Source organism: Pleurodeles waltl, chromosome 3_1 (assembly GCF_031143425.1).
Source record: "Pleurodeles waltl isolate 20211129_DDA chromosome 3_1, aPleWal1.hap1.20221129, whole genome shotgun sequence".
Classification (NCBI taxonomy): Eukaryota; Metazoa; Chordata; class Amphibia; order Caudata; family Salamandridae; genus Pleurodeles; species Pleurodeles waltl.
Window position 1 is genome coordinate 1573308495 of NC_090440.1, and position 1153433 is coordinate 1574461927.

Here is a 1153433-nt window from a genome sequence, read left to right on the forward strand (position 1 = left end):
TGTCCTCTGCTGCCACAGGTGCATTGTCTTCCCCCTCCTCCTGCAGGAATGGCACATGGGGCCTGATTACAACTTTGGAGGAGGTGTTAATCCGTCCCAAAAGTGACGGTAAAGTGACGGATATACCACCAGCCGTATTACGAGTCCATTACATCCTATGGAACTCGTAATAGGGCTGGTGGTATATCCGTCACATTTGGGACGGATTAACACCTCCTCCAAAGTTGTAATCAGGCCCATGGCGTCTTAGGGCCAAATTGTGCAGCATGCAGCAAGCCACCACTATCTGGCAGACCTTCCCAGGGCCATAGAGGAGGGATCCACCAGTTACATGAAGGCACTGGAACCTGGCTTTCAGTAGCCCAAAAGTCAGTTCAATTATCCTTCTGGTACGACCATGTGATTCATTGTACTGATTTTCTGCCTCTGTCATAAGGATTCCTCACTGGTGTCAACAGCCAGGATAGGTTTGGGTAGCCGGAGTCACCTGGAACTTGTGAGAGACAAAGATTACTCATGTACAATGGCACAGAGGAGAACATCAGGTGGCATACAGTGACACACATTGGGTAAAAACTCAAACTCACCTATGAGCCACACTCTCTCCCTATTTAGTGGTGCCATCACCTGTGGGACGCTGCTATTCCACAATACATAGGCATCATACAGAGATCCTTGAAACTTGGCAGTAACGTGAGATGTATTGATCTGCAAGGCACACCATCTGGACATTTATTGAGTGGTAACTCTTCCTATTGCTGTAGATCTGCTCATTTGTCCTGGGAGGGACCAAGGCAATATGGGTCCCGTCAATGGCCCCAATCACATGTGGTATGTGTTCCATGGTGTAGAATGCAGCCTTCACATTTGGCAAATCTTCACACTGGGGGAATGCGATGTAGATGCTCATGTGTTTCATCAAGGCAGCCAAAACTCTTTTAAGCACATTCGAAAACATTGGCTGTGACATTCCTGCAGCCAAGCCCAGAGTGACTTGGAAAGAACCGCTTGCCACGAACTGGAGCACTGTCAGAACCTGTACTGCTGTGGGTATTGCTGTGGTGCTACGAATAGCAGGAATCACATTTGTCTCCAATTGTTGACACAGTTGAGTAATTGTGGCCCTGTCCAGATGATGGGCCATTATAATGTGGCGTTCCTCCAATGTAGCCAAGTCGACTAGGGGTCTGTACACAGGTGCTTGCCTCCTCTTCCTCCACAGATGTAGTCGGAGTTGTGTGTTGTGATTAGTAGCATCTCATTTTAAATGTGCTGTCAACTACTCATCTTCAAGCAGTACACTGGTAAGAGACCTAATTTGAGTGCCAGAGTCTACAAACAAAACCAAAGTATGTAATGGACTGGAATTGCCTTGGTGTCTACCATTGGTTTCTATGATGCACATTAAATTGACCGTCATGAGTATCAACATTAGGAATTGGCATCTGCCTGTCCTGTGTACAGGGACAGGTGAAAGTGATCACACTCCGCGAGTGTTTGGCGTCATGGCGGAAGGTGGTCTGAACCGCCGTGCAACTTCTCATTGGTTAACGTGGTAGTCTATGGAGCACAGGAACCAATGATGATCACCACCGGCGGTGATGGTGTTCACCAGCGCAGACGAGACTGCCATTTTCTCAATCCTACTTCACTCAATTCCTGACTCTCAACACATCAACACCTCCACTGCGTATGCTGCTGTGTCCTGCGTCTGGAACCCATGATGGCCCATGCTACAGGGGATAGGGCCACAGTCTTGTCATCGAAGGAACTGGAGAAGCTTGTGGATGGGGTCCTACCCTTGTATGGACATTTGTATGGGACTCCAGATCAACAGGTGAGCCTCTTTTGGTAACTTTGGCTGCGTCATGGGTGTATGTAGATGTATGTGTGTGTTGGCAGTGTGTCATTTGGGGAGTGTTTCATTGCTGCATGCAATGTGTATGCAGAGGTACAAGTGATGTGTGAGGTCAATATGGGATGTATGCAGTATGTAAGCCATTGCTGTTACAGAATGTAGTGTGGAGTTCATGGTGTCCTTTCATCTGTGACTCCCATGCAGCTCAGCACCCATCAGAAAAAATGATTATGGCGTGCCATCCCCAAGGAAGTGCAGACCCTGGGGGTCCATATCTGGTGGAGCACCCACTGCAGAAAGAGGTGGAAGGACCTGCGATGCTGGGCCCAGAAGACCGCAGAGGCCAAGCTGGGGATGTCCTCCCAACGAGGGAGTGGTGCCCGTCTGACCCTGAACCCCCTAATGGCCCTCATACTGGCAGTGGCCAATCCGGAGTTGGAGGGGTGCTTGAGGGTAGCTCAGCAGCCACAAGGGGATGAGTACAAACTGTGTGGAATTCTTTCTTGATGCCTGTCATGTTGTACGGGTGCAAGGTTCAAGTCAGTGGATGGTACAATATGCCCGTGTAGCTCATCTTGTGGAGTCCTGCTTAGCAAAGAAGAGTGGTATGTACATTTGGTATTGACAAGTAGCTGGCATACCATGGCAAACATGGCTTAGTGAGTCCCAGAAGGTGTGCAGGAGTTCATTTCTGCTGTAGTTCCCAGGCAATGGTTGTGGACTGTGGTTCATACTTCACAGTGTTAGTCCTAGTGAGTCCTTGTGATGTGTATGCCGTATGTGCTGCTGTTGCTGAAATTGACCCTATGCTCCCTTTCTCCCTCTTTCCTTTTATCATCCTGTCCTTGTGTGCATTAGCATTATCTGGTGAAGGAGCAGGGGCACCAGCGAGTGGGGGAGCTGCAGCCCACTGGACTCAGGAGGCAGAGTCCACCATTGCTGAGGGCACCAGTGGGTTGGAGGGCGAGGGGAGCACCACAGAGGAGACAGGAGCTACAACAACAGACTCTGATTCCTCCTCCGATGGTAGCTCCCTGGTGGTGGCAAACCCCTCTGGGACCACCCCAGCTACATCATCTTCCACCACCCTCCCGTACAAACACCGTACTCCCAGTAGCCCCCCACTCAGTTGTCCATGCCCACTCACCCAGGAGGGTGGGCATCTCCTTTGCCCCAGGCACCTCAGGCCCTACCACAGTCAGCCCTGCTGCCCTCACTGAGGAGGCTATTGACCACCTGAGATCCATCTCTGTAGGGCAGTCAACCATAGCAAATGCCATCCAGGGGCTGGCATCCCAGATGCAGCAATGCAACGGCTACTTGGAGGGCATTCACGGTGGCTTGCCAGCCCACAGTGATCATTTCAGGTTCTGGCTTCCTCTTTGATGGGAGCCAGTGTCCCTGGTTCTTCCGTCCCTCATCCAACTACCTGTTCCCAGTCCCAAAGCCCTCTTCCCCACCCATCCCAAGCACACAATCAGACTAGCACCCCAGACAACAGACAGGACTCACACAGACAAGAACAGGTACACAGATCACACCGCAAGCATACACACAGCCAACACACAGAAGCACACACAACAGCCACTGCTGCCACTGTCTCCCCCTCCTTCTCCTCCCTCACAGTCACATCAGCACTCACACCTGCAAGCATTGCATCTTCAGTTCCAGATCCTGCCACCTGTACAGCCTTGTCCATAGTCACAACAACACCAGACATGCAGACTAGCACCCCATTCACCACATGCACAGTCACCACCACCACGATCACAACCACATGCAGCACAGCCACCTCACTGCAGACACCACCACAAAATACATGCACACTACCTGTTTGTGCTCTCCCACCCTGTCTGCCCACACCCTCCCAAAACACATAATCGCTCCCACTCAGACACTCAACAGCCATCCACCTCACACATGCACACTGAACATGCACCTGCAACCCAGCCCAGCACACCTACTCCTCCTACAACCACTTCCCCTACCTCCACTCTCAAAGCTGCTCCCACAGCCCACCCCATTGGTTCCATGGCGGCCGCGGACTCCTCCGTGTCCCTTGAGGTGAGTGTCTCCTTGTATATGATTTGTTTCTGCTGAGCTTTTCATGGTGGTGGTCCAGCACTGGAAATCCACGTGGTCTGCTATGTCATAATATGGTGGGCAGCGAATGGTGTTCTGCCACCCTGAAGATGTCAACCACCGTGGTCTGTGGCCGGACCGCACTGGTGATTCATGTTGTACTTTGGCTGTCTATGGGTGGGATCACCGCCAAGGTCATTATTTGGCAGTCCTCATCGCCATGTTGGCGACGGACCTACCGCCATTGCCGGTATGTCATAATGAGGGTCAAAGACTGTGAGGCAAAGTGAATGTAACTTCACAGTTCCTGGTATGTAGCATGCCAAAGCCATGGCACCATTTCCTGGGTGGATGAGTCATGTTTTTATCCTATGCATAATTTTTTGATGCTCACAAAGGAAACACAGCCAATGCATGAATTTCACACAAGGCCTGACAAGGCACGATGCAATAATTCTGACGCATCAGCTGGAAAGCGTCTAATCTGCCTGACACGATGGCTGCAAAAATTCATGCATTATGTGAATGTGCCTTATTTTTGATGCAATGGCACAAATGTGTGTTTTACCGTGTGGTGTGTGTTGAAATTCATGTAAACAAGTGCATAAATCAGTGTATTACATAGGACTATTAGAGGGGACATGCTTGGTGTACAAGAATGTGTTACAAGTGCATGTTGAGAAGGCACATATGTGTGACTAATTGCATCACTGGGGACCCACTACCTATGGTGGAAAATTCTTCTGCTTGTGTAACAACACAGCTTACAAGAGGGGCATCCTGCACTAACTCTGAAAATGCACACAATTAAAATTTTACACTAAGCGCAGGTTTGGGGCAGAGTTTCATTTCCCTGGTGGCTGTACATTAAAGTGTTACACAGAGCATGTTTTTTCAGAACAGCTCTATGTTGCGCTGTGCATGCCACACGAGCTGACATTTTACGGGCAATCACATGATCCCTTGCAGTCTAATCATTGATGCTATGCAGTGAAGCAAGGCAGGTTGATGCACTGTGTTTCGTGGTACAGAGATCAGAAATCCACCATGAGCATGAAGACATAGCAGTTTTCCTGGGTCTCCTTGCACTGATGCAGTGCAGGCAGACTAGCACCAACGCAGGCACCCTTGCAGCATGGTACAAGGGTGTATGTGTTGTTTGCAAGATTGTGTGTGTAGAGGAAGTGACCCCTTCCTCCACTAAAGACAACAACTGAAGTTGTTTCCTTATGTGTGCTGCATAATACCGCACACATGGAAATTGTCAATGACAATGTAACAGACATATTTCTCTTATGGTCACACCATCCTTCTCGATGCATTGGTAAAGTTTCAATCCTTGGGTTACATGCCTCGTCTAACCAGTTATTGCCTGAAATAAGTGGGTGGATGCATGGTAACAGCCCTGTTTCCCATATGGAACGCCTTCCTGAATGAGGTGTAATGCACTGCATCATTTAAAGTAGATTTGTATAAATTTATTCTAGGCAACCACAAGGGGTGACAAATTGCCCCTTCCCTGGGTTTTGAATTGAGTTTGCACTTTTTGTCTAATCAATTTGTAACAACAGTGGTGCAATGTTGACACAAAATGGTAAGTGATTGAGGTATGAATGTTCTACATTTCTTGACATGATGCTGTTCATATAGAAGAAATTCCCTTTCTTGAATGGTTTGGTACACAGGACTCCCACTCATACTGTTTATGCAATGCAAAGCAGGCATGCAGAGCTGTGCATGACCTCATGATCATTGGGTAAGGCAAGGAAGCGTAAAGCACAGCATAGCTTGAGTCAGTATCAAGGAGGTGTGGCAAGTGTGTTGCACTGGGTGCTCACAATAAAGAACCATGGAGATTGACACTAACCCAGTTTCTTAGGCTCATATGAACCTAGTGCAGGACCAAAACGAGGCATAGCAAAGTGAATCTTTATAAAACATACTTGCTTTTCAATTTCCCATGTGTGCCAAAACATGCAGCACACATGATACATGGCAAACAAAACCATGCATGATTTGTGTACATGAAGTTGCATAGGTGACTTCTATGGAACTTGACAACAAATTGGATGAAGACATAAGCCTTTTCTGCTACACCATGTTTTAATACTAAAATTTACTTTACTCATCCTGGATATCCATGTGTGTTGGCTGTCAAAATACCCTATAAGTCACATAGAACACACACATGATTCAGAGTAGACCAAGGCAGCCTAATCACATGCCTTGATTTACCTAATAGCTATGAGGTCCGGATGATCTGCACAGAATGATTTGGCATTCCCTCATGGGTATGTTTGAGATGCGTGTACCACCTGAGGTCCACATTGATATGAGCATACCAACAGGTGCAGAAGAGTCATTTTGAACAACCATCATATCATGTCATGGTGCACACATATCTGCTGTAGGAACTTGGATCTGTGTTGCATGGGCACAGTGCCATTATACAACAGTTTTTGCTCATATCTTACTCATCATTTTTATGTTCATAAGACCAGGTTGGCTATCCAAAAAGTGGTCTGGTTTATTCCAAGGAGGGATCCCTTTGCTATTGGCATGCATCACCATATGTGGGAATATTGAGGGGTAACTTGTACTCCGTATATGGGTATGCATTCACTCACATTGTTAAGCTCTGAATTTATTGTCACATTCTGAAACTCTAACCTGGACTGCATCAGTGCATGGTATCTTGGCAGGATTCAGATTGGATTTAGTCCCTGCTTCTATTCAAAGGTTACATTATCAGAGTCTTTGTGTTGAGTTTTAACATTCGCAAATGAAATGTTGTTAGAGGAGTTCACCCATTGTTTGTATCTGAGTGCAACACAGGAACATGGTCTGAGACATCCCTGCTTAGTCCATTTCCATAATCACTTAGTGGGGCTAATGTGGCAGCATTGATAGTAGATGGGCAATATTGTACTGCCATGTTTGTGTAGTTTAAAGTGATATGTGTGTTGTGATACGTCACATTAATTAAACATATGTAATTTGTATGGGTTGGACTGGGAACCCATGCACATGCTATGTTCCTCAGTTGACAGGTATTCAGACTATAAGTACACTCTACTATCCTTCACAAGCTGAACAACACACACAGCAACATTTGGACAATATTTGCTTTTACACTAATATTTGTAAGTGTTTTATTCTCTTACATTTACAATGCAACATAACACATTATCATGAGCTGTACAGACTTTGCTACATTACAGTAGTTTTTTGTGGCCTGTATTCCCAACAGATCTGTGTTTGCCAGAGGTCATTCGCTTAACACTATTTTTGGATTACAAGATGTTGTTCAGCCCTGTTTGTAACACATTGCTTCATACCTCTGCTGTATGCCAGTGACTGGCAGTTGTGATTACTTGTTGTAGTGGTTTACAGTAACTTAGAATAAAGAATGCTTACAGATTGTAAGTGGTACAAAATACTTTTTGTATTATCTTTTTGTCAGGTACACAATGCGTGTGTTATTTGCTTCATTTGTCTCATGCATGGAACAAATATTCATAATTTGGTCTCTCAGCCTTATCCTGGGAATTGATGCAACATTTTGATGTTGTTCCTCATCTTCCTCTTCATCCTCAGCAAGGTCTTTCTGCTCCACATTTTCCGTGTCCCATGGGACATTGGTATGCATGCAGATATTGTGCAGAATGCTGCAAACCAGAAGGATTTTACAGGCCATTGGGGGTGAGGGTCAGTAAAGCAATCTCCTCCCGGACAAATCAAGACACCCAAAGTGTGATTTGAGAATCTGGGAAGTCTGATTAAGAATGGACAAAGTCCAGCTGAAGGAACGATTGTAGTTGCATTGTGCCTCCATCTGGGAATGTGCATATGGGGTGGGGTCATGACCCATGGTTGCAGAACATATCCTTGCTCAGCAGTAAAGAAACGAGGGGAACAATCAGACAATGTTCATAATGGTTTCTGTGCCTGCATTTAATTACATACTGTTTTATGTCCTGATCTACTCAATCACTTTTCACATAGTATGCGAGGTGCACTGACATTGACATACACACACCGTAACTTTTATTGTGACTGACACTGTTGTACACATACAAGTGTACTGGTTTTGATGTTACATGTGCTATTTGCCTAACTTGTGATTGTCAATGCAATGACCGTGGTAAATCTTATTGATAGTCAGTTAGCAATTGAGCTGGCGCTTCTATCACACTGTTGGCATTTCTGAGCTCATACATGTTGGAATGTTCACAATATATCAAGTGCTGATGATGTTGTCCCATTCATTCACACATATTTGGATGTGACAGTAGTAGTCACTGTTATTCATTAGCTACAGTCATAGAGAGTTTATAAGTGCATGTCATTGTGCTAAATGATACTCCATACACATGGCACTATGTTCACAATACAAAATATGAGAGATTTTTTTGAGTTTTAGGCTGTACAGTGCAACTGTCAAACTCTCAAAACTACCCTGTCTCACTTATTGAGGACAGTGTTGACAATACTTTTCTACATGGTGCTTTGTAGTGGGTTTGCCACCTGCACTTGCAGACAATGGGCAGCATTGCACCAAGACAGACAAAATATGGAAATGGTGAATGAGATTGGTGTATGAGCTAAACTTTGTACCTAATGGCCTACCTTGCTGCACACCATGAAGCTTTGGGTGACTGTTTGATCAGGTTTTTGTATTACGAAACAGAGCAGAAACAGGATGGCAGGTGTGTTAATATGACGAGTGGGGTAATTTCCCATGGTGCTTATGAGTTGGATATGGTAAAATGTTTGGCCCTTGTTAAGTTCCATAGGTATTTGATACATGACATGACTCATGGCCATGGAAGTTACCTGTGAACACACAGACATAAAAAATCAATCAATCAATCAATCAATCAAGGCATTTATAGAGCGTGATACTCACCCGTGAGGGTCTCAAGGCGCTAGGGCGGGGGTTACTGCTGCTCGAAGAGCCAGGTCTTGAGGCGCTTCCTGAAGGCGAGGTGGTCCTGGGTAGTCCTGAGGTGGACTGGAAGGGAATTCCATGTCTTGGCTCCCAGGTAGGAGAAGGATTTACCTCCAGCGGTGGTTCTGCGGATGCGAGGGACGGCGGCGAGAGCGAGGCTGGTTGAGTGAAGTTGGCGGGTGGGAGTGTAGAAGGCGAGGCGACTGTTGAGGTATTCGGGGCCCTTTTTGTGGAGTGCTTTGTGTGCGTGGGTGAGGAGCCTGAAGGTGATCCTTTTGTTGATGGGGAGCCAGTGCAGGTGTTTCAGGTGGGCGGATATGTGGCTGTGGCGTGGTACGTCGAGGATGAGGCATGCAAAGGCGTTTTGTATGCGCTGGAGACGTTACTGAAGTTTTGCGGTGGTTCCTGCATATAGGGAGTTTCCGTAGTCCAGGCGGCTTGTGACGAGGGCATGGGTAACAGTTTTTCTGGTATTGGTGAGGATCCAGCGGAAGATCTTTCAGAGCATGCAAAGGATGTGGAAGCAAGAAGACGAGACAGCGTTGACTTGCTTGGTCATGGTGAGAAGGGGGTCCAGGATGAATCCGAGATTGCGTGCGTGGTCTGAAGGGGTTAGTGCGGTGACCAGGGCCGAGGGCCACCAAGAGTCGTCCCAGGCGGACGGGGAGTTTCTGAGGATGAGGACCTCCGTCTTGTCTGAGTTCAGCTTCAGGCGGCTGAGCTTCATCCATTGTGCGACGTCTTTCATTCCATCCTGCAGGTTGGCTTTGGCGGTGGCAGGGTCCTTGGTGAGGGAGAGTTTTAGCTGGGTGTCGTCGGCGTAGGAGATGATGTTGATGTTGTGTTTGCGGGCGATGTTGGCGAGGGGGCTCATGTAGATATTGAAGAGGGTAGGGCTGAGCGAGGAGCCATGTGGGACGCCGCAGATGATCTCGGTGGGTTCTGAGCGGAAGGGCGGGAGGTAGACTCTTTGGGTTCGGTCCGAGAGGAACGAGATGATCCAGTCCAGGGCCTGTTCTTGGATACCAGTGGAGCGGAGGCGGGTTATTAGGGTGCGGTGGCAGACAGTGTCGAAGGCAGCCGAGAGGTCAAGGAGGATGAGGGCGGTTGTTTCTCCGTTGTCCATCAGGGTTCTGATGTCGTCGGTGACTGCGATGAGGGCGGTTTCTGTGCTGTGGTTGGCCCGAAAGCCAGATTGGGAGGGGTCGAGCAGGTTGTTATCTTCGAGGAAGTTGGTCAGTTGCTTGTTGACGGCCTTCTCGATGACCTTGGCCGGGAAGGGGAGGAGCGAGATGGGGCGGAAGTTCTTCAGGTCGTTGGGGTCCGCCATAGGTTTTTTCAGGAGAACGTTGAATTCCGCGTGTTTCCAGCTCTCGGGGAAGGTGGCAGATGTAAACATGCTGTTGATGATGCTCTGTATGTAGGGGGCGATGAGGGCTTTGGCTTTGTTGAAGATGTGATGGGGGCACGGGTCCGAGGGGGCGCCGGAGTGGATGGTGTTCATGGTGGTTCTAGTCTCTTCAGAGCTGATGGGGGTCCAGGCGTTGAGGGTGATGGTTGGGGCTGTGGGTTCAGTGGTGGTCGGCGGGATCTGGGGTCCGAAGCTGTCGTGTAGGTCGGTGATCTTTCGATGGAAGAAAGTAGCGAGGGAGTTGCAGAGTTCTTGTGAGGGCGTGATGGTGTTGGAGCTGGCGTTGGGATTGGAAAGCTCTTTGACGATGTTGAAGAGTTCTTTGCTGTTGTGGGTGTTCTTGTCCAGTGTCTCTTTAGTGGAGTGGAGTGGATCAGCTGGTAGTGTTCACGGGTGGCGATCTTGAGGGCTGACATGTTTTCGGCAGTGTGTTTTTTGCACCAGGTTTTTTCGAGGGTATGGCAGGTTTTCTTGGATTCTTTGAGGGCGTCCGTGAACCAAGGAGGTTTCCTGATGTTGGTCTGTCTTGGGTGGCTTCTGTGGGGGGCGAGTTTGTCGGCGCAGTTGGTGATCCACTGTGTGAGGCTGAGGGCTGCGTTGTTGGCGTCGGAGGTGATGGCAGGTTGGTTATGGTTAAGAGTGGAGAGTAGCTGTTCTGTGGAGATTTTGTTCCAGGGTCTGCGGGTGATTAGTTGTGTGCGAAGGTGGTGGGTCTTGCGTTTGAAGGTGAAGTGGACACATCTGTGGTCGGTCCAGTGTATCTCGGAGGAGTGGCTGAAGGATACGTGGTTGCTGGCGGAGAAGATGGGGTCGAGCATGTGGCCAGCGGTGTGAGTGGGGGTGTTCACTAGTTGCTTGAGTCCGAGGTTGGCGAGGTTGTCGAGCAAGGTGGCGGTGTTGGTGTCGTTGTTCTTCTCCAGGTGGAAGTTCAGGTCCCCGAGGAGGATGTAGTCAGGCGAGGCTAGGGCGTGCGGGTGATGAAGACTGTGATGGATTCCCTGAATAGGGCGCGTAGGCCAGGGGGCCTGTAGACGAGAGTGCCTCTGAGGGTGGTCCTGGGGTCGGTGTGGATCTGGAAGTGCATGTGTTCGGCGGCGAGGGGGGTGTCTTCGGTGGAGGTAGTGACGTTGATGGAGCTCTTGTAGATGATGGCTATTCCTCCTCCGATTTGGTTGGTGCGGTCTTTCCTGGCGATCTTGTAGCCATCTGGGATGGCTAAGGCGATGTTGGGAGCCGAGGAGGCGTTCATCCAGGTTTCTGTGATGAAGGCGATGTCAGGTGCAGTTGTGTCCAGGAGGTCCCAAAGTTCAATGGCGTGCTTGTGGACGGAGCGTGCGTTGAGGAGGATGCACTTGAGGTAGTAGTTGGAGCGTGGGCCGGTGGACGGATTGCAGGCGCGGTGGAAGGTATACTTGCAGGCTTGACAGGCGAAGGGTCCATGAGTGCGTTTGGGGCTGGCTTGATAGCAGGTGGTTGTTCATCCGGGGTTGAGTGCATGGAGGGAGGCGGCGTCGTATCTAAGCTGGGTGTTTTGGGAGCGCTGCGGGCCAGGGGTACTGGCGCTGGGCGCGGTCCAGGCGTGGACGGGCGCAGACGGGCTTGCCTTTGGCGCGCCAGCTGGTGCCATAAGAGGGAAGGGGGGAGGAGGGGTCAGCTGGGAGGCGGGAGGGAGGGTAGCGAATGGAAGCAGGGGGGGCGGGGCCGCACGGGAGGCAGCGGCGGGAAAGCGGGAAGGCGGGAGGCGGGAGATCGGGGGGTGGGAAAGCATCTGGAGAGCGGAACGGGAGGGAAAAAAGAGAAAGCGCGACAGGCGAGAAAGTGGAGAAAGGAGAAAGACAGAAGCCCAACAGGAGCGACAGAGGGCAAATAGAGGAGCACAACAGGAGCGAAAAAGGAGGAAGGCAGGAGCACAGCAGGAGAGACCACAGATCAATAGAAAAACACAGCAGGAGAGACCGAGGATAACTGGAGAGGCACGACAGGAGAGAGAAAAAGGATCACTAGAAAAGCACAACAGGTGAGATCGAGGATAACTGGAGAAGCACAACAGGTGAGATCGAGGATAACTGGAGAAGCACAACAGAAGAGAGAAGAAGGATCACTAGAAAAGCACAACAGGTGAGACAGAGGATAATAGGAGAAGCACACTAGGAGAGGAAAAGGAGAAAAACAGAAGCACAACAGGAGAGGCAGAGGAGGAAGACAGTAGCACAAACAGGAGCGAAAATGGAGAAGGACGGGAGCGGAGCAGAACGAAAGAACCTAGGACTTACCAGACCAGTGGCAGGGGCCTGGGCAGGTGGAGGTGCAGCGGCGGGGAAGCGACCTACCCTAAAAATGGAGGCTCTTACTTCAAACCGGGATTGTAACACAGCAGTTTACATGCTGTTGCATTGCTACGGATCTTTCCACCATTTTGAGACACACACAGAGACTCATTTCAAGGTGTTGTCACTGGGCAGCACAGGCACTCACTTAGCTTCATTGCCCTGCATTAAATGAAAAGGACAAAAATATGTCATATTTATGAAATTTAGCACATTTGTGTTTATTCTCCAAGCACAATATCACAGATTGGTGAATAGTGGCAACACTTGCCCCTTGCACCATGGTGGGGGGGTGTCTGCATTGTGGACTCACTTTTTATGCTGTAAGTGAAACCTTCATGCATATGGGCAAAAACAGTAGACTTATGTAGCAGACATATGAAGAATAACTAAAAATAAAAATGAAGTTATCTTGTTCTTGTTCCACCTCCTTTGGGGAGGCATATATATGTAAAAATATGCAGTTCAACATGTCCTTGTACATCTGGGAATGTATCAAATGCATTAGGTGTTGCATGGATAAACTCAACATGAGGCACATGTGACACATCCTTGATGCAGAGTAAGTTAATGCAGCACTTTGTACTGCCTTGCATTTGTTCATATCTATGAGGCCAAGCCAAGGCACACAGGGTGACTTTGCATAGTCTCATATGTATGATTGAGGTACCTGCCTCACCATAGCATCATGGAAATGGACATCCCAGCAGTACAGCATTCTTGTATATGAGGCCCAAAGTGGGTTTGCAGGTCTTGTCAAGTGTGAGTTGTAGGGTTATATTGCATGTGCACCGTGTTAGTTTGCAAGTATGAGGCCCACACCTGCTACATATAAACTGTCGCACTCGCCCAACCCAAATATGGCTAAATTGAGCTACATGACAGAATGTAATGAGGTGATTCAAGTGCTTGAAATTACTTACCAACCAGTATGCCATTCCCATATCTCCCATTCTAGAAGTGCTCATTGATGATGAAAAGTCGGAAGATGTATGAATCATGAGCACTTCTATGATACTGCCAGTACATTGATAAACATCCCCGGATGATCCACTGTGACCTGCATATTCATAGAATATGTATGCTTCTGGTTTTGATAAAGGTGGGAGGTAGCAGCGGGAGGCACCAGTTGCACATGAGTTTACTCCATTGCCCCCAGTGCACGTGGAATCCCAGCAAAGGCACATAAGCCCTGCTTATTTTCCAATTGTTTCTGCTGTGTGTTGGAGAACATAAGGTACTAGGGTGTTACTCTGATGATGGCATCAGGGATGGAGGGGAGGAATATGTAAAATAATGTCTGCAATATTCCTGACACTCTGGCTGTGGTGGTTTGGAATGAGCCAGATGCTGTGTGTAATACTGCCAACAGCTTGTCCTGCAGATGGATGTTGATGGACCTCTGTGAGATTCTATGCAGCCTTGCTGCCATCTGGTGTAGGAGCTTAAAAATGGGCTTGCTTCTGATCCTAAAGTAGGTGATGACTTCTTTCTACCTGAGGCCAGTGAGGGTAGTCCTCTACCGGTATGTCCGCTCCCTTCTCCTGCGCTGTCTCTGTGAGGGTGGGGGTGGTGGTCATCTTCTTTATGGTGCTCCAAGCTGGAGTAGGAGTAAGTCCATGGTGCAATTGAGCTTGCCAGAGTATTTTAGGCATGTTATGCTTATGTACCACTGCCAATGCATCATTTTTTAGCATGGGTTGCTGATGTGCAGGAATTTTGACACATTTCAGATCAGTGTGTTATTTGGCAGCAATACGTCACTTTTAAAAAATCTTGTAAATATGGATGCATCACTTCTGCATGAGTTTTTAAATGAGAACACCTAGCTTTCATATGAACAATATTACTTGAAGTGTCCGGTAGCTGCACAAGAAAAAACTGGTGCAGGACAAGGAAAAGTGACAAATTTCACCAAATGCCTCACTTTGTAAATATGGAGCAGTAAATGTGCCAATGTTATATCGAAAGAAACTGACACAGCGGTGGCACAAACTCCTTGTAATTATGGGCCTAGCTACAGGGTGTATGCATTCAATGGCAGCATGGCACACCCTATTCAAGTAAAAGTAGGAATGTGTCCAGCGCTACCCTCTCATCCTGCAAGTGATAGCCCATACAGGCACACCTAAGCTCTCGCTTGTATGTGCTCTCTAGGAGGAATCCACAAAGTTCAACTGTCAGCTTTGCCCAGTCATTTAACCTAGAAACAAGCTGCAGACACTAAGGGGCATATTTACACTAGTTTTGAGACAAATTTGCATCATTTTTTTACGCATATTCAGAGCAAAACTAACTCCATATTTATACTTTGGTGCTAGACCCGTCTAGTGGCAAAGTTATGGGATTAATGTCATTTTTTTGGACTTGGAAACCTACCTTGTGTCAATGAGATGCAAAGTAGGCATTCCCATGCAAAAAATGACTCTATGGCCTTAGTGTCATATTTATCCCCTGTGCTAAAATCACTCAAGGCGGGAGGAGGGGTCAAATAATGGTGCAAAGCTTGCTTTGCACTATTATTTAATGCCTGGATCAGGGCAGGCGTTAGGGGGCCTATGGGCCTATTTCCATGGTGGAACACCATGAATAAGCCCACTGGTGCCCTCCCCAGGCCCCAGGGAGACCTCCACACACACCAGAGGGACAGCAGACAATGTGGGGCCCCATCCCAGGTAAGTATAGGTAATTATAGGTAAGTATTTTTTTAAGTGCCATTGGGGGCCCTGAAATGGGCCCCCCTGCATGGCACTGGGTGCAATGGACATGCCCAAGGGACCCTGGTCCCCTGTGCTGGCCATTAGCGTGGTGGGTATGACTCCTGTCTTTTCTAAGACAGGAGTAATGTGGTATGGATGGTTTTGCTTAAAAAAAAAACTCTAACCTGCCCAATGTAATTTTGTGGTGCATACCGCCACCCCCACCCCCACCCCCACCCGGCTAATTAACATTTTTTTTTACTCTCGCCTACCCTTCACACCGGCTTGCACCATTCCATAAATATAGTGCTCAGCTAGCGCTCAAGAATTGTGCATGCCGTTGCAAATCTTTTTGAAGCTAACCTGTGTTAGTGCAGTTTTGCACCAAAAAGTATAAATATGACCCCAAATGGTTAAGGAAGGAAAATGCGAACTTTCTAAAATGGCTTCTTCAAAATTGTAATTTGAAATTCAACTTCACTGTTAGAGAGAATTTTTCATTGCAATTCTAAAGACACCAAAAATGAACTGGTTACCTTTTCCCATTATTGCTTATTAAATGTAATAAGGTACTTCAAATGTTATCCTATGGGAGAGGCAGGCCTTGCAGTAGTAGCAAACAAAGGACTTTTTCACTTCCAAGACATGTAAACCGACAAAGTACCTGTCCACCTTTTTAAATACACTGCATCCTGCCCTCTAGGCTGTCCAGGGCCTACACTAGGGGTGAAGTATCTGTATTAAAAAAAACATTTTTAGGTCTGTCAAAAAGGTCTATTTTGCCAGGTTGACATTGCAGTTTAAATAAGCACATACATACATACATACATACATGCTGCAATGGTAGAGCTGAAACATGTTTAAAGTGCTACTCAGCTGAGTGGCACAATCAATGCTACATTTTGTAGGGATATTCTGTCGGAATCTTAACATAGTGTACGGGATTGCCTCACATTTGTGATGGAGTATTTCCTCCACCAAGATCTAAATCAGGCCCTTAATCTCCTGCCCTAAAAAGTTTTTTTAAAAACCTATCCCATAGCTCTTGTATAAGGTTATATGACATTACAACTCTGACAAATACCACGCATGCCTTCATCATGCATTTCTTACAATGCATGCCTTCACCCCGCATATGCCTTTACCACTTTGACCCTTAAGCAGCCCTACCGTCATTTTTTTTAATGCTATGGTGGCGTGTGCCACTTTATAACCTCTTACGCCAAGGTGGGGCGTTCACCCACAGGGAGGCCCGAACAAATGGCGCAGTGAAATTTACAAGACTTCACTGGACCATTTTAGCTTCATTTTCTAAAATCTGCTCAAGGCAGATGTTAAAATGATGCTACTGCTTTATCTTACTGGCCTCCCTAGGCTTTCCTGGACTAGTGTTACATTTTTTGGCACTAGTCTAGCAAATCACACCAATGGCGCTAACGATTTGACGCTATTGCACTGACAAGTGCTATGTATTATATGTATTGTATATACAGGGCTACCATGGTGCCGTTAGGAGGGGGCAGGGCGACGCAAGGAAACTGGTGTATCAGAACTGATGCGCCAGTTCCTTGTAACTATGCCCAATAGTTTCTTCAGATAAATATAACTATAACTGTTGAATTGCTATGGTTGTGTGTGGATAAAACGTGAACCTAACTATAAAGTCCCTGTAACCTTTGTTTTTTTTCAGTGAATTTCTATGCTTTTTTAATATAAAGTATTACCATACATTAATGCAGCCATGGTCATGCAGGGCAGGGGTTGACCATAGGGACTGGCCAGTGTCCAGGCCCTGTGGCCAACCACCCCACATGCACCCAACCACAACCTGCGCACAGCATTTGGCCATGCGGGGCACAGCTATGGTATTCCAGATTTGTGAAGGATCCATGTCCCTAGATATATATATTTTTTCCTTTAATGACTCTGAAACAGATTTTCACCAACTAACATAAAGTCATCTTTTTAGAATAAGATCTACCTTTCTGTCAAATTTGGTGTAAATCCATTCAGCCGTTACGGGTCTAGTTGTGTTAAAAAATTGCAAAATCCCCATGGATCTTGCACAGGGATAACAATTTTTGGGACCCCCCTTTATTTTAGCCCTTGCTTGATGAATCACCCCCAACCTTTATGGGCAGCAGCTGAAATAACTAGTGTACAAGTTTTGAAAATTTCACAAAGAGTTAGCAAACCGTGCCAAGGTGATTGGCTCCATGCATTGATTAAGACCTTACATATTACATCACTCATGACTTGTTCTATGACATAATTGTGACATCTGTAATGACATAATTGATGGCAACACAGTGCACGCTAAGTGTGCTAGCTATAGTTACTTTAGAGCCTAAGATTTACTTAAGATAAGTATAATTGGTGAAATTCATTGGTTAAAATGGTATGTTCGAACTGGCGCTTTCACCTAATTATGAGTCTTTTCAGTGATATACATATGTGTGTATCTGTGTGTGTATAGGACTAGGACTATAGTGCCCTAGCCACCTTTATGTTTTTCTGTGCCGCCGCGGATATCTGTTCGCCAAATTATGAAACACACACACCAATTTGTCACTATACAGCCACAGACACAGTTCCGCCACAGCAAAGGTCAGTGATAAACTGGCGGAACCAAAACCCACACCGTTAAGCCAACAGAACAACACCCAGAACATTATGACCCACGAGTCAGCACGGCGGACATTCAATGGCGGTAAACCATTGGCGGTACATTCTGCTGTGTTCAAAATACACACACACATACAAAACAACACCACATTAGACAATTCAAAGAACACACAACTGACACCCAGACACACACCACACCCACACACCCACACCACTATAAAACACACCCCCACAGTACGCACAACCCTTTATGAATACAAACCATTGGCACGAGACAGACACCACAACCACAGACAAGACCAGAGCCACACACCACCATCACCTATACACCATCCACGCACCTTACATCAGACACCCCAACACATTGCCCTATACACCCTCACCTACACCGCTCACACTACACCCATGGCACCACAACGACACCCCAGATTCTCTGAGGAGGATATAAGGGTCATGGTGGAGGAAATCATCCGGGTAGACCCACAGCTATTTAGATCACAGGTGCAGCAGATATCCATTGCTAGGAAGATGGAGCTATGGCGGAGGATCGTGGACAAGGTCAATCCTGTAGGACAGCACCCAAGAACAAGGGATGACATCAGGAAGAGTTGGAATGACCTACGGGAGAAGGTGCATTCCATTGCAGCAAGACACCAGCTCGCAGTACAGAGGACTGGCAGTGGACCCCCACCTCCTCCCCCACAACTAACATGGGAAGAACAAGTCTTGCAAATCATGCATCCTGAGGGCCTGGCAGCAGCAGCCGGAGGGCTGGACTCTGGTAAGTCACCTCTCTGTTACTATCACCCCCCTACCTGCATGCCAACACATACCCCGACCCCACCCTCACTCCCATCACTCCACCACCTCCCACACACCCCACCATCATAACCCACTCATCCCAATGCCAAGCCCTGCATGCACCACGAATGCATGGACACCACTCACAGCCCTGCATGGACACCTATCACTAAAGCATGCACACTAGAATCACCTAACACACCCAATAACCACTCACAATAGGAAAAGCGGCCAGGGCCATAACAACCATAGAGGGCAACCAACCAATGCACAATATGTCACACGCAGAAATATTAACACTGCATATACATCCCCACAGGTATTCCAGCCAATGTCACCGGAGAAGAGGTGGCAGCAACATCCAGTCCCCCAACAGAAGAGGCCCACAGTGATGACAGCGACTCTGCTCGCCTGGATCTGGATGACCAATCTGGCCCATCTGGGACCTCCGGACAGTCGGTTACCCAGTCACACACCACCAAGGAGCCTCCCCTCTCAGGAAACACCACCACAACACCCACCCATGGTGCCCATACCTCTGTCCCCAGGACATGTCAATCAGCAGTGTGTCCACCACTACAGGGACAGTGGCAGTGGGCACACGGTTCAGGGGACAGAGGCACAGGACAACAGGGAAGCTGGGAGGACTGCTGTGCGCCAGGAGGAGGACAGGTCCAGGGAACCGACTCTCCAGGAGACACTCACCGTGATCCTGGGAGCATGCCAACATTCCCAGGACACGCTGGGCCAGATCCTGGACAACGTGCAGGAGAACAGGAGGCTGCAGGAGGGACAGTACCAGGGGATCAGGGAGGACTTGAAGTCCATTCACACCACCCTGTTCTCCATTGCAGGGGTGCTGGCAGACATGGCCAACATTATGAGGGAGGCAGTGTCACACCAGTGGGCCCCGGCCAATAGCCAGACTACTGAACAGACCTCCACCTCCGCTGCCGCTAGTGAACAGGAGGCCATGCGACAGGACTAACAGGCCACCAGCACCCCTCCCCCTGCAGAAGGACAACCACCTGCAAACATTGCCTGCGATCCAGGCAGAAGCCCAAGACTATTGCCAATACCCCGCCAGGAAATAAGACTCTCCTGATTGTCCCCCGTGTGTCCAACTCTGTCACCCTGCCCACCTTGAACTGCCATTGCTGTCCTTCCTATCCCCCTTGGACAATGCACCTGCGATACCAATAGAATGGACTCTACCCTGGATATTCCTCCATCATCAACCCAGCCCATTGCAGTTACCACTTTTCTTCAGAGCACTGCAATAAACACACTTTGAAATGGTATGGAGTATGTCAAATGATTTAAGTAGGTATTCGTTTAACAAGGTTTAAACATTGCAATTCAACAGTACAGTCATGTATACATAGGAAAGACCTGTAGTTGGCTGCAGTGAACACACCAGGAGCAATAGTGGGGCACCAACATCTGCAAAAAGATTTGCCGAAGGGTGCAGTGAGTGGGTTTAGAAGTGGGAATTCACAGCCTACCAGTGACAAAGTCAAACACAAAACTGTCAATGAAATGTGAAGTTACACTGTCTTACATGTGTGTCATTGGAAGTATTGTCTAATCACTGCAGTTCTGTTGTCCTCATCCTCATCCTCTGCCTCCTCACCGCCACTGTCCACAGCTGTCACACGGCCATCTTCAGCCTCCTCCTCCTGCAGAAAAGGCACATGGCATCTCAAAGCAAGGTTGTGCAACATGCAGCATGCCACGATTATCTGGCAGACCTTGTTGGGTGAGTAGCACAGGGATCCAACTGTTAGAGGAAGGCACTGAAACCTGGCCTTTAGGAGGCCAAAGGTATGTTCTATTATCCATGTTCACCTATGTGCCTCATTGTAACGTTTCTCTGCCCTTGTCCAGGCATTCCTCACACGGGTCAGTAGCCATTAGAGGTTAGGGTAACCAGAGCCACCTGGAAATATCGAGGGACAACTGTTAGCCACACACTGTGCCATATGGCCCACACCATACCCATACACCAAAATCCACTGGGTGGGAACCAAGGCTCACCTATTAGCCACACACGGTGCCTGTGTAGTTGGGCCATCACATTTGGGATGCTGCTATTCCTCAGGATAAAGTCATCATGCACCGACCCTGGATACTTAGCATTGACGTGGGAGTTCTACTGGTCCACCAAACACACCGTCTGCACATTCATCGAGTGAAAACGTTTACGATTTCTGAAGACTTCTTCATTTTGCCAGGGGGGGGACAAATGCGAAATGCGATATGTGTTCCATCAGTCACCCCAATTATGTTGGAGATATGTCCCATTGCATAGAAGTCAGCCTTCACTGTGGCCAAATCCTCCACTTGGGGGAAAACAATGTAGCTGCACATGTGTTTAATCAGGGCAGACAACACTCTGGTCAGCATTATTGAGAACATTGGCTGTCACATTTCTGCTGCCAGGCCCACTGTCACTTGGAAAGAACCAGTTGCCCAGAAGTTGAGCACTGATAGCACTTGCACAAGAGGGGGGTGACAGATAGCAGATATCAGGTCAGGCTCCAGTTGGGCACACAGCTACATGAATGTGGCCCTGTCAAGCCTGTAGGTGAGCATAATGTGCCTGTCCTCCATTGTTGACAAGTCCACCATGGTCTGTACACAGGGGGATGTCTCCATCTCCTATTCATTCATATCGGTTGCAATCTATGGGGCAAAAGAGTGAGGAGCCCGTCATAATCTGTACATTGTAGCAACTACAGTTCAATGCATGATGTGAATTTTTAATGTATTAGTGGCATATGTCTTGAATGTACAATTGTGATCAGTGATGCAGTTATGATCCATGGTGTACCCCCCCTGAAATGGCGTCCACCTGTCCCATATGGAGCGACAGGTGGAAGTGAGGTAATTCTGCTGACGCCGTTGTGGGAGGCGGTCGGGAACCACAATGAACCACAATGAAACTCCTCATTTGTTAACATTGGGCCCTATGGGGTACTGCGGCCAATGGTGATCTACACGGATGGTGACGGTATGCACCGCCGCAGACGTCACCGCCATTTTCTATCTGTTCACTCACTTGCTACTTGACCTTCAACAGGAGAGGTCCTATACTGCATGTGCTGCTGTGACCTGTGTCTGGAACCTACAATGGCCTGTGTGACTGGGGAAAGTGCCCCTGCCTTCACCTCAGCAGAGTTGGAGAGACTAGTGGTTGGGGTCCTACACTAGTACAGACTGATGTATGGGCCTCCTGGCCAACAGGTGAGTACACTGTGAGCACGATGAATGGAGCATGTATGCATGGAGTAGTGTGTCTAAAGGCCTCGTGTAGGGGGTGGGTGGATGGGCACTGGGCAGCATGCAGCATGTATGCTGGACCATATATGTACGAAAGGAGACGGGAGGGCTATGGTGGGCCATGAGTGTAACAGGCAGGACGGTCTAAATTATACCTTTCCCTGGGTATATTTCCTCTGCAGGTCAAGGACATGCCGACCCTGGGGGTCTACGGGAGGCAGAGCACCCACTGTCGGAAACGGTGGGAGGACCTGAGATGCTGGGCACAAAAGATGGCAGAGGCCCAGCTGGGGATCACCTTCCAAATGAGGAAGGGTTCCTGTCGAAACCTGACCCCCCCCCGATGGCCCGCAACCTGGTGGTGGCCTATCCGGAGCTGGATGGGCATTTGGGGGCATCACAGCAGCAACAAGGGGGTGAGTACAGTGCCCATTATTAATACTTACACCTGGTGGGGTGGTATCCGGGTGTGGAAAGTGTGCCTGTGGGTGCCCCTAGGCCAGGGCTGACATGGCAGTGTAAGTCCCATGTCGGACAGGGTTCTGATGTGATATTCTGCCAAACTAGCTTGGACGCATCCACTACTGGGCAGGGGTTCGTGGGTGGTATGTGTCCCTCCCCATGCCCTGGTGACTAGCATTGTTACTGGTAGTGCATTGCATAGTGCGTAGTGCTGTTCCCTGTGTGTAAGAGTGCTGTATATGGCAACTGTGGTGCAGCCATTGACACAGTGTATCCTTTGTCTCTTGCCCCCCTTTTTGTTTTGTCATCCTGTCCTTATGTGCATTAGCATCATCCTGCGGAGGAGCAGAGGCACCGGCGACAGAGGAGCAGAGGAACTGGCGACGGAGGGAGTTGCATCCCACAGGACCCAGGAGGCAGATTCCGCCGATGCTGAGGGCACCAGTGGGACTGAGGGCAATGGGAGCACCATGGCATAGACTGGAGGGGACAGTTCGGACACGGATCCTCCTCCGATGGAAGCTCCCTGGTGGTGGCGGACACCTCAGTGCCCACCCCAGCTTCAGGTACAGCCGCCACCCACGTACCAGCACTGCCCTCCCAGCTGCCCCTCAGCAAGTTGATTGTGCCCGCTCACCCAGGAGGGTGGGAATCTCCTTTGCCCTGGCACCTAAGGCCTGGCCCATTTAGCCCTCCTTCCCTGAGTGAGGAGGCTATTGACCTCCGACGATCCATCTCTGTTGGGAAGTCAACCATTGTGAATGCCATATGGGGGCTGGCAGCCCAAATGCAACAGTCCAATGCCTTTCTGGAGGGCATTCACACTGGCTTGGAAGGCCAGACTCGGGCCTCCTCTCTGATGGCAGCCATTGTCCCTGTTTGTACCCTCCCCACTCCAACCTCCTCTAACCAATCCCATTCCCCTCAACCCTAACCTATCCCAAGCACACAGGCAGACGAGCATGCACACAAGACAACACACAAGAGTGACACAGGCAAACACACATCATCCCTCAGGCACTCACACAAACACAATCCAGATGCAGACATACCAACATCCACTGCCTCCACTGTGGCCCACTCCTCCTCATCCTCCACCTCCCTCCCAGTTGCGTCGACACTCACACCTGCATGCATAACATCCTCATCTACTACCTCTATCACCAGCACACCTATCAGAACCCACACCTCACTGGCAGTCACCACCCCAACAGCCATGTACGTCCCTGTGTCCTCTCCCACTGAGTCTGTGCCCCTCCTCCCAAAGTACACAAACGGAAGCACTCAGTCCCAACAGCCATCCACCTCACAACAACATCCAGATCATGCACCTGCACCCAAACACACCAGACAGATACCTCATACAACCACTCCCTCTTCCTCCACTCCCAGACCTTCTCCCACTTCCCGCCCCAATGTCCCTAAGCAGATTTTCCTCTCCATCATTGACCACTTCCCTACCCCTCCCCCCGTCCTTCACGTCTGGCCAGGGTGAGTAAAACCCAGGCAGGCACCTCAGCCACCCAGTCCATGGGCCCAGTACTGTCCCCAGAAACTCGTGGTGGGAAGGGATCCCGGGTTCAAGGCAGCCACACAGAAAGAGTGCCTGCTCCAAGTGCTGCCAGGAAGGTCAAGGTGCCACCCCCAGCTGCTACCGTAACGGTAAAGGTGCCACCCCAAGCTGCTGCCAAGAGGAGCAAAGAGCCATCCCCAGCTTCTGCCAAGAGGAGCAAGGAGCCATGCCCAGCTGCTGCCGAGAGGAGCAAGGAGCCATCACCAGCTGCTGCCAGGAAGGGCAAGGGGCCTGCACCAGCAGGCAGAAAGGACAAGGGGCCTAGTGCTGGAACTCAGTTCAAGCCCCACCACCAACCATTGTGGTGCAGCTGTCTGAGGCTGCAAGGGATGAGCAGGAGCTTCTCCCCACAAACACCAGCAGCAGCACCAGCACCACCACCAGCAGTGGGCAGCTGTCCGAGGCTGCAGGGGATGGGCAGGAGCTTCCCCCCACAACCACCAGCAGCAGCAATAACAGCACCATCACCAGCAGTGGGCAGCTGTCCGAGGCTGCAGGGGATGGGCAGGAGCTTCCCCCACCACCAGCGGCAACATAACCCTCACCACCACTGAGCAGCCATCACCGCCGGTGGACAGTGTGTACTCCTGCATCCATGGGCTGTTGTGCGGGCTGCCCCTGCAAATCCTGTTGGATTGGCACCCAGCCGAGAGACTGTGACCTTGCACTCCACTCCCCAAGACCTTCATCACAGGGCACGATGTCCCCTCCAGAACCAGTGGAGAAGACATCCACTTACCCCATCCTCTCCAGGATGAAGATCACAGGGCACACGGCCCCCTCCAGAACCAGGGGAGAAGCCACCCACTCACCCCATCCTGCCCAGGATGAAGATCACTGGGCACGATGCCCCATCCAAAGCCAGTGGGCAAATTGCCCACTCGAGAAACTGTGGCCTTGCACCCCCCAGGATCAAGCACATGGCATGTTGCCCCCTCCAGAGCCAGTGGGCAAATCACCCACTCGAGAGACTGTGGCCTTGCACTCCCCAGGACGAAGCACAGGGCATGTTGCCCCCCCCCCCAGGACCTGTGGTGTTGTTCCATCTGCCGGATGAGGTTTCCCCCGTTTCTTATCCCCCTGAGGTGCCTTCCTATTTTCCAACTGATGCCCCTGCAGTGTCTCTCTGTGTTGCAGGAGTCAAGTGGGGCCTTGGACTTTGTCATGTGGTCTTGTGGCCCACGAACATTGAGGACTGGGCAGTGTCCCTTGATTTGTAAATATGTATATACTTTTAGATTGGATATACGTATTACTACTTTATTTATCTTATTACACTCACTTTTATCTATTCGTGTTGTCCTTGCATTTTTCCAGAGAGGAAATATATGGATATTGACAGGACAGGAATATGCATATGTTTTATTACTGCATCTGCTTGTGCGTATGGTGAGTGTGTGTTGGGGGTGTGTGTTGTGCATGTGTGTGTGTCACTCTCTTTTTCCTCCCCCTCCCCTGTGTGCTAGGCAGCTGTACTCACCGTGGTCATCTTCACCGTCATTGGTGTTCGTGGTGGAGCAGGACGTAGAACAGCACTGGGAATATGTGCAGTTCAGGCTTCATGGCGGTGTGGTTCTTCCCTGAGTCTCCACAGGTGAGTTGTTTCCCGTCTGTGCAGTGTTTCCGCCAAGCTTTTGATGTCATTGGTACCGCCCCAAGAAAGGTGGCGGTTTGCAGGGTATGTGGTTGGGTTAACATTGACTTCCGCATGGCTGTAGATGGCTACCGCCGTGGTGCCTGTTGTTTCCGCCCTGTCGGTCGGTGTGGTAAAGAGGGTGTCTGCCTGAGCTCTTTCCGCCATGGTCATAATTTGGCGGTATTTCCTACAGCCTGTTGGTGGTATTACCACCACTTTATCACCGACCGCTAGGGTTGTAATGAGGGCCTTAGTCTGTACTTTAGTCATAGAGTGGTGGTATAGACTATAGAATTTCTTTCACATGCTAATTTTAGCATTGAATGGTATAAGGCACTTAGCAAATATTAGGAAGAAATTAACGTAAAGAACTGTATTCTTTCTTTAAATAATCTGGTGGGATATACCTTTCCTTTCTTCTAGTTAAAATTGTAGAAAATGATCGATGAACATTGTCTTCAGAAGACATGTTTATAGCTTAATAACAATTAATTAACTATGCCAGTTTGTTAGCCTATGCAATAATTTAAAATCTGGGGACAACAGGTCCATCTGAAAAAATATCATATGTTATATGTTTTGCTCTTCTTTTCTTTTTTTCTTGTTTTTCTTGTTTCTTCTTTATTGTTTATGTTTGGATAACCTACTGTACCCAGAATGCATTCTAATTGGGAGGAAAGAATTGTACCTTTTAAGGGTAATAGTAATAGGACTCACTAACCGTGAGCAAGACTCGAGAGGAGATGAAACACGTTGATGGTTGCTGGTGTGTTTGCTGCCGATACTTTTGTTCTGACCTTTTGCTTGGTATATATATATATATATATATATATATATATATATACATATATGTATATACATATATATAATATTCACTTTTTTTATTTTATTTAAATACATTCGGTCCAGAAAGTTTGGACCATTTAGAATTAAAAAGAAAAGAACAGTCTTACATAGTTGTATAAAATCCATTGGGATCGCAATAACTCATCATAATTCATTATAACAATCATTCAAGATACTTTAAAAATCTAATAATCAGCTAACATATAAAATATTTCAGTAAAATCCTTACAACTAAGGTTAAAATCGGACTTAAAATACGACAATTAGCAAGTTTTGGCATAAAAAAAACATCTCTGTAAGCTTGTGCGATCTCAATTTGTTCCTACAAAGGGCCACGAATTCTTGCTAAAATACAAAAAAGGATGTCGCATATAAATTAATAGATTCAAAATAATGACAGGGTACGTGGCACGTTTAGAAAATAAAAGGAGGAACGAAGGAATATGAATCTTGTTAAAATCTCCCTCTATAAACAAACAAAGGCACAGCCTAGAGCTCTAGGGGCCCTTCACAGAAATGAGCCCACAGCGGATACACCAAGCCTCCGATAAGAATTTGGTAACTGAGGAGGCTACCAGTGTGGATGTTTCATATTTGCATATTCTGGTGGCATTGGCTCTGTCCAACAGTGATAGATTTTTACAGAGGGGGATAATCCACTTTCCTCTAGGGCTCTTATATAAAGGACAGAAGAACAGAATATGCTCGATTGTTTCCTTATAATGAGGGCAAGATATACATCTATCAGTTGAGGGGACGCTGGATGACCAGTGGGCTGTATAATTATTAATAGGCAGGGAACCATATCTAAGCTGTAGATAGAGGGCACGAGCATATGGTGGCGTGGGGAGGTTCATGAAAGTCTCGGGCCAGGGTTCATGTTTGAATTGTAGGAATTCTGTTGTTAGCCTGCCCAGCCCGTTTTGGCGCAGTATATCTTCGCTGACTTTTTCCCAGTATCTTCTTTTAACAAGTTGTCTCGCGTTATTGGGAATCAGTTCCGGATGTTCCCAGTAATGAGAGAGACCTATTTTAACCCAAGCAGATTTCATCTCCTGTAGCCATTGGATTTTGATCGGGCCCTGAGGAGGAGCTATAAGTTCCCTCACCGCCGCCCTGTATGGTTCGAGTTCAGGAGTTTTCCAAAGGCAGATCCAATAGGAAAGCGATCTCAGGGCCGCTATGGTTTTGATGCTGTTTAATCCTAAATCGAGCCTGAGAGGAATCATTGGGGTACCTACCCCTAACCGGGAAACCTGTCTGAGGAAGTTGTTTTCTTTTGTTTGTAAAATATCCAATCTTCTATGTAATCCCCAGAGTTCTGCTCCATTCAGGGCCGCCGCACGGATTTGGGCATTATAGATCTCGGCAATTATGATCAAAGGGGAACTCGGAGCCTTTCTGGACCTACGTACTAGGGCCCCACCTCTTTGACTTAAGATAAGTGCCCCTTTATCATGGCTGCCTCCCATTTTCCTGTGGTCGATAATCTAATTCCCAGATAGTCAAACTCTTCCACTTTCTCCAGCGGGACTGAATTAATTTCAATTCTGGCACGTGGTTGTTTTCTTAGAGTGCTGTATATCATAAGTTTCGTTTTTTTAGCATTAACATCAAGCCCAAAATCCCTACAGAAAGCACAAAATTGGTTAACCAAACTTTGGATCCCCATGGGTGATTTAGCTAGCAAGATTGTATCGTCCGCGTACAATAAACAAGGGATTTTTTCCCCAGCCAATTAGGGCGAGTCGTTTATGCAATTCTCCAAATAACGGATACAGTTATTAATATAAAGCAAAAAAAGGGTAGGAGCCAGAACGCACCCCTGCCGGACTCCTCTGTTGATAGCCACAGGATCTGTCAGCTCACCCTCCTTGCCGCATCTAATTAGAGCATAGGTGTTGTCATGAAGTCGGGTGATAAGACTCAAAAGACCTGAAGGAACCCCTATATTAGAGAGTGTTGACCAGAGCATGTTCCTGGGGATCAGATCAAATGCAGCTCTCAGGTCTATGAAGACCACATACAGATTCCCCCCCCTAAGTCCACATTCTTCCATTTAATTGCCAGGAATCTCAAGACTTGGTCAATAGTGCTCACAGCAGGTCTAAACCCTGCTTGTAGATTAGATAGGGCATTAGTGTCCGAGATCCATTCATCGAGGTGGCACAAAAGGGGTTTAGCATACATTTTTCGAAAATTGTCCAGGAGACTGATCGGACGATAATTAGCTGGAATATTGGGGCTACCTTTTTTAAAGATGGGGACTATCTCAGCCCCTTTCCATGAATGAGGGATAGGGGCTCCGGCTGCAATTGCATTGCAGATTCGATTGAGATAAGGAGCCCATATGTCAGGTCTTGTCTTATATAAATCGCCCGGAATCTTCTCAGGACCTGGAGCCTTTCCCCAATTTAGTGAATCTATAGCAGCACTTGTTTCAGCTAAGGTAAATATGATCGGGGTAGCGTCTTGGGTTATTGGAACATCAAGGGACCTAAAGGATGCCTCGTAGGACCTGCATATAATTGGGCAAAATGCTCAACCCAGGCTGCGGGGAGAATTGATTTGCCAGGTACAGAGGCGGAGTCTCCACAGTTTTCTGCTATTAATTTCCAAAACCTGGAGGTATCTTTTGATTTAGCGGTTTCCAGGATAGCAGCCCATCTAGCCTCTTCCCAACTTCTGCGTGCCTTGGTACATTCGTTCTTGTAATCTTTTCTGGCTGTTCTTATAGATTCAACTTGGCCTGTTTTTAGAGCTTTCAATAAAGTGAGCTGTGCTTCCCTACATAAATTGTTAAACCACCGTGCCCGGCACTTTTTCTTGGGGTTACTGGTGATCTCTTTTGTGAAAAGGTGTTTTAGGGAATCAACAGTAGTTTACTGTGGGCTGCTAAAAGCCTATCACCCTCATCATCTTCTTTGTAATGAAGCATGCACTCCATTTGATTGGCTAGCAGATTGTATATTGATGAGAGATGCTCGGGGGATGTGGTAACAGACTCCCATTTTATATTACGTCAATTATTTGATAAAGCTAGCTGTTGGCCATAAGCCTTAGAGTGGGGTATCTCAAGTAAAGGGAATAGGCCTCTAGTCGATAGAATCAATGGGTCGTGGTCACTCTCTTCATGCTCTTGTACTCTCATATCAGCCATATGGCCCCACAGTCAGATGTCGAGGAGTATATAATCAATCTGGCTTCTAGACGCTCCTCGTTTGAAAGTGGGATGCAGATTTGTGTCAGAGCAGAAGCGACCATTGCAGGCTCGAAGGCCATATGTTATTGTAATATCAGCCACTAAACGAGCTGTTTTATTCAATCTCGGCCTTTTATTAGAGACTAGCTGTGGAATGCCCCAGTAGGCATCCTCTTCTTGATATATCTCTTGAACCAGGGGGTTGGGCTCAAAGGTAACGTTGAAGTCCCCTCCAATCAGAATAAAGTGAGATATATTATTTTTAAGTAAGCTATCCAATAAAAATAGAGCATCGTGATCTACAAGGCTGCCCTCACTCCTGTTGTAAACGTTAACTATTAGTAAAGATCTCTCCTCGGGGATCGTTAACAATAGGGCCTGTAGATCAGGGCAGCCCGTGTCTATTGCTACAGCTTTACATCTGAGAGAACTACTTAGCCATATAAGTAGCCCTCCCGAAGGTCTCCCAGAGGGCGACTTTCGAGCTGGAACCCAATAGCTTCTAAAACCTAATCTTTGTTTGGGACCCATCTCCCAAGTTTCTTGGAATAGACATAGTAGATGTTCGTCGATAAATTGACCCCATTCCGGATTTTGCATTTTACTTTCCAGCCCTGCTATATTCCAACTAAGAACCTTGGCAAGATCATTAGATTTGATGTGTCTAGCTTCCTTTGGGGGATGTTTCATGCTAGGGACAGTACAGCAGGGAATCGTGCTATTCCCCACTGACATATAGTTGCCTGTATCTGTATTGTCCTGTGTGATGTACACTTCACAAAGTGCTGAACCTGATGAATTCATATCTAGTGAGGTATCTAAACAGTAGAGCCCTGGATCCCTAGAAGTGGTTGTAGGAAGAGAAGCCCCCTCCTTATTAGCTAAATGAAAAGTATTTTCAGAAGTTCCCCGATTATCAGGGTCCGTCAAAGACAATGGAATTGCTAAAGTAGGAACATTAGGGACAGTATGGTTAGTGTACTCAGAAACAAGAGTGTTGGAATCCTCTCCCCACGGACCATCACACAGTCAATCTATCTCCGAGAGTGACAGCGATGGATATCTGGGACCAAGGTCAGGGCTAGACCATGTCTCAATGTCAAGGGAAACTTTACAAAACAATAATGGTTGCCTATTCATGGATGGCCGTGCGGACGGATAAAACGCATCTAGTCTATATAGAGAGACCATGCCTGCTGAAGGATATGGTCTATCTGCATTTAACACAAGCTGCCGTACAAGAACAGGGTAGCTGAAATTGATGACAATACAGTCCCCTGTACCGATCCTTTCTAGAAAAACCCACCCACCCAACCCTTCTCACCATCAAAATCGAGGATGTCATGGAAAATGCAAACCCCACGTTGAGATGCAACCAATGGATAACCTTGTTTTTGAGCTCAGTAAAAGATTCCGGGGATTTGGTTTTAAGTACAGGCACACTAGAAATAACCAAGACATATGGGCATGACTCCCGGGGGAGTTGCAATGGTCTTATTCCAGTTGGACCAATGGTCTGGGTCCTCTGCAAGGAGCCAGAGAGAACATGATCACAAGTGGAATTAGAGGTACCAATACTAAGCACTGAATTTAGCGGAAGGGATATCCTTTCTGGATGATGGAATGGAGCTCTGACAAAACTGGTTGAATCTTGATTTAAAGAGGGAAAGTGGCTCTTGCTCATTAGGGCAGGTTGTCTATTAACACTAACCTGCTTGTGAGTAGGGTAAGAATGGTACGAATGGGGTTGGGTATCTATAGTGGGGGAGGGTACTGGCTTCTGGGTCTTAATAAAAACTTCTAGTTTCTCCTCCATTATTTGAAGGCGGGTTGCAATTGGAAGAAGCAACTTAAAGATCTCTTCTCTTATAAGAACCATAATAGACTCATTTAACTGTTGGTCGATGGTGAGAAGCGAGGAGGAAGGATCCATAACCTTATTAGGGAGCTGGGTCGGATGAAGGGGGCTCAGAGTCCTGGTACGTTTATTTAAAATTACAGGCTCCCTACGTTACCTTTTGCCCTTGGGATTGGGAACGACGGTGGTTGTGGGCTCTCTCTTGGAAGAGCTCCTAGTCGGCGGAATCAGCAATGCAGGTGGAATGGAGTCATTTGGCGTTTCACCCTGAGACTTCTGGAGGATACCTACAGGGGAAAGGGAAAAGGTGGTCGATATAGGTAGAGATCCTGTATGCGAGGGGGGCTGTATGGGAAGGTCGTCGTGGGCTGCAATAATAGCTGGAGAAGATGGAACTGCTAAACGGCGCTGCACCAGCTCTATTTCTTTCTCTAGAGCCCAGACGGCCTTATGTAAAAAAACGTCTAGGGTTTTATTTGATCCAAGCTTCTCTTAAACCCCCCCCCATGCCGTCGACCCATCTTTCTTGCTGGGATCTTGGGGCCTTGGGGTGAAACCCAAACTATAGGGATGCAAACAAGCCCCTCTTGCTACTGTTAGAAACCCCGCACCGTGAGATAATTTGTACACTCCACAACCCCTGCTGCAGATGGCAAGCAAACAGAGGAACCCCCAAGAGCAAAAAGAAAGGGGGATGGCCCGGCCCGGCCTCATACGGTCTCGGACGGGCACAGGCACTTAAAAAACAAAGGTTACAGGGCCGTTAAAGTTAGGTTCTGAATTCACTTGCACAAAACCATAGAAATACAGCAGTTACAGTTAATGTTATTTAAACTAACTATAACCCGCATCCTAAGGTAAATATAACTCGTGACCCTGCCATGCAATTTTTTCTTCAATAATTTAACATCTAATGTTTCATTATTTTTTTTTGATGTCATAAAAGTTGTTATGAGTGCTGTAATATCTGGGGTAATTTTCTATTTGAAAAATGAATGAGGAAAAAGCATTTTGTCTCCCCCCCCTTTTTCCTGTCCTTCCTTTAATGGATCACCCCAAAACTTTCCGGACTGCAGCTGAATACTTTTTGAAAATTTTGCCTTCTCCATGTTAATTTCCATTGGTATTTTGAGCAGGAACAGCGACCGAACCACTGGATGGATTAGCACCAAATTGGCAGACAGCTAGCTCTTGTCCCAGAAGCGACATTTTTGTTATTTGGTGTAAATCCATTCAGTAGTTTCTGAAATATTAAAGAAAAGACAAATTTGTATATATGGATGCAAAGGCTCAGTGTATCCTCCCGATATTATGATGAGAACTGATTGCTGCCAACACTTCAACAAGGAGGTGTTGGCAGCAAACTTACGACTCAGTGTCAGCCAAGTCCCAGAAAAAAAGGCAAAAATAAAGAAAAGGGGCCAATGTAGGAAACTCTGACCCTTTAGCTCTGGTCCTGGTCCAAAGGGACATCCCCCAGGGCAAAAAAGTACATTTTTAAAAACATTTTTGCAGTGAATACACAACGGGGTCCCAAATCTTCAGTAAAACATTTTTAATAAAAACAAGCTTGGTCTCCTGCGCTTGTTTTAAGAAAGCCCCCAGGTGTACCAGGTTCCAGGGGCATGTCAAATATAAGGAGGGGGTGAATGGTGCCCCCATCCTAGGGCTTATTAATGACCTTGGGACCACTACCTCCCCGGGCAAAATTGGGTAGTTATACTAGTGGGGTTCACAGGCCCCCACCTCACGAGCCTCAGGGACCACCATCTCCCGGGTTCCGAATTGAATAGTTTGACAGGGCTCTGACAGCTCCTGCTGGAGAGCAAACTGTCCGATCTCAGCAGACAGGAGCAGAGAAACTGCTCCTGGTCACTGGGAGCAGGATTTTCATCTGTTTTCCTGCACGCAGTGAAACGGGTGGTAAAACAAATGAAACAATTGCTCCTGTGTGCAAGGAGCATCATTTCTTGCTGCTCCCTGCATGCTGGAGCAATAAGACTGTGGGTGAATTGAGGCTTCCCCCAGGGTCTATAAAAATATACAGTTTTAAAAAAAAAATTGGACTAATTTTCAATGAACCAGCAGGTGAAGAACCAGTCTGGCAACAATGCTTATGCATCATTGCACGACTGGAGCACAATCTGTTCTGTGGTGACTGTGATGAGCAGGATCTCTCCAGTGATCTCCTAGTGAGATCAGAGTCCACCCTTCATCTATCAAATTATTACAAGTATGCAAATGCCAAAATGACCTTGATACTCCGTCCATTTGGCGCCAGCCCATATACATTAGTGGTGTGCATCAGTCCTTCCGTGTTTTTCCAGATTAACTGACAGCTTACCAAAAGGCCCCATGTGCATTCGTGATGCAGAGGAATAAGAACACATCTTCACCAAACAAAGAAGCAATTACTTAATGTGATTAGCTCTCCTGGTGAGAGTAGAGCCAGTCTTTCATTCGTTTAATTACTATTAATATGCGAATGCGAAAATGACTTTGAAGCTCCGTCCATTTGGTCCCACCCCATTTAGGTTAGTGGCACTCGTTGGTTCTCAAGTGTTTTTCCAGCTTGATGGACAGCTTACCAAAAGGCTCCACAAGCGTTCTTTCTGCAGAGGACTATAAGCAGATCTCCACCAAACAAAGATGCACTTAATGTAATTAGCTCACCTCGTGAGAGCAGAGTTCATTCTTCATCCTTTTAATTATTACAAGTCTGCAAATACGCAAAATGACCTTGAAGCTCCGTACGATTGACCCAACCCGCATACGTTAGTGGTATGCATAGGACCTCCTGCTTATTCCAGCTTGATGGGCAGGTTACCAAAAGGCCCCTCAAGGCGCCAGAGGCAAGCCTGTCTGCGCCCATCCGCGCCTGGACCGTGCCCAGTGCCAGAACCCCTGGCCCCAGCAACAGCCACCCCGTCAGAATCCGCTACAACGCCAACACCCTCCGCGCACTCAACATCAGCCGAAACACCACCTGCTTCCAGGCCTCCCCAAAGAGCACGCACGGACCCTTCTCCTGCCACAACTGCAGCTTCACCTGCAACAGAGCCCACAAACCACCTAGAACCAAGACCAACCACCGCCGCTGCATACTCCTCAACACCCGCTCAGCACGCAAGCACGCCATTGAACTCTGGGACCTGCTCGACTCCACCGCCCCGGACGTGGCCTTTCTAACCAAAACCTGGTGGAATGACTCCTCAGCACCCGACATCGCCATAGCCATCCCGTCGAGACCGCACCAACAGAACCAAAGGTGGCATAGCCATCGTCCACAAAGCCACCCTCGAAGTCAAGACCACTTTGGACGACTCCTTCTGCGCCACCGAACTCCTGCACTTTCAAGCCGTCACCGACCCCAACACCATGCTCAGAGGAACACTCAACTATAGACCTCAAGGACCCAGGGCACCGTTCAGCAACGCCATCGTGGACCTGGCCAGCACCCACGCACTCGCCTCCACAGACTACATCCTCCTCGGGGACCTGAACTTTCACCTCGAAAACAACAATGACACCAACTCCACCACCCTGACCGAAAACCTCGCCAACCTCAGCTTGACACAGCTCGTCAACACACCCACCCACACAGCTGGTCACACTCTTGACCCCATCTTCTCCACAAGCAACCACGTCATCTTCAACCACACCACCGAACTACACTGGACCGACCACCACTGCATCCATTTCACCTTCAAGAAACAAACAGAACACCACCTCACCGAACAAACACCCCGCCGACGATGGGGCAAAATCACCGAAGATCAACTAACCAACGCCCTAGCCCAGAAACCGCCCGCCAATCCCACCAGCCCTGACACCGCTGCACACAACCTCAAGCTATGGATCTACGACTGCACCGACCGCCTTGCTCCACTCAGAAAACCCTCCAACAAAGGCTCCAACAAAAAAAGCCACCTGGTTCACCGACGACCTCCAAGCCTCCAAATGCCACTGCCGGAAACTCAAGCAACTATGGCTACTTGAACGCACTCCAAACAACCACACGGCACTCAAGGATGCTATCCGCAAACACCACCAAGTCATCAGGCTAGCAAAAAGATCCTCCTTCAAAACCCACCTAGAAAACAACGCCCATGACTGCAAAGAACTTTTCAACATCGTAAAAGAACTCTCCAGCCCTAGCGCAACCGTCAATGACATCACCCCTCCCAAGAACTATGCGACGCCCTAGCAACCGCCTTCCACCAGAAAATCACTGATATCCACGACAGCTTCAACTCCCTTCATACCTCGAACACCCCTATGCCGCCCTCTACGAACTCCACCCGCCCCAGCCGACTGACCTCCTGGACCAGCATCAGTGACTACGAAACCTGCAAGACCATGAACTCCATCCACTCTGGCTCACCATCAGACCCCTGCCCTCACCACATCTTTAATAAAGCAGACACAGCCACAGCTCCACACCTACGGAGAGTCATCAACATCTCCTTCGAAACTGCAAGATTCCCGGAAAGCTGGAAACATGCCGAAATCAACGCCCTTCTCAAGAAACCAAAAGCGGATCCCACGGACCTAAAAAACTTCCGGCCCATCTCCCTGCTCTACAAATGGATCCCAACAGAAACAAGAAAAACAGTAATCAAGGCCTTCATCAGCAGTAGACCCGACTACGGCAACGTCCTCTATGCCGGCATCCCATCAAAACACCTACAACGCCTACAACGCATCAAGAACGCCTCCGCCCAACTCACCCTCAACATCCCTCACCACAGCCACATCACCCCCCACCTCGGAGACCTTCACTGGCTCCCCGTCGAAAAGAGGATCACCTTCAGGCTCCTCACCCACGCACACAAGGCACTCCACAACACCAGACCAACATAACTGAACAGCAGACTCAGCTTCTACACCCCTACCCGGCAACTTCGCTCCGCCAACCTCGCCTCCATCCCCCACATCTGATGCAAATCTTCTGGCGGCAGGTCTTTCTCGTACCTCGCCGCCAAGACCTGGAACACCCTCCCGGCTGACCTAAGACAGACCCAGGACCTGCTCTCCTTCAGAAGACTCCTCAAGACCTGGCTCTTCGTGCAGTAGCAGCACCCCCCCCCACAGCGCCTTGAAACCCTCAAGGTACGTAGTACGCTTTACAAATAATTGATTGATTGAAGTGTTTGTGATGCAGAGGAATTTAAGAACATTAGAAACTTACTTAACGTAATAAGCTCTCTTGGTGACAGCAGAGTCCATCCTTCATCCTTTTTATTACTGCAAGTATGCAAATGTGCAAAATGACCTCAAAGCTACATTAGTTTGGCCCCGCCCCGTATAGGTTAGTGGCATGGATCAGTCCTGTGTTTTTTCAGCTTGATGAACAGCTAACCAAAAAGGCCCTGTGAGTGTTCATGATGCAGAGGAATATGAACACATCTCCACCAAACAAAGAAGCACTTACTTAATGTAATTATCTCTCCTGGTGGGAGCAGAGTCCATTCTTCATCCTTTTAATTACTATGAGTATGCAAATGTGGAAAATGACCTCGAAGCTCAGTCTGTTTGGCCCCGCTCCATATAGGTTAGTGGTATAGATCAGACCTCTCACATTTTTCCTGTTTGATGGACAGGTTACAAAAAGGCCCTATGAGCCTTCGTGATTCAGAGGAATATAATCACATTGCCACTAAACAAAAAATTACTTGCTTAATGAAATACACTCTCCTGGGGACAGCAGAGTCCATCCTTCATCCTTTTAAAAGCTACGAGCATGAAAGTACACAAAATTACCTCAAACTCTGTCCGTGTGGCCTTGCCCCATATAGATTAATATTATGCATCGGACCTCCCAAGCTTACAGCTTGATGGACAGGTTACCAAAATTAATAAATCTCCACCAAGCAAAGAAGCACTTACTTCATGTAATAAACAGAGACTAGAAGCACTTACTTCATGTTTGGTGGCGATTCAACTCATTGTAGACTTGCATTTCTTCTCTGTACAAGGATTTATGTTAGCACAGATTTCAGTAGGTAGACAATTGAGTTACAGTGTTATTCTCAAAATTATACCAGATGTGGTCACTGAAGGTATTTCCTTGTGGTCCTTTACGTAGTGGTAGAGTGAAAAGTGTGCTATACATTTACTCAAGCACCCTTGGACAAATGGGCAGGTGAGGATCCATTGTGGCACCAATGTTCATTTCACAGAAACTAATCCTCAATGGGAAGCAGTTCTAAATATAAACATAGCAGGCGTCCCAGTTGAAGCTTCGCTTCTGTAAGGGACCAATCCTCCAAACTTATAAATCATATTCAATGCCTACGGGAGGCCGGCCGCAGGGCCTTGAGGCAGTGCAGGCACTGTGACCTACTGCAGCTGTGTATGGCCAAAGGCAGTGCGCAGTGAGGTTTAGATTAATGTAAGGTAATTTAATATTTAAAAAAAAACCTTAGAAAGTAACTGAAAAAAAAAAAGGTTATTGGATGATAAAATTAGAAATAGAATCAAAAAAGTCTTAAAAATACACGAAAAAACAAAGGTTAGAGGGACGTTATAGTTAGGTTTACATGTTACATGCGCAAACCCATAGAAATTCAACAGTTATAGTTATACTTATCTCAAGACACTATAACTCATGCTCTAAGGTAACTGTAACATGCGCCCTCGCCATGTATTACTACTTACCCCACATATCATATCAGTAATGACATCATTGATAATATAACCACAACATTGTCTTTTCCTTGAAGGGTGGGGTTTTGAGGCTAGGGCCAATCTTTAGCTGAGGTTCCTTTGATGAATATATTTGCTGATTTTATTACTGATACAAAGCAGGCCTGTTTCATGTGTTGCTTTGTGAGTAATAAAAAGCTGCTTGAAGGTGGATCTTATGGCAACTGGTAAACAATGAAGGGCCTTCAAGGCAGAGGAGTTGTGGGCATGATGCTTTACATGTAGGATAAATTTGCCAGCAGATTTCTAAATCCTTTGTAGTTTTTTCATAGTTGATAGAGATGATCCCTGGTAGAGGCCATTGGTGTATTCCAGTTTAGACAGTACAAGACAGATAGTAGCCTGGACCTTGTGTGGAAATCCAAAGTGGGGGATGATCTGTCACAGAGTTTTCACTGTCATGAAGCTTGATCTTACTAATTTGTCAACTTGGGCGTTCATTGTTAACTTGGAGTCCATAGTAATTCCAAGGTTTCTTACTCCCTTAGAAACTTTAAAAGTTGGTCTCAGATCATCGGGCCAGCTGCAGAGTTGGTCATATTTGTTTCCAATTGCCACGTGTGAGTATTTCTATTTGGAAGCATTCAGTTTGAAATTGCTCCATGTCATCCACTGATCAATGGCTCTGAGGCAACTGAAGATTTTTGAGTTTCCAATGTCTTTGGGGCTTTCCAGTTTAAGGAGTATTTGTGTGTAATCTGCTTAGTTGTAGCATGTGATCTGACCATTGCTGGTCATGACTTCAGGTAGATGTTGGAAGGCATGGGTAAGATGATTGAGCCTTGAGGGACCCCCTCCTTTTGTGAAGTACAGTTTGAATGAGAAAGGGAGAGTGTAGATGACATTTGTTCCATTTTGAAGGCAAAATTAAATCCAGTTTTGAGCAGTCTCTTCTGTGCCGGCTTCGTAAAGACTTTGTATTAGGGTGTCATGGTCAACTGTGTCAAAGGCAGCTGAAAGATCTAAGAGAAGCATTGTAGCAACTCCATTGTAGTCTACTGTGTTTTTAAGGTCATCTCAGATGGTGATGAGGGCAGATTCTGTTCCTCTTCCTGGGAGGAATCCAGTTTGGTAGTCTGAAAGTATGGAGCTATCTTCAATGAATTGCAACATCTGGGCGAACGCTGTTCCTTCTATCAGTTTTCCCAGGAAAGGTCCATTTGTAATTGGTCTGTAATTGCTGTGGTCATTCGGGTCCAGGTTTTATTTTCTTTGAAAATAGGCATATGTATGACTTTTTTAGGTCTTCTGGAAAGATTCTCGCAGTTAAAAAATTATGATGATTATTTTACCACTGTGGCAGCAGAGGTAGAAAAAAGAATATTCTTAAAAATAAGTGTTGGCCAAGGGCAACTGAAAGGCCTGCATGTTTTGACCGGATCTTTAAATTCACTTTGTGATATTTCTTTGAAGGTATGCAGAGGCTGGGTAGGCTTACTATTGGAGGGGATTTTTGGAAACAGGTTGGTGATGCTGGTGATTTTCCTTTGTTTTAAATAGGAGTCCAATGATTTTCTAGTTTGTTTGTGAATTCTTGAGTAATGGAATGAGTTCCTTTGGTCCATTAAAGTTTTCTTTATTTGCACATTTAGCATTATGAATTCTGTCTGAATAGTATCTATTTTTAGCTGCTTTGATTGTTGATTTATATATTCTGTTAAGTTTCCATAGGTGAAGTTTGTCTTGATTTCTGTTTGTTTTGAGCCAGCATCGTTCTGATTTGTTTTTTTATCTTTGTTAGTTCTATATATTTTTCCAAAGTGCTTGTTTTATTTTGTCCTATTTTGTTGTTCTTAGTGTATTTAGGATATTGAAAGATTCCTGTAGCCACTCATAAAGTTTTTGAACTGAATTTATTGTGTCTAGATCTGTTTTGGTTGTTAGTTATGTTTCTAAGGGGCATATTTATACTCTGTTTGCGCCGGAATTGCGTCGTTTTTTTGGACGCAATTCTGACGCAAAACAAACTCCATATTTATACTTTGGCGTTAGACGCGTCTAGCGCCAAAGTCCATGGAGTTTGTGTCATTTTTTAGCGTGGACACCTACTTTGCGTTAATGAGATGCAAGGTAGGCGTTCCCGTCTAAAAAATTGACTCCGAGGCATGTGCGCCGTATTTATACTCCCGGGCAAAATTCACGCCCGGGAGTGGGCGGGTCAAAAAAATGACGTACGCCCGCTTTTGCGCCGTTTTTTAGCGCCTGGAAAAGGCAGGCGTTAAGGGACCTGTGGGCTCTGAAGGAGCCCAGAGGTGCCCTCCCATGCCCCCAGGGACACCCCCTGTCACCCTTGCCCAGCCCAGGAGGACACCCAAGGCTGGAGGGACCCATCCCAGGGACATTAAGGTAAGTTCATGTAAGTATTTAAAAAAAAAAATTTGGGTGGCATAGGGGGGCCTGATTTGTGCCCCCCTACATGCCACTATGCCCAATGACCATGCCCAGGGGACAGAAGTCCCCTGGGCATGGCCATTGGGGAAGGGGGCATGACTCCTGTCTTTGTTAAGATAGGAGTCATTTTTATGGGGGTTGGGAGTCGAAAAAAATGGTGCAAATCGGGTTAAGGCGAAAAATTTGCCTCAGCCTGACTTGCCCCATTTTTTTTGACGCCCAAGCACCATATCCCCCTACGCTGGCGCTGCCTGGTGTACGTCGTTTTTTTCCACGCACACCAGGCTGCGCCGCCGGCTAACGCCGGCTAACGTCATTGATTAAATACGGCGCCCGCATGGCGCTTCAGAATGGCGTTAGCCGGCGCTAATTTTTTTGACGCAAAACTGCGTTAGCGCAGTTTTGCGTCAAAAAGTATAAATATGGCCCTAAGTGTTCAAACGTGAGTTGGTTCCATGGTTTATAGGGGGATGCATGAAAGTTGGTCTTGGGTGTGCTGATTTGTGGTGTTTTATGTTTGAAAGCTAGAAATTGGGGTCTGACAATGTGAATGGAGTATTACAACAATTAATTTGATACCAAATTCTTGGTATGTAACATTTAAGAAGACTTTAAAATTTAAAATAAAGTCTGCCCATTTTAGCCTATGAAGGCCATTTACTTCAATGAGGGAAAAACGAATTTGGCTGTTTTTACCTCATCAGGGCTTATAAATCTATTTTTATAAAGTCCCTGCTTATAGTTACATGGCACCCAGCCCTAGGGGCACATAGAGCACACCTTAGGGGTGACTTATATGTAAAAATAAGGTAGTTTAAGACTTTGTAAGTACCTTTAATTCCAAAGTCGAATTTGCATATAACTTTAATTTAAAAGCAGCCAGCAAGTCAGGCTTGCTTTTAAAATGACACTGGGCACCTCAGCAGTGCACCTAGGTGTGCACCACCTATGCTGTGGTCCCTAAACCTACATGCCCTACCATATACTAGGGACTTATAGGTAGGTTAACTTAGCCAAATATAATTAGCCTAATTTGCATATCCATTTTACACAAAGCACAGGCCCTGGGACTGGTTAGCAGTACCCAGGGCACCATCAAAGTCAGGAAAACACCAGCAAAAAGAGGAAAATGGGTGCAAAAAGTTATGGGGCCTCTGTAATCAGCCCTGTTTTCTCACATTGCTATGCACCTGCTTTTATCTAAGCTGCAGATATTTTAATAAATGCTTATTTAAATATATTCTGCCTCTGTTGTCTTTGCCTGAGGGAGATCTTGGTAACTGAGAGAACGGGATACGATCTGATGTACCACGATTCCCTGGGGAGTCTATCTTACCATGAGCTCAGTTGCCACAATCATCATGGTCAGAGGTGAGGCGCTGCTAGTTAGCCGAAAACCCTGGTGGCACCTGGTGTGGAATTGTACTCAGTACCCACAACCTATGTGATCCTACTGCTCAAATCCAGTAGTCTCATAATCCTAGTGAGAACCTATACGACAATATTCTAATTGCGTGAAGTAGTGAGAGGAGATTTTGATATAATGGTTTTCGAGAGGAATTTGTCTGTAGAGTACTGCTGGTGAGTGAAATTTGAATAGTAGAGGGAGTGGGGATGTGTTTTGGAGAACAGTGTAAGAGGGAATGGACAAGAGTTATGAGTGTTTCTGTTAGATTTGATCACTGTAACAGGTTTGCGTCAAAAAGTATAAATATGGGACTTAGTCCAGTAGAAGCCCTAGCAACCAATCAGAGTACTGACGCAACAACCATTAAGAACTCATAAGAGTAAAGTGACCCCAAGCACAGGCTGCTGGGGCATCAACGTGCTCCTGAATTCAGAATCTCCTTAGATACAGACAGGCTCAATCCATAACTTGTAGCTTCCTGATTCAGTTCCTCAGGTAAGGCCCAATTCTGAAGCCACTAAAATACCGCTTTTTGCACATTTAAACAAATCACTTTTTCAAGCCAAAAAGGTTACATACACTTTTCAAACAGTTTAAACCATAAAGCAGATTAAGCCATCTCTTAAACACACTCTGGTTTGACAAATCAACATGACATTTGGCAGTTATTATTTAGAGTTTAATCTTCTGTGGCATTGGCAATTCAGGTGTGGGGCAAACTTGAAAAGGAGGGCAAAAACATTGTTTCTGCTAATACTTTTGGCACTCCGTAACAATTCTACATGAAACATGGCGGGGTCCTAGCACGTTAAGACCAGTGCAAGAAGCTCAGGTTGTGTAGGTAGAAGAGAGAAGGGGTAAACATTAATTGATCTGCTAGCAACGTTGGCACTGTTTTACAGATTTGCATAACACTTAACAGACATTTACCCACAGTGATCACAGAGAAATGGGAAGTGGAAGTTCTACTGTACTCTTGCTCCATTAATAGCCAAAAGACGCCATAATATTTTTTACGTGTAGGTGAAATGGAGCAATTCCATTGACATCTAAAACACCACATAAAAAGATTTTGGTCAGCACACATTGAAAAATGCAATCTTATGCTGCATTTTTTTACATTAAGAATGTCATCAGTGCTGCCATTCTCTGTTTCTCATAAAATTATGTGGGGGACATCAGTTTGATGTCAGTTGAACGTCTACCGTTTGACTATATATAACATCTGTGGGGGCAGGTGTTGGCTGCCAGTGGAGTAACAGTAGTTTTCTCATAAGAACATCTGCTGGGGGTGAAGTCTGGCTGTGACCAAGATGGTCAGTTCCTGTTGAGGCCCTTGCTCGACCCTGGCACTGGACTTCATAATCTTGATTCCCTGGGTAGTATGCTGTCCTAGGTCCTGGAAGCCTGGACAGCAGACCTCAAGGGGCCCCTATTGAGTCCTTTGGTGACACACACACCATGCCAGAGTTGTGAAACATTGCAAAATCATTGTGGCATAATACGTCCAGGTGTGCATATAGCAGGCCCAAACTACGGTCTAACCACTAATAGATGGCTAAGCCATAGCACATGTACCTCCTATCTATTATAGCTTTGCTCTGTGTATTGCGGTCTGTCTCAAGTACTTAGTCATCTCACCCCTGATTACACACATTCACTTTGAAACATGGCAGACCAGGGTCTTCCCAGGGCTCTCCACATAATGTTATTCAATATGAACAGTTTCAATCAATACATTAAGGAATAATACCTGCATAAATAGCCACCAAATTCCCTGACATTTATTTTCTAAGAAATTAGGGCCCATATTTATACTTTTTGACGCAAAACTGCGCTAACGCAGTTTTGCGTAAAAAAAAATTAGCGCCGGCTGACGCCATTCTGAAGCGCCATGCGGGCGCCGTATTTATTGAATGACGGTAGCCGGCGTTAGCCGGCGGCGCCGTCTGGTGTGCGTTAAAAAAAACGACGTACACCAGGCAGCGCCGGAGTAGGGGGATATGGGGCTTGGGCGTCAAAAAATGGGGCAAGTCAGGTTGAGGCAATTTTTTCACCTCAATCCAATTTGCGCCATTTTTTTTCACTCCCAACCCCCATAGAAATGACTCCTGTCTTAGCAAAGACAGGAGTCATGCCCCCTTGCCCAATGGCCATGCCCAGGGGACTTCTGTCCCCTGGGCATGGTCATTGGGCATAGTGGCATGTAGGGGGGCACAAATCAGGCCCCCCTATGCCACAAAAAAAATATTTAAAAAACACTTACCTGAACTTACCTTAATGTCCCTGGGATGGGTCCCTCCAGCCTTGGGTGTCCTCCTGGGGTGGGCATGGGTGACACGGGGTGTCCCTGGGGCATGGGGGGGCACCTCTGGGCTCCTTCAGAGCCCACAGCTCCCTTAACGCCTGCCTTTTGCAGGCGCTAAAAAACGGCGCAAAAGCGGCCGTACGTCATTTTTTTTGACCCGCCCACTCCCGGGCGTGAATTTTGCCCGGGAGTATAAATCCGACGCACATGCCTCGGAGTCGATTTTTTAGACGGGAACGCCTACCTTGCATATAATTAACGCAAAGTAGGTGTCCACGCTAAAAAAATACGCTAACTCCATGGACTTTGGCGCTAGACGCGTCTAACGCCAAAGTATAAATATGGAGTTAGTTTTGCGTCGAAATTGCATAAAAAAAAACGACGCAATTCCGGCGCAAACGGAGTATAAATATGCCCCCAGGTTATTAGTTGGGGGGTGAAAGCCCAGCTCAAGCAACAACCATAGTCCTTGTCAGGGTGAATCACAAAAGGCATTGAATTAACCACAGGAGACACACAAGATGCACAGAATGCTTGCATGCCGGAAGAGAGTGAGCAGGGAGAGCAAGCGAGGCAGAGTCATGCTTGCTGCTGGGGTCTATGTAACTCAGCCCAGCTCGGCACTGCCCCACAGGAAAACCCAACCTGAACAAGTTCTCATTCAGCACCTGCAGAATCACAACTGAAGCGCTGCTAGCATACTTGACTCCCGCAGGGGGGAGCGGTCCACAGAGAACGTGTCTCTGCTGAGTCTCCACCCCCTGTGAATGAAGGCAAGACTTCAGCACCTCTGATACCACTACTGAAAGTGGCAGCAGTCTTGGCTCTTGGGGCAGTCAGTAGGCAGCAGTAAGCAGTAGCAGTGAGTGCAGTGGGGAAGCAGGCCTTGGTGTATGTTTGCAAGAGTTTATCCATCACTCCCCACCCTCACGCCACAATGAGGTAAACAAGGTGGGAAAGGTGGGAAAGGACTCGCCTGCTATGCACAGGGCCACTGGGAGCCCCTGGCCCACGGAAGCAGCCTGACAGGACTGGATAAGGTTGCGGTGCAGCTTGTGGGCTGTGTGGGTTTCTCTCATTGATAGGCAACACTACCGGCTATCAAAACTTCAAAAGTTTTCATCACATTCTCACTGCCTTGCAGCCCCTACCAATAGTCACACCAAAGCTAAAAACAAAGCCAAACCTAAGCCATATCAAAGCATCAACTAGCCTCAACTAGCCTTATAAAGCCTTATTTAGCCGTACACTGATGCATACTGCCCAGCACTGAAAGCTGCATTTTTACAGCAAACTCTCACTCAACAGTGTACAGCATAGTGCTAAGTTGCAACCTTACAGCGATTCCCTCATCCTTCGTCCTTCACCCGCAACCCACCCATAATTCTAAACCATTAAGCTGAGCTGCTCAGTACTCAGAAACCCATAGCAGTCACCAGGGAAGAACAGTGTCATCGCTTTAAAAGCATGCTCATGCCCCCCTTTCTCAATTCCATCAAAGGAGAAAAGATAGGAGTGTGGTGGCACAAAGCAACAACCTGGACCTGGTCCTAGGAAATAGTCCCAATTGACCATTCTTGTGGGCTAAAGTCTCTGTGAGGACAACAAAAAACAGAAGCAGAATCCACCACTAGGCCCAAACACCAAGTCTCAAGAACAAGAGGAGATTATAGACTTAAATACTAGCCCTTGCCCCAACTTGGCCAACTCACAAGCTTTTGCCTAGGACACAGCTGGCTTACTCTCTTGCCAGTCTGTAGCTTTGGGCACGTGAGCCCCAAAAGCAACCTCAAATAAAGGGGCCCAGCAAGTGGCACAAATCTCGGGAAACAAGAAAACAACACAGCAGATCAGGATACACCAGGCATTCCTTCAGTCTTGCTGACTGCTGGGACCACAGCACGGAGGCATAGTGGTGCATCAGCTCACTGGATACCAACGCAACAAATTAGCAACTCTCAGGCTGCACTTGATGTTGCTGCCAATAAAGAGTTCCCTATCTTCCACCACTTCCATCAACTGGATTGGGCCCAGCCATACACCGGCAAAAGCATGCAAATCAGATTTAGGCCTGGATTGCCTACAACAAGCTAGCTCATGTGAGCATACAGAGAACAGAGATAACATTGACACTTTCTACCTCACACAGGAAGAGTGGGATGAGATGTTAGCCTCCTACGCCATGGACAATGAAATAGAGGTAATACAGGGGGAGGAGACTTTAGAAGCGGAGCCCTGTGAAAGGGAAGCCACAGGAGCAATTCTACCCCCTCCCAGAATTAGGAGTTTGGCCTTCAATATTAAAAACAAAACAGTCAATGTCCAAAGCAACGGAATATCACTCAGTCAAATTGAACATCCAAATAGAGATATGAAATACATTTGCCACTTATGTGGCTGAGATTGATGGCAATATTTCTGATTTGAATATTCTGATCAGAAAAAGCCCAAAATGAGGTAAGAGAGCTAAACCTCACTTGCACCTCGTCTCCCATATTGAATAAATTATGTATGTTACCAACTACGCTCTCAAATCTACTAGACGATCTAAAGTCTCTCCAGAAGCCCCAAATGGGAAACATGGTCAAATTACACCTAGAGGAAACAACTGACAGCTGTTAAAACTTTTATTAACTCAAATTAAGACCAAAACCCCAACAGCAGTTAAATCCCCTCCAGGTATCATCTCACCCCCCCCAGAAACGAACAAGATCCTGCAAAAACAGAAACAGAAGGGACCATTAATTAGGAAGCAGAAATTGGTACTTTTAACAGTTGGACTAATGGCAGGAAAGAGCAAAGCAACTCTAGTGCCAGTGCTTGCCCATCAAATCTATGACTAGAAAGCTACTCTACTTAGTAACATCAGCCCAGGACGAGTTGTCAAGAAGCATGTGACCCTCTGCAACAACGATCTCTGTCATGCTCCTAGGTAATCTGAAAATTAACAAGAAGGCCCCAAAAAGGATCATTCAGGCTAAGGTGGAGGATAGCTTGTGATCACATACATACAGGGCCTCTAACCACTTGCCAGCACTCAGCCACCTTACAAGAGCACAACTCATGATATTGCAGGAAAGAACAGCATAACTATAACTCTGTTCCACTCACTTTATAGCTCACAAGGCCACATGGGCATTTTCAGTCGTAGCAATATTTTACCATTACTGAATTAGTTCCCAGACCTGGGGAGGGGCAACCACTGCAGATATAGAATGTGTCAACTTCATAGGCACATTCTGTGGAGCATTGGGAGATTTCACCAAAGTCACCTGTAGCAAACCAGATATGGCAGACAAGGGGTAACGCAAAAGTAAATAATTTCTAGCTTGCGGTATAAATGTAGGAAAATATAATATACCAGGGCATCCATATCCATTGAGATGAAGTGGGGCAGCAAACCAGGCAATTTTCACCCCCAACCAAAACCAATCTCAGGCTTTAGGCACAAGCCCACAGAGTTGGGAAAAGCCACTGGACAGACCCACTACATCAAACAATAAGCAATTTTGGGCTTGGGTCAGCCCCGCAGAGATAGGACTGAATTGCTAGATCCCTAACAGCTGGGTGACAGGGTGTTGTGCAAAGAAATACTTCAGACCATGTATTGCAAATGCACACCTTAAGGTTCTTTGCCTGAAACATTCATGGTTTAGCAAACAAACTAAAATATCCTGATCTGGTCCACTACCTTCAAAGTTTCCTGGTGGTTGTACTTCAGGAGACCTGGGCTAAACAACTAGTTCCCATCCCAGGTTTTGCGCACAATGCAATCTCAGTGACCAAAGTTTCAAAATTCAGGTGCAGCAAAGGGGAGCTTGCAATTTATCTTCCCACAACTCTCAAAATCAGTGTGAAGGAGCAACAAATAGATTCTCACAAATTTTGCACTTAGAGCTGTGCACTGAGCAAACAGCAACCACAGACCGCCAAGTAGCTCCAGTAAATCTGTACACTCCACCAAATAGCAAAGAATAAACTATGACAGTGGAGAAGCTGTGTTATAACCTCCTCAGAGTAGGATGTGCCTAGCGGCAGTCTCAGACCATAGTAACTGGGTACTTCAATAATGACCTATTAGGATCCACACCCACAAACAAGATTATTGAGGCTCAAGAGAACCAGTGGAAAATTCCATCCCAGGCAGATGCAGATATGGGAAGAAGGGACCAAAGGGCCTGCACCCTGCTAGGTAAACTGGGTCATCTGGGCCAATGGGCCCTTAACAGCTCTTTCAAAGGGGATATTTGACTGTCAATGTATTTTCACTTAACTAGCGGCAACTCTGTGATTGACTTTACCTTTGCATCCCTTCTACTGTTACAGTACGTGTGAAGCTTTGTAGTGGGGGAAAGAGCAGAGGTGACCATCTGCCGTAGGAACTGGATCTTGCTTTTGCAGTGGCTATAAGCTAAACAACTATAGAAATGCAGAGAACAACCTCCTGTACAATTTAAGAAGAATAAAATGGTCAGCTATTAACATAGACTACCTGGACAAGGAAAATGAACAACATTTCAAACAGGCCCAAAATGACAGGAACCACCCAACACAAAATTGGGAAGCATTCACAACATCCTTCAACATGTCAGGAAAGTCAAGAACCATACAACCCAAACAAAAGCTGGATCCATGGCACAAAATTGGAGCAAGAGTCCACATAGAGCAATTAAGACTCTCAAAAGGGTGGTGAATGGGGCCCTGAGGGCTATACAGTGGTTCCCAAAAAAGTGAAGCACTTAAAATCAAGCTGATGATAAATAAGAAGATGGTAAGAAGGGCTGTTTGTACCAAAAAGAAAGAAACGATGGAAAAATTCTGGGTGAAGCTCATATAGGATATGAAAAAAACACGATGGGACGGATTTACGAGGTCCTGCGCCTTCTTGCGCCACATTAGTGTCATTTTGTTCACGCTAATGTGGCTAAACAAGGCAAAAATCGTAGAGCCATATTTATAAAGTGGCACAATGCATGCATTGCGCCACTTTGCTACCCCTTGCACTACATTATGCCTGCATCAGGCATAATGTATGTAAGGGGGGTGTACTGGCATTAGAAGGTCTGCAAAAATGGTGCAATGAAATCTACAAGAATTTATTGCACAATTTTTAGTGTCATTTTTAATGCCTGCTCAAAGCAGATGCTAAAAGGACTAACCCATTGAAATCAATGGGCCTTCATGCACTTTGCTGCACTGGCGGCAACATTTTACACACTAGTGCAGCAAAGAGCCACAATAGCTTCAAAAATGTTGAGGCTATCGGCCTAACGTTTGCCATGGTACACCGTATTGTAAATACTGCACATTCATTGTTTCATTAGAATGTTGTGGGGGAGTGCAAGAAATCTAGTGCATCAATACTGATGACGCATATTCTTGTAAATCTGGGCCTAAACCTTTTTGGCATATCATCAATTACCTAAATAATAAAGCAATGATATGGCCGGGATCTCACCTATCTGAGAAAGACTGGGCCTCCTTTCTCACCATCCATTTTATCACCTCCAATAATGCAGCAGATACACTGGATAGTCAAGAGGCGGCCCGATCGTTGGTCCAAGTCAAAACCCGAAAATTACAGACTCATAGCTCTCATTGATATTGAGTCAAAGTATTACACCTGGGTCAGCTCATGGAATGGGACCAAAGCCCCTCCATAATCCTGATCAACCAGATGGGGTTCACAAAAAATCTTGGACCTTGACAAACATCAAAGCTCTAACACTACAGCAGGAAGTCTCAAAGAAAAAACAACCAGCTACTGTACTTCTGCTTCATACACTATAAATCTGCCTTTAATAGCGTCCTGCATAACATGCTCTGGAGCAAGTTAAAGAGCTGGGGTGCTCCACCTCTGCTCCAAAGAGCAATAGAGAATCTATACACATAGACACTTGGGTCAAAATCAAATTGGGGGACACTACTAGCCTCTCCAGGGCTGTAGCAACATCCTGGGGGATTAAGTAGGGATGCGTCCTAGCTCCAATGCTTTTTAATTTGTTCCTGGCAGACCTCACCTCACTCTTGGTTGTGGTGAAATCCCATGCCCCAAAACTCAGGTCAATCCAGCTATCACACATGTTGTACGCTGGCGACCTGGTTTTGATTAGCTGTATCAAGGTGGGAATGCAGCACCTCCTGAATACCACTTATGATTTCTCTGCAAGAAATGGTATCATGATTAACAGCAAGAAAACCAAAATCATGAACTGCTGTAGAAGAACAAGAGGCAAAATCAGTTAGACCATTGACACAGTTAAGGTTGATGAAGTTACAGCTCACAAGTACCTCGCCCTTACATGTGACAACCAGGGCAACTTCAAACCGCACAAGGAGACAGGGTCTTGCTGAGGCCGCGGGGCTTAGCACTCTCTTCAAGAAGATGAAGGATCCTTCCTACTACCCCATTCTGGAAGCAGAAAGGGAAAATGCTGTTCTAACCCAGGACTACAGATGCAAAACCCTCCCTTGGGAAGGTTACAACCACCTTGAACATCATCGTCAACATCTACAAGGAAATCTCCACCTTGCCATCTACACCTCAGCAGCCCAGATCAGGTTGGAATTTGGGCTTGTAAACAATCGTCAGAAGTGCAACCTTTGTCATTATGTGTTACAGTCTCAAGTCCGCCAAAAGGAACTCCTTAAGTCATTATGTCTAGCTGGAGATTAATAAAACCCATTCAGCAGCTGAGAAATTTGTAAGAGATTCCATCTATCTGCTCGGACACGCACAGCTTTGCTCCATTTCACCTACAGTGGAGTCTCTTAAAAAGACAACTCTCCGAATATCGAGGCTAGCTTTATTAATAGAGGAAAAGGCTACTTTCATGAATAGCGCTCACTCATTGGTGGTATTAAACACCTACAGACAGTCGAAACCACAGCCATACTTGAATGAGGTGTTTAACAGCAGAATCAAGTGGCTACTCCTAAAATATTGCCTCAGTGTTCTCTCCAATTACATGCATGCAGCTCCCTGGCTAAGAGAAGCAGGTGAAACGCCCTGCAGGCTTTGTGGCCAAGCAAAAGAAGATGTGATACACAACTTTTGCCTCTGCAGCACAACTTTAAACCTGCAACATCATTGGCTACAGGTATTCTGGAACCAGTAGGGCATTCACTCCTGCAGACAAGGAATTATAACCTGCCTAAATGCAAAGGGCCTATGTGTTATTGCTCGAACAGCAAAATACATAGAGGGAGTGGACCAGGCCTTAAAGAAATCAGCCTGGCTCTGACCGTACAACAGAGGTCATCTGGTCAAATTTGCCGCTACTGTATTTGCTTTTAGTGCTGAAATAGGCAACAAACTCCAAAGTGGGTCTCTGAGCCAGTGAAAGGGCCTCTTTCATGTTTTAGTATTTGTAGTGTTCTTTGTGTTTTTTATGTTTTTTATTAATCTATTAATGAATGCTCTTAACTGTAATTTTAATTAATCAAACAATAAAATTGCACTAAATTAAATTAACCTGTGCTCAACACTTTCGTAGCTTGGCACAAAGCAGTCGGGCTTAACTTAAAGACAAAGAGTAAAGTATTTATGAAGCACACAAGCAGTAATAAAGTGAAAACACAATACACAAGAAATCACAAACCAATTCAGAAAAATAGAACAATTTTTTATAAATACAATAATAGCAGAATGACAAAAATCCAATTAATAGTACCAGGGATATTCAATTTTAAAGTATAAGGTAAAAATAACGCCTAAAATCACAGAGCAGCTCTCATGGTTATCTGGCCATGCTAGAATGGGTGAATGTCACAAGTTCAGGACAACTGTAATAGATAACAGACCAGATATAGTGACCTAGTTAGTCCAGTTATTCCTTCTCAAAGTCTGGCGTAAAAAATGTTGTTCTTCATGGAGAAGGCCATGAGGAGTAGGGACAGCATTGCGAATGGTGATCCTTTTAGAAAGAGGAGCAGGTCAAGTAATGTAAAGATCCAGTGAGGCATTGCAGATGGTCATCATGCAGATTCATGTTAAAGTTTACTGTGGGCTTTTGAAGCACAAACTGAATATTTTGTGTTGATGGTTGTCACTGTATAGTGAAGAGTTTGGTTCGCCAAAGCTTTGTTGGCAGTCATCATAGATGTCAGAGTCTCAGTGTGAACAGGCATAGTTGTGGGGATGAAGAGCCCAAACCTTCAAGATTTCACCTTTTTTCTGTGGTACCGCTGCAGCACTAAGAAATCCTAGCTATTACTTCAAACTAAATAGTGGATTTGGCACCTTTGGCCAATGGATTGACGCAACATCGGTTTGAGGGGATTTCAATGATGAATGTTCAAGTAATCAACAATAATCAAGATATTTAATAATCTAATCACTACACAATAACCACACCAGTTTATTCAGAAGGATTATGAATTTATTTCCCTATATTAACAATGCTAATATCACGAAAATCACTCTCAAACATAAATGATAAGCATATAGAATCAAAAATGGCTGATTAGAATGTCTTATGCATCTGAGTTTAATCAAAGCAAGCACGCAAATTATCTTCATAACACTGATTGACAACACCAATATTTGCAAAAATGATATATTATACATTAGGGCAAAAGATCAAAAACTGTCAATATAAATCACGAGCATGTAATGATAAATTCCCTCACTAACCACTAATTAGCATTAACATGTTGGGCTTCATGCAAAAAGAAACACAAATTTAGAAAACCATACCAACTCGGGTTATAATAAAAAATTAATCTATACGTTGCAGCTGGTACCTGTGAAGCAAAAGACACATATAACAATACAATTTCATACATTACCCATAGAACAACAACATGCAGTCTACTTCAGAAAGGGGACACCATCAGGTAAGTTTTCATAGGGTCTGGTCTACATCGACAGCTAGCCCCACATTGCTAATATGCCTTGAACCTCCACCAAGAACTCCCTCAATCTGAAACTCCAACTTCAACAACCCCCAACCTCAACTTCAACAACAACAACAACTACCCAGAAGAATAGGTGACAGATCATTTTATCAGTACATGGGATGTTATATAATTCAGCCAATAAAACTACTATTAGATAACTGAAAGTTTGCTGACTACATTATCAGCTAAACACAATTATAATAGTTTCTTCTCCTCTTCCATCTCGTCTGTGGCTCCATTGTTCCATCGCATCAAAACTTCGCTTCTCAGGAAAAAACTTCTTCGTTTGTATCATCTACTTCCATCCTCGAGGAAGAAACCACATGTTAGTGACAATTTTAAACAATAGAACAGTCAAACTTGTGTAATGACCTGATAAATCTGACCTTAAATCTAACGCAGCAACCCAACAAGGGTAGTTGTTTACACATCTATAAGTTATTGATCACATTCTTTTAGGTAAGCATTGAGCCACGGAAAATAACTGCAAGTTTAGCTGAAGTTTTGCTTAAACAGAGAACAAAATGAATTATGGTGACCATTTACAAAAGTCACCCTTTTTCCACATCTTAGTTCATCAATGATCAGTACATTATTGATTAAAAAGAAATCATTAACAATTTCCTGCAGTACTGTTCCTATTTTGGGAATAAGACTGAATAGTTTTGGACAGAAGTACCACCCATTGTGGTGACTGTGTCATTCTCACACTGTCTAGAAGCTGTCGACCTGACTTCTGGCTAGCTCACAGTGCCTCACCCAGACCTAGGAAGTGAAAGTGATTTGTAGCAACCTATGCATGACACTCTGACTCCTCAGGGAAGTTGTGGTGAACAGATCATACCCCTTTCTCTCAGTCACACAACTCACACATGCCAAGGTAAACAAGGATATGAGAAATATGTTTCAATATAGTTATTGAAACAATTGCATCCGATTATAAAATGCATGAGCTGGATGATTAGGCAGATGAAACATAACACAGTTGTCATTGTTATCCTCAGAGTGAAGAGGCTAAACACCCCCACCATCTTGGTATGATCCTAAACCCTAGCAATTCCTACCTACACCCTAATGTCTAAAACCTGAGAGAATAGAAGTAGTAACCCTTCTGCCTATCCTGGTCTATGGGAAGGCCCCCGACCCCAGACCTGAAAGGTGGATAAGAGTCTACCTCCTGTCTCCTCACAATCCTCCTGGTTAGCTGAATAATCAGTGCCAGGATCAGTGAAGCTATCAATGGAATGGTGTACACAAGTTGGTCACTACTGGAATGCCGTCTGCCCATTTTGGGTCTATTCAGTGTTTATATAGCAAATCTTGCAGTGTTCTAAGAACTGACATGAAGTGATAGTATGTCTGAAAAATATCCTAAATTCCTGGAGTGGCAATTTGAGTTAGAATCTCATGTACCGAACATGACAGCCTTGAACGGGACATAAAGTCAAATGTGTGCAAAGGGCTGATAAAATGTGAAGCACTAACAACTATGCCATCTCTGAAAAAAGCAGTTGATTAAAATATAAAAACAACAAGCTAAAAGCAGGCTAGTAAAAATATGAAATGAATAAAGGCATGCCCATGCATTAAAGACACAGACTACGAGCCTAAGGCTAAAATAAGGGGGGCCAACCAAGGCACTGGAACTCACAACACTCTTAAGTAGGAGCTCAAACCGAAGCCCACCAAGGGTCCAGGACCTGGGAAGGCACCTCTTGGGGATCAGAAACTCACTTCAGCAGAGGCCAGCAGGGCTCAGGGAGGTCGACTTGCAGATCCAGATATATTTAGTGCATCAGGTGAGCTGAGCAGGTATAGGGATGTCTGTGGTGCTTGTTTTGTCCCTGTAGCTCACAGAGTAGGTCAGCCAAATGACCGTTAGAGACACTCAGGTTAGCCTTGGCTAAAGGGAGTAGGTCCATTTTTCCTTTTCACGGAGCAAGACAGCCCTCAAGTACCTGAACAATCCACTGTTGGCAGTGTTCTTGGGGCAGGAGAATCCTTCTTCTATAATGTCCACAGTTTCAGGAGTATATCGAAGATTGGCTCAGGACGTCCATTATTTATACCTGGTGCCTGTTTTTGCGTGTGGGGTTACACCTTGTCCTACTTCCGCATCTAGTACTGGAAAGTTGCTCCCTTTCTCTGTCAAGACTCCTAGAAGTTGAGGTGTGGCCAAGCTTGTAATGAGACAGACATGTACTCTGGGGCTCTTGATCCGGCTTGAGGCTTCTTGGCCAGTAATTTTGATTGCAGCCTTCACTCCAGTGGTGCCATCGGGACCTTTACTGAAGTCATTGTTGCTGCTGGGGACCCCTTGGTGGATCTGATATTGAGGGTTTACTATGGGTTAATCGGCCCACAAAGGAGATGGAGGTGAATGGGTTAGTTGGAGATCCTACCTCTGCTGTGATCCCTGGAGATGCAAGGCAGTGGGAGAGGAGTATTTGCAAATGTAGCAACATTGGTGCTGAGATTGATGTCTGATACACCACACAAACAACTGGGTACATAGAGGTGTTGAGACCCCTGATTTGCCTACCTCAGGGTTAGCGGCGGGTACATCAGCCATTGCGGAGAACAAAGGAACGTGGGCAAAGGGCAGCTGCTTGAACCTCCATAGTGGCCTCCATGCCTGAAGCAGAGTCAGAAGGCTGTGCAGTCGTTCCCTCCTGCCACAGTAGTTAATTTGGGCCACATTGGACTGCATATCAGTAGGCAGCAGGAGGGGAGGGCACCTGTGGAGAATGTTGGACCCAAATGTGGGTCCTGTAAATACACAGCAATGGAGACAGGGCATCCATGAATAAAGAGATCCAGAGTCTGTGCAGGGGTGCTCAGACTTAATGCTCGGGTCACAATAAGCTTGTGTGGGGCTGGAGTTGCACTACGCATCTTTAGCCTGGAACTCTCAGAAAAAATTTAGGTTTGTGATTGGACTGTGATGCAGCCTTTTAATAATCATGCTTGCCTGGAGATTGCATGAGTGCACAGGTTTCTGTTAAGGAAGAAGTGGCCTGTGTGAGAAACAGCCGTAGTGCTAACAGTGGCATTTTAGACCTAGTTTCGTGATATCGAGACCGGCTGGCTGCTGAGGACTGTGGGTCCATGACATGTGGGGGCAGCAGCTCTGGGGTGGCCCTACCAGAGGCGGAGATACACTGGAGGCTCACTGAGAAGTTTGGGCCTCCCTCATGCCTTACCTTCATCCTGGGAATACTGTGACTAATTGGAACTAAGTGCAGGACTGAATCTGAAAAGTACTTTAGGAAGCTTCCCCCATCGTTTTTTTTTTTTTTTACTATTTAACCTGTGCTCTAACTACATGGGCCCTGTTGTTTCATCTCCTACCTACCACTTTTCCTCCTTCCTCCACCTCTGTCCAAAACCTATATATCTGGCACAGGAGACTGGAGTGGCTACGTGCCATAGGTTGATGGGGATCAATAGTGGAGGCCCCGTAAGATGGTACCAACCATCCCAGAGTTTGTGGCATTGGGTCACAGGAGGGAAAGAATACTCGCTATTTTGTGATCAGGGGCTGGCAACTTCTGTCACATGACATCTCTCCTCTTCTTTGGACCTCTCAAGAGATGACTGGGGAAATAGTGGGTGACCATGCAATCATACTACGTTCTACTCTGTGTAGCAACCTCAGGAACAGCCATGTTCAGGCCACAAGCAGTCAAGGGGGGTCCCTAGAATGTGGTGACAGGTGAAAGCTCCAGGGGCAAGGATGAGGAACCAGTGACCCTGTCAGTACAAACGGCTACTGTACTGGAGGCGATAAAGAATACTAAAAAATCCCCAAAAATGCAGATCAGGGTGGTTGCGGTAAGGTGAGGTTCTTGCAAGGGAAGCAAAGGAAGCTTGCCAAACGAGTCAAGGAAACTGAAGATATGTTGGAGACAATGTTACTGCAAGTAAAATACCTTAACTGATTTGTTTTGCTTATGGAAAAAGAGATGAGGCAGTTGGCTACTACACTTGAAGATGCTAAGGGAAGATGCTGTAGTTATAATGCACACTTGGTGGGGGTACCGGAAAGAGTGGGGGGGGGGTCCATTACTGGAGCTCTATGTTGAGGAGTGGATGGCAGGCACAGTTCTATGAGGCATGTCCTCAAAATATTTCTCCTGGGAGCATGCACATAGAGTCCCCATAAACCCTGCAACTGGAAGGGCCAAACATCCTGTTATTGTATGCTAGATGAACTTAGGGGACAGAGACCTGATTCTTCTGGTAGGGAGAAGCATGGACCTTGGACAATTGATGGACATGAGGTTAATCTATATCCAGACCATACCACTCTGGTTCAAAAGCAAAGAGGGGCATATGTTCCAGTCAGAATGGTAATGTGCCAACTGAATTTAAAATGTGCGCTCCTCTATCTAGTGAAACCAAGGGTAAAATATCAAGGGTAGAGGCCTGGGATTGTTTTGAGACACAAGGACTTGACCATTTGATAGATAGGAGATGGCTGGGAAAAACTGGTGAATAAATGAGGGAACAATAAGAATAATAACAAGGCTTATTTGACCAGATGAAAGCTGCACAAGTCAAAACAGTGCTAGAAATCAAATGCAACAATAAGTGGAGATCACTGGCACCGGAGGGGGACAGTAACAGATTGGATCACACAATAGTTCTGACATAAGTAGTGATACCTATGGCAGAGGATTTAATGGGCTGGAGGGAGCAATACATATTAATAAGCCCAACTTTAGTGACTTTGGAGCAAAGATGGGGGCTCCGGCTATTTAGGGGTCCATTGAGTATTCCAGATTTAGGAACCCTAGTCCCTTGGTGAACAGTCTGATGCCAGTGGATGTTGGCTGGATCCCGGAGACTGCCTTAACACACTGTTAGTTTGTTTATTAGGTTTAGTGACAATGCAAACTGTGTGTTTGCGGGGTGGTTAGTTTTACAATCACAACGCGGTAAAGTGGGGTGGGGGTATTTACGGGTTATTATTATTATCCATTAATTTTGCATGTTTTACACCACAGTATAAGGAAGCACCCTGATCAGTGACTTACTGGGGCCAGCAGGGAAGGGAGAATGGGAGACAGGCATCTGCAATGGCAAGCACCAAACAGTTGTCATTAGTGACATGGAATGTTAATGGGTTGGGCAACAAGGTTAAAAGAGGGCTGGTTCATAAAGCAATCTCTAGGTACAACCAGACATTAAGACATTATGTGAGTCATTATGAGGGTAAATGTGGTGGTCCAACCTCCAACAGGCTGGCGGTACAGACCACCACATTATGAGTATGGCGGTTGGCTTCTGCCAACCCACTGCATCTCCACTCATACTGCCATGGAGGTCAGAACCACCGGACAGGAGATGATCATTTTTGACCCGGCGGTGCACAGAAGACCTCCGGCGGTATTAGGAGCTGGCTTTCCTCCATGGTTTCTGTGGTGGTAGCACAGCCATGAAAACTATGGTGGAAAGGCTATCGGTGACAGGGAATTTCTTTCCTGTCACGGTAGACGACTCCCCCACCCCCCAGCAATCACAATCACCCACTCTCCAAGGAAGCACTAAACCCTCCCACCACCCACCCCCCCTTCAGCCACAGCACCCCCACCTCATTCTGACATAGCGCCCCAACCACCTCACCGCATACATGCAGACAGACACCCACATGCTTCACGCATATACGCATCCACCTACATTTACATACACATATCCACTCACACGCATCCATGCACGCACTCACAACTACATCCATGCATTCACAACTACATCCAGACATGCATTCCTGCATGCATACTCACACCCTTCGAAAACATGCATTCTCACACGCATACACACTCATATTCAGACATGCATTCTCACAGGCATACACTCACATTCAGACACATTCTCACACGCATACACACCTACATTCAGACACGCATTCTCACTCGCATACACACACATTCAGACACGCATTCTCAAATGCAGACACCGCACACGCACACACAACACACCCCGCCCTCCCACCCCTTCCCTGTCAGACGATCACCTTACGTGTTCCAGGGAAAGGCCATGAGGCAGCGAACGGGAAAGGGCGCTTCCACCGCCGGCAGCGCCCCACAAGCAGGACTCCACCAGGCCATATTATGACCCGTAATATGGTGGGTGGTGTTCTACTGGTGGGGCGGTGCAGGTGGTGGAACCACCAGAGCTCCTCCACTGGTCAGCACGACCACTGCCAGATTTCCACCCAAAGTGTGGCAGAAATCCAGCAGTACCCATAATATGGTGGTTTCCTGGCTCCCGCAACTTTGGCGGTCTTCATGGAAGACTACCAAAGTCGTAATGAGGGCCTATATATCTACAGGACACCAATCTTGTGGGTGCAGATCATCAATATATGGGAAGAGGCAAATACAAACTGATTGGTCATGCACAGTACACATCCAGGTCCAAATCACTCCTTTCCATTTTCTCTGTACATGGGCCAACACACATGCTAGCTTTTTAGTGATTTTGGGTGACTATAAAGGTTTACAAATGCTACTGATAAATGTTTATGCACCTCCAGGGCTACAGAGAGTTATACTTCAACAAGTGGGGGTCGTACTAGCTAAGACATGATATGTATACACAATATGGCAGAGGATTTCAATTTGGACACACACCTGGATAGGACCAGTACGAAAGAGGAGGAGAGATAATGAGAGGCTGACTGGAGGGTTTTGCATAAGTGCTGGGATTGTGCAACATATGGAGGGCTCGGACAGAAAAAAGAGGTTACTTCTCTTATTATGGGTTGCATGGGTCCACTCTCATCTGGATTATTTTTTTACTGTGGCCGACCTATTACCCAGCTTTGAGGAGGCAGAGCATTTGGCTCGAGGCAGTATTGATCACTCACCTCCGAGAGTAAGGTTGGACATGGAGTTATACACATCCCGGGCCGGATGAAGGATGGTGGCATGGCCCTTGCCAAATGAGGAGGTTGTTAGGAGCCTGAACAGGCTTCCAAACATTGCTTTGTGGAAGCCAGGGAGTCAGTACAAAGCTGTATGGTCCTATGGGAGGCATATAAGGACACTACTATAAGTGTCATTATCACTGGGGAGGTCAGCGGAGGTTGACCACATTAGAATCCAAACTGTCAAGCCTAGAGAAAGCCTATGAGGTTTTGCTGATGCATGAAGGGTACAAAGTAGTACACCAAAAAAAGGATGAGTGCTGGTTAGTGGTCAATGATGAGGTCAAGGCAATGTATTTGGGGAAACAAAGGAGATTGCATGAGGCCAGAAATAAGGCTGGTAAGGTACTTGTATAGATAGGCAGTAAGGAAAAAGAAAGTTTGCTCATTATAGAACTATAACTATAGAACATATCACAACTACTGAGGAGGTGATATGAGACAGTCTGGGCACAGCGGAAGAGCTGGAAAAGCAACTTGCTTCCTTTTATGGCTGGCTGTTTCTGAACTGAACATCTTAAGCTTTATGGGGGACTGCCTTATGAAAAGACTTACTCCACAACAAATGACTGACTTAGGCAGACACACCGGAGGAAGAGGTGTCTTTGGTCATGAGTCAACTGAAAGCAGGGAAAGCCACAGGCCCTAACAGATTGTCAGTGGAGTTCTTCCATAAACTAACTCATGGACACCCCCCCATGTGCTGCCTTTGATGAGGTGTTTAGAACAGGAGCATTATTAGTTGATATGCCTTCAGTAATGATAATTCTTGTCCAGAGACGAGGATGATTCCTACTGCCCTGTATCCTGGTCAAACTGTTGGCTAAAAGACTAAGGGGCTCATTTTGACCTCGGCGGTCTTTTCTGAAGACCGCTGAGGGACCGCCGTGCGGAAGACCGCCAGTGGTGGTGGTTTTCCGCTCGGCCTATTATGACCGTTGGCAGCTCTCCGTCCTTTTACGGATGGAGAGCCGCCAACAGCCATACTGGCGGGAGGCGGGGAAGTGGAGGTTGCTCCACCTCCACCGCCACGCCATCAGAACACCGCCCAGCGAATCACGTCCTGTGATTCGCCGCGGCGGTGTTCTGTTGGCGGTGTGGTGTCGGCGGAGCTGCCCCTATGGCTCCCGTCCCCTCCCGGAGGATCGTCGGACGAGGTAAGTCGATCGTCCGTGAGGGGAGGGGGGTGGGGGGGTGTTGTGTGTTGTGTGGGTGCATGGGGGTGTGCGTGTATGTATGTAGAGGGTGTGTGTGAGTGCGTGTATGCTTGTGGGGGTGTTGTGTGTATGGGAATGAGTGCGTGTATTTCTGTGGGTATGTCTGTATGGATGTGTGCGTGTATGTTTGAATGTGGGTGTGCATGTCTGACTGTGTGTGGATGTAGGCATGTATGTCGGCGTGTGTGCGTGTAAGTGTGTAGGTGGTGCCTGCGTGCGTGTCGTGTGGGTATGGGTGATGTGATCTTGGAGGTCGGGGTGGGGAGGGGGGCCATGCCACCTTTGGGGGGTGGCAGGGGTGGTGGGGGTGTAGGGGAGGGAGTCGGGTGGGGGTGGGGGGTGGGGGAGACCCCTATCAGTTCCAGGGAAGGAATTCCCTGGCACTGATAATGCTTACCGCCATGGATTTCATGGCGGTTCAAACCGCTGGAAATCTACGGCGGTAAGCCGGGTCCAAATCTAGCCGGCGGTCTAGTGACGGCCGCCGGGCTGGAGACCCAGGTCTCCAGCCCAGCGGTCGTCTCCGCCCTGGCGGGCGGAACGGAGAACCGGCGGATGACCATGGCGGTAACCGCCATGGTCACAATTCCACAAAGTAAGACCGCCAGCCTGTTGGCGGTCTTACCACCGGTTTAACACCGACCGCCAGGGTTGTAATGACCCCCTAAGAGAGGTGGTGATGGAATTGGTCGACCCAGATCAGAGTGGGTTTATGCTGTGTTGATTGACCACACTGAATGTGCGCAGGCTTCATAATAATCTAGCGGTGGCAGAGTCTTCACCCTTATGGAGAGCAAAAGTCTCATTGGATGCTAACAAAGCCTTTGATTCCATGGAGTGGCCATATCTTTTTGGAGTCTTGGAAAGAATGGGCTTTGGCCCTAAATTCCGGAGGTGGGTCCAGTTGCTTTATGATAGACCCTGCACACAAGTGAAGGTCAATGGCTGTTCTTTCAAAGAGGTCTGTCTACATAGAGGCACTAAACTGGGCTTCCCTCTGCCACCAATGCTGTTTGCACTGGCAAAAGAGGGTTTGGTGGAGTGGGTTGGAGTGGATGCGCAGGTCTGAGGCTGGCCAGGTTGGTCCGGCTAGAAAGAACAATTATCCCTTTATACAGATAATATTTTGTTATACTTGACACAGATGCCTCTGTTGATTCGTAGGCTGAACAACATCGTTTGTGTGTTTAAGGAAGTCTCTGGGTTTGTCATACACAGGGATCAATCCTTGTTGTTTCCAACTGAGAACTTTGACCGGTAACAGGAAACAAATAAATTTAAGTATCTGGTGATATGGATCACCACAAGTTTGGATTCGTATTTTGAAGCAAACATGACTCCTTTGCTAGCATGTCTTGACCAAGACATTAAACACTGACAGTTCTTGCCAGTTTAATTACTTGGGAAAGCAGCAATGTTCGAAATGCTAGCCCTCCCCGTTTCCTTAATGTCCTTCAAAACTCGCTGTATAAACTCCCCAACGCTTTCTTTGCACATATCGAACAGTAGGTGCGCACCTGCTTGCGGGCCGGCAGGCAGCCTAGATTGGCCTTGCATACCCTTAAGTGGCCTAAATATGGAGGAGGAATATGTCTCCCAAGAAATACTATGAGGCTGAGCAGGTCTGTTTGGTTAACCACTGGGCGTATGCCCCCTAGGTAGACCCAGCATTCTGATTGGGCCAACAGGCTATGTGGAACAAAAGTTACCTACAATGGTTGTACAGTGGCAGACTGAATCCGGCAATGTGTCCAGCTATGAAATGATAGTTAGAACTTAGAAGAAACGAACCAAGGAGATGGGATGGGGAACTAGACTTACAACAAGAACACTGTTGTGGAAAAGCTCCAGGCTTCCATTTGTTCCAGCCTTGAGGGCTTTTCAAAGTTGGAACAAAATTGCCATTTTGACCCTTGCAGAATTCTGGGGTGCTAATGGGGTGGTCCCATTTGCTCATTTACAAACAGAATACCAGATGCCTAATGTGCAGTGGTTCAAATATGCTAAGCTGAGGGCTGCTCTCATTCACAATGTTCCCCCAATGAGGAAACACAGGAACACTCAGTGTTGGAAATGAGGCTGCAGGACTAGCAAGTAGAGTAAAAGTTGATTTCCCTAACATATAGGACTTTGATGAGAAATACACAATCCCCCTTGACCGGCCTGTGAGATAGATGGTTGTGGTATTGCGGGGACTTGGAAGAGGGCGATTGGTGAGAAGCACTAATTTTTCCGGTGGAGGGGGCCATCCTTGTGACTATCCATTTGATGCAATTTAAAATCTTATAGAGTCTACTACAGGCATACACTGCTCCAAAGGCTGGGTGGAGTAGCAGATGCAGATTGTCTCAGGGGGTGTGGTCAGGGAGGGCACATTTTCTCATATGTTCTGGAGCTGCCCTAAACTTGAGAGCTTCTGGGAGGCCATGAGGGACACTTTGGAAGATGCAACAGGAACACCACTGAAGCTCCAGCCTAGGCTTGTGCTGTTGGGAATATGGGGGCAGTTGGATCATACCCTCTAACACAAACATTTAGTAAAATTAGGACAGAGGGAGGCAAAATGAGATATAGCTAGGAAATGGGACAAGGGGACAATTCCTCAACACCAAGACTGGATGGTTGGTATGTATCACTGTAGCCTGATGGCAAAGTAAATCTATCATGGCAGGGGCTGTTACAAGAGAAATGAGGGAATGTGGGGTAGCTGGATCTCTGGACTTGATTGAACAGAGTTATTACCTGGGAGGGAGCTTTTTGTTTTTTCTTTCCTGTGTGAACTACAGAGGATGGACATTAGTGGGTGCCCTGGGCCGGGCCTGGTGATGTGCAGAATGTTTGAGGAAAATACTGTGCTGCGACCAACTGGATCTGATTTGTCTCCTGAATAAAGGTTGCATTGTACCATGGTGGGAGGGATTGTACTATGTTATGGGTGTTTGTTAACCTTACATATAATTATTAAAAAATGTCCCCCCCAAATAAAAAGACTCCAAGAAGGCTAGTGTCAGTTTCCTTTGTGTGCTGAAGGGGAGCCCTTTAAAGTCAAAGTGGGGCAGGAAGCAGCTCCTCCCTCAGCCACTCTGAGAGGTTGCTCCATCCTGCCCACTTCTAGTCTCCTCTGTGTCACTGTCTGGGAGGAATACAAAACCTCAACAGTAGAACATTTCAGTCATGCGACCCACGGCACTGGCAAAACGCCCAAATGGTTAGAACAAGAAAATGCAAACTTCCTAAAAGTTACATTTTCACAATTGTGACATAAAATACAAATGTTCAAATAAAGAGAGGACTTTAACTTAAAGTTAATTTGTGTGTAAACATTATACTTCTACCTACTCCCAATCTAAAGTTATCACTTAGTAAACATAATCAGTTAACCCATTGTTGGTCAGTGGGAGAGATAGGCCTTAAAACAGTGAATTACAGGTTTTTCACTACCTGGACATGTAATACCTAAGTACAAAAGCCCTACATTTTAAATAAAATGCACCCTCCCTTGTGGGCCTATAGGGACTACTTTGGGTGTGATTTATATGTATTAAACCTAAAGGCTTAGGTCTGGCACAAGGTCGAGATGGCAGTTTTAAAACTGCACTACAGGCTGCAGTGGCAGGCTTGAAACATTTTTGAAAGGGCTACTGGAGTGTTAGGCACAGGGGACCTCATTTACAAGTACTCTGTGCCACTGCTGTATAATTTTTTTTATGCAGCTGTAGCCCTAGCAGAGCTCTGCTCCAGATTTACAAACTGACACATTGGGCCGAATGTGTCAGTTTGTAAACCCCTGTGTGAGATTATAGCTGCATCAGGTATAATGTATGCACGGTAAGCACTTCCAGGAAAAGAGCCATGCAGAACTGACGCAGTGAAATTTACATTTTATTGCATCATTCTGCGACTTGCCTATGTCAGAATTTTACATCCTGCTCAGAGCAGGAATAAAATTGATGCACGGCTTTGTCCAATGGGAGCTTCCACACATTGCTGGAGTAGTGCCATTTTAACAATGCTACTGCAGCATTGTATGAGTTTAGCACCAACAGATAGGTCATAATTTCTGTCACATCGGTGAAAATGTGCACTATGGAGCTATGTACTGTAAATACAGTGCATCCATGGCGTCATTGGGGGTTCTTAGGGAAGCACAAGAAATCTGACGCATCAATGCTGATGCGTCAGACTCTTTTAAATAAGGCCCAATGAGGGCTGCAGACCTGCCAGTAGCATTTAAGTTACAGGTCGTATGCACATATAGTACCATTTATTAGGTACTTACATGTAAATATAATGTGCCAATTAGGTGTATACCAGTGTTACCATGTTTTAAGAAGAGAGCCAAAGCACTTTAATACTGGTGAGCAATAGTAAAGCACAGATTCTTTAAGCCAACGAAAAGGAATTCTGCAAACAGGAGGGGTGAAGGCAAAATGTTTAAGGAAATACCATGCCACAGATGTTAGGTGTAATAGCTTTGGTAGGAGACTCACATATTGTGTGCAGAATCAGATAAATTAAAAAAGAAAATACGTATATAGGTAGATGCCCTCTTTGGGCCACAGGGGCTGTAACAATCACCTAAGAAGCGAGGCGTTGTTACACTCCTCAAGAAAACACTATAGTGCAATATACATAAAATGTGGATGGATGACAGGGACAATATGTCTTTGCTGAGAATAGGCACAACAGATGTATTGGACTCCATATATGACCCAATATAGACAGGGACAACTTTCCTATCCTGCACGACTCATCACGTAACTCGGGTACACAAGGGTGGTGGTGGGCATGGATTAGAGCCTCTTCCTGAATTCCAACATTCTAACATAGACAGGATAGGTTTGTGTGATAAACCAAATGCTAGAGACAATGCAATTCTTTCGGACATAATTACAGACTTTGGTCTAACTGACCCATGACGCCTGAGTCACCCCAAGATAGGGAAAATACTTTTGTGTAAAGAGTACACAGCTCCTATTCCTGAATCTTTCTTCTTCAAGTCACTTCTTAGGACATTGCAAGCCTGTTGTGGAAAATGGATTGCCTGACTGGCTAAAGTCTCTTATGTCCTATGATATTATGGCCCACATTTATACTTTTTTAGCACCGCATTTGCGTCATTATTTGACGCAAAAGCGACGCAAACTTACAAAATACAATTAAGTTTGCACCGCTTTTGCATCAAAAAGTTACGCAAATGTGGCACTAAAAAAGTAAAAATATGGGCCTATATCCTTTCAGGAGACCTGGGATCTATGAGGGAGGTTTCATTTGGATGGTTATGCTTCTTTCTCAATTAACACTTTACCCTACCCCAGTTGGGTATTGGTTACCTTGGTTTAGCATATAACATGGAAAAAATTGTGGGCACATCTTCCCACGTGAGAGGATGTGATGGTATCTCTCAGCACTTTCCTCCATTCCTTTTATTCCAGTCATTCCAGTTTTTATATAATCACACTGGTCCTCAGTGAATTTAATCTGCATCCCTGCAAAGATTGATATATCTATAAGGGAGACAGGTTAGAGAGGGCAAATTTTCAGGATCAAGTCCACCTCAAGTACTCCATACAAGGGGATGAAATGAACGATCTGTCAGCTGAATTAAACTTGGTTAATTTACAAAGCCTGAAGAATATTCTGCCAGCATACAATGTCCGCTTTATGGATCATGGAAGCGGATCTAACATTGATTATATCTATGTCTCTGCAGCTTTGTTATCCTCACTTATTTCTTTCTCAGTGAACTGGAATTCTCTCAGTGATCATAATCCTCTTGTTGACAGTTTCTACTGGGAATTTCAGTCGATAGAACCCTGTCATCGTCTTAAACCTAAAGTTAGGCTATCTGATCAGGGAAATAGACTAAATTGGTATAATGTTATTCCAGAGCAATTTACTACTAAATTAGTGACATATTGTACCTTGGAATACCAGACCTGTTTGACCCCAAAGGCTTCTTTTCAAAACATCCTGGAGGCATATGATATGTTTTAATAATAATAAAGCCCTCTCTAAGCTGGCCAGGCCTGATACCTGACTCCCTGTCTTTTGTTTGATAATAGTTGTAGGTCCGCACGTAAGGCACTCTTACCTGCATAAAAAGACTACCACAGGATGAGGGTAGGTTAGTGAGTGCAGAACCATATACAGAGCTGTGATTAAATACAGGAAGATGGAGTTAAAAAAAGAGTTGTGAGAGGACCTGCATCAGGCTGGTCCCCAGAAAGCAAGCAATCACCCTTTTTTTATGAGGATGAGACAGAGGCTGATGCTGCACTAGTCCCTGTCCAGGCCTCTGAGTCTCTCTTGTCATTCCTGTATCAGGGGGATGAGTTTATTTTCCCTCCTTTCAGTCCGGTCTAGGGTGCTAAAATTATATTATCTTGAGAATAGGTAAGAGATACTTTAATATCACTCGTTCTGGGGAACGCCCCAGGAGCAAATGGTGTCCCTGGGGACCTGCTTAAATCCCTTATTGATATTTGGGTCCCTCTTCTAACTCTCTACCTAAATACTGCTATTGGCCCTTCCATCCCTGCCTCTTGGTGTAACTCGATTATTGTGTCTGTGTATAAGAAAGGGAAAAGGAAAGACCCGTCTGTTACAGGCCAATTTCACTAATTAAGGTGGAGGTTAAGATCATAGGTAGGATCATATTGAACAGACTAATCCTTTAGGCGGAGGAACATAACATTTTATCTGACATTTAATCTGGGTTCTGTTCTGGGTGGGGTCCAGTGTAGCACAATCTTACTCTCCATCTCATCCTCAATAAATGTACCCAAGCAAAGCATGGTTCGCTGCATCTCACCTTCTTGGACCTTAGCTCACCCTTTGACAAGGTTAATACAGAAAGGTTTTGGGCTGAGCTGGGTTCCATGGGGGTGGGGGAGACTGGGTGAGACTTTGGTTAATTTTCTTAAAGACCTTCACTGCGGGCTGCTAGCCTCAGTACACTATGGACACAATGGAGAATGCAATAGGAACTTTCCCCTTGGAAGTGAGGTCCATCAGGAATGTATCATGGTCCTCTTCTTTTTTATTAAGTACATTAACTGCCCAGAGCGTGCACTCCTGGAACCATGCTGTTTTATATGCAGATGATTCTGTCCTTATTGCCCTTACTACCAGATGTTTACAACAGCTTTTAGATCTTTTCATTGACTTTATGTCCAGTTTAAAGTTGCTTACTAATTTTAAAAAATCACACATGATTGTTGTGGGGCCGAACAATAGGAAAAGTACCTCTGTTTCGGTTCAAAGGCAGGCCCTAACCAAGACTTAGGATTCCTTATAGATTCTGGACTTAGGGCCAGATGTAGCAACCGGTATGCATGTCGCAAACTGCGAAAAACACAGTTTGCGACATGCAAAACGGCCATTGCGATGCTGATTCACATTTTGCGAGTCGGTACCGAATGGTATCATTATTTTTTTGAATTGCAACTCATTTTCCTCTAAGGAAAAAGTCTGCAATTCAAAAAAAAAACTGCTTTATTAAAAAAGCAGTCACAGACATGGAGGTCTGCTGTCTCCGGCAGGACACCATCCCTGTGAATGCATGGACTCGCTATGGGGTCGCAAAATGCGACCCACCTCATTAATATTCATGAGGTGGGTCTTTGCGACCCCATAGCGAGTCGCAGAAGGTGTCTGAGACACCTTTCTGCATACAATTTTGCGAGTTGCAAATTGTGAGTCGGTATGACTCGCAATTTGCAACTCGCAAAATTGTCTTTTGCTACATCTGGCCCTTAGTTGGCAACCCCTGATAAAGAAGAACATCTGTAATCTCAAAAGGGCCTGTGCTGGAGTTTTGTGACTTTTCATCTCAATTGGGTAACAAGCCTCTGAAAACTATGTTGGGGATTTATAAAGCCAAACGTATACCAATTTCAACTTTTGGTAGTGAGATCTGAGGCTATGTGAAGATAGACTCTATTGAAGTGGCTGAGAATACATATTTTAGGAGTTTCCTGGGAGTTGGACAAAGTATCCCGACTGAGATAATTCATAAAGAGTTAGGAATGAGCTACATTATGGACCTCATTCAGCCTTTCTTACTGTGATATGCCATTTGGCTCAAGGAAGAACTGAGCCCTAACAGGCTTAATATTATAGATTGCATGCGGTTGGAGAAAATGGCCCAAAGGAGAACTTCAGAGCTATTGGAAGACCGGAGTTATTTTCAAATCCTCAGTATATCATCAAACAGGATGTTTCTTGGCTAAAGGAGACTTTCTCGCATAGACTGGCAGTCAAGAGGGAAACCTCAGCCTTGGCAAAGATTTCATACTGCAGATTTGCCATGGTAAAAAACGTCCTTGGGATAGAACCATACTGTTAGACCTGACAGCCTTAGGGTGGTCATCCCCTAACGTTTTGCCTACCTCCCTCCACTTTTTCTGACAACGTTTTGCTGGTTTTAGGATTCTGCACACTTTTCCACTGCTAAACAGTACTAAAGTGCATATGCTCTCTCCCTTAAACATGGTAACATTGGTTCATACTCAATTGGCATATTTGATTTCCTTGTGAGTCCCTAGTAAAGTGCACTACATGTGCCCAGGCCTGTAAGTTGAATGCTACTAGTGGGGCTGCAGCACTGATTGTGCCACCCACATACATAGAACCTTAACCATGTCTCAGGCCTGCCATTGCAAGGCCTGTGTGTGCAGTTTCACTGCCACATCGACTTGGCATTTAAAAGTACTTGCCAAGTCTTAAATGCTCCTTTTCTGCATATAAGCCACTCCTAAGGAAGGCCCTAGGTAACCCATCGGGCAGGGTGCTATGTATGTAAAAGGCAGGACATGTACATGTTTGTTTTATATGTCCTGGTAGTGAAAAACTCCTAAATTAATGTTCCACTACTGTGAGGCCTGTTCCCTTCATAGGCTAGCCTTAGGACTACCCTCATATACTGTTTGAGTGGTAGATTCTGAACAGAAAGGAGTAACCAGGTCATATTAGGCCCATATTTATACTTTTTGATGCAAACCTGTGCCAGCGCAGGCTAGCGTCAACAAGTTTAACGCCGGCTACCCGCATTCCAACGCACCAGCCGGGCATCATATTTAAGGAATGACAGAAGAAAGCGCTGCAGCCTGGTTAGCATAAAAATAAATGACTCTAACTGGGCAGCGGAGGCGTAGGGAAGACTGGGGTTTGTGCGTCAAAGAATGGTGAAGTCAGGTTAGAGTAAAAAAAAAATGACTCTAACCTGACTAGCGTCATTTTTTGACACACAACCCCCATGGAAATGACTCCTGTCTTAGCAAAGACAGGAGTCATGCCCCCCTGCCCAATGGCCATGCCAAGGGGACTAATGTCCCCTGGCTGGCCATTGGGCACAGTGGCATGTAGGGGGACCTAAGTTAGGCCCCCCCATGCCACCTAAAAAATAAAATATTACTTACCGTAGATGGGTCCCCCCATCCATGGGTGTCCTCCAGATGTGAGCTAGGGTGGCAGGGGATGTTCCTGGCAGCAGGGAAGGGCACCTGTGGACTGCTTTCATGGTCGGGACCATGGAAATGAGCCCACAGGTCCCTTAACCCTTAACGCCTGCTCTGACCCAGGTGTTAAAAAATGGCACATGTCAGGCTGGGCGCAGTTTTTTAAGGCCCGCCTCCTGTGCGTCAAAATGACACAGGAGGATAAATATGGCGCACATGCCTTAGACTAATTTTTTTAACAGGAACACCTACCTTGCATATCATTAGCATAAGGTAGGTGTCCATGCTAAAAAATGACTCAAACTCCATGGATTTTGGCGCTAGATGGGTCTAGTGCCAAAGTATAAATATGGAGTTGAGTTTGCGCCGGATATGCGAAGAAAAACAAATTATGCAAATCCGGCACAAACAGAGTATAAATATGCCCCTTCATCTCTTCAGGAAACTCCTTGTGTGCTGAAAATCGACGCACAGCTTGCCAGAAACGACCCACAGCCTGCTTTGCGGCCAAGAAATTGCGGTATAATCAGAAAGATGCAGCCGGACATCCCAAGTGGAAATTCAACACAGCGCCTGCCTTGCAACAGAAAATTTGACGCACAGCCCTACTGGATTGGCGCAGCCCCAAACCGGAAAGACGCAACTGATTCCCAGAGTTGAAAATCAATGCAGCTCCTGATGTGCGTCAGAAAATTCGAGGCACCGTTCTACCGGATTGACGCAATGCCTGTGACTTCTTCCAGTGTGCCCGGGATTTCCACACATCATTCCCGGTCATCAAAAAGAGCCTTGCATCGCAGTGAGGAACCAAGACTGTGCACTGAAAAATGATGCAAACCCCTTGCAACATGGAAAGAAATGATGCATTGTCTGTGCCGCATCTGAAAATCCGACGTACACCATATTTTTCCACATCTCCTCCTCTGCCATTTCCGTGCATGTTATATTAGATGCAAAGCAAGTACTTTGTGTAATGAAGAGACAACTGTTGATTTCTAATATTTAAGACTCTTTAAACTTGGAAAAGTGATATTTCAACTTGTGCAAATTGGATCTTTATCATTTTGACCTCATTTTATTCAGATAAATATAATCTATTTTTCAAAATCTGTGTGGTGCATTTTTGTGATGTTATCACTGTGTTACTGTATGATTTATTGCACACATACTTTACACATTGCCTTTTTAACTTAGGCCTGACTGGTCAGTGCCAAGCTCCCAGAGGGTGGGCACAGGATAATTTAGATTGTATGTGACTTCCAATGACTAGGATTGTGGTCCCTACTTGGACAAAGGTGTATACCTCTGCCAAGTAGAGACCCCATTTCTAACACATACGTACTCCTTGAAATGCCTATTCATCAGCATCATTTACTTTCCTATTTTAGGTTAGGCATGTTCCATCAGCTGGTTTCTCCCGAGGACACCTGGCATACGTTTTCTGATCCACCTACATGTACCTGCGATTCAGTTTCCACTTGTGATGCTCATTGTGTTGATTTTCCCTTTTTACACCTCCCTTTGGCACATGTTTTTAAATCACCTTTTTTTAACTCAGGATTTTCATCAGGTTTGGCCTGCTTTTTTATACTTACAGACTTTAGCATCACCCCAGCCCTACAGTGAATGAATTTACCATCAACTACTGCTTGAGGATGATTGATCTTCTGCAGATGGGTATAGATCTGGCCGAATGAACAGCCTTATATTGGTCGACCACTGAGTGGGGAGACATGAAGGAGAATACAGTTTAGACACTTTTACAGTGATGGAAAACACTACTGATAGTTGTTTAAGGTGTTGGAAATACAGGTGGGAAACATTTGACCCCATCTTAACATGTCATAGGGCAACATGAATTTGATAGACAGGGTGTGAATAAACCTTTATTCAGGACGCTAATGAAAGGCGGGAGGTGGGGGGAGATATGGTTTAAACAGAGAGACCAAGAAGACAGATGCGATGTGTTGATTGGTTTCTAACCTTTAGCATTTTTATAATGTGGTTTATTGTTGTCATTGACTTTATTGTAATCATTTTTTTATTATTGTAGAAGTCCATCTTGCAAGTATAAGCTCCTGAATAATTATAGATACTGTGCTGTCATTCCCTTCTGAAGGTGAAAATGGGAGAACATTGGAAATGCTACGATAAAGGTTACAATCCTTGGAGTTTGACACTGTTATACAAGTTATAGAACACTTACTCTGTGTTATGATTTTTGTTTGTTGTGCCTGAAAATAATAAAGAAATGCTTTAAAAAAAATGAGAACATCTGCCTCCAATGAATGTAACTGTAGATTTCACCTTCATATAAATTCACATGTAGTACAACATCAATGATGTTACTGATTATGTAATTTGTGATTTGATCTGTGATAGCACATATTAGCGGTGTATTAGAGGACCCATAGTTGCACAGCTTAAACACTTACAGGTGAATTTAAGTGTTTTGTAAACTATGCATTTCAACTATAACATCCCTTCAACTGCAGTATTTCTGCAAGTAATGTTTTTATCTGAACAAAGTAATTTTCCATCCAGTGTTAGTAGAGACTCATTATATTTGTTTAACTTTTTTGTTAGAATGTGTCTAAATAACTTGTGCTCATTTTTATTTAAATGCTTGAGTGTAGCTGAATGCCAAGAAATAATAGCATACACACATATTGAACATCTTAATGAAAAACAAATCAAATGAAGTTGAGATAACGGTAAAGGGATATAGTTTGATGCCATGTATTAAATACATTCCCAGCAGAGTGGAATTTGTAATACCATAGCACCTTAAAATCAAGTGACACAATAAAAAATGAAAATAACACCAAGTTTAAACCCAACAACCTTTGAAAGTTTAATATATCCATAGATAAAACTGAACTTGCAGTATTAGTAAGTACAATAGTTGTAATGTTTTGTATAATTCAAATAAATTGTACATTTATACAATAATTGTTTGCATGCCAGAAAATGCAATTCATTTCTATTTTTATTATTTACAATTTACAATATTATTCAAGCAATAGTTCAGTAATGTAGAACACAGACCTGCTGTGTAGTCAAATTGTAATCATTTATGTAGAGGTACATTTGCTGAGCAGAACAAGACATGTGGAAACAGTTACAATTTAGAAAATCCACACTGATTGGTTGTTCATTTAAAATGGACTTATTTTGTTCAGTACTTATCTGAAAGGCAGTTTTTCTGAAAATTATTGCAACATTCACAGAAAACAAAAGTGAAAATTAACACAAACAGCATTGAAAAAAATGGACTTGAAATGTATACTACTAATCATATAGTTATTATTATACATGTCACTAGAGTAGCCAGGAAAATATGTATATTTAGACTTTTGTTGCCTTACTATACAGAATGTCTTCTAGCAAAGTCTAATTTTGCAAGTATACTAAATCTGCATATTTATGTTTGTACAAACTATTTACAGCAATACTAAATGTATGTAACACTTTCATTTTCCATTTTAATGCACCACATTCAGACTTCCTGGGATGTGTTGCAAGTCTGAAGGACTGTATTTAATGTTCATCAATACATCACTAATCAAGTATCTATTTACAGTAAGAGCTTAGCAAATATTACATGGCTCTCTTCCATAGTCCCTTTTAAAGGTTTAGTGAGGGTAGGTCCTGTTTCAAAAGAGGATTTGATAAGCACATGACACAGAGCTCTTTCTGTACATACTAAACACAAAAACAATAGGAAATAATGCAAATAGATCTGATGAAATACGTAACAAATGGTCAAGATCTCATAAATATTATTGAAGTTTTTATGGCAAAATAAACTGTCCTTAATGTTCTTGTTCTTTGATTGTTATGATTAAATGTCTCACTCTTGGAAAATGTCATGTATTTAGACATTTCTTCATTGAATGAGTATAGCCTGTTCATTATTTGTATCCCTTGTTATCACAAAGGACAGATAAATGAATAGTTGGCTATTGTGCTTAGTATTTGAGTTACCCTTAGATGCATTTGTACCTTATTTGCAAAAGGCAAACATCAATGATCCATCACCTGTTCCCAGCATTCATGCAGTTAGTGATCAATACAGTGCTTGCCTGACGCAGGTGCAAATTATGGCAAATTATGGCATTGTTTTCAGAGATTCAAGGATACATTGGCATTGCGGTGGACATTCACAAGGTCATAGTAATTCTTTGGCTTTTCAATAAGTATGGTTTTCAGTTCATGTAAGTGGTGCCAAAAGTGCCACATTCTTGAATCAAATATGCATAATAATTTACAGTGAGGCAGTGAAACATTTGCCCTTTTTTAAAACCAAATTCCTAAATAGAAAAGGACTGGTGGTCTAAATGTTAAGTTACATCTAATGTATGTGAATGACCCTACTTTTCTTCAGAGTTCAGCAATGTTTCTTATGAATAAGATTGAGTGTATATCTTTGAGCTTACCCTTTTTAATAGAAATTTCACTATATGTTATTGCATTTTCATACTTTCCCTGTTAGGCACAGCCACATTTTGTAGACTGATTGCTACACTACAGCTCTATTTTATGAAAATGTACCTTATAAGTAAACTTAACATATAGAAAACTGAATCAGCAATTCTGAAAGAGATGTGACATCATTTGGCATCTATGCAAAACTTAAAGAGCTGGTTGGGATCTTACTGATAATTCATGGAAACTGCAAGGCAGACAGCTCTTCCTAGCTACCTCCAAAATGCAAACAATAATAATGAAGAAAGTAAAGCCCTGTACTTTATCTACATTAGTACATTAATTTTTAATATAAATACACTGTAGTAATGTAATCACAGTGTTCACAATTACATCACCTGTCCTCTACTCATTTACATTTCTCCAACAGATATTACTTGGAAAAAGTGCTAAAGACAGTTCCCCCCATTTTAGAACCCTTTGACCTCCACTTGCAGTCCTAATCTTAGCTAACAATAGCCGAGATAGTCTAATATAGACTTAGAACCTATTTTAGAGGTTACGCCGTCCACAAACATGAAGGATATCCTGTCTCCTTTAGTACTAGTGAATTATGGCATTTGTAATAAGAAGAACAGAATATCAATTACGTTTGTGGTGAAATACCCTGCCATCAACTCTAAATTAGGTCTTTAGTTTAATAAGTGCATGTTACTTCATCAATGAACAGTGAAATCATCTGATCTCAAAATAACCAATATGGATTGGGCTATATCAGTGTGTTTGTTTGCTTTACCCCATAATTGTAGTTGTTTCAAATCTCCAATGTAACCTGATTGAGCCTGCAGTACATAAGGTATAATATTTTTAGACAACACTATGATTAAAATAAACTGTGTCATGGTTAGTTCTTCTTCTCCAAGCATAAATGCTTTGCTGGGAAACCTGTAAAAGTATGTTGTTAACCTTTGTTGATTGTACTAATATTAAAAGAAGCATCATGTACGTAATATACAGAGCTCCTTAACAAGTACTATACTTGAAATCAGATAGATAAGTATCTCCTTCTCATTTCTTTATCATCATATTGTGCTCTAAGTAGTACATATCTTGTTAATGAAATTGTAAAGATACATATACACCCTGCACATATTTTAACAGAAGAATTCAAAGAAATTCAAAATGCAAATAAGTCAAAGACGTTTGCTGAAGAAATTAGAATAATTCTTAAATATTTTAGGAAGAGAAGGCACAAAAAAACCAAAGACAAAACAAAGTTATTGTTTGTGCAAAGCATATCTTATTCACATTAAAATATAAGCCCATGGACTTCACAACTGTTTAATTTAAATTGGGTTGGAATAACTTAGTATGAATGAACAAACATAATTACCCAGTTATAAATGTGTGTGTGAATTTTGGAAACTATTGAAATATAAAACTTTTGTGAAGTGACTTTTTTTACTGATCATAAGTCAGAGATGGAGTAAACAATCATTTGCAAAAGACCCTTATGTTTTGTAGCTTTTATAAATGCAAGTGACCAGAGCATATAATAATGGGTCCTAAATTGTATTAGCATTATGTAATGTGTTTGAATAATGCCACAGCATAATGACTCTACAGCCCCTTATGACACTACTAGAGCCTTTCATTAGACTGAAAAGGATCAGGTATTAACCCAACATACTGAGTTGATCATATTGAAAGGGACAATGATTATAATAACCCAGTGTTTATATAGCATATGCTATCAGAGTTTTTCTGGTGTATAGCACTGTAAAAATGGATACATTTAAATACTTCATCTCGGGATGCTGCCTTGGGTTTGTTCAGCGACCTCAAGGCTACTGATATAGAAGAGAGCAGCACTCATATAATGACTGATCCCGAGACCATCTGATGTCCGATCTTAAATCAAGATATTAAGAGTATTGTTTATCTTTTCTAAAAACAAAATACTCAATTCCACTTTCAACTACAGAATATTGTAACACATTTAGCAATAGGATTAATGTAATTTTCAACGTGGATGTAATTCAAAGCACTTATCTGTGCAGGCATCAAAAGAATAGGTGCTGGTCTGTTCTAGGGATATAATGCTTCTCTTCATGGAGTTCAATGTTCAGCTGCCAAACATCAGCAGCTGGAAAAAATTCTTATAACCTATGCTTATGCAACAGTTTTAAACAAATTAGAACATACAATTAAGAAGGCTATGATGCTCCTCTACTCTTAGCAAGTTTCTTGAGACTATTAACTTCACTTCTGTCCGCATAGGCTATCATCCTCTATCAATGTGTTATTGGTTGAATTGCATCAATGGCTGAGCTGGCACACATCATGCTACCATTATCTAGAAATCGTTGATAGAAGAGCTATTTTTACCCAATGGAACACATTTAAACTACTTTTTAGCCCTGTTAAAAATAAATCACCTTTGCTGCCCTAGTCATATCATCAAACTATTGCCTGGATCCTATAACCAAATTAGTATTTATTCTTAGTTTATAGGTGACAATGCATATCTCTCTTGCAATGATTTTAACATCCTTGGCACTAAGGTCCCCGAGAAATTTGCCAAAATATATTTTGATGTGGGAAGGCCTTTGATATTTGTACTGGGATGTTTTATGGACCACCAATCACAAATTGAATTTCCATTGGCATGTATTGAATGGGTGCAGCTTTTACATATGATGCCTAAGGTAGTTAAAATTAACAACGGTCTCCTGTCTGGCCAGATAGATCAGCAATATGGAAAACATCAAGGGCTCCCTCTTTCACCAATCCTGGAAGCTTTCTATATGGAGCCCTAGATCCATTATTTGATTGTGTGTGGTGCATCCTTCAAATAAAAAGTGATCTTCATGGGTTATGCCTGCTGTGTTGGCTAACAACATACCTATATTTATTCCTTCTGATCCCAGACAGAGTACAGAGGTTGTCAAATTGAAGGTGGCCCAAATCAGACAAGTATTCAGCCTACAATCAAATCTGGAAATTGTGCAAGTTTCCTGATGCAAGATTGTACACCAAAGGACTATTTGATTGCAAAAGAAATGGGAACCTAGAGGTAAATCTGAGGTGAAAGCAGGCTGCAGTTTCTATTGCCAGCCAGAATGCACTTCTAAAGGAATTCATCCATAACATGAAAAAACAGAAACACCTTTCTTGCTCTTTACTTTGTTTGCTGGATATAACAAAATAATAATGCTGCCAAAAAAAAATTGGTGATGCTGTAGTCTTCCCCTATATGTACATATACATTTATTAATTTGATTGTTGCAGGACCTCACACACATAGTGTATGATTTGCTAAAATACTGGAGCAATGTAATTTTGAAACATTATATCCTTTAAGGAACAACTCACTTTACAAATTTGATTGTGCCTGGTCACCATTTTCTTCTGCTTTTGTGTGCTATGGTTTGGTGTGTTTCAGTGCAGGTTGTTCCTCTTGCTCTTCTGGTTTTTCTATTTTTCCTTTGTCTCATGTTTATGGATGCAAGATTTGGGTATACTTATTGTGTAACCAAATGAAAAAAAAGAAAATAGCAAAGAAAAAATTAAAGGAAAAGAAATACAAAGAAGTGAAAAAAACAGCTATTTAAACAAAAAAAGCAAGGGTTTGAGCCAGTTTACTTAGGAGCTTAACGTAAAAAAATCAAATTCTTAATGAAGCAAGCCACTGTAGGTCAGTAGACCTTAAGCAGCTTAAGAGGCCTTAGAAATCAGCCAACTCTTCTTTTTGAATCATCCAGTCCACTCAAGCAATTCCTGACCTAGTTTTCACACCAAATTCATGAATTCTACCACTAATCATGAAATTAAATGTAGTTTTAACCTGGTTACAGTGCAAATCAATTTCATACCAATTTGGTCCAAGTAACAATCAACTGTTACCAACAGTATATGCTTAAAATTGCCAAAATCCTTCAAGAAATTAAAGAAAATAATGAGTGACATTTCAAACTACAAAATTGAATTACCCAATGAGTGTCAAGTAAAGGTAATTTAAGTACTCTAAAATCCTGGATGTTCTGAATTACAGGTTCCAGAAAACAAAGGTTCCATACATTTTGGAGGCTTGATTCAATTTCAGTACTCTATGAAGAGAGTAAAAATTGTAAACTGCTAACTCTGGGCCTGATTCCGACCTTGGTGGATGAAATACTCTGTCACAAACATGATAGATATCCCACCTGCCGTTTGACAAGTTCCATAGGATATAATGTAACTTTTAAAATGGTGGGTGGGCTATTCGTCACCTTAGTGATGAAGTATCTCATCCACCAAGTTCGTAATCAGGCCCAATGTGTTTGTGCAGATTGAGTGCATTCCAACCAGTGGGTATTCATTTTTCTGGTTTTAACCCTAATAATAAATTCTGACAAATCTGACTCCCAAATGGTAAAACTGCCAGGGTGCTATCAGTGGGATCAGTGCATTGAGTAATGAGAAGCTAGTGGTGAACAAAGTGCATAACAGAAACAGCATGGCAACATCTGAGTATGGGCATGGCTCTCTGGGAGTCTTCCACAAATGTTGAGTAGTTTTAGTCAGACCCAAAAGTATCTCCAAGTTACACCATCCAGCATTACAAAGGGAGGAGGCTAGTATGATTTTGGTTGGCACAAGCCCTGCCTCCACTGTCTCTGGCCCCATGCAAATGCTGTCTTGTGATGGACAAACACCTCTGCAATGTGCTGAATTTCATCAACAGAGAGCAAGTTCAACCTATCCATACTTAAAGGGTTGTACTCTACAGCCAATGGTATGCCCCATTACATAATCACCAGCAGCCAACTACAACAAAATATGTTATTATGAAATACAAATGCCTCTTTTTGCAGACTATGTTTCATTTACCGAAGTCTATAACTATGGGTGTTCAAAATTTCAAAAATACATTTAAACAAGCGGAAAATATTAATTTAGATAAGATGAAGATAATTTCCATGAAAATCTCATTACATGACAAACTACAAGTTTTCACTTTTAGATAATTTGGGATAAATATATCAAACTTTTATGATGAACTAATTCATGAGGCCTGTGAACTCTTTCACAAGAGATCAATGAACAATTAAATGTAATATAAAATGGTTAAATACTAATCTGTGTAAGCCAAAATGTAAAGAGGATTGTTCTCTTCCAATATAAAAGATTATTAATGGTCAGCAAGTCTAGCCCTGAGACAATTACCACTATACATAAAACATCGAAATCACAACAAAGCTAAACCTTTCAACATGTGAACTAAGTGCCATTTGGTGCTATTATTTAAATACTATCATAGTCAGAAACCAATATCAACTTTTAAGAGGTTGTACATACTAATTAGAATGTTTTTAAATGTTTGCATTTTTTTTAAAACAATCTATGTGTTACACCTCCAATGTGCATTGATGTTAAAGCAGGTGAGATCAATGGGTAATCTACAGGTAGTACAGATAGAAAGGGATGTGTCGTTGTTCCCATTTTAGTGATAAGGAGTTGGGCATTTGGAACTGATTGACAAAGGCATTTATGAGTATGTGACACAGTACTCCAGTAGTACTACGTCATGTACTAATAAATGCCTTCATTAATTAGACATTCAGTTCACAGAAAAAGATAATATTCATTTACCTATTATTTATTAATAAAAAAGTATCAAAATGCTATTTAGTTTGTGGTGTACTCTGTACAACAGCACAATGCTTCCACTCTGAGTTCCCTGGTACTGACATTTGTTAAAGTAGCTCGGCGGGTTAACTAATTTTTACATTCCAATCCACTGAAACGGCTTGTGGGCTCATAGTCCAGTTGTAATTCTTTGGAGTGTATTGAAAATAGCACATTGCTTCTCAAGATGACAATCTCACTAACAAAGAAATTTTTGTTTTATCAAATTAGCTTAATGTTGACCAGGCCTTTAGATTGCAGTCAAGTGCTATATTTGAGATGAAATCCAAACGTTAACAATGTTAGAGCATTTTTCTCTACCTTTCCTGTCTGTAGACTATATAAGCAACAAATCATGGTCATGGCATGTTATTTTCTCAATTGTCTCATTGTTATCATAGAAGCTGAAGCAACAAAAGTGGAATTCAGTGACTAGTTTCCTTTTAAATTGAGCCCACATGCAGCTGTCAGCACTATATTTGTATTGGATTTAGGAGCTGGAAAGATCAGCCCAAATATGTACAACTGAACATCAAAAAATGCAAATGTGAAACATGCTCTACTTTCTAGTGGATGATTTGATTGAAAATACCAGTTTATCTATGCTTTTTCTGTGATTGGTGCTTGGAAACATTATTTACTACAACAAATAATTTCCATCCTAAAGTGCCAATGTTTTTACAACTAATTTATTTAAACAATAGCTATTAATTCTAGCAATGGGCACTCAAATACATCCAGTTTCTCTGGTTAGCTTTGGTCTCTCTTTTTAAGTTAACCTTTAAACTCAGGCTCAGCTCAAGCTGAAATCGTAGATTTGCAGCGCAAAATTATAATACCAACTGTTAAAAAAATACAATTACTGTTAAAGAATATAACTTGAACAAGAGGAAGGCATACGTGTCAATGCCATTGCTACAAAATTGAGTGGTGCTATATCTAGAGAGTACAACCAAGGTGATCCAAGAACATCATATGTAGTGTGTATTCTCTCAACCTACTGATTTACTGATGAATTTCTGCACAATAAAATTGACATTCATGTTAAATTACTCTATATAGCCTCGTATATACACTATTACTAGATCCTTATACGTTCTTGAACATATACCTTCCTTATATCATGTTAGATAAAGTCAGCCTTTCACAGATGAGTACGCCAAATGTATAAAGTTAGATAACAATTTCATCAGTTAGAATTGAAGTAACAAATACTTCTCCGACAGACAGCAACATTACAAGCAACTCCCAAAAAATACACTACCAATTTACTTCTGAATTAAAGCAATAAACACTCTCCAGTTTACTATTGTTAGCTTTCTCTACATTTCACAATCAATGTGCAAAATGCCTATAATATCCTTATATATGTGGTTCATTTAGCATCAAAACATAACTATTGCAGTTCAGGGGAAAACAACTGGCTGAGTATAGATTTTAGTGTGGTTGTACCCTGCAGATTCAGCATGTATTTAAGTGACACATTAACTCCGGGTACTGCAGAGTATTGCAGAATCCAAATAAAAGTGCAGAAAGTGTAATGTATGTGAGGCACACTTGACCCATGCAGCCCCAACCTCATGATTGATTGTGCCAAGAATTATTATTAGTCAATTTAGCTATCAACTGCATTCAAAGTAACATGTGTTTCATGTTCATCTACATCTTCCAATGGTGAAAGTAATATATGAGTGAAGAGTTTCATGAAAACTGATTCTCATTGTAATAATCCTCTTGGCCTGGAAGCAAATGTGAGTCACACCATAATGTATTTGGGCCTGATTAGGACTGTGGAAGTCTATAGATCGCCTCACTGCCGGTTGAGTCTGGGTCGACGCCAATGCGGTGGTCCGATGGCCACATTACAACCTGCCAGGGAACCGCCAGCTTGGATCCTGGCAGTCTGAAGGATGGTGGCAGTCCAAATCTACCGGGGAAGTGCTTCTCCACCAGTGCCAGAACGGATGCAGGAGGCCCCAGCGGGCCTTGTACTGCCCATGCACTTGGCATGGGCAGTGCAGAGCCCCACTGGCCAGCACTGTTGCAGTGCTCTGAATATTGTGAGGGTGCTAGTGCACCCTTCAGGCTACAGCATTGTCATCGGCTCGATTACGAGCCAGAGACAATGCTGTAGCCTTCTTCCTGCTAGGCCAGCAGGCAGAAACTTAGGTTTCTGCCCACCGACCTAGCAGGAAATCCATAATAGCTCGGGCGGGGAGGTTGATGTCCGCCAAACTAATAATGGGCCCCCGTAGTCCGTAAATTAGGTTCAATATACATTTATGGTAATGGTTTGATTGTGACATCATGTGGATATTAGGCATACAGTACTTTTCCTTTTTTGGTTTATATAAGAAGTGCGTAATGAGATACTTTTTCTCTGAATCATTCTGACACGGGTGCCATGGGTTCTGATTCTCTTTTCACTCTGGTTAATCTATTTGGGTAGTGACTGTAATTAAAAGTACCGTTAGAATTAGGAAGACATTTTAACAGACCAGTGGCCCATCAATTTTCTTGAGATTGAAATGGCCCTTTTCTTGAATTTTCCATTGAAATTCATTAAAATGGATGATACTTGGACAATTGATACTTTTAAATACTAGAATACAATTAATATTGCATATACGAGGTGTTTTATTATTGAATTTATTAGTAGCTAATTGTATTTGTTTTATCAACATGTTTGGCTCCACCACCATTCAATTAATAATCTACTTGTGGTAAACAGATCTCAACAGTGAGTGCCATACTAGGTGCCCATCCGCTGCTAGAAGGTTGTGTTCTCCTAAATTGCTTACAGACTTTGCTGAAAAGAGTGACGTTGTGGTAGATGTGTTTTACTTAGAATACCTCTGCATAATTTCCTTCTTTATTTTTATATACTTTATACATCCCTCTCAATTGCAATGAGGTGTGATTGTAACGCAGTGCTATGTCTCGACAATCCTGGACAAAAATGTGCTACAAACATGGGCTATAAAAAATAAACTATATACAAGTGGTTACTTTAACTTTATTCTAGATAGGTTTCAATTCCATTTTCCAAATCCAAATGCTGAAAGGCATTACCAGAATGGAGAAATCATATCCTTGTAAGCATTTGAGTTATCTAAACAAGAGTATTGCTGGAACACGGATACGTTCTATTGGAATACATACAACAAAAGTACACTCATGATTCCATTTGGGTTTGGGTCCCACTATATGTATGTCTATCGCCTGACAAAAGGCATCAGTAAGCTAAATGGTCAGAGAAAGAGAAAAAGAGAGAGAGTATCTCTCTCTCACTCTCTCAATACAGAGAAGAATCGTTCTATCCTTTTTATGCTCTCACCTTTTCAAAAGTCTCCATAGGTTTTCAGCAGTAAATATAACTTACTCCTGTCAATTAATCAAAACCAAACATGCGATCATCAAACCTGTGGGGATACAAAATGGCCAGGGATAGCATAATGGTAATTAGTCAAATGATGGCAGAGTTCTAAGGGATTTTTAGAAAACTCTTTTAATAAAAAGTGGCCTTGTGCAATATCTACAGAAGTACTATCACTGATGCTGAAATGATTACGAGTAACAATCTGCATGTGTGTGTATTCACCTATGTGAGTTTATACAGATATTTGTTTATTTGCATCTGCAATACTAAACATAATCATATGCATCTGAACGTTTTATATTTGTTTACGTGCATCTGCACCTTTAAATTTGTAATTTGTAATTTGTAATTGTATTAACATGGAGTCAGTTGAATTTATGTAATTTGCATATATCTCATTTTAGTTCCATAGTTTGGTAATACATGAACCAGACAATAGGGGACTTGACAAAACCACATACTTTGTGATACTAACGAAAGTAAACATATAAAATGAGAACAGACAAACAATTACATTAGCAACTGAAATGGCACATCAGCTAAACAATATTACATTTAGAAATGCAATTATCTGTTGCACAGGCATCATTTGTTTGCCATACTCCATATGCATTAGCCTCTAATAATGAGAGTATATGGTAGGTGTGTTAGTCTTGGAAGTTGCACTTGACTAGTTGCTATTTCATTTATGGATAGTACAACAGTTAACAGTAAGAAAACTGCCATCTAAATTCATAAAACGTATTTGGATTCAATGCATGGAGAAGTGTCTTCATTACACGATTCAAGTGGGAAGTATTATTTTAAACAAGGCAGTGCATTTATGCTAAGATATTGTAACAATGTTGCACTATAATTTAGAGCAGGTAGTTCAGAAGTGACGCTATGCGGGTTAATGTTCCGGGGTTGCTTGTGTGCCCGTTCAATGGGGACATGGGCCCTCAGCTTAAGCTGGATCATGTATTTTGTTGGAATGACAAAAACCAATGTACATGTGGGTAGATATTAACTGTAAGGGCAGTGGTGAGCTAATAAACAATGCACTGGAATGTAACCTGATGCATTTTTCAGTTGTTGAATGTAAGAGAAGCCTTTCGTTAATTTGTATGTTGTCTAAGGAACATGTTATCATTGTTTAAGATGTGATGAAAGAGAACAATATATAACAAAGGGAATTGTTCAGTTGTTGATTCAATATTTGAAGGAATGGTGAACATAAAGTTGAATAGTTAAATAACTTACTGACAAATTGGGGTTTTGATGGATGGGGAAGGTGCGGTGTAATGTGTTTTATGCCTCATTGATAGAAAAGGTTTATTTAATAGGTCACAGCCAGACAAATACTGTGGAAATCCATTGTCTTTGCAGAACAAGTAGGATTGGTTTAAGGGGGTAAACATCGGGTACATTTTTAGCGAGGTGTAATGTGGTTCCTTTCTACATGATAGATAGCCTTTTGCATGTATGTAGGCGTCATCCATTTGGATTGTCATCTCTGCAGGGTACACAACTTGCTTCTAACATAATTCCCATTGCACACATCAAAGAATCTTTAAAGAACATTATAAACACACATTTCGGTTAAGTCTTACAAAAGAACATTTTAGCCTTGTAGTAAAAATTGTTTGCATAGAAACGAGTGCCTTCATACTTATGAAAAGAAAGACAGAAATGTCACTACATAGACAGATACACCAGCAGGTTAACATTGGGGAGTATACGGGGGAACAGAGGAGCCGGCCTTTCCTGTTTTTTAAAAACACCATGGAACGTCTTTAACAATTGGTGATATAATTTGTTTATTTCCTATTGATAACTTTTGTTTTGAAATAAAACATGCACCAAAACTACTTATTTAAACAAAACATCACAATCTTTCTACATCAGAAAAATATAATGTAGGTTAATATAAGACTTGTATAATTACCCATCATTCTGTGTACATAGTAATCACTTAGGAAAGGTGGGTTAAGAGTGACACCCTTTATGTTGGTTAATAATATACATTATAAATATCTTAAGAATCATGCCAAAAAACTATATGCAAAATCTGCACACTAATATTGCATGCTTGATTTTTTTCTACATGCCAATTTATATTAATGTACCTATAATCAAACCATAAAAATATTCGAGATCTTTTTTCAGAGCCTTTTCTCAAGTCATCAGTATTTTCATGAAACAATGTCTGTTCATTATTCATGTAGAGATAGAAAACTTTGTGCCAATAACCTTCAATGCAAATATGTGGTAACCATGTTTTTTTCATTTGCTATTAGGTTACTAGTAATTTCAATATCAAATAAGAACCTATATGTTTATCATCGTTATGTAAATCTGTCTGAGTTCATTTTCCTTAATTTTGCAGGGAGATTACCATCCATTCTAGGACCTCCCCCTGCCATTCTCTGGAGTTTTGGTGGTAGGTCAGCTACTGATTGGCTCATTGGATCAGAATGCATCTTTGCTGTTTTCATAACTAGTTTTTCCTCTGAGTTGCCAGGAACTGAACTTATCCTTTGCAGCTTCATGGGCAAATCACCCATACTGTATGCTTTTTCAGAAGTTGTGGAGCTCATCCGTAGAAGTTTTTTTGGGAAGTCTTCCCTTCCAGTAATTTTTTGCATTTTTGGAGGCATTTTTGTGCTAATATCATCTAAACTGTTGAGACAGTCCACTGAATTGTTTCTTTCTTTACTGTTGTTAACGGCTGGTGCAATTAATGGAGAGGACATTAGAAGCATTTCCTCCTGCTCCTTTACACTGTATGGTGTTGTAGGAACTTCAAAGGTTGCATGGAATTGAGAGTAGTCCACTTTGAAGAATCCTTCCTCCAAGGATATCACAGGAAAGAATCGATGACCCCACAGGACTTCGTCTTCAGTGTAGGACGTTCTAGCTTGGCAGGTCATCCCTTAAACAAAAGAGAAGGCATCTTAGTGAAATACAGGATAATGGATTCATTTCACTATTAAAATCTAAAAAAATCACATTTCATAGATTTGAGAAACTAAAAAGCAGGTAATGCTTTCCTTGTTTGTTTTGCGAAATCACAAAGAGCGTGATTAGTGAATAAACCAGTCACTATTTATATGAGATCCCCAATTTCTTACTACCAAAATAATCTTTACAATATCTGTCTATTAGGAAATGCTCACTTTAAGAGGAACATGAGAAGCATATTAGCAATTAAAAACAACCACTCTTCTTCAGTGCAATCATGTAAAAAATGAAGCACTTGTATTCTTATTTTAAATCACTTTTTAAGTGTACATTCTAGTTAAAAAATATTCTAGTCAGGGCTAGACAAAACATGTTGTACATAGGTATTCTGTATGCCTGAACAGGATATACTGATGAATCAAAGAATACATTCTCCAACTACTGCTTCATGACATATTGAAATATTTTGCATGTATATCTTCAGAACTGCCTGTGAATCCCATATCGAACTAGAACACCTTCTGTGTGAAACACATGTGCAATAAAATGAATGGTTCAGCTGCATTTTAAAAGATAAATCTAAGAGTGAGAAGCCCAAATAACTCTTAGAGATTGTGGACACAGTTGTATATGCTTTCATAGAACTTTCAAAGAAAAAAATAATATAATGGAATAACATTAATGAGAAACAATTTCATCTAAATGGGCTAATGGAAATTTGCAGGATGGATGGCATTTACCATTTCGTAGAAACCAATTTATAGAAAGTTGTTTGTCTTTTTCATACTTATTTCATTAGGTGCAAATTAAATGGTTGCAGTTTTTACTCTCACAAAACTTTTTGTCAACGTTATTTATTTCACGTTATGTCAGAGGACATTATTTTGGATTCATTTCAGTTGCACTTTCAAGAATTTTCTTTGGCTGCTTTACATTTGCCGAACTCTTACCACCACTAAACATCATCCCTCTCTGCCCTTAAAAATGCCTTCCAAAGAAAAACTACACCCATCTCTAACCCCCAAGTTCCACCCCGTCCTAAACCATTAAAGTGCATTCTGCTCCTAAACTCTACCCATTTCTTAACCTAAAACCCTGTCACTGCTGTTAGACCTGGCATTCTTGGCGTGGTTTCCCCTCTCTTTTTTGCCTCTGCTTCCTATGTTTTGACTGTATGCTGGACTTTGTTTTTGCTGGTTTTGGTACGCTGGGCACTTTAACACTGCTGACCAGGGCTAAAGTGCAAACTGTATGTGTAATTGGCTTTTCCATGATTGGCATATTTGATTTACTAGTAAGTCCCTAGTAAAGTGCACTAGAGGTACCAGGGCCTGTAAATCAAGTGCTACTAGTGGGTTTGCAGCACTGGGTGTGCCGCCCACATGAGTAGCCCTGTAAACATGGCTCAGACCTGCCACTGCAGTGTGTGTGTGCTGTTTTAAACTGCCAATTCAACCTGGCAAGTGTACCCACTTGCCAGTCCCAAGCCTTCCCTTTTTGTACATGTAAGGCACCCTTACGATAGGCCCTAGGGAGCCTCCAGGGCAGGGTGAAATGTATGTTAAAGGAAGGACATGTACTGATGTGTTTTAATTGTGAAATACTGCCAAATTCAGTTTTCACTGTTGCAAGGCCTATCTCTCATAGGTTAACATGGGTCTGCCCTTAAAAATCTTTTAAGTGCATTTTCCCATTAGGAGCAGATAGAGATTTGGAGTTTGGGGTCTCTGAACTCACAATTTAAAAATACATCTTTTGGTGAAGTTGTTTTTTAGATTGTCAGTTTGAAAATGCCACTTTTGGAAGGTGGGCATTTTCTTGCATAACCATTCTGTGCCTTTGCCTGCTTGTATATTCCACGGCATGGTGACAGTTGGGCTGTTGTGAATTCCCTGTAGAAAATGACACAAAGGGAGCTGGGGTGTAGACTGCTTATCCTGATGAGTCTTGTGTGCTAGAGTGGGGAGGGAGGAGCTGACACACATGAAAGGGCTGTGCCTGCCCTCACACAATGCACTTTCCAACGCCCTGGTGTGTTTCTGAGTCAAGGCCTGGGCAAGCCATGATCTTGTGAACCACACAGACTTTCCTTTGAACTTTGCCTACTTCAAAGGCAGAAAGGGGTATAAGTAGTAGACCCACAGCCCAGCATTTATAGATTACTTCTGGACTCAAGAGGATTCTCTGCCAAGGAGAAGAGCTGAAGAGCTGGAGGAGGAGTACTGCCCCTTTATCTGTGACTGTACTTTGCTGGGTTGACCTGCAGTTGCTGCGTCTACCTGAAGGAAGACAAAGACTAGACTTTGTGGTATATTCCTACTTGTTAAGTGTCTCAAAGGCTTGGACTGAGCTTGCCTCTGTTTTGAAGTCTCAGAGCCATCAAATATTTCCTCTGCCAGCACCTGGACTCTCTTGCAGAGACTTCTACCCTGCCAAGTGTTGCCCATTCTAGTCCCTGGGCCCTTGAATAGTGAAGCTAGTGTAACAAAGGCAGAGATCCATGCAGGAAAAAATGTGACGTACTACCTGCAACATGGCTGTAAAAATGATGCACCACCTGCATCATGGCTCAGAAATTTACGCACCAACTGCATTGCGTCTGGGAAATCAACGCATCACCTGCATCGTGGTTGGAGAAACAACACAACACCAGCTTGCAGCTGCTTAAATCAGCGCAACCCCAATGCAGTGCAGCCCTTCATCACCTTGGCGCTGGATCTCACATGCATCATCGCTAGGCATCAAAATCAACGCGAACCTTCCGGGTCAGAGGTGCCCATCTGGAAATCAAAAAATTGCTCTCTTGCAGGAGGGATAAATGACGTATTGCCTACCTGACTGGAGAAGAAACAACTCATGGCCTTACTTGCAAGTAAGGAATTGACGCATCATCTGTGCAACTTTATTTTTTACGCAAACCAGGTACTTTGTGTAACATCAATGCATCCATTGTTTTCTATGAAGAAAGACTCTTTTTCATTTAAAAATTCATAACTATATACATTTTTTGTTGTTTTGGTCGTGTTTGATTTAGATAAATATATTTTTTTTAAACCTGTGTTGTGTCCATTTTGTGGTGTTTTCACTGTATTACTGTGTGTGTTGGTTCCAAATACTTTACACATTGCCTCTGAGATAAGCCTGACTGCTTGTGCCAAGCTACCAAGGGGGTGAGCAGGGGTTATCTGAGCTGTGTATCTCCGTAACCCAGACTAGAGCGAAGCTCCCTGCTTAGACAGAGAACAAACTGACAGCCAACCAAAGATCCCATTTCTAACAACTATCACTAATCTCCACCCATGTCTGAACCCTGAAAATGCTTTCCTAGGCCTAAACCCCACCCATCCCTGTTCCCTTGAAATCCTGCACTACCCTTAAAGTCCATTGACCACCCATGAAAAACACCCATTCGTGGACCATAAAATATCTCACCACCCTGAAATTCTGCATCCCTGAATCCTAAAAACCCTTTCTATTTGCACACCTTCTTAAACTCCACCCATTCCCAAACACTAAAAACCCTTCAACACTTACTGTACTGTAAAAACACTCACCAGCCCTAAACTGCACACATCCGTAAAACCTAAAAAATCCCAACACCCCTACATGGCACCCATCCCCGAATCTTAAAGACCCACCACCCTTAAACTTCATTCATCTGTGAACCCTAAAAGCCCTCACCACCCCTAAACTCTCCCCATTCCTGAACCCTAAAACCCCTAAAAACCCTCATCCCCCATAACCTTCACCCTTCCCTGAACCCCAAAAACCCTCACTGGCACTAACCATCATTCAAGGGTGGGATTTTGAATGTTTACGTGAAATTATCTTTCATTTAAAATATTTTTTCTTAACTTTGATTTATTTGTTAAACATCATCCCTCTCTGCCCTTAAAAATGCCTTCCAAAGAAAAACTACACCCATCTCTAACCCCCAAGCTCCACCCATTCCTAAACCATTAAAGTGCATTCTGCTCCTAAACTCTACCCATCTCTCAACCTAAAACCCTGTCACTGCTGTTAGACCTGGCATTCTTGGCGTGGTTTCCCCTCTCGTTTTTGCCTCTGCTTCCTATTTTGACTGTATGCTGGACTTTGTTTTTGCTGGTTTTGGTACGCTGGGCACTTTAACACTGCTGACCAGGGCTAAAGTGCAAACTGTGGGGGTCATTCTGACCCCTGGCGGCCCAACAACCGCAGAAGCACTGCCAACAGGCTGGCGGTGCTTCCTGGCCAATTCTGACCGCGGCGGTAAAGCCGCGGTCAGAAAAGGGAAACCAGCGGTTTCCCGCCGGTTTTCCCCTGGCCATAGGAATCCTCCATGGATTCCGACCCCCTTCCCGTCATCCTGTTCCTGGCGGTTCTTACCGCCAGGAACAGGATGGCGGGAACGGGTGTCGTGGGGCCCCTGCACTGCCCATGCCACTGGCATGGGCAGTGCAGGGGCCCCCTAACAGGGCCCCCTAATGATTTTCAGTGTCTGCTTAGCAGACACTGAAAATCGCGACGGGTGCCACTGCACCCGTCGCACCCCAGCAACTCCGCCGGCTCCATTCGGAGCCGGCTTCATCGTTGCTGGGTCTTTCCCGCTGGGCGGGCGGGCGGCCTTTTGGCGGTCGCCCGCCCGCCCAGTGGGAAAGTCAGAATGACCGCCGCGGTCATTTGACCGCAGTGCGGTCTTCTGGCGGGGGAACTTTGGCGGGCGGCCTCTGCCGCCTGCCGAAGTTGGAATGACCCCCTGTATGTGTAATTGGCTTTTCCATGATTGGCATATTTGATTTACTAGTAAGTCCCTAGTAAAGTGCACTAGATGTACCAGACCCTGTAAATCAAGTGCTACTAGTGGGTTTGCAGCACTGGGTGTGCCACCCACATGAGTAGCCCTGTAAACATGGCTCAGACCTGCCACTGCAGTGTGTGTGTGCTGTTTTAAACTGCCAATTCAACCTGGCAAGTGTACCCACTTGCCAGGCCCAAGCCTTCCCTTTTTGTACATGTAAGGCACCCTTACGATAGGCCCTAGGGAGCCTCCAGGGCAGGGTGCAATGTATGTTAAAGGAAGGACATGTACTGATGTGTTTTAAATGTGAAATACTGCCAAATTCAGTTTTCACTGTTGCAAGGCCTATCTCTCATAGGTTAACATGGGTCTGCCCTTAAATATCTTTTAAGTGCATTTTCCCATTAGGAGCAGATAGAGATTTGGAGTTTGGGGTCTCTGAACTCACAATTTAAAAATACATCTTTTGGTGAAGTTGTTTTTTAGATTGTCAGTTTGAAAATGCCACTTTTGGAAGGTGGGCATTTTCTTGCATAACCATTCTGTGCCTTTGCCTGCTTGTATATTCCACGGCATGGTGAGACTGACAGTTGGGCTGTTGTGAATTCCCTGTAGAAAATGACACAAAGGGAGCTGGGGTGTAGACTGCTTATCCTGATGAGTCTCGTGTGCTAGAGTGGGGAGGGAGGAGCTGACACACATGAAAGGGCTGTGCCTGCCCTCACACAATGCACTTTCCAACCCCCTGGTGTGTTTCTGAGTCAAGGCCTGGGCAAGCCATGATCTTGTGAACCACAGAGACTTTCCTTTGAACTTTGCCTACTTCAAAGGCAGAAAGGGCTATAAGTAGTGGACCCACAGCCCAGCATTTATAGATTACTTCTGGACTCAAGAGGATTCTCTGCCAAGGAGAAGAGCTAAAGAGCTGGAGGAGGAGTACTGCCCCTTTATCTGTGACTGTACTTTGCTGGGTTGACCTGCAGTTGCTGCGTCTACCTGAAGGAAGACAAAGACTAGACTTTGTGGTATATTCCTACTTGTGAAGTGCCTCAAAGGCTTGGACTGAGCTTGCCTCTGTTTTGAAGTCTCAGAGCCATCAAATATTTCCTCTGCCAGCACCTGGACTCTCTTGCAGAGACTTCTACCCTGCCAAGTGTTGCCCATTCTAGTCCCTGGGCCCTTGAATAGTGAAGCTAGTGTAACAAAGGCAGAGATCCATGCAGGAAAAAATGTGACGTACTACCTGCAACATGGCTGTAAAAATGATGCACCACCTGCATCATGGCTCAGAAATGTACGCACCAACTGCATTGCGTCTGGGAAATCAACGCATCACCTGCATCGTGGTTGGAGAAACAACACAACACCAGCTTGCAGCTGCTTAAATCAGCGCAACCCCAATGCAGTGCAGCCCTTCATCACCTTGGAGCTGGATTTCACATGCATCATCGCTAGGCATCAAAATCAACGAGAACCTTCCGGGTCAGAGGTGCCCATCTGGAAATCAAAAAATTGCTCTCTTGCAGGAGGGATAAATGACGTATTGCCTACCTGACTGGAGAAGAAACAACTCATGGCCTTACTTGCAAGTAAGGAATTGACGCATAATCTGTGCAACTTTATTTTTGACGCAAACCAGGTACTTTGTGTAACATCAATGCATCCATTGTTTTCTATGAAGAAAGACTCTTTTTCATTTAAAAATTCATAACTATATACATTTTTTGTTGTTTTGGTCGTGTTTGATTTAGATAAATATATTTTTTTTAAACCTGTGTTGTGTCCATTTTGTGGTGTTTTCACTGTTTTACTGTGTGTGTTGGTACAAATACTTTACACATTGCCTCTGAGATAAGCCTGACTGCTTGTGCCAAGCTACCAAGGGGGTGAGCAGGGGTTATCTGAGCTGTGTATCTCCGTAACCCAGACTAGAGCGAAGCTCTCTTCTTAGACAGAGAACAAACTGACTGCCAACCAAAGATCCCATTTCTAACAACTATCACTAATCTCCACCCATGTCTGAACCCTGAAAATGCTTTCCTAGGCCTAAACCCCACCCATCCCTGTTCCCTTGAAATCCTGCACTACCCTTAAACTCCATTGACCACCCATGAAAAACACCTATTCGTGGCCCATAAAATGTCTCACCACCCTGAAATTCTGCATCCCTGAACCCTAAAAACCCTTTCTATTTGCACACCTTCTTAAACTCCACCCATTCCCAAACACTAAAAACCCTTCACCACTTCAACACTTACTGTACTGTAAAAACACTCACCAGCCCTAAACTGCACACATCTGTAAAACCTAAAAAATCCCAACACCCCTACATGGCACCCATCCCCGAATCTTAAAGACCCACCACCCTTAAACTTCATTCATCTGTGAACCCTAAAAGCCCTCACCACCCCTAAACTCTCCCCATTCCTGAACCCTAAAACCCCTAAAAACCCTCATCCCCCATAACCTTCACCCTTCCCTGAACCCCAAAAACCCTCACTGGCACTAACCTTCATTCAAGGGTGGGATTTTGAATGTTTACGTGAAATTATCTTTCATTTAAAATATTTTTTCTTAGCTTTGATTTATTTGTATTTCTTTAAAATTAACTTTTCTTACTAATGGTTTTCTGTGATTTGGTTTCCTCCATTGTGATTTCTCAGGTTTCATTTTTCCATTAATTCACGTGTATCAGGTTGATACATCTTCTGAAATGGTTGGGAACACCACATACATTAACAAGACTGTTTAAATTTGTTTGTTAGTAATTAAGGACTTGTTTTTAGAAACACTGTAGTTATATTTGAAACCAATAGTCAATTTGAAATTTGCTTATTGGATGAATCTTTGTGAAAATCTCCAATACATCTTTAGAGTGTTTTCATTTCTGTCTAGGATGGTAAAACATCTGCAATTTTCCACTAGAACCAATGAGATTTCATACACTGGTTGTACAGCTTGGTACGACTTTTTAAACGTATATGACATTGAAGTAATGGAAAAAGGAGCACAGTTTGCGAGAAAGTGCTACACAAAGGGAAATAAAGACAGAGATGGGGAGAGAAAAGGGAGAAAGAGAGAGACATTCCTGGTATGTTATAGTCATTGCTCAGATCTTTATCATAGTCCTATGTCCCTCAGTAGAGATCTATACTTGTTGTTAAAGGCTCTGATCCTAAAGTATAGCCCTGAAACACATTCAAGTACTGCAAAGAACGGTGGTTCTTTCACAACAGAGTCACACCCACTACAATTATGTGTCAGGGAAGGACCACGTTATGCACAAGGTTGATAAATTATGAAGCAGGAAAAATATTACTTCACTTTTATAGCTTTGTTACCCATGTTAACCACAAAAACTGGTTCTGCTGGACCTCAGGGCAGATGTCAAGTCTAGTGGATCCTTGCCCATCTAGGGCTTCCAGCCTGCTCTTCTGAAGGGTTACAACTTCAAAAAAGTGTCTAAGTTTAAAGGTAAACATTGAATCAGGGCAAGATGGCAAATATATTCAACCCACATTAATACCCAAAAAGGTAAAATTTCATAACTTCCCTTTAACCTATTTTAACGATCTTTTACTAATGATAGTTTTCTGTATTTTTCTACATTGGTTTGAAAATGTTATTGTGTTGAGTTCTTTACCTTATAGCTTTTCATACTGCTTAAACTGAACAAGCACTGGTGATTGCCTGCTTCCCTGATCTCTGATGGGACTGAATGTTTGACATTGTTCAACATTCTATCCATCATCTGTTCTTTTTGCATTTGTCACCCTAAGTACACAGGGTATGCCCAGATGTGGGTCCTGGACTTTCTGTGCCACTGGATTGAAGATAGCTTGGCTGATGAGGGGTAATACCTCAAACGGGTCCAAAGTAGGGTGGCATGGTGGGAAAAAAGCAATGGATTTAGGCCCAGATCTCTGACTAGGGGGTAAATGTTTAACACTGTTCATCATTCATCCATTCTTTTAGCACTCAGAAATTTACTGGCTTGAGACCTAGATCTGCCCTGTCACTTATTTGAGGAGATCACCACACACTGGTGTATATGTTTTTGTATTAAGTGTGGGGGTGAAAGGTGGTGAGAAAATTATCAATATCTGCTTCTAAATGTGTGGAGTTAAAGGAAATTTATGAAGGGGTTTAAGAAGGAATATCAATTGCTATTTGTAAACATTATACCTACATTTGCTGCAATAGTAATACTGACAAATTTGACTGAATCTACTTCAGCCAAGACTTAGTAAGACAAGCACCACATAGAAAATGACTGGTGTTGCAATAAACTTGAACAGAAATCAATGGATATAGAAATAACACTAATACCACTTAGAGGAAAATAAATGAAAAATATTTTTTACAATGTTTGTTTTCTATGTATATGAAATAAAAATATTAATTTTAGCTTCAAGTTATATAACACATACTACAACAAGGCTTCAAATACATGCAGCATATTTGAATGTTAGGTAATGGGTAGTAGGCCTAGATGGAAGTCGCAGAGTTTCATTTTGTGGAATTACACAAAGCTGTATAAAAACTCTGCAAGTGGGTAGAATCGAGCAAGTCCTGCTAGTCACGCTGGTTTTTAGCATCAGAAGCTTCTTTCACACTGTAAAATTAGAGAAAATGGCATCACATGGTGTGCCATAGGGCGCTGCTTCTTTCTGCCACTCAAGTAGACTTTCTACTCGAGGGGCAACTTTCTCAGCACAATTGGTTGTGTTCTGCAGAGACCGTCTGCATTGAAAAATGTTGCCAGGAAGCATTCAAGTGCTTTAAATCATGCTAGAGAATGTAAATTCTTTCTCGCCAACTTAAGGTTGGCCAAGCACACACAAGAAAAAAACTCCTCCATGCAGCAGTTGGTGGAATTTTGCCAGAACTTCACGCTCCAAGAGAAGTGCAAAGCAGGAAAAGCTCTGTGATATCTACTGGCAAAGCTGCATTTTTTGCCCACCCCAAGTAGATAGTCAGGACTTCTCTACACCTGCCAACAGGTGAAATTCATAATAGCAAATCACTAAGAGCCATGTCATTGTGTAGGCACAGGATACGTATTCTTAGAATATCCAGGGAAGCAGTATTTGAAAGGTATCTCTTCTCACCTAATGAGACATTTGAAAGGGCTGTAGACTAGGAGAAGGAGCTAATTTCACATACATGACCTTTGGACCTTTCTTGAGGGTCAGTGCAGGGACAGGTGCCATTTCAAAGAAAAGCAACTCACAATGGTTAATGCAGGTACTGAGACACATTGCCAGTCGAATGCACCAATTTATCACCCTGCCACAATAGAAGTACTCCTCTTCAAACTATTGTTAACAAAACACTAGATTTAAAACTGTATGTCATAAAGGTATAGTGTGCTGAGAAAAACAATTTACTTCTATAAATGGGGGCATTAGAGACTGTGCATGTCTGCCTATCTGTGAAGGACAGTGGTATAAAGAAACTTGAGTGGGCCTGTCTGCAAGATACATGGAGGGGGGGCCCACACTCTGGACCCAGGAGATAGGATCTAGGTAAAATTCCAGGAAGTGCATTTGCCACTTGTCCCCTGGAGAACTTCATCTTCACCCACCTCTTCTCGTCCTGACACTTTATCGTGTGGTCTCCCATGGTGCATGCCTTCACCAAAATGTACTGACATATCCTGTCAACGTCTGCTATTTGGGTACCTTCTCCACTCCTCTGAGGGTTCAGGAAGGCAGACCATTTACATCATTCTAACGATCAACTACTTTGATAAGGACAAGATCTGTCTCTTCCTCACTGAAATTCAAGTTCATCTTAAGTGTGGTTAGCTGCATCTTAAGGTCTATAGATGTTGTGTGGCATCCAGTTATTGAAGCATTTTAAGGGAAAGAGGAGAGAGACAGCAGTGTGCCATGTTTGGATTTGGCTCAAGTACATAGTGTTTTTATTCCCTTACATTTAGAGGTCTCTGACCCGAGACAAAGACCTCTACCCTGATGATGGAAATCTCCACAATCGGAGTGGAACACTCCCCAGTAGTGTCTTGTGAGTTAGCAATGGCTATAACCGAACTGTGATAAAAGTGGTGAGGTGCGGTGAATAGATTATAAGTTTAGAATGTTGAGTTTACGCTTGCATGCAGAGGAATAAAAAGTGTAAGACCAAGCTCTGTGTGTGGCATTTTCATTTTCAGGTAAACAGGATGGGGGAGGACACTACAACTGGTGAAGAGATAGGGGATAGGTAACCCGAAGAACTGATAATGCTCTCCCGGAGGGTTTGCGTGGTCCAGCAAACTGCTTGTACCTGCCATAAGTTCATCAGTTGAAGAGAAGACTGAATTTTGGCATGTGTGGATTCAAAGCACCACTCCAGCCAGTGACAAGCTTTCAAACATGATGAAGGTCCTACAGAGAAATCTGTGTATCATTGGCCAGGAACCAGCTCTTGAGGCCATGAAAGAGGTACTGCACCACAACACAACATAGAGCTATAAGATATAAGGAATGACAACTCTAAAAGCAGTGGGTACAGAGAAGTGCTAGACGCAGTGATAGTTGGGTGCAAAGAAACACTAAAGGCAGCAACAATCAGATATGGAAAACACAATGAACAGTGACAGACATGTTCAAGAGAACGATGTGAATGGAAGCAAAGAAATGCAGAGCAACATTAGAGGTGGTGATAATCAGATATATAGAGAATACCATCATGCTTACCAGAACTGGATTAAAGAGAGCTATCCAACCTCAGCACCAGGTGCTGCAGCACAAGTGAAAGCATGGAGGTTGTGCTTAGACAGGCATCAATCCTTCAAGGGGCACTACTCAAGTTTCTGGGTAGGGTTCAGTACAATTCAAAAAATCTTCAAAAAGTTCAAAGGTTCTAATGGCCAGAGAAAAAACTGTACACAAGTCTTAAATCATCTACGACGGCCCTGATGCCAGCACTTTGCAGGTCCTGAGAGATGGTGTGAATGAAGCAGGTCCATGGGACAGTAGATGTTGCTAGAGAGGACCCTGTTTTTACCGTTCAACAAAGGGTTTTAATGATGTCTTCTCTTAAAACCACCATTTCCATTCAATAGCACCATAAGCAAAATATTGGTGACAGATAGACTGCCTGAATAAAAACTTTTGATGACTTTATCGATCCACTAGAAGAAATAGAAAATAAAAGACTGTCAAATACCTCAAGAATCTTGCCAGTGAAAGAGCGAAAGAAAGAAGTAATAAAGAAATACCAAATGCTGATGAAGTATCATATCGTCAAATCACAGAAGTGATAAATCTCAAATTCAATCCAACGCCGAATATTGATTATGAAATATATATTTTCAGTCAGGAAAGGCAAAGATCTGGTGAAACAATCGAAATATTTGTTGAGAAGCTTGATACTCTCATCAGACATTGTAAGTTCAATGACTTCAATAAGGAAGAGGCCATATGTCTTGGAGTTGTAGATGGTTGTTTGTCAGATTTATTCAGACAAATGCTGAGAGAAACAGTTAATCTGAAGTGAGTACTCATGGCTGCCAGAGTTGAGGAACATGCAGATCAACCAGCTTCTGACATAGAGGCTGAAGGTTCCCACAGTGAGTAAGTCATGAACATGAAAAGTAAACAAAAACACAAGGCTAAAGAATATAAGGTGATGTATCCATAGAAAAAGAAACTGTGCTTCAGATGTGGATTTTCATTTCACATGACGATAAATGTCCCTCCATTGGACAAATATGCAAGGGCTGTGGGAAAGAGCAAGTAAGTGTGTCATGCCGAGAACACAAAATGGATGCCCGAACATTCCAGAAGCAACATTGTACTCATGCCCACAGGGCAAGTGGCAACATCAGCTGTGGAAAATCAACATTAAAATAAGTCAATCATCATCTATATCTTTGTCCTAGAGCTCTTCAGTGTCCAGTGAAAGTGAGGAAGATGGACGTGTGATGTTGATGTTTACTTCAGAAAAACATGCATGTGTGGAACTGGCTGAATGAGTAGAAATATATAAGTTGAAAACAATTACAAAAGTCATTCATTCTGAAAATTACACTAAAGACTAACGTCTGCTCCATACCTTTTATTATGGCCAGTGGTGCGTCGATAAAGATTATGCCTGAGCAGAAATGCAATGAGCTATCTCCATTGCCTTGTCTCGCACTGTCAAAACTAAAGTGTATACATGGACTACATCAAAGCCATTAAAGAGTCAAGGTTCATTCGTAGCCGCCAAGAAACACAAAATGACAAAGGTAGAAGCACACACTCATGTACTTCAAGGTAATGCATCAAGTGCCCGATTACTCAGTTTCAATACTGCTACTGAAATGGGACTGATATCTGTGGACTACAACATGAATCTCAATCACAAAATAGTAAGTTAATTCCCTTCACTGCTTCATGGATTAGGAAAGCTTAAGACCATGAAAGTGAAACTGCATATCGATGAAGACTTCCATCCTGTTGCTCATTGACATAGACAAATTGCATTTAATTTACAAGAGGCTGGTGAGAACAAGCTTGAAATATTACTAAAGCATGATACCATTGGGTGAACTACTTGTCCAACCCCGTGGGAATCACAGGACATGAAGAATATGTACGCATCAGTATTAATATGCGTCAAGCTAACAAGGCAATTAAAAAAGAACAAAATCCCAGTCTGCACATTGCTGACATAACCACACAGTTAAATGGTGCCAAAGTCTTCTTTCACCTTGATCTGGACAAATGGTATTATCAACTGGATCTTGAAGACAATTGCAGGTACATTACTACCTTTTCCATTGACATTGGTTTATTCAGATGTAAGAGGTTAAGTTTTGTGAGCTGCAGACCTTTTTCAAGATGTGTTTCGATGCATAATACAGACTGACGTGAATGCTTTCAACTACAGCGATGACATTAGTATATTGGGAGCCAAAGAAAAAGAACTTGATTAAGCCCTTACACAGGTTTGGTGACTACTCACTGATGCAGGTCTAGCCTTGAATGCAGAGAAGTATGAATTTCACAAAACAAAACTCAAATTCTTTGCCCATAATTTCTGATGGGGATATGAGGCCAACTCCAGCTAAAGTACAAACCTTGTCAGACCCCAGTCTCTCACAAGATGTTACCATGTTAGATTCATTTCTTGGCATGGCCAGTTACTGTTCTAGATATGTACGTGACTTTGCCATAGTAAGTTTCCTTAACAAAAAGAAATCTTACATTTTACTGGTCACACAAATGTGAACTAGGATTTTTAAGAAAATCAAACAAGCAATTGAGAACACCACTGAAATGGCCTACTTTGATCCAAAGCTACATACAGAGGTTGTTGTTGACACAAGCCAGTCAGGTCAGCAGCAATCCTTTCCCAACACAAGTGACACCCAAAGAGCATATTATGGCATATACAAGTATGAGTTTGTCACAAAATGAACATGCATATTCATAATCTGAAAAATAAAGTTTAGCAGTTGTGTGGGCTTGTGAACATTTCCACGTATTCTTAATTCTCAGTTCGAATGAGTGTGCAGAGCACCCTCTGACTTCATTACAAAAATCTTCTTTGGCAGTATCTAGTCTCTTGAAAACCGTATCAGCCCACTTCTCACTATCTCATTAAGGTACACTCTTTACCATAAGAGGTAGCATGAAGTAAGACAATGAGCTCATAGACATTCTTCTCTGAATAATAAACCACTGGGTTGCAATTCCTAACACCTGGCTATAGATTTATCAGTGAATCTCCTGAGTTGTTGGTAAGTACAATTATGCCAGCACAATCTAACAGGTATCCAAACATATTTTATATAGTGCTTCTTATCACCAGGGCTTTAAGTGGGCTGCGTCCTGCTGGTGTCAGCACTTGCAATTCTTAAAAGGCAGGTGCTGAGGTGGGTCTCTATCAGGCTCTCCATTTGTTCCCTCAACCTTGGGGTGAAAATAACTTAACTTGGCAACAGTACCACCCGCCACTGCTTTAGATGTAATTCCATGGAGACTAGTTATAGTTATTTCACATTCTCATCATTTCAGAACTGAAGCTTTTTCAATATTAAATACAACAAAGCCATTGTTGTTACTTTTTTATCATATGCAACCATTGATAAAGCCAATATTTCTAGCTTGTTTTAGGAGTAATGTCAGTTGTATTGTTTATCTTGATGACATAAGAGAAGCCACAAAATGTCAATAGCGTGGCACACAATGCTAAGCAGGGATTTTTAGCTTACATGTTTTAAGACACGCCCTTATTTACATGGCCACGTCCCTTACAGAGAACCCCTTATTTTTTTTCACCCGATATAAAATCCTGCTTATCGCACTTGTGTTGTTTCTTAGTTCTGCGGTTAACCGCAACTATTCCTACCTAAGTCTATGGAGCTCAATTTGCTCATCATTGAAAGAATGAAAACTGGGTCAGACATTTATAAGCAGCACACAAAACAATTATTTAAAAAGATTTTGAATAGGTTGCCTCTTAATATTGTAAAAGGAAGATGGGAGAGCTGGCAGAGACACTTTATACATAACTGTTTTATGCGTGTACAGCTTGAAAATTAGGTTTCTGACTATGACTAAAAACCGTGCTAACCCGTTTAAGGTGTACCTCAATTTACAAAATAGAAAGGAAGGTACTCAGTGATTTGCCCAGGGTCACACACAAAGTTTAAATGTGAAAGGAGAAATTAGGGACATTTCCTGTGTGACACTGGTAAGGAGTAGTCCCAGTTTTACAATATAATGCAGAGAAATAAGGCCAGATGTATGTCCATTTCATTTTGCAAGTCTTTAATTGTGACTTTTTTCAAGGCGCAATTAGAGACTCACAAAATGAAATGTACAAATGTGTCTCAGACACATTTAGCGATTCCCAACGGGGTCGCATAGACCTACCTCATCAATATTCATGAGGTAGGTCTCAATTTGGGACACCATTGGGAATGGCCACATTCATAGGGATGGCAGCATGCTAGGGACAGCAGGCCACCATGCCTGTGACTGCTTTTAAATTAAGCACTTTTCTGTTTAATTGTGGCCCGTTTTCCATAATGGAAAACCTGATTCATTACCAACAAAAATAACAAAAAGATTTGTTTTCATTTTTTCAGAATAGGCAGTGGTCCAAGCAAAATGTGATTTGGTAAAAAAAAATTTGTGTTTGCAACTGGAACAATGCCTTGTACATCTGGCCTATAGTTATTTGTCCAGGATCACACAGGTTAACTGCAAAAGTTGTGGCTACAGTGCAAGGACCAGATTACATATACTGATTGATCAGTGCACAAGCAACAGGTGACATGGTAGCATTATAACAACATCAGAAAAGATTATTTTTTTTGTAAAAACAATGCAGGACTGGCCTTTTCTGACACAGAACCACTAAAATGGGCTTTATTCATGGAGCGCCACTGGAGAATGGTGAGGACATCATCTAAAGTCACTTACTGCAGTGAGAGACTTAGCCTTTCCTTGCCATGATGGGAAATAACAATATTCAGGTTTTAGTTTTACGTTACACATATTCACAACTTACAACACAATAAAGAGAAGTGAATTGCTCAGAATCACTGGTTTCAGTTAAGGACCAAGTTCGGTGATTCAAAATTAGAATTCTGGATTAGAATTCAAGTTGCAAATTTGGCAAATGAACTGCGTGTTCACATACCCTGCTGTTTTGATATGACTGAATTTGCCACCAGACAAAAGCTTAAAGAAAACAAACACAGAACAGAAATGGACAATCCTCATTAATGAACACCACTGCCCTTGGTAACAGTACCACAACCATGCAGTGATAATTAACAAGAAGCTAGATCATTAACCAGGCAGTCAGCTCGATCTAAACCCTAAATCGGAAGTTGGACCTAGGTTAATTTCCAGGGCAGTCTCAGAAAGAAACCCGATGGTGAAAGCCCCTGTTCAGCACTCCCTGGGGATTAGGATCCTGGTTATATCACAACAGGGACATTTTAAACGGAGAATATTTATATATTTATAGAGTAAAGTCCCTGTGTTGGAGTGGTTGCAATCAGTGTCAGAGGATGCCTAATGTCAACTCATCCTTAACCACAGTTCATGCATATTTCAAGGATGTCAAGCCCAACAGTAGTTATCTCCAACCCCAGCTCATGCATAGTCTCTGCCACTTTCCATCTCAGGCTTTGACCAGTCACAGAGTGTGTGCAAAGCTGACTTTCATATCCGTGGCAGACGGTAGGCCGTGCACACTTCCAGAGCATGCCGACCAACAGTGCATGATTGCCCTATGTCAAACAGGTACTAACATTTACAATCAATAGAATTTATTTTCTATTTACTTTTGCATGTATACGTGCTTAGTGCACATTTTTTCCTAAGAATTGCAAAGAGGAGAGAGGTAGGTATGTGAGGATGAGAAAACAAGGAGGGCTTGGGAAGGAATATGAGGGAACAAATGTAGAAAGAAGAGAATGCAATGCGGAGGCTAGGGGAGAAGCATGTGGCCGGAAACACAGTGTGGGATAAGCACACAAAAGTAGTTGGAAAGCAGAAGGGGTAGTGAGCGTCACAAAGGGTGAGATATCTAGAAAACAGAGCCTTGGAGGGACACAAGTAATGGATCTATGCTCCAGTGGAGCGACAAACCCAAGCAGAGGAAGTGAAGTCCACAAGTGCTAATGAATTAAAAGCCAGCAAATGAAGCCAACCAATGGTAGTTAGTTGTGGCCTCTAAGCCCACTATAAGGTAACAAAACTAACTGATGGGCCATTGAGAAGGATTTTCTGGTACACCTTCCACCCCAATGGGCACTAGTGTTAAGCAAAAGTGATATCAAGTACACGTGGATTAGTAAGAAAATTATGGCCATACCCTCACCCCAAATAAATGAGCCCAAAGATGTTCTGCCTACTGGTGGACAGATGGGGCAATTACCCCAGATCCACTCCCCAAGGGGCAGAAAGCATACTAGATGCCAGGGAGTTAAAAAAAATAGTGGGGTGGTGGCTACCAACCAGTATGGGCCTGGTTCTGCCCCCACCCCAACTGAAGGGAGTAACAGTCTTTCAGCTCTCCCCCCGCAGACTAAGACATCTTCTCCCACGGCAAGCAAGAGGACATTTGATTATTTGGGGTTTTGGTTTTACATTTGGGCCATGAGAGCTTGGCTAACTCTCAAAATTGTCCCACTTTGAATGGTGAGGGCTGCACTTTTTGGACTTTGAGGTTTGCAAAGGATTCTGGGTGACAGAACCTGGTGAGAGCCACACAAGTCACCTCATTTTGGATTTCCCTAGGTGTCTAGTTTTTAGAAATGCGCAGGTTTGGTAGGTTCCCTATCTGCCGGCTGAGCTAGAGGCCAAAATCCACAGCTAGGCACTTTGCAAAAAACAGGTCTGTTTTCTTGGTAAAATGTGATGTGTCCACGTTGTGTTTTGAGGCATTTCCTGTCGTGGCACTAGGCCTACCCACACAAGTGATGTACTATTTTTATCGGGAGACTTTGGGGAATGCTGAGTGAAAGAAAATCTGTGGCTCCTCTCAGATTCCAGAACTTTCTGTCACCGAAATTTGAGGAAAAAGTGTTTTTGGGCCAAATTTTGAGGTTTGCAAAGGATTCGGGTCACACAAGTCACCCCATCTTTGATTCCCCTAGCTGTCTAGTTTTTAAAAATGCGTAGGTTTGCTAGGTTTCCCTAGGTGCCGGCTGAGCTAGAGCCCAAAATCTACAGCTAGGCACTTTGCAAAAAACACATCGGATTTCAATGTAAGAATGTGATGTGTCCATGTTGTGTATCCTGTCGCGAGCATTAGGCCTACCCACGCAAGTGAGGTATCATTTTTAACAAGTGTTATTGCCTCTTGTCTTTTTCTATATTTCCTTCCAAATGTAAGACAGTGTGTAAAAAAGACATCTATTTGAGAAATGCCCTGTAGTTCTCATGCTAGTATGGGCACCCCGGAATTCAGAGAAGTGAAAATAACCACAGCTTCTGAACACCTTATCTTGTATCCATTTTGGAAATACAAAGGTTTCCTTGATACCTATTTTTCACTCTTTATATTTCAGTTAATTATTTGCTGTATATCCGGTATAGAATGAAAACCCATTGCAAGGTGCAGCTCATTTATTGACTCTGGGTACCTAGGGTTCTTGATGAACCTACAAGCCCTATTTATCCCTGCAACCAGTAGGGTAAAGCAGACATAACAGTATATTGCTTTAAATAATCTGACATAGCAGGACAAAGTTACAGGGTAAAACGTTGAGAAAAATGGCTGTTTTTTACCTCAATTTCAATATTTCTTTTATTTCAGATGTTACTTTCTGTAGAAAACCCTTGTAGGATCTACACAAATTACCCCTTGCTGAATTCAGACTTTTGTATACTTTTCAGAAATGTTTAGCTTTCTGAGATCCAGCATTGGTTTCACACCCATTTCTGTCACTAACTGGAAGGAGGTTGAAAACACAAAAAAATGTAAAAATGGGGTAAGTCCCAGTAAAATGCGAAAATTGTGTTGAAAAATTGGGTTTTCTGATTCAAGTCTGCCTGTTCCTGAAAGCTGGGAAGATGGTAAAACCCTTTGTTGATGCCATTTTCAGGGAAAATGCCATAAGCCTTCTTCTGCAGCCCTTTTCCCCATTTGTTTGAAAAAAAATAAAATGTTGCTTTATTTTGGCTAATTTCTTGGTCTCCTTCAGGGGAACCCACGAAGTCTGGGACCCTCTGGAATGCCCAGGATGTTGGAAAAAAAGGACACAAATTTGGCATGGGTAGCTCATGTGGACAAAATGTTATGAGGGCCTAGGCACGCCCTGCCCCAAATAGCCAAAAAAAGGCCTGGCACCTGAGGGGAAAAGGCCTGGCAGTGGAGGGGTTAATAACATTTACAAATTTACCTTTAGGCGAAATTAATGGAGTTTCTCAATATATTACATTATGACATGTTCTGCTAGCTCCGGTGTAATGCTTGTATTTACATGTACTTTTACACAAAATATGTCCAAACATGAGAATGTCACACCCATTCAAAAGCTGAAAACAAAATGCAAAAACATTTTTGTGAAAAATTCTAAAAAGTCACATGCCCAAGAAAATTTGTGAAATATGAAGAATTGAGGAATAGGAATGCAAAGTAGGTACGATAAAGCTCATGTTAGTAGTAATGGGTACAAAATATTCACAGTATATAAAACTACAATATTTGAGTAGTGAGTGTGGTGGAGGTGTCTCTGAGCTGGTAAGAGAGAGGGTTTCAGAGTAGAGTAAATACAAATAATACACTGGGACAGTGGTAATCTCTGCCTAATGCTTGAATGGAAAAGCAAATAGCTTTTTTCAGCAAACAGTTTCTGATGGTGGCAGACCAATTTGCAATTCGTAATGAAGTCTGAGAAAAAGTTCCTGAGTGGAAGGGAATCAATACCACTGCACAGTACAAAGTTAAGTACCTTCAAGTGAACACCTTTACATCATTCTGAGTTCAGGTAATTATCCTAAAGTTGATTAGTTTTGAAAACACTTGAAAAGAAGTTTCAAATAGTGAGCAGGCAGGAAGTACACTGGGAAGCATCTGCTACAGGGCTTCATATTTATATTCTTTATTTTGAGAGCACATGAAGCAGCAATCATTAAAGTGTGAACAAAGCAAATGAATCACCTGTAGTTTGTTTATCATAGTCTCAATGCAATAAAACTGCCTCAAAGTATTATTTAGTTAGGTAGTTTCAACAGGTTTTCTCTGCTGATTATGTTATGATGATTATGAATACGATATTGACAATCATATATTAGACTGTTCCTTCTATGTGTGCGGTGTTATTATCTAAACTTGAATGAAGTCTTTCCTAACTAAGCAGGTTTTAATGCTTTAATGCTGTCATTCAGTCTCTAGTTCCTATCTCCATAGACCAATGCTTAGTGACTGGCTTCCATATAATTCATCTAAATCCAATGAAGAGCATCCTCTTTGTAACAGTTTGCTTTTTCAAGGTCACTCACAGTATCATAGAAATCCACAAATTACCAGTGCGCACAAAGTAATCACATTCAATAACTGCTGTAATTTCAACAAGGCTGTAAATTTGTGCTAGGTATGAAACATAAGAAAATCTACTGTTGTATAGCAAATGTGGAAACCAGCATCATAAGATTGGAACGCATGACATGGAGGAAGAGGAGGTTGCCATTCCAGGCATTTTTCTATTCTCCTAGGGTACTAATTGCCACACCAGTGCAGTTCTGACATGTGTCTCCTGCTCTCCTCTGACAAGCACCTGATATCTCTTTCCTTTGAGTAACACCCTTTTAAATATTAACTAAGCAGAAACAAGACCACAACAAAGAGCATCTGCTCCCATCCTTTACCAGACTGCCCCCTCTTTCAGGCAGCTAACACTCCTCTTATGTGTAAGCCTTTATTCATCACTTTTAGACTCTTTACTCTAAACCATTGACCTTGACACATTTTCCTCACTTTCCTCCCCCCCTCTCCTTTTTTCTGAGGTATCCACTTTGAAACCCCCATCATATTCATGGTTTAACTGCTCTGTACCTAGGATCGCCCTTTGTAAGTCACATATATATATATATATATATATATATATATATATATATAAAAGCCAGTTGAAACACAGCTGAAATCTTTTGGGCTATTATTTTCAAAGTGAATATGCAAAAATGTCTTCACTAGTAAATCTCAAATCCTAATTAAATAGCAGAATAGTGAACTGTAGATATTTATTTCACAAGGTTAAACATATTAGCATTTACAAATCTGCAGTATTATATATCAGTCTAGGTGAGATAACTTGATCCTATTGGTATGGGTACATGGAGACTATGATGATGAGAAGGAAACCAAAAAAGATGAAGTCCCATTGGACTTTATATACCTTGCTAACATTTTGTAACCCCAACTAAACATGAAAAATGTATCCAAAAAGAGGTCAAAGTAATTGTGCAAATGTGGCAAAATAGTGTCTGAACAGCGCAATTTTTTCAGCAGTCTAGGGACGTTTTTTCTACTCCAAAATATATGTGTCTGATGGAAAAAAAACATGTTTAATGTGATAATATTATTGTTTTGTATTGTTACAATGTGACTAAATAGTAATGGAGTGCTGGACACTAATGTGAGCCCTGAAAAAGATTCATGATAACTACTGGAAACAGCTTATACATGGGTTTCGATTGTGTGTATGGGCAGTGCTCTCTGAAGAGATGGCTCTTTAGTTGCCTTCTACCTTGTAGATTCCCATAGTATCCTCTCTCTTTCTGAGGAATGTCTACAGTGAACTAAGAGTACATGCTGCAGAAATGTGCAAGGTGAGCAGTGTCAAACCACATTACTGGACTGCAAATGAAGAAAGTCAGGAAGGACACAATGACAAAGAAGGCTACATAGCACCCTGTACCTACACAGCTACAATCTGAAATATTATACCTATGAGCATTATCAAAAGGACTCCAGCCCATTTGCTATTTACACATATTTGTAAGTGCACTTCTTGGGTGTGAGAAGCCAGAAATTCAGAGATCTATGAAAAATGTAGGACACCTATTTCTCTGAGATTTCTAGCTTACGAGAATCAGTCTCATATTGGACATCGCTAAGGTTGAACTACACCTCACAACCCACAGGTCCAGTTTTCACATGTCTGCAATGTTGTAATGGGAGTGCAGGGCAAGCAGTGCAAAGAAGTAACACCCAAAGACTTCACACATAAAAAGAGGAGTGTATCAATGGAGAAGAGGTGAGGGAGGGACCCTGGAGACTTTAGCAAACCTCAAATCTCAACCTATGTGGGTTTCGGAATGATTCCAATGGATGAGATCTAAAGACCATCTTGTCTTACACTTCACTAGTTTTATTTCAACTTCTTTAGAAAACACTAATGTACATGAACCTGCAGTGCATTAGTATTTCTATGTATGGGTGTGGGAATGCACAAAGCAACATAAAGGATCTCATTACGAGGCTCTGGGGTCTTCATACCACCAGCCCCGCAGTGGCGGTAATGACCGCTGCTGCTGTGGTGGTCCGACCACCACATAAAGACCATGATGGCCTGGTGGAGCTCGTAATCTGCCAGGGCAGCACCGCATGCAGCGCTGTCCTGTGGACAGAGACCTTGTTTCACCACCATGAAAAGGCTGGTGGAGAACATGTGCACCTGTCATGGTCAGTGCAGGGGTCCCCCTGCCCAGTACCATTGCAGTGTTCACTGTCTTCTGTGCAGAGGTTTTAGTCTGCCTGCCTACCGGGAAACTCCTAATAGGTCGTGCGGGGTGGTTACCACTACAGTGGCAGCCACCCTTTCGGGAGTTTGGCAGATGGGCTTTCCTGTCCATCAAACTCATAATGAGGGCCAAAGTCAGTAAAAAATGCGTTGGCCCTTTTATTTGGTCTGGGATGTCTTATTGCAGCTATGGAGAGGGTAAGACAATACACCTACGCATTACTTTGTGATTTATGACGGTACATCACAGAAAATTATTTCTGGGCCTGTCAATTGCCATAGATTAAGCATGTAATTGTGTCTCCACATAACAAGGGCTGTTTATGATCATTAGTAATTGCTTTCTGAGTTGAGATGTGTACAAAGATTGCTCGCAAATTATTTGAATACATTTAATTTATAAAACATCCAAGGCAAGAAAGCACGCTTTTACTTGTAGGATTATGTTTAATGGAGCCAGTGGCATAAGGAAAACTTAGGGGTCATCGCTGCCAGGAGTAGTAAGGGGTTCCTAGCAATACCCATATCATTGAGCTGACAATCGGAGGGTGGCCCCTTTTATGTATTGAAAGCTGGGGCTCTCCCAAACTACGAGGCCTGCAAGGGTGTCTGTTACGCTCCTGAATGGAGCTGGATGGATCTTATTGCATCTGACCAAAAATCATTTCCTGGCAATATGAATGGACCAGAGCCTTGACGGCAGCATCAAAGACTTCACTTTCCTTATAATTTCCGCTTAAATATGGATGGAACTGCATATTTTGACAGCCTATCTTAGTCACCATCATAACGTAATTATCAGAGAAAACCTGTTAGAACTGCCTAAAAACATAAACAACCCTTTGAGACAGTTTTGTTGATTCGAGCCTATAATTAACACACAAGTAGTGATTCATTCGCTCTATTCTGACTTTGCAGAATGCTACTTTAAGTGCTCACAATACAAAGCCAGATTATCTAAAGATCTCCTGCAGATCCTCCCTGGTTTATTGCTTACTTGCTCTTTTTTTTATTTTAACTACGTTCAAAACTAATCATGTTTGGGATAATTATCTGAACTCAAAATGTTGTAAAGATATTCATCTGGAGGTACTTAACTTTGTTTATACTGTGCAGTGGCATTGATTCGCCTTCCCCCACAGAAACTGTTTTCTCAGAATTCATTGCAAATTACAGATTGGTCGGTCACCATCAGAAATTGTTGCTGACAAATAATTAATCGTGCATTTTCCATAAATTATATCAGTGAACTCATTGAGCAACATCGTTTTACAGAAAACTCACTACCAGTTTTACCTTTACCTCATCAAAACTTATAGTATAATAAAATAACTCATCTTAAAACTCAAATGCCCAAATGTAAAAATCTAGCCTGCTATGCATATTAAGGAAACACGAAAACTGTAATACTTCAAGTAGTAGTAAGCATGATAGGATGTGTTTAAACGAGTTCATCATTGTAAGAGTTTCAATTTTTGAGTATGCTAAGCTTCTGTATATTCTATTTAGCTGTTGCATATTCTATTTAGCATGCCATATATGTAGCACCAAGTTTTCAGGTCTACTTATAGACTTCTCATTTTTATTAAGGTATACAATGGACAGAAAGAAGTTTCAGAGCTTGTGTTAATATACATGCATGTGCCCACAATCTCCTTGTCATTAGAATAGAGTATTCCTCCAGGACCAGGCCCTTTAATAAAGCCTCAGCCTAGGTTTAGCATTCAGTTATAACTGTAAAGTAGACGGAGGTTTTTTTTTCGAATGGTGGTCTGTTTGTTGTTACTTCATGACGATTTGCTCACAGAACATGATCTTAACTTCAATAAGACCTTGTTCAGAGATTGCCTCAGAATACTTCCAGTCCAGATCCAGAGCAAAAGCCCTAACATATATCTGGTTCTAACGTGCCCATAGGTGACTTAGAGCTTATGAATAGGCACTGCTTACTTGCACCAGTGGTTTCAAATGGAGGGCATCAGCATTCACTAATGGAGAACAGCACTTATTTCCATTAGTAGATAGAGCAAGGGAGAGAGATGTACAAAAGGGATAAAGATGGATGACGTGACATTTGGTGAAAAAGAGAGAAAAAAGCGGATCAACAGCACCTCAATGTTGTTTGATAAAGGGTCAGGAAGTGTGAGTTTGCAGAAAAAAATGTTTGAGGTAGAATCTAAAAATGTCAGTCTAGGTATTTTGCAATCCAAGTACTCACCTCCAAGTAAAATCCTTAGGATCATGCACTAAAACTTATATGAATAGGTTAGGCACTGTGTATATGGAAAGGATGAAAAAGCGCAATCATCTTAACCAATATGTTACTGGTTACAATCAGGTTGGCCATAATTGGGGGGTATTAAAATCGAGATAATAAGGAAAATGTCACTTACCCAGTGTACATCTGTTCGTGGCATTAGTCGCTGCAGATTCACATGCTGTGCATAGCCCGCAGTCTGGTGTTGGGTCGGAGTGTTACAAGTTGTTTTTATTCGAAGAAGTCTTTTCGAGTCACGAGACCGAGGGACTCCTCCCACTTCGGTTCCATTGCGCATGGGCGTCGACTCCATCTTAGATTGTTTTCCCCGCAGAGGGTGAGGTAGGAGTTGTGTATGCTAATAATAGTGCCCATGCAATGGAATAAATACGTATGTACAAAATGAAGGTTTAATGTAATATATTTACAAATGTACAAATGTTCAAGATCTACTTCTAACCGGCTACAGGCTCCCGGGGAGGAGGGTGGGCGCATGTGAATCTGCAGCGACTAATGCCACGAACAGATGTACACTGGGTAAGTGACATTTTCCGTTCGGTGGCATGTGTAGCTGCAGATACACATGCTGTGCGTAGACTAGTAAGCAGTTATCTCCCCAAAAGCGGTGGTTCTGCCTGTAGGAGTGGAAGTAGTTTGAAATAAAGTTCTTAGTACGGCTTGACCTACTGTGGCCTGTTGTGCAGATAACACATCTACACAGTAGTGTTTAGTAAATGTATGAGGCGTAGACCATGTTGCTGCCTTACATATTTCGTTCATTGGAATATTTCCTAGAAAGGCCATAGTAGCACCTTTCTTTCTGGATGAGTGTGCCTTTGGTTTAATAGGCAGTTCTCTCTTTGCTTTAAGATAGCAGGTTTGGATGCACTTTACTATCCATCTGGCAATACCTTGTTTTGAAATTGGATTTCCTGTATGAGGTTTTTGGAAGGCAATAAATAGTTGTTTTGTCTTCCTAATTTGTTTTGTCCTGTCAATGTAGTACATTAGCGCTCTCTTGATGTCTAATGTATGTAGTGCTCTTTCAGCTATTGAATCTGGCTGTGGGAAGAACACTGGTAATTCCACTTTTTGGTTTAAGTGGAACGGTGAGATAACCTTTGGTAAGAATTTTGGATTTGTTCTTAGAACAACCTTATTTTTGTGTATTTGAATAAATGGTTCTTGTATGGTAAACGCCTGTATCTCACTTACTCTTCTTAGAGATGTGATGGCAATGAGAAATGCAACTTTCCACGTTAAGTATTGCATTTCACAAGAATGCATGGGTTCGAAAGGTGGACCCATGAGCCTTGTTAAGACAATGTTGAGGTTCCATGAAGGAACAGGTGGTGTCCTTGGTGGTATTATTCTCTTTAGGCCCTCCATAAACGCTTTAATGACAGGTATTCTAAATAGGGAAGTTGAATGAGTAATCTGCAGGTAAGCAGATATTGCTGCGAGATGTATTTTTATGGAAGAGAAAGCTAGATTTGATTTTTGTAAATGTAGTAAATATCCTACTACATCTTTTGGAGATGCATGCAATGGTTGAACTTGATTATTATGGCAGTAACAAACTGTTGGAAAATGGGTTATTGGTAGGGCAGGTAGGTACCTACACCTAGCAACAAGCCACTAACCTCCACCTAGGTACAGTTAGGTCTCAGTAAATTAATCCCAGCTCAACCCTTGGTAGCTTGGTAACGAGCGTCAAGGCTTAACTTAGGAGACAAAGTGTAAAGCATTCAAATATCCAAAAAAAAGAAATTAAATAAAACACAGGAAACAGTTTAAAAATCCAAAACCAATTTATAAAAATAGTTTATATTTTTATCTTTAAAATGACACAAAAACGATTAAAATCGGTTCAGGGGAACCAGAGATATGAATTTTTAAAGAATTATTACTTTTCTAGCGCTTAGAAACAAAAAGCGCCAATCGGGTCATCTGGTTGCACCTCGACCGGGGCAAAGTCAAACTTTCAGGCCGACCGCGATGGAGCCCTGCTCGGCTAAAGGTCGCGGGAGGCCTCGGTTAAAAAGTTACCTTCTGACTTAGTCTTTATTTTGAAGTTTTTCTTCACCGGGACGAACCTGCCAGTTGAATCCGACCTCCTGGAGCCCTTGTCCGGATACGCGATGTGGGTTTCCTCGGTGGAGACTTTTACCTTCGGACTTAGTCGTTTTTTCGAGATGAAAATCCTTCAACCGGGGTAAACCTGGATCTTGATCCGACATCCATGGAGCCCTTCTCGGATACGATGGCTGGGAGGTCCCGGTCAACTTTTTACCTTCGGACTTAGTCTCTTTTTTGGATGTTTTTCTTTACCGGGACGAACCACGAAGTCAGGCCGGGTCGCGGTTGAGGCAAGCCGGCTAGAATTTCCGCGGCGGGTCGGTCCCTCTCTGGAGCTTTTTTCCAAAAATTCTCAAATCTTTTCCAAACTTCTGGGGCTTCACCCAGATGTTCTTTTAAGGTTCTTCTGGGGTCCACAGCTCACCCCAAGGGTCCAGAAGTTCTGTGATGGTCCTTGGGGGGTGCGGACTTCAACTTTCAGAATGCACCTGGCGCAAACTCCTTTTTGGCCACTGGACAGTGGTCAGCTGGTCGCTTTCTTCAGGAGTTGATGCAGGGGACTCTGGTTAGCAATTTTTCACCTGTAGCAAACAGGGAGTCCCTCCTTGAACCAGTTGAAGCCAGGCAAAGTCCTTCTTGTGGTGAAGCCCAAGTGTGCAGCTGGTGCAGTCCTTCTGAGTGCAGGTTCCAGGTGCAGGCCAGGGGTCCAGCAGGGCAGTCCTTCTTCTCCTTAAGTTCTTTCCTCTTGAAATTTGGTGGGGATCTCAGGTGTGGGTGCAGGTCTGCCAGTTTTATCCTTGCTCCTGGGTGAAAAGCAGGGGGGCCCTGGTTCTCCAATCAGGGACAGGGTCGTCCCCCTGTGATGACCACTTCCTGGGAAGTGTGGCAAAAATCCATCCCAGAAGGCAACAGTCTCTAAAAATCCAACATGGATGAATCTGATTTTTGGAGGTTATATCTGGCTGAGCCCACCCACTGGTGTGGCTAAAAATCATAAACACACCCCTCTCCTGCCCTCTCCTAATCTAATCAAGGGGGCACCTAATTGTCTGGGGTTGCAGGATGTGGGGGTGTTGCTGGGTGCTGCAAATGTCCTTCTCTGCCTTTGAAGACCAGTTTGGCAGCCCTCCCCCTTCCTGCCTCACCATCTGCTGAGGGGAGATTCTCTCCCCCAAGCACATTCCTTTGTGTGAAGCCAGGCCACTTCACACCTCATCAAGGCAGCCTGGCAGAAGCTGCTGCAGGCTGGCCAATCAGAGCACAGCAGCAAAAACAATGCAGAGCTGAAATTGGCAACTTTTTAGGTAAAGTCTAAACTTTTTACCTGAACAAGTTTTATTAAATCCAACAACTGGAAGTTGTGGGATTTATTACAACAATTAATTTGATACCAAATTCTTGGTATGTAACATTTAAGGAGACTTTAAAATTTAAAATAAAGTCTGCCCATTCTAGCCTATGAAGGCCATTTACTTCAATGAGGGAAAAACGAATTTGGCTGTTTTTACCTCACCAGGGCTTATAAAGCTATTTTTATAAAGTCCCTGCTTATAGTTACATGGCACCCAGCCCTAGGGGCACATAGGGCACACCTTAGGGGTGACTTATATGTAAAAATAAGGTAGTTTAAGACTTTGGAAGTACCTTTAATTCCAAAGTCGAATTTGCATATAACTTTAATTTTAAAGCAGCCAGCAAGGCAGGCTTGCTTTTAAAATGACACTGGGCACCTCAGCAGTGCACCTAGGTGTGCACCACCTATGCTGTGGTCCCTAAACCTACATGCCCTACCATATACTAGGGACTTATAGGTAGGTTAACTTAGCCAATTATAATTAGCCTAATTTGCATATCCATTTTACACAGAGCATAGGCCCTGGGACTGGTTAGCAGTACCCAGGGCACCATCAAAGTCAGGAAAACACCAGCAAAAAGAGGAAAATGGGGGCAAAAAGTTATGGGGCCTCTGCAATCAGCCCTGTTTTCTCACACAACCCCCCCCCCAGCCCACACGCCCAGGAGACTCAGCCCAACCCTGGGAGAGTCTTCCTGTCTTGTTAGGCGAGGAAGACAGTGAAGAAAACTGGCTGTCCCTTTGCAGGGCCTACTCTGCCTTATATCCTCCTGTCAGGGTCACTCCCTATGGGTAGTGAAGCCATCCCAACAGTAAAAGGACCCAACTCAAACTGAAACTTTCCTCTAGGGGGGTCTTCCTCCTTTCTCTCTGCCAACTTGGGTAGTGAGGTGCCCACCTCCCCTACTCCAAACTTTGCTAGGGCAACACCCAGCTTACCCAAAGAGGTCACCCAACACTTGAGCAACCCCACCATGACCAATAGGGTCAGGGGGCCTACCTTGCCATTGGCCCTGGGGTCTGCCTCCCAGGCCAAGTACATTGCTGCCAGGAAGGCTAGCACCCAGCAGAGGCTACTGACAGCTGTCAGTACCCAGAACCACACCCTAAGCTCTCCACTGACAGGTGGCTGAGCTGCTTTACGGGCAACTTTGGGGTCCTGGCACCCCTCTTGCTGTCTAGAGTGGGGGGCTACCACCTCCTGTGGCAGACACCCTCCTTCCACTCTCCCTTCTGTCAGTGCAGGGGCAACACCTTGCATCTGGACAGCTGCCTGACTACTCAGGACTTCCTTGGGGTCAGGTGAGGCCTCACCAGTGCCAACTCTGGGCTCCCCCCTTACTGGGGAAGAAGGCCCTTGGCTCCCTGGAACTCTCTTTAAGAGTGGCCTACCCTTCCTTTTCTTCTTTCCTTTTCTTGGGGACCCCTGTCTCCTAACTGTAGGGACTGACTCCCGAGGACTTTGGGTTGGGGGGGTGCCCTGGGCGACCACCCCACCTGTGACCAGACTCACCTCTGGGAGGTCATTGCCCAGGATACAATCTAGGGGAAGGTCAGCACTGACTACCACCCTAATCCAGTCAAGGATACCCTCCCTCTCTAGGGGCACTATGGCTACAGGTTTGGAGGTGACCTCCCCTGTGGCTATCCTGACTTTCTTTGTCTTTACTGGGACATACATGTCTGGGGTCACTAACCGGTCACTCACTATAGTGTGACTGGCACAGGTGTCTCTCAGGCCAGTGGTAGGGATCCCATTCACTTGAATGTGGTGGAAGTGCCTACTCCCACCCTCAGGGATCACCAGCTTACCATCTGGTCCTGTCTCCCAGCTCAATGCTAGGAGGACTTCATCATCTGAGGAATCCTCCTCTATGGCTACACTGGACAGCCCAGTGCTAACCACCTTCTTTGGACAGGCTGCATCTCCTCTGAAGTGACCTGTCTGCTGACAGTCAAAGCAAGCCCTACTGTCCAAGAGCTTTTTTAACCCTGGGTCTCCCTGTCTCTGCTTGTCAGAGTGGGAGTGGGATTTTCTCTCCTCCTCCTTAGGGTTCTGGGGTACAGAGGGAGTCTCTGTGGTGGGCTTACCACCTCCCTCCTTAGGTTTTTGGGGACCTGTCCCCCCCTTCTTGGAGTCTCCCCCCTGGGACTTGACAACCACCCTGGTTCTCAACCACTCATCAGCTGCCTCCCCTAGCTCTCTAGGGTTGGTCTGCTTAGAGTCCACTAGATGCTGGAGTAACCTTTCTTGGGTACAATTGGTCAAGATGTGCTCTCTCATGATCAGATTGTATAACCCCTCATAAGTATCTACTTTGTTACCAATAATCCAGCCCTCTAGTGCCTTTAGTGAAATGTCCACAAAGTCAACCCAAGACTGGGTACTGACCTTCTGGGTGTCCCTGAACTTCATTCTATATTGCTCTGGGGTCAGACCAAACTTCTTGGCTAAGCACCTCTTCATACTAGGGTATGAATCTGCCTCCTCCCCCCTTAAGGTCAGAAGCCTATCCCTCCCTGAGTTGGGGACCAACTCCCACAAAAGGGAACCCCAGTATTGAGGCCTAACCCTTCTCATTTGGAGTGCCCTCTCAAAGGCCCCCAGCCACTTATCTATGTCATCCCCCTCTACATAAGCAGGAACCACCCCCTTGGGTAATCTGGGGCAAACTCCCCCACCCATGGACACCTCAGCTTCTTTATTGCTGCTTCCATATCTTTTCTCTTTGTAGGCCCACTTTTTCTTTTCTAGGGCCAGCTTCTCTGCTTCCAAAGCTATGTATGCTATCTGGGCCTCCAGCTCTCTTTCTCTGATGGATGGGTTCTCTCCTCCTGAAAGGACCCCCTTCCCACCACTAGCTTTGGGTCTGCCCCTAGTGACTGTATTTACTGAGGACCGTTCTTCCTCATCCTCACTTAGGCTCAGATGCCTTCCCTCCCCTGAGAGGTTAGAGTTAGCATCCTCCCCTTTTTCTTCCTCCTCTGGAGCTTCCTCTGTGCCTAGCTCTTGGGCCTCAGCCCATGCTGTCAGGGATTTAATCAGGATTTGCTTCCTGAGATCAGTGGTTGCAGGCAACCCTCTTTCAATACACAACAGCCTAAGCTGGACTACTGTCAGTGTGGGTAGGCTAGCCAGATCAAGCTCCATGGTTCCCTAGTTTTGTGTCAACAAAAACTTTTTGCAAAAATTGGAAACAAGAATTTAGAAAAATTACAAAAATTCAATAATTGAAATTAATCCAAATTAAAAATTAAAAACAATTTTTGCACTAGGACAATTTAAAGGATTTTTTATTTGTTTTACCTAAAACTGTAACGTGATATTGAACACAAGTACAGGATCCCGTCGCTGCTTCCAATTATGTTGGAAAATGGGTTATTGGTAGGGCAGGTAGGTACCTACACCTAGCAACAAGCCACTAACCTCCACCTAGGTACAGTTAGGTCTCAGTAAATTAATCCCAGCTCAACCCTTGGTAGCTTGGCAACGAGCGTCAAGGCTTAACTTAGGAGACAAAGTGTAAAGCATTCAAATATCACAAAACAGTAATTAAATAAAACACAGGAAACAGTTTAAAAATCCAAAACCAATTAATAAAAATAGTTTATATTTTTATCTTTAAAATGACACAAAAACAATTAAAATCGGTTCAGGGGAACCGGAGATATGAATTTTTAAAGAATTATTACTTTTCTAGCGCTTAGAAACAAAAAGCGCCAATCGGGTCATCTGGTTGCACCTCGACCGGGGCAAAGTCAAACTTTCAGGCCGACCGCGATGGAGCCCTGCTCGGCTACAGGTCGCGGGAGGCCTCGGTTAAAAAGTTACCTTCTGACTTAGTCTTTATTTTGAAGTTTTTCTTCACCGGGACGAACCTCCCAGTTGAATCCGACCTCCTGGAGCCCTTCTCCGGATACGCGATGTGGGTTTCCTCGGTGGAGACTTTTACCTTCGGACTTAGTCGTTTTTTCGAGATGAAAATCCTTCGACCGGGGTAAACCTGGATCTTGATCCGACGTCCATGGAGCCCTTCTCGGATACGATGGCTGGGAGGTCCCGGTCAACTTTTTACCTTCGGACTTAGTCTCTTTTTTGGATGTTTTTCTTTACTGGGATGAACCACGAAGTCAGGCCGGGTCGCGGTTGAGGCAAGCCGGCTAGAATTTCCGCGGCGGGTCGGTCCCTCTCTGGAGCTTTTTTCCAAAAATTCTCAAATCTTTTCCAAACTTCTGGGGCTTCACCCAGATGTTCTTTTAAGGTTCTTTTGGGGTCCACAGCTCACCCCAAGGGTCCAGAAGTTCTGTGATGGTCCTTGAGGGGTGCTGACTTCAACTCCCAGAATGCACCTGGCGCAAACTCCTTTTTGGACAGTGGTCAGCTGGTCGCTTTCTTCAGGAGTTGGTGCAGGGGACTCTGGTTAGCAATTTTTCACCTGTAGCAAACAGGGAGTCCCTCCTTGAACCAGTTGAAGCCAGGCAAAGTCCTTCTTGTGGTGAAGCCCAAGTGTGCAGCTGGTGCAGTCCTTCTGAGTGCAGGTTCCAGGTGCAGGCCAGGGGTCCAGCAGGGCAGTCCTTCTTCTCCTTAAGTTCTTTCCTCTTGAAATTTGGTGGGGATCTCAGGTGTGGGTGCAGGTCTGCCAGTTTTATCCTTGCTCTTGGGTGAAAAGCAGGGGGGCCCTGGTTCTCCAATCAGGGACAGGGTCGTCCCCCTGTGATGACCACTTCCTGGGAAGTGTGGCAAAAATCCATCCCAGAAGGCAACAGTCTCTAAAAATCCAACATGGATGAATCTGATTTTTGGAGGTTACATCTGGCTGAGCCCACCCACTGGTGTGGCTAAAAATCATAAACACACCCCTCTCCTGCCCTCTCCTAATCTAATCAAGGGGGCACCTAATTGTCTGGGGTTGCAGGATGTGGGGGTGTTGCTGGGTGCTGCAAATGTCCTTCTCTGCCTTTGAAGACCAGTTTGGCAGCCCTCCCCCTTCCTGCCTCACCATCTGCTGAGGGGAGATTCTCTCCCCCAAGCACATTCCTTTGTGTGAAGCCAGGCCACTTCACACCTCATCAAGGCAGCCTGGCAGAAGCTGCTGCAGGCTGGCCAATCAGAGCACAGCAGCAAAAACAATGCAGAGCTGAAATTGGCAACTTTTTAGGTAAAGTCTAAACTTTTTACCTGAACAAGTTATATTAAATCCAACAACTGGAAGTTGTGGGATTTATTTCAACAATTAATTTGATACCAAATTCTTGGTATGTAACATTTAAGGAGACTTTAAAATTTAAAATAAAGTCTGCCCATTCTAGCCTATGAAGGCCATTTACTTCAATGAGGGAAAAACGAATTTGGCTGTTTTTACCTCACCAGGGCTTATAAATCTATTTTTATAAAGTCCCTGCTTATAGTTACATGGCACCCAGCCCTAGGGGCACATAGGGCACACCTTAGGGGTGACTTATATGTACAAATAAGGTAGTTTAAGACTTTGGAAGTACCTTTAATTCCAAAGTCGAATTTGCATATAACTTTAATTTAAAAGCAGCCAGCAAGGCAGGCTTGCTTTTAAAATGACACTGGGCACCTCAGCAGTGCACCTAGGTGTGCACCACCTATGCTGTGGTCCCTAAACCTACATGCCCTACCATATACTAGGGACTTATAGGTAGGTTAACTTAGCCAATTATAATTAGCCTAATTTGCATATCCATTTTACACAGAGCATAGGCCCTGAGACTGGTTAGCAGTACCCAGGGCACCATCAAAGTCAGGAAAACACCAGCAAAAAGAGGAAAATGGGGGCAAAAAGTTATGGGGCCTCTGCAATCAGCCCTGTTTTCTCACACAAACAAATCTTTTCCATTTACTTGCATAGCAATGTCTAGTGGATGGTCTTCTAGCTTGTTTTATGACCTCCATACACTCTTGTGTGAGGTTTAAGTGTCCAAATTCTTGGTTTTCAGGAGCCAAATTGCTAGATTCAGCGATGCTGGGTTTGGATGCCTGATCTGTTGTTTGTGTTGTGTTAACAGATCTGGCCTGTTGGGTAGTTTGACATGAGGTACTACTGACAGGTCTAGTAGTGTCGTATACCAAGGTTGTCTTGCCCATGTTGGTGCTATTAGTATGAGTTTGAGTTTGTTTTGACTCAATCTGTTTACTAGATATGGAAGGAAAGGGAGAGGGGGAAAAGCGTACGCAAATATCCCTGACCAATTCATCCATAGAGCATTGCCTTGAGATTGCCGGTGTGGGTACCTGGATGCGAAGTTTTGGCATTTTGCATTTTCTTTTGTTGCAAATAGATTTGAGGTGTTCCCCAAATTTGGAAGTAAGTGTTCAGGATTTGGGGGTGAATTTCCCATTCGTGGACCTGTTGGTGATCCCGAGAGAGATTGTCTGCTAGCTGGTTCTGGATCCCTGGAATAAACTGTGCTATTAGGCGAATGTGGTTGTGAATTGCACAATGCCATATTTTTTGAGTTAGGAGACACAACTGTGTCGAGTGTGTTCCCCCCTGTTTTTTTAAATAATACATTGTCGTCATGTTGTCTGTTTTGACAAGAATGTATTTGTGGGTTATCATTGGTTGGAATGCTTTCAACGCTAGAAATACTGCTAACAATTCTAGGTGATTTATATGAAACTTTCTTTGATGTACGTCCCATTGTCCTTGGATGCTGTGTTGATTGAGGTGTGCTCCCCACCCTGTCATGGAAGCATCTGTTGTTATCACGTATTGTGGCACTGGGTCTTGGAAAGGCCGCCCTTTGTTTAAATTTGTACTGTTCCACCATAGAAGCGAGATGTATGTTTGGCGGTCTATCAACACCAGATCTAGAAGTTGACCCTGTGCATGTGACCATTGTGATGCTAGGCACTGTTGTAAGGGCCGCATGTGCAATCTTGCGTTTGGGACAATGGCTATGCATGAGGACATCATGCCTAGGAGTTTTAGTACCATCTTTGCGTGTATCTTTTGTGTTGGATACGTAGCTTGTATCACTGTGTGAACATTTTTAACCCTTTGTGGACTTGAAGTGGCTATCCCTTTTATTGTGTTGATTGTCGCTCCTAAGTATTGCTGTGTTTGACACGGCAAAAGGTGTGACTTTGCATAGTTGATGGAGAAACCCAGTTTGTAAAGGGTTTGTATAACATAATCTGTGTGGTGTGAACACTTTGTTAGCGAGTTGGTCTTGATTAACCAATCGTCTAGGTACGGGAACACGTGTATTTGCTGCCTCCTGATATGTGCAGCTACTACTGCTAGACATTTTGTAAAGACTCTTGGCGCTGTTGTTATTCCGAATGACAACACTTTGAATTGGTAATGTATTCCTTTGAATACGAACCTTAGGTATTTCCTGTGCGAGGGATGTATCGGTATATGGAAATACGCGTCTTTTAGATCTAACGCTGTCATGTAGTCTTGCAGTTTCAGTAGTCGTATTACGTCTTGTAACGTGACCATGTGAAAGTGGTCTGATTTGATGTAGGTGTTTAGTGTTCTGAGATCTAATATTGGTCTCAGACTTTTGTCCTTTTTCGGTATTAGAAAGTACAGTGAGTAAACTCCTGTGTTCTTTTGTGTACTTGGTACTAATTCTATTGCGTCTTTTTGCAGTAATGCTTGAACTTCTAGTCCTAGAAGATCTATATGCTGTTTTGACATATTGTGTGTTTTTGGTGGGACGTTTGGAGGGAGTTGGAGAAATTCTATGCAGTAACCATGTTGGATAATTGCTAAGACCCAAGTGTCTGTTGTTATTTCCTCCCATGATTTGTGGAACTGGCTTAGTCTTCCCCCCACTGGTGTTGTGTGAAGGGGTTGTGTGACCTGTGAGTCACTGTTTATTTTGAAGGGTTTTGGGACCTTGAAATTTTCCCCTGTTTCTTGGGAATTGGCCCCCTCTGTATTGGCCCCGAAAGCCTCCTCTTTGATATTGTCCCTGGTAGGTAGGTGGTCTTGTTTGTGAGGTGCTGGCCTCTGTGGCTTGGCCTCGAAACCCTCCTCTGAAAGTTGTTTTGCGAAATGTGCCAAATGTGCCTCTGCCCTGTGGGGAATAGAGTGCGCCCATGGCTTTGGCTGTGTCAGTGTCCTTCTTTAATTTTTCAATTGCAGTGTCCACTTCTGGGCCAAACAACTGCTGTTCATTGAATGGCATATTGAGCATTGGCTGCTGTATCTCAGGTTTGAAGCCAGATGTGCGCAGCCATGCATGCCTCCTTATTGTCACAGCAGTATTTATTGTTCTTGCAGCTGTATCTGCTGCATCCATAGAAGAACGTATTTGGTTGTTGGAGATATTTTGCCCCTCTTCAACCACTTGTTTCGCTCGTTTCTGGAATTCTTTGGGGAGGTGCTCGATGAGATGCTGCATCTCGTCCCAATGGGCCCTGTCGTATCGCGCTAGGAGTGCTTGCGAGTTGGCGATGCGCCACTGATTTGCAGCTTGTGCTGCAACCCTTTTCCCAGCTGCATCAAACTTGCGGCTCTCCTTGTCCGGAGGTGGTGCGTCGCCTTATGTGTGCGAGTTGGCTCTTTTACGAGCTGCTCCTACGACTACTGAATCTGGTGTCAGTTGTGATGTAATAAAAGCAGGGTCTGTGGGCGGTGCCCTGTATTTTTTTCTCCACCCTTGGAGTTATTGCTCTGCTTTTAACAGGTTCCTTAAAAATCTGTTTAGCGTGCCTTAGCATTCCCGGGAGCATGGGAAGGCTTTGATAATGGCTGTGGGTGGAGCACAGGGTGTTAAAGAGGAAGTCATCCTCAATAGGCTCCGAATGTAGAGATACATTATGAAATTCGGCTGCCCTAGCTACCACCTGTGCATATGCTGTACTGTCCTCAGGTGGTGAGGGTTTAGTTGGGTACGACTCTGGACTATTGTCCGATACTGGAGCGTCATAGAGGTCCCATGCTTCCTGATCATTCTGGCTCATGGTGGTATGAGCTGGTGATTGTGGTGGAGTCTGTGACGGTGATCCATGAGTTGACTGTGGTGGAGAGGGTGGTGGAGTTACCCTTTTTACCACCTTTGCTTGTGGTGGCTTGTCTTGTTGCTGGAAGTCAGGTTTCCTTTTCCTTCTGATTGGGGGAAGAGTGCTGATTTTCCCTGTACCCCTTTGGATAAAGATCCGCTTTTGCGTGTGATCTACATCTGTTGTTTGTAATTCCTCCTCAAATCTGTGTCTTTTTAGTTGGGAGGACAGTGATTGTTCCTCTGAGCAGGAACTGGTTTTTGGTTCGGTTGCCGGGTGTTTTGGCACCGAAACCGTGTCTTTAGTTGTTTTCGGCTCCGACGAGATCTTTCTCTTTTTCGGTGTCTTGGTCTCTCGGTGCCGACCATCTTCGGTGCCGCTATCTCTGTGCCGAGCAGCTTCGGTGCCGCTGTCTCTGTGCCGAGCAGCTTCGGTGCCGCTGTCTCTGTGCCGAGCAGCTTCGGTGCCGCTGTCTCTGTGCCGAGCAGCTTCGGTGCCACTATCTCGGTGTCGACCCTTTTCTGCACCACTGTCTCGGTCCCGAGAGTGTTGCGTGCCTGTGTCTCGACCTGAGTCGGACGACTTCGGCACTAGCTCGCCCTTTTTCGGTGCCGATGGACGGTCACCTACTTTATGGGTTATGCCATGGCCTGTTGGCAGTGGCGTCCCCTGGGCTTTGTCTGATTTTTGTGATCTTTCTTTCGACGTCTTACTCACGGTTGGTTGCTCGTCGGCGTCGAATTCTTCGGAATCTGATTCGCGGATGGAGAAAGTTTCTTCTTCTTCCTCCTCCTCGAACCGTTGTTGTCCTGTCGGCGTGGACGCCATCTGCAACCTCCTGGCTCTTCGGTCCCTGAGCGTTTTTCTCGACCGAAACGTGCGACAGGTCTCACACGTCTCTTCCTTGTGCTCGGGGGACAGGCACAAGTTACAGACCAAATGTTGGTCTGTATAAGGATATTTACTGTGGCATTTAGGACAGAATCGGAACGGGGTCCGTTCCATCAGTCTCGATATTGCACGCGGTCGGGCCGACCAGGCCCCGAAGGGGGTTCGAAAATACCCCGAAGGGCTACCGGAGCTCTTTAAGGCTCGGTGTCGATTTGCCCTAACTATCCCGATACCGAACGAAACAATACCGACTAATTTTCCGGAGATTCTGACTAACTTTCCGACCCGAAACACGGAGCGAAAAGGAACACGTCCGAACCCGATGGCGGAAAAAAACCAATCTAAGATGGAGTCGACGCCCATGCGCAATGGAACCGAAGTGGGAGGAGTCCCTCGGTCTCGTGACTCGAAAAGACTTCTTCGAAGAAAAACAACTTGTAACACTCCGACCCAACACCAGACGGCGGGCTATGCACAGCATGTGTATCTGCAGCTACACATGCCACCGAACATATATTTTTGTAGGCGATAGGAGATGAAACTCTTCCAAAACTCGAAATCACTATCCTACGTTGCAGTGGTGACAGCTTTTCCACTGTATACAAGTATTGCTGGTGTCATTTAGTATGTAAAAATCAAAGGCAGTCCCCTGGAGGAGGGGGGGGGGGAATGAGCCTGAACCTCCCAAACAAACTATTTTGATCCAAGCAAATTGGATAGTTGCATCAAGTGTGTATAATTCAACACATAAAATAATGAAATGGAATAAAAAATTATTTGATAACAATTTCTCCAAAAACGCTGCAGTCAAAGTGAGTAGTGACAGTTGTGGATGTTGTGCAACAAACCATATTGACTTCCATACAACATACTGTATATACATATGTAACTAGTGACCTATGGGATGCTAATTCTAAGCAAGATTCAAAATAAGTGTACATATCCTCACAAATCCTAAATGTCCACTAATTTCTTGTGCCAAAGCTTTGATCCTAAAGTATAATTGTCAGGGCCATCGTCAGGATATTTAAAAATGGTAGCAACTGTCCTGGTTGGAAGACTGCTGGTTTAGGGATGACAGCACTTTTGTTTGTAGGAAACTAGGCAATCACACAACAAGTCGCAACTGTCAGCTCAAGCCTCACGTCTCACAAGCAGTACCTCACCTAAACCCAAACAGTAAAAGGTGATTTGTGGCAGCCTTTATGCATGGACTCAAGAGTGTGACATTTCAGGGGAGTCGTGGTTAAACGAAGATTACCCTTTTCTCACATGAGCAACAAGTCTAAGGGCCTTATTACAACTTTGGAGGACGGTGTTAATCCATCCCAAATGTGACGGATATACCACCTACCATATTACGAGTTCCATAGGATATAACGGACTCATAATACGGTAGTTGGTATATCCGTCACATTTGGGACGGTTTAACACCGTCCTCCAAAGTTGTAATAAGGCCCATAGTCATGCACAAGCAATGAAGGAGATGCTGTAAAGTTTTCAATAGGTTTCATTTACAAGACTGCAATGTACTGTAAAATGCATGGGCTGCAATAATTAGGATGATGAACAATGCAAGAAACAGTATTGTAAAAATGAGAGTCATGAATACAAAGACCCCCACCTTCTTGCAATAACATAAGATGGGAAATAGACCCTAACACCTTAGCATAATGAACCTCATCTCTAACCTAAAGAGAGCTAGGTATGTTAAACCTAATCTGCCAGTACCATGTCCATGAGAAGAGCCCCTCCAATCCGTATTACCTTGGAATGAAGTCTCTAGATCAGACTCCATAGTGACACAAAGGCTGGGTCTGCATCAAGGCAACGTGTAGCATAGATAGCATCAATGGCATCTGCTAAGAATCCTTCTGATAATCTTGTTTGTATAAGATGTATTTATACAGATCTTGTAGGACCCCTGACGCAGGTATGTTCCCAAACAATAGATAAGAAGGCATGCTTAGGGCGGAAATTATATAAACAATTCCCTGAAGAGGTACATTATGTTACTGTCACACAAATGTGGAAAGTACATGATGTGAATACCTACGTATCTCATTTATCTTTGATGCTGATAGTGATGCCTTTACAGAGGGGCACTGATAACGTGAAACTAAAATATTTTCCTAACTATAAACATAGCAGCCATTTTGAAAGAAATAATTAAGTTAATGTGCTAAAACAGAGCAAGCTAAGTAGGTTAAAAGTCACTAGGTGACGGAGGCACAGGCCTGCAAGCCAGAAGTCCAAGCTAACTCCTGATTCCCATTAAAACTAAAGAGGATCCACTACACAACCTCCAAAGGAAAGTAAACCCTACTGTTGCACAAACTGGAGTGGGAATAGTACATTTTACTCCTCTAGAACTGAACGTTTTCCCTACTGTTACACAGACTGGAGTGGGAATAGTACATTTTACCCCTCCTGAGTCCAAAGTTTCCCTACTTCTGTTTACGCTGGAATGGGAATAATAGATCTTAGCCTTCCAGTGTCCAACACTTTCACTATTGTTGCACAGACTGCAATGCGAATAGTACATTTAACTTCTCCTGAATCCAATGCCTTCCCTATTGTTGCATACACTTGAGTGAAAATAGTACATTTTACCCCTCCTGTGTCCAAGTTTTTACCCCTACGAACCCCCAAACCTGCACCTAAAACATACCTTCAAAAATAAATTACTTACACAATTTACAAAATTAAATATCAACTAAATTCTTAATAATAAATACAATTCATTATTAATTAATCATAATTAATGTACTACCTACCCTGTACCCCTGCTAAACCCACAATCTGCTACAACACTAAAAATTACAATAATAATTAAAATAAATTTAAAAACAACAAACCAATTACAAACTGTATTAACAACATTAACAATAATTATACAAACAATTTATAATATACACAAATAAAATATATAATAAATTACATAAAGATAGTTACAAACTATATTCTTTACAATATTTTTATGAATGATATTAACAACACAGATATTTTAACATCAATAGTAGTTACCTTAGAAAATCAATATTTTTATCAATGATATTTCTGCATCACGAAATAATACTTTGTCTGAATACCGTTTTAAGGGGAAGAAAAAACTAGAATGGAGAAGGGAGAGCCACTACCCAATGAATAAAGTTAAAGGAAGAAATAAATCAAGCCAGCATTATAGATGATTAATGACAGTTGAATACCGGCAAGCCTGGAGAGGTTAGAGGTTCGAAAGATATATAATATATCAAATTAGATAAAATATGAAAAAGACAATTCAAATAAGTGCAAAAGCAATCGCATAAAGCATCCTTGGTAAGTGTATCAGAAGAATGCCACCTGTCTCAAGTCTTCAGAAGAGTTGAGTCCTTGTATTGTTGAATCAACCTTGTCAATCCATTGTAGCTGCTTTTGTGATATTGTCTGTGACTTGTCACCACCCCAGGGTCTGTTTTGATTTGTTCAATGATCTGACAGGGCATCTCCCCCGCAGTGTGATGTTTAAGTTGCCAATGTTCCACCAATTGTGCCCCATGTACACAACATTTAATCCTATTTCAGTGTTATAGAATAAAGCTTTTGACATTCTGTTTGGTTTGGCCTACATAGATCAGATTTCATGACACCAGATGGCGTACCATACATCCTGGGAGTTGCAGTTTGTCAAAGAGTTGAGACTGAATTTGGCATTTGCATGCACAAATACGTTTGTACCCAAACATTATTTACAGGCTGCACGTGAGCCACATTTGAAGTGCCAGATAAAAGGTGATAGACCCCATTGAGATAGTACAGTAGGTTTGAGTGTGGGGTGGAGGGTGGCCTCCACTAGGGATTCCCTAGGGTTATTGCCACTTTTAAAAGAAAAAAAGTGGTTTGGTTTTGTTGGGCATTTTATCTTTGACTAGGTCCTAGTGTTTGAACAATTTTCTTAATCTTGTTGCTGGCTGTATTGAAAGTGCTTACACAAATGATGCAGTCAAACTCTTTCCCATATTTGCAGGGGTTGAAGTAATGATTCCCTATGGTTCTGCCATGCCTTTTTTCATGCTTGCTTGACTAGTCTCTTTGGATAACATCTGTCTTTTAGTCTGTCAATAAAAGTATCTGATTTTCTAAAGTGGTCATCTCCCTCAGGCTCCAAGGGTGGTGTCTTCCATACTGTAATAGGGCATTATGCTCAGTGGCTTTTCTGTAAAGTGAAGTATAGATCCTTTGGTGTCTGATCTTATTCAAAGATCTGAAAAGGAATGGCTGAATGGTCAGAGTTCAACGTGAATTGAATATCTGCTGACAGTTCAATAAACCATCTATGAAAATCCACTAAATGGATGTCAGGCAAATTGCAAATCATAAAAAACATTGCCTATGTACCTATCCCAGTGTTTGATGTTAACAAAAAAATGGGTTACGAGTGGAAACATACGTGACTCTTCCAAAAAATAATTGCAACACAAGGATTTCAATAAGTTAGATAAACACTAGTCTTAGCATATTAAAATGTGCACACTTTCTTGTAAACAAATATAAATATATTACTAATATTTTGGCGTGAATTCGGACTAGATTATCCAGGCCTGAAGCAAAACCACCTTCCATAGGTACATCTTTTGTTTGGAAATAGAATTGATTGATTGTCAAATTGAAAGTAATGTTTGCTTAGTGCTATGTCAGTGAGTCCCAGAATGAACCACATAGGTTCTTATATTGGCAATGTTCTCTGGTCCAAGGTGTGTCCAGTGACTTTGATGGCTTCCCTTTGGAGGATATTCGTATAAAGGGTTTGCACATCTATAGTTGCCACAAGTTCAGTGGTACCATAAAAGCCTATGGGCCTTATTATGAGTATGGTGGTCCAAGGAACACCTGACTTGTGGTGGCGGTCAGTCCACCACATTATGACCCTGGTTGTCAGACCCGATAGGCTGACAGTGGTTGGACTCATCGGCAGCCACTGAATTCAGTGCCACTGTGTTGATCACAACTCCTTCTTCCACCAACCTTTTCATGGTGGTGATCCTGCCATTGAAAAGTTGGTGGAAAAATAGTACTGGGGACCCCACTACCCAGCACCCTCGAAATGCACACTGTCTGCTTTGCGGGTTGATGGACGCCTATCCCCTCAAGTTTGACGGTTAGCTCATCTGACCACCAGACTCATAATAAGCCCCTTTGTCTTCTAGCAGTTTAATAAAGTATGTGCTGTCTCTTACATATGATCTGGTCTCTGGTACCCAAGGTTTGAGATGCACAGAGCAGCCACCAACATATGGATTAAACTAAGAAGCAGATGTATAAATCAAAAAAAATCTATTTTTTATCAGTTTGGTGTTTTCAATTCTCTTCATCAGCAAATTATATTTCTAAATATCCAAAGTGAATTGTTTGGTCAAACATCTAGCCAAAAAACTGTATGATTCAATTTCATAGGATAGGTTTTCTCATGAATATAAGTTGCACTTTATTGACTAGAAGATACCCAACCCTTAGTTGCCCATTGATTCTTGTGTTTACCTTTGTTGAAGGATAAGTGTCTTTTGACATACATAGGCCCTTGGAACTCCACCAAAATTGGTGATGAAAAACGAGGAAGAGACTGGGCCTTAAAGGATCACATCCATAAAATGTCACTGGTTTCATCTCAACTTCTAACACAGAGGTAGTAATAAGACAATGTATACCAAATTCATTTAAAAATTATTTCTTCATTTTGACAATTCACTAAAATGTTGATTCACTAACCTAGAGCTATTAGATTGACAAATTTACTCCAGCATTCTACAAAGAAACTTTTGCATTGTGGGGCCTGGACAAGAGGGAACTTACATTTCATTAACAGTCCTTAAAATATTTTTTACAAGATTAAATAGTTTTGTCTTCTCTCAGATTGAATGGTGAAGAGCTCTATTGTTAGGGCTTATTAGGGTGATCCTGTTTACAATGAAATGTTGTATTGTTGTAGGGTTAGTTACAACTCCTGCATATACCATGAATGTTTGTGCTCCAGATAGGAAAACATTTGGAATTGAATTGTTCAAAACTGGCAGCATCTTGAGATAATGCAGTCAGACAATTAGTAGGGTTGTACAAATGTAAGAAATTGGGTTACTGGTTGTGCGGGGTTCAACAGGAATCAGCAGGACAGCAGGAATCACATTCCTTGCCAGGTGAAGTCACAAGAAAACCCTAAATTAACCTGTGCTCAACCCTAGGGTAGCAGGGCACATAGCAGTCAGTCTTAACCCAGAGGCAATGTGTAAAGTATTTGGGCAATACTTCAAAGATTAATATACACCACAAAGAGGGTCCAACACAAAGTTTAGAACAATAGGGTCATTTTAGTAATTTAAACAAGACCAAAAGAACAAAAATCCAATCAGAAAAAACCTGAAATATGCAATTTTAAAGATTTCAGTAAAAATGTTGCCAAAAAGCACAACATGTCAGGTGTGAATATCTGGTCCTGTCGGCCTGGGTCAAAGTCACAATTACAGGCTTGAGTGTGGCCCAGCTACAGGGAACCTTTTAGAACCTTTTAGGCCCGCTGAACAAGAGTACCTTAAATCCTGGTTGCTGAGCACTGTGAGATTCCATGGCGAGGCTGCATTTAGTTGCTGGGACAATGCATTGGTTCCAAGGAGCTGTGAAACTGTGATGCAGGATCCTGCATCATTGTCGAGGATTCCATCAAGTCTGTTGGCGTGGAAGTGTTCCCCAGTCAAGGCAATGTCTTGGTTCTGAAAAGCTGTGATGCTGTGATGTGAGAACCTGTGTCATCATCAAGGCTGCCACTGATCTGGATTTGTGATGCGCAGGCCTACATCAAGAATTCTTCGCACTGGCAGCGGGTGGTTCTGAGGCAAGCTACGAGGCTGAGTCTTTGCACTGAGGGAATATCTGGTCCTGTCAGACTGGGACAAAGTCACAATTGCAGGCTTGAGTGTAGCCCAGCTACAGGGATCCTTTTAGGCCCGCCGAACAAGAGTACCTTAAATCCTGGTTGCTGAGCACTGTGAGATCCCATGCCGAGGATGCATTTCGTAGCTGGGACAATGCATTGGTTCCGAGGAGCTGTGAAAACTGCAATGCTGTGATGTGAGAACCTGTGTCGTCATCAAGGCAGCCACTGATCTCGATTTGTGATGCACAGGCCTACATCAAGAATTCTCTGCATTGGCAGCGGGTGGTTCTGATGCAAGCTATGAGGATGAGGCAGAGTCTTTGCACTGAGGGAACCTCCATGCAGAAGAGATTTGCCAGTTGTGCTGGGCCTTCATTTGGGCTGGCAGAGCACCTTCAGGCCCACTTCCAAAGGTACAGGACTGGGGTGTCACCACTTGGCAGACTATGACTCCCAGAGGGAACAGTCCAGGTGCTGGTTTCAAGGTTGTCAGAGCTTTCAGTCCCTGAAGCTCAGGTCAGGAGTCTGTTAACCCAGCCCTTGGAGGTACTTTGAGATTCAACAGATGCAAGTCCAGTCTTTCTCACCCAGGCAGGATGGCAGCAGGTCAGCACAGCAAGGAAGTAGTCCAGCAGAGCAGCAGTCCAGCAGAGTGGCAGTCCTTTCAGAAGCACAGCATTTTTTCTTCTTGGCAGAGTATGCACATGTCCAGAAGTCTATTTATACTCCGACCTTCCTTTGAAGTGGGAGATGTTTCTAGACCTGCCTTTCATGGTTTCAGACTAAATATACGGGGTGTGCAGCCCATTGTATGAAAGCAGTACACAGCCCATTGAAATGCCAGTATGGTTGTGCCCAGCTCTGTCCTCCCATCCTGCCGGTGAGGGCCCATCCAGGCACACCTAATCTCTCTGTTGTGTTTGGCTATCTTGGAGGACTACACAAAGCCCAACTGTCAGCTCAGCCAGTAATGTGACTCAAATACATGCTACAGGCAATAAATGGCTAAAGCAGGAAAATGCCAACTTTCTAAATGTGGTATTTTCAAAATTGGAATTTTAAATCTGACTTTACCATAAGAGAGGATTTTTTATTACAGTTCAAAAGACACCAAACATGAACTGGTTACCTGTTCCAATTTGTAAGTTACAGCTTATTAAATGTAACAAGGTCATTCTAATGTTATTCTATGGGAAAGGTAATCCTTGCAGTACTGAATTAATTTAAGAGATTTTCACAACTAGGGCATTTAAAACTTAAAATCACATATCCTTTTTTTACATACACTGCATGCTGCCTTCTGAGATGTCAAGGGCCCCTCTTAGGGGCAACCTATATGTATTAAAAAGGAATGTTTGGGTCTGGCAAAATGTCTATTTTGCCAGTTTGAAATATCAGCTTAAAACTGCACGTAAAGGCTGCAATGGAAGGACTACGACGTGTTTAAAGGGCTACATTAAGTGTGTGGCACATTAAGCGGTGCAGGCCCACTAGTAGCATTTAATTTACCTACCCATGGGTACATGAAGTATCACTTTATTAGGGACTTATAAATAAATTCAATATGGAAATTGAGGATAAGCCAATGTTACCATGTCTTAAGGCGTGACCAGATGCACTTTAACATTGGCTAGCAAAAGTGAGATCAGCAAAAATGGAGGCGGAAGGCAAAATCTTTGGGGGAAGAACACTTTAAGGCTGAGAGGTCTAACAACATTTGCATCTTGTTTTTACAGTTGCACACCTAATGTTTTAATGTTCTGGGAGCAATGGATACTTTCCTAGGGTGCACTAAGAGATCACATGCAAGTAGACACTAAAATATGGTGTGACTATGGATTTGATTAAGGTGCACTTTTTAAAATATGGTGCACAGTTTATTTCTCCACCTAATAAATGTTTAGAAAGATAAAAGTGTTTATCATGTAATTTTCCCCATTAGTAAGGCATTGCAATTGTCCATTTTGGCTCCCACAGTTAGGCCAGAATTAACTGCGATGTGCTTATCCAAAAAGCAGTGTTAGATTTTCTAAAAATGTTGTGAAAGAATTTTATAGTCAAGTTAGACCTTAAATTGAACATGGTATCTCAGGTCTCTGCTGTTGCTTCAGAATGTAGCTTATATCTTTGGAAAGTATGTAAAATTATGCATATGTAATTCCTGGAAGGAAGACATATGGAGTCTTAGTGCTGACTGAAGCCAAATTGACTCCAGCATTTCCATCTATGTGCATCTCCAACATCTGCAGTACATTTCGAATCAGGCTGCAAAATTAGCCTTTTCTGGCCTGCACTCTACCAGAGACTCGCTTGAGTATCCAATTTAAGGTATTTTGCTCGGTTCATCATATAATATATTCATCTTCTTCAAAATATTTATCCTCCCATATCCAGCCCTATATACCTTCTAGATCTCTGCAGGTCTCCATCATAGCCCTCCTGCAAATCCATCATATAAAGAAAACCACTCAAGACCTTTTGTTCTCTGGCACCAAAGAATTTGAATTACCTCCTTCTTAATTTGGAAATAACCATTTCATAGCTCGAATATAGGAGGACGCTTCAAAACTCTTTGTTTACTGACCAACCTGATTTTGCTACTATCCGTTCGTTAATTCTATGAGCACTCAATAAACTAAATTAACATAATGTAATCATTTTATCAAGCTTATCTTCAATGGACGTGGATGTTTTCCATTTCTCTCCATTGGGGCCAATTATCAGTGTTATCCTGTGTGTGATAACGCTCAGTCTGTTCACACGAGTTCAAGGGTTCCTGCACTTAGATTTACTGTTCTTACCAGCCTGAAAATTAAGTTGGTAAAACAGTCCTGGTTTAACAGGGTCTACAGGCACAAATACATCCTGGCCCCTATTCAATACCTCTTGTAACACATAGGGAAGAAGGGAAGACTCCTTCGAGCCTGACATCAACCTCCCTCCACCTGATACCCTCCCTGCTCCCACTCATCACCCCCTGCCAGCAACAATGTCCCCACACCCATTTAGTCCCTTCTCAAAGCGGAAAAAGGCCCTTTGCGCCACCATGGAATGGGGATACACATGCAGATTTTATTTTTAGAAATGAGCACTGCACCTTAGTATTAACTGAATGGCTACTTTCTGCCCAGAGGTAATTATGGTCACCCCCATCGGCACAACTCACAATCAGTACCTTCATGATGAATACTGTGTCGATAGTGAACATAACAGTGCTCTGGAGAATTTATATTTACGGTCATAAATCATATACTTAGTTTTGATGGTGTTTTGTGTGAAGGTCTTGGCTTCTTTCAAGCTTTATGCTTGCTTGGTGTTATTGTAATTGGGATGGTGCTCTGGTGTTTTATATTTAAAAGTACCACAAATACCTTGGATTTACATGCTTCTTTCATTTTGTCTACAGCATGTTGTCAAAAGTGTTTAATTTCTATCTTTCTGTATTCAGAACGTCAATTCCAAATTGTTTTTTTTCTGGTAATTGTTATAAGTTTTTCATTGCAGCCTCAGTGCTGACACTTTTGCCCTCATTACGACCATGGCAGTTGGCGTTTATATGGTGGAAAGTACTGCCAACAGGTTGGCGGTACTTTCTACCTTATTATGACATTGGCTGTTTGGCTGAAGTCAAACCACCACACCAACTGCCACGGTGGTAACGGCCCCCAGGCTCCAATCTCCAGCTCGGTTGTCTCTGTAGCACCTGCGGGATTATGACCCCGCCTACAGCCATGGTTTTAGTGGCTCCCTTACCAGCATGAAAACCATGGTGGTAGGCATTATCAGTGACAAGGAATCCCTTCCCTGTCACTGATAGAGGTCTTTCCCACCACCTCTCCACCCCCTCCCCAGAATCTCTCCATCCTCCTTTCCAGAAACCCCCCACCTTCGCGCCCCCACTTTACACACGCACACATGCATACACACACACAAACCTATATTCATCCATGCATACATATATCCATTCACACACATCTGCGCACACTTTCATACATACATGCAGACACGCATTCATACAACACAACATACACGCACTCACACATCCATACAGGCACAAACATTCACCACGCAATACACACCCACATACACGCATGCAGAGACATAAATACACACGCCCCACACACACACAACACCCCCCTCCACTGTTGGAGTACCCACTTACCTGTGTTTAGGGGGTCCTCCGGCAGGAGACAGGACGAGCCGCTGCTGCCAGGAGCAGCGTCCACCAGCAAAACACCGCCAGGGCGTAATATTGGTCATAATACAGCCAGCAGCGGTCTACTGGCGTGGTGCTGCTGCCACCGCCATCCACCGGCAAGGCCACAACTGGATTTCTACCATCCTTCTGGCGGAAATCTGGCTGGGGTCGTAATACAGCAGACGGCTGGTAGCCCTGGCGATGGTCTTTTGGCAGTCGTCACTACAGAGGTAGGCGTTTCTTACCGCCACTGTCAAAACAAGGGCCTTTATTTTTTTCACTGATATGATGTGAATAAATACATTGATGTTGAAGTGTAAGAATCTGTAAATGCTTGCTCAGGTATTATCAAGCAACATTACCATGTATATGTTTTTGAAAAATGGATTTGCAACACATGCAACTCAGCACCTTCTTAAACAAAATCAAATACGGTAGAACAAAGGTAAAACCTGGTGTGGTAAATGCAGTGTGCATATGAATTTAAGGAAAGTCTTAATTGGCAGGAGTGGGGGTTCATATTATAGGCATTGCCCTCACTTAATTTATCTTGCTTGGCAGCAAAGAACGTAAGAACCTTACATCAGAATTTAAATTCATAGGGGCATTTTCACAAACTGCAAATGCACACCCACAAAATTGTAAAAGCAGTCGAGGAAGTTTTGGCCGATAAGACCTTGAGGTGGGCCAGAAATACTCAGATTGTTTATAATGGAATGACAGGGAGGCTGAGGGTCCACTAGGAGAGTGCTTGGAAAGGCTCTGGAGCAGGGCCAGACTGGGAACCCAAAACTGCCCTGGCAATTTTCTTGGACTAGCCCCCATGTGGTGGGGGATTCAGACTGGGATGGGTAAGTGGGGGGAGCATTGCCTGGCCCTGGAAGACGGGAAATGCTTTATTGCTGCTTTTGTTACTAGGGGAGGCAATAATGTACCACCACAGCAAAACCACCCCAGTAAACAAAACGGCCCCTACTGCTGTAAAATCTGCCTCCACCCTTACAGCTTCCTGATAAAGCTACTGATACCAGTTATTGCCAGGCTGGCCCTTCTCTGGAGGTCTGCCAGGAATGCTGTGACACCACATAGGTGAGCTATATAAAAATTAGAGTGCCACCTTAAGTGTCTCAGCTACACAAAAAGCAACCTGGGGAGTCATTCAGATATGTTAAGCACTTCTGCACTTCTGGGCAAAGGATTTGCAAGAAAAAGATCCATATTTGCTGAATTTTATTACACATTTTTAGACTCTGGGGCACTAGTGTCAAGTGTATAACGTGGAGTAATTGATTGGCTTATTGGTATTTCTTATAAGGTCATAGTGCCTGGGGCAGAAAATAAATGTCACCTGTGGACTGCAACACCTATTGTGTTATCCACTAGTGTGAAAAAGGAAAACATGAATTCAGGGCTATCATTGTAGCCTGTTTGCTGCAGTGTAAAACCTGAAGGTGTGATCTGTTAAAATAATAATTTCTGTTATATTAAAATTCACCAACAGGCTGGCGAACCCTACAAATTTGGACTCTCACTCAGCCATCCTCAGAACACTACTGAACATGAAAAAGAATACCAGGCACACTGAAATTGCTAAACTTAACAAATGTGACCTAGGTGCAGGGTCTGAGGAGGTTGGACTCCCTTCGAGTGGAAATCCAAGGACATAAAGATCTCCAAATATCGTCTGGCTAAGAAATGTAACAAAGCTGAAGAGGGGGTTCCAGTGAAGAATCCCAGCTGATCAGTGAAAACTGGACCTGAAGTTGACTTTGCTGTTGCCTTCTGCCTGACAGTTGAGAGTCTGTAAATTCTCCCTCTGAGATACTATGGACATTGGAAGTGTTCTCTTGTGGTTGTTTGGACACCAGGAGCAGTTTGGTAACTTTTACAAAACCTTTACTCCAGAGCTTCTTGGGGACTGACTGCAACAAGTATTTGACTGGCAGTTCTACAGCACCAGACTAATTTTCAGGTTTATTCCCTTTCCTTGGGAAAGATATAAAGTTCCTTTTAAGGCTGGCACTCAAAAGTTTACAAAATTCCTTATTTCCAGGATCTAGCAGAACCAAACTACTTTGTGTGTTTATCCTGCGCTTCATCGCAGACAGGATCAAATCGCACCTAGGTCCTGGTCTACTGCAACCATTGACCACCATTGGTGCTTTGCATTTTATGGTGCTTTTTCCATTTAAATCTTTAAAAAGACATAGGGCCTCATTACAAGTGTGACAGTCTAAGGACCACCACACTCACAGTAACGGTCGGACCACCACACTTCAGGCAGTCCGACCACCACATTAGAACCCTGGTGGGTGCACCAGCCAGGAGACCGCCATCGCCGCCAGGAACATCGTTCCTGACGGGGTGATTGCGTTCTGAGTTGTACTCAGCAATATCGGTGCTGAACTCAGCGCCATGGTGGTCACCCCGAAATGGAAAGGCTAGAGGAAAGCCAGTGCCGAGAGTCACGGGGGCCCTGCACTGCCCATGCCATGCCTTCCTGCCCAGCACCATCGGAACGCGCACTGTCTGCTTTGCATTCCGAGGGTGCACGGGTGCTACGGTATTGGCCTCGGCTCCCTTAAGATAATCAGGGCCAATATGGTAGCACTGTTCCTGCAAAATTTTCCAAATTGAGGGATGGACACATCTGTGTCCTAGACGAGGGTCTGAGTAACATAAGTTGCTGTGAAGTTTAGCTTACTAACTTAGTGGGAATTTGAGCAAGATTCATGGTCCCTGGTCCTGTTCGGGCACAAATGGGTGCAGATGGGTTTGCCTTTGGCGCATCTTTGGTACACCAGTGCCGCCCCCATTGCGCACTAACGTCCTAGCTGCCATCATATGCAGGGTGTGGGTAACCACTAGGACTCCATGGTTAGTCATGCAAAAAGTTCAAACTCTATGGTTCTCTCCCCTTCCTTGTTAATGAAACAATTTCCCAAAAAGCTCTGAAAATGCCAACAGACAGATTTATTATATGCTAAACAATGGTAAAACCGTGTGAGCTCCCCGCAGTGCAGTGCTTTCTCACCTGTGTACTCTCATCCCAGCCACCATTATATGCATTGTGTAGCTAACCACAAGAGCACCAACCATCCCACCAACTCTATGGATAGTGAGGCAAAATGATCAAACTACATGGATTCTCCCTCCCTCCTTCATATAACAATTCCCTAGGGTTAAGATTTTCAAAACGTTCTTTAAAAGCCAACAGACACATTTATTAGACACTAAAACAATGGTAAAACCACTTTCTTGCAGGATTTTCATTCTAATGGTTTTGCAGTATAGGGATCTTTGTTTTCAGGCCCAGTAGAGGGATCTTTGCTTTCCAGCAAATATAAACCTAATCAAACAACTAATTCACTGCACAGTTTTGAACTTTGAAATCCTTACTAACAGTGAATTATTACACACACTGTTGTACATCAGTGAAAGGTGGTACCATGTTTTAGCATTGATTGCACTGTGTTGTGACTTGATAATTACTCCTTTAACTATATTTATGATAACCTTACAAAGCCAGAAAACTTGATTTTGATCAACTACATCCACTGTATTGAGACAGATATAATAATTGTGGTTTTAAGGTTCAGTATGTGCTGATCTCTAATGATGCCTCCATTGCAAGGGTTACAGGGTACATGTTAGGAGTTACCTGATCTGTGGGACCTTCCTTTAATGTGTGATAGCTCTTGTTTTGGCAAGAATCTTCCCCCAAATCATGGCATGAAATAAGATTAGAGCATTAAAATATTATGAAGATCAGTGGTTTCCAACCTGTGGTCTGGGGACCCCTGGGGGTCCGTGGTTGCTTAGAAAATGTCATAATATTAACAAATTAGGTCCCCCGCTTTCACTAATGACTCATTGGGGGGGGGCCTGGATTCCAATAATGATCCAGTGGGGGTCCCCCGGTTCCAGTACTGATAAAGTGGGGGTACACAGTAGTCATAAGGTTGGGAACCGTTGATGTAGATGATGCAATCATGTTAGACCAAGCTTCCTTTAGGGCTACAAATGATACTGGACGCACTTTCATGGCATTGCTCTACAAATTAACATCTCTGTATCCAAGATCAGAATTTTCATTGTAGAATAAGCAAAATGGGATGTTGGCAATTCTGGACAAGGTAAAATTGGAGCGTTTAGACTGTGCTGAGGTGCACTTGAAAGCAATGAAAAGCTTGGCGCAATCATTAAACCAAGCACTACAACCACTCTATTCAAGGTTATTGGCTGCTAATTAATTTCAACATTGGCATGTGGAATTGTTATGTTCAGAAATAGACTTAGGAATTGGCTGAACAGAGCACAGAGTAATTGCTATAGCTCTTTCTTTCCTTTACTGGATTCCATCACTTTATTGTATATTTTGCTTGGAATTTCTTTTGAAAAAGAAATGCTTGATAATAAAATCAAGACCTTTATCCTGCAATGTGAAACTAAAATGTGCTGCATCAAATATATTGAAATACTACCTGTGGCTTTCCATAACGAAGGAGATCATGGCCTGGAAACTTTGGGCCTGATTTAGAGTTTCTCGGGGAGGATAGCTCTATCAAAAACGTGACGGATATCCTATCTGCCATATTATGATCCCATAAAAGCCTATGGAGATCGTAATACAGTGCACAGGATTGCACAGGATATCCGTCACATTTGGATTGGAGTAACCTGCCCACCAAACTCTAAATCAGGCCCATTTTGAATCATTACCCTGCTAAAAGAAAGCAAATGCAGTGTGGGAAGCGGACCTGCCAAACAAGTCAATTGCTTACATTTTAACAAAACAAGCAAAGATTTAGTCAATTGGCTTAGATTTGAAAGAGCTCAGTAAGAATGCACATGCTAATTTGGGTCAAGGTTATACCACTGTTGTAAGCTCCTCCCAAAGATCACGGTTGAGACCTTGGTATAATGTATTTTCCAGATTTATTGTAGTACACAACCTAGCATCGATCCATACCATGGAACCAGAAGCAACTGCCTCTCCCTGGAATGCATCACTGCCTCACATTCTCTTTAGAACCTACTCATGCCAAGCTTACATCATAAAACATCCCATCTCTTCCCATATCAGTATAACAATAAACACAATAAAAACAGGATGAATCAAAATCAACAATTAAATATATAAATAAAAACACAACTATCAAATGATTAAAAATACAAATATATGTAACCATTCTCTTGAAGATAAAATGATAAAAATAAGTGAATAGTACACTAAGTCATAGTACTCATTATTTCTTGATCTTACATAGTCGGCCAGATAGGATGGCGGTTTACACATTCTCAAACCTCTAATAAGGTATTCATTGGAAATCTCTTGAAACACCTCCTTGCAATTAGGTACATGAGAGACATCCATATCTTTCTCATCCTCATCCAACCTTGTACCAGAATGTTTATTTCTCTCAACCACACACAACATTATACCTGAATATCCTTCATCTTCCTTCCATATACATTCTCCACCCCTCTGATGCAAAGCCACATTCCTAAAATTCCATCTTTCACCTCCTACCACTACATTATACCTACACACTTTCAAAACACAAACTGGCCCCTTAAATTTTGAGAGACCTCCCCCCACTCTTCCAGATTTTATTTTGAACCAGTCCCCTATTCTTATTCTGGAAATATTTAATGGTCTTGCTACATTTTCACCACCAGATTGAACCCACTCTTTAAGCCATGATGGAACTAATGTGTTGCCCGCTAAACATCCCCTCATCAACTGCATTGGAATGCATTGGAATGGGCAGTTGTTGGATGTAGGATGGGTAGTCGTGCGATACCTCATGTCATCTGAGATAAAAAAAAGATTACACTGTAATGATTAGTTATGGCCATCTGAATGGTACCTTTGATTAGTCTGTTGGCCCTTACAACTATGGCATTTCCTTTAGGGTTGTAGAAGGAAGAACGAGAATGTCTCACCCCAGGTAACTTTAAAAATCTTTCATTAGAAGTTAACTGAGTCCCATTATCCGTAATAAGTACTGAAGGTACTCCTTTTCCTCAAAAATCCCCTCCAAAACTTCTATGGTTTTTTTTCTGTAGTAATATCCTTCATCAACCTCACTATAAGTCACTTTGAATGCACATCCACAACAGCTGCATACCTTAACTCAACCTGCAATTCTGACATTGGTCCAATAAAATCAAGGTAAATGGTATTCCATGGTTTTTCTTCAATATGAACCCCTCTCTTTTATCACCTACTCTCAACCTTTTCTCCCTTTCCTTACACATGCTATATCTTTCCACCCAATTCGTTATCTGCCCCACCAAGCCTGGCCACCAAAACTCTTGTTTGATCCTCCTGCTATTCAGTCGCTTGCCTAGATGCCCCTCACGTGCCAGGTTGAACAAACTGAACCTTTAAGCCACTATGTTTTCTCCACAAACTGACAACTCATCCAAAACGTTTAGGTAGGGCCTCATAGCCACCAGTAAAGTGCTTTCTCACCTGGATACTTTACAAATCATTTTAATAACTTTGTTAAGCACAAGATCTGACCTAATTTCTTCTTCCCACTCACACTTCATGAAAGCACCCAACCCATCTTCTACAACATCCTGAATTGAGGCTACAGCCCATTCTTCATCAAAGTCCTTCACTGACTGACCATCCACCATTTCCCAATTAAGAGATAATCTGGACAAACAATCTGCTTGTACATTCTTCCATCTGTGCACAGATTCCATTTTGTATTGATACTCCTTCCTGCTAATCTAGCCAGTCTAGCTAATCCCCTACCCGCTCCACCTGATGACAAAATTGTGGACAAAGGTTTGTGATCACTATGTAGGATAAATAGCAAACCCCACAAATACACCCTGACCTTTTCAGCACCCCAAACGGCAGCTAAAGCATTCCTCTCTATTACAGAATAGTTTCTCTCTGCTTGTGTAAGTATGTGGGAAGTAAATGTAGTTGTTTTCTCATTGCTTCCATGTACTTGGGAAAACACTGCTCCTAAACCAGTTTCACTGGCATCCACAGTCAATATTGATTTTAGCTTTATATCAAAAGCAGTGAGAATCCCTGTGTCACAAATCTTATTTTTCATATTGACAAAGCATTTTTGTTGTTCACCCTGCATATGAATTTGTTTCCTTTATGTAACAATTTCCTTAACATCTCTGTCTTATCAGCCAATTTGTCAACACATTTTGAATAGTACTCAATCAAGCCTAGAAATTATCTTAAATGATCTCTATCACCAGGAGGAGGTACCAGTCCAATTGCCTCCAACAAGCATTTTCAGATTTGACACTTCCATTAGATATCGTGTATTCTAGGTATTCAATATGTTCAGTTAAACTGTGTGTTTTTCTCTGTTCAAACACAACCCAGCTTCTCTCAGAATTGTCAATACTTTTTCAAAATTACATGATGCTCTTTAATTGTCCCCCTCACAACCAAAATGTAATCCTGGGAACAAATAACATTGTCTACTTCCCCATTCACACTTGTCATCATTCATTGAAATACACTTGTTGCAGACGCAAGTCCAAATGGCATTCAAGTAAATTGAAAAGTTCCCTCTGAAGTCACAGAAGCTGTTAAAGGTTTGGAACTTTCATGCAACTTCATTTGATGGTAAGCACTCCTCAAATCAAGTTTTGAAAAGTTCTTGCCACCCTTCATAGCAGACAACAATTCATTAATATTGGAAAGGGGATACGTGTCAACAACAATGTTCTGGTTCAGTGATCTTAAGTCAACACAGAATCTTATTCGACCATCAGATTTCCTTGTGATAACTACAGGAGATATCCACAGAGATGCCTCAACAGTTTCAATGATGTCTTGCCGTAAAATATCCTTCCTTAAAAAGTACTTCCTTAACTTCATCCATCACTATCAGGGGTACCCTATGAAGTTTGTGTAGACTAGGTATTGCACCTTCTTTGAGCATTATTTTATGCACATAACTCTTTAAGCATCCCAAAGCTTTCCCAACACCTTTTCAACAGCATTCAGTATATCAACCAACTGAGCATCCTCCACAGTTAATATTTGATTTACAGCCCTAGGATTAATAGTGATATTTAAATCAAACTGATGCATCCATCCTAAAATAGAAGGCCTATCCACAGACACATATACTTTCTCCTTCAGTAGACACTGTATCATATTTTATGTTCACCGCCATATACCCCAAAATATCATTTCTTTCTCCCTGGTATCCAACAGGATTAATATCCTTTGGCAATAATGTTATATACTTCCAATGAATACCTTCTCTGGGACTATGGTTAAAAGTAAGCTAAAATGAACCATAAGTTTTAATTAATAAGCATTCACCCTAAAATCAGCCGTGGGTCTACATATCCTTCCCTTGTCTCCCACTCCTGTCACATTTGTATCTTTGCCCAGACTTCCATGTTAATCAATCACTAAAATCCTGTCTGCCAATACATTTACCCTTCTCTTCTACTATACTAACCCATCCTTACACATCATCACATACTGGCCTTTATGACCACACTTTCTACTTTCTTCATTTGCTGTGAAGCACTTCTTTAAATCCGACATATGCTACATACTACCACAGCGAGTACATTTTCATACTTTTTTTCTTTAAAATGGTAGAAGTGCTCCTCATCTGCTTAGATACTACATTGACTTCCTGTTCTACATTAAGATTTTCCATTGCCGACACATCATATGACTTCTCTCTTCTATTCAATTATTTTATACAACACTGTGACACCTCAATAACCTTTGCCATTTCAATAGCTTCTTCAAATGTGGGATATTTCGGTGCCATAACCTTTCCTGAATTTTCTTTTATCAGTATTGCACAATAAGTTGGTCATGTATAAGCTCTTCCGTCATAACTCCAAATCAACACTTAACAGACAATTCTGTTAATCTGGCTACAAATTCATCAATTTATTCATGATCCTCTTTAGGTTGTGTGAAAAATGTATATCTAACTATTACTGAGTTTACTTCCTTTGCAAACCTGTTATCTAACCTCTTAATAGCTTCTTCATAGCCATCATCCATCGGTTGACTATTTGGTCCTAAGGCAACGGGTATTTAAAAATTTGTTATCCCTCACTGCCCAGTGTACTCAACAATACAGCCTTTTTGTGCGTTGAAGAAAAATTTTCTCCATCTAATGCCAAGATGTAATTCTCTAACATTTCCACCCAATCTTCACAACATATAGCCGGTGGCCCTGGTTGGGACAAAAATAGTGGGGGAGGTAAAATGTTGCTTTGAGATGCGATAGTATAAATAGGAAGTTAGACATGTGTGAACAAGAAATAGAAAAGAATTAGACACACCCCAAAGCTTCCTTTTAAAATAAAAGTGACATCACACAAAAATGGTGTGCAGACCACTGAGCAAAACCTGCCTAATACCCTCCAGAAAGAAAGAAAATCTTTGTGTCATGTGTCAGTAGCCTCCCATACAATAGCAGTACCACACGTCATATATACTGCGCTTCAATACAAAAATATCATATACTCTGACGTGCAATCCTCTTGAGGACATTGAGCACATAAACATAGGCCACATTAAAGTGACATATAACGTGACCTTAAGTGCACCCTCTGTTTCTCAGGAGAATACTACCTCACTCAAAATGGTGATAAAGCTTCAACACATGTTGTGTTCCAGGACATGCGCAATTCACTGGCAGTTATGTGTGAGGCACTGGTAGTTACTCCGTCATCCTTATCTTCTCCTATCTGCTGGTCCAACAGAAGACCCCCAAAAAAAGGTCCCCAACTCACAGCGCAATACAACAAAGGTTCCTCCGTAATTGTGCAGTGCACAGCGGTGCTAAAGTCAACCTCCTTGTCTGCTACACCATGTCTCCTGAGATACTACCGCTACCTCCTGGCCCTTAAGTCTTCAAGTGTTCTGCCTTACATCCTCCTGCCATGGTCACTCGCTCTGGGTAGTGAATCCATCCGAACAGTGAAAGGACCTATCTCAAATTGAAACTTCCCTCTAGGGGGGTCTTCCTCCACTCTCTCTGACAACTTGGGTAGGGAGGTGCTCACCTCCCTTACCCCTAACTTTGCTAGGGCAACACCTAGCTTACCCAAAGAGGTCACCCAACACTTTGACCAACAGGGTCAGGTGGCCTACTTTGCTTTCCCTAGGGTCTGCCTCCCAGGCCAAGTGCAGTGCTGCCAAGAAGGCTAGCACCCAGCAGAGGCTACTGACAGCTGTCAGTACCCAACACCACACCCTAAGCTCTCCACTGACAGGTGTCTGAGCTGCTTTAGGGGCAACTGTGGGGACCTGACCCCCACTCCTTGGAGTCTCCCCCCCGGGACTTGACAACCTCCCTGGTTCTCAACCACTCATCAGCTGCCTCCCCCAGCTCTCTACGGTTGGTCAACTTAGAGTCCTCTAGATGCTGGCGTAACCTTTATTGGATACAATTGGTCAAGATGTGCTCTCTCATGATCAGATTGTATAACCCCTCATAAGTAGTTTCTTTGTTACCATGAATCCAGCCCTCCAGTGCCTTAAGTGAGGTGTCTACAAAGTCAACCCAAGACTGGGTAGTGACCTTCTGGGTGTCCCTGAACTTCATCCTATACTGCTCTGGGGTCAGACCAAACATTTTAGTTAAGCATCTCTTCCTACTGGGGTATGAATCTGCCTCCTCCCCCCTCAAGGTTAGGAGCCTATCCCTCCCAGAGTTGGGGACCAACTCCCAAAGAAGTGAACCCCAGTACTGAGGCTTAACTCTCCTCATCTGGAGGGCCCTCTCAAAGGCCCCTAGCCACTTATCTATGTCATCCCTCTCTACATAGGCAGGAACCACCCCCTTGGGTAATCTGGGGGCCAAACCCCACACTCCTGGACACCTCAGCTTCTCTGTCGCTGCCACCATCTCTTTTCTCTTCCCTTGCCCACTTTATCTTTTCTAGGGCTAGCTTCTCTCCCTCCAAAGCTATAAATGCTAGCTGGGCCTCCAGCTCTCTTTCCCTGAGGGACAGGTTCTCTCTTCCTGAAGGGACCCCCTTCCCCCAACTAGCTTTGGGTATGACCCTAGTGACTGTGTTTAGTGAGGACCGGTCTTCCTCCTCCTCACTTAGGCTCAGATGCCCTCCCTCCCATGGGTGGTTGGATCTAGCATCCTCCCCTGCTTCTTCCTCCTCTGGAGCTTCCTCTGGGCCTACTTCTTGGGCCTCAGCCCATGCTGTCAGGTATTTATTCAGGTCATGCTTCCTGAGGTCAGTGGTTGCAGGCAACCCCCTTGCAGTGCACAACCCCCTAAGCTGGACTACTGTAAGTGTGGGTAGGCTAGCCAGATCAAGCTCCATGGTTCCCTAGTTTTGTGTCAACAAAAACTTTTTGCAAAAATTGGAAACGAGAATTTAGAAAAATTTAAAAAATTCAATAATTGAAATTAATCCAAATAAAAAATGTAAACTATTTTTTGCACTAGGACAATTTAAAAGATTTTTAATTTGCTTTACCTCAAAGCGTAACGTGATACTGAACACAAGTACAGGATCCCATTGGTGCCACCAATAATGTTGGAAAATGGGTTATTGGGAAGGGCAGGTAAGTCCTTACACTTAGCAATAGGCCACTAACCTCCACTTAGGTCCAGTTAGGTCTCAGTAAATGAAACCTAGCTCAACCCTTGGTAGCTTGGCAACGAGTGACAAGGCTTAACTTCGGAGACAAAGCGTAAAGCATTCAAATATCACAAAACAGTAATTAAATAAAGCACAGGAAACAGCTGAAAAATCCAAAATCAATTTATAAAAATAGTAAATAGTTTCAGCTTTACAATGACACAAAAACAAATAAAGTCAGATAAGGGGGTTGCCTATCTTTTCTAGGGCTAGCTTCTCTCCCTCCAAAGCTATAAATGCTAGCTGGGCCTCCAGCTCTCTTTCCCTGAGGGACAGGTTCTCTCTTCCTGAAGGGACCCCCTTCCCCCAACTAGCTTTGGGTATGACCCTAGTGACTGTGTTTAGTGAGGACCGGTCTTCCTCCTCCTCACTTAGGCTCAGATGCCCTCCCTCCCATGGGTGGTTGGAGCTAGCATCCTCCCCTGCTTCTTCCTCCTCTGGAGCTTCCTCTGGGCCTACTTCTTGGGCCTCAGCCCATGCTGTCATGGATTTAATCAGGTCATGCTTCCTGAGGTCAGTGGTTGCAGGCAACCCCCTTGCAGTGCACAACCCCCTAAGCTGGACTACTGTAAGTGTGGGTAGGCTAGCCAGATCAAGCTCCATGGTTCCCTAGTTTTGTGTCAACAAAAACTTTTTGCAAAAATTGGAAACGAGAATTTAGAAAAATTAAAAAAATTCAATAATTGAAATTAATCCAAATAAAAAATGTAAACTATTTTTTACACTAGGACAATTTAAAAGATTTTTAATTTGCTTTACCTCAAAGCGTAACGTGATACTGAACACAAGTACAGGATCCCACTGGTGCCACCAAAAATGTTGGAAAATGGGTTATTGGTAAGGGCAGGTAAGTCCTTACACTTAGCAATAGGCCACTAACCTCCACTTAGGTCCAGTTAGGTCTCAGTAAATGAAACCTAGCTCAACCCTTGGTAGCTTGGCAACGAGTGACAAGGCTTAACTTCGGAGACAAAGGGTAAAGCATTCAAATATCACAAAACAGTAATTAAATAAAGCACAGGAAACAGCTGAAAAATCCAAAATTAGTTTATAAAAATAGTAAATAGTTTCAGCTTTACAATGACACAAAAACAAATAAAGTCAGATAAGGGGAATGGGAGATATGAATTTTTAAAGAATTAATGCTTTCTAGGGCATAGAAGCAACTAGCCCTCAAAGGGTTAAAAAAAAAAGCACACTGGAAAGGAACAAAGTCCAGAGTTCAGGCCACCCACGAGGTAGCACTGTCACACTTACTTTCAGAAATGTTTCTTGATTCAGGGAAGCGGTCCACAGCACCAGCCAAGGGTTCAGAGGCTCTGGTTGCTCCAAACGTCTCCAAACTTCTAGATCTTCTTACAGAGGTCCTTTTTGGGTCCTTAAAGTATCCACAACCTGATCCAAGGTTCCAGAAAATCTGAGCTGCTCCTTGGGATTTGGGACTACAATTCCCAGAATGCACCTGGTGAGAATCATCAAATGGCCACTGTACACTGGTCAGCTGGGCTCTGCTTGCAGGACTTGATGCAGGGGACTCTGGTCAGCTCCTTTGTACCTGTAGTGAACAGTGAGTCCCTTCTTGAAGCAGTAGAAGACAGGTAAAGTCCTTTTAGTGGTGAAGTCGAAGTGTGCAGCTGGTGCAGTCCTCCAGAGTGCAGTGTCCAGGTGTAGGTCGGGGGTCCAGCAGGGCAGTCCCTCTTCTACTGTAGTTCTTCCTTGTTGGAATCTGATAGGGATCTGAGGTGTGAGTTCAGGTCTGCCAGTTTTATCCTTGCTCCTGGGTGAAAAACAGGGTGGGTCCTGGTTCTCCAATCAGGGGCAGGGTCCTTCCCCCTGTGATGACCACTTCCTGGGAAGTGTGGCAAAAATCAATCCCAGGGAGCAACATTCCTAAAAAATCCATCATGGCTGAAAGTGATTTTTGGAGCTCACATCTATCTGAGCCCACCCACTGGTGTGGCTAAAAATCCTAAACACACCCCTCTCCTGCCCTCTCCTAATCTAATAAAGGGGGCAGCTAATTGTCTGCGTCTGCAATATGTGAGGGTGTTGCTGGGTTGCTCCAAATGTCCTTCTCTGCCTTTGAAGACCAGTTTGCCAGCCCTCCCTCTTCCTGCTTCCCCATCTGCTGAGGAGAGGTCTCCTCCCCCAGGCACATCATTTGTTTTGAGCCAGGCCACTTCACACCTCATCAAGGCAGCCTAGCCACTGCCAGAGGCTGGCCAAGTAGAGCAAAGCAGCAAAAACACTGCATTTTTTTGGCAACTTTTCAGGTAAAGTTTAAAACTCTTTACCTAAACAAGTTATATTAAATCCCGCATCTGGAAATTGTGGGATTTATTATAACAATTAATTTGATACCAAACTTCTGGTATCTGGTACTTTAGGGGATTTTTTAAATTAAAATAAAGTCTCCCCATTCTAGCCTATGGAGGCCATTCACTAGAATGAGGGAAAAACACATTTGGCTGTTTTACCTCACCAGGGCCTATACAACTATTTTATAAGGTCCCTGCTTATGGTTACATGGCACCCAGCCCCAGGGGCACATAGGGCACACCTTAGAGGTGACTTATATGTTACAATAAGGTAGTTTAAGACTTTGGAACTACTTTAATTCCAAAGTCGAATTTGCATGTAACTTTAATTTAAAAGCAGCCAGCAAGGCAGGCCTGCCTTTAAAATGACACTGGGCACCTTAGCATTGCACCTATGGGTTCACTACCTATGCTGGGGTCCCTAAACCTACATGCCCAACCATATACTAGGGACATATAGGTAGGTTGACATAGCCAATTATTATTTGCCTACTTTGCATACTGATTGTACACAGAGCACAGGCCCTGGGACTGGTTAGCAGTACCCTTATCACCATCAGAGTCAGGAAAACACCAGCAAAAAGTGAAAAATGGGGGCAAAAAGATAAGGGGGCATCTACAATCAGCCCTGTTCTCTCACATAGGGCTGGGCAAGGTCACAGGTCACCAGGGTACTCTCGCAAAAAGTAATATAACCACTGATCCAACATGACCACCCACGTCGTGTACAGGTTTCAATCATTGCCAATATGCTGTAAGCTCCTATGCAATGATGACGGATGAGACCTTGGTATAATGTATATTCCAGCTTTATTGTACTACACGACCTGGCATTAATCCACACCAGGAAACCAGCAGCAACTGCTTCTCCCTAGAATGCATTACTGCCTCACATTCTCTTCAGAACCTACTTGTACCAAGCTTACATCATAACAAAACCCCTCTCAACATTCCAACATATCTAAAGTGACCACTTGCATTAGAATTTAAAAGACAATTATTTCTGGTGAGGTTTGATATAATTTCAGGCACTGCAAAATAGTGCCCAAGTACTGAAACTACATTGTATCTGTGCAAAATTACTAATACTCAGAAAATACTAGCTCTGCCTGATCTTTAGGCTTTTAAACATTCGATTTTGCAGGAAAGCAGTTGAATGTAATCTAAAGGGGCATTCTACACAACTGAGCGCCGACCCCCTTGTGGCAGAGTTCCTTGAGTGTGGCTCATTAACAGTAAGTTGGCGAGTGAAAAATGGCATCCTCTATAGCGATTTCCAGGTACCATTAGGGCAGCCAGTGAGATTTTCCCAATGTCTGTCTGTCTATCTATCTATCTATCTATCTTTTAGTCTGCAATCCTGCTAGTTGTGAGGTCCTTCGAGGTGTGTCACCATGGGCATTTTAATCTGCATTTCTATATATATATTCCTACATTTGTGCATAGTGTTTTTAGCAGGTGTAATAAATCACTAACTGGTACTGATTTATTGAGTGTTGTTTTTTGTGTGTCAGTGTGGAGGCCTAAAAAGCGAGCCTAACTATAACATCCCTGTAACCTTTGTTTTTTTTTAGTCTCATGCCTTCCCTCCTGCTTATACCACTCGCAGCCCTGGGGGACCCCATCCCCTTGGGCCCGGCCTTAACATATTTTTTTGGGGGGTGACTGTGAAGCTCCCCACCAGACCAATCTCAGCCCCAGGGACCCCTTCCCCTGGGTTCCAGCCATGGAAATTGGGGACCACGGCGGATCCTCAAGGGCACCCAGTCAAAATTGGCTGGGGACCACGGCGGATCCTCAAGGCTGCTGTGGTAGAAGCTGCCTCCCCACCTCCTGCAGGAGCTGGCATTGCTGTCACAGAGAGGGTGCTGCTAAAGATGCAGCACCCTCTCTGTGAGAGCAATTGTTTCCTCTCTTTTCCTTCCTGCATCTCTGCAGGAAAACAGAGGAAACCCCTGCTTCCAGCAAATGAGAGCTGTTTGACATCTCTCACTTGCTAGAACCAAAGTATTTGCTCTGACTTGGCAGGAGCTGTCAAAACTCCCACCAAGTCAGAGCAAACAGCTATGTCCCAGGGGTGTGATGGTCCTCATGGCCATTATTGTCGCCACAAGGGGAGCTGCATGGCCCCCCTCCAACATTAGGATTTGCCCCTGGGAGGTGGTGGTTCCCGGGCTGCAGAGGAGCCAGCTGCTCCCCCCATTTCATTCTATCTTTGGCCCGGGGTGGTGGTGGTCCCTGGGGCTGTGAGGGGACCGGGTGGTCCCCCACATTTAATTCTGTTTGCCCTGGGGAGGTGGCAGTCCCCTGGGCTGCAGGGGGGGTGGTTGCCCCCCATATTTCTTTGTATGTTTGCCCCACGGAGGTGGCAGCCCCCTGGTCTGAGGGGCGGCCATGCACCCCCCCACATTTACTCCTATGTTTGCCCCAGGGAGGCCCAGGTGCCCGCCCCTGTATTTCTTTGTATGTTTGCCCTGGAGTGGTGGTGGTCTCTGGACCGCGTGGGCTGTACACCCCCGCATTTAATGTAATATTTGCCCCAGGTAGTAGCGGTCCCTGGGACTTCAGCAAGCCCAGGAGGGGGCCCGTCCGCCCCCTCCTCATTTTAACATGCCACAGAACCCGGCCCACCCATGGGCTTCATTTAAACAAGCATGAGAGTCCGATCTTGTATTTTTTTTAATTGACACCACATCTGATTCTACTCCCAGTGAAAGTTAAAAAATAAATGCTTTTTTTCTCTAGGACTCCAGCATCAGAGCAAGGGGTCAGGGTGTCCCTACCCTGGCACCTTTTCTTTTTTTTTCATCTTGTTTTCTGGGACTCAGCTGAAGCTGAATCCCAAGATGACAACACTTGTTTAAGTATTGGCAGCCTTTCAGATCTCGGCACAAGATCGGGAAGGTTAGTGGAGCCTTTGCATCCCTGGATATACAATTTCTTTTTATTTCTCAAAATTTACTGAACAAATTTCCACCAAATAGGAAAAACCTCACTTTCTGGACCAAGAGCTACCTTTTTGCCCAATTTTGGTGTAATTCCATCTAGTGGTTCTACCACTATTCCTGTTCAAAGTACCTATGGAAAAAAAAGCATAGGGAAAAAAAATTTGGGACCTCCCTTTTTGACCCTGCTTGACTGATCACCACAAAACTTTCCAGACGGACTCTGAAGTGAGCGTCATATTTTTTAGGAACATTTTGTGCTAATTCATCAAGCGGTGCCATTGATTTTAGCAAAACAAAAAACATATTATCTATAAAAAACAAGGGGCCTTATTATGAGGCTGGTGGTCTGAAAACCACCAACCTCGCGGTCAGACCGCCTCGGCTGTGGTGGTCCGACAACTACATTATGAAGTTGGCAGGCAGTCCTACCAACCTACTGCTGCCCCCACCAGGTTCAGTGACCCCGACGGGCTGATGGCGGTCCTGGTTGTTTTCACCCATGGCAACTCTGAACTCAGTGTCGCCCTGCTGATTACAACCTTGTTCTCCATCAACCTTTTCATGGCGGTCTGACCCCCATGAAAATGCTGGCTTAGAACAAGTGCAGGGGGCCACAGGGGGCCCATGGCATGGACAATGCAAGTGTTCCTCTGTAGCACCCTCGAAATGTGCAGACTGTGCGCATTTCGAGGGTGCTGGTGTCCCCTGCTTGCTGCAGCATTGCCCCTGGCTCTATTATGAGCTGGTGACAATGCTGCCACACCTTTCAAACTGAGCTGACTGTCAGAAACCTTGGTTTCCACCAGTCAGCCCAGTGGGAAAGTCATAATGGGGCTGGTGGGGAGGTCGCAAGCACAGTGGAATATGATGAACGTATGTTTCAGTCCACCAAACTCATAATCAGCCCCTAGGTTTTAACTATATCTACCTAATGGTGAGTAATATATATATATATATATATATACATATATATAAACACACACACAAATATAAATATATCTGTAAATGGTCACGTAGTTATAGTTAGAACCATGTTTCCATAGAAAAAGCATTTTTTGACTTACCTATATCTTTGGCACTCTTTGACGAATCTTCTTGATTTTTTGTTTTGTTTTTGTAAGTGTGCCTGTGATTCTTGTTAAGCATGGAAAGCTGCAGGGTGGTTTGTCAGGAAGGGGCTCAGAAAATGGGGGGGGGGCAAAAAGTATGTTTCCCATGTTAATTCCCACAGGGGTTTTGAACATGACTACAGCTCGAACCACAGGACAAAACCACACCAAATTTGACCGAAAGCTAGATTATATTCCGCAGATTGTGCTGTTATTAATTTGGAGTAAGTCTGTTCAGTACTTTAGGAGAAAATAAAGGAAATCCAAATGTGTATATCTGTGCAGAGCCTAAGCACATATATCATGGTGAGAGCTGATTGGCTGTCAGCACTTTAACCAGGAATTGCTGGGTGCCACATTGGGACTAATATACATGATAGTACCCCACTGAAATGCATTGTAGTTAATGGCAGGGTTTGAAGGTCACAAAAAAGGAAAACGTTAAAGTGTGATAACAAATTTAAGTTACAATATAAATCATTTGTTGATGATACTATGCTAAGTTTAGGAATTGTGGTGTGTTCTAAGGTTATTCTACCCTGCTGAGATATCATGAATTATGTTTGAGAGAAAACTGTTTTCTTATGATTTTCCCATATAGGGGTGGAAGGTGCTCCACAAGCTAAAATGAGAGCATATTTTCTGTTAACTCACACTGTCTTTCTCAGCCATACGAGAATGAGAAATGAAGTCTAACATTCTTAGTAAAACATGTACTTCCTACAGGAGCAGTCTGTCAGTTGATTCCCTTGTGTTCTACTGCAGCCTCCCGGAGTGTTTTAAAGAACAACTAAAGTGCTAACAGTCTTAATTATGGGGCAATCTTAGGGTTTAGGTTAGGTATGGATTTTTGAGTGGTAAGGGATTTTTTAGGGTTTAGGGTGGGTATTGGTTTTGGGTAGCAAGGGAATATTTAGGGTTTAGGGTGGGTATGTGTTTCAGGGAGGGAAGGGTATTTTAAGAGTTTAGGGTGGGTATGGGCTTTATGTGGCAAGGGTAAATTTAAGTTGCTTATGGGTTTTTGGGTGGAAAGAGTAATTTTTGGGTTTAGTGTGGGTGTGGGTTTTTGAGTGGCAAGGGTAATTTCAGGGTTTAGGGTGGTTATACATTTTTGGGTGGAAATGGGGGTTTCAAGGTAATTATAGGGTGAATATGGGCTTTTAGGTGGCAACTGTAATACAAGGTTTCAGGGAGGGTATGGGTTTTTGGGTTGTAAGGGAAATTGTAGGGTATAATGTGGGTATGGGTTTCTGGGTGCTAAGGATAAATTTAGGGTTTAGGCTGGGTAAGTGTTTTTGGCTAGCAAGAGAGTTTTTAGGGTATAGGGTGGGTATGGGTTTTTGGGGAGCAAGGGTAATTTTAGGGTCTAGGGTGGGTATTGTTTTTGGGGTGGCAAGGACATGTATAGGGTTTAGGGCGGGCTCTCATTTTAAACATAGCAAATCAAGGAAATTCAGCTATTATAGTCAGAGTTATTGCTAGTAACTAACTCATGCCCTAAGGGAACTATAACTTGTGCCCCACCATTCACTGGTAATTACCCCAGATATTACAGCACTCATGGCATCTTTTAGAACACCATGGATAATGTTACTGTAACATTTGCAGTAAAATCATTGATGAGATAACTGTGCATGGCGGTGGCACGAGATATAGTTGGCTTAGGGTATGAGTTACAGGTACCTGAAATGACTAACTATAATAGCTGAATGTATATCATTTTGTATGTTTAAAATGTGAGCCAAACTAAAATGTCCCTGTAACCTTTGGTTTTCTAAATGAATGTCAATGTTTTTTTTAAATTATTTTTCCTAACCATAACTTCCCTGTAACCTGTTGTTTTTAAGTGAATATATATATATTTATATATTCACTTAAAAACCTGTGCCTTAAGGTAAGTATAACTTGTGACCCTGTCATGCACAGTTTTTTTCGTATTTTGTATTACTGCAAATATTATATTGATTTTATCAGTGATGTTATCAAAGATGTTATGAGTCCTGTAATTTGTGGGTTAATTATGCATGGCAGGGAGGTGAGTTATAGTTACCTTAGAGCACGAGATGTAGGTATTTGAGGTAACTTTAACTACAGGTGGTGAATTTCTATCATTTTGTATGGTTAAAATGTGAGCCTAACTATAACATCCATGTGAACTTTGGCTTTTCGAGTGAATTTCTATGTTTTTTTCTTAATTCTATTTCCAATTATGACGTCCCTGTAACCTTTGTTTTTGTCAGTAAATGTCTATGTTTTTTTAACGTACAAAGTAGGCCAACCCCCTACAAGCACCCAACCTTGTACCATGCACAGCTTTCACCCATGCGCAGTAGGGGTTGCACGCGAGTGCTGGCCTGCAGCTAGTCCCTGCAGCTAATCCCCCTAAACAACCAACCCCATGCAGTGCACTGCCATTTGGCCGTGCATGGTCGGAAGTTGCCTGTGGCCTCCCTGGGAGTCAGAATAGGTGTGAGAGTGCATATCTGGGGATGAGAGTGGCTCAGAGAGTTTCTGTCAGGGTGTGATAGTGCATACATCAGTGATTTAGTGGGTGCACCAGTGGGTGCGCCAGGTTGTGCGCGGGTCTGTGAGTGGGTGCATGAGGTTGTCAATGGGTCTGTGAGTGGGTGTGCGAGAGTCTGAGTGGGTCTCTGAGTGGGTGCATGACTGTCTGAGTGGGTTTGTGAGTGGGTGTGTGAAGGTCTGATCGAGGCTGTGAGTGGGTGCACAAGGGTCTCAGTGGGTCTGTGAGTGGGTTCATAAGTTTCTCATTGAGTGTGTGAGTGGGAGAAAGAGACTGAAAAAGGGAGAGCAAGAGAAGAGAGTGAGAGGGGAGAGATAGAGACTTTTTAAGGCTTTAATGTATGGTATACTTAGAATGAGGTATTGCTATTTAATTTAAAAAGGAAAATGTATTTGTTATTTAAAAAAACAAAATTCACCCTTTATTTTACCTTTAAACATTTGTAGCTTAAAAAAAAGAAAGAAAAAGAGGGAAATTAGTCCAGCTGGACTCGAACTGTCAGTTCTCAGTGTGAAGGTGACTGACTTTCATGCTGAGCAATTTATGTTTTTTTTCTTGTTTTTCCAAGATCTCCTCCGCTGTCCCTACATGTTTTAAAAAAAATATATATATATTTTTAATATACAAAATGCCCTTTACAGGCTATCTGGCACCACCACCTCATGAAAATTGCCACGGGGAGGTGGTGGTCCCCTGGTCTGTGTGAGGGAGGCCAAAAGACCTCCCCCACACAGTTAATACAATTTGCCCCAGGAAGGTTTTGGTCCCTGGGGGAACGGGGCCAAGAATCTTAATGCCCCCAGGACCTGGCCAACATGAGGGCCCATTAAAAAACAAGGGCAGGAGTCTGCACTTGTATTTTTGCCAGAAATTAATGAAAATCATGAATCTGCAGCAAAAAAAAATGCTTTTTTGCTTTGTGGGGTCCCTTTGGGAACACACCGTCAGAGCTGAGAGGTCAGGCTGTCTGTACCCTGGCCCCTTGTCTTTCTTTTTTACTTTTTTACTGGGACTTGACTCAAGTCAAGTCCCATGATGGCTGCCAACACTTCCTGGTTTCAAGTTTTGGCAGCCAATCGGAGCTGTGCATTTCCCTGCACAAGCTTGTCTTTGTTTTCAAATACTTCGCAGCCAGAGATATACAAATTTGGATTCCCCTAAATTTGTCCAAAACTACTGAAAGGATTTACACCAAATAAGTGTAAGAGTAATCTGCGTACCAACAGCTAGCTTTCTGCCAAATGTGGTGTAATTCCGTCCAATGGTTCAGGCTGTAGACGTGTCTGAACGTCCTATGGGAATTAACATGTGAAAAGCAATGTTTTTTTAACCCCCCCACCTTTTCTCAACCCCTGCATGATGAATCACCCCAAATCTTTACATGCACAACAAGAATCACTGCAACACTTTTTTTTTGAAAATTTCATGAAGATTCTTCAAGCGGCATGAAAGATATAGGCAAGTCAACTGCCACTAAGTAATATTTATACTCCCCTGTCAGAGTTTTGCACTGGGGATGTAGCTGGATTGCCTGCATTAGAAGTCCTACAGAAGGAGGGAAGTGGAGAATATCCAAATTTAGATCTACCAACCATCTTAGACACGTTGTGGGTGGATGTTAATGCACTAAGTGGTAGTGGGATTAGACCAAAGTCTCAATTGATACCTCCTCTCCAACTTGATAATATTGATGTTTTCCATTATATTCTGATTAAAGAGCTGGTGTCGTTAAGGAGTAGATCTCACTATGACCAGGGCAATCTGTCCCATGGACAAAGGGAAGCCCTCAGTACATTACAACAAGAACTACTACAGTCATTAAGCCCTCAGATAAAGGGGGCAATGTGGTGGTGATGGATGTTGCAATGTATGAGCAAGAGGTAATGAGACAGCTGTCTCAGGTGGAATGTTATGTAGTCATTACCCCTGAGATATACAAAACTGCAGTACATACCTTTCAGAATTGTCTAGTGAATTGGAGGGACTGTGATGTCCTTGATGATGATGAGTGTAGCTTTCTTAGGACAGATAATCTAGGGTACCAGCATTCTCTGTGCTACAAATCCACTGGGGCAAAATAATGTTTCCTCTAATGAAGGTTTTTTGGAGAATATTGCAATATACATTGATTTTTTTCCTTACCGGCATTTTGCACAGATAGCGTGAATTCCTAACCAAGGTACAAAACAGAGTGATTGGAAATGTTCTGGATGATAACAATGGACATGACCTCACTTTATACCTGTATTATTCACAGGTTTGGGTTACATGCATGTGAGCATTGTTTGCAAACAAAATATTTAAGTTTCTTGTAACACAATTGTGTACTTTTAGGTATGATATAGATCTGTCTGAGGGAAAATATTTGTGTATATGATGGGGTGTTCTACCACAGGAGGGTCCGGACCGTAATGGGCACCTGCTTCACTCCCAGCTTCACAAATTTCTTGATGGGTTGGTGGAAGTAGCAGGTGACCTGGGTGTGGGATAATCAGGAGTATATGCAACATATGGACCCAGTACATCATTTATACTTTGTAATGATGTTTTGGAGAAAGCTGACACCTTTGGACAGAAACTGAACAATAACCCTTTAAACTTAGATGTGTAACTACCGTAAGCAATAAAGAGATTAACTTCTGTGATGTTAGATTGTGGGTGGCAGGTAGGAAGGTACAGACTACAAAACATGCAAGGCAGCAGCAGGTAATAGTGTTTTGTACTATAATAGTCATCATCCCATACCTTATTAAATAGCATCATCTAATGGGAGTTGTTATGCCTCAAATGCATGTGTAGCACTGAGGAAGAGTTCAGGATACAATCTACTCAAATGAGATCTAGGTTTCAGGAAAGGGGATATAAGCCTAAGGTATTAAGTTTAGCGGAAAAGAAAGCCAGCCCCTTGACAAGGGAACAATTGCTCAACCGCAATCAAAATATAAAACAGAAAGATCTACATATAGGTTTAATTACCACGTGCAGTGCGTCCTCAGCTAGAGTTACAAACCTAACGTGTAAACATTGGGATATCCAGAAAAAATGTGATGATAAGCCCTGAATTGACAACAAAACTGACAATCACATATAGAAAGGAGATGCCATTGAGAGATGCTCTTTCACACAGTTACCATGCTGGGATACATTCTACTAACGTGGTTATCGAGACATAACGGTCCATTGTAAAGCAAGTAAGCACATTGCTAATACCAGTGAATTCCAAACATTTAAGGGGCGTAAGAGAAAAACCAGAGAGTTTAACCTGAGCATCTGATTTTTGTATTTATATTTTGCAATGTCCATGTCATCTCCTGTATGTGAGAAATACTGCTAATCAGTAGACTATGGATTTGGTTCTGATCAGGTGACTGGGATTAGACAATTACTTGGAACATATAAAAAAGTTTTTGGTCTGCAAGCCAAAAGTGCAGTGATACTATGAAGCAGGGAAGACACTGGGCCTGATTCTAACTTTGGAGGACGGTGTTAAACCGTCCCAAAAGTGGCGGATATACCACCTACCGTATTACGAGTTCCATAGGATATAATGGACTCGTAATATGGTACGTGGTATATCCGCCACTTTTGGGACGGTTTAACACCGTCCTCCAAAGTTAGAATCAGGCCCACTATCTGTGAGCTATGCAGTTAATGAGGGGGACATTGTATTGCTGGCTAATTACGATTTTAGAGGCACTGGTGGGTTTTGAAAGAAAGATGTGAGGGATGTCTAACTAGAGTATAAAGCTAATCAGAATGCAATAGTAATTTGACGTGGGCAATGTGTTTTGAATTGGGCAAAAATATAGGAGATGGATTGTGGGTGAGTGAAGTGGGTGTGCTGTTTGGAGTAAGCTGGTGGCTGTGAGAAGTGGGTAAAGGAGCATCACACAGCATATGCAATATGTAGTGATGGGTATTGAGGGAACTATTCAAATAGAATTTCATGGCTGAGGCGAAATGAGGAATTTAGCATGTAAAGTCTCTATAAAGAAACTGTGAGATTATAGCAATTGGAAACAATGACAGACAGATTGTAGGGAAGATATCTTTAGAAGATGGTTATTTGTGGGCGGGAGTGTTAGTCACAGAGGAGGGTGGTAAAGTGTTCGTAACAAATTGTAGGGGAAATGGGATGTAAAGATCTAAATATGAAAACCTACTAACACATTGATGTAGAGGGCATGAACAGTTGGGATACACTTTAATTTAATTTTCTAAATGAATCACTATTTCAGAGTTAATGAACAAGATTTCAGGATATATTATCTTTGTAGGAGCCCGTACCATGGGGAGATCAGCATTGAGAAAGAATAAATAACTGGAAAGCAAGCTATAAAATAAACATTTAAGTTTAGTAGGTGTGTCAAGGTGAGATAAGTACTCATAATTATATAATGGATTAATTTTTCTGGGAAGGTATACTGGAGTTTTGAAAATTATTTTGTTGTACAACTTTTTTAGATATGATCTGGAGTGTATTAAAATCTCAGGTGTCCTATGAATTGATAGAATTGATTTTTTTCACATATTGAAGTAAGTTCATTTTAAATTGCACTGTTTAGATTGTTCGAGAAAGCTCATGAAGAGAAGAGTAAAGTGTTGAAAATGTATTGCTTACATAACATAACTGTACAGAAGATTGTTGTATTAAGATCCATAGTTATCTGTTGTTAGAAATGGGGTATTTGGTTGGCAGTCAGGTTACCCCCTGTCCAATCAAGGATCTCAAATCTAGTCAGGATAAGTCACACACAATCCAAATTATCCTGTTCCCACCCTCTGGTAGCTTGGCACTGAACAGTCAGGTTTAACTTAGAAGGCAATGTGTAAAGTATTTGTGCAATACATCATACAATACCACCATATAGCATCACAAAAATACACCACACTGTGTTTAGAAAAATATATAATATGTATCTGGATAAATGCAGTCAAAACGATCAAAGATGCAATAAATAAATGTAGAGATATCAGTGAAAAGCGATTTTAAGTGTCTTAAGTCTTTTAAAAGAAAACAAAGTCTCTTTCAAGAACAAAGTACATGGTTAGCATGAAAAATCTCTGCAAAGGGTCGCAGAGGAGGAGATGTGTGGAAACAAAAGGGTGCGCAATGATTTTTGTGGCCGCACATGGCAATGCGTCGTTTAGTTTTCACGCAGGGATGGCTGTGCGTTGATTTCCGGCGCTCCGTTGTGGATCCTCTTCGGGTTGCGGGGTTTTCAGACGCCCCGGGGATGATGTGTGGATTTCCGGCGCTGCTAGGACGAACTCATAGGAGCTGCGTCGTTCCAGTAGGCGTTGCATCTAATTTTCTATCTCACTGCAGGTGCTGCATTGATTCCTCTCTGGAAGTCGGGCTGCGTCATTCCTCCTCGGCTGTGCGTCGATCGGGTGAGTCCGTGCGTCGCTATGGTGTCGCTGCGTCGATCTTCTCATTGCAAAGTCGGGCTGCGATGTTCCAGTTTGGCGTGCAGTGAAATTTTTACTGTGGTGCAGGCTGTGCGTCGTTTCTGGAAGGCTGTGCGTCGATTTTCACCTCACAAGGAGACCTTCTTGCAGAGATGAAGTCTTTTTGGTCCTGAGACTTCAGGGAACAGGAGGCAAGCTCTATCCAAGCCCGTGAAGAACACTTCTTCACCACAGCCAGGGAACAGCAAGGCAGCAGGGCAACAGCAAGGCAGCAGTCCTTCACAGAAAGCAGATAGGTGAGTCCTTTGAGCAGCCAGGCAGGTCTTCTTGGCAGGATGCAGGTTCAGGTTCTCTTCTCCAGGAAGTGTCTGAGTTGGAAGGGGCAGGGGGCCTGTTTTTATACCCAAATGTGTCTTTGAAGTGGGGGAGACTTCAAAGTGTGGTTTAGAAGTGCACCGGGTCCCCTTTCCGTTCAATCCTGTCTGCCAGGGTCTCAGAAGGGGGTGTGGCAGCCGTTTGTGTGAGAGCAGGCCCTCCACCCTCCCATCCCAGGAAGACCCATTCAAAATGCAGAAGTATGCAAGTGAGGCTGAGTATCCTGTGTTTGGGTGTGTCTGAATAAATGCACAAGGAACTGTCAACTAAACCCAGCCAGACATGGATTGTAAGGCACAGAAACATTTAGTGAAGAGAAATGCTCACTTTCTAAAAGTGGCATTTCTAAAATAGTAATATTAAATCCAACTTCACCAGTCAGCAGGATTTTGTATTACCATTCTGGCCATACTAAATATGACCTTCCTACTCCTTTCAGATCAGCAGCTACCACTCAAACAATGTATGAGGCCGGCCCCACAGTTAGGCTATGAGGGGAGCAGGTCTCACAGCAGTGTAAAAACAAATGTAGGAGTTTTACACTACCAGGACATGTAAACTACACAGGTACATGTCCTGCCTTTTTCCTACACAGTACCCTGCCCTAGGGGTTACCCAGGGCACACCTCAGGGGTGACTTATATGTAGAAAAAGAAGAGTTTTAGGCTTGGCAAGTACTTTTAAATGCCAAGTCGAATTGGCAATGAAACTGCACACCCAGACCTTGCAATGGAAGGCCTGAGACAGGGTTAAGGGGCTACTGAAGTGGGTGGCACAATCAGTGCTGCAGGGCCACCAATAGCATTTAATCTACAGGCCCTGGGCACATATAGTGCACTCAACTAGGGACTTATAAGTAAATCAAGGAGCCCAAGTGGGTATGATCCAATGTTACCATGCTTAAAGGGAGAGAGCATATGCACTTTAGCACTGGTTAGCAGTGGTAAAGTGTGCAGAGTCTAAAAACCAGCAAAAACAGTATCTCAAAAGTAGAGGGAGGCAGGCAGAAAGTTAGGGGTGACCACCCTAAGGCTGTCAGGTCTAACATCTGTCGTAAGAGAAATTAAATGTACAGAGACAAATTGAGACTGCGTTTAAGGTAATGATTTGGAGATTTGCCTATTTGTAGGACAGGTTTTATGAGGGTAAGGAAAAACAATTGAATGTAAATGGGAGAAATATGAATCACCACTGTATGTATTGATTTTTAGTGATATTCCCAGGGATTGTCAGTGGGGCAGCCATAAAGTGGTTGATAGTGTAGCACATAACATGGTATGTGTTTAAACAGATTCTTATATACATACTCAAGGTAAAGCAGTTGAATTATGATTATGAATGATGTCTATACTGAGTTCTTTTCTAGCAGTTTTTGATTATGTTATATGTTTTTTATAAAAAAGAACTGATGTATAATTTCTCTATTTGAAACAGCCCTGAAGAAGCGTGATGTGCGCAAAACATGTGTTGGCTCTATGTGCTGAATAAAGAGATAAAAACAGTGACTCTGTGAACAAAGAATAACAGAAGACCTACAAAAGATTCAGCATGAAGTCATTTTGTGTAGTTTTGGGCGATATTCCCATTTTCCAAGTATTGTTGATTTTGCTATTTATATATATATATATATATATATATATATATATATATATATATACACACATATATATTCACTGAAAAAATACAAAGGGTACAGGGACTTTATAGTTAGGAGATAGAATTTAAAAAAAACATAGAAATTCATGTAAAAAACTAAAATTTTACAGTGGTGTTATAGTTAAGCTCATATTTCAAATGTACAAAACCATAGAAATTCACTTGTTATAGCTATAGTTATCTCAAGTAACTATAACTTGTCCCCTACGGTAACTTTAACTCGCACCCCCTCCATGCACAATTTTTTCATCAAAAATGTTACTGCAAATATTACATTGATATTGTCAATGATGTTATCAAAGATGTCATGAGTGCCGTAATTTGTTGGCTAATTAGCAGCGCATGGTGAGGGCATGAGTTATGGTTGCCATACGGCATGAGTTATAGTAACTTTTAATAACTCTATAACAGGTGAATTTCTATGGTTTTGTATCTTTACAATGTGAGCCTAAGTATTACACCACACTAGCCTTCGGTGAATTTCAATGTTATTTTTAACTCTATTTCATAACTATAATGTCCCTGTAACCTTTGTTTTTTTTAGTGAATTCTATGTTTTTTTATCATAAAGTAATTTTCACTATATGTTAATCCAACCACCACTGTGGATGGCCTTTGGCCGTACACAGCTGCAGTTGGCTGCAGTTGGCTGCAGGGCCTGACCTGTCGCCAACCCCTATAACAACCCAATCCCATGCTGCTATATGGTCTGTCTTGTGGCTAGACACTGCAGCAAAATCCCCTAACCACCCAACTGCACAGTTTACATGGCCTCTGGCCACAATCAGTGGGTTTTGGCCGCAGCCTGTATCTCTAGGTGTGACAGGGTGTATCTGGTATGAGGGTGGCTGTGAGAGGGTCTGTCTGTGTGTGAGTGGATGCGTCAGTGTTTTAGTGTGTCTATAACCGGGTGCATCAGTGTCTGTGTGAGTCTGTGGTTGGGTGCACGAGGTGTGAAATTAGTGGGTGTGTGAGTGGGAGAAATAGATTGCAAGATAGAGAGAGAGAGAAAGAAAGAGATTGAGAGGGAGAGAGATAGAGAATTTTTTATTTAGGCTTTGATGGATGATATACTTAGAATTAGATATTTCTGGAAAAATTGGGAAAAAAAATGTATTTGTCAATTAAAAAGAGTAAGATCACCTTTCAAAATTAACCTTAAACTTTTGAAGATTAAAATAAATAAATGAATGAAAATGACCACAGGCACACCTAGAGCAGAACCCTCAACTTTCAATGTGAGGGTCTGTGACTGTAACGTTTATGGCATAGGTGATGCTTCCAGACATACCTATGACAGTCAAACCCACACATGTGAATGGGAAGAAATGTAAGTGTTCCATCACTAGGAAGGTTTAACAGTCAGAACACTAGTAAATAAACAAACACACTGCCAAGCGATACTAGGATTTGAACCTTTAGCCTCCTGAGTAACAGCACAAGACCATGAATGTTAGTCCAGAAGAGACTCTGTTACGCTCTGCATCCAAAAGTAACTATATCTTTCATACCAAACATCTTTCAAGTCTTACTTTTCAAAGTCATTGTATGGAGAGACCATTGCAATGACAAACTCACTCTCTCCTTCTCTTCCACCCCACTATGGGATTGAAGAGAGAGAGTGAAAGGACCACGGGTGAAGCCTCAAGGCCCCCGCAGTCCTAGCAGGCTCGCAACATCCTGTGGGAGCCGACATTGCTCCCACAAACTGCTTGAAGTGTTGGTAGCCAATCAGACATGTGCATTTCCCTGCATCAGCTTGTGTTTTTTTGTGAAGTTGTTGAGGCCACAAATACACATTTATTTTCCCTCTAATTTCCCAAACACCCCCAACCCATACAGTGCATAGCAACAGCTAGCTTTCTGCCGAACATGGTGTAATTCTGTCCAGTGGTTCAGGCTGTAGTCATGTTTAAAGGTCCAATGGGAATTAACATGGGAAACACAACTTTTCTGACCCCCCCCTCTTTTTCTCGGCCCCCTCTTTACAGATCACCCTCGAAACTTTCTATGTACAAAAAAAATCATGGGAACACTTTTTGAGGGAAAAGTATGTGAAGATTTGTCAAATGGTTCCAAAGATAAAGGCAAGTCAAAAAATGATTTTCCTATGGAAACATGGTCCTAACTATAACTACCTACTGGTGAACACCAGTAGGATATATATATATATATATGAAACACAGATTCCTTTATCAAATTGAAGGAATAAACCGCACTCCAAAGTTGCCGTATATGCTGCTTCTTTATTTTCTGGGCTTCAATTCGATTACATGCAATTGATGCTGCCTTATGCGTTTCGGTCTGCCAAGACCTTGTTCACAGGCATATATATACTACTCGTTTTATATATATATATATATATATATATATATATAAAACCGAGTAGTGGTTGCCCCTGGTAGTTATATTTGGGATCCAGTTTCCATAGAAAAAGTGTTTTTTGTATAGCTAATAAATGTTGTAACGTTTGACAAATCTTCACAAAATATTTAAAACTAGGTTTTCACTCAATTCAGCTGCTGTTTGGAACATTTTTTGGGCTGATTTGTCATGGGGGGCGAGAAGAAGGGGTGCCAAAAATAAGTTTTTCCCTTAAACCAGGAGGCAGTGGGGACTTGTGACTCAGTCCCCAAAACATGTAAAGAAAAACAGAAGAGGCAGGGTAGGAATACCTTGACCCTCTAGGCCTGGTGGTGGTGTCCCACAGGGACCCTGCCAGGGTGAGAAACTTTTTTCCAATTTTGCCGCAAATTTGTGAAGGAACAGTGGATTTGCTGCAAAATTCTGGCCCCTGGGAACCCAACACCTGGGCCCAGCCAATTTTTATAAGGGGAGGGGGTGGCATGGCCCCCCTCCCCAGGATGATTTCAGTCTCAGGGACCCCAACCCCCAGGGTCTGGTCTCATTAATAATTTGGAATGGGGGCATGCAGCCCCTTCCAGGCAGATTTCAGCCTTGGAGACCCTAACCCCCATGGCCAAGCCATGCAATACAGGTGTGTTTTCATGGTCCCCTTACCAGGCTCATTTGCCCTCCCTCCTGGAGCCATTTATGGCCCCGGGGACCCCGTCCCAAGGGCCGGTTCCTGCTATATCCCAGGCTTCTCCCACTCTTGGTACATAGCAGTTTCCCTGCCTGCACTGGTGTGGGCTAGGAAGTCTGTGTTTGCTTTCGCTTGGCAGGATCAATTTCAAAGCTTTTGCCATTCAAGAGCAAACATAAAGTCCACTCCCAGCCTGCGGGAGCATACTTCAGACCTGTTTCCCTGCTGCGATGATGTGGGCAGGAAACAGATCTGAATATTGCTCCTTTTCACAGGGAGCAGCATTGTTAGCTGTTCCCTGCAGGCAGGAGCAATGCTGGAACCTGCTGCATGTGAGGAGCAGGCCTGGCCATTGGGGCCGTAGGGCTCTCCCGACAGCCCCCATCAAGGAGCAATGCTGATCTGCTGCATGCAAGGAGCTGCTGTGGCCATGGGAGCCTTGGGGCTCTCTCCAAAGCCCCGTCAAGGAGGCAGTGGGTTCCCTGGGAGAGCTCCAGGGTACCCATCCTTTGTTTGCCGATCCCCAGGGTATGACATCTCCAGAGCCAAACTCAGCCAGGGGTGGGGAGCCATGCAGCCCTCCCACCCTTGAGTAATTGCCTGGTATCTGGGGGATGGGTTGCTCAAGGCTGAAATTGGCCCGTGAGGAGGGCACCACGGCCCCCTCTCCCTTGAGCCATTGGATGAGGTCCCCAGGGCCTATACTGCCCTGAGGATGGGGACAGCATGCCTCCCTCCTCCTTTACAATATGGCACGGCACCAGGAGATGGGGTTCCAGGGGGTTAAATCAGCCTGGGTAGGGGGGTTTGTGACCCCCCTCTCTGTTTACAATATGGTCGGACTCTGGGAGATGTTTTCCCTGGGACCATAAATCCATTGGTTGGCCAAGGGTGATGGGGTCCATGGGGCCAAAAACGGCCCAAGGAGGGGGGCACATACCCCACCTCCCATAAAAAAATGAACTGGGCCCCTATGGATGGGTTTACTGGAGCCAAAATCAGCTCATGGAGGGGGACATGTGTCCCCTCTCCTAGACAATGTGCCAGGCGCCCGGGGCAAAATTGGACCGGGGAGGGGGGCTGCCTGCCCCCCTCCTGGATAGGCTACCTTTTGTGGGTTGGTCACAGGTCCAGGTTGCAGACCAGGCCTCGTGGCCAACTCACAGCTGCACAAGACCAAAGGCTGTGCTCAGCAATGGGTTGGCTGCATGTGGGAGTCTGGCAACAGGGCCTGGCATGTGGCTAGGCACTGCGGCCAACCCTCCTCTGCACATGGCCGAAGGATGTCCATTGGGTAGTATTGGCTGCATGTGGGGGGTTGGGAACTGGGTATGGCCTGCAGCCAGGCCATGTGGCCAACTCCTCACCATGCAAAAGGCCATGCACAGCGGCAGTTGGACTAATGTAAGTTACAAGGACGCTACAGTTGGGTTAAGATTATAGTTAGAGTTATCTCAATAAACTATAACATGTGCTGTAAGGTAACTATAACTCACGCCCTCAATATGCACTGCTAATTGCCACACACATTACAGCAATCATGACATTTTCTACGACATCATTGACATTATAACTGCAACATCTGCACTAAAATTATTGATGAAAATACAGTGCAGGGCAGGTTTCCGTAGTAGCGTGCCACTCACAGCAAAGTAATTTCACACCTCGTCAGGGGTAGCTAGCGCTATATAAATACCATTTACAATTGCAACTACAATTACAAAAAGGACATTTGGTTAACAGTTAAGGGCTGTGCATCTAGGGCACCGGTGCTGAAAGACCATGGTTGCTTATATTAGGATGCAGTATCCCTTGTCTGCCCTGGGACACTCTGATGATAATTCCTGAAATACAGAAATAGGTGATCTTGTCTTGCAGGATTTTGACCCCTTTTGTCCTCTGGGTTAGTAGAAGATATGAACTGTGTGTCCCTGTAACAGGTTTTAGAACAAGAATATCCTGACCAGAAAGATTAAGGAAATGCCTATTTGATTTTACTGAACAAAAGTGTGTTCTAGCTTTACCTAAAGATTATAGTTGCTCACAGTAATTAGCAGATATCCCCTGATTCAGTCTCAAGCTACTTTTTACTTTTTCCCCAGTGATTAACTCTGATGCTAACAACACCTTATGAAATGTAGATTGAGATTATCCAAGCCTCAGAAGGCAATATTTGGCAATATTTGGAAAACTAACCCCTTGTTCACAAGACTGGTAGAAAGACGAATCTCACTAACTCGAGGCCATCACCCTTTTTGGTGTCTGGGGATTGAAATTTAGGAAAATCTCTGAAGCAGTCTGCCAGAGGTGATGGCCGATAGTTGCTACTACATGCCTTTTCTAGGAAGCTCAAAAAGATTTTTTATCATCATGGACGTTAATTCACCAAGATGCCAGGGGTAGCGGAAGATACTTTGCATGCCATTTGACCTTCACTTTCACACGCACACACAAGCTTACACATACACACACACATACATGCCACCCTCTCACTCACATAAACACACTAACTCACAAGCATGCACATAACATACATTTGAAAAGCCTTTTTCTTACTCACCTGAGCTCGGGGAGGGTCATATTCCAACTAATTGTACTTGCTGCCAATGAGACCTGGCACTGTTTTTGCCACCTTCAGGGTGGGATGGCAAAAGCAATGCCAGAGGTCTCATGTGGCAAGCCACGGGTTGGGGCTGCAACCCCTAGCGACCTCTAAATGTTGTCCATGCTTATCATATTCTGGCCTTTGTGAAATTACCCTTTAAACTTCGCAGTTCAGCATATGACCATCTTTAGCCAATATATGTGCTATATTTAGACCCAGTCGAGAATGGAAAATTACTGAAAACATTTTCCCTCTTGGTGAATTTAACATCACATAACTTTAAAAATAAATACTTTGGACAGATTTAAAATATGCAGAGTTCAACTAAGTTATGCAGCAAAACTTCTATCTGCTACCAGAAATTATACGCCTCATTAAGAGTCCGATAGTCACTAGACTGTGGCGGTGGTCCGACTGTTACACTACAAACCTGGAAGTAAGGTTGCCAGGGAACTGCCAGCTCCAACAGGATCGGAGATCCTGGTGTTATGGATGTGGCGGAGGTCCTAATCCACCTAATCCACCCGGGCAGCGCTGCCCTGGGGATTACAAGCCTTTTCTCTGACAGAGGTTTTATGGCAGTGCACTTGACATGAGCAGTGCAGGGATCCCCTTTGCCCCCTTGCTATTGCACCCTGCATGGAGCCAGAGCCGGAAACAATGTTGTAGGCTGTTTCACACTAGGCCACTGAGCAGAAACTCAGGTTTCCACCCTGGCCTAGCGAAAAACTCTTAATGGGGCCGGTGGGGAGGTAGCCAGTATGGAGGCAACCTCTCCATTGGAAGTTAGGCAGATGGTGTATAATGTCCGCCGATCTCATAATAAGCCCCTATATCCTAAATTGGGGTATATAAAAATTATATATGTTTATAGAGATCGGTGGTACACAACAGATGCTTATCTATCTGAGACTTTAGTCACAGGAAGCATCTTAATAAGTGGTGAGGACATCGGTCCAGCTGGGAGCTGTGCACTACTGTGTACATTGCTTGAGTGAAGAGTCACCTGAATAATGTCACATGAGTCATAACTATGCCTTAGGAAAATGTTCATATTCTGATTAAATTTCTAACATTCATAAATTGCACATCACGTGAAAAATTATTGAAATTTTACATAACGTAATTTTGCGCACTTTTCCACTTTTGGTGACTGTTTGAAGTATAAAAGGCTTCACTATAAAAAAAAAAAAATCGCACACTTCCCATCTCAGGATCTTGTAAGATTAGGTGCACAAAAAGTCACACGATATATCCACAAACTCCATTTTAGGCTAAAAGAGTACGCTTGCATAATATGTTTAATTTTTTTAGGAAATGTCAAGGAAAGAAACACACAGGTTGGCACACCGCCACACTACATGCCAAAAGCTATCACACGGCTGTAAAGCTGCAACACCTTGTTCAGCTATTGTGCAGATCTTGTACCATCACCACACCATTAGCCTGATATGTCACCTCACAAAGTATGCAGTAAGATACATTTGGCCCTACCTACAGGTTTGTTGTTTTTTGCCCTTAAATCCGTTGTAATAAATGTTTGCTTTAGAGAGGAGATTTCAAATGTGATGAGCATCTAATTAACCTATTGCTGATGCAAACTCTGCGCGAGCTTTATTGAGTTAGCAACCTAATCCCAATAAGGCTACGCTCAAGTAGCCGCATTTAGCCAGACAGATATTCACCTCCTATGTAGCGTGGGACATTAGCCGCACAAATCAACATGATGCAGCACTTCTCTGCTGGCAGGGATTTAAATTCAATCATGTGATAAAGAATGCTATGGTAATCCCAAAATGTATCAAAGCACTAAAGCAGCAAAACAGAAAGCAAGGCTGAGATATATAAAGTGGCTCACACAAAGAAAGATTAAACACACGGTTGTTGCTGACAAGGAGTCATTGAGAAATCATTATTACGCGTGTGCACCAGTTTTTTGTATTCTAATTTGCTGAAGTACAATGTATATGGCCAAGGCTTCTTACTCGATTATAATCGATACAAGTGTTACCCACAGGGACAAAAGTAAACAGATTTTCTTTGCTTTTTGTGCCTTCATGTGTGTTTGGTTAAGAGAGAAACACTAGTAAAATTCATTAAATCTGGTGCAAGTTTTTAGAAACTACAATGGAGCCTCTTTCTTTAAAAAATAATCGAGGTTTGTGTACATTCCATAATCTACATATTGTGTAAATTAGCGTTTTACTAAAGCTAATTTGTCAATGAGTGTTTAGTTTCCCTCAGGAATTAAACTGTTTTACTATTTCCATTTAAATGAACAGGCTCACAAAAGCCCTAGTGACAATGGGCTTCTAGTGATAACATTGTAGGCAATAAACCCTCCGAAGCTATACACTTTATTTTCTGTGGCGGCAGCCACTGAAATCAATGGCCCCCTAATCCACCGCTAACATCGTTGGAGATATTACAATTTAAATTGGAAATACTTCCTTCTCTCTGTGGAGGATAAAGTGCTTTACTACGAATCTGTTTTATACAGCATATCAGATATTATGAAAGTAAGAAACATTCCCTTGTCGAATTAAAAAACTGAGTATATATGGAGCTTAAGGATCGATTATAGGCTTATACCTAAAATTAATTATATTAAGGGTATGATTGGTTGATCCTTCTTCCTGGTTAATCATGTTCTCAGGGTTGTGGCTTAGCAATGTTGTGGAACCAACCTGACAGGTGGAAAAGTCTGCTCCGTTTTAAAGGGCGGCATCTATGATATAGCACTTGATTACAAATGAATGTATTCATAGTGACTACCTATTATTTAATTCCACTAGAAGTCTTATAACACATCTGCACTACGGTGAGTGTGAAGGGATGGCAGCGAGGCCCAGCGTTCAAAATGGTGAGTACGCCGGATTATCGCACGTTTTCCTATTTAGTCTTACAAACTTTTCGGATGAGCAGCTTTAGAACTTCCAACACTGATGGAAGCCTTGCCTAAAATTGGCACAGCAGTTCCGAGCACGTTAGGCTAAGCAGTTTACTATATTCATTAACAGTTTAATAAAAACTGTTGCATTTTTTCTAATCCTCACTTTATAGACCATGAACCATGTTACATATATTGCACTAGATACTGACCCAAATTTACACCACATGACTACGACAACATGAATTTTGTGTTGGCAGTGATAACTCAATCTTTTACACTGGCCATTTGGTCAGTATAAATTTGCACAAAGGCAATTATTTCAACCTAGAAAAGTCGGTGCAAAATTGCAATGATGCATTCCTTGCAATAATGCTCGCAGGGGAAGATGCAGCAACAGCACTTGTTTTTTGCTTGTTTATGTATGTATGTATTAGTAATAGGCGTGGATTTTTTTCAGATTTCTCTTACCCCGTTTGAAAGACATTCTGGAAATATAGCGGCAACATTCCTAATGATTTTAATGACCTTTTTTATTTTTGTTATTTTAGGACTTGCTACTTTTGGCATGCGCACGGTCATTTCTTGGTTAATACAAAAACTATGGAAATAATATCTCTAAAATTGTTTATTGCACTTTGGCCCTTGTTCAAAAAGTTATTTGAATGCATCCATTGACAGGTAAACAGTGAAGTTTGTTAAACACAAAATAGTAATTTACCATCACCCACAGACACAAACATGTAGAAATTGTGGTGTAATTTTGCATGAAAACAAATTAGCTCCATTAGGCTGGTTGTGGGTATTTTACGGTGATGATTGTCTATGTACATATGTGAAGACACTTCTGATAGTGGAAATATATTTAATTCTGCATTGTATTTAGGCCTGAGAAAAAGATTTGCATTGAATTAAATATGCTAAATCCAGATCAGATGGACACTCCAGTTTGTACCCAAACAGATTCCAAATGGGTGCAAATTGAGCCTAAATGTGGGTATGACCTCCCAATTTGCAGCATGTGAAATAAACTGTTCATTGAGAGTGTAAACAGTTTACATTTTCAATTTGTCTACCATGTTGGTGCACTACTAGAACACTGAGCTTTATAAGTCGCCCTACAAAAATACTGTATCCAGAATATTGACTTCTACAACTTGATGTGATCTATAATTTTCAAAAAGAGTTTAAAGTCCAAGCCTTTTGAAACAGTAACCCCTCAGAAAAGGGATAATTTGCTGTTTGGAATTCAATATAAACAGAAAAGATCAATGGAAACTCACTGCATTCTCTACAGGATTTCATAAAATACATCCACTTTTGATCCGCTTATTGGTAAAGACCTGCCTAATCAACCATTTGCAACTTTTAGGAAAGTGAGATCATTGAAAGACAGAGTAGAAAAAAGATGACACCAGGCTGAAAGGGAAACAAGGTTTCAACTTCTGCAAGCAAAGTTTAGTTTGAGATTCTGACATGAAATAGGATTTCACTTTTAGAAAACATATAACATTTGAGGGTGCTCACGCAGTTCATGCTGTATAATGGCTTTGCTCTAAATCCGGTGGAGGGAGTACCCCCTTCCCAGTCCCTAAGTCCTTAGGTGGGTTTTTACCTCTGAAAGTGATTGAGAACAATGGTGAGACTTCTTGCTCTATCTCAAGGCAATTCCACCTATTAATGAAGGCAAAAGTGAAGACCTTAAATATTTTATAATTGACAGGCTACCCTCCAATATACATGAGGTGCTAGGAATGCAAGTCTAATTATCAAGAGATATATTTTTAATAATACAATGAAGCCATTTTGTTTTAATCCATGACAAAGAATTATGTATGTAACTAGGATATATTAATATTTGATTCTGACTGTTCTTACTGCTTTTTCTTTTTCAGATTTTGGTTGGGTTGCTTTTCAATGTCTTAAAAACAAGTCAAGGTTTCAATATATTTTACTATTAACTTTGGTGCCACTTGATGAATCTTCATGAAACTACCCAAAAAAGAAGTTCATACACATCAACTCCTTCCTGGAAAGTTTTGCACCAATCCCTCTAGTGGAGGCCAAGAATAAGGGAAATTCCCAAAATGTTGATTTCACATTAATTCCCATATAACATTTCTGTCCCAGCTACAGAACAATCTAGAAGTTAAAACTTTACTCAAAAAGCTTGTTTCTTGTGATTTTTTGCAAATTCATTCACCTCTTTTTGGGAAATTAGTGTTTAAAGGGGGGGCTAAGGTTGGGTGGGAAGGAATTAAAAATAATGGTATATCTGGACTGTTGATGTCCATATATGCCCAGATTGGCAACTTTAAAGGGGACAAGTCAATCATAACTGATTGTCCGGCCACAACTTAAAAAATATGTTGTGACATTATTACTGGACTCAAGGACATGCTCCCTGCTTCCTTAAAATTAATTAATAAAAAATATAGGGAGGAATGAACCTTGACAACTAGGGACAGGAAGGGGACTTACAGTGCTTCCTTCCACCTTGATTGGCTTCCCACAATACAACATGTTGTGGCAACTGTTGTAAGATTCAGAGCAATGTTTATGAAAGCATGTTTTTAAAAGTGACAAAAAAAGCAGATATAGAGGGAAGTAAGACATTGTACTTGCTATTGAAATCATTTATTGGTGGTACAAACTTATCCTAGAAGAAAGCTATTTTCTCTCATAGAGTTTATGGAAGGTGCTCCAAAAGCTAAAATGAGAGCACATTTTCCATAGGTTAACACTATGTCCTCTGGCAGGGTGAGAACAATCTTTGATATTTTGAGTAAAATGTACTTCCAACATCAGCTTGTCAGTAGATTCCTGAGTGGCCTTCTGCAACGACTCACAGTTTTCTAATGGACAACCAGAGGACTAACATTCTGTGTTTATGAAAGGACTGTGGTACGTCTGAAGTCACCTTGATGGGATCAAAGCTGTAAAATGTAGAGCAATTCCTCTACAAATGAACAGTAGGAGTGTGGTATTTTGTCATAGAAATTATTGGCAGTGATCTAGAAAGGTAAAATGAGGAGGCACATTTTTTATGAGTTCTCAACTATCTTACTCATTCATGTCACTGAATCATTCTGACATTCAGACTGAAACATCAGCAGTAGTCCAACAGATAAGTAGCTTCCTACTTTTTTCTAATAAACAGCTACAGTGCTAACGTTTTGTGTTTGTGACAAAAGTGTGGCATATCTTAAGTTATCTTGATAGAATTAAAGCTAGAAAACCTAAAGCATTTCCTTTAGTAATTAACAAAATGAGGGGTTTATTGTTGTCATAGAAATCATAGTTAGTGCTCTACAAACCTAAAACGAGGACACGATTTCTGTGAGTTCTCCAATATATTTATCATCAATTTCAGTAAACGATTCTGACATGCAGAGAGAAAAACGTGCTTCCAACACCAGCAAGAGTCTGTCAGTTAACTCTTTAGTAATGAACTCCAGGGTCTCATAGTGTGCTAGTGAACATCTAGAGCACTAATATTCTGTATTGATGAAAAAGTGTGGCACTCAAAACTGTAAAATCTAAAGCATTTTTTGCTGAATTTTACTACTAGCTTTTAGACATTGCACACTGGGGTGCACTGTGTAAGAGCTCTGACTCCAAAAATGTGTAGAAATTGGCTATTCCCGGATAGCAGTACCTAACTTTCTTACAAGGCCATAGTAAACAGTGTAGAAATTACCCCCAATAGATGGAAATATAAATGCCATCCGTGGAATATAACACTTACTGTGCCATCCAATAGTGTGCCACAGAAAACAAAGCTTCAGGCCTGTCATTGTAGCCCGACTGCTGTAGTTTAACCCCCCCAGTACGACCAGTTACAAAATCATCCCTTTTTCATACCTAAAATCATACTTCAAAATATTTGTTAGTCACCCATATGTCGGCCCAATCACCTGCAACGTATGGTACATGCTGTTTTTAAGTGGGAAATGTAAAAAAACTAATGCTGACATGCTCCTACAGTGATGGGACCCAAAAAACTATTTTCCCTGAGGCTTATCTGTCCTAAGGAGAAAATTATGGAGCAAAATAAAAAAGTAATACTGCTATCCTGGGAAGGGACCAGCTGGAAAAATAATGAAAGCACTATGTTTTAAAAGTTATTAAAAATCTAATGAAAGGTCAAGTTGGATTTTTCACAAATATTAAGGAAAAGGTCTTTTTTTTTATAAAGAACTCTTTACCTACCTGAGCTATCAAGGGGCCATTTTGCATTAGCTCTTTAGCTCCTCCCAGACAGAGCTCAGCATTGAATGAAATATAAAATGTAAATTCCCCTCAGGAGCACACAATAGGCAATGGGCAGTGATGACTCCACAGAGATCAACATAATATGAAGTGTGGGATTTGTGCTCCTCGTGTTGACACCCTAGTATCCTACATGACAGGTTTGACTGAAGCACATGTAAACAGGGGGCTGGGACAATTCTTGTGTATCACCTGTCTGATTACTGCAGGACTCTGTTTTTGTCCTACCAGACATCTGTTGCTGGTTTTATTGCGAGTACAGTGCCTGCTTCAAAATGTATTTTAATGGTAGATGTGAAAGGACAGTAAGATTACCATAGTAGACTCCCCACATACACCGTCAGCCCTCAGAGCCCAGGTTTAGTGTGGTCAAAGGCTTTTTCACAATCTTGAAAATGCCTTTGACATGGCATTTTGGGGCTATATGCAGTGGATCAACAGGATTTAATGCAAAAGTAGGTAGGTCAGGCCTTGGAACGTTAACTTCATTAATCAGACAGGGACTAGGAGTGTCTTAGGGTGTCCCCCACCAACAAGCTGGTGAGCCCTACAAAGATCAGTCCTTAGCCATTGTTCCTCGGGACACTGCTGGACCAGCAAAAGGATCTCCGATTGACTGAACCTGCTGGACCTTGCATCTGTGTCCTGTGAGAAGGATCTAAAAAGATTGGTTCTCCTTTCCACTTGAAATGCAAGGACAGAACGATCTTCAAAGATCTTAGTGCTGATCCCCTGGGTGGCCCCCATGGGTTGGGGATTGCCCAGTAGTCACCCCGAGCCACTAGCTGGTGCCAATTATATATGTGTCTTCCAAAGGCATCTTCATCAGAACACTGCTGGACTTGCAAACAGATACCAGGCTGAATGAACCTGTTGCATTTGTCAATTGTGGCATGTGAGAAGTACTGGAGGCGGTTGAATCCTCTCACACTTGATATCCAAGAAAATAAAGATCTCCATGGATCATGATGCTGATTCTATAGGTGACTGCAGGTGAAGCATCTCATCTGATGAGTGTTAGGTTGACCTAGACTGGACTTTGCTGTTGCCCTCAGCCTGGTACCCTGGGAACCTCTATGTGCTCTTGCTGAGGTCCTGGGGGCTTTGCAAATGTACTCCTGTGGTACTTTGGCCACCAAAAGAAGTTAGGGATTTTTTTAACACTTTTGATGCAGAGCACTAGACTTTCAATAGGAGCAACCATTAAAACTATCTGACTGGCAGTTCCATTGCATCAGAATGAATTCCAGGTTTGTCCTATGTGAAGAGTTTTTCCTCAGAAAAATAATGTATTCCCTTTTCAGATTGGAATTTAGAAACGTTTTTGAAATTCTCTACACCCAGGCCCTAGTGGGGCAGCCTAGTTGGTATATTCAACTCACACGCCATTGCAGATGAGTTGAAATTGCACCTTGGTTCTGGTCTACCATGACCATTGACTACCATTTGTGTTTTGCAGTTTTTAGGACTATTTTCAAATAAATCTTTAAAAAAATCACATTCTTCAGTTCCCCTTTTTCATTTTGAGGATGTTTCGTTTATTATATTTTACACTATGTATTTAAATTGGCGTGGGATTTTTTTTATTCAGTTGTTTATTTGATGATTTAACGTTAATTTTGTTGGTACTTCTGAATGCTTTACACATTCTCCATATATTAGTGCTGTATGTTCTGTGCCACAGCTACCGTGAGGCTACTCCAATGGTTCCCAGTCAACCTTGTTCCCCTTTGTTCCTGGATGCTGGGAGTCCATACTCTTTCTTCTCTTTCCTTTTGACTACACATACTTCATTTTCAACGTAGTACTGGTGACCTGGATTGACCAAGGATACATCAGTAACCCTGTCTCTCTTGTTCAGTTCCTTCATGCACCTCTGTGACTCCTCAATTACTTTTGCCATTTCAATAGCTTCCATGAGTGAGGGATCCTTTGCTGCCCATCATCTTTCTTGTATTTTCTTTTCTTTGCATTGCACAATCAACTGGTCTTGGATTAACTCCTCCGTCATATTACCAAAACGGCACTTAATGGAGAGTTCTCTTAGTCTGGCCACAAACTCATCAATAGACTCATGTTCCGCCTGAGGTTGAGTGTAAAATTTGTACCTGGCCATGACTAAATTCACTTCTTTCGCAAATCTGTTCTCCAATCTCTTTATAGCCTCCTTGTAGACATCATCCATAGGTTGACCATTGGGACCCAGTGCTCCCAGCAAATATTTAAAAACTCTTTGTCCCTCATTGCCAAGAGCACTCAGTAAAATGGCTTTTTTCCAGGCCGGGGAAAAGTTTTGGCCATCAAGAGCTACAATATAGTTTTCCAAAATGTTGATCCAATCTTCCCAACAAATGTCAGGTTGACCCGCTTCTTGTAGAAAAAACAGTGGTGTAAATATATTTCCATCTGAAGCCATAACGGGTATTTCACCCAATGAATACCACAAATCTCATCAACACAAAACAGCCAATAAGTGTTGCTTTTTTTCCACAATAGACAATCTCTGACAGTCCCCAAAACAATAACCTAAGATGGTCACCAATTGCCTCTGGTGAATGGTCTAGTCGCTTTCTCCTTGCAAAGTTTTGGTAATGAAGTAAAGATGGCCGTATCGATGTGACAGAGCCAAAGAGTAAGATGGCCGCCACTCTCCCAAGGTGAGCAGTCTAGTTTACCCTCCTTTCGATGTGCAATCAGACTTAGTCAAATGAAAAAGGGATCAAAATACGGTAGACGCCCTACACATATGTGCGCTAAAGCCTGTTGAGTCCGTCGTGGACCTGAATACACTGCTCCTTTCCTCTCGGAGCTCGTTCAGGCGAGTAGATTGACGTTCGCTGGCCGTTCACCAACACATGATCTCCGATATGAATCGTCGTGTACACAGTACCCTAGCGTCCAAGGATACATCAAGGAGAGACCCACAGGTGAGTTGACGTTCACCAGCCGTCTGCCACTGCCCAGACTCTTCCGACGCAAAGGTACGTTACGGCCCGTTCATCGGCCGTCAGTCACTTGTGTTTGATATCCACAAACACACAGGTTGTGTCCGCTCCTGTGCCTAATGAAGCTCATCGCCAAATGGTTGCAAGTAGCAAACCGGACAAAATGGTAATTTTGATTGCAAAGGTTATTCTTCGAGCGACACAACCTGGCGTGAGGCTACTCCTGGGGTTGCCGGTCAACTGGCAACCTCGGAACCCCACCCGCCTTACACTCTAGACGGTAGAACACATCATAACAGAGGACAACAAAGTCACAAGTTCAGGCCAATTGTGATGGGTCATGGGCTTGCTACAGGGACCCAGTTAGGTTATCTGAATAAAGTACCTTAAATCCTGGTTTGCAGAGTGTTTTGAGGATCCATGTTGAAGACATGTTCATTCTGAGGTGCAGCGAGACTGTAGTGTATGGTCCTGCTTCATCATTGAGGATGCTGCCGGTGAGGGCTTGGGATGCGAAGTCCGGCATTGAGGGTGCACAGTCGGCTGATGTGTCAGTTCAGAGGAGCTGTAAGGCTGCAATTCAGAGTCCGGCGTCATTGTTGATGCTGCCATCAATGTGGGATTTGAGGGCCTGCACCGAGGATGGATCAGGCAGCCACTGTTGCAATAGGTTTTGATGTGAGATGGGTCTTTGCAGCAATACTGATCTATGAAGCAACAGTGATTTGTCGGTTATGCTTGGGGTTGCGTTATGCAGCAGAGGAGATGTATCAGTTCTGCTGAGTCTACAGAGGCTGCCAGAGCACCTTAGGCCTACTTCCAAGGGTCCTGGAATGGGGTGACACCACTTAGTATGGCAGATTCATAGAAGGCAGAGTCCTCATGCTGTGGTCGAGGTTGTTGGAGCCTTCTGTCCCAGAGGTTCAAGTCAGGAGGTCAGCTACCTAGCATTTGGAGTCCTTCTGGCGGTCCTGGAATCAACAGATGCAGGCCTAGTCCTTATCATGCAGGTAAGAGCGTATCAGCCAGCAGGTCAGCACAGCAGGGCAGCAGTCCTTCAGAGCAGCAGTTCAGTAGAGTGAGAGTGGCTGTCCTTTTAACAGCACAGCAGTCCTTCTTCCTGGCAGAAAATACGCAGGTCTAATATTTATAATTCGTTGTGCACTGGAAGTGGGGAGAGGCTTCTAAAGAAAGGCCTTTGAATTGCACAGGAGCTCTGCATTCCTGGACCTGGCTCCAGATGAACTACAGTGGTGATGCAGTACTTTATTGGTAGGCAGGATATAGCACATTGAATTGTAAGTCGGGCCGTGCCCAACTCTAACCTTCCATCCTGCCAGTAATAGCCCATCCAAGCTCCCCTAAGCACCCCATGCAGGCACCAATTCGCCAAGGCAGGAAAATGCCAACTTTCTAAAAGTGGGATTTTCAAAAATGTAATTTAAAATCTTACTTGACTATAAGTTAGGATTTTTCATTACAATTCCAAAGACACCAAACATTAACTGTTTTCCTGCTCCTACTTGGAAATTACAACTTATTAAATATAATAATGTAATTTCAATGTTATCCTAAGGTAGAGATAGGTCTTGTAGTAGTGAAAAACAGACATGTAAAACTTAAAAGTACATCTCCAACATTTTAAATACACCACACCCTGCCTTTGGGCTGTTTGCGGACAGCCATCGGCTGACATATGAATTAAAAAGGTAGGTTGGGGCTTGGAAAAAGGTTTCTTTTCCTAGTCAAAAATGGCAGTTGAAAGCTGCAAACACAGGCTGCACTGTGAGTGGCACAATCAGTACTGCAGGCCCACTAGTTGCATCTTCTTAGAAACAGAGTTACTGGTTGGCTATTGTAGGCACTTCAGCCAGGCAGTAACTACCACTCTAGTCAGGGCAAGGGAGATTCACACCTAAGATAACCCCTGCTCACCCCTTTGGTGGCTAGGCTCAAGAAGTCAGCCTTATCTCAGAGGCAATGTGCAAAGCATTTGCACAACACACACAACCCAGGGACACAATAAATACAACAAAAAAAGAGACTTCACAATAAATTATGTAAAAATAAACTGTCTTGTACAAACACAAAACATCATACACCAAAACAACATAAATCAGCAATAATCTGCTAGCAAGCAGTTGACAGAACATTATCATTATGAATACACAATCAGGAGAAACATTTCATATTGCATACGTCATAACGCAATACTCCCCCCAGTGCATGTAATGCAGGTCCTGAAATACATTTGTCATCATTAGCCAGGATAAACTATATAATCCAGCAGGGCATAATGTCCATCATCAAGGAAGCATTACCGTGCATATCATTTGGCACCTAAAGCAGTATTCTGTGCCCCTGTCTGCAGAGAGCATGACCTACATCCACCTTATAACAAAGATATTCAGCTTGTAATAATAGAGCGGCAGGGGAATCACTCTAGGCCACCCACATCAGGCATAAATACACTAATCCTGTACACCTGCACTTATTGGACATTCCAGGCCGCTGACTGTCTCCAAACGTGGGGTATCAGGCCTTCTGCCCAATTCCAACAATGATTTCAGTCTGCAGGGGAGGAAGGACTTAGCAGGCACGGGACCTCCATCGAGGTGTCCTCCCCATCCTGCAAGCTCCAGGTGAATGCTTCAGTGTAAAGGGAAAGCGGGGGGCCTATGCACCTCCTTTGTGGGCAGGGAGACCCTCCTGATCTCACTGCATGCATGCAATGACAGGGCGGCTACCCTCAAGCATGTGGTGCTGCAAATAGGGATCTATGTGCCTTCAGTGCGGTAGGGATAAAGGGGAAAGGTACCCACAACTCCCTCATCGGAAGGGAGATCCTCACCGGTCTCCCAATGTAGGAGGAAGTTTTTGTGCAGATGCCCTTGTAGATGCATCCAGGGTGCAGCTAAGCTCCCTCTAATGCACAGGTGTCCGGAGGTAGTCTCCTGGGCCCTACTGGAGGGCCACAATGCTCTTGTGCCCCTTGTGTGCAATGCTAGCCTCCTCAGGCCCAATCCACTTCCCTGGCACTACAGTGGCGAACCAGCTCAACACTAAGGAGTGAGCACAGCCTCACTCAAGAAAACAGTGACCGTAGTGAAGGCCTGCTTGTGCCCCGGAGGCACTAAGGAATGTGCTCTTCATCTTCTTTTTCCCATCACGGTCTGGGCGGGAACCCGTCACTACCCTGTTCCTGGACTATAGAGGCCAGAGTGCTCTCCATATGCTCTCTAGGGACAAAGAGGGCAGAGCTCATTAAGCACTGGGAGCCCTCAAGGAGAACCCAGAAGCACGCTCTCAGCCCTCACAAAACGCTTCACTCCAAGTTTGCAATGATGAAGCGGGGGGAAAAGAGGGCACACCACCCAGCCCCTGGAGACAACTGGGAAAATACAGGGCAAGCTACAGGCCGCACACCAGGGTCCTTGTAGAGTAAGTGGTAGTCCTTCTTGTCTTCAGGAAACAGGTCAGCACAACGGCAGTCAGTCCTATGGTGGTACCTTATAGCATCACAGCCTCCTCCAGCAGCATCTCGTTCCAGGTCCATACACTGTCTAAGAACATGGGTAACAATCCCCACACTTATATTTATTTTCTCTTTGATATCAGGAGGCACTTCATAGGACATTCAGAAGTGCACAACACCCCCGTCACCTCCAACCTGGCTCCAGACATTAGTAGGGGGTAAATGAGCCCTTTATGAGAGGGTAGGACACAACCTATGTGATGGTAAGGGTGTCCCATCCTCTCCCTCTCCCAGCCCAGGAAGACCATTCAGTATGCAGATGTAATCTTATCACAACTCCACCCTCCCTGTGTGATGGCTGTCTGAAAAGTAAGCACAAAGCCCAGCTGTCACTCTACAGCAGATATGGATTGGAATCAGGCTGCAAAGCACAAAAATACTATGCACAGAGAAGTTCCCACTTTCTAAAAGTGGGACTTCTACAATGGTAATAGAAAATCCAATAGGCAGCATTTCTCACTTCCATTCCAAGCATACCAAACATGCCCACGCTGCTCCTCATAGATCAGAAGATACCACTTTGACATATGCAAGGGCATTTCCTAATGCAACCCTATGAGAGAGGCAGCACTCATAGCAGTGAGAAACCAAATAGACTGTTGCCACTACCAGGACCTGCCACACAAAAAGGCACATGTCCTACCTTTTACTGACACAGCACCCTTTACTCGGGCCTACCTTAGGGGTGACCTATAAGTAGTGAAAGGGGAGTTCCAAGCCTGGCAAGTAAATTTAGATGCCAAGCCACTGTGGCAGTAAACTGCACATGTGGGCCCTGTGGTGGCAGGCCTGAGACAGGTTTGAAAGGCTACTTTTATGGGTGGCCCAAGATGCACTGCAGGCCCACTAGTAGCATTTAATTTACAGGCCCTGGGTATAATGAATACCACTGTATAAGGGACTTACAAGCAAAATAAATGTGCCAGTCAGGTGGAAGCCAATCATACCAAGTTTAGACTGGAGAACACATGAACTTTAGCGCTGACCTGCAATGATAAAGTGCCGAGAGTCCTAGATCTAACAAAAATAGGTCCGAAAAACAGGAGGAGGAAGGCAAAAAGTTTAGAAATGACAGGACCAACACACCTAATTTGCAAACCCTGGGTACAGGTCTTGGCACCTTACAAGGGACTTAAAAGTACATTAAATATGTAAATCGGGGATAGCCGGTCTTACCATGTTTTAGCAGTGGTAAAATGCACAGAGTCCTAAGGTCTACAAAACTGAATTCAGCTACAATGGGGGGGAGGGGGGTAAAGGCAAAAAGGTTGAGGATGAGCCTGCAGGAAGGGCCAGGACCTACAACTTCCCAGTGGCTCTTGATACTGTGTAGTTATAGTGAGGGGTATGTTTCCTTAGGAAAAGCATTATTGTTTCCCTTCTAACTTTGGTGCAGTTTGATAAATCTTCATAAAACTTTCTCATCCATTGCAGCTCCTTCCTGATCCAGTTTTGGGGTGATCCATCAAGCATGAGGCAAGAAAAAGGGTGGGTCCGAATACACATTTGCACTGTTCATTTTTTCATAGGAAACTTCAACAGCAATACCACATAAACTGCTGAATGGAATGACACCAAAGTTGGCAGAAAGCTAGATCTTGGTCCAGGGACTGTGCCTTTTGTGGTTTGGTGTAAATCGGTTTAGTAATTTTTTAGAAATTGTGGCACCAAATTTGTAGATATTTCACACTGCGGTGGACTCAGTCCTGTGACCTAAAAAATAAAACAAAAGAAGATTAAGGGGCAAGGTAGGGGCAGGGACACACTGGCCCCATGGGCCCTGCAGGGGCCAAGAGGGCCCCTGGGTCAATTGTTTTAAATAATCTTTTTTGGGGGTTCCATGGATCCACAGATCCATTGCAAAGCCCAATCCAATAACCCTAAGGCTTTACTGTGGATCCAGATCAATCTCACAGAGGGTTGTGGTCTTTGGGCTGTGTGTGGTGTGGATTTAGACACCTCAGGGGGCTTGGGTGCAGGGCCTTGCTCTGTGCTCAACCCCATGCTGCACACAGTTAAAGTCACCATGCCGCGCATGGCGATGTACATTTTATTTTGCATAAAAAAATCCTAAAAAAAAAAATTATCGTTATCTCAAGTAATTATAACTATTAAAGTAAGCAAGCCTCATCAGTGCCTCGCCATGCACTGCTAATTACCTCACATATTACACCACTCACAACAATGTCCGAAATAAATGATAAAATCACTGTAAAAATTGAAATGTCAGCATTGATGACAAAGTGGTGCATGGTGAGGGCACTAGTTATGGTTACTTTAGTGCACGAATAATGTGTAATGTGGCAGACGGGTTTTCCATCTTTGTTTTTTCTGACGGAGTATACCGTCCATTAAACTCTAGACATGTGACCACATTCTTAATCTACCCTGTACATTACCAGAATGTCACCCTTGCTAGCTTCACAATTTTGGCAAAACTTGCTATCGGCTAAATCCTCCTTTTTCCACTTACTGAGCAAAATGTGACTTGGATCACAGCCAAAAATAGTCACTCAAAACTGGCCATGAACTCCCATCTCCTAGACGCTCCACTATCGAACCCACTGTTTTTAAACACTCTTCCCCAGTGACTCCCTACGAGACAGCAGAGCTACGTGTGGTGCATGTGGTGTCTCATTTCCAGTGCAATTTGCTGTGTTTTTTTCAGCTAGGTAGGTTTTAAAAGTCCAATTTGCATTAGGATTGCCATCCAGTTACTGTAGAATAAAAAAACTAAATGCACCCACACATGCTAAAGATGACTCAGTGTGAGAAAGCCTACTCGCCCGAAAGAAAAAATAATGCAGCAGCTCCTGAGGTAACGTGCCAAAATATGCTGATGTCTAGGCTTGTTGAGCTTTTGCAGCCTTCATCACCATAACTTTCTATCTACCTCCCTAGGTAGACCTACATTACAAATGTCAAGCTTAGATAAAGTGCGCCATGCTTGGGAATGGTACAGCATCCTTTTTTTCAAACAAGGTCGTTGCAGTTTTTAACTCAGTCAGTTAGATACAGTTCAGTGCCTGAAGGAAAATACCCTTGGGTGACGTTTTCAAAAGCCCTTTCAAAACAAATCATATGCTTTGATTCACCCAGTGTCTACTCCTAATGTGTGTGTTTCAGCAGTGCCTCGATTGGTCAGAAAGTATTAACCACATTAACCGAGTTTGGAGACCAATGAATCTTACAGAAATCTATGGCTGTGCTTGATTCTATTTGGGTGTGGAATACATGCATATCGTGAAATTTCATCGCTGACAACTCAGAGCCTGATTATTACAAGTGAAAACAATCAATCCACCCAGTTCTAGAATTATACTATTGTTAAAATATCCTCTGTTCTACGAATGTATAACATTTTAAAAATTGTCACTGTGATGTAGGCATCATAATACTTCAAGAAATTAACCACTTTCTGTATCGATGTTAGGATGGTGACATCCTCATTAAAGTGATTGGTTTATTATGGTTCCAGTAAAAACTTTAGCTTTTCCAATTGTTTTTCTTGGAGGACATTCATTGTGCCACCTCACGGGTATACAGAACGAGAAAGTGTACAACATGGAGCATGCTATAAAGCGCTATAGTTTCGGTGATAGCCTATAGAATAAAGCTTGTTCACATCATGAACAGAACGGTCATACAATCCATTCACTGGCCCATTTTGACCCCATGCTTTGTTCCTCTAAAGAGAACATTCTGGATTTCACGTCTTCCATCCTTCCTGAAATGGATGATCCTATTAGTCACAAGTGTGTGATTATTTCCACTTCCTTAACATTCTGAGACCTAATAGGACATTGTTTTTTATTCTGATGCTGTCCATATATACATACATGCTATTATCCAATGTGAGTATGTACATTGATAGTTGCTCTCCCAAATTCAGTCCATTAGTTATTCTGGTAGTTCTATTAATGGTGTGCTATGGAAGTGTATCCATTGACTCAGACACCAATCGCAACAATATAAAAACCCTCTTTCATTTGAATGAGGTCCTTTTTCATGCAGGAACCTGGGCTGGCAATAAAGTCCACCGTTCAGATGTTTGTTTTCCAATATTTATTTATAGATATTATAGATAATTCAGTAAAATAGCGCTTTAGTCACAGAGTTTTGATTGAAACATGCAGTACATTTATTATGGGTTTACAAGTAATATAAGGAAATATAACTCAGTTTCTGATGCATCTAAGTTTCAGAGTCATACAACGGAGTTGTTTATTCCAAATGCATGTGCTTGTGGGTTTTCATATCACAACCCCAATGCATTTTGGACATGCTTTAGTCCTTCATTAGGGACAGTAGTCAGACATTGGACTCTGCAATAACCAAATTGTAGCTGTTTTATGATTATCAAATTCATCAAAATTATTTAACAATAACAAAATATGTTGTAAACTAAATATGTTGTGTTCAAAGCAACAAAAGCGAACAAGAAAGCAAAACAGGAATCACCTTTACATAACAAATTGCATGGGGGCATGGTTAAGATGGCGGCCACAGCGGACATGTAGTTAGAGCTCCGCTCTTGGCCCAACACTAATCCGTGCAAATCTCCGTCCCTAAGGTCTTCCCGACGTCTACCTTGGCATCGCGGAGCCCCCAGGAGGCAGCCGTTGCTGCCGGTGTCACTCCTGACCCACGCGAGGGATCCGAGAGAGGGGTTTCGGATCCTTGCTGTGCCCGAGTGCTGGACAGGGACGGCGAGGCCTCCCCTTATCTGAGGCCGCAGGCTGCCATCGCGGAAGAGCTCGCGGAGCCCTTTGATGTCCTGCAGCCGGAGAGGAAAGAGGAAGATAGAGCTGAGGCCGGGACAGTACCGGACCCCTGGGAGACCCGCTGAAGACAGAAGCGGACTCCAGGCGCTGGCGCGGAGGGGCCTGCACAGGTACTCGGGGTCGGATCGCCCGACCTAGTGAAGGAGCAGGGGAGCGACTTCACCCACGGATTGACCTGTGGGTGCCCCCCCCGGACAGCTTCTTTACCACAACGACCACAAGAGAACAGAAGATCCTCGACTGGCCCCGAGGGGGACCAGCGGGCAGTCAGGATCTACTGAAGGGAAGCAAAGCAAAGCAGGACATCCCAAAGTAAGTGGGGCCCTCTCTCTGACGGCGTGGGGGGTTGAGATCGCCCCCCTCCCAGCCCTTCTTTTTCTCTCTGTGGCTTGATGATCGCGGCCCCGCGGGATGAGACCCTGATTCCACCCCTGCCCCCACTGGTACCTCAACCAAACACCGGTGGCCTGGGCTGGGGGGGTTCGGCGACACCAGCTCTTGAGTGGGCGGTCAACCCTGGACTGTGCAGCGGCACGAGAAGACACCGGGCACGTTGCAGACTGGCCCAAGCAATAACAGACCGGTATTGAGACAGGCGTGAGAACCCCCCTGGCCATTGCCGCCTAATAACTTTGGAACAATCGCCCCCACCTTTTCCCGGGGACTGCGGCGTAGGCGATAGGCACGCGTGGAGCCCTAGAGGGGTGAGAGAGGTGAGAAGGAAGACACTACCAGGACGGGTTGGGTAGAAAGTGCCTGGGGAGGACCTCGTGCCCTGCCGTGAACTCTGAGTGGATTGCAATATATGACAGGAACTGGTCAGTCGGCGCATCACTTAGTGAACGAGGCAGCTACGTCTTGCGCAATCATGGTTAAACCAAAGCCACTGAGAGCACACTCCAGCTGGGACCCCACCTTCAGAGGGGGAAACAGGAACTCAAGCTGGCGCCCTACATAAGATGTCCGAAACCTTGGCTACTCATTCAGCGCAATTTAACAAGGTGCTGCAGGCGGTACTAGACACTAAGACCTCATTAGAAGGGAAAATAGACTCAGTAGTGCTGGAAGTTAATCTCCTTAGAGCGGCTCCTCGCAAACTGGCGGACAGAGTCACCATTACTGAATCAACATTTGAAATGACCCACTTGAAATGACCCAACCTGATATCTCTGAAATGAAAGCTCAAATCAGATGCATGGAAGCTGAAATAACGCTACTACAACGCAGAGCTGAGGACGCAGAAGGACGCTCCCGCAGGAAAAATTTCAGGTTCCTGGGTATGCCTGAACAAGCAGAGCTCCCCAACGCGGTACTCTTCCTGTAGCGATGGTTGAGGGACACAGTATTATCTCAAAGCGTACCACCACTGCTGGTGGTAGAACGAGTCCACCGGATCCCGGGGGGGCTGCCTCGTCCTGGTGCTCCACCCAGACCACTGATTGCAAGATTCTTAAATTACCAAGACAGGGATCAAGTCCTGCAAGGCTTCCAGACTCAGTGTCCTGTCCACATGGAGAACACTGAGGTCACAGCATATCCAGACTACACAGTGGAAGTCCAGCGCAAACGCGCCATTTTTACCAAAGTGAAGCAAGTACTTCGAGACAAAAACATCACTTACTCTCTCTTGTTCCCGGCCTGATTAAGAGTGGTGAACGGCGACAGAACTCTCTTCTTCCCGTCAGCGGAGGATGTATGGACGTGGTTACATGCCAAGGGCCTTGTGGACCCAGTAGAAGAGGCTGATGGAAATGGGGACAGGCTGAAACAACGTCCTCGAGGGAAGAAAATAATTAACACTGGGACTAAAGCACACCCATCAAAATCACAGGCCACGGACAAACAGGCACAAGCCCTAGAAGAGGCAAATATGTTCACAACAGCACAAACACTGTCCAGAAATGAAATCAGAGACACAGATAAGAATTCCTCGCGAGGCCACTTAAGATCCCCCTCATCGCCACTTATATTTGGCCCTGCCCTAACACCACACACGGCTGATGACATTTGAAACACCGTATGTAGACTTGGATGAACTGAAGACTTGAACTCTCAGCAATATAAAGGAATACTATGAGACATAAGTGACTCGGAAAAGGCCAGCGCTGCAGTGGCTGCCTGAGAACCGTGACTTGAACATGCCGTGCCCCCCTGGACGGGACAGACACGGATCCAGAAATGGAAGTCGAGTCAGTTCTTGATCTAAGGGGACAGACACTGCCGGGAGGCTAGATGACTGAGACTGTAAGGGAAACATGTACATCCGTATTGGCTACGAACACTCGCAGACCCAGATTCTCCCAGACCACGCCCTTACACCCACATGGGTGACCGAATGGACCTTGATTAGATTATTGTTTTTGTTGGTACCGGTTGTGCCACACAGGTTAATGTTGCTCTGGTTAGTGTAAGCTTCTTTGCATCCTTATGCCTTTTCTTTGCACACCATTTCTTTCATGCTCGGGGGTGGGGGAGTGATGGGTGGGGAGGGGGTCCCCGAGACATGGGGGGGCCCTTGATTGACAGGAGGGTTTTACAGCGCACAGTAACTGTAATGCCATGGCTATGTATAATATTTTAACTTGGAATGTGAGAGGTATGGCTAATATCCCCAAAGGCTGTAGAATATATGCTTACCTTAAGCAACATAAAATGCACATAGCTTTACATCGGCATACACAAGAGGAGTGTTAATAGGGATTGCACCCGGGGTCCCCTATACAGTTAAATACGCACTAATAGATACGGATGGTAGATACGTCCACTTGATGGGAGATTTGGATGGGAAACAGCCGGCCATAACGGGTGTATATGCACCCAATACTAAACAGGGAGATTTCCTGCTATCCACCTACGCAGCTCTATCATGGGACACATCAATACCCAGCATCTGGGGAGGGGACTTCAATTGCGTGCCAGACGTAACCATAGATAGATCCCACCCTCCGCTTGAGGGCACCCATAGCAGGAGACTCTCCCAAGCGCTGTGGTCTTGGCAGACAGAGAGGAGACTCCACAACGCCTGGAGGAGCTTACACCCTACAGACAGGGAATACTCCTACTTCTCCCCGGTGCACCAACTTCACACTCGGATAGATTTGCTAGTATGCTCAAAGGAACTCACACATCTCCTGGACAGGGCATCATATCTGGCTAAGACTTTATCGGATCATTACCCACTGGTCATCGCAGTGCGATGGGGTAGGCTGATCACACGCACTCCTACCTGGCGCTTGTAGCCTTCACTACTGCGAGATCCCCCCTTCTGAGCTGAGTTGGCGGACGGAATAGACTCATATTTTCAAATGAACATGAAATCGGCATCTCTACGGGCGGTTGAGTGGGACAGACATAAAGTGGTAGTACAGGGCTTGTGTATGTCGGCGGCTGGAGGAGTCCGACGCGCGCTGACCGCGGAACTACAAAGCATTGAGGGGAGATTGTGGGGAGCAGAGAGGATGGTGGAGACAGGCGAGGGAGACATGAACGACATGACTGGAATTAAAACAATGGACCAAAACCGATGCGCGCTTACGGAAGTTTGAATACCGGCATTACGAGCGCTAATGCACGCCGAGGGGGACCGCTCTAGCAGATTATTTTCCTGGTTGGTGAAAGCTGAACAACAACACACCACCATAAACTGCATCCACTTAGACACGGGGAACATAGTCAATACACAGCTGGAGATAAATGAGGCCTTTAGACAATACTGTGCCACTCTGTATAGGGCAGGCCCCCCCACCCTCAGATCAGATGAGGGAATTTTTCTAGGCATCTCCATTATCTTGCTTGACGGAATCACAATTATTGGATTTGGAGAAACCCATAGAACTGGACGAGATCCAGCAAGCTTTGAGACAAATAGCCCATAATAAAGCCCCTGGGGGGGACGGTCACCCGGCTGAGTATTATCAAATTTTCTCAGTGCAGACATTAACGCCTTACCTGGAAATGCTACAGGAGGCGTAAGAACGGGGTCGTCTTCCAGAGTCACAACAGGAAGCAATAATAGTGGTCCTCCACAAAAAAAGTTGTGACCCCTTAGATGTTCGGTCCTACCAGCCCCTGTCTCTGTTAAATTCCGACTGCAAACTGTTGGGGAAGGTGCTAGCAAATCGCCTCCTTCCATTGATGCCAACTTTAGTCCATCCGGATCAATCCGGTTTTATACCCGGCCTCAGCACCTTCACTAATATCAGGTGCCTCTTAAGGCTCATAGCTGAGACCCCAGAATTAGACCAAATGCGAACGGCGGTCTCTTTAGATGTAGAAAAAGCATTTGACACGTTGGGCTGGCCATTCCTGATGGAGGCACTGAAACACATGGGATTTGGCAATGCATTTATGCGATGGGTAGCAACTCTATATGCAGACCCAAAAGCAAGAGTGAAGACAGGCAGGATTATATCAGAGGGGTTTGCGCTAGGCAGAGGCACTAGACAGGGCTGCCCCCTATAACCACTCCTGTTCGCACTGGCAATTGAACCACTTGCAGCGGGACTGTGATCCGCGGCTCCACACTGGGGTATTCTTGATAAAAGTGAATACAGAATCATCGCCCTGTATGCGGATGATGCACTAATATATTTACGCAATCACTCTGAATCTATATCGGACCTACTGCGAGTACTAGAGGCATTTGGGGACCTATCTGGTCTGCGTGTAGATTGGTCATAATCATGTCTGTTCCCAATGCGACCGTTCCCGGGTCCACAAAGAGAAGCACTCACCGCGTACAGCTTACAGTGGTGTCACACCACTTTCGAATATTTAGGGGTGCAAATATACCACGATGAACTGGATCTCAGGGTGGGGAACCTAGATCGGACGATTAGGTCCATAAGAGGCTCAATGCCCTACTGGTGTTCACTTCCACTCTCACCCTTGGGGAGAGTAGCAATAGCTTCCCAAGAATTTCTTTGCACCCCTATACAGCCTGCTGACAGTCCTGATATGGGGCGGGGGACATCGTCGAATGGCCCTAGCCAAGACTTATTTGCCGCTGGAAAGGGGGGGGATGGGTACGCAGCAGTTTGAGCTGTATTATGCAGTGGCACAAATACACTGGATAATTAACTGGATGTGTAACCCCCTCGGCTGGGAGGAACAAGGGGTGCATACCTCGTTGGGACACTCGGACGTATTAAGATGGCTCATCGGCCAAGAAGACCCATCGTCCCACAGTAACATTCTGACGGGAGTGGCGGAATGGGTGTGGTGCCGATACGTGATGGTGAAGGGGCAGTCCCCGCCGTACTCGCCCAGGATCCCATTGCTCGCCACCCCTGGAATAAACGGAATAAAAGGGCAGTTCAAATTAACCACCTGGGTCGCAAAGGGTATACAGACTATCGGAGATATTTTTGGGGAGGGACAACTTCTACCGTACGAGACACTGGCGAGAACATTCGATCTGGGCCGCGGCAAATTTCTTGCACACCGAGTGCTGCAATACATGGGGGAACGGCAATAATGAGCCGCACACGTCAACAGTTCTTCATGAACTATTGCTGGGCGCAGGCGCGCAATCCGATATATCCTGGATACATAAAATATTACAGGACTACCCGGAGGAGGCCCAGACACATGCAAAGTCCAGATGGGAGGCGGCCTTGCTCTAACCTCTACCTACGCAAACTTGGAATACAGCGCTCACAACCACTTAAGAGGTGTCGCGAAATGCCCGTTTTTGATGCACTCAATTTAATTACCTACACCAGGCATATCTCACCCCAGCCAGGATAAAGCGTATGTTCCCACATTCCACCCCAGATTGCCCGACATGCGGTATCCTGGAGGCTGACTTTCTTCATATGACATGGAGTTGCCCATCAGTACTCCGTGTATGGCAAGAGGTAACGGCACAGACGGCTGTCTGGTTGGGATTACCCTTACTCCCAACTCCAGAATCCTGCCTGTTGGGTGTGCGTTCACGACGTGGGAAGGATAAGCAGAGACATCGGTGCGCGGACCTTGCGTTTGTCCTACTCAAGCGCCTAATAGCAATCCAGTGGAAATCACCCAGCACCCCAGACATGCACCGCTGGTCATCGGAGTTACTGCATTGGGCTAGGGCAGAGGCACAGGTAGTACACACACTAAGTTGACAGTGGGGTGGTGATCAAGGGGGCGGACATATGGGACTCCTTCATAAAACAGCTGGAAGAAAAGGATGACACCCGGCCTCCTTGAACTGAAACTATCTCATTAGTATGTATGCTCTCATTTCACCTCCCCCTTCTCTCTATGGTCTTTTCATGATGTGCAGTCCCTTCCCTCCATCCTTTCCTCTCCTCCTTCTCCCCCACACCCCCACCTTCTCCCTCCTCCTCTCTCCCCCCTCATACACTCAAGACAAGAGTCTGAACCACCGGCGTGCAACTATTTTTTCTGACTAAATGGCGTTTCATTGTTATGCTTTTTCTTTTGAATGTTGAACGAGAGATCTGTTGTTGCATCATGATGACAGAAGAGGTGTTCTAGATGTAAGATGACTCGGAATAATAATTCGCTTCTATGTTTATATTACTGTAAAGCGTTTGACAAATTCAATAAACAGATTTAATAAAATAATAATAATTGCATAGGCAAACAATGATTTGACTTGTATTAGTGAAAGGGACACCTCTACATTGTGGTCCAATGGACAGCCCTGGTGTAACAAAATGGTACAGGCTACTGTGCTATTTAAATAAAATAGCTTTTGTAAAGTACTCTGTAGAGGCGGTAAGGTGAGGTGTGCAATGTAAAAAAATAAAAGTAAAATATAATCTGTAACGATATCCATAAGAAAGGCGAATGCTGCAAAAAAGGAAAATACATCTGTTCCAGCAGACTGACTCAAGTGATGAAAAGAGCGTAACTTAATCTTAAAAGAAAAAGGATAGTTGAATGCTTCCACGCTGGCATTATATGTGTGTGTCATGTTTAGTGTAATAGAAAAAAGTTAACTTTTTATTTCCATAAGGCCTCATGATGATAGACTGGGGAGATGGAAATTAAAACTGATCTATTACATTTGTGGAAAGTGCCATATTGAAAGATCAAAGAAGTACATAACATAGAATAATGAAAGTGGAATGGTATAAAAGAACACGTCATGACGTGTGAAAATCACAGAAAAGGTGTTGAGGAAACAGATATTAAAAGGCAAAAATAGAAGATGTGGGTGAAAGACACAAGGGTAGAGGGACTGAGTAGAAGACAAAACACTGCTTAGTTAAGGATTCTAAACTAAGGTAACTATTAGACCTGCCAGCCTTAGGGTGGTCCTCCTACAAAGTTTTTGTCTCTCCTCCTACACTTTTGTTAGTCTTAGTACTCTGTGCACTTTACCATTGCTAATCATTGATAAAGTGCTTCTGCTTCCTCTCTTGAAATATGGTTAAATTGATTTATACCTAATTCGAATATTTATTTACTCATACCTCCCTTGTAGAGTGGTACACCATATACCCAGGGCCTGTAAATGAAATGCTACCAGTGGGCCTGCAGCACCTATTGTGCCACCAACTTAGGTAGCACTGTGAAACAGGTCCTAGACCAACCATTGCAGTCTGAATGCAGTTTTGAACTGCCATGTCAACTCTGCATGTAAACCCCTGTGCTATGCCTTAAACTCCCTTTTTTAAATATGTCACCTCTAAGGTAGGCTTCATGTAGCCCATATGCAGGGTGCTGTGTAATTAACGTTTTACATGGCCTGGTAGTGAAATACTCCTAAAAAAATGTATGTTACTGTGCAGCCCACCTATCCCATAGAATAACATTGGGGATTCTTTATTACCTTTAATAAGCTGTATTTCTCAATTGTGAGCTGGTGGCTATGTTATGTTTGGTGTCTATGAACGGTAACCGTAGACCCTCTTTAATGCTAAAGACAGATTATTTATTACAATTGTAAAAATCCTGCTATTAGAAAGTTGACTTTTTCCTGGCCCTATCCCTTTTGTGCCTGAGCCTGTACTAGGTCACATGAATGGGTTTAGCTGACAAACTTAGTGAATTCCTTCCAGACAATCACATAAATGGGGGATTAAGTGTGCCTGACAGGCCCATCTCCTGGTAGGATGGGGCAGAGCTGAGCACAGCTCCACTTACACCTGAATAGCCTGTGCTCTGTCTTCACACAAAGGGCCTAACAACCCTGTATTGTCACTTTAACGAGCTTGGACCCAGGGTAGAGGGAGCCAGGAAATCCAATGCACTTCAAAGCCATTGTCTAGAGGCTTTGCTCACCTTTCAGAACCAGGGCACCATGATATAAAAGAAGGACCTTAGACAGCAACTCTTCAATACTCTTTTGGACCTGTGGATACTCTACCAGGAAGAACTGCTGTGCTCCTACAAGGACTTCTTCGCTGCTGGACTGCTGATCTAAAGGAACTGCTGCCCTTTTGTGCTGACCTGCTCCCTGCTGCTCTCTTGACTGGGGAAATAAAACTGGTCCTGCAACTTCATCTTGAGCCTGGGCCCAGAGTAACTCAAAAGGCTAGTCTAACAAGGGGATAGAGCACAGTTTAATTTGAGGTGTGCTTGTGCCTTACCCTGACTAGGATTTTGATTGCTTTTGGCCAGGGCTCACACCCCAGTCAACCAACAACCCATTCTCTAATACTACCAAATAAAGAGCATGTGCTAGCCATGATTTCTAGCATGGGTATATTACATTCCAAAATAGTGAAAGGTGTAGAGTGTCTAGCAGGCAACAAAGAAATGTTTGGAAAACAGATGCCTACATTATGAGTAGTTCAAAAGACAGGACTTTCCTAGTTAACATAGCAGTAGTATGGGGAAAAACTGCTGAAAGGGGTCCTTTGCTGTTAGACTTGCACATGAGCACAAATGTGAAGCATCTCGGTAAAGCAGGCTCACACTGTAAGCATAAATCTTTGAACTACATGGAGTAGCCCAATATGAAAAATCCTATTATGACCACTTAAGCTGTTTTTTGTATGGAATGATACTACAAGAATAAAAAACGTTCCTAGGTGAAATGCAGCAAAATGTTTGCAAAACGATTGGTCACCAAAGATATATTTGACAATCCAGTAAATACCTGGAAGTCCAACAAACTTCATGTCAACAAAATGTTTGTTTGCTTATAAAACGTCCTGCAGAGAAGAATGTGAACTAGTCTAAACTACGGTCAGATCACACGTGCGCATGATGTCCAGTCGTACTTTTCAATAGTATCTTACTCTTGTTCTAAATTTATTGAGAGCAATTTTTAGAAATTAAGTATGTATTATGTACCATCTTTTGTTTACTCCAAAAAACGATTTGCCTTCCGACGTTATCATTTTTTTCCAAATGTGATTGGCAATACCTACGTTCTATGTTCCCTGTTATGTTTTTCAGTGGCTTTTCAGTCGACCTTATTTGCTTGCTTTCTTGCTCTGACTTCTTATTTTTGTATAAAATAGCAAGCAGCGTATATTCAACTCCCTAGTCACTGTTGGTCTAAATTAATATTTAGACAGGCGTGCTGTGAACTATTACATTTAAATCAATATTTCAATTTGCAAGTAGCGCTTTTACATCACATTTGAACAGGTATGAGAAGTGCTACTCCACGTAGGCCAGAAGTTTGATCTTCTCCTTAATGAGAAAAATTCAAAAACACTTTGAAGGGGCGTGGTTAATCATCAACTTTTCACATCAAATTAATTATGATTAGAAAGTTTGTATTTTCATGGGCGTCTATTGACAAACGGAAACATAGAGCGACTGCAGACCATCTAATTTATTATTTTCCTAGAAACTACCTGGTATAAAAGACAGATGATGATTGTTATAATTTTTATTAACAACTGTTATTGTTAATATCACCATCATCACCATCATCATTATTATTATTACTGTTATCGCAGTTACTTAGTGAAAGCAAAAACAGACCTAACAAGTTATATTACTATCTCAAAATATTTTATTCAGATGCGTTTTAAAGACCAAATTCATTAAAACAGACGACTAGCAAACTGGGTACCTTTAATTGAATTGGGAAAGGAGATGTGTCTTTCAGTCCTGGCGCCTGATGAATGCAACAGGATGCTGACTCAAGCGCACACAAGAGGCTTCAAAGAGACAACCGTTTGCAGACCTTAAGCATCTAGTGACACAACAAGCTCATTTTACAATTTTTGTTGCTGCTGAAGCACAGTGGAAACATTCCAACATTTATAAAAAAAAAATCCCATAAATATTTCTGAACATTATTTGGGGTACAATCAAAAAACGCCCTTGTTGGTATTGCGGGGTTAACGCCTCTAATTAAATTACTTATTACAATCTCCCCAGGACTGATTATGTAAAGCTCTAACGAAAATGTAATAGTACAAAAAAGTCTAGAGGTTTTTTAGCACAAAGTTAAACGTGTACTGTTCATGTATCCGCCATTGCAATAAGGGGAAGGAAGGACTCCTCATAAGGGGAAGGAAGGACTCCTCTTCACCTGGGCCACAAACTGAGTTCCAAGTAAAATGACTCTAGGGGAGAGAAGCACAAAGACTTGGAGATTTGAATGCAGAACAAGCATACGGCTTCCCTTCAAACGTATGTGGTGTCTGGTGCACTCAAACAAAAAATTAAGGCGCCACTTTCTATAGACCTCCAAAGGATGTAAGACCGATTTCAACATTCCTTGAATTGAACTCAGGACCTGCACATCAAGCCAGAAGACAACAGCTAGCACTTAAAAGGCATGACCGCCGGTATAAAGGTATGTGTTGCCCTGTGCTTCATTTTAAACTAATGTTATATTTAAAACACATTAAACTGCAGAAATAAAATGTGTTGCTGTGTTTCCAGCTAAAAGAAAAAAATGCATATCTCCGTCAAAGGGATACTTCTCGTCTTGAGCACTAGGAACTGCAAAGCACCACCCTGGACCCAATCCAATCTCGGTAAAAAGAATCATCTGTATAAAATGAATAAAGCGGTGTTCTGCCATATGCACACATGCTTTAGTGATAACACTCTTATTAACAACACCATAGTAGTCAGGATCAGTTGGCACGTAAACAAAAGGCCAGATTTAAAGAAAAGTGGCACAGCGCGGTGTTGCGCCAAAATTGGCTGCACCGCGCTGTATCACTTTAGGGAATGCGGTGCACCTCTGCGTCTCCCCTTGCGCTGGTGCTAAATTTAGCTGCCAGCACCAACGCAGGCATTCTTGCACCATCGTGCAAGGATGTCTATGTTGAGGGGTGTGTTTGTTTATGTGCGGGAAGGTGTCCCTCCTGCACATAAACAATCACTAATGGCGCTTTTTCACTTCTGTGCAGCACACACAGAAGTGCCAAAGCGCCATTTTCAAATGATTGTTTATGTGCTGGAAGGGACACCTTCCTGCACATAAACAATCATTCCTGGCATTTTGCTTTTTCTATGCATGCGGTAGAATGCAGCATGCATAGAAAAAGCAAAAAACAAGGAGGAATAAAAGGATCACTCAGGGTTTTGCAAAGGCAACACAATCCCTAAGTCAGATTTACCAAGCAAAGCAAAGTCACCTTGCCTGACCCTGTGCTGCTTGGTAAGGCTTTTCTGCAGCACACTTAGATAAGCATTTGCAATGCAATGGGTCTTGCACTTTCTCGACTTGAGCTATTAGTGTTGTAAAGTCCGAACCAGACTTTTATTGACACAGAAATTGAAAATGAAAATTAATACAGTTTTACATAAGCAAGCCGATTTAAAGCACCACGCCATGAGTGTGAATGAATACACAAAAGGAAACAGAAGTTTGTTCCCAGTCAAACATATCAGCAGTTATGGAATTATCTATATAACAGGGTTGATGTCATGCCCAGCTCTCGACTACTGCCCAGCGAGATCGTGCTATGTAGGAAATAAAAAAAAAAGTAGTCCATAAACCATATGGAAAACATGGAGCCCCGTATGTTTTCAGTAGTTGGTCGGTTCTCTCGAGGAGGGCTAAACACCAGAAAAGGCATGATCTATGCATGCCTTTCACAAATGACAGCAAGCGATTTTTAAAAGGCAATCCCACAAACCACCAAAACTGATTGGCGTGTGGTTGGTGTGGTTAAAAGCCCACAGAGAGAATACAGCAGGCTAAAGCGCTTTCACGCTCGACCCTAAAAAAGGAAAAAGCTCAGAGGATTGTTTTGTGCAGGAAAGTCTTCCTTCCAGAACAACAATAATCATGCTTTCAATGCAGGAACCCTTGCACCATGATCCAAGGGTCCGCATTGGCACTAAACAGCGGATTTTGCGTCAGCGCAGGCAGAGAGCAGGCATGTACCATGTATTGCTAAATATGGTGCATACCTGCGCTTCCCTTTCACTCAGCGCAGCAATTTGTCTTACTATATTGAGTTGCTGAACTATTGATACATATGTCCCTCACGCTTTAAAAAAAAGATACAGACATGCAACTGCACAGAGGCATAGACTGAAACACACTAACGCTGACACAGACATGCAAGGATAGAACACCGCACACAATCAAATTTTAGTATAACACAAGTCTAGTTACAACATGTAATGTCTAGTTTCCATTGGATAGATGAGACAAACAATACATCGGTGTCCACATCAAAGTTCTTGACAGGTGATGTCTTTATTGTCAGGAGCGTTGTATTAAGGTAAACAAAGTACTTCACTGCAGACACAGCCAACACGTGTTTCGTCACGCTGGTGACTTTTTCAAGGCTGTAGAAAAGCATATATATACATACCATATAATACCGTTTACGTAACAACCGATAAACACATTTCCATGATCAAATAGTAGTGTTTAAATGATAAAAATTTGTTTAGTCAATAACCTCAGTGTAAACAACATAAGAGAGGGAAATATCCCAAGGAATGAGCAAACATGTGAGACTACTGGACATGGCCAAACCACCAATTGTCACAAAAAGCTGTCAAAGATACACCATGTGTAATGTGCCAAACAAAGATCCGGCGAAAGGATAATAATGATATAATGCCGGACATGAACGGAGATAAAGAAATAAGTGAGGTTTAAGAACATGCAATGAAACCCAGTGTAACTCCATAGGCAGAAGTTGAGAAAACAAATAGTCCAAATAGATTGAAGAGTCAAAAGGAAACCAGCCAAAGTTGAACGGTGGTACCAAAAATGGTCGTACCTATTTGGGCGTAATACTGGCACGACAAAGTCAATGAGTCAATCAAAAAAGTAATACGAGTCCATGCGTCTAGAAATGTAAGAAAAATAAATAATACAAAAACAAACGGTTAAATGTAATAGCTACAAAAAACGCAAGACCACATGTGCCACACCATACACAAACAATGCTAGAACCCCAAAAGCCCCTCAAAACCGAAAAATACCTGAAATTGGGCTAGTCCAAATCCGAAAGTCCTATCATGCGAAAAAGTCCAAGGTAAGGACAGGTATGTCAATATCATGGACCATGATAAGTCCAAGAACAAGCCGTGCCTATGAGTAAAATTATTTCTAAAAATAAAAACAACTGAAGTGTCATTCCCAAATGTACTGAAGACGTAGGAAAGTTATAAATGCCCCCAAAGATTCAACATAAACCAGGGATATCGTTTACAAAGATAAAATAACTTCCTAATCACAAAAAGGCCAAAAAATACGAGCGTAAATCGATTAAGTCAAAATAAGCATCCCTAAAGTAGAGAACACACATGGAGACCCTGTGTGATTGTTGTAAAACAAATAAAGGTCTGTAATTATTCTGATGTAATAAAGGATGCGGTTATGAAAAATGAAGGCAGTTTCTGCCCTCCTATTATTAAATAGGGAAAACCAAAGCAGAGGCAGAGGCCATGACAAACTAGTCAAAAATTAATGCTTAAGAAGTAAACACCATAATATGAATAAAAGAGGGAATAAGTGTAACAAAACACTCCACTCAGGGTGCCCCGTGTGTCTGAACTAGCCGTATTTGAAAGGGAACTCCATGCGGAGTATAGTATGCAAATCCATTTCCAAACTCACTGTTAGACTTTTCAACCTTGGCGTGGTCTCCCTTAACTTTTTGCCTCTGTTCCCCAGGTTGTTGATGTGTGCTGGACTCTGATTTTACTGTTTTTGTTACTCTGGGCACTTTACCGCTGCTAACCAGTGCTAAAGTGCAAGTGCTCCTGTTTAAAATGTGTGCGTAATTGGTTCTCCATGATTGGCATATTTGTTTTACTGTTAAGTCCCTAGTAAAGTGCACTAGAGGTGCCCAGGGCCTGTAAACCAAATGTTACTAGTGGGCCTGCAGCACTGGTTGTGCCACCCACACAAGTAACCCTGTAATCATGTCTCAGACCTGACACTGCAGTGTCTGTGTGTGTATTTTTACACTGTAAATTCGACTTGGCAAGTGTACCCACTTGCCAGGCCTAAACCTTCCCTTTTCTTACATGTAAGGCACCCCTAAGGTAGGCCCTAGGTAGCCCCAAGGGCAGGGTGCTGTGTATGGATAAGGTAGGACACATAGCAATGTGGTTTATATGTCCTGACAGTGAAATACTGCCAACTTCGTTTTTCACTGTTGCAAGGCCTGTCTCTCTCATAGGAAAACATGGGGGCTACCTTTAAATATGATTAAAGTGTCGATTCCCCTGGAGAGTAGATGGGCATGTGGAGTTTGGGGTCCCTGAACTCACAATTTAAAAATACATCTTTTAGTAAAGTTGATTTTAAGATTGTGCGTTTGAAAGTGCCACTTTTAGAAAGTGAGCATTTTCTTGCTTAAACCATTCTGTGACTCTGCCTTGTTTGTGGATTCCCTGTCTGGGTCAGTTTGACAGTTGGGTTGTTTTTCACCTCGCACTAGACAGTGACACAAAGGGGGCTGGGGTGTAACCTGCATTTCCTGATTAGCCATCTCTGCTAGGAGGGAGGGGTGGAATGGTCACTCTCATCTGAAAGGACTAGGCCTGCCTCTGACAATGCCGGCTCCAACCCCCTGGTGTGTGTCTGAGGCCTTGCCTGGGCAAGGCAGGATTTCACAAGTAGGTGTGAGTCCCCTTTGAAGAAAGGTGACTTCAATGACTAAAATGGGTATAAGAAGGGCACCCAAATCTACAGACTTTAGAAACACTTCTGGAACCAAGAGGAACCTCTGCCTGGAGAAGAGCTGATAGCTGAGGAAGAAGTGCTGCCCTGCCTGTGACTGTGCTTTGTGGAGCTTTCCTGCAGTGCTGCTTCTGCCAGAGTAAGAGGGCAAAGACTGGACTTTGTGTGCCTTCCATCTTGTGAAGAAATCTCCAACGGCTTGATTAGAGCTTGCCTCCTGTTGTTTGAAGTCTCAGGGACAGCAAAGACTTCTCTCTGCCAGCACCTGGAGTCTCTGGAGAGGCTCCTGCTCTGACAAGTGGTGCCCTATTCAGTCCCTGGGCCCTTGAAAGGAAAGCTGGTGGAAATCCAAGGAAATCGACTTCGGACGACTCCGGACCAACGCCGCTGCTGAATCCGGTAACGCCGCCTGCACCCGACGCCGTGACCTTCGCTGGAACGCGACGCTCTTCGCAGGCCTGACGACGCAGCAGCCCCGCTGAAGTCTGCAACTCCATGCAAGTCGACGCACCACGTCGGGACCGACGCCGCTCAAAGTGCACAGATTCAACGTTTAGCACAGACGCCGCGATCCCCGACTTTGCGCATCAGCTTGTTTTCACTCTTCATCAAAGGTACTGTACTTGGGGGTCTACACGACTCCGTGTCCGGCCCCGCTGGTGTTGGCTTGTTGGGAACGACTCCGTCACGATGCCGTGTTAACATCTCATCGAAGCATTTTTGTTTCTAAGCGCTATTTTTTAGTTTAATCTTAACTTGACTTGTGTATGTCGGATTTTTGTCGTTTTGGTCTTGTTTTGTTTAGATAAATATTTCCTATTTTTCTAAACCGGTGTTGTGTCATTTTGTAGTGTTTTCATTGAGTTACTGTGTGAGTTGGTACAAATACTTTACACCTAGCGCTCTGAAGTTAAGCCTACTGCTCTGCCAAGCTACCAAGGGGGTAAGCAGGGGTTAGCTGAGGGTGATTCTCTTTTACCCTGACTAGAGTGAGGGTCCTTGCTTGAACAGGGGATAACCTGACTGTCAACCAAAGACCCCATTTCTAACACTCACCGCAACGAAAGAGAAGCAGCGATTCCAAGTGCTACAGGACGTGCCGACAAACAATCTGTGCATCACGGATAGCGCAAATATAAATACGTGCGAGAGAAAGGAGCCATAGAGGTCCACATAGGACTGCAGAAGTATTAAGAGGGGACAGAGTCAACAAAAACACCAGGCTGCGTGGCAGCCATCTTGAAATGTCGAACTGGATGGAGTAGATAATATAGTACTACAGCTAAAGAGGTAATGACAGCAACGCCTAAGTCAGATGCAAGCTACAAAAGGAAAATGATGTGTATGTACGGGCAAATGTAAGAGCCATAACATAAAACACACGGAGATATCATAAAATTCAATACATAAAGCCACCATTGTACTATTAACAAATGCAAACCATAACAAAGGCAGTCGAACACATGCAAGTCCAAGGTAAAAACGAAGACCCAATACCAAAAATAAAATAAAACAGGGCAGACAAACTGGTGACATTAGGAGAGAAGAAATCCCAAAAGTTACATAAATCCATAGTAGGTAATATGCATATGATGGAGGAGATACAGGTATAATACAACAAACACAACTGAACCAAACAGTAAAAGCCGTTATAAGCAAACAGAGTAATATGGGTTAGAAATAAAACATCTCAAATCAGAAAAAGAACATAGACAATATAGACAAATAATAAGTGAGTGTGGAACCTATTGACATAAATAGACATATATCATAAACATGACGAAATAACATATTTCACGCAAGGCATGTTTTCAACTCAGAGTACAAACACTTATAAGTTCTAACAACAAAAATATATTGCTACTACATAAACCCGGTCGGGTAATATATCCTAAGTAGCCTGGGGATGTGAGAGACAGAAGTAAGGTACGAGGAAACAGGGTCCGGTACGGCTAACTGAGGAAAACATGTAACTCTCGGTCCATGTTGAGGCCCAGCTCTACAGCCCGACGTTTTATTATCCATTTGGCCTCACATCTGCGTAAGTCTTTAGTTCTGTTGCCAGATCTGGGAGAGACATCCACATGGGCAATTCCATGGAATCTGATGTTCAAAATGTCATTTTCCCCGTGTAGAAGGTTGAAATGAGTAGCAAAAGGGTAGGTTGAGGTATGGTTCCTAATCGCTCTAATGTGTTCTTGTATTCGTTCCTTTTGTGGACGAATGGTACTGCCCACATATAATAATCCACCCACACAAATAATACAGTAAACAGTATATTTAGTATTACAGTTCATAAAGTGTCTGATGTGGTAAGAGATATTGCTATTAAAGGAAAAGGATGTGGTCTTGTTAAGAGCCATAGAGCAAGACACACAACAACCACATTTATAAAAACCAATAGGTTTGTCAGGGAGCCAAGTAGGCTGTGGTGTCTTAGTCAATGGTGTTAGAAAACTAGGACATAAAAGGTTTCTCAGCATTTTGCCTCTGCTGTGTGTAATAGATGGCATTTTATTAATTACAGAAGTCAAGCCTGTATCTAGTAATAATATATGCCAGTGTTTTTTTAGTATCCGATACACTAGCATGCTAGCGGGACTGAACTTAGTAACGAAAGGAATTATTTCTTTCTTCTTGGCCGACTGTGTGTGTTTGATACGGCCTCTGATAAGTAAGGATTGATGAGGTTTCAATGTAATACGTCTGTTGGCCTTTGAAATTAGATCTTCCGAATATCCTCTAGCACGAAAACGTTGTGCCAGGTCTCCAAGTTCTTCTGAAGAAAATGTTGTTGTCACTACAGTTGCAGCGTATCCGTATCATTTCACCATAAGGTACAGCCTGGATCTGAGATTTAGGATGTGCGCTATTTGCGTGGAGAATAGAGTTGCAAGCTGTCGGTTTTCTATATAATCTAGATGAAATCTTATTACCGGTCACATATAGAAAGAGATCAAGAAATTCGATTTGGGTGCTGTCACTTTTGTAGGTGAAGGAAAGATTGAAGTCATTGGTGTTCAGATGGTCAATCAGAGTTTTCATGTCAGGGATGCCGCCTGTCCATATCATAAAGATATCATCAATATATCTGCCCCAAAATAAAATATATTGGGTAAGTTGGACCAAAGATGGCGTTTTTCAAAATTGACCCATATAAAGGTTGGTATAGGAAGGCGACACAGACATAAACAGTCGCGACTGGTAAAGGAAATGGCTGAATTTCACAAACTAATATATAGGCAAAATCAGATAAATAAATCACAAAATCAGATATGTCACAGATGATCTCATTCATTCCTTCACAATGATATCAACAGTGACATCACTGATGGCAGATCACATAAACTTGACACTGTATAATTCTAGTGAACTGATGCCGGAATGTGAATATATTTCAGCAAAACAAAAGGTATCCGACTTGCAGTATAAGGCGCGTTCATGTTAGGGATCTTCATACCCTCTGTTTAACCACTGCAATTGGTGACTTCAACTAACATGCTTTTTTGTCATGCCAGGAGCAATACGTTAGAGACAGGCATTCGAGACTGCATACCAATGTTTTTTTCATTATTTTAATTGGGGATGTTTTACAAGGACAAAAGCGTAAAGCAGGATGGCCTCTTGAGTATAGAAAAATATAATATTAAGCACAATATATCCTATGAGGTATCTTAGATGTCAGCTATAAAGTATGACTGCATTCAGAGTGACATATTAAGGAAAGGATCTAAAGCATACCAGAAGAAAAACACAGTCTATAGGAAAAACAATTGTGTAACAGAATAAAATGAACAAAAGAGGATTGAGAAGACTACAAGGAAGAGGTAAATAGGACTGGCAAGGGACGAGTTTGTGGTCAGGATGATAACTGTCAGAAGGTATTCATTGAGATCTCACCTTTTATAAACAGTACAATTCAATACAAGTGTTCCAGATTCTATCACGTAACCACATTGTTATCAATCTCTTAAGAAGCCTGTAAAAGACCTAAATGAGATCCTAGTTCATTCAACTTTACCTCAAACTAGAGTTTCTTGAAAGATTTACCTGTTGCCTTAATGTACTCGTTCACAGCTCTGAGTCCTCTAATAAACTCTTATCAATATCGAATGCTGGTTAGTTCATTTATTGCATTTATAAAAATGTTTGTATGTACACACTTGACAATTTTGTACTCTTTAGCAAGTATTAGTGTTCTAATGGTAGTGATTGTGTGCTTGAACTATGACATCTAGAACCCACACTGTTAGACCACCATCCCTCTCATTACTACAACCATAGGTCTGAGATAACTATCCCTGCTGTGGGACTTTAATTAGCCAAGCAAAAAATAAAGAGGTCAACAGGAGCACAGGGCTTACACTAACAATATTTGGTGCCTTTCCTTGTTTCCCACACAGAAAAGGGGTAGGTCATTTACGAGAGAAAGTGATTTCTTGCTACATCATTGTGGCCTAGGTTTATTAGTTTTTCAAGCACTACACCTCAATATCCAAATTTACTGTGCTGATTTATGTAAGAGCAAAACCACAGCAGAGAGCCATATCTCCTATGAGTTGCCAGTTTCTGCTGTCATCCCCTATGCGGACACTCAAACAAGGCTGCCTTGTGTGATGCACAGCCTCACTATGTTTAGAATACATATTCCTATGCATAGATAAAGCAAAGGTTTTCTATGCTGTGGATGTGTGTTGTGCACTGCAGCACGCATGCAGTGTGTTATGTGTCAGGTTTTTAAAAACATGATTGCATGGCCTTGGAATGTACCTGAATTAAGTAGGTAGTAGTTTTTGATGCAAAGCAGTCTGGCTATATTACTAGACTTGGGTTTGCATCAACACCTTTGGGTGATTGTGCTGATCTACCCCAGTAACATCCCTGTGACACCCCACTGGTGCAAAACAATGCAAAGCAGTGCAAGGCCATATTTGCACTGAGAAAAACACCTCACTTTGCATCTTTTTTCATACCCTCAGTAAATCTGACTTTGCGTGTTTTGCCCTGTCGTGCTGTAGGTTCTACACCACATCACGTGTTGTTATACATATTGACTGGTTCAGTAAATACTTACTGAGAATAAGAGCAATGTAATAAGGTAACCAAAGCAAAGAAGCTTACATTTCTTATGGATCACAAAAACAATACAGTATCAAATTCGAGCAATTGAAACGTGTGAGAGAGCGTAGCACCTATACTCAAAATTAACATGAAATGTTTATGAACTAATGCATAATAATGCCGTATAGAAAATGCATTAATGTGTTATTGCTAAAACGCGCTTGAAATGTGCCCACGGGGAGTGGCCACCAATGTATACAATGACTAATGAAACTGACTAGTAATGATATAATGATATGTTGAAATATGATTTTACACTAATATTAAGAGTTATACATTAAGTTTTTGCTAATAAATCACTAGGCTTAGTTTTTTCATATTAAATGTGTTTTTCTAACGTGCAGTGTGCTGACTTGCTGAAGGACATGTACTCGTATTTTTCCAAAGCTAAAGGATAAATGTAACCGTAGTAGATCCGTTCTCATGAAATTCGACTTGCTAGAAGAAACTTTTTTGCTGAATGCAACACTGTAGACTAGTAACAGGTACAAGGTTGCCTGAACCGGTACAGACAATAGACCTACTGACTGAAGATGCAAGAGGACCACAAGAGTATGAAATCATACCAGACATTCTGCCCGCTGGAGACGTCAATCATAAGAACCAATAAAATACGTGAGAACTGTTATAGGGTGACAATTTGGATGAAATAATTGAAACCTTATTGGATGCAGATAGTTGGGTGCTGACCCCATCCAATCAAAATTTGGGGGACTGTACAACTGAAAAGGGATAAAAACCTTTGACACAAGAGAGAAGAGAGGAGATGCCGTTGCGAACTTTGTTATGACCTAGACACTTTGTCACTCTGCATAGAGACTTTGCTGTTTGGTTCTTCAAACCATCCTTGCCCCTACCTTGCCCGACTTATACTTTTCCTCCTTATGAGGGAAGTGTCCCTTCTAACCCGTTCTTGCTGAATTCCCTGCTTATGGCGAATCAACTGATGTCCTGAGGACGAAGACTGAATCTGTATGCTGACCCAATACGGAGGGTAACTATATTACGATGAAACTGTAATTGTCTGATTGCCCTTTCTTTCTAGGTACCAACTGCTTCTTTTGACAGAGACCATAGTTAGATGTTTTCCAAATTTGTGTTACTAAATTGTTTTGCATGAAGCCCAACATGCCAATGCTAATTCGAGGTTAGTTAAGGGGCTCACTAAAACAGACGCAATTAGACAAATGACTGGTTCAATGCTTTGTTGAATGATGAGCTAATGATACTCTGCTAAGGTTAACCTATGTTGATGTCGTGTTATGTACTAATGTATGTGATCTTTGCTTTGATTAAATCTTATTCGAGTTGCCATATTATGACAATGCTAATGTGTTTCATGGTTTTGAGACGAATATACTTACTAGTAAAATTGTAATCAATAGGGAATAAAACTTCATATAATTGTACTAAACTGGTGTGGTTATTCATGACTGCAAGGACATGGTGGTTCCTGAGGCTTATTGATGATGTCATTGACATATTGATTGACATGTTGATCAGTTATCTTGTCCTAAGGTGTCTTCAATCACAGTCAAAAGATTCATTGGCCTAAAACGAGTCCCAGAGTGAATAAATTAATCAGATTGGGACGCGTTAGCACGTGTTAGAACAAGCAATAAAATATTCAGGCTGGAAGGCAGAAAATTCCAAACTCCTCTGGGGGTGGAAACCTCCAAAACCTTTTTCTACTTTAAAGCTACCACTAGGTATGAATATTGGACCCTCCGAGCCTATTGTTCAATACACATTTGAACCTCTTGAAGACTCGGAAGGACTGTTGTGCTGCTTTGCTGCAAGAAGGACTGCTACTCTGCTGCTTTGCTGCCTGAGTGAAAAGGACTGAACCAGCATCTTGAACCCAAGACTACTAGGGTGACTTCAAGGGCAAGTTGGCTGGCCTTCTGATCAGAGCTTCAGGGACAGAGATGGCTCCAACCAAGTTGAACCCTGCACCTGGACTCTGTCTGCTGTGAGTCTTGACTCTAAGTGGTGCTAACCCAAATCTGGTGCCTTGGAAGTGGGACTGAAGGTGCTCTGTCTGGCCAGCTGTGGTCATGTGAGCAGAACTGATGCAACACGATGCATCTCCTCACAGCAGAATTGAAACCGGTGCTGCACAACACATCCCCAACACAGAAACTTGCACCACATCCTGAAGCTTCCTTGGAAATGCTACTATGCAACACATCCTCGATGCAGGCCTGTACATCACAATTCCCTTGTCAATGGCATCCTTGATGATGAGGCAGGACTTTGCATCATAGCCCCATAGCTTGCGCAGAAACACTGCTGCAAAGCGCATGCTAAGTGCAGGATTTCACATCGCAAGCCCCTTGTTGACGGCATCCTCCATGATGCAGGCAATCTAGCAGCTTCCATAGAACTTCTGCTGTGCGACCCATCCTCTAAGTGGGATCTCGCAACTCATCGCAACCAGGATTTAAGGCACTTTGTTCAGCAGGCCTGACATGGTGTCTGTATCTGGCCTAGGCTCCAGTGTGGTTGTTCTGAACTTCGGACTTTTGCCTGGCCCGATGCAACCAGGTGAGTAAGGGCCTGATTTATGAAAAGTTAGTGCCGTCTTTGAAACATTTTTTTATGCAAAACCGGCGCAAACTTACAAAATATAATAATTACAAAATATAACTATATTTTGTACATTTGCGCCACTTTTGCATCAACAATGATGCAAAGGCGGCGCAAACTTTTCATAAATCAGGTCCTAAGTTTGTGCTTTGGGTTGTTAGGCACTATTTTCACTTACATCTTCAAAATTGCATCTCTCCTATTCTACTGTATAGATTTTTGTCATTTTGGGCTCAAATAATTTATTAAAATATACTCTATTCTTCAAAATTGGTGTGGAATTTGTCCTGTGCTCTGTTTTCACTTCATTATTATTTAAAGTGCTGCAAACAATACTTTACACATTACTGCGAGGTTCAGCCTGACTGCTTGTGCCAGGCTACCAGAGGGTTAAGTACAGGTTACTTTTGGGTTTGTTTGTGACTTCACCTTGACAGGATTTGTGGTTGATGCGTGAGTCGGGTTTCACCCCCATCAACCAGTTGTCTAATTTCTTACAGAGCCCAATGTACAAAGTGATTTTTGTAGTCACAATGTCTGTGATTCACAAAATCAGTTGTTACAAAAGGTAATTTTTGATTTAGACAAATCTTTCCTATTCACAAAATGGCGACTTCGACCAGAATGGCATGAATGTCAATTCACCAAAACGGCAGGGGTATCAGAAGTGACATCACATGACATTTGACCTTTACGTTCAATCACAAATACATGCTTAGTCATACTCACACAATCACACATACATGCAGTCTTTCTCACATAAACCCACTCTCACCTGCACGCATTAAAGTAACATACATTTGAAATCATTTTACCGTTGCTGCCAGGGAGGGTCATATTGCAGGTAGCTGTACTCCATTTTCATAACACTAAGAGTGAAAAAATATGTCATCATTCACTATTAGAGTAATAAAAAGCAATTGACAAAAAAAGGAGATTGGAGCCCCAACTGATGTCCATAAGGATTAGCTGCTTCCGAGTCCAGGGATCGCAAATGCAGTGCTAGGGGTCACAAGGGTCAAGCCAAGGGTCACAGTTGCCCTGGCAAACCCTAACTGTTGTCCCTGTGGAAGGGGACTGAAAGTTGCCTTCCCCGTCTGTCTTTTAGTTGTAATCCAGGTATTACTGGCTTGCAACCACTATTATGATTGCAAATCTTTGAATTGTTGTCTTCTGACTTTGGTTGGTAAGCAATTTCCAAAGAGGGAGTTGTACCTCTAGGAGAGCTTCTAATTTGTGAAGCAAGCGAATGGCCTAGAGGGGAGCAGTCGAACTCTGTTTACTTCCTCTGATGTCATTCTGTACATGGGAACATTTTTTAAATGAGCGCTCATCCCTTTAATGTGCACTAATTTTATGACTATTGTTACAACGTTTTTAATGAACCCTATGTATAAAAAATGTTACTGCTGATCAAGGTGGTAATTGTGAAAGTGTGGCACAGTATTATTTTTAAAACGTGCTCTGATTTTCCATTGAGCTCAGGTTCACATATGAACTAAAATACCTATGTAGCCCAACTCATTACTCAAATTTATAAAATGAGGGTTAAAGAAAAATGTGAGATGATAATGCAAATGAAGCCTACCTAAGGACAAATTGCCTTTTAATTTCTGTGCTATATGCAGAATATGATACAGATGTACAAATGTGCAGGATCTCTTATAAAAATGAAAAAAAGCTTGCATAAGTTACTGCAGAGCAGTTCAAGTGAGGCAGGGCTTACACAGCCAAGCAAATTATTGGTTTTATAGTCTAGTTGCTATGGTTATTCAAAAAAAGGATAACTACTTACTGTATCATAGCAACCATAGCATCTTATGGTCTAGTTTTATGTCGGAATCTCTCTGATGTGGTGGGTAATCTAATTTCAAAATGATAAGAGGAAGCTCAGAGCACTAGAGTGCCAATTTCTATAAGGTTGACTAAATATGAACAGCACACAATTGTACAAGGTAGTGGTAGATTCCATATTCGAGCTAATTATAAATTCTAGTGACAAAAGACACTCCTAGAAGTATAATCGTTTGTGTAAATAACACAATAATTAAAAAGGCTCGCCGAAGTCTTTTTGTTTCCTGTTAGTTTAGAACTAGATTTGGCTAGTAAATAAAAGCAATTCATCATGTATGAGTGAAAAAGATGCAATATTTTAAGATGAAATGTCTAATGACAAATTTTGTTCTTTTGCTGTGGTCCATGTTATTGTTCAAATTCATCATTTTCAATCGTGGAGCCTTCACTTTGCCTACGATAACATTTTAAGATTACTCATTTGCAAGGTTTGATTTCTGAAGTTTATATCAAGTAACCTTTACTTTCACTGTTCGATTGTGTGTTTGCTCTGTCAGAGATGTGTCTCTATGTTAATAAGGCCACATTCAAGTGGAAAATATGCTTAATGAGGTGCCTGTCTTGAGAATAAAATACATTTTTCTCGAGCCCGCTGCTACGGTAGAGCAATGGTTTTCCAGTGCACTTTTCAATATTTTACAATTCTAGAAACACTTGAAAGCTTGTAAATGGTCAGATGCATTTGAGCGCGTAGTGGAAACAAATAGCTGGAGAATCAGCCAATCAAACAGCTGCTGATCCAGGTCATGTTTTTTAGAAATAAGGAGAAATCAGAAAAATGACAAAGAAATTGAGAGGTTTTAGCATACTGCTATCTGGGATGGAACATGCATAGTCGATCAACAATAGCAGCCACTGAATGTAGATATTTGAGTGTGAAAATCATAATTGGTTTGATCCATATTTTTATGGAAATTACAAAAAGGCACATAATAATAAAAAATAGTTCTACTACTCAGACAGTGACATAAAAACAGGTGTATTTGTCACCCTGTCACTGCTGAGATTCTACTACAGTTCAGCGTGAGCTTACGTTTATGTTGTACTTTCTATGGAAGACAATGTTGTGGCACTGTAGGTAGCAGAGACTATGATTTGACAAGTGGTGATAGCACGTCAGAGCTTTGATAAGTAAACTTACAAGGAGACACGCCTAGGTCGATGACCCTTTGGACCATGTTCGGGGACTTCCCAGTAAGAGGTGTCTCTTTGTCATCACAAAGCAATAGCTCAGTAACCCAATCGACAAACACAATAACTAATCATTAAGCTTATCAATAACCTTTGATATGAATCAATAAATTGAACACACCATGTCCTTTCAGTCATGAATAACCACACCAATTTAGTTAAGTGTTAGGATATTTATTTCCTTATTGGTTACAATCTAAACTAATTTCTGTTAATCTCATTAGCAATTCATCTCATTAGTAACTCTTCAGATTTGCAATTAGAACGCAATTAATCAATGCATGGAGAATATTCATTCAGTATTAACACGTCACCAATAAAAGCAACTTAGCAAAGTCTCAGAAGTGCATGATTCAACAAAGCAAGAACTCAGTCATTTGTCTATTTGCTTAGAATATTTGCGGACACCTTAACTAACCTCTAATTAGCATCAGAATGTTGGGCTTCATGCAAAACATTTTAGCAAACACAAATTTGGAAAACATCTAACTATGGCCTCTATCAAAAGAGCAGTTGGTACCTAAAAAGAAAAGGGAAACAGAAAATTACAATTTTGCATCAGATAGTTACCAATCCAACGGATCAGCAAACAGCGTCAGTCTTCGTCCTCAGGACATCAGTCGTTTTCATCATCAGCAAAGATAGGACAGGGAAAAATCTCAGTATGGCATAGCGAAGGAATGAGAGCTTCCCTCATATGGATACTAAGCAGTCGGACAAAAGATATGCAGTAGGCTCATCCACAACGCACCATCCCTATTTGTACCTCCTAGTACATGAGTATAAGTGAAAAAGCATGGAAAGTGTTATAAAAAAAATTCAAAGAGCGTGCAACTACACCGTAGTTCCTACTGCAATAAAGAACTCGGCAGGGCTGAAGAACAGCTCTACTAAGAAATGCTCAAAAAGGCAGTGCACTGCAAACTGTACTGAGGACAATATACAAATGGACAGAGCCAGTGTAACAATGTAAAAGGAAAAAGTGTATCTGATTTAATATTTCGTTAACAGTCCAAAATATTGTCTATTATACCACCCAAGTGGGCAGAGTAGATTATGAGCACAAATAATATACAAACAAAACACAAAGAGCCTTATGTCCTTGTAACAAATTCATGGACAGGTGATGAGTTCACGATGAATGGCCAACACGTTTCGCCCAACATAGAGCTTCTTCAGGGCTGTAACATAACCAGAAAAGACAGGAATATTCTATACACTAGTGCAAAAAGAGTGGATAGATGTGTGAAAGTAAACATACAACAGCCAGAGAACGAGATAACGATAAAAATAAGTGTATAGGAAAAGGTCAATCAGAAAAGATCAGTCAAAAATGTGTGTACCAACATGTATTTAATATTAGCAAACCCATGCACGACATATTCTTAGTCATACATACGTATAATGTGCAGCATGTATCGATAACAAAGCAAAGGAGAGGTGACTTCAATAGAGTGTGATTAACAGATTAATAGTACGTGTAATAAAAGGTAAAGAAGCCAAAAGTGAAGGAGAGCTGTTTGTTCAGATTGTGCAAAAAAAGAAAAGATCTGGAAAAAAAAACCTACCCTAAAGGGTATCCAATCAATAGTAACGCAGTGTGTGTTGGTATATCGGTGACCTAAAGAAAAAAAAAATCAGAATGGAAATAATAATTACATTGAGTAACAGGACTAGTGGGCTGTTGAGTCAATAGACTATCTTAGTTCAAAAAAGAGAGAAAGGGAGTAAATGAGGAGAGAGAGGCTTACCACTGTGTGGTCCTTCAGAAAAAATATAACTCCGCAAAGTAAACAATCCGAAATTCACAGAAAGTAACCTGTAGCCAGCCCAATATGCGGCACAGGGAAGGAAAAATATACCTAGAAATCAGAAAACCACCTATGAATTATATGTGAATTAAGTAATCGGCAAAGAACGTCCGAGAGTCAATAGAAAGTAGGAACCATGTAAGATTCCACAAGGGCTAACCGTCTGTTTGAAAGTAAAGTATGGGTCGGCTCCCAAAAAGTTTCTGTGGAAACGCGGTCCAAACGGCCGCCGGAGCACGAGTGTGGCAGGCTAATCGCAAAATAGCTGCCCGCGATGCGAGGGAACCACATGTATATCAAGAACTGGTCCCGAAAGGCACAAAATATGTGCCCGGAAACCCAGAAGTAAAAGTGCCTGTCTCCATGACGTGAGAATAAAAGTAGAAATAGAAGATGGACCAAAAAAGCCACCATGTTAGGAATGGTTATATAAGAAAAAGAACATCCACCAAGTTGGAATGAGTTTTGTAGAGAGACCAAAGGTAAAAAGAGAAACCTTAAAATAAGAATAATGATAATAATAATAATAAAAATAATAAAAGAGGGGCAAACAATATATTTGCTTGAAAAATAGAGGATAGAAAAAGTGTGTATACTAAAAAATATATATATGTATGTATAGCCAATATTGTTAAGGCCGGGAGATTGAAGAAGTGGTTAATTAGTGTATCAAGAAAAAGCTATAATGAGCCAACACTATTAAAGAAAATAATGGAATGTGAATAGTGAACACGCAGAAACTAACCGTAGGAGAGAATAAACCATAAATAATTGTGTTGGTATTAGGGAAGAGAGTAACAAAGAAAAGAAATGAAAGCAAAGAAAAAGTGGAACCATAAAGAGACCCCACACAGGATGATATATCAATGTGACACCAATTAGAACAAATGTAATTCAATAGATGAATCATGTAAACATTTGCATAGAGCATACTAAAAATAGATGCCAAACATTGGAGACGACATATGGGTCCGAGCACCCACAATAATACAACATAATGCACAAATAAAACAAATAACAGTAAAATGTAACAAAATCAGTAGTGATTAGTTCATAACAAGTCCATAGAAGAAATACTTTGTATAGCCATAAAGAAGAAGGTTTTCAAGAGAAATTAACAGGTTATAAGAAGTAATGAAATTCGTGGTCCGTATTGTGGCCTCGGTCTACCACTTGTAGGCGACAGATCCAGGCCGCCTCTTTCTGGCGCAGAGTAATTTCTCTATAACCCCCTCTAGGATGGGCAGGAACGTGTTCAATACCATGGAACCAAATTGTTGGGTCATTAGGATGAACTAGTATCATATGTGTGGCAAGTGGATATGTGAAGTCAGGTTTTTTTATGGCTCGCAAATGTTCCTGTATTCTGAGTTTCAAGGGGCGTATAGTACTGCCCACGTAAACCTTATTACATGCACAGCCCAAAATGTAAACAACGAATTTAGTGTTACAATTAATAAATTGGTGAATGGTAAAACTCCTCACATTATGATAACAGAAGTCCTTGATTTTATCACGACCAAAGATACAAACATTGCAACCATGACAAGTGTAAATGCCCTTAGGTTTTACTGGAAGCCAAGTGGCGGGACAGGGGGAAGCGATGTAAATGGGACACAAATTATCTCTGAGAGTTAAACCTCTTCGGTAGGTGATCCTAGGTTTATTTGATATTATTCCTTTCAAGCCCGGAACATCAGTTAAGAGGGACCAGTGGCGCTTAAGAATTTTAAAAATGCCCTGGTTATGGGCCGTGTACCAAGTCACAAAGGATAGAGAGTTCTTACCAATCTGCCTGGTCCCCTGCATCTTAGTAGTCAATGTATCTTTCCTGGAAGTCCTCATAATGTGACGAACTGCCTGTGTTAGATTATGGGCATCATAGCCCCTATTTATAAACCGATGTTGTGTATGCGGAATTTGTGTCCGAAAGATATCGTTGGTACTACAGTTCCGTCTGACGCGTACCATTTCCCCATAAGGGATATTGTGAATAACAGAGGAGGGGTGGGCACTGGTAGCATGGAGGAGACTGTTACATGCAGTGGATTTTCTAAAAAGTGCACTCTGTATGCTGTTATCTTGTATGAAAAAAGTGATGTCCAAAAAATCAATGGTGTTCTTGTGATGCTGTAGGCTAAGTAGTACATTGTAAGGGTTGTTATTAAGGAAGGCGTGATATTCATTAAGCTGATCTATAGTCCCATTCCAGATAATAATGATATCATCAATATAACGCACCCAGAAAACGATGGAGTCAGTCCAGGGTGATCCCAGTTTCCCCCAGGCATGTATTTTTTCTTACCAGCCCATAAATAAACAGGCATACGATGGGGCAAATTTAGAACCCATCGCCGTCCCTTGTGTCTGTTGGTACCATTGATTGTCGTGCAAAAAATAATTCCTGGACAAAATGATGTCAATCATCTGGAGGAGCATCTGGTTATGTGCAAAACCGTCAGCAGACCTATTATTGAGAAATATGGTGACTGCTTGGATCCCAAAGGGTTTACGTATGCATGTGTACAGGCTATGTACATCCATGGTTACAAAGAAGAGGTCTTCAGACCAAGTAAAGTCGTCAAATTTATTGAGGATATCTTTGCTATCCTGTATATAGGATTGGCAGATTGGTAACAAATTTCTGTAAATAAAAATCGACATATTCAGCTATTTTTTCTGTGGGAGAGTCAATTCCAGAAATAATGGGTCTTCCGGGGGGAAAATTCCCACCCTTATGTACCTTGGGAAGTATATAGATGCACGGAAATTTAGGGTTTGAAACACTTAAGTATTTAAATTTGTCATCAGAGAGTAGCCCTTGTTCGTACCAACCCCACAGCTTGTTATTGATAAAGTCGATTAAACCACCAATGGGATTATGTGTGAGGTGTTTGTAGCAAGTGGTGTCGGCTAGTTGGCTGTTAATTTCCTCCATGTAGTCCCTATGGTTCATGACCACCACGTTACCTCCCTTATCGGCCTCACGTATAACAATGGATCGGTCGTTCTTGAGGTTCCGAAGATCTGCCCTTTCTGTAGTCAGCAGATTATTCACCTGATGCCAGTTATAAATATGGGTATTTAATGTGTGGTGTAAATCTGAGGAGACTCTTTTAGCAAATAGCTCAATGTTACTATGAGTATTGGTCGGTGTGAATTTGGATCGTGGTTTGAATCTCGTTGTTCTTTAAATTTTTTCGGAGATCCCCAAGTCTGCCCAAATATCTTCTATCGTCCTACTGTCATCATCCGAAGACATAAGTAACTGTACGTCATGAAGATCAGAGACCAAATGAATCGAAGAGTCAATATCAGAGGTAAGAGTCGCTACATCATCAGTCTCTGATCGAGCTGTGCCTCTGTCGATAGGAAGTAGGGATGAGAAGTAGTTTCTGAGTTTGAGAAGACGTGTGAATTTGAACAAATTGACAAAGACTTCAACAGGGTCATTGGTCTGGGTGGGGCAGACACCAAGACCTTTTCTCAAAAGCTTGCATTCAGTTGTGCTCAGAATTCGATCAGATAAGTTAATGATAGTCAAGTCACCCTCAGTAGTGTTTGTACCAGATATGGTGGGTGTTAATCTTTCTTGGATCTGGTTCTGACCCCTGAGCTGCCGGTGTCTTTGTTTCCATCATTTCCCACCCCTTCTGGTCTTATGTCTTTGCGAATCATTTTTGTGCCTTGGCGTAATCGTTCCATTTCTACTAAAAAATTACTCTTGGAAGTGTCTTGGGGGAGCTGTATTGCTTTGGAAGTATGACTGTCAATGGAAGAGGTAGAGCTCCCACTAGATATATCAGTATCATCAGTGTCGTGTCCCCTAGTTGTTAAGGGTTCAGAAAGTTTTACGTTGTCATATTTGCGGGCAAAGGTATATACTCTGCCCAATTTATAATCTAAATCATCACGTTTGACTTTCCGTAGTTTTTTATCTCTTAAATACATTTGGTAATCGTCAATCATTTTTTCAAGAATTTCATAGTTCTTTTCACCAGATTTTTTTGGGTGATGTCATCAATTTCTCTTTCAAGCGTTTCGATGTCATTCTGAAGTTTAGCGACTTTCTTATCAGTATGACGAATTAATATGCGCATCATGTTAAAGGATGCATTCTGCAAATTGGCCTCCCATTCCTTCAGTGAGCCCTCATCTAGATCCTCATATGTGGGAAAAATCAAAATTCTAAGACCTCTAGGTATTTTTTGATTATCCAAGTATTTTTGTAATGTGATCCCGTCCCACCATCTTGTTAGTTCTTGTTTCTTAAGCCTCTCCATCCTTTGGAATTTGGCTTTCAAACTGTGTGTCTTCAGTGTTGGTGCATCAGATAGACTAGTATTAGGTGATGAACTAAGCAAATCCTTGGCTAATTCCTCACGTTTATCCTTGAAGTGTGACATGATATTAGGAGTAGGGAGTGCGTAAGAGCCTTGAGATACTAAGCAGTCGGACAAAAGATATGCAGTAGGATCATCCGCAACGCACCATCCCTATTTGTACCTCCTAGTACATGAGTATAAGTGAAAAAGCATGGAAAGTGTTATACATTTTTTCCAAAGAGCGTGCAACTACACCATAGTTCCTACTGCAATAAAGAACTCGGCAGGGCTGAAGAACAGCTCTACTAAGAAATGCTCAAAAAGGCAGTGCACTGCAAACTGTACTGAGGACAATATACAAATGGACAGAGCCAGTGTAACAATGTAAAAGGAAAAGTGTATCTGATTTAATATTTCGTTAACATATGGCGGTGAAGTAAGTATCAGGTAAAGGAATAAGTAGAGGATGATTTAGAGTATTAGGACGAATAAACGGCAAAGTCTCAAAGAAATAGCCCCCCTTCTCCTTTGGTTGTGCGGTTAAATCAAAACTACTGAATCTGCGCTTAATTCCTCATTGGATAATAATTGTTTCATCGTTATCTCTGTCCAATAATTCTCCATGCACTTCACTAGAATTTTCCACAAAACACAGTTCTCATGTCGTTGTTTTGCCCATGTTATTGACATCTTCATCGGTTGGAATGTCAAGTAAGAAAAGTTACACTTTACGCTCCAGTCAGTGGCTCTATTGTTTTCTCCTACTCCAGGCAGCCTTGCACCTGTTAGGAATTACGCTGTTGCATTCAGCAAGAATGTCTCCTTGAACAAGTCGAGTCTCCTGAGAAAGAATTTACTACGGTTACACACATAACTTCTGGAAAAGTACAGCTTTGTGTCCTTCAGGAAAACAGCACATTGCACGTTAGAAAAATGCAGTTTAATAAGAGATCAGGCAGCTAGGCACAGACCCTCGCTAAGCTAAGGCCTAATGATTAATGAGCAAACTCCTAATACATGACTCTAATTATGATATGCGATATAATTCAAACATTAGTACATAATTAATTCAGCATTAATAACTTTCATTAGTCTTCGGATACATTGGTATCCACTCCCCGTGGGCAAATTCCAACACGGGCATTATTTTCTACGTTAAAACATTTTTAATGCAGCTTCATTACACAATATATTGTGAGATTTTCATATTAATATTGCTTTTAGAAGACACACTCCAACAGTGGTATGCGAACACTGATCGATAACTGACGTTATCACACTGTAAAATTACTGCCCACAATGCAGTGTTAGGGAGAATGATGTGATGACTTCTGCCAGCAGGAAAATGTGACAGTGGAGAAGAGTAATGTTTACTGTTTAACTGGGCGGATCCCAATTGTATGCTGAGATGTGTTGGAAAATGGGTTATTGGTAGGGCAGGTAGGTACCTACACCTAGCAACAAGCCACTAACCTCCACATAGGTACAGTTAGGTCTCAGTAAATTAATCCCAGCTCAACCCTTGGTAGCTTGGCAACGAGCGTCAAGGCTTAACTTAGGAGACAAAGTGTAAAGCATTCAAATATCACAAAACAGTAATTAAATAAAACACAGGAAACAGTTTAAAAATCCAAAACCAATTTATAAAAATAGTTTACATTTTTATCTTTAAAATGACACAAAAACGATTAAAATCGGTTCAGGGGAACCGGAGATATGAATTTTTAAAGAATTATTACTTTTCTAGCGCTTAGAAACAAAAAGCGCCAATCGGGTCATCTGGTTGCGAGTCGACCGGGGCAAAGTCAAACTTTCAGGCCGACCGCGATGGAGCCCTGCTCGGCTACAGGTCGCGGGAGGCCTCGGTTAAAAAGTTACCTTCTGACTTAGTCTTTATTTTGAAGTTTTTCTTCACCGGGACGAACCTGCCAGTTGAATCCGACCTCCTGGAGCCCTTGTTCGGATACGCGATGTGGGTTTCCTCGGTGGAGACTTTTACCTTCGGACTTAGTCGTTTTTTCGAGATGAAAATCCTTCGACCGGGGTAAACCTGGATCTTGATCCGACGTCCATGGAGCCCTTCTCGGATACGATGGCTGGGAGGTCCCGGTCAACTTTTTACGTTCGGACTTAGTCTCTTTTTTGGATGTTTTTCTTTACCGGGACGAACCACGAAGTCAGGCGGGGTCGCGGTTGAGGCAAGCCGGCTAGAATTTCCGCGGCGGGTCGGTCCCTCTCTGGAGCTTTTTTCCAAAAATTCGCAAATCTTTTCCAAACTTCTGGGGCTTCACCCAGATGTTCTTTTAAGGTTCTTTTGGGGTCCACAGCTCACCCCAAGGGTCCAGAAGTTCTGTGATGGTCCTTGGGGGGTGCGGACTTCAACTCCCAGAATGCACCTGGCGCAAACTCCTTTTTGGCCACTGGACAGTGGTCAGCTGGTCGCTTTCTTCAGGAGTTGGTGCAGGGGACTCTGGTTTAGCAATTTTTCACCTGTAGCAAACAGGGAGTCCCTCCTTGAACCAGTTGAAGCCAGGCAAAGTCCTTCTTGTGGTGAATCCCAAGTGTGCAGCTGGTGCAGTCCTTCTGAGTGCAGGGTCCAGGTGCAGGCCAGGGGTCCAGCAGGGCAGTCCTTCTTCTTCTTTAGTTCCTTTCTTGTTGAATTCTGGAGGGGATCTGAGGCGTGGGTGCAGGTCTGCCAGTTTTATCCTTGCTCCTGGGTGAAAAGCAGGGGGGCCCTGGTTCTCCAATCAGGGACAGGGTCGTCCCCCTGTGATGACCACTTCCTGGGAAGTGTGGCAAAAATCCATCCCAGAAGGCAACAGTCTCTAAAAATCCAACATGGATGAATCTGATTTTTGGAGGTTACATCTGGCTGAGCCCACCCACTGGTGTGGCTAAAAATCATAAACACACCCCTCTCCTGCCCTCTCCTAATCTAATCAAGGGGGCACCTAATTGTCTGGGGTTGCAGGATGTGGGGGTGTTGCTGGGTGCTCCAAATGTCCTTCTCTGCCTTTGAAGACCAGTTTGGCAGCCCTCCCCCTTCCTGCCTCGCCATCTGCTGAGGGGAGATTCTCTCCCCCAAGCACATTCCTTTGTGTGAAGCCTGGCCACTTCACACCTCATCAAGGCAGCCTGGCAGAAGCTGCTGCAGGCTGGCCAATCAGAGCACAGCAACAAAAACAATGCAGAGCTGAAATTGGCAACTTTTGAGGTAAAGTCTAAACTTTTTACCTGGACAAGTTATATTAAATCCAACAACTGGAAGTTGTGGGATTTATTATAACAATCAATTTGATACCAAATTCTTGGTATGTAACATTTAAGGAGACTTTAAAATTTAAAATAAAGTCTGCCCATTCTAGCCTATGAAGGCCATTTACTTCAATGAGGGAAAAACGAATTTGGCTGTTTTTACCTCACCAGGGCTTATAAATCTATTTTTATAAAGTCCCTGCTTATAGTTACATGGCACCCAGCCCTAGGGGCACATAGGGCACATCTTAGGGGTGACTTATATGTAAAAATAAGGTAGTTTAAGACTTTGGAAGTACCTTTAATTCCAAAGTCGAATTTGCATATAATTTTAATTTAAAAGCAGCCAGCAAGGCAGGCCTGCCTTTAAAATGACACTGGGCACCTCAGCAGTGCACCTAGGTGTGCACCACCTATGCTGTGGTCCCTAAACCTACATGCCCTACCATATACTAGGGACTTATAGGTAGGTTAACTTAGCCAATTATAATCAGCCTAATTTGCATATCCATTTTACACAGAGCACAGGCCCTGGGACTCGTTAGCAGTACCCAGGGCACCATCAGAGTCAGGAAAACACCAGCAAAAAGTGGAAAATGGGGGCAAAAAGTTATGGGGCCTCTGCAATCAGCCCTGTTTTCTCACAAGATGCCACAAGCAAATGAAGCCTGCCCTCAATCTTCACTCATGTTCTAGTTACTTTAAATAATTTACCTTCAGCAGGTGATAAATATCTTATAGTATTTACCCACTGATTAATGTAACCCAATGGGGGCTTCATTATTATCCATAGAAATTAGCTGGAAAACATTTACATGGTGCATTTTCTCGTCAAAGAGTGATAATATTAGCCAGGCAAACCTATAACCTTCATGTTACATACTAATCTCAACAGATGGAACCTTATCCTAAATGTCACTTTCAGAGCTAACTGCAGAACATTAAACAATTCCCAGCAATATTCTTAAATGAAGATGTTAGAGTACATAACATTGTCAGAACTTCTTAGACACAACGTGATTAAATAAGTCAAAATATCTTGGCTAATAGCAAAATGTAATATAAAGTCCAAAAATCGAAAACCTGCTGTTTTTTCCTCATCTTATATGTATAATTAAGATTTTTTGAAGCGGTGTTGGAGAACTCAGAAGAGAGTAAACAATGGGTTTGATACACAAACCTTAAGTAGAAAAAAGTATGGTGTACACCAGTTAAATTTGGTACCTTTCACATGCATACTTTCAGCATCTCATTCATGCATGAAACACACTTGAATGTCCTATAACTTACTGGTAATCTTCATTTTTCGTGGTCCTGTTGTCCTTGCCCCATTCATTACAAATGAGATAAAAACAGAACAGAGGAATACTGTCCTATATTGGCCCACCTTAGCAGCACTTACCCAGCATTTCTCCTGAACTGCCAAGCCCGAAGCCAGTCATTCAGTCAAGCCAGTCATCCAGATATGAATACAGATGAATGCCTTGCAAATTGATTGACGCTACTAAGGGGGCTACCACTTTCATGATGACCCTCGGTGCTACACCACTGGAAGTGAGGATGAATTGGAACATGGTAGTATGCATTCTGAAGATCCAGGGTCACATCCAGTGGCCCTTGACTAGCAGCAGGATCACTCTCTGCAAGGTCACCATCTTGAATGGCAGGGTTTGCACATATCTGTTAAGGCCTTCAAGTCAAACAATTCTGAAACCTCCCATGGATTTTGCCACAAGAAATATGAAGGAATAGAAGCTCTTGCCCCTCTACTCCTGAGGCACTTCCAGAATTGCTCCCTTCTGCAAGAAAGAACAGATGCTTTGAGCCAGAGCCTCCCTCTCCTCCTCCCTCGAAGTAATCCAGTGCCACATATTCAATAGTATCACAAATGTCTACACTGTGTTTAATTAGGGAATGCACATTAATCAGTCCACATTTCAGCTCGCTCGAGGTGCTAGTTCCTCAATCAGGATAAATAGTAGTAATATCTGTAGATACAGAGGAGACAATAATTATCGGGCAAACTTGCCCGTGCTCCCATGTAGAATTAGTACAGCTCCAACTCCCTAGCTGATTTGGCTTGCCTGTCTCCCTACCTTTACAGCTTACTCTTGAGGCCAGGTCAAGTAGATGTTGTCTGGAGTACTGAAGGCGAGGGCCATCCTAGTTCAGCCTGGCAGGCTCCCCAGGCCCTGGTCCCAGGCAGGTACAGAGGTGCGCAGATTGGCTTCCCTGAGGCGCCTCTTCGGGGTTCCTGCAGCATGATCAGCTTAAGTACCAGTGGCCGATTTATAAGGCGTCAGCGAACTGGGATGTCTCTAGGGTAACTCAACTGCCCAACTACAAAAAGTGTTCACAAAGGCACCTAAGATGGCCGCTGTAGAATGAGGGGCAGGCTCTAACAGGTTCTTTCTAGCCCCGATATACAAAGTGCAACAGTGCAACAGATCATACAAAACAGCGCACATTGCTGAACTAAAACAATATTTAATACAAACGAAGAAGGCGCTTAAAAATAGTAAAAATCCCCATCAGGCACACTAACCCCAAACTCCAAACTTTCCTCTCAACTAGATGTGAACAATGTAAGTCTGAGACTAAAGCAATAAAATCAAAATGGTGCATTTAACTCACTGCTTGCGTGCCCACGGCGTGATCGGCTTAAGTACCGATGGCTGATCCGGGGCGTCAGCGAGCTGGGATGTCCCTAGGGTGACTAGTCCACCCACCTACAATAAGAGTTCACAGGGCATCTAAAGTGGCCACTGTACAATGAGGGGTGGGCTCTAACAGGCCCTTTCTAGCCCCCGTATACAAAGTGCAACAGTGCAATCAATCATGAAAAACTGCGTGCGTCACTGAATGTATAAACTATTTAATACTAACTAAGAAGGCACTTAAAAATATTTAAAATCCCTGTCAGGCACACTAACCCCAAACTTCCCTCTCAACTAGATGTGGACAATATAAGGCTGAGACTAAAACAATAAAATCAAAGCAATGCATTCAACTCACAAAGAAAACTGGGCGGGCACATTACCCAAACCACCATCGCAAATAGTCTTGCTGCCTCCTTGGAACCCGTAATAATCTATCCTCTGTAGTGACGGCGACGGCCGGCACTACTGAGTCGATAAATAACCAGGCCGACACGGTAATTAGATTTTCACAGAAACTGGGCCGGTCACGTGTTCAAAAGTTACGTACGCGGAAACACAGCTCTTGCTCGTGTCTAGAGCGGCTCCCTCTGACTACGCCCCGGCCAGCCACACCTTTATTACCCAGGTCACATGACCTCGAGTTATTACAAATACAGCCCTGTGGAAGGGGAAAACACCACGAGGTGCGAAGTGGATAACGCACCCCTTCAGCACCAACCAACATGGTAGTGTCGGGCGACCAGTTTTGTCACTGGCGCAACACTACATCCTCCACCCTAATGGATGACCATGATGCTTGTTACTTTGTGCATCTTCATTCAAGCCCTGCAGACAGGGAGACATGATATCCTTCAACCTGACACAGCCACCCAGCTGATATGTTGGTAAGCATTTTCCACATGAGCAACTCCAGCCCTGCAGGACCCACTCCAATCCTCTTACCTTCATTCTGTTGGCAGACAAAAAAAAACAACATGCGTAATATTGGGTAAGTACTGCCAGGGGAGGGGTGGGGCAGTATAGACAAGTCTTCCTCTGTTCTATTTTGAGTCTGGAGAGAAGTGTATATCTCATTTTTCATGAATGGGAGAAGGACAAGAAGGTACTGGGGTAAAGCACATGTGTACACTGTGTGTGTATGCATTTGCACTTAAGTTATACAAATGCGCGTGCTGAACAAACTTACACAAAGATTTTACATGCATTTCACACACTTCTGCACAGTAACTTGCAAATGATTACCCAAGTGTAAGTGGGGAAAACAGTGTGGGGGAATGCACGATTATATCTAGTTTTCATATTCCATATGAAGGAAGAAGAGACAAAGTAGTGAAAATATATTTTTTTAAAAGGCAATAAAAAAAAACGTGTTAGATTCTAAAACGTCTATAATACAAACATACATATTGTATACAATGCTTAAAGTAGTCATATGTAGGGCCATGGAACAAGAAGTTAATTTTTAATGGACATTGAATACTACAATCATTGGTTTTAGAATATGGGCAATATATAAATACATAAATGCAAGGGTTTATGATTTAGCAACACCACAACTGCTTAATAAATTAAACATGCAATTTGCATGTCTTTTATGAATTAGCTACATTAGCGTTTCAGAAATTGTGTTCTTTTCCTCAAAAAAATATAGAGTTTGTATTTTGTTATTGTCTTGTTTTCGTTTACTGGACAATGGGAAGTTTAGTCAAAGTGGAAAGGTATTTTCAAAGGTATGCAGATTCAATACTATATTATTAGGCTTGTGCTACATAAGGTGACTTATCATCCACGTGGGCAATAACACTGAAGAATCTATGAGATGGTTGATCAAATGGAACACAGACTAAATGCTAGTTATTCTGCGAATTAGGAGCAACTCTTTTTTCAAAATGGATGTGGTTGTACTAGTTTATAAATTAGCGGCCACAAGTGAACATGCTTATTTTTCTGGTTTCGGCGTATACATTAAAGGGTGACAAAACTTCACATTAGACACAAAATTGCTGACATCAGCTCATCAAAGTAACACAGTGCTTCATCTTTGTCTGCTCTTGATGGGCCATCATTATGAGTGAATGGGATGTAATGGACAGTATGTGTTCAGTATCTGTGTTAGGATTTAGAGGAAGGTAGATAGATATGTTTACACAGAGAAGACGGTGACTTCCTAAATTACACGTTGGCTGTTTTTTTCGTTATTTTTTGCTCACTCATCAGGTAAATCACTTTCTCTGAGTATTTCTTTTCTTAATACCAAATATGAGTATGAAAATGATTAAACTGTTTTGCAGCAAAATGCAGACCAAATGAATTTTGAAAGAGACACATACAAGTTTAGTCAACAATAACTTCCAGAGAAACACATGTTCTGCAGAACATAAAGTCTTGGGCCCTCATTACTAGGGGAGTCATTAATATCTGACCCATCCGTAAACTCATGTTTGTGCAGGGGGTACAATTACGGGTTGAATTGTATTTACCATATCCAATAATTATCGGAAGCATTTAATACCTCAACTTTCGTTACTTTTCGGCAGATTAAACCTGCTCATCTTTAACCAGCGAAAGCATATGTTATTTACCTAATCATGCTGATTTTCGTGGGTTGAACACCGAAAACTGCATGTTTTTCCCCCGAAAAACATAATCTGTGCTATTTTTCGCACCCAATAAATAATATAACCCCTAGTATTGTTATCAGGTGTGATAAATAGCACACAAACGCATAAGAAGTCCCTAAATGTAGAATATGTAATCTGTGCCTAGGATGAGGTATTTTCATGTGAGTATCAATTTGCTATCCTTTATACCTCATGTTATTTACAAAAGGAATACATTCTAAACAGCAGTGGCTATGATGGAAGTTAAATAACTTCATGCTTATTTTCGAGACTGGTGATTCCTTGGATATGACTCAGGACAGTAAAGACGTATTAATTTGCTACGTTTATGATTGTGGACTTGAAATAAATGCAAACACCTAGGGCCATCTCGTGGAGAGTTGCGCTGGCCCAGTGCAGAGCTGAAAGCCATTTTTTTTTGCGTTTGAGGTGTCTAAAATTAGTACCTATACCTCACAGTTCATCTGAATGAATGCATGCATTGATAACAGCACAAGTCTGAAACGGAGAGCTGGGATTTTCTCTCTGTTTCCGGCTTTGTTTTCTAAAGTTCATACTTTAACTCAGAGAATTCCTGAGTTCAATGTATGAATCTTAAGCGCCTCAAACACCAAAACACAGGTCTTTGTAAATAGAGGTTTGCCTCAAAATACATGAGCGGATGCACTGGAACACCCATGCTCCACCCATAAAGCAAGATAATGTTAGGCAACACTAAGCTCTGCCTTGAGTTTTTTTTATGAAAGTAGGAAAAACTGTGTAAATTGCACTTTGCATTACTTTGTAAGCAGGTTTTGTGTGTTGGGGTTGCACCAAAAAAAGTGAGTCAACCCGACACAAACGCTTAGTAAATCCGGACCTAAATGTAGACAATTGTGCGTGGTAGCTATGAATGTTTAGCAATGAGAAATGTTGAGAGAATGCATATGCATGCTTTGTGGTTTCATCTTTGAAAAGGCATTTTTTTACCAAAAGCTGCTGCTACATGGGTTTTATATGAAATTCAATAGTACCCCCTCAAGTTTGCAGAGAAAGCGCATTTCGGAAGCACGTTATAATTTCCACATGCAGCAGCAGAAGCCTTTTCATGTCTTTGAGTATTCTCACTCAAAAACACACACAGCAATTTGCAACTTCTGAATTCCAGAAAAAACATACATAATGTCACTTGACTTCTGGTTTCTGACTTTGGATGCTCAAATATGAAGTATACTATTAGATCATTATAAGCAAAATATGTTCGACTGTCCCCAGTAACATTTACATAACTACCTATCAAGCAGAAACTTAGAACAATTGTTTTTTAAATTCCTTGCTTTCATGTCTTTCAGCAGATGTCACTTTGATGACTGACAGCATGATATAGTTTCTATCTTTAAAGACATGTATTTCCAATAAAACACAAATTCATCCACAGACAATGATGATATTTTCAGACAGTTTTCAACTGGGCTTATTTTCTACAGGATTTAAAGTACCACTTAGTTCTTCATTAGAAATGTGTTGTATTTCGTGGTAAGAAGATCTTGGAGTCGTCTCGGTTTAAAATAAAACTGTTTATTCTCTTATACGTGTGTACCACAAAACCGCTACTAAAGCATCTTCATGCCCTGCATCCGTGCCGCGCTCCAACCGCCATCACGCGAACGCTGAGGGATCAGGAAGCACACGACAGCAGGCAGCATGCAACAGCATAATGTAGTGTGCCAAAGATCAAATTTTCGCATTGTGGTCTTCCAAACCCCTAGTACGGATCAAGACATCATCTTGGAAAATTAGAATTCCCTGGACTTCCCCCAAAAGCATGTGCATGATGCGTTGAAAAGCTGACGCTGCGGAGGCCAATCCAAATGGCATCCTCCAAAACTGGAATGTCCCAAACAGGGAATTAAAGGCTGTATAATGGCGTGAATCCTCATCTAATACCACCTGGTGATACACAGATGCCAGATCAATCTTGGAAAACCACTCAGAGCCTCTAAGTTCTTCAAGTAGGTATGAGTCCACCCATATTTCCTTATTGAGATTCCTCAAGTCCACACATAAACGTATGTCTCTATTACATTTTTGCGCAACCACCAGTGGTGAAAGCCACAAACTGGACTCAATAGGCTCAATAACATCGTTCTGTTGAAGCTTGTTCAATTCAGCTTGGAGATCCTCTCTTAAACTAAACGGCACCGACCTGACCTTATGTCTCACAGGGATGGCCCTATCTTTAATTTTTCTCCTGTGTTTGAAACCTGAAATCTTTCCCAAACCCTGGGAAAAAATACTAGGATACTCATCTTCAAATGGTATCTTTGCTTCTGAGTTTTCGACAACAAGGACTTGTTCTTTAGCTCCGGGTTTCAGCACCATGCCAAACAAACCTTGGTGGTCCCAACCCAGAATGTCCAGACCTTTATATGGCACATACATTTTACCAAAGATCCTCCGACTCTTGAACTCAAGACTGTCTTCTATGTAACCTTCTAACTCTATTTTCCTGCCCTCATAAGAGACAGGTGATCTATCGGGAGGCAATAACTCTCTATCACCCCAAGTGTTGTGGAACAAATCAGATGTGATCATGGTAATACGTGCTCCAGAGTCCACCAACAAACGTATCCATTTTCCTTCAACCCGAATATCCACCAGGGGATCTATACATTGGTTTTGGTCATTAACCCCCATGACATTTTAAGTGACCACCACAATCATGTCCTGAAAAGCTTTAACAAAAGATTCCTCTCTGTTTTCCTCATCTTCCTCCACTACACAATTCACTTTAGCTTGCTTATTAGTCATGGACTGACAAACTTTCGCAAAATGACCAAATTTACCACATTTCCTACATACAACCGTTTTCGCTGGACAACTTTTACCATCCTTGAAGTGGGGTGTGTATCCACATCTAAAACATATATTAGAAGATCTAAAAAAAGTATTGTCATATTTCTTCAGGTCGCCTTTCTTTACCACTCACGTTTTTGTAATGACATTGACTTGAAGTTGATCAGAGTCTGGATGTGAGTTCCGTTTAGAGAAATCTGCGCCAGTTCAACACTCTTGGCTATTTTGATGACATCTTCCATCGTTGGATTTCCCACGCTCAATAGTTTCTGCTGAATGTGCTTGTTTGAGCAATGACCAATGAACTGGTCCCTTATCAACTGGTCTTGAAAATCTCTAAATTCACACTTGGAAGACAAATGCCTATGCGCACTGATGTATGCATCAACATCTTCACTTTGGAATTGACAACGCTTGAAAACTTTGTGCTGCAAAACTACCAGACTTGGCAGTACATCGAATCTTGTGGATAACTTCTTGGTAGTAGTTTGATGTTCATCAAGTTCTTCTTCAATTTGCGCCAGGTCTGGTAAGTGTTTGAAGATCTCTCTCCATTCATATCCCAAAGAATGTAACAGGAGACACTTTTTCCTTTCACGTCGAAATCGAGAGGCCCCTATAGCTCCCAGGTAAGCCTCAAAGCCGTCAAACCATTGTCTCCATGGGATGGGAGGCGCACCTGGTGTCTCCAAGAAAGGTGGTGGAGGATTAATTGACTGCTTGCGCAACTCAGGGAGGTGGCAGCTTAAACAAAGACCTCTTCAGATAATCTTCCTTTTCAGAAACAGCTTATAGCAGAATGTATACCCTGTGTAATAGAATTGTTCACCGTTGTCAATACTGATATGTCTCTATTGATCTTTAAGCTTGATATACATCCAAGATGGCACCTGCAAAAGCCTGTCCCATCTCGAGAGTGACACGTTCAAGTTGTTTACTTCTTTAGAACTCACACGGTCCTTACAAACAGAAGAGCTCCCAGCATTCACTCGTTTCCTGCCAGAAAGTCACGAAGAAGACGCACGTCGAGGAAGGAGTTGAAAATGTTCCCTTACCTTCGAGCAAACAAATCTGCATGGGTAATGTTGTGGCGGCCTCCTGACGTCCTCGTCGCCAAAAATAAATGTTGTATTTCACGGTAAGAAGATCCGTGAGTCGTCTCGGTTTAAAATAAAACTGTTTATTCTCTTATACTTGTGTCCCACAAAACCGCCGCTGAAGCGTCTTCATGCCCTGCGTCCGTGCCGCGCTCCAACCGCCCTCACGCGAATGCTGAGGGATCAGGAAGCACACAACAGCAGGCAGCACCCGACAGCATAATGCAGCGTGCCAAACATATAGAGCACAACAAAATGTTGATACAATTACAACATATTTCTCAATATTTGACACATATATATTGAATGATAAAGGATGGGTTTTGTTTTGATGAGCATGTGGGTGGTTGGCATCACTCTTTTTTATGCTATTGCACTTGAACACTTGTTCATAACAAGATGCATTTCCAAAAAGAAGTGTAGTGTTTACTTTTTGCTTTCAATACGCATCATCATTTTGGAAATGTGAGATGGTCAGCTAGCCGATGCAACTCAATGTTCATGAACTCATCTGCCTTCTGTATACTTTCCCTGATAGAACATATAATGAGTTGTCTGTCGTAATTTGTAGATTTAACACTTGCAAATTAGAAGGCTTTAGAGATCTTGACCCGAACTCAATCATAGGAGGGCATAAAAGAGAATGAAGTACTTCATTAACTGAATAACCGGTTCGTAAGCGAGGTTATGATTAATTGATCAGACTGAGGTGAGTAATGGCAGAATGGCGAGTCCTTCCCTGCAAATCAGAATGGTTAGAAGAAACCTCAAAGCCACAATTGGAGGTAATGTGTAGGCAGGCAATGAAGGCTATGAATAAATTACAGGCATCCAAGAAACTCCCTAGATGGAGTTGTTAGCTGATTATGATTGAGTGTATTGGATAGGAAAGGAGTGTTAATATCATGGACTGGTTCATGGGAGCATAATCATTTCCAAAAGAGCTAAGTTTAGACTGCTAATGAAAACAGTGCCCCATTGAGAGCGTGTGGCCATGTTTTTATTTTGGAAAACAGGCCCGCCACTGCAGTACAGCCAATCCAAAAGCACTGTATGATAAATTTGAAAAGTTCCACAGCAGTTCTTTTTTTAAGACACTAGTTGATGTAAGATCACTTCTACAATGAACAATGATGCACATAGGTCCTAGAAAATGATCCAGCTGACTTTGGTTTTTTTTGTGTGGTCGAAGCTAGTTGAAGTATTTAATTAAATTTATAGTTCTAAACAACAAAATTCACATCTTTAATACGCTTAGGCCCATATTTATAGTTTTTTAGCACCGGATTTGCACCGTTTTTTGAGGCAAAATCGGCACAAACTTACAAAATCCAATTGTATTTTGTAAGTTTGCGACAATTTTGCGTCAAAAAATGACACAAATGTGGCGCTAAAAAAGTATAAATATGGGCCTTAGATTTGTAACAGTGTCTTATGATTTTGGATATGGAAAGAGGCACAAATGCTGGCCTGGAATTCCGGTGCTCAAAGGCTTGCTTAGACTCCGAGAAAATGGGATTTCCATTTCAGACCAGATACAGCTTGATATAGTTAGTGTTTTCCTAATAGTGTATTGCTGGAACACATTGCAAGTGGACAGTAGTTCTTGAAAGAATTGAAGGCCATTTCTATGTTAATAGGTAGCTATGTAAAAAACGACTCAATGAGACAATTCCATAGAAACAGGGAGAGAGCAGAGAATAGGGCTGATTTCTGTGAAACCTATTAACGACAAAACTATGTTTGCTTCTTTCTTTCTGCTACAAAACGTGTCCAGCTTCAAGACAAGCCCAGAAATAAGTATATGTTAAATGATGTATAATAGTGTCCATAGCCCAAAACATATCAAGAGTACATAGTAGATAGGCTCAAATCATTGCTGTGGCCAATGTTTATTAACCCTTGACAATATATACACTTTTAAAATATTATCTGGAAATAGCTCCATCCCTGATTGTAGGCATTATATATATCACAATATTTCTTTCTAGCAACATGAAATGAGCAGGGACCACGTTTTTATCAGGTGCCTCCTCCTTCAAGAGTAGAGCAGAAATATGCATTACGTTCGTGCATGTCTAACTAGAGTAATCCCTGAGGCTCATTCATTGTAAAATAGAACGTGTTTTTACTATTCACTTATCTATCGACAGAGACAAACCGTGGTGACAATCGAACTCGTTCAGAAACCTACAATGTGATACAAAGTAAATTGCAGTAGAACTGAGTAAACTCTCTACTACATATATTCCTTAGCTAGGAAGTGTGTCTAATCATGCCTGCATAACATCAACCTGCCTCATGATTCTGCATTAGCTTATTAGTCATAAATATTTTTACTATGGTATTGGGAAGAATTAAAATGTCTCTTTACCAACCATGTGGCACGTCATATAATTGCCAGAGGTGACTAAAAACATTTGCCATCCACTCATATTTTTCTTCAGGGCCGGTTTAACTGGAGTATTGCTTAATTTGAGCCGGTTGTTTCCTGGCTGACACCAGCACTTTATTGTCGACACTGGCTCTTATGACAGCCTGTCACATGGTGGTGCTGTTTTTCTTATTTTTTTTAGGAGCACAACAGCTGTTGTTCGATAATTAAATATACATTAAAATCACCAATATCTGCCACCCAAAGCCATAAGAACAGCTTGGGTGGAATGAGAGTCACTTTAACGTATATTTACAGTCTAAATTATTACATGTGTAGGATTGTGATGGCTAATAGTGATGGTTATGTAATCAGAAGCGGTAGTGGGAGCAATGGGTGGTGCAAAGTGCAGTGGCCTCCTGAAAAGGGCCCTGGCACTTCATTTTTGCACAATGTAAGCACTGGACTGGACCAGTCACTCCGACTAAAAATCTGGCATTTAGAATCCATCATGGATAGCCATGCCAATGGAAACAGAGTTGAGTGTGAGTACACTTTCCGTTGATTTTTATATTTAATTTATCTTTACTAGATGATCATTTGTAGAGCTGTCACAGTCACGAGGCCACTTAAGGGCTCTAAGCGAAAGATTTAAACAAGTCAGTATTGCTGCTACACTGTAAGTCTAAAACCAGAGCAAAACAGCGTGGTTTGCAATCTTCTTCTGCCCTTCAGTCAGTGAGAGTGCCAGTCGTGCCTAGGGAAGATCATTGGTAATGGAAATATCTACTCAACAATATTTGTATCTAAACTAGCAGATATGCCAACATGTTTTGTCCAGCTACAACTATGAGCCTCATTCCGAGGCCGGCGGGCGACGGTCGCCGCCCGCCTGGCGGGAACCGCCATATGGCCGCTCTGCGGTCGAAAGACCGCGGAGGCCATTCTGGCTTTCCCGCTGGGCTGGCGGGCGACCGCCAGAAGGCCGCCCGCCAGCCCAGTGGGAAACCCCTTCCCACGAGGATGCCGGCTCCAAATGGAGCCGGCGGAGTGGGAAGGTGCGACGGGTGCAGTTGCACCCGTCGCGAATTTCAGTGTCTGCTAAGCAGACACTGAAATTCTTTGTGGGGCCCTCTTACGGGGGCCCCTGCAGTGCCCATGCCATTGGCATGGGCACTGCAGGGGCCCCCAGGGGCCCCACGACACCCCATACCGCCATCCTGTTCCTGGCGGGCGAACCGCCAGGAACAGGATGGCGGTATGGGGTGTCGCCATGGAGGATTCCTGAGGGCAGCGGAAAACCGGCAGGAGACCGCCGGTTTTCCTGTTCTGACCGCGGCCAAACCGCCGCGGTCAGAATGCCCTGCGGGGCACCGCCAGCCTGTTGGCGGTACTCCCGCCGACCCCGGACCGCCGGGGTCGGAATGACCCCCTATGTGTCTGGACAGCTCAGTCCTACCTCCAGGCTTTCTTTTACACTCAAACTAAAGGAATAGTTCACTCACTCCTTCTTGTCAATGGTAACTGTCCTACCTGACTTGATCACTAGTCAAGCCAGTTCTCCTTTCCTTCGTGTTTTCTAAAGAAAGTTCCTGCCTGCCATACAGTTATCTTAAGGTCAACTTATCATCTGCTTCTGGTTTAATGGCAGTGTTGCACCTTGTCGAAAGCATAAGATAAAGTGCCTGTGGTTCTTCTGGCTGAGCAGTAGGGAGTGAACCTAAACGAAATTCGGATCAGAATCAATTATGTCTTGGGGAATCCCTTTCAACAGTCACTCCGGGGCTCTTGCTCTGGCTCCCAGCAACTGCCAAGTGCCTCCTCTGTTATATGCCATGCATTGCATATTTAGTGTACAGATTTTAAACTTCGCAGATCTCTCTAAATTAATTATATATTTATGTATTTTATACACCTCTCATAAAACGCTATCTTATGGTGTCTTATTTTGCATCGCTCTCTACATGTATAATACAGTTTATATATATTTGACACTTCTCCGTTATCTAACATTCTATTTATAACATGACGAATCTGTAAAGCTTAGGAAACGTTCATTCATTGAAATTGCCCACTACCACAAAATTGTGTAAGCAGCGACCAAAGGTAATTTTATACACTTCATACCAGACTTATGCATTTTTTAAGTACTGGAAATAACAGATGATGCCACTAACTAATTAATGGAACTTAATTTGCCAAACCTCAGAAAGACTAGCGGCTGAGATGGCCTTGCCAGGATTTGAAATTGTGACCTTATCACAATATTTGGCAGCAGCAAATGTTCTGCTCACCGGGCTGTCTTCCTGTCTCTATGGAGAATTACATTACAAACAGGCTCTCAGATAAAGGGACAAGGCAATGCCCGTTCTAGCTCTTTCATGACTAGACACTAACAATCAAACTGTCTGGGGTACAACGTTTTATCCAGCAAAACTTAGGTGATTCAGGTTAGAACAAGTACTAAGAAACAGACAAAGTGAAGACTTTCGGAAAGAGTGATGTGGTTCCGTCTGTTGAATTGTTTTGAAAGCAAGCAAAATTTAACTTCACAGCTAATGGTTCTCTGAGGGTCTGTAGAGAGACATTACAATGAGTAGAGTTCCTTGTTGTTGGACCCGTCTTTTTGACAAGGTCATCCCCAAACTTGTTGCCTCCTTCCTCCTATTTTTTCTGACCTTCTTGTTGTTGGTTTTGAGCTCTGGGCACTTTACCACTGCTAACCAGTGCTAAAATGCATATGCTCTCTGTGTAAATTGTACTATTGATTGGTTTATCCATGATTGGCTATTTAATTTACTTATAAGTCCCTAGTAGAGTGCACTATATGTGCCTAGGGCCTGTAGATTAAATGCTACTAGTGGGCCTGCAGCACTGGTTGTACCACCCACTTCAGTAGCCCCTTAACCTTGTCTCAGGCCTGCCATTGCAAGGCCTGTGTGTGTAGTTTCACTGCCACTTCGACTTGGCATTTAAAAGTACTTGCCAAGCCTAGAACTCCCCTTTTTCTGCATATAAGTCACCCCTAATGTGTGCCCTAGGTAACCCCTAGAGCAGGGTGCTGTGTGGGTAAAAGGCAGGACATGTACCTGTGTAGTTATATGTCCTGGTAGTGTAAAACTCCTAAATTCATTTTTTACACTACTGTGAGGCCTGCTCCCTTCATAGGCTAACATTGGAGCTGCCCTCATACATTGTTGAAGTGGCAGCTGCTGATCTGAAAGGAGCAGGAAGGTCATATTTATTATGGCCAGAATGGTAATACAAAATCCTGCTGGCTGGTGAAGTCGGATTTAATATTACTATTCTAGAAATGCCACTTTCAGAAAGTGAGCATTTCTTTGCACTTAAATCTTTCTGTGCCTTTCAATCCACGTCTGGCTAGGTTTAGTTGACAGCTCCTTGTGCATTCACTCAGACACACCCCAAACACAGGGTACTCAGCCTCACTTGCATACATCTGCATTTTGAATGGGTCTTCCTGGGCTGAGAGGGTGGAGGGCCTGCCCTCACACAAAGGACTGCCACACCCCCTACTGGGACACTGGCAGACAGGAGTGAACTGAAAGGGGACCTGGTGCATTTCTTAGACACTCTTTGAAGTCACCCCCACTTCAAAGGCACAATATAGTATAAAACAGGGCCTCTGCCCTACCTCATCAGACACGTGCTGGAGAAGAAACCTGAACCAGAAACGACATCCTGCCAAGAAGAACTGCCTGGCTGCTCAAAGGACTCACCTGTCTGCTTTCTACAAAGGACTGCTGCCTTGCTGTTGGCCTGCTGCCTTGCTGAACTCTTGTCTGGCTGTAAAAGTGCTCTCCAAGGGCTTGGATAGAGCTTGCCTCCTGTTCCCTGAAGTCTCAGGACCAAAAAGACTTCTCTTTTTCATTTGGACTCTTTGTGCGGCAAACATTTCGATGCACAGCTTGCTCCGCGGCGAGAAAAACGCCGCACACAAACGCTGATCAACGCAACGCCTTCGTGGCGACCGGAACTTCGACGCACGGTCTCGCAAGGACAATGCCGCCCGACTTCCAGAGGGAAAATCGACGCAATGCCTGCCGTGAGAGCGAAACTTCGACGCACAGCCCTGCAGAACGACGCGCAGCCGGAAAACAAGCAGGAGTATCCACACACAGACCCCGGGACATCTGGTAATCCCGCGACCCACAGAAAGAGACTGTCCGCGCACCGGAAAACGATGCACGACTTCCCCGCGTGAAAAATAACGATGCAAGTCCGTGTGTGCTGGGGAGAAATCGACGCACACACCATTTTTCCACGTATCTCTTCTTCTGTGGCCCTTTGCGGAGATTTTCCACTCCAAACCAGGTACTTTGTGCTTGAAAGAGACTTTGGGGGTCATTCTGACCTCGGCGGTAAAAGGCGCCTACCGCCGGTCAGAAATCCTCCATAATCCCGCCGCAGTCGTGGAAACCCGCCACGGTCATTCTGACCCGCAGAAGGCAAACCTCCGAAAATCCGACCGCCACAACAGACCGCCAGACCAGCGGTCGGCGGAAAGGTGGAGGTGACAAAACCTCCACCGTCACGCCAACAGAAATACGCCCATGCCATTACGACCCACGAATCCACGCGCGGTCATTCAAACGCGGTATTCCATTGGCGGGACACACCGCCGCGGTCAGAATACACACAAACGAACAAAACTCAGCCACATTGGACGATTTGAATCCCACACACCTGATACACATACACACACCACTCCCACACACACAATACAATATAAAACACCCACCCACATCACCCACAAACCCCTACGCTAAAAAATTCGTAAAGAAGGCAAGAGCGAGACACCAGCATCCAAAAAATAACAGCCACAGCCACTCAACACCATCACCCACACACTATCCACACACAAAACAACACACACCACCACACTCAACTCACTTAAATACACATACTCCACCCCACACATCATACACACCACCCCATGGCACCCCAAAGACAACCCCGCTTCACAGACGAAGAACTCAGGGTCATGGTGGAGGAAATCGTTCGGGTAGAGCCCCAGCTGTTCGGCACACAGATACAATACACCAGCATTGCCCGGAGGACGGAGCTATGGCAGAGGATTGTCGACAGGGTGAACGCAGTGGGACAGCACCCCAGAAATCGGGAAGACATCAGGAAGCGATGGAACGACCTACGGGGGAAGGTGCGTTCCATGGTATCCAGGCACAACATCGCCGTGCAGAAGACTGGCGGAGGACCCCCACCTCAACCCCCACAATTCACATCATGGGAGGAGGAAGTCTTGAACATCCTGCATCCTGACGGCCTCGCAGGAGTCGGCGGAGGAATGGATACTGGTAAGTTGAAGCTTCAATACTGCTTCCCCCCCACCTGCATGCCAAATCAGACCCCAACCCTCACCCCCATCCTCGAACCCCACCCTCACCCCCACCCCCATCCTCACCCCCACCCTCACCCCCACCACCATCCTCACCCCCACCACCATCCTCACCCCCACCACCATCCTCACCCCCACCCCCAGCACACCTATTCCCCGCCAATGTCTCACCATCACAACCCACACATCCCAAAACCTAGGCCTGCATGCGTCCACTAAGCATGGACACCCATCACCAAAGCATGCCCAATGCATATACACATCCCCCCCACAAGCCACCCTCACCAAAGCCCCCACACACGAATGCCAGCACTTGGGGACACGAGAACCCACAGATACACCCATATGCCACACATTGAAACTATAACCATACCTCTATACCCCTGCAGGACCCGACCGTCAACACACTGCGGCGGAGGGGCCAGAATTCTCCACACCCCCCACCCAAGAGGCCGTCAGCGATGACAGCAGCTCTGTCGACCTGGACACCGATGACCAGCCCGGACCATCGGGGACCTCTGGACAGTCGGTTCCCCTCACACAGGCCCAGGCCACTACAGACCCAAACCCCTCTGGGAACACCAGCACAGCTCCCACCCAGCGGGCCCATGCCTCTGTCTCCAGGGCGCGTCAATCTGCGGTGTGTCTACCACTACAGGGCACCCAGGATAACCCACCACCCCAACAACAACAGGGACCTGGGGGCAGTGGTAGTGGGCACACCGGCCAGGGGGCAGAGGCCCAGGGAAACAGGGGATCTCGGAGGGCAGCTGTGCGACAGGGGGGGGAGGAGAGGCCCAGGGAACCCACTCTCCACGAGGTCCTCACCACCATCATGGGAGCATACAACCGCTCCCAGGAGACGATGGCGACGGTACTGGCCCGGTTCCAGGAGATCCAGGTACTGCAGGAGGAACACTATCGGGGGTACAGGGAGGACATCAGAGCCATCAACACCACCCTGGTTACCATGGTAGGGCTGCTGCAGGACCTCGTCAACAACAGGGCGGACACTGAACAACACCCAAGGGCCCCTGCCACTAGCCTGGACCAAGAACAGCCAACCACCTCCGCCGGCGCTAGTGGACAGGAGGCCCCCGCACAGCAGCAGCCCACCAGACCCCCACCTCCTGCAGGAGAAGAACCACCCCGCAAGAGGGCCCTGAGATCTCGCAAGAAGACAGAGTAGGATGTCAAGACCCCCACCAGCAATGGATACCACCTGATGTCATCCCACTGTCCCACATTGTCACCCTGTCCATCCTTGAACTGCCCATGCTCCATCTCTCCACAGGCCTCTGGACAATGCACCTGTGTGACTGTTACTCTGGACTCTGCCATGGACATTCCTTCACCATAGCCCCCACCCACTTGAAACCACCCATCCCATTTTGAGCACTTCAATAAACACCTATTTTGCACCAAAATATCTGGAGTCTGGCTGTGATTTCAATATATTGTAATTGACATGACAGTGCAAATATGTCCTTGTACATGGTGAAGTCAACAAACAGCTGCCACAAAGCTGTAGTCCATGGGGAAACGAAGCACAGGACTCGTAGTGGGGACCCCAGATCTGAAATAGGGAGGGAAAAGCCAAAACTCAGTCATCATACACTGGGGCAAATAGACAGGCAGCAGAGATGCTGGAGAGTAGTTAACATTTACTAAATTATCTTTGAAATGTTACCTGTGTCCTATTGGAAGTACTGTTCAATGATTCTGTCCCTGTTGTCTGTTTCAGCCCCGTCGTCTTCCTCCTCGTCACTCTCCTCAGGTTCCACCGCTGCCACAACACCACCGTCTCGACCATCCTCCTGCAGGAAAGGCACCTGGCGGCGCAAAGCCAGGTTGTGAAGCATGCAGCAGGCCACGATGATGTGACACACCTTCTTAGGTGAGTACATTAGGGATCCACCTGTCATATGCAGGCACCGAAACCTGGCCTTTAGGAGGCCAAAGGTGCGTTCGATCACCCTCCTAGTACGCCCATGGGCCTCATTGTACCGTTCCTCTGCCCTGGTCCGTGGATTCCTTACTGGGGTCAGTAGCCACGACAGGTTGGGGTACCCAGAGTCCCCCACTAGCCATACACGGTGTCTCTGTAGCTGTTCCATCACGTAAGGGATGCTGCTATTCCTGAGGATGTAGGCGTCATGCACTGACCCTGGGAATTTGGCATTTACATGCGAGATGTACTGGTCAGCCAAACACACCACCTGGATGTTCATTGAATGGTAATTTTTTCTGTTCCTGTACACCTGCTCCCTGTCTCTTGGGGGAACCAAAGCCACATGGGTCCCATCAATGGCACCAATTACGTTGGGAATATGTCCAAGGGCGTAGAAATCACCCTTCACTGTAGCCAATTCGCCCACCTCAGGGAAAATGATGTAGTTCCTCACGGATTTCATCAGGGCAGACAACACTCTGGATAACACCTTCGAAAACATGGGCTGAGACATCCCAGAAGCAATTCCCACGGTTGTCTGAAATGACCCACTTGCCAAGAAATGGAGTACTGACATGACCTGCACCAGAGGGGGAATCCCTGTGGGTTGGCGGATGGGGGACATCAGGTCGGGCTCCAGCTGGGCACACAGTTCATGGATAGTGGCACGGTTAAGACGGTAGGTCAGGATAATGTGGCGTTCTTCCATTGTCGACAGGTCCACCAGCGGTCGGTACACGGGAGGATTCATCCGTCTCCTCGCCCAACCCAGCGGACGGTGCCTAGGAAGGACAACATGGAGCACACAGTCAAGCAACCCACAGGTACGTACTCACAGCTAGCACAGTATACGATTCTCTATGCAGTGAATGGCGTGTCTGAGTGGCTATGCAAGGCCTAGGCCTGTGTGACGCAGTTGAAATTGAGCCATGTGGGCCCTGGAAATGGCGGCTGCCTGACCTGTGAAGTGTGACAATGGGATGTGAGGTCAATGCGCTGGCGTGGCACACCGCGGCGGGCGGCGGGCGAAGACCGCGGCGCAAAGCCGCATTGGTTAACATTGAAGCCTATGGGTTTCAGGAGCCAATGGCGAAGGGCGCCGGCGGTGGCGGAACGCACCGCCGCGGTACGCACCGCCGCGGACGTCACCGCCATTTTCTATCTACTTATCCACTTGCGACTTGAACTTTCACAGGAGAGGACCTATACTGCAAGTGTTGCTGTGACCTCGGTCTGGAAGGGACAATGGCTGCTGCGCCTGGGGAAAGGGCCCCTGCCTTCACTGGAGAGGAGTTGGAGAAACTTGTGGATGGGGTCCTCCCCCAGTATGCGCTACTCTACGGTCCTCCAGACCAACAAGTGAGTTTAATTCAATATGGATTTGGGGCCACTGGCTGGCTTGGGGGCCTGGCGGGGGGCCTGGCGGGGATGGGGGGGCATGTTGGGCCTGGCGGGGGGCATGGCGGGGGGCCTGGCGGGGATGGGGGGCATGTTGGGGCTGGCGGGGGGCATGGCGGGGGGCCTGGCGGGGATGGGGGGCATGTTGGGCCTGGCGGGGGGCCTGGCGGGGGGCCTGGCGGGGATGGGGGGCATGTTGGGGCTGGCGGGGGGCATGGCGGGGGGCCTGGCGGGGATGGGGGGCGTTAGGCCACTGGCAACGAAAATGCAGACAAACTTGAACGTGGTATTTCTCCCTCCCTGTACGTGTCACATAGGTCCGCGCCCATGAGAAGATCGGGATTTGGCGTGCCATCGCCAAGGAAGTCCGGACCCTGGGGGTCCACCATCGACGGGGCACCCACTGCCGCAAGAGGTGGGAGGACATCCGCCGCGGGACCAAGAAGACCGCCGAGTCTCTGCTGGGGATGGCCTCCCAACGTAGGCGGGGTGCCTGCCGTCAACTGAGCCCCCTGATGTTCCGGATCCTGGCGGTGGCCTACCCTGAATTGGATGGGCGCGTGAGGGCAGCACAGCAGACACAAGGGGGTGAGTACAAGCATTATCTACTCTGTTGTCGCGCAGTGGAGGTGTCTGGTTGGGGGAGGAGGGCTGGGGGTCCCCCTAGGCCAGGGCGATATCTGTAGGCTGGGCACCCCCGTAAGCCCCTGTGTCCCCAGCCACCACCCTCAGTAGTTTGTCAGTACAGCCATCCCTGGGCCGTGTCATCCATGGGTGCAGTTGTCAACTCTAGGCGTGTAGGGCATGTTCCACGGAATGCGTAGCGGACCCCAAGTGCGCAACTTAGTGCAGGGGGCATCTGTGTCTGTCATGTCCGCTAACTGTACCGGAGATCCATGTACTCAATATCCCTTTATTTCTCTCTCCCCCCCCCTTTTTGTTTGTCTTTCTGTGCTTGTGTGCATCAGCATCATCAGGCGGAGGAGAAGTGGCATCGGGGCAGGAGGGAGCTGCATCTCACATGGCCCAGGAGGGCCATGCCACAGAGTCAGACTGGACCAGTGAGACGGAGGGCGAGGGGAGCTCCACGACGGGGACGACTGGACCCTGCAGCGACACGGACACGTCCTCGGAAGGGGGCTCCCTTGCGGGGGTGGCACCATCCGTGCCCCCCGCCATTACAGGTACAGCCGCCACCCAGCGCACCATCTCCGCCCTCCCAGCAGCCCCTCAGCGTTCGCCCCGTGCCCGCTCTGCCAGGAAGCCGGGCATCTCCTTCGCCCCAGGCACCTCAGGCCCTGCCCCTGTTACCCCCGCTGCCCTCAGTGAGGAGGTCATTGACCTCCTCCGAACGCTCATTGTTGGGCAGACTACCCTTTTGAATGCCATCCAGGGGGTGGAGAGGGAGGTTCATCGCAGCAATGCGTACCTGGAGGGCATTCATTCGGGTCAGGCTGCCCATCAGCGATCGTTCCAGGCTCTGGCCTCAGCACTGACGGCAGCCATTGTCCCTGTCTCCTGCCTGCCTCTACTAACTCCCTCCTCCCAGTCTCCTGTTCCTCTGCCTGTCCCACCCACACCATCAGACCAGCCTGCACACACCTCAACACCCAAGAGAAGCTCATCCAAACATAAGCACCACAGATCACGCAGACATTCACACACGCAACATTCCGATGCAGACATGCCAACAGTCACTACCACCTCTGTGACCCCCACCTCCTCGTCTCCCTCCTCCCTCCCTGTGACGTCTACACTCACACCTCCATTCACCTCACCATCAGCCAGTGTTTCCATCACCAGCACACCCTCCACTCCAGTCCGCACACGTGCAGTCACCACCCCCACTGCCATTTACACGTCCCCTGTGTCCTCTCCCACTGTGTCTGTCACCCCCTCTTCCACACCACACAAACGCAGCCACCCACCCACCCAACAGCCATCCACCTCACGACAGAATATCCCTCCTGCACCTGCACCCAAAGACAGCAAACGTGACTCACCTACAACCACATCCTCTCCCTCCACTCCCATTCCCACTGTACCTACCACTCTCCATTGTCCCAAGAAGCTCTTCCTCGCCACTACTAACTTCTTTCCTGACCCTGAGCTCCCCCCTCCTTCTCGTCGGGGTAAGAAGAGCACCTCAGCCACCACCAGCCCTGCAGCCCCCTTGACAAGGGTGCAGGGGTATTGGAGCCCGCCAGCCCGCATGTCTGGATCTTCGCCCAGCAGCAAGGGGACAGCCAGCCCACCCCCTGGGAAGAGGAGCAGAAGGCGGAAGGGGCGCCGCAGGAGCCCGCCTTCTACATCCCCCCCGGACACCACCCAGAGACAGTCACCAGCCACAGCTCCAAAGGGAGGAAAGGGCCACAGGCCCACGACTAAGGAGGGCAAGGGCAGCAAGTCGGAGAGGTCAGGCAGCAGGCCTGCTGCCCAGGAGGAGCCCACAACCCCCATAGCCGCTGCCCCGGGAGGAACCGGCACAGCTGCCCCGGGAGAGCCCACCACCCCCATAGCCGCTGCCCAGGGAGGACCCAGCCCAGCTGGCCAGGAGGGCCCCACCACCCACAGCCCAGGTGGGCAGTGAAGGAGCACCATCCCCGCTGCCCAGGAGGGCACCACCAGGCAATTAGCAGTTGGCCATAGACCGGCCGCCGTCTCAAGAACCGCTGAACTGGGCCCTTCAAGGCAAGGAGCGCTGAACTGGGCCCGCCGTCTCAAGAACCGTTGAACTGGGCCCCGCCGTCTCACGCACCGCTCCGCTGGGCCCCGCCGTCTCAAGAACCGCTGAACTGGGCCCTTCAAGGCAAGGAGCGCTGAACTGGGCCCCGCCGTCTCAAGAACCGCTGAACTGGGCCCCGCCGTCTCAAGAACCGCTTAACTGGGCCCTTCAGGGCAAGGACCGCTGATCTGGGCCCCGCCGTCTCAAGCACCGCTCCGCTGGGCCCCGCCGTCTCAAGAACCGCTGAACTGGGCCCCGCCGTCTCAAGAACCGCTTAACTGGGCCCCGCCGTCTCAAGAACCGCTGAACTGGGCCCCGCCGTCTCAAGAACCGCTTAACTGGGCCCTTCAGGGCAAGGACCGCTGAACTGGGCCCCGCCGTCTCAAGCACCGCTCCGCTGGGCCCCGCCGTCTCAAGAACCGCTGAACTGGGCCCCGCCGTCTCAAGAACCGCTGAACTGGGCCCCGCCGTCTCAAGAACCGCTGAACTGGGCCCCGCCGTCTCACGCACCGCTGAACTGGGCCCTTCAAGGCAAGAACCGCTGGCCCTTTGGCAGACGTGGCAGGGCAGGATCTATCTCGGGCAGGGCTGCAGGATGTCCTCTGGCCAACTTGCCTCCTCCAGTGGCAGTGGGGTCTGTTACGGACTGTATGGACTGTGGCTTTGCTCTCCCCAGGATGGCCCAGTGGGCAGGCCACCCACTGTATGGACTGTTTGGACTGTGGCTTTGCTCTCCCCAGGATGGCCCAGTGGGCAGGCCACCCACTGTATGGACTGTTTGGACTGTGGCTTTGCTCTCCCCAGGATGGCCCAGTGGGCAGGCCACCCACTGTATGGACTGTTTGGACTGTGGCTTTGCTCTCCCCAGGATGGCCCAGTGGGCAGGCCACCCACTGTATGGACTGTATGGACTGTGGCTTTGCTCTCCCCAGGATGGCCCAGTGGGCAGGCCACCCACTGTATGGACTGTATGGACTGTGGCTTTGCTCTCCCCAGGATGGCCCAGTGGGCAGGCCACCCACTGTATGGACTGTTTGGACTGTGGCTTTGCTCTCCCCAGGATGGCCCAGTGGGCAGGCCACCCACTGTATGGACTGTTTGGACTGTGGCTTTGCTCTCCCCAGGATGGCCCAGTGGGCAGGCCACCCACTGTATGGACTGTATGGACTGTGGCTTTGCTCTCCCCAGGATGGCCCAGTGGGCAGGCCACCCACTGTATGGACTGTTTGGACTGTGGCTTTGCTCTCCCCAGGATGGCCCAGTGGTCATGGAGTCCCCACGTGGATCTGGCGTCGTGTACTCAAGTGGCTGAGGTGCCCCCCCTTCCCTTCCCCCTGAGGTGCCTGTCCTATTTTCTTTCTGATGCCCCTGCAGTGTTCTCTCCGTGGAGTTCTTGTCGTGGGACTGGGCCTTGCCCCTTTGCACAGGACCCCTGTGATCCACGGACAGTGGTTGGACTACATTTAGTAGCTGTATATATTTTGTACATAGTTTATTTATTTATTGGGATTACTGGTGTACATATTTCAATATATCTGCCCGTTTATGATCTCTTCTTTTGGTCTTTGCATTATTTCGGAGGGGGGTGGTTTGTGGGTTGTGACAGTGATCTGTGGGAATGCATTGATGTGTGTGTTGTAGTGGGTGTGGGTGGGTGGGTGTGTGCCGGTAATCTTTTCCCTCCCCTGTGTCGTAGGTGCAGTACTCACCGATGTCTTCCGCGCCGCCGGGCGTGCTCCTGGTATATGAGCAGGAATAGGAGTGCGGGGATGACCTGCAACTCTGGTTCCATACTGCCGGAATCTCGGGTGGAGTGCGTAGAGGTGAGCGTTTTCCCGTTCGTAGTCTGTTTCCGCCGTGTTCTTATCGGCGGTGCTCCCGCCCCGGAAAAGGTGGCAGATTGGTGGGTCGTAATAGGGTGGGCGGTACATTGTCTGCCGCCTGGCTGTTGGCGGGAACCGCCGCGCTGTTTGTTTGTACCGCTGTGGCGGGCGGAGTGTTAAGTTGGCGGGCTGTGTTGGCGGTTCCCGCCAGGGTCAGAATTGCATATTTTAGACCGCCGGCCTGTTGGCGGCTTGGCCGCCGCTTTATCACCGACCGCCAGGGTCAGAATGAGGGCCTTTGTTTGCTTTTTTTAAAGACTTGAGACACTTTATATCACTTTTTAGTGATATCTTTACAAATTCATATTGCATCTTTGATCGTTTTGACCTGCAAATACCCGGATAAATATTGTATATTTTTCTAAACACTGTGTGGTGTATTTTTGTGGTGCTATATTATGGTATTGCATGATTTATTGCACAAATGCTTTACACATTGCCTTCTAAGTTAAGCCTGACTGCTCGTGCCAAGCTACCAGAGGGTGGGCACAGGCTAATTTTGGATTGTGTGTGACTTACCCTGACTAGAGTGAGGGTTCTTGCTTGGACAGAGGGTAACCTGACTGCCAACCAAAAACTTGTGTTGTAGATGTATGCTTGATTATGACTTCGACACTTGCCCTGTCTAGAAGTTTGTTTGAATTTTGTGCCATAACTGTTTGATATGATACTAAGTACAAACCTGTCATGCTCTTGATCCTTGCAAACTAGAGGAGCTGCATAAACTATTGATTGAACACAATCTGCTTATGTTTATGAGGGTGATTTCACAACAGCACCTCACTTGAATGTGTTTATGACATTGTTCTAACATAAAACCTTCTTTGTTGTACGCTAGGTTTCACATTATAACTGAAAATAATGTGTGTGTGATAGAGAGAGAGAGAGAGAGAGAGAGAGAGAGAGAGAGAGAGAGAGAGAGAGAAAGAAAGAAAGAAAGAGAATGGATGGGGAAAGTGCCATGTCTTGGAATATTCTGGCAGGATTTGAATAACAGGTGCCTTGCGTATAGGTCTGAATTCATCCAGCACGCTGGGCTATGTTTATCATATTATATTTAATGACGATATGCAATAAATATGTGTAAGGAATTATTCTCTTGTTTTCAATATGATTTCAAATGAACCTTCTGGAGAAGAATGGAACATATTCACATTTACTGGCTCATTTCTATTAGTGGAGTGAGCTAATATCCTCAGCCATTTATTGTCCCAGAATGTGCACAATGTTTGGAAAACTGTTAACGATATCCATACCCATGAAAAAATAATTTTGTAAGTACAATTGTATTCAAGGTCAGGCCACACATGCAAAAAATGAGTATGTTCCAACACATATGTAAATTATTGATTTGGCATGCATATAATGAGGGTGAATGTGTTCCATTAGAAGATGCAAGGAGACAGTCCATTTAAATATCCGTAGGTGACTATGTAGCCAGCATATGCATCCAAATGCAAATTCCTACATGTTGATATGGCAAATATGAATGAGAAGCAAACAACTGCATGCATTCAAGCAGGGATCCCAACAATTTGATCAGTGGCAGGTCAATACTTGAATACAATTTTCAGCATGAGTAATTGAGTAATTCATGTGGACTAAGTTTGGTGTTCTGCCCCTTGCTCCTATCCTTGCATGGAGTTTACTTCACTATTAACTTGACAAATAAACGGAGACATATACCGTAGTTGAAAGTTACAACCTCCGTTCAGATGAATGCCATGTATAAACTTTTAAATTACTACAAAGGCGATGAGGGTATTTCTTTTGACTTTGTATATGTTCTCTTTATGGAACATGCACTAGGCAGAGTAACTGTCAAAGGAGGCCTCAATCTATGGCAGCTAAGGCTGGAGTAGATGTTTCTTCTACTGGCAAATGATTTTGTAACATACAGGGGAGGACTCATTGGCAATCTGTGTGTGCCCCCTGTGGGTGCAGTTATCAATTATTCTTCCACACGTTTCCCTGTAACACTCTCAAAGCCAAGCATTTGGTTCTTTGATGCACAGCAGATCTGAGACTGTCCATGCGAGTTTTGTGTAAGGGGACATGTTAGACCTGACATAATTGGCACATTTTTCCTCCTAGCTTTTTGTTTTCAGACCTCCTGTTTTTGCTGACTTCATTTTTGCTGGCCTTAGGACTCTACTCACGTCAGTGCTATAGTGCTCTCTCCTTACAAAATGTTAGTTTGGGATATACCCAATTGGCATAACTAATTTATATGTAAGTCCCTAGTAACGTGGCACTACCTGTTCCTAGGTACTGTAAATGAAATGTTACTAGTTGGCCTGCAACACTCATTGTGCCATCCACTTAGTAGTGCTTTAAGTATGTCTCAGATCTGCTGATGCAGCCAGTGTGTGCAGTTTTAAACTGCCATGTCGTCTTGGCAAAATAAACTGTTTACCAGGCCAAAACCTACAATTTTAAAACAAATAAGTCACCCCTTGGGCAGGCTGTCGAAAACCCAGAAGGTAGAGTGCATTGTATTTTAATGCATTGTATTTTAAAAGTTGGGTATCTACTTTTAAGCTGGTAGTATACAACTCTTAAATTCATTTTTCACGACTGCAAGGCCTATCTCTCCCACAGGATAACATTTAAGTCACTTTGTTACATTTTATATGTGTAATTTCCTAATGGTAATAGGCCACCAGTTCATGTTTGGTGTCTCTGGAATCTAAATGTAAAATCCTAACTTAGGGTGAATTTGGATTTTAAGTTACAATTCTGAAACTTCCACTTTTAGAAAGTTAGTATTTTCTTTCCTTAGCCATTTGGTGCCTGCAGTCTGCCTCTGTGTTAAATAACTGGGTGTGGGTGACAGTTGGGCTGTGTGTATTCTTCCTAGATAGCCACACACAATGGTGAGGTTAGGTGTAACTAGATGAACCATCACTGGCAGGAAGGGAGAAAGGAGATGGGCCCAGCCACACGTACACTTCAATAGGCTGCGTCCTCTCTCCAACAAAGGTCTGCCTACCCAATGTATTTAGTCAGGAGCCAGGGTCAGGAAGGCAAGACACCTGTGCACTTCTAAGGCCTGCCTCTACAAATGTCCCCCTACTTCAAAGGGAAAGCTGGGTATAAATACCCAACTTCAGCCACAAGTTCTTCATTACACTTCTGGACTTGCAGATACTCTGCCAGAAAGAAGGACAGCTGTGCTGCTAAAAGAACTGCCAGTCTGCTGGACTTCCCTTTTTGAAGGACTGCTGCCCTGCTGTGCTGACCTGCTGTCTGTTGCCCTCTTGCCTTTGTGAGAAGCACTGGACAGCCATCTTTTGAACCTAGAATCCAGAGTGACTCCAAGGACTAGTTGGCTGGTCTCCTGATTTGAAGCCTCAGGGACATAACAGGCTTCCAATAACAGTGCACTTGGACTGCGAATCTACCCTGGCAAGTGGTGCCACCCCAATCATGGAAACTTGTAATTGGGCTGAAAGTGCTCTGTTGATCCAGTGGACCCAACTCAACTCCTCTGCTTCACAATGCAAATCCAAGAAGAACCAATGCACCTCTGCTCCTGCATAGATTGGACCAATCACACAGACCTGCATTGTCTTCATATGCCCTATTGGAACCGCCACTACATGATGCATCCACAGTGCAGGCCTTCACATCCTTGACACCATCCACAATAACAAGGCCGGACTCTGCATCACAGCCTTGCAGCTCCTTGAAACCGATGCTTGGTCCCGCTGCACGTCACATCCTCAACATCAGGCTTTGCGTCACAAGCCTTGTTGTCTGGATCCTCAACGATGACGCAGACCCTCTCATTGTAGCTATGTCACATCTCTGCTCTGGCTGAATGAAGCATTTTTTACACAGATCCTCACAATGCTCTGCAAACCAGAATTTAAGGTACTTTGTTCAGTGGGACTAACTAGAGGCAGTCCGTGCTCCATCACTGTCGGCATGAACTAGTTACTTTACTCCGGTCTGGCATGACCATATATCCACAGTAGGCGTTTCATGTTTTTGTCATTATTTACACTGTTTTTAAAACTACATTTTTTTGGTTCTACTCATTGGACTTTAACTGTTTGGTCTTGGTTCAATTGTTAAAGAAAATTCAGTTTTTCTAGCCTTGGCGCAGGATCCTTTTTTGTGTGGTGTTTTCACTATATTACTGTTTGAAGTGATGCACCAATACTTTACACATTGCCGCTAAGTTAAGACTCACTGCTCTGTGCCAAGCCACCAGAAGGTTGAGCACAGGTTAATTTAAGGGTGACTTGTGTCTCACCCTGACAAGGACTGTGATTGTGATTGCTGCTTGACCAGGGCTAAAACCTAAGTCAAACAACAACTCAATTTCTCACAGAAGAGAAACCTCAACACCCCCATTGGTCAGAGGCCTTCAGAACACTCCTTACAGAGTGGCACAAATTATAGACTTGTTGTTAGTTTGTGCCTTGTGCTGTGTTGTGCATATTCACACTAACACAGTGCATGCCTGCTCAACATACCAACTGCAAGTTGTGCAGTATGGGCCACTACTCCACTTTGCAATGAGTACTTTGTTTTTCATACATCGTTCTCAAATCCATAGCAAGAGAGGCTGATTTGATTGTCCTGCATTTGCATTGGGCAAAAGCATGTGGGGAAGTGAAGACTATGAGATACGTGGTTGGATCCTCCCGGCTCTCAGTTCGAGGCCCTCCTCCACCCACAGGCTCATCCCTGCGCCTCATCCCTGGTGGTCTAGTGGCCACCACATGCAAGTGCCTCCCTCTCTCTGTCGCTCTTTCACTCTTGCTTTTTCTCCCTATTTTGCCTTTTTTCTCTAGTTTCTCCGTTATTCCTTTTCCTTTCTCCCCTCTTTCCTCTGTCCCCCTACCCCAGTGAAGCACCTTTCCCACACTCCCATCTCCCAGCTGACTGCTCCCTCTGCCCCTTCTTAATGGTGGCCGCAGCACGGCTGAGCCACTGGCGTGCCAAAGGAACACCAAAGGGAAGCTTGTGTGTGCCCGTTGGCGCCTGGTCCGCGCCCAACACCAGGAACCCTGGATCTCCATCAAACCACCCCCTGTACTGCCTCTATTATGACTCCGAGGCCCTCCTTCGCCTCATTACCAGATGTCTCAGCAACTGCTGCACCATCTCCCCCAAGGACACCCACGGACCTTTCACCTGCAGGAATTGCAACTTCAGCACCAGCCTCAACAAGTTGCGGTTACTCCCTGCACACAAAAATACCAACAACCTCCACAACCCCATCAACTGCCTGCTCCTCAACATCCGCTCCCAGCACAAACACGCCAGCGAACTCTGGGACCTGATCGACACCCCCCAACCGGACATCATCTGCCTTACCGACACCTGGATCAACCCCACCTCGGGTGCAGACATCACCATTCCCAATGGTTACAGCAGCCTGGGCAGAGGACTGACCATCATGCACAAGTCCTCACTACGTTTCAAGGCCATCTCAGAAGAACACTGCACTACCATGGAAAAGCTTCACTTCCTGGTCCAATTCAACCACAACTCCTCCATCCGTGGCATACTGGTGTACAGGCCACTCGGCCCCCACCCAACTTTCACAGACAACATTGTAGATATTGCTACCCCCAGGCCCTGGCGTCAGTTGACTACCTCCTCCTCAGCAACCTGAATTTCCACCTCGAGGACCACACCAACCTAAACACCAATGCTCTGCTCGACAACCTCACCAACCTCGGCCTCAGATAGCTGGTCTCCGCAACCACACACATCATAGGACACAAACTGGACCCCATCTTCACCTCAAGCAACAGGATCACCATTGAGACCATCTCCACCCCACACTGGACCGACCACTACTGCATACACTTCACAATCAACACACCCAGCAGTCGCACCCGTACCTCCAGGACCCCACCTCAGAATATGGAACAAAATCACCAATGAGCAACTCACCTCATCACTCGCCAAATCCCTCCCTCCTCCCTCTGACAACACCAACACAGCAGCGCGCAATCTCAACACATGGATCACCGAATGCACCAACACACTAACCCCTCTCCGTCTGACATCGGCCAAATGCGTACCCAAAGAAGCCAGCTGGTTCACCACTGAACTCTAGGAATCAAAGCATAGCCGCAGACGTTTAGAGAAAAAATAGACGAACAGCCAAACCAGCAAAGACCTTGCCGCATTCAGAGCTGCAACCGCCGCCCATTGACAAAAAATCAAGAACTCTAGGAAGGATGCGCTCCAGGAGCTTATCAACTTCTCTGCACACAACTCTAAGGACCTCGTCTCAGATCAATAAGTTCACAGATTCCTCCTCCGAAGACACAAGCAACTACCCGCCATAGGACCTCTGGTACAAACTCCTTTTTCCACTACAAGATCCAGGACATCTACAACAGCTTCCTCCCGGACAATTCTGGCACCGGAAACTGTGACCCACCCACCCCCAGAACCCACCCAGACCATCCACAGCTGGTCCACACTCACCACAGAGAAAACAGTCAACATCATGAACAGCATCCAGTACGGACCCCCCTCAGGCCCCTGCCTGCACCACATTTAAAAAAACAAATGCAAAAACAACGGATGATGGACGGAATGCAGAACAAATCAAACATTAAACCCCAGTCACAGATCTGGGTTTAATCCATCAGTTATTTTGCCACATACCACATGTACATCAGAGCCAGCGCACCCATCGCCCGACCCCCGAAACAAAATCAACTGCTCGATCAACACGGGCACTTTCTCCAAGATCTGGAAACACGTTGAAAAACACCCTCTCCTTAAGAACTAATGCCTTTTCCTTCCCATTTGGCTTCTACCATACCTTGCAAAAACACTAGGGAAAGCAGAGTGGGAGGCACGGGAGCAGAGGTAAGTTGTTTTAAAAATATTTTTTCTCATCTAATGTGTTTCCCGCCCCTTCCCCCGTCGGCATGCTGCCCCACCCCCTCTGCAAGCCATGACTGATTTTCACATCTGAACTGCTTGTAAATGTGGTTACCATACCTTAGAAGTCCACCTAAAGAGCTCAAGCGAGAACCTTTTGAAAAGGAAGTCCTTAGCAAACCTTTAAGATTAAAGAGTTTTAGCACTTCTCTTTTACAGGCCACAATCTATTTAAGTGGAGACATCACGGTGCCCAACTTCTACTTGGATTTATTCTTCTGCTGCTTCTGCTTCAACACCCTTCGAATGCTCTGCAAAACCTTCAGGTGGATTTTCGTGGAAACCAGAGGAGCGGTCACCCACACCCTCGTTAGCAGCAGACTGGACTACGGCAACGCCCTCTATGCGGGAACAATGGCCAAGCTCCAGAAAAAACTCCAGCGAATCCAGAACGCCTCTGCACGTCTCATCCTCAACCTCCCTCACCACAAACACATCTCTGTCCACCTCAGGGACCACCACTGGCTACCCATCAACTAAAGGATCATCTTCAAAATCCTAATCCACGCTCACAAAGCTCTCCACGACTCCGGACCAGCCTACCTCAATGATCAACTCAACTTCCACAACCCAACACGCCAGCTCCGCTCCGCCAACCTCGCCCTCGCAACAGTCCCTCGCATTCACCGTACCACAACTGATGGCAGATCCTTCTCCCACCTCACCACCAAAACCTGGAACTCCCTCCCCGCCAACCTACGTAAGACCCAGGACCTCCTGACCTTCAGGAAGCGCCTCAAGACCTGGCTCTTCGAGCAGTAGCACCCCCCTCCAGCGCCTTGAGACCCTTCCGAGTGAGTAGCGCGCTCAACAAATTGATTGATTGATTGATTGATTAACTACAATTGCTGTTGTTCTAGATTGGTAAAGACCCTGACCTAGTTTTGGAGAAAGATAATCCATGCAAAGAGAAAGGGGGATATAATGCAACAGGTGAAATGTTTTTCTGTGAAGAAATACGAAGAAGCCTCTGTCTGGATACCAGGAACGGTTGGTATTAAAATAAGGAACTCAGGTCAAAGAAAGTGCATACCATTGAGTATAAACCTTGACATGCAGTCTCTGATGTGAACAGCCAGTTGTTAAAAGGCATATATACATTTTTTGTACCATCTGTTTCTCTTTTGGTATGGCAGATCACTCTCCAACTGATTCCCTCTCTTCTTCCAAACAAAAGCTGGGTGAGTTGATGCTGACTCAATTTTCTGTACTCTTCTCTGCAAATTTTACTGTACAGTTGAGAATATATTAATTATATTTTGGTTGGTTTTGAATAATTTTGTGAGAGAATACCTAGTGAGGAATTGTACCATTCAGAATATATATTGCCCATCATCCAATTATTAACTTCCTTCCCAATCAACTTGTCTCAGTTCACTGTGGTATTCAGTAGCGACTGCTGGTTCAATTGGTAGGTGGTGTGTGATGGCATTCTGCTCCTGCATGCATATTAGGGCCTGACAAATAGTAATCAAGGAAACGTTTGGTGCAAACATCTTTTACCACTGCATTATGAAAGCAGATTTGTGGGGGTGGCAATGTGTCACAAGAATATTTGTGCATATTTGCTGTGTTATATTTTGCTGAGGCAGTAATGAGATGGTGGTTTGTGCTTTCGAGTTCTTAGCTGTTATAATGCATTGTGTTGCTGTGGTTGTTGTTCTGAACACTGTTTTGATTGTTGAGGTGCAGTTACATTTTTATTGTGTTTTTAATTTACTTTATACTATTTTTAGATTTGGCCTCCTTGGTGTGGTCTCCCCTAACTTTTTGCCTCTGTTTCCCAGGTTGTTGATGTGTGCTGGACTCAGTTTTCATTACTCTGGGCACTCTACCACTGCTATCCAGTGCTAAAGTGCAAGTGTTCCTATGTTAAATGTATGTGTAATTGGATTTCTATGATTGGCATATCTGATTTACTGGTACGTCCCTAGTACAGTGCAATAGAGGTGCCCAGTGCCTGTAAATCAAATGCTACTAGTAGGCCTAGAGCACTGGTTGTGCCACCCACATTAGTAGCCCTGCAAACATGGCTCAGACCTGCCACTGCAGTGTCTGTGTGTGCAGTTTTAAACTGCCAATTAGACTTGGCAAGTGTACCCACTTGCCAGGCCTAAACCTTCCCTTTTCTTACATGCAAGACACCCCTAGGCACTGGTAGCCACATGGGCAGGGTGCAGTGTATGTTTAAATTAAGGTAGGACATAGACTAATGTGTTTTATATTGCCAAATTCAGTTTTCACTGTTGTAAGACCTAACCCTCTCATAGGTTAACATGGGGGCTGCTTTTAAACATGATTAAAGCGTGAATTCTCTTTGGGAGCGGATAGACATGTGGAGTTTGGGGTCTCTGAATTCACAATTTAAAAATACATCTTTTAGTAAAGTTGGTTTTGAGATTGTGCATTTGAAAATGGCACTTTTAGAAAGTAGGCAATTTCTTGCTTAAACCATTCTATGACTCTGCCTGTTTGTGGATTCCCTGTCTGGGTCAGTTTGACAGGTGGGCTGTTTGCACCTCTCTCTAGACAGTGACACAAAGGGAGAAGGAGTATAGCCTGCATATCCTGATGAGCCATCTGTGCTAGGAGGGAGGGAGGAGTGGCCACTTACACCTGAAAGGGCTGTGCCTGCCCTCTCACAATGCAGTCTCCAACCTCTTGGTGTGTGTCTGGGGCTTGGCCTGGGCAAGGAAGTATTTCACAAACAAGAGAGACTTTCCTTTGAAGTAGGCCTATTACAAAGGCCAAAATGGGTATCAGAAGAGCACCCAAACCCCTGGAAAATTAGATCTCTTCTGGAAATCAAGAGGAACCTCTGCCTGGAGAAGAGCTGAAGAGCTGAGGAGAAGTTCTGCCCTGACTGTGACTGTGCTTGGTGGAGCTATCCTGCAGTTGCTGCTTCTGCCTGTGCAAGGGGGCAAAGACTGGACTTTGTTGTTCATTCCTGCTTGTGAAGAAATCTCCAAGGGCTTGTCCTGAGCTTGCTCCCTGTTGTTGAAGTCTCAGGGCCATCAAAGACTTCCCCTGTCAGCAATTGGACTCTCTGCTGAGACTCCTGCCAAGTGGTGCCCTATGCAGTTCCTGGGGCCTTGAAAGGTGAAGCTGGCAGACCAAGACTGAAAATCCACACACAGACCATGGGTGGGGAAAATTTAGAGGCACCTTCCGGGTCGCAGTTGATAAACTACGAGCCGCCGGCTTTGCTGCTGAAATCTACGCTCCACCTGCAACGCAGCTGGAAGATAAACGCATGCGGCTAGAGAAACGACGTGCAACACCTGCTGACGGGGGCTGATAACGTCGCAACCCACATAGCGCGGTTTTTCTAATAACGAGCGGTAGGATTTTTGACTCAAACCTCACTGGACACAGAAAAAAAAAACCAAAACCTGCCCGGTCCTGAGGTGCCTATGCGGATCGACACCTCGCTCTCCTGCGGAGAGAAAACCGATGCACGCTGACCCGACTGGGGGAGGAATGACGCACAGTCTCACTTGCGAATGAGAAATAGACGCATCGCTGGCCTTTTCTGATGCACACTCACCCTTGCGGTGTTATTTTGACGCAACCCAGGTACTTTTTCACACTAACAGTGTTAGCACTGTTTTCTAAGGATTTAAGACTCTTTTTGATTTTTAATTCATTACTTGTGTATGGTGGATTTTTGTTGTTTTGGCCTTGTTTTGTTTAGATAAATATTACCTATGTTTCTAAACCTGTGTTGGGTTATTTTGTAGTATTTTCACTGAGTTACTGTGTGTGTTGGTACAAATACTTTACACCTAGATTCTGAAGTTAAGCCTGTCTGCTTGTGCCAAGCTACCAAAGGGGTGAGCGGGAATTAACTGAGGGTAATTCTTCTTTATCCTGACTAGAATGAGGGTCCTTGCTTGGACAGGGGGAAACCTGACTGCCAACCAAAGACCCAATTTCTAACAACTATGTTTTTGGGCTGTGTTCTGTTGTGCTCTGTAATTCCATTAACAATGTCAGTAAATGCTGCTACATTTTTATCCAAACTTGGCACATTCCTCTAACATTCCAGGAAGAAACAATTACTTACCACTCCCTAAGGTGGTAAAATACTGCTGCTCTAGCTCTTCATATATTTAACACCCCACTTACCTCAAGTGTATGGTGGAGACCATGGGCTGAATCACATAAACTGACTACTAAAAGTTCTAATTTAAGACAGATTTGGTCTGACTCATTTTTTAAATAACTGAAGACCTGATGAACCACTATTTTACAACTTTAGACAGCAGTTAATGTTTGCTTGACATGGGAACCTGAAAGGCTTGTGCTACCTTTGGCTGGAAAGCTAGCAGTATTTCTTGACTTCACTACAGTAAACAAAACATAAAACTGTAACATTCAATACGCAACACATATTAAATATAACAAATACAACAAAACAAGTCAAAACATGAACACAATGCAACAGCTGCAGCAGAATAAAACATATCACATTGCAAATAGTGCTGCACAAAAGCACAACAGCAACCACAACAAAATACAACACAATTCATATGGACAAATATTCTTATTACACTTATTCTTGTTTACCTTCAGAAATATGATATTATAATGTGATGTTAAAAGGTGTGTGCACTACACACTGTCTTACTTATCACCAAGGCCATGAAATAGCACGAGTCAAATATATTGTGTGACCTGACCCAAGCACTTTCATTGCTTACTTCATAGAAGTGACTAATAGTATTTCAGGGACAATATAAAACACATGCAAATTCATTCTGATTGCGGATTACAATATTACAAATTGGATGGTAGTAATGGCATAGCTCTTAATTTTGTTCATGACCAAATACATGTTTTATTGCACATAAATAGGCTATCCTATGTACATTATACTAACAGTGGAAGAAATCTGAAATCCACTGAACTAATGTGAATGTATGCTTGTTGAACGAAAACGTAGGCAAACTGATGTTTTATTTTTTTTCCAGTAAAAGATGCAGGTGCAGTTTCATACACAAATATCACAGATCATTTATATACCTAAAGAAATAAAGTGTATTTGTTTGGCCAAGGGGCATATCAACAAGTCTTGATGAGATGAAATTTTTTTAAATGATGTTCCCAATGATTTATTAAGATCCAAGAACGATAATTGCCTAAAACACTTAAGCCATCCAAGTATTAAAACAGAGCTAAAATGTGTGATTTGCAGTCTGGTTAAGTGCCTAAATGGACAGAATGTATCATTAGTAGGAATCAGTAGGCAAGACTCCAAGACAGGGATGCAAATTCTTCTACTAATGACTTTTAGAAACGTAATCAACCCAATTAGACTTAAATTGTTCAGTGTTCATTTTAAATGCTACATCTTTTATATATATGAAGCTTGTCCTGTTATGCTATCAGCAAATTGTGTTAAGTCTAAAACTTTCCCCAGTGTTTATTACATATTGCGGGGAAAAAAGAATAAAAACAGCACATCTATCACAAATTATGTTAAAATGATATTGTTCTTCTCATCCCTCGTTTATCACATTTAAAATAAAAATAGGATTTGACATAACTAAAACTTTCATTACATGGTATTTGTTAAATGCACATACTCAGCATAAGTAATGGACTATGCTAAAACCATTATTGCTTTCTTATTATAATGCAGCACATTGTTAAATAGTGTTCCATTATATTCCTTGATCATATGTGCAAGTAAAAGATAAAGCTACCATCTTGTGCTCTATATCAATATTCAATTATCTGGACAGATTCAATAACACTCTTGGTAGGTAAGTACTGAAAATTGATCTCATATTTCTTTATGTTATTCTTCTGCTAAACAACTATTGGTGACCAATGTACAAGTATCATGATCTTTTTCATTTTTTAAATGTAGCATTAGTGGTTTATAGCAAGTATGCTAGCCTCTTGTGAAGCTATTTGACCTGTAAATGAGACGCTGACAAAAAAGATTTACACAACGTTTGTGCAATCCACTAGGGCCTATTGGCCTTGTTTTATCTTACAAGTGTAGCACAGACTATATCACTGGCGCAGCCATGTTCTTACAAGAAATTAGAACCTCTCTTGATGCTTTTAATCCAAACACATTTCATGCTAGATAAAACAGCCAGATGAAGAAACCTCATCTGAATCTTGCATCCGCCATAGCCCATTGCAAACCTTTGGAAACAATGCCACATTTGTTTTAACTGTATTTATTGAAACAATATTGGCTCACAATTCAACCAGTATTAAAAAAAGACGAGATACATACGAAGCTTAGAAACAATTTTAGTTACACCTGCATAATCGGAGTAAATTCTGTAATTCTACTTTACTTGTTGACGCTGACTTACAAATAATAATGCAATTATTTCCACTTATTTTATTAGGGGGAAAAAATCCTACCACAAAGATACGGATTTCCTAATAGCGATTACTACATAGTAGGAATCACTATTAGGAGATCAGTATTAAGAAATCCTATCGCATTTCAGTCAATGGGCCGGTATTGCATTTCCTAAATATGGATTTCTTATTAAGAAATCGCTATTTAGGAAAACCAGGGGTGGCAATGGGGAAAAGGCACCCCTTGGTGCACCCAAAAAATAGGGGTGCACCTGTGGAGCACACATATGCCAAAGGGGCATGTGTGTGCTCTATTGAAATTTAAAAAAGCACCGTGGATGCTTTTTTTTAAATTGCACCTGGTCACCACCGACTTCAAGTTGGTGATAATTGCATATCCAAAATGTCCAAATCGCATTTTGGAAATGCATGGTACATCAGAATAGAAAATGCAAATAGGAAATTTGTATTTCCTATTGTGGGAATCACAAATTACTATTTCTACATTTACATTGCTGAACTCCATGATTCTGAATCCAACCCTATGTCCTCCACACCAGAGCTGTAACATGTAACATCTTCCCTCTATGCCCTGTGGTATACAGCAACCCTGACCCTTGGGAGGACTGACCTGCCTGCATATTTAACACCATACAATTCCTGTCGCTGGATCGTGCCCATCACGCTTTTTTTAGAATTTATCATCACTACAGAAGAAATTATTCAGGTAATCATGGTCCTCTCTGGAAATAAGGCATAGGACTCGATGGGCTCACCACTGCCTTTTACAAGGAATATGCTTCCTTACCAGCACTACATCTTCTGGCAATGTACCAGGAATCCCTTGATACAGACTCCTTACCTCCCTCATTATGGGAAGTGGTCACCATTGCCCTCCTCAAACCGGTTATGCCCACCAATCATTGTTACTCGTACAGACCTCTTTTTATCACAAATGTTGACAACAAAATTTACACTAAGCCAATCGTCTGCTACCTCTTCTACCCAAGATAATGAGGCCCAACAAAACAAGCTTTATCCCAGGGCACTCCACATTGCATAACCTCCACACCATCTTTATGATTATACACTACGTTGCCTCCAGAGCGCCACGACTGCCACCCTGCTTGATGCAACTAAAGCATTTGACTTCCTGGAATGGGCATATCCTTTCCCCCTACTAGCACAACTTGGCCTAAGCCCACAACTCACTAAACAAATCTGGCTCCTCCATACACTCCCCACAGCCTGAGTGATCCTCAATGGGCTCATATGCGATCCCTTCTCAGTCACCTTGGGCAGGTGGAAAAGGTGCCCACTATCACCGCTACTCTTTGCCATCGAAATGGAGCTCCTGGCAGCATGACTACTGTAATGTCATACAAGCAAGGACCTCACCACCAGAGGTTTGGTGGTCTCGATGTATGCAGATGACATTGCCTTATACATATACAACCCTTGTGAGAACCTGCCCTTCTAATTTGCGAGGTAGTGAGGTTTGGTGGCTATTCCGGTATACAGGAGAACTCGGCCAGATCAATCATATTTCCCCTTATGGACAATACCCATCCTGTCCCCACAGATGATCCTTTAAAGGGGCAGAGGAACCAGTTCATTAGCTATGGCTTAGTCGTGATCCTGAGGAATTATGGCACGCAAATTATGGCAAGTCTTGACCTGACTGGAGGATAGAATACCTATCCAGTGAAAACTAGCCCTTTCTCTCTCCGGCTGCATTGCAATTGCAAAGATGGTGGTTTTCCCTAAATTCTTATCCCTCTTTCTTAATATTTACCTTCTACTGACAGCTCAATCCTTTAAGCAGCTGAAATCCAACTTGGTGGCCTTGGGTTGGGCAGGTAAACAGTCACAGATCTCATGGGAACTCCTTACCCTATCACTCAGGCAGGTTGGTCTGGGCGCTCCAGATATGCCTTTGTCTGCCTACTTTGCTCAGGCCCACTTTTTGGATATTGGTTCTATCCATTTCCAACCACATACAGATATTGGGACAGATTGTGACACATCATGTCACCTGTTTACAGCTCTATACTAACCCTACAAAGCTTCCAGGGCTAAAGTTAACACAGTGGAGTGTGTAAGCTGGGCATGGGAGGGTTTGAAGAAGAGATCAGGGTTGACATTGTTGCATGCTCCTTGCATCCCTTAGGCCAAAAATCTAATGATTCCACCACTCCTAGACAAGGGTGCAATAGGTCATGCATGCAAGTACAATGTCACACTGTTCCTGGACCTCTACACTAATGTTCAATTTCTTCCTACACTGGCAGATTGGGCGTCTTTGCCCCCTACTTTTTTCGACACAATACTGTATTAACAACTACGTGCCACATGCTGTGCTTTGCATAACATGTTTCCATCCCCACCACCGCCGCTCCTGGCACTTGAAGATCTTCTTACCTCCCTTCCCCACACAAACTGATCACCTTCCTCTACAATACCACTCAATCTTCCTCACCAGTTGTATCCCCCAGGGTTCAGGTGCAATGGGAGAAAGACATTACCCCTGTCCTCACAGACACACAGTGGTCCTCCTGTTGTGGCCAACTGGAGCTGCTTTCCCCCAACTACAGACTCTGCCTCATTCATTTCAAATTCCTACACCGTCTCTACTACAACCCCATGCAGCATTTCAAAATTGGGCTCTCCTCATACTCCAGTTGTGTATGCTGTAATCACATACCAGCTTCCTTTATCCATCTTGCATGGCACTGCCCACGGGTAGAGTCCTTTCAGGTGGAAGTCTTTGTGACCATCCATCTGATCAATGGACACTCCCCACCTCACCCTCATTAGTAGGAGTGTTGTGATCCATTCAAGATGTGCCTGTGTCTCACACCCTTGCTACTCAGACAAGCTAAATGTAGGGCGGCCATACACTTGTGCAGTAAACCCCCTCTCCATTAAGGCATGACTATGCAATGTGGAACAATTGACTACCTTTTGGAACTAATGCCTCCACACTCCCGCCCCAAAGACATAATGGGAACCAGTCATATCTTTCCTCCTCAACAAGCCTGCATACTGAAGACACTACCACTGGTGTCGAACATCAGGTACGGGAGAGGTGACAGTCACTGGCCTATGGGTGCTACATATCTTACTATATTGGGACTGGGCTCAAGTTCTGCAACGTTCACTCCGTTTGCTCTTGTGAAGCACCCTATACTCATTCAACACTTACTTCCTGCATTCTATAAATGTATCTAGCTCATCCATGTGCCTGCTGTTTTGTGTATGTGCTTAATCCTACATTATCTGCTTGATATTCATTTGTGACTCAACACTTCAGGGTTCTCGTGTGAAATGCTCCAACGTTCATTAAATCTGTTCCAATACTTAATGGGTGGGGGCAGTCAAAACGGGGGCAAGCTTTTAATAATGTAACCACTAGTAACCATTATTAAGAAACTTGAAGCCAGCCACAGGTACCGGACTTTGCACTATGACAATCCCTACTGTTAGACATACACAATTTATGCCTATCACATAAAGATAACTCCAACATGCAGAGAGTGTTATATCACTTAGGTAGTTTTCTGCAGCTTAACATTGGTACCGCACGTACCGCATGTTGTACTGTTATTTCGTACATGCCCGGGCATGAACATTCTAGTTTAAGTGAACAATGCATATATTTACCACATCATACTCCCTCATACAGGGTAGCTGCAGCACACGCACTCAGAGGTGCCATAGTTATGGGGCAACCCAGCTGGCGGGAGCAGTCACACTGGGGTCATCATACCGAGGGTTTATATAGCAAATCTTTGATTTGTTCTCCCATAAGACAATATTCATCTAATTTTTACATCGGTCTCTGCAACGCGGTGCACCCAGAAGAAATACACATAGAGTTCACCAGAAATATATACTATTGTGATATTGATACAAACTTTTACATTTACCATATCCTACAGTTGTCAACTAGAGATGGCTGTAGCTGAAGGGTGCTATATTTAAGAGACAAGCAGGCTGGTGAAACCTGTCAATTTGGGGCCATCATCAACCTGCAGAGGACAGTCATTGGCAAGTTTTCTCACTTAGGGTTCAGTGTGCCTGCTTGCCTTTCAGATTTCACTAATGAAGTGTATGCCTCCCCAGTTTCGGGGACATATGGTTGGTCAGCGGATGGGCCAGGGAGTTCCTCAGAGACCCTTTGCCTTACTCTATGTTGATTATTTCCATACTCAGCAAATTGCTTTACAGGAGAATCAGCTGCGTCCATGTGATCACCAAGGGGCCTATATACCTGAGTTTAGGAGGGTAAGAGTAACTCAGTGGGGCATGCATTGCAGCGTTCTATGTATGTTTACATGCATACATTACACCCCACGCAGAGCACCAGTATGGCTTGCAGTGTTTATGTGCACCTGAGACACTTGTTGTTAGAGTGAAAAGTATGCTTTTACTTTTCTACTGTGTTTTATTTTTTATTCAGGTCCCTGCATTTTGAAACCCTATTGTAAGATTCTGTATGTCAGAAACCTAGTTGACAGGGAGTATTCTAACAATCCTAGTGCAGATTAGGAATTATGCTAGGTCCTGATGAATCACCACTAGATCCCTGAGACTAAATAGGCGAGAAACATGTTGACCATTGGTTCTGTAGTGTAGAGGTACCCACACAGAGCTTTTCCACACATATACCAAGAGTTGAGGTTTTAGATATATACGTTGCCACTTTATAGGGGACTAGACTGTTTTCCCTTTCTCTGTTTTGAATCTTGACATTAGTGTCAGGTTGGAGTAAAGATTGTCTTATTTGACACCCATAGTCAATTTTAATATTTTTTGTTCCAGTCCCCCACACATCCACTCACCACAGGAAATCTCCTCAAAACATTCTCTGGTAAAGAGCCCTCTAGAATGGCCCATCAGGCATTGCAGTGCTGGCCCGACGAGGAGCATGGTCCAATGATGCATGTCACCTAATGGTGAGTGAGAGCAATTGTTGCTAATAAGCTAATGCCTGTGGGGACTAAAAACTACTCCATATTAGGTAGAGGGGGGGTCTTGAAATTCAGAACAGTGCATCTCGGTTTTCTAGATTAGGTTAACATCTGTTGTACTCATCATGATCACCGGCAATGTGGATTGTTTTTTGTGATTGTACTGTTTGTTTTAACAAAAGCCAATAAATGAAACTTAAAAAAAGAAATCTTCATCAGATTGACTTGGCCGTTTGTTCCCATCCTCAAGGGGTCTTTAAAGCCAAAAGGTTTTTAAGGGCCAGGTTGATCAGGATGTTAGGATGAGTACACTCTGAAACTGCCTAGGATCTCAGTGCCTCAGGAACAGCTCATGAGGGTCAGATGTACTCCAGCAGAAGCTCCCAGCAAGGTTCAGGGCAGGTCCAGTTGGGCAGGGTCACCTGGACTTTTCTGGAAAAGGGCTTTCTGCAGATTGTTGTGTCCCTGTAGGTTAACAGGAGGTCAGCTAACTGACCCCTCTAGTTCACTTTTTCATCCTGGCTACAAGTGGGCACAGGCCCAAATTTTCAGATCTCATCACATGTCTCAACAGCAGGTACAGTCCTTCGTCTGTCTTCTACCGATCCAGTAGTGTTCAGATGAGGGTGTCCAAGGGAGCCACAGTTATGCATGACACTAGCCTCTGGGTCAGGATTACTCCTGCCCCCCCTAACAAATAAGGAAGAAGTTCTCTTAGTAATCCTGCCCACTTTTTCAGCAGTTCATATGCACCCTACTGCATAGAATTCCACTTAACACCTCTTTACCTTAATCCAACATAGCAGACCTTTTCTTCTCTTCTTTGAAGATTCTGGCCCACCATAGAGAGATGGCAAGGGAAATTAGCAACCCCTCCTCTGTGGTCCTTCAAAACATGCTCTGGGGGAAGTTCCTAATCCACTGGGATTGATGTGTGGCTGACTAGAGAGACAAAGAAGAGGGCAGGCTCAGGTGTTAGCTACATCTGCCTATGACAAGTTAATTAAAGTTAAATAAGTTCCTGGGCACAGCCAGTTGGTCTTCCTGTCAGAGGAACAGAGCATACCACATACCCATGTCTTTTATCTTAGCTCTCGGAGCAAGTTCATAACTTATCAATGGGACTACTCAGCTCCTGGGTGAAAGTTGGTAGCTCATGCAAATAGGTTTCTGATGGGTTTATGGAGAGAAAATGTGTCTTTTTGAAAAGTTCATTTTCTACAATATGTATTGCAAATATGCCTTTACTTGTGAATTGGGCTTGTAATAAATATTTTTTTAAAGTCCACAAATGAACTTTATATGTGTTTACGAGGCAGTCAGCCTTAATAGATTTAATATGTTACCCCAGTGCTTACCCATGGAACAGCTAACTTCCCTAGAGTGAAAAATGCTTTTGAGACCTTTTCACTGTATAAACATGGTTAACATTACACTTTTATATGTGTCACAATGAATAACAACACATCCTGCCTTATGCTATTAATCCATACATAGAGGTGGCTTATTAGGTTTATTAGGTCTAGGCCTAATGGGATGTTTTGATAGGTCAGATGTGGGATTTTTCAAAGTACACAGGCAGATTACAATGCTAGGCTCAAAGTCATTTTGCAATGTTACTTTAGTGGGTGACAGGATGGCTGCAGTCTACTAGAAACATTTAACTTACAGGCCCTGAGTACACTTGGACCCATACACTAGGGACATATCAGTTGTATGTTAAATATGCCAACTGGGAGAATAGCCAGTTTTGACATGTTTTGGGGGTTCAGAGCACATGCACTGATGCTTGGGTAGCAGACTCAGCCAAAACAAACAGTATCATCAGTCCAATAAATGCAGGTGATTATGCAAAAACACCATTTTCCAAAAATATCTTCACAAAATACACCAGACACAATCAGGCATCAGTATCATGTGTAATGCAGTTTGAAAGATGTGTCATCCTTTTGTGCAACAAAATATAGATTTTGTGACTGAGATATGTTTTATTTTAGAAATAGGATAATAACTAAGCTACAGGAGCTGCCCCATTACCCCCTAGTGGAACTAGGGCCAACTGTTATAAATGAAAACAATGCTCAAATGATGTATCGTTCAAATGTTTTTGTTTGAGTTTCGATGTGTACTCAATAAACCGTACTAACAATAAATGAGCATAAATCAATAAAGAAAATTAGACATAAAACCATGAGCACAAAGTTCATTCGAGAGAAATTCACCAAGCGGACACCACTATATCCCTCAAAAGACAGAATAAAGTGCTCAGTGCAGAGGGTGACACACGGTGCAACAGAGGTAGCCCAGAAAGTGTTAAAAAAGATAAGGTAGTGTTAGCTTCTATATAAATTGCAGAATATTTGTTGAGTAAATGTTGATCTAATAATATACTCCACAAAGATTATTTTAATGTGCCTTTAGAATCACAATTGTCATCATATCATTCATCTGGAGAACAACCATGAATGAGTAAGCACATCGTGCTGTGGATTCCAGGGTTGGACTGGCCATACTGGGCACTGGGCATTTTCCTCGGAGCCTGGAAGGGTGGGGGCCTGTTTTGTTACTAGGAGCCAGTTCTTCTATGGTGCTGCAATATCGGTCCCCACTAACAAAAAAAACAGCAAGCTAGCATAATCCACTCACTTTTGTTTCCAGCCTCCCGGGGCCAGCCAGTGCTTCACAACTGCACTCAACTGTGTTTTTTGTGTGGGCTGGTTTGGCGAAATTGCTAGGGCTGCTTTGGATTCCCAGTCCGGTTCTGGTGGACTCTCAGCATAGGGAATACCCAGTGTGATCAAATGTCTAGCCAGGGGTTAGCTGTTACCGTGGTGAATCACCACAAGATCACGGGTTAAGTTTCAAAGACCACCCTTAAGAATCCATTTGAATCATCAAAAAGTTGAACATTTTCTTCAAAGGTAGGTAGACATTTACAGACAAGTACATTTCCTACAGTTTCAAGCTGGCCTCTGAGAATCAAACTCTTTGTTTGTGTTGGTATTTAATGCATTATATGTTGCATGTTGTTTCAAGGCGCCAGTAAATTATATGCCAGTTCACCGTATATAAAAAAATACATAGCTATTTTGTGCCTGAAAATATTTATGACTGCATCCACACAGAATAATTTTGTTTGATGTCTCTTATCATTACACATTTATCATGTTGAAATTGATGACATCTGAAAAGGAAAATATTGTTTCCCGAGGCATAGCTGGATTTCCAGTTGCCTGAAAATCTTTGAACTATGTAATTGCAAGGAGTGAATAATCAGCATCAGAGGTTAAAGAGTATGTTTAAAGCAGAGTGTGCTCATTAAATGATCCACAGACCATCATGTGATCTAAGGCTACCATCAATCAGAAAAACAGGAGCCTAAAAATAGCACGGGAGCCTAAAACATTTTCCGTCTCGATAAGTCGCATAAACTTTATCTATTTGTCGCACATTTATGTGTCATAGAAAGAAACGTGTGGATCAAAATAGGTGGAAAGGCATTTCATTTCAGAACACATTCTTCTTGCAAATATATTTCTCTTTGCATAATATTTCTAACATTAACTGAAATAATATTAAGGATATTTAAAAAAAATAGAAATATTCCTGAACTTTGGCTCTAGAAAAATGATTGTTTCAAAATAGGCAAGTGAGAAAAATGCAAAAGCTCAAGAGGAGAATTTAATGACATTTTAAAACGCGAAGAGTCTTTCCAGGACCTTGGTACACTGCTATAAAGAATGAAATGCTACACAGAGAAAGCAGGAGTTAGAGTACGGGGGCAACAATATGTCTAGAAGACTAAATACAGGGGAAGCTCAAAAAATGTGAAGGTGCATGTTGCAGATTTGTGACAGTCATTTTGCATCTATATTTTATCACCAGGTTTCACATATTCATTTCAGCACCGGAAAAGAAGTGAAGATATCAAATACTAATTATTTTCCTGCACGCACCTTACATATCTCCACATTGTCGCTACTAAAATATTGAAAAGTCAATGCTTAATTGGTAATGTTGCAATACACAACTACGCATGCAACTGTATTTATTTGAAAATAAAAAGTAAGTCTTGGCACAATCAGAAATATTTCAAAATCAGTGAATCTAGTTAGTAAGCTGGTTCAAGAGAGAATACAACATGTTGTGGCACTTGTAAATAAATAACCCCCTCAGCTTTCTTAGTCAAACTATGAAAAGGTTTTTTAGGAAATATGGCTGTAGGGCTGTGGGGGAAAGGATGCACAGGTTTAATTTTGACTGGGTCCCAACGCTACCTAGGCAAACATATAGACCACCACAAATTTGTTTTCCATTGTGGTAACACTCCTTTTTGGCAGTTTGGCCATCGCTATTGCAGATAAAGAATGTAGTGGTCCAATCCCAGCTTCCACCTTATAAGCATAAAGGACATAATTGACGAACAAGCGATAAAGAGTTCAAATATTTCCATCAAATAAGCACAACTTTGTGGAAGATTGCTAAATCTTAGGCGCTGAGTATGAGTGGGACAGACTTATCCGACCTCTGATACAACCCGTTTGACACATGGGTCAGAATTCAGAGTTGTAATGAATCTATTGCTCCCTATAATTACGTAGTGCGATAAACTCCGTTCTGGAGCACTCGTAATTAGATAACATCAGCACGTAATACATAGGTAGAATGACTCCTGTGTGCACAGCATCTTTATGTGAATTATCTATCTATTAGAATTCACTACTATAAGCCAAATGGTCATATGACATAAGTATGGATTTGGACATATTTTTTTCCCTCATTAGGAGCAGGACTTTTTTTCTGATCCTTACATATTTGCATGCATGGCAAAGGCATGCAAATATGCGATGTTGCATAGCAGCAAAACAATAGTATTTAAAAATCACCAAAAATACATAAGATTACACCTGTGTGCCAAAAATTTAGCTTAGGTCTAATTGTCACTCTATAAGGCATCCAACACATGGCATGTCTTCTACTGTGGCATGCTGGTTGTACATATGAGGATTTCTGTTAATGACTACACTGTTATAATTTTTTTTTATTAAGGACATGGATTATTGAGCAATAAACATTGCAATTGATGCAAATTAAAACATCATATCTTTTATGTCATATGACGAGGTGCTAACCATCCGAGGTGTGACTATTATCATCCCATAGTGTGTGCATCTGCAGCTATGGACATTTGGGATTCTGTGTGATGGAATGACAGTTAGTTGCAGAAGGCCTCCATTGTCAGCTTACATCCCTTCCAGTAGATTGGGTATAGACTGCCATTGGCCTTAGAGCAAGATTGCCATTGTTGTCCCCCTTTATGCATAGCAACCATTCTATGGAATTGACAGATTTTCCATTTATAGAAATTCATGTTGTTCTCCCTTATCTTGTTTGGCTCTCAAACTCCATTAAGAGTATCTCCAGGGCCTAAACTAATAAATAGTCTGTAAGAACACTCCCCATCTCAGTATATAAGGAGTGCTTTTTAAGGCAGCCTATAAGTCCACGCCCCTCTTCCATTGAAGAATATCTGGTGTCCTTGTGAGTTGCTGTTCTTCTTTTAGCTAACAGTAGACCATAATCTGCAAAGCTGCAAGTAGTCTTTTGTTTTGGGCATGTGTCAGGAGGCATTGACGGCACATTTCCACTTTCTTTCTCTTTCACATCTGTGAGTATTCTTGTGACGTCCTCCCAGTTCCATGCAATAATCGGGCAAGACTACAGAATTAGATCGAATTTAGCTTCTGAGTCCTGGCATTGATGGCACATCACTGCTGGAAGGGAGTATATTTTGGTCACCCAACCCTTTCCGGAGTAAGGTATGTTCAGCCTACAATGCCAATGTGAGAAAGTGCCTATTTTTGCCTGGTCACAACAATGGCTTCATCACTGCATGTATAGCCCGTCTACTGCATCTAGTAAACATGCAAGCAGACCTGTCAAGATATACCTTTAGCAGAACTGAAAAACTACTTTTAAATATTAGGTAAGTCACTCATAAGTGACTTTGTAGCCCACAACGTAGAGTGCTTGGTATTAAGAAGTGAAACATTAAAAAAAATAATGTTGACATATTCCTACAGGGACTAGGCCCAAAAGCTGTACACGAGTCTATGACGAAAAAGCTAAATATAGTAATTCTGTATATTAAATTTGAAATAAGCCACAGAGACAGTTCAATAACTGTTTTAAATATGTATTCAAAATCCAAGTCAGTGATAAAGTTGGATCTCAGCTGAACTGTCAGAAGTATAAAAAAAGAAAAAGCAAGACAGCAGACCTTTTCCATCTTTGCACACAGGATCTGCAACATCACCCCTGTGTCTATCAGGGTCACCACCATACTGCTTCAATTTAGGAACTAGTTGAACATTCACCTATTTAAAGAGCATCCAATTGCATCAACAATCCACAACTCAACATCCTCTCCTTTTACTCACCAGCTTTAAGCTTGCTTTTGAATATGTACAGTGTTCTGTGGCCTTTTGGCTATTTTCACACTATAGAACGATGATATACATACTAAATACATACATACATTCATACGTACACACTTACACTGTTGTTTTGATGAGGTGTGAAATACGTCTCTCTTAGCAGAAACAATGGCTTGGGTCAGGCAGGATGGCTTGACAAAGCGTAACCCAAGCAGGGCAGGTAAGACATATCCAGGAATTTTACTAACTTAAAAGAGACCACAGGGAGAGCTATACATTTACTGCTTATTTAAATGGGAAGCTTGGAGGAGATGGGTATTTTGATCCCAAAACAGAAGTTAACCTCAAGGCTTTAGTTTCTGCAGAGGAGAAAGCTGATCCCAAAACCATGGCTCATTACCTTAAGCACACCCGTAAGTGTGTCACACGCCTTTCACTGACACAAAAATTTGCCATGTTGAATCTTACTAAAAATTGTGCATTTGGGTTCATTTGCAGTGAGGCAAGCAGAATGTGTTGTAAACCTGGGAAGATTTGTCCTTGGGAACACTTGCTCAATGATCAACGAGTATTCAGGAGTCAGTCCCTCTCACTGGCTAGTGAACTGAACAAAAGTGGAACCTGAATCCCAGCTCCTCAGAACACTTTCTGGACAAAACAGAAAAGGACTGGACCTGCTGTCAGTAACCTGTGAGGAGACCTGACGGGATGGAATTGCTCCCACTTGTACATAGGAATAAGAAGTGTACTCCAAGGGTCAGCTGGCTAACTTCCTACATAGCTACCAACACCCAGCAAACTGCAACAGGCATTTTTCCTAAAGTGCTAAAATGGCTATTACGAACTGGAACTGGTATGGACCCAGCTGGTGGCCTCTGCTGGAATGTGTTCTGGCCTCTAAGTGTTATCCCTGAGGATCTGAGAGCCTTAAAAGTGGACCTGGCAGTCTTAAACGTGACTAAGGGGTACAACCACAGAAAGTCTGAAAAGTTGGGTCTTTCAAAGATTTGGGATTTACAAGATCTCCAGAGCAAGTTTGCAGCAAAGACATCCAATTTCAATATGACTTTATCTGATACAGCTTCAGGCTTGCCCCACTGGAGATCTTGAGCACCATACAAAAGAATATGTCCAAAGATATAAATCTTGGCAGGGCAAAGACATGAAAAGTATCTGCCCAACGACAGGATTTTGGCTGTGGTAAACTTTGAAATATTCCTGCTCAGAGCTTTTCCCTTTAAAACCAATAGTTTCAGTGGGAAAGTGTCCAGTGGCTATCTGGGTTCAAGAGCACTTTGGTAGATACAGCCTTCAAGCTTGCACTGCTAGTGTATTTTGAATTCCATAAAAAAGACTAAGGGCCTGATTTAAATCTTGGCAGATGGGTTACTCCGTCATCATTATGACAAATATCCCATCCGCCGTACTACAAGTTCTATAAGCTATAATTGAATTGTAACACTGCGAACAAGATAGCCGTCATGTTTGTAACTCCCTCCGCCAAGATCTAAATCAGGCCCTAAATCAGAAGATAAAAACTTTGACTGGGTTGACCTGCTTGGTGTATCCAACCCATTCTCCAACGAGTTAAGTTTGAAATTGTGGCTGGGTCTCGGTCAGTCACGAAAATAATCAAACTGGTGATTTTGCCTCAAAACCTTAGAAATTCATATTTCCAATTCACCTTATTGGATGTTTGTCATTTTGGTTTTATAATAATAATAATGATAATAATAATCAGAATTATAAACATAATCATAATAATAACAATGATCATCATAATAACAGCAATTATTGTTATTATTATTATTGTTATTGTTATTATTGTTAATATCTTTTTTAATATTTACAAAAGGCTATGTTATTTTTATGTTATTGAATTTTAGTGCTGCTTCCTACTTTGCACGTTTTCCTAATTTAAGTCCATCTGCTCAGTGCCATATCTACCAGGGGTTGAGCCAAGGTTTAAATTATCAGAACTTTGTTTTTGATCTCACGGGGTTTGGGGACTTTTTACTTGCATAAGACTCAAGCCCTACCCAACTAATAACCCAATTTTGTACATGGAGTAACATAAATTTGGCAACATAAATTTGGCAGTTCTAGAAACGTTTGGGGTGTTTTAGTGTCCAGTCAAATCTTTGACATATCCGGTTATATACTTTGGACCATCTTCTCTTTAGATATATCGGGTCGAATTTGGTCAAACCTGCTAATACCTTATGAAGCTATATCACCCCCTTTCCCAGGCCTCATAGTAAGAAGCAAATTTAAATATCCTATGAGTTCAGGGTTCCTAAATCTGTGTACCCCACACCCGAGTATTACCTTGGTAAGAGCAACTTACCTAAGAATGCCTCACCTTTCCTGTTGGAATCTCATCATTCTGTGCTGTTTCTGGGAATTACTTGACTACCATGGAACTATGATCACTCCTACCAAAGTCCAGACTGCTAATCTGCCACAACCACCAGACTCTCCCAAGCCAGGTAAGCTCAAGCATGCTATACCTTCAAGATGATAGCTACACAATGTCTGCATCCCTCTTTCTGTCTCGTTGCTCTAGAGAATCACAGGAAGCTCTTTATAAAATACATTCATATGGAATTTCGCAGCTACGTTGGCAGTGACATAGTGAACATACTTTATTTTTCACCTACATGTGGCCCAATTACTAAAAGATATTGTGCACTTCGGTCCAACATTGTGCACTTCGGTCCAATTGTAGTAGATGCATCATTTTCAGATGACTATTCATAGTCCCAATCCTTAAAATCAAAAAAATGCAAATAGGATTGCCCATTTTACATTTTTCCAAGAAATGTGTAAGGTACTAAAAATGGCTTGTGAGCATTTAACTATAAGTTAAAGTTTCAGAACCTTGAAATGTACATAACCTTTCTCCTGGCAATGGCAGAAGTAAATTCATTTCCACGATAGAAAAGTGAGGGAAAATACTGAGAATGAAGTTGTGTAAAAGGAGTGACTTCAAAGCAAATATGTTTCCTTGTGGACAACAATCGACAAACATTATAGAAATACAGGTTTGTGTCAATCTTCCTTGTGTAGGACTTGAAACATGTTGAAAAGCATTAGGATTGGCTGTTTATGGATTTCGCTGAATATGTACTGTTGGACTTTTGCTTATGCAGGGTCATCCCCAGTCTTTTTTCGCCTCCTGCCTCCTATTTTTTTCTGACATGTTGCTGTTGGCTTTTCAACTCTGAGCACTTTACCACTGCTAACCAGTGCTAAAGTGCGTATGCTCTCCTGTTTAAATTGTATGTAAGTGGTTTATCCATGATTGGCATATTTGATTTACTAGTAAGTCCCTAGTAAGGTGCACTAGAGGTGCCAGGGCCTGTAAATCAAACGCTACTAGTGGGCCTGCAGCACTGGTTGTGCCACCCACATAAGTAGCTCTGTAATCATGTCTCAGACCTGCCACTGCAGTGTCTGTGTGTGTATTTTTACACTGTAAAGTCGACTTGGCAAGTGTACCCACTTGCCAGGTCTAAACCTTCCCTTTCCCTACATGTAAGGCACCCCTAAGGTAGGCCCTAGGTAGCCCCAAGGGCAGGGTGCAGTGTATGGATAAGGTAGGACATATAGTAATGTGGTTTATATGTCCTGACAGTGAAATACTGCCAATTTCGTTTTCACTGTTGCAAGGTCTGTCTCTCTCTCATAGGATAATATGGGGGCTACCTTTAAATATGATTAAAGTGTAGATTCCCCTAGAGAGTAGATGGACATGTGGAGTTTGGGATCCCTGAACTCACAATTTAAAAATACATCTTTTAGTAAAGTTGATTTTAAGATTGTGAGTTTGGAAATGCCACTTTTAGAAAGTGAGCATTTTCTTGCTTAAACCATTCTGTGACTCTGCCTTGTTTGTGGATTCCCTGTCTGGGTCAGTTGACAGTTGGGTTGTTTTTCACCTCACACCAGACAGTGACACAAAGGGAGCTGGGGTGTGATCTGCATTCCTGATTAGCCATCTCTGCTAGGAGGGAGGGGTGGAGTGGTCACTCTCATCTGAAAGGACTGTGCCTGCCTCTGACAATGCTGTCTCCAGCCCCCTGGTGTGTGTCTGAGGCCTTGCCTGGGCAAGGCAGGATTTCGCAAGAAGGTGTGAGTCCCCTTTGAAGGAAGGTGACTTCAAAGACTAAAATGGGTATAAGAAGGGCACCCAAACTTACAAACTTTAGAAACACTTCTGGAATCAAGAGGAACCTCTGCCTGGAGAAGAGCTGATCGCTGAGGAACAAGTGCTGCCCTGCCTGTGACTGTGCTTTGTGGAGCTTTCCTGCAGTGCTGCTTCTGCCAGAGTAAGAGGGCAAAGACTGGACTTTGTGTGCCTTCCATCTTGAAGAAGAAATCTCCAAGGGCTTGATGTAGAGCTTGCCTCCTGTTATTGAAGTCTCAGGGATAGCAAAGACTTCTTCCTGCCAGCACCTGGAGTCTCTGGAGAGACCCCTACTCTGCTCTGTGGTGCCCTTCCAGTTCCTGGGACCCTGAAAGGAGAGGCTGGCAGCCTAAGGACAAAAATACACGCACCGAGCACCGTGCGGAGAAAAGATCGACGCGAATCCGATCGCGGCTGAGAAAACGACGCGACGCCGGTTCCGCAGCTGAGAAACGACGCCGCAGGAAACGCGACAGAAAAACCGACGCCCGGAGCAGGAGAAACGACGCGCAGCATCGCTGACGGAGGCTGAGAGATCGCACCCTGCGCCGCGGGACTTTCGGATCGTCGTGTGGCTGGCTTTTTCAACGCGCACCGCCGTGCCGAGTTGTTTTCGACGCACACAGCCGTGCAGGGTTACTTTCGACGCACACCGCCCGTGCGGGGTTATTTTTGACGCAAACCAGGTACATTTTCACGCTAGCAGCGCTAGTGTGGTGTTACAACTACCTAAAGACTCTTTTTATTTTAACCCTTTAAAAAATCATAACTTTACTTGTGTATGTTGGATTTTTGTCGTTTTGGTCTTGTTTTGTCTAGATAAATATTTCCTATTTTTCTAAACTGGTGTTGTGTCATTTTGTAGTGTTTTCATTAAGTTACTGTGTGTGTTGGTACAAATACTTTACACCTAGCACTCTGAGGTTAAGCCTACTGCTCTGCCAAGCTACCAAGGGGGTAAGCAGGGGTTAGCTGAGGGTGATTCTCTTTTATCCTAACTAGAGTGAGGGTCCTTGCTTGAACAGGGGGTAACCTGACTGTCAACCAAAGACCCCATTTCTAACATTGGTGACCAGCGGTCGGGATTGGACTTGTATTTGTACTTGACATACAGTAATTGAGTGTACACTACTGTTTTGAGTTCAGACCACTACGTGACCACATACTACTTGTCTTGTGATTCTGCTTTTTGTTCTCTGATGTCCTCCTGGAAGTATTGCTAATATTTTTGGACTTTGTTTTTTGGTTGTGAAGCCTTTGCAGAATGGAAGTCAATTTCTGGCACCTATTTATGTATAAAAAGTGGCAGCTTAAAGCATTCTGCATGGAAAGGGGACTGGCTGTGAACAAGAAATCCAGAAGGGAGGATCTTGAGTCAGCCCTGTTTCAGTATGAATTGAAACGTTGTCAGGCAACACCACCAAATGACTCTGAGGAGGAGGACTACTCCGAAGAGGAGGGCAGTGGCCCTGAGGAGGGAACAGAAAGAGATGATTGGCTCCTAGCTCGAATCCGGAGTCTGGAAGAGCTAGATGCAGAGCTTGAGAGGGCTGAGGAGAAGAGAGCCTTAGTCCTGGAAAAAGAAAGGATTGCAGCTCAAGAGCTGAGCTGTGAAGAGCTGAAGCTGGAGGCCATGAGGGCTGAGTCCAGTTCAGATGGTGGCAGCAAAAATCTTGTATCCAGTACTGCTGAAGAAGTGCACATGCCCAGAGAGGTGGTGCCCTACTTGAAGGAGGGAGTTAACACACGCCAGGAGGTTCAGGGGTATGAGGTAGCTCCAGTGATGCACAGGGTCTCTGAGGTGGATTGGGGAACTGGCATGGGGAGTCATATTCCTACTGGTGGGAGGGACACTCTACTGACTCTAGGTGAGAGTGACAGGGAGAGGGGTTCCCCCCAGGTAGAAGTCCTGGTTATGGAGTGTGAAAACATCCCAGAAGAGTGTGGGTTGAGTGTCAGGGACAGTCAGATACTGTCTCACCAGTCTCAGGAGGGTGATGTGGGGTGCTTTTTCAAAGCAGAGTCACTGGATGGTTGGGTGAAGGGTACTTTGGTTAATTCATGTGAGGGGCTGAGTGATGTAATTGCTGGAGAGCATATGTCTAGTCCTTATTTTCCAGAGCTATGCCAACACCAGGTGGAGTGTGAGTTCTCTGACCCCAGGGAGCTTACAATGGAAGCAGACTTCTGGGTGAGTACCAGAGAGTCTGAAGAGGCATTTGGGGGTGCTCCTGAGAGGAGTGGTCTAGGTAGTTCCCAACCAGGTGAGGTAGGGAAGGATTGTAGTGTCCCAGGTAGGTCCCAGTGTAGTGGGATGGGTGAGGGACCCCGTGTCCAGTCTCAGAGGAGAGGGAATGGGGATGGGTTGAGGCCCAAGGTGCCCGAGATCCGGTCCCAGGTCCTGGAGGGTTCCCTGCGGGAACACCAGGAGGGGAGCCTAGCCTGTACCATAGGGCCATCTGTTGAGGGAGACCCCACAGTGTCAGGAGAACTTGGGGGGGCCGCTGTAGCCAGCGTCCCACCAGTTCTGGTGTCTGGCAGTACCACTCCTAGTGAGGGGGTGCAGAAGTCCAGACAGAGGGTTGAGAGGGGGTTGCGGACCCCAGTGGAGAACCTGGAGGGTCAGGGGTCAGCTCTGAGAGCAGAGCCCCCCATGAATGACCTTCGTGAGACCATTTCTGGGTTGGGGGGAATCCAGACTCTGTCAGATGGGCAGAGGTCAGGAGACCTGCGCCAGCCAGACTCTTGTGTGGCCCTTCGGGACAGTGTGTCCCTTGAGGGGGGTAAGTGTGCCCCCCTGGAAGTCCTGGTGTGCCAGGCAATGGTTCAACCGCAGGGTGGTGACTCTGGGTTGAATGATCAGGTTCAGGGGGTAAACTCTGACCTGATGGGGGGTAAGTGTGCTCCCAAGGAAGTCCTGGTGTGCCAGGCAGTGGTTCAACCGCAGGGTGGTGACCCTGGGTTGGATGACCAGGTTCAGAGGGTAAACTCTGACCTGGTAGGGGGTAGGTATGCCCCCCAGGAAGTCCTGGTTTGCCAGGCAGTGATCCAGTCTGTGGGTACAGACCCTGGATTGGGAGGCCAGGTTAAGGGTGTCCCCCCTGACCTGGAGGAAGGGGCTACTGCTAACAGTGCCCCTACCATGTTGTCTTCTGGGGGGGCCACTCCTAGTTGGGTGGTTCAGGACCCCAGAGGAGAGGGCAGGGGGAGGGAAGCCTCACCCCTGGCCCTGGTCCAACCTGAAGGTACAGACCCCAGGTTGGAGGATCAGTTGCAGGTTAACATCCCTGCACTGGTGGAAGAATTGTGCAGGACTGCTTCTACAAGCACCCTGACAGTTTTTGACTCTGGGGGTGCCGCTTCTGCAGGGAGGTTACAGAGCCCCAGAGGGGAGGACCAGGGTCAGGTTGTCATCCCTGACCTGGTGGAAGAGAGAGTGGTCAAAGGGTGCCAGGCACCTGGGGCTACCACCCCCCACTCTCCACAGTCACAGTGGTTAGAGAGGCCTGAGGTCGGGCTCTCATCCCTGACAGTTGTCTGGGGTCACTGTGGCTTGCTGTCCTGGTGGACAGAGTTGCCCCTGGGGGGGGGAGGACGAGAGTCACACCCCGGGGGTGGAGTGGGCAACACCACTGTGTTGGCCCTGGTGGTACTATCTGCCCATTGCAATACATCTGTGAGCAAAGTAAAGTTAGGTGTTGCACAGATGGTGTCTGTAGATGTGGAGAAGGGTTCCCCATGGGTTAGCTTAGTGGGCCCTGAGAGTATGGACAGAGGGATCCAACTGGAGTCAGGAAGGCGTAGAACTGGAACATGCCCCTGCTGTTGTGGGCCTGGGTCCCTGTTCTATCGCCCCAATCAGGGAAGTACATCAAGGTATTGATTGTTCTCCCCTGCCTTTAGGCTGGTAGGGGGTCGTGTTGGACTTTTGCTTATGCAGGGTCATCCCCAGTCTTTTTTCGCCTCCTGCCTCCTATTTTTTTCTGACATGTTGCTGTTGGCTTTTCAACTCTGAGCACTTTACCACTGCTAACCAGTGCTAAAGTGCGTATGCTCTCCTGTTTAAATTGTATGTAAGTGGTTTATCCATGATTGGCATATTTGATTTACTAGTAAGTCCCTAGTAAGGTGCACTAGAGGTGCCAGGGCCTGTAAATCAAACGCTACTAGTGGGCCTGCAGCACTGGTTGTGCCACCCACATAAGTAGCTCTGTAATCATGTCTCAGACCTGCCACTGCAGTGTCTGTGTGTGTATTTTTACACTGTAAAGTCGACTTGGCAAGTGTACCCACTTGCCAGGTCTAAACCTTCCCTTTCCCTACATGTAAGGCACCCCTAAGGTAGGCCCTAGGTAGCCCCAAGGGCAGGGTGCAGTGTATGGATAAGGTAGGACATATAGTAATGTGGTTTATATGTCCTGACAGTGAAATACTGCCAATTTCGTTTTCACTGTTGCAAGGTCTGTCTCTCTCTCATAGGATAATATGGGGGCTACCTTTAAATATGATTAAAGTGTAGATTCCCCTAGAGAGTAGATGGACATGTGGAGTTTGGGATCCCTGAACTCACAATTTAAAAATACATCTTTTAGTAAAGTTGATTTTAAGATTGTGAGTTTGGAAATGCCACTTTTAGAAAGTGAGCATTTTCTTGCTTAAACCATTCTGTGACTCTGCCTTGTTTGTGGATTCCCTGTCTGGGTCAGTTGACAGTTGGGTTGTTTTTCACCTCACACCAGACAGTGACACAAAGGGAGCTGGGGTGTGATCTGCATTCCTGATTAGCCATCTCTGCTAGGAGGGAGGGGTGGAGTGGTCACTCTCATCTGAAAGGACTGTGCCTGCCTCTGACAATGCTGTCTCCAGCCCCCTGGTGTGTGTCTGAGGCCTTGCCTGGGCAAGGCAGGATTTCGCAAGAAGGTGTGAGTCCCCTTTGAAGGAAGGTGACTTCAAAGACTAAAATGGGTATAAGAAGGGCACCCAAACTTACAAACTTTAGAAACACTTCTGGAATCAAGAGGAACCTCTGCCTGGAGAAGAGCTGATCGCTGAGGAACAAGTGCTGCCCTGCCTGTGACTGTGCTTTGTGGAGCTTTCCTGCAGTGCTGCTTCTGCCAGAGTAAGAGGGCAAAGACTGGACTTTGTGTGCCTTCCATCTTGAAGAAGAAATCTCCAAGGGCTTGATGTAGAGCTTGCCTCCTGTTATTGAAGTCTCAGGGATAGCAAAGACTTCTTCCTGCCAGCACCTGGAGTCTCTGGAGAGACCCCTACTCTGCTCTGTGGTGCCCTTCCAGTTCCTGGGACCCTGAAAGGAGAGGCTGGCAGCCTAAGGACAAAAATACACGCACCGAGCACCGTGCGGAGAAAAGATCGACGCGAATCCGATCGCGGCTGAGAAAACGACGCGACGCCGGTTCCGCAGCTGAGAAACGACGCCGCAGGAAACGCGACAGAAAAACCGACGCCCGGAGCAGGAGAAACGACGCGCAGCATCGCTGACGGAGGCTGAGAGATCGCACCCTGCGCCGCGGGACTTTCGGATCGTCGTGTGGCTGGCTTTTTCAACGCGCACCGCCGTGCCGAGTTGTTTTCGACGCACACAGCCGTGCAGGGTTACTTTCGACGCACACCGCCCGTGCGGGGTTATTTTTGACGCAAACCAGGTACATTTTCACGCTAGCAGCGCTAGTGTGGTGTTACAACTACCTAAAGACTCTTTTTATTTTAACCCTTTAAAAAATCATAACTTTACTTGTGTATGTTGGATTTTTGTCGTTTTGGTCTTGTTTTGTCTAGATAAATATTTCCTATTTTTCTAAACTGGTGTTGTGTCATTTTGTAGTGTTTTCATTAAGTTACTGTGTGTGTTGGTACAAATACTTTACACCTAGCACTCTGAGGTTAAGCCTACTGCTCTGCCAAGCTACCAAGGGGGTAAGCAGGGGTTAGCTGAGGGTGATTCTCTTTTATCCTAACTAGAGTGAGGGTCCTTGCTTGAACAGGGGGTAACCTGACTGTCAACCAAAGACCCCATTTCTAACATGTACGTATCCACCTTTAAATCCTTTGTGAATTCCAAAACGTCAGAATTTTTCTCAAAACGTCAAGGGAATAGAAGTGTGACTTTTGGTCCGATGACCTGTGAATATAGCCCTGCATACTGCAATAGCCACTGTTACTAAATGTACAATAGCAGGATAAGACAGCAGCTAGTACACCATATAATGTGCAAAGTTTTCACAATTGGTTTTTTTGTTTGCTCATTTGAGACCCTGCAGCATCGAATGTCTGCAAATATATTTTTATGTAATATGAGATAACCTTCAATCCTACTTACCATCCTCTACATTTTTAAATCATTGGTATCTGACGAGAAAGACTGTCAATTTCATTAGCTTCGGCAGTGCACCATCGCAGCAGGAAAATGTTTTTAGACGATAAAGAGAGTCACAGGTAGGAAAAATATCGTTATGCTGGTGTAATCTCGAGGAATTTTGTGAATTTGTGTCATACCAGTTATGTAAAATGTGCTATACCTTTATGTCTTGAGGCGAAATTACACTGTTTGCTGCAACATTTTAGCAACGGAGCAATGCGCACGACCAGATGGGAGCAACTGTTGTTCACAACACTTGTGTTTTTTGCAGTTACTTTAGTACAAAGTGTGTCTTCTTGTCTCTTTGTGCTAAAACATAGCAATAAATGTTGGTTACGCATTTGACCTAATTTCATATAATTTAATGTAATTCGTGTAGAATTTCGCATAATTACTCTAAAGGAAATTGTGCAATTTTTTGCACACTCAGTCAAAACCTCAAATGTTTGCATTTTAGACTAGATTAACATGAATTCAGTCATTTTTCTGTATAACATCATATAACAGGAATTGAGCCAGGTTTTCTAATTTTAAATAAAATATAATGATAATTGCAAATGTATAACAGGATGCCTTCTGCAAACTAGGGAGAAAGGGGCTACATGCATGCTATACATAATTTTTTGTGACGGGTATAAAATTGAATTTGCTATAAGGTTTCACTGCTTTACAATAATATGCCAAATATATCAGCGCCCGGGCACATTTTGTGCATTTGAAACTTCTTTCTAGTTGGTATTTACACTTGATTTTAGATTGGGTTATTTTCAAATGCATAAAAACAGTTGTACTTAGTCAATCACATAATTTTCATTCAGAAAAGCATCGGGCTAAGGTCTTCCACATGAAGACCGAAGGGGACAACTGTTTTCTAATAAAACACTAAAAAATGCTGACACCACTTTTAAGCAGAAAGTGCATAGAAGTTAATAGTGCACAAAACATGCCTGCACTTCTAAGCATATGCAAATGTTGCACACGGTTTAAATGCAGTGCAAAAAAAAAAGCCTAACATTTGTCGTAATCTTGCCCAAGGCGTTATCAGAGTACTAAGGTTTTGTTTTTAGGTCAAGCACGCAAGCGCGCTGACGTTGTAATCTATGAGTGGGCTTTTAACCACGCCAACCCCACACCCATCACTATCTCTCGTTCATGGGCTTACCTTTCAAAAATCCTTTGTTATCATTGGTTAATGCTTTACGTTTGTCTCTCCTTGGGGCAGTTTTGCTACTACCTTGGCCATCGACCCTGTTACATGGATAATTGCACGTTTGCCAATAGGTTTGACTGCCAGTGAACTTCTTTTTCCTTTTGTGTCTCTCCTTCGCACTCGCGCTCATGGCGGCCCTGTCGCTTCGAATTGGCTTGCTTATATCAACTGTTTCACATTCCGTTTTCAATTTATGTGACAAGAAAAGTCCAGTTAGGAATTTACAACCCTAACAGCTCTAACTCGAGCAAACGCGAGAACATTGCATTGCAAATGCTTGTCATTTCATAGCTAATAGCTTGCATCTGTTTTTCTCGGAACACTAACCGACCTTTGCAACATCGTGAACTGAGGCAAATTGTGAATCCCCGCATTGGTTTCCGTTTTTATATAAATGTAACCAGCATTAACATAGAGCATCTTGCCCTGTAGCTCTGTATCTGCCTGCTTGTTTGCTGCCATATGTACAGCTGCTGCTGGTGCTCTAGGGAAACAAGAAGCCCCTAGATTCCCAGCTGCCTTGCTTCACTTTAAGACACCATGACAGCTCAGGGGTCACAATCTGGGGTTTGCGGTACAAATTGCCCTCACCGACGCATTCACTTTCCCTTTAAAATTCTCTGTGAAGGTCATTAAACATGTCAGCTACTATGAGTGCCCGCACTGCTGAAAGATAATTTTTACAGTGTAAAACAACACACAACATCAGTGCATCAACCATGTTTATAATAGAAAGCTACCATAAAGCCACCTCCCAGTGATTTATTATTCGCAAACACCAAGGTCACCCCACTTACGGCTTCTGTGTGACTGTGTAGTCGACTCCAGCTCATTAAACAGATGTCATCATCAGTGTACAAAATTGTACAGCAGGAGTGACGCTGGAAATAACAAAAGGAGCCGCGGGAACATTGCACATGAAGGGCTTTCTTTAAGATTGCAAACTAAATGTGCACGACTAGGACAAAAGGATTTTTTTACATTTCATGCATTCTTAAAGTTAAAGTATCTTATGTACACATCACATTTAGAACAGGATGCTCCAACCAGTATCTCCTAAGCTACTGGTAGCTTCCCTCCTACATATGAGTAGCTTGGCTGTGTGCAGCCCAGCCAACTAAATATCATGTTTTTGTTTGGTTGAACTAATAAATGTATATCAAAATTTAAAAAGGTGCATTCCAGATACAAATGTGTGTATTTTCAGATCTCATGAGCTGAAGTTTGGAGAAAAAATGTTCAGTATATCTAAAATGATATTTGATTCGGAAGACTCTTTACAAATACTGTTACTTTGATTTCAGGAACACTACAGCTGTGACCATTATGTATTACCCATGTGGAGGCATTCCAGAGTTACAAAGTCTTTTTTACATTATTGGTGGCAACTGCCTGATGAACTGACGCGATCACTGCTGGTTATCTTTCATTTGGTGGCCACAAAGGTAATCGTGTCGGATATGGTCATTGCAACCCTAATGACTGTTGCTCTGGATGATTTTCATTGATTACAAGTAGCTCTTATTACAGAAGTGATTGTGTTTCAAACGCATTTTTCCAGCATTGCAAACATTACACCATGGCCCTAGATCTTTCTTGCGCCCCTGAAGACTGTACAAACAGTGGTCTGGTGTATGTTAATGAAATGCACATCTTGTCCAAGGTCATAAAAGAACATGAAACCACATGAACAAAACCTGCGAGAAAATAATTTTTCTTAAAAGAGAAACATAAGTTCTTGAGCAACCCAAGAAAAAATTCTAATTTCATATGAAATGTAGAGTTTAAATTGGTAAAATATGAAACATCGTTTGATGGTCCTGCAGTTAGTTAAATTGTAAAACCAGTGAGAAAAAAAGCGACCAATATTTTTGCAGTGATTTCATATTTTTTTAAAGAGAATACACCGCAAATTAATATTTTCAACATTATATAAGCAATAGAAAAAGCAATATATATTTCCAAGGTTTGAGATTTTTACCAGCACAACTACTCAAGTCCATTGCATGCAGAGGCTGACACTGCTGAACACATTTTTAGGGTCATTAAAATAAAAATCTAAATTCAAATGAAAGATATACATCAATTTTCTGTGTTTATTTTGGAAATCCCGGGGACACCAAAGGAAAGTTAATCAAACTATTAAAAGACATCAATCCCAAGAAAAAGAAGGAAATCTTGTTTTCTGTGACTTAATATAGAAGCTTATCTTTAAGTGAAAGTGTTGGACCTGGTCCTTTTTGCAGGGTTACCCCAAACATTTTGCCTTCCTCCTTCTGCTTTTTTGACCTTCTTTTTTAGGGTCGAGCCTGCGTTGCATGCGCTCACGCATGTGTATCGCAGCGAGACGCTTTAGTTATTAGAAAAGGGCTCGGAGCCCTGTTGACGTCATGTCAGTGTGTTTGATTGGTTCGTGGGCTTGCCTAGTAAAATCTGCTTGCTTTCATTAGTGGAAGGCATGCACACGTCATGCCTTTTCCGGTGGTTAGCCCTCCTCGAGCGCAGCGACCAAGTACAGAAGACATGCGAGGCTCGCTGTTTTCTGTCGTATCGTGGACTACTCTTTCTCTATTTTCCTAGTGCGATTTCGCTTGGCAGAAGTCCAGCGCTTTACACAGTTAATTTCACTTTTTCGGGTTAGGTACATAAAAGCACCTTTGCCGATAGCCGAAAAGTCGAGTTAGGAGTTTACAACGCGATCAGCTCTAACATGAGTAAACGCGAGACCCGTTGCATTGCAAATGCGTGTTATTATTCTATTTCACTCTCACATTCTCTCCCTCCTGTATGTTCAGTTGCCCCTCAGACTCTTCTCCGACTTTCGGTGCCTGCTGAGTTGCTGCTCCGGGCCAGGAGAGGGCAGTATTTCTCTGTGAGCGTGTACTCGCCTTTACAAAAATCTAGTAATGGTTACTCTTTTCATCTAGCCATTCTTACACTAAACTGATTCCCTTCAGTTACATCCTCGAGTCACTGCCCTTTGCTATGATATTGGCTGGCAAATATATGACATATTAAAGGACTTTTGACACATACATTTTTTTCATTTTCATAAAAGGAGGTATAATAACACAATGAAGCTAGAAAACGTCTTCCTCGTTTACACTGCCAGCAACCCGTCCCATTTCTGAACACAATTTATGTTCTTAACATGTTTTTTTATGCAGAACCCTTCAACATTTTAACCGCTTTTCTTTCTGCAACCTAGTGAAGACTTGGCCAAAAATGGAAGGTGCTTCCATTGTATTGTATTTTATTGTAGTGTATGGTACTCCATTGCAGCATTTATATACCCTTGGGGGGAGGTGAGGGAAGCCTGGGAGTGGAAATGAGGTGTATGTGCGTGTGTGTGTGGGGGGCATGTGTGCGTGCGCGCATCTGTGTGTGTTGTGTGTGTGAATCTTGCAGTACTGAATGAATACATGTATGATTGGAATTTGTAGAGCACATACAGCTACGCAAAAGAGGATCTGGGTTCTACCCGTAAGCCTAGGTCCCATTGCAGATATTGCACTTAGGTGGCAGAAAAAATACAACGCTTGAGTTACTTCCTAAACAGGTACTCCTATTCAACGTAAGGAGAAAAGCAGGGAGGCTGTTCCAGGCTTTTGATGCCAAGTAAGCGAAAGACCTCCCTTCCGATCTAAACCTCTTGAACTTGGGAATTTGGAAGAGGTTTGATTCGGACGATCGCAAGCATCTGTTGGTGACATAATGTTGAAATCTAACAGAGATATTCCCGGCCTGATCCACAAAGAGATCTATGTGTTTCCATAAAGGCTTTTAAAAGAACCAGTTTGTGCACACAGAGCCAATGCAGTTCCTTTAGGTGGGTTGTCATGTGTGTGTGGCAGGGAAATGTGCTCATTTGCATGGTCTGGCTTGACAGCACAGCTGTCGCCAGATGATTATTTGAGCATCACTAGAAAGAGGTTTTGGCTCTATCCTGATATAGGGAGCAATGAGTACATTGTTTGATTGGGTAGAAGTAGTGTACTTCCACCAAAAAACGGCTTGCCTGTGATCATTTTGCTTATTTACCAAGCTGCCTAAACTCAAACTTTCAGTGGCACACACACCACTCTAATGCTATTAAGCAGTCTTAAATAACTATAATTTATGGTGTTTTTCTATGACAGCAGCACAGATGTGAAGAGGGTAGTTATTCACCCACATGAATCTCTAGGTCTTATTTGAAAGTGCAACTTCCACCTGACCTTTTAAGATACACCAATATTTTTCTTAATTTCTTTGCTTCCATATAAACAAATATTAATTCCAATGTTTTTAGGGGCGAGCGAAAAGCGCTCCGTCCCCTGTAGTAATCTCTCTTCGGGCTTCCAACCATGCCCATGTCACCTCAGTCACTTTCATTGGTTCGTGGGCTTGCCTTTTAAAATCTGCTTGCTTTCATTTGTGAAAGGCATGCATACTTCATGCCTTTTTCCGGCGTTTAGCCCACCTACACAGCACTGGTAAACTACTGAAAACATACAAGGCTCGATGTTTTCAGCATGGTTTCTCTGGTCTACTTTTTCTGTTTATTTTCCACGCAGCACGATCGCGCTGGGGTTTACTTAGCGCGATCATGCTCGGTTTTCCGTTTTCAATTTCAGTAGGATCGCGCTGCATTTTACATAGTGCAATCGCGCTGCATTTTTTTTTCTTTTGATTTGTGTGGTAAGAAATGTCCGGTTAGGAGTTTACAATGCTAATAGCTCTAACTCAAGCAAATGTGAGACCCGTTGCATTGAAAATACTTGTTTGACTTTGGGTTTCTGCTACCCAGTGCTAACATGCATGTGCTCTTGTCTCTAAACATGGTATAATAGGTTTACATCTGTTTTGCATATTTGATTTACGTTTTAAGTCCCTTGTAAAGTAGTACACAATTGGAAATGGCCTTTTCTGCAGGGACATCCTCAGACATTTTGCCTTCCTCCTTCTCATTTTCTGACCTCGTTTTTGTTGACTTTAGTACTCTCTGAATTTTGCCACTGTGCTAAAGCGCTTGTGCACTCTCCTTAAAATATGGTAACATTGGCTTATCCACAATGTAATTTACTTGTAAGTCCCTAGTAAAGTGCACTTTATGAGCCCAGGGCCTGTAAATTAAATGCTACTAGTGGTTCTGTAGCACCAATTGTGCCACCCATTACAGAAGCCCTTCAAACATGTTTCAGGCGTGCCACTTCAGAGCCTGTGGGTGCAGTCTTAATCTGCATTTCAACCTGCCAAGTGCAACCACTTGTCTGGCCCAAATCTTTCTTTTGTATTACATAACACACCCTTAAGGTAGGCCTAGTTTAGCCTCAGGGGCACGGTGCAATCTATTTAAAAAAGTTGGGCATATACTTTTAAGTTGAACATGTCCTGGGAGTGAAAAACTGCTAAATTCGTTTTTATCTACTGTAAGGCATATCTCTCCCATAGGTTAACTTTGGGGTTACCTTGAAACATCCTTTAAGTGTAAATTTCAAATGGGAAAAGATAGAAATGAAGAGTTTGGTGTCACTGGACTCACAATTTAACATCATAGCGTATGGTGCAGTTGGATTTTAAAAAGTAAGGTGGTCATTACAACCTCTGCGGTCTTTTTACAACACCGCTGAGGGACCGCCGTGCGGAAGACCGCCAGTAGTGGCGGTTTGCCGCTTGTCGTATTATGACTGTTGTCAGACGGAGAGCCGGCAACAGCCATACTGGCGTGCGGCGGGGAAGTGGAGGTTGCTCCACCTCCACAGCCACGCCAACAGAACACCGTCCACCGAATCACATCCCGTGATTCGGCGTGGCGGTGTTCTGTTGGCGGTGTGGTGCCGTTGGAGCAGCCCCCATGGCTCCCGTCCCCTCCCGGAGGATCGACGGACCAGGTAAGTCGATCGTCCGTTAGGGGAGGGGGGTGGGGGGCTGTTGTGTGTTGTGTGCGTGCATGGGGGTGTGCGTCTGTGTATGTAGAGGGGGTGTATGAGTGCGTGCATGCTTGCAGGGGTGTTGCGTGTTTGGGAATGAGTGCGTGTATGTCTGTGGGTATGTCTGTATGGATGCATCCGTGTATGTTTGAATGTGGGTGTGCGTGTCTGAATGTGTGTGTGGATGTTGGCATGTATGTCGGTGTGTGTGCGTGCGTGTGTTGGTGGTGCCTGCGTGGGTGTGTGAGTTATGTGATGTTGGGGGTCGGGGTGGGGAGGGGGGCCTTGCCACCTTTGGGGGGTGGCAGGGGTGGTGGGGGGTGTAGGGGAGGGAGTCGGGTTGGAGGGTGGCAGAGACCCCTATCAGTGCCAGGGAAGGAATTCCCTGGCACTGATAGTGCTTACCGCCATGGATTTCTTGGCGGTTTCAAACCGCATGAAATCCATGGCGGTCAGCCGGTTCAAAGTACCGCCGGCTGTATAGTGACGGCCGCCGGGCTGGAGACCCAGGCCTCCAGGCCAGCGGTCGTCTCCGCCCTGGGGGGCGGAACGGGGAACCGGCGGATGGCCATGGCGGTAACTACTATGGTCATAATACAAAAAAAAAGACCGCCAGCCTGTTGGCGGTCTTACCGCCGCTTCTACACCTTCCGCCAGGGTCATAATGACCCCCTAAATCTGAAAATGCCACTTTTAGAAACTTGGCTACTTTAACCATTCTGTGCCTTTGTCTGTCTCTGAATACATGCCTGGGGTTGGATACAGCTTGGGTTTTATGCATTCTCACTAGACAGCCACACACAATGGGAGCTTAGGTATGACTTTAATGGGTCTTAATGGGCCACTAACTGGCTTGATGGGCTGCAGAGCTTAGCACTGCCTCACTTACACCTGAATAGGGCTGTGCCTTTCCCCACAAAAAGGGCTCCATAACCCCCTGTAGAGCGTCTGGAGCCAGGGAAGGAAGGGCAGGGACCTTTTGAGCTTCAAAGGCATCTTTGAAGTCTCCCCCCCCCCCTTTAAAGGCACATTTGGGCATAAATACTTGATCCCAAACACAACCAAATCAGAACTCTACTGGAACCAAGGACATTCTGCCAAGACGACAGACTGCTGTGCTGACAGGAGGCACTGGCACTCTGCAACTGCTGTGTTGCTCTACTGCTTGCTGTATGCTGTAGGAGATACTGCCCTTTTGCTACTTGCTTTGCTTTGTTGGCCTGTTGCTTGCTGCTTCTTCCCTGGAGTAAGAAGGACTGGACCTGTTCTCTACATCCTTGAACCCAGGATTCTCCAAGGGCTTGTTGGACTGCCACCTTTTCTCCACATTCTCAGGGACCTCAAAGAAAGTCTGCAACTCTGCTGGTGCTGCATGACACTGCCATCTTTGAGTCCTACCCTTGCCTGAGGTGCCCCCTCCAGTCCTGGGCCTCAGAAATGGTTTCTGTAACTGATTCCTGCAAAACCGATGCATCAGGCCCTTAATGTCGACACTTTGCTCCATCAAAGGTATTGTTTCAGCAGACCATGCGTGGGTCCTGTAGCGGGCCTGTCCTCCATCGCGGTCAGCCTGAACTGGATTTGTACTGGTTTCTCACAAACTCAAGTAATCGTTTGACCACTAGTAACTTCTAAGCACTGTTTTCACATTAAGAGCCTGTTTGAGATCTTAGCGGACAAGTTACTACGTCACAATGGTGGTGGATATCCTGTTTGCTGAAATATAAATCCCATCATATCCTAAGGACCCTTAATTTTTAAAAATGGATATATCGACTTCTACTTATTGGATTTTGTTGTTTTGGTTTTCTTTTATTCAGATAAATATTTGCTATTTTTCTAAACTGGTGTGAAGTCTTTTGTGGTGTCTTTCCTTTGTGTTACTGTGTTTAAGTGTGGCACAAATACTTTACACACTGCTTCTTAAATTAATCCTGACTCCTCTGTGCCAAGCTACCAGAGGGCGAGCCAAGGTTAATTTAGGGTTTGTAACTGATTTATCCTCACTAGGATTGTGGTCCCTACTTGGACATGGTGCATACCTCTGCCAACTATCAGACCCAATTTCTAACATACACCATATACCTAGGTCCTGTAAATTAAAATGTTACTAGTGGGCTTACAGCACCTTTTGGGCCACCCACAGAGGTAGCCTTTCAAACCTGTCTCAGGCCTGCCACTGCAGTGCCTGTGTGTGCAGTTTACTGCCACTTCACTTTGACTTGGCATTTCAAACTACTTGCCAAACATCAAACACCCCTTTCATTTCACATAGGTCAGCCCAAAGGTAGACCCTGGGTAGTCCTATGGGCCGGGCGCCATAGAAGTAAAACATAGGACATGTACTTTTATGTTCGCATGTCCTGGTAGTGACAAACACACTATTTCATTTTTCCCTACTGTGAGGCCTGCTGTTCTCTTAGGGTAACATTGGGCATACCCTTACACTCTTTTAAGCTGTATTTCCTGATCAGAAAGGAGTAGCTCAGGCATGTTTGGTATGTTTAGAATTGTAGTGATAAATCCTTCTTACTAAAGAAGTTGGATTTCACATTACTCTTTTAAAAAGACCACTTTTAGAAAGTGGCCATTTCTCTGTACTTCTAACTCTGTGTGCTTTGCAACCTATCTCCAATACACATCTGGGTTTGGTTGATAGCTATACTTTGTGCATTCACTATAGATAGCCACAACACAGGAAGGAGTATGTTTGACAGGGGGTACATCTGCATTCATGTGCATACTGACAGTCTTACTGGGCAGGGAGAGGGAGAGATAGTTCACACTTACATTTTGCATGCATTGTGTCCTGCGCTCGCACAAAAGGCTGATTTACCCCTTCCTGATCATCTGGAGCCAGGACAGGGCTGAAAGGGATCCGTGTGCCCTTCAGACTCCTTTGAAGTCACCCCATAAAACAAGGGTACATTTGGGTATAAATGCTGGGTCTGTGACCCAATCTAATCAGACACTGCATAGGACATGTAACCAGATGCTGCTGGCTCTACATGTGCACATTGCCAGAGAACTGCTGTGCTGCCTGTGGGACTGCCATTTTATAGCTTGCTATGCTGTGAGGGACTGGCACTTTGCAACCCAACATAAATGCACTGGCTTGCTGCTTTCTTTGTGCCCCCAAGTGATCTCCAAGGACTTGTTGGCTTGCCCCCTGTTTTTGCAATCTTAGGGCAATCAAAGATTGCACTTACACATTGCTATCGTGGGACTCAGTTGTGAGTTCGGGAACAGTTTTTCTGAACAGGTGTTGTGATTGACTGCAATTTTTTGTGCCTTTCTCCAAAACTGGTGTATGTGAGGCATCTTGCCCTTCATGGGTGCATGTTCAGTGCTTCATTTTTCTCTAAAAGCAGTGTGGACCTCCAGCACTCTGTGTTCCCTCCAGTGCCGCCCTCTTTAACAGGAGAGAAGTGCCACCCCAATGAGGGAAGCCACAGCTTTGTGGGCCTTGAGAGCTGACTAGTAATGTGCAGAAACTTCACAACATCATGCTGAGGGTTGAGCCTGGCCATCATAGGAAGATCATTGAAGCAGAGGGACCACCTGATCCCACCCTAGGTTCCGGTGTAACTGTCTGCCTGTGCCCAAGAGGAGATCGCAGCACCAACAGCCGTCAGCTATGGTCTGCCTTCTCAACCCAAGTTATATAGACTGTCCAGAACCCCGTGGTCTCTGTAGCTCCACTGCACACTCGCAGGAGTCTGAACATGTCAGTCTGTAATCACTGAGGTCCAGAGGAGGATGCTCGCCCCGGCAACTCTGGCACCCTGAGCTTGGCCCTCCATTTTCCTCCCAGTATACCCACCCCCAGGACTGGTGGAGCACTGTGCTCCCACATTGATCCCAGTCTGGCCAGGAGTCGAGTCCTAATGGGGATCATGTAGGAGAATAATATAAAGCCCTAAGCAGTCACACAGACATTTTTGGCCTTCTACTGCTCAAGGGCTGGGTAAGTAGTATGTTTATTCGAAAGATTCACAACTGCACGACTTAAAAAGTACTTACCCACTTTTTATTGTTTTAACTGTGGTTAATTTCATGCATTTGGTGTGATAATATGAACTGGCGTAATTGAACCAATACTGATGTAATCTTCATCGTTTTTATCTTGGTTTGATCAAGATAACAAGTACTATCTAAAAAGATGCATCTATAATGTATTTATGCTGTTTTGGACTTAATGTGGTTATCATATAATAAGCTATTTTTATATGCTTCTATATGGAGTCTCTTTTGTGGTGTACTCATTGTGTTACTGTGTGAGTGTGTTGCACAAACACTTTACACATTGCCTCTGTAGATAAGCCTGCCTGCTGTGCACCAAGCTACCAAACGTTGAGCACAGGCTATCTTGGCATGTATCGGACTTACACTTACTAGAGTGGTGGATTCTCCCTGGCTGGGGTGCATACCTTAGCCACCCCGAAACCCCATTTCTAATAGAAAGTGCAGCAAGACAATGGTGCAGCAGCGAACCAAACAGATTCATTTCTCATTTCTTCATTTTGTTTTAGTTAACACAGCTTCTAGAAGTGAAAATGCATCTGCTCTCTGTTATTTCACTGATGAAAACATCAGAGTTTACCCTGAAAACCTTCCCTTTTTAGTGTAAGATTTTAGTGCTCCTGATAGGAGCATGGATGCAGGAACAGAAGTGCAGAATCATTCTTGACAGGTGCTTTGGGTTTTTCCATTTCCTGTTTACACTTTCAACAAATAAACTGTTAACACTGTATTTGAGCCTTTAATGTTATACCCTGATTGATTTAAGCTTCCTCATGTGATCACTCCTGCTGAAGTTCGACAACAGTCAGGTAGGAAAATTAGTTACTTGCCTGTAAGTACACTTCTCAAGTACTGGTATCTTTCATAGATTCACATGCTCGAATCATCCCTGTCGTCAAAGTGGGAGTCCCACGGTATATATACATAGCAGTATATATTATTACCATAGGCCCTAATTGCAATGAACAGTCTCTTTACTAACATGTCCATGTCCTTTTTAAAAAAAAGGTCCAAACTTGACTTATGACCAATCAGGTCACAGCACCCTCTAGAGCACTTCCAAGAGAGGCTTATTCCCCCAGATTTTCAAACACAAGTGGGAATTCTTATCCCTAGTTATAAGGGGAGCCTCCCAGGGGAGGAGGGTGGGTCACATGTGAATCTATGAAAGATAGCAATACTGGAGAACTGTAGTTACAGGTAAGTAACTCATTTCCTTTGCCAGATTAGAATCTTTCATAGAATCTCATGCTTGAATCAGAACAGCAAGCAGTTTTGTTACATTTACATATTGTGATCCCATTACTTTGTGGATGGTGGGTTGTAAATAATAATAATAATAACAGTACACATTTTGTGATGCATTAACATAGACATATTATGTGTCATGAAATATTAAACACTAAATAAAATGACATTGAAGATAATAGAGGCTCACCTTATTGAAACAGATGTTGCAATACAGCCTGCCCAACTGCTGCATCACTGCAGTGTGCTGAGTAAAAGTGTGTACGCTCTTCCACATTGCAGCACGATAAGTTTTTTCCAACGTAACACCTGCAAATAAGGCAACACATATGGAGACAGCTATTGAGTGTGCCTTTACCTTGGAAGAAAGCGGTTTGGCACTCTGAAATGGCGAAATTGTATAGCTGCAGAAATCCATCTTCCAATGGTTGCCTTAGTAACAGTTGCACCTTGCCAAGATTGTGCAAAAGCCACAAATAGTTGTTCTGTTTTTCAAAGGTGTTTGGTGTGATGTAAATAAAACTTAAGATATCTCCTTATGTTCCAAGTATGCAGAGATTGCTCCGCTGGAGCAGCTGTATTTAGGAAGAAGGTCCAGAACAACAGGTTTATTTTGATAAAACTGTGTAGGTACTTTTGGAAAATATTTTGGGTTAGTTCTTAATATACCTTCCTCATCTGTGAATCTGTGAAAGGTTGTTGAGTTGGGAACACTTGTGTCTTACTCTCCTTTTAGCAAATGTTAACGCCAACAGTGTGGCCATCTTCCAGGTGAGAAATTTAAATTCTGCTTTGTGTATTGGTTCAAATGGTGGTTTTATTAACTGTGCAAGGATGAGCTTTAGATGCCTTCTGGAGGAGGTGGTCGGACTGGAAGGAAATCATGAAAAGGCTCTTCATGAATTGCTTGACAATCCTTACAGGGCAAAAGGAAGGATCCTGTGAAGAGGTTCTCTATCTGGATATTGCTGCCAGGTGTACTTTGGCAGACACATGCACTAAACATGAGTGAGCCAGGGAAAGGAGATAGGGCAATATTTGCTCTAGTGATAACTTCAACAGGTGCAAGTTAGATTTTTCACACCATAAGCAGACTCTTTCTATTTTAATTTGTTTGATTTGTTGGTTAAGTCTACTCTTGCAAGAATATCTTTGCATTACTGAGGAATATTAATATTATGGAATTCATGGAATTCAGGAACCATGAATATAATTGATCTGAGCCTGGATATGGGTAAAGAACCTGGCACTGGTTCCTCATCAACAGAGTTTGTTTAGTGGAAAGATGAACTGGGATGGTCCTTTGAGAAGTGGACCAATTGCCTTGGATTTGCAGTTCTTAGAGATGACCACCCCAACCTTCCAGTGGGGCATCTGTTGTGATGGTGAAATCTGGTATTAATTGTGGGAACATAAGTCCCTTGGAGAGATGAGGGATGTGAGACCACCATTCCAAAGCTTCAATCATTCTTAGGGTTATCTTGATGAAGTCCACAAAAGACCCTTGTGACTGAATCCATTGCTCTTGGAGTTCCTCCTGCAAATTTCTCATTTTCAGGCCCGCTAGGGGAATAACGTTTATAGCCGAAGACGTCAATGACTTGTACTGATGCCCTGAAAATTATATAGTGTGGGCTAGCAGAGTTAATTTCTGTTGTCTTTCCATGGTAAGAAAAGCTTTATCCTGTTTTCTATCTAGGACGGAGCCTAGAAACATTATCTTTTGTAGGGGTACAGTAATTGATTTTCATAGGTTTAAAGTAAGTCCCAACCTGTGGAACAAGTTCATACAATCCCTTGTCGCTTTGGTTGATTTTATACATTTTTGCACCTTTAGCAGCCAATCATCCAGATATGGGAAAACTTGGCAACCTTGAGTTCAGAAGGCTGCTGCAACAGGGGTCATACATTTTGTAAAAATGTGGGGTGCTGATTTGAGACTGAATGGGAGGTCTTTGAACTGGTAATGGGTGCCAGCTATGGTGAATCAAAGGTATTTGTGATGCTTTGGATACATGAAAATGTAGAAATATTCATGTTGCAAGTCAAGAGTGGTCATAAAATCTCCATGGATTAGGAGACGCAGGATGTCTGATAGTGTGACAATGCAGAATGATTGTTTTTTGAGGTATTTGTTGAGCTTTGTGAAGCCTATAATGGGTCTCCATTCACTTGATTTCTTTCTCACCAGGAAAAAACAAGAAAAGAACCCTGTGCCTCTTTGGTTGAATGGTACTTTCTCAATCACTCTCTTGGTCAGCATTGTGAGAGCTTCTTTCCACAATAAATGAAGATGCAGGGGTGTACCTTTTGGTAGCATGTTTGGATCGGGCAGTAGGATTTTTGGAGTTCCTTTGTGCTGCTTGTGAGTCTACTGACCCTGCCTTAGGATGTCCTGTAAGGCAGGTGGAAGAATCCTCAGGTGCTTTACACTTCTTATCTATGCTTGGACCCACTGCCACCACAGCTGCTGGAGTTCGCATTATTTTGAGTCCTTCTTCCCAAATGTGATCTATTATAGGAACAGCTTGAATAGACTTCTGTGTTTGTCCCTTGAAGTCATAAAGGAAACAATCTGAATGTTTCACCACAATAGGTAGGTAAAATTTTCTGCAGCTCTTTCCATTAAATTGTGGATCCCCTGATGTCATCAAGAGGGGAATCTGAGGTATGTGACGCTGGGGGAGATGGCATGGGAATTAGATAATCATGCCATCTGTCTTGAGGTGGACAGGTGTCCTGTTTCTCACCTTCTCCCCTTTCATTGTTAGATGATGAAGGGTCATCTCTTGATGGAACTGCATTTGAAGAAGTCAGAGTTATCGTTGGCATTACACTGGTGGAAGAATAGGCCTTGGTATCTCAGGGACCACTAGTAGAGGACGCGAAGGTGGTTTCCCTGACAATTCTTGAAACCGTCTTCTGTAGTCCTGCAGCATGACCTGTAGATCGTGAACCAGTGAAAGTGGTACTTGTACCTCATCTCATGGATGTTCTTTGTAGGCATGGTAGGTTGGATATCTATTAGTGACTTGCAAGATATAATATTGTCCATAATAAGAGTCATCTACTTCATCATCATCCTACTCCTAATATTTTACTTCCAGTATGGAGGGGCTGCAAGTGGAGCCAAAAGGTCCTTCATCCTCAGAGTTTTCCAGATCAAGCAAGGTGCTCGGAGGATATGGTGACACCTTGCAGGACAGGTGTTAGAAATGGGGTCTTTGGTTGGCAGTCAGGTTACCCCATGTCCAAGCAAGGACCCTCACTCTAGTCAGGGTAAGTCACACACAATCCAAATTATCCTGTGCCCTCCCTCTGGTAGCTTGGCACTGAGCAGTCAGGCTTAACTTAGAAGGCAATGTGTAAAGTATTTGTGCAATAAATCATGCAATAACACCATATAGCACCACAACAATACACCACACAGTGTTTAGAAAAATATATGATATTTATCCGGATATTTGCAGGTCAAAAACGATCAAAGATGCAATAAGAAAATGTAAAGATATCACTGAAAAGTGATATAAAGTGTCTTAAGTCTTTTAAAAGCAAACAAAGTCTCTTTCAAGCACAAAGTACCTGGTTTGAGTGAAAAATCTCCGCAAAGGGCCACAGAGGAGGAGATGCGTGGAAAAATGGTGGGTGGGTCGGTTTCGCCCCTTCACACACGGACTTGCGTCATTATTTTCCACACGGGGAAGACATTGCGTCATTTTCCGGCATGTGGACGGCCTCCTCTTCGGGTTGCGGGGTTTTCAGACGCCCTGGGGTCTGTGCGTGGAATTCTAGGCTTGTTGGCAAACTCTGCATTGTTCAGGTGGGCGATGTGGGGAAATTTCTCCCTCACTGCAGGTGCAGCGTCGATTTCCCCTCTGGGAGTCGGGCGTCGTCATCCTAGGTCGGCTGTGCGTCGATTTGGTGGACCGCGCGTCGACGTTCCGGTCACACCGCAGGCGCCGCATTGATATTTTCCTTGCGCAGTCGAGCGCTGTCATCTCGGGTTGGCGTGCGCTGAATTTTTCACCGGGGAGCACGCTGTGCATTTAATTTTACGCTGCACAAGGAGTCCAGTTGCAAGAGAGAAGTCTTTTTGGTCCTGAGACTTCAGGGAACAGGAGGCAAGGTCTATCCTAGTCTTCACCACAGCCAGGGAACAGCCAGGCAGCAGGGCAACAGCAAGGCAGCAGTCCTTCAGAGAAAGCAGTCAGGTGAGTCCTTTGGGCAGCCAGGCAGTTCTTGGCAGGACGCAGGTTCTGGTTACAAGTTTCTTCTCCAGGAAGTGTCTGAGGTGGTAGGGCGGAGGCCCTGTTTTATACCCAATTGTGCCTTTGAAGTGGGGGAGACTTCAAAGAGTGGATTAGAAGTGCACCCGGTCCGCTTTCAGTTCAATCCTGTCTGCCAGGGTCCCAGTAGGGGGTGTGTCAGTCCTTTGTGTGAGAGCAGGCCCTCCACCCTCCCAGCCCAGGAAGACCCATTCAAAATGCAGATGTATGCAAGTGAGGCTGAGTACCCTGTGTTTGGGGAGTGTCTGAGTGAATGCACAAGGAGCTGTCAACTAAACCCAGCCAGACGTGGATTGTAAGGCACAGAAAGATTTAAGTGCAGAGAAATGCTCACTTTCTAAAAGTGGCATTTCTACAATAGTAATATTAAATCCAACTTCACCAGTCAGCAGGATTTTGTATCATCATTCTGGCCATCCTAAATATGACCTTCCTACTCCTTTCAGATCAGCAGCTACCACTTCAGTAATGTATGAGGGCAGCCCCAATGTTAGCCTATGAATGGAGCATGCCTCACAGTAGTGTAAAAACGAATTTAGGAGTTTTACACTACCAGGACATGTAAACTACACAGGTACATGTCCTGCCTTTTACCTACACAGCACCCTGCTCTAGGGGTTACCTAGGGCACACCTTAGGGGTGACTTATATGTAGGAAAAGGGGAGTTTTAGGCTTGGCAAGTACTTTTAAATGCCAAGTGAAGTGGCAGTGAAACTGCACACACAGGCCTTGCAATGGCAGGCCTGAGACAAGGTTAAGTGGCTACTTAAGTGGGTGGCACAACCAGTGCTGCAGGCCCACTAGTAGCATTTAATCTACAGGCCCTGGGCACATACAGTGCACATTACTAGGGACTTATAAGTAAATTAAATAGTCCAACTGGGTATGATCCAATGTTACCATGGTTAAGGGGAGAGAACATATGCACTTTAGCAATGGTTAGCAGTGGTAAAGTGCGCAGAGTCTAAAAAAACAGCAAAAACAGTGTTCAAAAAGTGGAGGGAGGCAGGCAAAAAGTTAGGGGTGACCACCCTAAGGCTTTCAGGTCTAACAATAGGTATCGTCAGGTCTGAGACATTGTTGACGAGGGAATAAATGGTAATCATGTGGCCGTCATCGAATGTTGTGGCATTGACATTGACGAACTTGTTGACGATTAATCAATCAATGGTGGTGTCGAGGACATTCTCATTGATGCTGGTGGCATTGATGTTGACATTCTCATTGACAATGGATCCATCAACAGTGGTGTTGATAACGGTCTAGTCAACGATGATGTCATTGACAATTGTCTTGCCGTAGATGGTCTTGTCAACGGTGGTGTCTTTGTTGACAAAGGGGTCTTTACTGACAGAATAGGAGTGTGGACAGTGGTTGTTGTCATCATCATCATAGTTGATGGTCTCATCAATGACACAGTAGTTACCATTGTTGTTGTTGGCGTTGGCGACATCGTCGCCGATAGAGCAATTCTTTTTGATAGTGTATGGATTTTTGAGGTCGACGATGGGTCAGAGGAAGCATGTTTTGAAGATTTTCCAGAAGGAGTTGGCTCAGAGAAGACAGTTTTTGTGGAGACTTTTAAAGTTTTCTCCTTTTTCCCACTGTCTGTGAGAGACCCATGATGAAATTTCTTTATTGCCCTCTTGGCTGCCCAGAAGTCCCTTGGTTGTGGGATCTTGATCTCTTATGGGAATGAGTTGACGTGTCTCCCTCTTCTTCTGAGGAAGTATCTCTTTATGGTTTGGTCTTTTGCAACCACAAAAGAAGTCTTGCTTCCCTGAAAGAGACTGTTCATTGCCACTAGAGCCTATGATAATGATATATACTGCTATGTTAATATACCACGGGACTTCCACTTCAATGATGGGGATGACTCAAGCATGTGAATCAATGAAAAATCCAATACTGTAGAAGTTCAGAGTTGAGCTAGAATGTCTGGAATGATGTTCTGAATACATTTAGGTACCCGCACTCCCCCACTTTAAGGAGACCTAAAATAAATTTAAAAAGCCAAATAAAGGAAGATTTTGCTCTGCAGCATTGTAAACCCAGAGCAGCAGCAATAAAAGGATTACCTGTGATTGATTCAAGCATATTAAAACTAGTGGTCTGTTGCAGCACTATTGGACTCCTATACCCTGATGGGGCTCTTTGATCAGCACTGGGGCATTGTCAACAGTACTCAGTGCTTGCTGGCTTAGTGATTACATTAGAGCATCAGTGAAGGTGGCGGTTGTTCCTCTGTGAAAATGAACTCCACTATCATCGTGTGCAGTTGTGAGAAGGGAAAGCATCAATTAAGTGTTTACCTTTATCACCTTTCATTGCATGATGGGCACACATACTTCCATCCCTTAATTCTCCCCTTCTCAACTTCAACTATGCCTAGTAGAAGCCATTTTGAAGAGTGTTTATGCAAATTGTGTCAGAGATGCTACGTGCCTTAATGAAGATTTTGCTTTTGAATATAAAGGGAATAAACATGGTGTTTCCAAAATGGGGTTAATCATCTTTGTAGCCAAATGAGGTAGATAGATTTGATTGAGGAGTACAGTTCACCACCTATTTTTAGCATTCACATGGACACGTCATCTTAATATCACCAACAGACCAAAGGAATCACTTATGCAACATCTGTGCTGCTATCCGCAATGATTTGCAGTTACCTTGGTTGAAAAACACATATGATAAAGAATGTTATTATAGGATTGCCATGGTACCCTAGTGTGCTTTACAGATACACAAATTCTGCAGCATTTTAGTACTTTTACGCTACATGTAGGTAGAATATAACCATTTTATTTAATATCTGTTTCCTTTACTTTGGTTCCAAAAGCCGCATAGTATCTGTAGCGTTCTTCTTTCGTGAGCTACACAGTACAAACCTATGTCTAATGTAGGTGGCTTTACTACTGAACACGGATTTGTCCTTACAAAACATGTGTGTACATTGACAACTATTTGTACCAGTCTTTATTTAAATTACACTTACTGCGGACACTTCGCATTGTTAAAGGTGGATTTCTCATCCGATTTTACTAATTTTATTCCGACAACTCCTTCTTTGGTATAAAGGGAGACTGCTGCTAAAAATAGGCACAGATGATTCATTTTTCATATATTTTAGAATGTAGTAGCCAAATAAGTCACACAGGAGGATTTTAGAAGGTTATCATATTTCTTTTAAAGGTAGGTACTTTATTGCTGTTGTTACCTGAACGTCTACGCAAACTACCCTAGATTGTTATTGTGCTAGGAGGAAAAATTAGTCTGATGTTTAAGGTTTTGTGAAACACATACCTCTTGGATTAGTAGGTTGAAAAGGCCCAGGCCCTAATATCTTCAATATAGGAGCTAGAAAACGTCTGCAGAAGGCAATATAGGGCAGTTTTCCTCCACAAAAATGTTTTTTGTTAGTATTCCTGTACGTTCATATAAATAAATACTCAGTTTGGATTTTCTTTGATTTCTTTTTGACTTTTCTTTTTAATTTTGTTGGTAGCTGTCCTGGACTTTAGTGATAAATACTCTAATGTAGTGACTGCTACACATAGAAGACGTAGAGACATTCCTATCCTAGAAACATACTATGGGGGTGATTCTGATTCTGGCGGGCGGCGGAGGCCGCCCGCCAGAATTCCGCCCCCAAAATACCGCGCCGCGGTCAAAAGACCGCGGCGGGTATTTCAAGTTTTCCCCTGGGCTGGCGGGCGGCCGCCAAAAGGCCGCCCGCCAGCCCAGGGGAAAACGACCTTCCCACGAGGATGCCGGCTCGTAATCGAGCCGGCGGAGTGGGAAGGTGCGACGGGTGCATTTGCACCCGTCGCGTATTTCACTGTCTGCCAAGCAGACAGTGAAATACTTGTAAGGGCCCTCTTACGGGGGCCCCTGCAGTGCCCATGCCAGTGGCATGGGCACTGCAGGGGCCCCCAGGGGCCCCGCGACCCCCCCTACCGCCATCCGGTTCCCGGCGGGCGGACCGCCGGGAACTGGATGGCGGTAGGGGGGGTCGGAATCCCCTCGGCGGCACAGCCAGCTGCGCCGCCTTGGAGGATTCAACAGGGCAGCGGTACACTGGCGGGAGCCCGCCAGTGTTGCCGGTCTGACCGCGGCTTTACCGCCGCGGTCAGAATGCCCTGCGGGGCACCGCCGGCCTGTCGGCGGTGCTCCCGCCGACCCGGGGTCAGAATCACCCCCTATATATTTAGATTTTCCCTTTTAATGCAAACACTTTTAAATACATTCTGGTAAATATCAAAGCAAATCGCTAAGTGCCTGAGACATTTCTCTGACTAAATGAATACATTTCTACCTTGAGATCTATAATATTAATATCAATGCCTGCATGGTGCAGCAAAGAGTGTTTTTGTATTGCACGTCTATTGACTGCTAGCTACTTCCTTCGTATAAGTAGCTGTTCATTCATCCAAAATGTTACCATGTGACAAATCAGCTTCCAAATTTAGAACTTCTGCTTAATTACTCGTCTGGAGCTCTTCTTGGAAATGTTGTTATTCTAAGTAGAAGCTTAAGGTCATTAAACCTACTTATCCCTTCAGTATTTTGTATTCCTTAGAATTCTTCTTTGGAGTGATATTGATTCCAGTCAATTAGTGGATTTATTATTTGCTTTTTGGTCACATACTTTGACCTATATGTCAGACTGGGGCGAGATCAATAATTTTTTTACACTAATTATTATCTCAGTGTCTCATTAGCTATATTGTTCTAGGCGCGATGTGTTTTTTATAAGTCACACAGCATTTGCTGCTTCTAAAAGACTGAAACTCAGTGTTTCCACTAGTTATTGATCTAAATGTAATCCGTCATTGCTGTCTCTGTGGTTCAACAGAGAAAGATTTAATGCTCACATCCAACTGGAATCACCCTATTTCAATCATTCATCTCGGGCAGGATCATGATCATTTTTTTATGCTAATGTGGTGGTGGAAGTCCAAAAATGCTGGGCCATATTTACAAAGTTGCACAGTGCTTGGATTGCACCACTTTGTAACCCTTTACGCCACAATATGCCTGCCCCAGGCATAATGTTTGCAAGGAAGGCATACCAGCGCTGGGGGGGGGGCTGAAAAAATGGCGTAAAGAAATCTAAGATTTCTTTCCGTCATTTTTATCTGCATCTTTAATGCCTGCTAAAAGCAGGCATTAAAAGGAAGTTCCCATTGTTTTCAATAGGCCTCTGGGTGCTTTGCAGGATTAGCATCAACAATTTTGATGCTAATCCTGCAAAGCGCCAGACTAGCCTAGATAATTATGACATTAGTATCCTTGACTACCACCAGGATGTGCCGTATTTTAAATAAGGCACACACATGGTGGCATTAGGGGGCGCTAAGGGGCACAAGAAAAGGATGCAAGAAAAGTGGTGCTGCTGAATAAATCTGCCCCTATGTTTTTACTTGTTTTCCGAAATTGTGCTGTTCACAGCGCATACATTAGTTTGCAAAATCTGCAAATTTCAGACAGAACAGCTGGGAAACACAGAGAGGAAATTATGCTCTGTGCTTTGAGTTTTGTTTTCTGCAGCCCATGCTCTTACTCATAGATTTTGGAAGCTAATAAATATACTGCAGACAGAGGAATTTGGAGAAAAGGCCACAATATACAAAGACTTTGCATCAGGTTTGTGTGTTTTATTACAGATGCGAAGAAAAGTCTACTGTTGGGATTTACAATCCAATGTAAATTGTGATTTGCATTGGATTTGATGCACTACCTTGAGTTCGTTTTCATCAAGGCCGCTTTCCATGAGTTGTGCATATGAACATCCATGCAACCACTCATGAATCTTGCCACACATCCCTATCTACATATAATTGTAAACTGGGATTTATGCCAAAACCTACCCCTTCCTGAGGAACAGTAACAAGGAGAAATGCTTTAATTTCTAATCTTTGTTTCCTCTTTCTATGTGTGCTGTATTCTACAGCACACATACCAAGAGCAAAATGCCTTACTGCATAGATTTTGTCCTAGAAGGGACCCCTTCCTGGACAAAAAATATTCAACCACAATTCAGACCATCTTGCACTAGGACATAGGCATGCATGCATTGGCGCATCGCTGCGTAAATTGTGCCAAACGGGAAGAGAGCAGAGCTGTGCCACTTATTAGTAAATATGGTGCAGTTCTGCTCTAGCCCATTCACACAACACAGCGCAGAAACTTCACTTGATGCGCTATGTTGCCTGAACTCTTTGTAAACCTGGCCCAAAAGTCATCAATCTATTCTGCTTCTGCACAGCACTAACAACAGTGTCAAGATACGGTCCGTGGATGGATTAATGAAGACCCCTTGCGATTTAGAACTGGAATGAAAACACTCCACCAATTCTCCAAAGGGCAAATGTTGTGGTATTTTGTTTCACACTTAAATTCTCATATTAATGAAACACAATTAAATAGATATCACATCTTACAGCTAGTTTTGCATGGACGTATAGGTAATTAATGCGTCTCTATTAAACTATTTAATTTATATACCTCATAGCATGCTGTCTTTGAAATCCGTGGGCATGTTCGATGAAAATATTTTTCAGTCTTCTACCTTCCACTTCATTCTTTGTAAAATAATCACATTTGCACCGGCCCTGACATGTGTAACATTGTTGCCTTTGCAAAAAAGGTGCATATTTTCAACTTGAGTCGCACATGCACAAACTGATCATGTGAAACAAATGCACTCCAGAAGTGTCGCCACGGATAAGTGAATTAAAGCAATCCCTAATGCACTTGGGCATCAATCTGATTCAGCACATTTTCTGGTCTCTCTTCGTTCTGCCAGCCAAGAAAATAATATACGTTTGATAGAGGAGAAGGTGTAAGACACAGAAGATAACAATTAGGTCACCTTCTTGCATTATACACTCATATACAGATATATACTGTTTCATAACATCTCTTTAGTATAAGTAGAAGTGATAACGGCAATATTCATGAATTGTTGTTTGCCTTCCCAAAAACATTAGGAGAAACTTCTGTTTTTCTGAGAAGCCAAAAAATAGTGGAAGTCACACCAATCTTAGTAGGACTTTTGGTGGATTTCAATTCAAAATTCCTGGTGAAAGTGCTCGCATTCAATGTATTGCCAGTGAGAGTGGCCTGGATGTCATAAAGAGATTTGTCAAGCTACAGGTTGTGATGGTGACTTTCGTGATCAATGCAGTACCCAAACATGTATCAGTTTAACTGAGCTGCCCTGGAATAGTCCAATCAACGGGGACAACAGAAGAATAGATGGGCTCCATTAGGAGTTGTTATGGACACTTAGCCTATATGGTATATATTATTTTAGGGAGAACATGGAATACATTTGGTATACAGTTACAGAAACTTTCATACATATTGAGTTTGATTTTCCAAGGCAATGAAGGTGTGTCTTATGTGATTAGCACTAAAGAAGAGCTCTGTATCTCTTTAAATTATTGCAAGGACCGTATCATGTCAGTTACAGAAACTTTCATACATATTGAGTTTGATTTTCCAAAGCAATGAAGGTGTGTCTTATGTGATTAGCACTAAAGAAGAGCTCTGTATCTCTTTAAATTATTGCAAGGACCGTATCATGTAAAGTGACACATGGCGTCTGATAGCACTAGAGGCACTCTCAATGGGTGCACCAGGAGCACCGCCCCAACCATAGGCAACCTCACAGGACACACTAAATGTGGGCACCTTTGTGAGTGGCAGAAACATGGCATGCCTCTAGCAATTCTGTCTGTCAGTAATATGGCACATGACCAAAGGTGTTCTATTTTTGCCTGTGTCCACCCCAATTTGCAGTAGTATGTGCCGTCCCTTCTTCAATAGATATAGGCACTGGGAGAGTTCAAAGAATGGGTACAAATGTCTATTGCACCCGCAGGAAACTTAGAAAAAATGATCTTCAGTGGGTATTATTATTATTTGACGTCATTACATTTATATTGTTATAGAAATATTTTTGCCTAATTTAGTAAGATACTTTGGGGATTATTACAACTTTGGAGGAGGTGTTAATCCGTCCCAAAAGTGATGGAAAGTGACGGATATACCACCAGCCGTATTACAAGTCCATTATATCCTATGGAACTCGTAATACGGCTGGTGGTATATCCGTCACATTTGGGACGGATTAACACCTCCTCCAAAGTTGTAATAACCCCCTTTATAAGCATATATTTTCTCTACATATTTAAAGCCACCTAGTATATTCAAGAGCATAACTTTGGCACTGTATCTGGTTAACTTTAACAAAATGTGCCTCAGTAGGAAGTTTGATTTTAATAATCTGCATATTTGGACTAGTAGTTTTTTCTGTCATGGGCCAAAGGTAGACCACCAATAATGATGGTCTAGAATAAATTGCAATTCACAGTGTTGCTGGTGGGTTCCAATGACATTGCTTTAAGAACCTTTCAGTATGATGATAATTTACTTTGTGAAGAATATGCTTTTCATGTTGAAAAACTATTTTGATGAATTAGCACTGACAAAAATAACGAATCAGTCCTGAAGAATAAACCACAAAGGTATCATAATAGATTGTGACATAATAAACCATTCAGTCTGGAGTACTGGAATAAATGTTCTTTGCATTTCAATGGGATCTGCAACTGAGTAATGCACGTTTACATGTTTAATCATCTGCAAAATTTGAATTGCCTTTAAGGGTCATGTTCTACTTGATATTTGAAGACAGTCTGCTGTGGTGCATCATATCTTTGCAAATCTATCATAACAAACCTTTAACAATGTTTACAAGTAGTCTCAAATACAACATTGTAACTATTTCTGATTTTTTTTATATCGTTTTGAACCTGACTTCTGTAATATATAACATACAAGTTTGTACTGCCCTCTTTTTAAATATTTTCTAATGAGGACTGCTCCCATCTCAAAAGACAACAAGCTCACCATAATCATGTCCCTTCATTCAGAGTCCCCTCTTGATCCTTTACCAAAAAGCCTTAAAACAGAGGTCTTCAAAGTGTGAGAAGGGAAGTGCATTAGAACAGCTTAAGAATGTGAACTTGTTTGCACATTTATACGTTCTCTTTGTTTAAAAGGAGATGAGAGAGGACTGGGGAAAGATGCTGGGGAACAGCCTCCAATCAGAGAGGCAATGGAGCTCATATACAGATTCAACCAGTGTGCCTTAACTCCAGGCGGGCTTCTGAGCAGGATGTGGCATTATTGATAGAGCTGCCAACTTTGGGATTGTACAACAAGAGGCATCAGCTCAAGATCCTGTGATTATGGGCAAATAATTTAGGGCCTGATTTAGAGTTTGGCAGACATGTTGATCTGTCACAAATGTGATAGATATTCCATCTGCCATATTACGATTTGCATAGGATATTATGAAATCGTAATATGGCAGAATGGATATCCATCATATTTGTGATGGAGTAAGTCCATTCGTCAAGCTCTAAATAAGGCCCAAAATCTCCCTGTGCCTAAAATTGAATTTGATCATTTGTAGTGTAACTGGTGCTCATGTAAAGAGCTACAATACCTTTGGGTCAAATGTGCGCTATATAAAACTGTAAAAAACAGTGAGGCGCACAGCTGATTTCTTTACTTAAAGCACCGGAGAGGACAGAGAGCTAGCTTGAGGTGTTTCTACTAGAGGCCTTCCTGCTGAGGCCCAGAGGAGGGAGGGGAGATTCAGGGCTCTTTTTTTTCACCGGAAGCCAAGAGGGCCAGACTGCTGAAGCAGCCCTAATTACCCCAGGTCCATACATGATTAACTCATGAAGTCCATGTTTCTTTCTGAATTGAGATTTGTTTAGTCCTGTTTAATACAATACTAACAAAAAAAGGTCCCTCTTTAAGATTGAACAGCGCTGGGTGTTCAAATTAGGGACTCACATCCATGGGCTAAATGATGAAATTCCATGGTCGCATCTTGCGCATTAACTTTTCCTGGGTGTGCTTTTGATATTGATGTGAGCACCCTTTAAGCATTATTGGTGCTGTTTCCTTTATGCCCTTCCCTCTTTTTTTCTTTTTTTCTGAGCAATTTCTCAAGCCATTTTCTGACTGTTTTTCTGTGTACTTTCATCCACTGAGCTTGTTGCTCAATTTATTTAGACATTCAGCATTGTTTAACGTTTATAAGTATACTATGGCTTTTACGAGGTAACAGATAACCAAGTTACTTTTTTGCAGCTAGCTGAGCTAAGTCCTTTCTTTATTATTATGGCACCTTGCAGGAGAGGCCTCTTTCTCTATTTTTACAGCTCCCTACCGCGTGACCCGGGGGAACCAATCAGCACTCTCGGAGGGGACCCTACTTCCAGGTCTCATTGCCTTTTTTAAAAACATTACTGATCGCGTTCCGGTTTACTTACAGGAACGCTGCCCCGGGGTAGGTCCCCTGCGGTTGACAGGCTGCACGCGAGTAAGTACTTCCTCGCGTGAGCGAGCCTTTTTGACTTTCCCAATCTTTCATTTTTCCCTGCTTAGCGGCTTCAGATTGCGCTTTTTTGTACACTGTAAACTATCGGCATTGCTGCACCTATGTGCCTTGCAATGAACGTAATAGGTTTTTGTCCCACTGAAGCTGTGTCTCCCCTGTATTTGGCGTTTATCCACCTCAGATCTTATAATTTTTGACAAGTTATGATACAGTTGGTGGGTTGTTGGCAATACATAGGTTACTAGGATATGTGTGCATGTGATTTTATTTACCCGTGAATGAAGGAATACGATTGAGCGCATTTATAAACCAAACGCCCTACAGACAATGTTCTAATTTTCAATGTTCATATTCCAAATGTTCGAATTCTTTACACTAGTTGCACCTGTCTCCGGGCATTTGTATTCCGAGGAAGCCGTTTTCATAATTTGGGGAGGTAAACCAATATATTGATGTTTTTCTACTCTACCATTGAGCACATTATCACTTTTGTCTCACTGAGTTCCACCCAACAGTTGCGTGTGCATGGCATTTTGTTGCATACACTGAATTCCAGATGTTCGTCACTGTTTATTATCTTTCCACAGGGCGTCCTTTTGACTAGACTAGCCTGATGCGCAGTTGGTTGAAGTAAGTGACCGGAGCCTAGTAGACTGACAATATTGAGACGTATTGAGGTCTGTGTGTTTATAAAAGGAGAAGTTTAGGTTTTGTTTTGGTCCTCATGAAGTGTCATTGGATCCTTTGGACCCTTGAGACGCGAAACATGTTGACCCATCGTTAGAGGGTGTAAGGTAGTGTCCTTCTCCATCCTTTTTTCCTTGCTTGAGAGAGTGTATGAGCATTATCTCTTCTTGCACTCTCCCCTTGTTGTTTTTTTAATCTTGGCCTTAACCCTTTTCTGATCTAATAAATTGATGTAGACTTGCTAGGTTTTGAGCCAATTTTACTCTTTTTTTGCTCTCCTATCCATCTTGTGCCTGCAGGTCGTCACTGTCCATGGCACAGAGACATTGGGAAAAAGATCTCCGGTTAATAGCCCCCTCCATGGGGAGCCCATCAGACATTGCAGCGTTGGTCTGACTAGGAGCATGCCCAATGATGAAGCATGACATCCTATTGGATGTGTGAGGGCTATTTCTTCTAACAGAAGGGTTACCCTGTGTTTTCTTTCTTCTTGCTGGAACAGTGTACCTTAATTTTAAAAACAATTATACCCAGGAGGTTGTACACCGGACCATTAATCTCATTAATTAACCTCATTTTTTAAAGTATATTACAATACTAAGTCAGGGCAACGAGTCTCAGAAAACAAAGACAAATACCTGTACTGAATGAGCTGCTCAAGTTGGTGACTGAGGCACTTGAGAGCTCTTTTGGGGATTCAGAGCCATAGTTCAGGAGAGGGAATCAATGTACAGGGCTACATTTAATATTTAAAATCCCTGAGGGGGCAGACTTCTGAGGGAGGGCTGCTGTGGTATGGTTCAGAGAAGGGGACTATTTATTTCTACTTAAAGCCCTGGAAACCATTTTTTTTTATTCTTGCATTCTGAAAATTCAAGAATTCAAGTTATGTTTATTACATTGTTAAATAAGTCCCAGAATGCAAAAATTGGACTTGGCTGTAGGCACCTGAGAAACTGGATGCATGTACCTTAGAAAGTTAGGGGGCGCGGAGCTGTCCTAACCCATGGGAAGAAATCGAGGTGCAGGCTCTGTCACAGCACTTTCACATTCCCTAGGACTTTGTGCAAGTCCAATCCTTTCCTTTGCAGTCTTGAACTGGTAGTTCTGCCAATTGGCACTGCCAAATCAGGATTACAAGTCCCAGTATGCAAAGAAAAAAAGCTAAGTGTAGATGAGGTGCTTATGCATGTACCTGTGAAAGTTCTTTCGGTAGCCTTTTAACCACGGCCCAAGGTACCATTTTAACAAAAAAAACTTGCTGATTTAATAAATCCTGCCCACTCTTGCTACTCATGCATTCCATCTTCTGGGCCCTAAGCATTTGGAGGGGGTACCGAATTAAAATCATTTTGCACCGGAGGTCTCAGCACAAAAAGTTTGAACACCTTTGCCTTAAACACTACTCAGATCCTTGGCTTACTCAGCTTTCCAATAAGTCTCTGCCTGAAGATACCATTCCCACCACTCAGCACAAAGCAGCAGTTAACCAGTATTTAAAAATGACCCAATCTTTGGACATTTTTCACCCATACCCCCTTTTTTATTTTTCCTGAAAGTGTATTTAAATGTGTGGCTGTGATTATAAAAGAGTATCAGTTAGGGTTTTGACCTGCCCCTTCTGTTTGCTTCTGAGTTATCTTAGGCACATTCTTTTTTTCATTCATGTTTGACAACTAACATAATATTTTCAAAGTGCCAAGGAATTTAGGGGGTCATTAAGACCGTGGCGACCGGGTGGTAAGTTGGCGGTAACACCATACTGCCGGCCCCTCCACTTTCCCGCCAGGATTTCGCCTGGCGGTCATAATCCCCAGGGCAGCGGTGCATGCACCGCTGCCCTGGGATTATGAGTCCCCGACCGCCAGCCTGTCCGTGGGGGTACACACCGCCATTGAAAGGCTGGCGGTAGGGGGACTTGGGGTGCCCCTGGGGGCCCCTGCACTGCCCATGCACTTGGCATGGGCAGTGCAGGGGCCCCCAGGCATAGCCCGTCGCACATTTCGCGATGGGTGCTACTGCACCCGCTGCACATCAGCATTGCAGCCGGCTCTATTATGAGCCGGCAGCAATGTTGATGTGACATTTCCGCTGGGCCAGCGGACGGTAACACTGTTACTGTTCGCTGGCCCAGCGGAAATGTCATAATAGGGAGCCAGGAATACCGCCGGCAATGGCTGTATTCTGTCTCCCGCGGCCTCGGCGGTCTTTTTCAAAGACCGCCGAGGTAGTAATGACCCCCTTAGACCTAAAACAAACTCATGTAATCCCAGCTAAACTTATCCATATGTTTTGTCTCCCTTTCTAGTGATCCCTTTTGTCAGTTAGTAGAATGTAAACCACAATCAGGTTGTGTTTAAGCACTGTTTATGTTTTGTTGTAATATGAATAAAATGCTGGCTTTCAATTGAATTTCGGCTTTACCCCAATAATGGTTTCTCTTGGACAGTCAACTATTTTGCAGCTGATATGGTCACTCACCCCTTCTATTCTAACCATCGGAAACATGAAGTCTTGGAGTAATTTCTGACATCTTGGGGAGTTTACAAAAACACGTACATGAGTGAACTTACTCACGTTTTTTTTGTAAAAATCTCTGAGGAAAAATCCTTCCTCTGCTTTCTACTCCAATCAGGAAAATGACAGTGCAATCCACCATATTATCCATAGTACACTTTTGCAGTACTCTGCTCTTGGGTAAGCCTTGCTTCCCCATTCAGCATATTTAAAACTCTGCTGTCAGTTTCATCAAGAGAACTTGTAACATCACGCACATGACAGCCCTGCATTGACTACTTGCAGCCTAGAGCTTTACTTTCTAAGGCCAGTGCTTCAGGTGCGATTCTTTACAACAATGTTGTTCCTTTTTAATTGTGGATGTTTCAAGCGTCTCACATTCTCAGATACTCCTCTGCTTTTATTTTTACCCTTCTCCTGCTACCTCATAGCCTGTCTCTCTTTCTCAGACTTGCCTAGTTTTCCTCCGACCCATCGAAAACCACTGTAGTTTACAAAGTAAATGAAAACTTTACTGTTTTATCCTACGTTGTTCTCACGTCTTTGCTTTAAAATCTGAATTTCCAATAACTTTGTAGTAGCTGCAAATAATACTACTACTACTACTACTACTACTACTAATACTATTAATAATAAAATAATAACAACAATATTATTATCATTATTTTTATTATTATTATTATTATTATTATTATTAGTGGTAGTAGTATTAGTAGTAGTACTGGTAGTGGTATTATTAATATTATTATTATTATTTAGTCTATAGGCCCAACAACGGTAATTGAACAACTTCCTAAAATAAATTGTCAAATCTTGAAAGCCCACACCTGAAATTTGGAATAACCACACTGCATAACTCACCTTATGCCTCTCCATAAACAATTGGCTAACTTAGTAGCCAGTAGATGCCTGCCCAAAAAGTATTAGGTCATAGGTTCACGTCCAACCAGAACTATCTACTACTTTTAACCTCGGGAAGTTGCTAAACATGAGCATCATTTTGTTGGTGAATAAATAACACAAGGGGCCTGATTATGAGTTTGGCGGACGGTTTGCACCGTCCGCCGAACTTCAGATGGGGAGGTTGCCACCATACTGGCTACCTCTCCGCTGGGCCCATTAAGAGTTTCCCTCTAGGGCAATGTTGTAGGATGCAGGGTGCACCAGCACCCTTGCAATGTTCACTATCTGCAAAGCAGACAGTGAACATTGCGAGGGTGCTGGCCAGGTGGGCCACTGCACTGCCCATGCAAAGTGCATGGGCAGTGCAAGGACCCCTGCACCCTTTCTCTGCCAGCCTTTTCATAGCTTTGCTATCAGCATGAAACAGCTGGCAGAGAATGAGGTTGTAATCCACAAGGCAGCGCTGCTTTCAGCACTGCCCTGGTGGATTAGGACCACCACATACCGCCAGGTCACCGAGATCCCTGATCCTTGTGGAGCTGGCGGTCCCACCGCGGCCCAACTGCCAGGGTTGAAATATGGAGATTGGACCGCCGCATTGGAGTCTTTAAGGAAAAACGTAGCCATGGTAAATATCAGATTCACCATTCTTCACTTCATAGGACTGATGCGATTAACCAGCACTGCTTTAGTGTATTCCTTAACCGGATTACTATTCTAACTCCCATTCAAGTCATTTTCAACTAGTTGTACAAACTCTGGGCACAAGAGTGTTGACTATAACTCATCCATCAATCAACTTTCAACATTTTCCTTGGTCAATCAAAGAGTTAGGTAGTTGTTCTGGAGTTTGAGTAATCAGCAACTGGGCTAGACAAAGTTCCTGGGTATTGTACAATAAACAGCCGGATCAAACCCATGAAAGTCAATTCGCCACAATGCCAGGGGTTGCAGAGATGACTTCATGACCTATTTAACCTCAACTTTCACTCACAAACATAAACTTACACATACACAAATGACTTCACACCCCATTTAGCCTTAACGTTCATTCACAAACATAAACTTACACATGCATACACATTTAAACATAAACACACTCATTCTAACAAACACACACTCATACGCAAGCATGCACATAACATACATTTAAAATTGTTTTTTACTTACCTCAGCTTCCAGGGAGGGTCATATTCCAGCAAACTGTAATTCGTTCTTTATTGCACTAATTGTGAATAGTAAAATATTATTCACTCTCAGTGTATTAAGGAATTGACCCAAAACAAGGAAAGTGGGGCAGCCCTTTTGTGCCTGGCACCAATTTTGCCATTTCCAAGGCCAGGGATTGCAAAGGCAGTGCCAGGGTTGAAAGGAGCAAGCCACGGGTCGCAAATGCAGCCGTTGACTACGCCTAAATGACGCCCATGATCAAACCCATTTAACTATGCACATTCTGAAACAAGCACCAGAGAGACACCGTTTTGAAAAAGGCAAATGGGCACATAATGTATATATTTCCTAAGGAGCTTCTATTTTGACAATATATGTACTTTAAAAGGCGCTTATGGCTAATAGATTTAATGAGTATGAATCAAATGTCTTCTTGTTTGAGGTAATGTTTTTATGGGAATAAATACGTGCAACAAACAACTTTTTTCCTTTAGCCAAGGTTTTATTGATCCATTTTATGTAGCTATGTTGATTATTTGTTTTGGTTGTAATGATTTGCAACCACTGATGTCAGGGTGACTGACCTAAAGGGGAGAGAAATCTCTTTCCTTCTTTCCTTCACCCCTCCTGGATTCAGGCTAAATCCCTGCAGTCCATTTAAACCTGTTAATGCTGAAGAGAGGATTGTTACACGGGGGCTTCAATTAAAGTTTCTCTTATGCACCCTGGAAAATACTCCATCGTTTCCCCCTAATTTATCCACATAGAAGTTTCCATGACCAATTGCTTAGTTTGATTTTTATGTTAGTTCTTATTCATTGTCTCTCTGTTCCTTCTTTGGCATCACATCTGTTGTCCATCATCATTGATTTCTGATGTCAATACTGACTACGATAATATTTCCAACTATTAAACCTAATTATTTTCTTTTTTACTTTTTGCACCACAATCCGGACACAGATTTTCATTCTTTCACTTAAACATCAAAAAAGATGCTGCCTCTGTCTCAGAAATTTTCAGCTTGTCACTGCTATTTGTATCTGTTGAGATTTGGTTTCATTAATACGCCCCTTCATTTTTTTCCTTTTCCAAACCCACAGCTATGGACATGGACTCTTGTGAGACCCTGCATCTTCAGAATTTTGTCATGCCTCTTGAATATCAAAAGGATATTTACATTGTCACTATCCTTTCAGTAATTTGAATATTTGCGAGATGGACTTTCATAAAGTATAGAACCTCTGTCTTCAAGTAACAGAGTGAATTATATACTCTTTCAAAGGGTTCTGTAGGGGCATTTTAAAAATATTGAGAAAAATAATGCAATAACGTGCGGAATTCATATGTAGGCTTCAATGAAAATAAATAAATGTAAAAGCAAAAGAATGTAGTAGGCAACCATATTTATTGTACTAGGCCCAAATAGTTAAAGCAATGCTATTTGAAAAAGCTGAAATGCATAAGAATGCTGCTTTCATAGAAAATTATCTTCCTGATCTTCCCATGGACATATTGTTCTTAATTAATAATAGTTGCATCAATGTTATTCATTTAACACTCCATAAAGAACACTGATAACTAATGAATAGAAATGTATCATTCAGTGAGGTAATGATGACATTCACATATGAAGATGCAGATTTTCTAAAGGCTATGAATTGTTTCAACCAGTAATAAAATCAAGACTGTATTTGATAAGGATTGTTTGACTGAAAGACGAGGAGTGATCCTGTTCCCAGGAAGGCATCAGAAGCTGGTAAGCAGACTGGAGAAAGAAGAAAAAACGTGTTGCAAAAGCTTTAGATTGTGATGTCTATAATAACGTGTTCCTAGAGTAGGTTAGCTACCTCATTACACAATCCTCATGGAGATTTAGGCCCTCATTCCAAACCCTGGCGGTCATAGACCGCCAGGGTGGCTGTCCACGGAAGCACCGCCAACAGGCTGGCGGTGCTTCATGTGGTATTCCGACCGCGGCTGTAAAGCCGCAGTCGCCCAGCCGGGTCCGGCGGTTTCCCGCCGGATTAGCCCCGGCTGGGAGAATCCTCCATGGCGGCGCTGCAAGCAGCGCCGCCATGGGGATTCCGACCCCCTTCCCGCCAGCCTGTTTCTGGCGGTTTTTACCGCCAGAAACAGGATGGCGGGAACGGGTGTCCTGGGGCCCCCTAACAGGGCCCCAGCATGATTTTCACTGTCTGCATAGCAGGCAGTGAAAATCGCGACGGGTGCAACTGCACCCGTCGCACCCCTGCAACACCGCCGGCTCCATTCGGAGCCGGCTTCTGTGTTGCAGGGCCTTTCCCGCTGGGCCAGCGTGCGCTCTCTTGGTGGGCGCCCGCCGGCCCAGCGGGAAAGTCTGAATGGCCCCCGCGGTCTTTTGGCGGCGTAAGTTTGGCGGCCGGCGACCGCCGCCCGCCAAACTTAGAATGACCCCCTTAATCTATATCCATGCTGCGCTGAGTCTCTACTGAGTTTCTTTACCCTCTCTTCAAGAAAAGTTCTGCTTTGATTGACTATTGAAATACTAAGCTGATAGTCTGATGTTGAAGCTTTATGCTTATGGATCTCTCACTCTAATTTGAACTCTTTATGGGTTCAACACACACCTTTTCATTCACATCCCTAAGAAAGGGATTCTTCCTTTAAGGAAAACACTTAGGCCCTCATTACGACATTGGCGGCAAATGCCGCCTGCTGCCTTGGTGATGGCAGCCAACATACTGTCTCCATGGCTACCGACCTTCCATGCCATTATGACCGTAGATGGAACACTGCCAGAAGGCTGGAGGAATTCCGTCGACAGTCATGGTGGCGGATGGGGGTAAGGTGGTGCTGCTGCCAGCAGCAGCTCCACGCCAGCAAAACACCGCCTACCGTATCATGTTCCATGATATGGCCTGGCGGTGTTTTGCTGGCAGACGCTGCTGCTGGCAGCAGCGCTGCGTCCCGTCTCCTTCTGGATGACCCCATGCAAGTAGGTAAGTCGGGTTCTCTGACAGGAGAGGAGGGATGGGGGCGTTGTATGTGTGTGTGGGGGTGTGTGTGACTGTGTGTGAATGAGTGCATGCCAGTGTAATGCATGTGTGCATGAGTGGGTGTGAGTTTACGTGCATGTTGTGTCGGGTGATTGCGTGTGTGCCTGGATGTATGTTAGTGAGTGTTATGAGTGTGTATGAATGTATGAATGCTTGGGTGAATGTGTGTATGCATGTGTGTATGGGTGTGTATGTATGTGTGTGTATGTGTGTAAATGTGTGGGGGGTCAGGATAGGGAAAGGGACAGTGGGGAAGGACTCTGGGGAATGGGAGGGAGGCAGGGGAGACACCCATCAGTGCCAGGGAAGGGATTCCCTGGCACTGATAGTTCCAACAGCCATGGTTTCAGTGGCGGTACAGAAACCACTGAAACCGTGGCTGTGGGCGGGGTCATAATGCCATGGGCGGCCTAGTGACGGCCACCGGGTTGGAGACTGTATTCTCCAGCCCGCTGGTCGTTACCGCCATGGAGGCCGGTGTGGTACATTGGCGGTTTGGCTTTGGCTTAACCGCCAATGTCATAATAGTGGAGGTAGGTACCGCCAGCCTGTTGGCAGTAATACCTCCACTATTCCACCAACCACCAGGGTTGTAATGAGGGCCTTAATGTATTCATTATGCCTTATTGATTACTTATATTGATCAGTGACAAAGCTAATAACTGATTATGCTGAATTTATATGATGACTCAATAAAGGTGAAATACTAAAAAGATTGATCAATAATACCCTTGAAAACTTGCACCAACTCTCATTATTGACTAGAAATAGGATTGAGTTGTGAAGTCAGTTTAATTTAATGTTCAACTTCTGGTTAATCTCAGCCCAATATAAACAGTGGGATTTCTCTCCGATGAGTTGCAACACTCTTCTCGTAAACCAGTAACTTAACTGAGATACCTGCTCCAGCAAAGCTTATGAAACAATACCGGTGGAAATCAATAACAGTAACTGCAGAGGTCCCAGAGCTTTTAATTAATTTTTGAGGTGACTATTTCCTTTGATTATGTTGAGCAATGTGGCTATATTTGAATTATTGAAGTGTCAATTTGTATATTCATATTGGTCGTACTGACTCAGGGTGGAAAGCTAACAGGAAATGAGTTTCTTTAAAAATCACAAAGATCATGAGATCAGAAATAAACTCAGAAATATTCCTCATCTCTTTGTATGTCAACACATTGTGAAAAAGGAAGTGAAAAATCAGTGACAAAGAGATTCTAAAACTGAAGTTCAGTCTCTTAAGCGTCTTGCCTTCTCCTTCCTACATGCTGCAACTCACTGCTTCAGTACTGAATTATGCAATTTCTTCCTCAGACCTCCTAGGTTCTACTTGACAGAGTTTTTATCTGAGAGACACCGCACATGTACTTGGTATTGCTTCATTGGGACAAAGCAGTCAATATAAAAGAGCATGACATTTGACAAAAATAATTGGGATCAATGGTTTCTCTGATTTGAGCTTGCTGAATATATATTTATGCAACAGTTCCTATTTCTGGGAAATTTGGGATCAGTCAAACTTCCAAATTCAAATACCCCTATTTTTCTTTGAATATTTAATTCTTAGAAGTCTGTGGTGCAACTTAGGCTCCCAGGGGCAATATCGCACAATTGCAAGAATGTATTTACATAATTCCTCTTTTTATGTACAGAGATACACTTTTGGGTTATGAAATAAAGGGTCAAAGTCTCGTTTTTCCTTCTTTCTTATATGCTAAGACTCTCAGAGTTTTTTCTTCAATTTCTTTGTAATTTAAAATAAATTGGTCTCCGTCAGTTATTTCTTTTCCACTGGGTGCCGTTTGGTATCATCACTAATGGTGTTTATTCTCCACCACAAATAAGTCCCTCTGAGAGAATACAGGTAGTTGTCAATAAGAACAAATACCTATACTAAGAAAAGAATAATGAAAGAAACAAAAATAATCTTGGTAGATCCATTCACTTTAAGCATTGCTTTAGTCTTCCTTTTAAATAATTTTCTTTTTCTTGTGTTTGTCAGGATAGGTTTCTCCCACCTTTCCTTTTTCTTGTGCTGTCTGACAGTCTCAAACTTCTCTTTTTACAAAACTCAATCAAGCAACCAATTTTAGATATCCTAAATCTAGTGCTAAGTTTGTTTCAGAGAGTTGTTTACATGGTGTGTATCCATTTACTCCTCTACCCCTTTCCACTCACTCCTGTATCCCATTATTAGGGCCTCAAAACACTGCCTGTGCCAAAGGTCATCCTTGACCCATTAAAGGGACATCTTGCTTAACCTGGTGGAGTAATGCAGGTGCCAACAGTCCTCCTCATTTTCTTAGTTTAGGTTCAAGTTACCTTTATCGTCTAGCTCATTTTATGCATCATTTGTCTTCAAGCCTGTTCCTCCTTGATGCATCTTACTCATGCCTTCTCTCTCCAGCTTGCCAGAGTCCCACATCAAGTTTCATGCTCCCTCCATAGCCCTTAATCCTCTGTAGCTGGACAGTTTCCTGATGTTCTCATTAATCTGGTTTCATTATTTCCTCAAAGAAATACTTGTGACAGGTAGCTGGGGAGTTCCCAGGACCCTCATCTGTGGGAGATGATGCAGTGCCACTGCATGGTTCGACAGAGTGCCTCTTATGCAAGGGCCAACAGATTACTGTAGAGCAAGACAGGGACACCTTCCATTTTTGTCGACTCAGGGGGAAGAGTTTAAGCACTGATGGAGGTTGCAGAGGTATACACACTAGACTGTGAATATCCTGTGAAATGATAGAGTGGTTCTCTTTCTGTGAGGAACAGGCACATGGGAAAATGGAACTTTACCAGATGTCTCTACCTCATTTTATTGGATCTAGGAACCTACAGTTAGTCGCACCATCTATATTGTTTTAGTTGAGAAATATTTGTGGAGGAGCCATCACCCACCTTAATCCAAGCCAACCCAGCACCACATTTCAGCATGCAGAGGCTGACATAGACGAGATACCTATAATATGATATTCCCCATGCAGGCACCAAACCAATCTACGGTTACTAACATATAATGTCTGGGGCCTCAACAACCCCACTGTACGTCTAAGTATTTTGGAGGAACTTAGCGATCTGGGTTGATATATTTCTCTTACAAGAGACCCATTTACTTGAAGGCAACCAACATAGGATGCGGTTTAGAGCATTCCTGGTTCAATACCATTCTTCTGCCCCTGCTAAGAAGCAGGATCTGTGATACTCAATAGGAGAAACATGAAGTTCCACAAGTGTCTGGTTCTAGTTGATTATCAAGGTTAATGGCCACTGGCAGTGGTGTAATATACACATATATTGCTTAGAAGACACATCAAACAAATTAAATACAAAAAAATAAAAATGCTCATGTCAGCAGCCATATCAAATGAGATAACAGAATGCTGCAGGCTGAAGGAGTGTCAGATCAGGCCTTGCAAAGAAGATCAACATTTTGTGGTGGTCAAGAGAAGAAGAAGCATCATCACAAAGCTGCACTGATTCTGTGGAGCTGTGGGGAGCAGTACAGGCTCCCATAAGAGACCTGTTCATGTTTCTATGGTTACTACCATCCTATGTAGAGGGGGGTGAAAAATTAAGCTCTGCCAGCGGAGTTTGCAGAGTTTTGACTACACAGCATTAAGCATGTCATGGCGAGTTCTGGCCAAATTCTGCATCAGCAAGAATTGAAGTCCCCTAGCATGATTTCCAGGCGCTAGGAGGGCACCCAGTGAGATTTTCCCAACGCAGGAGGTCGCAACTGTTTGCATTAGAAAATCTGCCACTCAAGTAGAAAATCTACTTGAGGCACAGCATAACCAGCTTGAGCAGTAGCGCCCTCTGGCGCACCGCGTGGTGCCATTTATACTGATTTTTCAGAGCGGTACAAGCTCCTGGCATTAAAAATCAGTGGGAGCAGTGTGAAATACCAATTCATGGCCACTTGCGGAACTTCATACAATCTCATGTAATTCTCCAGAATTCCGTGGAGTGAAACTCTATGAGTTCCGCCCATCCATAATCACATATCTCTGAGACCACAGCAGTAGTAACCCCAGAAAATCTTTAGTGTGTCCAAAGAATACATGGATCCATTGAGTTTCTGGGGTTTCTGTGATTGTTACCAAACTTGTAAAATAGTTGAAGTAAGCCTTTCAATGAATTGATTGTTACTTTGTATTGTTGCCAGTGAAAGTAGGCTAAAGTTCACACGTAGAACGTTTTAATAGTGAAAGTCAAAGAATCTGTTCAGTAATGGTGAAATGCATATATTCTCCATTTGGACATATGGCGAACACCCTAGGACAAATCTGGAAAGCCTTAACTTTTCTTATTGTATTTAGAATGTTTGTTATAGGCAACCATGATGATTCTGTGGTTTAAAGGGTTAGGGTAGGTGATGATATAAACCGTAAAGGGCCCCTCTCACCAATGGGGCCTTTTCCATATTTGGGAGACTATTAGAGTATACTGACCATTTATTAATGTGTATCTCTTTAGTTTGAGAGACTGTTCAGAGACTTTATGTGGGAGCAGTATGACCTGCCGAATGAAAACAATTTGCAGGTCACTATTTGTAACACCCTATGATTTGCTACAAACATAGGGGTGGTGGCCTACATGGAAGAGTGGGTCAATATCTCTGTTTTTTTCCATGCCCAAATTACATCTTTTTCAAGCAGCCCATGGCCTTTAAAGGAACTGATGCTGCTTTAAAAATGGTCCCATTTAGGAAGACATCAGGGGGAGAAAGCAATGGTTTCATGGATTACTTCAGTGGAGCAGGCAGTAAGCCCATAGCCCAGTGCCTGCTCCACCCAAGATCTCCCAATAAAATTCCCAAATTGGAAACAATACAATAGGAAATGCTTCCCCATTGCAAATCTGCTACAACCTCCTTTGCGCAGTCAGTAACAACTCAGGGTCTTAAAAACAGTCTGGCAGTCAACAGACTGCCAGACTCGCTGTGGCGGTCAGACCACCACGGCTGTGCTGGTCCGACCGCCACATTACAAGGTTGGTGGGCAGACCCACCAAACTAAAGCTGTCCCCAACAGGATCTCTGATCTTGATCGGCTGACAGAAGTGCAGGTTGTAATCAGCAAGAGCGGCGCTGAAATCAGCGGTGTCCTGCTGATTACAACCTTGTTCTCTGCCAGCTTCCATGGCGGTTCCACCAAGGTCACAGGGGGCCCCTGCACTGCCTGTGGCCCCTCTGCCCACCACCCCCGAAATGTGCACTGTCTGCTGTGCAGACAGTGTGCATTGTGAAGATGCTGGTGTCCTCTGCTGTGGCACCATTGATGTCGGCTCTATTACAAGCCGGTGGCAATACTGTTGCACTTTTCCCACTGGTCTGATGGTCGGGAACCTTAGTTCCAGTATTTCAGCCTAGTGGGCAAGTTGTAATAGGACTGGCAGAGAGGTCGCCAGTATGTTGGCCGTCACCCAGTATGGAGTTTGGCAGGCGAGTGTTCCCGTCCGTCAATCTCCTAATCGGCCACTTAGTGGTTTGTGATCACAATTATGGGAAATTGCGAATATTAGGATTTGTAACCCCAAAATACTTTAGTAAATTCACCTGTTTCAAAAGCATTGATTAATAATGCAGTAGCTTCAAAATGTGTCACATATTCTATCTCTCTCACTCCCTCTCTCTCTCTCTCTCTCTATATGTATATATATATATATATATATATATATATATATATATATATATATATATATATATATATATATATATATATATAAATATAGATACACAATTCTTTAAATAATCAATAAAAGAAAAAGGCTATCATACAATTGTGAAACAAATTAGAGATGAATATATTCTCTTATATATTACAAATATTCGATATATACCTCTTTTGTTGCCTTGAGAAATGAGGAACCCACTAATTTAAATATAGAAAAATGCCAATACCTTTTTGTCAGATATGAGGAAAATACACCAAAAGACATGGAAATACTCTGATTACCCATTGGTTTTTGCCTCTTAGAGATAGAAATGCTATAGAACGTTGAAATGGCGTTTTATGTGAAAAGAAAATATATGTGAACAGATTAAGCTGCAAAAAAATAAACACAAGTGATGGAAAGCCATAGAACTCTATTTACCACTATAACTTGACAGAGTTTGAATAGCCTTTTTCTCAAGTATGCAGACGAGCATGTTTAATGCTTGCTTCATTATACTAATTCGGCAAAGCTTTCTGTTCATATTTGTTATTTCCAATTCATTGGTCAACTCTCTCATATTTTAATTAATGTTGTTGATGTGGTACGTACAATTTTCCAAAAGCATATTTTGTAATCCGTAATGCCAGTCATTTTACCATTCGGTATAAATGAGGTTCTTGAGATGATGTACTCATGAGTAATCAGACACTCTATGCATTTCAATTAACAACCTCTTTTGAAATATATATTTGAATGCATACTTTTGCTGTACAGGCGACTTAATAATCAGTATTCAACTTGTTAATCTTCGAGTAACATGTGTTGTTATTTGATTCCCCAGAGTGATGTCTGATCATTGAGTGCATGAATGCATCCTTGCTAAATCTCAATTACGCGTTTATTTATGCTGAGATGTGTAATTATTGCTTTAATTACCATGTTGCTCAACTAAGATGTATTGGAGGCTGAAAAGCTAGTTTTCTTAAAAATGACTACATTTTTGTAAATCATAGTCTTCATAAAAATTGAGTTTCTATAAACGAGGCTGCTTACCGAGAAGTTAAGCAATTAGTTCAAACGTATTTAGTCACACTCACTGTGCAATGAAGCGTTTGAAATTGGGAGCATTTTATATAAAATGGAATGAATATGTATTCATGTTTAAATCACAGAAAGCATTAAATGCACTTTTTTGGTTCATAAACTGTGGTGGAAAGTTAACTTTCACACACCACACCGCTGCTCACAATTATTTAAAAAGTTTCCAATCGAATAAACTTATTTTTTCTAAGATTTAACTTTAAATTGCAAAGTTCGTTTTTCGTGCATTGTTTTATCCATTTTCTAATAGCTGTATTAGTACCACTTTCAGTGCAGAACAAATAGAAGGGTCTTTGTTGGAACAACAGATTAGATCTGTGATATTTACATTTTCAACTTTTGTAGAGAAAAGAGAACTCACTAGTTGGTGCTGGAGCCCCTGTTTATTAGTGATAATTGGAAGAGGGCCTGTGTCAGTTCTAATACTGTTGATTTTCCCAAGAGCACATTGTACTGCCCTTGGTATTAAACCACATCATAATTAGATGTACATCCACGGCGTGGTTAACCTTGACACAGTGGAGCTTATTGTACATTTTTGAAAAATGTATTCTTTTGATGTATGGTAAGTGGGTTGACAGTACAACCCCACCACACTCAGTAAACCACATTTAGACCCAACAGCTGTTTCCGTGTGATACTTGATTGTCACGTGCCTTACTCCTGTTTTCATGCCAACACTGATAATAATTTGGAATAAGATGACATATTTGCCTGGCATCAAAGCAATCAATTTCATACACATTTATTCTGCTTAGAGTTAAGTGATCAGTTCAAATGCAATTGGAAGGGTTTATTGCAGATATGAGAAGACTTTCTTCGCAGTCTTACCCTATAGTTATATGCATGGCTACCACAACGTATTTCTAAAGGATGTAGCCTGATGTGACATGACCTTTATGTTTGTTTTGTTTTGAAAATATTGAACTTGATAAGTGCACCAAGATGCTTGATTGCCAACATCATTCTCATTAATCTACTCTGTAGTAACTGATAATTAATCCTACGTAAACAGCTTTGTTCAAAAGAAGCTTCTCACATAAAATAGTCCAAAGTCACACTAAATTGGTTATTCTAATAGAGAATTCCTCTCAAAATGATCATCATTTGAGTGCTGTACTACAAATGTTTCCCTTAAGTGTTTTGGTGTCTCTAGAAAGCTGTGCAATTTATAACTGATTACCAGTCATACAGTGCCTGACTTCCCGTTTCACCATGATGAAATTGGTATACAACTGATTAGCATATTTATTGTACCTATAGGTCCCAAGTATATGTACAAAGTGAATCTAGGGGATGGAATTTAAATGCACCCAGAGGACTGCAGCACCTATTGTACCATTCACTACAATGGCAGTACAAACATAGCTTCAGGCCTACTGGTGTAGCTTGACAGTAGAAGTGTAAAAACTACAAATCAACTTGTCATAATAAACCTCCTTTTTAAATACTAATGTCACCCCTAGGTAAGCCTTGTCGCTCTCAAGGCAGTGTGAATGATAGTTACAAGTAAAACATGTAGAAAATTAATGTTAACCCAGCCTTACAGTGACTAGCAGCTAAAAGCTATTTTTCCCTGTGGCAGGCCCACCTGTTTCATATAGAAAACCAGAGTACAGATTAAAAGATAAAAATAATTAAATAAAAAAACTATTTTTAAGCCAAATTTTATTGTGAAGCTGGTTCATAATAAATATTAAGGATGAGTAATTTTTAGAACATGACCTTTTCCGTGCCTGAAGTTCATGGATGCTACATTTGCATTTGCTCTTCCACTTGTGTCAGCCAGTAATTAGCATTGGAAGAGGTGTGAAAACTGCTACCAGAGCATGTAACAAATGGCTGGATATGGGGAGATGTTGATGTTCCTTTGACAGAACAACCAGTGGGGTTGGGCCCAGGGAAAGGGTCACTTCAAAGAGGCTTCCACTACCACAGGCAAATGTTAGCGGACACCAGTGCAGGGTCCTTCATTTGTCCCCCTAGGGAAGCAGCCTGCAATCACAATGGTCCTCTTTTTGACACTACAGTGTAAACCCCTGCTGGAATGTCAACTCCTGCTTAACAGGTCTGCTGGGGTTTACGTGTAACATTAGGGTGCACTGGAAAAGAAGGGAAATAGGATACCAAAACACTCCTTGTTGGAAAACCATGCTTTGTTCTACTGACAGTGATGCCCCCAAACTAGATTCTAATGTTAGATGTGTTAGGGTTTGGCATGTATTTATTCTGTGAAGATTATAATGTAAGATGTAATAGTCGATGATATGATTGAAAATTAATATTTATTTTCTACTAGCTTTGTGAAGATTATAATGAAATAGTCTATGACATGATTATGAATGAATTTGCACATTGTATTTGCTTTGTGAAGATTATAACTTAAGAGGCAATAGTTTATGACATGATTGTGGAGGAACTTTCATTTTGTATTTGTGAACATGCAATTAAAAAAATGTGTGAGGACTCCAGGATTACCATAGTACACTCTCCACACACGCCCAACCCTCTGAGCCCATATTTGGTGTGGCTGAAGACTTTCACCATCTTGAACATATCAAAAGTGGGTAGGGTTACCCTGCCAACCTTAACCCCATTGGTTAGGGCATGCTCTGGAGTTGTTCTCCAGGAACCCACTTAAGAACATTCCTGAACATGGGGCTGATCAGAAGAGGGCAACTGAACCTTCTGTCTGTGACCTAAGAGCTCTGAAGGACTGGACCTGCTATCTCTTCTACCCAGGACAAAGAAATGGACTACAATGGTCATAAAACCGATTTCCTGTTCAAACTAAAGTAATACAACAAGCTTCAATAGACCTTTTTTGCAACTGCCCAGCTGGGTCAGTGGCAACTTCAACCGGACTGGGCCCTGTTCTCTGACCTCTTCCTGACACCCTGGAAGTCACAAAGAGCCTCCCCTGAGGTCCTTGGGGCTTTTGCAGTATACACCTGTGGTGGATTGGAAAGTAAAGGACTAAAGTAAGAAGGTAGAATCTTTGAACAGGACGAACCTGAATTGGTGTATTGACCTGTGCTTAATTGTGGCTAAAAAGTGTGCCTAGGTCCTGAGTTACCCAGACCACTACCTAACATTTGTACATTAACCCCTTCACTGCCAGGCCTTTTCCCCCTCAGGTGCCAGGCCTTTTTTTGGATATTTGGGGCAGTTCGCACTTAGGCTCTCATAACGTTTTGTCCACATAAGCTACCCATGCCAAATTTGCATCATTTTTTCCAACATCATAGGGATTCTAGAGATACCCAGAGTTTGTGGGTTCCCCTGAAGGAGACCGAGGTATCAGCAAAAGTACAGTGAAAAATATGTTTTTTTTTTTTTAAATGAAAAAAGGGCTGCAGAAGAAGGTTTGTGTTTTTTTCCCCCTGAAAAGGCATCAACAAAGGGTTTGTGGTTCTAAAATCACCATCTTCCCAGCTTTCATGAACAGTCAGACTTTAATCAGAAAACCCGACTTTTCAACACAATTTTGGCATTTTACTGGGACATATCCCATTTTTACAATTTTTTTGTGCTTTCAGCCTCTTTCCAGTTAGTGACAGAAATGGGTATGTTACCAATGCTGGATCCCGGATAGCTAAACATTTCCGAAAAGTAGATAACATTCTGAATTCAGCAAGGGGTAATTTGTGTAGATCCTACAAGGGTTTTCTGCAGAAAATAACAGATGAAATGAACAAATACTGAAATTGAGGTGAAAAAACAGCCATTTTTCTCCACGTTTTACTCCGTAACTTTTTCCTGTGATGTCAGATTTTTTAAAGCAATATACCGTTATGTCTGCTGGACTCCTCTGGTTGCAGTGGATATATAGGGCTTGCAGGTTCATCAAGAACCCTAGGCACCCAGAGCCAATAAATGAGCTGCACCTTGCAATGGGTTTTCATTCTATACGGGGTGTACAGCAATTCATTTGCTGAAATATAAAGAGTGAAAAATAGGTATCAAGAAAACCTTTCTATTTCCAAAATGGGAACAAGATAAGGTGTTGAGAAGCAGTGGTTATTTGCACATCTCTGAGTTCCAGGGTGTGCATACTAGCATGTGAATTACAGGGCATTTCTCAAATAGACGTCTTTTTTACACACTGTCTTACATTTGGAAGGAAAAAATGTAGCGAAAGACGAGGGGCAAGAACACTTGTTTTGCTATTCTGTGTTCCCCTAAGTCTCCCAATAAAAATGGTACCTCACTTGCGTGGGTAGGCTTAATGCTCGCGACAGGAAACGCAACATGGACACATCACATTTTTATATTGAAATCTGACACCCAGGGGAATCCAAGATGGGATGACTTGTGGGGCTGTCACCAGGTTCTGTTACCCAGAATCCTTTGCAAACCTCAAAATTTGTCCCAAAAAACACTTTTTCCTCTCATTTCGGTGACAGAAAGTTCAGGAATCTGAGAGGAGCCACAAACTTCCTTCCACCCAGCGTTCCCCCAAGTCTCCCGATAAAAATGGTACCTCACTTGTGTGGGTAGGCCTAGCACCCGCGAGAGGGAATGCCCCAAAACACAACGTGGACACATCACATTTTCCCAAAGAAAACAGACCTGTTTTTGCAAAGTGCCTAGCTGTGGATTTTGGCCTCTAGCTCAGCCGGCACCAAGAGAAACCTAGCAAACTTGCACATTTTTGAAAACTAGACACCTAGGGGAATCCAAGATGGTGTGACTTGTGGGACTCTCATCAGGTTCTGTTACCCAAAATCCTTTGCAAACCTCACAATTTGGCCAAAAAACACTTTTTCCTCACATTTCGGTGACAGAAAGTTCTGGAATCTGAGAGGAGCTACACATTTCCTTCCACCTAGTATTCCCCAAAATCTTCTGATAAACATAGTACCTCACTTGTGTGGGTAGGCCTAGCGCCAGCAACAGGAAATGCCCCAAACCACAATGTGGACACATCACATTCTCCCAAAGAAAACAGAGCTGTTTTTTGCAAAGTGCCTAGCTGTGGATTTTGGCCTCTAGCTCAGCCGACACCTAGGGAAACCTAACAAACCTGCACATTATTGAAAACTAGACACCTAGGGGAGTCCAAGATGGGGTAACTTGTGGGGTTCTCACCAGGCTCTGTATCCCAGAATCCCTTGCAAAATTTGCCCAAAAAAGCACTTTTTCCTCTCATTTTGGTGACAGAAAGTTCTGGAATCTGAGAGGAGCCACAAATTTCCTTCCACCCAGCGTTCCCTCAAGTGTCCCATTAAAATGGTACCTCACTTGCGTGGGTAGGCCTAGCGCCCGCAACAGGAAATACCCCAAAACACAACATGGACACATCACATTTTCCCAAACAAAAAGGAGCAGTTTTTTGCAAAGTGCCTAGCTGTGGATTTTGGCCTCTAGCTCAGCCGACACCAAGGGAAACCAAGCAAACCTGCACATCTTTGAAAACTAGACACCCAGAGGAATCCAAGATGGTGTGACTTGTGGGGCTCTCACCAGGTTCTGTTACCCAGAATCCTTTGCAAACCTCACAATTTGGCCAAAAAAGCACTTTTACCTCTCATTTCGGTGACAGAAAGTTCTGGAATCTGAGAGGAGCTACAAATTTCCTGCCACCCAGCGTTCCCCTAAGTCTCCCGATAAAAATGGTACTTCACTTGTGTGGGTAGGCCTAGTGGTTGCGACAGGAAATGCCCGAAAACACTATCTGGACACATCAAAATTATCAAATACAAAACTACCTGTTTTTGCGGGGGGAACCAGTGTTTTTGGTCCTGGGCTCAGCAGCAATCTAGGGAAACCTACCAAACCCAGACATTTCTGAAAACTAGACACCAGAGGGAGTCCAGGGAGGTGTGATCCCCCAATGTTTTATTACCCATAATCCTCAGCAAACCTCAAATTTATCTAAACAAATCACATTTTTCCCACATTTATGTGTGGGATCACTGCACCGGGACAAATTTCCTACCGACCAACGTTCCCCTCAGTCTCCCGGTAAAAATTATACCTCACTTGTGTAGGTGGGCCAAGTGCCTGTTACAGGGAAGGGCCAAAAACATGTTGAAATTAAGGGGGAACTAAAGCGGGTCCAAAAGGGCAGTTTGAACAAAAAAAAATGTAGGCTGACAAGTGCAGCAGAATTTTTATCGGTATAGATGAGACAATGTTGGGTGGTAGGAATTTAGTGGATTCCTGCAGATTCCAGAAGGATTCATCACAAAAATGTGGAAAATGTGCGATTTCCAGCAAAGTTGGAGGTTTGCAGGGCATTGTGGGTAAGAAAATGGTGTGGGGTGCATGTGAAGCACACCACCCTGGAATCAACCAGATTTTTAGTTTTCAGATGTGTCTAGGTTTTGTGGATTTTTCTACATGGCAGCCCCCCTACATCCAAAAAGTGCAGCCCTCACCATTCCAAGTGGCATGCTTTTGAGAGTTACCAAGCTCTCATGGCCCAAATGTAAAACCAAAACCCAAAATAATCAAGTCTCCTCTTGCTTGCCATGGGAAAAGATGTTTTAGTGTGTGGGGGAGAGCTGAAAGACTTACCCCCTACAGTTGGGGTGGGAGCATAATCAGGCCCATACTGGTTGGTAGCCACCGCCCCACTATTTTTTGTTTTTTTCAATTCCCTAGCATCTAGTAGACTTTCTACCCCTTATGGTGTGGATCAGGGGTAATTGCTCAATCTGCATCGCAATCGGGCAGCAGAAATGCTGTGAGAGACAAGAAGGGAAAGGAAAGGACTTTCCTTTCCTTTCTTGTCTCTCCCACCCCACCTTCGGGTCGGAAGAGAAATGCAATAGCATTTCTCTTCTGGGAGGGTGCTGGAAGCATGCTTCCAGAGCGATCCGAAGTGACCTCTGATGAGGTCAGCGCGCGATTTGCATGCTGACGTCATCAGATGTCACTGGCGGGGAGGGGGTGTGTCGGGGGTAGCGCTCCCCGTGGGCAGGGTGCAGGACGAGCTGGTCTCGACCCAGGCACATGGGAACGGGAACCGTGTGCTGGACGAGACCAGCTCGCCCGCGGCACCTTAGAGGTTAAGCTTCTTGGTTCTATTCCTAAATAAATAAATCTTTCCACTCCCTCTTAATTGATTTATTGCCATTTTAGTGTAATTTTCTTTATTAAAATGTATTTTATTTTTATATTTCAGTTTCATACTTTTACTGTTTTAGATTTCAGCATTATTGCTATTTTTACTGCTTTTTACAAGATTGTCCTATGTTAAGCCTGCCCGCTCTGTTTTATGACTATCAGTGAGTTGAGCTCAGGTTAATTTGGTGACTTTAAAGGTTCACCCTGACAAGGGTTGTGAATGTTCTTTGAGGTGTGTAGTCACCCACCTCAAATAATCCAGTTTCTGACAATTGTCTCACTTGTGCCAGTGCTTCACAGGAAGATCATATGATAACACCAATTCAGTTAATTGGTGTTAATGTTAAGCCACAATATTTAATATCTTGGAGGCATCGCTCCTTAAGATCATTGCTCAATTTGTAAGGAAATGAGTGCCGGGTGCAGAGTGACTTCTTAGGAGCCTCCTACTACCATTCCTGAATGTTGAGGTGGCCCAATACAAGGGATGCCTAGACTTGATTTCCCTTCAGGCCCCTTTCTTCTACTACCTTACATGTTCTGTCTCATTCCCTATACATTTGAAGATTATTTTTTGTCCGTGATTATCACCTTTGCCACTGTTTTCCTGCCTTTACCTCCCAACTTCTTTCCCCGTGTTTTGCCTGTCTTTCTCGCTCTGTTGTTCAAAGTCTGAAAAGTGAGTGCTGTTACTTATCTCCTGCAACCACTGGCATAAATAAACACTTCTTAATGTTTTCATCTGCTATTAGGATACACCCTCTTTCCAAAGTCTGAACTTAAGGAGTGCTTTGAAATCACTGATACCATAAAACAAAGAATCATGTCACCTTTGGCAGGTCGCTACCGCAATCACATTAGTACAAACTGTATCCTAGAGCTTAATATAGGTCAAATATTGTAGTATTGTGTAATTTAGCTAGAATGTTTCCTGAGCCTAAGTGTAATAATAGCAAAAGTTATATGTTTATGTCTTGCTCGTGCTAGACATGTTTTTCTATGCTGTAGATATGATCATGGTAAAATCAATAATTGGCAGTTGTTAGGCAAAAAGATATCAAAGGTATCTGGCTGGCACACTCCCTTGTGTTTCAGTGCTGAAAACAGTTGAAAACAGTTGCCCAAAACAGAAGCTATTGCCTTAAAATGTGCAAGTGTCAGAGAAAGCTCCCACTGTTTTATGTTTGTCTTGTTATACTGATCTTTCAACCACAGCAGCAGTTATTGCAATTATGAAACCCATCTGGTCTCCTGGGATTATGTTAAAGGGTATCACCTTGAGGTAAATGTCATGGAGGTGCTGGTGTGCAAAGATGGCCCTCCATTTAAGGCCACAGATGTCCCAAAGAGTTGCTTGCTCTAACTAGGTGGTGCTAGTGGTGTAGGCATTGATGTCATAAAGCCACAACATGTGGTGAATTTGAAAGAATGACTATGATTCAGTAATTAATAGAATGACCACTGTTTTATAAGAAGAATTGAACAGTTGAGAAAGTTGAGAATTGTAGCCTATTCAGATCCATGCTTGGCACAGTTGAGATTATAATGCATATTCTCAGGAGCTTAAAACTATTCCCAGTGTTGCCTCCAACTGGATCCTTCAATTAATACTGTCTAGCAATTTGACAGAATTCTAATTTCATACGTATCTTACCAGCAATACATTTTGTGATTCTGCCAGGTTGCAAAACTACAACAGCTCCCTCCAACCATTCATGTTCCCATAACTCAAACAAGATACAAACCTGATCTCACTAATTGATGACTTTCATTCTCTTTCTTCCTATCAGGAACTCAGACTTACAATAGGTAAAAAAAGCTTTTTTGAATTCATTAAAATCATTTCTTTTTCATTTTTCATGGGATCATATTTATTCGTCACAACATATAATATATGAATTAATGAATGAATGACATGTTACCTGTAAAGTACAAACAGCTGCTGCCAAGGAAGTGTCCCGGTGCTAACAACAGGAAAAACCACTCCCCATGCCTAAACATTTCCAAAAAGAAATGTCTTCAGATCTTTTTTTAATTAAACTTCTGATTTGGTATCCCTTACCTCTTTGGCAGACCATTACACAATGTCCGTGACAGAAGTGAAAAACAGGCCAGCCCTCTGGCTAGCCATACTCTGGTAATGGAAACAAGTCCCTGATTAGAAGTCCTTAGATCTCTATTAAGAATATATTCAATAAATCTTCTACACAGGTAGTGAGGCCCAATTTTGTGAATGACTCTGAAGGTGGGAAATGAGGTCCTAAAGATAACTGTATTATTCATGGGTAACCTGTGAAGCCTCTCTAACCCAGGCCATAGGGCCTGTCTTCCTGGACAATTTAAATTATGCAGGCTGCAGCACAGTGGGGACCTTGCCCACCAGGCCTTCCCTTGCCCTATTGGAGGATTTTGAGCTCCAGAAAAAAGGAATATTTGTGAAGGTACCAAAAAAGGGGGGAAAGTTATCCTGGCAGTGAATCAACCTCTATGGATACAGAATTCAAATTGGTTCTGCTTGGACATTTTGGCCCCAAAAATAAAAATTTAATCTGAGGTCATGAGCCCTTGCAGGTGACAGTGTCCTACCCACCAGAGAACTTTCAACTCACAACTGCTTATATATTTCCTCACAATATTCCTAGAGAAAATATGTTTACTTAAGCCATTGCTACCAGTGATAAGCCAATCACATTTCATTTAAACCTTCTATTTTCATCTTAGGAATTAGGTTAATTATCTTTGTGGGACCTAATACTTTAATCTCTCTACAGCTAATAATCCAGATTGTCACACCCAGGATCTCCTCACCAACAAAGGCATAATGAAGTTCACTAAATATTTAATAAGCTAAACGCTTAAGGATAAGCACACCTTGCACTGACTCTTCACCCAATAACGTAATAGTTTTCAAAGGAATGCATTCAAGTTCATTTTATAGGAAGTGCCCAAAGACAATTTATTCTGATAATAGCAAGCCTTTGCAAAGAAACTTAAACTATACTCTAGACATTAAAACAATTAATAAAATGTGAAAAAGGGTCAACAATAAACAGTATTGTGAAATGAGTCAATGAGTCAAAGCTAGGCCTGAGTAAAATTGTAATTACGCATGAGTAAGTGAAGTAATTTGGGTAATGTCACATTACTCTTTTGACTCAAAATTACAGAAACTTACACAGTGATGCCACTTTAAGTAACTATTGGTAATTTGGCACAATAGTCCTAAAACAAGAGCATAGGAACAATAAATTTAGCATGAGCAGGCAACTGCAACTGCTGGCTGCTGCTGTCTGTATGCTGTTGCATTCCGTGCTAATATGAGCCTGAAGGTACATTTTGCACCAGGAAAATAACGCTAATTGCCAGGGTAATCCTTCCGTATGATTCTGCTCAGCCTTGCATAATTTTCCTGTAATTTTCTGTTATCACGCTACAGCAAATAACACGAGTTACATCCAACACTAGTAAAAATAAGATGAAAAGAGACAATTACTAGCAAATTCCATCTTGCAATGTCATATGACTATGGTCATGAAAGGGAATGTATCAATATAAACGATAAATTATAATTTAAGTACCACAAAAGCTCAAAATATTGCACTAGGTGCTATCTTTTCTTAAATGATCCAGCTGATCCAAGCTAACATTGTGAACGTGCAAATAGGTGATCACATTCACAACACCAAAAACACCCCAATTTAATTCACTTTGAAAACCTTGCCAAAAACAAGGATTTAAAAAAAAAATCATAAAGGTTTCCTTGTCACACCTATTTCTTATGCAGAGATATCACTAATTTAACACTAATAGTCTTGACTCCGGAATCACCTATCCCAGCTATGCCATAGAATAGTTGTACCAAAAATCCAAGCGACTGCACCCATTAATTCATTTTTGCCAGCTCTCCCTATAAGAAAACAAAATATGGAATTAATAAAACATTTGCCTAAGTCGCATAGTAGAGTATAGTAAATTAAAGCTGTTTTATCAACCAATGTCACCCATAAAAGACAAAAATGTTAACTAAAGCCTCATGATTTATGTGGTCATTTATTATACACTTCGTGCAAGCATGGCACATTTAGCAGGTTTGTCCATGCTACAGAAAGCTGTGTTTATTTCATTAATATTGTCAATTCCAAACCAACTTAACATGTGTCACAGTGTCAGTGCCCTTTTGTGGGCTCAATGTCAATTGTAAGTAAAAACAAAATATGCAAAGAAATGCTCTATTACTTAACAGTCATCTTCATGACTCCCGGTCGATTGTCATCATCCCATTCATTATTAATGAGATATTCCTATCTCGCTGACGAAAAAAGAACAAGGAATTCTGGGAACCCTACCCTCCCCTGCCCTTCCACTGGGAGTACTTTAGGACGTAATGAATGGGACGAGGACAACGGGACCAGGAGTAATGAAGATTACCGTTAAGTAATAGAGCATTACCCCCACGTCCTTCCTGTCCTCATCACAATTGTAATGAGAATGCCCAATCTGGAAAAAAAAACTCAGCCTTCAGACGAAACAAAAAACAGCCCCTGGAAGGAGGCTACTACAGAAACAAGGCAAAGCAGCACTCCAAGGGGCAAGCATAGCCCCCCAGAAACCATAAGGAAGACCCTGACCAGGAAAACTCCTCAGCTAAAAGACCTGGCTGAACCCCCAAACACGGGGAAGAAAAGACAAAACACAAAGAGAGAGCCAAAACAGCAACCAAACAACCTGGCGGGAACCAGCCCCAATGCAACCACTCCAGATCCCCCCAGGAGGGGAAGCAACTAACCAAAAACAAAACTGAGCCACAGCTCACCAGAACCCTAGAACAAACCAAAAGAACTCTACACCGGAAGAAACCACAAGAGAGATTCTCACAACAGGGATACCCCAAGGAACCAAGAAAACTCCAGCAGGACTAAGAAGGGACAAAAGAGTCAGAAAGAAAGTAAAAACCTGGTCAGTAAGAGAGCCCCAACCAGACTTATCCCAAATACCCTTAGGCAGCTCAGCAGCCAACAGGAGGGGGAAAAAAACGAGGAGCAACTACAGGCCCAACAGAAAAAAAGGGAAAGCAGAGACACCTGGAGTAGAACCCACAACTCTTTGTGGGAAGGGTCTGAAACCTTGACCATGAGGCCACAGGATACTCCCAGACAGAAACCAATGCAGCAGAAGCACCAAGAAAACAACAGGCAACAAAACGTTCCCTATGGATACCAGCAAATCAAACAGGAGAGAAACACCAAACTAGGCACCAAACCGAAGCAACCCAACTTCGGGGGAACCCCCCTGACCAGAGACAAGGAGGAACCACAGAGAGGGGAAGCCATCAGTGAGAAATCTCAAGGACGCCACCATGGTGACCACAATGGAGGAAAGCAGGAAGCAAGACCCCAAAAAGGGCTAGCAAAAACACCAAAACCAGAAACTGGGAAACAGCAACTGAAAAGAAAAAGGAAAGCCCATGCTGTCAGTGAGACCAAGAGGCAAACACAAAAAAAGGCCCTATGGAAGACCCAGCCCAGACAAAGAGAGCAATCAGAGTGACCCCCCCCCCCCAAAACGTGAGAACCCCTGACAAATAAGAAAGAAGCCACAGCCAGCCAAAATTCAATAGGTGGCCCCCCAGTACCTAGCCGGAGACAGACAGCCCCCAAACAGGGGACCCAGGAACAGGGGACAAGCACCCATCCAGATGATTGCAACAGCCGAGCCCCCTCACCTAAAACCAGCAAAGGCAATATACCAGAGAAAAAAGGAAACACAACAGAAGGGTACCCCCAATGCACAGAGCCCAAGTGAGCATGGAAGAGAGCTGAAAAGAGGAGGCACTGCATCCACCGAACGTGGACCCAACCGGAACAGCACTCAGGCCTCAAGAACAGAGACCTACAACATCAGGGATGGACCAAAGCACAGTCCCCAACCAGCTCCCAGCTAGACACCTGCATTCAGGGCCGAAGGAATCCAGTCCAACAACCAGGACGAGCCCAGCACCACCCAGTGAACCAACGAAAGGGAGCAGCAAAACAGCACCCACAGACATAAGACAGCCACAACCCAGAGGGAGACCTCAGGTACAACCTGCAAACCACAAGAGAGAGAAGGGCAGCAGATCAAAACCAGAGGTACCCAGAGGCAAACGCCAGCCCCCATTAGGACAAAAAAAACACAAAGGAAAAACAGACAAACCCTGCTGCACACCCAGGAGACTAGGCATCCATCCACTCTGCAACCCGGGCAGCAGAGCCCAAAATCAGCAGTACCAGAGGAACAATAGAAGGGAGATTACAGAAAAGGTGAAGCCAGAAAGGGGAAGCAGGGGTCAGATTCCAGCTGGTCAAACTCCAGGCAAACAATCCCAAAAAATAAAGGACTGGGGTAGAACCACAACCCTACACCAAGCACCCCCTAGGCAGCCCGACTAACAATGTAGTCAGGGGAGTACAGAAGAAGCCAGGTAACGTGGAGCCCAAAGGAGCAAACAGGCCGGCAATCCCAAAAACAAGCAGGCCGGCAGCACAGAAAAATCACCAGTACCCAGACTGGAAATCAGTAGGGATATTCCCATACCTCAAAGAAGCAACTACACATGTCCAGAAGGGCAAGGCACACATGACCAGCCCCAGGACAGACCAAAAACATCAGCTCTAGCAGCCAAAAGGGATAAGCAGGGAAACCGTGAACCCCAGAAAAAAAAAACGGATCACCACAAGCAGGCGAGGCAGGCCCTGACCCCATCACAGGACCCAAAGGAACCCGACACAGGAACCCCGCAGGCAGAAATTGGGGCACATGATGCCAAAAAAGAGCCAGCCCTGACAGAGAAGAAACATAGCAAGCACCAGGCCGCCAACTACACAGGTTGCACAGTAGGCCCAAGAAGAGAGAAAGCAAAGAACTGAAATGGCCAAGGAAGTGAGAAAAGGGGGAACAGGAAACACCAGCCACAAGGCACTCCAACAAAAAGGCCCACAGCCATGCCAAGAACACAAACCTCCAGACAGGATGAAAGAAAACAACCCCTCTCAACTTGCCATACAAGCAAAGACGAGCAAGTACAGATACACCCCCACCCACAAAATAGGAAGTGTGCACAGGAACCCCACCAGGATGGGAAGAACACCGCACCCAGGACAACACACCCACAAACGAGGGACCCAGACCCGGGCAGATGCAGGGTCACCAACACAGGTGCCTATGGCCCACCCACAGGCCAAGAGAAGGGTAATCGAACAAGGAGCCCACAATATAAAACAGAACAGGCCACAAAAGAGACTACCACGCTACCCCAGAACCCTGTTGGCATGCCTGGTACCGGAGAGGGGGAGGGAAAGCACATCCAGAAGTGCCCTGAATCCCTGACCAGAGATCGTCATAGAAAGAAACCTTCAGTGCCAAAAAGAAATCAAACCAGGGCCCACAACAGAAAGTGGACACCAGAGGCATGCAATCAGAACAAGCCTGAAAGAAACACCCCTTCAAGGCATCCGAAGGCAGCAAAGAAGTGAGGACCAGAATGCCCCCTGCGCAGCCCCAGTGAACCAGGCTGGGCCGGGGAGGAGCAGGGAGACACATGGCCATGTGAAGGCTGGGCAGCTGGGTGAGAAAGCACCAGCAAGACGGGGCTGGAGCTGCATGCCCGGCACATACCTACCATCACACCCCTATGGAGGGAAGCCTGCACCGGGGAAAGCTTCGCCATCCTTGGGTTGACCTGGGGGTGGTATGGGCACTGGCGGGCTCCAGTTCTCTCTATTGGAAGGAGACCGCTGGGCCAATGCAGGTATGGCCAAACCAAACCAGTCCATATCAACCACATACTGGGTCAAAGGGCACCCTTGTGACTCCAGTCACAGCACAGGACTGCCAGGCAATGAAAGAGGAGAAGGTGCAGATACGAGAGGGTCCCAATCCCCTGGGGAGGAACACCACAACAACAATCCCTCACCCTCCATTGACATGTCTTAAGACATTTGAGGTGGTGTGGAAGAAAACCACACACCACCTGACTTCCGGTCACGCAGGCCTCGCTAAGAAGCATGCAAACAACAGTCCCGCCCGCAAGACAGGCAGACCAACCTCGGAAAGTGCAAAAAAAACTTGCCATCTGGGATCCGTACTCAAAGATGGTGTGGCCGTCACAACCTCTGGACCACTGAGTGCCTAGGTGGATCATGCACAAGGGACCACCAACTGCCCAAAAACCAACAGCAAGAGGATCCCACAAAATTGGCATGAAGCACAACACAGAGAGCTCAGGGCCTGTCAACCAATGCCCCACCAATTTCACATGCCCAAACAGCACACCAGGGTCCTGTGGCTCCCACACCCCAACAGCAGGGGGCAAGGACAAGTCCAATAAACCAGCAACACCCTCACCCCGCCAGGTAACCAGAAACCACAGAAAGAGGATGACGTGTTAACAAAAAGGCATCTAGCACCCCAATACCATGTCAGGCCCTGTGAAAACACACCACACCCCCATGTCCCAACACACTCCAACAGGCAGAAGGCAGAGACACAGAGAATGCCCAGCACTACTCACCACAGGGGAGCAGCAGCACCACAGCCACAGGAGGCCCAGACACAACCAGCAACTGCAAGGTTACCAGACACTACGGAGCACCACAAGACTCCCCCGAAGCCATTCAGGGAGAGAGGCGGGAATACAGTCAGCTGACCTCCCTGCCCAGTTGGGCTGTCAGCCAGTGACAAGAAACAGTACCCAGGAAGAGCCTCAGCCCTGCAGGAGTCACCATCCATCCCTGTCCAAAACATCCTGCTGGCAGACAAAAAAAAGAACAGGACAAATGCTGGGTAAGTATGCCTTAAGTACTCCCAATGGGAGGGACAGGGCGGTTAGGGTTCCCAGCATTCCTTTTTCTTTTTCTCTGTCAGTGAGATTGGAATATCTCATTAGTAATGAATGGGACAAGAGGGACCTGGGGGTAATGTTTTTTACCATATAGATCAATGGTCTTTGAAATTTTTGTTATGCCCTCCTTAATACAAAATAATTTCACCCAGACCTTCAAATTGACAAACACATTTTCTCGCAATTGTTCTATAAAACATTAATACTGCTAGCAAGGTAAACCATTTTAGTAGAGCTTAAGGACACATCCTCTAAACTATATTGAAAATGATTTGCTGTAGAGATTCTAAGTATTTTGCATTCAATGTGTGCAATGTCAAACAGGGTAAATTAGACAGACATTTCAAGTGATTTCAAGAGAGGCAGGAACATATTAAAATAATTATTCAAAAGCAAAGATTTTTCTTGCTTTTGTGTAATAATAAATCACATATTTGAAACTGTAAACACTTTGGAATCAGGAGAGTCAAAACTGTTCAGAGATTTTGGAGGACTTGAATTAAACTCTGCATAAATTCATGTTCATACCTGCTTTCTGTTTTGCTATAATTTTGCAAATAGCATGCAAATAGCCCTATGCCAAACAAATCCTATCTTTTTGACTAAAATTTATTGAGATACTGGAATTTTATAGCTCATCCTTGCAGTTTTATAAGTAAAACTACACTCTGAAAATATAATATACTCCTGGACATACATGATTGGCAGAGGATGCTCCACATGGCAGGCATTTGAGAACTCAAACATGATAGCAATGATCAGTTACACCTTTTTAAAAGCACAATTTAGCACCTGATTGCTAGCATGTCATTGGCAGATCTGTCACATAAAAAATATTCACAGTGTGATCTTTTATAGGCAACAAATCAGTCCAACATTGGGGGTTGTGTGGAGGCCTCAGTTTGACACCTACATGTAGCCAGGGCATGACTGGCAAAAGACGCAACTGATCACCTGTCAAGAAAGGGCTACCGTGCATCAAGCATAGGAGTTGAGCTTGTACTACTTATGTCCTGGAGCCATTCACACTATGGCTCTGCAAACTGTGCCAAATACAACCCCTTCTGCACTTGACTCAAGTAGCAAGAGAAAGAAGTCACACGCTTCTCAGGGAGACAGTGGGAGATGCTCCAGCTCATCACTAAACAATCAACCAAAAGAAATAATAATTTAATTGTCCATTCCAGTGATTGCCTTTTCAAGAAAGAAAGTACCTTGATCACACAGTTGTAATAAATATTACATAAGCCCAATAATCATAGATCAGTGTTGTGAGTATGAGCCTCTTGTATACCTTCCCTGCTCCCACTACTACTCCCTCCCAGCTGCCCACCCCCTGGAAGTTACGATATACTGTGAATCAATCTCAGGTCCAGCTTTCAGTACTAAAGAATATACATGCAGTCTATTTATTCTTACCCCTCTTGGTAAGGATGGTATGTTTTGAATTGTCATTTATCTCTAAATGGATTGGCAGCCCTCTCATGTGTGAAGGAACTGGGGCATGGTGAAAGTCACATTTGTAGCCCCTATCTGGGCTTCTGAGAATCACACAGTAGCAGCACCCATCTAGTTCCATGTCAATCATAAACCTGCAACCCCACTATGTCTTTGATGACCATGCAGTAGTGGTTCTTGCCAAGGTACAGGATCAGAGGCTGAGAGCCTGCAAGACACAAGGGTCCTTTCTAAATCTCTCTGGATGTTCTACAGACACGGGGACATGCTGAGCCTCCCTACTTCTGGACTGACTCTCCTTCTTCAGTGCCAGTCTGATTCTTTCCCTTTCTCAGCAGACAGGCAGGCTTTTAGGTCAGTGGAGTTGTAAAACCTGGCAGCTTTTTGGTATGTCTCCCCTGTCTTTTTGCCTTCTGATCTCCTGTTTTTATGGTATTCTGGACTCCGTTTCTGCTGATTTATTGTCTCTGCGCACTTTACCACTGCTAATCAGTGCTAAAGAGCAAGTGCTCCCTATGTAAATTACATTGGTGATGGCTTTATCCATGTTTGGCATCTTTGATTTACTAGTAAGTCCCTAGTAAAGTGCACTAAGGGTGCCAAGGGCCTGTAAATCAAATGGGCCTGCAGCACTGATTGTGCCACCCACATAGATGGCCCTGTAAATATGGCTCAGACCTGCCTCTGCAGTGTCTGTGTACAGTTGTAAACTGCCAATTCAACCTGGCAAGTGTAACCACTTGCCAGGCCCAAACCTTTCCTTTTTACTACGTGTAAGACAACCCTAGGGTATGCCCTACGTAGCCCCAAGAGCAGGGTGCACTGTATGTTGAAGGTGAGACATGTACTGGTGTGTTTTACCTGTCCTAACAGTGAAATACTGCCAAATTCGTGTTTCACAGTTGCAAGGCCTATCTATCTCATAGGTTAACATGGGGGCTGCCTTTCATTATCCTTAAAGTGCAGTTTACCTTTGAGGGCAGATGACGATGTGGAATTTTGGGTCTCTGAACTCACAATTTAAAAATACATCTTTATTGAAGTTAGTTTTTAAATTGTTAGTATGAAAATGCCACTTTTAGAAAGTGGGCATTTTCTTGCTTAATCCATTCTGTGCCTTTGCCTGCTTGTGTATTCCACATATGGGTCAGACTGGCATTTGGGCTGTTGTGAATTCCCTCTATATGGTGACACAAAGGGAGCTGGGGTTTAGGCTCCATATCCTGATGGGCCATCTGGGCTAGAGTGGAGTGAGGGGTGGTCAGTAACACCTGAAAGGGTTGTGCCTGCCCTCACACAATGCAGTCTCCAACCTCGTGGTGTGTGTCTGGGGCCAGGCCTGGGCAAGGCAGGATCTGGTCAATAACAGAGACTTTCCTTTGACGTTTGAGTACTTGAAAGGCAGAAAGGGGTAGAAGTAGTGGATCCAAAACTCCAGACTTTTAGAATCTTACTAGATCAAGAGAAACCTCTGCCAAGCAGGAGGAGGAGTTCTGCCCCTTTGCTGTGTACGCTTTGCTGGGTTGGCCTGCAGTTGCTGCTTCTGCCTTAAAAGAGAGCCAAGGGTAAACTTTGCTGTGTATCCTGCATGAGAAAGTTTTCCAAGGGCTTGGAGTAGAGCTTGCCTTCTGTTGGAAGTCTCAGGGATACCAAAGCCTTCAGTTTCATCTGCCTACAGCACTTGGAACCGTGTGTCCTGTGCTGTTCAAGAAGACAAAACACTGTGATTCCGCCAATGATGCCGCTAGCCTGCACCGTGACCTGCCAGCACCGCACAGAGCCACACCGCCTGCTTCACACCACAATCCTGGTCCCACCGACGCCACCATCTGAAGCTGTCACTGAGCCGCTGCTTGCAACGTGACCCGTATGCCCAGAACTCTGGCATCGCCTTGCTCACAATGTAGCCTGGGCATCCCCGATTAAAATGCTCCTGCTGATACCGGCACCACTGCCTGCAACGTGGCCTGTGGACATCGCTTGTGAGGTACGCAAAGCACCGTCCCGTCCTGCACCGCAGCCCTTGTCCACCGACTTCAGCACCATCAGCTCCAGTGTAATCAAGGACAGCGCTTCAGCAACAACGTCGCTGCTGCCTTCAGCATGACCTGGTGACACCACATGTCGCACTGCCCTGCTTCACACTGCAGCCATGGTCTCACCAACGCTGCTAGGCGCCGTCACCGAGCCGCTGCCTGCGCCTTTGCCATTGGGCACCGCACGTCCCTTCACCCCGCTCTTGCACCACTGCCCCAACGCCATCCATGCCAGTGCTCATCAGCCCGAGTTCAATCTGCAACGCATGTGAATTCAAGAGCCTGACGACCCCTGCACCGACCTCTGGAACCGACACTGAGATGCAAGCAATGCCACTCTCCGGATCTCATTTCAAAGGATCACGATGCACTGCAATTCCAAAGGTACTGTTTGAGGGCCTTTCCGTAGCTAGCCCAAGATGCCACGGCCAGCCTGAACTGTTGGTTTTGTTGATCACGATGCCATGATAGCCCCAGGTTGAACTATCGACTTCAAGCAACTGTCTTTTTAAGTAACTTTTGCAGAATTCATATATTTATTACAGTATGTTGGATTTTTATCGTATTTTGTCTTGTTTTATATAGATAAATATTGGCTATTTTCCTAAAACCGGTGTGGTGTCCTTTTGTAGTGTTTTCACTATTACTGTGTACTATGTGCAAATGCTTTACACATTGCTTCTGAGATAAGCCTGACTGCTTGTGCCAAGCTACCAAGGGGATGAGCAGGAGTTATCTGAGCAGGTATCTTTCTGATCCTGACTAGAATGAGGGTCCATATTGGGAAAGGCTGCAAACCAACTACCAAACTACAGACTCCATTTCTAACAGGCAAAATGAAACTTGAGGGGGGTCCCCCTGCAAACAAAATGGATTCCCCCTCGACTCACTGGGGAGTTCTCAGGCCAGGGTGCTGTGCTGAGGGGTCCCTCAGGAGCTCAGGGGCACCTCGCACCATGGGGGCTGCAGGGGCCTTTGTTACGCCACTGTTTTAGGAATTTCAGGGCACTTCCTCAGCTACTCCAGGAGAAAGTATAGAATTTAGGTGATGTCCTTTCACCTATGGCAGAAACTAGCCTGTGTCCACAGGAGTCCTTTGATTACTCTGCAGAACACTCCCTTGTTTGGTTAAAAAGGACTTAGAACTAATATAAAGTTGAGTGGTTTGTGTCAAATTTAAATATACATATATAGGGCAAAAGGCTAGCAAGAGGATTACTTAAGAGGATATTAAGAACTGAAATTGCAAAATTTAAAAACCGGAATTAATCTAAAGTTTAACATGCATGATTAATTAAATAAGGGAACAAAGAAAGAGAAAATCAAAGAGCAAAACAGGTGTACACAAGAACATGTGAACCAATCATGTATTTAGTTGGCAACAGAAGAAATACGGCTATAGGGTATACAATAAAACATGTAAAATCCAGCATATATTAATCTTGTGGCTCAAATGAAAGACTTTTATCTAAATATCATAGATGAATGCATGTAATGTCCACACTCTTGATACCTAAGTATAGTCCTTAGTCCATATCCATTGACTCATCCAGTCAGAAACAAATGAGAGATGGAAAAGCCTTGCTGTTTTGGTCTCCAAAGTCGTTAATATTTATCTTCATCCTCAGGACCATAGATACTAATAGGGTTTCACTGTGACCCAAAGCAAATGCAATAATGTAGTTCGATGTATGTCAGCCTAATCCAATAATTTACAGTGGGCCATGTGAATGCCGTACCTATGGCTTTAAATGCAAAATCACAGGAAAGTTTAATGCTAGGTGAATAAAGCTCTGCTGAAGAAACAGGTGTGATTGTAAGTGGAGTACAAACTGGCAAACCATCTGGACATTGATGTGGACACCTATCTCAAACTGGTTTGAGGTGATTCTTCATTTGGGTGTGCTCCTCTGGCTGCTTTCTCAGCAGGCACAGCCTTTTTGTAGAGTGATGTTCTCTCAGTAGGCAGCACTAGGGCTGTCTCAAATCTGGAACATCCACAACAGAGGCACAAAGAGTTGTGAGGTTTTTGCATGACTGTCATCAACCCAACTGAAAGAGAAATCAGGGACTGCAGACATCGCCTAGTAACCTCCTCACCTCTGACAACAGAGACTGCAGTCCCACCTCTCAACCTTACCATCCATCAATGGCAATATTGAATAAGACTAATCAGTAGCTCAATGCTAACAAATGATTTCATGGAATTTCTAAAGGTAGCCCTGTCTCCATCTGCCTCACTGCTGTGTCTGTTTTGCCTCTCTACAGCTATATGAATGCAGGTAATACAATTCCACTGTATGGAAGCACAGTCCTTATCCACCACCTTATGCTATGTTAGACCACTGCCATCCAAAATGGATTTCAACAGCCTCCATTTACCAGGCAGACTCATATACACAACTGCTCTCCACACAAGTTACACACCTAAATATACACACAGATGGGATGTTAGTGTAAAGTAATGGGCATACACAAAATAGTGGAACTTTATGCAAGTGGTAAGTCAGGCCTCACTACGAGTGACACTCATAAAAAGGCTTGGTCATATTACATATCTCTTCTAAAATTCATGTTGTACTTCCACCACCACTTTATTCGTTATATCCAGTGGGGGACATCATACCACTGAGTACAATGAAGGCACACTTTGTTGCACCTTTCAAGTTCACCTGATAGATCTAGGAACTCACATAGCTGAGAATAGGCCTAGGCCTCTGCACACACATTTAGATTAGCATGATGCATGGGCTACAATATTTCAGGATATCAGATAAACATTCAAAGAAATATGCCTATATATCATGCAGGGTAAAATTCTGTGCCACTTAGTAAGAACTTATCACTTAATATCTATCCACCAGCACCTGGGGAGAGGTCTGACAACACAGCTGGAAGACCAGTGATTTGGAGTAAAAAATAAATATATAAATTTCATCCTCGCATGAAGCATATTCATTGAAAGGGTGGTGGCAAATATGTTCAGAGAAATTAAGATTTGCTTTTTAAAATAAATTCCAGTTGACTATTATTATAAATTGTTATTTCCTTCAGTATTCAAATCATTGAGAACAATGTATCCACTAGCAGCAGAAATCAAAATTATCTTTGGAGCTATGGTATATTTTTCACAATGGCGTGCAAACTGCCCCAGTTAGCAAAGCTAAATTACAAAGTGAACTATTTCTGGAAGGTTTGTTGCTATATGGCCAGCGCATACTATACTTTTATAATAGATGCAAGCATCAAAAAATATTTTAGATAATTAGTCAAAAATAACACATCAGAACCAAAACAACCAAACATAAAAGGTTTACATTTTAAGAATGTCAAAAGCAAGCACATGTTATATAGATTGATTTAAGGTCACACCAGTTGTCTGAAATGGAATAGTTGACTTATCATAAACCTGCGTCTCTGGGTCAGGGTTTCAAAGGCTGGTGTTATTGTTCTCAAAATAAACACAATGAACCACAGTAATTCCACATTAGCCATTCGATTACATTTTTTATTTAAATTCTGCATTTTTTAGTGTATCACTCTTATTTGAAAAAAAACTGTAGTGGATCTGCTGTGCATCAACTTCTCTTTTTTCTGTTATTGTAACACACATGCAAAATATTATGGTTTTTATATTGTCATGTATATTGTGAATAAGGCATGTACTTATTAAATTAAGATCCCTGAATATTTAGACCGAACAATGATCCATTATGCTAACCCCTTCACTGCTATGCCTACCCAGTGCTAAGCCTACTTTTAGCTATTTGGAGTAGTTTGCGCTTAGGCCTTCATAACCTTTTGTCCACACAGGGTATCCAAGCCAAATTTGCATCGTTTTTTTCCAACGTCCTAGGGAGTCTAATTGTACCCAGAGTTTCTAGATTCCCCTGGAGGGGACTGAGAAATTAGCCAAAATACAGCTACATTCAGGGTTTATTTAGAAATATGGGTAAAAGTCCTGCAGATGAAAGCGTCTGATTAGTTCCCTGCAGATGGCATCAATGAAGGATTTGTGGTGCTAACATCACCATCTTTCCAGCTTTCAGGAACAGGCAGACTTGAGTCAGAAACCCACATTTTTCAACACAGTTTTGGCATTTAACTGGGACATAGCCCATTCTCCCTTTTTTCTGTGCTTTCCACCTCCTTCCAGTTAGTGGTAGAAATGTATGTGAAACCAATGGTGTATCCCGGTAAACTATACATTTCTGAAAGGTAGGCAAAATGTGCAATATAGCAAGGGGAATTTTGTGTAGATCCTTCAAGCTGTTCCTATGGAAAGTTACAGTTGAAATGAAAAAATATTGAAATTAAAACAATATATTATTACATCTGTTGGACACTTCTTGTTGCAGGGATGCATAGGGCTTGTAGGTTCACCAAGAAACCGAGGCACCCAGAGCCAATAATTGAACTGCACCTTGCAATGTTTTTTTATTGTGAACCAGGTATGCAGCAGATCATTTGGTAAAATATAAAGAGCAAAAAGTAGGTATCAAGGACACATTTATTTCATAAATGAGCACAAGATATGGAGTCTAGAAACAGTGGTTATTTGCACATCTCCGAAGTCGTGGGCACCCATACTAGCATGTGAATTAGAGGGCATTTCTCAAAATTACTACTTTTTTACACATTGTCTTACATTTTGGAAGGCGCAAATGCAAAGAAAGACAATTGGCAATAACACTTGCTCTGCTATTCTGAGTTCCTATAAGTCTCTCAATAAAAATGGTACCTCACTTGTGTGGGTAGGTCTAGTGCCTGTGACAGGAAATGGCCCAAAATGTATTGTGGAGACATCAAAATTATCTATCACAAAACACCCTGGTTTTGCAAGGGGGTAAACTGCGATTTGGTCCCAAGCTCGGTGACCATCTAGGGAAACCTACCAAACCCAGACATTTCTGAAAACTAAACACCCGGGGGAGTAGAGGGAGGTGTGGCTTGTGTAGCTCCTCCAATCTTTTCTTACCCAGAATCCCATGCAAACCTCAAATTTAGCTAAAAATCAAATTTTCTTCACGTTTCTGTGTGGGATCACCATGCCAGCACAGTTTCCTACCACCTAGTGTTTCCCTCAGTCTCCCAATAAAAATGATACCTTATTTGGGTGGGTGGGCCAAGGGCCTGCGACAGGGAAGGGCCAAAAATGTGTAGAGATTGAGGGGGCACCAAAGCCTGTTCATAAGCACAGTTTTTTAAATAAGTTTTTAGGGTGACTCTGCTTTGGGTACCCACACAAGTGATGCATCAAAAGGAGATTGCCGGGTGGCCCATTCGACTCAACCTCACTCTCACTTATCGCTCTTATGAGTAATTTAGGCCTGTCCTAATTGATGAGCTGCAACACCCATAAAGTTCATAAATAATTCTACGTAAGTAAGTTGCAGTGCCAATGTTTGGCAATCCATGTTTTTTTATTTACTACTAGGCTGGTATGTAGTATGTAGTTAATATCAGCCTATTTTGTTTGTAGAACTACTGTAGTAGATTTAAATGTGTATTGTTCTGCTAATTACAATTGTCACACTCTCCTGTGTGTGTTTTGCATTAGCATGCTCTTCGTAAATCCCTCCTTGCTTTTCCATTAACCTCACCCATTCTGTAATAGTTATTTCCAGTATTCTAAGCACTACCCTTATCTACATGTGTGGAGATCTCTTCCACTCTGGCTGAGAAAGTTATGCAGAAACAATAGGAGAAGCAGTAAGGGATCTCACTGGCTGGAAGACTTTAAACTGAATTTTGGAGTATGTAAAGCAGTGTTACTCGATCTCAAGGAAGGGAATATATCCTTATATAGATGAAAGAGAATGCATGCTTGACAAATTACAAAATTACAAACTCTCAGAGGAACAACTTCAAGTGTTTGAGCAGTCATAGAGTGCTTTCTTACAAAAAATCAGACAGTTAGCATTATTTTGTTTTAAATGCCCCATAAAGTCTAATCAGTTTTTAGGGCTTGCCACAGGAAGTTAGCATTTTTATTTCGAGCAAACCACAGCTCCTTCAGTCTCCAAGTGAGGTGTGATGTTTCAAATTACAAATCATAAAAAATCATGCAATCAATGGGCAACTATTGGTTTCATCTGATGGTTGCTGCTAGGGTTATTGTTATGTTTTTGAACTAAAAATACCTCTGAATAAATGCATATGAGTTTGAGGCACAGAAAGGATAATAAATAGTGGAGTAACATTATATCCAGAGACAACAAGGGGACACTATACAATGACCTCAGAAAATGTCAATTTAAGATATGCTTTGTGAAACCAATTTTGGAATAAATAAAGTAGTACTGAAATATGGACCTGAAAAATCAAACCTCTGGCAGGAGAGCTCCATGTCTGCATCTCCTAATTATCCTCGTTTCTGTGCTGAGATCTCCACCATGGTTGTTGTGATCTTGGTTTTATAAAACAAATGTGGGAGAAACAAATGACATTGGTGTGGACATGGTGATAATTACTAATGTGTGGAGTTTAAGTAAATTAAAGGAGGGTTTTGGGAGGTTCCTGCCAATACAAAAACACAGCCAAAGGTGAGTAAGACTATTTCATATACTACACACTTATGTTGACTGCAACAGTAGCACAGCAACATAAGCTTGAATGTACTCCAGCCATGCCTTGGAATAAGTTAAGAACCATACATGGCCAACCACTGGTACTGCAGCGCAATGCAATAGAAAAACGAAACAAACATAAAGGAATAAGTTTAAAATAAACCATATCTTATTTAATTCTTTTAAAAATATGATAGACTATGGTGGTCATTCTGACCCTGGCGGTCTTTGACCGCCAGGGCGGAGGACCGCGGGAGCACCGCCGACAGGCCGGCGGTGCTCCAATGGGGATTCCGACCGCGGCGGTAAAGCCGCGGTCGGACCGGCACCACTGGCGGGGTCCCGCCAGTGTACCGCGGCCCATCCGCGGCGGCGCAGCTTGCTGCACCGCCGCGGGGATTCCGACCCCCCCTACCGCCATCCAGATCCCGGCGGTCGGACCGCCGAGATCCGGATGGCGGTAGGGGGGGTCGCGGGGCCCCTGGGGGCCCCTGCAGTGCCCATGCCACTGGCATGGGCATTGCAGGGGCCCCCGTAAGAGGGCCCCTACATGTATTTTCACTGTCTGCTGCGCAGACAGTGAAATACGCGACGGGTGCAACTGCACCCGTCGCACAGCTTCCACTCCGCCGGCTCGATTCCGAGCCGGCTTCATCGTGGAAGCCTCTTTCCCGCTGGGCTGGCTGGCGGTCTGAAGGCGACCGCCCGCCAGCCCAGCGGGAAAGTCAGAATTACCGCCGCGGTCTTTCGACCGCGGAACGGTAACCTGACGGCGGGACTTTGGCGGGCGGCCTCCGCCGCCCGCCAAGGTCAGAATGAGGGCCTATGTCTGAATGTTTGCATAAAATAATTGGTTATGATCTTTTAAAATATTTATATTTTTAACGGGGAAATTACATTTAATTTTAATTTAGTTTAATTTGCAACCAAGTTTGTAATGCATTTATTACATCTGATATGGTGTAGGGGATTACATTTTTAATTATTGTGAATTATTAAAAACATGATATAAAAAATCTAAATATGAAACATGTATTTAAAATGTCAGTAAATAATATGTAAAGCTTTAGAGTATGTGTGTTGTTAGTTTGATAGCCTACGTAAAGAGGAGTAAGGATGAGTAAGAAGAATACTTTTATTTTGTTACTGTAATTTATTAATGTTCCCTAATACTTAAAGTTTATATCTATCTATCTATATATATATCACAAACTTCCTAATCCTGGGAAGAATGAGTCGCACTCCCAAAGTAGCGATAACCTGCTTTAATAATTTGACAGCATTTGGCAATCCTTTTGGAAATCCTGACGCTTTTTGGTCCTCGTGACCTTGTTTACAGGTGAAGCAATGAAAAGTTAATTCCAATTGAAAATGACCAATAGGTGTTTACCAAATATCTAGTTTTGGCCCCCAAGTGGGTCCCTTTGGTAGGTTGATGCATTCTGGGGCTAGTGGTCCAAAACCGTCGCATTAAAACCCCTCTGTGGGTAATGTCGATGTTTTAACATTTTAAAAAGCCATAGAACATGCAATTTTTTCATTCAAAACCTCCAGTGGATAATGTCAATCTTATGTCATTTCATGCATGTTAAAAACCCCTCCGTAGGTGATATTGATGTTTTGCTATGGCGCATTTTAGTCCTCACAACCTTGTTCACAGGTGAAACCAAGAAAAAATAATTTAATAATTACAATTGAAAGCAACACCTAGCTAATTACTATTTATGTAGTTTCAGCCCCCAAGTGGTCCCCCTTGGTGGGTTGATGCATTCTGGGGCTAGTGGGCCCAAACAATCATATTAAAACTCTTCCGTAGGTAATATCGATGTTTTAAAAAAAATTCAAGCCATAGAACATGCAATTCTTGCATTCAAAACCTCCAGTGGATGATGTTAATATTACGTCATTATATGTATGTTTGGAACCCTTCTGTGGGTGATGTCAATGTTTTGCCATTTTATAAAGCCAGCCATGAAATATGCACATGTTTTTTTTCATATATATATATATATATATATATATATATGTCATAAGACTTTCATTACATTTATTATTTCCCCCCCTTACTTTATAAATTGAGATTAACCCTAGTGATGGTGGTCTCCACAAACAGATTGAAAGTTACTGCTAGTAACGTTACCGTTCTAATTTCTGTAGAAGTAGTCTTTGAGCTCTCATTTGAGATATTAGAGACCCATAGTCATAACTCTAAATCAAGGTAACAATCTCCACCCAGAAATAGTTAATCTACTCATAGGAAACTCTCTACCAGGTGTAGGTGAAGATCTCCATGTACAGAGGTTTCTGAACATAAACATGTGAATAGAACCCTGAGCTTCATTTCTGTTCTATGCTGGGACATTTCAGAGAGGTTGGATGGCCAAAATAATGTTTGTTTTTCTTTTACTCATACTGTTAGTGATTACCTCAATTAGTATGACATTTGATTTTTAACTGTTATTCTTGATATAAAATATTTAACCACAATTGACATTTTGAATATATATTTTCTAAATGCATTCCCGACGGGTGCGTTGCATAGGACTGTCCTATCCTTTTCAGTGAGAAGACACTACAGTCATAAAGATAGTACTAATAAAAGTCCTTTGTGAATAGCAAACAATGGTAAATACACAAAAATTTAAGTTTACTTTCGTGAATCAAGCCGGTAGTATAAAAACATTATCAATATTCAGTTTCAATTAGCTTACAATATTAAAAACACAAAGGGCATGGTTTGGAACAATAGTAAGATTTCTTTGAATACAAATAAGCTCTAGTTTATTTTGAGTACCTATATGTTTCAATCCATATTTTCTTTTCAACTGTAGACTTTCATATAGTTTTCCCACAACAAATATGAAAGCCTATGTCTGAATGTTTAAAAAGCTGCAATTGCTTCTTTATAACATAAATATGCAACTGGTTGAGCAGATTTTTCACCAGAGTATTCAGCATACACAAAACAAAGGAAATGCACAAATATATGTTGCTTCTACTGGCCTTCTTGTGTTGAATTCTGTCCTTATATATATATATATATATATATATATGTGTCATGTTATGTTATTTTATGTTAAAACCTACTTATTGATGCACATACACTGCAATCGATGTTATGTCTCTATGCAGTTTCTTTTGTTATTTAACATATTTTTACTAGATACCTCCACTTGGATTAAGTCCAAAGCAAGCCCAAGCTGTTGTATAGTGCCACAGACTGATGTATACAGTACACACAGATGATACATATACTTTTTACAGCTACGTCAACTGAAAGGATTACAAATCTTAGCTGAGTATTGCATAAGTCACTAGGTTTGCAGATGACTGTAACCAAGCATATTTTTTATAAAGGGTGAACTGCCATGTCCTTACTAGTCTGCAGTCTTGGTGTGCCTCAGTGGTATGATGGAAATGTTAACTTGAACAAACCAGACTCGAAAATCAATTTGTTCATTTGCTGTATATTATTGACATGCTCATGTGATCACCATTAGCCAGATAATGGCAATGCATGACCGCAGGGCATTTATTTCAACAGCCCTAATGTAATTTTCTGTCTGTGATATAGCACCCTTTCACCCTGTTAGGAATGCATTGTTCACCAAATGGATATCTGTGTTAAACAGATGATCTTCGTTTCATGCTGCTTTATGTTTCACTCCTCCTTGTATTTAGTGGGTTTTCCATGTGTGAGAAATACACCTTTCACAACTGCTGTCAATGATCATTATTCTTGGTATTCCCAATATTTGTAACAGTGATAATTCTGTTTATATGTGTTCACACATGCAGAGGAAAACAACTAGAGTACAATAAATGTGTTATTTGGAACAGAGGGCTACTGCATGTAAACACAGACAATTATTGTAATTGTTTATGGATAATTTATAAATTATAAAATAGAGCACTATATCAAAATTGAACAATGGCACAACTGTCCGCAGCTTTATTTGCACATTACTAAACAACAGGTAATATATCAATTAACCAAAAAGGAAAACACATCAGTCCACTGATGGAAACTGTCAATACCATACAAATGCTTCTGAAGAACTGCCATCTTTTTCTCTCTTTTACAGCAGTTTGTAGAAAGCAGATGTTGGAAAACATACAACACAAAAGTGCATGAAGTAATAATTTCAAGAAGGACTGAAATGCCTTGGTTAATTAAAAAATATAATATAATTTTGTCAGCTGAACAATAGGTATTGATAAAGTTAGTAGACTTTATATTCATAGAAGTGATAAATGAAGTTCATACTGCAGAGAAAAACTATTTTTAAAAAGGGGTTGCTTTGTATACATAATTTGTAGATGAAATGAAATATTACATTTGTGATCTGATAGCATACTTCTCAAATGTAAAATTGTCCCTCATATTAACCAATGAAGCTGAAGGCTATACCTAAAGAGCCAAAAGAAAGAAGGGGAGACAAAAAGCACATATGGGCTGATCCAAGATGTGATTGACAATATCTCACACCAAAGACTGAAGGTTACAGAGTCAAAAATGAAATCTGAACCAAAGCCCTCTACACTGCACGTAGATATAATCTGTTCTCTATGAATGGCACAAGCACCTTTACACATCAAAACAAAAAAATGTCTGGATCAAATTTTTGCTCTGTACCTCTTCCTTTTGTTTCATGAGAAACTTTATAACATGAAGAGGAGGTGACTTGTTTTTGGGTCTATTTTTGTTTTTTTTTCAGTCGAAGAAAGATTCCTTGAAGTTGGGGAAGACTAAGCAGTCCGCATTCATAACTGCAATCCATATAGGTGGCTCAGCTGATATTTAGATAGGGGCATCTGCATGCATGAATTGGGTTCTCCGTACAAAGTCAACATTGATAAGAAATCACATATTATACTTGGTGACTCTAGCATACATTATATAACACTTATTTGTAAACATCAAGAAGGATGTTGTGGAAAGTGAATTTGTAGGGATATGTTTCTAACTCATTATATGACAGGTATAAGTAGTAGTGATATGCTAAAATGAAACTATATTCATAGGATACAGGTTTAATTGAATTGCCACGTATAATGACATTAATTCAGATGTTGTTATTAGAAAGGTGCTAAGTGTCTTGTGACAAAAATGTTTGGGGAAGCTTGGTGTAGCTGCCACAACCCTTCAGAAGGCCATATGCCAGCCCAATGTTTTAACATTGGTCATTTTCTTCTCAGTGCTCATTTCAATGAGATACAATTCTTAGTTGTAAGCGCTGCCCATTAAGACTGTGCACTTGTTCACTTTTTTCATATGAAAGACTGAATAAAGGATGCGTTGTGAAACTGATGATTATTTTTTACTGCAGCCAGCGCAATATGCATTGCTATATTGGGAAGACAATATAAGTAGTAAAACAGTGGTTGCAGACATAACAATAATAGGTGGTTTTGTTGTGGGCGATGTTATCTTGGGCCACAAAGGGTGACCTGTGTTTTGCATGACTTCTACTTCTTGGTGACACATTGCGGGACTGAAAGCATGCTGTTTGCTCGATGTTTGTTACTGCCCATTGGGTACACTAATATTTCAGCCATTCCCACATGTTACAGTTCTGAGGACTGCACAATGTTTAAGTTGGTATATCTGTTAGTCATGAGCCTGTCAATGGGAACATCTCATAAATAACAAGGCAGATGTGATAAAGCTAGTAAGAGTAATGTTATTGGATGTTGCGTGTCAAAGGATATGGAGAGACTTGTTGTCTTTTCTTTGCCACACTTTATTGTTTGACTCACATTAAATACTTTAGCAAACATGTATTGTTAAATGTGTTTGCAAAAGTTTGCAAAGAATGTGAAATAATCATCAAAATGTATCACTGCAGATATAAATTTTTTGTGTTTATTACTCGAAACAGGGACATCCTGCTTGGTGAAATATAATTTATTATTGAAAATATCTGTTCCAAAAATGCTTTTTGAATTCAAGGCCCATCTTTTTCACAGTATGAAATAACAGAGTTGCATGTTTACAAAAGCATTGTTACTGGGTTCAATCGTATGCAGAATATGTCTTTTTGCAGCCAGAGAGGTAGCTCCTATGAGAGAAAGGGATAATTTCTGTTCACCTTTTTGTAATTGGTTGCATAGTCATTCCCATTGTGAGTTTTGAAAACTGTTTTCAATAAAGAACATGAATCTGTAACATGCATTAAACATGCAACAGTAAATAAGTTGTTGCTATCCATGATAATCTTCTTCTTTACATTGATTTCTGTTTTATTACCACAGTATATACCTTACTCAACCATAGCATATTTCAGACCATTTCTTTGCCATGTGCACTTTTAATGATGGATGATCTCTGGCTCAGTCAAAACACAGCACATGTGATGAGACATGATACATTACACATTATTCATTACAGCAAACATTCCATTATTTCAATTGTGTTTGATTCTCTTGCATAAATGCATTGTTCCTCAAATCTTCAGAAACCCACACTGAAAACATGTCATCATTCCTCAAGACTGACAGAAAATACATTCAAAATCCATGTGTTTGTTAAATTCCAAAAATTGTTGGCATGCAACGAAATACAGGATGAAAGGTGCCTTCTCAGTGGTAGTGATCAATGTCTTCAATGCAACATCATCACCTATTGTTAAGATGAGGTATATGCCTCCTTTTCATTCTATGAGATCAGTTATAGGTTAAAAAAGTACAGGGTTTTCTGTTTAGTCAGTGTAATCATGCTTGTTAGGTATTGTAATAAAAGGTGACATGACAGTAATTAATATGAGTTGATATTATACAAAGATGTTTGCTATTGAGAGTGGCAATTAGTTGTGTGCTTACTTCAAATTATGGAGTAATTTTACATGAAACAAATGTGTATGATTTGATGGCACATAACACATATTAATTTGTATTCTTGAAAACTTCATAAGGTATTTTGTAGAACAGTCGATACACAGGTGCACTTAAATCACTGCCACTTTCACTCTGAGGATCTAACTATCCAAAGTAAAAGCACTCATATGCAAAAATCAGTAAGTGTGGGAAGCGCAAATATTTAGTACACTCATTGGCTGCATAAATGCTCTAATATAATTATAACAAATTGTTTTAACGATAGCACATCATAACAATCTCTGTTGTTTATAAACACTTTAAATACTAGATGTTACTAATACTCAACTAACAATACTCATTCTTTCGACCTTGGAATGATAATGACTGATTCAGCTTTCTCATGATTCATACTCATCATCTGCAGCTCACTGTATGCTACAAGATTGAGCCCCTAGCAAACTGAGCAATCATGCCAAGTGAAAGGAGTTTTATAGGTGAAAACAAGTATCTCATAAGCACAGCCTGTCTCATGAGGAGGACACCTTTTGCAGTCAGTTCTCCATAGAAGATAATTAATTATTCCTCTGAATTTCGGTGTAGCTGTGTTCAAGTTACTATCTTAGAGAATTTGTGGCAGTCCTCTGCATTGAGTTAGTAAAATTTGAATGGAAGAGAGACTTTGGGATACAGAATTTATTTAATAGCCCAGAGGACACACATATATTGTATCTGCCCACTAAGTACTGCCTAAATCATAATTTATGAAATGATTCAGTAAAGCAGTTTTGAGTATGGGAAGTAGTACTGCAAGAGTACGTTTTTACTTACTCTTATTGGGCTTTGCAAATTGGCCTCCAAACGTCGAACTGTTTATTGCTAAAAGCGAAATGCAAATACAGTACTTTCTATTTGTAGTAGTTGTATAACAATATTCTTGAATAGTCCCATTTTATTTCTATTTTAGATATTACATTTTGGGGATAATTCACAAGGCCAAATAGCAATTCATAAAAAGTGGAACTTTACTTACTACAAAATGCCTTAGTGACTAGCCCCCATACACTTCATGTCACGTGCATGTTAACACCACATCACATCATAATTATGAGAAAAATTATTACTTTATTGTGAATCAGGATTTTGCAGTCTTGACAAAATGTTATTAATTATATTTGGTCTAACAAAGAAGGCAGGGCACTAATAAAATAATATTAAAATTATTATACAATAAGGGCCAGATGTAGCAAAGGGTTTTTCCCATTCTGTGTCAATGGGAACGTGTGTTCGTACATATGGCCCTAAGTGTGTACTTGTATTTACTAATGTGTGCTAAATAGTAGCAAGAAAGCTGATTCGCGTTTTTTAGAATAAAAACACAACAAGCAGACAGTTACATTTGGGAAATATGGGCTCCCATAGCAAACAGTGTTCACTTTCCATCCCTGGTGTAATAAGCAGTCCCATCAACTGAGAATTCTGGCATACTCTGAAGCTATGCATTTAATAAACATTGAAAAATGTAAGCAGCATTTGTGGATGTCCTCCAAGTTTTCTAGCTTTTTGTGACATTTGAATTTTCAAATTCTGTTTACTGTTTGTTCGTCACTACAATATGGATGGAACCATTTAAATGGCAAGATTAAAACAGAACAAGAGTTGGTAAATATTTCAATTGGCCTGGACTTGGCAATCTGGAGCAGGGAGTACATCTATATAATTAATACATGTTCATTGCAAACACAGAAAAAATAAAGAATACTCCATTGCCTCAATGTGATGGCCATGCTTTGGCAATAAAAACATTTAATTTATAAAAAGAATGGATTACCATTGCGTATAATTGTAATAGAAGAGTACAGGTGCTTCCTGTCCGTCAATCAGATGTATTTAAAACATATTAAAAGACAATTTTTCGGTTTAATTGACAACACAGGAAAATTAGATCTGTATTTGCACAAAGAAAAGGTACGATTGTTTTTGCATTAGTGTAATATGAACACATCTTCAGTTTAAACATTCAAAGCTGACTATTTTTTTTAACGATAAGGAATGAAAAGAAAAAAAAGTATTGCAAACTAAACTGTTGGTTCATTGCCCATCCACTGAAGTGTACTTCTTGTTATGCAGATGTACAGAGGGCATCATGCAAAATGGCACCATTCCCAATGGAAGAGAGCTACTGGATTAAGGGGGTTTACCAATTGCCCCGCTCTGTATGCTCTGGTGCATCGGAGCAACATTTAATTACATTTGACCAGACCAATGGATGAAGATGACTGACACTAAGCCGCTCTATGTATATACTTATGCGTTTTGTATTTGTTTTTTCATCACATTGAGCAGTTAAGGAAACTTAAGCAGAGTATAAAGCCAGAGCCAAAAAAACTGACTGGACTGTCCAAAGTAAACAAATTGTTAAAAGCGAAAGCCTCCCTAACCTTTTCTTATTGGAAAAGTAGGCGTAATTACTCTAAGCTTCCTAGCATTCTTACTTTCTTGATCTCGAAGCAATTTCAGTCTAATGTTGGCCGCACTGCTTTTCAGTCCTTCCCTTGTGGTAAACTGTGGAGCATGTCGTGAGATTGCTTTAAATCCGTGCTTCTTTTATCTCGAATTATTTCACAAGAAAAAACCATGGGTGAGTCTTGTGCAAGCAACAACCCAACATATATTTTAGCGAACAGTGCTGAAATTGTTAATATATTCTCCTCTGGGGGACAGGGGGGAATTTCTTTAAAGCAGTGATGTATGCGCAAAGGGAAATGTGTACTGCCGTCTGTGTTTAATTTGAGGTGGTGGTTGCAGGTGCGCCCCCTGGCACTTTTCTGGGAATTGGCCATATTTTTCATCATCAGACTTTGGTCCAGAGCAAGAGGGAGAAAGGCAGAAAGAAGCAGGAAGATAAAGATGGAGAATCAGTAACAAAAAAGAAAGCAGGTATTTAAAAATACTGCAGAAGCGAGATAAAAGGGCATGTGGTGGACTCAAGGCTAGAGAGTCTGGGTATTCGGCATCCCTGATATTCTGATCAAAATGTTGGGCCCCAACACCTATTCACAAATAAAGTAGAGAGTGAATTTGAAGTGGGTCTGGATAATATGCTGCAGTGGTAGATTGGAAGGTAATAATACAGAAGGGTTGCAGTAGGAACATAATTTGAGACATGCAATGATGTTTTAGAAATACAAAAAAATACAAATACATAAAAATATATGTCACGATGATATGAATGCCAGAAGCACATATTAAGTCATGTACAAGCTAGGCAAAATGGATGTCTGGAATAATAAAACAAGATTCGAGAAAAGGAGGTGCACTTACATTTGTAAATAAACTAACAATGCTTGCGAGATAATTAGCTCCGTTTTAAGCAGGCACACTGGAGCGCTGCTTCGTATTCCTTTCTATCAATTATTCCTGCAGCAGCAGAATCCATTAGTCCAAACAGGAAGCATATCTCAAGTGTACAGGCATAATATTATAACAGCATTCTTGCTTTAAAAATAATCACAGACAGGCAGATCTGCTTTATACATTTGCGTTTGCAGCGCTGCTAGAGATTATGCAACTGATTCTGGAGAAAGGAATACTTTTTTTGTTACGCCGAAACAATGCTCACATTAGTGTTGTTATATATAGTTAGGGGTTGCTAAGGAACACGGGATTCATTCTTTTTATCACTTACATCATTTTCATAGCTTATGGTGGGAGCACTGAACCTTGCAGGAATAGACTCATAACGCTGGTAAGCACAAGTGCGACAGGACAAGAGCGCAAAAACATTATGTAGCTTTTAACATGCTATGTCGCCGACTATTAGAAATAAACTAGATTTAGAAGCCAGTATATAAACACGCGCAGGAGAGCCCATTTGAACTTCTTTGTCCATCATGTCTTTTGCAATGTATCATTTAAAGCAGCGGAAACAAGGGTGTTTTTTTTTTTTAATTTTAGGCTTCGAATATTGAAAATCATAGTTTGGAGACAATCTTTTGAATAGCTTGAAGTACCACACCTAATATATTTTGTTTACCAAGTGGAGTGGGCAATCCTTTGTAGGCATAATTGAAACACACAATCTTACTATTAGAAAAGATGGGCTTGGCTGCAGGATTGAATTTGATGAACAACATCTATAACAAATGTTGCAAGTGAATTACGTAATTCAGTTTCCACACAGAAAAAAATTCTAATTTGCAACCGCAAATGAAGATTTGTTCAACCGCAATTTTCCAAGTGCAGTTATATCTGAGCAGGTTACATAACATATGCAGAGTAGACAACACATCGCATCTGAAATTGTAAAATAAGAGCCGTTAAGTAAAGGAAACATACACGAGCTGGAGCACCTGTTAGATAAGCCGTTCCCACGCAATGATTGCTGACTCATATCTAGGAAAAAATCCAATAACAAAATGCATCACTCCCAAAAAGTATTTACAAAAGTAATTGGTTTCCCCTTGTTCAACCCTTTCTCCAAACCCTGGGCACTGGCAAAGATGAGAATGTCTCAGGATGTGTCAGGTTTTGGAGAGACTGTTGACCAAGCACGTATATTAACGTAAACAATGTATATGTCCATTTGCATTAGATCCTCTCTACTGTAAGCCTGCTTGAAATGTAACGCATTAAAAATATTTTAAATTAATGTCTAAGTACTATTAAGTCATGGCCCAGAAGATGCCAGCAATTACCAACATTAAAGAGGCAAGCATTATGTTAAGATAGGCATAAAGGCGCCATTAATGCCCATTATTGGTAGCAGTCTGCCAATAAATAAACACATTTGTTTTCACTAGTTTGCAAACAGTCACAGTGCACATACCCCAACAACCCAGCCCTGTAGGTGCCCAAAGAAAAGAGTTTGGTGATGTAGAGTGAGATTAATTCTTTGATGGGTTTTTGCCTGATAATCTTTGGAAACTTAAAATAGCATCACCAGCATTATCCATTTTAAGTCTTCTTTGCTCTAAAAGCTTAATCCCATTTAAAAATAATGTCCAGTATAATCCTGAGGTAGTTAAAAATGGTGACCTTAATGATAGGGGTTCCATCAATAGAACACTTATGTGAGGCTGTAGATCTGGAACTAAAGGTCATAATAGTTGATTCTGTGTAATTGTCCTTTAATTTCAGATCCACCATGAATTCATTGCTAAAACCTGTTTGTGGTGAATGCTAACAGCACAGCATCGTCTTCGTAGAGGAAAACAGACACTGACCAGTCCCCTATCCTGGGCAAGTCCTTCCCTTTAGTCTGTGGTACTTGATCTAGCAAATTAATATAAAAGAGAAACAGAAAGGGTGTAAAATACATCCTTGTCTAACACCCTTTTGGATCTTAAAAAGAGGAGTGCAATCTCCGTCTGGGCCATATCGTACTTGGGCCAGCATGTCGCATTGCATACCCTGAAGGAGTTCAAAGATAGAGGTTTCTACCCCTGCTTTATTCACTAGAGCCTGAATTCTACTCCTATCAATCAGATCAAACACATTAGAAAGGTCCATGAAAGCTAGATGTAATGAGCCATTTTTAGCCTCTATATATTTTCCAGGGATCAGGATCAGATTGAGGGACTGGTCTACAGTATCCACCCCTAGATGGATCCAAAAAGAACTTCAGAGAGGAAACATTTGTCTACTGCCAGGTCTTCCAAAATCTGAACGATCACCAAATTTAGGATTGTGACAGGAAATTGGGTGATAGCATTTTGAATCTCCTCTGTCGCCTTTCATAAAGATAGGGCCTATTGTGGATTTTCTCCAGGAGCTTGGGATTTCAGCTATAATGGTAGCACAAAAAACTTTGGTAGCAGGGGACACAAAAAGAAGGCTTTTGCTTAAATGCATCCTATCTGGATCCAGAGCCTTGCCCGGGATTCTCTTTGAAATGGCTGAGGCTTCATCCCCAACTTTAATGGATTGAGCAAGGGAGTGTCTACCACTCACCTGCTAGGGACCAGAGGCACATAGTTTTGATTGCTTTTCTTCAAAAATACTTGAAAAATGGAATAAACAACGTTCAGAAGAGATGTGGCTTTCAATCTTAGAAGTTTTACTTTTTAGCAAAAAAAGGGTGGTTTATCACATTCCAGAAACCCTTAAAGTCCCTAAATTTTGCAGCTACTTGAAGGGTTGCTAGTGCCTTCTCCCGAATTTCCCTGTTTCTGGATTGACAAGCCAACTTGTAAATCCTCCATGCTTGCCTAGTTTCCTTAATGTTTCTGAGGCTAGTTCTAGCTGCCTCTTTTAAATATTTGTGGGAGGCTAAACATGCATGGTTAAACCAGCGATGCCAGGGGGTTCAGGAGGTGATCTTTTGGAGAATGTCAAACTAGATATTATGTTCCAAAGGGCATTAAAACTATCCAATACTGCTTGCAGTTCAACAAAATCAGATAAACAACACATCACATCCTCTTTCTTCTCCTTAACCAAATCAACAAAAAACGTATTGTTGTCCCATTTCAAGAGCATCCCCTTATTTTTGGTGCGTTACAAATTGGCGAGACATACAGGAACAGGTGTTTCAGCAAAAATCACAACAGGGTAATGATTGTTAATGTTAGATAGCAGGATTCTTGATTTCAGAACAACGGAGGACAAATGAGGAGAGAAAAAGATCAAATCAATGATGGATGCTTTGTCTTCCACTGTGAAGTTAGGGGGAGGAACCTCACTTTCATTAGTGAAATCTGGATTAAAGAATAAATTGTACTTGAGGATATTCTGATTCAATGCACCCCTGAAGGGATTATGTAAAAACGGGATAAGCCCTCCCCCTACCAGTCGTCTAGGCTACAGACATGGTAGGGACTGGATAGGGCACCACTTGTCGGGGCAGGAGTCTCTCCAGAGACTCCAGGTGCTGGCAGAGAGAAGTCTTTGCTGTCCCTGAGACTTCAAACAACAGGAGGCAAGCTCTAACTCAAGCCCTTGGAGATTTCTTCACAAGATGGAATGCACACAAAGTCCAGTCTTTGCCCTCTTACTCTGGCAGAAGCAGCACTGCAGGAAAGCTCCACAAAGCACAGTCACAGGCAGGGCAGCACTTCTTCCTCAGCTATCAGCTCTTCTCCAGGCAGAGGTTCCTCTTGGTTCCAGAAGTGTTTCTCCAGTCTGTAGATTTGGGTGCCCTTCTTATACCCATTTTAGTCTTTGAAGTCACCTTTCTTCAAAGGGGACTCACACCTACTTGTGAAATCCTGCCTTGCCCAGGCAAGGCCTCAGACACACACCAGGGGGTTGGAGCCGGCATTGTCAGAGGCAGGCACAGTCCTTTCAGATGAGAGTGACCACTCCACCCCTCCCTCCTAGCAGAGATGGCTAATCAGGAAATGCAGGTTACACCCCAGCCCCCTTTGTGTCACTGTCTGGTGCGAGGTGAAAAACAACCCAACTGTCAAACTGACTCAGACAGGGAATCCATAAACAAGGCAGAGTCACAGAATGGTTTAAGCAAGAAAATGCTCACTTTCTAAAAGTGGCATTTTCAAACGCACAATCTTAAAAACAACTTTACTAAAAGATGTATTTTTTAATTGTGAGTTCAGGGACCCCAAACTCCACATGCCCATCTACTCTCTAGGGGAATCTACACTTTAATCATATTTAAAGGTAGCCCCCATATTATACTATGAGAGAGACAGGCCTTTCAACAGTAAAAAACGAAAGTGGTAGTATTTCACTGTCAGGACATATAAACCACATTACTATGGGGGTTATTCTAACTTTGGAGGAGGTGTTATTCCGTCCCAAAAGTGACGGAAAAGTGACGGATTTACCACCAGCCGTATTACGAGTCCATTATATCCTATGGAACTCGTAATACGGCTGGTGGTATATCCGTCACTTTACCGTCACTTTTGGGACGGATTAACACTCCTCCAAAGTTAGAATAACCCCATATATGTCCTACCTTATCCATACACTGCACCCTGCCCTTGGGGCTACCTAGGGCCTACCTTAGGGGTGTCTTACATGTAAGAAAAGGGAAGGATTAGGCCTGGCAAGTGGGTACACTTGCCAAGTCGAATTCACAGTGTAAAAATACTCTTACAGACACTGCAGTGGCAGGTCTGAGACATGATTACAGGGTTACTTGTGTGGGTGGCACAACCAGTGCTGCAGGCCCACTAGTACCATTTGATTTACAGGCCCTGGGCACCTCTAGTGCACTTTACTAGGGACTTAACAGTAAAACAAATATGCCTATCATGGAGAACCAATAACGTTCACATTTTAAACAGGAGCACTTGCACTTTAGCACTGGTTAGCAGTGGTAAAGTGCCCAGAGTAACAAAAACAGTAAAATCAGAGTCCAGCACACATCAACAACCTGGGGAACAGAGGCAAAAAGTTAAGGGAGACCACGCCAAGGATGAAAAGTCTAACAATGTGGAAACCTGAGTTTCCTCCAGCTGGCCTAGCGGTAAACACCATACAGTATTGTCTCCGGCTCATAATCGAGCCGGTGGCAATGCTGTAGGATGCAGGGTGCACCAGCACCCTCGCAAAGGTCACTGTCTGGAAAACAAACAGTGAACATTGTTATAGTGCTGGCCAGGGGGACCACTGCACTGCCCATGACAATTGCATGTCTGCACCCGTTCTCTGCCAGCCTTTTCAGGGCAGTGCTACCTCCATGAAATCACTGGCAGAGAACGAGGTTGTAATCCCCAGGGCAGCACTGTTGATCCTGGCAGTGCTGGCGGTCCGATCGCGGCACAGCTGCCATGGTCATAATATGGCACTCGGACTGCTGCACTGGCAGCGGTCCGACCGCTGCCATGATGCTGGCAGTCTATTGACCACTGATAACGTGTCCAGCCCTTATAAATTATCTGTACCTGGACACGTTGGAGGTTGGTGAATCTTTTAACCGAGTCGGGCTCTCCTCATCCTCAATAGTCGAGTCACTCAGCTCAATAATCAATAACTGTTGTAATCGGTAATCAGCACTCAATTAATAGATCAATATAACACATCAGAAATCAATAACAGTTGGTATTTCGGTGCACCATGACCTTTCAGTCATGAATAACCACAGCAGTTTAATTAAAAGTTAGTGAATTTATTTCCCAATATTAACAAAGCTAGCACAATGTATATATGTCTCAAAACCAATTGATATTTGTATATGAACATTACTAGCTGTCCATCACGGCGGAAGAAACGCAATCTACGCAAAATCTGAATAATGATACACTCTGTTATAGCAATGCAAATCAACAATGTGACTAACTGTATTTGACTAATTGCATACATTCGGTCAGCATAACAAGATTTCAATTCTTCATGATACATTGAATGAATACCTCGACTAACCTCTAATTAGCATTGGCATGTGGGACTTCATGCAAAACGAATTTAGTCAACACAAATTTGGAAAACTTCTAGCTAGGATCCTATCAAAATAGCAGTTGGTACCTAAAAGGAAAAACACAATGCATAATATAATTATCCTTTCATATTTACCAAATACAATCAGCATTCAAGAAAAGTATTCGTCCTTCAGGTACCGGTTGATCAGCATGGGGCAAGTTTCAAAGGGGCAAAGTTAAGGGCAAGTTTCCTTGCAGCGGCAAGGAGAATAGGGCAAAGTTACTGCATGGGCAAGACGGGGGGAAATCAAATTTAAAGTCTCTAGGGTGAGAATTCTTAAAGTCTCTTTCTCTCAGATTGAGAAAAGGGCAATCAGGGTGTCGTCCAAAATGGAGTCTGGCATCAGGCTTCAAACTGGCATCGAGGAAAATGGCTGACTTCTCTTTGTCCGGTGGGTTTAAGTAAGAAACATTCCAAATTCTGCAGGGTCTTCCATTGGAGGGTTCATAGGTTGGCTTCAAATTGTCCAATCAAAAATTGTCTTTTACTAGCGCCCATTTATGCATACACTGTCCTTGGAGCCTTGGAACACAAATTGTATCATGGTTTGCCAATTATTTTACTATCTGTACCTTCATTGTCCGCACCTGCAGAGACTGACCTTGTATCAAAGGGGATGTAACCGGCCTAGCACGAAACCTTGGAGATAAGTGTACCAGCCAGTTTCTACTGGAAAAATACAACTTCAAGCAAGAATATATGTTTCATTAGTTCAAGGAAAAAAAATCACGCAGTTAGAATTTGAAACCAAGCAACTAGGCCAAAGCCTATACTAAATTTAAGCTAAGCAAAACAGTTTTCAAACAAGAAATCATGGCATACATTTGCGATTATGACGGATTACTACAATTTTAATACTTCGTGATTAATAAAGCTCGTTTATAATGATGGCGAACTACCCCGAGGGCACAATTTCCCTCGTACATTATTTCTTTATTAAAATCACACTTCATTATGTGTATTGATTACACGGTATACATGAATATATGTCGGACCTTCTTTTTCTGCGTCATCAATCCCTCCTCTGATGACTAATTATGTCATCACATCAAATCTACCCACAAATTTTATTCCATTAAAATTCTGTATAGTAATTTGGCACTTCAGTCAATTCCCTTTTTCTTTTAGTCCCTTTTGACTTTTCCATATATATTTCCACCATTTTGTTCTCTATTTTCCCTTCTCTTTTCCTTTTGTTCCTTTCTTTTAACATTTTGAAAGCTTTCCATATTCCCCAAGAGCCTAATAAACAAATTAATATCATCAATATTCCCTTTACTATTTTTAGTAACAATCCGTTCCAAACGTTGCTGAGCCAATTTCCCACAGAAGCAAATCCTTTTCCAACTTTCTCCCAAACTCCGGGTTCTTTCAATTTCTTTAAATCGACACTTTCTTTAGTTAAGTTTGTAAGCATTGTTCTAATTTTTCCACTGTTGTCAGGTATATATGTACAACAGTGACGCCTGCCAAGCATTTTGCAAACGCCGCCATCCTTTGCTAAAAGAATGTCTAAGGCAAGCCGATTTTGAAGAGTCATAGCTCTTTCTGCAGCGAGTTCAGCATCCATCAGGATTATAGCTCCTGAAAACTTTGTCAGCATGTTATCCACAATAGTAGACAACTTTCGTATTTTGATTGAATTCAATATGACTCCTACTGAAGGAATCAAAGCTCCAAATATATCTCCTACCACACCAGCAGCTGTCTCCCTTTTCTGAACACGATGTGATTCCGACAGCCTTGGAAACTTCTTTAAGTCGTCTAGTTGGTAAACCTTTGGGAACACTATCCCCAAATAACACCTCCCATACCATCCTTTAGGAAGACGATAATAGGCGTTGAGTCCACAAATATAATATACTCCAGGAATAACTGGGTCTTGTCCATTCAGCATGAACGTCCACTTAGATTGAAATGCATACGTATGTTTACATTCACTCGTTCCCACAAAAACTGTGTCATAATATGATGGAAATCTATGTATACAAAATCTTCCTACATGCAATGTATCTAAAGCTATTTTTCCTTGTGTCTTTATTGCAGCAAAAGCATAATTATCTACAGACGTCCTTTCGTGTAATTCCTTCTCTAATTTCTCCTTCATTTCATTCTTCCTATCATCAGTGCGGTCTAAAAATTCTATTTCTACTGGTGAAAGCAAGCATGTAAGGTTCTCTCTATGTGCGTGAGCTGTGTGAAAAGGTGACATCGGTTCAAATAATTCCCTCATTAATTTGGCATAATAATCTCGAGCAATCTTACTTAGGTGCCCTATTATGGGGACATATGCAAAAGTAACATCGTAATTAGTATAGAAATAATGAATGTCCTTTTGAGCATAAAATCTGGAAGCTACTATACTACATGTAATTCCATACGTAAGAGGCATGCTGTGATACGTGACCCCTTCCACTACTGAGGTAGGTATTTGTGTACACACATAACAATTTTTCGCATCCATGGTCTCAACATACTCACTCAGTAAGCGATAGAAAACGTTAGATGAAAGTTCCTTCTTATCATGCAAGTGTCTCTCGTCTTGCTCGAGTCTCTTCAGAGCTGTTAGTTCAGTAACGATAATAGGTTTAGAAGTAGAAGCATCATTCGTCTCACTCTCACCTTTACCATGCATTCCAAGAACTATTGCTACAATTATTAGTACGCATGCGGTTATTAAGCCTATACACATGTATTTACAATACTTCATTTTACGCCCCTGTGTAGTGAAGCTAGTCATGATCTGTATAGAATCAGAAAGTCGAAGACACTTTATCAAAGCGTATTTGCAGGTATTTACAAAGCTGAACGAGTTCAATGTTCACACAGTTTTCTTTAGCAGCTTAGTCTCTTATCGGTTAGCAGCGTTGTCTCAAAATCGGTTTCAAAGTCAATCAAGTTAGCAATGTCTTAGCCGGTTGAAAAGTCAATCAGGTGATCAATGGTTTCAATCAACAGAGTCCATAAAGTTTTTATTTCCAAAATGAAGTTCTGCCTCTTCGTTCTCAAGACTGAGGGATACGAATTCGTCTGACCAATCGTTATTGGCTACGTATGCCCACTCCGGACCGGAATATCTCCTGCTCGGTATCCTTTTTCTTTTCAGTTTTGCATCTCTCTTTGATTCTTTCTCACTGGTACTTTCCTCTTTGGCCAAGTCCTTTTCTTCACTTGGTGTTGGTACTACGACAGACACTTCCTTTCTTTTCTCTTTCACTCTTGGCCCTTCACTGTCGTTCAACGTTTCTCTAGTTCTTAATTTTACTGGCGATATGCTTGGTCTTCTTTTTGCACTATGTCCACTTGATGGACCTGCGATCTCTTCTGAAGAAGTTTGAGCAGTTTCGTTCTGTTCTGCCTTGTCCCCTCCTTCTGGGGAGTCAATCAGGTTTTCCTTTTCTTTTTCTGTATCGTCTGCTTCTGGGAAAGCCCTCCTCTGATCAGGCTCTCCTGCTTCTTCACCTCTTTCGAGCCCTTTGTCACCGTTACTTTCTTCAGGCTCTTTCTCACTTTCAGCTGCTTCAGACTCTTTGTCACCTTCAGCTGCTTCGTCGCTGTCTGAGGCTCCTCCAAGTGAATCAGTTGCTTCGTCCTCAGAGAATATCTCTCCCTCCTCTATTTCTGCCTGTTCGCTTCTAGTTCTGTTTTGCTCTGCCTCAGCGCTCGGTACTTTGTTATCAGGTACTGGTAACTTCAGCGCTTCAACTTCCTCATCTGTGGGACACAACACCCTCTTTGTGTGACTGGCGTGAATCCAGTTGGGAACTCCCGCACACTTCACAGCGGTGGTAGTTATCAAAATCACTTGAAAAGGTCCTTTCCAACGGGGTTCCAAACATGACTTCCTCACGTGCTTCTTTATCACGACCCAGTCACCTGCTTTCAGGGCGTGTCCTGGACCTTGGATCGGTGGCAAGGTGGTTGCCTCCACCTGGTGAGAGAAAGATCGAACCACATCAGCTAGACCTTTGCAGTAGTCTAACACCATATCATCTGTAATATTCAAAAGCGCATTTGCAGGAACTGCTGGAAGTCTCATAGCTCTGCCCATGAGAATCTCGTGTGGGGACAGTCCAGTCTTTCTGTCAGGGGTGTTTCTCATTGATATTAGTACCAAAGGCAATGCGTCAGGCCATTTCAAGTTTGTCGATGCACATATTTTCGCCATTCTCGATTTCAATGTGCCATTCATTTGCTCCACTAGACCTGATGCTTCAGGGCGGTAGCTACAATGCAGCTTTTGCTCAATGTTCAGTGCTGCACAAAGCAATTTTATTACTTCATTATTGAAGTGACTTCCCCTATCTGATTCTAAAGAGATCGGGAATCCAAAACGTGGTATTAACTCTCTCAAGAGTAGTTTTGCAACTGTGAGACTGTCATTTCTACGTGTAGGGTATGCTTCAATCCAGTGACTAAAAATGCACACAACCACCAACACATACTTCAAACCCCCATGCACAGGCATCTCAATGAAGTCCATTTGCATCCTTCTGAATGGACCCCCTGCTCTTCCAATGTGGCTCAAATTTACTACGGTTCCCTTCCCTGCGTTCATCTGTTGGCAAATGACGCAACGGTGGCAAACTGCTTCAGCAAGTTGACGGAATTTGGGGTTAAACCAATCAGTTTTAAACAACCTAATCATGGCATCCCTCCCAAGATGAGCTTGTCCATGGTAAAATCTGGCTATCTGTGTCAAAAGGCTATTTGGAAGAACGAATTTCCCTTCACTTGAAACCCATAATTCATCTAGTCTCTTTACACATTGTGATTTGGTCCACGAGAGTTTCTCATCCTCACTGACATCATTCTGTAGGGATTTCAATTCGTCCATCGTATCTATCACCTTTAGAGCAAATATTTTGCTTGGTTCGAGTTCTGGTTCACTTATCAAATTCCATTCATCCCTAAGCAATATACAGTTCAATGCGCAAAACCTTGCGACTTGATCCGCATATCCATTTCCCAGAGAAACATAATCTTGTCCCTTCGAGTGTGCACTGCATTTTACCACTGCTACTTCTCCTGGTAGTTGGATGGCATGTAACAATTCTTTTATTCTGGCGATCCTGAAGAGGTCCTGAAGCCTCTCTGTGACCACAATTGTCCGAAATCATGCACTATTCCAAACCCATACTGGCTGTCAGTGTAAATGGTAACTTTCATTAATGCAGAGAGTTGGCAAGCTCTAGTAAGGGCTACCAATTCTGCTACCTGTGCAGAGTAAACTCCTTGAAGCCAAGATGCTTCCAAAACACCTGTTACCGTGCATACAGCGTACCCTGCTTTCAATACACCCAGTGCATCTCTTAAACATGAACCATCGACAAAAATAATTTGATCATTTTCTTCCAATCGGGTATCTTTGATATCAGGTCTTGGTTTGGTGCAAAATTCAGTCACCTGAAGACAATCATGCTCGATGTCTTCAGCGTTCTCAATTTCAGCATTTTCACTGGGAAACAAGGTTGCTGGATTCAACGTAGTGCACCTTTTGAGCTGCACATTAGGTGATCCCAGAATTATTGTTTCGTACCTTGTGAGTCTAGCACCAGTCATGTGCTGTGTTCGGGAACGTGTCAAAAGTATCTCAACTGAGTGAAGGACCATGACTGTTAAAGGGTGTCCCATCACTATTCCTTCACTCTGAGTGAGGCTGATACCAACTGCGGCTACGGCGCGCAAGCACCCTGGCAGTGCTGCTGCGACCGGATCCAAAGTAGCTGAAAAATATGCTACTGGTCTGTTTACGCCACCATGGGCTTGGGTCAAGACAGACAAGGAACATGCATCACGTTCATGACAAAACAATGTGAAAGGCTTTGTGTAGTCAGGCATACCTAAAGCTGGAGCCCTGCACATGCATTCTTTCAATTCAATAAAAGCATCCATCTCTTCTCCTTTCAGTTCAATTTCATCCAATGCATCCTTCTGGGTCAGTTTCAGTAAAGGTTTTGCTAGGGTTGAGAAGTTGGGAATCCATTGGCGACAGTAGCTCACCATTCCCAAAAACTTCCTCACCTCCCTCCTCGTCTTTGGGGGACTCATTTGAAGTACACTTGTTAGTCTTTCCTTCATAATTTTTCGTGACCCTTTCTCTATTTGGTGACCCAAATATTTCACTTTCTTCTGGCAGAATTGTAATTTCGAAGGAGACACCTTGTGTCCATTCCTTCCCAAATGGTTCAATAGGGCAATGGTGTCGGCTGTGAAGTCACTTTCTGTCTTGGATGCAATCAGTAAGTCGTCAATGTACTGTACTAGGTTTGACTCAAATGGCAATTCCAACGCTTCCAAATCTTTCTTTAGAATCTGATTGAAAATTGACGGTGACTCCGAAAACCCTTGAGGAATTCAACACCAACTGTAGACTCTGTCTAAGAATTTGAAACAAACGAGAAATTGGCTGTCCTCATGAAGAGGCACCGAAAAGAATGCTTGTGACAAGTCGATGACTGAGAACCACTCGGCATCGCAAGGGACTTGAAACATTATCACAGCTGGATTTGGTACTACAGGGCAGCATTTAATTATTATGTCATTTATTTTCCTCAAGTCCTGCACCATTCGGACCTTTCCACTTGGCTTTATTAGTCCCATAATTGGTGAATTACATGGACTGCTTAACACTTCTTTCAGTACTCCCTGTTTTACAAACTCATCAATGAGTTGGGCGACTTTCATGAGGGTGTCTTGGGCCATATGGTACTGTGGGGTCTGGGGAAAGGTTACATTGGGTTTTACAGTCACTTTCACTGGTTCCACTCCTTTCACCAATCCCACCTCCTTTCCTGTCATATCCCACACTTCTTTTCCGACTGTTTCTTGTAACTCAGCAGGAATATCTGCTTCAGTAATCATTGGGTAAAGGGTAATCAGGGGATATTCTTCATCAACAGTTTCTACTTCGTCCCCTTCTACACTGTCCTCTTCTTCCCCATCACTGCTCGTCTGAATTTTAATTCCATCGTTTGAACACATAATCGAACATCCCAATTTGCACAATAGGTCTCTCCCTAACAGTTATATCGGGCTTGAGTCACATACCACAAAATTATGTGTCCCTTGATAGTTACCAATTCCGACTTGTACTGGATCTGTGATTGGGTTCGTCAGGTACCTATTTGCTACTCCCACTACTTGAACCGTTCTCCCTGAAAGTGGCAAATTTGGTACTTCAATGCTCCTAACAGTGGAACGTGTAGCTCCTGTGTCAACCAAGAATGAAACGCGATGACCCATAACTCTTCCCTCCACATACGGACCCTTTTGATCAACTTCCAAAGATGCTGCAAGCACACAATTTCCCTCCTCATCTGAACTTTCACTCTCCCATGCATCGTTTATTCCACTCTCGCTGTGTAGTTGGAATTGGTGTACTGTGTCATTTTGACTCATTCCCTGACCCGTGACCTGTTGAGGAAGCATTGCTTGCTGCTGATTCATTGGTGCTAAGGGTATTTGCATTTGCTGATTAGGTACCATAGGAAACTGCTGTTGCATTGGCTGCAATTGTGTCATTTGCACACAATGCATTTGCACCTGTTGCGGTTGCATGGGTTGTAGACCCTGCATCTGGTTTATATTGTTTTGAAAATTTGGGTTCGGACCTCTCAGTTTCGGTCCTCTCATAGTCTGAAATGCATTGACATCATTGTTTTGCTGACCTACACCTTCCTGCACCATCATTGGGCACTCCCGTTTCCAATGCCCGACAATTCCGCACGTGTGACATGGCATCACCTTCTTCATTGCCTGTATACCATTTGGAATCATAACGGTATTCAAATCAGGACCATTATTCACAAAACCTCCTCGGCCTCTGCCTCTCATCTGCGGCTGAAACATAGCATTTCCCTGTTGCTGCTGCTGCGGCATCTGTTGTTGAAAACCTTGCAAACCTTGTAAACCTGTCTGAGCTGCTCTGAGCTGCATCACCATCACCTTTTCCTTCAATCTTTTCTGCTTTGTCTCAATCTCATCACTGCAGTATTTTGCATAATTCAACACTTCATCGATCGACTTTGACTGCCAACAAATCAGATGCGATTTAATCATCTGGCTAATTTCGGGTCTCAGCCCTTCCACAAACCTGAACACAAAATGGAGCATGTCTTTTAGCTCAATCGTTTCCGTGCCACTGTAATTTTTAAACGCTTTCAACAACCTCTCATAATACGCGTGTATAGATTCTTTAACCTCTTGAGCAGTTCCTGTCAATCCTTTGCCAATGCACATTTTTCGACGCAACCTTGGTTTTCAAGTGCTCGATCACCTTGTGGTACAAACTCATTACCATAGGTGATGGCGCACCTGTGTCCCTATCTCTCTCTGGTTCACTCGTCGGCCAACCTACAGCCCTTTTACAATCTTCCCACAAATCAGCCGGAACCACGATTTCAAATAAGGTATTCAGGTCTTCCCAGAGACACTTCGCGAGTTTCACAAATCTATCCGTTTGTTGATACCACTCAATCGGCTTCTCTCTTAATTTGGGAAAGTCATCCGTAAAGGATTGAATATCGCACCTGTGCCATGGTACAGGCACAAGTTTTCCCCCTGCTGTCTCTCTCATTGGTAACATGGTTATCAGATCGTCATTCTGTTGTTTTTTCTCACTTCGTTCTGAAGTATTTTCTTTCTTTTTGTCCTTTTTCTTAACCCACCTGCTTTCCTACTTGTCTAAACATCTCCAGACCTGTGCACTCTGCAGTATCTCTTTAAGGTGTGTTTTCATCCCTGCGGATCTCATGTGTTCAAAATCTTTTGTCTCAAAGTCTAACCTGTAACTTCTGCTCAGGTGTTTAGTCTTACCTATATCGATCTCGTTTCTGTCTGCAATTTCTTGTAACTTCTTATGTATGTTGCTCACTTCTCTTGTAATCGTAGGGCACATTTATCTTAGTTCTTCCTCTGTGTATGATTCTAATCTGTTCAAACCCATTGTTCCCTCTACCAGTTCATCTGCTCCATGCCCAACCTTATTTTATTCAGGTATTCTTCTCCCTTCCCGCTTGATGTACTCTGCGGGGAGTTCAGGCTGTTGAACCATTGTGTTAACTGTTGTGCGTTCAGTCCCATCAATGTAGCAGTTACATCAACTGCCATTGACGGTTTCTGTAATGTTTCAGTCTGTGAGGTTAACGGTACTAATAGTGGTGGATGTGACCTTACCACGGTTGACGGAGCGCAAATTGGAATCGGACTAAATTCCGACAAGGACCCAGATCCATTTGGCAGTGCCGCTATCGGAGTTGTCTCTGGAGTGGTTTCTATGCGTCTTCTCCCTGTCCCATTTTGTATCATTAACCCTTGGTCGCTGGTGCTTGAATTTGCCTGTATGTACAGTGGTACTGGTGGACCTACAGTGATAGGTAGAGATATTGCATCTGGATTCTGTCTGTTCCCCGAATTCTGTGGCATGTTAATCCCCACATTGTGGTTCATCATTGCTGGCATACCTAACTGGCTTTCTACTACTCGCACTTCTTGCGTTTGCTTTTGGGGCATCGAGAACTGTGTTGATTCAGCTTGAATCAATGTCGGTCTCTGATAGTTTTGTCCTCCCTGCGCCATTGAATCAGAAGTCATTCCCACATTATGCTCATCGCAACAGTGCCTTTGAACCTGTGGCTGATAGTTATCAGCAGGTTTCAATGTTGGCACGTCTGGGTACATTCTCTGAATCCGTGGTATTCGTGGTGAGAAAGGCATGTCAGAGCTGCTCGGTCTCTGAGATACTCTCAAATTTGGTGTTACATTACCCTGTATTGGTTCTGGAGGGGCAGTACTAATGCTTGAGCCTTTTTCGCTTTCCACATATGGTGGTGGGCGATCATTCAGCAATTGTATAATGAACTCCTCATCATCTGACTCGTCTCCCCTTTTCGAGTTCCTATTGCTCTCTCCCTCCCTGGACTGACTCCTGTTTGTCTTACAGGTGGCTTTCCTTCCTTCCGTCTCCGCTTCCTCGGTAATCGCTGGAAACAATTTAATCCCCTGCAATACGTCTGATCTCCAAACCTTTTGTGTGCTGTCCCATCTAGCATCCACTAGTGTCTTTTCTACTTTTCTTATTCTTGTCTCAAATTTCTTTTGTTGTTGGTTTCTAGCTATTAGCTCCCAAATTGCTAATGCCTCAAACTGTGCTGGCCTTGGAGGTACTTTCATGTCGTATAGCGCAAATCTCCGATTTTCTAAAACCCTCAGGTTAAACGACCCATGGATAGGAAACGCTACACTTCCATGTTTTTCTGTTAATTTGCACCATTGTTTTAGCCAAAGACACGGCGCTACACCCTTTTCTTCAATGACGATGTAAGCTGGTGTACCCTCGGGCGGTGTTTCTTCTCCTACATTTGCTTTAATATAAACATCTCCCCTCATGGCACTCTTGAATGCTTTGAAAAATTTCATCTTTCCGTCCTTTGTTTTTCTAAAATATGTAATCAATAAGCGACTTTAATTCCCGGAATGCTCTTCGCTTGCCTTTCCCCTTCCAATTGCGCTTCACGGACTGCGTCCAATCCGTGCGCGACCCTTCTCACCAACCGACCTATCCCAGCGCGGCTCCTAGTGACATCACACTCACACACTGCGGCTGACAAAGTCCCGCGGCTTGTCCTCTTTTCATTCGGCTTCACTCATAAACTAATTTCTGCACTATAACGCGAGCACTTAACCAAAAGAATAAAACAGATCTGTCGGTCTACTACAGGAAAGGTAATTTGATCGCTTCAGAAACCTTAGGGATTTTTCACTAGCCTCGGCAGTTATTCCATCTTTCTCGGTTTCCCACTTTCGCAAGCAAAATTTGACCCGCAAACTTTACTCTCAACTGATCAATGAACTATTCTAGTGCACTTTAGAATTCGTCAAATCTCAAAGTCGAAGTTTTCTTTCACTCTGCAACATTCATACCGACTTGTTGACCACGCCCGATCAACCTATTAAACCGACCAGATCACAACATCAAACAAGTGTCACATACACTTTTCAACATACTCCGGAGTCTCTTGACCTCGCAGGGCCCGTCTCAACATCAACAACCACGTGGACAATTTTTTTTTCTGCTCAAAGCGCTACACACACATGAAGTTCGACGACTTCCCTACTCTCACACCTTTGGAGTAACACTCCTCTAATATCTTTTAACCCCTTCAAACCTCACAAACTTCTCAATTAATCTGCAGCGATAAGCTGTGCAAGCGCGAAACCCTAACTTCACTCATACCGTCACTAGAAACGCTGAGACCATTCTCATACCTCAATGTTCCTCATTCGCAAGCTCCGAGATCCCGGGAAAGTCATTGGGGACTTAGGGCATCATCATCTCTCCAACTTGTTTTATCAAAGAAAATTCTAACCTGACTCTGTCTATTGTTCGGATGGGGTCCCAAAGGGCTAAACCATCAATCTCTGCTACCATCTACTGATAACGCGTCCAGCCCTTATAAATTATCTGTACCTGGACACGTTGGAGGTCGGTGAATCTTTTAACCGAGTCGGGCTCTCCTCATCCTCAATAGTCGAGTCACTCAGATAAATAATCAATAACTGTTGTAATCGGTAATCAGCACTCAATTAATAGATCAATATAACACATCAGAAATCAATAACAGTTGGTATTTCAGCGCACCATGACCTTTCAGTCATGAATAACCACACCAGTTTAATTAAAAGTTAGTGAATTTATTTCCCTATATTAACAAAGCTAGCACAATGTATATGTGTCTCAAAACCAATTGATATATATATATGAACATTACTAGCTGTCCATAACGGCGGAAGAAACGCAATCTACGCAAAATCTGAATAATGATACACTCTGTTATAGCAATGCAAATCACCAATGTGACTAACTGTATTTGACTAATTGCATACATTCGGTCAGCATAACAAGATTTCAATTCTTCATGATACATTGAATGAATACCTCGACTAACCTCTAATTAGCATTGGCATGTGGGACTTCATGCAAAACGAATTTAGTCAACACAAATTTGGAAAACTTCTAGCTAGGATCCTATCAAAATAGCAGTTGGTACCTAAAAGGAAAAACACAATGCATAATACAATTATCCTTTCATATTTACCAAATACAATCAGCATTCAAGAAAAGTCTTCATCCTTCAGGTACCGGTTGATCAGCATGGGGCAAGTTTCAAAGGGGCAAAGTTAAGGGCAAGTTTCCTTGCAGCGGCAAGGAGAATAGGGCAAAGTTACTGCATGGGCAAGACGGGGGGAAATCAAATTTAAAGTCTCTAGGGTGAGAATTCTTAAAGTCTCTTTCTCTCAGATTGAGAAAAGGGCAATCATGGTGTCGTCCAAAATGGAGTCTGGCATCAGGCTTCAAACTGGCATCGAGGAAAATGGCTGACTTCTCTTTGTCCGGTGGGTTTAAGTAAGAAACATTCCAAATTCTGCAGGGTCTTCCATTGGAGGGTTCATAGGTTGGCTTCAAATTGTCCAATCAAAAATTGTCTTTTACTAGCGCCCATTTATGCATACACTGTCCTTGGAGCCTTGCAACACAAATTGTATCATGGTTTGCCAATTATTTTACTATCTGTACCTTCATTGTCCGCACCTGCAGAGACTGACCTTGTTTCAAAGGGATGTAACCGGCCTAGCACGAAACCTTGGAGATAAGTGTACCAGCCAGTTTCTACTGGAAAAATACAACTTCAAGCAAGAATATATGTTTCATTAGTTCAAGAAAAAAAATCACGCAGTTAGAATTTAAAACCAAGCAACTAGGCCAAAGCCTGTACTAAATTTAAGCTAAGCAAAACAGTTTTCAAACAAGAAATCATGGCATACATTTGCGATTATGACGGATTACTACAATTTTAATACTTCGTGATTAATAAAGCTTGTTTATAATGATGGCGAACTACCCCGAGGGCACAATTTCCCTCGTACATTATTTCTTTATTAAAATCACACTTCATTATGTATATTGATTACACGGTATACATGAATATATGTCGGACCTTCTTTTTCTGCGTCATCACCACCAGACTCATAATCGGGCCATTTGTCTTCATTTCTCTCTTGCTTAAGAGGTGGTGGTTTGGGTGCACTTGGTAGAGAACTAATTGAGGCAACAATAGAAATGTTGTTGTCATCATGTATGATACAAGGACTTGAGGTTTGGGCAGAAGGTACTCTTTCAGAGACTTTGGTAGGATTGCTTGAAAGTGGAGCATTTCTTCCTCCCAGTGATGAATTACGTGAAGGCCCCCCTGGGACAGTCATCAATTCTTGTACAGCATCAATGCCAGTTTCTACTAGTTCAAGTTCTGTGGAAATGGGCCCCATGGCGGAGGATGCATAAGAGGTAATAGGGGGAGATATTCTCGTTCCTGTGGGTCTCAGTGAAGATTCCTTTGTTGGATTTTTCTTCCCCATCATGTACATATTGGTCTACAGATAGTGATCTGATGGAACAATTAAAACAGATAATCTTAACTTGCCTCGTGTTGAATTCAGGCCAAGAGCAAAGGGCCTAGGCATATACCGAGGCATGTCCTGTGCATGTCCTGCACAGCGGAGATGTGGAGTACTTTAAGTAGCCCCAGCTGCTGATCATAACACCTGGGGCAGTCCTGCTGTGGCTCCTTCTGGAACTTGGAGTCACTCTCAGGCTGCCAGAATGCCATTATCAGGTGCAGTTCAAAGAGAAAATTCAAAGAGGCCCCCCTCCGGCTTAATGTGCATCCCAAGCAGCAGAGATGTAAAGTGCTTTAAGTAGCCCCTGCTGCCAATGATAACACCTGCGGCTGCCCTGACAAGGTTCCTCCTGGGTCTTGGAGTCACTCCAGAGCTGTCAGAATGCCCACATCAGGTACGGAGCAAAGAGAAAGTTCAAAGCATCCCCCCTCCAGCTCAATGCACATCCCCAGTCGTTTTCATCATTATGTCTGAAAGGCCTTCATCAATACCATCACACTAAAGAAAAAAACGTCTAGAGGACCACAAATCTGACAACACTAAAAGTGTTTTTTGTGTGCTGTAGAGGCAGGTGCCCACATAGGGCGCATTCATGAAATAACATATTAATTCCCATGTTGCTAAACTGCAAAATGAATGACAACGCAAACTTTGAGATCACTCCCAAATGCTGCTGGGCCCTTATTTGCAGGTTCGCCACAAAGCATTTGCTACGATCTGATGAGCGGCAGAAGTATGAAAACAAAAAAACCTGGGATCTCAGTAAACTATTTTAACCAACATGCAGTACCATCATTCCACAATGTAAATATTCCTGATATCACTGCTAAATAAATAAGTAATATAAAATAAAAAATATATATATATAACTGGCATTTCTAAATCTACACTTCTTCGCTAAAAACAAATCTTATTTTATAAATGTTTGTATAATCACTGAAGTCTAAAGATACGACCACACCTCCCCAGCCTAGCTACTCTAATTGAACTTCACAATGACACAAGAACCACATTCTCGATTGTCTGCCTTTTTAAGGCAATTTTTTGTGGTATCCTGAGCATTCAGCAAGCTCAGCATATTTGGCAGCTTTGTTTTCATCCAATCAAAATTAAATTTGTGTCTGAAAACGGTCAAAAAGGACAAAAAGCATGTTTACCAATACATCTCTGGGGCTACATGTAAAGTGTTAAACTTTCAACTCGTCAATCCCGAAGCAGCAAAGGACTCCATCTTCTTTATGAAGTTTGTATAACTTTTCAGACAGTTCCTTCTATGATAAAGTGGAATCACAGAGACACAACTAGCAATGGGCCAGTGCATTTCCAGTGGTGAAATAATTTACTATTTTGGCTGCATAATTTTATAACACCATGGAGAAACCCTAGTCGGTATTCAATAAATATAAAATATAAATATAATATAAAAATGTAAGAAAGGAAAACTAGAAGACTGATTGTGCTGCATTTTTTTTTTTTGGATTCACCATGCTTCGTAAAGTATTTTTTTATCTGTTTTATCCACAATGCTGAAGCAACGTATCCCTCTTTCCTCATAAGTAATCAATAATTGTTAAAATGATCTTTCAAGGGCCAGTCCGGCCAGACACATCGCACTGCCATGTCCCATAAAAGGAAGAATTACATCCGTAATTTATATCCCAGTTTAAGGACAACGTTTTCTAATGCACAAAAATCAATAAATACAGTAAAGTTACCAGGGGCAATAAAGAGATTACAGGAAGAAAACTGAAAGTAAAGTACAGTAAAAATATATGTTTGTGCATCACTCTGGGCTTTTCTTTCAAGACTTTCAGCCTCTCTGCTACACAGTCACGACGTGGCCAGCTTAAATATATTGATAACATCACATTGGGCTTCCAGAGTGCCACAATTATTTGAATGTTGGTTTCAGACTTACACAAAACTTTTAATGACTACCCCCGTCTTTGATTGGCAAATAAAGCATCATGTTTAAGCTTGAATTTGGCTTCTTTTCATTCAGGCACAGAAATAGATGTATAGCTTTTAAAACATCAACCACGTTTGAATCCCAAATAACACCCAAGGAGTCCTCCAGGGGCAGTACTGTTAATATATACTTATTAAAATCCAGACTTCTGAAACTGACATTTATTTGCTGCCTTTGTGTAATTTATCTGCTCTTGTCTTTCCTTTATCTCGTTCATGCAGTGTACTTCTTGTCATATATTGCTCAAGGTTTTCCTCCTTAATACATTCAATTTTCAATAAATGTATTCTGCATTCCGCTTTCCTCTCTCACCACTTTTCGCCTTGTTAGCTATCCCAGTTTCATATAAAGAGCTCTGTTGCCCATGTGTTATGTCCGCATTGCATAAATACTACAAATATATAATTAAATAAGATTTTGTTCAGTTTTGCTAAAGCATTAATGCTTCTTTATAAGGATAATTCATTTTCTCAGTAGAGTATGTGTCTTGTGCAGTATGGCACTACAAACTAAGGGTCTTACCTGCAAGCCCCGTGGTGCAGGACAGAAATGTGACGTATCTAGAAGATACAGCACATGTCTGTCCTCTCCCCCTGCGCTGATGCACAATGGGCTGTGTAGCACCGATGCAGGCACCCTCACACCAAGGTGCAAGGATGCCTGCGTTGCTGGAAGCATTGTTTTTGTCCAGGAAAGGACACCTTCCTGCAAATAAACAATCCATGTAGTTGTTTTACTCTATGTGTGCTGCAGAACGCAGCACACACCGAAAGAGGAAAAAACAAGATATTTCTCCTCATTGCGCTTGCCCTGGGTAGGTATAAGATTTTTAACCATTCCCAGGTTTACAGCTTCTTGTAAATCTGAGAATGCTTCGAAACCCATGGGTATTGCATGGGAAAACCCATTGCAACACGCATGGGACGCACCCTGATACAGTGTAAGACAACACAGCACAAGTTGCTGTGTTACCTTATACCATATCTAGAAGGCCATGAAAAGGCTGGCAAAGTGGCTTTGAATGGTCTTCTCGATATGGGCCCGCACTACGCGCCGCCTATGTGTCACATAAATGTGAGACACCGGTCGTGCACAGGCCTTGTAAATAAGCCCCTAAGTTGTATCTAGGTGCTTCAGAATGTTGGCAGAAATAAATGAACAACCTATGGGAGAAAGGCAGTACCAAATAAACAGTGCTAAAATAAAATAAAATATATATTTTTTTAAATGCCTCATTGATTCCGCCATAGCGATGCATTCCAAAGGTAAGGCACCAAAACAGAAAAATTTCAGTTGCCTCGTGTGATACTGTACCCTGAATTATGACGTATATCTCTGACCTGGGCAGACTTTAATTTAATTCCAGGATGTAATTTCTTGGCAGCAAAACATTATGTGAAATAATGAATCCCAGCTTGAGCACACATGAAAAAAGTGTGATTTGGGCATTTTCCCATTTGAAATGTTGTTGAAGTGTCTTCCCAAAGTATTGGATGACAGGTCAGGAGACCTCCTCTGTTACACTTTCCTCTTTCATTATTTTGTTCTCCCCGATGTCTGAGTGAGACTTTTTTCAAGCCATAACAAGTTATACATTTAGTATCACATTGGAACTTAAGCAGGTTCAAATGCTTCTGGTCCGGTGCAGTCAGGATTCCATCCTGCACCTGGCAGTGAACTGGCTCTCAGGAATCTCAGACAATCTCAGGAACAGATGGATTGCATCAAGGTTGTGTCCATCATGATACTCCTGGACATTAAAGCGCTTTTGACTGCATTGACCATTCCACTCTCATGCCTTGCCTTGCTGCTGCTAGCATACAGGATGCTGTACTCACTTACATTTAATTTTACCCGTCATTTGGATTCAAAGCCATATCCCCCACATTTTCTTTCCTTGTAAAGAACTATAAAATGTGTACTTCTTCACTGCTGGGCTTTGAATATTGCCCTAATTGATTTCTTCTTGTCATCTTTAGACACTTGTATTTGTTCCTTCATTCTTCTCTATAGCACTGACGCCGATGAAACCCCGATACCGGATAAGAAATTGCTTGTTACTGTGTTGAATTCCAGTTGAGTATCACGTAATAAGACTATCACTGCTTAAGGCCCTTTGCGGCACATGAAAAGCAGGAAAATAGCCTGACGTTGTCCAAGACTTCCAGGCTGGCAGTCACTATTTCACTAGTGGAATTCTAATTGCACATTCAATTTCAATAGATGCCTTTACCATTGATACCGAAGCATTCATAATTGCTTTGGTGTGTAGTGTAATGATTTGTTGACATTTATTGATGTTTTGCATTGGTACTCAGTGGTTACTACTAACAGTTTTTTGAAAATTGTGATAGTCAGTTTGTGGCTTGTCAGAGTCAGGTTTGGGTAAGTGGGTTTGTTGAACACTCTTACTCAGAAAGAAGATTATTGCAGTAATGATTTCAGTTGGTTGTATTTGGTGATCAATATATGGCATCTCAGAGCAAGCAGTCCCCGCTATGAACTCACGCATTTACCTATCAGAACTATGCCTCTTCCACATATTATTCCACATATTTTTGATGAAAGCATTTTATTTATTTGTTGTCCCAGCAGCATGCCTCCTCTGGAATTCACTCACCTAGATTGTGCTGGTACAGAAAGTTTCCTTTTTCTCAGTGCCAAACGATTAGAGGCTCTACCTTACAATGCAACCTCAAATCACTTTAAAACTCACAGACTGAGCACGTCTCTCAATTACTCAGGTAGAGTTTTAAAGAAAGATGCCCGTTCCTTTGAGAAATTCCTCATTCATGCTATAATACACATGACATAGTGTACTGCCCCTGCTCCAAAGGTACAGAAGAAGCATTGACATGAAGGATATCAATATCTTGAAGGCACACATCATATCATTTTTTCACTGCCTCATAAAGCATATGTCCTAAGTAATGGACCTGCCTTCTGGACTAAAACTCCAATAAACCTGATTGAAGTTCAAACGTGCCTAGCTTAAATTCTATACTACCTGTCTCAAAAAAGATCTAACTGCCTAAGGATGCTCAACGTACAGGGAAAGCTGTATTGTTGAAACACACGACCCCAACCCGATTATTCAATTACTCTTTCAGGGAACCGCCTCAGGAGGCACATGCATGCTACTGCTTGACCTTTGTTCATCTGACTGCAACATTTGAAGAAGATGTACTGAACCTGCGAACTTACCTTATCGTGAATCTTGTCAAATATGCTTGGCCGAGAATCTGATCTCATTGGTTTTCACATCCATCCATCCAACTCATGTTTATTGTTAAATTTAAGATATGATATATTAGTACAATAAAATTCAATTTAAAATATCCTTTACTTGAAATGTTAAAGAAACAAAAGCTAAGCTCATGATTAGTGAATATTGCCGTATTTAAGCACAGTTTAACTATTACAGGATGAACACCATTCAAACATTAAATAGCTATGTTCCTATTCATTCATAAGTAGAGGATGCAAAACCCAGTATTATAGCCTGTTAAGGCATGATATTTTTTTGGTGAAAGAATAACCCAAGAGCGTCCCACAGTGTTTTTTTAATATCTCCAAACCACTGAGATGGATTAATTGGATGGGGAATGCTTGTTTGTAGTTAAATATATTTATAGAGCATGTTCATATAGATGCAGTTACATGAAATGCCTTTTTTCAATAGGAAAGTCTTTTTTTAAAACAATTAATTTAATTCAGGACTTTACTGTTTGTCTGGATAAAAAACAAAAATACATATTTTAATTCTGTTGCTCAAATGTGGGATTGTTAGTAAGGACATGCTTTGCTCTGCTAAAAACAGTTGCTGTCTGCACCACCTAGAGCATATTGAATTTGTTCTTTAACCAGAACACTTCATATTGGTACCTGCTCACAATGAGAAAGTGAATGTTTTATCTGCCTTTTATCAAGGGGTGCTCATAACGTGTAGCGGGTAAAGTCAGCAGTATGATTTAAAACTGTCATTACCAAAGTATGCTGTCAAGCTAAGAGGCTTATTAGGTGGAGGGCAGACAATCCGATCAGGTTTTGCATTGGATTTGGTCCATAATTTTCATAAACTATGTCATATACCCAAAGTGTGGAAAACAATTCATGGGTATGACATCATGCTGCCGAAATAATGGCTTTGAAATCACAGCCTTCTGTGTAATAAAAGTAATACAATTGGCTAACAAATACTATTAATATAAATGGAATGCGATAGTGTTCATATGCTATGTTTTACTATTGCTGAGTGTGAGGAGTGTCTCACAACACTTGTAGGTATCACGATGTCCCTATCTTCCTTTAGCACGAGCAATACATAGAACGTTCCTCCATGTGGGGCTGTATATGTGTTATTCTGCACTGGAGTTTAACAAGAAATCAAGAAAAGGTGAAATCAATGTGTATCGATGTATTTATTGTAGTCTGTGGAAATAACTTTCAAATGATTTGGTACAGATTTAGTACCTGTGCTCCAAATACTATGTCTTGTGGTGATTTATTTGACTGACATTTCATGAATAGATATGTACACATATAAATCTACGCACAGACGCAGTACTAAATTATAATGGCCCTCATTACAACGCGGTGGCCATCACAACATCCCCGCAGTTTCCGCCCGCTGGCCCAGCGGGGATGTCAGCCGCAACATGGGAGCCGGCTCCAAATGGAGCCGGCGGTGTTGCGGCAGTGCGATGGGTGCAGTTGCACCCGTCGCGCTTTTCACTGTCTGCTACGCAGACAGTGAAAAGCTCCATGGGGCTGTGGCAGGGGGCCCCTGCACTGCCCATGCCAAAGGCATGGACAGTGCAGGGGCCCCCAGGGTCCCCGTGACTCCCCTTTCCGCCAGCCTTTTCATGGAGGTTCCTACCCCCATAAAAAGGCTGGCGGGAGGGGGACTCGTAATCCCCTGGGCAGTGCTACAACCGCTGGGACCAACGTGGCGGTAAACTGCCGGGACCAACGTGGCGGTAAACCGCCGGTCCCGGCGTTGCAACCACGGCACTTTCGCTGCGGCTGTAATACCAAGAATTGCACCGCCAGACTGTTGGCGGTGCAATCGTAGAAACAGCCCTGGCGGTCTTTGACCGCCAGGGTTGTAATGAGGGCCAATATGTGTGTGGTGTACCAAAACCGGGGGCATTTGAAGTTAAATGTTCTGCTATATCTGGGTACTGTAGGCCAGAGTACATTTTGATACAATGCATTTGTATTTTACCTTGAGTTAATTTGTCCGACTCATACTGCTACCTTAATGCACTCTCATATTAACAGGTTGCAATTGTTGCAATTTCTTGCATACGTTTATGCTCCTTTCAAACTATAACTTCATATGTCCTCATTAAAGGGCATTAAAATAAATCTTATTGATTATTAGATATGGTTTATTTTTCACATGATATTGATGTTTTAATCGATCATCCAGAATGTTAACAGGCTACCAGTAAGATACGGTGGTACGGCACTGCTTTTTTTCACAACATAGGCCCAGATTTAAGAGTCCCTAGTGCCATTCCAACGCCACATTAGCGTAATTTTTTCTTGCTCTAATGTGGTGTTGAAAGGCCCAAATGGCGTGCCATATTTACAAAGTGGTGAAATGCTCGCATTGCGCCACTATGTAACCCCTTGCGCCACATTATGCCTGCGCCAGGCGTAATGTATGAAAGGGGGCGTTCAGGCACAGTGGGATGAAAAAATGGCAAAAAAAATGGCGCAAAGAAATCTAAGAGATTTCTTTGCATCATTTTTATGGGCATTTTTAATGCCTGCTAAGAGCAGGCATTAAAGGGAGGCTCCCATTGTCTTCAATGGGCCTCGGGGTGCTTTGCAGGATTAGCGCCAAAATTATTGACGCTAATCCTGCAAAGCACCAGACTAGCATAAAAAATGATGACACTAGTACCCCTGACTACTGCCACGGTGCACTGTGTTTTAAATATGGCATACACATGGTGGCGTTAGGGGGGCGCTAAGGGGTGCAAGAAAAGTGGCGCTGCACTAGGTGCAGTGGCACTTTTCATAAATGTGAGCCATAGTGTTTATGAGTGTAAGCTAGGCAGCTTAATTGTGCTTGCCCATCCTATTTACCTTGATGTATTTTTCTTTTATTATTTTTAAATTGTGATAGTGTGGGTGCATTGGAATGTCGTTTTTTGGGTATTGCCCAAGGTCCCTATGCATTTTGTAATTCACTGCTTCTCCATTGCTCCTCCTTTTGTGTACCTTTGGCCCAATGTTTCTGCCATGTATTTTCCAATTGCCCTGGATTCAGCCCATATGTATTTACTCTTTGCTAGTGCATTTACCTACCATATTTCCTCTCCTGTTCTACAATTCACTGCTTGTGTTACACACGTTTTCTGCTTCTTTGCTGCTTCACCCAGTCACTCTCTGCAACTCTCATCTCTGCCCTCTCACCATCGATTGAAATAAAAGAAGAAATATGTGCCTCTTTACTTTTCTGTGCAGTAGCTGAAAGTTTTTCTCCTATTTCTTTTGTTTCATTTTGTGCATTTTTTAAATCAATGTTTTATTTACATCGTTTGTAATGCCAGTTTCTGCATCGCCAGCCATTTCTTGAACTGGAGCACTGTGTGTTTTTCTTGTTTGTTTTACTCCAGTTACTTTTTTCAGAGTTGTGCTAAATTAGCTTGAGTTAAATGCCTTTTTGACAATTATTTCAAAGAGTTAATAGAATACAGTAACAGATGTGCTGGAAGGTGGTGTATTACTATGTGCAGGTAGGTACCTACACCTGGTAACAAGGCCACAATCGCACATAAGGTCCAGACAAAGTCTCAATAAAGTAACCCTTGCTCAACTCCTGGTAGCTTGGCTCACGAGCAGTCAGGCTTAACTTAGGAGACAGGTATGTAAAGCATTTAATGTCAACAACCATAAATAAGTAAAACATAACACACAATAAAAATCTAACACCAGTTTATAACAATAGGAAATCTTTTTCTCTTTAAAATGACACAAAGCAGTCCTTCTTCTGCTTGTTGATTCCAGGCAGGGATCTGAGTTGCTAGGCAGCTCTTCCACTTCTATCTAGGTTTCTGGGCTGGCAAACAGGGGGGCACCCGTCACCAATGGGGTAAAGGGTGCCACCCTCTCTGATGACCACTTCCTTAGAAGGGCTGCACATTTGTGTTCCAGAAAGAACTGCTCCACAAAAATCCAAAAAGCAAAAAATATCTCCTGGATGTTCAGTTCAGACTAAGCTCACACAGAGGTGTCGCTCAGTTTCCCCTACATTACCCTTCCAGCCCCTCTCCTAATTCGATTACAGAGACTCCCATCTGGCTGGGAGTGCAGGAAATGGGGAAGGTCTGGTTTCTGGCTCAACTTCATGTCCCTCTTTGAAGTCTAGTTTGGCTACCCAGACCTCTTCTTGTGCTGGCATCTGCGACAGCAAGACTCCTGCACAAAAATGTCTTGTTTGTCTCATCCCAGGCCACTTCACACCTCATTAAGGCAGCTTGGCTCAACCTGTCAAAGGTTGACCAATCAGGGATGGTTTAGGTAACATTAGGAAAGCAGATCTAAAACTATTTCCATGTAATAGTTTTAATAAATCTAACCTTGGCACGTTGTTGGATTTTTTCTAACTATTAATTTGATACCTTGAATTATATTTTTAGCAGCTCCTATCAAAAGAAAAATGTTATTAATGTTAAAATAATGTCTTCCCATGTTACCAAATGAAGCTAGCGTATTACAATGGGGAAAAACGAAATCAGCAGTTTTTCCCCCCACCAGGGCTTATAAAACAACTTTTATAATGTCATTGCATATTATTACACTGCACCCTACCCTTGCGGCACCTAGGGTAGACCTTAGGGTGGTGTATATGTAAAAAAAAAGTATTTTAAGACTTTGGAAGTACTTTTAATTCCAAATTTGAATTTGGACATCTTTTTATTTTAAAAGTGGCCTGAAAAGCAGAGCTGGCTTTCAAAATGACAGCAGGCATCACAGCAGTGCACACTTAAGTGCATTAACTCTACTGGACCTCTAAACCCACATGCCCTACTTGTAAGTCCCTCGTATATGGAGTATAGAGTACCAATTGGAATTATTCCTAATTACCATGTATCTTTTTACACACAGCACTGGCCGTGGAGCTGGTTAGCAGAGCCCAGAGCACAATCAAAGTCAGAAAACAGCAGTATCTATCAACAATGGGGGCTAAAAAGAGGCTGACACTGCAAAGAGCCCTGTTTTCTCACACGTTTGCTATTGTTGGCATATACGTTTTTGTTGGACAAGAAAGCAATATCAAAGTTGCAATCATACCCATAGGGCAAATAGAGAATTATAGTAAATATTACGAAGTAGGTTTCTTTTACTAGCTTGGATTCTCTCTCTCTCTCTCTCTCTCACACACACACACCCACACACCCACACAAACATTGTATTTTTCACACTATTGTAACATTTGCATTATTCAGCTGTTTTTCCAGGAAAGGCTAGCATTAGAGCAACTGTAAACTGCTTTAAGTATGTCTCTGTTGCTCCTTTCTCAATTACATTTTACATTCTCCTCTCTGTGCTCTCCCCCTCTCTTTCTCTCTCTAACACACTGATTTTTCTACACTTTGTAAAGGACAGCCTTTAGTCTACCGAGTACCAGCTATCCTAGTTCATAGCACATCGATGACCTGCAAGCTGAGTTCTATCACAAATCAATTTTCAAACCAATGTATTTATTGTAAAAGAAAAAGAAAGATATGAGTATAAGTAACATTACTGCTTTTGTGTTTCACATGAAGAAAAATATCACAAACCTTAACCAATAACTATTGATTTCAGACTATTATTCAAAGTAATTCCTCATGAGTATTTGAATGACTAGCTTTTTAAAGAGAAAATCCCGAGGAATATTTTAAAAACACGAAGAGCAAAACACATTTCAACAAAGAACATACATTTGGGTTAATTAATTTGCTTTTTATGTTAGAAGTGCAATTTAGCATCGAGGAGATCCCATCCTACATGGTTGTGAGCTAGGTAAGAATTGTTTGCTCCACTTTCTAAGAAAGACGCTCTAGGAATGTCTTTACAAACATTGCTTCCTTCAAGTTTTAAAGATCTGATGACTCACATTGACTCATTAACACTGTTAATTGCATGCGGAGTGTTTGGGCTTGTTTAGGCACTGTGGTTAATCATTCTATTTACATTTTGCATTTACAAGTTCTTGCTTAAATTTGAGCATCCAAAAGACCTCTAAGCGAATTCCATGGTTCTTGTTCATATGTTTCTACATGAAAAAGTATACTGCCTTGCTTTAGTTGCCCTCATTTATTCACTTTAGGCATTTACATAATGAGAAGAGTTTGCACGAATGATTATTCAACATGAGCTTCACAATACTATGCAAGCAGATAAACACAACTGAAAATATATACTTAAATAAAATGTAACATAAAAATTACATTTGAAATTAAGAGTTGGGTCGACGGAAAGGGACAGAGAGAGTGACACCTTATCATTGGGTTAAACATATGCAGTGTTGGTCGAATCGTGCGGCCATTTTTGGTTAATCTATCTCAACCACTGACAACGTGGTACATGTCAAAAGTCACATTTACTGATTACACTCGCAAACAAATAGCAGATGTGATCAAACACAGAATATTGTCCTTCCTCTTAGGCCCAAATACCTCATAAATGTACCAAAATCAACACTGTTAAAGATCAAGTTAGCACTAACTTTCAGAAAAAGTACAAACCCAGCTCTGGACAAGCACTTCCACTAATCCATGTTTCGGGTAAGAAGAAAACCATGAGTAAAGAGAGATCACAAAATGTGGGGGAAAAATAAAGATCGCAGCAGAGGCAGTAAGAGCCCAGCAGCGAGGAGAGAGCCCAGCAGAGTGGATTCAGAGGAAGAGCACCAGAGAGGGTGTTAAAGGAAGCACAGGCAAAGGGGATGGTGAGAAGAAAGTGGAAGGGCACAGGTGGGGCAAAGAGGGGAGACCCTGCAGACAAAGCCGCTTGGGAGCAAGATAACAGCAGATGGAGTAGCAACTGTGAAGCAAGTAGCAAGAGCAATGCTCAGAGATTAAGGAACACATCTGGTTGAAGAGGTCACATCCCAGGAATGCTACTGCATGCGAATATTCAGGTGTTTCTGGAGCGGTTTTGAACTGTGCATCTCACTCCACATTTCTCACCTAACCTTGCTATGAAGAGGCAGCTGCATAGCACTGAGGTGCGAAGGGTATGGAGAGGAGCCATCCGATACGACCTTGGGAGGCTCAACAGTGACCTTTAACTGACCCTGACTGGGTGGTCTGACAGGTAAGTTAAGAAGACTGAATCTAGGGGCATGAGTTTCCCCGTGGATCCTTCCTGCTCTTGCCAGCTCCTGAGCCAGATAGAGGAGGAGGGCTGCACTAACTGTCCAATTGGCAAGAATAATTGTTGATATCTGGCAGTGGTCAAGGAGGAAAGGACACATAAGACAACCAAATTGTTCACCCCTGTTCCCTTCTGCCTCCAAATGCCTTTCCTAATGGGTCTTGCAAAGCTCAGATAGGAATTAGTGATGCAGGGTACAGTGGCTAAGTGGTGAGCACTGGTGCCTGGAGTTAGTGCCGCCACTCCAAGTCATGTGCTGAACCTTACCTCAATGGCTTTAGTAGGGTCCTCAGCCACTGCAACTTCAACTTGACCAGTGGCCGAAGTCGTATTGGCAGATTCATATTGAGCCTTGTGCTGAACTCATTCACCTGTTCTCCTTATTTGAGGATCTAAATTTTCCGAGCTCAAAGGTGTGTCTCATCAATCAGCAATCTACATCTGGGGAGTGAATTGGAAGTTGATACCATGGAAATTGGTGCACATTCAGGGTAAGGGGTTTCAACATGGAGGGAATTGTTTTTCCTCTAAACAGAAAAACAAATGGTTGATGTCCTTTAAACCATTGATTGCCTGATGTCACTTTCACATGTTGAGCCCTCCAATTGCATTCAGGGATTGTTTAAATTTTTGTCATTACAGTTCACAGAATTTATAGGCTAATATGGTAGTCCCTGTCAGAAATCATGCACTCTCATCATTGAAGATTTCATGACATACCTTCTAGAATCTATTGTACCCAGTGCCAGGTGCACTTTATATTTATTGTTTGAACTCCCAGCAAATTCAAATGGATAGCGCCGAAAATGTGTGGAACAAATGAACTCTCTGGCTACCAGAGATCGGAACTAACCCTGAGACCTGAGACCTTTGGCCCAACCACATCTTCAACTGAGCCAGTGCCACCATCTCCCCAAACTGTGTCGCACCATCCACTGCTCCATCTAGTTCGCCACCTTCCCTGAAGACTTAAAATACACGGAGATCAACTCACTGCTCCCCTATCCAGGCAAAGTCATTGAGAAGGCCATCAACACCCAGCTCAGTGAATTCATCAAGACCAACCACATCCGCAGCCCCTCCCAATCTGGATTCTGAAACAACCACAGTACAGAGACCACACTCCTTGCAGCCATGGATGACATCTGCACCCTCCTCCACTGCAGCAAAACAGCAGCCCTCATCCTCCTGGACTTCTCCGCTGCCTTCAACACCGACTCCCACACCACCCTATGCACCTGACTATATGACACTGGCATCTGCAGCAACACCCTTGAGTGGATCCACTTCTTCCTCACTGCTGAATCCAGAGAGTCAGGCTCTGACCATTCACCTCAAAACCAACAAAGACCAGCTCCGGTGTCCCTAAGGGCTCCTCTCTGAGCCCCACCCTCTTCAATATCTACATGACCTCACTCGTGAACATCATCAGATACCATGGTCTCAACATTGTCTCCTATGCTGATGACACTCTACTGATTCTCTCACTCACAGAGGAACCATCTACAACCAAGAACAACTTCCACAACAGAATGAATGCCAGTTGCCACCTGGATGAAAGATAACTGCCTCAAGCTCAACTCTGACAAGACTGAGGTCCTCATCCTGGGCTCTACCTCCTCCACCTGGGAGGGCTCCTGGTGGCCCTCAGCTCTCAGGGCTGGCCTCACCCACTTAATATGCATGCAACCTGGGCATCATTCTCAACTCTTCGCTCTAAATGGCCTGCCAAGTCAACCCCATCTCATCATCGTGCTTCCACGCACTTCGCCTGCTCTGAACGTTCTTCAAATGGATCCTGATAGAGGTAAGAACAGTCATTCAGGCACTCATCAGCAGCAAGCTTGACTACGGCAACACACTCTATGCTGGCATCACCAAGAATCTCCAAACACAACTCCAGATAATTCAGAACGCCGTGGCTAGACTCATCCTGGACATCCCCCACCACCACCACATCACCATACACCTGAAAGATCTTCGCTGGCTACCAGCCAAAAAAAGAATCACCTTCAAGCTCCTCACACACACAAGGCCCTACACAATCTCTGGCCACCTACCACAACCATAGCCCCTCCTTTTACACTCCCAGCAGGCTGCTCTGCTCTGCCAGCTGCCCCTTGCCTCAGCCCCATGACCCCATAAGAACTCTGCTGGAGGAAGATCCTTCTCCAATCTCCTAGCGCAGACCTGGAACACGCTGCCTCTCCACCTAAGGCAATCCCACTCACTGATGCAGTTCAGGAAGGACCTCAAGATCTGGCTCTTCAACTGATCTGCATCCTTCCCCCAGTGCCTTGAGACGTTATAAATACTTGATTGATTGAACCATAAATAATAACTCACATATGTGACGATGACAATTGCCACTGCAACCAATCATGTAACTCCTAAAAAAGATATAAAAAAGCATTAGATTAGATAAAGTGAATATATGTTGAAGCTCTGTCCTCTCTATGGTCTGATGTGCTTATACACACAGTCAAGGGGTTTTCCACTAATGTACAAAAAGGATAACAGGATATACAAGGGAGTCAGCTCTGTTAATTCTCTGCTACTCAGATTAAGCGGGCAGTGGTCTTTGTTTAAACTGGCAATGCCTGCAAGGTCTCTGTTAAAAGGCTATGATACCTCAGCCTAATAACGCCTTCCGTAACTGCAGTTTTAGGAAAGAATCTTCAAGGAAATGTGTATGACCCAAGAGGGAGCCCATCAGGCATTGCAGCGCCGGTCTGATGAGGAGCACCCCGATGATGAAGCATGACATCCGAATGGATGTGTGAGGGCTCTTGCTCTTAAACCAGTGGGTTTCCCGCTTTTTTGCCAGGAACAGTGTATTCATTGTTGTTTATTATGACCCAAGAGGGACATTTAATAACAACTTATGTACTGCACCATCATGAAATTATCTTCATAGATTTGTGCTTGACTCATGTAATAACTGCTTGTGGTAATACACTTTCGTAAAAGAATGTTCATATTTTGTACATTAAATGTCATAGATAGTTCACCCTAGTTTCCTATAGGCACGGTTTCCTTTTAACTCACAGCTTCTTCAAATAAATAAAAAGTTGTCCAATTTTCAGAAAAAAAGCAAATGTTAACTACCAGTGTCAGGTAATGACTAAAATCATTGTGGTGCCACCACCTCTACAACATACAGTATACTTTGCCACAATACTGACTGCCATCATCATAACCCTGAGTGTACAGAAAAGTAATGGATGAAATGTTTCAATTAATCATTTTTTGGTATAATTCAGTACAATGCCCTAAGTGAGACAGATGTGACCAGACATGGGTCCTGTGCACACTGTGCCACTGAAGCCAAGCTATACTCAACTGATTTGGACTAGATTGGTCCTATTGGAGCAGGGTCAAGACTGATTTGCATATGGCTGGGTCCAAACTGCAGAGGTATGGTGGGCAAAATAATGACTGTGATGTAGCCGAAGTAATTACAAGTGACTGAATTCTATCCAATATTTTTTTGTATACTTCAGTGCAATGTTCTAAGTGGGATAGGTATGCACAGGCATGGGCCTGAGAACCCTGTGCCATTGGAAGGTAGCTACACCTCACTGATGAGCCCTAATCAGAGGGACACTGGTTTTTGATTGCTTGTGTTCCAGTTCAAGGAGAACCTGTACTGGCAGTTAAGGCTGGACAGTACTTATTGGAGAAGGATCAACACTGATTTGCGTATGCCTGGGTTCAAACTAAGGTGTCATGGTGTGTAAAATAACACAGGTTGAGTTGCAGCCTGAGAAATTACCAGTGGCTGGGATTAATTTAAACTTTCCATTCATCATTATTTTGTAATCATCATAACTTAGCATTGGCAAATGTATTTAACCTAAAAAAGCAAGCTCAAACCACCAGACTAGCAAAAGAGAAAATGCTAATATATGTGCTGAGGTTACACCCCAACCAGACCTGGGTTAACAATGTATTGGTCTTCCTCTGCACTGCAAGCCCTCCAGGATGGCATTGGCTGTTTGGCAGTAGGTAACACCAAGGTATGTGACAGAGCTTGGACCAATTCCCAAAGTAAATGGATGACAGAGAACCACAGATATGACAATCAGAAAGACAGAGAAAGAAGAGTTAATTAAAGACTTGCCTCATCAAACCAAAACGCAAGTGAAAGACATACAAAAAAGAGATGGCTTGAAGGTGGACTCAGGGGGAGGAGCAGAACATAAGGCAAACTTCAATCAAGGCATCATTAAATACTTTCTTTTACAAGCATTCCTGGAGATCAAGGAAAACATCCAGGTGGTCAAAACAGACCTATGCAGTGACCTGAAAGGCATGCAGACATGCAAAGGGACATGGTCGGGGAGGTGGAGTTGAGGAGGTGGAAAAAGGTCTCCATTAGCAAGTCAATGAATGTGTCCATCTTCAGCAATGCATCACAGCACTTGAGAAACCACAGAGTTGTTTCACCTCATTTTCATTCAAGGTCTGTTTATGGACTATGGAGGAGATGAGGAGGGGAAGTGAACTTTGAGATCTAATGCTTTCCAGTCCTATCCTCACGAGACTGCCCCCTAACCAACCAGTTAGTTTTAATCTGAACACATACAGTTAGTAACATATGCTTTATTTGTGTCCAATATTAATCAAGGGGGTTGTGAATGATGCAATTACCAAACCTACACATCAAGTCAAGCATGGGCTAGGTGATGTTCACCAATTACTTCAAATGTCAGTAGCACATATGTTGGATCTGTCATCAATAGAATCCCACTAGTGAAGATAACATATCATGTTAGAGGCTTTAATAGGCTAAAAATATGTTTGCATGTCCTGGGAGAACTCTGAGACCGGGGACAGATGTATGCCTGCTACAAGAGACACATATGTGCAAAAAAGGCCAACATATACTTTGTTCTGGGCATTTCCCACACAATATCATGCAACCCCACCCACAAAGACAGCTAAAGTTGCTGTATTAATCATAGATAAATATAAACGTCTGGAGAGAGCAGTCAAGGCAGACAAACAAGCAGTTGGCTGATCGTAACAGGTACATTTTACCCCAAACATATGACAGGAAAACATTCTCATCTCAATGATAACTGCCATACACATTAGGCAACCCAGTTATAGTCAGAGGAGATTTCAATTGAATGATGAATCTGATAAAAAACAAATTATAGCAGCAGATGGGGTGTCATCAGCATTTTCAGCTACTATCAAAACCCTACCTAACCTAGTCCTAGTTGATTAGGCCCCACACCTTGTCACATGATGGCCTAATAAAACTCACAATTTAATGTTCTGGAAAAGACAGCAGGAGGGCAGGAGGTCTTTGATGATTCCCTCTCAAAGGAGCCGGGGGCCACCACCTTCCCAGGACATTAAATGAATGTGGTGCTGGGGGTGCTTATCCCCCGCAGTCCGGGGGACCACCACCTCTCTGGGGTTTTACAAATATAACAGGAGGCCACCTGCCCCACACAGACCCGGGGACGGCCACCCACACGGGCTTAAATAAAAAAGTGAAGGGGATCCATTTTGGAACCCCGAGCCCCAGGTATCACCACCTCCGTGGGCAATGCTAGATTGTAGGGGGACACATGCCCTAAGGTAAGTATAACTCATGCCCTCACCATGCACTGCTAATTACCCCCAAAATTACGGCACACAAGACACATTTGATACCATCATTGATAATTTCAATGCAATATTTGCAGTAACATTTTTGACAAAAAAAACTGTGCAGGGGCACGAGATAGACTTACCTTAGGGCACGAGTTATAGTTACTTGAGTTAATTCTAATTATAACAGGTGAATTTCTATGGTTTTGTACATTTAAAATGTGAGCCTAATTATACCTTTCCTGTACCTCAGGTTTTTTAAGTGAATTTATTTGTCTTTTTTAATTCTATTTCCTAACTCTAACGTCCATGTAACCTTTGTTACATCTGTCTATCTATCTATCTATCTATACTTCTATCTATCTATCTATCTATCTATCTATCTATCTATCTATCTATCTATCTATCTATCTATCTATATATATATGCATATATATGTGTGTGTATACATATACAGGGAGTGCAGAATTATTAGGCAAATGAGTATTTTGACCACATCATCCTCTTTATGCATGTTGTCTTACTCCAAGCTGTATAGGCTCGAAAGCCTACTACCAATTAAGCATATTAGGTGATGTGCATCTCTGTAATGAGAAGGGGTGTGGTCTAATGACATCAACACCCTATATCAGGTGTGCATAATTATTAGGCAACTTCCTTTCCTTTGGCAAAATGGGTCAAAAGAAGGACTTGACAGGCTCAGAAAAGTCAAAAATAGTGAGATATCTTGCAGAGGGATGCAGCACTCTTAAAATTGCAAAGCTTCTGAAGCGTGATCATCGAACAATCAAGCGTTTCATTCAAAATAGTCAACAGGGTCGCAAGAAGCGTGTGGAGAAACCAAGGCGCAAAATAACTGCCCATGAACTGAGAAAAGTCAAGCGTGCAGCTGCCACGATGCCACTTGCCACCAGTTTGGCCATATTTCAGAGCTGCAACATCACTGGAGTGCCCAAAAGCACAAGGTGTGCAATACTCAGAGACATGGCCAAGGTAAGAAAGGTTGAAAGACGACCACCACTGAACAAGACACACAAGCTGAAACGTCAAGACTGGGCCAAGAAATATCTCAAGACTGATTTTTCTAAGGTTTTATGGACTGATGAAATGAGAGTGAGTCTTGATGGGCCAGATGGATGGGCCTGTGGCTGGATTGGTAAAGGGCAGAGAGCTCCAGTCCGACTCAGACGCCAGCAAGGTGGAGGTGGAGTACTGGTTTGGGCTGGTATCATCAAAGATGAGCTTGTGGGGCCTTTTCGGGTTGAGGATGGAGTCAAGCTCAACTCCCAGTCCTACTGCCAGTTCCTGGAAGACACCTTCTTCAAGCAGTGGTACAGGAAGAAGTCTGCATCCTTCAAGAAAAACATGATTTTCATGCAGGACAATGCTCCATCACACGCGTCCAAGTACTCCACAGCGTGGCTGGCAAGAAAGGGTATAAAAGAAGGAAATCTAATGACATGGCCTCCTTGTTCACCTGATCTGAACCGCATTGAGAACCTGTGGTCCATCATCAAATGTGAGATTTACAAGGAGGGAAAACAGTACACCTCTCTGAACAGTGTCTGGGAGGCTGTGGTTGCTGCTGCACGCAATGTTGATGGTGAACAGATCAAAACACTGACAGAATCCATGGATGGCAGGCTTTTGAGTGTCCTTGCAAAGAAAGGTGGCTATATTGGTCACTGATTTGTTTTTGTTTTGTTTTTGAATGTCAGAAATGTATATTTGTGAATGTTGAGATGTTATATTGGTTTCACTGGTAATAATAAATAATTGAAATGGGTATATAATTTTTTTTGTTAAGTTGCCTAATAATTATGCACAGTAATAGTCACCTGCACACACAGATATCCCCCTAACATAGCTAAAACTAAAAACAAACTACAAACTACTTCCAAAAATATTCAGCTTTGATATTAATGAGTTTTTTGGGTTCATTGAGAACATGGTTGTTGTTCAATAATAAAATTAATCCTCAAAAATACTACTTGCCTAATAATTCTGCACTCCCTGTATATATATGTTGTGCCCTAAGTGAACCATAACTCGCACTCCTGTGTTGCACAGTTTAATTTGATTGCTAATGTTTCATTGATACTGCATGGGGAGGGCAAGAGTTATAGTTATCTTAGGGTGCTAGTTATAATCACTTGAAATAATTCTAACTATAACTCCTGAATTTAACTTTTGTGCAAGTATAAAGTGAAAAGTGAATTTCTATGTTTTTTTAACATAAAGTAATTTTAATTACTACACGTTAATCCAACCACTGCAGAGCACAGCCTTCGGTCCTGCGTGGAAAGGATTGGCCACAAAGCCTGACTTGCAGCCAGCAGCAATCTCTCTCTCTCCAGGACAATCTCTGACAAGACTGTGGGGAGAGCCTGAAGGCCCCTGTGTTCCCAGCCAGCTCCTGTCTCCTGCAGGTGCCAACATTTCTCCTGCAAGCAGGGAGCTGCTTTAAATATGTTTTTATCTCCTTCCATGCATGCATGTTAGCGTGCATGGAAAGAGATGAAAAATCCACTTTCTGAAAGCAGGAGCTGTTTGACAGCTCCCACTTGTCAACTCCTGCCTAGCAAAAGCAAACAGCTACCTACGAGGGTGAGTACCTCTGGAGCGAGCAGGAGCTGCCCTTGGGGGGGGGGGGAGGTGGTCCCCAGGAGCATCTATGGCCCAACATCTTTCCAAAAGCATCAATCTCCATTGAGCGACCCACTGCAGCAGGGCAGCCAAGTAATACAGTTCAAAATCTAGTGCAGTCATTACCCCCTCATCCACCAGTAGTCGTAACTTTCTAAGGGCAACGCTGCATCAGTAAGTTCCCCGGTACAGTGTGGTAAGCAGACCATCCATTTCCTAGAAGTAGGTCTTAGGGAGCTCATTTGGCAATGCCACAAAGAGATGTAACAGTCGGGGCAGTAGGACCATCTTTAATATGGCAATCAACTCATGACCTGTGGTTGGCATGGTGCTCCAAAAGGATATTTAGCACGATGCCGCCAACATGGCCCTGGTGAAGTTTCCCTCCCAAAGCAGCCCCAGTGTCCTATATATGTCCACCCCTAAGTAACAAATGCAATCACTCTCCATACATAACTCCAGAATGGCAGAGGTACGCCAAGTCTCCCCTGCAACGGGCATACCAGAGAAGGCACAGGTTTTGCGCCAGTTCACCTCCAGTCTGGATGACTTCCCAAAACTTAACAGTGCTGTGGTCACACCCTCCAAATCAATAGTTGTTACGTGCACATATATGAGTGGGTTATCTGCATATAGGAAGATGTGCACAATGTCCCTAACACCTGCAAACCCCGGTAGTGCCACCCTCATCCCATCATCAGTGCACACATTGTGTACCACATTCCACACTACACACCTCAGAGATCACTGGGCCATTCCGGATGCTGGCCAGCAGCAGGGAGTCTAAGAGTTTAGTCCATCTGACAAAAGGCACTCCGAACTAATCCGGACTGGGAGCTGTCTACGGAGTTGTTGGCCTAGATGAAATTCTGCAATTGTGTGTTAATTATTTTCTCCAGTATTTTGGTGGGGTAGGGTAGCATCCAGAAATGTTTTAGTCCTGATGGGTCAGCTGAGGGCTTCTTCAGCAGAGGGCGTATTTTGGCGTGTTTTCAGTCCTCAGGGAAGGTGCCAGTGTTGATGGAGCAGTTTATCGTGTTTTGGAGCTTGAGGCGATGATGTGCTGGCTCTGACATATATGTGGTGTGGGCAGGGGTCCGTGGGGGTTCCAGAGAGGGTGCTGTTAATGATGCTTACTGTTTCCTCCTTGGTAAGCATGGACCAGCTGTGGATGGTCTGGGTGGGTTCTAGGGGAGTTGCAGGTTCTGATGCCAGGTTTGTTTTCCAGGAGGAAGCTGTTGTAGATGTCCTGGGTCTGGCGGTGGAAAAAGGTGTCAAGTTTGTTGCAGAGGTCCTATGACAGGGGATGCTGGTGACTTTGGAGGGGGGATTAGTGAATTCATTGATGGCTGAGAAGAGTTATGTGTGGAGGAGTTGATGCAATCCCAGAGTGTGTCCTTCCTTGCGTTCTTGATGTTACGGCTTTGAAGGAGGTGAGGTCTTCACTGGTTTGGCTGTTCCTCCATTTTTTCTCTAAGCGTCTGCAGGTGTACTTTGATTCTTGGAGTTCGGTTTTGAACCAGCTGGCTTTCTTTGGAGCGCATTTGGATGATGACAGCCGGAGGGGGGCTAGAGTGTCAGCACATTTGGTGATCCATGCATTGAGATTGTGCGCTGTGCTGTTGGCGTCATTGGAGGGGGTGGGAGAGATTTGGCAAAAGTTGAGGTGAGTTGCACATTGGTGATTTCATTCCATTTCCTGTGTGGGTTCTAGGGGTGTGGGTGCGGCGGCTTGGTGCAGTGATTGTGAAATGTGTGCAGCGGGGGTCTGTCCAGTCTAGGGTGGAGATGGTCTCGATGGTGATCTGGTTGCTTGATGTGGAGATGAGGTCCAGTGTGTATCCTACAATATGTGTGGTCGAGGGTGGTGAGGTTGTCGAGTAGAGCCGTGGTGTTAGGATCGGTGTGGTCCTTGAAGTGGAAATTCAGGTCGCCAAGGAGGAGGTAGTCATCGGATGCCAGGGCCTGGGGGTTAGCAATGTCTACCATGTCATCTATGAATGCTGGGTGGGGGGCGGGTGGCCTGTACACCAGGGAGCTGCAGATGGAGGAGTTGTGGTTGATGTGGACCAGGCTGTAAAGGTGTTCCATGGTGGTGCTTTGTTCTTCTGGGATAGCCTTGAAACAGAGTGAGGACTTGTGTATGATGGTGAGTAGTCCACCCGAGCTGGAGGGCAAGTCCCTTCTTAGGATGCTTTATCCATCGGGAAGATGGATGCCGATGTCTTGTCTCAAGGTGAGGGTGGTCCAAGTCTGGGTAAAGAAGGCGATGTCCAGTCAGGCGGTGTCGATTAAAACCCAGAATTCAGTGGTGTGTTTGTGAAGGGAGGGGATGTTCAGGAGGAGGCAGTTGATGGGGTTGTGGTGGGTGTTGGTATCTCTGTACGTGGGGTGTACCTTCAGCTTGTTGTGGCCAGCACTGAAGTTGCAGTCCCTGCAGCTGAAAGGTTCTTGGGTGTCCTTGCGGAGAATGGTGCAGCAGTTGCTGAGATGTCAGGTGTTAAGGCAGTGGAGGGTCTCGCGGTCATAGCGGATGCTGGCTAGGTGATGGCTTGTGGGAGATCCAGGGTTCCTGGCACTGGGCACAGTCTGGGCGTGGACGGGCGCAGAGGGGCTTGCCCCTGGTGCGCCCACTGCATGCATCCTGAATCTGAAGGATAGTGTAGCTGCCAGTTTCCTCTCTCAGAAGCCAGGCCAACATGCTTCCTGATTTGTCCCTCTTAATGTGAGCCCACACCAAGTACGCCCTACAGCCATAATGGTAGAAATGTTCCACTGAGGAAAACAATTTTTCACGCTCTGCAAGTTTTTGCTCTCTACCGCTTAGTGAGCTGCCCAACTTTCTAGAGTGCCCCTCTAAGACTGCCTCATACTGCAATATATTAGACTGCAGCTGGGCACCCCCCCCCTTATTAGTGAAGCAGTAACTGCCCATAACCACCTTGAACACCTCCCTTTCAATCCCAACCGATGTTACTGAGCTCTCACAATCAGCCAAATAATGTGTGATCTTCTTGTTTAATGAAGACCTGAATGTATGGTCCTCTAACAATGCCAGGTCTAACCTTCAAGATGGGATACAGGACTTGCAAGGAGACCACTGGAAGGTACATAGCAGAGGGCAATGATCAGAGTATGTCTGTGCTAGGTACTCTGCATCTGTCACCTTCTTGCATGCCTGAGGACAGCCAAGTACATTATTCAACCTCACCTCAGGTCATGCAAGCTAGATCAGTAGGAGTATAGCCTGGCCTCAGGATTTCTTACCCTCCAACAATCCAACAATCCCCAATGTTGTGCCCAGTTGCAAAAAGCATCCATCAATTTGATCACAGGCGGCATGCACAGTAGAGGGTATAACCTGTTCAAGTCTCAGTCACCTACACAATCAATAGCTGCCCAGTTTTCAGGCATAAGGGTGAATGGAAGGGAGGATTGCCATCAGGCTGTCCAAAAAGTGGGCCTGGTCAATGCTGTGAGAATACACATTGAACAGTGCCATGTCCTCACCATACAGCCATGTCAGCACTAACACAAACCTACATTCCTGGTAAATAATTGACTTGTGTTGTAGGAAAGGAACCCAGGGTTTAATCAAAATAAGGGTCCCCCTTGCAAATGCAGAGTATGTTGTGTAGTACAGTTGCTCCCTCCACCTCTAGTGAAGAGCTTTGCCTCCTGCAACTGTCAGATTGGTCTCTTGCAGGAAAGTGACATGCACTCTTCACGCCTAGGTACGCCAACATCTTATAGCGCTTGGAGGGTGAAGCCAAGCCATGAACATTCCAGGTTATTAGTTGAAGGTGGTCAGCCATCCCAGTAAACATGCACACAATCAAGAGGCACAGTATCATTTCATCTGTCGCCCCACTGCATCTCCAGGTACTATGCAACTCAGGGACCAAACATGCCAAAAAACACACCACACATGACACCAACAACAAACCTTGTCCTCAGTAACAACCCCAGAACACACCAAAAATCACGCCCCGATTGAGACATGTGTATATCCTGTCCAAACAAGTATAGAAAGGCAAAAAACCTAACAAACAGAGCCCAATGACCAGGGCCAACAAGGTCCCCAGTGGAGTTGTAGTGAGTGACAAGAGAAAAGCAAAACAAAGAAGAATAAAAACCCCTATCTATGTCCAAGATCCCAGAATCAGTTTAGAAGATGGGGTGTATGTATATTTGGAAGACTGCAGATAGTAAACCCCCCATTATCATACCAGTGCACAAAGTAAACGGTAGCAGCTGCCCATCAAGGAGTTTATTAACATCATCTGTTATGCCAGCGGTGAACCCCTGGAGGAGTTCACCCAGCCCAGGCAATGCAGAGTTGTCTGAGCTCGAGGTAGAGCCTTCTCAGGATCAGGTGTCTGGATGTGGGGAGCTCCCACCAAAGTTCATAGAAGCCGGCCCCTCAACTCCTCTCATTCACTCTGCCACCCAATTTGGTTCCAGGCATCTGGACCTCCCACACCTTTGATGGATCGACCGTTGAGTAGCCAACTGATCCAGGCTTGTTGACCCCAGGTTGTAACTCTCCAGCCAGTTCCATGCAGCAGAAGGGTCAACAAAGAAATTGGTGTTGTCCTCTGCTTGAATCCTCAAGAGAGATGGGAAAAGCAAAGTACAGAGTGCAACAGGCCAGGTTCTCAAAGGCACCGCTTAACAGACAGAAAGGAGGGATGCTTCATCTACACCTGGAGATCGAAGTCAAGGTAGAGGGAAACCCTTGCATTCTCCAATACAAATGGGTTGTGCAGACAAACTTGTTGAATGAAGAAGTCTTGATGCTGAAAATAAAAAAAGCAGGCCACCACCTGCCGGAGACAGTTCTCCAGTTAATCAAGCACATCATCACCCTCTACTCCTTCAGGCAGACCAACAACCCTGACATTATTCTGGTGAGCCCTCCCCTCTGGTCATCCAGGCGGGTGGCCAGCCACAGCATTTGTGCATCCAGATCGGCTAGGTGATGTGCTGTGGATTGGGTCTAAGATACCAGGGTCTGGACTGTTGCCTCTAGGGCCAATACCCGCCCAGCCACCTTCTTGGAATCCTCCCATATAATGCCTTACTCCTCTGCAATGGAGCCTATTTCACTCTCCAACCGCTCTCCTGTAGCATCATTTGCCACCAGCCTAGAGTCCATGGTGGGGGAATCTCCCCTCCCTCAACACCTTGCTTGATCACCTCCTGGGAGGCACTAGTGGGGCATCATTCTTGTGATGCTGTGTGCAACTCATGTCCAACAGTATACAGGGGGAAGCAAATGTGTAGGATAGGCAGCTAGAGTCATCTTCATCAGTGAGTGCATAAGTGACATCCTAGAGGCATCTCAATGAGCACTTAGGACATGATTTAGAACTTGGCAGAGGGGAACACTTTGTCACAAATGTGAAGGAAATCAAAATTGCCCTCATAATATCCTGGGGAAAAGACAGTATCTAGGCCCCAGGATCGACGCCCCCCTGCCACATCAGAACAAGTTGTATCCTCGCAGGGCCCGCTCTGTGTGCCTACACTGGGCCCATAGTCCAAGCACGACAATCAGCCACCATCTTGGGTGCGGCCATCTGCTGATCAGTGTGATCCCTCCCAGGGGTCCTCGGTGTCCTCTGGGCTCCCCAGTGATCCTACTGGTATCCCCTGGGACTCCTGGGCTGTCGAGGTACCTGAGCAAGCAGAAAGTGTTGGGTGTGGTTGTCTAGGGCGACCAGGGGTCCATGGGCCAACAGTTCCAAGCTGCCTACACCACGACGGCTGGCTGCACCTCCCCAGTTCAACTGCACATTCATTATTTAATTCCGATAAATTATGTGCATCCACTCATGTGTTAAGTGTCAATCCTATGAAATTTGTGTTTTGAAACTAATGCTGAAAGAATATTGTAATAACTATCTAAATAAAAAAAAAAAGGTTTTCCTTAGGTATGGTTTGCTCTGATACCATAGCACCCCAAAATAAACAGCTCAAACACTTTGTGTTGTACACGACTATCAAAACAAAAATATCATCTGACAGTAACATTGTGACCTAAATATAAATTACAAAAATATTGCCGTGTGGTGCTGATAATAGAAAAAGTACACCAAATGGGACAGAATAATTGTTAATTATATTTAGGGCACTATTTCTGTCAGCAGCAATTTTGCTAATGATATTGTGATATGTAAGCACATTTTAGGCATGCTTTTAGCACAATTACCCTTTGGCATGGTTGTAATTCTTGATACAGAGCACTCTCTGGACCCTGTTATCAATAATGCCACATCTGGGGAGTTGAGAGCTCAGCATACTTATACATTAACTCACTTACCTAGCTGCCCTTTCCTTGTTGAGGCTCTCAAGCACACTTAGCCTTCTCATAGAAGTGTACACACTATTGAGTCAGGGCGCCTATTTCCACTTACTGTTTGTTTATTGTGGTGGCTAGTAGCGCTGTTGGCCGTACAAATGGGATACAGAGCAGAGATCATGACAAATGGAGCAGCGTAATTCAGTGTCCCATCCCTTTATATGCAAATATGTACAATTTATATACTCAACATGTGTTTAACTGTATTATTTGCATGCATGTTATTAACCAATTGTAGTGGGTGGCGTTATATTCACTTTGTTCAGAGCCATCTGTATATTTAGCTGGATTATAGTACATGTGTTTACTACAGAAAGAAAATGTATGCCTTTCTTACATGTATTCGGTAATCATTAATGTCAACTGTATTCATTTAGAACATGTTTGAATCTAATGTTGGCCGATATTGTAACCTACCAGAGTTGTTTTTTCTTTTTCTCTTCTGCAGATGTCTTAACATGCTTGTGAAGTTAGAATAATCCTATTGTTTATTATATTAGACTAGGGATTGAACCTTTAGTTAGAAGTTGGCCTCGGATATGGAGACTGAGGCAGTGGGAGAGACCATCCTGCACTAGGCAGAGTGGAATGATGTAACTTCTACCACTGCCCATATGATTGTTCCTTTATTAAGAGCTGGGAAACCCATGAATCGACTTACTCCTCTAGAACACTGTCTTCAGATTGGTGTATTTGGTGGAACCTGATATGGAGAAGCCTTCTAGAATCTTTAAGGCCCTCATTATGACGTCAGCAGTCTTTTCAACAAATCGCAGAAGTCGCGGGCGCCAGAAGACTGCCATATTACAATATCATACAGATGTCTGTCCGTTGGGTTGGGAGTCAGGATGTATGCGTGCAGTTGGAGGTGCATGTCTGCAAGTGTGGGAGGTCCGTCTGTGTGGGTGTGTGCAGAGGGGTGGGGGTATCTGTATGAGTGAGTGTGAGTGAATTGGGTATCTGTATGAGTGCGTTTTTGTGAGCAAATGGGGTGTCTGAGTGCGTGTTTGTGAGTGAATGGGGGTGTTTGTCAGCGAGTGCATGGGTGAGTGGGCGTGTGTGTGGACGAGTATTTGAAAGTGCGTGGATGAGTGGGGGTAGGACCTCTACCATGAGTGTGGTGGTCCTAAGACCGCCACACTCGTAATGATGGCCTAAATGTGTGCTCATTAGCATAGCAGACCAGACCCTATCCTGACGTTTGCTGAGAGATTTCTTTTTGACTCTGCTGATTTTCCCTGCCCAGAGTATTGAGCGTTATGCTTGAATATACATTTTCCCTTTAACCTTATACTTGGTTCATCTGATGCTGACACCTTCATCATAGAATTATCCACTGCACCTTTTGATTGCTTCAGGGATCCTGCTTGAGTGATATGTTGTTTGCTGTATGTGATTCTAATTTGCATCTTTTTTCGTATAATATACAAATTCAGACTGCTTGATCAATTGAATGTGTATGGTTCTATGATATGCTTTCTTCAATTGTGTTAAATGATCTACTTTGTTATCTGCATTAAATTGTTATTAAAACCCTTAAGTTTTCGACCTCTCCTCGCTGTTGTTCATCCTCTACATTACAGCCTACACTACTAAATCTATGTAGTGTTTGGTGCTTATATGTGTCAAAATTATTAAGAAGTAATTATCTAACGTACATCCGCAAAAACCCTTTGATGTTTATTGCCTTCTCCACCATGCTTCTTCATGGCCCTACCGGATCCAGAATCCTAGAGCTGGGTGCGGCTATAGTTGGAATGCTCATATTTCCTGTATTTCGACATCAACATGTTCTGCTAATTTAGTGCACTGCAAGATCCTGGGTGACATATTCACAGGTGGGGCTAGGAGTTCTGCTTCATTCCCTGCGATTCGTAATGTGCATGAATTTAAGAAATTGGCAATTATCAATAGTTTTATGTGACAGTCATTGCCTTTTAATATGAAAGATCTCCTATTTTAAAGCATTGTATGCTTTATGCTGAGCTGGTTGTTTGGGGTGCATGGCTCTTTTCAAATATACAAAACTGAAGATAGACCATGTATGCAAGTTTCAACTGTGACTGCCAAAATGCTAAACCTGAAAAAATGCTGCAGTTGACAAGTATATATTCTCCATTACTATCAGCATTATTATTACTTTTGATGTTTCGTAAGTCATTTGCATTATCTTTATTGAACACACATTAGGTTAGCTGATGATGCTAAAGTGCAATGTTTTTTGGCTTGGTGTACTAGTTTGTCTGCTGTGGGGACAGGTGTTGAAATCTAAGGCACATTTGGGAATCACACCAAGTCCATATAGGACCTGATTACATTTGTACTGGTTTTTGTGGTGATACCTGAGGATCATAATCTTCAATTCGATTTGTTGTCCCTGCATCAAAAATCAGCTATTCTGTAGTTTATACTTGGAATTGGGAATAACAGCAAATACTGGGAAATACCATTTTCTTTACAATGCATATTTTCCCCTTTTATGGAGGGAATAACACTTAGGCCCATATTTATACTTTTTTTGCGCTGCATTTGCGTCATCTTTTGACGTAAAAGCGGTACAAACGTACAAAATATAATTGTATTTTGTAAGTTTGCGCCACTTTTGCGTCAAAAAAGGACGCAAATGCAGTGCAAAAAAAGTATAAATATGGGCCTTAATATTTTAAGAATGTGATATGTTCAGAGGGTGGCCTTGTAAGGGAGGGGTTCAGGTCAGGGTCTGGGATGCACTGCAGGCATGTGTCTGTCATGTGTCAGCATGTCTGCTCACATGCAGGGCTCAGGTAGGAGCTGATTTTGCACACAATCCCTGCCCCTGAAGCACTATAGGCAGGCCAGGTGTCTGTGAGAGTAGATTTACCTGGCTCAGAGTTTGCAGATCTGATATTTTTGGGTCTGGGCAGACTTATGATTGCAGGTTGTGATATTTCACCCAGTTTGCTTACTCTGTGTGCAATACGTCAAGGCATAATTAGGGCCTTCTTTTTTAATGTTTCTGCAATTTAAAAAAAGTGTTTCCTGAGTTGAGAATCAAAAAACGTGTTTATTAGTGCCAAGAGAGCTCCAATGATTGATTGAGTGTGCACTGTAAAGTTTTCATGTGTGTTTATTTACTTTTGCCAGCCAATTACTTTACTTTCCCTGGGCATTCACCCACATGCTCGGGTTAAGTGCAGTGATTTGAGAAACACATGTAATTTGGGTAGGAACTGATACAAAGCAAGTTTGAGTGTGAGAGAGCGTATTTTGATATTACATATTATAGACGTGAAATGCTTATGTCTAATAATGCTCTATTAATAAACATTTATTAAAAGCGTATTCATAAAAATGGAGAATCGTTCACATGTATAAACTAATATCAACCGTAAGGAATAATTGTTTATAGTTTGCCTAACTGAGCACATTAAAACGTATAGAACTGCATTCATTAAACTTGTATATCTTAAGTTAGCATGAGTCAAGCAGAAGCTGTGTAGTTCTCATATTAGTAGTGTATTTTTCCTGTTTCTTCAGTGTGCTGACTTGCAAACGACCATGACCCAGCTATTGTTCTTTCTGTATTAGTTTGTAACATGGGGAGATGTTCCCATCCGCATGCTAGAATCTTTTAGTATAAAATGATTGTGCCTCGAAACATTTGTAGACACTTCCAAGGACAATGAGACGAGGGAACGAGAACTTTTAACCTGAGACGTGTGCCAAGCTGATGAAGTAACCCCGGATATGCCACCTACGGAAGACTGATTATGAAGACCAATCAGAAGCCAATATTTTATCGAGAAATGACAAATGCATTACTTAATGTATAATTTGATAGGTTAACAATGATGGGGTGTATTGACTGACCAATAGGAATTTGGGGGAATGAATTACTAGAAAGGGATAAAAACCCATGACACAGGAAATAATCATCCATTAGGTAGGGAATGATACTGATTACATCCCGAAACTCTGTCACACTATGCTGTGACTTGAGACTTAGACAAACCATCCTTGCCCATTCACTGCCCCTTACACTTTTCTCCTTATGAGGAGAGTGTCTCTTGCCTCTAACTTAGATAGACTGACAGCGATCTGACCGATGTCCTGAAGACGAAGACTGATCCTGAATGCTGACCTAATCAGAGGAGGGTAATTATAAAATTGCTAATGAGAATTAATTTTGCCTTTCTTTCTAGGTACCAACTGCTGTATGTTTTGATAGAGACCTTAGTTAGATGTTTTCCAAATTGGTGTTCAAAATTGTTTTTGCATGACGCCCAACATGCTAATGCTAATTAGAGGTTAGACGAGGTATTCACTCCGACTGACAAATTGACGTGACTGACGTGGTGCTATGCTGAACTAGTATCTTAGAAATTCGAAGTGCTATAATCCGCTTATATCTATCTGATTATTCATGTTACTAATTTTTGCATTATCGAAGGCTTATTGTGGTTGCCATCTTGTCATCGTGCTTATGTGTTTATTGACTTCGAGATTAATGCCTTTGCTACTAGATTGTAATCAATAGGGAAAAAAACTTATTAACTCCATTAAGGTGTGGTTATTCATGACTGAAAGGTCATGGTTGCGCCGAATGTCTAATTTGATGTTAAACGTTGACAATGTTATTGACCTATTGATTGGTGTTTTGATCAGTTATCTCGTCCTACGGTGTCTCACCACTGGGTCCAAAGATTCATTGGCCTAAAACGAGTCCTGATGTGTATAAATTAACATAGACGGATGCGTTAACAGTTCTGGTAGCAGAGTACGGTTCAGCCCTTTGGGGGCCCTAGGACGGAGTTTTCACTGTTCAATTGTTTTTTTGTGATAATGCAATTTGGAAAGATGATGAGTTGCTAGATCTGCCATGGGCTTTCCCGGGATCTCGGAGCCTGCCTAAATGAGTTGGGAATGTTCTCAGCGCCATAGTATGTGTGGTTAGGGTTTTTGCGCTTATTAAATCTTATGCACTTTGCAGGTGATTGTGAATACTTGAGTGTGATTAGGCCAAATTAAGTGTTGTTTAGAAGGAGTGGGCGTACTCCACAGTATGAGAGTAGGGAAGTCGGCGAACTTCATGTGAATTCAGCGCTTGTTGCTCAAAATTATCCACGTGGTTGGTTGTTGTATACGGGCCTATTGAGGTCTAAGACTCCGGAGTATGATGATAAAAAGGTTTATGTTGTAATTTGTGCGGTTTAGTAGGTCAATCGGGCGTGGTTGACAGATCGAGTTTCGAGTTATGATGCATGTGTGTAACCTTCGATGGAGATTTGACAAGTTCTAAAGTGCACTAGAAGGAGTCATTGACAAGTCGAGAGTAGGATTTGCAGGACGAATTCTGCTTGCGTATGAGGGAACTGAGAAGGAGAGAGTAGCGGCCGAGGCTTCAAGTGAAATCTCTGTAAAGTTCTGAAGCAAATGTGTTACCCTTCCTGTAGTAAACCGGCAGATTTGTGTTGTCATTCAAGTGCTAGCAATAATTTGCATTAGTTTGTATGAGTTGTAAGGAGTTAGTGAAGTGTGGACAAGCCGCAAGACTTTGTCAGCTGCAGTGTGTGAGTGTGACGTCAGTGGTGCCGCGCTGGGATAGGTCAGATGTCGAGAGGGGTCGCGCACGGATTGGCTGCCGTCCGTGAGAGACAATAGGTTGAGCAAAGGGTAGGTGAAGAGTGTCCTGGGAACTAAGCCGTTTTCTGAGTAAAAATAAAATAAAATGAATTTTGTTAAGGCATTTAAAAGCGCATTGAAAGGAGATGTGTTTATTGTTGCGACTGATGGGGAACCTACACCACCTGAGGGTACGCCAGCTTACACGGTTATGGAAGAAAAGGGTGTTGCACCGTGTTTATGGATAAAACAATGGCGTAAACTGACAGAGAAAGAAGGGTGTCTAGCGTTTCCTGAACTTGGAACATTTAATCAAAAGGTGTTAGAAAACCTGAGGTGGATGTTAAGTACGCAGCAACCACCTCCACGACCAGCACAGTATGAGGCTTTGGCAATTTGGGACCTGATGGCTCTTAAACATAGACAAGAAAGATTTCAAAGGAGACTGACAAGAGCTGAAAAATCCTATGCAGAGGCTAGGTGGGATAATGAGAATAAAATGTGGAGACGAGGAATAGTGGATGGGTTGAAGCTGTTTCCAGCAATAACCCAAGGAGAGGAAACACAGGGAAAGAAAGCTTCTTGCAAAACTGACAAAGAGCCAGTCAAACATAAAGAGAATAAAAGATCTTGGGAAGAAGAGGATGATTCAGATGATGAGGCATTTATGGATAGACTGTTACATGATCGTCCGCCACCTTACGCGGTGAATGACAATGCTCCAAGTACTAGCTTGGATCCTGGGAACCAGACGAAAGAGAAGGGTGTTACTGATACAGTGCAGAATAGCGATACAGCTTTGATACAGAATGGTGTCAGTGTACCCACTGCTCCAGACCCGCCGATACAGTTACAGCCTCCACCACAGATAAAAAGAATTTATCCTGATGTTCCAGTGCTTGAGACTACTACGAACTTGGTGGTGCAGCCAGACCCGATATATACAAAGCCAAGGTTAGTGCAGATTGAATCAACTCCGCAGTTAGTGTCACAACCGCCGAAACTGATACCTGGGTATAACCCAGTAGCGGGTCCTTTAAAAGAACCTGCACCAGAATTATTGAATCAGACCTATGGTGTTGAAGCTCCAAGAAGCTTGGGAGCAGGCCAGACACCTGCTGCTATATCACTACCCATTACAGTTGGTCCCCCAGTGCCGTTATACGCACAGGAGAAAACAAGGATGTGTGAGCAGGGAGTCCTAACTCATGAAATGATAAGAGGAGGGTCTCTTATAACTCCACAAATAATGACACAGGGAGGACAGGCTTGTGAACAATCAAGACCCTTAATGGACCTTAGTCCAATAGGGGCACCTCTTGAGGCAATGCGACAAGCAGGATTGGGAGTCCTGACTCCCCAAACCATGAGTACAAATACCTCATACACTCCAATGATACATGCAGGGAACATTTCATTGCAGGGTTTTACAGCACAACAGCTAAATGAATGGTTAGAGAAAACCTGCACATCACAAAGGGCTACTGCAATCGAACCTGAGAAAGAGAAACACGATGAATACCTAAATCTAGTACGACTAGGAGCAGAAGCTGCTGAATTGGTGGATGGAACAATGGGAGTAAATAGGTTGGAATCTTACACTGAGGCAGAATTAAGGTACCTATGTCCTAAAATAACCAAAGAGGTAGGCAAAGTACACCAGAGATTAACGAATTTGGCAGACAAATACAATATCGACATTGGGAGCACAAAACATTTGAAACGGAGTTACAGATTAGATTTTGACTCAAAAGATTTTGAACACATGAGATCTGCAGGCATGAAGACACATTTGACAGAGCTGCTGCAAAGTGCACAAATTTGGGGAGCACTAGAGAAATGGGAAGGTCGATGGATGAAGAAAAAAGATAAGGGGAAAAGAGATAGTCCAGTGTCTAATGAAACAACAGTCACACCAAACTTAGAAACAGTAAAAATCCTACCTATGAGAGAAACAGCTGGTGGTGTTTTGGTACATGTGCCTTGGTCCAGGGGAGACATTTTGTCCTTTACAAATGATTATCCCAGGTTAAGAGAAAAACCGATCGAGTGGTATCAACAGACAGATAGATTCGTGAAGCTTGCGAAGTGTCTCTGGGAAGACTTGAATACCTTGTTTGAGATTATTGTCCGCCAGACTTGTGGCTTGAGTGTAAGAGAGGGGTAGATTGGCCCACAAGGGAACCGGCAAGGGATAAAGTGACTGGAGCGCCTTCTGAAGAGGTGATGAAATATTATCATAAAGTAATTGAGTTTTTGAAACAAAAGGTGTCGCCGAAGGTGACTGATTGGCAGAAAATTGACCGGACCTCTCAAGAGGTTAAAGAGTCAATACATGCGTATTATGAAAGATTGTTAAAGGCATTCAAACATTACAGTGGTACTGAAACAATTGAGCCGAAGGACATGAATCATCTTGTGTTCAGATTTGTTGAAGGGCTGAGACCGGAGGTCAGCCAAATGATTAAGAATCATTTAATTTGTTGGCAAGCTAAACCGATTGACGAAGTATTACAGTACGCGAAATACTGTAGTGACGAAATTGAGTTAAAGCAGAAAAAGTTGAAGGAAAAGGCGATGGTGATGCAGATAAGAGCTGCACAGGCTGGAATACAGGGAAATGGTGTTCAGCAAATGACACAGCAACAAACGCAATTGAATGGTGTGTTTCAGGCACAGCCGAGAGGTAGAGGCCGAGGGTTTATGAACCGTGGTGCGGACATGAATAATGTTGTTGTTCAAGATGATGGTCAAGGAGTGAAAAGGATGTCACCATGCCATGCGTGCGGGGGCGTGGGACATTGGAAACGGGATTGTCCAAAGATAATGCAGGATGGTACAGTTCAGCAGAGTAACAATGCCGGTACATTGCAAAATTCACGAGGTCCAAGAATGAGACACCCGAATCAGAACTATCAAAATAATTTGGTACAAATGACAGGGGTGCAACCTATGCAGCAAATGCAAATGCCGCGTTTCCAAACAGTGTCAGTACAACCGATGCAACAGTAGATCCCTATGGTGCCTAGACAGCAAATGCAGTTACCCCTAGCTCCGATGGGACAGCAACAGGTGATGCTTCCTCAACAGGTCACAGGTCAAGTAACAAGTCAAAACAACACTGTACAACAATTCCCACTAAGAGGTGAAAATGAGATGAATGGGGACTGGTCAGATGATAGCTCAGACAGTGAAGAGTGCAGACTCGCCGCATCCTTAGAAGTAGACCAGAGAGGCCCATATGTGGAGGGAAAAGTAATGGGCTACAAAGTCTCATTTTTAGTTGATACAGGAGCTACACGCTCTACTGTTCGTAGTGCAGAGGTACCAAGATTACCTCTCTCAGGGCGCACCATACGAGTGGTTGGTGTGGCTAATCAGTATCTGACTAATCCAATCACTGACCCAGTGCAGGTTGAAATTGGAAATTTCCAGGGCCTGCATAAATTTGTTGTGTGCGATTCAAGTCCAGTGTCCTTGCTAGGAAGAGACTTATTGTGCAAAACCAAATGTTCAATTACCTGTTCCGATGGTGGAATAGAGGTTCAGACAAACAGTGATGACGAGGCAGATGAGGGTCAGCTTATGGAAGAAGGAGGAGAGATAAATGAAGATTACCCTCTAATTACCCTTTTTCCAGTATTTACCTTGATCAATCTACCTGCTGATCTGCAAGGATCGGTAATAGAGAAAGTATGGCATTTGACTGGAAAGGAGGTTGGATTAATAAAGGGAGTAAAACCAATCAAGGTGCAGATAAAGCCGAATGCAGTGTTTCCACAACTGTCACAATATCACATGACTCAGGATGTCCTTATTGAAGTTACACAGATAATTGCAGATTTCCTCAGACAGGGAGTGCTGAAAGAAGTCCTGAGTAGTCCGTGTAACTCTCCAATTATGGGTTTGAGAAAGCCCTGGGGGAAAGTTCGAATTGTGCAGGATTTGAGAAAAATAAACAAAATCGTGGTAAAATGCTGCCCTGTGGTTCCCAACCCAGCAGTAATAATGTACGAGGTTCCTTGTGATGCTGAATGGTTTACCGTAGTAGATCTATCACAAGCGTTTTTCTCGATTCCACTTCATGAAGACAGCCAGTTTTTGTTCAGTTTCAAATTCCTGGATAAGGTATACAGTTGGTGCAGAATTCCTCAGGGGTTTTCTGAGTCACCATCCATCTTCAATCAGATATTGAAGAAGGATTTGGAAACTCTTGTGCTACCTTACAATTCGACTCTTGTGCAGTACATTGATGATTTGTTGATTGCATCTAAAACCAAAGACAGCTGCAAATATGATACAATTGCCTTATTGAACCATTTAGGAAAAACTGACATAAGGTGTCACCTAAAAAGCTGCAGTACTGTCAAAAAGAAGTAAAATATTTGGGGTATCTGATTGAGAAAGGGTCCCGAAGAATATCCAAAGAGAGAATAACAGTTGTCTTACAAATGAATCCCCCAACAACAAAGAGAGATGTCAGAATGTTCTTGGGAATGGTGGGCTACTGTTGCCAGTGGATACCCAACTTCTCGATTATTTCAAAACCATTGACAAAACTGACAGGAAAGGAAGTTAAGGATGAACCATATACAATCACATTGACAAAAGAAGAGCTTGAGTCATTTCTAGAGCTGAAAGAATGCATGTGCAGAGCTCCAGCTTTAGGAATGCCTGATTATGAGAAGCCATTTTCGTTGTTCTGTCATGAACGTGATGCTTGTTCTTTGTCTGTTTTAACACAGGTCCATGGAGATGCAAATCGCCCTGTAGCATATTTTTCGGCTACTTTGGACCCTGTCGCAGCAGCCTAACCGGGTTGTTTGCGAGCAGTCGCAGCAGTTGGTCAAAGCCTTTCAAAATGCGAGGGCATAGTTATGGGTTATCCCCTGACAGTGTTGGTTCCACATTCTGTTGAAATTTTGCTGACACGAACTAAGACACAACACATGACAAATGCCCGACTTACCAAATATGAGACAATTATTCTGGGGTCACCAAATGTCACACTGAAGAGGTGCACTGTATTGAACCCGGCAACTCTACTTCCCATTGAGAATACAGAAATAAAAGATGGGTAAGAATTTGAGCATGATTGTCTGGAGGTAACTGAGCTCAGTACCAAACCTCGCTCAGATATAAAAGATACCCAGTTAAAGGAAAACGATTACATTATGTTCGTTGATGGGTCCTGTCTAAGAGATTCATCAGGAACTTTGAGAGCTGGTTATGCAGTATGTACCATGTCCGGTATAGTCGAAGCCTCCTGGCTCGAGAAAGTGTTTTCTGCACAAGTGGCAGAATTGATAGCTCTCACAAAAGCCTGCCATGCTGCTGTAAATTTAAAGGTCACAATCTATACAGACAGCAGATACGGATTTTGAATTGTGCATGATTTTGGCCAACTCTGGTCACAAAGAGGGTTTATGACATCCTCTGGTTCACCAGTGAAAAATGGAGAACAGATAAGAGATTTGTTACATGCGATTCAGTTGCCTCTTGAAATTGCTGTGGTGAAATGCAGTGCTCACACCAGATCACAAGATTTTGTGTCAATGGGGAATGGTTATGCAGACCAGGTTGCCACATTCTGTGCATTAAACTGTATATCATTTAAAGAACAATGGGAGCTGTTACCACAACCTGAGAATGACACAACGTTAAGTTTAGCATTACGAGTGGTTGATACCTTAGATGAATTAAAGACACTACAAAGCCACGTTGGCAAGGAAGAAAAACTTTCCTGGCAGAAAATGCAGTGTATACAAAGAGAAGACGATATTTGGGTATCGAGAGAGGGAAAGCTAGTGTTGCCAAACAGTCTTCTGTCACAATTTGCCCGATTGTATCATGGGCAGGCTCACTTGGGAAGAGATGCCATAATCAGATCATTTAAAATCGATTGGTTCAATCCAAGATTCAGACATGCCGCAGAAATTACTTGTCACAGATGCGTCATTTGTCAACAAATGAACGCTGGAAAAGGAACTGTGGTAACTTTGAGCCACATTGGGAGAGCTGGTGGTCCATTTAATAAGATACAAATGGATTTCATTGAAATGCCTGTTTGTGGAGGTCTGAGATACGTGTTGGTGATTGTGTGTGTTTTTAGCCATTGGATTGAGGCATATCCCACACGTAGGAATGACAGTCTTACAGTTGCAAAACTACTACTCAGAGAATTAATACCCAGGTTCGGGTTTCCGGTTTCTATAGAATCAGATAGGGGAAGACACTTCGACAATGAGGTGATTAAACTTCTGTGTGCCGCACTCAACATTGAACAAAAGCTGCATTGTAGCTATCGCCCTGAAGCTTCAGGACTAGTTGAACAGATGAATGGTACTTTGAAATCAAGAATAGCAAAAATGTGTGCAGCAACAAACATGAAGTGGCCAGATGCATTACCTCTAGTGATGATGTCTATGAGAAACACGCCAGATAAGAAAACAGGATTGTCCCCACATGAAATCCTCATGGGCAGAGCAATGAGGTTACCGGCGGTACCTGCAAATGCACTAGTGAATATTACAGATGATATGGTGTTGGATTACTGCAAAAGTTTGGCTGACGTGATTCGCTCTTTCTCTCACCAGGTGGAAGCTAACACGTTACCACCAATCGGCGAACCAGGACACTCTCTGCAAGCTGGAGATTGGGTGGTTGTCAAGAAGCACGTAAGAAAGTCGTGTCTTGAGCCGCGTTGGAAAGGGCCATATCAAGTGATATTGATGACCACTACTGCTGTGAAGTGTGCCGGGGTTCCCAACTGGGTACATGCTAGTCATACAAAAAGGGTAGCGTGTCCTGTTGAAGAGGAACTTGAAAATTCCGGTGCAGAAACCTCAAGAGGAGAAGTCTCAGAGTCAGAGATCAGTCAAGAAGGATCTGAGACTACAGGAGAGCCCGCTGAGAACAGCTGTGTCCCTCAAACTATCAGTGAGTTCGAGAGAGGTGACGAAGTGCCAATCTCAGTGGAGGCAGCAGGAGAACAAAGTCAAGAAGAGGTTCTCCCAGAAGCAGATGAGTACAATTCAGAAACTGAATACAATATCGAACAAGGAGAAAGAGATGAAGGAGTGTCAAATTCAAATCAGAACGAATCAAGATCTGCCGAACGAGTTCCAAGCCTATCGGGAGAAAACACCATATTATCAGAGGAGGGTGCTGTCCGAGGTACTGAAGGAAAACGCCAAAGCAAGACGAACAGAGGTGACAATTGGCCAGAAAATTCACACTTCAGAATAAGAGAAATAGCAAATGAAACAATAATAGAGGAAAGCAATACCTCACGAGCAGACGATCTGAGTGAAGGAGAACAGCAAGGTGAACGAAGAATAAAAAGAAAAAGAATAGCAAACAGAAGATATACCGGTCCTGAATGGGCATACGCTACAACCGCTGAATGGCAACAAGAATTCTTAGCGTTCTGTTTTGATAGAGAAGTACCAGGCCAGTACTACGGTACCTGAAGAAAATACAACAGGAAGATTGAAAAAGAAAGACATTGAAAATTGTGAAAGCTAAAAAGAGAAAATTTTACCGGAAAGTGACATTAAACCTGGATTTGACTTATAGAAACCTGATTACGACAAGTTGCTAACCTGAATTGACGAAAAAGGTCCTGGATTGAGTGAAGACGCTGTAAATTTACGCAGAAAGAATTTGCTACTCAGAGTTGATTGTTGATCTACTGTTTGATTCTATACAAACATGGCTTATAGTAACAAGGGAAGTAAAGTGTGTGGCTGGTTAGGACTTATGATAGGTGCTGTATGTGCAATAATGATTGTGGGAGTGATTGTATAAATGCCATGGAGAGAGAGTGAAACTACTAATGCAACTTCAAAACCTGAGACTACTACTACAACTAATAAACTATCACCATGGGAGAAATTCGAGCAAGACACAAAACATCTGCATGAGGGAACTAATCCAAACGGGGAACTTTCTACTAATGTTTTCTATCGCCTACTAAATGAGTATGTGGAAACTATGAATGCGAAAAACTGTTATGTGTGTACTAAAATTCCTTCGTCTGTGCAGGAGGGGGTTACTTATCATAGCCTCCCTCTTACGTACGGGATTAGTTGTAGCTTGCTACTAACAAGATTTTATAATCAAGAGCATGTGCATTATTTTTATTCAAATTTGGATGTTGTGTTTTCTTTTGTGCCCGTTATTGAATTCTTAAATAAGTTAGCTAAAGAACATGATATAAAACTAGTTAGAGGGTTCTTTGAGCCAACACTAACATTTGGAACTGCTTATGCACACCGCAATAACCTGACATGCTTACTGTCTCCTGTAGAGAAAAGCTTTTTAGATCACACAGATGATAGACGCAAAGCACTAAAGGAAAGGTTAGAAAAAGGTTTAGAAAAACGCACTTATGCAAACGACTATGCTTATACTGAAATTAAAACACAAGGCAAGTTAGCTATAGATGCATTACACGTAGGTAGACTCTGTATATATAGACCAAAATCTGATCAAGATAATTTGTTTGTAGGAACGAGTGAATGTAGACATGTGTTTTTGTTTCAGAACAAATGGACCTTTATGTTAAATGGACAAGACCCAGCGATTCCTGGAATCTATTACATCTGTGGGTTAAATGCGTATTACCGTCTCCCTAAGGGATGCTATTTGGGAATAATATTCCCAAAGATTTACCAGATTGATGACTTAAAACAACTGCCTAAAAGGCCTGAATTACAACATACCATACAAAAACGAGAATCAGTGGCGGCTGTCATTGGTGATATATTTGGTGCTATAATCCCTTCAATAGGGGTTGTCTTGAATTCTATGAAAATTCAAAGGTTGTCTACTATTGTGGATAACATGCTGACTAATTTCACAGGAGCTATACTCCTGATGGATACAGAACTTGCTGCAGAAAGAGCTATGACTCTTCAAAACCGGCTTGCTTTAGACATTCTTTTAGCAAAGAGTGGAGGTGTGTGCAAAATGCTTAATGAGCAACATTGTTGCAAGTATATACCTGACAATAGTAAGAAAATTAGAAGCATGCTTACTAACCTGACTAGAGATAGTACAGATTTGAAGGATCTAAAAGAACTGGGTGTTTGGGAGAAATTTGGAAAAGGAATTGCCCTAGTGGGAAGCTGGTTTACCAACATTTGGAATGGGGTACTTGCAAAAATCATGATGGGATTATTAATTGTTCTGATTTGTTTATTGGGATTTTGGGGAATATGCAAAATTAATGAAAAGGTGAAAAGAAATTTGGCTAACAGAACCAAAAGAAACGAAGAAAGTGAAAGAGAGAAAATGTTTAATGAAATATGGGAAAGCTCACATAAAGGAAAAGATGTTGAAATGCGCATTATGCGGAAGGCAAAAAGTTAAAACCTGAAGGATTTGTGATGACGAGCGTCATCAGAGGAGGGACTGAGAGAGCGTATTTTGATATTACATATTATAGACGTGAAATGCTTATGTCTAATAATGCTGTATTAATAAACATTTATTAAAAGCGTATTCATAAAAATGGAGAATCGTTCACATGTATAAACTAATGTCAACCGTAAGGAATAATTGTTTATAGTTTGCCTAACTGAGCACATTAAAACGTATAGAACTGCATTCATTAAACTCGTATATCTTAAGTTAGCGTGAGTCAAGCAGAAGCTGTGTAGTTCTCATATTAGAAGTGTATTTTTCCAGTTTCTTCAGTGTGCTGACTTGCAAACGACCATGACCCAGCTATTGTTCTTTCTGTATTAGTTTGTAACATGGGGAGATGTTCCCATCCGCATGCTAGAATCTTTTAGTATAAAATGATTGTGCCTCGAAACATTTGTAGACACTTCCAAGGACAATGAGACGAGGGAACGAGAACTTTTAACCTGAGACGTGTGCCAAGCTGATGAAGTAACCCCGGATATGCCACCTACGGAAGACTGATTATGAAGACCAATCAGAAGCCAATATTTTATCGAGAAATGACAAATGCATTACTTAATGTATAATTTGATAGGTTAACAATGATGGGGTGTATTGACTGACCAATAGGAATTTGGGGGAATGAATTACTAGAAAGGGATAAAAACCCATGACACAGGAAATAATCATCCATTAGGTAGGGAATGATACTGATTACATCCCGAAACTCTGTCACACTATGCTGTGACTTGAGACTTAGACAAACCATCCTTGCCCATTCACTTCCCCTTACACTTTTCTCCTTATGAGGAGAGTGTCTCTTGCCTCTAACTTAGATAGACTGACAGCGATCTGACCGATGTCCTGAAGACGAAGACTGATCCTGAATGCTGACCTAATCAGAGGAGGGTAATTATAAAATTGCTAATGAGAATTCATTTTGCCTTTCTTTCTAGGTACCAACTGCTGTATGTTTTGATAGAGACCTTAGTTAGATGTTTTCCAAATTGGTGTTCAAAATTGTTTTTGCATGACGCCCAACATGCTAATGCTAATTAGAGGTTAGACAAGGTATTCACTCCGACTGACAAATTGACGTGACTGACGTGGTGCTATGCTGAACTAAATCCGCTTATATCTATCTGATTATTCATGTTACTAATTTTTGCATTATCGAAGGCTTATTGTGGTTGCCATCTTGTCATCGTGCTTATGTGTTTATTGACTTCGAGATTAATGCTTTTGCTACTAGATTGTAATCAATAGGGAATAAAACTTATTAACTCCATTAAGGTGTGGTTATTCATGACTGAAAGGTCATGGTTGCGCCGAATGTCTAATTTGATGTTAAACGTTGACAATGTTATTGACCTATTGATTGGTGTTTTGATCAGTTATCTCATCCTACGGTGTCTCACCACTGGGTCCAAAGATTCATTGGCCTAAAACGAGTCCTGATGTGTATAAATTAACATAGACGGACGCGTTAACAAGTGCATTTCACTTAATGACATTTTCGACATGTTTTGTCAATTAAAGTGCTGGTCAAAATGTATTCTCACTTTGGATGGGCTTCCCTTCCTATTCTTTTTGCCTTCTAGTCAGGAACATGAACATTTATCACCCAGATGTAGGAAATTATCCCTTTGTGCAAGTTCACCACTGATTGTTTTGCCTTTTTGCTGAGCTTACTTTTTGCTGGCTGTAGAACACCATAGACTTTACTCCTGCTATTTTAGTTCTCCTTTCAACATGTTGAAATTGATATACACCTGATTGGTATCTTTACCTTATCTATTAGTCCCTATTATATGGCCACTAATGTGTATCAACGGTCTGTAAGTTAATTGTCACCAGTGGGCTGCAGCACCTACTCTGCCACCAAATGCAGTGACAGGACAATTATGACTGTAAGCCTATCATGTGTAGGACGCTGGGTGGGTTTTAACTGCAAATTCGACTTTAACCATTTTTGATAGGCCCAAACCCTCCTTTTAAATATTTATAAGTCACTCCTAGGAAGGCCTCACTGCCCACTAAGGCAGAGTGCATAGTATTTTTATTAGGATATGTAAAGGTTTGATGTTAAACATGTCCGTACAGTGAAAAGGGACAGAAGGTTATTTTCTCCGTTGTAAAGGAGCTGCATCCACATAGTGTTCCACTGATTCACCAGGGAGTTACAACATGTAAAAACATATGTCTTTCCACCATATTGTTCTACAATTATCCACCATTGCTTCCATTGCCCTTTCAGATCCATGTTCGGATTTTCATTCTGTATCAACTTCATCATCATTTCTGTCTCTTTCTTTCCTGGGAACAAATACGATTTTTAAACTTCTTCCTTCAAACCGCAAGTTATATTTCAACATCCACAATTTTCTTTTAACAACAAATATAGCTCCCCCAGATGCTCCCAGATGCATTTCAATGTTTCTGTAATAATTTCCAATTTCCCCATACTAATATAGGTTCATGTAAGCTTGGTGACAACATATTTGAGGAATGTCTATAATACTCTACATTAAAAGTAGTTGGCACTGAATGCTCCATGTCTTCAGCATAGGTCTCGTTTTTTGCTTTTATGACATTTGTGGGATGGCCTTTGAAGTCCTATCTTACTTTCCAGCAACCAAATCAACACCAAAAGGAACCAGACGTCAATCACGGAAGACATGCTATACTCTGCAGTAGCACAGCATTGGCACAGGCAGGTTTAGTCGCAATGTGCTCTGCAACTTTGTACATGTGCCAAACTACATTTGCACATGTCAGATGGAGTTGTTGTAGGTCACGTTATAGGCTTAAGCAGATGCAGGTGGTAATACATCTCATAATTGCTTGCATGCAGCATGTGCACAATGCATCAGGTAGCAAGTGTAAGATCATAATAGTCTCTGAGGGAAAGCATACTCCTAAGAGTATGTGTCGTCAGTCAGAATTACTTGACAATGTGCAAAGTGAATGGCATTTGCATGCACAACGGCATGTGCTCTCCTTAAAAATCCAGCCTAATTTTGTAGTTTTGAGTGTGTTGTCACCAATTAACTTGCGATGGAGCTGGAAATCAAATGAAAGAGATAGATCTACGAAAGCAACTTCATGAACATTCCTTAATCAGTCCTTTTCACAATCAGTGCCCATTGTTGGTCAAACTTTGCTCCCACCATGTACGATGAGATGAGCAGTGCAGGGAGAATGTGAATCTAGGATGACAGAGGTCAACTCATCATGAGTGAAATATAGCCAGATATGGTTTCCGAAAATTGTATTTTAACATAACTGAAACAAAATGGATCCCAGCCATTACAATGTCTTCCCACAACCAGCTTCACCCGTTTTCATATCCACATTCAGATTCCAATTTCTTAATGATGACATAGCATGTCTTTGAAGTTACCACAATTAACACTAACACTGAACATACAGAATACATATTTAACAGCTGTGTCTTCTCTTCCTAGCAGAATCTTAAAAAAAAATATTTACAGAAAAATAAGTATTTATAAAAATGAATTAGAAAGTGAGACGTCACCCCTCTTTCAGTGAGGTTTATAGTTTCAGCACCCTACTTTTGGAGGAGTCATATAGATTTACCCCTGTTAAGGCAATGGTTAATGTCATGCACACTTTCAGAATGTCATATGTTTTATGAATGTTCTAGATATTTCCTGTTGAAGGCTCCAGCCTAAACTGTATTCCATGATGTAGTGTTAGTGGCTTTTCACATCACTAAGATACACCCTAAAGCGGAAGTCGGTAGACCCCCCCCGAAATGATCTGAAAGTCCATTTCAGTGATGGAACAGCAAGGGCCCATTTTACACACACTTAAAGCACACCATAACAAGCAAACATTCATCTTACCCAAGTTAAATGATGAGTGGACAAAAAAAAATACTGTATCTGAATTAGCCAACTTGCTTGTCTGGTAACAATAGCATGCCAACTCCCAAAACCATGTAGAAACTTGTCAAACAAAAGTTTATTGTGGAAAGCACTGACCCTTTTTGGCCGTAAAATGGCCTTGACCACATGACTGTCACAAAGGGACCAACCCGATTAAAATGTGAACAAACATAAATGACGTACACATAGTGCAAAGCGTAAGCGTCATCTTAAACTGAGCACAGACATCTTAACAAAACTTTGTGGAAACAATTTGTACTAAACAGTGACTGGTACAGAATCAAGCCCCATAAAATGTAATCTTTGTACTAATAAGAAAACCCTGTGGGGTAATGTGACCTCAATGTATAAAATGCACTCACATACCTCACACAGTGCCTGGTGTCACAATGTAACAGCAGTTTTTCTAGTCAGAATTAAATCAATTGTTGCTTGAGCCATGACTGGTACCGAGTCATACAGTTGAAAATAACACATATGATAAGGCTATGAACCCCTTGTGAGGTAATGTGACCGCCTTGTGAAAAGTGCTCACTAGTGGCCCAAGCAATGTCATGCCACATTGCACCATAAAATTAGCCAGTCATCTGCATCAGGTAATAACACATGTCACAGTGGTCACCTCAAATACAAAATTAATGTAATATCAGTGAAGCTCAAAAAGAAAAGCTAATACAGTTAAAGTTCACAGGATGAAAAAATGATTATCTAATACGGTTAAAGTTCACAGGCTGAAATAATTATTATCTACAGATGTCACATGGTTATTAGTGCTTTCCTGGAAATCTCAGTGAGGTAAAGCGGCCAACCATACACTCTGCCCCCTATGTTTTGGGAGACCTTGCGGGGCAACTCAGATTTGATATTATTTAGGGGCACCTTCATGGCAGTCTGGTGTATTAACACCTTGTTAACCACACTGGCATCGGGCTACTTACTGTTGGAATGGCATTGACCGGCTGGACCATTAACAGAGGTGAGTGCACTTGGGGTGGTCTCTCTTACAGGTGGGCTTCGGTGGTTGGACAACATATGGGGATCCTGCTTTCCATGAGAGGTGACAGGTGTACTTCATGTCTCTGTAGGATTGAACAGAGCATGGTCTGGAAAGCAAAACACTGCATAAGCACCCCACACAATAATGCAGGGCGAATCTGTTCCTACCAGACCTCTGTTCCCATGGTCTGGGAGCTCTTGTGGAGCAGCTTGGATTTAACAATAGCATTTAGTTACCTTTCTGTAAGGTAGGTGTACTATTGCAAGCAAATATACTGTAGTTGAAAGCGGAGACCTCAAAAGAATGAATGTGCCCACCAGACACTATTTTGATTCTTTACTATCTAAATATCAGAAAGAATGGCAAGGGTTGGTGTATTGAACCGTTACACCACTGCAAATGTATGAACCTGTACTTGTTCAAATCATTATTGCCAGACTTTTGCTGGAAAAGGTTTGCTCAAGTGATGCCTTGCAATTACCTGCTTCCATTGTAGTTTGGGCAATTAAGCTTTTATCTCAATCAGACTTCAATCACTTTTACAGTGACAATGCTTCTCACAATATCCGGCGCCCTTGTATGCTCATTCCTAATGCAGAATGGTGACAGGAAGCCACAGGAGAAAAATGATTATCATTATGAATACCCTTTCACAGCATCTGGAGCGCTCTATTAAAAAACATTCTGAAATTTGGGATTCAAATTGGTTTGATTAATCTCCCAGACACACGTTAAAGACGTTCAAAGCCTAGTCATTCAAATATGAGGTGAAGTTTTATAAGTTTAATATTTTTCCTTACCGAACACAATTTTGTGCTCACTAAAGCCAAGTAGTTACCTTTTAATGCCCTTACCCGTGAAACCAATACTCATCTTCTTTGGCAGTTGCGTGTGTTCTTTCCTCCTCTTCCCACTTTCTAAATATTAACATGGATCTGGTTCAATTTCATAAATTGTTGAAATCGATACAATACTTTATTTTCTCATACCACTTCCATTCCGTCATAAACCTCTCTGGAGAGTGTCTGTACTTCAAATTCCACATATCAATTTGTGTTCATTTCCATCTGAAATCTGTCTCTTCCAACCACACTTTTATTCTGTGTCTAAGCTGCAATGTATCTCATTGCTGCCGTCACATTTGCTTCCGGTTCCATTTTAGCTCCCATAAATAGGAATTAAAACCCTGAGAGACTTTTTTATTCTGTCATTTCGCCTAATGGATTTTTCCTTGGCATTAATAATATCATTGTCGATGTATTATATTTTTATATGCTTATAGATATTTTTAAAGAAAAATATCGTTAATACGCTCATGAAAACGCAATATTAACTTCAGTACACTTACATATATGAATGGATGTATTCGCATAATGTATTAATAATATTTATTCAGTGCAAATTCAGTGTTGGCGATTCAAGTGGGTTTTTTCTAGTCTTTCTGCAAGGTCTGCGGGTTGAGCTATCTATGTCTATGTTCTACAACAAGCAATATAAAAATATCAAAGTCAAGATTGCTGAATCTAAAATGTAAGGATTACAGAGAATGGCAACATAGTTTTATTTTAATTTTGATTTAAACATTAGGCAATAAATTCCACCCGGCCATGTTGGGGCCCGAGGTATCTGGAATGACCACAAATGGGATGTTTCAAGATGATTGAGAGGTTGTCTAATGATACTATATTATCAGATATTCTATTATTCTATTATTCTCTCAAAATATATGATGTACCGATGTCACCAATCGTGCTGCTGAGGTACTCCTATTAGTAATAAAAAAAGGTTTCATGCCTCGTTCCCAGGAGAACCCCTAAAAACATGTTTCCCAAAAATAAATTAGCCAACTGCAGTGTCCATGTTAGCATCTTTATGCTTGCAGTTTACTTACAGAAGGGTATTTCCAAGTCTTTTGTTCTGGTTTCCCTCTTTTTGTCTCTGGTGTCCACCTTTTCTTATTTTAGGGCTCCCATGTCCCTTTCCCAGCCATCTGCTCCTTCCCTCTCCACCCTGTACATCACAGCCCGCCAAACATTACTTAATAATTCCTTGGGCGTTTTGTCCTGGTTAGCTGCATTTCGGTGCCCTGACCAATACGTTCTCCTTCCTCTGAACAATTATTACTCCGATACAGAATGAACTTTACGTCCCTACTGTATCCCACACATTGTAAGTTAGTCATTCCACTCTTTCTTATGCATTTTCACTGCAAAGATCGAACATATGTCTAGGCCTTATCAACAGTGCCTTGATTACAAAAAAACATAACATCAATCAAAATTCATATAATTCAAAGTGAATTGCTTCCATTTCCTAATATCATCAAACTCAGTAGAGCTCATTTTATTTGATTAATATTGGAAGGTTGAGTGGATGAGAGGACCTGTCAGGATTCAAATTTGTAACCACTAGTTTTCACACAAATCTCTGAAAAGGGGGTGTTAATTTGATCTTCTGGACATGACCAAATCAGGCAAATAATGGTGCTGTTGAAAAACATACATCTGGGTCAAGAGTCAAAAGTATCATACGACTGATCATAGGACTTTCTGTTTGGCCCAAGCATTGGACCTAATTGCTAGTGAAAGATAATCACGCAGCACATGGCTAAAGTACGTAACAAAATGTGAGATGCTCAAATTGAGTAACCTTATGGATATCTTTACTAGGAAATGCTAGAGGTGCCACTAAAAACGAAATGAAGTGTATTGGGAAAATGTTTTAGCAAGCATTTGGCGTGATCATAAAGTGGGAAGTCCATCAATGTATCCCCTGCAAGTAACATGTTTACATATTTTATTTAGATTTGGTGTTCTACCATTACTTTCATTTTCTGCACAGTGGGATAAAACAGGGGGCTATGCTGACTGCTGTCCTAATTGCCCTCATCTAAACGAAAGCAAGGCTAATTTTTTATTTTTTTTGCCCCAGCTACTTACTGTCCCGCAATAAATGGATTATTGCGTTATGCAAGCTGGAGGGTGTGAGGAATTATTGGGAGGCCCTAAGAGTACTGAAAAGTGTTCAAAAGGAGACTTTGCTATTTGATGTTGCCCGCTTCCTGCTCTGGGCTTGGAAAATTTGGTCAAGAGGTTTGGCCCCAAACATGGCCTTTTATTGCACAGTTTGCTGCATTACTTTAATGACTATTTAAGTCGAAATAAAGTATTATCTGTCTATCTGGACCAAGTGTTTTCTGTCTACAAACAGAAGAAGAAGGGGTGGATGCAATTATGCTGCTGGGAAGCATTACAACAATTACATTCAAAGTCTTAATCAGAAGCCTATTCTGAAGGTAAGGATGAGCAGTAGAGGGGGATAATGCATTTTTGATTATGAGAATATATCAGTAAAGTAGCTCCCATTTCCTCAGACCAGGGCTGGCAGCTGTATATTGAAACCAATCACTCTTCTGGAAATTCAGAAATTTGGGCCAGAATCAACTGTGAAATGTTGAACCTGTGTAAATTAGTGTGTTGCAGGAGAATGTCTAGACTTTTAGAATGGAAATGTGAACATTCAACAGGCCATATTGTTTTTGTAAAAGAAGAACACAGAACTCTCATTCTCATTGATTTGTTCCTATGTGCTTTCTTCTTTGCAATACTTTTCCTTCACATCTATCTATCTGTTAGAAATGGGGTTTCTGGTTGGCTAGGGTATGCACCTCAGCCAGGAAGAACCTACCCACTCTAGTCAGGGCAAGGGAGTTTCACGTCCAAGATAACCCCTGCTCACCCCCTTGGTAGCTTTGCACGAGCAGTCAGGCCTATCCCAGAGGCAATGTGTAAAGCGTTTGCACAACACACACAACACATATGACGCAATATCCCCACCACAAAGGAAACACAACACCAGATTATATGAAAATATACTGTATTGTACACAACACAATTAGTAGACCAAACATCACATACTGTACTATCCTGCTACCTTAACAGTTGTCAGAACGTGCCACAGTAGTTACTATGCAAACTAGCAGTAGTCACATATAACACACAGGTTACTCAGTATTCTGCAACATAAGCAGTAGTCAGGAAACACGTTATTACACCAAAGCACTTGTCATAAGAATATCAGAAACTCCCATAGAAGGAACATTAGAAAACGTATGGTAAGTCATAAAAATATATTAGGATGTCATGCCCATAACAGGAACATTTGCATACACATATGAAGGCATCATAAACAGGTAGGCAACATATAAATTAGCAAAGTCTTAAGAAAGAACTTAGGGCCAGATGTAGCAAAGGTTTGCGACTCGCAAACGGGCAGAATCGCAATTTGCGACAGTGCAAAATCGGAAATGGGATGCAAAAAGCCCATTTCCGACTCGCAAAAAGCGATGTGCCCCGTTTGCGAGTCGCACCCGTTGCGACCCCCTTTTGCGACCCGCAATGTGCGTGTCGCAATTTGCGACTCGCAAAGCTTATGCAATTGCAACTCGCAAATTGCGACTAGTCGCAAAAAACCCAGTTTGCAAGTCGCATTTACCACTAACTCAGAGCAGGTGGTAACCATTACCAAAGTATAAAAGGAGACCCAGAAGGCATCTGGGTCACTCAAGATGGCGGACATATACCTGATAGCAGTGAGGAGGAGAGTCTACGCAGCCCAGCAGAGGAGGAGGAGGGGCCACAGACAGGAGAAGATATATAGAACAAGGCAGACCCTTTTCCAGCAAACTGAAGAGGAGATCTATGATAAATACCGCCTTAGCAGCGCTGCCATTCTAGAATTAATAGATTTACTAAAACCACAGCTAGAACACAAGACCCTGCGTGCCTGCGCCATCCCTACGCATGTGCAAGTACTATGCGCACTGCACCTCTTGGCATCAGGGAGCTATCAGGGGGTCATTGCAGTGGCAGGTGGGGTATCCCAAAGTGCAGTGTCAAGGTTCCTCAGGGCATTCCTAGATGCCTTAGTAGCGCACAGGTCTCAGTTCATATACTTACCAAGGAATGAGGCAGAAATTAACAGCACGAAGCTGGACTTTTACCGCATTGCCCACTTCCCCCAGGTCATAGGATGTGTAGATGGGACACACATTCAAATATGCCCCCGCTAATCCGGAACATATTTTTCGCAACAGAAAGTGTACCCACTCACTCAACATACAGGTTGTTTGTGATGCCCATTATGTCATTACGGACATCGTAGCTAAGTTTCCAGGCAGTACCCATGACTCATACATTTTTAGACATAGTGGGATCCATCAACGCCTGGAACGTGGGGAGTTTGGAGATGGATACCTCCTAGGTAGAGCTGCATACACCTTGCAGACACACACACAGGTCACTGTGCACGACTATCTGGACTTACTAACAGTGTACTTCTGTGCCCAACAGGTGACAGTGCATATGCTCTAAGGCCATGGATTATGACTCCATTTTTAACACCCAGCAATGAATCAGAGAGGCAATACAACAGTGCGCATAAGAGGACCAGGAACCTGATCGAGCGCACCTTCGGACTCCTGAAGGCAAGATTCCGATGCCTCCACCGCAGCGGAGGCGCCCTCCAATACACCCCCATTACCGCCATCAAAATTGTGGTCGCATGCGCCATCCTCCACAACATAGCCACCAGACGTGGGCTACCTCTCACCCCTGCAGACCCAGATTCTGATGAGGAAGAGCAAGAACAACCACACCGCCAACCTGGGGATAGGAGTCTAGCTAATCAAGGCAGACTGAGACGGGAACACATTGCAACGCAATATTTTGGACGGTACGTGTAAACTCCCACCATACTCACCCATTAACCAGACACTCCTTTTGTTAAGTGGAAGAGAAATAACTGTTTTAATAATGTAATGGATGAACTATATACATGATTCAATTTTCCATGGGCAGGGAAATGCCAACCACTCATGTGGCACATTAAAGCCATGTGCCACATTTGTTTGTCCGGGCTGTTGGCTAACTTCTCCTGCCCCTCCTGCCAGCCTGGCTGGTCCCAGCTGCATCTATGGTGCTCTGCCTCCCACTCCTTAGCACCCTACTGTCAGTGGCAGATACACTGCTCACTGTGGAGCCCTCTTCACTATCTTGGGGTGTTTCCCCGGTGGCCCTCGACATCTCACGTGTCTCCATTAGTTCAATGATATGTGTGAGACGTCCCAGGCCCCTGGCAACATCCCCAGCAAAATGGCCCATCTTAATTTGCAGGCCAACTGTCCTCCTCGACAGGCCTGTTGTGTTGATGGCTAGCCTGCCGATTGATGTGGCCATCCTGTCCAGTCTTAACATAATCTGCCGATCCCTGCGCCGCCCAGCCTCTGCCTGACCCAGCAGTCCGGCCGCCAGTTCCCTGATGGCAGAGGCAATGTCCCCAGTGTTCTGGCACATCAGGTCCATCCGCCTGTTGAGGTGCCGCATGCTTGCCTGGTGTTGTCTTTCAATGCGGTGCAGCACCCCACTGATCCTGCCCAATGTTGTGTTTTGCAGGCGCTGACCCCGCAGCAGATGTGCCTCACTGCTGGTTGGAGGATGATTCCGGATATCAGACGCTCTTGCCCTGCGACGCCTGCGCAGTGGTGGCTGCCCTGTCCTCGCACCTGTATCCTCCCTGGCTGTTGCTGGGGCAGCTCCTGGCGTTGCTGTTGCAGCAGGCGTTACAACTGCAGGAATGCTGCTGACTGTGCATGTGGGGCTGCTGGAGGGTCCTGGGGTGTCCTCCTGGGCCTGGGTGCTTGGGGTGTAGGGGGTGTCTTGCTGGAGACCTGTGGGACATGGGGAACACACTGTCAGTGTCTAGTATCTGTTGCACAATTCCTAATAAACATTTGCCTATGCACTGCCTATTGGACTACATTTCCCATAATGCATCATTCTGGCTTTTTCTACCCTGAAATGGAGCTAATTTGGTTGTGCATGCACATGTGTACATGGTGGGTGGGGTATGACATTGATAGGGGTACAGGCTTATCACATGGTACTCACCGGTTGATGTGCTGGGCTCTGAAGTGTCCAGGTCCCCAAATCCACACACTGCCTCCGGCTCAAAGGTTTGCTCAATCCTGTCTTCAAGGGGTGTGGGTGGTGGCACAGATGATGGTCCCCCTCCAGTGCCTCTCATCTCCCGGAGCCTTTCTGCCACCCTCTCCTTGGTCCGGGAGCAGAGGTCATACCACCTCTTCCTTATGTCCTCAATTGTCCTGTGGCTCACCCCCAGGGCATTGATTTTCTCCTGCATTTCCTGCCAGATTTTTTTTTTGGTGGCCTCTGGAACAGTGAGGGCAGCTCTCCCAAAGAGCTCATCATGGTGCTGACAACATTCTTCGGTCAGCACCTCAAGCTCCCTCTCTGAGAATTTAATTTTCCTTTTTCGGGGGGTTCCCTCCATGGCTGCTGCAGCTAGCTCAGTGTGCAGACTGGCAGTTGTAAAAGGGTGTGGTCCAGCCTCCTTCCCAGGTGTATTTGTTAACTTCCTGGCTGTGATGTCATCATCATGTGCCAGGAAGTGTTTCCAGAGTGTTTTGGTGTGCTTTCTGGAGTGTTCTGCTGCACCTGCAAGCAATTTTGAGGGAACTCGCAATTTGCGACACCAACTCGCTAATTGCGAGTTCGTTTTTTGCACACTCGCAAACAGCGACCTCGCAATCTGCGGACTCGCACACAGCGTTGCGAGTCCGGATGCGAGTCGCTAAATCGGACCGGACCATCTTTCCTGGCATACCAATTTGCGAGTCGCATTTTGCGAGTCGCATTTTGCGAGTCGCATTGACTCGCAAAATGCGACTGGCAATTTTTTTGTTTCCTACATCTGGCCCTTAGATTTTATATATATTGGTCCGTTAGGGAATACCTGTGAAAGATGAAGGCACCTCCAGTGCCGAGAGGACGAAGAAAAATGGGGCCCCCGGCGCTCCTCTGCGCAAAACGGGGGCCTCCCTTATCCCTTGGCCAGAGGAGGGTGTTACGCTCCTCCTCCCTCTTGTGGACAGGCCCCTCTGGAGACCTGTGATCACTAGGGGGCTCCCCGGGCCTCAACCAGCCCTCAGGAGGGGGGCCAAAATCAGGGAAATGTTTTTCAGTGAAGGAGGGGGATGCCTCCGTTTTCAGGGCGGACCCCTCCTGGGGCCTGCGGTCACTGGGGCCTCCCCAGGCCTCCACTGGCCCTTACACACGGGGCACCACAAAAGCTCAGAGCACCAAACACGAGGCTCGGCGATGTGGGGAGCCTCAGACGAGGCTTCTCTTCCTGCCCGACTTTAAGATGCACGCTGTGGCCCACCGGGGCTACAGCCGATGGCTGTCACCCAAGTAGGTGCCTGCTTGTGCCCCAGGGGCACTCCTTAGAGTGCGCTTTGCCCCGGGTGCACAGTAGGAGCGCGATCGCTCCTCTGTCTCTGTCCAGTGGTGCCCCGTGGGCACGGAGAGTGGCGCGACTCCGACGCTGCTCAAAACACAGCCCGGGTCGCGGTGGTGAACTCGTAAAGGCAGCACAATGAGCGCGCTCAAGCTCTAGGGAAGAATCAAGGTGTAGCTCTTTTCCCCAAGCACTAATTCCACCAATGGTGAAGCGCTTCCCAAAGCGCTAGCTCTTTCAAGTATTGAAGCACTCCTCATGTTTCAAGGTAAATGCAGGAGTCAGGGGCCACAGCACCCTGCCCTTGGGGAGCAAAAGCTTGCAAGAAAAGGCCCACAGGTGGAGGGCCCAACAACAGGCCAGCACAAGGAGTATGTAGAAAGTGGCAAGTCCTCTTCAGTGACCAAGCAGGTCACAGGTCAGCACAGCAGCAGTCTTCCATGGCAGTTCCTGGTGAGTTCTTCTAGCAGTCTGTGTCCAGTTCCAGGTAAGTTCAAAGAGTCTCCAAATTGTGGGGAAAATTCTCCTGTACTTATACTCAGTCCTTACAATGTTTTGCAATGGCAGGAAGAGGAGGTTCCAGCCAGTTACAACTGGTTCTGGGAGTGCCCCCTCTCTCTTTCAGCATAGGCTCCAAGCATCAGTGGAGGCTTAACAACCCTATTGTGTGAGGCCAGGGCACAGCCTTCACAAATGTAGGTGTGCCCAGCCTCTCCCTTCTCTCAGCCCAGGAAGAGTATTCAGTATGCAGATGCACCTCTGTGACACCTCCACCATCCCTGTGTACAGGATGTCTGAAAAGTATGCACAAAGCCCCAACTGTCACTCTGCCCAGACGTGGATTGGAGTCAAGCTGCAAAACACCAGAGTCATAAGCACAGATAAATGCGTTCTTTCTAGAAGTGGCATTTCTGTAATAGTAATAAAAAATACACCTACACCAGTAAGCAGCATTTATTATCACCATCACAACCATATCAAACATGCCTACGCTACCCCTCATAAATCAGACAATACCCCTTACACATAAGGCAGGGCATTTCTAATGCAATCCTATGAGAAGGCAGCACTCACAGCAGTGAGACACCAAGTTAGGCTGTTTGTCACTACCAGGACAGGCCACGCAACCTGGCACATGTCCAGCCTTCTATATACATGGCACCCTGCCCATAGGGTTAGCTAGGGCGTACCTTAGGGGTGACTTACGTGTAGTAAAAGGTGAGTTCTGGGCCTGGCAAATAAATTTAGATGCCAGGTCCCTGTGGCAGAAAACTGCGCACACAGTCCCTGTGCTAGCAGGCCTGAGACAGGTTTGAAAGTCTACTTCAGTGGGTGGCGCAAGCAGCGCTGCAGGCCCACTAGTAGTATTTAATTTACAAGCCCTGGATATAGAGATACCACTGTACAAGGGACTTACAGGTATATAAAATATGCCAATTAGGTATAAGCCAATCCTACCAACTTTAGATGGGAAAGCACCTGCACTTTAGCACTGGTCAGCAGTGATAAAGTGCTCAGAGTCCTAGAGCCAACAGCGAGAGGTCAGAAAAAATAGGAGGAAGGAGGCAAAAAGACTGGGGATGACCTTGCGTAAGGGAAAAAGTCCAATACTCTATCTATCTATCTATCTATCTATCTATCTATCTATCTATCTATCTATCTATCTATCTATCTATCTATCTATCTATCTATCTATCTAGCTAGCTAGCTATCTCTTGACAGTTGAAAGGGATTCTGTTGATTTGCCTTTAACTTTACTGCAGTTTCACAAATGCAAACAATATGTGGCAGACTATTTTCATGTTTAGCTTACTTTTACTATTTGCAAATTGTGCAGAGCCAACAAAATTGAGCATGGTTTAATGAAGGGTCAAAAGAAGTGTTCATTTGCTGGTATGTGTGGCACCCATTGACAAAGCCACATGAAAAGTGGCAATTATTTTGCATATTTAGGCCCTGATTATGAGTGGGTTAGCATATATAGATCACTATTATGAGTGGGTCAGAGTTTTCCAACCCCTGCATGAGCCGCGATTTGTATAGGGGTATTCAGATTGTGTGTTTGTAATGGTACTAGGCAATCATCAGGAAATACCTGACTCTTTGTAAACCAGGCAATACCTGACCCTTTGTAAACTTTCCAACAGGTGACAAATGCTGGTATTTGACATGGAAAAAACACACTGTATGTACTGCAACACACCAATTTTGGTGCAGTAAGCCCCAAAATCCATGACTTGTTTGTCAAAAACTTTGAATGGGTGATGTTTATTTCACCTAATACATTCTGAAACCCGGGCAGTCAGATTCTATTCCGTATGATAGGCAGTACATACTTCTCTGATACACTGATAATCAGGGTTCAGAACTACTGTCAGTATGACAAGTTTTGTAAGGAGCCATCAGATTGGAAAGGGCCAAAACGTGTTCCTGTGCTATTAACTTTGGTGATATTTAATGAATACTCAGGTATCCTAGTGCACGATAAAAGCAGCACCAAACCAAGGTCAAAGAGAGTCTTGTAAAGTAACTCCCATTGACCCTGGTTTGATTTGTGCCTATCAAAAGCTCTAGGCCAAGTCACACAAGTGTGGTATCATTTATATTGGGACAAGTGAGGGAACTCTGGATGGTAAGAATTTTTTGTATACCTGCTGATTATGGATGCTTACTTCACAGAAGTGGAAAGAAAATTAGCACCTTTAGGCAAAGTTTGTGATTTTACGGGCATTGTGGTTAAAAAAACTTTGTGGTATCCATGCAAGGCATCCCACCCTGGACTTCCCAAGATGTCTGATTTTCAGAAATCCTGAGTTTGATAGGTTTTCACAGGTGGCAGCTGACTCAAGGCCAAAAAGTGAAGCGATTCAGCACAGAAGTATGACGATATTGGAACGTAGCCCAACCCTGCTATCCATATGTTTACCAAAAAAATCCAAAATTAAAATTGCCCTTTTTGCCAAAAAAACGGGGGTGAGTTTTCCCCTCCAAATTTGGGTGCTTTTTATGCTGTTGCGGTCTTCATATTGCTAGCCTGATATGGCTGTCAGGACCGCCGCTGCTGTGGTGGTCCAACTGCCATATAAAGACCCTTGCAGTCAGACTGTCAGGGTTCCACCAGCATTGCCGGGATCCATGATACCAACAGTCTGGTAGTGGCGGAGATCGTAATTATTCAGATTTCAACCTAATTCTCCTCCAGCCTTTTCACAGCGGTTTCACCACCATGAAAAGACTGATGGAGAACAGATGCAGAGGGCCACAGCGGGGCCCTGCACTGCCCATGCACTTGGCATGGGCAGTGCACAGTCCAGCACTGTTGCAATGTAGACAATGAACATTGCAAGGATGCTGGTGCACCCTGCGGACTATAGCATTGCTGTCGGCTCGATTATGAGCTGAAGACAAATCTGTAGCCTGTTTCCCGCTAGGCTGGTGGTCGGAAACCGAGGTTTCTGCCCGCCAGCCTACCAGGAAGCTCCTAATAAGTCGGCCAAAGTGGTCGCCACTACAGCAGCAGCCACCCAGCCACAGGCTTTCCCATCTGCCAAACTAAAAATGAGGGCCATAGGCCCTGGTGGCCTAGTTGGCTTTTTGCCCCCACCAGAAGCAGAGTGCAGGAAGACACCTCTCATCTGAAAGACTTTTGGGGGTTATAAGGGTGGGTGGGGGCTAGGCCGATGCCTGGGTGGGCCACACCCACACATTTATGGCCCAATTCAAAATCCCTAGTGTCTAGTGGACTTTCTGCCCCTCCCTGTGGGGCAGATTTGTGGTTAGAACCTCCGGTCTGCCCCCAGGCAGACAGAAATACTTTATAGCCCAAGGTAGGAGGGTGCACTAGCCCATTGTGAGGAGGCAGCATCCCCCTCTCAAGAAAGAGTCCCTTGTGACTAGTGGAGTGGATCCCTGCTTGGGGATCACCCTCCTGCTGCGATCCCCAAGCAGGGATCCACTTAGGAAAGGTACCACTGGAAAAGGGTGACAGGTGCAGACAGGCGCAGATGGGCTTGATTTTGGAATGCTTTTGGCATGCCAGTGGTGCACCGCTGGATGCATTCCCTGTGCATCTGTGTTGCAGCTATCATTAAGTATGTCCTGTGAGGAGAAGGAATCCTGGGTGCCATGATGCAATGTTCTATAGTGATGGGTTATGGGAAATGAAGTCCTATTGGTTGGCTTTTTCTTTTTGAGAGAATTTTGTCAGGAAAACCATTAATGTCACTTTCTGTCCTAATGGATGATGGGAAATTCAGTGGTGTCACTTTCTGTGCGTGTGGATGATGGGAGATCCAGTGATGTCACTTTCTGTGCTGATGGGTTGTGGGAACAAAAATGGGTGGGCCTAGTGACTCCTGCTTGCCCAGTGGCCCCCTGAAATGGGTTTTGACAGTCCAGCACCTCTAAAAACGTGGCAGTGTAGGGTGCAAAATTTCCTGCAGCTGACCAATCTTCACACCTCATGGCTACTCATGGTGCAAAAGATCAAACACAAACATGCACACATATGAACTGAAACACATACATAGAAAAACACACACACACCATCTCTCTCTCTCTGTCAGAGTCAAGTTACCACCAACACACAGATCCAAATATTGCTTCAGGAAGGAAGTGAAACCCACCCATCACTTCTCCAACAACAAGGGTGAACAAACCGTACACATTTTGCAGTCCACACACAATTTGTTACAGCACAACTTAGAAGGTGAGATCCAATACAGAGATGTAAAGGCAGTTTAAGAATCAAACAGTAGTTTTACAATCTAGACAAATAAGTCTAAATTTCCTTTCACCAACCTGAGCACTCTGAGACAGCACTGAGAGAGGTCAAAGAATTCCAATGATGCAAGTAAAGTCTTTGATGAGTTTCACGGATGCACCACAAACAGAAAAACTCTGAGAAGCAGAATTTGGCATCCAACTTGAAGATTGTCTCATCTGGAGAACGAGGAACATGGGTTAAGAGCAGAACCAAGCAGAGGAACACAGGTGAAGAGCACAGTCCAAGGAAAGGGTTCCTCTAAACAGGATTGAGTGTCAAGTGTCTAGACATGCACTTGGTGTGGCTTTTACTGAGTGCAGGGGATCCTGCACTCGATCCTTGAATGTTGCAGTAGATAATTGAATCTTAGCATCTTCAATTGCTGCGCTAGATCCTTGAATCCCACTGTACCTTGCCACTCAGATAGAACATAATGTCAGGGCTTTTGGGGCGCCTTCTTGGTAACAGGATGGCTCTACTGATGATGGCAGGGCAGCACACATGTAGCAATCAGAATCACAGGTATTATGACTCCTGTTACTCCTGGATGGATGATATCGTGTGTAGCAATTCTCTAAGCAAGGGATGGAAGGAGTGGCCAATAATGCCAGTTCGAAAGGTGGAGGGAAATGGGAGCGAACAGCTGGGGCAATCTATGAAATTCTCTCCCCCTCTATTTCCTTTTTTCATTCCCCCTATGATTTTTTATATTTTCCCTTAATCTACCACACGTCTATCACAAAAGCAATAGCTCCAATATGTCATTCAAGTTCTTTTCGATCATTAAAGTTGTCAGTTAATTGAATTAGTAAAGTTAATATGAATTAACGTTTGTAATAAGTGTCTCCAATGTGTTTGGTTGAGACATAATTTCAGATAAGTATTTCTACAGTTTTGTGTGTGGTATTAAAACACTTTAGAACCTACTACTTGCTAAGAGTTTGAGTACACTCATTGTGTCTATCAATACATGATTCTTTTACATCAATTCAAAAGAATGATATGAATACTCATTATTTATTGGTGCATTCTTTAATGTATGATTTTGTTATTTTTACAGTAAAGTTCTCTCTTGGAGGCATATTAGCAAATGATTACCTTACAGGAACAATGTCATGAGACCTGAATTGCAATTTACACACTGCTTGGTACACATTTTCACTCGTTTTCCAGCTGTTTCACCTACAACCTACTTTTAGATGTAACTTAGATGTGCTGAAAAAAGTGAAAACGCACTTAAAATATTTGTGAATAACTAATAAGGTCTCACTGAATGAGAATTTCCCTGACCTTTCCTCTGTCATACCTGGGAATTCAAAGGGATGTAACTTGAGAACATAGTAATAACTGTGTAGTGTAAACATAGGTAAGTTAAGCACTGTGCACTGAAAGCATTATTACCTGATTTATGTTTTGTGGATCTACCATAAAATTTACCTTGAAAGCAAACTGATTTTTTAAAATAAAAATCCAACTTACACCTGAAAAACAAGTTGGTAAATTATGCCCACACTTCGGTTAATAAACAAGGTTTATTATTGCTGATGTTTTGCATAGGCATGGCATGACATAAAACAAAACAAAGAGAAAGCTTACCATAGATTATAAAGGCCTGCAAGCACTGTGGAAAATAGTGTTGCTCCGCACAAGCGCATGCACAGGCATCTGCACAAGCGTTAGTAAATATACCACAAAGTATTTGCTTAAAATGGTTTTATGCTCGGCAAGTGGGTATTACATTGCTAGGTTTCACATTTTGCATGTTGAAATGCTAAAATGTAAACTTTTAAACTTGATTGAAAATTATGAAATGCAGACACAGAGTCCCTTTGTAAGTTATTATCCAGTTGAATCCCAATGTAGCTAAGACCTCACCCATGATGTAATAGATTACTTCACAAATTACATTAAAGATCTTCATAATGACATACAAATAATCTTACCATTAAAAACATGAATGATACTTCTAACGATACATTACAATCTCTTTGGGTAGGAATTGAAATTTAAAGATTTGAGGCCTGATTTAGATTTTGGTGGACAGGTTACTCCTTCACAGTGATGGATATCCCATATGCCTAAATATAAATCCTATTATTTCCTGTGGGAGTCATATTTTGGTGGACGGGATATCTGTCACCTTTGTGAAATCTAAATCAGGCCCTTGGTTTGAAGTCCTTTTATTTATTGTTATGCATATTGAAAGGTCAGAAGCATTGGGTTTGTTGTGTGAATTTTGGTATCTATGGAAGGTGTGTGAACTAAGCACATGATTTATATTCTGGCGGATGGAGTATTGTCCATTGGCCTGGCAGAAGACTTTAATTCCCCCAGGCTGAGAATACTCTGCCCATCAGATTTATAAATAACCGCCTAGCAAGAAGTCATTTATAAAGGCATTGGCAGGTACTGCTGTCACATTCTACTGTTTGCTGCAGGGCGTCTTTGGACGGACACACCCCTGCAGCAACCAGTAGTGCTTTCTCATTTAAAAAAGAAAATCCCAAAACCAAAAAAGGGTTTTCTTTAAAAAAAAGTAATGCTCACCTCACCATGGGAGGCTTCTCCAGTGGCGGGGGGGAGCATTATGATGTTTTTTTCCTGTTCCTTACCGCAAGGTTTTTTCCTGGTGATAAGGAACAGTAAAAAATGACTTCATGTATGCCCCTCTAAATTGGGTGGGTGGACATGTAGCCATTTCCAGGGCTGTCAAAAGGGATTAATCGCAGCAGAGACAGAGTGGTCTCTGCCGTGATTAACCTTAAGATCTGTCCCCCATGTAAATGCGGTTAGCAGACTACTATATTGGCGAGGATATAGTAGTCTGAAATCCACTCTGCCAATATATAAATCAGGCTCTAAGATTTGCAGAGCTAACAATAGCTAAGGAATTTCAGGGTTTTTTGGTTTTATTTCATAACTATGAAAGACCTTCAACTATGTTTTTAAGTGAATTTAAGATGTTTTTGAAACATACAAAAGGTGTTATGATCAAAGAGAGAAATAATTTCTTCCTGGATGTTCTTTTTTAAATGGAAAGGTGAAAGTGTTTTTCTGGTAGTTGTGTGGATATATGTGGTGTGTGTGTGGTAGTTGTGGTGGTAACTGATAATGCCTCTGTTTCACATTTCAGCCTAACCTCATTCTGCATTCCACAGCCATATGCAGCATGGGCTGAATGCAAGCCCTAGGCAAATCCACAATGTGGCTAACCATTTCCGCACATAGCCTTTGGTTGGGCTCAACAGTGTTTGCCGCAGCTGATTAGCCAGCCTTGCAGCCATTGCCAGCTAAAAAAATAGTTTGCAAGTCAAAACAATTTCTAGTATCTTCCAATACATGGATATGGTGCTAAAGCTATTAACGAATTAAGCACAAAGTTGTTTTGACACTGGTTTATCTTTACCCCTACCTTGTGAGATTTTAATGAAACCTGAGATCCGTGCATGAGCTTACTTTGACGTACCACCAAAGAACTAAACATACATTTCTGATAAATTTGGGCCCCATTTACAAAAATAGATTTGTATATAAACCTTGGTTTATGATGGAATTTGCCTTTTTTTACACATGACTTGAATTTAGGGAGCATTTTTTGGCAATCATACGGCCATTAATGTTTGCAGAGATTGATGTGTGGACTTATCTGCATTCTTAAATCCCCCATTAAGGAGTGAGAAAATTAGTATTCAAAGATATGATTAGGCTTGGAAGTTTGTTGCTTTATTCACAAACTCATCTCATTTCCTCTTTCCAATCTGGAGAGGATTTTTACTCCAGCCAGGATTTGGAATGTATCCCATTTCAAATTTATTGGGGTGTAGGATGGGCGGTGTCTGCACCCACACCCAGCACTAGCAACCCTGGTCCCATCAGCTACCAGTGATACTCTGGAGCACTCCTTACGTTGCTAGAACCTGGATGCTATTCTCCTAACTTCTGCTGCACTGCACCTCACACTACGTTAGGAACTTTCTCCTGTACCCACTGCTGATTCCCCAGTAGCCATCCACCCACAAATAGTAACAACACCCTCAAAACCCCCTCCCAGCACAACCAACACACAAGAATCAACAATGCCTATACACTCAACTTACACCACAGCAAGCCCTCCCATCAACACGTCAACGCCCACTCACATGCATTCATCTCACACACGATCACTCAGCCAACACACACCCAAAATACTGGACCTTCAGAGCAACAACGCTCCGACATCCTCTTCATCACAGAAATCTGGCTCAACCCCTCATCAGCTTCTGACATCACCTTGGCAATCCCAGTGGGCTACAAGATCACTCAACAGGACCATCTTCACAAGCCAGGTGGAGGACACACTATCATCTACAAGGACTCTATCAAATGCACTATTTACACAAACAAGTTTCTCTCCTATATCTTTCTACATACAATCACAAATACAAATCCTTCTCAACATATATATTTTTTTATTATACAAAAACATTTTATTTTCCTCATAGTATAAAACTAGAATGTCATAAAACAGACATGGAAGCACAAAGACAAAGAACATTTTTTTTTTTTTAATAATAATAATGACCACTCACACCACCTCAATCATACTCACATTCAACCAATAAAAACAAATAATCATATTTTACCAACATTAATTTGACAAATATATAATCACAACACTTATTTTTCTCTTGTTCTTTGTTTTTTGTTGTTTGATACGACCTTGTAACAAAAAGCTTAATTACAATCACATTCGAAATATCGTTACATTAAATTCTTGTAGCCAGCTTTAATCATAGTCCATAAGGTCATTTAGCCAGCCACAAAACCCACCTATAGTGGTCAAATTCATATATGGCACCCGTCCTTGGTGCTCCGCATCTGCCAGTCGCAGATTTACTTGTCCAGCCACAAGTTCAACTGCCAACGCGCGTTTCTGTGGATCCCGAAATTGCTTAATACTTTATGCCACCTTCCTCAGGGCCATAGATCATAATTCATCAGTGAACTGGAAATCACTCTATATTGAAACAAGGGTTCAAAATTACTGCTATTATCTCTCATCTTATATCATAAATGTCCTTACACTGATAATTTTGTAGTGCCACCATATCTAAATTTACGCTTGTGATGTAGTGACTGTGTCATACTGACACCCAGAGACTCAAGAAAAGCCACCACCATGACATCAGACGAAGACTCCCAAACTAACGCAGGTGCCCAAATATATTCAATCCCTAAATAAAAACAAAAAAGTGTACACAAATCCAAAACGACTATCCAAGCGAGTGATAACCAACACAAGAGACATAAATAAACAAGTGTGCTGTATACACATGTGTACTCTCATTACCTGTTCTTTCGATAAATGTATTACACATCAATATGTCAAACTGCCATCGTTCGAAAGCTTTTGTAGTTCCTACAACAGGGAAGAGATATAACTAAAACAATCCCTTTTCTTTTTTCAACTGATCAAACCGCAAGAGAGCTAGACCTCCTAAGCTTGGACCACGCCTCCTTATAGCGCGCTTATACATCCATCGGGTTCCATCGATAAATCACACTGTACAATGCACCCACGGCCTCGCATTCTCACCCTCGCTTATATTTCTCATATTCAAGGCACCTGATTACTCGCGGTCCCTGATCCATGGCTGCCGAGTGAGCACGCTGCTTACCTTTCACCGTCACGCATTCCTTCTATTTGCAGCCTCCATGTGCTGTACTCGCTTCCGATTAAAAAACGGCGTCCGATATTTCAAATCACTTGTTTCCCGGACACCTCTCAATGAAATACGCGCTTACTGCTGGTATGTTGCTGACGTATTCAAATGGATACAAAAGATGGACTAAACTAGATCCATACCACTAAGCATAATATGATGGCCATCTTGGAATATCAAAGTAGCCATAGATATACTCAACATGGGTATGTCTAACTTAAACAGAGGTTTTAGAAAAGCCGAACAGCGTACACCTAATCTTCCAATACTTACCCATGCTCACTTTCTTTGATGACAACCACACTGAAACCTTCCATACCCTTATTCCAAAATTTAAAAATCCTTTACAGGTGCAGTAACCAGTGGGAATGTTTTCACTAATACGGGAAACCACCTGACTTAGCAACAATTCCAGCATTAATCAATTGCATTTTGCCATGGGATTTCTTCATTTAACCCTTTCTGATAGGTGTCCAAAAGAAAATCCAAAACTCCTCACGTCTTTTCCTTTTCCTATCCGAATCTGCACCTTCCCTTAATCTTTTCTAGGATTGTCCATTTGACATCTTCTTCACTGTGTTTGCATTCTTGCCAGTGGGAAGCCAATGGTGCGTTCCCTTTTTGGGTTCTGCATGCTGAACAATGTTCATAGTATTGCAATCTAAATTCCCTTGCCGTTTCACCTACATAGCCTAGCTTGCAGGGGCACAGGATTAGATAAACAATGTTCTTAGTTCTGCAGTTTGTCATATCTTTTAGTTGAACTCTCTTGTTGTTACAGACAATGCTCTCTGACACTGGGGCACCTTTACAAGCTCCACAGGTTCCACATTGATGGTTACCCAAAACGAATCTTGGCCGCAGATTAACTATTGAACCGATTTCTTTGGGGCCTTCATGTACGATTTAACTAACATACTTCTCAAGTTGTTATTCTTTTTAAATGCAAACACTGTTTTTTGTAATAGTTCCGTTTCTGGCCTCGAATTAAGACTATGCCATTGTGAATTGATTATTTTACGAATCTTCTCGTTCATACTTGAATGTCGAATCAAACAGACCGAACTGTCACTTGTGTCTTTTTCGTGCACCTGAAACAGTTCACTGCGGCCATAATATTTGGCTCTCATTTAGAAGTCCTTCACTAATTTAGAAGGATATCCTCTTGATATAAACTTACTCTATCAAGTGCACAACATCCACAGAGAACACCACCTCATTCATGGAACACCTGCACTTCAAGATGAAAAATCTCCAAAAAATGAATCCTGAATGGAACCCTTGCCTACTGACGAGTTACTTTTACCAACCTCATCACTGACTTTGATGCTCCACTCACCATCGACTACAGATAATGCAGAATACACACTTGACCCCATCTTCACCTCAAGATAGAGCATCAAATAAATCTCCACCACACAGCTCCCATTGATCGACCACTCCATCATTCACTTCCAAATCAACATACCTCAAGTCAACACTCCAACTATAATCAGCACTCCAAGTTACAGATAGGTCAAAATCACAGAAGCAGACTGACTCAGCGCCCAAAGCAACTTCAACAACTGGATCAAGAACTGTGCAGACTTCCTCGTACCCATCAACCCAATAATAAAAGTAGATCAAACAAACAGGCCAATTTGTACATAGAATACCTCCAAGACATAAAATGACACTGTAAATAGCTAGAAAGGAAATGAAGAGCCAGCCATGACACCACTGACAGAACTATCTACAAGGTTGTGCTCATACACTGTCACCAGCAAATTAGAAACACCAAAAAATAAGCACTAGTGGACCACATCTAAGGAAGCTCCAACAGCTGCAAGGAGACCTTCTTGATCATCAAGGATTTCACCTCGCCTCTACCACTGTCAACAATATTGCTGCCTCCAACTACTCTGTGACAACCCATCCAACTTCTTCCACAGCAAAATTACACACATCTACAGAAACATCAAACACCAATCCAACCCCAGGGAACTCATTACTAACCTGCCCACCACCAACCAAGATGGCCATCAGACCGAATGGACACCCCTTACCAGAAATGGCACAGTGACAATCATGCTTACCATCCACTCAGGGGCCCCAACATCAGGGGCCCAACGGACCCATGCCCCGAACACATCTACAACCTGGTAACATCACCAATAAACCACACTGACCAACTTCATCAACACCTCCATCAAGTCCGCCACTTTCCCAGATTAATGGAAACTTGCGGAAATTAATGCCTTCCTCATGAAGCTCACAGCAGGCCCAAATCAACTGATCAAGTTTGAACCATTTTCCAGCTCCCCTATCCAGCCAAAATGACTGATAAGGCCATTAAAAAGCAACTCACAACTCACCTTGAACTTCATTTAGATAACAAGCTCAACATTTCAGCTCAAGTTAACACAGTGTGCACCTCTTGCTTCCACATCATATGCATTCTGCAAAAGATCTTTAAATGGTTACCTCAGGACACCAGACGGACCATCACACAAGGACCCAAGCTCAACAACAGCAACACTTTCAACTCCGGTGCCCAAACAACTCCTACACAGATACCAGACCATCCAGAATGTTGCTGCAAGACTCATACTCACTGCACCTCAGGAAGCTTTACTGGCTCCCCATTCACAAGCGTAGTGTAGAATATTGGAGTACTATGCAGTGACGCTGGTTAGGCTTCACCATGTAATAGTCTCACAATACCCCAAAGTTGGTCCTTGGATTTACAATAATAAATCCTTAGCTCACTCCTGGTGGTGTGACAAAGAGAAGTCAAGCTTTACTAGAGGAATGTGTTAAACATTTCAGAGTACCAACAAGGGCGATAAGTAATTGACACAGCTCAATTCATAAAAATAAATCCGATTTTTATATTAATTTTGAAACCAAAAAAGTAAATTAGATACGCATAACTGCAGTTATGAATTTTCAAGTGAATAATAATTCAAGACAGTTCAAGCAGTCAAAACAGTTACCATTTGTCAGGAAAAGAACCATGCGCGGTCCAGGTCTTGCCCGAAACTCCGCTGCGTGGCTCTGCAGCACTTTCTGTGCACCACTTGTCATCCCCTCATGCTCCAAAGGGGGCCATAAATGTTGTCTCCCCTGTGGCAAAGCTCATAGAGCTGCAGGTTCAGGTCATTGGTGGACAAGATGCACTTATCAGTGCTATTCCATGAAGGGACTACAATTCCCATGTTTTTAGAGGCAGCAGCCATCTTGGGGTGTGGCAGGCCTATAAAGCTCAGCCACACCTAAGCACGTTGCTCACTATTTTGAAGACTTCGATGCAGCCAGACTTCATGGGGGTTTCTCTGGAGAAGAGCAGAGTTCCTGAATGGCAGAGTGTCATCCAACCGAAGTATCCTTGTTTCCATGGGGCATTCAAAAATGAGTAGGTCGTACTCGTAGCGGTAAGGCCTTGCTGAATCCAGGTTTGAAGGAAGTTGTTACTTCCAAAAGGTAAAGCGCCCCTTAGCATAACGAGCAAAGCGTTTCAGGCCACACTGGTAAAGCTCCTCGGGCACAACATTTAAAGCGCTTCAGATCACAGGAGTAAAGCGCACTTGGCACGACATTCAAAACGCTTCAGTTCACAGGGAGTAAAGCGCCCTTCGCACAGCAATCAAAGTGCTTCAGTTCATAGGAGTAAAGCGTTCTAGGCACAGCAATCAAGCGGTTCAGTTCACAGGAGTAAGGCGCCCTTGCCACAGCAATCAAGCGCTTCAGTTCATAGGAGTAAAGCGCCCTTGGCACAACATTCAAAGCGCTTCAGTTCACAGGAGTAAAGCGCCCATGGCACAACATTCAAAGTGCTTCAGTTCACATGAGTAAAGCACCCTTGGCACAGCAATCAAAGCGCTTCAGTTCACATGAGTAAAGTGCCCTTGGTCCAATAATCAAGGCGCTTCAGTTTACATGAGTACAATTTTGAGGCATAGGTGGCAAATGCAAAAACATTTCACAGATAAGCAAATCATAGTTTCATTGTTTTTGGAAGCATAATATGTGAGAGACATATTTAAGTCTTTGATGATATGTGAGAAACATATTTAAGTCTTTGCGAATTTCTAGAGAGAGACCAAACGTTTTATGTTTATGAATGCATAGTAGTTGCATGATTGATGTTCAGAGTATGTCCATGGTCCAAGCTCTTGCCTTCTGAAGGTTCAGAGGTCTCAGTTCGTTCTTGTTCCATGATTCAGAGAAGGGCCACGCCCAGTTTTGTTTAATGCTCATGACATCCTGAAGTATCATGATTTTACTAATTGTTCTTGTTCCATGATTCAGAGAAGGGGCACGCCCAGTTTTGTATAAAGTTCATGACATTCTGGAGTATCATGGTTTTACTAATTGTTCTTGTTCCATGATTCAGAGAAGGGCCACGCCAAGTTTTGTTTAATGCTCATGACATGCTGAAGTACCATGATTCTATCAACACTTGCATCCACGGAGACGCCTTTGTTTATTCCATAAGGGTCTCAACACTTGCATCCACGGAGACGCCTTTGTCGATTCCATAAGGGTCTCAACTCTTGCACCCACGGAGACGCCTTTGTCTATTACATAAGGGTCTTAACTCTTGCATCCACAGAGACGCCTTTGTTTATTCCATAATGGTCTCAACAGTTGCATCCATAGAGACGCCTTTGTCTATATCCTAAGGGTCTCAATTCTTGCACCCATGGAGACTCCTTTATCTATTCCATAAGGGTCTCAACTCTTGCATCCACGGAGATGTCTTTGTTTATTCCATAAGGGTCTCAACACCTGCATCCAAGGAGACGCCTTTGTCTATTCCATAAGGGTCTCAACTCTTGCACACACGGAGACGCCTTTGTCTATTCCATAAGGGTCTCAACACTTGCATTGACGGCGACGCCTTTGTCTATTCCATAAGGGTCTCAACTCTTGCATCCACGGAGAGGCCTTTGTTTATTCCATAAGGGTCTCAACACTTGCATCCACGGAGACGCCTTTGTCTATTCTATAAGGGTCTCAACTTTTGCACACATGGAGACGCATTTGTCTATTCCATAAGGGTCTCAACTCTTGCACCCTCGGAGACGCCTTTGTTTATTCCATAAGGGTCTCAACACATGCATCCACGGAGACTCCTTTGTCTATTCCATAAGGGTCTCATCTCTTGCACACACGGAGACGCCTTTGTCTATTCCATAAGGGTCTCATCTCTTGCACACATGGAGACGCCTTTGTCTATTCCAAGAAGGGCTCAACACTTGCATTCACGGATACGCCTTTGTCTATTCCACAAGGGTCTCAACTCTTGCACACATGGAGACGCCTTTGTCTATTCCATAAGGGTGTCAACTCTTGCATTCACGGAGACGCCTTTCTCTATTCTATAAGGGTCTCAACTCTTACACACATGGAGACGCCTGTGTCTATTCCAAAGGGTCTCAACACTCGCATTCACGGAGACGCCTTTGTCTAAATGTATAATTGAATGCTAATGCTGTTATGAACAATTATATACATACATGCTTTACCATTTTTCCTTTTCAGATCTCTCTCCCTGCTGTTCCCTACCCAAATTCCCTTCCCCCTGACTGGCTTCACCATAACTCTGTGCTATAATAGCTTTCTGAGATGGTGACACCGGAAGGTGGGCCTGTTGTTTGGTGGTGTGCAAATCCCGAGGAAAGGCCACTGTGACACCATTGCAGTCAAAGGGGAATATCAATAGTGACACTTGCTCACTTGCGGGGTGAGTTCAGGTGAGCACATTTGTAGGTAAGGTTGTGCAGTGACAGTTAGAACAATTTTACCTGGCTCATGGGGCTTGGGTGCAGAGGTGTCCAGGCTGTCCTTGGTAATGAACGCAGGAGTCGCAGGTGCTGAAAAATGGCACTTGTGATAATCGGTCACTACCAGGTTGGCTTTGTTGGAGCCTACTGTGGGTTAAGCTTGTGTGGGCCCCTGGAGCAGGGTTCACCAGGTAGAAAAACTCCACCAAGCTTGGGCATCACGGGTGCAGAGATGGGCTTGGCTATCCGTAGTGCTGTGGTTGTTGGTTTTCCCAATGTGACTGTGCAGGTGAGGAGGCGGATACAAAAACTCAACAACAAAGCCTGTGGTGATGTCAGATGCAGGTAGTGCGGCATGCCCTCAGGTTGCAGCATCAAGTAAATGTGGTGATGACCGGACTAGCCACCACAAGTCTTCTCAGTGGTAAGGTGGAGGAGATGCTATCTCCCCTTCCAAAGGTAGCCCACTGTAACTCTGTGATGCGCTGGACTACACTTCCCACACTGCACTGGACGACCTGCTTTTGGGCGATCCCTTGGAGGGCCCGATGGCCAGTTCTTCTTCAGTTACAGTAGGTGCTTTTTACCTGTGGCAGGCAAGGGAGTAGTGCCACTTGTCCAAGGGAGTCTGGGCTTGCCTTTGGCTCACAAAGGGTTCCCTCTTGCTGGTGGTATCAGTCTTTGGTCTAGGACAAACCATAGTCGAGCAGTTCAAGGAAGGTTGCCACAGGTACAGGTTTGGTTTGTACAGGTTTCTTTTGTCATCAATGCAGGTCATCTTCTTCTCAAGTGGTTGCAGGTCTGAGGTTCTAGAGCTAGGGGTGTCCCATAAATCCTAGAATTAGGAGAGCTATGGGTGTGGGTGCAAGTAGCCAATGGGATACTGGCATCAGGTGACCACGTCCGGTGGGTTGTGGCACCTTTTCTACCAAGATCCCTCTATTGTGCCACTTTTCAAGATGGCAGAAGTCTTGCTTGGCCACGCAGACCACGTGGTCCAACCTAGAAGTGTGGCTAGCTTTCTGGGGGTTGTACATCTCCTGACTAACTAATTGTCCTAGTCTGCCCGGGTGCAAATGTGCCTGGGGCAAGGGGATGGCTCTGCCTGGATGGAAAGGAGGTCATACCTCCCTCCCTCCCTCCCAGGAAGACTAGTGAAGTGGCATATCAAGGTGGTGAGCGTCAAAGGACTCACCACATCTGAAATGCAAGTTGGCACACAGGGGTCACCAAAACAATCCAGCACTGGGGCTATGGCCCGATCAGTGTAAGAGTGAATTCCTCACACCTCTTACAGGGAGTCCTCATGATAGGGCTCCCTCTGGACTTTGCTCCTTGCAATGTTCTCCTCCTCCTCACAGGGCATACTGGTCTAGGCAAGCAGGTAGGTGCTCCAGGGCAGGTGGTCTTGATTTCCCTGGGTGATGTCCACTCACCCAGTAGGGAGATTTGCAGGCCAGGGCCACCAGTCATGGTCAGAGGCAAAAGTCTTGCAGTGCTTCCCCTTGTCATACAGCCCGTCTGCCCACTCAGCAGATGCCAACATTTGGGGTCTCAAACCCTCATACTTATTGTACTTTTCAAGACACAAAGGCCCTCATTACAACATTGGCGGTAACTACGGCATACCGCAATGGCGACGGCTGCCAACAAACTCAGCATGTTTCCATCACACATGCATTTCCAAATCAACCTGATGTAGGTCAGGGATGATTTAAGCACAGAGCAGCAGAACTTTTATAAAGGTGAGCATGCCTGCAGGCTTCACTCCAGTGACACAATGTAAAAAGGTCCTGTTCACTACTACTGATCACTACACAGTATGATGTCACCACTGTGCTTGTGCTGTTTAACTCCTGGTGAATGTGGTAGCCTTCCACCACTATGAGGGCAGCACTTTGTGGCCCCCTCCCAGTCCAACAAGACTGCAATTAGTGAGATAGGCTGATGTCATTGCTCACAAGCATGATCTGTGTTCACCTGTGTCCAAAGAAAATCAGCATTACAGATCCAGAAAATAGTAAAGTTGGGTACTCAGGGCAGGGATACACATATCTGACCATGAAGAGGACCTTTCCATCCCAGCATGGACCAAAGTTGAAGTGAGTGGGTATGCAAGAAATCAGTCCCATTCGTATTGTCTTTATAGCTATGTAGTTCCACAGCCTTTTGCACCTATATTCATAGATACATTGCTTTTGTTGCCCACTGTGTCACATGAACTAAGCTATACCCAGCTGATGAGGCCATAGCAAGAGCAAAACTGGTCCTGAGTTACTTGTATTCCAGTTCAGGGAGGAACGAACGTGGCAGTTCAGACTTGACTGTTCCCTTTGGAGCAGGGTCAAGACTGATTTGCATATAGCTGGGTTCAAACTGAGGTGGCATAGTGTGTAAAATAACAACAGACTGGCATGCAGCCCCAAGTAATTACGAGTGGCTGAGATTAATTCAAGCATTCCATCTATCACTTTTTGTATATTTTAGATTGTTGCAGATATGACATGTTTTCATGATTTTACGTTTAATAATTTGAGCTAATTATTTCACCTGATGAGCAAGGTGAAATGTCATCTTTAATCTAGGCTTTCCAACTCACACTCCTTCCTGTGTCCCTCCCTGTATCATTCCTTCCTGAACCACAACTGTTCCACTAATGCATTGTTGGTTATTCTTTGACCTCCTCTGACAGATATCATGGGCTTGTTAATTTGACTGATCACTTTCAAGTTATGCTGAGCTAGAGGCAGTTGTTGGCACGTGGCGCAGCACATTACAAAACATTCTGGAGAAGAGATGTGTGAGCATCTGAAAAAGAATGCCTTACTCCATCTGTGGCAGTCTCCTAAACGGTAAGTGCCCATCAATTCCTTACAACCAGGAATAGTGTAGATGCAATAAAGGTATGCATCTATCCATTTAATTGATAATGCATGACCACCCATGGAATGCAGAAGTATATTTTTGTTTAATTTAAACATATCAGTTGTAGGGAGGATTCTTCAATATGATAATGACCTGTATTGATTTATCCATGCATAATGTAATCCATGATCCACTTCTAAGTATAATAGATGTATTATAAAGTAAAGTAACTTGGATGCCAAATTGTACATTTTAAGGGCATATAGAAACTTGAGTCAGCATCAAATGTGAGGATCTACTTATTTTGGAGACAATGTCTGCATGTTTTCAGGACTGTCATTTATAAAAAATATGCTGCACGACAATTTCTAACACAAAGGCTAAAAGAGAGACTTCAAAAACAGGTATAAGATGTGTCGGAAGTTCAAAGAACAGCGTTTGCTGATATTTATTTCTATTGCATTGTGAGTAGGGCAATCATTGTGTGACTGGAATCAACTCACTGAAGTAGCTCCATGAGTGCAGATGGTAAATGTCTCCCATGAAAGCAGTCAATAAGTTGCTGCCCATAGAGAGTTGGTGCATGAGAATTGTACTCAGCTGTAACTTTGTCAAGATCAAAATCTCTTCTGTGAAAAAAAACAGAGGTATAGATGAAAGTAGAAAACTAAAATTGAGAATTGATTTCAAAGGAAAACATTAATATTTTTTTTTTACAAATTTGACTTTTTACTTTTTCTAATTTATCACACAAAAAGTACAACAAAATTGAAGGGCAAAGCATTGGCTGTCCTTTCACACTTTCCAAAGTAAGTACAACTTCCTGTTTCTGGATGTCAGGGGCAAAACGACTACCAGATACATACCCTAAAATACCCATTATAAACCTTTGCTTGACCTTTCTTCTTTAGCAGTTGTACAGTGTGGGCTTATGAGCGAGGACAAAGTATTACATCTTTAGTCGCTTCTGCACTGATTAGAGTGAAATAATGCTAACATTCATATGAACACTGTACGAAAAAAACATAACGTTTATACTGACTCACTCACTTTTTCTTGTCTTGGTTTGTTGAATTTAGGAGTATGTAGCATGACTCTACTAAACAATGTCACAGCATGTGTGTTTTTTTCAAAAAAAAAATGGGCTCACCCAATTGGCTTATTTAACATTGTAGGAAAATCACAGTAGTTGGGTGGAAGTTAAATGTCATATGTGGGCTGCAGTGTTTGGTTACATCGACTGTGATTTAGGTGTATGGCTCCAGAAAGTACCATTGTGCTTTGCTTGGACTATAGTTTGAAAGCACTGCAGCGTCACTTCATAAGGAAACGTGATAACAATATTACATATTAGCTATGCCACATCCAAAAAGTGCTTAGTAAGCTCAAAAGGCTAGGTGTTTGTTATATGAATGTGACCCATGTTAGATAAGTATGTGTCCAGAGTGAAAACAGTGTTTTCATAATGTACTTAAAATTACATTTTCCATGAACAAGCCAAGTTACAGATTAAAGTTTCTACATGGATTCTCCATATGGGTAAATGATGGAACGGTCAATCAAAATATTTTTCAATTGTTATAAAAAATCTATTTCAACAGTGCAAAAATATTTTTGATAACTTTAGTGGAAAAATAACTTTATGAAATCGTACTTTGTGCTGCTTGTGAGCAAACGGGTTTAGAATTAGTTCACAGAGTGGTCTTTTTACTTCCCTGGATTATTATCAATGACTCTAGTCTTGGAGGAAAATAGGGCCACCTACAGAAGCAGGAAGGCTGGTGTGATATTAACAATGCTCATTTAGCAGTGATTAGCTATGTGAAAGAAGGAGAACCACTGTGGCTAAACACCAGGCAACGCTCACAACTCTTCATTTTAAGGATCCAAAATGGAATATTCAAAATTATTCATGTTCACAGCCACCCAACACCATCAGTCTGTGTAGAGGATGAGAACCCAGTTCCAACACTTTTAGTGAGACCTCGTCTCCACATGAGAGTGGCTGGTAGGATGAGAAATTTTCCAGTAGCTGTAAGATGATGGACACCTAAGAAAAGAGATTCTGTGAAGGCATGCATGTAGTCAGCTGAGGAATCAGTTTTTCAAAATAAGATGGAGACCTTGTGAGAATATTGCAAGTACTGAATGTGAAAAATTCTCCAAATCACTGAGTAGTACACATGCTAAGACTGGCCCCTCAATAATACCTTATCAAATACTCCTGTTTAGGAAAAGAAATTCCTGGAAAGAAGAAGGCTCTGCTTGAATGCTGGTAAAACGCAGGCCCAGGGACTCCTGCCTGCTTCTCACAATTGGGAACTAAAATTGCTCTCCAAACATTAAGTGTAGGGTCTACTGTTGTATGTTCTTTGAATTTAAAGGCAGAAGGGGCCTCTGAGTCCTAAAATACCCATCTGACCTCTGTGGACTGCACATTGTAAGAACCCTGACTGGAGAGCGATCAGGAGCCTGCAGCCTGCCTTGAGGACCCACAGACTGTAAGAGTGATCAGGAGTAACTTGTTTCAGTCGTACAAAACGTTTGGGACTTAGGGCCTGATTTAGAGTTCAGTGGATGGGTTACTCCATCTCAAACATGATGAATATCTTGTCCTCCAAACTAGTGCCATTGAATGATGCACTTGCAATATGGTAGACAGGATAACCATCACATTTGTGTTAGAATAATCCATCTGCCAAACTCTAAATCAGTCCTTTAGTGTTTTATTCACCTCTGGAGGACCGGTAAAATGTGCTGAGACAACCCCCCTGCAATAGTGTACTCCAAAGGGAAAGATATCCAGTCTTGTTCAGCTCAGAACTTTTTTCTACAATGAAAAGCTTCAGTGAGGTATTTTGTCCTAGGGGTTCTGCTCATCTGCAGCTTCCTGCTTTGACCCACTGAAGGATTTCAAGAACAAAAAACATCACTAAGGGCCTCATTGCAACTTTGATGGAGGGGATTACTCCATCTCCAACGTGACTGATATCACGTCCACAGTATTACAAGTCCCATTATATCCTATGGAACTTGTAAAATGGCGGACGGGATATCTGTCACATTTGTGACGGAGTAATCCCCTCTGCCAAACTTGTAATGATGCCCTTAGTCTGAAGCTAAACTCTTGGAGCATGGCAAAGTGGCAAATCTACTCTAGTGGTAAAGCATCTTTGTGGTTACAAAATCCTTCCTGCTTTGCTCTTCGTGGAGCTTTTGTTGCCAAAACTAAAGGCTTAGCAGTCACTTTTGTGATGGAATATTCCATCTGCCAAGACCTAAATCAGACCAAAAATTTGTCTTGTGCTGATTTTAATATTGCACATCATACACAATCCCTAACATAAGCTACCAACATCACTGATATTAGTAAATACCAAATAAAATTACTTTAAGACTCTAGAGAATTTACATCAGACAATAATTAGCTGGATTTTTCTTCAGGAATTTCTATCAATAAGTGGGTTCTTGCTGTGACAGATACATCCTCCTTGGTAGAAAGAGAGTCAATACTCTGACAGAGAACTAAAAAATGGCAGATTTCCTTCTAGCACCCTGTTGGGGGAGACATATTTCTCTCAGTGATGAAAGCAATTTTTACAAGTCAAACCCAGAATCATAAATTATATTCCATTTTATTTTGATTACTATGTTTTATCCAGTTTTTGATGTGTTGCTAACCTAATCAAAGTCACCATACTTTCTTTCAAATGAACACCCTCAAGATAGACAAATGGCATTTGCTACAAAGTAAAAATGCCGATGGATACTCTATTCTTGACTTAATATGTCAACTGGTTTTGACAACCTGTTCCATTTAAAATTGATGGTCTCTATTTTTCATCCAACAGATCTTCTGCTCAAACTCCATATAAACCTCTGACAAGGAAGTGACTCCATGCTTGACAAAGAAGGATGGAGTAGACATGAGAATTGTATTTTGCATCTTATAGCTGGTAAAATTTGTATAAAAAGTATGCTTTGTGGAAAAACTGAACAGCAGGAGACTGAGATGCGGTTATAGATAAGGTAAACATATATCGTTAAGATAGTACATGTTAGAAATGGGGTCTTTGGTTGGCAGTCAGGTTACCCCCTGTCCAAGCAAGGACCCTCACTCTAGTCAGGGTAAGTCACACACAATCCAAATTATCCTGTGCACACCTTCTGGTAGCTTGGCACTGAGCAGTCAGGCTTAACTCAGAAGGCAATGTGTAAAGTATTTGTGCAATAAATCATACAATAACACAATATAGCACCACAAACATATACCACACAGTGTTTAGAAAAATATATAATATTTATCTGGATATTTGCAGGTCAAAACGATAAAAGGGCCGCAGAGGAGGATATGCGTGGAAAAATGGTGTGTGCGTCGGTTTTGCCCCTTCACACACGGACTTGCGTCGTTATTTTCTATGCGGGGAAGACTTTGCGTTGAATCCTGGGCTTGTTGACCGGCTGCGCGTCATTCCGGTGGGCGATGCGTGGAATTTTCTCCCTCACGGCAGGCACTGCATCAATTTCCCCTCTGGAAGTCAGACGGCCTTGTCCAGGGGGGCCATGCGTCGAAGTTCCGGTCGCACCACAGGTGGCGCGTTGATCTTTTCCTCGCAAAGTCGAGCGGTGTCATTCCGGTCCGGCGTGCGGTGAATTTTTCACCGCGGAACAAGCTGTGTGTCAAATTTTTCGCCGCACAAGGAGTCCAGTAGCAAGAGAGAAGTCTTTTTGGTCCTGAGACTTCAGGGAACAGGAGGCAAGCTCTACCCAAGCCCTTGGAGAGCACTTCTGCAGCAAAGCAAGAGAGCAGCAAGACAGCAGGGCAACAGCAAGGTAGCAGTCCTTTGTAGAAAGCAGTAAGGTGAGTCCTTTAGGCAGCCAGGCAGTTCTTCTTGTCAGGGTGCAGTTTCTGGTTCAGGTTTCTTCTCCAGGAAGTGTCTGAGGTGGTAGGGCAGAGGCCCTGTTTTATACCCAAATGTGCCTTTGAAGTGGGGGAGACTTCAAAGAGTGGCTTAGAAATGCACCAGGTCCCCTTTCAGTTCCATCCTGTCTGCCAGGGTCCCAGTAGGGGGTGTGGCAATCCTTTGTGTGAGAGCAGGCCCTCCACCCTCCCAGCCCAGGAAGACCCCTTCAAAATGCAGATGTATGCAAGTGAGGCTGAGTACCCTGTGTTTGGGGTGTGCCTGAGTGAATGCAAAAGGAGCTGTCAACTAAACCCAGCCCGACGTGGATTGTAAGGCACAGAAAGATTTAAGTGCAGAGAAATGCTCATTTTCTAAAAGTGGCATTTCTAAAATAGTAATATTAAATCCAACTTCACCAGTCAGCAGGATTTAGTATTACCATTCTGACCATACTAAATATGACCTTCCTACTCCTTTCAGATCAGCAGCTACCACTTCAACAATGTAGGAGGGCAGCCCCAATGTTAGCCTATGAAGGGAGCAGGCCTCACAGTAGTGTAAAAACGAATTTAGGAGTTTTACACTACCAATCATGTAAACTACACAGGTACATGTCCTGCCTTTTACCCACACAGCACCCTTCTCTAGGGGTTACCTAGGGCACACATTAGAGGTGACTTATATGTAGAAAAAGGGGAGTTTTAGGCTTGGCAAGTACTTTTAAATGCCAAGTACTTTTAAATGCCAAGTCGGGGTGACAGTGAAACTGCACACAAAGGCCTTGCAATGGCAGGCCTGAGACAAGGTAAAGGGGCTATTAAAGTGGCACAACCAGTGCTGCAGGCCCACTAGTAGCATTTAATCTACAGGTCCTGGGCACGTATAGTGCACTCTACTAGGAACTTATAAGTAAATCAAATAGTCCAATTTGGTGTGATCCAAGGTTAAAATGTTTAAAGGGAGAGAGCATATGCACTTTAGCACTGGTTAGCAGTGGTAAAGTGTGCAGAGTCTAAAAACCAGCAAAAACAGTGTCCAAAAAGTGGAGGGAGGCAGGCAAAAAGTTAGGGGTGACCACCCTAAGGCTGTCAGGTCTAACAGAACACCATTATATTTAAGATTGAGTTGCCTGAACTGGTTCATGCTGTGCTCATGGTTGACCACATTTGGTGACTAAACTACTTACTGTCACAAGCAGTCATACCACCATGAAATCTAAATAAATGTATTTAAGTAATTACAGTTTTAGCTAAAATAAAGAAATACACAACTTAAAACATCAGTTATATTAGAATTAAAGATAGCTTATTGTATTATCAATTAACATCTGGATATCTTGACTCTCATCTCTTTAAAATGGCCTAATATTGAAATAAGTTGTATATGTTTTTATACACACACACACACATATAGATGGAAGATGAAGTAACAACCTTACAAACTTGAGTCACCATTAAATGTGAGGCTCTAATATTTGTGGAGACACTTTGTACATGTTCCAAGAGTACATATAATTATCCATTTGGCCTGCAACATATTATTTAAGTAAAGATTTTGTACATATGGTGCATCCATCCTTCAATCAATTCTACATGATTCATCTCTTCAAGGTGACAATCAGTTTCAGTAGTGGGTTTGACCTTTTTGATAATGTCATATAATTTTGATTTTAAAAATGCATGTGATGGCAGGTATTCATTTTGGTTTCATCTTCATATGTTATATTTCGGCACCAATATGTTTTGCATTGCTTCTGAATTTAATATCATAACAAATTCTCAAATCTCACAAATTGTACATTGTGGTCAGACAAAAGTACAGCATGGGCTGTTTACTGTGCAGTTGGATAGATGGATGCTCAATTGCAATCTTGTGACACAGTCAGTCTTTTCTGACCAATTGATTAAGTACATTTACCACCATAGTACGGCTAATGTGAGTACAGTTAATAGAGTGGAAAATTGAGATGAGCTCAAAATTGTTTCACAAGCATAAATTACTACACAAACTATTGCTAACAGTCATTTAGTTGAATGATTATGAAGAACGCACATTTGCCATATTAAATAAATTAAACTGAAGTTCATACATTCCAATCAATTTTTTGGGGGGATAAGGAATACATGAGTTATTTTGAAATAACCAGCTTGCCCACGCCAATCCTAAAGTGGATATACGGTTTAAGAGGATATGGATTCAATATAAAAAGATTTAGACAATCAAAATGGTAAGGAGCAGCATGTTTTAAAGAAGTCTATACTGTATTTTATAAGCATGACTGTATAGAGCAAATACAAATTAGAGAAATGTGTTGCTCTTCTGATGTAACATATTAACTCAAAATAAATAAAAATTAATATACTTACTCCTAGTCCAAGCCAAGCTCTATAACAAGTGATTGTTCAAAGCCTTCTTCAAATAATTGCTAATCATTTTCTAAAACAACATGCCTCTATCAAATTGTTTTGTACTAGATCGTGGGGCTACAGAGGACACAAGTAAAATTGTATTAATGATCAATTAATGATCAATCTGTTATTTTATAACTGTCTACATCCTGCTATTGCTTTTGTTGGACACCAAAAGGCATTTGGCAGGGTTAAAGGGCTCCACAGATGGACTTAACCTCCATTCTTTTGATGTGCTTTGGATATTACTTCCACTATGTTCTCAACCATACAAAGAAGTAAGGGCCAGATGTAGGAAAATTGCAAATTGCGACTTGCAATTTGCGAGTCCTTCCGACTCGCAAATTGCAAGTCGCAATTTGCAATGCAGAACGGTTTCTCAGACACCGTCTGCGAGTCGGTATGGGGTCGCAGAGACCCACCTCATTAATATTAATGAGGTGGGTCGCAAATTGCGGCCCCATACCGACTATAGGCACTCGCAAACATGGAGGCCTGCTGTAGTCAGCAGACCTCCATGTTCGTGACTGCTTTTAAATAAAGCAGTTTTATTTTTTTTTAAGTGTAGCCCGTTTTCCTTAAAGGAAAACGAGCTGCACTTAAAAAAAAAACGAAACCTTTCGTTTCGGTATTTTTTCAGGGCAGGTAGTGGTCCCCTGAAAAAATTGTTTTGGGTCCATTCGCAAAGAGGACCCATGGGGACCCCTTCCAATTTGCGAGTGGGTTACCATCCACTTGAAGTTTGCGATTCTGAAATGCATATTGCGAGTCGGAATATGCATTTCTGCATAGCAAAGAGGCATTTGCTACATCTGGCCCCTCGTGAGTAGAATGTATTTACCCCAGCATTTTCTGACCCTCTTCAATGTTCTGGAGGCTTAGGCCTGGTGTTGGCCTTTCATTATCACTGGGATCTGACCTTGACCTTTAAAAATGAATTACTGGTTAGTGACAATTTGTCATGATGCCACTGCTGGGATGTTCCCCGCTCCCTTTCTAACTCATATAAGCTCTGCAAACTGCTGTAGTAGAGAAAAGTGGTGTGCCTAACTATCTAGCATTCCTCTGGAACTGTAAATTTCTCTGGTGGCTTTCTGTGCTAATAATGCTCTGGCATTTGACCACTACTACAAATGGTGGTGCAACTACATGTGTAGCATGAAAACACGTGTGGACATGTGCAAAGGCAGGCCATAGATCTAGCACCGTTTCACAGATTTAACTTTTAACTTCCTGGCCTACAAAACAAACTATTGTCACACCGTGGTAGTAACAGGCCGCCACTGTGCTATGCATGAGGAGGGGACACAGTGAAATGAATGTTCCCTTTCTGTAAAGCTGTTTGTGGGGCGTTTTGAGGTATGGGTAGGGACTCCCTCCGAACGTAATGTTTTCAGAGCTGGCCATCAGCCCATGACCCAGCACTGGTTCTAGCCCAAAAGGCATTCATAAGTTCCTGTGAAATTTCCTCGCACTGACTGACACTCTTCTATATTGTGCAGATTTATGGAATGATGTGCAGCGAAGACATGGGTTTAGTACCAGGTGTGCCATTGAATCATTTCAGTGTGTATTTGAATATAGTCACATCTGTTAGTTTCCCAGCAGCCCTATAACATTTCTTCATTGATCATCAAGCTTTACGAAAAAAATAATAAGAGCATTCAACTTGAACATCTAAAGGAGAGGATGTATGCGAAACCCTACAATCCAGTTTGAATGCCACAGAAATGTAAACTTTCTTGACAAAAATTATCCAATGGGTCAGGTTGTTAGTACTATCAGTTCTAATAGGCCAGCCCTAGTGAACATGTTCAAGTAACATGGCACAACATTAAAAAGTATAACACAGTGTAAGCTATGAAAACAAAACATAACCCAGCATAACACTGCATAGCCCAATATAGGACAGAAACCCATATAGCACAGCAAACCATAACATAACATAAAAATAATTGAACATAACATACAATAACAAATGACTGTCTTCTGTTGTGTGTTTTTCATTCTGATCCAGGCTTTCATTCGGTTCCATTTCTAAACCTTTAACAGAGCTTGGAGTGCAGACAGGCCTTGTGGTTTCAAAGCATGTGAACAGATGTACATGGAAATGCTGTAAAAAGCATCCTGACGTGTTCCTTCTATTCTTCTATATAAACTGAAAAATGCACATCATCATTTTTGATGTCTTGCAAGTTCAAGCAACATACTGCTGAGTACATAATTGTGTTAGAGCTAACATACTTCTGATAATTCACACACAATGACGCCATGAAAAGAGAGTGCCTTGCTTTGACTGAACACCTTCAAATGGTCCTGCTACTTTCAAACTAACTTCTAGAGTTTTAACCCCAAATCCTAAGATTTTTCAGGTGTAAATTAAACTTAGATATGAGTATCGCTACAATTACAAATGTAAGTTCTCGATTTAGTCTTAGAAAAGATGAAGTTGCACCTCTAACGGTATTTACTGTCACAGAACATTACACCAGTGTGGTATGATTTTACAATTTAACAAAATTTGTTCTAGGGCTGGCTTAGGGTGTTCCAAGGTGGAGATGGCCATTTACGTAGTTGAACACCTGCGATCTAACAAGTCTGTCAATATTCAAAATCATTTGGACGGTACATTCCGCACCCTGGGTACAGCTGGAATATTACTTCTCTCAGGGGAGGAGAAAGTCCCTTGTTAAATTCTGAATCGAGAAGGGACATTGAGAGGGGTCCATGGCAACTGCTTCCTGCGCAGGGAAACACGTTTACCCCCAGAGAAGAAAATACAACTTTAACCACGGATAATAATTATGCTTAGGTAACTATGAACACGTGTGTACGTCTTGAAAGCCCTGGCAACCTGCCAGCATTACGCCTAGAGTTAAAAATCAGAAAGGGGTTTAACCCCTTCTGTGCCTTGGACGAGATGATCTCGTCCAAGGCTACAGTTCCCCTGTGCCTTGGACGAGATCATCTCGTCCTAGGCACAGGGGAACTTGGGGGCGCGCTAGCGCGCCCCCCGTGCACCCCCCTCCCCCCCCAAGTCGGGGATGGAAGGGGAAGACCTTCCCCTTACACCCCCGACCCACCCCGTGACGTCAGCGCGCGCGCGCGCTGATGTGTCACAGGGGCCTCCCTAGTCGCGCTGGAAGCTCTGCTTCCAGCGCGATTGAAAAAGAAATGCAAAAGCATTTCTTTTTCAATCACTGGGAGGCCCGGAGGGGCTTCAAAGGGAAGGAAAAGTATTTCCTTCCCTTTGAAGTCCCTCCGAGGGGTTCAAAAGCCGGATTGCTTGCAATCCGGCTTTTGAAACCCCACTAGACACCAGGGATTTTTTTTTTTTTATTGAAAGTGACAAAAGGGAGCGACCCCTTGGGCAAGGGTCGCTCCCAGGGGGGGCATTTTTTTGAGAAGGCCTTTTCTGCCCCCCCTGGGGGCAGAAACCTCTAGGCACCAGGGACAATTTTTTTTTTTTTTTGTTTCATTTTTTTTTTTTTTTTTTTTGGTGGGGAGCGACCCCTTAGGCAAGGGTCGCTCCCCTTGGGGGAAAATTATATTTTGGCCATTTCTGCCCCCCTTGGGGGCAGATTGGCCTATTTTGATGAGGCCAATCTGCCCCCAAGGGGGGTAGAAACCACTAGACACCAGGGATTTTTATTTTTTTTATTGTTATTGACAAAAGGGAGCGACCCCTTGGGCAAGGGTCGCTCCCAGGGGGGGCATATTTTCGGGAAGGCCTTTTCTGCCCCCCCAGGGGAAGATCGGCCTACTATTAGGCCGATCTGCCCCCAGGGGGGGCAGAAACCTCTAGGCACCAGGGAAATTTTTTTTTTTTTTTTTTTTTTGTGTTATATATTTTTTTTTTTTGGTGGGGAGCGACCCCTTAGGCAAGGGTCGCTCCCCTTGGGGGAAAATTATATTTTGGCCATTTCTGCCCCCCTTGGGGGCAGATTGGCCTATTTTGATGAGGCCAATCTGCCCCCAAGGGGGGTAGAAACCACTAGACACCAGGGATTTTTTTTTTTTTTATTGTTATTGACAAAAGGGAGCGACCCCTTGGGCAAGGGTCGCTCCCAGGGGGGGCATATTTTCGGGAAGGCCTTTTCTGCCCCCAGGGGGGGCAGAAACCTCTAGGCACCAGGGACCTTTTTTTTTGTTTTTTGTTTTTTGTGTTATATATTTTTTTTTTTGGTGGGGAGCGACCCCTTAGGCAAGGGTCGCTCCCCTTGGGGGAAAATTATATTTTGGCCATTTCTGCCCCCCTTGTGGGACAGATCGGCCTAATATTAGGCCGAACTGCCCCCAGGGGGGGGCAGAACCCTCTAGGCGCCAGGGCAATTTTTTTTTTTTGTGTTTTTTTTTTTTGTTGTTTCTTTTTTTAGAGATGGGGAGCGACCCATCAGGCAAGGGTCGCTCCCCTGGGGGGGGGCAAATTGTATTTAGACCATTTCTGCCCCCCTGGGGGCAGATTGGCCAATTTTAGGTCAATCTGAACCCAAGGGGGCAGAAACCACTAGGCACCGGGGATTTGTTTTTTGGCGCCAATGTCACGCAGGGGGAGCGACCCCATAGGCAAGGGTCGCTCCCGGGGGGGGGGTGGGGGTTGGGGGGGCAAATTTATTTTAGGCCATTTCTGCCCCCCGTGGGACAGATCGGCCTATTATTAGGCCGAACTGCCCCCAGGGGGGGCAGAACCCTCTAGGCGCCAGGGCAATTTTTTTTTTGTGTTTTTTTTTTTTGTTGTTTCTTTTTTTAGAGATGGGGAGCGACCCATCAGGCAAGGGTCGCTCCCCTGGGGGGGCAAATTGTATTTAGACCATTTCTGCCCCCCTGGGGGGCAGATTGGCTGAGTTTAGGTCAACCTGCCCCCAAGGGGGCAGAAACCACTAGGCACCGGGGATTTGTTTTTTGGCGCCAATGTCACGCAGGGGGAGCGACCCCGTAGGCAAGGGTCGCTCCCGGGGGGGGTGGAGGTTGGGGGGAGAGAAATTTATTTTAGGCCATTTCTGCCCCCCCTGGGGGCAGATCGGCCTATTATTAGGGCGATCTGCCCCCGGGGGGGGGGGGGGGCCGAAACCTCTAGGCGCCAGGGCAAATTTTGTTTTGTGTTTTTTTTTTGTTGTTTTTTTTGTTTTTTTAGAGATGGGGAGTGACCCGTCAGGCAAGGGTCGCTCCCCAGGAGGGCAAATTGTACTTAGACCATTTCTGCCCCCCTGGGGACAGATTGGCAGAGTTTAGGTCAATCTGCCCCCAAGGGGGCAGAAACCACTAGGCACCGTTGATTTGTTTTTTGGTGCCAATGTCACGCAGGGGGAGCGACCCCGTAGGCAAGGGTCGCTCCCGGGGAGGGTGGGGGTTGGGGTGGCAAATTTATTTTAGGGCATTTCTGCCCCCCCCCCTGGGGCCGGCTAAGCTACAGGCCAAACACCACAGGTAGGCACCTTGCAAAAAACACCTCTGTTTTCTGTGAAAAAATATGTTGTGTCCACGTTGTGTTTTGGGCCATTTCCTTTTGTGGGCGCTAGGCCTACCCACAGAAGTGAGGTACCATTTTTATCGAGAGACTTAGGGGAACGCTGGGTGGAAGGAAATTTGTGGCTCCTCTCAGATTCCACAACTTTCTGTCACCGAAATGTGAGGAAAAAGTGTTTTTTGGGCCAAATTTTGATGTTTGCAAAGGATTCTGGGTAACATAACCTGGTCAGAGCCCCGCAAGTCACCCCATCTTGGATTCCCCTGGGTTATTAGTTTTCAAAAATGCACTGGTTTGCAAAGTTTCCTCAGGTGTCGGCTGAGCTACAGGCCAAAATCCACAGGTAGGCACTTCTTTTTATAAAAAAATGTGATGTGTCCACGTTGTGTTTTGGGCCCTTTCCTTTCGTGGGCGCTAGTCCTACCCACACAAGTGAGGTATCATTTTTATCGGGAGACTTGGGGGAACGCTGGGTAGAAGGAAATTTGTGGCTCCTCTCAGATTCCAGAACTTTCTGCCACAGAAATTTGAGTAACATGTGTATTTTTAGCAAAATTTTGAGGTTTGCAAAGGATTCTGGGTAACAGAACCTGGTCCGAGCCCCGCAAGTCACCCCTCCTTGGATTCCCCTAGGTCTCTAGTTTTCAGAAATGCACAGGTTTGGTAGGTTTCCCTAGGTGCCGGCTGAGCTACAGGCCAAAATCTACAGGTAGGCACTTCGCAAAAAACACTTCTGTTTTTTTCCAAAATTTAGGATGTGTCCACGTTGCGCTTTGGGGTGTTTCCTGTCGCCGGCGCTAGGCCTACCCACGCAAGTGAGGTATCATTTTTATCGGGAGACTTGGGGGAACGCTGGGTGGAAGGAAATTTGTAGCTCCTCTCAGATTCCAGAACTTTCTGCCACAGAAATGTGAGGGACATGTGTTTTTTTAGCCAAATTTTGAGGTTTGCAAAGGATTCTGGGTAACAGAACCTGGTCCGAGCCCCGCAAGTCACCCCTCCTTGGATTCCCCTAGGTCTCTAGTTTTCAGAAATGCACAGGTTTGGTAGGTTTCCCTAGGTGCCGGCTGAGCTAGAGGCCAAAATCTACAGGTAGGCACTTCGCAAAAAACACCTCTGTTTTTTTCCAAAATTTAGGATGTGTCCACGTTGCGCTTTGGGGTGTTTCCTGTCGCCGGCGCTAGGCCTACCCACGCAAGTGAGGTATCATTTTTATCGGGAGACTTGGGGGAACGCTGGGTGGAAGGAAATTTGTAGCTCCTCTCAGATTCCAGAACTTTCTGCCACAGAAATGTGAGGGACATGTGTTTTTTTTAGCCAAATTTTGAGGTTTGCAAAGGATTCTGGGTAACAGAACCTGGTCCGAGCCCCGCAAGTCACCCCTCCTTGGATTCCCCTAGGTCTCTAGTTTTCAGAAATGCACAGGTTTGGTAGGTTTCCCTAGGTGCCGGCTGAGCTAGAGGCCAAAATCTACAGGTAGGCACTTCGCAAAAAACACCTCTGTTTTTTTCCAAAATTTAGGATGTGTCCACGTTGCGCTTTGGGGTGTTTCCTGTCGCCGGCGCTAGGCCTACCCACGCAAGTGAGGTATCATTTTTATCGGGAGACTTGGGGGAACGCTGGGTGGAAGGAAATTTGTAGCTCCTCTCAGATTCCAGAACTTTCTGCCACAGAAATGTGAGGGACATGTGTTTTTTTAGCCAAATTTTGAGGTTTGCAAAGGATTCTGGGTAACAGAACCTGGTCCGAGCCCCGCAAGTCACCCCTCCTTGGATTCCCCTAGGTCTCTAGTTTTCAGAAATGCACAGGTTTGGTAGGTTTCCCTAGGTGCCGGCTGAGCTACAGGCCAAAATCTACAGGTAGGCACTTCGCAAAAAACACCTCTGTTTTTTTCCAAAATTTAGGATGTGTCCACGTTGCGCTTTGGGGTGTTTCCTGTCGCCGGCGCTAGGCCTACCCACGCAAGTGAGGTATCATTTTTATCGGGAGACTTGGGGGAACGCTGGGTGGAAGGAAATTTGTAGCTCCTCTCAGATTCCAGAACTTTCTGCCACAGAAATGTGAGGGACATGTGTTTTTTTAGCCAAATTTTGAGGTTTGCAAAGGATTCTGGGTAACAGAACCTGGTCCGAGCCCCGCAAGTCACCCCTCCTTGGATTCCCCTAGGTCTCTAGTTTTCAGAAATGCACAGGTTTGGTAGGTTTCCCTAGGTGCCGGCTGAGCTAGAGGCCAAAATCTACAGGTAGGCACTTCGCAAAAAACACCTCTGTTTTCTCCCAAAATTTTGGATGTGTCCACGTTGCGCTTTGGGGCGTTTCCTGTCGCGGGCGCTAGGCCTACCCACGCAAGTGAGGTATCATTTTTATCGGGAGACTTGGGGGAACATAGATTAGCAAAACAAGTGCTATTGCCCCTTGTCTTTCTCTACATTTTTTCCTTCCAAATATAGGAGAGTGTGTAAAAAAGACATCTATTTGAGAAATTCCCTATAATTCACATGCTTGTATGGTCACCCCGGAATTCAGAGATGTGCAAATAACCACTGCTCCTCAGCACCTTATCTTGTGCCCTTTTTGGAAATGCAAAGGTTTTCTTGATAGCAATTTTTTACTCTTTATATTTCAGCAAATGAATTGCTATATACCCGGTATAGAATGAAAACGCACTGCAGGGTGCAGCTCATTTATTGGCTCTGGGTTCCTCGGGTTCTGGATGAACCTACAAGCCTTATATATATCCCCGCAACCAGAGGAGTCCAGCAGACGTAACGGTATATTGCTTTCCATAATCTGACATTGCAGGGAAAAGTTACAGAGTAAAACGTAGAGAAAAATTGATGTTTTTTTCACCTCAATTTCAATATTTTTCTTTTTCAGCTGTTATTTTCTGTAGGAAACCCTTGTAGGATCTACACAAATGACCCCTTGCTGAATTCAGAATTTTGTCTACTTTTCAGAAATGGTTAGGTTTCTGGGATCCAGCATTGGTTTCATGCCCATTCCTGTCACTGACTGGAAGGAGGCTGAAAGCACAAAAAATTGCAAAAATGGGGTATGCCCCAGTAAAATGCCAAAATTGTGTTGAAAAATTGGGTTTTCTGATTCAAGTCAGCCTGTTCCTGAAAGCTAGGAAGCTGCTGAGTTTAGCACTACAAACCCTTTGTTGATGCCATTTTCAGGGGGAAATCCACAAGCCTTCTTCTGCAGCCACTTTTTCCATTTTTTTTAAAAAAAAACGAAATTTTCACTGTATTTTGGCCAATTTCTTGGCCTCCTTCAAGGGAACCCACAAAGTCTGGGTACCTCTAGAATCCCTAGGATGTTGGAAAAAAAGGACGCAAATTTGGCTTGGTTAGCTTATGTGGACAAAAAGTTATGAGGGCCTAAGCGCGAACTGCCCCAAATAGGCAAAAAAAGGCCTGGCACAGGAGGGGGAAAAGGCCTGGCAGCGAAGGGGTTAAAACGTGGTCGTATTGTTATGTGGTACGTTTCAGATTTTATTTTTATGAACCCGGTTCTTGTTGAGAAGTATGAACAGCACACTCCTTCCACGCATCAGTTGAATGATGGGCCACAAAAAGTCGAATGAGCATGATCTATTTTCCTCTCAAAATGAAAAAAAAAACAATATACAGGCCATAGAAGTCAATGATGTCCTTTAGGAAACTCGACGTTGGTTAAACAGAAGAAACACACAAACGCGTGATTGCAATACGGCCCACAGCAGATAGGCTTCTTTCACAACTTGACCTGGAGGTGTATTTCAATGTTGTCTAAAACAATCAGCTAGATTATCATTACCTACGTGCAACATAAGCATTACGGTCACGATATTTGTGAATTTCGTGAATTTATCCCTAGACAAAATGTACAAATTTTGCACAATTCACGAAATTTTGCATTAGTCAATGTTGCCTAAATGTTTGTTTGAGAGAGACTAGTTGAAGCAGAAAATACCTCGCCAAGAGACATTTTATGCTCTAACCCATTTGCTGTCTGCGTTTAGTCTGGCTTTTTAACTCGAGATGTGAACATCTCAAACATAAAAATGCGAAACCACATTTCGAGCCATTTGGACAATTTCAGAGACAGTTTAGGAAACTTATCAACATTTTGTGTAAAACAATTACAAAATGTCATGGTAAAAAGAAAGAGGTCTTTGCTCTGTGAAATGCCATGTTCAAGGGTTCAATTAGCATGTCTGCTTCTCTCCTTCATTGTTTAAAACGTTAGGAAGGAGCTGCAGAGTCGATACAGGCTCAGTACCCACTTTTGATATTAAAATAGAATATGTAATGTTAAAATGCCTTTTTGTGATGGTTTCACTCATGCGTCTGCGCTTCTCCTTCCCGGTGCTCTCTTGACACTTTTCCCTCTTGGTACAACCTCTTTTATGCTTATGCCCTTAACTCCAACGAAACTGTGGCATTGTCACTATATAGGAACATAAGCAAAAATGCCGTTCTGTGCCTTCCAAAAGTAATGGGCAAAAAGTATCATTTAAATTCACTGCAAATTTATGAATCCCTGCTTTTTAGAAACATGGCTGTTCTAGCCAGGAGCTGGAACATTTAATGAGGTCAAGGTAAGGGCTGGGATTCAAGTCGGCTGCACAGCCTGCACTGTTGCTCTGAAACAAAGGCTTTTAATGGCTCAGCGTCCATGTCACCTCTTATCTCCTCATGAAAAGGGAGAGGTAATTGCAGCTGCCCAGTGCACTTCCCGCCTCATAGAGAAATAAAGGACATCACAGTCCTTTTTTTCTGAAATGGAATACCTGGTGTAGAGCAAACCGACCAATTCTATTATTACTCATAATATGTTTCAGTGCAGAGCAGAGCAGGAAGTGAACAGAGAAGATAAAGTTAGTACTGCATAAGAGGTTAATGAGTAGGCAAAGAGATTCCATTAAGAGAAACAGTAAGAGCTACCTTATAACTTATACGCTCAGAAAATAATTATATAGTTATACTTTAAAGTATAACAAAATGGAAATTGCTGGAAGACTTTGAAAGAAACCATTGAAAAGGTGGTTGGGTGAAATACATAAAGCAACACTTATTATAACTACCTTTTTCTTTTACAGGAAAGGGAAGTGGATGGCAAAAACATTCGAGCACACCAAAGACTGCTGTAGCCAAATACAAGAATTTCGAACATCACAATAAATAAGTAAATGTTTTACATTTCTGAAAATAGCATATTTTTACTGTGAAGTTTTTTCACAAAAAGCATAGTAGTACAGAATGTGCTGTAATTGCCACCCATGAACTATGAACTACAAATAGCATGAGAACAAAGAGCTGGGTCTAAGATGCATTTTGAGAGTAAGTACTCCACTAAATTACGTAAAGGACTCTGAATAGTCATACCTAAAGTAATAAGAAAATATATAAGCGGCCACTAACCAGATGCATCATAAAATACCTTTGGTGCTGAAATTGCGAAGTAACTCTGGACCTCGTACATATCTTGTGTAGATCTTTTTAGCACACCAACATTATACGACTAGGAATAGTCTTTAATTCTGCAATGCGGCCGAGGTACTAATCGTTTTCATCACAAAATCTCCATTCAGATTGGGTTGTAGAATAAGCCGCCTAATGAATGTTAAGTAGGGAAATTAATAATTGTGACACACTGTGATTGACCACAAAAGCAGGGATGAGAGCGTGCAAGGAACAGCCGTCCCTTCTCACTGGGTTTACATTCCCAGATAAGAAATTCTGTTTTTTAAAGCAGGCCGTGTTACATAAAAGAGATAATGTTAATTAAAAAAAATACTGCCATTTGGGAAGACACTGGTGGAGGAGGCAGTGGTCCACTAGACCACTGGTACTCCTCCCCTTGATGATTTCCAACGCAATAACCAAATGGGAAGCTGTAAACGGGGACATTTTTCTATTTAAAGTCTGTTTTCAACTTCACTAAGGAGTGTTCAACTTATCCTGGTTTGGAACCTAGCAAAATGTCATTATGGGGATGTGAACCTTGTAGTTTTGGAAATGGCAGGGAATTTGACTGCAAAATGACTTTGTACATCAGGCTACTAGTGTCTAAGGGGCAAATTGAAATTAAACAATTGTTGACTAGCAGATAAGTGCCCTATAAAAACTAAAATGGGTTATCCTAGAAGAAAATATAATTTCAGCTTTCATACTTAAAGCTCGTTTTTTTTTTCTCGTGGACTCCTGACACAAAAAATATGATAGTATAGTTTATTGGGGAATAATAAAGTTTACCTAATTGTGCTTATTTTTTTCTACTCTCATGCATAGTTGTTATATGTGTTCTTTGTCTGTGTAAAAAGGCTTTTCTCTACTAACGCTACTACAAGTAAATTAGTGTTAGAGATATGCCGCTAAACACTTCATATCCTAGTACACATACTTCCAAAGGAGATCCATTCAGCACTTCCTAGCACCATATAAATACAATCTTTCCACTAATGTATTGTGTACCGTCTATGCATTTTCCATTGCGTTCAATACAGTGCAAATGAAATTACCAGCCATACGGTGGTCTTACATTGTGCCATGGCAGGGCTCAATTTCGTAACATTTAAAAAGGATCAGAGGAATCATAAAGGGTTCCTTTTATCAGCAAAATTACTGAACTATGCAAGAGCCCTTGCCACCAATACACAAGGTTGATTTGGCAAAGAAAGCATGTGCTGCACATTTGTAAGATCTCGCAAGGAAAATTCAGAGCCCAGTGGGTAAATATTATGCCAAATCTATCCATTAAATTAATTTGCACCCTCTGGGGGTCATTACAAGTCTAGCAGTCACTAGACCACCAGACTCGCGGATGGTGGTCAAACAGCCAGCAATGCTGCAGTCCGAGCACCACATTACAACCCTGATGGTTGGGCTGCCAGGGAACCACCAACTCCACCAGGATAGGAGATACCTGTGGTCTGGAGGTGGTGGCGGTCCTAATCCTCCATGGCAGCGCTGCAAGCAGTGCTGCATTTGGCATGGGCAGTGCATGGACCCCCTGGCCAGCACCATCGCGACATTGCGGAGGTGCTGGTGCACCCTGGAGGATACAGCAGATTACGAGCTGGAGACAATGCCGTAGACTGTTTCCCGCTAGCCCAGAAGGTGGAAACTTAGGTTTCCTCCCACTGCTGATCTAGCGGGAAACTCTTAATGGGGCCGGCGGGAAGGTAGACTGTGTCGCGGCAACCTCCCCAGCAGAAGTTCAGCGGATGGTAAAAGACATCTGCCAAACTCATAATGACCCCCTATGTGTTACAGGGCTGACGCTTATATACAAGGAGCTTCACACTTTAAGAGAAGTATAATGCAACCTATTACAAAAGGACCCTTCAAGTGTTTTAGCATCAGTTCTATTGAATTGCCAGATCTTCTCTTTATCTATAACACTAAGGTGGGTCAAGGGCCCCGCTTATTCTCCCTCCAAAATGGAGAGGAAGTGCTTAATGTTAGTCCGAGAGACATAGGGGGTCATCGACCGCCAGGGTGGATGACGACGGAAGCACCGCCAACAGGCTGGCGGTGCTTCCCTGCCAATTCTGACCACGGCGGTAAAGCCGCGGTCAGAAAAGGGGATCCAGCGGTTTCCCGCTGGATTTCCCCTGTCTGGGCTGAATCTCCATGGCGGCGCTGCAAGCAGCGCCACCATGGAGATTCCGACCCCCTTCCTGCCACCCTGTTTCTGGCGGTTTTTACCGCCAGGAACAGGATGGCAGGAACGGGTGTCGTGGGGCCCCTGCACTGGCATGGGCAGTGCATGGGCCCCCTAACAGGGCCCCAGCATGATTTTCACTGTCTGCTTAGCAGACAGTGAAAATCGCGACGGGTGCAACTGCACCCGTCGCACCCCTGCAACACCGCCGGCTCTATTCGGAGCCGGCTTCTATGTTGCAGGGCCTTTCCCGCTGGGCCAGCGGGCGCTCCTTTGGCGGGCGCCCGCCGGCCCAGCGGGAAAGCCAGAATGGCCGCCGCGGTCTTTTGACCGCGGAGCGGCCAAATGGCGGTGACCGCATGGCAGGCGGCTACCGCCGCCCGCCGCGGTCAGAATGACCGCCATAGTGTCTACTAAAAAAATACACTGCCTGTATTTTTCATATTTTGTGTAATATGGGCCAAAGAAACTAACAAACAAAATCCTAAGCAAAATATAAACAGAAAGAGTAATTGTACTAATAGAAGATTTGAGCATACCTGAATATGCTGCATATAGATGAAAAAATACTGAAGCAAATAAGAAGTTGTTTGCAGAGGTGCTAGTACATGTTGAATAAGGAGAACTAGGTTTGAAACTCTATGTCATGTGATTCTAGGAAAATAATTTATTCTCTCTGTGCCTAAAAAGAAACAAAATGTGTAATGTAAACTATTGTGAGTGCTCTAATGCTTTTGGGCAGGGCTCCAGCTGTTACGGCGCGGGGTTGGATGGGTGACAAAGCACAATGGGCCTTGTGACGAAGGTGTGACTACAAAGGACACCGTCCTCTTTCCAGACCAATAAATGGTATCCCCTAAAGTCTAGAGTTAATTTCCAGTTCCACCTGTTTTAATTAGAGTTACTTCAAGTAACTATGCTTCGTGTCCTCACCATGCACACTTTTTATTAATAAGTTTACAGCAAATGATACAGTGATATTATCAATGACATTACAAAAGATGTCATGAGTGAAGTAACATCTTGGGTAATTAGTGCGTGGGGAGGGTGCGAGTTATAGTAACTATAGGGACAAGCCCTTATAACCCCCTAACCCTGCGTTGTGCATGGCCCCATGGAGAGGCTTTTGTTATTGGAATAACTTCAAAGCACCATATAAACAAGATGCTTTCTGACAAATGCAGACCGTAGGTGGAGCCTGAAGTCCACAGTCCTAGCTGTGTCCTGCAGGAACCAGCATTGCTACTGCAAACAGGGATCTGCTTTGAATAGCAGCTCCCTGCTTGCAGCAGCAATGTTTTCATCTGTTTCCCTGCATGCATATTTGCGTGAAGGGAAACAGATGAAAACTCTAGCTTCTGCAAGCAGGAGCAGAGTTATGTTTGCTTTTGCTTGGTAAAAGCAAAGAGCTATGTCCTGGGGTGGGCATCCCAGGACATAGTAGGAGCTGGACCTGTGGGGTGACGGTCCCAAGGGCCATGTATGGCTCCACAACAGGGTCCATGTGGCCCCCATCCAATGTTGGATTTTTCCCGGGGAGGTGGTCCCCGGGGCCAAGGGTCCGCAACGGACCCCCTTCATTCTTTCATTTTTATTTTAACCCCAGAAGGTGGTGGGTCCGGGGGCTGCGGGCAACCATGCGCCCCCACATATAATTCAATATTTGCCCCAGGAAGGTGGCGGTCCCTGGGGCCATGGGGGGTACGCAGGCCCCCCGGCATTCAGTTTTCATTTAGCCCCAGGAAGGTAGCGGTCCGTGGAGCTCTGGGAAAGGCCATACGTGCTCCCCTATATCAATTTATTGTTCTGCCCCGGGGAGGTGGTGGTACCCAGGGTTAGTACAAGCCCATGGTGCCCCCCTCCTCTTTCAATACTCCAATGCCCCCATGACCTGTCCTAAATGGAGGCAAAATTAAAAAAGGAAGTTTTTTTTTCAAAATGTTGGGAAAATCCATTGATCCGGATCCTCAGAGTTTCACTACATTTAAAAAAAATGCTTTTTAGCCGTGGAGCAGTCTGTGAGGGACTCCTACACCAAGGCTAGAGGCTCAGTGTGACTCTACCCTGACCCCTTTTCTTTTTTTCACTTTTTTTGTGGGACTCGGTTGAAGCTGAGTCCCTAGATGGCTGCCAACACTTCCTTCTTGAAGCACTGGCAGCTAATCAAATAACAGCACGGGACAGGGGGATCTGCAGAGGATCGGCAACCCTAGATAGATATATTTTTAAAACTCTAATATCTCCAAAACTACTGATGGGACATACACTAAGTAACAAAAAGCATGCTTTTAGGACCGAGAGCTAAGATTCTGCCAAATTTGTGTATATCTGTCCAGCAGTTCGAGCTGTAATTGTGTTAAAAAATGTGAAAAATCTCATTGACATAGAACGGGGAAAAAGGGTTTTGGGGCCTGCCTTTTTCTCAGCCCCCGCTTGGCAGATTACCCTAAAACTTTCAACACCACAGCTGAACTGACTAAATTATAAGTTTGAAAATTTCGCGAAGATGGCGCCAAAGTTATTGGTAAAACAAAAAACACTCTGTCTATGGAAAAAATGGTCCTAAATAAAGCTAGCTACTGGCATCTGCCAGTAGCTAAAATATATATATATATATTTTTCATATATCTCTTGCTTAGAGTGCTGGGTTTGAGTGGTGGCTCCAGTTGGGCACCCTACCCTTCTCTTCCATCAGCACTTGGAACACTTGGGTGACATCCGCTTTTTCAACTTAATGGTGCACTTATAGAAAGACTGAGTGGACGATGTTCATTTTGATATATAATGTAGCCTAAAATGGATTAATTTCGAAATTGGAAAATTCTGCTTTATTATATGCCTCTTATTACTGAAACACTATATACTGTTTTTCAACATGAAGAGGATATGTGTTGTGAATTGTTCTTTGTAAATGCTATATGGAGTGTTTAATGGGAGGCTGTGAATTTACACCGTGTAAAATCCTGGTATCACTATTACTTTATTGCACTTTACAGGTATACATTTTAGATTTATGTTACAAACATGAGGTTTTCGGCAGGTACTAATATTGATTGTAACTCCAGTTGTATTAGGGTAACATCTAATCTTTTTACTATTTTAGATGTAATGTTCAGATTCTATATGTTCCCTAATGCTAAATAGAGAGCAGTAGTAATGGAACAATATTCATATTGATTTTATATTAAGTTTAATTTTGTATGAGAGTGCACTGTCTTTCTACAAAGCTGGGATGTATTTAAGTTCACAACATTCCAAGATGCTGATTGTTCTAATACTTGAAAATGAGTGCTAGGCTTGTCTTTTTTCAATGTTGACTTTTGTTCACATACTACTTCAATCCAATTCACTTCACATCACCCCAATCCAACCTCCGACTCCACCCCAATCCACGCCACTCCAATGCAATCAACCCCAGACCAATCCAATCTACCCCACTCAAATCCAAAACAATCTGCCCCACTTCAATCCTAAACAATCTGTCCCACTTAATCTAAAAGATCTGCAACACTCTGACCCAAAATATTCTGCTCCAACCCAATGTGCCCCATTCCAGTACAAAACAATCTGCACCACTCCAATCTGTCATACTCCAATCCAAAACAATCTGCCCCACTCCAATCCAAAACAATCCGCCCCACTTCAATCTGCCCCACTGCAATCCAAAACAATCTGCCCCTCTCCAATCCACCCCACTACAATCAAATCCACTTCACCCCATCCAACCCACCCCATTTCATCCCGATTCACCTCAGACAACCCTCGAATCCACCACAATCCACCTAACTCTAATCCCCCCCACACCAATTCAATCCAAACCAATCCCAACTACCTCACTCCAATACAATTAACATTGCACCAATCCAATCCACCCCACCTCAATCCACCCCACTTTAATCCAGCCCAGTCCACTCCACCCCACACCAATCCAACCCACTCCATACCAGTCTACCCAATCCACAGACTCAAATCCATTCTAGCCCATTCCACTCCATTCCACCCCACTTCAATCCAGTCAATCACATTCCAATCCACCTCACTCCAACCCACCCCACTCCAATTCATCCCACTTCTGTCAAATTCACCTTAATCCATTTCACCCCAGTCCAATCTAATCCACATTAGTCCACCCCACTCCAGTCCAATCACCCCATTGCAATCAAATCCATCTAACACCAATCCAATTCACCCCACACCCTTGCAGTACAATTCACCCTACTCTACTCCAATCCACTCGAAAAATCCACCCACGACAAAATGTTCACCCAACTCCAGTCCAATCCATCATACTCCAGTCTATTCTACTCCAATCCACCTCAAAATATCCATACCACTCCAATGTATGCCACTCCAATCCACCCCAGCCCAAACCACCCCACCCCATTGTACCCCAAATTCAGGCTTCCACATCTAATCCACCTCATGTAATCCAATCCACCTCACTCTAATCTGATCTACCCCACTGCAATGCAATCAACTCCACTTAACTCCAAACCACTCCACCCCACTCCAGTCTAATCCATCACACTCCATTCCACCCCACCCCAGCCACCCCACTCCAGTCCACTACACTAAATCTAATTCACCCTACTCCAATCCAATCCACCCACCTCAATGGAATCCAGACCACTCAAATCAACCCGACCCCACTCGAGTCCACCCAACTTCAGTCTAATCCACCCCACCTAGTCTACCCCATCCCAATCCGATCCACCCACCTACCTCAAAAAAGATTACTAATCTACTCTTAACCTCTAACCTTGGGTTCCAGAGAAGCATGTTACTCCAACAAAACGCTTCGAAGCCTCAAAAGGGGTAATAAACTCTATATAAATGCAATTCAAAATTATAATCATAATATATTATCAAGCATGAGAGCTTTTAGGAAAAATACTCGATCTTCAGCAAAGACTATGGCCCTCATTGCAACCCGGGCGGTCGGTGATTAATTGGCGGTAATACCATCAACAGGCTGGCGGTAATTACTGCCAAATTATGACCATGGCGATGAGAACTCAGATAGACAGCCACTTTACCACACCGACCGCCAGGGTGGAAACAACAGCCACCAGAGCGGTAGCCGCCTACAGCTAGCAAGAAGTCAATGTCCCGCCCACCGTATTAAGACCCTGCAATCCGCCACCTCTTCTGCGGCGGTACAAATGACATCAAAATCCTGGCAGAAACAGACCTTAGAAGTGAAACTACTCACCGTTGGAGACACAGGGAACAACCACGCCGCCATGGAGGCCGAGGTGCACGTATTTCCAATGATTTTCTACGTGCTGCTCCACAACGAACACCAACGCCGGCGAAGACGACTATGGTGAGTACAGCCACCTAGCACACAAGGGAGGGGGGAGAAAAAGAGAGTGACACACACATGCACAACACACAGCCCCAACACCATAAACACAATCAGATGCAGTAATAAAACATATATACCTTGTTTCTCTGATGTATTAATGCAAGGACAACAGGAATAAATTAAAGTGAGTGTAATAAGATCAACACAGTATAAATAAGAAATATACAATGTAACTGGTATATACAAATGTACAGTTCAAGGGACACTGCCCAGTCCTCAGTGTGAGTGGGCCATAGGGCCACAGGCCAAAGTCCAAGGCCTCACTTGTCACCTGCATCAACACAGAGAGAACACCGTTGGAAAATAGGCAGGCACCTCAGGGGAACAGGGGACAGGGGCACCTCAGCCGGCAGATGGAACAACACCACTGGTTCTGGAGGGGGCAACATGACCTGTGCTTGGTCCTGGGGAGTGCAAGGCCACAGTCTCTCAAGTGGGTGACTTGCCCACTTGCGCTGGAGTGGGCAAAATGTCCATAGCTCTGTCATGGGCAGTGCAAGTCCCCAGTCTCTCAAGTGGGTGTCTCCCCACTGGTTCTGGAGGGGGCATTGTGCCCTGTGCTCTTGATCCTGGGGAGGTTGTGGTAGGTGGATGTCTTACCCACTGGTTCTGGAGGGGGCATCATGCTCTGTGCTCTTGATCCTGGGGAGGCTGGGGTAGGTGGGTGTCTTACCCACTGGTTCTGGAGGGGGCATCGTGCCCTGTCATCTTGATCCTGGGAAGGCTGGGGTAGGTGGGTGTCTTACCCACTGGTTCTGGAGGAGGCATCATGCCCTGTGCTCTTGATCCTGGGGAGTGCAAGGTCACAGTCTCTCAGGTGGGTGTCATACCCACTGGATTTGCAGGGGGCAGACTGCAAAGCAGCCCATGGATGCAGGATTACATACCGTCCCCCGGCGGTGATGGCTGCCCAGTGGTGGTAGTGGTGCTACTGCTGCTGGTGGGGGGAGGCTCCAGCCCATCTCCTGCAGCCTCGGACGGCTGCCCACTAGTGGTGGTGCTGTTGATGCTTGTGGGGGGAGGCTCCAGCCCATCCCCTGCAGCCTCGGACGGCTGCCCACTGGTGGTGGTGGTGCTACTGATGCTTGTGGGGGGAGGCTCCAGCCTATCCCCTGCTGCCTTGGACGGCTGCCTACTGATGGCTGGTGGTGGGGGCTCCATCTGAGACCGTGCACCAGGCCCCTTGTCCTTCCTGCCTGCTGGTGCTGGCTCCTTACCCTTGCTGGCAGCAGCTGGGGCTGGCTCCTTGCCCTTCCTGGCAGCAGCTGGGGCTGGCTCCTTGCCCTTCCTGACAGCAGCTGGGGCTGTCTCCTTGCCCTTCCTGGCAGCAGCTGGGGCTGGCTCATTGGTCTTTTGGGCAGCTGCTGGGGCAGGCACCTTTTCCTTGAGGCTGCCTGGTGCAGGCTCCTTCACCCTCTGGGCATGGCTGTTGTGGTGGTGTCTGCCAGTGAGGTGTGTGTGCTACTAGGTGTGGTGGTGATGCTGGTAGTGGATGAGGATATAGTGCATGCAGGTGTGAGTGTAGACAGAAGTGGGAGGGAGGTGGAGAAGGAGGAGGGGGATACAGTGGCAATTGTGGATGTTGGTATGTCTGCATCTGGATGGTGTTTGTGTGAGTCCCTGTGGGATGATGTATGGTGCTTGTGTTTGCCTGTGCCACTCTTGTGTGTTGTCCTCTGTGCATGCTCGTCTGCCTGTGTGCTTGGGATAGGTTGGGGTTGAGGGGAATGGAATTGGGAAGAGGAAGTTAGAGGGTAGAAACAGGGACAATGGCTGCCATCAGAGAGGAGGCCAGAGCCTGGATTGATCTCTGTTGGGCCGCCAAGCCAGTGTGAATGCCCTTCAGGAATGCATTAGTCTTTTGCATTTGGGCTGCCAGCCCCTGGATGGCATTCACAATGGTTGACTGCCCTACAGACATGGATCTCAGGAGGTCAATAGCCTCCTAACACAGGGAAGCAGGGCTCACTAGGGCAGGGCCTGAGGTGCGTAGGGCGAAGGAGATGCCCACCCTCCTGGGAGCAGGCATGGCAACTCAATGAGGGGCTGCTGGGAGGCCAGTGCTGGTACGGGGGTGGCGACTGTAGCTGTAGCTGGGGTGGTCACAGAGGTGTCCGCCACCACCAGGGAGCTTCCATCAGACAAGGTATCTGTGTCATAAATGTCCCCTCCAGTCTCCGCTGTGGTGCTCCCCTCGCCCTCCATCCCACTGGTGCACTCACCGTCGGTGGACTCTGCCTTCTGGGTCCTGTGGGATGCAGCTCCCTCAATCACCGGTGCCTCTGCTCCTCCGTCGCTGGTGCCTCTGCTCCCCCGCCAGATGATGCTAATGCACATAAAGACAGGGTGACAAAACAAAAAGGGGAGGAAGAGACAAAGGATACACTAGGTCAATGGCTGCAACAACACCACCCTTGGCGTACACACCACTCTCACACACAGGGAACAGCCCTGCGCTCTATGCATTTCATTGCCAGTTATATTGCTAGCCAACAAGGCATGGGGAGGGGCACACACCGCCAAATGCAGCACACCTGCGTCCCACGTAGCCCTGACCAGTAGTGGGTGCCTAGAGCTACATAGCAGGATTATCACTTCAGAACCCTGGCCACCATGGGACCTACTCTGCAATGTCAGGCCTGGGTTAGGAGCACCCACTGACACCCCCCCCCCACCCGGACACCACCCTACGGTGCGTAAGTTGTAATGATGGGAACTGTACTCACCCCCTTGTGGCTGCTGTGATGCCCTCATGCGCCCATCCAGCTCAGGGTAGGCCGCCATCAGGGGGGGTCAGGGTTCGACAGACACCCCTTCCTCATTGGGAGGCGATCCCCAGCTGGCCTCCTCCATCTTCCGTGCCCAGTGTCTCAGGTCCTCCCACCTTTTCCAACAGTGGGTTCTCTGCCTGCCGTAGAACCCCAGTGTGAGAAAACAGGGCTGATTGCAGAGGCCCCATAACTTTTTGCCCCCATTTTCCTCTTTTTGCTCGTGTTTTCCTGACTTTGATGGTGCCCTGGGTACTGCTAACCAGTCCCAGGGCCTGTGCTCTGTGTAAAATGGATATGCAAATTAGGCTAATTATAATTGGCTAAGTTAACCTACCTATAAGTCCCTAGTATATGGTAGGGCATGTAGGTTTAGGGACCACAGCATAGGTGGTGCACACCTAGGTGCACTGCTGAGGTGCCCAGTGTCATTTTAAAAGCAAGCCTGCCTTGCTGGCTGCTTTTAAATTAAAGTTATATGCAAATTCGACTTTGGAATTAAAGGTACTTCCAAAGTCTTAAACTACCTTATTTTTACATATAAGTCACCCCTAAGGTGTGCCCTATGTGCCCCTAGGGCTGGGTGCCATGTAACTATAAGCAGGGACTTTATAAAAATAGATTTATAAGCCCTGGTGAGGTAAAAACAGCCAAATTCGTTTTTCCCTCATTGAAGTAAATGGCCTTCATAGGCTAGAATGGGTAGACTTTATTTTAAATTTTAAAGTCTCCTTAAATGTTACATACCAAGAATTTGGTAGCAAATTGATTGTTGTAATAAATCCCACAACTTCCAGTTGTTGGATTTAATATAACTTGTCCAGGTAAAAAGTTTAGACTTTACCTAAAAAGTTGCCAATTTCAGCTCTGCATTGTTTTTGCTGCTGTGCTCTGATTGGCCAGCCTGCAGCAGCTTCTGCCAGGCTGCCTTGATTAGCTGTGAAGTGGCCTGGCTTCACACAAAGGAATGTGCTTGGGGGAGAGAATCTCCCCTCAGCAGATGGTGAGGCAGGAAGGGGGAGGGCTGCCAAACTGGTCTTCAAAGGCAGAGAAGGACATTTGGAGCACCCAGCAACACCCCCACATCCTGCAACCCCAGACAATTAGGTGCCCCCTTGATTAGATTAGGAGAGGGCAGGAGAGGGGTGTGTTTATGATTTTTAGCCACACCAGTGGGTGGGCTCAGCCAGATGTAACCTCCAAAAATCAGATTCATCCATGTTGGATTTTTAGAGACTGTTGCCTTCTGGGATGGAATTTTGCCACACTTCCCAGGAAGTGGTCATCACAGGGGGACGACCCTGTCCCTGATTGGAGAACCAGGGCCCCCCTGCTTTTCACCCAGGAGCAAGGATAAAACTGGCAGGCCTGCACCCACACCTCAGATCCCCTCCAGAATTCAACAAGAAAGGAACTAAAGAAGAAGAAGGACTGCCCTGCTGGACCCCTGGCCTGCACCTGGACCCTGCACTCAGAAGGACTGCACCAGCTGCACACTTGGGCTTCACCACAAGAAGGACTTTGCCTGGCTTCAACTAGTTCAAGGAGGGACTCCCTGTTTGCTACAGGTGAAAAATTGCTAAACCAGAGTCCCCTGCACCAACTCCTGAAGAAAGCGACCAGCTGACCACTGTCCAGTGGCCAAAAAGGAGTTTGCGCCAGGTGCATTCTGGGAGTTGAAGTCCGCACCCCCCAAGGGCCATCACAGAACTTCTGGACCCTTGGGGTGAGCTGTGGACCCCAAAAGAACCTTAAAAGAACATCTGGGTGAAGCCCCAGAAGTTTGGAAAAGATTTGAGAATTTTTGGAAAAAAGCTCTAGAGAGGGACCGACCCGCCGCGGAAATTCTAGCCGGCTTGCCTCAACCGCGGCCCGGCCTGACTTCGTGGTTCGTCCCGGTAAAGAAAAACATCCAAAAAAGAGACTAAGGCCCTCATTCTGACCTTGGCGGGCGGCGGAGGCCGCCCGCCAAAGTCCCGCCGTCAGGTTACCGTTCCGCGGTCGAAAGACCGCGGCGGTAATTCTGACATTCCCGCTGGGCTGGCGGGCGGCCGCCTTCAGGCCGCCCGCCAGCCCAGCGGGAAAGAGGCTTCCACGATGAAGCCGGCTCGGAATCGAGCCGGCGGAGTGAAAGCTGTGCGACGGGTGCAGTTGCACCCGTCGCGTATTTCACTGTCTGCGCAGCAGACAGTGAAATACTTGTAGGGGCCCTCTTACGGGGGCCCCTGCAGTGCCCATGCCAGTGGCATGGGCACTGCAGGGGCCCCCAGGGGCCCCGCGACCCCCCCTACCGCCATCCGGTTCCCGGCGGTCGGACCGCCGGGATCTGGATGGCGGTAGGGGGGGTCGGAATCCCCTCGGCGGCGCAGCAAGCTGCGCCGCCTTGGAGGATTCAATGGGGCGGCGGGACACTGGCGGGAGACCGCCAGTGGTACCGGTCCGACCGCGGCTTTACCGCCGCGGTCGGAATCCCCATTGGAGCACCGCCGGCCTGTCGGCGGTGCTCCCGCGGTCCTCCGCCCTGGCGGTCTTTGACCGCCAGGGTCAGAATGACCGCCTAAGTCCGAACGTAAAAAGTTGACCGGGACCTCCCAGCCATCGTATCCGAGAAGGGCTCCATGGACGTCGGATCAAGATCCAGGTTTACCCCGGTCGAAGGATTTTCATCTCGAAAAAACGACTAAGTCCGAAGGTAAAAGTCTCCACCGAGGAAACCCACATCGCGTATCCGGACAAGGGCTCCAGGAGGTCGGATTCAACTGGCAGGTTCGTCCCGGTGAAGAAAAACTTAAAAATAAAGACTAAGTCAGAAGGTAACTTTTTAACCGAGGCCTCCCGCGACCTGTAGCCGAGCAGGGCTCCATCGCGGTCGGCCTGAAAGTTTGACTTTGCCCCGGTCGAGGTGCAACCAGATGACCCGATTGGCGCTTTTTGTTTCTAAGCGCTAGAAAAGTAATAATTCTTTAAAAATTCATATCTCCGGTTCCCCTGAACCGATTTTAATCGTTTTTGTGTCATTTTAAAGATAAAAATATAAACTATTTTCATAAATTGGTTTTGGATTTTTAAACTGTTTCCTGTGTTTTATTTAATTACTGTTTTGTGATATTTGAATGCTTTACACTTTGTCTCCTAAGTTAAGCCTTGACGCTCGTTGCCAAGCTACCAAGGGTTGAGCTGGGATTAATTTACTGAGACCTAACTGTACCTATGTGGAGGTTAGTGGCTTGTTGCTAGGTGTAGGTACCTACCTGCCCTACCAATAACCCATTTTACAACATAATTGGAAGCAGCGACGGGATCCTGTACTTGTGTTCAATATCACGTTACAGTTTTAGGTAAAACAAATTAAAAATCCTTTAAATTGTCCTAGTGCAAAAATTGTTTTTAATTTTTATTTTGGATTAATTTCAAATATTGAATTTTTGTAATTTTTCTAAATTCTTGTTTCCAATTTTTGCAAAAAGTTTTTGTTGACACAAAACTAGGGAACCATGGAGCTTGATCTGGCTAGCCTACCCACACTGACAGTAGTCCAGCTTAGGGGGTTGTGTATTGAAAGAGGGTTGCCTGCAACCACTGATCTCAGGAAGCAAATCCTGATCACATCCCTGACAGCATGGGCTGAGGCCCAAGAGGTAGAGTCAGAAGAAGCTCCAGAGGAGGGAGAAAGAAGGGAGGATGCAAGCTCTAACCACTCAGGGGAGGGAAGGCATCTGAGCCTAAGTGAGGATGAGGAAGAACGGTCCTCAGTAGATACAGTCACTAGGGGCAGACCCAAAGCTAGTGGTGGGAAGGGGGTCCTTTCAGGAGGAGAGAACCCATCCATCAGAGAAAGAGAGCTGGAGGCCCAGCTAGCATACATAGCTTTGGAAACAGAGAAGCTGCCCCTAGAAAAGAAAAAGTGGGCATACAAAGAGAAAAGAGATGGAAGCAGCGATAAAGAAGCTGAGGTGTCCATGGGTGGGGGAGTTTGCCCCAGATTACCCAAGGGGGTGGTTCCTGCTTATGTAGAGGGGGATGACATAGATAAGTGGCTGGGGGCCTTTGAGAGGGCACTCCAAATGAGAAGGGTTAGGCCTCAATACTGGGGTTCCCTTTTGTGGGAGTTGGTCCCCAACTCAGGGAGGGATAGGCTTCTGACCTTAAGGGGGGAGGAGGCAGATTCATACCCTAGTATGAAGAGGTGCTTAGCCAAGAAGTTTCGTCTGACCTCAGAGCAATATAGAATGAAGTTCAGGGACACCCAGAAGGTCAGTACCCAGTCTTGGGTTGACTTTGTGGACATTTCACTAAAGGCACTAGAGGGCTGGATTATTGGTAACAAAGTAGATACTTATGAGGGGTTATACAATCTGATCATGAGAGAGCACATCTTGACCAATTGTACCCAGGAAAGGTTACGCCAGCATCTAGTGGACTCTAAGCAGACCAACCCTAGAGAGCTAGGGGAGGCACCTGATGAGTGGTTGAGAACCAGGGTGGTTGTCAAGTCCCAGGGGGGAGACTCCAAGAAAGGGGGGACAGGTCCCCAAAAACCTAAGGAGGGAGGTGGTAAGCCCACCACAGAGACTCCCTCTGTACCCCAGAACCCTAAGAAGGAGGAGAGTAAATCCCACTCCCACTCTGACAAGCAGAGACAGGGAGACCCAGGGTTAAAAAATCTCTTGGACAGCAGGGCTTGCTTTGACTGTCAGCAGACAGGTCACTTCAGAGGAGATGCAGCCTGTCCAAAGAAGGTGGTTAGCATTGGGCTGTCCAGTGTAGCCATGGAGGAGGATTCCTCAGATGATGAAGTCCTCTTAGCATTGAGCTGGGAGACAGGACCAGATGGTAAGCTGGTGATCCCTGAGGGTGGGAGTAGGCACTTCCACCACATTCAAGTGAATGGGATCCCTACCACTGGCCTGAGAGACACCTGTGCCAGTCACACTATAGTGAGTGACCGGTTAGTGACCCCAGACATGTATGTCCCAGGAAAGACAAAGAAAGTCAGGATAGCCACAGGGGAGGTCACCTCCAAACCTGTAGCCATAGTGCCCCTAGAGAGGGAGGGTATCCTTGACTGGATTAGGGTGGTAGTCAGTGCTGACCTTCCCCTAGATTGTATCCTGGGCAATGACCTCCCAGAGGTATGTCTGGTCACAGATGGGGTGGTCGCCCAGGGCGCCCCCCCAACCCAAAGTCCTGGGGAGTCAGTCCCTACAGTTAGGAGACAGGGGTCCCCAAGAAAAGGAAAGAAGAAAAGGAAGGGTAGGCCACTCTTAAAGAGAGTTCCAGGGAGCCAAGGGCCTTCTGCCCCAGTAAGGGGGGAGCCCAGAGTTGGCACTGGTGAGGCCTCACCTGACCCCAAGGAAGTCCTGAGTAGTCAGGCAGCTGTCCAGATGCAAGGTGTTGCCCCTGCACTGACAGAAGGGAGAGTGGAAGGAGGGTGTCTGCCACAGGAGGTGGTAGCCCCCCACTCTAGACAGCAAGAGGGGTGCCAGGACCCCAAAGATGCCCCTAAAGCAGCTCAGCCACCTGTCAGTGGAGAGCTTAGGGTGTAGTTCTGGGTACTGACAGCTGTCAGTAGCCTCTGCTGGGTGCTAGCCTTCCTGGCAGCACTGTACTTGGCCTGGGAGGCAGACCCCAGGGCCAATAGTAAAGTAGGCCCTCTGACCCTATTGGTCATGGTGGGGTTGCTCAAGTGTTGGGTGACCTCTTTGGGTAAGCTAGGTGTTGCCCTAGCAAAGTTTGGAGTAGGGGAGGTGGGCACCTCACTACCCAAGTTGGCAGAGAGAAAGGAGGAAGACCCCCCCTAGAGGGAAGTTTCAGTTTGAGTTGGGTCCTTTTACTGTTGGGATAGCTTCACTACCCATAGGGAGTGACCCTGACAGGAGGATATAAGGCAGAGTAGGCCCTGCAAAGGGACAGCCAGTTTTCTTCACTGTCTTCCTCGCCTAACAAGCCAGGAAGACTCTCCCAGGGTTGGGCTGATTCTCCTGGGCGTGTGGGCTGGAGGGGGGTTGTGTGAGAAAACAGGGCTGATTGCAGAGGCCCCATAACTTTTTGCCCCCATTTTCCTCTTTTTGCTGGTGTTTTCCTGACTTTGATGGTGCCCTGGGTACTGCTAACCAGTCCCAGGGCCTGTGCTCTGTGTAAAATGGATATGCAAATTAGGCTAATTATAATTGGCTAAGTTAACCTACCTATAAGTCCCTAGTATATGGTAGGGCATGTAGGTTTAGGGACCACAGCATAGGTGGTGCACACCTAGGTGCACTGCTGAGGTGCCCAGTGTCATTTTAAAAGCAAGCCTGCCTTGCTGGCTGCTTTTAAATTAAAGTTATATGCAAATTCGACTTTGGAATTAAAGGTACTTCCAAAGTCTTAAACTACCTTATTTTTACATATAAGTCACCCCTAAGGTGTGCCCTATGTGCCCCTAGGGCTGGGTGCCATGTAACTATAAGCAGGGACTTTATAAAAATAGATTTATAAGCCCTGGTGAGGTAAAAACAGCCAAATTCGTTTTTCCCTCATTGAAGTAAATGGCCTTCATAGGCTAGAATGGGCAGACTTTATTTTAAATTTTAAAGTCTCCTTAAATGTTACATACCAAGAATTTGGTATCAAATTGATTGTTGTAATAAATCCCACAACTTCCAGTTGTTGGATTTAATATAACTTGTCCAGGTAAAAAGTTTAGACTTTACCTAAAAAGTTGCCAATTTCAGCTATGCATTGTTTTTGCTGCTGTGCTCTGATTGGCCAGCCTGCAGCAGCTTCTGCCAGGCTGCCTTGATTAGGTGTGAAGTGGCCTGGCTTCACACAAAGGAATGTGCTTGGGGGAGAGAATCTCCCCTCAGCAGATGGTGAGGCAGGAAGGGGGAGGGCTGCCAAACTGGTCTTCAAAGGCAGAGAAGGACATTTGGAGCACCCAGCAACACCCCCACATCCTGCAACCCCAGACAATTAGGTGCCCCCTTGATTAGATTAGGAGAGGGCAGGAGAGGGGTGTGTTTATGATTTTTAGCCACACCAGTGGGTGGGCTCAGCCAGATGTAACCTCCAAAAATCAGATTCATCCATGTTGGATTTTTAGAGACTGTTGCCTTCTGGGATGGATTTTTGCCACACTTCCCAGGAAGTGGTCATCACAGGGGGACGACCCTGTCCCTGATTGGAGAACCAGGGCCCCCCTGCTTTTCACCCAGGAGCAAGGATAAAACTGGCAGACCTGCACCCACACCTCAGATCCCCTCCAGAATTCAACAAGAAAGGAACTAAAGAAGAAGAAGGACTGCCCTGCTGGACCCCTGGCCTGCTCCTGGACCCTGCACTCAGAAGGACTGCACCAGCTGCACACTTGGGCTTCACCACAAGAAGGACTTTGCCTGGCTTCAACTGGTTCAAGGAGGGACTCCCTGTTTGCTACAGGTGAAAAATTGCTAAACCAGAGTCCCCTGCACCAACTCCTGAAGAAAGCGACCAGCTGACCACTGTCCAGTGGCCAAAAAGGAGTTTGCGCCAGGTACATTCTGGGAGTTGAAGTCCGCACCCCCCAAGGACCATCACAGAACTTCTGGACCCTTGGGGTGAGCTGTGGACCCCAAAAGAACCTTAAAAGAACATCTGGGTGAAGCCCCAGAAGTTTGGAAAAGATTTGAGAATTTTTGGAAAAAAGCTCCAGAGAGGGACCGACCCGCCGCGGAAATTCTAGCCGGCTTGCCTCAACCGCGGCCCGGCCTGACTTCGTGGTTCGTCCCGGTAAAGAAAAACATCCAAAAAAGAGACTACGTCCGAACGTAAAAAGTTGACCGGGACCTCCCAGCCATCGTATCCGAGAAGGGCTCCATGGACGTCGGATCAAGATCCAGGTTTACCCCGGTCGAAGGATTTTCCTCTCGAAAAAACGACTAAGTCCGAAGGTAAAAGTCTCCACCGAGGAAACCCACATCGCGTATCCGGACAAGGGCTCCAGGAGGTCGGATTCAACTGGCAGGTTCGTCCCGGTGAAGAAAAACTTCAAAATAAAGACTAAGTCAGAAGGTAACTTTTTAACCGAGGCCTCCCGCGACCTGTAGCCGAGCAGGGCTCCATCGCGGTCGGCCTGAAAGTTTGACTTTGCCCCGGTCGAGGTGCAACCAGATGACCCGATTGGCGCTTTTTGTTTCTAAGCGCTAGAAAAGTAATAATTCTTTAAAAATTCATATCTCCGGTTCCCCTGAACCGATTTTAATCGTTTTTGTGTAATTTTAAAGATAAAAATATAAACTATTTTCATAAATTGGTTTTGGATTTTTAAACTGTTTCCTGTGTTTTATTTAATTACTGTTTTGTGATATTTGAATGCTTTACACTTTGTCTCCTAAGTTAAGCCTTGACGCTCGTTGCCAAGCTACCAAGGGTTGAGCTGGGATTAATTTACTGAGACCTAACTGTACCTATGTGGAGGTTAGTGGCTTGTTGCTAGGTGTAGGTACCTACCTGCCCTACCAATAACCCATTTTCCAACACCCAGGGTCCACACGTCCTTGGCAATGGCACAACATATACCCTTCTTTTGATGGACGCTGACCTGCAGAGGAAATACACACAGGAAAATGGTATTAGTCAGACAATCCTGCCTGTTACACCTATGGCCCACTATACCCCTATCACCATTTGCTCACACATGGCCCAGCACATGACCAATATGCCGCCCACAGGGCATCCACCCATCCCCCTTACATGAGGCCCTCACACACACCATTCCATGCATTCATGCCACGTGCATCGTGCCCACAGTGTACTCACCTGTTGGTCTGGAGGCCCACACAGCAGTCCCTACTGGGGTAGGACCCCATCCACCAGTCGCTCCAACTCTGCCTCGGTGAAGGCAGGGCCCCTTTCCCCAGTCACACGAGCCATGGTAGGTTCCCGACACAGGTCACAACATCACATGCAGTGTAGGTCCTCTCCTGTTGAAGGTCAGGTAGCAAGCGATGGATGAGATAGAAAATGGCAGTCACGTCCGCGGCAGTGCATACTGTCACCGCCGGCATACAGCACCATTGGCCACTGAAACCCATGGGGCCCAATGTTAACTAATGAGGAGTTGCACTACCGCATCTCGCAACAGCGCACAACGTCAGTGGAATTACCTCACTTCCACCTGTTCCTCCACACAGGACAGGCGGATGCCATTTTGGGGGGGGGGGGCAGGCCCTGGAAAATAACTGCGTCACATTTTGAATTTGGACATACAGGATAAATCCCACTTACCCATTACAAATTGACATCATGCATTGTACTGTTGTGGCTCCAGTGTTCAGTTTGTGACCGGCTCATCACTCTTTTCTCCCAACGACTGCTACCGGTGTGGATGAATATGAGATGGAAACATACCCCCGTGTAGAGACCCCTGGTGGACTTGGCAACAGTGGAGGACAGGTACATCATCCTCCCTATAGACTTGACAGGGCCACAATCACAGAGCAGTGTGCCCAATTGGAGCCTGACATGATATCTGCTATCCGTCACCCCACTGGGATTCCCGCCTCTTGTGCAAGCTCTGTCTGTGCTCTATTTCCTGTTAACTGGTTGTTTCCAAGTGACGGTGGGCTTGGCAGCAGGAATGTCTCAGCCAATGTTCTCAATAGTGCTGACCACAGTGTTGTCTGCCCTGATTAAACACATGTGCAACTACATTGTTTTCTCCCAAGTGTAGGATTTGGCCACACTGAAGGCTGACTTTTATGCAATGGGACATATCCCCAACACAATTGGGGTGATTAGTGGAAATCATATTGAATTTGCCCTCACCCCACCAGAATGAACAGGTGTTTAGAGATCGTAAGAGTTTCCACTTCATGAATGAACAGATGGTGTTCTTGGCGGACCAGTACATCTCCCATGTCAATGTTAAGTATCATGGGTCGGTGCATGATGCCTTTATCCTGAGGAATAGCAGCATCCCAAATGTGATCGCCAAAATACAGAGGCACACGGTGTGGCTAATAGGTGAGCCCTGGTTCCCACCCAGTAGATGTTGGTGTATGGGTATGGTGGGGACCATATGGGATAGTGTGTGGCCTAATGTTGTCCCTCGATATTTGCAGGTGACTCTGGTTACCCCAACCTATCATGGCTACTGTCCCCTGTGAGGAATGCTGGGACAAGGGCAGAAGAACATTGCAATGAGGCACCTTGGAGATCAAGAGGATAATCAAAAGAACTTTTGACCTCCTGAAGGCCAGGTTCAGGTGCCTCCATCTAACTGGTGGATCCCTGTGCTACTCACCCAAGAAGGTCTGCTCAATAATCGTGGCATGCTGCATGTTGCACAACCTTGCCTTGAGACACCATGTGCCTTTGCTGTAGAAAGAGGAGGCTGGAGATGGCAGTGTGGCAGCAGTCTACCCAGTGGACAGAGAGGATGAGGAGGCAGAGGATGAGGACAACAGAACAGCACTGATATGACAATACTTCCAATGACACACAGGTAAGATAGTGTTACTTCACATTTCATTGTCATTATTTAGGAAAACTTTGGCACTGTCATGGTATTATTTCCCACTTCTATGCCCTCTCACTGTACCCTTTGACAATTCATTTTGCAGATGTTGGTGCCCCACTATTGCTCCTGGTGTGATCACTGCAGGAAACTACAGGTTTTTCCTATGTGAACAATTACTGTACAGTTGAATTGCAATGTTTGAACCTTGTTAAACGAATACATACTTTAAAAATGTAACATACTCTATACTTGTATTTTTACAAAGTGTGTATATTGAAGTGCTAAGAAGAAAAGGGGCAAGCGCATTGGGATGGGGTGATGATGGAGGAATGTCCAGGGTACTGTACCAGTCTATTTGTAGCACACGTGCATTGTCTAAGGGGGCATAGGAATGGGAGGAAAGGCAGTTGAAGGTGGACAGGGTGACAGGAGAGTCTCATTTCCTGGTGGGGGTCTTGGCAATAGTCTCTGGCTTCTGCCTGGATCGCAGGGAATGTTTGCGGGGTGGTTCAACTTCTGCAGGGGGAGGGGTGCTGGTGGCCTGTTGGTCCTGTGGCGGGGCCTCCTGTCCACCAGCGGCAGAGGAGGTGGAATGCAATTCTGATGTCTGGCTAGGGGCAGGGGCCCGCTCTTGTGAGACTGCCTCCCTCATAATGTTGGCCATGTCAGCCAGCACTCCTGCTATGGAGACCAGGGTGGTGTTGATGGCCTGCAAGTCCTACCTGATCCCCAGGTACTGTCCCTTCTGCAGCCGCCTGTTCTCCTTCACATTGTCCAGGTTCTGGCCCATCATGTCCTGGGAATGTTGGTAGGCTCCCAGGATATCGGTGAGTGCCTCCTGGAGAGTCTCCCTGGGCCTGTCCTCCCCCGGCACACAACAGTCCTCCCAGTTTCCCTGTTGTCCTCTGCCTCTGTCCCTTGAACCATGTACCCACTGCCACTGACCCCAGGTCCCTGATTTTCTTGGGTATGAGGTGTGGCCTGGGGTCCCTGTAGAGGTGGACCAACTGCTGATTGACGTGTCCTGGGGACAGAGGTATGGGTACGCTGGGTGGGTGCTGTGGTGGTTTCCAGAAGGGGGACGCTCTGTGGTGGTGTGTGACTGTGCCTGGGTGAACTGATGGGCCAGGTTGGTCATCCAGGCGACCAGAGTTGCTGTCATCACTGTGGGCCTCTTCAGTTGGTGACTGGATAGTGCTGGCACCTCTTCTGCGGTGACATTGGCTGGGATACCTGTGGGGATGTAAATGATGTGTTATTGGTTGTGTGTGTGACATATTGTGCATCAGTGGGTTGCCCTATTTGGTTGTATTTGCCCTGGCAGCTTTCACTTGTTTAAGTTGGTATGTGGTGGGCTAGCTGATTCTCTCTAGTGTGCATGCTTTGGTGATAGGTGTCCATGCAGGGGTGTGAGTGGTGTCCGTGCATTGGTAGAGCATGCAGGGCTTGGCATTGGAATAAGTGAGAAGTGCTGGTGGGGTGTGTGAGAAATAGTGGAGTGATGGGAGTGAGGGTGAGGGTGGGGGTATGTGATGGCATGCAGGTAGGAGGGGTGATAATAGTATAGAGTTGACTCACCAGAGTCCAGTCCTCATCCTACTCCGGTCAGGCATCCAGGATGCATGATTGCCAAGACTTGCTCCTCCCATGTTTTTAGTTGTGGGAGAAGCGGTGGGGGTCTACCGCCAGTCCTCTGTACAGCTAGTTGGTGTCTTGCTGCAATGGAATGCACTTTCCCCTGTAGGTCGTTCCACCTCTTCCTGATATCATCCCTTGTTCTGCAGTGCTGTCCGATGGAATTGACCCTGTCCAAGATCCTCCACCTGTGCTCTAAATAACTGTGGCTCTACCCTGATGATTTCTTCCACTATGACCCTTAGCTCCTCCTCTGGGAATTGGGGGTGTCTTTGTGGTACCATAGGTTTTACATGAGCTGTGTAGGTGAGGGTGTGTAGGGTAATGTGTTGGGGTGTGTGATGTGGGGTGTGTGAGTGGTCTATAGGTGTGAGTGGTATGTGGCTCTTGTTGAGTGAGTGGTCTTGCTCTCTCTGGTGACAATTATTTGTAATGGTAAAGGGTTGTGGGTAATGTGTGTGTGTGTTTCATAGTGGTTTGGGTGTGCGGGTGTGGTGTGTGTATAGGTGTCAGGTGTGTGTTGTTTGAATTGTCCAATGTGGTGTTGCTTTGTTTGTGTGTGTGTATTTTGAACACAGTGGTATGTACTGCCAATGGTTTACCGTGGTTGAATGTCCGCCGTGGTGATTCGTGGGTCATTATGTGATGGGCGTTGTTCTGTTAGCGTAACGGTGTGGGATTTGATAACGCAGGTTTATCACTGACCTCTGGTGTGGCAGACTTGTGTCTGTGGTTGAATAGTGACGGATTTGTGTGTGTATGTCATAATATGGTGTACGGATATCCGACGCAGCGATGGTATGTTGGCAGCAGTCAGCATGGCAGTAAGTGCCATTTACCGACAATGTCATAATGAGGGCCTATGTTTTTTTGTATTTTTTTCTTCTCGCTGATGCTGCACAGCATCACCAATTAGCATTGGCAAAGCCAATAGGTCCCAACGATGAAGCCTTTTGGCATTGCCAATGCCTGTTTAAAGTTGTTTGCTAAGAAGCATTGCATAGAAAAAGCTTCAGTCCGATTTATTCAAAAGAGAATATTACAGAGGGTGGTATGGGTATTGCATTGATAACTAAAGCACTTCGGACTTCAATGGTAAACTACGTGACTAAACGAACAATGTAAGGGGTGAGTGGATAAAAGTTTTGAAATGTAGTGGGGAGGGCCATTGTGTGTGGAAATCATTAAAATACTTCAACACGCTACATCGTGAGTTTGTCTTTTCTGGTTAGAGAAAAATTCATATGAGTAGAAGCACTGAAAATTTCGATTTAAGTTTTTAAGGCTCTGAGAAATACACAGACTGGAATAAATCCAGTGCCACATTTTAGATGTCATGAATTTCCAAAAGCGATTGTGTTCCTGTAGAGCTCCTTCCTACTCCGTAAATTATTAATTCAATTATTCAAGCAGACTTCATGAATAACGGAAATCCCAACATAGAACCAAACAGATTGCAGCGTTAGAATATTCCTAAAAACTATTTTACACATTATTTTAAAAAAAAACAATAATATTGCAGCTGTCAATTCCGTAAAAACTGAAATACCTAAAACAATAATAACCCCTTCACTGCTAGGCCTTTTCCCCCTCAGGTGCAAGGCCTTTTTTGGCTTTTTGGAGCAGTTCACGCTTAGGCCCTCATAACTTTTTGTCCACATAAGCTACCCATGCCAAATTTGCATCCTTTTTTCCAACATTCTAGGAATTCTAGAGGTACCCAGAGTTTGTGGGTTCTCCTGAAGGCTAATACAGCAACAATTTTGTTTTTTTTTAAATAAAATGGGAATAAGGGCTGCAGAAGAAGGTTTGTGTTTTTTTCCCTGAAAATGACATCAACAAAGAGTTTGCGGTGCTAAAATCACCAGGTTCCCAGCTTTCAGAAACAGGCACACTTGAATCAGAGAACCCCATTTTTCAACACAATTGTGGTATTTTACTGGGACATACCCCATTTTTACTATTTTTTTTGCTTACAGCCTCCTTCCGGTAAGTGACAGAAATGGGTGTGAAACCAATGCTGGATCCCAGAAGGCAAAACATTTCTGAACAGTAGATAAAATTTGAATTCATCAAAGGGTTATTTGTGTAGATCCTACAAGGTTTTCCTACAGAAAATAACAGCCGAAATAAAAAAAGATTGAAAATAAGGTAACAAAAAGAGCCATTTTCCTCAATGTTTTACTCTGTAACTTTTTCATGCAATGTCAGATTGTTTAAAGCAATATATCGTTACGTCTGCTGGACTTTTCTGGTTGCGGGGATATATAGGGCTTGTAGGTTCATCAAGAACCCTAGGTACCCAAAGCCAATAAATGAGCTGCACCTTGCAATGGGTTTTCATTCTATACCAGGTATTCAGCAATTCATTTGCTGAAATATAAAGAGTGATAAATAGGTATCAAGAAAACCTTGTATTTCCAACAAATGGGCACAAGATAAGGTATTGAGAAGCATTGGTTATTTGCACATCTCTGAGGGTGTCTTTTTTACACTCTGTCTTACATTTGGAAGGAAAAAATGTAGAGAAAGACAAAAGGCAATAACATGTGTTTTGCTACTCTGTGGCCCCCAAATCTCCCGATAGAAATGGTACCTCACTTGGGTGGGTAGGCCTAAGGCTCACGACAGGAAACGCAACATGGACACATCAAATTTTTTCATTGAAATCCGACGTGTTTTTTGCAAAGTGCTTAGCTGTAGATTTTGGCCTCTAGCTCAGCCGGCACATAGGGAAACCTACCAAACCTGTGAATTTTTTAAAACTAGACACCTGGGGGAATCCAGAATGGGGTGACTTGTGGGGCTCTCACCAGGTCCAGTTACCCAGACTCTTTTGCAAACCTCAAAATGTGGCCAAAAAAACACTTGTTCCTCAAATTTCAGTGACAGAAAGTTCTGGAATCTGAGAGGAGCCACAAATGTCATTCCACCCAGCATTCCCCTAGTCTCCCGATAAAAATGGTACCTCACTTGTGTGGGTAGGCCTACTGCCCTCAAAGGAAATGCCCCAAAACACTATGTCGACACCGCAAAATTATCAAATACTAAACTACCTGTTTTTGCAGGGGGGGACCTGTGTTTTTGGTCCTGGCCTCAGCAGCCATTAGGGAAACCTACCAAACCCAAACATTTCTGAAAATTATACACGCAAGGGAATCTAGGGAGGTGTGACTTGCGTGGATCCCCCAATGTTTTCTTACCCAGAATCCTCAGCAAACCTCAAATGTAGCTAAAAAAAATCAAATTTTTCCCACATTTCTGTGTGGGATCACCGCACCAGGACAAACTTCCTACCACCCAATGTTCCCCTCAGTCTCTCGGTAAAAATGATACCTCACTTGTGTAGGTGGGCCAAGTGCCTATGACAGGGAAGAGCCAAAAACATTTTGAAATTGAGGGGAACCAAAGCGGGTCCAAAAGGGCAGTTTGAAAAAAAACATTTTTAGGCTGACAAGTGGGGCAGAATCTTTATCGGTATAGATGAGACAATGCTTGGTGGTAGAAATTTTGTGGGTTCCTGCAGATTCCGGAAAGTTCCATCACAAACATGTGGAAAAAATGTGTGATTTTCAGCAAAGTTGGAGGTTTGCATGGTAAATGGTGTGAGGTGCATGTGAAGCACACCACCCTGGACTCACCCAGATTTTTTGTTTTCAGATGTATCTAGGTCTTGTGGATTTTTCTAAATGACAGCGCCCCAAACTCCAAAATGTGCCGCCCACACCATTCCAAGTGGGACGATTTTGAGAGTTAGCCAAGCTCTCATGGTGCAAATGTAAAACCAAAACCCAAAATAATCAAATGCCCTCTTGCTTGCCGTGGGATAAGATGTTTTAGTGTGTGGGGGAGAGCTAAAGACTGTTACCCCCTTCAGTTGGGGTGGGGACATAACCATTTCCATACTGGTTGGTAGCCACCACCACATCATTTTTTGTTTATTTTTAAATTCCCTTGCATCTAGTAGACTTTTTGCCCCTCAGGGTGTGGATTGGGGGTAATTGCCCCATCTGCCCACTGGTGGGCAGAACAAGTTTGGCCCCACTTATTTGGGGTGAGGGTATGGCCATACCTCCACCCTCTTATTTTGAAAAAAAATGTTCCCTGGCCTCTGGTGGTCTTTCTCCCCCCCTTGGGGCAGATGGGCCTTCCAAAAATAGGCCAATCTGCTCCCAAGGGGGGCAGATATGGTCAACAGTAATGTGCCCCCATGGGGAGTGACCCTTGCTCGAGGGGCTGTCCCCCAAACAAAACACACACATACACACACACCAATACCTGGTGCCTAAGTGGTTTCTGTCCCCTAATAGAAATAGGCCGATCTGCCCCCAAGAGGAGCAGAAATGGCCTAAAATAAATTTGCCCCCCAGGGGAGTGACCCTTGCCTAAGGGGTCGCTCTCCTTCCGTGAAATTGAAAAAAAAAAATCCCTGGTGCCTAGTGGTTTCTGCCCCCCTTGGGGGCAGATCGGCCTAATAACAATAGGCCGATCAGTCCCCAAGGGGGGGCAAGGGGGCAGAAATGGCCTAAAATAAATTTCCCCCCAGGGGAGCGACCCTTGCCTAATGGGTCACTCCCCTTGCGTGAAATTGATGTAAAAAAAAGAATCCCTGGTGTCTAGTGGTTTCTGCCCCCCTGGGGGGCAGATTGGTCTAATAAAAATAGGCTGATTTACCCCCAAGGGAGGCAGAAATTGCCTAAATACAGTTTGTCCCCCAGGGCAAAGTTGCGCTCCCCAAATATAAAAAAAAAAAGAAAATAAATTATCCCTGGTGTCTAGTGGTTAACTTTGCCCCCCTGGGGAGCAACCCTTGCCCAGGGGGCCGCTTCCCTTATTCAATTACACACAAAAAACACTCCCTGGTGTCTAGTGGGCCAAGGCTGTATGAAGGACCTGACCCAATCCAGGGCTTTGTCTCGGATGGCGGCATCATGCAGTCTGTCGCAGAGGGTGGAGTGGGAGATGGTGTCAAATGAGACAGAGAGGTCAAAGAGGATGAGTGCAGCCGTGCCTCTGCAGTCCAGTATGATGTGTGTGTCATCAGTGGCTGCTAAGAGTGTGGTTTCAGTGCTGTGGTTGCTTCTGAATCCGGACTGGGATGGGTCTAGGATACGGTGTATCTCGAGGAATTTGGTGAGTTGCTGGTTGACAGCTTTCTCTGTTACCTTCGTTGAGAAAGGGAGCAGAGAGATGGGACTATAGTTCTTTAGCTCCCTAGGGTCAGTGGTGGGTTTCTTGAGTAGCGGGCTGATTTCGGCATCCTTCCAGTCTGAGGGGAATGTGGCAGTGCAAGGGGATGTTACAGTTAGGCTCACATTTTAAATGTACTCAACCATAGAAATTCACCTGTTATAGTTAGTGTTATCTCAAGCGTAACCAGCATGAATAATCAAAAGAGTTTAAAAACCCTGGCAACATCAACACCGATGATAAGCATCCATAAACATCCTCAGTGTAAAGAAAATCTCAGTGCCATCATGACCTCGTATACGGAGTGAAATAAACATGTTGTACTGTATTTCTCAAGCATGACCATGTAATTCTATGTATTATTTTCCTTCTACTATTTTCTTTTACTGTTTTGAGTATTATATGCAAATATATTACTATTTACTTGTATGATAATCACTATCTAAGAATCAATTGCCATGCTTGAGAATTACAGTGCAGCGTATTTATTTCATGCTGTATACAAAGTCAAAATGGAGCTAACATTTTCTTTACACTGAGAGTGTGTATGGGTGTCCATCGTCAGTGTAGATGATGACAGGATTTTAAAACTCTCTTGATTGTTCATGCTGGTTATGTGAGCTAGGCCGCTTGCACAGGCAAAATGAGTCATGGATGGTGAATAAAAAGACAGAAACTACTTTGCCTGAGTGAGCGCCTTTATTTATCTTATTCGGATTGCTGATACACTGACCGTGGGCTCAACCGGTTCAGCGCTCCACTACCCCTTGGGTGCATGATCAGTTTGCGAGCAGAGTGTATATACTCATATATTCAATAAAATATCAAAGCTTGCAGGGACTTTATAGTTAGGTTCAGAATTTACACACACAAAACTATAGAAATTAAGCAGTTATAGTTATAGTTATCTCGAGAAATTATAACTTGTGCCTTAAGGTAACTCTAACTAGCAACCCTGCCATGGACAGTCTTCTCTTAAATAATTTTACTGCAAGTGTTGTAGTCATATTATTAATGATGTCATGGAAGATGTAAGAGTGACGTAATATGTGGGGTAATTAGTTATGCGTGGTGAGGGAGTGAGTTATAGTTACTTTATGGCACAAGATGTGTGTGTAAATTCTGAACCTGGCTATAACATCCCTGTAATCTTTCTTTCTTTAGTGAATTTCTAAGTTGTTTTAAAAAACATCTATTTCATAACTCTAACATCCCTATAACCCTTAGTTTTTTCAGTGTATTTCTAATTTTTTTGTAATGCAGCAGGGGTTTGGCCACAGTGCCTGCAGCCAACTCCCATAAGCAGCAACCCCACGAAGGCTGTGTGCCTTTGTAAAAATCAAGGATAGTGATAGGTACCAGGTTTTTTTTACAAAAAAGGAATGACTGTTTGCGTTCTTCTGGACCCTGATTTTAACACGGTGAGCTCTAATTATGCATGAATGTTATCCAAATAAGTAGCTCTTAACATAATACAATATAAATACGCCTATACATGTTTTAGAAGCACAGGGTACCATACTGGCGGCCTGCAAGACCTGTGTTGGTCCGTAAACTATCAGATACAACAAAGTGTGGGAACCACGCCAAACAGACAGATGAGAATTTTAGCGGTAAGCTAGACATAGGGAAATTTATCATGCTTCTAGGGCAGAAAATGTATAAAAAAATGAATTTGTGTAATATAAGTGGTTTCATAATGGATTTTTATGTTGTTCAGGTAATTTGAAATGCCCCTTTAAGGAGCAATTTATAGACTGCTGGGATCTGCATTATCATAAGCGACACTCTTGCCTGGGGCAGGAAAGGAACAGTACAGTTTCCATAATTGGTATACCCCCATGACATTTGTGCTACAAAGTCTTTAATATTGGGTAAGACCTTGAATGACATGTATGGATTAATAATAACAAATTATTGTCATTATAAAAGAATGAAAGAAGCCTTTTATTCCTACAGTTTCTTATATCCTTGGGAGAAACACACTGTTCAAACTATTATGGGTGAAGAACAAAAAAAAAAAACAAGGCACCTTCAATATACGTTATATAAAATCCTAGGGAATATCAATGGATAAAAACACTGTTACAGCAAGTTTAAATCTAAAGGAATGAAATTAAGGATGTCCCTTAGGATCTTTTTATGTGATACTCATGGCAACATTATACCCTAAGCATACTAATTAAATGTCTGATTACAGATCATCTACATCTCTAGTTACATAAATGTATTTTTCCTTTAATAATCTAAAAACACTGAGCAAATTTACATCAAATTACAAAAAATACTCTAGATTTCTCCCAAATTGTGTGTAATTTCATTCAGCAGTTCGAGCTCTAGTCATGTTCATAATCCCTGTGGAAATGTGCATGGTAAAAACTAATTTTGGAACCACTTGTTTTTCTCAGTCCCCACTTGACACATCACCCCAAAAATTTCAAACCTGCAGCTGAAGTGAGTGGTAAGCTAGTTTTGAAAATGTTGTGAAGATTTGTAAAACAGTGCCAAAGTTACTAGCAAAATAAACTATAACTATCTACTGGTGACTGCCATCTTTCATAACATCATTGATAATATCAATGTAATATTTGCTGTAAAATTGATGATGGAAAAACTGTGCATGGCGAGAGTGCAAGTTATCAATACCTTAGCGCGCGAGTAGGCCTTGAGGCCAACCCCCTATAAGCACCCTGCCTTGCAGCATGCACAGCCTTCTCCCGTGCACAGTTGAGGTTGCCCACAGGGGCTGGCCTGCAGCCAGTTCCTGCTGCCAACCACCCTACCTGATGCTGTGGACGGCCCTTTGTACATGCACTGCAAAAGTTGTCTGTGGCCTCTCTGGGTGTGAGAATAGGTGTAAGAGGCTGTATCTGGGGGTAAGAGTGGCTGTCCGAGTGTCTGTCTGGATGTGAGAGTGCATATATCAGTGTTTTAGTGGGTGCAACAGTATGTGTGCAGGTCTCTGAATGGGTACGTTAGGGTGTCAGTGGGTGGATGTGTATGTGGGTGCATAACTGTGTGAGTGGGTCTGAGTGGGTGCGTGGGGGTCTGACTGGAGCTGTGAGTGAGTAGATGAGGTTCTGAGTGGGTCCGTGAGTGGGTGCGTGACCGTCTGAGTGGGTCTGTGAGTGGGTGATTGAGTGTCTGAGTGAGACTCTGGGTGAGTGCGTAAGTGTCTGAGTGGGTGCGTGAGTAGGAGAACTAATTGAGAGACTGAGAGAAAGAAAATGTGAGGGAGAGAGAGTTTTTTAGGCTTTGATGTTTGACATATAATGATATATTTGTATCCAATAAAAAATAAAAAATGTATTTCTTTAAAAAATAAATATATGTATTTTGTTTATTTAAAAAAATGGTAATGAGTCTAGCTGGACTCGAGCCCTACACATTGAGCTACAGGGATTTTCTTTTGTAGTTTTTTTTTTTAGCCCTTTATGGGATATCTGGGCCTACATGGGAGCCCTCTCTGTGTATTTATTTATTTTTTAAATAAAATAAATAAACTAATTAATAAAATGCCCTTTTACTGGCTATCTGGAAGAGCATTTATTTATTTATTTATGTTTATTTAATTAAAAGTTCCTATGTGCTAACTGGAACTGAAGGGGAAGCCTTACAAGCGGATTTGCAGATCCACCACATCTCTGCTCATACAATTTAAAAAAACATGCTTTTCAGCCCGGGGGAGGGGGGTCCCTTTGGGACCCCACCACCTGAGCTAAGGGGTCAGGGTGTTTTTTATTTTTTTTACTTTTTACCTTTTTTGGGACTTGGCTGAAGCTCAGATCCCTTCAGTGGAATGTATTTCCCTGCTATTCATAGTTATGCATGTATAACTCCATCTTCCATTAATCTATCTTGGTGATCTCCACCCTTCCTTACTGACATTCTATTTAAATAACATGCACTAGTACTGTTAGAAGATCTACCAATTCTTGTTAACATATATAAACTAAACACACTTTTTAAAAATTTAAATCAAAACATGGAGTTCCGTGACTTAGTGTCTGATACTCATACGTTTGTTCACATTTCGTGAACACTCTTTGGAATACTATCTTCACTGTCAGCTAAAGACTATTACATATCAGGAGTCATTCTCCTTAAAAGGATGATGATCTTGCAGAGAAGAGTTCCCTATCTACTGACTAATCACCAGTGCTAACTTAAACATTTTACCTCGTTACATGTGTTGTGTGACTGTTGTCTTTACTCATAAGGCTGCCCACGCTCAACCAAAGAGGGGTCCGAGGGAAGTAACCAAATATATACAAGAATATGCAAGACTTACATCAATGCTCAAGAAAAAAAGAGATAGTTTCAAGGTTGCACTCTCAACATTGAAGCTAACGCATGTATTATACAGGACTTTGTCACCTCCTAGTATAATTACATGAAATTTGAAGTTTGATGAAATCCATGAGTGCAATGTGTCATACACAGGGTTGAAAAACATTGTGGTGGTCATTTTGACATTGCGGTAAAAACTGCCTGCCGCCGTGGTGATGGCCACCAAAATATTGTCACCGTGGCTACCAGCCATCCGCCATATTATAATCACTGCCAGACTTCCACCACAAGAAGGGCGGAAATCCACCAATGATCATGCTGCCGAACGGTGGTAAGCTGGCACTGCTACAACCAGCACCGCTACACAAGTTAAATGCTGCCAGTCGTATTATGACAATTTATACGGCCTGGCGGTGTTCTGCTGGAAGGGTGGTGCTGATGGTAGCAGTGCCCCTTCCCATTCCCTGCAGACGACCTCCTCGCAGGACAAGGTAAGTTAGGCGTCCAATATGGGAAGGGGGTGAGAGGGTGGGGATGTTGTGTGTGTGTGTGTGAGTGTGTGAGTGCGTGTGTGAATGTGTCTGTGTGTTGTGTAGTTTGCGTGTTTGTTTGCATATGAGTGAATGCGTGTAAGAATGGTGAAGTGAGTGTGTGTCTGCATGTAAGTGTGATTGTGTACGAAAGTGTGTCAGCATGTCTGTATGGATGCATGTATGAATGCGTGAATGCAGTGTGGGTCTGAATTTGTGTATGGCAGTGTTAGTGAATGGGTGTATGCGTGGTGCCTGTAAGTGTCTGTGTGCATGTATGCGGGGAGGGGAGTGTGGGATGAGGGGTGCTGTGACTGGTGGGGGTGATGTTTGCATGTTTGGCTATGGGGTCAGTTGTGTGGTCTGTGGTGTGTGCGTGTTTGCGAGTGTTTGCAAGTATGGGGGGTGGGGGGTGTGTTGATCAGAGGGGGTGGGTGTGTGTGTTGATAGGAAGGATGGGGGATGTGTGTGTTGATCGGAGGGGGTGAGGGGAGTTTGGATGGAGAGGGATTGAGCGTGTCTGGTGAGTTTTGAAGGGGTGGGGGAGCCACCTACCGGTGACAGGGAAGGAATTGCCACAAAAACCATTGTGGTAGACAGGCTCATAATGCCGCCGGCAGTCCTGTGCCAGCCCCTGGGCTGCAGCCAACCTGCCCTTCTCATAAGGTAGTGTTATGTACCGCCAGTCTGTTGGTGGTACTACCACCACATTGACACTCACCGCCGGGGTAATAATGACCCCCTGTATGTTCTGATGTTACCCTCCTCCAAAACACTCTCAGTACCTGCAATTTGATAACAGGAACTTGCACTCTAATACACCCTATAGCAGCACCTGCTCACACTGTAAGTACTTTCTTCAATTGAACATTTGGCTAAAACCAACCTCTGAGTTAACCTGAAGCATGAAACTCTTTTTAATCAATGCTTTGACCTGCTTCTGTTTTGATTTACACTGCTTCCCAAATCTGTTTGTAAAAGAGCTCTCTTGGAGTCATTGATGAACTGATCTAAGGACTACATATTGAGGTTCGACTGTGGCTACACCTTTTTCCTGTGGAATCTGTTTTTTGCTTCTAGTCTTCTTCAATGTTAACAATAGCGTAGCAAATTTAATGCTATTGAACAAAGCGGGCTATTGTCTGTGAATAGGTCTAACAGGAAAAAATTAACTCCAATACCCTTTTCATTGTTTTCAAACTCTACACCAGTCTGGCTTGGTTTATATCTGGTTTTTGCTTTGCCCATGATGCTTATTCTTTTGAACAGAACATTTAGATATTGAGTATATTTCTGCATGGTTCTTACAGAATGTTGTTCATTTTAGGCTCAGCAGTTTTCTGCACACAACATGCACTGTGATTGTAGCCCCTTGGACTAGGGATAGTTGGAAAGCTAAATATAGCTGAAGAATGGGTCTATTTCAAATGAAGAAAAAGCGTTTTTAAAGAATGTGATTGTTGATATGTCTGAGGTGATCCTGCCAGTCTGGAGCTGGTGCTGACTTTGCTCAATAGTGAGATGGTAATATTTTATAAGTGAGGATAGAGGGAATAGTTCAACAATGGAGGACTGCTACACCACTAATGTTTACATCACTGAATGCATCTGTCTTCTTAAGAATTTACTAGTGACTTCTTGGTTCCACATGGCATGATGACCTGGTGGCAAAGGAAATGGATGTATGTCTTTTTAAGCCCAGGGTGACTAGACATCTAGAGTCCTCTTTTTGGTATTCTTCTACTACGTTTGAGAAAGCCAGACCTCATCTCTGAGCTTCTTTTATGACATACCACCCTGCGAGTGGGATACTGTTTCCCTTTGGTTACTGGGCGGTACTTTTTAGTTGAAATGTCACAGACTGCACTATTTATGTGTATTTCACTATTTGACATAAAACGTCTGTGTGCCAGCCCTTGGCAACCCACACTACCAATGTGGCTCTTTATTTAACATATTCTCTTTTCACTTTCCTTGGTTACATTACCTAGTCTTAGTCATGCCTTGTCTGCTGGAGCTGAATTTAGACATATACCCAACAGGAAGTAGGTAATTAATCCCCAACTCTGTCCTTGTTGCTTAAAGGATTTAGGTATGTCTATGTGTCTATTCAGTGTCCACCTGTTACAATCACTTTGTGACACTCTTTGAACACAAGCCCCATGACAGATGATCACGTTTTTGCATTTTTCACATGAACTGTATGCCATCTCCTGAATTAAATTGGTTCAGCTGCCAGTGAAATCAAGCACACATTCAGCTATTACTGGTTTTATGCATTTATCTTCATTTCTTCATATCAACATAAGGGATTTTGGTCCTGATGAATGCCTCAACATCACTGTTGAAGGGTATTGGTCAGGTAGAAAAATGCTGACTGCACAATTTGTGCCAAAGTATACCCATGCTTTTAAAACTACCCAGTGGGGACAAGAATAAAATACCACCGGTCCACCACGCGGTAGTTTTAACACTATCTTTACAATGAAGCATTCCACCATAAGGTAGTAAGGACTGCCATACTTTAAGAGGACTGTATCTCCATCATTAAAGACTAATTTGTTTTGCAGACACATTGAGCACTAGCACCTATTGTGTTTATGGGTAGCTGTCCAATGCCAGGAGTGGGCATAGTGCTTCTATCATCACACCACAGACCCCCAGGAATTATCAAAGGGGTGGTCTCACAAATGTGCATCCCCCTTCATTCCTTCAGGTGCATATCAGGCACTTGGCAATTGAAAAGGCAGGTATCTTTCAAAACAAACCCCCTGAAAGAAAATAGGACAATTGTGTTGAAAAAAACAATTCTGCAAGGCCTCTTTTATGGATAGTACTCCATTACCGATGTGGATGGAAGATGAGAGGTCTGTCCAAGAAAGCTTTTCCCAGTCCATTCAAGTAAAGTTGATGGAACCAAATGAAAAAATAGGTGTCACATGACTGCAAAAATTGGTTATATATGAATGGTAGGGTTCAACAGCTTTGCTCAACACTTAATTATACTTTGTTTTTTATATATCACTTTAAATCTCACATCTGCCATTTGTAAGTGCCTTAAATGTCAGATATTACTACAAACCAATGGCACAACTGCGTATACTGACCTCAAAAGGTTCAAATCCATGTCTTTCAAAGCACTGCACCTGTTAGAGGTGAGGGTTGTAAGTTAGACTATTATGTAGGAAATATAAACCTGCCAAAATATAGTAGCCTAAATATGAGGGGGTATCTATCTATCTATCTATCTATCTATCTATCTATCTATCTATCTATCTATCTATCTATCTTTGCAGTAAAAACAAAAATTAGAGAGACGTTATAGTTTAGATCTGAATTTACATGCACAAAACCATAGAAATTCAGATGCTATAGTTAGCGTTATTTCAAGTTAGCATAACTTGTGCCCTAAGGTAGCTAAAACTTGTGCCACGAGTGGCAGAGTTTGGCTGCAGGGCCTGGAACTCTCAATAAGCATGTAAACTCTCCATAAGCACACAACCTCTCACCACATACTGTCTTTGGCTGTACATGGCAGGGATAGCCTGCAACCTGACTTCAGGCCAGGCCCTGTGGCTAACAACAGTAGGCACTCAACCCCATGCCACACACAGCCTTCCGCGAGGTGCAGCAGAAGTTGGCTGCAGGGCCTGGCAGCAGCTCAGTGCCCTATGACCACCCCCTGTAGGGCCCCCCTCCCTGGCAGGTTTGGGTTAGTACCTCATTTTACAAGCTTGTAGTAGCTGAAAGGTAGGCCAATGTGCTCTGTTCTCAACAGCCCAGGGCAAAAAAGCACTCATGACACTTACTTAATAAGATATTGTGCTCAAAGGAGCAATGATGAAAACACCTCCAGCAAGGACTTCAAATACCTTTTGAAGGTTGAACTTCAGAGCGAACACAAGTGCTTTCCCTTGTCAAAGAACAAAACATTTCAATGCTTTGTACTTAGCAGAAGTGGAGCTTCAACTGGAATACCTGCTTTGTTTATATTTGAAATGGCTTCCTGTTGAGGATTAATTTCTCATTAGTGCCAGAATGCATTCTAACTTGCTTATTTACTTAAGCGTAGGCCACAGTTTCGCACTAAATGTCTACCCAACTGTAGTACTTTGTACTGGGTAATTTGTAACTGCTACCTCGATTTGCAAATATATAGTGTATATTCTACATTACAGCTGCATAAAGGATGCTGAGGTAATGTCTCCAATGACCATGTGTGCCTGTGATTTTGACCATGTGATAGTTCTTCCAGCATCTTCATACAAAAATCTGTGAAAACATAACTCCTGGTGCGGAGAAGACAAGACTACTGAGAATTTAATTTCCATCAAACAAGGACACTTCTTCCTAACTATGGGCCAGATGTAGCAAAGGATTTCCGCCTCGCAAACGGCGAAAATCGCCGTTTGCGAGGCGCAAATGCCTCTTTGCTATGTAGAAATGCATTTTGCGAGTCGGAACCGACTCGCAAAATGCATTTCCGACTCGCAAATAGGAAGGGGTGTTCCCTTCCTATTTGCGACTCGCAGTGGGATGCAATTCCATTTGCGACCGCGTGGACTCGCAGTTACCATCCACTTCAAGTGGATGGTAACCCACTCGCAAATTGGAAGGGGTCCCCATGGGACCCCTTCCACTTTGTGAATGGACCCCAAAATATTTTTTCAGGGCAGGGAGTGGTCCAAGGGACCACTCCCTGCCCTGAAAAAATACCGAAACTAAAGGTTTCGTTTTTTTTTTCAAGTGCAGCTCGTTTTCCTTTAAGGAAAACGGTCTACACTTAAAAAAAAAAAAACTGCTTTATTTAAAGCAGTCACGAACACGGAGGTCTGCTGACTACAGCAGGCCTCCATGTTTGCGAGTGCCTATACTCGCAATGGGGCCGCAATTTGCGACCCACCTCATGAATATTGATGAGGTGGGTCATTGCGACCCCATTGCGAGTCGCAGTAGGTGTCTGAGACACCGTACTGCATAGCAAATTGCGACTTGCAATTTGCGAGTCGGATGGACTCGCAAATTGCAAGTCGCAATTTTGCATTTTGCTACATCTGGCCCTATAAGTAGTAAGTGCTCCTTTGTTTGGTGGAGATGTGCTCATATCCTTCTGCATCTGGGACCAGGTGGAAAGTCTCAATGCCCCCGCGGTCCCTGGTGGCTCTCTGCCTCCTGTAGGAGCTGGTATTGCTCTTGCACGCAGGCACTGCTTCCGCACGTAGGAAGTGGCAAAAATGCAGCTCCCTGCATGCTGGACCAATGCTTTTATCTGTTGATGAAGATTCAATGGCAGTACCCAGCGAGTGGGAGTAATTTTCAAACAACAGCAAACTGCTATCTCCCAAGGGTGGCACCTCAGGAGATAGTGAGCTGGCCCGGGTGGTTGCCATTCATGGCTCCAGGAGCAGGGCTACTCAGCCCCTCCTCTTTTAGGTTGCATTGGCTGGCCCCTAGGAGGTGGTGGTGCCTGGGACTGTATATGGCTGGTATGGGGGCCACACAGCCCCCTCCCACTTTAGATTTTTGTACTTGCCCCAAGGAGGCGGTAGTCCCCAGGGCTCCAAGAAGAAACAGCCAAGTCTTGGGAAGGTGGTGGTCCCTGGGGCTCAAAAAAGCTGATGGAGGGGTTCACCTCCAATATGTTAATAAAGCTCTGGGAAGGGACTTGCCTATATTTTTGGCACTGTTTGAAGAATCTTCAAAACGTTCCCCAAAAAAGTGTGCCTAAAAATCTTGTTGTGTATGAGAAGCTTCGGAGGTGATCCGTCAGTCAGGGGCAGAGAAAAAAGTGTATTTCCAATTTTAATTCCCATAGAGATTTTAGACACAACTACAGCCCGAACTGCTGGACAGAATTATGCCAAATTTAGCAGGAGGGAGCTCTTGGTCCAGAAACAGAGATAGTTGTTATTTGGTGTAAATCCGTTCAGTAATTTTAGAATATTAAAATTATCTAGAGGTGCAGAGGCTTCACAAATACTCCACATGTCATTCAGAGATATGACTGGCTGCCAACATTTCAACCAGAAAGTGTTGGCAGCCTTTTAAGACTCGGCTTCAGTCGAGCCTCAAAAACAAGTTTTTAAATCGGTCGGATCCACAAATTCTGCTGTGATTTTTTTTTTTTAAATAAGCAGTCCCCTGCATTTCTCTGTAATGTTGCCCCTAGGTGGGCAAGTTCCTGGGGGAATTTTGGGCAAACAAAAAGGATGGGGGGGATGGGCCCCACCCACCCTCCTACGCCTTTCAGAAGCCCTGGGGGCCACCACCTCCCCAGGGCTATGCTAAGTACATATACAGGGGGCCACATGGCACCAGGGACCACAACCTCCCTGGGGGATGATAATATAAAAATAATAGGTGTCCTGTGAATGCCCTGGGCCCCAGGGACCCCCACCTCCCAAGGGCTATCTCCCTTGGAACCATACATGGCCCTGGGGATCACCACCCCAGAGTTGGCACATGCTACCTCCTGAGGTTCCCACCCTCGGGAGGTACCTGTTTGCTTTTGCTTGATGGGAACTGATAGCTCCCACCATGCAAAAGCAAACATAACTCCACTTTCAGCAAGCAGGAGTTGTGAAGCAGCACCTGCTTGCTGAAAGCAAAGTTTTCACACTAACATGCGTGCAATGAAAGAAATGAAAACATTGTTCCTGCATGCAGGGATCTGCTATTTAAAGCAGCTCCTGGTGGGTGGGAGGAGCAATGCTGTCTTTTGCAGGAGACGGAAGCCGGTGGGACCATAGGAATCTTGAGGCTCCACCCAGTGTCCTGGACAACCAGTAACAATGGGCCGGGTCTTGTGGGATGGGGTACCCAGGACCAAAATCTGCCTAGGGAGGAGGGCCACATGGCCTGCTCCTTTTTGAAAAATGTATTTGGCCCTGGAAAGGTTTTAGAACCCGGGTCCCAGGTGATCCTTGTGCCCCCTTCATAAATATTTTTTAAGTAGCCCTGGGAAAGTTGTGGTCCACAGGGCCTGGGGGGTCCAAGCGGACCCCATATGTTTTTAAATGCTGTTCTGAGAAGGTGTTGGTACCCAGGACCCAGGGTTCCAAGCAGCCCCCATATATTTTGTATATGTTGTTCTGGGGAGGTGGTGGTTCCTGGGACCCAGAGTGGTCTGTGCGGGCCCTCTCTAGGTTTTTTCAATATGAAGTCCTGGGGAGGTTGTGGTCCCTGAGGCCTGGGCACCATGTGGACCACCCTAGGTTTTTCACTATGTAGCCCTGGGGAGGTGGTGATCCCGGGGACCCAGGGGGCATGTGGGGCCCTCCTAAATTTATTGATATAATGCTGCACCTTTTAAGCTCCAAACCCCTTCAGTCATGGGTGGCGCAGGTTTTGACCAAAAAGGGAGTTCACCAGAGGGCCTTGCCACAGGGCAGGCCCTGTGGCCAACCCCTGTCACGCTTGGCCAAAGGCCATGCCAGCAGAGGGTTGGGTGGTTACAGGGGGGTGGGCTGCAGTATAACTTATGCCCTGAGGTAACTATAACTCGTACCCTTGCCATGCACTGCTAATTACCCCACATATTGCCACACCCATGCATGACATCTTTGATAACATAATTGATAATATCAATGTAATATTTGCAGTAAAATTGTTGACGAAGAAACTGCATGGCACGGGCGCAAGTTATAGTTACCTTACGGCACGAACTATAGTTACTTGAAATAACTCTTACTGCTGAATATCTATGGTTTTTATGTTTAAAATGTGAGCCTAACTAAAACGTCCCCGTAACTTTTGGTATTTTCAGTGAAAAAAAACAAAGCAAATATATATATATATATATATATATATATATATATATATATATATATACACACATATACATATATATGTGTATAAAAATCTATAAATATATATATATATAGATACTATTTTTAACTTCACATCTATACACTTTAAAGATATATAGATATATATGCTTTACGATACATCTGAGTGAAATTAAGTAAATTGAATCAAATTTGTCTAAATATACTCACCTTGTGGCTATTTTGGTCGTCAATATTTAGCTTCAAATATTTTGGCACACTGATATTTCCAACATGATATTCAGGTAATATACCATGGTGGGTGGTAATGCGATGAGACTTGTGCAGCTTGTGCATCCCACAATAAACTTTGAGACACAAATTAGAACAACTATCACAATTATCTAACATGTTAAGGGAAATGTACAAATCTTGAGCCGTTTTGCATATTCAACAGAGACTATCACCACTTACATTACAATACGCAGGAAGATGAGCTGAGTGTCTAATTAATGCACCATTTTTGACATTCTTTTAAATATTGAAAAATAATAGCCTTTGTTTGGTACCCGATCATGCACATCTGTTTCAAAATATCTAAGATACTTGTGACAGTTATTACTTATTACAAAAAGTATAATTATGCATCATTTGGCAAATTTGACAGATACTTCTTAAAGGGTCCTTTCTGTGAAAAGTAAGAGGATTGCCCCCCTACCAAACCTTACATCATCAACCATTCTCAACAATAAGGTTCTGGATTGTCTCTTGTTTCATAACGTCCGGCTGGGTTGTAAAATCTACTGAGATGTCATGACAACGAAGTAAGAGCCCCCCTTCCACTCTCAGAAACCAGTTCCGCCTCTAATTACTCTTTGACTGTGTCCTTGTCTTTTACCACACTTTACCTTACCGAAAAGCAAGAAAATTGTCTAGCTGACAGTGAAATACTGCATGCATCTATAATTGCGCACAAACACCCATTTTAAAGATGTTACGGAATAAAATGTGTGACACACATGGGGTGCAAAGTATATAATAAACATATGCTGCAAATACAAAAGAAAACCCCAAAAGCGGTCGAATGTTCCTAATAAATATATGCAGCAAATAAAACCCCAACAGCCTATTAAGGTTAAAACATGGCCAGTCGATTGCCCCACTGCTTGCCATAGAATAATATGATATTACTAGATAAAAAAGTGTAACGGACTCCCTAGCCGTTTGAATTTCCTTTGAAGGAAGCCAAGCATGTTTCAAGCAGAACCAATACACACAAACAAGATGGAGATCAGAATATGATTTTGTTTTGCTTGCTGTTACTGTTGAATATGGAGTAAATTATCTCTTCTAATGCCTGCTCATTACGTGAATATCAAACACATACTCAAATTTTGCGCCTGTGGCAGAGAACGTTGTTTTGACAATATGGATTCATTTACTGCGTTTTTTAGGTCTCGCTTACCTGCAGCTATGGTGGTTTATGTCCAAGAGAAATAGTGAGTAATTAAATGCATAGCAATATTGTTCGGGTTTCAGAAATAGATGCGATAAGAATTAACATTATGCCCTGTATACCTCACTGTGAAATGTGGAAGGATTGGGTATTTTTCGACTGTGTTCCATACACTTTGTTCTATTAATAATAAGATTCAGACCATCAAATATGGATGAATCGAACATTAAAGCCATGTGGAAAATCGCTGAAGCATACCAACCCCGAGTTATTAGGAACAAAGTAGATTCCTGTACATAATCGAAGGACATTGGGTTTTCAATCAACATACCTTCATAAATATTATCAGACGAATAGTCACCAGACCACTGTAATATCAATGAGAATTAGAACAATAGTTTGAGTTCTGATGTACATTGAAACGCACTGTACTGCGATGTTTGATTGTGTGCTCTAGAAATAGGTACGAAAATGAAAAACGAGAAACGAATGTTAGAAGCGAGGAGTTTTCACAGCCAAGGAACGAGGTGGTTTATAAATCAATAACGAAAACTAAAAAGCACCAGACACAGAGCCTTCCAAAAAGCTGCTGGGTCGGATTTCCACGCTGACTTCAAAAAAGGCAAACGAATGCGATGGTATCCGAATTGTTGATGCAAAGGCAGCGAGGCTAAACTTTGCAGGCTGAAATAGTTCTCTCTCTCTCATTATTGTTGCAAAATCTCACAGAGTACATCACGACCCACAGCTAATAGCAGCGCAATTCTGCATTTGACAATTTCAGACAAGAATCAAAAATGCTGGAACTACCATCATTCTCTATTGTGACAAGGTCAATCAAATTTATGTGGCCCAAGAACAGGGAAAGTTTACGTGAATACACTTCAGAAATTAAATGTTCGGAACCTGCTTTTTTAGTCTCATTAAATATTTATGCACCTTGGTATTCTATTTTTTAGTAAATTGCAATAAAATTCTATAGATGTCAAAGTGTCACTATTAGAACTTGCTACATTTTTTATCAATTGCAAATGAAAAATGTGTTCTGGAGTGAAACCTATCATGGGAGGGGGCAAGCAGAGACAGACATACAAAAACTGGTAAACAAACTCTATGTTAAAAGGATATCTATAATGAGTACATAAGGGAAGGTGGAACATAATATTTTTTTTACTGCTCCGAGTGGCAGTCATACTTATCTTGATGGGATATTGATCAAAGGTGAGGGAAGGCTGGGGTCTTTTGCCACATCTGTGATCTACGAATATATATATGTTCAACGCAAAAAATCAGCATTGAGGCAGTTATGAACATTTAACGTGGAAAATATGCACAATGTCAAAAAAGATTTTTGTTGTTTGTTGATGTGAAGAGCTATACAGGTTGAGTACAAATCCTTTCTACCGATGCCCAACTAATGATTAGTTTAGAAACATTTTAGACTTTCTGTCTGGGTGTTCACTCAAGGTTTTTGGAGGAATACTTTAAATATATCTAATTATTTATTTTATTTATTTAAATTTATTTTATAAAGGTTAGGCCTGAAATGTGCAATGAATGAAAAATATTACAAAACGGTACACTACAATGAGATCTAGAAAAATAATGTCCAGTTGAGGGTGCTGGAATAAAGTTTTTTAGAACTGCTCATTGAGGAGACAGTCTTTAAGGGGAGTCTGAGAGATGGACAGAGGAGGAGAGGACATAGGGTGGCCAAGAGAGCATTACAAAGTTTGAATGCTCCAGCAAAGAAAATTACCTTAATAAACAACAGGTGCAAGAAGGAGAAGGGGCTGAACGAATCTAGGGGACAGACAGAAGATATATGGACTTATGTAGATCTAGATATGAGATAAAAGAAACGTGTGGGGAAAAATCAAGACACCGTTTAAAGACTACAACGAGAAATGAGCAGTGCTTAAATGCAAAATAAGTGTGGCTGAATTAAAAATGTATTTAAAGGGACACATCAGTATCTCTATTCAATTTATCAGAGGATCAAAGTTTGGATAAAAGTTTTTATTGGAGAGAAAGGTGAACACGTTTTAATTATATGCTTATTGTACAAGTAAAAATGGCAAGAATTAATAAGAATAATATTAACTTTGTAGTGTTAGGGAAGATGGCAAGATTGAAGGTAAGAAGGAAAACAGAAGACAGAAAAGTTGTGTTGAAAAAGGCCAGCGTGAGAGACAAAATAATGATGAAGACTTTTGAGGAGAGCTGTAAATGGCGAAATAATACCTAACCACGAATAGATCTAGTAAGGAAGTGGAAATAAGTGAGAGGATGAGTTACTGCACCTTTCAAAAAACAAATAGCATTGAATGAAAACAACAAAATTCAACTAGCATATGTTTAAACGACGAAGCTCACAAAGTTCTGAACACATATTTAGAGCGCCATTTATCATTTTGGCAATACTCTTACCTTCTCGTGCCCCTATAATTAGCTACATTCTTATAGGGTCTTATTAAAAACATATAGTTACGTACTACAGGACTTATGTACTGTAACCTAGATGATTTCAAAAGAATGACTTGAAACACTGCCATTGTATAAACACCGAAAGCATATGAAAGTTCTTGCTAAATGTTCACCAGTGTGAAAGATTACTGTACCGTTGTAGTGTGTCTGAAATCGCAGTGGATGCAGTGTATTAACTGCTGCCACTGGTTGTTCAATCTCAGATATGGTAATTTTTTAATTGTCCAATGCGACCCCTTGATAAATGACTACCTCTCAAAGACTGGAGATGGAGGAAGTGACACAAGACATTTAACTTATGTGAAAACTTCAAACGGGTCACAAATGAATACATTTGTGCTTGGTCCCTGCCTCCTGGACTGAGAGACGAATAGCAAATGTAGAATGTCAATCCCCAGCAGCAGTATGGGCCTTTTCTCTGAAAACATAAATGTAACTCGGGTACAATGCACATTTCATAACAATTTTCAAGCATCAAAAAAGTATGTCAATCGGATTACAATATTGAATAGGCTCCTAGAAATTATGTTTCTGCTGCTTTTCAGAGTTAGGTCTGCATGGACGAACATTTCTGAAATCCTTTATATCTGGCCGGAAACGTATTTAAATCATTTTATATTGTCTGATTGAAAAATATTGAAAAAACCTCAGCATTTCGCCTTCATTGGATGGGCAATGGAGGACAAGAGAGGTAAAACGGAAGACTTAAAATCATTCTACAATACATTTACTTATAGAAATTTGATAATTGTATTTTTTGAAAAATATTTCATTTAAATGGCCAATCATTATCGTGATGACTTTTACATGAGAATCCTCAAATAAATGTTCTTATTGTAGTAGATTTAATTGCTGATCAGAGATATGGACAAGGGTATACTTGACTCACCTCATCTCCATTGGTTTCAGTCTCCTGAAAATCTGATTGTGCAAGTATATGGCAATAAATCTAACATAACTATAATATACTATGCTTATTTCTACATCTAACAGACACCTCTGTCAGTCTGACTATTGCAAGCTCAAAGTCCAACAAACTGTTTTTTTAGGTCACAGCCTACCACACAGAGCAGCTGTCTGGTTTGCCAAAGATATCTTAGGGAATTTCAGAAAGTTGACCTAGCAATGCATTCCGCTCTTTGATTACCATTAGCCTTGTAGTGTGCAACTCACACTTTCTGGCTTATCATTTGCTGCCTTTATTTGCTTTAGGCTGTCCAAGTTCAGTTCTCCCCTCCAGTTGCCTAAACCATGTTTTCTGTAGCCTTCCACAAACTTGCTTTCTGTTAACAGGCCTTTAAATCTTGTTCTTGTCACATTTGCGGTGCATTAAAAAACAAGGTCAAATGTCAGACACTGTCTTCTAAGGGTGCTTGTTTACTTTTCTGTCTCTGTCTTCGAAGTGAGAGGATTTATTTGACAATATTGCTAGCTACGGGGGGTAGGAAATAGTTTTTGTATCACCCAACAACATGTAAATGAACTTTGTAAGTATTTCAGAATATATCTAAATGATGAACACATAAATAAAGCACATTTTGGTCATTTCTGAAGTGTGTTGGAAACAAGTACATTAATTTGATCAAAACAAATCATTAAACAAGTTGATGAAAGTTTCACACATTGTCGTCTGTGCACTGTATAGTTTTATTAGTAAAACTGTATGTCTTTGCAAATGTTATGGTTGTTTCAATTGAAAATGTGTTGTCTGCAATGGAGGTGTCCTACCACACCACTCAACTCCATTCTATGCCACTCCACGTTATTCTGCATCACTCCACACTACTGCATTCTACTCTTCACCACTCCACTTTACACTACTCTACACCACTGCACTCTGCACCACTCCAATCTACACCACCGCAATCTATGCCACTTTGCAATACTCCTCTCTACTCTACCCTGTATCACTCTACTCTATGCCAATGCACTCTTCATCACTCTACATCACTGCACTCTTTGCCACTGCACTCTACATCACTCCAGTCTGGACCACAAAATCTACTCTGTACCGCTCCACTCTATGCCACTGTACTCTACACCACTGTACTTTATGCCAATACACTCTACACCAAATGCTCTTTACTCTGGAACACTGAACTATATGCCCCTGCACTCTGCACTAATCCACTGTATGCCACTCTAATTACTCTGCACCTGTACAATCCATGCCACTGCACTCTAAACCACTTTCTTGTACACCATTACACTCTATGCCACTCTACTCAAATGCACTCTAACCTGTACGACTCCACTCTATGCCACTTCACTCTACTCTGAACCAACCTACTCTATGCCACTGCACTTTAAGCCACTATACTCTACTCTTCCCCACTCCCCTCTATGTCACTGCAATCTACACCACTCTCCTCCTAACCACTGTGCTCTTTGCAAATGCACAATACACATCTGTACTCTATTTCACCTCACTCTGTGCCACTGTACTCTACTTTTGCCATCTACTCCGTGCCAGTCCACTCTGTGCCACTCCACTCTGTGTCACTCCACCCCGCTCCTTTTTACTCTGCATCACTCTACTGTGCGCCACTCTAATCAGCACCAGTATAAGTTTGCCACTGCATATGACAAACCAAAAGGAATGCTGCCTTATATTTACTATGCATGGCCTAGGGTGTTACTAGGAATGGAGTGTCATGATAGTATTTTGTTTTTTTAAAGCACACACCCAGAATTGATGTACATCAAGTGATCTCTTGTCACAATGAAGGAAAAGGAGGCACTTTGAAATAAGCATTGGCAAAGCCTCTAGGTAACACCTATTTGAGCTTCTGGTTTTGCCAATAGTTTGCAGCCAAGCTGCACAGTAACATGGCCACTGTGCAGTATGGGTATAAAAAGTAAAAAAAAAAAACTATGACATGTTTTTAAGAATGATTGTGAGTTATGTGCTCCTCATTCCCTCTCACCTGGCCTATCACCCCACCTGTTTTCTACTTTTCTGCCCTCCAGTCCCCCATGCAATCTCATCTCTCAATCAACTTCCCCATTTGTTTGGGGATGGGGTTGGGTGACAAGCAACAGGAAAGGAGGAACTACGGTACGCTCACAAACAAAAGAGGGTGGGTGGAAGCAACAGGGAAAAGCAGGTGCACAATGGAGATAGGTCAAGAGGGGCTGATGCAGGCACAAAGACAATGGAGGCTGTGTTTGAGGATCTGGGACAACCACATGCACTATGGAAGATGGGCACGAGGTCCTGGGGCAACCACAAAGACAATGGAGGGTGGACAGAGGTGCTTGGGAAGCAAATGTAGAAGTACATGGACAGCAGAGGTTGGGCGGGAGGGCCTGGGTGCAGCACAAGGGCAAGATAGGGTGGGCAAGAGGTGCTGAACGAAGCACACAGGCAATGGGTGTGTGAGAGGGGAATGGAAATGAGCAAGGAGAGGGGAGAAGTACAAAAGGGAGGCAACTCATAAACAAATGCTTTCATGTAGAGTGCTTAAACAAAAAGAAAAGGAGTAATGCACCCGTGCTCCAAGGGAGGGAAAAACACAAGAAGAACAAGCATTTGCAATGTAATGGGTCTCATGTTTGCTCAAGTTAGAGCTAATTGATTTGTACATTCCTAACTGGGCTTTTCTTGCCAAATAAATTGAAAATGAAAAGTAAAACAATTGACATATGCAAGCCAATTCAAAGTGCCATGGTGGCCATGAGAGTAAGATAGAAGGAGAGACACAAAAGGAAAAAGACGTTTTCTCACAGTCAAACATCAGAAATCGTGCAATTAGCCACATAACAGGGGCAGTCTGCCAGGCGGTAACAAAACATCCACAAAGAGGGACAAACGTAAAGCATTTACCATTGATAAAGGATTTTTGAAAGGCAAGCCCATGAACCAGTGATAGTGATGGGTGTGCGGTGAGTGTGGTTAAAAGCCCGCAGATAGATTACAAGTCAGAGGGCTTGGGCGCTCGACCTAAAGAGGAAAACCTATGGAAGCAAATTAAATAGAAGCAAACAATTGAGCATGACATTGAAGCCAAGCAACGGTAAGCAATGGGAATGTTCTAAGCCCAATGTAAGGTGAAAAAATGTCTAGCAATAGACAATGCATGTGCTGCCTGCGGAGAGATCTAAAAAGTGATTGCCTAGGATCACACTATATGGTCAAGGGGAATAAGAGGCTGATAAATTAGAGAAATAGAGGAAGAATATTCATATGGGCAGAAGTTTACCATGCTTTAGATGAAGGAACTCTTATTCTTAAGATAAATTCTCTTTCTTATGATAGCACTTTCATTATATTTTACATTGTATGGACAGTCCTTGGCAGAAGTGCGGCATTACATCTACAAAGTTTTGCATTGAACAGCTGAATAACACATAGTAGTTGCAAAGTGTCTGATTTAATCAGAATGTATATCTGAGTACTGAATCAATGGGTTTGAAGTAAGTCATCAACTTTACTAGCAAATAATGAACACATAGATTGTCTGGGGGTTTGTTTCATACTTTATGTACTCTGAATGCTGCCTAGGTGATTCAGAATATACTTTGACTGACTTTTTGCCAATTTGTGCAAAATTGCTTTTATTCAAATTCAAAGCTAATGCCAGGATGCACAAGTGTCATAGGAGAACACTAAAGCTATATAATTCTTCTTCTTAGCTTGCCTTTGCTTTGTAGTGTGGGGGTGATTTTGCAGATAACTGTTGTTTTCATTAGAGCTGGTTCTCAAGGATTTCAGTTTGCTTGCAGCTCCAAACATAAAGATTACCTTCTGTTCTTGCTTTCCTTTTATGGTCTTTCATACTTTAGAAATAGCAATCTTTCACAAAACAAGCATTGGTAGTTTAATGAAACATGTTCTCTGATTTACAGATGAGCTGATAGCTGGTTTAAGACAACACTGCTGAGCAGCAAAATCAGTATTGGCACTGCTGTTACCTCTCTGATGAGAGTATTGTCACACATTCCTGAACACCAAGGTATTCTTCCTTAGTGGCTGGAAGGCTTACTTTGGGGTAGAGATGTGTTTATGCTGTGAAATAACATTGGGTTCCACTTATTTGCACATCTAATGTTTACCCTGTAGTCATCCCATCAACCAGTAGAAAGATGAACTATCCTCTGTTCCCAAATAGTACCCTACCATCACAATGGGGGCACCTATTTGGGATAATATTTGGATTAAACCCCAAGTATCTGGTCTACAATTAAATAACAGTTGGAGAAAATGGAACCTATTTCAGTCAAAATGACTATGTTTGTTAATCATAGACTTAGCTTGCAATTTTTGCAGATTTACTAATTTTTAGGTATTTCAAAAAATGTATCCCTTCTCATTAAAAAGTTGTAGTAATAGTGATACAATACATAAACTCCAGCTGTCTTAGTTTAAACAAGTGAACGTATCTCTGATGAGAATCAACCATTGTGATGTGTAGAAACCTAAAGACTGATTATATACATGGTTTCTTTTGGAAAGCAGTTTAAATTGCAATATTCTGAAGCAAAATAAAGTTGGAGTTTTTAAAACTACCCAGACATAATTGCAACTATAACGATCATGAGTCTGTTTATAACGCTGAAGTATATTATTAGCCGGGTTCACAGGAAACTGGAGTCCGCCACGAATACAGCTCTGTGAGCTGCATGTATTGTGAGAGAATAATAGATTTAGCTGAGAATTGTTCATCACTTCAAGAATTTTTGTATCTTTGACAATGGTTTACTATCATTTTGATTTACTGTGTATTGATTAGGTAAAAAGTTTCTGTAACCCCAAACTTATTTTTGGGTGGAAAGCTGATGTAACTTTTATGGAAAATCTCTATAGTAAAATGCATTTATTTGGTAGCTGAAGAATTTTTTAAAAGGTATGCTTTAAAATTGGCGACTATAATTCGATCATTTAAAAAAAAACATTTTAAAGACTCATGATTGTAATACTGTTTTTAAGGCCATTAGTCAGAAATAAACATACTTTGATGGAATTAATTCAGCAGATATTTACACAACAAAATAATTGAATACATAGCTTTATCTAGAAAGGGAGATGTTGAAGGTAGCATGGCCTTCTCAGGGTTTGCCTGCACCAGGATCCCAGCTCCACTGTTGTGACACTGATCTATTGCTTTGTGATTTCTCAGGGCTACTATGGGAAGAAGAATAGCTGTTCTGTGTCAAAGCACTGAATTATTAATGACCTGCAATAATATTGCTTCCAGATTATTGACTGCCAACATATCATCAAGGGTAATATGTAAAGGAAAGTATATATTTACTATAGTTAACTCCACATCTGTGTACCTTGAAGATATATTCATATCATCAAGTTACAGAGAAGTTGAGTTCTGATTAGTAAATCCTTACTTAGCTACGTATACTCATTTTGACATAATTTTAGCAGTCAATATTCTGGATACAATGTTATTGCACTTTGATAATATAACATTGGGAAATTTTCAGAGTATAAAAGTAGTTAGCCCTAATAACCAATGCCCTCTTCTTCTTCTTTTGATGTTTAATCTTACAGCAGTATAAACAAATAGAACTGCGTAGCCACTATCATTTGCAGGAAGGTTGCTCCGCAGAAATCAAAATCTCCATTGTTGGTCCCCTTGGATGGAGATAAATAATTCTAGCCAAATTCTCTTCTGCTAGTCATGGGCCTAGATGCTGCTGTACCATGCATTATTGCACACTAGTGGTGTATTATTCCTCCCTAAACTTTTAGAATACAGGTCCTAAATCTCCTCCTACAGGATCAACTGTGCTATCCTTTTTGGGTAGTAGAATATGTGGGTGGGAAAGTGTACAAGGCTCATACCCGTGGATGATAGTCTGTGACATTTCAGAGCTAATCCCATAGTTTGTCAACCATACGTATGTGTTTTGAAATCCGTCTATTTCACCATTTCATTAACTGTACTATTCCTAACATTTTGTGAATTGCACTGTGTGATAGCTTCATCTACAAATAACCCACATGTAAATTATGATAATGCATGTGAATAAAAGTAAGATGGAACTTTTTGCTAAAAGACATTTTCCGATGACACATGAATTGTTAAATAATGTGCATGGAAATTAAAAATATTGTGATAAATCATTCAAATTGTTAATACATTTAAAAATTCATAATTTCATCCTGCAGAAGCCTAAAGATGCCTTTTCAAAATTCAGTTGTTGAAGGTGTTTATAGTGATAGGGAATGCTGTTGCTTTATGACTCAAATGCCGGCAATCTTATTGCGACAGATGGCAATTTATTTCTAGATTATACATTTTGTTCTTAACCAGAGAATGGTATGTCTACAAATAAAGTGTTTCCAGCAGCCATTATTATAGTATTTATGTTGTCACTTAAAATGGCTAAAGACAGAGAACACTAATTTGGGTTTAGTAATCGTGGTTTTGCTATTGTAAACTTAATCATGTGGAAGGAGTCTAAGATGTAATAGGGTGCATTGTTCAATGAAAGCAATCTGAAAGCATGCCATCTCATACTGAATGTAAGGTTACTTAAATGTCAAATTACATCAGATCTACATTGTATTGGTAAGGCATTATATACTGCATATAATATTTTACAGTTGTGAACTAGAAGTTATATTGGACTTTATTTACTGGTGGAGAAATTAACACAAATTTCATACCCGCGGCCATGTTATGATGAACTGAGCTGGGTGAAAATCTGTTTTATGCCCTTGCATTGCATAACATGAATTATTTCTATGAGTTAACACATTATTTTAGACAGCACAGTTCAGAAATAAAAAAAAGGCAAACCTTATCCACTATTTGTGAGTCATATTCAGAAAGAGTTAAAAAAGAAGCTGTAACTCACAGAAATATTGGTTTTAGGGAATTGGCTTTAAGTACAGAACAGAAGCAGAAGCTTGGCTCCATGCAGAGTCCATCATGATTCGTCTTTAGATGCCAGTGTCATGTCTAGGAAACTTAAAGTGGCTTCAAAATGTGGCCTACACTTAACGAGGTGAATTAATTTAGACGATGCAAGAGTGAGTATACTGAAAACACAAAAACATCTCTCATAAATTTTAAAATTAGGAAGGGGCTCAAAAGTAACAATCTGTTTTTATAGAGCTCTGAGATGGAGTATTCTGTCTGCCAGTTTGTCAGTAATGCCAATAGCACCTTACTTCAAAATGACACAGCTGGAGTTCACAAATAAGACAAATATTACTCAAGAAGTACTGTAGAATGCACCCTTGAGTCAATGCCCCTTGACTTGTGTCCTTTGCAGTGCATTCTGTACTGTAAAATTAAAAGAGGACATAGCATTTGCAGTTAAAATACATTGATCCACCACAAAAACACATTTGCTCAGCCTTCAAACCTTACTCCTATGCAGACCCCTTATACATACTATTAAATGTACAGATATATGCACATGAAAAATCTGTAAAATTAACAGCCCTGATCCCTTGACTCTGTCACATTAGATGAGATCAGTGCTTACCTGAAAATCACAAACAAGATGGATGAGCATATGAATTCTACTACTTTATACACATGACTTAGAAAGTGCACATTCACACCCATTAAATGAAGCAACTGCTCTCTCTGAGAGGTGAAATCCGTGGCAGACAAGAGCAAAATTAACTCTTGCTCACATTGGAAACATAATATTATGTTTGGGATCGAAGAAAAAACAAATCCTAAGGCCAAGCTGTCTTAATATGTGCTGAAATAAGAGACTTTTCACAATAGGAAGTAGGGGATGTATGTACAAAACTTTTTTTTGAGGTTGCAAATGGCCTGATTCCTAGAATCAGGCCACTTGCAACCACCAAAAAAGGTTTTTAAAATGTGCAAAAGCCAAATTGCAATGCGGCAACCTGTTACCGAATCACAATTTGGGTTTGCAAATCAGTATTTCGAAAGGACGTGCCTTCCTAATACCAATTTGCAGTGGTAATTATGAATGTTTGCAACCAAATTACAGTAACAAAACATCCATTGTTACCAGCACCTCAGAGGAGGTGGTAACCATTCCCCTTTCCCTTTGTGAATGTTGATATAAATAATGTTTAAGAACTGGCAGTGTTCCCATGCGCCACTGCCTACTCTAAAAAATTCAACTTAAACATTTCCTTTTTTTCTTTTTACACTTATCCTGTTTTCTTTTAATGAAAATGGGCTGCATTTAAAAAGTTTCTTTAATAAATAGCAATCATTGACATGGTGGTCTGCTGACCCCACGCAGTCATCATCCCCATGTTGGTTGCAATTCCTAATGGGTTGCACGCTGTAACTTAACTCATTATTTATTTATTTATTAGGTAGGTCAGTTTGCAACATACTAGGAATCGTTAAAGGAAACTGAATGTGTTTCATACATTAAGAATAGCAATTTTCTAAACTGCAGTTAGGTAATCACTATTCCCAAAGTACTAAAAAGCAATGTGGATGCTGGAAGGTGAAGATGACCTCAGACATATCCATTCAGCTGGACATGATGTCAGTTCTGTAGGGGTGCTCTTCAGGTGGATGAGGGGACAGCACCTTCCAAACCAGGTAATGAATGGGTCACAAACATGCACTGAATATGCTAATTATTGCTGCAATGTGTTTATCAATGGGCTTCCTTTTCACTGCAGGAAGTATCTGTGTCACCTCTTAAGTGCCCCAAGAACACTTATGTGTGTCAGTTAAGCTTTCGTATTTGCATTCTCTTTCTATGCAAGCCATTCCAACTTGGGCACACCCCTGGGTTGTTAAACTCTCCTGAACCTCCCTTTGGACTTTGATAGATGGGAATGGGATGTCTTTAACTATGAACCATTTTTCTTTTGACTCAAACCTAATTGAGTGTATGATCATAGACAAGACCATGATAAAATAAGACATATGTTAAAAAACAACCATGACAACCTAAACACTCAAAGCACAGTCAGACCACATATGACGCTGACAGACATACAAAAAAAGACAGAAAAACTATGCTTGAGTCTGTGCAACAGAATTGGAAGATGAGTTTTTTTTAAATGAAATATTATGTAGTCTCCTGGACAAACATTTCATCATATTGAAGGTATAGCCGTCCCATCCAAGCCAGGATGAAACAAACACCAAGTGTATATTTGGATGTGTCACCTGAACCACAGTATGCATGTCCACAAAGATTGAAGTACTGGTACTTTCTGGATAGGCAACTGTTTACCTCTCCGTGTGGCAGGGCAGTGGCTTAAGCTTCTTTTGGACTTGGATTGTAGTAAATATATACAAACAACATGCCCAGATAGTGAGGTTTGTACTTGCCTTAATAAAGTAATCATGAAATAAGGAAGACTGTGCAAATGTAGTCCATGAAATCTATGTTTTCTTTAAGACTGAGTTACAAAATTTGACATTTGGGTGAAGTTTGGAGATCCAAATCAATTTGACACCATACAGTGTCGGCACAAAGTGAGCTTTTTCTTCAAAGAAATGCCATTGGTTGTCAAATAACCATATATCTTTTATAGTTTATTTTAAACATGATTTGTACATAAACATTTTTGCAAGTGATTTGGAAATAGGTGGCAGATCTTTTTAAACATTTAGTTATCAGATAAAAAACTTTACAGCATTTTTTAAAGTATTTTTAAATTGTAACATTGTTTCAAGGTTAAGATTTTAGAAAAGATCAGAATGTACAGAAATTGCATGCTAAAAGTTAAACTTAAGTAATTCTAGCTCTGTTCTGTGTGAGAAAGGATCTTTTTTTGTGTGGCCACCCCTATTTTTTGTGGAGTAATGCTGCAGGGTGTGTTTTTACTCTGTGCACTGTGACATTGCTAATCAGTGTGCTCTGAACTCTAAAACATGTGAAAATAGGCTTACTCTTAATTGTCCTATTAACATTCCTACAGGTTTATAGTACATAGTGTCAGATGGCATAGAATGTTATTAATGACTATAGCACTACTAAGCCATCTACTACTGCGATAAAACAAACATGTCTTCAAGCCTATCACTGTAGCCTGGCCTCTGCAGTCTTAAAACAGCAGGCTGACCTATGAAAATGAACCTTTTTGATGAGAAAACATTTATTTTAAATGTTACTTTCGCCCCTATAAAGACAGTTTAGTCCACAATGTGGAGTTCATGGTATTTAAAAGTGGACATGTATAAATTCAAAGTTAACATGCACTAACAGCAACTAGCACTCAAAAGTTTTTTTTCACTTTAAGAGAGCTGGCAGTCTTATAGAGAAACCCTGAGAAGCGAAATTAAATAGTAAGTCAGGCTTGGGGCCAGCAGGAAATATGAATACATTATTAATTTTGATATTTATCAAAAGCACAACTTAATAGTGAATTTGGATTTTAGATAAATGTTACCAAAAGGGTCTTTTGGAAAGTACATTTTCCCTGCATGAAGCTCCTCAAGGCTAATTTACCTTATCCTTCCAACTGTTACCCTGCTAGTGAATATAGCCATTGTTAGGTGTGAAAACTGTTCCCAGAATGGAGACAATGTCCCTGGTTTAGGAGGTGTTTTTGTTTCCTTACTGGAAGACCAGTTGAGCTGTACAAAGAAATTTGATTTACTTCAAAGAGGCCTCCCCTGTTATAGGTAAATGTGAGATGACACCTGAACAGGCTCCTTCTTTTGTCCTCACAGTGAGACAGGCATCAAATCCAGTGGGGGACAGCTGCTCCTAGAGCTGGTTTAGGAATGACCACAGAGGAGGAATTACTCATTACTCTGACCACACCTCTGAGTGGGCACAGAGGACCTGCTAAATGGAGCAATGGTTTCTCTATTTTGGATGTTGTGAGTGAGGGGCACTGGGGGATTTTTTGCAGTAGGGAGCACAGGAACTGCTACAAAAGTGTGAAGTTCGGCCCTGGGAACTTTTACGATATCAGTTAGGGAAGGTAGGAGCAGTCACCCCGCAAAAGAAGTGCAAGGTATAAACGTGATACCTCAAGACACCTTCCTCAGAACACTCTCAGATTGTGGAAGAGGAGAAGAAGAACTACGCCAGCTATTTGAGACCACCTAAGACAAAGATGTGGACTCCAAGGGTCAGTTTGCTGACATCCTGTATAAGCTACAGGGCCACAACAAGCTGCAAGAGGCATCTTTCCTAAAGCGTACTGCCCACCACTGTCATATGGATCTCACCTGGACCCTGTTGGTAGCCTCTACTGGAGTGAATCTTGACTCCCAAGTAATCGTCTTGGGACCCATGGCTATTTCAAACTGGATTTCTCCTAATACCTCTAAATTTTAAAAATTGAAGTAGGATTCTTATGGAATTGTGTTTTTGACTTTTTAACTATTTTGGTACTTCTAAAAGTATTGAACATGTGCTCTAAGTTGAACCTGCCTGTTCATACCACAGCTACAAATTTGAAGTGTAAATAATGTTATTAATCGGAAAAAGTCTGGTTCTAAAACTCTGCTCAAGCATAGCTTTACTCTTTTTGTTAAATTAAAATGTAAATTTGCAAAACATATATAGTAATATGTACGGAAAGCTACAGCAGGTGGACATTTACAGGCATGCTTATGCACCAGTTACAGGAGATTTTTAAGGCTGCCCTTTCCCCATAGGAATTTCTACACAGTGAGTTGGGTAGCTGTATGACAAAAATCATATTTTTTGCATATAGGAAACCATTTATCCCTATGAACCAAGTCCTCACCATACACTCCAACCAAACCTGGGACCTATCTGATTCCCTTCCCATCTTGGAAGAGGAGTTACTCCAGTCCTCAAATGGTGTACATCTCCAAACATTTTCAGAGTTTGAAAGGGTCTAATTTAATTTTGTGAATAACACAAAAATAAGTTTTTGGGCTTTCACAAATGTGCAAGTCTTTTACACCATGTTTCTACCACTTTATATCCTTACATGGGGTTTACTATTGCAGTTCAATCTGCACTTGTAGAAAAATCCACAGCAGTAAAACAATTTACCCCTGTTGGGTAGCTTGAATTCCTGACTGGAGTAAATGAAGGCATTTGCAGATGTTTAAGGATGAACATGCCCATGTGAACCAGTCAAATGTGTGTAAAGGTTCCAGCTTTTAGGGAAAAAAACTGCAAACAGTGAAACATATTTTTAAACTACAAAAACATCTTCAATGTTTAAAAAAAACTCAGTTTAATGATTGATTATTATTCATTACGTTTGCCATTCACTGAAGCACTTAAGTGTTCGGAAAACAGATACAAGAAAAGTAAGCATAAGCAAAAGGAGTACAGACAGACATGAGGCCAGCAGCAGTAGGCCAAGCCCAGGGAGGGAGGATTGGGTAAGAGAAGTTAAATGAAATTTAATACCATACTTAAAGGCACAAAAACTGGGGATAAAGCTTAAGTGTAGGGGGAGATAATTCTCAAACTTAGAGGCCAACACATGAAATTCTCTGCCACCATACTTTAACCTGAGGTCTGCATTAACTGAGGTACATATAAAAGGGAGGCGAAGCTGTATCATAATTATCACATGGGTTGGAAAGAGGTTACCAGTAATGACAGAAAATCTTGTCTAGGTTTGTGGAAAACATAGTGGGTCAGACAGAGAACTCTGAGATGGATCATTTTTTATTGTGGAAGGCTAAGCAACATTATGCCTATTCTGGGAGACATGATCACATTTCCTGAGACTTGTATTTATCTGTCTACCACAATCTAGAGCTCCTGTAAGCTTGGAAGTGGAGTGATCAGGAAGGACCATTTAAAAGAGTTGAAGTAGTCTTGGTCAGAAAAAAGAACACAACATACTACCTGACGAAACTTTTCTTCTGGAAAGAAAGAACCAACTTTCCTTAGGATCTTATGTTCTGCAGGTCATGTTGCCCATACTTTTAGGGATTTGAAGGAGAAAGAAAGGCACCTGGTTAGAAAGAAACCCCAGTGGGTAGAGACAACATTGTGGTAGACTAGAGCAGGCTTTTTCTCGGCTCAACCCCGGTAGGCCACAACATTTGCAAACATCATTATCACAATCTAACAGCAGGAAACACTCTGGCCATCTTGGAAGCCAGGTCACAAAGGACAAGTTAGGTGCATCAATGTTGGCACTGTGTTGCTGGTGAAGGTGACCTGGCCTGGCAGTTCGGGCTGGACTGTTCCCATGGGGAGCAGGGTCAAGACTGATTTGCATATGGCTGGGTCCAAACTGGGGTGGCATGGTGAGCAAAAGAACGATGGATTAAACCCAGATCCGTGACTGGGGGTGAGTGTTTGCATTGTTCAGCACTCCATCCATCATCCTTTTGTGTTGTTAAAGTTGCCCTAAGTGGGAAGGGTATGCCCAGACATGGGTCCCCTGCTCTCTGTGCCACTCGATTCAAGCTAGCCTGGCTGATTAAGGGTGATATCCTGAAAACGGTCCTGAGATGTTTGTTTCCAGTCCAGGGAGGACCTGGCCTGGCAGTTCGGGCTGGACTATTCCCATGGGGAGCAGGGTCAAGAATGATTTGCATATGGCTGGGTCCAAACTGGGGTGGGATGGTAAGCAAAAGAACAATGGATTAAACCCAGATCCGTGACTGGGGGGCGAGTGTTTGCATTGTTCAGCATTCTGTCCATCATCCTTTTGTGTTGTTAAAGTTGTCCTAAGTGGGAATGATATGCCCAGACGTGGGTCCCGTGCTCACTGTGCCACTGGATTCAAGCTAGCCTGGCTGATAAAGGGTGATACCCTGAAACTGGTCCTGGGATGTTTGCTTCCGGTCCAGGGAGGATCTGGCCTGGCAGTTCAGACTGGACTGTTCCCATGGGGAGTAGGGTCAAGACTGATTTGCATATGGCTGGGTCCAAACTGGGGTGGCATGGTGAGCAAAAGAACAATGGATTAAACCCAGATCTGTGACTGAGGATGAGTGTTTGCATTGTTCAGCACTTCGTCCATCATCCTTTTGTGTTGTTAAAGTTGCCCTAAGTGGGAAGGGCATGCCCAAAAGTGGGTCCCGTGCTCACTGTGCCACTGGATTCAAGCTAGCCTGGCTGATAAAGGGTGATACTCTGAAACCGGTTCTGGGATGTTTGTTTCTGGTCCAGGGAGGATCTGGCCTGGCAGTTCAGACTGGACTGTTCCCATGGGGAGTAGGGTCAAGAATGATTTGCATATGTCTGAGTCCAAACTGGGGTGGCATGGTGAGCAAAAGAACGATGGGTTAAACCTAGATCTGTGACTGGGGTGAGTGTTTGCATTGTTCAGCACTCCGTCCATCATCCTTTTGTGCTGTTAAAGGTGATGCAGACACAGCAACTGCAGTATTATGTGGAATAGCCTGAAAGAACATGATTGTGCCCCCAGTGAGCACAAGGCTGGTCTAACTGGCCCCAATCTGAAGCAGAGAGTTGTTCACACACCAGAAACGTGGACAGCATAGTTTCTATGTTTGTGTATCCAGAACAGCTGTGCAATCAGCACACTAATGCAGACAGTCACATGGAAGATCACATACAGCCCTTCATGGCAGAGACATGTCTTGGCAAAGTATTTTGCCATTAAGACAACAGCAGAGGAGAAACAAGGCTTCAAAGGGGATGTTACTGGATCAGCATCCAACACAAGCATAAATCCTTGGTTCAGAGAGCAGACAGGAGGAGCAACAACTTTCAGGGTGACAGCGTGACAGAGATGACTAACCATGCCCGCCAGGATCTCCCACAGAGGACAATGTGAAACGCATCCTGGAAGGTACTGTTAGCAGCAGGTCACTACTTTACTTGGTAAAGAATCCAATGCTATCAAGCAGTGTGATTGTTATGTATCCTTGAGGAAAATGCTGCAGAATCTTGGTAGTTGGGTGACATGATGTTTCAGGAGTCTGGATGGACCTCCCAAATGCTATATAGAAGCCACGGTCCCTAGAGATGTTGCATTTGCAGTGCGGGTCAGCGGAGAAGTACAGTCATACCCAGATAATGAAGCACAGTTGTGACCTGAAGTGAGTAAGGTGTTTAAACTAATTTAGGACCCTGAAAAGGTGTCAACAGCATAGTGAAGCATCACTTTAACAGAGAAGGCAAAAAGACTTGGGTAGAAAGACAGTAATGAGAACTGCAATACATTAAATAATTCAATCAGGATTTGTGAAGTGTGGCTGTTACCCAACAAGGTATCCAAGCGCTTGCAGATCTTGGAGAAAACAATGAAAAGCAATAAGAAGGCACACAAAAACAGGGGAAAAAGCAAGGAGGAACCAGTGAAAACAAGGGAAAAGCAAGGAAAAGTCACACGAAAAACAGGGGGAAATGCAAGGAGAAAGCAGTGAGAATGAAGTAAAAGGAGAAGGCACAGAAAAATGGGGGGAAAAAACAAGGAGAAAGTAGTGAAAATGAAGGAAAAGCAAGGAGAAAGCACTCAAAAAATAGGGGAAAAGCAAGGAGAAGACAGGAGCAACAGCGAGGCAGTAGCACAGGAAGAGCTGGGCCTCAGACCTGACATTTTGGATCAACAGCACAGGCACGCCATCCAACAGGTGTAGAAATAACAGTTTATAGAACATTGTTTTCAAAAGTCTATTGACCAGAGAACTTTGGCCTAGGAGGAAGGCATGCCAGGTGACTCTCCTAACATGGGGGTTCCCCAGCGGCACAGACAAAAGTCACTAAGAAATTTATGACTGAACTCTTCTGGAGTCTTCTTGATGACCTAGCATAATTCCTTAGTGAAGAGAAGCAAGAATTACTGGTCAAAACTAATTTGAATGACTTGGATGAGAAAGTGTTCTTGCTAATGATGGCTAGGATGATAGGGAAGACACACAAAATGTATTGAATTTGCAGCTCATTGGTTTGTGGGAACACTCAGTCACTTGACAGAGCCATTGGGGGGACCGGAAGATCTGCTTAAGGAAAAATAATGTGCGATGTCAGGGGCTGATGAGGGGAACAGAAGACAACAATCTTGAAAGCTATGTGCAATGTGTCTTTAAAGAGCTATTACAGGGGCCAGAAGGTAAACAACTAATTCTAGACAGAGCCCATCCCACTGCTGATCTCTCATGAAAACAAGAGACCTTCCAATATCTTGACAAGGCTGCACTTATTCCAGTAGACGAAGCAATTAATGCAAGCCATTAGACAGAGGGAAAACATTGTCTTTGAAAGCTATAATGTCCTGTGATACCTAGATCACTCAGCCATCACATTGTCAATAAGAGGAGTCTTCAGCCAGCTGATGGTGCCTCTGTTAACATAATGTTGACGAAGGTAGGTCATCTTTGCTGCATAATTTTCACTTGCTGGGCTCAACAATTTCAAGTAAAATCACTGTCAGAAGCGAAAATAATCTTGTCAGGACAGGAGGGAGATGAGCAGGGTGGCATCATTCACATTTATCCAGTAAAGTCACCACACACCACCTCAGAGGAGCAAATAGAAATCTATGTCTTGGAAAAGGAACACACTGAAACCAGAAGCTATCGACCTAGGTAAAAAGTATAGAGCAGGCATTGCCCAGCTAAATGATACATGGGAGTCCTGGGTCAAGAGAACATCGAGGGAGGGCAGTGAATAGACCTAGACCCTAAGATAGAGAGTTGCTTTAAGACTACACTAGAATCTAATACATTAGCAAACACAGACTGGGCAGAGTAAGGAGAGATTCCATTTTGTTATTTACGTGGTGTTTTTTCCCGGAAGAGGAATCCAGCACCAACAGTCAAGGAATGGGCAATGGGGCCTGTGATATACTCACAAGAGATAGGGATGGGGATTTATTGCTTTGAATGGAGTTTGAGGGGTGATGGGTTCAGTTGGGGTAAAGAGGGTGGGGGTTGAATTTAGAAGTTACTGAATGGGAGTTACACTCTAGAAAAGATCATTCATTACCACAGCCATACTGAGACAATACTATCGCACATATTCAAACCCATATCCATTAAAGTGACAGGCCTCAACAGTCGCTGTTGACTCTTGCTCTAGATTTCTCTTGGTGTGGCCACAATGCTCGGCTGACACTCAGACTTTTATTAAAGATTTACAAGTCTTTATCGGCACATATGCAGTTGCGGCTTTCCACTCAGACCAGGGCCCTGCTTTCGCCTCCTGGGCATTCAGGGACGCCATGGCTTCATTAGGGGTCCAACTCCATTACTTGTCTCCATTTCATCCTGAGGGAAATAGTGCTGTGTAGCGACAAAACCGTTATTTAAAGCAGTCCTTTAAAGTCAGAGTCTTAGGTATGGGTCGTAGTTGGCTTAATCACTTGTATGGAGTCCAGAGAGCACTTAACAATCTGCCTAGAAGGTCCCTAGGGGGGTTGTAGTTCATATGACTGCCTATTTGGAACTCAAATGTATGTTCCAGATCTTGATGGTCCTGGCGTGGAGATGGGAGAAACACCTATTGACATAAACAAACGTGTCACTGTCTTGCAGGAATTACAACAGTTCCGTGACGACAACGCTTCTGCAAGAATTAAGGATATACCAATAACATCCACCGGCTGGATTCCAAAAGTTAGGGATCTAGTAAGTGAACAATTTGCTGTGAAAAAGGAGTTTGTTCCTTCTTATCGTGCACCAGTCCCAGTCTTGGGAATACACGGTACCAGAACTGTAATTCTACCACCGTTGGCTGGTGCTAAAGAAAATCGCTTTGTATCTATCAACAATGTCAGGTTACCTCATGTTGCCGATCCTGCACAGCAGACCAAGAGGAGCATCCAATAGTTCCTGAATCCCTCTCACTACTGGTCAAGACGTCCCTCTACAAGTTTTAAGCAGTAAAACTGGCACCTCTCCAAGCTTGGGGAGGGTGGAAAATGATCTTGCATTAGTTCCACTAACATCTGTTACAACAAATGATATAGAAACTTCTGAATGATTTGACACAACTTCAACATAGATGGATGGCGCCATTTACTATGAACCTCCGCGGGAGACCCCTACCAGTTCTCCTTCCACAAATACAGCTCCAGTTTTTGCACAAACTGCTTCTTGATACTTTGCCGACATCAACAATACTTTTTGGACTCATTTGCCACATCTGAACTGCCAAAAACACGTAAGCTTATAAACTGGCTTAAAACAAATTACTTTGTTTTCCCATGGATCTATCTGTGGCTTTCCTTGACCGTATCAGCTTTCCTCCTTTGGATTGGCTTTGTCATAACATTTTTTCTATCAATACATGGTCATTTTCTTCCTGAATGATCGACAGTTGAACTGGTGGATGAGGTCCTAAAACCCAATTTTTCTTTTCACAGGGTCCGCAGAGATTTGTCTTTCGTGAACATTTCCACCATACCAATTCCTGATGGGATTGTTTGGGATGAAGTCACATTTGATACATATGGCTCCACAGAGGTTATTCAAATACTATATGTGTTTAAACTTCCAATGAACGATATAATAATACCCAGAGTTGTTTCTGATGACTGGGATGTGAAAACAGTTGATTCTATGATGACTGAATTGCAGTATTTCACTGTATTTTAAAGTGAGGCTGTTTATCAATCTAAAGAGAATTATGGAGATATGTTTTTCTATAATTATTATGGACACCATTTCATTCACAGGGAAAGTACCCCAAAGACTATTTTAATTACACACGAGAGCATTGCCCAACTCCACCACAATGGAGTTCTAAAACATATTCTGAAACATGTGCATATTTTTCTGGCACAATGTTAAAAATGCTGAATCATATTATTTCAAATTGCCACTGATGGAAAATGTACATATATTATTGTCAGATACGAAATTCATTTATTCAGATTCCTTTGTTTCCCTGTTGGCTATAGAAGGCTATGAATATTGGCTTACGTTAATTGACTTAAAAAGTGTTTGGAGACAAGAAATTGGCAAATAAGGGGGAAGGAAGCTTTATTTAGAGCATGCATGATACCTGCTCACATGATATTTTTAAAGGAAACTGTACAACAGACAAGTTGTTTAGGCTTAGCAAAGATTAAGAGATTGAATGCGCCCAGTATTCCTACTCGTGCAAAATTGTATAAATGGCAAAAATACATAAATGCAACTGAAGATCAGCTCGATGAATGGGTTCAGAATGGCACGTTTAATGCTTCACTGTCATGTCCTGGTGGGTGGTTATTGTGGGCAATAGATACTAATGGGTGTCATAACCGTTTTAAAAACTCCACTGGGAGTTTTAGAACAAGTAGGCCAGACCCTCGCTATGTCGTCATCTGAACATGTGGTTATAGTAACAACATACAGTGTAGGGAAACTATGCCAGCAATGGTTGAAGAGTTCCTCACTAGATGCTGTTAGAGAAAACCTCAGTCTGCTATCTAATAACACTGACTTACAGGATTTCCTGTTAGGTCCCAGAAAACAACGCAGAAAGTGCTTCTTATATGCAGTTTGTAATTAAATTAGAAAGCTTTCCGAACAAGAAGCTGATGCCGGGTTAAGGCAAATAGACCAGGAAACCTTGCAGAAGGCATTAGCTGTTGTAGATAATGGGATTAACACCCTGTCCATCTGGATATACACCTTAAACAACATTGTTTCTTCTGCGATAGACATAATACAAAGTGACATGTCTTCTTTACACCATGGACAGAGTCAGCTAAGGTCCATTATGCAGTTGGGTTGGACACTTCAAACAATGAAGGTAGGTCGTATTCCCTGGCAACACGTTAGCAAAAGGGACATATTTTCCACATTTAATTTAACGTGACAAAAACTAATGGCTAAGAAAGAAGCAACTTATGTCATGGTAAATATTGAAAATTTAGAAAAGCTGCTTTTTACTGTGGCTGAAATACCATCTGCTGAGTGGTTAATACACAGGGTCATTAATCTGCCTATTTCAACACTTGTCCTGATTAAAACATATTCCAGTAGGCAGATGTGAAAGGCTAGGAGATAGTTAAATCCATGAGGTCTTTCTTAGCTGTAGTGAATGCAAGACTTCTGTCAGCCATTCAATGGTTTGTAAACAGCTGTCCATGCACGGGGCGTGTAACGTTTCAGCAGTGAACTTGGCTTGTTATCTGAAGGGAGTTCCAGTCCCCTTGATTAGACCTGCATTCCAGGTGCTCTCAAATGGCAGCTATGTTCTCCTCAATAGTGAAAATTGTTGTGGGATGCGAGCCAGAATAGTTTATGTTGTTTTGGTCTCTAAGATTGTTACATGCTGTGGGAACATACATTTTTCCCCCTACAAGACAGAGAGAAGTAGCTGAGATTTGGCCCCATATCGCTACTTCAAATGAGAATTTTAACAAGTTGAGCAGACTCAAGGCTTTATTGTTTCAAAAACATGTGACGCTCACATCTGTATGCGAGATCTATGCACTTCAGGTGGCAAGACCATCAGCAGAGATACAGTCCTTTTTAAGTACTAACTTTCCGAGACACTTTGGTGAACTTGTTCAACAAATATTTAATGCGTCCAGTACTACTGGAATCACAAATTTCTTTAAAGCTTTTGGTTCTGGTTTCATTCACACCTTCTCCTCATATTCAGATGAATACCATCAGCCATCCACTCAATATACTCCAGTATTACCAGGGGATTTCCGATAACTTTGGCTATAATAGGTGGCATCTTGCTATCGCTACTTTTTCTGCGCAATTGCTTCCCGCCACAACAAGGAGGACTGAAAGTGCTCCCACCAGCGCAGCTGTGTCATGTATGCATGATGAAGTACTTTGGAGCAACACTCCTAGAGCAATTGGAGTGTGACCAGTCTCTGTCATTCAGACCGGTTTTGCATTGTGTGCAGCCTGTGTTTCGGTGCCTCTGGTGCTCGTTTGAACATATGCCCTAGGTTGACTTTTAGAAGTTTTTATATATAATTAGGCTTTGAACCACCAGCAAGCGGAGGGTGTTGTTTAGCCATTTTAATGATAGCTACAAACATGTTAGTTTAGTGAACTAGGCCTGCAGCTGTGTACTTTAACCTAGATACATTTTATTCAGCTTTGTTTATTATTCATTTTAACACTAGCCACATTTGCGGTCTTGTTTTATTTATTTCTATCTAGCTGTTCTTTGCCTAGGTCAGCACTGCATTCTTAAACAAGACATTTCTTTCACTCTGTGCTTTTCTCAAGGTTGCAGTAAGATAGGTTGCCGGTAAACTTGGTAACGCTTTGTCTCTAGTATTCATAGAAACATACACATCCTTACGTAAGGACATTTTCTCAGAAGATCAGCTGTTTTCTTATAAAACACTTCTCTGTCTCATACACGTTAGGGGGAGATTCCAGCCAGATGACCATGACTGTATGCTGATTGCTGAATGCTTCACTCCAGCTGCTTATGTAGACTACAGGCCTCGTGCTCAGGTATGAGGGATGGTGTCTTCCCAGGGGAACCTGAAGGACAGAGCTAGAGCTTAACATGCTGTGCTCTAACATAGCCTAGGTAGGAATTATTTTAACCATTCTAGTGACAATATGATAGCATTATTTTTCTGCTTCACTCTCCTTTTCACAATTCTAATCCTGTCATGCTTTATCATCCTGGTTATTGCAGTACATGCTTTATTATCTAAGATGCAGTTGCTTCATAAAAACCTTATTGAAATATATACTGCCTCTGATTGTCCTTGTATATGTGAGACTAATGTAACTGAGAGAAACGGATGTGATCTGAATGACCACGGTTCCCTGAGGAGTTAATTGTGTCATGTGCTCGGCTGCCCAACCATCCCTGCTCTTGGGTTGAGATGAGGCACTGCTAGTTAGCCGAAGCAAAACCTGTATTAGGCCAACAGGTGTCAACTGTAGTGGGTTCAGATTCAGTTCCCCACAGCGCAAGTGATTCTTCTGCCCAAATCCAGTAGTCTCATTAGAGTAATGAGAGCCTACGCAACAGTTTAAAACAAACTCAACCAACATATGGTTCAGCCTATATTTAGTTAACTTTGGAAGGAATGGACATACTTATTAAGTATGTAGAAAATGTCTAGGACTTAAGATGATAGCGCATGTTGAAGATCCACATGAAACTACCGCAGAGCGGGCCCCAAGGAAATAATCTAACTTGGCACCCTGAATCAATGAGGCACCTGCCCAAACAGGAAAACATCAAGATCAAATGTGCTCATGAAGAAGGGTATTAAGCAAAAAGTAGCACATAACCTACTTAGAGACATACTCATCAATTTATTCTATTGTATTGAAGTACTAAAAAATGCATATCAAGCTATTCAAACACACCATTGAGGTTTTCTTTTAGGATAATTTAGAGGATTAGAGTGGTTGGGGTACATTTAGAAGTGATTTCATGGTGGGAAAGTATCCGCCACTTTTTGTGACCCCCATAATTTTCTGATTTTGTGGAATTTACCAAAGCTTCTACATATTACCTACTTTTCCTCCTCCCTTCCCCACCCCTTTCTTAGACATCTTCTAGCAGAAATGTGAACTAAGCTTCAAACCTTGACGTTAAACACAGTGTTCATAAAAAGTGCATTTGAGTGACTTTGCCCACTTTATTGAGATTTTGCATTTACAATAAACCACATCACTTTGAAAGTCACATTCAATTTTTAAAATGCCATTACAATTCTAAGCCATTTGGCATCTTGCCTCCACTAAAATCCTTAGGACCAAACTGTGTCATTTGTGTAAATCAGATGACCACAGCATCTTCATCCTTATAGCACAAATGTGAAACAACTGAAACAACTCTATGTGCAACAGTTTCTTGTTTGGGAACACCGTGGTTCAGACTGGGTAGAAGTTAGACCCAGTCACATAAATAAAAGTGACTCATATTTATGAAGTGGATAGGAACACATGTTCCACATTTCTACATTGAGCAACTCTGGTCTTTTAAACGCATGCTGCCCAGATGATCTCCGAGGAGTGAGGACCACAGGATTTTGTGCTTTCTTTCGGCAATTTGAACTGTAATATTAGAGACATGCAGCATTAAAATTCACTGTGTTTCTTCGCTACCAAAAAGATAAAAACATTGACATATTCCTGCTCTTCTATCAGTGCAAAGTTTTATTGGTTCGTCCATACTGTATGCAATGAGATAACAGAATTCACAGTCTGCACAGAGCTGCTTGCTATTGATGCCTAGTTATTATTATTTAAAGATATTTGCCACATCAGCCCACACACAGGCACAGAACCAGCCTACAACACTACACCACAAAACCTTGCCACCACAGCCACAAAAATGGCCCACACACTTCGAACAGCATAATTTAATGGCCATCCCATGAGATGAAGCATGTGTTCTTAATGTCTGTTTAGCTGAATTCCTCTCATTGAATTTTAATAATCCATTTTAGGAAGTGATTTTATTTTCTCATCAATGAGCCACCCGTATATTTAGCTGAATTATATTAAATGTATTCACCATGAACAAAAATGTACACTTTTTAATTTGCATTTAATGTAATCATTCATGCTAACTGTAGTCCTTTGATTACCTTTTTAAATTTAATGCTGGCCTAACTTGTAACTAGGTCTTAGTGAAAACATTACATTTGATAAAATGCTTTGCAATTGTCCTGTTGTCTCTCCTCTGCATGTGCCTTTTCAAAGTGTTTGTTAAGTTGGGAATATACGTGCGGTTCAGTTAGACTGGGAGGGCTAATATTTTTAAATTAAAAAATTTCCTTGGATAAGGAGACCGAGACAGTGGGAGAAACCATCCTTTACCAGGAAGACCAGACTAATGTCACATTCACATTCAATGTCATTCTTGATGATTGCTTATTTGATGGGATCTGGAAAACTAGGGAGTCTACTTGCTCCCTGAGAAATCTGTCTTTAGAATGGTTTGTTCAGTGGAAGATGATAAGGGGGAGCTTTCTAGAATCTTCATCATGTTTTAATTGTGTGCTTGTTAGAATAGCAGGTCAGATCACATCCTGACTTTTGCTGAGAGAAGACTTCTTCTTGATCCTGCTGAGTTTCAATGCCTGGAGTGCTAAGCTTCATGTTTGAATACTCAGATTCCATTGAACCTCAAATTTGGTTCATTTGATGCTGACAACTTCCTCACAGAATTTCCCCTTGCTACTTTGGATACCTTATTTATAATAGGGATCTTCCTTTGTGAAACTTGTTTGGGTAATATTTTGCTTGCTGTGTGTTACTCTATTCTGTATATTCTTCTTGATCATATATACATTCAAACTGTATGTTCATTTAAAAATCTATGTTCTGACCAATTTTTCCTTCAATTTTGTGAATGATTCACTCGTAACCTGGACTAAACTTGTTAACAAACCCTTAAGGTTGGATACCACCTTCTCTGTCATTCTCGCAGGGCCTTATTGGTTTCACTGTTATTGAAGATGTATTTCCGATGTTAGCTCCTTCCTTACATTTCAAGTCCACAACCAAAGGTCCATACGACAAGTGGGGAAAATTATTTGATGGCTTTACGAGAGATTGAGCTTTCGGAGACACTGGACTATCACACTGACTATTCAGAGTTGCCCATCAGACACTGCCAGAATGACCTACAGGCCAATTTGACTCTGGGAATACCTGGCATGCCCCCAGTAAGTAATAGGTTTCATTGCTACATACATGTTTAATCACACCTACGGCCATAGGAGCGGGCTGATTATTAATTAAGTTGGATGGTCTGTGTTAAATGTTTTTCAGCTCGCCACCACACTGTAGGCCTTCACATCCCACCTAGGTTTCAGCTCTACAGGAAAAGCTGTGTTTCTAAAGTTGTGTAGTGCAGGAGTCCTCCCGTGCTTTTGCTCCTCCCAGTAACCAAGTAACTAAATGCTGACTACTAACACGGCCATGCAAATATCACATGTTCACACAGTAATGGGCTTCTTGGCAAACATTCTGCCAAGCTGTTCAAAGGCTTCCCACAACACCCCATTCAGGCATCTATAATACGAATTTTCAGTTCCGCGTACTGCAGTATTATAATTTTCGAAGGAATGCCACTATGCGTGCGATCGTGGTTTGCTATCATTAGTCAAATTATATAAATTATGCATGCATACAGTACAGTTTTGTACTGCTGTGCTCTGACTAGTAATGATAAAAGCTAAGTTTGTTCTCACTGCTTAAAAAAACGACGACTGGTTTGTGAAAAATGGCAGTTTTAGCACTCCTCAGATAGTATGAATATTATTTTCCAGTGGTCAGTTACTGAAAAAGCTGGTGAAAAATCACACTGCACTTGTGCAATGGTAAACAATCTGGATGCTGGTGCTCTGTGCAGGAGTTTGTTAACAGGTTCTATCAACCACACAGGACAAATCAGAGTAAACCTCAGAACATTTTCAGAGAAAATGAAAAAAATTTAAAGAAAAAAACATTCGCGAGTTAAATGCTTGAAATGAAAAGAAAGAATGCGAAAGAAAGGTAGGTTGTTATTGAATATCAGTGCTATCAGCTGTTCCACTAATTAGTACTAAGCTCCCTTTCCCCTGCTGGGGCTTGCCTTGAAAATTACACAAATAGAAAAGATTGAGATGCTAGAATGAACAAGCACAGAACGGCTGCGACACAAAATGTAGAGAACAGTTTATTACTATTCGCATGAGAAACTTGTGTCCTCAGTGAGCTGCTTCAGAGTCACGACTATCTCCTGAAGTAACATGAGAGATCACATTTCATACTTTAATGATCTAAAGATACGGGTCAGATCAAACGAGTGAGAGCTACAGCCTCCATCATTTACACATTTTACTGTACCGCAAAAAAACTATGCTGATTTGACTGTGTATTTCGATGGTTGATAATGATGTAAGTCAAAGCTATTGAGTGTTCAGTAATTTTCTTTTTGTTTGAAAAAGTACACAAGGAATACAACAATGGCTGTCTTTACAAAGTGTTGCAAATGTCTTCATTAACTGTTTCACGTATGTCCATTAATGTGAGCGCATTGAAACCTCCAGGCATATGCAAATACTTCCTAGAGTAAGAATCAAGTTGGTTGCCACAGCGCCCTAAGATGTGTAATATTAGTGTACATGCTTTCTATACCCTCTGTATAATGCAAAAAAATAACATCTGGTATATGATGCATTTGCATTACATAGCCATGTAGCAGTATAATGGAACTGCTGCACATGTCTGTGTTTGATCCTCATGCACAGAGGTTTAAATTTTGATGAATCCACTCCGATTGTCATCATTAAAGGGCTGAAAAAAATGAGCACTATTACATTTTGTAATACACATCTGTTCTCTGTCGCTAGCACCAAAATACCCTATGGGTCAACCAGAGCTTTACAAATCCACCTGTTATGTGAAAATAACAGCCAATTTGCCAGACCATTAGATCAAGAACTGGGACCACTTAGGGGGTTTAAAAGGAACGTATGATGGAACAATCCTGGAACTGCGCATGCAGAAACAACGTGGTCAGAACAATGACCGCATTGTTATCACAAATGCCTTCGTCATGCATGCCTTAACAACGATTTTTCGTTGTAAAGGCATGCCTAGTAACGGCATGTGTGGGATGGCATGTCTGGTTCCAGCATGTCACCCCCCCACCTGCCCTAATGTCCAGACGTATCCGCCCCTAAAAACTAAAACTACCCCCACCTCTACCCTAAAGCTAAAACTACCCTGACCACCCACCCCACCCGAAAAACAAAAACTACCCCCACCCCTGCCCCTAAAAACTAAAACAACCCCAACCCCTAAAAACAAAAAACGACCTGACCCCCCCAATCCCGCCAAAAACTAAAACTACCCTGGCCCCCTACCCCTGCCGCCAAAAACTAAAACTACCCCAACCCCCAACCCAGCCCCTAAAAACTAAAATAACCGCAACCCCACCCCTAAAAACAAAACTACCCCAACAACCAGCCCCCCCAAAAAAAACTACTCAACCCCCACTCCACCCCAATACTAAAACTACCCCAACCCCCACCCCTGCCCCTAAAACTAAAACTAACCCAATACTAAAACAACCCTGACCCTCCACCCCTAAAAACAAAACAACCCCGACCCCCACCCCACCCCTAATACTAAAACTACCCCAACCCCCCACCCCGCCCCTAAAATTAAAACTACACTGACCCCCACCCCTAAAAAATAAAACAACCCTGAACCCCCACCCCACCCATAAAACTACCCAGATTCCTCACCGGCAATACTAAAACAACCCCGACCCCCTGCTCACACCCCTGAAACTAAAACTACCCCACATCTAAAACTAAAACTATCCTGACCCCCACCCCTAAAATTAAAACTACCCCGACCTCCCACCCTGCACCTAAAAACATACCTCATCCCCCACCCTGACCCCTAAAAACCAGAACTACCACATCCCCCCACCCAACCCTTAAAAACCAGAACTACCCCCACCCTGCCCCTAAAAACCAAACAACTCGCATCACTAAAAACTACCCCCCAACCCTGCCCCAGCCCCACTTACCTGACTGCGTCCTCTCCCAATGCTGACTACCTTTTTCTGTGCCTTAACCACACATGTGCATTGTTTAGCATATGCTTGGGTAAGGTACAGAAAAACAAAGTCGTTGTTCACCCAAGCGTTGTTCCTCTTGCGTTGTTCACAACTTTGTTGTTCCGGAGTCATGCTTCTGGATGTTTTTCCGTTTAATAGTATTGTTTCATTAAGGATCATGAAAATGTACTACAGGACATTTCTAATCACACTGAGACTGATTGTTAGTTACCTTTTAAGACCTCGGCTTCTGCCATTAATATGCTGCAAAGTGATTTAGGTGAAAGAGGCATATGTGGGAAGAGGCAATTAAAAAATGCACAGCTCACGTAAATCAATCCCAATCTGTGCATTTAAGCCTGATTATGCAAATGTGCCCAAAGGCAAAAAAACACAGTTGAGAGCTTTAACTATGTATATGTCTTTCAAGGTCTAAATAAGTAGCCCTGTCTGAAATAAAGTGGAACACTTCTTATAAAAACTATCATTTCATGCCACACACAATTTCCACATTAGTCTAGAGAAAATGCCATTAGTTTAACCACTACATATTTTGTTATTTTCTCAGTGGAAAAAATCATGTGCTCCTTATTAAAATGGCATTCTTGTTCCAGTTCTAAAATAAATTCTACATTTTGGTCAAGTGTTTTATATTCTGTCTCCAAGTCAGTCTTTGAAACCTTTACTGGTACTAAAACAATGGAAGAGCTGTGTCCTAACTCTAGTTCGTTAAAAGTATCAGAAAACAACCAATGATATAAACATTACATAGCTGTATAACCTGCCTGGAACTGAAGTAAGGATAAAGGTAGGGCCGTTTCTGCCCTTTCTATAAAAGTTTCAGGTGTGGTAGGTGAAGACACCACAACAGCACTCAGGTGTTTTGTTTTAGTGACCTGTGAAAGTAAAAAAACATAGGCCCTCATTACAACCCTGGCGGTCAGTGATAAAGTGGCGGTAACACTGCCAACAGGCTGGCGGTAACAAAAATGGAATCATGACCACGGCGGAAACCACCAACACAAACAGCCACTTTAACACACCGACCGCCACAGCGGTAGCAACAAACACTGCGGCGGTAACCGCCAACAGCCAGGCGGAAGACAATGTACCGCCCACAGCATTAAAACACGCCTATCTGCCACCTTTTCTGTGGCGGTACCAATGCCATGAAAAGCACGGCAGAAACAGAACACTGAAGGGAAACGACTCACCTCTTGACACTCAAGGAAGAACCACAAGCCTGAGCTGCACTTTTTTCCAATGCTGGTGTACCTTCTCATACACCAGGAACACGAACGCCGGCGAAGATGACCACGTGAGAACTGCACCTAGCACAAAAGCGAGGGTGGAAAGAAAAAGAGAGTGACACACACACGGATCACGCAACTTCACCACCACCACACCCAACACCATACACACAAACAGATGCAACAACATTACATATACACCCCGTAACCCTCAGGAATAACCCAAGGACAAAAGGAATGGAGTAAAATGAGTGTAATAGTACAGTTTTAGATAGATACATCCTTAAACAATAAACAGTATGTACAATATATACAAAAGGAGGGACAATGCCCACTCTAAAATGTCCGTAGCCCACTGGGCCATAACACATAGTCTAAGGCCACACTTCACTCCTGCTTCAATACGGAGAGAACACTGCAGGGGCATCAGGTTGAAAACACACAGGCACCTCAGGGGGACAGGGAATGGGGGACATGGGGGACAGGGAAAGATGTTACAACGCCACTGGCCTGGAGGGGGCTCCATGCCCACTGCTTGGTCCTGGGGAGTACAAATCCACAGTCTCTCTAGTGGGTGGGTTGCCCACTGCTTGGTCCTGGGGAGTGCAAAGGCACAGTCTCTCTAGTGGGTGGTTTGCCCACTGCTTGGTCCTGGGGAGTTCAAAGCCACAGTCTGTCTAGTGGGTGGGTTGCCCACTGCTTGGTCCTGGGGAGTACAAAGCCACAATCTCTCAAGTGGATGCCTTCTTCCACTGGTTCTGGAGGTGGCCTTGTGCCCAGTGTGCTTCATCCTGGATGGGGCAAGGTCACAGTCTCTCACCTGTGTGTCACACCGACAGGTGTTGCAGGGGCCAGGACGCACTGCAGCCCATGTCGTCACCACTACACACTGCTCGCCGGCAGTGACGGCTGCTCAGTGGATGCCAGTTGCGCTGCAGGTGGTGGTGCTGGCAGTGGTGGTGGTAGCCTCCAGGCCTTCACCTGCAGCCTCAGATGGCTGCCCACTGGGACTGCTGCTGCTGGCAGTGGTGCTGCTGGCAGCGGTGCATGTGGCGTGATGGCTGCGGTGCAGGTGGCAGGGCTGGCAGTGGTGGTGGTAGCCTCCAGGCCTTCACCTGCAGCCTCAGATGGCTGCTCACTGGGGCTGCTGCTGCTGGCAGTGCTGCTGCTGGCGGCAGTGCATGTGGCGGTGCTGGCCACGGTGCAGGTGGCGGTGCGGGCTGCGGTGCAGGTAGCAGTGCTGGCAGTGGTGGTGGTAGCCTCCAGGTCTTTACCTGCAGCCTCAGACGGCTGCCAACTTGGGCTTCTGCTGCTGGCAGTGGTGCTGCTGGCGGCAGTGCATGTGGCGGTGCTGGCTGCGGGGCAGGTGGCGGTGTTGCCAGGGCTGGTGGTAGCCTCCAGGCCTTCACCTGCAGCCTCGGACGGCTGAAGTGCCATGGCTGGTGTTGTGTGCCCCTTCCTGCCTTTGGCAGATGGTGGTGCCTCCTTGCTTCTGCCAGCTGGTGGTGTCTTTTTCTTGCTCTTGCTGGCTGTTGGTGCCTCCTTCACCCTTGCTGGCTGGAGTCCCCTTATTGCCCTTAGCAGGTGGTGCTGGCACAATGGCTGGGCTGACGGGTGCCTCTTGGAGCCTCTCACACCTGCAGTTGCTTCAGAAACCACAGTGGCCGTGGACTGGGTGGCTGAGGTGCTGGGCTGGTTTCTGGCCTCCCTGGCCCGAGGAGAAGGACGGGGGTTAGGGAATAGGTTAATGTTGGTGAGGAAAAGCTTCTTAGGGACACTGGGGTGGGAAGAGGGTGAAGGTTTGGGTGTGGAGGAGGAGGGAGTGGTTCTAGGAGGTGTCAGTTTGCTGTGTTTGGGTGCAGGTGCAGAGGCTGGATGCTGTTGTGAGGTGGATGGCTGTTGGGTGTCTGAGTGCTTGCGTTTGTGTACTTTGGGAGGAGGGGTCACAGACACAGTGGGAGAGGACACAGGGGACATGTGCATGGATGTGGGGGTGGTGACTGCTAGTGAGGGGTGTGTAGTGATAGGCGTGCTGATGATGGAGGTAGTGGACGAGGATGTAGTGCATGCAGGTGTGAGTGGAGACACTACTGGGAGGGAGGTGGACGAGGAGGAGGAGGGGGGCACAGTGGAAGCAGAGGATGTTGGTGTGTCTGCATGTGGATGGTGCTTGTGTGAGTGCCTGTGAGATGAAGTGTGGTACTTGTGTTTGCCAGAGCCACTTCTGTGTGTTGATTTGAGTGATTGCTGGTCTGAAGGTGTGCTTGGGATTGGCTGGGGTTGAGGGGATTGGGTCTGAGTAGTGAAAATTGGAGGGGGGCCGCTGAAGACAGGGACAATGGCTGCCATCAGTGAGTTGGCCAGAGGCTGGAATGCTCTCTGTTGGGCCACAACGCAAGATTTAATAACCACCAGGTATGCATTTGTTTGTTGCAAATGCCCTGCAACACCCTGGATGGCATTCAGAATGGTTGACTGCCCAACAGAGAGGGATCTCAGGAGGTCAAAAGCCTCCTCACAGAGGGCAGAAGGGCTGACTGGGGCAGGGCCTGCGGTGCCTGGGGCAAAGGAGATGCCCACCCTCCTGGGTGAGCGGGCACGGGAAACACGCTGAGGGGCTGCTGGGAGGGTGTTGCTGGTACGGGATGGCAGCTGTACTTGTAGTTGCAGTGGCCACAGAGGTGTCCGCCACTGCCAGGGAGCTGCCATCGGAGGAGGTGTCGCTGTCGGTACTGTCCCCTCTTGTCTCCGTCATGGTGCTCCACTCACCCTCCATCCCACTGGTGCCCTCACCGCCCGTGGATTTGGCCTCCAGGCCCATGTGGGATGTTGCTCCCTCCGTCGCCGGTGCCTCTGCTCCTCCGCCAGATGATGCTAATGCACTCAAAGACAGGGTGACAAAACAAAAAGAGGGGGAGAGACAGAGGATATACGTGGTCAATGCTAGCAACAGCACTACTGTTGCCGTGCACAACTCAAAGGGAACAGCCCTATTCTCTAAGCTATGCACTACCAGTTATAATGCTAGTCACCAGCCCATGGGGTACAATGCCTAACGCCATTAGCTGCACACCTGAAAACTACAGGACCCTGCCCAGTAGTAGATGCCCACTAACATTATTGGGGTTGGAGTGCATCTGAGCTTGCCAACCATAGAACATACCCTGCCATGTTCGCCCAGGCCTAGGGGCACCCACAGCCCACATCCTCCACCCAGGTATTACCTTAACGCGCCCAAAGTCATGATTCAGAATCTGTACTCACCCCCTTGTGGCTGCTGTGATGCCTTCAAGCGCCCATCCAACTCTGGATAGGCCATCGCCAGGATGCGGAACATCATGGGGGTCAGGGTACGACGGGCATCCCTTCCTCGTTGAGAGGCCAGCCCCAGCTGGGCCTTCGCTGTCTTCCTTGCCCAGTGGCACAGGTCCTCCCACTGTTTGTGGCAGTGGGTGCTCCACCTGTCAAAGACCCCCAGGATCCGCACCTCCTTGGTGATGGCACGCCAAATACCCTTTTTCTGATAGGCGCTGACCTGCAGAAAAAAACTACAGCAGAAAAGGTATTAGTCATACCGTCCGGACTGTTATACTCATGGCCCAACATTTCCCCTTACGCACATACATTGACCACCATACATGCAGCACTCTGCCCAAGACCCCTCAGAACCCCCTACACGAGGCTTACACACACAGCAATCCATACATTCATGCCCCACGCATCATGCTCACAGTGTACTCACCTGTTTGTCTGCAGGACCATGGAGTAAAGGGTACTGGGGTAGGATCCCATCCACCAGTCTCTCCAACTCCTCTGAAGTCAAGGCAGGGGCCCTTTTCCAACACTCGAGCCATTGTCGCCTCCAGACACAGGTCACAGCAGCACTTGCAGTGTAGGTCCTCTCCTGTTGAAGGTCAGGTAGCAAGTGAGTGAACAGATAGAAAATGGAGGTCACGTCTGCGGCGGTGCGTACTGTCACTGCCGGCGTACATCGCCATTGGTTCCTGGAAACCCCAATGATAACGAATGCGGTGTTGCATGGCGGTCGTCGACCGCCGACCTCAACGGCGCACAGCGCCAGCAGAATTACCTCATTTCTACTTGTCCCTCCTCACAGGTCAGGCAGCCACCATTTGAGGTGGGCACAGGCCATGGCACCTAACTGCGTTACAGCAGACATTGGCACATCAACTTACAAGTTCACATACCGTTTCTGTAAAGCAAAAATTGGATGTTAATGTGGAAATATGTGTGAATATGACCTTCTGCTCACCGTTTTTTTACTCTAGAGTTCAACCACTGAGGATGAATAGGAGATGGAGACATCCCTTGTGTACAGACCCCTGGTGGACCTGGCGACAATGGAGGACAGGCACATTATCCTCACCTACAGACTTGATAGGGCTACAATCCAAAAACTGTGTGCCCAATTGGAGCCAGATCTGATATCTGCTATCTGCCACCCCACAGGTATCCCCCCTCTAGTGCAGATCCTGTCTGTGCTCCATTTCCTGGCAAGTGGTTCCATCCAAGCGACAGTGCCCATGGCATCAGGGATGTCACAGCCTATGTTCTCAAACGTGCTGACTAGAGTGTTGTCTGCCCTGCTGAAACACATGCGCAACTACATCGTATTCCCCCAGGTGGAGGATTTGGCCACAGTGAAGGTTGACTTCTATGCACTCTGACATATCCCCAACATCATTGGTGCCATTGATGGTCATTTGTCCCCCCCCGGAGATAAGAACAAGTGTTCAGAAATAGAAAAAGCGTTCACTCTCTGAATGTTCAGATGGTGTGTTTGGCGTACCAGTACATCTCCCATGTCAATGCAAACTATCCTGGCTCTGTGCATGATGCCTCTACCTTGAGGAATAGCAGCATCCCATATGTGATGTCTCAACTCCAGAGGCACCGGGTGTGGCAAATAGGTGAGCCCATGGTCCCCCCCAGTTGATGTAGGTATATGGGTGCGGGTTTGGCCCTAAGGGTGAGTGTGTGGCTAGCAGGTATCCCTCGATATTTGCAGGCGACTCTGGTTACCCCAACCTCTCATGGCTACTGACCCCAGTGAGGAATGCCAGGACAAGGGCAGAGGATCATTACAATGAGGCACATGGACAAACAAGAAGGATCATTGAGTGAACCTTTGGCCTCCTGAAGGCCAGATTCCAGTGCCTCCATCTGACAGGTGGATCCCTGTACTACTCACCTAAGAAGATGTGCCAGATCATCGTTGCATGTTGCACAACCTGGCCTTGAGACGCCAGGTGCATTTTCTGCAGCCTGGGAATGTGGGAATGTTCATGTGGCAGTGGTGGAGCCTGTGGACAGTGACAAAGATGAGGCAGAGAAAGAAGATGTGGACAACAGAACTACACTAATTCAACAGTACTTCCAGTGACACACAGGTAAGACACTGTAACTTCACCTTCCATTGCAGTTTTGAGTTTGACATTGAACATGGCAGCCTGATTTCCCTATTTCTATGGCCACTTACTGTACCCTTTGGCATCTCTATTTTCTGATCTCTGTACCCCACTCTGGCTCCTGGTGTGTTTACTGCTGCCCACTGCAGGTCATACCTATGTAAATATTACAGTACATTTGAATTGCAATGTTTACAGTTAGTGAAAATAATACCTATGTCAAAGAATTGGCAGACTTCATATTTGATTTTGTTCCAATGGTGTTTATTTAGGTTCTAATAAGTGGAGTGGGTATTGCAATGGGCTGGGTTGCTGATGGAGGAAAGTCCAGAGTAGAGTCCAGTCTATTTGTATCACAGGTGCATTGTCCAAGGGGGCATAGGAAGTGGAGCAATGGCAGTTCAAGGTGGACAGGGCGACAGAGTTGGACACAAGGGTGACAATCAGGAGAGTCTTATTTCCTGGCGGGGGTCTTGGCAATGTTCTCTGGCTTCTGCCTGGATCGCAGGGACCATTTGCGGGTGGTCCTCCATCTGCAGGGGGTGGGGGGTTGCTGGTGGCCTGTTGTTCCTATGGCGGGGCCTCCTGTCCACTAGCGTCAGCGGAGGTAGAGAGCTGTTCTTCGGTGTGGCTAGTGTCAGGGGCCCGTTTGTGTGCCACTGACTCCCTCATGGTGTTGGCCATGTCTGCCAGCACCCCTGCAATGGTGACCAGGGTGGTGTGGATGTCCCTCAGGTCCTCCCTGACTTCCAGGTACTGTCCCTCCTGCAGCTGCTGGGTCTCCTGCAACTTGGCCATTATCTGGCCCATGGTATCCTGAGAATGGTGGTATGCTCCCATGATGTTGGTGAGTGCCTCGTGGAGAGTTGGTTCCCTGGGCCTGTCCTCCCCCTGTCGCATAGCAGTCCTCCCAGCTTCCATGTTGTCCTGTGCCTCTGTCCCCTGAACCGTGTGCCCACTGCCACTGACCCCAGGTCCCTGATTGTCCTGTGTTTGTGGAGTTGACTGGGGTCCCTGTAGTGGTAAACACTGCTGATTGATGTGTCCTGGGGACAGAAGGATGGGCCCGCTGGGAAAGTGTTGTGGTGATGTTTCCTGAGGGAGGAGGCTCTGCAGTGGGCTGGGTAACTGACTGTCCAGAGGATCATGATGGGCCAGGTTGGTCATCGTGAACCAGAGCTGTTGTCATCACTGTGGGCCTCTTCTGGGGGGGGGGACTGGATGTGGCTGGCACCTCCTCTCCGGTGACGTTGAGTGGGGGTCCTGTGTGGATGTAAATGCAGTGTTATTGTTTCTGCGTGTGCCATCTTGTGCATGGGTATGTTTCCCTCTATGGTTGTTTTTAGCAAGGCAGCTTTAGCTTGTGTGAGTTGTGATTGGTTTGGCTAAGTGAATGTCACTAGTGTGCATGCTGTGGTGATGAGTGGCGATGCAGGTCTGTGATGGGGCTCCATGCATTGGTGTTGCATGCAGGGCTTGGTATTGGGATGGGTGGGTTGTGATGGTAGGGTATATGTGAGGTGGTGGGGTGATGGGGGTGAGGGTAGGGGTTGTTGTTTGTGATAGCATGCAGGTAAGGTGGGGGATAAAGTAGTAAGGATTTGACTTACTAAAGTCCAGTCCTCCTGCTACTCCTGCCAGGCTCTCAGGATGCATGATTACCAAGACTTGTTCCTCCCATGTTGTTAATTGTGGGGAGGAGGTGGGGGTCCACTGTCAGTCCTCTGTACAGCTATCTGGTGTCTTGCAACCACAGAACGTACCTTTCCCCATAGGTCGTTACACCTCTTCCTGATGTCATCCCTTGTTCTTGGGTGCCGTCCCATGGCTTTGACCCTGTCCAAGACGCTCTGCCATAGCTCCATCTTCCTTGCAATAGATGTCTGCTACACCTGTGATCCGAATAGCTGTGGCTCCACCCACATGATTTCCTCCACCATGACCCTTAGCTCCTCCTCTGACAACCTGGAGTGTCTTTGTGGTGTCATGGGTGTAGTGTGAGTGGTATGTTTGAGGGTGCGTAGGGTGATGTGTTGGGGGCGTGTTGTGAGGTGCTTGGATGGTGTATGGCTGATGGTGTTTTGTGGCTCAGATTCAGTGGGTGCTCCGGCTTGTCTCTCTCTCACTTGCCAAAATCTTTAGGTTGTAAAGGGTTGTGGGTAGTGTGTGTGTGTGGTTTATATTGGTGTGGGTGTGTGGGTGTGGTGTGTGTATGTGTGTCAGGTGTGTGTAATTTGAATTGTCCAATGTGGTGTAGTTTTGTATGTGTGTGTGTATTTTGAGCACGGCGGTCTGTACCACCAATGGTTTACCGCGGTTCAATGACCGCCACGGTGATTCGTGGGTCATGATGCTGTGGGCGTATTTCTTTTGGCTTAACAGTGTGGGTTTTGGTACCGCCAGTTTATCACTAACCTTTGAGCTGGCGGACTTGTGTGTGTGTCTGTATAGTGGCAGATTTCTATGTGTTGGTCATAATATGGGTAGCGGTATACCGCTGTGGTCGCGGTATGTTGGCCGCAGTCAGCATGGCGATAAGCGGCATTTACCGCCAATGTTGTAATGAGGGCCATCATTTGTAAATGAGATTCAGTGACATATTGGCAGCCTTTGACTGAATAAATTACAATAGACTTCGGACAAAGCCACACATAGTGGGTATTTATCCAAATCTTCTTGCATTGATTAAATAATAGCACATGAATAGTGGGTGGCAGTTTGAAAGTCATTCAGTATTTGTCCACAACGAATCCCTCAGCAACTGGACAAAAGAGGCTGCAGGTGCCCACTGAGGCTGCCTATCCTTGATACTGCTGATGCTATCACTTAGCAAATAATGTTAGTTTTACACTGAAGCTGGAGACCCAACCAATATCATACAGCCATTGTAGCAAGGAGAATCAAAGTGATATGTTCCCCTTTACGTTCTCAGATCCTCTCTTGCCTACCAGTTAAGGGTCCCTCAGTTCAAGCAACAGAGATCAGAGGGCAGGAGTTTCTCTGACCTAGCCACATTCTTTGGAACTCACTCTCTTCATCGATCATTCTGTAACCTAACTTGCTGAGGATCAGGAAGTTTTTTGAGGCCTGATTGTTTAAGCCAATATTTGATTAGCCTGAGTTTTCTCTTCTCTCTCTCGCTAACATGATATATATCCAAACTGACGTACATGGAAAATCTCATTCTAACTGATATAACCAGTATGGTTTTGCAGCTCATATTGTTGAATACATTACCATAATGATATAAAACTCCTAACACTACCTATAAAAAAATCAAAGATGAAGACTTTTGAGAGGAAAACAAAACACGCTTCCTGGTTGTTAGAAATGGGGTCTTTGGTTGGCAGTCAGATTACCCCCTGTCCAAGCAAGGACCCTCACTCTAGTCAGGGTAAGTCACACACAATCCAAATCATCCCGTGCCCACCCTCTGGTAGCTTGGCACTGAGCAATCAGGCTTAACTTAGAAGGCAATGTGTAAAGTATTTGTGCAATAAATCATACAATAACACAATATAGCACCAAAAAAATACACTGCACAGTGTTTAGAAAAATATATAATATTTACCTGGATATTTGTAGGTCAAAACGATCAAAGATGCAATAAGTAAATGTAGAGATATCACTGAAAAGTGATATTAAGGCCCTCATTACAACCCTGGTGGTAAATCCCGCTTACCGCCATGCAGAAGACCGCCAACATACCGCTGCGGCCGCGGAATTCCGCTACAGGTATTACGACCCACAGCTCGGAATCCGCCACAATACAGACACCCACACAAGTCCGCCACACCAAAGGTCAGTGATAAACTGGCAATAACAAAACCCACACCATCACGCCAACAAGAATACGCCCACACTATCACGACCCACAAATCAACGCGGCGGTCTTTTAACTGCGGTAATCCATTGGCGGCAGACACCGCCGCGCTCAAAATACACACACAAATACAAAACACAACCACATTGGACAAATCGAAATACACACACCTAATACACATGCACACACCACACCCACACACCCAATCCAATATAAAGCACACATCCACATCACCCATAAACCCTTACTACCAGAAATTTGAAAACAGGCCAGAGAGAGACACTACCTAAAACAACACCAGCATCCACAGACACACAACACCATCACTTACACAACATCCACGCACCTCAAACAACACACAGCAACACATCCCCTCACACATCACAACACACACCATCTCACACATCACCCACACCACATCATGACACCTCAACGACACCCCAGTTTCTCTGAGGAGGAGCTCATGGTCATGGTGGAGGAAATCGTCCAGGTAGAGCCACAGCTATTCGGATCACAGGTGCAGCAGACATCCATTGCAAGGAAGATGGAGCTATGGCGCAGAATTGTCAACAGGGTCAACGCAGTGGGACAGCATCGAAGAACACGGGATGACGTGGAACGACCTACGTGGGAAGGTGCTTCTGTGGTATCCAGAAACCAGATTGCTGTAAAGAGGACTGGCGGTGGACCCCCACCTCCTCCCCCACAACTCACAACATGGGAGGAGCAAGTCTTGGTAATACTGCATCCTGAGGGCCTCGCAGGAGTAGATGGAGGACCTGACTCTGGTAAGGCAAATCTTTACTACTTTATCCCCCACCCTACCTGTATGCCATCACATACCCCACCCTTACCCTCACACCCATCACCCCAACAACCCACAGATACCCCACCAACACAACCCACACATCCCAAAAACAAGCCCTGCATGTAACACCAATGCATGGACACCCATCACCAAAGCATGTCCACTACAGATACCCACACAGACCCCAAACCAACTATCACACAAGGACCAAGCAAAGAATGCAAGCACTGGAATACAGGGTCTTCACTCATTGCACACAATGGCACACACAGATGCAATAATCATGCATTTACACCCCTACAGGACACCTACCCAATGTCACTGGACAGGAGGTGCCAGACATATCCAGTGCCCCCACAGAAGAGACCCACAGTGATGACAGCAGCTCTGCACAACTGGATCAAGATGACCAGCCCAGCCCATCAGGGACCTCAGGACAGTTGGTTCCCCTGACACAGTCACAAGCCACCACAGAGCCTCCCACCTCAGGAAACACCACCACAGCACCCACCCAGCGGACCCATACCTCTGTCCCCAGGACACGTCAATCAGCAGTGTGTCCACCACTACAGGGAACCCCAGCAACCCCACTAACACAGGACGATCAGGGACCTAGGGGCAGTGGCAGTGGGCACACGGCTCAGGGGACAGAGGCACAGGACAACAGGGAAGCAGGGAGGACTGCTGTGCGACAGGGGGATGACAGGCCCAGGGAACCCACTCTCCACGAGGTACTCTCCAACATCATGGGAGCTTACCATCATTCGCAGGAGACAATGGCAACGGTACTGGCCAAGTTTAAGGAGACCCAGGGGCTGCAGGAGGAACACTACCTTGGGATCAGGGAGGACTTGAAGTCCATTAACAACACCCTGGTCACCATTGCAAGGGTGCTGTAAGACCTTGTTAACACCAGGAGGGACACAGTGGCACAACAAGGGGCCCCTGACACTAGCCTGGACGATGGACAGCCCTCCACCTCCGCCGGCGCTAGTGGACAGGAGACACTGCCACAGGAACACAACACCAGCACCCCACCCCCCGCAGATGGAGAACCACCCCGCAAACGGCCCCTGAGATCCAGGAACTAGACAGAGAACATTGCCAAGACCCCCACCAGTAAATGAGACCCCCCTGAATTTCACCCTTCTGTCCCACTTTGTCACCCTGTCCATCCTTAAACTGCCATTGCTCCACTTCATATGCCCCTTTGGACAATGCACCTGGGAAACAAATAGACTGGACTCTGCCATGGACATTCCTCCACCATCCCCCCAGCCCATTTTACAACCCCCTCCACTTATTATCACAGAAATAAACACACTTCAATCACAAAACAATCTGGAGTCAATCTGTGCTTTCACAAATGCGTAATTGCAATAACGATGGAATATAGCAATGTCAATTTACTTTTGCACATACCGATGTAACACAGCTGTAGGCCTGGAGGAAATATAGCAGAGGGCACCAAGTGGGACCCACATCTGTGAAATGGAAAGCCAAAGTGACAAGTCAGGGTCCATACACTGAGTGAAAATGACAGACTTATGCTAGCTCCAAACATTGTATGAGATGTGGGAGGCAGTGACATCATCTTACCTGTGTCTCACTGGAAGTATTGCATGATTATGTTGTTTCGGTTGTCGATATCCTCTTCTTCTGCCTCCTCTTCTTCACTGTCCACAGGCTCCACAGCTGCCACAAGACCACCAGCTGGCCCATCCTCCTGCAGAAAAGGCACCTGGCGTCGCAAAGCCAGGTTTTGCAGCATACAGCAGGCCACGATTATCTGGCACACCTCCTTTGGTGAGTAGTAGAGGGAACCACCTGTCATATGGAGGCAACAGAATCTGGCCTTCAGGAGGCCGAAGGTGCGTTCGATCACCCTCCTAGTTCGCCCATGTGCCTCATTGTAGCATTCCTCTGCCCTTATCCTGGGATTCCTCACTGGGGTCAGTAGCCATGACAGGTTGGGGTAACCAGAGTCACCTGCAAATATCGAGGGACAACTGTTAGACACACACTAACCCTTAGGGACAACCCCATACCCAGACACCTATTCACACTGTATTGGGTCCTTGGCCTCACCTATTAGCCACACACGGTGTCTCCGGTGTAGCCCCAGCACATAAGGGATGCTGCTATTCCTTAAAATGTAAGCGTCATGGACTGAGCCAGGATACTTGCCATTCACATGGGAGATGTACTGGTCTGCCAAACACACCATTTGCACATTCATCGAATGGTAGCTCTTCCTGCTTCTGTACACCTGTTCACACCTGCATGGGGGTACTAATGCCACATGTGTCCCATCAATGGCACCAATGATTTTGGGGGTATATACAGAAGTCATCTTTCACTGTGGGCAAATCATCCACCTGAGGGAACACGATGTAGCTGCGCATGTGTTTCAGCAGGGCAGACAACACTCTGGACAACACGTTAGAGAACATTGGCTGGGACATCCCTGATGCAATGGCCACTGTTGTTTGAAAGGAACCACTTGCCAGGAAATGGAGTACTGACAGGACCTGCATTAGAGGGGGTATCCCTGTGGGATGGCGGATAGCTGACATCAGGTCTGGTTCCAACTGGGCACACAGTTCCTGGATTGTTGCACAATCAAGTCTGTATGTGACTATTATGTGTCTCTCTTCCATTGTCGACAGGTCCACCAGGGGTCTGTACACCGGAGGATGCCCCCATCGTATCACCTGCCCCAGCAGACATGCCCTATGGAGGAGAACAGCGAGCAGAGAGTCAGCCAACACTGAGGTATCCCAAAATGTCATTTGCACAAATTTATTAATCCGCAATGTGCCTGTAACTGTGTGTATTCCAGGCCTACATGGGTGTGATGCAGTTATTATTAATGCCATGTGGCCCCCTGAAATGGCGGCTGCCTGACCTGTAAGGTGGGACAAGGGGATATGAGGTAACTGCGCTGGCGTTGTACACCGTTGCTGTGGGCGGTCGAAGACTGTGGCGCAATTCTGCATTGGTTAACATTGGGCCCTATGGGTCCAAGGAGCCAATGACGATGTATGCCGGCGGTGACGGTACACACAGCCGCGGACGTGACCGACATTTTCTGTCTGTTCACTCACTTGATACCTGACCTTCAACAGGAGAGGACCTACAGTGCAAGTGCTGCTGTGACCTGTGTCTGGAAGCGACAATGGCTCATGTGTCTGGGGAAAGGGCCCCTGCCTTCACTTCAGAGGAGTTGAAGAATCTAGTGGATGGGGTCCTCCCCCAGTACACGCAACTGTACGGTCCTCCAGACAAACAGGTGAGTACACTGTGAGCATGCTGAATGGGCAATGCCTTCTTTGAGTGGTGTGGCTGGAAGATACATGGGGGGCTGAGGCCTACATGTGCGGATAGGGAGTTTGTGTGCGTCATGGCATTGGTGGGAACTGGTGGGCAATGAGTATGATGGTCCGGACTGGTGAGTAATGTCCTTTCCCCCTGCACCATTCCTCTAGGTCAGCCCCCACCAGAAGAAGGCTATTTGGCGTGCCATCGCCAAGGACGTCCGGACCCTGGGGGTCTACCACAGACGGAACACCCACTGCTGTAAAAGACGGGAGCACCTGCGCCACTGGAGCAAGAAGACGGCGGAGGCCCAGCTGGGGAAGGCTTCCCAACATGGGAGGGATGCCCGTCGCACCATGACCCCCCTGATGTTCCGGATCCTGTCGGTGGCCTATCCGGAGTTGGATGGGCGCTTGAGGGCATCACAGCAGCCACAAGTGGGTTAGTACACTCTCATTCAGCTGACTTTGCGTGTATTACGAGGTGTCTGGTGGGCAGTGGGTTCCCCTAGACCAGGGCGATTTTGGTAGGAAAGGTCCCTTGTGAGGCAGGCTATGTGGCACCCCAACCCCACTAGTGCTTAGAGCCATCTACACCTAGTCAGGCTCCTGTGACTTCCAGGTGTGCAGCAATTGGGCTTAGGCCTTGTACCCCATGGGCATGTGATAAATGTAGGAACTATAAGTGCATGGCGTATTGCAGAGGGCTGCTCACTGTCTGTTGTGTCCGCCAACGACAGTGGTGTTGCATGCACTGAACATGTCTTTCTTCTGTCTCCCCCTCCTTCTGTGGTCTCCCTCTTCTTGTGTGCAATAGCATCATCAGGTGGAGGAGCATTGGCACGGGAGCAGGAGGGAGCTGCATCCCACTTGGCCCTGGAGGGTGAAGCAACGGAGTCTGAAGGCACCAGTGGGACAGAGGACGAGGGGAGCTCTACGGCAGAGACAGGAGCAGAGTCCAGCAACAGTGATTCCTCATCCGATGGGAGCTCCCTTGTGGTGGTGGGCACCTCTGTGCCCACCGCATCAACAGGTATAGCCACCAACACCCCTACCAGCACCGCCCTCCCAGCAGCCCCTCAGCGTCTGTCCCGTCCCCGCTCACCCAGGAGGGTGGGAATCTCCTTCGCCCCAGGCACCTCAGGCCCTGCCCCAGTCAGCCCTGCTGCCCTCAGTGAGGAGGCTATTGACCTCCTGAGATCCTTCACTGTTGGTCAGTCTACCATTCTGAATGCCATCCAGGGTGTTGAGAGGCATTTGCAACAAACAAATGCATACCTGGAGGGCATTCATTCTGGCCAGGCAGCCCAACAGAGAGCATTTCAGGCTCTGGCCTCAGCACTGATGGCAGCCATTGTCCCTGTGTCCAGCCTCCCCCCTCCAACCTCCTCCACCCAGACTCAATCCCCTGTACCTCAGCCTATCCCAAGCACACCATCAGACCAGAATGCACACACATCAACACACAAGAGTTACTCAGGCAAACATAAGCACCACACATCCCACAGGCACTCACACAAGCACCATACCCATGCACACATACCAACATCCAATTCCTCCACTGTGTCCCCCTCCTCCACGTCTCCCCCTCCTCCCTCCCAGTCTTGTCTCCACTCACACCTGCATGTACTGCATCCTCAGCCACTACCTCCATCACCAGCACGCCCATCACCACACACCGCTCACATGCACTCACCACGCCCACTACCATTTACACATCCCCAGTGTGTCTGTGAGCACTCCTCCCAAAGTACACAAACGCAGGCATACACCCACCCAACAGCCATCCACCTCACAACAGCCTCCAGCCCATGCACCTTCACCCAAGTTCAGCAGACATACACCTCCTACAACCACTACCTCTTCCTCCACTCCCAAACCCCCTCCATCTACCCATCTCAGTGTGTCTAAAAAACTTTTCCTGGCAAACCTTGACCTTTTCCCTTCACCCCTCCTCCCCGTCCTTCCCCTAAACCCAGGCTTTCCAGGTCCCAGCCCCGCACCTCAGCCAACACATCCCCAGGCACAGTGGTGCCAGCAACTGTGGGGTCATGGAGTGCGCCAACCATCAGGGCTGCCAGTGTGCCACGTAGCGAGGGCAAGGACATTCCACCACCTGCCAAGGTGAAAAAGGTGCTCACATCCCGGAAGGAGAAGCCGAAAACACCAGCCACTAAGGGGTAAGTGAAAATGAAAGGGGATAGTGGCAAGACAACTGTGCCACCATCAAAGGTGGGGAAGGGCCAAAAACAGAAGGGCAGGTCAGGAGAGGGCATGGTGGCACAGACTGAGGGACCAGTGTCACACCTTCTGTCCAAGTCTACGCCAAACTGTACGGCGGCGAACACCGCAACCTGCACCGCCACCTACACTGCCTCCAGCATGTCTACAGCCCCTGCAACAGTCCCCAGCCTCTTCCCCAGTGGGCAGCCATCTGAGGCTGCAGGAGACATCCTGCTTTCACCCTCAGCAGGTGCTGACACATGCCCCACCGCCACAGACCCCGCCGCCAGCACCGCCGCCACAGACCCCGCAGCCAGCACCGCCGCTATAGACCCCGCAGCCAGCACCGCTGCCACAGACCACGCCACCAGCACTGCCGCCACAGACCCCGCAGCCAGCACCGCCGCCACAGACCCCGCAGCCAGCCAGGAGAGATACATCCACTTGAGAGGCTGTGGCTTTGCACTCCCCAGGATGAAGCAGTGGGCAAACCACCCACTGGAGAGACTTGAGAGACTGTGGCTTTGCACTCCCCAGGATAAAACAGTGGGCAAACCACCCACTGGAGAGACTTGAGAGACTGTGGCTTTGAACTCCCCAGGATACATCAATGGGCATGGAGCCCCCTCGTGCAGCAGTGGCGTTGTGCGTTCATCTGGCAGAGGTGCCCCCCCCAAGGTGCCTGTTTCATTTCGATCTGATGCCCCTCTAGTGTTCTCTCCGTTTCCAGTCAGGTATCATGTGTGGGCTTCGCCCATGCATTTTGGGCCCAGTGGTCCACGGACAGTGATTGGTGCACTTTCCGGACTTGTGTAGTTGGTGGGCATAATTGTGTTTACTGTATTTTGAACTTTGATAATGAGATTTCACATGATTACATTCGTTCAAATCAATTCCTTTTGTCCTTGCGTTCTTCCAAGGGGTGGGGGCTGTATGTGTACTGTTGCTGCATGTATTTGTGTGTATGGTGTTGTGGGTGTTGGTGGGGTGTTGTGTGTTGCTTGTGGGTGTCACTCTCTTTTCCCTTCCCCCTCCCCTGTGTTGTAGGTGCAGTACTCACTGTGGTCATCACCGCTGTCGTTGGTGCTCCTGATAGAAGAGAAGGAAGACCAGCATCGGCAGTATCTGCAATTCGGGCTCTATGGCGTCCTGGTTCCTCATAGGGTGTGGAGAGGTTGGTGTTTTCCCTTCTGTGTACTGTTTCTGCCGTGTTTTTTGTTTGCGTTGATTCCCCCCGGAAAAGGTGGCAGATAGGCATCTTGTGATAGGGTGGGCAGTGCATAGTCTTCCGCATGTCTGTTGGTGGTTACCGCCGCGCTGTTTGTTTGTACCGCCATGGCGGTCGGAGTGTTAAAGTGGATGTCTATGTTGGCGGTTTCCACCATGGTCATGATTCCATTTTTTTTTCGCCGGCCTGTTTGCGGTATTACCACTGCTTTAACACCGACCGCCAGGGTTGTAATGAGAGCCTAAGTGTCTTAAGTCTTTTCAAAGCAAACAAAGTCTCTTTCAAGCACAAAGTACCTGGTTCCTGTGAAAAATCTCCCCAAAGGGCCACAAAGGAGGAGAAGTCTGGAAACAAAGGGGTGTGCGTCAATTTCTCGGGCCACACATGGCGATGCGTCATTTAGTTTTCACGCAGGGACGGCTGTGTGTCGATTTCTGGATCTCGGTCATGAATCCTCTTCGGGATGCAAGGTTTTCTTACGCCCGGGGGTCTGTGCATGGAATCCTGAACTGGCGGAGCACAGTCACAAGCGATGCGTCAATCCGGTGGGTGTTGCGTGGAATTTTCTCCCGCACGGCAAGCACTGCGTCGATTTCCCCTCTGGAAGTCGGGCTGCGTCATCCCAGATCGGCTCGGTGTCGATCCGGTGGGCCGTGCGTAGAAGTTCCGGTCCCAATGCAGGCACCACGTCGATCTTCTCCTTGTGAAGTCATGCAGCATCTTTCCAGTTCGGCGTGCGGTGAATTTCTTACCACAGGGTAGGCTGAGCATCGGTTGTAGAAAGCTGTGCGTCAAATTTTCACCGCACAAGGAGTCCAGTTACAAGAGAGACGTCTTTTTGGGCCTGAGACTTCAGGGAACAGGAGGCAAGCTCTATCCACGCCCTTGGAGAGTACTTCTTTTACCACAGCCAGAGAGCAGCAAGGCAGCAACCCAACAGCAAGGCAGCAGTCCTTCTTAGAAACTAGTCAGGTGAGTCCTTTGGGCAGCCAGGCAGTTCTTCTTGGCAGGATGCAGGTTCGGGTTCCAGTTTTCTTCTCCAGGAAGTGTCTATGAGGTAGAGTGTCTACCCCAAGAAGTGTCTAAAGTCTGTGGGCTTGGGTGCTTTTCTTATACTCATTTTGGTCTTTGAAGTAGGCTTACTTCAAAGGAAAGTCTCACTTGATTGTGAAATCATGCCTTGTCCAGGCAAGGCCTCAGACGCACACCAGGGGGTTGGAGTCTGCATTGTGTGAGGGCAGGCACAGCCCTTTCAGGTGCGAGTGACCACTCCTTCCCTCCCTCCTAGCACAGATGACTCAATGGAAAATGCAGGCTACACTCCTGCCCCCTTTGTGTCACTGTCTGGAGAGAGGTGCAAACAACCCAACTGTCAAACAAACCCAGACAGGGAATCTACAAACAGGCAGCGTCACAAAATGGTTCAAGGAAGAAAATGCTCACTTTTCTAAAAGTGGCATTTTCAAACACACAATCTTAAAATCAGCTTTACTAAAAGATGTATTTTTCAATTGTGAGTTCAGAGGTCCCAAACGCCACATGTCTAACTGCTCCCAAAGAGAATCTACGCTTTAATCATGCTTAAAGGCAGTCCCCAGGTTAACCTATGAGAAAGATAGGCCTTGCAACTGTGAAAACCGAATATAGCAGTATTTCACTGGGTGTCCTACCTTAACCATACACTGCACCCTGCCCATCGGGCTACCTAGGGCCTACCTTAGGGGTGTCTTACACGTAGGAAAAGGGAAGGGTTAGGCCTGGCAAGTGGGTACACTTGCCAAGTCGAATTTACAGTTTAAAACTGCACACACTGACACTGCAGTGGCAGGTCTAAAATATGACTACAGTGCTACTTATGTGGGTGGCACAATCAGTGCTGCAAGCCCACTAGTAGCATTTGATTTGCAGGCCCTGGGCACCTCTAGTGCACTTTACTAGGGACTTACTAGTAAATCAAATATCCCAATCATGGATAAACAAATTATTAGGACAATTTACACAGAGAACATATGCACTTTAGCACTGGTTAGCAGTGGTAAAGTGCTCAGAGTTCAAAAGCCGACAAAAACAAGTCAGGAAAAATAGGAGGAAGGAGGCAAAAAGTTTGGGGATGACCCTGTAAAAAGGATCAGGTCCAACACTGGTCAACAAAGCAACATAAATCAAACAAGCTAAAGCATGCTATTAGTTGAATGCTACAGTTAACGAAGCAATGGAAGGGAAAATCATCTAGAAGTAATACAAGTGGACCCTGCCGATTTAGCCAGCTTTATGCAGGGATTTCAAATACTTCAGCAAAGAGCTGATTACACCAATTTAAAAATTAGCCAATTGAGCCACAAGAATTGTATGTCATGCTTGGAATTGTGAAGAAAATCCTGCAGTGCCTTAGCAAAGCAAGATGTTTTATTTTATTATCTATGATTATATGAACCTGGAAAGGATTCTTTATGATGCAGGAAGTGGAATTCACTTAATCGGTACCAGTCATCTTATGCATTTAATTTCATAAACAAATCTATACAAAATATTGAAAAAAAACTCAAATTGGTGAAAGTGGGACCAAGCAAATGACAAATGAGAAGCTTATAGTTCTGCATTAATGTTGATACCATAACTCTACTTTTGTCCTGATTACATAGTGGCACCAAAAAGTGAGGTACTTACAGCACCCATTAATTCTAGTAGCATGGGGTGGAGTGTTTAATGATAGTGAAAATTGGCTACATAGGAGGCAATGCAACCTCATAAAACACTGGGAATTGTGTAATCCCTCTGAGCAATTATCATAACACCCCAGGCCTTTTGTAGTAAAAGTGACTCACAGATATTGTGTAACATTACCAACGAATGTTACCGTATCATGAGGACATATGATAACTCTCTTGTGTCTTTGCTCTTCTGGGAGTGCCACTGGTAAACAAAAAAAACATTTTCATGTCATTAAAGATGTTGGGTGAGTCCCCGAAAATAATTTTTTGTGAATGATTTCTTATTACCCTGACTGTCACCAAACAAGAATCTGATTAGGAAAACAGGTTATTTCCTTTTCACACTATTTTAAACGTGACCAAACACATGTCCCATCTGTGCTGTCACTTTTTCTTTTTCATTCAATAGCAGGATTGTCTCAAACACATCTGTGGCTTGAAGCTAAGTAACATGCTACATTGCTCTGCATCATGTCCGCTGGTGCATTATGTAATGCAAGAATCTATAAACAAAACAAGGCTCAAAATGACATCTTCTCATAACAAAGCAGAAACAATCCTCTAGAGTAAATGCTTATTTCCAGGCCTACTAGAACGTGACTCATAAATCTCCAAACTAGCCATTACTGATCAAAAATCTATTGATTTGGTACAACCGGTCAGTGGTTATGTGCCTCAAATTAAGTCTTGACTGGAATGTGTATATGTAGTTTTGATCGTATCAAGTCATTTTTTTAATCACTAGATCACCTCTTTTATTTGCTGCATTCCTCTCACAAAAATTCTGTAATACAGAAACAAACTGCCTCATATTGCTGGCCAAACATCATTCTGATTATTTAAGAATGATATTATTGATGCCTTCATTATCAAACATAGTTTTGTATTGGTCATACAAGGTTTAGAGAATTGCTTTGGACCATCTTTTGTCTACTGGCTGGCTTCTCAAGTGTCCATCACAACTGATCATCTTCCTAGCATATAATTATCCTACAATTATTGTGAACTTATTTTCCTCTCTGACCTACCACATTCTTATAATTCAGTTTCAACAATTTGTGCTTCATTTATCAGTGTTAGCTTAACCCCACGTGTTACTGCCTAATTCAGCCTGGCACCTCTTTAATGTGTTGATTCATTTTAAAACTTTGGGTTCAATCAAAGGCAAAATATCTCAGATGTAGTGTTGCCTTCTAAACTGATTAGAAGTTAATGAAATGTTATAATATTTTAAAGTCATTGATGATACCAGACTTTAATATGCTTTTATCTAAATGCAACTGTGATATCTGTTCCGTGCCCTCTAGCTTGAAGTATTTATGATATAAAAGAATAATAGTCTACTTCATGCAAAACTTTCCATTATGTGTTCTATCTTCTCATTGGTTAGAGTTTAAACAGCACATACAAACTTATCAAAATATGGATAACCATAACACTGGCCAAGACATGACTGAAATATAACGAATGTGCCCATCATATCTGTTTCACAGCTCCTTAGTGTCTGCTTTGAAAGGTATAGATATAATTCATTTATCATTTTCTACAGACCATACTATGTTTATTATATGTCTGAGCTATGTCACATTTGTTCATATCAAGTACATTAAATGATACAAATAAAATGAATCAAAGGATGAGCCATACTGCAATATAAAATTCTATGTTTAAAAGACAGAATCATTATTTTACTCTCCTTGTTACTCCTTGTTATTTGTTGGTTTCAACCAAACAAGAGCCAAACATTTGTTTACCCCTATTCACTATTACATTAATCAGTCTCATTTTAGAATACGTTCTAAGTCTGCAACTAAAACCACTCTGACTATGTGCACCCTCTCTAATATTATTACCTTTAATACTCAATATAAAGCAACATTAGCAGTGCACTTCCGCACAGTTTCAAAGAAAGGTAAAGATAGTCTGGGAAGGGAATTTCAACTCACCATGCATAAAGAAAACTCTGGGCAATGCTATTGAATAGTCCTTCATCATTTTCCTACTTTATGCAAAATTCACACCAATATACCATTGAATTGTTTACCGACTAGCTAATAAAACATTGGCAATCTCCTGAAGCTACAACAGTCTACTGCAACAACTTCTCCAATCCTCAGATTTCTGTCAACATTATGACAATGTAGTATATCAGTGGAACTTATCTATACCTTTTGCATGTTGTTCTAATCTAATTGCACAGCTGTCAGTCTTCCTGCTAGTGTCTCCAATTAATGTCAGGGTTATCCAGTGTGCTGGCTAGTTTCTTTAAACCAAATAAGAGTGGTCACAGTGTATTTTTTAGCTCCCCATGCATGTTTGAATAGGTGACCATGGATACTGTTGCATTTCTATAAGTACCTACCCAAGACCAGGTAAAATGAGAACTTCAATGTAATATGCATGAATATTCATTGCTTACTTGCTACATTATAGATGAGTGCATTATCACTAAACCATAACATCTGGATTTTCACCATGTGCCACAGTGCGTTAGATAGACAGCTCTGAATCAGTGCATATCTCACGCAGTGATGAAGCTTAGGCAGCCGGGAACCACCACGGATGCCTAAAGATGCCACAACACTACTTAAGAACAAGCATTTTTAAAGTACACTACTAAAGGAAAAGTGGTGTTAGAATGGTGAGGGAAAAGCTTATGGGCCAGATCTATCAAAGAACTGTTTTGAATTTCTTAAATAGAAAATTTTAAGAAATCGCTATTTAAGTAATGCAAAATGGTATGTAACAAAATAGCGATTCCCTAATACCGATTTCCACAGATTCGCAATTGCTACTAGGGAATCGCTATTAAGAAATGCAACTCCATTCGTTCCTATGGGCCTTCAGGCCCATAGTTGCGAATGTTTTTGCATTTCTTAATTTGTGATTCCTTATTAGGGAATCGCAAAATAGGAAATGCAAAACCAAGGGTGCTGAGGGCCTAAGGCCGCCTTTAAGGCACCCCAAAATTTAATTGTGCACATGTGAAGTGCACACGTGCCCTAGTGGCATGTGTGTGCCACATGGCACTTTTGAAAATGCACTTTAATGCATTTTTTTAAATTTGCCTTGGTTACCACCAACTTGGAGTTGAGAGTAATTGCATTTCCTAAATGCCCAATTCGCATTTATGAAATGCTTGATACATGTGCATAGGGAATCGCAAATAGGAATTCTCAATTTGCAATTTCCTATTAAGGGAATCACAATTTACGATTTGCAAAATTGAGTCACAATTTTAGGGAATTGCTATTTAAGCGATTCCTTAAAATTGCACTGTGAATGCCTTTCACACATTCTGTATGGCTATTTTGCATCCGCAAATGGTGGAATTTTGCAATTCGCACCCGTTGGCGAATGTAAAACAGTTTGAAACATATGGCCCTATAACTATAGGTAACTTTCACTGAAAAAATATGTATTATTACCTTTCATTTCCCCCACTCTGTTTCAATTTGCATCTTTCTGCCTTGTTTGTACACTCTTTTTCCACCAAAAAGGAGCAAGGAGCACTATAGAGCTTAGGATCAGACACAAAGTGGGGCATATACAATAATGATTGTACAAATATAAAATGTGTCATAAATAGCAAACTCAAATATTTGACATTCACTTTATTTTTCCTTTCATACCTTTGAGGGAATAGCCTAGTTGGTCTCGCAGTTGACCATGATTTTATCAAATGATGTCAAAGTTGGTATTATGACAAACCCTTATTTTTATGAATACCATTCCTCTAAAAGAGCCATAAATTGAACAATGCATCTAAAATCTACATAAGACAATGGAGGCAACCTGTCAAAACAAATGTCCCATCAATGAACACTATATGTAACTAATATTTCCAGTCCTTTGTCTTCCTTCTTCATTGCTGCATAGCTGCAGTTATACTTACTTATATATTACATTAGGTTCCATTATCTTTATACTATTTTCTATTTTATTTATTAACAATTAAGAAGTCAATATTTTTTTTATTTCTGTCTTCCTTGTTCCCATATTCACTTTTGTGTTTTGAGCCTCTTTAATTTGGTTTTGTTTCTCTTCCACTTTTGGTATGTTCAAATTAGAGTGGGAGGTTTGACTGTTGATGCCTTTAATATAGCCTTAGAACCCGCCGTAGCGGGCTCTACCGGCTATTAAAGGCCCGCTCCCCGCGCTAAATGCCCGAGCCGAAGGCGAGGGCATTTAACAAGGGAGAGGGACTTTAATAGCCGGTAGAGCCCGCTACGGCGGGTTCTAAAGCTATTAGAACATTCTGCCACACAGGGCAGTATGTTCTATTAAAAAAAAAAATGTTCACGGAGCCCGAGGGGATTAAAATCCCCTCGGGCTCCGTGAGGCTTTGTTCACAGCTGTTGCTGTGAACAAAGCGAACATTGGAATGTTGGCGCTGCGGGCTTTTGCCGGCCAGTAAAAGCCTGCAGCACTCCATTGTTTTCAGTGGAGCCCCCAGCATTCCAATGTTCTAATATGCAGTGTTTACGCATTTTCTGCATTTACACTGCCTCTCCACACTTTCTCTCCCACAGTGGGTGATCTATTCTCTTCCAAGTGCAGTAGGCATGCTGGCTACTTCATTTATTCTCCATTCGTTATATGACAGGTAGGCCAAAATGCTCTGTTATTTTCTATGCTGCAAGGTGCATGTAAAGGACATACCTGATATTTTGTGAACTTTATAAAATACTATAATTTAGTGTATATTTACCAGCAGTTGTTTAAGATGGTATATTGAAGTTGATTTTAAATGAGACGTGGCTCATGTTTTTTTTCTGGTTGAGATAATATATTTAAATAGTTTAGAAATGACACATTGCTCTTGATTTTCCTGGACTGTTTTCAAAAGCAGTAGTTGAAAGATAGTCTGAAAAAGCAATCGTGCATGTTAAGCAAGCATTTAGGGAATTAGGGGCCAGATGTACAAACTGTTTTGCATGGCGCAAACTGTGAAATTCGCAGTTTGCGCCATGCAAAACGGCCATCATGATGCACATTCCCATTTTGCGAGTCGGTACCGACTCACAAAATGGGAATACGACTCACAAATAGGAAGGGGTGTTCCGCGGTCGCAAAGCAATTTGCAGTTAGCACCCATGTCAAGTGGGTGCTAACTCATTCGCAATGTCAATGACATTGTGAATGTCGCCCAAAATATTTTTTCAGAGCAGGCAGTGGACCAATGGACCACTGCCTACTCTGAAAAAACGAAACCTAATGGTTTCATTTTTTATTTTGTAATGCAACTCGTTTTCCTTTAAGGAAAATGGGCTGCATTACAAAAAAAAACTGCTTTATTGAAAAAGCAGTCACAGACATGGAGGTCTGCTGTCTCCAGCAGGCCACCATCCCTGTGAGTGCAGGTAATCGCAAGGGGGTCGCAAATTGCGACCCGCCTCATTATTATTATTAATGAGGTGGGTCTTTGCGACCCCCTTGCGATTCGCAGAAGGTGTCTGAGACACCATTCTGCATACGATTTTGCAAATCGGAAATTGCGACTTGCACCGACTCGCAATTTCCTTATTCGCAAAAAGGTATCTTGCTACATCTGGCCTTAGGTGATGTAAAATTAGTCTACTTTTGAAGAAAAGGATAATTTATCTAAGTTGAATGTAACTTTAATGTTTGAAGACATAGAAAGTTGAAACAAAAACACTAGTAGCAGAAGAGGCAAAAGTAGGACTTGCTAATTTTAAGAAATATTCTGATTGGCCAAAATTTAAATGTAGTATTTCACACAAATGACATTTCAATGAACTACCTTAAAAAACAAGTCAACCGCACAAAGGCAACTAAGTGACTTCTGTAAATAAATAGGTGCCCAAAATGTGAGTATCATTAATCCCGAATACAGCACAGAGTCCATAGTTTCCAACCGATCAATGCAGAATGGACAAAATTCAGTTGGGGTGAAATCATGTGCATTTAAGTATTTTATTTTGCTTTTTTTGAGGATATGATTTTTTCAAGCTCCTCTCTGCAGATATGCAATGTCCAGAAAATGAATGGTGAAGTTCAGTAGAATGGTTAGGGGCTGTTGTTAATGGAATGTACTGCCTTATTGAGAGAGCAATTGACAGAGGTAAGGAACTCAGAGTAACATTAGTCAGTTCATAGTGTTGAACCTATAATTCACAAGTATGGTGTCACACATGAATTACGAAAAATAATTCACAAGTATGACATCATCCACCGGGAATCATCTGTTTTAACACCTCTGTACAAAAAAAGCAGCCAGAAATGATGATTTAAGAACCTTTATCTAATGAAAAATGGTATTTGTTTACTAGCTCAAACAACATTTGAAACAGAAACTGGCTCCATGTTGTTTCATTATATGAGATCTTGAAACAACAGGTAGTTTTTTACATGTAATCTTTAGTTCTTCTACGTGCTTCACATTGAAACCATATGTGTTCACTTTTTCAAGGGACAGTGCTAGGCTGAACCTCTATGCATTAGGACATTATTAATATTATTTGTCTGGACCTGATTGAGAATGTCACCACTAAGAGGATGTGACAATTTCTCAACGCTCAAATGTTACAGTCAGAATCACTATTAGTCTTTTGAACATGAAGTGGAATGTAGGTGTTTTTACAAACATTCGAATAATCTCTACCACCATTCATAAATGCAGTATTTCACAAAGGTCTGGGAGATCTTTTTATTATATATAAAATTACATATCATGAAATTGATATTTTTTACTATGCACTAAAATGTTAAAGGTTACATACAGAATTAATTTATATGAAGAATTGTAGAAAAAGTTGCATTTTTAATTTTACAAATGTAATTAACATATTTTATAATAAATGATGCTTCATTTTATTTACAATTAATTCAATGTATTCATATCCCTAAAATGTTGAAATAAGTTAATTAAATTATATATGAGTTCCCTAAGGAATATTATTGGATGGTCCTGCCTCCATTATTTTCTGTTGGAGCGTGTTGGACGTGCAGCAGCCGCACTTAATGCACCTTGGAACATGAGTGCAATTACTACTATTTTGGTCCTTTTTTAAAAACTTTTTATAACTTTAGAAGTGCAGTTTGTGAATAGCAATGGGCTCACTCTTTTGTGGGTGGGTTCATGTCTCTCTCTAACCCACTCCTTTATCCTTCCTAAACTCCTTCTTACTTCCCACTTAAACACTCCCTTTAAGTAGTAGGTTTTCCCATTTTGCTACCCATTTCCTTGTCCTTTTATATTTACCATTTAAATACAAATCTACCTGTATCTCTGTATATAAAAGATAGCAGAGGTGGAGGTGTAGACCTCCGCATGTAGCTTAGCATTTTGTAGTATACTAGCAGTACTATTATTGTAGTATTAGAATTATTGCATAATGCAGTTTATGAATAGGCCCCAAAATCTCTATAAGCCACACCTCTTGCCTGTGCCCCATATCCTTTGACACCATAACTAATTAAATTCCAATTTGAGTAGGCTCACTGTAAGCAATGTGTGCCAAACCTGGTGCCTAAGCCATTGAATAGGCCAGAGGTGTCCAGTGAGTGACTATTATATTGGAATCAACAACAATTTGCTGGATAGTCAAATAAAATTGTATTCAATTTAAGTATATGAGAATCATCTACATAGTCAGCCACATATATTTCCCATGACTCTCTGGGTTCTGTAGAAACACACTGACCATCCCTGAAATAAACAGATATAGCTTAGTTTACAAATGATCTCTCCAATAAGACCACTAAAAAATGGGGTACATCACAAAGTGAAAATTGTGAAAATCCTTGTTTCACAAAGTGCGGCCAAGCATTTGAAGAGGAGTAGATGCCCAATGCATGTTAGCAGTCTTCTATTAAATGAACTCTACCAGAAGGAGTGTATTTTACTGGGAGAAATGGCGCACCAAGGAGAAATAGCTTATCTGACTCCTATATCTGCAACGGGGCACTACAATGGGGAATACACCCTAAAACCCCAAATGTTGACTAAATGAAAAGTCAATTATCCTTATGAAAATGCTGAGGCACCCGTTGAACATGTGTACAATTGTCCTAAAAATGCATGCTTTCACCCTTATGGTAAGTTCGTATATATATAAAACAATTTTTTCTACAAATATTTTACAATACACGGCTCAATGAAAAGCAGTAGATCAAAAACAGTAATAAATCATAAATTTCCTAATTCTTTAATTTCCAAACAGATACATGCATGCTCCCCCTAATAATTCCTTGCTCAATCCCTCAAACATAAAAACAATTATATAAGTCCAATCTCTTTCAAGTTCACTGCACAGTCAAATAGTAATCCATGTTAACTTCAAAGTCCATTATGTTTGATCTTGAGTGTTCGTCCAAATCTTTTTCTGGCCTTAAATTTGAACAAAGTATCCAATATTCCTTACAACGACCTCTCAGCCAACACGTGTTTCATCATTTGACTTCTTCAGGGCTGGAATGTAGTTGCTTCTTATATTCGCTTATCTAAATCCCAAGAATCATCAACAACCAAAATTACCTTCAATCAAATCATATTTAAATCACTCAAAACATATATCATTAATTCATAGTGGAATCCAGTAAAAAAAAGCCTATTAAGTGAATTGGTATCCAACGTCCCAGTCAAAACTCAGAGAAGCACCCTATTAATCAGTGCAAACACCCACAGTAGTGACAATCCCTATATACGTTACCAAAATCACCCTAGTGTACATGCAATTTTTTTTTTAAGATTTGGAAATATAAGAGAGAGATGTAAATCAGCAAGAATGAGAATATAGTGTAACTCTTATATACCGTCACGTTATAACTGACAAACCACAAGATGATAGCCCAATTTAATATGTCCATTAGCACTTTACCTCCAAAAACACTGTATCACAAACTTTGTGAACTTAATCTGACTGCGAACCCACAGTCAATGCGTTTCAAAGGACTACTTCCCCAATAAAACAGACTCCAAACGCTATCCACTCCCTATAAACAAATATATCATGAGCCATTTCCTAGTCTTGTTAAATAAGATAACTGATGCCATATCTGCAGCTTCATTATTATGTAATACAGCCCCCCCGTAGGACCCCAAAACAATACCTTATATAAAATAGTTGTTCCCCCAGCACCTGCCGAAGTAATCACAACCTCCGTGTAACATTGCAGAGAGATGCGCATCCGCTATATGCAACGCTTCCCTGTAACCGGCATGTTTAAATCTTACTTGGTCACCGAAATAGATGAAGGACCAAATTTTCATACCTCCTTCATTCAAAATAGAAGAGGGACTATGCCTCTAACTAGAGTGCCAAGTTTCTCTAATCATCAAAATAGAGGAAGGACCAGTTAACAATCGTCCTTCACTGGAAATAGAAGAGGGACTGCAGACCATTACCCCAGTATGCCTCCTAAATGTCCCCAAACCACCATAATTATAACGTGACAGTTACAATTGTTTTTATCAAAGAGAGAAAAACTGATATAGAATAGAAAAGATAAATAAAATAAGTATAAATTGAATCACAAAAAGATATATATATATGTACAATACTCCCCATATATAGAATTGAACAATCCTAACACCTAGCTATACAGCCATCCCAATATATAAAGTTTCATCTCTGAGTATCACTATACCACAATAAAAAATACAAAGTAAACAAAACATTATAAATACAGGACAATTTAAATCCCACAGAGGTCTTAATATTGACATCATTCTCTTCCCATAAGAACAATCATACGTATATGAGCTTTCTTCACCATATTAGAGAGTATATTGCAAAAACATACATTATATTTGCAGGTGAGTTCATTTTCCCACATAATCTCATTGATACTACAATTACCAACCAGAACACAATCATTTAAAAAAGATTCTTTGTTAAATAAAAGAGTGTAACAAAACTGAATATCTTTCAACTTAATTTGTGTCATAATTAAGTTCCTAACACGAGAGGTATAACCCATCACCGATACCAATTACATGTCAATGTTTAAGTCCCCAAGACGTATTCCAATTCCCTATCGGAATTCAACCCGTCTTCCACTGCCCTTAAGCACAATACCCACATTGCTTTCCTTCTACGTAGTGTCAATTCCCTATTCCCCCCTCTCAGGTCTTTCAATATCTGTTCGCACCCAAAAAAAGTAAAGCCAGTTCTTATATTCTGAGACTCACAGTTCATCATATGTACCACCAAAGGGTATCTAGTGTCTTGTTGTCCTAGGGCTCTTGCATGTTCCCCAATTCTCACTTTTAAAGGTCGAATTGTACTACCTACATAATACTTCTCACACTTGCAAACAATTATATACACCACAAAAGGAGTATTGCAATTCATACTCAACCTAATTTTGAATATTTCACCTAATGAGTTAGAGAATTCTTTCTTCCCATGACAAGCCCATTTACAAAGTCCACAATCTCCACATTTATAGAAACCTACTCTCTGTGCTGACAGCCAGTTAACCTTAGAAATGGTTTTAGGAAAGCCAGGACTTAGAATTTCTTTTAATGATCTCCCCTTACGGAAAGTGAAAGTTGGTTTATTAGTCAAAAACTCACTCACCATTTTATCTTGGAGTAGAATATGCCAATGTTTAGTGGCATATTTCTTTAAAATCCTAGTACAATCTGTGAAGTCCGTGATTAATCTAACTTTTCCTCCCTTGTCCTTCCGTACATTCTTATTTCTTGATTTCAGTGTCATCTGTCGCGGAACGTGTCTTATTCTGTCCTGTGCCTTTTTAATTATGCCTAGCCGATATCCTCTTACTTTAAAACGATTCCCCATTTCCTCAATACATTTTTCAAATTCCAAATCATTACTACAATTTCTCCGTGCTCTGACCATCTCACCATAGGGAATTGACTCTATTTGGTGTCTAGGATGTACACTTTCCGCATGTAACACTGAGTTACACACAGTAGATTTCCGATATAGTTTACTCTCTATACGACCCTCATCAATATACAATTCTACATCCAAAAATTCTATGTGTGTCACACTAAATTGGCATGTAAACTGGACATTCATGTTGTTGGAGTTTAGGTAGTCAACAAAATTCAACAATTGGTTAGCACCTCCTGTCCGTAACATGATACAGTCGTCTATGTAACGACCCCAATAGAGAATGTGTGTCTGCCATTGTGCGGTTCCTGGACCCCAGACCCACCTCTCCTCATACAGGCCCATAAAAAGTCCTGCATAAGAAAGGGAGAATCTGGAGCCCATAGCCACCCCATGTTTCTGTCTGAACCAATCATGTTCAAAGATAAAGAAGTTGTTATCAAGAATCATGGATGTCATATCTAATAACATCCTTGTGTGTTGCCACCAATTTGCAGGTTGCTTATTCAAAAAATACTCTATGGCTTCCAGGCCCACATTATGTTGAATACAGGTATATAAAGAAACCACATCCAAAGTAACCAGTAACATAGTTTCCTCCCATTCCACATCATTCAGAATGCTCAAGATATGCATTGTATCCTTAATATATGAAGGTAAGTTTTGTACAATAGGTTTCAAAAATACATCCACATATTCAGATAGTTTTTCAGTTGGGCCACCAATACCTGAAATAATAGGTCTGCCTGGTAAAAAAGGTAAGTTTTTGTGAATTTTAGGTAATGTGTAAAAGCATGGAAATCTAGGTTTCACCACCTTTAAGTACAAATATTCATCCCTACTCAGTAGATTGGATTGATACCAAATCTCCAATTGTTTATTAATGTCAACACACAGTTTCGGTATTGGATTAGAGTACATCTTTTCATAACATTGTTCAACCTCCAATTGGGATCATATCTCCTTAACATAGTCTGTCCTATTCATTATGACAACATTACCTCCCTTATCGGCTTGTCTTACCATAATCTGGTCATTCCCACTTAACTCCTTAAGTGCTCTCAATTCTCCTCGATTTAAATTACTTGTAGATCTAGGTAAACCAGGGCATGAAGTGCCCCATGTGCTGACTTAGAGACAGAGCTTGGCAGGCCGTGGTGAATAAGGTGCATTGGACCATAAAACCGCTGGGGAGCACTGAGGTACATTACTCCCTGCCAATGCGCCATACGGGGCCATTGACATTAATATGCAGACAGAAATACACAGAAATATGGGTTGATGAGGCGTCCTGAATTACAGAGTGCAAAGGTTTCCTGGGGTTCTCCTGATCCTGTGGCAGGTGCTAAGGTTGCAGCCTAGATTGCTCCCCGAGTGTCATTTCCCCCACACGGTTAATGGTGAAGCTCAGGTGGTATTGCAAGAGTGACGTGGTCATACGTTTAACACTATCAAATAATGTGCTATGAAAAGATGCCTTTTCACAGTCAGCGCCGTCTGAAAGCTGGAAAGGAAAAAGCCGGAATAAATTCAAAAATGCCCTGAGTGTCTGCACTTCGATATGGAACATAATTCGGAAACATAGATGTGTTGCCTGGAGTGGTTCTGAAATGGAAACTTGTGTTAATCATTTGTTTTGGTGTAATGAGCTACACAGGCAAGCAATATTTAAATTGGTTATTGCAAACATGCAATGAACTCTTGTGTTCCCTAATTATTCATTTCCAGCAGGCATACTTCACAGTTTAGGGATATTTTTACACTGGAGAATTGAATTTTCATATTAGAAAGATAGCAAGAGATTGCAATCTCATTATCAATGATATGTATCCTCTTGAATGCACACTAGAGTGAAAAACACTCAGGAGAAAGGACGGCCATAGAGGGATTAGGTGACACCGATTTTACTCTGCAAATGAGAATACATAGAGCCAAAAAACCTTAGCATGGTAATAACTCAATGACTTGGAGCAATGGTTATTTATTCCAGTTAGCATACTGCTTGCCATATTTTGAACATATGGACTTTTTATATTTGCTTCAGACACTGTGGTCAAAGTAATATGACAGGCAGTTTTACTACCCCATGCTGAATGTCTGAGTTTGGAATACTGACTAGTATGCCGTTTAGTTCTACCAACTAGAAGAAAAACACCTGATTTCCTATTTCAACCATTTTCCAGTTTATACCTGGAGAGATTTCCATTGTGTAAAAAGAGGGTCTGAGTGTTATTGTATTCTGACTTACAGTCTGAGATCGGTGCAAGCATCATTAGTGTTGATTTGGAGTGGGAGTCATCATGCTGAACCCATTAATTCGTACTTTAAAGAAGGTTTTAATTATTAGTATTGTTGATGGAAAATATTTTGTTTAAACATAGCCGCGGCAGTCTTTTTTTTACATTTTATTAACTTTACATTCGTTCTGATTGTTTCAGTTTATGAAATGTTAAAAAAATAAGATTAATAAAAAAGATAACTTTTAAGATAATAAGTATGTGACCAGCCAATATCGCTCATCAAAGTGTTTGATGTTATATTGTCACACTGTCAGTCGCAAATTATTTCATAACAATTCTGAAAAAGTTTGTATTAGGTGCTCAACAAGACAGAGAGAGGAGACACAAATGAACTTTAAGATCAAGACATTTCCAAACCAGTAGAAGGCAGTTCTGCAAGCACGCCAAAGGATAACAATGAACCCTTCTTGACTCATTGATATCCTCGAGTGGGCTTGGAAGAAAAACCTTCTACTAGCTAATATTTTTAACTTTATGTGAGGATGGTTTATTTTTTATTTCTGCTTGTAACAACATCCCACATTTGCACTGGAGGTGTGGCAAGATATACAATTCCAAGAGGTATAGCATGATGTGCTTTCCTGGCTCAACACAGAGCCTAGTGCTTGTTTTTATGGGCCAGCAGCATGTAAAGTGAATCGATCTCACCCAATATTTCTCTGGGTTAGTGCTTTATTTACAGACAGCACGGCTCAGAAACAGAAAGAGTCAACCATTGTGTTAATTAGAAAACGCACCCCACTGAACTCACAACATAGTGATCGCCTACCATGAATCAATACCCCAGACCAGTTACTGAAATCATATATCATACCATATCATCTGAGAACAAAACCTACCTTCTATGATGAAGAGTTAATGCTTTCAATCATCATCAAAGCAAACTTCTTTTTATTCCCCAACTTGTGGTGATGGTTAACAAACTCATCTCTAGGAGACGTCTCCTACCCAAACTTTAAATCTGTGCAAATCAGTCCTCTGGGAACAATCCTCACACTGACTCAGGCAACCTAACAAACTACCAACTAACCTCATCTCTCTAGATAAAGCCAGTGGAAAATATGTAGTGATGCAATTTTACATACTCATTGAAGACAGCAGTCTCCTCATCCCAAACAACCCAGGCCATATAGTGGCAACAGAACTGAAGCTCCCATCCTAAAAGTATTGGGTGACATCCACAGATGAGTAATCATCATGTATTCTTGTCCTCCTGGACTTATCAGTGACTTTCAGCATGATTGATCACCAGTGGTATTTGCAGATCTTGGATATCAGCATGGGTATTAGAGGTGTGTTCCTCAAATGCTCTGCCTCTTTCCTAACCAATTCAAACAAATAGCTAAAATTGGTAGTCGATCATGCAGGTTCAACTATGTGATGTGCTGAGTCCCCCAGGTTCCATACTAGCAACAATGCTGTTCAATCTTTACATGGAGTCACTGAGAATAGTGATGGGGAGACCAGTTGTGGCCATTCATCCACATGCCAATGATATGCGGATCTACTTGAAGGTATCAACACCTCAACACATTAAAGTCATGCCTGCTAAAGATTCAAGACTGGATAACAGATCCCTACTGAAATTAAATCCTGAGAAAACCGAATTTCACTTAATGAAAACTTAAATGAAAAATGTCTGATGAATAGCTTAGAAAAGACAAAAAGTATCCTCTAACACCAAGTATATGAAATCATTGGGTATATGAGTGAATCCGGTCCTTCCATGGCATCTCATAAAAAGCCTAAGGCACTCTGTTCCCTGTTACAAAGCTTAACCATTCCTCAACCTCAATGACTTTTGACACATTGTGCAATCTCTCATTTTATTCAAAGTGTATTATTAGCAACTCAGTCCTAGCTGATCTACATGTGCATCTCTTCGTCCAGGCATCAATCATATAACCTTTGTTCTCAAAACATGCGCTGACTTTCTTTTGAGGCCAGAATATAATTTTAACTGGCTGACATTACATACAAAATAGTACATCTTTACAAGCCATATTATTTGGGACCCATACTAAACTTATCTGGCAACAGACTCAATTTATGGAGCCCACAGACTCTAGACTTTGAAATCATTAAATTAATTTCCTGAAAAGTAGCCATAACCTCCTTTTCAGGAGCTGACACATTGCTTTGAAATTTGCTCCTGTTGAAACATTGGCAATCTAAATCTCTACTGTACACCTTTTTTTTTTTAAACTACTAAAAACTGCCTCTTTAGAAGCCAGCTACAGCAATGATCTCCAATCAATAAACTATGAGAGAACCATTATTGAAATTCATCCCCCTGGTTTACCTTTAGGTTCACATTACTTCCTGTCTTTTCATTTTCTTTTACCTCTAATAACATTGATTCACTTATTTCTCAACTTACACCTGACACATTATTGTGATCTCCAAAACCACCTTTTATGTTTTTTGCTCCCTGCTTCAAACTAAGGGAGTTAAAGTTTCATAGGAACTTTACGTAAACTTTTCACTACTTTTGAGACGTTAACCTTCATGAGTTTATTTCTGCCCAAAATTCAAGACAGGAGGTTGTTGGACTTTTTTTGCTTATGAAAGGTCATCCCCAATCTTTTTGCCTCCTGCCTCCTATTTTTTCTGACCTGTTTCTGTTGGCTATTGAACTCTGAGCACTTTACCACTGCTGACCAGTGCTAAAGTGCATATGCTCTCTGTGTAAATTGTATTGTTGATTGGTTTATCCATGATTGGCATATTTAATTTACTGGTAAGTCCCTAGTAAAGTGCACTGGAGGTGCCAGTGCCTGTGAAGTAAATGCTACTAGTGGGCCTGCAGCACTGGTTGTGCCACCGACATAAGTAGTTCTGTAATCATGTCTCAGACCTGCCACTGCTGTGTCTGTGTGTGCAGTTTTAACTGTAAAATCGACTTGGCAAGTATACCCACTTGCCAGGCCTAAACCTTCCCTTTTATTACATGTAAGACACCCCTAAGGTAGGCCCTAGGTAGCCCCAAGGGCAGAGTGCAGTGTTTGGTTAAGGTAGGACATATAGTAATGTGTTTTATATGTCCTGACTGTGAAATATTGCTAAATTCGTTTTTTAACTGTTGCAGTGCCTGTCCCTCTCATAGGTTAACAAGGGGGCTACCTTTAAATCTGATTAAAGTGTAGATTCCCTTTGGGAGCGGATGGACATGTGGAGTTTGGGGTCTCTGAGCTCACAATTTAAAAATACATCTTTTAGTAAAGTTGATTTTAAGATTGTGTGTTTGAAAATGCCTCTTTTAGAAAGTGAGCATTTTCTTTCTTATACCATTTCTGTGACTCTGCCTGTTTGTGGATTCCGTGTCTGGGTCAGTTTGACAGTTGGGCTGGTTGCACCTCACACTAGACAGTGACACAAAGGGAGCTGGGGTGCATTTCCTGAAGAGCCAACTGTGCTAGAAGGGAGGGGAGAAGCGGTCACTTACACCTGAAAGGGCTGTGCCTGTCCTCACACAATGCAGTCTCCAACCCCCTTGAGTGTCTGGGGCCTGGCTTGGGAAGGCAGTATTTCACATTCAAAAGAGACTTTACTTTGAAGTAGGCCTACTTGAAAGGGGAAATTGGGTATAAGAAGGGCACCCAAAACCACAGACTTTAGAACACTTCTGGAAACAAGAGGAACCTCTGCCTGGAGAAGAGCTGAAGAGCTGAAGAGCTAAGGAAGAAGAGCAGCCCTGCCTGTGACTGTGCTTTGTGGAGCTATTATGCAGTTGCTGCTACTGCCAGAGCAAGAGGGTAAAGACTGGACTTTGTGTGCCTTCAATCTTGAGAAGATCTCCAAGGGCTTGATTTAGAGCTTGCCTCCTGTTGTATGAAGTCTCAGGGACAGCAAAGACTTCTCTCTGCCAGCATCTGGAGTCTCTGGAGAGACTCCTACTCTGCCCTGTGGTGCCCATCCAGTTTCTGGGACCCTGAAAGGAGAAGCTGGCAGCCTAGGAGGAAGAAATCCATGCACAGAACGCCGTGCGGGGAAAAGATCGACGCAACTCTGATCTGCGGCTGAAAAATCGAGGCGGTGCCGACTTCACGGCTGAAAATCGACGCTCGCCGGTAACGCGACTGAAGAATCGACGCACGGAGCTGGAGAAACGATGCACAGCATCGCTGATGGAGGCTGGTGAGATTGCAACCCGCGCTGCGTGGTTTTCGGATCATCATGCGGCTGGATTTCTGACGCAAGTACCGCTGGGCGTGTAAAAACAACGCAAGGCCTGCCTGGACCCGAGAGTGCTGACCGGATCGACGCATCGCTCTCCTGCGGAGAGAAGGAACGACGCGCCCAGACCTGACGAAAGGAGAAACGACGCAAGGTTTCGCTCGTGAGTGAAATAGACGCATCGCAAGTCCTTTTTGATGCACATTTGCCCGTCCGGGGTTATTTTTGACGCATCCAAGGTACATTTTCACGCTAACAGTGTTAGTGTGTGTTTTAAACTATAGAAAGACGTTTTTTGCTTTTTAATTGATAACTTGACTTGTGTATTGTGGATTTTTGTCGTTCTGGTCTTGTTTTATTTGGATAAATATTTCCTATTTTTCTAAACCTGTGTTGTGTCATTTTGTAGTGATTTCATTAAGTTACTGTGTGTGTTGGTACAAATACTTTACACCTAGCACTCTTAAGTTGAGCCTACTGCTCTGCCAAGCTACCGAGTGGGTAAGCAGGGGTTAGCTGAGGGTGATTCTCTTTTACCCTGACTAGAGTGAGGGTCCTTGCTTGAACAGGGGGTAACCTGACTGCCAACCAAAGACCCCATTTCTAACAGAGGTCATTTCAATTGCCTGGTAACTAGAGTTACTAGTGAAATCAGCATTATACGTAAGGCAAGTCACCTGGCATCAACCCCTTGCCAGATCTAACTATTTCTTACTTTATAGAAAAGTGCAATGTTATCAAACTCTTCTTCAGTGAACAAAATACAGAAGATCTGACAGCACATCAACAACAGCAAGCCAGCTTCATCTCTCACACCTGCCATTTCCAGCAGAATCGCACAATGTTCAGCCTTTAATGCCCAAGCCCTCACAGCTTTTGCTAACGTACCCAACTACTTCAAAACGACTTCTTAAAAAGATTATGTTTTACTTTAATGCTTTCTCAAAGCACTCTCAGGGGACTCTTTCTTACTCCTATTTGCCATTATTAAAGTCTCACTCAAGGCATCTTTCCCAGTATCTATTAAGACAGGCCAAATCCTCCCACTCCTCTCACACTCTAACCATTCATTGACAAGAACATTGAAAAAGAAGTCTATGCTCATCTCCAGGATAACATCAGTGCTAACCATTTCCTACATAACTGTGAGCCTTTACACCTGCAAAATAGCTTTTTGGTATGAACCACAGCCAAATATCCATCATGTAACTCATTACCAAATAACAATTTGGGTTGTCTAGTGCATACAGAAAAACTGTTTGGAAGAGGCTCTTTTAAGACTTTCCTTTCAGATACAGATAGTAAACTGTAAACAGCTTAGATCAGAATCAAGCATAGGCAACCACTGTTCACTCTTTCCAACTTGTGCTATCTGCATGTCACACAATAGCTCAGAGAATTTCCTAGTTAAATATTGGCACCTTAGACAGTGCAGTGCTTTAAAGACATGTATCCAACTGTACTCTTCACCATCTCATACAGTAATGATACAGATTGAGGTGTTCAGTATCTCGGACTGTTCCGGATTCCAGATCTCCCATGCAGCAGAATGGGAGAATGGTTTGTCATATGCACAAACCAATTTTTATCTAGGTATCTCTGACATAGTTTCAGACCTGTCAACTTGTGATTTTATTCCACTGTGTAAGGAGGGGGCATGGCCATGAAGTGGTGGGCTTATTGCCAAGCACTGCCCAAAACACTACTAAATTCACAGCCCCCACACGACAAGCCTCCATCCCTCTCATGACTGCCCCTTCCTCCTTCCTCTATGACAAAAACGCAAATCAAAGCTTTGAAGGCTGTAACATATGTCCTGGGAAAATTTCACACCTCATAATGGACATCGGCTGAGCTAAACCTCCAAACAATTAGATGGAAACCTGCTGTCTGCAGTGGTTTCTAGCCAGTTTTGTGCAAACTATGTGATATCTCCTCCTCAATGGATGACCGTGTGAGAGGAGCTGATATTGTGTCACACACTGTGGTACCGTGTGAGTTGGCAAGTCTGTGGTTTGCAGCTAGGTCTCAAGGTTTTCAGAGGAAAGGGAAAGGAATGTTTTACTATACATAGATGTAAATTGTACAAAACATTGTTGCGATCAAACCATGTACATCTCGCAGCATGAAGCCCTGTCCACTATTTTTTATCACATAATTCAGTGCAATTAATCCATTTATTTAATTACTGATTTAAAAGGTGATGTGATATAAATTCAATATACATTTCTCCCTATAATCATAAAAATGAACACCATGGTATAAAATTTGTGGAAATTCTGCTTCGGTATTCCCTCACCTATAATTCTAGGATGCATGAATAATGACTAATTAAGGGGTAGCTCCCGAGGAATGGAGAATAACAGTAGAAATCAGTGTTTCCACACTGTCCCAAGAATATATTTATGCATTACGTCCCATTTTCTACCTGCACATTTACTCAGCTTTTATGCTGTGAGAAGTCCAGGAGAAACCGAAACAAAGTCATGTTTTCTTGCGGTACTTGGAAATTCCATTTCAGCCAGCAACTCCATTCAACTACGGAATCTGCAATTACAGCCTGACCAGATTGAGGTTTAATGTCACTATCCCTGCAAATATTATAACCCAAAGGCTTTCCAAATTAGTCTACATATTACTGGACCTCGGAGACTGTAAAATATGCATGATAAGTAACTTTACTAGAATTCATAAACTGCACTAAAGCAGCACCTAAAAGGAGTTTATTGAAAAGCTTACTATCTGGTGCCTGTGCCACAAGCATGAACCCACTGAGCTCATGAAGAAGCTAATGTAACCTTTCAAAATGGATTAGTTTTAAGATATAATGAACTCGACAATCTTGATTTAGTTCTCTCAGAAGATTAGATACTTTTAGGCTACAAACTACTTTTAATATGGGTTATCATTGCACCTCGTGAGCTATCAAGAAGGGTGTTTCAATCCAAAAAATTAAAAAAACAGTTTTTTAGTTTAAGAATCAAACCTAGATTGCAAATGCATACCTTATACTTTTTTTGAATGTCTGCTTAATGCCTTCACATTACTTATCTACTGGGCTATACCGCACTATTACTTTTAAGTTTGGAGTATGTTTTCAAAGTTGAGGATTCTCTGGTGTACTTATAGAAATCTAGGACAATCATAAATTTCCAGTAGTCTAAAGTTCAACACGTGCATTAGCTGCCGTGAGTTTTTCCACATGGTATTTTCCTTATGGAGAATCTTGCTTCTCCTCTAACTGTGGAAATCCACATTGTGGTTCTAGTCTCGGAACCTTTCCGCAAAAAGTTGTGGGTGTTATTTTTTTACATATATATGTAAACCCTACTTATGTAAAGATCAACTAGTCTTCGACTCTATGCTCGCAACTTGCTTTATTGCCAGCTGTGCGACACTTAGGTGTGCAAAAATCAATAAACTGGCCTGCTGTGACTTTAATTAGACCTTCAAATATCAGAGAGCACGATGTATAAATTAAAAGAAGTGCTTGTACTTGGTCATGAAATATCCAACTAAAATTAGAACTCAACGATGAATAGAGTTAAGATGCAAAATATCATAAAATATTTTTTTTTAGTTTAAAAACGTGAAAAACTAAAAGTGTGCACACAATGCTTACATATGAATTTTTTTCACTACCTTTTTTAAAATGTAAATTATCTCATGCCCTAAATCATCTTAAAAGCCCGACTGATTACCTTTGCAGATATTTAATCTATTGTGCAAATTGGAGATAAAGATGGCTGAAGACATTTGGATAGGTTTGATGAGCTATTACCACTCATGAGTGGGTGATCTCAAAGGTAAACACTGTTAAAACGTGTTCTACAGAAGAGCTGTAGAAGATTATGACCGACTAATAAAATGCAGTTTTGCTCAGCCAGTGAATGATGTAATTTATCGCTGAATTAATGAACTCATCAGTGATTTACATAGAGGTCAGAAGGCTGAACAGGGATGCAAGGTGAGTACACAGACGGGGCCAGTCTCCCTCACACTTCTCCAAACCTGTTTGTGCATAGACTTGGAAAAAAACACAGTTTCCAAATGCTCTCATTTTGCGATTGATCTGTTCAGAGCCAGCCCTGTGATGTGTGCAGTTCATTGCGCATTCCTCTTTCAGAGGAAGTGAACTGAATGAGCTAAGGGTGAGCATGTTTCTTTCCCTCATGCCACTTGAGTGGTCGTCAATTAATAGTAAAGCTGTAAGAACATATCTGGTAGTTTGCGGGTACAAACTATGAAATGCTGTGAAGCACTTGGATGGCAAGTCCGGCCTCCTCTATGGATGTGAAATTGTAAACGGGAGGAGCAACAAGAAGCCTCGACACAGGCGCCTGCTGTCCCTGCAGAGCAGGGGGATCCCAAACCTCCACTTGACCACAGTCCTTCGTGCTGTCCCCATTCCATTCATGGCTACTCATCATATTCATCATATTCTATGGGGGCATCATTTTTGTGTTACCTCGCTGGGAGGAGCTGCTTCTACGAACTTGATCTTCGGTACCCCTGACTCTGCCTCTTCTTGGCCTGGTCTCATTAGAGCAGAGGTAGGTTTAGAAAGAAAAGTGGACCTCAGAGATGTCCTTATATTCTGTTATTTCCACAACTAACAACAAATAATTTTCTGGTTTGATGTGTAGGATGTAGAATTAGCACTGTGAGGTCATCAGATGTACAAATGGACATGATTTCTCTTCTACCACCTCTGGCATTTTTGTAATCAACAATCATGTGTTTGCCATTTGAACTAGGGGTTTGCAGGCGCTTTTGCCATGCTCAGAATGCTCTTCATAAATGTGATACAAAATTATGTAAATCAGGTACAAAATATTTCAAATTTTTGGATTTGTTATGCGTGTGTTCATAAATTCACTTCTACTGAATGTTCATGACTATTTACTCAAATGTATGTTTTCTTTCAATTTCCTGGTTTTTAAAAAACACCTTCGCGACAATAATTCAAGAGTCTCCAGGTAAAATAAAGCCACATGAAGCGTACTCCATTTCCCTCATACTCATACACCCGTTGAATAAGTGGACTTATAGATTCAGCACCACAAAGAGTGCAACATGACCAGCTCTTGTGTCAGGACCCAATGCATTACAACCTAATCTTCTCACAAGTCACACTTCAACAGCACAATAATACAACATGCTTGCAGATTCCATTATAATCACTCCATACAGTAGAGGTGCTATACAAGAGTCAGATAACAAACAATATTATATGGCTGGAGATTTGTTTGAAGTTTATAAAGTTAGATGTTTTCACAATATAGGATGCAATGTTGGTAGAAATAGCTAATGGCACACAAAAATTATGCACCCTTTCTCGGTATTACATACGCTCCACGGCTTGCCTCAAAAGAAGGGCTTCTGTAAACAGGTATTTTACACTTCTGGTAGAAAGAAATAATGATCGATAGAAAAAGGATTTTTCCATGGCAACAAGCAGATAATATTTGACAGACATTACGAGTGAGTGTTTACACCGAAATGAAGCAGGCAGGCCACTTTGTTAGTCCTCATTTAGCACTTCAAGGCAATGTAGATACATAACTAAGGCAGGCTGTACATTTTAAATACCCAAAGTAAATCTAGAATCATACACGTTGCTGCTCTTGATGTGTTTTACATCAAGTATCTCCCAAAGAAAAAGATACTTGTGCAAATAACATACCTGCAAATGTTCTTCAGAAGAATCCGAAGTTGTGATAATCATTTACTCTTAAACTAAGGGGCATATTTACTAAACTTTCACTCGAGGCAGGGCAGCAAGCAAAGTTGCTACGCAAAGCTGCGTTGCGTGAAAGGGAGAGGGCAGAAATGCTTCGTATTTGCAAAGATCTTTTGAGATTCAGAATTTACGATTAAGGACATTGATCCTCAATTCCCCATATTTTAAAAGTAGTATTGGAAATAACAAAAAGGAATATAATATTCCGTTCTTATCTTCTTGAAGTAGGGGGACCTTCTTTTTTATGACATTGTCTTAGGGGTGTACACAGTTATTTGTGGCCATTTATCAATGTTTGTTTTTCAATGTAAATTTACCAGGAGCGGCTTGCGGTGCTTGGAGGTGGTGGGGTGGCACCTGTGGGGGTGAGGGGCACGGGCGTGATAAATAAACATGAAAATATATATATTTTTTAAAAACCATGTCCTCTCCTTGTGCTGGGGCACTTCAAGCAGCCTAGCACCAATGCAGTCACCCTTGCACGAAGAATTGCTTTTGTGAAGGAAAGGATACCTTCAAGACATTTTCCTCTTTCTGGGTGTACTTCAGTTTTCAGGACACAAAGAAAGAGGAAAATAATGAGGAGAAGAGATTGTTCTCCTTGTTAAGCCATCCTCTGGAAGGTGCTGCGATTTCACGCATTCCCAGGATTACAAACCTTTGTAAATTGCGTTACTTTGCCCTAGGAAGGAGTTAAATGGGCGTTGCTTGGATGCCCTTGAGCAACTACCATGGATTTTGACGCATTTCCAGATTTACAAGAAGTTGTAAACCTTGTAAATGTGCCAAAATGCTGCGCCTTCCCAGGGGGGACTTAACAAGGAGAAATATAATTATTTGTCCTTATTACTTCCTTTTGCTAGGCATGCTGCATTCTGCAGAAACATAGAAAGTGAAATATGCCTCTCAGGATTGTTTTACTGCAGGAAGGTATCCCTTCCTGTACAAGAACAATCTTGCATGCAACTCAGGCACCCTTGCACCATGGTGTGTTGGTACTAAGGTGCCAAAGGAGCACAAGCACAGGACAAAAGGCAGGAATGTTTGGTATTCCTTCAAATCAAGCTCATTCCTGCCCTTTCCCAATAATGCAGTGAAGCGCAGCAAGGTGACAGGCTTTGCTGAACTCCATCTCTTTTCCATAAATAAGGCCCCTAGTTGTTACAATTGAGGCCCAGTACATGCTGGTGCCTAGGGCCTATCAACCCAAATTTGATACACTTGTACACCCTAAATTATGAGTACACCATAGAAGCAATGTTAAAATGCAGTATCTAGCCAATTGAAAAAGCTATTTACAAAATAATTTGATCAAATTTTAACCACATGGCTGTAAATTGCTTTCGGTCTATGTGCTTATTACAGAAGGTATAGAGTTGTGTTCCTACTTTTTGCTGTAATAACTCAAACATTGGAGTTAAATTGAAATCTGATTTTTCTCCTTACTAAAATATGAATCATGCCCCTTTATTAAATAACTGGCATTTACTCTTCTGCACAATAACATAATTTGTTCCCACCAATAAAGCCATTTCTCTCATGGCAAAAGGGCTGGACCTGAGCTATAAGCAGCACTGTAAAAGACTTTAATTACACAAAAAGTGTCAGTTTTATCAAGTTGTCTGGAGGATTTGGGTGAAACATATTATCTGCCTCCTAAAATTATTTGATTAAAATGGTGCAGAACAACCCATTTTGCAGCACTATTTTCTCTACAGCTGGAAATTAAGTAGCTGCCTTTTTAAATTGAGTGCATCTGCCTCATGGCTGCCTCAAACAGTTTGTTTGCATTTGAGGAGTACCAAGTGTTAGTTTTGGCCAAGATTCTGACAAAATTGGGGTACTCTACTTTGGCAAATTTGTTTTTTTTGTGAATGTAATACAAGCTGACCCAGAAGCTTCGAAATTTCTTAAGTCTATAGTTTATGCACACAATAGAGACACACCTCACAGTGTGATCAAACATCTAATAACACCATTTTAACGAAAATGCAATAAATATTAGATCAACTTGCACCTGTACAATGGAAAGTACAGTTTAAGGGCTGATACTGCCTATGTAGAAGTAATTTAGAGTCAGATACCAGTGTGGGAAACAAATCTCTTTCTTGTGTTATTTGGGGAAATTAGGTGGGCCTAGTATTCCACATGTTCCATTAATTCCAATTCAGCTTTGTAAATTTAAATTAATGATTAAACTTTTATCAAGTTCTGAGAGAAAAGACAGACTTGGAGACGAAGCATTGTGGTAAACTAAAAGGCACATGTAGTCTTTGTTTTCTTCAGTATCTATTTATCTGTGTAGTGCTATGGGTATACATACAATATTGCCACAACAGGTCCTTAATAAGAAACCCATAGACTTAACAAAATTTGATGGTGCAGAGGTCACAGGAACAGGTGCACTTAGTGGAAAATAAAGATCTTACAGCTAAACATCAACAAGTTATTTCATAATCATCACACTATTTACATTATAAAACTTTAACCCCATAGGCTTTGTCAATTCTCAGAAGCAATGGGTCCAAATACACCATATTGAACACAAGCAACACTCACCTAATAATCATATCCACAACACATGAAACAAAACAAGTTGTGTCTAACTAGACAATTGGCAAGCTAATGATTTAAATGGAATGATATATAGTGTTTTTTTATGTAGACTGCAAAGCATTCCAATGCATTAAAAAGGGGGCTATTGATGCAAGAAGCAATATCTGAATAAAAGCAGTGAAGCGTTTGTTCGTCAGGGCATATATCTAGGATGGAAATGGTTTTGTTCAGAGAGCAGAAGGGGAGCAGTAAACACCAGTGCATAAATCACAATGAAATTCATGTTTTATTCACAGAACCTACCCATTTAAAATCGCAATACAAAAAAGTAAAACAAAAATCCAGGTTATAGACATACATTGAAAATTAAATTGAAATGTATGTGACTTTGATTCAACAATGATCTCAGACAAAGAGGTGTTTTTGTGTTGAAGAAGGAGTGATAATAAGCTTATAGGGCCAGATGTATGACACCATGGCCCACCTGTAAAATGTGTTTTGACATGCACCAAAGGCAAAATGCGAGTCGGGAGCTTATTACTGACTCGCATTTTGCTTTTGCACTTCGGTATTAGGAAGGGGCGTGTTTAAGACAAACCTTCCTAGAAGCAAATCACACTGCATGTATGAATGTTTTGCAACTGTGAATGCTGTCACAAAAGATTCAGAATTTTACAACTCATTAAAGGAGGCGTTAATGCATTCACAAAGGGGAGAAGGTCCCCAAGAGACCCCTTCTCCTTTGTGAATGAGGAGGCAACATTTTTTCAGAGCAGGCAGTGACCCCCACAGACCAGGACCCACTCTAAAAGAATGAAAAAAATACTTTTCATTTTTATTTTTGAAATGCATCCCATTTTCCTTTAAAGCAGGCTGCATTTTTAAAAAGGTGCTTTATGTAAAAAGCAGTCACAGATATGGTGGTCTGCTGACCCCAGCAGGCCACCATCCCTGTGACTTCCATCACTCCCAATGGGTCACATTTGTGACCTGTCTAATGAACATTAATGAGGCAGGTACCTTGAGACCCACTTGGGAATCGCAAACAGTTTCTCAGATACTGTAGTACATCAGAGTGTGCAATTCACAATTGGTGAGTCACAACAAATGCAAATTGCGAGTCTCAAAAAATTAGGGTCATACATCTGGCCGATGTTTCTTTAACTATTCAAAATCAATCTACTTGTTAGAAAATAGAGAAGGGTTTAACTCAAAGGAAAAAATGTATTTCTGATATGCAAAGTAAATATCAAGAGAGTGAACCATTTGGGTATTGGTGTAGCAATCGTTTTATTTCCAGCAAAAATGCATTTTTTGAAGAAACAGTACTTCGAGAAGGCTGTAAAATAGATGAGGAATTGCATGCTGAAGTTCTACTTGAATATTTGGAAGGGATTGCAACTTGTATGGAATAAAACATTTTTCCATGAGAAGCCCCGGTTTAATAAGGTGAGGCCCAGTGCTTAATCTGAACTGTGGTTGCAACTGGGGCCCACCGCACTCCTTTTTGGGCACTGACACTTATTTTTCCTCTTCAACCATTTCCTGAGAGCAAAAGAGGGAAAAGCACACTAAGGGTAAAGAAAGGAGAAGAGAAAGATGGAAAAAATATTATAAAAAGTAAGAAAGCAAGAGCCCATGAGCATGAGATAAAGGGATAGGGAGTGCCTGGCAGTGAATTAAAGATACATAGGGTGTATTCAAGATGCAGTCTTGGTGTGCTGACATTTAATAGTGCAGACCTGAGGCTTCTGAGGAGACCATTGTGCACCAGTTCTCATTATGGATGAGTGAAAAATGCTCCGTCCATTCTGTAATCTCTCTTTCGGCTTTAAACCACGCCCATGCCACGGCAGTCACTTACATTGGTTCGGGGGCTTGCCTTTAGAAATCCGCTTGCTTTCATTTGTGAAAAGCATGCATACGTCATGCCTTTTCCGGTGTTTAGCAAACCTACACAGCACTGGTAAACTAACCTACGAGGCTCAATGTTTTCAGCCTGGGGTCCGGGCTACTTTATCTGTTTATTTTCCATGCAGCGCGATAGTGCTGCATTTTACATAGCGCAATCGTGCTGCGTTTTTTTTTCTTTACAACGCTAATAGCTCTAACTTGAGCAAATGCGAGACCCTTTGCATTGAAAATGCTTGTTTTTGTTTTACAAATTAAACACTGCTGAGGGCACATGTTTACAAAATGCATTTTGTCTCTTGCAAATGAGCAGCTTCTTTTTTCAAAGCCCACATATCCTCATTGATCATCAGAAACTATGAGCAGAAACGAAGCAAGGATGTAAGTGCAGTCGCGTCATGCATGGTGTTCTGTCTATATAGCAAATTAGTGGGGATATTCAGCTGCTCTGTTATGCTCTAGCTCCCAAGAGCAGTGTGGTCTTGGTGACAAGGCCTGCTGATGAGACAATGCTTTTGCTCCGTATCCATGTCACTTGAGAGAGCTTCATACATGTTGAGACTTTCAAGGAATCATACACCTCTGTGCTTAAATGTACATTTCAGTCAATAATTTAAGGATGGGAATGTACATCTCTACATTACAGATTGTGATACTGCTACTCCCAGCCTGCATTGTCACTTCCCCTGCAGGTCTGCGGTAGACCTGCTTATGTTCACAACTTCCAAAGACGTAAGGATCAGTGGGGTATGCTCATATTGTATTGGATCCCCCTATAAATAAGGGGTGCACTGGAATCTGATTTCAACACCTCCGTTAGCACTTTCTAATACACAATAATTGTTTGTGTAGTATTGAGGGCACAAGCCAATTTGGGTGTATGCATTTCAGGTTGATCAAATTTCATTCTGAATTCAGACACATGCTTTTTTTTCCCATTTGTGCTACATCACGAGTGGAAAAAAATTGTGAACCAGGAGCAAAGAATTTACTGGATCAGACATAGATGAATGGTTTAATGAGTTGCACTCTTTGTTATATCAATGCGGTCTCCATGAGAAAGGTTTTGAACAATTAGAGGATATTCTATCAATGAAAGGGCCACAGCATTTCAGGGCACACTTTCATGTATGATGGCACACTGCATGTGTACTTTTACAAGATGGATACATAAATGCAGCAACATCCAGTTCCCTAATCTTAGGTGCAAATAGCCAGTAAAAGCAGGATAAAAAATGCATAATTTTTACATTTTGGGGAGTACTGTCATGTTTCCTTGCTTATATATTCTCAGGGTACATATATTTGGAGTTAGGGGTAGAAAATCTATACATACTTCTCAAACTTTTGCCCTCTGATATTGTGTCCACGATATTTTCTGCCATTGAGTTTTGTTGAATTAGAAAAGTTGATGGAGCAAAAGGGCCCTTGTGAAGTTGCCATCTGAACAAGCTGGTAAGATTATCTCACACACAGGTTCTCTTAGTGGTGATGTAACTCAGGACAGTGATTGTTGGGCTACTTTGGAAGATACCAAACGTCATCCTAAAATAATCCAAACCTCTTCCCCTATGTTGGCTGTCACATCAGAGTTTGGCATGAATTCTGACATCAGTGGGGCAATTTCATTGTGTAACTCTGATGAAATAATTGATGAGTGTGTTAGTACAATAGGAGCTTCTAGGAATTATGGAGTTCCTTGTCATACTTCCATGCCATCAAAGTTTAAAGATGTTTATGCATTGATGTGGCTGCAATATTTTGTTTTCATTTTGCATGAGATAAGTAACATGTTTAATGTTTTGTTTTGTAAGGTGGAAGATGATGTAGTGGTGTGGCATATATTTACATTGTTTACATAGTGTCCTTATTTTAGGTCCATTACTATTACAGTTAGTCTTGCATTACATGTACTGCCGAGCACCAGCTTTACTTTTGCTGTGCCTCACAGTTGGTCATTTCTTCCCCATGGTTTCCAACTACAACGTTTGTCAGTTGCAGCTTTGAGTTCATGTAGACAGGAGAACAGGGCGTGGGTTCCCATATCTTAACAATACATTTTCAAGTTTGAACTAATGCCTGCTGCCTCTGAATGTTGCCTTGGTGATTCAACAATAGGTAAGCTATCTTCAGTCTGATGACTTGTTTTTAGGTTGCTTTTGAAGGACGATTGGTATGGTAATGAAGCAAATCATGATACACATTCATACCTATCTGGAATTTGTCTCTGAGTCAGGTTTGGATGACCCTGCAGTGGTCAGTGCAGTGGCATCAAAGACAAGTAGTCCACTGAAATGTGTAAACACCTTTGCCAGTCCTGATTTTTAGCCACAAGAACTGCGTTTTCAGGCACCATTAGTTTATCTTTCAACATTACAAGCATGCAGGCAGACAGCTGTGCAATGTTAAAAAGCTTGTGTCATACTTTGTATAACAAATAAGAATGAGTAAATTAAATATTGTAATTGACAGATATGCCTCATTAAAATGCAGTACAATGAAAACGTTTGCTAAAGAATTTCAACATTAGCAGTTTTATTGTTCTTTGGGGTTATACCCGGAATAAACTTAAAAGAAAATGTATTGTATTGCATAATGTGCAGAGAGGGACCTCCCAAAACTATTGAAAACACGTGGATAAATGTAATAGGATGATTCCTTGTGGTCTGTGTTGGACTTTTTTGCTTATGCAGGGTCATCCCCAATCTTTTTGCCTCCTGCCTCCTATTTTCTTCTGACCTGTTGCTGGCGGCTTTTGAACTCTGAGCACTTTACCACTGCTAACCAGTGCTAAAGTGCATACGCTCTGTGTGTAAATTGTATTGTTGATTGGTTTATCCATGATTGGCATATTTGATTTACTAGTAAGTCCCTAGTAAAGTGCACTGGAGGTGCCAGGGCCTGTAAATCAAATGCTACTAGTGGGCCTGCAGCACTGGTTGTGCCACCCACATGACTAGCTCTGTAATCATGTCTCAGACCTGCCATTGCAGTGCCCGTGTGTGCAGTTTTAACTGTAAATTGGACTTGGTAAGTGTACCCACTTACCAGGCCTAAACCTTCCCTTTTCTTGCATGTAAGGCACCCCTAAGGTAGGCCATAGGTAGCCCCAAGGGCAGAGTGCAGTGTATGGTTAAGGTAGGACATATAGTAATGTGTTTTATATGTCCTGACAGGGAAATATTGCTAAATTCGTTTTTCACTGTTGCAATGCCTGTCCCTCTCATAGGTTAAAATGGGGGCTACCTTTAAATCTGATTAAAGTGTAGATTCCCTTTGGGAGTGGATGGAGATGTGGAGTTTGGGGTCTCTGAGCTCACAATTTAAAAAATACATCTTTTAGTAAAGTTGATTTTAAGATTGTGTGTTTGAAAATGCCACTTTTAGAAATTGAGCATTTTCTTGCTTATACCATTTCTGTGACTCTGCCTGTTTGTGGATTCCCTGTCTGGGTCAGTTTGACAGTTGGGCTGGTTGCACCTCACACTAGACAGTGACACAAAAGGAGCTGGGGTGTAGTCTGCATTTCCTGATGAGCCATCTGTGCTAGGAGTGAGGGGAGCAGTGGTCACTTACACCTGAAAGGGCTGTGCCTGTCCTCATGCAATGCAGTCTCTGACCCCCTGGTGAGTGTCTGGGGCCTGCCCTGGCCAAGGCAGGATTTCACATTCAAAAGAGACTTTACTTTGAAGAAGGAATACTTCAAAAGGATAAATTGGGTATAAGAAGGGCACCCAAAACCACAGACTTTAGAACACTTCTGGAAACAAGAGGAACCTCTGCCTGGAGAAGAGCTGAAGAGCTGAGGAGAAGTGCTGCCCTGCCTGTGACTGTGCTTTGTGGAGCTATCCTGCAGTTGCTGCTTCTGCCAGAGTAAGAGGGCAAAGACTGGAGTTTGTGTGCCTTCCATCTTGTGAAGAAATCTCCAAGAGCTTGATTTAGAGCTTGCCTCCTGTTGTTTGAAGTCTCAGGGACAGCAAAGACTTCTCTCTGCCAGCACCTGGAGTCTCTGGAGAGACTCCTGCTCTGACAAGTGGTGCCCTATCCAGTGCCTGGGCCCTTGAAAGGAAAGCTGGTGTAAATCCAAGGAAATCGACTTCGGACGACTTCAGACCGACACCACTGCTGAATCCGGTGATGCCGTCTACAACTGACTCCGTGATCTTCGCTGGAACGTGATGACCTTCGCAGGCCCGATGCCGCTGCAGCCCCGCTGAAGTCCGCAACTCCGTGGAAGTCGCTGCACCACGTCGTGACCGACGCCGCTCGAAGTGCACAGATTCAACGTTTCTCACAGACGCTGCGATCTCCGACTTCACGCATCGACTTGTTTTCACTCTTCACCAAAGGTACTGTACTTGGGGGTCTATGCGACTCCGTGTCAGGCGCCGCTGGTGGCGGCTGGTTGGGAATGACTCCATCACGACACCGTGTTAACACCTCATCAAAGCATTTTGTGTTTCTAACCGCTATTTTTTAGTTTAATCTTTAAAAATTCATAGCTTGACTTGTGTATGTTGGATTTGTGTCATTTTGGTCTTGTTTTGTTTAGATAAATATTTCCTATTGTTCCAAACTGATGTTGTGCAATTTTGTGGTGTTTTCTTTGAGTTACTGTATGTGTTGGTACAAATACTTTACACCTAGCACTCTGAAGTTAAGCCTACTGCTCTGCCAAGCTACCAAGGGGGTAAGAAGGGGTTAGCTGAGGGTGATTCTCTTTTACCCTGACTATAGTGAGGGTCCTTGCTTGAACACGGGGTAACCTGACTGTCAACCAAAGACCCCATTTCTAACAGTCTGATAGTGATCATAGGATTATACTATGGAATATTGAGGATAGCACTATTGAGATAAACTGAACATGGAGAGAATATCAAGGGACAAAATATTGAAAGGTGAATGCATATTGAGAAATATAAGTTTACTATTCTTAACGCCACATCTATGCCATATGAAGATAAATATGTGTGTGTATATATATATATATATATATATATATATATATATATATATATATATATATATATATATATAAATATATTAGCCTCTAGAAACTTTGACAGTTTGTACCAGTGAAAATAATACAGCTTCCCCTTTCTTTACTTTAGTGGGTCTATGATTAAACCCCAATATGCATCCTTAAAATCTACATTTTTAACACCAAGAGTACTATCATAGTGAGTTTAATGTGCTGACTGAACAGTAGCAACTCCCTCTTTAACATTCTTATTGATCTTACATTGGCAACCATTTTCTTTACGTACCAAATCTTTGGTCCATTCAGGGAGTTCGCATCTTGGTTTCCTTCTCCTTAACAAGCCAAAAGGTGACACGAATGTGGTACTGTGCGGAGTGAGTAGGTAAGCCCACAAATTGTTTCTTAAAAATTCTTTACAATTCCTCAGCAGGAGCTCTGTTAGCTAAAGCAGATTGTACCCCTTTGTTAAGGAATCTATTCATTCTTTCCACTAGTCCATTCGGAGTTGGTGAGTATAAAGCTAGCCTCAATGTCTAATGTGAAAGTGAATAATAATTCCTTCATTTGTAAGGATGTAAAACACACCCCATATTACTCACCAAATTCAAGGGGGTCCTTCAATATCAAAATATTTCAGCAAAAATGTTATGACATTTGCAGTACTAGTGGCTGAGATAAACTCAAAATAAACCCATTTGGAAACAAACAGCCTCATTATGAGGCTGGTGGTCCTAGGACCGCCAATCCTGCAGTGAAAGTCAGACCGCCATGGCTTTGGTGGCCTGACCACCACATTACAACATTGGCATGTGGACCTGCTTAAAGTCTGCTGTCTCTGCCAGGAACATGGTTCCTGACGTGGTGAGTGTGGTCGGGCTTGTAATCAGGCAGGGTGATGCTGAACTCTGGCTGATTGCAACCCAACTTTCTTCCAGCCTTTTCATAGTGGGGACCCCGCTATGAAAAGCCCAACGAAAGCCAGTCCCACAGGGAGGCCCCTACACTGCCCATGCCTATGGCATGGGCAATGCAGGGCCCCAACTGCCCAGCACAGTCAAAATGATCAGTGTCTGCGTATTCAGAGGATGATGGAGTGCTAGGATATTGGGCTCAGGAGCTGAGGCTAATATCAAGCAATGTTCCCACCAGTCACCACAGTGGGAACATTGTAATACACTGTGGAGATTGTCACTGCCATGTGGGTGATGTCCTCCACTTGAGTTTGGTGGTCCCACAGTGGGATCCCCGAACTCATAATGAGGCCCATAGTCTATTAAAATCAGAAACAATCTCTTGTCTGATGATAACATTTCGAACTGACCTGCAAAATCGAATGTAACTTTTATCCACACATTATCAGGAATGGTACCATGTGGAGAGGAATATGGTCAGTGACCCAGTGATTATTAGACATAAACAAGTACCACATTTAGAGATCCGATCCACAGCTTGGGAGTCTAGACCCCCAAAAGAACATTTTAAATGTTTACCAATGACTCCCACTCCTAAATGACCCTGGTGTGCAGCTTTAATAAGCTGGAGTTTAACAGCAGATAGTCGGACTATAACATAATTGCATAATAGAATTCCTTCTATAATGGACAGTTCACTTCCACTAATGAAAAAGGTTGGAGGGGACTAGATAAAGATCTCTCTCTAGGCCAGCTTTTTCTGGCAAAATCCATTATACTAGACAAAACATAACCTTCTTGTAAAGCACCCATCCTTTCTTCCCGAGAGACGACACCTGAATAACTCAAAATCTCACCCAATGTGACCACCACAGACTCAACATCATCAAGATCTTCAGTTTGTTCAACATCCTGCAATGGCATTCAAGATAGGCAATCGGCCCCTGAATTCTTGCCTGCGGGAATATAGGTAATCTTGAATTTATATTCCTGCAAACAAGAAGGAAGCTTGACCGGTCTAGCTGAAGCCCTACCAGCGCCGTTGCCATTAAGCAAATGAGTAAGGGGCTTCTAAGCTGTGTATAATTCAAAATACGTGCCCCAAAGAGAGGTTTTAAATTTCTCAATTGCCCATGAGCGGGCCAACGCTTTCTCCTCAATTGTACTGACTCTGCCTGCTTCACTGAGTGGTAAGTGAAGTCAAGAGTGTGTTCTTGACTGTCAGACATTTGTGATAAGTCTGCACCTATTCCTACATGGCCAGCCTCAGCCATAAGCATGCATATTACACCGAGGTTTGAAAGGAGATAAGGCTGGTATTTCAATAATTAATTCCCTGACCTTTGAAAAGCTTGGTCCGCTGATTTACCCCAAATAAACTGTATTCCTTTCTGAAGTAATTTGTGGATGAACAACCAAAGCATACCCTTGTATAAACCTTGAGTAATACTCACTCATACCAACAAAAGATTTTATGGATCAAATCTGTTTATTAGTTTTCAATTTTCAGTTTCAAACATCGCATATGCAAGACAATACTATATTGCGAGAAGACTCAGTAACAGCTTATTTAATGCGAAACAATAGAAAATAAAATTAGTAATTAATGCAACTATGTTTCCCTACTGCCAACTAGCCATTTCATGATCATACCCTCCCAGGCTCTGATACCCGGTGGAGCTAATACTATAAACATATCTCCTTACAGATACCGTCCCTTACAATCAGTTCAAGTTCAAAACCCTCAAATAAACTGGGCATGTCAGCTCTGCGAACTTCTCGGACAGAATACACAAAAATGGTTGCCAAAGATCCCTAAAGTCCTCAGCTCGCTGCTGAGATGTCAGGCTGAGCTTTTCCATAGCAAGGATAAACCAAAGTCTGTGCCGCCACAAGACTGTTGTCGGGATTCGCTCTGTCCGCCAGTGAGATAACAACAACTGAACTGCTGCGTTCAAGGCTAGAGCCATCTGTCGACCTCTCAATGATCTCAGGGGGAATGTTAGGGAATTGGGAAGGCCCAGCAAAACATATGCAGGAAATCTTGGGATCTGAGTATCAAAAGCCCTGTCCACCGTGTCTAGTATGTCTTTCCAATACCTGTGTAGTTTGGGACAGTGCCATAGTAAATGCACGAGTGTACCTCCGCCCCCACAACCCCTCCAGCAGAGACTAGATTTATTATGATCCCAGGCGTGAATCCTACTTGGGGTATAGTACCAGGAGGAGGCCACTTTATAGGCTGTCTCAGTACCTGCTGAGTGGTAAGCTGTGTGATGCGCCCTATAGAAGACAATCTCCCACTCGTCTTCTGATAACTCTCTCTCGAGTTCCCTCTCCCATCTCAGCTGCCCCTTAGTCTTGGTCGGGCGAACCGCCCCCGTAGAAGGAAATAAAGCTCAGAAACCACGCGCTTGTCATCCTTTTTCATTAGAGTCCATTTTTCAAACGGTGTTAATGGCCTATCTATTAATGACCTGTTGGCCGGGAGCAGGGCCCAGTGTCTTATTTGATAGTACATCATCCTGTCAGCTTCGGTTAGGCCATATAGCCTCCTCATCCGGTCAAAAGGGATGACCCCCTGCTCATCAAATAAAAACCCCACCCTCTTGCAGCCCCCCTGATACCACCGACGCAATGCTTCAGACTGTAAGCCCGGGCCAAAGTCGGGGTTCCCGCCCAGAGAGGTCATTGGAGACGGAAAGGTTGCAAGCCCACCACGGTGGCCACCCAATTCCACACTCTCATCGAAACCCCCGTGACCGGAGATATATACAATCCCTGTGCTCGGTGACGGCGCCTAAGCCAAGGTTCCTTCCATATATGAGAGCCCGCTACTGCTTGGTCCATAAAACACCAATGCTTCTCGGAGGACGGGCGGCTCCATTCCAAGAGGAAACACAGCTGAGCGGCTTGGAAGTATCGAAGAAAACAGGGGACCGCCAGTCCCCCCTCTCTCTTGGGGCGATACAGGATCTGCTGCGATAACCGAGCTGTCCTCCCTTCCCATATAATTCTTAGCACTGCCGTTTGGAGGGTCGCTATAGTCCGTGGCGGAGGCTCTAACGGGAGCACCTGAAACAGATACAGTATGCGTGGTAGAATGGTCATCTTCACTGCCGCAACCCTACCCAACCAAGACAATTTAAGTTTCCCCCATGCCTCTAAGTCTCGATGGACCTCCTGAGTCAGTTTCGCATAATTCACCGTCACTGTGCGGGCGACTGTGGATCCCAACTCGATCCCCAAATATGGGAGCCCCGTGGAGGACCATGTGAAGCGGAATCCGGCCTTCAGGTCCCGTTCCTGTTCCCCGCCCAAATTCCTCCAGGACACCCATTAGCGCTGGAAGCGAAGTCGTAGGCTCTGCCAGAGTAAGGATGATATCGTCCGCGTAAAGTGATATGAGATGTTCGTCTCCCCCAAACTTCACGCCCCTAATCTGAGGGTTATCCCAAAGCCTCTGCGTCATAGGCTCCATATAGAGCGCAAAAAGAAGGGGCGAAAGCGGACACCCATGTCTGGTGCCTCTTTGGACGGCAAACGGCAAGGAAAGTGTCCCATTAACCTATACCGCCACCCGAGGTGCTTGATAAATGCAGCAGATCCATGCCATAAATCCCGGTCCCAAACCAAAGCACTCAAGCACCTGTAACAGGTATGGCCAGTGAACCCTGTCGAACGCCTTTTCAGTGTCGATGGAGAGAAAGAGCGCTGCCCTACGAGAGCGTTCGGTTTTATCCAAGAGGTGAAGCAATCACTTGGTATTATCGCTACACTGCCCATGCGGTATAAATCCCGCCTGGGCAGGATCCACGAGCCCCGGCATATAGTAGTTAAGACGATGTGCCAAGATGCCAGTAAATAATTTTGCATCAATATTCAGAAGGGAGATGGGCCTATACGAGGCACATTCCTCAGGATCTTTCCCCGGCTTCGGGATAACCTCGATGGTCGCGTCTAACATACTAGGTGTAAGAGCGCCGGTTTGACGAAAGGAGTTAAAGAGTCGCACCAAAACGGGAACGAGTTCCCCACAAAAAGATTTATAAAAAAGGGCTGAGAATCCATCAGGACCAGGTGACTTCTCGGTCTGCAGCCGAGCGATCGCTGAAATAACCTCTTCCGCCCTTATAGGTAAATCTAGTGTGGTTGTCTCTTTCAAAGACAAGGGAGTGATTGCTATATCCTTTAAGAAGGATTCTGGGGTTAAGGTACAGGGCTCTTCAGCTCTGTATAGATTCCGATAGAATTCCACAAAAGCCTGTACTATTTGGTCACTCGTGTGTGCTTCTGGTTCCAGAGGGGGAGCGCACCATTTTTATCATTGATGCTGCTCACTGCGCTCTTAACCTATGTGCCAGCAACTTCCCACACTTATTGCTTCCTACATAGTACTTATGTTTAAGGCAGGCTACTGCGTACTCTGCCCTGTCCCAATCCAATCTACTCAGCTGTTTTCGCACCTTCTCGAGCTCTCGCCATATTCTAGGAGCACCCGTACGTTTATGTGAGCGCTCCAACACCCTTACTCGCTGTTCTAGGTCCCCCCTAAGTCTACTCCTTGCCTTATTATCCCTAGAAAAAAGGGACATCACTTCACCTCTCACCACAGCCTTCAGTGCCTCCCACAGTGTTGCAATGCTTACTATCCCATTGTCATTAAAACTAAGGTAGTCTGTTATTGCCCCTCGAATCGCCTCTACCGTCTCAGCGTTCTGAAGCATCGAATCCCTAAATCGCCATCCCGATGTACCAACCCTCTCCACATCCATGTGGATCTTGACTGTAATTGGGGCATGATCTGAGAGGGCCCGCGGCTCAATCTCTGCGTCTCTAACCCTAGAGATAAGCTCCTGTGATGCCAGAAAGAAGTCCAACCTAGCGTATGGTTTGGTTGCTGAAGAGTAAAAGGAGTAGTCCCTCAATGAGGGGTGAACACTTCTCCAGACATCCACTAGACCACACTCGCTGAGCCATTGCCTCCCTGCGTCCTGCCCGTGTCGCTGGCCTGAGCGATCCAAGAAAACGTCCATCACCAGATTAAAATCGCCCCCCAGCAAGACAGCACCATCAGGGGATTGGAGCAGCAGAGTCAAAGACTGTCTGAGGAAGAGTTCTTGTTGGGAATTAGGTGCATAAAGGGAAGCGATCATGAAGGAAAAACCTCCCAGTCTAAGTCTCATAGCCAAAAGCCTCCCTGGGATCTCATGCAGTTTTGATATCACTTCCCCCGGAAATGAACGTGATAGAAGTATTGCCACCCCTGCATGCTTTGATGGTAACGAGGACCAGAACTGCCTGGGGAACCACTTAGAACGCATACGATAGGTATCTTTAAAGACACAGTGCATTTCCTGCAAGAGACATACATGACTCTCCGATCTCTCTAGAGCCGACAAGATGGCAAGACTCTTAGTAGGGTTGTTGAGCCCCCTCACATTTAAACTTAAACATTTAATGATCATAGCCTATACTGAGGGGAGCCAACAGAGAAGGCCGGGGTACAGCAGAGGACTACCCCCTACATTAACATCTAGACCACCTAGAGCAATCAGGCCTAAGAGCATTTCCCTAAAAAGCCAGCATCGCAGGGAAACACAACAACAAACAAATGATAAGCACAACAGGTGCATAGAACACAGAAGTCCTCGATTGTCGACAATCACGAGGTGCAATTTCCACGCGGCAGTATATCCAACCAGATCGAGTGGTCAGGTCCACATCCCCCGCCGCACAACCCTCTTCAACAGTCAGTATATTGTTAGCGATGCGGCCAGTAGCAATCCCGGTCGCCCCCAGGAGATCGAACTAGGCCGAGGTTCTGGCGGCCACATTGTTCAAAGCGACCTCTCTCCCCAACCTCAACTCTGAGGCCGTCGGGCGCTGCAATTTCCTTTTCTTCTCTTTTCTCCGCCAACGAGGAGAGCCCCGCACCGGCAGAGCCACTCCCCCGCTTGACTCACGGCCAATGTCCTCCAGACCCAGGACGCGGCCAGCCTCCAAGGCGGTTTTCAGCTGCCGGACCGGCTCCTCCCAGCGGAAAACCAGTCGGAACGGGTGGCCCCAAGAATATGACACATTGTGTGCCCGCAGATGATCCGTGATCGGTCTAAACTCTCTCCTCCTCTGCAAGGTCCGCACCGACAGATCATGAAATAGCTGTAGTTCATGCCCACGAAAGTGTACACTCTGGAGATTGCTGGCCCGCTGTAGAATCTTTTCTTTAAGGACAAAATTGTGGAGAAAGGCTAAAATGTCAGGGGGGCGAACTCCAGGACCTCCAGCACGCCCAACTCAATGTACCCGGTCCAGGGCCGCCTCCTGTGTCTCGTCCGCGCCAAGAAAGGAGCGAAACAGGTTCACCACTTAGCCCACGATGTCCTCCTTTTCAACCCCGACCGGGGCCCCTCTAATGTGAATATTTTGGCGCCATGAGCGGTTTTCCAGGTCTTCAACCGCCATCCGGAGGAGATCCTGCTGCTCTCAGGGATGGACCACCTCCTGCTGTAGGCCCGCAACCTCCTCGCCGCGCTGGATCTCATTATCCTCTAGCTGCGAAACACGCTCACCAAAGGAGGAGACCTCTCCCCGCAACACATTCAGCTCCTGTGAGATGCCCTGCGCAGCTCTTGGATGTCTCCCCGAAGCGACTCAAACAAGGAGGTCAGAAAGCCCTTCGTAACAGGAGAAGTTTCCGCTGGATCCGTCTCCCCGTGGCTCTCCAGGGCCCTCGTCTCAGGTGAATCCTCCGCCGCCATGCCAGATGTCAGGCGCGTCCCTGCCAGCATGTCCCTCACCGAGCACTCGCGCTTAGACTTTGACGCCACCATGGTACGCCAGCCTCAGGGAATCCAGGGTCTCCGTCTGGGGCCGATCAGTATGGTCCCCTCAGGTCGGGACCGCGCCCAGGTCTAACCTCCAGCGGCCTCCTCCGTGACAGTCAACTCTTGGCGCCCCTTCCTCAGATCTGCGGGGCCACGATCGTCAACAAAAATCAAATAATGGGGTGAGGCCAGACCCCTAGGCCCCTACCTTCTACTGGGGGCCCGCAGCTCCAAGGCCCACTCCAATGCCCCAATGTGAGGAGGTCTTGGCTGTCCCCCTCAATCTGCCACACACGAGGGAGCACCTTCTCCCCCAGGCGCCCAGGTCAGCAGGCACCAGGTCCGTGCAGGCCAATCCACCTGATATGGGGCCATGGGTAATCCCCAGGCCCTCCGCTCCTCTGCGCTCGGCCCGGAGGAGCCGCCGGGCAGAGGCCCGTTCCGCGGCCCAAGCCGCCTCCTGCGCTGCTCCACTGCCCTGCCTCTGCTACGGGGCCGAGGCCAGCTCCCCTCGCGGGAGCAGTACACCCTGGACCCGGCCGCCGCCAAGTGAGGCAAACCCCTGGGGATACCTCACAGTACGGGGGGAGCCTCCAGGCTTCCCCCCCGCGGGCCGAGAGGCACTATGCTGGATCGAGGCGGCGGAGCGCTAGCGGACACATCCTAGCGCTCCGCCATCTTGGACACCCAACAAAAGATTTTAATGTGTCTTTATGTTTGGGTGGTGTCACATCTTGTGTAGCTTGAAGTAAAGAAAACTTAGATTTAATGCCCATGCTAGAAATGTGATGACCAAGATAGGTTAGTTCTTTCTTTAGGAAACAACATTTTTCTGTTTTGAGTTTAATACAAACCTCTTTAAATACCTCTAGACCTTGGTAAGAATGGTGCTGTGTTCCTTAACTGATTTAGCAAATACTAAGACACTGTCTTGGCATGCTTAGGTACCCAGTATATTGGCCAAAATGGAATGCCTCAACTTCTGGAACACACTCACTGCAGACACAAGACCAAAATGCAAACTTAGAAACCTGAAGGCTCCAAAGTGACCAACAAATGTTGTCATGTCCTGTGAAATTGCAGCAAGTGGTATTTGATGATAGGCAGAGTACATATCCCAAAGTGAGAAAAAATCAGCACTGCCGATGTTCGCCAACAGTTTGTTTATCTTAGGTATTGGATGGCGATCCACAATTACATTTTTGTTCAGGGTGCAAAAGTCAGCACAAATCCTAACATCCCAATCCTTTTTGCAAACAATGACAATGGGACTTAATCATTCCAGAGAGTACATGTGAGCAATGCTACCTTTTTTTACAAGTTTATCAAGGAGTATCTTGAGCTCTGGTCTCACTGACAACAGTATCAGCATTATGGACAACACTTCTTCAGCTTTATTTTGTGTTTAAATTTATGTATGGTGCTAATATTATTGCTACAAATCTATGGATATTTTTCAACAACTTCAGCCTACAAGTTGTCACTATTGTCAATAACTGATGCCCCCAACAAGTCATAGTCAATAACAGGATTTTCAGATCTAGATACCAGCATTAAACCCAACTTTGCTAGGTCTTGCCACCTAAAAATATGTTTTCCTTTTTTAGCCAAATATATTTTTGTCAATATTTCTCTTCCCAAACACTCTAGTTTATCAACAAAGAAACCAATTATGTGTATGTCCTGATTACCATAAGCTCTAGGCGAAACTTAGGGAGGACTGAGGCGTCTGGTTTTGACCCAAGTGTGATCAAAGAGTGTATCTGAAATTATTGTGATGGGAGCCCCTGAGCCTGCCATCATGTTGCGCTTGCCGTTCCTAATGTGTACATCACATAACAGATGTTTAACAGGTTTCACCTCTCTGCTATCCATATCAACAGTAAGGAGTACCATCGACCAGTCATGTGAACATTCCTCTCCAAAAGAATCAATGTCAACAAAACTCACTTGAACATTGTCCCCTTACACTTCTGCAAACACCCTGAAAATGTGTAATTTGTGACATTTATTGCACCTTTTTCCCACAGCTGATCACAAGTCATTATTGCTGAGATGTATTTTCGACCCACATCTGAAATAAGATGTTGTGCTCCTCTTTTGGAAAATATTAGAACTGTTGTCAATGAAGTAACATTCAGAGGCAGCAAGTGTGAGTTCAAACTTGAAGATTTATTGTTACGACATAGGAACCCACGATCTGCATATCCTGTCTCCATGGATTTCAAGCTGCAACTGACAAATGCAGTGGTAGGAAACCATGGAGAATGAATGCCGATCCGTGAGGCACATCAAAAGTAAACCTGGTGCGAGGCCATACATGTAATGCGAGACTAACTGTAAAAGTAAATGACATAAAAGAACAATATGTAAACAATATAAATATATGAGTCACACCACTACACCTAGTCAACCAAAGACAATGTTCGTCTGCCACACCTTTGTCAACATGAATCATTTTGATCTGCACAGCCAGAAATATGATCACTTCAATTTTTTCAAGTTACTCCAAACATCGGCACTTGTCATTCAATAAGTAAATGTGTTCAACATTGCAAAAGAACAATAACAATAATCATCATGAAAGGTAAATGAACAACACATGATTTACCATCAGAAAAGCTCTGTATAACACGGATAACCAGATGAGCCCATTTAAAATGATGCCAAGGTTTTGCTCCTGGATTTTCGCATAGCAAACACTGCATGCTGGGAGTTGTAGTCTTAGTTTACTCAAAATGAACAAACTAGACTCATGTGTATGATAACAATGTGACATATGGATAAACCTGGTGTAGAAGACAGGTAAAAGCCTTACAGTATTAAATAGTGTGGAGAGATTGTGAGACCTGAAACTCTGAAACTCCTTGTGCCCATTAGGCTACACATACCTGAACACAAAGAACATATTTATTTTTCAGGCGGCAAGGTCTCCTAAGCTCATCACTGAAGAAAAAAATGCTTCTCTCTCCTAACTACATTTGAAGTATTTGACCTATTTCATAGTGGCACCTTCCTCAAACTTTGTTGTTTACAGAGTCTAAATAAAATGTTTTTATATTCCCCTTTGCTTACACAACATCCTGTGTGTCCTTCATGTGCCCCTGCTATCCCCTTCATTTTGCATCTTCTGTGGTGCCCCATTCTGTGATTATTGCCCCTTGTATCATCCCAGCACTTGTTCTATCTATGCTTATGCTAATTTCTGCTTGTTTTTTCAATTTATCTGTGCCTAGAAGCTGGGCTTCAGCACTTGCTGCACATTACAAATAAAACACAATCTCACTGCTAAGGGGACCGCAATGTTGAGTGGAGAATACTTGAATTCTTTAGTGAATATCTTGCCTTTGTCTGTGGAGCATTCATCCAAGAATTACATTGGGACAAGGATATCTTTAAATGTGTCCAAACCTCTACTACACATTTTTTTTAAAATTTTGATTGAAATATTTCTAAAGAAAATATTAAACTGGATGCTGCGCTGCAAATAACTAAAGCTTTGTAAAATTAAAAAATAAAGTAGTGTAAAACTGAAAAGTAAAGTAAGTGAACTCTCAAGATGTGATTTCTAAAATGAATGGAATAAAAATGAAGCTTTAAAGTAAAATATACTTTCTCAGATTGTGAAGAAAGTATAAAGACCAAATGGTGATAGGTCAGAAAGACGTACACCAAAGAAAGAATGTGAGGTGGCACGTGAAATTATAGATTGGTAAGAGTGAATGAAAGTAATGTATGTCATTGAGGAGTTATGAAAGACATTGTGCTGTCTATTATGTCAGTCAGAACCCTGAGGTGGGGATCACTTCTGTTGCTGACTTTTTATCAGTGCATAGTTTGATGATATGTATGGTGCTCAAAATAATTTGCCCCTTGTTGCAACTGTTGAGTTGGGGCACATGAGTAATAGGAGTACTATTTTTGACAAAGCCTTTCCTCTCTGCTCTACATGTTAAAAACAACACCTATCCTCCTGCCTTCCCCCCTCGCCAGTATCTGTGACATCCCTCCCCACAGTCCCCTGCTGAAGTTGTGCTCTATGCTCTCCATCCGAGCAGAGAGCTAGCTCTGCACTGGCATGCTCTCTGAGAGAAACCAGCCTGCAAATAGTTTAAGATATAGCAATAGTGGAAATGACCTTTGTTTCTTGTTGCCATGTCATAGCAGGGAATAACCAGAGTCAGCATTCTGTATTCACACTAGTGATGCCCATACACAATAATGGAATTCACAGAGGCACAGAATTTTAAAAGTGTGCCTTACAAGTAGAGAGTGGTTCATTCCAAAATGCTGACCCTCCCCCCACCTAAGGAATTTTAGAGCAGAAAATTCCTCACTTTTATTGAGCCCAATGTGTAAATGTTGTCACATACATTCTCTGTAGAGTTGTTCAGTGAATAATGCTTTGACAGTAGTGCTGAAGATTTTGAACTGTTTTTTTAAAAGTACACTACCAAGAATTGAAAGTGAGAAAAGTACCAGAGTTTGGTATTTTTCACAGTTTGCCACCAGTGTCACTGATGCTACTGCTGGCAACCACCATAGAATGACCTGTACTATTCTGTGCGCAAGAGTCAGAGTTCTTTACATGAGGGAGGACACGCTCTTAAACCCAGGTGAGGGGAAAGCCTTAGAAATACTCCAAATAGAAGCAGATTACCTACAAGTTAAATTCCAGCAATACAAACCAAACAGAACACTGTGCTTCAGGCTTGTGTCACTTATTATCATACCACCTCACCATAACATATACATAAGAGTCTCTGCCTTCTCAGTACAAGCCACCAAGTACTAGAATTCACTACCAACCACTATTAGAAGTACCAAGGACCATTTACACTTCCAAAGACAGTTGGAAACTTGTCTCTTTCAAAGATAACTGCACTACCAGCATCCTGGCAACAAAGCCTAGAAAACTAAAGCTGAATCCCCAGCTACATTCCAAAAAAATGCAAATAATTCACAGAGCAATCTGCTTTTATTATACATGCATGTAAACAAAGAGCTGACCTACAGGTCACAGTGGCATTATATAGTTATGTACTTACATATATATGAGTTATGCCTCACAATAATACTACAACCATAATATGCAGCGATCAGCAAGACATTGCAACTTATGCCTATTAAATTCACATGAGACAAATCTGCAATGAGGGTTGTCCATTATCAGCATTATACAGCCAAACATCAAGAAATGAACAGGCTTGGAATAACTGAAACAATTTGTCACACATTACTGCACAATTTTTGAAGACTTTAATATAATCCATTCCCTGCAGGTCCCAGATATCTACACACGCTAACTGCTTCTATGCATTTCACAAGCTTCTCACATAGACACTCAGATATGGGATGAGAATTAAAAAATTCCCATCCCAATAGATCATTCAATTACTTTGCTTTGGCAGCTCAGCTCAGGACCACAACTATAAACACAATATTAGATTGCACAACCCAGTGCAATAACTAAATAAGCACTCTGTATCATATGAAATTCCTTAAAGGGACTTGCAGGGCTGTTCAAAGCTACCAGCATCCTAAAAACCATAAAACCATAAAACTGTCTCTTACACTTTTCATTCAACACAATGCTATGTGCTGCATTCCAGAATATGGTAACTGCACCTCGGTGGTCATTACACAAGACATGGAACACTTCGCACCTAGGATCAAACAAAAACAACATCCTTCCAACCACACATCCTACATGGTGTAGCATGCTACTCATGGAGGCAAGCACTTCAGCACCCCACATAGGGGTAGTTAGGGCTATATAAATGCTGCAATACAATACAATATTTATCCTCTTGATAAACCAGAACATGTGCATTACACATTGTTTTCAGATGTTATCAATATGTTTAACTGGAAGTAAATACATCGCTGCTAATCTTATATAGACTTAGATTTTGTTTTTAAATAATATACCCTGGATGTGAGAGATAAAAGAGAAAAAAGACCCTAAACATAAAGCAAAAACTTGTTGTAACACTACCAATACATAAGTACTTACCAGTTGTTTCCACAATGCCCTCCAGGATAACAACAATCTCAAACTGTTCCGTCTGCATGGAGCGCTGAGAAAGGTCATAGAAGGGGCTTTTGGCATCTATCACGTGGCAGATTGTAAGGGGGGAAACCAGAAAAAGCTGGTCCGCTCCAGTGCTAAACCCAACATCCAGTTCAAGTTGATCAAGAGGGAGAAACTCACCCTCTGGTGTCTGCCTTGACTAGACGAATACACATAAAAAGAGAAAACAAAATATAATATATCAAATAAAATATAAATATTAATCGTGATATCTTCTGTACATAGACCATCATTCCATGCTCTTTCCATTTCAAAGAGTTACAAACATATTGTGTTCAGAAACGCCAAGATAATAATTCCATTCATTTATTGGGCAATCCAGATGACTATTTTTAAGGGAGCCATTACACAACATGTCATGTGTGACATCTATAGAAATTTCTATCTTTTTAGTCAACAACATTTTTCTTTCTGGGGCTTGTAGATTTTGTTCCCCTTTAAGTATTGGCCTGTGAACACAGCCACTAAAAATAAGCAATTCTGAAATTGCAGCATTATAACTATGCATTCAGCACACTTGCCTGCACAATGTTTTTACAACACTTGTCTACACAATCTACAGTCTGCTGCTAAATTTTTAGATTTCAACAAAAAATTAGGGGTGGGCAGAACATGTGGTGATTCACTCCATGGAATTCCACGGAGTTGCATAAAAGCTCTGCGAGATTCCACGGAGTTCTGCCAATGGACAGAACATATGCAATGTTGTGTTGCTCGCCCTGTGATTTAGCACCAGTAGCATAAGCAGCACTAAAAAAATCAGCATGAACTGCATCATGGGTTGCGCAAGAGTGTGCAGCCATTCAAGTTGATTTTGTTGTTGCTCGAGTAAAAAGTCTACTTGACAGGCTTCAAATCTACTTGGGAAGCAGCCCTCTGACTACGACCACTTGTGACCATCCATGACGACCGCATTAGAAAATTGCACTAGGGGACACCAAATCTTGCTTGCATTTCTCGTGCATCGCGGAAAAAAATCCTCCACGTGGCAATTGGTGAAATTTGCTCAGAGTTCTGCAATACAAGAGTAATGCAGAGTTGCTAAATTTCACAACCCACAGAAAATTGGTTCTTGCTCAAACAGATCAAAATTATTTAAAAAGAGGTATCACATGGTCCCACACAGTGGCAGACCTTTTTCAGAGGTTAATTGGTCCCATTTCAGATTAAACTGGTACTAATGAGATTAAACCTATGCCAACACAGTACTAATATGTGTTACAATAACAGAGTAGTAAAATAATACTGCCACACAATGTCACGTTATGAGACATAATTTGCTTTCTCATTCCATGTAATTTAGTCAATACTGTAGAATAATTTGATCCTCCACTGCCACATAATTTCATTGGCCCTCCTTATAATTAAGAATGGTATTCCTTATGAGATTTATCAAAATTCAGAGATTAACCTAAGTGTTCACATATGCCATGGAGCCAATTGGAAGTTATGCAACTAGGCAAATCGTTTCTACTGCCCATATTCTGAAAGGAAGCTTCATATACAACTATTACAAATAGGACAATGCTCTGCTTGTGCTTTTGCTAATAGGGAGTTCGATGTTTCAGGGCCCAGTCATAAAGTCATGTAAGAGTACATAAAATAGTATTTGTTCCAGGAGCGGCAATGCTTAGGTGAATCGGTCTTTGTACATTGTAGGTTAATCGTGCAGTGATCTCATATTGTTATCATTAGCTGCCAAATAGCCACATTTCATGTGTTACGCCTTCTGGATTTTCAGCCACTTCGCATTTAGGGACCTGTAGTATTTTATACCATTACATTATGGACTTAAGAAAACCACTGTACAAAGTGTTGCTGACTAAAAGTTACTGACTGCGTCAGTGTAAAATCCATTATAGGAAGCCACTTGGCAGCCATCCAGGTAAGTTAGGGAGAGCTACTTAATGAATTGTACCTCTAGTCTTTATGCTCAAATCTGATAGTAACAATCATTTTCTAATATCATGAAAAGCCAATGTCAGAAGTTCCGCTTGCACACGCCCTCTTGATGGATGCCACAAAGATAACCTTGCCATTGTCTTGACTAAACTATACTCCTTTGATGAACACTAATGAGAGTAACACACATCAGGGCCGGCTTTCACTCCATGGATTGCCAGCCTGAGGACTGTCAACAGATCAAAATGGTTACTATCTGGAATTATAAAATAACTGTCTTTCCGGGTCAGCGTGGATTTTATCTTGTTGATCCACTGCCTGAATACTGCCTGCATACAGTCAATTCAGACAGTAAAAGCAGTGCCAGTGATGGAAGAATATGTTTTCATTGGAATATGCTCCACCTAAAATGGGAAAAACCCAGAGTTCTCCGTTCTGTTTTGCATAATGTATGTGTCGCTCTAGGCTTCTGAGCAGTATGCTTTCATAAGAATTACCTCGTGCTCTGTCACGTTCACCCCCATTTTAATTGCTAAAATGTTGGTGCAGCATGGTGCTCTCTTTAATTACCTTCGTCCCATTTTATTTTATTTCTCGGAAGCCTTGCATATCTTACTACGTTTTGTAGTTCACCACAAGGTACTATTGCTCTTCTTTGTTTCTAAATAGCGCTGAGGCCTTTAGGAAGCAGTTTATGCCGAGCATCATGTTTTTATTATTTCTGCGGTGAACTAATGATGAAATATTTGTTTTATATAAAGACGCTAAATGTTTCTACCTTGATAATACCATGTTTTATTTGTTTTTTTAAATGAATCTTCATTGCAGGAAGCATTCTGCTCGTTTACTTTTGATGACTATCCTGGATAGAGAAATAACACTCAAAGGTACAATCTGTCATAGCTGCCAAGTGTTTTTCTGCATATGTGATGCCTTCAGTCAATGTTGGCTTATTTTCCCTCAGCAAGTTGCACTCTGGGACTTGTAGTTCCACTTTTAAGATTTTAGATTCAGACCTAAAAAGCCCTGCATTAAAAGTGATGATTGCTAAAATCCTAGCACTGGTTGAAAGTGTCCCATGACACTGGTCCATTAGGCAGCTGAGCATATTAATCATCCCATGTTCATATTTAATCATCCTGCATTGCTGTTTCTGGGGCTTTTTCGAGAGTTGATAACATTTGGTATAGTTCGCCATTTTGGAAAGTAAACAAGTCTGCACAGTCTTAGAGATGTATTTACATGTTCAATTATTTCGGCCATGATAATCACAAGAAAGTGACAAAGCAATTACTAACTGTGAAAGAGTATGGTATCACCTCGCCTAGATTGTTAGACTAAATCTAACATCTGTCCCATCTCGGTGTGAATATAGTCATGCAAAGGCTGTCTCTCCAGGCTGAAGACGGCGGAGTGTTATTTCAGTACTTGCTGTCTTGCAAGACCAAAATGCATGATGTTCTGTCTAGTGCGTTACTAAATTTGATGCCTTGGCTTACAATGCTGATCCTCCAAAGGGATGGAATCAGACAACGCTTTTGCGTTCCCCCAAATAGAATATTAAGGGCTATCACATTCATTGGCAAAATAAACTTAAATGGCAAAAAATAAGCGCTACAACCTGCTCTCGATAATACTTTATAAATGTTTTATAGACGTTTTTCTGGTATCTCTACATGGTAACAAAAGTACTGAGCTTCAGTTCTAAGCAGCGATGTTGGACTTGAGTTGTAATTCGCTGATATTTTACTTCATTAAACAAAACTTATTTAAACATTACCAACAGAAGAAGCAAAGATGCTCAATCGGTGAAATGTACTCCTTCCACTGTATTAGACTTGGCATCCTTGGTGTGGTCTCCCTTGACTTTTTACCTCTGCTTCCCAGGTTGTTTCTGTGTGCTGGACTCTGTGTTTGCTGTTTTGTTTGCTCTGGACACTTTACCACTGCTGACCAGTGCTAAAGTGTAAGGGTTCACTGTATAAATAATATGTGTAAATTGGCTTATCTGTGATTGGCATATTCGATTTACAAGTAAGTCCCTAGCAAATGGCACTGCAGGTGCCCAGTGACTGTAAATCAAATGCTGCTAGTGGGACTGCAGCACTGTTTGGGCCACCCACACTAGTAGCTCTGTAAACATGGTTCAGACCTGCCACTGGAGTGTCTCTGTGTGCTGTTTTAAAATGCCAATTCAACCTAGCAAGTGCCCACTTGCCAGGCCTAAACCTTTCCTTTTTATAAATGTAAGGCACCCCTAAGGTAGGCCCCAAGTAGCGCATGGGCAGGGTGCAGTGTATGCTAAAGGTGGGACATGTACTAACAGTGAAATACTGCCAAATTTCTTTTTCACTGTTGCAAGGCCTATCTCTCTCATAGGCTAACATGGGTTCTGCCTTTAAATATTATTAAAATGCAAATTCCCTTTGGGAACAGATAGAAATATGGAGTTTAGGGTCTCTGAACTCACAATTTACAAAATACATCTTTTGGCAACGGTTGTTTTTAGATTGTGTGTTTGAAAATGCCACTTTTAGAAAGTAGGCATTTTCTTGCCTAAAACATTCTGTGATTCTGCTTGTTTGTGGATACCCTGGCTGAGTCAGTTTGACAGCTGGGCTGTTTGCACCTCTTCTTTAGACAGTGACACAAAGGGAGCTGGGGTGTAGCCTGCATATCCTTATAGGCCATCTGGGCTGGAGGGGAATGGAGGAGTGGTCACTTACACCTGAAAGGGCTGTGCCTCCCCTCACACAATGCAGTCTCCAACCACCTGGTGTGTGTTTGGGGCCTGGCCTGGGTAAGGCAGGATGTTGTGAACAACAGAGACTTCCCTTTGAAGTAGCTTACTTCAAAGGCAGAAAGGGGTATAAGTATTGGACCCAAAACCCTTGAAAATAAGATTACTTTTGGAACCAAGAGGAACCTCTGCCAAGGAAAAGAGTTGGAGAGTTGGAGGAGGAGTACTGCCCCTTTGCCTGTGACTGTGTTTTGCTGGGTTGACCTGCAGTAGCTGCTTCTGCCTGAGACAGAACAAACACTTACTTTTTTGTGGCTTCACACTGGTGAAGAATCTCTAAGGGTTTGAACTGAGCTTGTCTCCTGTTGTTGAAGTCTCAGGGACATCCAACTCTTGTTACTACCAGCACCTGGACTCTCTGCTGAGACTCCTGCCCTATCAAGTGGTGCCCTAACCTGTCTCTTGGCCCTTAAATGGTGAAGCTGGTGGAAAAGGACAGAAATCCAGGCAAAGATCAGGGTGTGAGGAAATTTTCAATGCACCATCCGCAACATGGCTGATAAATGACACGCTGCCAGCCTTGTGGCTAAAATCGACGTTCCACCTGTATTGCAGCTGGGAGAGCGACACATCACAGCTGGAGAAAACGACGAGCAACATCCTCTAGTGGCTCCTGATAATGATGCAAGCCCTACACAGTGCTGTTTCCTGACATTGTGCGACCGGATTTCTCACGCAACAATGCTGGCCATGGAAAATCAACGCACAGCCTGCTGGACCCGAGGTGCTCATCTGGGAATAGATGCATTGCTCCCTTGTGGAAGAGAACACATGGTCTCTCTTGCGAGTGAGAAATTGACGCATCACTGGCCTTATTCAACGCACACTCACCCGTGCAGCTGTAGTTTTTACGCTCACCAGGTACTTTGTAGAACAACAGCATTCTCACTGTTTTCTGGGGATTAAGACTCATATACTTTTTAAAATTCATACCTTGACTTGTGTATGTTGGATTTTTGTTGTTCCAGTCTTGTTTGATTTAGATAACTATTACCTATTTTTCTAAACTGGTGTGGTGTCCATTTTGTAGTGTTTTCACTGAATTACTGTGTGTGTTGGTACAAATACTTTACACTTTGCTTCTGAAGTTAAGCTTGCCTGCTCATGCCAAGCTACCAAGGAGGGGAGAGGGGGTTAACTGAGGGTGATACTCCTTTACCCTGACTAGAGTGAGGGTCCTTGCTTGGAAGGGGGGTAACTTCACTGCCATCCAAAGACCCCATTTCTAACACACTGTTTTTCCTAATGCTACAGACAATACATGTCCAGATTTACTCTAATACAGTAATGAAGGCCAAGGATATAGAGCAAGTGATCACCAAGGGCGAGTGTTGGTGATGGAACAGGAAGGAACATAAACAGGCAATTGGGTACTTGGGGTCTAATTTAAGAAAAGTGGGGCTGCACCTAGTGCAGCGCCACTTTTCTTGCACCCCTTAATGCCCCCTAATGCCACCATGTGTGTGCCGTATCTAAGATACGGCGCACTATGGTGGTAGTTGGGAAACTAGTGTCAACATTTGTTACGCTAATTCGGAGCTTTACAGGACTAGCGTCAAAAATGTTGCCGCTAATCCTGCAAAGCCCATTAAGGCCCGTTGAAAACAATGGTGTGCTTCCTTTTAGCAGCTGCTCTGAGCAACAGAGGAATGCCCCTCTTTGCATACATTATGCCTGGCACAGGCATAATGTAGCGCAAAGGGTTACAAAGTGGCGAACTATCTACTACTAACAGGGGACCAACAGTATCAATTCATGGGGTCCGAATAAAATGACAATTAAGACATGACCAAATGTCAGCCATTCTAACTCTTTATCTAACAGTATTCTTCATTCTAGAATCTGTGCTTTCCCATATAGCCTTATGGCCCTTCATAGGGGACTACACCAGCATTTAAAGGCCCACTCCAACATTGGGACCAGAACTTTAATTGCCGGTATAACCCAGCTACGAAGAGCTATAAGGCTATTAGAACATTCTGCCACTAGAGGGCAGAATGTTCTAATAAAACAAAGTCCTCACGGAGCCCAAGGGGATTAAAATCCCCTTGGGCTCCATGAGGCCTTTGTTTACAGCTGCTGCTGTGAACAAAGAATATTGGCATGCTGACTCTAGCTTTTACCAGCCAGTAGAAGCCCAGAGCACTCCATTGTCTTCAATGGAGCTCCCGACATTCCAATATTCTTAAAGGCCTGCTCCCGTATTAAAGGCCTTGTACAAGGGTAGAGGTCCTTTAATGGCCTGCAGAGCCTGCCACAGCGAGTTCTAAGGCTATTAGAATATTCTGCCACTAGAGGGCAGATTGTTCTAATAAATAAAACAAATTCCTCACAAAGCCCGAGGGGATTAAAATTCCCCCAGGGTCCATGAGGCTTTGTTCACAGCTGTTGCTGTGAACAAAGAACATTGGAATGTTGACGCTCTGGGCTTTTACCAGCAAGTAAAAGCCTGGAGCACTCCATTGTCTGCAATGGAACCACCAACATTCCAATGTTCTAATATAGCCTTAGAACCCGCTGTAGCGGGCTCTACCGGCTATTAAAGGCCCGCTCCCCGCGTTAAATGCCTGAGCCGAAGGCGAGGGCCTTTAACAAGGGAGAGGGACTTTAATAGCCGGTAGAGCCCGCTACGGCGGGTTCTAAGGCTATTTAGAACATTCTGCCACTCAGGGCAGAATGTTCTATTAAAAAAAAAAATGTTCACGGAGCCCGAGGGGATTAAAATCCCCTCGGGCTCCCTGAGGCTTTGTTCACAGCTGTTGCTGTGAACAAAGCGAACATTGGAATGTTGGCAGCTGCGGGCTTTTACCGGCCAGTAAAAGCCAGCAGCACTCCATTGTTTTCAATGGAGCCCCCAGCATTCCAATGTTCTAATTTTAGTTATTGTCTGAAGTGGCCTTCAAACAGAGTGGTTATAGAAAATATAATCACTGGCTGAAGATGCCACAACGTCTTGCATGAGTTTTAATGTGGCTTCAGAAAAATTCAAAATCAATAATATTGCTAGTCGTTCTGTACCAAAAACACATTATTATCTTCTCCCACTTGAGTTTTGTGTGGTTATTTTCCCTAAGGGCTGACTGTATGGTTACATCTCTATGTTTCTTCCAAATGCTATTTTTATTGTGGTGTCCTTTAGGGGCTGTTCTGAGCATTACTGTCAACATGCTATGATATTCACGGCACGAAAACTCATCCCATAATGCTTTGCAGGGCATTACTTTTACAAACCATTTATGTTCATAACTCAGCCTATGGTGGTCCTGGGACAAAGGGCCCACCTTTAAAATGCTATTTCTGTCTACATCATCTCTGGGTCCCCTTCAGGTCTTATTTCTAATATCATTGCAGTAGGCCTGCTAGCTCTAAAAACGTCCTCTAGGGGGTAAGAATAGGGTTGCACTGCATTATTTTCTCCTGTTTTTTTCATGGGGTTATCTCCTCTAAGGGCTAACAATATGGTTACATGGCCATGTGTCTTACAAATAATATTTTTGTTATGGTGCTTTCTAGGGGCTGTTTGGAGCATTAAACTCTAATGCCAAAAAGGTACTTCTGAGAAAGGTTTATATGATAATTATATATGTTTTGATAATCTCTCCTTATTGCAATTATGACCATAATTCAGGTCAATTTAACATCCTTATTACGCTATGACTATTTGAACAATCTTAATATGTTTGGGTGACCCTTCTATATTATTTCTCCTCTGTGGCCATCTTGTGTCTTTTATGGGGGGGATTGTGTTAGCCAGCCAGCAACTCTGATGGTGGGCGATGAAAGTGGTATTCTTTTGGAATTAGCATGGCAGATTTAAATTAGGATGCTAGGTGACAACAGCTTCATTTTTTGCTGCAGATAGGGGAAGAAGGTAAATGGAATTGCTTTAGTTATATGCAGGGGCACTGGAATTATATGGCAAGAAAAAATGAAATTATGAGGCTGGATTGACCAATTTATGTGGCAAGAAAAGTCCAGTTATGAATTTACAATGCCAATAACTCTAACTCAAGAAAATGTGAGACCTATTCCTTTGCAAATGCTTGCTCCTACTGGGATTAGGTCTGTATGTGGAGACCCTACGTGAATTTACTCATAAACATGACACTTTTGAACATTTTCTGTAAACAGATGTAGAATACAGTTGAGAGAGAGAGAGAAAATATGACAATGTGGCAGATTCAAACTCTTTTAGGGTTGATGAACGTAGGAGTAAATGAGACCTGTGAGAGATATGTAATGAGTGGAATACAACATAAACAGAAAGAACACTCAATACAAATAAACAAGGGGAAAATGAAGTCAACAGCGTCTGATTTGGCAGTAATAAGTTAACAAGTGGCACACAGGTGAAATGAGAAAGTAACAGCGCTCAGAAATAGGAGACATACATGAAGAATCAGAAAGTTGAGAATTTAGGTAAGCTGAGAGTACAGGATCTAGTGAGACAGAAAATTGACATGGTGACATGTAATTGAGGAAACGTAAGTCCCTAGAGCAACTGGAGTCAGTTAGAATGGAACTGTGGAATTAGAAGTCATGGGGGAATGAGTCAGATATATACATAAAGGCAATCACATAAGAATGTGATACTTATTGTGGTAGACGTACATACATTGGAAATGGGACAAATGTGAAATAAAATGTATGGATAATAATTCATGCATGGAAAGATGTGGAGAATAATATGCAGAAATAAGACAGACATGGGTAATAACTACAAAAGTGACATAGTACAATATTGTGACAATGTGAAACAGAGTGGGAGTGATGCAGAAGTGGAACAAAAAGAAAAAAGTATGCTTGAGCTGTAAAGAGTGATGCATGGCCGTTTGATACACCTTGCAGGAATTAAAAGTTGGGGACACAAGGAATGAGATGCACACCCTTGAGAATGTGACAAACAAGATGAAGGAATGGAAATGGAAAAAGCGATGGTGCGGAATTTGAGGACATGGAGGAATGAGATATGTAAGAGAAGGTGGATTCCAAGATAGTATGACTGGTCAAAGGAGAAAGTGAAAAAGGGACTCTTAGAAAAGAACTGAAATACATTTCAAATATTGGTAGTAGCATAGCACAATACACTGCGTGTTCTTAGAAATACACTGCATGGGCAATGAAGATATGAACTGAAAATGCTCCCAACATTCCTCATAAACCTAATACCTACTACAGGCAGTGCTGAACTGCACTAAAGAAGCTTGTTGATTTGATATTGATATTGACATTATATTGATATTAATAACGGTAAGCAAAACCACAGTACTATTCTAACGGAAAAATATGTTTTATCAAAAATATGCGTCAAAAAATCAATATTATTACATGCTTGGTTGTGACAAAGATGTAGAGTTTGTCAAAGAAATGTTGTTGCCAAACAATGAAAACCAACATTACATTGCCACATACTAAATATCTAACACTGTAAAAGGGATGAATTTAGAAAAACAAGAGTGTTATGAAGATGATAAGACATATTCTTGGATCAGGAGACAAGAGACAACCGTGTTGTATTAAAGAAACAAGCAAAGCAAAGAAATTGTGCAAAAAAATAAGTAAACTGTAGGACTCCATGTACAACTTAGTAATCAGTTATTTTGGCAATTTAAAGTAGAACAACCAAATTACCATACGGGAAAACAATTGGTGTGGTGTCTGCGACTTACTTTGAGTAATTTACAGCGGATCTGAGCAGAGACCATATGGCTGTTGCGAAGATTTCCCACTCTGAACATGAGAGTCAACTTGCCATCCCTCATTGATATCACAGCGTGTTCACTGAACATCAGGGTCTCAGCTCTCTTCTTGGGTTGAGACATCTTGATGAACATGCAGCCAATGAGAAAGGCATCCACTATGGATCCTAGTATGGACTGGAAGAGGAAGAGGATGATCCCTTCTGGGCACTTGTCTGTGATGTACCTGAACCCATAGCCAATGGTCGCCTCAGTCTCAATAAAAAACAAAAATGCTGATGGGAAGTTATAGACATTGGCCACACAGGGAGTGTAGTTCTCATCATGGGCTTTGTTCAGATCTCCCCTGATGTACGCTATTACCCACCACATTGATGCCATAAAGAGCCATGCCACTGTATAGGTAAGGATAAATATGAATAGATTCCATCGCCATTTCAAGTCCACAAGGGTAGTGAAGAGGTCCGAAAGGTAGCGACTAGTTTCGCTGCCCAGATTCCCATGCTGGACATTACACCGGCCATTCTTGTCCACAAACCTTTGTCTTTTTTTCTTGGGTGCAGGCTGGTTGAATCCAGAGCCGCTTGACGAGGTGGTCACTACCTGATAATCGTCTCCAAATTTTCTCCGGAGTGCAGACATAATCCAAGAAAATCGGAGAGTAATTAGCTGAGCAAATCAACCTTGTGTCATGTGCCCTCAGAAAACTGAATTGTCTCCCCTGTGCTCCTTTCCTGCACACTTTATTTCCCAAAATGTGTTATAAAGTGTTGTGCCTTCATCTAATTATCTGAAGCACACACGCCGAGCAGAGCAGATGCATGATCGCTTCTGTAGCTCCTTGGACCCCAAAGCTAGGAAGCACTCCTTTACCCAAGCAGACAGGAACAGGTCATGACCCCTTTCCCGACCCCCCACCCCTCTGTCAGAATTCTACAAAAAGTCATCTGTCGCAGGCATGGTCAAAAAATATTTAAAAAATGAGTATCCTGCAAACGAAATAAAACACCTCAGCCGGAGATTTACATGTATTCCACCTCGTCGGGGAGCCGAGTTCAAAATTCCTCAGTTGCAGGAACCATTAGCCAAAGACTGGACTTGGAGAGCACATGGACTCTGCGCGAGACCTAGCGCATCATTGCTATCAACAAGCCAAGGTCCTCCCCGAGAGAGTAAGGGGAGGCAGCCTGCAGGGTCCCTGCCAATGCTTCGCCAGCATCCCTCCCTCCCCTCCTCTTATGAGACGAATAATATGTCAACGGGGCGAGCAGCTTGCAGATTTCGTCGCCACCTCTGGAATACTGCTTGCCCTTTTGCAGTGGCGCTGTAAGAAAAAAAAATCCTTAAGGACAGACCCCAGTCTAGTAAAATCCCTCAGCCGGATCAGCAGCTCTCTCGACTGCTCGGTTTCGTCTTCCTTCAGGGAGGTATTTTATAATAATAAAAAAGAGGCCAGATCCTCGTATTAACGCCGTCCCCGCGCACTGCACCGAGCTCGTGGGCTGTTCCAAGGGGTGAGTTGGCTTCTGATGGGGGATGGAGAGAGAAAAAGTGATGGTGCGTGTGATGATCAGCTGCAGAGCGCCACAAGCCCCGCCTGCTGCTGCTACTGCCTGCGCTTCCTTCGCGTGCTCTTTCCTTTCCCGTTTCCCAGTGTGAGGAATTAAACCAGCCTCCGCTCCTTTCCGCAGCAGTCCAGAGACCAGCAAGGGGATGCAGCCCCGCCTCCGTCACACACACGCGCGCATCACCTCCACTTTGCCATTCAGATGAGCATCACCCCCTAGCAGGTGATCTGCTTCCGAGATGAATACAATAGAACAATCGCTAACCGAATCCGTGTTTTCACGGCTGTGCCGTATCGGGTTCGGAAGAACTGCCCTTTAATATTCAACGCAGTGCAAGTGTGGAATGAGTAATGTTCCGGCTAATGCAGAACACTGAGAGACATTAACCTTCATTCTCACCATGCTAAAGGGAGACAGAGAGGCGAGGACTTCAGTGGAGTACAGGGCGCTGGCGCAAGTCCCCTGCCAGATTGTATTAGAATAACTGGATCTGATCAAAAGGCGCAGATGGAGACCTCGATGTTGAAATCTTGTCCACTTCTCCTTCGATATGACGGCTTTCCTCCCACAAACACGTCAATTTTTTTAAAAATCAATTTGGCAAGCAGTTTCATAAAATGCCTAGCAAATGAGAATTCCCAGTTCGGAAGCGTGTTGTAATGAATTCTAGGTTTATTTGCTGGAGTTGCTTCCACAGAATGCTCAGTCAACTCAGCCTGTCTCCCTCTCTGCTGCAGTCTATTACTGCATGAGAGCAAACAGAAGGATGAATTGTATGCGGTGTGCTTAAAGTTTTCAGTGCGCTCCACTCCAGAAGAAACACTAATGTAATTTGTAATCATAGACAGTATGCATATTTATAAGATAAGCAATATTCAGCAGAACTAAGGGGTCGGTAAATAAATAATTAACGATGTCAGTGAAATATAATTAGGCCTGAATTTAAGAAAAGTGGTGCTGCATCAATTGCAGCACCAATTTTCTTGTGCCTGTGCACCCCCTACCGCCACCATGTGTGCACCGTATTTAATATACGATGCACCATGGTGCAGGGTAGGGGCAATAGCTTCAAAATGTTTGATGCTATTGATGTACTGTGCAGGATTAACACCAACATTTTGGCGCTAATCCTGCAAAGTACATAGGGGCCCATTGAAAACAATGGAATGTCCTCCTTTAACGCCCGCTCTGTGCAGGCGTTACAAAATAGTCGTTAAAAATAGTGCAGTGGAATCTCTTAGATACAGCGCACCCTGGCGGTAGTTAGGGGAATTAGCATCAAAATGTTTCACACTGTTTGGAGCTTTGCTGGATTATTTAAAAAAATATTGATGCTAATCCTGCAAAGCCCATTGAGGCCCATTGTAATGAATGGTGTGCCTCCTTTTAACGCCTCAAAGCAGGCATTAAAAATGCAGAAAAAATGATGCAAATAAATCTGTTAGATTTCTTTAGGTCATTTTTATGCCCCCCTAACAGGGAACGCCCCCTTTGCATACATTATGCCTGGCGCAGGCATAATGTAGCTCTAAGGGTTACAAAGTGGAGCAATACATGCATTGCGTTACTTTGTAAATTTGGCGCCATGATTTTTACCTCATTGGGCCACATTAGCGTGAAAAAAAATGACGCTACTGTGGCGTAAGGAGGCGGCAGGGGCACTTAAATCTGCCCCTAAATGTTTATTTTGGAGGAATTTGCTTAAGAAGGTTTATGGTTACGGACAACAAATGGCACAGATTTGAGTTCAAATGCTCACATTTTGTTTATCATTCATGAATTGTTTTTTTTTTTTGATGAAACAATAGACAATAGGTAGGGTGAGTTATCTTGCATATTTTTATATTACGAACATTCAGGACTGCTGTGGCACCTTCTTTGTGTTGATATTTGTCAACTGATATATGTAGAGAGCATATGATGCTATGAGTTCGCAATGTATGGACTGTACTGAAAACAAAAAACTCACGAAGGATAGTGAATGATGAATGCATTTTATGCTTTAGGCTGCACCTGTGCCAGGAAAACTGTAAATTGTGCGCAAGAACTACCTGAAAAGGTTGTCGGAAATCTTAATCTGGAATTGTGAGATAGAGAAGACCTAAAGTCTCAGTTCGTCTATCCTAAACAAAAAATAGTAACACAATTGTTTAAAATACAAATAAAGCATTTTAAATATAACATAAAAACATGTATATACAAATGAATGAACAATGGAATATTTTTGGAAAAAATGTATATTATGTTTTCAAATTTGCAGACTCTATGGAATTTAATAACACATTTGAAATATACTTAAAAAAAGAATCTGTACCTCCGTTAAGAAAATATGAGATAATGGTTATAAGAATTTGGTAATTGTATACATGCATTAGGGTCAGAGCACATTTTACTGTACTGTCTGGACTATGATTGAATATATTTTTGTAATTATTGTATTTATAAATTGTAGCCCTGAGGATGTTCCAAGCAAGGCATGAAGTGCTTTGGCTGGGAAGACAATGGTTTTAATGCAGATATATTTCTTCAATAAAGAGTTTTAACTGACAGAAGATGTACTGTCTTTTTGAACCTAAACTTTATGTTTGACCAAGCATATTGTACCATGCATATAATGCGAGATGTCCTAAACATGTGAATATAACAGTGTGCTTCCTCTACAATTCTTGGTTCTCTGCATTTGCCAAATAACTTACCATATAATTTGCTGATTTCCCTAAACAATTATTTATAGCTCCAATTGGTGAAAATAGTTATATCAGAAAATGCTCTACTTAATTTGCCATTTCTAGTGCATAATTTAGACAACCTTGCTGCAAAATGTTTCTAAAATACCACATAATCCTATGATCCCTGAGAACAGTAAAGCGCTACAGCGTGGTTTGCAGGCTGTCATTATTATGGAAACACCCATACATACGTTTCCATACCTCACAACACCCTGTGAAATATGGGTCTTTATATACCACTGCATTTTGTGAAATAATGTGTGCCCTGTTAACAGGATTGGCTGCTTAACATAGCAAAATGTGCATGCTACCTGTTTGGGATTCTTTTCCCTCACAGGGAATAAGGCAACATTTTCCATGAACAGGCCTATGAGAAGATAAATGTCTTAGTTATTATCTCCACCTCAGAAAATTCTGAAAAATAATTAAACTGTGTTTTCCTCTTAGTGTCAAATGTATTATTCAGTGGTGAAAATAGACATTTAGTGGAAAAATAATTTTAAAAAGTGTTTATTTTTCTGTCCAAGAGATAAACCTGGTTGAGAACCAGTTTGCCATATAGTCCCACTCCAGAAACCCAACCCTAACTGGCAGTTAACAGCCCTGCTCCCAGAGTACAATGGCTTGACCTTTCGGGAAGATGGGGGTATCAACAACTGGTCATTTAATAGGTACTAGCCATCTGTTAGGGATACAGAAACAATTAGCATAATAAAGGACAACCGCTGAACTATCTTTTTTTCAATTTAGAAATGGTAACTGGGGCTGAAAAGGCTCGCTCCCATTCATTCTAGGGCCCCTCCTAGACTCTCTGGTTTCAGTACTGGCAGGAAATAAGAGTTATTAGTTCTGACTGAGGGAAGATACCTCTTCTAAGGAAGGGATTGGTATAAGGAGGGCCAGATATCCTTCTGATGGAAGACATAGGGGGTCATTCTGACCCCGGCGGTCTGAGACCGCCGGGGCCAGGGTCGGCGGGAGCATCGCCGACAGACCGGCGGTGCCCCGCAGGGCATTCTGAACCGCCGTGGTCAGATGCGGGAAACCGGCGGTCTCCCGCCGGTTTCCCGCTGCCCTGCAGAATCCTCCATGGCGGCGAAGCGCGCTCCGCCGCCATGGGGATTCTGACACCCCCTACCGCCATCCTGTTCCTGGCGGGTCTCCCGCCAGGAACAGGATGGCGGTAGGGGGTGCTGTGGGGCCCATGGGGGCCCCTGCAGTGCCCATGCCAGTGGCATGGGCACTGCAGGGGCCCCCGTATGAGGGCCCCAAAAAGAATTTCAGTGTCTGCCTAGCAGACACTGAAATTCGCGACGGGTGCTACTGCACCCATCGCACTCCAGCAACTCCGCCGGCTCCATTCGGAGCCGGCTTCATCGTTGCTGGGTCTTTCCCGCTGTGCTGGCGGGCGGCCTTTTGGCGGTCGCCCGCCAGCACAGCGGTAAAGCCAGAATGGCCGCTGCGGTCTTGTGACCGCGGTGCGGTCATTTGGCGGTAACCGCATGGCGGGCGGCGACCGCCGCCCGCCGCGGTTAGAATCACCGCCATAATGAGCCTTTTTAGATTTTGGTTTCTGCAAATGTTTACAGTAAATTGAAGAAGAAGTGCTGGAAAAGAAGAAGGGTGCAGGACAAGAAAGTAGACAAATAGATGAAAACATAATTCCAGTCACTGGCTACTGACTGCTGTCTTCAGCACGTGTCAGATGCAGGTCCTACTGCACAGCTTTTATGGTGCATAACCTTCGGGCAGCCAAGTGGAGGCTTGTTTCCGTTTTTGTGGTGGTTTGCCATTTCATAGACTTGTTGTAGTTGTTTAAACTCCTTTGGCATTTGCATATCTGCTACCAGGTCTGTAAACTCAGTGGAAGTCCCAATGAGCGTCCAAGAACCCAAGAACCCTTGACATGAGTTTGCAGACACTGACCCTGGCTTGCTGAGGCTCTGTGAACCCTATGCCTGGGTCCATGATCACCACAGCTAAAACTATTCATTTTGTAATTTGAACCCAAACATTGTTCTCCTTCTCCCCCATCTCTATTGGATGAGAGGATGCTCCATCTCCCCCTTTAAGGCTCCTTCATTTTTTTCTGGAGACGATTACTGAGTTTTGTCTGCTTTTATAGCAGCCACAACAACATTTCCTCTGCTGCATCTAACCAATCTGAAAGATCTGAGCCACTAGACCCAGGATTTGGGTACATTAACCCAAAATGAATGATGGAATAAGAAGCTCTAGTGTCCAATCATAGTTGTTTATTTTTTAAAGTTTGGTCTTCCCATCATCTGTGAATCTAGGTAAGTGGACCTCTGAAGACTAGAGGTCTAGATATATCTAACATATTAATTCTGTCAAGCCCACCTAAAAACATTATTAAATTGCTAATTTCTTGAAAACTACTGAATGAATTTAGACCAGACAAAATAAAGACACTTCCTTGATTTAAGTCTACTTTCATGTAGAGTTTGGAGTAGTTCCACTCAGTTGTTTTTTTCTGTAGCAGACATAATATTTGCCAAAACTCATGCTCCCTGCCTTGCTCAAAAACACAATTTTGTAAGTGGTATAGAAACACAAAGAATAAGTATCAAGAGAGAAACACAGTGGGTGGAGCAAGTTATGGTGTGTATTGTGTGCATTAATAACCATAGATGACAATTGTTTTTGGTTTTGCATGTATTAGACATAACCATAACTCAGTTTTTACTGTACTTATCTTAGTGAAAACAGCTTCGTCTTATTATTGTTACAATAACCATTTTTATGGTCTTGTTTTATTTTCCGTTTATGTAACTGTTTTTGCCTAGGCCTGCACTCTGTTCTCAAACAAGACATTCTTGATCACTCTGTGCTTCTTCCAAGGCTACAGCACGGTACATTGCCGGTGAACGTGGTAGAAGTTTAGTCTCCAACATTCGTAGAAAACACACATCCTTACGTAGGGACATTTTCTCAGAACATCAGCTTGTTGTTATAAAAACATTTCCTTGTCCCTTACTCCTTAGAGGGAGATTCCAGCCAGGGAACCACGACTGTATGCTGATTACTGAATGCTTAGCTACAGATGCTAATGCAGACCGCAGGCCTTTGCTCAGGTATGGGGGTTGATGTCTTCCCAGGGGAACCTGAAGGGCAGAATTAGAGCTTAACATGCTGTGCTCTATCACAGCCTAGGTAGGAGCTAGTCCATTGATTATAGTGACAATATGATAGCGTTGTTTTTATGCTTCACTCTTCTCGTCACAATTTTAATACTGTCATGTTGTGTCGTCTTGGTTATTGCAGCTCATGCTTTGCTATCTAAGATGCAGTTGTTTTATTAAACTCTTTATTGAAACATATACTGCTTCTGTTTGTCATTTATATATGAGACTGAATTGTAAATGAGAAAAACGGATGAGACTTGAGTGACCACGACTTCCATGAGAAGCCAAGTATGTCATGCGCTTGGCTGCCCAGTCATCCCTATCCTTGGGTAGAGATGAGGCACTGCTAGTTAGCCAGAGCAAAACCCGGATTGGAGCGTCAAGTGTCACCCACAGTGGGTTGGACGTAGTCTCCCACACCCCAGGCAATTCTGCAGCTCAAAATCCAGTGGTCTCATTAGAATAATGAGAGCCTACGCGACAGTCCAGCCTTTCTGCATTTGTGTGTGTACATCCTCCACTTTAAGCAATCATAATATAAGGAATGACTTAGAAATTTCAGTGATCCTGTCTGGAATGTTATATTTGCCCTTCTCGGCTGCATTGCTCACAGCTTCTTTAAAGCTGAAAGTGACCTAGCACGCATAAATCCTTTTAAGTATAAGCAGTATTATCCCACAATGGTGTATATCAGAATATCCCATGAGTAAATAAGGGAATGAGCTTTACAGTCCGGGGTTGCACTGGAAAGTTTGGGAACTCCCATAAACACCCATGAACTTGAAAGCCCTTGGCTATTGTCGAATATTTCTATCATGGAAATGATCGGATATTGATCCTTGTTGAAGGGAGGAGTAAATCAATTTCCAAGGTGGGAAGGGAATAACCCCAAACTGGTGGAAGTGTGCGGGAAGGGCTTTTCTGTAGGGAAAAGTATTTTCAATGTGCGGACATTAAAAAAAGAGAAAAAGAAAATGTATATTCCTCCGGTACAATTGTACATTCTGCAAAAAATAAAAATACATTAAATTAAAATGTTTACTTTGATATTAAATTCTCAAGAATATACCTGAAAGCTTCTGGCGATCGTTGATTCCAGAGGTACCCTTGAAACATTTGTAAATTCCAAAAACCTGGAAGTCTGCACCACAGTGAGTTCGGAAGGCTCAAGGTGCAAATTTCAGACTTTGAGTCTGGTCTAGTCATTCCTGGTTCAAGCTGAAACAAACAGTGTATAGGAGCCATTAAAGAACCCTGGCTGTATCGGGTCATCTATACAAGCTTCTAGAGGCCACACAATTATAAGTAGTCCTACATATAATTTAAAAAAAAAAGGGTAGTTCTTTCACAGGAGTAGTGAAGACGAGGCACCCACCCTTCGACGTTACCTGAAGTCACACTTTTGTGTCAAGCTGACGTACATTCGGAGCTGTTGATGGAAGCCTGGCTTTAAAGCGTAGACACTTAAGATAACAAGTTTTCATAGACTGCTGTCTGCAACGCTTCAGCGGCGCAGAGGGTGTGAGTTGGCGCTGTGTACCACCGCTTGTTAACCACAGCCCGGTGAGAACAGAACAAACTAAGTTTTCGATTACCCTCTCGTAGCACGTGCATAAACTGAAAAGTAAAAAAGTTTCACATATGGAAGCCAACAGCCGCTATGAAACAAACCAAACACACAAAAGGAAACAGATATTCGCTTCACAGTGAAACGTGTTGGCAAAAGTGCAAATATCCATGTAACCTGCAAAAGTGCAGTTATCCATGTAACTGGCAAAAGTGCAATTATCTATATAACAGGATTGATGTCATGCAATGTGCTCGACTACTGCCCACCGAGATCGCGCTTCCTTCGCAATAAAGAGAAAAACTAGTCCAGAAACCATACGGAAAACATGGAGCCTCGTATGTTGTCAGTAGTTGGCCAGTGCTCTCGCGGAGGTCTAAACACCGGAAAAGGCATGACGCGTGCATGCCTTTCACTAATGAAATCAAGTGAATTTTAAAAGGCAAGCCCACAAACCAATGAAAGTGATGGGCATTACATGGGTGTGGTTACAAGCCAGTAGAGAGATAACAACAGGAAAAGAGGGCTTTGTGCTCGTCTCTAATAAGGATGGCAGTGCCCTTCTAAAAGCAGCACAAAAACACACACACAGACTGCGGTTTGGCAAGGGTGTGACAACAGGATATTGTCCTGACCAACTGGGAATCATGATATTAGAGCTTGATTTTGAGTTGTGTGAAATTCATGTTTTTTATTAAAATACTAAATACCACTACTCCCTTGAGAGGTATTTACTGGGTGCAGAAAACCCAGAATATTACATGTTTCTCTCCTGGAAATAAGGTATAGCATTCGAATGTGTCATTTATATCGCTAAAATTCAAGTTTTGCCTTCTTACTGGCAATTTCCCCAGTATATTTGGCCAAACGTTTCCTGGCTAATTATGCTACACAAAGTGCAGGGATGGTGTAATTATCACAAAATTCATAATTCCGTTCCCCGCATAAACTCCCTTTTGTACAGTGATTTAAATGTACCACCTAGTTCACAATCAGACCCCTACCCTCAACAGGAATTAGCAACAGGTGGTGGGCCTAGCCACCCACTAAAGCCTCAAAAGTTATAAAAATAAATAGGCTCATATTGTCATGCACTGCAATACCTACTGTTAGAAATGGGGTCCTTGGTTGGCAGTCAGGTTACCCCCTGTCCAAGCAAGGACCCTCACTCTAGTCAGGGTAAGCCATACACAATCCAAATTATCCTGTGCCCACCTTCTGGTAGCTTGGCACTGAGCAGTCAGGCTTAACTTAGAAGGCAATGTTTAAAATATGTGTGCAATAAATCATACAATAACACAGTATAGCACCACAAAAATACACCACACAGTGTTTAGAAAAATATATAACATTTATCTGGTTATTTGCAGGTCAAAAACAATCAAAGATGCAATACGTAAATGTAGAGATATCACTGAAAAGTGATATAAAGGGGTTTATTCCAACTTTGGAGGAGGTGTTAATCCGTCCCAAAAGTGACGGAAAAGTGACGGATTTACCACCAGCCGTATTACGAGTCCATTATATCCTATGGAACTCGTAATATGGCTGGTGGTATATCCGTCACTTTACCGTCACTTTTGGGACGGATTAACACTCCTCCAAAGTTGGAATAACCCCCAAAGTGTCTTAAGTCTTTTTTAAAGCAAACAAAGTCTCTTTCAGCACAAAGTACCTGGTTTGCGTGAAAAATCTCTGCAATGGGCCACAGAGGAGGAGAAGCGTGGAAACAAAGGAGGTGTGTGTTGATTTCTCAGACCGCACACAGTGATGCGTCATTTAGTTTCCACGCAGGGACGGCTGTGTGTCGATTTCCGGCGCTCAGTCGTGGATCCTCTTTGGGTTGCGGGTTTTTTCCCCAACACCCCGGGGTCTGTGCGTGGACCTGGGCTTGTGGAGCAAAGTCACAAGCACTGCGTCGTTCCGTTTCGGCGTGTGATGAATTTTTCACTGCAGGGCTGGCTGTGCATCATTTTAGCAAGCTGTGCGTCAAATTTTCGCTGCACAAGGAATCCAGTTGCAAGAGAGAAGTCTTTCTGGTCCTGAGAGTTCAGGAAACAGGAGGCAGGCTCTATCCAAGCCCTTGGAGAGCACTTCTTCACCACAGCCAGGGAGCATCAAGGCAGCATGGCAACAGCAAGGCAGCAGTCCTTCACAGAAAGCAGTCAGGTGAATCCTTTGGGCAGCCAGGCAGTTCTTCTTGGCAGGATGCAGGTTCTGGTTACAAGTTTCTTCTCCAGGAAGTGTCTGAGTTGGAAGGGGCAGAGGCCCTGTTTATATACCCAAATGTGCCTTTGAAGTGGGGGAGATTTCAAAGAGTGGCTTAGAAGTGCACCAGGGCCCCTTTCAGTTCAATCCTGTCTGCCAGGGTCACAGTAGGGGATGTGGCAGTCCTTTGTGTGAGAGCAGGCCCTCCACCCTCCCAGCCCAGGAAGACCCATTCAAAATGCAGATGTATGCAAGTGAGGCTGAGTATCCTGTGTTTGGGGTGTGTCTGAGTGAATGCTCAACGAGCTGTCAACCAAATCCATCCAGACATGGATTGTAAAGCACAGAAAGATTTAAGTGCAGAGAAATGCCCACTTTCTAAAAGGGACATTTCTAAAATAATAATATTAAATCCAACTTCACCAGTCAGCAGGATTTTATAGCTCCATTCTGGCCATACTAAATATGACCTTCCTACTCCTTTCAGATCAGCAGCTACCACTCAAACAATATATGAGGACAGCCCCAATGTTAGCATATGAAGGGAGCAGGCCTCACAGCAGTGTAAAAACGAATTTGGGAGTTTTACACTACCAGGACACGTAAACTACATAGTTAAATGTCCTGCCTTTTGCCTACACAGCACCCTGCCCTATGGCTTACCTAGGGCATACCTTAGGGGTGTCTTATATGAAGAAAAAGGGGAGTTTTAGGCTTGGCAAGTACTTTTAAATGCCAAGTCGAATTGGGAGTGAAACTGCACACACAGGCCTTGCAATGGCAGGCATGAGACAAGGTTAAGGGGCTACGTAAGTGGGTGGCACAACCAGTGTTGCAGGCCCACAAACAATCAGCATCCAACCCAACTCCCGTTCCCCAGGACAAGTAGGCACCGACCCCAAATCCAAACTCTAAGGCAAACCATAAACACATGTGTGGTGAGCCGGTGAATCCTGTTGGATTCATCCCCCAGGTAGGTACAAGGTCAGTAAAGAGGCTGTAGGCCCTGCAGGGCATTTTGTCTTTACTATTAGTCTCATCTGCTCTCCCCATTACCATCACCACCATCAGGTTGAAATCTAACATTTACTTATAGCTGTCAGATGATTTTGTACGAAGTTCCAGGTGTTATTTTTTGGAGCTTGTCATCAGAGATTGCAGAGTAGCTGGATTTGGGGACAGAGTCCGAGTCTCGGGCCTCAGCTTCGCCCAAAGAAGATATGTGGCTCCTCTGCTGCTGCTCATTGTTACCACCACCGTTACTGTTCTATGCTGCTCCTGGATGTCACCGTTCACAGGCAGCATCATCCGTGCTCCTTTTAGGGCACCATTGCACAGTGATATACCTTTCTACACTTTGATATTTGATAGAAAATTGCTTTGTGCAAGGCATTTTGGCATATGGCAGTATTTGTGTTGCAGTACAGCAGACACTCAGTTCCATGACCACAATGCTGTATGCGAGTGGGCTACCACTTGTGCTGCATCCTATTCTGATGGCTTTAATCACCTCTATTTTAATGAGTGTGGTGCTAGTTAGTTGTCCTAGAAAACTATGTTACTTAGTTCTTATTTCACATGTATAACTGCCTGGTTGGATAGCTACTCTGTTCCCCCTAACATTAATTTCTCATCCAGTCACATCTGTGGTATGTGGAGCATTAGTCACCACAGCGCACATGGACTGCAGCCTTGGAGCATTGGTGCTCCTATTTGTTTGTGTGGGTTGTCTTCCATGCTCTTCATGACGTAGAACCTGATTTTGAGTATTGGTGCTCGGTGCATCACATAAATAATGATACCACCAAGGGCATTATTTATTGGGTACAATAACTAGCACTTATTACAAGTTTACGGTGAATAACATGCAGATTTTGGTTTTAAATGCACCAAAATCCACATCATATGGCAAATACTCTAGTTTAAATTTCAGTAGGTTTGACCTGCCAAACTTTAATGAAGATTGAGGTATTTAACGCATCCATTAATTATCAGATATGTTAAATACCTTCCAACTTCCAACTCATGAGTAAAGAAAGACTCACGCATGGCTCAGAATATTCCAACCGACTTGTAACCAAGCTTTAAGTCTTTTAGCTGGATGTATAATCTGTCTATAGATTTGTTTTCATGTTGCTTAGCTTGTCACAATTTGAACCGCTCCTAGTCAGGTTTCAGATGTACTTCCAAGGCATTCACTCTTTCATCACAAGTCTTCACCATTTATGGTGGGCAGATTCTCAAAGAACGTAAATATGTATTTGCCTGTGTAATGGAGCAGCAGGTATCTTTTAATGCCATTGACTCTATTGTAACCTCAAAATAATCATCTAATCTGACCATCCATATGTGCAATTTCAATGCTGCCACCGCTGCGTCAGCAGGTTTGGACACTCTTCCTGTGTGTTGGACAAGGCACACCCACAATGTTGTTTATGAAATGGCTACCAGAAAGAAAATATTGTTTGTAAGGTAACATGGACAACTCTGGCCCCCTTCAAGCTGCTGTTGGGCCCTCAACTGCCCATCAAGCTCAGGACAGGCCACTGACAGAATTCAGGCCATTACGGGGAATCAGGTGCGGGTACGCGCCCTGTCTCTGCTTCACTGTTGAGACAACATCCACAGCTGGACCTCAGTGAACTTCTTGGTCCAGCACCTTGGGTCCTCCCACCACTTCCTGCAATGGACACTGAGCCAACAATAGACCCCCAGGATCTGCACCTTCCGAGCAATGACTTTCCAGATGGTATACTTCTGATGAATGTTGATCTGTATGAACACAAGAGAGGAAAGAGCTGTATGTCACTGCAATTTTTGGGCTATTGTTTTTTGTTGTCATACAATTTGTCTACAATTAGCACAAGCCAAAATCCAAAGTGAACACGTTATAAGTTTGGTTTCCACATGTTGGGCACTACAAAGACATTTATTTACAGTGGGATAGTCAACTGCTGACCAACCTCATCCCTGGTGATTTCCTACAGTAACTAAGCCAACACACTAACATCATGTAGCCCTGGGCCATCATAGATATATGGTATTGCTGGCCACTATGAAAAATGACACACCCTTCTGAGCTTAAGAACAGCACACTATGGGCCTGATTACAACTTTGGAGGAGGTATTAACCCTTCCCAAAAGTGACAGTAAAGTGACGGATAAACCACCAGCCGTATTACGAGTTCCATAGGATATAATGGACTCGTAATACGGCTGGTGGTATATCCGTCACTTTACTGTCACTTTTGGGACGGATTAACACCTCCTCCAAAGTTGTAATCAGGCCCAATATCTGCTTCATTGTACAAACACCTTTACAGCCATGCCCATTAACTTTATGCATGCAGTCCATACAGCTTGGAAGCATAGTACAGGCTACATTTGAATACTTGGACAATCATGACAGCCCTTCCATTACGACTATTGATAGCTTCCTGTATGCTGATGTGTGGACATGTGGACAACTTAAAGTAATATCATACTACATCTGTTTGAGTGTGTGTAGTATGTATCAACATTCCATTGTTGTTTTTGGTGTGGATGGATGTTAATAAATTGTTGATACATAAATCAGACCACAAAGTTAGAACCCAAAAACATCTGCACTGTAAATGTGTAACATGTGCAGTAGGCCTGTTCAGTGGAATTATTACTTAGAGAAAATAGAACTCAGACCTGTAGGTGTAAGGGAGCTGCCATCATGACATGTGACACATTTCCATTGTGTGTGGGTCACTGGAATAAGGTATCAAGTCGAAGGGGTTACTTCAGTCACCGTTCCAAGTGTATTACCTATAAAACCAAAAATGGCTACCATTGTATGTTCAAACTCTAATAGTGCTCCTCCAAGGATTCAGCGATTTACTGGGAAAATACTCTTGGCATCAGCTGTAGTGCCACACAACCCCTGCTCGAGCCTGGTTCGTGGTAATGACCGGGCACAACTCAATGTCAGGCCTTACTACCTGCAGACAGAGAATACTATTCCTACCTGAACATAACATTTCAAGCATTTCGAAATATCATTTTGCAACCTGAAATAATTCCAAATGCTGCCAAGGCTGTGTGGCACTCTGAAGGTGTCTGTGAGTTATTGGTAGTTCAATCAATCAATCAATAAAATAATTTCTTAAGCGCACTACTCACCCGGTAGGGTCTCCAGGTGCTGTGGGGGAAGGGGGCAGTTACTGCTCGAAAAGCCATGTTTTTAGGTGCTTTTTGAAGGTTAGGAGGTCTTGGGTCTTGCGTAGGTTGGTGGGGAGGGAGTTCCAGGTCTTGGCTGCAAGGTGTGAGAAAGATCTGCCACCAGAGGTGGTGCGTTGGATGCGGGGGACTGTAGCGGTCGGCAGAGCAGAGCTGTCGAGTTGGTATGTGGAAGTTTGCTTGTTCGTTGAGGTAGGCCGGTCTAGTGTCATGGAGGGCTTTGTGAGCATGGACGAGGACTTTGAAAATGATCCTTTTTTTGATGGGCAACCAGTGTAGGGATCTGAGGTGGGGGGATATGTGTTCGTGGCGAGGGAGGTTGAGAATGAGACGTGCGGCTGCGTTCTGGATTCGCTGGAGTTGTCACAGACTACAAATGTTTTGAGACATGGTCAACACTGACTAATAGGTGAGAATTTACAACTACCTAAACAGTTTAGTCCAGGATACATTCCCAGCTCATGCAGTAAGGGCCAGACACGTATTTGCAAAGTAAGCATGCTCAGAATGCTAGATTATTTGCAGGTACCATGAAGGCTATTAATGCATATAAGTCTACATACACCAAAAATGGGATATAGGGCTTAACACATTTCACACATCATAATGATGATGTTCAGTAAACAATGTATAGTGCTGGGCAATCCCTGACATTATTACCCTATGTTTGGAACAAAATACTTTACACAATTAATCAGACTGTACAATTGGACTCAGAGGAACAATATTACCTATAGGAAGAAAAACGATGAAATAAAAAAATGAAACATATGCATTTGAGATAACATGTTCCTTTGGTGAGCCATAGAGCTGACTAAACAGTAACTCCAGCTACTCTGCTGAGAAGGCACGGACCCCATCATCTGCTTGGCCTGCAATGCCAAGCCACGACATACATGTACGTGAAGCACATTGTCAGCATATACGGACACAGCCATTGGCCCTTGACCACCGCAATCACCAACATTAGCCTATGACAGTGTCCGTCATCCAATCATCTGCCTACTGCATGGTTGACTTCTGCCGGCATCGTCAGAAGCACAATGTCCAATATGCGAGGTCAGGCAGCGGCCATTTTAGCGTCTGAAAATCTGCATCACCACCACTAAAAATGAGGCATCACCTCAACATCTGAATGACCATTGATGAATATTTTTATTGAACTTTTCATCTGCATGGTGCGTTAGTGTGCTTTTAGGCTTTATTAGTGTGATGCACTGTAAACCGCCATTGAAAGTATTTTCTCCAGTAACACATTTTTATAAGGCATGAAAAGGTGCAAATAAGTAATGTATAATTTACACATCAACGGACAAACGACAATGTGGACTTGTGATGGACATTGCACAATATACAATCTAGATGTAAATGTCTATTTTGAAATCTGAAACAGATACGTACTGACATGAGTTTTACTCTTCACATATGATACTGTGGACATTAAAACTAATATTCGTATAATGTTCTCAGTTCTCACATAGGTACCTTGGGAGAGGGAGAAAAAGACAGTCTCCTGTGTATCACCCATTTCAGCCCTATACACAATGGAAGAAAGGGACATTATTTGCAAGTTTCGATTCAATATGCAAACCATACAGGATCTATGTCATCAGCTGGAGCCTGATCTCCTGTCTCAAAACACAAATCTCGAACGTGTAACACAAATAGTGAAAGTGATGGCAGTATTGCATTTCCTAGCAACAGGTTCATTTCAATACACCGGGGTAATTTGTGGTGGTTTGTCTCAACCAATGTTCTGTTGTGTGCTAAGAGACGTGGTTTCAGCAATGATGAGACACCTGGACAGCTACATCTGGTTGCCCAGGTGTGAGGATTTAGCACTTGTGAAGGCTGGACGAATATGGAGTTGCTAGGATACCACATGCTAAACCTGACAGCCTTAGGGTGGTCACCCCTAACTTTTTGCTTGCCTCCCTCCACTTTTTAGATACTGTTTTTGCTGGTTTTAAGACTCTGCTCACTTTACCACTGCTAACCAGTGCTAAAGTGCATATGTTCTCTCCCTTTAAACATGGTAACATTGGATGATACCCAATTGGATTATTTAATTTACTTATAAATCCCTAGTAAAGTGCACTATGTGTGCCCAGGGCCTGTAAATAAAATGCTACTAGTAGGCCTGCAGCACTGATTGTGCCACCCACTTAAGTAGCACCTTAACCTTGTCTCAGGCCTGCCATTGCAAGGCCTGTGTGTGCAACTTCACTACCAATTCAACTTGGCATTTAAAAGTACTTGCGAAGCCTGAAACTCCCTTTTTTCTACATATAAGTCACCCCTAAGGTATGCCCTAGGCAACCCATGGGGAAGGGTGCTGTGTAGGCAAAAGGCAGGACATGTACGTGTGTAGTTATATGTCCTGGTAGTGTAAAACTCCTAAATCTGTTTTTACACTGCTGTGAGGCCTGCTCCCTTCATAGGCTAACATTGGGGGGTGCTCTCATACATTGTTTGAGTAGTAGCTGCTGATCTGAAAGGAGTAGGAAGGTCATATTTAGTATGGCCAGAATGGTGATACAAAATCCTGCTGACTGGTGAAGTTGGCTTTAATATTACTATTTTAGAAATGCCACTTTTGGAAAGTGAGCATTTCTCTGTATTTAAATCCTTCTGTGCCTAACAATTCACGTCTGGCTGGGTTTAGCTGACAGCTCCCGTGTGCATTCACTCAGATACACCCCTTGCTTACATCTGCATTTTGAATGGGTCTCCCTGGGCTGGTATGGTGGAGGGCCTGACACTTGCATGTCAAAGGACAATAGCCTGCTCTCACACAAAGGACTGCCACACCCCCTACTGGGACCCTGGAAGACTGGATTGAACTGAAAGGGGACCTTGTGCACTTCTACGCCACTCTTTGAAGTCTACCCCACTTCAAAGGCACATTTGGGTATTTAAACAGGGCCTCTGCCCCTACCAACTCAGACACTTCCTGGAGAAGAACATTAAACCAGAATCTGCATCCTGCCAAGAAGAACTGCCTGGCTGCCCAAAGGACTCACCTGACTGCTTTGTGAGAAGGACTGCTGCCTTGCTATTGCCCTGCTGCCTTGCTGCTCTCTGGCTGTGCTGAGAAGTGCTCTCCAAGGGCTTGGCTAGAGCTTGCCTCCTGTTACCTGACGTCTCAGGACCAAAAATACTTCATCTCTACAAGAAGGACTCCTTGTGCGGTGAAATTCGATGCACAGCCTGCCAATAACGACGCACAGCCTGTACAGTGGTGAAAACTTCACTGCACGCTGAACTGGAATGACGCAGCCTGACTTTGCATTGAGAAGATTGACGCAGCGCCCGCGTAGCGACTGGAAATTTGACGCACGGCCCACCGGATTGACGCACAGCCACGCTGGAATGACGCAGCCTGACTTCCAGAGAGGAATTGACACAGCGCCTGCCGTGCAGTAGAAAATTCGATGCAATGCCCACCGAGTCAACATAGCTCTTGTGACTTTGTCCTGCCAGTGCAGGAAATCGATGCATCATCCCTGGGGCGTCTGAAAACCCCACAGCCCAAAGAGGATCCATGACCGAGCGCTGGAAATAGACGCACAGCCGTCCCTGCGTGAAAATTAAATGACGCATCGCCCGAGAAATCGACGCACACCCCTTTGTATCCACGCATCTTCTCCTCTGAAGTTCTTGGCAGAGATTTTGCATGCAAACCAGGTACTTTGTGCTTGAAAGAGACTTTGATTGCTTTTCAAAGACACTTTGTATCACTTTTACAGTGATATCTCAATATATACTTATTGCATTTTAATAGTTTTGACCTGCATTTATCCAGATAAATATTACATATTTTTCTTAACACTGTGTGGTGTATTTTTGTGGTGCTATACTGTGTTGTTGTATGATTTATTGCACAGATACTTTACACATTGCATTCTAATCTAAGCCTGACTGCCCAGTGCCAAGCTACCAGAGGGTGGTCACAGGATAATTTGCACTGTGTGTGACTTACTCTGACTAGAGTGAGGGTCCTTGCTTGGACAGGGGATAACCTGATTGCCAACCAAAGACCCCATTTCTAACACCACATGTTGTTGAAGCCATAGATGGCACAGATATTGCCTTAGTACCACCACATAATAGGGTACAAGTTTATAGAAATGGGGAAAAATTCCATTCTATCAATGTCCAAGTTGTCTGCTTGGCAAATTTGCACATTTCCAACATCTGTGCCCACGTCCCAGGATCTGCCCATAACATTTCTTTGTCATGCAGAACAACACCGTACCCCAGCTGATGTCACAACTTCAACTGGAGAGGACCTGGCTTGCTGGTAAGCATTATCCTAGCTTCCTTTTGGGGTGGGGGGGTGTCAGATAGTATAAACAGGAACTGTCAGAACTTATTGTTGCACCTCTGACTGTTTTCCATCTAGGAGACTCAGCCTATCTCAACCGGCCATGTTTGTTGGCCCCGCTGAGGAAATCTACAACTCAAGAGAAATTCCACTTCAATGAGGCCCATGGAAGGATTTGGAGGACAGTGGAGTGGGCTTTTGTGCTCCTGAAGGCCAGATTCCGCTGTCTGGACAAAACTGAAGGCGCCCTCCTCTACTCACCCGGGAACGTGTGTCAGATCACAATGGCCTGCTGCATGATCCACAACCTAGCCTTGTGACGGAACATGCCTTATATTGCAGAGGGCGGTGACCCTGAAGTGCCTAGAATGTCAAATGATGATAGTGGTGAGGAGGAATGAGCTGACTTGCGGCAAGATCTCACCATCAACTTCTTCTCATGAGTCTAAGTATTTTAGTAACATGTCCTGACTTGTACTGTAACAACAACTGTTATTGTGATGATGAAAGGAGTAGGTTATGGGAAAAACATTGTGGTGGGCAAGCTCTGGTTAATCCAGGTAGAAGGTGTTTGTTAAACAAGGTTATATACATGGTGATGATGTTTGTGTTGCTTTGTTGTGCTCTATTTTGTGATGGACTATGTACTCCAGGAGTTGACTATCTGAATTGTCTCACCTAAATGAGATGAGCTAATTTTCATAATTTATCTGTTTCTGCTACTTTCACCATGGCATCATCTTCTGGACATACAGATTTGTGACATTGGTGAGTCAATGGTAATGTTTCGATGTACAATGGGGGCAATGGTTGTTCTTGGGTATGACATGCACAGACTTTTGGTGTACAAATCATGTACCAGGTAAGCTTGTACAGTGATAGGGTGGAACTAATGATGAAATCATTCGACTTGTTCCTTGTCATGTGGTTGTCCTAATGCAATAGTTGTGCATTGATGTGCTAAAACAAAATGTTGTGTTGAAGGCAAAATGTGCTATTCTCCCTCCTGAATGGATAATTCCTCATTGTGTATGATGTGTACATAGCTGTTGATGTGTCTCATCATTGTAGGGCAAGCTGCTTGTAGCACAACACAGATATTTGTTGTTGATATTCCACCAGATACAGGGAATCTGGTTTGGAATGATTCTGATCAGACAATGTTATACTGCCATGTGTATGTCTATTGGTGTTATTGATAAGGAATTACCTTTGTGAACTAGGTGGGATGGCTGCCGCCGATGACATAGACCAATTAAAGGGCCTAATTTACAAGAAAGTGATGCATTGGAATTGATGCACCTGTTTTCTTACGCCAGCCCTGGACACCTTAATGACCCCATGGTAGCGCTGTGTTTATGATACAATGATCCATGGCACACAGCAATTCTGACACATCTGTGGTGCTCATCCAACTCATTGCTAGACTAGCATAAAAAAAATGATGCTACTACAGGAATGTGATGGGGGCAGTCCAATGTTAAAAAGCCCAGTTTCACTTTAATGCCTTCTCTGTGTATGCCTTAATAAATTGACGCTGTGAAGGTTCAGAATGGTGCAATGATGTGACTCCTGACCTGCCTTAAGGCCAGGAGTACACTCAGGATGGCAGACAGCTCCACCATCCAGCCTCCGTGACCCAGACCCTGCCCTACTTTTGTGAAGACTTCGAGGCCCTACACCACCCACAGGCACCCGCCTGCGCCTCATCCCCGGTGCCTAGTGGTAGGCGTATCTTTGCATTTGTTGTATTTACTGTATTTCTTGTAATTGTATTCTGTTGTTTTTGCACTTTGTTTTCCCCGTACTTTTTGTATAGTATGTGCCCACTGCTGTTGCTCTGCTTTTCAGCCCGTTTTTGTCCTGCCCGGTTTGTATTTTTCGGCTCTTGCCACGTGCAACTCCACTGCCCTACTGGACAACCTCGCACACCTTGGCTTCAAGCAACTGGTCACCTCACCCACCCACTCAGCCGGTCACACGCTTGAAGCCACATTCTCCTCCAGCAACCACATTGCCTTCACTCACACCATCAAACTCCATTCGACCGACCACCACTGCGTCCACTTCTCATTCCCGAAGCTCACTACCAACAACATACTATCCCCTACCGCAAATGGAACAAGATCTAACCTCGCCCAAGCCCCACCATCCATCACCAACGACCCCAATGTCGCTGCCCTGAACCTCACACAATGGCTTGACGTATGCGCTAATTCCCTCACCCCTCTAAAAAAAACAACAACACCTGCACCAATAAGGCAGCTCCCTGGTTCACCACAGAACTTCAGACTTCCAAACAAGAATGCTGGAAAATGTAGAAAGCCTGGCAACAAGAACCATCAACGAGCAAATTCTCTGCCCTCAAATCAGCCATGCGTAAAGACCACCAGCTCATCCGGACCACCAAACGCTCCTACAACAAAGAACGCATAGACGACAACACACACAACAGCAAGGAACTTTTCACCGTCATTAAAGAATTCACCAAACCCAAATGCTGCACCACCGACCCTCTGCACACTCAAGACCTCTGCGACTCCCTCTCCAGCTACTTCCACCGCAAGATCACAAACATACATGAAAGCTTCATATCATCGCCACCACCACCACCACCGACGCAACACCCTGCCGCACCATCTGGCTGAACACATGGACCCCCACTGACGATGAAGAAACCAGAAAAACCATGAGCTCCATCCACTCAGGCTCCCCAACAGACCCCTGCCCGTACCACATTTTCAACAAGGCTAGCCAATTCTTTGCTCCCCAGTTCCGGGCCGTCATCAACAGTTCCTTTGAGACTGCAACCTTCCCAGATATTTGGAAACATGCTGAAGTCAATGCCCTGCTCAAAAAACCTAAAGCAGACCCTGAAGACCTCACAAACTACTGACCTATCTCCCTTTCCCTGTGAAGGTCAGAGAGAAGATAGTAAACAAACAACTGTCCCGCTTCCTGGAGGACAACAACATACTCAACGTCTCCCAGTCTGGTTTCCACAAAAAACACAGCACTGAGACCACCCTCATCGCCTGCACAGACAACATCAGGACCAGACTGGACAAGGGTGAAACCGTCGCCCTCATCCTTCTAGACCTCTCTGCAGCTTTCAACACCGTATGCCACCAAACCTTTTGTCCACGCCTTTTTGACGCCGGAATTCCCCACAAAGCCCTAGATTGGCTCACCTCCTTCCTTTCTGATAGAACTCAGAGAGTTCGCCTCCCCCCAATCCGGTTCAAAACCACCAAGACCATTTGTGGGTCCCCCAAGGATCCTCACTCAGCCCCACCCTCTTCAATATCTACATAGCTCCACTCGCCAGTGTCGTTCACCCCCATAGTCTCAACATCATTTCATATGCTGACGACACCCAGCTCATCCTCTCCCTCAGAAGAAACCCCTCAACCGCCAAGAACAACCTACACGCTGGACTCCTCGCCATCGCTAGCTGGATGACAGCAAGCCACCTCAAAATGAACTCAGGAAAAACCAAGATCATCATCTTCGGAGCCAACAGGACAGCATGGAATGACTCTACCACCCTAGGACCACCCGCAACACCCACCACGCACACAATCTCAGCATCATACTCGACTCGTCTCTCTCCATGACTCAGCAAATCAACACCATATCGTCCTCATGGTTCAACACCTTCCGCATGCTATGCAAGACCTTCAAATAGATTCCAATAGAAACCAGAAGAACGGTCACCCATGCCCTCATCAGCAGCAGACTGGACTACGGCAACGCCAGGGACCACAGCCAAACGTCATAGAAAACTCCAGCGCATCCAGAACGCTGCCGCACGTCTCATCCTCAACCTTCCTCGCCACAAGCACATCTCTGCCCACCTCAGATCCCTACCCTGGCTGCCCATCAATAAAAGCATCGTCTTCAAAATCCTAATCCATGCACACAAAGCCCTCCACGACACCGGACCAGCCTACCTCAATGAACGAATCAACTTCCACATCCCAACCTGCCAGCTTCGCTCCACCGACCTCGCCCTCTCAATGGTCCCCTGCATCGACCACGACACCACAGGCGGCAGATACTTCTCCTACCTCGCTGCCAACACCTGGAACTCTCTCCCCACCAACCTACGCAAGACCCAGGACCTCCTAACTTTCAGAAAACACCTCAAAACTTGGCTCTCCGAACAGTAACACCACCCCACCCACCCACAGTGCCTTGAGACCCTCCCAGGTGAGTAGCACGTTTAAGAAATTTGATTGATTGATTGCAATGACATCTTGTACATTTAACTATGCTGGTTCTGCATGGCTTTCAGCAGGAGAATGCCTACCTTGCATACATTATACCTGGTGCAGGTATAATGTGACGCAAGGCTTTACAGACTGGTGCAATGGTCCCATTGTGCCAGTTTGTAAATGTGGCACAGTGTAGGAGACTGCTTGCTCTGCTGCAGTGAAAAAAAAATGTGACGCTATGGCAGCACAAGGGGCTTGTAAATATGCCCCAAAGTTTCCCTACTCACAATCATATTGTCATATGTATTCCCTCCTTTCATGTTGTGCATGATTGCACAATAAATTGTGAGCTCTGTTTGAAATTATTGGTGTCATGTCTGAATTACTAAGTTCCTGACATGATGCTTGGCTATTGGTGCTGCAATTTACTTAAGCTAGTATATAAGTACGCTCTTGTATGTATGTGTGGGTGAGAGATGGTTGTTGTCTGAAGCTAAACATTATATAGATATACAACATATCCATAATTACACAAGTAAATCTTTGTGCCATTGTCAAGTTCAAGTTGAATTACATGCATACATTGCTAGATGTGAGTTGTACAACAACAGACAATGAGTTCAATACTGCTGGATTTATTTTAGTGAACAGGGAAAAAAGAAACATTGGGTAATTCAAACATGAAAAAATAAAAGTAAAGAACTCAATCAAGGTGAATGAAACCATAGTTGGAGTTGCCACATTATTTGGAGTCCAAAGTCCAAAATACTGCTGATGACAGAAAGGTAAATGTGTCCAAAAAAGTGGAGGTCCCTGCTTGACAGCTGCAAGGACAAAGACATCTGAAGGGTCGTCTTTCTTTGACATGTCCTCCCTTCCTGTGGCTGCAGCAGATGTTGATGGTCCTTATGTGGGTGGAACACAGGAAGAGGTAGATGGTGCTGGAAAAATCCTGCACAGGTGGATATGGATGTCCATCAGCACTGCTATTTGTGAGCCAATTTTGGTCTTATGTGCCTCAAACTGATTGTGTGTGTCCCTATGCAGCTGCTTCATCTGATTCAGTTCAGTGAGTACCTGGCTCATCATGCCTTGGGACTCCTGGTAGACTCCCAAAACTTGCCCGATGTCCTGGGTGTGAGTGTCCCCTGTAGCCTCACTCTGTCCACAGTTACCCTCCCACGACTCCTCCCACCACAAGCCTGTACCCTTAGCACAGGGTGCCCACTCCCGCTGGTTCTTGGCTCCTCTGTCACTGTAGTGGTGATTGTAACATCTGGATCCAGGACAGGAAGGGTATCCGATGGTGGTTACTGTGCTAGGTACACAGGTTGTGGTGGATGATGTTTGCTGATGTGTTGTGGGGTGGGTGGCAGGTGTTGTTGTGGCCCCAGTGACACTCACAGTTGATGTCGTCCTAGGCTGACCAGATGGATCAGCACCATCCTCCTCATCCAGATCACCAGGAGTGTTGTCATCCTTGAAGGCTTGGTCCTGGGGTGGTGTGGGGTCTCTTCTGTCTGCGAGCTCCTGTCAGGCGTTGGAAGTGTATTATCTACCTCCTAAACTTTTGTGACACAAAAAGTAGATACCTAAGAGAAAAATAAAAGATAGAGGATACTATTGTGATATATTTTGGTTGTCATAAAGTTGTCAACAAGACATTTGTAGAAGTAAAATACATATTCTTGAATTATGCAGCTCATTAGATGTCCTGAAGTGTTTACCTTTTGGATTGAGGGAAGAACATGGCATCTCCCTAACATTCTAGCCAACACAGTGGAGAGTTAACAAGTGTATATGCCCATTCCAAAGGCCTAGCTGTGTACAATACAGGCAATCACACAACTTAGTTGAATAGTTCACATTAGTCATCATGTGACTGGTGCAAAGACAATGGTTCACCAGGGATTTCTAGATAGCTGAGTAGACGTCACGCCCTGCAAAACTTTAGCACACATGCATGGTATGATGTCACTCATTCCATCAATTGCTTAAGTTGGGGAGGCCAGGACAACATAAAATAAAATATGCAGAAATGTCTCTGAGTAGAGCATTGTATGTTGATCGCTCATTCATGTGAAAAGGATATCAGTTTTGATTTATCAGACACGTGAGAATGGTCAAAAGCCTATTATTGTTATGTTTTGATTTTCTAAAACAAGGCTTCATTGTAGTTGTAGTCTTTTTAATATCTACTTGCCAGCACTTACAAAATGGTTGGTGTAACAAACCTGTTCAAAAACTGCATTGGGGGTGGATCATCTGGTTACCAATCAACACATATAATGGCCCCGAAATAGGGTTTTTCTTGAGACTACACTTACAGACTCCATTGCAACAAGTGGCTTGTGATGGTTATTGATACATTTGATCTTATCTGCAGCAACACACATTGACAATGATAAGCAACCTCTCTGCTACTTTGTGGATTGCATGTTAGGAAACAAGGCAGACAAAACATTGGCGAAAGATGGATTGGGGCAGACAGGGCGGTGAGTTTTGGTGGCAGTTAGTGAGATGTAACTAGTTGAAGTCTACTCCCCCAGGTATTCCTGCCAAGCCATCAGGATGTAGGATGGCCAAAATCTTCTCCTCCCAGGTGAACCATCATATTGGTTTGCTGGGAAGACTACCACCAGTCCTATTTGACTCCATGTGTTGCTTGGAGTCCAGGGAACACACCTTCCCTCTCAGGTTGTTCCACCTCTTCCTAATTTCCTTCTGTGCGCGTGAGGTGGTGCCTACTGCATTCACCCTGTCTACTATTCTGGTCCACATTTCCCATTTCTGACAAAAAGTGGTATTTTGGGCTTGAGCTCCAAACAAATGTGTCTCTACTCTTATGTTTTCATCCACTATGACTTTCAACCCTTCCACGGAGAAGTGTGGGTTTTTGGGAAGTGACATATCCCCAAATTAATGTCAGTGCAGTAAAAAACTACACAAAAGAACGGGAAAAAAAGTGTTGGCAAGATGTGTGGTGAGTAGTAATAGAAAAGAGTAACAACAATAGGCCTGCCTTCTCTCACCAAAATGCTGTGTCCAAAAAGGTTGTGCTGCAATAGAATGACAAAGGATCAGAGTCTGGAATGGGTGTGTGTTTTATAGTGTGATTTGCAGATGTACTTAAGGTGTGTTGTGCTTGTCTCCATCCAATGGGCACTGGTATGGTGCCTTGCTGAGCGCGTTTCGTGGTGGTCAACCGCTGTCAGCGACCGCCAACAGGGAACTGCCAGTGCCACTGTGTTTTCGTAATCAGCACGGCAGGAACATGCTGCCCAGATTACAGATTGAAAAGGAAGGCCATGATAAGCCTTCAAAAGCTGAGTGGAACCGTGCCGGACGTGTCGGGGACAAGAATGAAAAAATCTGTTATTATTGATCCACCTGGAGAGTGACAACGTGCCTTTTATTGGAACTCCTTCAATATTTTTCTACTTGTATATTCTTGCATATCTGAAGCTTTGACAAAGTCTAGGAGACGAAACATGTGTCGGCTGTTTGCTGTTTGGATTTGTGCTTTATGTGGTCTTTGACTGGAACACTGACCACTCCTTTCCACCTGTCAATAAATATCCAGTGTCACCTGTTCTTTGGACTTCGACTTTTCTTGAATGACTACTTGGATGCACTATACGGAGATTTACTTTGGGTGTGCCCTGGCCTTTTTGTTTACATTGTATATGCAACCACTCACTGGTTTCCAGTCTGTGGTCTCTCGACACCTGAGGTGGCAGGTGCGTGGCTAGCTTGGCACCCACAACTAGTTGCTGCTTGAAAAGACTACTATTGATGGACATTTGACAAAACCTGTGTTGATGTGCGAGCGCTGTGGCATTCTCCACCTTTTCCCTTTTGTATTCTACATATTAGGATGATGAGGACTCATGGACCTGGACCTTTTAGAGGGTCTTTTCCCAAACGTTTTGCCTTTTTCCTCCTTATTTTTCTAAACCTTGTTGGCTGACGTTATGTCTCTGAGCACTTTTTCACTGATAATCAGTGCTAAAGTGCATGTGCTCTCCCTTGTAAACTTGGTATGATTGGCTTATACCTAATTGGCATATTTAAGTTACCTATAAGTCCCTTGTAAAGTGGTATCCTTATACCCAGGGCCTGTAAATTAATTTCTACTAGTGGGCCTGCAGCACTGCTTGCGCCACCCACTGAAGTAGCCTTTAAACCTGTCTCAGGCCTGCTAGCTCAGGGCCTGTGTGCGCAGTTTTCCACCACAGGGACCTGGCATCTAAATTTACTTGGCAGGCCCAGAACTCCCCTTTTACTACATGTAAGTCACCCCTAAGGTAGACCCTAGCTAGCCCTATGGGCAGAGTGCCATGTATGTAGAGGGCAGGACATGTGCCTAGTAATGTGGCCTGACCTGGTAGTGACAAACAGCCTATTTGGTTTCTCACTGCTGTGAGTGCTGCCTTCTCATAGCATTGTATTGGAAATGCCCTGCCTTATGTGTAAGGGGTATTGTCTGATTTATGAGGGGTAGCGTAGGCATGTTTGGTACGGTTGTAATAGTAGTGAGAAATGCTGCTTACTGGTGTAGGTGGATTTTTTATTATCTTTACAGAAATGCCACTTTTAGAAAGTGAGCATTTCTCTGTGCATATGACTCTGGTGTTTTGCAGCTTGACTCCAAACCACATCTGGGCAGAGTGACAATTGGGCTTTGTGCATACTTTTCAGACAGCCTGTACACAGGGAGGGTGGAGGTGCATCTACATACTCAATAATCTTCCTGGGCTGAGAGAAGGGAGAGGCAGGGCACACATGCAATTATAAAGGCTGTGCCCTGGCCTCACACAATAGGGTCGTTTACCCCCAACTGATGTTTGGAGCCTGCGCTGGAGGAGAGAGGGGACACTCCTAGAACCAGTGGTAACTGGTTGAAACCCCCCTCTCCTCCTCATTGAAAATGCTTTGCAGAACTGAGTATAAGTACAGGGGAATTTTCCCCACAATTTAGACATGAAGAGACTTACTTTGAACTGGACACAGGACGGTGCTGAATAGGACTCACTAGGATCCACCTTGGACTGCTGCTGCTGTGCTGAGCTGTGACCTGCTAGGTCACTAGGAGGAACTGCCACCATTTGCATCCCTTGTTCTGACCTGTTGATGGAGCCTGCTAGCCCTGTGATTCTTCCCCCCTCCTCTGTCGCCTGGGGCAGGGTGCTGCGGCCCCTGACCCCCTGTAACTCTCCAGCATGAGGAGCGCTGCCATTCTTCCTGTTACTGGTGTAGTGCCATGAGAGTGCTGTGGTCCATCGCAGACAGCACCCTGAAAGCTCTCCTGTTCTCTGCCCATAGCACCTAGGGAGCTCTTCTACGTGTTGCCTTTTGAAAGGAAATCAACGCTGTGGTCTGGGTATCCGTAATTATCTAAGCGCCTCTGAGTGCGCTGTGTCTTACAAAGGGAGGAGCCTGCATGCTCCTACTAGGACACCTGTAACCTGAGCGGTGCCCCCGGGGTACACGCCGGCCCCCGTAGTCGTGGAGATAACGCCACAGCCCAGAGAGCATGCGCACTAGGATCAGGTGCGGGCATGTGGAGAGAGGGAGACGCTGGGCTAAGGAGAGTTAACGTGTGCCTCCTCCCCAGGCCCCTGGCATTAGGAAGCCAGCAGTGGAGGGCCCTCCATCTTCAGAGGAACTTGAGGTGGGACAGGAGTCTTCAGCGGAGGTTCCCCGCCCCCCTTTTTCAGCAACCGAGATTGTGGGCTGGCGGAAGCCTCATGGGAGGCCCCCACCCCGTATGGTCTCTACTTCTCCCCTTTTGCGGGGTTTTGGTTATTGCCCCCCTTTCCTTCATGGAAGGGCCCGAAGTGGCCCATAGGGGGAACATAAGGGATCGTGGGTCCCAGGAGGGACCCCGATCTGCACCACCAGAGGGGGTGTGTACCGCTCCCCTCCTCTAGGATCAACATGTGGCCCCCGCTCAGCGCATAGGAGCGCCGGGGGCTCCCCGTTTGACCTCCCTGCCACACGGAGTGCCTTCTTCATCATAATACAGGTATTTTCAAATAAAATGCACACTGTTCTAAAAATTCTCCTCATAGGGTCATGACAGACTGATGTGTTAGCATGCTATTTTTGATGTTACTTATATGTGCTGGTGTACCTTTTATGGACATAACATGCTGATATATGTTTTTTTGACTTGCCATATGTTCTCTAATGTTCCTTTATATGGATATTTGTGATGTGTTTATGACAAGTGTATTTCTTCTAGATTGTGATTCCTGACTATTGCTGATGTTGTAGAATCCTGAGTACTTACATATTCGAATGTGACTACTGCTTATTCTTGCAGAGTATTAGTAACCTGTGCAACGTTCTGACAACTGCTAAGGTAGCAGGGTATTTCTCACATGTAATGTTTGGTCTAATTATGTTTTGTGCAATACAGTTTATTTTTACATAACTAGATGTTGTGTTTACTTTGTGGTGTACATATTTCATCACGTGTGTTGCGTGTGTTGTGCAAACGCTTTACACTTGCCTCTGGGTTAGGCCTGACTGCTCGTGCCAGACTACCAAAGGAGTGAGCAGTGGTTATCTTGGACGTGTAGCTCTCTTGCCCTGACTAGAGTGGGTGGGTTCTGCCTGGCTTGGGTGCATACCCTAGCCAACCAGAAACCCCATTTCTAACAAGGACCAGGAGGTTCCAATCTTGATTTTTATTTTCCTTATTGGTTATGCTGTATAGACTACATAAGGTTTTCATTTCTGTCCTTATGATTTGTTGTTTTCTTATGTATCATTTTTATAGAATAATATTCTTTCATTGAAGGTTATCTGTACTTGGGGGCCAAACTGTTTGGTCGTAACTGTTACTAATCTTGTCTCTTCCATTTCCATCTTTCTTGGTCATGTTTGTTGCTAAGGGCAGTGGCATTAAGATGGGATTTAGAGAAAAAATGAGATTAATTGAAAATATACTGTATACCCTACAGTGGCCTCTTTTTTTCGGAACAATAAATCAATGGCAGGCTTTAGCAATTTGCCCTTTGCAACTCTAAGTTTGAGACCCTCAACAGGATATGAGTAATTTTCCAGTTTGCATTTCACATATATATATTTGAAGACAAAGGGCCTCATTATGAGTTTGGTGGTCTCAGGACCGCCATGCTGGCGGAGAAGACCACCAAATGATGACTTTGGTGGTATTCAGTACAGAATACACCCAAAACACCACCACAGTGGTCTGGCCACCACCGACGATGGTAGCCACATACAGGCCGGTGGAGACCATGTTTCCACTGACAGATTACGAGGTGGCACACTGCCAACGTTTCCGCCACAGTCACACCATCATGGAAACCCAGGTGGAAACAAACTGCATGAAAGGAGAAACTAACCTTCAGGAAGCCATACTCGTCCAGAGCCACCATAGAAAGAACTCCACTTCATCCCGCTGCTCCTACTCACCCAGAGACACCGGTATCAACACCAAAGACGATGACAGCAACCAGGAGTACACACGCTTACCTGTCACTGTTGTAAATTGCCGAAGTTTGTATGCTCCCACAACATACCAATTGAGAACAGAGGTAAGGGCAACACACACACTTGTAACCTGACACTGACACGCACACTCACAAACAGCCACATATATACATATGCACATACACAGTACACACACTACAGCCATCACATACACACGTCTAAAACACACACCTACTCCTGGAATTACCGCTCGACACAACACCACAAAATGTCACTACAACACTACAATCACAAAACCATCAATGCATTGGCAAGCACCCAAAATAGACACTACCCAGTGACAAATCCAACATACAACATAAAGTACCACCAATAAGAAACAAACAAACACAATCACACAACCATACAACGCAGAATTCGACCTACACAGCAAACACAGATCAAAATGTATCTGACATACCATGCACCAAACACGCACATACACACAGTCAAAGCAGCCAAAGTCACACAATATTACAACAAACACATGTTGTTAGAAATGGGGTCTCTAGTTGGCAGAGATATACACCCTTGTCCAAGTAGGGACCACAATCCTAGTCAGGGTAAGTCACATACAATCCAAATTATCCTGTGCACACTCTCTGTTAGCTTGGCACTGAGCAGTCAGGCTTAACTTAGAAGGCAATGTGTAAAGTATTTGTTCAATAAATCATACAGTAATACAGTGACAATGCCACAAAAATACACCACACAGGTTTAGAATAATAGATGATACTTATCTGAATAAAAAAAGGTAAAAATGATAAAGATTCAATAAGCACAAGTTAAAATAGCACTTTTGCATGTTTAAAAAGAGTCTTAAATCTTAAAAATCAACAGTTGTCTCTTGATTACACAAAGTACTTGGTTTGCGTCAAACATAACATGCACGGAGAGCGCAGAGGAGGAGATGCATGGAAAAATAAGGTGTGTGTCAGATTTTCCGATGCGACCCAGACGTTGCGTCATTTCTTTCCATGCTGCAAGGGGTTTGCTTCATTTTTCGGCCCATGGTCTTTGTTCCTCGCTGTGATGAGGGGATCTTTTAGATGCCCAGTGACGATGCAGGAAAAAACTGGGTGTGCTGGAAGCAGTCACAGGCATTACATCGATCTTGGAGGGCCATGCGCAAAGTTTTCTATCACACAGAAGGCTTTGTATCAATTTTCCACTTGGTAAGTTGGGCTGCGTCATTCCAGCTTGGCTGTGTAGCCATATCTCGGTCGAAATGCAGGATGTGCGTCGTTTACGGCAGGCTGTGCGTCGATTTTTGGCACACAAAGAGTTTCCTGAAGATGAAGACTTTTTGTCCCTGACACTTAAGAAAACAGGAGGCAAGCTCAATCCAAGCCCTTGGAGAGCACTTCTCAGAAAAGTCAGAGGTCAGCAGGGCAGCATGGCAACAGCAGGGCAGCAGTCCTTTTCAGCAAAGCAGACCAGATTAGTCCTTTGGGCAGCGAGGCAGTTCCTCTTGACAGGTGGCTGGTTTAGGTCCAGAAGTGTCTGATTTGTTGGGGTCAGAGACCCAGTTTATATATCCAAAAATGCCTTTGAAGTGGGGGAGAGTTCAAAAAGTTGTTTTGAAGTGCACAAATATCCCTTTCAGTACAGGCCTGTTTGCCAGGGTCCCAGTAGAGGGTTTGGTGGGTCCATTGTGTGAGGGCAGGCCACTAGCCTTTGAAATGTGTTAGGCCCTCCACCCTTCTAGCCGAGGAAGACCAATTCAGTATGCAGATGAGTGCAGGTGTGACTGAGTGTCCTGTGTTTGTGGTTGTCTGGGTGAAATGCACAAGGAATCTGTCAATCAGACAAGCCCAGACATTGATTGGAGACAGGATGTAAGGCACAGATGGTTTTTAAGTGCAGAGAAATGCTTACTTTCTAAAAGTGGCATTTCTAAAATAGTAATATAAAATTAAACCTCACCAGTGAGCAGAGTTTTCATTACCATTCTGACCATATTAAACGTGACCTGTTTACCCCTTTCTGATACGAATTTACCACTAAAAAAGTATATGAGGTCAGTCCCAATGCTAGTCTATGAAAGGAGCAGGCCTCAGTAATGGAAAACAAATGCCTTTTACCTACCTTGCACACTGCCCTATGGGTTACCTAGGGCCTACCTTAGGGGTGACTTATATATAGCAAATGGGGAGTTTAAGGCTTAGAAATTACTTTTAAATGATAAGTTGAAGTGGAAGTGAATCGCACCTACAGGCCCTGCAATGGCAAGCCTGAAACATGGTTAAGGGACTACTTATGTGGGTGGCACAATCAATGCTACAGGCCCACTAGTAACATTTAAATTATAGGCCTTGGGCACATGTAGTGCACTTTACTAGGGACTTACAAGAAAATTAAGGGGCATATTTATACTCCGTTTGCGCCGAATTTGCGTCGTTTTTTCCGACGCAAATTCGGCGCAAAACTAACGCCATATTTATACTTTGGCGTTAGATGTGTCTAGCGCCAAAGTATGAGGAATGAGCGTCATTTTTTTGCGTGAACGCCTTCCTTGCGTTAATGAGATGCAAGGTAGGCGTTCCCGTCTAAAAAAATGACTGCGACGCAAATGCGTCGTATTTATACTCCCGGGCAAAAATCACGCCCGGGAGTGGGCGGGGCAAGAAACCCCGCATTTGCGCCTCTTTTTAACGCCTGGGTCAGGGCAGGCGTTAAGGGACCTGTGGCCTCAAAATGAGCCCACAGCTGCCCTCCCATGCCCCCAGGGACCCCCCCTGTGTGGTTCTAAAAATTCTGGACCCATGTAATTTACTTTGCCACAGCAGTACGATTTTAGTATCAAAAGACCGATAATGACTAGTACACTAAGCATGAGCATTTTCGCTCAATTCCAGCAGCGTTTTCACCTCGAAATCGCCATTTTCGTCCTGCACTCGTGACTCCCATTTTATACACAGCAGCCATTTTTAAAAGTTGCCCTCACATAGGCTTATAATACAGTCAGATTTGATTCCAAGGACACGTACACCTTGATTGACTTCTCTCTGGCCTGGGCAAGCTGGAACCATTGCCTCAGGCCAAACCTGTTTGGTCAGTCCCTCTCCCAGTGGCCGAATCAGATAGCATCAAGGCACACCATGCCATAAAACCCTTATTATCGCTCACACACCCTGCCTAATCTTGCTCACACCTGCACCTGCTCTTTTCTTCTTCTTACTTTATGAGGGGGAGGTGCCCATTTTTATTGGGGGTCCACACTTATCTGATGTAAAATACTAGGCCTTGCCGGGTAATTTATTATGGGTTGGATGACATGAAATATAAGGTTTCATCATGACACTGTTTTTTCCTTTGTAGTGAAAACATGTGAATGACCAACCAAAATGTCAAGAATGTTTGCCTGAAGCTTAAAAAACTGTATATAAGGAAACCTGACTTTGCATTGAAACACAGTCTCCTGAGAACATACAAATCGTGCTGTTGTACTTCTAGGACACTTGTCAATTGGTTGCAGCCAATAAATTCGATCTTTGACTTCACCTAGAAGACTCTGAGTTTCTGTAGTCTGAATCAGGAAAGTACCCGAGGTCTTTGGGTGTACCCTGGCACCGCTGGGTTACCGGATCAGTACCGGTTCTGAAAAACCCAGTACCTCACCTGCCACCCTTGCCCACCCCAGGAGGACACCCAAGGATGGAGGGACCCATCCCAGGGACATTCAGGTAAGTTCAGGTAAGTATAATTTTTTTTTTTTTTTAATATTTTTTTTGGGCATAGGGGGGCCTGATTTGTGCCCCCCTACATGCCACAATGCCCAATGACCATGCCCAGGGGACATAAGTCCCCTGGGCATGGCCATTGGGCAAGGGGGCATGACTCCTGTCTTTACTAAGGCAGGAGTCATGTAAATGGCGTCTGGGCGTCGTTAAAAATGGCGCAAATCGGGTTGAGGCGATTTTTTTGCCTCAACCTGACTTGCCCCATTTTAAGACGCCCTAACGCCATTTTCCCCAACGCCGGCGCTGCCTGGTGTACGTGTTTTTTTTCCACGCACACCAGGCAGCGCCGGTCTGCTAGCGCCGGCTAACGCCATTCAATAAATACGGCGCCCGCATGGCGCTTCAGAATGGCGTTAGCCGGCGCTAAACTTTTTGACGCTAAACTGCGTTAGCACAGTTTAGCGTCAAAAAGTATAAATACGGGCCTAAATATGCCAATTGAGTATGAAACAATGTTACCATATTTAAGGAGGAGAGCATATGCACTTTCGCACTGTCCTAAAAAAAAGCAAAAAAAGTGTCAGAAAAGTGGAGGGAGGCAGACAAAAAGTTGGGGGATGACCACCCTAAGGCAGTCAGGTATAACACATGTCAACACAAACACCACTCAATACCATGACAACAACATGTCCCCATCATACACATTGCCATCACACAACAAACACCCATCACTGGGGGACAAATGCACTGCACCCAACCTCACATGGTGCCCACTTACACACAAATACTCACATACAAACAATGTCAGCCATTCCCAAATATGCCCTAAGAAAAGAAATGCAGGACAGATATGTAATGTCAAAACCAACAACGGGTGGCCCAACTATGTATTAAAAGTGATAACGAATATGAAAATATACAAGACCGTAAGCCGGGCCAAATAGAAATAGTGCAACATGCAGTTAATGCATATCTGTGTGCCCCAAACTTGACTCCTGACTGACATGTAACCTCCACAGGTAGGAGCATCAAGGAGGCAGGCTGGCACCACAGGGATTATCGGGGGAGCGGGGTGGGGGGTTAGGTTCAGCCTTTGGAGCGGATCCTTTGGGATTAGGCTCAGGACGGGGGTTTAGGTCTAGGCTTAGGGGAGGGTTGGGTTCTCTTGGGAGGGGTGGACATCTTGGTGGGGGAGGGGCATGAGTACTTGCAGGGGTATAGGGAAGGGCCTTGGAGGTGGAAGAGATGGGCCTGGGGAAGGAAAGAAAGCATTTAGGGGCCTCACAGGGGAAAGAGGAAGAGGAGTAGGGGTAAGGTCAAAATATGAAAGGAACACTTTTTTAGACACAAGGAGACAGTCATCAGAAGGGGGTTTGGGAGTGAGGGTGAGAGAGTGGTTGTCTGATGTGTTGGGGGTGCATGTGTGTGGTAGCTATGCTTGTGGGTGGTGGGTGTCTGTTGGGTGGGTGAGTGAGGTTGTTTATGTGTACAGGACTGAGGGGGTGGAGGTGCTGGGGGATGCCATGATAGGTGGCAGACTGTCTGTTGGGGTTGCAACTGAAGGTGTGGTGGATGTGCTGCATGTAGGAGTGTAAGTGGCAGTGATGTCTGCAGGTGTGGTGACTGGGGTGGATGTCTGAGGGTCTGCTGTGGTGCGGTCTATGAGTAGGTTTGGTGTGATGGTTAGATCTGTGAATGTTGGTGTAGTGTCTGCAGGTGTGCTGTCAGTGATGCTGGGGTAGTGGGGGTGTCAGGGCAGGTAATGACTGTTGCTGTGTGTGCAGGTGTATGTTACTTGTGTGCATGCCAGTGGTGTGTGTTGTGGTATTTGTGTTTGTCTGAGCTATCTTTGGGTGTTAAGGTGGATGCATGCCTGTCTGTCTGTGTGCTTTAGCTGTGTCAGGGAAGACGGATTTGGGTATGGGAAGCGGAAGGTGGAGGGGGGGCAGGAGATAAAAGGTGACTGGTTCTCTGTAGGCCAGCCAGTGCACCATGAATGCCTTCCAGGAATGCATTACTCTGTTGTATTTGAGTTCTGAGTCCCTGGATGGCATTCATGATTGTTGACTGATCCACAGAGAAGGACCCCAGGAGGCCAATAGCCTCCTCACTGAGGGCAAAAGGGCTGACAGGGGCAGGGGCAGAGGTGCCTGCTGCAAAGGAGAAGCCCACCCTCTTGGGTGAGCGGGCACGGCCAAATGGGTGGCGAGCAACAGAGAGCGCGATGGTAGTAAGGGGGGTGGTGGACTAGATATTGCTGGGATGCTCTCAGATTGGTCCTCCACCACCAGGGAGTGTCCACTAGAGGAGGATTTTGAAAATGAAGAACAGGATCCCCACTGAGGCACTCCCCCATCCCTCCGGGCCACTGGGTCCCTCAGTGTCGGTGGTATCATGACTTCGGGCGCCGTGGCCAGCAACTTCCCCACTTGGCTGTACCCCGTCTCCTTGTCCTGCCTATGCTGATGCTGAGAAGCACATAGAGAGGTAAGGTAATCACATTCTTTACATAGACTTACATTACACCATACCAAACAGTAACATCACATCTATGTGTAAAACAGCCCCAGATAGGAACCATTTTGAGCCAACATGATGTCACAACAGCATAATTTCACTACCCTATATGACAAGAATGTCATACACAACATGTCAACTATCTGAACACTACATCACCATCCTATCAGTACAGCTATAACCAACCCTATACCAGCACAAGATGAATTGCCAACTGTTGGAAATGGTCTTTGTGCATGGTCAACCCCAAACTTTTTGCCTTCATCCTTCTCTTTTTCTGACCTCATTTGTGCTGGCTTTAGGACTCTGCGCACTTTACCACTGCTAAGCAGTGCTTTAGTGCATATGCTGTCTTTAAAACATAATGACATTGGCTGATACCCAATTGGCTTATTTAATTTACTTGTAAGTCCTTATTCAAGTGCACTACATGTGCCCAGGGCCTGTAAATTAAATGCTACTATTGGGCTGCAGCACTGGTTGTACCACTCACATAAGTAGCCCCCTAACCATGTCTCAGGCCTGCCTCTGCAGTGCCTGTGTGTGCAGTTTCACTGCCACTTCGACTTGGAATTTAAACGTACTTGCCAAGCCTTAAACTCCCCTTTTTCTACATACAATGCCACCCTTAAGGTAGGCCCTAGGTATACCATAGGGCAGGGTGCTATGTAGGTAAAAGGCAGGACATGAACATGTGTGCTCTATATGTCCTACTAATGTAAAACTCCTAAATTTGTTTTCAAACTGTTGTGAGGCCTGCTCCTTTCATAGGATAGCATTAGTAGTAGTAGTAGCATTAGTAGTAAACGCTTATTTACTGTTTGAGTGGTAGATCCTGATCTGAAAGAAGCAGCCAGGTCATATTTATTATGGCTGGAATGGTGATACAAAATCCTGCTTAATGGTGGAGTTGGATTTTATATTACTATTTTAGAAATGCTACTTTTACAAAGTGAGCATTTCTCTATACTCAAATCCTTCTGTGCCTTCCAATCCACATCTGGCTAGGTTTAGTTGACAGCTCCCATGTGCATTCACTCAGACAACCCCAAAACACAGGATGCTCAGTCACACTTGCACACATCTGCATATTGAATGCGTCTTCCTGGGGTGGGAGGGTGGAAAGCCTGACACTTACATGTCAAAGGACAGTAGCCTGCCCTCACACAAAGGACTGCCACACCCCCTGCTGGGACCCTGGCAGACAGGATGGAACTGAAAGGGGACCTTATGCACTTCTAAGCCACTCTTTTAAGTCTCCCCCACTTCAAAGGCACATTTGGGTATTTAAGCAGGGTCTCTGACCCTACCAACTTAGACACTTCTTGACAAGACACTCTTGTAACAGACACTTCCTGGAGAAGAGAACCTGAACCAGAACCTGCACCCTGCCAAGAAGAACTGCCTGCTGCCCAAAGGACTCACCTGACTGCTTTATGAGAAGGACTGCTGCTTCGCTATTGCCCTGCTGCCTTGCTGCTCTCTGGCTGTGCTGAGAAGTGCTCTCCAAGGGCTTGGATAGAGCTTGCTTTCTATTCCCTGAAGTCTCAGGAACTAAAAGACTTCATTCCTGCAAGAAGAAATCCCGGTGCAATGAAAATCAATGCACTGCCTGCCAGAAACGATGCACAGCCTGCACTGTGGTGAGAAAATCACCGCACGCCAAACCGGAACAACACGGCCCCACTTCATAAGGAGAAGATCAATGCAGCGCCAGCTTAGCAACTGGAAATTCAACGCATGGCCCACTCTATCAATACAAAGCCGAGCCTGAACAATGCAGTCCGACTTCCTGAGAGGAATAGACGCAGCACCTGCCATGCAGTAGAAATTTCCACAAAACGCCCACTGTATTGGTGCAGCTCCTGTGACTTCGACCTGCAAGTACCGGATTTCAACGCATTGTCCCTGGTGTGTCCTAAAACCCCGCAAACCAAAGAGGATCCAAGTCCAAGCACCGGAAATCGATGCAAAGCCTTCCCTGTGTGAAAATTAAACGAAGCATCGCCATGTGCGGGCCGAGAAATCGCCGCACACCTCCCTTTTTTCCATGCGCCTCCTCCTCTGCGGTTTCTTGCGGAGATTTTGAACGCAAACCTGGTACTTTGTGCTTGCAAGAGACATTTGTTGCTTTTAAGAGACTAAAGACACTTTGGCCCTCATTACAACCCTGTGTTGGTGTTAAAGCGTCGGTAAGACCGCCAACAGGCCGGTGGTAAAAAAAATTGAATCATGACCATGGCGGAAACTGGCAACACTGCCACTTTAACACTCCGACCTCCACAGCGGTAGAAACAAACACCGTGGCGGTAACTGCCAAAAGACAGGCGGAACACAATGTACCACCAACTGTTCTACAAGGCACCAATCCGCCACCTTTTCCAGGGCGGTACCAATGCCATCAAAAGCACGGCGGAAACAGTCTTTGGAACGGAAACCACTCACCTCTCGACACCCTACGAGGAACCAGGACGCCATGGAGCCCGAGTTACAGGTGCTACCATTGTTGATTTACCTCCTCTTCTACCAGCAAAGACGGCGGCGATGACCACAGTGAGTACTCCACCTAGCACAGAGGGGAGAGGAGAGGAAAGAGAGAGTGACACACACACGCAACAACCCCACCCTCATCCACAACACCATACACATAAATACATGCCGCAACATTACATATACACCCTGTAACCCCCTGGAAGAACTCAAGGACAAAATGAAATGATTGTAACGAGTGTAATCATCGAAAATTCAGAAATAGAAAAAGCTCTATAACAGATCATTATATACAAATATGTACAGCAACTACACAAGTCCGGATAGTGTTCCAATCATTTTCCATGGACCAGTGGTCCCAAAATGCATGGGCGAAGCCCACACATGATACCTGACTCTAAACGGAGAGAACACTGCTGGGGCATCAGCTCGAAAATAAACGGCAAGTCAGGGGGAAGGGGAGGGGGGCACCTCAGCCGGATGAAGGGACGATGCCACTGCTCTACAAGGGGGCTCTTGCCCACAGAATGGTCCTGGGGAGTGCAAATCCACAGTCTCCCAAGTCCCTCAAGTAGGTGGTTTGCCAACTACTTTATCCTGAGGAGTCCAAAGCCACAGTCTCTCAAGTCTCTCAAGTGGATTCACTGCCAGTGCAAAGCCACAGTCTCTCAAGTCTTTCAAGTGGGTTAACTGCCCACTGCTTTATCCTGGGGAGTGTAAAGCCACAGTCTCTCAAGTCTATCAAGTGGGTTGTTTGCCCACTGCTTTATCCTGGGGAGTGCAAAGCCACAGTCTCTCAAATGTGTGACATGTTCCACTGGTTCTGGAGGGGGCCTTGTGCCCAGAGTGCTTCATCCTGCCAAGGACTGGGGTACTGGATGCAGTTCTCCACTGGTTCTGGAGGGGGCTTAGTGCCCAGAGTGCTTATCCTGCCAAGGACTGGGGTAGTGGATGCAGTTCTCCACTGGCTCTGGAGGGGGCTTTGTTCCCAAAGTGCTTCATCCTGCCAAGGACTGGGGTAGTGGATGCAGTTCTCCACTGGTTCTGGAGGGGGCTTAGTGCCCAGAGTGTTGCACAGGCTGTTTGGCAGGTCCCATACCCTCACTTGGGTGTGTATAGCACGAGATTGCCTGGGAACAGGTAGCATGATACTCCATGGAGTCAGAGACACACTCCACCCTTCTGCGACTTTGCCTGCCAACTGCTGTTACTAACAGTGCTGGTTGTGGTGCCTCATGTACGCTGTGCAGGGTCCAGGACATCTCCTGCAGCCTCGGATGGCTGCCCACTGGGAATGTTGTCCATGTCGGCTGTGGTGGCACTGTCTGTGCACGTCGTGGGGCTGGTGTCGGCGGTTGCGGCGGTGTCTGTGGCGGTGATTCTGCCGGTGGTGCATGTGTCAGCACCTGTGGAGGGAGACAGTAGGACGTCTCCTGCAGCCTCGGACAGCTGCCCACTGTGGATGATGCTGGGGACTGTTGCTGAGGCAGCAGCCATGCAGGTGGCAGTGCAGGTGGCGGTGTCCACCGCCGCACATGTTGCTTTTCTGTTTGCCAGAAGGGGTGACACCAGTCCCTCAGCCAGAGGCTCCGTGCCCTGTGCTGACTTCCCTTTAGCCTTGTGTCTCTTCCCCACCTTGTAAGTCACTGTTGGGACCTTGGCACTGTCCCCTTTTGGCTTGGAGGAGGCCTTGCTGGGTGGTTGGTGCGGCTTTCCCTACGGCATGTGGACCCCTTCTTCACCTTGGCAGGTGGCGGAATGGGCTGATCCTTGGCCTCACTAGGTGGCCCACTGGCAGCCCTGATGGGTGCCAGCCGCGATGTTACAGGACTTGCAGGGACCACAGTGCTGGAGGATTTGGTGGCTGAGGTGCTGGGCTGGGATCTGGACATCCTGGCCCTAGGGGAAGGACGGGAGGAGGTGTAGGGAAGAGGTCATTGTTAGCCAGGAAAAGTTTTTTAGACACACTGGGATGGGAAGATGGAGGGGATTCGGGAGTGGAGAAAGAGGTAATGGATGAAGGAGGTGTACGTCTGCTGAATTTGGGTGAAGGTGCAAGGGATGGAGGCTGTTGTGAGGTGGATGGCTATTGAGTGGGTGTGTGCCTGTGTTTGCGTAGTTTGGGAGGAGGTCTCACAGACACACTGGGAGAGGACACAGGGTATGTGTGTATAGTAGTGGGGGTGGTGATTGCACGTGAGCGGTGTGTGGTGATGGGCGTGATGGTGATAGAGGTAGTGACTGAGGATGTAGTGCACGCAGGTGTGAGTGGAGACAAGACTGGGAGGGAGGAGGAAGATGTGGAGGAGAGGGACACAGTGGAGGCAGTGCATGTTGTTGTGTCTGCATGTGAATGGTGCTTGTGTGAGTGCCTGTGTGATGTGTGGTGCTTATGTTTGCCGTGTCCACTCCTGTGTGTTGATGAGTGTGCATGCTGTTCTGATGGTGTGCTTGGGATAGGCTGAGTTAGAGGGGATTGGGTCTGGGAAGTGGAAGTTGGAGGGGGGAGGCTGGACACAGGGACAATGCCTGCCATCAGCGCTGAGGTCAGAGCCTGAAATGCTCTCTGTTGGGCTGCCACGCCAGAATGAATGCCCTCCAGGTATGCATTTGTTTGCTGCAAATGCCTCTCGACACCCTGGATGGCATTCAAAATGGTTGATTGCCCAACAGTGAGGGATCTCAGGAGGTCAATAGCCTCCTCACTGAGGGCAGAAGGACTGACTGGGGCAGGGCCTGAGGTGCCTGGGGCGAAGGAGATGCCCACCCCCCTGGGTGAGCGGGCACGGGAAACACGCTGAGGGGCTGCTGGGAGGGCCGTGCTGGTAGGGTGGGTGGCAGCTGTACCTGTTGATGGGGTGGGCACAGAGGTGCCTGCCACCGCAAGGGAGCTCCCATTAGAGGAGGAGTCGCTGTCGCTGGTGTCTCCTCCTGTCCCCGAAGTAGAGCTACCCTCACCCTCCGTCCCACTGGTGCCTTCAGACTCCAGAAATTCACCCTCCAGGGCCATGTGGGTTACAGCTCCCTCCTGCTCCGGTGCCAATGCTCCTCTGCCATATGATGCTAATGCACACAAGGACAGGGTGACAAAACAAAAAGGGGGGGAAAGACAGAAGAGACACATGGTCAATGCCTGCAACAGCACTACCGTTGGCAGACCCACCACACAGGGAGCAGCCCTATGCACTAGCCAATGCACTAATAGTTCAGGGGAAAAGCACATGCCCATGGGGGACTCTGCCTAGACCCATTTGATGCACAGCTGGAACCCACAGGAGCCTGACTAGATGTAGAGGGCCAGTACCACTTTTGGGGTTGGAGTGGCACTGAGCCTGCAAAACAATGAATCTACCTTGGTGCATCTGCCCTGGCCTAGGGGAACCCACAGCCCACTTCCCCCACCCAGAAACCTCATAAAGCGTGCATAGTCAGGTGAATGAGACTGTACTCACCCCCTTGTGGCTGCTGTGATGCCCTCAAGCGCCCATCCAACTCAGGATATGCCACCGCCAGGATATGGTACATCGGGGGTCATGGTGCGACAGGCACCCCTTCCACGTTGGGAGGCCATCCCCAGCTGGGTCTCCACCGTCTTCTTGCTCCAGCGGCGCAGGTCCTCCCATCATTTGCAGCAGTGGGTGCTCTGTCTATGGTAGACCCCCAGGGTCCGCACTTCCTTGGCGATGGCACGCCAAATCCCCTTCTTCTGGTGGGCGCTGACCTAGAGGAATAGTGAAGTAAGAATGGATATTACATCCCGTCCGGTTCTTCTTACTCATTGGCCACAAACCTCCCACCCTGGCCCAGAAAACCGTGCACTCACCATCCTCACATGCTGGCCTCTGCCCCTGTCTCTTCCATCCAAGACACTCCATACATTCATGTGCCATCCACCATGCATACAGTGTACTCACCTGTTTGTCTGGAGGACCGTAGAGTAGCGTGTACTGGGGGAGGACCCCATCCACCAGTTTCTACAACTCCTCCGCAGTGAAGGCAGGGGCCCTTTCCCCAGACACTGTAGCCATTGTCGCTTCCAGACTCAGGTCACAGCAGCACTTGCAGTGTAGGTCCTCTCCTGTTGAAGGTTAGGCATCAAGTGAGTGAACAAATAGAAAATGGCTGTCACGTCCGCGGCGGTGCGTACCGTCACCGCCGGTGTACATCGTCATTGGCTCCTGGAACCCATAGGGCCCAACGATAACCAATGCTGAATTGCATTGTGGTCTTCGACCACCTACTGCGACGCTGCACAACACCAGCGCAGTTACCTCATTTCCCCTTGTCCCTCCTTACAGGTGAGGCAGCCATCATTTCAGGGGGGCACTTGGCAGGGCAACTAACTGCGTCACAGCACTTTTGGCCAGGAATACAGACAGACAGTGCCACACACCAATTACATCACGATTGTTCTAAACAGCCTTGTGAAACCTATGTGGTGTATGACCCTCTGCTCACCCTTCTCCTCCATAGGCCACGTCCACTGGGGCAGGTGATGAGATGGCATCATCCTCCGGTATACAGACCTCTGGTGGACCTGTCGACAATGGAAGACAGACACATCATTTTCACCTACAGACTTGATCGTGCCACAATCCAAGAACTGTGTGCCCAATTGGAGCCAGACCTTATGTCAGCTATCCGCCATCCCACAGGAATCCCCCCTCTAGTGCAGGTCCTGTCAGTACTCCATTTCCTGGCCAGTGGTTCCTTTCAAACTACAGTGGCCATGGCATCAGGGATGTCACAGCCAATGTTCTCTAACGTGTTGTCCAGAGTGTTGTCTGCCCTGCTGAAACACATGCGCAGCTACATCATTTTCCCTCAGGTGGAGGATTTGCCCACAGTGAAAGGTGACTTCTATGCCCTGGGACATATCCCCAACACCATTGGTGCCATTGATGGTACACATGTGGCATTTGTTGCCCCCGCAGGAATGAACAGGTGTACAGAAACCGCAAAAAGCTTCCATTCCATGAATGTGCAGATGTTGTGTTTGGCAGACCAGTACATCTCCCATGTGAATGTCAAGTATCCTGGCTCAGTGCATGACGCTTACATTTTGAGGAATAGCAGCATCCCTTATGTGATGGGTCAACTCCAGAGGCACCGTGTGCGGCCAAGGTCCCAACACAGTTGACATAGGTTTCTGGGTATGGGACAGTCCCTAAGGGTTGGAGGATGTCTAACAGTTGTCCCTCGATATTTGCAGGTGACTCTGGTTACCCCAACCTGTCATGGCTACTGACCCCGTTGAGGAATCCCAGGACAAGGGCAGAGGAACGCTACAGTGAGGCACATGGGCGAACTAGGAGGATAATAGAGCGCGCCTTCGGCATCCTGAAGGCCAGATTCTGGTGCATCCATCTGACACGTGGCTCCCTATACTACTCACCGAAGAAGGTGTGCTAGATCATCGTGGCATGCTGTATGTTGCACAACATGGCTTTGCGATGCCAGGTGCCTTTTCTGCAGGAGGATGGGCCTGATGTTGGTCTTGTGGCAGCTGTGGAGCCTGTGGACAGTGAAGAAGAGGAGGCAGAAAAAGAAGATATAGACAACCGAAACAACATCATCATGCAATACTTCCAGTGAGACACAGGTAAGAGGATGGAACGGCTTCTCTCATATCATACCACTGTAGGACATTGCATAAATCTGCCTTTTTACCTCTGTGTATGGACCCTGACATGTCACTTTGGCTTTCCATTTCACAGATCTGGGTCCCACTTTGTGCCTTCTGCTATGTTTACTGCTGCCCAACAACTGTCTAACATTGGTATGTGAACATGAACATTGACATTGCTATATTTCTGAGAGGTTGCAATTACACATTTGTGAAAGTACAGACTGACTCCAGATTGATTTGTGATTCAAGGGTGTTTATTTCTGTGCAAATAAGTGGAGGGTATGTGCAATGGGCTGGGGTGATGGTGGATGAATGTCCATGGTAGAGTCCAGTCTCTTGGTCTCACAGGTGCATTGTCCAAGGGGGCATAAGAAGTGGAGTAATGGCAGTTCAAAGTTGTCAAGGTGACAAAGTGGGACAAAGGGGTGACAATCAGGAGAGTGTTATTTCCTGATGGGGGTCTCAGCAATGTTCTATGTCTCGTTCCTGGATCTCAGGGACCGTTTGGTGGCTAGTTCTCCTTCTGCAGGGAGTGAGGTGCTGGTGGCCTGTTGGTCCTGTGGTGGGACCTCCTGTCCACTAGCACCGGCGGAGGTGTAAGGCTGTTCATAGTTCAGGCTAGTGTCAGGGGCCCATTTGTGTGCCACTGTGTCCCTCATGGTGTTGGCCAGGTCTGCCAGCACCCCTGCAATGGTGAACAGGGTGGTGTTGATGGACTTCAAGCCCTCCCTGATCCCCAGGTAGTGTTCCTCCTGCAGCCGCTGGGTCTCTTGAAACTTGACCAGTATCGTGCCCATGGTCTCCTGGAAATGGTGGTACGCTCCCATGATGTTGGAGAGTGCTTTGTGGAGAGTGGGTTCCCTCGGCCTGTCCTCCCCCTGTCGCACAGCAGTCCTCCCAGCTTCCCTGTTATCCTGTGCATCTGTCCCCTGAACCGTGTTCCCACTGCCACTGACCCCAGGTCCCTGATTGTCTTGGGTTGGTGGGTTTGCCTGGGGTCCCTGTAGTGGTGGACACACTCCTGATTGACTTGTCCTGGGGACAGAGAGATGGGCCCGCTGGGTGGGTGCTGTGGTGGTGTTTCCTGAGAGGGGAGGGTCTGTGGTGGTTTGTGACTGTGGCAGGGGAACCAATTGTCCAGAGGTCCCTGATGGACCGGGCTGGTCATCTTGATCCAGGCATGCAGAGCTGCTGTCATCATTGTGGGCCTCTTCTGTGGGGGGACTGGATATGTCTGGCACCTCCTGTCCGGTGACGTTGGGTAGGGGTCCTATTGGGGTGTAAATGCATAGTTAATGTATCTGTGTGTGCCATCTTGTGCAATGGGTGAGTTACCCTCTAGTCCTTTGCTTGCATTATTGTGTTTGCGCTTGAGAGATTAGTGATTTTGGGGTCTGGGTGGGTATCTGTACTGGGCATGCTTTGGTGATGGGTGTCTATGCATAGGTGTTGCGTGCAGGGCTTGGTATTGGGATGGGTGGGTTGTGACGGTGGGGTAGATGTGAGGTGTTGGAGTGATGGGGTGAGGGTGGGGGTGTGTGATGGCATGCAGGTGCGGTGGGGGGATATAGTAGTAAAGATATGACTTACCAGAGTCCAGTCCTCCTGCTACTCCTGCGAGGCCCTCAGGATGCAGTATTGCCAAGACCTGCTCCTCCCATGTTGTTAGTTGTGGGGAGGAGGTGGGGGTCCACCTCCAGTCCTCTGTACAGCTACCTGGTGTCTGGATACCCACAGACCACACCTTCCCCTGTAGTTCGTTCCACCTCTTCCTGATGTTATCCAGTGTTCTGGGGTGCTGTCCCACTGCGTTGACCCTGTTGACGATTCTCTGCCATAGCTCCATCTTCCTAGCAATGGAGGTGTGCTGCACCTGTGATCCAAAAAGCTGTGGCTCTACCCGGATGATTTCCTCCACCATGACCCTGATCTCCTTCTCAGAAAAATCTGGGGTGTCTTTGAGGTGCCATGATGTGGTGTGGGTAATGTGTGAGGTGATGTTTGTTGTGCTGTGTGATGTGTTGTGTTGGTGTGTGTTGTTTGAGGTGCATGGATGTTGTATGAGTAATGGTGTTGTGTGCCTGTGGATGCTGGTGTTGTGTTTGCTACTCTCTCTCTCTCTCTCTGCTTCTTCAAAAAAAAATAGTTGTATGGGGGTGTGTGTTTTATAGTGGTGTGTGTGTGTGGATGTGGTGTGTGGATGTGTATCAGGTGTGTGTATTTTGGATTATCCAATGTGGTTGTGTTATGTAAGTGTGTGTGTATTTTGAGCGCGGCGGTGTGTACCGCCAATGGATTACCGGGGTTGAAAGACCGCTACGTTGATTCATGGTTCGTGATAGTGTGGGCGTATTCCTGTTGGTGTGACGGTGTGGGTTTTGCTTTCACCAGTTTATCACTGACCTTTGGTGCGTCAGACTTGTGTGGGTGTCTGTATTGTGGCAGATTACGAGATGTGGGTCGAAATACCTGTAGCGGATTTCAGCCGCTACCACGGTATGTTGGTGGCCTTCAGCACAGCAGTAAGCGGGATTTCCCGCAAGGTTGTAATGAGGGCCTTCATATCACTTTTTCAGTGATATTTCAAGGTATACTTATTGCATCTTAATCATTGTGACCTGCATCTTACCAGATAAATATTATATATTTTTCTAAACACTGTGTGGTATCTTTGTGGTGTTCTACTGTGTTATTGCATGATTTATTGAACAAATACTTTACACATTGCCATCCAAGTTAAGCCTGACTGCTCAGTGCCAAGTTACCAGAGGGTGGGCACAGGATAATTTGGATTGTGTGTGACTTACTGTAGGAGGCTGGCCTGGCTTATAGTGGGTACCCTGTGGTATTTACACCCTGTGCCAGGTCCAGTTATCGCTTATTAGTAAAATAGAGGTGTTTCTAGCAGCTTAGGCTGATAGAAGGTAGCTATGGCAAAGCAGCTTAGGCTGAACTAGGAGGCATGCAAAGCTCCTACTATACCACTTATATCATATGCACAATATCATGAGAAAACACAATACTCAGAGTTACTAAAAATAAAGGTACTTTACTTTTATGACAATATGCCACACGTATCTCAGTGAGTACCCTCAGTAAGAAGGTAAGTGATATACACAAGTTATATGTACACAAACTCAAAACAGGTAAGTAATAGTAAGAAAAGTTATGCAAACAGTATAAAATTACAATAGGATGCAATAGGTGAACATAGGTCTAGGGTCAACACAAACCTTATACTCCAAAAGTGGAATGCAAATCACGAATGGACCCCAGACCTATGGGAGCTTGTAGTGGGTCGCTAGGACTGTCAGAAAACAGTCAGGGTGTCCATGATACCCCACCCCAAGACCCTGAAAAGTAGGAGTAAAGTACACCTACTACCCCAAAAGAACACAATAGTCGTGATAGGGGGATTCTGCAAGAACCACAAACACCAGCAAAGCACTGAAGACGGATTCCTGGACCTGAGGACCTGCAAAGCAAGGGGACCAAGTCCAAGAGTCGCGATAGTGTCCAGGGGGGGCAGGAGCCCAGAAGACCCCGGATGAAGGTGCAAGGAAGCTGCCTCCAGATGGAAGAAGCTTGGAGTTCTGCAACAACGAAGAGGACTAGGAACTTCTCCTTTAGATTGAACATGCCCCACGTCATGATGAAGGTTGCAGAAGTGTTCCCACACAGAAATACCGCAAACAAGCCCTGCTAGCTGCAAGGGTAGTGCTAAAGGTTTTTGGGTGCTGCTGGGGACTAGGAAAGACCAGGATGTCGCCCCTTGGAGGAGGAGACAAAGGGGGCACTCAGCAACTCAGAGAGCCCCAACAGAAGCAGGCAGCACCCACAGAAGTAGCCCAACAGGCACTTAGAAGATTTGTGAACTGGAGCTGGCTCAGAGTCACAAAGGATGGTCCCACGACGCCGGAGGCCAACTCAGAGGGTTGAGCACTGCAGGACTGAGTGCTGGGGACCCAAGCTAGGCTGTGCATGAAGGAAATCCTGGAAGAGTGCACATGAGCCAGAGCAGCTGCAAATCATTCAGCACACAGGTTTGCAGTCTAGCGTGGGGAGGCAAGGACTTACCTCCACCAAACTTGGACTGAAGGATCACTGGACTGTGGGAGTCACTTTGATAGAGTTCCTGTGTTCCAGGGACCACGCTCGTCAGGATGAGAGGGGACCCAGAGGACCGGTGATGCAGTCTTTTGGTGCCTGCGTTAGCAGGGGGAAGATTCCATCGACCCACAGGAGATTTCTTCTTGGCTTCCAGTGCAGTGTGAAGGCAGATGACCCCCCCAGAGCATGCACCACCAGGAAACAGTCTAGAAAGCCGGCAGGATGAGGTGCTACAATGTTGCTGGTAGTCGTCTTGCTTCTTTGTTGCAGTTTTGCAGGCATCCTGGAGCAGTCAGCGGTCGATCCTTGGTAGAAGTCGAAGAGGGAGATGCAGAGGAAATCTGGTGAGCTCTTGCATTCATTATCTGAAGAATACCCCAGAGGAGAGACCCTAAATAGCCAGAAAAGGAGGTTTGGCTACCAAGAAATGAGGATTGGCTACCAAGAAAGGTTAGAGCCTATCAGAGGGGGTCTCTGACGTCACCTGCTGGCACTGGCCACTCAGAGCAGTCCAGTGTACCCTCAACACCTCTGCTTCCAAGATGGCAGAGGTCTGGACACACTGGAGGAGCTCTGGGCACCTCCCCTGGGAGGTACTGGTCAGTGGAGTGATCGCTCCCCTTTCCTTTGTCCAGTTTTGCGCCAGAGCAGGGCTGGGGGATCCCTGAACCGGTGTAGACTGGCTTATGCAGAGGTGGGCACCATCTGTGCCCATCAAAGCATTTCCAGAGGCTGGGGGAGGCTACTCCTCCCCAGCCCTTCACACCTATTTCCAAAGGGAGAGGGTGTAACACCCTCTCTCAGAGGAAGTCCTTTGTTCTGCCTTCCTGGGCAGGGGCTGCCCAGACCCCAGGAGGGCAGAATCCTGTCTGAGGGGTTGGCAGCAGCAGCAGCTGCAGTGGAAACCCTGGAAAGGCAGTTTGGCAGTACCTGGGTTCTGTGCTAGAGACCCAGGGGATCATGGAATTGTCCCCCCAATACCAGAATGGTATTGGGGTGACAATTCCATGATCTTAGACATGCTACATGGCCATGTTCAGAGTTACCATTGTGACGCTATACATAGGTAGTCACCTATGTATAGTGCACACGTGAAATGGTGTCCCCGCACTCACAAAGTCCGGGAAATTTGCCCTGAACGATGTGGGGGCACCTTGGCTAATGCTAGGGTGCCCACACACTAAGTAACTTGGCACCCAACCTTCACCAAGTGAGGGTTAGACATATAGGTGACTTATAAGTTACTTATGTGCAGTGAAAAATGGCTGTGAAATAACGTGGACGTTATTTCACTCAGGCTGCAGTGGCAGGCCTGTGTAAGAATTGTCGGAGCTCCCTATGGGTGGCAAAAGAAATGCTGCAGCCCATAGGGATCTCCTGGAACCCCCATACCCTGGGTACCTAAGTACCGTATACAAGGGAATTATATGGGTGCACCAGTGTGCCAATGAGAATTGGTAAATTTTGTCACTAGCCTGCAGTGACAAATTTAGAAAGCAGAGAGAGCATAAACACTGAGGTTCTGGTTAGCAGAGCCTCAGTGATACAGTTAGGCACCACACAGGGAACACATAGAAACATAACAAACACACTGACAACATAGGGTTTTCACTATGAGCACTGGGCCCTGGCTAGCAGGATCCCAGTGAGACAGTGAAAACACCCTGACATATGCTCGCAAACAGGCCAAAAGTGGGGGTAACAAGGCTAGAAAGAGGCTACCTTCCTACACTTACCCTGACTAGAGTGAGGGTCCTTGCTTGGACACAGGGTAACCTGACTACCAACGGTGAGGGATCTCAGGAGGTCATATTCATACATACTCCAAATCTACACTTGCTCAGTCCTTTAACATATATCATATGCTATGAAAGTTACCTCATTGCATTCCAATTATAACACAGCATGTTGCTTAGCAATCACATTCATAACTTGTAACTGTGTCTATTACATTCACAAATGCAAAAATCACAGATGCACTACTCCATTTGACATACCTAAAGTTGGAGTATAATAGATTTCATGTGCCTTTCAACAACACATGAATCAATAGTGTTTTTCCTAAGGTTGATACACACTTTGTGGACCTACTTATCTGCCATTTTGAGGCAATTATATGTGTGGAAAAGTTATGGTATCTGCGTCATTGCTGAATCTCTATATTGTGCGAACTATTAGTGCTGCTTTGATATTTAGTAGTCTAATTGTGCATGTGTGCAGTAAAAGCTGGGTAACAGAGGAATTGATGGTATTGTAAATGACAACCTATTCTCAACATCCTGTGTGGGACAAAAATGGAGTATAGGTGCAACAAATATGTTTCACATGTAAACTAGGTTGGACTATCAAATACTGACAGTCACAGATAAATATGCATGTCTAGTACATCAGAGGATTCATGGAATGTGTACCAAGGGGACTGTCATAGAATGCATAGCAAGATTCTGTACTTCTAGTGTCATACGTAGTATCTGATACCATATGAAGATATCTGTGATTTCTATTTGAACATATCCATAATGTGTACATTGTCAAAGTCACCCACAATCAATTTTTTTTCAACATAGTCTCCCTGGCATAAGGAGAGGAAGACAACATCCAGTGTACCGCCTACTAGCAGACCTGGACACCATGGAGGAAAGACACATAATACAGATCTATCCACTGAATCGGCATACATTCATAGATCTTTGTGATAAGTTGGAGCCAGATCTGATGCCTTTCATTTGCAGTCCCAATAGCATACCCCCCATCATTCACGTCATGTCAGGGCTACACTTCCTGGCCACTGGGCCCTTTTAAAACGCTGTGGCTCAAACTGCAAGGATGTCTCAGCCCATGTTAAGTCCGGTTTTGAAGGATGTACTGTGTGCATTGTTGAAACACCTGGACACCTACATCAGGTTTCCCCAATGTGCGGAATTAGTTTATGTGAAGGCAGAGTTTTATGCTTTGGGACTCATTCCACATGTTTTTGGAGCCATAGATGGCACCCATGTAGCCTTGGTTTCGCCCAGTGCCAATGAACAGGTATACAGGGACAGGAAAAACTGCCACTCAATCAACTTCCAAACGGTGTGTTTGGCAGACCAGTACATTTCACAAGTCTGTGCAACGTTTCCAGGATCAGTCTATGATTCCTTCATCATGCGTAACAGCAATATCCAACTGCTGATGAGACAACTCTACACAGAGAGGGCCTGGCTGGTTGGTGGGTCACATTTGACATGTGTGTTTGCAAAGTTTATCTCATGCTGTCAGAAATGTGCATGTCCACAATACATGTTTATGTTGTTGTCACTATTCCTTACAGGGACTTTGGCTACCCAAACCATCCTTGGTTGTTGACACCAGTGAAGTACCCTACCACGCCAGGGGAAGTCTGCTACAGTGAGACCCACCGAAAGCGTGTTGTGGAGTGGACTTTTGAAGACAAGAGCTCCTGAAGACAAGATTTTGCTGCCTGGACATATCTGGAGGAGCCCTCTTTTACTCACCCAATAAGGTATGTCATATAATTGTTGCCTGCTGCATGCTCCACAACCTTACCCTGGGATGTCAGATTTAATTCATACTAGATGGGGGAGTCAGCAGAACCTGTCGGTGGAATTGCAGATTTGCCAAGTAATGATGAGTCTCATGAAGATGAAGCTGGAAACTTCAGGGTAGATCTAATCAGTCAGTACCTCAAATAACTAAAGGTATGTGATGTCTCATCAATATTGAGAGTTCATGTTTTAAACTACAATTGATGTCTGGCACGTCACCTCCTATTCACCATCATCTGTGAGGTCTTAGTTGGCTTCAAAGCCAATGAGTCAGGTATTGTTAGACATGGGGTCTCTGGTTGGCAGTCAGTTTGCACTCTGCCCAAGCAGGGACCATCACTCTAGTCTGGGGAATGGAGATCCACACTTAAGATAACCCCTGCTCACCGCCTTGGTAGCTTGGCACAAGCAGTCAGGCTTATCTCAAAGGAAATGTGAAAAGTATTTGCACCAACACACACAGTAATATAGTGTAAACACTACAAAATGGACACCACACCAGTTTAGAAAAATAAGCACTATTTATCTAAATCAAACAAGAACAAAACAACACAAATCCAACATACACATGTCAAGTTATGAATTGTTAAAGGAAAAAGAGATTTACTCCATAGAAAACAATGGAAATGTTGTTGTTACACAAAGTACCTGGTCTGCATTAAAAATAAAGGAGCACGGGCGAGCATGCATCGGAAAAGCCAGTGATGCATCAATTCCTTACTCGCAAGTGAGGCCGTTTGTCGTTTCTTCTCCGGTCTGGTAGACGCGTAATTTTTCTCTCCTGCAAGTGAGCGATGCTCGATTTCTGGACGGGGCACTTCGGATCCGAGCAGGTTCATATTGATTTTGATGGCCAGCGATGATGCATGAGAAATCCGACCGCATGGTATTGGAAAACCATGCTTGTGGGGTTTGTGTCATTTTCTGCAGCCGCAAGCAGGTGTGAAGCATTGATTTCCCAGCCCTGATGCAGGTGGTGCATTGATTTCAGCCACGAGGTAGGTGGCACGTTGTTTTTACAGCCGTGTTACAGGTGGTCCATCAAAATCTTTCCCGCACAACTTCCTGTGCGTGGATTTAAGCCCTTGTTCCTCCAGCTTCACGTTTCAAAGGCCCATGTACTGGATAGGGCACCACTTGGCAGGGCAGGAGTCTCAGCAGAGAGTCCAGGTGCTGGCAGAGGAAGTCTTTGATGACACTGTGACTTCAGAACAGGAGGCAAGCTCAGTCCAAGCCTTTGGAGACACTTCACAAGCAGGAATATACCGCAAAATCCAGTCTTTGTTCTCTTTCCGGCAGAGTCACAGTCACAGGCAAAAGGGCAGTACTCCTCCCCCAGCTCTGAAATCTGAAATTATTTGGGAAAAGTTCTGGAAATTGCAGATGAAAATATAACTTGGACCATATAAATTCATCTGGAATAAACATTTTATCAAAACTTAAGACGGACAAGCAAGTGGAATTTAAAAAATTGCATTTGGGAACTGACAATGTGAATTTGCTTTGAATATCAAGTGAAATCTGAAATTATTCACGAAGTTTGGATTTGAGATTACTTTTGAAATAGGATTACATCTCATTTGGAAATTGCAGATGAAAATATAACTTGGACCGTATAAATTCATCTGGAATAAACGTTTTTTCAAAACTTAGAAAGGACACATTTTGGACGTTATTTTGATTCACAACATGTAATTGCTATCTTTTGACTTTAAACGTGTGCCATTACATATTGTTATTATTGGATAACTTTTGGAGTTATCGTGTGGGGTGTTTTGGGGGTGAAACCCTAGTTTTTGGCACCGTTTGTGTATTACATATGGGAAGTTTCATTTGAGAGTATGAGCGCCTATTACTCATCAATGTTTCACCCTCTCTTTTTTGCTCCAGCTCTTCATCTGTTCTCCTTGGCAGAGGTTCCTCTTGGTCCCAGAAGTAATCTGAAAATCTGGGGTTTTGGAAAAAGTCCAGCGCACAGTCAAAACTTAGGAACCAGAGGCAAAAAAGACAGTGGAGACCATGTCAAGGATGCCAGGTCTCAGAGATATGCATGCAGATTGTAAGTTAGTATTGTGTACACTACATTGTGGTATACAGTGTCCTGAGATGCACAAGGAAACTCACACTTGTCCAAATGATTTGTCAGAATTGATGTATGTTTACAGCTGTGTCCTATCCCTTATCTCTGTCAATAACAGATTTTCTGAGTTTCAGTTTGGCTCTTCGTCATTGGTAGGTCACTGACAGTGTCAGAGGAAGATAGGAATTGCAGGAAGACATGAGAAGTGAACATGGATGAATACAGGTACAGATTGGCATGCATTTTCGGGGTGTAACTAATATGGCCAGACTGTCAGAAGGTTGGGGCGGAAGTGCTTTTTCCCACCAAGGTGACCTGTTTGGTACTGGAGGTGTTCAAATGGTGTTATGTGTGTGTCCTTACGTGACATATGTGAAAATGTTGCATCATAGCCTCTGTCATCATAATCGATTCTGTTGTCTGTGACTTACCTTGAACATTACTGTCAGTGTGTTCCTACTTTGCAGACCAATGTGCATGTATCTGTAAACTGACAGGTGAGTGTCAAGCCTACAGGTACAGGACCATGGTAAGTGAAGCAGCCATGGACTGGGGACATAAGTACTGATCTCTGTCTATATCATGGGGAAAGACTATTAGTGATCTACGGTATGGGTATGTGATAAGGCTTTACCTGGTCATACAAAGGACCAATATGTATTGCTCCAGGCTTGTAGGAAGAGTGACATGTCCATAAAATCTGTATCCTGTGGGTTTATAGTGTATGACAACTAAGCTGAAAATCTGGTGTCAATAGCAGTACTACTCTACCTGCTGTTAGCAAATCTAGAAATAAATGTGTGGAGATGTCCAATCCAGCTGTTTTTGTTTATATCAATGTTACAATCCCAATGTAATGAGCCTCCAGGTGATACAGTATATATGTGATGTCCATAACAAGGTTTGTACAATACAGAGGGGCATATTGATAATATAGTTGTCATACATGACAATAGTACATGATTGATAAATGACACTTACACAGAACCAGTGTTTAAGGTGTATTTATTGGGGAGTGCAAAACAATATGTGAGAATTGAAACAGAAATAACAGAAAGCAAACTGTGAAAGGTGCAGTCTTGGTGACTAAAAACATCAGGGTAGCTGACACACCACTTGGAAACACAAATTCAGAGTACCTGTAACAGGAACATTGATTTAGGTTTCAGAGCAGTCAACAGAGTGTATCTATGGCACAAAATGGAAAACAATCAGGAGAGGTTCACTTCCTGGCAGTGAGTTTGGGCTTGGCATCTGCTCCTCCTAGATGTCTGGGTGGACGTCCATGTTTGTGGGGGGGGGAGGGTTCCTCCACTACAGAGGGTGGGTAATCTGAAGCATGTCCTTGTCCTGGCAGGGCCTCCATTTCACTAGCAGCCGCAGATGTAGAAGGGCCAGACAAGTCAATACTAGTGAAAGAGGCCTGATGTTGTTGGGCAGACCTACTCAGGGTAGTGTAGCACCCCAGAAATGGAAGCCACGATGGCATTTTGTTCCTACTACTCCTGCATGACTTCCTGGTGGTTGTCCCTCTGCAGCTGTTGGATTTCTCCCATCATGTGACTACCAGGTCCATCATGCCTTGGAAATTTTGGCAGGCTTTCAAGACTTCCAAGACTTGGGAGATGGTTTCCTGGCCAGTATCGTCCCTTTGAACCTCCATGCTCTGGCCCACACCATCCTTCCCAAACCCTACCCCCATGTGTTTGTTCCCCTGGCACAGTGTGCCCATTCCCAATGGTGGCAGGACCATCATTGTCAGAGGTGACAAGAGGAGACTCAGGTACCTATACTGGGGGCACAATGTTAGAAACAGTCCTTGGGACACAGGTTTGGGGATTAATTAATGGTTGCCTATGATGTGGATGCAACAGGACTAGAAGGAGCAGATGTGGGCAAGGTGGGGCTGACAGTTGTTGACTGACCAGATGTTCCTGATGGGTCAGCTTCATCGTCGGTGTCCAAACATCCAGGGGTGTTGTCTTCACTGGTGCCTTCATCCAGAGGGGTAGTGGCTGTCTTTGATATCCTCTCCATGGTGACAATGGCAAGGTTACCTGTGGGAGAAGTGGAACACAGTATTGCTGTAAGTGATACAAGTGATGTTTCAGTTTGATCATTAGTGAAGTTGTGTGAGATGCACACAGTGCCTTAACATGATCCCCAGAAATGACAGTGACAGCTGTTAGCAAATCTCACTTAGTACAACATGAGACTCTGAAATGCCCATACCATACACCATGCTCAAAGATGCTAAACTATGTTGGTAGTTAACAGACTGCTGATACCTTCTTATGTTGTCTAACTATTGGCATTGGTGGTAACCTTTGTTGCCTAGTGCAGTGTCTGGCATAATACATGGCCCAAAAAGCTGCACAATGTACAATAGTGTCAGAGTGGGAACACAGCATGGTAGTAAGCAATTAACATTGACCTCTATGAGGATATACTGCATGTGCATCCACTTTGGCAACTTTATCCCCCCCCAGGTGAGTCAATTCTATTCTTTGCATTGTTTTTTCTAAGGAAAGTTTGATGGGGCACTCAGCTGCGGCTGTGTTTTGCCTGTAATGATAGTGGGGGTGGGCCATTGTATTGTTGTTGTTTCACTTTGGAACATTCTTGATTGGTTACATTGCTAGTTATTTCCACATGACATCTAACATTTGGTGTATTGTTCAGATTTTCATTATGGTAGAATATTGTCTTCTGGGAGTTGTAGTGCTATCAGTTCCCATGACTTCACTTCATCTTCAAGAGCTGTAGAGCCCGGTGAGTTAAGTGGAAATGTGGAATGCCAGGGAAGGATATTGGGACATTTTGACAGAGGGGTGTTGGGTGGTTTGTTAATTGAGGAGGGGTAAGGTGGTGAGGGAGTTTGCAGGAGAAAGTAATTGGGGAACATGAATGTTGTGGGGACTTACCAGACTCCACACCCCCAGATAATGAAGCAATATGTCCAAGACCTTCTCCTCCCAAGATGTGGATGTAGGGGGGGAGGTGAGGGCCCACCACCAGTCTTGAGTATCACCAGTGGGTGCCTGGATGCCATGGAACGCACCTTCCCCAAGAGGTCATTCCAAGCCTTCCTGATGTCCTCCCTTGTGTGTGGATAGGTGCCTACAGCATTGGCCCTGTTGACTGTTCTTTGCCACAACTCAATTTTCCTGACTATTGATGTTGAACAGGTGTGGCTCTACCCTGACAATTTCGTCCACCATGACCCTTTACTCATTATCAGTGAAATGTGGCTGCTTTTGTGGGGACATGGCAGTGTTGGTAAAGACGGTGAGGTACTGTTAAAAAAGTAAAAAATTGGACCAGAGGTAAGTGATGTGGTGTAGGTGCTGTCATCTGAGAGGGTGAGTGGGTGAGTTGTTGTGTGTGAAAGTTAATTGTATGTTGTGTATGCTGTGCAGGTGTGATGTATGCGTGTTGAAATCTGTGTATGTAGCAATACTTGTTGTAAATCTGTGATGGTTATTTCTCTTCTGTGGCTGTGTGTGGCGTTCTGTTGCAAAGGATTTTGGGTTGTGCGGGGATGTGTTAAATAGTGGAGTGTGTAGGTGTGTAGAGTGTGTGGATGTGTGTCAGGTGTGCGTTATTCAAAATATCCATCTGATGTTGTGTTCAGTGTGATGTGCGTTGAGTCCGCCACGGTTCGCACCGTCAGTGGTTTTCTGCCATGGAAGAACTGCTGTTGTGATTTGTGGATCAGAATCTGATGGGAGGATTTTTGTTGGGCTGGCGGTGCTGGTGGTGGGACCGCCTCTTTTCCATCCTCCAGTGTCCTGACGGTTTTGGATATTTGACTGTTTTTTGGCAGACTTCACAGCTTAACTCTTATTACGGCAGTCGGCTTACAGCCAACATGCCGGTTTGTTGTCGCTGCCACCGCAGTGGTCTTCCCAAAATACCACCAAACTCGCAATGACCCCCAAAATCTCTCTAGTTCCACATTTCTCTGTGAGGTCCAACATTCTGTTATTTCAAGAACCTAAAATCTAGTTCCACTGCTGATTTCATCATTTTTCTGAACTGTATATCTTTGTTGAAATTTCAATATAATGTTGAATTCCTAAAGGCAACCTGTTATTGGCTCACAATAGAAAAAGGACACAATTGATAAGAAATAAAATAGAGATTTGATAAATATTGGGTGGCTTTTCCAGATCTTTAATTAAGAAGAAACTGAGCTATTTGCAAATAATTATAAACCAAATTAGCAGAATGATATACATATCTTTCCCCTCAGTGATATGTGTACGTACTATGAGGACCACTACAGGAGGTACATAAGAGTGTATGATAGAACAATTATTTATACAACTAGTAGCAGCACAATAACTAGATAGCAATAAGACATTGGCCCTCACTATAACCCTGTCGGTCCATGGACCGTCAGTGCCGCTGTGACGGTCTCACCGCCACTGATCTGCAATATTAGGACTGCGGCTGTTTAGCCACTGCCAAACCGCTACTTCCTTGCCCATCCTTCCACTATACAGTGGCCCACCGGGCTGGAAGTTTCCACCTGCAACCCAATGGGAGTCAAATAACTGCCGAGGTTATTCGGACTAGGGACACCACCAGCATTTTCCAGGCAGTCTCACTGTCACCAACACCTCTGCACACACACACATGCACCCACACACACACACAGACACCCCCACTCACACACCCACTCACAATATAAACCCCAGAGACACGCATACATACCTATTCACACACACATGCATACCCTCTCCATCCCCCACCCACTCCCTTCAACTACCTACATACATACACAACCCCTATCCCCCTCACTCATCTTCACATAACCACACTACCACCCCTCAATTGTACCTCACCGCACACACACACATACACACACCATATACACATACAAACATACACGTACCTGCACGCACTCACTCACACACCCCCTTACCCCTTACACATTCACCCATGCACACAACCCCACCCGGTCCACATGCATACAGACACGGATCACCACATTTACACACAGACACACGTATGCACGCACAATCACTCCCCCTCCCTCCCCCCACATTCATAGCACACATACACACCCACAGCCACACATTCACGCACACCCACCCACCCCCACTTATGGACAATGCTTACCTCCTCCAGTGAGGAGCTCCACTGTGAAAGGAGGGGCCCAGCGCTCCTACCGCCGGCACAGCCACATCAGAAAAAGACTGCCACACAGAATTACTAGTTGTAATTCTTTGGGCGGTCTTTTTGTGGCGTGGCAGTGTCAGCAGTGGAACTGCCTAAGTGCTGCTGACCGCTGTAGTGATTGCCACCTAATATCTGACCGCTGGCGGTGTGGATATCCAGTGGCTGTCATAATACGGCAGTTGAAAGATCACCAGCACTAGCGGTCTTTTACCAGCCGCGGCTGCAGCGGTTTTGAGGAACGACTGCTGCAGTCATAATGAGGGCCATGGTGTGTGTTAATGGAAGGTGACTGTAAAATGACTGGACTACCCAAAAGAAATGAGGATCCAGGCTAAACAATAGAGGCTTGTTATAAACTTAAATTAAAGTGGCATGTGGCATGGGTAAGGGAAAGGGTTATCTGTATATATTGCCCTATCTTATATGGCCCTCATATGAGCTGTTATGATAAGGTACATGGAGTGGAAGAACTGTATGCAGTCTTCTCAACTTGATTTTAGTTGGCCAGAGTTTCTACACCTAGGTTTCCTAGGTAGTGGAACAATATACACACTTTTACCTGGCAGTAATTCCACTTGGTAAAATTGCATAGGGATTTAGATGCAGCAGCCAAGACTTCTCTGGTTATTTGTTTTCTGGTAGGGGACATGCACTGCTCTACCTGTGAGAACCTAACTTCATATTCCTACACTAACTTTCCACAATCTCCTTCTCCACCCTTAACCCACACAGAGGGCATACCCTATATTTCCTACCTGCTCAGAGCAAAGAAAATATAATAAAAAGAAATATAACAAGCATTTGCAATGCAACGGGTCTCGCATTTCTCCAAGTTAGAGTTCTTAGCAGTTGTAAACTCCCAACCGGACTTCTCTTGCCTCATTAATTGGAAAAAGAGAGCGCGATTGCGCTGCTACAGTTCACTCATAGTGAAACTGTTGGACTTTTGCTTATGCAGGGTCATCCCCAGTCTTTTTCGCCTCCTGCCTCCTATTTTTTTCTGACATGTTGCTGTTGGCTTTTCAACTCTGAGCACTTTACCACTGCTAACCAGTGCTAAAGTGCATATGCTCTCCTGTTTAAATTATATGTAAGTGGTTTATCCATGATTGGCATATTGGATTTACTAGTAAGTCCCTAGTAAGGTACACTAGAGGTGCCAGGGCCTGTAAATCAAATGCTACTAGTGGGCCTGCAGCACTGGTTGTGCCACCCACATAAGTAGCTCTGTAATTCATGTCTCAGACCTGCCCTTGCAGTGTCTGTATGTGTATTTTTACACTGTAAATTCGACTTGGCAAGTGTACCCACTTGCCAGGCCTAAACCCTCCCTTTCCTTACATGTAAGGCACCCCTAAGGTAGGCCCTAGGTAGCCCCAAGGGCAGGGTGCAGTGTATGGATAAGGTAGGACATATAGTAATGTGGTTTATATGTCCTGACAGTGAAATACTGCCAATTTCGTTTTCACTGTTGCAAGGTCTGTCTCTCTCTCATAGGATAATATGGGGGCTACCTTTAAATATGATTAAAGTGTAGATTCCCCTAGAGAGTAGATGGACAGGTGGAGTTTGGGATCCCTGAACTCACAATTTAAAAATACATCTTTTAGTAAAGTTGATTTTGAGATTGTGCGTTTGAAAATGCCACTTTTAGAAAGTGAGCATTTTCTTGCTTAAACCATTCTGTGACTCTGCCTTGTTTGTGGATTCCCTGTCTGGGTCAGTTTGACAGTTGGGTTGTTTTTCACCTCACACCAGACAGTGACACAAAGGGAGCTGGGGTGTGATCTGCATTTCCTGATTAGCCATCCCTGCTAGGAGGGAGGGGTGGAGTGGTCACTCTCATCTGAAAGGACTGTGCCTGCCTCTGACAATGCTGTCTCCAGCCCCCTGGTGTGTGTCTGAGGCCTTGCCTGGGCAAGGCAGGATTTCACAAGAAGGTGTGAGTCCCCTTTGAAGGAAGGTGACTTCAAAGACTAAAATGGGTATAAGAAGGGCACCCAAACTTACAAACTTTAGAAACACTTCTGGAATCAAGGGGAACCTCTGCCTGGAGAAGAGCTGATCGCTGAGGAACAAGTGCTGCCCTGCCTGTGACTGTGCTTTGTGGAGCTTTCCTGCAGTGCTGCTTCTGCCAGAGTAAGAGGGCAAAGACTGGACTTTGTGTGCCTTCCATCTTGAAGAAGAAATCTCCAAGGGCTTGATGTAGAGCTTGCCTCCTGTTGTTGAAGTCTCAGGGATAGCAAAGACTTCTTCCTGCCAGCACCTGGAGTCTCTGGAGAGACCCCTACTCTGCTCTGTGGTGCCCTTCCAGTTCCTGGGACCCTGAAAGGAGAGGCTGGCAGCCTAAGGACAAAAATACACGCACCGAGCGCCGTGCGGAGAAAAGATCGACGCGAATCCGATCGCGGCTGAGAAAACGACGCGACGCCGGCTCCGCAGCTGAGAAACGACGCCGCAGGAAACGCGACCGGAGAATCGACGCCCGGAGCAGGAGAAACGACGCGCAGCATCGCTGACGAAGGCTGAGAGATCGCACCCTGCGCCGCGGGACTTTCGGATCGTCGTGTGGCTGGCTTTTTCAACGCGCACCGCCGTGCCGAGTTGTTTTCGACGCACACAGCCGTGCAGGGTTACTTTCGACGCACACCGCCCGTGCGGGGTTATTTTTGACGCAAACCAGGTACATTTACACGCTAGCAGCGCTAGTGTGTTGTTACAACTACCTAAAGACTCTTTTTATTTTAAACCTTTAAAAAATCATAACTTGACTTGTGTATGTTGGATTTTTGTCGTTTTGGTCTTGTTTTGTCTAGATAAATATTTCCTATTTTTCTAAACTGGTGTTGTGTCATTTTGTAGTGTTTTCATTAAGTTACTGTGTGTGTTGGTACAAATACTTTACGCCCAGCACTCTGAGGTTAAGCCTACTGCTCTGCCAAGCTACCAAGGGGGTAAGCAGGGGTTAGCTGAGGGTGATTCTCTTTTATCCTAACTAGAGTGAGGGTCCTTGCTTGAACAGGGGGTAACCTGACTGTCAACCAAAGACCCCATTTCTAACATTGGTGACCAGCGGTCGGGATTTGGACTTGTATTTGTACTTGACATACAGTAATTAAGTGTACACTACTGTTTTGATCTCAGACCACTACGTGACCACATACTACTAGTCTTGTGATTTTTGTTTTTTACTTGGACTGTTTTTCTCTGCATTCAGTTTCTTTTTTCACTGATCCCGTGATTGACTTTTCTGAAACTTCATTTGAGAACTTGCTTTTCTGTTTTTGGAACTGTGCATATTTTTTTTAACCTCTCATCATGTCTCAGTCTGGAGATGCCCTAGCTAAAGCTGCTTTTGACTTGGAGAAATTGGAGAGCTACAAAGTGGCTCAGTTGAAGCAGTTTTGTAGTAATGTTGGCTGTCCCATTAAGAGCTCATCCAAGAAGGATGAGCTGCAAAAGGCGCTGAGGGCCTGGGTGACAGCCAAAGCAGCTGAGGGGCACACAGATGAGGAGCCAGAGGGGGAAGAGGAGTTGCAAGTCACTCACACTGATGTAGTGGGTGGGCCTGCTATGTCTCAGGGGAGAATCTCCAGGGCAGGTAGCAGTGTGTCCTCCAAGAGTCTGACACCTGGAGAGTTACAGGACAGACAGGCAGAGAGGGAGTACCAGTTGAAGCTGAAAAGGCTCAGTCTAGAGGTGGAACAGAGAAAGCTGACCCTTGAGGTGGAACAGAAAAAGCTCGATTGGGAGCTGGAAGAAAGGAGGAGGAACTTAGAGATTAAAAAAATGATTTATGCTTACGAGCTTAAATTGAAAGAGCTGGAAGTCATGAGGGCTGAGTCCAGCTGGAATGGTGGCAGCAACAATTGTATATCCAGTGATGCTGCAGAAGTGCACATGCCCAGAGAGGTGGTGCCCTACTTGAAGGAGGGAGTTAACACACGCCAGGAGGTTCAGGGGTATGAGGTAGCTCCAGTGATGCACAGGGTCTCTGAGGTAGATTGGGGAACTGGCATGGGGAGTCATATTCCTACTGGTGGGAGGGACACTCTACTGACTCTAGTTGAGAGTGACAGGGAGAGGAGTTCCCCCCAGGTAGAGGTCCTGGTTATGGAGTGTGAAGACATCCCAGAAGAGTGTGGGTTGAGTGTCAGGGACAGTCAGGTACTGTCTCACCAGTCTCAGGAGGGTGATGTGGGGTGCTTTGTCAAAGCAGAGTCACTGGATGGTTGGGTGAAGGGTACTTTGGTTAATTCATGTGAGGGGCTGAGTGATGTAATTGCTGGAGAGCATATGTCTAGTCCTTATTTTCCAGAGCTATGCCAACACCAGGTGGAGTGTGAGTTCTCTGACCCCAGGGAGCTTACAATGGAGGCAGACTTCTGGGTGAGTACCAGAGAGTCTGAAGAGGCATTTGGGGGTGCTCCTGAGAGGAGTGGTCTAGGTAGTTCCCAACCAGGTGAGGTAGGGAAGGATTGTAGTGTCCCAGGTAGGTCCCAGTGTAGTGGGATGGGTGAGGGACCCCATGTCCAGTCTCAGAGGAGAGGGAATGGGGATGGGTTGAGGCCCAAGGTGCCCGAGATCCGGTCCCAGGTCCTGGAGGGTTCCCTGCGGGAACACCAGGAGGGGAGCCTAGCCTGTACCATAGGGCCATCTGTTGAGGGAGACCCCACAGTGTCAGGAGAACTTGGGGGGGCCGCTGTAGCCAGCGTCCCACCAGTTCTGGTGTCTGGCAGTACCACTCCTAGTGAGGGGGTGCAGAAGTCCAGACAGAGGGTTGAGAGGGGGTTGCGGACCCCAGTGGAGAACCTGGAGGGTCAGGGGTCAGCTCTGAGAGCAGAGCCCCCCATGAATGACCTTGGTGAGACCATTTCTGGGTTGGGGGGAATCCAGACTCTGTCAGATGGGCAGAGGTCAGGAGACCTGCGCCAGCCAGACTCTTGTGTGGCCCTTCGGGACAGTGTGTCCCTTGAGGGGGGTAAGTGTGCCCCCCTGGAAGTCCTGGTGTGCCAGGCAATGGTTCAACCGCAGGGTGGTGACTCTGGGTTGAATGATCAGGTTCAGGGGGTAAACTCTGACCTGATGGGGGGTAAGTGTGCTCCCAAGGAAGTCCTGGTGTGCCAGGCAGTGGTTCAACCGCAGGGTGGTGACCCTGGGTTGGATGACCAGGTTCAGAGGGTAAACTCTGACCTGGTAGGGGGTAGGTATGCCCCCCAAGAAGTCCTGGTTTGCCAGGCGGTGATCCAGTCTGTGGGTACAGGCCCTGGATTGGGAGGCCAGGTTAAGGGTGTCCCCCCTGACCTGGAGGAAGGGGCTACTGCTAACAGTGCCCCTACCATGTTGTCTTCTGGGGGGGCCACTCCTAGTTGGGTGGTTCAGGACCCCAGAAGAGAGGGCAGGGGGAGGGAAGCCTCACCCCTGGCCCTGGTCCAACCTGAAGGTACAGACCCCAGGTTGGAGGATCAGTTGCAGGTTAACATCCCTGCACTGATGGAAGAATTGTGCGGGACTGCTTCTACAAGCACCCTGACAGTTTTTGACTCTGGGGGTGCCGCTTCTGCAGGGAGGGTACAGAGCCCCAGAGGGGAGGACCAGGGTCAGGTTAACATCCCTGACCTGGTGGAAGAGAGAGTGGTCAAAGGGTGCCAGGCACCTGGGGCTACCACCCCCCACTCTCCACAGTCACAGTGGTTAGAGAGGCCTGAGGTCGGGCTCTCATCCCTGACAGTTGTCTGGGGCCACTGTGGCTTGCTGTCCTGGTGGACAGAGTTGCCCCTGGGGGGGGGGAGGACGAGAGTCACACCCCGGGGGTGGAGTGGGCAACACCACTGTGTTGGCCCTGGTGGTACTATCTGCCCATTGCAATACATCTGTGAGCAAAGTAAAGTTAGGTGTTGCACAGATGGTGTCTGTAGATGTGGAGAAGGGTTCCCCATGGGTTAGCTTAGTGGGCCCTGAGAGTATGGACAGAGGGATCCAACTGGAGTCAGGAAGGCGTAGAACTGGAACATGCCCCTGCTGTTGTGGGCCTGGGTCCTTGTTCTATCGCCCCAATCAGGGAAGTACATCAAGGTATTGATTGTTCTCCCCTGGCTTTAGGCTGGTAGGGGGTCGTGTTGGACTTTTGCTTATGCAGGGTCATCCCCAGTCTTTTTCGCCTCCTGCCTCCTATTTTTTTCTGACATGTTGCTGTTGGCTTTTCAACTCTGAGCACTTTACCACTGCTAACCAGTGCTAAAGTGCATATGCTCTCCTGTTTAAATTATATGTAAGTGGTTTATCCATGATTGGCATATTGGATTTACTAGTAAGTCCCTAGTAAGGTACACTAGAGGTGCCAGGGCCTGTAAATCAAATGCTACTAGTGGGCCTGCAGCACTGGTTGTGCCACCCACATAAGTAGCTCTGTAATTCATGTCTCAGACCTGCCCTTGCAGTGTCTGTATGTGTATTTTTACACTGTAAATTCGACTTGGCAAGTGTACCCACTTGCCAGGCCTAAACCCTCCCTTTCCTTACATGTAAGGCACCCCTAAGGTAGGCCCTAGGTAGCCCCAAGGGCAGGGTGCAGTGTATGGATAAGGTAGGACATATAGTAATGTGGTTTATATGTCCTGACAGTGAAATACTGCCAATTTCGTTTTCACTGTTGCAAGGTCTGTCTCTCTCTCATAGGATAATATGGGGGCTACCTTTAAATATGATTAAAGTGTAGATTCCCCTAGAGAGTAGATGGACAGGTGGAGTTTGGGATCCCTGAACTCACAATTTAAAAATACATCTTTTAGTAAAGTTGATTTTGAGATTGTGCGTTTGAAAATGCCACTTTTAGAAAGTGAGCATTTTCTTGCTTAAACCATTCTGTGACTCTGCCTTGTTTGTGGATTCCCTGTCTGGGTCAGTTTGACAGTTGGGTTGTTTTTCACCTCACACCAGACAGTGACACAAAGGGAGCTGGGGTGTGATCTGCATTTCCTGATTAGCCATCCCTGCTAGGAGGGAGGGGTGGAGTGGTCACTCTCATCTGAAAGGACTGTGCCTGCCTCTGACAATGCTGTCTCCAGCCCCCTGGTGTGTGTCTGAGGCCTTGCCTGGGCAAGGCAGGATTTCACAAGAAGGTGTGAGTCCCCTTTGAAGGAAGGTGACTTCAAAGACTAAAATGGGTATAAGAAGGGCACCCAAACTTACAAACTTTAGAAACACTTCTGGAATCAAGGGGAACCTCTGCCTGGAGAAGAGCTGATCGCTGAGGAACAAGTGCTGCCCTGCCTGTGACTGTGCTTTGTGGAGCTTTCCTGCAGTGCTGCTTCGCCAGAGTAAGAGGGCAAAGACTGGACTTTGTGTGCCTTCCATCTTGAAGAAGAAATCTCCAAGGGCTTGATGTAGAGCTTGCCTCCTGTTGTTGAAGTCTCAGGGATAGCAAAGACTTCTTCCTGCCAGCACCTGGAGTCTCTGGAGAGACCCCTACTCTGCTCTGTGGTGCCCTTCCAGTTCCTGGGACCCTGAAAGGAGAGGCTGGCAGCCTAAGGACAAAAATACATGCACCGAGCGCCGTGCGGAGAAAAGATCGACGCGAATCCGATCGCGGCTGAGAAAACGACGCGACGCCGGCTCCGCAGCTGAGAAACGACGCCGCAGGAAACGCGACCGGAGAATCGACGCCCGGAGCAGGAGAAACGACGCGCAGCATCGCTGACGAAGGCTGAGAGATCGCACCCTGCGCCGCGGGACTTTCGGATCGTCGTGTGGCTGGCTTTTTCAACGCGCACCGCCGTGCCGAGTTGTTTTCGACGCACACAGCCGTGCAGGGTTACTTTCGACGCACACCGCCCGTGCGGGGTTATTTTTGACGCAAACCAGGTACATTTACACGCTAGCAGCGCTAGTGTGTTGTTACAACTACCTAAAGACTCTTTTTATTTTAAACCTTTAAAAAATCATAACTTGACTTGTGTATGTTGGATTTTTGTCGTTTTGGTCTTGTTTTGTCTAGATAAATATTTCCTATTTTTCTAAACTGGTGTTGTGTCATTTTGTAGTGTTTTCATTAAGTTACTGTGTGTGTTGGTACAAATACTTTACGCCCAGCACTCTGAGGTTAAGCCTACTGCTCTGCCAAGCTACCAAGGGGGTAAGCAGGGGTTAGCTGAGGGTGATTCTCTTTTATCCTAACTAGAGTGAGGGTCCTTGCTTGAACAGGGGGTAACCTGACTGTCAACCAAAGACCCCATTTCTAACAGAAACCTATCGGCAAAAGTGCAATTATCTACGTCAACGGCAAAAGTGCAATTAACAATGTATCAGGGTCGATGTAATGCAAAGCGCTAGACTTCTGCCCAGCGAGATCGCGGTACGAAAAAAGAGTCCACAAACCGGACCGAAAACAGCGAGCCTCGTAAGTTTTCAGTACTTGGTCGCTGCACTTGAGGAGAGCTAACCACCGGAAAAGACATGACGTATGCATGCCTCGCACTAATTAAAGCAAGCAGGTTTTAAAAGGCAAGCCCACGAACCAATGAAAGACACTGATGTGACATGGACGAGGCTTTGAGCCCTTTTCTAACTACTACAGCATCTCGCAAGCGATACGCATGTGCAAGCGCATGCTAGCGCAGGCTCGACCCTAATAAAACGTAGTTTTTATACAATGCTTGCACACATAAACAAATAGCAAATAATTTAAAAGAAACTACAACAGAAAAATATTTTTCAAAATAAAGAGATGTACATTTATATTTAATATGCTGAATTTATAAAGACAATTAAAAAGTAACACTTATCACTCTAACACTAATTCAAAATGCATAATTAAAACAGTGCACATTCAAAATATTTTTAATGCACTACACCAGTACACTGAACATTAAGAAAAACACACATACATAATAAGAGAGATTATGTTTATAATTCTTACTCCAGTCCAACAAATATTGGGAAGTGTATATATTTTGGCAGGTCATATATTTGCTATTCTAACTCTAGCACAACAAACATTGATGAAAATGAATATTTATTGGGGATCATATTTACTATTTAAACCCAGTCCAACAAACATCAGGAAACCTCTATTCATTGAAGGCTTCACATATACTACAGATCAGAATAACTATTCTAATGCCAGTCCAAATGCAAATGATGTGTGGGGAAAGATGTATTATTCTAAATTTGGCCCAACAAATATTTCTGGAAAGTGCATATATTTGTGAGCATCATATTGACCATTCTATAATAGATCAACAATCATTGGAAAAAGTGAACAAATTGGGTGCAAAACATATATTTTTCTAACTCCAATTCAATATTGAATGAAGTGCACATGTTTGGGATGGGGGTCATTTTACTACTGGAACTGCAGTCAAATAAACACTGGGGTAAGTGCATACATTTGAAAAGTCATATTAGTGGGCTCAGATTTACTATTCTTTCAGATTTACTATTCTTACTCCAGTGTGAACAAACAGAGCAAAGTATTATGTTCAAAGGGGTCAGATTTACTGTTCACATGCCAGTCCAGCAAACTTTGTGGAAAATGTATATTTATGTTGGAAGAAGAGCCATATTTACTATTTAAGTGCAGTCCAGCAAGCACTGGGACAAGTGCATTTGATGACCAGATTCACTATTATAGCTACTAATCTATAAAAATACACAATCATATATATTTATTTATATATCACAACATTTAGAATAATTTTAAAAGGTGAATATATTAAGAGCAGGTAATGTCAAATTTAAAATATTAGTTACAAAATAGACATGTTACATTTTTGTTTATCTAATATTAATTATATTGTCAATTTGATTTTAAAATTTACAAATGTTTAAAAACAACAAAAATGGTATACAATTTAATATTCATTACTAAAATTGTACTGACAATATTTCAATATATTTCAATTAAATGCATTACGATGTTAATAAATCATCGTTTTAATTATATGAATTTTACAAATGTATTATAATTGTAAACATTCATCTCAAATTAATAAATTATTAATTGATTGAAAAATCACGACCCCATATGTTCAAAATACACAAAGATTACACAATAAAAACAATAATGATTCTATCAACATTTCTTATAATAATAGTTATTAATTCAGATTTCTATCCATCCATGATAATCAAAAACCTCACTAACAAAAACAAAAAAGTCACTTATTAAACAAGTTAATAAAACATTACTAATTTTAAATATAACATGAGTAATACATTGCTTAGTAGCAATATATATGTATGTAAACAAATAATTATCAACTTAAAAATTAGACAGTATGACCATCGGAGTTGAATTGCCTTGTCATTTATTGATACTATGTAATTGATGCCAAGTTACTCAAAATAATAAAAAAAGTTACACAAAAAAGAACATATCTACTGTATTAATCAATTTCAAGCAATTAATATATCCTGCTTACCCATTCCCACAAAAAATCCAACAAATTCCCAAAAAATTATTTAAATACTACTATCATGTACATTAAAAATTAACACTAAATTTCAGAACAAAATATTTAAAGTAATAAAATTGTAATATCCAAGATTCTCTTTATTCAGCAGATTTGCCATAAAAGCACATAGGTTAAAAATACATCAATAAAATAAAACAATTAAAATCATCTCAATGAATAATTATAAGAGATAAATAACAAAACAAATAATTGTATAAGAGAGACAATCATTCAGGGCGCTCTAGGGAATTTAAGGCCATGAGTGTTAGGGAAATAGCTCTTGATCCTGGTGGGGCCATAAAAGCATATAATAGCCATCAATAATAAAGTAGGGACACAAGATGCATACAAGTCCGACAAATCTAGTCACATAATACCTGAACAACCCTTTCCTGTCTACATCTCCACATGTATAATAAAAACTGGGATACTACGCAAAAATTGGTTGGACTGTATCCAAATTTCCCACCCTTAGTGAATGAACTCTGGAATGTAAGACCACATGTGACGGTAGTTGGATGTTAGAGGATATAAAATGAGGTGTCCTCCACATAGGCTTAATGGCTGTAAGTGATTAATATATTGGGATCTATTAAAAATATGAAGACCTGAGCTACAAAAGGAATTGGGACAGAATTGCAGATGGGTGGAATTCTGTAACGAGTTGTCTAATGATTCTTAGAACTAACTCAGCCCAACCAATTTCAGTCACAAAACAGGGCAGCGAGCTGCTCAAAATACTGCACCTCCCTCTGTCCCAACATGCTATGCAATATAGTCCTACTATGTGCACTCGACCCAGACACCTTCTCCTCCCAAGGTGCAACCAAAAAGCTCAGACTGAATCCAAATGACCTAAGTGGTGGTGCACTGATACATTACAGCCCATACAAATAACAGTCCACTTTCAAAATGGCATATAATCCAAGTCATCTTTATTCTTCTGGATGACAACACCAGACAGATAACGCATTTCATTCACCACATGTAAACTTCCTCTGGGCATTTCAACTCACAGGACAAGTACTACACAGTTACATCCACATTTCTGTGGGCAGATGTATTTGAAATAGTAATAAATATTGAAAACTATTTGCATGTGATGCCTACTGTCCTGTTCTCAGTCCAAATGTGCCCAAGGCACATAGGGCACATTCCAAAGCCCCAACTTGACTCCTGACTGCAAATAGGCCTCCACATGAAAGGGGGCAGGCAGGCACCTCAGGGGTGGGGTGGCTTGGGTTTTGGAAGTGGGGTCCTTGGGTTTGGATTTGGGAGGGGATGGGGCTGGTTTGTGGTGGGTGTATGTTGGGTGGGTGAGTGAGGGCATTTGTGTTTCTTGGGAAGAGGGGGAAAGAGATGCATGAAGAGGGAATGGAATATGTGTGAGTGTAAGTTGGGGTGGTGGCTACAAGTGAGGTGGATATGCTGTAGTGAAGGTGGTCGTGGAGAGTGTGGATGTGGTGTGTGGGGTGGGTGTCTGCATGTCTTCTCTTGTGGTGTCTGAGGTTATGATAGGGCTGGTGGCAGGATCAGGGTGTGATGCAATGACAGCAGGTGTGAGTGGTGAAGTGACTGTAAGGGGGGAGGTGGTGGGAAAGACACTGTAGGAAGTGCCTGTTGTGGTGTTTGCTGATATGTTTTGTGTGTGTGCATGCTTGTGGTGTCACATGTGGTGCCTGTGTCTGTCTTTGCACACCTTGCCTGTTGTGGTTGGTGAATGCTGGTCTGTAGGTGTGCTCTGGATGGGTGAAGGGAGAGGGGTCTTGGATTGGGAACAGGTAGCTAGAGGGGGGATGGAAGATGAAGGGACACTGGCTGCCATCAAAGAGGAGGCCAGAGGATGAAATAATCTCTGTAGGCCAGCCAAAGCACCCTGAATGCCTTTCAGGTAGGCATTGTTCTGCTGCATCTGGGAATGCCAGTCCCTGGATGGCATTCACGACGGTTGACTGCTCCACAGAGATGGACCTCAGGAGGTCAATAGCCTCCTCATTAAGGACAGCAGGACTGACTGGGGTAGGGACAGAGATGTCTGCGGCGAAGCAGACACCCACCCTCCTGGTTGAGTGGGCACGCGGAACTGGGTGGGGAGCTACAGGGAGGGTGATAGTGGTAAAGGGGGTGACAGACAAGGATGATGTTGGGCTGGTCTCAAATGGGTCAGCCACAGCCAAGGAGCCGCCATCAGAGGAGGAATCCAAAGATGATGTTGTAGCTGTTCCAGTCTCTCCCGTGGTGATCCCCTCACCCTCCATCCCACTGGTCCCCTTGGTGTCAGTGGACTCTGCCTCCTGGGTCCTCTGGGATGCAACTTCCCCACTCGCAGGTGCCCCTTCCCATTCACTAGATGATGCTAATGTACACATAGACAGAAGTGGAGAGAGAAGGAGGTTAGGAGAGAAAGAAAGGGAGGAAAGGGTCAATACACTCCCTATCTTGTACACATACTGATAAGATATCTACTTATCCCACCTGTGACAAATAGTGGCTGTAATACAATTACTATAAACATAGATCAGGTAGCCATAACCAACTATATAACCTATTACCTCACCTCTTTATCCCAGAGCCAGTACTGAACATCCTACATGCCTGTCATCTGTGTACTCACATGTCTATGAAAATATTTACCTACATTTCAATCATAAGGCAAAACAAAATGAACTTCAGAGGTACTCTATACACAGACAATATGGCAGGTATGTGTGGAATACATTTTGTATAGATGTCCATTTATATTGCAGTGAATCCTCTTTCAATGTACACTACACACACTTGTCATAACCCAAATACAGAACTAACAAGATAACTTTGGCTGAGTAAAGTATAATCAGCAATAGAGAATGAATTTGTAGAATGCCTCAACATTGAAGTTTGCCTTATTTGAAGTTGACAATTTGGTATAGCACCACCAGATAAAAGCATGCATGGCTTTACAAAGCTAACGCACATCACTGCAACACACTTGGAGTGACAACCATGACAGTATACTTCTCTAATTCTATGAGACCTCATCAGCACCTAAGTCCAGTAAGGGACACAGTAGAAAACCATATAAATGTAATCTAACAGTCTGCACTTACCCCCTGCTGTGCTGCCCTCAAGCACCTATCCAACTCTTGCTAGGCCACTGCCAGAATGCAGGCCATTGGGGGGTAGGGTCCAACGGGCACCCCTTCCTTGTTGGGAGGCTGTCTCCAACCAGGCCTCTGTAGTCTTCCAGGCCCAGCATCTCAGGTCCTCCCACGGCTTGCTGCAGTGGGTGTGCTGCCGGCTATAGACCCCCAGGGTCCGCACTTGTTTGGCAACAGCTCTCCATAACCCTTTCTTCTGATGGGCACTGATCTACATGGGTGACATAGAAAAAAGCAGAATATCATGTAGATGATATAAAACATCATCAGCATTTGCCGACATACAGCATACACAGCACATGCACATACCCAGTACACTATACACCACATACATGATTACCATACTTTTCTACCTTTCGGACATCTCATTTCAATGTGCACACACCTTCGCCATCAAACACCACCCCAGATGTAAGTAATCAAACATTGTACTAACCTGTTGATCTGGAGCCCCATACAACTGTCCATACAGGGGTAGGACCCCTTCCACCTGTTTATCCAGTTTGTCTGGAGTGAAGGATGGTGCCCTATCCCCTGCAGTATATGCCATTGTGGCTCCCAGATACGGAACACAGCATCTCATGCAGTGGAGGTCTTGCTTGTTTGAGTGTCAGGAGTCAAGTGAGCTGGGCTATAGCAAATGGCGGTCACGGCCTCCGCAGTCATGACTGTCAACGTCAGCAGTGATCATCATTGGTCCCAATTTCTCATAGACATCAATGTTAACCAATGAGGAGTTGCACGGCGGTTCCGACTTCCTTCCATCATGATTACTTCCGCACGAGGAATGAGGTCACTTCCATCTGTCGTCAGCATGCAGGCTGCTGCCATTTTATATTTGTAATGAACATTATGTGATCCCACTGTGTCATTACTTGAATATTTGCACACTATGCCTAATTTAAGGTGTCAACTCATTGACACTCACATATTAAGTGCAATACTTCAGGTGAATGTTCATATCCATGTAAGAACATTCCGTACTGTGTAACATATAGGAAGCTTTTGTTTGTTCATGACTTCAATTCCTGTATACGTCCCTCTGTCACAAGGATGGTAATATGAGGTACTGCCATAATGTCTGGGTAGGAATGGTGTGTGGATACATGTTTCCATCAGCAACATGCCTGACAGCTTACAGGATCAATCCTTTCTGATTGTCCTATTATATTTATCTGTCATGACACTGTAAGAAATGCACTGAGTACTGTTTGTCCCCCCGCCTACATACTGCCCAATTGGAGTGATGAGGAAAGCACCAGTCTACCAGCCCCTAGTAGACCTGGAAACCATGGAAGTGAGGCACACAATGATGACCTATCAACTGAACCGTCTGACCAACAGGGAACTAGTTGCCTAGTTGCAGCTAGACCTCCTACCAGCCTTCAGAAATCCCCATGCCATCCCTCCAACAGTACAGGTGTTGTCAGTCCTGCATTTTCTGGCTAGTGGCTCGTTTCAGGTGCCTGTGGGACTGGCTGCAGGGATGTCACAGCCGATGTTCAATGTAGTGTTACAGGATGTGTTGGATGCACTATGTTAGAAATGGGGTTTTTGGTTGGCAGTCAGGTTGCCCTCTGTCCAAGCAAGAACCCTCACTCTAGTCAGGGTAAGTCACACACAATCCAAAATCAGCCTGTGCTCACCCTCCGGTAGCTTGGCACGAGCAGTCAGGCTTAACTTAGAAGGCAATGTGTAAAGCATTTGTGCAATAAATCATACAACACCATAGTATAACACCACAAAAATACACCACACAGTGTTTAGAAAAATATAGAATATTTATCTGGGTAATTGTAGGTCAAAACGATCAAAGTTGCAATACGAATTTGTAAAGATATCACTGAAAAGTGATATTAAGTGTCTTTAAGTCTTTAAAAAGCAATAAAGTGTCTTTCAAGCACAGAGTACCTGGTTTCTGGTGGGAAATCTCCTCAGAGGGCCACAGGAGAAGAGATGCGTGGAAACAGGGGTGTGTGCGTCGATTTCTCCTCAGCACACACAGACTTGCGTCGTTCTTTTCCACGCGGGGAAGTCGGGCGTCGTTTTCCGGCGCGCAGACAGTCTCTTTTTGTGGATCGCGGGGATTACCAGATGTCCCGGGTCTGTGCGTGGATTCTCCTGCTTATTTTCCGGCTGCGCGTCGTTCTGCGGGGCTGCGCGTCGAAGTTTCGATCTCACGGTAGGCGTCGCGTCGATTTCTCCTTGGAAGTCGGGCGGCGTTGTCCTTGCGAGGCCGTGCGTCAAAATTTTGGTCTCACGGCAGGCGTCGCGTCGATTTCTCCTTGGAAGTCGGGCGGCGTTGTCCTTGCGAGGCCGTGCGTCAAAGTTTCGCACTCACGGTAGGCGTCGCGTCGATTTCTCCTGGAAAGTCGGGCGGCTTTGTCCTTGCGAGGTTGTGCGTCGAAGTCTCGATCGTCCCGAGGGCGTCGCGTCGATCAGCATCGGTGTGCGGCGTTTTTCTCGCCGCGAAACAAGCTGTGCGTCGAAATTTTCGGCGCACGGAGCGTCCAAGTGAAAGGAAGAAGTCTTTTTGGTCCTGAGACTTCAAGGAACAGGAGGCAAGCTCTATCCAAGCCCTTGGAGAGCACTTTCACAGCCAGACAAGAGTTCAGCAAGGCAGCAGGGCAACAGCAAGACAGCAGTCCTTTGTAGAAAGCAGACAGGTGAGTCCTTTGAGCAGCCAGGCAGTTCTTCTTGGCAGGATGTAGTTTCTGGTTCAGGTTTCTTCTCCAGCAAGTGTCTGATGAGGTAGGGCAGAGGCCCTGTTTTATACTAAGTTGTGCCTTTGAAGTGGGGGTGACTTCAAAGAGTGTCTAAGAAATGCACCAAGCCCCCTTTCAGTTCAATCCTGTCTGCCAGAGTCCCAGTAGGGGGTGTGGCAGTCCTTTGTGTGAGGGCAGGCCCTCCACCCTCCCAGCCCAGGAAGACCCATTCAAAATGCAGATGTATGCAAGTGAGGCTGAGTACCCTGTGTTTGGGGTGTGTCTGAGTGAATGCACAAGGAGCTGTCAACTAAACCTAGCCAGACGTGGATTGAAGGGCACAACAAGTTTTTAGTGAAAAGAAATGCTCACTTTCTAAAAGTGGCATTTCTCGAATAGTAATATTAAATCCGACTTCACCAGTCAGCAGGATTTTATATTACCATTCTGGCCATACTAAATATGACCTTCCTGCTCCTTTCAGATCAGCAGCTGCCACTTCAACAGTGTATGAGGGCAGCCCCAATGTTAGCCTATGAAGGGAGCAGGCCTCACAGTAGTGTAAAAACGAATTTAGGAGTTTTACACTACCAGGACATATAACTACACAGGCACATGTCCTGCCTTTTACCTACACAGCACCCTGCTCTAGGGGTTACCTAGGGCACACATTAGGGATGACTTATATGTAGAAAAAGGGGAGTTCTAGGCTTGGCAAGTACTTTTAAATGCCAAGTCGAAGTGGCAGTGAAACTGCACACACAGGCCTTGCAATGGCAGGCCTGAGACAAGGTTAAGGGGCTACTGAGGTGGGTGGCACAACCAGTGCTGCAGGCCCACTAGTAGCATTTAATCTACATGCCCTAGGCACATGTAGTGCACTCTACTAGGGACTTACAGGTAAATTAAATAGTCAATCATGGATAAACCAATCAATAGTACAATTTACACAGAGAGCATATGCACTTTAGCACTGGTTAGCAGTGGTAAAGTGCTCAGAGGTCAAAAGCCAACAACAACAGGTCACAAAAAAAATAGGAGGAAGGAGGCAAAAAGTTTGGGGATGTCCCTGTCAAAAAGCCAGGTCCAACACACTACTAAAGCATATGCACATGTATCTAAGGTTCCACAACGTCCAGAACTGAACACTGTTAAGGCTGCCTTTTACATCACTGCTGATGAGCCACATGTAATAGGAGCCATTGATGGTAGTCACATTGCCTTGGTACCACTAAGGGCCAATGAATAGGTGTACAGAAACCCGAAAGAGTACATATTAGATTAATTTTCAAATGGTGTGTCTTGCAGACCGGTATATATCGCATGTGACTGCGAAATTCCCTGGTACATGATTGCTATGTCCTGAGGAACAGCAGTGTCCCTGCATTGATGTTCCTAAATCTACACAGGTGACTCCAGATACCCCAACCTGCCCTGGCTCCTGACTCTAACTAGATATCCAATCACAGATGGGGAGGACAGGCACAATGAGGCACACAACCGGATGAGGCGTGTGATAGAGAGTACTTTCAGTGTACTTGTAAGCAAGATTTTGTTGCCTCCATGTGTCCAGTGGTACCCTACAGTATTGACCAGGGAAAGTCTGCAAGATCATTGTTGCATGCTGCATGCTACATATTCTGGCCCTTAGAAGGCACATCCCACTGGTGGAGGAGGAGGACATTGCTGATGGAGCTCTGGCTGAGACTGGTGAGTCTAGTGATGAGGAGGCAGAGGAGAAGGAGGCAGCTGACAACAGGACTGACCTAATTTGCCAAACCTTTTATTGATTCTCAGGTATGTGTGGTCTAAAGTTTAATGAACAGTTGAACCCTGTATGAGAGATGTGATTTTGTCCTTCAATGTTGTATGCATCAAGGTGTATGAGGAGACTACTGCCTTCCATCTTTGTTTTCAAGCCTGGAGGGATGCTGACTTAACATGAGGGGAAGTGTAAATGCAATGCTGCCTGGTGCCATTACATCTTATCCTTATAGATGTACTCAAGTTGTACAGTCTTAAGATTGAATTGATAAGACAATGGAATGTACACATCTTTGAATTGTCCTGTTCGGCAGCCCTATCATGTTGTACTCCGAGCTGCTGTCTGGCATCTACCTGATATTGACAATGCAAGGTGGTGTACTGTTAGGGATGTCACCTAAATGAAATGATACCATTACTTTGCATGTGCATGAGTGACAGTCCTAGCCTGTAGATATGTGGTGTCCTACTCGCTAGAGCATTTATCCTGTGTATGTAAAATACTGCTGTATGTATATTATAATGGCCTACATGGGTTACTTCACGTAACCTTTTCCCTATTTAGGTTTCTATTCAGGTCACATGTGTTTTTACAATCTGCTTCCAGACATGACTGTTGGCACCCTTGCATTGGATGTTACTACTATATGGATGTACTAACACACCTGCTGGAAATTCCTGCAACATCTGTCACTCTGACAAACTTGTACAGATATGTGTATCTGGTTACTGTTTGTTACCAAAGATGTCACTTTAAACAATGTAGACGCATACACCATTACTTGTGCTCATTAGTGTTTATTTTATGTTTCACATCACAGTTCTGAGGAGTGGGGTCATGTTTTCTGAAATCACCATAGTGGGTGGTCCAGCTGAAGGTTCCACAGGTCCGGTATCTCTGAGCCTGGGGAGAATGGGGTTTGGTATTGGACAGCCAACAGGGTGCATCGGTAGCACACAAGGGAAAACGTTCAGGAGAGGGATCACTTCCTGGCGTTGTGTTTGGTCTTGGCCTCAGGCCCTGCAGGATGTCTGGGTGGATGCCCTCTTTTGCAGGGGGGTCCTCAGCTGCAGGGGCAGGGTTGATGGTGGCCTGTGGGTCCTCCTGCTGGGCCTCCATTCCAGTAGCTGGGGCAGATGTTAAGGGCACAGTTGTTATAAGACTACAGGATGGGGCCTGATGTTGGGAGGAGGACGCACACTGGATTCTTGTGAGTTCAGTGAGCACCCCTACAATGGAGACCTAGGTGGCATTGCATGCCTGCCACTGCTGCATGGCCTCCTGATGGTGTTCCTTCTGCAGTCTCTGGTTCTCCTGCAAGATGGTGAGTATCTGGTCCTTCGTGTCCTGGGACTGCTGGTAGGCTCCCAAGACTCTGGAGATGGCCTCCTGACCAGTCATGTTATGTTGCTGTCTCATCCCTTGGCCCACAGATGCCCTCCCACTGGCCCTTGTCCCCTGTGCTTGTGCCCCTGACACAGTGTGCCCCCTCACACTGACACCAGGACCTTCATTGTCTTAGGTATGGGGTATCAACTCTGGTCCCTGTACTGTGGGGCACACTGATGATTGATCTGTCCTTGGGACACAGGTTTGGAAAGGTAGACTCAGCTATGCTGTAGGTGCCACAGATTAGGGGGATACAGTTGTGGGCAGGGTGATGCTGGTGGTGGTAGACTGACAAAGTCATGCCTGATGGGCCAGGTAAGTCATCCTTTCCAGACATCCCGGGTATTCTTCCTCTACTGCACCAACTTCCAGGGGCTGGCTTTCAGTCTATGGCATCCTCTGCTGTGTGGCAGTACTAGGGATAACGTTGAAGTGAGATGAAGTGTGTTACATGATGGTATAGTAGTTGTGATACACATGGTTGTTTGCTATCATTGCCTGCAATTGCTGACCACTAATGGTATTGACAGTTTCTTGACAACTGCTTATCTGTTGGAAGTTGCAATTGTATTTGTTGGCTATATAGTTGATGGTGGTCTTAACTGCTGTCATTGTCATTTATTGATGTGTACACAAGATTTCTTGATGGTAAATTTAGGTGACATCTGCTAAATATTTCAGGACACCCAATTGCTCAGGACTTTTCACAAGGCCTCCCTTGGGACAGGTTGAATGCGGATCGAAGGTCAACAAAGATTCCAGAAAGACAGCCACCCCCCAAAGTAACGTATTTCTAGGAAAGTAGTTACAGTTTAAGCACTTGCTCAATTGTGTGGTCCCTGGTCTAAATCAAGCTTGTAAAGGTGTCAAAACACCAACAACATCCACCCAATCTTGTAGTCTGTTTAAGAGAATATGACTAAAAAGCTTCTTAGAGCTATTGATTAGGCTTATTGTTCAAACCCAAATCACACGCATAGAGACCTGAGAAGTGTTTGACCCAGGCAGCAGCTGCAATGTTACTAGATAACAGCAACAGGTTCTTGACCCTGTCAACCAAATTATGCCAGAAAGAGTGATGATCTTTCCCTTTTACTACCAACAGTAGTGGCTCCAATTTGGCTCTTTCATGATCTCATTTAGCCTCGTCTAGAGTAGTCTTATAGGAAGTCCTGTGATGCCTGCATTCAAGATCTAATCTATTCTTCAATTGCATCCATCAGGTCAAGACTTGCTGATCTACAGGAATTTGGTGTACCATTGGGCAACTTTGGCCCATTTTTTATAGGACCTAGACACTATCAAGAAGAGATCCTTAAGGGGGCAGCACAAAGAGTTACAGATAGCTGAATAATCCTCCCGAGAGTCCACTATGAGAGAACTCCCTCCTAGGCCCAACATTGCTTCCAGGGAAGTGAAAAGTACCTCACATAGCTGTAGTTGAGTGGCCAGAGGGGCAGCTATTAAATCCCATTTCAACCTACGGCAGTTACTAATTGGCACTAGCCTCCTATTAAATGGTTTGTTTTCCTGAGAAGGAACAGTAGGCCATATTGGAGTCAGGGTGAGGCTCAGGCATTATGATTACCTGCCAAGGAACCATCACCATTTCCACTACTTGCTGCCACATCTTAATGGTCAACAACATATAGGGAATCATTATAATCCTGGCGGTCCTGCACTGCCATGCCGGCGTTGGCGGACAGTCCGCTGACAGCGAGGCGGTGCAGGACCGCCAAATCTTGACATTGGAAGTGAACTGTCTGTATTGCAGCCAGTTCACAACCTGTACTGACTGGATTGTTAAACCGACTGGCAGAAGGTAGACCACTTTCGACCGGCAGTCCACCTAACACTGCCAGCGGTATTATGTGCATCCTTACCACCAGGGATTCTGTGGCAGCAGCCCTGCCACGGAATCCCTGGTGTTGATGATACTGGAAACAGGAATGCTTATTCTTGATGCCACTGCAGGATTCCCCAACCCCCCCTCCATGTAGGACCCTCCCCCCACACCCGAGCCCATCTGAAGCTCCCACCCCAAGCCGTGACACCCCCCCACCCCTATCCCCATTCCAACACCCCCACCCCCGCATAGACGCATTCACACACGCACATACACTTGCATGCACACAAATACACATGAGACTCCCACCCCCTCCATTCACACAAACATATACCCCAGTTCGCGCACGCAACACTCGACACGCCCCCTCCCATTCCCCCTCCCCTTTCAGTTGACCACCTTACCTGGTGGTTGCGGTGGTTACATGGGAGAGAAAGGGGTCCATGGCGATTGCCCCACACCCAGCGCCCGACAAACACAACATGGCCACGACTACTACTAAGTCGTAATAGGTGTGGCAGTGTTGTGTTGACGTGGCAGTGCCAGCGGAGCAACCTCCACTGCACCGCCAACCGCCAGTATGGCGGCTGGCGGATCTCCATCCAAATTATGGCAGAGAGCTGCAAGCAGTCATAATATGGAGGTCAGATGACCGCCATCCCTGGTGGTCTTGTGGCTGGCGGACTTCGGAGGTCAACGTTGTAGCCCGCCAAAGTCAAAATGAAGCCCATAATCTCTTAATGTCCCAAAGCTGGAAAGATGGTCAGAGGATGCATACCAATTGCTTTCCTTCACACTAGCATAAGGGTTGAGGGCCTGTATTGGACATATGTAGGAGGCTGGTCTGGTCTGTAGTGGGTACCTTGGGTACTTTCACCTTATACTAGGTCCAGTTATCCCTTATTAGTGAAATGTAGTAGTGTCCTAGCAGTTTAGGCTGATAGAGGTAGCTATAGCAGAGCAGCTTAAGCTGAACTAGGAGACATACAAAGCTCATGCAATACACTTATAGTTACACAGTACTTATACACCAGTAAAGACAATACTCAGTGTTACCAAAAATAAAGGTATTTATTTGGGTGAGACAGTACCAAAAATATATTAGAGACAATACTCATTCTGGAGGTACGTATTATACACAATATATACACTAGACACCAAAATAAGTCAAGTAATTAGTCATAGCACAATGCAAACAATAGGAAATGCTATAGAATCCAATAGGAGAATGTTGGAAAATGGGTTATTGGTAAGGGCAGGTAGGTACCCACACTTAGCAATAGGCCACTAACCTCCACTAAGGTCCAGTTAGGTCTCAGTAAATTAACCCCAGCTCAACCCTTGGTAGCTTGGCAACAAGCGTCAAGGCTTAACTTAGGAGACAGCGTGTAAAGCATTCAAATATCACAAAACAGTAATTAAATAAAACACAGGAAACAGTTTAAAAATCCAAAACCAATTTATAAAAATAGATTATATTTTTATCTTTAAAATGACACCAAAACAAATAAAATCGGATAAGGGGAACCGGAGATATGAATTTTTAAAGAATTTTTTTTTTTAGCGCCTAGAAACAAAAAGCGCCAATCGGGTCATCTGGTTGCACCTCGACCGGGGCAAAGTCAAAGTTTAAGGCCGGCCGCGATGGAGCCCTGCTCGGCTACAGGCCACGGGAGGCCTCGGTTAAAAGTTTACCTTCACACTTAGGCGGTCATTCTGACCGCGGCGGGCGGCCATGCGGTCACCGCCGAATGACCGTCCTGCGGTCAAAAGACCGCGGCCACCATTCCAACTTTCCCGCTTGGCCGGCGGGTGCCCTCCAAAAGAGCACCCGCCGGCCCAGCGGGAAAGCCCCTGCAACAATGAAGCCGGCTCCGAATGGAGCCGGCGGAGTTGCAGGGGTGCGACGGGTGCAGTGAAAATCTTTGTGGGGACCTGTTAGGGGGCCCCTGCACTGCACATGCCAGTGGCATGGGCAGTGCAGGGGCCCCCAGGGGCCCCACGACACCCGTTCCCGCCATCCTGGTTCTGGCGGTGAAAACCGCCAGAAACAGGCTGGCGGGAAGGGGGTCGGAATCCCCATGGCGGCGCTGCAAGCAGCGCCGCCATGGAGGATTCCCTGGGCCAGGGGAAAACCTGCGGGAAACCGCTGGTTCCACTTTTCTGACCGCGGCTTTACCGCCGCGGTCAGAATAGCCCAGGAAGCACCACCAGCCTGTTGGCGGTGCTTCCGCTGCCCTCCGCCCTGGCGGTCAGAGACCGCCAGGGTTGGAATGAGGGCCTTAGTCTCTTTTTCTGAGATTTTCTTTACCGGGATGAACCAGCAAATCAGGCCGGGTCGCGGTTGAGGCAAGCCGGCTAGAGTTGCCGCGGCGGGTCGGTCCCTCTATGGAGCTTTTTTACAAAAGTTGTCCAAACTTCTCCAAACTTCTGGGGCTTCTCCCAGATGTCCTTTTTAGGTTCTTTAGGGGTCCACAGCTCACCCCAAGGGTCCAGAAGTTCTGAGGTGGTCCTTGGGGGGTGCGGACTACAACTCCCAGAATGCACCTGGTGCAAACTCCTTTTTGGCCACTGGACAGTGGTCAGCTGGTCGCTTTCTTCAGGAGTTGGTGCAGGGGACTCTGATTAGCAATTTTTCACCTGTAGCAAACAGGGAGTCCCTCCTTGAACCAGTTGAAGCCAGGCAAAGTCCTTCTTGTGGTGAAGCCCAAGTGTGCAGCTGGTGCAGTCCTTCTGAGTGCAGGTTCCAGGTGCAGGCCAGGGGTCCAGCAGGGCAGTCCTTCTTCTGTTGTTCTTCCTTGTTGGATGTGGTAGGGAACTGAGGTGTGGGTGCAGGTCTGCCAGTTTTATCCTTGCTCCTGGGTGAAAAGCAGGGGGGTCCTGGTTCTCCAATCAGGTGCAGCTTCTTTCCCCCTGTGATGACCACTTCCTGGGAAGTGTGGCAAAAATCAATCCCAGGAGGCAACATTCTCTAAAAATCCATCATGGCTGAATCTGGTTTTTGGAGGATACATCTGGCTGAGCCCACCCACTGGTGTGGCTAAAAATCATAAACACACCCCTCTCCTGCCCTCTCCTTATCTAATCAGGGGGGCACCTAGTTGTCTGGGGTTGCAGGATGTGGGGGTGTTGCTGGTTGCTCCAAATGTCCTTCTCTGCCTTTGAAGACCAGTTTGGCAGCCCTCCCCCTTCCTGCCTCACCATCTGCTGAGGGGAGATTCCTTTCCACAGGCACATTCCTTTGTGTGAAACCAGGCCACTTCACACCTCATCAAGGCAGCTTGGCCAAGCTCCTAGAGGTTGGCCAATCAGAGCACAGCAGCAGAAACATTGCAGGGCTGAAATTGGCAACTTTTCAGATAAAGTTTAAAACTCTTTACCTGAACAAGTTATATTAAATCCAACAACTGGAAGTTGTGGGATTTATTACAACAATTAATTTGATACCAAACTCTTGGTATGCATCATTTAAGGAGACTTTAAAAATTAAAAGAAAGTCTCCCCATTCTAGCCTATGAATGCCATTTACTACAATGAGGGAAAAACGAATTTGGCTGTTTTTACCTCACTAGGGCTTATAAAACTATGTTTATAAGGTCCCTGCTTATAGTTACATGGCACCCAGCCCTAGGGGCTCATAGGGCACACCTTAGGGGTGACTTATATGTAAAAATAAGGTAGTTTAAGACTTTGGAACTACTTTTAATTCCAAAGTCCAATTTGCATATAACTTTAATTTAAAAGCAGCCAGCAAGAAAGGCCTGCCTTTAAAATGACACTGGGCACCTCAGCAGTGCACCTATGGGTGCACCACCTATGCTGTGGTCCCTAAACCTACATGCCCTTCCATATACTAGGGACTTATAGGTAGGTTAACTTAGCCAATTATAGTTAGCCTAATTTGCATATCCATTTTACACACACCACAGGCCCTAGGACTGTTTAGCAGTACCCAGGGCACCATCAGAGTCAGGAAAACACCAGCAAAAAGTGGAAAATGGGGGCAAAAAGTTAGGGGGCCTCTGCAATTAGCCCTGTTTTCTCACAGAGAAAATATGTCCAGGGGCAACACAAACCACATTCTATGAAAGTGGAATGTGAATCACAAATTCCCCCCTAGACAAGTGTAGTGTGTGCAGAATTGCTGGGAGAGGAAGAATACAGTAAAGGTAAGTAAATTACCCCACCCCAGAGCCCAGAAAAGCAGGAGTAAATTACTTAAAGTTTCCTTAGGAAACACATCACCTCATGATTGGGATTATTGAAAGAACCAGCCAAGTTTGCAAACAACAAACAATGGATTCCTGGACCTGAAGACCTACAAAAGAAGGAGACCAAGTCCAGAAGTCGAAAGAAGTTCCAGGAAGGACAGGAGCCCCTGCCAACCCAGAAGAGGGAGCAAAAGAAGAGTCCCTGGTTGGAAAAAGACTGCAGGAATGCACCCTAGGAAGATGCCAGCGGGTTCCTGCATGATGCAAAGGATGTCCCACGTCGTGAAGTTGGATGGAGGCGAGTTTTGGTGCTGGATTCCTCCAACAAGCCTTGGTTCCGGCAAAGTCACGTTTTGTGTCAATTAGGCACTATCTGGACCCAGGAGGGACTTGGGGGACCTCAACTCTGTGTGAGGAGGAAGAGGGGGCTCTCAGCACTTCAGAGAGCCCTCAGATGACCAGATAGCACCCACGGGTGTCCCAGGACACGGGGACAAAGGAGGTGCAAAACGTGGTTGGTGCAGAACTACAAAAGAAGGTCCCACACCGCTGGAGATCAACTCAGAGAGTTAATCGTCGCAGGATACAGTGCTGGGGACCTGGGCCAGGCTGTGCATGAAGGAATTTTGCAAATAGTGCACAGAGGCCTCAGAAGGTGAAGAAGACGTGGTGCACAGGGGTACTGTAGTTCTGGGGGAAGGCAAGGTTTTACTTGCGACAGCGTCAGCAGGACCTTAGAACAGTCTGTGTCGATGGGGTCCACGCTCTGTGTTCCAAGGAGCACGCTCCGAGAGGAGTCCATGAGAACCAGTCATCGACTTAGAAGGTGCCTGAGTGAGCAGGGGAGTGACTCCGTCACCCCATGAGAGATTTCTTCGGACCTTCTGGTGCAAGTGAAGACAGGGAGTCCTCAGAGCGTGCACACCATGGAAACTGTTGCAGTTGCTGGCTGCAGCTGAAGTTGCAAAAGAAAAGTATCGCTTGTGGGTACTTTGTTGCTGTTACAGCATTTCCTGGAGCAGGCTGTGGTTGATCCGAGGTCAGAGGATGAAGTAGTAGTTGTAGAGGATTCCTGCTGGAAACTTGCAAGTAGAATCTGAAGAGAACCCACAGGAGAGACCCTAAATAGCTCTGAGAGGGGGGTTGGCTACCTTATCAGGTAAGGACCTATCAGGAGGTGTCTCTGATGTCTCCTGCTGTCACTGGCCACTCAGAGCCCTCAAGAGTGCCCCCACACCTTGCAAAGCAAGATGGCTGAAGTCTGGGACACACTGGAGGAGCTCTGGGCATCACCCCTAGGGTGGTGATGGGCTGGGGAGTGGTCACACCCCTTTCCTTTGTTCAGTTTCACGCCAGAGCAGGGGACAAGGGGTCCCTGAACCGGAGTAGACTCTCTTATGCAAGGAGGGTACCATCTGTGCCCCTCAAAGCATTTCCAGAGGCTGGGGGAGGCTACCCCTCCATAGCCTGAAACACCTATTTCCAAAGGGAGAGGGTGTTGTATCCTGCTCCCAAAGGAAGTGCTCTGTTCTGCCTTCCTGGTACTGAGCTACTCAGACCCCAGGAGGGCAGAACCCTGTCTGTGAGGTGGCAGCAGCTGTAGCTGCAGTGCAAGCCTCAGAGAGCTGGTTTGGCAGTACTGGGGTCCATAGTTGACCCCCCAAGATGCATGGAATTGACTCCTCAATACCAAATTTGGAATGGGGGGACAATTCCATGATCTTAGACACCTTACATGGCCATATTCGGAGTTACCATTGTGAAGCTTCATATAGGTATTGGCCTATATGTAGTGCACATGTGTAATGGCATCCCAAACTCACAAAGTCGCGGGAAATGGCCATGAACTATGTGGGGGCACCTTTGCTAGTGCAAGGGTGCCCTCACACTTAGTAACTTAGTAAATTTGAACCTAACCTGCAGCACATGAAAGTTAGACATATAGGTCACTCATAAGTTACTTAAGTGCAGTGAAAATGGCTGTGAAATAACGTGTGCGTTATTTCACGCAGGCTGCAGTGCAGTCCTGTGAAAGGGTTTTTCTGAGTTCCTTATGGGTGGCAAAAGAAATGGTGCAGCCCATAAGGATCTCCTGGAACCCCAAAGCCCTAGATACCTAGGTACAATATACAAGGGACTTACGAGGGGGGTCCAGTGTGCCAATTGAAATTGGTAAATGAAGTCACTAGCCTATTGTGACAAAATTAAAAGCAGAGAGAGCATCAGCACTGAGGTTCTGATTAGCAGAGCCTCAGTGACACAGTTAAGCACTATACAGACACACACCTACCTCCTAAAACCATGGCATGAAGCAGAAGAATCCCACCATAATCTATATGTAGTACTGTTTCTGCGGATGATCTACCACTATACCCCCTAGGGAGACATGATAAAACTGAAGGATGGCCTCAATTTGGTGCATCTCTGTCTCCCCCACAGAAATCTCAACTATCTCTGTTAGTAGATAATAATGTAGACATTTTCTCAAAAAACCCCGGGAAAACACATTTGATACATCATCACATATGCACAATCAGGGACAAGGTAGCCAGAAAGAGACCATATTAAACACCTGAAGCTAGGCGGAAATTAGTAGATCAGGAAGTTGAAGAGATGTTGCAGGCAGGAATCATTAAGTGATCTTCCAGTCCTTGGTGTTCTCCCATCATTTTAGTTCTAAAACCCAACGGAACGATTAGATTTTGCAATGATTTTCGACAATTGAACACTCTATCCCATTTTGATACTTACCCAATGCCTAGAATCAATGATTTGTTGGAATGCTTAGGGAACGCCAGGTACATTACCACATTAGACCTCACCAAATGCTATTGGCAAATTCCTCTAAAAGAAGAAGATAAAGAAAAAAACAATTTTTTTACTCCCTCAGGTCTTTATCAATTTAAAGTCCTTCCTTTTGGTCTCCATGACGCACCGGCAACCTTCCAACGGTTAATGGATCGCCCCTTCCAAGAGTGCGCAGCAGCTTACTTAGATGGCATCATCATCTATAGTGAGTCCTTGGAAGAACACATCTCCCATTTGACCAACATATTACATTCCCTTAGAGGTTCAGGCCTTACAGTGAACCCGGATAAATGTAAATTTGGAAGTAGTTAAACCCCAGATTGAGAAAGTACAGGCCATCACCCAAATTCCATTTCCCCCGGAAAAAAAGGATGTCAGAGCCTTCTTGGGGATTGTAAAATACTATGGATGATTCATCCCTCATTTTTCAGAAATTGCAGCACCCCTCACTGCCCTGTTAGAGAAAAACAAACCAAATCAAATTTCACGACTCTCTGATATTGAGAAAGCCCGCTCCGAGCTCTTGAAACATCTCCAGACTACCAAGCCGGTGTTGCGTTGCCCTGATTTTCGGAAGCCTTTTCAGGTCGAAACACAGGCCTCGGATCAGGGCCTTGGGGCTGTCCTTTCTCAGGCTGATGAGAATGGGCTCTACCATCCTATTGTCTTCCAGAGCCGTAAGCTCTTACCCCGGCAACAACATTACCCGACCCTTGAAAAGGAATGTCTGGCGATCAAATGGATTGTCGAGTCTCTGCGTTACTATTTAGCGGGACAAACCTTTATCTTGTTTACAAACCATGCACCCTTGACCTGGGTGGCACGGCATAAGGACTCTAATGCTCGGGTGCTCCGTTGGTTTTTATCTCTGCAATCGTTTTCCTTTCAGGTTCGGCACTCTCCTGGCTCACTCCTCGGCAATGCTGACTATCTTTCCCTTTATCCGGCTGCCCTGTGGCCTGAACGGCCACTGTCTAGGGGGAGTGAGTGTAGCGGACCATCCTCCATTGACGCAACCCGCAGGTACCTTGGGGGCATGTCCACGTATTTCGACTGCCCCTACAATACTTCCGGGACAGGATTAGTTGACCTGGAAGAAACCTCAGGGGGCCACGGAAAGAGGAAACACCACGTATGGAAGGCCTCTTAAAAAGCCCAGGAGATCACGGAGAGGGGGCCGCCACAGCTGGCGCCATCACCAGAGGAGCCGAAGACAAAGGAAGAGCCGACCACGACGACGAAGATCCCTCACGAGCAAGGCACAGCAGACTGGACGACTCGGAGGGAGCAAAACGCTGAAGCTGGCCACGCTCTAGGACAGCGTGGCCTAAACCAGGTACAGGAAGTGGGGGCGGGCATAAAAGGGAACGTTTCGTTTTCTTGCGCTTTAGTTTTTTTTCCTTTCATTATTTTACCGCTCCAACCGGCTGCAGAGAATAGAGACCGGAACTGGATCTGAATTGGTTTTGTTTATTTGTTTTTGTTTTGTTTAACCAGAAGGTTGTGTTTAGTTGGATTGAGATTTAGTATATATTCATAGAGCAGCCCACAACAGAATGCCAGGAAATAATTAAGAAATCAACAGAAACAGTGGGTTACTATATTTTTTTATTCTGAGACACAAATCAGTTTTGTTTGTATTGGAGATGGTTAAAGTAGACAAACAATAACGAGCAGAACAGGAAAAGATAGTAAAGACAGGACAACAAAAGCGAGACAGAAAGATAACTGGAGAAGAAGAGAAAGCGAAAACACACAACAGGAAGTTAAGAAAAGCATTGAAATAGAAGGGGAGCAGAGAGGAAAACAAAGAAAGACCAGCACCAGAAAGGAAAAGGTAGAGAGAAAAAGTAAAGAAACGACAAGGAAAGAGAGGGAACATATAGCAAAAGGAGAACATACTTACCAACCCCTGTATTCTCCCTTTTCCTTTACATGCTCCTCCTGAGTTGGCCCTGGACAAGAGAAGAACAACAAGATGAGAAACCTTGAAGATTAAAAGAGAAGGCAAAGATCACAAAGAGCCAAGACACACCAAGAATACAATGATTATGAAACTGTAAAACTCTACTTTACTTTAATAAATCATTATAACAAAGACAAGCGTGGTCTTCGATTTCTGACCCTCTCCTACACCATTATTATATTCCTTGAACATATATTCCCTGACTATGTATTTCCATATCTATTTATTTTTTACTATACTCCTACTGTACTAGAGAAAAATAAAATAAAAATTAATTACATTAAATTCACATTAGAAATAATTAATTAAAACAATAATAATCCTAAATAAATAAATTGAATGAAAATAAAAATAAAAAGATATATATAAATAATATGATAAATGAATAAAACTACTATAAATGTACTCTCTTGTAAGCTTTACTCTGTCTCCACATCACCCTATGTCTCTATCAATATATCCTCCATCCCCACTCTGCTCATCTCAAAGCCATTCTATTACTTTCTTCTCCAAAATAAACCTGTGTAAGCTTTTCCCTCCTCTACCGCATCTAGTTCACCCAAACCTCAGTTTACTACCATGATCTTCCAAACAACCCTACTAAATTCTCCCTCATTTATCTCACCTTGACTCATTCAAAACCCCTCCTGCTACTATGATCTCCCTAACCCTTTCCACAGACTCTTTCATCCTCCATCTCTCCTTTACTCATCCCAAGCCTCATCCTATTACTATAAACTTCCAATTAACACTTCTGGATTCTTCCCTCCTCTATCCCTACATTACTCTAGTCATTCCAACTAACAAACTCACATATTGGCCCTCATTACAACCCTGGTGGTTGGTGGTAAAGCAGCGGTAAGACCGCCAACAGGCTGGCAGAAAAAAATTATTGAATCACGACCATGGCAGAAACCACCAACAGAGACAGCCACTTTAACACTCTGACCGCCACAGCGGTACAAACAAACAGCTTGGCTTTCACCGCCAACAGACAGGCGGAAGACAATGTACCGCCCACACTATTATGAGAGGCCAATCCGCCACCTTTTCCAGGGCGGATTTAACGTGAACAAAAACACAGCGGAAACAGGACTTGGAAGGGAAAACTCTCACCTCTACACACCCCACTAGGAACTAGGACGCCATTGAGCCGGAACTCCAAATCCTCCCTGCAATTGTCTTCCTGCTCCTCTACCAGGAGCATGACCGACGGCAGAGACGACCACGGTGAGTACTGCACCTACGACAAAGGGGAGGGGAAAGAGAGTGACACACACACGCAACACGCAACACCCCCACCCTCACCCACAACAACACACACACAAATACATGCTGAAACGTTATATTTCCCTCCCCTACTCCCCCTGGAAGAACTCAAGGACAAAAAGAAATGATTTGAATGAATGTAATCAAGAAAAATCCATTACTCAAAAATGTATATACACTATTAACAAATACGTACACCAAGATTTCAAGTCCAGGTACTGCACCTATATAGTCCGTGGACCACTGGCCCCAAAATGCATGGGCGAGGCCCAAACAAGATACCCGATCCAAACAGAGAGAACACTGCAGGGGCATCAGATCGAAATAAAACAGGCACCTCAGGGGGAAGGGAAGGGGGGAGACCTCAACCAGATGAGTGCACAATGCCAGCTCCACGAGGGGGCTCCATGCCCACTGCTTTATCCTGGGGAGTGCAAAGCCACAGTCTCACAAGTCTCTCCAGTGGGTGGGTTGTCCACTGCTTTATCCTGGGGAGTGCAAAGCCACAGTCTCTCAAGTCTCTCTAGTGGGTGGTTTGCCCACTGCTTTATCCTGGGGAATGCAAAGCCACAGTCTCACAAGTCTCTCCAGTGGGTGGTTTGCCCACTGCTTTATCCTGGGGAGTGCAAAGCCACAGTCTCTCAAGTGGATGTCTTTCTCCACTGGTTCTGGAGGGGGCCTGGTGCCCAGAGTGCTTCATCCTGCCAAGGACTGAGGTAGTGGATGCCTTTCTCCACTGGTTCTGGAGGGGGCTTTGTGCCCAGAGTGCTTCATCCTGCCAATGACTGAGGTAGTGGATGTGATACTTCACTGGTTCTGGAGGGGGCTTTGTGCCCAGAGTGCTTCATCCTGCCAAGTACTGAGGTAGTGGATGTATCTCTCCACTGGTCCTGGTGCCCAGAGTGCTTCATCCTGCCGAGGAATGAGGTAGTGGATGCCTTTCTCCACTGACGGTGGGGCAACATGAAAGCTGCCCAGGCCCCTGGAACTGACCACCAGCCTCGTACGAATGACCACTGGGGATGGCAGCCATGTCTGCAGTGTCGCTCAGGATGTGGCGTGGCCGCTGGCGGTGCTGGTGGCGGGCTCAGTAGCAGCAGTGCTTGTGGTGGTCATTGGGCAGCGGTGCTGGTGGCGGGCTCACTGACCTCGGTGCTGGCGGCGGTGTCATGAGCAGCGGTGCTGGTAGCAGGCAAACTGACCTCGGTGCTGGCGGTGGTGTCCTGAGCAGCGGTGCTGGTGGCGGCTCACTGACCTCGGTGCTGGCGGCGGTGTCATGAGCGGCGGTGCTGGTGGTAGGCTCACTGACCTCGGTGCTGATGGTGGGCTCACTGAACTCAGTGCTGTTGAAGGGCACAGTGTCTGCTGTGCTGGTGAAGGGCTCAGTATCTTGGGGGCTGGCGGCGGTGGCCATGTCGGCGGTGCATGTGGCGGTCTTGTCTCCTGTGCAGGTTTGCGGCAACTTGCCTTTCTTTTTCAGGCCGTTCCCCACCTTGGATTGTGGCACAGCTGTCTTGGCACTCCAAACTGATGTCTTGGCTGAGCCCTTGGTGGCAGGTGTTTTGGCCTTCTCCCTCCGGGATGTGGGCAACTTCTTCTGTTTTGGAGATGGGGGAATGTCCTTGGCCTCGCTCCTTGGGACACTGGCAGCCCTGCTGCTTGGCGCACTCGAGAAGCCGGTTACTGCTGGCACCACTGTGCCCGGTGATGTGGTGGCTGAAGTGCTGGGTTGGGACCTGGAAAGGCGGGCCCTAGGGGACGGAAGGGGTGGGGAGGTGAAGGGAAAAGGTCAATGTTGGACAGGAAAGGTTTTTTAGACACACTGGGACGGGTAGATGGAGGGGGTTTGGGAGTGGAGGAAGAGGTAGTGATTGTAGGAGGTGTCCGGTTGCTGTCTTTGGGTGAAGGTGCATGGGCTGGAGGCTGTCGTGAGGTGGATGGCTGTTGGGTGGGTGTGTGACTGCATTTGTGTACTTTGGGAGGAGGGCTCACAGACACACTCAGAGAGGACACAGGGGATGTGTAAATGGTAGTGGGGTGGTGACTGCACGTGAGCGGTGTTTGGTGATGGGCGTGCTGGTGATGGAGGTAGTGGCTGAAGATGTAGTGCATGCAGGTGTGAGTGAAGACATGACAGGGAGGGAGGAGGGAGACGTGGAGGAGGGGGACAGAGTGGAGGCAGTGGATGTTGGTATGTGTGCATGGGTGATGCTTGTGTGAGTGCCTGTGGGATGTGTGGTGCTTATGTTTGCCAGAGCTACCCTTGTGTGTTGAAGTGTGTGCAAGCTGGTCTGATGGTGTGCTTGGGATAGGCTGAGGTACTGGGGATTGGGTCTGGGTGGAGGAAGTTGGAGGGGGGAGGCTGGACACAGGACAATGGCTGCCATCAGTGCTGAGGCCAGAGTCTGAAATGCTCGCTGTTGGGCTGTCTGGCCAGAATGAATGCCCTCCAGGTATGCATTTGTCTTTTGCAACTGCCTCTCTACACCCTGGATGGCATTCAGAATGGTAAACTGCCCAACAATGAGGGATCTGAGGAGGTCAATGGCCTCCTCACTGAGGGCAGCAGGACTGACTGGGGCAGGGCCTTAGGTACCTGGGCGAAGGAGATGCCCACCCCCCCTGGGTGAGCAGCCACGAGGCACACGCTGAGGGGTTGCTGGGAGGGTGGTGCTGGTGGGGGGTGGTGGCTGTACCTTTAGATGCGGGGGCACAGAGGGGCCCGCCACCGCAAGGGAGCTCCCATCAGAGGAGCAGTCGGTGTCGCTGGTCTCTGCTCCAGTCCCCGCCGTGGAGCTCTCCTCGCCCCCGTCCCACTGGTGAATTCTGACTCTGTAGTCTCCAGGGCCATGTGGGATGCAGCTCCCTCCTGCTCCGGTGGCACAGCTCCTCTGCCTGATGATGATAATGCACACAAGAACAGGGAGAGCACAAAAAGAGGGGGGGGAGAAAGTAGAAAGATATGTTCAGTGCATGCGACACCACTACCGCTGGCGGACAGTACAGACACAGCAGCCCTCTCCACTACGCCATGCACTTAGAGTTCACTAATTTATCACAGGTACATGGGGTACATGGCCTATGCCCAATTGCTGCACACATGGAAGTCACAGGAGCCTGACTAGGTGTAGATGGCTCTTAATACTGGTGGGGTTGGGATGCCACTTAGCCTGCCTCACAAAGGGTCCTTGCCTACAAGGCTCGCCCTAGCCTAGGGGAACCCACATCCAACCTCCCCCACCCAGACACCTCCTAATGCGCACAAAGTCAGATGGATGTGACTGTACTCACCCCCTTGTGGCTGCTGTGATGCCCTCAAGCGCCCATCCAACTCCGGATACGCCACCGCCAGGATCCGGAACATCAGGGGGGTAATAGTGCGACTGGGACCCCTCCCACCTTGGGAGGCCATCCCCAGCTGGGCCTCCGCCATCTTCTTGCTCCTGGGCGAATGTCCTCCCATCTTTTACGGCAGTCGGTGCTCCGTCTGTGGTGGACCCGCAGGGTCCGGACGTCCTTGGCGACGGCACGCCAAATATCCGTCTTCTGGTGGGCACTGACCTACAGGAATAGTACAGAGGAAAAGGTAAAACATTAACCGTCGGGACCTTCACAGTCATTGGCCCACGTTCTCACCCTTGCCTTGACACACATACACTCATCGTTGTATCATGGACGCCTCATCCCCCCCCTATCTCCCATCCACACCACTCCAAACTGGCATTGCCCATACAGCATACTCACAGTGTACTCACCTGTTTGTCTGGAGGACCGTAGAGTAGCGTGTACCGGGGGAGGACCCCATCCACTAGTTTCCCCAACTCCTCCGATGTGAAGGCAGGGGTCCTTTCCCCAGATACTTGAGCCATTGTCGCTTCCAAACTGAGGTCACAGCAGCACTTGCATTGTAGGTCCTCTCCTGTCGAAGATCAGGTATCAAGTGAGTGAACAGAGATAAAATGGGGGTCAAGTCCGCAGCGGTGCGTACCGTCACCACCGGCGTACATCGTCATTGGCTGCTGAGACCTAAAGGGCCCAATGTTAACCAATGCAGGATTGCGCCGCGGTCTTCAACCGCCTACCGCAACAGTGTACAACGCCAGCGCAGTTACCTCATATCCCCTTGTCCCACCTTACAGGTCAGGCAGCCGCTATTTCAGCGGGCCACATGACATTAATTTTAAATGCGTCACACATATCTAGGTCTTGCATACACACTAAGACAGGCACATAGCGGATTGACAATTGTGTATAAGAAAGTTCTTTTTTTTGTACCTCAATGTTGGCTGACCCTCTGATCGCTGTTCTCATCCATAGAGCACTTCCGCTAGGGCAGGTGAGGAGATGGCGGCATCCTCTGGTGTACAGACCGCTGGTGGACCTGTCGGCAATGGAATAGCGACATGTAATAGTCACCTACAGACTTGATCGTGCCACAATCCAGGAGCTGTGTGCCCAGTTGGAGCCAGACCTGATGTCAGCTATCTGACATCCCACAGGAATCCCCCCTCTAGTGCAGGTCCTGTCAGAACTCCATTTCCTGGCAAGTGGGTCTTTTCAAACTACAGTGGCCGTAGCATCAGGGATTTCCCAGCCTATGTTCTCAAAGGTGTTGTCCAGAGTGTTGTCTGCCCTGCTAACAAACATGCGCAGCTACATCGTTTTCCCTCAGGTGGAGGATTTGCCTACAGTGAAAGGTGTACAGAAACTGGAAGAGCTGCCATTCTATGAATGTGCAGATGGTATGTTTGGCAGACCAGTAATTCTCCCATGTGAACGCCAAGTTTCCTGGCTCATTGCATGACGCTTACATTCTGAGGAATAGCAGCATCCCTTATTTGATGGGGCAACTCCAGAGGCACCGTGTGTGGCTATTAGGTGAGGACAAGGACCCTATACAGTGTGAATAGTTGTCTGGGTCTGGGGTTGTCCCTAAGGGTTTGTACGTGTCTAACAGTTGTCCCTCAACATTTGCAGGTGACTCTGGCTACCCCAACCTGTCATGGCTACCTACCCCAGTGAGGAATCCCAGGACAAGGGTAGAGGAACGCTACAATGAGGCACATGGGCAAACTAGGAGGGTTATAGAGAGGACCTTCGGCCTCCTGAAGGCCAGGTTCCGGTGCCTCCATATGACAGGTGGTTCCCTTTACTACTCACCAAAGAAGGTGTGCCAGATCATCGTGGCCTGCTGTATGCTGTACAACTTGGCTTTGCGATGACAGGTGCCTTTTCTGCAGGAAGATGGTCCTGAAGGAGGTGTTGTGGCAGCTGTGGAGCCTGTGGACAGTGAAGAAGAGGATGCAGAAGAAGAGGACATAGACAACAGAAACACTGTGATCCAACAATACTTCCAGTGAGACACAGGTAAGACGACATCACTGGGTGGGTGTTTCCTGAGGGGGGAGGCTCTGTGGTGGCCTGTGACTGTGTGAGGGGAACCGACTGTCCTGAGGTCCCAGATGGGCCGGGCTGGTCATCTAGATCCAGTTGGACAGAGCTGCTGTCATCACTGTGGGCCTCTTCTGTGGGTGGAGTGGCCATGTCTGGAACCTCCTGTCCGGTGACGTTGGGTGGGGGGTCCTGCAGGAGTGTAAAGGCATGATTATTGCATCTGTGTGTGCCATGGTGTGCAATGGGTGGGTGACCCTTTACCCCACATTCTTGTGTAGGACCTTGTGTGTTAATTGTTTAAGGGTCTGTGTGGGTATGTGTAGTGGACATGCATTGGTGATGGGTGTCCATGCTTTGTTGTTGCATGCAGGGCTTGGTGTTGGGATGTGTGGTTTGTGATAGTGGGACATATTTGAGGAGTTGGAGTGATGGGGGTGAGGGCGAGGGTGGGGATATGTGATAGCATGCAGGTAGGGTGGGGGATGAAGTACTTAAGATTTGACTTACCAGACTCCATTCCTCCAGCTACTCCTGCGAGGCCCTCAGGATGCAGTATAGCCAAGACCTGTTCCTCCCAGTCCTCTGAACCGCAGTGTGGTGTCTTGAGACCATGGAACGCACCTTCCCCCGTAGGTCGTTCCACCTCTTCCTGATGTCATCCCGTGTTCTTGGGTGCTGTCCCACTGTGTTGACCCTGTCCACGATTCTGCGCCATAGCTCCATCTTCCTAGCTATGGTGGTGTGCTGCACCTGTGATCCAAACAGCTGTGGCTCTACTCGGATGATTTCCTCCACCATGACTCTGAGCTCCTCCTCAGAAAACCTGGGGTGTCTTTGCAGTGCCATGGGGTGGTGTGGGTGATGTGTGAGGTGGTGTGTATTGTGATGTGTGTGGTGATGTTTAGGGTTGTGTAGTGTTTTGTGCGTGGATGTGTATGTGTGATGGTGTTGTGTGTCTCTGTATGCTAGTGTGGTCTTTGCTTTGCTGTCTCTCTGCTTCTGCCACATTTTTGGTTGTAAGGGTTTGTGGGTAATGTGGGTGTGTGATTTATATTGTATTGGGTGTGTGGGTGTGGTGTGTGTATGTGTATCAGGTGTGTGTATTTGGAATTGTCCAATGTGGTTGTGTTTTGCAAATGTGTGTGTATTTTGAGCGTGGCCAATGGAATATTGCAGTTGAAAGACCACCACATGGATTCGTGGGTCGTGATAGTCTGGCCGTATTCCTATTGGCGTGACAGTGGAGGTTTTGTTATCGCCATTTTATTACTGACCTTTGGTGTGGCGGACTTCTGTGGGTGTCTAGATTTTGATGGATTCTGAGCTGTGGGTCGTAATAGCTGTCGCGGATTTCCACGGCTGCAGCGGTGTGTTGGCAGTCTTCTGCACGGCGGTAAGCGGGATTTACCGCCAATGTTGTAATGAGGGCCATTGTCTGCTCAAATTAACTCATAATAATACTAAAACTGTACTCATATTTCCCTGTACTAGTACACCACTAATTCATCTTGGGTTCCGGAGTAGCGTGCTACTTGCCGAAAAGCGCTTTGACGTCTTGTCAGGGGTAGTAAGCGCTATATAAATACAATTAGAATTAGAATTAAACGTTAGGCCATAAATTATGAGTACTAGGGTCCTGACAGCAGGATCCCAGTGAGACAGGTAAAAACATACTGACTTACAGGCAAAAATGGGGGTAACATACCAAGGAAGATGGTACTTTCCTACAACATAGATATGGTTTTAATTTGTATTTGAGCATTTTTTATGAATCGTTATTATTTAGGTATACTTCGGTTTTTTATCGGTGGGTCTTTTGACAGTATGCGTTCTTACTGACTTTTATTTGCTGGTTCACAAGCCGAATAAAGTATTATTATGCAATCTATGTAGCTTGAGCCCACTAGTCGATTAAAGGTGTCCTTCCCTTCTTGATTTGATAGGGTTCTCCCACTGCAGGCTCTCATCCGACTATTGAGTGTAAAGACCTTTAGCTGCCATGTAGAAGCCAACTATTTTTTGACCAGTTTGAGGGCTAACTTGGGAACACCCCACTCTTCATTCTCTTCCTCACTGAGTAAATAAGTAGTAAGGCCAAGAGGTTTAAAATTGAAATTAAAATTAGCCGCCACAATCCTTAATGCTCAGCCGAAGAGTGGACAAAAGAGGAATGATTGTTTTAATAACAGCTAGATTTGTCTTGCTACCTTTGTGCCTGCAATAAACATTCAACAGACATAACAATATCCCATTAGAAAATTGAAAAGTAACACACAGTACATCAGTAGAGCATTAGTCAATACCTTTGGGTGTACATGCCAGTGTAGTTTTTAGCCAAATAGCAATCCCCCACCCAAAGGTCGGCCTTTGCCCAAAGAGAGTGCAGGTTCATCAAAACAAGCTAACCCAGGTCAAAAATTGGCGGGGCTACAGCTCAAGTCTCTTGTAACAGACATATGTCAAAGCCATCCACAAAATTGCACCAATCAGGACAGGCCAGCTTGTTTTTAATACCGTAAGGTTCAAAGGGATACATGTACGAAAGAATTGTTTTGCGACTCGCTATTTGCGACTCACAAAACCATATGATGAACACTGTCAATGACACTGTTTGCGATTCGCAAGGGGGTCGCAAATGCCCTACCTCATGAATATTCATGAGGTAGGTCGCAATTTGCGACCCCCATGGGAATTGCCGCCCTCACAGGGATGGTGGCCTGCTGGAGACAGCAGACCACCATGTCTGTAATTGCTTTTACAGCTGTCACAAAACAATCATACATGGGACTGCAACAAAAAATACCAAAGTGCATTTTACTCGTCGCAAACAACCTGATTCGCTGTTTGCGATGTGCAAAATGCTACGTACATGTAGCCCCAATAAGGCAAGCTTAGGGTAGAGATCGACCTTTGTCAAGAAATTACAGTTAGCAATCTCACAAGGAGCAACAAATCTCTGGGTTTGTGGAACATCAAAGGCTGCAATTTGCGACAAATTATTAATAGAGGAGTTAACAGCATCTCCTATGGAATATTGAGGAACATTAACTACATTGGTGAAGGTATGTTAAAGCGGGACCAATCTTCCACAATACTTGAAAATCAAATCTCTCTCAATTGGAAAAATGGGGGGACAAGTCAATCGTTAGCATCCAGCTCGGAGACTGGCAGGAATCTGTTACAAGTGGGGACAGTGGGAGCACCGAATGGTTCTATTCAAGGGTGAGGAAATCCCCTCCTTGTCAACTGGCTGCTAAAGCTAGGAGGGCTTGGTCTATAAAAATAGTCCAGCGGAGCAATACTTGCAGATGCACCCACAGAGCCTTGCCTACATCCAGTTTTCACTAAACGGTATACCAAGTCTGGATACCTGCAATGTATGACCATGCAATCCCCCTTACTGGTTTTAATGATGAACCTATCCACCCTTTTCTACTCACCAATAAAATATCATCATACTTACAAATGACAAAGGCAGTGTCCTGTGACAGCCAGTGACAGTCTTTGTTTTTCAATTCCAAGTGGGACTCCTCTCTGTGGGATAAGAGAGGCGGCACTCCAACCAGAACAGCCACGTATGGACAGCATTCAAGTGGCTAAGTCAAGGTCAGATGTGCTTGCATGGGGTAGGCCTGAGGAGGAGAACTATTGGCAATGTTGGCCCAGTCATATCTTACATAGTCAGGGCCACAACATCGCAACATATGGTTTGGGTGGGCCTTGCCCCTAGTTCTGAGGTGAGCACGTTTACAGTTGAGGCAGGTGTTATCACAGAGAGCGTAGGCCTCTGGACTGGATTACCAATGACAATATTTACAGTGGGTCCATTGTTGGAAGAAATTCATTCACAAGACTGCATGGGAACTACAGGTGGCAATGGAGAGTTCAATTTGAACGATAAATCCTGGACAGTCCATTCCAGGGAGCTTATCCTGTCCACCAAGGGAGCAATTTCAGATGCCACAAGGTTTTTAAATCGGTCCAGAGTACTTTCCCAGGTTAGATTCATCCCCCCTCCATCTACATCGGTATTGAAAATATGTTCCATTTCCATCTGCGGGGTACTAGGGCGTGCAGGCTTCTGTACACTGGTAGTTGAGCCCTGTATCTTCGAGTTGTCTGGTATGGACCCTGTTTTCATTTCCCTCTTCTTCCTGGCTGATGGATTACAGGAAGTACTGGCCACTGGGTGATGAAGCACATCCATGGCTGGCCCCGTAACTGGGACCCAGGATGTATGGAATTGGAGCAGCTCACTGGAGCTACCGCAGGGTTGCCACACTGTAACAAGTCCATAATTAAAGAAGCAATGCTAGGCCTTTCCCCATTTTAAGTGACAAACGTCTGACTGCCAACACAGTCTCTTTTGAAACTACATTTAATGCTCTGTCCAGAAAATAATCCAATAAAGTGCCAGATTGAGGGTTGATGGTGGCACTTTAATTCCCAATCTATAGATCACAAAAGAGGACTCACCAAGTGGTTAAGATGTAGCAAGATGTCCATAATTAAAGAAGCAATACTAGGCCTTTCCCCATTTTAAGTGACAAATGTCTGTCTGCCAACACAATCTCTTTTGAAGCTACATTTATTGCTCGGTCCAGAAAAGAATCCAATAAAGTGCCAGATTGAGGGTTCATGGTGGCACTATAGTTCACAATCTATAGATCACAAAAGAGGACTCACCAAGTGGTTAAGATGTAGCAAGATGTAGAGAAAAGAGGGGTGGCCCAGCCTCTCCTGGATGATGATTGGCCCGTCTTGGCTCGGTCTTTGCCCGGGCATGCGCCACAGTGCATCCCATACACATCTCGTGCTGCAGGCTTTGGACAATGCTTATGTCACGTCCCGGGCATCTTTGGCCCCACACCTCTCTTGAGATGGTGTTGCTGGGGGATGTGGTCCCACCTCAGCAGTCATGGCAGCAGATATAGCAGTGCAGGCAGGAAACCGCTGTTTTAAAACTCCAGCACTGTGGGATTTGGGAAGCACTTATAGCACATCAATGGTGTTTTTGGCCCCACCCTTCTCAGGAGATGGTGTCGCTTGGTGACTTGGTCCCGGCCCCACAATCGTGGCAACAGAGATAGCAATGCAGACAGGGAATGCTGTTTCATAATGTAATACAATATACTAAAAAATAATAATACAAAATTATATTCTAGAAAATATTTTAAATGTCAAACTTATTGTGACAAGCTACAAAAATGAAAACAAAAATGTGCTTACCTTCAATATTTTTGTCCACAATATGTTTGGAGCTGTGATATTTTGACCACAATTTTATGGTTAACTGATATGTTGGAGTCGATGTTCTGGTTTAATAGCATTAAAAGCAGCATACTGTTGAGATACAGCCAAAGAAACATTCAGGGAAGGTTTGCTGTCCACTAGATCCTCACTGTAAAAAAGCAAACGTTCTGACTCAATATGAGGAAAGAATGTGGAAAAGAAAGCACAATCAAGGGAGTAACAGAAGCACAGACACTCGAGGTATAAGGGACAAACTCACAAACAGCAAAACACCTGGGTAGAGATTTGGTGTAGCCACAAAGTTTAATGGGCCCTTGTAATCAATCTTTCTTACAAAACCTCACCTTAAAGTGTGATTTGGCACTTTTGTTATTTTACTACACATGAGTTGTTATAGATTATAATTAATTCTAGTTTCTAATTAATGCATTTTCGTTTATTGGACATTTTGTTCTCTATCACAATGCATCAGAAGCCAAAGTTTCCTCACATGTTAAGATTGGAAGCAAAAATTGTGGATTCTCCAGACACAGTTCTGGGGTGTTTCTCTGTAGTTGTGACAATCTGTGTATCCCTCTTGAGACAAACCAGCCGACATCTTTTTTCTTTGAGTATCGTCAGGGAAGAGAGGAGGGCCTAGGAATCTCCCGCTCAGTGAAATTCAAAACATAGTTCCAAAAAGAGAAATGCCTTCACACTTGTGCAGCAACACATGTGCAGCAGTTAAACACCACAATTTTAAAGAATTACTGTGACTCATCCTCTCAAACACCAAAATCTGACTAATAACAATGGTTTCAAAAACACATTACATGAGCCCTACATTCTACAGATCTAATTTGCAGGCTACCACCTCCTTCAATTTTGTACACCATTTTCCAGTGTAAATGTGAAATGGATTCTGCTGTGGTGACAGTCAACCATGACATACATGCACCAAGTTTATTGTGCAAGGCATATATTGTAAATGCTGTCACTCCCTTTTTATGTGCTGGCTTGTAACAGTCCAGGTATACCACAGCCTTAGCAAGGTCAATAGGTTTGGTCCTGATGTACCCTCCCACTTGGGTTTAAAAAAGGCACATGCCTTCCCCTTCTGGGCATGCTTTTAGAGTCCTTGCTGGAACTTCAATTTTTTATTCATGTTGCTTCCCTCTATTCTATCCTCTGAGGGGGGCTGATCCAGATCTGCCTTTCTTGGAGCCCCCCCCCCGGGACTTTTTAAACACCGTAGTGTGAACCCACACATCAGCTGCCTTAGCAAGATATCTGAGGTTAGAAAACGTTGGCTCTACTAGATGTTGGTGCACCTCTTAATGACAATTCCTTATGATGTGCTCCTTCATGATTAGGTTATATAGCTCATCCTCATTAGTGACTCTATTGTCTTTCAATCCATCCTCTAGTACTTTTAATAAGACATCTACAAAGTCAAGCCAGAATTGTTTTGTCTTTGTGTGTCCCACAATGTCTTCCAGTGTCCTCAGGTGTAAAACCAAACATCTGCACCAGAGCCTCCTTCACTGAGTGTAGGAGTTAGCTATCCCTCTTTTGGAGTCAAGAGTGTATCCCTCACAAGTGTTGGAACTAGTGCAGACAGTAATGTTCCCCAATACTATTGGCCTACCGTATTCATTTAATTGGTCTTTAGTGAGAGACAAACCATTTGTTAAAGTTGTACTAATCACAAAGCTAATCACAATACCATTTGAAAAGTAAGAGGTGTGTGTGTACCCACATAGACACCTCATCATTTCTAACACCATCTTCACTGTGACTCAATTCCAGCCTGGCCTTCTTTTCCTCCATGTTTAATTTCTTATTTTCTACTGCCAGTTTATTTTTCACCACAGCCATGACTGCCATTATAGCCTGCAGCTCCCTTTCTCATTGCCTGTCACTGAGCTCCAACTGGTGGATTGCAGTTCAGAAGGGCTTGGGCTGACAGAGCCCACTTCAGTCCAGCCGTGGCTGGAGCACCAAAGAATTCACGTTGATTCAGGTTGTCCCTTTCTTCTTCATTTACTGGAGGGGATCTCTGCTTGCCATGCTTCCTCCCAGGCCCGGACAGCCTTCTCATATTCAGCATTCTTGGCAAAGTGACCAAGCTTCAGTGTTCATTCATTGCATATGGCCTTCACCGCCACCACTTTGAGAGCTGTCAAGGTGGTTAGATCGAACTCCATGCTGCATTAAACTTGTAAAATGTGCACACATTGGAATACAAAATAATTTGAAAAAATCAAGAAAGACCTGATGTCAATTAAAATTAAAAACCAGTTTAATGTCAGTTCAATCTAGTTTTTTTTTAACTTCTAATGGAATAGCTGAGCGGTACTGCTAACCACAAGTTCTTGATCCCATTGCTGAACACCAATGTGAGAATAGTGATTGTACTACTTGTGGTTTACTAGCATCCACCTCAACTAACTTACTTACTCATAGCTTTCAAAAACGTTTTTCTAATTTGTCTTCTTAATTTGAAGTTTGCTGCAGATATGTAAAGCAGGGGCAGAGGAAAAGGGTGGCCCAAAAGTACAATTTCCAATTTTAATTTCAATTAGAAATGATTGCTCACCAATTCATAAAAACAGGTGAATGGAATAACACTAAACTTGGCATGAAGTTAGAACTTTTCTCAAGGATTGTGCTTTTTTGTAATTTGGTATAAATTCCTTCAGCTGTTTTTGAGAAATTAGCTATTAAAGAGGGGATCAGTTCGAATGAAGTGATTAGTCCTCAAAAAAAGTTACAGATATCTTGAGTGTTGGAAAGATGTATTTCTGATTTTCCGATAACATTAGCAGTGTTTCATGACTTTGTATGAAAGTTGGCAGCTGATTAGCAAGTTACCCTTATTCTTTGCATTTTAAAATTTGTGAAGAAACATCAAGGGAGGCACTTTAAAAAGAGACACACAAAAAAGGGAGCACACTGCCTCACACTCCAGCATAAAATAGCCCCAATGCATCATGATAAATGCAGTCATTTGATTTAAAGATAGAGACATTTTTCAAAAAGTCTTTCACCTTAAGTAGGTGCAGCAAGTGCCGTATCTCTGGACACGTGTTTCTGGCTTTCGGCCGTCATCAGCAGAGAGAAAATATATCTGAAGGGGTTGCTTGAAATGCCGCTGAACGTCTTCACAGGTTTTTGTACCACTCAGTAGGCGAACAGGTGCATCACCAGAGCTCGTCAGCTCGTAGGCTCATGGGAGCTGTCAATTAGACACACAAAAAAAGGGAGCACACTGCCTCACACTCCAGCATAAAATAGCCCCAATGCATCATGGTAAAAGCAGTCATTTGATTTAAAGATAGAGAAATTTTTCAAAAAGTCTTTCACCTTAAGTAGGTGCAGCAAGTGCCGTATCTCTGGACACGTGTTTCTAGCTTTCGGCCGTCATCAGCAGAGAGAAAATATATCTGAAGGGGTTGCTTGAAATGTCGCCGAACGTCTTCACAGGTTTTTGTACCACTCAGTAGGCGAACAGGTGCATCACCAGAGCTCGTCAGCTCGTAGGCTCACAGGAGCCGTCAATTAGACACACAAAAAAAGGGAGCACACTGCCTCACACTCCAGTGCAAACTTGAAAGGGCACAGGAAAAAGAGAAGCATGAGCTTTACACATTGTAACCACACACACAAGTCTAAAGGAAAAATACCAATTCATGTTCAATTCCTGGAGCTAAAACACTACAAAATACCGTATCATCCATTCACAACACAGCAGGACGTGCAGTAGATTCATCACTATTTGGAATCATCCATTGTGGAGCAACAAAAATGGAACCAAAATAGCAATGACTAAGTGTTGGAAATGGCCCTCTCTACATGGTCAGTCCCAAACTTTTTGCCTCCTTCATCTGCACATAGGACTTCCAGAAGTGACTCTAAGGGCTAGTCTGCTCGCCTCTTCTTCAGAGCCACAGGGACATAACAGTATCCCACCATCTTGAACCCATACTTGGATCCAACTCGAATGAGTCCTAAACCTGTAAGAGGTGGCCACGCACTTGTGGACCATTGGTTGTGGTGACCAGATATTTTCCGTTGGCGCTTTTTGCTTTTAAGTGCTATTTTGCACCTAAAATGTTAAGAATTCCTAACTTTGGTTCTACTGATTGGATTATAGCAATCTTGGTGTCAACCAATTTATTAAAAATGATTCTATGTTTTTTTAATTGGTTTGGGATTTTATTATGTTGTGTTTTCACTTTATTACTGTTTGTGTGCTGCCTAAATAGTTTACACATTGCCTCTAAGTTAAGCCTGACTGCTTTTATGCCAAGCAACCCAGGGTTAAGCAAAGGTTAATTTAGTGGATTTTTGAGGTTCACTCTTCAAAGGATTGTGGCAGTTGCTTAACCAGGGCTCACACCACACTTAACCAGCAACTCAATTTCTCACACTATGAATAATATAATCGGCATGCCAAAACATTTGAAACCCAAAAATGCAGGAAGGACAATATCACTCTGAATATCTGTGGCCAGTAGAGTGAGTTTAAATGCACCATCAGAATTTAAAGGCCCTCAATGATTTCAATACACACATTGGAGAGGTCTTTTTGAAATTAAGAGGGGTGTCTGTGGTGGACTTGCAGTAGTTGAACTTTTAATTTGCTGACAAATGTGACAGCTAAAGAAATACAGTTTTGTCTGCTTGTACAGACTATGTCACCAATAACATATCTGAAGTAGGGAAACTGTAGCAGCCACATCAGCATGTGCTGATACCAACCCCTTGTGTAGCCATGATTAGTTCTAACTTTGTGAGAAAGTAGCCTCTTTCTAGCATAGATACCCCCACTTTTTGGCCTGTTTGTGAGTGTGTGTCAGCGTGTTTTAACTGTCTTACTGGGATCCTGCAAGCCAGGACCCCAGTGCTTATAGATAAAAACCCTATTTGTCAGTGTCTTTTCCCCTGTCTCACTGGGATCCTGCTAGCCAGGACCCAAGTGCTCATATTTGTGGCCTATGTGTGTGTTGTCAGTATGCGTAACTGTGTCACTGATGTTCTGCTAACCAGAACTCGAGTGCTTATGCTCTCTCTAATACCAAATTAGTCACTACATTTTAGTGACTCCATATTCCAATTCCAATTGGCACACTGGACCCTCCTTATAAGTCCCTAGTACACGGTACCTAGGTACCCAGGACTTTTGAAACCCCAAAGATCCTTATGGTCTGCAGCATTTCTTTTGCCACCCATAAGAAGCTCAGACAAACCTTTCTTCAGGACTGCCACTGCAGCATGAGTGAAATAGTGCACACACTATTTCACTGCCATTTTCACTACACTTAAGTTTTTTTTTTTTTTTACATCTGTTCATTCAACTTAATTCAAAACATAATTCAAAAACAGCAGTACATTCCACTTAACTTAGTGAAAGAATACTCAACTTCTCTACACATGTATATTTTTGAGTATTGGTAGTTTTTGCACAATACGGGTACATTTTAGCGTACTGACATGCAACTTAACATTGTGTAACTTTTAACACTAGTCATATCTATTATTATGTTTAGGTATATATATATCGATATCGAGAATAGTGATGGTAGCATTAGGCTATGTAGGCACGAGAGGTATCTATACTTTGCGTGTGCTTAGTGTGGTTAGTTAGTAATATCGGAACAGGGCTATCGGGTTAGTGGTGCACAAGCTCAGCGCTTCGGTTCACCCTTAGGTGAGGCTCCGTTTGGTAATTGGGAAAATAACCTCCCAAGGGTTGCAAGCAAATATAAAGCACCAGTATGTTCGAAATGTTGTTCTTGGCTTGTATGACTGCATTCTCCAGGGGTGTAGGATGATATTACACCAAAATAATTTAGTACATGATGTTACATCAATGTAATCTAAATATAATCCCAAAGTAACCTTCACTGTTTAAAGTATTTAAACATATCTCTAGATGTGTCTGGTAATGTTGATTTGCATAGTAAGAGTGAGACCCACTCTCCTGTACAGTAAATATGCTTGTTTGTCAGATTTTGGTGTGTTCACTCTACATTACAGGCATATGTTGCATTGGGATACCAGGGATTGTTTTTTCATGTGGTGTCCTGCCATTTGATAAAGTTTGTTTTGACCAATGACTTTGTGTTTCACCACTGCGCATATTAGTTGCTCAATGTTCACCAGTAGCACATGGTATGTTTTGTTCAGTTGAGCCGCCTATTGGCTTTGACATGGCATTAGCCATTACTTTCTGTATTCAGTTTAGCCGTCTATGGGCTTTGACATTGCATTAGTCATTACATTCTGTATTGTGCCTATAGGCTTTGACATGGCATTAGCCATTACTTTCTGTATTCAGTTGAGCCGCCTATGGGCTTTGACATTGCATTAGCCATTACATTCTGTATTCTGCCTATTGGCTTTGACATGCTGTATCCAGTCTAGCCGCCTATTGGCTTTGACATTGCATTCCTATTGGCTTTGACATGATGTATTCAGTTTAGCTGCCTATTGACTTTGACATGCTATTAGATATTCTGCCTATTGGCTTTGACATGATATCATATATTACATTTTGTATTCAGCTCCGCTGCCTATTGGCTTTGACATGATATCATATATTACACTTTGTATTCAGCTCCGCTGCCTATTGGCTTTGACATGATATTATACATTGCATTTTGTATTCAGCTCCGCTGCCTATTGACTTTGACATGATATTATATATTGCATTTTGTATTCAGCTTAGATGCCTATTGGCTTTGACATGACACTAGACATTGCATTTGATATTTAGGTTAGCTGCCTATTGCCTTTAACATGACATTGCATTTGATATTTAGGTTAGCTGCCCATTGCCTTTAACGTGGAGTTCTGTATTTTTCCAAGCTGTGTTTTTGCACCAGAGAACCAAGATGTTTTGCTCTCACAGTAGACTAGACCTGATAAGAGAGAGTACATGGGCGTCGTTTCTCTTCCCTTGAGCTTGGGAACAGGAGTAGTCTTGGAGACCTGGCCAGTCTCCAAAAGGCTTGCTCAGTTTCCCAGGTCTGAGAGGAGGGGGCACACCTTTGTAACGAATGTAACAGGCTGCAGAGAGTCAGATTCGAATCTGCCGGACCTCGTGCTGGAGCTTGGCGCAGGCTGCCAGCAATCCCGTGTGGGTAGATGAATCTCTCTTTCTCGCGGTTGACAGGGGTCCTCAGCTTGCAGACCTTAGAAAGATGAAGCTGTGAATAGTTCCCACACGGTGAAGTATTTGTTTTGCTTTGCATACAATATCTTATAAATATAACCTGCTGTGTATATTGCAAACTGATATATTTTGTTTGATTAACGCGGACTTGAAAGCTACTAATTCGTCATTCATTCATAAACATTGTGGTTGGGGAAGAATAAAATAACAATAAAAGTCTTCTTTGACCTCAGAAGTGCATTTCTGTTGTGTTATGTTAGTGCTTAGAAATTAAATAAGAGGAAAGCACTACAATTGGTACCAGAAGTGGGGTGTCGGTCATTAAGAGGTGATTAAAGGGTTTGACGAGTTGGTAGATTTCTAAGTGCACACTTTAAAAGTGTAATTGTTTTTTGTTGTTTGGAGAATTACAGAAATTGTTTTCTGTTTGGAGAATCACAGTAGCACGGCAGACCATGTCTGAGAATACATGTGTTGATGAACTGCCTGATGGTGCTAAGAAAAACTGTGAATTGTTTTCTGTTTGGGGAATTACAGAAGAAAATGCATGTGTAGCTAAAATGCCTGATGTTGTTTTGAGAAATAATTCCTGTTGTATATATGTAGAAAAAGTGTGTTTTGGAAGTAATGATGACAGAAAGGTCTGGATACCTTTATCTGCTTACAGAGAAATGCAGGAGAAATGTAGGAAGTTGGAACATGAAAATAGGAATTTACGTGAGCAAATTAGCCCGACTGAAAGTTATAAAAGGGCTGTTTTTGAAGAATCGTTCTTGTCCCATTCCAGTAATGAGGGGGTTAAGACAGCTCCGAGCTGCACTGAGCTTTCGTGTGAGCCAGGGTTTTTGGCAGCCAAAGTGCATTCCTTAACTGATAACACGGACGACGAGTTACCGTTGCAAAATGCACAAGTAAAAGGAAAGATTTTAGAGCAAGACACCCCGAGTTTCATTAGTTTGTTTGATTTTTGGAAAAAGAATAGCCCTCATTTGAGAGAAATCCTAACACTTTTGTACATGGTCACTGTGAAAAATAATATGCAGCTGCGCGCTTGTGATTTGGCAAATGAAATAATGCAGACTTTAGGTTTCTGCGCAGTGCAAGAAGGAAATACTTATGTACATTTAAATCATGAACAAGGGAAGAAAATAGTGCCCCTAGCTAGAATCATACAATGGATCTGGTACTTGCAAGACAGGGCTAGAGTACCACAGATAAAAGAATTACCAATGAAATTGTGTGCACCATTTGAATTCGTGTCTACTGAAGATAAAAAGCATGTTTGTTTTACTGATGATTCATTGACTGAAATGTTGTTTTCTGGCACCGTAGAAGGAACAGAGTTGTATAATGTGTGTCAGATTTTAAAGCAAGAGCTACGTGAGATGTGTCATTTTTACGCTGATTTTTGGTTCTTTGATAATGTTTTAGCCACATGGCTTGTACCTAACTGGTTCAATTACCTTGCAGATGTTAATGAGAAAAATGCAGAGAGAGAAGTGTTCACCCAGAATTCTGCCTTAGTGGGGATGGCTATGTGGGTGCCCCAGAAATGTGAAAAGGCCACTTACAGGTGGGCAGAGATGAGAGTGATGCACATTCCCCTAGATTTGATAAAAACTGTGCAGCACGCACAAAAGCAATCTGTCATGCAAGCAGTCACAGAGCAGTTGGGGAGAGGAAAGTTACCAGAACAGAAATGGCAAATTGATCAGGTTTTAGGGAGAGTGATTGCTGCAAATTACCAAGGAAAAATCGAAATTATGCTGATACCTAGAAAAGAATCTGATTCATTCATACAAATTGGAGACAGAATGGCCCAACTTGACAAAAATGCAGTGAATGGAGGTTTGGTAAAGAAGGAGTCTGCCCCAGCCCTTCTGACAGTGCAAGAAAAGGGAAGCTGTGGTGCAGCAGATAAAAACCTCAGTACTGATGTGTGGGCTGAAGCCCCAAGTGATCCTCCAGAACCTGCAGAGAATATAACAAAGGGCCCCAAAAACGTCCTGCTGATTATAAAACGGGGAAAGAAAGAGGAAGGGTGCAGTTTAAATGAAAAATGTTATTTGCAAGAAAAGTCATACTTGTTTCTTTTGCAGATCCTACCACGTTTCGCCACTGTCCCTGAGTGTGCTGCGTGGTCCCCCTTCCGGTGTGTGCGTGTGGGATCGGGGAAGGGACCGAATCCCCAACCTGAACCTGGCTGAGTAAAGTGCCAGCACCATGGATCCATTTTGCGCAAACTGCGCCTTCAGTTCAAGTTCAACTTGTTTGCTGTGTTTTTTTTTTTTTCCCCTCTCGTATGGAACTCTGACTTTTGCTTACCTTCCAGAAAACCTTTCAGGTGGACCGTGCACCTTTACATGAGCAGAACTCATGCCACATCAAATTGCTAACACTGTTGAATTAGAGACTCATTCAGAAGAAAAAAAAAAAAAAAAATTGCCCAGTCTTTTCTATGTAGATGTATCTGATGTGAAAGGTTATGAAATCAATGTGTTAATTCACTTCTATTGCTTTACAGGGATTGCTTTGATCATAATGTTTTTTTTTTTGTGCTGATGGTTTTTTTTTTTGTTTGTTTGAAATATGAGATATGTGAAACAAAAATTCATTGGTCAAAGGGCGGAATGTCCTGCCATTTGATAAAGTTTGTTTTGACCAATGACTTTGTGTTTCACCACTGCGCATATTAGTTGCTCAATGTTCACCAGTAGCACATGGTATGTTTTGTTCAGTTGAGCCGCCTATTGGCTTTGACATGGCATTAGCCATTACTTTCTGTATTCAGTTTAGCCGTCTATGGGCTTTGACATTGCATTAGTCATTACATTCTGTATTGTGCCTATAGGCTTTGACATGGCATTAGCCATTACTTTCTGTATTCAGTTGAGCCGCCTATGGGCTTTGACATTGCATTAGCCATTACATTCTGTATTCTGCCTATTGGCTTTGACATGCTGTATCCAGTCTAGCCGCCTATTGGCTTTGACATTGCATTCCTATTGGCTTTGACATGATGTATTCAGTTTAGCTGCCTATTGACTTTGACATGCTATTAGATATTCTGCCTATTGGCTTTGACATGATATCATATATTACATTTTGTATTCAGCTCCGCTGCCTATTGGCTTTGACATGATATCATATATTACACTTTGTATTCAGCTCCGCTGCCTATTGGCTTTGACATGATATTATACATTGCATTTTGTATTCAGCTCCGCTGCCTATTGACTTTGACATGATATTATATATTGCATTTTGTATTCAGCTTAGATGCCTATTGGCTTTGACATGACACTAGACATTGCATTTGATATTTAGGTTAGCTGCCTATTGCCTTTAACATGACATTGCATTTGATATTTAGGTTAGCTGCCCATTGCCTTTAACGTGGAGTTCTGTATTTTTCCAAGCTGTGTTTTTGCACCAGAGAACCAAGATGTTTTGCTCTCACAGTAGACTAGACCTGATAAGAGAGAGTACATGGGCGTCGTTTCTCTTCCCTTGAGCTTGGGAACAGGAGTAGTCTTGGAGACCTGGCCAGTCTCCAAAAGGCTTGCTCAGTTTCCCAGGTCTGAGAGGAGGGGGCACACCTTTGTAACGAATGTAACAGGCTGCAGAGAGTCAGATTCGAATCTGCCGGACCTCGTGCTGGAGCTTGGCGCAGGCTGCCAGCAATCCCGTGTGGGTAGATGAATCTCTCTTTCTCGCGGTTGACAGGGGTCCTCAGCTTGCAGACCTTAGAAAGATGAAGCTGTGAATAGTTCCCACACGGTGAAGTATTTGTTTTGCTTTGCATACAATATCTTATAAATATAACCTGCTGTGTATATTGCAAACTGATATATTTTGTTTGATTAACGCGGACTTGAAAGCTACTAATTCGTCATTCATTCATAAACATTGTGGTTGGGGAAGAATAAAATAACAATAAAAGTCTTCTTTGACCTCAGAAGTGCATTTCTGTTGTGTTATGTTAGTGCTTAGAAATTAAATAAGAGGAAAGCACTACATGTGGTTTGTTGGGTTATAATTCCCATATGGGGGAGACATGAGATACTACACTTTGTCATCTGCGGGTAATTCCATCTATTTGTGTATATTTGTAAATTTCTGCCTAGTATCGAGTAGTGTGTGTGTGTAATAAATTTACTTTTACTTTATCAAAAGAAAAAGCACAGACTGGACAATTATTTATTGAGTGCCATGCTTGTGTGTTCATGTATGGGGATTCCTAGCCCACACCACCTCCCTTAAGTAAGCCATGGACTGCTCAGCAACGCTACCCTATGAGAGTCAAGCACTAAAATGGGGTGGTTGGTTCCCAGTGGCGCTTGTGTGCAGACCCATTACTTGTGCAGGCCACACAACTAATGACCCACCTTACACTTACTGTCAGACTTCATAATCCTTTTTTTTCCTGAAGTGTCTGACACCAACATTTTGGCAAATTGGTGCAATCAACTTATTTCTTATACCACAATAGCAAGGGCAGAAAAACAAAACATATTCAATTGTTTCAGGCTAAAAAATGGACAATGAGCATCTCTTGGGTTTGCCATTTTTCCCCAACTAGCTGTAAACGAGGCAGGCAATAAGGTCCCATACCTGAATTGTAGATAGAGCTTCCTGGCAATAGGGGGCTCTATTTCATCCAGGAACTGTTCTTTCTGAAAGTTATATTTTAACATTAGGAAGGCTGATGCCAAAGACCCATATTAGGTTGGCATTGCAGTAAGCCTATTTGACACTGCCAAATAGCCTTCTTTATTTGCCCCTTAGAAGTCACACTAGCCTCTTCCAAAGCAGTCCTCAAGTGGTCAAACCGAATGTCCACTAAGGTTGTTCTCACATGCCTGATTCATGAAAGATCTTTTGCACCTAAGAGGGACAGACGTTTGGCCATTACCTGCTGGTAGAAGCTCAGTTCTGGAGTTGCCCACAGCCTCCTCCAGAACAGGAGGGTTTGTAGCCTAGCTACCTGTGTAATATTTTTTAACCCCACATCTAGTCTAGTCAAAGGGGAAGCAATAGTGTACTAATTGGAAGACCGGTCAATTGCCTCATGAAGCAATTTTCAACAACATCTAGGGCTGTGGCCTCCATGTGGCCCCAAAGTTCTGCACTTTACAATGCAGACCCAAGTGATTGGCAATTATAGACCTGTAGTGACGGCGAAATGGGGTGAAATTGGAAACCTTTGAATATCTTCAATACTCCCCCAGTAGTCTGCATTAGTACAAGTTTGGTAATGTGGGTCTGCCAGTGGAAGTGTTCATTCAAAACCATGCCCAGGTATTGAAAAGTCTGGACTCACTCCAGTGTGGAGGGGGGGCTTCTCAACATGGGGTTAGGTCTAGAGGAGTGACAGAGGTTAAGCACCATATACTTTGTTTTTGTTAGGTTAATATTTAGGCCTCTCACTTTACTCAAACTTATGTAAAAACAAAATTGCACTCCCATAAGGGACTTAGATAGGAGCAGCATGTCATTTTCAAACATCAGTGCAGGAACACTGACATTTGTCAAGCAATGTGGATCCAATGCAACGTGATCCATTTGCAACCAAGCCATTTATAAAAAGCAAAAACAAGGTGGGGGCCAAGATGCACCCCTGCCTAACTCCACTACTGACTGGGAACTGATCAGTCAGTTCCCACAACTGGCCACACCTTACTCGGGCATTGTTGTGGTCATGAAGCCTTATCAGTAAATTTAGTAAACAAAGCGGAACTTCCATGTCAGCTAAATTTTGCCATAGCTTGAATCCAGTAACAGCATTGAATGCTACCCTTAAGTTGACAAATACCACATACAGTCCCCCACAACCTAGCTTTACAAACTTCCAGTACAATATCTGTAACCAGAAAACCTGGTCAAACGTGCTAGTGTGTGCCCTAAATCTTGCCTGCAATGTAGCCAAGGTGTTCGATGTAGGCATTCAATTTTGCAATTGGTCCAAGATGACCCTCGCCAAGAGTTTTGAGCACTATCAATCAGGCTTATATGCCTTTAGTTTGAGGGAAGATCTCTAGATACTTTTTTTAAATATAGAAACTATCTCTGTACCTGCCAAGTGGCAAGAATTTGGGCCCCTTACAATATGGCATTAAATAATACAATGATGTATGTGATCCACATATCCACCTCATCCATAAAGAGGTTGCTGGGTACCTTATCTAGCCTTAGGGCTTTGTTCATCATCATCATCAAGAGACACCTTCCCACACATAAACAATCATACCCCTCAACGAAGACATCTTTGCACGATGGTTCAAGGATGCCTCCATTGGCGTTGCAGCTGAATTTAGTGCCAGCATAGGGGACAACACAGGGGTGGACCATATTCATTTAAATACGGTGCATCCCTGTGTGTTTCTAAAGTGATGCAGTGCAGCGCGGCCAATTTTGCTGCAGCACTGTGCTGGCCTCCACAAGAAAATGATCCCTCAGCTTTTGGAACATTTGGGTATGGATTTCAATTTTTTTTTATAATGCCACACCATCTTCCCTGAAGGTTTTTGTAGAGGCAGCAACCCCCCCATCCCATAACCGACCACCCCATTGACTTCAGCTACTGATTCCCTGAGCAAGATAACAAGAGCTTCTTTTGATCCTTCACCAATTAGAGAACAGGGTTAGCCTACTATCTAAGGGTTCCTTGTGATTTCACTGAGCTAGGGAAAGTAAGCTGCTCAATTCCGGTGTAAGTGCACTATGATCACTGTCCTGGTGTGAAGTACCACCATTTCTACCAACTTAGGCCATAGCCAAACATCAAGCAGAATATAGTTGATGAGACTTGTGCTCTGTGGTCGATTTAATGTATGATTACCGTCTTGATCTGACCATGACCTGATGTTACAGGCTCTCAGCTACTGATTTGTTACAACAGAGTTGAGCTGCAGAGCCAAAGTAGACTTATTTCTTTATGGGGGACATTGTCAGTGCCGGTATCAATCATGATCAATCTTCCTCAATTGACTGGGACCAAACATGCATGTAAAGAAGTTCAAAATGGCAATTGAAGTCTCTCCTATAACTTAACAGTCTCTGCAGTTGGCCAACAATAAACATTATAAATAAAAAAGTGTAGCCATGCCACACAGCAGATCTGTGTATTCCAAGTCTACTTTCTTGGCACAGCAAGAAAGGGTTGTCTTACTCCAAGTTACCGACCCCTCATTGGCCTGCCTCTCCTCATTGGTGAATGATATAAATCCTGCATGATACACAGGGCTGATCAACCAGGTTTCTTTGAACATGCATATATTGCACTCAATGAGAGCCCTGCTATGTTCCAAGATATCAATTTGGTAGTAGGATTGGAATCAGACATTATTGCACTCGAACCCCCACCACCACCCACATTAAATGGGACCAAATCTTCCATAGCCCCATCCTCATATTCATGGGCAGCACCTGCTTGAAAGGCCCCTTCCCCAAGTGGGTGTGCACTTCCACCAGCAGCCCAACTAGATGAAACATCCTCAGCAAAATCCATGTGCCCTCCCACACATTTGTCTGCCTGCAGTGCCTCATGCTTAGGCCCAATGAGTCAGTTGATGCCAATCAAGGCATTATAGTGATTGTACATCAGGATCCCACTACTTTGGGCAAAATTCTCCCTATAGCCCTATACTCACCCCTTGCTCCGTCTCTCTCAAGGTGGATAGAGGATCTATAAAAATAACACAAGGGTGGTAAGGCAATTCTGCTGTTGACCAGTGGTAATTTGGCTAGCCGGAGAGCAAGTATTCCACCACACGAGGTGACCTAAAATTTACAAGGATGCAATTCCCCTCCCTATCCGCAGGCCCGCACCAATCTAACCCAGCCTTCTTATTAAGAGAATAGTGCTAGCCATGGCTAAAGCAAAGTTCTTGTGGCGACCAAACCAGTTCTAGATCTTGTGAAGTAATTCCAACTGGAACTTCCTTTGATTCAACCTCAATGGAGGTACTCCACATATGGAGCTGATCCTGGGGGGTAAATTAATGACTGGTTGCGTTAAAAATGTTGGGCTGTCTCTCTGGTCATCTTTATTGTTAGAAATGGGGTCTTTGGTTGACAGTCAGGTTACCTCCTGTTCAAGCAAGGACCCTCACTCTAGTCAGGGTAAAAGAGTATCACCCTCAGCTAACCCCTGCTCACCCGCTTGGTAGCTTGGCCGAACAGTAGGCTTAACTTCAGAGAGCTAGGTGTAAAGTATTTGTACCAACACACACAGTACCTTAATGAAAACACTACAATATGACACAACACCAGTTTAGAGAAATAGGAAATATTTATCTAAACAAAACAAGACCAAAATCCAACATACACAAGTCAAGTTATGAATTTTTAAAGATTAAACTAAAAAATAGCGCTTAGAAACACAAAATGCTTCGATAAGGTGTTAACACAGCGTCGTGACGGAGTCGTTCCCAACAAGCCGACACCAGCGGCGCCGGACACGGAGTCGCGTAGACCCCCAAGTACAGTACCTTTGGTGAAGAGCAAACACATGTCGATGCATGAACTCTGGGCTCGCGGCGTCGGTGCGAAACGTTGATTCCACGCACTTTGAGCGGCATCGGTCACAACGTGGTGTGGCGACTTCCACGGAGTCGCGGACTTCAGTGGGGCTACTGGGGCATCGGGCCTGCGAAGATAGATGCGTTCCAGCAGCGGCGTCGGTCCAAAGTCGTCCAAAGTCGATTTTCTTGGACTTCCACCAGCTTTCCTTCTAGGGGCCCAGGGACTGGATAGGGCACCACTTGTCAGAGCAGGAGTCTCTCCAGAGACTCCAGGTGCTGGCAGAGAGAAGTCTTTGCTGTCCCTGAGATTTCAAACAACAGGAGGAAAGCTCTAAATCAAGCCCTTGGAGATTTCTTCACAAGATGGAAGGCACAATAAGTCCAGTCTTTGCTCTCTTACTCTGGCAGAAGCAGCAACTGCAGGATAGCTCCACAAAGCACAGTCACAGGCAGGGCAGCACTTCTCCTCAGCTCTTCAGCTCTTCTCCAGGCAGAGGTTCCTCTTGTTTCCAGAAGTGTTCTAAAGTCTGTGGTTTTGGGTGCCCTTCTTATACCCAATTTCTCCTTTGAAGTAGGCCTACTTCAAAGTAAAGTCTCTTTTGAATGTGAAATCCTGCCTTGCCCAGGCCAGGCCCCAGACACTCACCAGGGGGTCGGAGACTGCATTGCTTGAGGACAGGCACAGCCCTTTCAGGTGTAAGTGACCACTCCTCCCCACCCTCCTAACCCAGATGGCTCATCAGGAAATGCAGACTACACCCCAGCTTCTTTTGTGTCACTGTCTAGTGTGAGGTGCAACCAGCCCAACTGTCAAACTGACCCAGACAGGGATTCCACAAACGGCAGAGTCACAGAAATGGTATAAGCAAGAAAATGCTCACTTTCTAAAAGTGGCATTTTCAAACATACAATCTCAAAATCAACTTTACTAAAAGATGTATTTTTAAATTGTGAGCTCAGAGACCCCAAACTCCACATGTCCATCCGCTCCCAAAGGGAATCTATACTTTAATCAGATTTAAAGGTAGCCCCAATGTTAACCTATGAGAGCGACAGGCCTTGCAACAATGAAAAATGAATTTAGCAATATTTCACTGTCAGGACATATAAAACACATTACTGTATGTCCTACCTTAACCATACACTGCACCCTGCCTTTGGGGCTACCTGGGGCCTACCTTAGGGGTGCCTTACATGTAAGAAAAGGGAAGGTTGAGGCTTGGCAAGTGGATACACTTGCCAAGTCGAATTTACAGTTAGAAATGCACACACAGACACTGCAGTGGCAGGTCTGAGACATGATTACAGAGCTACTTATGTTGGTGGCACAACCAGTGCTGTAGGCCCACTAGTAGCATTTGATTTACTGGCCCTGGCACCTCTAGTGCACTTTACTAGGGGCTTACTGGTAAACCAAATATGCCAATCATGGATAAGTCAATTACATACACATTTTGTAAAGGAGCTAGCAGTGGTAAAGTGCCCAGAGTAACAAAAAACAGCAAAATCAGAGTCCAGCACACATCAACAACCTGGGGAACAGAGGCAAAAAGTTAAGGGAGACCACGCCAAGGATGAAAAGTCTAACATTTATTCATGGCTTGTGGGTTTTAATCTTTTAATCTTTAGAAATGTTAATAAGGATGAACATGAAAAACTGCAGGAAAGAGGCCCTGCATCAACAGACACGTGGCCCTGAACCAGCAGGGTACCCGTAAGCTGTTCTTCTCACCCTCACAACTGTACCTTCCTGAATAGACAGGCACTTTGATACTGAGTATTGCAACTCATGTACAACATCTTTCCTGTCACTTCTATATTTAGAGTTGTGGATCAGTGGCCAGTCCAATTCTGCAAAGAAGGACATCTGCAAGGCAGCATCTTCTCTAATATTGCCACACACTGATGCACCATCTCGCCACTAAGGATGATGTGCCATCACATGATATAAATGTCATCAAGTAAAATAATGTAACAAAGTGTTTATTCAAATGGCAGTTGGGTGAAAAGACGCCTCTAAGGCTGAAGACCTCAATTGACTCATAGCAAACGTCATAGCCTATGTGCATACATTCACCTACCCGTGTGGCAGTCCTGAAGAGGCCCTCAGGGCCACCAATCTGCCCCAAAAGCCTCACTGCCAACAGTTCCATCCCAACCTTATACCTGTCAAGTAATTCATGGAGCCACAAAGGAAGTCCACTTTCCTCATTCTTCTCATTCTCTTCTCATATTTGTTTGACTTGTTCTGAGGCCGGTAGCTTTCCAAAATCTGCTCATTCCCTAAGTCTGCCAGCTTTCCCTTGTGTCTTTTCAGCAGGAAGCCAATTGTCCCCCAAAGTCTGCCTACTTTCTTTTGGGCTGACCCACTTGCCCTTGGCTTCCAATTTTTCCTTGAGTCAGGCACTTTTCCTCACCTTTCCCCCAACTATGCTTGCTTTCTATGTCTGCTCATTCTCCCATTATCTTCCCACAAACTACCTGCATTCCCTAAAGCCAGCCTGTCCTAACCGTATTTTGCCATAGTGTTCCTCATTGTACTCTCTTTCCCATTGTCCACTCAAGTCCATCTGCTTTCTGGCATTCTGCCTGTTATATATTGGAGTCTGGTCATTTTACCACAGTCTGCTTGTTTCCCCCTCCCACAAGTCTTCATGCTTTCCCTTCCACCTTCCTACTTTCACACAGTCTGCCCATTCTTCTCCAAATATGCCTTCTATAATCCCAGTCTGAAGTCTTGCCCAGTTTGCTGATTCTTCACTCCAGACATCTCACTTTCCTCTCAGCCTGCTTGCTTTTTCCTGAAACTGTTTGATTTCCACTCAAACTGCCCTTTGACTTTGCTCACGGTCCTCGCAGTCTGACTACTTTACCCCAGTCTTCATGCTTTTACCAGTTTGCCTGCTCTCTCACAATATACCCATTCTCAACCCCAATTCTGCCCACTTTCCTCTTGGCCTACTCACTTTCCTCAAGTCTGCTTGTTCTTTCATCACCGCTGTTAGACTTTCCTCAGTCTATTCCGTTTCTGTAATTTTTGGCCACTTTCTTCTCTGCTGCCCTGCAATCTCCATTGTACCTACTTCCCCCGAAGATCAGTCATTTTCCACGGATTTTGTGTCTACCTCTACCTACCATGCTTTCTTGTCTGCCTGTTCTCCTATTTCGGCTGCATGACTGCCCAGAGACTGCCTCCTTTCCTTCTCTGTCTATATGCTGCCTACCCGCATTCTCCACCAGCAGTCTGTTCCCCTCATCTGCCTGTTCTCTTGGTAAGCTTCTAATCACTCTTCAAGCAAGTCTCCCTGCTTCCTCTAAAGGTCTATGGCAGACATCCTATGCTCACTCAATTTATTTGGTCACCCTTTTCTGTCTGCTTTCACTCCCAGTTGGCCTTTGCTCCCAATCAGCCTGCCTTTTCTCACTCCAGCTTGCCCTCTCTCCCTTCATTCTCCAATCTCTCCTCCCTATCCTCCAGTCTGTTTACTCCTACCCAATTTATCCACTTTACCTTGACTACCTCCTCCTCTTGACAGTCTGTCTCTCTCTCCAGTCTTGTTGTCCTTACAGTTTCTCCACTTTCACCTATGCCACCTGTGGCCTGTGCTCACTTCCTTCAATCTCTGTGCTCTCCTCTCCAAGCATCTTCCTTGCTACCTTCAGTTTATTCTTCCTTCAATGAGTCGCTATGCTTTTCTTCTTTGTCAGTCTGTCTACTGACCCCTGTCCTCAATCTACTCTTGGTCTTTCTAATTTCCCCTGAATCTCTCTACTGTTATTTTCAGTGTGTCCGCTGTTCTGCTATCCCCCTTCCGCCCTTGGTTGGTTCTCTCTCCCCTGAGTCTCCCCACTCTTGCTTCCAGTCTCTCCCCTCTGCCACCCTTGATCTTTTCTCAGTCCGCTCTCCATTTTAGTGTAGTTACTGGCTCTGGAATTTCCCCAGTCTCTCTTCCAGATTCACACCCTGCTATCCTCAGACCATCTTTCTTTTCTTCTCTGAGTCTCTCCACTTGCTTTGCCAGTCTTTCTGCTCTGGCTCTACCACCATCGGTCTGTTCTCCTTTTATCAGTCTCTGTACTCTCCCTCTATGCCTGTCTAATTGGACAATTCTATGTTCTCTAAGTATCCTTGATCTCTCTCGGAGTCTCTCTGCTCTCCCCTGTCACCAAGTATGTTCTCTATCGCCTGAGTCTCACCGTTTTACCTCTTAGTTTTTCAACTATCAACTGAGGTTTTCTGCTTTAGCCCACAGTACATCCAAGGCCGGACTGGTCATACCAGGAATTGGGTGTTTTCCGGGAAGGCTGGAAAGGTAGAGGGCAGCTTTTGTTATGGGGGCAGTTTTGCAGCAGTGCAGCAGTTTTAAAAGAGCTATAGAATTCCTTGTGTATCCAATATATTTCAGGCAACAATAAAAGTGCCAAGATCATTTTAGTGAATACCTGCTGGAAAGAGATTAGAGTTTTGTCTAGCAGCAGTTTAACACACCTAAGGTGGTGCAGAGGGTTAATATGCCTGCTGTGAAGATCACAGAACAGTATTTTATGTGCAATGCTCAGTCAGATGCTGCTTGTTTCATGGAGATCCTTTGGTTACTGCAGTTTATAAGTTATAGTCATAATGTAGCACAGTAAGCCATGGACTGCCATCAAAGAGCTGCATACAAACTTCATGGTACAGGTTAGAAAGTTCTGTTCTTCTCCCAGTCTTTGATTTTATCTTCTTTTGCTAAAAAGGGTTTATTTGGTAGAAATAAATTGTTATTAGTAGTGTCAACCCTAACCACTATGTTACATTCTGAATTGTGAGTTTAAGGTTCCCCAGACTAAGCACTTTAAAAAAATGCCTACCAGTAGGGATAACATGTGACTCCTTGTAGTCCCCTTTGTCTTATGCAATATTTCCAATACACTGATTTACATATTTAGGATTTATTGTCTCTATATGTGCGTGTTATGTAAAGTGCTTGAATACCCTGGGTTGGTTGGAAAGGCGCTATAAACCAAAGGAAATACATGTGAGAGAGGAGCAATGGAGAGATGAGAGGCTCTGTTAGAGGATGATGGTAAGAGCCCCAATAAAAGATTGCTGTATCCTGGTGCGCTGTAAGGCCATCATTTACTATGCTTCAAAAACTAATACAATGGAATATATAATAAAAAATGCATGGTAGAATGCACCATTTGTGCCATTTATTTCCCAAATTTTCTAGTGGTGGGGGCAATCCCCCCAAGCTCTATTGTAGTGGCCAGGATTACTCACCATGCCCTATGGGGGATGATCTGACAAAATATGCCAGGGCTGCTTTGTGTTCCCAGTTCAGCACTGAGTATCTCCTCTAACCCCCACCTCTCATGGTATGTTCTCTTTGCCCCCAATCTACTTGTTCTCCCTTTAGTCTCTCCACTTTATAGCCAACCACCTTGGGTCTCTTCTCCTTTCCCTGAGCCTCTCCTATTTTCCTCACAGTTACTTCAATCCAGTTCAAACGTCTCACGCACACAGACACAGTCCTACTCAATACAGGACCAGAAAATCTGAACAGCTGTATACACTTTAATCAAGCCACCAGATACCTACGCCCCGCATCACTCTCACTTGCACAAGCAAAAGAAAAACTGCAAAAGAAAAACTGGAGGAGGCTCATTCTCCTACGTCGCACCCAAGACATGGAACAACCTCCCTCAACCCATCAGAGCCTTCTCCTCACTTCTTGAGTTCGGCAAGACGCTAAAGACCTTGCACCCCATATAAGGACCTTGGGCTCTCACACCTACACACCTTGCCCAAGCGCCTGGATATCCCCTTGGTTGATTAGTGCACTATACAAATCACCATAACATAACAACACTCCCTCCCTGCCTCCCTTAGACTGTTCTCTCGACCCTGAATGTATCTGCCTCTCCATCTCAGTCTCTCCCCTCTCCATACTGCTACCCTTAGTGTGGTCTTTCACCATCGAGTTTTTGATTTCTCCCACACTGCCTCTCCTCTGTCCCCCGCGTTTCTATGCGCACCCTCCCTCTGTCCCTCACTGACACTCTAGCCTGTTCTCCTTCCCCTACTTTCTCCCTCTCTCTCCCAGTTTTTCCTCACTTCTATTACTCCCCTCCCCCTTGTTTGGCCTTTTGTCTCTCTCCTGAGTCTCTCCACACCCCCTCCTTGTCTCTACGCTTTCATTCCTCCCTCTATTGGAGTGTGTTCTCTCCCTATCACCCATTTGCTCTCCTTCCTGGTCTTTCCTCTCACCTTCGTTTTATCCTCGGTATTAATCATTCATGTGCGGTATTCATCTGAGTTCCAACTACTTGTTTCTTAACCCTGGGTTACGGTTTGGGTTCCTCTGTAATCAAGGTTACTGACGTCCATGTTTTTATCTACAGGGTGTGTCACTAGGGTGCCCAACTCAATGCGTTTGGAATTTGACAGTGGACTGGCTCTGTAACTGTTGTGCTACGTTGGCTTAGATTAATGTTCTATTTTTATGACATTGATATGATTTATAAGTTGATCTTTTGAATATAACAAAAGCGTGTGGTGATATTTATGTTGGGTGTCCGACTGCAAAACAGCACATAATTATTGCGGCGGTGGCCTTGGGTAACCTAGAAACATGTTTAAATATAAAGCCTTTATGTTGTATGAGACAATTAAAAAAATGTAATAATGCAGTAACATGGAGATGTTAAGTTGCACAACTGACAGTTTACTTCAAGAAGTGTGTAATTTGTGTATGGTGCAAGATTAATTTTCCACTGTTGACAAGAGCCCTGTGATAGAATAGTTGAAACCGCTAAGGCATCTGAAAAGGAATAATATTAACGTAACCTGCTGTCACTTCTGGAATATGAGTGGCTTGTTAATTATTAATTAAGACAAAGTGTGGGGTCCAGGATGGGCAGACAAAAGAACACGCGTCTCGTTAACTTATCCCTGCTCTGGCAATATTTACTGTAAATTCAATGGCTCGTTTTCTACTTGAAAACACAAAGACAGTTGATATGCCTTTCTCTCCTAAACCAGCATATAAACAAGTGAAACAAAAAGAGCAAATACTTTTTGTTCGAATAACATCTGCTGAGCCTCTGTGTGCAAAACTCAGCTGATATCCAGTATGAAAGCCTTGAGGATCTCCGAGAGACATTGAAAATATTAATATGTCCTGAAAATAAAATAAGAGGAGTCATTAACTAATGCTCCTCTTTACAACGTATTAACTTGGGAAGAGACACATTTACAGCATTTTACTACAAGTGGATGTTCTAATTGTGCTGCACGATTTTAGAGACATCGCTCTCGAAATGAGCAGTGTCAAAAAAGTGCAATGCATTTCAAATAACTGTGTATTTAGAAAATATATAAAATATGTGACAGATTTGTTGAGTACAATGCCATCGAATGTAAGGATTTTTTGCGCCGAGGATACTTCAATGGATAGGATGCCGTAACCTTTTAAGTGAAAAGTCAGTCTGTCAGAGCATTTCTGAAAGCCTCATTAGCACTCATTAATAATTTCTAATTAAAACACCTGCGCCAGCAAAAGCCATGTTGGAACAGTAAATAGCCAAAATGTCCACTAGTGCTTTGTGATGCATTTGCATGCCTGCACGCTCACAGTGGTAATCTTCAAATGTTTTTTCTTTAAAAAAATCCAAGATGGCCACCATATGTGTGTCGGAGTCAAAAGGCTTGCACAAGCGTGTGCCATGAAGAATAGGCATCCACTTTGGCGTTTTTTTCACTTCCCCATTCTGAAATGGCCAATAGCCATTTCAGAATGAAAAGAATATAGTTTGCAGCAGCCAGATATGAACTAATAAAGAAAAAACAAACTGGGAGCAGAATGGGGCAGGGTGGTGGAGCGTCGGAAAGCAAGGAGATGGTGGGGTGAGCAGACAAAGAGACAAAAATGTCAATTCACTAAAATGACAGGGCTAGCAAAAGTGACGTCTTCCACTCTTCATCTGTCTCCTCACAACATCACAGGAAGTGATCTCAGAAGACATTTGATACAGGCGATTGAGGTGACATTCCAAGAAGTAGTATCTTTCAATTTTAAAATCCTAGAGTGAAATTAAATTATGTCAACAATAAAAAGTATGCTGAAGCAAGGGCCAAAGGCCAAGCCATCACATTCAATGAGTATAGTCACTGCATTTCCAAGAACAGTGTCAAATACCCATGACCTAATTGTAGGAGCTTTGATCATGGATGAAAATGTATTTTGGAAAAGATATGCACCTACTCAGTTCACACAATTTGTCTACTTAATTGTGTATCACCGCCAACATCTGAGTGATTAATTAGGAAACTGGTGTGTGCGCGCAGTAGCAAGATCATGTTTAGATTAACCATTGACATGTGTACTGTAGACAAAGATCAAAATATGAAAATAGTAATAGTCTGGTTTTATAGGCACAATATAAATCAGCTATTACATAGCACTCTCCACAAACCGCATTGCTTGTGTGGGTTTAGTAATAGCAGATGTTTCTGTGCCACAAACTCATTGGTAACTAAAGAATGAAAGGGTAAGTCTTTCCTCAAGGTCTGCAAATTGTGACTGCAAATATTAAACACAGGTTTCCATAACTAGCATTTCTCTTTCACAAATCAGAACAGAGCATCGTTCTGTCACCATGCACATAAATTACAGCCCTCAACACCACCTAATTTCCACCTCAGAAAAGATTACAAAGTTCCGCAAGACACTGGATTCCCTATCTACAGCACTTTTTGACACCACGACAGATCACACAAGTCAGAACTTCAATCCTGGGCCACGGGCTCATTGAAATACACAAAGGACAAACAGATCAAAGCATTCAGCGATTTTACCAAGCAAGCATTTGCAATGGAATGGGTCTTGAGTTTGCTAGACTTAGAGCTATTAGCATTGTAAATTCCTAACTGGACTTTTCTTGCCATTTAAATTGAAAATGAAAAGTGTGAGAATAGAAGGTAAGAAGGGGTCCTGGTATTTCGTGACAGTCTTTATTTTAGTACGAAAACATCGAAAGCGGCACTGACTCTCTGCAATCAATCTCCGCCACCAACTGCCACCGTAACATTCTAATGCAACTTTCCCAGCTAGATGTTCTACATTCTGTATTCTACCCATTCCAACCCGCATTACCACACACCTCTCTCCCAATAAAAATATGGGGGAATTATTCTGTCACCTCTCAGAATTACACCACCCTCTAAACTAAGTTCGTCCTTTAGTTTCCATAAGGCTGCACTCTCACCCCTCAACAAGTGTTCACTGGGCCAACCATTACTTATATACTTTTTAATCAACTGCATTTCATTATCTTTCATAATTTCTTCCTCCCATACTTGTTCAGTTAACACAGTTTGTTCTGATTCACCATTTGATTCCAATCCAGACAATACATCAGCATGCATGTATACAACATCACATTCCATATCCACGTATCCATCATCAACAGGTGATCTGGACAATCCATCAGCAATAAGGTTGCTTCTATCAGGTATGTACTCTACTTCGAAAAAATACATTTGCAACTTGGAAGCAAGTCTTGCTAGTCTAGGAGATAAGTTCCTCCCACCACCTGGTTGCAAAATATTCACTAGAGGCTTCTGGTCTGTGCATAATTTGAACTTTCTCCCCCATACATACATCCAAAATCTTTCCACAGCCCACAAAGCTGCTAACAGTTCTTTCACAATCACAGAATAGTTCCCCTTTGATAGTGATAGTGTGCGCGAACCATAAGCTACAATCCACTTCTCATAACCGTTCTTTTGTGACAAAACATCCCCAATGCCATAATTACTTGCGTCCACTGCAATCACACAATCAGCACTCGTTACAAACGGTTTCAAACACGGTGCTTGCACAATTTCACGCTTGATGCAATCAAAACATTCTGATTGTTCATGCCCACATACAAATGGAACATTTTTCTTTAACATCTTCCTCAAATTATCCACTTTGGTTCCATAATTTTCTATGAAACATGAATAAAATTCAGTGAGACCCAAGAATGACATCAATTGCTCCTTACATTCCGGCTCAGGAGCATCAACAATAGCTTTCACATGACTTACTTTAGGACGAATTCCATCACGGGAAATGACATGACCTAAATACTCCACCTGAGATTGACCAAACTTGCACTTGTCTTTTCTCACTGTCAGCCCATTTTTGCAAAGTAAGTTTTAAAACATTCTTAAGAACTTCATCATGCTCCAATCTGTCCTTGCCATGTATCAAAATGTCATCTTGAAACACCTTGGCATTATGCACATGACTGAAAATCTTACTCATCTCCCTTTCGAAGACAGCAGATGCACTAGCAAGGCCAAAAGGAATCCTTTTGTATTGAAATGCACCTTCAGTCGTTATAAATGCAGTATAACGTCTTGAGCTTTCATCCAATTCAATCTGATGATATGCACTAGACAAGTCAATGGTGGAAAAGATGGAGGCTTGACACACAGATGATACCAATTCTTGTAAATTTGGTAAAGGAAAAGTATCAACCCATATCACTTCATTTAAAGATCTTAAGTCAACACATAGTCTGAGATCTCTATTACCCTTAAGAGATAAAACAACTGGAGATATCCAGTCAGAACTTTCAATTGGTTCAATGACATTTTTGTCACATAAGTCCTTCAACAATTCCTTTAGTGTTGGTCTATAATTTACAGGAACATTGCGTAATTTATGCCTTACTTGGCTTGCATTTTCTTGCAATATAAGCTTGTGTTTAAATTCCTTCAATCTACCCAAAGATTTTGAAAATACTGTGGGAAAACACTTGTCCAACTTGTCATACCGCAACTCCCCATGAAAATTACGCTCCTATAGCACATACACCGGAAAGGGTTTAGTAGAATCAATTTTAATGCCTAATTCTTTTATGTGTGGCCATCCTAAAATTGTCTGACCTTTTTCAGCAACATACAGTTTGCCCTTGCACTGGTTATGTCCAAACTCAATGTGTCCGTTAGTGTAGCCAACTATAGGAATTCTGTGGGCTGTGTAACTTTCAGGATTAACATCAGTAGATATTAACTCCCTACCAGGCCACAACCTCCTAAACTCACTCATACATATGATTGTAAACCACGCACATGAATCAACCATGGCAGTAACCTCAATACCATCTATGCATAACTTACAAGTAGGTAACCCAGAAGACCGATCCAGTGGGATTTCTTCACCATCAGGTAAAACACTCAAATCAACCTCTTGGATTCTAGGACAGTCAAGGTCTTCTTGACTCAAAATAAGACTAACCCCTTTCATACTACTCTTGCATACTTTACTAAAGTGTCCCATTTTTTTACATAGATTGCACAGCTTATTAAGTGCAGGACATTTCTTAGAGTTGGCTAGATGGTCCTCAGCACCACATCTTGAACAATATTTAGTAACACCTCTTTTCCATTCAATTTTCTTCAACTCCTTTTGACTCCTTAGTTACAGCACTAACACCAACTACACCAAGCTCAGAATCATTCATATTCTTCCTCACAGTTTGAATGCATTTCTCAGATACTTCCATTGTTCGAGCTACATCAATAGCACTTTTCAAGGACAAGTCGCTTCCACATGACCATAACTTCTCCTGGATTTTGCTAGATTTTATTCTCATTTAAATCTGATCCCGCAAAACTTGCTCATAAGACATTTGTTCAAAATTGCAAGTAACCACTAAGCCTCTAAGAGCAGCTTCAAATTGGTTGATTGTTTCGTCGTCATGCTGTGACCTTGAATAACATTTGTAGCGTTCCATTACTACATTAATCTTCCTGCCGTATCGTTCATGAAGTTGCTTCTTGACAAGCTGATAAACATCAACATTTCCAACATTGTCGACTGAAGGTAGATTCTTAAATTCTCTCAAGCCAATGGCACCTAACCTATGTTTCAGTGAAGCCAAATGTCTTTTGGGAGAGCATTCCTGACCCTCTAAAACCTCCACATAAGCCTCAAATAAATCCATCCACTATTCCCATTGAATAGGAGGTTCACCAGGTTCAGCAAGGAAAAATGTCGGTGGTTGAATGCTCAACATAATGACTTTATATAATACTGTCAGAAGAATACTTCAATCTGACTCCAAAATCTCAAAATAATGCCAGCTGCACCTGTTCCATCCACTTAGCAACAAAAAAATATAGAATAACATAAAAGTTGGTCACAAAAACAACAAAAGAATGATTTACAAATTCAATTCAATTGCCATTGCTCGAAGGCAGAGTTATTTCCATTAAAACATCCTCAAAACCAGATCAGCTTTGTTGCCATAACAACAAGGAGATCCTCCGAACTGGCTGCCAGCTGCACTCCTGTATTGGCGCATTCTAGTTGTTATGGCAATATTATGCGTAGGTAACGTGTCAAATTACCGTTGCCGATTGCCCGCAATCACCTCCCATGACGAATCCCATTGAAGAAAAAAAAATGCACACTGTACAGCTTCTCGGCAAACCTGGAACGCGCATTACATAACATGTGATGCAGAGTACACGTTGTCTGGGCCGGCTACGATTTGAAAAGAAAATGTACTGCTCGGTGCCGCTGGAACACCACTGCGAACAGCTCCCGCTCGTCGCCAATGTGGGAATAGGAGGTAAGAAGCAGGTCCTGGTATTTTGTGGCAGTCTTTATTTTAGTACGAACAATCAATCTCCGCCGCACACTGCCACCATAACATTCTAACGCAACTTCCCCAGCTAGATGTTCTACATTCTGTATTCTACCCATTCCAACCTGCGTTACCACACTTTTCTTGCCACATAAATTGAAAATGAAAAGTAAAGCAGTTGACATAAGCAAGTCAATTCAAAGCACCACGGCCGCCATGAGCACAAGAGTTATTGCCTCCCTGCGTGAATGTCTAGAAAGGATTACGGCTGGGTTAAAAGGCAAACCAAAACCAGAGGAGGGGCCATCACACACTGTAACAGGAGGAAGCGTGACGAAGTGTGATGGCCAACAAAAATGTTCACTTAGTGAAATCGCCTGGGAGGGAACTTTGCACTCAATGGAGGTAAATTTCACAAATTGCACCAATACAAATGAAGCATTTAAAACGATCACAACAAAGAATGAATGGCAAGAGTGGGTGTGGTTAAAAGCCCACGGAGAGATTACATCAGTCCTGAGCGCTTCAGCGCTCAACCCTAAAGCCTACAATGTGTGAGTATGCATCATAGAAAACTGGTTAGTTTGATTTCATTGTCTTACGAAAAATAAAACAAAACTAACCCCACAAACATGTTTCTCCTACATCAGATCTACTAGAAACTTTCAATGGAGATGCCATTATTCTAATAAACAAGACACACCTTCCTCTGTCTTTCTGTTTGCACATTTCAACAGCTCATTTATAAAGCTAACATTTGAAACACATTACATTGTACTTTGTATTATATACAATCTGCTATACTTTTGTATATTGTATGATTAAGATGAGATAAGCCCATATATGTTATACTTGGTTCTTCTGTTATAATAATGAAGGAATTAATGAGGTGAACCCATGTACTTCAACCCTAAGCTATACACGTTCATTGTGGAGTCCTTAATGTTAGTGTATAACTTGCTTCAGCTACAGTTATGAAGGAGCGTCAACTACTGAGTCTAGAATGGCCCTGCAAAATCAATCCATGTCAAAATGCCACTTCAGATCCACTTTCGGACTTTACTTTCATAAAATGTTATTCAGGTTGTTTTAATTTGCATTGGTTTAATTGAAGTGATTGAAGACCAGAGCTCCCACAATGCCACTTTAATGCTCAGTGGTTCAATTGAAGTAAATGAAGACTAGAACTCCCACAATGCCATCAGTTATTAAGTGAAAGTTGCATGAAATTGTTTTATTAGTTGTGCAGTATGTGAGGCCTTCTCAATTATTAGGCCCACAGTTGTTTCCTCACTGGGAACCAAGGACCCCATTGTAGCATTTGGCTTCATCACAATACTGAAGAAGAGCAGACCAAAGCCTACCTAGGGGAAGGGGTGTGGGCTAGTAATCAACATTCTCTTTCATACAATACTAACACACAATAAATGATTGTCCAGCCAGTGCTTTTTCTTTGAAAAAGGAGAAGCACATTTATTTATTGCATGCACACTACTAAATATTAGGCAGTAATTTACAAATATGTATATCGGGCATATGGACTAACTTTTGGTGACATCTGAAATCACATTTGACCGCTACTGCGTCTTGACCCCCTAAATCACAGTATCTCCCACCTATACCAGATAGAAAATCACAGTAAAGAGGTATCATTTTAAATAAAGCAGGCCTATTGGTTTTGTCAAAGGATACCCATATTACAATATAAAGCAAGTCTACTGGTGTTGTCAAGGGGTCCTCATATTAAACCTTCGGGCAAACCTATTGGCTTAGTCAAAGGCCACCACATCAATATATAAAGCAAGCCTAATTGATTTGCCAAGAGGTCAATACATTAAAAGACCAATAAGAACATGTTAAAAATTGCCATTCTATCACTGAAATCAGTAGCTATGTTTTACATGCAATCATTATTGTCAGTAAAGTATTCCAATGTTTATCAAAAATCACTGTCAATAATATGCTGTCAATAAAGCATTCAAAATCAGCATAACAAGTGTCTGTGTTTTTCTGTACTACTTAAAGTCCCATAAAATCCAGCAATAAAACCAAGCACTAGAGATTCCTGCACTCATAAGTTGTAGAATAAACATTCCAGCCTGGGGAATGCTTTAAAAATGAGACACAATTCTCCCCAGGTCAGGCATGCTAAAACCTGGGAGACAGAGTGTAAGATTTAAATCGATTCTGAGGAGGGGCTGCTGGGCTCCATGCAGCCCCCACAGTAATTAAAATGTATGTTGGTGATGCCCCTGTCCATTTTAGAGCAACCCCAAGGCCAAAATCAGAAGCATACTAAGTCCTCCACGGCAATATGGGGTGTTCCCCTCTTGGAGCGGTGAATATTTCACGAGCAGCTTCAGCAGCTGTTCCTTTGGTGTGCTCGGCTTCACTGCTCACTTTCTTTTTTTTTTTAACAGGGTACTCATCCTACCAAGGATACCCAGAGGCAGATTTCATGTTGGGGGCTTTGGGGAGCTCCAAAGCCGCAGCAACTGCCAGTACACCACTCAGTACAATGCAGTAGCTGACAACATCTGCTTTCCTGCATTGCTGATTTCTTACAGTGCCTGCCAGTGAGTCAAAGTATTTGCTTTAGAGCAAGTGCTGCACCATTTTTAAATGCTACCACCAGGTGCATTGTGGAAAGTGCAGCCATCAAGTGAATACAAGTTTTGACTTTATCCACAAGAAGCGTATTAATCAATGATAGAAAAGCAATAGTCCAAAGTTTCTTAATATGTTACACACAGGCTGGTGTATTCAAAACTATTTGTATCAAGCAGGTACAGTTTTAAGTATTGGTGTGCAAAGTACACTATGGGGGTCATTCCGACCCTGGTGGTAAAACCCGCCAGGGCCGTGAACAACGGAAAGCACCGCCAACAGGCTGGCGGTGCTTTCCTGCCCATTCTGACCGCGGCGGTAAAGCCGCGGTCAGAAAAGGGGATCCGGCGGTTTCTCGCCGGATTTTCCCTGGCTGGGCTGAACCTCCATGGCGGCGCTGCATGGGGATTCCGACCCCCTTCCCGCCAGGCTGTTTCTGGCGGTTTTTACCGCCAGGAACAGGATGGCGGGAACGGGTGTCGTGGGACCCCTGGGGGCCCCTGCACTGCCCATGCCACTGGCATGGGCAGTGCAGGGGCCCCCTAACAGGGCCCCAGCATGTTTTTCACTGTCTGCATAGCAGACAGTGAAAATCGCGATGGGTGCAACTGCACCTGTCGCACCCCTGCAACACCGCCGGCTCCATTCGGAGCCAGCTTCTGTGTTGCAGGGCCTTTCCCGCTGGGCCGGCGGGCGCTCCCTTGGCGGGCGCCCGCCGGCCCAGCGGGAAAGTCTGAATGGCCCCCGCGGTCTTTTCACCGCAGAGCGGCCAAGTGGCGGCGTAAGTTTGGCGGGCGGCAATCGCCACCCACCAAACTTGGAATGACCACCTATGTCCACTCCAGTCAGGAAATTACAAAGAAAACCTCATGAGAGGTAGGTTCGTAATTTGTCCTCCATACTATGGCTAGAGGAATTCTACATGTGTAATGAAACAGTACCATGCACAAAGAAACAAGTATTTATTCCTAAAAATATAACTACATTTGTCCAAGAAAACATAATCCAAAACTGATTCAGAAACACTTTATAACTGGTCAACTGGTATCTCCATGTTAAGAACAATCGTGCTACCCCTACTTTATATTTCTGAATATAGTTCACCCAAGATACCTAATGTTTTTTATTTGTACTTGTTTGTGAGAGCACTCTGCTCATTTTTATGAATATGTTTGGGCTCCTCTTTTCAGCTTTAGGCACCAGATGTTTTATACTAGTGTTTGCATTATGTGGTACCAAATTGTGTACCAACTTTTTGAGAGCACTATATTACTTTGTGAACTGACCTAAATACTAATAGATTGGTTCACAAAATAACAAAGGGGGTTGTAAAAAACATGCTCAATTAACATTTATTCAGCAATTTCTGACCCCCTTTGATTGGCTACAATCACAGGGATGGTGTACTGCAAGGGACATTTGACCACCTTCCCTGTGAAGGAGAGGGATCTGACAATAATAAATGATGTGCTGTAATAAAGAGATGATTCAGAAATCATCGAAGGGGTATGTGAGGCATGTTATCCTTTTGTTTGCTTTAAATACATAAGAAACCAAGTTTACATTAACATGAGCTGTGTTTACAATGTCCTCCATCTTCAAATGATGTCTTAACACACCATGTAACGACTGCTACTGTTGTTTTTTGTCCTAAATAAAGAATTGCAAGCTTTACACAAATAAATGGAGAGCGTTCCCAGAACCTTCTGTCAGTGCTGTATCTAACCAAGGAGATCCCAAATGTCGCAGGCTATCGTTGTACAATGAATCAGCTAGCAAGTTTGAATAAACTGTGAGAGTGACTAAATCCAATGTAATACTACTAAGAGAGAATCCTCATTTGTAATCTGTAGTAAAATGTTTCCTCTTGGTTTTCCCTTATTGGTGCATATCCTGAGAATTATACAGTTGTGTAGAAATGTATGAAAGCCATTGTCTACAATTGTCTAAAGTCATATAAAAGGGTGTGCTTTTATCTGCCCTCACCCCTGCCCCCTTCCCTGAAACACTATCACTCCTCATTAGATAGCAAATCTGTGCTGGAATTCACATAGAACTTCTTTGTACTTATGAATTATATACTTTACCGCTGAACTCATTGATGGCATGACTTCTGTAGTTTGCCTATTAATTCCACATGTAAACCTTCAAAACTATACCCTGTGCCTATCATTCTTATTGACAGTGTTTCAGCCCTGAATAATGAACTTGTTCTAAATGTATTGGTGACAGGTCCAATCGGGGAGCACCAAAGATTGTATAGGGACTACAATGCTCCTGGTCTTAGCCATTGGTGTGCTATTGGCACGACCATTTAAGACAGGATTGCACACTGATATATTTATAAATGAAAATACATTTTTACAAGCAGCCCAAGGTTGTGAAAGATACCAAGGTTGATTTTAAAAAGAAATAAAAAAAAAGCTTTGTTTTGGAACACATCTGTGAGAGAAGACAGTGCCCCCCTGAACCTCTAACTTCTTTCGCTGGGGCTTTAGGCCACCTATCCAATTCCCAAAGTGGAATGGGTTCAAAGCAACCCCTTTCCCTTGGTGAACCAGTTACCACTGTGGGAGTGGATAATTGATCAATGGTTGGCTTTCAGAATTATGGTTGCATACCATTGATACATGGTAGGTGTTGAAATTGCAGCTTGGAGGGGAAGCTAGTAGTATGCCCCTTCCAAAAGCAATTTGATAATCATTTCCAAATCCATTTTGTTGTGTTCTACTGTAACAAACTCAGTATTTTACTGTATCGGAGAATGTGTAACCACAAATACCCCTCGCACTTCATGTCCTACAGGAATTGTAGACAATTCCTTACAATACAAGAGGTGGTATTTAACATTTCTAAAAATAAACCAAAAGAGTACTTTCACTTATTTGCTTGAACACTGGTTTGCATTTTGCAGTCACTGGCTCAGATTCGCAGTTGGGCACTAAACTAAGACATGTTTACGATCTGTTCACTGATTTGTAGAAGGGCTCAGCAGACAATATCACATCTCAGGTTAGCCTCTGGCATAGGCGTGTTCACATAATCACAGACTATAACATTCCACCAATCTATGCTTCGGTCAGTTTCCCTCATATTTAAACACACAAATCTCGAAAAGCTCCAGTGATCAGGTTTTGCAGCTTCTTGGGCACTGGGCATAGGTAAACATATTTCATCCTGTGGTACCCACACAATGAACCCCTTCTCTGCGATGCCGGGCCTGTCCTGTCAATTGTTTCCTGCTTGAACGTGTGATCTATCATATCACTGATTCCTGCACACTGAAAGCTCTCTCATAATAAAAGTGTGAAATTAGGAAAGTGAAAAATCTGACTAAGCCCGAATGTGTTTTGCTGCAGCATTGTTGAGTGCTTTAAAGCATACTTGACAACTCTACAATTTTAAGCAGTAGGCTACTGCTTTTCTGTCAGCCCTATTGTGAAACTGTGCTCTTTTTGGATGCCTACTCCCTTTTGTTTGCTTTTCTATTCCTGTTTTTAGTTTTTGCTTATTGGGGCACTGCTGTCCAGTGCCCAGTGTATATGCGCTGACCCCTATAATATGTAAGAAATATCTAAACCCTGAATTATGTATTTAACTGTCCTATAAGCCCATAGTATATGGTATAGAAACGACATCCATGGTATGGAAATTAATTGCCACCTGTGGACTGCAGCGCATATTGTGCAATCCACTAGTGTGACAAAGAAACATGACTTTAGGCCTACCGCTGTAGCCTTACTGCTGCAGTTTAAACCTGCTGAGTGACATGTTAAAATAATTATTTCTGATCTTCCAATTCAACTTTTAGTTACAATGACAAGATCCAAAAAGTTATTTTCACTGTGGCAGGCCTAGCTGCCCAATTTAGAAAACGTGTGTGCACATTATAATTCTAAAACTGCTAACTCAAGAAATGGATCAGCCAGAAAAACAGTGAAACCACTATTTTTTAATAGTTATTAAGAATCAAATCTAACAGTGAAGTCAGATTTGTAGTAATTATTAAGGAAAAATAACTTTTAAAAAGCTATGCTTTACCTGCCCGAGCTTTCAGAAGGCTAATTTGCATTAGCTAGCACCTACTCCCAGCCAATATTCAGCCTTGAATGACAAGTGAATAAGGTGTGAAATTTTCACCAGGATCACACAATAGGAGAACCAGAAGGGTAGAGCTGACTCTTCTGAGCTCAAATAAATATGCATGGTGGGGCCTGTGCCACACCAGGCGACACCTTGGTGTCTAATCCTGCATAGCAGGTATGTCTCCAAAGGGAGCAAACAGGATGCTAGGCTAATTCTTGTCTGCCATCTGTCTAGTTGCTGAAGGACTCTGCTTTAGTCTTAGATCACTTCTGACTTTGGGTTTGTTTTGGGTACAGTGCCCACTTCAAAGTGGAGTTTAGTCTTAGATGATGGAGGACACTAGGATTACCGTACTACACTCCCCACACCCATCCCAACTCTCAGAGCCCAAGTTTAATGTGGCCAAATAATTTCTCCATCTTAAAAGTGGCCTGTCACATGGTATTTTGGGCCTGTTTACCAGAAAGTAAACAGCTCTCACTGCATATGCAGGTTGGCCAGGGCCTGGAAATCTCTACTCCATTGGCCAGAGAGGAACACAGAGTGTCCTAATGTGCTTGAGGGCTTCTAGGAAATTGACGACAAAGAATATCAAACCTGCAGTTTCACAGCGTCAGATTGAATTTCAGGTTTGGCCCACGTAGTGAATATTTTTCCCTTCGAAAAATGTCCCTTTTTAGATTTCAGAAACATTTTCAAATTTCCCTACTTCCAGGCCCCAGCGGGCCAGTCTATGCGGTATATATGACCATGTTTCATCACAGTTGACCTCAAATCGCTCCTATCTCCCGGGCCACCGCATCCATTCACTAACACTGGAATTTCTGCTTTTTGATGCTGTTTTCAATTAAATGTTTACAAATTCATATCTCTGGTTCCACTTATGGAATTTTGTAATTTTGGTGTCAGATTGCTCATTATGTTTTCTCTATTTTAATACGTTAACCCTATCTAGTCCATATCATAGCTATCAGGGTTTGCACTCAGGTTTAAATTACTGAAACTTTTGACTAAACCTAGCAAAGGTAGCGATTTGTGCTGAACACCAATCCACCCCAACTAATAAACCACTTTCTGACACCTATCACTTACTGATTCATCAGGTTATCCTCCCACTTTAGAGGAGCAGAGGTGAAGATGGAACAAGGAAGGATGCCTCTCAAAACAGTATTTCTTCTATTACTTTGGGTTGAGTATGAGTTGGACTTAATTTTAGAGGTTATGATGCTTTCTCTGTCCTGTATCTTTGAGAACATGGTATGTTCAGTAAGTATCAGAGAGTCAAAGGTTGTCGGTGCTCTTATCTCTTCTGCTTCTTTAGGCTACACACACACACACACACACACACACTCACACGCTTCTGGGAGCCTGGACCCCCACAATAGGAATATCTCTTCGGGGGAGATCCAGGTATATAGACAGCATTCAGTTCTATGTATGCTGAGGACACATACTGTCTGTATGAGATACAAGAGAAAGTTCAGTTTATGCAAGTGAAGGGAGATTACAGCAGCACTCCCCTAACAATGTGGGAGGTGTTCACTTACAGTTGCTGTGTTCTGAAGTTATCCTGCAACAAATAAAAGGAACCAAGCACCTCTGTAACTAAAATACAGGAGTAGATATTTGAACCTTGGTTGATACTAGAGGAAGAAGCACTTTAATAACTAAGTAGTCTTGTTTTGTATAGTTTCCTACTTTCAATTAATTTTCTAAATGTGATTCAACTATCAGAATGTAAAAGTGTCTTGTAGAAAGTGTGCTAATAGACTGAGCTATCCTAAATTGTTCTGCTTCTGGAACTGGCATCACTGCACTACATTTCATTTATGATAAAATCTGTGAGCTGAAGCTTGTTTAAAGGTCAGTTATTAAGGTAATTCCTTGTATTTTGTATAATGCCATCCGGGTCACCAGCCACAAATGCTTGTCATCTAATCAGAATATCATTTAATGAGGCATGATTTCCTGGTATTTTACCATCATACCAAAATACATGGACTATTATGTTCTGATGCTGATGTGATTAAGCTAATTAATGATCTTCAAGACTGAAAATTCCTACCCCTTCTTAATCACTGAATATTTCAAGTATGATTTTTAAAAAAAAGTGTTCAGCTCTGTATCCAAAATTTATGTTTTTCTCCCTTTCAACAAATTAAACATTGCTCAAAGATGTGGTTTGTGCTGATGAAATTACAGTGCAAGAGGTCGCATGATGTAAGCTAGGGGGTCACACTTTAACCTCTGGCAATTCCTATAGGGAATGTGGGGAGAGGTAGATGGTATGGATAAAAAGCAGATGGGGAGAGAACAGGACAGAAGACATGCTTCCATGGAGTGATTAATAGATAATAAAAAAATGTCCTTTGAATTCAACACTGGGAGGATATAAGTCATACAATCAGAAGCAATGTAAATACAACAATGCTACAAGGGTGGGAGAAACACAGAAACAGAGATGAAAGCAATTGAAGAAGCAGCAGGGAATTGAGATGGACAATAAAGTATTATATAAAACAGGTCCCTGTGGTAAATTCTAAAAAGCAGCATTGATTATGCCGATTACAAATTTGCTGGATACAAAAAATCATGTGCTGAACTATGAGCAGTGAAGAATGATAAATTTGGATGATGTCTTTGAGAAATATGGTCTGAATATCTACGCTCATCAGTTTATCACGCATTTGCTGCTGGTAGCCTGCAAGAAAAAAGTCAAATATTGCCCAACCTAACCAAATAAAAACAGCCATATATTGAACCAGCTGAGGTTGACAAATCAAGTTGTTACAAAGTTGTACATTTACAGGACAGGCTAGTGTACATGGCAAGTGTAACAGTAGACTCTTTACCCTCAAAGGTCAGATAAACTAGATCTTTGTAAATTTCTTGTGATGTTGGTGCTAGACCTGGCACCTAGATTCCTATTCTCAGAGTGTTTTTTCCCCTTGCTCTTTGCTTTTACACCACCTGCTTTGCTGACTTTGTTTTTGCTGGCTTAAGGACTCTGCACATTTTACAACTGCTAACCAGTTCTAAAGTGCTTATGCTCTCTCCTTAAAACAAGGTAGAATTTGCTTATACCGAATAGGTATATGTAACTTACTTGTAAGTCCCTAGTAAATTGGCACTACCTGTGTCCTGAACATGTAAATTAAACACTGCTAGTGGGTCTGCATCACTTATTGTGCCACACACTTAAATAGCCCTTTAAACATGTCTCAGGTCTGCCATTGCAGCCTGAATGTGCAGGTTTAAGCTGCCATTTTGATCTGGCAAATTAAACCTTTTGCCAGGCCCAAACTTTTATTGTTAGGCCATATAGGTCACCCCTAAGGTATTTAAAAAGTTAGACATGTACTTGTAAGTTTTACATATCCTGGTAATGGAAACATACATTTGTTTTGTACTACTTCAAGGCTTATCTCTCTCACAGAATAACATTGGAGTTACCTTATTACATTTAGTGAGCTGTAATTTCCAAATGGGAATAGGTAACCAGCTTACGTTTACTATCTTTCGAGTTTTAATGAGAAATCCTCTCCTATGATAAAGTCGGATTTTAAATTGCAAGTTTGAAAATAGCACTCTTAGAAAGTTGGCTTTTTATGCCTTAGACGTTAAGGACCATATTTATGCTTTTTTAGCGCCGCATTTGCGTAATTTTTTGAGGTTTGATGCTTTTTTTGCGTTAAAAAGCGGCACAAATGTGGCGCTAAAAAAATATAAATATGGGCCTAAGTGCCTGCAGCCTGTTGCCTGGTCACGTGATTGGGTGTAGTTGGGAATTGGGCTTTGCGTGTTCCACCCACAATATAGGGCTCAGGTGTGCCTGGATGGGCCATCGCAAGCAGGATGTGAGTGTGGAGCTGGGCACAGCCCAACTCAAACTCGAATTTACTGTGCACTGCCTCCACATAAAGGGAGGCATGCTCCCTGTTCTTAGTCTGGCAGGGCAGGGGAGGCAGGGAACCTCTATAAGCTTCTCCCACTTCAAAGGAGGCAGCTGGTATAAATATTGTACCTTCAATATCAGCTCTTCAGTACAGCTCTGGAACTTTGGAGACTCTGCAGGAAGAAGGACTGCTTTGCTGCTGAAAGGACTGCCACTCTCCTGGGCTGCTGCCCTGCTGCTCTCCTACCTGAGTCAGAGGGATTGCACCTGTAGCTGAACCCAGTACTCCCAGAGTGACTCCATGGGCTAATCTGCTGGCCTACTGTTCAGAGCCACAGAGACATAAGAGGCTCACAACTATCTGAACCAGCACCCAGCTCCAACTGGAGCAAGCCCCTGCCTACTACGTGGTGCCCCACAGATCCTAGACCCTGGGTATGGCCTCAGAGAGGCTGAGCTGAAGTTTTTGTGATCTCTACCACTGCAAATGGGCCCCCTGGCACCAAACCTTTGACACATGCACAGCCTGCCAATGCAGAGTTTCATCAATCCGACTTTGCACTACTGCATCAACTGCTTGGAGGGACTGTCACCTCAAATTTCAGGCCTGCCCACTTGTAATGACAACAGGATGTTCATGCTAGAGACGACTGTCTGCGATGTCAGGTCTGCTCTTCTCGCTACATCGGTGATCATCTGAGGCACCTCTCTGCTCCTCGCTGCCCCCTCCAACAAGAATGGGGCTCTTTGCACAGGAGTGAGAAGAGCACTTTTCAGCAGGGCTCAACTGGTACTTGCCTCTAATACAGGCTCCATCTCAGGCAGCCTGAACTTGTGACTTTCTCCCTGTCTTGCATACCCAGACCTTGAGTGGAGCTTTGGGCTTTTTGATGCTATTTTCACTTACATTTTTAAAATTTGTGATGGAGTAACTCATCTGTCAAACTCTAAATTAAGCCCTAAGACAAGAATGCAGTCCGAACATGGGCTCCAGAATAGCTAAACTTTAGCATATTTTATAATGTCAAGTATATGGATGAAGTGCAACATATATTAAATCTGTCCATATTTCTATACTCATATCTTCATGATATTTTGTTAAATTCAAAGGCACCATCGCTTTTGAAGCTGTCATTGCTGTACCCTGAATCTAAATGAAACTGTTTAGAAATTCAGTTACTGGAAAATATTACAATATGTCTTTATTATCAAATATTACACTGGTATATTGTACCATTTTATGAAACTGAAAGTATTCTTATGAAGAACAAAGGTTAATTTCCTGATATTTTCTATTCCCTCTCTTATTTGGGATTATATTAGTGAGTACTTACCAACATTTCTATAAACAAAATCCACAAAAATCGATAATTGACCTATAGTAGAAAATGTCAAATAATTACTCTATAACTGAAATAAATAAATAGTTTTAGTCTATTAGATGAGCTTCAACACCTGATCATAAGATATTGGTTGTATGTCAAAGCATCCTAAACATTAATGTTATCTAACACAAGTAATGCATTCTCAGTATTCGTTATAATAATGTCATCGCATGGGGTATAGATTATTATAATTAACCCAATTGAACAATATTTTTGTAAACATTTATAAACAGAATGAGATGGCATTAATGATAACTCAATAGATTGCCAACTGGTTTAAAGAATGGAGCATCGGCTGGAAATCATGGGATGGCCTGGGGAATGATCAGTGTTTTTTGGACCCTAGTGGTGCTTGCTGATGTTTATTGAAGACATGTTTTTAGTTACTATATAGAAAACATTCTTAGCAATGGGGTCTCTGGTTGGCAGTCAGTTTGCACTCTGCCCAAGCAGAGACCTTCACTCCAGTCAGGGTAATGGAGATACACACTGCTCACCCCATTGGTAGCTTGGGTTATCTCAAAAGGAATATGTAAAGTAATTGTACCAACACACAAAGTAATACAGTGAAAGCACTACAAAATGGACACTACACCAGATTAGAAAAGAGGCAATATTTATCTAAATCAAACAAGACCAAAATGACAATATACAAAAGTAAAGTTAAGAATTTTTAAAATAAAAAGAGTCTTACTCCATAGACAACAATGGACATGTTGATGTTACAGAAAGTACCTGGTTTGCGTAAAAAATGAAGCCTCATGGGCGAGCGTGGGTCGGAAAAGTCAGTGATGCGTTGATTCCTTACTCGAAAGTGAGGTCGTATGTCCTTTCTTCTCCAGTCAGGTAGTTAAAGAGTCATTTTTCTCTCCTGCAGGAGAGTGATGCATCGATTTCCAGAAGGGCACCTCAGGTCTGTGCAGGTTCATGTTGATTTTGATGCCCAGCGACGATGTGTGCGAAATCCGGCCACACAGTGTCGAGGAACCGCACTGAATGGAGGTTGCATCGTTTTCAGCAGCCCCAAGTGGGTGTTGCATCGTTTCTACAGCCGCAATGCAGATGATGCATCGATTTCCAGGCTGCGATGCAGGTGATGCTTCGACTTCTCAGCCACGATGCAGGTGGTGCGTTAAATTTTTCCCCGTAATGCTCCTGTTCAGTCTTGGTTCCACCAGTTTCACCTCTCAAGGGCCCAGGGACTGGATAGGGTACCACTTGGCAGGGTGGAAGTGTCAGCAAGAGAGTCCAGGTGCTGGCAGAGGAAGTCTTTGATGGCCCTTCAAAACTGGAGGCAAGCTCAGTCCAAGCCCTTGGAGACACTTCAAAGGCAGGAAACTACCACAAAGTCCAGTCTTTGTCCACTTTCAGGCAGAAGCAGCAACTGTTGGCCAACCCAGCAAAGCACAGTCTCAGGCAAAGGGACATTACTCCTACTTCAGCTCTTCTCCTTAGCAGCGGTTCCTCTTGAGACCAGAAGTAATCTAAAAATCTGATAGAGACTTGTAGCTGCAGATTCCTTATCTTCTAATTCCCTGCTGTCAGCTTCGAATCCGGAATTTTTTGCTGAGCAATACCTTGTGTGCACCATCGGGTGGCGTTGTTCGGACCTGCATGCATCATTTGGCTCCTCGTAGTGTCGTCAGCGAAGTTGGAGCCATCTGTGATGTCACGGTTGCCTATAAAGGCACCATCCCAGGACGCGTAGGTCAGTCTTTTCCTTCCGTATCGGTTAAGCACAGGTCCAGGATTGAGCTACCCTTTTGTTGAAGATTTTTTGCCTGCGGAAGATGTAATTGAGGAAGATGGGTTTTAAGCCATGTGGCACCTGCCATCGCACCATGTAGGTGACGGACAACTACCAGGTATGTCTCTTGCTCAGTCTGCCGGGCCATGGCCCCTAAAGCTTTGAGAGAGCAGTCTATGAAGCTAATGGCGGCTTGGTAGTCAACATCGGAAGGTGCGACTCCTAGGACGTCATGGTCTCCCTCGAGGAGGAGGTCACAGGACTGCTCCAGGAGCCCCAAGTCCTCTTCTTAGCATTCAACGTTCTCTGGGCACTCAGGGAAGAGGCACAAAAAGAAGAAGAAGAAGCTGACTTTGACTTCGCCATGTCTGTCAGCCGAAGAGTCATCACAGGAACGTCAACGTTCAGAGCACGGTTCGATGGAGCCAATGCCAGGGCCGACTTTGTGTCTTCTCCTCTATCCAGGAGCTGGAGGGACCCCGCTCAATTTCAAAACATTTACGAAGCCAAGCGCCTCAAAATTTAAGTGGGCTGCCCCCACGGGTGGGTCTTTGAGCACCAAGGGGTAAGCAGGGGCCCTATTGGGTTTGACTCCAGTGGCTTGGAGACCCTGGGATCCGATATCAGACCCGGCCTACTCCGGCATCGTTTCCCTTATCGCCGGCACCCATCGGTGGTCCGAGCCCCATCCTCATTAAGGATGATCCGGAGCCAGAACGATGTCATACGACACCAATTCTGACTTATTGTGAACACAGGTGAGGAATAGGAGGGGTCTGAGAACCCTTTAGAGTATGGTTTGGAGCAGGACTGGTATGAGGATCTAGGGGAAGCCAGTGGACTGGATACTTCTCCAGATACTGGCATGCTCTGACCTCCTTCTGTGGCTATGGAAGAGGGGGCTTCTTATGCAATGGTGGTGCATAGAGAAGCTGAGGTCTTAGACCTAGAGTTGCCTACAGTGCCGATCAGGACTAACATCCTGACAGAGGTGCTTCAGCCGGGGATTGCTACATTGGAGCCGATGTTACCCTTCAAAGAAGCCCCTACTGATGTCCTGCTGAGGACGTGGTCCAAACCCAGCACAGGGGCTTCTGTGAATAGGATAATCAGCCACTGCCATCGACCAGCTCCTACTGACCCTAATTTTGTCACCGAACACCCCGCCTGGGAGAGATTGGTGGACCAAGCCTCCACTTCCCATGGTGCCTTACCTTCCACTCTCCTGGATAGGGAATCCAAGAGGCTGGACCAACTTGGGAAGAAGATGTTTTCTTCCCCCAGCCTGGCATTGAAGTCCGTAAACACCTCTTGCCTATTGGGCTGTTTTTCCCATACTTTATGGGATACTGTGGCACAGGTGCTGCCCTAGATCCCTTTGAGCCTTTACACAACTGTCCCCTCCAGCTGCTCACCATCAAGACAACCTTCTTAGTGGCAATAACATCTGCTAGGAGGGTGAGTGAGATGCAAGCTCTGTCATCAAACCCACCCTATCTCACTATCTATTCAGACAAGGTGGTACTCAGAACTCGTGCCTCTTTCCTACCCAAGGTGATGACCCCATTTCATCTGGGTCAGAACATCACCCTGCCCACCATCTTTGCTTCACAACATCCCTCTATCGAAGATGAGCCACTCCACCGACTGGACCCAAAAAGAGCATTGGCGTTCTGCCTTGACCACACAAAAGAGTTCCTGGTGGATGGCCAATTCTTTGTGGGGTATGTTGGAGCAAAAAAGGGTTGGGTAGTGCAGAAGCTAACCATTTCGCGCTGGGTCGTTTTCTGCATCAAGATCTGCTATACATTGGCCAGGAAGCAGCCTCCTGAGGACTTGAGTGCTCATTCTACCATGGCCAAAGCTGCTACCACTGCTGTAGCTCAGGGCGTTCCAGTCCTGGGGATTTGTCAGGCAGCAATGTGGCCATCTTTGCAGACGTTTGCAAAACATTACTGCCTGGACAATCAGGGACGGCCAGATGGACACTTTGCCCACGTAGTCCTACAGGACTCTTTAGTGTAGTAGAGGTATCGGCAGCCCATAGCCAGCAGGTTATGGCTTTGGTATCTATTCAAAGGTAAGGAATCTGTAGTTAGAAGTCTCTATCAGATGACAAAGTTACTTACCTTTGGTAACGCATTATCTGGTAGAGACTCTATCTAGCTGCAGATTCCTTACACCCACCCATGTCTCCCCCTCTGCGGATGAGTCTTGTAGGGTTAGGGTTTATTCTTTTCAGGGCCCTAGTTATGCACAGACAAACGGTTGATTCTATCCATGAATCTGCGCTTCTGGCATGGAAGTTTGTGGGTAAAAGAACTGACGTATGCGTTCCGGGGTGGTGCCTTTATAGGCGACCTTGATGTCACAGACAGCTCCAGCGACGCTGACGACACCACGCAAAGCCGAACGACGCACGTGGATCTGAACAACGCCACTTGACAGCGCGTGCAGTGTATTGCTCAGCCAAAAATTCTGGATTCAAAGCTGATGCCAGGGAATTCAAAGGTAAGGAATCTGCAGCTAGATAGAGTCGCAACCAGATAATGTGTTATCGAAGGTAAGTAACTGGTTCATCTGGGGTTTTGGGTCTACTACTTATACCCCTTCCTGACTTTGAAGGTGGCTAACTTCAAAGGAAAGTCTCTGTTGTTGACAAGATCATGCCTTGCCCATGCCTTGCTCCAGACACACACCAGGGGGTTGTAGACTGCATTTTGTGAGGGCAGGCACAGCCCTTTCAGGTGTAAGTTCCTCCCTCCTCACTGTAGTACAGAAGACTCATTGGGATATGCAGACTACACCTCAGCTTCCTTTGTGTCACTGTCTATTGGAGATTCACAAACAGCCCAAATGTCAGTCTGACCCAGACGTGGAATATACAAGCAGGCAGAGGCACAGAATGGTTAAGCAAGAAAATGTCCACTTTCTAAACGTGGCATTTTTCAAATTGATAATCTAAAAAACAACTTTACCAATAGATGTATTTTTAAATTGTGAGATCAGAGACCACAAACTCCTTATCTCCATCTGCTCCCAATGGGAAACTGCACTTAAAACTTAAAAGTTATTTAGAGGCAGTCCCCATGTTAACCTATGAGAGAGATAGACCTTGCAACAGTGAAACCAAATTTGGCAGTATTTCAATGTCAGGACATGTAAAACACATCAGTAAACATCCTACTTTTACCATACACTGTACCTTGCCCATGGGGCTAACTAGGGCCTACCTTAGGGGTGCCTTACATGTACAAAAAGAGACTGTTTGGGCCAGGCAAGTGGGTATACTTGCCAGGTCGAATTAGCAGTTTAGAACTGCACACACAACACTGCAGTGGCAGGTCTGAGTCATGTTTACAGGGCTACTCATGTGGGTGACACAATAAGTGCTGCAGGCCCACTAGTAGCATTTGATTTACAGGCCCTAGATAGCTCTAGTGCACTTTACTAGGGATGTACTAGTAAATCAAATATTCCAATTGTGCAAAAGCCAATTACACATAAAGCTAAAGTTTACTCAGAGAGCACTTGCACTTTAGCACTGGTAATCAGTGGTAAAGTGCCTAGTGTACCAAAACCAGAAAAAAAACAAAGTCCAGCACACAGTCAAAACATAGGAAGCAGAGGCAAAAAGACAGGGGAAACCATGCCAAGGATGCCAAGTCTAGCAAAAATACTTCAAAGATTCCCATGGAAGGTCCTTAAGAAAGGTTTTGATCTCAGATTTTGTGTTACTCTTTTAGTAGTTAGTGTTCAATTGTTGTATTAGCCCAGAACAATGAAAAGTGATAGGTTCTTTATGGTTCTGAGCTTTAGCAGTTTCTGCAGAAACTCAGAGAAATTGTTAGGTAATTGTTTGTTCCTTACAATTTGCAAACACAAGAAAACAAGCACTCATATCTGCATTGAGCCAGTTCAGCTGTCCATGCTACAGACCAAGGTCAGCAGAGAAAGATAACAAATCTGACAGAGTTGCTAGTATGTTCCTAAGGAGCAGCTCAGGGTTGATCTGGTGAATATTGTTAGTGAAGTGGGTTGTGAGAATTTCTCGTTAGGTCAACAGATGTTTGATCCAATATTTGGCTGAGCTTCAGGTTGAAGGTATGAAATATTTTTGATCTGTTCTGATAACAGCATTCTAGGCTGGATTGAGATTATCATCTGAACATTTAAAGCCTGATTATGAGTTTGGCGGTCTAAGCACCACCATGGCGGTGGTGGTCCGACTGCCATTGGCTTGGCAGTCAGACCATTGTATTACAATGTTGGCGGTCCCATAGAACAAAGACTGCCATTTTCCCGCCAGCGACGCCACGGTGACGAGGCATGGAGCCAGTGTTTCCTCCAGAAACATTATGAAGTGCACAAGTCTAATGTGACTGTGGCGGTCCAACCACCATGTTCCAGCAGGCAGAAACAGTAGAAAGGGAGTAACTCACCTGCAGGCAGCATTACACGCCCTGTGCCACCATGGAGCCCATCACACGCATCCTGTCACTGCTGGTGCTCATTGAAGGAGACCGAAAGCCATGCAACCATGGACACAACCGATGGTAAGGACACACACCAATCTGTGTCATTAAGTTCAGATCATCGCACCACCATCCACAAGATATGGGCCTTACACTACGGGCACCAAGTACACCTGTCATTGTGTCCACAGTCGGAGTCTTTCACAAAGAATTACACATTAACAGCCATTAAATGCCTCCCTTGGGCAGGTCACTGACACTGCACTGCCACACTCTACAAAGGTACACGTCTGCTCATCTAAGTCACAGGGACAGTGAAGTGTACAGAACATTGGGCCATATTTACAAGAAAGAAGCGCATCACTAGTGATGTGTCACTTTTCTTGTGGACCCCTTGCATCCCCTAACACCACCATGGTAGCCCCGTATTTACAATACAGCACACTATAGCGCATGTTAGGGGCAATAGCATCATTTTTTACGCTATTTTAACACTATACTGGATTAGCGTAAAAAAATGATTCTAATCCAGTATAGTGTTCAGAGGCCCATTGAAATCAATGGGAGCCTCATTTTTAGAAATGGAAAATTGGAATCTTGTAGATCACAATGCTCCATTTTTAGCGACCCTCTGATGAAAGAACGCCTCCTTTCCATACATCATGCTTATATTATGCATTATGTGGAGCAAATTGTTTACAAGGTGGCGCAAAACCTAGTTTGCGCAGCCTTGTAAATATGGTGCTATGGTAGTGGTCCATTAGCATCACATTTGTGGCAATATGTTTGCTGCAAATATGGAGGTAAGGGGCACAAGGGCTGTGTAAACCTGGCCCATTGTGTCACACAACAGCAACACTACAGCAACATCACACACAATTCAAATGACACACACACATTGCACAGATGCCATAGACTGCCGTCAGATTGAAGACACATATGTATGGATGTGTCATGGAACACAAATACCCCTCTAATGAAATAGCACTGCAATGGACTCACATATCACCCACATTTCAACACAATGGAAGGTCAATGGGATGCACAATAGTTTGTGAGACAAACATCCAAAGCTCACAATGCAAACAATACCTGCCCAATAGGGAATGGGGGCATTAGGAGCGCTCAAGGAAGGATGCTGCACTGGGACACATTACACTTTGCACATGTCCCTAAAACATCTGCTCAGGAACTAGCCCTTCATGTATCTCAGGGACAAACAATAGTAGAGCCAAGAGACATGCCTATCTGCATAATGTGGAAGTGCAAGTCAAGAAAGTGCATACACCAGCAACAGCATGGCTATACATCTAGATGAAATAGCTGCAAGGCACACACATCAAAATGGACCCATGCTCAGTCAAATGCAAAGGAAGGTAGCACAATTGAACACCCTCTATGCGTGGACAAACAACACTCGATCTTCCACACACGAGACAAATGTATAATCTATGTAAGGGGACATGTCTAATACTATATATGCTAACATTGGCCAACAAAAGATGAAATACATACCATCCCAAACATAACACAATGCAATGACATCCCATTTGGATTGCTACCCACATATCCTTAAAACGAACATCTACCTTTGCCTTGGGTGACACCAGCACTGCCCACAAAGTCAGATATTGCAAACATCAGCAAATGCATCAGTAATGAGGGTGAAGCAAACACAACTATAGGCATACAGCACAGGTTACTCAGGAGCAACATAAAGGTAGAAAAGGAATCACACGACAAGTGTATCCAACAAACCAACAACTTGGGTTTATTCAATCCAAATGATTTAGGTGCAAGGCCATTGGCCATTCCACATCAGTTGATGCACATTACTGTGCCCACACTTGACTCCAGTCCCTGCCCGAGAACCTTCACAGGAAGGGGCAGGAAGGCACCTCAGGGATCATCCTTGGGTGGGGTCAAGTTTGGGATGGGTGGGTTTGGGCTTGGGATGGGTGGGCTTTTTCTTTGAAGGGGTGGCCTTCTTCTGTAGGGGGAATGGGTGCATGCAGGGGAGCTGGTGGGACAGGGAGAACTTGTATGTCAAAGGAATGGGTTGGGATGTGGGTAGGGGCCTCTTGGGTTTGGGAGGGCTTTGAAGGTCATCAGAAGGCATTGGGGATTTGGAGGTTAAGGGAGTGGTTGTCTTGTGTCTTGGTGTAGATGGCTTGGGTGTGTGCATGTGTGAGGCATGCTTCTGTTTGGGTGGTGTCTGTTGCGTGTGTGTGTTTGTGTGTCTTGGGGGCTGGTAGGTGGAGGTTCTGATTGATGTGTGTGTGTCTGTTGGGGTGGTGTCTTTGGGTATGGTGGAAGCTGTGGATGTGTATGTGTGTGTTGGGATGGTGGTTGCAGGTATGGCTGATGTGTCTGTGAGTGTTGTGCTGGTGTCTGAGCTTGTGGTGTTTGTGATGATGTGTGCTGAGCTGGGTGCGTGTGGATGTGTCTGTTTGTTTAGGACATGTAGAGGAATAGGGAATTTGGATTGGGAAGAGGAAAGTGGAGGGGAAGTAATGTGGGGGATGACTAGCTGCCGTCATTGTGGAGACCAGAGCCTGAAAATATCTCTGTCGGCCAGACTTGGCACTATGAAGGCCTTCCATTAAAGCATTGGTCTGTTGACATTGGCTGGCCAACCCCTGGATGCCATCCACAATGGTAGTCTGCCCACACAGATACTCCTATGGCGATCAATAGCCTCCTTATTTAGGGGACCAGGGGTAACAGTGGCTGGGGATGAGGTGCCTGCAGTAAAGGAGACACCCACCCTTTTAAGTGAGCAGTCACAGACAACTGGGTGGGGAGCAACAGGGAGGGTGGTGATAGAACTGGGGGTGGCAGGCAAGGATGGTACAGGAGCAGGCCCCGGTGGGTCCTCCACCACTAGGAAGTGACCACTGAAGGTAGAATCTGATGATGATGAGGTGGATCCTGTCCATTCTGTGGTACTCCGTTGACCCTCTGGGCCACCAGGTCCCTCCGTATTGGTGGTGTTGTGACTGGAGTTACCATTGTCAGATGCTTCCTCACTTGGTTGTGCCCTGTATCCTTCACTTGCCTGGGATGATGCTGCAAACATAAAGAGGAAAAGGGTTACCACATGTTCCTGATCACACTTGAACAATAACTGTGATTAGCAAACAGAACCATGATGGCAAGTAGGACCAAGCAACAAACTACATCAAAGTGACTCCTACATGTGCCATACCATATGCATGCTTGCAATCTGAACTGTCAAAAGTTGCCCACAGGAAAATCAGGAGATCAGACAACTCCAATTGCATGACAAAAGTTGTGCAATCACAGTAACCACTGAACAAGTAGGAAACCACATCACCTTCAATGATTTGCCTCATGGACCATACCTCAGTTACCTATTGTCACACAATAGTAGCCAATGACAAGCCCACTCCCACAGATCACACACAAGGTCATGCAGACATCTATCTGTCACATATATCATAGCAGAACAAAAAGAATTGTGCTCCAAAAACCAGCCATGTTTCTAGCAGTAGTACAGTAGCTTGAAGAAGGTAACATGGAAATATTCTTGTCACACTGGAAACATATCAACAATGCACACTTCACCATGTGTAAATTGTTCTAATGAAGTTATGGAGGTCATACTAATGTTGCTCAGATATGCTACACATTTGTCGACAAAATGGCAAACTGTCAGGGAGATATGTCTCTAAACTCTATAACATAATGAATAAGAAATCCCCATGGACATCAACACTACTGTCTGCCATTACAATGACATACTCTGATTGCAGCAGTAGAAGCATTAGTCATTTGTTTGTTTGAGAGGCCCAGAGAATTGCAAGCACTTGTAGAAGGCCCTCAACATGTTGACCGATGGGAAGCTACATTATTGTCTCCATGTTGGCCCTACAAACCCAGATGTCCGTGGATTAATGGTTGTGCCCAACCAGATGTAATTCCTTTATAACTTCATGTAACCCCATAATACATGCCAACAGTCAGGTAACAAACCTTCACCATTACACATGTGCAGTGCACATTTTCACATGATGCCACATCAATGAAATGGAAATGAACAGTGTAGATAAAACCTCCAGTGTTATCTGCCATATCCCTCATTGCTACTGCAGTGTACATGCCAAATGGCATGCAATGATGGGTGAGGGTATGTGTGCCCCAACAATCATATGGTGACATACTCCTGTCTGTGGCACCACATGAAATGTAGCCCCATTGCATATGTCCTATTCCAAACACAGGTTTGCATGCACAGATATGTGGGAGAATACAGAAATCACCTCATGAACACAGGTATGAAACATCAGTGTACATATTTTGTCAAAAGGTAAAGGGACACATGCTAACATGTAGGCACAAGGAATGTTGGCAACAGAGATGACACATAAATGATGTCAATGGACATTCCCCACTTACTAAGGGAACGTTTTGATCTGTAACTGCTCCCCAAAAAAAGTGTATGCTCTGCAATGTATGCTGGCCACCTTCACATGACAGACAGTATTGAGGTACCAGCACTCGTCACAGACTGACGACAAGTGGCCTCTGGGGGGCAGATTCCAATTTACTCACTTGACCAGACACACGGCTGAGGAGAGCGATCCATCACTTCTCTTTCTTTGGCCTGTAACACTGAGGAGTAGTGGTCTGTAGCATAGAATGTACACATACTGTAACAACAAACAATACTTAACCGCTTTGGTGCAGATCACAACCAGTGGCCGATGATGCATGCACACCCTCCATGGTGTGGGGCACGGCCAATGGCAGACACCAGGGAGGGGTTTTGAAAATCCTCTGGTGTATCGCAAAGGATGATTTTTTTTATTTATAACTCCCTTGGGAGACAAGGAAGAGCTTCTGTTTCTCCCCCTATCCCCCCACCTGCCACTCTGTAACGTCAGCACAACGAGTGTGTGGTTTCATTGGGGGCTGCAATCGGCCCCCAGGGAAACCACACCCACACATAAAAGTGATCTCTTTACATATATATATATATATATATATATATATTCGCCACCAGTTATCTCTCAGTGCACATCTTCAAAGCAATGCACATACTCCAACCGACAGATTTTAACCGTAGCATTCAGGCAGCAATAAAAGAGTCAAGCTAACTCTTCTGATTATGTTTCTGCTAGAGAAGGATCGGACATTTGTCTAGTGGCAGTTTTGATGCCACAAAGTAGCGCAGAAGGTTTATAGTCCTTCTGCAAAGATAAAATCTGTATTTTATGTGAATAGCTGAGTGGATTAGTAAAGCCTGCCATTATCTGCACTACACTACAAATTAAATGTATGTGCGAGGGGGCTAAGGAGAGATGAAGGGCACTTTTGCTGGAAGATAGTGAGGGAATACAAGGAGGATGGCATGGGAGTGGGAGCATCAATAATGATTGTTGGACTGGGAGACACAGGTGCTAAAGACTGTGACAATGGGTATGTGGCAAGGTGAAGTAATAGTGTGTCTTTTTTTATTTTTTTTAGTGTCTTGAGAGAACATGCAGATTGAGGGAAGAAACAATGGTAAGGTGACTGACCTTTACTGTTGCACACATCACACACACACCCACTAGCAACTCTGTGACTGTCTACATAGGCTAGTGTTTTAGAGGGACAGTTTAGCCTGTAGCAGAGATGGCGTCTCATTGGATGACTGCTGCTCAAGCCCTAACTCGGGTTTTGGAGGACAGCTCTCATGTAGGATGAGAGACTGAGACAGCAGATACTGAGACAGTATTTGAGGGATAGGACAAAGGAGAAGACTCTGGGAGTGATTTTTCAGTTGGAGGAGTCCCATCCAACAACTCCTCGTCCAGTGATTCTGAGGGAGGTGATGAGGACAGTCGTGCTGTGCCTTCGCAAGCACAGTCTGTGCAGCAGGACAATAGCGGGTTAGCCCAACCCAGAGAGCAGGTGCATGTGGCGGCAAGCACAGACAGCGTGCTCTCTTGGGAGCTCCCCAATTTAGTTCAGCCCCATATTCCACCCCCAAATCGTATTGCGGAGACATCAAAACTATCTATCCTAAAACAACCTGGTTTTGGAAGGCAGGTGTCTACGTTTTTGGTCCTGGTCTCGGCGGCCATATAGGGAAACCTCCCTAACCCAGACATTTCTGGAAACTAGACACCTGGGTGAGTCCATGGAGGTGTGGATTCCCCAAACTTTTCTTACCCAAAATACCCTGCAAAAGTGAAATGTTGAATAAGAACTCTATTTTTTTCTTGCATATCTTTCACACAAACTACAGGAATATGCTGGGATCCACAAAATGCCTACCACCCAGTGTTTCCCAACCTGTCCTGATAAAAATGCTACCCCACTTGAGAGCCTGTGCCTAGTGCCTGCATCAGGAATGGATCACCCCCAGGCCAACAGTTGCCCTCATGTAAGGACTAACATTGACCGTTGTGAGATCCATTCCTAGCATGGGCAATAGGCCTACCCAAACAAGTGAGGTACCATTTTTATCAGGAGACTTGGGGGGGATGCTTGGTAGGAGGAAGTTTGTGGCTCCCCTCAGATTCCAGAACTTTCCATCGCCAAAATGTGCAGCAAACATTTTTTTTAGCCAAATTCTGAGGTTTGCAAAGGATTCTGGGTGACAGAACCTGGTGAGAGCCCCACAAGTCACCCCATTCTGGATTTCCCTAGGTGTCTACTTTCCATAAATGTATAGGATTGGTAGGTTTCTCTAGGTGCTGGCTGAGCAAAAGGCCAAAATCCACAGCTAGGCACTTTGCAAAAAACACGTATATTCATTAGAAAAATGCGATTTGTCCATGTTGTGATTTGCAGGCATTTCCTGTTGCAGGCACTAGGCCTACCCACACAAGTGAGGTACCATTTTTATTGGGAGACTTGGGAGGATGCTGGGTTGAAGGACGTTTGTGTCTCCCCTCAGATTCCAGAACTTTGCAGCACCCAAATGTGAGGAAGAGTGTTTTTTCTAGCCCAAATTTGAGGTTTACAAAGTATTCTGAGTGCCAGAACCCAGTGAGAGCCCAACAGGTCACCCCATACTGGATTTCCCTTGGTGTCTACTTTCCATAAATGTATAGGTTTGGTAGGTTTCCCTAGGTCCTGGCTGAGCTACAGCCCAAAATCCACAGCTAAGCACTTACAAAAAACACATAGGGGGTTATTACAACTTTGGAGGAGGTGTTAATCCGTCCCAAATGTGACGGATATACCACCAGCCGTATTACGAGTTCCATAGGATATAATGGACCCGTAATACGGCTGGTGGTATATCCGTCACTTTACCGTCACTTTTGGGACGGATTAACACCTCCTCCAAAGTTGTAATAACCCCCATTATTTTTCAATGGAAAAATGTGATGTGTCCACGTTGCGTTCTGGGGTGTTTCCTGTCACTGGCATTAGGCCTATCCACACAAGTGAGGTGGACACTTTTATCAAGAGACTTGGGGGAACACAAAATAGAAGAACAAGTGTTATTGCCCCATGTCATTCTCTAAATTTTTGCCTTCCAAATGTAAGGCAGTGTGTAAGAAAGAAGTAATTTTGAGAAATCCCTGTAATTCATAGTATGGGGACCCCGGAATTCAGAAATGTGCAAATAACCACTGTTTCTAAACTCCTTAACTTGTGCCCATTTCAGAAATACATAGGTTTCCTTGATACCTATTTTTCATTCTTTATATTTTACCAAATGAATTGCTGTATTCCCGGCATACAATGAAAACCCATTGCAAGGTGCAGCTCATTTATTGGCTCTGAGTAGCTTGGGTTGTTGATGAACCTACAATACCTCTATATCCCCACTGCCAGGAGGGTCCAACAAACATAACGGTATATTGCTTTTAAAAATCTATCATAGTTGGATAAAGTTACAGAATAAAACATAGTCAGAAAGGGGTGTTTTTTTTAACTCAATTTCAATTTTTTATAATTTCAACTGTTACTTTCTGTAGGAAAATCTTGAAGGATCTACACAAATACCCCTTGCTGAATTCAGAATTGTATTCACTTTTCAGAATTGGTTAGCAGTCCAGGATCCACCATTGTTTTTGCACCCATTTCTGTCACTAACTGGGAGGAGGCTGAAAGCACAAAAAATAGAAAAAATGGAGTATGTCCCAGTAAAATGCCAAGACTGTGTTGAAATATGTGGTTTTCTGATTCAAGTCTGCCTGTTCCTGAAAGCTTGGAAGATGGTGATTTTAGCACTGGAACTCCTTTGTTGATGCCATTTGAGGTAAAAGAAAACAGATGCTTTCTTCTGCAGCACTTTTTGCCCATTTTGTTTTAAAAAAAACACAGTTTAGCTGTATTTTGGCTAATTTCTTGGTCTCCTCCAGGCAAACCCCCAAACTCTGGGTACCTTTACAATCGCTAGAATGTTGGAAAAAAAGGACGCCAATTTGGCATGGCTAGCTAATGTGCACAAAAAATAATGGGGGCCAAAGCACGAACTACCACATATAGCCAAAAAAGGGCTCAGCAGTGGGGGGGAAAAGGCCCAGCAGCTAATGGGTAATTGGCAAAGGTACACAGCCATATGTTGTTCCTGGAGAGAAAATTGTTTGTAGATTTATCGAGTTGTGTCCTAGGTCCCTGGGCTAATACTCATCTAGTGAGTCACACATGGACCATCTCAAATCGTCAGGGGGAGATGTCAGAACCTAACACATCAACTTGGCTATGTGCCAGGCAGGAATATGCCCTGTACTCACCCCTTTGTGCTCGCCTCAAATGCCCATCAAGGTCCAGGTACACCACCGACAGAATGCGGGCCATGAGTGGGGCTCATGGTCAGACATGCACCCCACACACATTCGGAGGACAGCCCCAGCTGGACCTCCGCAATCTTCCGGGTTCAGAGTCTCAAGTCTTCCCACCTCATGCAACAGGGGTTGCTCTGCCAGCTGTGAACCCCCAGGGTCCGCACCTTCCGGGTGATGACTCTCAAAATCTCCTTCTTCTGATGAGTGTTTACATGTATGGATGTAAGATACAAATGAAGCGATTGTATTCACAGGTTTTTGCCCAAATGGTTGTGTTGCACACATGTCAGAAACACCAAGCAAAAAATGGTCAATTTGTCAACACATCACAAGTGTAAGGCACACATGCCAATAAGTACAGGGACATGACTACACACTTTTGTATTTATCTGCAGACTAATCCACTACACTGCTCATGGTCTACAATGACTAAGGAAGCCTACTGACATTAGGTAGCCCATGCTCCAGCGACATGTACTGTGATGTGAGACACAATGAAACACTACACACCAATGTGGCTTCTGAAGGGTAGACTCCTTGAGCCTGACTGGACCAACAAATTTACACTCTGCAAGATTGTCACACTTCATACAGTCCCTACAGGCAACTACCATAGTACAGACTTCACCCTCAGACTTGATTGACAATGAAGGGGCTGCAAAGGTTGGTACTGAATGTGTCTTCCCTCTGCATGTGTAGACATGTGGCCTACCAAATTCAGACTCACGCCACTTCAGGGTGGGTTTCTGTGGTATTTACGGGCTCCATAGAACACTCCTTTGGACATATTTGTCTAACCTACAGAGATAGCATCCAACATACACTACTGATTCACATGGCATGGCCTCCCAGGAATCTACACACTGTCTGCACTTTGGGTCTGTCATTTGTGCATTAAGTCTGTATAGGATAACTATGACTTTGGAGAAGGTGACAATAAAGCTGTGGGCATAAGGGACCTGTCATGAGTTAAAGAGGCACATTGACAATGATGCTAAATACACATATGGACTAGTTCTGGGATTTACCTCAGTACCCATTCCTATTCTAATTAATTGGCTGAAGCATTCAGACCAAGTGTTGCACCTGGAGCCTCATATTGGCCACATGACAGGATTTGCAGGTCCACTGGTAGTGGGCACAGTGCCACAGTTGCATAGCCACAGTGACTCTCCCACAGCCTGGACTATGCCCTATACTGGGAGATACATTTGACAGGCCCTGTTATCGGCAATCTGAGCATCATGGGGCCATCAGCAATGTAGCTTGTGTAGCAATCTGAAGGGCACAGCGAGTCATGATATTCCTTTCAGACAACAGTTTGGCAAGGCCAGATGTAGGGTGAAAGATCTGTGGCACAATACACATTGCTTACAAGATCCTTAAATGACTCCGAAAAGATACATACACAGCTCATGCTGTCATGCACAAACATGTTGTCTAACATGTACAACTCTCATAAACAAACAAATGTCATTAGATGGCAGTAAAGTCTCCTTGCCAGGAATGTGCATCCAACACAAGGAGGATCTAGGACCCCAAAAAGTATCACACAACACAATGTGAATCAACACCTCATACAGTACTTGACACCAGTAACTGCACCATGATACCACACAGACTGCAACAACAGGCACATAGGCAGTCTAACTGGCACACAGGGGCACATTGTAGCCTGTGAGGAGGGAAAGGATGGGGATGAACAGAGTCAAATGTGCCAATGAAGTACATACCAGCTCCTCTGGTGAGCCATAAAGCTGTTCATACAGGGGTAGGACCTCACTTACAAGCTTCTCCAGCTCCTCTTGAGAGAAGTTAGAGGCCCTTTCAACTGCTGGATGTGGCATGATTGCTCCCACAGGTGGCACACAGCAGATAGAGTGGAAGAGGTGTTGCTGGCAGCAGTGTCAGGAGTCAAATGATTGATTTAGCACAGCATGGCCTACATGTACGCAACATACGCAGTCAACACTGCTGACGAACACAGCCATAGGGCTGTAACCACCACAGGCAACAATGTTAGCCTATGGGTGTGTTCACCGTGGTTCGAACAACCTACCACACGGACAACTTCAACCAGTGGATGTGGGCACTTCCTGATGTTCAGTGGAGTACGTCAAACATCCGCCGTTTTGACAACTTGAAAAGCTAAAGATGGCCATACAAAATGCATCACAACAACAATATATGTTTATTAGTATCATGAACATCCTCAGTCTAGCTTGTTGTTTAGGTCCGACTACACAACCACTGGTGTCCTGCTTGGCAAGGCAGAGATGGCATATGAGGGTGGTCCACGGTCCACCACTACTGACAATATTTTTGGTGGTTGGAAAATACGGTCACATTTCGAGGGGCAATTGTGTAGCAGATAATTCGGTGTCACCTGAATCCTTTTGTGAACTTATGTGTTGACAACCATGGGGGTCACATTTGACCCTTGTGTAGTTGCCAGCAGTAATGTGCACTGGGTGTCATGTATATCCAATCAGAAATGCTTTGTCACATTATATTGTTGGCATGCACCATGTATGTTGTTGTGGACCCAGTGACTAATGTTACAAATTATGGCACTCATTATGAACATGGCAGCCCGTTCCACACCGCCGCCGGTGGCGGCAGAAACCGCCAGCAGAGGAGCGGTCAGGACCGCCAAATAATGAACCAAACGAAACTCACGTATCCCGCGCACCACCCACCTCCAGGAAAGGATTCCCGCTGACGACGGCAGAGGCCACCCACAGGCCATCAGAAAGGCCTAACTCACCCATCAAATTATGAACCACCATTCCGCCGCCAGTTCCAGGGCGGGAACCAACGCCACACAATGCCAGGCGTAAATTAAACAAATAGAAGGAAACACTCACCAGAGCTCAACAAAACGTGCAGCGGCAGCCATGGACAGAGAGCTGAAGATCTTGCTAGCCTTGCTCCTTGCCATATATCTACACGACCGAGACCGCCGACGAAGACGACGATGGTAAGTACCGCAACCTACAAAACAAGGGAGGAAAGGGCAAAGTTACATACACACCCACTCCACCCACCCTGCAAAGCCCCCCAACCCTAGCCAGCAGCAATAGTCAGAAACCCCACATCAAGAGGGACGTACCCGACCGAAGGCCACTGCAACTTGGCCATAGGACATACAATAGCACCACAGCCATAAATTATATAAACAAACACCAGGGTGGAACTGCATGCAGCCCAAACACAGGCCACACCAAAACTTTATTATGAAGCTCACTGAGCGAAATGATGAAAACAAGGCCAATGGCCAGTCCATAAAAAGTCCATTTTCCTTGGCCACAACTGGCCACACCTGACTCCCACAAGTGCTGGGAACACCACTTAACAGGGCACCATAGGGTGATCCAGGCACCTCACGGAATGGGGGTGGGGGGGGTTGGATTTATGATGGGGTGGGACTTTGACTTGCATGAGGAGGTTGGTGGGGAGGTGGGATTCTCCTTAGAAGAGGGTGGGGGCTTTTTGGCACGGGCAGAGCTGTATGCCTTAGGCTCAGAGTGGACCTTCTTCTTAAGTGGAAAAGGAGCACGGGAATGGGAAGGCTGGACTGGGGTGGGCTGTGATGAGGAAGGAGCGGAAAGGGCAAGGAGGTGGGCACGTTTCGGGACAAGATGGGGTGGGCCAGTGGGTTCGAACAGGTCTACACAGGAGAGGAAAAGTTTCTTGGGAGCAATTGGGGTGGGTGTGGATGAGGGTGTGGGAGTGGAGGCAGAGGGAGTTGATGTATGGGGTGTAGGTGTGCGTGTAGTGGGTGTTGGTGACTTCTCTGTATGCTGTGGTATGGTGGATGTCTGATGGGTGGGTGTCTTGATGCGTGTGAGCGTTTTGGGAGGTGGGGGTGGACACAGTGGGAGAAGACAGACGGCTAGTGTGGATGTATGTTGGGTGGGTGTCTGCAAGTCGGGTGAGTGTGCTGCATGTGCCAACTACAGTGGAGGTGGTGAGTGCAGGTGTGGTGTATGGGGTGCATGTATGGCTGTCTATTGTGGTGAGTGCTGGAAGAGGAGCAGTGACAGTAAGTGACGGTGCAGTGCATGAGGGTGTGCATGTAGAGGGGACAGACAGGGAGGCGGAAGAGGCGGGCACCTGGGGGAAGTGGACGTTGTTGTGTGTGCAAGTGTATGTTGGCTGAGAGAATGCTTGTGGTGGGAGGTGTGGTGCTTGTGTTTGGAAGTGTGTTTTTTGTGTGTTGAAGTGCTTGACTGCATGTCTGAATGTGTGCCTTGGATGGGTGAAGGGAGTGGGGTGCGGGAAGGGGTAGAGGAGGTTGGAGGGGGGACGGAATGGCTAGGGAAACTGGCTGCTGTCCAAGAGGAGGCCAGAGCCTGAAAAGATCTCTGTAGGGCAGACACAGCACTGTGAATGCGATCCAGATAGGCATTAGTCTGCTGCACCTCTTATGCTAGCCCCTAGATGGCATTGACGATGGTTGTCTGCCCTACAGAGATGGTTCTCAGGAGGTCAATAGCCTCCTCTGTGAGGGCAGCAGGGCTGACTGGGGCAGGGGAGGAGGTGCCTGGGGCGAAGGAGACACCCACCTTTCTGGGTGGGCAGGCACGGCTAACTCGGTGGGGAGCAGAAGGGAGGGCACTGATGGTATGGGTGGTGGCGGAAGATGTCACGGTTGTGATTTGTCCACTAGTGTCCGCCACCGCAGGAGGACCCCCATTCTAGGAGGTTCAGAGTCACTACCACCTGTGGTAGTAGCCTCCCCTGTGGTAGTCATTTCGCCCTCCCACCCACTGGTCCCCTAGGCGTCCGTTGTCTCTGCCTCCGAGGATCCGTGGGATGCTGTATCCCCAGTAGCTGGTGCCTCAGCTCCCTCGTCTGATGTTGATGCTGTACCAGACACACAAAAGAGAACAGGGATGGGGAGACAAAACAGGAGAGACACTTGTAAGTAGCTGAATGCTGATACACAATGGCCAGACATACACCTACCCAGCAGACACACCCAACAGGCAGCACCGTGCACTAGGCCCATGACCATGGCCCTGACTACTAAGCAGTATATTGACCTACACCCATATCCTGTCATTGCATTGAAGCTGAGGTAGGTGAAACCTGACAGGGACACCCCTACACCCTTTGGGGAGCAGACAGTAGCTGGACACCAGTCAAAACCCTGCTCTCAGCCCCATGAGCCCTATCTCACACGTACTCATCCTTCCAGGCTGAAGTATGGGCTGTGAGTACTCACCCCCTTGTGACTACTGTGCAGCCTTCAAGCGCCCATCCAGGTCTGGGTACGCCACCGCCAGGATCCTTCGCATTAAGGGGGTCAGTGCCCGACAGGCACCCCTACCACGTTGGGAGAACTGCCCCAGCTGGGCCTCACTGATCTTCTGCGCCCAGCGCCGCATGTCTTCCCACCTCTTCCGACAGTCGGTGCTCCGCCGGTTGTAGACCCCCAGGGTCCGTACCTCCTTGGCGATGGCATGCCAATGTGCCCTCTTCTGGTGGGCGTGACCTAGGAGGGAGACACAGAGAAGAAACACAGAGGTCAGGCACCTGCACAATGGCAATAGCTGGCTGATTGTTAGACATAGGACAGACAGTACTCCCAGACATGCAGGACAGTGGCACGTAGCATTCCATGCACCAAGCCCAATCCTGGCTCACAGGAACGCACATCAGAGCAATCCACTCCATCCATTACACACACAGTGCCCCCAAACCCGGCCTCCCCTCTACCTCTGGCCGGCCGTAGAGTCTGCTGTACAGGGGCAGGACCCCTTCCACCAGTTTCTCCAGTTCTTCCTGAGTGAAGGCCGGGGCCCTTTCCCCTGCACCACGTGGAATATCCATAGCCAGAGGCAGGCCACAGCAGTACACGGAGTGGAGTACTTGTCCGCACAAGATCAGGGAGTCAAGTGAGGACACGATGACGAACGCGCGTACGTTCCACGGCGGAATGCACCGTCACCGCCGGCGGCGATCATGATACGCCAAAATTCCCCATTGGCATCCATGTTATCCAATGAGGGTGCGAACAGCAGTAAACACCGCCGAACTCTGTGATGTCAACCGCTAGTGGTCTTAGGTCACTTCCACAACTAAGGGGCAGAACTACAGTGGGCAGACATTTTGCCATCACCTACGCATCTTGAAATTCAATTTAGTCACAATGCTGGGCCTACTAGCCATATGATTCACATATGTCTCTATCCATAGAGTATATTATCACACATGATTTACTCCGTTCCCTCTCAGTGATAACAATGTACATCTGTCAGGTTGCAGTTATTGTACAGACACTACTATGAAGAATGCAGTGAATGTGTTTAGCCAATATGCCTGTGTATGTGTGCACATGATTCCTTGTTCTTACCCCTCACAGGTACAGACCTTTGTGGCGAGGAAGGGCACCTCCTGTGTACAGACAACTTGTGGACATGCGGACCATGGTGGAACGTCAGATCATTATCACTTACAGACTCACACGTGCAAATATTCAGGACCTATGTGCATTACTGGATCCTGCACTGACTCCCAGAAATCGTAATCAGCATGCCATTCCAACTGAGGTACAGGTGCTCTCTGCACTCCATTTCCTGGCCACAGGCTCCTTTCAAGTGCCAGTGGGCATGGGTGCTGGTTTCTCAAAGCCAATGTTCAGCCAGGTACTTACAACATTTCTAAATTCATTTGTACAACATTTGCAATCCTATGTGCGATTCCCCCAAAGTGCTGAGCTCCCTGCCATCAAGTCAGACTTCTATGCCTTTGCAAACATTCCCCATGTTATTGGTGCCATCGATGGAACCCACATACCCATCTTCCCCCCAAGAGTGAGTGAACAGGTGTACAAAACAGGAAGAACTTTCACTCCATGAACATCCAATTGAAATGTACAGCAGACCAGTACATATCCCATGTGAATGCCATGTTTCCTGGTTCAGTCCATGATTCCTTTGTTTTGAGGAACAGTAGTGTGCCACAAAAGATGGAACAACTCCAAGAAGACAGAGGGTGGATCATAGGTAAGTGTGTCTGTCACTAACTGACACATTGCTGAAAAACAGCCTGCCAGACTAAGGAGATTCCAATGACGACTCTGTATTGACCATTTCTTTAGGTGATTCTGGCTATCCAAACTTGCGTTTGCTCCTGACACCAGTGAGGAATCCCAGGACGGATGCAGAGAGGAAATACAATGAGGCCCACGGACGTACTAGGAGGGTGATAGAGCGTACTATAGGTCTCCTTAAGGATAGATTTCGGTGCCTACATATCTCTGGGGATCCCTGGCCTATGGGCCTGATAAGGTGTGTAGGATAGTGGTGGCCTGCTGCATGCTGTACAACGTGGCAGTGAGACATTCAATCCCCATTTTGGAGGTGGAGGGTGCTATAGGTCCTGATCTGTTACCTCAGAGAGGAGAGGAGAGTGATGGTGAGGATGAGGAAGGGAAAGATGTAAATTCCAGAAACCAACTGATACAACTCTACTTCCAATAACTGTCTGGGACTTCAGCCTGTATATGTGGTTAGTGACTGATACTGTAAGTGTGCCATGTCAACTAGGGGGAATTGATCATGATATGCGAGTCATGGACCTCTTCAGCATGGTACAGACAGACAACATAAACATTCCCTTCTTGACTTTTTAGAAACACACTGTACCAGCAGCATGCACAATTTGACAATAAATGTATCCCTGCCTGTTGCATCATTACTCCACTTTGTTCAACATTGAAGACAGGGGACAGTGTTACAGGTGAGATATGTTGTTTATTGGTGGAATACAGTGAAATGTGCTATGTACAGTGATGAAAGTCGTTATGGTTGTTTGTCCTCAAAACCGACTTGGTGGCAGGCATGTTTGATTTAATAGGTGGGTCCTATTTCTAGTTCTGTTCATCATTTAGCCCTCAGCTAAGTGCAGTTTCTGAATGGGTGTGTTGGTTGCTTGGAAGTAACAGCAGTGTCAATTGTTGGTAGGGGGCTTGTTCTTTGCTGGGTTTCCAGTGCCATATCTTGGCCTGAGGATATGTTTGGGCACCAGCTGTGAATCTACTTGGGGTGACATGGTCAGCCCTTGTGATTCCTGGGAGGGTTTTTCCTGTGCTGTTTCAGCTGCTTTGGACAACTGTTGCTGTTTGTCCAGGGCTGTTGTGGTGGCCTCTTGTCCGGTGTGGGTGTCTGAGGGTTTGTTGACCAACTGCAGCAATGCTCCAGCAATGGTGGCCATTGTTGTTGTAGTTTAGCAGCGATTCGGGTTAAGCATTAGCAGAAGACATCTTGTATTTAGTAACTATTGTGAACATTTCACGGAATCCATTTTGTGTTCATGGCAGTCATTTTCTCTGCCACATGCTGCCATGTGCTCACCATTTGCTCAGTCCTACCTTTCTGTTAACTACTCTTGAAAATCTGCCTAGTGACAAGTTATATTTAGCATCTCCCACTTTCGCACATGCTCAGTAAGGTCTGCAGCTGTTAGTCCTTGAAAACGGTCAGCTCCTCCTACCTGTCGACTGTGCATTCCCACATGACCTTACATGTATGCAAGTCTTGCTTCTATAATTGTACCACCTCCTTTCAGCCCCTGCGTGGGTATAAAAGGACCATGCTCTCTCAGTTCAGTGTGCTACTTCAAACATTACCGAAGGGTGCTGTTTGAACTGTAGTACCACCTCATGAGGTTAATAGACTTTGGGGTCATTCTGACCTCGGCGGTAAAAGGCCCTTACCGCCGGTCAGAAGTCTGCCATTCTACCGCCGCGGCCGCGGTAAACCGCCACGGTCATTCTGACCTCCAACTGGCAAACAGCCAAAAACCCGACATCCACGGAAGGCCGCCTCATCAGCGGGCAGCGATAAACTGGAGATGGCCAAACCTCCACCGTCACGCCAACACAAACACGCCCATGCCATTACGACCCACGAATCCACGCGGCGGTCTTTCAACTGCGGTATTCCATTGGCGGTACACACAGCCGCGGTCAAAATACACACACCTTTACAAAACACAGCCACATTGGACAATTCGAAAGACACACACCTGATACACATACACACACCACACCCACACATCCAATCAACTATAAAACACACACCCACATCGCCCACAAACCCCCACTACTAGAAATTCGGAGAGAAGGCGAGAGAGAGAGAGAGAGAGAGCACAGCGAAGGAAAACCACAACACACAGAGGAACACAACATCATCACCCACACTACATCCACGCACAAAACACCACACACCACCACACACACCACACTCATCACCACAAACACCACCCCACACCACCCCATGGCACCCCAAAGACACCCCAGGTTCTCGGACCAAGAACTCAGGGTCATGGTGGAGGAAATAATTAGGGTAGAGCCCCAGCTATTCGGCACACAGGTGCAGCACACCACAATAGCCAGGAAGGCGGAGCTATGGCAAAGGATCGTCGACAGGGTCAACGCTGTGGGACAGCATCCCAGAAACCGGGAAGACATCCGAAAGCGCTGGAACGACCTACGGGGGAAGGTGCGGTCGATGGTGTCAAGACACAACATCGCTGTGCAGAAGACTGGCGGCGGACCCCCACCCACTCCACCCGAATTCACAGCATGGGAGCAAGAGGTCTTGAACATCCTGCATCCTGAGGGCCTCGCTGGAGTAGGCGGAGGAATGGACTCTGGTAAGTCTAATCCCAACTACTTCACCCCCCCAACCACCAGCATGCCAACCCACACCCCCACCCTCACCCCCAACCCCCCAGCACACATCCTCCCTGCCAATGTCTCACCAGCACAACCCACCCAACACAACACCAATCCCTGAATGCCAACACAAACCATGGACACCCATCACCCAAGCATGACCACTGCACATACCCATCCCCCACCACAAACCACCCTCACAACTCCTCCCACAAGGGAATGCCAGCACTGGGGGACAAGGGCACCCACAAATCGCGCGCCATGGCACACACAGAAGCAATAACCATACTCTTTTACCCCTGCAGGGCCCGAACGCCAACACACCGGCCAGGAGGGTCCAGATTTGTCTATCCTGCCCCCAGAACAGGCCCCCAGTGATGACAGCAGCTCTGTCGACCTAGAACCTGATGACCAGCCCGGACCATCGGGGACCTCTGGACAGTCGGTTCCCCACACACAGACACAGGCCACAGCAGACCCAACCCCCTCTGGGAATACCAGCACAGCTCCCACCCAGCGGGCCCATGCCTCTGTCTCCAGGACGCGTCAATCAGCGGTGTGTCCGCCACTACAGGGCACCCAGGCTGACCCACCACCCCAACAACAACAGGGACCTGGGGGCAGTGGTAGTGGGCACACCGTCCAGGGGACAGAGGCCCGGGGAAACAGGGCAACTGGGAGGGCTGCTGTGCGAGAGGGGGTTGACCGGCCCATGGAACCCACTCTCCAAGAGGCCCTCACCACCATCATGGGAGCATACCACCACTCCCAGAAGACGATGGTGACGGTACTGGCCAGGTTCCAGGAGATCTAGGCACAGCAGGAGGAACGGTACATGGGGTTCAGAGACGAACTCAGGAACATCGGTACCGCAATGGGACCATCGTCCTGGCCCTCAACCAGATAGTCACCACATTGCGGGACCATGTGGCACCCCAAAGGGCCCCTGTCACCAGCCCGGACGACGAACAGCCTACCACCTCCGCCGGCGCTAGTGGACAGGAGGCCCCCACACCACGACAGGCCACCAGAACCCCACCTCCTGCTGAAGATCAACCACCCCGCAAGCGGAACCTGAGATCACACAAGAAGACAGAGTAGGATGCCAAGACCCCCGCCAGCAAACGATACACCCTGATGTCATCTCACTGTCCCACATTGTCACCCTGTCCAACCTTGAACTGCCCCTGCTCCATCCTTCCACAGGCATATGTGCAATGCACCTGTGCTACTGAGAACTGGACTCTGCCATGGACATTACTCCACCCGCACCCATCACCGTTTTACTATCATGGACCTATACGCAGCACTTAAAATAAATCACCAATTGCACTTCAAATGTCAGGAGTCTGCTTGTATTCTGTACAAATGTATTACACATAACGGTGCAATAATGTTCATTTACATTGTGATGACAACATACCAGTGTCAATAAGCATTAGTCCATGGGCAAACAAAGCAGAAGTCACGCTGTGGGTCATACAGCTCTGAAAAGGGAAGGGAAAGTCAAAAATCAGTGAAAAGGAACTGGGGGGAAACACAGAAAGTAGAGATGCAGGAGGCCAGAAGTAAATGTAAAATGGCGTGGGTGATTCTTACCTGTGTGCTACTGAAAGTACTGTTGTATAACTGTGTCCCTGTTGTCCGTGTCGTCCCCGTCGTCTTCCTCCTCTTCACTCTCCACAGGCTCCACAGCTGCTACAACACCACCATCTGGACCATCCTCCTGCAGGAAAGGCACCTGGCGTCGCAATGCAAGATTGTGAAGCATACAGCAGGCCACGATGATATGACACACCTTCTTTGGTGAGTACATTAGCGATCCACCTGTCATATGCAGGCACCTAAACCTGGCCTTCAGGAGGCCGAAGGTCCGTTCTATAATCCTCCTAGTTCGCCCATGGGCCTCATTGTACCGTTCCTCTGCCCTGGTCTGGGGATTCCTCACTGGGGTCAATAGCCAAGGCAGGTTGGGGTAACCAGAGTCACCTATTAGCCACACACGGTGTCTCTGTAGCTGTTCCATCACATAAGGGACGTTGCTATTTCGCATAGCATACGCGTCATGCACTGACCCAGGGAACTTGGCATTTAGATGGGAGATGTACTGGTCAGCCAAACAGACCACCTGGACATTCATCGAATGGTAATTTTTTCTGTTTCTGTACACCTGCTCATCGTCTTTTGGGGGTACTAAAGCCACATGGGTCCCATCAATGGCACCAATGATGTTGGGGATATGTCCAAGGGCATAGAAATCACCCTTCACAGTGGCCAAATCACCCTCCTCAGGGAAAACAATGTAGCTCCGCATGTATTTCATCAGGGCAGACAACACTCTGGACAAAATCTTAGAAAACATAGGCTGAGACATCCCTGATGACATGGCCACTGTTGTCTGAAAAGACCCACTTTGCCAAAAAATGGAGTACTGACAGAACCTGCACCAGAGGGGGAATTCCTGTGGGTTGGCGGATGGGGGACATCAGGTCTGGCTCCAGCTGGGCACACAGTTCATGTATAGTGGCTCGGTCAAGTCGGTATCGAAGTATAATATGTCGTTCTTCCATTGTCGACAGGTCCACCAGCGGTCGGTACACGGGAGGATTCCTCCTTCTCCTCGCAAGTCCCAGCGGACGGTGCCTAGGAAGGACAACATGGAGTACAGAGTCAAGCAACCCACAGGTACGTAACCACAGGTTGCACAGTACACGAATCACTATGCATTGAATGGCTTGTATTAGTGGCAATGCAAGGCCTAGGCCTGTGTGACGCAGTAGAAATTAAGCCATGTGGGCCCTTGAAATGGCGGCTGCCTGACCTGAGAAGTGTGACAGTGGGATGTGAGGTCAATGCGCTGGCGTGGCACACCGTGGCGGTAGGCGGTCGAAGACCGCTGTGCGAAGCCGCATTGGTTAACATTGAACCCTATGGGTTTCAGGAGCCAATGATGATGTGCGCCGGCGAGCGCGGTACGCACCGCCGCGGTACGCACCGCAGCGGGCGTGACCGCCATTTTCTATCTGCTTAATCACTCGAGACCTGATCATCCACAGGAGAGGACCTATACTGCAAGTGCTGCTGTGACCTCGGTCTGGAAGAGACAATGGCTGCTGCGACTGGGGAAAAGGCCCCTGCCTTCACTTCTGAAGAGTTGGAGAAACTTGTGGATGGGGTCCTCCCCCAGTATGCGCTACTCTACGGTCCTCCAGACCAACAGGTAAGTACACTGGGTGCACGTTGAATGGGCTATGCCTGGGTTGTGTATGGTGGATGTAAGATGTTGGGGTGGGGAGAGAATGAGTAGTGCAAGGCACGACAGATGAGAGCATGTGCCACATGGCAAGGTTGGGGAGGGGGGGTCAATCACACCTAACATGCAGAAAAAATGATGATATTTCCCATTCCACCCTGTACATGTCAAATAGGTCAGCGCCCATCAGAAAGTCGACATTTGGCGTGCCATCGCCAAGGAAGTGTGGGGCCTGGGGTTCCACAACAGTCGGGGCACCCACTGCCGAAAGAGGTGGGAGGACGTCCGCCGCGGGACCAGGAAGACCGCCGAGTCACTGCTGGGGATGGCCTCCCAACCTAGGAGGGGTGCCAGTCGTACCCAGACCCCCCTGATGTCCCGGATCCTGGCAGTGGCCTACCCCAATTTGGATGGGCGCGTGAGGACATCACAGCAGACACAAGGGGGTGAGTACCAGCACATTCTGCTATCTTTACGCGCAGTGGAGGCGTCTGGGTGGGGGAGGAGGGCTGTGGGTGACATTAGGCCAGGGTGCTTTCTGTAGTGTAGTCCCCTCCTTTAGGCATGTCCCTGTGCCCCCGCCCCCCACCACTGTAGGGTGCCAAGTACAGCAATCGATGGTCCAGCATCACCCATGTGCGCAATTGTTGTCCATAGACCTGTTGGCCTAGTCACAAGTACTGAGTAATGTACCCCGATTGCGCGGCGTAGTGCATGAGGCTCCTGTGTCTGTCCTCTCCGCCAACGGTGTTGACAATGCATGCACTCAACCTGTTTTTATTTCCCCCACCCCCTTTTTCTTTATCTTCTTGTGCATGTGTGCATTAGCATCATCAGGCGGAGGAGAATTGGCATCGGAGCACGAGGGAGCTGCAACTCACAAGGCCCCGGAGGGCCATGGTACGGACACCGAGGTCACCAGTGATACGGAGGGCGAGGGGAGCACCACAACGGGGACCCGTGGTGACACCAGCGACACCGACACGTCCTCGGAAGGGAGCTCCCTAGCGGTGGCGGCAACATCCGGGCCCCCCGCCTCTACAGGTACAGCCGCCACCCAGCGCACCAGCTCCGCCCTCCCAGCAGCCCCTCAGCCTTCGCTCCGTGCCCGCTCGCCCAAGAAGGCGGGCATCTCCTTCGCCCCAGGCACCTCAGGCCCTGCCCCTGTTACCCCTGCTGCCCTCAGTGAGGAGGTCATTGACCTCCTACAGACCATCATTGTTGGGCAGTCTACCCTTTTGAATGCCATCCAGGGGGTAGAGAGGGAGGTGCATCAGAGCAATGCATACCTGGAGGGCATTCATTCGGGTCAGGCTGCCCATCAACGATCGTTCAATGCTCTGGCCTCAGCACTGACGGCAGCCATTGTCCCTGTTTCCAACCTCCCTCCTCTAACTGCCTCCACCCTGTCTCTGTCTCCTGTTCCTCAGCCTATCCCATCCACACCATCAGACCAGCCTGCACACACCTCAACACCCAAGGGCAGCTCATCCAGACATAAGCACCACAGATCACACAAGCATTCACCCAAGCAACACCCAGATGCAGACATGCCAACAGTCACTACCACCTCTGTGTCCCCCTCCTCCTTGTCTCCCTCCTCCCTCCCCGTGACGTCTCCACTCACACCTGCATGCACACCACCATCAGCCAGTACTTCCATCACCAGCACACCCTCTAGTACAGTCCGCACACGTGCAGTCACCACCCCCACTGCCATTTACACGTCCCCTGTGTCCTCTCCCACTGTGTCTGTCACCCCCTCTTCCAAGACACACAAACGCAGGCAGCCACCCACCCAACAGCCAACCACCTCACCACAGCCTACATCACAAGCACCTGCACCCAAAGACAGCACACCTGACTCTCCTACAACCACATCCTCTTCCTCTACTCCCCTACCCACTACACCTACCCTTTACATTGGTCATAAAAAAGTTTACCTCTCCAAACTTAACCTCTTTGCCCCACCTGACCCACCCCCTCCATCTGCTAAGAGTCCCAAGAGCACCTCAGGCACCACCAGCCCTGCTTCAAGTGTCAGCATTGTGCACGGGTTTTGGAGTCCACCCTTTCCCAGCACTGATACATCGGCCAGCAGCAAGGGGACAGCCAGCCCCCCCCCTGGAAAGAGGACCCGTAAAATCAAGGGCCGCCGCGAGAAGACTGACACGGCTGCCCCCAAGGAGCAAAGTCCTGGGCCGTCACCTGCCACAACATCCAGGGGAGGCAAGGGCCAGAGAGCCTCATCGAAGGAGGGCAAGGGCAGCAGGGCGGAGAAGTCAGCCAGCAGGGGCGCGGGCCAGGAGGGCCCCACAAGCCCCATCCCGGGTGTGAGGGAGGACACCCACGGGCCCAGGACTCCGTCACAGAAGGGTCCAGCAACTGCACGGTCGGTGGGCGACTAAGCAGGGAGTCCTGGCCAGGTCTGGCTCCCTTGAATGACTGGACAAGCACCGCTGAACAGGGCCCCGCCGTGCAGAAAGGCACCGCTGAAGAGGGCCCCGCCGTGCAGACAGGCACCGCTGAAGAGGGCCCCGCCGTGAAGACATACACCGCTGAAGAGGGCCCCGCCGTTAAGACAGGCACCGCTGAAGAGGGCCCCGCCGTGAAGACAGGCACCGCTGAAGAGGGCCCCGCCGTTAAGACAGGCACCGCTGAAGAGGGCCCCGCTGTGAAGACAGGCACCGCTGAAGAGGGCCCCGCCGTTAAGACAGGCACCGCTGAAGAGGGCCCCGCCGTGAAGACAGGCACCGCTGAAGAGGGCCCCACCGTGAAGACAGGCACCACTGAAGAGGGCCCCACCGTGAAGACAGGCACCGCTGAAGAGGGCCCCGCCGTGAAGACAGGCACCGCTGAAGAGGTCCCCGCCGTGAAGACAGGCACCGCTGAAGAGGGCCCCGCCGTCTCAAGCACTGCTCCGCTGGGCCCTTCCTGTCAAGCACCGCTCCGCTGGGCCCTTCCTGTCAAGCACCGCACCACTGGGCCCCGCCGTCTCAAGCACCGCTCCGCTGGGCCCTTCCTGTCAAGCACCGCTCCGCTGGGCCCTTCCTGTCAAGCACTGCACCGTTGGGCCCCGCCGTCTCAAGCACCGCTCCGCTGGGCCCTTCCTGTCAAGCACCGCTCCGCTGGGCCCTTCCTGTCAAGCACCGCACCGCTGGGCCCTTCATCTCAAGCACCGCTCCGCTGGGCCCTTCCTGTCAAGTACCGCTCCGCTAGGCCCTTCCTGTCAAGCACCGCACCGCTGGGCCCCACCGTCTCAAGCACCGCTCCGCTGGGCCCTTCCTGTCAAGCACCGCTCCGCTGGGCCCCGTCGTCTCAAGCACCGCTCCGCTGGGCCCTTCCTTTCAAGCACCACTCCGCTGGGCCCTTCCTGTCAAGCACCGCTGGCCCATTGACAGTGCCGGTTCTGTGTCGAGCTAGTGTTCACGCTGCACTCAGGGCACCCTGCCTCCTCCATTACCTGTGGAGTCTGTAATCCACCTGATGGCCTGTGTCTCTGCACTCCCCAGGATGGCACAGTGGGCAACCCACCCACTGTAGAGACTTGTGAGACTGTGGCTTTGCACTCCCCAGGATGGCACAGTGGGCATGGCGGACCCTTTGTGGATCTGGCGTCGTGGACTCCTGTGGCTGAGGGGCCCCCCCTTCCCTTCCCCCTGAGGTGCCTGTATTTTTGTCATCTGATGCCCCAGCAGTGTTCTCTCCAACGGACTCAGGTCTCCTGTGTGGGCTTTGCCCATGTGTTGATACACTTTGGCCCACGGACAGTGGAAATTTAAGTGACTGTGCAGGACTTATTGCCTATGTTTATCGGTTTCGCAATGTTCTTACTTGATTTTTTACAATTCATATTGCTATTTTACCATGACTTCAAAGAACCTATTTTATACATAAATTTTGTTTCTCACTTTAATTATGTCTTTGCATTATTCCGGGGGGTTTGGGTGGTGTCACTGTGACTTGGTGCTCTGCATTGGTGTGTAGATAGTTGGGGGGGGGGGGCGCATATGTGTGTGCCCGTAAGCTTTCGTCCTCCCCCCTCCCCTGTGTCGTAGGTGCAGTACTCACCGTTGTCGTCTGCGCCGGCGTTCGTACTCGTGGTAGATGAGCAGGTAGACAATAGCTGGTAGGATGTTTAATTCGGGTTCCATGCTGTTCTCCGTCCTCGTGGAGTGTGTATATGTGAGCGTTTTCCCGTTCGTAGTCTGTTTCCACCGTGTTTTTGTCGGCGGGGCTCCCGCCCCGGAAAAGGTGGCGGATTGGTGAGTTGTGATAGTGTGGGCGGTACATTGTCTGCCGCCTGCCTGTTGGCGGTGACCGCCGCGCTGTTTGTGTGTCCCGCCGTGGCGGTCGGAGTGTTAAAGTGGCGGGCTGTGTTGGCGGTTCCCGCCAGGGTCAAAATTCCATTTTTTGGACCACCTGCCTGTTGGCGGGTTGGCCGCCGCATTATCACCGACCGCATGGTTGGAATGACACCCTTTGTCTTTTATTTCAGTTTCTGTGCCAACTTCTTCCTACATGGTCTGAGGACTTTGTGCAGAGAAAGGTGAACCCCTTGCACTAGTAGGCCTTGCTGAGGCTTACTTCAACAAATTGACACCCGAACAGGGACTCATCGGCGACTCGGATGCCCAACGGATTGGTCGCGATGAAGGATTGGGATCTCGCTGCGGACAATCAATGCCTGAGGAGACATGAGTCTTGGCAACCACAGCGTTTTTCCCTTCTTTCTTATTTGACCATTCAGGTTGCGCTGGTCCTCGACTGAGATCCTTTTTGTTCATTCGTCATGCAGTGACCAGTTGTCGATTTTAGAACTTGGCAGTTGGAACCTGGACACCATGTGATTGGTAAGAGCCATTTTACGGCACTTGCTGTGGGTTTTGATGCCTTTGTTTGGTAATGTAGTTTAGCGCTACTTACTGTGGCTCTCGTGTTTTGGGTGACTAGTCAATTTGTGTCCTTTGAATTGATATATAAATTGCAATTTATATAGGCAGGTAATGAGGAGAATTTTCTCCAATTTAATTTTGATTTGAACAGGCACCTTAAGTGCTACTTTGATTATAACATTGCATATTCTGCACTATTTTTTGCATGCCTGTTTTTAGCGCACTTCGTAGGATGTGTTGCTTTTGTAATGGTACCAATTTGAGACTGGAAGAATCGCAACCGGCACCCCCAGAGGGGACACCCAATAGAGATATGTATGTTAAACATGGTCTTTCTTCTATAATGTACAGCACATTATGGAATAAATACACTTGTGCGGATCCTGAGTTACGTTGGCCTATGCATGGGTCATTTGATTTGCGAAAGATTGAGTATGTGGAACAATGTATGTGTAAGCGAAAGTCTAGGCAAGATATGTTTGACTGTGTACGAATGTGGGAGAAAGAAGTGCGTGGACGAGTGAAGCGTGAGCAAGCCTTGCTTGAGAAAAAGCAGCGGAAGAATGTATATGTGAAAGCATTGGAAATGAGAAAGAAAGAAATAAATGACTTAAAGGAGCTAGAAGAGAAAGAACGTAAATTACAGGTAACTGGCCAATACACCGTTAGGCAACCTCTCTATCCTATCCTTAATAAACCACATGATGATTTATTGTTATTAGATCACCCTCCACCTCCGTATGTCGTTCCTTCTGCCCCTCATGAGTTAGCTAAGGTCTCCAGTTCGGACCAACAGAAGATGCGAGACAGTCGCTCTATGTTGTCTGCTGACCGTGCGTCTGATCTTAGATCTATTGCTCGTAAAACAATTCATAGCGTTGTCTCTGCTTCTGAACTTTTAGACAACATGAGAGGGTGGACGGAAAAGGAGCAGCTATATTTTACTGAGGCATTTGGCTCAGAAGTTATTGAACTATATCGGAAATATTCTGATGAGTTAGAGCCCGATGATGTAGCAGCTGATCATAAGCAAATGCGTGATGGTCTTTTTGTTTTCTCCCAGGTGGCTGATGCAATCAGGCATTTGGTGAGATTATGTGTTGTGGCAGTCCGTTTGCAAGAGGAGAAAAGGGCTGTGGATGTAGTTGAACGGACATCTCAGACCGGTGGGGTGCAAGCTTCCATCTTCGGAACAGATTAGACTATGATAGTTCACGCGAAACCAATGCGGGAGGCCGCGCCTTTGTATGTTCCTTCTAAAGGATTGGGTACAAGTGATGATAAAACTTCTGTTGATGCTAAGGGTTATTTTATTTATAATTGGGTGTATACTCCTTGGAATAGGGCAGATGTAATGGCAGTTAAAACAGCATTACCTGTCCCGCGGAAAAATCCAGCCGCCTTTTATGAGGAAGTTGAGGGAACAATTAGTTCTTGGACTATGACTTTGGCTGACATTGATTTATTTTTCGGATTGATATTACCGCCAGATATGTGGAGAACTGTTCGTAAAATGGATGATCGTGCAGTTTTTGGGGCGTCATGGAAAGAATTAGAACAGATGGACAGGGATAGGGAACCTGCGAAAAAGCCATATCAGTTGATTCTAGATCTTCCTGCAGCCATATTGGTTAAGTTAAAAAACGATTATTCCCCCTAAAAAGATAGATTGGACTGTTTTAGCGTCTTGTAAGCAAAAGGCAGATGAATCGGTCTCTGATTTCTTTACACGCTTTGAAGAAGCATTTCATGATTTTAGTGGCCAGTTATTGTCAGATGATACGGGCAGACATTTGTTTGTCGATAAATATGTTGCAAATCTGTTACCAGGAATAGCTAGTTGTCTAAAAGCTAGTGAAAGTTCATGGACTACCTCTACTCCGGTTTCTCTTTTGACTATGGCTCAGTATTATGAACGTCAGGAATTAGAAGCAAAAGGTATTGAAGATAAAAAGATTAAAGAATTAAAGACGAAGGTTATGTTGGCTCAAGCTTATGGTCCGCCTTTTAGAGGTAGTGATAGAGGTGGACGTGGATCTTATGGTTCTTCTTAAACTCGTTCGAATTTGTCTGTTGATCAGTGTGCGTATTGTAAGAAATTTTGGCATTGGGCTGCCGATTGTCCAGCACTACGTGTTCAGCCGTGTTCACGTGGTCGGGGACAAATGAGAAATCGCTCAGGATAATCAGGACCTAGAAGAAGCACGAATGATCATGCTAGGGTTGATACTAATGTACGAGGGCAGGATGGGTTTAACACTTTTGATAGACTGAACCAATACCAGATGTCTAACCATGTGCAGCCTGATTTCCAAGATTCTGCTTATGCATAGGATTGCCTAGGATGGGGTAAGGAATCAGTTGAAGTTCCAGTAGATCAGAGGGGTCCCTATGTTACAGCACATGTTTTGGGTTCTACTGATCAGTTTCTGATTGATACAGGAGCTACTCGTAGCGCCTTGTCTAAACAATTGATTCCAAGGGCTCCCCTATCTGGCTTAACCATTACATCGATAGGTTTCGATGGAACACCTTCCCCTAGCCCATTGTCACAACCACTTGCATTCCATGTTGATACATTTACTGCTCCATGTCCATTTTTGCTTTCTCCAAATACACCAGACAATATTGTGGGTCTTGATATGCTCAAGTATTTCAGGGCTACAACACGATGCTTTCCTGAATGGGTGCGTGTTATTTTAAACGATAATCATCCTGTGATGGAAAGAGTTTGTCTTGTTAAAGAGGATATTGCATTAGCTTCACTCCCTAGTACTTTGTGGGCTACTTCAGATACTGATGTGGGACAAATGATTATTCCACCGGTACATATTAGTGTCAAGGAGGGAGCTGTATTGCCACGTTTGCCTCAATACAAAATTTCACAGGAGGGCGAAGAAGCACTCACACGAATTGTGCATGATCTTATTGCAGTTGGAGTTGTTGAGGAAGGTCTGTATAATGTTTGTAACAGTCCGATTCTTCCTATTCTGAAAAAGGATACTGATACCAGGATTTACCAATTCATTATTGATTTACGAGAAGTCAATAAGATTGTGATACCACAATATCCTGTGGTATCTGACATCACAACACTTCTTACTTTGGTTCCCCCGACAGCAACTACGTTCTCTGTGATAGACTTGAAGAATGCTTTCTTTTCGATCCCTATTCATCCTGACAGCCGATATTTGTTTGGTTTTACTTTGAATAAACCAACATATAGATTTTGCACAGTTCCTCAAGGCTATACTGAGAGTCCAAGTATTTTTAGTTAAGCGTTAAAACGACAACTTGATTCTTTTGTTTTGCCTGAAGGAGTGGCTCTCATACAATATGTCGATGATATTTTGTTGGCGGCTGATACCCTTGAGCAATGTGAAAAGTGCACTTTGTCCTTACTTTCTTTTCTTGCTTTACACCATCATAAAGTGTCATGAAAGAAATTGCAATATTGTAGACCAAAGGTAACCTATTTAGGTCACCTTTTGTCTAAGGAGGGCCGTGCACTTACATCAGATCGTATTCAAGCAATTTTAGACACACCAGTACCCTCTACTCAGAAAGATGTTCATGCATTCCTTGGTCTTGCTTCTTTTTGTAGGCAATGGATATTAGGGTTTTCACACATTGTCAAACCTTTGCTAGCACTTTTGACTAAAGATACTCCAATGCCCCTCCCATGGACAGATGAATGTGAGACTGCTTTCCGACAGCTGCGACAAGCCCTTTGTTCAGCAACAGTGTTAGGTACTCCAGATTACATGAAGCCTTTTGCACTTTACGTACATGAGAAAGATGGATGTGCATTGTCAGTTTTACTACAGACACATGGTGATAAGCAGCGTCCCTGTGCATATTTTTCAGCAGTACTTGATCCTGTCGCTCGAGCGTTGCCTGGGTGTTTTCGTTCAGTTGCCGCAACAGCTGTGTCAATACGTCAGAGTGAAGGAATAGTTTTGTCACATAAACTGTTGGTGTTAGTACCCCATGCGGTTGATGCTCTTTTAAATCAAACAAAGACACAACATTTAACTAGCTCATATAACAGGATATGAGTTGACATTGCTGGCTCCTCACATTACACTGAACAGATATGCAACACTAAATCCAGCCACTTTGTTGCCATATCCGGTGACTCAGCCTCCGTCACAAGAAACACATGATTGTATATTCCTTACCGAAGAACAGACAAAGGGTTGTATTGATTTACAAGATACGCCCCTTCCAGATGTAGACGGGAAACTGTGGGTTGATGGGTCTTGTTTGAAGTTGCCTGATGGTACGACCTCAGCTGCATATGCAATCACCACAATACACACGGTAGTGGAGACACCTCGTACACCACAGAAGTCAGCTCAAGCAGCTGAACTAATAGCTTTGACACGAGCATGTGAGCTTAGTACTGACTTATGTGTGAACATTTATACAGACGGCCGCTATGCTTTTGGAGTGGCTCATGATTTTGGTTTGTTTTGGAAGGAGAGAGGCTTTCTCACATCCCACGGGATGCAGATAATGCACTGAGAATTAGTGCATAACCTCTTGACTGCATTGACATATCCAAAGAAACTAGCTATTGTGAAATGTAGTGCACATAAGAATGTGACCGATAAGATAGGGCAAGGTAATGCTCTTGCGGACCGCGTAGAACGTGAGACTGCGATGCAGAGAAGTACTACTTCTATGTATGTAGTGAAGTCACAAGATGAACGTTGGCATAATGCTAGACAAGACGTATTAGATATACAGAAATCTGCTTCTGTGAAAGAACGTGAGCAATGGTCTGAAGAAGGAGAATTGGATGATGAGGACTATTGGCGGAATAAGCAGATGGATAAATGGAAATTGCCTATAGCTTTTGTACAACCTATGGTTCATATGACACATGGGCTGGCACATGTTGGAGCTTCAACAACAACGAAGTTGCTTACGCAAGTTTGGGAGCATCCAGAAATTTCCAGTACAGCTAAGAGAGTAGTACAGTCTTGTTTTATCTGTTTACAATACAATCCTGGAAAAGGGACACGTACTCCTGCGGGAGGGTTTGCTACACCAAATGCACCTTTCGAAGTTCTACAAATGGATTATATTCAGCTTGAACGCTGCAACAATTTAAAGTATGTCTTGGTGGTGGTATGTGCCTTCAGTAAATGGATAGAGGTGTACCCCACAAAGGATAATACTGCCATTACCACAGCGAAGGTGCTTTTGAAATAATTTTTCCCTAGGTTTGGTGTTTGCAGACTTTTATGGAATGATAACAGACCTCATTTTGTTGGGGAAGTTATTAAGAATGTCCTGAAAGGCTTAGGGATCAAACAGAAGTTCCATGCGGTTTTCCACCCACAATCAGCAGGGTTGGTGGAAAGGTATAATGCTACTTTGAAGCTGAAGTTAGCGAAGATACAGGCTTCCACATCCTTAACTTGGCCGGATGCATTACTGTTGGCATTATTGTCTATTAGGTCAGTGCCACACTCTCGACTCAGCCTTAGCCCACATGAAGTGGTTTTCGGGAGGCCAATGAATATTTGGGGAGTTCCTAAGCCAAAATCTGAATATGATGTACCTTGTGACCTGATGAATGATTATTTGGCACAGTTAACCGACAATTTGGTTTCTATTCATCAACAGGTTCGAGAAGCACTTCCTGAGAGATCTACAGGTGAAGGCCATGAACTCGACCTGGTGACCAGGTGATGATTAAGTCCTTTGAAAGATCAAGCAGCTTGGACCAAGGTGGCGAGGCCCAGAACAGGTGCTCCTTGCGACAAGGACAGCAGTTCGAGTGACGAACCAAAAGAATTCGGTCCATAGTACTCACGGCAAGAGAGTGCTACCTACCTTGGTGGAACCTGCTGTGCTGACCGATCATCGAGAGATTTTGACTACGGAGAAAGGCCGTGCTATATCACCTGACGAATCTGCAGAGGTCTTCCCGGACCATACGACTTCTGGAGTGTCGCAATATCATTTGAGACCGAGGAAAGAATCTGAAGATTTTTTGAAAATAAACTGGTTGAGCTACCGCCCTGGGTTAGTGAAACGGAGTGCCAATGTGGCAAGGGGGGGGGATCATCCATGCATTAGAGTAGTGACACCCGTCTTGGCCCGTGGTGAAGAAATCAGCGGCTGCCCAGGGATAAGAGCTCCAACAATTGTTTTTAATTCATTTCTGAAAAGGTTGATTATCACTGTTGCTAAAATGAATAACAAACTGATCATTAGTGATATGGGGTTTGTAGTTGTTTTGGTGATTATAGCAATAATCACTTGGTTTGTTGAAAAGAAGGCACCTGCTCGTGAGTTTTTTGTTGCCACTACTCCAGTACCAGAGGATCACTATTACTTTACGCTTCCCTATCAGGAGCAGAAGCACAGTCAATCGTACTTCAAAAATACTTTCATTCAGATGTTGCATCATAGTCATCATGCTACAAATACTACTAACTGTTGGGTATGTGGAATGATACCTGCGCATCAAAAGAAAGGAGGAACACCTTTCATTTCTCTTCCTTTTTCACACAATGGTTCTTGTCAAGCTTGGTACACGCTTTTTTTTGCATCTGGAAAACGTACAGAGGGCGCACTTCTTTTTCGCCTTAATAAAGTATGCTACCAAGACAAAGATGGGTATCCCCAAGCCAAAGTAACTAAATGGGAATGGGAAGAGTATCAACCGGACAATGTTTCAATACCATATGTCTTCACAAATATAAGAGACTTTGAAAGAACAATTTGTGATTTCTGTTACAAAAACTAAAGCAGATTTATGTATACGTAGCATTGGACGAATTCCAGTAGGTATAAGCGATTGTACTTTGATTTTAACTATTGAGGGTGTAAATAATAGTAGTTTTACAGCTTCACATAATACATATTTTGTTTGTGGTAACTATGGATATTACCAACTACCTTTTGGGTGGTCAGGTATATGTTATGTATCTTTTCTATTACCCCCTGTGTTTTTGGCCCCTGCATCATATCACCAAGATTTTAAACTGTTTAATGACATCATTAACAATAGATATAAAAGGGCAATAAGTACAAATGAGGTAGACCAAACGGATACTAGCCTGCAACAATATGTTGATTTTAATTTAGGGTTGTTCTCCTTTGTGGGTGCTGTGTTAAACAGTAGGAAAGTAAGACGATTGACTAGGGTTGTGGAAGCTGTTACCAATCAGGCAGCTTGGCACTTGGGAATATTACTGAGGAGCTCCAAATTGCGAGGATTGTAGCACTCCAAAATCGAATGGTACTAGATGTGATATTAGCTGACCGAGGTGGTGTATGTCGCATCATCGGTAGTAGTTGCTGTGTTTTTATTCCCGATCACTCACCTTCAGTATATGATGCAATATCTAAATTGCATAAAATTGCTGCAGAAATCCACACAGAGACTGGTACTTGGATTTTTTCTGGATAGTTTTGGGCTCTTGTTTCCGCCTGGGGCTGGAAACTACTGACTATCCTGTGTTTAATGATTGCAATATTTTTCACATGCTGTATCTGTATTCAGTGTGGTCCAATGTTCTGCTCCATGTGTATTACTGCTTGTATGCCTACCAAAGGAAATATTACAGAAATGAAAGCACAACATATGTTAGATAAGGAAATAACTGAAATGATGAGCATAAATATACAAGATGAATATTTAGATTATCCTAGAAAGACGAATGTCTTCAGCTAATGCAGAAAGGGTCGTCTGTTTAGTTTAGCAGCGATTAGATTAAGCATTAGCAGAAGACATCTTGTATTTAGTAACTATTGTGAACATTTCACGGAATCCATTTTGTATTCATGGCAGCCATTTTCTCTGCCACATGCTGCCATGTGCTCACCATTTGCTCTGTCCTAACTTTCTGTTAACTACTCTTGAAAATCTGCCTAGTGACAAGTTATATTTAGCATCTCCCACTTTTGCACATGCTCAGTAAGGTCTGCAGCTGTTAGTCCTTGAAAACGGTCAGCTCCTCCTACCTGTCGACTGTGCATTTCCACATGACCTTACATGTATGCAAGTCTTGCTTCTATAATTGTACCACCTCCTTTTAGCCCCTGCGTGGGTATAAAAGGACCATGCTCTCTCAGTTCAGTGTGCTACTTCAAACATTACCGAAGGGTGCTGTTTGAACTGTAGTACCACCTCATGAGGTTAATAAACTTTGTCTTTTATTTCAGTTTCTGTGCCAACTTCTTCCTACATGGTCTGAGGACTTTGTGCAGAGAAAGGTGAACCCCTTGCACTAGTAGGCCTTGCTGAGGCTTACTTCAACATTGTGACATTGTGTTCTTTCCACTGCTCCATGGCCTGTTGGTGGTGTTCCAGCTGCATCCTCTGACTTTGCTCCAGGGTGGTTACAATCTGTGCCATCCTGTCTTGGGTATGTTGGTATGCCCCCAATACCTCTGCAATGATGTCCTGGGCTGCTGTATCTATCCAGTGCCCTACCCCCTGACCCACTGGGGCACTTGATCTTGCCCTGGCCCCCTGTGCCTGTGTCCCCTGCGCAGGTCTGGATGTGCCACTAGTACTGGGCCCTTGTCTTCCTGAATGTTGGGGGTGGGAGACTGTGGCCTCTGTTGCTGTGTTCCACCTGTTTGTGCCCTGGGTCCACTGATATGGGCACGCCTCCCCTGGCCTGCTGGTCTTGACTGGGTGTTAGGGGTGACAGTGTTTTCCTGGGTGGGGCTGCTGCATGGTGAGCATCCATGGCTGTGTGAAGGGCCTGCCTGCTCATCAGTGTCCAGGGATCCTTCACCAGTGTCCTGTGATGTGCCTCTGTATCCCTGGAATGCTGTGGCACTCCTTGTCTCCTCTATTGGGGTTGCATGGGTGGTGGTGCCTGTTGTGAGACATAGAAGTGTTTGTTACATATGCAGGAGGGGCTGAGGTGGGCAGTAGTGCACAATTTAGTGCTGGTGTGCCTTTCAGTGGCCTTTAGGGGTGCCTTTGTGAGGTGGACGTAGCATCTAGTGGCAGTGGTGGTGTTACATTGTGGTGGGGGCTATTATTCCATTGTGGGAACGTGAAGGGGTGGGTGGCTGTGCACAGCAGGAGTGATGTGGGCATGTTAGTGAGTTGTGGGTGATACAGGGTGGTGGATGTGGTGGGTAATGGCTGGGAGGTGTGGGTATAGGTGGGTGTGGTGGGGTGGTGCATGCTTTACAGGTATGGTGTATATGGGGTAAATGTAGACGACTTACCCGAGTCCATTCCTCCAGTGAGTCCAGTGAGTCCATCTATGTGCAGGATGACAAGTACCTTCTCCTCCCAGTTAGTGTAGTTGGGTTGTGTTGGTGGCAGCCCTCCCCCAGTCTTCTGCACTGCGATGTGGTGCCTGGATGCCATGGCCCGGACCTTCCCCGCAGGTCGTTCCATCTCTTGCGGATGTCGTCCCTGGTGCGTGGATGGTGTCCCACTGCATTCACCCTGTTGACGATGGTCTGCCACAGCTCCATTTTCTGGCCGATGGGTGTGTGCACCTCAGAGCTGAATATTTGTGGCTCCACTTTTACGATCTTGTCCACCATGGTCCTTAGCTCCCTTTCGGTGAAGCGTGGATTTTTGGTGGAGGGACTTGGTGAGGGTGGTGGATGGCGTCGGGACTGAGGACGGTGTTTAGGTGCTCCTGTGTGGGTCGCTATGCGTGTCCTGTCTGCTGGCGTTCTCTGTCTGGCTCTAGTGCTCTCCGTCTTCTGGTCCTGGTTTTGTTGCAAGGGATTGTGGGGTGTGTCTGGGGGTGTTTTATGGTGTTCTGGATGTGTGTCAGGTGTGTGGGTGCTAAGCCTAGCCAATGTGTGCAGTGGTTGCTGCTGGGCCCACTTGCCGCCCGTGGCGGTCGCAGCCGCCAATGGTCCTCTGGCCTCCACTGTCCACCAAGGTGATTTGTGCATCTTTATTTGGAGGGCGGGATGTGGGTGTGCTTGGCGGTGGCGGGGTGGGGTGGGCCGTGATTCCTGCCAACAGGGTCCTGGTGGGGAGTGGTGGTGTGGGAATGTTTGGCGGTGATGTTTTTTTTTGTTCATTATATGGCGGGTTTCCATTCGCCGCCGCCGGCGGGATTCTGTTCACCGCCGCCATGGCGGTGGGCGGTCTTTACCGTCATCTTCATAATGACCACCTACGTCTTTTCACACATAGGTACGGTGGGAGAGTGAGGATGCAACAACCTCCTTTCTACTGTCCATTGCAAGACCTTCTGACCATAGAGGAACACCTTATCTTCCAGTTGTACCGTCTGAATAGGCAAACAATAATGGATTTATGCCATTAGTTGGAGCCAGATCTGAGGCCTCAGTGTCCTTCCAACATACATCGGCCCTATCTGGTGGTATGTCCCAATGTATGCTCAATGTGATGTTAAAGGATTTCCTCTCGGAAATGTTGAAACACATTGACAGCTATACCAGGCTCCCCGGATGTGAGGATTTAGCTAATATGAAGGCTGACTTCTGTGGTTTTGCCCACCTGCCACATATGGTGGGGGCCGTTGATGGCAAACATGTTGGCTTGGTGCCACCATAGGCGACTGAACAAGTCTATCACAACAGGCAGAAATTCCATTCCATCAACATGAAAGTTGCCTGTTTGGTGGATCTGTACATCTCACATTGTGTGACTATTAGCCAGGATCAGCACATGATTCCTTCATATTGTGGAACAGCACCGTATCCCAGCTGATGTCACAACTGCAGCCAGAGAGGGACTGACTGGTTGGTAAGTCACGTCTGTCCTGATTGTGTGTGAGCAATGTCAGGTGCTACTACAATTAAGTGAGTGACTTGTTGTTGCACTCATGTCCCCTTCCCTAACAGGAGACTCAGCATATCCAAACCATCCTTGGTTATTGGCGCCGCTGAGGAATCCAATTTTGCAAGAGGAAGTCTGCTTCAATGAGACCCATGGAAGAACAGGCATGCAGTGGAGCGGGCTTTTGGGCTCCTGAAGGCCAGATTTTACTGTCTGTATTGGACTGGTGGAGTCCTCTGCTACTCACCCAGTAAAGTGTGTCTGAACACTGGTATGCTGCATCCTTCACAACATTGCCCTTTGGAGGATTATCCCGTACATCTCAGAGGAGGGGGAGCATGCAGTGCCACCGGGTGAGAATCCTGAAATGTTGACGTAAGATAACAGTGGTAAAGGGAAAGGAGATGACTTGCGAGAAGATCTCATCCACAGCTACTTCTCATGAGTGTAAGTGTGCCATGTGATGCCATGACTGTGACTGTACAATCAATCAAGGGTGACCATACTCATCTCTCACAGGAATAATCACGTTTTCAGGTGAGGGTATTCATAAGGGAAGTGTTTAGTTCTATGTAAAAAACACCTTCAATATTTTTGATTGGTGTCTTTCCCTTTTAGGTTGCTCCTTCTAGTCCTGATGAAGACCCACCTTTAATGTTTCTACTGACCTCATCTGTATTGAGTAAAAACGTAAACAATCTTAGCCCCCAACTTGGACTGACTTTATCGCCAACTGTGTGCCAATATTAACTAATATTTTTAAATATTAAGGATGGAATGTGATTTACTCTCAAAAAATGGTCAGATAGGCTAAAATATTGTAAATCTGTTTTTAAAATATTGCTCTACTTACACTATTCTCTTTGATTTCTGTGCACGTACACAGGAGCACATCTCTTCCAGCACTACTACTTTATACCTTGGAGCAACTTCTTTATGATAAAGATGTATATAAATGCGTTCAATTCAAATACAGTTTTGAAATCATTTCAAATTGGAAGTCTGCTTTGTTTTTTTGTGTTGTGATGTGGTATATGTTTCCCTCTTCCCTCTGTGTTGTAATTGCTTATTCCCCACTCTTTCGCATTGGGATTACAAGACCAGTAATATAGAGTCTAGGTAGGCCAATTTAATTGCCTTTTCTATAATTTACCTGTTAGGGTTGATTTTGTTGGAACGTTTTGTACCCAGGTTCTAGGGTTTACTTGGTTACCACACTGTTATGATTTCCAAACAGCTAGGGAGCTAATACACTGCACAAATTAGCCAGAGGCTGATTGATAAGAAAGCTTTTGACACTTCCACACCTTGATTGTGTTGCTTTGTTTGTGCCAGAATTATAGCAATGTATTTTGTTTTCCAGATGATTGCTATGTGACCTGTGTCATATGTATGGTTTCAAGTCTCTACTCTGTGTTTTGTTCTTTGTACAGGTCTCTTTACCCTGGCATCTTCATGTGAGCATTTCAGAGCTATGACATTGGCAGGTATGTGATGCTGTTCTGACATATGAAGTGGACATGTGTTGTTCCAGGTAACATAGTTTGGGTGTATGAGATCTGTGCTAAGGCAGCTTGCACAGTGTTTGGATGGAAGTTCAGACATGCCCATTGGACTTGTTTTGTGTCCTGTGATGAGCCTGATGCATCATAAGTGATCATAAAATATGTGGTCTTAGCTTATTATCAAGTCATTTTCCATTGTCATTGGCTAAACACTCTTTTATATGACCTCTATCTACCTGTAACTGTGTTTTATTATTGCAGTTTGCAGCGCCTGTGCCACAACACTGACATCTGTTTTGGTCATACCACCTGATGCATGTACATTGGATAATAATGGCCCTTCAATCAGGAACTGTTGTACAGCCATCTGTCTGAATCTTGGATAATGTGATATTGGATTACTTTGGTGTGGCATTGTAATAAGGCTCAAGCAGATGACGTCAACCATTTCAATGTTTGCCTATTCTATAGAGCAATGTGTGACAAGCCCCTTCCTTCTGCGGTCTGGAGGGCTGTACCTGTAAATGTGTTCATTTACTCAGTACGAGACAACCATTTAAGTTTCCAATGATTCAGACATATGAACAGCCTATGTGCTGAACACTGTAATACAATTTTCAGTTTGACCAGGCACTTGTATGTATGTATGGATGGATGGTTGTAATCCTAAACTGGAAACTGTGTACATGCAACATATTCCATCATTAATAAGTACTTTAGATCATCATCATATGGTTCACATAGTCTGACAATATGAAAGTAACATTTGCAGAGAATAAATAAACTATGGGAGATGTTTTTGTGAAGCTATGAATAAAAGCAAATATAAGTGTCATGAATAAACCATTATTATTATGTATTTGTTTATTTTGGTTGCAAAATTGTAACCAACAACAGCAGCAAATACATATCAATATCAGTAAATATCACAATAAATACCATTACTAAAAACCACAACATTACAAAAACATCTCTTAAAAAGCACCCTTCAGCGTTCCCCAGATAAAGCAACCAGCACACAGAAATGTACTCACATTAATAATAACCAAAGCCCCAGAGAACATTTATAATTATAACAGGGCTGGCCTCACCTGCCTGAGGCCACTCCCTTTAAGCATGGAGCCAATATATCAAATTCTTGGAACATGATAATGTTTACAGAAAAACATTACATTTAGTGTATCCTGTATATCCTGTCACAGCTACAAGGTCCCAAGCAAAGGGAATCATAACATCCGCGGGGGAAGCCTAAAGACAGGTGAAGCATATTTAGCCTCACCCGGGTTAAAAGACATCTTTCCTTACTGTTTTTCACCATTGATAAATACGGCTCAATGTCCCTTGTGGTAGTTTACACATATTCGCGTGCCATCCTTTGGGGGAGTAGGCACCTGTCCTGTGGGAGGGCCCAAAAATCCCAAAGTTATTCCTTTGTTGATACTAAGTACAGCGTGCTCAAGTTTTGGACACCAAGCTATCAAAGTGTCCAACAGTCCCTTGATTAAAAGTTCGAGCTTCACATACAAAGAATCAAAACAGAGTTGAATTTGGGTATTGACCAGTTCCACCAATTTTGATTTGCCTGGGGCGGGTCTCTCTATATTTAACAGGCCATTCTCCCTCTCCTGTTCATGCCCATCTCTCTTTTTCAGTTTCCAAACCGGTGAGGAGAACCTTTATCATGGCTTGTGCTACCAACAGTGGGAACAGTACTTAGAACCTCCCCCGCACTAACGACTTGGGCTTCTACTATCACGCAGTTTTGGGCAGACACCCCTGCATTTAATGTATGACAGTGGGGAGTGGCAGGAGAAACAGACTGAGTCTGAACCACTGCGATGTGGAAGTTCATCCTCCACATGGTTTATTTCTTTCTCCCAGTTCCCCACAGCTGAGGATAAAAAGGATAAAATACTCAATTTTTCCTGGTGAGAAGTAGAGGGACCTCCATCCTGCCCCCTGGACCTTTACCAGTCATTTTGCGCTTATTCATCGGCTCTTTTTAATTGAAAAAACAACAAGACCAGGGATCCAGCTCAGAAACAAGAGCTCGCTGTGCGGATGTGGGCTACCACAGAGATTATAAAAGTCCAGACACCTACTTTACCCCTCCTATGGCCACCTGCTCCTTCCTTGTGCCTTTCCCAGCTCTTTATACAGGCTAAAGGAGCCAAAGATCAAAGGCAAGAGGGGTGGCCCACCCTGGCCTTGAACGGGCATGGATGGGCCCACTCTTGGCCTGGTCTTCTGCCAGGCACATGCCCGGCACGTCCCGTGCACCACCCATGCTGTGGGAGTGGTTTTTTGGCTCTGTGCGATTGCAGAGGTAGGTGGGGTTCCATGATGTGAGCTATTACCCGGAGTCCCACAGCAGCGCATTAGTCATCCCGCACTGCACGACTGGTGCTCTGGCTGTGTACTTGCACCTCCTGGCGTGTTGAGAGTGGTAGGTGGGGTACCCTGAGGTAAGCTGGTACCTGGAGTCCCACGGCAGCTTGTTAGTCATCTCAAGCTGCAGGAGTGCCGCTGTGGCTTTCTACCTGCGCCTCCTGGCACAATGAGAGCAGTAGGTGGGGTTCGATGTGGTGAGCTGGTACCCCGAGTCCAGGCAGCAGCGCGTTAGTCATCATGAATCAACCAAAAACAATATGTGAAGGGATCAGTTCGGTAAATTAACTCATTGGAGTAGATGCCACCCCATTGGAAGTCCAAAATCCAGAGTACTCCTCCCATTGGAAATTGAATGTGGTTCAGGATCAGTGAACAAAGTGAAAGTGTTGCACACAAAGGAGGTCATTAAGGACAAGACTTATTGCTGACAGTGGTGAGTGTCCAGCCATCTGCACCTCCTGGATTGTTTGCTGGACGTCCCTGCTTGAGGAGGGGGGTGATCAGATGTTACAGAGGCAGGGGTGTCTGTGGCTTGTTCCGCCTGTGGCAGGGCCTCCCTTCCTGTGCCTGGTGCAACTGTTAATGGACCTGCTGTTGATGAGACAAAGGAATGGGTAGACTGTTTTGGAAAAGCATTACTCAGGGTGTTATGTATGTCCCTCAACACCCCTGTTAGAGAGGCCATGTTAGAATTGTGGCTCTCCATCTGTTCACGCATGTCCCTATGTATGCCCTGCTGTAGCTGCATGATTTCCCAGAATTCAGTCAACACCTGGGTCTTCACGCCTTGGGACTCCTGATAGAACCCCAAGACATGGATGATGGTGTTGTGGCCAAGAGCAGCCCTAGTGGCATCAGCCTGCTGGCCCACAGCATCTCTCCCATGCACCTTACCTTCACCGGCCAGAGCCCTTGCCACAGGGTGTCCTCTCCAAATTGTTCCTGGACCCTGGTTGTCCAAAGTGTTGCGCAGATCCTCAGGATCCAAGACTTAGGCGCACAAGATGGTAGACATTGTGCTAGGGACACAGTTTGGTGGACAAATGGTTTCCTGTGATGTTGATAGAAGAGTGCTGGGCGGTGACATTGTGGCCACAGTGAGACTCACTATAGCTGTCTGACCAGGTTGCCCAGATGGGCCAGAACTGTCCTCCACTTACAGAATTCCAGGATTGTCATCATCACTGAGGGGTTCATCCAGTGGGATGGTGGTAGTCTTTTCCGTGGCCTCCGTGTGCCCTGCAGCAGGTCGACTTGTTGAGGAGAGATGTACATTGCTACTGGTTGAATTGTGACATCTACCTCCAAATGCTTTGTGTTACAGTAAATAGAGACCTTGGACAAAGTTATGTTGGAGGTAAGCAGCTGATGGGATGTGCAGATTAGTTGACTTTTGGAAAATAGCCTGAAAATCCAATTTTACTACCAGTGCAGCCAACGCAAAGGAGAGGGGAGATATGGCTTTGATATTTGGAGTGCTAGTTTAGAGGTATGCAGGCAAACCCAGGTCTTAGTTGTCTATGTGACTGGAGTTATCATGTGCACAGTGCTGTGTCAATGTGTCTGCTGCTGATACAAATTTGATGATGTATTATGAGGTCTTAGGAGTACTTGTCGTACACACTGGATAAAGTGTCAGCCCTATTCTCAATAGTTCCATCTTGGGTAAGCAGGTCAAGACAGAGATCGGTAGACAGATACATCTCTGAGTTGAGCATGAACTGTATCTTGATCATTCCCAGATGAGAATGCTTCGATTGGAAGATAACAAACAGGAATATTTGGGCAAGTGAAAAACGTGATGGTGTTTGGAGTTACAGACACAAGACCTCCAGGAAATTGCAGTCATGTCACTCTCTACTAAACACACTATACATATGGCATCCTCCCAGGTGAGTACATTTCATTTGAGAGTTCAGGAATAGGGTTATTTGGACAAGTGAAACACTGGGCTGGTGTTTGGAGTTACAGACACAAGGCTTCCTGGGAGATGGAGTCATGCCACTCTCTCTACTACACACACTATACCCATGGTATCCTCCCAGATGAGTACTCTTGAATTGGGAATTGAGGAACAGTAGCATTTGGACAAGTGAACATTGGGCTGGTGTTTGGAGTTACAGGCACAAGGCCTCCTGGGAGTTGCAGTCATGTCACTCCCTCTACTACATACCCTCTACACATGGTATCCTTCCAGGGGAGAACACTTCAATTGAGAGATTACAAACAGGAGTATTTGGACAAGTGACCACTAGGCTGGTGTTTGGAGTTAGTGAAACAGTGCCTCCTTGGAGTTGCAGTCATGTCACTCCCTTTACTATACATACTATTCAAATGGTATCTTTCCAGGAGAGTACACTTCAATTGAGAGCTTACAAACAGGAGTATTTGGACAAGTGACCACTGGGCTGGTGTTTGGAGTTAGTGAAACAGTGCCTCCTGGGAGTTGCAGTCATGTCACTCCCTCTATTACACACACTATACAAATGGTATCCTCCTAGGTGAGTACACTTCAATGGAGAGTTGAGGAACAGGAGTATTTGGACAAGTGAGCACTGCGCTGCTGTTTGGAGTTAGTGAAACACTGCCTCCCGGGAGTTGCAGTCATGTTACTCCTTCTACTATACACACTATACAAATGGTATAATTCCAGGCGAAGACACATCAATTGAGAGTTGAAGAAGAAGAGTATTTCGACAAATGAAACACTGGGCTGGTGTTTGGAGTTACAGATACAAGGCCTCCTGGGAGTTGCAGTCATGTCACTCCCTGTCCTATACATACTATTCAAATGGTATCCTTCCAGGAGAGTACACTTCAATTGAGAGCTTCCAAACAGGAGTATTTGGACAAGTGACCACTGGGCTGGTGTTAGTGAAACAGTGTCTTCTGGGAGTTGCAGTCATGTCACTCCTTTTAATACACACATTATACAAATGGTATCCTCCCAGGTAAGTACACTTCAATGGAGAGTTGAGGAACAGGAGCACTTGTACAAGTGAGCACTGTGCTGGTGTTTGGAGTTAGTGAAACAGTGCCTCCTGGGAGTTGCAGTCATGTCACTCCCTGTACTACACACACTGTACAAATGATATCCTCCTAGGTAAGTACACTTTAATCGAGAGTTTACAAAGAGAGTATTTTGGCAAGTGAACACTGCTGGTGGTTGGAGTGAGAGAAACAGGGCATCACTGGAGTTGCAGTCAGGTAACTCGCTCTACTACACACACTAGACAAATGTTGGGTATTGCATAAATGTATGCAGGCTGGATTTAGGTTTGGGCATACATTTACAGTTTGAACATACCATGAGTCCTGGGATAAATGTTAGATATTGTAAGATTTACAGGCACTATTTGGACATGTGGCATGTGATAGGCTATGGTAGCTGAGCTGTTGGGTCTAACAATACAGATTCCCTGCATTACATCTCCGATACTCTGGGTATTGAATGTTGGTGAAGTACATAAAACAGACAGTGGCAAATGTTGAGCTGTGAGCATGCAGGACATTGCTTTTTTGCGGCAGTTTTTGTGTTGTGACTTCCCAAAGTCCACTTCCCCAGGTATTCCTGTCAAGCAATCAGGATGCTGGATAGCCAAGACCTTTTCCTCCCAATGAAAGGGTATTAATGGTGTCCTGGGAGGGCTTCCGCCTGTCTTCTGTGCCTGCAGCTGGTGACTGGAGACCAGGACATGCACAATGCCTCTGAGGCTCTTCCACCTATTCCTGATGTCTTCCTTTGTGCAATGGGTGGCGCCTACAGCATTCACTCTGTCTACTTTCCCGTCCCACATTTCAATTTTCCTACCGGGAGGAGTATGCTGGACTTGGGCTTCAAACAATTGTGTCTCTGCTCTAATAATTTCATCCACCATGACTCAACTCGTCCTCTGAAAAATGAGGATTTTTTTACCTTGACATGACAGGAATATAAAGGGGTGACAGTGAAATAAAACAAGTGAATATTAAGAAAAAAAAGATGCTGTGTGTGAAGGGTGGAAAATGTGATGGTGGAAAAAATGGCTGCCTTAAAACAAAAATTTATGACAAGATGTGTAGTCTGTCTTGCACTGGAAATGCAAAGGATTGTGGTTTGTGGAGGGGTGTGTTTTATAGTGTGATTTGCAGGCGTGTCCACTTGGCCAATGTGTGTCAGCTGTTTTTTTTTTCATAGGGTAGGTGGAAAATGTGTAGGTGCACCGTTACATTAATTTTGATGGTGCATTTTGATAAAATGTAAAGCAGTGTTTTACCTGTACTGTGGTTTTAAGATACAGAAATATGCAAAGTAAATGAATGTGGGGCTATTACTGTATTACCTACCAACTGAGAATGGCATCCAAAATGTCAACTCCCAGCACTTCCAACGGGTGACTTCTGTTGATAGCCATCAGTGTTGTAAAAACAATATTATTAATTTATATTATTATAGCATTTAAAATATTATCAGTTTTTCATTTTAACAAAAAAACTTGACAATATGATTCGTCTAATTGGACAAACAGATACAGTCCCTTAAGTAGGCGGGACGAGTCAGTTTTCCTCCTGAGTAAGCCATGTCCAGGGGAGCAACTTTTTCCAACATTGCAAGAGTGATTTGTTCTCTCTATCATTGTAAAGCATAATCCATATCATATTCATTTTCACAATTTGTTCATGCAAGTGCTTTGCGGCAGTTTGATCTGTCAGTACTTTTTCCAGAACTCTATAAAATCTGCGGATCCTTTAGAGCTTGTACTAACAATTCTCCAAGTATTGAGGGGGGGGGGACTCTAAATAAGGGGTAGAATCCTGTGGGTGAATATCCGCCACTGTGCTATTATGGTGGAGAAAATTCTTCCACTGGATTCCATATTTAAATTTTTCTTCCTGAAATTGGAGAATTTTCAGTTCACTACAAATCCTTAGTGAGACCTTTATCTGTTTTATTTGTAATTAGTGTGGGTTTACATGTGTTTTTGCTGTCCTTTTGAACCAAGCAGATCGCCATGTTTCATGCACAAACTGCTGATAATGATGAATGCTAGCAATTACCTCGCCGTTCAATTCCCAAACGCATTTCTATCCCTTTTAATGGCAGAAAGAGTGTAACACAGGAATCACCTTTACCACGTGGAGTGAGTCAGAGCTTTCATTTATAAATATTGGTCAGACAGCAGCATGGCACCTTGTGGCTTATCATGTCAGAAACAATAGTTCATTTTCTGTAAATAATGCATTAACTTCTAGCAAGTTGATTGTTTGTTATGTGTCCCCACAGGAGTGCATTTTAATGAACACAGCTATTTTTAAGACATGAAAAATAATTGGAAGATTGAACTGGGAATAACAAAGAAAAAAGTACCCTCAAATGTCAGCTGCAGATAAAGTGCTTTCAAATGCTTCACATGATGAGCAGCAATGCAGACATTAAATCTGAAATAATGAACCTGCTGGGAGTAATAGACGAGATCAGACATGATTTATTTAAATAAATATTGAGATCGGGCCAAGCAAATCTGCAATGTTCAAGCTAAATGACACTAGTTTTTTTTGCATAGTAAACAGTTGCCTTATTTAAATATTAGTTAAGGATACATATGCTAGCATGCCTTAGATGAGAAGAAATGGTTTGGGAGTGTTCGGACCATTGGAAAGAATGAAGAAGGGAATACGGACTGCTGAAATCTGAAGAAAATCGCTTTCAAACAACGAGCAAAGTCATTAAAATAGATCTGTACATTGCTATTTCTTTTGAGATTATATGACAGTTGAACTTGTGCTGTTCAATATGTCAATGTTAAATTTACCAAACAATCATTAAATTACTTAGGGGTACGACCCTAAAAGAGTGTACATTATTATCTAGTTTTGCAGATTATTTAATTTAGTAAACCTTCTGTAACCATGACGAAGCCATAATGGGTGGACATGAAAACACGTTTCAAAAAGCACAAAAGTGCGACAAGGCCAGAGAATAATAGCAGTTATCATTCAGAAGTATCTAGGTTCCAATCGTTGTTTACATAGATCTTCTACGAGAAACTGAATAATGCCACTGTGATTTTAGGTTGCAATTGGTATTGTTCGCCTCACCTAGTGTACCCAACTGTATGAATGGAACTATCTCCACCTTGTTGAAAACAAGGGTCTGCAAGTTGTTTAGATCATTACAGGTTTTGAGTCTGGTGTGTCAATTCACTAGTTGTCAACAACTACGTTTTGTAGTACATTTAATAGTAGCACAATAGTATCACTAATTCACTATAAAATGTTATTCCAAAACTACTGCGGAGATTATGCTTCCCCTATCTTTATGTGTGCGTAGATCTTCAACCCGACTACGGGGTCTCCGCACACACAAGTAAACATTTTAATAGTTAATGTGGAAGGGGCAGCGAGGAGTGCCTGGAAAATTGAGAAAATGAAGGATTTAAGGATGGAGTAAGGAGACATTAAGGGAGTAGAACAGAGGGATTTTAGAGGAAAGTGCACTTACTCTCAAAAGAGTAAGATTGCCCATTATTCACAAACTGCAATTCTATATTTACTACTTCCAAAAATGAACCAAAACAATAGTAAACGTACTTCACCTCAAACCTGGGTAAGTCCAGCACCACACAAGACCACTCACAGGTAATACAAATCCTTTTGTAAGAAATAATGGAGATAGGATCTTAAGATAGAAACCCATAGCAATTTTTTTTAAATTAAAATAAATTTTTTAAAATAGTTAGAGATATAAATAAATGTAATTTACTGTTCAAAAAACGGAAAATAATACATATTTGGTATTTTATTCTACCATATTTTAATAACGTTTATGAATTAAAATAATGCATATAACATTATTTTAATCAACTATAATAAAATAAGTTATAATTAATTCTATACATCACTCTTAATATTTATTTAATACATAACAAAAAATAAACATTATTTACTTTAAGTAGCAATTTTTTATTAGTTAAAACTTTTGATGAATAATTTTCATTTAATTTAGTGTATTCAAAAACCTACATTTTAAATGTAAATGAAGTCATTATTGCTGTAAAAGTTTTATTTTGTTCCACACAAAAAATAATGATAAAAAACGAATTTACATTATGTTTTACCATTGCAATATTTTTACTATTTTTTCCAAGTGTTACAAACTTTTTAACTTTTCCCTATATTTTATCATATGAGGATCAGTGGCACCAAAGCAAAAATCTCTCTATGGCAGGATATTGGGAAATCGTTAAAAAAATTTACCATGATAGAACTTCAGCCTCAAAAAGGCACAATCACACAATTTATTCTATTTAAAAAAAAAAACATTTTCTGCTTACTGGCCTTTGGCAAAGTACACTCTTTGACTATAGGGTGACACCTTTCCAACAAACTTCACAGTTCCACCTCAACTACTTGCTGCCCTGCAGTTCTTTTCTGGGATGCATTTATGTACTGTGGATATGTGCCAGCTGCCACTACCATTCATGCACTGGCCCTGCCCTGGGGCAGGTTTGGATACAAACAATCAACAATTGCACCCATAGGATGCCACATGTAACTGTGACCCCATTCCACATATGCATATAATGCCACCATCACTTCCAGCTTTCCTTTTTAGAATGTTAATCTAACTCACACCTGCATTTCTGAGTCATGGCCTAATCAGAACAGCACACCTACTAAGCATAAAATACAGTTTAAACCATTCCACACTCAACAAAGGAGAGGTGTCCTAAAAGATCTCAGCACACCTAAAAGCCAGAGGCAACATCATTAATAGCTCAATCATCACTCAGCCAGGTCACGCCAAATGTCTGCAGTGCAAGCCATATAGTCACTATATGCCACAAGCACAGGATTGCAGTGCACCTGAATGCACATGTGACTAAGACAACCTGAGGAAATACTCAGAGATACCACACTAGCTGTCATTCCAGAATTCATATTTAACATTACAGAATCCTACTCTTCAAACACAGCAAAACTCAGCTTCTACCTCTCACATACACTCATGGATACACAGCTACTATTGAGCAAATTTCCAGAAGCAACAACACACATGTGAATGTGCCCACAAAGTGCATGAGAACCAGACTGAAACCGTACAAACACCCCACATTTTAAATTATCAAATTGCTTTTGTAAATAAAGAAAACAAATTCCATTGAGAAGTAAAGAAAATTACAAATGCAATTTTAGTGTTCTGCAGCTGGTGTTTTGAAATTAAGGGATTAAACGTTGATCCCCTGAAATTATTCTAAAGCTTCATCTGGTTACTTCAAAAACAAAAATAAAAAATATAAAAAGCATTATTCAAGGAGTACATGCATACAACGTTTTTGATAAACTTCAAGAAATTGATATGTTGACCTAGAAATACATATCTAAACAAATGGGCTATATGGATATAAAGGTAAGAAAGTAATCTCTGACTCTGAAGTAATTCTTTCATAAATGAACTTAGATTAGGCAAATGAATGAAGTCAATTGTATGTACAACAGAAGACTATTTTAATACAAAAGTGTCCTAGATAGTGGTCAGACTTTATCAATTCTTAACCATGAACTGCAATGCTTCTGGGATTAAGTCTGTAAACAATGTTTTGCTCATGCCAAAGGAACTTCATCAGGGCAACAGAAATGAAAGAGTGTATTTTACAGAACAAAAATATCCCATTACTCCTATAATGTATCTAAAATAATTAGCATACAAAGCAAATACCATAAAGAAAAGACCACCTCTTGATTTCTAAGATTTAGAATTCTTATTTTAACTAACGTCATAGCATATGTAGTAAGTTTTTCTGATCTCCTCACAACTTAATCCAATCAACATGCAACCTCATTGACAAACTAAGTATGGTGCAGCATCACCCACCAAGCATACTCGAAGGCCACATATTCAACTTCATCTTCTTGACATCATCAACCATTCAATGCAAATCTCCCATACCTTTGACTGGATCAACCACCTCACCATTCTCATCTCCTTGCTCAGCATCCAACTAGCACTGTGGGGTCACCCCAAAGGGGAACAACAAACCTTCATATATTTCAGAGATGTTTCTATCAGCAACTTAAAGCTCTAATGCATCTCTCACCCTGCCAACTCGATGTCTGATATCACCACCCTACTAAGCAATATTAACACTTTTCTAAAAAAACATATGAACATCCATCCAGCTACCTGAAAATACTGCAACCTATAGCCATCAGCACCACCTTATTTCAAAGACTTCCCTAATAACACAGACTCTAGCTGCCAACAGGAAAGAAAATGGAAGAAAAACAAAATCACTGATAAGCTTTTACTACTGAAGTCACTCTGTGCCACACACAGCCAAAGCAAAGTACTATACCAACGTCAATCAATTAAGCTGCCAACTGAAGAACACTTGTTAATATAATGAATCACCGCATGAAAGCTTTGCCTAAACATCTATCCCACACTCCACAGACAAGTGCAATTGCCTCAACCTCACATTCAGTGAAAAAACACAGATGATTTAACAGCACCTGAATAACCCAAGCTTCTCCTCTTAGATTCACTCTTCTTGTAGCATCATGCAATAATCTTCATTCTAAGACATCTCTTGGAGAGCTCACCAAAATGCTCAATTCCTTCAAAGCCACTTTGTGTGTTGAGAATGTTGTACCCCTATTCACCACTGTCAATGCCCTGCTATTTATAAGCCACTTATATCCTGTACAGTACCCCAGGGTTCCACATTTCCCTGTGTCACTTTCAATTACTGTATGGGACCCCTAGGAATCTACTAACTGATAATGCCACTTAGTGATAATAGCATTAAAATTCACCAATATGCAGTTGATGCACAACTTTTGTTGAAAGTCTTCTCCTCTCTCAGCCATACTCCACCTAAAGCACTGCCTACACCTCATCGAGAGCTGGATGTCCCAAGCCTAAGCTCAACCCCATCAAGACATAATTCTTGTTTTTTCCCATGATCAACAAGCAGCAACTGGTCTATGCCATGGACGTGGACAGATTTGAGCACCAACCTTTACCCAATGAAATACCACTTGGTTGTATCCTGGACCCTAACCTCACTTTCAAGGAACAAATTACCAAGAAAACAAAGATCTCCTAGTGCCAACTCTCTCTATAAGGAAAATGAAACTGTTCTTCCCAGAAAGAGACTTCAGAATACTGATACAACCATTATACTCTTGCATCGCAATGGTGATATTGCCCTGCTACTGAACCTTCCAGACTCCACACTAGTAGTACGTAAAACATACAAAGTGCCACGCAAATCTCACCCAGGGCCTGGCCTGAAGTAATATAACCACACCATCCCTAGCTAATGGAACTCCCAGTACAGGCTAGAACCACCTTCAAAACCAGATGCATCATTTACACAGCCATCTAAACCAGCACCAATGCATATCTGGCTAATAAGGTCACTGCCTATGTTGGCCCTCAGCATGCTCACAACCAGGACACCATCAGACTGCACTTAAGGATGTATAAGAAAGAAAGTACAAGGCAACACTGTTTCTCCATCTAGGCGCTAGAAAAACATCTCTGTATTCAACAGGATGATCCCTCCACTACTCTGCTTCAATTTAGGAAAGTGCTGAAGATGCACCGTTTTACATAATCCTATGGCACAGCACAGTTACAATCATGAGCTACAGTTCTTAGTTACATTTTCTTTGACTTTGACACTGTAGAGTGCTTAGAGGCCTTTTGGGTAGGTTCACACTATACACATCCCATTTATGTTTATATGCTCTCATTAATGCATACAATAAGATAAATGTTGCACAGAAAAAAATACATTTGTTAATACCCAAGTGTGATACTGGAATTCTGCATGGGTGCCATATTGAAAAACTAAAGTAACCTCTTGCAATAGGAACACTACACATAACCATCTAGCAAACAGAAACTTTATTTCCTAAAAACTAAAAGGAATGCAAAAGAGACTTTGTAGAATGTTTACTAGCTTTTTAAGGAAAGGCCTCTTTTTGTATGAGTACCTCCCCAAAGTTTTGGACTGCTGCTGCTGTTTTTCTCTATGAAGTGCACTGGGCCCTACTTACCAAGCTTCTTTGCACGTGCTCTGACCACTCAAAGTGTGTATGCTATTGGTTAATCCCTGACTGGCATATTTAACTTACCCATAAGTCCCTAGTATTTGGTACCAAGAGTACACACAGCTAATATGTTAAATTTCACTAGCGAATGGCAGCATTCATTGTGCCACCACTGCAGTGACAGAGTAAAACAATGGCTCCTAGTCTCCCACTGCAGCCTAGACCGGTAGCTTTCAAACTTCCAACCTGACATGGCAAAATAAACCCTTTTGCCAAGTCTAAACTTTACTTTATATTATTTGAAAGTCACCCATAGGAAGACCGTAGTACCCCACAAGGCAGGGTAACAGATTTTAAAAAGAAGGACATGTTTCTTTTAACTTTTACATGTCCTGACAGTGAAAACTCGCAATCATGATTTCATTTTAGCATAGCTGGTAGAGTATTAGCTAACATGGGATGTCATTAGTCTAAACACGAAATGCTAACTTCCATTTGGAACTGCCAGATATGATACTTTGAGGTATCAAATTAATTGTTATTAAACCTGACTTACTGCTGAAGTCAGATTGAAAATAACTGTTAATATAAAGGTACTTTAGAAAATCACCACCCTCTTGCCTTATATTTCTAGTAGCCATTTCTGATTTGCTACATACGTAATCACATAAAACAGCGTGCTGCCCTCCTGCCAGGAGGTGTGAATGGCTCTCAAGAAAGATAACAAAAGGTCTGCTGGAGGGAGTCAGTGTAGCCTCCTCCTGACAGGATTGCCAGAGGGCTGGGGCCACAAATGGCACCTCTGTTAGGCAGAAATGAGTCACACCTTAGCTTACCAGCTTCTTTGTTCAGGTAGATAGGCTGGCATGTCTTTCAGGTGGAAAAGCCTATTGCAAAACCTTTTTTTTGAAGAGTGGTGGCTCATTATAATGGGCACACCTTAGAGGTGTGCCAGTACCTCTGACACCGGGAAGATTAGTCCCAGCGTTTTGGATTTGGGCAGAGAGATGAACTGTGAGAATTTTTCATGCCAGTCACACAGGAAATTAGTTAATAGTGGGTAGGGTTGCCTTCAGGGAATTTAGCTTCCTCTGGTTAGGGAGTAATTCCCACCCACAAATATGAAATTGAGATGAAAGTGGCACAAGGGCTACCAGCATCAAAACACTGCTGGACTCAGAAAGAACAGAAGAAAGATTGCACCTGATGAACTTGTGGAACTTAGAAAGAAAGCCTGCATGAAGAAAGACTGCACCTGCTGAGCCTACACAGGGCTTCAGAAAGTGAAGGGCTGCTCCTGCTGTGGAACCCATGGTGAGAGACCCCAAGAACTGAATTGGCTCCCACATGTGCTAAGACCCAGTGGGTGGACTACAATGTCTAGTTAGATAGCCTCCTGTTAAGCTTCAGGAACACAAAAGCTAAATAAACTCTGCAACTGCAAAATGCCCAGCTGATTATTTGCCATTGGACTTGCCCACAACTCTACTAATGTATCATTATGATCAATTTCTGCCTCCAGATGGTGCCCCCTATGTCCAGGACCATTGGCTGGAGCTAGAGTGTACTGTTTCTCTCCACAGAACTGCCCCCTGTGAGCCTAAAGCTAAATATATCAGATTTTGGGCACAAGGTCTCAGACTCATAGATTACCACTATTTGTCAGTTTATTAGTAGCCGCAAAAGTTATCGAAAATCAAGGGTCTCAGTGGACCACTGAACTTCATCTGTCTGCTGACATTGAACCCAACACCTGACTCAAACGACTGAGGACCTGGCCAACAAGCCTATTGTCAAGAAAAAGAACCAGAAAAGTGCCAAGGTAAAGTCTTGACTGCACCTCATCCTGTGCCAGCATCTGACTGCGAGCTCTATCGCAGTTGGCCTAAAATGTTGACTTTTCTCTGGACTGTCACATTTGAGGCTCATAGACTATAGCTAAGAGTGAAAATCAGTGATTTACATATTTTTTGTGAGTGAATTGCATTGATTTATGAAAACGTTCTATCAACCATAACATCATTTCCCCCTCATCAGATGTTTGTCATTTTTGTGTCTATTCAAAGATCAAAACATAACTATGTTTAAAATAAATTGACAGTTTTGGCACTGATAAATAATTTACATTTGTTTTTCTTTAAGTTAAACCTGACTGCTTTGTGCCACTGCTACCCAGGATACAGCTAAGCTTTGATTTAAAGAAACCTAACTGGACCTGATACAGAATAGTGACATCACTGCATGGTGTGGTCTCACAACCACCCCAGGTAATAATCCACTTTCTAACAATAGTATATTAAAAATTACAATAGGTGTTCACTTTACCCAAACTGTTCCAATACCTAATAATCCTACAGTAAACAAAAACAGCACAATAAAACTTGCAAAGTAATCTAGAAAAATCAAGAAAAATTGAATAAGCATTAAAATATATAAAATGATAACAATTAGAAAGGGGAACTGGAGATATGGCATCTTTAAAGTTTCAAGGTAAAAAAGCCTGAAAATACAAAGCACTAGTCCAAGGTTGTGATTTCAGGTTTAAAGTGATGGAGTGGTGGCTGGATAGACCAAGTAAGTTCCAACGGTCAAAATGTATTTCTTTTGACTTAGGGCCTAATAGAGAGTTTGACAAATGGTACTTCATCTCTCAGGTTGGAGGAGGACATTACCTCTGCCATTCCAATAGAACACTGTCCATCAAATTTAAAGATGACAGCGGGCTAGCAGTCATTTCTGTACATTAACTTTGGTATGGTGGTTCCTTTCAGGTTTGGTGAATGGCCCCTACTCCATCATGCAATTGAAGGATGTTTTTCAATCAGTGCTAGGTTGACAGAAAACTTAAGGTCTGCCCGTCTCTATATGAAGTGGGAGGGTCCAAGCGAGCAAAGTAATCCACCACATTTGTGGCAGATTAACTTGTCTAATTGAGGCCCCTAGATTATTTTTTGGAGCTCCATGACTTCCATTAGGCCATGGCAAAAAACTGGAGCCAAAGAGGATTCCTCAAGTGCATGCACATCATTGTTGTGTTCCACCTGAACAATTTAGGGCCTTATTTTCAAGGCTGTTGCACCATTGTTGTGTCATTGTTTTTGACACAGAGGTGGCACTAAGCAGTGCTTTACACTGCTCCAGATTTACAAACTGACATATTGGCCCCAAAACGTCAGTTTGCAAACCCTTGAGTCACATTATACCTGTGCCCGATATAATGTATAGTCCTTCTCCTGTGAGTAACGTAGCCCCCATTGACTATGAACCTGTTCCAAAAAAAGATGAGGTTAATGAGACTATTCCCCCAGTGGCCCCCATCCCATCTTTTTTTTTTTCACCCTAAGTACATTACACCATCCACCTGGTAGAGGGACCACCCTCCAAATGTATAAAGGACCACTAGGCTGGTGGCCATTTATATTGCGTTGGCAAGAGCTGCTGTCAACATTGTTCCTGTATACGCATTTTTTCTGTTTGGTACAGGGCTATGCCAGTGAGACAGACCCTGTACCAAACAGGTTCCTTTTTTTATTTTCAAAAAGGAAATCTTGAAATCAGATTTTTCTTTTTGAAAAAATAAATATTCCCCTCTCCAGTAGAGTTGTCTTTCTTGTTGAGGGGAACATTTCCTGGCAGTGAAAACTGACCTGTATTTCTGCCCATCTAAATTATTTGTGCGGAATGACAGGTCAACCTCTGAAGGTCCTTACTCCACAGGGCCATTAGAGGGGATTAATTATGACAGAGATGGTGTAGTCTCCACTGTGATTACACCTTAAGATTTGTCTGCAGTTAATTTGGACAGGCGGACTGTATTCTTGGCTGTAAGGATATTCCACCTCCTGAGTATCCTTACTACCACAAATTAAATCATCCCTAGGATATACCAGAATTGTTTACAATAAGGCAAACAGGAACTGCTGCAAAAGTAGGTTGGATTGAGCCTAGGAACATTCACCTAATTGGCTAGGGAGGAGCCAGGGGTCACCCCTACCCAGTGAAACCATAAATGTAGGACCCCAAAGCACCCTATTCAGAAATCTTTCTGGACCTTTATAGGAACAAAAAGACTGCACCTTATATTTGAGATAAGTAAGGGTACTTGATGGTTGGACCTCCTCCACCTTTGTGCCAAGGAAAAAGAAATTGACTCCATGGGTCAGTTGCCTGACCTCCTGTGTGGGTACAGGAACTCAACAAGCTGCAGTAGAGTTTTCCCTACAGTACCCACCTGGTCAGTTGCAAACAGGTCTAGACTGAACCTTGCCAGTGGCCTCTGCTGGAGTGAACCTTGACCCAAAAGCGCTGCCACTGAAGTCCTGGTACTCTTGGCTGTATCTAAATGGACATCTCCGACAATCTGTGAAAACCAGAGGGACTTGTCCTGTCTTCCCGCCGCCATGGCTCTCCTTCTTTGAGCTTCACCATTGGTCCTCAGCAAGGCCATATCTAACTTTGTGGTACCCATGGTTGGATACAACTTACAGTCTTGCTCTAGTGGAAGACTTTGACTTTTATTTCAGAGACTAAGGGACTGATTTAAAGTTTGGCTTAGAGAGTACTTCATTGCAACTCCAATGGAGTACCCTCCCCTTCAAACTGAAGGTTTGCCGTCCTGGCTGTCCTTAAGTATGTCACCGATGGAGACTTCTACATTTCCGTCACTGAAATGCTCCTCTGATAGTCTAATCAAGTAAAGGCTGTCAGAGTTTTGGCAATTTGACCTCCCGCCCAATTTAAAGTAGACAGTCGGATGTCCAGTTTTCACTTCTTCTTACTGTCAGGCTTCACATGGAGGTGCGGGGCAGTAAAAACGTAATCGCTATGTTTCACCTGGCAGTAAGGGGCAGTGAAAACTGCAAAATGACCCCCACACCATGGGAGACAGCTTCCACTTTGCGATTTTGGATATTTTAGAACTGTATGGATATTTGAGTTCTATGTAGAGAGACACTTTTATAAAGGTGAGCATGCAAGCGTATAATGCATTTTCAATGGCTTGATGTGTGAAAGGCTCATCTTCTGTACAATGCGCTACACGGAACTAAGTTTAAAATGATTTTGGAATGAAGATTAAAGTGAATATTTTTATAATGACATGGACATTTCAATTCCTTATAATGTTACCTATTTTTGGGAGCTGCAAGGAAGTGGTTGCATTAATGAGCAACGTGATTCAAAATGCTAATACTATATGGTTGTTGATTCAATTACTTTATGCAAAGTGTCATTTGCATTACATAATGCTTACTTTGATGTCTAGTCCCTAAGAGGTTGGGGGTATTGTAGGAGGCTGGCCTGGTTTGTAGTGGGTAACAATGGTACTTACGCCTTATACCAGGTCCAGTTATCCCTTATTAGTAGAGTATAGTAGTGTTCTAGCAGCTTAGGCTGATAGAGGTAGCTATAGCAGAGCAGCCACGGCTGAACTAGGAGACATGCAAAGCTCATGCAATACCAATTGTATCACATAGGTACTATATCATAAGAAAGACAATAATCATAGTTACTAAAAATAAAGGTACTTTATTTTAGTGACAATGTGCCAAAAATATCTCAGTGGATATACTCCCTTAGGAGGTAAGTAATGTACACAAAATATACACTACTAACCAAATCAGGTAAGTAAAACAGTCAGAAAGTAGTGCAAACACCGTAAAACACAATAGGATGCAATTGGCCTAGGGGCAACACAAACCATATACTACGTAAGTGGAATGTGAACCACGAAGGCACCCCTAGGCAAGTGTAGTGTGTAGAGGGTCACTGGGAGTGTGAGAAAACACTAAGGGTGTAAAGGAGACCCCACCCCAGAACCCAGGAAAGTAGGAGTAAAGTACTACTATTTCCCCCAAAACACACTAAAGTCATGATAACGGATTTTGCAAGGACCACACCAGACTGCAAAGCACTGAAGATGGATTCCTGGACCTGAAGACCTGTAAAGGAAGATGACCAAGTCCATGAGTCGCTAAAGTGTCCAGAGGGGCAGAAGCTTACTAAACCACGGATGAAGGTGCAAAATGGCTGCCTCCGGTTGGAAGAAGATGCTGGTTTTGCAACATCGAAAGGAGGTAGGAGGTTCTGCTTTATGCAGAAGATGTCCTACGGTGTGCTGGAGGCTGCAGCGTTGCTTCCTGGGCCAAATACCGCAAACAAGCCTTGCTACCTGCAAGAGTCGCGGTTGAAGAAAAAGAGAGCTGCCTGGGCTCAGGAAGGACCAGGATGTCGCCACTCAGGTGAGGAGACACAGGGGGCCCTCAGAAACGTAGAGAGTCCACTAAGAGGAGGGAAGCATCCACAGACGTCCTTGAACACGGGTTCAAAAAGACTGAACACAGCGGTCATCTCAACACTGCAAAGAGTCTGAGTCCACAAGATACTGGTGTAACAAGTCAGACACAATTATTCAAGATATGCGCACTCAGAATTAGATTATATAGGCTTTCATAATCAGTCACCTTACTGCCATGTAACCATCCCTCCAAGGCCTTCTCTGAACAGTCTACAAAGTCTGTCCAGTCTTGAGAAGACTCTTCTCTGGTATCTCTGAACTTTATCCTGTATTGTTCAGTGGTTAAGCCAAATCCATCTAAGAGTGCATTCTTCAAAACTTTGTAATTGTTGGCATCACTCTTCCTAACAGTAAGGAGTCTGTCCCTACCTTTGCCAGTGAAAGATAGCCACAATATAGCAGCCAACTGCCTCTGAGGGACTACTGTACCACACATGCCCTCTCAAGTGTTAATGTCATTCCCCTCCTTGTAAGGAGGGACAATCTTATGCAGGTTTCTTGAATCTGTTTCTCTAACAGGATGACAATCAAGATTGCTGCTGTTGCTGCCACCATGGGGAACTAACCCCAACCTCTGTCTTTCTCTCTCTACATCTAAGTATTCCCTATCTAAGGCCAACTGTTGCTGCTTTAGCCTCAGTCTGGCCTCTTCCAACTTCAGCTTTCTGAGTTCCCTGTCTAGATGTGTTATCCTCAGGGTGGGAGGTTTGTGGAGTGTCTGATACAGAGGAAATGTGAGAATGTGCAGAAGTGAACCTTTCTCTGACTGCCTGAACCCTAGTGACCTAGCCTTTAGGGGTGAAAGGTGTCCTACTGCTGTGTGACCCCCTCCCACTACCAGCTTCACTAGGTGGCCGGTTAAGTGAAAGGTCTTTGGAAGTACCCTCCCCAGAGTTCTCAGACCCTCCCCTGAATCTATCTGGGTACTTCCCTTCTCTATCTCCTGATCCTGGGTTTGACCAGTCTGATTCTGGACACTTTCAAGGAGAAGGTTAAGAAGGAGATACTTGGTAGGGTTCTTACCAATCCCCAAACTTCTTTCTATACAGAGACCCCTCAAACTTTTAAAGTTAAGATTGTCATAAGTTGTTTTCACAATTTTGGGAGTAGCGTCTACCATAGACATGCTGAAAAGAAAGAGTTTAGGGGTAAGCGAAAAAGTTTTGAGCTTCAAGAACAGAGAGGAAAAACGTTTTCAAACTTTTTAGAAACTTTTCAGAAAGTTTTTAGAGTGAAAGTTAGACTAAGTTTACTTGTGTATATTTCTAAGTATTAGGAATATGGTTTTCTTATGAAAAGCACCAATGACAAAGTGGTAAAGCAGTTACAAGTACTTATCCCACAAAATCCAGGTCGCAAGGCAATTCTGCAAAAAATCGCAAATTGCAATTTTTCGCAGAATGGTATTTTGCACATGCAAAATACCATTGTCTGCAACCAGGTGGTAACCTGCATTTTTAAATGTAATATGTAAAGCACACATGCCCTTTTGGCATGTGTGTACTTTACATGGTAAAAAAAAAAAAATTGGGGTGCAGGAGAGGGGGCCTTAGGCCCCCAGCACCCTGGCCTTTTGCATTTCCCAAATTGCGATTTCTGGTTCATAGCTGCGAATGGGGCCAGTATCGCAATTTGCGATTCGGTAATTGCATTTGGGATTTTTAAGAAATCACTATTACCGATTCGCAAATGTGATACATGGCCCTTTGCGATTCTGTAATAGCGATTTCTTAAAAATCGCTATTACCGAATCGCAATGGGCCAGAATCATACATCTGGCCCTAGGGGCCAGATGTATCAAAATATTTTGCACTCGCAAACGGCGAAATCGCCCGTTTGCGAGTGCAAAATCGTGGTCTGCAATGCATCAAAGGCATTCGCAGACCACAAAATAGAAATCGCAAAAATTTCGATTTTTTTGCGTTGCGACCTTTTGGCATGTGTGTACTTTACATGGTAAAAAAAAAAAGCTGGGGTGCAGGAGAGGGGGCCTTAGGCCCCCAGCACCCTGGCCTTTTGCATTTCCCAAATTGTGATTTCTGGTTCAGAAATCGCAATTTAGGAAATGCAAAAAATTCGCAGCTATGGGCCAGTAGGCCCATAGCTGCGAATGGGGCCAGTATCGCAATTTGCGATTCGGTAATTGCATTCGCGATTTTAAAGAAATCGCTATTACCGATTCGCAAATGTGATACATGGCCCTTTGCGATTCGGTAATAGCGATTTCTAAAAAATCACTATTACCGAATCGCAATGGGCCAGAATCATACATCTGGCCCCTAATTCCTTTGTGAACTGCCTTGATTCTTGACCATCCGCTATGAAGAAATTTGGGACCTTGACAGTGTGGTGCAATAGTAGCATTACTGCCTTTGGAGTAAGGAATCTATTATGTTTGATGTACAGTGGCATTATATTGACAGTACCATCAGGTAAACCTTTAATTCATTGACAGGAACCAGAGTGATGGTTGTTCATGACAATGTTAAGAGATGGCGATCAATTCTTAATCAGGCCCTACATCCCATTGCAAAATCTACCACCAGAGCGAACCTTCTTGGTGTAGTCACCCTGCACCCCATTATGGTCAGTCTGAAATCATGTCTTAGTCCAAGTCTACCACAACAATAGTCTATCAATGCCACTTTACTTTTTATTGTTGCTGTTACCTTAAACTCTAATAGTCATATCCCTGGTTTTCTTTATTGAATGGTTGTCCTATTGAGTCATTTTGTTTATTTCATTTTACTCTATGTTTTTAAATTTCAGTGGGATTATTATTGTGTTGTGTTTTTGACTTTAACTGTTTTGGTAATTCTAAAAGTCTGACTGGTCTGTGTCATAAGTACCAGGGTTTCAATTCATGTTTGAATTACTGAAACCATTGACAGGGCCTACCAGGTTAATGACTTTATTACTTGTGGTGGAAATTCATCTACGCCAATTAAACATTCATTTTTCTACAAGGCTATTTTGAACTACAGTACCTGAGTGACTTTATCATTGTGTGATTCTGCTGTCAAAGTTGGTGAGATGTTCTTGTGCCTCTGTGGAAATTTTAATTGAGATCCGTGTTGGAGGCATTTCTTTCACACTGTTAGGTATGGATAGGGATTTTTTGTGGACTTAAGATGACAGTGTTTTCCGTTAGCTGTGTTAGCTTCTGTTTTACCTACAAATGAGACTTGAAGGTGATTGTGTCATTTTTTATTTCCTTATGCATCAGTCCATCAGACAATACCCTATTGACTGATGGTGCAACTTTTGTGTTCAATGTCACCAGTAATATTTGCACATTCTGAATATTTTATCATTATTATTTATTAGTTTTCCAATATTAAAAGTATAGGCGAGTTCAGTACCATTAACTTTATTTACAGTGTCATCATAAATACAGCTTTAAGGCATATGAGTCCTCTCTCTGCTTTTTTTTCCTAACAAACTTTACTGGGTTTAGTACACATACATAGCCTAAGTGGCCCAGGGTGACATGTTGAAATATCAATACAGAACGCCATGTATGCAGGTAAAAAGGATAGATAATACAATAAGAAAAGAAAACCAACAACTTGCACAGACCAGCCCGCCCCCTCCTTCCCCACCCTCACACATTTTTGGCGTGCCCCCCAATGACTAGATTCCTGTAGTCAGGTACCCTCCTCCCTCATACAAGTCATAACCCCAAAAGTCCTCATTGTCCCCGGGCTCATGAGGGCAAATCGGTTCCAACACAATTCCTGTATTATCTGCCCATCATTGCCAAATCTTGACGTGCTTCTGAGGACAGCCCCTGGATTGATGAACAGCCACCTCCAGCCCTATACAGCGGTCCAAACCCTCTTTCATGCCACAAGTGGAGGCAAAGTTTCAGCCTTCCATGTCTATATCACGTTTGGCTAGAGTAAGGCCCAAGAATAGGAGTGCACGCTTGTACCTATTGCCATGGATGCCATCTGAAGCGTGAAGGAGGATAATCTTGGGATAACTTGGTATGACCCATTCGAGGACTCCACCAAACAGGAGAAAACACTCTGTCAGAATCCATCAAGTACTGTACAGCTCCACAGTGAATGTAAGAAGGTATCCTCTGTCACTCCACAACAGAGACATCCAGGGGAGGCCACCAGATTCATGCACTGTAGGCGGTATCACATATAGTAGGCCTTGCGAAGGTATTTAAATTGAATAAGGTGGAGGCGAGCTGAGACTACAGCCTCTCTGGGTATCCTAAGTGCCTCCTTCCAGTCATCACTGTCTACCGGATCTAGATCCTTTTCCCAGGCTGCCTGAAGGAGGAAGGGCAGTTAGTGTGTTGGTGTTGTTGGTGACCAAGGTTTGATAAATGTTGGTGATTTTATGAGACTCAAAATCACCCAGGAGGCTTGCCCACGAGGGGACTGAATTCAGGGAGTCCTGTGATGGGTTATAATGTATGGGTGAGGGTTTGATGGAGCTGAAGGTAGCAGTAGAACTGGCTATTTTGTAGTTGGTATTCTATCTGCAAGTCTTGATATGATTTCAGTACCAAGCCCTCCACTACATCGCCTAGTGTGGTGATCCTGATGATGTCCCAATGCCGAAAACCTTCCAGTTGGGACATCTGGTGTAACAGACAGCCCTGCCAAAGTGATGTTGGCTCCGTCATTCATCCCCACAACCCTATACCTCACAGATCACTCTTTCAGATTTCCTATCCACCTGGGTACCTCTGGTGAGGATCCTACCCCACCCCGCTGTAGAGATAGGTCGTAATTGGTGTATCATTCATCAGCCACTTCTCAGGGCATAGGCAGGGTCATTTGGGGGAGCGTACCACCAATCATTTATAACCAAAAGATGTTATGGGTTGTATTAGGTAAAAATGTCAGCCGTGGCAATGCCCTTGCAGTATATCGACTGAAAACATGTCTTGAGAGCTACACAGACCCCTCCCTACCCAGAGGAAATCCACCAAAGTGGAGTCTGTCTGACTCAAGCCTGGGGAGTGGAATATGGGGGGTTCTGTAGTTGGTTCAGTAATCTAGGGAGGGAGAAAATGTCTGACCTACCTGTCAATGACAAAGAGCAGCCAGACCAGGTCCTAACCTCATCGCTCACCTGGGCCAAGGCAGGGAACAAGTTACTATCCCTTGCCACTGCCGGGTCCGGGGACACAAACACTCCCAGGTACCTGAACCTGCCGGTCATATTGGTCAGGCCCGGTTCACAATCAGTGAGTCCGCTACATCCGCTGATTGGGAAGACCTTAGTTTTACCAGCATTCATACAGAGGACATATGTCTCCCCAAACACACACATGATTTGCATGAGGCAGAACCCCTTGTTCTCAAGTTCCGTAAGGGAAAAAAGGGCATCATTAGTATAGAGATCAATTCTATCAGAAAGTCCGGGGCCCCACTCGAACCCCCACACCTGAGTATCCAACCTAATCCACACCGCTAGGGGCTCCATGGCCACCACAAACAGGAGCAGAGGGCAGAGGCAACCCTGCCTCATCCCCCTATGAATCTGGAAGGGCTTCAACATGGCACCCACCACCCTGACTGTCGCAGACAGGTCGGTATGCAGGAGCCACACATGCAAGTGGAACTTGGGACCAAATATCAGACTATGTAGAAGTATGAAGAGGTAGTCCAGTGAACTGAGTCAACCACTCTGTAATTGTCCACCAAAAGTATGGTCGCCAGCCTCTCAAGTTGGTCACCCATAGCCAGTGCATTATGAACCTGACGAATATTGTGGCACATGGCTTCATGGGGCATAAAGCAGACTGATCTTGAAGGACCAAGTCTTGGATGTGCTTCACAAGTCAACGTGCTAGCATCTTGGCAAAAAGCTTCACTTCCGTGTTAAGGAGTGAGATCAGATGTTAGGATGTCTGTTCCTCAGGGGGTTGGCCTGGTTTTAAGAAACCATAATCCTGGCCTGACGCCAATCCAAAGGAAGAGGTTCTCCCCCCTGAACATTGCACAGAGCAGATCAAGAAGGTGAGTGTTGAATCTTGAAATAAATGCCTTGAAGAACTCACATGGGAATCCATTTGGTCCCAGAGCCCTCCTCGTCTGCATCTCCGATAGGGCGGAGGCCAGTTCCTCAGCTGTGATGTCTTCCTCTAAGTGGGTTCTAGCTGCATCAGAAAGAGTCTTGATATTAAGACCCTTGACAATCTCTAACTACTATTCAAGTGGTAGGGCCCCCGTACAGGCCTAGATAGCTTCATAATAAAAGGCAAAACTCATAGCCTCCTCCTGTGGGTCAACCAGCACCCGGCCCAAATCATCCCTGATGATAGGCTTTATGGAGTACCCAAGGGCTGATTGACATAATATATGGAGCATCTTATTGATACAGGCAACTCTGTGCCGCTCACCAAGCCAGTTTGGCTTCATCTAGGAGTAAATGCTGGTATTGCTGTTGAGCCCACACCAACAGTTGTCACAGTATTTCCCCCATTACGACTTTGGCCATCAGCTGACCGCCAAGCCGGTGATTTTACCGTCTCTAGGCTGGCGGTGAAGACCACCATATTATGACCATGGTGGTGATCCCACCCACATACAGTCAATGTCCCGCCAGAACCGCCAGTGCGGTCTGGCCTCCGACGAAGGCGGTTGCCATCTTCAGGTCAGCGGAAGACCATTCACCACCCACCACATTACAACTCAGCAGACTGCCAGGATTTCTGGGGCGGGCCACCGCACAAAACGCCGATCAGAAAGGAGCCCTATAAAAGGAGAAACTCATCTCTAGGGAATCAGAGGAGTCTGCACCGCCAATGAACCCGAACTGGAAGCCTTCCCAATGCTGTAACACTCAATGGAAGTTCAGGAGCAACGACGTTGATGAAGACGACAACTGTGCGTACAACCGCCTGGCACACAAGGGAGGGAGGGGAGAGTGAAACACAAACACACAACACACAGATCCACTCTGCAATGCATGCATACAACCCAATTCAAACACCTGTCCTGATACACACACACAAACATATCCACAAACACACCACTACACACAAACTATACACTTGCACACCCAACACTCATACAACATGCACAACACACACCTTACACACATACCACACATGGAGAACAATCCCCAGTAAAATACAACAATTACAAAAACCACAAGAAAAGAAAGGCAAGACAGGTACCTGTGAACTAACCACTGTATTGAGTTGGGTATGCCCCTGAACGTAGGCACCAAATAAAACAAAAACTATAAAAAAAAGGTCTATTGGCCAGTCCAAATGTCTGTACACATCACAGGCCACGAATGGGCCCAACCTGACTCCTGACAGCCTAATTGACTCCACTGGGCAGGGACTTCCATGTGGAAGGCAGGCATCTCAGGAGGCAGGGGGGTGGGGGGGGTGGTTTCTTTTTGGAAGGGGGTCCTTGGACTTTGTTTTTGGAGGGGGTGGGGTTTTGGTTTTTGGTTTGGGGGCAATTGAGTGGGTCTGGAGTGGGGGATTGGGAGTGGCTACCATGTGCTCCAAAGAGGGAGTTTTTTTTGTGGGGCGAGGGACATTGGAAACACTAGGGGGTCCATCGAAGGACTGTGACCTGGAGGGACTGGGCTACGGGAAAGGAACCTGATGTTTAGGGACAACATGGGGTGGGTCAGGAGGAGGGAACCGGTCAAGGCGGGCAAGGAAAAAGTTTTTAGGTACAGTGGGGTGGGTTGTGGGTGCAGGTTTGAGAGTGAAGGTAGAGGGAGTGGTTGTAGGACATGTAGGTGTGCTGGACTTGGTTGTAGGTGCATGCAAAGTGTGCTTGTGTAAGGTGGACGACTGTTGAGTGTCTGAGTTGGAGCGTTTATGTGTTTTGGGAGGACTTGGAAGAGAGGGAGGGAGAGGTCAAACAGGTTGCATGAATGAATGTTGGGGTGGTGTCTGCAAGTAAGGTGGGTGTGCTGCATGTGGTTGTGATGGTGGTGGTAGTGACTGTGCATGTGGTGAATGGGGTGCTAGTCTGTGTGTCTTTTGTTGTGGTAACTGTGGGCAAGGCTGAACAGGTGGCAGAATTTGTGGCTGAGGATGCAGTGCTTGCAGGTGTGAGTGCTGATGTGACTGTGAGGGAGGAGGTGGAGAAGGAGACAGTGGAGGCATGGCTGGACTAGCTGAGCACCTTCAGCCTCACTTTCAAAGGTCCAAGACTGTGGTAAGACCACTTAATGGGGTAAAACTCACAGAAGACAGAGTCCAGGTACAGGTTCTAGATGGTTTTAGGCTTTTTGTACCTGAGGCTCTGATTAGGATGGCAGACAACTAACCCTTGAAATCACTTTGGTGGTCCTGGAGTCAAGATGCAGGTTCAGTTCTTTCAGTCAGGCAGCAGAGCAGCAGAGTTGCAGATCAGCGGAGCAGTCCTTTTGAGTTTTCTACAGGTCCAAAGGTGCAGTGAAGAGTTGCGTCTAAGGGTCAATTCTTTATAACTGGTGCGTGCTTTGAAGTTGGAGAAGGTTCTGGAGTTTCCACCCCCAGAATTGCTTGGAATTTCATTCCTTCCTGCCCTGGCCTCAGCGTATCTGGGGTCATAAAAGACCAGTGTAAAACCCTATGTGAAAGTGCTGAGGCAGAGAATTTGTGGTACCTCCTCCTCCTCAACAAGTCAGAGATGGCCAATCCAGCCATCTATTCTTCCATTGTCTTGCTGACTGGGAGCAATACAAAAAGACCCACAACCAGTTACACCTAGTCATGTAACCAGGATACAGGCTGCAGCCAGCAGATGGCTAGGTCAAGAAAACGGCAACGTTCCAAAAGTGACATTTTTTAGAGTTGTGACTTAAATTCTTACTGACACCAAACTCAACTCGACTTTCCTACTTGCTCCCAATTGAAAGTTGGCACCTATTAAATGTAATATGGCAACAAATGTTATCCTATGTGAGAAGAAGACCTTGCTGTAGAAAAAACAATGAGTTTAGGAGTTTTCCACTAGCAGGACACATACAACGTAAAAGTACATACCCAATGTTCTAATTACAATGCATCCTGCCCTATGGGCTGTTTATGGCCTACTCTAGGGATGACATATATGTAATAAAAAGAAAGGTATAGGCCTGGCAAACAATTTATTTTGCCAGATTGAATTGACAGTTCACAGTTTCACACACTGGCTGCAACGGCATGCCTGAAACATGTTGAAAGGCTACTTAGGTGGGTGGCACAATTAGTGCTGCAGGCCCACTAGTAGCATTTATTTTACAAGCCCCTGCGTACATGTAGTATGTTGGAAAGTGGATTATTGGTAAGGGCAGGTAAGTACCTACACTTAGCAATAGCCCACTAATCCCCACTAGGTTCAGTCAGGTCTCAATACATTGACCCCAGCACAACCCTTGGTAGCTAGGGAATGAGTGACAAGACTTTACTTAGGAGGTAAAGTGTGAAAAGCATTCAAGTATCAAAAAAACAGTAATTTAATAAAACACAGGAAACTGTTTAAAAATCCAAAGACAATTTATAAGAATAGGAAATATGTGTGTCTTTAATTTGACACCAAAACACATAAAATCGGATAAGGGGAACCGGGCATATGAGGTTTTTAAGAATTTGTGTTAGAAACAAATACTGCCAATCTGGTTGCACCTCAACTGTGTCAAAGTCTAAGTTTAAGACTGACTGCGATGAAGACCTGCTCGGCTACAGCAAGCGGTAGGCCATGGTCAAAAGTTTACCTTTGGACTTTGTCGTTTTTTTAAAGATTTTCTTCAGCGGGATGAAGTCGCCAGTCTGATCTGACCTCCCTAGAGCCCTTCCTCTGATACACGTTGCAGGAGACCTCAGTGAACATTTCTACATTCTGACAATTTTTTTAGATGAAAATCGTTCGACCTGGTCAAACCTGAATCTTGTTATGATATCCCTGGAACCCTCTTCGGATACACTGCGTGGGAGGTCTCAGTCAACTTTCTACGTTTAGATTTAGTCACTTTTCCAGGTTGCAGTTGAGGCAAGCTGACTAGACTCACTACGGAGGGTCAGTCCCTCTATGGAGATTTTTAGAAAAAGTTAACCAATCTTCTCCAAACTTCTGGACCTTCTTCCAGAATGTCTTTTAAGGTCCATTAGGAGTCCACAGCTCACCCCAAGGTCCAAAAGCTCTGAGATTCTCCATGAGGGAGCAGACTCCAACACCTGGCTCAAATTCCAAAATGGCCACTGGACAGTGGTGAGCTGGTCAGTTTCTTCAGGATCTGATGCAGGGGACTGGTTAGTTTTTCACCTATAGCAGACAGGGAGTCCCTGATTGAACCAGTTGAAGCCAGGCAAAGTCCTTCTTGTGATGATGCCCAAGTGTGCAGCTGGTGCATTCCTTCAGAGTGCAGTGTCCAGGTGCAGGTCAGGGGTCCAGCAGGGCAATCCTTCTTCTTCTGATGTTCTTCCTTGTAGGGATCTGAGGTGTGGGTGCAGCTCTGACATATTTATCCTTGCTCCTGGGCGAAAAACAGGGGGGGTCCAGGGTATCCAATCACAGGCAGGCCCCTTCCCCCTTTGATGACCACTTCCTCGGAAGTGTGGCAAAAATCAATCCCAGGGACCAACAATTCTTCAAAAAATCCAACATGGCTGAAAGTGATTTTTGGAGGTTAAATCTGGCTGAGCCCACACACTGGTGTAACTAAAAATACTAAACACACCCCTCTTCTGCCCTCTCCTAATCTAATCAAGAGGGCACCTAATCGTCTTGGGTTACAGGATGTGAGGGAGGTCCTGGGCTGCTCCAAATATTCTTCCCTACCTTTAAAGACCATTTTCCCTGCCCTCCCCTTCCTGCTTCACCATCTACTGAGATAGATCTCCTCCCCCAGGCCCACCCTTTATGTACAGCCCAGGCCACTTCACACCTCATCAAAGCAACCTGGCAAGGCTGCCAGAGGCTGGCCAATCAGACAAGGGCACTAAAAAGCTGAAATTGGCAACTTTCAGGTAGAGTTTTAAAACTCTTTACCTGAACTAGTTATATTAAATCCAACAATTTTAAGTTGTGGGATTTATTATAACAATTAATTTGATACCAAATGCAATGTATCTGACACTTAAGTGGACCTTATTAATTAAAATAAAGTCTCCCCATTATAGCGCATGGAGGCCATTCATCACAAATGTGGCTATTTTACCTCACCAGGACTTATAAAACCATTTTTATAAAGTCCCTGCTTATAGTTATATGGCACCCAACCCTAGGGGCACATAGGACACACTTTAGGGGTGACATATGTAAAAATAAGGTAGTTTAAGACTTTGTAAGTGTTTTTAAATCCAAAGTCGAATTTGCATTTAGCTTCAGTTTAAAAGCAGCCAGCAAGGCAGGCCTTCCTTTAAAGGGACACTGTGCACCTCAGCAGTGCACCTATGGATGCACTACCTATGCTGGGGTCCCTAAACCTACATGCCCTACTAGATACTAGGGACCTATAGGTAGGCTGATAGTGCCAATTATAATTAGCCTAAGTTGCATATCCACTTTACACAGAGCACTGGCCCTGGGTCTGGTAAGCAGTAAGCAGTACCCAGAGCACAGCCAAGAGTCAGTAACCACCAGTATCTATCCAAAACGTTTTGAGGTGACCAGTGCAAAAAGGAGGACTTTCCTACACAGTACTCTTCTACTTGGGACTTACAAGTAAAGTCTGTAGAACAATTAGGTGTAAGCCAATTTTACCAGGTGTTAGGCAGAGAACACAAACACTCTAGCACTGATTAACAGTGTTAAAGTGTGCTGAGGCCTAAGACCAGCAAAAATAAAATTAGAAAAAACAGCCGACAGATTGCAAAGGGTTGGGGGAAAACCACAACAAGGAGAGTCAGGTAAATGTAAAGCTCAGAATAAACACAGAAACAGTTGACCTAATTTGAAAAGGTATGAGAATATATGTAACACAGGTGGTTTGTCGCTGCTGCAGGAGTCTCAACTGCAGTCCCCAGCTACTTCACAAGTGGTAGTGGCCAATGACTACTGCGAGGATTTGGGTGTATTACATGGTATGGCTGTGTGGCCTAACCTATCTTGATTCCAGTCAGGCTAATTTGTAAAACCTTGAGATCAACCCAGCATAGCTATGGCTTCGAGCATCAAAGCTTAAACAAAGAAACTGGTGTAAAGCATTGAACAGCACCAAACAACAGAATAAGAAAGCCACATTACACAAAATAATTCTAACACTAGTTTATAAAAATAAAATATATTTTAATTAATCTTTAGAGTCAAGAGCAAAATCCACAGGAGGGTTCCAGAGATACAGATTGAAGAAAAAAACATTTAATATAACCACAAACAAGCAGTGGTACAGAAAAGTAACTTTTTGAAAAGTTTGCAAGAGTTGACTTCAACTTCTCTGGTCTGGCTTGGATGCTCAAATCCAATAGGGAGAAGGTCTGGGGGGGTAGGGGGCAATGAGGAATATTTAGACATTTACATTGCCACTAAAGTGTTTTCCAGTCCAGTTCCAAATTTTACAGCATGACCACCACTGACTTCAATGAGGTGGCCTTGATGCTGTTGATGAAGGAGACAGGAGATGCTGAAAGATGCTCTAGGTGCTGTGCACTAAATGGGACTGTCTTTGCTTTTATTCCTTGGGCCACAGGTCAGGTGGAGTGACTTTGGTCACAGAGGGCGAGGTTCCTCCTTGTCCTCTTTCGGACAGTGGAGGGCCAGGTCTCAGTACACAGCGGTTCAAGCCATATCATTTGGTGAAGATTGATGTTCTTGGATAACCAATCTGGACTCAGACAACACTCCCAGGTCCAGATGAATAGGATACAACTTTTGGCCTTTGAGAATTGGACTCTTAGGGTGCCCAGTTGCAGTCAGAGGAGATTCTTCCGAAGTGGCTACTGATTTGCCGAGGTGGGCTACTTCAGCTTTGATGACCTTGATGCTGGTTCCAGGGGGACTAGCAAACTGACCCTTGGAGTAATTTCTTTGTTCTGGGGCTGGGACTTGACTTTTCTCCCAGACAGAAGCCACAGGCACTGTCCTCTCATTAGCCTAAAGTGCAGCAGGTGCAGTTCAGCAGGTACAGCAGCCTCTCTTTGTGCAGTCCAGGGGTCAACAGGGCAGTTCGTCTTCGTTCCTTGTTCCAGCTCTGATGTGAACTGAGGTTCAGGGAGCCAGGGCTGCTATATTTATTCCCAGAAAGTGCCCTTGGGGGATGTTGTGGTCGCTAGCCATTGGGCTGCCTGCCGCCCTCCCTCTTAGTGATGACTTTCCAGCTATGTGTGGCATCTGACAATCCCGGAGCGCACTATTCTGCCCTCTCTTAAGATGTCAGCACCCTTTCTTAATGTTAGGAGCTTGATAACACACCCTTGGGTTGGTGCTACCTGAGGTCTGCACGCACATCGGAAAACCGGTTTGGGCACTGACTACCTCTCTCTTTACCCATCACCAGCCTGTTTACTTCAACTGCCCATCAGGAATGTGATTGCCATTTGCACACCAAAGGCAACTTTGCCTTTGAAGATCACATTTTGGACTAGCACCTTGAGTGGTTTCCTGCAAAGGGGATGTGACACCTCACCCTGTAGCAGGCTGCTATTGTTCCTAAACCTGAAGTCATTTACACTAATCCCAAAGAGGGCAGAAAGCAGCCTGGTGACCAGTGACCATGTGAGGCCACTGGACAAGCTGGGTCCCAGAGTGACATCTTTTTAAAAGATGCATCTCTTCAATAGTGGCAGTAACTTCAACCTGGGCATAATGCCACAATTAATTTGATATCTTACAGAACCTATCTTGGTAGTCCCATTCAAGATTTAGCCAGGCTGGGGGTCAGCTGATACTCCTGTATCAACCAATTGGGCTACTAACTCTCCTCCCTCAAATCAACAATTTAGACGTGTTGGTGTTGACAAACATAAAAATGCATGTCCTACTTAATAATATACTATACTTAGGGTTGATAAGCCTTCCTTAGGGGAGACTTACGTATAATTTTAAGGGAAGTGGGGGCTTTGCCATTTCTTTGAGTGGCAAAGTCGAACTAGCAGTTTGACCACTACCCTTCCAGACTGCAGTGGCAGGCTGGGAGCTAATTGTACCTTGTCACACACATGGTGGCACAATTAGAGCTGCAGCCCCGGGTGAGCACTCAACCTTACACGCTCTGAGTACCTTCTACTAGGGACTTATAAGTAAGTCAGTTCTTGCCAGATATACAATTCAACACACCCTTTGTAATGGGTTAGGACACTGGCACTGAAGTCTAGTCATCAGCCCTCAGTGTACTCTCGGAGTTGATAAACCAGCAGCAATTTGGGGGTGACAAGCAAAAAGTAGCATTTACTTACAGCTACAGCCCCAATAATGCATCTGTATGTTAAAGTACATGTATATCATTAAAGGCTAACACAACAAAAGATTTTGTAATAATAATAATACAGCTAGACAACTATGATATACTACTAAAGTATATTTACCAACTGCTCTAACTCCTCCAACCAAAAGACCTGTGACATTACCATGTCATTCAACACTTTGCATTGTTTTGATGTATACTCTGTGTACCATGGCTTGTGCAAGCTTCAAAATTTATTGGTGGAATAGCATGAAGTTTACATCAAACTAAAGTCATGTTTCATGTAATAAAGTGAATAAATATAAATGATGTAAATACTTATTCTAAAATGTCAATGTCGACAGAGTATGTTTTAGAAATGTGATTGTCAAAACATTGTACTACAAGTTTAATGTAATGACTTTCCAGTGTGACAATAAAAAATCTATATCATTCATGTATACATATGAAAGCTCTACAAAATATTAATTTACAGATGTGTCACTAAACATTTTGATCATTCAACATTATAGGACCATCATTCCAGGATGCAGCACCAACTCATGCAGTATCTGTCAGTGGAGAACCAAATCCTGTTGTTCCACATCCACATGAGGAGCAACCTGGTCTGTCAGGTGTGCCTAGGCATACTGGTAGGGTGACCCTCACTAAGACAACTCCTTCTACAGCTACTCATGTAGTCCCTGCCTCACCTCCACAGCCTATAGTGCTGACAAATGACTGTGGTCAAACATCTGCCAGTACCACTATACTGTGCACCACTGTCCTGGCTCCTGTGTTGCCAACAACAACTACTTCTGCAGTTGATCTAGTACTCACTGTTATAGTACCCACAGTTCATAGGATACAAGGCAGTGAGGGTGAACACACACATAACATCATTCTCTACACTTACCTAAGTACCCTTCTCACACAGTAATTACAGAGCATACATTTGGCATATACATGGTATGGTCGACATGTAAATTAACAACACAAACAATATATCCCCTTGTATACCTACCTTCAGAGTACAGATTGCAAATCATATTAACTTCCATTAATCCTTCAATATGTCTTTTGCCTTAAGTAAATAGTGTCAATGAAGGCAGCAATGTTACATCATAATACTTACTATTATGAGAAGAGGTTGTCTATGGCATCTTGCTTCATATTATTCCCTTCTTAATCACCACTGTCATCTTCATTTGGAAAATCTGCAACATCACCCTGTGGTGTCTCTTTTTAATCATCATCAGGACTCAAGGGGATGTACCTTCGCTCTGTTGTATAGCACACAACATAACATTGTGATTTGATACACCTTATCTGAGTAGAGGAGGGCTCCTCAAGATTTATCATGGCAAAAACGTTTTGCTTTTAGAACACTAAAAGCCTGCTTCACAGGACTCCTAGTTGTACCATGTGCCTCACTAAAGTGGACTTCCCCTGACATTGTTGGATTTCTCTGAGTAGCAACAACCATAGTTGGCTAGTATAGGCAGAGTCAAATAAGTTACAGTCACCATGATTCCAAAAATAACAGGATTCCACTAAGCATATTCCTTCCCTTACGACCTTTTGTAACACTATTTACCATCAGGACAGGCCCTTATATTGCCAAGTTTTACCATTTGCTGTTGTATGCTGCTATTGCATAGCACAAAAGAATTGTGGATAGAACTAGGAAACCTAGCACACACATTGGTGATGTAACTACTTGTGCGTTGACAGAATGGAATATTTTCCTGTTGCTGTTCACTTGTCATTGATTGTGTGGTGCGTTTGGTGGAACTAAATCAATGTGTGTTCCATCAATTGAGCCAATCAAGGTGATATTCCAACCAAACAATAGAAATCTGCTTTTATATTGTTTATATCTGCAGAGTTCATAGGGAATTGGATAGAACTGTTCCCTTTGGATCATCATCACTGACAGAAATTGCTATTGCACACCATTGAAAATAGCTTGAAACATCCTATTGCCTTGTCCAAAAGTATATTGAAAAGAACAATTTTCAGCAAAATTGTAGTTGTAATTATAATTGTATTTATATATCGCTTACTACCCCTGATGAGACGTCAAAGCAATTTTTGGCGAGAAGCGCACTACTCCAGAACACAAAAGAATTGTAGTGGATTAGTATATGGAAATCTGAGTACAGTATTAGGATAGGGAGGTATGAGTTAACCCGAGCAGAGGACATGTAAGTCTATTAGTTGGATTGAATAGAATATTGGAGGGACAGAAGATGGAAGAATCCAGACATGTTAATTGTGAGATCGTAGTAGTAAGATGAGGTTTGGGATAAGTAAAGGAGAGATGAAGTATGGAAGAGTCTGTAGAAAGTGATAAGGGAGATCATAGTAGTAAAATGAGGTTTGAGATAAGTCAATGTTAGGCTCCTTCTTCTGACCCAAATTGCCTGTCAATTCAGGGTCCAACATCTATATGGCCCCCCTAATTATACTGATCTCCTCATTTGCCATTGGTGTTACCTCCTGGGCAGACGACACACAATTGAGGTTGCCATTGGACAAAGACTCTTTTTGCTCTGAGCTTAATTTTAAAAACTGCCTGACTGAGGTCATTCGGTGGATGCAAGCTAACCATCTCAGGTGCAACACCAATAAGATGGAGATTATGCTTCTCAGGAAGTCCAATTCCTTTGAACCTTTGATATAGTGGCCTCACTCCACGCCAACACTCCTGGTGAAGGTCAAAGTTGCCAGAAATCTTGGAGTAAAATTTGATACAGCCTTATCCTTTCAGCAACAAGTGACAAACAGTTGCAGGCATGTGTTTTGGCATCATTAAATCTTTGAAACAGTTTTTTTACTTCCTCCCATTGGTGGCCAGAAAATTGGTTGCCTTTACTCTCAAAACATCAATATTGGATTACTTTAACAGTCTGTATGCCGGCTCCTCCAAGCTAGCTTTCCATACGTTAGAGGTGGTTCAACATTCTACGGCTAGACTGGTGCTGAAACTGCCTATCACTTCTCGGCATTGGCAGTCCTTTGAACACTGCACTGGTTGCCAGTACATAAAAGGGTTTTGTTCAAAACTCTTTTATTGGTGTTCAGAGCTTATAGAGCGCTGGGACCAAATGATCTAACCGACAGAGTTACTCCTCATACAACACTACGTTCTCTGAGGTCCTCAAATGGCAATTTACTTAAGATCCTCATTTTCAGACTCAAAACACGAGGAGGAAAATCATTTGCAGAACCACCAACATTCACCTCTGTTTTAAAAAAACCTAAAGAAATGTTTGGAAGGCAGCTACAAACTTGGATATCTGGCATTTTTGACACACTGTGATATTCACTTATGGTATGAACTGTAGGATTTGAGTATTCTGTTGTCTTGCAGCCATACCGGTTTTCTGCCTAGCTCCAGGATGCTCCTTTATGAGTGACAGTGTACTCTATAAATCCTTTTGATTTATTTAATTCATTCATTCATCTAGTCAGGTTACAGCTGATGGATCAATCTTGAGTGTCATCTGGGTCCCTAAATCAGCTTCCAGTTCTGCACTGATTCTTGTGTTGACTTCTATTTCTGCTCCCAGACCTTTGTTTGTCCGTTCTTTGACAATGCCAGTCCCACTGGTGTTGGAGGTGGATCTTCTGCTGGCTGCAGTGTCCAACCCCATACTGAATCTGTTCTCACACCTAAAGAAGGTCATGCTCGGTTTACACTCAAGTGCATCTGGCTTCTGTTGTATCGGATTCTTCGGCTACAATGAAACTGTTCCCAGTCGCTCCACCAGCTTCTTGTTTCCGACTCCGACCTAAGTTTGACAGCACTTTGAGAGGATAATGAAGATGATGGGAATGATTTACCCCTACATTATGATGGCAGTTTATAGATGAATTTACAAGAGGCCAGTGGGCTTCACACTTCCCCTGATACAGGTGTTGAATTCCTCCTTGGATTCCTACGGGGAGAGAATGCTTCTTTGCTGTAGTTATAAGATGTGCTGCTGAGGTCCTGGACTTTCATTTCCCTGCTGTTGAGGTTAAAACAAATGTGCTTATTTGCATTTTTCAACCTGCTCTACCTTCTTCTACCAACGATCATCAGGTGGCCGATTAGCTTTTTGTGAGGTTCTCTGGGAAAAGAAGGGAAAGACTATGCAGAAAAAGACTGTATCAAGGTGGATAGCCCTCTCCATTAAGATCTGCTATGCACTGTCCGCAAAGCAGCCTCTGGATGGTCTGAGAGCCTATTCCACCAACGCTAAGGCTGCTACCACTGACTTGGCATGTGGAGAGCCTACCTGTGACATCTGTCATGCTGCACACATTCACAAAGCACTACTGCCTGGATAGTCAGGTCAGACAGGAAGGGCATGTCGCCTGTTCGGTCCTGCAAGACCTTCTCAACAGACCATCTGGGGAGGTAGTGATTTGATACCTATTCTAAAGGTGAGGAATTTGCACTTAAATGTATCCATTTGATGAACACAGTACATACCTTTGATATCTGCATTTCTGCTGGATACTGTCCCTAAATGCAGATTCCTTACTGCCCTCCCACTTCCCTGTTTAATGGAGTACTCTCTTCTCACCATCTAAAGAGGTCCAAAATTAAAGATCTGCATACTGGTACCTCCAACTGTTTTTTTTGTGCTTTCCATCTGAGGATACTAAAAGAGCCACGCAATACATTGATGTCAGGGCACATGAGTGTGGGCCATATGCAGCTCAGCTCCATTTCTTCTGGAGTGTAACAAAGTCAGTGAAAGGCTGCACAGTGCAACCTAGTGATGCGTGGCAGCATTTGTTGGACCAATATCAGGTCTGTGACCTGTCACTCCTCAGGAACTGTGATGAATCACCTGTTCTGCATTAAAGCCCCTTCTGTTGCATAAAGACAGTTCAGCACCAATGGGATCAAAGGTGTGCACATTACACAGAGATACAACGCCAGGACTCTAACTAAACACCTTCAAATGCTGTGGCCGAAAGTGTTGAGGGTTTTGACTTAAAGGATTTGAATGGACCTTCTAGTACTGAAGAAAGCCGTAAGAAGTGAAATCCCATTTTCTCCGTCCTTCACAGACTGCAATTCTGGAAAAACAATAGCCATAGTAGATCCAGCGAAACATACACCTAGGAGAAAAACAACTCCAAAAATTGCTGACCTTGACACCGTGGGTCAAGACAACACAGAGGGCCTTACAAGGATGCATGCAGAGTATCTTCCTTCTGGGGATGGCCCAAAGAATGGCCTGGTAGTGCCATCTCTTGACTGACATGTATACAAAACCTTAGTATTTGGCTCTGTCAGTGCTAATCAAGACCATCAGGCACCTTCAACAACCAAGGAACTTCTAAGTTGAGATACTCAACTTTAGAATTGAGATGAGTCACATACACAGTCAGTACAGAAACAGAAAAGCACTACATCTCTGAACACACATCCACAACTGAAGGATAATGATTCTTGTATTGCACTGCAAATGGATGCAAAGCAGAGGACAACTCATATTGAGCCATATACTGGTCATGTTGATGTACCTTCCCCATAATCTGCACAGCCGTCTCTGAAAAGTTACAAATGGAGTACAACTATTGTTTTCACAATAGGTGTTATCGTTGTTGGATTTTGAATTAGAGGCTGTAGTTGAGGTTCCAGTTGATTAGATAAATTAATTTATGGTTCACAAGTTTAGTCTGTGTTTCCATATGATATCAGTTTCCTGCATAGTGGCTTGGTCAGGAAATGAACAGAATACTGTTGGCTGGTGTATTCATTTTTGCAGGCCCCATTTATGGTGGTTAGGGAATGCACCTATAAAAGAAAAGCACATCTTTTATTTTTAAAACATTTTAATAATTATTGTATACATTTACATAGTGAAAATGCGTTTCCCGTATAACAAATTAAAATATATACAATACATTTGTTACATGTATTTTTAAACAAAAAATATTATTACGAACATACATGTATGCTAGGTTGCTGAACTCCATGTGTGATGTCCTTTGCCAGAACATGTGTCATGTATTATAATCTATTAATGGTAGTGACATTGTATAAATAAATCAAAACAATACAACTCCCAGAGTGTCACAATGATAGGTTCAATGATAAATAGCATTACACATGGACCAGGAACCGTCATTCATTTGAATATTATTGTGTTATAATTTATTTTGTTTTTCTTTCTTTTAAAAATCAATCAGCAAAGGTTCATATATTGTGCATACAATATAGCTAGTAGCTACACTCCCGCATTTGAAGACATAGGTGGTCATTCTGACTTTGGCGGGCGGCGGAGGCCGCCCGCCAAAGTCCCGCCGTCAGAATACTGCTGTGCGGTTAGAAGACCGCCGCGGTAATTCTGAGTTTCCCGCTGGGCTGGCGAGTGACCGCCAGAAGGCCGCCCGCCAGCCCAGCGGGAAACCCCCTTCCATGAGGATGCCGGCTCCGAATGGAGCCGGCGGAGTGGAAGGGGTGCAACGGGTGCAGTTGCACCCGTCGCGATTTTCAGTGTCTGCTTGGCAGACACTGAAAATCTTGGTGGGGCCCTGTTAGGGGGCCCCTGCAGTGCCCATGCCAGTGGCATGGGCACTGCAGGGGCCCCCAGGGGCCCCGCGACACCCGTTACCGCCAGCCAGGTTCTGGCGGTCAAAACCGCCAGAGCCAGGCTGGCGGTAAGGGGTCGGAATCCCCATGGCGGCGCTTCCTGCAGCGCCGCCATGGAGGATTCCTCAGGGCAGCGGGAAACCGGCGGGACACCGCCGGTTTTCCGTTTCTGACCGCGGCTGTACCGCCGCAGTCAGAATGCCCATGGGAGCACCGCCAGCCTGTTGGCGGTGCTCCCGCGGTCGTTGGCCCTGGCGGTCCATGACCCCCATAATGAGGTAATAATACAACTTTTCATTTAAAATGCCAATTTCTAACATGTACATCTTCAATTTAGGTCCACATAGCTACCATTGTTGTACTTAACAAGTGATAATATTTAAAATTGTGCCTGCCTGATTTGTGTATCATGGAAATGGGACATTGTACGTTTATTGTGTGTCCAGTATGCCAACAATGTACACACCTATAGCTTTACATAGTGTGATGGATAACACATATTCCAATGGCAAATGTAGGTGTGCGGTAATTTAGGTGTACATAACCATGACATAACCTATACTCTAACAATCTTTCAGTTGCTTTCTCACCTTGGTACAGTTCAGACCTCATCCACAATTGCTACTCCCCTAACTCTATGAGCTACCATGAGAGAGATTCCTGGAGCCAGGGCCCCAAACTTTTCTTCAAAGGTGGTAGAAATGCTGGCAAATGAGAATCTGTTCCAATACAACCATATAGCTTGCATGAGTAACTAATGCACAATTATAATCACATATTTTATTTACATTTTACACATAATCTATTTGTTGTAGCAAAGGCCAAGTATGTGAGTTTAAATAGTTGTGTCTTGGAATGGAATTTAAACAATTCTACCATGGCATAACTGTGAATAATCTTGAGTATTGATTATTTTTCAAGTCCTACGTAGTCTGAATATATGGGTGTGTGTATGGTTGTTACTATAATAAATATACACAAATACAATGAGTTATACAATGTAAATTACAAGGTTATAGACTGATATTTACTCATGTTGCATATGTTCTCCATGTAATTTAATGGTCAATTATGTGTACATATTTTATGGTATATAAACATTCATATATTCATATATCTATATGACATGGATTCGATTTTCATTCCTCAGGAAATTATATTTACATTTCTTTGAGTTTGTTTCTAAACTTTTACATGCATATTGGATAATAGGTCGATCTACCACTGAGAGTTAAAGTTAAATTTAATGAGATTTTAAAAATGTCTCATCTGAATGATTTATAATATGTGTGTTTTCATATTACTATACATAGGTCAGCCCTGATCAGAAGAAGATCTGCAGGGCCATTGCTAAGAAAGTGTAGACCTTGGGGGTCCATAGGTGTTATAGCCTTCACTGCCACAAGCAGTGGAAAGACCTGCATCATTGGACCAAGATAAGAGCTGAGGTCCATTTAGGAAAGTCCTCTGGGGAGTGGCACACCCTGACCCACAAAATGGCCCACATATTGCTGGTGACCTATACCCTGCTTGATGGAGAGCTAAAGGCCAGAGAGCGCATTAAGGAGGCAAGCATTGAGGTATATGTGTGATGTTTTATTTCTATAGCATTTGTTTTTTCAGGCAAACGCATAAGATGTGGTCCTTGTTCTGTCCTTACAACTGTCATAACAATATTTCCAGAGGTATGAGGGTTGTATATAATACACTGTTGTCAGTTCTAACTGTATAGACATATTCTGAACTACTTCATTGTGCCCTGGCAATGTACTAAGCCACATATAAATGTGCAGAGCGTGACAAAGTCTGGGGTCGCAAAAGGGCAATGTCCAATCCATAGCGTGTGTGCAGAGGCATCTGCATTGAAATGCAAGTGAAGCTGTAAACTGCTTCGCCCCTCTCATCTACCCAAGATGTTCCATCTTGCAAAACATATTACCCCTTAGTATAACTATCATGAAGCAATACACTTATTCATGTGACATTGAACACAGACTGCAATAATTAATGTTTGTAGTTTGTCAATAACAGGATATGTTAAACTTAGAAATACATGTTACACTTTTAAAACACATAGCACATTGCCTTATGATTCGTTTAGGTCCTACTTTAGGGGTGAATCATATGTATAGCAAAAGGAGTTTTTAGCTTTAGAAAAGTTTAATGTGACCATATCAAAACGGCCATATTAAACTGCCCACAGGATGCAATGGCAGACCAAAGACATCTTTGAAAAGGCAACTTAAGTTGGTTGTCACAATTATTGCTGCAGGTCCACTAGTAGCATTTAATATATAGGCAATAGGTGCATGTAGTAACGCTCTATAATGAACTTATGTGTACGTTTTTTAAGCAAAATGTTAGTAAGACACTTTTACCATGCTTAAGGGAGAGAGCATAACCACTTTTTTATGACTGTCAGCAGAGGTCCACAGAGTCTTAAGTCCAACAATAATTTCTTTCTTGTGAAAAAGGAGGCGTGAACGTGATAGATTTGTTTAATGAATACCAAAAGGTTGACAGGTCCAACTCTGTCAACACTGCTTCTGATAAAAATGCTTTAGACTACAATGTATTGCCAACTCAGGATGAATAGCCCTTATAGTAGTTAGCTATTTATGTCTGTATTTTAATATAGGATAAGATTTTGGCCTTCACATAAATTTGATAAATTGTCATTCTACTACTAATGCAACAGTGTTCAATGTAGACCCTGCATGATGTGTGACTTATATATATGATAAAGGAAAAAGTATGATTGGAGAATAGATACAATTGGTAATTTGATTTCTATTAAATAAAAACCACTTAGAAAGGAATAGTAGTTCTGAAATGTGTGAAAAGGATTCTATTTCAGTGTATCTCCTTATAAGGGATGAAACTACAAAATTAGTGTGTGCTGTACAATGTATCAGAACATTATATTTTAACTGTATCAGCAATATATGATATTAATGTAAAATGTATAATATGGGTAATGAAAATAGTTTTGGTTTATAACACACTGCTCTAACCTCCTATCAGTTTACTGTGATCTAATTTTATACAGGCTCACATCACTATATAGAAATCCTGCTTTCAAAAATTAAAGAGTGATGGTGACATATCTTCATAATAGCCTTTCTACAAGATATAATGAAACCCTGTAGAAATACATTGTGTTGAAAACAGGGTTATTGGTTGGAGGAGTGGGGGAGTGGGGGAGAGACCCTTCTTGCTATGGAAAGAACTAAACTCACTAAATTAACCTGTGCTTAACCTTGAGGGTCCGTATTACAGAAAGTGCCCCAGAGGACACAACAGGTTTGTGTGGCTGCTGTGTACACCCCGGGGGCACCTCAGTATTACAAAGTGGCTGCACAAGCCCTTGTGGATTTTCCCCTTTATTACTGATCACACTGGTGCACATGTAGCACCAGCGGTATCTCAAGAGGGCATTCCCTCATTTGCATCAGGGACACAGTCCCATGCGAAGGAGAGTGTCTTCTTACCTCTGTGCTTGCACTGCCTTATTGATGCATGTGAAAAGGCAAAGAAGCTGTCAGGAGAAACACTGCAGGTGCGCCACAAAAAAGTGGTGCACTGTCAGAGCAACCCCTGATGGCAGCGCTCCAGAGGGAGGAAACGGGATCTCATGGGCCCCCCCCAGACATTCTTTTGCAGGTGGGTGAAGTCACTCACTTCACACACCTGCAAAGGACCTGCAGAGTGAAACATGGAGCGTCTTTGAAGCATCTGCTCAATATTTCGCTTGAATGCACTCTCCCCAGGGCAGCACAAGTTTGCAGCTGTCCTGAGGGCAGCACATTCTCTGCAATAGGGCACTCTTTCTCTGTTAGCGCTAGGTGCGCCTATTTAAAGGTGCACCATGGCACAAACAGAAAAGAGCTTCCTATATGTATTAAGGGCCCTGGTAGCTTGGCGCAAAAACAGTCAGGCTGAAATTAGAGGCACTGTGTTAAATATTCCTGCAGCACAGAAGCCGAATTAAAGTGAAAATACAACACAAGTAAAATCCCACACCAACTCAGACAGATAGAGTAACATTTTTTAAATAAAATGAGACCACTATATCAAAAAATAAAAATACTAGAATTGGAGATATGCAATTGCAAATACGTAGGATATTATAGTGCCTAAAAGCACAACACAACGTGCCAACTGTGGGTATCTGGTTGTGCTCGACCGGGGGAAAGTCATAAGTTCAGGCCAACTGCGATGCATTGTGGCTCAGATACAGGAACCACGTTAGTCCCACTGAAAAAGTTACCTTTTTGAGGTCTGGTGCATAGAGATGAAAACGTTAGGATTTCGCAGGAGCAGCTCAACTGATTCCATGCAAGGGGCCAGGACCTGAGAGGTACCTTTTGAGGATCAGGAACTCAGTCCAGCACAGGTCAGCAAGGCTCAGGCAAGTGAAGTTGCAGGTCTAGTCATTGCCAGTTGCAAGTTCAGACAGGGCCAGTTGCAGTGGGTCGGAGATTGTTGTCTGTCCGTAGCTCAGAACAGGAGGTTAGCCAACTGACCATTGGAGTCACTTTGGAAGTTCTGGGTTAAATGAGATGGTCCTCTCTCATTCTGGATTACAAGGCAGTTCTTCTGTAGTTTCCCAGAGGTCCAGGAGAATACTGAATAGTTTGTCTAATGGTCCACAATTTATACCTGGTGCAAGCTTTAAACGGGACAAATTTACAGTGTTTTCCACCCACTGATGGCTATGGAATTTCCTTATTCCATGCCCAGGTCCTAAGATAGCTAGGGTAAAAAAAAGCCAGGTGTAACTATCATTGTGAGTGTGCTGAGGCAGCATCTTTTACAATTAAGTGGGACAGGATGCAGCTCTGCCCCTAACATGCTGGCAGGATGGCTTCTTCCAGCTACACCCAGGTCCAATTGTTCACTGTCTATGTCCAATATTCATTCCTAATGGTGGAACCACTAACAGGCCCTGGCAGCCAGAACATGCTAGAGGTCTTCAGAAACATCAGGACAGAACAATACCAACATGTCTAAAAGTGGCATTTGAATTGCATTATAAAAAAATAACTTTAACATTAAAGTGGATTTTAAATTACAGTTAATTTGAGTCCAAACAAGAGATTTATGCTTGCTACCAATCAAATGCTTATTAAATCTAATAATGTAACCAAATGTTATCTTATGGGAAAGCTAGACCTCACAGTAGGGATAAAATGTTTAGGTATTTTCCACTACCAGGACATTTAAAACTTAAAAGTACAAGTTCAACTTTTTAAATACAATGCACTCTGCTCTGTGGGCTGTTAAGGGCATGACTTATATGTGTTAAAGAAAGAAGGCTTAGCCATATCTAAACATTTATTTTTTTAGGTTGAATTGGCACTTCCAAACTAGACTACGGGCTGAAATTGCAGACCTGAGACATGTTTTAAAGACTTACTTAATTGGGTATTGCAATAAGTGGTGCAGGCCCATTTGTAGCATTTAATTTAAAATTGCTGAGTACATGTTGTGAAACTTTGCTAGGGACTTATACGTAAATTGAATGTAACAATTGTGTGTAAGCCAATTTTGCCATGGTTGAAGCAGAGAGCATAAGCACTTTATCACTGGTTAGCAGTGGTAATATGCGCAGAGTCCTAAACTTCAACAAAAACAGCTAAAAAAAAATGAAAAGATGAAGGAGAAGCGACCCTCACCCACACCCTCACCTGTATTTAAACATAGCAAGAACATGCACCCTTAGTCAAACACAAATCATCACCCATTCACACAGTGGCTCAAAATAAACCTCAGTCAACAGAACACAGAACAAAACTATTTACTCCACATGAACACACATTTTCAACCTCACATGCCCCATCACCAAAACATCAATTGCCAAGAAACACATACCCAAATTCACTACATTGACAAAGAAAACACCTTCATCCAAAACAAAAGCAACACCCACAGAACAACAATCACACAAACTCGAATTCAAAGCCATCACCAAACCTCATCCACAAACAAAAGGCACACACTCACTACCACCATATCACAGGCACTTCTACTACTGCATCACACACCCCAGCACACTCTACCTCCCAAACAGCATCTAAACCCTCCACATTTACGTTTACCTCTGTGTCCCAAAACCACCCATACTACTCCCAAACCCCTTAAAAAGAAACCTGCCCCCTCCAGTTAATAGTTTAAGCTGCCTGCCTTCCATCTGCTTTTGGAGGGAAAGCGGCCCCTTTTGTAGACGTACTTATTAGTATCTACTAATGGACCAAGGAGGCAATATATGTAGCTATGACTACATTACAATAGTGTGTGTTCAGTGATTTTTATATTTTGTTATCTTTACTATTATCTATTATTTGTTGAAAAAAATATACCTATTGTAAATCATGTTTCCATTAGTTTTTTTTCATGTTTGACACATCCAGAAGCTACTACACTATTGTGGTTATTGTCAATCACAACAGCAATAGAATGAAGGTTTACTTCACGTTACAATAATGTTTGCCATGCATTGCATTTTTATTACATTGCCATCTCATAACTAATATTGGTACAACACGCATCTGATGTTCCTTCTTAGTAGATTATACATATGTTTGTGAGCAATTTGGTGAATGGCTGAGGGGGGCCAAAACTACACTAGCTACAAGATGTACCATTGTGTTTGCGTAGCAATTACATCTGTTATTTACTTAGGATTGGTAATTGTTTTATTATGAACATGGCAAATAGCTACATACAAATGCACAAAGGGTGTAATGGCAGACATGATACCTATATATAAGGATAAACTTAAGTGTGTGCCACAATAAGGAATGCTGGTTAATAATAAGCATCGACTTGTAATGACTTGGATACATGCTGTAAATGTTTTATAGCAAACTGTAAATACATAAGGTGTAGACATTAGATGGCAATTTGTAGCCAAACATTTTATAAGGTTTACAACTGAGAGCACATGCCATATACCATTGTTACCTATGGTTAAGTCATCAGAGTCCTGAATTAAAATAATTTATCAAATTAAATTTTAAAAAAAGAGGTAAGTAAATAGCAATTTATATAAACACTTCAACAAAGGTTGAGAGGCATTACAGTCAGTAAAAAGAAGTGGCTCAAGCTATGCAGACTGGTTAGTTATTAACCATTTTGAGATATGAGTTATGGAATGTCAAATGAAATACAAGGCAGCTTTGACATAAACGTGTATGTGTGTGAGAAATAATGTAAGATGTTGTTTAACAATTATGGGGGTCATTCTGACCCTGGCGGTCATGGACCGCCAGGGCCAACGACCGCGGGAGCACCGCCAACAGGCTGGCGGTGCTCCCATGGGCATTCTGACCGCGGCGTACCGCCGTGGTCAGAAACGGAAAACCGGCGGTGTCCCGCCGGTTTCCCGCTGCCCTGGGGACCATATAGTTGTAACTTCTCCTTCATATAACAAAGAAAAACACCAAAAGGTAGGAAAAGACTGTAAATGCTGGGAGGTCACTTACAGTCTATGGACCATTCGTCACAGTCAGTCTAATGGAGAGTCGCCCATCCCATGTGAGGATAAGGCATCATAGGGACGCGTAAACCTTGTAAGCACCGTGAGTTCATTGGCTCTCGTGTTCGTGTGCCGTCCACCTACCCCAGGTCGCGTCCCTGCATTACAGTCTTTTCCTACCTTTTGGTGTTTTTCTTTGTTATATGAAGGAGAAGTTACAACTATATGGTCCTGATGAAGCGCCGATGGATCTAGCCTTGACCAATTAGGCGCGAAACATGTCGACCCAGCGGTAGGAGTGGAGATTCTTCCCTCCTCCCCTCCTCTTAGGAGTATAGGAGACATTATTTCCTGATTACTCCTTCCAGTTTTTAACCTTGGCCTGACCCCCATTATAATCATTAAATCGAGTTATCAGGTGTTCATAGCCAATTTTAATATTTTCTCTCCTTATCTCCTCTGCCAGCATATCCTGCGGTGTTGAGCTGATTAGTCGAACTATCTTTCGGTTTAAGAACCACCACCTTTGAGTGGTGGCCCGTCAGATATTGCAGTGCCGGTCTGGCGACGAGTTAGCCCGATGATGATGCTTAACATCCTATTGTGATGTTTGAGGGCACTCCTACAACCCTTTTAATATCAGCTTCACAGTCTCTTTTCTTCGCCCGCCTTTATTCTTTTTCTTGGAACAGTGTACACATTTATTATAAGTTTACGATTAGGGAGAAAGTACACTGGACCAGTCTAATCTCCCAGTCCTCTTAGTTATATGAATAATAATAAGCATCGACTTGTAATGACTTGGATACATGCTGTACCAGTATCACTACCAATAGTAAAGGCATAATTTGGACTTCAGCAGACGTGATACTCTGCATTATATAGCCTATGGAACTTTTAATACAGCAGGTGGGATATCTGCACAATATAGAGTATCTTGTCCTTCAACCTATAAACGAGGCCCTATGTTACTTATACAAGAACACAATGTTCTGGAACAAGGGTCCACATTATATATGACAAAAACATTATTTAAAGTTTCTCAGTGCCTGAATAGTCATTACTAGTCTATTTCAGTGATATAAGGCATTTAAAAAAGACGTATTGGGATTTCCTTAACATGAGCATTGTACTTCAATAATCGTACCGTCAGTTTTCCATCGCTTATCTGTCTTTGATGGTTTCCATCTTTTCAGCATTGTTGCATTGTATTTATTCTTTCCGTTTCTTAATAAGCATCCATTCAAACTTAAACATGAATTTAGATTGCTTCATTTGTTCTTGCAGATTTTAATGGGGCCTAGATATGAATAGCTAGCAAAAACCCAAATATCGCAGCTCATTAAACTCTGCACTGTAAATTTATTCTACTCATTAAACCCAAGGATGACTCTTAAAAAGAACTGGTTTACTTGTCAAGCATACATTCCCATTATAGTCATCTGAGTTTCATCATTGAGGACACAAAATTCAACAATGAAATTTCAACAAAGGAGGCGTATAGCCTGGCTGAACTGACTACAGACTGAATTTTGATGCTTCCAGGAATAAAAATGCCCATGCATCGGTTTTAATCTGATATGAGCAAAAATTTAACGAAGTATTTAATGGGTTAGCAAGTAATTTTAACAATATTCACTGTAATGACCCACTTGTTTTGAGCAATGGCTCATCCCAGGTGGTTCTTCCTTGCTCTCAATTGCGGGTACTTTCATGCAATATGGCATTTTTGAGTACTAAGGGCCAGATGTACGAAAGGATTTTACCCATTCTGTGTCTATGGGAAAAAGCTTTCCTACATATGGCCCTAAGTCGTTTGATCTAATGTGGAGGGATTTAATTTGTCATTATCATGTATACCTGTTCTAAGAGACCTGGGCGATAGCGCCTCTGTACAGAACAGGTTATTTAACCTTTAGCATGGAGGCTTCCCCTTTGACTGCGGGTCGTCTTTCTGGATGCTTATATGTGTTTGGTTAAAAAAATTATCGATTGATTGTAAAATTAGGAAATGAGAACTTGACTTACCTGACTTTTTAGGCCTACAAACAATTTGAGGAAAGGCTTTTCTGAAAAATGGCGCACTTGCTCAACCCTAGGAATAAATAATGTACTACTTTGTGTGTGGTTGATGATAATCTTAATATTGATAACCACCCGCTTACTATGGCTAGCAAATTCACTGTGACCAGGAACCCCTGGCATGTATGAGTATCCTGTCTGAAGACAAGGAAGAGATTTAGGGCATCCTAGCACTAGAAGCCAAACCTATAAGGAAATAATCTGCCATGGCAAACCAAGTGGCCTCTCTGACATTAAATCACGGTCTCTGGTCGTGCAATGTCTTAACACAATCAGACAGAAAGGGGAACACACATTTAAAAGAGGTTACTGCAAAAGTAAAAATGAATATATTATGTTAGCTCTTAAATTGTTGTCAGTCTTTTATAATATTGAAGTTTTAAGTAGACCCGATGGAGACCACGATACCATCGCTTTGAGTATGAAAGACATTTGTTATGTGACCGGGAACTACAAACTAACGTAGTTGATCCGCTGCTGATGATTAGTAAAAAGCAGAGGTCTGTCAAATAGTCACGTATTCAGCCTAAACTGAACACCATTATCAGTATATATAGAATCTTTGTCGCTGCATCATGTCTTTATGTTTATAGAACTTTGATTTTTGGCTGAGATTCTATTAGTGATTTACATAGTAGATAGGTCAACACTTTAAAGGATATATCTTTTAAGGACTCAAGCCATTTTCGCTACAATATTAGGAACACTCTGTAGTATAACAAGGGAAGCAGACAGACAAAGCAAAACTTTTGGCAGTGATTATTACACGCAAACGAACTGCAATTATAGAAGCCAGAAAGATGTATGACCTAAATTGTGAATGCCAATAAACATGTACACTTGTGGGAATTCAGAATATCCGATATGGCCCTTTTTACATTCTGGAAATGATTGGCGATTTAGCACATCCACAGGCTGGATTAATTACCCTTCTGGGCTGAAAATAATAACTTATCTCCCGATATTTAGAGGGAACTTCGAAGGAGAACGAGTGGTTATTCCACAGAGAGAAATAAATGGAAAAATAACATTTTTAATTGGATTTTTTTTATAACTTTATTTTCATTTTCATTGTAATAGCACCAATTAACAAGGAACGTATACACATGAAGCAGACAGAAATCAAGCACCGATAACATGACAACAGTCAGACAGAAACAGCATCGATTTTTCAAACATACATATTTGTCAGGAGAGTGGTCTCCAAAGGGCATTTGGGGACACGCTAGCCAGTCCTGTGGGTGGGACACAGATATGACGGTGTTCTTGGCCTGTGGGCACTAAAGCAATGGATGATAGAAAAAGGGGGATGAAGAGGGTCACGGCATTGCAGCGAGGAAGGATACTTTTACTCTATCAATCACAACAGAATCTACCGTCAGTAAGGAGTCGTGCATCAGCTGCCAGATATCTTTGGGTTGGGATGTGGGTGGCGGTAGTAGTGTCTTAATATATCATGGCTTTCAACCATTCCGTTTCAGTGGGGATGTGTTTTCTGCCCCATTGGAGTGCCAATCCCCATTTCACAAGCAATAGCGCAATGGCTGTGACTCTGCATAAACCTGCCAGGATATCTTCAATGTAGCCGAGAAGGGCCATCAAGGGGTTAGGCACTAGAATAATACCAGTTAAGGTAGATATCAGGCAGAGCATTTGAGTCCAATACACCTGTATATGTTTACAGCTGTATATGTAGGAAGGTTCAGGACAGATGAATGAAATCGGCATCATCTGCTCTACTTTAGGGCATTGGGATGACCGTGTGGTGTCGATCCTAGCAAGGAAACGGAGTGTGGTGTATGTTCGATACAGAACCTTATCATGCAAAAGCGTACGCCTCTGATTAGAGTAAACAAGATTTGTTTATGTGCAACAGTGGAGCCAGATCTTATCAGGCAGTGGATGCCCCAGATCATGCCTCCATACTGCCCTACCTGGCCCGTCACACTCGAGAGACAAGTCTCGTCCCCTCCTTGGGGGTGAAAATTAATGTCAGGAGAGGGAAGTCATCCGTTAGTGGGTAAGATGGCATCCTAGGATGTAGCATGTAGTGAAAGCGCTGGAGTATGAAATGGGCCATGTTTGTGGCATCCTCAAAGTGGACATCGTCTGAGCGTGTGATGACATGGCCATCTGGGAATAGGTCCCCAGTAGTATGCAAGTTATGTTTTAACAGCATATGTTAAATGAGCTTTTTTTGCATGAAGGGGATCCAAGGGTTACATGTTAATTGAAGGGCAGGTGAATAGAGTATACTGCCTCCAAGATGATGGTTAAGTTTCTTCCACGCCCGACTGGTGGCTAACAGGGTCTGAATATCCAAGGGGTCCATTGAGATGCCCATTGGAAGTATAGAGAGCAATGGAACATGCCCCGCTTGGTCCCTCTCTTCCACGCATAGGGGAGACATGCATACACATGATAGTGAGAGAGCGTAGCTTATATAATCTATATTAACATGAAATGTTTATGAACTAATGTATAATGCCGCATAGAAACTATATTAACATGTTGTGCCAAAACGTGCATTAGAATTGTGACCACGGGGAGTGGCCGCCAATGTATACGTGGACTAATGAGAATGACTAATGTTTATGAATTATTGCATTTAAATAGCTTATACTAATTATTAATGATTATGTTATTAAAGTTTTGCTAATAAATCTTGTAGGCCTTAAGTTAACATGACCCAAACCTTGGAGGCTAACTATATGACAATGAAATTGTGATTGTCTGTTTGCTTTTCCTTTCTAGGTACCAACTGCTTTTCTTTTGACGGAGACCATAGCTAGATGTTTTCCAAATTTGTGTTACTAAATTGTTTTGCATGAAGCCCAACATGCCAATGCTAATTCGAGGTTAGGTGAGAAGTTCACTAGACTGACGCAATAGACAAATCACTGAACCAATGCTTTGTTGATGATACTCTGCTAAAGATAGTTTATGTTCACGCCGTGTTATGTTCTGATGTTTGTGATTCTTGCTTTGATGAAGTCTTATCAGTGTTGCCATATCGTGACTATGCTATTGTGCTTATTGGTTTTGAGATTAATACATCTGCTAGTAGTATTGTAACTAATAGGGAATAAATATTACTAAAATTATACTAAACTGGTGTGGTTATTCATGACTGAAAGATCATGCTGTTGTCTTGAATTAATTTCATTGACTAAAGTGAAATGCATTGTTGTGATAAATATTGGTGACATTATTGATGTATTGATTGACATGCTGATTAGCTATCTCGTCCTAAGGTGTCTCTCAACTGGGTCAAAAGATTCATTGGCCTAAAATGAGTCCTGATGTGTAATAAATTATCATAGAGGGACGCGTTAACATTTCTGGTAGCAGAGCAACGGTTACGCCCTTTGGGGCCCTAGGACGGAGAATTATTGTTTAGATTGTTTTTCTGAGATAATGCAAATCGGAGGTATGATGTGTTTCTAAATTCCCCATGACTTTACCGGGATCTCGGAACCTGCCTAAGTGAGTTGGAATGTTCTCGGCGTTTTAGCATGTGTAGTGTAGGATTTGCGCTTGCTCAGTTTATGCATTTTGCAGGTGATTTGTGAAGTTTGTGTATGTCTAGGCAGGGTAATGTTGTTTTAAGAGGAGTGGGCATACTCCGCAGTATGAGAGTAGGGAAGTCGGCGTACTTCATATGAGTGTGGCGCTTCGTGCTAAAAAATTATCCACGTGGTTTGTTGGTAATGTACGGACCCGTCGTGGTCTAAGACTCCGGAGTATATTGATAAGTGTAGGAGACACTTGTGTTTATGTTGTAATTTTTGTGGTTTAATAGGTCAATCGGGCGTGGTTGACAAGTCGAGTTTGAGTCAAATTGAGTGTATGAAACCTTCGATGGAGATTTGGCAAGTTCTATAATGCACTAGAACAAACCATTGACAAGTCGAGAGTAGGATTTGCGGGTCGAATTCTGCATGCGGGTGCGGGAGCAGAGAAAGAGAGAGTAGCGGCCAAGGCTTCAAGTGAAATCTCTGTAAAGTTCTGATGCGAATGTGTTACCCTTCCTGTAGTGAGTGAACCGGCAAATTTGGGTTTTATGGTTAAAGGTGCTCACAATATATTGCATTAGTTTGGTGTGAATCCAGTGTGAGGAGGACAAGCCACAAGACTTTGTCAGCTGCAGTGTGTGAGTGTGACGTCAGTAGTGCCATGCTGGGATAGGTCAGTTGCCGAGAGGACTCGCGCACGGATTGGCAGCCGTCCGTGAGAGGCAATAGGTTGAGAAAGGTGGGTGAAGAGTGTCCTGGGAATTAAAGTCACTTCCTGATTAAATTCAAAACAGAAGTAAAAGACGAAAATATGAATTTTCTTAAAGCTTTTAGGAGTGCTCTGAAAGGAGACGCATATATTAAGGTGAGTGAAGGGGAGCCTACACCACCTGAGGGTACTCCAGCTTATATAGTAATGGAGGAGAAGGGAGTTGCGCCTTGTCTTTGGATGAAGCAATGTCGCAAATTAACAGAGAAGGAGGGATGTTTGGCATTTCTGGAGCACGGAACGTTCAATACAAGGATCTTAGAGAACTTGAGGTGGATGTTGAGTGTACAAAAGCCACCTCCAAGGCCAGTTTAGTATGAGGCATTAGCAGTCTGGGATTTAATGGCCATACGATAAAGACAGCAGAAATTTGAGAGGAAAATGAAGAGGGCAGAAAAGACTTTAGCTGAGGCTAGATGGGACAATGAGAGCAAAAGGTGGAGAAGGGGGATAGTTGACGTCCTCAAATAGTTTCCAGCAATAACACAGGGAGATGAAACACAGGGAAAGAAAGCCACCTGCAAGACAGACAAGGACTCTGCCTAAAGAGACTAATAGGTCTTGGATAGATGAAGATGATTCAGATGATGAAGAGTTTCTCAATCAATTATTGCATGATCGCCCGCCACCTTATGCGATAGATGACAATGCCCCGAGCACTAGTGCGGGTCCTGGGAACCAGACACAGAGTAAGAAAGTTACAAATGCAGTACAGAAAAGTGATACGGGTTTGATACAGAATGGTGTCAGTGTACCCACTGCGCCAGACATGCAGATACAGTTGCAACCTCCACCACAGATACAGAGGTTATATCCAGATGTCCCAGTACTGGAGACTACTACGAGTCTAATGGTGCCGCCTGATCCGATATATACAAAATCGACGTTAGTGCAGATTGAGCCAACTCCGCAATTGCTGCCCCAGCCGCAGCAACAGCTGATTCCGGGTTATAGTCCAGCGGCAGGACCTCCGTTTGTACCTGCACCAGCCACAGTGAGTCAAGCTTTGGGAGTTACCGCTCCAGGGAGTTTGGGACCAGGCCAGACACCAGCTGCCATATCATTACCAATTACGATTGGTCCCCCGGTACCATTATATGGGCAGGGTAAGCCTGGTATGTGTGATCAGGGAGTGATGACCCCAGAGGCAATAAGAGGAGGGTCCATAGGAACTCCCCAATTAACGGCACCAAGAGAGCAATCAGCTGAAGGACCCAGGTCTATGTTAGACCTTAGTCCGATTGAAACACCTTTGGAGGCGATGAGGCAAGCAGGGTTGGGTGTGTTAACCCCACAGACAATAAGTACAAGTACCTCTCAGTCGCCAATGATGCATGCAGGAAATATTTCACTGCAAGGTTTTACTGTGCAACAGTTGAATGAGTGGTTAGAAAAGACTTATGCTTCACAACACACTGCGGTGACCGCAGAAAAGCCAGAAAGGGATGAATATCTGAACTTGTGAGATTGGGTGTGGAAGCTGCAGAACTAGTGGAAGGGACGATGGGGGTAAACAGATTAGAGTCATACACAGAGGCAGAATTGAGGTATCTGTGTCCCAAAATCACTAAGGAAGTGGGCAAGGTACACCAGAGGTTGGTGAACCTGGCAAATAAATACAACATTGACATTGAGAATACTAAACATTTGAAAAGAAGCTACAGATTAGACTTTGACTCTAAGGACTTTGAGCACATGAGATCTGCCGGAATGAAAGCGCATCTTAAAGAGATACTGCAAAGTGCGCAGATCTGGGGAGCTTTAGAAAAGTGGGAAGGCAGATGGGCAAAGAAAAGAGATAAGGAGAAAAGTGACAGTCCGGGATTAAATCAGACTAAAGCTTCACCGGACACTGGGACAGTAAAGATATTACCAATGAGGGAAACAGTTGGAGGGGTTCTAGTCCATGTACCATGGTCTAGGGGAGACATTCTGTTCTTCACAAATAATTATCCCAGGTTGAGGGAAAAGCCAATAGAATGGTACCAGCAGACAGATAGGTTTGTGAAGCTTGCGAAATGTCTCTGGGAAGACTTCAATACCCTGTTTGAGATTATCGTTCCACCTGATTTATGGCTTGAGTGCAAGAGGGGTGTGGACTGGCCGACACAGGAGCCGGCAAGGGATAAAGTGACTGGAGCACCATCTGAGGAGGTGATGAAGTACTATCATAAAGTGACTGAGTTTTTGAAGCAGAAAGTGTCGCAGAAAGTGACTGATTGGCAGAAAATCGATCGAACCTCACAGGAGGTTAAAGAGTCTATTCATGCTTACTATGAGAGATTGTTGAAAGCGTTCAAACATTACAGCGGCACTGAGACTATTGAGCCGAAAGACATGAACCATCTTGTGTTCAGATTTGTTGAAGGGCTGAGACCAGAGGTTAGCCAGATGATTAAGAATCATTTGATCTGTTGGCAAGCAAAGCCGATTGATGAAGTGTTACAATATGTATAATACTGCAGTGACGAGATTGAGCTGAAATAGAGGAAGTTGAAGGAGAAAGTGATGGTGATGCAGATTAAGGCAGCACAGTCAGGTATGCAGGGGAATGGAATCCAACAGATGGTACAGCAGAAACCACAAGGGAATGGCATGTTTCAGGCACAGCCGAGAGGCCGAGGTCGGGGTTTTGTGAATCGCGGTCCGGGCTTGAATACTGTTGTGGTTCAAAGTGATGCTCAGGTGATGAAAAAGATGTCACGCGTGCGGGGGCGTGGGGCATTGGAAGCGGGAATGCCCGAATGTGGTGCATGATGGTGTCGTACAAAGCACTGATGCCGGTACATTTAAAAAAATGAGGGGTCAAAAATCGAGAGGTCAAAATCAGAACATCCAGTATAATATGGTTCAGGTGCAGGAGTTACAGCCCAAGCAGCAAATACAAATGCCCCGTGTTCAACCAGCACAAATGCAGCAAGTACAACAGCAGGTTCCCATGGTACCTAGACAGCAAATGCAATTACCATTAGCTCCAATGGGACAGCAACAGGTGATGCTTCCTCAACAGGTCACAGGCAAAATGATGAGCCAAAATAACACAATACAGCAGTTCCCATTGCGTGGTGAGGATGGAATGAACAATCAATGGTCAGATGATAGTTCAGACAGTGAGGAGTGCAGGCTTGCAGCGTCCCTAGAAGTAGATCAGAGGGGATCCTATGTAGAGGGAAAGGTGATGGGTCACAAGGTTTCCTTCCTGGTTGATACAGGAGCTACACGCTCTACAGTCAGAAGTGCAGAGGTCCCGAAACTGCCACTTTCAGGGCGTACCATAAGAGTGGTAGGAGTAGCAAATCAGTATTTGATGAACCCGATTACAGACCCGGTTCAGGTTGAGATTGGAAACTTCCAGGGACTGCATAAGTTTGTAGTCTATGATTCTAGTCCTGTGTCCCTACTGGGAAGAGACTTACTGTGCAAGACAAAGGGGGTGATTCTGACCCCGGCCGGCGGCGGAAGCCGCCGGCCTGGCTGGAACCGCCAGAATACCGCTGCGCGGTCAAAAGACCGCCGCGGGTATTCTGGGTTTCCCGCTGGGCTGGCGGGCGACCGCCAGAAGGCCGCCCGCCAGCCCAGCGGGAAACACCCTTCCATGAGGATGCCGGCTCCGAATGGAGCCGGCGGAGTGGAAGGGGTGCGACGGGTGCATGGCAGACACTGAAAATCTTTGTGGGGCCCTTTTATGGGCATTGGCATGGGCACTGCAGGGGCCCCCAGGGGCCCCACGACACCCCATACCGCCATCCTGTTCCTGGCGGTTTTGGCCGCCAGGAACAGGATGGCGGTATGGGGGTCGGAATCCCCATGGCGGCGCAGCAAGCTGCGCCGCCATGGAGGATTCCCCAGGGCAGCGGGAAACCGGCGGTACACCGCCGGTTTTCCGTTTCTGACCGCGGCTGTACCGCCGCGGTCAGAATGCCCATTGGAGCACTGCCAGCCTGTTGGCGGTGTTCCCGCGGTCGTTGGCCCTGGCGGATTTTACCACCAGGGTCAGAATGACCCCCGAAGTGTTCAATTACCTGTTCTAATGAGGGATTGAGGTGCAGACAAACAGTGATGATGAAGGGGATGAAGGACAATTTACAGATCTAGAGTCGGAAAGCACAAACGAAGACTACCCTTTCATAACCTTATTCCCGATGCTTACAGTGACTGATTTACCAGCTGAGTTGCAGGGCACGGTGACAGAGAAAGTGTGGGACCTGACAGGAAAGGAAGTGGGACTGATAAAAGAAGTAGAACCGGCTAAAGTACAGGTTAAGCCGAACGCAGTGTTTCCCCAGGTGTCGCAGTACCACATGGCACAAGATGTCCTCATCCAAGTATCACAGATAATTGCAGACTTTGTAAAGCAAGGAGTTCTGACGGAAGTGATGAGCAGCCCATGTAATTCACCAATAATGGGTCTGAAAAAGCCTTGTGGGAAGGTTCGAATCGTGCAGACTTGAGAAAAATAAATGAGATTGTGGTAAAATGTTGCCCTATAGTGCCGAAACCAGCAGTGATCATGTTTCAGGTTCTGTGTGATGCAGAATGGTTCACGGTTGTGGACTTGTCACAAGCGTTCTTTTCGGTGCCTCTTCATGAGGACAGCCAATTTCTCTTCAGTTTCAAATTCCTGGACAAGGTGTACAGTTGGTGCAGAATTCCTCAAGGGTTTTCTGAATCACCATCCATCTTCAATCAGATATTGAAGAAGGACTTAGAGTCATTAGAACTGCCTTTCAGTTCGACTTTGGTGCAGTACATTGATGACTTGCTGATTGCGGCCAGAACAAAAGACGACTGAAGGTATGACACAATTGCCTTATTGAAACATTTGAGAAAGAACGGACATAAAGTGTCCCCAAAGAAGCTACAGTATTGTCAGAAAGAGGTAAAATACTTAGGGCACTTGATTGATGAAGGGTCCAAGAGGATATCAAAAGAGAGGGTGACAGCCATACTGCAGATGAACCCCCCCGACAACAAAGAGAGATGTCAGGATGTTTTTGGGAATGGTGGGCTACTGTCGTCAGTGGATTCCCAACTTTTCGATTATCTCCAAGCCATTGATAAAACTGACAGGCAAGGAAGTTAAGGATGACCTGTGTACCATAATTCTGTCCGAAGAAGCACTTGAGGCATTCATTGAGTTGAGAGAGTGCATGTGCAGAGCACCAGCTCTGGGTATGCCTGATTACACGAAGCCGTTTCCACTGTTTTGTGATGAACGTGATGCTTGTTCTTTGTCTGTCTTAACACAGGTCCATGGAGGTGCAAACCGCCCTGTAGCATATTTTTCGGCTACTTTGGAACCAGTCGCAGCAGCCTTACTGGGTTGTTTGCGTGCAGTTGCAGCAGTTGGTCAGAGCCTCACACAGTGTGAAGGCATAGTGATGGGACATCCCCTAACAGTAATGGTTTCACATTCAGTTGAAATTCTGTTGACTCAAACTAAAACCCAGCACATGACAAATGCCCGACTTACCCAATATGAGACAATTATTTTGGGGTCACCTAATGTCTCCTTGAAGAGATGTACTGTATTGAACCCGGCAACTCTACTTCCTGTTGAAAATACTGAGATTAATAATGCAGAGGAAGTGGAGCATGACTGTCTTGAGGTAACAGAACAATGCACCAAACCCAGACCTGACATTAAAGATACGCAGTTAGAGGAAAATGACTGTATTATGTTTGTTGATGGTTCCTGCTTGAGAGACTCAGTCGGAATACTGAGAGCCGGTTTTGCTGTGTGTACAATCACCAGTATTAATGAAGATTCCTGGCTTGAGAGAGTGTATTCCGCACAAGTGGCTGAATTAATTGCCCTTACTAAGGCATGCCACGCAGCTGGAAACCTGAAAGTCACTATCTATACTGACAGCAGATACAGATTCGGAATTGTACATGATTTTGGGCAATTATGGTCACAGAGGGGTTTCATGACCTCCTCTGGCTCACCAGTGAAAAATGGCGAACAAATTAAGGATTTGTTGCATGCGATTCAGTTACCTCTTGAAATTGCTGTGGTGAAATGCAATGCTCATGTCAAGTCACAAGACTTTGTGCCAATGGGAAACGGCTATGCAGATCAAGTCGCAAGATTCTGCGCATTGAACTGTACATCGTTCAAGGATCAGTGGAAAGTGTTAACGCAAACTGAAAATGAAACATGTTTGAACTTTGCATTAAGAGTGGTTGATACTTTAGATGAGCTAAAATCACTGCAGGGCCGTGCTCGCAGAGAGGAAAAGCGCTCCTGGCAGAGAATGCAATGTGTACAAAGAGCTGACGACTTGTGGGTTTGAGAGGAGGGGAAGTTGGTTTTGCCGAACAGTCTTTTGTCCCAGTTTGCAAGGCTTTACCATGGGCGGGCACATCTTGGGAGAGACGCAATGATCAGATTATTCAAAATTGATTGGTTCAATCCGAATTTCAGACAAGCCCTTCGAGGTTACCTGTCACAGGTGCATCATCTGTCAACAGATGAATGCAGGAAAAGGGACTGTGGTGACTTTGAGCCACATAGGGTGAGCTGGAGGTCCATTTAGCAAGATGCAAATGGATTTCATTGAAATGCATGTGTGTGGAGGCTTGAGGTCTTTGTTGGTGATTGTGTGTGTTTTCAGTCATTGGATTGAAGCATACCCTACACGTAGGAATGACAGTCTTACAGTAGCGAAGCTGTTGCTTAGAGAATTAATACCACGGTTCAGATTTCCGGCCTCTTTAGAATCAGAGAGGGGCAGACATTTCGACAATGAGGTGATTAAGCTCTTGTGTGCTGCATTAGACATTGAACAGAAGCTGCATTGTAGCTACCGCCCGAAGCATCAGGACTAGTGGAACAGATGAAAGGTACCTTGAAGTCGAGAATGGCAAAAATGTGTGCAGCTACCAATATGAAATGGCCAGATGCATTGCCCTTAGGGGTGATGTCAATGAGAAACACACCTGATAAGAAGACAGGACTATCCCCCCATGAGATACTCATGGGCAGAGCTATGAGGTTGCCCGCAATACCTGCAAATGTTATTCTGAATATCACGGATGATGTGGTATTGGACTAATGCAAGGGTCTGGCTCATGTGGTCCACTCTTTTTCTCACCAGGTGGAGGCTAACACATTGCCACCGATCAGTGATCGAGGTCACACCCTGCAAGCCGGTGACTGGGTGGTTGTCAAGAAGCAAGTGAGGAAGTCGTGTTTGGAGCCGCGCTGGAAGGGGCCATATCAAGTAATACTGACAACAACCACTGCTGTGAACTGTGCAGGCGTTCCAAACTGGATACATGCCAGTCACACAAAGAAGGTGACATGTCCAACTGATTAGGAACTTGAAGTGTCCGAAACAACAACTCCAGAGAAGGAAGTCTCAGGGCCGGAGAACATTCAAGGGGGAACTGAGACTGAAGGAGAGCCCACTGAGGACGGCTTAGTCCCTCAAGCAGGAAACGAGTTTGAGAGAGGTGACGGTGAGCCTATCTCAGTAGAGGCAGCAGGAGAACTAAGCCAAGGAGAGGTTCTCCCAGAAGTAGACGGATACGGGTTAGAACTTGAGCCCGTTACATACCCTGAAGACGAGGGGGAAAGAGCAGAGGAAGGTCAAAGCATACCGACTCCTGAGCCAATTGTAGGTCCGTCAAGAGAAAACACCATAGTACAAGAGAAGGGTGCTGTTCAGCGTCCTGAAAGACCAGGCAGAAAGAATACACATAAAGGTGATAACTAGCCAAAGAAACAAGCTGCAATAGAGAAAGTGGTCCCTGGTGACACAATAGCGGAAGAAATTGACACCACTAGAAAAGAGAGTTGCAGAATGAACGCAGATTGAAAAGAAAGAGAGTCGCAAATAAAAGGTATGCAGTCCCTGAATGGGCATATGCAGCAACATCTGAATGGCAACAAGAATTCTTAGCGTTCTGTTTTGATCGGAAGGTACCAGGTCAATACTACGGCACTTGAAATCAACCTGAGAAAGAGACTGGGTTAAAATTGAAATTGAAAGCTGAAAAGCTGAGAAAAGAGACTTATAAATTACCGGATGTGACACTGATAACCTGAATTGGCTTTGAAAACCGATTATGACAAGCTGCTAAACCTGATTTGACAAAAGGGGTCCTGGGGTGGGTGAAACGCTGTAAATACACAGAGAGAGAAAGAGAGACTTTGAAAGAAAAAAAAAAGAGCTTTTAGATCGTCCTCAAGTTGATTGTTTTGAGTTTTTCTGCTATCTGATTCTTTACAGATCATGGCTTACACAAGAGGAAGTAGCAAAAAGGGTAAAGTGTGTGGTTGGTTAAGTGCTATCTTAGGTATTGTATGTGCAATAATAATTATAGGTGTGATTGTGGGAATGCCTTGGTTGGATAAAAAGGTGACTAACAATGCTTCAAAACCTGAGACTGCTACACTAACACCGTGGGAAAAGTTTGAGCAAGATACAAAAGACTTGCATGAAGAAACTTATTCAAAAGGGTAACTTTCCACTAATGTCTTCTATCGTTTGCTGAATGAGTATGTTGATACAATGGATGCGAGAAATTGTTATGTGTGCACAAAGATTCCTTCATTAGTACAAGAATGGGTCACCTACCATAGCCTGCCACTAACCTACGGAATAAGTTGTAGTTTGCTGCTAACAAGATTCTATGACCAGGAACATGTGCAATATTTGTATTCTAATTTAGATGTGGTGTTTTCCTTTGTGCCAGTGATTGAATTTCTGAACAAATTAGCTAAGCAGCATAGTATAAAATTAGTTCGAGGTTTCTTTGAGCCGACACTAACATTTGGGACAGCTTTTGCGCACCGCAACAATCTGACTTGCTTATTAACGCCTGTAGAGAAAAGCTTTTTAGATCACACTGATGATAGATGCAAGGCACTGAAAGAGAGGCTAGAAAAGGGGCTAGAGAAACGCACGTATGCAAATGATTATGCTTACACCGCAATAAAGACGCAAGGCAAATTAGCTATAGATGCATTACATGTAGGAAGGCTTTGTATATATAGGCCGAAATCTGATCATGACACTTTATTTGTGGGAACGAGTGAATGCAGGCATGTGTTTTTGTTTCAGAGTAAATGGACATTCATGTTAAATCGAAGGATCCAGCGATCCCTGGGATCTATTATATCTGTGGGCTTAATGCTTATTACCGTCTCCCTAAGGGATGGTATGGGACATGTTATTTGGGGATAGTTTTCTGAAAGATTTACCAGATTGATGACTTAAAACAAATACCTAAAATGTCTGAATTACAACATGCTAGACAAAAACGAGAGACAGCGGCTGCTGTCGTTGGTGACATATTTGGAGCCATAATTCCTTCAGGGATATTTTAAACTCCATAAAGATTCGAAAGTTGTCCACTATCGTGGATAACATGCTGACAAATTTTACAGGGGCTATACTCCTGATGGATACTGAACTTGCTGCAGAAAGAGCTATGACTCTTCAAAATCAGCTTGCTTTAGACATTCTTTTAGCAAAGAGCGGCGGAGTCTGTAAGATGCTTAACGAGCGTCATTGTTGCTTGTTCATTCCTGATAATAGCAAAAAGATTAGAGGTATGCTTACTAACCTAACGAGAGATAGTGCAGATTTGAAGAAAATGAAGGAACCTGGAGTTTGGGAGAAAGTTGGAAAAGGAATTGCCAGTGTAGGGAGCTGGTTTAGCAATATTTGGAACGGGGTTCTTGCAAAAATATTAGGGGGTCTATTAATTGTCTTGATCTGTTTATTGGGTTTATGGGGAGCATGCAAAATTAATGAAAGAATCAAAAGTAATTGGACAAAACGAAGCAAAAGAAATGAAGAAAACGAAAGGGAGAAAATGTTTAATGAAATTTGGGAAAGTTCACACAAGGGACAAGATGTTGAAAATGCGCATTATGCGCAAAGTGAAAAATTAAAAGTGAAAGGTTTTGTGTGATGACTAGGGTCATCAGAGAGGGACTGAGAGAGTGTAGCTTATATAATCTATATTAACATGAAATGTTTATGAACTAATGTATAATAATGGCACATAGAAACTATATTAACATATTGTGCCAAAACGTGCATTTGAAATGTGACCACGGGGAGTGGCCACCAATATATATGTGGACTAATGAGAATGACTAATGTTTATGAATTATTGCATTTAAATAGTTTATACTAATTATTAATGATTATGTTATTAAAGTTTTGCTAATAAATCTTGTAGGCCTTAAGTTAACATGAGCCGAAGCCTAGCTGCCTGGCTCTCATATTAAATGTATTTTTCCTAACGTGCAATGTACTGACTTGCTAAAGGACATGAACTCTTGTTTTCTTCAAACTAGAAGCTGAATGTAACTATAGTAGATCCGTTCTCATGAAAATTCATATTGCTTGTAGAAATGTACTAGCTAAATGCAACAGTGTAGACAAATGTTGAATACAAGGTCGACCAAACCAGTACAGACAATGGAGCTATTGACCGAAGATGCACAAAGAATTACAAAAGGATGAAATTATACCGGACATTCTACCTCTGAAGACGTCAATCACATGGACCAATAAGCTGCCTGAGAACCAATGCGGGGTGAAAGATTTAATGACATAATATGTTTTTAATTGGTTAAAGATAGTGGGGTGCAACCTTTGTCCAACCAGATTTTATGGGAATGTACAACGAAAAGGGGATAAAAACCCTTGTCACCAGGAAGTGAATTAGAATTAGGGAGTAGGAGACTAGGAGAGGGGGAGATGCTGATGCTATATTTTATGATCCAGAAACTTTGTCACTTTTATTAGTGACTGGCCAACTTATCTAGAACCATACTTGTCCATAGATTGCCCATTTACACTTTACCTCCTTATGAGGGAAGTGCCCTTTTGCCCTTCCTGCCTGAGCTGAATTCCTGACTGATGGCGAAATCAACTGATGTCCTGAAGACGAAGACTGAACCTGAGTGTTGACCCAAACCTTGGAGGATAACTATATGACAATGAAATTGTGATTGTCTGTTTGCTTTTCCTTTCTAGGTACCAGCTGCTTTTCTTTTGACAGAGACCATAGCTAGATGTTTTCCAAATTTGTGTTACTAAATTGTTTTGCATGAAGCCCAACATGCCAATGGTAATTCGAGGTTAGGTGAGGAGTTCACTAGACTGATGCAATAGACAAATGACTGAACCAATGCTTTTTTGACGAAACTCTGCTAAAGATAGTATATGTTCACGCTGTGTTATGGTCTGATGTTTGTGATTCTTGCATTGATGAAGTCTTATCAGAGTTGCCATATCGTGACTATGCTATTGTGCTTATTGGCTTTGAGATTAATAAATCTGCTAGTAGTATTGTAACTAATAGGGAATAAATATTACTAAAATTATACTAAACTGGTGTGGTTATTCATGACTGAAAGGTCATGGTGTTGTCTTGAAATAATTTCATTGACTAAAGTGAAATGCATTGTTGTGATAAATATTGGTGACATTATTGACGTATTGATTGACATGCTGATTTGCTATCTCGTCCTAAGGTGTCTCTCAACTGGGTCAAAAGATTCATTGGCCTAAAACGAGTCCTGATGTGTAATAAATTATCATAGAGGGATGCGTTAACAATAGAAATGGTACACAAAGTGGCACTGCGCAGCAAGAAAATTCAACTGCAAATCCCGTATGCCAAACCCTCCCCTTTCACAGGGGAGTGTCAAAGTGTCCCGTTTAGTCAGTAGCCTAGCCCCACCAAGATAAGCTGCAGCAAAAGGATCCTCAGAGTAGAGAAAAAGTTCTTAGATAAGTGGCTCTGTATGTCGGGAATAAATATAGAAAGTAAGGGAGTACTATCATCTTCATAAGGGCAACGCAGGCTGCCATGGATAGGGGCAACTTAATCCATCGTTCAATCTGCATGGAAGCCTGTGGATGGCTGGTCCATAGTTCAACCAAACGATCATGTCCTTTTATCTATGCAGTATAACTCCTAAATATTTGTTTGATTCCTTGAACCAGGACACGGGGTATTCCAGTACCTCTGGTCTTGTCATCTTTGTAGGTGGGAAGAGTTCTGACTTGGCCCAGTTGATGGTGAGGCCAGATATGTCACCAAACCAAATGATCTCCCACATGAGAGGAGTGAGGTTATCCACTCAGTGGCATAAAAATGAATGTTGTCTGCATACATAGCCAGCAACAGGGGGCCAGTGCCAAATTGTAAGCCACATTGGAGGGGTTTCTCCTAGAGGTGCCTGTAAGGTCTGTCAGGCTATTACTTTTTTCAGGATTGAAATGAAAACAAAGTATTTCCCTGCTTGCCTGTGCCATTTAGGGTGCTTCCCTGTGAGCCAAGCAGACCACTAAAATTGTGAAGTCTGACCCAAAGGGACGAAGGGGCATAGCTTCATCAAAGCAGACACCAGCCTCTCACCTGATGATGTTGGGGTTGTCTTTCCAGCTTCTAGAAAATAAATAACACAACTTTGGAGCTTAGAACAATTACAACTATGGTTTTCCACAAGAATGTGACCTACACCTGCATTACCTAATGTACCTTCCTCCTTAGTTGATAGGTGGTTACTTTTTAGATTAAATTAGCTATTCCCTATATCTATTAAACAGGACTCAAAATTGTTAATTCATGAGAATTCTCATTGAGGAAACATACACAAAATAAATAGGGCTAATGATAATTAAGCATATATCACCTACCTAGATTTTCTAGACTCTGGGGTTCTAAGTAGCAGAATGCTGACTTAAACAACAGTCCTTCTGGAAAATGTATCAGAATATCATAATTCAGGATTAATACAATTCATAGTTTTAACTCAATGTTCTTCTCCTGGTATTATCAGTGTTAATCAGTTCAGCAAGCTTAATACCATTCAGTTTTAAATCTCAATGTTCAACTCCTGGTTTTATCAGATATCATCAGTTCATCAATCTTGTAAAACAATAATATGCCTTACTCCTGATATTGTCAAAGTTTATCATTTCATCAGACATTGTGCAAAAAATAATGAAGTGTTTTTTTCCTTTTTAAAAAAAACAAATAACAGATGGTTGAATTCACCAGTTCCTTCAACAAACTTTGATCAGATTAAGTATTCTTTATACTTTATAAAATGTTTGAATTGTATTACCCAATGTGAAGAGATTGCTGCTTAATGTGATTTTTCTTTAGTATTTTTCAGATCGCTGTGAGGTCGAAAATTAGTACCACAAGGGAAAAGGAAACCAGATGAACCTAATGCCAGAGGGTGAATCTGCTGCAATCCTGGAGGGAAGGAAAACACAGAGCCTTCGGGATGAAGGCTGAAGAGGAAGGCAGGAGGACACAAACAGGAGCAGCAAAAAAACACCAACACAGATGCCAACAGGTAAGCAAGTGTAGATAAGTATGGGGGGATGCACAGATTACAAGCAGGCATCTTGGTGTAGCATGCAGCTTTAAAGGGTACTCGCTCCACACCTTAAAAGTACTGTACAGTCGGGATGCCGTGCAAGCGACAGTGCCTAACTAGCGGATCCATGGCAATGATGAAGAGCAACAGTTACAAAAGGCACCCTTGACAGGATCCTCTGGTCACCGGAAATGGATCAGTAAGGATGCAATTAACCCTCAGCTGAGTCTCTGGGGTTGAGTAGAGTAGTATAATAAGAGCAGTAAACCTACGTGGCAACTCTAGCTTGTCCAGCGTAGCCGTCAATAGAGACAGTTCTAATTAATCAAATACCTTTTTGGCATCCAAACAGGTGACCACTGCTGGGACTTCACAGGAGATCTGGTTCAGCAACGTGAAAATGGTACACAGATTTAGGGAGGTGGACCTGTGGGGGACAAATTGGTTTGTATCAGTGATATAATTTGTTTCACCAGGAGAGCCATCCGTGTGGCGATGATCTTGACCAGGATTTTATTGTCATCATTAAGTAGCGGAAGGGGATGGTATGAAGAACAAAGGTTGGGTGCTTTGCCAGGTTTTAAGAGTAGAGGATTCACAGCTTCCTGAAGAGTGCGGGGGAGTACCCCAGCCTCAAAGAATTTGATGTGTACTCTCAGTAGATGTGGGGCAAGTAAGTGGTTATATGCCTTTAAAATGCAGTGGGCCCATAAAGCCCTGCAGCTTTAAAACCATTAAAGGCCTCTATTGCCTGTATTATTTCTTCAGAGGTGATGGGCTCATTGAAGAACTGTCTCTGCCCATCAGTTATCCAAACTATAACAATCTCGACGAGGTACTCTGCGATCACGGAAGTGGTTTCTGCCATTCAAGTGGAGTACAGTCGCTTATAGTATTGCAAAAGCTCATCCAGTAAACTCTCATTATCCGTTACTTGCAAATCAGTTGCAGTTCAGGCTGGACTGTTCCCATGGGGGACAGGGTCAAGACTGATTTGCATATGACTGGGTCCAAACTTGGGTGGCATGGTAAGTAAAAGAATTGATGGATTAAACCAGATCTGTGACTGGGGGTGAATGTTTGATTGGTTCCACATTCTGTCCATCATTTGTGTTTCTTTTCACATAACTTAGGGGTCTGGGCAGCTACTTATACCCAGCAGTGTTTTGGGACCTTAATCATAACAGAGTTAAGGCCTACATATGCCCAAGTCCAGATTTCTGCGGTCTGAGTGACATTTTACACTTTCACTCACGGTGGCTTTTTGCTTAACTCCTGCCACAGAACTTGCTGCAAACATTGAAAGAGAGTCTCTGTGATGGTGAGGCTCTGACACAGGTTTGACGATACAGGCCAAAATCTTGTGGGACTTTAAGTCTCGGTAGCAATTTTTATGATTCAGGGCATAAATAGCCTGGTCCCTATATGTTCAAAGCTTTGCATCAAGGAATCCAGACACATTGCATTGAATCATGTTCGTTCTTGCATTTTAGTGGGTCAACTTTTCAGACGATAAGTAATCCTTGCTTATGCACAAGCCTGCATGGGATTCAAGGCCTACAGTTGCACACCTTGGGGGGGACAGTCTTATATACTGCGATTCACCTTCCCATCTGGGAAACAAACTTTTGGCCTAGGAGACATTGAGGCATATTTAAGAGCCCCTAGCGCCACCTTAGCGCCACCATTGCATTATTTTTTTTACGCTAAGGCAGCACTCAAGTGGCATTTTTCCTGCATTATATTTACAACGTGGCACAATGTCTGCATTGCACCACTTTGTAAACCCTTGCACCACATTATGCCTGCGCCAGGCATAATGTATGCAATGGGGGCGTTGCCTCATTAGGGAGGCCGAAACAAATTGGTGCCAGGAAATCTAAGAGAATTACTTGTGCCATTTTTTTTGGTACTTTTAACGCCTGCCCAGAGCAGGGGTTAAAAGGGGATATAACATTTTTTATAAGGGGCCCCTAAGTATACTCTGCAGGAGTAGTGCCAACATTTTGGTGCTAATCCTGCATAGTACATCAATAGAATTAAAAAAATTGACGCTATTTCCCCCTACCCTGCGCATTGGTGTGCTGTATTTTAAATGTGGATCACACATGATGGCGGTAGGAAGGCACAAAGAGGTGCAAGGAAAGTGGCGCTGCACTTAGTGCCACTTTCCTTAAATTAAATCTGTCCCACTGTATCCTATGTTGATTGTGAGAGACTGGCAGGAAACAATGTTACAGGATATGCTAAGTCGGCAGCACTAGATTGTCTTAAGCTCCTTGTATATCATATATCTAATTGTCCCTGCAATTACGATAAGAACTCTGGACAATTGTGTGACTTGTACACTAATTGTGTGATAAGAAAATGCTTGTCATTTGTGTGTGCTATTCCAAAGTGTACCAGTATAGATCATACATATATGAGATATGCATGATCTGCAACGTGATAAGTTTGATGTATATCGTTTGTTATAGTTCACATTATTTTACCATATTATGGACTTCATTACGACCCTGGTGGTCATGAGACCGCCATGACCACTGTGGCAGCGGTAAATACCGCCAAATTAGGATTTTGGTGATTTGGCCGAAGCCAAACCACTGAGACTCCACCCATTCTGCCACATTACTGCGTTCCGCCGGGCTGGAGGTGAGCATATCCAGCAATGGCGGATTTTGTGATACCACTAGTGGTATCACAAGGCGGGAGGCTGCCAGCATTTTTCTGTTGGTCGCACCTCCAGAAAAAGCTGGCGGTGTTGCACCCTGGTGACAGGAATAAGCATTCCTGTCGCCAGGATACACTGGCACACTGGCACACATCTCCACATACCCGCACACATGAACTCACATACTCCTACACACAAACACACCGCCACTCACCCACGCACACTCGCGTCATACACCCCATTCACACTAACATACATACACAAACATCGCACTCATGTGTGCATTCACTCCTCCAGCGCATACATATATTCACACCCCCTCCCCCAACATATACATACATTCACTCCCCCTCCCCTGCACAGCATACATACATTCACTCCCCCTGCACAGCATACATACATTCACTCCCCCTCCCCCTGCACTGCATACATACATTCACAGCCCCCTCCTCCTGCACCGCATACATACTTTCACACATCCCTCCTCCCTGCACCGCATACAGACCACCTGGACACGGTCTCTTTTTGTGTGGCAGTACCGGTGGCGGTACTGCCTTTGCACCGCCAACTGCCAGCACTGCTGGTCTCAGAATTCCACCCGATTTCAGGCGGTATTCAGAGATCAGTTTTTTTAGTGCAGTCTTAAGACCGCCAGCACTGGCGGTTTTCAGCCTGGCGGTCTTTGGAAAAGACCACCGAAGTCGTGATGAGGGCCTATATCTTATATCACAGAGCAGTCTAATGTGTGATGCCTTAACATAGGAGTGTTCTGTATTCAAGGTGCTGTAACCTGGTCCCAATCTACGGGCAGTTGCTGAGCACAACAGTAAGGTAGCAACTGTCAGTTTCTGTTTTGGGTGATGAACAGTCTTCATCTGTGACAATTCTGGTAGTCCCTTTAGGTCCCTGGAGGACAACAGCTCAGCACATTGACTATTTTGATAACTTGTTTCAGCTTTTTATTTTAATTGTTGTTTTAGTTTGTTGTTTGTTCCCTAACCCCTTCTTCTTGTGTTCATCCTGACACCATCATGTTTCCTTACATCTGGTTGTGGCAGAGCGGATACAGTCTCTGCATGCTGCTCCCACAAAGGTGGGTCATAGACATGTGGATGGTGGCTTAAACTGTACAACACTCTGACAATGTGAATGTGACACTGTTGTGTATGAGTGTGCACTCCCCATGGGAGTAAGAGCTAAAACATGAAAAAAAACTGTTATCCCCCATGATGAGAAACACCACTTTTAAACAATTGTGTGTAGGATAATATAGCGCTTGTTTGCCCTTGCAGGGGTTGTTGAGAGCCATAATATTCTAGGTCATGTAGGTGATCCTTGCCACCTGATCCCTCTATTTGGAGCCATGGTCATCTAAGAGGGCGTATGTTCTGAGTTGCATGTTAAAAGGTGAGACAATTAGATTAAGGCCTGACAGTAATGTGAAGATTATCAAAAAACATGAAAGAGCATCCGACGAATCCTATAGCAAGCAAGAAGAAAACACATACCCGAACTATTGACAACATGGTATACAACTTGGAGATAGGCAACACCTCGGCAATTGAGTTCGGGTGAAAAGTGATGCCTGAATATGATAAAGAAATTCAGGTTTCAACTTAATAGTACCTCAAAACCACACCAGGAATTGGTCAATTAAGCATTGTCACTCTTCAGAAAGGTAGGCATTAAGCAGGCTTACATGATATAGCACAGAACAATATTGATTAGTCGTATGTCGGCCAGGGGGATAGCGACCAGTATATGCAGTGGTGTATTGCAATGTGATTTCCCACACTGGACTGTTTGCAGAAGTCCATAACCTCTGCAGGAGCAGCAAAGATCTGAGGTTTTACTTTGACCTCAAATCACAATAAGGCTAGATACATCATTACATATTTTAGTCCCTGCTTGCTTGGCATGATCTTGGTGTCTGCAAAGTGTATGTCTCACCTCCTGCACTGATGTAGTAAAGTTGGGGATCAGGAGTATGGGGGAGCCCTGGAATTGCAATCGGCCTGCTCTTGTGCTCAGCACAGTGCTGTATTTAAGCCCCTGTAACTAAGCAGGCATGCAATAGTGGATGCAGGGGGTGCCAGGCAGGGGGCGAGGGCCAAGGAATCTGTGGGCTTATTCCACTATTAATATGTCCAAAAAGCTCTGGCGCTCAAATAATTTAACAATAAGGTGCTCAACAAACAAAGCTGGGTGGCCCATATTTGTAGACATGTCCACTCCCAAAATCCAAATATTATTGCAGCAGGATTACGCCTCTATATCTTCATTTTCAATTAATGTAGCCTTGAGTAGCCGCTTAATTTTCTCTATAGACATTTCAGAGTTGCCACAGTGCCATCCTCCAGCTTCGAGATGCGCTCCTCAGTGGCATTTAGCCTTGTGGTATGGCAGTCCAGTTGCTCATCATTTGATCAAGCCTGCAGGGAAGGGGGTCGAACTTAGCATCAATGGACCAGAATCTGGTCTGTAGTTCTGCCATTATTACAACGGTGCCGCCTCGAGGCCCAGTCACAACATTGTTAACTGTCAGAATTTGATGTCTGTCTCTGTGCAGCTGCTTGAAGAGGCGACCAGGGCAGAAGTTTGTCAACCAGGCATTGCTGATAAAGTGCATGATTACCACAGGCTGTCCAGGCTCATCTCCCACCTGTGCAGCCAGGAAAGTATTATGGCCCAGAAAGCAGCAGACAGAGCAGGCAGGTGGCAGACAACAGCAAGTTAGGCCAAGGGCTCCCACCAGGCAATGATGCTTACCTAGCCAGAGGCACAAGTGATGGGAGGAGGAAGGAGAAGCACTTCAATTACTTTAGCAACCCTAAAACCGGAGGGCTAGAGGGGGCTTCTATCCCCAGGGCTACAACCACCGCCAGTTAAGCTACCTGCCAGACCTACTGCACACATGTGATAGGGGGTTACTTCTCCCCAGTCACACAGGACCACTACAACACCCACACTGTGATTGTGGATTCTGCAGGAGTCTTAATGCTCTAGTGATGTCAGCCTTCCACATTGCAGCATACATGCCCAGACTGTGCCATCTTCAGGCCCATCAGCTCCTTATTTTCACTGATACACAGGCCACTGAGGCTCCATATCTCCTGTGTATCCTGCAGCTTGCCCAGCAGTTAGGTAGCTCAACGAGGCTTGATAGCCTTGGCCTCAGGCTTGCTCTTTGCCCCTGTCACTGTGGGGTTCCAGAGTGCCACACTCTCCCAGGTGCGGACAGCAGGGACTGCTGTGAGGTAGGACAGCAGTGCCACTCACACCAATGTGTCAGGATGGTGAAGAGACTCTGAAAACCAACATTTGTGTGGTGTTGGTGCAGGACCTACAAAGCCAGTCAGCCATCTTGGTCGCTGTCTTGGTCTTGCCCAATGGAAAAAAACAGCTTTTGCACATTTTGTTCCTCTTCCCACTATGTGGAATTGTACAGTATGTACAATTACACACAAGGGAAAAGGCAGGTTAAAAGGTCACATATCGGTCTGATACTACCAAAGGCATTGTTTTCCAGGCATAATTTTCCACTTGTACTCAAACTGAAAAAAGCCTACAATTATATTTAAGCAAAGTCACAGAACTCCACTCTTATTTTCTCCCTCTTTATGAATTGGACCCAAAGGGGCCTATTGACAAAGATATTTTGGAGTAGTTTAAAGTATGTAAAGTAGTTCTCAGGTAGTATTTCTAGATGACTTTGTGAATTGGCTCCAAAACATCACATCTAAAATAATAATAACATTGTAATATTCAACGACTATTCATATACTATAGTACACATCAAGAGGAATGTGCCCTCATCACACTTTTATTATAGAAAGGACTTTTGGGACATGGCATGTAAGAGTAGTATACAGTAGTGTTACTATTCATTTTTGTAAATCAGCCCCTATGTATCTATATACCTCTCTTTCTGACACGTGCCATATTTATAGGCCATTTAATCCTAAAATAGCTTGCACAAGATTTTAGAGAAGCAAGCCTATAGGGGTTACTCTGAAAGGCATTTGGCAATATATGAAGCATCATTCCTATAGTTATCTTTTAACTACTCATACCTACTTTTCTAAATTTGAGCCAACAAAACTAAGAGGCCTCTCAGCAAAGGCAGTTTGGTGAATGTAAAGTAGGGTCCCTCTGATGCTCTTTTACATACTCCTACATGTCTTTGTAAATCAGACCCTAAAGGGTTCAACACCCTATTAGCAACAGTGCAAAGAGGTCACAGTATTTTCTATTTGTTCTAATTGTATATGAATCATCACCATATATTCCAATGTTATTCCCCTTCTCTCAGGAGGGAAAGCATTCGGAGACTAATTTCTCTAGTGGTCCCAAAAGTCTTCCTTATGGCAGGATGCATACACAACCAATCCATAAATGATTTCTCAGGTGCTGTGTTCAAGGAAACTATCCTGAGTTTGAACAGCTACTTTTCAGCCTTAAATATGCAAGTAATTACCAAGTTGGTGATTTCAGTGCAAATATTTCTTCATCTTTGAGGATATACAAATATACATATATAAATAAAGGTGAGTTGTTATTTTTTACTTTATATTGAAACTTGGTGTTGGTAGAGAATTCCATGATTAGAGTCGATTTTTGCATTATTTGCCATGTGTCTGGGTTAAAATGAAAGTAACACCCATCTTTTTGTCTTTCTATCTACATTTTTTTGATCTGTATTAACCATTGCATATTCAGAATCCAAACCAATGTTATTTTTTGTGGGGAGTGCTTTCTTATAACTGCAATTAATTAATTGTATATTGAAGATTCTTTCATTTGAAAGAAAGGCATAGCTTAGTGAACGGTGCGGTTTAGATATTGCCCATATATTGTGCATATTTTAGTAGGGATGGGATGCATGATTTAAAAGTGTTGGTAATTACATTAGAGTGTGTTTTTGTATAATAAAAATTATGATTATTTAAAATTGTTATTTGTAGTATATAGTAGGAAGGGTTCAATTATGTTTTATTATTGGGGAGGTATCTATCTGGTCATAACTTCTGAGTGCTGTTGTTGCTGAGGTTTCTGTGTTCTGGTATCTAGATTAGTAGGCAGTTGTCAAGATAGCTGATCAGGATTTTGTAAGAGCATAGACTCATAATATAATGCTGGTGAGTCCACAAGAGGTAGATGCATTTGTTTTTTTTAATCACCCGCTGCACCTCTCAATGTTATTTCTGCTATTGATTGTGGGTAGTTGTGCTCTTCTCTATATTCCATTGAACTATTAACTGCAGTTTCTCCTCCATAGTATCTATTGAAATAATACTTGGTGAACTTGCAGTACACTCTTTTATTTATGGTATTTTCTTTGGAATACATGTAACTCAGATAAGTTTAAAAAGTCCATTAACTGTGAAGTGATAAAAAAAGAAATAATAATAATTTGTGAGATGCATTCATTATTTGAATGGTTACATGTTCTTTACTTTTCAGAAAATAAATGTGAATGTTGTATTTTATAGTGTAGTAAATACGTTATAGTTAGTTGTGGGCCAATTGACAACAACATTGTGGAGTATGGGAAACAGTACTACTGTAAAAACAAAATGCGCACTCATAAATTTGTGAATTGGCCTCAAACCACCAAAATGGGGAGTAAAATAGAACTATTTAGGAATGAATCGTATACAATAAGAGCAAATAGAACAGACTCTGTCCTCTTCATACTTTTATTAGAAAAGGAGTCAGATATTTCGGGCCAATTCACAAGGGCATATAAGGATACATAAGAGAGTATGCCGGTATGACTACTTTCCTTACTCATAAATGCCCTCATGAATCAACTCCAGTATATTTGTCCTACAAGAAATTTTATTCTCTGACTTTTTTTTTTTTTTCCATTCCACCTGTAGTAAGGTATGTAGCCGCAGTATAACTAAACACAGGCACACTTTGTTAGAATTAGTTGTGTGATATATTAACTTACTTCAATGTTTTGGGTAGTCACTTTCCCTCCTTTTCAGTAATACATTCTGCTTTATATCTTCTTTTCTTAGTCAAGGTTTTGGTTGAATTGGTATCATTTCTAGCTTGTTGTATTATAAGCCTTTAAATGATAATTATGGTTTATAGTTTAACCATTTTTTGTTTGAATGTCATTGGACAGGTTATTATTTCATACATTAGTGAGGGATGTTTAATTGGTTAGACATGTTAGATATTACTGTAACATTAGTGTATGTTTTATTATTTAGTTACTGATTTGTTAATTTATGTATTTTTTATTCATTTTCATTAAACATAAATCAAGAATAACAATAGTTGTACCATTAATTCATAATGTGTACAGTGCATCCATTTATCTCACCTCTCTTCCAGTCCACTCAAGGCAGTAGATAAATAGGAAATAACTCAACCCACATATACAGAAAATCACCGGAGAGATTTGTGGATTAGATGTACTAGAGGTACAGGAGATGATCAGGGCAACAGCCTTCACACAATTGAGTAAGTTAACCAAAGGCATGATGTACCTGCTGGGCATTACAAAATATCAACGGGGGGTTGCCAGGAGGGACCATAGCCAAATCAGGGGATGATGCACGGGCTAGAAAACGAGTTTGTAAATGAGATTAGAAGTCCTTTGGATGCCAAGTGGGAGGTAACAACGTACAATGTCAACTGTTCATTGAAATAGATAAGGTCTGCCAGCCTGTCTTTGAATTTAGTGACATGTCCTGAGCCACATTGACAAGCAGCTGTCCTCTTAGCAAGCAAAAGCACGAACACTATACACTTCCTGGATGTATTCATTTACATATTTATCTTCTTTTATGGTAATGAATTGTTAGCATATTATTCCTTTCTGTCACATATATAATTGTTAGACCTGTCAGACTTAGGGTGGTCTTCTCCCAAACCCTTCACCTTTGCATTTCACTTTTTGTTGAAATTAATTTTTATTGACTTTAGGGCTTTGCACTATACTACTTTTCCACCGCTAGCCAGAGCTAAAGTGCTTGTGCTTACTCCCTTGAACATGGTAAAATTGGTTTACAGCTGACTGGCATACATAAGCTACTTACAATTACCTTGTAAAGTGGCATACCACATACCTCGGGCCTGTAAATTAAATGCTACTGGTAGTGCTGCAGCACATATTGTGCCACCAACTTAAGTTGCCCATTAAAACATGTTGCAGGCCTACATTGCAGCCCGAATACACTTTTAAACTGACAATTTGACTTGTCAATATAAACCACTTTCCAAGCCTTCGACTCTACTTTCATTGCATGTAAATTATCCCTAAGGTAAGCTCTAAGCAGCCTACAGCACAGGGTGCATTGTAATTAAAAGGTTGGACATGTACTTTTAAGTATTACAAGTCTTGGTGGTGACAAATTCCTTTGTTTGTGTTTTACTACTGTGAGGCCTACCTGTCGAATAGGATAACATTGACTTGCCTTATTGCATTTAATAAGTGCTAACTTTTGATTGGGAACAGGTAAGCGTATCATGTTTTGTAACTGAGAAATTGTAAATAAAAATCAACTCTAAGGGTAAAGTTGAATTTTAAGTTTCAAGCTAGCCTAGCTGATGAAGGGTGATACCCTGAAACCGGTCCTAGGATGCTTGTTTCCGGTCCAGAGAGGACCTGGCTTGGCAGTTCGGGCTGGATTGATATCATGTGGAACAGGGCCATGACTGATTTGCATATGGCTGGGTCCAAACTGGGGTGGCATGGTGAGCAAAAGAACAATGGATTAAACCCAGATCTGTGACTAGGGGTGAGTGTTTGAAAAGTTTCAACACTTCGTCCATCATCCTTTTGTGCTGCTAAAGTTGCCCTATGTGGGAAGGGTATGCGAAGGCGTGGGTCCCTTGCTCACTGTGCCACTGGATGGAAGCTAGCCTACCTGATGAAGGGTGATACCCAGAAACAGGTCCTAGGATGCTTGTTTCCCATCCAGGGAGGGCCTGGCTTTACAGTATGGGCTGGATTGTTCCCATGGGGACAGGGTCATGATTGATTTGCATATGGCTGGGTTCAACCTGGGGTGGCATATTGAGCAAAAGAACGATGGATTAAACCCAGATCTGTGACTAGGGGTGAGTGTTTGAAAAGTTTAATCACTCCGTCCATCATCCTTTTCTTTTGCTAAAGTTGCCCTATGTGGGAAGGGTATGCCCAGACGTGGGTCTCTTGCTCACTGTGGCACTGGATTCAAGCTAGCCTACCTGATGAAGGGTGATACCCTGCAACCGGTCTTAGGATGCTTGTTTCTGGTCCAGGGAGGACCTGGCTTGGCAGTTCGGGCTGGATTGTTCTCATGGGGAACAGGGTCAAGACTGATTTGCATATGGCTGGGTCCAAACTGGGGTGGCATGGTGAGCAAAAGAATGATGGATTAAACCCAAATCTGTGACTGGGGGTGAGTGTTTGAAAAGTTTCAACACTCCGTCCATCATCCTTTTGTGTTGCTGAATTTTAAGTTCACCTTGAAAATGCCACTTTTAGAAAGTTGGCATATTCCTGCCCTAAACTATTTGATGTCTGTAGCCTGTCCAAGGTCACATGATTGGGTGCAGTTAGCAGTTTAGCTTTTTGTATTCTTCCCACACAGTCACCCAACTGAGGAATTATGTATGCCTGAATGGGCCATCAACTGGCAGGATGGTGAGTCAGAGATGGGCTCAGCCCCACTTGCAACTAAATAGGCTGTACTCTGCCTGCACACAAATGACTTTCCACCCCTGCATTGTTCGTGGAGCCAGCTTGGAGCCAGGGCAGGACAGTCAGGACACTACAAGCATGTCAAAGTGAATGCTCTAGAAATTGTACTTAAAAGAAGTCACCATGTATAAAAAGTGGACTCTCAGACTTACTCTTCGGTTCACTTCTGAAACTGTGTAAGGTTTTACTGGCTGCTGTGGCCTGCTGTGTACTCCACATGCCTGATTAGCTGCACCGGGAAGAACTGCTTTTCCTGTGAACCTTTTTAAACCCTCAGAGGACTGCCCCGCTGTTTGAGCCCTGGTTCGTCACTAGATCCCAGAAGTACCAGAGTGACTCCAGTGACCCCAATGGGTATTTGGCTGGGCTCCTGATCAACGCCTCAGGGACTGATAAGGCTCCAACAATCCTGAACCTGCCCCTGAACCCAGCCTAAGTGAGTCATGAACCCTCAAGTGGTGGTCCGCTAGTCCTGGATCGCTGGTTGTAATTTTAATGGTGACCTGGTAGGCAAAATCCAAAAGTAGAGTCAAACAAAAATGGGCTAAAATCTGCTCTGAGAACTGAAAGAAGGCCGGGACCAACCTGCTCATCTACCTGCCCAATGTGCATTGCCAGTTGACCTGAGTTTATGGGAACTCCACCTACATTCTTATCTGCAGAAGCAAATCATGTTCAGTGTTTCTTTAGCAAAGGGGTATCCAGTCTTCTGGAACTCTCATCAGCTACAACCTCCAGATTCGTCACGCTGGAGATTTTCGACTTCGCAAAAAAAAGATTAAGGGCCTGATTTAAAAGTCAGGGAAGGGGAATACGTGATCAAAAACGTGACAGATATCTCCTCCACCATATTATGACCATGTTCTCTCCTATGGGGATCATAATACAGTGGACAGGATATCCGTCAGGTTTGTCAACTTCTAAATCAGGCCCTAAATCCAAATGTAGAAATACTCCCTATAATTCTGTTCAGCAGCTCTCTGTCGATGATGCTTTGGTGCACCAAAGGCAAGCCTGTCTGCACCCCCCTGCAATGCTTCCAAGACCAGTGCCAGCCACCACGTTCAGACATGACCAGATAAAGTATTTGTTTTCAAACCACTTCCTTTGAATTACTTTATAGCATCAGGAGACAATCTCTTGCAAACTGCCGTAGATTAGACATAACTCATCTTTTGGGCTTGGCCTCAAGTATTAGCTGCAAGAATGAGTTCAATCTTGTTGTAGAACCTTTTTGTATTGATTTTAAAAGCAAAAATGTCCCTTAACAATAACTGTGATTTCATTAATCAGCATGACTTTTGCGAGTCCATTAGCTTGTTTATTCTTGTTTTGGTTTGTCATGTTTTATTCAGCTCAATTAATGGAGAGCAAATGAGATAACAGTGATAAGGTCTTTAAATATAGGTCCTGGTGAATACCATCCTCTTCTTTGTAGGGTTAATAGGAATGGCAGAAACATGTTGACCCCATTATCACTTGAAGGGTGACGTTACATCACCTGGCTCTGCCTTTTTAATTATGCTCATCTACGACAGTGATTAAAGTTTGAATATTGTCTACTGAGAGGCATATTAATTCACCTTTGCTCATTTTATTTACTACACTCTGCTAGCCATTACCTACACCATACAGCTCACATTGGGATATCCCTTTTGGTGCTGCCTAAGATCTACTTTCAGAATATCTGAGTTTTGTAACCCACACCCCACTGTCCTACTCGTTCATTGTGTGAAGAGGAACCTGATGATGAAGCATATTAACTTTGTGTGGGTGAGGATTTTTGTTCTAAAAACAGAGAGATTCTTTCTCTTTGTTTCTTTCTTGTAGTCTTCAGGAGGCTTAGAGAGGTTTAGGGTGCCCCTGTAGCAGAGTTCCTCATACAAATACATTGTTTATTTTGTGTGATGTGTTATTGTCGGGATTTACAGAGTTGGAGTCTTTAAGTGCTCCCTTTGAGCCTTCTGTATGTGAGCATTCTGTATCAGGCTGCCAACCACCTGCAACCACTGCACATGGCATTCAACCATCCACAGAACAGGTTGCCCACAGGCTATAATTCCCTGTAATGACGTGGCTTGGAATGCTATGCGTGTCACATAGAATCTGATGACATGACATACACACAAGAGGAGTAGACGTTCGTTGGTGCTCTCCAGCTTAGGCTGTGTTTGTGCTCTGTGCCCCTTTCATCGTATTTCTTATCTTGTGCCTTCATTTATTATTATTTTTCTTTTATTATTTTATTACCAGGAAAAAGAAACACCAAAACAAAACAAGATACATTGTCACTTTAAAAAAACAAAACAAAATAAAATCAACCAAATGTATCTAAGAAGTAATCCCCCTAGATCAGAGAGAACTTTTTAACGCTAACTATTCTGCTACCATATCTCATCTCCTGAAATCTAACTTGCACCATCTTACAATACCATTCTTGACTAGTAGGAGACAGTTCGGAACGCCAATTTCTCAGCAGAAGCAACCTACCAACCGCAGTGGCTATAAATACGAGCTTCTCCCATCTAGAAGAGAGCCTTGCCTCTTGATAGCAGCCCAAGCTCATTAATCGAATGCTGGGAGATATGGATACTGACGCTATAGTTGTTAATATTGCAAAAACTCCCTCCCAATATCCCTGTATACATCGGCATGTCGCAGTCATATGGATCCAACCTGCCGCTCCTACTTCCTTGCAGCGAAAACACATATCAGGATGGCCAGTCCCCATACGAGATAGGGCCTGTGGGGTTCGATACAATAAACATTTACTAAAAAATATAATTCGGTGCCAGTTAGCCCCTCGAAGCACGGAGAAATTCAGGCGATTAATGGTCTCCCAGTAGTCACCTAAGGCCTCTAGGCCCTCCTGACGAGCCTATTTCGTCTGATCTTTTGTCCCAAGCTCTACTTCTCCATGACCCTGCATTCCTTATGCCAGGAGGGTCGACCAATTCTGTTACCAATGGCTGGGCATTAATGATAGAATTAACGTCAAAATCCCTCAAAAAATGTAACAAAATATTATAAGATCCGACCAACAAAAAATAATTTTTAACAGTAATCAGGATATTTAATGGAGTTTCCCAGTTGTCCTCAGCACGAAAATCTCCAATCTTACTGAATCAATCTCCCACCTCTTTACCAAGTATTCATTAAGCTGAGCTCCGGAATGCAGAAAAATCTGTGAAAGTGGAATGTCAAAATGTAAAGAAGGGATTGAATATTTTCTAAAAAAGTCTGATCTTCTCATGAAAAACCATTTAAGAATCTTATAACAAACTTTTTTAGGTGATTTCGCCAAGAGAGCTGGGTTCCGAATATTATGCTCCCTACATATTAATACCCGAAAATCAATAAAAAACCTGGAGCCCGCAAAATGATCCAAATTAAAGCTGGCATAATCTTGTGCAAAAAATGCATAATAATAATCTTTGAGAGTTGGCAAGGCCAGTCCCCCCTTTTCCTTATCAGCATACAGTATACTAAAAGCGACTCAGGCCTTTCGGTTCTGCCAAATAAATGGACGAAATAGGGATTCCAGTTTTCTAAAATGTTTTTGCGTTAGAACACCCGGAATAGCCAAAAACAAGAAATTGAAGAGTGGTAAAATTGACATATAAATTAACGCGATTCAGCCTAATATAGAGAGGGGGAGAGACCCCCACCAAGTAAGCAGAGCCTGAGTTTTCTGGAGTAAAGGAGCGAAATTCAACTCGTAGAGATCTCCTATATTGGCCGAGAAATAAATCCCTAAATATCTCTTTGGATTGGCATTTACACAACCTCTTAATTCAGGAAGAAGACAAATTGGAGAAGTACCGCAAAGAATAGTATCAGTCTTACTCATATTAATCTTATAGCCACCAATTTGCTGAAATTCATTAAATAGATTAAAGGCCGCTTCCTGAGAAGAACGTTCTGTGTCTAATAAACAAAATGATATAGTCTGCGTAAAGTTTGATCTTTCCCATTGATTTTAACAGAGGTTGAATCTGACTGTGTTGTCTAATTTTAATGGCGAGAGGCTCAATAAAAAGGGCAAATAAAATGGGGGATAAAGGACATCCCTGTCTAGTCCCTCGTTGTATTTGAAGTTGTCCGACACACTTCGAGTTTGTTAACGCGTCCCTCTATGATAATTTATTACACATCAGGACTCGTTTTAGGCCAATGAATCTTTTGACCCAGTTGAGAGACACCTTAGGACGAGATAGCTAATCAACATGTCAATCAATACGTCAATAATTTAATCAATATTTATCACAACAATGCATTTCTCTTTAGTCAAAGACATTAATCAACTCAAGACGCTACCATGACCTGGCAGTCATGAATAACCACACCAGTTTAGTAGAATTTTACGAAGTTTATTCCCTATTGTTTACAATTCTAAAAGCATGTGTGTTAATCTCAAAACCAAAACACTCAATAACATTGTCATAATTTGGCAACTCGAATAAGACTTCATCAAGCAAGGAACGCAATTATTAGAACATAACACAGCATCAACATAAGTCGATTTCAGCAGAATGTCATCAACGCGTCAGTTCAACAAAGCATAGATTTAGTCATTTGTATATATGCGTCGGTGTAGTGAACCCCTGTCCTAACCACTGATTAGCATTAGCATGTTGCTCTTCATGCAAAACAATTTAGAACACCAATTTGGAAAACATCTAGCTATGGTCTCTGTCAAAAGTAAGCAGTTGGTACCTAGAAAGGAAAAGCAAACAGACAAATCACCATTTCATTGTCATAGTTACCCTCCAAGGTTTGGGTCAGCACTCAGGTTCAGTCTTCGTCTTCAGGACATCAGTTGATTCACCATCAGTCAAAACTCAGCTCTCAGGAGGAAAAGGGGCACTTCCCTCATAAGGAGGTAAACTGTAAAATGGGCAATATAAGGAAAAGGATGGTTTAAGTAAAACCAATAAGTCACCAAACAGAGTAACAGAGTTTCTGGATCAAATCAACAGCATTTCCCTAACCAATTCGAACCACTTTCTTGTGTCATAGGTTTTTATCCCTTTTTCGTTGTACATTCCCTTAAAACTTAATTGGTTAGATGTTGCACCCTACTATCTTTAGCCAATGGAAAACAGATTATGTCATTAAATCTTTTTTAACCCCACATTAGTTCACAGACAGTTTATTGGTCCATATGATTGACGTCTTCAGAGGTAGCACGTCCGGTATGATTTCATCATTCTGTAATTCTTTGCGCATCTTTTGGTCAGTAGCTCCATTGTCTGTTCCGGTTTGAGCGACCTTGTACATTACATTAATCTACACTGTTGCATTTTAGCTAACACTTTTCTACAAGCAATATGAATTTCATGAGAATGGATCTACTATAGTTACATTCAGATTCTAGTTTGAAGAAAACAAGGGGTCATGTCCTTTTGCGAGTCAGCACACTGCACGTTAGGAAAAAATACATTTAATATGAGAGCCAGGCAGCTAAGCTTCAGCTCATGCTAACTTAAGGCCTACAAGATTTAATAAAAAAACTTTAATAACATAATCATTAATAATTAGTATAAAACTATTTAACTATAATCATTCATAAACATTTCAGGTGCATGTTTAAGCAAAACCTACTAGTACAGTTTCTATGCAGCATTATTGCACACTATTTCATAAACATCTCATGTTAATATAGATTATATAAGCTACGCTCTCTCAAGTTTATAATGATATTGGCCTCAGAGTTTGAGCACAGCCTTTGAATTAGTGTGATGACCTGAGAAGGTACCTTATAGCTAGACAAGACTGAGAAAAGCGTGTCCCATACAACCAAGTCAAATGCTTTTTCCCCATCCAGCAGAAGAATAATGGCAGGGACTTTATTAGTAGCAAAATAATCTAGAGCCTCAGCTAAATAATGTGTGTTTGCAGGAAGTTGTCGCCCAGCCACAAAACCATTTTGATCGGGATGCACCAGTTTATTAACTACCCCATTAAGCCCATTAGCCAATAGTTTTGTCATTATTTTATAGTCTGAGTTTAACAGCGAAATTGGACGATATGCATTTGGATCCTCCCTGTTCTTATTTTTCTTAGGGAAGCTAACCACGTTTCCTGAATGCCAGGTCTTAGGGATCTGTTCGCCCCGCAGCAGGCCGTTAAATAAGACCAAAAACTCCTCAGCGAATGCATTTATAAAGGTCTTATAGAACTTAGCCGAAAAGCCATCCGGTCCACAGGTTTTCCCTGTGGGAATGTTATTAACGACGCCTAGAAGATCTGGCTTTGTGAATGGCTGAGACTGTGCCACACAGTCTTCCTCTGAGAGGCGAGGAATATTGAGGTCCATCAGGAACTTATCAATAGTCCTGGGATCTATAACTGGGGCATCACTATAGATTTGTCTATAATGTTGCAGCATACTTTATAGAGGTCTCCGAAGTCAGTACGTCTAGCCCCGGTGATCGGGCATCTCAGAGCGTGAATGACATTGCCAGCAATACGATCTCGAGCTTGCCGTGCCAAGATTTTTCCTGGAAAAATACTCGCTTCGTAGACCTTTTGTTTATAGGTCCGATATACTATATCCACCTCCTTAAAAAACAATTTTGCCAGCGATTTCTTGGCAGCTTCGAAGGCCTGCCTGTTAGTATCCGTGGGGGCATATAAATAGGTAGTTAAACATTTTTGAGCTGCATCTTCCAATACAGCAATTTGCTGTCTCAGAAACTGTTTATCAGCTGCCTCTTTGGCAATTACCCAGCCCATAAAAAAGGCCTTAAATGCATCCCAGACTACCGCTGGAGTTGAGGACCCCAGATTGCGTTTAAAAAAATCCCTTATTTCGGCCTTCATCATAATAAATCTTCTCTGAAAAGGATCTGCCAATGTGTCATTTCATTCCCTTTCAAGTTTATTTTCAGTAGTAGATAGCAATGAATTTTATGGGGGCTAAAATGGGACATGCTTCCTTTTATCACCCCTTTGTTGGGTTGGCAGGAAACTCAAAGCATCACAAGTAAGCTAAAGGTATCTTCCAAGTTATGTATATATCTCTAAAACTGTGCTAAATGATTAGCAAATCAATTTTATTTTTGTCTGCCCTATTTAAATGTTCCCCTTTTTAGTTCAGCATGAAACCGGAGATTCCTGCACTCAACTTATCATGCTAAGAGTCTGCCACATTTCAAGCAGATGCATTGACCAGCTCCAAAGTTTTGAGCAGATGAAAGCTATAACAAAAGCATAATCCTTGAGTAAAGTTCTAACTTTAGCAGGTTTGATGTAATTCCATGCAGCTGTTTTTTCTGTATGGACCGGGTGATTCTTTTTTGGAAAGTTTACTGCAGATTTGTCCAATTGTGGCAAAGAAAAAATGATACCCTTCCTATGGAAACTAAGATCTAACCATCTATATTCTAGCGAAAGAGGAGAGAGAGGCTATCATATGGCATGTTTATGGTTTCTCTGTTTTCACACATATTGCATGTTAACTGCTGAGTACTTAAAATGTTGATTTTACACTTTTCAGAAACAAGAAACATCCCAAATTTTCCAAACGTCATATCTGCCATGGTTTTGAAACTTTTGGGAATTGTCACATTGTATATTGAATTAACGATATTATTTCCCATATTATTGACTAAATTAGGAGCGGGATCATGTTTTACTTCATAATGCAAAATATGTTAACATATTAAGTAAATGTGGGTTTCGCCTGCTGTGCATGTTAATAATTATTCAGCCATTCCGAGTCATTATAATTTCGATTAAGTTTGTTAGTACAGTACTTTAAAACTACGGGTTATATTGCAAACTATTCCATGCAATCGTTCACATGCACAGTTTGTGAGCTGCACATGATTTAACGATGTCATCTGGACACAACATCACTGTCACTTGAATGCATCTCACTGGAAGTAGAAATGAATAAAATCCATGCAGGCATGACTTATAAGTCTTTTAGAAACTGAACGTATACTAGCACTAATGCCAGATAAATAATACTCCTACAATTCATTCCAGCATGGAATGTCACAATCAGAAACGGAAAAATATGCGTGCTCGATTGAATAATAGTACAATAAGGCTGCTAATGGGTTGTAGGATAATATAAGCCATAAATGTGAAGCTCCAGTGATTTCTTTTGTAACAGAAGCTCAGGATGAAATTACATTTCTGCAAATTGCATACTTGCGTCCCATATATAAAGCTTTCATCTCATGGATTTAACAACATATTTAACAATGCATCTTAGGCTGGGGAGATGCAACGGAATTCAAATATGAGAGCAGAAACATATTTTTAAAATGTGTTTTTTAAGACTTGATGAATTCATTTCAAATGATGTTTTGTTCTGAGTTATTCAATTAACATAAATAACTTTGAAATATGCATTTTAGAAGGATTATTCTCATTAATTCCTATAATCATCTGTGATATATGGGAAATATTGTGTCCTGAAAATAAATATCTCCCAATTTAAAAAAAAAACTGTGTTAGCAGGCTCCTTCTATTTCACCTTTTCAGATTGAACTGAAGGCCGCCTCATCTTGGAATCCCTTATCCTAGTGAGTGGTTCCAGCTATTTGAAACAGCACCCCCTTTACATCTCCTTCCCATCTCCCTGTATAAGTTATATGACCCATCCCCTCACCTCTCTCTCATTCACGCTCCTTTCACTTTTATCCCGTAACACTGTGGTTTAACTCTATTTTTGACAGCACCTCACTGTTTTTTAGCTAGTCTCACAACATGCATACAACAGATGTAGACATAAACAAAGTGAAATGATTTATGCATCACATGGTCTTAAGCATTTCATTATTTCCCTTTTCAGCAGGTTTTCTCTGATTCTGCACAAAGGATTTCACAAGAGAATACATTGGCCAGTTCTGTTCCTGATGTATATCAGAAACTTTCTCTTTAAACTAGGTCCTCGAAATTGATTGCCCCAGGGTCACATTTATGTTTCATCTGCCATCTTCAAGGTCAACTGAGGTAAAAGATGGACACTCAGATTATGTATCCCCCTTTAAGAAGTTCCGAAAGAATGCATACTTGAAGAATACGTTAGAATAAAGGCAGGACATTTGTCTAGGTGCCCTCTTTTTTTTTTCTACATTCTTATTAGGTTTTAAAAACTATTATTTTAAACAGGAAATCCAGTCAAAAACATATTTAAAACAACAACAAGCACAGATTTAATAAAGAAAAAATATAAATGCAAGAAGAATTACAACATACTACATAAATCGTTCCTTCATTTCCTCCACAGTTTAACTAAGCATTAACAGTAACCAGACACAGGTAGATCATAATGCCCACTATCCTTAGACAGTGTATAATTAAATGGTGCGATGTTTCTAAACATTCATTTAAAAAATATAAACATATTATTACTTGATAAAGTGCAATTCCACTGGCAGCTCGTGTGAACTAACCTAATGTGATTCAGCAACATCATTTTTCCTCTTTGTGGAAGATCGTGATACAGAGGGAGTGCTGTCTTAAGAGGAAATTCCTTCATTTGCATGTGGTTGTGGTGCCATACAAAATGAGGGAATCACTTTGCCTTTGCTCAATCGCATACAGGCCCCTAGGAGGTGCACTGTCAGTAAGCCACAAAAATGGCACAATGTCAAGGCACCCTCTGAGGGAAACCCTCTGCAGGGGTAAATGGAGGTCTCTAAGACACCCTGGATTTCCCCCTGTAGGTGGGTGCAGTCACTTACTGCACCCACATGCAGGGGGATCTCTGTCCCCTCTTAAGGAATACCACAGTATAGCGAATAATGTGAAAACACCGAATACAGAAAGGGTCACAGATGCTTGTGCAGCCCCTTCTATAATACTGATAGAGCTGGTACACAGGTAGCGCCAGTGCTATTTTTGAGAGGCTATTTCCTCATTTACATGAGGGCTGTGTCCCATGCACATGGGGAATCACATTGCTTTTCTGCTCTTTCCCTATTACAGATGTGGTCACAGTCATACAGGCCTTTAGAAGGTGCAATTTCAGTGTGCCACAAAGAGAGGATGATGCACTGTCAGTGCACCCCTGAGGGCAGCCACCTGGAAGGGCAAAAGGTCATCTCTTGGACTCCCACATATCCCTCTGCAGGTGGGTGCAGTCACTCACAGCACCCGCTTACAGTGGCAACCTTGTCCTCTCTTGAAAATGTGGGCAGCTGCTGCCTTCCACCTGTGCTGTGAATCAGATTTGTAAGCACTAAGCTCCAGATTTATGCAAAAGTGGCGTGGTGCTGCACCAAAAATAGAAGCACCACACAAAAAGTGGCGTTACACCTCCTTGTAAATATGGAGCAGAGGTTAGCGCCACCGGAGCGTAACAAAAGGTAATGCTCCAGTGGCGCTAGGGGCTCTTAAATATGCCTCTAAATCTGGTGCTCCCAGGGCAGACACAAGTTTGCAGCTGCCACTGAGGCAGCATATTCTTGATAATAGGATGCACAGTCCTGGTTTGTGCATGTGCACCTTTTGAATGGTGCACCTGGTGCATACTGGGACAGTGCGCTCATACTGTAATCAGGCAACTACAAAACTGAGGCTGCCACCAGTGCTCACTTTATGTGTTAAGCACATAAAGTAATAATTTAAGAGATAATTTTGGCTGACTCATGTATTAATTACTTTACAGGATGGAGCAGCACTATTTCACTACTGGAGAGAGTAGTAAATTGTTGCTAGTCAAGAATGCGTATGTGCTGCATTTGGTTGTAAATTTAGCAGCAGATTTGCCATCCCTACAGAAAACCACATAACACAACAATATGATACACCAAAACACAACACAGCAATACAATTTAAAATATAACAAAGCACAACTGAACAATACCTTAAAATCACGAAAGGACTATTACAAAAAAGTACAAAACAACTACAGCACAGTCTAGAAATACACAAATGCACAGCAACACCAAAAACAGCGTAACACATCACTACCACACTCAAATGGCACTCCACAAATATGCAAGGAAATTCTTGTCCCACTTTACATCTTCTACACATCTGCTTTCGTAGTACAATTGTAAAAGTCTTTGCATCAAAACACAACCCCACTTACCAGCATGGATATGAAATACCACCATTCAAGAATGTTTAATGATCCAGCCTTGAATTTTTAATGGGGTAGGTTACTTGTTTTTTTTTCCTGTAAAATTGGGAACAGACGCTAGACGCAACAACTTTCTAACAATCTAACAATCTTCACCAATTTTCACAAAAGGAACAATCACAATGTAATGACCATCAAAATATATGAAAAGAACAGCAAATAGAATTTAGCTGACTCGCTTGATGGTGCTAAACCTATTTACTTGCTTGTAAGTCAAAATCCCACGAAAATGTAATGCCAAGATCCAATCTTCAGTTGGAGTGTACTGTCCGACACCCACTATTTAAACCTCTTGTATATCAATACCGATTCCTACCACCCAGAAGCCAGATATGACATTTAGTGAGTGTGGGATTGATTTTGGCAGGACGTACATTCCACATCGAGAATAACGGGCAGACCTTGTAATGCATTTGATATCTCGTCCAAGTCACATTCCAATGATGAAGGATTTTTTTTGGGATGAATCATGAACTAATAACATTCCCAAGCAACAGTACGTGATGACTGGTGTCAGTAGCTTTCCCTGTAAATACTGATAGCCCTGAAATTATAATCTCCCAAACTGCATTGTTAGACTTGTGATAGTTAATTCACTACCTACTGAAAACGTTTCCAAGGTGTTTCCAAATTGATCATCTGTGTAATAGAGAGCATATGTATGCTGGGATCCTAAAAGGGAGGATGGAGTGAAGGTGGTTTTTGCCAGGGATATGTCAAGGTCGCTGAGAAAGTGTTACATAATACAGAGATGAAACCCACCCATGGTGCAATCCCTCTTCACAGTAGATCATCTGTTGTAGTCTCACAGGGGAACAGATCTCACAGAGTCATGGCTAGGTGAGAGCCTCCCTTGGCTCTACAAGCATCTTCTGCTTTTTACCTGACCAATTCAAGGGGTTGTGTACGTGACCGCATTCTCATCGAGGTTGCCTAAACATTGCAGGTGCGAGGCAGAAGCTACAAGAAGTTGGGTCCCAAATTCAAGGAAACAGACATGCAAGCATTCCAGCCCTGAAGATGCTAAAGTTGGAGTACCCAACTTGCCACAAATCGAAGCCCTGGAAATTCTAGCTGAGAACATACGGATCAAGGAGGATGAAGGTAAGAAGGACAATCTCACCCATTTGAGGACTTGTTGTTAAGTTGCTGGCATTGAGGGGAATGTTTTGAGTGGAGAAGGAGGCCGGGTGAGAGTTATAACAGGCCTTTTAAAAGTATTTCCCCTAAATGGACATTAACACTGGCCTACAGGTGAGATTAAGAGAACACAAAAGTGCTGTTTAAGGGTGAGGCCTATGAATGAGTGATGCTTGACGCCCTACAGTAAAAGCACCACAAGTCTCCATAGGGATCCGTTCACACTGTTTTCTTGTTCAGGGCTTGGGACTAATGCATGGAAGTCTGGACTGCCTGAATATTCCATGTGGATAACATACTGAGATTGTGGGTCTGGATCTCGAAGCATACCCCCAGAACCATGGAAGAATGCTTCATCAGCTAAGTGTTTGTTCTAGTGATGTCCCTCTTCTGAAGCTGGGGAACTTGCTGAGGAAGATGTGACAAGCCTGTCATCAATAGAAAAAATTATAGTGACCTCTTCGGCGAACAATCTTGCTAAGGAAGATGTGATGGAACACAGAATGGTGACCACTGAAGCCAAATTAAATGAGTTGAAGTACAGCTGATACACATCAAAAAAGGCGGGAAAAGATTAGAGAAGAGAAAGTTGTGGTACCGGAGCTAAAGTGTAATTCTGCAGGGGTCTCTAAACTTCAAACATGTTCCCTGTATACCATTATATTTCTGGACGACCAGAGAGAGTACTTAGAGAACTTGCACAGGTTTTTCGACGACGATGGAGAAATTTCTTCACCAGCTACTTCCTACAACCCATAAAAAGTTTTATGCAGGAAAGTTAATCCCAAATCAATAATTTGTGGTGATTTTTACTTTTTGGGTGAAACTGCATCATTGCAAAGTCTAGTAAAGTCACTTTATTAGCCCAAGTTGACTGGCAATAAAATATGGGAGCTCTCTTGGTCATAAAGTAGGAAGCGGTTTGGAGCATAGAGGTGTCTCATGTTGGAGAACCCTAGCTGGACACTCTGTTGAGTTGAAATGTGACGCTGTTCGTGAATTTATATCCTGATTGCTGTAATTTTCTCTTGATTAGGTTTAACCTGGTACTGCCGGTGCTAAGACGTTCACACATTTGATGCTACATTATTAAGTTGTTTCTTCCTGTTTTTTATAGTAACTTTGCCCCGATTCTCCTTGCTACAACTTCTGTAGACCGAGTCAACAACTTGGTGGTTTTCACTTCAATCATAGTGTAATAGTATTCTCTGTCTCTTCCCGCTTTAAATCGAGAACAGAGCCTAAACAGGACTGCGTACTGCTCCCAGATTCACCACCCTGCTTTCTCGACATCCAAGTTCTGTCCTTTGAACTTTTCCACTTGCTCCACGCTTCCTTCAATTAGGGTGTTCGTCTTCCTCATGACGACTCCAAGCCCTCAAGTAGCCTCAGGATGGCCATCAGAAGCGCCTTCCTTGTTAAGGAAATGATAACCAGGAGTGACAGTGGATTATACCTCGTCACAACTTAGATCGATAAAAGAAAGATTTAGAGCATATCCATTTTTCTTAAATGTTGTCATATTGTGCTAGTTTCTAATTGTGTTGCTTTTATGATGCTGTACCAAGACTCAAAGGAAGTTTTTTTTTAATTAACAAAGATGACCGCCGATGTATTGATACGAATCTAAGCACTTATATAGACAAGATCCCTGATTTAACAAGGAAGTAATAATTGTTTGAATGGGAGGTCACTGATTGAGGGCAGTACACAGGATTATTCCTTTACACAGACTGGGGTCTTTACGGAAGTCACAGAGGTTGTTGAACCATAAGGCCGATAGCGAGGCCACCAATACGTCTACTTCAGAGTACTTAACCGCACATCTTGGCCTTTAGCTTTGAAAGGCTTAAAGCATTTGATAACGTTTACTGGCATAGCATCCCCAATTAGAGCAACAGCAAAGGACCGATAGGCTAAATAAAGACCCAGATTTACCCTTAGACAAAAAGAGTTTAGTAATTTGCCAAACCCATTATTTTCATCTACACTGTGGTGCATACTAGAGGTTTCTTAGGTAGATTTGGAGTGTTCAGCAAGGGGTCAGAATAACTTTTCATCCACATGCTTGATGACCTCAACCATTCAATTACATTTTTTCGATGAATGCCATTTATTTTTACTTAAATAGGTTCTGAAGTGCTGTCTTATTTTTTCAGTTTAAAAACAGCAAGCATGGGTAATATCCCATTCTTCCTAATCAATGGGTCATTACTCAACACTTCCTAATTACATAAGAAGATACTGGGTGTCACAGAAGCGATACATTATATTGTTTGGGGTCAAGTGCTTCAAGTAAACTAGTTGGATAAGATTTCGAAGAAGATTATCACCCTCTGTGTGAGATAAACTATGAGCACTTTGCCAAGCTCAAAATCTTTAGGAATGGTTAAGAGAGAGAGAGACGCAGAGTGAGAGACCAAGACCTTAGCGTGAGGAATACTTGTAAAAATAGCGGATGGACGTGTGATAATTACACCAACTATATATTTCTGTTGTCTAGTTAATGAGAAGTTAAAACACTCATCGGACCGAAAGAGGGCCCTATTGAATGGAAACATGTTGTTGCATATCTGGTATTCCGAAGTAATTTATGGAGGTATGGCTCTGTTTTTTTCATGGCAGGCAGTAGTGGCACTGAGATGCACTTTGACTTGGGCGTGAAGCCCTTAACAGCGATCATTGAGTCATATGGTGACAACCTTTACGGCTCTGGTGGTAATTATTGGAAGCTGCTCCGTTTACATTGACATTCTCAGGACAAGCTGTGCTTTTATACGTTGTCCAGATAGATCCCAATCATTTGTTTGCTGTGAGCACAGAAGTGCAGTTGAGCCCATTTTTAGGGTCAAGCTTGCGTTGCATGCGTTAGTGCATGCGTTTCACTTGTGGTACGCTTTAGGAGTCAGAAAAGAGCTCGGAGCCCCGTTCACGTCACGTCAGTTGTCTCTCATTGGTTCATGGGCTTGCCTGTTAAAATCAGCTTTCTTTCATTAGTGGAAGGCACACATACATCATGCCTTTTCCGGTGGTTAGCCCTCCTCAAGCGCAGCAACCAAGTACTGAAAACATGCCAAGCTCGATGTTTCCCGTCCGGTTTGTGGACTACTTTTTAGGGACAAGTCTGCGTCGCATGCGCTCGCGCATGCGTATCACTAGCAAGACGCTTTAGGTATTAGAAAAGGGCTCGGAGCCCCGTCGATATCAAGTTGGCTTTTCCAGTGGTTAGCCCTCCTCAACGCAGCGACCAAGTACAGAAAATATGAAAGGCTCGCTGGGTTTGTGGACTACTTTTTCTCTATTTTCACAGTGCGATCCCACTGGGCAGAAGTCGAGCGCTTCGCATACTACTGACCTTGTTGTACAGTTAATTGCACTTTTGCCGGTTACGTTTATAATTGCACTTTTGCCGATAGGTATTATTACGTGTGAACTGTAGCAGCGCGCTCGCTCTGTTTTTTTTCTTTTAATGCAAGAAAAATCCGGTTGGGAGTTTACAACTGTGAACAGCTGTAACTCCGACGAATGTGAGACCCTAGTGCATTGCAAATGCTTGTTATCTTTTGTGAGTGCTTCGCATAACATCAATGATGTTACTTAGATGCAAAAATTGCACTTTTACCGGTAAGGTAGATAATTGTACTTTTGCAGATAGGTTTCATTACGAGTAAACTGTAGCAGCGCGATCGTGCTGTTTTCTTCTTGCAATGTGGAAAGAAAAATCCGGTTGGGAGTTTACAACTGCTAATAGCTGTAACTCGGAGAAATGCGAGACCCTAATGCATTGCAAATGCTTGTTGTGTTTTGGATCACATTTATTCTCAAGTGCTGGCATCTTTGATAGATTCACATGCTTGAATCGCCCCGTGGTCGAACTGGGAGTCCCAGATGGACGACTAGGATGATACAACTATGGACTGCATTTGCCTATGTTGATAAATATTTTTTCTGATTATGTGTCTATTTCTAGTTATGTATAGTTCTTTAGAAAATATGTATTGCTACTATGTCATAACAATAAAATACAAACACACTCTTTAAACCTGTTTGACTAAGTATATTTAGTCATGATTCTAATTATGTATTGTATGTGCATATATGTGTGCATATGTGTGTGTATTCATTGTGTATGTATGTGTGTGTGTATATATATATATATATACATATCTCTCTCTCTCTATATATATATATATATATATATATATATATATATATATATATATATATGTATGTATGTGTGTATGTTGTTCTGTGGTTGGCATGTTCGTGGGTCATTGCATGGCTCCTGGGTGGGTTGTTATACTAGATATCTATGAATCCCTGCTCTCATCTTATCACACTTATCTACCCATCATCATATGTCATGTCTCTATCAATCTATCCTCCATTCCCACTCCGACTCATCCCAACTTCATTCTACTACTTTCATCTCTTAAATAATTCTGCCTAAGCTCTTCCCTCCGCTTCCACATCTAACTCACCAAACCTTACTCTACTACCATGACCTCCCAAACAACCCTACTAAATTCTCCCTCATTTATCTCACCCTGCTACTATGATCTCCATAACCCTTCCACAGACTCTTCCCTCCTCCATCCCCCTTTACTCATCCCAAGCCTTTGGGATGAGTAAATGCGGGATTTACTCCCAATTAACACTTCTGGATTTCTCTCCTCCTCCACCCCTCCATTACTCCAGTCAATCTAACTAACAAACTCTCATATCCGCAGCTCAAATTAACTCATAATAATACTAAAACTATACTCATATTTCCCGATACTAATCCATCACTAATTCTTGTTGGGTTCTGGAGTAGCATGCTACTCGCCGAAAAGCGCTTCAACGCCTCGTCAGGGGTAGTAAGCGCTATATAAATATTATTACAATACTATTACAATACAAGTGTAATAGGGCCAGATGTACGACTTTTTGTTTTGCGAGTCACAATTTGTGATATGTTTAGGAATTGCAAATTGCGACATGCAAATCAAAATGTACAACAGTGTTAAGTACACTCTTTGCGATTCGCAATGAGGTTGCAAATTACCTACCTGGGGACAGCAGACTACCATGTCTGTGACTGCTTTTCAAATAAAGCAGTTTTTTTTTTTTAATGCAGCCCGTTTTCCTTTTATGGAACATGGGATGCATTTCAAGCAAACAAATGAAAAGTTTTCTTTTCATTTTTTCAGAGTAGCCAGTGGTCCATGGGGCCACTACCTGCTCTGAAAAAATATTTCTGCTTCCATTCACAAAGGAGAAAGGGTCCCTTGACGGTCACAAAACGATCATACATACCACTGTGACTCGAAGTTAGGAAGGAACACCTTTGGAACGCCGCTTCCTAATTGTGACTCGCAAAACCCTTTTTGCACTTCAGTAAATAGATTACTGAATCGCAAAACTGGGTTTTTACATTGAGAAATGTTTTTTTCTTGTCACAAACGTCCCGATTCTGCGATTTGGGCCGTTTGCAGCAAGAAAAAAGCTTTGAACATCTGGCCCATAGTGACAAAGAATAGACCAAAGGTGCGATTAAAGTATGCCGGTATGTCAAGTGCAAACAAGTCATTAATTAGTCAGAGGATTCTCCTTTCAATCGTGTTCATTAGATTTTGCCTCAGCAGTCATCATTAAGGAGTCTTTTCAGAGACTATCAACTTGAGGAAAAAGCCTCCTATACATTAGACATACATAGCTGCCAGTTTTCAAGCTGCTTCCATGTGACATTTCCAAGCTTGGAGGGCCCTCATGTGACATTTGCATGCCTCAGGTGTGACACTTTGAGTGACACTTTGTTGGGACCCGGACAAGGATATAAAGGTCTAAAAACTCAGCCTTTTGGTCTACAAAGGACATTAAAACAGTTGTGTCATTCCTGAAATGCTTAGCTAAGGCATAGAATTGACAGTGCTCATGTGGAGCAGAGCGCGACTTCAGTCGTCACAGTCAGGCCATACAGACAGGCACAGCTAGGTGCAGGTAATGGGTACACTACCTACTAGGCTAACTAATTGTAAAATGAAAAAAATGTTCTTCCTTTCTGAACGCTCACCATCTAATAGTGTCTAAAACACTCCCATGTCGTTTTAAGTGCCCCTGGCAGTGCAAGCACACTGCCTCCACCAGCCTCAAACACATTGCAATCACACCACACACCCTGCCAACCGTCTCACTGGTGCTGTGCAGCATATCTTAGCGTCAGTACCAGCATGGCAGGCCAGAGGTTGTTCTGAGTGAAAAGTGAGTGGCTCGCCTTTGCTTAGGAGAAGCTCAGCAGTCAGCAGCGTAATTCAGAAACTCTCGCAACCCAGCACTGCTGCTGTTCTGCTACGTAAAAGTCAGTGCTGGTAATGATATTTACTTTTTAATTTCTAGTTTGAACACTTTTTTTTACACAAAAGAATCTTGACTGGTGAGCGTGGAGCCTTGACTTATGACTGAGTGCGTGTGACAGTTCTGCTATATACTGTTTGATTGTGCTGGGTTCTAGAGCAAATGTCTCTTTCGTTATATTTAGTGTGTGTCAGTACGCTCAAGCTCAAAGGTCTTTGCGTGGCCCAATTATAAATAACTATCCATGGAAACTGACAAAACTGAGATAGTTCTGAAACTAGACAAGGAAGGGTGTCCAGGATGGTGTAGCTTGCATGGATCCCACAACATGTTTTACCCAGAAGCCCTTGCAATCATCAAACCTTAGCTGAAATCAACCATGTTCCTCATATTTATGAAAAATAAACTTCCAAAGGCTGGAGGGATCAACAAAATCCCTGTAATTCAGTGTTCCCATACCCCACCTGATAAAAGCGGTACCACACTTCTGTGGCTGGGCCTTGAGTCTGTGACACTAAACACTCCATTACACAACATGGAGACATCAACAAGTCTGAGAAAAAAAATGTCCGGTATTGGTAATGTGGATATCTGCAGAAATTGGACCTTGGCTCAGCTGCCACTTATGGAAAGCTACAAAACTCAGACATTTCTGAAAACTAGAAACCCAGGGATGTCCTGTTTGGTGTGACTTGCATGTACCTCACAAGGATGTTTACTTAGAAGTCCTTGCAAACCTCAAACATAGGCTAAAATACACACACATGTACCTCACATTTCTGTGATGGAAAGTTCTAGAAGCTGCAGGGGTTGAAAAAATTCCTATGACCCAGCCTTTGCACATTTTTTTTAATAAAAACAGTACCTGACTTGTGTGCCTAAGACATGTGCTCATGACATAAATGCTCCAAAGCACAACATGGAGATTTAAAAAAAACCTGAGAGAAAAATGACCTGGTTAGGGCTGCAGGTAACTAGAAAATGTGGGCTCTGGTTCACACATCACCCAGGGAAACCTACTAAACCTAGACATTTTTTAAATCTGAATACCAGGGGAAGTCCAATCTGGTGTGACTGGTGTGAATCTTGTAAGGTTTGTTATCCAGACGTCCTTACAAATCTCATCTCAAACTTTGGCCAAAAACACACATTTGACCCATGTCTGAAGACATTTTTAAAAAACAGAAGCCCTTGCAAACTTCAAACTTTGACTGAGAGCACACATTTTCCTCATATTTCTGGAATCTATAGAGATCCATAACTTTCCCATCACCCAGCCTTCTTACACTTCTCCAGATATAAACAGTACCTCACTTGGGTGGAGGGGGCTAGCCCCCATGAAACAATACACCCCATAATGCAATATGGACAGATCGCATTTTTACACTCAAAACTGTCCCTTTTTCTGCAATGTGAATGATTTTGGCCATAAGCTGGAACACCCCGCAGGAAAACCGACTAAACCTAGGTCATTTTGAAAAGTATACTCTTGGGAGAGTCCAGGGTAGTATGACTTGTGACTTAAGTGGATTTCTCAATGATGTTATACTCAGAAGCTCTCGTAAACCTCACAAATAGGCTACGAACATACATTTTCCTCACATTTCTGAGAAGAAAAGTTTCAGAATCTGCAGGACCCAAAAATATCTCACTACCCACTACTTCCACACATCTCCTGATAAATATAGCACCAAACATGCATGGATGAGCCTAGCGACTGTAAACCAGAAAGGCTCCAAAATGCAAAAATGACAGCTCACAATTTTCCACTCAAATGAGACCTATTTTTTGCTACTTAGGTAGCTGTGGATTTTGGGCCTGTCCTCAGCACCACCCAGGCAAACCTACCAAATTCAGACATTTCTGAAATCGAGACACCTGAGGGAGTCCAAGGTAGTGTGACTTGAATGGATCTCACAAGTGTTTTGCCCAGGAGTCCTTGCAAACTTCAAACTGTTGCTAAAGACCAACATTTTTCTTACATTTCAGTGAGGGAAAGTTCAGAAATCCAAAGGGATCCATTAATGTCCTTAGAGCACTTGCAGTGTTCCTGGTTTCAACCATTTATGTCATGGGCATTAGGTCCAGCCACACAATTTGGATAGAGTTTTTACAGGATGTGTGGAAAGGTTAAGTGGAAGGAAATTTGTGGAGCCCTGTAGATTCTGGAAGTTTCTGGCAAAGAAATGGGGGGGAAATGAATCATTCCAGGAAAAGGTTGAGTGTAAGAAAAAACTGTAGAATCCACTCAAGGCACACTAACCTGTACTTCCCCAGGTGTCTAGTTTAAAAAAAATTCTATGTTTTGTAGGTTTCCCTGTGTGGGCACCAAAATTGAGTTCCTCCCTCTACCTTTATTGTTGATGTCTCAACACTACATTTTTTGGTCCTTTTGTAGTGCAGGCACTAAGCCGAGCTATACAAGCGGACTAGTTTATTGTTTTTATCAGGAGATGGGTGGGAATGCTGGGTAGAGGGATATGTGTGGATCACTTCAGATTCCAGAACTTTCTCTTACAGTAATATCAGTAAAATTAGTGTTTTTGCTGAAGTTTTAGGTTTGGAAGGCATTGTGGGTAAGAAAAGATCTCCACTGAGGGTCTATCTTTCATAGCTCTCTGGGTTTGGTAGGTTTCCATAGGAGGCTATCCACTACCAAAGTACAGGCTTAGACTGACTGGTTTTAGCACCTACATTAGTGCTAGGCTCAGTTAACAAATACTAGTAAGAGGATTGAAATATTAAACCCAAGACAATTGGAGAAGACCTGTTAACCCTCATCAAGGCCACACACAGTGCCATTCGTACCATCAGGAACAGATCCAATACAACACATAGGCCCTCATTACAACATTTGTGGTAAATGCCGCTTACCGCCGTGCAGAAGACCACCAACACACCGCCGCAGCTGTGGAATTCCGCCGCAGCTATTATGACCCACAGCTCAGAACCCGCCAAAATCTAGATACCCACACAAGTCCGCCACACCAAAGGTCACTGATAAACTGGCGATAACAAAACCTCCACCGTCACGCCAACAGGAATACGCCAACACTATCACAACCCACAAATCCACGCAGTGGTCTTTCAACCGCAGTATTCCATTGGCGGTACACACCTCCGCTCTCAAAATACGCACACATTTAAAAAACACTACCACATTGGACAAATCAAAATACACACACCTGATACACATACACACACCACTCCCACACACCCAATACAATATAAAACACACACCCACATTACCCACAAACCCTTACTACCCAAACATTTGGAGAAGGCCAGAGAGACAGCAAAGCAAAGACAACACCAGCATACCGAGGCACACAACACAATCACACATACACATGCACTAACAAAACACCACACACCCCTAAATATCACCCCACACATCACAACACACACCACCTCATACCCCATGGCACCGCAAAGACACCCTAGGTTTTCTGAGGAGGAGCTCAGGATCATGGTGGAGGAAATCATCCGGGTAGAGCCACAGCTATTCGGATCACAGGGGCACCACACCACCATAGCTAGGAAGATGGAGGTATGGCGCAGAATCGTGGACAGGGTCAAGGCAGTGGCACAGCATCCAAGAACACGGGATGACATCAGTAAGAGGTGGAATTACCTAAGGGGAAAGGTGCCTTCCGTGGTCTCCAGACACCACATTGCGGTTCAGAGGACTGGCGGCGGACCCCCACCTCCTCCCCCACAAATACCAACATGGGAGGAGCAGGTCTTGGCGATACTGCATCCTGAGGGCCTCACAGGAGTAGCTGGAGGAATGGACTCTGGTAAGTTAAATCTTTAACTACTTCATCCCCCACCCTACCTGCATGCTATCACATACCCCCACCCTCGTCCTCAGCCCCATCACTCCAACTCCTCACATATGTCCCACTATCACAAACCATACATCCCAACACCAAGCCCTGCATGCAACAACAAAGCATGGACACCCATCACCAATGCATGTCCGCTACACATACCCACACAGACCCCTAAACAATTATCACACAAGGTCCTACACAGGAATGGAAGCACTGGAGTACAGGGTCACCCACCTATTGCACACCATGGCACACCATGGCACACACAGATGCAATAATCATGCCTTTACAACCCTGCAGGAACCCTACCCAACGTAACCGGACAGGAGGGTCCAGACATGTCCACTCCACCCACAGAAGAGGCTCACAGTGTTGACAGCAGCTCTGTCCAACTGATTCTAGATGACCAGCCAGGCCCATCTGGGACCTCGGGTCAGTCAGTTCCCCTGACACAGTCACAGGCCACCACAGAGCCTCCCCCCTCAGGAAACACCAGCACAGCACCCACCCAGCAGGTCCATCCCTCTGTCCCCAGGACACGTCAAGCAGCAGTGTGTCCACCACTACAGGGAACCCCAGCTAACCCACCACCCCAAGAACAGCAGGGACCTGGGGGCAGTGGTAGTGGGCACACGGTTCAGGGGACAGAGGCCCAGGAAAACCGGGGAACTGGGAGGGCTGCTGTGTGACAGGGGGAGGACAGACCCAGGGAACCCACTCTCCACAAGGCCCTCTCCAACATCATGGGAGCCTACCATCATTCCCAGGAGACGATGGCAACAGTACTGGCCAAGTTTCAGGAGACCCAGAGGCTGCAGGAGGAACAGTACTTGGGGTTCAGGGAGGAACTCAAATCCATCAATAGCACCATGGGCACCATTGTACGGGTGCTGAATGACCTTGTGTACACCAGGAGGGACACTGTGGCACAGCAAGGGGCCCCTGACACTAGTCTGGAGGATGAACTGCCCACCACCTCCGCCGGCACTAGTGGAGAGGGGGGACCGCCACAGGACAACAACACCAGCACCCCAACCCCTGCAGATGGAGAACCACCCGGCAAGCGGTCCCTGAGATCCAGGATAAAGACAGAGAACAATGCCAAGACCCCCGCCAAGAAATGAGACCACCCTAATTGTCATCCTTCTGTCCCTCTTTGTCACCCTGTCCATCCTCAAATTGCCCTAGCTTCACTTCTTATGCCCCTTTGGACAATGCACCTGTGAGACAAATAGACTCTCATGGTAATTCCTCCACCATCACCCCTGACCATTTTACAACCCCCTCCACTAATTTGCACTTAAGTAAACACCTTGGAATCACAAAACAATCTGGAGTCAGTCTGTGCTTTCATAAATGTGTATTTGCTATAACTAAGGAAAATACCAGTGTCCGTTGTATTGTCAACATACCTATGTCACACAGCTCTAGACCATAAGGTAACATAGCAGAGGTCACACAGTGGGACCCACATCTGTAAAATCGAAAGGGAAAGTGACAAATAATGGTCCATACACTGGGTGAAAGTGACAGACCGATGAGAGGTCGAACAATTTTATCAGATGTAGGAGGCAGTGAGGTCTTCTTACCTGTGTCTCACTGGAAGTATTGATGGATCACAGTGTTTCTGTCCTCTTCTTCACTGTCCACGGGCTCCACAGCTGCCACAACACCTCCTTCAGGACCATCCTCCTGCAGAAAAGGCACCTGTCGTCGCAAATCCAAGTTGTGCAGCATACAGCAGGCCACGATGATCTGGCACACCTTCTTTGGTGAGTAGTATAGGGAACCACCTATCATATAGAGGCACATGATCCTGGCCTTGAGGAGGCCGAAGGTCCTCTCTATAACCCTCCTAGTTCACCCATGTGCCACATTGTAGCGTTCCTCTGCCCTTGTCCTGGGATTCCTCACTGGGGTCAGTAGCCATGACAGGTTGGGGTAGCCAGAGTCACCTGCAAATGTCGAGGGACAACTGTTAGACACACACTAACCCATTGGGACAACCCCAGACATCTTACAACTATTCACACTGTATAGGGTCCATGTCCTCACCTAATAGCCACACACAGTGCCTCTGGAGTTACCCCATCACATAAGGGATGCTGCTATTCCTTAGAATGTAAGCATCATGCACTGAGCCAGGAAACTTGGCGTTCATATGGGAGATGTACTGGTCGGCTAAACACACCATCTGCACATTCATTGAATGGTAACTCTTCCGGTTTCTGTACACCTGTTCACTCCTGCGGGGGGCACCAAGGCCACATGTGTTCCATCAATGGCACCTATGATGTTGGGGATGTGTCCCTGGGCATAGAAGTCACCTTTCACTGTAGGCAAATCCTCTACCTGAGGGAACACGATGTAGCTGCGCATGTGTTTCAGCAGGGCAGAGAACACTCTGGACAACACATTAGAGAACATTGGCTGGGACATGCCTGATGCAATGGCCACTGTTGTTTGAAAGGACCCACTAACCAGGAAATGGAGTACTGACAGGACCTGCACTAGAGGGGGGTAACCCTGTGGAATGGCGGATAGCTGACATCAGGTCTGGCTCCAACTGGGCACACAATTCCTGGATTGTGGCATAATCAAGTCTGTAGGTGACTATTACATGTCGCTATTCCATTGTTGACAGGTCCACGAGTGGTCTGTACACCGGAGGATGTCTCCATCTCCTCACCTGCCCCAGCGGACGTGCTCTATGGATGAGAACAGCGATCAGAGGGTCAGCCAACACTGAGGTACGAAATAAACAACTTTTTTGCATACATTTGACAATCCGCTATGTGTCTGTCTTCGTGTGTATGGAAGGTCTAGATATGTGTGACGCATTTAAAATTCATGTCATGTGGCCTGAAATGGCGGCTGCCTGACCTGTAATGTGGGACAAGGGGATATGAGGTAACTGTGCTGGCGTTGTACACCGTTGTGGTAGGCGGTCGAAGACTGCGGTGCAATCCTGCATTGGTTAACATTGGACCCTATGGGTCCCAGGAGCCAATGACGATGTACGCCGGCGGTGACGGTATGCACCGCCGCAGAGGTGACCGCCATTTTCTCTCTGTTCACTCACTTGATACCTGATCTTCGACAGGAGAGGACCTACACTGCAAGTGCTGCTGTGACCTCAGTCTGGAAGCGACAATAGCTCAAGTGTCTGGGGAAAGGGCCCCCTGCCTTCACATCGGAGGAGTTGGACAAAATAGTGGATGGGGTACTCCCCCAGTACACGCTACTCTACGGTCCTCCAGACAAACAGGTGAGTACACTGTGAGAATGCTGTATGGGCAATGCCTGTTTGGAGTGGTGTGGATGGGAGATAGGGGGTGGGGGAATGAGGCGTGCATGAAACGACGGTGAGTGGATTTGCGTCAGGGCAAGGGTGGGAACGTGGGCCAATGACTGTGACAGGCCGGACGGTTATAGTTTTTACTTTTCCCCTGTACTATTCCTGTAGGTCAGCGCCCAACAGAAGAAGAATATTTGGCGTGCCATCACCAATTACGTCCGGGCCCTGGCGGTCCACCACAGACGGAGCACCCACTGTGTAAAAGATGGGAGGACATTCGCGGCTGGAGCAAGAAGATGGCGCAGCCCAGCTGGGAATGGCATTCCAACGTGGGAGGGGTGCCCGTCGCACCATGGCCCCCCTGATGTTCCGGATCCTGGTGGTGGCGTATCTGGAGTTGGAGGGGCGCTTGAGGGCATCACAGCAGCACAAGGGGGTGAGTACCGTCAAATCCATCTGATTCAGCGCACATTGGAGGTGTCTGGATGGGGGAGGTGGGCTGTGGGTTCCCCTGGGCCAGGGCGAGTTTTGTAGGCAAGGTCCCTTCGTGAGGCAGGCTATGTGGCACCCCACCCCACCAGTGTTAAGAGCCTTCTACACCTAGTCATGCTCCTGTGACTTCCATGTGTGCAGCAATCGGGCATAGGCCTTGTACCCCATGTCCCTGTGATTAATTATGGAACTCTAAGTGCATGGCGTAGTGCAGAGGGCTGCTGTGTCTGTAATGTCCGCCAACGGTAGCAGTACTGCATGCACTGAACATGTCTTTCTACCTTCTTTCCCCCCTTTTTGTGGTCTCCCTGTTCTTGTGTGCATTAGCATCAGCAGACGGAGGAGCTGTGCCACTGGAACAGAAGGGAGCTGCATCCCACATGGCCCTGGAGGGCGAGACTACGGACTCAGAATTCACCAGTGGGACGGAGGGCGAAGGGAGCTCCACGGTGGGGACAGGAGCTGAGACCAGTGACACCTACTCCTCCACTGATGGGAGCTCCCTTGCGGTGGCGGGCCCCTCTGTGCCCACTGCATCTACAGGTACAGCCGCCACCCCCCCTGCTAGCACCGCCCTCCCAGCAGCCCCTCAGTGTGTGCCCCGTGGCCGCTCACCCAGGAGGGTGGGCATCTCCTTCGCCCCATGCACCTAAGCCCCTGACCCAGTCAGCCCTGCTGCCCTCAGTGAGGAGGCCATTGACCTCCTCAGATCCCTCACTGTTGGGCACTCTACCATTCTGAATGCCATCCAGGGTGAGAGAGGCAGTTGCAACAGACAAATGCATACCTGGAGGGCATTCATTCTGGTCAGGCAGCCCAACAGCGAGCTTTTCAGACTCTGGCCTCAGCACTGATGGCAGCCATTGTCCCTGTGTCCAACCTCCCTCCTCCAACTTCCTCCACCCTGAACCAATCCCCTGTACATCAGCCCATCCCAAGCACACCTTCAGACCAGCATGCACACACCTCAACACACAAGGGTAGCTCTGGCAAACATAAGCACCACACATCCCACAGGCACTCACACAAGCATCATACCCATGCAGACATACCAAAAGCCACTGCCTCCACTGTGTCCCCCTCCTCCACATCTCCCTCCTCCCTCACAGTCACGTCTCCACTCACACCTGCATGCACTACATCTTCAGCCACTACCTCCATCACCAGCACGCCCATCACCACACACTTCTCACGTGCACTCACCACCCCCACTACCATTCACACATCCCGTGTCCTCTCCCAGTGTGTCTGTGAGCCTTCCTCCCAAACTACACAAACGCAGTCACACACCCACCCAACAGCCATCCACCTCACGACAGCCTCCAGCCCATGCACCTTCACCCAAAGTCAGCAAACAAACCTTTGGAGGTCCCAACCCAGCACCTCAGCCACCACATCACAGGGAAAAGTGGTGCCAGCAGTAACCGGTTTCTGGAGTGCGCCAAGCAGCAGGCAAGCCAGTGTCCCAAGGAGCCAGGCCAAGGACATTCCCCCACCTCCAAAACAAAAGAAATTGCCCACAGCCCGGAGGGAGAAGGCCAAAACACCTGCCACCAAGGGCTCAGCCAGGACAACAGTTGGGAATGGCAAGACAGCTGCGCCACCATCGAAGGTGGGGAAGGGCCGGAGAAAGAAAGGGAGGTCGCCGCCACCCTGCACGGCTGACAAGACAGCCACCGGAACCGCCACATGCACCACCGCCACGGGTACCGCCACTCGGGATACCGCCGTCAGCAGCACGCTCAGTGAGCCCCCCACCAGCACCGCCGCTCAGGACACCGCCGCCAGCAGCACGCTCGGTGAGCCCCTCAGCAGCCCCGCCGCCCAGGACACTGCCGCCAGCAGCATGCTCAGTAAGCCCCCCACCAGCACCGCCGCCCAGGACACCGCCGCCAGCAGCACGCTCAGTGAGCCCCCCAGGAGCACCATCAGTGGAGTGTCAGATCCACTACCTCAGTCCTTGGCAGGATGAAGCACTCTGGGCACAAAGCCCCCTCCAGACCCAGTGGAGAATGACATCCACTACCTCTGTCCTTGGCAGGATCTAGCACTCTGGGCACAAAGCCCCCTCCAGAACCAGTGGAGAATGACATTCACTACCTATGTCCTTGGCAGGATCAAGCACTCTGGGCACAAAGTCCCCTCCAGAACCAGTGGAGAATGACATCCACTATCTCAGTCTTTGGAAGGATGAAGCACTTTGGGCACAAAGCACCCTCCAGAACCAGTGGAGACTGTTATCCACTTGAGAGACTGTGACTTTGCACTCCCCAGGACACAGCAGTGGGCAAACCACCCACTGGAGAGACTTGAGAGACTGTGGCTTTGCACTCCCCAGGATAAAGCAGTGGGAAACCCACCCACTGGAGAGACTTGAGAGACTGTGGCTATGCACTCCCCAGGATAAAGCAGTGGGCAACCCACCCACTGGAGAGACTTGAGAGACTGTGGCTTTGCACTCCCCAGGATACATCAATGGGCATGGAGCCCCCTCATGGAGCTGGAGTTGTGCACTTATCCGGCTGAGGTGCCCCCTTCCCTTCCCCCTGAGGTGCCTGTTTTATTTCGATCGTTTGGATCGGGAATTGAGTGTGGGCCTCGCTCATGCATTTTGGGCCCAGTGGTCCACGGACTATGTAGGTGCAGTACATGGACTTGAATTCTCGGTGTACATATTTGTTAATAGTGTATATATATAATTTTGACTAATGCATTTTTCCTGATTACAATCGTTCACCTCTTTTCCTTTTGTCCTTGCGTTCTTCCAGGGGGGGTGGAGGGTGTAAATGTAATGTTTCAGCATGTATTGGTGTGTGTGTTGTTGTGTGTGAGGGTGGGGGTGTTGCGTGTTGCGTGTGTATGTGTCACTCTCTTTTCCCTCCCCCCTCCCCTGTGTCGTAGGTGCAGTACTCACCGTGGTCGTCGCCGCCGTCAGTCGTGCTCCTGATAGAGGAGCAGGAAGACAATCGCATGTAGAATTTAGAGTTCTGACTCCGTGGCATCCTGGTTCCTCGGGGGGTGTGTAGAGGTGAGAGTTTTCCCTTCCAAGTCCAGTTTCCACTGTGTTTTTGTTCGCGTTGAATATGCCCCGGAAAAGGTGGCAGATTGGCCTCTCATGATGGTGTGGGTGGTACATTGTCTTCCGCCTGTCTGTTGGCGGTGACCGCCATGCTGTTTGTTTGTGCCGCCGTGGCTGTCGGAGTGTTGAAGTGGCTGTCTATGTTGGCGGTTTCCGCCATGGTCATAATTCCATTTCTTTTACAGCCGGCCTGTTGGCGGTCTTACCGACGCTTTAACACCGACCGCCAGGGTTGTAATGAGGGCCATAATGCTGTCAATCAAAGGCCCATCCTGTTTGTACACGACAGGACTGAAACATAAAATCTGCCACTCACAGAGTCATCAGACAACTTGCATTCAAACACACAGCCAGCAAATCTCTACATAAGCACCACCAGACATAGGCCCTCATTTCAACTTTAGCAGGCGGCAAGCGCCGCACGCCAAGTTGAATCCGACGTGTGGCCACCAATGCAGCTGCACTCCCGTGGTGGCTATTTGGAGATCCCCGCTGGGCCAGTGGGTTGAAATCTAGTTTCTGCCAGCCAGCCCAGTGGGGATCTGGAGCCGGCGGTGTTGCGGCAGTGAGACGGGTGCAGTTGCAGGCAGTGAAAAGCTCCATGGGACCATGGCAGGGGGGCCCGTGACTCCCCTTTCCGCCAGCATTTTCATGGTTGTTCATACCGCCATGAAAAGGCTGGCAGGAGGGATGTTAGACTTTATGCCTTACGCAGGGTCATCCCTAGTCTTTTTGCCTCCTTCCTCCTGTTTTTTCTGACCTCTCGCTGTTGGCTCTGGGACTCTGAGCACTTTATCACTGCTGACCAGTGCTAAAGTGCAGGTGCTCTCCCATCTAAAGTTGGTATGATTGGCTTATACCTAATTGGCATATTTAATTTACCTATAAGTCCCTTGTACAGTGGTATCTCTATACCCAGGGCCTGTAAATTAAATACTACTAGTGGGCCTGCAGCGCTGCTTGCGTCGCCCACTGAAGTAGACTTTCAAACCTGTCTCAGGTCTGCTAGCGCAGGGCCTGTGGCCACAGTTTTCTGCCACAGGGACCTGGCATCTAAATTTACTTGCCAGGCCCAGAACTCCCCTTTTACTACATGTAAGTCACCCCTAAGGTACGCCCTAGGTAGCCCTATGGGCATGGTGCCATGTATGTAGAAAGGCAGGACATGTGCCATATTGCATGGCCTGTCCTGGTAGTGACAAACAGCCTAACTTGGTGTCTCACTGCTGTGAGTGCTGCCTTCTCATAGGTTTGCATTAGAAATGCCCTGCCTTATGAGTAAGGGGTATTGTCTGATTTATGAGGGGTAGCGTAGGCATGTTTGGTATGGTTGTGATGGTGATAATAAATACTGCTTACTGGTGTGGGTGTATTTTTTTATTACTATCACAGAAATACCACTTCTAGAAAGTGCGCATTTATCTGTGCTTATGACGTTTGTGTTTTGCAGCTTGACTCCAATCCACGTCTGGGCAGAGTGACAGTTGGGGCTTTGTGCATACTTTTCAGACAGCCTGTACATAGGGAGGGTGGAGGTGTCACAGAGGTACATCTGCATACTGAATAGTCTTCCTGGGCTGAGAGATGGGAGAGGCGGGGCACACCTGCATTTGTAAAGACTGTGCCCTGGCCTCACACAATAGGGTTGTTAACCCCCCACTGATGTTTGGAGCCTGTGCTGAAAGGAGAGAGGGGGAACTCCCAGAACCAGTTGTAACTGGCTGGAACCTCCTCTCCCTACCATTGTAAAACACTGTAAGAACTGACTATAAGTACAGGGGAATTTTCCCCACAATTTGGAGACTCTTGGAATCATCTTGGAACTGGACACCAAAGGCTGAAAGGACTCACCAGGAACCGCCCTGGACTGCTGCTGCTGTGCTGACCTGTGACCTGCCTGGTCACTGTGAAGGACTTGCCACTTGCTGCATTTCCCTTGTCCTGGCCTGTAGCTGGGCCCTCCACCTGAAAACCTTGTCTTAAGATTCTGCTCCCCAGGGGCAGGGTGCTGTGGCCCCTGACCGCTGCATCAATTTCTTCACGAGGGGTGCTTCTCCGTGGTTGCGGCTGCCATAGTGCTGATTGCAGCGCGCTTATGGAGCCTTGGGAGCGCGTAGGCTCCTTGCTGCATTGTGCCCCTTTAAATAAGATCACCTCAGCGGCCTGGGAAGCTGGGAGAACACTTGCGCACCGCATCGGGTGCAGGCGAGTGTCTGCTCGGGCCCCAGGAGGGGTCCGATCTTCTTGTGGCTTCACAGCAGGACCAGGGGAAGGCGCGGGGAGTGCCCCCTTCCCCCGGCCTCTGCGTTAGGAGCAGGACGCTCCTTTTCTGCTGTTAGGTAAAACGGGCATTATTGTGCCCCCCCCTTGGTGGAAGGGTCAGTGGAGGCCCGGTGGGGCCCCCAGAGTTCGCGGGTCCCGGAAGGGGCCTGTCATTAAACCGGAGGGGGTTGAGTGGTGCCCCCCTCCTGCCCTAAGTTGATTTTGCTGGCTTTGGCCCCCCTCGTGAGGGCCGGTTGAGGCCCTGGGGGGCCCCCATTAATCACGGTCCCCAGAGGGGCCTGTCTATAAAAGAGAGGAGGTGCATGTCACCCTCCTCTGACCCCAGAGTATAAGGGAGGCCCCCGTTTTGCGCATAGGAGCGCCGAGGGCCCATTGTTCACCTTCTAGGCACTGGAGGTGCCTTCATCCAACCAGGTACTGTTTAAAGGACCAATATAGTTGCATTCCAAAGTTCTTTCTACAGAATTGTGTTTGATTCATATATTACCTACCTGCGTTTGATGTTTTTACATATGTGTATGCAAATATTCCTTTAATGGACATGCTTGCTAATATGTTTTTCTAACTTGCCATATGTTTTCTAATGTTCCTACTATGGGCATTTTATGATATTCTTATGATAAGTGCTGTGATGTAATAACGTGTTTTCCTGACTACTGCTTATGTTGCAGAATACTGAGTAACCTGTGTGTTATGTGTGACTACTGCTAGGTTGCAGAGTAACTAATGTGTAAAGTTCTGACAACTGCTAAGGTAGCAGGATAGTACTGATATGTGATGTTTGGTCTGATAATTGCCTTGTGTACAATGCAGTATATTTTCATATAATCTGGTGTTGTGTTTCCTTTGTGGTGGGGATATTGCGTCACGTGTGTTGTGTGTGTTGTGCAAACGCTTAACACATTGCCTCTGGGTTAAGCCTGACTGCTCGTGCCAAGCTACCAAGGGGGTGAGCAGGGGTTATCTTGGACGTGTAACTCCCTTGCCCTGATTAGAGTGGGTAAGCTCTGCCTGGCTGAGGTGCATACCCTAGCCAACCAGAAACCCCATTTCTAACAAGGGGGACTCGTAATGCCCTGGGCTTCCGCTGCGGTTGTAATACCATGGGAAGCACCGCCAGCCTGTTGGCGGTGCTTCCGTCCAAACAGCCCTGGCGGTCTTTGACCGCCAGGGTTGTAATGAGGGCCATAATGTATGTTGGTGCCTCAATAATCTTCACGTCTCAGTAAAAAGAAACCTAGACAAAGCTTTTACTACCTGTCTCCCTCAAAGTCCTGACTAAAACATAAATGTGCCAACTGAATCTTTACTAACACATTCCTATGGCAGCCACCTGAGACTCAGGAAAACACATCTTTATGCACCTTCAGCGCACTCACTAAGCTAAATCCAACTTCTTCAAGCGTGTGCATGTAAGATGGGAGAAGTCTGAGTATGCCTTTTTCCCAAATTCTTCAGGGTGTGTTAGTATGTCCACCTTCAAAACTAAAAATAACCATGTTGTGGCAGACTATCCTATGTACTCTAACAAGCAAAACTACTAAGGTCTTTGGGATTTAGGTGCTCTGTGGCAATGTGGCTTATGTCCCAGTACACAGATATGTGTAGTTGTGACTCTAATACACTTGTGTAGCAGGCTGGCTTGGCGTATAGTGGGTACCTGATGGTACTTACACCTTGTGCCAGGTCCAGTTATCACTTATTAGTAGATTAGCAGTGTTCTAGCAGCTTAGGAAGATAGAGGTAGCTATAGCAGAGCAGCTTGGGCTGAACTAGGAGACATGCAAAGCTTCTACTATACCACTTATATCATATAGGTACTAAATCATAAGAAACACAATACTCAGACTTACTAAAAAAGAAAGGTACTTTATTTTAGTGACAATGTGCCAAAAATATCTCAGAGGATATACTCCCTTAGGAGGTAAGTAAAATACACAAAATATACACACAAACCAAAATCAGATAAGTAAAACAGTCAGAAAGTAGTGCAAACACTGTAGAATACAATAGGCTGCAATAGGCCTAGGGGCAACACAAACAATACACTAAGAAAGTGGAATGCGAACCACAAATGGACCCCGGGCCTAGTGTAGTGTGTAGAGGGTCGCCAAGATACCCCACCCCAAGACCCTGAAAAGTAGGAGTAAAGTTACCCTACTACCCCAGAAAGACAGTAAAGTCGAGATAAGGGATTCTGCAAAGGTAACAACTGACTTCAAAGCACTGAAGACGGATTCCTGGACCTGAGGACCTGCAAAGGAAGGGGACCAAGTCCAAGAGTCACGCAAGTGTCCGGGGGTACAGGAGCCCACTAAACCCCGGATGAAGGTGCAAAAGGGCAGCCTCTGGGTGGAAGAAGCCAAAGATTCTGCAACAACAGAAGGTGCCAGGAAGTTCTCCTTTGGTCAGAAGATGTCCCACACCGTGCTGGAGGATGCAGAGTTATTTCCACAAACAAGCCTTGCTAGCTGCAAGAGTCACGGTTGAAGAGTTTGGGTGCTGCCAGGGCCCAGGAAGGACCAGGTGGTCGCCCCTTGGAAGAGGAGACAGAGGGGGCGCTCAGCAATAGAGAAAGCCCATGCAGAAGCAGGCAGCACCTGCAGAAGCACTTGAACAGGCATTCAGGATATCTGAGCACAGCGGTCGTCTCAACACAACAAAAGAGTGTCCCACAAAGCCAGAGGTCAACTCAGCAAGATGGGCAATGCAGGACGGAGTGCTGGGGACCTGGGTTGTGCTGTGCATGAAGGAAGTCTTGCAAAAGTGCAGAGAAGCCTTAGCAGCTGCAGATCATGCAGTACACAGGATTACTGTCTGGCGTGGGAAGGCAAGGACTTACCTCAACCAAATTTGGACAGAAGGACCACTGGACTGTCGGGTTCACATGGATCCAGCTCCTGTGTTCCAGGGACCACGCTCGTCAAGATGAGAAGGGGACCCAGAGGACCGGTGATGCAGACGTTTGGTGCTTGTGTTAGCAGGGGGAAGATTCCGTCGACCCACAGGAGATTTCTTCTTGGCTTCCAGTGCAAGGTGAAGGCAGGCAGCCCTCAGAACATGCACTACCAGGAAACAGTTGAGAAAGCCGGCAGGATTAGGTGCTACAATGTTGCTGGTAGTCTTCTTGCTACTTTGTTGTGGTTTTGCAGGCCTCTTGGAGCAGTCAGCGGTCGATCCTTGGCAGAAGTTGAAAAGAGAAGTGCAGAGGAACTCAGGTGAGCTCTTGCATTCGTTATCTGAAGAGAAACCCACAGGAGAGACCCTAAATAGCCCTCAGAGGAGGATTGGGCACCTAGAGAGGTAAGCACCTATCAGGAGGGGTCTCTGACATCACCTGCTGGCACTTGCCACTCAGAGGCCTCCAGAGTGCCCTCACACCTCTGGATCAAAGATGGCAGAGGTCTGGTTCACACTGAAGGAGCTCTGAGCACCACCCCTGGGGTTGTGATGGACAGGGGAGTGGTCACTACCCTTTCCTTTGTCCAGTTTTGCACCAAAGCAGGGACTGGGGGTTCCCTAATTCGGTATAGATTGGCTTATGCAAGGAGGGCACCATCTGTGCCCTTCAAAGCATTTCCAAAGGCTGGGAGAGGCTACCCCTCACCAACCTTAAACATCTATTTCCAAAGGGAGAGGGTGTAACACCCTCTCTCAGAGGAAACCCTTTGTTCTGCCTTCCTGGGACTGGGCTGCCCAGACCCCAGGAGGGCAGAACCCTGTCTGTGGGGAAGCAGCAGCGGTAGCTGCAGAGATAACCCCAGAGAACTGGTTTGGCAGTACCCGGGGTCCATAGTGGAGCCCCGGAAATGGATGGGATTGACACCCCAATACCATATTTGGCATGGGGGGACAATTCCATGATCTTAGACATGTTACATGGCCATATTAGGAGTTACCATTGTGAAGCTACATATAGGTATTGACCTATATGTAGTGCACGCGTGTAATGGTGTCCCCGCACTCACAGAGTCCAGGAAAATGGCCCTGAACTATGTGGGGGCACCTTTGCTAGTGCAAGGGTGCCCTCACACTTAGTAACTTTGCACCTAACCTTCAGCAAGTGGAGGTTACACATATAGGTGACTTATAAGTTACTTAAGTGCAGTGAAAATGGCTGTGAAATAACGTGTGCATTATTTCACTCAGGCCGCAGTGGCAGTCCTGTGTAAGGTTTGTCTGAGCTCCCTATGGGTGGCAAAAGAAATGCTGCAGCCCATAGGGATCGCCTGGAACACCAATACCCTGGGTACATGGGTACCATATACTAGGGAATTATAAGGGTGTTCCAGTATGCCAATTGGAATTGGTAAAAGTGGTCTATAGTGACAAATTTAAAGGCAGAGATAGCATGACCACTGAGGTTCTGATTAGCAGAGCCTCAGTGACCCAGTTAGGCACTACACAGGCATACACATTTAGGCCACATACTATGAGCACTGGGTTCCTGGCTAGCAGGATCCCAGTGAGACAGGCAAAACACACTGACAAATAGGGTGACATATACTCACAAACAGGACAAAAGTGGGGATAACAATGATAGAAAGAGGCTACCTTCTCACAACTTGTCATACAGCAGACAGAACATCCACTACATTTGATGGAAGATGAACCCAACAAGCATACCACAAGCACGCCCAATGTGTTCCTAATTATTAAAGTCAGTAAATATAATTGGGGCTTTTCACAAAGGTAAGTTACACTTATGATCAATTTACTTGGGCAAGTTTACTCTTCAACTTTTAGCTGTTGCCAAAATCCAAGTGTAAAATCACTCAAAAAACGTACACATAGGTGGTCATTACGAGTTTGGCAGTAATCACTACCAACCGCTGTGCAGTCTGCCGTGAAAAGTCCGGCGTAGACGCTGGAAAAAGGCTGCACAGAATCCGCCACCACCATGGCAAAAACTAAACTACCCTCCCAAATGTGATTCAGAAATCAGCATAGCGGTTGTACAACAGCGGTACGCCATTGGCGGTACAAACCACCACAGTCAGGAGATAGACTCACCAACAACAACATCCCAGATTGGACAAATTGAAAACCCCACACCTGAGACACATACATACACTTCACACACCCACATACACCACTATAAAACAACCCCCCACAATACTAACAATCCTGAGCTATTCCTACCTGCTGCCACACAACTACCGGCCAACTGGAAAGGGACACCACTAACTCAAGTCACGTTTTTGCACACCCCACGCCACATTTAACTCAGAAACACGCAACCAAGCATCCCACAACTGCACCTTCAATTTTCACCACACCTGCCACCAACTCACTTACACACTGCACAACCCCAAACAACACCACCACATCACAGCACACACCTCCCCACACAACCCAATATAATATCACTAAGAATCACTGTTTAACTGACAGGGAGTTGCAGAACATGGTGGACGAAATTATCTGGGTGGAGCCACAGCTTTTCGGTGTACATGTCCAGCAGACATCTATAGCCAGGAAGATGGAGCTATGGCAGAGGATTATCAACAGACTGAATGCAGTGGGAAACCATCCACGCTCAAGGGATGACATCAGAAAGAGGTGGAATGACCTGCGGGAGAAGGTCCGAGCAATGGCATCACAACACCAGATTGCCATCCAGAGGAGTGGCGGTGGTTCCCTACCACCTCCCCCCGAGTTGACCGAGTGGGAGAAGAAGGTCATGGCAATCCTTCATCCTGAGGGCCTCACTGGACTCAATGGAGGACTGGACTCTGATAAGTCAACAATACACCGCTCCCACCACCTGCACCTGAAAGGCATGTCACCCCCTACCCCTCTACCGAACATAAGACACCTGATCCCATATCCATCCCACCCCATCAACCACCCACACCCATCCCCTGTATGCCCACACACCCCACCAACACCTACCCAACTAATGTGCACACAACCACCAGTCCCTGCATGTAATGCTTGAAACACACCAAGTCACACAATGCATCACCCATCCCACTAATTCCATGCACTGCACCCGTCCCAATGGGAGTCCTGCATGCAGATGTATGGGGATGTAAGCACAATCAACTGGAGGCAGATGCTGAAGGAGAAATGGCAACAACAGGACAGAGGACAGAAACAGAAGGAAACACATGCCACTGCCAATGTGTGCAAGCAATGCAGATGTGCAATGTCTACCATCAACAACTAACTGACTGTCAATGCCATATCCCCTGAAGCTGTTAAACACTGCTGTCACCCAGCTAACCCACAGTCAAACACTCTGCAGGACACACAAGCAAATTGATTTGTTTTACTCCACAGTTGACACTGCCCGTGGCAGCCACCAGGAGGTGCTAGGAAGTGCCAGTCCCACAGTAGAAGAAGGCACCAGTGATGACACTACAGCAGGATGTGGACCAGCAGCCTGGTCCATCGGGAACCTCTGGTCAGTCACCCTCCAGAAGCCCCACCCAGCCCACCAGACAGACCCCCACTACACAAACACCACCAACAGCTGAAGCCCAATGCCCCCAAACCAGTGTTCCTGGCTCAGCCACTGCGTGCCCACCTGTACAGTGACCAGCAGAGGGTGACTGTAACAGGGTCACAGGTACTGCGGCCATCTGTGGGACAAGGGGGGAGCCAAACAAGGGTGGCAACTGGCCAAGAGGCCATTTCCCAAATCCTGTCAGCATACCAGCACACCCAGGACAGGATGGGCCAGATTCTGCCCACTTTGCAGGAGATTCAAAGGCTGCAGAGTGAACACCATCAGGAGGCCATGGAGCAATGGCAGGCCCACAATGCCACCATGGCCTCCATCAAAGGGGTGCTGCAGGACATGATTTGAGCACTGCGTGAAATCTCCACCTGCATGCAGGCCCCATCCACAAGATACGAGACACCCCAGCCCTCCATACCTGCTGCTGGTAGTGGACTGCCAGCCCTGCCAGGGAACTCACAGGACACCAGCACCCCTTCCTCTGCTGCCCAAGAACCCCCTCACAAATGTGGCCGTCCAACCAGACATATCCTCGGACACTGTACCCATGACCAAACCCACCGCCAGGAAGTGATCCCTTCTTGTACTGTCTCCCTTGTGTGCCACTGACACACCTTGTTACCATCTATCTACTGTCCGTGCTCCATTTCCCAAAAGCCCCTCTGGACCTGTGCTATAAACAGCTTTGAACACCATACTGACTATTTTGTCTACCATCTGCCCACTCCTTTATATTTCACCATCCCTTATTTTGCAGCACTTAATTAAAAATCGAACATTCATTTCCTCTATGTCAAATGTTGAACAGTACCAGAAATTGGGTAGGGTGAATGTCTGCAGGCATGCAACATTCCAAATCTGAGAAATGGCTTCCTGACACTTGCACCAGGAATGTCATAATACTCCTTGTACACAGCATGGCAGAGGGTATCCCACCATAGTAAGACCTGCAAGGAACAGATATGTAGCATACATGTAGGTACCTGCTTTGTGTCCAAAGTTGAATATCATTGACAAAGTACTGTCATTTATTCACTGATCAGTATTACCATTTGTCAGTTGTACTACACACCAGATAGGCACACATATATGCAGCTTTAAAAATTAGTACAACTGCAGGCCAAACAGTCCATACATGTGAAGACAGGAAACACATCCAGGAAAACAAAACTTCTGTGTGTGAACTACCTTTGGGAGTCATCAAACACATGAAGCAGTAAGGGGTATGTGACAGTAGACACATTGTGCCACACACACACACTGCTGTGTCTCTAGCACTGGTTGTACATTCTCACAACTGTACACAACTCTACATAAGTAACTGCATGAGCTGAGTGCTGGAGTCCACATCATCCTCCCCTTCATCATTGCTGTCCTCTGTCTCCTCAGCTGCCACCGGTGGATTAGGCCATTCCTAATCTTCCAGTAGGGATATATGTCCCCTTAGTGCCAAGTTTTGCAGCATACAGCAGGCCAAGATGATCTGGCAAACCTTGTTTGGGGAGTGGCACAGGGATCCGCCTAACGAATGCAGGCACCGGAATCTTGCCTTTAGGAGGCCTGAAGTCCTTTCGATAACTCTTCTTGTCCTGCCATGTGCCTCATTGTAGCAAATGTCACCCCCTGACCTGGGGTACCTCACTGGTGTCAACAGCCAGGACAGTTTTGGATAGTCAGAATCACCTGGGAAGAGTGGGAGTGCATAGAACCTCAGCATTGTGTAGAGGGTAAGGAGTTAGAAAGGCAGTTTGTTAGCTACTGCACTCTGACATCTCACTCACTCACAAGCCATGCTCTCTCTCCTGGTAGTTGAGCCATCAGGTGTGGGACACTGCTGTTGTTAAAAATCTAAGAGTCATGCACAGCTCCAGGGAATTTGGCAATTACTTGGGAGATGTACTGGCCTTAAAGACACACCACCTGTACATTAATGGAGTGAAAACGTTTCCTATTCCTGTACACTTACCCTGGGAGGAATCAAGGGAATATGGGTGGCATCTATGGCCCCAATCACATGTGGAATCTGTGCAATGGCATAGAAATCTGATTTCACAGTGGGCTAGTCAGCAGGTTGGGGAAATTTAATGTAGGTGTGGGGATGTTTCATCAAGGCAGTCAGGACATCCCTTAAGATGTTATTGAACATTAGCTGTGACACACCTGCTGCCAAGGCAACTATCGCCTGAAATGACCCACTGGCCAAGAAATGTAGCACAGATGGTACCTGCACAGTAGATGGAATAGCATAGGGATTATGTAGACCTGGCACTAGATCTTGCTCCATTTGGCCACACAGTTCACGTATGGTAATCAGACGGTAGGTCAGTATGATTTGTCATGCGTCCATGGTTGCCAGGTTAACTAGGGGGTGATACACTGGTGCATTCCTCAGTCTCTGCAGGGCTCGGTACCTAGGGAGAGACAACACACATATTTCACCACACCAACACATTACGGATGATGTCAACGCACACACAATTGCACAACCGTAGTCTTCACATTATGGAAGGGTTGCATGCAGTGAACACTGTGATAATCGGCGTGTGTACATGGTGCCTTGCAATCTACAAATGCATATAACTGATGCCACACATTACATATTGCATGTATTGCTGTGTATGACCAGTGTGCTTAACATATTCAGGAAGATATGACATCCTGGAGGGCAAGTAGAGATTGCACTCTATGACATTTTACACTTCAAATGGTGGTCCCCTGTCCTACATGCTGAGGACAGATGGAAGTGACATGACTGCTTGCGTAAGTTGTCATTGCGTTAGGAGGTCTGTACTGCTGTGCAATTCCCCATTGGTTGACATTGGTGTCTATGGGGAACAGGGGCCAATCACGATTGCCGCTGGCGGTGACGGTGCGTAACACTGCAGTCTTCACTGCCATTTTGATTTCCTTTAGCCACTTGACTTCTGCACTCACCATGACCACTACTCCACTGTGTGTGCTGCTGTGTCCTGCATCTGGTCATGAAGATGGCACATGCTACAGGGGAAAGGGCCCTAGCCTTCACTCAGGAAGAGCTGACGAGGCTTGTGGAGGGTGTCCTGCCCCTGTGTGCCAAGTTGTATGGCTGACCAGAGGAGGACGTGCGTGGATAAACAGTGTCCTACCAGTGAGTGTGATTGTTTGGGTGCAGGTGTGTGTGAATGTAGGATTACCAACTGTGTAGGAGTAGTGGAGTTGGCCATCAATGTATACCTGTAGGAAGATGGTGGAGTGTATTGTTGTCAGTATGATTGTATCCTATGTCAGCATGCGTGTGGTCAGTCTACGTTAATGTGCACTTCTATATTTCTGCCATGCAGGTCAGCCACCATCAGAAGAAGGGGTTATGGTGAGGCATCACCAAGGACGTGCGGACCCTGGGGGTCTATAGCCGGCGGAGCACCCACTGCAGGAAACAATGGGAGGACCTGAGACGCTGGGCCCAGAACACCGCAGAGACCCAGCTGGGGATGGCCTCCCAATGAGGGAGGGGTGCATGTCAGACCCTGACCCCCCCTAATGGCCCGCATTCTGAGGAAGGCCTACCCAGCCTCAGATGGGCGCTTGAAGGCATCACAGCAACCACAACGGGTGAGTCTTCACACTTTACTGCAATCCAACTGTATTGGGGGTATGTAGGCAATGTTGGAAAGGTTGCTGTTACAATGCCTCATAGGTGTCAGGGTATGCAAGTATTCAGCTTCTTGAACAGGTTTTATGTTACCTTGTAATGTAGGGGCATGTGTACCCAGGTAAGGTGGAAAATGGATAGTACAGTCAGTCAGGTAGTATTCCGGTTGTCTTGCTAAGTGACATAGTGGTACTCAATACATCTGGGCAGTAAATGGATACCTCATTTGGAGTTGCATTGAATCTGTAGGGCACAACTGCTAGTGTAGTGTACTCCAAAGAGGAAGGTGTAATCCCTGTCAGTGGTACATTCCTCTAGTGCATAGGCTATGGTAAGATGAACTCTGAAACTGAAGTGTACTGCATGTGTGCCTACCTGCATCATAGTTGAGTTACTCACAGCCTGCGTCCATTTCTTTGTCTCCCTCCATCCCTCTCTTTTTTCTTGTGTCCTTGTGTGCATCATCAGGTGAAGGAGCAGAGGCACTGGAGAGTGGGGATGCTGAAGCCCACGGGACCCAGGAGGCACAGCCCACCAATGCCGAGGGCACCAGTGGGCTGGGGAGCACCACAGGGGAGCCCACTACCACTGCAACATCAGACTCGGATTCCTCCTACGATGGCAGCTCCCTGGTGATGCCCAACAACATCTTCGTCTGCCACTCCCATACCAGCACTGCCCTCCCAGTAGCTCCCCACTGAGTTGCCCATGCCCGCTCACCCAGGGGGGTGGGCATCTCCTTTGCCGCAGGCACCTCAGTCCCTGCCACAGTCAGCCCTGCTGCCCTCAATGAGGAGGCTATTGACCTTCTGAGGACCATCTCTGTGGGACAGACAACCATCGTGAATGCCATCCAGGGGTTGGCATTCCAGATGCAGCAGAGCAATGCCTACCTGGAAGGCATTCACTGTGCCTTGTCTGGCCTCAAGAGATTGATTCAGGCTCTGGCTTCCTCATTGATGGCAGCCAGTGTCCCTGGTACCTCTGACCCGCTCCAACCACCTATGCCCCATCCAGCACCCCTCTCCCTTCACCCATCCCAAGCACACAAGCCAAACAACATGCACACAGAACAACACACATGCCACACATGGGCACACACAGGCATCACAAGTCATACCACAGCCATGCACACACTCAACATAAAGATGCAAACATAAGAACAGCCACGTCCTCCACTGTCTCCCCAATACCTCCTCCCTTATAGTGACCACACCACACATACCAACAAGCACTGCATCATCACTCCCAGATCCTGCCCCCATTGACACAGTCACCACAACAGCAGTCACCTAGACATGCACCGCAGACACCACACCCGCATTAACCACAACAACCATTACAGACACCTGCAGCACAAAAACCAGACATGCAGACACCACCACAACTTACATTCACATGACCTGTTTGTCCTCTCCCACCCTTTCTTGTCCTTGTGCATTTCTGTGGCCTCCCCTAATGCACTACCTCCACTTCATGTTCCTCCCTGGACCTTCCTTCCAGTTCCCATGTCCCTTTCCCCTCAAAGAAAACACCTGTCAAGTGCCCTGACCCCGCTATCACCCACCATTCTCCATCACTTTGTAAGGCCAAGCCCCACCTCCCAAGCCGAAGCCAAAGCCATACCCTCCCAAGCCAAAGCCCAAGCCACCCTCTCCACAGCCGAAGCCCCCCATTTCATGACCTGAGTCCCCACCACCAAACCCTCCCCCTGCGCCCTGAGGTGCCCACCCATTGATGCCCCTGCCCTGTGGAGCCCATGGTCATTTCAGGGGGGCTTTTTTGTGACCATTTACCCGCATGGTCATGGACCTCAGAACTGCCCAATGGGCAAAGAAAGCATGCATTACCGTCAAAAAAAGAAAAAGTGACATGTATCTTTATGAGTGTGGAGTCTCTGCACCTAGAGGGGCCTATCTTTTTGTGTTTGTAGACTTCACGCTCGTAAAGATACTGCTCGTAATTCCCTTTGTAAGCAGCAAACAATCGTAAACTTACAAGAAAGTGTAAATCGAGCCCAATGTGCAAAGTATTTATGCAGCACACAAATAGTCATACAGTGAAAACACAACACAATAAAAATCCCACATACATTTAGAAAAATAGAATACATTTTAAGTTAGTTGTTTGAGAACAAAATGTAAAAACTCCAATCAGTAGCACCAGAGTTATGAATTTTTTAAAGTTTTTAGTAAAAATGAGTTCCTAAAAGATCAAAGGGTCAACCGTGGAACATCTAGTCACATGAAACCAGGTCAAAGTTGAAATATAGGGCCGACTGAGAGGCAGCACATTTCAGATACAAGAAGTAGATTGGGCACTGTCAGCACTTACCTTCTGACTTTTGAGAAAGATGTTCTGAGAAGGTAAAGTTCAAGGGGAAAAGGCTGCAAGAGGTATCCTAGGAAGGAGCTTTGTGAGACTTGGGTTGGAGCCATGAGATTTCTACATTCAGACCTAGGCCCTCGTTACAACTTTGGCGGTAACCCCTACCTATCGCCACGGCGACAGCCGCCAACATACCATCGCCTTGGCTACCAGCCACCCACCCGCATTATCACAATAGACGGAATTCTGCCAGAAGGCTGGCAGAATACCGTCGACGGTCATGGCGGCGGACGGCAGTAAGGTGGCGCTGCTGCCAGCAGCAGTGCCTCACCAGCAAAACACTACAGACCGTATCCTGCCAGAGGACCCCCTGCAAGCAGGTAAGTCGGGTTCTCTGACAGGAGAGTGGGGTGGGGGGTGTTGTGTGCATGTGAGGGGGTGTTGTGTATGTGTGTGTGTGTGTGTGTGTATATGCGTGCATGTGGGTGTGAGTCGCGTTGATTGCATGCGTGAATGACTGAATATGAGTGTCCGTTTATGTTGTGTGTTGTGAATGCATGTGTGCAACAATGTTTGTTGGTGTGTGATGCGGTGTGTGGGTATGTATGTGTACATGCGTGGGTGTGGGTATGCATGTGTGTATGATTGTGTATGTGTGCGCGTGTGGGTGTGTAAATGTGTGGGGGGCAGGAGAGGGAGGGGGACAGTGGGGGAAGACTCTGGAGAGGGGGAGTGGGTTGGGGGAGACCCCTATCAGTGTCAGGGAAGGAATTCCCCGGCACTGATAGTGCCTACTGCCATGGTTTTCGTGGTGGTACGCTTGCCACGAAAACCATGGCAGTAGGCGGGGTCATAATCTAGAGGGTTGGATTGTGATAGGCTCCTGGCTGGAGACCAAAGTCTTCAGCCCAGCAGCTGTTACCGCCCAGGCGGATGGAGTGGTACATTGGCGGTTTGGCTTGAGGCAAACCACCAATGTCATAATTTGGGAAGAGGTACCGCCAGCCTGTTGGCAGTACCTTTCCCAAAATTACCGCTGTCCGCCAGGGTTGTAATGAGGGCCCTAGTCTCTTTTTTGAAAGTTGAAAATCTCCAGCAGGACGAGGCAGAAGGCTGTAGCCTAAGACAGTTCCCCAAGGCCGGATACCCCTTTGGCGAAAGACAGCTGAATAGGATTTGCTGCTGCAGAGAAATGCATAGTGGGAGAAGCCATAAAGTCAATCCAACAGGTGATACACCTCAGGATGATAGGCAAGCAGTTTGATAACAGTCTCCTCCTGGTTTTCAGAGCAGTTTTTGGTTAAAAACTTTTCATCAGTTTTGGGATTTGACCATCTGGCCAAGTTAAGCACCACAGTCACAGGTCCAGGACTCATGGAACACCACTTCGGGGTTCAGGGACGTACTCAGGCATGGTTCAGCTATGGTCTCAAGAATGCGAGAGCCTTTTGTGTCCCTGTGGCTCTGAACAGGAGTCCTGCAAACTTGCCCTTGAAGTCACTCTGGTAGTTCTGGATTCAAGTGAAGATGCAGGGATCAACAGCATGGCTGTCCTTTGAGGGTTCAAAGCAGACTCCTGGCAGCAAAGCAGCCCTTCCAGGTATAGCAAAGCAGTCTTGCATAGTGCATATCAGGTAGCAGCAACAGGCAGTTCTCTGAAAATCCTTCTTGAGGTCCTGGAGTGAACTGAAGGGATGGTGTCCGAGGTCCTATTTTAAATACTGGTGCCTGCTTTCTGGAAGGTGGGAGCAGTTTCTAGACAGTGTCTTTGAAGTGCAAGGAATTCCCTAACTCTCTTGCTCTGACTCCCTATTCAGTTGCAAGTGGGGCTGTGCTCAGCTCCCCCCATCCTGCCAGCAGATGGACCATTCGGACACTCTTAATCCCTCTGTTGTGTGACTGTCTGGGAGGAATTCACAATATCTGTCAGTTACACCCAGTCATGTGACCCAAAAGTAACATTTTCAAAATTGTAATTAAAAAGCCAACTTTACCATTAAAAGTTAAAAGAGTTCTTCATTACAAATCCAGAGACACCAAACATTAGAGAACTACCTGCCCCAATTGGAAATTACAGTTTATTAAATGTAATAAGGAATCCCCAATGTTATCCAGTCGGAGGAATAGGCCACACAGTAGTGAAAAGTGCATTTAGGAGTTTTTCAATACAAGGACATGTAAAACTAAAAAGTACATGTCTAACCTTTCAAATACAAGACGCCCTGCCCTATGGCATACGCGAGGGGTGGCATATAAAATAAAGGGGACGTTTACGGCTTGTCAAGGAAGTTTTATTGTCAAGTCACATGGCACTTTGAAACTGTATTGGGACTCCTGTGGCAGGCGTGAAACATGTTTTAACGTACTACTTATGTGGGTGGAGAGTTTAATTTACAGTCCTTGTGTATATGGCACACCACTCTACAAGGGACTTATAAGTAAATTAATGGCAATTAAGTATAAGACATTTTAGCCATGATTTAGGGGAGTTAATATAAGCACTTTTAAACTGGTTAGTAGAGGTGAAGTGCACACAGTACTAAAGCAGACAAAAATAAGTGTAGGAAAATGGAGGAGGAGAGGCAAAACGCTCCTTTAAGGCTGACAGGTCTAACAGACGTGCTCCTATGTAGTCAAGAAGCAGTCTGTAATAGGTTGTGAGTATGAGTCCAGGGTTCAGTTTTAAAGATGAGGGAGTCTTATATTTGTAAAATAATCGTACATCTCAGCATGTGGATGTCTACTATTGCACAATGGTGACCCCTGGAGGGGTCTTCGGATTGTGGACATATGTGGGTTAATGTTGACATTTGTAACAGTTTATGATATTGTTCTACAGACATAAGACTTAAGCCACCATGCTTCCAGTGGGCTATTAGTATATGGACTTTTAACCTCAGCTTTGTGGTGCTACACAATTGGTAATGGTAACATATCTAAATCTGGGAATCACCATCGTTGTCACCTCTTCTATTCTACCCCATAGGAGCAGGCGTAATTGTGACCATTTTGCATTGTCCCATATGGTTCTGGCTATTAATGGTTTGATACTGTTGGAGATCATTTATTCCAACTCTATTTATGTACACTTCCAGATACTCAAGTCTTTCTGGTGTCCATGCAATGGATGCTTTTATCATATTGCATAACATGCACAATGCTTCACTTTTTCCACTGATTACTTTATACCCTGATGTTGGACTTTGCCATCTCAGCAGGGTCACCCTGAAATGTTTTGCCTCCATCTCTCCTGTTTTCTTAACCTACTATTGTTGGATTGTAGGACTCTGCCTACTGCTAACCAGTTCCGAACAGGCCCAGGGGGAAATATAATTCAGATCACAAAGTTGGTGGAATTCAGGTAACTCTGCATTATGCATGTAACGCGAAATTCCTGTCCAATTCTGCCATTGCTATGTAATGGAATTATATTCCTGTTTGCGGATGTGAGGCTCGGTAAATGTGTGTTAGCAAACATGAATGAGGTTTGCGCCCATTAATGCAATTTCCGGCAGTCACGCAGCCTTCCGGTGCCAGTTTTGTGACACTGGCGATCGTGCGCGACCACGGCAACCTCTTCTTGAGCATAGCTTCTACTCAAGAGGCCGCTAAATCAACTCAAAAATACCTTCTTGATTTGATATTCTACTGAAACAGACAGTTCAAGCTATTTTTTAGTGGCAGAAAGGGCATGCACCAGTGTTTTTATTCGTACTTTTATTGAACTTTTAAATTTGATTGTGGTTGTGGTGGGTGGCTTAGAGTTGTAGTAGGGTCCTAGTATTTTTTAATGCATTTACATTTTTATCTTTTACAAGGGAAAAATGTTTTACCGGTAAGTACATTTTCTCCATGTTCGTTAAATTTGCACTATACATTTATTTTACCATGTGGCCTAGTTTACCCGTGGGCCATCCAGCCCTTAATAGTCATTGGGTATATGAAACCACTGTTTCTGAGGACAGAGAAGGCATGGATTATTTTTATTAATTTTATTTCACCTTTACACCCCCAGTGTATTTTGCTGAGGTAATATCATGACTTGGGAGGATGCTATTTTTGCAGAGTTGCTGTTCCAGCACTCCATTACGATGTGCAGCAGTTGGCTGGACAAACTTTTCAGCAGAGTGCTGTTCACACTATCCACCTGACGGCAGACATGTGAACCAGTTGTCAGGTAACTGTTTACATGCGTATCACTGTACACAGGATCTCTTTTGTGGAGATTAGGCAACAGCTATTGGCAGGCCTCAATGCTGAGGAAGCAGTTAAGGTCGTTCAGCAGCATCCAACAGTAGCAATGTTTACAAGGGGAAATCCCAAACTGCTGCAAACATCTTGAAAGACTTTAAGAGCAAACTATGTGAATGGCTGTGATCCAAGCTTTTCAGAAATAGATTTGTTGCCACGGACAATGGCAGTAATATAGTCAAGGCCATGGCAGATGGTGGATATTTCAGTGACCTGTGTTTGGCACATTGCATCAACTTGATTGTGCATGACTTTCACAAAAAAGAAGACACAGTCAGCAACATGCTGGCCACCTGGAGAAGAATCTGCACTCATTTTCAGCCATTTTGTTCTAAACCCTGAATGAGTTGAAGATCATTCAGCATGCCAATAGAGTACCAGTTAAGGCTCTCATACAGGAGATGCCAACATGTTGGAACTCTGCCTACTACATGTTGCAACGTCTGATTAGTACAGGGTGCTCACCGACTATGTCTCTCAAAGAGGAGGGGTTGCAACTGGGAAAAGTATGGCCATGGAGATAAAAAAATGGATCTTAGTTTAATGCCAGACACACATCTATTTTCTTTTGAGGGTTGTACACTGGAAGTCAGCAAAGGGGATAGTATGATGAGCCAAGCTTTCCTGTTGTTGCATCTGCTACACAACCAGTTGAAAAAGGTGTTGCAAAGGTTCACACATGAGTTGGTTGAGAGCTTAATCATTCACTTGGCTGTTAATCCAGCACTGCAAAGAGAAATCATGTCCACCAAAGAGTACATCTGTGTGACAATACTTAATCCAAACAAATACTGCCCACTTTCATTTCTTTTTTAGAAGGGGATGTTTCATTTTAAAAGAAGAGGATTGTTGAGCAAATGAGAGACCTGGAAGAGAAATGATTGAATGAAGTTAGAGCTCTGGGCAGAAGTTCTGGCATGGAGCCTTCAACAGCAAGAGAGGGCAGTGCTGTTGTCACACAGCTGCCAGTACAAGCAACACCAGCAACAGTACCAGCAGCAACATCTGCAACATAAGAATCAGACACAACTTATGCAATGGCTTGGTTTCAAGTGGCAGGGATTAAGTTGAGTGCAGAGGTGATGGCAACAAAGGCCCAGAAAGTTGCAGCACCAATGACCATTCAGAGGATGGTGCAAGACTATTTGGATGACCCAAAAGCAGTCTGCAGGGACCAAAACCCATTGGTCTATTGGTTCGAGAAGATGAGCCAATGGGCAGAGCTCAGGAAGCTGCCAACATATCTGGCTTGTCCAGAAGCTAGTGTGTCTTCAGTGCAGCTGGTGCAGTTAGAAGGACAAGTCTCTCTCCTCAAAGCATGGAGAGATTGACCTTGATTAACCCCTTCGCTGCCAGGCCTTTTCACCTCCTGTGCCGAGCATTTTTTTGGCTGTTTGGGGCAGTTCGTGGTTAGGCCCTCATAACTTTTTCTCCACATAAGCTACCCATGCCATTTTGCTTCCTTTTTTTCCAACATCCTAGGGATTCTAGCGGTACCCAGTCTTTGTGGGTTCCCCTGGAGGAGATCAAGAAATTAGCCAAAATACAGCGAAAATGTTGTTTTCTTTTAAAAAAATGGGAAACAAGGGCTGCAGAAGAAGGCTTGTGGTTTTCTCCCTGAAAATTGCATCAACAAAGGGTTTGCAGTGCTAAAATCACCATCTTCCTAGCTTTCAGAAACTGGCATATGAATTAGAAAACCCCATTTCTCAACACAAATTTGGCATTGTACTGGAAAATACCTCATTTTTACTATTTTTTGTGCTTTAAGCCTCCTTTCAGTAAATTACAGAGATGGGTGTGAAACCAATGCTGGATCCCAGAAAGCTAAACATTTCTGAAAAGTAAACAAAATTTTGAATTCAGCAAGGGGTAATTTGTGTAGATCCTACAAGTGTTTCCTACAGAAAATAACAGCTGAAAAAAATGAATATTGAAATTGACTCCACATTTTACTGTGTAACTTTTTCTTGCGACATCAGATTTTTGGAAGCAATATACCTTTACATCTGCTGGACTCTTCTGGTTGCGGGGATATCTATGGTTGGTAGGTTCATCAAGAACTCTAGGTACCCAGAGCCAATAGAGTAGATGCACCTTGCAACGGATTTTCATTGTATACCGGGCATACAGCAATTAATTTGGTAAAATATAAAAAGTGAGAAATAGGTATCAAGAAAACCTTTGTAGTTCCAAATTGGCATAAGATAAGGTGTTGAGAAGCAGTGGTTATTTGCACATCTCTGAATTCCGGTTTGCCCATACTAGCAAGTGAATTACAGGGCATTTCTCAAATAGGCGTCTTGTTTATACACTGTCTTACATTTGGAAGGAAAAAATATAGAGAAGGACAAGGGGCAATAACACTTGTTTTGCTATTCTGTGTTACCCCAAGTTTCCCGATAAAAATGGTATCTCACTTGCGTGGGTAGGGCTAATGCTTGCGAAAGGAAACACAACATGGACACATCACATTTTTACATTGAAATCTGACATGTTTTTTGCAAAGTGCCTAGCTGTAGTTTTGGCCTCTAGCTCAGTTGGCACCAAGGGAAACCTAGCAAACCTGCACATTTTTGAAAACTAGACACCCAGGGGAATCTAAGATGGGGTGACTTGTGGTGCTCCCACCATGGTTCTGTTACCCAGAATCCTTTGCAAACCTCACAATTTGGCCAAAAAAACACATTTACCTCTCATTTTGGTGACAGAAAGTTCTGGTATCTGAGAGGAGCCACACATGTCCTTCTACCCAGCATTCCCCCAAGTCTCCTGTTAAAAATGACACCTCACTTGTGTGGGTAGGCCTAGCGCCCACAACAGGAAATGCCCCAAAACACAACGTGGACACATCACATTTTCCAAAAGAAAACAGACCTGTTTTTTGCAAAGTGCCTAGCTGTGGATTTTGGCCTCTAGCTCAGCCGGCACCTAAGAAAACATAGTGAACCTGAACATTTTGGAAAAATAGACACTTAGGGGAATCCAAGATGGGGTGACTTGTGGGGATCTGACCAGATTCTGTTACCCAGAATCCTTTGCAAATCTCAACATTTGGCTAAAAAAACACTTTTTCCTCAAATTTCGGTGACAGAAAGTTCTAGAATCTGAGTGGAGCCACAAATTTCCTTCCACTCAGCGTTCCCCTAAGTCTCCCGATAAAAATGGCACCTCACTTTTGGGGTAGGCCTACTGCTCGCGAAAGGAATTGCCCCAAAACACTAACTGGACACATCAAAATTATCAAATACAAAACTACCTGTTTTTGTGGGGGGCACCTGCGTTTTTGGTCCTGGGCTCAGCAGCCATCTAGGGAAACCTACCATACCCAGACATTTCTGAAAAATAAACACCAGAGGGAGTCCAGGGAGGGGTGACTTGCGTGGATCCTCAAACTGAGCTAAAAAATCAAATTTTTCCCACATTTCTGTGTGGGATCACCGCACCGGGACAAATTTCCTACCACCCAATGTTCCCCTCAGTCTCCCGGTATAAATGATACCTCACTTGTGTAGATGGGCAAAATGCTTGTCACAGTTAAGAGCGAAAAACATGTCGAAATTGAGGGGGAACCAAAGCGTGTCCAAAAGGGCAATTTGAAAAAATACATTTTTAGGCTGACAAGTACAGCAGACCTTTTAGCGATATAGATGAGACAATGCTAGGTGGTAGGAATTGTATGGATTCCTGCAGATTCCAGAAGGTTCCATCACAAAAATGTGGGAAAAATGTGTGTTTTCCAGCAAAGTTGGAGGTTTGCAGGGCATTGTGGGTAAGAAAATGGTGCGGGTTGCATGTGAAGCACATCACCCTGGAATCACCCTGATGTTTCGTTTTCGGATGTGCCTAGGTCTTGTGGATTTTTCTACATGGCAGCGTCTCAAAGTCCAAAAAGTGCAGCCCTCACCATTCCAAGTGTGGCGATTTTGAGAGTTAGCCAAGCTCTCATGGCCCAAATGTAAAACCATAACCCCAAATAATCAAATTTCCTCTTGTGTGCCATGGGATAAGATGTTTTAGTGTGCGGGGGAGAGCTGAAAGACTGTTACCCCCTCCTGTTGGGGTGGGGGCATAACCAAGCCCATACTGGTTGGTAGCCACCGCCCCACTATTTTTTTTTTTCATTCCCTGGCATCTAGTAGACATTGTGCCCATCCCCCGGGTGTGGATCAGGGGTAATTGCCCCACCTGGCCACCGGTGGGCAGAACAACTTTGCCCCCCTTTATTTGGGGTGGGGGTATGGCCATACTCCCACCCTCTTATTTTGGGAAAAAAAATCTTCCTTGGTCTCTGGTGGGCTTTCTGCCACCCTTGGCGGCAGATGGGCCTTCCAAAAATAGGCTAGGGGGCCAATATGGCCAACAGTAATGTGCCCCCATGGGGAGAGACCATTACCCAAGGGGGTGCCCCCCAAACAAAACATACACATATACACACCAATCCCTGGAGCCAAAGTGGTTTCTGAACCTCCCCCGGGGGCAGATCGGCATAATAGAAATAGGCCGATCTGCCCCCAAGGGGGACAGAAATAGTCTAAATACAATTTGCCCCCCAGGGGAGTGACCCTTGCCTAAGGGGCCAATCCCCATATATAAAAAACAAAAGTAAACATAAACAAAAATATATCCCTGGTGTCTAGGGGTTTCTGCCCCACCTGGGGGCAGATCGGCCTAATTATAGTATGCCGATATGCCCCTAGGGGGGGCAGAAAAGGCCTAAAAATGTTTTGCCCCCCTGGGGAGCGGCCCTTGCCCAAGGGGCCGCTCCCCTATGCGAAAGAAAGTATAAACAAAAAAGTCCCTGGTGTCTAGTGATTTATGCCCCCTTTGGGGGCAGATTGGCCTAATAAAAATAGGCTGATCTGCCCCCAAGTGGGGCAGAAATGTCCTAAATACAATTTGCCCCCCAGTGGAGTGACCCTTGCATAAGGGGTCGCTCCACACCTCGAAAAAAAATAAAAATCTCTGGTGCCTAGAGGTTTCTACCCCCCCTTGGGGCTGATCGTCCTCATAAAAATAGACCGATGTGCCCCCAAGGAGGGCAGAAATGGGCTAACTATAATTTGCCTAAGGGGTCGCTCCCCCCTCTAAAAAACTAAAACAAAAAAATTATCCCTGACGCACAGAGGTTTCTGCCCCCCCCCTCCCCCCGGGGGCAGATCGGCCTAATAACAATAGGCTGATCTGCCCCCAGGGGCACAGAAAAGGCCATGAAAAAAATCCCCCCCTGGGGAGTGACCCTTGTCCAAGGGGTTGCTCCCCTTATGCTTATTTCCATTTGGAGAAAAATCCCTGGTGTCTAGTGGGCATTTCAGAAGCCGGATCGCTTCACGATCCGGCTTCTGAAATGCTCTGAGAGACTTCAAAGAGAAGGAAATTACAATTTCCTTCACTTTGAAGCCTTTCAGGCCCCCATGCGATGGGGAGGTGGCCTCTGATGAGGTCAGTGCGGGATGGAGCGCTGATGTCATCAGATGTCACTGGGGGGTGTCGGGGGTGCGGAAGGGGAAGGGCTTCCCCTTCCATCCCTGCCTTCGGGGGGTGGGAGGGAAGCCCACGGAGGGAGCGTTAGCGCTCCCTCCGAGCTCATGTCCGAAGACATAATGGGTATGTCCTCAGCACAGGAGCACTGTGCCTGTGGACGTAACCATTACGTCCACCAGCACAGAAGGGGTTAAAATGAACCAAAACTTCATACTACATGATTACACTGTTTCTGAAATACCACAGGTGGGGAAAGAGGGTGATTGGTCAGACTGAAGTATATTAGCTGGCCAACTTCTAGGCGAACCCCCTGAGTTTGAATATAAACTTTGCTTTTACTTCCCTGGTGAAATAGGCCACCATAGAACTTTCACATTATCACGTTGAACTGCTGTGCCAAAAAAAACTGATATAGCTACTTGAACATTATTTTGTGTTTGACTTATGAAGGCTCACTATTTATTCACATATATGGCTGAATTGGAGTTGGCCACTCTGCAGTGAAGAAGCCTCCCCATTCTCCTTAAGGACATTGGAGACAATGGCTGCCTCAGTCCCATGCCTATCTGCCTTTTTTCATTCCCTAGTATTTACAGGTCAATCTCTATCAATCTGATTTGGGTCAGGATTCAGACTGATTTGTTACTCAGAGTCAGGACTTAGAGCAGGATGACCTCAACAGCCAGAAGAAGGAAGTTATCTACTTCAAATAGAAACCAACATTGTGATGACTCTCAGAGGATTACTCAGCCCTGTGGACTGGAGAGATCTGCTCTGACATGGGAAATGCTGAGTAGTGTGCTGGCTCAAATAAATGCCAAACTCCTCTATTATATGGTTGTGGTTGGTGGGGCTGGAACTAGAGATGGACATGTGATTATACCTTGATGTATGGACTTGGCCAAATGTTATGAAAGTTGTGCGATTGATTACCCAGATACATGCAGCTAATTGTCTGTGATTGATTGTAAAATTATGCTCACTTCTCACTTAATCACACATGAGTAATGATGAATGATTGCAGAAGCCTATGCACTTCCTCTACATCTTGGACCACTCCTCATAAAGCATAACGTCTGTCTTTCTCCTTGACTCTACATTATCATTACTGTTTTACAATTGTCAGGCCTTCTCATCTCCTGCATGAAAGGTGAAAGCTCTAGAACACTCCTGTTTACTTTATTGGACCAGTTCAGCCAGGCACCGAAGATGGACCTTCCAAGAAGAATACAGATGTAGCACCCAATTTGGAATTTATATACAGAATCATTTTCTTTCAGCAATCATAATTTTCAGAACTGTGTGGGTTTACTCCTCCATAATTTGGATTTTTCAAACCTAGTTGACAGAACATTTAGATATACAATAAATTGGGTTCTCTGGGCCCGGAAGACTGTTTGTACAATGCATTTAAATGAACTGTCATTCCTTCATTTCCTCCCACAACAGATTTCATGACAATAATGAGCTTCTCATTGACCTGATGAATATTGTTGTTGTGTAGTGTTTGTCTTTGTCACACCTATCTCCAAATACCCATTCCCATCCTTTCATCAAACCTCTGGCCCCCTACCCCCAAACTCTGTGATATTTATGAGCTGTGACTTATGAATTTACACTCTAAGTGAATCACACGCTTAGGGCCATATTTAAATTTTTTTGTGCCGAATTTGCATCATTTTCTTTACAAAAATGTGGTGCAAAACTAACTCCATATTTATATTTTGGTGCTAGACCCGTCTAGTGCCAAAGTTACGGAGTTAAAGTCATTTTTTGGACATGGAAACCTACTTTGCGTCAATGAGATGCAAAGTAGGCGTTCCCATGCAAAAAATGACTCCATGGCCTTAGCGCCATATTCATCCCAGTGCTAAATCCCGCACAGGGAGGAGGGGGTCAAATAATGGTGCAAAGCTAGATTCAAAAAGATTAGCACCGGCTTGCACCATTTCTGAGTGCCCCTGCACTGCCCAGGCCAAGTGCATTTGCAGTGCAGGGGCCCCCATTGGGGCACCGGAGCACCCCTTCCGCCAGCCTTTTCCTGGCGGGGGAACCAGGGAACATTATCCAGGCGGCAGCACTGCTTGCAGCGCTGCCCTGTCGTATAATGTAATCCGCCATCGTCAGGCTGCCTGTCAGCGGTAGCCTGGTGGTGGCAGAGGGCCGCCACAGGCGACCATCTCTGTGTTAGTTATATGGTGGTTCAGACTGCCATGCCAGCGATGGCGGTCTTTTCCACCGCCGCAGGCATGGTGGTCTGAATGGCTGGGTTCGTAATGAGCCCCTATATACCCACCTGGTGCAAAATCTTGTTCCAGGTTTTTCAATGCTGCTACGAAACCAGGAATATCCCCCCATCTTGAAAAGGTAGTATTATTGCTCCTTTACACAAGAAAGGGGACTATAACTGTCCTGGGAACTATCGCCAGATTGCTCTTTTGGATGCGGTCGGAGATTTTTTTGCCAAATATCTGCTTTCCCAGATAAGTGAATGGGCAGAAAGGAATAAAATGATCCCCCTTGAACTATCAGGCTTTAGGAAAAAACATGGTAAAATCGATAACATCTCATTCTTTCAAGTGAAAATGAGAAATATGTCTCCCTGAGAGGGGAGGTGATTTATGCAGCCTTTATTGACTTTTTCACAGCATTTGATAAAGTAGATCGAGTTATGTTATGGAAAAAGCTCCTAAGATTAGGCATGCCTGGCATCCTTTTAGACCTGGTGGTTGCTCTTTATTCCTCCACCTGGTGTAGGGTATTGCTAGGGGGAGAAAGAAGCTTGTCCTATGCAATCCCAACTCAGAATGGTCTAAAACAAGGTTGTATGCTGGCCCTGTTGCTGTTTTCCTTGTCCATTTCTGATCTACCCACCTATTTAACCTGGTGTGAGGGTTTTGCCCCAAAACTGGGAAGAAGACCGTTATGTTGTCTGCTTTATGTGGATGACATAATTATTATTGGGTGGTCAAATGATGAAGCATGACACTATTATGTGTGTGAGACCACCTAGTCCGTGAAAGGAACTCCCCTTTGTATGATACAGCCACCCTTATAGAGACACTCAATACACACCTCCCCATAGAACTAACCCACGCCTAACCCGTACTACTAGCTGAGGGTACACTAATCCAGTCTCACCCTCACCTCTGATCACCCCACACTTCCAGTGATTTATGGATATGTAGATTTGTCTTGGGAGTATGTGTGGGGCGGTATGACTCCCACAACTCTCTTTTGTGTTCTATGACCCCTCGATCATTGTGAAACCAGCTGATAAGGGAGGCGCTATAGTAATAATGCCCATGGTCATGTACAAATAAGAATGTTTACGCCTACTAGGTAATAATCATCATTACAGGAAACTGTCCTAAGACCCTACAATAGACATAAATGACGAAATAAACTTTCTAATAAGGAAGGGCCTTGACAATGGCTGGATAACAAAACATGAAGCAGCCTTCCTCAACCAAACCAATCCCAAAACACCCTACTTCTATATCCTGCCAGAGATTCACAAGAACAGGCACCCTTCTCCAGGGAGACCGATAGTGTCAGGGATTGGCTCCATACTGGAACCATTATCACAGTTTTGCGATTGGTTTCTCCAACCATTTGTGAGACGAATCCCAACCTATCTAAAAGACACTAAAGACGTCCTGTCACTACTAAGCAATCTTGAGTTTGACAAGGACCGGGAGCAATTGATGACCCTCGATGTAGAGTCACTGTATACTAACATTCCACAGGAAGCAACTCTAGAAGTGATCAGCAATCTGCTGAACAACAGCGACTGGGATTTCATTACTCCACAAGAATTTGTCTTAGACCTCGCTCACTTGGCACAGACCAGAATTTTTTTTGAATTTGATAAAAACTTTTATCCATAGATTCAGGGCACTTCAACAGGAAGCACCTTTGCACCAAGTCTGGCCTGCTTATATATGGACCATTTTGAAAAAGAAATGGTGCTCACAGAAGACAACCCTTTCTTTGACAACATCAAAATATGGAAAAGATATATTGATGATATTTTCCTCATCTGGAAAGACACGAAGGAGGAAGCCACCACCTTTGTCACATGGATAAATGCCTTGAATCCCTTCCTAAGATTCACATCCACCATGGGGGACCAAGCCATTTCATTTCTCGACCTTCTCATAACCGAAAAGAACGATCTCCTCAAAACCAAGGTATATTATAAACCAACTGATAGGAATAACCTGCTGCAATTTTGCAGTTTCCACCCACGTTCCCTTAGAGAGAACCTACCAGTAGGACACTTCCTACATCTGTGACGTAATTGTACAGAACTTACAGACTTCAAGAAACATGCCCAGAAGCTCACTGAGAAACTTCAAGCAAGAGGATACCCTGCTTACCTCCTGAGGAGAGCCAAAAAACGTGCTCGCTTTAGACATTATTACTAACCACCACCAGAACCAGTAAGGAAGATACTCTAATCTGTATAACTACATTCAATCCTGTGTCTAACACGATTAAAAAGATAATAAATGAGGATTGGAAAATTCTCACGTCGGTAGGGCTACACTTCCAATTGCCCATGAATACCTTTAAAAAGGCTAAGAGTAACCGAGACATGATTGTCCACACTCGACCACGGGACAGTCCCGTTAGAAACAGTCAAGGAACGCTATGGGCTTTGCCACCTCCCAGAGGACATTTCCCTTGTGGTAACTGCAGTGTTTGCGTGCTCACCAAGAAGACCCTTACAGTGGACCTGGGCCTACAAACACCCTGGGAACTGAGGCAGATGACAACCAACTGCAACAGCAAGGATATTATTTACATGATAACATGCCCATGCGGTCTGAGGTACATTGGAATGACAACCAGAAGAGTAGGCACACGTATCTGTGAACACAGGAGCACCATTCGCTGCAAAAGAGATGCCACGAGACTGACAGAGCACTATGTCACCAACAACCACAATCCCAACCATATGGAATGGGTGGTCATAGATAAACTCAAACCCACAGTAACAAATTTAAAACAAAAGCTACTACTCTACGAGCAGAGATGGGTATGGAGGCTTCATACCGACATGAATGGACTCAATGACAACATCCAGTGGTCCACCCTGGGCTGACTTCTTTACCCTACTATTGTCTGAATATCTAAAACTTATATATATTATATATATTTTTATCCAGAATATAGATTTTATGTCCATTTGAACTTTCTCACAACCATGCCCTTTTGAGTGTAACCCTTAATAACAGAAATCTCCTGTTGGGGTTTTATCACTACTATGGATGCACCTTTATTTAATTTAATCAATTGAGATAGGTGATATGTATGGTAATTTTATTCTTACCCCATCTGGATCCCTGATAATTATCCAGTAAGATTTATTTCAGCACTCCCTCTGTTGTTCCTTTAACAAAGAGATTGAGTCCGCCCAGGTAGTACCATCTTACCTGGGTGGGGCTAGGTGGTCAAATGATGAAGCATGACACTATTATGTGTGTGAGACCACCTAGTCCGTAAAAGGAACTCCCCTTTGTATGATACAGCCACCCTTATAGAGATACTCAATACACACCTCCCCATAGAACTAACCCACGCCTAACCGGTACTACTAGCTGAGGGTACACTAATCCAGTCTCACCCTCACCTTTGACCACCCCACACTTCCAGTGGTTTATGGATGATTATTATTGGACCATACCACGAAAGGGCTTAACAATCGCCTTCAAGCCCTTGGGCTATTCACTGCAGCCCATTTTATAAAAGTAAACTGTTCCAAAAGTAAATTCTTGTGTTTCCATGTGAAAAAAAGGTTTAAATATGGCAGTTTCCGTTGGTTTTTGGGAGCTCAGCAACTTGAAAGACTAAACTCATACATCTTTTTGGGCAAAATTGTCTGTGGGAACCTTAACGAGATGAAGCATACAGAACATAATCAACACAAGGCTCTATCCCAGGCTAACAGCTTGAATGCCCTATATAGGGCAACGGGTAGGAGACATTTCAAATATCTCTTAGAGGTTTATCGGGCAAAAATACCCCATCCTTGTTCTATAGCATAGAACATATTGATGTTTCTAAATGGGTCTTTCTTGATACACTTGAGGGCTGTGTCCTGAGGAATATTACATCCGCAAATTCCACCTTTTCAACAGCTATATTAAGGCTCGAGTTGGGCTTGCGCAGTGTTTTTGTCCAAGGTTTGGCTGTAGTCATTCACTGGGTGGCTAGCTTGATGACGTGTTTTGATGACTCTTTGTGGTCATTGTTAAAAAAGAAATTTTGGCTGGCAGCAGAATGAAATATACTATTGGCAGGAATTTTATACATGCCATAGATCTTTTACAACCATTTTTACATTTTCTCCTGCGCTGCTTAAATCTACAAGTAGGCAAGTAACTTGATCCGTGAGCCTTCACCTGGACAAACAGGCTTGTGTACACAAGCAGAGTTTTCAATTTATTATTGACACCATGCGATTGAAGGTAAAGCAGCCCTATTTTAGCTGGAACCTTCCTCATGGGGTAAGAAGATTCTGGCTCCTGCTGCAACAGGGGCTGCTTCCTCTTAATATATTATGAGCTAGATGGTACGGATCCTCGGCTATTTGTAACCTTTGTCAAAATGGAGACCAAGATTTAAATCATGTTGTTTTTATTTGTCCGTCTTTGTCGCAATATCGCCATAGATGGCTGCGTCCTATTTGCCTCCCTCTCTCCTTATGCTCTGCAGGTCTTCTCCGCTCCCCCAAATGAAATGTTTTGTATTAGAATTTTTAACTTTTTAAAATATTTTTATCTTTGTATTAACTCATTTAACTCATTTAGCTGTAAATGAAGGTTTAGTTTTTTATTCTCTTTTAGGCTTTTCACTAATGCATGTGTTTTATGTGGACCTCCTGCGGAGCTCCGTATCATAATTAAATAAACTTGAAACTACTACCACCACTTTTAACAAGGCACCTTGGGAAACCCTGCTATACGGTTTGGAAGATTGAGAGAGGTAGCAGCCATCAGCTCATCTATTCAGGTAAGAGAACTAAGAAGTGAACTGAACTAATTTAGTTAGTAACTTCTTCTGAAGATTAGGATTTTTTTTATGTATGTTGTAGCAGCAGGTATAGACATACACCCCCAGTAGTCAATATAGATACAGAGGGTAGTAAGACAAGGGTATAACTGACTGGTATACACTTTGATAAGTGGCTGGGTGCTGCAAAAGTGGCCAAAATTAACATCCTCAAGCAATAAGACAGATCTAGCTTGTGTTGTGCTGTTCCCACTCTGGTAGCGGGGTATTGTTTAGGTAAAAGTAAATTAAGTAGCTTGACAAATAGTTATATGTCACAGGACTTCAAAATCAGCTAGGCAAAGTCTAGAAGGAAAAGTTTATGTACCGTGTGGGACTGTTCAGAGTTCAGCATTTTGTCAATTAAAAAAACAGGCTGTATTAAAAGCAGCGAAAGACACAAGACAGATTGCTGTCATATCAACAAACTACACATTTATATTTTTTACAAATAAAACCCGCCCTCTCCACCCACAATAGGCCCATCCCTTTCTTTAAATATAATAAATGAATCACCCCAATGTCCAACATAGTAATCCAAAAGTCCATGCCCCCTTCCCAATTCCCACCCTCTCCACCCACAAAAAAGTCCCTCTCACCAGAGAAAATAAATTAGAAAATCCGATGGTGTTACTGCTGGGTGGCTATCTGCTTCCATGATGTTGGACCAGCCGAGATAGCTATATCAGGAAAATAAAAGACAAATTGTATTGTAAATAATGCTTAGTGAAAACACTTGTTTATACAGTGGCACAGTAGCAGAACATTGCTGATCCCCCAGGCCCATTAGAATTGTGTAAGTGATTAGTCACAGGGCCAGGTTTTCCACACACATGCATCACATAAAGCACTGATTGCAAGGAATTAAGCCAGAATACCAATACCACCAGAAAAAAGTAATTCTTGTTTCATTAAAAGGATTTCATTGTAAAAACTAAACAGACAGTGTGTAAAATGAAATAATAACTCTCAGTAATGAGTAAGGCATAAATGCAGCACAATTAATAATATTCCTGATGTGCACCATAAATGGAGGCATCCTACCATCATGTCTTCTACTTTCTGCAGGCTGCAGAATGTTTTGGACAATTTATTATCTTACTTTAATTCCAATGGCTCTGCTCTTCTCTGCTATTCATTTCTAACCGGACTCCAAACAGGCAGGTAAATAATAATAATACTATATCACACATGTCACATATAACACGAAAATCCTGTCTTCTGTAAGTAGACAGTGGAAAAACAATGCACTGCAGTACAGGGAAGGGACAGAAAGCATATTGTATTTAGCGCATTTGTCACAGAGTATCCCATCTGCCAAACTCTAAATCAGGCACTTAGTCCTGACCTCACCCTCCACCACAAATTATTTTCAACAAATACCTTCACTTGGCAGTAAGGAAAGGTACTTTACTGCAAAGTAAGTTAGAGGGATTAAGCTAGTTATAGGCTTTGCTTTTGGTATGGATTAGTGGGGTGTCACTAATCATCATGTGCTAAGCGATTCCCTAGTCGGTCATTCTAGTTGACAAATGATGAAAGGGAAAACTTTGAACAAGCGTGAATCATCATGGAGGTCATGAAATATGTATATATACATAAATAACTTGACCAGAAAAATGTGGCACATGTCAAGAATGGATTTTTCAATTTTTGGTAGGCAGGCACAGAAGTTAGGAAAGAATAATGGAGTGAAGTACTAGAAGGAGGTGAATAAGTGGGCACTGGGAAACACACCTTATTTTCAGTTTGTAAATTCATTGGAAACTTCCTTATGCTACATTAACTGAAGCAGGCCCACATTGTATAGCCAACACTGCAGTGCCGATTCAACCATGCTGTAATTACGTCATGAGTGGCGAAATGCAATGGGTGGGGGGTGTGATGATGACGGGTGGGATATCTACCTTCCTTAACCCCTTCCATGCTGAGGAAGGAATGGTTCCGTCCTCAGCCACAGTGGTCGTGTGCTGAGGATGGAACCATTCCCTTCTCTGAACATGACCACGAAACCCCTCTGCTGTTCACAACAGAGAGATTTCCTTTTTTGTTTTTTAGCTTTGGGGGCTATGGAAGAGCTTCCTATGCTGCCCGAGGCATTTTCTTTTTTTCATTGTAATGACGATGGCGTGCTGAAGTCATTACAGTGAAAGTGAAATTAACTGATCTGTTCATTTCACTTTCACTGCTTTGGTGGTTGTGGGGCTATTTTAGATGCTGGAACATCGAAGCACACAGGAAAGGTATTGTTAGAAAAGGGAAAATCTACCCTTTCAGATGGTACCTTTCCCAAGTGGTCCCCTCATTGGAGATTGGCTAAAGAGGGTAAACCCCAAGCAGGGATCCACTCCACTAGATATCAGAGATTTCATTTTGTAGAAAGGAGTAGCTCCTTAGACACGGATCGCTGGCCATTATGGGGTGATCATTTTGGCATTTTTCTGCCCCTCTGGGGGCACACTGGCCTAAACGTAAGGTCAATCTGCCCCCAGAGTGGCAGAAAAATGCCAAAATTATCACCCCATAATGGCCTCTGGGGGCAGATTGACCTTACGTTAAGGCCAGTCTGCCCCGGGAGGCACTAGGCCCAGCTACACAAGTGGCACAGCATTTTTATCAGCACAAGTGGGGCAATGCTGGGTGATAGAAATTTAGTGGATTCCTGCAACTTCTGGAAATTTCAACCACAGAAATGTAAAGAAAATGTGTAATTTCAGGCAAAGTTTGAGGTTTGCAGGGTATTGTGGGTAAAAAAAACAACTCATGGAATCCATGCAAGTCACCCTATCCTGGATTCCTCTAGGTGACTCGTTTACAAAAATGTACAGGTTTGCCAGGTTTTCTTAGGTGCCGGCTGAGCTAGGGCCCACAAACCACCCTCTTTGCAAAAGTAAGTTTTGCATGGAAAAATTTTATGCATCTAATTTGGGTTTTTGGGCCATTTCCTGTTTGTTAGACTTTTCTTCCTTGGTGTGGTCTCTCTTAACTTTTTGCCTCTGTTTCCCAGGTTGTTGATGTGTGCTGGTCTCAGTTGTTGCTGTTTTTGTTACTCTGGGCACTTTACCACTGCTAACCAGTGCTAAAGTGCTCCTATAGAAAATGTATATGTAATTGGTTCATCCATGATTGGCATATTTGATTTACGAGTACTTCCCTAGTACAGTGCACTAGAGGTGGCCAGGGCCTGTAAATCAAATGCTACTAGTGGGCCTGCAGCACTGGTTGTGCCACCCACCTAAGTGGCTCTATAATCATGTCTCAGACCTGCCACTGCAGTGTCTGTGTGTGCAGTTTTAACTGTAAATTCGACTTGGCAAGTGTACCCATTTGCCAGGCCTAAACCTTCCCTTTTTTTACATGTAAGACACCCCTAAGGTAGGCCCTAGGTAGCCCCAAGGACAGGGTGCAGTGTATGTTTAAGGTAGTACATATAGTAATGTGTTTTATATGTCCTGACAGTAAAAAATACTGCTAAATTCGCTTTTCACTGTCGCAAGGCCTGTCCATCTCATAGGTTAACATGGGGGCTACCTTTAAATATGGTTGAAGTGTAGATTCCCTTTGGGAGCGGATAGACATGTGGGGTTTGGGGTCTCTGAGCTCACAATTTAAAAATACATTTTTTAGTAAAGTTACTTTTAAGATTGTGTGTTTGAAAATGCCACTTTTAGAAAGTGAGCATTTTCTTGCTTAAACCATTTCTGTGAGTCTGCCTGTTCGTGGATTCCCTGCCTTGGTCAGTCTGCCAGTTGGGCTGGTTGCACAAAGGGAGCTGGGATGTAGTCTGCATTTCCTGATGAGCCATCTGTGCTAGGAGGAAGACGAGGAGTGGTCACTCACACCTGAAAGGGCTCTGCATGCCCTCACACAGTGCAGTCCCCAACCCCCTGGTGAGTGTCTGGGGCCTGGCCTGAGTAAGGCAGGATTTCACAATCAAGAGAGACTTTGCTTTGATGTAGGCCTACTTCAAAGGAGAAAACAGGTATAAGAAGGGCACCCAAAACAACAGACTTTAGAAAACGTCTGGAAATCAAGAGGAACATCTGCCTGGAGAAGAGCTGAGGAAGAATATCTGTCCTGCCTGTGACTGTGCTTTGTGGAGCTATCCTGCAGTTGCTGCTTCTGTCTGTGCTAGACGACAAAGACTGGACTTTGTGTTGCCTTCCTTCTTGTGAAGATCTCCAAGTGCACGATTTAGAGCTTACCTCCAGTTAATTGAAGTCTCACGGACAGCAAAGACTTCTCTCTGATAGCACCTGGAGTCTCTGGAGAGACTCCTACTCTGCCAAGTGGTGCCCATCCAGTTTCTTGGACCCTGAAAGGAGAAGCTGGCAGCCCAAGAGTAAAAAATCCACGCACAGAACGCCGTGCAGGGAAAAGATAGACGCAAATGTGATCCGTTACTTAAAATGGTCGCTCGCCTGCAACGCGACCTGAAGATCAACGCCCGGGGCTGGAGAAACGACGCACAGCATCTCTGACAGAGGCTGGTGAAATTGCAACCCACACTGCGTGGTTTTCGGATCATCGTGCAGCTGGATTTCTGAGGCAAACACCAATGGGCGTGTAAAAACGACACAAGGCCTGACCGGACCGAGAGTGCTGACTGGATCGACGCATCGTTCTTCTGCAGAGAGAAGAAAGGAGGCACGCCGACCCAATGCAAGGTCTCGCTCGTGAGTGAAATCGATGGATCGCAAGCCCTTTTTGACACACACTCACCCGTGTGGGGTTGTTTTTGATGCACCCAAGGTACATTTTCACGCTAACAGTGTTAGCGTTGTGTTGAAAATTACATGAAGATTCTTTTTGCATTTTTAGTGATAACTTGACTTGTGTATTGTGTATTTTTGTCGTTTTGGTCTTGTTTTGTTTAGATAAATATTTTCTATTTTTCTAAACCTGTGTTGTGTCATTTGTTGCAGACACGAGGCCTTCCCACACAAGTGAGGTACCATTTTTATTAGGAGACTTAGGAGAAACTTGGGTGAAAGGAAGTTTATGGTCCTCTGCAGATTCCATAACAGAAATGTGAGGAAAATGTGTTTTTTAGTCAAGATTTGCACGGAAATCTGGATAAAACAACCTGGTGAGAGCCACACAAGTCACCATATCCTGGATTCTCCTAAGTGTTTAGTTTAAAAAAATGTACAAGTGATAGGTTTTCCTAGATGCCAGCTGAGCTAGGGCCCAAGGACCACAGCTACCCACTTTGCAAAAACAGGTCAATTTTGCATATACAAATTTGATGTCTCCATGTTGCGCTTTCGGCATATCCTGTTGCGAGCACTAGGCCTACCCACACAAGTTAGTTGCATGTTTTATTGGGAGACTTAGGGGAACACAGAATAGTTTAAAAAGTGTTATTACCAACTGTATTTCCCTGCATTTGCACCTTCCAAAGGTAAGACAATGTGTAAGAAGGAAGCAATTTTGAGAAATACCCTCTAATTCACATGCTGGTATGGGCACCCACACATTCAGAGATGTGCAAATAACCCCTGCTTGGAAACTCCATTATTGTGTGCCCATTTCAGAAATACACAGGTTTGCTTGATACCTATTTTTCACTACTTATATTTTACCATATGAGTGGCTCTATACGTGGTACACAATGAAAAACCATGGCACGGCACAACTCAGTTATTTGTTCGGGGTGCCTTGAGATCTTGGAAATCCCACAAACCCTATATATCCCCACAACCAAAAGGGTCTAGCAGATGTAATGGTATATAGCTGTTGTGAATCAGAATTTCCAGGATGCTGAGAAAAAAGGACACACATTTGGTGGACAAAACATTATGGATGCCTAAGTGCGAACTACCCCAAATAGGCAAAAAAAGGCTTAGCACTTGAAGGTGGGGGAGGCCTAGCAGCAAAAGGGTTAAAAAATACAGTATACTTAATTTTTAAATAAGCAAGCAATGTGACTTCCCACCAACACTCATCCCTACCTCCACTAGGACTCGTCCCCGTCCAACCTCCTGGGCCTCCTCTGTTGCACTGGTCCCAGCACTGGTAGTCTGTGTGGCTAGCAAACAAACTGCCAATTTTAGATACCAGAATCATCTCCTAAGTAATTATTATTATTCTGAACAAATTACAACAGCAGTACCTCACTACATTTCTGTTAGCAGTTTCTTCTATTGAAATTATCACTTTGGGAGGTTTGTTGGTTGACATGTTAGAAAAGCCAAGTAGCCAAGCCAACCAAAAATGTTTATTCTTGTAGTGGAGGGACAGATCTATGATGAGTAATTGAAGTACAACAAGGAGGTGGATTGGTCAACGAGGGACATATGATCTTTGTTGATAAAAATAATGGGATCTCAGTCATTGCTTTTCTGCCATGCTACACTGTCATGGATACTGCTGGTATACTGTATAAATGAATGATAATGCAAAGTTGGGGGGTCCATGACCTTGGCCACTCTCTTGTTTTCACTGTTAGAGAAGGAACAGGAAATCCTTCTCAACAAACGTATGGTGAAGATATAATAACTTACTTGGGCCTGCAAAAATCACTGTACCACAAATATGTTCTTATAGTCTTACAGTACCACAACACAAATAAGGGGAGAGGGAAAGGTTACTAAAAGAGGAGAAGAAAGCTACAGACAGGAAGACATCAGCTACAGAAACAGGAAATATAGAAAAAAAGATAGTGCAAGAATTTAACAAACATTAGATAGAGGAATATGAAAAATGTACAAGACAACATTATTTTACTAGTGGGGGAGAGGTAAATATTACCTAGAAATAAGAAATAATAATAACAGAACTTACTAGGGCCAGCAGAAGCATCTCCAGTGGCTTCAATGCTATTGGTGGTTCCATCTGCCACGGTGCTAGAGGTGGCAGCCCCTGCTCCTGTGATGTCCACGTACCTTTGGGTGCTGATGGAAGAAGTAAAGAAGAAAAAAAAAGGTTAGTGGTGCAGTAAATCTCCCAAAAATATTTTGACAGCCAGATGCAGTAGCATTGTACTTTTCTAGATCAGATATCCTATTGCACATTGTACCTTTCTAGATCAGATATCCTATTGCCCTATTCCTAATTTCCTAAACCCAAGCCCTATTCCTAATTTCCTAAACCTATACTACATTTTGAACTACTAATGCATTGCAAAGAATGATCCCTGCTTCTCCGCCCACTTTGATGGGCCAACTCAGTCTCCCTTTTCAATGCATAGTACACATCACTTTTGTTTGGGACTGTATGAGCTACATAAAGAACAGATCTGATATACTACTATCTTAGTTCTTAAAAATCAGCCCAAGCGAGCACCGAGTGACTAGTCCATGCTGGAACAGATATAAGTCATAATGTAGACTTAGCTTACCTTTGAGTGTGAGCAGCATACTATTTGAAGAAAAAAAGTCTCATTTTTAAAAAACAAAATACTATTATTATTCTCCAAGCCCTGCAACCTTGTCACCTTGCACGAAAAGCAAATCTTGCTTGATGTCAATGATGTGTGCACAGCGGTGCGTCAGCTGCTGTGTGGTGTGCTGCACCCCTGTGTTTTTGGTGCACGCACATCACACTCTTTCCCAAGGCAGCTAACACTTCTGCAAGGTGTACCTAGTAAAGTGCACTAGAGGTGCCAGCGCCTGTAATTCAAATGCTACTAGTGGGCCTGCAGCACTGGTTGTGCCGCCCACATAAGTAGCTATGTAATCATATCTCAGACCTGCCACTGCAGTATCTGTGTGTGCAGTTTTAACTTTAAATTCGACTTGGCAAGTGTACCCACTTGCAAGGCCTAAATCTTTACTTTTCTTACATGTAGGGCCTAGGTAGCCCCAAGGGCAGGGTGCAGTGTATGGTTAATGTAGGAAATATAGTAATGTGTTGCATATGTCATAACAGTGAAATATTGTTAAATTCGTATTTCACTGTTGCATGGCCTGTCCCTCTCATAGGTTAACATGGGGGCTACCTTTAAATCTGATTAAAGTGTAGATTCCCTTTGGGAGCAGACGAACATGTGCAGTTTGGGGTCTCTGAGCTCACAATTTAAAAATACATCTTTTAGTAAAGTAGATTTTAAGATTGTGTGTTTTAGAAAGTGAGCATTTTTCTTGCTTATACCATATCTTTGACTCTGCCTGTTTGTGGATTTCCTGTCTGGGTCAGTTTGACAGTTGGGCTGGTTGCACCTCACACTAGACAGTGACACAAAAGGAGCTGGGGTGTAGTCTGCATTTCCTCATAAGCCATCTGTGCTAGGAGGGAGGGGAGGAGCCTGACCTCACACAATGCAGTCTCCGACCCCCTGGTGAGTGTCTGGGGCCTGGCCTGGGCAAGGCAGGATTTCAAATTCAAAAGAGACTTTACTTTGAAGTAGGCCTACTTCAAAGGAGAAAATGGGTATAAGAAGGGCACCCAAAACCACAGACTTTAGATCACTTCTGGACATCAATAGGAACCTCTGCCTGGAGAAGAGCTGAAGAGCTGAGCAGAAGTGCTGCCCTGCCTGTGACTGTGCTTTGTGGAGCTATCCTGCAGTTGCTGCTTCTGCCAGAGTAAGAGGGCAAAGACTGGACTTTGTGTGCCTTCCATCTTGTGAAGAAATCTCCAAGGGCTTGATTTAGAGCTTGCCTCCTGTTTTTTGAAGTCTCAGAGACAGCAAAGACTTCTCTCTGCCAGCACCTGGAGTCTCTGGAGAGACTCCTACTCTGCCCTGTGGTGCACATCCAGTTCCTGCGACCCTGAAAGGAGAAGCTGGCAGCCTATGAGGAAGAAATCCACGCACACAGAGCGCCGTGCGGGAAATGTTTGACGCAACTCTGATCTGCGGCTGCAGAAACGATGCGCCGCCGGCTCCGCGGCTGAGAATCAATGCTGGCCGGATACGTGATCGGAGAATCGACGCACGGAGCAGGAGAAATGACATGCAGCATCGCTGACGGAGGCTGGGAGATTGCTACCCGCACTGCGTGGTTTTCGGACCATCGTGCAGCTGGATTTCTGATGCAAACCATCGTTGTGCATGCAAAAACAACGCAAGGACTGCCTGGACCCGCGTGCGGACCGAATCGACGCATTGCTCTCCTGAGGAGAGAAGAACCGACGCACACCGACTTGACAGAAGGGGGAAACAACACAAGGTCTCGCTCGTGAGTAATATCGACGCAGCGCAAGCCCTTTTTGATGCACACCCGTCCGTGCAGGGTTATTTTTGACGCGCACCAGGTACATTTTCACGCTAGCATGTGTTTAAAACTACTTAAAGACTCTTTTTGCATTTTTATTATTAACTTGACTTGTTTATGTTGGATTTTTGTTGATTTGGTCTTGATTTGTTTAGATACATATTTCCTATTGTTCCAAACTGGTGTTGTGTCATTTCGTAGTGCTTTCATTAAGTTACTGTGTGTGTTGGTACAAATACTTTACACCTAGCACTCTGAAGTCAAGCCTACTGCTCTGCCAAGCTAGCAAGGGGGTGAGCAGGGGTTAGCTGAGGGTCATTCTCTTTTACTTGTAATGACCTGACTAACGTGAGGGTCCTTGCTTGGACTGGGGGTAACCTGACTGTCAACCAAAGACCCCATTTCTAACAGCTGTCATCATTGTTTGATACATATGGCACTACAGACGGGCTTTTGTAACTATCTGATACTTGACATGACACGTAGACTCTGGTACCTGGTGTGTAGTTAGGCTTGGTAGTAGTGTCACATAATGGCTGAACATTGCCCCATGATGTTTGATAGTGAATAGAGTATGTGGGTATGCAAGGCTCATGCTCCTGTCTTGAGGACATGGATCAGTGTCCATTTTGTATAGTTACAGGGCTGTTGCTGTGTTTTGCCTTACTTGCCATTGTGGAGTGCCATTGCATTGCTGTCATTGCCATGTACTGGTCCTCAGCCATACATTCTAGATGGTGTAGGTAGTACATTATTCATACATATACGAAGTATGACCTCATGTGCACATTACAGGTTTTAGCATTAACGGTTTGGTGCATTGTGGAAGTTGTAGTGATAGGTTTAGGCTGTGGTATCCCTGCCCTTGCCAAGGTCTGTGTGGGCAGTATTGCTGTTTGGGGTGTTGGCATGCAGGAGAGGGGCATTGGGTGATTGGCAGGTAGATGCATTGGGTAAATCACTGAATTATCTGGTATTTGGGTGGTGAGGTAGCATGCAGAACACAACAATTGTGTTACATTGATGTTGTGCTGAGGATGCAGTATCTCAAAAACCTTCTCCTCCCAAGATGTGAAGTGTGGGGGAGGAGGTGGGAGCCCATCACCAGTCTTGTGCTCGGCTATTTGGCGTCTCGATGCCATGGAATGCACTTTCCTCCATAGGTCGTTCCATGTCTTCCTGATGTCCTCCCTTGTGTGTGGATGGCTGACCACTGAGTTGACCCAGTTGACTGTTCTTTGCCATAACTCAATTTTCCTGGCAATTGATGTTAGCTGGATCTGTGCTCGAACCCTGACAACTTCATCCACCATGACCCTCAGCTCATCGTCCGTGAATCTTGGGTGCTTTTGTGGGGACGTTTGAGATTGTATTAACAGTGTGAGGGTGTTGTGTATGAAAGGGTACAGTGTTGGGTGAATGATGGGGTGTGGGTGGTGCATTGTGAGGGATGGAGGGTTGTAGCAAAATGTGTGTGGTGGTTATTTGTGTGGTGTGTTTGTTTGTTAGATGTGTGTGTTCCGATAGTGTCAGGGTGCCTTCTCTCTGTGTATGTGTGAGCTCCCAGTGTCTCTGTGGGTGGGGGGTGTTACGTAGTGTAGTGTGTAGGTGTGTCAGGTGGGTGGATGTGTGTCAGGGGTGTGGTATTCAAACTGTCCAATGTGGAGTTGTTTTCTGTCAGTGGTGGTTTCTGACCGCGACGGATCGTACCACCAATGTTTTCCCACCATGGAAGTACCACTATACTGATTTGTGGATCGTAATATGGTGGGCGAACTTCTGTCGGGCTGTTGGTGAACAATAGAGTGAAAGAGGTAATTCATGCTATTCCATTGTAAATACATGATTCAGAGGGCTGCCACTATACAGTATGCAATTCCTATTACAGAAAACAGGCCCAGCAGGGAACTTACCTATATGTTCCCCTTTCAAAGCTGAAGTGCTTTAGTGTTATAGAGGTGGATGGCAATCATGGAGCCCTACCAAATTTAATTGCAGAAACGCTTGCCTTATGGCCTTCACCATTGCATTTCACACAGAAGAAGGGTTGGCCTTTGTTTCTGGCCCTGCAACCACCAGCTCCAAAGTTGAAGCTTTTTGGGAGAAAGTGGATTATTATTTGAGACAGATGAACATCCTCAACAAGTAATAATGTCACTGTACTTTTTGGGTCCAGTGAAGGTTTCACACACCATCAAGGATCTATTCAGCTCCTGGGTAACAGTTGGAAGCTCATGCAGATTGGTTTCCAAAGGCTTTAGGCAGAGGAAAGGTACATTTTTAAAGTACTTCTGGTAACATACGTAGTACAAATCTGACCTTACCAATGAACTGGATTTGTAATAAACAAGAATGAACATTTAACTGATTCCTAGTAGGGGATAACATTATTTAACTTTAATATTAACCCCCTGAGCTTTTCTATGAAACAGCTAACCCTATTACAGTGCAAATATCATTTGGGGGCCTGTCACTGTAAAGACATATTTTACATTAAAGTTTTACAAGCTCTACTTTAAAGTCCATACACCCTACCCTATTGGGCATTGAGGCTTACATAGGGGGAGTTTTAATATTTAAAAGCAGGGGTTAGGACTGTCAAATGAGGGTATTTTGACAGGACAAATTTGCAGTTTAAACCTGCACACCCAGGTTACTGGTACCAGGCCTACAGTCATGTTTGCACTCTCATTCTAGTGATGGCAGAATCTGTGTTGCAGTGCACTGGTGAGATATAAATTACAGGCCATGGGTATTCTTTATATCATATAGTAAGGACCTAAAGGGTAAGTTAAATATGCCAATAGGGAGTATAGCAAATTTCAGAATGTTTTAGTGGTCAAAGTACACATACTAGGGCCTGGTTAGCAGAGTCCCCAGGCACAGAGTCAAAAGAAACGGCAATATCAGTCCAGAAACATGGGGGTGATCATGCCAGAAAGAGGCATTTCATTACATTCCCCCCTCTGAATAAAAGGTGAGGGACCAAATGGAAATACCCTTGGAATTTTGAATCTTCTAAGCAGAAGAACCTGGAACTTTCATCTGCATTGGCATTGTCAGTACACGATCTGTGTTTCACTGTAAAGTGCTTGCCCTGTAGAGAGATGGACAACATAAATAGTTTGGTTTGGGGTTTTCCCCTCTCATATGCATAAGCCATCTGAAAGGTCTGTGATCAGTTTCAACTCTAACGTGAGTCCCAAACAAGAGGCGTCAGTGACTAAACCACAGCAAAAGGCTTCCCTCTCTAGACCACTTCAACGTTGCTCTCTGAAGAATACTGATCATGGCCCTCTTCATTTGGCTGTGACAACACTGCCCCAATTTAATGTTCTGTAGCATTTGTTTCTACCACAAAATCTATACAGAGCACATCCTTGAGGGTTCAAAGGTCATTTGACACTCTTCAGTCTATATGACCTTTATTGGCTGCTTCTTCGAAGTCATCTCTGCTCGGGGGTACGATGATGCCTTACCCCTTGACAAACCATCTGCAGTAACCTGTCAGAACCATAAAATCTCTGATCTGAGTCTGGGTTTTGGGAGGTTCCCAATCCATGATTGTCTGGTTCTTGAGCTGGTGAGACTGCACATGTCTCCCATCAACATGGTGGCCCAGGTACAATATAGATCCCTGACCTATCTAGCACATGCTGGCCTTCATAATCATTCCTGCTTGTTGCAGGGCCTGAAGACCTTCCATGAGCCGGGTTAGGTGTTCCTGTGAGGTGGAACTAAAAAAACATTATCTTTTAGATATGCTGCACTGAGAAGCTCCAGCCTAGACAGTACTCGGTTCATAAGCCTCTGGAAAGGGACAGAGCCCAAACCGGCTCAAACCAAAGGACATTTCTTTAAATTGAAAGTGGTCTTGAGGAGTTGAGAATGCTGATCTCTTCTTTGCTCTTTCAGCCAGGGAAATCTGCTGGTCAGATTAAATGTGCTGAGATACTTGTCAGCCCTAACTGGTTAAAGAGCTCATCAGCACTGAGAATAGGGTGTGCATCAGGCTTGGTGATGGACATCAGCTCTCTGTAGTCCATGCAGAACATGAGTTCTGGAGTTCCCCCTTGTAGGTGGCCTTGGGTACCAGCACCACTTAGTGACCTCACTAGTAGACTCTGGGCAACATTTTGGAAACTTCTTCCTTCATGTTGGTCCTTACTTTGTCTGACAATCTGTATAGTTGTTTTGACAGGTAAGCTTTCACCAGTGTTAGTGTTGTGAACACACCACTGGAACAAACTAGGGCCCTCATTCCAACCCTGGCGGTCTCTGACCGTCAGGGCGGAGGGCAGCGGAAGCTCCGCCAACAGGCTGGCGGTGCTTCCTGGTCTATTCTGACTGCGGCGGTAAAGCCGCGGTCAGAAAAGGGGAACCGGCGGTTTCCCACTGGTTTTCCCCTGGCCCAGGGAATCCTCCATGGCGGCGCTATGGGGATTCCGACCCCCTTCCTGACAGCCTGTTTCTTGCGGTTTTCACTGCCAGAACCAGGCTGGCGGGAACGGGTGTCGTGGGGCACCTGGGGGCCCCTGCACTGCCCATGCCACTGGCATGGGCAGTGCAGGGGCCCCCTAACAGGGCCCCACAAAGATTTTCACTGTCTGCTTAGCAGACAGTGAAAATCGTGACGGGTGCCACTGCACCCGTCGCACCCCTGCAACTCCGCCGGCTCCATTCGGAGCCGGCTTCATTGTTGCAGGGGCTTTCCCGCTGGGCTGGCGGGCGCCCTTTTGGAGGGCGCCCGCCGGCCCAGCGGGAAAGTTGGAATGGCTGCTGCGGTCTTTTGACCGCGGGGCGGTCATTCGGCAGTGACCGCATGGCGGGCGGCGGTCACAATGACCGCCTAGGTGTCCAAGAGAACACTTCAGCAAACTGTCCCAACAGTTGGTGGCAATATTTCTACTGCTGTGCTGTCAGTGTAGGGGACAGCACTATACTCACCCACCTTTTCTAGTACCACGTATACCCACGTCCATTTGCTGTGGCGGTCCCTGGGAACTACAGGTGCCACACCCATACCTTTTGACCTGGCTGGTATTTTACCAAGGCTGATGTTTGGTCATACCAATGGTTGATCAGGTCCTGGCTGACCTCCACGTACAGGTTAGCTCTCTCTATGTACTCAGCCATGTAGAAACACAGTACCAGCACACAGTCAACAATGTCCTGTTTGCGTTCCTTGAGAGGTGTCCCCCTCCTTTCTTGGACAAGATTTAAGGGACCTCTGACTGGATGCCCATATCAATGTTCATAAGGGCTGAGGCCTCCCCTATTTTTGTGGTATCTTCCTTTAGGCAAACAAAAAGCAGGGAAGTATGGAAACCCACTTATTTGTGAGTTTCTCAGACAACCACATAAGCCAGGTCCTGTTGAATATTTCCATGAGATCATTGTTTTGAGGCAATTAGGGTGGTGAATTTATAAGTTACCCTACACTCATCAGACATAGCCTTCAATATGCAGACAAGAGGTTTGTCCCCCTATTTGAGATTATCTCTTTTGGGAACACCACTCTGCTCAAGGTACCAAGCAGGGCCCTGGCCACTATGGGCCTAGTTACTGTCCTCATAAGTATGGTTTCTGGGTACCTAATGGCACGGGCCACATCCATCAAGATGAATGTGTTCCCTTAAAAGGTTTTATAGGCAAGGAATAAACAATGTCAATCTCAACATTCTAAACAGGAGTCCCAAACACAGGTCAGGGGGATCTAGCAGCTTTTTGTGCCCTTTTAGCTTAACAGGAGATAAGCCAATGGACCCTGGTAGTTGCCATCTTTGTCTGGGGTACAAGTGGGAGCAGGTCCAGCCTTTCTGATCTCCATACAAGTCTCAACAGCAGGTGCAGCCCTTCTGTCTTCCACAGATTGAGACGTTTTCTAAAGAAGGTGCCTTGGGGTGTCTTGTTTATGGCTAGCTTCTGGGTAGGGGTGACCCCTGTCCCTTCCCTAACCAAGAAGGAAAAGGTTCCCAGGAGTAACCCTAACCACGTTTGCAGCAGATACTATGTGGCCTACTGCAAACACCTAGAGGTGTGCCCAGGGGAATGAGTAACCCCTCCTCTGTGGTCACTCAAACGTGAAACTTTGGGCAGATTCTCTCCTACTGGCACTGGTGCCTGGTTGACTAAAGGGACAAATAAGTGGGCTGCCCTGCTGTTAGCAACATCTCCCTGTAACAGGGTAGGCCTTTGTGATGGTAAATACATTCATGAGCACAGCCCAAACTGTTATCCGGCAAGAGGAACAGAACACCTCCCCATACCCAAGGACCTTGTCTCAGCTCTCTGAGAAAGGTCACACATCATCAGTTGACCACCCTCACTCACATGTGACAGTTAGAAGCTCACGCAGATGGGCTTGTAGAGGCTGTAGGCAGGAAAGAAAGGGTTTTCTACAAGTACCACATGCAAAATATTTATGAGAAATCTGAACTATTTTATAAGGTCCAGGGATTAACTATGTGGGTATTTCTGAGGTAGATACTACATTATTAATTTCAACATTTTGCCACAGTGCCATCCTATAGAACAGCAAATCATGCTACAGTGAAAACAGCTTTTAGGGCCTTGTCACTGTAAGGACGTTTAGCTTAACATTTTACATATCCTTTTTTTACCTACCATGTTACCTGTGTTTTGGGCATTAAGGTCTACTTAGGGATGCCTTATTAATATTTAATATGAGGGCCTGACGAAAGAGTGTTTTTTTTGACAGGTTAAATTTGTACTTTAAACTGCACAGACAGCCTACAATAGTAGGCATCTAGTCTGGTTTGTACAGTCAGTGTAGTGAATGGCACAATGAGTTTTGCAGTCCACTAGTGACATTTAACTTGTAGTCTGTGCCACACTTTGCACCATATACACTAGTACATTATAGGGAAGTTAAATATGCCAATTAGGAATAAAGCCAATTTCAACATCTGTTAAGGGTCAGATCATATGTCCTGGGGCTTGGTGAACAACAGAGTCCAAGTTTACAGTAAAAAAGACAACAACATCAGTCCAGAAACAGGAGTGAAAATTCAAGAAATATGTATTTTCCTACATGCATGCTACTTCCACTTCATGAACTGATAAGCTAAGTACAGTACACAGCAGTCAGGTGCTTTCAACTTCCATCTGACACCCAACTGGACAAATCCACATATAAGCTTAGAGTGAAGTCACAATACAATCAAAAGCTTAAATGGCTGAAAGAACAGCAAGACTCTTGAAGAGTTTTTCACATAGATATTAGAGAATTTACATTGCTGTCTGACATGCACAAGCAATTTTCAAGGGCTGGCATTTTCTAATGAATAGGCTTACAATCAACAAAAATGAATGGTTAGCAACATCCTCAACATCGGTGGATCACAATGCAACATTTATATGTCAGATTACACTAATCTTGCAATCTGGATCCAAATAGAGTGATGTGTGCTTCCACCCCTCTTCGAACGCACTGCTAATCATACACTGCACAATATATTGGTTAGGATTAGTCATGGAAAAAGGAAAATGAATAAAGAAGAGAAACAGAGACTCTAGATATCACCATTCTGCCTAGTTAGGTAGCTGAGTGTTGCTCTTCAAACCGAAGAGTGTTGATATCTAAAGAGAAGATTTTAGCATTCTTGCCCCAGCATCTGATTTTAATATTGCATATAATATACATTTTAATAACATTTCTGTGTCCAACTCTAAGATATGTTAAAATACTTTTAGAGCTGAAACACAATTACAATTTTTGTAATATTTGCAAAATGTTTTCAAGGCTATTATTCATTTTTTTCTATTGACAACTATCTTATGTATTACATCAATGCGCTTTGTGGTTCAAATTATGTCCAATATGACAGGTTCATAAAGTTTAACATAATACATGCACATTAGTTCATATACGTATCAAAGGAAATGTTATCAAAACCTGTGTAAAGATCAGATCCTTTCTCCTACAACTGAATCAGCTCATATTCTTCAGAGCGTTTGACTCTGGAAAATAGTATTAATCATAAGTATTTTACGGGAATACTTCTGAGTTTCTAGATCAGCCTTTAATGGACTTCCAAGTATAACAACAGTCTGCAAAGGATAACAATAATCTGCAGAGTATCAAAAAGTAGGTACCAGACGAAGCACCTATGTATCTGAACTTCTTTGGCAGGGTCCTATACCTCATGAGAAAACTATCCTCTGTAAAATGAAGATGGCCACCAGCATTTACATATCTCATGAGAATCCTGTGGCTTCGTTAAGCGTGTAGGTTTCTCGGACTGAACCCTTGTATCTCATATTGAGTTCATCGGAGACTCTTTGCAAGTAATGCCGACATCTTGCACAAACTGCTGGCCTTTCCTGTTTCTGAAGGTGTGCAAAGTTCAGAGTGTTGCATCTCCATGCAACACCAGTTGAAAGAGGTAAGTGTGAACTACAGAGCATGACTTTATATGATTTAAAGATGAGTATATCTTCCATAATGCAACTAGATACATTTTCAGCAGCGCAGTCAATCAATGAAAGGTAAAACATTTGACCTAGAATTTAAAACTAATATGATGGATTACTTTTCTAACAACTTTGCATTTAAGGTCTGCACTCTGGCCTTGATTACTACTTTTGGCCTCAAGAAGAAGTAATTACAGAAGTAGAGAAATTGGAAAATGGCCTGATTCAGTTGCAATTTAGCCTTTCAAATATATAATTGCCACAAACATGAGCAAGTTTCATGATCAAATGTGATAACCCACAGAAGTAAAGAAGGGTGCTTACTGACTAATATAAGAATCTGTATATCAATGAGAAGTATAGCAATTATCTGAAAGCACATGAATGTCTGGATAAAATTGCCCTTACAAAATGAGTACAATAGAGACAAATATTTTTGAGCAGCATACAAATGTACATGAACTACAGTGAGTAATGAAACAAATGAGAATTGAGAAGGAGGCTGGGTCAGATGACCTCCCAGTAGAAACCTGAAGGGATTTTGCATCTTTGTGCTGCAGTGTTTATAAATATAGCAAAAACTTTTGGTGTGCCTAAATCATAGCGTCAACATTCATACCTACGTTATCAAAGAACTCCAGAGCTATGTGTCTATTACTGCCCAATATCACTGATGAAGAATGAAAGTAAATTAAATATAACATTGTTCACCAACAGATTTAATACATTTTTGAGCTCGACAGACCAAGACAGAATTCTTCGTGGGAGGTATATCATTATATGTAACATATTCTATCATTAATATAATTGGTGTAGGCCCTGGTTATAATCAAACACCTTATTTAAACAGGGCCCCTGCCCCTACCAACTCAGACACTTCTGAGGTAGACACTCTACCTTAAAGACACTTCCTGGAGAAGAAACTTGTAACCAGAACCTGCATCCTGCCAAGAAGAACTGCTTGGCTGCCTAAAGGACTCACCTAACTGCTTTCTGTGAAGGACTGCTGCCTTGCTGTTGACCTGCTGCCTTGCTGCTCTCTGTTTGTGGTGAAGAAGTGATCTCCAAGGTCTTGGATAGAGCTTGCCTCCTGTTCCCTGAAGGGTCAGGACCAAAAAGACTTAATCTCCTCAAGAAGGACTCCTTGTGCGGCTAAATTCGACGCACAGCCTGCCAGAAACGAAGCACAGCCTGCACCGCAGTGAAAATGTCACTGCACGCCGAACCGGAACGATGCAGCCTGACTTCACAAGGAGAAGATCGATGCAGCGCCAGCGTAGCGACTGGAAATTCAACGCACGGCCCACTGGATCGACGCACAGCTGAGCCGGAACGACATGGCCCGATTTCCAGTGAGGAATCGACGCATCTCCTGCCATGCGGTAGAAAATTTGACGCAACGTCCACCAGATTGACGCAGCTCCTGTGACTTTGTCCAGCCAGCGCAGGAAATCTACACATCGTCCCTGAGGCATCTGAAAACGTCACAATCCGAAGAGGATCCACGACCGAGCACCGGAAATAGATGCACAGCCGTCCCTGCGTTAAAAATAAATGACACATCGCCATGTGCGGCCCGAGAAATCAACACACACTCCTTTGTTTCCACGCATCTCCTCCTCTACGGTTCTTTGCAGAGATTTTTCACGCTAACCAGGTACTTTGTGCTTGAAAGAGACTTTGCTTGCTTTTAAAAGACTTAAGACACTTTGGGGGTGATTCTAAGTCTGGCGGGCGGCGGAGGCCGCCCGCCAGACTTCCCCCCTCCAGAATACCGCACCGCGGTCGGAAGACCGCTGCGGCTATTCTGTGTTTTACACTGGGCTGGCGGGCGACCGCCAAAAGGCCGCCCGCCAGCCCAGTGTAAAACTACCTTCCCACGAGGACGCTGGCTCAGAATTGAGCCGGCGGAGTGGGAAGGTGCGACGGGTGCAGTTGCACCCGTCGCGAATTTCAGTGTCTGCAAAGCAGACACTGAAATTCTTTTTGGGGCCCTCTTACGGGGGCCCCTGCAGTGCTCATGCCATTGGCATGGGCACTGCAGGGGCCCCCAGGGGCCCCGCGACACCCCATACCGCCATCCTGTTCCTGGCAGGAGAACCACCAGGAACAGGATGGCGGTATGGGGTGTCAGAAGCTGCGCCGCCATGGAGGATTCATTTGGGCAGTGGAAAACCGGCGGGAGACCGCCGGTTTTCCACTTCTGACTGCGGCCGAACCGCCGCGGTCAGAATGCCCAGCGGGGCACCGCCAGCCTGTTGGCGGTGCCCCCGTCATTTTAGCCCTGGCGGTCTTGGACCGCCAGGGTTAGAATGACCCCCTTTATATCACTTTTCAGTGATATCTCAACATATACTTATTGCATTTTAATCGTTTTGGCCTGCATCTTATCAGATAAACATCATATATTTTTCTAAACACTGTGTGATGTATTTTTGTGGTGCTATATGGTGTTATTGTATGATTTATTGCACAAATACATTACACTTTGCATTCTAAGTTAAGCTTGACTGCTCAGTGCCAAACTACCAGAGGGTGGGCACAGGATTATTTGGATTGTGTGTGACTTACCCTGACTAGAGTGAGGGTCCTTGCTTGGACAAGGGGTAACCTGACTGCCAACCAAAGACCCCATTTCTAACAGCTGGGTGTTCTCATAGGTGAGCCATTGAGTGTTTCAGGCTTTTTCTTGTTCCATGCAATCAGCGATCACAGCATGATTAAAGGATGCTTCAGATCTAGAGCAAATCAACAGCCACAGCTTGTAAGGTGTAATTTTTAGACGATCTTTTACATATGGTAGGCCTAGTTCCTCAAGACATACAGAAGTGGGTTAAATTGGGGGAACATGTAACCACCTATACAAGAAGATGTTTTATCAATTTATAGTTGTACAATATCACAGAGACCCCAAACACTGGTGCCATATATGGCAACTGACATACATCTTGCCTTATAGATTTTGATTATCACATCCAAGGGAAATAAGCCCAATTAAGCAGCAAACCTGAGTAAGTGCTTCCAAGTACCCTTATTTTCACATGGGATCCCAAGGTATGTAAAAGTTGGCACACATTGCAATTTGGTGCTTCTAACATTCACCATCCTCAATTTGCTAAGTGGCTGGCCACAAACCATAGTAAAAGATTTCAGATATATTAATCTACAGGCTCAGTCCATCCATGAACAGTGTAAAGTTGTCCAGCATCTTTTCCAAACCTACCCCAGATCTAGATAATAGAACAGAGTCATCTGCATGAATAAGATCCTCTAAAGGTTTAGGGGCATATTTCCAAGGAGTTTGGCCACCAGTGCATCACTTTTTTTACACACCAGCTGCGCTTTCTTTGATTCAAATTTACAATGTGATGCATCGAGGCAGATGAGTCACTTTTATTTGGGATGCTTTGTTTTTTTCCTTCATGAGAATAAGCGGTGTTGCGTTACATTCATATATGTAAGGTAGGCATTCCTTTGTAAAATCCCAGTAAAACTGACACAGTGGTATTTATAACTTTTTTCAAAAGTCATGCATGATGGGAAATGGCTCACTGCACTTGAGATGAGTCAAAATTCCTGTGCCTCTAAAACCCAGGCATAGGAATGACACATTGGCAGTAGCAGAAGTATTTGAACAGCTGAAGTGATTTGAAACAGTTTCATCTGCAAGAAAGTCACATCCCCTCAGCAGGTAAGGGCACTCATAAGGTAGGTAACACAGTAAATTACACATTACACACCATAAATGACTTTTGGCACACATACAGAGGAATAGTGGTACTTGTATGCATGACATCCAGGACCAATGCAATAGAGTCCAGAGGAGTTTTTAACCTTTTGACACTTTATATATTGGTCCCCATACAGTAGGCTACTAGTGGCATTCAAAAGAGATGCATTGCCTCTTTTTTGATGCATTTCTGTAGTTGTATCGGTTTTATGACCAACTATAGCAATGCGTAACTTTTGGGCTGGATGCCTTGTGTCATCCTACCCACAGATAAATCAGAATTTCTGACACAACTTTGGGACCTTGAACTATGGAGCCCCATATTTTAAACAATGTGCATCCATGGCATTGTAAGGATTTTTCATAAGGCACAAGAAATGTTGATGCATCGCTGCCTTGGAGCAGCAATGCGTCATTTGTGGTAAATATCACCCTTATGTCCTACCTTTGGTACATATGCGTCTATGCTCAGCAAAAATGATTCCAGGTCATTGTTATAGAGGGAAAATAGGAAGGGGGTCAGGCTGTACACTTGTCTGACACCCCACCTGATCGTAATGCAGGGAGTGTGCTCTCCATTGGGCTCATATCTAATACATCCTGTTACATCCTCATAGAGTTCAGTAAGTAAATGCACAATTTGTGGTTCTAACACCATCTGCAACATCTTCCCTCATATTCTCCCTCTGTCAATATTATCAAACGCAGAGCTAAGGCCCATGAAGGCTCCCATGCCTTGTGTCTTAAAATTTTCCTCACCTTGATAGCTTCTTTATAGCGGGATCTACACAACCTTACTTCCTCTATTTACCGTGGTAACTTTTTAAGGCCCTAATTAGGCAGTTGTGAGCTTGAGAGCAGGACCTCTCAAACCATTTTGTTTTCTTGCGCTCCCCATGAGACTGGGGCACTAAAAATCAGCTAAAAATACAGATCTCATTGAAAGCCAGAGAAGAACTTTTAATTGTCTCCTGCAACTATCTACCAGAGCTGTTAATATGTCACCACAATCAATATTGGACTATTTGCACCAGATGTCTATATTTTTGCTCGCCACTACTGGAGACACACCAAATGATTGTTTTGGTTGGGGAAGACAGATGAACACAGTCAAAACTAGAGGATTGTGAACGCTCCACAGGCTCTGACTGACTGTAAACTTAGAGACCTTTTTGCCCCACTGTTTTGATATAGCGATGAAGTCAGTCAGACTGCCTGCACCCTCCCTGTGACGGTGACTTGATTTGCAACTGCAGCCTGGGCTATATCCAATGTAAGTACTAGATCCTTTCTGAGTATAATTCTATTCATGACATCACTACATGGATTGTGTGCGACATGCAGATAGTTTGCTGTTTCATTCACCCATACACCACACACTACATTCTTGAAAAAAGTACACAGTCAACAATTAAAATGTCCTCCCCATGTTACAACAAAATCCCCCTTAAGGCCTTCAACCAGCATACTGAGCACTGAGTCTGAAGAAATCACAGAAAAGTATTTCTGCATTTAAAATTATTATGACAAAAATTGATCAGAACAGAAGACAGGGATGTGGAAAGAGACAGACATATTGTTTAAAAGAAAGGAGAGTTAAGAAAAGGTTTGGGTATTGTGCCCACAAAAGAAACATAGATTAGAGTTATCAGGCCCCCACTATGATGAACTGAACTTGAGGGGGTAGCCTCTGTCATTAGGGAATAAAACCCATTAACGTGTACGCTATTACAGGACCATCAATCCTGGAGGCATACAATATAGAGATCTGTAAGCATGTTGATCCAATAGGGGTCATTCAACTTACTTGCAGTGTTGGCCACATTCCTGAAGAGCACATTAAAATCTGACAGAGAGGGCATAATGCACTTTATAGGTCTTAGGGGGATATTTATACTTTTTGATGCAAAAAGTATACCACCGGCTAGCGCCATCCCACGACACCAGCCGGGTGTCATATTTATGGTATGATGGTAGCTGGCGGTAGGGCCCAGCTAGAGTCATAAAAAAAGATGCTTGCTGGGTGGGGGAGGCGTAGGAGGAACAGGGGGTTTAGCAGTAAAGGATGACGCTAGTATGGGCAGAGGCATAAAAATTCCCTCTAACCAGACTAGCGTCATTTTCTGACGTTAAAACCCCATGGACATGACTCCTGTCTTAGTTAAGACAGGAGTCATGGCCACCACCTCAATGACCATGCCCCGGTGACTTATGTCCCCTGGGCATGGCCATTGGGTACAGTGCTGTGTGGGGGGAGCAAGTTAGGCCCCCCATGACACTTAAAAAAAATATATGTATACTCACCTCTACTTACCTCTGATTACCTGGATGGGGTCCATCCCATCCTTAGATATCTTCCTGGTGTGGATGGGGGTGGGTGGGGGTGTCCCTGGGGCCATGGAAAGGCATCTGTGGGCTCTTTCCATGGTCTCTGACCATGGAAATAGGCCCACAGGTCCCCTTATGCCTGCCCATACCCATGCGTTAAGGCCTCCAACCCCCTTGCATGATTTTAGCATGGGGGATAAATATGGCACAAGGGCCATACCGTTGTTTTCTGCACAGGAATGCCTACCTTGCATCTCATTGACGCATTGTAGGTTTCCACGTCCAGAAAATGACATTAACTCCATAACTTTGGTGCTATAAATATAGAGTTAGGTTTGCGCTGAATTAGTGTAAAAAAATGATGCTATTTCGGTGCACACCAAGTGTAAATATGCCCCTTAGTGCTGCAATTGCATTTTCTAAATCAATAGGGCTGGGGTTTCTAAATCAGTTAAGATAAAAAAATTAGATGACTTCATAACAACATAATCAATATATAGATATCATCTTGTTCTCCTGGTTAGTGTCTTTTATTGTCATGCCATACTCTGGATGGAGGCAGCTTGCTGGGGACTTGGGAACTTCATCCAGTGAACTCCTTCTGGGCTCTCCTAGCCTTTGCCATTGTTCTTGCTCATTTAATATCCTGTTGCATAGTTCAGTAGATGCCTTGTTGCTTCCAAGTCAGTTCACCTGTACTAAAGGTGAAAATCGATAATAGATTGCGATGGTGAATGATCTGAACAGAGATGGTAGTGAAGAAACAGGTTTATGAAAGAAAGCAGGATTTGGCCTATCGAAATAGTCAAGAGGAACTGCTTGATGTTGCTCTTGACTTGTCCAGAACAGAATGCAACAACTGCAAGTCCCTGAAATGTATAACCATACAGTTCCCTTTTTTTGTCTTTTGGGGCTCTTGCCTGTCCAGAACACACTAAGAATAGCAATTATATTTGTATACAGGACATCACAGCTAGGACTCCTAAACACTGAGCTCAGCCAGTGCGCGACTTTGCTCTTTAGTTGAAAGTCATCCTCTATTTGGTTTGGTTGCAGCACTGGGATTTTTTTTAGCACAACCACAAGGCGTGTGGCTTCAGGAGTTAATCGTAAAACTGTGTGATTCCATCTGTCACTAACACAGATAGTCTTAGAATTCCTGAGTGTGCTGATTTCAGGGTCTTGAATGGGAGAAAGAGCCCTTCCCTTAAGTGTTTGTCCATCATAACTTGAATAATTTTTTTGTAAAGGCCAAGTAGCTTATAATACTCTAGTGGCTGCCTGTTGTACCTCTACTACTCCAATATCGTCCTTGCCATAAATAGTACCCTAATTTGCACCGGGCACTTCCTACCTGCATGACCATTAGATTTGTATGATACATGTGTTACGTGCTGCTTTAGAACAGAGTCTATGCTCGTAAACAGAGAAAGTACTGGGTTGAGCAGAGGCGAGAGCACACCTTCAATGTGTTTAGTGCTATCACTGGAAAGGTTGCGTGTAGCACCAGCTGGATTTGAGACTTGCTATGGGGGTGGTCCTGAAATCGGGTGTCTACTTTGTGACAGTGTGTTATTCGCTGATTTTACTGACATCTTGGTGGCTGAAGGTTTAGTCCCGGGTTCTGGATTTCCCTTTTGCATATTCCCTTTCAATCTTTTGGTAGTAGGGATCCTGTGAAATCCTTGCATGTACGTATGTGTGGTCAATCGTAATTTCGAAATCACCAGAAAAAATGCAGGAATTTAGAGACTTTCCCCTTGTCCTCCCTGTGTCCACTTGTTGCCTGTGCAATCGTGAATAAATTCTGGGCCCAAGGCTTCATAGAATGGCTTTGTAGTAGCACCCAGTCTCTACACCACACATTTGATTTCTAAATTGATCGCACCCACTGCAGTAACCAAGAAGCTCATTATCGAGAATGTTGATGAGAGCTCTAAGAGGGGCACAGCTAAAGCAACACATTTTCTCTTACTCATTTTCCCGTCAGGATCAGTTGTAATGTTCCAGGCAGTCAAGCCAAGAGACGTGGTCTAGCCTCGTCGTGTCACAGACAGGCCCACTCTTGGTCAGGTCACTCCCCGGGGACACGCCTGGGCGCATCCCCCACTACAGCCTATTTCTCCTTTAATTTCTCTGTTAATGTACCCAGCTGGTACGAATCAGGCGCCCTGTCTCACGTTGTGCACTGCAGGACCTTGTGGGGCTTGCGGTCTTGCCTGATCCTTCTAATAGCACGTCCCGCACCGCAGGCTCCGATTCCCTTTTTAATATGCCCGACTGGCGTCACCTCCTTGCGTTGTGCAGTACAGGGCCTTGTGGTTTTTGTGGTCCTGCCCGGTCGTTCCAATAGCCTATTTTAGACAAATAGCATCAATGAAAAAATATAGACAAGATGAATAACGTAAATGGAAAATGATAGAACAGACGTGGAATAAACCATTGCGTATGTAAACTAAATTGTGATTCTTTCTCATTGGGTGAAGGAATATGATGAAAATTATTCTGGTCCCGCATACTACTTTTTATTTGAAATCCTCCCAACGTATATAGTAAGAAAATAAATTGTTTTTTTCAATTAATGATCAATTCGATTATTTTTAGGTCTACAACTTCAAGAACGGTTTGGAAAAAATGCACGACTGCCATAAAGGTGGGCTATCCACATCAGCTATTCAGCCTTATAAGTCCGCAGTCCCAAATAAATATCAGATCCGTGAGTCCCTGAAAACATTTGCCAACTCAAGACTTTCCAATGAATGTGAGACTTAGAACTCTGTATTATCTTCTAAGATTCTGGTAAGGGTATAAAATAACTTTAATGGTTCTAAATGTCTGCCAATTATCGGTTCCCCTGAACTACCTTAAGTTTTCTCAGATACATTCGTTTTACCATGGAGACACCTTTGCCACCAGAAGGAAATCAATTTAATTGGTGATTCTAGTAAAAAAGGACAAGCCCTGGTCGGTAAATTCAGCTGGATTCCTTCCTGAAATAAATTTGTGTGCACGTTAGCTAAATACGTGCCCATTTGGCCTGGTCATCTGGTAAGTGCCATAGCAGAAATAAAACTTGATTGACCCACTGGCTGGGCCTAAGCCGGTATGCTTAAATTACAAAACAAAATTAACGTATTTAATTTATTATTCGCTATTTACGAAAATTAAACTGGCATACAAGAAGAAGATATTTGAACAAAATACAGAGAGTGGTTATGCTAGTATGTTCGCACATCAGATGTGTCCATACAATATCCCGGGATAAGAGTCTTGAGTATGATGAGAATGGTTCCAAGGGTGCCACACTGGTAGTTTGCACATAACTACCATGGGTGTAAGTTGTGTCGACTGGAAACCAAGCAAACAAAATAATTATCAGTAGTTGCCAGGGCACACCAAAGCAGTCCATCCAAGCTCAAATCAAACATGCGGTATGGTAATAAGAGTCGTAGACATGTCTTGTAAATGCTATGGGTTTATTCTTTCCAAGTCACGATATAGCCAAAGAAAACAGCCGACACGTGTTTCGTCATCTAGACTTTTTCAAGGCTGTAAGAGATGATGTACAGAAAAAAATATATACAATCAGGTGTAATGGCACTAACAGGGATTTTTATCTAGAAAACCTTTTTTTTGCATGATTCCCTTTTGTTAGAAACACGATCGTGTTAGGTACCCGCAAGAGGGGGTGAGGTTATACATTTGTGCTTACAGTATTTAGACAGAAAATCACTCATCCATTGTGAAAGAGTAATGATCAAGAGGTAGGATCAGAACAGAAGAGTTTGTGTAGAAACCATAAAGCCCTGTGTGTGCATAAAACATACGTAATATCCAAATTTGAGTAAATCCAAGATTGCCGTTGTGAGAAACTGGGGCTGATTGCAGAGGCCCCCTAACTTTTTGCCCCCATTTTCCACTTTATGCTGGTGTTTTCCTGACTCTGATGGTGCCCTGGGTACTGCTAACCAGTCCCAGGGCCTGTGCTCTGTGTAAAATGGATATGCAAATTAGGCTAATTATAATTGGCTAAGTTAACCTACCTATAAGTCCCTAGTATATGGTAGGGCATGTAGGTTTAGGGACCACAGCATAGGTGGTGCACACCTAGGTGCATTGCTGAGGTGCCCAGTGTCATTTTAAAAGCAAGCCTGCCTTGCTGGCTGCTTTTAAATTAAAGTTATATGCAAATTCGACTTTGGAATTAAAGGTACTTCCAAAGTCTTAAACTACCTTATTTTTACATATAAGTCACCCCTAAGGTGTGCCCTATGTGCCCCTAGGGCTGGGTGCCATGTAACTATAAGCAGGGACTTTATAAAAATAGATTTATAAGCCCTGGTGAGGTAAAAACAGCCAAATTCGTTTTTCCCTCATTGAAGTAAATGGCCTTCATAGGCTAGAATGGGCAGACTTTATTTAAAATTTTAAAGTCTCCTTAAATGTTACATACCAAGAATTTGGTATCAAATTGATTGTTATAATAAATCCCACAACTTCCAGTTGTTGGATTTAATATAACTAGTGCAGGTAAAAAGTTTAGACTTTACCTAAAAAGTTGCCAATTTCAGCTCTGCATTGTTTTTGCTGCTGTGCTCTGATTGGCCAGCCTGCAGCAGCTTCTGCCAGGCTACTTTAATGAGGTGTGAAGTGGCCTGACTTCACACAAAGGAATGTGCTTGGGGGAGAGAATCTCCCCTCAGCAGATGGTGAGGCAGGAAGGGGGAGGGCTGCCAAACTGGTCTTCAAAGGCAGAGAAGGACATCTGGAGCACCCAACAACACCCCCACATCCTGCAACCCCAGACAGCTAGGTGCCCCCTTGATTAGATTAGGAGAGGGCAGGAGAGGGGTGTGTTTATGATTTTTAGCCACACCAGTGGGTGGGCTCAGCCAGATCTCTCCTCCAAAAATCAGATTCATCCATTTTGGATTTTTAGAGACTGTTGCCTTCTGGGATGGATTTTTGCCACACTTCCCAGGAAGTGGTCATCACAGGGGGACGACCCTGTCCCTGATTGGAGAACCAGGGCCCCCCTGCTTTTCACCCAGGAGCAAGGATAAAACTGGCAGACCTGCCCCCACGCCTTAGATCCCCTCCAGAATTCAACAAGAAAGGAACTAAAGAAGAAGAAGGACTGCCCTGCTGGACCCCTGGCCTGCACCTGGACCCTGCACTCAGAAAGACTGCACCAGCTGCACACTTGAGCTTCACCACAAGAAGGACTTTGCGTGGCTTCCACTGGTTCAAGGAGGGACTCCCTGTTTGCTACAGGTGAAAAATTGCTAACCAGAGTCCCCTGCACCAACTCCTGAAAAAGTGACCAGCTGACCACTGTCCAGTGGCCAAAAAGGAGTTTGCGCCAGGTGCATTCTGGGAGTTGAAGTCCGCACTTCCCAAGGACCATCACAGAACTTCTGGACCCTTGGGGTGAGCTGTGGACCCCAAAAGAACCTTAAAAGAACATCTGGGTGAAGCCCCAGAAGTTTGGAAAAGATTGGAGAATTTTTGGAAAAAAGCTCCATAAAGTGACCGACCCGACGCGGAAATTCTAGCCGGCTTGCCTCAACCGCGACCCGGCCTGACTTCGTGGTTCGTCCCGGTAAAGAAAAACATCCAAAAAAGAGACTAAGTCCGAACGTAAAAAGTTGACCGGGACCTTCCAGCCATCGTATCCGAGAAGGGCTCCACGGACGTCGGATCAAGATCCAGGTTTACCCCGGTCGAAGGATTTTCATCTCGAAAAAACGACTAAGTCCGAAGGTAAAAATCACCACCGAGGAAACCGACTTCGCGTATCCGGACAAGGGCTCCAGGAGGTCGGATCCAACTGGCAGGTTCGTCCCGGTGAAGAAAAACTTCAAAATAAAGACTAAGTCAGAAGGTAACTTTTTAACCGAGGCTTCCCGCGACCTGTAGCCGAGCAGGGCTCCATCGCGGTCGGCCTGAAAGTTTGACTTTGTCCCGGTCCTGGTGCAACCAGATGACCCGATTTGCGCTTTTTGTTTCTAAGCGCTAGAAAATAATAATACTTTAAAAATTCATATCTCCGGTTCCCCTGAACCGATTTTAATCGTTTTTGTGTCATTTTAAAGATAAAAATATAAGCTATTTTTATAAATTGGTTTTGGATTTTTAAACTGTTTCCTGTGTTTTATTTAATTACTGTTTTGTGATATCTGAATGCTTTACACTTTGTCTCCTAAGTTAAGCCTTGACGCTCGATGCCAAGCTACCAAGGGTAGAGCTGGGATTAATTTACTGAGACCTAACTGTACTTTTGTGGAGGTTTGTGGCTTGTTGCTAGGTGTAGGTACCTACCTGCCCTACCAATAACCCATTTTCCAACAGCCGTGCATTACCTAGACAGTCAAAAAAGTTATATTATTATTAGGAATCCAAAAAAAGGGGCCCAAGTGATCCAGAATACATTCTAAAGGTGAACAGGTAAGTTATAAAAAGAAGGAGACATACTACATTCTATTGTAGATGGATTCTACATAATTGAGAATACGTCGTGTCAGAAAATAAACTTGGGAGGAGAAAGAGAATGAGAAATAAAGATAGATAAACATAAAAAATACAATAAGAAAAAAATATATAATAAGAAAATAAACAAAAAGTAGAATTGAGAAAGGGATGAGATATGAGAAATTAAAGTGAAAATGAGACATGAGTGAGAAATATAAGTGTTGTCCATTTGCCCTAAAAGTGAAATTAATAACTCTTGAAGAGTACAATACTTACATTAGTGAACTCATAAAATATTATCTCACGTTAAAACAGAAGCAAGCAATTCCAATAGGTCATAAAGTTAGTGAGAGTCACAGACCTGTATTAAGGTGAATAAGTTGTGCTGATTTGAACATGAAGTGACCCATGCAAATAGTGGTTAATTACTGTTCTCAAACTAGGGAGGAGGAAATTGCTCTGAAAGATTGTAGAGTGAAAATGGGCAGTGAGAATAAGTAGAAATTGTTGCCCCATGTGCTCATCTTGGCAGAAAAAGACTATACCAGACTGACTGTCATGTACTGGATAAGTTCAAAACATTTGAAGAAAGATGGCCAAGATAAGCCTGTGATAAAATAGTGCCAATTAGTAATTGGGAAACGCTATCAAAAAGTGTGCGTCTGGTAATTAGGCTTAACGAAAATGCCGTATAAGTAGCGGTTACATGTGTAAACAGTCCATTGTTTAGTACATGTACCCTCCCGATGTGGCTCAAAAGGAGGAGAAAAAGAAACAGTAAGTTCCATTATTAGGCACTTTACTTCTCAAGAAAAAGCCAAGCAATATTTTATCTGTTAGCCATGTACCTTGCTGGAAACAGAAGTAACCACAGTTACGCGAACCCGGCCTAAAAATACCTCAATTATGTGAAAATAAACCCTATTGTTATTGTTAGAATTGGCATCGTTGGCATTTTCTCCCCTAACTGCCTCTACTTCCCAAGTTCGGTCTGTGTACTGGACTCTGTTATTACTGTTTTGTTTGCTCTGGACACTTTACCACTGCTGACCAGTGTTAAAGTGTGAGTATTCTCAGTATACATTGTATGTGCACATTGGCTTATCCATGATTGGCATTTTTTATTTACTAGTAAGTCCCTAGTAAAGTGCACTAGAGGTGCCCAGGACCTGTAAATCAAATGCCACTAGTGGGCCTGCAGCACTGGTTGTGCCACCCATATTAGTAGCCCTGTAAACATGGCTCAGACCTGCCACTGCAGTGTCTGAGGGTGCAGTTTTAAACTACCAATTCGACTTGGCAAGTATTTCCACTTGCCAGAACTAAACCTTCACTTTTTATACATGTAAGGCACCCCTAACGTAGGCCCTAGGTAGCCCCAATGGCAGGGTGCAGTGTATGTTAAAGGTGGGACATATACTTATGTGTTTTACATGTCCTGACAGTGAAATACTGCCAAATTCGTCTTTCCCTGTTGCAAGGCCTATCTCTCTCATAGGTTAACATAGGGCTGCCTTTAAATATGATTAAAGTGCAGATTCCTTTTGGGAGCAGATAGACTCTGGAGTTTGGGGTATCTGAACTCATAATTTTTAAATGCATCTTTTAGTGAAGTTGGTTTTTAGATTGTGTGTTTGAAAATGACACTTTTAGAAAGTAGGCATGTTCTTGCTTAAACCACTCTGTGACTTTGCTTGTTTGTGGATACCCTGTCTGGGTAGTTTGACAGTTAGGCTGTTTGCACCTCTCCTCTAGACAGTGACACAAAGGGAGCTGGGGTGTAGCCTGCATATCCTGAAGAGCCATCCGTGCTGAGGGGAGGAGTGGTCACTTACACCTGAAAGAGCTGTGCCTGCCCTCACACAATGCAGTCTCCAACCTACTGGTGTGTGTCTGGGTCCTAGCCTGGGCAAGGCAGGATCTTGAAAACAACAGAGACTTCTCTTTGAAGTAAGCCTACTTCAAAGGCAGAAAGGGGTATAAGAAGCGTACCCAAAACCCCTGAAAGTCAGATTACTCCTGGAACCAAGAGGAACCTCTGTCAAGGAAAAGAGCTAGAAGCTGGAGGAGAAGTACTGCCCCTTTGCCTGTGACTGTGCTTTTCTGGGTTGGCCTGCAGTAGCTGCTTTTGCCTGAGAAGAGGACAAAGGCTGACGTTTGTATGACTTTCCACTGGTGAAGAATCTCCAAGGGCTTGAACTGAGCCTCCTGTTGGTAAAGTCTCAGGGACATCAAAGAGTTCTCTCTGCCAGCACTTGGGCTTTCTCCTGAGAGTCCTGCCTGCCAAGTGGTGCCCGAACCTTTCTAAGGGCCTCTGAAAGGTGCAGCTGGTGGAAAAGGACAGAAATCCAGGCAAAGACGCTGTGGGGGGGGAAACTTTCGATGCACCACCCACCTCGTGGCTGAAAAACAACATGCCACTGGCCTCGTTGCTAACATCAATGCTCCACCTGCATCGCGGGTGAAAGATCGACACAACGCGGCTGGAGAAATGATGCACAACACCCGCAGTGGCTGCTGTTAATGACGCAGGTCCCCACACAGCGCGGTTTCTTGACACTGTGCGACCGGATTTCGAAGCAACATCCACACAAAGCCTGTCCGGACCTGAGGTGCTCATCCAGATCAATGCATCGCTCTCTTGCGGGAGAGAAGAAACAACGCATGCCGACCCGACCGTAGCAGGAATGACGCACACTCTCGCTTGTGGGTCAGAAATTGACACATGGCTGGCCTTTTCCGATGCACACTCACCCATGCGGCTTTATTTGGAAGCTAGCCAGGTACTTTTGTACGCTAACAATGTTCTCACTGTTTTCTAAAGGATTTTAGACTTGCTTGATTTGTAACTTCATAACTTGACTTGTGTATGTTGGATTTTTGTCATTTTGGTCATGTTTTGTTTATATAAATATTATCTATTTTTCTAAACCTGTGCTGGGTCATTTTGTAGCGTTTTCACTGAGTTACTGTGTGTGTTGGTACATATACTTTACACATTGCTTCTGACGTTAAGCCACCAAGCGGGTGAGTTGGGGTTAACTGAGGGTGATTCTCCTTTACCCTGACTTGAGTGAGGGTCCTTGCTTGGACAGGGGGTAACCCGACTGCCGACCAAAGACCCCATTTCCAACAGTTATCACTAGAAAGGTGACTACAAGTGAAAATAAGGACCCGAGTATATAATTGAAAGGGACTGAAAAATGAAAGTTGAAGACTATTGCCCCGTGAGGTGGCCCGTAAATCCCAGCACTGTCATAATGCCCGTAAACTCACCTTGTGTGTTCTTGCCAAGCCATGTGATAGTTTTGTTCAGGACGCTGGCATGCATGTGTAGTTAATAAAGGGATATGCGAAGTAGGGAGAAATAGAAGACGGACTTGTACGTGGGGAACAACATTAGTGAAGAAACATAGGCGCTATTTTGTAACGTGTAACAGAAAATTCAGTTCCACCTTTTCTAAATGGTAATAGTGTAAACATTGATTATTGGATTTCTTGTTGGTTATTCAGTACGTGAGTCAATATAAAACCATATTGATAAAATTGATACAGTAACTGGCCACACATGAATATAAGTATCATTTTGTTTTATTTTCTCTCTGCTGTGAAGGTGTTCCTCACTTACAGCTGGGGCCACTTGAATTAAGCGATTGTGGAAAACCAAAGTATGTGACAAGGTTGACTAAATTACGTTGCAAGAAACGACAAAATACTCAGTGTAATGCAGCACATTTTGTAAAGTATTATCATTATTTGTACATAGTAACACTGTCTTTGCAATGGTTACACCTTGTTAGTACCGGTTTAACACCAAAATGCAGCAATAGGCAACTGAAAGGTGATCAGTCAATCTTTGCGATGGGTCTCCACTGCACAGTACGTCACTGCATTCTTTAACCATTTGAGTCAGAAAATGTTTTTTCTTAAAATGTGTACATTATGCAGCAGACAATGGATTATGTGGCAAATGTGGCAGATCCATAGTTATGCAGAATACGCTGCAGTCACAAAACCACATACTTCTGGTGGCCTTACTTGTAGCACTACATTAGCCAACAATCTTTGACAATTCCAATGTTTTGAGTCTTCTTAAGTGAAAATACTTGTAGTGATTCACTAACACAACACAGATACAGAATGGGAAAGAGCAGCACAAGCGTCTATTATACTAAGAAAAGCACTGGCAACAACTCCATGGCAGCACTGACAACATGTGCTGCCTCTGTCCAGCCTACTTCCAAGCTCCAGAGGTACTCGAAGAGGGTGGCGCTCGCTAATAGAAATAGAAGGAACATACACCCCATTTTGGAGCACCAGTGACTCTGCATTTATTCTCTCCTAAAAAAATGTCTCATTTTGTCACATGAAAAGAAAGGAATGGATTATAGTCAGGGCTACTGCAATTATGCAAATCTGCAGCCCCACCGTTTTACGCTCAGTTATGGATTTGCCACGTTTGGCACATAATCCATCATCTGTTGCACAATTTGTAGTTTTTGACAAAAGCCATCATAAACAGATCAAATATTATTAAGATACTGTGATGTGCAAATGCACAGTGGAAGGCCCTTATCAGAGGTTTATTCCTCACCTTGCAGTTGCTAAATGCTGTACCTGCCATTTAAACTGGTATTTATGAGATTAAACCTTTTTCCACATAGTTTTTAATGTGTGCAAAAATGACAAAATAATGAAGTGATACTACCCTGCATTACCTTCATAATTTAGACAACCCTATTGCATAATTTGGTCCTCCTCTGTTGCATAATTCCAGAGACTGTGATTATAGTGGTGCTACCCTTTGACTCATACACTGATAAGAGAAAAGGGTGAGGTGGCGAGAGGGGAACGTGACAGGTAGGAGGGCAATGTAGAAGAGGCTAAGGCAGGAGGGAGGATAGTAAGAACAAAATAGAATGGTGGTTACAACAGTGGCATAATGAAACCTGAGCCCCCTTTCCCCCCCCCCCCTGAAAAGTACATGAAATCCCCTCCCAGACTCGGTCAGGACCTCTCAGTCCAGGGTACTGTGCTGACTGTGCCCTGGAGCTCAGGGTCCCCCCTGTACCACAAGGTCTGCGGGGGCCAATGTTACACCAGTAGATGGAGAGAGAAGGATGGTTAGTTGGGAAGAAAGAGGAGGATGAGCAAGTGGAAGAGGGGGGCGAGGAACAGGGAAAAGAAAGAGAGAGGTAGATAGGTGGAGAAAGAGAAGCGAGAAGGAGAGAGAAGGGCAAGGTGGAAATAGAAGGGTGTAGGAAGATGGCAAGATCAGGAGAGAGAAAGTAGGATAGGTTGGAAAGAGATGAGGGTGAGGTTAGAAAAGTATGAGAGTGAAGTGGAAAAAGGGAAGGGAAACACTGATACAGCTGGCTGAGGAGGAGAGAGTACTATGATGTGAAGAGAAGAGAGTTAGATGAGAGGAAACAGGGGGTGAAGTGAGCAGGACAGCAGAGAGAAAGGAGGGTGAAGTCGAAAGAGAGGAAGGTGACACAAAGAGAAGGAGGGTGAGGTGGAGAGAGTGAAAGAGAGATCAAGCCTTTAGAATTAAACCTCTAGAAATCCACACTGAAAATCAGCAGACGGAACCCAGCAGTAAATATCGTATGTAGCGCACAACCGTACAACACTACCCAGCATGAACTGACCCACCTCTCAGACACTTGGGAGTCTCTGGACACCCCACTCATTTTTAGGGCATAACCATTCATGTTCATGGCCCAACCAGATCCCAAATCTTGGAGACAGACCTGCAGGCAAGACTATTCAAGCAGTTGCGAGGTCAGACCTATTCATGTGACAGCATTTGTGAGCTCTGGCTGTGTCTTTCCAGAATGTTTATTAGGCGTTTAAAATGTTAACATTCCAATGCTTGGGAAAATGTCCTGTTCCTACAAACTCTTTAAAGAGCATGATATTTACAAAGGAGATGAAACACGAACGGCTCTCATGTCGTGTAATGAAGTAATAATCCATAATGCCTACGTTGGCACTACTGTAAGCCCGTTTTCTCTCTAGGGTGAAGTCTGTTAATGTTATGATGGATAGAAATGCAAATGCACAAAACAAGCGATGTCCCCTAAGTGCTAAATCTCACTTCCTTTAATGTATGCAATAAATCCAATTTTTGCGCGTGTGCTAGTGGGTAGTTGTTTTTCGTGCAGGACTGTATTGAACATATAAATATGATGTTACAAAAAACGACTGTTCTATGGGTGACAGAGCCTTTAGTAAGTGTTGATTTCAGGGTGAGTTGGAGCCAGGAGAGAGTATCGCAGGCCACTTCGTAGCAAGGAGCTGCCACCCCTAGGTGCCCTGTGCATGAAGATCCGTGAGATAAGAGATAAGGGGATCCCAAAAGTTTGTGTTACGTCACTGGCTGCAGGACCTGTCACTTTCCATTGCCGAGCTTCCGAGATGACAAGAAGCTAATTACCGAAGAGATCAGTGTGAGGCAGATATGTATTGATGCAGTAAGAGATGTGTGTAAAGCATCGACGAATCACTTGAGATGGCTAACTGAAATATTTTCCCTAAAATGCCATTAATTGCACCTATGCAGACCCTTGTAGACTTGGGCTGACAGTGCTGACAGAACAGTGTAACCTCTCCAATGAGGATCTCAGAGTGTTGAGGTAGAGGTAGCACCTTGATCTTTAAAGGTTGTCAAATATGTGGTTTATCCTGGAAACCATGCTGCTTTAGTTTCTCATGAAAACAACAAATTGAAATTGTGTGAATTCGTATTTCAAAGTGCTGTTAATAGACACAATGGGGCTCATTCTGAGCCCGGCGGGCGGCGGGAGCCGCCCGCCTGGAGGGAGCCGCCAAATGACCGCACCGCGGTCAAAAGTCCACGGCGGCCATTCAGACATTTCCTCTGGGCCGGCGGGCGCTCTCCAGAAGAGCGCCCGCCGGCCCAGAGGAAATGCCCCTGCAACGAGGACGCCGGCTCAGAATTGAGCCGGCGTAGTTGCAGGGGTGCGACGGGTGCAGTTTGCACCCGTCGCGTATTTCAGTGTCTGCATTGCAGACACTGAAATACACAGTGGGGCCCTCTTACGGGGGCCCCTGCAGTGCCCATGCCATTAGCATGGGCACTGCAGGGGCCCCCAGGTGCCCCGCGGCACCCCCTACCGCCATCCGGTTCCTGGCGGGAGACCCGCCAGGAACAGGATGGCGGTAGGGGGTGTCAGAATCCCCATGGCTGCGGAGCGCGCTCCGCAGCCATGGAGGATTCCCCCGAGCAGCGGGAAGTCGGCGGGAGACCGCCGACTTTCCGCTTCTGACCGCGGCTGAACCGCCGCGGTCAGAATGCTCGTGGGAGCACCGCCAGCCTGTTGGCGGTGCTCCCGTGGTCGGTGGCCCTGGCGGCCACCGGCCGCCAGGGTCAGAATGACCCCCAATGTCTCACAATAAAACTGTGCTTTGCAAGAGAAGTGTTGGCATACAGTCCTAGAGCTTTTCAGACAGATGTCATCATAATTCCCAAAATGTTATTTGTTGTGAGGCTGATAAAAGCAAACTCCTGGCACTGTACGCCAGTGGCGCAGTAAGGATGCAATCGACCATAATGCCGGAAAGGACATCCCCCCTTGCAAACTGGTTTGGGCCCCTTACACCTCTGAATCCATGAGTTTCTGGACCTGTTGCCCTAATGCTAGCAACAGATCAAATTTGCTCATCCTACCTGTTTTACTCTTTCCTCCGATCTCCTCCCCTCACCTCCATCCTCCTTTCTCCCCCTATACTCCCTGTCTCTTCCTGCCTCTTCCCCAGCTCACTCCCCTTTACCTCCTTACTGAGTTTTCCTTTTCCTTTTCATTGAAACCTCTCATTTTTTTCTTCCTCTCTCCCTCAATGCTCCCACATATTCTTTCCTGTCAACGTCATATCATTTCTCCCACATCTTCTCTTTCACCTACCAGTTCTCTCTCTCTTCCTCTTCTTCTTCTTTTTGTCTCTCATCTATATCGTGTGTTTTATTTTGCCACCGGGTTCCACCTCCTTTCTGCTGTTTGTTCATTCCCACCTTCATTTCTGGTCTCTTCTTCTTCCTCTACTCTATCAATTTTGCACTTACTTATCGCATGTAACTGCCACTTTATTATCTCCATTCTTCCCCCGTTGCTTTTTTGTTTGCTTTACTCTCTTCTCTCCATTCTCCCTTATCCTCATTCCTTTCTTCTCTAATCTCCACTCCCACACACTACATTGTCTGGTCCAGAGATGTACTGAAGTAATCTCAAGTGAAGTTATTGGCATTGAATTGAAGCCAGTTGTCTGTTATTGCCGTTCTTCATTTTAAAAAGTTTCATACTGTTGGTATATATTTTTGCAGATTTCCTGAGAAGCTGTATGTGAACTGCAAGTGGTGTTTACAACAGCCTTAGGAGCAGATTTAAGGAAATTGATGATGCACGCACTGCAGTGCCACTTTCCTTGTGCCCCTTAGCACCCCCATACCGCGACCATGTGTGTGTCATATTTAAAATATGGTGCACCATGGTGCAGGGTAGGGTGCAATAGCGTCATTCTTTTTATAGGGGCCCATTAAAAATAATGGTATGCGCCCTTTTAACGCCTGCTCTGAGCGGGCATTAAAAGTGAAAAAAAAAAAATTGGGGCAAGGAAATCTCTTAGATTACCTTGCATCATTTTTTCAGCCTCCCTAACGGGGAAACACCCCCCTTGCCTACATTATGCCTGGTGCAGGCATAATGTGGCACAAAGGTTTACAAAGTGGCAAAATGCATGCATTGCGCCACTTTGTAAATACGGCATGGGAAAAATGCCACTTTAGTGCCACCCTAGTGTAAAAAAATGTATGCTATGGCAGTGCAGAGGTGGCACTAGGGGCTCATTTACTTTGTTATCATGTGAATGCACTGTACGTGATGCAATCTTTGTCAAAAGGATTTCACAGTATTTTCCAGTGGATTACAATAGTAGTGGATTTTATTGTCAATCTGCATTGCACACTGTTGGGTTGGGGTGAAGTAGTATAAGTGAACCAAGCAAAAAAATATTATCACAGGTGTTAGACCTGTCAGCTTTGGGGTGGTCTTCCCCCAAATATTTTGTCTCCCCTCTTTCATGTTGCTAATTGTATTTTTGTTGGCCTTAGAACTCTGTTCACCTTACCACTACTAACCAATGCTAAAGTACTTGTGGATGACTGGGGTGGGAGCCCTGTTCAAGCAGCAACCACAATCCAAGTTAGGGCAAGGCACATGGAAACCCCAAATTAACCTGTGCTGAATCCCCTGACATCTTTGCACAGGCTACTTTGTGAATTGCTTGTGCCTTACCCTGACTAGGATTGTGGTTGCTGGTTGACCAGGAGACATACCTGAGTCAACTAGTAACGCAATTTCTAACAACAGGTATTTAGTAGGGAAGGGCTTGATTGGCTGAACTTCATTTAATGGAATTCTGCTGAATTAAATAAAAAAATTAAAATTCTGCGAGATTTAACAGAACTCCATGACAGGGCGCAGTGGGCATGTGGTGCTATTTTCTTAGTGCCAAATGCACCCTCATGTCCAACAATGGATCTGAGGATGCTTTTTGCACTAAGAAGTAGCGCTGCCAAATACCAAATGCACTTACAATGCATACCCTCAGCGCTCTTACATACTCTGCAGTGAAATGAATATCATTTTCCTTTAGGGAAAATGGGATGTGTTTAAAAATTAAAATTCAAAAGTTTATTTTTTATTTTTTAACAGTAGGCATTAGTCCATGGGGCATGCTCTCAAATATTTATTCAACCGTTCTCAAAGGGAAGGGATTCCAAGGGGCCACTTCCCATTTCCAAATTGGCTACCATGAACTTTGAGTTGGCAGTAAAGTGTGAATGTTGCACAACATTTGTACATACCAATGTGAATCATTCTTTGGAAGGGACATCCTAAGCACACTCCTTCCAAATACAGATTCAGAAATCCAAATTGCGATCCAGTAACAGGTTACCGAATCACAATTTGGGCTTTGTGCATAAGAAAAGGCATTTTTGCATTCTCAAACGGCCCAATTCTGTGAATCGGGTCATTTGTGAACTCAAAAATATTTTATACATCAAGCCTACTGTTCCTAAGAGTAGGGTTCATGGCCTCATCTGTGATCACAAGCAGGTGATGAACGCCATGCAGAGTCTGAAGGAACCTGAAACACCAGAGTACAGAGAAAGAAGTTACGTAGAGAACACACATTCCGCCTCTAGAGCCTTGTCAACACGACCAGTTCCAAGTCTGGGTAAAGCTGTGATGTGAATTGACAAAGACTATTTCACATCCAAAACAAAGCCCGACATTAAAAGAAAAAGCCGAGCAAGAGGACTTCTTGTGCCATAACCCATCTGCACAGGAAGTGACAACATTACGTTTCCCACCATCCATCTCCACAGGCAGTGACATCACGTGAGTTCCCATCTTCCATCTGCATTGGAAGTGCCATAGCTTCCTTATCAACTCTTCTGGGCATTCTATTGTCTAGGCATCTGTAGCATTAAAAGTCTCAGTCAATGACATCCCCTTTTTGGGCCTCTAGGGCAAGATAGCATCTTTGGCCAGAACCCCTGTCTAGTGAAACTTCCAAGGTAAGTTAAAATCACATGCATCACCCAGCACCCCATAAGGCCAACCCCCAAAGTTACAAGCAGATGTTGATGACTCAGACACTTGTGGAACATTCACACACCACACAGACCAAATCTCATACACCTCCCAATAATGACACTAACTGCGGAAAACACATTTCAAATCATGCTTGTTAATGTTTGCTCAGGAATACTTCACACACCAGACATCACAGACCTCATCACTTTAACAAGCATGATGCCCTCTTCATCATAGAAACATGGTTCATGCTCACATCTTCACCCATCCTAGACGTCCTTTTCTCATAGGCTACAGCATCATCCTTTTTCTGTACCATGCACATTAGAATGGAGGAGGGCTCAATGCCATCCATAAACCCTCCTGGTCCTGCATCCTAGGCAACACTCAAAACCAGGGAGCTGCTAACCATACTATCTCACTCTCACTGAAACTAAGATCACAGAATTCCTTCTCATCTACAGGTCTCCTGGTCAAACAAGGACTTCATTGATGAAGTCTTGAATCCCCTCACCACTTCATATATCAAAGTTGCCCACACCACCCTCTTCAGGGATTTCAACTTCCCGGACAATACAAGCTACAAAAAAAGTGACGCCCTCTTCAACCTCATCAATATCATTCCACTTATTACAGTATGTCATCCATCCATCCCTGTGGCTAGAACAACCAATTTCCCATAACGAGATCCTTGCTCAGCATCTTACCAACCAACCAATGTCAATACTAAAGAGAAGCTTTCAAAGATGTTTCCATAGACAACCTAGTGCTTTAACGTATCTCATACTTCACTTTCATTCTAAACAATTCCAACATTTGTTGGAAAGCATTGTGAACGTCCAAGTCCCAATTACAACATGTAAGTGCAAGCCAAAGCCCTCAGCAACCTTGCACTCTAAAGACTTTGTTGACAATAAACAATCTATCTGCAGCCATCAAAGAAAATTGAGAAAAACCAGAACTCAAATGCCCAGCTGTCTGGATGACATATGTTTGAAATATGCATAAAGTGGTCTTTGGATTGGCCCCACCCTAAGGTGCAATACTCTCTCACCTCATGCTATCAGCTAGTGATGCTTCAAGAAGGATGCATTCTATACAGACACATTATTTGTTTCTTTTTTCCCCAGTATTGGAAATGCCATTAGGGCAGACTTTATTGTGAGAAACAAAATGTGTGCATTCAATACATGCAAACAGCTTTTCTGAATACCTGTGTTTTCCTTTGGTTGTACATTAAAGTCAGACTTATTGGCTTTGCACCAATAGTTGTTGCCAGTGGCCAGTCTAAGCACTGCTTAGGCCCACAGAAGAAACACACAGTTTGTGTACATTTAGGGTGTAGGGTTCATGCTCATATAATATCAATTCTTCTATTTCCTTTATTCATTTAAGTTCATTACTTATTTCTCTTTCCTGTTTTCTGTTCTTTGATTCTTGAATACCATTTAGTGATGAGCTGAATCACTAACAATTATGATGGAGTACTTCTAATAACATTTACTAATTGTAAGAAAGTGAACTACTAATTGGGGTGGATGGTCGTCCACCACAGAGGCAAATGATTCCATTATTTTACACTGAGGTCAACCTGTGATAGCTATGGCATAGAGTAGACAGATTCAAATTAGAGAAATGTGAAAGCATTTAGACATACTATATCAGTTAAAGAGTAAAACACACACCACAATTTAAAAACCTCTTACATTTATAAAAATAGAGAAAATTGTAATGAAGAAAACAATAAAACTACCAAAATCCAATAAAGAGAACTGGAGATATGAATTTTTAAAGATTTAAGAAAAAAAGCACCCAGAAAAGCTAAAGCGACAATCAGTAGTCACTGTTCGTGGTTGACAAGGACCTAGGTGTGATTTCAAGCAGATCATGATGAAGCTCAGATCAGATACACCAAGTGGGTTCACCCCAATCAAAGATTTTGCCTTCTGACTTAGTGCCTGATTTAGAGTTTGGAGAACAACACAAAGGCAGTCAGGATAGCAGTGGACTTTACTTCCATCATCCTGACATTATTTTGCACACCAAATTTAGAATTTATCATTGGACCTTTGGTGAACTCTATGGGTTTGTATGAACTGTCCTCGAAGCATTAAAAGTTTGGTGTGCATTTGTCATTGATGATGGACGCTTAAACCAAACTTTTAAAAGTTTTTAAAGTTTTCACAACCTAAATGGGAGCTTGTTTTTGGAAATGTTAAAGCTCTTGTCCTGAAATCCATAGCTGAATTCTTCCATTGTGTGAGAGTCATTTCTTTATTTTTACTGTCCCAAACCATGAGGATATTCCTGGTGCTGACGGACAGTAAAGCAAAAAGTAATCTGACACCCACAGTAAGAAGAATGGATTGTTGCATTACGTACCTCCAATAGCCTATACTCCCTTAGGCTTTTGGAAGGACCTGAATGCTGATAAGTACATTTTATTTCATTGACATAAACCTGCATGTCTGACTCAAAATCTGGTGGGCAGGCTGAGAGTTTCACAGTCAGAGTCCTCTGTCACTGTGGAGAAGGAGTATCATGGCCTCCAAACTCTAAATCAGGCCCTTAGTCTCTGATACGGAAGTAAAAATTATCCAGCAAAGCAAGGTTGATGGCTGCATCTGCTGAAGTCCTCTCAAAGCCTGATAACCACTGGATGAGGTCCCACTGAAGCCATTGGAGTTGGGGGTTTTAGACCTCAGAGCCCTTAGCTGGTCTTCCTCCAAACATTTTTCTTTTCCTCTCTCTGTTGGCTTTGTTTTTGTTGCCCTTAGGACTTTGTGCGCTTTACCCACTGCTAACAATGCTTGTGCTCATACCCCTAAACATGGTAAAATTGGCATCCACCCAATTGGTACATTTAATTTAATTCACTGATAAGTCCTTAGTTAAGTGGTAGAACATGTAACCAGAGCCTGTAAATTAAATACTACTAGCGGCTTGCAACACTTATTGCACCAACCACTTAAGTAGCCCATTAAAACATGTCTCAAGTCTGTCATTGCAGCCTGTTTTCAGTTTTCAACTGGTAATTTGATTTGGCAAAATAAAAAATTTACCAGGCCTAAATCTCCTTTTTTTTAATACATATGTCATCCATCAACTGTAACCCCTGAACAGCCCATAGGGATGGTGCATTTCTTTAAAAAGGTAGAGATGTACTTTCAAGTTTTAAATGTCCGGTAGTGAAAAGCTACTAAATTACTAAAACTACTATTGAGAGAACTACATGTTCCATAGGCTATCATTGGATTAACTGATTACATTTAATAAGTGATAACTTTTGCTTGGGAACAGTCTAAAAAACATGGTAATGTAAAAACCTCTATTATGGTAAAGTCAAGTTTTAAATCTGAAAAAAGCTACTTTTAGAAAGCTGACATTTTGTGGCCCTAACATTTTGGTGCCTGCAGCCTGTGTTCTGGGTCACATGACTGCTTAGCAAGGCAGCTGGGCTTTCTGCATTCCTCCCAGACAGTGAGACAGATGTTGGGCCAGAGCTGTTCCCTGCCACACTTACATTTCAAAGGAGCAGCCTCAGCAAATTTACAAAGAACTTCACACTAGCCTATTGTTACCTCAGATGTCTTGAAGCCTGGGCAGGGAGGTGAGAAATTCCCGAACCGTCTGTGGGGGCAAAACTCCAGAAGTTTCTTCTACATCAAAGCTGCAAAAATAAGACCCTCAGATCCATTCTTGGCTGGCCTCCTGTTTTGAGCTACATAGACATAAAGAGATCCAACAAGTTGAATCCTGCACCTTGATTCTGTCTGAAGTGAGTGCTTCCCTCCTAGTCGTTCCACCAGTTCTGGACCCATAGAAGTAGTAGTAAATGTGCCCACACAGCCAAAAACAAAGCTTGAGACTTAAAAAAAATTCCATTAAAATGTGCTCCCAGGACTGACAAGAAACCAGGACCTATCTGCTCACTGATTCCCCCAAGGTGAGTCACCGGTCAGCCTGAAATCATGGTAGCTCCCTCTGCATTGTTCTCTGCAACATAAATCCATCAGCTCCTCTTCTGAAGGGTAGCCAGTCTCTTGGAGCCCTCTTCAGCTACAGCCTGAAGCTTTGTCTTGCTGGAGATTTTAAACTTCCAAAAAAGAGATCATGGGGCATATTTACAAGCAGCTTGCACTTTTTGTGATGCACTGGAAGTGCAGGCTGCAGACTCATATCTACAAGGCCACGCAAAGCCAGTTTGTGTAGCTTTTCATGGCCTTGTTGATATGGAATAAGACAACGCAGCGCAAGTTGCTGCATTGCCTTACTGTGCATCAAAGAGGAGTAACATAGGAGTTTCTGGGCTGTTCCCATACAAAATCCATGAATTTTGATGCTTTCACAGATTTGCAAGGATTTGGAAACCTGGGAATGCGTCACAAGTCTACACCTCCCCAGGAGAGGCATCACAAGGAGAAATCATTTGTTTTCTCCTCATAGTTTTTTCTTTTTATGTGTGCTGCAGGGTGCAGCACACACAGAAGGAGGAAAACACTTCCATTTATTGGTTTTGTACAGGAAGGTGTTCCTTCCTGCACAAAAACAATAATTGTTGTAACTCAGACACCCTTGCACCATGGTACGCCAGCACAGTCAAAGAGGGCAGGAATGCGCTGCATCTCATAGATATGACACATTCCTGCTCTTTTTTTTAATGTAGGCTAGCACAGCAAGACATCTTGCAGTGCTGTGGTGCTGCACTCTGCTAAAATGTTGTAAATAAGTCCCCTAGTTCGAACCTAGAAATCTTTACAGCAACTCTGATGACAAAGCCTCCTTTCCAGATACCACAGACTGCCTTGCCCCACTGAACGTTACCTTCTCTGACATTTTTCTCTGAAATCTCTTCTAAGTTTGAAGGTAAGTGGAGATCAGACCTAATCCACATTGTATATCCAAACTGTGCTCCATTGTGGTCGGCCATATATTTCAACTTTGCGCCTGTGTGACTAGATGTCCCCGGTTGCAGCTCTAATTTTTTGAGCTGATAGTTTTTACTAAAAATTTTAACAAATCATAACTCCAGTTCTGCCGATTGGATTTATGTCATTCTAGTGTCAAATTATTTATTAAATGATTCTCTGTTTTTATAAATTAGTGTGGGATTTCCTTGTGTTGTGTTCTCACTTTATCACTGTTTCAGTGCTGCATAAATACTTCACACAGAGCCTCTAAATTAAGCCTGGCTGCTTCTGTGCCAAGCTACCTGAGAGATAAGCCCAGGATAATTTAGTGTCTTTTGTGGTTCAGCCTGACCGCGATTGTGGTTTCTGCTTGAGAAGGGTTCTCATCCTCCCACCAAAAATCCAGTCTCCTACATGTAGAAAAGCTCAGAGTGGGAGAAATTCAATATTTGCTGCATTTGAAGTTCATTCTTCAGGTGGTCTTGCACCTTTGTCTGGCCAAGATTTCTACCTTTGGACATATTCTATTTTATGGAGCTGAAAATCCAGTGGGGCAAAAGCTGTCTGACAAGGTTGCATCAAAATTAAACACCTTTATCAGAAGGTCCCATTAATGTTCCAGAATTCTTACAAGTTCAAAAATGTTGCCAAAGTCTCAAATTTTCAGAGTTTCTGAAGAAGCTCCTTTTGGTCACTTCTAATGCTCCCGGGACATTGCGGTAGCACTTAGAGGACAGCAAGGACTCACTTTAAGTGAAGCCATCAGCAGGACTTTGTCCAGTTTCAGTTCTATTTGCTACTGGACAGCTGAGTATTTCAGGTGAAGAACTCTTGCTGCTTCTTGTGTCTGTGTAGCTACACAGGAGGTCATGAAAATTATGCTTTAGAGTCCACTTCTTTGTCCTGGCTTCAAGTGGGAGCGGGACCAGCCATTCTGTCCTCCTCACCAGTGTCAAGGAGCAGGTTCAGTCATCTTCTGTTCTTTGCAGGTCCAGAAATTGTTCTTAGGAGCTGGCGCTGTGGTTCCATTTTTGTATAGCTCAGTAGCCTGTGGAAGGGAGTGATTCTAGGACACCCCCTAAACAATGAGGAAAATGTTCCTGGGGCAACCATACCGACCCTCTGCCTAACTTTATCATATTTTCCTTACTGCAAACCATCTCAGATTGCAGATCCTAGATGGCACAGGCTTTGTGATCTTAGATGTAGCATGTGTGCTAGTCAGGGTGTGCTTAGGACACTGAGCAGTGCTCTCCAAACTGGCTCTGGGACCACCTTCCTCTCCCACTAGATCTTACTACCTTGTATCTTGGTATCAAAGAGTTTCTCTTCTACAGGTCTCTCCTTACACTAACCTGTGAAAAGGCAGACCTTACCCTTGCCCCTTTGAAATAAAGTAAAATCCTGAACCCTCCAAGCTGTTTTACCTGCCAATTTTTACTTGTTTTGGGGTTAGAGCACATACACTGGCCACTAGAATGTATAGACCCTAAGCTTCAGCAATAAAGTCCAGTGAGAAATGGTTCTGACCGTGCAAAAGGGGCATTTTTTCTCACTAATACTACCCCTTCCTAGAGCACATTGCATGAGACAAAAGTATTTTGTGGAAATCTTTATTTATTACAAAATTCTACTTGAACATTGCCACTTCTAATGAATAATGGATTGATTTGTTGAATTCCAGCAAGTTGTCTTTTAATCATCTGCTTGGTTTGTTGAAATGGTAGACATGTTAACTATAAAAGGACATGCCTGGTGTTTCACTCACACACTCTAACCATTTAAGATAAGATGAATGTTCATTGAGAAGATGGTGATCTAGTTCCTCATGAGAAGGGGTGGAATATGGTATTAGTAAGGATTTATAGGTGGGAAAGACCACACTAAAAAGGTTTTTTTTATATGAAAGCATGGGCATTATATATGGCTTTGGAATATCATAAGCACAAAGGAAGGGCCATGCATGCCTAATGATTTGCGTCTATGATTGATTTGTCTGAAACTGGACTAGAAAATGATCCTGATAATGCTGGATTTAGGTTACATAGTTGTTTGCTTCAAACCTCAAATCAGAACTTTTGTTGGTATTAAAAAAGGAGGTTTTCTGGTGCGGCTTCACAGAAAACAGAATTAATTGTCGATGCTCATGAAATTTCCATGCCTATTTCTGTTTATCCTTGATAGTTTTATTTGCAGTTCAGGTGACCTACAGAAATGGGAACACATCCTATATTATCTATTAAGATAGTATAGGACTTTCACTTCTAGCTCTATACATCACTGGCTGGCCAATGATAAATCAAGCATGTTAATAAGTGGAAGAAACTAAAGCCATCCTTTCTTGACTAGGGGAGCTGCATAACAGCATGGAAGCTCAAGATAGTAACATGTCAACTTCTGCAGTTAGATCGGGCAGCAGGAATGCTCAAAGAGACATAGAGGGAAAGGAAAACCCTTTTTTTTCTCTTGATGCCTCCTTGTGTGCAATCCTCCCACTCCCCCGGCCGGAGGAGAAACTTACTTGTTTCTCCGAAGACGTGCTGGAAGCCATTTGCTTCAAGCGTGACCTGCACCCCTTAATGATGTCAGCGCGCGATCGCGTGCTGATGTCATTAGGGAGTGGCTTGGGGTGTCAGGGTTGGAAGGGGAAGGGCTTCCCCTTCCATCCCTGCCCAGGGAGGGGTGGGGGGAAGACCATGGAGGGAGCGCTAGTGCTCCCTCTGAGCTCCAGTGGCAGTTCCAGGAACCTGTGAGTCTTTGATGCGAGGTCCTGCTTCATGGTTGAGTATAATGTTGATAAGGGGCTCATGATGAGGAGTTGTGCATCGAGGATGCGTTGCGCACCAGCTGGTTTGGGAGAAGTTTTAGTGTTCGCGATGCGGAGTCCTGGATCATCATTGAGGATGCTGTTTGCGAGGGGCTTATGATATGGAGATCTGAGTCAAAAGATTCGTTGTGCAGAGGCAGTTCTGAGGAGGCTGCAATGCGAAATCATGTGTTGGGAGTGCATCACACAAGGGTTCCAATGTGGAATTTCTGTGAGGGGATGCGTCACACTGCTGGTCAGTTTTGGGCGGTGGTGCATTGCGCTGTATCAGTTCTGAGGTGACCACATCTGGGCTTGCAGAATACCTTCAGGTCCACTTTCAAGGGTCCAGGACTGTAGTAGCTCAGCTTGTAAGGGTAGGACTCACAGCTGGCAAAGTCCTGGTACTACGTTCAAGGAGGTTGGAGCTTCTGTCTCTGAGGCTATGGTCAAAGATGCCAGCCAACTTGCCCTTGGAGTCAATCTGGTGTTCTGGAGTTCAAGATACAGGTGAACTCCTTCTCAATCAGACAGGAGGGTGGCAGGGCAGCACAACAGTGCAGCAGAGTGGCAGTCCTTCCTGCAGCTAGGCAAGACAGCAGTCTGTCTTCTGAATCTTCAACAGATCCAGAGTTGGGGTCTGAGGTCAAATATTTATACTCGTGCCCACTTTTGGCCTGCTGTGTTCTCCACAAGACTGATTTGCTGCACTTGGAAGGACTATTTTGGTGCCTGGGGCCTATCTTGAGCCCTCAAAGCCAGTCCTGCTATTTGAGCCCTACTTCTTCACCTGAAACCAGGACAGCCAGAGTGACTCCAAACACTAGTTTGTTGGTCTCCTTTTTAGACCCACTGGGACATACAAGGCTCCCACCATCTTGAATCTGCACGTGGTCCCAACCTGAGTGAGTCCTTAACTCCCAAGAAGTGGTGACCCACCAGTCCTGGACCTTTGTTTTGGTTTTAACATTGCCCAGATAGCTACATTTCAAAACTTGGGACTTAGAACTGTTTTGGCTAAAACCCCCTCCTAGAACCTGGACCAAACAGCTTGTCAATCAGCCCAAGGTGCATCGTCGGTCAACCTGGCTTTACGGTTGCTCCAGCTACATTGCTCTCCCCAGCAGCAAATCCTGTTAAAGGTCCCTCACAAAAGGTGTATTGACCCCCTGGAACTGTCCTCCGCTACAGCCTCCTGCTTTGTCCCACTAGAGATTTTCAACTTTCATAAAAGTGACTTTGTGTCTGGTCTGCAAACCCAGATATGCCCCAGAAAAAAATTTCAGAGTTGATCATTTGCCTTTGCAGGGACCAATGCTTGTTTACAGAGACCAATGCTTTTTTGCAGAGACCAATGCTGGTTGGAACTAAAGCTTCTTAGAGACCAATGCTTGTTTGGGAACACGTGTTCAACAAGCCTCCAGCATCCCTATGACTCAGACTCAGTGAGGTTCCCTATAACTCAGACGGGGTGGGGCTGGATGCAACAGGAATTTAAAACTCAACCAGCCTGAGTGAATTGCTTGCTGTATAGGTCACCAGCTGCAGAGAAAGAATATCTGTTCCTCTGCTTTTGATCTTCACGTTCTCTTCTGTTCAGCATCTTAGAGACAACTTCTGGAAGAAGAAGACACCGAGGGAATTAACCCTTAAAAAGGGGATAACCCGCCGGACGATATTTAAGATTTTATTTTGCAAAAATTCGATACTTGCTGACTTGAAACATAATAAGCGAATTTTCCAGGATGCGATGTGCCTAAAAGGCCAAATCTTTGGTTTTAAGTTCATTGGGATGTTCACCGCTTGCCATGCTATCACGCTTATTGTAGTTGCTTGCATTATACAGCGGAAAGGAGTTTCTATTGAGCAATTATGAAAATGATAGACTGAATACGTTTATTATCACTGAGTTTTTGTGGTATTACTATTGTTGTTAGTGACACGATGTACTGTGAATATGGTTATTATCGCTGAGGTCAAAGTGACATTTGCATTATTTCAAATTGTTGCTGGTGATGCAGAACATTCTGTGTTTGGCACTTAAACGAAGTTAAAGTTTATGTTTGCCATGCTCAAAATTATGCTGTGATGAAATTGAGATAAGCTGGTCGTTCATGAAGTTGAACGCTATTGATTAACCCTATGTTTTCATTGTAATACAACGTGAACCATAATCCTTGATATTAGCCCTATGTTTTCAGTGTGATTTCAACACTGAATTGCGTTCCTGGCAATATTAGCACAGTACAATGATTAACCAATTAATATATGGAGAATCTAATTCCTTGAGAGTTTGTTCATATTATTGTTGCCTACATAAATGTTCACGAGTTGAATGAGTCAGCATCTTGGCAAAATTTTATCAAGTTGAAACACACAAGATATCCACTGAACGTCAAGGAACATCTAAGTAGGGACTAATCTGGGATCACAGTGGGAGTAGTTGTAGACAGTATAGGAGGTTATTTAATTATAGATAATCCACATTGTTTCTGAAAATTTCTAGAGAGCGGGAGAGCCTTCAGAAGTGGGAAAGGAGACCTCAACAGGTACATCTAGATTGCACATCATAGCTTAACAGTAGAGAGTTTATGGGTTATGAGATATTAGTTATTTGACTAATGTATAATTTATCCTAGGAAAGACTGGCTCTTCAAGAACCATCACTATGCGTTCGGATCCAGCGCTGCATCTCCAGTGTCTCTCTTCTTCTCTCATCCATCCCCTTTCCACAGGTACTTTACAGTGCATGTGTATTTAAGTGGGAGGCACGCAATGTTTAGTTGGAATAGGGAGCAGGCAGCTAGGTCAACAATGTGTCTCCATGGGCCGAACAAGTTAGTGCTTGACACTACATCCAAACATAGAAATCTTCACTGTGTCTTTGTCCTATGGCTCCCCAACAACAAGGCTCCTTTCTCAGACAATGCCTACAGCCTTTCCCCAATCAATTTTACGTTCTCAGAACATTTTTATTGGAACTTCCAAAGGTAAGCTCTGACCAGGTCAAAACTGGTCCGTCTTCCGTTGGTGCCTTGATCTTTTAGCTGATAATTTTTATTAAAAACTACATAACTCTGGTTCTACTGATTGGATTTTTATTATTTTGGTGTCAAAGAATGCATTAAAATGTGATATATCTTTTAAATTGGTGTCAATGTTTCTTGTGTTATATATTCATTCTGTTGCTGTTTCTGTGGTGCAGAAATACTTTACATATTGCCTCTTAGCTAAGCCTGACTACTGTTTGTGCCAAGTTACTCAGGATTAAGCACAACCTAACTTAGGGACTTTTTGTGATCCACCTTGCCAGGGATTGTGGCTGTTGCTTGACCAGGGCTCACAACCCGGTCAACCAATATTCCAATTTTTCACATTGGTGTTCAGCGGAGTGGATCAGGACTGGTATTTGTGCAGTACCATACAATGATTTGTTACACAGACATCCCAGAGAAGTAATTTGGCACAAGAGTTGACCTCTTCCTAAATCCTCCCCAATTTTCTATTGGCTGTTTCTCTCTTCTTTACATGTAAGTGCCCTACCTTCCTTTTTTTCTCACCATGGAGATGGAGCTGTGTAACTTGAACACCCTCAGTAGGGCTGAGCTTCTGAAACTCTGCAAACCGAATGGACTGAAGGCAGACAAGAAGTCTTTGAAACTAGATCTCCAGGTGTCCCTCAGAGCCTTTGATTAGGCGCAGAGCAGGTAGCCCACTTCTGGAGATGATGATGCTGATAATAATGAGGAAGGAGGAGCACTATCAGAGGATGAGTAGTTGGTGGACCCAGTCTCCTGAGCTGCAAGAAGAGCCCAACGCTACTCTAGCAGATGACTAGGATGTGCAGGATGCCCAGGATGGAGCAGGGCATCTGTCATAGGCTTGTCCCCAGAGGAGCTGGAGGCCAAGAAGGCAGAGAGGGAGCTCAAACCTCAGCTGGCCAAAATGAAGCTGAAGGCAAAAAAGGAGAAGACTGAGGCAGAAAGATACTTAGCTGAAAATGAAATTGCTCCTGGCTCATGAACTGTGTTTTAAAGAGCTAGACATAAAAGCCAAATAGGTGGAGTCCAGAATAAGTGGTACTAGCAGTATCCACTGAAGAGGTGAGGGTCTACAAAGCCCAGGAACTGATCTCCAATTTTATGGAGGGAGATGATATTGATAAATGGTTCTCAGATTATGAGGTAGCTCTGAAAGTCCATAAGGTCCCAGAGAAGTTTTGGGGGGTAGCTTGTGGAAGTACATCTTATACAGTGGGGGGGGGCATGCTTCTTACACTTGAGGTAGAGGATCAGACCATATATACTCCCATAAAAGCCATCCTTATTTTAAAATTTGGACTGACTCATGAGGAATACCATCAGAATTTCAGGACATCAAAAAATGCCCAACCCAGTCCTGGGTGGACTTCTTAAATTGTTCCAGCAAGGCACTGAAGGGCTGGGTGAGGGACAGCAAAGTGAATCATTTTGTTGGGCTATACAACCTGGGTCTGAGGGAGTACATGCTCAATACCTGTTTTACAGAGCTACGTCAACACCTAGTAGATAGCAACTTGAATGACCCCTGAGAACCTTGCTGAGGAAGCGAGCATCTGGGTCAGCACCGAAGTGTCTATGAAGGCATTCAAGGGAGAGATAAAAACAAGAAAGAGTTCTCTCAAGGCCCCACAAAGTAGCCCTCAGGGCTTTGGGTCCCATTCCTAATCTGTCCACCCGAAGAAATGTTTTATTTATAAGAACACTGGTAAATTTGTCCTCAATTGCTATGAGTGTTACCAGGATGGGTACACAAAAGAAGACCCCAAGTGTCTCAGGAGGCCACAGCCTCCTTGGGGACAGACCCAGAGGCTGGCTAGAGTAGTGTTTGGGAGGAGATGACCACAGTTAGTGTGGGGAGACAATTGAGCATATGCTTGTGTCCTCGGGCAACAAGGAGATGGTGCCCAAAGCCCACACACCTTCTAATACTTACAAATGCAGGTAGTGGGTCACCATCAATGGGCAGAAAGTGGAGGATCTGAGGGACACAAGTGTTAGTATGACTGCTGTCAGGTGTCATCTACTGTCCCAGATCAAGTGATATCTAATACATTCCACCAGGTTGTAGTAGCAGACAACTGGGAGAGCTACTACCTAGTGGCTATGATTCCCGATAAATGGGGTGTGGGGTGCGCAGGTCTTCTAAAATTTGCTGTGAGCCCTTCCATGCCTTTAACTGTCTTTTCGGGCATGATCTGGAGAAAACTCCTTGGGCGGAAGTGGAACTCACGTCATACCTGGAAATATTGGAGTTGCTTGAGTGCGTCTGTGTGACCACAAGTTCCATGGTTACTCAGGAGGGGACTCAAGAATGTCTGGAGTCTGTAAAATGTTCTGAAAGCTGCCAAGAGAGGGAAGGACAAGGTGAGTGGGAAACTATCCTCCAAATGTCTCACAGGTGAATGGGGCACCAGAGTAGGTCAACCTGAAGCCTACAATGGAGGACATTACCTCCCTTGCTGACCTGCCTAAACTTGCTAGAAGGCAAGTAGAAGGAGAATCCACCAGAGAGGAGTTCTGTACCGCACAGAAGGGTGCCAAACTCTGCAGGGCATGAGGCGGCAAGCGGAAGCCAAAGCAGATGGTGATCCCTTTAGAGATCACCTCATACATTGGAAGAATTACCTCCTGTATAATGCACCTAAGGCACCTGTGCATGGGACAACAGGTGTTCCACTGTAAATTCCATTTTCTGTAGCGAAACGGACCATCTCAACACTTTTGGATTCTCATCCCTCATTTCCATGAACCACCTGAGGCACCTCTGGTTTGTACGAACCTGGAAGTGAGTCCCAAACAAGTATGGTCTCAGTTTCTTGAGTGCACAGACCACAGCAAAGGCTTTTCTCTCAATAGCACTCCACCTTTGTTTCCTGGGAAGTAAACGTCTAGAGATTAAAGCTACAGGTTGGTCCAGGCCCTCCTCATTTAACTGCAAAAATGCTACCCCTGCGCCATGCCATGCTCTGAGGCATCCGTTTGTGTAATGAACTCCTGAGAAAGGTCAGGGGCCTTCAGTACAGGGGCTGTACACTCTCAAGATTACTTCCTTGGGTTTCTTTTGGAAGTCAGCTTAATCAAGGGGGCAGCAATGCAGCCATATTGCTTGAAAACTTCCTGTATTATTCAGTGAGGCCTAGGAAGGGGCTGACATGCCAGAATAGTCTCTATTTTATTCTGAAGGGCCTGCACTTCACTCCCATCCATAAGTTGTCCCAAGTACACCACAGACCTTTGCTAGATCTGGCACTTACTGGCCACGAGAGTCAGGGCTGGCTCTTGAAGGGCCTGAAGCACTTCCTGCAAGTGAAAGAGGTGGTCCTCCCAGATTCTTCTGAAGACAGCTATGTCATGCAGGTAAAAAGCACTGAAGGCCTCCATATGAGCCAAAACCTGGTTCACCAGCCTATGGAAGATGGCAGAGGCATTTTGCAACCCAAATGGAATCACCATCAATTCAAAGTGGCCCTCTGGAGTAGAAAATGCAGACTTCTCTTTAGCTTTCCTCAGTTTTGGCGACGTAAGTACCCTGAACACGAATCAAAAATACTCAGGAACTTGGCAGCACCTAATCTGTCAATGAGCTTACTGGCTCTGGGGATGGGGTGAGTATCAGTCTTGGTGACTGTGTTTAGTCCCTGAAGTTAACGTAGAACCAGATTTCTGGGCTGGGTCAGGAACTGACTTGTAGGGGCAGACACTACGGTATGTATAGAGCCACACGATTTTGCTTGTATTTCAATATTTGGACCCTGGTGTGTGGTTCCATGTATTTAAATGTGTCAAGACTGTAGACAGATCCAACAGGCCAGCATGAAGAGAAGATAGCTAGCCCCAACCCATTTATGTCTCAACACTACTGCATACTGCTTGAATCAAAACAAGGAGTAGCTTATGTGAGCATGTGTGCCATTCCTTGTGTACACAACATCACATTTACAAAATAGTCTCAGTAAATATGTGTACAGGTATATTTGGGCATACCCTACTAGTTTATATTCCTAAAATCCTGAACGTTGAATACATTTAAATCATTACATTTGGAAAGCTATATATTTCAAAAGAGTCCTTGTCATTTTTACTACCAAAAATCTAAATTTGTGGTCAGGATATGCCACATGTGATGTTTTTATGACTAAAGCCTAATGTTGAATCACATAGGTACAGCATTAGCTTTGACTGTAACATATTTCCATCCTCTTCAATAGACAACAAGACGCCAGATCAGGCCAGGGCCCATGGGATCAGGCTTGAAATTTACTTCCACCTCAGCCATGTTGCCCGGGCTTACCGGAGGATGGGCTGCAGATATGTGGACGAAAGGGCCGTCCCCACATGGGAAGCAGAACAACTGGTTTACCAATCAATGTGCCTCATGGTGGGGGAGATGGATCAGTTGCCAGCACCTCTACTGGCTTAACAGCAATTGCACCACAGCCACAGCTACCAAACCCAGGGCAGCCACCTGGCTTTGAGCAGCAGCCCCTGAATGACCTGGCTGAACTAAAGAGAAATACTGGTGGAATAGAGCAGCAGCTAGACCTTATTAAGCAATGCATAAATAGTTAACAGCAGGCAGTGGACCAGATGGCTGCCAAACCTGAGACGCTCTTTTTCGTCCTGCCCTTCCCTATTTCTTTTATGTACGTTTTACTCTTTGTACAATATTATAGATTAGTTTAGACATTAGCATAGGGATATTTTAGTCTAGTTTAATGTTACTGATGTAGTGGGTAGTTTGTTAAGGAGGGATTGACATTTATTGTATGTAGAAAAAAATCAAAGAACATAAAAAATAAAAAAAGTTGAAAATACCAAAAATATATATATTACAACTTTTTTAATTAGATATGAATAAAATATATTTTACAACTTTAACAACTGCTTTGTGATTAACTGCGTAAGAGTTGACATATATTGTTAGGTGATATTAAGCACATGTGGGGTTTCCATGCAGTGTTTGCTTACATGTACAACTAGGTGGATGGTTGGGTGGTAGTTACTGTCTTTAGGGTCAAAACATTCACTATGGTATACTTAGTCCAGTCACCAACAGACAGATAACACACAGGATGAAGTCAGTGCATTTATTTACATGCATATAAATATGTAGGATCACATGTACATTTCTTCCTGCAATGACCCCAACATTGTTTCGAGCTATAGGGTATTCAGATATAGTCGATGGGGGATACATGTCATGCGATGTGGAGGAGAGGAGTATTCCAGTGAGGAGGAGATGCAAATTGCCATTAAAGAAGGGAGGCCACATTGACATTCCACAGATGGATAACAGAAACAGGTGGGTAATCACAAAGTAGACAGTGCCAGTGGGCAAGTCCAATGGCATGTTAGTCAACACAGGTCCAATGGGAAACTGGTCAAGGGCCACAGAACAATGATACTGGAAGGGTTTTCACCAAAAAGTGGGTAAATCCACCTCTTGTTCCTCGGGTGCGTGTTTTTCCTCCCCTGAGTGTGGTGGTATTTGTGCATGGGGCATCTGAAACACACACAGGGGCTAAAGGAGTGGCTACCCTGTTCCCAGCAGCGTTTGCCTGTGCCAACAAGAAAGGCAGCACGGCACTGAGAAGGGCCTCCTGGCTTGTAAGCACAGCAGCAGCGTCATGGGGGAAGGTAGCCATAGTTGTGCTACAGGAGCCCTGCCTCTGCTCCATTTGCTGTAGAATGTTGTGTATAGCCCCCAGCTAGGTGGTAACCTTACTGGCATCAAATTGACAGGGCAGTTGTTGCCTCTGCCTCATGACACCAGCGATGTTAACCAGGGACTGTTCCAATCTCTGAAGCGCAGTGTAGGTGTCACTAATTGCATCAGAGGTGTCCTTATTGGGACTGAGGCACCTACAGATGCCCTCCAGGGAGTTTGCAATAGTCTCCTACTAATTGGTGTTGAAATACGATTTATGGGTCGTCAGAGCCCAGAGCTGGGCTGGGACTTGCTGATGGTGTAGGATGGATTGTATGCAGTTCCACAGGAGTCCCAATGACTCTGTCTGCCCCTCACAATCCTGGAGAAGATGAGACAATCTAATCCAGGATTTCCTGGAAGATGTCATCATCCATGAGGGGGGCAGGATGGCATCAGAAGGAGATTGGTCTTCCTGGACAGGCAGCTAATTGGAGAATGTGTTTCTTAATCTGTAAGAAAATGGACATATGTCAAGGTTGTTCAATGCTAGATGTTGACAGTAGTTATCTGGCTGACATACAGCATTCGGACGCATTCACTTTCAACTCAACATTGATGTGTGGAACCTATGTGACATGTATGTATTGAGGGGAAGTAGAATGTATTTGCCTTTCAGATGGCAGGTTCTGTGCATTTTTCTCATGACACTCTGTGACAAGGGTGTTGTTTATGTCATTCCACACATTACAACACAATTACACAGTGTGCTGACCTGCCCTGCCAGTGCAGATAGGTTGAGTTAAGGTACACACACAGCTTGGTGATAGGCACTTCTTTTAATGATGGCTATGTCTATTTCTTCATGTATTCACAACTTTACTGTGCACTCTGCAGAAACATTGTTTCAGTTCAGCAGTGTTCCTGTTATTCCCTGTGGCCACTACTCAGGCCACAAATCCTGTAATAGTACACAGTGTTTGTTGATGTATTCAGTTTGATCCTGTTGTCAGCCATGCACATACTACATCATGGCAGTCAACCTTGTTGTGCTGTCTGGCATGCACGTTGTGCATTCATCTTGCCAAGGTGCATAATGGTCATGCATACACACTACACAGATAGCAACCTGCTACACGACAGGAATGTGTAGGTGCATGTTTTTGCAATGTGTGTGCTATCTGTGTAAACAGTGGCCAGTGTGTGTGTACTCTGAGGGGATTTACACAGCCAAACTAGGTAGCTAGCTAGAACTGACGCTCAACCCATTTCATTGTTGCCAGAGTTGAATATCTGTTGAGTATCACACATCATTAGACTCATTCCCACTCATTTAAGCATGCACATGGCTCCTCTGGCAATCCTCCATTGGGTTCAGTAGTTCCACTTATTGTAACACACAGATGGAGGCCTGATCATACATTGATTCACATGTGACACCAAAGCATACATTTACATTCACCACTTTTAATTGCCAGACATGGCTTCACGATTTTCTGAGCTATATATCTGGCTAGATCCACACATGCTAGCATTTCTGGTAATGCATGTCATGTACCAACCCTGGTTTGGCATATACCTTTATCTATACTACATAGCCTCCAAATATCACAGAATCCTGCCATGGCAACTCAGCTCATCTTGTCACTTCTGATTTCACTGTTTGTCATCCTCCTGCTTTGACAAGTGTATTGTAGTCCTAGTTTTATTCTTTGATCACCTTCCTGGCATGTGCTACATTTTCCCCCTGGTGCACATCACATGTTGGATGTAGTACCCCTATACCCTCTACTATGTCATCCTTTCCCATCAGCAACAGATGTGTGACAATGTCAAACACAGCGATGTGTGTGTATAGCTGTGGCTACCTTGAAGTACACACTTCTCATCTCCTTGCTATGGAATGTGCCCCCCATTGAAACACAGTAACAGTTCAATGTCCTCAGCCACACCCATATTTATGAGCACTACCAGGGGACAACCTATCTCACACACCATCTGTTGTTTTACCAAACACACAGCTCAATTTGTTTATGCATCACTTGCTTCACCCCTGCATAAGATATGTAATATACAAGGATTGATGGTGTTGGCTACCATGGCATGCTACACCCGTGTGCTTACAACTCACAAATCATGGAATATGTGTGCAATGTAGTTTAATACTGGTGACTAAGGAAACTATTTACAATCTGCATGCACCACCAGTGCAACAATCATAGAAACACACCACCAGCAGAAATAGCAGACCCATATGTATGAGGCCACACAAAGGCTATTTGCTTGCCTTTGGATGGCCTCATAGATATTGAGTAAGGAATAGCATTGATAAATGGCTGTGTTGCCTCAGTCTGCATCAAGGGGCCAATCCATGTGAGTTGTGGTGGGTTTTGAAACACAACACTCATTTCCAGAATTCATAAACATGTATGCATACAAACACATATGCCTACCCAGGGCAGGTCCACCAATGAAAATTAACATTATTTCTACTCTTTTACACCTCTTTCCATGTGTGCTGCATTTTGCTGCACAGTTGGGAAGCGGTAACTGCCTCAATGTATTGTTATTGTGCAGGTACCTGTGCCTTCCTACTCAAAGACATTCCTGCATGCAATCCAAGCACCCTTGCAACATATTGCACGTGTGCCAGCCTTGACACTAGGCAGCAATTAGGGAGGCAGCATGGGGAGGAGGAACAAGAATACGCAGGTTTATGAACATACATTGCATTTGCGCCCTTTATCTGTGGTGCAGGGCAGCACTGCTGGTTCCCTTGCTGTGCTGCCCTGGGTCTGTATTATTGTACCTGTACCCCTCTCGACATGGAGCTGACATGGTCCTATGTGGTGGTGCTTCACATGCCCAACACCTGACTCTCCTCTCAGGTGAGGAATTGATCCTCTGATACCCACATTCCATTTCATAGCTTTGCAATCCAGATTTAGCTGCATGGCCCCATGGGAAACACACTCACATAATGGTGCAAGGGGCATGCATTATCCAAGTTCGGGCGTGACGGTTTCTGTGTCCTGCCATGTTGTGGTGTTAGGTCCAGGGGGCATATTTACTAGGAATTGGTGTATGAGAGCACAACAAGCCTTTATGCTGGGCTGCCCTACACAAATTTAAAAGGGCAAAAATACACTGTATTTACATGATAGGTTGCATTTATGTCCTTTCCTCCTGTGTGCTGGTGAACAAATTGTTGCCTATCACCAATGGAGGCACACTTGCACCATGGTGCAAGTGAGTCTGAGTTGTTGGTAGGATTTGTTTTGCGCAGGAAGGGTCACCTTCCTGCACAATTACAATCCAGAGAGGCACCTCCTCCTTCTATGTGTGCGTCATGCAGCACACATAGTAAGAGGAAACAATAAGGAGAAATAAAGATATTTCTCCTTGTTGCATCTGCCCTGGGGAAGCGTACAGTTTTGACACATTCCCAGGATTACAGATTTTTTTAAATCTGGGAATGAGTCCTAATCCATGGGTTTTGCATGTGAACAACCAACCACAACACCCATGGCACACCTCCCTGACGGTGTTTTAAGCAACACAGTGACTTGCTCTGTATTGCCTTCCACCATATCTATGAGGCCATTAAAACCATGCAAAGTGGCTTTGCGTGGCCTTGTAGATATGAGTCTACACTATGCGCCACAGGTGCATCAGAAAAAGTGATGCACCAGTGGCGTAAGCACATTTTATATATGACCCCAGATCTTTTGCTTGGTATTGTGGGACTTCTAGTCCTGGACACTGATGTTATACATTGCATAAAGATCCCAAGGAATCAAAGGTGAAGCTGGACTGATGAGTCACATTACTCGTGTACTGAACACACATGCTGGCTGTGGACTGGGCTGTGTGACATATGTGTGTTTTTCTTAAGTTTCTCAAATGTGTTTCTGTCCCTTTCCCTTACACGTAGTGCATTGAATCCCAGAAAGGTAGCATGCTGCACTACAAAACCTGACATATTTGGAGCAACTATCCCTTGTTGTCACTTACGCTGTGTGTCTTGTTGGTCCTCATGGGTTGCACTGTCCTTCCACTCCTGCCACCAACTCTTCTAGAATTAATTATGCCACCTACTCCAAGGCTGTCAGCTCCCCCTGGACATTAGGTCTACCTCCTACGTTGTGCATGGCTGCCTTCAAGTTGCTGGGCAGTTTCTCCTTGGTCATGCACTTGTAATCATGCCAGCACTTCTTGCTTTCTGTCAGAGTCCTCTTGACGTGCCCTACATGGTTGATTTTATCCACTATGGACTTCCATATTGTCGCTTTCTTCCGAAAAGGCACTTTAGAGATGACAAAGAATTGAAGAATGCTTTGCCCCCCCTGTTACTAGTATTTGATTATCCTCCTCACTGAAATTCCTCTTCCTCTTCACCTGTGGGTCTGCCTGGACATCCTGACTGGTACTGGGTTGTTGTGTTGTTACCCTGGTGGTTGGTGCCTGCTCCATTTTTTCCTTTATTGCACTGGGGAAAACCTTTGTTTTGGAAAGCATCACTTTTTGTAGCATTTCTGATGCAGTCTGCACTCAAAAGTGATGCAAGGCTCATTTACCTTACATTATGTGCTGTAAATCAGCCCTGCATCACTTTTGCAGCAGAACTGTCATATTTCCTTTCCATATGACGTCCACAGATGCGTTGTTTTATTTGATGCTGCCTGGAACCTTACACCATGGTGCGCCTCCTTGTAAATACCATGGTGTAGGATTCGGGTGAACTGAAGCACAAGTTATTTTGACACATCACTGCTGCAAACCAGTGATATGTCACTTCTTGTAAATATGTCTCTTACTTTCTTATTTTCCATTATGCTGATTGGTATGTATGGCAGCAACAATGGACCTCCATCTCTAACTGTCTTGGGCATGTTAGTGTACATGCTCCAGCTGTGGGTCAGGGTCTTCATTTCTGTTTTCACAGTTGATCTTCAGGTGTTCTTTGGCCTGCCTCTCTGTTATTTGGCTTCTGGAGTCCAGTGGAGATCTGTTTTTCTGATGGACTCTTTTTATATGATGGCATGCTATATCCAGCTCTATCTTTTTCTCATAACACTGGTGTCTATGATGCTCTTTTGTTTGCATTTGGTGAAAGGTTTTTCATTGGAGATCGTTTGGGTCTAGAAAATGCATACAATTCTTCTCAGGCTGCTGGTTTGGAAGGCTGAGAGTTTGATGTTGCTTTTTGTCATCTGCCAGCATTCTGATCAATACAAGAGTGTTGACAGACCGCAGCTCTGGTTATGCCTCTGCTTTGTGTTGGTGCTGTACTGAGATGACCTCCACACACTGTTCAGCATCATGTCTAAGAGTACTTCCTAGGTAAATGAACTTTTCAGTCATAGCTATGTCCTCGCCATCATCCTTTACTGGTGAAGTTCAGGATTTTGAGTGGTATGACTTCTGATTTCTTCTTGTTGATCTGCAGGCCTACCTGCTGCACGTAGATGACAAGACATCTTTTTCTGCTTGTGCTAGCATGTGTAAGAGAGCAAGGCTAGGTCATCTGCATAGTCAAAGTCCTCCAGTGTGGATGAATACGGTCCAGCTGATGCCTCTGGCTTGATCTTCAGTTGTGCATCACATTACCCGGACGATGACAAGGTCGAGGAGTAACACTGAAATCATGAATTTCCTTCTCACACTGTTCTTGACTTTGAAACTGTACTCACTATTTCCCATCTCGCAGGCAAAGTTGTCACTGAAGCTCCAATGAGGAGAACTATCTGCTGCAGTATCCCACATGCTCTCAGTATATGCCAGAGGTTGTCACAGTGGATACTGTCAAATTGACAGAAAGATGTCTTTACAGTGTCACAGCTTTGATCGCTTTCTCTCCATTACAGGACCATCCATACATGTGAGGAACTGTTTTTATCAGTTTAAAACCTGATGGTGGGAAGGTTTTATGGTCCCCCAACCATGAACCTTGCGTCACAGAGTGAGGGATTTCCTTTCTTTAATCAAATATAAACATTTTCAGGGCATTCTAGGCAAGAAAGTAGTGTCATTCACACAGGCAACATTATCAGGACTTTTTCTGCTTTGAAGCTTTCAGACATATTTGTGGTTGGTAGGTAACCCTGTGAGCTGCCTAACCTTGTGTCCAAATAGCACAGATTTCCAAATTGAAAGATAAACCTAATTTCAGTCTTATTTATTGCAGTGCCATCCTTATATATTCCAGACTTTAGACCACCCACATTTGTGGAGAACTGTAATAACTGGGAGCAATGTAGGAATGGAGGATGACATGACATTTGTTATTATTTATAAAATTTTCCAAAAGATTGTGATTCCAGTTGTAAGCCATTGTCTCCAAAATGTTTTTTTTTATATCCTTACATTACCTAGCAATGTTTGCAATCCCGAATTCAAAGTTAGTCAAGTTACAGCCTATAATTAAACTCAGATTCTTTGGGAAATATCAAAATTACAGTTTTACTCCCCCCAATCTGTATCCATTAGAATGTTCATTGTCAAGTGATTTGCAAACAGTACAGAGTGAACAGCACTGTAAACGACAACTAAATTTACGGCTCTTGGCTTTATGGGCTTTTAAGCAGGCTACAAACAATATACATCTTTGCAACAAAAATATTTGCAACATAATAATATATTTCTTTTGTGGATCAAAGGTCTGTTGGAAAATGGGTTATTGGTAAGGGCAGGTAAGTACCTACACTTAGCAATAGGCCACTAACATCCACTTAGGTCCAGTTAGGTCACAGTAAATTAAACCTAGCTCAACTCTTGGTAGATTGGCAACGAGCGACAAGGCTTAACTTAGGAGACAAAGCGTAAAGCATTCAGATATCACAAAACAGTGATTAAATAAAACACAGGAAACAGTTTAAAAATTCTAAATCAATTTAAGGAAATAGATTATATTTTTATCTTTAAAATGACACCAAAACTAATAAAATCGGATAAGGGGAACCGGAGATATGAATTTTTTAATGAATGAATGCTTTCTAGCTCATAGAAGCAACTAGCGCTGAAAAGGTTAAAAAAAAGGTCACACTGGAAAGGAACAAAGTCCAGAGTTCAGGCCACCAACGAGGAGACACTGTCACACTTACTTTCAGAAGTGTTTGAGTCAGGAAAGTGGTCCACAGCACCAGCCAAGGGTTCAGATGCTCTGGTATGCCTCTTGGGGTCTGGGACTACAACTCCCACAATGCAACTCTTCAATTTATGGAGTTGCTCCAAATGTCTCCAAACTTCTGGATCTTCTTCCAGAAGTCCTTTTTGTGTCCTGAAGTGTCAACAACTTGATCCAAGGTTCCAGAAGCTCTGAGTTGCGCCTTGGGAGTTGGGACGACAATTCCCAGAATGCACCTGGTCAGAATCCTCAAATGGCCACTGGACGCTGGTCAGCTGGGCTATGCTTGCAGGACGTGATGCAGGGGACTCTGGGCGGCTCCTTTGTACCTGTAGCAAACAGGGAGTCCCTCCTTGAAGCAGTAGAAGACAGGTAAAGTCCTTTTAGTGGTGAAGCCCAAGTGTGCAGCTGGTGCAGTCCTCCAGAGTGCAGTGTCCAGGTGCAGGTCAGGGGTCAAGCAGGGCAGTCCTTCTTCTCCTGTAGTTCTTCCTTGTTGGAATCTGATAGGGATCTGAGGTGTGGGTGCAGGTCTGCCAGTTTTATCCTTGCTCCTGGGTGAAAAACAGGGGGGTCCTGGTTCTCCAATCAGGGGCAGGGTCCTTCCCCCTGTGATGACCACTTCCTGGGAAGTGTGGCAAAAATCAATCCCAGGGAGCAACATTCCTCAAAAATCCATCATGGCTGAAAGCGATTTTTGGAGGTTACATTTTGCTGACCCCACCCACTGGTGTGGCTAAAAATCCTAAACACACCCTCTCCTAATCTAATCAAGGGGGCACCTAATTGTCTGGGTTTGCAGGATGTGAGGGTGTTGCTCAGTTGCACCAAATGTCTTTCTCTGCCTTTGAAGACCAGTTTGGCAGCCCTCCTCCTTCCTGCTGCACCATCTGCTGAAAGGAGACCTCCTCCCCCAGGCACATCTCTTTGTGTGGAGCCAGGCCACTTCACACCTCATCAAGGCAGCCTGGCCAGGCTGCCAGAGGCTGGCCAATCAGAGCACAGCAGCAAAAACACTGCAGAGCTGAAGTAGGCAACTTTTCAGGCAAAGTTTGAAACTCTTTACCTGAACAAGTTATATTAAATCCCACAATTGGAAGTTGTGGGATTTATTCTAACAATTAATTTGATACCAAACTTCTGGTATCTGTTACTTAAGGGGACTTAAAAAATTAAAATAAAGTCTCCCCATTCTAGACTAAGCAGTCCATTCACTACAATGAGGGGAAAACTAATTTGACTGTTTTACCTTACCAGGGCTTATAAAACTATTTTTATAAGGTCCCTGCTTATAGTTACATAACACCCAGCCCTAGGGGCACATAGAGCACACCTTAGGGGTGACTTATATGTAAAACATAAGGTAGTTTAAGACTTTGGAACTACTTTTAATTCCAAAGTCGAATTTGCATGTAACTTTAATTTAAAAGCAGCCAGCAAGGCAGGCCTGACTTTAAAATGACACTGGGCACCTCAGCAGCGCACCTATGGGGCACTACCTATGCTGGGGTCCCTAAACCTTCATTCCCTACCATATACTAGGGACTTATAGGTAGGTTGACTTAGCCAATAATAATTAGCCTAATCTGCATACTGATTTTACACAGAGCACAGGCCCTGAGACTGCTTAGTAGTATCCAGGGCACCATGAGAGTCAGGAAAACACCAGCAAAAAGTGAAAAATGGGGGCAAAAAGTTAGGGGGCCTCTGCAATCAGCCCTGTTCTCTCACAACGTTCATGCAAAAGTTATAGGTGAAAACCTTATTAGCCATTTTACCCACTTGTAGTTTTTATTTTATCTGACCAATTAGTTTCCTTATGAAAATAACAGAGCAACCTACAAAAATAAACCCTTGCAAAGTTATGGATTCTGTCTATGTTTCTGCAATCTATTGCCTTCTGGTACCTTCTGTGGGATTCACACTTGTACACCCAACAACATGCAGTAGTTCAATAACCAGAAATCCCTGGATTCCTTGGCTAAAATAACATCCAGGGACTGGCTCCTTGCTGGGGTACAGACACACAGGTATTTCCTTTCACTTTGTATTGTGAAAGAAATGGGTTATACACCCACACCCCAGTAAGGAATCACATGATCTTTGTATTGTTTTCTTCTGTGTGCCTGTGCTTTATTGCATAGCCAGTGCTGTTTTATTTTTGTTAGGCTAAGAAAACATCCAAACACATTTTGGCTCATTGCTGGGAAACAACTGTGTGTGTCTGTCTCCAAACATGAAGCTAGATGCTGTTTCGATATTTTCAAGGTAAAAGGAGAATAAGGGTAAAAAGGGTAAGAAAAGGATAATTGAAAATACAATGTCTGGCTTTTTTCTGGGGCACAGACACACATCTATAGTGAAAAAATCCAAAGAACATCAGGAACTGTGCTGTGTGCCCAAAACAATCCAAACAGTCTCTACTTCCTAGATTGGGCACGGATGTGAGTGGATGCACCTAAGCCCAAAGTTCAATGCTGTTTGGATTTTTTCTTAGCCTAAGAAAAATTTAGCAGTGTTGTAGGAAGCTGGCCTGGTGTGTGGTGGGTACCTATGGTACCTACACCTAATACCAGGTCCAGGTATCCCTTATTAGTGTAGTGTAGTCTGTGTCTAGAAGCCAGGCTCTCTAGATGTAGTTGTGGAGGAGCAGCCAAGGCTTATCTAGGAGACATGCAAGGCTCATGCAATACCATTGTAGTCACACTTAGTGCTTACACACATGAAAGAAAACACTCAGTGTTACAAAAACAATGGTACTTTATTTTGGTGACACAAATACCAAAAATACCATAGAGGCTATACTCCCTTAGGAGGTAGGTAAAACACAAATTAAATACACTAGTATGCAGAAAAACAGTTAGAAAACAGTACAATTACTGAAAATCACAATTTAGAGAAATAGTCCTAGGGGGAGCACAAACCATATACTAAAAAAATGGAATGCGAAAGTCGGTCTCCTACCTAGGTAAGTGTAGTGCGTAAGTATCAAACCCCACCCCAGCGACCAGGATAGCAGGAGTAAATCACTGTAAATTCCCCTGATCACACATAGAGAAGAAAAGAAGAATTATGCGAAGCCCAGAAAAAAACTGCAAGACACCAACAGTGGATTCCTGGACAAGAGGACCTGTGGAAGAATGGGACCAAGTCCAAGAAGCACAGCAGAGTCCAGGAAGGGCAGGAGCCGTTGCCCCACCAGGATGAAGGTGCAAGAAGTGAACCACTGGTGAAGAAAAGTCAGCCCTGCACCCAAGAAGATGAAGTCGGGTTCCTGGAGGATGCGGGTGATGTCCCACGCCGGAAGGAGGATTGCTGTTGGGTTCCCCCAACAAGCCTTAGTACACGCAAAGCTCGCAGTTAGCATAAAGTGGAGCTGCCAACGACCAGGAAGGACCAGGTGGACTCTACCCAGGAGGGAGAGTCAGAGGGGGTCCTAAGCAAAATAAAGAGCCCACAGAAGCCCAGGCAGCACCCACAGGATCTCACAGAATGGGGACAATAAAGTTGCAGAAGAGGCCCACGCAGCACTACGAGAAAGGCTCCCACGCTGCCGGAGAACCACCCAGAGAACTGTGCAATGCAGGAAGGAGTGCTGGGGGCTGGAGCTTCAGGGTATCTGATGATCTTGTGGAAAGGATGCCAACAAGCCTTGGCAACTGCAAAGGATGTGGTGCATGAGGTACTGTCCTGCATGGGCAGGCAAGGGCTTACCTCTACCCCTCTACCCAGGTTGGATAGTTGGAAGAGGGGTCTGTCAGGACCACTTCAGAGCCCCGCTCATGATGCAGGATCCATGCAGCTTCACAGGAGAGGGGATCCACGCAGCCTGTCATTGTCGCAGTTGGTGCCTGCAGAAACTCCTTCAGCCCAAGGGAGATTCCTTCTTCCTTCTGATGCAGGTTGTAGACTGGCTGTCCTCAGAGGATGGACGACCAGGGGAAATGTTGCAGTTGCTGGAAGGAGCCAGAGTTGCAATGTTGCAGGAGGCATTTTGCTTCTTTGTTGCAGCTTGTAGGGTCCTGAAGAGTCCAGATGCAGTTTCTTCAGTCAGAAGTCAAAGTGGAGGTTGCAGAGGATTCCTGCTGGAGTCTTGCAATCCGAATCTGAGGAACCACCCAAGAGAGAGACCCAAATAGCCCTGAAAGGGGGATTGGTCACCTAGCTGGGTAACCACCTATCAGGAGGGGGCTCTGATGTCACCTGCTGGCACTGGGCACTCAGATGCTCCCAGAGTTCCCTGCCAACCTTGAAACCAAGATAGCAAAACCCAGGGACCATCAGGAGGAGCTCTGAGCACCACCCCTGTGGTGGTGATGGACAGGGGAGTGTCACTCCCGTTCCCATTGTCCAGTTCTGTGCCAGAGTAGGGACTGGGGGGTCCCTGAACTGGTGTTGACTGGTTTATGCAAGGAGGGCACCAAATGTGCCCTTCAAAACATTGCCAGTGGCTTGTGGAGGCTACCCTTCCCAAGCCCGTAACACCTATTTCCAAAGGGACAGGGTGTAACACGCCTCTCCCAAAGGAAATCCTTTGTTCTGTCTTCCTGGGCTCGAGCTTCTCAAGAAACAGGAGTGCAGAAACCTGTCTGGGAGTTGGCAGCAGCTTGGGCTGACTGGGAACCCTCAGAAGGCTGTAATGGCAATACCGGGGGTCCTCTAGGGAGCCCCCAGAGTGCATGGAATCATACAACCAATGCTTGAGGGGGTATGATTCCAACATGTTTGATACCAAACATGCCTGTGTTTAGAGTTACCATTATGTAGCTGGACATAGGTATTGACCTAGGACCAGTACACGCGTAAAATGATGTCCCAGCACTCATGAAGTCTGGGAAAATGGGCCTGGAGTTCATGGAGGCACCTCTGCTAGTGCAGGGGTGCCCTCACAAACAGACACTTTGCACCCTGCCCTCTGGGCTGGGAGACCTGCCATAGGGGTAACGTATAAGTGACCTGGTGCAGTGAAAAGTGGCAGTGAAAGGGTGCTTGCACCTTTTCATGCAGGCTGCAATGGCAATCCTGCAGAATACTTTCCTTGGGCTCTCCTTATGGGTGGCAAAATATATGCTGCAGCCCATAGGAATCCCCTGGAACTCCAATGCCCTGGGTACCTAGGTACCATATACTAGGGACCTATAATGGGGCACCAGTGTGCTAATTGTGGGTGAAATACAACGTTTTTTTGGAGAGGGGGCATAATCACTGGGGTCCTGGTTAGCAGGATCCTAGTGTACACAGTTAAACACACTGACATCAGGCAGAAAACGGGGGTAACCGTGCCAAGAAAGAGGATACTTTCCTACAAGTGTCTGGCTTCCTACTGGGACACAGGTGTGTATCTGTGACCGAGGAAGAAGCCAGACTCTGTTAGAACTTTTCATTATGATAAGAAAATATCCAAACACACACCACCAGTCTGCTAAATAGTCGAGTAAAAATCAGATACATAATGACAGGCCAATATTGAGGGTGTAGTCCACAGATGCCACAGCTAAAGCAGTCCTGGTCTAGGCATCTAAGACTGACCCATCCTACAAGAGATTATGCTCACATTTTGAAGAATGAGAAGGCTGTCCACAGTGAGGAGCACAGGTGGTGTATTGCATTGTTCTGTATGTAGTCAGGGCAAGCTTTAGGGCAGTGCAACCATTGCAGCTCCACTGGGTGCTGACCTGGATGGAGGGCACTGACCTCATGGGGGGGTGCTGTGTTTAGCAATAAGTTACGATTTAAAAGCACCTGATGTCCAGCTTTCAGACAGTCATAATATGTCAAGATGACTCTTGTGATTAATGTTCCTGTTAGAGAGATCAGAGGTTTGTCTAGTGGCAATTTTAACTCAACATACAATAGAACAGAGGATTAGTATGTCTGCTGCAAATAAAAGATCTGTACTTTATGTGGATAGCTGAATGGATTAGTAAAGTGTTTTAAAATAAATTAAATGTATGTGAGAGAAGTGTTATGGAGAGATTAGGGGCACTTTTGCCTTTGCAGCTAAAGAATCAGAGAATAAGGTCATGGGGGATAGGGTGCCAGAAAAGATTGTTGCATTGGTCGCCACCAGCACTAAAACCAGCCCTGTATGTAGGTTTTGGTTTTCATTGCATCTCTTTTTTATGTTTTTCTCTGATGCAAATTAGATAACCTAAGACGTTTAGGCTCAAATTTAAGAAGGCCTAACACCACTTTAGCGTCATGTTTTTTACGCTAATGTGGTGTTAGGCTTGCAAAATCGGCACAAAATATCTACAAAGTGGCACAATGCATGCATTGTGCCACTTTGCGACCCTTTGCACCACGTTATGTATGCACCATACATAATGTATGCAAAGGAGGCGTTGCGACGCAAGGAGGCCAGCAAAAATGGCGCAATGTAATCTACTAGATTTCATTGCACCGATTTTGGCATAATTTTTTATGCTGGATGAAAGCTGTTGTTAAAAGGACGCACTCATTGTAATCAATGGGCCTTCTTGCACTTTGTTTTACTAGCGTCAAAATGTTCGATGCTGGTGGAACAAAGCGCTACAATAGCGTCAAACATTTTGACGCTACTGTTCATACTACTGCCATGGTGCGCCGTATCATAAATATGGTGCATGAATGGTGGTGTTATGGAAATGGAGGGGTGCGCAAGACAAGTGGCGCTGCATTGGATGCAGCACCACTTTTCTTAAATTTGGCCCTTAGATTTTTGGGCTTTGTTTGTTACAAACTAATGCAATTTGCTTTTTAATTCTGATGATGCACCAATGTATAGTGTGCTGGTGCAAATATGTTTGTTCTGGCAGCAAGTTGAATCGCTCTTAGATGATTATAGATTATATATTACTTTATTCATTTTTGCCATTCAAAACACATTGGTCTATCAATCTCATAATTTTCATTACAACAAATCCCGATGCAATTTTTTCCAAATGTACATTGCACCACTATATACCTTTAAATGAAATAACCTTTCACTAATTTCTGTTAGTTCTTCATGATGAAACCCATTAGTTAAGCCGAAGAAGCAGCATTTATCATTAAGTCTTATCAAAAATCATCTTTAATGGATGGGGAGTAAACTGGCAACTGAGAGAGAGAAACAGACTATTTTCTGTAGAGACAAGAAAGTATGTGCAAAAGAGGAGACACTGTCAAAGAAGGAAAAACAATAAATGCAACTGACCGAAACTTGAGTGAACTACAGAATGTGCAATACATTGAAAATATGTTTTAATAAAGGTTGTTGACATGTTCTTTATTAAACTCAGGCACACCTACCTTGGCTCTAGAAGTGCACAAATGCTAGCTTTCCCTATTGCGTTCTGTTGTTCTTGATAAATGTATTCCAAAGCTGTCAACCGGCCAGCATGTCTCTGCAGGACAGAACTTGCAAAGGAGCGCAGTCCTGCCAATGAATTCCCAAGAAGACCAGGTGGCTCACTGCCAGTTGTGTACATATTTAAACAAGACAAATCCCTAGGTCCTTCAAAAACATAAAGCAGCACCGCAGTACCATAGAAAATGCTGGACAAGTTCCAAAGCTTCGCGTAGCTCCTGCTGTTGCAGAGACCCCCTTACATCCCTCGGTGTAGTAAAGAGAAAAAGCAACGCACAATGGAACACAAGTACATTTTTTACACGAAAGCTGGACAATTAGACAAATAAAATAGACCAAGGCCCTGAATAATTGCACAAAAAAGAAAATACATTTGAAACGATCGAGTAATGTAGTAAGGCAAATTCATAATTTGACTTCTCTACACGCTACATGGCAGTTTTAACATAATTGTATCAAATTAGCCATTTATGGGTCAGGGAGAACTGAGTACCCCTAGTTTTATTTTAATGAAAGATTCTTCCACTAGCATTCACAAAAAAGTTCACAATTTTTTTTTTACTTTTATTGTTGTATCTAAATAGCTCCTCATTTTCAATTTCATTGAATACAATTTGAAGAAAATGGTTTGAACCTATGAGGCTGATTGGGGTCTAAATTGAAATTTGGTTTGATAAATCCTATTTCAGACTTTTTTCCATTCCCTCCTTCACCGAGCAGAGGTCTCCTAAATTGTTGGCTACTTTTTTGGATATAACACTGTTGTGCATGCTGGTGTGTTGCTAAAGTCCTAATAGGACTGCATTTCTTGATGCACAGGTTAATTAATGAATGAACAAGGTATAGATAGACAAGTTGGAATTAAACTGATTAAACTGATTTGTTTCAAAATAGTGATTTAACATGGAAGTCGTTCACTTTGTGTTCAGTGAGGTTCAACATTTGTTCATCTATTTATTAGCACCAACATCAACCATCTCGTTTTCGATTGAAAGACTGTATTTCGCATTTTAACACTGGATTGATTGAATTATGTTGTTGTGCTTCTTCAGTAAATACAATTAACTCCCAGTTTCCAATGAGTCATACAATGATACAATCTAAATTCAAAGGTCACTGGATTAAAATATTATTTAACAAAACTATTTTACAGACCGTTGTTACCAGTGCTCAGACTCAAGCGTTAGACAGGATTTCTTATATTTGTACATACATGATAATGTTTATGCCATGATCAAACATAAACGAGTCCTATTCAATATGCTTCTAACCATTAGTTCCATCCACTATGTTTGGTTAGTTCTGTAATTTAAGTGTTAGAGTTAAGATTTTGTAATTCACGTAGGTGGTCAGATTCTGGGAAAGTCTTAGGGCCCGATTTACAAGGTCCAAGCAAATCTAGCGTCATTTCTTTACACTAATGTGGCGTTAAGGAAGCCATTCTTCTTCGCCATATTGACAAAGTGGCACAATGCTTGCTTTGCACTACTTTGTAAACCCTTGTGCAACACTGTGCCTGCTCCATGCATAATGAATGTCAGGGGTCGTTCCCCTGCAGGGAGGCCCATGAAAATAGCGCAGTTAAATTGTACGTTTCACTGAACCATTTTTAGCATCATTTGTAACGTCTGCTCAGAGCAGACATTAAAATGACGCAACCATTACTTTCAATGGGTCTCGCTTTACTTTGCGGGTTTAGAACCACAATTTATGCCGCTAATCCTGCAAAGTAACACAACAGCATCATAAATTATGGGGCTATTGTTCTAACGTGCACCATGGTGCACTGTGTGGTTAAAATGGTGCACACATGGAGCCAGATTTACAAGGCCATAGCGCCTCTTAGCGCCACACCAGTATTATTTTTTTACCCTAATGTTGAATTAAGGAAACCATTCCCCTTCGCCATATTTACAAAGTGCTGCAATGCTTGCATTGCGCCACTTTTCAAACTCTTGTGCCACATTATGCTTGCACCAAGCAAAATGTATGCAGGTGGGGCATTCCCTAGAAGGGAGGCCCCTAAAAATAACACAGTGAAATTTACATTTTACTGCACCATTTTTAGCATCATTTGTAACACCTGATCAGAGCTGGCGTTAAGATGACGTGCCCATTACTTTCAATGGGCCTTCCTTTGCTTTGCCGGATTAGCGTTACAATTTATGGCGCTAATCCTGCAAAGTACCACAACAGCATCGTAAATTATGATGCTATGTCCTAACGTGCACCATGGTGCACCGTATTGTCAATACGGTGCACACATGGGGCCAGATTTACAAGGCCCTAGCGCCTCTTAGCACCACACTAGCATCATTTTTTTACACTAGTGTAGCATTAGTGAGGCCATTCTCTTTCACTATGGGCCAGATGTATGAAAGCTTTTTGCATTCGCAAACGGTGCAAATGCCCGTTTGCGAATGCAAAAAGCCATTTCAGAATGTATTAATGGCATTCTGAACGCAATTTTAAGGAATCGCTAAAATAGCGATTCCTTAAAATTGCGACCCTGTTAAGAGAGTTGCAAATTGCGACTCTCTAAGTAAGAAATAGCAAATAAGGATTCCTTATTTGCGATTTCTAAGCACATGTAAGAAGCAATTCCTAAATGCGATTTGGGCATTTAGGAATCACTATTTACCACCAGGTTGAACCTGTTGGTAACCATGTGCAAATTTTAAAAATGCATTTAAAATGCATTTTTAAAATTTACATGTAAAGCACACATGCCCCTTTGGCATGTGTGCACCTTACATGTTGCAAAAAATTATTTTGGGGTGCCGCAGAGGGGGCCTTAGGCCTCCAGCACCCTGGGGTTTTGCACTTCCAAAATTGTGATTTCTGGTTAAGAAATCGCAATTTTGGAAATGCAAAAAATTCGCAGATATGGGCTTACAGGCCCATAGGTGCGAATGGGGCCGGTATCGCAATTTGCGATTCGGTAATAGCATTTGCGATTTTTAAGAAATCGCTATTACCGATTCGCAAATGTGATACATTGCATTTTGCGAATCAGAAATAGTGATTTCTTAAAAATCGCTATTTCCGACTCGCAAAAGGCCTCCTTGATACATATGGCCCTATATTTACAAAGTAGCACAATGCTTGCATTGCACATCTTTGTAAACCCTTGCGCCACATTGTACCTGAGGCAGACATAATGTATGCGAAGGGGGCTTTCCCTCACAGGGAGGCTAATATAAATGGCACAGTGACATTTATAGCATTTCTCTGCCCCATTTTCAACATCATTTGTAACATCAGCTCACAGCAGAAGTTGAAATGAAGCACCCATTACTTACAATGGGGCTCCCTTTACTTTGCAGGATTAGCGCCACAATGGATGGCTCTAATCCTGCAAAGTACCACAGTAGCATCATAAATTATGATGTTGTTGTCCTAACGTACGCCATGGTGCGCAGTATTGTAAATATTGCACATGCATGGTGTTGTTAGGGGACGCAGAGCGGCATAAGAAAAGTGGAGCATCACAGCTGATATGCCACTTTCTTGAAAATCTGTCCCATGGTCTTCTCAGGGGTCCTGGGGGAGCAAGAGAAGTGGTGCATCACAGGTGATGCACCACGTCTTGTAAATCTGTCCCTTAGTTCCACAAAACCACAACATTTACTAATTAGGCATCACAGTTAAAAACTGGGTATTAATTTCAGTTTGACATCATGTCTAACAAGACATCTTCTGGGGGCTTTATACAGCCATCTTTCACTCACTTTTCCATTCCCCACTCCCGGGGGACCTCTCTGATCTTAGAAGTCCCTTTCGGGGGACTTCTGGAAACAAGGAGCAAAGAAATAGCAAGATACAGTCAAAAGGAAAGTGCTGCATCTTCTTGGTCTTGAATAGACATAGGAAGTTCCAGCTCCTATGCAGGCATAAATGTTTTGACAACTTGTTAATTTGTAAAAAAACACCAATGTGAGTCCATTTAGGGTCCCTTAGAGTTTGTTTCTTTCTGCACACTAGTGTTTGAAAAGTAATCGGAAAAGTAACTTAATGCATACAATAAAACACATTCATTAAAATAGTTTTAATTTATTGAATTTTAAGTTGGTATCAAAACAAAATGACAAGGAAAAGTGCCTTAGCCATGTCAGAAAATATATTTTTATATAATTAGGTCACCCTTAAGGTGTACCATACAATTCCACAAAGCAGGGTACCTAATAAATACAAAGGCACTCTGTATATATAAAAGTCAGGGGAGGCTCCCTCGTAAGGCAGAGTGTTGCCCATTGGCAGTGCCAGAAGCAGACAAATAAAATGATAGATTGTTTTATGTTTCTGCCTCAGGCAGAGCCAGCAGTGCAGAGAGGGGCTTGGCTGGGCCACAGGAGGTTGGAGGGGGGTGAGGAGAAAGTGCACCTAAGTGTCCATTTGAGGTCGGCCAAACACACATGCGCACAGAGGCTTCTCCAGCCTGGCTGTGTACACAGCTTATCGGTGATTCCGAAGTCAAACTCATTAAAGAACAGAAGCCAGCATAATTGACGAGGTGTCAGGTCATTGGTCGCTTGATAAAACTGTAAATTACGATGATCTATGTAAATAGTTACGGTGTATCTAGCTCCTAGTAGGTGGTGACGCCATTCCTGGAAAGCAAGCTTGATGGCCAGAAGTTCCCGCTCTGCCACTGTGTAATTTTGCTCTCTGGGTAGCAATTCCTTTGAGAAATAAGCTACTGGATGGAAATGCCCCGACTCGGGATCTCGTTGGGAAAAGACACCACCCGCTGCCATCTGGGAAGCGTCTGCTTCCATGAAAAATGGCTGAGCTGGGTCGGGATGATGGAGAATGGGTGCTTCAGTGAATGTGTTTTTAAGATGTTGGAAGGCTTTCCCAGCTTCTGTATCCCAGAGGAACTTACCCTTTCGTAGGGGACGAGTTATGGGAAATAGAACAGTAGAAAAGTGGGGTATAAATCTCCGATAAAAATTTGCGAAGCCCAAAAACTGTTGTACTTCCTTGATGGATCTTGGGGCTACCCAATCCAGGATGGCCTGTACCTTGGACCTATCCCTGGAAATTCCACCGGAAGTAATCACATATCCCAGGAATTCTACAGTTGTTGCATGAAAAACACATTTTCCCAGCTTGGCAAAGAGATGATGCTCACGATGCCATTGTAAAACTGCTCTTACATGCCCTATATGTTCCTCAGTGGAAGACAAATAGATCAAAATGTCGTCTATGTATACCACTACACAGATATCCAGAAACTCCTGCAGCACTTCATTGATGAAAAATTGTACTAGAAGAGTGCGAATTTAGTTAGGAACGCCGTCTTCCACTCATCCCCCTTCATCACTCGGATCAAGTGGTAAGTGCCCCGGAGGTCGAGTTTAGTATAAATGGTCGACTGACATACCTGACCTAAAAGTACTGGGATCAACGGAAGTGGATACCGATTTTTTATGGTCACTTTGTTCACTGCGTGATAATCTATACAGGTGCACTGCTCGCGATTCTTCTTGGGCACGAAGAACAAAGACGATGATACTGGTGACGTTGAATGACAAATGAAACCCTTAGCCAATAGATCATCCAGGTAGTCTCGCAGGTATCGATTCTCAGGCTCAGAAAGAGCATACACCCTACTACATGGTAGTGTTGCCCCTGGAATCAAGTCTATGTGACAATCGTATGACCTATGTGGCAGCAGCTGGGTGGCCTTCTGTTCACTAAAGACATCATGGAAGTCTTTAAAGGGTGCAGGAATGGCCAGTATGTCGTCCGGCTTAATAGCCGTACTATGTGTGGACCCACAATGCAAGGGTGTCAGTAGTAATGGTTTGTCTTGGTAACAGGAGTGCCAGCAATGTTTAGAGTCTAATCTCACTGTCTTTGCTGCCCAGTCAATTTTGGGATTGTGTAACTGAAGCCAGGGTATCCCCAAAATGGCTCCAAATACTGGGGTATCTATGAGGTCAAACTGAATTTGTTCTGTTTGGTTGTTTGCACAAATCATGGACAAGGGTGTTGTTTGATAAACGATAAGCCCGGAGGACAATTCTGAGCCATCCACGGCTCTGTCTGGTTCAGGGACGTCTTTTCTGACAGTCGTAATATTTAGGGTTTTAGCCAAGCCAAAGTGTAAAAAGTTTCCCGTAGCCCCAGAGTCAGGCAATATGGGAATGTCCTTACAAACCTGAGGGGACAACACCAACGTCACAATAACAGTTAGAAGGTCGAGGTACTGTACTGGTGGTATTAACCAGAAGATGTGAGACCATATTTAAAGAAGCTCTCAATAAATTTTTCTCATCAAGCCAGTTAGTTTTCTGCCTGGTCAGGAAGAAAGAATTCAGGCCCTGTTACCGCTCCGATGGCTTTCTTTGGAGCAGTAGGCTTGTTAGGACATTCCTGAGCAAAATGCCCTGCCTTACCGCAGTATAAACACTTTTTAATTTTTTTTCTATATTCTTTCTCTTCCTCAGATAGTGGGCCCCGCACACTTCCAATTTGCATCGGCTCAGGTGTATCATGAGTGGCAATGGTGGACTCCTTTTTCTCAGTTTTGAGCACCACTAAGCGTGTGCCACCCCAGAATTTTTCTCTCTTACGTTCACTCAAGTGGTGATTCAATCGTACCACCAGGTCAATGAACTCAGAATACTCTGTAGGAGGTTCAACAATTTGGGCTAGGACATCCTTGAGACCGTCCCGAAAGCCACGATAGAAGAGGGAGGTCCTCTTCTCCTAGGGCCACTCAGTCTCTGCCACCAACCGATTGAAAGAGGTGATATTGGACAGTAGATCCTTGTTTCTCTGGTGCAAATTCAGCAACTCATTGTCACTGGCTTGCACGAAGAGGTGTTTGGCGAACAGTTTCCACAAGGCTTCCTTGAACCAGTTGAAATCATAGAGTATAGGGTAATTGTGCTCCACCAGCGGAATAGACCAATTAGATGCATAGCCTCCCAAATAAGAGATAATAAAAGCTACCTTTGCAGAATCGTTGGGGAATGCAGCTGCACAACACAAAAAGTGTAGCTGGCACTGGAGCTAAGGGAACAAGGGTTGGTGTTGTGACCTTTACCTGCATGGATTGTCTGCTGGAACTCGTTGAGCCTGAATCGGGTCTAGGAACATGATTAGATGGGTCAAACCGAGGGGCCTGTAGTACTGGAGATCTTTGTCTTAGTTTGACTCCTCCTCAGGGGGTATCTTGTGGTTTATACCTCTGTAGTTCAGAGTGCAACTCCAGGTTCTCTTGCTTTAAGGAAAGAACTTCATACTGTAATCCATCTAGGGCCTAGTTAAATCTAATAAAGATGGAGCATCCTGATCAGCTGGTAAAGCCTGTGCTAAACCTTTGAAAGTACCCATTGAGGAATCCATTGCCGAGGCAGCCCTGTATGTTATGGCTTCGATTTATGTAGAGACAGGGCCACTCACCTGAAAAGCAGGATGTCTGCAGGGGGGATGGTATGCCCCCCCCCCCGACCTCCTGGAACACCTCTCGACACAGAAACCCTAGCAGGTGTCCCAAAAGGAAACGGGGAGTGGAAGAGAAAGAGACAAAACACTGCCATGTTTTGCCTGTCTAGCCCAGCACCCTGTATCTTCGGGGGGCAGGTCGTTGTTGATAGTAGAGTTAGTGCACTCAACTTCCTTGAAACTGAATCTCTCTTTCTGATGTGGGTACAGGAGCGATAAAGAACACCAGGATGCTCCAGCACTTTTCTTGGATAATAATAACTGTTGGCACAATTACTAACACTGCATTACTAAAAGCCCAAACGGAGTACCATAGCAATAAGTACTGTGACACTAGGGCTGGCTTCACAGAGATTCACTGTTGCACACTACAATTTGAACTGTGGTTGCACTTATCATGCACAAGAAAGACAAACAAGGGCATTAATTATATCACATATAACTTTCCTGCAGGCAGAGGGTTAAACTAAAAGGAACAAAAACAATCCAAGAAATACAAATGTCCACTCTGGGTTTAAACAGCTAGGGTGGCACAGTTTGGTTTGGTTTCACTGTGTGTGTGAAAAACCCTTCAAAAGCAAATTCCTCAAACCTGAAACACAGGCGTGAATGACACAATTTAAATCCAAGAGTTATGCTATTAGAGAAAGAAAAGTCACGTAAATGCTCTTTTAAAATTGCACTGTCACTTTTTGTAGTACTTGAGCTCAAGAAGTTTCCTGTAGCACATTTAGGCAAGTAACTACAATAATAATGTAGAATGTTCAGAAATGCATTTGTCACTTCAAGATAAGCACTCTGCCAAAATACGAGGTCTGAAATACACCAGCAGTTCTAGGAAAGTGTGGCGCTCAAAGAACAAACTCCCTGGAGAATACTAGTCACTTAGCGGCAATCTTTTCCGGAGTGCTGGAGGAATGCCTGGTGTCAGCTGGTAGAGGAACGAAGAAAAGAATTGCCTCAAAAGTCCTGAATATGAGGATGAAAGCAGGGTCTGGAATGCCAAATCAGATGCTGAAATCAGGAAGCAAAACAAAGCCAAGCAGGGAGGCATGCTTCACTATGCTATTTATAGCCAATCAGGAAAGCAGTTGAGTTTCCACATGTGGATGAGTCACCACACCCAATTAGAAGCACATGTCTACACCACACCCAATTAGAAGCACATGTTTACACCTGCTCTCTTTAGCAAACAAGCATTGGTAAAACAAGCATTGATAAAACCAATTGTGTAACACAGCACATTATGTTTACATAGAAACATGAAGGTTTACCCAAGATCAGAGATATGATTTAACCCTAATGCCTGGAGATGCTGACAGATAACACAGGAGGCACCTTGGGGATTCCTGACACTACCAAACAGGCCTTACTGCAAGTGCTGTGCCTCCTAAAATGTATAGGTCTGATTGGTGCACCTGTTGTGGGTTCACCTTTTAGCACATAGTTTGGGCATCCATATTTTAACCTTAAGGCCCATAGCCTCTGCCTTTTAGGCATACATACATTTAACTTACTTTTATTCATTTTTATATCTTTTACCACAGTCAGCTTTTCAGCTTGTTGCTTTTCTTTTTTTCAGCTGCCATTCTTGGAAAATGTATTTTGTTCATGTCCCACGTTTATCTGTATTTTGTATCCATTTCGTTCTGTGCACTGCTCAAAGCTGTTATATTTATCCATGATAAGTATACTTAGTATTGCTGCTACAAAAGTACAGGGTCACGAAGACACAATCATGTAAAGCCTGTTCTCAGAACACTTGTTTTCTCATGAAAACACTGCACAGGTCACAGAAGGTTTGAGAGGACGTTCCAGCTAGACAAGCCATCTGATGCTGACTGCAACTTCGTTGCAGTTTTGCTGAACTTGGCGTTATCTTCCCAGCCACCTGGAGGACCTCGGAGAAGACCAAAAAGCAAGAACGTGGCGTAGCTCTCAGGTATGGGGTGAGGGCTTCTTTCCTAGGACTGGTACCGCAAATGAGGTCCTCTACTATCCTCTGTTCTAGTAAATAATATATAGGTAGGAATCCTTAGACACATGATCATTCCAGGATGGTGGGTCTCTTTATCTGTTTCTCCCTAATGGTGACAATTATCATCTTTTCATGTTACATCCTTCTAGTAATCACATCTCATGGAGTTTATCATAGAATGCATTGAAACTTGTCTTGCATCTCTCTTCATATCTTCGCATGTGTGAGAACGTTGAGTGACTGAGAGAAAAGAGTACTGTCTGTCGACCACGACTTACCTGAGGAGTCAGAGAGTTATGCACTTAGGCTGCCACAAACCACCTTTACTTTTCAGGTTTTGGTGAGGTGCTGCTATCTGGCCAGAACAGGATAGGCCAACAGCTTCTAATCAGTAAGGGGCTGATTCAGTCCCCGACATGTGGTGGTTCTGCTGCTCAAAACCCAGCAGTCTTGTCCCCAAGGTAAGGGTCCTACAACATGGCACCACTAATCATGGTCAGGCACTAATTTAACAGCTGTCCTGAGTATCTCTCTCTCAGGCTAAAGGCACCCTATACACCATTATACAGAGATGTATGTGGTATTAGGGAAATATCCTCCTCAGCTAAATAGGTGGCCCCTATCTTAGACTGTAGCTTGAACCTTAATAGGATATCCCCTATTGGTGTTTCCATCTCTGATCCCTATCTTTTGATATGGCAAAAGCAAGACCAGTAGAAATACCAGAAAACTGTAGACAACCAGTCACATACAGTAGTATCTACTTGCTAACAGACTAACTGATGATGGTGGGGATGTTACGCTTGTGGTGGAGGCACACGATGCATACAGAACAAAAGTGTTCAACACTTGGGGCACTTTTCCTGTAATAAATGCAGACTCACACACATTTCATACATACAGAATTGTGAATGTACCTCAGAGGCACAGAGCATACCAATTGTTAGAAATGGGGTCATTGGTTAGCAGTCAGGTTACCTCCTGTCCAAGTGAGGACCCTTGCTCTAGTCAAGGGTAAGTCGCACACAATCCAAATTATCCTGTGCTCACCCTCTGGTAGATTGCACTGAGCTGCCGGGCTTAACTTAGAAGGCAATGTGCAATAAATCATGGTATAACACAGTATAGTACCACAAAAATACACCACACAGTGTTTCGAAAAATATAGAATATTTATCTGGATAAATGCAGATCAAACTGATCAAGATTTGATAAGTACAAGTTGAAATATCACTTTAGAGAATGATAAAAAAGAGTCTTTAAAAAGCAACAAGTGTCTTTTGCAAGCACAAAGTACCTGGTTTGTGTACAAATTCTCCACAAGGGACCACAGAGGAGGAGATGTGTGGAAGACGGGAGGTGTGTGTTGTTTTCTACAGGTGCACACAGAAGATGTGTCGTTAATTTTCCACGCAGGGAAGGCTTTCTGACGATTTCTGGTGCACTGTCTTGGATTCTCTTCGGGTTGTGAGTTATCCGGACACCCCAGGGACGATGGAGAGAAATCCTGGGCGTGCAGGACAAAGTCACAGGAGCTGCCTCGATCCGGTGGGCGATGGGGGGATATTTCTGTCACACAGCAGACGCTGCGTTGATTCTTCTCCCAGGACGTCAGGCTTCATCGATCCAGTGGGCTGTGTATCGAAGTTCCGGTCGCAACGCTAGCGCTGCATCGATCTCCTCTCGGGGAGCCCAGCTGCGTCGATCCGGTTTGGCATGCGTTGATTTCCTCACCTCAATGCAGGCTGTGCGACATTTCTGACAGGCTGTGCGTAAAAATTTCACTGCACAAGGAGTTCTTTGCAGGACAGAGTCTTTTTGGCCATGAGACTTCAAGGAACAGGAGGCAAGCTCTATCCAAGCCCTTGGAGAGCACTGCTCAGCAGAGCCAGAGGGCAGCAATGCAGCAGGGCAACAGCAGGGCAGCAGTCCTTTTCAGAAAAACAGTCAGATGAGTCCTTTGGGCAGCCAGGCAGTTCCTCTTGGCAGGTTGCAGGGTCTGGTTCAGGATTTCTTTACCAGTGGTATCTTGTCCAGAAGTGTCTGAATTGTTAACTGTTTAAATACCCAAATGTGCCTTTGAAGTGGGGGAGACTTTAAAGAGTGGCTTAGATAAGCACACAGTACCCTTTCAGTTCCATCCTGTCTGCCACGGTCCCAGGAGGGGGTTGTGGCAGTCCATTGTGTGAGGGCAGGCCACTGTCATTTCAAATGTAAGTGTCAGGCTCTCCTCCCTCCCAGGCCAGGAAGACCCATTCAGTATGCAGACGTGTGCAGGTGTGACTGAGCATCCTGTGTTTGGGGTTGTCTGAGTGAAATGCACAAGGGAACTGTCAACTAACTTAGCCAGATGTGGATTGTAAGGCACAGAAGGATTTCAGTGCATAGAAATGCTCACTTTCTAAAAGTGGCATCTCTAAAATAGTAATATTAAATCCAACTTCACCAGTCAGCAGGATTTTGTATTACCACTCTGGCCATACAAAATATGACCCTGTTACTCCTTTCAGATTAGAATCTACCACTCAAACAGTGTATGAGGGTAGCACTTATGTTAGCTTATGAAAGGCCTCACAGCAGTGTAAAATGAATTTAGGAGTTCTACACTACCAGGACATATAAACTACATAGGTATATGTCCTGCCTTTTACTTACCTGGCACCCTGCCCTCTGGGTTACCTGGGGCCTACCTTAGGGGTGACTTATATGTAGAAAAAGGGGAGTTCAAAGGCTTGGCAAGTACTTTTAAATGCCAAGTCGAGGTGGCAGTGAAACTGCACACACAGGCCTTGCAGTGACAGGCCTGATGCATGGTTAAGGGGCTACTTATGTGGGTGGCACAATCAGTGCTGCAGGCCCACTAGTAGCATTTATTCTACAGGCCCTGGGCACATGTAGTGCGCTTTACTGGGGACTTATAAGTAGATTAAATAAGTCACTTGGGTATGAACCAATGTTTTAAGGGAGAGAGCATGTGCACTTTAGTACTGGTTAGCAGTAGTAAATTGTGCAGAGTCCTAAAACCAGCTAAAACAGTGTCCAAAAAGTGGAGGGAGGCAGGCAAAAAGTTAGGGGTGGCCACCATAAGGGTATCAGGTCTAACATGTGTCCCCCCTGCTGAAAGTGAGGACAGCTACCCAATCTCCTGGGAGCTTTCATCGCTAAGGCGAAGAAACCATCAGTGTTGGCATGCTCAATCCCTGGGCGATGCTCGACGGTAAAGTCCATCCCCTGTAGGGAAATGGACCACCTCAAGAGTTTAGGATTTTTGCCCCTCATCTGCATGAGCCACCTGAGGGGCCTGGGGTCTGTCTGAATCCGGAAGTGAGTCCCAAACAGGTATGGCCTCAGGTTCCTCAGTGCCCAAACCACATCAAATGCTTCTCTCTCAACACTACTCCACCTTTGTTCCCATGGTAATAGTCTTCAGCTAAAAAAGACTACTGGTTGGTCTAGGCCCTCCTCTTTTAGCTGTGCTAGAACCATCCTTATGCCATGCTCTGAAGCATCTGTCTGCACAATAAACACCTTGGAGTAGTCAGGTGCCTTGAGCACAGGGGTAGTGCACATGGCTTACTTCAGGGAGTCAAAGGCTTTCTGACAAGCCTCTGTCCAATTCACCAACTTAGGTTGTTTCTTGGATGTCAGTTCTGTTAAGGGGGCTACTATGGTGCCATGTCCCTTAGCAAATTTGTGGTAATATTCGGTGAGGCCTAAGAAGGCTCTCACCTCTGTTTGGGTTCCAGGTGGTTGTCAGGCCTTGATAGTTTCAATCTTGGCCTGGAGTGGCTGCACCCTGCCACCACCTACTAGGTATCCCAAGTACACCACGGAACCCTGCCCAATCCTGCACTTACTGGCCTTGATGGTCATGCCTGCCTGTTGCAGGGCCTGAAGCACCTCCTTGAGGTGGAGCAGGTGTTCCTCTCAGCTGGAACTATAAACGGCAATATCGTCTAGGTAGGCTGTGCAGAAGGCATCCTTGCCACTCTAGGACCCCGTTAACGCACTGTTGGAAGGTAGCGGGGGCATTTTTCAATCGAAAGCGCATTACTCTGAACTGGTAATGGCCCTCAGGAGCAGAGAAAGCTGACCTTTTATGAGGCCCTTTAGTCAAGGCGATCTGCCAGTACCCTGACGTGAGGTCAAAGGTACTAAGGAACTTGGCAGCGCCGAGTTTGTCTATGAGCTCATCACCTCGGGCGATGGGGTGAGCATCTATCTTTGTGACAGAGTTGAGGCCCCAGTAGTCCACACAGAACCTAAGTTCTAGCTTGGCACCAGGAACAGCAGCCTTGGTAACCAGCACCACTGGGCTGGACCAGGGTCTACTGCACTTCTTTATCACCCCACGAGCCAGCATCTTGGAAACTTCATCCTTGATGCTGTACCTCACTTTGTCAGACACCCTCTAACTTTTCTTCTTCACAGGTAGACTGTCTCCTGTGTTAATATCGTGGACACAAAAGTGTGAGAGCCCAGGAGTGAGGGAAGACAAGGAAGAGAACTGCTCCAACAACTCGTAGCAGTCTCCCCTCTAATCTACAGTCAGGGAGTCAGAGAGATTAAAACCCTCCACTGACCCATCACCTTCCTTGGTAGAGAGGAGGTCAGGGAAAGGCTCACTCTCCTCTTCCATGCCCTCATCTGTCACAAGAAGCATACTGTTGTCAGACCTCTCAAACCTCAGTCTATTGTGGTGGAGAACCCTTAGGGAGTTTCTAGGGGTCTTGAGGTCCACTAGGTAAGTGGCCTCCCCCTTCCACTCCTTGTGTATGAATGGGCCAGCCCAGCAGTCCTGGAGAGCTCTAGGCTCTACTGGCTCCATCACCCATACCTTGCCTCCAGGTGAGAATTCTACCATAGTGGCCTTCTGGTCATACCACTCCTTAATGACCTCTTGACTGGCCTCAAGGTTGCTCTTGGTCTGTTTCCAGAAATGCTGTGTCTGGTTGCGGAGGGCCAGCATGTAACTGACAACTTCCTTGGGAGGTTTCTTGGGAGCTTTCTCCCATCCCTCTTTTACTATGCTTAGGGGTCCCCATAGAGAAGTTCAAAGGGGCTGAACCCCACCCCTTTCTGGGGCATCCCTATAAGCAAAGAGAAGGCATGGCAAAAGGACATCACACTTATGCCTCATGGCCTCAGGTAGGCCAGTGATCATGCCTTTCAGGGTCTTGTTGAATCTCTCAACAAGCCCATTGGTTTGAGAGTGGTAAGGGGTGGTAAACCGTTAGGTTACCCCACACTCATCCCACATGGACTTCATGTACACTGACATGAAGTTTGTGCCTCTGTCAGACACAACCTCCTTTAGGAACCCAGTACGGGTAAATATCCCCATCAGTGCTCTGGTCACCACCGGTGCAGTCAATGGCCTTAGAGGGAGTGCCTCTGTATAGCAGTGGCATGGCCCACCAAAACCAGGATAAACCTGTTGCCTAGGGCGGTTTTGGGGTCCAAGGGACCAATGACGTTGATGCCCACCCTTTCAAAGGGGGTGCCTACAATGAGGAGTGGGATTAGGGGGGCTTTGAGCCTTTTCCCTGTCTTCCCCCTAGCCCAGCAGGTTGGGCAGGACCTACAGAACGCATCTGAGGCTACCTGCATTCTAGGCCATTAAAAGTGGGTGACAAGCCTGGCAAAGGTCTTGTCTTGCTCCAAAAGTCCTGCCAGGGGGATGGCGTGAGCCAGGCCCAGTAGGAAGGCCTGGTAACACTGGGGGACCACCAACACACGTGCTGCCCCAGCGGCCGGTACCTTAGACTCACTGTAGAGATCATTCTCCCAATATATGTGGTGATCACAAGAGGCTTCACCTGCTGCTCGGGCTGAGGCCTGTTGCCTCAGACCCTTAAGAGTGGGCCATTGCTTCTGCGCTTTGCAGAATTCCTCCCTTGTTGGCCCACCCTCCACTTGCCAGCCAGCAAGCTCAGGCAGGTTACCCAGGTCGGCAATATCCTCCCCAGTTGGTTCAGGGGCCTCCTCTTCTGGGACCCCGTCAACCACTGCAGGAATATCTGGGGCTGTTTTCCCGCGCCTTTTGCACTTCCTCTGTGCAGCTGTGTGGCCCATTGTTCGAGGCTCCAGATGTCCTTGACTCCCTTCTCGTGCAGCCATGGACGGTGTGGTCATGTTGACCCATTCAGGCAAACCTAACATCTCCAGGTGGGATCTGAGCTCTACCTCCTTCCAAGCAGTGTGCTCAAGATCATTGCCTAACAGACAATCTACAGGCATGACAGGACTCGCAGCTAGTCTTAGAGTACCAGAGCCCCCCCACTCAAAGGGAACCAGAACGCCCGGTAAGTGGCTCTCACAATTGTCAGCGGCTATAACCTGGTGGAATGTATTCGGGATGACTTGCTCTGCTGACACCAGTTGACCCCTGACAGTAGTCATACTGGATCCTGTGTCTCGCAGAGCCTCCACTCTTTGCCCATCAATGGTGATCCACTGCCTATACTTGGAAGTATTGGCAGGCATGTGGGCTTTTGGCACCATTTCCTTATCTCCCAGGGACACTAGTGATACCTCTAGCTGTACCCCAAGCTAACTGAGACCATCTCCCCCCATGTGTTACACAAGCCAACCCAGGTGTCTGCCCTCCACTGGTGGGCTGTGTCCTCTTGCAACACTGGGGGTCACCCCTAGAGTGTCCAAACTTGAAGCACTCTAAGCATTTGGGGAAAAACTTCCCTTTCTTCTTGTCAAAGAATCCTGGCCTCTTCTCAGACTTAGGCTGGGACTGGGTACCACCACGCCCCTGTGAATTGTTTTGTGGTCCTTTTGAGAACTCCTTATTTTTAAGTATTTCTCCCCCCTCTTTCTTCTGGTGAGAACCCTGACCACCGTTGTGGATATCACCCCCAGGTACCTTCTAGGACACTCTGGTGCTAACCCAGAGCTCCGCCTCCTTAGCAAGCTTACTAGGGTCAGTCAGCTTACTGTCAGCTAGGTGCTGGCACAACTCTGTAATGCAAACACTGAACATATGCTCTTTCAGGATCAAATTATATAACCCCAAATAGCCATCTACTTTACTGTCCCGCACCCATCCATTCACTTCCTTACTGGAGAAATCAAAAAAGTCTACACAGTTCTGTGTGGAGAGCTTTGTCCTGTCCCTGAACCTCTGATGGTACTCCTCAGGTGTCAGCCCAGACTTGGCTTGCAAAGCAGTTTTCATTGGTGCATATCTGTTTTGATCCTTAGAATCCAATGCAAGGAGTGTGTCCCTTCTCTCTACTGGTGCATACCTCCACAAGGTCACCACCCATTGCTCATCAGAGACCCCATGAGCCCTTAGTGCAACTTCATAAGTAGCCAATCACTTCTCAATGTCATCTACCAACACATAACTTGGTACTACATTTTTGGGTATATGAACCTTCCTTTCCCCAGCAGGTCCTGCATGTATGCTGCCACCATCACTGCTGGACTCAGACTGTCTCGCCTTGATATCCAGCTCCTTGAGACTCAGTTCATGAGCCAACAAAAGTTTATTTTCAGCCAAGGCTGACGAAGTCACAGGAGCTGCATCATTCCAGTGGGCAATCCGGGGTAATTTCTGTCGCACAGCAGGCACTGCGTCGATTCTTCTTGCAGGACGTTGGGCTGCGTCATTTCGGCTTGGCTAGGCATCGATCCACGGGGCCGTGCATCAAAGTTCCGGTCGCAACGCTGGTGCTGCATCAATCTCCTCTCTGGAAGCCGGAGTGCATTGTTCCAGTTCAGCGTGCAGTGATTTTCTCACCCGGTTGCAGGCTGTGCGTCAAATTTTCACTCCACAAGGAGTTCTTTGCAGGATGAAGTCTTTTTGGCCCTGAGATTTCAAGGAACAGGAGGCAAGCTCTATGCAAGGTCTTAGAGAGCACTTTTCAGCAGAGCCAGAGGGTAGCAAGGCAGCAGGGCAACAGAAGGGCAGCAGTCCTTTGCAGAAAAGCAGGTGAGTCCTTTGGGCAACCACACAGTTCCTCTTGGCAGGATGCAGGGTCTGGTTCAGAGTTTCTTCACCAGTGGATTCTTGTCCAGAAGTGTCTGAGTTGGTAGGGTCAGAGGCCCTGTTTAAGTACCCAAATGTGCCTTTGAAGTAGGGAAGACTTCAAAGAGTGGCTCAGGACTGCACAAGGTCCCCTTTAAGTTCCATCCTATCTGCGAGGGTCCCAGTAGGGTGTTTGGCCATCCATTGTGTGAGGGAAGGCCACTGTCCTCTCAACTGTAGGTGTTAGGCCCTCCATCCTCCCAGCCCAGGAAGACCCATTCAGTATGCAGAAGTGTGCAGGTGTGACTGAGCATCCTGTGTGTGGGGTTGTCCGAGTGAAATGCACAAGGGAGCTGTCAACTAACCTAGCCAGACGTGGATTGTAAGGCACATGATTTAAGTGCAGAGAAATGCTCACTTTCTAAAAGTGGCATTTCTAAAATAGTAATATTATATCCAACTTCACCAGTCAGCAGGATTTTGTATTGCCATTTTGGCCATACTAAATATGACCTTTATACTCCTTTCAGATAAGAATCTACCACTTAACCAGTATATGAGGGTTGCCCTAATGCCAGCTTATGAAAGGAGCAGGCCTCACAGCAGTGTAAAACAAATTTAGGAGTTCTACATTACCAGGACATATAAACTACAAAGGTCTATGTCCTGCCTTTTACCTACATAGGACCCTGCCCTATGGGTTGCCTAGGGCCTACCTTAGGGTGACTTATTTGTAGAAAAAGGGGAGTTTAAGGCTTGGCAAGTACTTCTACTTGCCAAGTCGAAGTGGCAGTGAAACTGCACACACAGGTCTTGCAATGACAGGCCTGAGGCATGGTTAAGGGGCTACTTATTTGGGTGGCACAATCAGTGCTGCAGGCCTGCTAGTCACATTTAATCTACAGGCCCTGGGCACATGTAGTGCACTTTACTGGGGACTTACAAGTAGATCAAATAAGCCAATTGGGTATGAACCAATGCCACCATGTTTTAAGGGCGAGAGCATATGCACTTTAGCACTGGTTAGCAGTGGTAAAGTGTGCAGTGTCCTAAAACCAGCAAAAACATTGTCCAAAAAGTGAACAGAGGCAGGCAAAACGTTAGACGTGACCACCCTAAGGCTGTCAGGTCTAACACCAATATTTATAGATTCCTCTAAGTTATCAAAAGCACAATGATTCGGTCAATGGCACCCTTCAACATTTAATGCAATACATTAGATTAGGTCCCTTATGCAATGATGTACCTACATGGCCAGCATTGGCTACATATGTGCCACACCGTAATGTACAAACTAAGCAAGTAGCAGAAATGCAATCTTGTTTAAATATACAGACGTTTAATACAATTCATAATTTGGACATTAAAAACCGCCTCAGCAGGGGCTGCTCCAGCTGCAAACCCTCTGGCCGTGACAGATATAAATCCACAAACTGTCCATTCAATAATGGATAAAGGACCCATTAAACGGGAAGAAATTCTATTTTGAATTGCAAAAAAACCAATCCGCTTGGAAGCAGTGTTTCCCCATAAGGGACCCCAAGATAAACAGAGACTTCTCAAAATGATGAGAAAATGTTCTAGCCTTTTGGGATGGTTCCCTCCCTAGATGACTGCACCACTTGGGTCACAATCTTTGCTGCAATTTATACCACTACGCATGGTACACCAACACTTGCAAATCTGCCAGAAGCGTTGAAAAAAATTCAAGATTAACATGGGACAACCCCTGTCCAGGACGGGGGGATGAAGTTGATGTGCAACTTTGAAGCAGTGTCCTCAGTTATATTAAGCAAACGTAAAGAGGAAGCAGCAGCATTGCCAATATGCCAGTGGCTCCAGGATGCTTCTCAAGAGGAACAGGAACATGAGCTGCCAAATATTTTTTCAGACACCTATGCAAGTATAGGTGGGCATAGTCTGGGGGCCAGACAAACTAAATCTCAACTACAAAGTAATTCCAATATGAAAAATACTAAACTAGAACAAGAGAGATCAAAAAATAGCTAGGGTAAACAAAAATCTAATAAAGATAAAAGAAGCCAAAGTGGAGAATCTCTGCATTCAGAAAAAAATATCATCTTAGAAATAGGGAAACATTAAAACCCCTTGACAGATATCAGAATACTGATACTAGCCCAGCTCGTTACTTCCAGGACTCACCTGACAAACTAAGTGAGAGAGAAGGGCAGTCAGAACACCAAAGCGAGTATGTGAAACCAAGAAAGAAGTCACAACACTCATCAAAGTCTTCGGTGAAAAAGAAAGAGAGACTTTCACCACAAAGACCCCAATTTAAATAGAAAAAGTTTGCAGCATGTTTCAGTTAAACATGCCAGCATATTGAGAATATTACTGAAGAACAGGATGTGTGCAGTCTGCTAGACAGTGTGGCGGAAGTCACAATAGATTAACAGAATCTTCTAGATCTTCAGGATGTAACTGAAACAAACAAATTCCTTGAAGTGGAAACAGCAGATATGCACGTCTCCCCACCAGATAGGGTTTACAAAGAAGGAATTCAGATTGAGGGAAACATTGAGCGCACCATTAAAGCAATCTTCTGGAGAAGATTCATTCTAAATTATGATGTGCTATTAGTGGAAAACGATTGGCTACCCGATTTTGTCTGTATGCTCCCACATAGGGAAGATGTCATTTTTTAGCCTGGGCTGAGTTCAAGGAGTCCGACTCAATGGAATTCCGCAGAATTGATTAAAAACTCTGTAGAATTCTGCAGAGGCAGTGTTCATTGACCCGTGGAGTCATGAATGCGCCCGATCTTGGATGCTCTAAGCAGGGTCAGACCTTGGTTAGCCATGCCCGACCCTGCTTTGCTTTTTCGAGGTCGGGTTCATACAGAAGAGGGCCATAGGCAGTGAAACCTGCCATTTCAGGCCTCTTTTGCACCTGCCTGTCCCGTTTGCACTGCACACGGGGCAGGCCGGTGTACAAGAGCCCTGAAACTGCAGCTTTCTTTGGCTGCCTACGGGTCTGGCCTGAATTAAGGCCAGGGCCATAGACAGCAAAAGCTGCCAGGTGTCTTGTGTACTAGCCTGACCCGTTTCAAGTGTCCACGGAACAGGCCACTGCAGAAGAGGTCTGAAACAGCAGCTTTCACCAGTGTGCACAAACAAACAAAAATAGGAGGCTTAACTCGGTCCTCATCATCCTTCCCTCAGTGGCCTGGCTGTCCCTCTGCCCCTCTCTGCCCCTACTCTGCTGCTGGTAGAGGAAGGCCTGGCCCTCCCATTCTGTCGCTAGTGTGCACTGCTGCCCTGTTATGTGCTACACAGCAGAAGCGCAGACTGTCTACACGGTGTAGCCCATAACTGGGCTGCAGTGTGCACCGGGTGAGCTCCACTCCACTGGCAGGGCTAGCAGAGTTTTTGGAGAACTCCGTGCTCCAAGCACCTCCATTTACCAGGTTGTTGGTCTGTGCTGGACTTTGTTTTTGCTGTTTTTGTTAATCTGCGGACTTTACCACTGCTATCCAGTGCTAAAGTGCAAGTACCCCTATTCAAAATCTATTTGTAATTGGCTTTCCATGATTGCCATATTTTATTTACTAGTAAGTCCTGAGAGCAGTGCACTAAAGGTGCCCAGGGCCTGTAGATTAAATGCTACTAGTGAGCCTGCAGTCCTAATTGTGCCACCCACTTATGTATCCCCTTAACCATGTCTCAGGCATGCTATTGCAAGGCCTGTGGGTGCAGTTTCACTTCCAATTCAACTTGCCATTTAACAGTGCTTGCCAAGCCGAAAACTCCCCTTTTTCTACATATATGTCACCCTTAAGGTAAACCCTAGGTAACCCATAGGGCAGGGTGCTGTGTAGACAAAAGACAGGCCATGTACCTGTGTAGTTTACATGTTCTGGTAGTGTAAAACCCCTAAGATTGTTTTTGCACTGCTGTGTGGCCTGCTCCTTTCATCAGCTATCATTAGGGTTATCCTCCTGTTCTCTGAAGACTCAGGACCAAAAAGACTTCATCTCTGCAAGAAGGACTCCTTGTGCGGTGAAAATCGACTCACAGCCTGACAGAAATAACGCACAGCCTGCATTGCGGTGATAAATTCACTGCACGCCGAACCAGAACGGCGCAGCCCGACTTTGCAATGAGAAGATTGACGCAGCGTAGTGACTGGAAATTCGATTCACGGTCTACTGGATGGACGCACAGCCAAGCTGGAACATCGCAGCCCGACTTCCAGAGAGGAATCAACACAGCGCCTGCCATGTGGTAGAAATTACCACGCAACACCCACTGGATCTGCGCAGCCCCTGTGAACTTGTCCCGTCAGCAATGGAAATCCATGCACCGTACCCGGGGTGTCCGAAAACTATGCAACACGAAAAAGATCCAAGACCGAGCACCAGAATTCGACGCAAAGCCTTCCCTGCATGAAAAATAAATGACCGTGTGCGGCCCGAGAAATTGACGCACACCTCCCTGTTTTCCATGCATCTCCTCCTCTGGGGTTCTTTGCAGAGATTTTGAACACAAACCAGGTACTGTGTGCTTGCAAGAGACATTTATTGCTTTTAAGAGACTAAAGACACGTTATATTATTTTTACAGTGATATCTCAACATATCTTTATTGCATTTTAATCGTTTTGATCTGCATCTTATCAGATAAATATTCTATATTTTTTTAAACACTGTGTGGTGTATTTTTGTGGTGCTATACTATGTTATTGCATGATTTATTGCACAAATACTTTACACATTGCCTTCTAAGTTAAGCCTGACTGCTCAGTGCCAAGCTACCAGAGGGTGGGCACAGGATCATTTGGATTGTGTGTGACTTACCCTGACTAGAGTGAGGGTCCTTGCTTGGACAGGGGGTAACCTGACTGCCAACCAAAGACCCCATTTCTAACACTTATATTAATGGTGCCTTAATGGTTTCAGAGGTTCCAAGGGTAACACCCTTAAACACAAATACGTTTGGAGGAAGGTAGCTGATCTAAAGGAGAAGCTACTCAGAGGCCCATGTTGTGTATAGATTGGGTCACCAACATGTAGGAATACATGTTGGCTTATGTTGCTCCGATTACTTATTCTCAGATGAAAATGGATAATAAAACACTGGCTGTTGTGAAAGCTTTGGCTGACAGCAAGTCCTTGCCAGAAACGTACCTTGCAAAATATCTCTACCACTTAAGTGCCTAAAACGTTGCATTGGCAACAAAACCAGGGGTGGGAGATCGTATGATTCCAAACCAAGACCAGAGATTAAATCTCATTAAAGCAGCACATCAGGGTGTTGCTTCTGCCCATGCCGGTGTGGGGGCTACCATTCACTATTACAGAAACACTATTGGTGGCCTGGTTTCTACAAACAGACCAAGCAGTATGTACTTCGATGTGACATTTTGCAACAAATAATAGGATCTGCCATCAAACGCCCACAGCACCCACCCCTCTTAATTTCCAACAAACCACTACAATGTGTGCACCTGAACCATTGGGGGTCACTTACAACCAGGTGGGGAATACAAATATGTATTAGTCGCTGTTGATTCATGCTCCAGATTTATGTGAGTGTGGACACAATGATTAGCTGACGCTCAAAATTTCATTAAAGATTTGCAAGTCTTTATCAGTACATATGCAGTCACAGCATTCCACTATGAGCAGGGCCCTGTTTGCCTCCAGGGCATTCAGGGACACCATGGCACTGATGGGTATTGAGTTGCATTACAGTTCTCCATATCATCCAGAGAGAAATTCGATTGTGGAGTAGAAGAAACAAGATTTAAAGCAATCCTTAAAAGCGAGAGTACTAGATTCAGGTGGTAGTTGGCTTCATCACCTGTAAGGAGTCCAGAGAGAACTAAATATTCTTCCCAGAAGGTCTTTTGGAGAGTGTTCACTTTATGAAGTCCTGTTAGTGATATTTATCTATGTCCTTGATCTTGATGGCTCTGGGGCAGCGGGGCTGAAACACCTTTTGACATGAATGAACATGTCACTCATTTACTGGAAACACAACACTTCCATAATGCAAATTCATGCGCATATGCCACCATCTTGGGAATTAAGGATTTGCCACCATCCACAGGCTGGATTCCCAAACTCGAGGAGCTTGTTCGTGAAAAGATACATTAGAAGAAGAAATTTGGCCCATCATATCAAGCACCAGTTCCAGTTTTGGGAATAAATGGCACTGGAGCTGTCATCCTACCACTGCTGCCCTGCTGCCTGGTTCTGAAGAAAAACATTTTGTTGCAATGGACAACATCCATTGCACCATGTGGACAATCTTGTACAGTAGACCAAGAAGACTCCTCGGTAGATCCTGTACCTCTCTTACTACCCCACATTATATACCTCTTCAAGCACTCAACAACGCTGACATTATTTCCCCAAGCTTCGGGAGGGCAGAGAATTAACTTTTGTTGATTCCTGTCACCACTTCAATGATAACAAATGTCCAGAATCTAGCTTTCTCCTATTCAAATGCAACGCAAATGGATGGAATTGTTTACTACAAACCACCATTGGATACATCTACCAGTTATGCATCGGCTACATTTTCTGCACAGACTGTTTCTGGTTACTTTGCCAACATTGACGACTTTTCTTCAAACTCTTCAGCATTAGTTACCACACCTGTATCAAGAGCACTTAAGCTGTTCAACTGGATCAAACTAAATGATTTAGTTAGTCCGTGGTACTATCTGAGGATACTACTGACATTGCTTGCCTTTCTGCTTTGGATTGGAATTGGTATTATTTTCTTCCTGCTGATACATGGTCATTATCCTACTGAACACTCTGCTGTTGAACTGGTGGATGAGGTTCTAAAGCCTCATTTATCCTCATATAAGGTCTGAAGAGACTTGTCCCTTGTTCACATTTCAGCTGATCCACTTCCTGATGTGATTATTTGGGATCAAGTACCATATGATATCTTTGTTCCTCCCTAAATTATTTGAATTCCATATGTTTTCAAAGTATCAATGAACTAACTTTTTGCCTCCGTTTCCCAGGTTGTTGATCTGTGCTGGACTCTGTTTTTGCTGTTTTGATTATTCTGGGCACTTTACCACTGCTACCCAGTGCTAAAGTGCAAGTGTTCCTATGTAAAATCTATTTGTAATTTGCTTTCCATGATTGGCATATTTGATTTACTATTACGTCCCTAGTAGAGTGCGCTAGAGATGCACAGGTCCTGTAAACCAAATGCTACTAGTGGGCCTGCAGCACTGATTGTGCCACCCATATAAGTAGCCCTGTAAACATGTCTCGGACCTGCCCCTGCAGTGTCTGTCTGTGAAGTCCTGCACTGCTAATTCGACTTGGCAAGTGTACCCACTTGCCAGGCCTAAACCTTCCCTTTTAATACATGTAAGGAACTCCTAAGGTAGGCCCTTCGTAGCCCTATGGGCAGGGTACAGTGTATGTTAAAGGTGGGACATGTACTTATGTGTTTTACATGTCCTGACAGTGAAATACTGCCAAATTCAGTTTTCAATGTTGCAAGGCCTATCTCTCTAATAGGTTAATATGGGGGCTGGCTTTAAAAGTTCTTAAAGCACAGATTCCCTCTGGGAGCAGATAGAAATATGGAGTGTATGGTCTTTGAGCTCACAATTTAAAAATACATCTTTTAGTAAGGTTGGTTTTTAGATTGTGTGTTTGAAAATGCCACTTTTAGAAAGTAGGCATGTTCTTGCTTAAACCACTCTGTGACTCTGTATATTTGTGGATTAGCTGTCTGGGTCAGTTTGGCAGTTGGGTTGTTTTGCACCTCTCTCTAGACAATGACACAAAGGTGTCTGGGGTATAGCCTGCATATCCTGATGAGCCATCTGAGCTCGAGGGGAGGGGAGGAGTGGTCACTCACACCTGAATGGGCTGTGCCTGCCCTCACACAATGCGGTCTCCAACTTCCTAGTGTGTGGCTGGGGCCCGTCCTGGACAAGAAAGGATTTTACAGACACTTGAGACTTTACTTTGAAGTTTGCCAACTTTAATGTCAGAAAGGGGTATAAGAAGAGGACCCCAGACTTTAGATTATTTCAAGGTATCAAGAGGAACCTCTGCCTGGAAAAGAGATGAGGAGAAGTGTTGCCCTGGCCTGTTACTGTGCTGTGTTGGCTTAACCTGCAGTTGCTGCTTCTGCCTGTGCAAGGGGACAGAGACTGGACTTTGTTGCATTCCTTCTTGAGAAGTGACTCCAGGGGCTTAAAGTAGAGCTTGCCTCCTATTTTGAAGCCTCAGGGACAGCACAGGCTTCACCAACCAGACCTGAGTCTACTTTCTGTGGACTCTAGCTTGCCAGAGGGTGCAATTACAGCTCCTGGACCCCTCGATGTTAATTCCTGGAGAAAAAACAGTCTAGCGATGCGCACAACACTGTTTGACTTGACAAAGGACGCGGTGCCTCGAACCACTACACCGCTTGTCCCCAGTTCTGGACCTCACTGAATGCGTCAAATCCAATGACCCTATAAGCTTACGCTGCTACTCCGGAGCCGCAACGCTGCTTGCCCCAAGCCTGTGGACTTCATAGAAGTCCTTAGACCCTGTAGGCCTCGCATCACTGCAGCTACTGAATGTGCCCAACTTCGCTGACACCGGAGTGTTGTAAGTCTGACGTCCGAGACGATCCGACGTCATTGCAGCACCTGTGGCCCGTGATGTCATTGCGACCCAGTGAAGTTGTCCCGCAGCATTGTGACCTCGCTGGACCTTATATTTGCTGGAGCCATGAAGCAACTTCACATCCGATGCCGCTTCACCTCCACAGTCCTGTAGTAAGGATCCGACACCGCTGCGTGACACCCTGACCCTTCTGCCCCGTGGCACTGGAAGTGCCGCCGCATCAGATCCAGTAACACTTCACTCCATGGCTCCGTGCACCAGCCTATTTCCTACCTTTTCACTAAGGTTGTGTACCTGGGGGTTGAACGACTCCATAAACGTCGCCATTGGCGTCACATTGTGGGAAAAGACTCCGTCACGACGCCACGTTTTACTATCTTTCAGTATTTGTGCTTCAAGACACTGCTTTTTAATGCTAAATTCATATTTCTAACTGTATTTTGTGGATTTTTATCATATTTAGTCTTGTTTATTTAGATAAAGTATTTACTGTTTTTCTAAACCTGTGTTATTTCATTTTGTAGTGGTTCACTGTATTACTGTGTGTGTTTGTACAAACACTTTATCTGTGAGTTAAGCCTTCCTGCTTGTGCCAAGCTGCCAAGGGAGTGAGTGGGGGTTAACTGAGTGGGATTCTAGTTTACATTGACTAGAGTGAGGGTCCTTGCTTGGACAGGGGGTAACCTGACTGCTAACCAAAGACCCCATTTCTAACAGATATTATTCCGCCGGGGTTGTTTCTGATGACTGAGATGTTACAACCATTCCTTCTATGCTTTCTGAGGTTGAATATTAGACTGTATTTGAGAGTGAAGATGTGCACATGAACACTGCAAAGTATTGGGAAATGTTTTGTGATCACCTTTATGGACATCATTTCTCTGCACCGAGCTGATTCCCCAAGAATAGTTTACTAATATATGCAATGGGAACATTTTCCAACACCTCCAATAGGGAGTTCACAAATATATGTGTATGTGTATATATATATATATATATATATATATATATATATATATATATGTATATATATGTATATGTATATATATATATACTGTATACATATATATATATATATATATGGAAATTTGTATATTTGGATAATATTTGTATTATTTCAAACTGCCTCCTTCAAAAGCGAGAAACATGTTGCTAACCAACACAAAATTAATTTATTCAGCTTCCTTTGTTTCCCTGTTGCCAATAGAAGGCTATGAGTATTGGAAAAAGTCAATTGACTTAAAAAGTGTGTGGGGAACTAGATTGACAAATACAGGGCTCCGATGCTTTATTTAGGGCTTTCCTTATTTAGTTGCAATTGATTTTTTTTTAAAGACACAGTCCAGGGCCAGTAAATTAAATGCCACTATTGGGTCTTCAGCACTTCCTGTGCCACCCAAATAAGTAGCCCTTCAATAATATGTCACAGGCCTGCCATTGCAGCTTGCATGTCTCGCTTTAAACTGACATTTTGACCTGGCAAAATAAACCTTTTGCAAGGCCCAAAACCTTCCTTTTTCATACAAATCAGTCACTGCTAGGGTAGGCCCTAAACAGCCCATACGGTATGGTGTGTTATATTTAAAATGTTAGACATGCATGTTCAAAACTCTCAAATTTGTTTTTCACTATCGCACGGCCCACCCCTTCATAGGATAAGACTGTGTTATCTTAGTAACTTTAATAAGTGATAACGTTTGTGTGGAAGCAGGTGGGAATATCATGTTAGCTTCAAAAGGAAATGCTAATTAAAACCCTCATAATTGCAAAGTCAGATGTAGGTCACAATTCAGAAAATGCCACTTTCAGTAAGTTGGCATTTTCTTATGCTATACATCTTGTAGCTACAGCCTGTTACCTGGGTCACATGACTATGTTTAGGTGGCAGTTGGTCTTTGTGTATTCCTCCCCGGCGGCAACACAATGGAGCATCAGGGTAGTGGTAGGATCGAGAGGGTGGAGCTGCCACCTGTCACACGTGCATTTCAAAGACACTTCCCCAACTCACATACATAGAAGTTTACACTAGTCTATTGTGACTACAGATAGACTGGGACCTAGATGAGGAGGGAGTTTATGCCAGACACTTTTGTGTGGGGGGGAAACTCCAGAAGCTTCTCTACTTCAAAGATGAGCACCAGGTATAGTAATGGAACCCTTAGACCCACTGTCCAGATCACTTCTGGGCCTGTTGTAGACTCAGAAGGACTGCCCTGCTGGTAAAAGGGCTGCCCTGCTGTCCTGCTGCAGGAAGGACTGCCCTGCTGCCCTGGTGCCTGAGGAAGGGAGACTGACCTGCAACTTGAACCGAGAACCACCAGAGTGACTCCAAGGGCTAGCTGACAGGCCTCCTGTTCTGAGCTAAATGGACATCTGAAGCTCCAGAGACCTGTTGTGGTTCTGACCAGCTGCCCAGATTCACCTGGACCTGCCTGTGCGCTACTGCTGGTCTCAGCTTGAGTGATCCCAAAGAGATGTCCCCTTGGCTGGCATCAGAGTGTACTGATCCTGGCCCCACTGTGGGTTACCTCAGAACTGATGCAACACAAAGCAACTTGAAGCAGTGTGGTACAACACCTTCTATAACAACACCTTGCAGCACCTTATGGAAAGTAATGCAGCACAATGCAATTTGATGCAGGATCTTGCCTCACAGACCTTACTCTCCTCATCAGAGTAAATGTAGAGTGATGCAGCTCAATGGAGGACCTCACATTGCAGCCCTTTTAGCTCCTCATCTGAACTGAGGCCCCGTACCAAGTCACATAAGGTACAATTCTCAATTAGACTAACCTGATCAATCGCTGTCAGCATGATCTTGTCACAAGTTCAAGCCAACCTCAATGGAGTGTGAGCTGGCTACAGTGACCCACTTGGGGCTGCTGAACACAGTATCTTAAATCCGGGTGCATGTACTGAGAAGTGTTGATTTGTGAGGCTCTGCATCGTCAGTTCCGAGAAGCTGTGGGGCTTGGGGCTTTTTGTTGGTACAGGGAGCTGTGTAGCTAGACTTTGCCAGGCATAGCAGCACTTTGCACCGGTCCCGGGGAGCTATGCAGCTAGGCTATGCAGCATTTGATGTCACTGTGCGTCAGTTTTGATGGGCTGGCAGCTGCGTGGCGAGGCTTTGTAGGGCTTCACGTCACACAGCATCGATTCGGATGAGGCTGTCAGGTGTTTGTTGAGGCTCTGTAAGGGCTTCACATTGCTTAGGGGTGGTTCTGATGAGGACCATAGAAGGCAGAGCACCTTAGGCCCACTTCCAGGGGTCCACAATTGAGGTAGCACCACTTGTCAGGACAGGCTCACAGATGGCAGAGTTTAGGTGCAGAAGTAGGGTGGTTGAAAGTCTGTTATGTCCCTGAGACTTCAGATCAGGAGACAAGTTGGCTGGCCCATAGAGTCACTCTGGGTTCAAGTAATGCAGGTCCAGTCATTCTCACCCAGACAGGGTAACTGCAGGCAGCAGGGCAGCAAGGCAGGAGTCCAGCAAAGCAGCAGTCCAACAGAGAGCAGTCCTTCACCAGCACAGCAGTCCTTCTTCCTGGCAGAGAAATCACAGGTACAAAACTGTACTAAGTTGGTGGTGTCAAAACTCCAGTACTTATACCCAGTTTGTCCTTAGAAATGGGGAGACTTCAAAGACAGGTCTTTGAATTGAACAAGGTCCTGCCCCCCCTGCCCTGGCTTCAGACTCACCACAGGAGGTTACGCAGCCCTTTTGTGGGGTCAGGACACAGCCTATTCAGGTTCAAGTGAGGCTGTGGCCAGCTCCTCCCTCCCATCTTGCCAGAATGGCCCATCAAGGTCCATCAAATTACACCTAAACCCCCATTGTGTGTGGTTGTTTAGAGGGAATACTCAAAGCTCAGCTGTCACACACCCCTGACAACTGATCAGAGACATGCCCCAAATGGGTGAAGTAAGAAAATGCCAACTTTTTAAAATTGGGATTTTCAGAACTGCAATTTAAAATCCAATTTCACCATAAGTTGTGATTTTAAATTATGATTCCTGAGACACCAATCTCAAAAAATGTATCTCTTCCAGATTGTGAATTACACTTATAAGATGTTACAAGATAATCCTGCCTTTTAAATACATTGCACCCTGCCCTTTGGGTTCTCCAAAGCCTACCTTAGCGGTGACGTGTATGTATAAAAAGGGGATGTTTGGGCGTGGCAAAATGGTTATTTTGCCAGATAGACAGGGCAATGGAAAACTGCACACACTGGCTCTGTAATGGCAGGCCTAAGACATGGTTAAAGGGCTACTTAAGTGGGTGGCACATTAAGTTCTGCATACCCACAAATAGCATTTAATTTACAGGCCGTGAGCACATGCAGTGCACTTTACTAGGGACTTATAAGTAAATAAAATATGCCAACTAGAGATATGGCAATGTTATCGTGTTTATGAGAGAGTACAAGCACTCTAGTACTGGCTAGTCCTAAAGCCAGCAAAAATTAGGTCAGAAAGGTGCAGGAGGTAGGCAAAAGTTTGTATGGAAGACAACCCAAAGCTGTCAGGTATTACATAGTTCGTTTAAGTAGATAATTTCCATACAATTTTGATGGAACTTATTATGAATGTTATTTTGGCTGTTCCCAGTATGATAAGGAAGGTTGCAATCAAGTTGGTAAAATCCATATATTGGAATAAAGTAACAATTGAGAAGTTAAATGCAATCCATATACCAGCTCTTGGTCTGTCTCACCTTTATTTTAAGCCATTTTAAGTGTGAACTTTATTTAGATGAACTATTTACTGTTCATCTATGTCATTCAAATCCAAGTTTTTCGCTTGTGATTTAGCTTTGGCAAACACATCATAAAATGAAAATCTATTGACCCTTTGAGGTGTGTTTTTCCTTTGGACGAACTATGTGCAGAAGGAACTCCATTTGCTTTTATGTTGCAATGCATTCTATAATTTCTGAATATCCTACCTCACAAAACACTGTAACGGTCATTTAGAGCATTTAGCAGGAGCTCTACCATGAAATTGGTCGACCTCATGCCTCACTGAACTTGTATTTCCCGCTCTGTGTCTGATGGAAAACCCTCAGCAGGCTCTGCTGTTGGGTACTCTTAACTAGGATGTCCATCTTCCTCTGCACCACCAATTTGCAAACACAACCTTCACTGATTTTCCTTACCTGGACCACCACATAGAGTATGACAGCCTGGGAAGACAAATCTTAAAATGTCCATGATAGACAGGGAGAAAACTCGCAGCACATCAGTGACATTTGTCTTTTGCTTTTCAGCAACAAACTGCCTTTGTGTGTGGGGGTCGTTTCTGGTAAGCAAAGGAACATACCAAGCAGGTGAAAAAGCATGTCTGCTTGCTCATCACTGAAGTGTTTCTACTTTCTCATGTCATTCTCTGTATGTGTAGCATTCTCTGTCTTCTCCCTCCTTAGACTTCTCTATTCCAATATGGGTGTGAGAATTTGACATTTCGAGCTTGGTTCACAACTTCTTCTATTTTTTTCAATTCAGTCTTTCTAAAGGCATTTTGTGGCATGATTTTGGATGCAGCACGTTTTGGACTGTAATGCTTTTAAATAAGCATATACTGGGATGTTATCTCTTCCTTGACACACTAAGAGATATATCATCCCCTCTATTACTGACCAGTTAAAAACACTATTTGGTTATCCTACTGATTAACAAAAATGTATAAATGGAAATGGCAAGTCATTCGAAATGTTTTAAATATACGCTTTCCTTCCTGCTCTGTTTTCTTTACTTAGGGGCATTATTCGCACTGTGGACAATGGGGCTGTCCTCACTAACCTCACATCTTAAACAGTCATTTATCAAACAAGCCGTTTTAGTTGGCCTTGTTTGTCAAACATGCACTAGTGTATGGAAAATGAGGCTTCAAGATATTTCCCACAATCGGATCACAATGTCTCATTCAGTTCATCATGGATTTTCTGACACAAACACAAAAGTGCAAGAACCACCACAATGTTGATAACACATTACTGTACCTGAAAATGTAACTGGATCACAAAAATTATCGGCTGAAAAGATGTCTCTTCATAACAGAAACCCAGATGCTCATAATCCATGTGACTTAAAACATATTGAGAGGCTTTATTCTAGTAATCACCCAAGAGGTCTTCGTGATGGCTTACCATATGGACAATTTCTCCGAAATACAAAGAACCTGAAAGTGTAGACACGATTATTTCCATGAGGCTGCCGTCATAGGCAAGAAGTTGTTAGGTAGAAGATACTCACGTTGCCTCAGCAGACGCGCGCTCCTTGAACAGTGCTTGGTTTCTCACTAGAGAGGTTCTGCTGGAACCCAAGTCACGTGCCACAAATACTTGCATTCCTTTTGTTTCCACTTATGGCCCTTCGAGCAATCAAATAAGCAAAATAAATGAGAGAAACTGGAGAATTCTGCAGTATTATTCCATCTTTTCAGCCCCCCCCTTTTTTCTTACAAGAGAATCAGTAATGTATGCAACCACCTGTTACATGCAGTGCCCTGGATTCCTAAAATCAATATCAATCAATCTATTACCACCTCTTGGGGGTTGCCACCAGTAGTTAGTGTTTTTAAAAGTCAGAACTGCTTTGTTTGCCCCCAGACCATGAATACCAAGGAATTTAGGGTGGGTATACAAACATACCCTTTGAAGCAGTCCAGAAATTATACCCGCAATGTTATATAGTCATTCCTTCCATGTGTGATGTACTCTACCAGACTACACATATGGTCAAGAGCAGGATTATTCACCATAAAAGCAGAACCAGTTGCAAGGTGGAGAATAGTCCTTTGGTCCCCTACTTCCTGGCACATAATCACACTGAAGCAGTTATGACTTGGTGTGGAGGTGATTTGGGACAACTACTGCAACAATGTGAGTGTCGTTGGATCACATAGTTTGACTCAGTGAATAATGGGCTTATTACTCTTGGTGAGTGAAACAATGTGACTGTTTCATGAACATTGTTTTCTATTTACATGGATCAGCTGCATGATCTCTTGAATGAATAACTGATTTTTCGTTGTTATTCTTTTGCAATGTGTCATTGCCAAATATCAGTGTTCATGAAGTCTTGAATGTATTTCTGTTTGACATTGAGGGGCATATTTATACTCTGTTTGCGCTAAATATGCGTCAAGAATTTTGACGCACTTTCGGCACAAACTGTGCACCATATTTAAACTTTGACGCCCGAGCCCGCGGACGTCAAAATTCCTCAGTGTGCGTAATTGTTTGGATGCGGGAAACTGCCTTTGCGTTAATGACATGCAAGGTAGGCGTTCCCGCCCAAAAAATGACTGTACGGCCTGTGAACCTTATTTATACTCCTGTGTCATTTTGATGCACAGGAGGGGGAGGGCCTTAAAAAACAGCGCACAGCCTGATGTGCGCCGTTTTTTAACGCCTGGGTGAGGGCAGACGTTAAGGAACCTGTGGGCTCACTTCCATGATCTCTGACCATGGAAGGAGTCCAGAGGTGCCCTTCCCTGCCTCCAGGGACACCCCCTATGACTCTCACCCACCCCTGGAGGACACCCATGGATGGGGGGACCCATCCCGGGTAAGTACAGGTAAGTTGAGGTAAGTATTTTTTTTAAACAAATTTTAAAGTGGCATGGGGGGCCTAACTTGGGCCCCCCTACATGCCACTGTGCCCAATGGGCATGCCCAGGCGACAGAAGTCCCCTGGACATGGCCATTGGGCAAGGGGGCATGACTCCTGTCTTTGCTAACGGACTTACTCGTTTTCTTAGAGGTTTTCTTCAGCAGGACCTAGGCGCAAGTCCAATCCGACCTCCTGGAACTTCGGACTTACTTGTTTTTTCGAGGTGAAAATCCTTCGAATAGGGCAAACCTGAATCTTGACCAGACGTCCCTGGAGCCCTCTTCAGATACACTGCCTGGGAGGTCCCGGTCAACTTTCTACATTTGGACTTAGTCACTTTTTCTGAAATGTTCTTCACCGGGATAAACCTGCAAGTCAGACCGGGTCCCAGTTGAGGCAAGCCAGCTAGAGTTGCTGCGGCGGTTCAGTACCTTTATGGAGCTTTTTTCCAAAAGTTCTCCACACTTCTGGATCTTCTTCCAGATGTTCTTTTGAGGTTCTTTTGAGGTCCACAGCTCACCCCAATGTTCCAGGAGCTCTGAGATGCTCCTTGAGGGTGCGGTCTACAACTCCCGGAATACACCTTGCGCAAACTCCAAAATGGCCACTGGACAGTGGTCAGTTGGTTAGTTTCTTCAGGAGTTGGTGCAGGGGACTCTGGTTAGCAATTTTTGACCTCTTGCAAACAGGGAGTCCCTCCTTGAACCAGTTGAAGCCAGGCAAAGTCCTTCTTGTGGTGAAGCCCATGTGTGCCGCTGATGCAGTCCTCCAGAGGGCAATGTCCAGGTGCAGGTCAGGCGTCTAGCAGGGCAGTCCTTCTTCTTCTGTAATTCTTCATTGTTGGTAGGGATCTGAGGTGTGGGTGCAGGTCTGCCAGTTTTATCATTGCTTCTGGGTGAAAAACAGTGAGGTCCTGGTTTTCCAATCAGGTTCAGGGTCCTTCTCCCTGTGAGGATCACTTACTGGGAAGTGTGGCAAAAATCAATCCCAGGGAGCAACATTCCTCAAAAATCCATCATGGCTGAAAGTGATTTTTGGAGGTTACATCTGGCTGAATCTTAAACACACACTTCTCCTGCCCTCTCCTTAGCTAATCAGGGGGGCACCTAATTGTGTGGGGTTGCAGGATGTGAGGGAGGTGCTGGGTTGCTCCAAATGTCCTTTCCTGCCTTTGAAGGCCAGTTTGGCAGCCCTTCCCCCTTCCTGCCTTTCCATCTACAGAGGAAAGATCTCCTCCCCCAGGCACATCTCTTTGTGTTTAGCCCACAATACTTCATACCTCATCAAGGCAGCCTGGCCAATCAGTGCAAAGCACTACAGGTTTGAAGTTGGCAACTTTTTATATAAAGTTTAAAACTCTTTACCTGAACAAGTTATATTAAATCCAACAATTGTAAGTTGTCGGATTTATTATAACAATTAATTTGATACCAAACTTGAGGTATCTGTCACATAAGGGGGCTTTATAAATTAAAATAAAGTCTCCCCATTCTAGCCTATGGAGGCCATTCAATACAATGAAGGAAAAACAAATTTGGCTCTTTTACCTCACCAGGGCTTATAAAACAAATTTTATAAGGTCCCTGCTTATAGTTACATGACACCCACCCTAGGGGCAGATAGGGCACAGCTTAGGGGTGACTTATATGTAAAAATAAGGTGGTTTAAGGCTTTGGAACTACTTTTAATTCCAAAGTCGAATTTGCATGTAACTTTAATTTAAAAGCAGCCAGCAAGGCAGGCCTGCCTTTACAATGACACTGTGCACCTCAGCACTGCACCTACGTGTGCATCACCTATACTGGGGTCCCTAAACCTGCATGCCCTACCATATCCTAGGGACCTATGGGTAGGTTGACTTAGCCAATTATAATTAGCCTAATTTGCATAGTCATTTTATACAGAGCACAGGCCCTGGGACTAGTTAGCAGTACACAGGGCACCATCAGAGTCAGAAAGACACCAGCAAAAAGTGGAAAATGGGGGCAAAAAGTTAGGGGGTCTCTGCAATCACCCCTGTTTTCTCACAACCTCCCACTTAATTTTGACATTGTGCATAAATTGTATGGTTGAAGGGCCGTCTTCTTCTTTTTCCACTTTTATTTCTGTTCATCCCCATACCCATATTATCGGGGCTGTTTGATTTATTCCTTCCTTTTTTCTATTGATTTCATTAGTTACCCTGGACTTGTGCCCATGTTCTCCACTAGGAATTACACAGTTGTACATCCCTCCCTGGTCTATTGGTAGAGGTTGTAGCTTGCTTACCTATTTTCTTTATTTTGATAGTTGGCATGTCCCCCGGGGCACAGTTGGGTTGAACTGCATTAATGAGGTCTAGCTTTTTAAGTCGCGTACACCAGTTTTATTTTACTTGTAATTTATGAGCGGAGTCCCACTAATGAGGAGGTAGTCAACTGAGTGGTCGCTCTATTGTTGTAGATAAGGTCACTGGTATATTCTGCCAGTTCTATACGGTGAGTTGGTACACGCACTACATATTTAGTATACATCATTTGTTGTTCTTAGTTTTCAGTTCCTTATGATTGATTCATTAATACTTATGTGGGATTGATGGCATGCTCCACAGGGGCGGTCCTGACTGCTTCTGGCTAGCCAGTTCACTTCATGTACTATTTTTACTCATTGTATGGAGATAAGCGTGGTATATCTTGTGGATTGATTGCACAGTATTGGCAAGTCATGCGCTTATTTTTATGTTCACATTTTTCAACAGTAGTTTTATTTAAACATTTTTTAGGTGCCTGTGATTGACTGAATTGAATGGACCTTGCTTTTCCCCCTAGGCCCTGCACACCTTATTATTGTGGTTGACTAATTATTGGCCACTTGAATGATTATTCTGAAGAGATCAGTTCAACTGAGTTTTTTTGCAACAATTCTTTTTCATTAGTGAATGGAACTTTATTGTGCTCTTTTCGAATACTTAATAGGTAACTAGCATCATGTGACCCGTGTATAGAATTTTACAGTAGTTACCGTCCTCTATGGCTTTTTTAGGGACATATTGGTGATTAATTCCAGTTGTTTTCCTCAACCATAGTTGCTCGTTTTAAAAAAAAATTTTTTTTTAATCAGGGCGGTTTCTTTTGGGTATACCTATACAGCCCTGATTTCAACTCTTTCAAATTTTTCCCTGTTTTCTCCTCTAGGTCTGGATTATAAAATGCTTTCTCCTGAAGTCAATGGGATTTGTGGACCCAGTGAGGAGTGTGGCAACCGTATACGATCATTCCAATCTCAATCAATACAAAAAACGATTTAAACACCATAACCAATGTGGCCACAGAAACAAAACTTCAATCTGTGAAAAGTTTCAAAGCTTTATTAAAACCACAGAGCCAAAGTAACGTAAATTGTGCACAAGATCAAGGTATACAAATAAAGAAAAAACATAGGTTGACCATATCCATGAAACAAATTTAATCTGCTCAATATCAACACCATTAAGAATTCCAAAAGAATTACACATACTAGCAAAGAAACTATTTGTACAACAAAAACAGATTTTGAGGTGATTTGTTGATGACATTAGTCAAGCCAATTTCACGAGTCAATCAAAATAGGTGGACAATGTGTAGGAAAAACATATTAATGTCGCAAATGGGGACAATAGGATGGTCTAACACAAGCGGTCAAAAGTAAAAAGAAGACAAAAAGAATTTATAAAAAGTCATCTATCTCAGGCTAAGTTAGTTGAACTAAAACAATAAAATAGACAGGTGTCAACTTGCTAACTCAATAAAAAAACAGGACAAGAGGAACAATTAGCCTTTAATTGAATACACCTTTCTTGGGATCTGGGATCAACATACAATTCAGGTTTGTCTGCAAAATAAAGAATCTTCGGCAATGTCCATTAGAAGCACCATCAAGGGGAAAGTGCCCACCACGGGCTGCACATAGGAAACAGGAAAGGTCACAAGGTCAAAGGTGAACAAGAATCAAGAGAGGACTGACTGAAACTTACAATGTCCATCCCTATTCTAAAATAGGCAAAACAATTTTAATGGTCAGTTGGATGAATACACACTACGCAAAAAGGACAATATCCAATAAAAATTAAAATACAAGATGAATATGCAACAACAATGAATATTCTCAGGTCTGGGTGCAGTCATCTCCCCTTCCGTGTGACACCGGCAATGACTAGCAACTCTGTACATTACTTGATACATTTTAACTTCTTCCCATGGCTCCAATGCTTCCTATGAGACCAGATAGTTTAAACAATAGGGCCTGTCATGATTTTAGATTTCCAGCTCTCGATGTGCCATATTCAAGGTCAGTGGAGGAAAAACGTAAAACTTAAGCATTATACAATAGGACATTTTACTCTTCATATGAAACAATCTAATGGAAAAAATGCATGTTAGAGAAAGAAGATGACAACATGTTATTGTAGTATAACAACTTCAGGCCTAAAATATGCTTATGCAAGAAGTTAATGATTTATTATTGGCATTAATAAAACACACATAATATACAAACTTATGAATTAATTATTAATAATATATCATAAAATATGCAAACACATTTCAATATTAATTGCAATGTTTTTTAACATGTTTTATTTAATATAACAAAGACGTGCATTTATTTTTTTACACACGTAACTTTAAACTAATAAACCATAAATCAACATAAATCATATTAATTTTTACACATGATAATTCATTTTAACGATTAATATATTTCAACATTGTTAAATAATGTGGCATTTTATCAGTTCTGGTGGCCACAATGTCTGTCATGGTCGGCACAATGTCCACCACAAAATAAAATGTGTACACTTTAAAAATACATATTAGTGCAGTTGTCTAAGTTGTGCTTTTAAAAGCAAATATAAAGTCCCCTAGTGCTGACTTCTGTGCCTCTAAAACATTACTAAAATTTACGCTCCAACACCTTTTTCTTTTTTGGCAGCACTGCATTTTCTACACGTTTTACTGTCCTGATCATGACCTTTAAATAATTGGGGTCGAAACATTGTTGACCCTTGATACATCAAAATGTGGCTTTTTTTATTTATTACATGGTACTTTCCTAACTTCTTTTCTCCAACATCATGTTCATGCACTATCATTATATGTTTTCACCTATATCCTTTTTTCGTCTTCCTTTTAATGTGCCATTCACTGGATCTGGTTCACAGGCACTCAGGCCCATATTTATACTTTTTGACACAAAACTGCGCAAACGCAGATTTGCTTCACAAAGTATAGCGTTGGCATGCATCATTCTAAAGCACCAGCCAGGCACCAAATTTATGGAATCCTGCAAGCCAACGCAAAGGGTGGGCTAACGTCTGGGAAAATTATGTTAGCTGGCTGGGGGTGGCGGTATTGGGGAAGAGGGTTTTGCCCCAAAAAATAACGATAGGCTGGTTGGAGGCAAACAAATGCCTTTAACCTGCCTAGCGTCATTTCCTGCCATAAAACCATCCATCCCACATGACCCCTGTCTTATAAAAGACAGGAGTCATCCCCACCATCCCAATGGCCAGCACAGGGGACAAGGGTTCCCTGGGCATGGCCATTGCACTCAGTGCAATGTAGAAGGTCCCATTTCAGGGCCCCCAATGATACTTTAAAAAAGTTTTAAAAAATACTTATCTCTAATTACCCTACTTACCTGGGATGGGGTCCCCCCATTCTCTGTTGTCCCTCTGGTGTGGGTGGCGGTGATCCTGGGGCTTGGGGTGGGCACCTGTGGGCTCTTCTGCCCTGATCCATGCGTTAAATAATGGAGCTAAACAGGCTTAGTGCCATTATTTAGGCCCGCCTCCCTCCCGTGCACCATTTTTGCCTATTCGGTTTATAAACAACCTAAGAAAGAATGTTTATTGAATTGATTCCTAAATGCTATACCCTTCTTCAAAGTGTGTAGTATCCCCTTCGTGTGGTCCATGGTGTGACCTTTTGACATCAGGTAACACACAAGAAGTTTGATTTCCATATGTTTGTCAAGTATATGTAGAGTGCCTGTTTTGACAGTAGATCCCATCTTTTGGAAGCAGCAATAGGATTTTGTATTTTCTCCTCTGTGCCTACCTGTGGCAAATGTGTGTTCAATGCACCATTTATTCTTTGTAGGGATGATTTAGTACATTTTAGTAAAGTTGTAAACTTTGATACTGTTTGCAATGATTAAATAACACAAGTTGCTAACATTCATAAAGCTTTTTTCACTGCAACATGGAAGGATCTGAAAGATAGCTTTTTAGTAGTTACATTGTTGTTGTTTTGGTGAAACTGAGGTACTGTTTCCTTTTGTTGAATATTCATCTGTATCAACCAAAGCATGTAATTTTCATAAACGGTAAAAAAATTATAAATCGACCTGCACCTATTTTAGTAAAAGGTTCTGTACTTTGGGGGCATGGACAACATGGTGTCCATGCCCCCAAGCAGCCACCTTTCCGTAGGACTCCCCATGAATCGGGACCCATCGCCTAATATCCTGTTTGCCTTCAAGGTGCAGAGCCCTTCATACTGTGTGGGAGTGCCCCATGCAAGACTGCAGATGAATGGGTGAGTCTGGGGCCGCAGACCGCCTGGGCTGGCAGCTCATTGGTGCAGTAATGGAATACATGTATGCAAGATCCATGGGGCCCGTGTCTGGCTGGACTCTGGAGGCTTGCAGTACACTCCGGTCGGCATAGATACTCACCTGGGGGCCTTCAGCTTCCGTGTCCTAGATGCCTGGACTTCAATAGAAGGAGGTGTTTGAGGGGGCATTGTTAGGGAGATGCGGCTGCTGATGACTCAAGCAGCCCTTGCCACGGCACCTGTGTGGCAGTGTTTTTGTCAGCTGCACAGAATGTTGCCTACCTGTTGCGCAGCCCACAGGAAGAGTGGGCTGCTGAAACCTAGGCCCAGTACTGGCCCTGGCCCTGAATCCTGGTGGTGCCACAAACAAGAGGCATGTGAGGGACCGACGTGCTGCCTGATGTGATTGTGGCTGTCAGGAGCATCGACTCCGGAGGCTGATTAGAGGTGACACTGAAAGCGGCTGCAGCCTGAGGTGACGGTGCAGCCACAGCCGTTGTGCCACCATCAGTTGGTGAAAGCTGCCTGAGGGAGAGCACTGGAGGGAGTATCATGCTGACACTCTGGGCCTGCACTGAGGCAGGTGAAGGGGGACTTCACCATCGATCCCAGCGGAGACCAGAAGAGGCTTCATCTCATATAGGCAAGGGCTGCTTGTGACTGACGGGGCCTCTCCTCTGTGCCCTGCATTCTAGCAACTGAAGGGTCCGACATTGGCACCTGGCTGTGGTGCAGCCCCAGAGCTCTCCCGGACATTGTGCTGAGGGGCATTGTGGGCTACAGATACTCCTTGTGGAGCACAGGATAAAAAGGAACCTGGGGTTCTAGTTGGGACACACTGCCCCCCTGTGAAGCGGACGTCAGCAGATGATTGCCTCTTACCATGGCATTTTGCCGTATGCCTGGGATCCTTGCTCATCCACCTCTGAGGAAGATACGTGTCGGGTATCACTGAGGGATGAGTGGTTACCCCTCACCCTGAGAGGATATGAGACAGGGGCTATAGCGATGGCATTCAGGTCAACTCGGATTGTCCCCTCTGAGGCTTTCTCTGCCCTGTGAGCACCTGACACACCACACTGGACTATGAGCAATATGGGTGTGCTGTGCTGATATGCTGTCTACTCAGGTATGCTGGCTAATTGAACTGGCTTTGTAATTGACTGTTAGGAGAAGGCTGCACTACGGGTACTGTGTATGGGCTCAGTGGCTAACTGGTGACTGCAGCTGATGGGTGCTGTTGGGTACTATGTGCTCCCCCCTTGGGGCCTTGCCTCGAGGAGGAGTCTCCTGGGCTTAGATCCCAGTAGCCATGGACAGCAGCCTGCAGGGCAGCATTGGACCAAAACTTCCAAACCACCGCCTCCTCAGAAGTCAATAAGGGCTGTGCTGGCTCCCTCCCCAGGCTAGTGGGCCTGTTTCACCAAATGGAAAGTCCCCCCGAGAAGCGCACATGGATGTTTGATAAGGTGCTACAGGCCACCCAGGACTATAAGGTTGTCATGGAGGCCCAACTCCAGGCCACAGAGGCAGAGAAAGGACTTTTGAGGGCAGATCTAGCCAAGCTTGCAGCAAGGGTAGATGATGCAGATGCCTCCTTGACTGCTATGCAGGCCTCCCTGTTCGCAGTACATGACCAACTGAAACGTCTGCAGACTGAAGTGTGAGTCCTCAAGGCATTGGCGGAGAATAAGGAAGGATGCTCAAGGTGCAACAATGCTAATTTCTTGGCCTTTCTAGAGAGGGCCCCAACATGGAACACTTCCTTAAGGACTTGCAGGTGCAAACAGTTCTGGCCAATTGCTTCCCTACATTTTTCTCAGTAGAAAGAGCGCATCACATTCCTGGCTGTCTACCTGTTGTAGGGGCTCCACCACTCCCAGTGATTGCACTCCTGCTCAACTACAGAGACTCAATTTTGCTGTTTTGCATGAAGGGCCCCTAGACCTACAATAGAAATGGCATTACAGCATATCCCAACTTCTCAGCAGAGGTTCACAGGGGTAGCAATACCGTCAGAGGTGTCAACGTACAACTACAGAACCTGGGATTTTAGTATGCCCTGCTCTTCCCCACGCAGCTCAGGGTAGTGGACCTGGAAGTAACTCATTTCTTTTCTCCCCTGGATGAGAACTGTATTAGACTGCACATCAAGGGAGTTTACGACTAGTTGGGAGTAGAGGGTGATGATCTGTGAGGCTGGTCTGACAGAAGACCCAAACACTGTCACTATGCGCAAAAGCCCAGATCACACCGATCCGACGAACCAGCTGCAAGAAATGGGTACAGGTGGTGGCTGAGGCCTCGCTCTACGGTGTTAATGGATTTCAAGCGCTGGCACCTGACAATGACCAGGAATCTGTGCTGGGTGCACCTAGGTTGGTGTCCTCAGATGAGTTCTCAAACATTGCATGAGTAAGGTCGCCTTACACAGAACTGCCAGATCAGTGACTTTGGCTGTGCCGGTGAGTGAACTGATTTTTGTATGTGCTGGGGAATGACCAACTCTGAGGTGGTCAATTTGAGGGTACTTGGAGGGTGTGCCCACCTACAGATCAATGCTGGGGCATTTTATGCTTTACACAGGGGCCTGGTAATTCTGTGGCAGGATCGTACTTTGTTCCAAACACCTCTTGGCCTGAGCATTCAAAGATTTCTGCAAGGATTTTTCAACATTAAAGTTACATGTTAGCTACTGAATGCCTAGTTGGGGATGTTATGGCACGATGTCCATTGGTGTACAAGCCAAGGGAGTGGGTGTTATTGTTTTATTTTGTTTTTATGTTTTTAGTTGAAACTGTGCTGGAAGGTGTAGGTAGTGGGGGGACAGAGTATGGGGAAGTTTTGCTTATATTATGTCATTACCTCACTGTGGCTCCTTGTTGGTGCGCCTTCCACATGGTATGGTTACTACATATAATGCACTGACATAGAACATTAGAAATAGAGCGACTCCCATTCACCTCCATTAAATATATGTGTACCTCAGACAGTGACACATACATATAACATGTCTGCAGGAGACACAGCTTACTGCCAGTGAATTGGATAAGGTATCCAGGCGCTGGAGTGGCCAGGTATTTGACAGTGGGTACTCTGCGTTTGCAAGAGGGGTTATGATCTGGATTGCCTGGGGGTCTCATTTGTTAGGCAAAGAACTGTGGTAGGCCAGGAGGCCGCTTCTTGTTACTGGACTGTGCATTAGATGGGTGTCATTTGTCACTTGTCTTTCTGTATGCATCCAACATGCTTCAAGGTGACTTCCAGTGCACACTATCCACAGCCCTATTATCTGATCCACGGGCCCCTAGTCTTCTGAGTGGGACTTTAATTGTGTATATTGCACAACTGTGGACAGATTCGTGCCTTCCCTGCTTGGAACACAGGGTCTGCTGGTGACCAAAACTTTAGACAGTCGCATGATGTTTGGCGACTGGGTCACTCTGGGTGCGCAGAATACACCTATAATGTCCCAGGTCATCAGATACATACCAGACTTCATTACATCTTCTGCAACTTGTAACTCTGGCCCCAACTGCTGCTCCCAGAATACTTGGGCCGGATAATTTCAGACCACAGCCCCCTTATGGTGACCCTTCACTGGGGGGACGATAGGCGCTGATTCCGGCCTGGCATTTATGGACTGAACCTACTTGACACGCCATATAGCAAAACTATTAGCATGAACCTGCTCAACTACTTCTGGGAAAATAAGGCATCAGCTGGATCCCGGAAATAGAATGGCACACCATGAAGGAGGTCATGAGGGGACACTGCATTAAAACCACGGGGGAGAGCATTCCTTACTCTTAGTGTGCTAGCCTTGAATGTGTGCCACTGAGATGGAAGTGGAGACAGTGGTTAAAGCCTGAAGGTGACTGTGAGATGCGAGGGCTTGATAAAGAGAGGAGACACATGGCTTCAGAAACATTGACTATAAGGCAACTCTGGCTGACTAACATGCAGGCAGAGATAAACCCAGTCGTACGTTGGCATGGCTCCAGTGTTCTGTAGTCTCTATGACCATTATTGGGACGATTGACTCTCAGAGGTGGATGTGAACTCCCAAGCAGACATAAATGAGATCTCTTCTCAGTATTGTGAGCAGCTGTATTCCCCCCAAGCCCCACCCAAACTGTCTCCGAGCCTATATAATCAGGGCCGCTCTCCCCTGCTTTGACCCCTTGTGGTTCCAGGAACTTGAGCAAACCCCTACATTTAGAGGAAATCTAGACTGATCTACACCAGATGGCTCATAATACAGTCCCAGGTATGGACAGGTACCATGTAGAGCCCTACAAGATGTACAAGGCCACCCTTGTACCCAACTGTGGAGGTCTACTTGGAGGCACACCAACAGGGTAGACTACATAAGTCCCAGTGTAAGACCCTTGTTGTGCTGCTACCGATGGCTGGCAGGGAGCCCCCTGAGGTTAGTTTGTATCTCCCGCTGTCAATGCTAAACATTGCCTATAAAATACTAGGTAAAGTGTTGACAAACTCGCTTCTGATTCTCCAGACACTGGTTCAACCCAACCAATGTGGGTTTATTCCCTGCAGGCCCACTTCATTACAATATGCCTTGTTTGTGGCAGGTTTTGACTGTGGTTGAGAGGTCCCTGGGGCTCCCAGTGGCGGTCTCTTTGGTCTTCGGAAAAGCTTTTGATACTCTGTAGTGGGTGTATTTATTGCTCGTCCTGGAACCCTGGGATGGGTCCCAAGTTCCTACGATGGGTCAAGTTGCTTTGTACAACCCCACGGGCCCGAATTCAGGTGGGACATCAACTATCCCATTAGTTTGACATTTGCAGGCATACACGGCAGGGGTGCTCCCTCTCCCCCATAATTTTTGCACTGGCCATGGAACACCTAGCTGCCCTGCTGAGAGCGAGAGGCCCAGACTGGGGCATGGCAATGGGACCCCATTTGCACGTGATCTTGTTATATGCATAAGGTGTCCTGGTGTACATATGGAATCCTAGACAGGAGCAGCCAGTGCTTTTTGCTCTTTTGGATTTTGTCAGGGATATGACGGGTCTTCGGGTGAACTGGAGAAAGTCCAGTATCTTCCCTTTATGGTGGGTGCAGGTCGCGGACACCGAGAAACTGGAACTTGACCATCTCCCTTGGCAGATAAAGGTGTTTTGCTTTCTTGGGGTTAACATCTACAACACTGACAAGGACCTCCTTGTTGGCAATCATGGTAGAGTTTCAACATCGCTGAAACAGTCTGTAGGCTTCTGGACGCATTTGCTCCTTATGCTTATACGCAGGGCCTCTATAGCAAGAATATTAATCTGGCTGTGGCACCACTATTTCTTCATGGCGGTGCCTGTAATCCCCACCAGGGCCATTTTCTGGGACTTGCAAAGGTTGATTTCTGACTTGGTATGGGGTGGGACATGTAAATGAGTGCCCATTAGGGAGCTTCAGTGCCCATTAGTGGAAGGCAGCCTGGGGGTCCCTGACCTTGAACTTTATTTTGCAGTGGCACAACTGCAGTGGCCCATGTGGTGGCTGGCAAGAGATGCACTTGGCAAGGGTAGATCGATACCAGAGGAATTGCATGGTTTAGGAGTACTAGTGTGGCTGCTGCTATCTGTGGGCCCGCATAGGGGGGGGTGAGCAAATTGGTGAGCACTGCAAAAAAGTGTTGGAGCCAGTTTACACAAATGCGGTGTCCCGCTCCCTTACACCCCTCAACTACCACTTTGGAGCATGCCCAGGATGACAGCCCTACTAGGTGTCCATAACTCGGTTCTTTGGTGGGAGGCAGGGGTGTTCAGCATGGAAGATTTGTTTAACGATGGGTATTGGAAATGGCCTCTCTGCAGGGTCACCCCCAAACTTTTTGCTTTCCTCCTCTTCATTTCCTGCCCTTATTGTTGCTGGCTTTAGGACTTTGCATCCTTTACCACTGCTAACCAGTGCTAAGGTGCATGTGCTCTCTCCCTTAAAAACATAGTACCATTGGCTTATACCAAATTGGCATATTTAATTTACTTGTAAGTCCCTAGTAAAGTGCTCTACATGTGCCCAGAGCCTGTAAATTGAATGCTACTAGTGGGCCTGCAGCACTGGTTGTGCCACCCACATATATAGCCCCTCAACAACGTATCAGGCCTGCCATTGCAAGGCCTGTGCGTGCAGTTTCATTGCCACTTTGACTTGGCATTTAAAAGTACTTGCTAAGTCTTAAACTCCCCTTTTTCTACATATAAGTATACATATACATCACCCCTAAGGTAGGCCCTAGGTACCCTATAGGGCAGGGTGCATGTAGGTAAAGACAGGACATGTACATGTGTGTTTTATACATCCTGGTAGTGGAAAACTTCTAAATTAGTTTTCCACCACTGTGAGGCCTGCTCCGTTCATAGCATAGCATTGGGGCTACCCTCATATGCTGTTTCAGTGGTAGATTCTGATCAGAAAGGGGCAACCAGGTCATATTTAGTATGGCCAGAATGGTAATAGAAAATCCTGCTTATTGGTGAAGTTGGATTTTATATTACTACTTTAGAAATGCCACTTTTAGAAAGTGAGCATTTTTCTGCACTCAAAACCATCTGTGCCTTACAGCCTGTCTCCAATCAACATCTGGGCTGGGATCGTGACAGCTCCCTTGTGCATTTCACCCAGACAACTACAAACACAGGATACTCAGTCACACCTGCACTCATCTACATACTGAATGGGTCTTCCTGGGCTGGAAGGGTGGAGGGCCTGGCACATTTCAAAGGCTAGTGACCTGCCCCACACAATGGACTGCCTAACCCCTTACTGGGACCCTGGCAGACAACCCTGTACTGAAAGGGGACATTGTGCACTTCAAAACCACTCTTTGAAGTCTCCTCCACTTCGAAGGCATTTTTGGGTATAGTAAATGGCTCCCTGACCCCACTAAATCAGACACTTTTGGACCTGAACCTGCAACCTGTCAAGAGGAACAGCCTGGCTGCCCAAAGGACTCGTCTAGACTGCTCTGCTGAGAAGGACTGCTGCCCTGCTGTTGCCCTGCTGCCTTGCTGCCCTCTGACTTTGCTGAGTAGTGCTCTCCAAGGGATTGGATTCAGCTTGCCTCCTGTTTTCTGAAGTCTCAGGGCCAAAAAGACGTAATCTAATGAGGAAACCTGTAGTGTGCCGCAAATAGATGCACAGCCTGCTGAAAACGGTGCACAGCTTCCCTTACAATGAGAAAATTGCCGCACAGCTGAACCGGAATGATGTAGCCCCACTTCCCGAGTGAAGATTCGACACAGCGCTTGCCTTGTGGCCAGAAATTTAGCGCACAGCTTACCAGATCGACGCACAGCCAAAGTGGAATGATGCTCCCTGTCCTCCAGAGTGAAGAATCGAAGCACAGTCTGCCATGTAGCAGAGAGTTCGACACATCACCTACCGGATCAATGCAATGCCTGTGACTTCTCCCCGCATTGCCTCTGGGTGTCAAAAAGATCCCTGCATAGCAGTGAGGAACCAAGACTGCATGCGAAAAATCGACGCAAAGCTCCTTGCAGTGTGGAAAGAAATTATGCATCGTCTGTGCTGCAACAGAAAATCTGACGCACACCCTATTCTTCCACACATCTCCTCCTCTGCGGTCTCCGTGCTTATTATTTTTTACACAAACCAGGTACTTTGTGTAAATGAGAGACAACTGTTGATTTCTGAGATTTAAGGCTCTTTCTAAACCTGCAAAAGTGATTTCTCAATTTGTGCTTATTTATCTTTTTGACCTACTTTAACCAGATAAATATCTTATATTTTTCTACACCTGTGTGGTGTGTTTTTGTGGTGTTTTCACTGTGTTACTGTATGAATTATTGCACAAATATTTTACATATTGCCTTCTAAGTTAAGCCTGGCTGCCCAGTGCCAAGCTACCAGAGGGTGGGCGCAGGATAATTTTGATTGTGTGTGACTTACTCTGAATAGGATTTTGGTCCTATATTTGGACAAAGGTGAATTCCACTGCCAACTAGAGACCCCATTTCTAACAATGGGGAACTGTGCTATTTTAAGGACCTGCAGAATTGAAATAACCTGGGAATCAGCCAATTCTTGGCCTTCAATGCTTTTATACTGTAGATAAAGTAAACTTGGCTGGTGGGTGTGGAGGACCCTGCCCTATATCATGGGTTGCAGTGCATTCTGACTCACTGCTTGGATCGCAGAGCCATTATGGTGCTGTACAGAGCACTACAAACTGCAGATGTGGTGGTGCTTGGTAAGCCCCAATTGGAAGCATGTCTACGGGGATCCTGAACTACTAAACAGTGGGGGATGGCGCATGAACTAGTGAAATAGGTGTCTCGCAACACTCGCCTGAATTTTCCCCAATTTAACTACTTGCATTACACCTACCACTCCCCACACCGCTTACATTGAATGTTCCCAGGAGTGGCCCCAGTGTGTCCCTGATGTGGGTATCATGATGCAACATTCAAATACATGGTGTGGGAATGCCCCCCAACATGGACGTGGGTGAAAGTTATGACCCACATATCAGAGATAATTGATGTGCAACTGCTGACTGACCCCCAGTGTTGTTTGTTGGGTCTCACTAAGCGTGCAAAGGACACCAAGCACTGCTTGAAATTGGCCGACCTGGCCATGGTTCTTTGCAAGCGTCTATTAGCTATGTTGTGGAAGGTGGCACAGTCACCTTCGATTGATTGCTGGCTTCGAGTTATGCTGAAATGGATGACAGCTGAGGCAGATGTTATAGCATTTGACTCAAACGTACGGGGAGATGGAGGTGCTGCCACCCTCTAGGGCACATGTGTACTTAAGCTGCAGGTCAAATTGGATGCCTCCACATGATTGTCGTCACGTTCAGACCGCACCCGACTCCTAACCCCCAAAGCAGAATGTCTGCCGATGTGTCGGCTCTGGCGAGTCTCGACGTGGAATTGTGCTGATTCCTCCCTCGCACAAAATGCAACACCACCCTATGACAGCATCAAAGATGGAATGAGTGGTGAGTGGCATTCTTCATGTAGCCAGCTGGGATGACCCACCCATTCACACTTCCGCCCCATTTCATCCATTCTATATGGTGTCACAAAGATAGTTCCCCTAGGACTTCACAGCCTCCCCTAGGTACCTAAACTGTTTACTTTTTGTTTTAGGTTGTTTATTACAGAATTGACATCTGTTGTTGGCACTATATGGGGGAATATGTCAATTGAATCCACTGCCCTTGGAGGCTGACGCTGTACAAGAAGATATCTAGTGAAGTGTCCGTTATATGTATGCTTCATATCCTAGTTTGATTTTATACTACTTTACAGTGACTATTGTTGTTTTATATGCTGAAATGAGTGTTCTTTTATGCTGCTGTTTCGTTCACTAATGTAATGACCTGGAAAATGCCAAGAAAGCAACATTAATAAAAAAAGATTCTGTAGTGTGCCAGCTTTATCTGTAGAACATGACATGTATGAATATTCTCAGAATTTAATGCATGGTGCAAATGGACTAATGTCTCATGTTCCTTTGGCATCTCCATCTTGACCCTTCTTGCAGTCACACACCCCTCCCCCCTTCCCACACACACACATAGAACTGATCGACTTTCCAAGACAATGAACGGGATTGTGAGTCCCCCCATCTCATTAATGCCACATGTGTATTAAGTCTGGTTACACCACATATCAGAATTATGAATTTGGCAGCAAACATCACACCACTGCACTTTTCCCATTGTTTATGTTTTTCGCTAAAATGAGTCAACATTTACCAGGGGAAATAGTGCTGTAAATAATAATCAGACAGGCAGATCTTAGTGAAAAAAAAGCAACAAAATCTGCATGTTATGCTCTATTTCTAGGGCAAAAATCATAATTGGTGCTCTTTATTACGTCTTACCCTGGAGCATTGGAAGTTTGGGCTTTCGTGTTCTACATTACTGGATTTGCCATTCTATGCTAAGATCAGTTTTTAGTGGGTAACATGAGGGACATAACATGAACAGGTGTGCTAGTTCTGAGCATAGCTGAAAAAGTGTTTTCATACTATTCCACTATGTGAAGTGCATACAGCTAGCTAGGAATTAAGGTCGGGAAATAAGACATTAACACATTTTACCTGCCAGTATTTGCCATGATTTGCATGTGGCCTGGGACTATCTACGTAGGATGGATAGTCATGTGCCAGAGTGCAAGAGGTCACAAACCCTGCCCCCTTGCAGATCCACTAACTGTCCGCCAGGATCTAAATGACCATGTGAGTGTTAACGCTGAATTTTATTAATGAACATTCATGTATTCTGAGTGTTGAATCTACATAGAAAATGAATTAATTTAGTGAAAAATAATGCACACATTTGAAGCTGCACCTACCTGAGTGGCCACCATTGTTCACAAAGGATACTTATTAATAGCTTATTAATGTAAAATGTTTTGCTTGTGTTTTGATTAATGTAGTAGTATAGCATATTAAGGGTTATTCATAATGTTTTACCTTTATTAATTGCAGGCCTTAAATTAGCGAGGGTTTGGGCCTAATTGCACAGCCTCATGTCAAGCTGCATTTCTTAGGCGACTTATGAAATGGCTGCTTAGAGAATTAAGTTGTGATTTTCCACTGTGCTGACCAAGCGCTCGTAGCTGAAATTCCTTCTTTGAGAATGCTTGCTAGTATATGTTGTCCTAGCTAGGGATACATTGTATAATGTAGTATGTGTAAGAATGACCTTCCCAGGAGAAGACAATGGATGCACTGACTGGAGTATAAGCTGCAACAATATTGAGACCTAACAAGCCAAACGATGGGAACAGGAGAAGAGGAGCCAGTCATCGACATGTACTGTATACTAGTAAATTTATAGTTTGGGAGTTTTATTTTCATTGGACTAAATGCAAACATGAGATTCTTTGACCAATAAGAACGTGGGAATTTTTTTAGGAAATCTAACTTAGCCAGACTGCACCGAGAGGAGAAAGGCCATTCTCCCCATTCTTCTTGAGAGTTTACCTATCCTTTTCTGAACTGCCTGAAGACACTTTGCTTTTTCTGAACTTTAATGCTGAATCCTAATGCCTTGCTGACCGAACTGATGTCCAATTGACGAAGACTGTCACAGCTTGCTGAACCATACTGAGGCCAGGTAAAAAGACAATGTTACTGATTGTTATATCTATTTGCTTTTGTCCCTAGGTACCAACCACTACTTTTGATAGAGCAACAGCTAATAGCTAAATGTCTTTCCAAATGTGTGCTGACTAAAATGTTTTGCATTAAGTCCAAACATGCTATTCTATCTGAAGTTAGTTAGGGTACTCACTGATGATGTTTGCTTCCTGAAGTAACAGTTCATATCTTTTCTTTGCTGAATCTAAATGTGTATCATTTCGTTTGCACAGTTATTCATGCTATTAATTTGTACTGTAACCTTAGAATGTGTAGTGGCTCAAGCTTTGATTAGATTGCGATTCTTTAGGAGATTTGGTCAGTCAGTAATAATTCTGTATGTTTATCATTTGATTTTGATACTAAGTTACGTGACATTAGCACTGTTAATATAGGGAAATAAACATTCTAAATTTTACATAAAGGTGTGGTTATTCATGGCCATGAGGACATGTTGTGTGCTGTCTCCTATTGATTATTGATGTCATTGATTGTTATTGCTATTGATTTGTATTGGTACAGGGTTACATGGTGGAAATTACTCGAAGCACAGTCAAAAGGTCCATCAGCCTATAAGCGTTCCCTTGCGAGTTCACTTAATAAGGGCTGACGCGCTAACACAAATTCATGAAATGTTATTGGGAGAACTGTTTTAATGAAGGTGCCATTGCTAGATTGTTCATACTAACTCGCATTTGGTATTACTAGCGAAGAACGGTGTTGTTTATGTCAGTTTTGGTATAGACCTATCCACCTGCATCTGCTGCCTTCAGACGTCCTCGTTCACTTGCCAGAGTAACATGATGACCTCAATTGCAAGTGTCCTGTTTTGTGATAATCCTAGTGCAAACGCCTTTTTACGCTGGAATCTCAAATACAGGTAGCACACTAATTAACAGGTGTGAGGTCTTAGCAGTAACATGGGAAAAAAGCATGGTTAATACTAAAACATGACAATTGCACCCAGTACATTTCAAAGCCTGGATTAATTGTTTTTAAAAGGCGTAATAAATACCGGAATACCCTCTGGGCCCCGGTAATGTAGGCCAACCATTAAAGCAATCTGGATAACATCAATGAAGAATATCAATGAAGACAATTTCATTAAATGTTCTAGGGGCAGTCTAAAGCTGATTTAGAGCAAATCCCTTGCTGTTTGAAGGCCACTACACCGCAGGTGTTTACATTCCTCCTCATTACCATCTCTTATGGTAAACGTATTTCTAAATTTTTGATGTGCAACGCGCGTTAAGCCTTCGATGATTTTCCAGCTCCTTCGCCTTGACTTTGAGCAGGGTAGGACAAGGAGCTTCCCAGATGGAGCCACTCGATTCATGTAAGTATCCTTATCAGGCGGTTACTCAAAGAACAACTAAACGTCACCACGCATTGCCTCTCTCTTTTCAAGGCACCCTACGCACCCACCTACGTGTCGCTATTTTTGTTGCAGAATACTTTTAAAGTAATGTTAACGAATGTTACGATTATAGTAGTATTAACGAATTTAAGCTGTTTATGTTTATCGAACTCAACACTGACGTTATTTTCTACAAATATCTCAATGCTGACAAGATAAAAGATCCCCAAAGTCTATCTCTGAATATTATCGTTTACCATTATTCATATTTTCATTTTATTTTCAAGTGTTTTACACTGTACTTATTCAATTACGTTGCACCTGATAAGGACCGCAAGGCTTATAGCTATAAGGTATGATTGACAGAGCTATATTTCTACGATTGAGTGCGTCTTACTTTGGAAAGTTCGGTAGTAAGTCACTCTACATCAGGAGAACAGCACAGTCATGTACAGAGCAAGCTTCGTGAACCAGACCATAACAATAGATTCCTTCGGTTTGCAAGGCTAATTACATAATAATATATGAACCAGAAAGTTTAGTGTTCAGATCTGCTCTCTGACATTATATTTCATTTTAAATTGCTTGAAATTATTACTTGGAAGACATTAATTAACCAATAATTGTCTTGTTAAAGTAACTAATGAGTGTGCACATCCAATCCTACAAAAACACTAAGTCAAACAAAAGTCCTCAATAAATGTGCTGTAGTCTAAAAAAATGACTGGATCAAAATAATACAATAAAAATATTATGTCCACTGATAAATTCTTACCTCCTCTTAACGTAAGTTCATAAATACATATAGATGTCCCCTAATTAGCCCTTAAACCTGAAAACAGCAGATTTAGTTGGCATTTATTATTGTTCTCTTTTCACAGCCAAACTTCTTCAGTTGCATGAATGTCTTGGTGCACCGCACACCATAGGGACTACTGACAGACTGTAGAATGTAAAGTGTCTGAAAAAGGGGCAGCGCAAAAAAAATTCAACACATAGGGCTTCTCCCGGGGCTAGTTAAAACTGCCAGATCAATAGGTGACACAAGAGAGGCTGTTTAACAGAAAATGACATTTCTTTAAGTCCATTGGAAAATATGAAAAGGAATAAACAAGGAGAGCCATCCACAGTGTACCAGAGTGAGCTCAAATGCTTGTAAATGGAAAGACATATCGCATATCACGCCGTGGCTATTACAGGACACAGTTCACTGTGAAACCCATTAGCCTTTGGTGAATGGGCGAAGGACTCTTTAAAACACGTTTCCTGCTTATTGCGAGATAGCCGCTAGGTGTAAAGTTGTAGAGCACGGGGAAGCAGCTAAGAAACAACCTTCAGAATAGGCCTCGTGAAAGCTAGATCGGTGAAGCAGACAGCGAGAAATTTTGGCACATAAGTAAACATGCATTTTTATTTTTTACCTGTTTACTTATTTGTTAATAAAAACATTGATATTAAAACACGAACTAATTAATATTCTCCACCACTGACGGCGACCTACCATAACCACAGACAATGAGTGGCGGACAGAACTCCAGAGGGTGGCCAACCACGAACCCACTACATATAAGTTAAACATCATGCTTGATGCGTCTGACACAGTTTGGGGACCCTTCTTGTCGACAGATAAAAGTATTCTGCCCTGAAACTGCATCCTCACTCTTCCCCACCTTGCCTCCAGAGGACTCCTGCCTGCCTGTGTTCCTCTTCCTCTCGGCTGCAAGCCCAAAGCCAGAAGTATATTTTTAGAGGGGCAGGGCCAAACATTAAAGCTGTGCTCAATGGAAGCATTCCTTCTCAATTACTTGTTGTACTACTAAATATCGACCTCCAGAATAGTGTGATACAAGAATATCGAGGACAGATTATCGAAAGGTAAATTCATATAGGGAAGTATAGATTTACTCTTAATTCAGCCACATCTACATACCTTGAAAATATATATATGGCATAGATACATATATATGGATTAAGTTATAGAAAATCTATACTTACCTGTCAATATTTTGGATTTTATATCCTGTGCTTAGCAATATTGTTTCTATATTCTGGATGCACAATGTGTGATTCAATGTAAAGGAATTTGTGTGTTTTTGTAGGATACATAATAAAGCACACTCAATCATTTTTACACAATCCATCTTTAAATTGTATCAGTTAGACAGGATTTAAAGTAGAGGGGTGTATTGTTGTAAACTAAACTGACTCATAATTTTGTGTTCTTTGCTTACTGTTCAAGCTTTGTGAAATGTAAAGCATATGACCTTCTGTTGTTTAAAAAAACAAAAAAAAAACAAATAGGCAGACCTCAGCTCATAGCCCTCCGTCCCACAACCCTTAACTCAGGTGGTGGAAGTCCAGACGCCACAGTCCACATTTTTTGCTGTTGGATGTCCTACCTGGGACATAAGCAAATCATCACACCTGGAAGGTCGAAAGCATGAACTTTACCTCACATAAGGTTAGAAAACTTTCTCTGCTTCATATGGAGGATCCCAATTTTGCCCATCTTAATAAGTGACATTTTATTTTAACTCACCCCTAACTTCATAATAAATTTATAGAGAGCTTGGAGTATATCCACCAAGAACATTTTAGAGATTTAGGGGGTCATTCTTACCCTGGCGGTAAAATCCGCCAGGGCCAACGACCGCGGGAGCACCGCCAACAGGCTGGCGGTGCTCCCTTGGGCATTCTGACTGCGGCGGTACAGCCGCGGTCAGAAACGGAAAACCGGCGGTGTACCGCCGGTTTTCCGCTGGATTCCGACCCCCATACCGCCATCCTGTTCCTGGCGGTTTTGGCCGCCAGGCAGAGGATGGCGGTATGGGGTGTCGTGGGGCCCCTGGGGGCCCCTGCAGTGCCCATGCCAATGGCATGGGCACTGCAGGGGCCCCCGTAACAGGGCCCCACCAAGATTTTCAGTGTCTGCCATGCAGACACTGAAAATCGTGACGGGTGCAACTGCACCCGTCGCACCCCTTCCACTCCGCCGGCTCCATTCGGAGCCGGCATCCTCATGGAAGGGTGTTTCCCGCTGGGCTGGCGGGCGGCCTTCTGGCGGTCGCCCGCCAGCCCAGCAGGAAACCCAGAATACCGCGGCGGTCTTTTGACGGTCCCAGCCAGGCCGGCGGCTTCCGCCGGCCGGGGTCAGAATGACCCCCTTAGTGGTGAATAGTGTGTTTTAAACATTTTAGAGATACAAAAATGGTGAAAACAAAATTGAATTTAGATTTAATTGTACAAGGGAAGATCCCACAATTAATTCCACTATAAGGTGGTGACAAAAGATGGAATGTTCAATTACATTTGATCAAAACCACCAGTCAAAACTGCATGGACTTGAAGCAGGCTCCAACACTGGCATACATCCCTCATAGTTATAGGTTTGTTGTTCGAAATATGTTGCACCAACCAGTAAGACAGGTAGGCATGGCAAAGGATAGGTGATTGTGTGAACCTGGTCATGAGACCTGACTGAGGATATTAGTTTCATCTCCAGTTTCAGATGGGAAGGTAGCAACACTGCCTCTAAAGCTCTGAGTTTGATTTTGAGATTTGCACATTGGATACTGCTCTGTGATAACAGCTCTCATTGTTGCTGCCTACATGGTACCTCATATTTGGATGCTGCAAAGTCCTCCTCTTCCAGAATTATGGCCATTCTCCACTGTTTCACATGCAGTAAACTCTTTGCATAGAAGCCTCAAGGTGGCACCCTCTATGTGACTAATATTGCTTGGACAAGTATGTACTTTTCAGTGTGGTGAATTAAGAAGGCATGGAAGCTTGGCATGTTTACTAGAAACTGAAAATATTTACTTGCAGAAGGATTTTTTTAACATTACTACAGATGAAGAGAAATGTTAAGCATCATTTTATGAAACAGTTAATAGAATACCATATTTACATGTCCACTAGAAAGCCAAATCACTTCCCTAATAGAACTTGGACTTCTCACCAACTAGGTTGTACTTTTCAGTGACCATACCATGTCTGATCTGCATTTAAAGAGACAGCTTCAGCACATCGCACTAAGAGCAATTAGTAAAAAATAGCAAGGGGGTGCCATTGTTAAGCAACTTGCAAAACACAATTTGGATCAAGTAATAATGGTTAAAGTGCAAAATTGTGCACTGAAATATTAGGCCAGGTGTATTGGCTAAAACATGATAAGTTATACTTTCTGCCTAAAATCTGCAAGCACCTTTTCCCCACCTGTATCTAGCTCTCATTTTGCTCTTTTACTCTCTCTCCTACTTTCTCCATTCTCTCCCCATCCATCTCCTAATCTCTGTCCCCACTGTTTCTCTCAACATTTCCACAGCACCCCTTTCTGTTCCATATATACTCCCATTCCTGACTCCCCTGCCCGCTTGCTTTTTCTATTTCTTCTTCTTTTTTTCTCTCAATATTCTCAGCTTTTCTAGAACCTTTTTTCTATGGTCTATGTCCTTCTCAATATATTTTACTCTCTCTCTGGACCTATTCTCCATAGACATTGTAAATCAACTAAAACATTCTCTTGACTATGATTAGTCATAGCAGCACCTGCCACATTTATTTGCTGACTGTCCTTTTTGTTATTCCGAGCACCAGACGCCTACCTTCCTGGAAGCCCCCTGGAACTGGAGATGTCCCCTATGATCATGGAAGAAAGATGTTAGTGCACTGTGGCTATCATATCCCGGAAGCTTGTTGTCAGTTCTTGTTGAACAGTACATCAGGCTGCATGGATTTTGTGAGTTTTAACTGCTTTAAGGCAGATGACCCATTGACGTCCACCACACTATCTTCACAGAGCGTTGGACTTCAACAGGTCTTCTACAGTACTGGAAAAGAAAATGTTTCTGCTAAAACCACCAGAATGTATTTTTTCTAAAATCAAAGTTGTGAAGCGAGGGAAATGCTTCCCCGAGTCAGATTTTTTGTTTTGCTATATTGTGCAGCACGCTGTGTACGCTGACATTACAGAGCAAAACAAAATTGAAAGGACACCACACTAATGGAAGCTGCAGGGATCCACAAATGTCCTACTGTAAGCATTTCTACACTTCTCTCAATAACAATAGCACCCTACAAGTGGAAGCTTCAGGATTTTTGCCTTACAAGTTGACCCATTCTGGTCATAAGGGTAGCTGCAGTATTTAAGCCAGGGATCAGTCGGCACCAAGGGAAACCTGCCCGGCCCAGACATTTCTGAAAAAAAGGCACCTAGGGTAGTCTGGTGTGGTGTGGCTTGCATAGCCTCCAGTATCTCTTCTTACCCAGAATGTCTTGCAAACACCAAACGTTTGATAAATTATAAATCTTCATAATTTTTCTGTGAAGGAAAATTCCACAATCTATTAGGATCCATTAAATCCCTACTCCCCTGTGTTCCCACCAATTTCCCAATAAAAAAAAAACAAAAAACAAAATGTGTTATGCATTTAGGGTATTAATAACATAGGACTTGATAAAAGCAATTCATTTGCAATGACCATAAATTAGATCAACATAAACAAGAATTTCAAAAGACTCAATACATTTCAAAAAGGAAATTCACAGTACACAGATCTTAAATTACAATACATAAAACCAGAAAATGTTAGTCTTTGTTCTACAGGAATGTCTAGAGAGGTCAATTATAATACAAAAATGCTTTCAGCCTCAGATGCCTTGATTATGGTTTCCACAATATTTGGTTCAAGCAGATGATTCTTCAGTGTGTTGACCCTCTATGTTTGAAAGCTATCTAGTCTGTTATAGCAGCCCTTTGTGACATGACAGGCTATGTTGGGTCATTTCAGATTCACACTGCTACTAGTTATGATATTTGCAGTAGGCACATTAACACAACAAACTATTTGGCTCCTGCAAACAAAATAAATAACTCTGGAGCAGATACATTATCTCACCAGGCTATATTTCAGAATAGTAGACTGGAGTGATGCCAGTAAAATGTAAGTCATGTCTGACTTCTGATGATTTTGCCCCAGCCCAATAGGCTAATCAAAACATTGTGCAATATTGGAATCTCGAATTTCCTTACTGGGCATTGCTTCTGAATGGTTTGCAGGTTTAAATACTGAAAACCACATATGTATCAGGAATAGGAAAGGTCATGAAAGTTGCTGGCTTAAGAATAACATGACTCAATGTTCTGACCAGTTCAATCTTTTCACACAGCAAATTCTTGTTTGACAAACCATTTGTGAGAGGTGAGATGGAGTTCATCTAATGCCCATTGAATTCTTAACCTCCAAGCTGTGAGTTTGAACTAGTGTTAGTACTACCTCTCACATCAGCTCCTTACACACAATACTGTGTCGTCCCTCAGGTGTCCATCACATCACCTCTGTTATTTAACATCTACTTAGTCCCCATACCAGCCCTGATTAAATCATGCACTTTCACCTGTTTTAACTATGCAAATCAACTTAAAAATGGATGGTCTGAAAGCTCTCTACAATTTAAAACTTGATTGACTGCCTTTGGGCAATATACACAGGATGATGAATAACCATCTTAAACTAAGTACCGCAAATACAGATATTATGACCAGTGGACAATGGCAAAAATGTGAGTCTACCACCATGTGGCCTAAGGAACGTGAGGCCCCTTCAACAATATCAAGAGAAGTCAGAAATCTAGGAGTAACCATGGATTCAGACCTATGTATGATACCACATGCTAATAACCCCAGAATACCTTCTACACAGTGAAAATATTAGATTGCCTACTCCCATACCTTGGATACCAAAAGAAACCACAAGCCATCCTCAAACTTGCAATATCCAAGCTTTACTATGCCAATATTCTATACCATGGTGCACCTGCATTCATCATACACAAACCACAACTCTTCCAAATGCTGCTGCAAGACTTTTCCACCTTCACCCAAGAGAAGACATGACTCCAGCATTGCAATCACTCCAATGGCTACCTGTAGAAAGAAGGTCAATGTTCAAGACACTTTGCATTGTCCACAGATCCTCCAAGGAAAAAGGACAGCTATAACTACAAGCTAAATTCCAAGCAATACAAACCAAACAAGATACTCCACTCTAGACTTACACCACTTATCATTATACCACCATACCATAAGAAATAGGAGAAGGCACTGCTTTCTCAGTTCAATCTGCCAAGCTCTAGAACTCACCGTCAGCCAACATTCAAAGCATCCAGGAGCACATACACTTCAGAATACAGTTGAAAACATGGTTATTGCAAAGACAACTACAACAGCACACGTTCTGCACCATGACAGACAGTCACAACCTGAAGCTCAATCTTCAACTTACAATCCACAGATTTGAAACAACCCAACCAGCAAACTACTTTTGATTGGCAGGTAAGTTAAGGGTGGGGGTCACATATGGGGTGCCAGGGTAATATATAGTTATGTAATTCAATATATAGCATTTCTGGACCACACTAATATTAATACTATAACACTCACAGATGGGCAGCCCACTGTAACTTACACCTCTTACATTGACATAAAACATATTTGATACAAGGGTTGTTTAGTACCAGTACTGTGCAGCCAATAAACCAGCCATCACTAAATGAACAGGTGTGGAATAACTAAGGAAGTCTGTCACACACTGCGGGTCAATCGTGAGACTTTCGTTAGTGCAGAACTGGAGTTCTCACATACATATACATTATGAAAACTTCTTGACATCTCACAATGACGCTCAGATATGGGATGATAGTAACAACACATATCCGAGCAGATCGCTCCACTTCCCTCTCCCTACAGCCAAGCCAGCTAAAGACCACAACTACACACAACATTTTTGATTAAACAACCCAGTACAGTAACTATCTAAGCAAACTATAATCATAAGAAATATAATAAAGGGAGCTGCAGAGCTGTTCAAAGCTGCCTGCGTACTGCAAAACCATAAACTACATGTCTGTGTCTCTCACACCTCATTATCCACCACTATGCTACACACTGCGGCCCATAACACGAAAATCACACCTCGGTGGTCAATACGCACAAAATAGAAACACTTCCTACAAAGGATCACAAAACAAAGACAGCATGCTTCCAACCACAAACCCTCCTATCTGGCATAGCTTGCTGACCATGTATGTAAGAGCTTCAGTGCCATACAAAGTGCAGTAAGTACTATACAAATGCTGCAATACAATAAAGCCAGTATTTAGCATCACCCAGATTTGTTTTGATCCTTTTAATATAATTGTTTCCATCACACTCAGAATCATAAAACAAAATGTGCTTCTTCTTTAATTGCTGCTGATATATGTTGAAATATTTGTACACTTCATTTTACAGGTAATCAAATTTTTTGGTGTATTAGAAAAAAAAATCGACACCACACAGTTTTTCTTTATGCACTCCCTATACAATGAGACACTGTAATTATGTGATTCTGCTGCATTTTCTGCATAAACATCTGTCACATAATCTGCAGATTTTTTATCCAAAAATGTTGTTTTTTGCTGAAATGGATTCACAGTTACTAAAAATGCTGCAACGTGCTGCTGCACACTTGGGTAGTCCTTCACAAACATTGACTGGTCTCCTTTCAATTACTTATAGCTGTATTTGTATATGAAACTGATACGAATGAAGTGGAACTTTTGCCCAGACAGTGTTAATACGCAAACAAATAAAAAAAGAAAGGAATACTATAAAAAGTGTTACATTGAGCTGCATAATTTGTGCTCTCTTGATGCATTATTTAGTCAACCTTGCTGAATAATTTGTGCCTCCACTGCTGCAAATTCGAGTGGCACTTCATACACCCCAAATATTGTCACATGGATCACTTTACAAAATCTTATCACTTTGCAGTGAGAGAGAGAAAGATAAATGGCTCCACGTTTAAATGTACAAGAATAAATATCCTGGCATTTAAACTCAACTTCAAACATGCAGCAAGATAAACAAGCATTTACAATTCAATGGGTCTCACGTTTGCTCATGTTAGAGCTGATAGTGTTGTAAACTCCTAACCCGACATTTCACCTCTCGGCAAAAGTGCATTTATGTACGTAACCAAAAAAGTGCAATTAACTATTTAAAGCGCTCGACTTCTGCCAAGCGAAATCGCGCTAGTAAATTGGAGAAAAAGTAGTCCACGAGCCGGAGAGAAAACAGCGAGCCTCGTATGTTTTCTGTACTTGGTCACTGCGCTCGAGGAGGGCTAGCCACAGGAAAAGGCATGACGTATGCATGCCTTCGACTAATGAAAGCAAGCAGATTTTATCAGGCAAGCCCACGAACCAATGAAAAAGACTGACGTGACGTCGACAGGGCTCCGAGCCCTTTTCTAAACACTAAAGCGTCTCGCTGCAATACGCATGCGCAAGCGCATGCAACGCAGGCTCGACCCTAAAAAGGCATTTTTATTGTGCTTTCACCTTCTCAACGTCAGCAGTGTTTTTTTTTTTTTACAATTAAACTGTATCCATTCAACTGTGAATGCAATTTGTTTTGTTCTAGAAATACTCTGCTGGCTCCCTTGGTCATTTGGGGGGGGGGGCAAAGATTATTATGGGTTGGCTTCCCCCTCAAATGTCCCACCATGGCTTCGGCCCTGCTCGGCAGCCTCACTCAATACACAAGAAGCAGTCCCTCATTATTCCAAGCAGCGTACACACAAGTACACGTACCCAACCAAGACCAGACCCCCATTTCTCTTCTCAACGTCTCCCTCAACCTCTTGTTGGGAACCTAAACATTCTTATGGTTACTACACTGTGACTGTTCTTGTGTGCACTAGCCTTAATACTCTACGGCCTGTATTTTTGACTTCAGTGCTCCCACCTGGGCTCACTACTTTCCTCATGACCTACAAGCACACATTTGTATGTGCTAAAATTGCCCAGAAAATTAATAAATAAATGTTGCAAAAAAATAGAATGCCTATTTTTAGCGATTGCTAGCAATGTAGTGCTGGGCTTAGAGAACTGTCTTTTTTTTCTCTACACTGAATGGTCAATGTATATATATTGTAAATGTTCCTTGCATGCTGTTTTCTGACATCTTGTCTAGTACATTTAAATATTTTTCTGACGCTGGATATGCCATCCATAGCTGTGAAGTTCTTCCATCATCATTCCCATTTGGCACCAGGACTGTCTCAGTATTTTTTCACAATTTCTTGATTTTTCTATTTAAAATAATTGAGTGTTTTGTCCTCGTTGAGTCCAACGGGCTACATTTACTCACTGCATAATCATTGAGCCTTTATTGACTTTCCCTAATTTTTTATATAAAATGTTTAACTTTTTTGTTGAAATTGGATGGAGCTTTAGGTGTCTTTCTTACTTAAATTATTGTCATTTGTCTCATGAAATATTTCCACTAATGGAACTGTTGGGATGGAAAAAACATCTGCCTGGTTAAAGATGTGTACCACTGCCCTGAGTCCCCACCTGTATGGATGTCTGGATCCCTAATGGTGATTAATTGTCATAGGTGGACATGGAATATTTGTGTGCGCTATGACATAGTCATTGCTCACAAACTGGAGTCTTTTTTGACTGGGTGGAGCACCTAAAGTGCTATCCTCATAGTGGTGAAAGGCTACCGCCTGCACCAGGTGTTACACAATACAAGCATAGTAGTGTCAGCATACTTTTTATCCATTGTCATTGGACTGAGGTCTACAGGCTCAGTCACCTTTTCAAAAGCTTTACTGCTGTGTGCTTACCTCACAATTGGCCTACATTGGCGGTAAAAGCCGCTTACCGCCGTGCAGAAGACCGCCAACACACCACCGCGGCTGCGGAAATCCGCCACAGCCATTATGACCCACAGCACGGAATCCGCCAATATTTAGACAGCCACAGAAGCCCACCACACCAAAGGTCAGTGATAAACTGGCGAAAACAAAAACCTCCACCGTCACGCCAACAGAAATACGTCCACACTATCACGAGACCCCGGTATTCCATTGGCGGTACACACCGCCACGGTCAAAATACTCACACATTTACCAAACACTACCACATTGGACAATTCAAAATACACACACCTGATACACATACACACACCGCTCCCACACACCCAATACAATATAAAACACACACCTACATCACCCACAACCCCCTACGACCACAATTGAGAAAGAAGCACAGAGAGAGACACCACCATCAACAATACTAGCATCCACAGGCACACAACACAATCACCCACATAACTTCCACGCACCTCACACAACACCCCACTACATATCAGCACACTTATCACCACACACACCACCCCACACATCACCCACACCACCCCATGGCACGGCAAAGACACCCCAGGTTCTCAGAGGAGGAGCTCAGGGTCATGGTGGAGGAAATTGTCCAGGTAGAGCCACAGCTATTCGGATCACAGGTGCAGCACACCTCCATTGCAAGGAAGATGGAGCTATGGCGAAGAATCGTGGACAGGGTAAACGCAGTGGGACAGCACCCAAGAAATAGAGATGACATCAGGAAGAGGTGGAACGACCTACGGGGGAAGGTGCGTTCCGTGGTCTCAAGACACCACCTTGCGGTTCAGCGGACTGGCGGCGGACCCCCACCTCCTTCCCCACAATTAACAAAATGGGAGGAGCAGGTCTTGGCGATTCTGCATCCTGAGGGCCTCACAGGACTAGATGGAGCAATGGACTCTGGTAAGGCAAATCTGAACTATTACATACCCCACCCTACGTGCATGCCATCACTCCTACTCCTCACAAATGTTCCACTATCACAACCCACACATCCCAACACCAAGCCCTCCATGCAACAGCAAAGCATGGACACCTTTCACTAAAGCATGCTCACTGCACATAAACATACACTCCCCTAAACCATCATCACACAAGGTCCCACACAGGAATACAAGCACTGGGGTACACTGTCACCCACCCATTGCACACCATGGCACACACAGATGTTATAAACATCCTTTTATACCCCTGCAGGACCCCTACCAACGTCACCGGATAGGAGGGTCCACACATGTCCACACCACCAACAGAAGAGGCCCACAGTGATGACAGCACCTCTGTCCAACTGGATCTAGATGACCAGCCCGGCCCATCGGGGACCTCGGGACAGTCGGTTCCCATCACACAGTCACAGGCCACTACAGAGCTTCCCCCCTCTGGAAACACCAGCACAGCACCCACCCAGCGGGCCCATACCTCCGTCCCCAGGACACGTCAATCAGCAGTGTGTCCACCACTACAGGGAACCCAGGCTAACCCACCACCCCAACAACAACAGGGACCTGGGGGCAGTGGCAGTGGGCACATGGTCCAGGGGACGGAGGCCCAGGAACACAGGGGAACTGGGAGGGCTGCTGTGCGACAGGGGGAGGACAGGCCAAGAGAACCCACTCTCCACGAGGCCCTCTCCAACATCATGGGAGCCTACCACCACTCCCAGGAGACGATGGCAACGGTACTGGCCAAGTTTCAGGAGACCCAGCGCCTGCAGGAGGAACAGTATTTGGGCTTCAGGGAGGATCTCAGAGCCATCAGTTCCACCCTGGGCACCATCGAAGGGGTGCTGAAGGAAGTACTCAACACCAGGAGGGACACTGTGGCACAACAAGGGGCCCCTGACACTAGCATGGACGATGACCTGCCCACCACCTCCGCCGGCACTAGTGGACAGGAGGCACTGCCACAGGACCACCACACCAGCACCACACCCCCTGCAGAGGGAGAACCACCCCGCAAACGGTCCCTGAGATCCAGGACAAAGACAGAGAACGATGCCAAGACCCCCGCCAAGAAATGAGACCACCCTGAATGTCATCCTTCTGTCCCACTTTGTCACCCTGTCCATCCTTAAGCTGCCCCAGCTCCACTTCCTATGCCCATTTGGGCAATGCACCTGTGAGACTAATAGACTGGACTCTGCCATGGACATTCCTCCACCATCACCCCTCACCATTTTGCTTCCCCCTCCCATCTTTTGCACTTTAATAAACACCCTTGAAGCACAAAACAATCTGGAGTCAGTGTTTGATTTCGGAAAAGTGTATTAGCAATTACAGTGCCAAAATGCTCTTTCATTTGTAATGTCAACATACCTATGTCACACAGCTCTAGTCCACGAGGAATCAAAGCAGATGTCACACTGTGGGACCCACATCTGTGAAATCATAAGGGAAAGTGACAACTCAGTGACCATACACTGGGGGAAAACAACAGTAGAGAGGTAGAGGTGTTACAGTACATGTAGTAGGCAGGTTTGTATTCTTACCTGTGTCTCACTGGAAATATTGCTGGATCACTGAGTCCCTGTTGTCCATGTCTTCTTCTTCTGCTTTCTCGTCTTCACTGTCCACAGGCTCCACAGCTGCAACAACGCCGCCATCTGGACCATCCTCCTGAAGAAAAGGCACCTGTCGTCACAAAGCTAAGTTGTGAAGCATAAGCAGGCCACGATGATATGGCACCCCTTATTTGGTGAGTAGAATAGGGATCCACCTGTCATATGGAGGCACCAGTCCCTGGCCTTCAGGAAGCCGAAGGTCCGCTCGATTATCTGCTGTGTTCGCCCATGGTCCTCATTGTAGCGTTCCTCTGCCCTTGTCCTGGGATTCCTCACTGGGGTCAGTAGCCATGACATGTTTGGGTAACCAGAATCACCTGCAAATGGCGAGGGACAACTGTTAGACACACACTAACCTGTAGGGATAACCCCAGACCCAGACAACCATTCCCACTGTCTTGCTTCCAGGTGCTCACCTAATAGCCACACACGGTGCCTCTTAAGTTGACCCATCACATAAGGGATGCTGCTATTCTGCAGGATGTAGGCGTCATGCACTGAGCCAGGGAACTTGGCATTAACATGGGAGATGTACTGGTCGGCCAAACATACCATCTGTACATTCATCGAATGATAACTCTTCCAGTTTCTGTACACATGTTCACTCCTGCGGGGGGACCAAAGCCACATGGGTCCCATCAATGGCACCTATGATGTTGGGGATATGTCCCAGGGCATAGAAGTCTCCTTTCACTGTAGGCAAATCCTCCACCTGAGGGAAAACGATGTAGCTGCGCATGTGTTTCAGCAGGGCATACAACACTCTGGACAACACGTTGGAAAACATAGGCTGGGACATCCCTGGTGCAATGGCCACTGTTGTTTGAAATGACCCACTTGCAAGGAAATGGAGCACTGACAGCACCTACACTTGAGGGGGGATTCTTGTGGGATGGCGGATAGCTGACACCAGGTCTGGCTCCAGCTGGGTACACAGTTCCTGGATTGTGGCACGGTGAAGCCTGTATGTGATGATCACATGTCTTTCCTCCATTGTCGACAGGTCCACCAGTGGTTGGCACACCGGAGGATGCCGCCATCTCCTCACATGTCGCAGCGGACGGTGCCTATGAAGGACAACAGGGGGCACAGAGTCAACCAACTCAGTGGAACATACCTACAGCTTACACAGAACATGAATCATAATCCAAAAAGTGGCCTGTATGTGTGTTGAGCCTAGGCCTAGGTATGTGTGATGCAGTTAAAAATGAAGCTGTGTGGGCCCCTGAAATGGCGGCTGCCTGACCTCTAAAGAGGGACAATGGGATGTGAGGTAACTGCGCTGGCGTTGTACACCGTCGGGGTAGGCAGTCGAAGACCGCGGCGCAATGCTGCATTGGTTAACATTGGACCCTATGGGTCCCAGGAGCCAATGACGATGTACACCGGCGGTGACGGTACACACCACCGCGGACGTGACTGCCATTTTCTATCTGTTCAATCACTCAATACCTGATCTTCGACAGGAGAGGACCTACACTGCAAGTGCTGCTGTGACCTCGGTCTGGAAGAGACAATGGCTCGAGTGTCTGGGGTAAGGGCCCCTGCCTTCACATCGGAGGAGTTGGAGAAACTTGTGGACGGGGTCCTCCCCCAGTACACGCTACTTTACGGTCCTCCAGACAAACAGGTAAGTACACTGGGAGCATGCTGTATGGGGTATGCCTGTGTGGAGTGGGGTGGATGTAAGAAGGGGGGAGGATAATTGCGGCGTGCATCAAACGACGGTGAGTGCATGTGCCACATGGCAAGGGTAGGGATGGGGGCCAATGACTGTGATGGTGCAGTTGGTAATACGTTTCTCTTCCCCCTGTACAAATCATGTAGGTCCGCGCCCACCAGAAAAAAGATATTTGGCGTGCCATCGCCAAGGATGTCCGGACCCTGGGCGTCTACCACAGACGGAGCACCCACTGCCGGAAAAGATGGGAGGACATTTGCCGCTGGGGCAAGAAGACTCAGCTGGGGATGGCCTCCCAACGTGGGAGGGGTGTCCGTTGCACCATGACCCCCCTGATGGTCAGGATCCTGGCGGTGGCGTACCCGGAGTTGGATGGATGCTTGAGGGCATCACAGCAGCCACAAGGGGGTGAATACACTCTCATCCTGCTGATTTAGAGCGCAGTGGAGGGGTCTGGGTGGGGGAGGTGGGCTGTGGGTTTCCCTAGGCCAGGGCGAGTTTAGTAGGCAAGGTCCCTCCTTAAGGCAGGCCATGTGGCACCCCACCCCACCTCTATAGAGTGCCAAGTACACCTAGTCATGCCCCTGTGTCATCCATGTGTGCAGATGTTGTCCATAGCCTAGTAGGCCATTTCCCAGGGATTGAACAGTGGAGCCCAAGAGCGCGGCGTAGTGCAGGGGGCTTCTGTGTCTGTTGTGTCCGCCAATGGTAGCGGTAATGCATGCACTCAACATGTCTTTCTTCTGTCGTCCTCCCCCTTTTTGTGGTCTCCCTGTTCTTGTGTGCATTAGCATCATCAGGCGGAGGAGCAGTGGCACCGGAGCACGAGGGGGCTGCATCCCAAATGGCCATGGAGGGCCACACTGCGGACTCGGACGGAGGGCGAGGGGAGCTCTACGGCGGGGACAGGAGCTGAGACCAGCGACACAGACTCGTCCTCTGATGGGAGATCCCTTGTGGCAGCAGCAACATCTGTGCCCCCCCCATCTACCGGTACATCCACCACCCCTCACCAGCACTGCCCTCCCAGCAGCCCCTCAGCCTTTGCCCCGTGCCCGCTCACCCAGGAGGGTGGGCATCACCTTCGCCCCAGGCACCTCAGGCCCTGCCACAGTCACCCCTGCTGCCCTCAGTGAGGAGGCCATTGACCTCCTCAGGTCCCTCACTGTTGGGCAGTTCACCATTTTGAATGCCATCCAGGGTGTAGAAAGGCAGTTGCAACAAACAAATGCATTCCTGGAGGGCATTCATTCTGGTCAGGCGGCCCTTCAGCGAGCTTTTCAGACTCTGGCCTCAGCACTGATGGCAGCCATTGTCCCTGTCTCTAGCCTCCCCCCTCCAACTTCCTCCACCCAGATCCAATCCCCTGTACCCCAGCCTATCACAAGCACACCTACAGACCAGCATGCACACACGTCAACACACAAGGGAAGCTCTGGCAAACATAAGCACCACACATCCCACAGGCACTCATGCAAGCATCACACACATGCAGACACACCAACATCCACTGCCTCCACTGTGTCCCCCTCCTCCTCGTCTCCCTCCTCCCTCCCAGTCTCGTCTACACTCACACCTGCATGCACTACCTCTACAGCCACTACGTCCCGCACCAGCACACCCAGCAGCACACCCGCTGACGTGCAGTCACCACCCCCACTACCATACACACGTACCCTGTGTCCTCTCCCAGTGTGTCTGTGACGCCCCCTCCCAAGATACACAAACGCAGGCACACACCCATCCAGCACACACCCACCTCACGACAGCCTCCAGCGCATGCACCTTCACCCAAAGCCACAAAAGTTCCACCTCCTACAACCACCTCCTCTTCCTCCACTCCCAAACCCCCTCCAGTTACCTGTCCCAGTGTCTCCAAACAACTTTTCCTGTCCACCCTTAACCTATTTCCCACCACCTCTCGTCCACTACTGCACTACTACATCTACAGCCACTACTGCCATCACCAGCACACACACCACTTCACCCTGCTCACGTGCACTCACCACCCTCACTACCATTCACACGTCCCCTGTGTCCTCTCCCAGTGTGTCTGTGACGTCACCTCCCAAGATACACAAACGCAGGCACACACCCACCCAACAGCCATCCACCTCACGACAGCCTCCAGCCCATGCACCTTCACCCAAAGACAGCAAATGAACACCTCCTACAACCACAACCTCTTCCTCCACTCCCAAACCCCCTCCAGCTTCCCGTCCCGTTGTCTCCAAAAAACCTTTCCTGTCCAACCTTGACCTCTTTCCCACACCTCCCCCACGCCGTCCGTTTCCTAGGTCCCGAACTAGCACCTCAGCCACAACATCTCTGGGAACAGTGGTGCTTGTAGTCACCGGAATCTGGAGTGCACCGGCCACAAGGGCAGCCAGTGTGGCACGGAGCCACAGCACGGACAGTCCCCCACCTGTGAAGCATCAAAAGTTGGCTAGTGCCCGGCGGGAGAGGGGGAAGACTCCAACCACCAAAGCCGCTCCCAGGGGTCCCGGTGGGAGTGTGGAGGCAGCTGCGACACCTTCCAAGGTGGGGAAGGGCCACAAGAAACCAGGAAAGTTGGGGAAGAGCAGCACGGCGGAGGAGACCGTCCTCATCCCCGCTGCCCAGGAGCCCACCGCCATCATCCCCTCTGCCCAGGAGGCCACCGCCATCATCCTCGCTGCCCAGGAGGCCACCGCCATCATCCCCGCTGCCCAGTAGGCCACAGCCATCATCCCTGCTGCACAGGAGGCCACAGCCATCATCCCCTCTGGGACAGAGAGGCCCGCCAGCACAAGCCCCGCTGGGCTAGAGAGGACCGCCAGCACAAGCCCTGTTGGGCTAGAGAGGACCGCCAGCACAAGCCCCCCTGGGACATAGAGGACCTCCAGCACAAGCCCTGCTGGGACAGAGAGGACCGCCAGCACAAGCCCCGCTGGGACAGAGAGGACGCCAGCACAAGCCCCGCTGGGACAGAGAGGACCGCCAGCACAAGCGCCGATGGGCTAGAGAAGACCGCCAGCACAAGCCTCGCTGGGCTAGAGAGGACCGCCAGCACAAGCCCTGCTGGGACAGAGAGGCCCGCCAGCACAAGCCACGTTGGGCTAGAGAGGACCGCCAGCACAAGCCCCATTGGGCTAGAGAGGACCGCCAGCACAAGCCCCGCTGGGACAGAGAGGACCGACAGCACAAGCCCCGTTGGGCTAGAGAGGACCGCCAGCACAAGCCCCGCTGGGCTAGAGAGGACCACCAGCACAAGCCCCGCTGGGACAGAGAGGACCATCACCACAAGCCCCGCTGGGACAGAGAGGACAGCCAGCACAGGCCCCGCTGGGCTAGAGAGGACTGCCAGCACAAGCCCCGCTGGGCTAGAGAGGACCGCTAGCACAAGCCCCGCTGGGCTAGAGAGGACCGCCAGCACACACCACGCTGGGCTAGAGAGGACCGCCAGCACAAGCCCCGCTGGGACAGAGAGGACCGCCAGCACAAGCCCCGCTGGGACAGAGAGCAGCTGAGTCACTGCAAAGGAGCCCGCTGCTCGAAGCACCGCTGAACAGGGCACCGCCGCTAAAAGCACCACTGAACAGAGCACCGCCGCTCCATGCACCTCTGAACGGGGCACCGCCGCTCCAAGCACCGCTGAACAGGGCACTGCCGCTCCATGCACCGCTGAACAGGGCACCGCCGCTCCCAGCACTGCTGAACAGGCCACCGCCGCTCCAAGCACCGCTGAGCAGGGCACCGCCACTCCAAGCACCGCTGAACAGGGCACCGCTGCTCCAAGCACCGCTGAACAAGGCACCGCCGCTCCATGCACTGCTGAACAGGGCACCGCCGCTCCAAGCACCGCTGAAGAGGGCACCGCTGCCTCAAGCACCGCTGGCCCATGAGCGCCAAGGGCACTGACGCTACTGAGTCCGTCACAAGCAGGATTAAGCACTCTGGGCACCATACCCCCTCCAGAACCACTGGAGAGATACATCCACTACCTCTGTCCTTAGCAGGATGAGGCACTCTGGGCACCATGCCCCCTCCAGAACCAGTATAGAGATACATCCACTACCTCTGTCCTTAGCAGGATGAAGCACTCTGGGCACCATGCCCCCTCCAGAACCACTGGAGACTGTCATCCACTTGGGAGACTGTGGCTTTGCACTCCCCAGAATATGGCAGTGGGCAACCCACCCGCTATAGAGACTTGAGAGACTGTGGCTTTGCACTCCCCAGGATATGGCAGTGGGCAACCCACCCACTGTAGAGACTTGTGAGACTGTGGCTTTGCACTCCCCAGCATTGAACAGTGGGCAACTCACCCACTGTAGAGACTTGAGAGACTGTGGCTTTGCACTCCCCAGAATATGGCAGTGGGCAACCCACCCACTGCAAAGACTTCAGTGACTGTGGCTTTGCACTCCCCAGGATTGAACAGTGGGCATGTGGCCCCCTCATGGATTTGGCGTTGTGCACTCAACCGGCTGAGGTGCCCCTCCCCCCTTTTCCTCCCCCTGAGGTGCCTGTTTTCTTACTCTCTGATGCCCCTGCAGTGTTCTCTCCGTCATGGTCGGGGATCTAGTGTGGGCCTCGCCCATACCATGTGGGCCCAGTGTTCCACTGACTTCATTGGAGCACTACCTGGACTACTAAGCTTGGTGTATATTTTGTTTATGGTGTATATATATCTTTTTGCGTACTTGATTTTAATATATTACAATGGTTACACTCATTTCCTTTTGTCTTAGCATTCTTTCGGGGGGGTTACGGGTGTAACTATATTGTCTAAAAATTTATTAGTGTGTTTTTGTATTGGGTGAGGGTGGGGTGGGGGTGTTGAGTGTTGCATGTGTATGTCCCTGTTTTTCCCTCCCCCCTCCCCTGTGTCGTAGGTGCAGTACTCTCTGTGGTCGTCGCCGCCGGCGTTCATGCTCCTGGTAGAGGAGCAGGAAGACTATTGCAGGGAGAATTTGGAGTTCCAGTCCCTGGTGTCCTGGTTCCTCGTGGGGTGTGTAGAGGTGAGCGTTTTCCCTTCAAAGTCCTGTTTCCGCCGTGTTTTTATCCACGGTGAATCCGCCCCGGAAAAGGTGGCGGATTGATAGGTTGTGATACTGTGTGCGGTACTTTGTCCTCCGCCTGTCTGTTGGCGGTGACTGCCAAGCTGTTTGTCTGTACTACTGTGGCAGTCAGTGTGTTAAAGTGGCTGTCTTTGTTGCCGGTTTCCGCCACGGTCATAATTCCAGATTGTTTACACTGCCATGGAAAGGCTGACAGAATGGGGGACTTGGGGGGCCCTGTAGCGCACTCCAATGCCTGAATTACGGGCAGTGGAATGCCTGACGGGTGCTGCTGCACCCTCTGTACCGCTACATTGCCGCCGGCTCCATTAGGAACCAGCTACAATCTTAAGGCCCTGTTTCCAACTATGCCGGTAGGCGGAAATACTGTTTCCGCCAGCTGGCCCAGCGTGGATCTCAAATTAGGGCTGGTGGGGGCAACACCGATTGCATTTTGACACTGCCTCCGATTTATGAAATCTCTTCTACCTGAGGCAGTGCCAAAATCTAATGCCTCCCCCAGGGGTGACATTAGCAGGGCGCAATGAGGAGGAATGCTTTTGTTCCTCCTCCTTTTTTGCTTTTTCTATGCGTGCTGCATTCTGCCACACACATAGAAAAAATAAAATGCCATAAATTATTGTTTATGTGCACGAAGCCGTCCCTTCCTGCACATAAACAATCATTTGGTTACGCTTTGGTACTTTTGTGTGTGCTGCACTCTACAGCACACATAGAAGTGCCAAAGTGCCATTAATGATTGTTTATGTGAGAGAAGGGACACCTTCTCACACACAAACAATCACACCCCTCAACACAGACACCCTTGCATGATGCTGGAGAGGAAGTCACACTCTCATTGTCTCCATTTGGGAGACAAAGGATTAAATTCCACTCCTCCACCCCACTAGGGAGAATTAACTTACTGCTTTTTTGCAGCTGGAAGATGCTCCGATCACTGAGGAGAGCCAGCTAAACCATTCAGGAGAGTCAGCCTGTTTCTACCAGGTGCTGGCACATGTGCCACGAGCAGTCTGACTTCTCCTCTGGGCAAGATCTAAACTCACAACAGGCCACGCTCAGGGCACCAGCTGTAACATTAAATACGTTTGCGGCAGCAGGAGTGGGTAAAGATTGAAATGAGTCTGTGGGCTTGAGGAAACTCATTGCAGGTGTTAAGGCACTATAGACACTTTTGAAAGACTCCTAAGAGTCAAAGCGGAACTCTTGAGTATGGCCTATTAATTAGGACTCCTTGGATGCGGCCACCAGTGAATGGGTAATAACCTTCGAGCACATTATAAGTGAGAGGAAGGGGCAGGGTCATGCCCGACAATTAGAAAAGCCCCAACCTCACAAGGACTGCATTATTGCTTGTGAACGTTGTTATTCCTCTGAATGTGTAGAGTTAGAAATAAAATATTTCTGGTTTGTACTGTGTGCACGTTGAATTATGAGTCATGTTCACTTACCTGTATCTGCACTCTCCCCCCCACAATTGAGACTTTGATTATCTACAGGTACCACAGAGAGTCAAGTGCAGAAAATTTGTTTGGCTCAGTTGTTCAGGATCCATAGTAGGTTGGGCCCTGGGATATCAGCAGTAAAAGGTCTCAAACTCCATGGTTGGGCTCATTAGCCCCTGCGCACCCCGTGGTCTTGTGAGAGATATTCTGGCAGGAATCTGTTGCTTTGTCAAGAATATTACATTAAAAAAGAGTTAAGAATGACATATATTGTTAGAAATGACATGCGTGGAATGATTTCTTTGAGACATTTTCCCTTAATCCTTTGTTTTAGCTCAATACATTTTATGTAGCAATAAGATTATTCACTTAACCTCTGCTAACCAGCAGTAAAGTGCTTGTGTTCTCTCCCTAAAACCTAGTAAAATGTGCCCACACTTAATGGGAACATTTCATTTGCTTTGCAAGCCCCTAGTATATGTTCATACATGTACCCAGTGTCTGTATATCAAATGCTGCTAGTGGGCTGAAGACTCAGTGTGCCACCGATTGAGGTAGCTTGTAAAACATGTCTCAGGACTGCCGTGCAGTTTCAAACTACAAATTTGACCTCCCAATACTGTAACATTTGCTCTCATTGTACCAATGAGGCTACTGGATTTAGGTGGCAGCATCATCTGAATTGTGGGGAATTGAGTTCGATCCCACACCATGTGACAACTGTTGGCCTAATCCATTTCCTGGCAGTCATCACCACCTCTTCTATGCCCAAGAAAGATGGAAATCATGGTGGATTAGATCTCATCCTTTCTTGCAGTTACTTTCGTCTCACACATGTAAAGACAATCAGAAGCAGGGAATGGTTAAATAAGATTTATTAAATCAACTGCGTCTTATATAAAATAACATGAAATGCAATAATTAGGATGATGAAACACACTAGAAGCAAAATGAGGACAAGAAAAGTGAAACAGAAGAAAAGTCCCACCATATGCCACTATGCAAGATGTGTGATTCCTACCTAAGCTACTAATGTTCTAAGTTAGAGCACAGCAGGGTAAGCTCTAATAAGATATCTTCCCCCATACCTGAGTATGCAGTAGTAAAGGAGCCACTATTGTGATAGCATCCCCATTTAGGCCAGGGAACCAGTAGTCTCAGTGAGCAGCTGTAAGGAAGTCAGACAGCATGCAATTGTGGTCATCTGGCTGGAACCTCCCTCTCAACCTCTACTGTGCAGGGGACAGAGAGATGTTTTTATAATAAAACAGCAAGTGTTCTGAGAAAGGTGTCCCGGTATAAAAATACATATGTTTCTGAGAAATGTTAGAGATGCAGTGTACCACTTGTGCCGGCAATCCTATCTTGTCGCAGTCTTGAAGTAAGCACAGAGTGAAAGAATGTTATGCTAAGAAATGTATATGCTTTCCTAAGCAAAAGGACAGCAAGATAAAGCAACAGAAAACATCACCACAAATGTGATTGTTTCTAAAATAATAAAATAAAATAATACAAAATAAAATGAAACGTTACTAGGCTAAAGGGCACAGGCAGCAGGCCTAGCTGCTAAAATACCGTGCTCACTAAAATGGCTCCACAACAATATAAACCCTTTGCAAGATCTAAGCCTTATCTTTTAACACATATAAGTCAGCCCAAAGGTAGGCCCCTCTGGCTCATAGGGAAAAGTGCATGGTATTGTAAAAGTAGAGTGTGTGTTTAAATTTCACACTGATTACACTTTAAAGGACCTGTTAGACCTGTCAGCATTAGGGTGGTATTCCCCCAAATGTTCTGCCTACTTTGCCCCACTTTTGCCGATCTGTTTTTGTTGAACTTAGAACTCTGGGTACTTTACAACTGCTAACCAGTGCTAAAGTGCATGTACTCACTCCCCTAAAAATTGTTACATTGATATATCCACCATTGGCACTCTTAATTTACTTGTAAGTCCCTAATAAAGTGTACTATATATGCCCAGGGCCAGTAAATTAAATGCTACTAGTGGATCTGCAGCACAAATTGTGCCACCCACTTAAGTAACCCATTAAACATGTTGCAGGCTTGCCACTGCAGACCCCATGTGTGCAGTTTGACTGCCATGTCGACTTGGCCCTTGCCAAGCCTTGTAACCCCTTTTATTATGCCAAAGACACCACTAAGGTAGGCTGTGGGTAGCCCAAAGGGCAGGATGCCATATAAGTAAAACGTAGAACATGTAATTCTGAGCTTCCCATGTCCTCTTAATGAGAAACTCCCAAAGTAAATTTTCATTACTGTGGGGCCTGCCCCTCTTATAGGCCACCATTGGGAATTCCTTAAAATAATTGTAAGCTCTAGTTCGTGAGCAGAGAGGAGTAGCTGCATCATATTTAGTATTATTGGAATGGTGATGATAAATCCTCTTTACTGGCAAAATCAGAATTTGCACTATGTGCTACCTAGAAAGTGGGCATCCTATGCTCTCACTGCCCTGTCTGCCTACAGCCTGTCTCCAAGACACATCTGACCTGGGCTATGGGACAGCTACACTTGTGCATTGTGAGAAAGTAGCCTCTTTCTAGCCTTGTTACCCCCACTTTTGGCCTGTTTGTGAGTAAATGTCAGGGTGTTTTCACTGTCTCACTGGGATCCTGCTAGCCAGGGCCCATTGCTCATAGTGAAAACCCTATGTTTTCAGTATGTTTGTTATATGTCACTGGGACCCTGCTAGTCAGGACCCCAGTGCTCATAAGTTTGTGACCTATATGTATGTGTTCCCTGTGTGATGTCTAACTGTCTCACTGAGGCTCTGCTAACCAGAACCTCAGTGGTTATGCTCTCTCTGTACAAATTGTCACTAACAGGTTAGTGACCAATTTCACCAATTTACATTGGCATACTGGAATGCCCTTATAATTCCCTAGTATATGGTAGTGAGGGGCCCAGGGTATTGGGGTTCCAGGAGATCCCTATGGGCTGCAGAATTTCTTGTGCCACCCATAGGGAGCTCTGACAATTCTTACACAGGCCTGCCACTGCAGCCTGAGTGAAATAACGTCCACGTTATTTCACAGCCATTTACCACTGCACTTAAGTAACTTATAAGTCACCTATATGTCTAACCTTTACCTGGTAAAGGTTGGGTGGTAAGTTACTTAGTGTGTGGGCACCCTGGCACTAGCCAAGGTGCCCCCACATTGTTCAGGGCAAATTCCCCAGACTTTGTGAGTGCGGGGACACCATTACACGCGTGGGCTATACATAGGTCAATACATATGTATAGCATCACAATGGTAACTCCGAACATGGCCATGTAACATGTTTAAGATCATGGAATTCAATTCCACGATCCCCCGAGTCTCTAGCACAGACCCGGGTACTGCAAACTACCTTTCCTGGGGTTTCACTGCAGCTGCTGCTGCTGCCAACCCCTCAGACAGGTTTCTGCCCTCATGGGGTCCAGCCAGGCTTGGCCCAGGAAGGCAGAACAAAGGAATCCTCAGAGAGAGGGTGTTACACCCTCTCCCTTTGGAAAAAGGTGTCAGGGATGGGAAGGAGTAGCCTCCCCCTGCCTCTGGAAATGCTTTGATGGGCACAGATGGTGCCCATCTCTGCATAAGCCAGTGTACACCTTTTCAGGGATCCCCCAGCCCTGCTCTGGCACGAAACTGGACAAAGGAAAGGGGAGTGACCACTCCCCTGACCTGCACCTCCCCTGGGAGGTGCCCAGAGCTCCTCCAGTGTGCTCCAGACCTCTGCCATCTTGGAAACAGAGGTGCTGCTGGCACACTGGACTGCTCTGAGTGGCCAGGGCCAGCAGGTGACATCAGAGACTCCTTCTGATAGGCTCTTACCTGTGTTGCTAGCCTATCCTCCTTCCTAAGTAGCCAAACCTCCTTTTCTGGCTATTTAGGGTCTCTGCTTTGGGGAATTCTTTAGATAACGAATGCAAGAGCTCATCAGAGTTCCTCTGCATCTCTCTCTTCACCTTCTGCCAAGGAATCGACTGCTGACCGCGCTGGAAGCCTGCAAAACCGCAACAAAGTAGCAAAGACGACTACTGCAACCTTGTATCGCTGATCCTGCCGCCTTCTCAACTGTTTTCCTGGTGGTGAATGCTGTGGGGGTAGTCTGCCTCCTCTCTGCATTAGAAGCTCCGAAGAAATCTCCCGTGGGTCGACTGAATCTTCCCCCTGCAACCGCAGGCACCAAAAGACTGCATCACCGGTCCTCTGGGTCCCCTCTCAGCACGACGAGCGTGGTCCCAGGAACTCAGCAACTCTGTCCAAGTGACTCCCACAGTCCAGTGACTCTTCAGTCCAAGTTTGGTGGAGGCAAGTCCTTGCCTCCCCACGCCAGACTGCATTGCTGGGTACCGCGTGATTTGCAGCTGCTCCGGCTCCTGTGCACTCTTCCAGGATTTCCTTTGTGCACAGCCAAGCCTGGGTCCCCGACACTCTAACCTGTAGTGCACGACCTCCTGAGTTGTCCTCTGGTGTCGTGGGACCTTCTTTTGTGACTTCGGGTGAGCTCCGGTTCACTCTTCTTCGTAGTGCCTGTTCTGGCACTTCTACGGGTGCTGCCTGCTTCTGAGTGGGCTCTTTGTCTTGCTGGGTGCCCCCTCTGTCTCCTCACGCAATTGGCGACATCCTGGTCCCTCCTGGGCCACAGCAGCATCCAAAAACCCTAACTGCAACCCTTGCAGCTAGCAAGGCTTGTTTGTGGTCTTTCTGCACGGAAACACCTCTGCAAGCTTCTTCACGACGTGGGACATCCATCCTCCAAAGGGGAAGTTCCTAGTCCTCTTCGTTCTTGCAGAATCCACAGCTTCTACCATCCGGTGGCGACTTCTTTGCACCCTCAGCTGGCATTTCATGGGCATCTGCCCACTCACGACTTGAGTGTGACTCTTGGACTTGGTCCCCTTGTTCCACAGGTACTCTCGTCTAGAAATCCATCATTGTTGCATTGCTGGTGTTGGTCTTCCTTAGAGAATTCCCCTATCACGACTTCTGTGCTCTCTGGGGAACTTAGGTGTACTTTGCACCCACTTTTCAGGGTCTTGGGGTGGGCTATTTTTCTAACCCTCACTGTTTTCTTACAGTCCCAGCGACCCTCTACAAGGTCACATAGGTTTGGGGTCCATACGTTATTCGCATTCCACTTTTGGAGTATATGGTTTGTGTTGCCCCTATACTTATGTGCTCCCATTGCAATCTATTGTGACTATACATTGTTTGCACTGTTTTCTATTTCTATTACTGCATATTTTTGGTATTGTGTACATATATCTTGTGTATATTTGCTATCCTCATACTGAGGGTATTCACTGAGATACTTTGGCATATTGTCATAAAAATAAAGTACCTTTATTTTTAGTATATCTGTGTATTGTGTTTTCTTATGATATTGTGCATATGACACCAGTGGTATAGTAGGAGCTTTACATGTCTCCTAGTTCAGCCTAAGCTGCTCTGCTAAGCTACCTTTTCTATCAGCCTAAGCTGCTAGACACCTCTTCTACACTAATAAGGGATAACTGGACCTGGTGCAGAGTGTAAGTACCCCTTGGTACCACTACAAACCAGGCCAGCCTCTTACATTGGTCGTGCAGCGGTGGGATAAGTACTTGCAACTACTTACCACTTTGTCTTTTTGTACTTTTCATAAGAGAAAAATATACAAAACAAGTTCAGTGTATGCACACCTAACCAAAAAGTTTTGCTTTTCTTCTCTTACTCTATTACTAAGTGCTGAAAAGTACCTCTAAAACTTTCAAAAAGTTCTAAAAAGTTGTAAAAGTTTTTTTTCTGTTCTTTAAAAAGTTCTGAAACTTTTTCTTTCTTTTTCTGTCCCTTAAACCTTTTCTATCATGTCTGTTACAGGTCAAACTCTGGATCTGTCCAGAACTGCTTATGACCACCTTAGCTGGAAAGGAGCAAGGAGTCTCTGCATTGAAAGAGGTTTAGGGGTAGGGAACAATCCCTCAAGAGAACTGTTAGTTAATATGCTCATTGAACAGGATAAGACCATAGTTGGCACATCTGGTGAGAAATTAGCTGATGATTCACACTCTGATTCCAGGGCTCCCCCAGTAAAAGTGTTAGAAGAGAACCTTCCCAACCTGCCCCTTAGCAGGCCACCTAGCATGGCTGGTACTAATGTGAGTTCTTATCACAGTAGGAGTGTTACTTCTGTAGGCCAGGTTGTTAGAGTGCCATCTGTTAGGGACAGGTCTCCCTCTGTTCATTCACACCATTCCTCTGTGTCAAGGCATGCCCAACCCACCCTCCCTGAAGACAGAGTGTTAGAAAGGGAGCTCAATAGATTGAGAGAGGAAGAGTCCAGGCTGAAGCTAAAAAAGCAACAGCTGGATCTAGACAGGGAAGCATTTGACTTAGAAAAAGAAAGACAGAGGTTGGGGTTTGGACCCCATGGTGGCAGCGGCAGTATTCCAAATAGTCATCCTGTGAAAGAGCATGATTCTAGGAATCTGCACAAGATAGTTCCCCCTTACAAGGAGGGGGATGACATTAACAAGTGGTTTGCTGCACTTGAGAGGGCCTGTGTTGTACAGGAGGTCCCTCAAAGGCAGTGGGCTGCTATCCTATGGCTATCTTTCAGTGGAAAGGGTAGGGATAGGCACCTTACTGTTAAAGAAAATGATGCCAATAACTTTACAGTTCTTAAGAATGCACTCCTAGATGGTTATGGCTTAACCACGGAACAGTACAGGATCAAGTTCAGAGAAACCAAAAAGGGGTCTTCACAAGACTGGGTAGACTTTGTTGACCATTCAGTGAAGGCCTTGGAGGGGTGGTTACATGGCAGTAAAGTTTCTGACTATGAAAGCCTGTATAACTTAATCCTGAGAGAGCATATTCTTAATAATTGCGTGTCTGATTTGTTACACCAGTATCTAGTGGACTCAGATCTGACCTCTCCCCAAGAATTGGGAAAGAAGGCAGACAAATGGGTCAGAACAAGAGTGAACAGAAAAGTTCATACAGGTGGTGACAAGGATGGCAAGAAGAAAGATGGTGAGAAATCTCAGGATAATCATGGGGATAAGGGTAAAACCAAAGATCCTTCTTCAAATCCTAAACACTCTTCAGGGGGTGGGGATAAAACAAATTCTTCATCTTCTTCTTCACAACCTACACACATTAAAAAGCCTTGGTGCTTTGTGTGTAAAAATAGAGGCCATAGGCCAGGGAATAAGTCCTGTCCAGGTAAACCCCCTGAGCCTACCACCACTAATACATCAAGCTCTAGTGCCCCTAGCAGTAGTGGTACTAGTGGTGGGACTGCTGGCAACAGTCAAGCTAAAGGTGTAGTTGGGTTCACTTATGGGTCCATCATAGAAACTGGGGTAGTCAGTCCCAAGACAGTTTCTGTCACACCTAGTGGCATTGGCCTTGCCACACTGGCTCCTTGTCCCCTTACAATGGATAAGTACAGGCAGACAGTTTCAATAAATGGTGTTGAGGCCCAGGCCTACAGGGACACAGGTGCCAGTATCACTTTGGTGACTGAAAACCTAGTGGCTCCTGAACAACACATCATTGGACAACAGTATAAGATTATTGATGTCCATAACTCCACTAAGTTTCTTCCCTTAGCTATAGTTCAACTTAGTTGGGGTGGAGTTACTGGCCCTAAGCAGGTGGTAGTGTCACCTAGCTTACCTGTAGACTGTCTCTTAGGTAATGACCTAGAGACCTCAGGTTCGGCTGATGTAGAGTTTTATACCCATGCAGCCATGCTGGGTATCCCTGAGGAATTGTTCCCTCTCATTTCTACTGAAATGAAAAAGCAAAGGAGAAAAGGCCTGAAAACTCAGGATCCCTCTCCAACAACAGGTAAAAATGGTATCACAGTATCCCCTAACCACCCTGCCATTCAAGATACCAGTCCTGTGGTGAGAGAAACCTCTCCTGGGGTGGCACCTGCTCCAAGGGAATCATCAGCTGGCATAGCTGTACTCCCTGAGGTGGAAGTACCTCTCTGTGGGATAACTAACATTGGTGAGAAAAAGAGCACCATTTTAGTTAACATGGAGCATCCCTCCAACCCTCCCAGAGAAACTTTAGTGCAGAAACCCTGCACTGCCTCACAACACTTAGGACGGCAACCCTGCCCTAGTGTGGAGCTCATAGGACAGCATCCCTGCCCTGCTCCAACTAAAGAGAAACAGCATCCCTGTTCTCTCTTCCAGCCATATGGACAAAGTTTTTGCCCAGCTATGGCTTTACTGAAACAGCATCCCTGTCTGGCATTCTCATCACTAGAAATAGGTTCAGTGGATAATTCCCACTGTTCTAAACTAAAACTTACTGATAGAAACTCTGAAAAGATATCTTCACATTGTTGCTTAGCTAATAAATTTCAAACAGGGTGGTTTACATCCCCACAGGGAAGTAACCATATAGTGGATGATAAAGAGAGTAACCAGTCTATTGCAGAGCTACTCTCTACTTATCACCACTTAGACAATAAAGTCTCAACTGGCCAAGGTTAGCCTTATTGTCCTTTGTTTGGGGGGGGGGGGGGGGTTGAGTGAGAAAGTAGCCTCTTTCTAGCTTTGTTACCCCCACATTTGGCCTGTTTGTGAGTATATGTCAGGGTGTTTTCACTGTCTCACTGGGATCCTGCTAGCCAGGCCCAGTGATCATAGTGAAAAACCTATGTTTTCAGTATGTTTGTTATGTGTCACTGGGACCCTGCTAGTCAGGACCCCAGTGCTCATAAGTTTGTGACCTATAAGTATGTTTTCCCTGTGTGATGCCTAACTGTCTAACTGAGGCTCTGCTAACCAGAACCTCAGTGGTTATGCTCTCTCTGTACAAATTGTCACTAACAGGTTAGTGACCAATTTCACCAATTTACATTGGCATACTGGAACACCCTTATAATTCCCTAGTATATGGTACTGAGGTACCCAGGGTATTGGGGTTCCAGGAGATCCCTATGGGCTGCAGAATTTCTTGTGCCACCCATAGGGAGCTCTGACAATTATTACACAGGCCTGCCACTGCAGCCTGAGTGAAATAATGTCCATCTTATTTCACAGCCATTTACCACTGCACTTAAGTAACTTATAAGTCACCTATATGTCTAACCTTTACCTGGTAAAGGTTGGGTGCTAAGTTACTTAGTGTGTGGGCACCCTGGCACTAGCCAAGGTGCCCCCACATTGTTCAGGGCAAATTCCCGGACTTTGTGAGTGCGGGGACACCATTACACGTGTGCACTATATATATGTCAATACATATGTATAGCGTCACAATGGTAACTCCGAACATGGCCATGTAACATGTCTAAGATCATGGAATTGTCACCCCAATGCCATTCTGGCATTGGGGAGACAATTCCATGATCCCCGAGTCTCTAGCACAGACCCGGGTACTGCCAAACTACCTTTCCTGGGGTTTCACTGCAGCTGCTGCTGCTGCCAACCCCTCAGACAGGTTTATGCCCTCCTGGGGTCCAGCCAGGCTTGGCCAAGGAAGGCAGAGCAAAGGACTTCCTCAGAGAGAGGGTGTTACACCCTCTCCCTTTGGAAAAAGGTGTCAGGGCTGGGGAGGAGTAGCCTCCCCCAGCCTCTGGAAATGCTTCGATGGGCACAGATGGTGCCCATCTCTGCATAAGCCAGTCTACACCGGTTCAGGGATCCCCCAGCCCTGCTATGGCGCGAAACTGGACAAAGGAAAGGGGAGTGACCACTCCCCTGACCTGCACCTCCCCTGGGAGGTGCCCAGAGCTCCTCCAGTGTGCTCCAGACCTCTGCCATCTTGGAAACAGAGGTGCTGCTGGCACACTGGACTGCTCTGAGTGGCCAGGGCCAGCAGGTGACGTCAGAGACTCCTTCTGATAGGCTCTTACCTGTGTTGCTAGCCTATCCTCCTTCCTAAGTAGCCAAACCTCCTTTTCTGGCTATTTAGGGTCTCTGCTTTGGGGAATTCTTTAGATAACGAATGCAAGAGCTCATCAGAGTTCCTCTGCATCTCTCTCTTCACCTTCTGCCAAGGAATCGACTGCTGACCGCGCTGGAAGCCTGCAAAACCGCAACAAAGTAGCAAAGACGACTACTGCAACCTTGTATCGCTGATCCTGCCGCCTTCTCAACTGTTTTCCTGGTGGTGCATGCTGTGGGGGTAGTCTGCCTCCTCTCTGCACTAGAAGCTCCGAAGAAATCTCCCGTGGGTCGACTGAATCTTCCGCCTGCAACCGCAGGCACCAAAAGACTGCATCACCGGTCCTCTGGGTCCCCTCTCAGCACGACGAGCTTGGTCCCTGGAACTCAGTAACTCTGTCCAAGTGACTCCCACAGTCCAGTGACTCTTCAGTCCAAGTTTGGTGGAGGCAAGTCCTTGCCTCCCCACGCCAGACTGCATTGCTGGGTAGCGCGTGATTTGCAGCTGCTCCGGCTCCTGTGCACTCTTCCAGGATTTCCTTTGTGCACAGCCAAGCCTGGGTCCCCGACACTCTAACCTGTAGTGCACGACCTCCTGAGTTGTCCTCTGGTGTCGTGGGACTTTCTTTTGTGACTTCGGGTGAGCTCCGGTTCACTCTTCTTCGTAGTGCCTGTTCCGGCACTTCTGCAGGTGCTGCCTGCTTCTGAGTGGGCTCTTTTTCTGGCTAGGTGCCCCCTCTGTCTCCTCACGCAATTGGCGACATCCTGGTCCCTCCTGGGCCACAGCAGCATCCAAAAACCCTAACTGCAACCCTTGCAGCTAGCAAGGCTTGTTTGTGGTCTTTCTGCACGGAAACACCTCTGCAAGCTTCTTCACGACGTGGGACATCCATCCTCCAAAGGGGAAGTTCCTAGTCCTCTTCGTTCTTGCAGAATCCACAGCTTCTACCATCCGGTGGCGACTTCTTTGCACCCTCAGCTGGCATTTTAATGGGCATCTGCCCACTCACGACTTGAGTGTGACTCTTTGACTTGGTCCCCTTGTTCCACAGGTACTCTCGTCTGGAAATCCATCATTGTTGCATTGCTGGTGTTGGTCTTCCTTGCAGAATTCCTCTATCACGACTTCTGTGCTCTCTGGGGAACTTAGGTACACTTTGCACCCACTTTTCAGGGTCTTGGGGTGGGCTATTTTTCTAACCCTCACTGTTTTCTTACAGTCCCAGCGACCCTGTACAAGGTCACATAGGTTTGGGGTCCATACGTTATTCGCATTCCACTTTTGGAGTATATGGTTTGTGTTGCCCCTATACTTATGTGCTCCCATTGCAATCTATTGTGACTATACATTGTTTGCACTGTTTTCTATTTCTATTACTGCATATTTTTGGTATTGTGTACATATATCTTGTGTATATTTGCTGTCCTCATACTGAGGGTATTCACTGAGATACTTTGGCATATTGTCATAAAAATAAAGTACCTTTATTTTTAGTATATCTGTGTATTGTGTTTTCTTATGATATTGTGCATATGACGCCAGTGGTATAGTAGGAGCTTTACATGTCTCCTAGTTCAGCCCAAGCTGCTCTGCTAAGCTACCTTTTCTATCAGCCTAAGCTGCTAGACACCTCTTCTACACTAATAAGGGATAACTGGACCTGGTGCAGAGTGTAAGTACCCCTTGGTACCACTACAAACCAGGCCAGCCTCTTACATTGGTCGTGCAGCGGTGGGATAAGTACTTGCAACTACTTACCACTTTGTCATTTTGTACTTTTCATAAGAGATAAATATACAAAACAAGTTCAGTGTATGCACACCTAACCAAAAAGTTTTGCTTTTCTTCTCTTACTCTATTACTAAGTTCTGAAAAGTACCTCTAAAATTTTCAAAAAGTTCTAAAAAGTTTTTAAAGTTTTTTTTCTGTTCTTTAAAAAGTTCTGAAACTTTTTCTTTCTTTTTCTGTCCCTTAAACCTTTTCTATCATGTCTGGTACAGGTCAAACTCTGGATCTGTCCAGAACTGCTTATGACCACCTTAGCTGGAAAGGAGCAAGGAGTCTCTGCATTGAAAGAGGTTTAGGGGTAGGGAAGAATCCCTCAAGAGAACTGTTAGTTAATATACTCATTGAACAGGATAAGACCATAGTTGGCACATCTGGTGAGAAATTAGCTGATGGTTCACACTCTGATTCCAGGGCTCCCCCAGTAAAAGTGTTAGAAGAGAACCTTCCCAACCTGGCCCTTAGCAGGCCACCTAGCATGGCTTGTACTAATGTGAGTTCTTATCACAGTAGGAGTGTTACTTCTGTAGGCCAGGTTGTTAGAGTGCCATCTGTTAGGGACAGGTCTCCCTCTGTTCATTCACACCATTCCTCTGTGTCAAGGCATGCCCAACCCACCCTCCCTGAAGACAGAGTGTTAGAAAGGGAGCTCAATAGATTGAAAGAGGAAGAGTCCAGGCTGAAGCTAAAAAAGCAACAGCTGGATCTAGACAGGGAAGCATTTGACTTAGAAAAAGAAAGACAGAGGTTGGGGTTTGGACCCCATGGTGGCAGCAGCAGTATTCCAAATAGTCATCCTGTGAAAGAGCATGATTCTAGGAATCTGCACAAAATAGTTCCCCCTTACAAGGAGGGGGATGACATTAACAAGTGGTTTGCTGCACTTGAGAGGGCCTGTGTTGTACAGGAGGTCCCTCAAAGGCAGTGGGCTGCTATCCTATGGCTATCTTTCAGTGGAAAGGGTAGGGATAGGCACCTTACTGTTAAAGAAAATGATGCCAATAACTTTACAGTTCTTAAGAATGCACTCCTAGATGGTTATGGCTTAACCACGGAACAGTACAGGATCAAGTTCAGAGAAACCAAAAAGGAGTCTTCACAAGACTGGGTAGACTTTGTTGACCATTCAGTGAAGGCCTTGGAGGGGTGGTTACATGGCAGTAAAGTTTCTGACTATGAAAGCCTGTATAACTTAATCCTGAGAGAGCATATTCTTAATAATTGCGTGTCTGATTTGTTACACCAGTATCTAGTGGACTCAGATCTGACCTCTCCCCAAGAATTGGGAAAGAAGGCAGACAAATGGGTCAGAACAAGAGTGAACAGAAAAGTTCATACAGGTGGTGACAAGGATGGCAAGAAGAAAGATGGTGAGAAATCTCAGGATAATCATGGGGATAAGGGTAAAACCAAAGATCCTTCTTCAAATCCTAAACACTCTTCAGGGGGTGGGGATAAAACAAATTCTTCATCTTCTTCTTCACAACCTACACACATTAAAAAGCCTTGGTGCTTTGTGTGTAAAAATAGAGGCCATAGGCCAGGGGATAAGTCCTGTCCAGGTAAACCCCCTGAGCCTACCACCACTAATACATCAAGCTCTAGTGCCCCTAGCAGTAGTGGTACTAGTGGTGGGACTGCTGGCAACAGTCAAGCTAAAGGTGTAGTTGGGTTCACTTATGGGTCCATCATAGAAACTGGGGTAGTCAGTCCCAAGACAGTTTCTGTCACACCTAGTGGCATTGGTCTTGCCACACTGGCTGCTTGTCCCCTTACAATGGATAAGTACAGGCAGACAGTTTCAATAAATGGTGTTGAGGCCCAGGCCTACAGGGACACAGGTGCCAGTATCACTTTGGTGACTGAAAACCTAGTGGCTCCTGAACAACACATCATTGGACAACAGTATAAGATTATTGATGTCCATAACTCCACTAAGTTTCTTCCCTTAGCTATAGTTCAACTTAGTTGGGGTGGAGTTACTGGCCCTAAGCAGGTGGTAGTGTCACCTAGCTTACCTGTAGACTGTCTCTTAGGTAATGACCCAGAGGCCTCAGGTTGGGCTGATGTAGAGTTTTATACCCATGCAGCCATGCTGGGTATCCCTGAGGAATTGTTCCCTCTCATTTCTACTGAAATGAAAAAGCAAAGGAGAAAAGGCCTGAAAACTCAGGATCCCTATCCAACAACAGGTAAAAAGGGTATCACAGTATCCCCTAACCACCCTGCCGTTCAAGATACCAGTCCTGTGGTGGGAGAAACCTCTCCTGGGGTGGCACCTGTTCCAAGGGAATCATCAGCTGGCATAGATGTACTCCCTGAGGTGGAAGTACCTCTCTGTGGGATAACTAACATTGGTGAGAAAAAGAGCACCATTTTAGTTAACATGGAGCATCCCTCCAACCCTCCCAGAGAAACTTCAGTGCAGAAACCCTGCACTGCCTCACAACACTTAGGACGGCAACCCTGCCCTAGTGTGGAGCTCATAGGACAGCATCCCTGCCCTGCTCCAACTAAAGAGAAACAGCATCCCTGTTCTCTCTTCCAGCCATATGGACAAAGTTTTTGCCCAGCTATGGCTTTACTGAAACAGCATCCCTGTCTGGCATTCTCATCACTAGAAATAGGTTCAGTGGATAATTCCCACTGCTCTAAACTAAAAGTTACTGATAGAAACTCTGAAAAGATATCTTCACATTGTTGCTTAGCTAATAAATTTCAAACAGGGTGGTTTACATCCCCACAGGGAAGTAACCATATGGTGGATGATAAAGAGAGTAACCAGTCTATTGCAGAGCTACTCTCTACTTATCACCACTTAGACAATAAAGTCTCAACTGGCCAAGGTTAGCCTTATTGTCCTTCGTTTGGGGGGGGGGTTGAGTGAGAAAGTAGTCTCTTTCTAGCTTTGTTACCCCCACATTTGGCCTGTTTGTGAGTATATGTCAGGGTGTTTTCACTGTCTCACTGGGATCCTGCTAGCCAGGCCCAGTGCTCATAGTGAAAACCCTATGTTTTCAGTATGTTTGTTATGTGTCACTGGGACCCTGCTAGTCAGGACCCCAGTGCTCATAAGTTTGTGACCTATATGTATGTGTTCCCTGTGTGATGCCTAACTGTCTAACTGAGGCTCTGCTAACCAGAACCTCAGTGGTTATGCTCTCTCTGTACAAATTGTCACTAACAGGTTAGTGACCAATTTCACCAATTTACATTGGCATACTGGAACACCCTTATAATTCCCTAGTATATGGTACTGAGGTACCCAGGGTATTGGGGTTCCAGGAGATCCCTATGGGCTGCAGAATTTCTTGTGCCACCCATAGGGAGCTCTGACAATTATTACACAGGCCTGCCACTGCAGCCTGAGTGAAATAACGTCCATGTTATTTCACAGCCATTTACCACTGCACTTAAGTAACTTGTAAGTCACCTATATGTCTAACCTTTACCTGGTAAAGGTTGGGTGCTAAGTTACTTAGTGTGTGGGCACCCTGGCACTAGCCAAGGTGCCCCCACATTGTTCAGGGCAAATTCCCGGACTTTGTGAGTGCGGGGACACCATTACACGTGTGCACTATACATATGTCAATACATATGTATAGCGTCACAATGGTAACTCCGAACATGGCCATGTAACATGTCTAAGATCATGGAATTGTCACCCCAATGCCATTCTGGCATTGGGGAGACAATTCCATGATCCCCTGAGTCTCTAGCACAGACCCGGGTTCTGCCAAACTACCTTTCCTGGGGTTTCACTGCAGCTGCTGCTGCTGCCAACCCCTCAGACAGGTTTATGCCCTCCTGGGGTCCAGCCAGGCTTGGTCAAGGAAGGCAGAGCAAAGGACTTCCTCAGAGAGAGGGTGTTACACCCTCTCCCTTTGGAAAAAGGTGTCAGGGCTGGGGAGGAGTAGCCTCCCCCAGCCTCTGGAAATGCTTCGATGGGCACAGATGGTGCCCATCTCTGCATAAGCCAGTCTACACCGGTTCAGGGATCCCCCAGCCCTGCTCTGGCGCGAAACTGGACAAAGGAAAGGGGAGTGACCACTCCCCTGACCTGCACCTCCCCTGGGAGGTGCCCAGAGCTCCTCCAGTGTGCTCCAGACCTCTGCCATCTTGGAAACAGAGGTGCTGCTGGCACACTGGACTGCTCTGAGTGGCCAGGGCCAGCAGGTGACGTCAGAGACTCCTTCTGATAGGCTCTTACCTGTGTTGCTAGCCTATCCTCCTTCCTAAGTAGCCAAACCTCCTTTTCTGGCTATTTAGGGTCTCTGCTTTGGGGAATTCTTTAGATAACGAATGCAAGAGCTCATCAGAGTTCCTCTGCATCTCTCTCTTCACCTTCTGCCAAGGAATCGACTGCTGACCGCGCTGGAAGCCTGCAAAACCGCAACAAAGTAGCAAAGATGACTACTGCAACCTTGTATCGCTGATCCTGCCGCCTTCTCAACTGTTTTCCTGGTGGTGCATGTTGTGGGGGTAGTCTGCCTCCTCTCTGCACTAGAAGCTCCGAAGAAATCTCCCGTGGGTCGACTGAATCTTCCCCCTGCAACCGCAGGCACCAAAAGACTGCATCACCGGTCCTCTGGGTCCCCTCTCAGCACAACGAGCGTGGTCCCTGGAACTCAGCAACTCTCTCCAAGTGACTCCCACAGTCCAGTGACTCTTCAGTCCAAGTTTGGTGGAGGCAAGTCCTTGCCTCCCCACGCCAGACTGCATTGCTGGGTACCGCGTGATTTGCAGCTGCTCCGGCTACTGTGCACTCTTCCAGGATTTCCTTTGTGCACAGCCAAGCCTGGGTCCCCGACACTCTAACCTGCAGTGCACGACCTCCTGAGTTGTCATCTGGCGTCGTGGTACCTTCTTTTGTGACTTCGGGTGAGCTCCGGTTCACTCTTCTTCGTAGTGCCTGTTCTGGCACTTCTGCGGGTGCCGCCTGCTTCTGAGTGGGCTTCTTGTCTGGCTGGATGCCCCCTCTGTCTCCTCACGCAATTGGCGACATCCTGGTCCCTCCTGGGCCACAGCAGCATCCAAAAACCCTAACTGCAACCCTTGCAGCTAGCAAGGCTTGTTTGCGGTCTTTCTGCACGGAAACACCTCTGCAAGCTTCTTCACGACGTGGGACATCTATCCTCCAAAGGGGAAGTTCCTAGTCCTCTTCGTTCTTGCAGAATCCATAGCTTTTACCATCCAGTTACAGCTTCTTTGCACCCTCAGCTGGCATTTCTTGGGCATCTGCCCACTCACGACTTGAGTGTGACTCTTGGACTTGGTCCCCTTGTTCCACAGGTACTCTCGCCTGGAAATCCATCATTGTTGCATTGTTGGTGTTGGTCTTCCTTGCAGAATTCCCCTATCACGACTTCTGTGCTCTCTGGGGAACTTAGGTGCACTTTGCACCCACTTTTCAGGGTCTTTGGGTGGGCTATTTTTCTAACCCTCACTGTTTTCTTACAGTCCCAGCGACCCTCTACAAGGTCACATAGGTTTGGGGTCCATACATTTTTCGCATTCCACTTTTGGAGTATATGGTTTGTGTTGCCCCTATACCTATGTGCTCCCATTGCAATCTATTGTGACTATACATTGTTTGCACTGTTTTCTATTGCTATTGCATATTTTTGGTATTGTGTACATATATCTTGTGTATATTTGCTATCCTCATACTGAGGGTACTCACTGAGATACTTTGGCATATTGTCATAAAAATAAAGTACCTTTATTTTTAGTATATCTGTGTATTGTGTTTTCTTATGATATTGTGCATATGACACCAGTGGTATAGTAGGAGCTTTACAAGTCTCCTAGTTCAGCCTAAACTGCTCTGCTAAGCTACCTTTTCTATCAGCCTAAGCTGCTAGACACCTGTTCTACACTAATAAGGGATAACTGGACCTGGTGCAGAGTGTAAGTACCCCTTGGTACCACTACAAACCAGGCCAGCCTCTTACCTGCATTCCCTCCAGATACCCACATCACAGGATACTCAATTGCATCTACATTCATTCGATACTGATGAGTCTTCCTGGAGAGGAGGTTGGGAAGGGCTCAAGCTTACACTTCAAAGGGTATGGACCCAAGCCCACATAAAGGGGCCAATTACCTCTCATTGATAGTCTGGAGCTGAGGTTGTGCTGAAAGAGGGATCTGTGCACTTCATAGAAAGCTTTTGAAGTCATCCCCCACATCAAAGGCACTTTTTATGCTAGTACTGGGTCTCTGACCCCCTAAAATCAGTACACTTCTGGACTCAAGAAAATTCTGCTTGAGTAAAGACTGGTTTGTGCCAGGATCACCACTTTTCTAGGTCTAACTGTTCTCAGGAACTGCTGCTCTGCCTTGTTGTGCTGCCCTGCTTCCTGCTGATCTCTGCCATGAAAACCAAGAGCCAACAACTACCCCGATAGTGACTCCAATGGCTTGTCCACGTGCCTCTGGTTCAACTAGGGGTCTTCTTGACATGAAAGACCTAAGAGTAGCTTCCCTGCAGCTCACCACCTGCTTTTGTCAAGGATCGCAGAGTGGCTTTCCTGCAGCTCACTGTCTGCTTTTGCCTAGGATCGCATATCGGCTTATCTGCATCTCACTGCCGACTTTTGTCAAGGATCACAGAGTGGCTTCCCTGCAGCTCACTGCCCACTTTTTTTCAATAATTGCAGAGCAGCTTACCTGCAGTCTGCTGCCTGCTTTGTCATGGATTGCAGAGTGGCTTCAGCTCGACCAGCCACTGCCCTCTCCCCTTACTTCACAACCCGCAGCGGTGATTCTGTTGGTGCCGCTGGTCAGCTAACAGCTCCCGCAAGGCTTTCACAGCTTTTTTTCCCTCTGTGCTGGGGAGACTTAATCAGAACACAAACCCGGTCGCTGCCTGGGAAAGAGCATGACCGGAGTATTACCGTAATTTACTTAAAGCACATTCACATCACAGAATTCCCTGCATCATTTTACACCATTTAACTTGCTACAAGCACTGCTTTGCTAAAAGTGAAAATTCTTAATTAGATTTGTCTTATTTGTCTTATTTTTAATAGATAAAGATTGTCCATTTTCCTAACACTGCGTGGAGTCTTTTTGTGGTGTTCTCATTGTGATTACTATAGGTTTGCTGCAAAAATACTTTACACATTGCCTTCTAAGTTAAGCCTGCCTGCTCTGCGCCAAGCTACCACAGCAGGAGCACAGGCTAATTTTGGTTGTGTATTTGAGTTACCCTGACTAGGATTGGGGTCCCTATTTGGCTGGGTTGCACACCGCTACCAACTACTGTAGAGACCCAATTTCTAACAACTGCCTATTCAGGTGTAAGTGTCAGCTCCTGCGTCACATTCTGCCCAGGATAGTTGATCAGCATGCAGATGGCCACATCTATCCTTCCTTTTTGTGAGGGTGTCTAGAGTGAACATAGGAAACCAGCTGTCACCCAAGCCCAGGTGTGTATAGGAGACAGGATATAGGCACACAGGGCTAAGAGCAGAAAAATGCTAACTTTCTTAAAGTGGCTTTTTCAAATTGTGATAGTAAATCCTACTTCGGCATTAAAAAGGATTTATCATTACAATTCTATAGGTCTACCCTTTCTCAATCAGGAACTACTCTCTATTCCATGTAATAATGAATCCTTAATGTTACCTTTTGAGAAGGGTCGGCCTTAAAGTAATGATAAATTAATTTGAGAGAATTTTCACTACCAGGACATGTAAAACGTAAAAGTATATATCCTACCTTTTAAGGACATATCGTGACTTTGGCCACTTTGCTCCTGTTAGGGTTGCTGAAAAAATGGGGCAAGGAAGATATTTCCTTGAGCCACTTTTTGGCACTTTTAATGCCTGCTCAAAGCAGGTGTTAAAGGGGGGAATGCCATTGAGTACAATGGGCCCCTATATACTCTGCAGGAGTAGCGCCAAACTGTTGTACATCAATAGCTTCAGGAATTCTGATGCAATTGCCCCCTACCCTGCGCCATGGTGCACCCTATTTTAAAAACGGCACACACATGGTGGCGGTAGGGGGCACTAAAGGGCACACTGGGTGCAGCACTACTTTTTTTAAGTCAGCCCCTAAGTCTTAAGCAGGATGAAGATAGTCACTGTATTAGAACTGTGCTCCATCGTGGTCAGCCTGAACTTGTGACTTTCCCCCAGTACAGCGCGACCATATAACTTTAAGCGGTGCTTTGTACTCTCTTGCGCTATTTCCACCTAAAATATTAAAAACTTATATCTCTAGTTTTACTGATTGGATTTTTTTCATTCTGCTTAATGACGTTGTTCTATTTTCTTAAACTGGTTTGGAATTCTCCTTGAGTTGTGTTTCCATTTCTTTACTGGTTGAGTGCTTCATCAATACTTTGCATATTGCCCCTAAATTAAGCCTGGCTGCTTTGAGCCAAGTATCATAGGGTTAAGCACAGGCTACTTCAGTGACTTTTGTTCAGAATTAGAGAGCAGGCAATGAGCACAAAAGGTATTTTGACAACATAACAAAGAAACAAATTTGGGAAAGGATGTTATTACATTTTGTAAAAAAAGAAGTGTCTTTGGAAGAGGAGTAGTTTCAGCTCTTTCTCATAGAAAGCCAGAGAAATCTCAGAGGTCCTTGTGGTATTAGTACACTTATGTAGTATTATTGCTAAGCAGGTTTGACAAACCACTTAACAAAGATTCCCAACAGTGAACTCTTGACCCAACAGACTTTTGAATTTCTACTTTTTTCAGCACTTCGCCAAAAAACTCTAAGTAGCAGAAGGAGCATAGCACAAAACATGTAATGATAACGAAGAACAGTTTACAATTTGAGGACTTCAGCTTCCATCATCCATCCGTGCAGGAAGCAACATCACTGGATTTCCCCCAGTATTTAGTGCAGGAAGTGACATCACTGTATTTCCCATCATCTATCTACACAGGAAGGGACATTGCTGGATTTCCTTCCATCCGTTCACACAGAAAGTGACTGTTTTCCATCATCTAGCTGCACAGGAAGTGACATCATATCATACTTTCTCCTTCAATAAACTCTTCACGGCATTCCATCATATGGACGTCTGCAGCAAAGAGTCGACACACAGACAAGGACATTGTCAGCTTTGGCCTATTAGGGTCAGATAGAGCCTTTTACCACAACCCTTGTTCCAGTGATACTTACAAGGTAAGATGAAATCTCACTTGTGCATCATGTGGCAACCAGTGTTTCCTATACCCACAACCATGTCCAGATGTAGATGACAAAGACACTCCTGCAGCATTTGAACAACACATAGATCTACCCTTGTACATATCCATCTAACTATTCACACATTCCAACTGAAAGAACTTGAATTATTAGTTGAGAGGGGTGGAAGCCTCAGTGAAATAATAAACACAATCCTTGTCAGGATTAACCTCAAAGGTGACTAAACATACCTATGTTTAGCTTCTGGTACCTTGACACAAAGTAGTCAACCTTAACTTAGAGGCAATATGTAAGGTGTTTAGGTAGCACTCAAACAGTATTAAAGTGAAAACGCAACACAAATCAAATTATAAACCGATTTAGAAAAACAGAGTAAAATGTATTAAATAAAATGAGATAAAAATATTTTAATTACAATGCACCTTGCACTACGGGCTACCTATGGCGTACCTTAGGGTTGACCTATATGCAATAGAAAGGGATTTTAATGCTTGGCATGGGGTGATATTAGGTGATATTGCCACATCGAATTGGCAGTTTAAAACTGCATTCAGGCTGCAATGGCAGGCCTGGGACATATTTTGAGGTCTACATAAGTGGATGGAACAGAAAGTGCTGCAAGCTCACTAATAACATTTAAGTTACAGGCCCTGTGTTTAGGATATACCACTCTTAGGGGCATATTTATACTCCGTTTGCGCCGAATGTGCGTCAAATTTTTTGACGCACATTCAGCGCAAACGTTGCCCCATATTTAAACCTTGACGCCCGAGCCGGCGCAAAAGGAAAATGGTGCTATGTGCGTCAGTTTCTGGAAGTGGCACCCCGCCCTGCGTTAATGACATGCAGGGTAGGCGTTCCCGTCCAAAAAACCACGCACACAGCGGTGCGTCGTATTTATGCTTCCGGGCAAAAATTACTCCCGGGCGGTAGGCGGAGCTAAAAAATGACGCAAAGCACGAATAGCGTCAAATTTTAACGCCAGGGTCAGGGCAGGCGTTAAAATGGGGCAAACACACCTGAACTTAATCAGAACACACAGAACAAACAACAGAGCAGCAGAGCAGCAACAGGGATACATGGAGGTGATTTTTCTTCAGCGTGCACGTAGACGCAGAGCCCTGCAGCAACAACAGCAGCTACAACAACAACAGCAGGGACCCCAAAGACAGCGCAGAAGGCAGGAGAGGATATTCCGCCCAAGAACAACCCTGCATGGCCTCAGGGAACGGGACATCATCCAGAGGTACCGGTTGAGCTGGCAGGCCATTCAGCAGCTGCTGAGAAATATTGAACAGCAGTTGGCCCCCACTTTAGTGACTCCCCGCACTATCCCAACAGAAACAAAGCTGCTTGCCGTACTTCACCTGCTGGCAAGTGGCTCGTTTCAGACAACTGGTGCCCTGGTTGGTGGAATATCACAACCATCATTCTCCGCATTCCTGCCTAAAGTACTGGATGCCATCATTCGCCTGACACCCCGCCACATCTGCTTCCCTAACACACTGCAGAAGCAGCAGGAAACTAAACAGGGGTTCTACGCCATCAGTGGCTTCCTGCACGTCCTTGGTGCAATCGACTGCACACACGTACGCCTTGTGCCACCTGCTGCGACTGAACACCTCTACTGCAACAGGAAGCACACACATTCAATCAACGTGCAGGCCATAGTCGATCACCAAGGACTGATCAGCAACATTGTGGCTAAATATCCTGGGAGTGTACATGACGCATTCATCTTCCGTCACTCCACCATCAACCAACACTTCCAGGATGGACGGTATGGAAATGGACTACTCGTTGGTAAGGACAAAAACCAAACTGATATACACACTGCACAGAAAAGCTCTAGGACAAACAACACATACACCACAATAGCAACACCTAACCAGGAACACACTGAGGTACTCACATCACTAGCCATGTTTCAGAAGTCACCATTGAACCTGTCACACATTGGAATTTACTCTACAGCCTAATGTGAAGACATTAATGACTGTGGTTGCCTAAATGTCACCTTGCAAATTGGAAGTCTCACAATAACCTGTACACTAATACATTGCATAAGTTTTAAGGTATGGGATGGCCTGGGTACTTTCACATGAACGTTTCAACCACACTTTCATGTTTCAACTCTGCATGGAACTATCATCTCACCCCCAGTGAGGACACACGGACATCTGTATCGCAAGTCACAATGCTAGGGAGGGCACACTGTACTGGAAAAACAAATACATCCTGCTGACAAACGGTTAGCCAACAAACACTTGCTCAGCCAAGGAAAAAAACTCAATGTAAAAGTTTTCACCAACAACCATAAGTTGTCACATTAGTACACAAAAGAGTCACAGACAACACAAGACAACTACTGCCATCAAAGATCTGTACAACAGTGCCTCCTACATCTAATTGATCCCATTCTGTGTTTTTCTTTCAGCTGATCAGGGGTATGGCATCCAGCCTTGGATAATGACACCATTTGGGAACCCAACTACTGCTGCAGAGCGGGCATACAATGACACACACAAGAGGACACGCAGCATTGTGGAGCGGACCTTTGGGATCCTAAAGTCAAGGTTCCGCTGCCTTGACATCACTGGCGGTAGCCTACTCTAATCCCCAGAGATGGTCTGTAAGATCATACTCACTTGTGCCATATTGCACAATATATGTGTAAAAAGGAACATTCCCCTCCTTGAACTGGACCCAGACATGCCTGAGGATGACGAAGAGGAGGATGCTGGCCTGCAACAGGAGGGGGAACAACCTAACACGGCAGCAGGAGTGCGTAGGCGCCAACAGCTTGTCAATAAAAACATTTCTTAATGTATCATAATAACTTGTATTCCACAATTGTAAATAAACACAGATAACAAACACCACATCATGCTTTGGCCTATGTATTTCTGACCACCTTTAGTTTGAAATTGCTGAAGAAGAATGTCGTCTCATTGAGCAAGAATGCTATAACAATCATCACAACAAAAATAAACATCACAAATGTATGCACAGAGGGTAGGATGTGACATGATACATTACCATACACAGAGGCCAACAGGAGTACAAATGTGGCAATTACACATGCCTGATCCAAACACCTGAGACAGTCTCTCACCCAGCCCAAAAATGTAGATCATTTGAAAGTCTCATCACACGTGTTCAGAGACAGGGTGGGACCATCCATGTGTACGTGACCATGTCATCAATGGCTTCTCTCAAGTGTGTGATATGAGCAATACCCAATTGGAACAACATTTGCTGCCACTAACTCAGGAGGAGACCTTGAAGTCACAGTGACAACATACACCCAGACAGGTGATAGTGGATCCACATTCCCACACACATGTACACATATGTCATACAATCAACCTAATATTTGAAAGTAGACCATCACAGTTGTGTCCCAGTTTGAACCTAGCAGGAAGAATGTAACATGCCACTAAACCAGGTAATGCAGAAAGGGACACAGACAACAACTAAATAATTTTCATCAGCACATGAGGAACGCTGAGAGTCTTGCAAACATAGTCATTGGAAAATGGTATGCAAGTTTGCTCCAAATCATCAATACTGCAAATGTCAAATGGGCTAATGAGATGAATGAATGGTCAACAGTCATTCATACCATATGGCCTTACATTAGCCTGCTGCTGCAGGTTTGCCATAATATAATAAATAAAAGCCATGGATACAGTAGCTATTCTGGATGGGAAAATCCTAGGGTGCTGGGGGCCTAAGTCCACCTCTACCGCCCCCCAAACATACAAGAATCTTGTACTTGTGAACTAAACACATGCATAAGGCACATGTGTGGGCTACATGTCAAAAGTCAAACACAAATCAGAAACACAAATTCATAATGGGACATGGTTAGCCCCATAAAAACTGTAAGTGACTATTGCACTCCCTGTTAGGACTATAGATAAAAGCATCACCATCATAATTGTGGACACAATTTGGAGAAGGAATACATCATGGTATCCCATCCATCATTTCAAATTAGCCATCAGCAATTACCCAAAATATGTGGCCAAATATGGTTGATACATTATGTAACGTATCCTAAATATTACAGTGTGAATGCCTTCTATACATACAACAACGGACATGTGTCATATCCAACCACAAATGTGTATCACATAGCACCGTTTGACCATGACAAATCACCTTCCCCAAGTTAAAAACATGAAGACATAATAAAGAAAATTGCGCAAAATTCTACGCATACAGCATGGGCGTCATAATTTGTTCACGTACATGAGTGCACAGAATGCAGAGTCAAATATAAATGTATCCAAAAGTTTTGCATATTTAGCCATCAAAATATAATTTACATCATATATTTTTTTGACTCAGCATCATGTGCACTCCTGTACGTGGAAAAAATATGACGCCCATGATGTATGCGTGGTAAATTTGACGCAACATGGACAATATGTTGGACATCTCATGTACATTAAAAAATTATTAATATTCATATCATATTTTTTGACTCAGCATCATGTGCACTCCTGTACGTGGAAAAAATATGACGCCCATGAGGTATGCGTGGTAAATTTGACGCAACATGGACAATATGTTGGACATCTCATGTACATTAAAAAATTATTAATATTCATATCATATTTTTTGACTCAGCATCATGTGCACTCCTGTACGTGGAAACAATATGACGCCCATGATGTATGCGTGGTAAATTTGACGCAACATGGACAATATGTTGGACATCTCATGTACATTAAAAAAATATTAATATTCATATCATATTTTTTGACTCAGCATCATGTGCACTCCTGTACGTGGAAAAAATATGACGCCCATGATGTATGCGTGGTAAATTTGACGCAACATGGACAATATGTTGGACATCTCATGTACATTAAAATCATATTTTTTGACTCAGTATCATGTGCAATGTTATGCGTCAAAGAAAAATGACGCACAATTGTGTTTGCGTGAAAATATGACGCATAACGGGAAAATAAAAACGGCGGCCATTTTCTGCAGGAAGTGATGTAATAGGATATCCTGTTTACAAAATCTGTACTGGGAGTTAACTTTGACTTTCACTTTGCAGTCTCAGATTTATCTAGACTGTGTGGTTGTGTGAAAGGTGTTGTCCTGTGTTTTACTGCTTTTGTGTCCTGTGTACCTTGTATTTTGACTTTTTGTGATTCTATTCTTGTTGCATAACATTGTCTCAGTCTGTTTAGTCTAGTTTTGTCTATTCCTGTTTTTGTTTGTATTGTCTGTGGGAGTCTGTTGTGGGTAGCATAGTTTTTGGGGTTAGTTGGGCTATTTTTCTCCTTTTTCTTTTTCCTTCACACCTCTACCTTTCCCCATTTCCCACTTTTACTTTCTTATTTCATTTGTCAATTTTTCTTGCTGTCAATATGTCAGGTAGGCCTCGCCTGTCCAGGATGGGTGAGAATGAATTGGGGGGATTCATATGGCTAGTTTGCCATTTCCTCCCACTGATGCTGGAGGCTGGGGGCCGTGTGATACAGGGGTATCACACGGAGGCAAGGAAAATCCGGTGGGGGAAGGTGCACCATCACCTGGTCCGGGTCTACGGGAGCATGCGCAATGTCCATCAATTGAAGCACCGCTGGGCAGATCTGATAACCAGGGAACAGGACCTGCTGGACCACCTGGGAATCAGGATTGGTGGCCATGTTGGTGAGTACAAATCAATTACATGTGAATAATAGAAATCTGTGTGGGAACATGTGATGATTGTTACCCAATCTGCTAGATAAGTAGCTGACTGTGTGTAATGCTAGGGAAACCTAGGCCCATGTTTATACATTTATATCCCCATTTTTGCACCACATTTTCACGCAAAAACAGCAGCAACTTACAACATATATCTGTATTTTGCAAGTTTGCCCCGTCTCTGCGTGACAAAATTATGCAAATGCTGCGCTACAAAGGTATGCATATGTGCCCTAATGTGTATTTGTTGCACAATGTGTATGAAGACCAATGCTAGCAGTCAGATGGCTCATTTTTTCTACACATAACAGATGCCTGTAGCTGTATGTAATGTAGTGTTGCATTTGTGTCAGACAAGCAACACGTTAACGGCTCTATTTGTACTCTACAGGTCATATTGGCCAGTGAGTAAGTCATGTAGAAACAACATACCTACATATGTAGACGCCATAGCTAGACAGAAAATTAGAAACCCATGATGATGCTATACATGTGTGTTGCCTTCAAGTCACATGAAGTTAGATATGTTGTCCACAGATATGTCACATGTGTGTGTGGTTGCTGTGTGTTGAACATGTCCACCTAGCCTGTTTGATTGTGAGTGGTCATGCAGTCCTCATGGAACCAGTTTTTGGATGTCTCTCTGGGATGCACATGCTGAGATGTATGGATAACATTATTGTTGGGGCATACTAATGGAGGGTTAACTTGGATGACACCTGACTGTCCTGGCCACTGCATGTGTGTAGTAGGGTGTGTAACTGTAGCAGGAGACTCATCCAATGTTAATGTTGAATACAAAGTCATCCATGCAGTATGAGCATGTGGGAAAGTGTATCATTACCATGTCATATTCACACAGTGTCATTGTAACTGAAATTATTTGTCAGTTCACCCAGTCTGAGTATATTCTTCCTTTCATGCTTTACAGGTGGACCAGCCCCGTACACCGTGGGAGAGGTGGCACATTTTGAGGACCCCGATACCTACAGTGAGTGTCACCTGAGTGCTATTTTCATTGTTTGGTAATGATGCATGATGGACTACTGTGTGTTCAAGAGAATTCATGATTTGATGCTCTGGCCGTTCATTGGCATTGTTGTTTTAGTGTGATATCAAATAGGACTTCTGTTTCTGTAAAGAAATACCTAGCCATCTCTCAGATTTAGGGGCTGTAGGTCATTCCAGTTGGGCCGCAATGGGGAATGGGATGAGTCATTTGGAATACACTGGTCAATGTAAGACTTGGTCGGGGACTTGGCATGAACTGAGTCTGCATATCAGACTGACAGTCTCCCATATAGCTTAGGCAAATGGCTTTGATGACAAGTGCTTCTTCCTAGTTGAGGATGCACTGTGTACACTGTAGGTTGGATCTTCCGGGGGCATGTACTTCCACAAGGTGAACTAGAAGTGTGTGTGACTTGAGTGCAATGGCCTAGGTGTTCTGTCGAATCATGAGAATGGGTGTTCTAGCTCCTCTGTGTGTGTTGTAAAACAGGCCTCACTGATAGTATGTCATGTTGGCCTAAGTCATATCATTTTGACATGTGTGGACCTTGGATGTGACAATGTTTGGCTGACTCCAACGTGTTGCTAGCCATTCATAGGTGTTGTGTGTGAAGGCACATACTTGTTGAACTTTCTAAACACTCCTGGGTGTGCATTGAACATGGGATTGTTGGTTGTTCTTCCCACACCACCCTCAAAGACTGGCATCTTAATGTGAAACAGGGTACCTAGGACTGTAGCAACCAGTATGTTACACGTACTTGACACCTTTTGTGACTTGAGTTAGTACCTAGGGCCAGATGTAGCAAACTGTTTACAAGTTGCAAATGTCATACATTTCTGTTTGTGAGTTGCAAACGTCTGTTTCCTATTACGAAATGTATTTGGTGATTATGAACATATTTGCAAAATGCTTTTCTAAATCCAAAATAGGAAGGGGTTTTCCCGTCCTATTTGCAACTCACAGTGGTATGCAATTCCATTTGCAACCGAGTACGTGGTTGCAAAGTGAGTCGCAGTTATCATCCACTTGAAGTGGATGGTAACCCACTTGCTAACTGGAAGGGGTCCCCATAGGAACCCTTCACCTTTGTGAGTGGACCTAAATAATCCTGTACAAAACAGCCAGTGGTCCAAGGGACCACTAACTGCCCTGAAATAATCCAAGATTGAAGTTGTTGTAATTTATTTCTAAGTGCAGCTCATTTTCCTTTCAGGTAAACGGCCTACACTTGGGGAAAAATAACCTGCTTTATTTAAAAGCAGTCACGGCAATGGAGGTCTGCTGTTCCCAGCAGGCCTCCATCCCCGTGAGTGCCCATAGTCGCTAAGGTGGCGCAACTTGGAACCCACCTCATTGATGTTAATGAGGTGGGTCTTAGCGACCCCATCGCGACTCGCAGACGGTGTCAGAGACACCGTTCTGCATTGCAAATTGGTAGTCGCAATTTTCCATCTTCCTACATCTGGCCCCTAGTGTAGACATTTGGTTATGGCCCATGGGTTCAATCTTAGCACACAACTAATTACAAATGGCATTGAGTGAGGAGTGTGATTGTTATCACATAGAGTGACATATGTAGTGAAGTCAGTATGCGGAAGAGGTGCAGCCATGATGTCAGATGCCTTAGGTATGATTTGGATGAGTAGTTTAGGGTGATGTCATCCATCATGTAGAGACATGGATATGCTAGGTGTGATATGCCCTTATGTATGCATGCTTCACATGTACTTCCTCTGAGCCTTTCCGTGAACTATGTTGTGACAATTGCTGCAACCAATACATTTCTAGTAATGTACAAATAACCCATTGTGCTATCCACCCAATCCAATTCCAAAGGTAAATATTTGCCTTTTCTCTTCACAGCTGCAAACATGAGTGCCGCTGATCGCCAACATTTTGAGCGGCGTGCCATGAGATACAGGCACATCCTGCAGGTGCAGTGTGGGTACCGGAGGATGGCCCGCAAGTACCATTCTGATCGGGCCTCCGGGGCGTGGTGGGCCACACCACAGGCTCCCCCTACATTGCCACCAACAACCACCAACACCACATCCACCAGGTCTGCCCAAGTGGCCCCAGCAACGTCTGCAGCAATGGACCCTGCATCTTCCTCCAGACCTGGACCCAGCCGTATTGTGGTAGCAGGACTGTCCCGTGGCCAACCAACTCCTGCCACAACATCAACCTCCGCCGGCACACAAAACAGCACAGACCCTCCTGTGGACCCAGCTGCCTTCCTGGCATTGACAAGAAAAATGGACAACTTGGTCAAGAAGGTGGACAACCTGAGGGAGGACATGAGCTACATTAAAAAGAGGGTGCGCTCCATCAGGCGCACACTACGGAGGGCGAACCTGTAGCACTTTTGCCCTCTAGAACTTTTACCCCTCCCCTCTCACCTCTTTCCTATTTTCTACTGTTAGTTGGGTTTTGGGGATTAGTATTAGGATAAGTATAGGTAATTAGCTTAGTTAGTGTTAGGGAAGATGGTGGGGGGTCCTTATTCTTTCTATCTTATTTTTTTGTGTGGGTGGGGGGCAATGTTGGGATTCCTGTTTAAAAAAAATAAAAAAAATTAAAAAAATCAAAAAATTACAAAAAAATATGTTTGTTTAGGATAGTATAGTATGTGTGTAGGTTAGTAAGTGTTGTCCTGCATGTGTCCTGTCTCATAATGGTGGGTGGGGGGTTGATGTTTAGATCGTTTCGTTACATGTGTAGAGTAAGTTTAGCTTAGGTTAGTTAGGGACAGTTGTGGGTTAGTAGTAGTCAGGTTAGATTAGTGTAGGTTTTCCTTTCCCTTAGTTGCCTCTTGTATTACTCGATTGAAATAAATATATAGTTAACCCTTTACATGATGCGTTAGGTGCTACTTTATCATGGTCTTGACATCAGTGTAGCAGAATGTTTTGTATGACATTTGTGTCCTATGCTCGCCATCCCCAGGAAATTGAGCTTTAACATCACAGCTACCCGTGTGCTAACTTGTTAAGTATCCACCATTTGGGAGACCCACCATTGGTAGTGTGCATTGATCACCAAGGTTTTGTTTTGGTATGTATCCTACTTCACAAAGAGTGCTTCCAGACTTGTTATTGTGGGTAAATTGATAGGTCGGACAGCAGTGTGAAGTTCAGGGAGATCTTTGTAGATGAGGAGTTGTTCACACTCTTGTATTGTTGCTTTCATTGCTGACCTACATCATGTGTGTACTGATTCAGCATGACTTTCCTTCATGGAAGTATACTCCGTAAGGGTGATTGATGCAGTGTAATTTGTTCATGATTCCCTACATTATGCGGCATTAATTCTTATTTAAGTATTGCATGGTGCCTACATTTCTCAGCCACCATTAGTTGTCTAGAATAGCGATAGATGGTGCATCATTCTGTCCAACACAGCATGATTGTGTGTGGTTAGTCCCTTCATCAGTTATTTTCCTCAGTATGGTGAGGCTATGATGCAATCCTGGCCACTGCACAGATGTTTCAGTATACATGAAATCAGGACAGTAGTATAGAGAATCTACATGGTTGCCACACAGCCACTTTGGAGTTAGGTACTGCACTGTTGAAGTGTGAAATTACACAGAGACACAATAGGTGTGCAAGTGCTATTTATTTATAGGTGGTGTAGTGCAAAATGTCCATTCACCATGTTTGCTGAGTCCGTTCTGGTGCATTCTTACATGGTGATCCTACAGAAGGGGTGTGGATGAGGCTCCTGACATGCTGGGGTGATGTCACAGACAGTGCAGAGGGACAGGAATTGGCAAATAGTAGGAGAGAGACATTCACTGGCAATGGGGACAAGTCATACAGTGGATTGCCAAACAGTCATTGAGTGTAGTTGTAGTGAGACTGGCATTTGACAAAACGTAGGACCTTGGTCAAAGTAGGCCATGATGCAGGGACTAGTGCTTCCGGGTACTCTTCCGTGTGAATGTTATCTGTTCCATTTCTTCTTCTTCTGATGTGTGTGTTGCCTGATGTGTTCTTGGTGGTGGTGGTTGTGAAGGGGCAACACACACCTCAGTGTTAGAAGACATGGAGGCAGACATCCCGGGGGCTGCTCCCTGTGGAGTTATGAAGGGCAGTACTGCAGCAAGGAGGGCCTGCTGGTTTTTGAGAATGGCAGCCACATCACGATGGTAGGCAGCCAGGTCTGCCCTGAGGGGTTCTATGTTGCATTCGTGCACACGTTGACTGGATTGCAGTTGTAGTTGTTGTGTCAACTGGATGACAGCTGTGCAGATTTCCTTCTGTGTTTTGACAAGTTCCTGCAAGAGCGATGTTCGGCCTTGCATAGCAGCTGCCTGATCAGCAGTAGACATCATGCACGAACGCACCCACTCAAGGCTGGCTGCCATAGTTTGCATCCCCACCCGCACCTCCTTGGCCAGCTCCCGCTGTACCCCAACGACGGTTCTTTCGAAGCTGGTGCCAGTGTCGTCAGAGTCCTCAGCTGTGTTGGAGCTGGCAGGTCTTACAATTGGGGTGGCGGGTGGTTCTCCTGTGGTGGCTGCTTCTTCTGTGCTCCTCCTTGTGACTGAAGGTGGGGTTTGGAGGCTTTCAAGGACCATTTGGATGGTCTTCTGTGGGATGTTTATGGGCTCGTCATCCATGTCATCAGGGAACTCAAGGACAGGCATATCGGCAGGAGATCCATGTTCCTCTGCAATGAAACAGGGTACAATTAGTGTGTCTGTGTTGTGACAATTTTGCACTAAGATACAAGCCTTTGGATGCCTTAACTTTGTGCTCTGTGTTTGTCTTGGTATCTGCTGTCCGTCATAGGGCATTGTTGTAGGCCTATGGCCCACCTGTGTGTCACATGTATGATATGGAGCTATCAGACTTGTCTGCCTGATTGCCTCTAGCTGTTGCTTTGTAATTATTTAGGAATAGGCATGTTTTTGTCCTACTCCTCCCTCCGTGTTTAACTATTGTTATGGAGGGACATTTTGTTGGGTGGGCTCTCATTATCCTACATGAGATTACTGGCTTTCTAGGCAGCAGGATAGCTAATGGTGTGGGGGACTAAGTCTGACCCACTTGTAAATAACTCTGTCACCCTGATATTTATTTTTGCTCTGACTAACTAGCAGTGCCCCTGGTCTCCCACAGCAAAGGAATGTTTAGAGCGCATGACATCTTTGGAACTTCTCAGGGAAGTCGTGGTCACTCAGATCATACACAATTCTCTCTTTTCCGGTATGTTCCCATACACAAATGACAAAGACAGTATTTGTTCAATATGAGATTATATTGTACAACTGACTTGTTGATATTTAGGTGTGAGCCACAATAACCCAAACAATACAAACTGTTAGAATTGAAATAGTCCGCAGGAGAGTAAGACATTAGTGCACAGCTATCATGGTGCCTAACAGTTTCTACTCTCCCTCTGCTTGTTCTATTTATAGCACAGCATGTTAAGTTAGGAGCTTCCCTGTCTGAATCACTGGGGAGACATCAGCCCTCATATCAGAGGAATGGCCTGTGATCTGGTTGTGCATCAGCAGCAAGGCAGGCAGCGTCTAGTTGTGATTCTCTGTTTGGAAACTCCCTCTTGCGTGTCTTGGGACAAGGAATTGATTTTATAAGTCATATGTCATCGTGATGACAAAGTTTCCCTACGCAGGAATGCCAAATCTTAACCCCTACCACATCTATCGGCAAAGTACCAGACTGTATCCTTGACTGGGGCACAGAGTGAATATGTTCTGGCAAACTCCAGTGCAGCAGTAGGCAAAACAGTGTGATTTGACTAATTAACAACACCCTAGGACTGGCTAATTGCTAATTTAACTGATAGGAAGGGCAATAAGAAGCATTTAGTGCAAAGTGCTCTGAGGATCTTAGATGTGAGCAAATGAGTAAAAGTACATTCAGGGTAAGGTGCACACAGGCCTACAGCCTGAGACTAATGCACAAAGTATACGTTACACTTACCACACTACACTTTGACTGACTGTGGGTGTTGTGAATGCCCTGGCAGCACACTTGCCTCTCAGGACCTGCCCCATACACTTTTTATTCACATTGCCCGAAATGTACATGTGACGTGGCATTTCCTATGCATGTCAATGTTAGGATGTGGTATGGATGTAACCATTGTTGATGTTTGAAGATGATGTTGGGTCATGTGTGTTTCATTGGATTGGCCTGTTTATCGTATGAAGGTCCTATTTGGTTGTCAGACTTTGCAAGTGTGTTTCAGTGACCAGTTGCCTGTGTCCCCTCCTCAGGTGTTGTCTTAGCAGTATGACATTAGTGATGTAGCCTTGTTAGCCAGGCACGTGAGGGATCCTGACGTATGCAGCATGTGTGTGTCATTAGTGCTGTGTGGCTCCTATTGCTGTTTACTTAGGCTTATGTATGTGTCAGGTATGGAAATTCGGCATTTGAGTGTACTGGTGCCTTTGTCTTATTTCTATGAATAGTTGCGGATGTCATCCACACCCCCTAATTTGGGTATGTATGTTCCATGGGGAGGTTCCTGCCATTTGGTACTATAGCTGCACAGAGATGAGAGGTGTTATTGTCAACTGTTGTGGCAGTTACATTGCAGTTGTTGTTTTGGCTACTGGATTACTGATAGGGACCTAGTTGATGTAGGATAGATTTTGCAAGACAAGTGCCTGGATGTGAGTTTGAGGTAGTGGCCTTCCCACCTGTCGCTGCTTTCCCTTGGCTCTATTGTTGTACTTACAGGATGTCCCCATGGGACTGTTGTTGTTGCTGTATTTTGTCGTGCCCCAGCTTCAGTCTGTGCTAGCCATGCCCCCCTGCCGTGCCCCTTTACCCATGCCAGTTCATATATGGGCAGACTTACATGCATTGTGTAGTAGGTATTTCCCCCCCTGTTACAGTCAACATTATAGCATTATAATTCCCCATGTGACTTACCCTGCATGTGCGTTGTGTCGTGATAGTCTGCGCTGTCCTGTCCTTGAATCCCTGTGACGATCTCCTCCGGGATGACGGCTGCAACCATCTCCTCCATGTGGTCCAGGGCCTCCTGTTGTGCTGGACTCCCCCCTCCAGTCTGCATTGCTGCCTTCCTGTTCCTGGCCATTTTCTCTTTTGTCCTACGTTTGCAGTCATGCCAGCGTTTCTTACACTCAGTGACTGTGCGGCGTTCTTCAGCAACACTGTTGATCTTGTCCACTATTTGTTTCCATATGGCCTCTCTCCTACTGAGTGGCAATTTAGAGGTGATGAACAGTTGGTGCTGGTGTTCCGTCACCTCTTTCACCAGGATCTCCTGCTCCTCTTCACTGAAGCGACACTTTCTTTTTTTTCTAAAAATGTCCTGGTTCCTGTATGGGTCCTCCTGGCTGGTTCCTGGTCTGCTGTCATCCTCCTGGGGTCTGTACTGGCATCTGGGATCCATTTTGGCTCTCCTCTGCTGAAAGGGCAGTTTTCGCGCTAATATTTGACGCAATTGCATGAAGAAAAACAGCGCTTTCCGGATTGCGCTGTCGTAAATCGACCCACAGTGATGTGCGTCGCCTTAACGTTGGTTTCCTTTACGACGGAACGCCGCTGTGTGCGTCACGAAATAATGACTCCCACCTGTTGGTTGCGCCCGCACGGCGCTTCAAAATGGCATTAGCCGGCGCAGATTTTTTTGACGCAAAACTTCGTTAGCGCAGTTTTGCGTCAAAAAGTATAAATATGGCCCTTAATGACTTAAATGTTAATGAAATATGCCATTCAGGTGCAAGCCAATTTTACCATGGTTAAATGAGAGGAGAGCAAAAGCATTTTAGCACTGGTTAGCAGTAGTAAAGTTCACAGGGCACTAAGAAAATTGAAAACAAATCCAGCAAAAATAGGAGGGGTGAAGGCAAAAAGTGTGAGGGAAGTCCACCCTCAGACTGCACAGCACCCCCTTTTATCATCCACCTCCAAAAGTAGCCCATCCCCATCATACAGCTTGCTTGAGCTCCCCAAATGCTTTGCATACTAATGATGCCCAGATCAAGCCTGTGAATCACTTCAAAGCCAAATTACTGTGGCAGAAATTTGGGACTGGTTTATGGGCCAAAGGTGGTAATGAAAGATTCCAACATTCCAAGAGGTACCTGTATATCATTTGACATTGGAAACCCTTACTTAGTTTGTGACACTGTCCCAACTGCTTGTCTTACCCGTGCTTTACATCATTGTGCATTTATTTACACATCAAAAGAACCTTTATGTCTTCCTGCTACCGATGATGGTTGATAGCAACCCATTGCAGCTGCAGACCACAATTATTGTTCGTGTCAACTCACTCACATAACATGTCTCCCACTAAAAGACTGCACTCCTCAACCTTCACACACTACAAACATGACATTCGATCACCACTGCTAGTGGAGGTGTATTAATAAAAATTATTATCGAGTGTTCATATATTCTGAATAAGTGATTTATGTAGCAAATTTAATAATGTAGAAAATAATGCACGCATTTGAAAATGTGATTACAAAGAGTAGCCACCATTGTTCACGAAGTGTACTTATTAAGCTCCTAACACTGTGAAATGTTGAATATATGTTTGACTAATGTAGTAATATCTCATATTAAAGGTTATGCATTATGCTTTAGATTTATTAATTGTAGGCCTTAACTTAGCGAGTGTCTTGGCCTACTTGCCAGGCCTCATGTCAAAGCTGTATTTCCTAACATTTAAGAAATAGCTGTCCTAGAGAGTTAAACTGTTATTTTCATTGTATTGTTTAAATGCGGTCTTCTCATGAGAACCGACTGCTAGAAGATGCTGTACTTGCTAATGTAACATTTTGTGTGTAATTCGTGTAAGAATGACTTTTTCAAGAGAATAAAAATGGTGATACTGACTGGAGTAGAAGCTGCAACAATATTGTTACCTGACAAGCCGGATGATGAGGACATTGCACGACAAACCAATCAACGACATGTGAACGGAGTAAAGGTAGAATTCATAGATTTAGAGTTTTTGTTTTATTGGACAAAGTGTGAACATGCGATTAACTGACCAATGGGGATTTGGGAAGTAGTTTTAGTAGTTTTAATTTAATGACAGTGCACTGAGAAAAGACAGATTCCTTGCCCATCTTCTTGCTGGCCGAAAGGTCAATATTTCCTTATGTGTCTTGACAGGAGACGTGCTTAACTTTAATGCTTAAAGACTTTGCGTTTTCTGAACTTTGATGCTGTTTCCTGATGCCTTGCTGATCGACTGATGTCCTGAAAACAAAGACTGATCCACATTGAGGATAGGTATTAGGAATTAGACTGTTGACTATCATGTGTATTTGTTTTTCTTTTCCAGGTACCAACTGCACTGTTTTGATAGAGCCATAGTTAGATGGTTTTCCAAATTCATTGTAATAAATTGTTTTGCATGAAGCCCAACATGCTGATGCTAATCTGATGTTAGTTAAGGATCCTCACTAATGAAATTATGCTAATAGGGAATAATGCTTGATTAATTTCTCTGCTGAACTTAAATGTATGTAATCACTTTGACGCAGTTGATTTTGTTATTAATTTGCACTGTAACCTTAGAATATGTTGTAGTTCAAGCTTTAATTAGATTACGTTTCTTCTGCTGCTTTGGACAGCAAGTATTGTTCCTCTATGTGTTTCATTTGATTTTGAGATTAATCTTCATGACCTTCACATTGTTAATATAGGGAAATAAATATTCTAACTTTTACTAAATGGTGTGGTTATTCATGACTGAAAGGTCATGATGCATGACAATTACTGACTCTATTGATTATTATTATTATTATTGATTGTTGTTGATTATTGATGTTGTGTATTGGTTATTGATTATTGATCTGCATGTACTGGAGCTATGGTAAGAGAGTCAAAATGTTCATCAACCTATTCACGTCCCCTAGTAAGTTTACTTATTAAGGTCAGACGCGCTAGCGGAGATGGTAGCAGAGGTAATGGTTCATCTCCTTAGGAGACGTAGGTTGATCAGGCGTGGTCAACAAGTCAGTGTGTGAGTAAAAGTGAGTGAAAGAAAATTTCGACTGAGATTTGGTGAGTCCTGTGTGCACCAGGATAGACACATTGATCAGTTGAGAGTAAAATTTGCAGGTTGAATTTTGCTTGCGAATCTGGGAGACCGAGAAAGAAGGAGTAGATGTAAGTGCGGGAAGAGCCGTCAGCGAAAAATACTTAAGGTATCTAAAGCGATTGTGTTACATATCCTGTAGTAAACCAGCAGATTTGTTTTTTGATTAGTTCTCACAATTTTTGCATTAGTTTGTGTGAATCAGTTGGGAGGACAAGCCGTAAGACTTTGTCAGCCGCAGTACGTGTGAGTGTGATGTCATTGGAGGGCTGCTGGGATAGGTAAGTTAGTGCGCACACGGATTGGCAGCCGCTCGTGAGAGGCAATTGGGTGAGAAAGTAAGTGAAAGGAATCTTGGGAATAAAAGACATTTCCTGATTTGATTTTCAATAACAAAAAGGTCAAAAAAATGAAATTTTTCAAAGCTTTAAAGTGTGCCTTAAGGGGAGATACGTACATTAGAACGAGTGTAGGCAAGGCTATACCACTAGAAGGTACCCCAGTTTACATTGTAATGGAAGAGAAGGGTGTTGCGCCATGTCTTTGGGTAAAGCAATGGTGCAAATTGACAGAGAAGGATGGGAATTTAGCATTTCATACAAATGGGACATTCAATTTGAGAGTTTTGGAGCATTTAAGGATGGTGCTATATGAATCAAAGCCCCATCCGAGACCACCACAGTTTGAGGCACAAGCGATTTGGGAGTTAGTAACAGAAATTAAAGAGGAGGATGAGAGAGGCAGAAAATACTTTTACAGAGGCTAGGTGGGACAGTGCTCAGAGAGTTTGGAGAATGAAGACTTTGCACGGAATAAAGGTGTTTCCGGCAATTACTCAGGAAAATGAGAAGGAAGGAAAGCTACCAGAAAGACTAACAGAAGTCCATCTGAAAGTACGGAGGCTAGAAAGCCTTCAATAGTGGAGAAAGAATCAGATGATGATGAGTTTATTACTCAGTTATTGAGAAATCGCCCACCATCATATACAGCACATTAGAGTGGTCCAAGTACCAATGCTGATCCAACAGCTGTGACACAGGTTAATGGGACAATTAGTCAAATGCAGGTTAATGCGAGCCTGTCACAGAATGCAGAGTGGCCTTAATGTGCCTATTACTCCTGTAGTGCAAAGTCTGGTGCAACCACCACAGGTTCAGAGAACTTATCCTGATGTGCCCATTATGGAAACGACTTCGAACTTAATGGTGCCTACGGAACACGTTTACCCGAGACCGATATTGGTTCAGACTGAACCAGCTCCACTCTTACTGCCCCAAATGCAGCCGCAGGTAATGTCCAGATAACATTTACTCCAGTAACAGTGACACAGTCAGATATGACTCTGCTGATTATTCAGAATATGGGAGTTACTCTCCCACAGAGTGGAAGTGCCAGAACAGCCCCAGATGGTATATCGCTACCTATTACCGTTGGTCCAGGTGTACCCTTATTTGCTCAAAAGAAAACAACTGTAGGTGAACAGGGAACAATGTCCCAGAGTATAATGAGGGGAAGTCATAATGAAGGTGGTTCAATAGTCTGTCCTGTGGGACAGACTTTTGGCGGATCAAGATCATTGCTAGACCTTAGTCCATTGATAGCATTTCCAGATACTATGGCAGGGTCAAACGTTAGCCAGAGTTTGAAATTATTGACACCGCAGACCCCGAATGCAGTTGCACAGCAGGTGCCACCAGTCCAACCAAGTAACATTTCGCTACAAGGATTGACAGCGCAGCAGTTAACTGAATGGTTAGACAAGCTGAATACCCCACAGAGTGCTCCTAAGGGAGAGGAGTATTTGAATTGCGCTAGGCTAAGCATGGAAGTGGGTGAACTCATTGAGGGAACTATGGGGGTGAACAGGTTAGAATCCTACACAGAGGCAGAGTTGAGATATTTATGCCCAAAGATTACGAGAGAAGTTAGCAATGTACATCATAATTTAGCAGACTTGGCAGAGAAGTACAGCATAGAACTAGGGAAAACGAAGCATTTGAAAAGGAGTTGCAGATTAGATTTTGTGGCTAAAGATTTTGAACACATGCAATATGCCAGAATGAACACCTTAAGGAATTGCTCCAAAGTGCTCATTCCTGGGGAACATTAGACAAATGGGAAGGCGCATGGGTAAAGAAAAGAGACAAAAGAAAAAGGGATTCTTTGGAGTTGACTGCAAATGTGCAGCAGGATAAAGATCCAGTGAAACTTTACCAATGAGAGAGATTCCGGGGGGAATTTTGTTCATGTCCCGTGTAGCAGAAGTGACATTCTGTCATTTACAAATGATTATCCAAAATTAACAGAGAAGTCAGTAGAGTGGTATCAGCAGACAGACAGGTTTGTGAAACTTGCAAAGTGCCTATGGGAAGACTTGAACACATTACTAGAGATAGTGGTTCCAGCTGATCTGTGGATTGAGTGTAAGAGGAGTGTATATTGGCCAACAAGCAAACCAAAGAGAGACAAAAATACAGGTGCACCATCTCCTGAGGTAATGAAATATTACTATAAGATGATTGAGTTTTTATAAACAAGAATTTCACCCAAGAACATTGATTGGCACAGGATTGACAGGACAGCTCAGGAACCAAAAGAGTAAATACATACGTATTATGAGAGATTGTTGCAGGCATTGAAGCATTATAGTAGTACAGCAACAATTGAGGCGAAAGACATGTTCCATTTTGTGTTCAGATTTGTGGAAGTATTGAGACCTGAAATTAGCCAGATGATTAAGAGTCACTTGATTTACTGGCAAGCAAAACCGATTGATGAGGTGTTGCAGTATGCGAAGTACTGTAGTGATGAGATTGAGATGAAGCAGAGAAAGTTGAAAGAGAAGGTGATGGTGATGCAAATTAAAGCAGCGCAAATGGGAGTGCAAGGGAATTTTACTCAACAGTTACCACAGCAGCAGCAGGGAAATATGATGTTTCAGCCACAAATGAGAGGTAGAGGTCATGGAGGAAATATGACTCGTGGTCCAGACTTAAGAACTGTTGGGGTTCAGAATGATGTGCAGGGAGTGAAGAAATTATTGCCATGTCATGTTTGCGGAGCCGTTGAACATTGGAAACAGGAGTGTCCAATGATGGTGCAGGAAGGTGTCGTTCAGCAGAGTAATGACATCAACTCATTCCAGGATGTAAGAGGACCGAGAGTGAGAGGTCCTAATCCTAATTTTCAGAATAATGTGAATCAAATGCAGAATTTCCAACCCATGCTGCAGTTGTAAATGCCACGTGTACAAATGACACAGTTGCAGCCAATGCAACAGCAGTTTCCCATGGTACCTAGACAGCAAATTCAAATACCTCAAGCCCCAATGGAACAGCAATAGATGATGCTTTCTCAACAGGTCAGAAGCTTAACCAAAGTAGTAAGACAGTGCACCAATTTCCGTTACACAGTGAGAACGGAATAAATGATGATTGGTCACGTGACAAATCAGATGAGTAGCCATGTGTGCTTGCAACCTCCTTAGAAGTAGATCAAAGAGGACCCTATGTGAAGGGAAAGATTATGGGTCACAGAGTTTCATTCTTGATTGACACGGGAGCTACACGCTCTACAGTGAGAAGTGCAGAAGTTCCAAATTTGCCCCTTTCAGGTAGAACAGTTCAGGTTGTGGGAGTAGCAAACCAGTATTTGACGAACACGTTTACAGATCCAGTTCAAGTTGAGATTGGCATCTTTCAGGGATTGCACAAATTCGTAAATCTGCGATTCAAGTCTGGTATCCCTACTGAGAAGAAACCTGCTGGGTAAAACAAAGTGTTCGATAACTTGTTCAAATGAGGGAATTGAGGTCCAAAAGAATAGTGATGATGAAGATGACCAAGCCCCAGAGATAAAAGCTGAGACTATAAATGAGGAATACCCTCTGATTGAATTTTTCCTGATGTTTAAAGTCAGAGAGCTTCATCCTGATTTGCAGGGAACGGTTAAAGAGAAAGTGTGGCATTTGACAGGAAAAGAAGTAAATTTGCTAAAGGGAGATGAGCCCGTTAAAGTTACTGTGAGGCCAAATGCAGTTTTCCTCAGCCTCCGCAGTACCACATGCCACAAGATGTCCCTATGAAGGTTGCACAGATAATTGCAGACTTTGTGAAGAAAGGAGTTTTGAAGGAAGTATTGAGCAGTCCCTGTAATTCACAGATAATGGGTTTGCAAAAGCCCAGTGGGAAAGTTCGAATTGTCCAGTATTTGAGAAAAATGAATGAGATTGTAGTAAAATGTTGATCTGTGGTGCCAAACTCAGCTGTGATAATGTTTCAGATTCCATGTGATGCTGAGTGGTTCACTGTCATTGATCTGTCACAAGCCTTCTTTTCTGTGCCTCTTCATGAGGATAGTCAATTTTTCTTTTGTTTCAAATTTCTGGATTGAGTTTACTGCTGGTGCAGAATTCCTCAAGGGTTTTCAGAGTCACCTTCCATATTCAATCAGATCTTGAAGAAGAATTTGGAGTCATTGGAATTGCCTTTCCAATCGACCTTGGTGCAGTACATTGATCACTTGCTGATTGCGTCCAAGACAAGGGATGAGTGCCAGTATGATACAATTGCCATGTTGAACCATTTGGGAAAGAATGGTCACAAAGTGTCTCAGCTTAAATTGCAATACTGTCAAAAAGTAGTGAAATATTTGGGTCACCAGATTGAGCAGGGTTCAAGAAAGATATCCAAACAAAGGATTACAACCATACTGCAGATAAGTCCCCCAACCACACAGAGTGATGTCAGGATGTTTTTAGGGATGGTAGGCTATTGTCACCACACAGTCATTTTGAGCCCATTGTAGAAGCGAACTCATAAGGAAGTCACTGATCCTATAGTGTTAGACCAGGCTGGAATGAAAGCATTCACTGAATTGAGAGAGAGTCTGTGCAAGGCTCTAGCGTTGGATATGCCTGATTACAAGAAACCTTTCACATTGTTTTGTCATGAGCGTGATGCATGCTCTTTGTCTGTCTTGACACAGGTCCATGGAGGTGTAAATTGCCCAGTAGCATATTTTTCAGCTACTTTGGACCTAGATTCAGCAGCCTTACCAGGTTGTTTGCGCACAGTTGCAACAGTTGGTCAAAGCTTACACAGTGTGAAGGCATTGTGATGAGGCATCCCCTAACTGCAATGGTCCCTCACGCTATTGGGATTCTACTTACAAGGACGAAAATCCAATATTTGGAAAATCCAATATTTGACTGGTGCAAGGTTAACAAGATATGAAATGAGTATTCTAGGGTCACCAAATGTGTCATTGAAAAGAATTACAATGCTGAACCCAGCATCCTTACTTCCAAATGAAAGTGTTGAAATCGAAAAGATGGAAGATGTTGAGCATGATTGTCTTGAAGTAGCTGACTTGTGCACAAAACCGAAACCTGACATTAAAGACACCCGATTATAAGAAAATGACCAAATTATCTTTGTCGATGGTTCTTGTCTGAGAGACAATGCAGGGAAACTGAGAGCAGGGTATGCTGTGTGCACCATTACTGGTATTTTGGAAGCTTCTTGGCTTCAGGAGTGTATTCCGCCCAAGTAGCGGAACTGGTAGCCCTTACTGGAGAATGCCATGTTTCTGCTCAGCTGAAAGTTACAATCTATACAGATAGGCAGTATGGATTTGGAATAGTCCATGATTTTGGCCAGTTGTGGTCACAGAGAGGTTTCATGACCTCTTCTGGTTCACCAGTTAGAAACGGTGAGAGAATTAAAGAATTGTTACATGCTATTCAAATGCCTGAAAAGATTGCCGTGGTAAAATACAGTGCACATCTGAAGTCGCAGGACTTTGTGTCATTGGTAAATGGATGTGTGGATCAAGTCGCAAGTTTTTGCGCATTGAACTGTACATCATTCAAAGACAAGTGGGAGCTGTTATCTGAAGAAGATGAAAACTGTACAAGCTATGCATTGAAAATAATTGACACTTTGGAGGAAATTAAAATGTTACAAAATAATGCTGACAGGGAGGAAAAACGTTCATGGAGCAAAATGAAATGTGTGCAAAGACAAGATGAATTATGGGTTTCAGAAGAGGGACAATTGGTTGTGCCAAATATTCTGTTGTCTCAAATGGCGAGGTACTATCATGGTCAAGCACATATTGGGATTTGATTGTTCAAACATGATTGGTTTAACCCAAGGTTTAGACAAGTTGCTGAAGCAGTTTGCCATTGTTGTGTCATTTGCCAATAACTAAACGCAGGGAAAGGGACAGTGGTTAATTTGAGCCACATTGGAAAAGCGGGAGGTCCATTCAGCAGAATGAGATGGATTTTATTGAGATGCCTGTGTGTGGAGGTTTGAGATATATGTTGGTGATTGTTTGCATCTTTAGTCATTGGATTGAAGCGTACCATACACGAAGAAATGATAGTCTCAAAGTAGCTAAACTACTGCTTAGGGAACTGATACCGCAATGCGGGTTTCGGATCTCTTTAGAATCAGATAAGGATGTCACTTCAACAATGAAGTTATTAGGGGCCAGATGTATGATTCTGGCCCATTGCGATTCGGTAATAGCGATTTTTAAGAAATCACTATTACCGAATCGCAAAGGGCCATGTATCACATTTGCGAATCGGTAATAGCGATTTCTTAAAAATCGTAAATGCAATTACCGATTCGCAAATTGCGATACTGGCCCCATTCGCAGCTGTGGGCCTGTTGGGCCATAGCTGCAAATTTTTTGCATTTCCTAAATTGCGATTTCTGACCAGAAATCGCAATATGGGAAATGCAAAAGTCCAGGGTGCTGGGGGCCTAAGGCCCCCTCTCCTGCACCCCAACTTTTTTTTTTTTACCATGTAAAGTGCACACGTGCCAAAAGGGCATGTGTGCTTTACATATTACATTTAAAAATGCAGTTTTACTGCGTTTTTAAATTTTGCACCAGGTTACCACCTGGTTGCAGACAATGGTATTTTGCATGTGCAAAATACCATTCTGCGAAAAATCGCAATTTGCGATTTTTTGCAAAATTGCCTTGCGACCTGGATTTTGCGAGACGCAAAATGCGATTCACAAAATCCAGGTCGCAACGCAAAACAATCGCAATTTTTGCAATTTCTATTTTGTGGTCTGCGAATGCCTTTGATGCATTACAGACCACGATTTTGCACTCGCAAATGGCCGATTTCGCCGTTTGCGAGTGCAAAATATTTTGATACATCTGGCCCTAAATCACTGCATTGAACATTGAGCAGAAGTTGCATTGTAGTTATCGCCCTGAAGAATCAGGACTAGTGGAACAGATGAATGGTACCTTAAAGTCAAGAGTTGCAAAAATGCGTGCGTCCACGAATTTGAAATGGCCTGATGAATCGCTTTTAGTGTTGATGTCAATGAGAAACACACCCAAACAGAAAGACAGGATTGTCACTGCATGAAATCCTTATGTGCCGAGCCATGAGGTTGCCAGCGGTGCCTGCAAATGCACTTGTCAACATTACAGATGATATGGTGTTGGACTACTGCAAAGGTCTGCCTGATGTGGTTCGTTCTTTTTTGCAGCAGGTGGAAGACACCACACTGCCACTGATCCATGACCCGGGGCACAATCTGAGATTTGGAGACTAGGTTGTGGTCTGGAAACATGTGAGGAAAACGTGTTTGGAGTCTCGTTGGAAGGGACCTTATCAGGTAGTTTGGCAACTACCACAGCTGTGAAGTGTGCTGGAATTCCAAACTGGATTCACGCAAGTCACAGAAAGAAAGTGGCATGTCCACTGCATCATAGGGAAGAAGAGTCGTTGAGAGTAACAACAACAGTGAAACAAGTCTCAGAGCCGGAAAGAGAACAATGGGGAACTGAGACCAGATCTGAGCCCATTGAGGACGGTTCAGTCACTCCTGTGAGAGACGAAGGAGAAGACCTCCAGAAAGGTAACGGAGAGCCTATCTCAATTGAGGCAGCAGAAGAGCCTACATAGGAGGGCTTTCCCAGAAGCAGATGATCTTGAAAGACAAACAGAGCAATTGCCAGACCCATAGAGAAAAGGAGTTGAGGTGGATCAAAGCCATTGTGATCTGACTGCTCCTGAAACAATTGCAGGTCTGTCAAGAGATAACACCACAGAACAAGGAGAAGTTTCAAATTTGACTCTGAAGAGAGCACTGACAAAAGGCCCAGTGAAAGTAGATAAGTGGCCAGAGTTGCAAGTAGAAAGAGGAAAAGAAGTGGTTGCTGAGACAACAATCGAGGGAGAAGTAGATACTACAAGAAGAGAAGATCTAAGTGAAGGAGAATTGAATGGTGATCGAAAGTAAAAAAGAAAGAGAATAGCAAGTCGAAGACAGAGGTCCTGAATGGGCATATGCAACTACAAGTGAATGGCAGCATGAGTTTTTGTCTTTATGTTTTGATATAGATATTCCGGGTCAGTATTTTGGCACTTAAAGGAAGCTGACGAACTGAACTGTCAAAACAATCTGAGAGAATTTTTTTTTAAAAGGAGACTGTTAAAAGTAACCAGAAGAGACATTGATACCCTGATTTGACTTTTGAAACCTGATTTTGACAAGCTGCTTACCGATTTTGACAAGGGATCATAGAAGTTAGACTGAAAGCTGTAAATAATAGCTGAAAGAAGAGTTGTCTATTTTTGATTTTTGATGCAATTTTTTTTAATTTTCTTCTTCTTTCTGATTCTTTACAGATCATGGGTAACATTAGCCAACAGGGTAGGAATAATAGGCACTGTAAATAAATAAGTATTGGTTTTGCGATAATGCGTGGGATATTGTTTGTGCTGTTGAGTGTGGGTATGCCTGTTCTTGATAAGAGTGAAGCCAACCATACTTCTGCTTTTGAGATGACAACTGCACTAACGGCAATAGAAAAGTTTAGTTTAGATGAGTAACATTTGCATGAGGATACTAATGCATAAGGATAACTTTCTTCTTCTGTCTTCTATCTCTTGTTGAGTGAGTATGTTGAGATGATGGATGCGAGGAATTGTTATGTGTGTACGCAGATTCCTTCATCAGTTGAGGAAGAAGTTACCTATCACAGCTTGCCATTAACGTGTGGAATAAGTTGTAGTCTGCTACTAACAAGATCTCATAACCAGGAGTACGTACAGTACTTTTACTCAAATTATGATACAGTGTTTTTGTTTTTCCTATAATTAGGAATTGGAGTAGAGTAGCTTAGGATAATGACATAGTAATAGTTAGGGGTTTCTTTGAACCTACATTGACGTTTGGCACAGCTTATGCGCATAGAAATAATCTGACATGCTTGCTTACACCTTCAGAGAAAAGCTTTTTAGATCATACAGATGACAGGAGAAAGGTATTGAAGGAGAAGTTAGAAAAAGGCTTAGAGAAAAGGACTTACAAGAATGATTATGCTTATAGTGCAATTAAAACACAAGGAAAATTAGCTTCAGATTTGCAACACGTAGGGAAACTTTGACTATACAGGCCTAAATCACGCACTGATATTTTTGTTTGTGGAAACGAGTGAATGTAAACTTGTGTTTTTGTTTAAGAGTAAATGGACATTTATGTTGAATGGACAGGATCCAGCGATTCCCTGAACTTATTATATCTGTGGTCTTAATGCTTATTGCCATCTTCCAAGAGGATGGTATGGGACACATTATTTGGGGATAGTTTCTCCAAAGATTTTCCCAAAGATTTATCAAATGGAGGATTTGAAGACGTTTCAGAAAACGACTGAATTACATCATGTGAGACAGAGTAGGGAGTCTTCTTCTGGTATAGTGGTAGATATATTTGGAGCAGTGATTCCTTCAGCAGGAGTCATCATGAATTCAATAAAGATTTGAAAGTTGTCTACTATTGTGGATAACATGCTGACAAACTTTTCAGGGGCCATACTCCTGATAGATACTGAGTTAGCTGCTGATAGAGCTATGACTTTTCAGAATCGTCTTGCATTAGGCATTCTTTTAGCGAAGGATGGTGGAGTCTGTAGAATGATTAATTATAGGCATTGTTGTTCGTATATTCCGGATAACAATAGAGAAATTAGAGACTTAGGCCCTGAGTTATACTTTTTTTGTACCGCATTACTATCATTTTTTTAAGCAAAAGCGGCGCAAACTCACAAAATACAATTACTAATCTGACAAATTAAAATGCTGATTTGAAAGAATTGAAAGAACCAGGTGTTTGGGAAAAGGTTGGCAAAGGATTTGCTTCTGTGGGAAATTGGCTAAGCAACATTTGGAATGGGATACTATTGAAAATATTGCAAGGAATATTAATTATTGTGGTTTGTCTAATTGGAATATCAGGATTGTGTAAATTATGCAAAATAATTAAATTGAAAAGGTTAAAGAATAATCAGAGGTGGGAAGAAAAGAAAAGGGAAAATTGTATAGGGAAGAACATTCAAAAGGGAAACAAAAGTATGAAGGGATTGAATTGACATAATTTTAGCTGACAAATATTTGTGGGTGGTAGTTAGTGTGATGACACATTTAGGGGGTCATTCTGACCTTGGCGGTCCATGACCACCATGGCGGAGGGCAGCGGTAGCACCGCCAACAGGCTGGCGGTGCTTCCTGGGCGATTCTGACCGCGGCGGTAAAGCCTCAGTCAGAAAAGTGGAGCCGGCGGTTTACCGGCGGTTTCCCGCTGGCCCAGGGAATCCGCCATGGCGGCGCTGCTTGCAGCACCGCCATGGGGATTCCGAGCGCCTTCCCGCCAGCCTGTTTCTGGCGGTGTCCACCGCCGGAATCAGGATGGCGGGAACGGCTGCCGTGGGGCCCCTGGGGGCCCCTGCACTGCCCATGTCACTGGCATGGGCAGTGCAGGGGCCCCCTAACAGGGCCCCACAAAGATTGTGGGGATTGCTGTGCAGACAGTGAAAATCGCGACGGGTGCCACTGCACCCGTCGCACCCCTTCAACTCCGCCGGCTCCATTCCGAGCTGGCTTCATTGTTGAAGGGGCTGTCCCGCTGGGCCGGCCGGCAGTCTTCTGGCGGTAGCCCGCCGGCCCAGCGGGAAAGCCGGAATGGCTGCCGCGGTCCTTTGACCGCGGAGCGGTCTTTCGGCGGGAACCACTTGGCAGGCGGCGACCCTAGTCCATTGGTAGCATTTCCAGATACTATGGCAGGGTCAAACGTTAGCCAGAGTTTGAAATTATTGACACCGCAGACCCCGAATGCAGTTGCACAGCAGGTGCCACCAGTCCAACCAAGTAACATTTCGCTACAAGGATTGACAGCGCAGCAGTTAACTGAATGGTTAGACAAGCTGAATACCCCACAGAGTGCTCCTAAGGGAGAGGAGTATTTGAATTGTGCTAGGCTAAGCATGGAAGTGGGTGAACTCATTGAGGGAACTATGGGGGTGAACAGGTTAGAATCCTACACAGAGGCAGAGTTGAGATATTTATGCCCAAAGATTACGAGAGAAGTTAGCAATGTACATCATAATTTAGGAGACTTGGCAGAGAAGTACAGCATAGAACTAGGGAAAACGAAGCATTTGAAAAGGAGTTGCAGATTAGATTTTGTGGCTAAAGATTTTGAACACATGCAATATGCCAGAATGAACACCTTAAGGAATTGCTCCAAAGTGCTCATTCCTGGGGAACATTAGACAAATGGGAAGGCGCATGGGTAAAGAAAAGAGACAAAAGAAAAAGGGATTCTTTGGAGTTGACTGCAAATGTGCAGCAGGATAAAGATCCAGTGAAACTTTACCAATGAGAGAGATTCCGGGGGGAATTTTGTTCGTGTCCCGTGTAGCAGAAGTGACATTCTGTCATTTACAAATGATTATCCAAAATTAACAGAGAAGTCAGTAGAGTGGTATCAGCAGACAGACAGGTTTGTGAAACTTGCAAAGTGCCTATGGGAAGACTTGAACACATTACTAGAGATAGTGGTTCCAGCTGATCTGTGGATTGAGTGTAAGAGGAGTGTAGATTGGCCAACAAGCAAACCAAAGAGAGACAAAAATACAGGTGCACCATCTCCTGAGGTAATGAAATATTACTATAAGATGATTGAGTTTTTAAAAACAAGAATTTCACCCAAGAACATTGATTGGCACAGGATTGACAGGACAGCTCAGGAACCAAAAGAGTAAATACATACGTATTATGAGAGATTGTTGCAGGCATTGAAGCATTATAGTAGTACAGCAACAATTGAGGCGAAAGACATGTTCCATTTTGTGTTCAGATTTGTGGAAGTATTGAGACCTGAAATTAGCCAGATGATTAAGAGTCACTTGATTTACTGGCAAGCAAAACCGATTGATGAGGTGTTGCAGTATGCGAAGTACTGTAGTGATGAGATTGAGATGAAGCAGAGAAAGTTGAAAGAGAAGGTGATGGTGATGCAGATTAAAGCAGCGCAAATGGGAGTGCAAGGGAATTTTACTCAACAGTTACCACAGCAGCAGCAGGGAAATATGATGTTTCAGCCACAAATGAGAGGTAGAGGTCGTGGAGGAAATATGACTCGTGGTCCAGACTTAAGAACTGTTGGGGTTCAGAATGATGTGCAGGGAGTGAAGAAATTATTGCCATGTCATGTTTGCGGAGCCGTTGAACATTGGAAACAGGAGTGTCCAATGATGGTGCAGGAAGGTGTCGTTCAGCAGAGTAATGACATCAACTCATTCCAGGATGTAAGAGGACCGAGAGTGAGAGGTCCTAATCCTAATTTTCAGAATAATGTGAATCAAATGCAGAATTTCCAACCCATGCTGCAGTTGTAAATGCCACGTGTACAAATGACACAGTTGCAGCCAATGCAACAGCAGTTTCCCATGGTACCTAGACAGCAAATTCAAATACCTCAAGCACCAATGGAACAGCAATAGATGATGCTTTCTCAACAGGTCAGAAGCTTAACCAAAGTAGTAAGACAGTGCACCAATTTCCGTTACACAGTGAGAACGGAATAAATGATGATTGGTCATGTGACAAATCAGATGAGTAGCCATGTGTGCTTGCAACCTCCTTAGAAGTAGATCAAAGAGGACCCTATGTGAAGGGAAAGATTATGGGTCACAGAGTTTCATTCTTGGTTGACACGGGAGCTACACGCTCTACAGTGAGAAGTGCAGAAATTCCAAATTTTCCCCTTTCAGGTAGAACAGTTCAGGTTGTGGGAGTAGCAAACCAGTATTTGACGAACACGTTTACAGATAAAGTTCAAGTTGAGATTGGCATCTTTCAGGGATTGCACAGATTCGTAAATCTGCGATTCAAGTCTGGTATCCCTACTGAGAAGAAACCTGCTGTGAAAAACAAAGTGTTCGATAACTTGTTCAAATGAGGGAATTGAGGTCCAAAAGAATAGTGATGATGAAGATGACCAAGCCCCAGAGATAAAAGCTGAGACTATAAATGAGGAATACCCTCTGATTGAATTTTTCCCGATGTTTACAGTCAGAGAGCTTCATCCTGATTTGCAGGGAACGGTTAAAGAGAAAGTGTGGGATTTGACAGGAAAAGAAGTAAATTTGCTAAAGGGAGATGAGCCCGTTAAAGTTACTGTGAGGCCAAATGCAGTTTTCCTCAGCCTCCGCAGTACCACATGCCACAAGATGTCCCTATGAAGGTTGCACAGATAATTGCAGACTTTGTGAAGAAAGGAGTTTTGAAGTAAGTAAGCGTGATGCATGCTCTTTGTCTGTCTTGACATAGGTCCATGGAGGTGTAAATTGCCCAGTAGCATATTTTTCAGCTACTTTGGACCTAGATTCAGCAGCCTTACCAGGTTGTTTGCGCACAGTTGCAACAGTTGGTCAAAGCTTACACAGTGTGAAGGCATTGTGATGAGGCATCCCCTAACTGCAATGGTCCCTCACGCTATTGGGATTCTACTTACAAGGACGAAAATCCAATATTTGGAAAATCCAATATTTGACTGGTGCAAGGTTAACCAGATATGAAATGAGTATTCTAGGGTCACCAAATGTGTCATTGAAAAGAATTACAATGCTGAAACCAGCAACCTTACTTCCAAATTAAAGTGTTGAAATCGAAAAGATGGAAGATGTTGAGCATGATTGTCTTGAAGTAACTGACTTGTGCACAAAACCGAAACCTGACATTAAAGACACCCGATTATAAGAAAATGACCAAATTATCTTTGTCGATGGTTCTTGTCTGAGAGACAATGCAGGGAAACTGAGAGCAGGGTATGCTGTGTGCACCATTACTGGTATTTTGGAAGCTTCTTGGCTTCAGGAGTGTATTCCGCCCAAGTAGCGGAACTGGTAGCCCTTACTGGAGCATGCCATGTTTCTGCTCAGCTGAAAGTTACAATCTATACAGATAGGCAGTATGGATTTGGAATAGTCCATGATTTTGGCCAGTTGTGGTCACAGAGAGGTTTCATGACCTCTTCTGGTTCACCAGTTAGAAACGGTGAGAGAATTAAAGAATTGTTACATGCTATTCAAATGCCTGAAAAGATTGCCGTGGTAAAATGCAGTGCACATCTGAAGTCGCAGGACTTTGTGTCATTGGGAAATGGATATGTGGATCAAGTCGCAAGTTTTTGCGCATTGAACTGTACATCATTCAAAGACAAGTGGGAGCTGTTATCTGAAGAAGATGAAAACTGTACAAGCTATGCATTGAAAATAATTGACACTTTGGAGGATATTAAAATGTTACAAAATAATGCTGACAGGGAGGAAAAACTTTCATGGAGCAAAATGAAATGTGTGCAAAGACAAGATGAATTATGGGTTTCAGAAGAGGGACAATTGGTTGTGCCAAATATTCTGTTGTCTCAAATGGCGAGGTACTATCATGGTCAAGCACATATTGGGATTTGATTGTTCAAACATGATTGGTTTAACCCAAGGTTTAGACAAGTTGCTGAAGCAGTTTGCCATTGTTGTGTCATTTGCCAATAACTAAACGCAGGGAAAGGGACAGTGGTTAATTTGAGCCACATTGGAAAAGCGGGAGGTCCATTCAGCAGAATGAGATGGATTTTATTGAGATGCCTGTGTGTGGAGGTTTGAGATATATGTTGGTGATTGTTTGCATCTTTAGTCATTGGATTGAAGCGTACCATACACGAAGAAATTATAGTCTCAAAGTAGCTAAACTACTGCTTAGGGAACTGATACCGCAATGCGGGTTTCAGATCTCTTTAGAATCAGATAAGGATGTCACTTCAACAATGAAGTTATTAGGGGCCAGATGTATGATTCTGGCCCATTGCGATTCGGTAATAGCGATTTTTAAGAAATCGCTATTACCGAATCGCAAAGGGCCATGTATCACATTTGCGAATCGGTAATAGCGATTTCGTAAAAATCGTAAATGCAATTACCGATTCGCAAATTGCGATACTGGCCACATTCGCAGCTGTGGGCCTGTTGGGCCATAGCTGCACATTTTTTGCATTTCCTAAATTGCGATTTCTGAACCAGAAATCGCAATTTGGGAAATGCAAAAGTCCAGGGTGCTGGGGGCCTAAGGCCCCCTCTCCTGCACCCCAACTTTTTTTTTTTTACCATGTAAAGTACACACATGCCAAAAGGGCATGTGTGCTTTACATATTACATTTAAAAATGCAGTTTTACTGCATTTTTACATTTTGCACCAGGTTACCACATGTTGCATGTGCAAAATACCATTCTGCGAAAAATCGCAATTTGCGATTTTTTGCAAAATTGCCTTGCGACCTGGATTTTGCGAGACGCAAAATGCGATTCACAAAATCCAGGTCGCAACGCAAAACAATCGCAATTTTTGCAATTTCTATTTTGTGGTCTGCGAATGCCTTTGATGCATTACAGACCACGATTTTGCACTTGCAAACGGCCGATTTCGCCGTTTGCGAGTGCAAAATATTTTGATACATCTGGCCCTAAATCACTGCATTGAACATTGAGCAGAAGTTGCATTGTAGTTATCGCCCTGAAGAATCAGGACTAGTGGAACAGATGAATGGTACCTTAAAGTCAAGAGTTGCAAAAATGCGTGCGTCCACGAATTTGAAATGGCCTGACGAATCGCTTTTAGTGTTGATGTCAATGAGAAACACACCCAAACAGAAAGACAGGATTGTCACTGCATGAAATCCTTATGTGCCGAGCCATGAGGTTGCCAGCGGTGCCTGAAAATGCACTTGTCAACATTACAGATGATATGGTGTTGGACTACTGCAAAGGTCTGCCTGATGTGGTTCGTTCTTTTTCGCAGCAGGTGGAAGACACCACACTGCCACTGATCAATGACCCGGGGCACAATCTGAGATTTGGAGACTAGGTTGTGGTCTGGAAACATGTGAGGAAAACGTGTTTGGAGCCTCGTTGGAAGGGACCTTATCAGGTAGTTTGGCAACTACCACAGCTGTGAAGTGTGCTGGAATTCCAAACTGGATTCACGCAAGTCACAGAAAGAAAGTGGCATGTCCACTGCATCATAGGGAAGAAGAGTCGTTGAGAGTAACAACAACAGTGAAACAAGTCTCAGAGCCGGAAAGAGAACAATGGGGAACTGAGACCAGATCTGAGCCCATTGAGGACGGTTCAGTCACTCCTGTGAGAGACGAAGGAGAAGACCTCCAGAAAGGTAACGGAGAACCTATCTCAATTGAGGCAGCAGAAGAGCCTACATAGGAGGACTTTCCCAGAAGCAGATGATCTTGAAAGACAAACAGAGCAATTGCCAGACCCATAGAGAAAAGGAGTTGAGGTGGATCAAAGCCATTGTGATCTGACTCCTCCTGAACCAATTGCAGGTCTGTCAAGAGATAACGCCACAGAACAAGGAGAAGTTTCAAATTCGACTCTGAAGAGAGCACTGACAAAAGGCCCACTGAAAGGAGATAAGTGGCCGGAGTTGCAAGTAGAAAGAGGAAAAGAAGTGGTTGCTGAGACAACAATCGAGGGAGAAGTAGATACTACAAGGAGAGAAGATCTAAGTGAAGGAGAATTGAATGGTGATCGAAA

The 1153433-nt window shown here is 44.1% G+C and overlaps 2 protein-coding genes across 2 annotated transcripts; one reads left to right on the plus strand and one right to left on the minus strand.

Moving 5' to 3' along the window:
* Positions 1 to 83385: 83385 nt before the first annotated feature.
* On the minus strand, positions 83386 to 627097 carry KCNJ3 (potassium inwardly rectifying channel subfamily J member 3). The gene is made up of 3 exons (XM_069225164.1): positions 624754 to 627097; positions 614305 to 614521; positions 83386 to 87329 (listed from the first exon to the last, which is right to left on the minus strand). The coding sequence occupies exons 1-3, from the start codon at positions 625423 to 625425 to the stop codon at positions 86743 to 86745; spliced, it is 1476 nt and encodes a 491-aa protein (XP_069081265.1). The 5' UTR covers positions 625426 to 627097; the 3' UTR covers positions 83386 to 86742.
* Positions 627098 to 735200: 108103 nt separating this feature from the next.
* LOC138285351 (uncharacterized) lies at positions 735201 to 738801 on the plus strand. Its single transcript, XM_069225165.1, has 2 exons — positions 735201 to 736427; positions 736954 to 738801. Exons 1-2 carry the CDS (start codon positions 735310 to 735312, stop codon positions 737063 to 737065), a joined length of 1230 nt encoding a protein of 409 aa, XP_069081266.1. The 5' UTR covers positions 735201 to 735309; the 3' UTR covers positions 737066 to 738801.
* The last annotated feature ends 414632 nt before the right edge of the window (positions 738802 to 1153433 follow it).

Bases quoted from the DNA above. Each gene is read 5' to 3' on its own strand.
- KCNJ3 (XM_069225164.1), bottom strand. From the start codon at position 625,425: ATGTCTGCACTCCGGAGAAAATTTGGAGACGATTATCAGGTAGTGACC. The intron at 614,522-624,753 runs GTAAGTCGCAGA...GTATTCGTCTAG, and splicing joins TCCGCTGTAAATTACTCAAA to TCAAGGCAGACACCAGAGGG. The intron at 87,330-614,304 runs GTAAGTACTTAT...CTTTTGTTTAAG, and splicing joins GGGCATTGTGGAAACAACTG to GGATGACCTGCCAAGCTAGA.
- LOC138285351 (XM_069225165.1), top strand. From the start codon at position 735,310: ATGTCTGAGAATACATGTGTTGATGAACTGCCTGATGGTGCTAAGAAA. The intron at 736,428-736,953 runs GTGGGCAGAGAT...TTTCTTTTGCAG, and splicing joins TGTGAAAAGGCCACTTACAG to ATCCTACCACGTTTCGCCAC.